We start from the raw sequence: 1,035,134 nt of genomic DNA, 5'->3' as shown, positions 1-1,035,134 counted from the left end.
AAACATCTGCAAGTTTTTTAGTTTTCTATTTAGTGAGCTGGCTTTACATAATTTGCTGCTCTGAAGCATTTTGCTATAGCAGTAGCACTTCTGTGGTTAATATTTCCAAGCTTTTCAGAAAACCAAAATAATTGTAGCAGTAGAAACTTTATTTTGGTCATTGACCAATAAAATACACTCCATAAAACAAGCAAAATTATCCCCTAATATCAATAAATGTTGGCAACCATTTGTGGGTAAAGCTTACACATAATGTAGCAGAATTTTGCTACTTTCAAAGAAATAATTGTGAAAACTAGATTATGGACCCAATATGGATTAATACATTCCAAAGTATGCAAAATGTTAGAGTATATTTGTATTGATTCATTTCCCATGTCTGTGGAGAGCAGAACAATGACCTAATAGGATTGTTCTGAACAGGAGGGCAATAAAAACAGCATTTACACAGCATTTTACCTGTCTTGTAGGATGTCACACTAACTATGCTAATGGCAGTTAGTCTGAACCTGAAGCCATTTCCACATGACCAACATTGTCACCCCCAACACTTTCTAGATCCTCAAACCTCCTGCAATAGCTTGACTGCAACAATTACAGGAAAGGCCAAAACTGACCAAAGCCTTCTCCATCTAGCCCAGTGTTTCTCAAACTTGGCAACTTTAAGATGTGTGGACTTCAACTTCAATATGCTGGCTGGGGAATTCTGGGAGTTGAAGTCCACACATCTTAAAGTTCCCAAGGTTGAGAAACACTGGGCTAGCCAATGAGGGAGAGCATAAATTCACCCTTGGACAGCAGCTCCTTTGCCACTGTCCTTGCTTTTTCACATTTGCTCCTGACAAGGTGAGGGAGGCAAGCCAATCTAAGTAGGTGGTCTGGCTGAAAGAACCCCTGTAACCTAGTGCAATGGCATCTGCATAGCTGAGGGGAGAAAGCCACAGATCTGGGAAGCAGGGTTTGTCAGGGAAAGGGGCTTTTCCTCCTAACTGTGAGCAGCTTAGGTGCCTCAATCTGCAGAATGGGAGTTCTGCTATTTGAGGTTTCAGGCAGCTTTGCTGGGAGAAACTGGCTTGGCTATTCATGAGGGATGTCTGGCTGCTCTCATGGGTGAAGAGCTGCTGTGGGTAGGAGACTCAACCACATATGAATGCATCATCTATATTCTTCCTCTCTGTCACTCAAATACAGGTAGTCCTCGTTTAGTAACTGCCTGTTTTAGCAGCTGTTCACAGTTATGACAGTGATGATAAAGTCCTAAAAAATAAAAAGTTAAGTAGAATGATCTTGGCCTAACCAAGTTCTATAAATATATATAGGAATCCTTCTGGGTCTGAGGGAAAGGCTCAAAAAACCTAGTATCTTGATTTTCAGGGCAACCAGAGATGGTGGGATTGGAAAGCAAAGGTTGGATAAACATATAACAGGGTTATTGTGGCTAAATGCTGCATGTAAACCACCCAGAGTCCCTCTTTTGAGGGAGATGGGTGGTGATGAAATTTGATAAATAAATACATAAAATGAACTTTACAACCAAACCTCACATTTATGACCTCCACAGCTCTGTAAAGCAAAGGAAAGCTGAAGTAAGATCATGAACACAGTTGCAGTTTCACTTAGTGACTGCTTCACTTAACAACTGAGTTGCCAGTCCCAGTTGTAGTTGCTAAAAAAGGATTACCTGTAGTCTTAATGGTACAATATTACAAGATGTCAGGAAGCATACATAGTTTTAGAGATAATATTATATCAAATAGTGTAAAGAAGACAGATTAAAATGTCAGAACTACAGTATTATGCCAACTCAGTGTAGTTTGCAGATTCACCCTAAAACATTCTATGTAATTTAACTACTGCTGAGTAAATTTTATTTTAGCCACATGACCACAGCCAGAGGCAGTTCTGAAATTGCAAGTAGGCATATTCAGAGTTTTCTGGGCATCTGATTTTGGCCTTGATTGCAGCTCTTGTGTTTAGAATGGTAAAAATACTAAGTTCCGATATACAAAGAATTGTACATATGTAATTTCACAGGTGCACAGATTCCTTAATGAGTGGCAGCATGGCTAAAATCCACACAAAAGGGCTGAATAGAATATGTGGTTGCAAATATGCAAGGCATGTGCATAACTGGGCATTTGATAATTGCATAGATTAAATTGGAGGGAATGTGCTTTGTCTGAAGACTTAATTTCTCTTCCATATACAAATCAGTAAAGTTTATTTCTCTTCCATATACAAATCAGTAAAGTTTATGGAGGATAAATAAGTGGTATACATAGTAATTGTTGCATGCTGAAATATAAGGCAACACCATGTATTCAGGATCCTTATTCACTGGAGTTAAAATACCATAGTTCCATTTCACAGAACCATTGATTCTGGGACTGTTCAATGTTTTACTGAAGATTTAGTGAAAGCATAAAAGATCAAGATAATAGTCTGAGAAAGGAAGGTCAATATACCAAATTGTTAGCTTATGTGGGCATTGTTCATGAAATGTATGCTTAGACGAATCTTTGTTATAGAAACATAGATTGGACTGTAGACTAGTAAAATAGAAACATCTTTCTTCTATAGTTTAGTCCTTGGTTTTACATATTCCTTCCTCTTCCATACACCTTTCCTCTCTGGTAAATTCTGCTTAGGTGAGCCTCTTTAAGGCCATCTCATAATGTGGGTCAGGATGAAAGCTGGTCTCTTAATGAATGAGGGAGGCAAATCACACAATCACATTCTTCTTCCTTTTCTTAGGTATCTTAGCCGACAACACCTGTAGCACAATAACCAGGTCAGGTTTGGTTATATCACACAAATCTTTGAGTAGGAAACTGGGGCAAGGAAACCAGACAGTCTCCTGCTTTGTTGACCTCCATTAGCAAAATCTCAGAACCTTATTGCTGATGCCCTCCCATGTTGCCCTTGATTTATTTGAGAATTGCCCTTCTGTATGGAATGCAGCTGTTCTGAATTGGCTGCAGACTCAGTGCATCGGTGGAAGGCAAACTTGCTTGCTTCTTTTTCTCCTATGTCTTAGCTGCCAGGGGGCTATTAGTATATATCTTTCTAGAAATATTTCAGATTGCTCTTTATGGTGACCTAAAACTCTTGGTGGCTCTTGAGATGTATCATTTGGAACCTTGTGAGAGAATATGAGAATACTTCATGAAAACTCTGTCATTTGGAAAGGGGGTGAAGGAGTAGGGGTGTATTTTGCATGCAGAACTTTCAAAATTAAAGCCTGTTGTTTAAATTCTGTTTCTATTTGAAAAAGAGATAAAATGAAGATCAGGCAGGAGATAGGAAAGACATCTACCAGAAATACTGGAGAGCCATTGTTTTAGGTAATACTAGGCAAGATGATTAAATGATCCAACCTGTATGGGGCAGTTTCCTATACTGCAGATTTTCTTGTATAGAATAAAGCCAATTTAAAACCCATTTGTGAAGACGGCAATGAATTGACTAGCTTACTTTTTACTGGATCCACTAGGCAAGCTTCCTTAGCTTGGTACTCCATCTGTGTTGGGAGTAAAGCACCTAGAATTCCCAGTTAACAGAGCCAACCATTAAAAATAGCACAGGCAAATTTTTATCTTAGCCAATTGCATTCAGAACAGAAATATAGGTTTTGTATTCCATTTTCTTCCACATACAGGGTTATTATCTATAAGTGATTCCAAACAAGGGAAATAATAGTTGTTGTAGGACAGAAGATTGATGTTGCACAATGTTTACAAAAGTAATGTGGCAATGGGACCCCCCTACAAATTACACATAAGTATGTGTAAGAAGAGCCCAGATAACTGGTAACTTGAGTGAAAAATGGATCCCATTGAGACAATTGGTACTGGAAATATAGCAATGGAGAAAATGTTTAATCTCTATCCCATCCACAATTTCTTCATTCAGAATTCACTTTTCTTGGTGTTTTTATCCTGATAGCACTTGGAATGTGGAAAGACATACATGGGGAGAAAAGTATTCACTGCTGTCTCTTTGCTTCTTGAATGTTCCTGAAACTCATCTTCCTACTTTATGTCTAAAACAGACAGGATTGAGGTGCTGTTGGCCAATAGGAAAGTGGGATATAATCTGTTCCAAATGGGGTTGATTTTCTCTGGAATGCTCTTGCCCATCACTCTTTGAGGATCCTCAGGTGACAACAATGGCAAGGAGTGTGTTGGTGCAATTTCATCTAGGGGACCAGTTGCAACTGTTCCTGAGCCAGTCTTACTTGCCCATACCTTGGTTACATAACTGTAGACTTCTGCAGTGTGTTCTGCCCAATGTAGATTGGGGTCTCTTTTATGTACTAATTATTTCAATCATTGCTGCAGGAGAAAAAAAAAACTATTTCTAGGACTTCTTTCAGGCAGTTTCATTTGGCATGGCCATTATTAATAAAGCAACAACAACAACAACAAAAGTATTATAAGAAAAGCCTTTCTGCATACTCAGTTATTCCTGCTATTTTTCTGCTCCTTGTAAAATAGACCAGGCTCATAAATGCCATGTACCTTTCTTTACCTCTAAGCTATTTTGCTTTTGCTGCATCAGGCAAACTCAGCTGTGATCCCAGAATTTATTAACATGTTTCAGTGACCAGGAGGGAGGGGACCCACAGGAGAAGCCATTGCATTGAAATGACAACATTGACACCTTGTGGCAGAAATAAAGAAGTTTTGAACTGAAGATGGAAACTCGACATACAGCCTATGCTTCCTTGAATGCTAATGGTAGATGATGGAAATTATGATCCAGCACATCTGGAGAGCCCCAGTTTGGAGATGGCCAGCATATACTGGCTGGTGTGATTGAAATGTATATCTAATTTATACAGCTCTGGAGAGAGTTCTAATGCTGGATTATGAAGCCTTATTGATGTATAATGTCTGTTATCTAGGAAGGGAGCAGAATCGTGCCTTCTGGGTGTGCAACATAATTTCTGGAAGAACCAACATGAACAGAACTGGTGTATGTTGGATTCTGTGGGACATCTTCATACATTATGATGAATGTGAGATTTGGATGCCCATTGCTTAGGAATATCAGAAGAGCCATGCTGGATCAAAATACAGGCCATCTGTTCTAGAATTCTACTCCTGCAATGGCAAATTGAAGTCAATGGAAAATCTGCAAAAAGAACCTGAGAGCAATCTCACTCTCAAATTTGTGACTCTGCCACTGGTAGAACAACATACCACCATCATGACTAGAAGCCGTTGATAGCCTTGCTCTTTGTGCGTGTTTCATGTATGCTGATACACTATGCAATTCTTATTACAGTGCGCATAAGGCATTTCCTCCTATTCATCTTTGGCAATATATACCATCAACTCCACACATGACGTCTCAAAGGCAGCAGTGTTTATTTGCCATTATGGTGATATATTAGGATTTAAAGATGAAACTCTATTTGATGGAAGAAAAGCAGTAAGTGGGTATGTTGTAAGAAATTCCATAATTTAGCCACTAGGGGGCAAAATTAGATCACTGTTTCTATTGCTGAACTCTTTCATATGCTGGGTCTACTGCAGTGTTTCTCAGCCTCAGCAACTAAGATCTGTGGACTTCAGTTCCCAGAATTCCCCAACCAATATCTTAAAGTTGCTGAGGTTGAGAAACGCTGGTCTACCTGTCTTGGGTTGCAGAAATCAAAAGACCACTAGATGGAAGCCAAGAGATACCGAGAATTCTAGCTCATTGCTGCCATCTAATAAGTGTCCAGATTTTTGCAGCAGAAATCTGACAGCCTTGCCTAGAGTACATGCAGAGCCAATGGGGGTGACATTTGAAGAGAAAGACTGGCTTTTTGAACCAGTTATATGAGTATAATGGTTACATTGATCCCCTTTAAGACTGTCTGCCTGAGCAGTCAAAGATTAACGTTAAAGCATGAGAAACAGGACCAATGATTTCCCCAGAACATAGTACTGAAGGAAGCCTTTCCTCAAACGTTCCTCTGGGAACTACTCTTCTCATACTTACATTAGGCTTGGTGATCATTAATTCCCAAGTGGCTTGAGAGAATGAAGTAGCCAACCAAACTTATCACATTAGAACTACCATATCTTTGGGAGCTATGATACTCCAATATAGAGTCCACTGCATACCAAAATAGGGGAAAAAAAATAAAATGTCCCAAATCTCCCAATAACCACAATGGTACCTATGTTCTCCCATGAGATTTCACAACATTTCAGCCACTATTTTTTTTTTCATTTCATTGGGTGTTTGCAGTACCAAGCAAAACTGTGTAATGGTGGCCTCTGCCTGAAAAGGTGGCTGACCTCTGAGCTAAGCATAATACAGTTTGTGTGTTTGTATCTGTTTGTGTCTTAGCATGTTATATGGACCTAGCCATTGTTTATGCTAATGATGTGTGAACCTAGCCAATTGTAGTTTATAAACCCTTGGTTTTATTTACTGAACCCATTCACTAAACCACATATCTGATCCCCCAAATAGACAATGCAGACATCTTCTTTTCAAAGTGCAGCCTTAAACATCTCCATGATGGATTTAATTGCTGCTCATTTCTTGTTAACACCAGATGTTTCAGACTTCCTCTGGGTAATCTGTATTTTTCAAGTCATTCCATGCAATTATAAAAAGGTTTTTATTGAACAATAATGATATCTACAGTTCATGCACCTACATTTTAAAAATATTATCAGCATGCACTTTACATATACAAAAAGGTTTTGTTGGTATTTTGAGCTTCTCAGAATCTCCTAAGATCTACTTTCTCCTTGTTCTTATCTTTCCCTCCATGAATTTTATGGAAATGAAAGAATTCAGTGGATGATAGATGAAAGCATCATTGATTCTTATGGCAGTAGTTGGTATGACGACATGCATGAAATTCAACACAGGCAATTCTACAGTCAAGCAAACTAATTACAGCAAATGTAATTAGACTTACAGGAAGCAAGAAGGGAATGCTGTTGTAACAAGGATTTAGGATGCACCTTTTATTGTATTACTGTACTGAAAATGGGAACTTACAGAGCAGTACAAGTCTAAAACCCTCAGTTCTTCATTTTATGCTGGCTGAATATCTTGCTTGAATGGTAGTGAGTCTTCCAGCCATTTTAATGCTGATGGTTCTCATTGCATTTTATTACTGGCTGGAAATCTGCCTTTAAACAGTAGCATTCTTTATATGCACTCAAGCAGCAGATGGAAAGAAATATGAAATATGTATGCTGAAAGCACTGAATAATGAACTGAATTGCATTATAACAGGAGAAAGGGAAAAAAAAACAGCCTCTTTCTTCTGGTGGCTGGAAAAGGTTAATAATATGCAGTGTGTAGGAAGCCTCAAATGGGGCTCAATGCCATCAGAAATTTACATAGTAAAATGTTCTTTTTCCTGAAAATGAAAAGGATTCTCTCTTCTCGCACCCCTCCAGGATGTGGTATGAATTAAGCTTTTCTACCCATATGAAGTCCCCTTCAAATTGTGAGAAAATGTTAGATTTGAGGGCTCCCTAACTCCTTTTAATGTCTCAAAGTGCAATGTCCTCCAAATCTGAGGCGGAAATATTATTTAAAATCCTTCTGCTACAAAAGCACTGATTGCAGAACATTAAGAGATTAAATAGGATGCTGACAATAAACCTTGGTTGCTGAGCACTCCAGCAAAGTAAGAATGGAAAAGATGGAAGGAAAGGTTCTTGCTGAAACGATTGAAGTGTAAAACTATGTTTGGGTCTTTCTGGGGACTAAATTGTGAAAATTACAGATGACAAGCATTTGTTAGGATTTGGAAAGGTAATGGTGACATTTGATGTATAGCGTCGTGATTAGCTCAGTATGCAATTTTTATGGGTTGGCAAGCTTCTTGGGCTTTTGATTCCTCACTGGTAATATGTGTTGTTGTATTGTGTATGTTAAAACTAATGGAAAAGAAAGTCGAAGATACCATAATGATGCTACTTAGTTGGTAACTAACACCCAGGGAGTTATATTCATGTCAATGAATTTGTCACGATGTTTCTCTCAGTTTTGCTTTTTTCAGTTTCCCTACCTCATCTCTCTGATTGTTCCTGCTGGGTGGCCAACCCGTTAATCTGTTTTCATTTTGTTTGGATTCAATCTCGTCCACCCCCACTACACACATGCTACTTTTTCATTGCAGTCCTCCTACATGGAAAACTAACTCTCAGAGGTATCCCAGCTGGTATCAGATTTCTAATGCTACACACATGAAACACTTGTAAAGAAAAACACTTCTCTACCACCCACCAAAGAGAATGGGCACCACCCGACAACATGTCCTGAAAACTGAGTAAGTGATTGCTGAAAAGAGGGGAGTAGAGAGAAAGTAGGCAAGAGGTAAGCAAAGATTTGCTTGGCTTATGTGTTGTTACTGAATTGACTAATATAAACAACACCTCTTGGATCAAGTTACCAATTCTTCCTACATTATACCACTGCAGAAGCTCAATCAAATGAAGCAGTAATAAAAGTGAGAAAGAATCCTCATTGTGCCATAGGATTGCAGGAAAGATTTGGCCTTGTTTTTATGGTGGAGGTGGTCTAAGAGAAGAAACAAGAGCAGTGGTTAAATATCTATGACATTGGCCCACCGCAGGCATAGTGGGGCATCCGAGGGCACGTGATTGCGTCGGATCTCATTCCCATCCAGCCTCAAGACTTGTAGCTTGGAAAAATTCATGATGTCTACAAAGCTGCAAAAACTGTTGATGGTGAATTCTGGGAACAAAAAGGAAGAATTATGTGTCATTTACACTTTTCTTTTATGCAGCCAAAGAATTATGTATCACATTCTTATCAACAGAGACAAATCTCATTAGCTCAGATTTCCCCATGCAACTTCAGGAATTAGCTAGTTCAAAGGAAGCTTCAGTTACTCTAAGGACATAAATCAGCATTCCCCGCCTGATGCCTTCCAGATCTGTTGGATTAAGCCCCAGAATTCCCTAGGTCAAGATGGATTTTGGACATTCTGCTTGGGTATTCTAGAACTTGAGGTCCAGTAGGTCTGCAGGGCAACAATGATATTGTGGACTCTGTTGTAAGATAAAGTTAGCATTCTAACTACTGTATGTATTGTGTAGATTGAAAAAGCAACACACATAAAATGAACCATGGTTGGCCTTTGACTATTGCTACCAGATCTGGACTGCACACATCTGGATGACCATCAGATGGCAGAAAAGAGGTACCTATATATCTTTGCTGCCATCTAGAGGTTGTTCAGCATTTTCAGCCCAAATATGGTAGCCCTATGTTTCACATAATAATAATTAAATTTCTGACCCACATTTTATTGGGGTAAGCAGCTGATCTCTAGCTATAAAGTTGGAGTCTGCTTGGGGTTTAACATTTTAAACATTTTCATAGATATCATAGAAAAATTATTTGCACTGTATAATATTCCATTATAAATTTGAAAAATTTGAGACTAAGATCATTTTCTGCTACAGACTGTTTTCATCATGAAAGCCACGCCCTGCCAGCTGAGAAAAAGAGAATCCTCCACCTGTGCCATTTTCCTTTAATGGTACCAATGTACCTTTTAAAGCAATTCCTATTTATAGGTGACTAAAACAGCACATAAATAATGAAATGTGTCTGTAAAAATATGAACATCACTGTTAAATTTAATAGGAGGTTTTACCATGATGATAGAATCACAAGAGTTAAAGGGGGCCATTTAGGCCATCAAATCTGATTTCATATTATATAGAAGTGACAAACTCCTTTGAGTCAAATTGACTCCTAGGGACTAACTGGACCCAGCCATGTTTTCTTGGCCACAATGTGGAAGCGGTCTGCCATTGCCCAGGTCTGGGATGTTGTTCTGGTGGCAAACTACTCTTATTGTTAGGATGCTCTTTCCCCTAACACTCAATTACCATCTGCCTTCCTTTAGCTTAAATCCATTATCCCACAATTTGCCCTCTGAGATGATGGTGAATAGCAACTTTCAGAGTTCTATTACATCTTCTGTTTTCTCAAGGTTAAACGTTCCTAGTTCTTCCTATCTCTTCAGAAGAATTATTTTCCAGTCCTCCGATCATCCTCACTATCCTTCTCTGAACCTACTTCATTTGAATTCTTCTTGTTGTGGTCCTCAGAAGTTCACAATACACAGAGTCTGACCAGTACGAAACAAAGGAACAATTCCTTTTGTTGATGCAAACTAAAATTGCCTTTGCCTTTTTTGCAACTACATCACCCTGCTGACTCATTCCATTTGTATAGAGCAGTGTTTCTCAATCTTAGCAACCTTAAGATGTGTGGACTTCAATCCCAGAGTTCTCCAGGCTGGCTGGAGAACAAAAATAATTAGGAAAAGGATTTTAAAATTACAAGAAATCCACTTAAAACCAAAGTTAAACGATTCTATCTGTCTCTCTATCTCTTTATCTCTCTATCACACCAAAGGGTCAGAACCAGTTTAAAACCCCATTTAAATAAACCAAGGATGGAAGAAAGGAAAAATGGCAAGCTTTCTTTTAGGACCTGAAAATTGAGATAGGCAGCACTCAGGCTTGGAGCGGTCGCTGAAAAAGCCAGTTTCTGTTTAGATATTAGCTTGGCTTCAGGGGAGAAAGAATTTACTGGGAAGTCTCTTGTTCTTTTAGGCCAAGCTATAATTGTGGGAGCAGTCAGTCTTTTAGAGCACTTTCATGAAAAAAACTTTTATATATTTTAACTTCTATATTTTAACTTCTATGTTTTACAGTATGCCTTATTTTAATTGTGATGCTTCTGACACGAATAAATAAATAAATGGAAAACTCAATCAGAATTTTAAACAGTTAACTTATTTATATTTATATAAATAATTACAATTTACATAAATATTTTCCTATTCACTATCGCTTCTATTTTCTTTTGGATTGGAGTTTAGTTTTTAAATTCTTTGGGACAGGAACCTCTTTGTTGTTTTAATCTATCAATAATCTATGCTATACTATGAATATTGATGGCTACTGCATGAAAACTTCATAGGAGCCAAAGGTAATTGGGAGATATATGTACTGTGTTGTCTGAAGATCACAGAGGTCTTGAAGAATGAAAATAAGCTAGAAGCTCTGTATCTAACAACTATTCTACTCTTCTCTGCTGTCCTTAAGTGATTGTTCTTATAGTGAGATTCTGAAGGCTTCCAAGGCAGATTGATAGAGAGATCTACGCTGGAGGGAATGAGTTGTATTGCTCCTTTTAAGCAGCCAGAGGGCATCCAAGGCCTAACCCTTCTTTGTTTCAATCAGCTTTTACTTTTTGTTTGTGTGGGTACCTTGGAGTCAGTCCTGACTCCTGGTGACTGCCTGGACAAGTCCCTGCAGTTTTCTTGGCAAGGTTTTTCAGAAGTGGTTTGCCATTGCCTCCTTCCTAGGGCTGAGAGGAGTGACTGGCCCAAGGCTACCCAGCTGGCTTCATGCCTGAGGCAGGACAAGAATTCAGTCTTCCAGTTTCTAGCCTGGTGCCTTAACTAATACACCAAACTGGCTCTCTGCTATATTACAAGCTGAAAAAGTAACATGTCCCACAAAGCAATAGAGGTTGGGAGAGGTTCAACTTGCAACCAGTTGGTCTTTTGCATACTTCTTAGAGCATGGGAAGGCAGCAGAATGGGAGACCAATGCATCACATCATTGTTGGTATATAATTATTTTAGGGGGAATAATTGAAAGAATCAAATGGTATCTGGAGAAGGAGAGGAAAGTATCAAGCATTATACTTTCTAAATTGAAGTTTTCAGGAGTGAATAACCTGATATCATGGGTAAGTTCAAGCATAGGCAATCTATCCTTTTTGGATTAAACTCTCTTTGGATAACATGGCAAGAAAGAATCCTCCATGTGTTTATGGAATCTATTGAAAAAATGCTGATCCTATTGCTTTTTGCAACATCTTCTAGCACAATCAGTCAGTCAGTATGTAGGTTAATTCTGCTATACTTTTTCTACATTCAGATCTGACTTGGGGAAAAAAGTTACTTATTTGTTGATGCTGCTGATGGGGAAGGATGAAATGTGCTTTCCAGATCTTTATCCTTTAACTTTCTACAAATAGTTAAACCAGACCTGGCCTCATTATGGTTTTAATGAAGATAAACAAGGCTATTTGGAACCAACGCCATTGCCCGGAAACTTCACTTGTCCTTCAAATGGCATTAAACCTCACTGGCTATATGATGGCTTAACGGTTTCTAAAAGAAAGACCATTAGCAGGGTGTCAAAGCAGCAAGCAGTTAGAACTAGGAACTAGGAAGGTATTCAAAAGGGAAAAGTAAGGAGGAGCAAGCAATCATCAGGAGTGGGAGCAATGTAGGGTCTAAGGGAAATCACGATTTGCTATACAATGGCATATTGAAGTACAGCAAAAAAATGTTGCTTCTATAATAAACTGAAAAATGGGTGTAGAAAATATCACCAAAACAAGTCCTCAACTCCATTTTATCAAATTGCTATCATTTTAGAACCCATCAATGTATGTGCAGAACTTTGCTACAGGGCCAAGGAGAAAGGAGAAAGGAGAATAGCAACTCACGTGACCTGTCAGGCCTCTACTGTCCCTATGATATACAGAAGTTGGGAAAAGGCCTGAAACAGGAAGCAGGCATTCCTTTTTAAGAGAGCTGAGAGTTTTTGGAGCCTGGCTTGCTACACACTGCTGTATTTTTGCAGTACTGCAGGCCTTGGGCCAAACAGTTCTGGCTGATTTTTTAGAAACAAATTGCCTGCAAAGCCTGTTTGCCCGAATCCAGTATGCACTGTTTTCAGAATGCCCTCATTCTTCTGAAATAACTATTTTTTGTCTCTAGCCTCCAAATTTTCAATTCAGTCTCTTAGCTGAGATTTCCGTTTGAACTGTGCAGATGAGTTGAAATGAAAAGAAAATGGGCGAAAGAAAAATGACAATTTTTCATCTGAGAAGTGTCTAAAGAAGAACATTCTGTGTAAGAGATAAAAGTCAGCTTTATCTTAAAAGCCTAGCAGCTCTCAGGTCTGTATGTAACACTAATTCTGCTCCTGTGTCGTCTTGCTCTGCTGTTTTTCTCCATTACTTTGGGGGAGAAAAAAGAAAGGACTTATGAAAAAATGTTAAAAATACTTTAAAGGCCAGCTGCAGAACTCCTTGAAAAATGACGGAATCCATATAGAGGAATCTGGAGAAATGGTTTAATAGTCTGCCACATAGAGTCAGATAGATATTTGAAGAAAAGTTTGAAACTGGCAAAGCTGTCTTGCCTCCCTCCAAGATTTGATGATACGTCTTTAGATCTCTGGCAGCAATCTTTTAAACTTGATAAATGCAACAAGTACACTTATTCAGGGGATTTTAAAGATTACACACAGTTGAGATCAGAGGTTTTTCTTTTGGGATTGATGGACAAACAGTTGGAAAAAAAGTCGTGGAACTTAGTTTTTGTACATGATAACTGCAGGATTATTGTATGCACAGAGATGGAATGATTTGGCAATACCTACGACAGAGGAATGGTTGGTGAAGATGATGAAACTTGCTGAGATGGCCAAACTGACTTCTTTGATCAGAGAAAAGACAATATCTATGTCTGTTGCTGACTGGAAACCCATTATGGACTTTTTGCATAAAACAGAAAAAAGTGAACTTATGGTTTATGATTTTGATGATTAGACAGGAGAGGTTATAGAAAGAAGAGAGTTGTAACTATAGAGTTAGAGGTAAATTTGTAACTGTACTTATAACTGCTGTAAAGAAGATCAGAAGCTGCTACTTTGTATCTTTGTATCTTTTCTATTTTTCTTTTTCTTTTTTCCTTCTTTGCACTTTTAGCTTTCTCTTTGATTTCTTTTTTTCTTACTTGACATTAGTTTGTATTATCTTCCTTTTAAAAATCTTTAATAAAAATTAGACAGACGGACAGACAGACAGACAGATAGATGCAACAGGTCAGAACCAAGAGAAACTAGGAGGACACAGTTAACTGGTTTGAAATCTGGATTCAGTATAGACCTGGGAATAACTGCCAAAGTAATTTAGGGTAAAAGGACTTTATTTTAGAACTGGTGCCACTCTGGAAATGGAAGCTTAGCTAGAGGTTGGCATCAGAATGCCTACTCAGCTCCCAAGCCCTCCCAATAAAACAGAAAAATGAAATATAGTGAGAGATCTTAGTGAATTCTAACGATACATCTGAGATCTTGTGGGAGATTTTGTCACCGTCTTGTGCTACATTTCACATCATTGGCAGGGACCGGTGTAAAATGTCTCTGTGGTGTAAAATGTCCTGCATGCTCAATGTATCTGCAAAGAATCTCACAAACTGTGGATAGAAGTTCTCACTGGTTATTAGTTATAGTCCTTACAGGAAGAACCCGAATTATTATGCCATCAGCTTATGATTTGACTAATTACTATCTCATTGGATTTTTAAAGGAGGTTTTCTGAAACAACCAGCAAAAATTGCAGTGTGGGCTATGATTTTTACTAGGATATCCGTAATTGTAAAATATGATTGCATGTTATGAGAATGTCCTTAAATTGGCTCCAGGCTTTTCTACTTCCTGAGGGACATGCTTCTGAGTACAGTTTGTTACAAACTGCATTTCTTTTTTTCAGCTGATTTGTACTGATTTGAAGTCTTGTTTTATCAACTAATTACACCGAGAATAAGCCACATTCTCCTTCACAACTGCTCCCAGTAATCCAATGCAAAATACTGGAGCCACTTTGCAATGGGGGAAGCGGTAGCTATTTTGGTTGATCTGGAATCACTGGGATGGCACTATAATTAGCAATGGGGGAACAGCAGTGGCTCCCTGTGTCCAGCTATCTGGGCAGTCGGAAAAGGGGGTGGAATTCCCAGGGGTCAGAGTTCAAGTAAATGAAGCAGTACTTGATATGCCTTTATAAGGCACAACAGTAAATAATCTTATTTTAGCCTCAGCTAGAGATAAGGGAATAATTAAAACAAGCCAGACAGCCGTCTCTTCTCCAAGAGCTGCAGGAGACCCATGGTGGACTTGGCTCTAAACTTGGAATGCAACTTAACCAAGTATTTTCTCCACCTCAAAATTACTGTTTATCACCTGTTCTAGGTCTCTTATTTGTACAGAGCCAAAAATTCTACAAGAATCTTTCTTATGAAGCCTATAAAATAGTATTCCAATCAGAATTTCAAAGCAGTTAAAATATTAAAAGGTAGCTAACAGAGCTTTCTACGTGTTTATTTAAAGCTTCATTTGAATTTAGTAAGGGTTATTCCCAGGTAAATAGGTATAAAATCAATGCTTAAAGCAAGGATCTTATACATTCTTAATCTGCTCATTTGCAAATGCGAAGTCTCATTTGCATTCCTGGAGGTTCCTGTTAAACCAACATGTAGGAACACCCAAGCCCGCAAAAGTATGTGAGAAGGATAACTGATGTGTCATTAACATGATCTCTCCAAGGTTTGCCACTACCAATCAGTGAAAAAAAAATGAATGGACTTTACATGGAACAGTAATCATTTTAAGATTAGGAAGTAACTTTAAGACTGTTAGCTCTCTTTCTTATCTGCTTGCTTCTAGTTGTGCTATCATTCTTGAATTACTTAATTCATCCATCAAAGGGGAATGCAATTCTTTTTTAGCCACTAACTGTTTTTTTTCACTTCTTTACCTACACTAATTTCTTCTTGAAATATGAGTGTGTCATTGGTATCCATGATGACTGGAATTATGTCATATAATACTACATGCTAAAAAGTCACACTATACTTCCCCCTAAAGCAAAACTGCCATTGGCCATCAGCTGTTTCTTGGATCTAGAAAATGTGTCTAGATGGGAAATATTGAGACAAGATTAAACCACAAATGAGGGTGGACATGGCAAAGCACCTTTGGATTCCTTAGCTTCTACACACCAACATAACCTTCTCTAATGGAGTGCCTTCCAAATGGCTGAAGGATATGAGCATTACCTTCCAACACAGGTTAGTATCAGGAATGAGGAAGTCTGCTTTAGTTGCAAACTCTGCTCTCCCCCACATGTCTTTCCAGTTGTGCTTCTTTCCTGATAACAGTTATTAAAGGAATAACCTCTTCCCGTGCCAGTGATACTGGCTGAGGGAAATCAACTTGTCTTCTCCACAGCAAGTCTGCTTTTCCTTCATTCCTTCCTTCTTATCCATCCTCCTTCTCATGATGGAACTGTTTAGATATAGTGGTCTTTGGAAAAGATAGAGTATTCCCTGAACTCAAAGACCAAGAGAGGAACTGAACTGATTCTTCCTGGTTTCAACTTCCTCTACGTTTATCTTGTGCTTTGACCAAGACAGGGGCTACTCAAAGAGACACCCTCCCCTCCAAGGGAAAGAGAGAAAGAGAGCGAGCGAGCGAGCGAGAGAAGCTTATCCTTAACTTTCTGAATCTATTTTAAAACACCCTAACCCCACATTGATCCAGGCTGTTTTAACTACTTTCTGACTGAGGATGAGAGACCTACCCCTTTTACTTCCTCTTTATCACATGGGAAAGAAAAACTTCCAGTAGAGGAGTAAAGGGGAGAAACAAGTCAAATGATTGCCAGTTTTCAGGAGCTTCCAGCAGCTTTGCTGGATGCCTCCCTTGGGTTCACAACCAGCAGCCGTGTCTTCTCTTTCTCTCTCCCCCCACACCCCGCCCAATTCAGGCTGCTTTATGAGAGTCTTGTGAGTTCTTAGGAACAAAGTATCTGGCTGCAGGCACCACTTTCTCCCAGCAGGAAGTTTAGGAATCAGCTTCCTTCTCTATTCACTGCCTCGACAAGGAACAACTGAGATATATTTGAATTGCTCACATTGCAAGCCTTATCTCATGTCAAAATTTAGACTGCATCTCTGTCTAGTAACCTCCAGTCTCTCTTCCATGTGTAAATCCCCCACATTTTCCTAGTATTTCTTCCATCTTTGAACTTATCAAGGAAAAGCCATTAAGGAGGCAGAGATGGGATAATTGTACAGTGATTTCTGAACATTGCATCCAAGAAAGCAGCTGATATCCTTTTACTCTGTTGTCATTTCAAAATGGCTTATCCACCCAGCCATATTCTGCTTCAGTGCCACCCCATAATAGCTCACTCTTCAGAACATGAAAGCTCACCATTTATTTTGTTCCCTTGTAGATAAAGATTTTCAAGGCTTGTACTGACTCGTGGGATCTTCTGAAGCCGGTTATAAGAGAGGTCTAGTTCCAGGAGGCTGCTAGTATTGAAAGCATTTGGGGAGAGACCTTCATTTGTCAGGATGTTATGAGACATCCGTACATAGAGCAATTTAGGGGAGACCTTGAAGTAATCCTCAGGGATGGTATTTATGTGATTATGCTCCAAATAGAGTTGCTCTAAGGAGCTTGGAAGTCCATCGGGGACTCTCCTGAGTTGGTTGTAGCTCAGATCTGCTAGGATCAAAGAATTCAATCCCTTGAGGTTTGATCCTATTTCTTGGATCTGGTTGTGGCTGAGATACAAGGCAGTGAGGTTTGCTAAGCCTTCAAGGGCATTGGATGGGATCTTGTTGATCTGATTATAAGCCAGGTGAAGCTCTCGCAGTGACTGGGGCAAAGGGTAAGGCATTTTGGTCAGGTTGTTATGGTCAAGGTACAGTCTTTCTAGGTTCTTGAGCTTGGCAAAGACCCTCTTGCCCATTTTCTCACTGGTTATTTGATTGCCATGCAGTGCCAACCACTCCAGGCTGGTTGCATTGTCAAAGGCTCCCTCTTGGATTGCCACAATTTGGTTGTTCTGGAAGTAGGCATATTTCATCCGAGAAGGCACAAATGGAAGATACTTAAGATTGCGAGTATCACAATACATGGCAGAAGAGAAATGAGGGGGGCATTCACATTCTTGGGGGCACTCCCTAGAAACAGGAGGTTCAGGGACAGGCTCTCCAACAGAGGATCCAGCTGGCACAGAAGAGTAAGAAGAATATGGGGGAATCTCATCTTCGTAATATGGTGAATAGCTATAGGAAGAAGACTGGCTGCGTAAATATTGCTGTAACCAGAATATGTCCTCGTAGTGATCATCATATTGGCTCAAGGATATTCCACAGAAGCCAGCTATGATCAAAACAGAAGCCCAGTGCATTGTGTCACAAAATTTGGACCAACCTATAAAGGGTGCAATAAGAAAAAACAACCATCAAAAATATTAACTCAGGAAAACAAAGCAGCAGTTGCTAATGTATGCAAAAGGGTCTGAGATCACACATGTGTTAAACATATATGTTTTCCATAGATATTAGCATGAGTCATGTTTATGGAATCAATAAAATCAATTATTAGATTTTCAATGTCAGGCATAGGGACTTCATTTTACAAGGTTTACAAGGTTCCAGTCAAAGCCGACTTTGAACAGTATACAATTCCCCTCTTTATAAATTCAGATTAAAAGCAAATAATCAACATAACAATTTAAACAGTAACAACCCAATCAATCCACGGGAAAACATGTAAAAAAATGGGAATACCATAATTAATTTGTATGTTAGGATTGCATTTTAAAATATGATCCTTCTGAGAAGAGTAGACTGAAATCTTTTTCTCAATATCTTGGTTTTACACACACACAAACACACACACACACACACACAGAGCAGCTGGATAGCATAGTGGTTAGAGCACCACCCTTTGACACTGGAGACTGGGGTTCAAATCCTGGCTGGTACCTACCTTACCAGTAGGAGTCCTTGGGCAAAGACCCGTTAATGCTTCACCTGCCTACCTTGGATAAGAGAATGGCACAAACTAGAAGAGTCATGCTGGCTTAGATGTCACCAGGATTAACAAGGTCCAGACCAGATGTTGGAGAACCAGGACAATTTGACAATAAGTGGGCTACTGGAACAAACCATATATGGACAAGACAAGAGAACCTGAAATTGATGGAATGCTACTACAACAGTAGATCTAATGAGAGGGGATGTATGAAATGTAGGAGGGAACTGTGGGTGGACAGAAGACCTACATCCATGCTAACTGAGAAACAGCTAGTTACCCAATGCTTCAACACAGTGAAGAGGAAGCTGCTCTCACAACTTGAGATAGACCAACTACACATTACATCCTGGACTCAAGAAGACCTGGAAGAACAATGGATATGCAGCCAACATCTGAAGCTGGAACTTCATTGCCACCCCCTCCATTACAGAGCACAGCAGCTGATATGAGGCAAAAAGCATGGATAAACTAGCTACAGTCAACCCTCGAGACTGATTACCAAGGCTCAGTGGAGAAGTACCATCACATAGTATGCTAGAAGATGCCAACAGAGCTCTCACAACAATTCCTACTACCACCATACAGCCACTGTAATCCTGGAGATTCTTGGCTACATGATCAAGAAGAACAGCAGTACATACCGCCCCCCCTGAAAATGAGGTTAGAGGCTAAGATCAAGGCAACTCAGAGGGAAGTTAGTCAGATGGTGGAACTACAGAAGGGTGTGGAGATTAGGGATAAGACTTGGCTAGTAAAAATACAAGGGCCTGACTCCATCTGAAGCCCTAGAGACTGCTAAACAAAGGCTCACAGTACTGGCTGTCCTAACAGTCAGGAATCACGCTGAGACGAGGAGTAGGTCTCTAGTGTTTATTACTGCTACATAAGACAGAATCCTAACAAACTGAAGAAGCATGGGAAAACCCAGACAGATAAACCCCAAAAGTTAAGGCGGGTCTGATCTGTGTCTCTTTGAATGGCTGCTTAATTCCTCAGTACTACGCATGCGTTTTCCCCCCTGGATAGAGGCCCCCTCCTGCTCGCCATCAGTACTCATGACACTGGCTGCCAAACTAAGGAGATACACTAGAGAAGCAGAGGCCAAAAAGATAAATGCCCTGTTCTCCAAAGAACCATCCAAGATGTCCTCCCAGCTGCAGTTTAACAACACAGTAACAGCAGAGCCACCACCAGCAGAAACTGAATAGTACTGGAAGAACCACATGGGAGGAAGAAAAGACACGTAACACCAGTGCAAAGTGGCTGCAGGACCTGAGAGCAGACCACAGCAATCTCCCAGAACAGGAACCAGTCACCATCACAGTAGCAGACATCTAACAGCAGGTCAAGAACATTAAGAGCTGGACAGCACCTGACCAGACATGATCCACACCTACTGGCTAAAGAAATTAACAGCAGTGCATGAATGCCTAGCAGCACAGATGAACCAGCTGCTAGCAGCAGGCTCCCACCCAGACTGGTTAACACAAGGAAGGACAGTGCTGATCATGAAACACCCCCACAAGGGAACAGCACCGTCCAACTACCAGTCAATAACCTGCCTCCCTACAACATGTAAAGTCCTATCGGGCATCATAGCTGCCAAGGTACAGGACCATATGTACCAGTACATGAGCACAGCTCAGAAGGGTATTGGGAACAATACCAGAGGCTCAAAACACCAGTTGCTCATAGACAGAGCAGTCACCCAGGACTCAAGGTCTAGACAGACCAATCTGAACACAGCCTGGATTGACTACAGGAAAGCCTATGACACAATGGCACACACATGGATCTGTGAATGCCTGGTGCTATACAAAGTCAACAGGACACTGAAGACCTTCCTCAAGAACTCAATGGGACTGTGGAAGTCAACATTGGAAGTCAACTCAAGACAGCTCACACAAGTGGCCATCAAGTGTGGCATATACCAAGGTGATGCATTATCCCTGCTGCTATTCTGCATAGGTTTGAACCCCCTTAGCCAGATAATCATGAGGTCTGGATATGGCTACAGGTTCAAGAGTGGAACTACCATCATCCACCTCCTCTACATGGATGACATTAAGCTGTATGCTAAGAGTGAATAAGACATTGACTCACTGATTCACCTGACACAGATCTACAGTGAGGACTTTGGGATGTCATTCAGACTGGAGAAATGTGGCCAGATGGTAATAAAGAGAAGGGAGATAGTCAAGACTGATGGGGTGGAACTACCAGTGGGCCACATAGCAGACATACAGACTAGCTACAAGTACCTTGGTATTCCACAGTCATATGGGAACCACAATGAGGAGGCAAAGAAGACAGTAACATCCAAGTACCACCAAAGGATAAGACAAGTCCTGAAGAGCCAGCTCAATGGGAAGAACAAGAACATGCCATCAACATGTATGCCCTGCCAGTCATCAGATACCCTGCCAGTATAGTGAACTGGCCAAAGAAGGACATGGAGGCTGCCAATGTGAAGACCTGGAAGCTCCTCACAATGTACAGAGATTTCCACCCCAAGTCCAACACCCAGAGACTGTACACCACTTAGAAAGAGGGAGGGTGGGGTCTGATGAGTATCAAAGTCACTGTCCTGAATGAAACCCACAGCATCCAGGAGTACATCAGTAAGATGGCACCTACAGATGAGCTGTTGAGATAATGCCTGAGACAGCAGCAGACATGGGAGGAAGATCAAGCAGAGGAAGTGCCATGGCAAGAGAAGACCCAGCATGGGATGTACCATCAATAGATAGCTGAGGTGGCTGACATTGGAAAATCCACTGGCTAGAAAGGGCTGGTCTAAAAGACAGCACAGAGGCACTGATCATAGCAGCAGAAGAACAGGCGCTAAGCACCAGATCCATAGAAGCAGGGGTCTACCACACTAAACAGGACTCAAGGTGCAGACTGTGCAGAGAGGCCTCAGAGACAGTCCAACTCATAGTGGCAGGGTGTAAGATGCAGGCAGGAACAGCATATACTGAATGGCACAACCAAGTAGCTGGCATTGTGCACAGGAACATTTGCACAGTGCATGAGCTAGATCTTCCCAAATCCAGATGGGAGATTCCACAGAAGGTCATGGAGAATAACAGGGCTAAGATCCTGTGGGACTTCCAGATCCAGACAGACAGGCAGGCACTGGCCAATCAACCAGACATTGTGGTAGTAGACAAGGACCAGAAGAAAAGCAGTGGTGATAGATGTAGTGATTCCAAGTGACAACAACATCATGAAGGAGTATGAGAAGCTGGATAAGTACCAGGGCCTGAAAGAGAAACTAGAGAGGATGTGGAAAGTGAAGGCCAAAGTGGTCCCAGTGGTGGCAGGAGCCCTCAGGGCTGTGACTCCCAAGCTGGGAGAGTGGCTCCAACCGATCCCAGGAACAACATCAGAGCTCTCTGCCCAGAAGAGTGCAATGCTAGGAACAGCTAAGATACTGCACAGAACCTTCCAACTCCCAGGCCTCTGGCAGAGGACCAAGGTTGAGGAAGACACATACCACCCATAGGGCTGAGAAGGGATTTTTTAATATATATATAAAAGGGAGGCATTTGCTTTCTTTCACCATTGTTGGATTGCACATCTCTTCACTCACATAATTTCCTGGAGTTCCTTGGAAACCAAATTGTTCTTTTGATCTGAAACTTATGGAAAATCCCTCAGAAGCAATTACATCAATTATATCCAACACCCTGGCCACCTTCTTGTTCCACCTGGCAATCAGATGCAAGGTGGAACTGTATTGGAAACCAATGTAGATCCATCAGGCACGTGAAGTGGACCATCTTAATTGGTCTACAACATCTACAGAAGTAAGGGACAGCAATGAAGAGCAGTTTGACTGGACCACAGACTGATGGCTCTGTCCACCATTTTCAGATCATACATCATTTGCTAAGAGATGAGCATTAGATCTAACTTACAAGAATAAATGCCAACTGTATAGTCCTATTGGGGATATTACAATATAGGATGCCATAAGGATTGAACTCCAGTTAATGCTGGTAGGAATACCAATAGAACAGGGATGCACAACATTGTAATTTTTACTGTAACAAAAAGGAAAATTGTAATGACTAATGATATGAACTGTGTTTAAATTAAAATGAATTTCAGTTTAAAAAACTAAACTAATCCTGTTTTTTGAATTGCAACCTCCTTGTACCACTCAAAGAGCAGATAGTCTTCACCCTGAAAAATGTTGCACACTTGCAGCTTCTTTTACCAGAAATGTTTTCAAGATGCCCTGGAAATCTCACTAGGTGAGCACTCTAAGGAACACAACTTGTTCCATGTTAGTTATGTTACCAGTTATACCAGTGTTCTTCAAAGGAATGCCATTCATTTGTACTGGCTTGCAGCTCCAGTCATCCCAGCTATTATGACTTATGTGAGTTGACAACCAGCACATATGTAGGGCACCATCTTGGGAAACCTGATTAATAAATCTTTGACATGCCAGTTGAGATTAAATCAGCTAGTTAGTAGCTAATGGAGCAGTGTATATCAACAAAAAGACTTCTTAAAATAGCAAGCATATTTGAAAAGATCAACACTGTTTAATAAATAATGTGCAAGTGAGAAAAAAAATAGTATTAAAGAAATGAAGTAAGGAAACATGGACTTCCATCCTCTCCCTAATTCTGGTCCCTAGAGCAAAAGATATTTCAGCTCCTTTGTCCTTATAACTAGAGAGACTAGACTTCCCTTGGCTTGAGGAGCTCCCTGGCATCTTGAGTAAAAAGTTATGTTAGGCAATGACTTATGCCTGAAAGCTTGCAGAGCTGTCTTCAGAGTAGAACAAAGGTAGGAGATCTGTGGTCCTCCAGACATTAGTTAATCCTCAGCCTCCCTCATCATTGGTGTACTGGTTGGGGTTGATGGAAATCAGAGTCCAATAACACCAGAATGTCCACAAGTTCCACATTATATTATTGGATTATTTTGCCATTATGTTTTCTTTCAAAGGAAGCCACCTCATTAGAGTAAGAAACGATGTCTTCATCTAGTCACTATTGTGCAAAACAGTGTAAAACAACGAGGGTTATTAACTGAAACCAAACTTCATTTCCTGATATGTAACAGCAAAGATGAAAATGTATAATTACAGATCTGCATTCTGGTTTACCTTAAATTTGACTAGGGTGGTTATCTATTTTAAATGCCATATTGTGTTTTTGTTTTCCTTAGGTTCAGGCTGACAGCATCATTACAAAAACTGGCAACATCAGGCCATCCTATCAAGATTCTTTCTCAAACAAGAGAAAATTAACAGCTAGCTGATTTACCTTAATGGCCAGTTGCTCTGCAATCCTCTACATATCTATTTAGATATAAATCCCAGTTTCTATTTATTGTAAATATTTTATTCCATCTTTCAAATGTAGTTTCAGAGAAATCTGTAAGATGGATAAACACATGAAATATGAGCACTAAAATACAATAAAATGAAAGACCAGAAAATAATAAATGCAATACAGTAGAAAATATTGCAAGATTGACACTACATGTGAAATCCTCAGGAAAATAGAAATAATTTTGCTATCACCAGAGGAAAACAATGTAAGTGCCAGGTGACAGTTCCAGGGAAGTCCATGCTACCACTGGGACTCCATGACCAGGCAATTTCCTGGCAGAACATTTCATCTCAGATAGAAGCTGAAAAAAGTATTTAAAGAGAATTTTGGGACTGAGAATGAAGACGGCACTGTGGTTGCTCTATAAATTGAGTTGAGGTCACTTTTGGGGGATCTGTATCCTCAGATATAGGGGATCTGGGACTTTTATATTGTAAAAAGTGCTATGCTACTTGCTTCCACTATGTTCAACTTGTACATGTGGAAAACAAATCCAAATATTACAGAAGATCATAAATTTCCAATGATCTCTCCTTGCGAAGGAAGAGTGACCCTGTTACACAGTGTTCTTGGAACTTCTCAGTGTTTGGGGAAGTGAGAACAAATACCAATATATTATCATGGTGGGGCGGGAGCTGTTTCAGTGGATACACATATTTAGCACAGTGTTCAGGCATTGTCTAGAGTAGATGTAGGCATCAAAGGTTAATTGAACACAGTCCCTTATTATAACATTTTTGCCTGTCTGGGAGGATTGATGAGCAGTCATCAGATGTTTGGAATGTCATTAAGCTCTGGACAAGAGCATTTCTGCATTCCTGCCCGTATAAAAAGAGAGAGAGAGCGCAGATGCATATGTATGCATATATTGAGCATATATATAAATATGCAACACATACATCATATATATATATATATATTACAGCATATAATATAAAGCTTATTTTATTAAATACAGCACACACACACACCCCAACAGTATATACTGTATGTATATACATACATTGTATTTTATTATATACAGCACACACACACACACACACACCAACAGTATATACTGTACATATATACATACATTGTATGTGTGTGTGTATTCATATATGCAGAGACATGCACACACACAGAGATCTGGCCCTATGTAAACTAGAATGCTTGTTGCCTGCCTGTATCATCATCATCTTATTTTCAGAACTCATTTGCTCTCTGTTGGCATGCTCAAAAAATAAAACAGTGGGTAGCTACAATCCCATGCTTTCTTTGTGCCCACCTATTTGGGGGGGTGGGGAGGGATCAGATGAAGTTTTTAAGGGCATGCTGAGAGAACTGAAAAGGAGGCAAAAAGCAACCTTTTCCATAAATGAGTGTTTTATTTTTGGTCTTAATGCCATTTTGTAAAAATACCCACAGCATGTTCAAAATTCCAGTTGTGCTCATGGATTCAAAGGTTGACTGCTTCTGAGTTAGAATATATCCCACATAAAGGAATCATTTGACACTACTGTATATGTCTAGCAATATAATGATTAGGCATACAGGTAAAGTAAATATTAATTTGGTTGGTTAGGTTGTAGAACCGATGGATAGATAGATAGAGATAGAGAGATATCAAAGATGCATCAGTTCCCCCAAGTGTGATCTCTGGATATCAAGGTACCCATGGATACTTTTCTTTAGACTCTCTAGGCCCTATGCCCCATGGACTTCTTTTGAAATATTTTTAGATGAAAAAGAATTAACAAGAGGCTAGCATGTTGCAAAGTGTGAAAACCATTATTAAGCATCATCTTTATTTCCAAGAAAGCTGTTCGATTCCTCCTATGGCATAAAAATGACGGGGATTGGCAGTCAAAGCTTTGTTTGAAAGCATATTGACCTGCCCCATTGTTAGGTGTGAGATGGAGAGATAGGGGGACAGAGAGAGAGATGATAGAACATTCTGGTTGGCTAAAGGTGGTGGTAGGGACGTGGTGGCGCTGCGGGTTAAACCGCTGAGCTGTTGATCGGAAGGTCGGCGGTTCGAAACCGCGCAGCGGGGTGAGCTCCCGTTGCTAGTCCCAGCTCCTGCCCACCTAGCAGTTCGAAAACATGCAAATGTGAGTAGATCAATAGGTACCGCTTCGGCGGGAAGGTAACGGCGTTCCGAGTCGTCATGCTGGCCACATGACCCGGAAGTGTCTATGACAACGCCGGCTCCAAGGCTTAGAAACGGAGATGAGCACCGCCCCCTAGAGTCGGACTCGACTGGACTTTACGTCAAGGGAAACCTTTACCTTTACCTAAAGGTGGTGGTAGCAGGGTGTGTGTGTGTGTGTGTGTAGGATCAACAGTGACAAAATGGCAGATCCTTTTCAATGTGTGTGTGATGTATGTTACAAAGGGATGGGGCTTCGATCCTTCTGTAACACCTGCCATTTTGACTTTGTTGACTCCCCTGTAGACATCCTGGGTGGTAGAAAACAATATCACCACAGCTATTTTGTGAGAGAGCCCATAGAATGCTGTCAAAAAGTTTGCAGGCTCCTATTGCAGTATATCTTTAATTTAATGCAATAATTTGGGGGAGGGCATCTCTTGTGTGATTTAAGTTAAAAATTGGTCACTTTGACAAAGTAGAAGCAAAACATGTGTAATGTGAATGACTATCCCAGCCAACAAGCTTCCTTTCATTCACACTACAGCAATTGCGGCAAGAGTGATTTTCATTCCTATGTGTGAAAAAGCAATAGTATATTCCTAACTGAGTAATGTTGCAGTTATCCATAAAGCCTTCCAGAATGGATTCCATGTTTTCCTAATGTTCCTGTTTTGACATACAATTCTGTGGCTTGCCAGCAGTATAAATTTATGGATTTTTAATTTTTTTCCTTTGAATCCTGCACAGTGGACAAAGAAGACATGGTTGTTTCCCACTCAACTTCTCACCTCTGTTTAAACAATGAGAGATTGAATCCTCTTGTATTAACCTCTCATGTTAGGCTATAAGGGCTTTTCTAGATGAAAATCTTGAGGTGAGAAAATCTTGGGGTGCTCTGCATTCTGTAAAAAAATCTTGAAGCCAAGTGTGCAATATAAGGGATGATCACTGTCATCCCTGTCAACTGAGGCAAATGGCTTCCATTCTTGACATTTTCCAGTTCTAGTGATGTACCAGTATGGCAATGCCTGCATCTGTCTGTGATTTGCTATGGCAACCTCCAAGTGGGTGTTCTTGATATAAGCATCCAAGTTATGGAATTCCTTCCCTGTCCAGTTATTATCAATGCCAAGCTTGTGAGCTTTTGTTGCCAATTTAAGTTGTAGCTGCTCACTCCGACTTCGGATTAAACCTGTGTTGCTGTGCCTTGTGTTCCAGGCTTTTTGTGAAACTAATTAACTTATTTTTAGTTGTTTGATGGATTCACATATGTTTTTGATGGACATCACATATGAACTTAGTGATTTTATTTTTTTTAATTTACTATAAATTATTTTTAACAATGAATGTAGATTAGAAATTGTGTGTATGTATAAAGAAATGAATAAAGAAATGCATATAGTACCCTAGATCTTTATGAAACGTGTATGAGAGGTACATCTTGTTTTACTAAATCTCTAAAAAAATGGAAAAGAATAACAACATGTAAAGGGTAGAACATCCTTCATGTGGGCAAGAAGAACCCTTAAAAGGAGAATACCCCATTAGATACAACAAAACATTATTTTTGGCTCCACCCTTCAACATACTGTGCTTGTATCACATAGGAAAGAAATGAGTTTTTGCACCTATTGTGTCCTCTTCTCCTTGATCAAATAATGCCTTTTGTGTGTAGAGAGAAGGAAATAGATTTGGGGTGCTTTGTACCTAGCACTGCCAGCCACCAGGGCCAAAGGCAAGGGATTGTAGATGTTGCACCCAAACTATTTGAAGGCGTCAGAGTGCCTGTCCCTCCACTATGGGATCCAACTGATCTGTAGGAAGAAGGGACATACCACATTTGATGTTTAAAAAGATAAATTGAAAATTAAAATAGAAAGTGGTAGCAAGAAGAAAAAACATAGAACTTTTTTTTACAAGGTCCACAAAATGGAAGCAGAAAGTTGTGTTTTATCTCTGAAATGTCACAGGCTCTAGCCAAATAAGTACCACAACATTTATGCAGCTGTAGTCCATGTAGTTATTATTGTTATTTATTGCCAGTATTTGTACACTGCCTGTCAAGTTGCTCACAACTATATACTCACAATTACAATAGATGCCTTGCCTGGGAGGCCAAGGAGTAATATTCTTTGGAGATAAATATAACTTCACATAAGAAATGCTACTTAGACACATTTTGTCTGCATCCTATTTGGCTTCTTAGTAACTATCAAGCATCTGTTCTACACTGACTCCCACTAATATTGAATGGAAAGACTTCTTTCTGCTTGCATGTACATGAGTTCTTACAACTGTAGCTGAGGAATTGCATAGGTTGTTTAGACTATATGCTGTAGAGAAATTTGGTATGCAAGCAACTTTTCAGTAAATGCCACTTCTCATACCATTCCAGTATCACTTTGCCCAAAAAAACAAGACATTCCTCCCCTTGCTTGGAAAATGGACTTGTGCCACTACTGTCCGCATCAAAAAAAAAAAAAATAAAGTATAAAGGTTGCTGTGTTGGCCATCAGGGAAAAAAAACCTCAAATCCTTTTAATGGAAACACTTTTTAATGCCAATTCAAATATTAAAATTATATGCAAGCTTCTGAGTCCTCCATAACTCTTGGTCAAGCTACATGGTAACCACATGAGGCAGAGGACCAACAAGTTGGTGTTCAAACCATTTAGTCATGAGATGGATATGGGAATAATCAGCCAGCATTGACTTTAGGCTACATATAAGTGTGTAGCTGCTTTTATATGATGATATTAAGATGTAACTAAGATTATCGTAGGTGCAGTCTGAACCCTTGTTAAATCTCTTCAGTGTGAGTGTGCATGTGTCAGAGAACTACTACTTAGAGATTAGTACCTAGTAATTGAAAGGTAGCTATTCTTAGAGAATAAACTCCTTTCAGTGACATAAAATAATCTTCTGTCACTATAGGACCCTGCTGTTGAATGCCATATTCTTTAAGTCACATCTCCTTCAACATTCCAGCTAAAAAGTGCAGGTCAATGCAGATGGCATCCTTTATCATCAAGCTTGTTTCCTCTCTCTTCCAGGTTTATTTACTATCTAGCCTAATAAAGAGCATAGAGAACTTGAAAATGTGCATACTGTTTTGTGACATTTTGCTTGGCTCAGGAAAACATTCTACACAATGACTGTCCTCAAAGCAGGATTAAGAAAGGATTCTGCTCCACTATACTACTCCTGGCAGGATTCTCTTACAGAGAAGTTCACCTTCCAAATCCACATTTGTGGAAGTTTCATTACCATCTGCTTATGGGTGTCCTGATACAGTCCAATTACATTAGCTACTGGATTTATATCATACTGATTAAAGGAGCACATTTTAGTTGATTAGTCTGAACTGAAATTCTGATTCCTTGTCTGAGATGTCCCAATCATTACTAGTCATAATTCAGTACTTACCAACCGTTAATTCCTCCCTATGGCTTGATAATCTGCATCAGTAATCTGATGCAGATGGTTACACTAATAGTGCAGCCAGATACAGTGTTTTGAGCATCCAGTAAAAGGAGACTGAACATGGGGGTCTAGCAAGATTGGGAGTTTATTTCATGTCATGACTTATTGCCAAGAATTTTGCAAATTATGGAAAACAAACAAACAAACCCAAACCCCACCATAATTAGCAAAGTCAAAATGTCTTTCTTAACCCAAACACTTTTGCACCCTTGCTGTATACAATTCTTACTTAATTGCCATGTTGACCACCAATATTGTACCCGTCCATGACAAGAAACCAGAACTGTTCTTTTGGTGCAGCATACCAAGGACTGTATATTAATTTACAAAATATGCGGTTCAAAAATTAACTCACCTACACCCAGAGACACCTTTTTCCAGAGCTTCAATGTTTGACTGTGTGATCTTCCTGGGTACTAAAGACCATGTGTGTGCAAGTTGCAATTTGCCAAGCTTGGTGCCCGCCCAGACTCTTGATCAAATATTGGAGTGGCCTCTAAGCAGCAGGCAGTTTGCAGACAGAGTGAAGAGACCTTAAAGTGCTTGACTTTATAAATAAACCAAGATTTTTCTCTCCCTCTCTTTGCAGAAGGTTTGGCAATTTTTTCAGTCTCTTTCTGTTTAATAGGTTAGTGGAACCTTGATTGTTGTTTTTAACAGATTTGTGCAAATGCTGCCTGCATTTCCTATTAGGAAGAAACAATGAAGCAGGGAGTAGTTTTTGGGGATCAGGCTGAAGCTGCAAGTATGCTGCTTCAAACTGAAAGTGCCTTTTCCCAGCTATTGATGTGGAAACAAAGGATGAAGTCTGCAGCTCTGCAAGTGCCAGAAATCTTCAGTGCCCATAGGGAGGTTGCCCAATCAAGTGTATCTTAAAATGTCAGGCTTGCCATGATCAACCACTGATTTGTCCTAATTGGTATCTGGCCCCACAGAGGCCACATGCTGGATTTGATCATCTGTTTGACTGGAGCCAATGATCTGAAAGTGATGAAGGTGCTCTTTGTAATAACTCTGGTCAGTTTTAGGCTGCTAATTGCTATAACCTCAGCAGGAGCAGAGGACTAATAAAGATGGTCTAACCAAGGTGTCTGATGAATCTGGATGATTTTCTGAATGTACTTGGGGAATTTCTCATCTCATTGGTTGGCGGCCATTCTGTACAACACAAAGATGGCTAGGCAGTTGACACTATGAGCTCATCTACACAACCCCATTAATGTGTTTTCCTTCCATCCTTGAGATCTGCTGCCCCCACAATGTACATTCTATTGTGTCCCCAGAAGAAGGGCAGTAGGGTTGCTGCTGTAATACAGGAGTAGCTAGTGCTGCTGTTGGGGACAGCAACATGTTATCCAGCAAGCAAGGAAGGAGGAACCAGGCATAGGAATTGAGTAATCTGAGCACTCATTAGACATTGCTTCCTAATTACGTCTGTGAATGAGTTGCTGAATCAGCTCTCTTTCTTTCAGCTCCTGCTCATGGAGACTGCTCTGATCTGCTCACAGCAGTTTTTCCAGTGGGAATAGTGACCTTGTGGAAGTTCACAAAGTTCACACATTTGGGACCCCCCAAAACCCTCCCCTCCCATTAAAACAGTTAAGTTTCTGCTTCCTTCAGCACTCCCACAGCCAGATGAAAAGGGAGACTTGCAGGAGGCTAAAAGTCCAGCAGGGCACCAATCCTATGCATAGACAACTCATTTGTACCACATATTATGTTTGCATAGGAGGTTTCTTCTCTTTTGCCATGGCAAACATCCCTTTCCTGCCAGATGACCTTATTCCTGCAGTAGCAGTGGGCTGGCAGCAAGAGGGCAGCTCTGTTGTGAAGTCATCTCCTCAGCAAATGGTAAGCGGGCTGTCTTGAAGCTTGGACATGGAGGATGCATGGATGAGCCCAGTGGATCCTAAGCACTCTCTTTGCTTTAGCAGAGTTAAGTCAGTACTTTAATATATCAGGAAGCAGAGGGCAATTAAGTTGCTAGGTAGGATGCTGGAGTTCAAGTGGAGGAAATTTCAAGACAAATCAGATTGAATATGGAGTTGGGCCTTTTTAGGCTCATCTGAAATGCTACTCCATGATAGGAGGTGCAACAAAGAAGATTTTAATCTCTACCTCTATTGCATCTGGACAGAATAGGCCAATAACACTTTTGTATATTAACACCTCCATCAAGATGTCAGGAAAATGGAGCCAGAAGAGTCAGAAGCTCACTGTGAGCATTTTTCATTGTTCTCTGTAGACATCCTCAAACATATTCACCTCAATTTGGACCATAGTTTTCAGGCAGGACACAGGGAGGAGTGGGGCACCATCAATATGCTGATAAAACCTACCTATAGATGCCTTCTACATCTAACTCCAAGGAAGCAATCTGTGTCCTTGAACATTGCTTAATTTTGATAATGGACTGGATGAGGGAGATGCTGTTGTTAAGGAGAAAACGGGACTTGAGAATAAAAGTGAAATCTATTTGATATGGAGCTGCCCCAGAAAGAGAAGGTTTGCAATTTGGGAATGCTACTTCACTCCCCCCATCCCATCCCCACAGCTATATTTGCAGGAGGCAACTGGGGCAAGGAGCAAGTTTGTACAATTATAGATAATGTGACAATTCTGACCCTTCCTGATCTGGGAGGTGCCCAGTGTTGACCTTTAAAGCCCTAAAAGGCTTACAGCTTGACCATTTGGGTCCACTTTTCTTGCTATGAACTTTCCCCTTTTTAGATCAACAGTTCTGCCAGAGCTCATCCATCTGGTATGTGGGAGGGGGCACCTGCATACTGTTTTAATTGTTGTGGCTTTAATGTTTTCATTTTATTGATTTTACTGCTGCATTTTATGTTTTGTTTTATTGCTCTAAGCCATCATGAGTATACAAATAAGCAGACAGGCAGAGTATATATTTAATAATAACAATAGTAATAATAGGGATTTGTCAAAATTGGCAGCAGAATTCACCATTTGCATCAACTTCCCCTCTCTCCCCAGTGGAGCTTGTAGCAGATTGACTCTCTCAAGACCCATCAGTCTCAAATAATTTCTCCCTGTTCACTATTCCTGACCTTGGGTTCTCTTCAACTCTTTTGTCCTTTTGACATTTCACTGCACAGCATTTCCGCTACAGTGGCTACAATCATTCCAGTCTCAAGCCAGATGTTTTATAATAAATCCTTTAAAATAATAATTTCATGAGGTAGCAAAAAAGATTGTGCATGCTAACAAGCAGCTCTCTAAGTGGAATTACACATCTTGGAAATAACCAATGAATATAATGTAGTGCAAGTTCTGATTTGCGTCTATTCTTGTAACAGCATTATTGAACTTAATGCCAACCATGCTGCCAAAGGTTCATTTAACCATTCTCCTAACAGTAGTCTCTAACTTTTTTAGATTAGTAGACACACTGGGAATTTTGAGGGAATGTCAGAAGAAACATCATAACATGGCTGTCAACAGGTGGCACTCATGAACACATGCCATTGGTGGGCACAACACATTAAAAACATCAGTTTAACTGATGGAGTACTGAGGCTAGAAGATAGGACGGGATGCAATACTCTTGAATACAAGGCAAGTCCATGATCTATGCCCAAAACAAAGACATTCTTGCAATTGTAGGAGGTTGAAGGTGTTGGAAGTCCTGGCAAATCCAGCATGCCTCATTAGCATGTGAATTAGCATGTAAATTGAGTTGTCCCACAATGCAACTCTGAGGAAGCTGTTTGTTGCCACTCCCACTCCCTCTCATTCTCTTTCCCTTTCTTCCACCCAGGGAGAAGCAAGCATGCTAGTCTGCTCTCCATTCATCAGGGCCATGTGCTCGGGCCTTGGTGAAGGATTCTGCCCCTTTCTTCCACACAGTTCTTGGCAGCTATAGGGCTGAGAGTTTAGGGCAAACTAAGTACTGTATTTAGAAAGAATAGAAGAACAAAGGAACTTCATCTTTTCCACCAAGATGGATGTTACAGAAGCAACAATAAAGTCAGTGAGAAATTCTTTTACTTATCTTAACCTAATCTGTCTAAGTGTGTGATTCTTGGGAGGGCTGAGTGTGTAAGATCAATAACCTGTGTTTCTCTGATGTGCTCACTGAAGCTATCTAAGATAATTTTCTTTTTCTGTGCCAGCTTCTCAGCTGTGTTATAAGCTCTGCTCCATTTCAGTGGTTCTAGCAGGCCACTGAATTGGCTTCAGAAGGATTCTTTATGTGCACGTGGCTATTCCTGAGATCAAGAATATAACCTTAAAAATGATTAATGAAGCCAGTTTTATAACTATAACAGATTCATTTACAGAATTCATTTACATTACAGGGATAGGCAAAGACCAGCATGTAACTAACAACATCCTATTAGGAGAAGAGACAATGAGAAAAGAAAGGCAGAAAGAAGTGACCTCAGATTAGCAATCTCATAACGAAGAGCAGATTGTGATAGACAAAGAGGTGACACAGAGTAAACCCTTAACTATCTACTGTCTCCTTGTGGTCAGTAGGTCATGAGGTGCTGAAGTCAATGGCATTAGATTTAAGCCTCCCACAGGATATCCATCATCTTTCTAATTTTGCACTGTGAATTTTAATTCTGTAAGCTGCCTGGAGTCATTGTGTGTGAGTTGGGGGCCATATAAATTTGTTTAATAAACAAACAAACAAATAATTTAATTAAAATTGATTTCACTGAAATTCTTAAAGAAAAAAGGTCAATGTCTATTAAGTTGGAAAAAGCTTTTCTTTCTGATTAATCTGCTAATTTACATAAAAACAAGAACAGTACCAAATTTGGCGCACATGGGGTAAAGCTAGTTTTATGAAAGTTATATACTGGAAGCTCCAAGATCTAAAGTTTTGCTTGCTGATTAATTGAGATGTGTTTAACCAGCAATTAAAGTTCTAGCTGATGAATTATAACAGTTAAGAGTAGTTCAGCATAACTCTTTGACACTATTATTGCCTTGTGAGGAATTGCCCTTTTATTTATAAATATATTAGCTAAGTAGGGGCAATGGAGGGAAGGGTTTGAATGCAGAAACTTAAGATCCTGTTAAGCAGCATTATTTTCCCCAAAGCAACAATCTGCTTCTGCAGCTGCCTGAGGCTAGTTGCCAACAAGCTGTGAAAACAAAGTCTTAATTTCTTGCTAGTCACAAAACCCTCTTTTTCTAACTACAAGAATATTAGATGAACTACATTGCCCATCCATTGCCCATCTATACAAAAGCTTAGACAACTTGTCATGTTTCCACTTGACACATAATACCACATTTCTACCAATAAGAGATTAAATCATGAAACCCAATTAAAAACACAGACATACAGAACATCAGCACCTTCTGAGATATATCTACTGCTCAATTAACAGTGTTTGTAAGCGGGGGTGGGGGGGACAGCAATTATTCTTCATAATACTGGATGTCTGAGAGCTGAACAGTGAACTTCCTATGGCTTAAAAAAAACCCTTCAAGCTGGTAGGTTCAGAGTAATTTTTTTTAGAAAAGCAGTAGCAGCACTCTTTTATGAGTGTACCAAGAAAAATAAAGAGCAAGCATCTTAACGATGTACTATTAATGGCTGTATGTACTGTATGCCAAATTTCTCTTTAGGATAATTATGATGATATTTTGAAAGTCAGGTTTCATAGTATCATGCTGTTCTTCTACTGAAGGTGCGACTTCAGTTCTCCAACCATCCATATATATATATATATCTCTTGCTCAAAGGAGACAGAAGATCAACCTGTCTATGTTACTTCACACCTGGTGGCTGTGCTCACTGATGGTGGCTGGCAGTGCTAGAAGTTTGTTTTCAAGCCTGCCTCCAGAGCAGGAGAACTGAAACTACGAATATTCATACATGCCCTTTCACAAACAAAATATGTCTTCTTTGATCTGATCGCACCTCACAGAGGGATATTTATGAACATTAGCTGAACCATATTTATTTTGCCTTTGTTGAGAAAGCTCAAGTAATTCTTTCCTTTATTTTAAAATAATTATCTCTCTGTGGGTTACTTATTTTAACTCATGATTAGAGTCCCAGGAATTGCTTTCATGTTTCAATTTCTGTACTCTGTTCTGTTTGAACCTTCTAGTGCGTGTGACTTGAATTCTCAACTTTTTTCATTCTCAGAGTATTAACTTACAGTATTTTCCTGCCTGAAGAAACTCAAGAGACATGAATATAGAAGTAACTCTTGTTAATAGAAATAACTATGATTGCAACCATTTAGCACATGCAGTTCTAAAAAGTGATCAACTCTAATATTGTTGACTGTCTCAGAAGGTGATTCTTCCTCAGTTTTTAAAGCATGCAGATTTATTCTGAAGCAGTGTGGGGAGGAAAGGAAAATGAAGCCAGGAAAAAGAAACAAAGCTAAGTACGCCATTTCATGCAGGTATAACCACTACTGCTTAGTCCCTGAAGACATCTCTCCTGAGATTACCTCCTGTTTGCAATGTCAAACCTCTGCTTTGGAGAAAGGGTAAGAACTACTGGGAGCAGGATCTCAGCTGTTCAGGTGGCCCTTGTCACTCCCATATGTCTAACTCACCTTCTCAAGAGCACTGAGATGAACTGGCAAGGAAAGCTGCAATATTTTAATCTCTTTTCTGTAAATGTTATCAGGGACACTGGGACTGGCACAGAGGTAGCTTGACCCAGACCCCAATCAAGGGAGGGGAGGCTTCCTGCTCTGGTTCTTTCTTTAGCTTCAGCCTCTTTATTTAATTATGATATTTTTATTAAGCATTTTTAAGACAAGGAAAAGAGACACAAACGAAAAGAGGCCAAAAAAGGGCAAATAAAGCAAGAAATGTAAACAGAGTTTACAAGCATCATAGAATTAGATTAAAATTTTCACTAATTAGTTTTAAGTAACTGAATGTACTATTTGTATAAACTACAAATCATTGTTAAAATCCAAATAATATATGAAATCAGTAATAGTCAACACAGTATAAATCATAAAGTGAAATTAAGAATTATATCAATTTCTATCCAAGCAATTAAAAACTTTATACTAAGAGAAACTCATGTTTCAGATGTAGTACAAGCCCATATATAGTCTTATAATTCATGGTTTCTATGTTGAATTAAATTTTGTGTCAGATGTACTTTTGAAATATGACTTTATTTGGAACATTGAGACATACTCCCAGAAATTAATTAGCTGTTCTTCTGCAGAAGGAATTCCAGTAGGAAGCTTAGAGTATCCTTATAGCCATTACTATGGACAAAGCTAATTTGGGAAACTTTGTGAATGTAAGATTTAGTAGTATTTAATTTTTTTAAAAAAAGGTAGGTTGGAAAGGAAATTCAGCTTTTAAAATTTGTTTCATTATATTACAGATCATTTCCCAAAATTGTTGGGCTTTGCAATATTGCCACCAAATAAGGAAAAATGATCCAACTTGATTATTACATTTCCAACAATTTTTAAAGAATGAACTGTTCATTCAATTAATTAGTAGTACAGAAATATACCAGTGGTAAAACAGCTAGTTTTCTCTAAGTATAATATTTGGTATGAATTTAATGTTTTTCTTCCATTGAAATTCCCATTCCCAATGTTGCATATCAATTACAGATGATTCTTGTTATTCATGGTAGTTATGTTCTATTAAGTCACGGTGAACACTGAATTAGCATATACTGAAACCTCAGCTGGGAATGTGTGCATTGGGCAACTCAAATTTTTCTGCTCTGCAAGTCCACAAATGACTGCGAAAGCACCACAAGTATTGATTTTGTGGTTACAAATAACTTTTAGTGAGTAGGTGAATTCACAAATACAGAATCTATGAATAGTGAGAATCAACTGAATCAACAGAATGTACGCTAAATTCTGCATTCATTTAGTCATATGGTCTTTAACTAGCTTGGTTTCTGAGTCATATTTCACCAACAATGTATAAACAAGACCCAGGAAATGTTCCAAATTTTGTGTTATAAGGTATTCAAACTCAGTGAAATCTCTAAGTGTTCTCTTTTATTTTTCCTTATTTGAAGATATCAGAACTGTTTGAATGGTTCTGATCATTCCAAGGAGAAAGTCTCAAAAGCTTTTCTCTTTGTCTGATTAATAATTAAATCTCACATGCTGTACAATATGTTGTCTCTCCACTGAGCAAAGTTCTTTGTGCTTTCCTTTTCATGAAATAAATTATTCAATAACATGGCAAAATATGCTCTTTTCCTGCATTTATCCCAGAATTACATCTACTGATTACATCTACCCATCCCATCAGGTCTGGTAGGAGAGGCATGTTGTGGGTCCTGTCTGCTAAGGAATTCTATCTGATGGAAAATAGGAGATGAGCCTTTTCTGACATGGCCCTCACCTTTGGAACATCATCCCCCCTGAAGTGAGGTTAGCCCCAGCCCAATTTACGGCCTTCTGGAAAGCCCTCAAAACATGGTTTTTTCTTCAGGCCTGGGGATCCCGACAGCAGGGAGTCTGCGTGGTGGCTACATCACGCATAATATTCTGATTTAAAATCTTGGACTTAATAGTTAATTTGTTTTAATTGATTTTATAATATGTGTAAATCATTGGTTTTATTGTATGCTGCCTGGAGTCACCTTGTATGAAATGGGAGGCTGCATACATTTATTAAATAAAATAAATAAACAAATAAATAAAAACAAAATAAAATTTTACTATGGTGCTTATTATCACACAATCTCTTATAAGCTGTTTATTTAAGTTTGTATCTGTTCAAAGATATTTGTGCAATCTATTGGAGAGTCCTGCTTCCTCAGTAATCATCCATGGGGTGATTAATCTATAATCCAAGTGAAACAGCTATCTTGACAGCTTCAAACTCTGTATGTCTTGGAGTGAGCTGAGGTAGGAGAAGACCTTGGGGTGGCCAGAGGTGGCAGGGCTGCTGGACTAGTCAAGTCTTGGGAAAGGGAGGACTCCCAGAGCAAGCAAGGGAGAACAGGAGCAGCTGAGGATCATAGTGAGAGAAATGACACTATTGTATCTGCTAGGTTGTCCTGTGGCATCTGCATGTGACAGTCCCCAACTCCTGACTGAATAATGTCCGTGACACAGGGGCGGCTGAGGGCGGAACTTCTGTGACCTGTTCCCTAATCCTACAGACAAGAAGAACTAGGGAGCAGCCTTTCACAACCTGGCTATATTTTCATCTCCTTGTGGAAGAGAATATCAAGCATGTATCCAGTCTGGAGTAGAAAAAAGACAAAGTAGAAAAGTGTTCAGATGAAAAGGAGAAGCAGACTTGAGCACTTGCTTGAGAATGCTCATTGACTTGCCAGTCTCTGTTGCACTTGAGAAATACCATTCAGGAAGCTTGGAAGAGTGCTTGTGGCCAAGCAACTTGGGAGAATAGACGAGACCATTTGATTCTCCTCTCAATGGAGAACAAACCTGAAAAGCAAAAAAGTTGTGACTGTGTCACTGGAAGTGAGAAAGAAATACTTTGTATAGAGATTCAGCAAAACTGACTTGTCAAAGAAAGATCAAGCTACTATGGACATTCTGCCTGGCTGGGTGCAAGGTGATGGTGTGTCATTGGCTGGCTTATGTCATGCATGAGTGATATTTCTATTTGTATATGTCAAAGAGGAGAAAGAAATGCAATGTTTTGCAAATCTGGAGTTTCTTCCTATTATCATGCTGACATGTCCAGGTTCTCCAAAAAGGCACATGGCTGTAGCTTCGTAGTAGAGGACTTGCAGCAATACAAAATGTGAATGAACTGTTGGCAAGTGCAGCTGCGCTGGTTGCCATCTGAGCAATCCTGCAATCTGGTGTATATAAATACACTTCACAGCCACTATAAAAGTAATAGTTAAAAATTTCAAAAGTCATTTCAGAAGTATGAGAACTGGCATACTGGGCTTCTTTGGCTTCCCAGCTGTTTTGAGGGTTTCTTGGAAGTTAATTCCCCATAATAGTTGACTGCCTGTGGATCTTGTGGCTGGCAGGCTGACTTAGGCTTCTGTGACCAAATAGGTTCTGCTGTCAGGTGGTGCTCAGCAAAGGTAGGGAGATAAATGGAGCTCCCCTTTCTAGCAAAGGAGTCATGTAGACTTCAAAAGATATTTTTTTATTTTTTTATAATAATTTTATTAAACAGGAAGAACATAAGAGGTTCTTATGCTAGCTAACAACTGCATGCACCTGATCTAGTTCACAGGATGGTTGGGTGTATAGAAGAAACTGTTCTTTATATAGGAGTATCCGTGGTAGGACATTCCCTTCATGACAGCACAACACTAATGCAAATCATAATGTTTTAAAGCAAGAGGATAGCAACATACTAAAAACAGAAAAATCCCGACAGGATTCATTCATTAGTTGTTGTTGTTAGTTGCCATTGAGTCGTATACAATTCATGGCGACCCTATGTATAACAGAATGAAATGCTGTTCAGTCTTGTGCCATATGCCTGACTGTTCCAATGTTTGCATCCATTGTTGCTGTAATTGTATCCATCGCATTGAAGGTCTTCCTCTTTTCCGCTGGCCCTCAACTTTACCAAACACGATGTCCTTTTCAAGCGATCGGTCTTTCCTGACAATGGGCCCAAAGTATGAGAGTCTAAGCCTAGATATCTTCACCTCTAGGGAACATTCTGGTTGTATTTCTTCTAAAACTGATTTGTTTGTTCTTCTGGCAGTGACATCTTTACTTCTGAAAACTTTAGATAGGTCTTTGATGGCAGATTTTCCCAGCGCGATACATTGTTTGATTTCTTGATTACTACTCCTCTTGCCATTGATCATTGATCCGAGTAGACTGAAATTGTTGACAACTTCAATTTCTTCTCCATTTATTGTGACATTGTTTATTGGTCCATTTGTGAGTATTTCCATCTTCTTCACATTCAGGTGTAGTCCGTATTTGTCCTGACTAAGCAAAGACCACGCCGAGATGAGGAGAAAATCTCTAGTGTTTTATAACTGCTATTGTAGATAGAAAATCCTACCAAACTGAAGAAGCATGGCAAAACCCAGACAGATAAACCCCAAAACTCAAGGCGGGTCTGTTCTGGGTTTCTTTGAATGACAGCTCAAAGTCTCTAAACTACGCATGCGTTTTCCCCCCTGGATAGGGGCCCCCTCCTGCTCACCATCAATACTTGTGACAGTATTGCTGACTACAGTCTTCGAAATTCATCAGCAAGTACTTCGTCTTCTTCACTTCCAGCAAGCAAAGTTGTATCATCTGCATATCCCAGGTTGTTAATGAGTCTTCCACCAATTCTGATACCCCATTCTTTGTACATTCCTTCTTCTCGAATTATTTGTTCAGTGTACACATTGAATAAGTAGGGTGAAAGTATACAACCTTGCCGCACACCTTTTCCAACTTTGAATCACTCGGTATCACCGTTTTCTGTTCTAATGACTGCCTCTTGATCCGTGTACAGGTTCTGCATGAGTACAATTAAGTGCTCTGGAATTCTCATTCTTCGTTACATTAACTGTAACTTGTTATGGTCCACACAGTCAAATGCCTTTGTGTAATCAATGAAACAGAGGTAAACATCTTTCCGGTATTCTTTACATGCAGCCAAGATCCATCTGACATCAGCAATGATATCTCTCGTACCATGTTTTCTTCTAAATCCAGCTTGGACTTCTGGTAGTTCTCTGTCGATGTAAGGCTGCAAATGTTGTTGAATTATTTTCAGCAAAATTTTGCTAGCATGTGAAATTAATGAAATTGTTTGATAATGAAATTGTTCGCCGCTTTGAGTTATTTATAAAAATAATAAAGGCGGGATAAAAATTAATCAATTAATTAATTAATTTCCACATTCTGTTTGATCTCCTTTCTTTGGAATGGGCATGAATATGGATCTCTTGCAGTTAGTTGACCAGGTCGTTGTCTTCCAAACTTCTTGACATAGAAGAGTAAGTGCTTCCACTGCTGCATCTGATTGTTGAAATATCTCAATTGGTAATCCATCAGTTCCTGGAGCCTTGTTTTTCACCAATGCCTTCAGTGCAGCTTGAATTTCTTCCTTCAGTACTGATGGTTCTTGATCATATTCTACCTCCTTAAATAGCTGAACATTGACCAACTCTTTTTTATGCAGTGATTCTGTATATTCCTTCCATCTTCCCTTAATACTATCCACGTCATTTAATGTATTACCCATAGAATCTTTAAGGATAGCAATTCAGGGCTTGAATTTTCTCTTCAGCTCTTTCAGCTTGAGAAATGCTGATCGTGTTCTTCCTCTTTGATTTTCTAACTCTAGGTCTTTGCATATTTCATCATAATATTTTTCCTTATCTTTTTGAGCTGCCCTTTGAAATTTTCTGTTTAGCTGTCTTGCTTCATTCTTTTTTCCATTAGCTTTAGCTACTTGGCATTTAAGAGCAAGTTCCAGAGTCTCATCTGACATCCATTTAAATCTTTTCTTTCTTTCCTACCTTTTTAATGATCTTTCACTTTCTTCACATATTTTGAGCTGCCCTTCGAAATTTTCTATTTAGCTGTCTTGCTTATTAATGTCTTCCCACAACTATTCTGGTCTCTGGTCATCAGTGTTTAGTGCATCAAATCTATTTTTCATTCATTAGTTAGCACCTCATTATTTATAGATTGGCTACTTACAGTTATTTATAGTTATTTATAGATATTGGCTACTTATAGTTATTTATAGATTGGCTACTCATATATTTATAGATTGGCCAGAGATTTATAGATTGGCTACTGAAATGGATACCTTGCTCTTTGACCCTCAAATTCCTAATGCATCCAACCAGAAGAAATCAGGAGTTACTATATAAGCTGCAAAAAGTGCAAGAGGTGCTTTATCTGATCTTCCAGATGCTTAGAATCATTTGGCACTATAGAGCCACCAGCAATGATCTGGAGTAAAGGTAAGAAGCTTTTGACCTCTTATAGCCTTGTTAAAAGAGCAGGAAGCCAGCTATGTAACTAAACTAGTTCCTGCAAATACTATGGACCAGTGGAGATTAATGTAGGCAGGCAGAATCACTATTTTTGAATCACAGAGTTCATTAGAAAATGTTAAAACACTGTCCCTAATTTCTAAAATTAGAGGTAACTGCAGCAATTACCTTTTTAAGTACCTTGGGATCACACTTCTGGATTTTTGCTTATCTAAAAAACTTTTTCAAAATAAAAAGAACTACACCATCACTGTGCTTTAAACATAATTGCTGCCACATCACATCATGAAGTTTTGGCCTCAGATGAAATTATGTTTTGACTAATGCAGAGCCTTTGGGAATGAATTACATACGTGCAAATAAATAAACGCATGCAGTTGTTCAGATTGGAAAAGACTTAGTTTGGACATTTTAGTGGAATATTCCATATGTAACTATGGGAAGGGCCCTTCAAGTAAGAATTCAGAGGTTTCTCAAGTGATTTAAATATTCAAATTGGCTACAGTAATAGTAAATACGTTGTGGTGGAGCAAATTTCAAATCGAGCCTAGAATTTCCCTCTAATTTTTTACAGTAGCTGCATAATAATTCATCAGGAATGTTTAACTACTGCTCATTGAACAAGATAGATAGATATATAGAATAACTTTTAGAAGAGAAGATAAAAATTAATACAAAGTAATACAAAGTAAGAAAGAAGAAAGCAAAAGAAAGCAAAGAGAAAGCAAAGAGAAAGCAAGAAAAGAAAAAAAGTTAAAGAAAAATAGAAAATACAGAAAAAAATACAAAGACGAAAGAGAAGAAAGCTTTATTCTTTGTATAAGAGTATCCATCATGTGGAGCAATTTAAAAGACCCTCAGTGTAACAACTATTTTCATGTGTACCATACCTACTTTTCAATAATGGAAGCAATTTGTTGAGTTTGCCCTGAAGTGTTAAATATAGCATGAGGAATATCAGTAAGACACAAGAGAACATGGATGGGAATATTTTGGCAACAACTTTACTGATCACATTAAATGGCTTGGTGCATCATCAAGCCTAATTCCAAATTCTATATACTGTGAGCCATCTTTCTGGCTGCCAAACCTAATCCCAATCTGTTGACAACAAATGGGGATGTGAATGTGCCTCCACATGAAGAGATCACATGCTTACCTTCTCCCTTTCCAAGATTGCAAGTCTTCCACTCCTGCCTATGCGTAGATCCGTTTCAGTGCCCTGTTATAATTGCTAGCCTGCACAGTTCATACCCAGGGCATTTCTAATTCACAGCTTGCATCTTGGCCCTTATTCTGTAGTATCCCAGAAGGCAGGACCAGAACCAAAGGGTTAAAACTACAAAAAAGGAGATTTAGGCTAGACATAAGGAGGAACTTCTAGACTGTATGAGCCAATAGAGCATGTGACATAGTGTGTTCTCCTTCACCAGAGAAGGCTGGATGGTCATCTGCTGGGTGGTGGTGGTAGACTAGATAACCTCTATGGTACATTCCAGCTCTATGATTCTAATCTGTAATAGGAAACTTTGCAGTGTGGAAGGGCTCTGAAAAAAATGGAAGTTGATGATGGCAAAGAACAAAGAGCATGAATACAGACCAGATAATAGACTGTATGGTATCCTGTGTGTATCTTTTACAGACTGTCAGCATAGGGCCTCTAGTACAGATTGGGATTGTAGCATCTGTTAGGGTGTGTTAACTCTTTGCTCCACCACTGCGATGGAATGTGTCCCTGAAGAGGGGGGGTGATGTGGTGGATTTTGAGGCTGCCGCTCGTTCTCAGGAAGGAGGGAGCACATTCCAGGGAGATAAGAGAACTCTCAGCAGTCTGGAGAGTGTTGGTGGGAAAGCAAAGAGATTCAGGGTCACCCTGCCCTACAGTCTCCCAGGTTACTTGCGCTTAGGTTAGTTGGAGTAGCTTTAGTCTGGCAAGATTGATGTCCCGGCCGGCCCAAGAAACAACAATGAGTCATTGCATTCAAAACTCCAGTTCTTTATTTGCTCTCACCGTGCAGACAGCAAGAATGGTTGTTAAGCAAGGACTACTTGTGTGTAATGGAGTTGCTGTCATTTTCTCCCTGTTAAATCTTGATTGCTATGTCTTTTAAAATTACTTATTATTTCTCCTATTTCCTTTCTAGAAATGCGAGGGCTCTAAAATACACATTATTTGGGGGCCTTGGTATTCTTCCATCACATCTCATGACAGACTGAACCTCAGTCCCATGTTTTCCCTCCTCCATAGGGGGTTGCTGTCAGAGAAAGTGGAGAACATTTGCAGATGTTCAGAGTGGCCTTTTCCCCATTGGGAGCAAAGAACAATGTCATCATTTCTACAGTGAGGTTCCTGTTTGTTTGAAGTATTATTTATAAATAAAACATTGCAAATATGCCAAGACAGAGAAGGTGGATGAAACGAAGAATTGACCGGAATAAACAGAGCTTCAGATCTGGAAGATTTCAGCAGAAAGAAAAGAAACAAGGCTAATTAAGTTGCTGGCTTGTCTTTGTACACATGCAGACTTCTTTCTGCCAATTCTACCTCTGTCTGCTGGCACCAAGTGCCCTTTTTGAATACATCTATCTGTCTAACTCAGTGAATACATGGTGAAAGTCAGGTCTACCTTACAGATAGGTAGGATATTGCCAAAGAGAACTTATAGAAGTGCAAGGGATGTGGCAAATACATCCAACAGAAAGGTTGCAGTGTTAAGCACACAGATATGTGAATGAGTCCTACTGAATTCAGTGGCAACTGCTTTTGAAGGGATGAGCTAAAGAAAAAAAATTGCAGGCAATTTGTGGTACTCTTGGATCCATCATTAGAAGTGCAAGTTCTGTAGCCTTTTATTAGTATAGATTATATCTTGGCTATAAGCCCATCCAGTCAGAGTTAATATGTCATGGGTTACACAAGTTCTGGTAAGGATTATTATTGCAAAGCACTACGTATAAGGCTACTTTTGAAAATGGTTTTGAATTTTAGTACAGAAATGGGCTAATAAAACTGTCTTAGTACTTTGCTTCCAGCTCATTTCTGGACCCAGTTCAGAATACTGGTCTCAGCTTCAAAGGTACCGTTGTATAAGGACCCCTGAATTCTGCAGTGCTTATATCTGAGCAGCTGTGCATAGCACTGCTCTGTGAAAGGTCTGAAAACTTACTATTAGCATATATTTGCTGCAGGTTTGACTGATATCCTGTATATAAAACATTTCTAGACGCTGAGTAAAGGGGAGACTTTCCTGGGTTTGGTAAACTAGCTGCAAACAGTGGCTAATTGTCTGTCTCTAAGTAATTTCAAAGGTCAGAACTGCAGTTGGATGCTTCCCTCTGGATTTTATTCATCTATGACCTCAGTTTCCCCAATAACAGATTATTTTATTCAACCCAAACAACATTCTTGAAATGAGATTTCTGTTTATGAAATCAGCAAGTGTTTTGAGAGATGACGTGGCTGGCTAGGGGTGTCAGCGCTACCATCAGGCCTGAAGTCCTGAATTTGTATCTATTTCCCTCTTCAATAACCTATTTGTCTGCATCACATTTGTTGTTTAGGGGCACTTCTAACAAGAATTCTGTGCCAATCTGAAAGCAGTTGTGAACCTCTCAGTTCCCACAATTCCCACAGTGTCAGTGGGGTTAGAGACCTGAGCTGATTTATTAGCAGTTCAGCTTCAGTGCAATTGACATTGTTGTGAAATTCGGGTTTTGCTCTGAGCTGTTGTCCATTTCCACATTATAGCAAACTTTGCTTTTCCCTGTTTCCCAGAGCTGTGGATCTTGTAAAGAAAATGCTGCTTTGATATCTTAGCAGCTTCTCCTTAGTAGTGTTGAGAAAAATAAGCAGGGGTGAAATGGACAAGTATTTCCCTCCTCCTGTCCAGTACTGGACAGCCATGCACCACTATGCTGGATCTTTTCTTCTTTTTTCTTTAATGGAATGAGGATGAAGTGATTCTTGTTACTACAGGATTTATAGGAGCTCAGGAAAAGACAGTGATTTTTGTTCCTCGACATTTGAAGTTGCCAGAGGTGAAGACAATTTACGGATCACCTTCAAACTGTTTCAATCATGGCATGGACATGTCTAGTCTTCAGTGTTCTAGAGCTTTCATAAGAAACTACAAATTCTTGGAGATTTATTTCAGTCTTTGAAGAAGAGGCAGAGACAAGGGTTTCTAACTGTATGGAAAAATTATTTTAAATAAAAGCAGCCTTAAATTAATAGCCATTTACTGCAGATCTTGGGCATGAGAGGGGAGGTTCTCTTGAGAAAATGAAGGAAACATTAATGGAGGAGTCTCCAGAGGAGAATATCAGAATATCACAGTCTCTGTGACTGTGTTGTAATTAGCACATACATTTGTCATATTACTACAGATTAGTTTCCAGGTTATTTAGCAGGTTATCTTCAATCCAGTAAATTACAAAGGATCTTTGTTGTTGTCCATCATTCCATGACCACCATGAATTCACAGTGTCATCCATTGGTTTGTCATTTTTGTGCCTTCATTTCTTCCAGCACTATTAGACTGACATCCTTAAAACACCCACCAAGTCTTTGTCCCTTTTGTTTTGATCTGCTTGCCCTTATTCTTAGGAGAACAGCATACATAGAAAGTAAAACTTTTATTTATTTGCTTTACATTTGCGAATGTCTGAACAGTTGGTGTTTTAAATAGGTGTTTGTAACTTAGTGGTTATGAGTAGAACAGATGTTGTGATTAAGAAAAATTATAAACTGAACAATCCCTGGTTCAGATTTCAGCTCAATTATGTACTCATTGAATATGTTTGAGCAATTTACTTTCTCTCAGCCTAACCCTCCCACAGTATGGAAATAATAATTCTTGCCACCATATGGAATTGCTAGAAAGTTAAGTAATATATGCCTATTTTAAAATTACCCCCAGAGGTTGATTTAGCATCCATCCTGATGATGTTCCACGAGTCATTAAACATCTGGCTGTTCTCCCAGGCCTGGGGGTAGGATGTTTGTGAAGCCCTGGGTGATTGGTTGTTATTTAGTGTATCTGGACACTTAGGTTCTTTTTTAACCGTTTTTCTATTTTAAGTGTATGCCCCCCAGAGTCATTCTGAAGTTGGCTGGCTTCTAAATCTACTCAATCAGTCAAGCAAGCAAGCAAGCAAGCAAACAAGCAAGCTACCTTAAACCTTTCAGTACCTGAATGCCTGTTTATCTATTACTCCAATAACTATCCAAGCAATATGGAACAAGCAAATTTGTCATTTTTTCCTTCTCTCAATTACTCATTTTTTTCCAGACTTAAAGTTCAGTTTGTCCCATTTCCATATTAGTTTGAGGTCTTTTTACAATCATTTTTAAAAATACACATTCTTTCCAATACACATTTTTTTTCACATTTTTGCTTAATGCAGTGTTGCAAGTATTTTCACTAATACAACATTTTATAGTTTTATTTATGTCTGTATGTATGTATACTGATGAACTGCATTGTCAAGTTTTTGTGTGTGAATATTTTGAAGGATAAGTGATTGTTTTATTGATTAAAAAAAATACAATTTGATAAAATTGCAAAGCAAACCAATATTTTCCCCATCCCTATTGAGTGGTATCGTAATCCTGCACAGTGTTCTGATGTTCAACTACTCTGTTTTCTCAGAGCTTTGTTTTTAATATCCTGTGAGATTAAACTGGTTTTGTTTCAGGGTACTTGACAAAGGGGGAGGAAACATTCTAAGATAGGAGTTAATGAATCAAAACTAGTTCCATCAATCTAGATAGAAGGCAGAGGTCAGCAAAGCCTCAAAAACTCAAACTCTGAACTATTAATCAAGAGCAGGAAGATAACTTGCTCAGGTGAGCTTTTAATAGAAGAAAGGACAGCTCCCTTTTGCCTCTGTTCTTTTGCTTTCTGTCCTGGTTCAGACTGAGCAAACATAAACTGCCTTGATTTACAAGTAGTTTACTGATGGGTGGTATTACACTCAGTTACAAAGGTGGGCAGAAAGCCAGCTTTACAGGTGCACCTTGTACAATATAGGAGGTGAGATCTTATCCAGTAGCTGACCATCAGAGAGTTCAGTCCAGAGTCAAATGGAATAGAGGTTTTGGGAAAAGGGGCATGTGTCATGACCCCGTTGCAAGGCACAAAGAGCCTCACAACGTGGATCATGATCATTAAGGAAAAGGGGAAGGAGATAATTAAAACAGTGCTTAATCCAAGCACCCAAAGGACCCACGGACTCACATACAGCTGAAAAGCAGGGCTTCAGATAAGCAGCGATAAGCCGCACCTGGTGCCCTGGAGGACACACCGGAACCAAGAAGACAAGGAACGACACCGGGAAAATGCCCACACAGCCATCAAGGAACCCATCAAGAGGGATTGGGGACAATGAAGGGTGGAGGAGCACGGGACCCCGCAAGAGGGTATAAACAGGGCGCATCACCACCGCACCCCCGTTCCCGTTTTTCGTTCTGTCAGCTACCATTCCAATAAACCGGAAATCCTTAATACCCATTAAGTGAGTCCGTGTCTTATTGCGAAGCGAGCCTGACCCTGACATAAAAACGGGAACCGACAAAATTGTTTTACCTAGCACCTATCCAACCAGCTTGTGAGGGACCCAGCTAGGTATGAGCAACCACTCGGCACCCGGCGGAGAAGCTCCCCTTTCCTCGGGCGGGATGTGGCTGAGGTCCGGGCGGCGCCACGCCCGGGTAAGTATGGGATCCAGCTCGGGGGAAGAGGAGTGGGAGGGAACCACTCCGGCACCCCGGGGCCTGCGGGTCACTGGGTGCGAGACGAGGGAGTCCTCCCCAGGTTCGCCCAGCACCCCGGAGGAAGTGCGAGCCAAGCCGACACCTGCGGTGGATGGAGTCGAGGGATCGCCCGGCACCCCAGAGGGACCGAGGGAAGGTCCGTCCTCCACAACGGCCACCCGAAGAGAGGGCAAATGGAGTGGCGAGCGCACCGGCGGGAGTCTGCAGGTGGCGGCAAGGCTGGATGCGCTGGAGGAAGGGATGCAGGCGATGCGGCTGCTGCTCCAACAGCTGATGGTGGCGCAGAAACCCCGCGGCGGCAGCGTCGTGGAGACGCACCCGGACGAGAGATGGCGGGACGACCTCGCGGGAGGCGGCGGCTACGAAGGAGCGCGTTCCAAGGAGCCCACCCGATGAACGGAGGCGCCCCCAGACAAAAGGCGGAGCGGCTACCCAGCGGACAGCAGCTGCTACGGCGGAGCCCGATCCCAGGAGCCCACCCGACGACCGGAGATGCACCCGGACGAAAGGCGGAGCAAGGACCCAGAGTACGGCGGCGGCAATGGCAGGGGCCGGTCCCAAGAGCCCACTCGATGGAGGACATCCCGCTCTCCCACCCTGCCTATGGGCCGGCTTACTGGCGAGGAGACCCAGAGAGAGACAAGGCTACCGCAAGAGGACTGGAGACAATCCGACCCGCACCAGCCCCCGCGGAGCACGTGGCATGGCCCAGAGACGACCTGGAGCCAAACCAGAATGGCTGCCAAGGACTTTGGTGTAAAGTTTGACGGGGACCCCTCAAAACTCTCGTTTTTCCTAACAAATGTGAGGTATTACCTCGAAGAATGGGATCCCTGCTTCAGGACGGAAAGGGGCAAAGTCAATGCCCTGGCCATAAAACTAAAAGGATGGGCCACCAATTGGTACGTCCAGCTGTGCCAATCAGGCGCCCGAGCGCTGCAGGACAGCACAGAATTCCTGCGGGCATTGGAGCTGCACTTCAGGGACCCCCTGGAGCAAGAAAGAGCTAAAAGGGCGCTGAAAACACTCAGGCAAGGCCAGTGCTCCATGGCAGAGTATGCCATGGAGTTCCAAGCCCTAGCCAGAAAAGTGGACACCTGGTCTCAATCGACCCTGATTGAGAAATTCAAACAAGGACTTAACTTAAACGTCCTCCGGTGGGCACTCTGCCGCAACAATCCCAACTCCATGACCGAATGGATCCGGCTGGCGGGAGAAGCAGAAGACGCCCACGACACGTTCCTCCACACCAAGAAGGAAGCGCAGCAGACGGAGGCAACGAGACTCCCACGAACAGCTGCGAGGCCGGGGAAGGCAAGACCCCAACCATGGAAGGAGGAACGGGACCGGCGCTTTGCAAAAGGGCAGTGCTTCACGTGCAGCAAGGATGACCATAAGGCAGCAACATGCCCCAAACCGACACCCAGAGAGAGCACGAGGAGGGCACCAGCCGCACCAACCCCAGCGCCAAGAAAGCGACCAGCAGCGAAGGGGGAGTATTGAGCCAGACACTTCCCCTACAGCTCAGAGGAGGAGGGAAGCAATCCCGACGAGCCAACGGGAAACGACAGCCACCTGGCCTAAGGGGCGCCGAAGGACAGGTGGAGAAGAGTAACAGGCACAACGACAAAGGGGTGAGTGAGGAATGCCCCACCCTCTATGTCCGTGTCACCCTCACCCACGGGGATAAAACTGAAAAGGTCTGGGCACTGATTGACTCTGGCTGCTCCAAAAGTCTAATGCACCCAGACCTGGTAGCCGCACTTAACCTCCGCTGCTATCCACTTCAGCACCATTTGGTGTTCACGCAGCTTGACGGATCAGCAGCGGGAGGGGGCCCGGTCACCCAATACACCGGAGACACTGTGCTAAGGCTCGGCAGCCACGAGGAAAAATTGGCTTTCATTGTGGCACCGGTGGGGCAATCCCTACTCATACTAGGGATCCCATGGCTCATGCAGCAAAACCCAGTCATCAACTGGAAAACCAGAGAGATTAAGTTTGCTGATGGGCGTTATCAAGCACCTGCAGGGAACAGGGTCCCCCGAGCGGCCATGGGGGGGGGCAACGACGACTGCAGAGCACAGAGAAGCGGCACTGCCAGAGGGACTGCCAATCAAATACGTGGACTTTGCAGACGTTTTTGGCGAGAAAGAGGCAGACAAACTCCCCCCCCACAGGAAAACGGACTGTGCCATTGAACTGGTCCCGGGGGTACCCCTACCCAAACCCAAAATATATGCCATGACCCAGCGGGAGCTGGCAGCATTGAGGGACTTTGTGGACAAAAACTTGGCAAGAGGTTTTATCGAGCCTGCAAACTCTCCAGTAGGAGTGCCAGTCCTCTTTCAAGAGAAAAAGGACGGGTCACTGTGGCTCTGTACAGTTTACCGCGGATTAAACGCAGCATGCATATCAAATAAATACCCCTTACCCTTAATAAAGGACATCTTGTCCCACCTGGCAAAGGGTAAGGTATTCTCTAAACTGGACCTAAGGGAAGCCTATTACCGTATACGGATACGGGAGGGGGATGAGTGGAAAACTGCCTTCAACTGCTCATTGGGGTCGTTTCAGTACAAGGTGCTACCATTCGGACTGGCAGGTGCACTGGGTGTATTCATGCAATTAATCAATGAGGTCCTGCGTGACCACCTTTTTAAGGGGGTTTTGGTTTACCTCAACAATGTATTGATCTACACTGAAACAGAACGTGAGCACGAACGCTTGTTAAAAGAAGTGCTCAGGAAACTTCGCAAGGCAGAGCTTTTTGCCAAACTCTCCAAGTGCGAGTTTCACAAGAAACAAATTGACTACCTAGGGTATAGGATTTCTGCTAAAGGAATAGAAATGGACCCAAGCAAGGTCCAAGCTATACTGGCGTGGGAGCGCCCACACACGAGGAGACAACTTCAAAGTTTCCTCGGATTCACGAATTTTTACAGGGGGTTCATCCCGGGACTGGCGGAGATTGTATTACCCCTAACAGACCTGCTCAAGACTAAGGGCTTGGGGGACACGCGCAAATCAAGAAACCCAGGGGCGCTACTAAACTGGACAGCTGATTGTCAAACGGCATTCGAGAGACTAAAAAACCTCTTTACAGCTGAGCCAGTGCTACAACACCCCGACCCCACCAAGCCTTTCGTAGTGCAAGTAGACGCCTCCGACTTTTCCATCGGAGCTCTCCTGCTCCAAAGGGACTCTGACAACCAGCTAAAGCCCTGCGCCTACCTTTCCCGCAAATTCTCTGAAACAGAGCAGAGATGGCATGTATGGGAAAAGGAGGCGTTCGCAGTAAAAGCAGCTCTGGAAACGTGGAGGCACCTGCTGGAAGGGGCCACCTGCCCCTTCGAGGTCCGGACAGACCACAAGAACCTGGAGGCTCTCAGCACACCTAAATGCCTCAGCCCGAAGCAGGTGTGCTGGGCACAGTTCTTCAGGCGGTTTAATTTCACGCTGAAATTTATACTGGGCAGGAAGAACTTCCTGGCGGATGCCCTCTCCCAACGGCCACAGGATGACACGCAAACCTCAGACATCGTGGGGACAGTATGGACCGACAAACAGCTGGGTTGCCCAGCTGTCACGCGCAGCCAGACAAGGAATCAGCGCACGCCAGCACGAATGGCAGGGAACAAATGGAGCCGCCGTTCAATTTCCCCTAACTGGCAACAAAGACTCGCACAAGCACTACAAACAGATACATGGTTGCAAAACAACCGACACCATGTATCTATCAAGGACAGCCTCACCTGGAAAGAGAAGGTCTTGTACGTGCCAGAATCACTGCGGGGGGAAATTTTAAACAGATCACACAATGACAAAACGGCGGGACATTTTGGGTTCGTAAAAACCCTTCATCTAATGAGGAGGCAGTTTTGGTGGCCAAACCTGAGAAAAGACGTGAAAGACTACGTTGCCACCTGCCCCACATGTGCCACCTCCAAACGGAAAGGGGGGAAACCCCAAGGGCTGCTGCAGCAGGTAGCCAGCCCCTCCCGGCCATGGGAAGAAATCTCCATGGAAATCTCCCCTCCCACCCAGTCAAAGGAAAACAGTAATCTGGGTGGTAAAAGACTATTTCTCAAAGCAGGCACACTTCATTCCATGCGCGACCATCCCGTCCGCCCAACAACTAGCATGCCTGTTCCTGACACACATATACAGGATCCACGGCGCCCCCTGCAGGTTGGTGACTGATAGGAACACACAGTTTACGTCAAAGTTTTGGAGGGAATTTTTAAAACTAATCGGGACTAAACAAGCACTATCCACTGCGTGGCATCCACACATGGATGGATCTACAGAGATCCTAAACTCAACACTTGAACAGTTCCTGAGGGCATTCATAAATTACCAACAGGACAACTGGGTGGACCTACTACCTTTTGCAGAGGTAGCCTATAACAATGCAGTACACCAAAGCACTGGCCACACCCCATTTAAGGTGGTCTATGGAAGAGACTTTGTACCAATACCAGAACTACCTCAACCAGAGGCCCCACCCTGCTCACCAGACGACTGGGCAGCACAGCTGGTGACAACCTGGCCAATCATCCAAACGGCCCTAGCAGACGCACAAACTACGTACAAAAAATATGCGGACAACCACAGGGCGGAGGCACCGAACTACAAAGTGGGAGATAGGGTCTACCTCTCCACTAAGTTCATAAAAACCTCGCAGCCCTCGAAGAAGCTGGCACCTAAATTCATCGGACCCTTTAGAATCACAGAGGTAATCAATCCAGTTACATTCAAACTGGAACTGCCTCACAACTTGCGACGGGCCCACCCGGTATTTCACTGCGCTCTACTGAAACCGACAAACACATCCAAATGGCATACGGAGGAACCACCGCCCCCACCCACCATGATAGACAACCAACAACATTTTGAAGTACAAGAAATACTGGACTCAAGAAAGCAAAGAGGCAAGCTGCAATACCTCGTCAAGTGGAAACATTTCCCCCACCCAGAGTGGGTCCAGGCACAACATGTCAGAGCAAGACAACTAACCAGACATTTCCACGAGGCATACCCAGAGAAACCAGCACCCTAAAAGACATCTTCGGAGGGCAGCATGTCATGACCCCGTTGCAAGGCACAAAGAGCCTCACAACGTGGATCATGATCATTAAGGAAAAGGGGAAGGAGATAATTAAAACAATGCTTAATCCAAGCACCCAAAGCACCCACACCCATGGACTCATATACAGCTGAAAAGCAGGGCTTCAGATAAGCAGCGATAAGCCGCACCTGGTGCCCTGGAGGACACACCGGAACCAAGAAGACAAGGAACGACACTGGGAAAACGCCCACACAGCCATCAAGGAACCCATCAAGAGGGACTGGGGACAATGAAGGGTGGAGGAGCACGGGACCCCGTAAGAGGGTATAAACAGGGCGCATCACCACCGCACCCCCGTTCCCGTTTTTCGTTCTGTCAGCTACCATTCCAATAAACCGGAAATCCTTAATACCCATTAAGTGAGTCCGTGTCTTATTGCGAAGCGAGCCTGACCCTGACAGCATGGCTATCACAGGGAAGCAACGTGGTCTACAACAGTCCAGAAGTCAAGCACCAGAATTAGTCAACCACTCCAAATTGATGGGCAGAGAGAAGAAGGAGCAGAACAGGAGGCAAGGCCACAGAATGCAGGTCCAAGGCTGGCAACTTGCTTCCAACAGAGACTGATATCTTGTGGCTCTTCTTAAATAGTCCAGATGCAGGTGTGGCTCAGTTATAGGTGTTGGCATTTTTTCCCTTTGAACTAAGTGACTTTGCTTGGTTCTCTAAAGCTGCCAATGAATCCTGAGCCTTGGTGCCCTGCCAGGATCTGTCCCCTCCTCATCTGAATCCTCCCACAACTGCTCCTGCTGAGTCAGCCTCAGTAGGTTGATTGTTTGATGACTCCTAAGGCTGACAAGCTGATGGATCCAGCCACTTAGCCTTTTACTCAGAGGAGTCCATAACGTTTTCCATCAGAGGAGATGTCTGGCTTTCCAGTCTGGCTTCTGCCAGATAAGAACAATACTCCAATCCCAAGGAGGCTGGGAGATAGCCAGTTTAGGAAATAGATAAGAATTAGGATCCTTTTGTTTATTTATATTAGGGATTACCTTACCTTGTTCTACCTGTATTATGTGTGTATGTGTATTGGTGCCTGCAGGATTTATTCCTTTCTCCCATTATCCTCAATCCTCAGCTCCTTAAACTAAATCTACTGTGCTGAGGCAGTATTGTAATTTCTTATGAAGTCAGAAGTCTCATTCTGACAGGGAATTCTGACTATCACACATCCTGGTTAGTCGGTTAGCTACAGAAGGTCATGAGATGAGGCTTCATTTGCTTCCACCTGAGAGAAAGGTTCAGAGTAGTAATTTCTCAGTAAAGAGTGGTAGTGGCAGCCACAGACACATGCAACCCTCCAAGACTGTGGAAGGTTGCAACCATAGGGATTGTGGAGCCAGAGAAGCCAACCCTACCCATATGCAAGTGCAGGCTCCATTACAGGATATCACTGCCAAAAAAAAAAAAAAAAGGAGGGGATCAAAACCATTAAAGCAAATGCACTCAAAGTTGAGTGTGTTGTAAGATCTGAAAGTTGGCATCTGCAGGCATCATGCAAACTTCTTGTTGAACTGAAAACTTTATTTGGGGAAAGAAAAAACCTCCATACCCTACATTAAGTGCTCACCCAGCTACCAACTCTCAAAAAGCAGGGAAATTACTCTGAGATTTCCCATCTTAATTATAGCTTAGATCGTGGGCTGTGGAGCCTAGGTTAATTAACACTGTCTCCTTGTATGTCAATTAGAAGCTGGGAAAACTAGGATCCCAGTTCTATAATGACAGGTCTGAGATCTCATCAGGAGGTGAAGTTGACTTGAGCCATTGAGAACATTTAAATAATTTTAAAAAGGGTAACAAAAGAAAATATCTTGATTATTCAGTAGTATTTCTTCTTCTCTAACATTATGCAGGAAGCATCAAATGTTTGACTTTTCTAACCTGTAAAAGCTTCTAGTTTAAAGCGGATGGTAATAATGTTGAGCTAGGAAAGTATTCCTAATAACAAGGATTAGCCTTGATGGTTCACAATATAACAATAAAGGCTATATAAATGGAAATATATCTCATATTACTGTAGAATTGTGCTGTACTTTTTGATAATTGTTTACATAAAATACATACAGAAAAAAACCTGAGAAGTAATCAAACAGCACAAGAAAGCATTTGGTTCCATTTCTGTTTTCATTTGACATACTCACATATCAGGGGCAAACCTACTATATCAAATAGTCAAGTCTAATAACTTACGCTCTGTGATTCCAACATACATTTTACAAACCTTTAATTTAGTTTTCTAGGTAGATGTTGTAGAGTAGTTGGTGGAAAAAATTAATGTGCTGTTCAGCACATATAGGAACTTGTTAATAGAAATATTAGAGAAATGGTGCCACCAATAAGAATACCTAGACAGATAAAATTTCCAGGTGAAGTTGTACCTGTGTAAAAGGTGCTCCCCCTTAGAGCATATGCGTGTGAATGCTACATCTTATGAAATCTGTCTCCTCCTGTGCTGGGACAGGAAGCCTTCAAACACTTGCTTCTCTTTGTTGCAGCAAAAGACTATGACGTGAATTCCCCTATTTCTCTGTCACTCTATGAACTCTATGTTTGAATTCTTTTTGTTTTTCATTCCTTTCTGCTGTGGCTAGCCTGGGGGAAGTAAATGGTTGTTGTTTATTTGTTTAGTCACTTCCGACTCTTCGTGACTTCATGGACCAGCCCACGCCAGAGCTTCCTGTCAGTCGTCAACACCCCCAGCTCCCCCAGGGACGAGTCCGTCATCTCTAGAATGTCATCCATCCATCTTGCCCTTGGTCGGCCCCTCTTCCTTTTGCCCTCCACTCTCCCTAGCATCAGCATCTTCTCCAGGGTGTCCTGTCTTCTCATTATGTGGCCAAAGTATTTCAGTTTGGCCTTTAATATCATTCCCTCAAGTGAGCAGTCTGGCTTTATTTCCTGGAGGATGGACTGGTTTGATCTTCTTGCAGTCCAAGGCACTCTCAGGATTTCCCTCCAACACCACAGTTCAAAAGCATCGATCTTCCTTCTCTCAGCCTTCCTTATGGTCCAGCTCTCGCAGCCATATGTTACTACAGGGAACACCATTGCTTTAACTATGCGGACCTTTGTTGTCAGTGTGATGTCTCTGCTCTTGACTATTTTATCGAGATTTGTCATTGCTCTTCTCCCAAGGATTAAGCATCTTCTGATTTCCTAACTGCAGTCAGCATCCGCAGTCATCTTCACACCTAGGAATACAAAGTCTTTCACTGCTTCTACATTTTCTCCCTCTATTTGCCAGTTATCAATCAAGCTGGTTGCCATAATCTTGGTTTTTTTGAGGTTTAGCTGCAAGCCAGCTTTTGCACTTTCTTCTTTCACCTTCATCATAAGGTTCCTCAGTTCCTCTTCACTTTCAGCCATCAAAGTGGTATCATCTGCATATCTGAGATTGTTAATGTATCTTCCAGTGATTTTAACTCCAGCCTTGGATTCCTCAAGCCCAGCATGTCGCATGATGTGTTCTGCATACAAGTTGAATAGGTAGGGTGAGAGTATACAGCCCTGCCGTACTCCTTTCCCAATCTGAAACCAGTCCGTTGTTCCGTGGTCTGTTCTTACTGTTGCTACTTGGTCGTTATACAGATTCTTCAGGAGGCATACAAGATGATTTGTTATCCCCATACCACTAAGAACTTGCCACAATTTGTTATGGTTCACACAGTCAAAGGCTTTAGAATAGTCAATAAAACAGAAATAGATGTTTTTCTGAAACTCCCTGGCCTTTTCCATTATCCATCGGATATTGGCAATTCGGTCCCTAGTTCCTCTGCTGTCAGGCTCTGCCTGCTACCCAGTAAAACACAGACGCTAGTGTAGGCTTTAGGTTCTGGTTTTATTTGAGTATAGAATGCGTGCCTTAGGAAAAGCTGAGAGTGAGTGGAGCGCGCCGGAACGGGATTTAAATAGCCCGCGCCGGTCAGTGCTCCACCCCTCCTTCTCCGAGTGCCACCCTGAGCCCCGTTGCCGGTAGGTGAGGGGTTGAACAGCCCCCGCTGTGCCTCAGGTGTCTTCTTAATTGGTTTTCTCCGGCCGGTGATGGGTCATTGCCGGGCGATCCGGTTTGTAAGCTTTCTGACAGCTCGGGCGTGCCTCGTGGTCAGGTGTTGTCAATTACTTCTCTTGCAACATTGTATCTCTTCCTTCCACGCCTCCGGCTAGGATCGATACTTTGTTGCCAGCACCTGTTGCTTGCTTTTGTTTGTTGGTTGCCTTATCCCTTAATCCGCCCGGTGCTCATTTCTTTGTATTGTTATGTGAGCCATTGTGATGTTACAAGCATCGTAACGGTGATCATGACATGCTGCCCCCCTTCAGAAAGGTTAAGCTGCAGGTTTGGAGGGGTAGGTGGTGTGGTAGGTGCGGATCAGGTCGAGAGCCTGGACGTCACGGGCAGTGACCCACTCCGGATGTGGAAAGTGTTTCTAGTTCACGAGGTATTGGAGGGAGCCCCGCTGCTTTCGGGAATCAAGCACCTCTTTTATCTCAAAGTGTTGCTGTTCGTCTATCATCATTGGGGGGGGGCGCGTGGGTGCCACCGGGAGGGGTCACTTGCTGGCTTGAGTAAGCTGCAGTGAAATACCAGGTGCAGTCTCTTATGATTATGGGGCAGGTCCAAGCGCACCGTGACTGGGTTCACTATTTGTGTCACCTGGAATGGTCCAATAAACTTGGGGCCCAGCTTTTTTGATGGTTGCAGCGATTTTATGAATCTGGTGGACAAATAGACCATGTCTTCCACCTGAAATGTTGGTTGCTGGCATCGGTGTTTGTCCGCTTGGGATTTGTACGCTGTTTGTGCCTCTTTAAGCGCGTCCTTGATGACCGGCCAGGAAGCTGCGATCTTCTCACCTCAATCACAAGCGGCCACTGTTGGGGATGGCGGCTGAGGTAGTTCAGGAATGGGGATGAACTCGAGGCCTGACACCACCCCGAATGGGGTTTTTCCGGTGCTCTGGTGTGGCGTGTTGTTGTATGCGACCTCTGCAAACGGGAGGAGGTCTACCCAGTTGTCTTTGTGATAGTTTATGTAGGAGCGGAGGAATTGCTCCAGTGTGGCATTAAGGATCTCTGTGGATCCGTCCGTCTGGGGATGCCAGGAGGTTGACAGGGCTTGCTGGGTACCTATCAGTTTCAAAAAAGCCCACCAAAACCTCGAGGTAAATTGTGTGCCCCTATCGGTCACCAAGCGGGAGGGGCATCCGTGGAGGTGGTACACGTGGACTAGGAACAGTTTCGCCAGCTGTTGGGCTGATGGGATCAAGGCGCAGGGGATGAAATGCGCTTGTTTTGAAAAGTAGTCTTTTACCACCCAAATGACCGTTTTCTTTTGGCTGGGCGGTAAGTCGACTATGAAGTCCATTGAGATTTCGTCCCAATTAAGTACGGCCCCCGGGTTTTTTACCTTGCGCGTCTCCCCGATGCCCTTGGTCTTAAGTAGATCGGTTAATGGTAGGGCTATTTCCGCAAACCCCCTCGTGAAGGACCTATAGAAATTCGCGAACCCAAGGAAGCTTTGGAGCTGGCGCCTGGTGCATGGGCGTTCCCAGCTCAAAACTGCCTGGACCTTCGCAGGGTCCATTTCTACGCCTTTGTCAGAGATTCTGTACCCTAGGTAGTCCAAGCGCAATTTGTGGAATTCGCACTTGGACAGCTTAGTGTAGAGTTTGGCTTTTTGTAGTTTAGTGAGGACTTGCCTCACCAACCTTTTGTGTTCCTGCTGCGTCCTCGTGTAGATGAGGACATCATCCAGGTACACCAGCACGCCCTTGAATAGGTATTCATGCAGCACCTCGTTTATGAGTTGCATGAAGACCCCCGGAGCCCCCGCAAGGCCGAATGGCAGTACCTTATATTGGAAGGAGCCCAAGGGACAGTTGAATGCCGTTTTCCACTTGTCCCCTTCCCTGATGCGGATCCTGTAATATGCTTCGTGGAGGTCGAGTTTGGAAAACACCCTACTCTTTGACAGGTGTGCTAGCATGTCCTTTACGAGGGGCAGTGGGTATTTATTGGATAGGGAAGCAGAATTTAATCCGCGGTAATTGGTGCATAGTCTTAGGGTGCCGTCCTTCTTTTCTCGAAATAGGACGGGTGCTCCAACCAGCGGGTTCGCTGGTTCTATGAAGCCCCTGGAAAGGTTTTTGTCCAAGAATTCCCGCAGCGCTGCTAATTCTCTCTGGGTCATGGGGTAGATCTTGGGTTTGGGTAATGGGACGTCTGGGAGCAGCTCAATTGTGCAGTCTGTCTTGCGGTGGGGGGGGGTAATTGGTCCGCCTCCTCTTCTCTGAAGACATCTGCAAAGTCTGCATATTGTTCTGGCAGTCCTTCTGGGGGGGGGGGGTTGTTGTCGTGGACGACGGCTTCTGCCCTCCCCACTGTTGGAGTAGATGGTTTGTCCGGTGTCGGTGCCTGGTAGACCCCGTCTTTGAACTTGATGGAGTGTGTCCTCCAGTCGATGTGTGGGTTATTGCATGTTAGCCATGGGATCCCCAACACTATTATGGGTTTCCCTATCTGGGTCACCACAAAGTTTATTGATTCCTTGTGGGTGCCCATTGTCTGGGTGACCATTTCGGTCCTCTGGGTGGCCGGTCTCCCCCCCGCTGTGGAACCATCTAGTTGGTGGAATGCCAGCGGTTTAGGGAGGGGGGAACAGGGCAGTTTGAGTGCGGTGACAATGTCCGGGTGGATCAGATTTCTGGAGCACCCAGAATCCACCATAGCTGCGGCCACAATGACTCTGGGGCCATAAGCGAGTTTGATTGTCCCTGCCAGGATGGAGCAGTCGTCACTCACCCTGGGGTTGTTGCGCCCCTTCTTCACCACCTGCCCAGCAGCGCTGCTTAGAGCAGGTGGGGAGCATTTCCTGCCGGCTGTTCTTGGGTGTCGATCGCGTCCCCTGCGAGGTAGGCATCCGCGTCCTCGTCCGGGGTTGCTAACGCTCCTGTCAGCCATCTGGGGGGGGGGGGGTTGGATGGTTTGTGTGGCGTCTTCGGTGTGGTTCTGTGCGGGCGATCCGTTGCTCTGTTCGTGAAGCAATCTGCCGCTCGGTGGCCCGTTTTCCCGCACTTGGTGCACTGCCCGCGGGCAAGCCTCCGTTGTTGGTCTGCGTGCCAGGTTGGCCCCGGCTGTGGGGCTGGTCCTATTCTGCTGGGCAGGATTTTGTCTTCTGAGGTTGCGAGCAGGAACGTGCGCTGCGCGTGCTCTGCTTTGCCAGCTAGACAAATCCACCCATGAAGGGAGGCTGGGTTGTCCCTGTAGAGTGCCCATTGGAGCACCTCCCGGTTGAGGCCATGCTTGAACATGTTGATTAGGGTGGCCTCTGACCATTCTGTGATTTTGCCCGCGAGGACCTTGAATTCGAGGGCGTAGTCGGCCACCGTTCTTTTGCCCTGCCGCAGTGCTAGGAGTGTGCACTTTGCCCTTTCCTTCACCAGGGGCTCCTCAAAGTAATGTTTCAGCTTGGCGAGGAAGTCATGGAAGTTGGTCAAAGCTGGGGCTCCAGACTCGTACATCTGTACGTACCAGTCTGCAGCCCTATCCTGGAGTCTGGTGGCCACCACCGAGATTTTGGCAGCTTCTGTGTTGAAGTAATGGCCGTATTGGGCCATGTAGTCCCTCACGTTAGTTAAAAAGAAGGACAGTTTCATGGGGTTCCTGTCAAATTGCATGGTGAAGTCTTTTGCGAACCTCCCGTGTTGCGGGTCCCCGACCTGTGGTTGTTGAAGGATGGCTCCCACTGGCCTGGGGGCGCGGATCCCTGCGGTAGAGTCTCGAGCTTGGCCCCTCCTGCTTGGGGTTGTAGACGGGGTGGGTATGTTGCCCGGTCCCCTCGTACTCCCTGTGCTGCCTCAGTCTTGGCACGCTCACTGACGATTGTTGCCAGGGACTGGAGCATGTGTTCCAGGTCTCGTACCTTGGCTTTCAGGGTTGTGTCCTCATCTGCCACTGGCGGGGACAAGAGCAGGTGCTCAAGGTATCATACCCTGGCTTCTAGAGCCGCGACCCTGTCTGGCGTGCCCTGGTCGTCTGACGTAGGTGCTGCCAGATGCAGTCCGGTACGTAGCCTTGCGCCTTCCTGCTCGGGCGTTTCGGGGTAGCGGAGCCTCCAGCTGGGGTAGGGTGTTCCTGTCCAGGATCCTGCTCCGTCGGCCCAAGCAAGGAGTTGTTGGTCCCCGACCTCGTCTTCTGTCGGGGCTCTCCCATCTGGGTTGGGGCTCCAGGTCTGGAACTGGGGTGCGGTGTGGGCAGGGAGGGTGTCCGCGTCTCCTGTGGGGTGCGCTGCCTCCAGCCACCGTTGGGTCGCCTCTGCCTCTTGTGGGCCATCCTTCATGCCTCTGGTGCGAAGTGCTGGCTCCATCGCTGTCCCCGATTCCGTTTCTCGCCAGTTGGTCTCTCCCGCGGAAGAAAATTCGTTCGGTGGAGCTTGGCGATTTTTGGTTTGGTGACTCTCAGCTTTATGTCAGGCTCTGCCTGCTACCCAGTAAAACACAGACACTAGTGTAGGCTTTAGGTTCTGGTTTTATTTGAGTATAGGATGCGTGCCTTAGGAAAAGCTGAGAGTGAGTGGAGCGCGCCAGAATGGGATTTAAATAGCCCGCGCCGGTCAGCGCTCCACACCTCCTTCTCCGAGTGCCACCCCGAGCCCTGTTGCCAGTAGGTGAGGGGTCGAGCAGCCCCTCCTGTGCCTCAGGTGTCTTCTTAATTGGTTTTCTCCAGCCGGTGATGGGTCATTGCCGGGCAATCCAGTTCGTAAGCTTTCTGGCAGCTCGGGCATGCCTCGTGGTCAGGTGTTGTCAATTACTTCTCTTGCAACATTGTATCTCTTCCTTCCGCGCCTCCAGCTAGGATCAATGCTTTGTTGCCAGCACCTGTTGCTTGCTTTTGTTTGTTGGTTGCCTTATCCCTTAATCCGCCCACTGCTCATTTCTTTGTATTGTTATGTGAGCCGTTGTGATGTTACAAGCATCGCAATGGTGATCATGCCATCTGCCTTTTTTAAACCCAGCTTGTACATCTGGCAATTCTCGCTCCATGAATTGCTGAAGTCTACCTTGAAGGATCTTGAGCATTACCTTACTGGCATGTGAAATGAGTGCCACTGTTCTATAGTTTGAACATTCTTTAGTGTTTCCCTTTTTTGGTATGGGGATATAAGTTGATTTTTTCCAGTCTGATGGCCATTCTTGTGTTTTCCAAATTTGCTGGCATATAGCATGCATTACCTTGACAGCATCATCTTGCAAGGTTTTGAACAGTTCAGCTGGGATGCCGTCATCTCCTGCTGCCTTGTTATTAGCAATGCTTCTTAAGGCCCATTCAACCTCACTCTTCAGGGTGTCTGGCTCTTGCTCACTGACCACACTGTCAAAGCTATCCCTGATATTGTTATCCTTCCTATACAGGTCTTCTGTATATTCTTGCCACCTTTTCTTGATCTCTTCTTCTTCTGTTAGGTCCTTGTCATCTTTGTTTTTGATCATACCCATTTTGGCCTGGAATTTACCTCCAATGTTTCTAATTTTCTGGAAGAGGTCTCTTGTCCTTCCTATTCTATTGTCTTCTTCCACTTCCGCGCATTGCTTGTTTAAAAATAATTCCTTATCTCTTCTGGAATTTTGCATTTAATTGGGCATATCTCCCCCTATCACTGTTGCCTTTTGCTTTCCTTCTTTCTTGGGCTACTTCTAGTGTCTCAGCAGACAGCCATTTTGCCTTCTTGGTTTTCTCTTTCTTTGGGATGTATTTTGTTGCCGCCTCCTGAACAATGTTGCGAACTTCTGTCCATAGTTCTTCCGGGACCCTATCTACTAAGTCCAGTCCCTTAAATTGATTCTTCACCTTCACTGCATATTCCTTAGGAATATTAGTGAGCTCATATCTAGCTGATCTGTGGGTCTTCCCTAATCTCTTTAGTCTGATCCTAAATTGTGCAAGAAGAAGTTCGTGATCGGAACTACAGTCGGCTCCAGATCTTGTTTTTACCGACTGTATAGATGTCCGCCACTGTTGGCTGCAAAGGATGTAATCAATCTGATTTTGGTGTTGTCCATCTGTTGAAGTCCATGTATAAAGCTGTCTCTTAGGTTGTTGGAAGAGAGTGTTTGTTATGCAGAGTGAGTTGTCTTGGCAAAATTCTATCAGCCTATGTCCTGCTTTGTTTTGTTCTCCCAGGCCATGCTTACCTGTAATTCCAGGTGTCATTTGACTGCCCACCTTAGCATTCCAGTCTCCTGTGATGAAAATAACATCTCTTTTAGGTGTGTTGTCCAGTAGGTGCTGCAGATCCTCATAGAACTGCTCTACCTCAGCTTCTTCAGCATCTGTGGTTGGGGCGTATATTTGGATCACTGTGGTGTTAGATGGCTTGCCCTGAATTCAAATTGAGATCATTCTATTGTTTTTTGGATTGTATCCAAGCACTGCTTTAGCCACTTTACTATTAATTAGGAAGGCTACTCCATTTCTTCTGTGGTCCTCTTGTCCACAGTAGTAGATCTGGTGGTCATTTGATGTGAAGTGGCCCATTCCAGTCCATTTCAGTTCACTGATGCCCAAAATGTCTATCTTTAATCTTGACATCTCACCAATAACCACATCCAATTTGCCCTGGCTCATAGATCTTACATTCCAGGTTCCAATGGTGTGTTGATCCTTAGAACATCGGATTCGCCGTTCACCACCAGCACCGTTGGCCGCTAGCCGTCCTTTCGGCTTTGAGCTAGCTGCGTCATCACGTCTGGGGCTAGTTGAACTCATCCTCTGTTCCTCCCCAGTAGCATTTTGACCATCTTCTGACCTGGGGGTCTCATCTTCCAATGGTATACCGACATATCTCTGGTTGTACTGATCCATTTAGTTTTCACGGCAAGAATACTGGGGTGGGTTGCCATTACCTTCCCCAGGGGTCGCATTTAGTCTGACCTCTCTGTCATGACCTTCCCGTCTTGGGTGGCCCTTCACAGTTTAGCTCATGGCATCATTGAGGTGCTCAAGCTCCAGCACCATGACAAGGTAACGATCCTTTGCTGAAGAAGTAAATGGTTGCCATACTAGTAATCCACACCTCCCCTTTGGGGTTGTTGTTGTTAAATAAAACATGTAGCTAAAAGAATTCTCTTTGGCATCCCAAATGGTTTTAATCTTTTTGCTCACTGGATACCTCTCCTGTCTCTGTTGGTATTTTCTGTGTTAAATGGAATGGCTTATGCTTGTCATGGCTCGTCTGGCTGATCAGAGAACCCACTGATCCCCCAACTGGAAGATATTGTCTCTATATACCAGTGATCTCTGGGGTGGTCACTTGAAGAAATGAAGGCACATGGAAGACTTTTTGCATAGGTGTCCAATTTGCCCCTTGAAATGTTTCATTTAGAAACAGACATACCATAAATTTAGTAGCATGGTAATTGCAATATATCCACAATGCTGTTTATATGCATTGGTATAAGTACAGGCATACATAAAGTTATCTCCTATTAAAGTATTATTCCAGCTTTCTAACCCCTATAACAAATGGTAGGACTTAATTATATTGTATGAAATCACATAATTAGGCATGACTGAGGGTTCCTGGACCTCATTCCTTGATCTCTGAGAAAAGCTTGTTTCCTAGGAGACTAGAAAACTCTAGGATGATTGAGTGGCCTGTACATTCTTATCACATTTACTCCTTAGGAAAGTACAGACAGTGCATACTAAAACACCTCTTTGTAGTGTCCACACTCAGGATTTAGTGTCTCATCAGAAAATTGTTATCTTGTCTTTGTTACCAAGCAGTAGCTTAACCATTGCCTAATAGTATTACTGTACCTGTCATGTGTTATACATATGTGTAATTTCTATTTATACTCATGTTATCCTCACATTGGGGTTCTTTGCCATAAGGCACAGGGGCCAGTGACTCACTGTATTCAATAAAACTATTGTTCGGATCTTCAGTTGTTTTGATGAGGTCTTTGAGTGCATTTCCACCACACTATTTGTACAGCAATCACGGACTTTCTGAATTTGGCCTTTCCAAGTTGTTCTCTTCTCAACTCCAGAGGGCCTTTGCATTTCAGAACTTGCCACAGTCCAAAATTTCCAAGCAGATCTCTGAACAATAGCCCCATTCTTTCAAATCCTGGCATTTGAAAATAAAAAGGGTCTGGGACATGCTGCCTTGTGTGGTCTGCATCTTTGCTTCTTGCAGCTATTTTGCCAAGGGTCATAAGATAAAAAAATATATTTATAATCCATCAACCATATTAAAAAAAACTAGTTGGCTATTTTGCCTCTGTCAACATACTCTGCCCATGCTGAGATCTCTGCAATTTCTTTTGTAATCCTTTATTCCTGGTTATCCAGTAGATAACCACTTTGTTTTCCACTTTGGGTCATATAACACTGCTGGAGATTTGAATTCAGCAGGAACATTTGGTAGAGCATGTGCTTTTGATCATGAACAAAGCAAGCTTCTTTAAGTAGCAGAGTGTCCCAAAGAGAAGAAAAGTAAATACTCATATTATAGTTGAATACTAATAGATGTTTATTATACATGAAATAAAATTAGGAAAGATATGAGGACAGAAAATCCTAGCTTCTACCTGAACTACACCTTGAAGAGATGGAAGCACAAGAGAAAGGGAGAGAGATATACAAAATTCCATTTGCCTCTTAAATACAGGGACTTATTTTATTAACAATAGGCCAGGTGAGAAGCAGGGAGAACTTGTGAAGACTTTTCCTCTTATTTCCTCCATTTGTGTTACTGGTCAAACAGGTGTGAAATGATGTAGTCTCCATGAATCTTGAACAGCAAACCTGGAAGAATGTTTTGTGAATGTTGAGATGTCTTCTGTAAAGTGGAATAAATTAACTGTAGTCACAACACAACAATCTTAAAGTCTTTAATGAATCAAATAATAGGTCTCTTAGTTTCATAAAAAGATAAACAAGCATAGCTACCAAACAGTGAGAGCACTTTCCCAGTGGGAGAAATAGAAGACTAAGTTGTAACATATGATTGGCTTCTCCATGATAATTATTGGAGAACACTCTGTACCTAACAGTGCTGATGGGCATGTTTAGAATTTTGTGAGCTTGGGTACTATCACAAAACAGCTACCATGAAGGTGTTCTGTGGCCACTCACAGAACACCATTTACTAGAAAGCTAATAGATGATTTTGCTGTTTCTCATTATCCTGTTTAGCTTTTCAAAAGACTTTCTACCAACTTACTCTTTACTGTTGTCTTTTTCCTGGGCAGGTAGATACATTTTCAAAGTACTGGGATGCAGCCACCCAAGATGTATTCTCCCAAGAATGCTTCTAGGGACCATGTGGAACCCAGAAGAAGTTTTGGAAATAGATGATGAAGCAGCACACTAATTTCTCATTTATTTTTGAAATGAAAGCAATAAAAGGAAATAATTAAAGCAAAGCAAAGCAAAGCAGGTAGATCATGGTAGGTGTGAAAAGAGGTGTCATCGAGCATTGAGTCTTTGGTATCCTAGGTATCACACTGGGAATTCAGAATCCTCAGAACTTTGGGGTGATGAAAATCTGTGGCTGTCCTTATTAAGCAGGGTTTTAAAAAGCACATTAAGTAGTTTTAGGAGAGCAAGAAACCTGCCTTATTAGATGAGAGCTGTTACTTTTCTGTGTAATCAAAAGGGTCCTTAAGTGCAGCTGTTTCACAATTGAAGAAAGCAGCTATGTAAAGCCTCTCTGGATTTACACTCCATTTAGAAATGGCAATTTATGAATGGCAAGCACAGTAACTTGTCCCTCATTCCTCTACTATATCAGTAGATAAAAGGTATGTGGGTGTTACAAGCTAAAGTGGAATGAAACTTGGAAAGATTTATATTATTTTTTCTTTAATTATAATCATGATACATAACGGGTTAGGAAGCATAGGATTCTAAAGAATTACAACCATTCCAGGAATAAGAATTTAAGGCATAGAATAATACCGTAGAATATTAATAAAATAATTACAGACATTATTAACATACAATTGTAATACTTCATAACACAATTTAACTAGAAGAATTGTTCTTACTATTGATATTAAAGCTATAAGGACTCAGTTATTGTGATACAAAATAAAGATAAACTAAAAATACTGTGGAGTCCTTTAACCCTGAGTTACATATATTCAACAGTTCTGCCCTGAGCTACATGTATTTCTTCTACTGAAACTAAAAATAGCCATCAGATTAAAAAAAAATATCTAGGCTGTATTGTGATCTTCTCATATATTTCATGAAAAGGAATTCTCTGTACTATAAGGGGACTACATGAAATTACAAGAACTAGATTTAAGGTATAAAATAATATCTTTGATTAATATCAGAGTTATAGAGGTTTGATTTATATCAAAATTAGAGGTTACTAACCCCAGCTAAAACTTTAACACTAAACTCTAAGAGTGTTATTTACTACTAATATTAAGACTATAAAGGCTGTGATATGGCCATACATTGTAGACAACAAAACAGAGTAGCAAAAATGAATCCAAAAAAGACTAAAAATAGTGAACAAACAATCCAGACGATAAGGTAATAATAAACTAAGAATTTATATTACTAACATTAAACTGTAGATTTGATTAAATTAAGTCACTCAAAGATGGCAAAACATAACAGGCACAGGCAGCAAAGAAAATTCCAAGGTTGAAATAGTGGTTAAGTTAAATCTAAGCATACAGAACCACCTTTATAGTCCCTGTAATATCATTTGTTTCCTAATAGCCATAGTCCCAGAGATAAATTTTGTTACCTTGTAGGTGGAGTCTGGGTTTAAATTTGATAAAAGGAGGTTGACAAAAAGGTTTCCGGTCTATCTGGATATTTGCTTAGAAACAGTGCTATGTCAGGAACCCTTGCAGAAAGAACAATACAATAATTCATGTACCTCTGACTCATTAGGTTCAGAAAATCATGGACTTAAGGAGCTTATCATATAGGACACCAGCAAATCTACTCCACATAATTGCAGGTGATAAGGCAATCAGATGGGCCAGAGAAAAGCCATTGACTTGAGGAAGGGTCACTAAAAAGATAAGGCAGGGCAAAATTTCTAGTTAGATTTCTGACTGGATAGCAACAGGTGGTTCTCCTAAGAACATTTTATTTATCAGATTCCCATAGATGCTATTTTATGGTTTCTTTGGCTTTTGCAAATCCAATGGATGCCATAAGAGAGGAAGAAAGGCTACAACCCTTTAGTTTTGGATCCAGTGAAATTATCCACCTCTGGTGATGTTGATCATGTTGATCAACCCTAAGGGGGCTAAGCCATCTGGACAATATATCTGCTTAAGCCAATACCATGAGTTTGCTTTGCCAGATCTGGGCTTCTAAGGAAATAAAGCCAACTTCAATTTATAACATGGCGTTTGGAACACAACAGGGAATACCGAACATCATCCTCAGCAATTTAGATAATACTTTTTCAAGATGATGTGACTTTATAGGGGCATGTCTTTATGGGCATGTAGGATTAAAAGTCTAAAAGAATCCAAACAGCACAAACAAAAAGTCCTTTGTCCAAAGAGGGAGACTGTTTTCTACTGTATGATCAGCTAGTTCAAATATTCTTGTTTCTGACAATCAGCATTTCACAACCTGGGTGACTTCAGGTATGTGGACATCAACAACTATCAACGGACATCAATGGCAGTGAATTCTGGAAACTCAAGGTCTACTATAGAGAATAAGGAAGATGACCTTGATGGAGATATGCAGGAATTGTTACCTAGGGAAAAGGGGCTGAAGTATTTTTAAAGTCCAGAACAATGAGATAACATTCAGAAGTGACTTGGACTTGAACTGATCTCCCTAATTCAATAAATTATGAACAATTACAGTTGTTCCTCTGTAGGCAACTCAGTCCCAAGCAGGAGGACAATTACACAGTTGGTAAGTTAGAACCTTGAGTTTGAAGCTATAGTTTTACAGTAATAGTACAAGTAATTATGTTTCTTGATCATTGTGTTCATGGAATATATGGCTTAGGGCAATGCAGCATTTTGGATATGAAGCAAAAAATGTCTTTGGGGTGTGCAAGGATGTGAATACAACTACTTAAAGCAGTCATGCCTTTTCCTGGAATGCAACTACTTAAAGCAGTCATGCCTTTTCCAGAGCCCTCCATAGCAGCTGTACAATCCTTGGAAAAGCCATGCCAGGTTTGAGTTGCAGACAGGTGCTACTTTCCTCAGCTATGTGTCCTCTGAAATACCTTATTCAAATCTGAAGTGCTGCACAGACCTAATACTGTAAGGAATTTTACAGAAGGCCTATGAAATATGTCCTCTCTCCCTGTCCTCTCCTGCAGTGGTTTTCAAAATATTATTAGATTTCTCTAAGCTGTGTGAAAGCTCCAGCAGTTTCCAAGGTTTTATTTTCAAGGACTTCACTGGAGGTTACTGGTGCTTTAGACGGTCTGTTCTTGCTTCCTCCATCAGTAGACAACCCTCCAAACCTGGATTTGTTGGACTATTTTTATTAAGAATATATATTTGTCTTTATTAGAGAAGGAGTCCTTATTGAGACTATGAGAAATCTTCGAAATAGGTGGCTTGGTATGGATGTAGCATCTCTTTCTGAATTGTTAAAACAGCCATGCTTCAGCAGCTGCTCCTTCCTGTCTCCACAAGTGTGTAGACACACAGCCACCTCACTTTGCAGAGACAGCTGGCAGAAGCTTCCCAAGCAGCCCTGCGAATGTTTTTTTTTGGGGGGGGCAACACAGCTACTTTAATTATTCAAAAAGAGGTGTTTCCTACGTGCCTCCATGTGTTCCCAAGCACTTCTTTTAAAGGATTTACCCAGCCTGGTTTTCAGATCCTTCAAATTTTATACACAACTCAAAAATCTGGAAACCTGCAGTTTAGATTAATGGGCATTCCAGGTCATAGAACTTGTAGAATGCTTGCTGTTCCCCAGAGTGAAGTAACTTTTCCAATTTCTACTACTCTGGAATGGAATTACTTGGCAGTCTTGCAAAAAAGAAAAAAAAAAAGGGTGTATGAACAGGATACAGCTTGGCTCTTATATGGTTTAAAGGGTGGATGGCTGGCTGTCTTCTTAAAAATGTCTGAGGTAGAACATAAAGAAAAACACCAGGTCTCTGGGAAAGCTATTACAGTTTTACTGTGTCTAAGCAGCACCTGTCTAGTAGTTAAAACAAACAAAATATCAAAATAAAATGGCTTTGAAGTAACTTCTTGTCCGGGCATCAATCACCTAATTTTTCTTCTTGCTTTACTTGTACTTGGGGAATAGCCAGTCCAGTTTCTGAATTCCTTTTCTGGTTTACTGTTTAAACAGTCTCCACAGAGGTAAGAGTTTGATTAAAGGAGAACGACAGAGAATACACAAACTGCAGTGAGAATGCACAGTATTAAGTCAGTGCTGGTTTCATACATTGCAATAAGGCATACTGTAATTTGTTTTTTGATTAAGGTTACCGGATCTGGGCTGCAAAAATCTGAGTAACCACTAAAAGGTAGATGTAGAAAATGCTAATTCTACTGCCATCTAGTGGTCATCCAGATTCTTGCAGTCCAAATCTGATAGTCCTGATTTGTAAAACAAGCCATAATAGTCTAGCTTACACGTTAAACTTCCCATAAGTTATCATTTACAAAGCACAAGTGGGTTCACAAAGCATCCTAAGCCAAAGGAAAGATCTCACAGGATTTTTTGAAACTTTATTTATGAAATGTACACTGCCTCAATCCATTTAGACATTATTAATAATAATATAAAAAGTAAGCAATATATAAATATAGTAAAACTAAATCTGGATCTCATATTTCCTCATCAGTAAAATAAGAAATTGAATCCAAACTGATAGATTTGCTCATTTCTAGTTTCTTAAGCTGATTTATTATGAACTTGGGCTCTTATATTGTCCCCACTGTGGAAGCTTCCCTCTGTCTACAGAAGCTTTCTATGGGCATTACCAAGCACAGGGAACTACAGTCAGCAGGGCTATACCCTTGGCATTGAACTAACTCCCAGATTCCTTCTGGCACCCACAGTGCTGTCACTGTAATAATGGAAGACTCTCTTCACTCCACAAATGCTGAAGAAGCTGAAGTAGAGCAGTTCTATGAGGATCTGCAGCACCTACTGGACAACACACCTAAAAGAGATGTTATTTTCATCACAGGAGACTGGAATGCTAAGGTGGGCAGTCAAATGACACCTGGAATTACAGGTAAGTATGGCCTGGGAGAACAAAACAAAGCAGGACATAGGCTGATAGAATTTTGCCAAGACAATTCACTCTGCATAACAAACACTCTCTTCCAACAACCTAAGAGACGGCTTTATACATGGACTTCACCAGATGGACAACACCAAAATCAGATTGACTACATCCTTTGCAGCCAAAGGTGGCAGACATCTGTACAGTCGGTAAAAACAAGACCTGGAGCTGACTGTAGTTCCGATCACGAACTTCTTCTTGCACAATTTAGGATCAGACTAAAGAGATTAGGGAAGACCCACAGATCAGCTAGATATGAGCTCACTAATATTCCTAAGGAATATGCAGTGGAGGTGAAGAATAGATTTAAGGGACTGGACTTAGTAGATAGGGTCCCGGAAGAACTATGGACAGAAGTTCGCAACATTGTTCAGGAGGCGGCAACAAAATACATCCCAAAGAAAGAAAACCAAGAAGGCAAAATGGCTGTCTGCTGAGACACTAGAAGTAGCCCAAGAAAGAAGGAAAGCAAAAGGCAACAGTGATAGGGGGAGATATGCCCAATTAAATGCAAAATTCCAGAGGTTAGCCAGAAGAGATAAGGAATTATTTTTAAACAAGCAATGCGTGGAAGTGGAAGAAGACAATAGAATAGGAAGGACAAGAGACCTCTTCCAGAAAATTAGAAATATTGGAGGTAAATTCCAGGCCAAAATGGGTATGATCAAAAACAAAGATGGCAAGGACCTAACAGAAGAAGAAGAGATCAAGAAAAGGTGGCAAGAATATACAGAAGACCTGTATAGGAAGGATAACAATATCGGGGATAGCTTTGACGGTGTGGTCAGTGAGCTAGAGCCAGACATCCTGAAGAGTGAGGTTGAGTGGGCCTTAAGAGGCATTGCTAATAACAAGGCAGCAGGAGATGATGGCATCCCAGCTGAACTGTTCAAAATCTTACAAGATGATGCTGTCAAGGTAATGCATGCTATATGCCAGCAAATTTGGAAAACACAGGAATGGCCATCAGACTGGAAAAAATCAACTTATATCCCCATACCAAAAAAGGGAAACACTAAAGAATGTTCAAACTATCGAACAGTGGCACTCATTTCACATGCCAGTAAGGTAATGCTCAAGATCCTTCAAGGTAGACTTCAGCAGTTCATGGAGTGAGAATTGCCAGATGTACAAGCTGGGTTTAGAAAAGGCAGAGGAACTAGAGACCAAATTGCCAATATCCGCTGGATAATGGAAAAAGCCAGGGAGTTTCAGAAAAACATCTATTTCTGTTTTATTGACTATTCTAAAGCCTTTGACTGTGTGGACCATAACAAATTGTGGCAAGTTCTTAGTGGTATGGGGATACCAAGTAATCTTGTATGCCTCCTGAAGAATCTGTATAACGACCAAGTAGCAACAGTAAGAACAGACCACGGAACAACGGACTGGTTTAAGATTGGGAAAGGAGTACGGCAGGGCTGTATACTCTCACCCTACCTATTCAACTTGTATGCAGAACACATCATGCGACAAGCTGGCCTTGAGGAATCCAAGGCTGGAGTTAAAATCTCTGGAAGAAACATTAACAATCTCAGATATGCAGATGATACCACTTTGATGGCTGAAAGTGAAGAGGAACTGAGGAGCCTTATGATGAAGGTGAAAGAAGAAAGTGCAAAAGCTGGTTTGCAGCTAAACCTCAAAAAAACCAAGATTATGGCAACCCGCTTGATTGATAACTGGCAAATAGAGGGAGAAAATGTAGAAGCAGTGAAAGACTTCGTATTTCTAGGTGCAAAGATTACTGCAGATGCTGACTGCAGTCAGGAAATCAGAAGACGCTTAATCCTTGCGAGAAGAGCAATGACAAATCTCGATAAAATAGTTAAGAGCAGAGACATCACACTGACAACAAAGGCCCGCATAGTTAAAGCAATGGTGTTCCCCGTGGTAACATATGGCTGCGAGAGCTGGACCATAAGGAAGGCTGAGAGAAGGAAGATAGATGCTTTTGAACTGTGGTGTTGGAGGAAAATTCTGAGAGTGCCTTGGACTGCAAGAAGATCCAACCAGTCCATCCTCCAGGAAATAAAGCCAGACTGCTCACTTGTGGGAATGATATTAAAGGCAAAACTGAAATACTTTGGCCACATAATGAGAAGACAGGACACCCTGGAGAAGATGCTGATGCTAGGGAGAGTGGAAGGCAAAAGGAAGAGGGGCCGACCAAAGGCAAGATGGATAGATGATATTCTAGAGGTGACGGACTTGTCCCTGGGGGAGCTGGGGGTGTTGACGACCGACAGGAAGCTCTGGTGTGGGCTGGTCCATGAAGTCACGAAGAGTCGGAAGCGACTAAACGAATAAACAACAACTCTTCACTCCCAGATGGATGTATAGTTACATCTAATGACAGTCTAGATGAGTTAGGCTCATGATTTTCTTTACTGCATATAGTCACCATTAATGCATGTTCATCCCTGTTATTTATTATAATAAATACGCTGTAACCAGTTTGTGAATGCCTAAACAAGGAGTTATGTCTAATCGTCCTGCCCTGTTCATGCTGCATGTTTGTAAAACACAAGAATATATTCCTTGCAAAAAGCATATGTAATACATACATCTGTCTATTATATGCAGCATATATTATGGTGTTTGTTAACAGGTGAACTTTAAGCCAAAGCTTTGCCTCAGTGATTCTACTAATTCATTGTAAATGTGTCTTATCTAAATTTAGACTGCAGTTATATTAGACATAACAGATATTTTCCTGGTCAAGGTAGATTATCCCTAAAACAAATTCCTGATGGAAGTTCTTTTTTTCTTGCTCACTATCTTGCTCCTGAGTGCACAGGATAATTAATGTCTACTTCCAGTTTCCCATTCCCTCAGCCATATCACCTCATGATGAAATAAATCATATTTAATCTTGGTATTAAGTCCAGAGGAAATCTCATAGCGTTAGATAGATTTAACAAGATGATTTCAAAATAGCTTCCCTCTTTGATGGGCAGTTTGTCCAAACTTGGGCCCATTATGGCTGTTTGCAACTTGAATACATACAGGTAGCCCTTGTTTAGTGACTGCCTTATTTAGCAACCATTCACAGTAAAAATGGTGATGAAAAAGTAACTTTGTGACCAGTTTACGTCTTCACAGGTCTGTAAAGCAAAGGAAAGCTGAAGTAAGATTGTAAAATCATGATGTTTCACTTAGTGACTGCTTAATGACCAAGTTGCTCCCAATTGTGGTCACTAAATGAGGACTACCTGTACCTCTTTTCTTCCATCAAGCTAGCAATGTGAAACTCACTAAGTCATAGGGCATACTTAGTTGGCAGTTTATGATTCATCCCATCTAAAAATGTGCATCTATGCATTTGCAGTACAGTGTTCTCTTTTTGAGAGCACTTAGAATCAAAGTGTATATAATCTACAAAAAAACTGAAGGATTAGAGTCCTCAACATAGTCACAGAATTACATGGTTTTTAGTGAGTGGATTGTTGCTTCTATGATTATAGGCACCAGTGCTTCTGGATGTCTTGATAGTCACTAAAGACTCTTGCTGTACATAGCACAAAAGCCTAGTTTGTTTATTTCTTTGTGTTCATCAACAGCATTGTATGTTCTGTCAGTGTAAGTACCCAGACCCTTCTTGTGAGCAACGTATATGATAAAAAATAATAGCTGTACAAAGCCTTGATTCCTGGGGGAAAGGCAGGATATAAATCTACAGTTAGTAACCGTTTGTTGTAGGGGGCATCAGATTCTTCCTTTAATTAGCATCCTTCCCTTAAGGTGGTGACTGTCAACCAGCAACATTTCTTGACTGAATTAGCAGCATCAAATGACTGCTTTGATGCAAAAGAAAACTAAACTAAACTCAGGAGACACAGATCATAGACTTCCTTTGTTGAGTTCAGTTTTATCCTCAGATATTAGGTCTGTTGCTAACCTGATATTTTTCTTAACTCCCCACCCATCCCATAACTCTACGGTATACCCACTATAAAATAACATGTTGGCAAATAGACCTCAATCATATTCAATAATTCACAATTTAGCAATTAAGCAACACAGCTCTGTAGTGGTGGTGGTGGTGATTTAAAATACAGATCTGCATAAAAGCTGCATATGCTAATGCAAATTCATAAATAATTGCTCTAATTTGAATAATTGAAAGGCAATACATCTTGCCAGAGTAAGATAGATTCTTAGGAAGAAGCTACATAGGAAATGCAATCATATGTATATTTTGCCTCATTCAGTATTAGAGTATTGGAGGATGCACTTTCTGAGCAAGGAAATGATGAGAGAAGAAGGAACTGAACATGTTTAACTTTTCTCCCCATTCACTTTTCTACCCAAAATTGCTGCTTTTCATTCACCCATTAAAAAAAAATCTATTGGGTAAAAGATCCATTTCTAGTATTTTTGGTTTTCATTGTGAGCTCTTTGTGGTACAGTCAAGATGAAGGAGGATGAATTATTCAGAACCTGCAAGGAAGCATGGTAAGAATACAGGACAACAACATTAAGATGGGTAATATGGGAGACAAAGGCTTCTGAACTATTAGGCACATAACTCAGTCTCAGTGATCTTACGTCTCAGTCTCAGAGACCTCCACAGGGATCCATGAAGTCAGTGCTTCATATCAACATGGGAGAGGTAAGGAGAGAGCAATTATCACATGACTGTATTCAACATTTATGCTTTTGTTTATGCTACTTCCTGCCACAGTTAAATCTTAGTAAAATGTCTATAAATAAGATATTAATTTGGTATTCAATCAGAAAGCCCGTTATTTTACAAAAATGGCAACAATAAAAGCAGTAAACAGATCTGCCCAGCTATTATACTCGCTGAACACCTGAGAACACAGAACAGATTCTGCCAGGCACCAAAAAGGATAGTAACAGAGACAGTAAGAAAGGATTATAGAAGCAGATATCTTCAGATATCTACCTCATATCTGGGTCCCAGTCTTTACAATTTAAAGGCCAAAACCAGTGTCTGAAAACAACATATAAGAGGGAGGTGCACTATCAGTTCTATTGTTCAGTGCGTATGAGTGGGAATACAGGAAGAAGCTGTGCATAGTATTGCCCTCTCTTGGACGAATTCAGACTTGGAGCAGGACATGCAAGCCTTGATACTTCCAGTCAAACCCAATACTGATATGATATCATTATTGCCAGATGTTTTGAGGAACAGGACAAGCTTTGACTCTGTTTCTCTAGAAACCACTGTTGCATTGCCCAGGAAGTGTATCAGGCCTGCTTGTCTGCTTGATTTTGTTGAAAACCAACCTAACCACAACACAATAATCACACAAAGCTTTCCCAAAGTTTTTGTATATTTCTGTGCCAGGAAAAAGTGTTGGAGTGGAAGCAGCCTATTTAACCATTTTCCTTCTGTTTTTTTCCTCAAAACCATTCTACAAACCACTAGACACAGTTTAACAGACACATGACAGACAGAAATTCAATATATAAATTTCCCCAATATGGACCAATTATTATTATAAGAGAAGTTCTATTGCCTGTATCTTCCTTTGTCCTACATTTGTTAAAAGCCCAACAGTTGTGCTTCTCAAATTGGTGGAGATGCCCTACTTCCACTCTCCCAGTCTTTCTGCTGTGCTCTTGGGTGAATATGTGGCTTAGATGTATTATAGTCTGGGAACAGAGAAAGGAGACCATTCTTGTCTTTTCTATCATAATTTAGATTCATACCTGTGAAGATAAGTCTGTATTTCTCTTTTCTATAACAGAAACTGATTTCATCAATTTGGTTTTTGTGATCAGAATGACACATACCTAACAGCCTGCTCAGAAATAGAACTGCATAATTTCCAGCTTTCCTTAGTTACTGCTGCCCCATCACTTCCTTTGCCTCAAACCTTTTGATAGATTCTTTTTTTTACTACATCTGGAATGTTTCCCTCTGCTCATCATCAGCCCTTTGCTAATGAAACCCAGCTACCATCAGGAACACTGACTGTTGTTTTATTTGGGAATAGAGGCAGGCCCACTATTAGAAGCATATGGTTGGATTCTCCTCCTCTGAACACTGAAAGAATGAAAAAAGATTAGAACAGTGTTATGCTGATGTGTAAACTCTGGGTCTCTTTGGCTCCCCAGGTTCTTTACAGATGGAAAGAAAAATACTGAATAGCTAGGAAAGAATGCCAGTGTTTCTTAAAGTATCCAGCCTAAGTAGTTACATTTCTGTCATGCTCATTGTTGGCTTATTATAAGCAGGAGAGGGAGCAAAGGATGTGTATTTCTAGTGTTTTAATAGAATCAATGGTTTACATGGTCTAATACTATGTATTCAAACAACAGGGCAGAGACCTTGGACTGTAGGATGAGTTGCATTTTAGAGGTCTTTTGTCTGAGCAATCCTTAGTTGAACTACCTCCAAGCTTTAAAGAAACGGAACCAACTCAGTTTAGGAAGAATGTATACCATTACAGCAAGTAGGAGAAACAAAAAAGAACATACATAAAGTTAAATGAAAATCCACAGTGACTGCATCTTCTCAGCACTATTCCCATAGCATGGATATCCATGGGAGGGTGGGACATATGATAAAACTATTTTCATGAGGTTGTGATGTAGGCTGTACCCTCTGTGAACATGCATCATGACATCACATGCAAGTATGTAAGAGGCACAGCTTGCATCGCAACCTCAAGGCATTTGTTTCTTCATTTCAACAAAACCATTGGATCCTGAAGACATCTGTGCCCATCTGATTCTGGCTTTTTAAAAGAAGAGCTATTCAATTATATAAGCAGAGTTGGAAAGCCAGGAAACTTGAAAGCTAAGGAGTTGTGCTAAGTTCAGCTGCATCCATTAATTTCCCACTTGTCTCAGCCTGACTCTTTAAGATCCAGTTATAAGAAATCTCCAGCAGTGTTATCAGAATCTTAGACCAAGTTCTAGATAATTTTCCCATGGCAACTTCAGTTAGGAATGCATCTGTAAAGTTGCAACCAATCAAACATCTGGTCCGTGTTCCTTCTGTGCACTGTTGCTGTATATGGAGTTACCTTTAAGTGTGACAGGAGATCGATCAATATTCTTTCCATTTTGGAATAGTTTCATTCAGTTTTGAGGCTTAGCCAAACCAACTCTCCATTATCTAGGAATAATTTCAGTTGTGTTAAAAATGCTTCCTATTTTAATAGATTTTTAGCAACAGTTAGTGGGAAAAAATATGTTAACTTACCTTGACCTATTTCCTTAACTGCTCCCCCACACCCAATTCCACTTGTTTTCAATGGCTTGTCTTCAACATTCCATTTACTATGTGATCTATCATTGCACTGGTCCTTGCTATTAACTCAGGACAGAGAAAGGAATAGTAACCCAGGAGACAAATTTCACAAATATCTAGGAGAAACAAGGTTAGTTAACATATTATAGTAAGGTGTTCAAAACAGTATACATGGTAAGCCTGTGTGAATCAGCTCTCAATTTGAATGAAAGATTCAAAGAGGGCATAATTCAGTTGAACTCTGCAAGTTAAGTTTTAAGGGGAAAACATCTGGGCTACTTCTGGTTTTGAGATTCAGTTAAAAAAATCATCCACAGGCTGTATTGGGAAATCATCAAAATGCCTTTAGTAGCTTCATTTTTTGGCAGAATGGAATGACAACAGGGGGGTGCCAGATCTTTTGAAGGACATTAGCTCTGCCAGTTTTCAACAGAATTATCTTCAAGGTTTCATCATAGTAAACTTTTGAACTATTTCCCATAAACCTCTTCTAAGATAGAAGTAGAAGGAATGAGGAAAGGAGAGCATTTTACAAATTATCCAGTGAAAAGCTTAAGTTGTGCTGAACCAATATGGAAAATAAAACTTCAGTAATTGTTCTAGAAGCTCTAAAACTTAAAATTAAAAACCTTGAGTAATTGCTTTAGAAACTCTGAGTTTTCTACATGCTTCTTTGAAAGGCCAAATTTGGTATGATACTGAAGAATGTTCATTTTGGTCATTCCTTCAGAGTGATGTCTTTTGCTGCCCCTAATCACTGTGTTTTGTGATGTTAGAGGATGGTTGGCATAGCTGTATAGCAAGCTTGTCCTGTAGGGAGGATTCCCTCATCACTGGTAAGATTCCAGGTAAAGTAGGAAAGCATGGGTCTCATTGCCGTCTCTGGAAGTGATGAACAGCTGTTCAATGGAGTTGCGGAGGTGGCTGTTCTGACAAATGTCTAGACCTGTACTTTCCTCCTTTCCTGCATTCTCAGTCTCTCAGCCTTTCTTTCAAAACTTCATACTTCCACAAGCCCACTAAACAAACTTGTAGAGTACTAAATCCATCCTCTCAAGAGAGTCACACCAGCTGTTCAGCAGATGTGCATGAGTGCTGGGCTTAAAACAGTTGTGATGTCCCACTTTCCATGCTGGCAGCAGAATGTGACCCTTTCAAAACCTGACACCATTCTGTGATGAACAGCTGGACTTGAAAGAGTGCCAGGAGAAGGAGGATGCCCCGGGACCAGAGGAGAGGGGCCCATCAACCTGAAGAGGCCAATAGCTGCTGGGCTGATTCTGCCCCCATGGGTTGTTTGGGTAGTAAAGCATGTCACATTCAATATACTTTGAAACTGCCATTGGTTAGCTGAAGAGGAAACATTGCTTTAACAGTGCAGCTCAGTACTGTTAACATTGTCAGTGTTGAAGAGATCTATATTTTTAGTTCCTTAGACACTGAATGTTTTAGATGTGAATACTTAAAGTTAAAAACATTTTGTTAATATTTTTTTAAAATAAAGCTTGATCCTATTTAAACCTTGTGAGATTGATCTACCCTCCAGAGGAGGGGAAGTAGCCTAGTCACATACCCCAGTGCACAGGGCCAGGAGGTAGTCTTTATTTTATTTTATTTTATTTTATTTTATTTTATTTTATTACCAGTAATGTTGATAGGCTGTGGGTAACCTATTTCTTTCATAAGTCAGGTTAGGAGGAGAAAGCCAGTTGAGGTGACCCCCAGATCAGATGTGGCAGCAGTGACTATCAAACCATTACACCAAAGCAAGAAAAGCAGTCCCAGGCTGTGTGGACATAGAGAACTTCTGGGAGAGGCTTGAGACCTCCAACCATTTACCCTATAGGCTCAACACTGCCACTACAGTTCTTTACTTCAAAATGGAATAGTGTGATGGGTATGTACAATAAACCCTTTGGCTGATCACTCATATCAAGGTCAGTGAACCTACCATACCACTCTATTCCACTCAGCATTTTCTATATATGGAAGTGAAATTGCAATACTATATGGTGTCTGAAACAACCTCATAATCAGCAAAAAAAAAAAAAAATCCACAGGATCTGCCAAGTACTTCACTGATTCAGTTCACTGCTGATTCAGTTCACTGCTTTGAAGCAGATCCTTCATTTCAATTTACGAAGCTTCTTTGATAGGGTGATTTGATCAAGGTTTGTACTTCCCTGAAACATGACATCTATAAGGCTGTAAGATAGCAGTTGGATCAAGTAAACCTAATGGGCCTCATGACAAAATGAAGGTAGATTCTGAGTCACAGTTCAATCCTCTAACCATTACACTGTCTTGGCTCCCCATTGCCACCAATGATATTGAAAATGATCTTAAATACCATGAATATTCACATAACCAAAGCATTCTGGGAAGTATTTCTACTCATACTCATACACAAATGCACACAAGTGCTATTTTCAGTCCCCCAAACCAAAACTGGCAGATAGTAGTTTTCTTGGGGCGGAATGGGGTTTTCATCTTAAAATATTACTAATGTTATGCTGATGACAACTCCTTTCTGGAAAAAATAAAATAAAATTATTACATGGGTCTTTTAGAGTACAAAATGAGTCAGACAAATGGCAGGATAAAATTAGTTAGTGCCTAGATGAGGGTATCTTCAGGGTTAACAAAGCCAAATATTCTGTGACCCTAGAAATGTTGGTAACTCCTGTATGTTTTGTTTTCTGTATATTGTTTTATGGCTCTTAACAGGAACAAATTAAGAATGGAGCTTTGCTTGTCCAATCACACTTGCCGTTTTGATGCTGTTGTCTTCCATTCCCATTCCCCAAGGACACCCGTGATTCTTAAACAATATGAAGAATATCAGTCTATAATTCATTTGTGCATCCTTTTACAAACTTCCTTTACATTTTAGATCCTTTGGGAAGTTTCTGGACAATATTGTAAAGAGCAGAGTTGCTGCAATTTGTTAAATATATGGAGAGATTAGGTTACCATCTCTCTTAGTGTAGCCTCATAGTTTATGGTGAACAGCACAGAGATTTGTATCTGTTATATTTGAATATATTTTCCTACAGCAGTGGGCTCAAAGGAATTTCTTGTGGAATATGAACTTGGCTAAAAAAACCCAAACTCTGAATTTTGAAGCAGATGGTCACATAAGCTAAGATTTTTTTTTCTGGCAAATTTTAATAGCTTGTACAACTAATTGTACAAGCATTGCCTGCTTGTACAGTTAGCTGTTCCTGATCTGCTCAATCTCTTTTTCTTCCTCCAGTTCATTGAAGCCTTCCATTTTCTACTTCTTGGTTACTTATTATTTGCAGATCTTTGAGGAAAAAATTGAGAGTTTTACTATTCTACTTAGATTCAGTCAAAACTGCTGTAGTTGCTCATAACTAAATACAGCATGGAGGAGAGACACTCTGTATGCAAAAGAAAGGAATAAGGCATAGCTTTGCTTTTTAGAAGATGATGGATTTTCAGTAGGATTTCAGTTCCTCCATTTCAATAATCCTATTTTCCTTTCCTTGCTGTCATTCTTTTAGGAAAATTTCATTCTGCATTCCAGAGCCATTTAAGTTGTATTTCCATTTGTTTCATCTTTTCTCCAGTGTGTTCAAATCACCCTGGCTTATTATCCAGGTCAAAATCACTTTGTCTTTGCCTTCTTCCTTCCTCTAATTCATCCCACACTACAGTTAATGCCAGGCCTGATTGAAAACAGCCATCACCTCAAGCATCTTTGCCATAAAGACCAGCTGAAGCTGTATATGTACAGGATCTTAGAAAGCAAAATCAAGTCTCGTAACCTTTACATTCTTAACTCAGGTGGATTTCATGTGGCAGTATTTCCTGCTTCAAAGGCATTCACTCTAACTTATTCTTTGTAGAAAACATTTATATTCTACTTAACTTCCACAACAGGTAACAGTTAAAAGCATTATTGTAGAACACCAAGATATAAAATACAGCAAAGCTGAACAAGAAACATCAAACATTTATTTTAAAATGTAAAACACCAAGTGATAAAACCGCAAGGATCTTTGAAAGCTTTCCTAAAGTGGGATATCTTTATCAGTTCCCAGAATGTTGCTAATAAGGAAATGAGATGAGCCTCAGAAAGGAATTCCAAAACCTACACCTAATCACTGCAATTCCACCTCTGAATGGATCTTGGGTGTTCTGGAGACATACAGGAGGGCGTCTGAATGTGACCCTTTCATACATGGGAAGGTTCTCCTTCAAATATGCTGGTTCCAAGCACTCAGGGTTATCACCGACACCTTGAAATGTTCCTGGAAACACATCAGAAGCCAGTGCAGCTTTTTAAAATAAAGAGTCAGAAGTTTCCTACATACTGCACTGAAACCAGAGATTTCGCTCAAGTCTTGCATTTGCTCATTAATAATTAGCATCTCAATAGCTGAGTGAACAGGCAGGTGAAACCATCACTACTGTTCAGTCTTCTCCACTGTGGAGATTTACATTTTTCAATTTGCATCTACTGTATACACATAATTAAGAATATGCAGTTTTGCAAATTTGGATCTTCCTTTGTCTTTTTTGTTTGTCTCTGTGTGTAATCCATTTTCTCTTTTTGGGGAAATCAGGAAGTGGGTCCCCTTATGTCTGAATAGTAATACTTAGTAATACTCCTTTCTACAAAGCAGCTTTTCCATACAAAAAAATAGTGATCAGGAAGAAGCACTTATAGAACTGGACTATGCTGGCCTGGAACCTACAAAAGAGGCATGAGTCCTATACACACTTCTAAGTCCAGGACAAGCAACATGTGCCATGAAATGTTCCACAACTGGCCAGCCATTTAATGTAATAATGCTTAAAATTAATGCACACACTAATTCTTTGATAGGGCAAATGTCAGATAAATCAAAATATGCAGAGAACACTGTTCATATTTGTATAGATAATATCCTTTAAGTTTTATAATGGACTCTTGGATAATAATAATAGCCTTGTTTATCCTATGTTAGATATGGGAGCTGTTATCGACCAAACTGTGGTTTTAAAAAAATTAATAACAAGAAAGGAGGAAGAGAAGAAGACAGCAGCTAGTGCTTTGGAAAGAAATAGACAGTTGATACCAGATGTGCAAGCTTGACCCCTGGTGGTTACTACAAATAGTTATGAAGCTCCAGCTGTGAGGAAAAAGGAGGGGGAATCTCTCATTTTAACTAGGAAGGTAGATCAAAAAGGAAGTCATGACAAGGCCAGCTTATCAAGCCCTGCAAGGCTGTCAAGTTGCTTGTTCCTGAGTAGACTAAGCTAGTACCTTTTTTCAAAAGTTAAGTGAGTGGTCTTGGGTGCTCAGCAAACTCAGAAAGGAAGTGTCTGTAAAAGTCAGCAAAGCCCCCATCTTAGCATTTCTAGATGCCTGCCATGTATGAATGGGTTGCATCTTTGCCAGAGCCATCTGTATCCATTCTCTAGAGATCCAGTAAGCCAAATAGCCTAAGCGGGAAGATCAAACACACTTGTTACCAACCTAGCATAAAGTCTGTGTTTGCTTAGGTGCTCTAACACATTTCTAGTGTGAGTAGAATGCAAAGAAGGATCCTCTAAAGAAATTTAAAATGTCATGCAGGTAAACTACTGTACCGTATCTTTGTCCAGAATATCTGACAATATCCCTTATCCATGAATTCAGCCAGTCTTCCAGCTAGAAAGAGGAGGAGCAGAAGGCCATGAATTCTTTGAGCAGAATTTTAGGAATTAAAATTCAATGGAAGTCTATTCTACAAGAAAACTGGTAAGGAAAGCAACACTGCCCAGCCTCATTTCTGAATACAGTAAAGCTCAGCCATGCACTTCACATCAACATACTTTCCTTCTAACTTAAAGACGGGAGGAAGTGAATTATAGCGGCTGTGTGGTTGAGTCCTAAATATCTACAGGGAGACTAACGGAATCTACTGAAATGTTGTATTCAATAGTATTTTCTATATTCTTTACATTTCTTTTCCAGAAAGCTTTCATAAATTTATCAAAATTGCATAGTTATGCTTCTAATATTTTGCCTTTGTAGTTCCTTTTATTATTTAAAGATGAAGGAAGCTTAGTGTCATAGTAACAATGCAATTACGTTTTTTTTTTTCAATTGCTGTTTAAAAAAATGGTTGGCAAGGGGTGGTATCCTAAATGCAAGCCTGTTACTATGAGAAAACACCAATAAATACACCCGAAGGCTATTACAGTTTATTGTTTCAGGTTGTTTATGCAAACTTATATGCCTCTATAAAAATATCTATTGAGGAATCTAGACATGTTGAAATTCACTGGGGGGCCAATCTTTGCTGATCCCCATTTTATGTAACAGCTTCCTTCTAGAGATCAGATTGGCACCAGTTTTGGTGGCCTTTCAAAAAACTGCCAAGGTGGAGTTGTTTTTGTATGACTTTTGAGAGTTGACACTGCCAAATGAAGGGTTGCACTATCACATTGTAATGTCACATATTATTTATTTTAATGCTTATGTTCAATTTTTACTGTAGTTTTTAGCATTGTTCTGCCATGTTTTTAGGACTGTAAACTGCCAGGAGTTGTATGATTTTGGTGGTATATAAAATACACAGACAGACATAATCACATTTTCTGACAAGTGAATGGATTATAGAATTATGAAGGTATATGGAGACAGAGTGCCTAGAGAAAAGGATCTTCTCTTTCCATATTAATATAACTTTGATCCTATAAAGTTAAAAAAGAAAATGCATCATTAATCAATGGAATTCACTGAGATAACCTAGAAAGTGGATAGTTTCAGGGAATAAGTTCTGTAATAGCTTCTAGTCATAATAGTTCTATGGAAAATTCAGACTCAAGAGGCAGTTTTCCTCTGAATACCACTTTCAGGGGAGTAAATAGCATGGGGGAGCTCTTGCATATAGGCCCTGTTTGTAGACTTCCCAGAAGTATCTGAACCGCCTCTGTGAGAAGTAAGATGATGAACTAGCTGGACTGTTTGATGTAGCAGGACTCTTATGAATGGTACATTGCTTGCTTCCAAATTTGAAGAGAGCCATTGGCTAAAGCCAGATGAAATTCCAAGCTTTTGGTTTTCACTGGGTCCCAACACAAGCACACTGTACAAAGAAAAAGTTGAATGTGTCGCAAAACAAAATGACCTAGTCTGCTTAACAAGCTAATTTTGGGGGACTGAGGAGTTGTATGCATTGATTTTCTCTGGTGAGAGACTGTTGTAAATCAGTGGAGTTTCTCCATTCCAGCATTTTTTTCCTTCAGCTTTCCCCCCTCTTTTTTTTTTTTAAATGCCAGCTGTACTTCTGGCATTGATGTCTCCAAAATATCCTCACATCTGAGTACTGTTTCAGAGGCTATACCCAAAAAAATAAACACTCTTCCTCCTAGCTCACGTCCCAAGTGTTATTATTGGCTTCATTTGCAGAGCCTGGGGCACAAGGACTAAAGGGTTTTTGTCAGAGCAGACAGCTACAAAGTTAATTTCTGAACAGTTCTGCCCCCCACCCCAACACACACACACTCAGTTTTCTTTCGTCTGTTCTTTCCTTTTCATCTTCCCTTTACACAAATGCTCTTTAACCCATCTGAAATCTGGCATGGATATTCCCCTTCCTGGGGACCTCTATTGCTGCAATTATTGTCGCATTCTTTCCAAAAGCAATAAAATCTTGAGCCCTTTTCTAAAAAAATAATTCAAGTTTAAAAGAGTGCTGCTTGAGATCCTTGCCCCAGCATATGTGCAAATTAGCATCCTGCTACTTACAAAATTCTAGCTTGCCAGCCAATTTCATCCTATTTTGGTAAAAATTAAACATGTTACAGCTGTGTCATTTTTTTCCCCCATGGTATATTACGGGGAAGTGGAGCTGCACTAAATTAGGTTGGACTACATTCTGAATGACCAGACTGTACTAGCCATTTCCAGAACTCTGGATCAAATCCCAAACGGGACTGGGCAGTCTCTGTAAAGCATTTATAAGAACACATGCTTTCTAAGCACCTCTATGGATAACTTCTTACATTGCTTACTTTGTTGTATGCCACATAGAGTCATGCTGTTTTTGCTGGGCAGCCATATAAATGCTTGTAATAAAGAAACAATAATAATTCTCATAACAATGGTACATTTAGATAGATTTTTTTCTTTTTTTAGAATACAGTAATGTTGTCGCTGAATGTTGTCTTGATACAATCTTCAAGGAAACTTCCTCCCCACCAGCTCACGGGGCACAAACTGTTGCTGTATTGTCAGAGGTCTTTCATCACCCCTTGGTGCTATCCACACATTCTTGAGTTGGCAGAAAATTATGTAGGAATGAAAATTGTTACCGTCCTTGCCAGTCCTTATCTTGCTTTTATTGTCTTTGGTTTGAGCCACTGAAGCCACTTGACCTCCTCCAAGGTAACAAAGCCTAGTAGATTTAATGCTCCTTGTTGGATGAGGTCAGCTAAAAGGAAACACACTATTTTAACCCCTGTACAGTTGGAGATTATTTAAGGCTGGGGATGAGATTAAGGCAATACCATGGGAAGATAGCAGAAAAAAGATGTAGCCAGGACATGTTAGTGCCATGGTTAGGCGGAAGTGGGAAGAGGCCACAGTGATTGTTTAGAACTGTTGGATGGTAAGGCATTGTGAGTTCGAGGCTTAGTGTCTTCTATAGGCCTGCTGATTGTTATTGAAATGAAATTGATTTATTGACATATATAGGCTACAATTGCAACATACATGCTGTACATCATGACTGATGCTTACAGATAAAACAATTCTAGATGATATGGCTGGAAAAGATCCAAGTTCCTCAAGAGCTCCCAATTAGAAAGGAGAATAACTGTCCCAGGTTGGATGGGCCAATAGCATATAAGGCAGTGCTTATATTTTTAGTTGCTTTGAGTTCTTTATGGAAAATAAAAACCAAGTATAATGACAAATATATGCTGGCTTTCGCCCAACTTGATCTCCTCCTGGTATGTTGATCTTCATCTCCCAAAATCTCAAACCAGTATGGTCTTTGGCATTCAGGCTCATTAGTTCATCAGATGTCAATCCAGTGATGCTCTCAAACTTTGGAGACCAATGGCATTTTTCACATACTGTCATCTATCACTTCTGTTTACATATAAACTGACAATACTTGAAATGGAGAGCAGTGATCCTTTTCCCACTGAATATAAAAAAAGTGACACACTGAAATGTAGAATGTAATGCAAAATACATTTTTTTCTACAGATGCAAATAGAAAATTACAAGAACAGTTTCTCTGGCATGGGCCAAGTCCATGCTCAAAAGCCAGAAAATTTGTGTCATTTTTTCCTCTCATCAGAAGATTTTTACTTGAAATATGTTCTCTGGTGTTGCATCATCTTCAAGAAAAAAATGTAAAATAAGTATGCAGGGCTGATACTAAAAAGTCATTATTTTATTTAAGAAAACATACTATAAGTGATTTAAAATAACATTCTTAAGCATAGATTTAAACCAGTCTTATTTTTTCCCTCAAATCATTCTCCCTACTTCAAATGTTTAATTTATTAGATCTATTAGGAAAAAAAAACAAGGTGAGGGTGCATTTTTTAGAATCAAGGGAGAGAAAATTTAACTAGGTTTATTTCATGAGGAGACTGATATTTGGAAAATGAAATTGAGCTCATTAAACATTTACGAGGTGAAAACATGCACAAAGATTAGCCGGAGATGGGAGTTCCTGCATTCATGCAGAGTCTTTTTAAGTCACAGACACAGGAGCAGAATATTTATTGGAGTATTCAAACAAACATTCAGTTTACATAATTTATTTTGCCCTTCCCCTCCCATCATTGTTGTTTTCCTCATTCATAGACTGCTTAAAATCTATGTAGTAATGTTTTTGTGCTTAGTTTATTGTTATGAGTTGGCAGACAATTGTGATGTTTATTTTTCCTTTTTCACACCATTCTGTGGCCTCCCTGGCTGCCCGTAAGTGGGGTTACCTCAGATATATATGAAGCTATAGACCAGCGTTTCTCAACCTTGGCAACTTTAAGATGGGTGGACTTCAACTCCCAGAATTCCCAGCCAGCCTTGCTATAGACTATTGGAGATTTTCAATGAGAGACAAAGCTTCACAAGCATGCACTCTTGCGCATACCTGAGTCACCTTCTAACTGAAGCAAGTGCATCAACTCTGCCCCCTACTTAAGAGAATTGCTGAAATATCCCCTCATCCTCCTCTGAAAGCAATTCTTTTCCATCAGATTGAAGGTGATTGGTAGAAAACATGCAGATGAAAACAGTGGGAGATCCCACTACTAGGTACCAATGGCAACCTCATAATAACTTACACTGGCAAAACTCTTGTCCTGGATTTTGAGGTAATGATGTGAAGCAGAACAACTACTTTTTGTCTGCAGCACGTTCTCAAGAAAAAAGATGCTGAACTATATACCCTCCCAATGCAGAAAGGTCAGAGGCAAGCAAATGGTGACTGGGAGTGACACAAAACCTTGCAATGGAGGAAGGGAGAGCTAAGATACCAACAATTGCGAAACAGCAGGAATTGTTACCAGTGTCTGGACAGCTGGCCAGACAGCTGGATGGAAAGGATTTTTTTTTTCCAGGCTTGCACTGTCATTTTCTCTTTGTTTTATGGTTTTTTATTCCCTATTAAGTCTCCCTGCTTCATTTCCTCTGTGAACAAAACAAATCCCTTTGAGAAGATAAGTTCTTCCAATCCCAGGCCGCATTAAAAGATAAATAGGATTCTGTCTGTATGAATGCACACACATCCGCCGCCATCCCTCATTTTAAACCCACAGCTTATTCTTTTCTTCCATCTTGTCCTGAGCTTATAGTTATCTAAAGATGAGATATGGGCCTCAGAGACACTGCATCATGCAGCCGTGACTGAAGACATTTGGGGGCAGGCTTGTGATGTCATTATTTTCCACAGTGTCAAACACATGCCATCATCCAATTTAGACTAAAATTTTATAGTCTGGTCTGAGGGCTGATTTCTGTTTACTTATCAAGAGAAATCCGTGGAATGGCAACTTCTAATGTGTTTGATTCTCATATTTTGTTAAGTTCCAGCAATGAATAGGGTATTATTATTATTATTATTATTATTATTATTGCTATTATTACTACAACAAAAATGTCTATGCTGCCTGTTTCATCAGATTCTTATCCAATATATTTTCCAGCTCTGTTATCCTGTTTTACCATTAAGATATATATTATAAATGTTTCTTATATCCCAGCCAGGTAATTGGATTTCTCTAAAAGATAGCCTGTGAACTATCTGGCACTGGCTGCTCATTGAGGTTCTTGTAAATGATACTCAATTAAGCTGACCTTAGTCTGATCTAGCAAGTTCTTCCTTGTGTTCTTAAATTCAGGATCAGTGCACAGTTTACACATTATTTAATAGTTTAAAAAGGTAAAGGTTTCCCTTGACGTAAAGTCCAGTCGTGTCCGACTCTAGGGGGCGATGCTCATCTCCGTTTCTAAGCCTTAGAGCCGGCGTTGTCCGTAGACACTTCCAGGTCATGTGGCCAGCATGACGACATGGAACACTGTTACCTTCCCGCCGAAGCGGTACCTATTGATCTACTCACATTTGCATGTTTTCGAACTGCTAGGTGAGCAGGAGCTGGGACTAGCAACGGGAGCTCACCCCGCCGCACGGTTTTGAACCGCCGACCTTCCGATCGGCAGCTCAGCGGTTTAACCCGCAGCGCCACCGCGTCCCTGTATTTAATAGTTAAGAGATCCTTAATACACACTCCTCCCTTTATATAGTTATACTACATTCTCAGACTATGAGACTATAAAATTCAGGTCCTGGAATTTCTAAGTAATGCAAGAAAAAAGTTCTTCATCAAAGCCTGGAGACCAGCTGTCAGTCAATATCAACAATACTGAGCTAAATGGATGACATGCTCAGGAGTAATTAAAAGTAGACTATGTTGCAAAACTAGTCAATTAAATCCCCATGAAAATTAACTCCAAATCTGTAAATTGACAAGGAACCTGCAATCCCCTTGGAATTTCCTTTCATGCAGCAAATCTAATGACAAGATGTAACACCTTCATTTCTTATAGCATCATCAGAAAGTATGAAGAAGAGTTACAAAAGAAGAATAAGTGAATATTTTGCTTTCCCCTACTTGTACAAAAATTTACCCCAAATAGATCAGGGTTAATAGATTGAAATCAGTATGTCACCTTTCCACCTAAAATTCCCATTGTAGCTTACAACAGACAATTATAACATGGGGAGAGCCTTGCTCCATCAGGCTATCAACTTAATTCTACTTTCCATAGGGCTAACCAAATGCCTCTGGAAGCCTATCAGCAAAATATGAGGGCACTGGACAGAAGAAGGAACAAGCAGGACAAGAATGGATCCTTTGCTTCCAGCATTTGTTGTTCAGGATTAGAAGTGCATTTCCCTAGTATCTGGAAATACAGCTCCACAACAGCCACATTTTTTTCATATTTCCCTTTGAGAGCATTGTTTGTCATTATTTTAACCTACTCATTCATTTGTTTATTCAATATCATAATTCTAATGAAAACATCCCTTTGCAAACTGCAATGGAAAAGTTTTTCATAATAGCTTCAGGCTTGGCCACTGGTTAGCACTGTTTTTAGCAGGCAAGTAAGAAAGGTAGAAAGCAGGAATGTGACTCATACTGGAGCCTTTGAAGTCCTATTAATGGTAAAATACTGTAAAAACTGTAAAATACTGATTTATTGATTATTAACAGTATTAAAATACTGTTAATACTGTAAAATACTGATTATGGTAGCAATCATAGGAAGCAGGCATTTTGTTTCATAATTTTTTTTAGGGATGGGGAAGAATCCTAAAAGCTATCACCAATCTTTGTATTTTTTTCAACACAAAAGAATCAGCTTGTGGAAGCTCGTTCCTTCAAATCCTATCTTCCTCTTACTGCACAGATATGGTGACCAGATATCCATGTTTGGGGGGAGGCATCTAGGGTGCAGAGCACAGCTCCCAAAACCAGGAAAATGTCCCAGTTTTCAAGAGCTTATCCCATAGCAGCTGGCAGCTGCAGCACAAGCAACAAATGATTCTTCTTGCATAACCAACAGAATGCTTGGGTTGTGAGAGCAGCAGCAAGTTCACACAAGCCACACATGAGAAGCAACTGCAAATTCATTAGGGCTACTGTATCTAGACTGCAAAAAATGTGGACATTTTTACAGCCCATATACACTAGCCCTAGCATCCAGCACTCATTGAACCTATGTGATTATGTGAGTAGAGTGGGCAGCAGATGCACAGGAAGCAATAGGGTCTCTTGATAGTTCCTAGCTTTGTATTCATTCACCCAAAAAGAACTCTCTTTTACAAGCCTTGCTGGGATTTGTGTAACTTTATTTATTCATTTTGTTTAAAACATTTGTATAGCTATCCATCTTAAACCCAACTCTGCATTCCTCTGAGACTTCCATTCAGTTCTTTCAGATCAAAGCAGGAGATGCTCCCAGTGAAACTGACTTGGTAGTACTTTGTAAAACTTTTGTTTGAATTCATTTGATATATTTATTAGAACACAATAATTTCCACTTGCATTCACTGCTATCACTGCATTTGACAAATTGTTTGGAATCTCGTATTTACTGCTCTGATGAAAGTGCAAAATTTGTCAGGGTTTACTTTTGTAATTTTTGCCTGAGGCTTTGGGAAAATTATGTATTGGTATCAATAAAAATGTAAATTATACAAATTATGCAATTCATCAGAGTGAATCTTGTCTTTATTTTACCCTGTGTTAGGATCTAGACATCTAGGGTGCATTTATGGAAAGGTAAAAGATAGGTCATCTCAACAACTTCTTTGATTAAAACTGAAATTTCTACATAAACTGGAAACTCTTGCCCAGATTCTCTTGGGAAGCAGGTTGTGGTGATGAGTCCAAGTCCAGGAAAATATTGAAGGCAATTTCAAAGCAAGCCAAGGGATTTCTTTTTCATAAGACAAGTGAAAATTCTCAAGAGGTCTATATGTTTCCACTTCTTGTGCATACTGTCAATAGAAATGCTTTTTACAGATCTTGGTTAAATAGACATGGCCAACTCTTCCATCATAACATCTACTCAGTTTTATTGAAAAACATGTAATATGCTCTTGTCAATAAAGGACAATAATTTTCAATTTAGCTACAGCTATAGGACTTGGAGAAAGCCTCGTGTGGCGCAGAGTGGTAGGCAGCAGTATTGCAACTGAAACTTTCCCCACGACCTGAGTTCAATCCCAGTGGAAGGTGACGACTGGGGAAGGAAATGGCAAACCATCCCAATATAGTCTGCCAAGAAAATGTCATGAAAGCGGCATTCCCCCAAAGGGTCAGTCATGACTCAGTGCTTGCACAGGGGGCCTTTCCTTAGATTCTGGGCCTTGTATCTTCCAGAGCTGGCTGAACTGGCTGGTCTCCAATTCCTCAGTAGAATCTCTCCAGAACAAATTACAGCAAGGCCCAGGCAGGTACAATTGGTCTTCTGCATTGTGTTCTGGGAATATTTTAACAGCTGGTTTATTGCCTTGACATGAAATTCTACTTTTCTTCTTCTCCCCTTTCAAGGCATTCCTGTTGAAAACAACAACAACAACAACAATAAAATTAAAGAAGTTAATATACTTCAAGCTTTTCAATTTGGGGAAACAGTTATTTTCCATCTGCAAAATGCAGAATAGATTTGTTACTGAATATTGGAGTTTGTAAAGTTGAAAGGCCACAGTCCAGCCCATTCCCTACCCTTGATATAGTTCTGTGGCCACCCAGCTTGGAGGCTACCAGAAGAGCTTCATTCAGGATCTACCTTCTCCAAGTGGTAGAAGTTCAAGAAAATACTTAAGGGATTAGTTTTCTTGGTGGAATGCGACTTTTTAAAAATGTCAGGCAAGACTTGTGGGGCTTTAAAACCTGAATATGTCACAGAGCTCACTGGAAGACTTCAGCCCAGCCACTTTCTCTTAAGTCATCCTACTTCACAAGGCTGTTGTGAAAGGGAAGGTAGGGCATAAACATAGCAATATATAAATATAACAAATGCATACATACCTGGATATATGTTCCTAGCAATCTGGAGACTTTATAAGATATGGGTGAAAAATAAGTGAAACTGGAAGAAAGTATCAGGTTATTTTTCTTGGAAAAAGGGAGGAAGGAGGAATAGATCTCATGCTGCTACTATGAATGCAGGAGGAGAGGGAGAATGATTTTTTTAAGTTCTGGGGAAAAAAGGGCAAAGACTACGAACACCATCAGTCAAAGAATTTCGACCAGCGGGGTGTAGGAGGAGAGCCTTTTCTGCCATTGCCCTGTGGAAGACCTTGCCTCCTGAGGTGAGGTTCGCCCCCACACTTCTGGCCTTCCAGAAGAGCATTAAGCCCTGGCTCTGCCACCTAGCAAGGAGATACAATAGTGGTATGCAGCCCTAGGGGTGGTTGGTGGCTTGAGGACTCTCCCTCCATCTTTTTAACTTTTTAACTTTGTCTATTTCTGGCACAGTGGGATGGGCAGCATATATCAATCAATAAATTTGATCAACAAATAAAAGATCAGCTGAACTCGTATTAGCCTAGCCATCTTCATGAATACTGAATATGGGAACAATTTGCTATTGGTTTTGACTGAAGCTTGAAACAAGCCTGTAATCTCTCAAAGTCCACTGTCTTTGCTATGTTTCATCATAACTAATGGTTCCCTTTGGATTCTTCTGTTTTTACAAGTTCAAGTAAGAAAAGGATGTTCAACCTGGCACTCTCCACATGCAATTCTTACAATTCTCTATCAGTATAGGAACTGTGGTCCAATACGTCTGGAGGTTACCAGACACTGTATTAAGGATTTCTCAAATAGTGTTTTATCAGTGTGGAAGTCTTTTTCTTTGGAGACTGACCAAGCCTATGCATTTCCCTGAAGTGCTGTAAGAATCTCATTGGGTTAGATTTTAAAACCGGTGAGGTAATTTTCATCAAAAAGAAACGATGCCAAGGAGATATTATAGCATTATCATATTATTGTAGCATTATATTTAGAACAATTCCAGATCACAATAAGTGTTAACACAGGAACTATTATTGCCAATGTCTACCATTCAGCTTTAGCAAAGGATCGTTATCTTGTCGTGGTGCTGGAGCTTGAGCACCTCAATGATGCCATGAGCTAAACCGTGAAGGGCCACCCAAGACGGGAAGGTCATGACAGAGAGGTCAGACTAAATGCGATCCCTGGGGAAGGTAATGGCAACCCACCCCAGTATTCTTGCCATGAAAACTAAATGGATCAGTACAACCAGAGATATGTCGGTATACCATCGGAAGATGAGACCCCCAGGTCGGAAGATGGTCAAAATGCTACTGGGGAGGAACAGAGGATGAGCTCAACTAGCCCCAGACGTGATGACGCAGCTAGCTCAAAGCCGAAAGGACGGCTAGCGGCCGACGGTGCTGGTGGTGAACGGCGAATCCGATGTTCTAAGGATCAACACACCGTCGGAACCTGGAATGTAAGATCTATGAGCCAGGGCAAATTGGATGTGGTTATTGGTGAGATGTCAAGATTAAAGATAGACATTTTGGGCGTCAGTGAACTGAAATGGACTGGAATGGGCCACTTCACATCAAATGACCACCAGATCTACTACTGTGGACAAGAGGACCACAGAAGAAATGGAGTAGCCTTCATAATTAATAGTAAAGTGGCTAAAGCAGTGTTTGGATACAATCCAAAAAATGATAGAATGATCTCAATTTGAATTCAGGGCAAGCCATCTAACACCACAGTGATCCAAATATACGCCCCAACCACAGATGCTGAAGAAGCTGAAGTAGAGCAGTTCTATGAGGATCTGCAGCACCTACTGGACAACACGCCTAAAAGAGATATTATTTTCATCCTGGGAGACTGGAATGCTAAGGTGGGCAGTCAAATGACACCTGGAATTACAGGTAAGCATGGCCTGGGAGAACAAAACAAAGCAGGACATAGGCTGATAGAATTTTGCCAAGACAACTCACTCTACATAACAAACACTCTCTTCCAACAACCTAAGTGACGGCTTTATACATGGACTTCACCAGATGGACAACACTGAAATCAGATTGACTACATCCTTTGCAGCCAACAGTGGTGGACATCTATACAGTCGGTAAAAACAAGACCTGGAGCCGACTGTAGTTCCGATCACGAACTTCTTCTTGCACAATTTAGGATCAGACTAAAGAGATTAGGGAAGACCCACAGATCAGCTAGATATGAGCTCACTAATATTCCTAAGGAATATGCAGTGGAGGTGAAGAATAGATTTAAGGGACTGGACTTAGTAGATAGGGTCCCAGAAGAACTCTGGACAGACGTTGGCAGCATTGTTCAGGAGGCGGCAACAAAATACATCCCAAAGAAAGAGAAAACCAAGAAGGCAAAATGGCTGTCTGCTGAGACACTAGAAGTAGCCCAAGAAAGAAGGAAAGCAAAAGGCAACAGTGATAGGGGGAGATATGCCCAATTAAATGCAAAATTCCAGAGGTTAGCCAGAAGAGATAAGGAATTATTTTTAAACAAGCAATGTGCGGAAGTGGAAGAAGACAATAGAATAGGAAGGACAAGAGACCTCTTCCAGAAAATTAGAAACATTGGAGGTAAATTCCAGGCAAAAATGGGTATGATCAAAAACAAAGATGGCAAGGACCTAACAGAAGAAGAAGAGATCAAGAAAAGGTGGCAAGAATATACAGAAAACCTGTATAGGAAGGATAACAATATCGGGGATAGCTTTGACGGTGTGGTCGGTGAGCTAGAGCCAGACATCCTGAAGAGTGAGGTTGAGTGGGCCTTAAGAAGCATTGCTAATAACAAGGCAACAGGAGACGACGGCATCCCAGCTGAACTGTTCAAAATCTTGCAAGATGATGCTGTCAAGAATGGCCATCAGACTGGAAAAAATCAACTTATATCCCCATACCAAAAAAGGGAAACACTAAAGAATGTTCAAACTATCGAACAGTGGCACTCATTTCACATGCCAGTAAGGTAATGCTCAAGATCCTGCAAGGTAGACTTCAGCAGTTCATGGAGCGAGAATTGCCAGATGTACAAGCTGGGTTTAGAAAAGGCAGAGGAACTAGAGACCAAATTGCCAATATCCGCTGGATAATGGAAAAAGCCAGGGAGTTTCAGAAAAACATCTATTTCTGTTTTATTGACTATTCTAAAGCCTTTGACTGTGTGGACCATAACAAATTGTGGCAAGTTCTTAGTGGTATGGGGATACCAAGTCATCTTGTCTGCCTCCTGAAGAATCTGTATAACGACCAAGTAGCAACAGTAAGAACAGACCACGGAACAACAGACTGGTTTAAGATTGGGAAAGGAGTACGGCAGGGCTGTATACTCTCACCCTACCTATTCAACTTGTATGCAGAACACATCATGCGACAAGCTGGGCTTGAGGAATCCAAGGCTGGAGTTAAAATCTCTGGAAGAAACATTAACAATCTCAGATATGCAGATGATACCACTTTGATGGCTGAAAGTGAAGAGGAACTGAGGAGCCTTATGATGAAGGTGAAAGAAGAAAGTGCAAAAGCTGGTTTGCAGCTAAACCTCAAAAAAACCAAGATTATGGCAACCAGCTTGATTGATAACTGGCAAATAGAGGGAGAAAATGTAGAAACAGTGAAAGACTTTGTATTCCTAGGTTCAAAGATTACTGCAGATGCTGACTGCAGTCAGGAAATCAGAAGACACTTAATCCTTGGAAGAAGAGCAATGACAAATCTCGATAAAATAGTTAAGAGCAGAGACATCACACTGACAACAAAGGTCCGCATAGTTAAAGCAATGGTGTTCCCTGTAGTAACATATGGCTGCGAGAGCTGGACCATAAGGAAGGCTGAGCGAAGGAAGATCGATGCTTTTGAACTGTGGTGCTGGAGGAAAATTCTGAGAGTGCCTTGGACTGCAAGAAGATCAAACCAGTCCATCCTCCAGGAAATAAAGCCAGACTGCTCACTTGAGGGAATGATATTAAAGGCAAAACTGAAATACTTTGGCCACATAATGAGAAGACAGGACACCCTGGAGAAGATGCTGATGCTAGGGAGAGTGGAAGGCAAAAGGAAGAGGGGCCGACCAAGGGCAAGATGGATGGATGATATTCTAGAGGTGACGGACTCATCCCTGGGGGAGCTGGGGGTGTTGACGACCAACAGGAAGCTCTGGCGTGGGCTGGTCCATGAAGTCACGAAGAGTCGGAAGCGACTAAACGAATAAACAACAAACCATTCAGATTGTAGAGGAACAATGGAGAAAATCTTGATGAAGGGATGTAAAAACAATGAAAAGAAAATAAGGAAAAACTCAGTCCTGGGAAAGGAGAAGGCATGAGAAAGTAATTCAGAGTAACTCTGCCTTGATTCTATTTGGTGTAAGAGAGGGCAGAGGGATGGCGGGCTTTCAATATTCTGCTATTACAGCCTATAACAGTAAAGTAGCATCCCTGAAATCTTAGCTTTGTCTGTTTCATGACTGGCCTACTTTGAAGGGCTGACACAGAAGGACATTGGTCTATTTATGTGATTGTTCATGCAATTTATCCACTACTTTAATCCTAGGGGGGTCTAGGCAGTTTACATAAGTGAAATGTGTTCTCTTAGATACCCAGCCCCTAAGCCATAGAGGTCTTTAAAGGCAGTAACTAGCAACTTGCAACATATTTGGAAACACACTGGCAAATATCAGTAAAGATAATGAGAACTTTTGGGACAACTTTCCATAACTAAAATGTTCAACAATGCACAAAAGCTTATTTTATATTATTATATTTTTTATCCTATCCTATCCTATCCATCTAAAACTCAAGATGGAAAACATACCTAATACTCCTGCCTCCTGTTTTTCCCACAGCAACAACCCTGTGAGGTATGTTGGGCTGAAAGGGAGTGACTGGCCCAAGTCACCCAGCCAGCTTTCATGCCCAAGAGGGACCTGGAACTCACAGTCTCCTGCTTTCTGGGCCAGCACCTTAGCTACTGCACCAGACTAGATCTCCTATTATGGGCCTGCCCCACTTGCACACAACAGAGGAACAAACATGGCAACCTATTTTTTTTTCTGTTGTATCACCATGTCCTGACCTTTATCTTGTTTATGTCTATGGGTGAAACAGACTTAAACCATCCTTGTAATAAAAACCTTGTGTTTTGTGAAATTCCAGAGAAGCTATGAAAATGCCTTGATAAATCTTGGATTATGAATGTTGAATAAGGGAGCCCTGAATAAGCTTTGTCTTTTCAAGATGAATTCCTGCTGGCCTGGGAATTAAAATAATTATCCTATGGATTGGAAATAGGCGGAAGGAGCAGAATGAAGCAAGGGATCAAACTGATACAGAGCAAATCTAGAATGTGAAGGATGATGGAGATTCAGGTATGAATCCAATTAACATTTTCATGAATGGGTTTAGAAAATCTTTACATTCTTTTTTCTTTGCCCCCCAAGAAAGCTTCACCTAGTAAATATCAAATCACAGCCAGAAGGAACTCTAAAATTGTGAATATGCTTGTTATTTTCAGGAAAGGCAGATCTGTTTTGGCTACACCACAAAAATTATACTGTTGCATTTTCTGAAGCAGTGGGTTGTAATACTACCCAGGTTTAGCTTTCTTGGATGAAGGAACACTGGGGATGGGTGGAAATTTGAAACATTTGGCTATACTTCCAAAAATGCAAACTGATTAAAAGCACCTCTGCAGAGCTCATCTCAGTGCCATGCTTAGCAGAGTGGCCTTGGGCAAGATGCTGTCAGTGGGCCACTTCCCAGAATGAGCTTATCCCTTTCTTGTTGCAGTCGTTGCTGCCCATTGACTTCCCTTCCCTCTCTTAGCCAGATGATGGTGGAGGCTGCTGCTACTCCTTCTTGTTCTTTTATAATAAAGAGAATAGAGGACTAGGCAGTGATATTAAAGCAGAGACAAGGGAGGGCTGAGTACCTTATCTGTGGTAAGTATCTTGCCAATTGCTACATAGACAATCATGTCTGCCATTCAGCTAGCTCGGGGTTTCTCAACCTTGGCAACTTTAAGATGCGTGGACTTGCTGGCTGGGGAATTCTGGGAGTTGAAGTCCACACATCTTAAAGTTGCCAAGGTTGAGAAACCCTGAGCTAGAGGAATCTATTCAAGGGCTGATGGCTTCTTCCTTCAGGGGAGATCTCCAGCTTTCAGGTGGGCATCTCCTATCTTGATGATGAACCACCAACCAACTCTTCTGGGCAATTAACAGCAAATATGCCTAACAAAAGATATGGCTGGGCTAATATTGTTGGTATAGGAAACATAAGCCCTGCCTAAAACACTTGATATAAATGTAGCTTTGGAACACACCAGCAACATCCTACCCAGATGCTTTCAATTGTAAAACCCCAAAGTATTTATTTTAGTGCCAGAAGTGTATTATAGAAACTGTATACAGAAAAAACATAGAAGAGAGATGGTTCCTGCTGTGAGTTAAATATGTAACAATTCATGGATGTAAGGAGTGCAGACAGTGATGCTAGTGTTTGACAATGAATAGTGCTCCTATTCATATGCCTGCCCCTTCAATAATGCACCTATCTGTATGCCTGCCCTTCAACTCCTATAATTGCCAGCCAGCCAGATACCAAGTTGGAAAAGTTGGAAGAGTGGAACAAAAGTCAGATGGAAATTGATAGCGAAGTGAATTGGGTGGTGCTGGGCATCAGGGCTTCTTCTGCTTCCTATGCCAACCTGAACATTCCCTTGAAGGACACCCAGCTGCAGTTGGCAAGGGCAGAAGTAAGGCAGCCCAAATAGCAATGTTGCACTAGTGTGAAGGGAATCGGAACGTCCATACCAAGTCAAGATCATGAGCTTACCCATTGGGTTAACTTGTACATAGAATCAGCCTGTCAATCCACTACCAACAAAAATCCCACGGATCTATCTGGAGCAAAAAGTATATCACTGGATGTCAGGCGCATATGTCTCTATCTGCTTCTTATCATCAAATACTTAGATATCATTAGCTATGTCTTAGTTATACAGTTTTCCCCAAAGAATCCTGGATGTTATTCCCCTACTTGACAGAACTATACTGTAGTTCCCAGTATCTTCTGAAGAATGGAACTGTTAACCCAGTCTAAATTTCTGAAAAAAGATATTATGATTTCCCAAATGCCAGGATTTTTAATATTTTTAGTTTACATTAAAAAAAATATGAACATGTATGGAAAGATATTCTTGCTTACATGAACATTTATTCCAGATATTACCAGAAACGTAAGATGAAATAGCAATTCTATGTTCCCCTTAAATGACCCAAAAGAAAAACTGCACTCCCAGAACAAATAGTTTTATCTGGAAGAAAACAGCTATAGATTTGGGCTACCTGAAATCTGAATAGTAACTGAAACATTGAAATTGTCTGGATAGGTTATAATTGTCTTTGGAAACAGTTTCTGATGGATGATCATAAAAACCCATGTGGTTTTAATAATTAGTGTTTCATTAAATGACTTGATGAAATGCTTTTTAATTGGAGTCAGGGAATTCTTTTTGGCTGCCCCAGCAGTGACAGATTGCTTTAGTTAAGAAAGATTATTACCAACATTTATTTGGGAGGCAATGAGCTTCAAAGAGATATTTGTTTACTCAACAGTGGAGAAACCTTAATAAATCAAGTTGTACTAATTAGCATTAATCCATCACTAATGAAGAAGTCTTCTTTAAATCTTATCACCTGAAAGGGTAGAACGCCATTATGGGCACCTTCGCACAAAAAAAGTTTCACTGAATTCAGTAGGATTTTTTCATGATGGATTACAGCCTAAATTCTGCCATTTGTGATTTGGGTTTTAGGAACATGTTTTTGTTTCCACAACTAACAAAAAAATGGCACAAATTTTAATCCATATTTGTTTTAGTTACTGGTGAGAATTGTGTTTGGCTTATTTTTCTGATAAGAACTTAAAATGCACTAATGTTTTCATAAACAAGACAGAAAGGTTGGAAATGAAAAACATTTGGGGGAGAAAATGGAAGTAACAAGAGTTCATCTAATCTGGCAGAGAACTTTCATTGCTTAATTCTTAAAAGCCTTGATATTTATCTCTGTATATTCATCCATGTTTATAATGGTGGATTAAGGTGGATTGCTCACTCAATCTTTTTCTGAAAGATCCTTCCCAAGTACATATGGAGACACCAAACATGAAGAAATCCTCACCTATTACAGGCCCTTCTTCTAATAAAACAAAGTCATAAGGTCTGCTGCATCTTTTCTAGTCCAGAAACAATTTGACTGAATAACTTCAGATGCTTCAGATGCTTCTATTGTTTTTATGATTTTAATTGGAAGCTGCCTAGAGTCACTGGGAATCCAAAGGTGGCTTTCAAATCTAATAAACAAGCAAACAAACTTCCTACTCCACAAAACTCAATGGAAGACAATGGAATTGTTGTACATGTTTGTACAGCTCGTGTTTTTTCAGTCTTGAAATAGTCTATTCTTTCTTCTATGTGTTCAAGGCAAAAGAGAACGCCTTCTCCTCCCCATATATTTTTCACAGTCCAATAACAATTGGCTACATCTTTTGGGACCTTCAACATTCTGATGTGAAAAATGTTCTATGACTCTTAGATGAACTGAGTTCTAGCTTCACAATTTCCAGTGGAAAAACAGAGCCATTAATTGCTTGACAGTGCAAGTCTAACATGTTTACTCAGAAGTAAATTACATTCAATGACATTTACTCTCGGAGAAGTAAGAAATAACAATTGTGGGTATTTTCCATACTTTTGAAATGGATTAAACAAATTGGGGATGGATAAACTTGTTAGTTTCATTTTCTACTACACCCATTACATTTCAGCAAACCTAACGATATATTAGTAGGATACTGGAGTAATAGAAAGGCTCAGACTCCTCTTGAAAACATTTTTATTTGCTCTTGCAAAGCCAGCAACTGTAGATTTTAATGATCAGGGTGTCATGACATGCTGATTTCTTTTCATCCAATAACTGAAATTTGCTCTGCGTTAGGATCAAATGCAGCTACCGGGGCATTGGTGCAACACTTGTATTTTTCATCCTTTTCCTTCCAGTCTGAATAGAAACAGCACAATGTTAACCCAAATAAATAAACAGAGGATAGGGAGAAAGTAGATAAGAACATGGCAACACTGAGAAACTAAACTAACAATGAATTAAATATTTTCTAAAAAGTAAAAAGAATGATCAGGCAGTAGCTGAGCTTTTCATAAAGCTGTCACCATCTCCCTGAAAATGCCTCTGACCCAGTTCTCTATTTTGGATATTATTTAGATATCTGAAACATCACTCATGATCTCTCTCTCTCTCTCTGTTGGGGGTGGAATCTCACAGTATGCAATGCAAGAAGTACTTTAAAGAACATAGTCTATTAAAGGTAATGAAGAGATGACCAATCCCTTCCTCTTTGGACAGGGTAGGTTGTCATTCTTCATACAATGAGCCTTTTTGGTGAGGATGGGTGAAAGACTGGATTGATTTAGGGCAGGAGCTTCGTTTCCCTGAACTATTAGCTATAGCACATAAATCAAATAATGTGAAAACATGCCAGCTGTCAATTCAAAGTCATTAAGATAGAAAAGTATAAAATCTGGACACCTATAATCTTAGTGAGAGAGAGAGAAGAAAGAAAGAAAAGAAGAAAAAAAGAAAGACCCTTTCAGTTTTCAAATCCTCATGATTATGGAATAAATTATGGTGTGTGTGTTCTATAACCAGAAGCTCCCTGGCATCCTCAGGCAGAGTTGGAAAACTCTGGTCTGCAATGCTGGAATGCTGCTGCCAGCCATTATTGGCAATACTGGTCTAGAGGTCCAATGGTTTGGCTCAGCATAAGGAAGCTTCCAGTGTTCTTATGAGATGACCTGGAAAGTCAGATTCCCCAAATCCAGAAAGGCCTGAAAGAGGAGGCTGTTTATCATGGCCAACTCCCCACCCATGAGGTGATCCAGAAGCCATGCAGCCAAGCCAGTAGAATAAGAGCCAAACAGACATGATTAACACTTATTTATGACTGGCTTTTCTGGCCCCAGTCCAAATCATGACTCCCCAGTGTTTTCTTGGTATAGATTAAGTTCCTTGCTCATGTATATTTGTCGCGTCGCGCGACCAGTCCTTCGCCCTTCGGTCTATGGGATTCCCTGGGGGGGAATGAGCCAACGATTCCCTCGCAAGGGTGAGGTCGAAAAAACAACGGCAGGTACAGGATTCTTTTGTGGTGAGAGACGCCACATCTCAGGAGGTTGCTGGTACTGCCTCCTGGTGCCACGCCCCCACCTCCTTTTATTCAGCAGTTCTATCAGGGCGGGGGAGTGAGTACAAAGAGAATAGGGAAATACAAGTCATGCCCTTATAAGGGAATATACAGCATTCTGAGGCTACGTGAGAGACATGCAATCTAGCTGTGCAGTAATGGAGTCAGGTTCGTCACATTTCCACCTTTTTTATTTAATTTTGTCCTCCCCCCAGAGGGTCTGAGTCGGGGAGCCAGGGACTCTTCAGTCCAAGGAGACCCATCCCAGCGTCCTCTCTCGGGGGGTAGTGTGACTGGGGGTCCTTGTCCATTTCCGATTCACTATCAGAGGACCATCCCAAGAGTGGTGTTTTCTCCATACCTACAGCAGTGACCAGGTGTTGAACAGCAAGCTTTGTCTCGGATACCTCTGAGTCCAATGTATGAAGTCTCTGCTTTAAGAAGCGGAGAACGCGACCCAGCACACAGGGGCCTATGGTGCATACGAGAATCAATAACAGGAGGGGCCCCAACAGAGTGGACAACAGTGTGGTTAGCCATGGAGAAATGCTAAACATATTTTGATACCATGACATGGATTGTTGGCGCTCCAATTCCCTTGTTTTTAAACGGGAATTGAGCTCTTTCATAGAGTCCAATACTACTCCTGAGTTGTCGGCATAAAAACAGCAGTCTTCCTTTAGAGCAACACACAGTCCCCCTTGTTTGAGGAACAGAAGGTCGAGACCCCTACGATTTTGCAAAACCACTTCGGATAGAGAGGTAAGGGAATCTTGTAGCGCCACAATAGACTGTTCGATGGCGCGAAGGTCAGTGTCAATGATAGCACTAAGGTGACGCAGGTTCTGATCATTGACAACAAGGGCTGACACACCGGTGGCGGCTCCGGCCGCACCTAAGCCCAGTAGGACAGATAAAGTTACAGCAGTCACTACTTCGCGCTTAGCCTTGAGGGGGTAATGAGGGGGCTCTAGGATGGAGATAAGTTCGTCAGGGGAATAGATAGAGATTTTGGGGAGTAGGAGCACCTGAATACAAAAGGCGTTAGTTCGTAACAAAGTATCACCATATACACATGCGGTGAGGCCAGAAGAACATGCCCAAACAGAGTTGTTCCCAGGGATAAAGTATTGCCCTGTCAATCGGGCAGAGATATTACCAGAGGTAGTGTAGAGTACACCGTAGCCACCATGGCCGGTGTGACCGTTGATGTTCAAGCGATTTTTTGGAAGATAGAGGGCACAGTGATCATGAGAAGAATTAAGGCAATATTGAGTATAGTTAGCAGGAACACGGCCAAGGCAGCAGCCCTGCCCTATTATAGAGGTGATAGTCAACGTGGTGTTTTGCCAGCGGCAGGAGGAGGCTGAGGTAGAGTTTCGGACAGGGTCAGGAGAACCGACTGCTTCATAGAATGGTGGAGAGGAAGACAAACAAAGCCAACATCGAGATGTGTTAGAAGCGGTGTGAACAAGGGAAAAGGAGGAGTTAAGAAGAGAGACAAGGGGGTTTTTTTGTTTGGTGAGGGGTTTAAGAAAGGTGGAGTGAATGTCGTCGGCATTGGGCCCAACAGGTGGGGACTGAGGGAGAGTGACCTGTCGTTGAATGTAGAATATGTTGCCATAATGAAACCCGGGCCATCCGGCATATATACGACCTCCCCATTTTACACCTGAGTCCCAGGCATTCCCCTGAGCTTTTCCTGCAGCAGTGAATTGTACAATAACCGGATTACATTTATTCCAACCCTGATTGGTCGCGGTGCACTCAATGTCCTCTCTCAACCGAGTGAGAGTGATGTAATCAGTCTTATACGGAGGGGTCCAGTAGATGTGGCCGGTGGAAACGCAGGACCAAGACTTGCAAAAGTAATCTGCTAAGCCTCCGCATTCGTGCACGTGGTCAGGGCGGGTGTCATGTCCTGGGCACACATACAGGGGATACCTTTTAACGATGGAGTGGCTGGGCGGGGTGCCGTCCAGCCTCCTGTAGGCTGTCACTCCTAAAAGCATTTCTGAAAAGTCAAAATACAGGTTAGGGAAACAAGATACAATTGGGCTATAACAAAAGGAGGTATTCAGGATCTGACCCAAGGCATCGCAGATTGTCCAGGTGATACTGTAAGGGCGATGCGATCCCTGGGCGTCAGATGCCAGCAGGCGTCATCCCTGCCAACGGGCGGGCTCAGGAAGGGAGAGTTGAAACAAGGTGAGCGTAAGGCGAGATGAGGTGGCGAACCCCTTAATTAATTTTGTTATTTCACAGTGATATTGTCCTAGATCGGTCAACTGTACGTTGGTGATAGCAAGGGTAGTTTGGCGAAAGTGATAAGTGATGGAGTAGGAATCGCCATCTTGGAGAAGAGTGTTGTTGCGAAACCAGCGCCAGAAGGTGCCTTTTCTTTTGATGGGAGAGCGTTGAAGACATTCCATGGCGTTGGATGCTGAGCTGCGGCCGACGGTGGCAGGGTAGCGTAAACGATGGGTTCGAATGAGAGAGGTTGTTTTAGGGTTCGTTGTGAGGGGAGCAGAGATGGAAGAGAGATAACAGAGAAGGAGGGTCAAGGAGGTGCTTGTCAGGAGACTGCCCATGATATGGCCGGATACAGCGAGCAGGAACCCAGAGCACTCGATCAGGAAGTTGCACAGCAGCGTAGCCTTTTCCCCAGGTGACGAGTTGCGCAGGGCCTTTCCACTCAGGGCTGGGCAGTTGCCTAAAATAAACAAGGGGACGGGAAGAGGGAACTACTGGCGTAGAAAAGTGTCGAGATGCAGCCGTAGCAGGGGGGGTACCGGTAAGATTAAGGAAATTCAAGGTAAACAAGGTGAGATTAAGGATATTTTGTAACATCGGGAGGCTTGGGGGGCCTAAGGCCTTTTTCCCCGTTTGCCGATCAGGGGCATTCTTTAGGGTCTGGTTAGCCCTTTCCACAATAGCCTGACCTTGGCTGTTGAATGGTATACCGAATCTGTGGGTAATGGACCACTTACGGCAAAACTCAGCAAAGGGAGTGCTGACGTAAGCAGGGCCATTGTCAGTTTTCAAAGTTTTGGGACATCCCGATGTGACGAAAGTGCGAATACAATGATTGATTACGTTTTTCGTGGCTTCTCCTCTTTGCAAAGTTGCCAGGATAAATCCCGAATAAGTATCCACAGATACATGGATATACTTCCAAGGTGCAAAAGAGGGATAATGAGTGACATCCATCTGCCATGTGTCACAAGCTTGGATACCCCTGGGATTAACTCCCTCAGGGATGCACTTTGCCTGCAAACTGCAGGTTGGACATTGTTGAAGAATGGCGGTAGCTTCTTGATATGTAATGCCAAATTGGCGCACCAATGCTTTTTTATTTTGGTGGAAATAAGCATGGCTGTCCCCTGCTAAAAGCTGCGGAGGAAGAGGGGAAGAGGCCATAATTCTGCAAGCCTCATCTGCCATGTGGTTGCCTTCGGACAGGAAACCGGGTAGCTGTTGGTGGCTTCTAATATGCGCTACAAACAAAGGGGATGTTCTGTCCTTCAGGAGAGTTTGAAGCTGCAAAAAAAGCGTCATAAGAGAGGGGGGGGTAACAGGGGAAATATATGCATCAAACATGGCCACAGCCATTTGAGTGACATACATACTATCTAATATAACATTCAAAGGCTGTTCTGGGAAAAGAGACAAGGCTAACAGAAAAGCGGCTAACTCAGCCTGTTGGGCAGATGCTTGTGGGCCTGTTAGGCGTTTATGCCATTTGCAATTATTTTGCCATGTACAAGCCCCTATGGTTTTGGAGCCGTCTGTAAAAACAGTGAGGGCTTCCTTGAGTGGCTGCTGAACGAACGGCGAGGTTAGTGTGAAGGGTACTGTTCGCAACAGTTGCAATCGAGGATCAGGGGGAAGATGGCATGACACCTGGCCACACCAGTCCTCCAAGGCATCCTGCAATGCAGTGGAGTTTTGTAGGAGGGGTTCCCATTGAGTAACCTTAAGGGGAATGTACAGGGTGGAAACATCCAGTCCCATTAGGGCTCTAATCCTCTTCCGGCCTTTCTCAACAAGAGAGGCCATTTGTGCTGCTCTGGTGATGATGGATGTCTTAGGTGTGTGTGGCAAGTGTAGCCATTCTAAAATATGTAGATGTTTGTTATCAGACGTTTGGACAATGATGGCAGTTAATAATTGACGTGTTGAAAGAATGGCAAGAGAGGGTGGTTTGTCAGTGAGCGCACGGTCCACCCATTGGGTCGTAAGGACGGCATTGACCTGTTGTAAGGCATGCAATTGTTGTTCTGTAAGGTACACCTTGTCAGCTGGGTTTGTCAAACCCACTAACGCTTGGAATAAAGGTGATAACATGGGTGTAGTTAAAGCGAGGTATGCGCGGGCCCAGTTAATGACCCCCAGACATTGTTGTAATTGGACCAAGGTGGTCGGCTGGGGAAGCGTGAGCATAGGTAGAAGTGGGGCAGCCGTGGAGGCTAAAACTTTGTGGCCTAGATATTGCATTGGATAACGAGACTGGACCTTTTCTGGTGCAACGTGCAACCCTGCCGTTGCTAGGGTGGCTAAAAGAATAGGAAAAGTTTTTTGAACTGTCCCTTTCGGGCCCTCAGCAGCGACTAAAATGTCATCCATATAATGATACACAAGAAAATGCGGAAATTGGGATCTATAGGGTTGCAATGCTTTATCGACAAAAAATTGGCACATTGTGGGTGAGTTCAACATGCCTTGTGGGAGGACCTTCCACTGGTACCGAGCAGTAGGCTTTGAATTGTTAAGTTCCGGTACCGTAAATGCGAAAATAATTCTGTCCTTTTGTGCCAAAGGTATGGAAAAAAAACAATCCTTGAGGTCTATTACAATAAGGTCGTGTCCTTCCGGAATCAAGTTGGGGTTGGGAAGTCCACACTGCAGAGGTCCCATGGGCTGAAGGATGGTGTTGATAGCCCTAAGATCCTGTAGGAGGCGCCATTTGCCAGACTTCTTTTTGATGACAAATACCGGAGTATTGTATGGGCTGGTGGAGGTTTCGATATGGCCTTCAATTAACTGCTGTTGGACCAAAATATGTAAGGCGTCCAGTTTCTCTTTGGTGAGTGGCCATTGATCAACCCATACCGGCACAGAGGTTTTGAGAGAGAGAGAGAGAGACCCTAAAGGGTCCTGTAAAGCCATTAGGGAAGTTGAATAAAAGCGTGGAACTGTGAAAGCAAGTCACGGCCCCATAGGTTACAGTGCAAAGGCAAGATATAAGGCTTTAGATAAGCTGTAATATGAGAATGAGCAGTCACAGCAGAAAGCCAATGAGAGCTGACCTTAGCGGCCTGTGCTCCGCCTACTCCTTGCACCGAGGAGGCTTCGGCGATAGGCCAGGAGGAGGGCCATTCAGCGGAACGAATGACAGAGACGTCGGCGCCGGTGTCAATCAAGCCTTCGAAAGAGCGACCATTTAGTGTGACAAGGAGGGTGGGTTTAGAGGTTTGGACTGGTTGCTGCAAGGCAAACAATGATGGCATATCAGGAGAAGGGAGAAGTATGAGCGTGGCGACAATTGTTCCTTTATCTAAGGAAAAGCACCTATCTCCCACTCCTGCCAGAGCAATTTGTGTCAAATCTGACGAGTCATACAAATAGGGAGCAGCAACCATTCCCTCAAGCGTGAGCGAGGAGTTGGGAATAAGCAAGGCAGGGGTAAGAGGAGGGAGGGGTTTATGCAGCGTGACAACAAGAGGAAGGGAAAGGACAGCCCCCGGATCGTCATACAAAAGATCCTCTGCCAACTCCACAGGGAAGCTGGTGATGGGTAATTCAGCCTTTGGGGCGGGGTTAGCTGACAACCCCCGATCTAGTTTTCCGAAGGCTGGTGAGGGGAGGAGTTGTTGCGACATTGCGAGGCCCAATGATAGCCTTTGCGGCACCTGGGACAAGGAGTTTTAGGTTTGGAGGGGGGGGGCGGCCCCCTTTGAGTGGAAGGGGGCGCCCCACCTCCCCCGGGTGCACGGCATTGATTCTTAAAGTGGCCCGGCTTCCCACAATTGAAGCAATTTCCATGACGAGTGATTGCGAGGGCTTCCGGGGAATGGAGCTGAGGGGAGGGGTTAGTAGAAGGTAGCGAGGTGGTAATGGCGGCAGCGAGAGCGCTCACCTTATGAGAGGTGGTACCAACGATTCTGCAGAGTTGCAGGAAGTCTGCAAGCTTTACACCCGGTTGATTGACTGCGGGTTGCAGAATGGTCTGGCAGTCATGATTAGCGTTAGAGAAAGCAAGTTTCATTAGCAGCTCTTGTTTAGCCGTGGCATTATCAATTTGTCGGTCTAAAGCAATCTGAAGGCGACTTATGAAGGAAGCATATGGTTCATTTGGTTCTTGCATTATTTTCAAAAACGTTTGGGTGGATTGAGAGTCGGAATCATCCACTCTTTTGAGAGCATTCATGGCGCACATGTGAATGATAGCAAAACAACGACGGGGGGAGTTCTGTTGCTGGACTAAGGTTGCGAATTGTCCCTTTCCTAATAATTGATTTGCGGTCACCCCTGCGGGAAGACCTCTTCTAATTTCTACTTCCACCCCTTTGTCGTATTCAGATTGCCACACAACGTATTGCGCCGGGGTCATAAGCATAGAAAAAAGCATTTTCCAATCATACAATAACATAACAGTGTTAGCAGTAACTAAAGAGTCTAAAACTCCTCTAGTAAAAGGAGAGTGCAAGCCGTAGGTGGTTACAGCATCTTTGATTTGTTTCAAAACCTTAAGTTCAATATTGTTATACAAATTTCCTCCCGCCGCCCCTAGGCCGATGGTCATGGGAAAGGCAGAGGGACTCTCCATTTCCAATGAGAGGGGGGAGGAGAGGAGTTCAGTGATGGCGCCTCCTAGGGGGTGGTGTTGAGGGGAGTCGGGGGTTGGAGCTGAAGGGGGAGGAGGAACGGCTGGGTATGGAGGGGGTGGTGGTGAGGCAGCATCGAGATGGGCGGCAAGAGGGGGTGGGGTTTTTGGGCCGGGAGGAGAAGGGCAAGTTTCCGGGGAAGGCGGGGGAGGGTAAAGAGTGTTGATGGCCGCCATAACAGCCTTCCAGGCAGTCAGAATAGGCACGGGTGCTCGTGGGGTATCATGAAAATATTTTCCTATCCTTTCCCAAGTGGATGCTTTGAGCGACCCCTCTGAAGGATAGACAGGGCAGTGTCTCTCCATGTACAGTAGGAGTTGAGTCACCGAATTTTTTGAAATGGGAAAGATGGTCGTACCGTTAGCCTTTTGACAAGAGTTAGCCTTCTTCACTAAATCATAAAGTTCGTCCCTATGAACTGACGAAACTTTGGAGAGTGGGGAGCCCATTACTTACGATTGCAGAGCCTTTGCCAGGTGCGTAGTAACGAGAGTGAAGGCAGTGCACCTCTAGACAGAGATCACACTGTGAGACCGAAGGGATCCCGGACGAGCCCCCAGTTGTCGCGTCGCGCGACCAGTCCTTCGCCCTTCGGTCTATGGGATTCCCTGGGGGGGAATGAGCCAACGATTCCCTCGCAAGGGTGAGGTCGAAAAAACAACGGCAGGTACAGGATTCTTTTGTGGTGAGAGACGCCACATCTCAGGAGGTTGCTGGTACTGCCTCCTGGTGCCACGCCCCCACCTCCTTTTATTCAGCAGTTCTATCAGGGCGGGGGAGTGAGTACAAAGAGAATAGGGAAATACAAGTCATGCCCTTATAAGGGAATATACAGCATTCTGAGGCTACGTGAGAGACATGCAATCTAGCTGTGCAGTAATGGAGTCAGGTTCGTCACATATATTCTTCTTTAAAAACCTATAGATGCAACTCATCGTTGTATGTATTGCATCTCATCTACTATGGCCCTAAGGTAAAATCAAGAGGCAAACATGGACACAGGAGGACATAAATCTGGACCAAATGGTAACCAGGTATATAAAACACACACACACACACACACACACACACACACACACACACACACTGGAATTCAATATGACTTTGCTGCTAAAACAAACAAGACTGGATTAGTCCAAGTGGGATGCTATGATACTTAGATAGCATGACATGCAGATTCCTGAATTAAATCCCAGTAACTCTGTCCTGACCTTTCATTTATCTAGACAGTCTCATTTCTCTCCTATTACTAAAACACATGTATCCATCCTGCTATCCAGCTATTAACTGAAGCAGAGCTTTCCAAACTTTTCATGTTGGTGACACACTAACACACTGCAGGTGCAGCTGCATCACGGGAAGTCATGCGGAATCAGCTATTTTGACGCGATTGTGCTTTTTGCGCATGCACAATACCTGAATGATCCCTTGACTAACACACTGCAGCTATGGTTGCATCACTGGAAGTCACGTGGAATCAGCTGTTTTGACACAATTACGCATACTGCGCATGTATGATCCCTCGACCACATGACACACCTGCACATTGCAGCCAACACATTAATGTGTCATGACACACAGTTTGGAAAGCTCTGAACTAAAGCCACACTTACCCCTTGCCTTCTACTCCATCTTGGCCCAACCTTTTTCCAATCTCACTGAATAGCTAAATCTTATCAAAGTCTCTGCTTACAATACAACCATAAAACAAGGTTAAAACCAAGTGTACTAGGAGTGCCAACCCTTTGGAACAATCTTGACAGTTGAAATCTGACTGCTGCCCAATCACATTCAGGAAGATGCTAACAACAGCTTTTTCAGAGAGTGATTTAGTTTGAATTGGTCATGAATTTTATGTACTGAATTAATGTGTTGTTTATTGTACAGTGAATGAACTGCGCTTTTAACTGGCCCACAAAACCTTGCTTAGTCAAGGTAGTCTCTTCCTTGTTTTCTCCACAAAGCCACAGGTACTCTGTTTTCCACAGTCTGGGAGATAAGGAGTTCCTGCTCTGGCCCTAATCAGCTAAAGAGGGCTAAGGGGGCTAAGAGACACCTAGAGTGCCGCTGGCAGAAGATGAGGAGTGAAGACGATTGAACACGAGCTAGAGCTGCTATTAGACCCTACCTTGTGGTGGTAAGGGTGGCGAAATGTGGTTATTTCTCTGCTCTTATTGCATCTACAGATAGCTGCTTAGTAGCCCTGTTTCAGGTGACCTGGACTGTCCTTGGAGGGAATAATTCGGGGGTCTACATTCAGGGCTGTTATGAGGAATATGCTGAGCATCTGGTGGGTAAAGTTGCTCACATCCTCTCTCTGTTGAATTCCAGCCTTGAAGCAAGGCCAGTGGGGGCTATGGGGGCTGAGTCTTGCATGGTTATCTGGGAGGAGTGTGAGCCCAATGAACCTGAGGAAGTGGACAGGTTTTTTGTAGCTGTTAGTTTGGCCACTTCTGTGTTAGATCTGTGCCCCTCCTGCCTGGTCAAGGCTGCCCGGGAGAGGACATGTGATTGGGTCTGGGTGGTGGTTAATTCCTCTTTGAGGGAGAGGTTGGTCCTGCCGGCTCTTAAGGAGGCAGTGGTGCACCGCCTCCTGAAGGGGCTGTCACTCAACCCAACTAATCTGGATAGTTTTCATCCAGTCTCCAACCTCCCCTTTTTAGGGAAGGTTGTTGAGAAAGTGGTCACACAGCAGCTTCAAAGGGCTCTGGATGAAGCAGGTTATCTAGACCCCTTTCAGTCAGGATTCAGTCTGGGATATGAGATGGAGATGGCATTGATCGCACTCTTGGATGACCTCCGGTGGGAGCGGGAGGGGGAGTGTGACCATCCTTGCTCTTGACCTCTTGGCAGCCTTCAATACCATCAATCATGGTATCCTTCTGGACTGGCTTTGGGAGTTGGGAGTGGGTGGCACTGTGTTGTGCTGGTTCTCCTCCTTCCTCTGGGGACAGTTCCAGTCAGTGTTGGTAGGAGGGGGAGAGGTCCAGTCCATGGCCCCTACTGTGTGGGGTGCCACAGGGCTTGGTTCTCTTGCCCCTCTTATTTAATATCTACATGAGGCTGCTGGGTGAGGTGATCCAATGATTTTGGGTGAGGTATCATCAGTATGCTGATACCCAGCTTTATATCTCCTCCCTGATCCATGGATGTCCTATCTCAGTGCCTGGAGGCTGTAGGGGCCTGGATGGGGTGTAATGGGTCTGGCTCAACCCAAGCAAGACTGAGTGGCTTTGGGTGTTTGGGCCTCCTGGTACCAAGGTTTTCCATCTTTGGTCCTAGTTGGGGTGGCACTGCCTCAGATGGACCAGGTGCACAATTTGGAGGTCCTCTTGGACTCACGGCTCCTACTGGAAGAGCAGGGGTCAGCTGTGGCTAAGAGGGACTTTGCACACCTTTGGGTTGTTCTGGTTGTCACCTTTAAAGCCCTTCATGGCTCAGGACCAGGTTACCTTAGGGACCATCTTCTCCCAGTTGTCCCTCCCCATCCAATCCAGTCTGGCAGGATGAGCATGCTCCGGGTCCCATCAGCCAAGGAATGTTGGCTGGCGGGGACCAGAAGATGTGCCTTTTCTGCTGTGGCGCCTGCCCTCTGGAACATCCTTCCTCCTGAGATTACCTTTTGGCTTTTCGGAAGGTCTTGAAGACCTGGCTTTGTGCCTGGGCCTGGAGCCCTGAGTGTGTGAAGGGCTCCGTTTCATAGTTGTGCTAACACCAATGGTTTTTAAGATCTCTCGGCTGTATTTATATTTATATTTAATTTTTTTTGTATCGTTTTTATTGTTTGATTGTTTTTATTATTGTAAGCCGCCCAGAGTCACTGGTCTGAGAAGGGTGGCTATGTAAATTGAATGAATGAATGAATGAATGAATGGATAAATAAGTATTTCCCAGGTTTGCCTTAACTAGGCACCCAGTACCTGCTATCCATTTACCAATGTAGCTAATCCTCACTAATACTGTAGGTAACCTTCCGACGCCTCAGTTATGCAGCTATTTCCTGACTTATTTCCCAAAAGCAATCTAAGCAATCTAAGAGTGGGGAGTAGAGGTTGAAGTGCCCAACAAAGGGTGCTTTTGTCATGGCTGACCTCTCCTGATGTTTGCACCCACTACAGCTGATTAGGAAAGGAACTCTCCTATGTAACTATATAGAATTAATCAATAAAGCTTTCCTAATGTTGCTTATTCTACTTTCTGTCGCCTAGTTCCTGTTGTCTGAACTAGGGCCACTTCAGCCAGCAATAGTTATTTCACAATATACTGATTTTCTATGTTTTTAATTAGAAACACCTTGGAAGTTTTAGTTTTGCTTTTCCATGTCTTGTAAACTGCTGCAAAAAACATTTTTGATTGCAGCAGGATGGAAGTATATTTTACATCAATGAATTAAAGAATTCAAATCAAGTCTCTACCAATGAAAAACCTATCCAAATAAATATATGTTTTTAAGAATTGCTTAAAAGCTTGCAAATAGGTTAAGTTCATGTCTTTCAGAGTCCTAGAGCAGCCACAGAGAAGGCTTGAGCCTGAAATAATAACATCTGGAAACAAATTGTAGAGTCAAATGTTTTTGAGTTGTTCCAGATACCAGCCTGGCTTCTAAATTGTATAATTATTGAAGTATTCAGTCTAGACACAAAAGCAGCCCCATGTTGTATATATTTTAATAGTCAAACCTGGGGATTGCCAACATGTGGGACACTATTTTAATGCTTTTAAAAAAAGACACAACTAGTATGTCAGCCAAAAGTGATTTGGGAAACCAGTATGAGATCCAGATCCAGAACTCACTCCCAAATGGTGCTCTCCCATAATGGAATGTGAGAATGAACTTGAAAAATGGGGGGAAGAAGTGCTGCCTAGGGAACGATCAGATAAAAGGGGGAAGAGCCCACAACTGAGTAATGGACAGAGAAAGAAGCTTAGAAAGGATCTGCCCTAACTTGGCAGGTAGTAAAAAGGAACGGCGGGAGATTTGTACTTTCAGTCTTGCAAGATTCTGTTAATGTAGCCTAACAGTAAAGTAGAAGTAGCAACTCTGGTCGTGTTTCCTGTCTGGTTTACCTAGGAAGGCTGACATCTCCTGATTTTGCATGGGCAACATGTGATAAACAATTGGTTGATTCCTGTGGCTTTGCTGATCTCCTTCTTTTGCTCATCACCAGCAGGTGGGAAAAACATTAGCCAGCCCCCATTGCCAGAATGGGGCAGGTCTGACTGCAAGATTCTCTGCCTCATCTTTTGGCTGTTTCTTGTTTCTCTCCTCCTACATTGCATTTTATCACTAAATGAACTAAATAACATTACAAAAAGAAAAGAAAGAGATTTGAATTATGAAGGGAGCTGAGTCATAAGCAGCATTTTTACTTAGGATCTTTCTTCCCTTCCTTTTTTTATTTTTATACAGGCAACAAATACTGGCTTCAAGAGCCAAGGGAGGCAAGTTTGTCCACTTTTTACTGTTCTAGCTTTAGTAAGGAGCATAGAATTCAAGCACTTACACCACTGCCAGCTGAGCATCCTAATACAGTGTGCTATTTTGCAATTCTAATAGACCACTGGCACAGTAATGCTATGTCCAGTTCTTTGGTTAAGCAGCAGAATGGCAGCCAATGATGTTGACCAGTGATTGGAGGGGAGTGGGCAGACCTTCATCAGCCTGAAACAGCCAGTTAGACCTCCTGTAATCTCATCCATAGTTGGTTACCTGACTTCACATCCAGTTTAATAAGTGAGAAGTGTAATGATTGTGCATACCTTGCAGCTGAGATTGCATGGGATCAGCTTAAGGGGAAAAAATGATTACAACACCAATACAACTAAGAGTGACTTAAGGCTGTCTCACTTATGGGATGGAAATGAAGATGGGCTGGGATGAAGGCAACATCATAGAGATGTGGAAGAAGATGTTGCCAGGGCATGTTTGTACTATGGTTAGTTGCAAGTGAGGAAAGACCCTGGATTTACAGTCCTATTGATCTCCAAAGATCATCCGCCAGTCTGGTCAAGGCAGTCTCAGCTCAATAACCTGCTCTGAAGCAGCAGAAAATGCTATGGCTAAGTTAAGCAAGAAAATAATGACGTTATTATCTTCTCTTCCCAGCTTGCTCAGCTCATTATTGACAGAATGTCTAGTCATTATTTCTCAGAAAGGAAATTACAGAGCTGAAGGAAAAATGTGCAGAAATAAGTAACAAAGTTACCAGAGGACAAATTCTGTGAAAGGAAAGATCTCAACAGTTTTGTATTTTCAAGAAGATAAAATAAGGATGATTTTGGTTATACACAGATACACACACACACACACACACACACACAGAGCAGGCTTTTCCAATCTTGTGCCTCCAAGATGTAGTCCCAGAATTCCCAGCCACCAGGTTTATCAGCCACTCAAGCAGGGAATTCTAGAAATAATAGTCCCAGGACATTTGGAGGACTCTAAGTTGGGAAGACTGACAGAGAGAAAATAGATAAAGAGATTTTTCTTATAATGCTAGAATTTAAAGTCATGTAATGAAGCTGAATAGGGACGCGGGGGCGCTGCGGGTTAAACCGCTGAGCTGTCGATCGGAAGGTCGGCGGTTCGAAACCGCGTGGCGGGGTGAGCTCCCGTTGCTCGTCCCAGCTCCTGCCAACCTAGCAGTTCGAAAACTTGCCAATGTGAGTAGATCAATAGGTACTGCTTCGGCGGGAAGGTAATGGCGTTCCATGAGTCATGCTGGCCACATGACCCGGAAGTGTCCTATGGACAACGCCGGCTCCAAGGCTTAGAAACGGAGATGAGCACCGCCCCCTAGAGTCGGACTCGACTGGACTTTACGTCAAGGGAAACCTTTACCTTACTAATGAAGCTGAATATGGCAAGGGAATCAAAAGAGACAAAAAGAAGTACTTCTTCACACAATGCAACATTAAATGATGGGATTTGCTACCACAAGATGAAGCAAGGACTAGCCATCGGTCAACATGTAGTACATGGATTATATGATTCTCTGTATCTGTAAAGACAAAATAAACTGAGACCAATGCTTGTTTCAAGAGATTATAGAGAAGCTATTTCAGTACATAGAATACTGTGTGCTTCTTTTCAAAAGAAGAGTGTTCATTTTCCAAATAATTACCAGTTTTTCTGCCATTATCTCTTTGAACAGAACATCTAACTCTGTCACTTGCTGGCAGGGAAGTGACTGCTTGCATGGAACTGGCTCTTCTTCTGGTTTTCCAGCTGCCAAATGCATGAAGCACTTTAAATAACAGAGCTGGTGTTTTACTGGTATTTCTTCCCCTGGTAAGCAATAGCTGTGATCACCACTGGGCGTTCTTTGTAGGAGGAGATGGAGATACATGGATAAGCCAGTTTGGTCTAGTGGTTAAGGCCCCTGGCTAGAAACCAGGAGACTGTGATTTCTTGTCCCACCTTAGGCCTGAAAGCCAGCTGGGTGACTTTGGGCCAGTCGCTCCCTCCCAGCCCAACTTACCTCACCGGGTTGTTGTTGTGGGGAAAATAGGAGGAGGAAGGAGTATGAGGTATGTTTGCTGCCTTGAGTTATTTATAAAAATAATAAAGGTGGGATAAAAATAAAATAATAAATAAATAAATAAATAAATAAGCACTGTTCCTTGACAGATTGCAGAAATGATATTGGCTTAAAAATCCAGTACCTTTAAACCTAGCGTACAATGTAAGAAAAAAATAGGAGTAGAATGTAACATAGTTCACTTTTCAAAATGTTACAAATAAAAGGGAGGAAATAGACCAAGCCAAATCCAAAAATGCTTGGGAATTCCTGGGAGCTTGACATTCAGACAAATCAGCCATCAATAGACATATAGAAGTAAACCTTATTTACACACTGTTCAAAAGAGACAACAAAAAGCTAAGAAGGAAACAAAAAGACCAGAACACATCCTCTCCTGCAGCCTATACCCAGATAACAGGGATTAACACAAGACAAACAATCAAGCAGCAAACAATACCTCAATCAAGGAACTACCAAGGAGAAAACCACACCCCCACCAACACTGGTAGGGCAAGCTACTGCATATAAACAGGGAGCAAACCCCACACTTACTTGCACCAATGATGTTACCGAGTCAAGTAATGAAACATCTGCAAGCAAGCAACCAAGCTCAGAGAGCACCAAGGACTCCATGGAGGAAATAGAGCTAATCCTTACATTTCCTTAGAGCTACCAGCTTTACCTCTCATATCCCTTACAGTATTTTTGTGCATCTATGGAAGTGTCCTTGCTGATGTCCTTAGTTCCTTGATTTGGCTCCATATTGTCATGGAACTGACCAGCAGTCCTTCTAGTTGGCCAATGGGAGAGTATGAAGAACAGCAGCCACCCTTTCCATTGCTTTTCCCACACTGCATTTGTTTTTTACAGTGAGGAAAAACTATAAATAAAAATAACCCCTGTGCCACCAGCTATTCTTTCAGGGAATAGCAAAACAAGTCATCAAGAATTACCAGAAGGGAATAGGAGAAAGTAATCTTAGGTTCAAGAAGGAAGGGGAACTCCAAGGAGCGGAGAAGTGAAATGTCAGTGAACTAATGCTTGGCCTGCCCTCCAGAACCAAAACTAAGCCAAAAGTTAATAAGCAGCTGGTAAAGACCAACAAAACCCCCAGAGCTCTGGGGAATGCAGGATATGGCTCTATTCTCAGAATGGTGCAGTCCTTGTGTGTGGGCGGGTTCTGCATTATCTACCTCAAAACATACTCCAGGGAAGGGAAACATTGTTTGTATTGCAAAATTCTGCCATATACTGTCCAGGTATACCTCCCTACCAAGAGTTAGTATGTCTTCACCCTAATAGGAAGAATCCTAAGGATTGCCAATAAAGGGCTCATAACTGGGATACACTCACTGGGTTCACACAACATGCTAAAACAACATGTGCTTTGCCTGTCTTCAGCCATTGTGGGAACATGGACAAAACATGAATAAGCCATGGAGTAGTCTGTGAATCCAGCTGCTTTGTTTCTGGAGCCCTTGCATTCATCATGAAGTTCCTTTTGCACACAATACATTGATCTAGAGAAGCAAGCAAAACTTAACCACTTCCTTAGCAGGAGGAACTGGAATGGGTTGTTAAGCTTTATGTTTATGAACAACAGTTGTTTGAGGGTTTTTTTCCTTAAAAAGAAATAAGTTGTGTTCATGAATAATGAGAACCAGACTGCTTTTCTTGAAGTTTACTATGTTGCTGGATCACTTTTCTTCTATAAAGTACACTCTAAAAAATACTGTAATTTTCTTTTTTATAGTAATTTTATTAAGCATTATAATTAAAAACATAAAGACTAATACAAAAATATTAAATAAAAGTATAAATAGAAAGTGCAAAAAAAATAGAGAAATAGAAAAGAAAGAAAAAACAAGAATATACTAAAGAAAAAGAAAATATACAGCACAGAGAAATGACTTCCCCCTTCATCACAAGTATAAACAATTTTAGTAACTTAACACCTTCTTTTAAAATACAACATATGATCTCTTCTTGCCATATCCCATTTCTTATTTATAAACAAATCCTTAAAGCCTCATCATTTCAGTCCTGATGTCAGCAAAAGTCCGGAAGGACCTGAAGACCTGGTTCTGCCGTCTTGCCTGGGATGGGAAGGGCAATAGCTCTTCCTGGGGGTGGCTGGTGTCGTAGAGTCCTCCCTGCTAAATGTAATCTCCCCCATTTGGATTTTATATTTATATTTATTATTTTAGTATCTTGGTTGCTTACTTTGTAATTTTATATGTTCATGTTTTTAAATGGTTAATTTTCTTGTAAACCACCCAGAGCCCCCCTTTTCAGGGGGAGGTGGGCAGTGATAGAAATTGGAAAATAAATTAATTAATTAAGGGGGGGGGAGATGGGCAGTGATAAAAATTTGATAGATAGATAGATAGATAGATAGATAAATAAATAAATAAATAAATAAATAAAGGGTTACCAGAGATAACAACATATCTATTTTAACCTGGATTAAATAAACCAACTTTATATTCCTTACTTTTATTTTTAACAATCTTCATCTTTAATCCCTTTAAATAATGTCCTAGAACTAGATTTTTTTTCATTTTTCCCCTGTCCCTTCTCATAAAATTCTTCAAAACTTTAACAAGTCTCTTTTGTAAATCCAATATAAGAAAGTTATCCATGTCACTCTTCTGGTTTGTTATTTGTATATTCCTATTAATTATTAAGGCATTAGTTGGTTTCATTTGTATATCCAGTGTAGCACTTTCCCCCATATCATTCTTATAGCCTATCATTTTTAAATCCACTTTCAGATCAGTCTCAGTCTTGTCTGGTAAAACTTATTCCTCTTCCATAACACGGAAGAGGAATAAGTTTTACCAGACATGGACTGATTAAAATCTCTTAGCCATTTAGATTCTGTTATACTTCTATCTGAATTGTATTACCGTATCTGGAATGGTTTTGAATTTTAATCCTGTTTTTTTGTAAACCGCCCAGAGTCCCACTGTGAGGGGGAGATGGGCGGTGAATAAATTTATAAAATAAATAAATAACATTTTTTAAACACAGTTTATCTATAAGGGCTGTCATGTGGGGTTCGGAGTCTGAGTTGGAGAATGAGGAAGAGCAGCTGGGCCCAGGGACAGCTTTGGAGGCAATGGGGGCAATGGACAAAGGTCTGTCTGGGCAGACAGAGGAGGCAGGGCTGGCCAATGAGCAGCAGGGTCAGGTGTCGCTGCTCAGCTGGGGTGAGGACTCGGGGTTGCCACCCCCTCCCAGCCCAAGAGCAAGGAGAGCGGAAAGGAGAGAGGAATAGCAAAGGTCAGAGAGGCTACATGTGAGAAAGCAGCCCCACCCTCCTAAATAAGCTCCACCCAGTTCTGCCTCTGTAAAAAGGGAGCCACAAGCCCAGACCGGTTGTTGGAGACAACCGTCTGCTTACTGGATTCCATGTGCCTTGACTCCTGATCGGAAACCTCATGACTTGACTCTGGACCCTTGGACTTGCTTGAGTAATCTTGTTTCAAATGTGAAACTCCTTTAAGGCAAGCTTGTGGGACTTTTGGGCTGTTTCTGTAGAGTGTGTCCATTTGCACTCACTCTTCCTTGCCGCCTGTTTGTTTACCTCACAAGTTCCTCAGTAAAGTTTGGAACTGCCTCCCTGGTGTACTGCATGTGAATTGGGCTGGGATAGAATAAGGGCAGACATTCTTAAAATTAACTTCTGGGTCCATTGTTCAAAAATATTCAGTGTTAAAGTATTTTGCTCTATTCTGTATTAGTAAGTCAAATTTAAGTGTTCTTCTCCTTTAATTGTAATTTTTACTTCCTTCTGGTTCCCTCTAGTCTCCAACCTTCAAAGTCCCATCTTTTTTGTTTTAAAAAAGGAATTCAAAACAAAAACATTTTCCAATGGGAAGGATTCTTATAATTAATTTCAAAATTTCATTTCAAATCCATCTGGACCCTTAGTCCATTTTTAACTTTCCAAAATCAACATTCTAATCACTTTTTTACTGTTTATTCCAGAATAAATAAATAAATAAGTCCTTAAACTTTTATTTAAAACTTCTTTTGCTAAGGATAGAAGAAAACTCACCCAGTACTGTAAAACTTGTCTATCTAAAGGTTTCCAATAGCATAAAAACAATTAACAAGCAATTTCCAAAAATTATTAGAAAAGGATGTTCAGTATATGAACCCAGTGTCCATAAAGGCACCAACTGCGGTTTGAGCAAAGATGGCTTTCCCTCATCTCCCTGAGCTCTAAACCCACTGGAGACCATTGTCTTATAGTCTCTTCATGAGGAACAACTGTTTGGAGCACTTGTGGGTGACCTCAAGTCCTCTCATTACCCAGAGAGGAATGACAAAGAGCCAGTCTACTTGCTGGCTCTTTGTTCTGTCATGGTCATTGGTTCCACTTTTAGCCAAGCCATCTTCATTTCTTTACTGTAATACTGTAAATTACTGTAATTTTCAATACACTATGAGTAGACAGCATTTTCTAATAACAAAAAGATTGTAGATGATTAAATATACAAAAGCAAGCCTGGGTTGATTTTGGTCTTGTGATATAATAGTATGTGGGAATGACCTTGGGAGACTGGGCCCAGAGACACTGCCTAGGGAATGGTCAGATAAGAGACAGCATAGTCCACAGCTGGATAGTGGATGGAGCAAGAGGTTCAGAAGGGACCCTCCCTAATTTCTCAGGGTGTAAAGGAGACAAGGGGAGAATTGTACTTTCAGACTTGCAAGATTCTGTTAATGTAGATTTAGAATTAATTCATCTGTCTGGTCCACCTGGTAAGGCTGATAAGTGAGTTGCTTGGGGTTTGGATTTCCATGGCTTTTGCAATATACTTGTTTGATATACACATCAACAATCCAAATACAGATTCTGTTATCAGAAATTTTATCCTCTTGCCAGGCTTCATATGCACCCCATAGTGTTCTTCCAGCAGATTCTACCTGGAAAAGATGGTCCTAAAGGTAACAAGAGCCCAATCCATATAGATGACAAGCAGCACCTTGAATTGGACACACAAACCTATTCATAACCATGCAGCTCCTGTATGATAGGTGTTAGTTTGCTGAACTGACTATACCCAGACAGCAAACAGGCAGCTGTGTTCTGTGCCAGCTGCAGCTTTCTGGTTAACTTCAATGACAGAAGGGAGTAAAGATTATAATTAAAGGAGAAGAACACTTAAATTTGACTTACTAATACAGAATAGAGCAAAATACTTTAACACTGAATGATATTTTTGAACAATGGACCCAGAAATTAATTTTGAGAATGTCTGCCCTTATTCTGTCCCAGCCCAATTCACATGCAGTACACCAGGGAGGCAGTTCCAAACTTTACTGAGGAACTTGTGAGGTAAATGAACAGGCGGTAAAGTGAATTTCAGAAGTCTGAGATATGACAAGAGCATGAATTCAATGTCTTCAGTGTCTTCAATGTCTCCTAGTACATGAATGGATACAACTGGTGGGTCTGCCAAAGCTGGCCAAGGGCTTTCTACTTCCACTAGGAGAAGTCCAGGAGAACCTGTAGACTGACACCAGCAATTTCAGGGAAAGTGCAACCCCATCTAGAGCAACACACAGTCCCGGAGGGTTTCAGTACTAATGCTAATTCTGGATTCAGTCTCAATCTGTTTTGCCCCAGCCAGTTCCTCATGGGCTCCAGATATCATCAACACATTGATAATGAGAAAACCTACAAATAGCTGGCCTTCTCCAATGGCTTCATGTAGATGTTAAACAACATGGGGGCACCCTGGGGCGCCCCACACTGGAGTATCCAAGTTTTACCCTACAAGCTCTGATTGGAACCACCCATTCAGAAAGGACTGGAACCACTGCAGAACAGTGTCTCCAATCCCCAACCCTCATAAACAGTCCAAAAGGATACTGTGGTGGTACTGAATGCTGCTAAGAGATTTAACAGGACAAGAAAAAGTGCATCAGCTCTCCATACCACTGTAAGTCATACACAAGAGCAATTAATGCAGTCCTGGTTACTCTGCCCAGGTCTGAATCCTGACTAAAAGGGAGTCAGTATATGGAAAAGCTGAAAATTTTGTAGGAAAGCAGAAAAGAGAAGAAAGCATTCTTGAAGTTTGGAAAGTTGATATAAAGGAACTTTCAGCTCACCAAAACAGGATGAATGGAAATTGCATTAGAAATGAATAATAATAATAATAATAATGCCAAAAAGATTTTGAATATCCAGTCCAGTCACTGTAGAATAAAATGATTTTTCTCTTTGAAGGAGGAAGTTCAAAGCTTCATTCAAATAATTACTTCCAGTCTAGGGCACCAATGCAGTCTGTCCTCTGAAATCCTATTCTCAGCACAGAGAAAGAACTGGTCATGAAACAAGGGGGGGCGGGGGGGGGGGGAAAGGCTGGAATAGCTCTGTGTGCATCAACTAACAGATTTGTAGTTTAGCACTAAAACATGGGCCTCCTACATATGCAATAAAAGTACACTATTGACTTTTTTGTCAGCTTCAGTGTGTTTGACATCTGTTCTGGCTCCAGGTGGGACCCAACAAGCATTTGGCTATTGAAGGTAATCAAAGAGGTTTGGGTAAAATCTGGGGAACTGGACAAGTTTCATAAATGCACTATCCATAATGGTTAGTACATTTTAGCATGGATCCACATGATTCTGGAACATTTTTTAATGTTAATGTTGAAATAAGAAAGGTTATTATGTAATTGTAAACAAAAAAAGATGCTGCTTCCATAACCATAAGTCTTGCCAAATGCTGTTTTAAAATATTGATTTAAAACTATATAAAACTCAAAAGTCACATTTAGTCATTGTTTTATGTTATTTGTACAGAGTTGCTCAGCCTCATAATATTAAAATGTTACAATTCACTGACACATTACTGGCATAGGTCTCAAATGTTTAACTTAGCCCTAACAAATAGGACCTGCGTGTTTATGCCTCAGACTCTGTGGCAACCCTGGGAAGATCTGCAGGCTTAAATTCATGGTTGAATCACATATGGTTAGTTGGCTTGATACAGAGGTGGGGAAAAAATGAAAATCCCAGGGATGCTGGCACTGTGCCTATAACCATCTGGTTATCTACAACTGCCATTGTGTATCAAATTCAGCTTTAAACACACCAGAATGTCATTTATTGTTAGCTTTTGCAATTGTGTGCTCAGATATGTGATACTGCATGCTTAGAAATTCTGAGTGCTATGGCAAGGAGCTAGCACAGAGGATATTTGACTCTTTGAGTGTTATTTTGTACACCTCAGTCAACTTGGGGTTGGCTGGTGCCTTGAAGTGCTGGTGCCTCCTACATGATGGTTGAAGAGATCATAGCCATCTGGACTTTATGAGCTGGGGTAGTTAAGAAATTGTTTTGGTTTTAATGGGATTTTATTGGAATTTTACCGTGTATTTATTTGAGTTTTTATTGTATATTTATTCTGTGTTGTAAACCGCCCAGAGTCCCTCCGGTCAGAGGAGATGGGCGGTGACAAATTTGACAAACAAACAAACAAACAAACAAATATTGAACTGCGACTCTCAGCATTTCAGCCAATATGGCCAATGGTGAGGGAAGCTGGAGCTGTAATTCAACATGTAATTCAACATCTGGAAAGCTATAGATTCCCCCTCACTGAGCTATTCCTTCAGCACAAGTAGGCACTGAAGGAGTGAGGAAAATGACTATTTTTAATGAAGAACAGCATCAGCTTAATTGAGTGACAGTGAAAGACAAGGGCAAACTCCATGCTAAGAAAGTGAAAACAAAATGGCCAATAATATTTTAAATTAAATCTACAGAATGTTTGTATTTAGAATATGGTGTACAATTTAGATCATTCCATTTAGGGAAAAATAGGACTTTTCCAATGGAAGCCTCAGCTTAAGCATTCTCTCCTTGGAGAAGCTTGCCTTGTACCTTCTTTGATCACGCTGATTGGGAATGATGGGGATCGTACACCAACTCCTTTGGATGGCACAGTTAGAAAAGTTTATTCTTAGCCTTGTATTGCTCTTCTTTGCACTCTGGAGGACTTTATTCAACAAAGACTGTAGAAAATGGAAATTACCTTTACTATGGGTCATCAGAGTAATCATACTTTCATAGTCCAGAGTCTGTCACAGTAAGACTGGCAAGGAGCATAAACTGGTATTAAAAATAGAGATGCCAATATCATAATGCCCTTATATAATCAATGGTGTGACTGCATCTGGAATATTGTGTCAGGTTCTGGTTGCCCCATCTCAAAATGGATATAGGGGAGTTAAAGAAGGTTCAGAGGAGGGCAACTAAGGTGATCAAGGAGCTGGAGCAGCTTCCCTGTGAGAAAAGGTTGTGACATTTGGGGCTTTTTAGTCTAGAAAGGAATCAATTAGAGGGGATATGACTGAGGTGTACAAAATTATGCATGATTTAGATAAAGTGGACAAAGAAAAGCTATTCTCTCCTTCCCAAAATACTAGTACCAGAGGTCATCCAATGAAACTGAATCCTGGAAGAATCAGGATAGGCAAAAGGATTTATTTTTTTATAGAATGTGTAAATTTTGGAATTCACTACCATGAGATGTGATGCTGACTACCAGCTTGTCTGGCTTCAAAAAGGGGTTGGACCAGTTCATGGAAGTCATGAGGATCAATGGCTATTAGCCTTGATGACTGACTCTGAAGGCCATCTTCTGAGAGACTAGTGGGCTTCCTTGTGCAGTTGGATGACCACTTTGAGAACAGAGTGCTGGATTAGATGGGTTTGATCCAGCAGGACACTGCTTATGTTCTTATGTTACACTAGAGGCATTGATATCAGTGTTATATATTTCCCATGTGAATAGCCACGGCTCTGAGATAGAGAGATAGAGAGATAGATACACACACACACATACACATACACACATACACTTTTGGACAGCATCCAAAGATGCAGAATGTAATGTGTACACTACATTCACTCATCAGTAGTGTTGTATTATGAATAATAGTCCCAAAGCAACACTCATGCTATTTATATTAATTTGTATGAAAGCATTTTGTATTGTGGAAAGCATCTGATGCTTTAAAACAGGGTTGAGCAACCTGTGTCCCCAGAGCAATATGGTCTCCAAGCATTGGAAAATTGGTAGCATGGTTTTCTGCTGGTTTGCAGAATCAGCCCTAAAATAGATTCAACACTTTTGAAAACAGCAAATGAAGACTCTCCTATCCAGAAAAAAGAAACAAATCCAGGCATGCCACTTTGAATCATTATCCCTCCAGAAAGTGAAATGAAACTCCTGGACATCAAAAGATTGCTCACTGCTGCTTTAAAGATAGACCCAATACTGCAGAAGTATGATCAGTAGGTAAACTCATAATGGAGGGCAAAGACCCTTCCTAATTGGAGGGAGCACAGAGGTAGCAGTTGATATGAATCAAGAGAGCTTACACCTCTTCCAGACTTTGAAGATTTTTTTTAATTGCCATTTTTAGTTGTGAATGGTCTCGATATACATTTCACACATTTATTTTCTGGTATTTATCTTTTCTACAAAACTCCTAGACTCAGTGACTTCCCTGAACAGAGTGTTCATTAAAAAAATGTGATCTTTGAATTCCTAGTGAACATTCCTCTGCTGGCTGATCATCATATTGCACAGAACTCCCTGTTCCTTTTTAATCCACTGCAGAAACTGCTGGCATGAATGTGAGACAGATTTACAGCAAGTGGAGAGCCAACCACAATATCTTTTCCTTTACAGTTGTCTTCCCATAGCATCTTCCTTACTATTTCTCTTTCCTTTCTAAAATCCATTCTTTGTGTTTGACCGTTTTTTTTTAAACCAAACTTTTTGTTAAAATCAAAAACTCTAACAATGCACCCTAAGTTCCTACCACATTAATATTTTCAATCAACTCATCTTGGTTGTTAAGACCCAAATCCAAGGTAGTAGATCCCTTGGTGCCTATCTTAACCTTTGAAAAAGAAAATTATCACCAACAGAAATCAAGAATTTATCTGATATTGCGTGCTAGGTAGAATTAGTCTCCCAACAAATGTCTGAATAACTGAAATCTCCCATCATGACCACTTCATGTTTTTTTGAGGCTTCAGTTATCTGTTTTAATAAATCTTTCTCTACCTTTTTAAACTGGTTTAATAGTCTGTGGCAGACTCCTAGCCCAATATTTCTTCAATTGGCTTGGGCTTTTAACTTAATCCTGATGCTTTCAATACTTACGTTACCATCCATCCAGTGGATCTCTATATGGATAATTGTTACCATTCTTGAGTGGAAGGTGCTGACAACAGTCACTCATGGGTGGTCTACTGTAATGTGCTGCATGTGTGTCTGCCATTAAAGTCAATCCTGAAACTGCAACTAGCACAAAATGCCCTGGTATTGTCATGTAGTGTGGCAGCTGCATTAATTGCTGATTGGTTTCTGGATGTAGTGCAAGGGGCTGATGATAACCTCAAACTATATGGATCTTTATAGATTATCTCCAGGACTACTTATTCCTAATAGAGTATGCTCATCCATAGTATATCTGCAGAGAATGTTTGCTGAGAATTCCCACCCCCTCATGAGGTGCAACAGGAAGGGCATTGGAGAGAACATTTTCTGCAGGAGCTTTCCTCCTATGGAATGCCCTTGTGCCCAATGTAAGATCTGTGTCTTCACTATTGCTATTCAGAAAGCTTCTGAAAACCTGGTTTTTCAAAAAGCATTTGGGGACTGAGGTGTGAGGAATCAAAGGTACCTGTGTATGTGATGGAAGTCTGATGGCACACAGCACTACATTTCAGCCACATGAACCTGTTCAAATCCACTGTTACGATAGGAGCAGACTGGGTGATTTGAGGCCAGCTGCTATTTCTCAGTCCAAATTACCTCTCTGGTTGGTTATGGGGAAAATAATGAAGGAGAGTGTCCTGTTCACACTGTATGGGAAAAGTGGGATCTAAATCTAAGAAGTAAATAAATCATTTGCATTATCTAATATGTTGTTTACTGTGATTCATACACTCAGTGTGTTAGATGAATGAGATTATTCGAGCAATCTTGATTTTTGATGCAATTACTTATTTCATTCATATATGCATGTGGGAAACAAATATAATGCATTTCTTTACTTTTTTTTTCTTGTACTAAAACAACCTTGCCTGGCCAGGCTAATCTCTCAGTATATAAACTTGCCACCGGAAGTTTGTCACCATCTTAGTTATAAGCCTATGCATTTCCCCGCTGAGAGCAATGGAAGGATTGGAGCTCTGTCACCAAACTGTATCAATCTACCCATCAGCAGATAATGTTAAAGTCATTGTTCTCCATTTTCCACATTTGTCCAGCAACCTGATTATTTCCATGTGCACTAGAGAGGAAGTCTTTTCACAATAAAGCATTCAAAGCAAAGCCTGGAAAACTCTTCCTAAAGTGTATCCCAGAAGGTTCATGCATTTGATATATAGACTAAAATATCTGAACCCTAACTCAAGAGTAACTAAAATTACAAGAACTATTAAGTATAAGGAAAACATTTTTATTGGCAAGTGAAACAGTATCCTTTTACAAGCCAATTCAACCAGCCCAGAAGACTACAACGTAGTCATACTTCTGTTCTCGTAGCTGAGACTCTGGTGATGGGTACACTTCAGCTTTGAATTTGCTCTTTTCAACTGACTAGAAAGCTGAATTCAAATTCTAAGTCTTTGTTAGCTTTCTTCCTTTTGTCTAACACCTTCATCTCTAAGAGTGAATAAGTGCTTGGAGAACTGAGGGCCAGTTAATTATAAATGTGTAGAAGATCTTTTGCTCATTTCTATGTAAGTAAGTACAAGACTTTTGTCACATTACCCTGCCTGTGGGAGTTATAATTTGGTATAGCTTTGTTGGATGGCTTCATTTCATGTATCATTCTAATATTTATGAATGAATCTAGAAGTTTGATTCCTTAAACTGCAACAGTGACAAATTCTTCTTGGTGATGGCATAGTTGGAAGAATAGTAAAACAGGAAAGAATATACACATTGCACAGTCATATTAAAAGAGCATCTAATGACTCAAAAGAATGGATTTCAAAAAGTGTATTAGAAACTTCTTCAGACCACCACAGGTGTCTACATATTAACTAGGCACCTATAAAACTTGCCCTATTAGGCATGGGTTGGAACAGTACTTTTTTATTCATTAGATTTATGTACCACCTTTCATCTAGTTGCTCAGGGAGGATAGAATTGCCTTCTTCTATTTTCCCCCACAGCAAATCTGTGAGGTAGGGCAGAGTGTGACTGCCCAAAGCCACCCAGTGAGTTCCCATGGTTAAAAGTTGACTAGAACCTGGCTCTCCCTATTTCTAATCAAATTATCTTAACTGAGACATGAGACACTGGCTCTTTCTTGTGGAATGACCAAGTTGCTAAGTGTTTATTTCATAATACAGAGAGAGGAGCGCTACTCTTAAACAGGGCTGTCTTGTAGGAACATAGCAATTATCATTCAACTGTCATGGCATGGTAACTTTGGCAGATGCTCTACTTGGCAGATATTAGAACACTAGATGCAAATGCTGAGTATCTGCAACTTTTGCCCTAACATGTATATTATTCCATTTGCTTGCATGCATAGGTTTCTTCTTCTCCCAGATGCTGCTTCAGGCAACAGGCATTACATCTGTGGAATTTGTTGTGGAGAGCTTTAAAGAGGAATTAGACACAGCTTACAGCATCCAAGGCTTATCAGTCAGGGAGACTTTATGAAACCTGTAGCTTCAGAAATAACATCTTGTCCAAATCCCTACAAGCAAAATTGAGATGTACAAATAACTGGAGTTGTGCAACAATAGAGAACAGCAACAGATGGCATCAAGCATTGCTAAACCATACACAGAGAGACAATTTGCTGGATTTAATGCACATCTGGTCTGATCCACCAACATGCTCCTTACATTCCCTGAGCAAAGCAATCTCATGACCCTCAGAGACAGAAGAAATTTTTGACAACCAGAAACTAATCTTGACTTTAATCCCATACATGGAGTATTTCCAAAATAAAAATGATCATACAGATTTTTTAAAGAGCACTTTTCTTTATACATAGAGAGATTTTGTGTAGGCATCTCCATATAATAAGAACCACATTTTTAACAAGCTACATTTTTTTACTGCTTATCTAAAACCTCATAGTCATTGGAATCATTCATAAAATGTTTGGCATTTGAATTTCTTTATCCTTACCTTACTTCTGTCTATCATCATGCTTTTCCCCTTCTGTGATGTTGATGGTAATTTTAACTTAGCTACTCTTGTGCTTTAAACTAGTATTTCCAATAGACAGTTGAAGCAGAGCCCTTAAAATAAAGAACACAAATAAAAAAATAAAAAAATAAAAATAAAATAAATAAATAAATAAATAAATAAATAATAAAAAATAAAAAGCCTTGTAGGGACGCGGTGGCACTGCGGGTTAAACCTCTGAGCTGTCAATCGGAAGGTCGGCGGTTCAAAACCGCGCGGCGGGGTGAGCTCCCGTTGCTCGTCCCAGCTCCTGCTCACCTAGCAGTTCGAAAACATGCAAATGTGAGTAGATCAATAGGTACCGCTTCGGCGGGAAGGTAACGGCGTTCCGAGTCGTCATGCTGGCCACATGACCCGGAAGTGTCTATGACAACGCCGGCTCCATGGCTTAGAAATGGAGATGAGCGCCGCCCCCTAGAGTCGGATTCGACTGGACTTTACGTCAAGGGAAACCTTTACCTTTACCTATGGCTCAGAGTGGTAGGTGGCAATATTGCAACCAAAACTCTCCCCATGACCTGGGTTTGATTCCAGCAGAAGCTGGATTCTCGGGTAGCCGGCTCAGGTCAACTCAGCCTTCCATCCTTCCGAGGTCAGTATAATGAGCTGGGGAAAGTGACAACAGGGGAAGGCAATGGCAAACCACCTTGATAAAGTCTGCCAAGAAAACGCCATGAAAGCGGCGTCCCCCCAAAGGGTCAGACATGACTCAGTGCTTGCACAGGGGACCTTTCACCTTTTTCCCCCCCCACTCTTGTGCTATAAACTAGTATTTCCAATGGACAGTTGAAGCAGAGCCCTTGAAATAAATAATGCTTTCAAACACAAAATTCTCTTTTGTGAAGGAGGACATGCAGACTACTTGTTTATTATTTAAATCAGTATTTTCAACTTTTCATATCAGTTTTCCAGCAAGGTAGAAACTACTGTAAAAGCTTACTTTTTAAAAGAAGGACTTGCGTATGTTTGTAGGTATTCTCTTACTGCATTTATCTGAAAGTTTCAAGGACATTAAAAAATGTGATCATATTGTTTAGAACATTACCACTATTGTGTCACACTGAGGGAGAAATAACTGGAACCAAAGGAGCATTTCTGTCTGTGGGCTCTTGTTCCCTAAATCTAGACCCCTCCAAAAGATAAATAATGGGGGGGGGGGGAGAGAGAGAGAATGAACTAGGGCAAAACATTATTTATTTTATTTTGGCTTTCAAGCCCAAGCCTGTCAGAGCTTATTCCAGTTCCAGATTCCACAAAACACTTTGCTGAGATGTTCTTCCCTTTTTCTCAGGTCTCTTTACTGGAGACCTCTTCCAATCTGTCTACCTCCTATGCTGCCCTCCTCTCAAACAGGCCCCTTTCTGATAAGAAAGCTGCATCGCATCTGAGTACCATCAAAGTTCTTCCTGCCGCTAGTTGAGAAGCACTCATCTGAGTTACAGATCATGAAGAGGTTATGCTTTGTGTAATGGGCTACTAAGGACATGGATTACAGCATATTTTCTTTTGATTGAAAAAGTTAGCAAAGCTCCACAGATAAAAAAAATCAGTATCACGAAGAAAAAAACTGTGGTCAAAATACCTGATTAATATCTGTAATGCTGTGATGTGATATAGACCCATTTTTATCTTTGTGGCAGATTCTTATGCCATTAAAATACTTAACTGATATTTTTTATCAGTTTGATGCTTGGCACCTTCTTTTTGGACTTAGTTCTCCAACTCCCCACATCCTTCATTAGTGTCCTTAGCTAATGCTAGTAGTACAGCAACAACCAAGAGTCTTTCCTAGTCTGTAAATGAATTTATACTACTTTGTTGATTATATGCGCAAGCCTTCTCCCACTTCCATATGTATTAATTCCTCACAGATTGAAGGTCCAAAAAGAGTTAACAGCAGCTGGACAAGCTGATAGCCAGCATGTATATGTAGAACGCAGAAGTGACTTTTTAAATCAGTGGATAGAGTGATTGTGACAGTGACATGGCATTTGGATTTATAAAGGATTTAACTTTAGATAAATATCTGGATGTTTCCACCCTGGAGAAATACAAAACCTCATAAAATTCTTACTTTTACTTCCTACTTAAGTCCACAACAGAAAAAAAATATGTCTTTGGGTGGAATGGGGGGAATCTTTTAGCCTCCATAACAAATGACATTATTCACTCATCCAGACCTCCCAGGCAGACTGCAATTCCACAGCAGGGATAAAAGTTTCAGGAAATTGTTTAAAGGAAGAAAAGTATAAAGGAGCTTACTCATGGAAAGATTTCCAAAGCATTGAAACTGAATGGCTTAATTTAGATCATGGAGGGCATGATGGCATTTTGCCCTGTGGCCTTCCTTTATTTTGTTCAAACAATGACTTGCCAGAATAGAATGTGTATCTGTCCATGTGGTAAAATCATCTAGAGAAGGCTTGAGAGCTGTTCTCCCTTGCCAGATCCATGGGGTGTGTAGAGGATAGAAATCCTTCTCAATAGTAGACCCCACTTTGTAGAGCACTCCCACCCACCAGTACACATATCCTTCTTGCATTTTGAAAGCAAGTGAAAAGTGTCCTATTGCAAAGCACCTGTAGCCTGAGCTGACTGGGAGTGCCACAGTGGCTTTTTAATATTTTTTTATGATTTATTGTATTAATTTTAATTGTGTTTATTCTGCTTTTACTGTGCCCTGCCTAGACTCCTTTGGGACTGAGGTGGTTCAGACATGCTATAAGTAAGTGAATAAATCAATAAAATAAATCATTAAAATCTGCAAGTTCCCAAATCCACAAAAAACAAATATGTTTTCAAGTAATTTCCTTGGATCATATTCCCCAGCTTTGGACCTGGGTGTAAGTTCTTCATAGTGTAAATGTAAGTAAGTGTAAGCCTCTCATTTTCACATACATTATCACCAACAAAAGTTCAAAGATATAAAGCTGCTGAGTTGGCTCCTTTGCAAATAACATTAATTTGAAAACTGTAGCACCACTTCTGCATCAAGTTCTTTTGCCTTGCCTTTTTTTTCTCCCTTTTTGATATTCACACTGCCAGATCTTTGAGGCAGATGAAAGAAGCTAATAAACCAAGCTGAGAAGAATGAGTTGTAGACTGTGTGCAAGCTTTATAAGCCTTGGTGCACCTGCTCACATTTCCCTCCCTTTGCTTAATTGGTTTCCTTATCCTCTTGGGAGAAACTTGTCTATGAAAGTAATGACCAAATTATCCAAGAAATGTTCAAAGCATGTGTTCCTCTTTGTGGCTTTAAGCACATGGCTGAAGCCAGGAGGACAAGTCAAATTCTCATGGTGTGACTTCACTTTCTCCAGTTTCTCAAGCAGCCTCATACTCCTCACCAACTTTGACAAGAGGTGGGGCAGGAGAATTACTTTTAAGAAGTGCAAGCTGTTCTGACCAAAGTGCTTTGTGATGGACAAGATATGCAGAACAAACACTACATATGTGCGAGGTGAGCAGGATTAGGAGCAAATTCCCATGTCCTTAAAACTGTTCTATCACACTCTCTTCCTAGCACTGATGCTCAGATGGTAGAATCTCTTGCCAGTATAAATACAGCAACACAAATGCATCTTTTGGCTATGGGTGGTTAATTATGTGAGTGAAACTATTTTGTTGGTACAGTTCTTCACTTGAACACTTCACTGGGAGGTCCTACAGTAATAGCTCACCACTGTTTCATATATTCAAGACCCTGCCAAAATGATTTCTATGGGACTATTGCTTAATAGGGGAGCAGAGATGTATTTTTAAAATGATTACGGTTGGTGCCAATGGGATCTCCCCATCTCCAAGTCCTATATCTGAACAGGAAGATGCAATTGTATTAACACTGAGACGAATGAGAAAGTATTATAGTCTCTTCCCTCCTGGGCCACTCACAATAAAAGTAGGAACCCCTTCAGTTGAAAAGAAATGTATAACTACTATTACTTTAATACAAAATGTAGATTGCCTTTAACTTCAGAGAACTAGCAGAGAATAAATAATAGATTAAACTAGCATTTGGTGGCCTCGTCTTTTAGAGTTGGATGTTTCTGAACATGCTAAGGAGTAACCATTGTAGCTAGGATGCATGGCAGTTTAATTAATTTAAGTGCTGCCTAGCTCAGTTTATTGAGACATACAAATTGAAAAGAATAATTTTCATGCATCCTATGCAAATCTGTTGCCACAGTCAGGAACCTGGAAAACTGGGGGAGAGTATTACTGAGGCCCAGAGATCCAGAGCACAAACCATTTCCATGACCAAGTAAACTAAAATCAGGTTAGTAGGTTAAAAAGGACTGTTGTGGATCATGCTAGAGAAAAGTTACACACATTTACATACTTGACTCTATGTAACTTTTATCCAGTTCTTGATAAACATTTGCTGAGACCAAATGGAAGAAGTATACTAAGAAAAAGAAGTACTCTGCAGATTGAGTTACTGGCCCAGATTCTTCTCCAGGAGAGAGAGACACTGTGCTGCTCATGCTGTTAAGCAATTACATGTTTGACAGAGATGTTTGTGTTGTTTCCCTGGGCCTGACATACTCTCTCAAAAAACTGCCAATTTCAGAATTTCTTGTGCAAAGGTAGGAAGGTGGAAAAGCTGGAGGGAATGACAAGTATTATATTAATAGAAGATGTTGATCCCAGAGTGCTGCAGTAGGATTTATAAATTATATAGGTATACAATATCTGGGCTTCAAAACTCTGGATGATTACTAGATGATAAGCAAAGAATTCAAGTTTTCTGTATCTGCTGCAGTCTAGGGTTTGCCAGGTTTCTGAAGCTCAGATATGGTATGTCTAGGAGAAAGAGAGCTTGAGAACACATTCAGATAGCCAGTTTATGTGCTATGCTCTAAACTGTCTGGGTAACAAGGCAGGGGAATAATGCCTTCATTATAGCTTTAATGTGTGAAAAGTTAAGGAAAGAAAATGATGGATTTCCTATTGGCGTGAGAAAGATCCACCAACTGCTCTTTCTAATGTAGGCTGGGGCTGGGGCTGGGGCTGAAAATGGAAGTGAACTTTGACAGAAGGTTAGACTTATGGGCTTAGTCATCTGTCAGAACCTTATGTGCAGAATGGGTGGAGGCTTTCTCTTGCTTCTGCTGTACTGGGAAACCCCACTCTCCCTGTGGATCTGGCTCTTTCTGTCTTTCTCCCACCTTCCATGACTGTCTTGCTTGTTTGTCTTTCTCATTATCTCTCTCTCTTTCATACACTATTTCTTGTTCACTTTCTCATTCCCTGTGTCTTGCTTACCATCTAAAAAATAACCGATGGGGAGGCTTAGATACTGGTGGGTAGACTTTCTACTTCATCCAGCACCATCCTTCTATACAAACTGCCTGACAGTTGGGCCTTCCTTTTTTTTTTTCTTTATATAGGTCTAGCAGTTACACCAAGGACTACCAGACTCAATAAGGAACCAACATTAGGTCTGCCTGGCACTCTGCAAAGGACTGATCAGACATTGCATAGGCAGATGCCTGGTGCTTGGTCTGTCCTGCTGTCCAAGCCAAAATGGCCAGGGAAGGCAGTGGCCAGCAACTGCAGGCAAGGAGGCCTGCCACAGCAGCCCAAAGTGACCACTGGACACCTGCCTCACCACCAAAGTCACTGCCAAGGCACACAAACAATTTATTTAGCAAGGATTGTGGCAGGAGAAGATAGAAAATGCCACTTTAACATCAGATCAAATGAATACAGAATTTGGTAACTTCAGTTATACACTGGGGAGGATGAAGCCTGCATCATGAGGACATCTTAAAAAAATAGTTAGCAAGGCATCTTTGAGCTGTTTTGGGATCACATGGATGCGCGGAGAGAGAAAAAGAATGCATCTCTTCCCCATATTTACCTGTCTATATGTTTTTAGAGTGCCAGATCACACCTGGAAAAATCTGGATGACCAGCAAAGAAATCTCTAACTTTTGCTGCTATCTAGGGCCATCTGGATTTTTGCAATCCAGATAAAGTATCCCTAACAACTCTGATGCAGGCATCCAGAAATGGAGGATAAATAAAATGAACAAAATGAATAGTAAGTGCACCAATCAGTTCTGAAAGTTTTCTTTTTTTTTTCCCTTTATTTTTTTAAAATACTTTCCACAGTTTGGTGTGGTACTATGGGAAAGCAGAAGGGAAGCAGAAACAAAATGAACATGTAGTGCTTTATATCATATGCAATATCATAGATATCATCACATCAAAAAGCAAAGGCTTACCAAATACAAGAGAGGTTAGTATTTCCCTGTTCTTATACCAGCTTCTCTACTCTCTGGTTTGCAAATTTAGCAGTGATAGCAAAAGGAAGAGGGGCCGACCAAGGGCAAGATGGATGGATGATATTCTAGAGGTGACGGACTCGTCCCTGGGGGAGCTGGGGGTGTTGACGACAGGAAGCTCTGGCGTGGGCTGGTCCATGAAGTCACGAAGAGTCGGAAGCGACTAAACGAATAAACAACAAAGCTAATTAATTAAAGGGTGCTGAATTTTAGCATGAGCTGAAGACTTCCATTTTAATGGGGTGAACTTTTCCATTTGACCTTAGAGCGCCTCCCCCTGCAGTTCCAAGTTATTAGTACCAATCCAATTCAATGGGAGCCTGCAGGTAAGTGCTGCCTGTTTCATTCCCATGCAGTTCAAAGGCTCTGTGTAATTAAAAGGACCAAGTATGTCTTAAACAATTTGTTTTGCTTTCGAATGTGACTTGCTTTAAATGTTAAGAAGATTAGTATCTCAATACTCACAAGGGTAAGCTTCCAGTTTCCAAAACCAGATATTTCAGTCTGTTGGCATGAGGAGGCAGGGGAAAGATTTTTGATACCTCTTGCTGACATCACAGGTATTAACCATCCATCAGGTTAGCTGACTCAGCCAAAGGATATGCAGCTGTTATTAATGGCAGTATTCCTGTGACTGAGATTTGTTCTCCCAACAAAATGGCTTTCTGCAGATGTTTTGTTTCTCTGGGGGCATTGAGAAAGCAAGATAAAATTGCAATAACCTAACCATATTTATTTCTCACTTCTTGCCCAGACTTTCTTGATCATTTGAGGCAGATACTATGTCAATGAATGGAGCAGAATAGCTTTCAGAAAGCCTCATCGCAATTTATGTGTACGATGACTCTCTGGAAATACTGAGCACCAACAACTTGATTCTTTCCATGTATGTGTCTGTGTGTGCATGCATATGTACAAATGGGAACATCTTTCATTCATAGACACAAGGGATCCAGGAACTAACCAGTTATTTGATTAAACAAATCTTTGACTCAGTAACGTCATTTCAAGGACCAAGGGAACACAGCTGTTTAGGAATCATCAGTGCAGAACATGGAAGAAAGTCAACCAAATGCATGACGAGTGTAATGTAAAGGCCACCTTTTAATGTAAAGAGAAGAACTCCTGACATGTGGGAGGGGCAGGCTTTGTGAGAGTGTGGTAGGCCTTGGGGTATTCATGTGGATTTGTCTTAACATGTTATGGGAACTAAGCCATCTGTTTGTAAAGCATAGTTTATGGTTTAGTGAACCTATCCAATTTAATCTGCATCTAAATGGTGTTTCATTGCACCATTGGTAGCTGGTAATGTGGCTAAGAATTCTGAGAGTTGTCCTCAAACTTTTTGTGTGGGTACCAAAAAATCTGCCAAAATGATTTTGTGAGGTTGAGGAAACTGCTGCATCAGACCATCTGCTGTATCCATCAGTCTGGGATATATGGAAGCAAATTAACTATTCCCCAACCTTTGGGGGAGATTCTTGAGTGCATGGTAAGGATTCAGTTCCAAAGGACCCTAGAAGGTTATCTGGATCCTTTTGAGTTGAGGTTCAGGCATGGGACAGAGGTGGCACTAGTCATCCAGATACTGATAGCTCTGGAAGATTACCTCTATTAGGACCTTTATGGAGATATACATTCTTAGAAAATAATAGTGGCAACCCAGTGCTTTATTTGGAAATATTTCCATTGCCCAGAAATAAAGACAAAAGTATGCTGAAGCACCTGGAGGGAAAGAGCTTAAGAAGATAGTGGGGAGCAACCTCACCAATTTGCCTTCTGATAAATGGGTGTTTTGTGGCTGGTCATGCCCATCATGTAAGCTACTTTGGAAATAGGCAATTCCCCATGAAAGACATTTTGTGAGTATACGCACAACATGGTCTCAAAATTCAAAATGTGCTCATCAGCCTACAAATTCTGCCTGCTCCTCCCACAGTATATTAAGTTTGGCTTCAATAGGATCAAGAGATTTAATGGAGATCTGTGACAAAATGCTAAATTTCAGAGTGTTTCAAGTGAAATTAGATAATTTACAAACCAGATAGTTAGATGAAATCATAATGGCAAAAAAATGGAAAATAAATGGAAGATAATATTAATGTAAACAACATGGATTTGCATTAACCATTATATATTTCTCATTCAAGTGCTTAAATAAAATCCAATTTTCCACAAATCTGACATGTTTCTGACCTTCCCTAATTATATGATCAGAATGCTGTTATCTTTCTTCTTTCAAAAAACCCTCAACAGTAGATTTACTATTTTTCCCATTAGCAGTCAAATATACATAATAAGTTATACTGAACTCAATAGAGCATTTTTTCCATTTCCATATTATTTATTAAATACAAATATGTATTGCAATGCAAGACATTCTGAGTTCTCAGATCATTTGCTTTAAGTTGTGGAAAGACCCACTGTTGCTGTAGTCTTCTGGTGGGATTGTGTGGTAAACATTTAGGCATAAATATTGATTAGCTGGCCTGTTTTGCACTGTGATTTTTATTATATCAGAAGTTTGCAGTTACAGCCAGATTTGCTTTGTTCGTTCAAGATGGATATTTAGAAATTGTACTACAACCTTTGACTTCAGTGTATCCATGAATTCTTGGATCAATTTCTTGGTCTTCAAATCTCACTTTCTTGTCCATTTCTTTAATCTGGGTAGCCCTTTGGATAACCCTGTTTTTTTCCACTATGGCTAGTCCTGTGTTTGAGAATCTATCCTTGCAGGGAAACTTTCAGCTGTTGGACCCCTGCAGTTCCTTATCTAACTTATGTTCCAAACACTTCATTCAAGCCTGTTGCTAACTTTCTAAACAGCAGGGAAAGGCTGCTCTCCCCTGCCCCCCAACCCATACCATAAAACCTAAGATCAACTTGTGATTACAAACAAACAGCTTTACTTTATTACTTGCGTGGAATCAAAGTCAAAGAACTGCTCTATTTTACTTCTTGCATTAAGACAATAACCATAAAGATCTACAACCAGATTTACCCAGATACAAGAATAACTTCACATAACAGTAACTACTAAACTCAATGGGCTGAAATCTCAGTGTCTGGATCCTTGCTCAGCATCTCCCTCACCCATCTGAACAGCTTCCTTAAAGAGGCAATATCTTTCTGACCACATAGTATATATACAAGTGGTCCAACTCTTCCAGTCCTCCCTTTGGCAAAGATACTCAGCTGCAGCTGCCTTGCCAAAAGGACTCACTTCTGGCAACTTGCACTCTCTTGGATCTCCTCTTTGCTGGCCTCAATCCAAATCCAAGTGTTTTAGCTCCACCAGTTCCAATCTCTAACATCCCCCAGCTGACACACAGTGGGTGTTCTTTGCTGTTTTGGCCTCAGTCCTCCTCCCAAGTGATTCCCTTCACAGGTGGAATTTGCTGGCCAATCCACCTGCCTTGAATCCAAGCTTCAGGCAGGCGCACCAGCAGGGCGGAAGACCTCATGTATCCCCCCTTTACCCCTTGCTCATAAGTAGTCCATCTCACTTTTTCCTAACAGGAATGCTTTATTTCTTATCTCCTGTCATGGTAAGATGCCTGACTCACAAGTAACCTTTCTCTCACTTTATAACTTTACCTCTTTCCTTCCTTTCTCTTGAGTAATCTTGATGTCTTACATTAAATCCCTGACTCCTGTGTATCTCCTCAGGTTGTTTTCCTATGCTCATCACCTCCTTTTCTGTTTTGGAGCCATTTCTTCTGGGCTTGTTCTTTCTGAAGCCCATCTGCATCAGGCAGAGTCTCTAGGTCTGTGTTTGTCCCTGGGCTGGTATTCCTTTTTCTAGGTCTATTCTTGCATCCACAAGTCCATAACTTTCATACTTTGTTCCAAACACTAAGTTTCATTTCTTCCTCTCAGTTCTGTACTCCCTCTCCCTTCAGAAAGTCCCCAATTATGTGATTTCCTCTTGCAGGCTTCATTCCTTCTTCTAAGAAGGCCCTCATCCAGCGATCATCCTCATCCTATTTTCCACTGTTTATGTTCAATATCTGTTTCCTCTCTCCTGATAATTTCTAACTCTAGGTGCCCTAGACCCAAGTTATTTCTTTGCATATGATGAGAGGAATGAAGGCCAGGATGCTATTTAAGTTGCATTTTTGTCATTCTTGTCACAGCAGAGAGTCCTCTTGTATCTATTGGCTGTGCCATGGAGTTTTTTCCACCATGATGTAGAGCATTAATTTTTCAGTGTTTAAAATAATGGGGAAAATCTCCATGAATATAGAAAGCTTCTTGGTGTAGACAATCATATCCCATATGCAGAAAACAACAAGAATGACAGTAGGACTGAGGAAGTTGGCAGAAGTAATACATTCATCTTCATTCTCCCTTTAGACATGACTGGCTTTCAAACTTCAAAAAAGCTGCATTTTATGATCTTACAACAGTGCCTTTGTGTGTGGGTGTGTGGGTGTGTGGGTGTGTGGGTGTGTGGGGCTGGGCAATCAAAGATAACAGATAAAACCAGACTTTTATCTCCATCATACAGTTGGTGTTCTTTGATATTTAAGTAATAAAAAATTATAAATATATTATTTAGTGGTTATATGTTTGATCTTTTCATTAAGGTTTTTTGTTATTTTTCTGAGTTGCATTCCTTCAAAAATTTCCAGATACTTGAGAGGAAACAATGATTCTTTTAATTTAAAGCTTGTGTTTTCTATATTGGACTGCCACTTATTGTGAGTTCTAGTCCTGCCTTAGGCCTGAAAGCCAGCTGGGTGACCTTGGGCAGTCACTCTCTCTCAGCCCAACTCACCTCACAGGGTTGTTGTTGTGAGGAAAATAGGAGGAGGAAGAAGTAATAGGTATGTTCGCCACCTTGAGTTATTTATAAAAATAATAAAGGTGGGATAGAAAATAAATAAAATAAATAAGTGTATATGCTTTTGTGGCTGAGTTCTGTTCTGGCTGAGTGTTTGGGGTTGCTAACCAATGCTGTGCTTCCTAATCACAGTTTAGCCAATCCCACAACTTTGGCTTGAAAGTCATTCTATTGGTTATTTCTTATCAGGTTGCATCTCATCAGAATGTTATAGAAGTTGGAGCAGTCATTGTTGTCTATGAGCAAACAATTACAAAGTAAACATCAAGGAACTGTATCCTCTGATTTCTCCTTTCCTGTAACAGGTAAATACACAATTCTCATCTTTTTGTCATTCTTCACCTCTTTATTCTGCAAATTAGATGCCATTGGCATTCAAAACATCTCCATTGAAAACAGTCTCCAAATACTGACCTGTCATAATCCTAATGCCTTCTACAATCCTTATTGGCAAACTAACTTGCTATCTCCTCTTATCAGTAGATATCAATGATTATAATAAGCTATCTAACCACAGATAAGGATTTTAATCTAGCTAACCGCTGTTCACATTTTATTATGTAGAAAATAAAATGTATGTTCTGTGTGGTCAAATGATATCTGTGTTTGAATCTGTTCCCAAAGTATAAAAGCTTCTATGTGCCTGTCATACCTTGTATTTCTTCATCAGTTGAAACATGTATATATGCAGATTTGTTTATTTATTTAAAGGATTTATAAGGCCACCTATATCAACCTAGGCAGCTAACAATATATGAAACATAAAATAGAGCAAAATTGTAAAAAAAACAATACAATATACAGTATGTAATTATGGATACATTGTTATCTTCTAGACACTCTTTTGAGAGTTTATGCATTCATGGTTCTTCATCCTGCATCTTATTGAGAGAAAGCTGAGAATTAGCTAAATGCTTATTTATTCCAAGCATACATACAATTTTAGTTAGGCATTTTTTAAATGTCTTTTTTATACTGGAATAACATTGTGTTTCTGATGGAGAATAGTTCTGTGCCTGATAATTGGATGCAATATCCTTTTCTGGACCATAGATCATGGCTCTAAAGGCAGCCAATGGACTGCTTCAGAACAACGTTTCACAACTATCTAAATTTAGAATATCTTCATTGTAAACAGTATAACTGATGATGGGAAAGCTCCAGGTAGTATGGGACGAACAAGAAAGAACTATGGGAAAAAGAATATCCTAGTCAAGGACCAGTCCAAACACAGTTGCAAACCGAACTATTATGTGTGTGATAAAGTTTCACTGTAAGAATAACAGCACTTGTTTAATTCCTTGTTACATATTATATTGTGGGCATTCTAGGTATATTTATACATAGATTCATTTTTGTTATTGCTCATTTGATGTTTTTAGTCCACTGGGTGTATAAGTCTGCTGTAGATGCACTAATTGAGTTTGCAAGGCCCAAGTCACAGAAATTTCAATGGATTCTGAACCCGGCATTCAAACTGCTTTTTGTGATTTTGGATTGAGTGAAGCATTCAGGAAAAGAGAAACAATCAAAACTGATTGCTTTGTTGATTCTCAGCTTGCAAATCACTGAAATTTACTGTGCTACTGCAGAGCTATGATGTGAGAGGCAGTGGCTTGATAAAAGGAAACTCAGGTGGACATATCCTCAAGGAATCCAGCTTCAGGCATTTTCTCAGAACTTGTGGGGGGAAAGGAGGGATGGAAGCATGCCTCAGCCCGTCACTCTCATTCTTGCCACTTCAGATTGTGAACGTTGAGAAGAAGATCTGAAAAATGAATCTTTGAACCTGAAAAGATGAACTTTCTTTTGATCTGCCAAATAGCTGGGAAGCTGTTTGATTGAAATTCCCCATTGCATGGAAGATTTTTAAGAACACCAAGAGACGAATGCACAAGAATGTCTCCTAGAGTTTCCTGCCCAGGGAACAGTGGAATGAAGTTGCAACCAATGGAGACAAAATCATTTGGCAACAGGATTAGCAACCACATTTCTGCTCTCTTCTATATGTGTTTCACTGAGATCCATATATCTGGGGGCATGCTGAAGATGGCATTGCCTTAGTGGAGAGTCTTTCAACAGGGCCTGCTTCCCAGATCACACTGGATAGGCAGATTCAACCTGGAAAAGTTGGTTTTGGAGATGTCTAGGCCCTGAGCAATATAGAGCTTTAAAGGTGATGATTAGGCCCTTGAATTGCACCTGGAAGCTAACTGGCACCCAATGTAGCTCCCTTAATATTAATATTACATAAGCAAATCTTGATTTGTCCATGCTGGACCAGCTGAAACTTCTGAGTGGTCTTCAAGGGCATCCCCATGTAGAGTGAAATGTAATAATCCAGAGGTGAGGTTACAAGGGAGTTAGTAACTATGCCCAGAGCCTCCTAATGCAGAAATGGCTGCAGCTGGCATACATGATCTAATTGTGCAAAAGCCTTCCTGGCCATGGTCTTCAACTGCCATTCAAAGAGGACTCCTAGCCTACAATCCAGTTCCATTCAGGGGAGCACAACCCCATCCAGAGCTAAAGATGGACTGTTTCCAAAGTTAGTCAGTCTTTGAATCCATAGCCGCTCTATCTTATTAGGATTTAGCTTGAGCTTGTTCTTCCCCATCCGGACCCTAACAGCCTACAGACCCTGAGACAGGACTTCCACTGTATCTCCTGTTTAGCCTAGGATGGAGATATACTGTATATCTGAATATCATGCATATATTGATGATACCTGGCTGCCAGATGCCATCTCCAGAGGTTTCTTGTAGATGTTAAACAACAAATGGAAAGGCCCAAGCCCTATAATACTCCACCTAGGATGCTTGAGGGCTCAACACTCCACGCACCAACTGAAGACAACCATTTAGGAAGAAGGACCCACTGCAGAATTGTGTGCCCCTTCTAAACCTTTGCAGTCAGCCTAGAAGGATCAGTCCAGATGGTATCAAAAGCCACTGCAACAACTAGTTCAGCATGGAGGATTGAACTTCCCCTATCCTAATCCTTCCAAAGGTGCAGTTTTCAATCCTCCCCCAGGCCTGAATCCTTACTGATAAGGGTTCTACTCCATCTAGGATCTTCCTAACTGCAGGTCCACCACCTTCTGAACAACCTGCTGTAAAAACAAAATTTTGGAGATAATATTATAGTGTAAAATAACTCGATCAAGCAGTGGGTTCTTGAGGAACCCAAGTGGTGGGTTCTTTCAGAGTGGGAGGCAGGCAACCCACACTCAAGAATGTATATACTATAACCTGAACCCAGCCTCCTGACAACCCCCTGGCAGCTTTCACCAGCAGGCAATACTAGCAGGAATCCACTAGCAGGAATCCACTAGCAGGAATCTAATCCCCAGGTGGCTGGGCTAACAGCATACAGAAACCTGTCCATTTTCACAGGATCCACGAGTTAAAACTGATCCCAGATATATACACAACCAGGCCTCTGCTATCTCAGCTGGACTTGTCCAACTAGTGTCCACCTTCAAGCAAATATAAGCAATTTTTTTTTCTTCAGAAGCTGAGCAAATTCCTCACAATGGTCCAGCAGCAGATCTTCTGGCTTGGTTTTCTCCAACAAGGATGGAAGGACTTAAACCAATGTTTGTCAACCTGAGCAACTTTAAGCTGTATGGACTTCAACTTGCAGAATTCCCCTTGCTGGCTGGGGAATTCTGGGAGTTGAAGTCCACACATCTTAAAGTTGCCCAGGTTGACAAACACTGACTTCAACAGTTCTGTAGGGCAGCTGTCCATGGATGCAAGGAGCAGCAAATTAGGATCTCTTTGCTGTTCTTACTGCCACTGAAAAGTCTGGAGGATTGGGAAAGAGAACTGGCCTAAGATTTCAGAGGTAGATGGCAGAGAATTGAAAGATTTATAGCTCAATTTACCATGATTTTTCAGCTGTCCCTGAGTCAATACTGATAATCATAACTGATCTCTGAGAAAAGAATTTGTCCGGGCAGGGAGGAAGCAGGCCTTGCTTGTGCCCTGCCATATTTTAATTAAGGAATAATAATTGTTTGTTTGTTGCCTGACATTTTGTTTCTGAGGAAACCGTTTTGAAAAGCTGCATGAAAGAACAAGTCATGTGCCATCTGCAACATGCAGTCTTTTCTAGATTTGTATCTAATGACAGCTTGTTCCCAGATTTGGCACATGTTGTTCTATATCTGTAATGTTAAAAGGATAAAAAAGATAGGAAAGACACATTCCTTTGAGCTGACCAATTCTCTACTCAGAAGATCCAAAGAACTTACAGGAGTTTTTTGAAATGGGCTTTGTTGGACCAAGCAGTTGGTTAGCTGGAATAAGCTCTGATAAAGAAATGTATCCTGAAGATTGTCATGGCTGGTCTCAGCAGGGTGCTGAAAAAGGACATCAGCCTTAAATGAGAAGGCAAAAGGTGCCAAGAGAAAGAAATACTGCTGGTGCATTGGGAAAATTATCAAAAGCAATGGGCTATAAGTTATATAAAGCTGCTGGGACATTCCCAGAGGAATGCTGTGCAGTTTCCTGGAAACAATATGCCAAAAAGCTCATTAGGGGCAGGGTGCTTGATCTGGCCATGAGGCTTACAGGAGAAGGAGCTCATTGAGTCAGCTGCTCTGCACTACCAGCCAGTCCATGTTCCCCTAGAGCTATTGAAGTACAGACAAGGAAAGCTGGAGAGCAGAGGAGAAATCCTGAGACCAGTTCCCTAGTTTTCCTGCTTCGTGCCTTGTTTTTCTACCCTTCACATTTATGTGGAAATCTCCAGTGAAATGGGGCACTTTGAAAATGACAGAAAGGCCAGTACATTTTTCAGCTGAGTCTGAATGACTGTCCTTTTTTAAAAAGAGGCTGAATCCAGCAAATGGTTTGGCTTTTGCAGTGAAGAGCTCTGTGCATATAAATGGATGTCTTAATAGCAGCAGACCAATTAACTGTATAAATCTCTGCTCAACTTACTGCTGCAGTTTCTTGACTTCATGAATGAAACCACAGGTGTTCTCCCTCTGGTGTCAATAGAATCCCAAAATATTTAATCAATGCTATAAGATGTATTATTCAGGATCTGCCCATAAGGATTTTTGTAGTAAAACCCCAAACCCCAAACAATAACAAAACTGATTTGCCAAAGAGTGAGTTTGAATGTTTACCATTCTACACATTTCCAACATCTAGGAAGTAGAATTAGAGTCAGCATCATGGCATGTATTACTGATTGTCCCAAATATTTTTAGGACAGATTAATAGATTTTAGATTAACTTCTTTTTTCTCTGTTGCTATGTAGAAGGCATACTACATCCCATTTTTAAACCTGACCTGAATTTGACATCTCAGAATTATACAACCATTTTTATACTGCAAGTTGCCCATTTTCTGGAGTATTTTGTACTCTGGTCTTTGTGTGTGTGACAGAGAATGTGTGTGTGTGTAGAAAAAGAACTATAATTAATATTTAATAATTTCTAAAATAATGTGGAGATGGATTTTGTCTGGCACATTTAGTATTACTGGCACCTGATTACTGGCTCAGTTATTACTCCATATTGATTTCATTGTAATAACAAGAAAAGTTTTATCTCTTTTGTCTTACTATACTTTTCCACAGGCAGCATCATATACAGAAAATCAGTCTGCATTTATATTGCATATGGAATAATTACAAGATAAATTTTGGAAAATAGAATCTTCATTCCCAATTGATTTTTTATTTCTTTATATGGCCATATTGACTATGTTTCCAATCTTCCTGTTTATTTACTTTCTTGAAGCAGATCAAGACATTTTTGGTTTTTCCACTCTTTGATTTTCCATCCCTCTTATCTTTAGAAAAATGTATTATTATAATCAGAAATGTCTATTGTTTTTAGGGCTTTTTCATCAGACATATACTGGGAAATAAACCATAAGACTTTAGTGCCAGACTAGAAGTCACAGGGGTTCTCCCTCATAAAAGGACTGCTGCTTGATCCTGCCCCCTATTGCTATTTGTCTGCTAAAAATTAATTCCACAAAGGTTTTTTTCCTGCTGTAACTCCCATGGTGATAATGCAATTGCAGTTGAGCCTTATCTATCTATCTATCTATCTATCTATCTATCTATCTATCTATCTATCTATCTAATTTGTCACCACCCATCTCCCCCCACCAGAGGGACTCTGGGTGGTTGATTTTTATCACTCATAACAGGAAGGGAAGTGTTAAGCAGCTCCTCCTGCATTGCACTTCAAATGGGTTTGCATAACTTGCTAAGTCATAATGTAATGTCATCTTAGCATGTTGGGTGAAATCAGGCATTATGGTTTAGGTACTGTGGTTTGTTGCTTAGCATTTTGTGTAAACCTAGCCAATGGTGGATTATTCAATAAACCACAATTAACAAACTATGGGTTAGAATAGTATATTAATTCCAGGCTTCCAAGTCTTCCATGTCTCTATCTCTGTCAAATCCAGTTGGGCCGGCATTTGCAATAGTAGCAAAAAGTCCTATTTTTTAAACAGGTGCTAAAAATACAGTTGCATGTTAAAATCATGTACTGTAAGTAGAATTCAGTCACGTATGTGAATTGCAACTTTTCAGGGTTGAGGGACATACTCTGCCTTCAAATGATATGTTCAGAACCTCACTTCAAAAAAGTACTACGTGAAATCAAGAGAAAAGTTGAACTGGATTTTTATTTACATTTAATTAAAATTAAATATAGTCAATATGATAATCTTACGGCCATGTATTTAATCATTCCTCTTCCATTACCTTAAAATTTAAAGTTTAGATACAACCCTTCGAGGTCTATTGGGCTGAAGCAAATATTTTCATAAGTCTGATATGAACCTCAAGGCTTTGGTTGCACACCTCTGCAATAGACTTTTGAGAAAGAAAAAAGCACTGGGCCATTTGTGTTTCAGGCACACACGCATGTCCCAAACTGCAATTTCATTTTCAGTTGGATGAAAGAAATGAATGAATGAAATATAACACTATTATACATTAAAGAAAAATACCTTGTTGAAAATATCTTGGTTAACAAACAAGTAACAATTAAACAGTTTAAGATACAATAAACTGTACAGGCCTGTGGTGTGGCATATGATAACACTTAGTATTTAACATAGGCTTACAATTTGTTTCTTGTTAACTTTTAGCTTGCACAATCCTAAATGTGTATAGGCAGAAGTTAGGCTCTTGGATTTCAATAGATGCATTCCCACATAAACATGCATGGGATTGAACTCAATGGAACTTATTTTCAAGAACACACACATAGGATAAAGTTACTATGAAATGATGCAAATTAACTCTGTCTCTGTTTTTTATTTTTCTGGCCTGGCTTTCCCTTTGCTCATAACAGATATTGGTTTGAATTTAACATCATGAACAGAAAACAGCAATTTGATACCCTTTCACTCAATCCACATTAGATGGCTTAAAAAAAAAAAGTGATACATTGCATTATGCTTTCTGTGACTCTTGGCCTTTTATCAATGACTATTACCAGCCCCAATACTCAGCTTGTCAGGTACCCTTTGTTTCTTAAACTGCCAAGTTTGGGGTTGATATTGGCGGCTTTTAATAATGGAGTTGGCACTATCAATATTAATAATCACAGCATAAAAGAACAGTGTAATAAAGCAATTGCATTTAGAAAGGTATTATCCCCTGCTGTGCTACCACTCATTCCCAAACACACAAATCCTGCCAGCTAAGTTGGGCTCATATTTCCTTCTGTCTGTTTTGCACCAGGATGGAGATGTGTTGATTTACTGTAAAGTTAGGAGAGGTTGTCATACTAATAGAGAATGAAAAATCCAAGGTGAATATATAAGTGTGGTGTGTATATAGATGTGCATATGCACATGTGATTTGCTTAATGCTGGTGGGTTGCTCTCTTGCCCGAGCAAAAGGAAATGTTTTTCCATATGATTCTCTCAATGGGCAAGCAGGAGGACATGCATGTAGCTTAAATGCTGAGCAGCTTGGCTGCCAAAGAAAGACGTTATTGTTATGACTCTCTCCTCCTTCCCTCGCTCCCACCCACCCTCTCTAAGAGTATCTCGGAGGAACAGAACCAGAGAAAACACACCCGGCTTGGAGGAGGCTCTCATTTGTACCAGGACTGGATCAGAGCGAGGAGGAGGAGGAGGAAGGAGGAGAAAAGGGGGAAGGAAGAGCCCTCAAAGTCAAAGCACGCCCAGGCAGGCAGGAGGAAGGCAGGTGTCAACAGGTAAGCCTGGGGCAGGTGTCTTCTTTGGGAATAGTGTCCTCTAAAAGGCAATGCTTCCTTCACCATCAGTCCAAAGGGGTGTTTCCCCCTCTACTGACCCCCACGTTATTCTGCAGTGTTTCATGTCTGCTTCCTTCAAAGTCTGATCTGGTTTTGCTTACTCATAAAACTTCTGACAACCAGAAAAACTTGCATGTGAAGTTTGTGATTAAAATGCTGAAACGGTTTCCATGGGATTTAGGGGGTCCCCCCCCCACTTTGTTTTGTTTTGCTTTTTCCCTATGCATGTCAGTCTTTTGCTTATAACCCCCCCCCCCCACACATGAGACCAAGGTTTGTTTTTCAGAAGCTGCATCATTTATAAAACCGATTTACAATAATAACTGTAGCGGATGGAGGAAAGAGAGGTGGACTCCAAGCCTTTGAGTGTTACATTTTTAAGAAAGGAATGTCTAAGTGGCAGTTATTAATTCTATTTGCATGACTTTTAAAGCTGTTTCGTATCAGAGCTGTAAATCTGTTTGAAGGAAGAAAGAGTTTCAGAGTCCTTTTAAATAGTGATGAAGATTTGCTTCTCTGTCAAACAATGATATTTGAAAAAAAATCTTGTGATGTTTGCTTTCTCTCAAAGGGAAAGAAAACACAGGCTTTTCATTTCTGGGACTAGAAGAATTAGAAGCTTTAACAAAGCAGGGCACTACTTTTCCATTTTAAGCAAGAAGCTGAAGTTCAGAAGGGAAGAACAAACAAACATCTAAATACTCATAAACTAGGATCCTAGTTCTCAGTACCACCACCCAAAGTTTTACAGACCTAAAGACCAGAGTGATAGGATTTAACTAACCCCAATTCACACTTTACCTGGAAGTAAATCCTCTTGAATTCAGAATTATTTACTTCTGAGTAACGATATGTAGAACTGCTCTGCTGCCCAACAATATTAATATATCTACTTGGAAGCAAGTCCCATTGGTTGTCATATGTTATCCTTAAATAAATAGAAGTAAATTGGTCCCCAATGTAAGTTTGAGTATATTAAACTTACTTATAGCACAGTCCTAAATGTATCTAACTTAGAAGTACACCTCATTCAGTAAATGCAGTTTTGTTTCCAGTTACAGATTAGTCTTTGCAGGTTTACTTTCATGTGGTTCAATTCTAGGCATACTGTATGTGCTGAATTTGTGCTTCTTTAGGGACACACCCCTCCAAAACATTACTGACTTAGCATTTCTTTGGACCAAATGATCTTTCATTAACTACCTGTTCTTGTAATGACTGGAGGAAGGGAAAGACAACATTCTGCAGAGTTACTCCCCATGAGTCCTTGGGTTTATTCAGGAGCTTGAGTGATCAGATGACTTTCACCAGACATTTGCCCCTTGGTGTGGAAGACAATTCCATCAAAAGAGGTGCATGAGGTATGTCCTGCAACCACCCTTCTTGAGGGGCAGCAGGTCCATTCTTGATGGTTTGAGGTCAAGTGCTTTCCAAGGGAAGAACTGTTTTCCTGCAGCATGTGTACTTTGTACATTGCTTTTCTAAGTGGAATAAAATCCAACTCATGTGATTTTGTCAGAGATTAAGAAATATTGCTGAAGGGAAAGGCAGGAACATTTCCCTACACAGTAAAAAAAAAGGGGGGGGAGGCAAGAGGGATAAATGGGATTGAAATATGAGGAGGATATAAGCAATTATGAGAACCTTTGCAGGCACTCACCCCCTGGGAAAGTAGCTGGACTGAATTATAGACTGCACAAACAAAGTTGAAGTATACAAGTTAGACTAATCATGCTTTGAAATGTTCCATCAATTTTATTATACTCTGTTGTAAGCAACAAAAAACTGTACGTTCCAAAGAGATCCCTAACGCAAAAGTCAATCGTGAGAATAAGATGGATGGCAACCTTATCAAAAGTGGCCAGGATAGACTCTGCTGGTTAATGGAGTGGGCTGCAGGTTTCTGATCCATCTCATCCTGGTCACACAAGTGGTAAAAGGAAAACCATCCATTTCTTACCCTGAGCTGCTGCAGGATAGACATTGTGCTGAACTACCACACAAGGCTACAGGCAGATTGCTAAAAGTCAAGTACATGAACTGCTCCAGTTTGAATAAGTACAGGGGATTTATATATTCTGAGGAGAGATGTGCTTTCTAGGATACGTTAGTCAGCTTTCCTTTAGGGGGTTGATAGCCTTGGTCAGCACTGCCCAAACCTGAAATACACAAGTATAAACTTCAGCCTTCAGAGGTTCAAATGGAGATGGTGCAGGGCTTTTAAAACTGCAAATTGGGCTGCTGTTCCTCAGTTATGTGAGGTGTTTTAAATGGGGGAAGGTCTTTTTTCAGGAGGATTCCTGCACTCCTGGTTATGCATTTTATATTGGCAGCTCAGAAGAGCAGGAAATTCCATTGGAAAGTTATATCCTCAAGGGAAACAGCTAGAAGACTGGGAGGTGCTGATTCTCACTTTATAATAGGAAACTGAATGGGGAAGAAACAACTTTTCCTCCTGTTTCTCTGTCCTCTGGCCAAGAACTGTATATGCACCCCATAAATGCATAATCTCTTCATGTTATGCTATTGTTTTTGAAATCTGAATTTAGGCATCTGGAGACATAAAATTAGCTATAAAGGGGCAAGTTTAACCAAGAGGAGGTTCCCCCCTGGTATACTGCAGTATCACAGGAATTAGCCAGCTGGTTGGTTCCAGATGCTTTCTATACAGGACACACCCCATCTATGCAGAAAGCCTTCCCTGAGGAAAAAGGCTGTTGCAGCTGAGGCTCTTTTCTTAATCCAACCCACAAATAATTTGGATTAGTTAATGGTACAATGGCACTGGCCCAACGCAAACACTTTCCTGCTTGTCTTTTTAATCTTTTCAGTCTATGGAGAGAGGTGGTGTTTTAGCATTGCCTCTTCATTTTTTAGCATTTGAAAAGAAAAAGAGCTGAACATCTGCTGCTGCTGTGAAGTCCATGTGGCCCTCTGTGGACTGCTATCATGGTGTCAAGGATTGGGGGGTACAACAGGATAGTCCACTAAATTCACCAGCTAAAATTTGGGGTAGATGTTTTTCTTCAAATAGAAATCAGTTACTAATATTGACTGCCACGTGTGTATTTTAAGCCTTTACTTTGGCTCTGTTGAATGTCTCATTTCTGCTTAGCCTGTTCTTTTGATATCTTTTAAGTCCAAATCTGAGTTATTTTGTTTCAACAGTGAAAGAAAGATTATGACTCATATAAACATTGCCAAACAAAGGAAGTATAAAAGCGGATAGACAAGGCTTTTGGCTAGAGTCCAGAATCCATGCCAATAGAGCAAAACTCCCTAGTTTTTTACCACTATGAGCTCTGGCCTAATGTGGAAAACTAACCATGTTGTCCAAGGCTACTGTTTATGAAATGTAGTCCATCAACATCTGGAAAGCCAGTGATTGCCCTAGCCAGACAACAATCTTATTGCTAAAGACCAAGCTACATATGACAATAAGAGTCCTCTTCTCCAATCACATGTACAACTGGTCTTTGGTTGCAAATCAGGCAATAGATGGATGCTGAAATCAAAAGAGACTGTTGCTCATAAGGATAGCACATTTTTGCATGCAAAAGATCCTATGTTCAATCCCTGACATTTACAGGTAGGACTGGGAAACGCTTTAAACACAAACTGCAGACTCAGAGCTATGGCCAATCAGAGCAAACAATACTGAGTTAGGTAGAGGGACTGATGTCTAGCTTCAGATTTATGGATTCAAACTGCAGACTCAGAGCTATGGCCAATCAGAGCAAACAATACTGAGTTAGGCAGAGGGACTGATGTCTAGCTTCAGATTTATGGATTCATTTGTTTATACAGAATCTTTCTGAGCCATGTTTTTTGCTAGCTAGAGTCATTTACAGTATAAAAGCCCAGCTTTGGGGGATTTTCTTCCTCATTTACCTGAGGAGGAAGTGATAGGCTTTTACATGAAATTCTTGTATAACTAGACCAACTTGTGTTTATGGACATAGGTCTGCTTCTATATGTTGTTAGTTTTAAGCCTCTATTATTAGGCAGAGTTGTCGGAGTATTACCTTATTTATATTCTTAAAACCTGTGAGGTAGCTTATGTCAAAGATAGAGAATAAGGACTCAGTAGGTCTTCATCCAACACTCTATCCAGTGATTCAGCACTATTTAATTAAAGCATATTATATGCAATAAATTCCATGGGAAAATGGAGTTTAGAAGGAAGGTATTAGTTCACAAGAGGAACACTGTATTAGGAAAACTATAATTGAAGTCTATCTTTCACTCAGGGTCCTCTCATTTGCTTTGTGGTCACCTGTAGTGTAGAAGTTTAGGGGACTGTGACCAGAAAGATCTAGGCTCCAGTTTCCAACCAACTACTTTGAACCAGTGCACACACAAACACTCTCTCTCAGCCCAATCTTCCTCCCAAGCTTATTGTTAGAAGACTAAAATGAATCTCCCCCATGTATGCTGCCTTGAATGCCAATAACAAAGGCAGGATATACATAGAAAAGAGAGCCACTTTGGTTTAGTGGTTAAGGCATCAGGTGTGAAACTGGGACACCGTGAGTTCTTGTCCCACCTTAGACAAAAAGCCAGCTGAGTGATCCTGGGCCAGTCACTTTCCTTCAGCCCTAGGAAGGAGGCAATGGCAAATCACTTCTGAAAAACCTTGCCAAGAAAACTGCAGGGACTTGTCCAAGCAATCTCCAAGAATCAGACACTATTGAACAGATTAAAAAAAATACATAGAAAAAGTCAGCAAATAATCAGTATCCAAACCCAACCTACTTTGTTGCCATTGCCACAGAGCAAGGCAAGTAAAGATATCTCATTTCTCTTTTTCTTTGTCAGATCCAGAATAGGCTTATGGTATGATAAGAATTATGGTATGATAAGATTGAAAGAAGAATATTGGAATAAAAAGGAATATTCTGAAGTATTTGGTTGACAATTCTCATTCCCATTAGCTTCTTGGCTGGGTAATAGAAGTTAGTAAGAGAAGGTTGATATGAACTGAACGCACCCCAGGAAAAACTTTCTGAGAAATACTCTCACTTTGTATGAATTGCTTCTGCTGTAGATGGGGTTGGCTGCACAAAATCAGCAGAGACATCTTGCTCTGCCGACTGATGGGATTATTTTAAGGAATGTTGTAAATGTTTAGTCTTCCCTGGGGAAGGTTTATCCCCTAATGTACTTGGCCAGACCCAGTGGCTTCTAGCTGGATTTGTTCTATTTTATTAAGGAAATAATTTGTGTAAATGCATAATTTACACAAATAAATATAAATGCTAGCCAGCTTAGGTGAGGCATTCAGACTATGGCACAGAGATATTATTAGTTAATCTATTTATTTAATGCAATTCTATAGTACAATGCTTCCACAAATCCAGTCCACGGCAGCTCACAACACTATCCAATAATAGCAGTCAGACTCCAAATAGAATATAACAAACTTCATAAAACAAATAACATTAAACAATCAAAAATAATCAAAAAGTTAAAAGCAATCAGTGACAAGAAAAGGAAGGCAGACCCAAAAGACAGGAGGAGGAAATTTCGTAGAGCATCACCACAAAAAGGCCTTACCCTTAGTAGTCTCTCTTTTCTGGGCAGCACATGCAGCAGAGGTGATTACCAGCATGACCCAAGACATTTAGGGATTTCTACGTAAGAACAAGCACCTTGAATTTGACCTGGAAATCTGTTGGGAGCCAAAGTAGCTTAGCTAGAATTGATGGTGGCACATTAAAATGGTGAAGATCCCAAACTCCATCTTCCCGAAGATCTCTGGGTATTCATATTCTGGCTCCATATCCTGCCACTTGGGGTAGCAGCTTGGTGGTTCTTGCTGCCATTACCTAGCTTCTAGGGTTGCTTCTCCTGGCGTACTCCTTCCTGATAACCTGTCATGTCTCATGCAGCTGGGCAAGATGAAGGAAGAACTACACAGGTTTCAGCAAAGTATCTTGCATGCTAATCTAAGGCAAATAAAAAATCTTGGAAACTGTAAGAGGAATTTTCCACCCTCATTTATAATGAGTTCATTAACAGAATTTCTGTGAGTTATTTGAAACACTTCTTCCCAGGTTTACTTTCCAGGTAGGCAAAGTGGCTGTTTATGAGAGACTCACCTTCTATCTCTTCTTGGTGTCAATTCTCCTTTCCATTCCTTTCCCAGCTTCCCCACAATGCCTCACATAACTCCTCTGTGTGAGAGAGATAGGGCTCTCACAGCCTGCTTCATTTATGGCAAATAAAACAATGGAATTCTGAAATTATTGCTATAGTACCCTATAGTGCTGTGACATGTGACTAGAGGTATCAGCCCTTCTTCCCCATTAGGAGATAAACCAATCTCACTGAGAATAAACAAAATTAAATTTTAAAGTAGTTAAACATTTAGCTTTTAAGATTAAAATGCAGGTAATCAATGTTGGAAAGGATACATTATAGAGCTCTTCAAATCTAGGGCTCCAATAACTGCAAATGAATGGAACAAGAAAAGGAACCAGTAGGACATTTAAAATTAAATATACTGATTTTGGCAGACCAAAGATGGAACTGATCTGTTACCAGTGAAGAGAAGACTTGCTTTAAAGGTATAAATTGCACAGATTCCCCGATTGACAGCAAATATACTCATTTGGTTGATGAAAAACTGAGTAGTTAAAGAGTAGAATTTGCCCAAACCTGGACTCTCCTAATATCAGAATGTGTCAAGCAGTAACAATGAAATGTGCACTTGTTATTTGTAACTGAGGCTCATATCATATAAAGTACAAATAGGGTGGTTACTGTTGGAACTGAAAAGGAACCATTCCCTGCGGTGAGCTGTTTGTGTGCATTGACATTCCATGCACATATCTCATTGCCACATGGTTTGTTCTTCAGAAGTGCCAACAGGATCATTTCCTAATGGAGTGGAGAAAATGGCAGCCACCCAGTGGGATGAGCGTCTGAATTCATAGAACAGCTACTTTCTTGATTCTGTTTCCACTAATCTCCACAATTGTTATTCAGATACTGGGAGGAAGAGTCAAACATGCCATCGAGCAAAGTGCTGGGAAGTAGGGTAAGGCCGTCTACATCATTCCCCTCCCTCCCTCCCTCCCTCCCTCCCTCCATGCCCATACTCTTGAGCTAGCACTAGAACTTCCCTGCTACTGGCCTGGTGTTGCTGGTGGCTTCACGTAACCACCTTTGCCTGGTGATTCTTTGGGAAAGGATCATAACTAAATGGACAGGCAAAGACAATCCACTGTTTAGGTCAACTGTTCCAGCAAGTATAATATGGGACCATGCCTTGCCCTGCTTCTGTGACTTACACTGACATCACTGTCCCTACAGCCCCACAGGCTGATCACTGCAATCAGAAGCTGTATCTGTCTGCATTACATCTGTCTACTGATGTCAGCTGTGGTTAAGGAAGTATTTTCTGTCCCCATGTTAAAATAAGATTCAGCTGCTGCTCCAGTCAACTTCCATAAAGGAGAATATGGGTGTCTGTGTGTCATTAAGCAAAAAAAAAAAGTCTTTCCCAGTCTTGAAAGTAGACTTTTAGAACAACAAAGTAAGGAGCTGATGGCTGTTACTGCCTCCTCATAGATAAGGATGAAGGCAGAGTAAAAATAAACAGCCATCACATTCTATAAAGACTTGGTGCTGTCTTGCCTTGTCCCATTACTTCATTTTAGCTTTTGGTTTAGCTTCTTGTTGGAATCAAACAGTGGCTTCTTGGCGCATCAGGAAGCTTGTTTAAGTGTCTCATTAAACAGGAATAAATAGATAATCTTTTCTTTCACTTTTTTTGAATGTGCTCTTTTATGATAGCGAGGAGTCAAAAGTGGATATACAGAATGTGTTAATATCTACTAGCCTGCACCATAGCTATCAACAGTCTCTATGGCCCACTTGATCAGGGAAAAATGTATCCTGTTTGTTTGGAGACAAAGTCTCTATCTTCATTTCCTCAGGAATGATTGACTATGCAATTATCTGAAACTTCTCTGTACAGAAGTGAAAATATCTCTTTGTACATAAATATCTGTCATTAGAAGTTGAAGGATTTTTTTCCAGTGTTTCACCTACTAGACTGCTTATATCTTATCAGTCTGGTCAATGCTAAAAGAAGGGGAAAAGTACAAGGGAAGGAAAATGTGAAAAACTGCCTAGAGCTTTGTCAGTTGTCACACCTACCACATTTCTATCTGAAAATCCCCTTATCTTGGCTAATGTAGAGACTGGATGTGGTCCTTGTGGTAGCTTTGCTGCAGAATGTAAGTGCTTGCCAAAAATTCTCACCAAAAAAGAAAAAAAATGGGCGTGGGGGGAAGAAAAGAGAAAGGTGTTTTCTTCCATTGTCCATTGACTTGTCTCTTGGATGTGAGTGACACACGGGGATTAAAAGAAAATCTAAAAATCTAAAAATATATACAAAATCAGCCAACAGCTTATTCTTATTTTCTTGTCCTTGCATTTTAAAACCAAGTAAAACAATGAATGTAGAATTAATCTTATTAAAATTATTTAAGAATCTCTTAGAATATGGGGAACTGGTTGAACATAGGCTACAAAAATGACTTTTCTAAGTCAGACATTTAAGCATCCCTTGAAAACCTTAAAAATACAAATTTTAATAAAGGAAGTAACTAGCAAAAGTCTGTGACCATACGTTTAATGTTTTTAGAATACTTGCTTATATCCCCTTAATTTAGACCCGTTTTCCCAATAAGGTGTTCTCCTGTGCTGGCTGAAAATTCTAGGGAGATGCAATCTCAACAGATCTAGAAGATGCCAAGTTGGGAAAAGTTGACTTACACCACACATGGCCACCTTTTCTAAATTTAGGGGTTCCTTAATTCTCCAGGACACAATCAAGAGGCCACAACTTGTTCTCCCAAGCTGCTGGAGGACTGCACATGAGAGTAGTTCTACAAATGACATCACAGGAAGTTGTAGGAACAGCTTATTTTGACCTGTTTTTCTGTTTGGGGCATTTTTAAAAAGATAGGAATGGAAATTGGCAAGCTCTGGGAAGCAACCTATTCCAATTTCCATGTTTAAAAAAACCCTAACACCTTAAAATCATACAATTTCAGGCTGCTGTTGTGGTTTCGGACAATCTTTTAAAGGTGAAAGTTGCTTTCCAAAGGTCACTTGTTTCCATTTCTTCCTTATTTTGGAAAAAAACTGTCCATTTGGGAAGCATAATGTGGGGAAGACATGCAGCCTGAGGTTTGCCCACTCCTACAACTGGGGTTGGTATTTTCTGCACAAACTAACCCATTGGCTCCATAATAGAATTGCAATAATGATCTCACCTCATAGTTATGAAGCAAATGTATACAACCACAGCATTGCTTACAAATATATCTACATCTTGCAAAAACATATTAAAATATAGAATGTCTTGTTTCTTATAGAACTCTGTCGCCTACGTCTGAAGCTGGAACAAAATCTTATTTATTTTATTTATATTTATTTATATTTCAAATTTCGTCACCGCCCATCTCACACAAACCAACTCTGGGCAGTTTACAATAAAACTGAAAATAAATACAAATTAAAATACACTAAAAAACTGTATTTCTTAAATACAAATATAAATATAAAATATAAAATCAAAGATGGCAGTATTAATAGTTCTTAATTTAAATTTGTAAATTCATAAAATCATGGAGCCTCTTTAGGGCTCTAGCCACCCCCAGGATTGGCTCCCTCCCTTCCCACCCCAAGTGAGATGGCAGAGCCAAGTTTTTACCATTTTATGCTATACATTCAAAAGATTTTCACTATAACCTGGAAAATGGTCTTAAAAGAAGAATCCAACTCAAGGGACAGCAGTTGGCCACCTCTAATTTAAGGACTGGTAGCTAAATATGATTGTGACCATCTCTGGATTCTACTTTAGTATATATAAATTGTGTTTATGAGTAACTTGCTCACTCTTAATTTTGCCTTTTGTCCTTTATAATTTGCAAGCTCAACTCACAATATGTTATTTAAACTAGAAGACAAATGTGTATTATATTATTAAAAGCCCAGCTACATAAATATAGAAAGAAATGACATAATCACAGATTTCATCATCTTAAAATATACTATTCTAAACTAATTCAAAACAGATTAGCAGCTCTCCTTTAACTGTTGCTTCTATGGGAAAACTGAATGAAATGTTCACATTTAACATGCAGTTGTTTGCTCATATCATGGTCAGTTATACATTGCCCCAAAGACAACATACATTAATACAGATCTGTATATTCTCATTTGCTTACATATATGTACATATGCAAGGCCGCAACTTGGGGGGGGGGGCAGGTGGGGCATGTGCCCCAGGCGCTGTGCTGGGGGGGGCGCCAAAATGACAAAACATTATTTGTATACTGAATGTTTCCTGGCACTTATAATAATTCCCACAATAAAACTTGCTAACACCTCCCTCACCAACTCATGGGGTAGGAGTGTGGAATCCGTGTTTGCCCTGGGTGACACAGACCCTAGTTGTGGGCCTGTACATGTGCACATATACAATTAGAATCTATTGTATTATAGCTCTGTACAGACATAGGGAGAAGATTCTGACCTGGTGATTTGTATGCTTCTTTAGTCTGATGTTCCAGAATGAATCATGAGTGGCCAATTTCAAGGTCCCTGCTATTGAAGAGTTTTCAGAATAGAGGACTGTCCTCTAGCTGCCCTTCTGTTAAAAGACTGTCCTGTGTAATGTACAACATTTGGACATGCGATTGGTTCACCCTAAAGTGAGCTACAGTTCAAAGGATGTAAGAACAAGGCTGGCTCAGCCCAAATGTCCAGGTGGTCCAGCGTTTTGAATTGCACATGTCTACCCAGAAGCTCATATGCACAGGCAGAAGAACAAAGCCCTTTTTCACTGGCACACTCCAGCATCTTGTATTCAGGACCTAGAATACAGTATAGCCACCAGGCCTACTAGCTATTGATAGCCCAATCCTATCTAATTTAGTGGCCATCATCAAATCACTTGAATTCATTCTCTGGTAAAATAATATAGTTTTTATGCTTTTCAAGTATGTGAAAAAATCTAGAGGAACAAAGAGAGAGGAGCTAGAATGAAAAAGTCCTAGATCTTGCTAGAAAAATACTTAGGTACAGTATGTAAAAACAGTAATGTTTTTATAGTGTTTTTATATTTTCCCTCAATTTTTCTTTTGCTTCCCTCAGTTCAAACGTTTTATTGGAGGGAGGGGTGTTAGGCGAGCTGGTGGGGCAGAGAGCAGCAAAGCAGGCTTTATTGCACTACTATTAAGTCTTCACACATGCTAAGATTAGTGTCCACTCAGGTGCTCCCAATACTACAATTTTAATTGGAAGAAGCAGGAATCACAGAGTTCTAAGGTTAAAGTGAGCCAGGTGGCAGCAAACTTAGAAAGGGGTGGGAGAAGAGACATAGCATCCCTTTATGGAAGAAGTCAGTTACTTAGAGCCTCAGGAATGTGTTGCGTCAGCTTAGTCAAAATGTGTTGAAAGGAGCCAAGCTTTCTGCTAATGCAATATGACAGCAGTCCCATGGTACTTTACTTCTCTCTGTATAGCCTCATTTCTTCTTAGATAAACGAGTTTTCAGTGCGTGGGTGTGAATTTGGATAACAACTACAATGGGAAATGGAGTGTTATTTTAATGCTGCAACAACAACTCAGGGAGCTCTCACACCATTGTATGAAAAACAAGTGTAGGCTTCTAGAAAAATACCTCCAGTCATGGGGGAAGGCCCACCATAGTCCTGGTTACTGACCATAAGCAAGGACTTGGTCCCAGGACTGCTATTTTCAGGCAGGTCTTACTGATTTACTGACATGTCTCTGTCTACTGCGCCCTTGGTGTTTGCTTGGTAGCCCAGTGCTATATTGACATTTCCTTACCACAGACTCAATGGAGACTGTGTGGTTCTTAATGGACAAGTGTTCTATGACAGAGGCTAGCTGGCTATAGAGATCATATCTGGCAGCTATATTCCTATCTCTGTTCTTTGGATAAAATTAAAGACGGTATGATTAACAGACTCTATTAGGGAGTATTCTGCCCAACATAGGCACAAAAGGCCCCATATGTGGGAATGTGTGATGTTTTAATACAGAGGGATTAGTTTTAGAATATTCCAAATAATGACAATTTATAATAGTGACCCACAAATTATCATCAATGGAGATTTTAAGCTGATAAGAAAATACCCAGAAATTGGGTAAGGATCGGGTAAACAATTGCAGAGGAGGAATGATCTTATAAATCTTCACAGTTGAGCTGTTAGCTCCAGCAGTTGTAATTTCTCTCCTTTTTCTTCTTCTATGCAACCCTTGAATTACAGTAGCTCTCTCTTGCTTTTTTAGATCAACATCAAACCATGCAGAAAGCATGTTTGTATATACAGTATAGTCTTGGTGGATCTCAAGCACAGTTAGACTTGGTTAGTACTTGGATGAGAGGCAACCAGGAAATACAGGGCTGAGGGCTAGACTGGGAAGTCAGAGCATCTGGAGCAGTGTTTCTCAACCTTGGCAACTTTAAGATGTATGGAGTTCAACTCCCAGAATTCATGCTGGCTGGGGAATTCTGGGAGTTGAACTCCATACATCTTAACGTTGCCAAGGTTGAGACATGCTGATTTAGAGCATACCAAAACTCCAAAATGCAAAGCAGATTTAGAGCTTTGCACAGGCTTCTGAATTAGACAGGTCTGTTTGAGTTTTTTTAAAATTACTGTGATCTGCCTCCAAATCTGTACTCTGTCCAAGACCAGTATATGTGTCCATTATAAACTTAGGGTTACTTATTTGTATGTTTGCCGACTTAAGAATTCTGTTCAATGGATGTCATTTGCTGTTAAATTCTATATATCTAGGTTTTATTGTAAATGCACCTTGTAATTGCAAATCTATTTATCCATTATAGTTAAGTAGCTATAATGAGAAATAGTTGGGTTTCAAATTGTGCCTCCTATTATCACTGGGTTATCTGGAAAGATATCATGTGTCAGGAATATTTCTCCCCACAGAGAAAATTGTTTTATGTTGTATATATTTTTAGACTTCAACAAAACTCAAAAGGTAATTGGATCCAGATCAAACTGTTTAGCTAAATAAATTATAGTGTTGTATGCCATGCCCCCTGCTGTATTCTATTCAGTTTATCATACTTACGAATATTGGAATACAATCTTCCCTGCAAAAAAGAGACACTAATTTAAAAACCTATTAAGATATCTTTGTTAATAAAGGTTTGGCTTCTGCATTTGCTGAATTTCATATATGCAGATTTCTTTCGTTCACATCTTCTACCACCACATGATAGGTTATCTTATTTCACCCACCATGTGAACAAAGTGTCAAGTTGAGAACATTTTGCTTGATATAGATCTTAAGAAAGCATGATCATTGTTTTTTCAATACTTTTAGCCTCATGTTTATATACGTTGCAGGAGCCATAGATTTTAATTTTTTAGATAAAAAGCTTCAATTGTTAGATTTTTCTGAGTTTCTGCAAGAATAGTCATTTCATGGCAATTTTCATTCAGTGATTTGTTTCCAGATGCCTGCATATTTCTCAGATGATAATTCTGCCTCTTATCATGTTTCTTTCTGATGTCTATCAAACTGAGAGGTCCAGCTCAAATTTACAACTAGAGTTATATATACAGATAATGCAAAAAATAGAGGTTAATCTAAAGTCATATTCATAATAGCACATAACTGGGAGGCAGGAAAGCAGAACTGAGATAAACTGAAGGTCAGGAGTAACTGGGACAAGAACAATAAATGATAGATTGTCCCCAGTTTACTTTGTACAAAATACTAAGTAAGAGCTTAAGTAGGTCAAATAGAAAAGGAGTTAAAACTCCCTATTTTCAGCTTTTAAATTGATGAACCTTATGGTTCCTCTCCACAAAACCATTTCAACTCAATTTAAATATATTCCTAGAAATTCTCATCACTTTTGTTCTGAAGTTGACTGAAACAGTGTTTGAAAATATGTGGTATCAGTTCTTCCATGCCTGTATTTTCTGAATAAGTGAACTCCAGCAGGGTACAATACTGGATGGTGTATTTCAAACCTATAGACCTGCATGCGTTTTGAAAGCAAATTCAATTTCAGTATCAATCTGCATTTTAAAATAGTTGGGTTTCAGACCTGGGCATAGTTCCAAGATCCATTGACCACACTTGTTGATGATCTTTGGCAGAACTGGGATGATGGTGGTGCATTCATCCGGGCCCTCGGCCTCTCAGTGACCATCAATCCCATTGATCTTGGTTTAGGGAGCTAGGAGTGAGGGTATGGTGTTGTGGTGGACCTTCTTCCTGAGTCTGCTTCCAGCCAGTGGTGGTTGGTGGGAGAGGTCCAGTTCTAAGTCTCTGCTTTGGAAAATTCCTCAGGGCTCTACTCTCTCCCCACTCCTATATTATTATTATTATTATTATTATTATTATTATTATTATTATTAATTAAATTTATATGTGCCCAACTCCCAATGATTCTAGGTAGCTCACAATTGTTAAAACATTTTAAAAGAACAAATCCATTGGGTAGGTTATCCATCAGCTTGGGGTTGTATCATCAATATGCTGATGACACTCAGCTTTACATCTCTACCCCTGCCAACCAAGTGATGCTGTCAAGATTATCTCTCAATGTCTGGAAGCTGTAGCATGTGGATGGGGAAGAACGTAGCAAGACTGACTGTGGGTTTTAGCCCATCCCCCAGACCTGGGGATTTTTTCATTATTAATTAAGGATGGAGTAGCACTCTCCCAGACAGAAACAGTATGCAATTTGTGGTTCTCCTGGATTCTCAGTTCCTGCTGAAGGAGCAGGTGGCAGCTGTGGCCAGGAGGCCCTTTGCAAAAATCCATCTTGTGTTCCAATTACTCTTGTTCCTAGACTGGGAGGCTCTGCTCATGATTACTCATTATTTAATTACCTCACATTTAGACCATTGTAATGAACTCTACATGAGGCTGCCTTTGAAGACCATATGGAAGCTACAACTAGTCCAAACTGCAATGGCCCAAGTAGTTATGGACACACCAGGGTACAGCCATGTAACAGCATTTTTTCATGAGCTATATTTGCTCCTAATTGGCTTCTGGAAGCAATTCAAAGTACTGGTTGCCACCTATAAAGCCTTTCATGGCACAGGGCCAGGTTATTTGTGGGACCACTTATCTCCAATTATCTTGTCCCATCTCACAAGAGCCAACAGGGCAGATAAGCTCTGGGGCCCTTCTGTTAACCAATGTAATCTGCTAGAACCTAGGAGATGTGCTTCTCTGTTATGGTGCCTTCCCTATGGAACAGGGCATCCTTTAGACCAGTGTTTTTCAAACTTGGCAACTTTAAAATGTGTGGAATTCAACTCCCAGAATTCCCCAGCCAGCATGAAACACTTCTTTAGACTATTGATTCATATTCTTGAGAGTCAGCTTCCATAAGTTGCCAAAGCCATATTTCCACTGAATGAAGTCCAAAGTTGCACAAACCAATCAGACAACATTTCCAATGACTCTAAAACCTCCTGGCATAATCTGGGGTTCCTAAATTAATTACTTTCTTCTTACACATTTTTACCACAGATTTTTTAAAAGCAATGTGGATTTCAGTGCAAACACTTGGTGGCAGTGCTGTTAAAATATCTATTTGTGTGAAGAAAAATCCTAACCTTCAGAACCATCAGGACTTTCCATGCACTGTAGGAGGATGCCAGGAAGACAAGAAAATAACCTTACTGAACTCATTATATCCTAGTTAGGCAACACACTTTCCCTTTCTTCACAATGCATGTTATCATTTGGCAACTATACATAGTGTTAGAGTATTTCCAGCCTTAAGATGTGAGCATTGCTTCTGCCTTGCTAAGACTACAAGTTGTTGGTTATGAAAGATTTTGGACACAAAACAAACCCATCTGTTTTCTTTACATATATCTAAATGATAAGCGCAGTGCCTATTTGAAGTTAAATGCCTTGAGCTTTGGGGCTTGAGTAACACCCTTCCCTTTCTGTGATCCTAATTGGTACTATGTTTTGGTATGCTTAAACATCTCCTGCTTATTTTGATGCCTAAATGGGTGTTAGACATTGTAGAAATCCTGACAGCTGGAATTTAACATCAACATTTAGATCACTTTTTTGCAGCAGAAGTCATCCTATAGTAGAAAAAAAAATCTCAAATGTTTAGCAGAGCAAACTCAAAATTGGGAGATGTAGCAAAATTCCACCTTGATGTCATCCTATAAAATACCCAGAATCAGATTAGGTCTACCAAATCTGGGCTGCAGAAAGCTGAACACTCAGCAAAGAGATCTAGCACTCCTAACCTGGTGTACCCCTTAATTAGACCATGTGTCACAAGGAGAGAACAAGAGCAAATGGTGGAACACAAGACACAAGAAGAATAGACACCACTGTCTTTGTATGGAGTTGTTACTGTTGTTGTCCTGCAGCGGCACTTGTTTTTTTTAGCCCCAGCTTTCCCATGTGAACCTTTGTACCAGCTGCAAGATTAAATTAGAAAAAAGAAACCTTAAATTGTGCACTGAGTTCAGACACAGCGAGATGAGAAATTAAAGCATTTCCTATCACACAATGAAAGTATTAAGAGTATTGGTGCATAGGTACAAGCAAGTTAGTTTATAGTTTTTCCGTTAGCCAAAGCCAGTGTTTCTCAGCCTTAGCAACTTTAAGATATATGGACTTCAGCTCCCAGAATACACCAGCTAGCATGAGAAGTTGAAGTCCAAATATCTTAAGGTTGCCAAGGTTGAGAAACACTGGCCAAGGCTAACCACTGCTGCTATTCTTACAGATTCATTTCAACTTTCAAGGACATTTGCTATGCTGATTTTAATTGGCTCACATTTTCTTCACAGCTGTGATTATAAGTCTCACTTATTTTTCTGTATGGAGTTTAATACTCTCAGAAATCTGGGCCTTTCCTGATTATTTGATGTTGTTATTGAAAAAGACTGTTAAGTGGGATGTTTGTGTTAGTTTGACTTGAGCAGCCACAATATAATGTTCCAGCTCTGAGTGATGGAAAGGACTGGAAGCTTGCAGCCAGAATTGTTAGCCACATTCATCATCTGTATGCTAGCATTCTTAAGGTGCAAAGAAAGAAACTAGTGAAGAAAATGGGTGCAAGAGGCTTTCAAGTATTTTTTAAAGGCTGCATGAGTATAATAATTATAATCACAGATCTCTCTCTCTCTCTCTCACACACACACACACACACCATTGCAAGAATATGAGAAGAGCTGCTATAATTTTTGAGGATGAAGGCTCAGACTAGCTCCATACTACATTAGTGCACAAATCAAGATCAATTATTTCCTCAAGAAGAAAGGTAGACTTGGAATTCCCTCCAGAAGTTTCCTCCTTTGCCACTAGCTGCATACCTTTGACCTTCTGTGTTTTTCTTCTTTATAAACAACAAATAGTCCGTGGCCGATTACGCCGTAGAATTCCAAGCCTTAGCTGCAAAGGTGGACGATTGTCGCAAACGACTAGACTTCGATTATAGCTGAGTTTAAACCACTCACTAAAAATATAATTGCCTGATATTAGATTTGGCACTGTTTCCCAGGCTAGCCACCCCATGGAGACCTGCTGTGGCTAAAAGGCAAAGGGAAACTGTGTATCCTGACCTAAGTCCCCCAAAGGTGGAGGGTAGGACCAATTTCAATATATTCTCAGAACTAGGCAAATATACATACCCACATTGTGCCTTCTCAGTAGCCCCACTGATTCTACTGGTTTTCCACAAAGTGTAAAAACATGGGTCTTTTGGCAGGCTCTTGGGATAAGATAGAGGGGTTTGCTCCCCAGTGGTAGTTTTTCTGTCAGGGATATGTTGGAATTGTTCTCTTCCTCAATGTGCACCATGTATGCTTTTGGTCTTATGTGTTTGTTTTTACCTGTTATTTATCTGATATTTTTAAACCTATGATGTAAACCACCTAGAGCCACTCTGTGACTGAGATGGTATACAGGTTGACAAATGAATAAATAAACATTGTCCTCAAACTCACACTAGCTTGTAGATTAGATATGTCCTATCTGCCAAATAGCCTTACTAGCCTTCATGGACCATTGAAGAGACATTTTGATCCACTTTAATATACTGAGAAAGAAGATATGAGCCCATTCCCTGGTTGGAAGGAAAAAGGAAAATCAGATATTTATAGCTGGTTCAAAGAAGGAACCTTGAGGAGGGAATTCCAAGTGTACCTTACTTCCCAAGGAAAGTAATCTATTAGACAAATAATCATTTAACAGTTCGTGTGTGTGTGTGTGTGCCTTCAAGTCAGTGTTGACTCCTAGCAACTGCCTGGACAAGTCCCTGCAGTTTTCTTGGCAAGTTTTCAGAAATGGTTTGCCATTGCCTGCTTCCTAGGGCTGAGAGAGAGTGACTGGTCCAAAGTCACCCAGCTGGCTTCATGCCTAAGGTGGGACTAGAACTCATGGTCTCCAGGTTTCTAGCCTGATGCCTTAACCACTACACCAAACTGGCTCTCTCAACAGTCATTACAATGTCTTAAAGAGAAGTTATAATGTTTGCAAGAATTTCAAGGAAGGGGAATAGTTTGGCTATCCTGGTTTGTTTTTAGATAGTATTTTGAAGAAATATTTCTACTGTTAATCATTTCAGTGGTTATATCAGAACCCATTTCAGTCAACATATTTCTACTAAAGTCCATAAATCACTAAATTAACTAATACTCCCACTTCTAGCAGCAAGATGTGGTATTGAGCCTGCAAATTGTAATCTTCCCAGCACTTGCTACCCAGAGAGACAATACTTCTCAGAATAGAAAATGTAAAGGATTAGAATAATAAAGAACTCCAGGGTGTTTTATAGGTTGCTTTTTTATTCAAAGAAAATAATACAATAAAAGTCTAAATTGGCATAAAAGATTTTGAACTGTATCTTTTACATTTCTTTCCTTTTTCATTAAAAAAAATGATATGCTAGAAAAACTATCAAAGAAATAAATGTACTGCTACATACAGTCACAGGCTTGGAAGAAATCCCTATAAAGGCAGGTATGTTCCTTTTCCAAGGATTCAGAAAACTGCAAAATTGGTATGGATGTTACAGTCATCCAAGGATGCAAAGAAAGTTTTCTAGGTTTGAAGATAGACATAGCATAGTTGATAAAGCAAACTTGCCTCCTTCCTCCCTCTTCCTCTTCCATAAAATGCACAGATAAAGACATCTATGGGAACAACAGTGGTGGGGGGAGGTCTTAACTATTTCCATTCTTTCTCCCAGCTGTGGACCAGTTAGACTCATGGCTTCTAAACTTTGACTTTCCAATAGTAAAGGTCAGGGATTATAAGAGGCTGAACTCCCCTGTGTTTTTATGGACTATGAAGGTTGAATGCATTTACATGCCACATTTGATCCCTACATGAGGACTAAGAAGAATTTGCAGTAACAATGACACGACTTCAATTTTTCATTTGATGATGAATATTCTGTTTATTCACTTACTAGATACATATTTTCTAAATATATCGACACTGGCATTATTAACATTTTAGGCGTTAATGGTTCTCCAGCAATTGATATTTAGTCAGTATTTAACAGCATCTAATATGTTGGAGACATGCAACGGCTTTCAGTATACAACATAATTTGGAGAGAAAAGGAAAGAAAATTAAACATATTCAGAGTGGTAGGGCAATCTTGGATGGATTCAAGGAGGACAGAGATCCACCCTCCGAGACTGGTGAGAAGAACTGACTGATGTTACCATAAGATGGGATGGAGAAACTTGACTGGGCAGAGGCTGCAGAGGACATTAAATTTAGGGTAGTAGGTTGGAGGAAACAGGGAGTATGTTTGGATGATGATTGAATATAGGCATGGTTGTCTTCGAATGGATGATATTATATGGGTAGTATGTACAAATGTCTGCCTTTTTAGAATGATCTAAGTGGAGAGTATCTGAAGTGGTAGGGAGCCTGAAAGAGAGACAAAGCATGCACCTTTTGTTTTGGAAGTGTGAAAGGAGAAAGAGAAATTTTGGAGGGTAATCCTCAAGTAACTGTGTAGAAGTAGAACTGTGGATTAAAAGGAATAGTCTCATCAGTTTGGAAGTCAGACTTCACCTTCCCTTCATTCTCAGAATCTAGGGCAAATTGTTTATCTTTTACCCTCCCCAGTTTTCTTTTTTGTATCTGGGCATTCTTCTGCAACAGCCATTTTGTGATGGACCAGCTAAGCTTCCCAGATGGACTTTCCACTCTACAAGGACTGGACATTCTATTTCATTAAAGTAATAAAAACCAGTTGTTTCAACATTTTTTGTGTAAAATCCAAATTATAACAACTGTTTCCTAAACTTAAACATTTAAAGCAACCGAACACAAAACCTGACATTTTTTTTATGGACTAAAGCTGCTAACACTCTAAGGAAAGGCATTCTTCCTATCCCATCTTAAAATGAATTACTGGAATGAAATTAGCTTTAATAATGGAAGGAGCTTGTAAAAGCAAGGACATCATGATAGGGTAGGTCATTCTTTGTAAGCTTCTGGAGAATTTATGTATAAGAAACATAAAACTAGTGATTGAATTAAGTTTCTATAGATGTATGCAACTGTTCTTAAGACCACATGAACAAATTATTTGATATGAGCCTCAGTTCTGACAAAAAGATATAGAGAAAATGCTGTTCTCATTAAAAAAAAAATGCAATTTTACATTTAAGACTTTGTGGATTTCAGGAAACAAAACAAGAGACTTACAAGATTTGTGGAGGCCCTACCATATTGATAGAATCTGACATACCTCAGCAAAAATGCCCATATTTTCTGTCAAAAATGGTTCAAATATGTTGGAATCATGGGAGAAAGGTAGCCAACACATGGACAGTATCCATGCATATTTTACTTTATATTACTGTGCACCTTTTACTGACATAAAAAAATCAGCTCCAGAAACATCTCTCCTGCTGATTTACTTGGAGGAAATACATATTTAAAAGGGCAGCAACATTTATTTGATAGGGGAGAAGGCATCATATATTTCAATTCCCGGTAATGACACTCTAGCAATATAAATATATCATACATAGGAATCTGGCTTTATATTACTCAGACATATAATTCACCAGAATTAATTCTAAAATAATTAAAATTTGCACCAAAATGGAGCATTTAGCAAAACAGACTGTCTCCAGAAGACAACTGGGAACTTAAACAATTGCTATTGCTTCTTTGCCCAGCATTATTACAGTCATGTTGCTTTAATACTCCAGACAACAATATCCCAACTGCAATACCCCTGTGGCTTCAGTTGGGTGCCTGGATGAAGAACCTGACATAGGTAAGCCTGTGAAGGGGGAGAGGGGACCATGTTACAACTGCTGCAATAATTTCTTCTCTCTCTCTGTCTCCACTCCTTGCTTTAGATCGTGTCTTATCTGTATCACTTTAACTCTGTATCCCTCCATCCCTGAATGCTGGGGATGAGATTGCCTTGCAGAGGAGGGAGGCAGTCACCCCCTCATGTACACAAGCTTTCTGCTGGCAATAGGCCATTTTAGTCACAGCTTTGCTTCTCAGTGACTAAATCAGTGACTAAACTGAGAATCTGATTCTCAGACTCTCGTGAGCACTTTGGCCATATCTGGATGTCTAGAGAAGAGCAAAGTGTTAACTCCAACATGGAATTCCACTGTAATATCCATGCATATAAATAATCCCTAAGGGACAGGGGCTGGACACGCAGTATAAAATATGAGCACTGATCCAGCATTCAAGTGGTGCCACTCTGTCTTCAGTCTCTCTCTCCTTCACAAATATCTCCCAAGCTCTGAGATTGTCTAGCTACTGGCTATTGCTAATTGTACTTTCTCTCTGTCTTTCTTTCCCATCCACAGACTGCTTTCCAAAAGGTAAAGGACTCGTGGCACATCATATTCTATGCAATTAGAAGAAAGTTCCCTCCAATGATCAGGATGCTTCTGCTTAGTCCTCCATGGGATCACTGTTCCAGGCAGGCGCCAACATCCTGCCAATGTCATGACAGACAATGATGGGACATGGGAATGGAGCTCTAAGGGGCATTGCCCCCGCAGCTTTACTGATGGAGCAATTTCCAGCACACTTGTACTCTTCCACGGAATTGTTTGGCATTCCCATATAAGTCTTTTCCTTTCAAGACCCACTTTTCTTGAGCTGCAATACAACAAAGAGTATGCTTTTGCCATGTGTGTCATTGTGTCTTTGTTGCTAAGGGATGATGGATGGGTTACCCCTGGGATTAGAACAGGATGAGCAGAAAACTTGGTGAATTTAGGGCCTCAGTTTCTCTGGACTGAGCAAGGAAGCTTTTGAGGTACAGAAGTGGGATAGGTGTTTCTGCCAGGATCCTGAGGCAGTCAGATTGGAGCATGTAATGGGAAGAAGAAAAATGAGGGTGATAAAGAAAGGACAATGAGTCCTGCTGGGATCTGCCTTGCAGAACTGGCCTATCAGGGACCATAGAATCTGGTTCTTTGGTTGCTGGAGAGCAATGAACCAAAAAGGATGGTTGGTTGGGCCATGCAGGGTTCAATCTATTGTCCCTGCAGTATTCTGATAAGTACAGCTGTACCAAGCTATGGATTAATATCCCTGCCTCCCACCCCCACCCCATTTATCAAGTATCTTCCATTTGAACTTGAATTGGAGCATGCTGGTCTATGTCTGTAATAAAGTCATATTATTATTCTTGAAATCTTTTCTATAGAAAACATGAGATTTTCCACCCAGGCAGGAATTCAGACAGCCTTTGAATTCTTGGCACATGTGTTTGGGTTTTGGAGTTGGAGGCAAAAAAAAAAAAAGACAATTTCCCTTGATGTGGGCTTTGCTGTTTTGTGGAATTTGCCCTAAGGGCCTTGGGGATCTCCTTTTTTGTCTTTTGCTCCTGAAACATGACTGCGTATATTTGTATATGTATGCCAGACCTGCAAACTACTGTACCACCACTACCCCTTCTACCCTGTTTCCCATTTCCTGCTTTGTATCATCACGTCTTTTGCTTTCCTGGCCCTATTTATGCTTCAGAGACCATGGAGGAAGCTGCAGTCACTGTCCATCTCTCTTCTTTAGCCTGTTCTGCCCCTCATTTGTGTGGACTTTTCCTCTCCAAATAGATCTCTAACCTTTATCCCAGAAGTGCAATGTGTTCCTTGCAGGCCTCCTCCCTTTTGTGTCCCATGCTCCAGAAGAGTGGCTGAGAGCAAGAAGAAATATCCAAGGCCTGGCAGAAGGCAGTGTGATGGTTGGGATGGGAATGCTATTCTACAGTCATTTTGTATGTTGTATGTGCTGATCCAGCAGCATCCATTGGTGGTATATTCCCATCATTATTAGCTCCCTGCAACTGTTGGAAGTATGTGACTGGCATTCTCCTTGACTCAATTCCTCATGAGTAGTTTTTGACAGCATTGGTTTTGTATACAGTATTCCTACATTTCTTTCCCATTCCAGTTTGATCACACTTGAGTTGCAACAGGGAGCTGACTCCTCAGTTCAAACATTTCCTTGCAGATTTCTCCAGCCTGTTGTTATCCAATGTCTTGCACTGCTGTCTTTAGCCAGCATTGTCAGCTCTCACAATTCCATTTACAAACATAAATGCAAAGAGAAAGAGAACAACAGTCTATGTAGGAGAATGTTGATTTAATATTGAATGAATGAATGAATGAATATATGTTTCTTAATGCTTGCTTTTTTTTTTTCTTGTTCTGTTTAGACCATGAAGAGGGTTGCCAGATTGATTTTCCCACTCATTCTTGTGCTGATCTGTGAGGTGAATGGACAGAGGCGTGTCAAGCCCCCAAAGAAGCGCCCTACTCTTTCACTTCCTGAACCAGTTGAACCGACTGAGTTGCCTCCACCTCTGCCCCCAGGACCCCCCTCAATTTTCCCAGATTGCCCCCGAGAATGCTTCTGCCCCCCAGATTTTCCTTCAGCCCTTTACTGTGACAGCCGCAACCTGAGAAAAGTCCCACTCATCCCACCCAGGATCCACTATGTCTACCTACAGAACAATTTCATTGATAAGCTCTCTGAAGAATCTTTCAAAAATGCTACAGGGGTGCGGTGGATCAATTTGGACAACAACCGCATTGATTCAGTGGGATCTCACGTATTAGAGAAGTTGGACAGCCTTATATTCCTGTACATGGAAAAAAACCACCTTAAAGAAGTGCCCAGCAACCTGCCTCCCAATCTTGAGCAACTTCGGCTGAGCAGAAACCGGATCTCCAAGATCCCTGAAAATGTATTCAGCAAGTTGGACCACCTCCTCCTTTTAGATCTTCATCATAATCAACTGGATAATGGAGACTTCAAAAAGAATACTTTCAAGGGGCTCAAGAACCTTATGCAGCTCAACCTGGCTCATAACCGGCTAAGTAGGATGCCACCTGGGGTTCCCAAAGCCATTCACCAGCTCTTTCTTGATGAGAATCAAATTGATAATATCCCCAATAATTACTTCAAAGATTTCTTCAACCTGGCCTTCATCAGGCTTAATTCTAATAAGCTGTCTGACAAAGGATTGCCTATGGACTCTTTCAATATCACCAATTTGCTTGTCTTGCATCTGGCATACAACAATCTCACCAGCATCCCCTACATCAGCCCCAGGCTGGAGCACCTCTACTTGAATGACAATTCAATTGAAAGTGAGTTGGCCCAAATCTGCAATTGGTTAGACCTACAAGAGAACCTGTTTACAGGGGGTGGGGGATGGGAAGAGACAGATCAAATTGTCTCATGACTTAGCATTCATGTTAAAATCTCCAAAATAACTTACTTAAGATGCTTCCAAGAGAACATCAGTAGGAAATCTTATTCTCCCACTATGTTTTTAAGCCATACCCCATGGGATTCCAAGAAAATTATAAATTCCATCTTGTCTGAAGCTGTAATTTTATGACCATTAGGACAAATGACTGACCAGAACAGGGGGGATGTTGGGTAGGGGTGGAGTGGAGGCAGAATGAGAAGCAAATTGTCCTCTTCCATGCCTTCAAACTAAAGAAATATTTAGACCTTTGAGTATAATGAAAAGGAATTTTTTTTCTTTGATATAGGGAAGTGGAAGGGATGGAAAAATGCAGCATCACTCTATTCAATTTTCCTCCCTGTCAGTCTAGAGCCATGTTTCTCAACCTTGGCAACTTTAAGACATGTGGACTTCAACTCCCAGAATTCACCAGCCGGTAGATTTTGGCTTGCAGGACTGACTTGCTTTTCCAAGACTTTTCTCTGTGCTGAGAAAGCACCACAATTCAAAGCAATTTCAATTTTTTCTGTGCCCTTTTTAAATTAATGAGTAATTGTGTAAAGAAAGTATGGAGAGAAAATATCAAGGAGTTTTTACATTTTATATCTTCAGATATTTAAAACTGCAGATAGTTAATGCCTTCTGGTATTTGTCCATTAGTTGGAATGCTGGTAAAGCGTAGGTTGGATCTGATGTTGGGGATGGAGTTGAGACACCCAAATCTCTTCTGTGATTTTTTTTTTATCAACATATACAGTGTTTCCCATACTACTGGGTAAAGCCTAAATCATTCCATAGATTAGTTGTTATCCACAGAATACACCAGCATAGTTGTAGAAAAATAAAACATTTCTCCTTCCTGTCCCCAGATGTAAGTTCAGCAGGAGCTTCCAACATCTGTTGCCTTAATTGAAAACATCTGCATATAAGAAATGCAGAATTCCTTCCAGAAATTCTTTACAAGGAAATAATAAAGGAAATAATAAGCCGCAGCACCTCAAGCCAATCCAAAAAGCTTGGATTTTTCTTTCAAGTTGAATCTTTGGCAACTCTGGAATGACAGTCATGTAGGCCACTAAAATGTCCTTTTATGATAGGCCTCATATAGGAAACCTCATTAGAAGTCTTTTTCTAGAAGAGGAAAAGATGAACTTGAGATTTTATTTGATGACTTTTCATTCTAACATGCTAGCATCCAAGCTTCCACCCATCTTGCAGTAATATACTAGGGCTTGAATCGTGCTGTTACAGGTAATATTTCAGTAGACAATCACAACGTTCTTCACATCTTAAAACTGAAAGGACTGAAAATTTTTTTAAAAAGCTATGCATATGTTTCTGAGCATTAGTTATTTCATCGGAACAGTAGGGATAAAACATTCTCTTGCATCAGGGGTATGAATTTTTTAATTTTATTTTTTATACTTTTGCATTAACATACAAAAAGGGAGGAAAGATTAGAAAAAAGACAAAAAAGAGAAATAAGAGAAACAACAGAAACAAGAGAAATTTATGATATTACATAAAGGAAGTAATACAGCCTAATTTTTAAACACTTCATTAAACCTTGACCACATGTCGATCAGCCTTTCCATTACATCAAAAACACTTGCTCATAAACAGAAAGTAACCATGTACCAGTGATTAAAGTTTGTACATCTGGGGTTGCATTGTCTTTCCAACATTGAAAAGTAATTCTTTTTACTGTCCCCCCACAACCATCTTCTCCACATGCACTGCTTGATAATGGCGTGTCCCAGTCTTGGGGTATATAATTCAAAAGTACATTCACATTGTACTGTATTGATCATGTACTGTAGTACATACATACATATTAGTAAACCTATGATTATTAAACCAAATTAGGAGAATACTGGGATGAGTCCATACCATATGATTTTATACTTCCAGTATAATGATACTGACAAACAACCCCTCTTGAAACATTGTCTGGGGCATCCAGTAGCCGTGAAAAAGAATAATTGGTTGAATTAGTCTCCTTGAGATGAGATCATACAACATACAGCACTTATTTATTTATTTATTTGTTTATTTGTTTATTTATTGATCAAATTTCTCACCGCCCATCTCCCAAAAGGGACTCTGGGCGGTTTACAATAAAACATAAATAAAAATATAAAGCTGTAAAACACTATAATACATAATAAAATAAATATAATAAAAACCTTGATGGCTGGAAGTTCTTTATGATTTGCAGGCAGAGCAGGGTCCTTCTAAGAAGCTAACCATCCCCAGCAATGGCTACTCTCTCTTCTGCTCCAGGCATAATTACAGAACCAGGTCTTTAGCTGTTTCCTAAAGTTAATATATTAATAACTTAATATCAGGGACTTGAATATAGTGAAGGCCACACACTTTTTGCCCCATGCCTTTAACAAAGCTTATTGAACAGGGTAGGACTGTCTTACATGAGCTGAAAAAATTGGATGACCGCTTAACGGAAGCAAACAAGTGGAGTTTTCTGTTCCTCTTTGCTGCTATGTTAAGTGGTCATGCAGACTTTTGCAGCCCAGACAAGGAAGCCCAAATGCAGGGCCCAAATAGGAGCTTTACCAAAAGAAGAGCAATATCGAAGGTAGAGAGAACGAGGGAGAGAAGGGAGAGCCACCACCACAGCTGCCATTCCCAACCCAACCCAGCCATTGTGCTGGAAGCAGCCCTTAGAAGTCCTGGTGGCTTCCCCAGTGTTTGCTGCAGGGTGGCTTCTTCCTCTTCCTCTTTCCTGTGTTTCTTGTGAAGGAATAAGGAAAGAAAGAATAGGCGTATCTATCTGGGCTGAAAAACTCTTTGAGCATCTAAATGAGCACATGAAATGTGCACCTATACAAAAGGGTTGGAGCTTCAGTCATGATGCCATGATGCTGTCTTGCAGATTTTGATCCCCCAATCAAACTCTGCAAGATGGCATTGTGGCATCTCAGTCAGAGCCCCACCCTCTTTGTGCATGTGTGTGCCACACTATCATATTGCTGGACTAAGGAACGTGCAACATGTCATCAGCTCTGTAAACTAATAAATTTGACTTCTTCAATCAGGACATTTAAGAAAGGATATAGAGGCTGCTTGATTTCCCCCCAAGTTTGTTAGGTGTTAGGAACGTCCCTAGAACAGAAATGGGGAAACTGTAGAACTCCAGCTGCTGCTGAACTACAAACTCTTAGGATCCTTCAGCATTAGCTGTACTGGCTAGGGTGCTTTGGTGTATAGATCAGCATCATCCAAAGAGCTGCAGGTTCTCTGCCCCTATCTTAGAGCCAGGTTTCTACAACAGATGTGGGATACTTGTAATTCGTCAAATGTTACTGACCCAGCCAGCATGCCCATTGGTACAGCATGATAGGTGCTGAACTGTAACAAAGTCGGAAATACCACGAATCCAAAGAAATCTGTTAGTAGCTTTTCAGACTTTGTTGTTTATTCGTTTAGTCGCTTCCGACTCTTCGTGACTTCATGGACCAGCCCACGCCAGAGCTTCCTGTTGGTCGTCGACACCCCCAGCTCTCCCAGGGACAAGTCTGTCACCTCTAGAATATCATCCATCCATCTTGCCTTTGGTCGGCCCCTCTTCCTTTTGCCTTCCACTCTCCCTAGCATCAGCATCTTCTCCAGGGTGTCCTGTCTTCTCATTATGTGGCCAAAGTATTTCAGTTTTGCCTTTAATATCATTCCCTCAAGTGAGCAGTCTGGCTTTATTTCCTGGAGGATGGACTGATTTGATCTTCTTGCAGTCCAAGGCACTCTCAGAATTTTCCTCCAACACCACAGTTCAAAAGCATCGATCTTCCTTCTCTCAGCCTTCCTTATGGTCCAGCTCTCGCAGCCATATGTTACTATGGGGAACACCATTGCTTTAACTATGCGGGCCTTTGTTGTCAGTGTGATGTCTCTGCTCTTAACTATTTTATCGAGATTTGTCATTGCTCTTCTCCCAAGGATTAAGCGTCTTCTGATTTCCTGACTGCAGTCAGCATCTGCAGTAATCTTTGCACCTAGGAATACAAAGTCTTTCACTGCTTCTACATTTTCTCCCTCTATTTGCCAGTTATCAATCAAGCTGGTTGCCATCATCTTGGTTTTTTTGAGGTTTAGCTGCAAGCCAGCTTTTGCACTTTCTTCTTTCACCTTCATCATAAGGCTCCTCAGTTCCTCTTCACTTTCAGCCATCAAAGTGGTATCATCTGCATATCTGAGATTGTTAATGTTTCTTCCAGAGATTTTAACTCCAGCCTTGGATTCCTCAAGCCCAGCTTGTCGCATGATGTGTTCTGCGTACAAGTTGAATAGGTAGGGTGAGAGTATACAGCCCTGCCGTACTCCTTTCCCAATCTTAAACCAGTCTGTTGTTCCGTGGTCTGTTCTTACTGTTGCTACTTGGTCGTTATAGAGATTCTTCAGGAGGCATACAAGATGACTTGGTATCCCCATACCACTAAGAACTTGCCACAATTTGTTATGGTCCACACAGTCAAAGGCTTTAGAATAGTCAATAAAACAGAAATAGATGTTTTTCTGAAACTCCCTGGCTTTTTCCATTATCCAGCGGATATTGGCAATTTGGTCCCTAGTTCCTCTGCCTTTTCTAAACCCAGCTTGTACATCTGGCAATTCTCGCTCCATGAACTGCTGAAGTGTACCTTGCAGGATCTTGAGCATTACCTTACTGGCATGTGAAATGAGTGCCACTGTTCGATAGTTTGAACAGTCTTTAGTGTTTCCCTTTTTTGGTATGGGGATATAAGTTGATTTTTTCCAATCTGATGGCCATTCTTGTGTTTTCCAAATTTGCTGGCATATAGCATGCATTACCTTGACAGCATCATCTTGCAAGGTTTTGAACAGTTCAGCTGGGATGCCATCATCTCCTGCTGCCTTGTTATTAGCAATGCTTCTTAAGGCCCACTCAACCTCACTCTTCAGGATGTCTGGCTCTATCTCACTGACCACACCGTCAAAGCTATCCCCGATATTGTTATCCTTCCTATACAGGTCTTCTGTATATTCTTGCCACCTTTTCTTGATCTCTTCTTCTTCTGTTAGGTCCTTGCCATCTTTGTTTTTGATCATACCCATTTTGGCCTGGAATTTACCTCCGATGTTTCTAATTTTCTGGAAGAGGTCTCTTGTCCTTCCTATTCTATTGTCTTCTTCCACTTCCACGCATTGCTTGTTTAAAAATAATTCCTTATCTCTTCTGGCTAACCTCTGGAATTTTGCATTTAATTGGGCATATCTCCCCCTATCACTGTTGCCTTTTGCTTTCCTTCTTTCTTGGGCTACTTCTAGTGTCTCAGCAGACAGCCATTTTGCCTTCTTGGTTTTCTCTTTCTTTGGGATATATTTTGTTGCCGCCTCCTGAACAATGCTGCGAACTTCTGTCCAGAGTTCTTCTGGGACCCTATCTACTAAGTCCAGTCCCTTAAATCTATTCTTCACCTCCACTGCATATTCCTTAGGAATATTAGTGAGCTCATACTAACTTATATTAAAAGACTAACTTATATTAAAAGGCATAAGCTTTTGTGAGCTACAGCTCACTTCATCAGATGCACTGAGTGGCTAAATTGTAGGATTTGAATTAGAATGAGTTAGGGGGAAGGAAATGGCAAGGTTGCTTATGCAGAGGCAAGCTACAAATGAGACAGATTAGCAGTACTTTCTCAATTAACAACTGCAATGTGTTAAAAACCTGTTGTGTTTTTTGAGTTCTTCTGAGATAGCCTTTTTTTTTTTATAATGTATGTGGGTTCGACAACACATACATTAATGATGCTAAAGTTTCTTTTTTCCAAAATGGCTACTCTGTGATCTGTAAAGGTATGTCTTGGGGGCTTGAAATGTTCTGATATTATTTTTGCTTGATTTGATCCTGATGTCAAACGTGTCCATTAATTATTTTGTGCAAAGTTTGCCCTGTTTGTTCTATGTAGAATCCAGAGGGGCAGTGCTGGCAGATGATGGCATAGATCACATTAGAGGAAGAACATGTAATGGTGCTTCTAATCTTGTGTGTGAAGTTGCTAGGATTTCTGATGGCACCGTTGATGCAAATGTGGGGGCAAATTAGACATCTGGGCTTGTTGTATGGTCTGGTTTGCATGTTAACATAATTGTCCTGTTGTTTCTTGTTGCATGCGAGAATCTGTTTCACATTGGGTGGTTGTCCATATGTGGATATGAGCTTACTACCCAGTGTCTGAGAAAGTGCAATGTCATTGTCCAATATGAGCTGTAGCTTATTAATAATGTGCTTGAGTGGGCCTTTTCAATAGGAATTCTTGTCCAATGGTCCATTTTGTCAGTATGGCACAATCTTGCCCAATTTGCCCAGTCCTGCAGGTTCATTGCACTTCGACTCCCATAATACTAGTTTTTGACCATACTGGTTAGGAGGTTATGGAATTTATTAGGTTTGATGAGGATGATGTGGAAGGCTCAGATGCCAGAGCTATCCAGAGAAGGAAAATCCAAATCTATTTCTTGTCCTTCCCATGTGTCCATTTCTCTTATTTTTGCCCCACATTGGAGCCAGTCAAAGAAAAGTACTGATTGATTCCAAGAGGATTATATTAAGGGCAAACTCCGTTCCTATGAGGGGAACCAAGTGCAAATTTCTGAGTTACTAGTTTACAATTAATCGATCTTCTATAAACTTTGAATACGAAGATGTACGTCTCATTATAATAGCATTCTAGTAGTCAGATATGAATCAAATGCACACCTGAAGACAAGCATTCAGATAAGTATACTATATACCAATTATACCTGTTAGAAGTATTTACATCTACAGCCCATAAATGTTTTATGTTTTAGGGTGTAATGCCAAGATGCGAACAAAGACAAAGTCACTAACTTTTCTTTCCCTCTTCATTCACTCTGTGGTGTTCTGCAGCAGGGAGCCTTTGTATTCCTGAAAGTTCTGTGCACAATTTAGAATTCTAAGATATGTAGGGAGCCGTCATGGAAACAAAAGGCTTTGTATTACAGTTTTCCTTCAATGCGTATGTGGAGGGATGTGAAGGGATAATGAAGATGGCAGCAAAGAAAGTGCATGTGCTAGCTTGTTCATCCTTGGTCTTCTACACCTGCATGTTTATTTTATCTTAAAGCAGCATGAAAACCTATAGCTTGCAAGGTTACAGAGAAGATTAAAATGACCATCCTAACAATTATAAAACATTCTGGTTTTCTAAGGAGCTCTAGAATGTTGGTTTTATACTCATTTTGGATCTTTTCACATTTAATGTTATCCACTTTTGTGGTGTAGATACTCTGTAGTTAGGGGTGATTTATACAGACACTTTACTCACTGAATGTGGAAAAAAAACATGGGAATTGAAAAATGAATGGGAAAGGCTTTGTTCACTGCAGGCAAGGACAGTTCTTCCACCATTTCATACTGAGGATCATAAATATCTTTAAGCCAGAAGGGACTATTGCAATAATATAATATTGTATTTTAATAACTCTGTCAATAGATAGCTGATGAATAATGGATGCTGAAAGAGCAGAACGGAATATGAAACTGATGATCTCAGCAACTTCCCTATCCCTAGCCTATTGCTTAATTGTGTTTCCTTTTTTTTTTTTGCCTTCAGAAATCAATGGTACGCAGATATGCCCCACTTCTCTGTTCTCTCTTCACGAAGTATCTTCAGATCTTGAAAATGTGCCTCGTCTTCGCTACCTGCGCCTCGATGGCAACCTGCTGAAGCCACCAATCCCTTTGGACCTGATGCTGTGTTTCCGACTCTTGCAGTCGGTTATATTTTAAGCCTTGCTGCAATTGCCACTCCTTGGGACTTTGGCTTTGCGCAGTGACTTGATTCCAGTCTATGTTAGACAAGGGGAACATATCTTACCATCTCTACCCAGGGCCTTGCCTTTCCTGCTCCACCCTGCTTCATTCTTCTTTGGCTGCAGGAAGCTCGTTGGAGCCCTGCTTTTATACAGTGTTTTATGGAGGCTTTCTGCTCCTAGAAGTGTTGCACAGAGTCTTCTGAGATATGTGCAGCCTCCACAGAACACCGAAGCGATACTGCAATATTGACTCTGCTATACTGTCCTTTAATCTACAGTATATATTAGAGAGAGAAGGAAGCATGCATAAATGCATCTAGCATACAGCATTTCTTTTACTGCCTTGCTGTCTAGAGCTTCAGAGAGGGTTACTGGTTTTCCAACATCACCAAGCATACAAAATAGGTTAGATTTGTTATTATGGCCAGAGAAAGGAAGGCAATATAACTTCATTGAAGCGGATACAACACTAAAGTGCCATTGTCTAATGATGCTGAATTAACAGGTGAGGGATATTCAGCCTTAGAGGCAGCAATCAAAAAGGCAGCCTTAGTAGCTTTAGCAAGTGTGACCAAATACATAACGTACATAGCAGGTTCCATACTGGGGAGTCAAGGCAGTATGTTGGAGGTGAAATGAAGAGTGACAGAGAATTTTTCTCCTGTCTGTGCTCTTTGGGAAGTAAAGAGTGGATGCAGCTTTACACTGTGGGAATGTAATGAGCAACTAAACACAGCATGCCCTTCAGGGCTGGTGATGACATGCTTAGCAGCAGTAAGTTAAAGGACTGCTCCTTCTCGCCTTCACAATTTAACTCCACATAATTTGGCTGCTGGAACTCAAATGCAGTGCTAAAGAGGAATAAAGTAAGTCCAGTACTAGAGAGAAATTGCCACAGAATAGGGTGACATACTTGAACAGGTCAGATCCATTATTATCACGATGATTTCAAGGGTATCTTCGGACCTGATTTTTTCCCCCCAAATTGCACCCAAGATCATGTCATTAATCAGCGGAGCAACCTGTACCTCTTAAGGGCCTGTAAGGCTTTACTAGCTTTCTGTGCATGGTAATTAGCAACCTTAGCAACAGACGTCCAGACATACTGAAGAAAACTCCACCCCCTCTGTTCCACAGTGAAATGAGGAGGACCAGTAAACCAATAAATAACTGTTACAATGTAATTGAGAAATCTTTAGCAGTGGCTGGAACCACAGTACCCATGGCTGATATGGTGTCCACAATAGCAAAACATGGCACACACATTTAAAAATTTATCAATACTTTTGACACAGAATCTTGCAATATTATAGTGTTTGTGCATGAGACCTGATAAGCATTTAGTCATTTTTATTTTTATTTTATTTTTTAACCAGGGGGGATTGTGCAAAATCATATGATGGTACCTGGAAATGTTGTTGATCTGTGAGCCATAACAGTGTGCAAACAACTTACACACAAATTAATCAAGAAGTATTAGCAGACTCACCATATGCTGTACGGGGCAAAAATCTCTGTTATGGGAAAGCCAGAAAGGGTTTCCTTTCCTTTCAACACAGTCTTCCCATTTCTTGAGCTATTCTTTGTTTGTGTTATACTTTGAATATACAAAGAATAAAGCACTTCAGTAAGAGGCTATGAAGTACAAACTAAGTCATCAGTTTTTTAAAAACATTTGGAGAACACTAATTCAGACACACACCCAAACAATGTGAGCTCTTTTCCAGTACTCCAGATTATATTATAAAAAAAATACAGATCGCATAAAAGAAATTAAAATTGTTTCCTTTTTCAAAAGTAAGAACGGACAGGGAGCCCTGGAATTGCTGAAGAAGGTCACTGGGCACCTTGGTGGCCACAGGTAACAATTCCTCTTCACTACTTCATTATTTTCCCATTTCCCCATGAGAATCGTTTGTCTATTTTGAAGTCAACAGTTTGGCCTTCTCTGACTCTCCAAATGTCAGTTGTCCCTTCCTGAGGCATTATGTCTATCACTACACTTGGCAACTTAAAATGCCTTCACAACTGGGATTATTATTATTATCATCTTCATCTTCATTTATTTATTTATTTTTCCACAGCAATTCTTACATATATACAGTATAAATCCTTATCTTGAGGGCAAATTTGATGAAATGCTGGATGTGCTCTTTATGTTTAACCTTTATATTTTTAAATGCAAATAGTAGATGCTGGAATTTGGTCATTAAGAGATACAGTGTAGCTAGCAAGCAATAAAAGTCTGCCTTTCCTCACTCACCCTGTCCTTACAAAAATGGCTTCTCCAAAGGGACCATCTAAGAAAGAAATGCCTGTTGACACTTCGCAGTTTTGGTTGCCTTTTAAAAATGCAGGCAATAAATATGAAAACTCAGGTAATATCTCTAGGTAATGTCTGAAGTAATGAGCCTCAGTCAACCCTTCATCAAGTCTATAGGATACATTTTTCTTCCTCCTATATTATGGTGAAAAAGAATTGAAGCTGGGAAGTGGCAACCCACTCAAGGCAACAGAATAAGAATCTTCAATTAAGTTATCCAGGAATAGTAAGCAAATCAGTAGATCCAACAACTACATTGAAGGTTACATGTTGGCTTTTATATGTACGCAATCCTAGACAACATCTGACATAATTTGCTCAGCAGGTAGAGTTGCAAAAGCAAGTTTCCTAGCACTTCCCATATGTATGGGAAGTAAATGTCAGACCATTCCATAATCAGACATTTAAAATAAGAAGGTAAAATTCATAACAGTATAATTTTTTTCCAAATTAAAGGCTGCTATATAGTTAGATATTCTTAGCCATCTTGTTCTAACTATCAAAGTAAACAAATGAAAGTATGTAGCACTGATTTGGCATGAAAAGATGTGCTATTGTCCTTCTATGTCCCTTGGAAACTGCTTATTGCCTACTCTTTCTTCACCTCTCTCAGACTTTAAAAAACCAGGAATATCTCCCCTACACTTCCTTCTTTCCCTCTTTTAGGTCCCACCAGCCCAGCATGGAAGTCATCAATCATTCTAAAACCAAGTAGAGCTTTTCAGCCAATAGAAAGTTCAATCAATTCTTTTCTAATTAGCTTTGCCTATTTCTGCCCTTTCCAAACCACTGTTTAGGTGGATCCTTATCTAAAGACCCTGCAAATCAGCAGGGAACTCTGGATTTTCCCCCTTGTCCTAAAACCTCAGTCCATTGGATACATTCTCTGAAAAAATCATACTGGTACCTCTCTAGGGGCTGAGTAAGCTTGAGCTCACTTATTTTAAAGTAATGCAGGCGTGACTCTTGCTTTTAATTTAACCTGTCTACCTATGGGATCTAATTTTGCCTTCTGTTGTACCACTGAAAACTAGCATAGCCCCATTGATCCTTTTTAAATACTCAGGACTTACGCTTGTAACACTTGGAAGATGGTTTGCTAGTTTCTCTTTCTACCCTGTTAAATCTGTTGTGTAAGTTTCAACTTCATTTGCTTAAAACATACTGCTTTCACATGAAACCTGCACCTGCTGCTTTCTGCAGGAAATAACTTTCATGCTGAAGGAGCAAGAGCAGAACAGTCCATTATTTTGCAATAGTTGGGAACTCTGTTCTAGTATAACATAGAGCAGGAGTGGGGATCCTATAGATTTTCAGAAATTCTACACTCAGTATCTCTTGCCACTAGCTATGGGGCTGGGAATGATGGATGCTATAGTTCAGCAACATCAGGGGACCACAGTTCCCTTTGGTATTAAGAGGTCCAGGAAAGGAGTAATGAAGAGCTTAACAGTGGGTAATGGAAGTGATTGTAGTGTTAAATATCTGTAAACAATATTATAGGTAACTTATTAATTGCTCAAATTCCTGTGCCTTTTTAGAGCAGCCTGTCATTTAGCCAGTCATATTTTTCCACAGTGTGATTTCCTTATAAAGAAAAACTTCACCAGTGTGCTCTGAAGCCAATGGGTCAAAACTGTTTTGTAACAGACTCATAGAAGAAAGAATTTCAACAGGTATAATTGGCATAGGATCCACCACAAGTAATATCTACTGAGATTCCATCCCAGGTACTTCCATACCACGTCCTTTTCACCCCTAAGCCTTATGAAATGGTTGAGAATCAGCCTGCAAATATTCTTATCAGACCAAACATTGACATGGAGAAAATATGACATCAGCTGATCCATATGGCCAATCTGAGAATCTAAAAAATAGCACAGCAACCAGTACACTTATTTCATCTACATCTAAGTAGCTTTTTGGTGCTTTTTTGCCAGGCCAAGTGGTGCATGACACCAAGGCACTCTCCCCTGTGATCAAATGGGCTATTATATCTGGGCTGAAAAATCTGGACAACTGCTAGATGGAAGCAAAGAATTAGAAAATCTCTACATCTTCATTGCCAACTAATGGTCATCCAGATTTTTGCAGCCCAGATATGGTAACCTTAAATCAAGTTAAAAGAGCTGTAAAGTGCTAGTATTATGAATTCTGACTTAATGGAAAAGTAAAAGTCCCTATCAATAGGGAAATGGCTTGCCCCTCAACTCTCTGAAGCTATACCAGGACAATAGTAAAATGAAACAAAATAGTACTCTGCTGAATCTCAGCTGAACTGGAGGTACTGTATATCATCTCAACTGCCCACTGTTGTGTTCCTATTCTGTATAAGAAAGGGGAGTCTTGTTCTCTTTTGTATCTGGGCTCTTTCATGCTGGGATACTCTTAAAGGTACAGGAAAAAAGAAGTAAGGACTTCCTTGAGTCAAGCTTAACCCTTTTCACATATTTTTCCTAGCAACAACTCAGACATTGTTTGCTATTGCCTTCTTTCAGGATTATTTTTTTAATTTGCATTCTAGTGTACAAAGTTGGAATCTCTGATCATCTCCCATCCAAGTCCAATCAAGGTCTGACCTTGCTTTGCTTTTTGGGATCAGCAAAGACTGGCTAGAAAGTGTGGCCAAGTGATATGATACAAAAAGAAAAGGTCATTCAAACACTAACAGTAAGCCATGTACCATCCATTAGTCCGATGCATAGGCAAACTATAGATCACCATTAAGTAAATATTCAACCTCCAAATTATATTCTCTGCTCTTTTTGACAGTTAATTTGTAATATTTGGAGCAAACTGTGACATCAGATATTATATTAAAATAGTAAACGACATTATCCATGATGTTTTACCCACTTCAGAAAGGGTATTCTATAAAAGAAAGGGTATTCTATAATACCCAAAACTGTCTTTTTGACAGTTAATTTGTAATATTTGGAGCAAACTGTGACATCAGATATTATATTAAAATAGTAAACGACATTATCCATGATGTTTTACCCACTTCAGAAAGGGTATTCTATAATATTTATTTATGTATTTATTAAAAAGGGCAGCCAAAATGATGAAGAGAGTGGAACAATTCTTCTTTGAGTAAATATCAGACCATTCTGAGCTTTCTTTTTTTAATATATAGTGGAACACACTTCTCCAACATAGGACACTTCAGATTTGTGGACTTCAACTCCAATATCCTTACCAGGAATACTGAGTGGGAATTCTGGGAATTGAGGTCCATCAGGAGACCACAATTGTTGGGGAAGGCTAGCATTGAAGAAAAGTAAGTCAGAGTTGATACAAGAAAACTGTATAAAATTATTTATAGTATAGAAAATTTCAGTTGAAAATGGATAAGTTTATCTTCCTACCATAACATTAGATCTTACTGATGCCAAGGAATGTGCCCAATGTTTTGAAAGGTTAGAATTGCAATGGGCATGGTAATTATAGAAAATAGGAATTTATATTCTTTTTCTGTTGGGGAAGGGAATCGCAAAAAAACAAACTGTTGGGCTACCTGATCTGGATTGCAAATAGTCAAAATAGTCATCCAAAAAAATTGGATGACTATTAGTTATCAGTGAAGAAATATAGCTGAGGGAAGGAGTTGTATTCAGGGTGTCTCAAAAGTCTTTTGAGACATCCTGCATCATTGCTAGTGGTCTCCTGGACTTTTGTAGGCCAGATTTTTAGCTCTTTGTTAAGCCCATGATTCTGACATTGCAGTCAAATCAGACTTACAGTATTTCAAGATGCTTATGTTCTAGTTCTGCCTTTCTGCCTTTCTGCCTGCCTGCTTGCCTGCCTGCCTTTCCTATACTCCAAAAAGATACATTTATCCAATATCATAAAAGCTTCTCCTTTCCTGGAAGATAGTCCTTCTGTACTATTTCATCAAAGGCATTAAGTCCCTCACCTGTAAGGTCATCCTACTTTTACCATCCACCACAGTATTTCTATTGTGTATTTCATATATAAAAGGTAGGGTTATATGGGGGGGTGTACTTTAAACAAGGTGTTTTATTTTTCTCTCTGTGAAAGGATGGATTGTCACCTCCAAGACTTTTTCTATATTCAAACAAACGAGGGGAGGGCAAACAGCAAGGTCAGTAACCGATTAGTCCCAGCTTTCCCCATCCAGTTCCCAGTATTCTTCACCCACTAAAATAGAATTCAAAGTTATAAATGCTTGAACAACAATGAGCAACTATAGACATCTCAAAACTAGTCAGAGCGGCTGTAACAACACTGATCAATATTACCAATTGCTCCCTCCCACTTTAATCCTCACCCCTCCTCCATGCCTTCTCTAAAGAGCACTGGATCCATGATCAAAAATAGGCCAACTGACAGATTGCAAGTGCAGAGGCGCTGTGGTGTGTTAGTTAGGCAGATTAACAGGTAGCTAAACATACCATTCCAAGCATTGCAACTGTGCCCAACCCTGGCACATTCATGCTAAGAACTGATCTCCCACCAGCAGTCGATGCTTGGTGGGAGGAGAAACAAAGCCATGAAAATCCCACAACCCTTTTCCTTGACTTGTCCCACATTAAAACACAGGGACAGCACCAGTCACTGGCTTCATTACTATGGCAGAATCAGGTTCAGCAGTCAAAGCAGCAAATTTTATGCTGGAATACTTTTTTAGTGGTTCAAGGACTGGTGGATAGCACTTTAACACGGCTGGCTGGTTCTGCCCTCAATAATGATAGTACAGTGAGGAAAGATGTTCACAATCTTCTTTCAAGGCATATTATTAATGTCTCTTTTTAGACATAAGCACACAGCACATATTTGCATGTAAGTGTACGGGTCCATATGATTTTGCCTACAGGTTGATTGATTGATTGATTGATTGATTACTTGGGCTTTTATGATGCTTCAGTCAAACTTACTCTGGGGTGTGTGTGTGTGGGTACAATTCCTCTGCACAGTAGTAAGATGAAAACCATAAATGTACAACCACACAACACATAATCAAAAACCCAGACTTCACTGGTATTTGCATCATATACTCTACTTAGCATTAGTTCCTTGGGAGCACCAGTCAACTTTCCATTCCAGTGAACGTGGCTGAAATTGCAGAGGCAGGGGGGCCTCCACCGAGAAGACCTGCCCTTGAATGCATGATGCCAAAGTTCCTTCACAGTAAGAACCTGTAGCAAGCCTCTCCCCTCTTTTCTGCATTCAACATGAGTATCTGTTTGAATGTTGGCAACGGTCCTTCCATATGAATTGTGTAGGTGCTTCTTATTATTTGTCTATACATTTGACTACTTTTAAAGACAACCTCATATCATGCATAGGCACTCAGACATACACATTAATGGTCCCACAAATGTACAACAGCAACCAAACAACATGAAATCCAGTGATAAAAATGATAACTAGAGTCTAGTAAAAATTAAATAATGCTATGGCAGAAACATGATTTTAGCTTGACCTTTGAATGACACTAAATTTGAATGCTCTCCTCACTTGGCTGGGGAGGAGAATTCCATAAGCAAGGGCCAGATGTGAGAAGGCCTTTTCTCCTCCCCTCCAGTCGTATCCTCAAAGGCCAAAGCATCTAAGGAAAGACTCTGTTGCACAGCTCAGCCGGCTGGGCAGGTTCAGCCATCCAAATTGTAAAGAATGTCCAAATGTTAAAGTAAAAATCAAAATCTTGATTTGTACCCGAAACAAACAATAAGGCATACATAACATGTTGTTTTTGTGAGGCTGTGTGCAGCTGTTCAAGACTGTCCACTCACACTGTTGGGCATACATGCTGCATCATTATATGAACGTATGTGAATCCGCATGGGTGCATACATATCTAAATTTGTGAAACTAGCATGTGCATTGATGGTAATTTGTGCATAACAACTATTTTTAACCCTAAATCCATGAACAGATGGAAGGAGTACTTTGGCAAACACATTACAAATACAATCCTATTATGGCTGCATACCAGCATCTTCTGCATAAAACAGATTTTTCTTTCAAGAAAGGTTCACTCAATTTGACATTGCACAAACTTGTAGCAGAATTAGAATATTTCTGCAATCTGAGTCTCTTCCCATTAAGTGGCCAAAGTTAAGAACTCTCATTCATTTAAAGTTTATATTTATTTATGTATTTTCATGTCATTTATTTTGCAATGGAAGTGGTTCCTCTGATTATTTGGGCAGCAGCAGCTGTTTATATGTGAACTCCTTAATGCCTAACATAAAAAAGAAAACTGGCTTCATAAGAAACCTCAACAACACATGCAACATTTTTGTATACGCCTGTTTTATGGACACTGTAACAGACAAATGAAATACAGGTAGTCCTTGCTTAACAACCACAATTGGGACTAGAATTCTGGTTGCTGAGTAAAGTGGTCATTAAGTGAATCCAACCCAATTTCACAACCTTTTTTGTGGCAATTGTTAAGCAAATCACCATGGTCGTTAAGCAAACCACATGGTTGTTAAGTGAATCATGTGGTTCCCCACTGATTTTTTTTGCCAGAAGCCAGCCAGGAAGGTTGAAAATGGCAATCACGTGACCACAGGACTCTGTGATGGTCATAAATGTGAACCGGTTGTGAAGTGCTCAAATCGCGATCAAGTGACTATGGGGATGCTGCAATAGTTGTAAGTGTGAGGACCAGTCACAAGTTAGGTTTTTCAGCACTGTCTAAGTCCAAACCATTACTAAACGAATGGTGGTTAAATGAGGACTACTTGTAATTCCTTCCCTTTAAATTGTGATACCCATTTTCACACACACTTTAGAAAATCTGGGGAAGTCAGGATGGAAATGATAAGTCTGGAGACTAGCGATTAAGCAGCATTTCAATTCTGGATGAAATAAGTAATAGTGCTTCTAGTTTTACTGAGTTTTGTCTTCATGTTGTTTAGTTCCATTTAATTTTGAGGACTTTCAGTGCTAGGAAAGCAACATTTTTTAAAATAAACATAACACCGCTGAATATTTCAGGGAGACTAAGCATTCGTCCCTCCACACTGCTTCCTAGCCAGATGTAATGAAATAAAATTGTCCTTGGGTGTATAAATTGACTGTCGTTCTGATCTAAGACACGTGAAGGACTTGAGAAAGAAGCTGCTTGGAAATAAGCAGAAATACCAGCAAAGCAGTAACACTTTAATGGGCAAAGACATAGCGACAGAGTAGCAATTAGATTAGTAACAATTAAAACCCTGTAGTGAGGGATAAATATCTTTATTCATTTTTTGTCACTCTGAACTGGGACAAATTAAGTAGTATGCTGAGCAAAATTGTTGCTTTTCTGCTTTGATCTCCTCCACTAATCGATCTGGAGTCTGCTTACTCCTTTGAACAGAGGGAGTCTTTTTAAACCAAAAAACAAAATATCCCAGCATTTTTAATTGGTGCCTGGAATCTTGTCATGTTTCCACTGACGCTTTGACTCTGCAATGGGCTGTTGGTGCTAGACATAGCACAACATTTTTTCTTCTGTGCAAAAAATAACTCCATTTCCTTTAGTTTTCTTTCTTGTATATGAGACTCCAAATAAAATCTCAACCATTGTTAGTTTACCAAGAACTGCCCCCACTGAACTGGATGCAGCCTGAGCTGATTCATTTTTAAGAAGCTCTTTGGAAAAGTAGTTTGTAATCTACAGTAGTTATTAATCAGAATTGACTCATTAGTTTCCCTTTTTATCTTTTAGCATGGCAGTTCAGAACTCAGGATTGTTCACAGCATGAACTAGGCAAACCTACATGATACTTTCAAGCAGGTGGGCAATCTGTGGTCCCGGAGACACATGCAATTTTCAAGTTCCCTTTTTGCACAAAGAGGAAGATCTTTCACCTGCTTGGTCTGTGCATGCACCAACATTTCAGTATATTGTCAGAACGCTAATTTTAAGCACATTCACCCTCTGTCCTTGGAAATCACATACTTCTATGTGCACTTCAACTACATCAGCAAAATTAGAACTAATGACTTTATTGGACTTGTGATAGTGTGCTCCATAAAGTCTCTGGTATGGTTCTCAGAGTCTTGCGTGCAGCTTCACCTTCTCTGTTACAAGCAAGAACACCTACACATCACACTGCCCTCCTTGCTCAGTCCTCTGAAGGCAGTGGAAATGCATTTGCCATGCAGTGGTCTCACTCAGAAATCTTTGAATATCAGCTCTGCTTTCACACTAATTTGAGTTTCATTCAAACTGAAAGTCAGTTGGACCTGGCAATCTATCTGCCCATGCTACATTTAGGACCATTAGTATACAGTATACCAGTATGTATATTAATACATACTAGTATACAGTATGTATTATACAGTAGACAGTATGACCAAATTAAATTGTGTTCTAATGCACACAAGAAGCATGACAGCTGTGGAAAAAGACATCAGCTTTCAGTTTACCACTGCAACTCACTAACAAGCCCGATGATATGTCAAAAATGGAATCTAGCACATGGGAAAGGACACATATACTGCCATAGCATAATCCAGAACCCCAAATGATTTTTTAAGAGGCAAATGGTTGTCTGTGTATAGGAGAACAAAGAATTAGTGTATGTAATATCTGATACATAACAAATATGGCATCATTGCTTCAGTGTGAAACTTATTTGAATTTGCTGTAGTTCCTGCAAAGTGATAACTGAGGGTGGAGTTACAAAGTTTCACCCTTGGTGAAGTAGTACTTACAACCATTTCCACTGTTCACCTGATCTCATCATAGAAGCACTCAACCAATGCATTCATAGCCCAATTTGATATTATGAACTGGCCCTGGGGTTCCATTAATACATCAGAAACTATGTGGCTATTATGTCTCCATATCGTATCTGTACTGTATTTTTCTGCATTCAAAGCAAGCTGAAAATCTAAATATGATTCTGTGAAATCATCAAACTGCTTTCTCTTATGTGAGCTGATGCAGTACTAATTTGACTTCTATACTATATACATTTGTATTTCATTGATTGCAAGTATGCATGAAAAAAAACCTCTGGGATTTTTGCTCATTCTGTGACATAATGCGGTCACAGTAGAAACAACTTTATTATATATTTGTAATGTCATGCAAATAATTCTGTGGAACTGTAATTCCCAAAACTATTTTAATATATTAAGTTTACATGCCTAAATTTTGGGAAACAATTAAATTCAATAGTTTCTGCTGAGGATATTCATTTGAAAACCTGTAACACATCAGTCACCACCAGTAGAAACACATTTTTCATTTGTGAAGGTTTTGTGTAAATACCAATCTCAAAGGCTGGCATTTCATTAGAACCTCATTCCTACCAGGAGAAAGTGCTGGAAAGGGCATTTTCTTTTACAAAGCCTGTCATTAGACTGTAGAAATCTCAGGCTATGAATTGAAGCCTCTGATTTTTTTTGAGTCATCCATACCAGAGTAGCAGATGCAACCAGATGTTACCTAGTCGGGTAATGAAACATCTGTAAGCACACAACCAAGCTCAGAGAGCACCAAGCGGGTTTTAGTTCTCTTTTTCAGCAGTGGCTCTCTCTGCTCTGGCTGACTCTGACCCATGTCTGGCAGCGCTATGGCTATACCACTGGGGAGTGCATTTCATCCTGTTGGGCCAAGTCAAAGAGAAATGTACAAATTCCTTTGAAAATCATGTGTTCATTTAAGATTTTTAAAAAGCTGACCCAAAAGTTAAAGCAGGCAAAATCATTTTTCTTGTAATTCAGGAGGTGAAGAAATTATAGCTTCTTTATCGCTCTGATAACAAATTGGTCTATACTGTCACACCATTCCCCAGGAGATTGAGGTCTCTCTGCATTTATAGTGACAGGAGATTACTGATCTTTCAAAGACAAGTAGAGTTGGATAAATGTGCCAGTTTTACTTGCTGCAATTATGTTTTTTCAGATATAAATTCATTCTGTCCTATTTCCCAACTGTGATGAGGGAAGGAAAAATGTCCACACATAAATATGAACACATTTTCTTGCACATTTCTTCCATTGTACACATCTTTACACAACATTTTCCTAAATGTTTGAGTACGTACACATATTCCAGTTCACATATTAGTTTGGGAAGTGCAGAAATCAAGTGGTTTGTGTTAATTTATAAAGCAAGCAAATTTCTCCCCTGCCCCTTGAAGTGGAATGTGAGTTGCTCCAGTGGGTCCTGAGGAAAATAAAACATTTTTATCCATTTTCTTGTTGAAAGAAAACAATGGAGTCCTAACATGTGCTCATGCACAATTTTGACCATTGAGTGAATGCCTCTAATTGCATTTAGTTTGGATATGCTCCTCATTTCATTGTCTCATATCCCTGAAAAAATGAAATTCTGTTTGTTTCAGGCAAGACTTTGGACAAGCTGATATCTGGGTCCCAAATGCATTATCTGACCCACTCTGAATCTGGGAAGAAGCAGAGTTCATTTAATTACATCCTGAGCAATGTGGATAGTCTGTTCATAAGGCCTTGATGGTGGTGAAGGCCCAGTTAGTTTTACACCCTTAGGACTAAAAGCTGGCTGGGTGACCTTGGGCCAGTCCCCCTCGCTCAGACCAACTCACCTCACAGGCTTGCTGTTGTTGTGGGGAAAATAGGAGGAGGAAGGGGTAATAGGTATGTTTGCCGCCTTGAGTTATTTATTAAAAAAAATAATAAAGGCGGGATATAAAAGTAATTAATTAATTAATTATTACTTCTAATTTGAGAAGGAAAATTACTAAACTGTCTGTCTGGTTTGTGAAGGTTCATTCTGGAAGTATATTGTACATCCAGGATAACTCTGTGGGTATTGCTAAATTTAATTCCTAATAACCCTAGAGATGAAGGAAGTTAAAAGTCATTATTCATTTGGCAGGATACAGGGTCCCCAGACCTGTAGAGCAAAGGGAAGCCTAATAATTTCAAGTGTTATCTTCATGTGTGAGTAAGACTAGTTCTACTCCCCTCCAGGTTCATTTCAGTTCAGAAACAGACCAATCAGAAGGTTGGATTGATTCACCTTTTTCTTGAAAGAACACCTCTCATGTGAGATGTGGTTGCAGAAGGGATTGTAATGAACCACAGATTTTCTGTTACTGATAATTCCAATTGCATGTATGTATGTATGCAAGAAATCCAGAATCACCTCACCATTCACTATTTCACTTCACAGAGCTTCTCCCCATGTTCTCAGATACAGCAAATAAGTCCAGCTGAGAACAACAACAACAAAAACAACAAAAACACCAAGGGAGAATAAGTTTATGGAGATAAGAAACAGCATCTGCATGCATCACCCACACTTCCCTTGATTTTATGCTCTTGCCATGACAATTTCTATGTATGTGGTAGATGTCAACTTAAATGCTCCTGGTCTGCAACCATCAGAACAATTCTGATCTGTTGGGTCTGTTCTCTTCTCTTTGTTTCCCTCCCTAAAACAATAACACATCAGACCATGTTCAAAGACTTGTTATGTGTCAGCAGAGACCATGGCCAGATCCACCAGTCATGAAGAACTTTTGTTTGGATAGCAACCCCATTAACTGGAGCCTCATTTGTGTATGACTATCTGCCTCATTTGCCCACAGCCTGCTTCTACTGAGTGAAGCAACCATCTGCTGCCAGCAGCACACACTTTGAAGGAGCTGCTTGCAGCACAACGAGGGACAGATCTCAAGGGGAAGGAGCCTGGTAATAATTTCACTGCCAGGAGGATGTTGATACAGTTGGACTGTTCTCCTGGCATCTTGCTCTCTCTCCTTCCTTCCTTTCTCAGCTTAGACTTCTCTATGTGGGAGGAACTAGAACTAGGATGCAAAAGTGTCATCAATCCCTGATATGCTATGTTGGACAGAAAAATCAATAAATATAAGGAAGGTGTTTTAAAAAAATAATAATGTAAATGTTCCGCATATTTTTGAAACATTTTGAGGGGTTGGATCCCTAGTACAGAATACTTAAAAATCACTTGGGATCCTTTCTAGAGAATCATCTTACTATTTCCTCCTAGAACTACAAACCACAATTCTAGCTTCTTTGGCATTTTCATCTGGCATAACTTCCTTTCCTGAATCAGTTACTCCCATCCTGCACTGCTTAGCTGTTGAACTGAACAACTGCCATCCTGACCTCTTAGTCCTGGGCACCACAAAATCCTTATGTTTGAAAACAAGACAGAAGACCATCTGATTATCTGAAGTAGCCTCCTGCCTGGTGGTGGTGGCATCTCTAGATCACATCAGGGAAAGTTTTTGCCCCAAATTCTTGCACTGCAACTGAATTTATGCACAATATTTTTTTTATCCTTCTTTTCCTTTATGGAACTCAAAAATATGTAATAACTCACCCCTCACTTTTATTCTGATAACAGCAATCTTGTGAGATAGGTTGAGCTAATACGAACTCATGTTATGAATTCTAGGATCTAGAATCTCGGACTTCCTGATCCCTGTTCTGTGCTCTAACCATGTCACCACATTGATTCACCATCGCAATATTGAGGAATATATAGTCTATGAATAGCCAATCTTATGCCCTCCAGATGTTTTAGATTCCAATTCCCACCAGCCTCAGCTAACATGGTCAATGGCAAAGGATTACAGAAGTGGCTGTCCAATGCCTTTAGAAGACACTGTGTTTTTAGTAGTTCTTCTTTCTCCTCTTTTTATGGTATCTTTCAATAACGAAATAGTGGAAACTTTGGCAGCTCAGATATTCAAAAAGATATTTAAAATCCTTTTCCTTATTGTAATAGTAACTTAAAGTATCCTTATGGTTAATTTCTCATCAGTAATACATTGAGCAATAACTAGTCAACTTTCGCAATTTCTTTGTCTACATGCTGGTATTATAGCTTTGCATCAAATTTTCTTTTCTTTTTCTTTCTTCCTTTTTTGCTCGTTTGTTTTTTCTGTTTTCTTTTAAAAAGTTAATATAAAAAAGAAGGCACCATCTTGCCTAATCCTAGTGGAGATGCTACTGACCAGTGGTTTGACTCAACATTCCTGTTGTCAATCCAAGAGCAAAAAATGAAGAAGGACATGCAGCTTTCCTGACCATCTTCTGCTCACCTCTTCCATCTAGTAAATGAAATAGCATTTTCATACAGGAAGCAAGGATTGGTGATAGACAGGAGACAAATGAAGAAAGAGAATTCGTAGCAATTGGAGGCTGATAGGACCTCTCTTATAAACTAAGATGTAAAAGAAGCTTGTGATTATTTTTTGTTTTACAGAACTGCCAGTGCAGGTCAGAACCCATTGATATCTACTTACTTCTGCTAAAAAAAATCTGCAAAATGAATCTCCATCAGAAGAGTTGTGCACAAATTTGCTTGGCAACATAAACACAGGTCAGAAGCTACAGACAGTTTCTATCCACTGTTGGTCTTTAGCAGTTTGATTGAAAGGGATGGCTATAAAATCATCAGGACTATGAAGTTCATCTGAAGCCAGGAAAGACATCACAAATGAGAAACATGGTATTGCATGATGTAGTTGTGATGATACAAAAATAATATTTGTACATTACATATTTCAAAATAGAAAAAACACCTATATAATTTGATACTTTAAAACATCTGAAGCCAGGAAAGACATCACAAATGAGAAACATGGTATTGCATGATGTAGTTGTGATGATACAAAAATAATATTTGTACATTACATATTTCAAAATAGAAAAAACACCTATATAATTTGATACTTTAAAACACTTTAAATGTTATGTAAATCTTATGCTACTGGTCAGTAGCTGCTCTCCTTGCTTCTCCTTGAGCTGCAAGAGAAGTTGGCCCGGAGGAAAAATTGAGTGATCAAACCTTTCTTCTACCTTCTACCTTAATTTATCAAGAAAATATCAAGATGAGTAGTGTTTTCACAGTGCTGGCCAATGATCCAGAAAAGAGAAAATAAAAGAGAAAGGAGAGAGGTAGCCTGGGAATTAATTATAGCAAGAAATGGGGTGGAGGGGGAGAGGGAGGAAACTAGGAATAGATTATTGTGTATGTGTAGTTGGGAAAACTGTATATGCAACCTCTTATGACGAAAATCCCACCTAAGCACGTGTCCAAAGGCAATGTTCCTGAATAACTCTGTGGCAAGTTGGAAGATTGCCTTTTTTTCATAGGTGGAGGAAAGGGACTGTGAGCTCAGGGGGACTTCCTCCACACAGTTCAAACTCAGCCTGAAACCTCACTTCTGGGCTCCCTAGAGAAGGAACAAACTGTAGTGGTATGTGGGAATGACCATGGGAGACAGGGGAAGAGATGCTGCCTAGGGAATGATCAGATAAGAGACGACATAGGCCACAGCTGCATAATGGGAAGAGAAAAAACTCCCTAACTTCTCAGGCTATAAAAGAGACAGCAGGAGATTTGTACTATCAGACTTGCAAGATTCTGTTAATCTTGTAGTATTATAAAACTCTTTAATAAAAAGTATTTAAAAAATTAATTCTAAGCTTACAAAGTAATGGAAGAGGCTACATTTGCTCAGCAGGAAGAAGAAATCATTCCTCCTGAGTTCTTTGCGCTCCAGACACTTCATCCCCAAAATTCATCTAATTGTTTTCATGCTGCCATCTAACCGAATGGTTGGCCAATACCCCAACCTTCACTTTGCTGTGTTTGCTGACTATGATTCAAAAAGAAAACAGAACAGAAAAACCACAAGAAGGCCATTATGCTGGGAGAGAGAACCCTAAGAAGCTATGATACCTTGTCTGCTGATGGAAGAGGGGCAATCCCAACAGTTGAAAGTGAGATGAGGTGGGAATTTTCCTCCAGTAGGAAATTGCCTTCAGCTTCTAAGGAAGTCTTGAGAAATGGTTGTTGCAAGATTTCCTCTGGGATAGGAGTAACCCTGATTAATTGGTTGAGTTATTCGCTCAGATTTCCAAGACTGCTGGAAGCCCACATGTGGAAGTGGCTCCGCTCTCCTGCCTCTATCTCTTCCCACCCATTTGCACTCTCATTTCTTGCCTGCTTTTAAGAATCCTGGCTTTAACTTATACTAGACAACCCTGTGACCTGTTGGGTCATCCTCTGAGAGAAAGGTAATGCAGTCTGGTGTGACCAGAATGAACGTTAAATTTTAGGCTGACCATTTGTTTTTTACCCCAATTCTGGACAGTCCTGTGATCATCTATCATAAATAGAAAAATAATTGTAGTGGCAAATGAACTTCAATAATAAGTCAATATCTACTTACCTATACAGATAAACAGAATGACCACAGGTGGGCAAGAAAGCAGTGGGAATGGGAGTGCCTTCTGAGTTTCTGCTGGCTTCCCTATTGACTTTGCTAGTGGGAAGCTGGCAGGGAGCATCAGAAATCATGATCATGTGCCTGAGGAAATGCTGCAACTGCCACAGCTTTGTGAATAAAACTGGTGTGAACATTGTGGAAATTTCAATTCCACAGGAGTAATGGGTCCTGGATTTTTTTACACATTCTTTAAGTTAGCAGATTTTAGGTATCTTCATTCAAAAATTGTTGTGGTATAAGGCACCGTTTGGGCTAACTTGAGGGTACAAACAGACAAACAGATAAATATAATGAGAGTTTCAGTAGTATATAGATCAGATATATTTACCACGTTATCAATCAAGCAAACAAACAAGCAAGCAAGCAGTTTGCTGGAGATCCTTCATGGCATAGGCTGATAGTTTCACGGCATAGGCTGATAATGCCCCATTATTCTATTATTAAGGAGGGATTTATGGAATCATTAGATAGAATGGCACTCAAATATTAAACTCTTACCTTGCTACCTTCAAAACAATATCAACATCACCAATTTAGGTGTTAATGCTATTGGCCCCTCCAAATATGTAAATTGTTGCAGAAGAGAGAGGGAGGGAGGGAGGGAGGGAGGGAGGGAGGGAAAGCATCAATGCATTTTGCATGGTTTAAGATGGGAAAACCCTTTTTCCTACTGGTGCCCTTGCTGGCTGGAAATTCTGGGAGATGCTATCCCAACACATCAAGGGGACATGAGACTGCAGAAGGTTGATATAATGGGTGAGACTGACCTACTTTTACTGTAGCAGGTTCTTTGAGAATCATCCTTAACTAAATGACTTTCTTTTTTGGTAACTCTCATTATGTACTAAAATAATTTCCAATATAATATGCAATCACATATTTTGCTTCATTGTAAGCTTTAAAAAAAAGGAAAATGGGTTTATTTCAACTTGACAACAGCCAAGAAGCAACCACCCTCATATCAAGATTCATCTCGAACTTTTATGTTAAATTCAGTGACATAAACACTGTGTGAAAGGCAATACAGTTCCTTTCTTTAAACACTGTGTCCTCTTGGAAGCATAGAGGAAGGGGAGAGTACCCCTGTTTAACAACACTAACATATAATCCCCAATTATGCGTAAAGTGTGTCATAAAATCCAGATGATCTACACACAGCAATCATGCAGAAGCCAGTTTGATGTCCAGCATGCCAGTTGGCAACGAGGAGGCACAATAGCCTTTTAAGAGCTATCAGATCTTGGCGACAAAAACAGATAGACCATAAGACAAGTTAAAAGCTCCTCTGCTGCCGTCTAGTGGTTGTCTAGATTTTTCTAGTCCCGACCTAATTATATACCTGCTAGATATAATCATTTTTTCATCACCTTGAAAGTGAGCAAGGGCATAGGACCACCAGGACTGAATAAATCTACTGTAACTAGTTGCTAATCCGCAGCAGCAACCAAATCTTCTTAGTGAAACTTCCATCTAGCTGCCCTATCTGGGGAGAAGGGAGACAGAGGTTAAAAACAAGGGTGGGGAGAAGCTTTTAAAATGGGGATTTGGAAGAACTTGTAAGCCTTCTGTAATGGTGATGGATTTGTAGGAGTTTAGCTTAGTTTAAATCCTTATTTTGATGATTTTATTTCTTTCTACTTCTATTTTAAGCGATCCATAACCGTATAGAAAAATCTCCAGAGAAGCCATTTTAAAGGCATATTTTAGCATTAATATTTAAATAGCAATGCCTTTGCTATTAAATAGCACAATGGGATTTCTCAATATTTGGAGCCTACAAAGGAGGAAAAAAATGTTTGCTGAATGCAAAACATGATTTCAACCTTGAAAGAACCAAAACTTGTTTTTCCTCTCTTTGCCACTAGATGGAGCAACAGAATGCTATCAAAATATTTATCCATCTCTGTACTGTAAACTGCTTTCTTAATCTCTGCAGTTAAGAGTTTTATATCCTCGGCTGCTGTTTTAGCATTTAAACTGATTGTCTAAATCAATGAGATTTGTGAGCTCCTGCCCTGAAGAGCAAGGCGTACACTCTTCCTGTGGTTGCTGGGAGACCCAAAGTTTGAATGGCACTTGTGCCACAGGAACGAGAAACAGGAGAAAATGCCAAAAGAAAGGAATAAAAAAGGAAAAAGAACTTCACAAAATAATTTCTTTTTTATGGAGCAGAGTGTTTCATTTGAGTCAATAGTCTTGGTGGTAATAATTGTCAGGCTGGTGTGATAAAAGCATTTGCAATAAATTAAATGACTATCACAGAAGAACAGGCAGTTTGTCTTTTCCACAGACAAATGAATAATTTACTTGGATTTTATTCACATGGGATTGTAACTTTCCTGAGGCAAAGATCCTTTCTTTATTGTTCATCATATATTCTTCTAGCCTGTACAAATAAATACAAATAATAAATACTAATATGTTTATTATTCTGTACTGGGAATCACCCACCTTTCCAAATTGGAAGCCTACCTTTATTTCCAGACTGCTAACTTGGCTCCTTCCTTCCTTCCTTCCTTCCTTCCTTCCTTCCTTCCTTCCTTCCTTCCTTCCTTCCTTCCTTCCTTCCTTCCTTCCTTCCTTCCTTCCTTCCTTCCTTCCTTCCCTTCTATCTCTAATCCTTTTTTTCTCCTTCAACTTTTGCTTGTCTCTCAGAAGGCATTCCATCTTTCCAGTTCCCCCCTTTCACAGCATCTCTTCTTAGGTGGACTTGTAAGAGCTGGAGGCCTTTGAACCTCTTGTGGCTCATGACTTTTTGTAGCACAACTGTTGAAAATTGGCATCTTTAGGTAGGAAAGATGAAAACTAAAATGCAAGCCTTAATATTGGTTGATTGATGAATTGATTATGTGTCATTAAGTGACCACATAGATAGATTTTCTGCATGACAATCTGTTCCTAAGCTGGTCTTTCAGGTCTTTCAATGATGCACTCATTGCCACTGTAACTGAGTTCATCTACCCTGCTGCTGGTCGTCCTCTTCTAACATACAATAACAATTTTGCCACCCCAAATTCAAGTCCCCAAACCCATGAAAAAAGGGTTGCATCATCCTACAGCAGCTCTCACCCACCCCAAAAACATTAATGTAGCTAATGGCACCCATAAGATTTCCCATCTCTGATCGATAATCCAGTTTTGAGATTCTGTCCCCTGATATGACGGTAGATGAAATCTTAACCCTCTTGAGGCACATGTTTTATTTAAAACTACAGAAGAACATCTCCATTGGATCAGAGCAAAATACCATGCATTCCTGTATTCCTAGTGTAGCAAACTACATTCTCAGGAAAGGCCACAAGGAAGATATAAGAGTTTGATGGGCATGTGAGTCCTGATCCTGGAAAGGCTACAGAGCAATAATAATGTTGTGACTGATGATGATGATGATGATTTTTGCTAGGAAACAAACATTCATTGCATTCTAATCTACTTTTACATCATCACCAATGATATTATAAATGGGAGCTGCTCTAAATGTTGCAAGGCTGAGTGTTCTTGCTAAGAGAGAGGTAGAAAAAACATAGCCCAAAGGACCCATGTAAGGATCTTTTTTGTGTCTCCAGGTACCCCTAAAGTGGGGTACCTTGGGGCCCTTTATTGCTTTTTTGTTATCATTTACAATTTCTGCAATCCCCTCTGAAAACCATTTTTGGAGGGCAATCCTTGATATGCTGCATAAAATCTGCTGCTGCTCTTGAGGCAATGGAAATTATATCGCCTTGTGCTAAAGGCTCTGGCTTGCTAATCAAGCTTTTTTTCCATGGTAATATGTTCCACTCCATTCTCCCCTCACACCCCTTTCCATTTATACCCAATGTACTCACTTTGGAGCCGCAGAGCATAGCTGAGTCAGATGTTCAAGGGATTAATTCACTGATATTTTTCATAGTACAAATTGATCACTAAGCACACAGTTCACAAAACATAGTCACTCAAGTACTTACACTGAGCAACTGTGAGACAATTAGGTGGAACAAATGATAAATCTAACAATGTCTCTCAACCCACAAAACCTTGCCACTGCATTTCCCCCCCACCCCCGGGCCCGTATTGAATATGCATATATAAACCTTTCAGTTGGATTGTCTTGGCATCAAAATATATCAGATTTCAAACAGTTCTTCTCAGTGTTCCATCAATTTGAAGGTTGTGGTTTACTCTTTTTAGGAAATGGCATTTTGATATCTTTTCTCATGTTAAGCTGATGTTGTGGAGTAATCCAGACCTTAGAGTTATTATTATTGTTATTATTTTTTAAAAATCTATTATCTAGAAAATTTGGATAGCATTTGGAATTTATATTGTGGATCAATTAGTAGGTGAAAATAATGAAATTTTATCATTTTTCACATAACTCACCTAACAGAGTTGTTGTTGTGGGGAAGATAAGAGGAGGAAGTAGTAATACGTATGTTCCCTGCCTTGAGTTATTTATAAAATAATAAAAGCAGGATAAAAAAAAATCTAAATAACTATCGTCTGCCTAGTACAGCTCAATGGCCGTATATATAATTTCAACGTCTACTGACATCCCAATTTGGACTGCATCATTTTCAGTCTTGGAAAAACACCTGATCTACTATAATTGGTTATTTATTAAATTTTATGACACAAAAAACCCTACAATTGTTCTTATGAAAATCTGTTGGTGATGAATCAGTTTGATATGCAAACTTTACTGGTTGATTGGAATAAAGAATTAGAGATTCCTATTCTGCATAGACAATGGGAATAGGTGTTGACATCCACAGAAAAAAACTTGTAATCTTTTTCAACCAAAAATAGAATTTTGAATGTATTGGATTCTATTACATTTATAGAGTAAAGGAAGTCTTAAGTAAATCGTCATGTTGTTGGAGGTGCAGTAAGATTAACACTTCATTCGAACATGTGTTTGTACAATGTCATATACTGTATTTGGACTATTTCAGAAGGAAGTTATTACATGTATGCAGGTTTTAGACAAGATGTAATATTTTCATATGCACATGTTCTTTTGAATTATATTCCAATCACATGACAATTAACATCTGGACATGGCAGCTAGAAAAAAAATTGGATTCACCGCTTTGGCATTGGAAAGGTATGTTTATGGCCCTAAGTACTCAGTGATTTGCAGAGTTGTTGTTATTAGCAGCTTAGGAATGAAAATAAAAATATTAATGTAGATTAGCTAAGGGTGGTTATAATGAAATATGGCTACCATTTATTGAAATACGTATGTAGAACTTTTATATGTGCATATGTATTTCTGAATATATGTCCTGCATATAATAATGCATTTTGATGTTTCCTTTTTTTCCTAATTTTGTTTATTGTTTATTTTATTTTGCATTCAATTAATAAAGGCAAAAGAAAAAAATATTGCCACTGCTGTGGTTTGGATATTGGTGATCTGATTGCAGGAGTTATTCGTTTAATAACTGAATCCACTAATGCCCCCCCCCCCATTTCTTACCCAGTATGGCATTTTATCTAAATAATAAATAGTTTTTCCTCCACACAAACTTTTTTTTAAAAAAACCTCACAGCTTTGAGCATCAGCCTTCACAGCACGAAAGAGTTCTGGAGAGATGGCTGGAAGTGAGATTTGTGCAGTATCAGCATGAAGCTGATTCAGATCTGCCTGCTCTGTCTTGACAGAAATTATCTGTCCGGGTTTGCTCCATTCTGCTTTGTGATCCATGTTTGCCTTAATCCAGTACACATCCCCAGTCAGTAACCAGGGAATGTGCCAAAGAAAGGAATTTTTTTTCTCTACGGCTAGTTAGTGGCTGCTCTTTCAAGTATACTTTTGAGTCACATACGAACATTTTGGAACTTACCTTTCTATGAAGAGCTGTGGATTCTTCATATAACAGAGACTAGCAAAGAAGGTAATTGCTCAAAGACAGAGCTACGCCATCTTTACAATCTGCCTTTCCTAATCTTCACAGTAAGAGCCAGCAACAACATGATTTCCTTCAGAGTTATCTAATTGAAAAAAAAGATGGTGAGGACACCAAAATCTCAACAGATGTTGTGCAGGAACACATAGAAATGTGATCAATGTGCTCATGAAAGTCCTTGGGTCGAGATCACTAACATCTCACAAGATTTGGGGCAATTAAAAAGAAAAAGAATTTGGTGGGAGAGTACCTGAGCCATTCTGCAAGGTCACAGAACGTTTCAGAGTCTGAAATGTTGCCTAATATCTAGCTATTCAAATAAGGAACTGTCCTCATTTAAGTAGGACAGATAGCTATCCAACCAAACCAAAGTTTATGATGTCAGTAACAATTACATGTTAAAGACCACACTGCACTGTTAGGATATTATCCCAATGGATTTCTTGGAATAGAGATTAGGCTGCAGATGAGTGAATGGTGCCATCACTGTCGGATTATGTAGCATGTTTCACACCATGAATTATCCACAAAATACAGGCCAAAGTACATGTACACAAGTGATTCAGGGAGACATAAATATCATGAACTTACAGTGCATTGCAGAAAGAGACAGTTTGGTAGCTAAAAGGCTTTCTCCATGTAGCATTTGAGGAATGGAAACATTAGAACATGGCTTGTTTCTGGTGAGGAAGGCCATCTAGTTGAGATGGTAGAGATAAATGCTTGGGTTTGCAAGGGAAATTATCCAGGCACAGACAAACCACACACACACATGCACACAGACAAATCAGCCTTGAGAAAAATAACCGCATCAGCAGCCATTTGCTGATTTTCCATGAGAGCTATTATTCTACAGAACAGCCTCTCCCATGGGAAGAGGAGAATGACTCATTCTAGAAAGTTCAAATTAAACTGGACAAAGCATTCAAAAGGAGCCTCTAGGGAGCAATGCAGTCTCAAGATGGGATGGATGAGGCCAGACCAAGCAGCTGGATTTCATTACTTGTCCAAGAAGTTCACTTTTGTACTGATAGAGAAAAGACAGAGAGAAAGAAGGGGATGTGCAAGGTGTGGATGGGGAATGTCTTGCAAGGAAGGACAAACAAGCATACAGTATAGGATTTTGGCTATATCTTAAGGGCCTATAATGGAACTACCTTGTTTCCTCTCTGATATTTGCTGGTATTGTTCAGTCCCCCTTTTTTCCATTTGAGAGGCTATTCACACTAGCAGTACTGAATATTGTCCAACCATTGCTATAGGATAACACTAACAGGACAGGATTTATATTGACACAAAGATGGTCATGATGGTCCACTAAACTCTAAGTACAGGTGACTCTTAATCTTGTGTTGATAGTGTGTGTGTGTGTGTTTGTACAGGTAGTCCTCATTTAGTGACCATAATTGGGACTGGCAACTCAGTCATTAAGCAAAGCGGTCATTAAATGAAACTGTGACTGTGCTTATGATCTTCCTTCAGCTTTCCTTTGCTTTAGAGACCTGCAAGATCATAAATGTGAGGATTGGTCATAAAATAACTTTTTCATCACTGTCATAATTGCAGTTGCCAAATGAGGCAGTCGCTAAATGAGGACTACCTATATGTATGTATGAATGAATCCATTTATCCCTCAAGAAAACCCTGCGTGGAACAAAGTACGACAGCTCTCTTTAATAAATGCATGCCACAACACAACACCACTGAAAACACCATGCGGAATTAACCACTAATGTGCTCACGTACCTAGGGAGCCTTTCTCTCTCTGTTTCTCCTTTCTGCTTAGCAATTTTGCTTTCCTGCCTTTCATTCAGCTTTGCACTTCCTCCTTCCAGCAAAGGGACCCTCCCCCCATGCACACCATTGCATGCTGCTGGCACACAAGCAGATGGGCAGAGGACATGGGTTCTGCCTCACTCCTTCTTTCCCTCCTGGGCATCCTCTCTATACTCATGCACTACTGAAGCTTTCCTTTCACACTGCATGCTGTTCTTCCTCATTTGCTCTCAAGGTCACCTTCTCTGCCTGGACTGGATTTTCATAAAGTATATTGATTAATTGGCTCTAACAGTCCCCTATTCAGTGAGCTTCCAGGGTCAGTAAGTTTGGCATCCTGCTCCAATGACAGAGAACATGCCCCACTCAGGTATCTCCTACTTGCCAGGCTACTGACTTTCTTTCTCTTCCATTATAGGGAAATTTACAATGCTGCAGCAAGAGGAGAAGCTACATGAATTTCCAGAAGCACACTTATGCTTGATCCTTCATTTTAAATCAGAATTTCCCCACAATGAACACGCATAGTAGTCCTGAGTTATTATTGTCAGCTTTATAATGGTGCCAGTTTTAAAAGGTTGCTGAGCAAATGAGTCACTATCCCAGGAGCTGAATGTGGGATTTTCCATCCTATATTAAATCAGGTGATCCAGTACATTTAGGACAAACATGCTGCCAACACTGGCATTCTGTTGAAAAGGCTTCCCTCCTCTAGCACAACATCTAGCAGCATTATCACATGTCTAGATCAGGGCCAGCACTGATGTGTTTCCTCCCTCCTTTTCCCTGTTTTTGGCTGTCACTGATGCCAGCAGAGCAAACTGATAGCTGGGGGCTCTGAAAGAGTTTTTCTTTGTTTGGCAAACCAACTTTGTGGCAAATAGAGCACATAACCTTTGTGTTTTTCTACTGGTAAGCTCAGCCTCATCAAACACAGGCATCTTCCAGCAGAAAGACTGAACCACCGGTTGGCCAATGTGTTTTCCCATATACTTCTACCATGAATCCTTAACACAGTGGACAATATCACATTGACTAAGGAAGATAAACTTCAAAGGGGAAATCCCTCTCCTCTGGCCTACCAGCATGGAACCGGCTTGAGAACTACAGAGATGCTCACAGCAAAAGCATGATTCACACCTGAGTCTGTAGGTGGGAAACAGAAAACAAAGAGAAGCAACATATGGCCTGCCCTGACAGTATCACTTTGCATTTCTCAGTTTTGCTTTGCAAAAAATGCTCCGCAGTGAATGCTTGTGCATCTGCAGCTGCAAGGGGCATTTTTCCCTCTATTGAACCTCAAGGGGTGTTCTGGATTTCATTCAGAGCTTCCGTTGATAGCATCTGCTAACTGAAAACCATCCATAAGTCCCTGCTGAGAGACAGAGAAAGAAGGCAGAAAGCCAAATTCGCATTGTGATTGCATGCGGCAAAAGGCAGGAGGCTTGGCTGGCCTGCTTCTGTCATAAATGCCTGGATAGCATATATTTCTTCACTGTCACATTGCTGGCTTCTCAGCATGAGTACCATGTTTCCTTACTATCTTTTGCTAATGTTAAAAGCCATGGTTATGGTTGGGGGCCATTGAGGGGGTGGGAATTGAAGGCAGGACAGCTATATATGCCACCTTGTGGGCTAGGAATCTAATAAACAAACAAACAAGTGTAGGCTTTACAGTTTCTAGGACATGGTAGGTTTCCGTCGTTTTGATAATCAGTGGATGAAAAATAAAGCTGTGGCTCCTTTTTTGCCCACCAGTGAGTTTAGTGCACCGATTATATCTGCTTATTTCAGCGGTGTCTTGCTTTGCTCCCCACCCCATGTGGATTAGGGTAAGGGTTATCAATCAATGGTTGATAGCTACATCTGCAAATGTATGTATCCACACCACAATTTTGATAAGGATATTGCACCAATCAATTATATCCATGATCAGCAAAACCTTTTTGGACTTTGGATTTTAACACCAGTGGCGGGTAAAAAAGGAACAATAAATTACATACAATAAGAAAATGGAAATCTGTTTGATATGCACACCACAGATTTCTGCTTTCTTGCTGTCCAATTATTATTAATGTGCACAGGTCAGGTTTTTAAGGTAGCAAAAGTGCACATCTGTATAGTTGGTTTTAAGTCCAGTTGGAGAAAGGGTTTAATTCAAATGCTTAATCTTCTCAGTGGTGGCACCCTTTCTTTAAAATAACTTCTCCACAAAAATCTGCCTAGCATCAATATAACTACCATAACGGTGCTAGGTTAAAACTTATTTATTTCAATTCCTACATAAGTTCAAGTTCCAAAATAGATTAATGCATTATTCTGCTGCTTTTATGCTACTAGATTGCTTTTATTATGTTTGATTGTACCGTTTTAGACAGTAAATGGAAATTGTTTTGTTGTTTAAATTTGTCGTACAATTTAATCTTTTCATTTTTAAAAAAATGCTGCTTTAGTATCTTAAGGCACAAGGGTGATCACAATTAATTTTTGATAAAAGCCTTGAAGACCTGGCTTTTTCAGCACACTCTGGAGCAGCATGATCTCCCACCCTGGCTTTACAGTGTACTGTTTTCCCAACATTGGTTGCTAATACTCTGTCGTTATTTGTTTGATTGGGTTTTCATTTTTTCCCTTTTGTTACTGTTTCTAATTTGCATTTATGATATTGTGTCTGCTGCCTAGAATTGCCATGGTAATTGAGGTAGCTTATAAAATGGCTAAATAAATACATAAAATAGTAAAAAATAAATAAATACAATGCTGATATCTGCCATGTCCTCCTCCTGACTCACAGCAGTGTCTACCTTTTCTCTCCCAAATTGCAAGAACAGTTCAGTTTATTCTAGCTGTGGTGTCACAGTCCACTGGTCTCTGGACTTAGAAGCTACAAGCCCCATTGCTCACCCATAGCTGGACCATCAATCTCTTAAAGCAAATACCCAGATGCAATGACCGACAGTATCATGTCTTACCGAGAAAGTCCTTGTGTACATTCTTGGACACATCTTCATTGACAAAGTAGCATGTAGACTGGAAATAAAGAAACAAGAACATATTTTGGTCTTCCAGATGGAGACCCAATCCTGATGAGCCCACACAGAACAGGCAGCATCATAATTGGTGCCTTTCAGTTGCAAACAGTTAAGTCTATGCCAGTGGCACTGAATCCATGGATAAGGAACTCTTATTTCAAAGTAGTGAATGTTCCTCTAAAAACAGCAATGCATTACTGCCTTATGGTTTAAGGTGTGGTCTACTCTCTTATCAAAGAGGTTGTCTCATCCTGCCTCCTAACTCTTCAGATCTCATTGTAACATGGTGACATGACTAGGTACAAAATGCCAGCATTAAAAGGTTTGAAGGCAAAGGAGATTTGCTGCCAGTGCAGGCCCAGGACCATGGAGAAATGCTAGCAATTTAAATGTATCCATGTTCATATTGTCCTTGTTTCCAGATAGGCCTGAAAATAGTCGGAACAGTCCCAAACCATCTTGGGTGCATAATAAACTGTATTCAGAAGGGTTGGGAGATGAGTGGTGGTCATCTGGAAGTGCCCACTTACCTGTCATTGACACAATTGCCATGATGGTGAAAATCTTTAAGAAGCCGCCATTCAATCCTGTTTATTTCTAACATACATGAAGATCCCTTATGTAAAGAGGGCAAAATATAAGGATGAGGACATTTAACAAATAACAAATGTGGCAAAATAGGCCTGAAATACTTTTGGCTTGCTGCTTAGTCTTGAACCTCCCACCCCCACCCCCCTTCACTAAAGAGAGACAGCAATTTACTATCTTAAGCAATATGCCCTCCACTGGCCATTCCCAGGACACAGGACACGATGCCCACTGATGCCAGGTCAAGCCTATCATTTACATAGGTAAATGAAAGATGTAGTTAATAAGAATTTAAATACCATTTAAGGGAAAGAAATTCCTTACTATCATTGGCTCTGCTGAAATTTGTGTGGACCTTTTTTAAAAAAGCATTTCTGTCTCTACCAGTTTACCTGATCTAGAAAAATAGCCAGCTGGGTATGGATAACTCCTTATGGTTATTTTAGCCAGGAATTATTGCCCATCTCCTTTCACACCCACCTTCATATCTGTCCTCTGTTTATTAATGGATTTTCCTCCAAAGTTTACACTCCAAGCTCATATTACCCCTCCCCCCCATGAGAGAGATGGCATTACAAATAACACATAGGTGGAGTCTCACAAAGGAATTCTATGCATATTTATTTGGAAGAAATCCAAAGTCCATTTAATGTATTAGAATAGAAAGGTGTGCCCGGAACTGCACTTTAAAGGCACATTCTTATGGTGTTTTGCCTTCTATGCTAAATAGGATTAAGTTGCAAACTATAGAAGAAAGCCCAAATGGTGGCATTTTGATTATTTAATGAACGGGAAATGTAACAGAACATGGCAGACACTGTTGGAACAATAGGCCATTGTTGGCAGCTCTTCGCTCTGAGAGATATACAGTATATTGGAATGTAACAACCTCCTATATGACAAGCTTTAGAGGCTTTTAGTCACTATTTCTCATCATTGTAACATCTTCTACTGCACAGGCATGAAGGATGCAGTAATCCATCTCAGGGAGGTACGATAGATGATAATGCTGCAACCCAAAGTTGACATGGTCACTAAGGAACCAGTTCTCTGCATGCATTTCATGTTCATGCTGGACAGGTTTAACGGCACAATAATACATCATACCTTTCAACTGACGGTCTCTGTAAAGTGAAAAGAGATACTGGGAAGCAGGTTGTTATTCTGCTCTTTTATTTCTCAATCAGCTGCAGAGTCAGCCTTAGCTGCCACTATAGCTAAAATGAAAATTGTTATTGGTGAAATGCTGTCAAACAGTAAGTACCACATAACATAGGCCATGTGTCCTATTTTCCAGAAGACAGTTCTATCTGAAGGTGTCCTATTTCTGAAGGACTGCTCAGTCTACTTACTACTTTTAAAAAAAAAAAAAACATAAAATAGCCATAAGTCAGTGATAGAGCATATGCTTTGCATGCAAAAAGTCCCTCGCTTTATTCCCAGTGTCTTTAGTTTCAACCCTCAGAAGAATGGAAATAATACTGCTTGAAAATCTTTTAAAAAAAAGTGAAAAATTGAAAAATTTGGGCTAAAAAGATCAATAGTTTGGACTCAGAAATTTTCTTATGCTCCTAAGAAAGGAGAGCCAGAACCAATGAACATCTGGATGGTGATGAGCATTTGGGCATCAGACTGAGGAGGCACACAAGTCACTTGATCACACTCCTTTCTGTTATGGTGAGAGGTTTTATGTATATATTTAATAAAGTTACAGCAATTATTTGTATCCTTACATCTCTCTACATAAAATAGCAAATGAAAGTTATACAGACCTCTGCTTTCTTTTGGTATATTAAATGATTACCATAATAATATATGCTGTTTCAGCTTTCCATCTAGATCAATGGTTCTTATCTATTGTGGTTTGGGGCGTCAAAGACACCTTTGAGAATCTGTGGAAAGCTAAATGGCCTCCCCAGAAAAATGCATATAAATACATAAAAATTCTCCATACAATGTATTTTTTTACAATGCAGTAAGATCTGACTGGGTGGGCACATTCCAGGTCCCATCACTAAAGCTACAACATCTAGCAGGACCCAGGAGATGCATTTTCCCTGTTGCTGTGCCTGCCCTATGGAACAGCATCCCTCTGAGATTCAGATGTCCCCAAGTTGCCTGTGTTTCAGAAGGTTCTATTTTTCTCCCCAGGCACTGGGTCAGGAGGTTTTGTGCTTGTCTTGAATGTCTCAGTTTTTGGCTATTTGAAGCTGCCTATGGCACAATATAGTTAACTTTATTTTTTAATTGTTATTTGCTGTTTTGAACTGTGTATGCCACTCTGAGTTGCACATTGAGTGGGTGGCTATGTAAATGGTATAAACAAAGCAACAAACAAACAAATGGCACTCCACACCTTTGCTAACATGACATTGCTTCAGAGATTTTTATTCTGCTTCAAGCATGAGATAGAACAATCTTTCCAGAACCAAAGAACTCAATATATCTGCTTTCACTATGTAGAAAGAAGATAACAGAAGCTTTCAGAGGGTAGTTCTAGCTGATAGGAACTTTATTAAAAGAATGTCCCAAAGGTGGGGACAATGTTTTGCCTGTGAATAATTTATCTGAAGTTTCAATCTCTGCAATTATCTTTCCCTTAGCCAACATTCCCCAGGTGCTGTCAGTTCTAGACAGTATATTTTGCATTATTTATTCAAATCAGTGTGGAATAATGACCATATTTTACCCCATTCTCTGGGGAATCTGTAATTTATTCAAAGGAAGTTGGGCAATATTATAATTTGGAAGTGCCATCCCATGGCTTAAATGTCCTATAGCTGCTTGTAAAATATAGAGAGCCTTCTATAAGTCTGATGAATTGGAGGCCTGGGAGAAGGAAAGAGGATGCAAGAGAGAGAGAGGAGACAGGGAGAGAGGGAGACCACTGGTATCCATTTCTTTTCTCTCTTAGTCCCTTTCAATCCTGAACATTAGAACAGGCATTTGATTATGTGTGTCACACATAAAAAATAGGTGAAGTTTTGATTGCATCTTCATGACCACCATCTTGACTTCTTTTACTATACCCTGCAGAGACTCCTGCAAATAAGGCTTTAGTCATATATGTCAAACCCAACACAGAGATCATCACAACTCTGATTTCTTATATCTGCCTGTACTTGCTCATCAGTGGATTCTCAAAACTCCCAAAGAACCATATGTGGCCAGAAGACAGGTCTGTTCAAATATGAGCTGAGGATTTTCAGGACCATTTGTGAACCCATTAATATGAAATACGTATTTCCTCTTTGATGATAACTCAGTAGTTAAGCTGTCACCAAAGAGGACACTTTGGTTTTTACTCCTCCTTCCTTCTTCTCCTTGGTTTTGCAGTAATCAGGAATTACCCATAATGACCTACAGACTCTTAACCTCATCTCTACATAGTGCTGGAGTTCCTCAAAGAGCCAATCAAGCTATTCCGCACATTAGTAATCTATACACTTACCAGATGTCTTTCACCTGCTTCATGCTCTCCCCCCCAAAACACACTTTCATTCTCATATCTGAAATTAATATTCATAGCAAACTCAAATTCACTCAGTCTTATCATGATGCAAAAGACATTTTGTGCATTATCCCAGGTAATTGAGCATTCAGATTTACTTTTGTAAAATTCCTTTAGACTTCTCTTTAGCCCCTCCATTTATTTCTCAAACAGGAATGGGGTACAACTTTCCTTTTTTGGATATTTTTAAAGTAAGTTTGGCTTGGTTCTCTACTTTTGGATATATGCCCAGTATTTCTCATCCCCCTTAGGTTTATAATTTTTCTTTTCTGCAGCATATGTCAGACTGATTCTGTCTCTGCCCCCAGCCAACCTCCAGATTCATAATTTCTCTTCCCAATGGAAAATAGCTGCCCACCTGTATACAAAGGAGAGCTGGATTTTTATGGATGCTAGCCAAGTGAAACTGCTTTATGGCAGCCAGCACTGCTCCGTTCAGTAATACATGCAAAACTTCACTGCAATGACTCTCCAAGGGAGCCATTGCTTTCCTCTCTATTCTAGGCATGCCAGAAGACTCCACCTCACCTCCACCCAGGATGGACAGTTGACCAGGATTTTTTTAAAAAAATCTCATTCTGGAGCCGTATGCATTCAGATGGAAACACCTAGGGGAAATAGACTGACAAAAGAAGGTGAGCAAGAGATATAACATCTAGGTGGATCAAGAAAGAAGGGAAGAAATGGCAAGCCCTGCATCTAAATGCAAGCATGTGAGTTTCCACCATAAGCAAATATAAATGAATGGTTCCACATGAAGAGAAAGTACTGTGTTTATAAACTACATTTAATTCCACGAAATCCAGGAGAATATCAGAGGAGCCATCAAAGTGGTAGTGTTGCAACAGCCCATCCTCCTTCTGTAATGGAAGAATAACCATAGAAAACAGGGAAAAGGGGGATAATGGGCAGAGTCTGGGCCTTTCTTTTGTGGATAGAAGTGCTCTTCTAGGAAGCAATCCCCTCTTCGGCCTGCTCTTTCTCATGACCCAAACTTGAATCCGACAAGATGTTTGGAGTATCCTCTGGAGCAGATTTAGGAGACCTGCAGGCTGAATTTGTCCATCTTGTCCAGCATTACCTAATTTGACTGACAGCAGCTCTTTTGAGAGTCTCACTCTCAGCAGCAATTGCTAACTGGAACTGTCATCCCCCACTTTAAAAATGCCTTAAGATGCAAAGGAATACATACAAGCCATGTATCCTACCTCTGAGCTATGTTTCCTCTGCTGTGCGATAATATTAATAACTATAAATAATGTATTTCAGTCACAAACTAGCATAACTGCTGCCTTTTGAGAGTTGTAATTTCTACCTGTATGTGGCTGCTGGCTGATGTATTTTTTATCTGAAATAGCCACGGAATTATAGATTTGGCAGGAAAGCGTATTGCTGAGAGGAGAAGGGGCATCCATCTGCAGAGCAGACAGAGGAAATAAGGTACCAATGCACCACCTTTCAGATGGTTTGCACAGTTGGAATGCTGGGGCTATAGAAGAAGTTTGGAACAAGAGTGTTAACTCTGGGGAACATCACTGCTCTTTTTCATCCCAATGACAGTTTCCAGTATGAGGAGGGATGACTATTATTACTCATTGGAACTCTTATGTCACATATCTCCTGCTGTTAAGGGCAGATCCACACTTTTTGTTTGGCCCATCACCCGTCCAGGCCACTCACCACTTCTCAAGTGCAGGAATACATAACATCCTCTCCTCTCACTCCCAGTCCATTGCAAATGCCCAGGTTTTCCAGCTTTGATTCAAAGCCGCTGTTTTCTGACCTGACCTGTCTTAGACCCTGCAGGGAGGGTGGTCTCTGGTGCTCCTTTTCATTCTAGTGGTAGTCCCAGCTCTGATGGTTGTGGTGCCTGGCATGAAGCCTTCCACCTGTGGCTGCTGGGCTGCTATGTTCTCTGCTGGTCGGCAGTCACTGGTGTTGTTCTGTTCTGTTCTTGTTTTTTCAAAATAATCTTCCAATTGATCCAACAATGGCCTGTTAAGTCAAACACTATCCACAACCCTAGAAACTCCTGCTCCAGCCAATGTCTTTTGGGTTCTGTTCAGGCTGGATGAAGCATATTCCCCTTACTTTCCCAGCCCCTGCCCACAGCAGTGTACTGCAAAGCTTCTTTTCTTTCCTTCTTTTTTTAACATCTTTAAATGGCAGTGTAGGAACATTGCTACTTCATTCCTGTGAAGCTGAACTACCAGTTCTTTCTTGCTAGAAAGTTTCCATTGACCTACACAGGAAGGTAGGAATGAAACACCAACTTCTTCCCTATTGCTTTGATTATTGTAACATCAGAGCTATGAGGGTACCATAAGGGGGAAAGAAAAATGGAAAAAATCCACATTAATATAAAAGGAGATTGAGGGAGGGTATGAAGGCATCCATGTGTGGAAACATCTGGGAAAACCAGGAAAGGGCACATGGACTAGTAAGGAAGGAATAGTCCCTTAAAGCCATGCTCCATGCAGGAGCCAGCCAATGACAGTGCCTTCCCTGCACATATGGGAAGGGCAAGAAGCAGGGAATGACCAATCAGGTCTTGCAGTGGCTGTAGGCCAGACTGAACACCAGCTTGAGCCCATTGCCAGTCTACTGAAATCTGGACTGGAATTTCTGAAGTTAGTTTAATTTAGCTGAAGATAGCTGAGAGCAGCGTGGGAGACAAGCAGCTTAGACTGCAGTGTGGAATTGCCCTACGTCGCATAACGCAGCTTACAATCAATATTTAAATCAAAGATTTCAAAATCTCTTCAGCAAAACATACAAAAATGGATCTATTCCACAAGTTAAAACCTATACTTCAAAGAATCACAACAAAACAATTAAAAGCTCAATTGGGACGGTTCAGAATGCAGCATGCAGTCAGTGTGTGTGTGTGTGTGTGTGTGTGTTTGTGTGTGTGTGTGTTTGTATAAGCTGACAGGGTAAGTTTGGATCAGATATTCTCTCTCAGCCGTAGAGTGGGAAGTAAAAAAATATCTACCTACCAGCATGGTAGATCACTGCCTATATTTTCTATGAAGAGGCCTTCATCCTGCAGTGGATTGATTCAGACTGATAGTAATTAATTATATATAATTTAAAATATTTTTATAGATACAGGTAGATATAGATTAGTTGATGCAATGTAGTTATCTAATATTGTTAAATTTAATATTATTAGAGTATCCCACCCTAACACCAAATGATGCTCAACTTAGATAAAGATCTCAGTACAAAAGGCAAAATTCCCTTGGGAAAATGTTCTATAGTATTTCTGCCACCAATAGAATATACTCCTAGTAGACAAGGATCTTGCTGCAGAATAAAATAATCCAAAACAGGGGAGGCAGGGCTGAAAGAAGGTATGGTACTGCATTTTTCCCCAGTGGGTGAGGGATCTGTGGTTTTTCTCCCAGGGATATTCATACAAAACAACCCTTGCTACTGTAGTTTAAGCTGGTACTGATGAAGAAGAGAAGAAAATGCAGTCCTGGGCTTTCGTCATTAACTGCAGTATCTTGCTTCATTTGGCTTGAGAGAAATTTTATCAGTGCAGGGAAGAACTCAGCATACAAATCTGTACAGTTTATATAGATGTGCATGTACTGGGCAGAAAAGAATGGGATATGTTTGTATAAAAACTGGACTGACACACTTTTCACTATACCTAGTCCTTCAATCACTGCACTTCACACTCCACATTCTATTGGCTATCACATGCATCACACTTAGTGTAACTTGGTGCCAGCTGAACAGAAAAAAGGGCAAGATTCTATAAAATCATAGAGTTGGAACGGGCCATGGACCCCATTAAGTCTAACACCCCCCCCCCGACCATGTGAGAATCCAAACTGAAACATTCACACCAGATGGTAGCCCAACTTTTGCTTGAACACATCTGGTAAAGGGGAGCCCACTACTTATTTAGATAACTGATTCCAATCTCAGATTGTTTTCACTCTCAGGGAATCTTCCCAACATTTAACTGAAATCCATTATTCTATGATTTGTGTCTGGGATGATAGAGAACAGGGTTTGACCTTTTGTGTAATATCTTTTCAGGTACTCAGAGTGTAATTTTCACTGTTTTCTTCACAAGACTAAGGATTCCAAGTTCCTTCACTCTCTCTTCATTGGGCTTAGTTCCTAGTCCCCTGATCCTCCTTGTCCTTCTGTTCCAGTTTGTCTGAAGTCTTAAAATATTCTGTCCAGAAATGGACATAATACTCAAGTTGGGTTGCAATATACACAAAATAACTTCTTAATCCTTGCATCCATTAATCTGTCTGTTTTCTATCTCCTTATCTATGTTTTCTATCATCTATGTATAATTGCAACCAGCCACATGCACAAAAGGAGGGGAAAAAACCTCAGTCATTCCCACACTCAGAACTGAAGGCTCCCTTTCACACACACACACACACATCATTGCATCCATCCTTCTGAAATTGTCCTGATTTCTGAGCTAAAGACACCAGTATTCTGTAAGGTCATTGCCATAAGAGTCACCTATTAAAACAAACAAACAAAACAACCACAAAAACTGTTTCTCCCTTATGCTATTTATCTGAAACTTGATGGGCTTGATTTTCTAAAATAAAAAGTGATTTATCTTGAAAATCTCATCCAATGCTAGTATGCCTGAAAATGACATACAGTTTGCCAAACAGTAAAGAGAACTTACAGATTTCCAGTGATGGTCAATAGAAGGCATGGAACTTGGATTCCGAATTGGATTAGAGCTTTGTGTCTAATTTTAATTTTATAAATCTGTTCAAAGTGAACTGGACTCTCTTCTGAATGGCAAATACACAGTGAACAATCCTGTTGTAGCTGCACCTAAGATAGCAAAGGGAAGGTGCTTCACCTTTGCTGTGGGAACTGCAGTAGTCGCCAAGAGCTTCCAGCCCCAATTCTAGATGCTGGTTATAACCTATAAAGCCCTTCATGGCTTGGGTCCTCATTACCTTTGAGACCATCTTATCAAAGTGGAATCTGCCTGCCCAATACTTCCTTACCTGGAAGGGACTACTGCAGTTCCCCACCTCCAAGAGACTGGAGTTGGGGGTGGAATCCAGGGGAATGGCAGTGCCCTCACCCTCTCTGCAGTCTGGATAGCCACCTCTGTTGACATTTAGGAAAGTTGTTAAAACAGTACTCTTCTGCAGAGCCTTTGGGGAGCAGAACCCAACTTAGGTGGACAACAGTATATTGGATACCACTTAATGGCAAGTAAGCAACATTCAAATGTACAAATAAATGGCCTGAGTCAGTTCTTCCTTCTTTCAGCCATACCACACCCAGAATCCTTCCCAGACTCCATTCCTTTGGTTTTTAACAGTGTTGTTCTCCTCTGTACGTTGTTGCATAAATAAAATCAATGCATGCTCCATTGCTTGATCTCTGTAATGCCCCTAATTTATTCTAGCATAGATTTTGAAAGGGAGTGAAGAACTGGAGCTCATGAAATGCCAATGAGTAACATGGGAAGGCAAGTTAGTTGTAAAGGTCATCCTAAGAGATCCATCAAACATATATAGTCAACCTCTTGTTTGGGGTGGGGGTGAGGGAATGCCAATCCCATGTGTCCTAGCCACATAAATAAATCATATATGACAACATGTGCATACACATGCGTGCATCATACAGACAAATCTATTACTGTGCTCATGAATGAATGATAGCTGAAAGGACTGATCCTGACCAGATTGTGCACATGTTGTACTTATAATGAACATTAGCAGAGGGACTGCAACAGGAGCCAAAGCAGCCTCAAAGTAAAAATATTCATTCAATTTTTGCATTCTTTATCAGCACTTATTCTGTTTCCCTTCTGATGATTTTAAATGCCACAGTGGCTAAAACTGCAGACAGGCAGGGGAGGATGGCCCCCCTCCTCCCTGCACAGAATTGTATACTATTGTTCTCTGCTTTTTGGTTGCATCCCTGCTGCTGCAGAAGGCTTTTTCAATCAAGAGTACAGGCTATAAATATGCATGCGGGTAATTCTAACTGAAAGCAGCCACTGTCAGAACTGGCATGTGTCATTCTTTCAGCATTAACTCTGCAATTACAATGTTTCCTACAATTGCATAATAGGCTCCTGTGACTCAGTGGCATATGAGAAAGAGAAAAAAAACAGTGGAGGGAGGGAATTAAAGGTGGGAGAGCATTACATCTCTAAGATGGGAGTGTATGCCAGTATTCAGATGGCCATATATCCTACTTTCCAGAACACAATTGCTTCCTTGAGTCCTCTGTTCAAAGGTCTCTGTCTAGTCTAAAGCCAGTCTGCTGATAAAGAATCGGAAAGAAGTTCATACAGTACTTGGCTGGAAGTCTAAGGTAATGAGTCATCTAGTCTCTGATTTCTCCATATGTCATATTGTCTTCTGATTAAAACTGTAGGAATTACTTCTAAACTTGTATATGTAGCCCACTCAGACAATAAGTATTTCCCAAGATGGTTCATATTAATTAAAAGTAAGACTAGCCTTTTAACTTTAATGGAATATGTACAATGCAACCCATTCTATTCAATAAGCTGGCTACTGTTTTCTGAACCGTCACCACCCAATTGCAGTTTTCAAGTAGTCTCCAAAGACAGCTCTGTGTTCAGCATGTTCTTAAAATAACTGATCAACGCCATTAAATAAGTAGATCTGTTCCTTCCACAACATGTGTGGAGGTTGTTAGCCAGTATTTTATGCAATCCATTGGACTGCACTGAACTGCACTAGTTCTGATTTTTGCTTCAAAATTAGTAGTTGAATTATTGGCAGGGAAGGGAAATGCTCCCCCCCCCTAACATTCCTACCATTTTAATACTGTTCAATATCAAATAGAGTGACCTACAGCTTGGAGGTCATGCATGACGCCATTTCATTAAGCGTACATTCCAACCATGCCACTAAAACTGGGTGGCAAAATAATGAGAATTGGATATATTGTTTCTCATCTATTGAAGACTATTGTGTGTTTAAACTTTAGAAATAGATTAAACATTAATGTCAGGTTTATTGCCACCTGGAAAGCCTTAAAAAACAGGAAAACAGGGACACTGTAGTTCTTTCCAGTTGCATGATGTGCCCGTGCCCTACAAGCCTCAGCATCAGTAAATGCCATTTTGTTGCCATCTTTTTCTTGCTCTCACTGTCTTCAGTATAAATTGCCTACAGCACCAATCAGACTGGCCATGGGATTTGCCCTCTGTGATGTTGTAAATACAAGTCTAGCACTGCAACATCATCAATGAAATCATGTATCCACGACTACACCAGACAGCATGATAAGATAGAAGGTGAAAAACAGACAGCCAAGAAGGGAAATGAAGTTTAAAAAAGCAACAGCTGAGGGAAACAAAGGTATGAAGCAACATAGCATATTAACAATATGTTTCATCAACAATTCCCCCCTGCCAAAAAAACAACCCTCAATCCAAACTAGATGGATCATATAAATTGAAACTAGATAAGTAGTTTTTTTGTTTATGGTGAACCAAAATAATCTCTACTGAATTCATAGTAATAGATCTGTGTTGATTTTAACTAGTAAAAGCTTCAGGGAAGGCAAGACCTAGAATAACTATCCCTCCACAGAGCTTTTGTTATAAATGTGCAATAAATGATAGCAGTAACCAAGCAGAAAGAGAAGACACAATGCATAAATTCCTGTTAATCTAAAGGATAAAATATGTGTCATCTGACTTAGGACGGGTTCCAGGCTGCTGATTCTTTATTTTACTTCTCAAGCTCATTTCCAATTAAAGAGGCATAAATTTTTTTTCTGAAAAAATAAGTGATGAATCCAGCAGTTCCAGAAGGTTCCACTTCTGATTGGCATTGAGATTTCCTGGGGTCCAGTTCGTCCTTTTAACTGAGCACAGAGGTCTGTGGCATTTCACAGCAGGTTGCAGAATCTGGCTCCTTTCCTGGCCAAGATTTCCCACCGGCATTTTATTTCTGATCCTTTTATAGTTCGTTTGTTCCCACTCTCGTTTGCTCAGTGGTGACCCCCCTGGAACCAATAATAGCATGTTTCAGATGCCTGATTAAAACACTGCAGTGGAGTGAATCAATAAGCATTGGAGGCTGAGAACATAATAAGTATAATAACCACCATTAGGGTAACGAGTTGGGAAAGTGAGAGTGAGGCTGGTAATATTATAATTATATTAATCCGCTTCGATCTGTTTCCACCTCAGAGGTTTGTCTGCACTCCCTCCCCTTGCAAAGAAAAGAAACACAAAGAGCTTGACATATAGATAGATAAACCAAGAACTGGTTTGTCTCCTGTAAAATCCCCAGTCACCCAGGGATGCACACACACAGAGAGAGACAGGTCATAATGTGGAATCACACCCAATCCTCATGCAGCCCCAGCCACATCATCAGCAAATACTCTAGAATGCAGTATGCTTTCACACATAGTACACCCACACAGCCAAATAAATATACACATAAGGCAGAAGCGTGCAGCTAAATACTCCCACAGGAAACATATGGAAATGTGCACGCCAAATGCCACCTAAGACTATCAAACAAAATCTTTGGAGAACAACTACTGGCTTATGAAGTTGGAAAATGGAGTGGGTGGTACATGAGCACGCACCCCTAGACACAATACAGCACCCCAACCAGGACACTAACAGATAAGGGAGGCAACAAACCTATTTATTTGCCTTAAATATTTGTCAGGGAGTGCCATACTTTAAGTTACTTAGGGCTATTTGTGCTTGGCACAAAAAGGAATGGCTTCATTCCCACTCAACTTTGTGTTCTGCAAGCAGGGTGGACTTCATCTGCTGCCCTGCTCTGATTAAAGGAGCCCCATGATCTTCAGTGAGAGGCAATGCATGATGCAGTTTGATCGAAATCAAATCAAATCAAATCAAATGAATTTATTAAACTTCCCAAAGAATGTACTCAAAAAGAGTACATACAGCAAAGATTTTCTTTGTTGAAGATATAAAAAATTTGAGGGTTCATTGACCCATATGGTATGGTCATGTGATCAACTGGTATCTTTTTGAACTTGTATTTTAATGTATATAAGTAGATTTATGGGAAAATGTCTAACTGCTGAAGATGTTAATGTGATGTTGAATTACAGTATATAGCAAAGCTTTGGAATTGGACTGTTTATCAGGAATTACAGTTGTATCAATCAAGCATGGAGGGTGGAGGAAAGAACCATATTGAGAAATTGGAAAAGTGATATTATTCCAGATGTTAAGGAATGGCTTTTGGAAATGGGTGATTGGAAAAGAAAATATTTTTTACTAATCAAAGGATAAAGCAATATGTACTAGTTCGGCAGAGAGTTTGTGATATTTTACAATAATATTTTGTATTGATTATATTATAACTGCCCAGAGTCATCGTAATATGAGATGGGCAGTAAAGAAATATGACAAACAAACAAATAAATATAGTACTATGCAGTATTTATTAGTAAACCAGTGACTATTGATAAGTTTAATATATAAGGAAGATTTTCTTTTCTCTTCTTTTGGTTTCCATTAATTTTTATTTAAGTTTAAGGACTGTTTTGTTTAACTGTGGAGTTCTATTAGTGTATTTTGGTGTTTTGTCAATATTTTGTATTTTGAAAAATAGGATTTTTTTTAAAATTAACCATGCCTGACTCTGCATAGCTTCTAAACCCAGGCAAGAGTGACAGGTGCTCCCACCTGTTGAGACATAGTTCTGTAACCTAGTCCTGTGGCAACAAAGAACAAGCTTTGTTCTCTTCTATATGAGAAATCTTCAGGTAATTGAAGCATGCTGTTGTATCTTCTCTGGTCTTAGCAATATTGGGTGGACATTTGTCCTATGTTACAGACAACAGACAATCTTTTACTTGAAGGGCTGTCAATCTTTAATTGAAGGCATTCTGTACATGAAGAACAGTCTACTACCAGTTTGGTTTGAAAATGGGGAGCCATAGGAAGGGAGAGCAAGGGCCTGGAGTTGCTTATCAGCAATTCATGCATTAGTAGACTGAGCAGGCAAACAGGTCACCAATGATATTTGAAAAAGCAACTTTCCTTTGTTTCATAAACTGCAGAAAAGGTAATAACGAATCCACAGATACCTCTTTCATATCTGTGTCGCCCACTTCTCCATCTCTCAACAGAGTAACAGCAGCTATAGCAACACGGAGGTGAGTGGGGAAAACTGAGCTGCTTAGTGATACAGTTACATCAAAAGATCAGTTAGAGTCACCCCACACCTCTGAGCAATTTAGTTCCTACTGGAAGGAGGTCATTGGAGAATTTTAGGTGTTGTTGTTAATATTTGTGTTTGTGTATTCCTAGGCTGAGCATAGATGGTTTAATAGCCTATAAACTCTAACAGAGAGCACTACTCCCACTCCAGATCTCTAAGAGCCTGTGACCTTGATATTCACAGAACCCACACACTTTGGGGTCCAAATTGGAGTCTCACTCCTTCTCTAATCAATGTTCTTATTCAGAATGTTACCAAAATTATTCTACATAAGGAAGAAATTGCTAACTCCCCATAAAAAAAATCACTAGGTTATTAACACTCTTTTGCCAAGTCCAGATAATATCTTGAGGCAACAGATACTGAAAGTATCTTTCACAAAAACTGCATGGAAAACCCACAGCAGTAGTTTAGAGAATTCCATATATAGCAGCCCAATGCCCAGCAGGGCAATTCAAAGTTCATACCATCCAAAATTGGTCTTTAGCTTCATAGATCAATAAGTCAATGTCAAGTGTTTGTAATACAACCATAAGCTTAGGTAAACAGGCCTGGTAACACAATAGGGACGTGTACCTCTGTCTAATCTGTTATCAGGAGTAGATCTCTCCCCAGCTCCAGAAATCTTGTTGAGATGAGTAGCTATATAAATTGAATTAATAAATAACAAATAAATAAATAAATCTGCAGTGTAGTGTTATCCAAATCTCTTTATGGAGTGGAATTTGGGACTAAGAAGGAATAAAGAACATCTTTCTCTCACCCACCTTCCCTTGGTGTACTATATAGCACAAAACAGCTGCTTACCTCAAACCTTATTATGTAAGAATGTAGTAACAGTTCTTATTAAGACAGATGAAACCACAGATGGATACGTAAACTCAATCAACAATAAACAGGTCATCAGTACCTTTCATGCAAACAGTACCTTTCCCCATATGGTCCCCAGAAACACAGACAAGTATTACCTCTGATACTAGATTATGTAAAGTTGTGACAAGTAGACACCGAAAGCCTTTCAAACTTGCCACAGTTGATGGTCAGTCACTACAACTTTGGGCTTCTGTACTCCTTTCAAGCTATAATCTGCCATTTAATTTTGGGATCTTCAGAACCTTCTTTTTCTGTCTTTCCAAAAATACTCTGTTAGTTCATAATATCTTGTCAAGCATTTCTTCTTTAAAAACTCCAGCAATACTTTTCTCCCTCTCTCCCTCTTTTAATTCAAACGAATCTTTTCTTCTATGACTAAGGAGTCCCAAAGTATGAAGCAGTCCCTTACTTCCAGATGGTTCCCATTTTACTTGCAACTTGAGAAGAAATCAGCTAAGTGAATCATTCACTATTAGAAAGAATAAGTGGGATCTGCAACAAAAGGTTACGGTGTGTTCTTAAATCCTAACCTGAGTAACTTTTTTCACTGTTGCAGCTGGCCATGTCCTAAGGTACTCCATTCTATTTCCTTCCTCTCCACCAGGGGTATCTGAAGGCGGAGTAAAAATGTCAAGATGGTGGTTACAACCATGCAGTAACGGCAAGCCTAAAAAGGGCAGGGCTTTGATCACGTACTTGTGGCCGTCATCTTGATTTTATTTTATCCCTCCCCAGACAATCCTTTCTCCAATTTTCTAATTTTCTTTTCAACCTAACTTTTGGCATTTTTGTATCCTGAGGCTACTGAGCATGTTCAATAGTTGGGCTTTTACTTGTGGCACACTTCCACTGCTGGGTTTTTAAAAATTCTTTCCTTCTGCTAATATTGAGATCCCCCCAAGCATACTTATATCTCCATCTTTTTTATGTGTCCCTGTTAGCTGTCGAGTGTTAAAAGGACCAAATAATGTTTAATTTTCTTCTTAAAATTTTGTCTGAAACCAAAATAAACAGGAAACAAATTGATGGCTTTTAGGAAAATAAAATATATTTAAGTATTTAAGATATTGAGTATTATCTACTTTCAGCCTTTGGGAGAAAGACCTCAGCCATTCAAAGGAATAAACATAATTTCCAGTGTGGTGGAATTTTAGTGCCTACTAGACAACCCTGTGACCTGTTGGGTCATCCTTTGAAAGAAAGGTAATGCCATCTGATGAGATCAGAATGAACATTAAATTTTAGGCTGACCATATATTTTTTTACCCCAATGCTGGATGGTCCTGTGATCATCTAAAAAGTATATATCATAAATAGAAAAAATAATTGTAGTAGCAAATGAACTTCAATAATAAGTCAATATTTACTTACCTAAGCTGATAAACAGAATGACCATAGGTGGTTACAAAAGCAGTGGGAGTGGGAGTGACTTCCGACTTCCTGCCTTCTTCCCCATTGATTTTGCTTGTGGGAAGCTGGCAGGGAGTGTCGGAAATCACACTCACATGAAAGCAGGGATGTTGGTGAAAGTCATGGAAATTTCAATTCCACAGGAGTAATTGGTCCCATATTTTTAATGCAGATTTTTAAGTGGATTTTAGGTGCCTTGATTCAAAACTTTTTGCAGTATAATGCACCTTGGGCTAACTTGAAGATACAAATGGACAAACAGATAATCACAATGAGAGTTTTAGTAGTATATAGATTAGCAAAACAGAGTAAACCTTGGTGCTAATTAAGGGTCCTTTCCTGATGCTGAATTGAAATACTACCCATTCATTCCTGAGACCACAGAAAACAATCCTTGCATGAACTGTATTGCCCCTAACCTGCATCTACTGCCTCTCTTTGAAATCACTGCTTTTTCCCAAATTCCATCCAAGGAAATGGGTGATAAATCCTAAGAGATTTTATATATCTTGAGGCTACCTTTGGAAGAGGGGAGAAAATGCTACTATACCATCAGGACAGTAAAGGACAACTTAAGCCTGTCTCTTGCATGGGCAGGTAATGAGATGAAGGCAAGCAACATGGGGACAGAGCAGAAAAAAGATTTTGTTGGGCACGTTTGTGCCACACTTAGGTACAAGTGGGGAAAGATCTGTAGTTTTGGTTGCTAATGTTGGTTCCGTAGGCTAAAGAAATAACTTCGTGCTTGCTGGCTGATTTTTTTCTCTAGCCTGATTTTGAAATTGGCCCGAAAACATTACTCATCTATTCCCGGAAATATGTTAGTTCAGTCTTCAATACAGCAAATGCAAGAGTCAGACCATTTTGATGAACTCAAAACAAAACCTTTTCCCCTTCCTGAATTTAATACACACCAAGGACATTGAAACTCAGAAGAATGCAGGGCATTGTGCAGAAATTGGGGAAATTCCTGCCCTGCAGATCAAATTTTAAAGATAGATTGTTTTCAGGATTATGGAGGAAAGGATGTAGACTACACAAGTAGCTCCCCAAGAAAAAAGAAAATCAATATTTAATTCTGGCCGCATTGATTTGTGGTTTGTACGCTCTGTCTATTCGCTTTGTTTTGAGAGGATTTCATGTCCCAAGATTAGAGAGGTCTGGCTTATGGAGCATTAGGCTATCACTATTAAATGACCACAAATGCACTGAAAGTAGAAAAATATAGAACCTTTCTTTAAGTAAAATAACATGTGAATTGAAAAAGGAGCACAGGCCATTAGATGGCAGAGATTTTACCTTTTGCAAACAAATATGTCTCTCCCATTCACACACACACACAGACACAGACAAACAGGGCTTGCGCTCTATTTACTCTCTTGCTTTCACCAGAGAATATTTCATTTTGCTGCTTTCTCTCTATCCTATTGCAAAACAAGCCCTCACTGAGAAGAATTATACCGTATATTTCTTGTGTCCCTTCTTCTAGAATCAGTGGGTTGTTTTGGTGCTGCGCTTTCTCAGCACAAACCCCAAATCTGGCAGAATAGACAGGGCTGATAAATCTTTGCACGAGTGTCTGCGAGGGGTATGTGTGTGTGTGTGTGAGAGAGAGACAACTTTTGTGTGATGACATTAAGATCTGGCTTATCTACAGTACTTGCAGCAGATTCATGAAGTGAATACATTATTATGTTATTTGTGTAATGATATTGTGTCACATGTGTTTATATTGTGACATCCTCATGGCTTGTTATTTGCAGTTATTGCACTTGCACCTCATTGTTGCCTAGGATTTCTCTCAAGACCTGCCCCTATTTGCCCTTTACCACCACACAGTCATCCTGACAACACCAATGTTCCCTCATGGCCCCACAACTTTGCCCTCCTGCCAGCCCATGAGTGGGCTGTAGGTGTACTAAGTGTACTTAGGTGTACTAAGTCTTCATTAGGTATATTGTTTCAAAGTAGGTGTTTTTCTCACAAAAACTGCCCAGTTAGAAAAACTAGCTTGGATCAGGTAGTCAGTCTGAATGGTGGCAGCCTATCAACATGGATTTTTACAGCCTTTGGAAGAAGGGCTCCGCCAATGAGGCTTGAATGTCATAATGGGGCTAGGGGATATCTTCCATTCCTACATTTGAAAATGGAAGCAAGCTAAGTGCAAAAGAAAGAATTGCAGAAATCAGTGAGCAGGGTTGATGAGTATGTGCCTCTCATTCTAAGCTCTATTCTTCTATCTTATCTGATCTGTTCACTTTATTGTTTCTCAACTAAATTTAGCCAATGAAGGGGCCATTCTTAGAGGTAGAAGATGCACATGTGTACCCCTTCAGTCTTCACTGGAAAGATCTCAGCTATCTGTTATCTATCTATATGATCGTTAGGAGTCAAAGATGACTTGATGACACATAATCAATCAATCAATCAATCAATCAATTTGTTATCTTGGAGTATGTTACAGGAGCACAGTCTAGCTCATAGGAATTCATTGTTCCACTCTGCCCTGGTCAGACCCTATGTGGACTACAGTAATGTATCCAGGTCTGCACAACACAGTTCAAAATGAATGGTGAACAATTGGAGCTAGTTCAAGGGATGGTCAAATGTCTGGAAATCATATATTTTGATGAACAGTTAAAGGATCTGGGTATGTTTAGCTTATAGATATGATAGCAATCTTTAAATATCTGAAGGGTTGTCAAATAGAAGAGGGCATGAACATATTCCCTTTAGCCAGGACCACAACCAGTGCATTAAAACTACAAGGAAGGAGATTCAGATTAGGTATCAGGAGGGACTTTCTGATTACCTGAGTTATCAGCCAATGGAACAGGCTGCGACATGACACTCCTTCACTAGAAGTTTTCAAAGGATGGTAATCAGTCAGAGATACTCTAGTGGATCCTGCACTGAGCAGGGGGTTAGACTAGATTACCTCTAAAGTACACTCTACAATTACTGTATATGATCTGGTCATGGAAAAGCCTCTTATCTGAGACTAGCTGTCAAGTGAGGATAGTGCTGGACTAATCCAACTTTGTATTTTTTGGCTGGACCAATTATTAAAACCAATACTGTGTAAAGTAGCTTAGATTCTGCAGGTTTATAGAAATCATCAACTACGTGTTAATAAACAAAAGAGATCCTTCAGATGACTCATCATATTGCTCTCTCCAGGAGTCTAATATAGTTTTGGTGCACTGATATTTCACTGATCTCAGCAAGCACCCTTCCTGATCTATGATCTGGGTCTGTTCCATCTTGATTATCTATCCCAGCAACCACATATCATCTGTAATGCTTTATTCCCACCCTAAGAAGTGAGCAGTTTATCGCAGGCACTATTATCTGTCAGGAGAAATTTATTAATTCCTACCAACCTTTATTTATGGAAATCTAGAGGAATACTCAGATTAATAAACAGAAGAAATGTTAATTATCAAAATAAATCTATCCTTTGCATATTTTATATTATTGTGACTACTGAGGAAAATTTTAGAGTGATTGTTTTAAAAACTGAGCTGTTCCATTTGCTCTTTGCTATAAGACTATGCTAGGATCAGGTGCTAGCATTTGAATGGCCGGTCCAAATGAAAAGCTTAGTATGTACTTTTCAGGCCAAGGATAGATTAGATTGGAAAAAAATTGAGAAGGTAAGTTTACTGCGGTTGTCACTCGCAAATATGGCCATCTTGGTAATGGAGGAGTGGAGAGCTGAGAAGAAAAAGCATTGGCTTTAGTGTTGCTCTCCAATAGCACTAGACTATCAACTGGTACCTGGGCTCCATCTGAACACTGAAATGCAAAACATTTGTGCAAAACCAAGTGAGCTTTGATGGGATAGTTAAATCCACCAATATACCCATTTGCCAAAACGTATCTCTGCTCTCAGCCCACATGTGATTGGTGGATGTTTTCCTGCTGGCTAGTGAAATTTGATGGGAGTTTTGAGGGAACAAAAAACAATGGAATCTACCACATTATGGCCTTAACATGCCCAATATAGTATACCATAAATATAGAGAGAATACCATTGGTCAGCACCATGCCTGTGGCAAGATAGGAATTAGCAGTGGCAGCAGTAAATGTGACGCCAGTATGCTTTTCTTTCAGCTCAAAGGCTGGTGACTTTGAGCCAGGGGAACAGTCCAAAAGCAGCAAAATAATTCTTCCCCTCCTCATTTGCCCTCATGCTGAGGGTCAAGCTGAGAGATCCCAAATCACTGAATCCTTATCCTCCATGAATGAGATAAGATTTTGCCCAGTTCTAGCCTAACACATTAAGCATTATATCACCTCACACTCCCATGGAACACTTAACACATGTTGAGGCCCACCATGTGCCTACATCCCTTCTCTTTTCCTTCTATCCATTTGTCCCTAGTTTGAGGACAAGAGTGGGCACTGCCAGGCAACCCATCTGTCTTATGTTCTTTCTCAGTTACACTTGGGAAGTCTTAAAGAGTTGTTTTCTTGCCTGGATAAGCTCACTGTGACAAAACTGCCTGAAACCTACCAATCTTCCAGCTAATCCTGAACACTTCCAATTTCAAGGAAGGAATCAATATAAGATAAAGGTGAGAGGTTTTGACAAGGAAAGGTAGTATATTCCATGCTGGAGGAGAGGGACTGCTGCTATACAAGGGTGTAGAAGAAAGACTGTTTATAGATCCCCTCTCTGACAAATCTGTTTGAATGGATTTCATCTCAGAAATAGCTTTGCAGGTACCTGTGCCTCTAGTCAGGAATTACCACAGGTCATGGTGATCCTGACATAGAGGAACAGCTTTAAGTCCTTTGGATTTCAGCAGGGAAATTATGCATGTGTTTAAACCTCTTTGATTAAAATCAGTGGGACTGAGCAAAAATGTAACTGAATTGTTCTCTGTGAAAAGTCCAGTTCAAGATTTGGGTCACATGAACTAGGATTTCTGAGCATTTGTGTATGTGGTAGTAAATGGGACATTCTCCTGATATGAAGTGCTTTTGATAAATATTAGAACTTGTTCTGTGGTCAGAATAAATTCTGTTTCTCTGCAAAAGTCTCTGTTGAAAGTTACCTATCTGAAATGCCTTGTTTCACTGTCACATGCTTTGATCAAAAGGTCTGCAGAACTGACACTAATAAAGCATGAACATGACAACACTGAAAGAATCTCCTTAGCAATGATCATGAGGCATTCTTAACCTAAAGAGATGGTAACAATATTAGGAAGGGGCTAAAATTTCCCAAATTTATTTATATTATAAATCTTGCATAATTAACTTATAGAGTCACAGAACCATAACTGAAGAAGTCATTTAGTCCATTGAGTTCAAGCCTTTGCTCTGTGTAGGAATCCATATTAAAACATCCTAGACAAATGCCTGTTTAGCCTCTACTTGAACACATCCAAAGATGGGAGACCACCACCTCTCTAGTGCTCAATGCTCCAGTAATCCTTTACTTCCCAAGATACTTATGACACAGGGAAAGAGAAAGCCTTGAGCTTCTTAAAGCTCTTTAAATTCTTAAGGGGTTTCAGATCTTGGTGCATCTCAAACATGTATCAAAGCAAGTTTGTCAACTCATCTGTGTTGAAGCTACAGTAACAAGGTATCACATGAAAGAATGTAAGCAGCAGTCACCAAACTACTTAAAAGTAGTGCTATTGAATTCAGTTAGACTTATTTCCAGCTAACTGATAACTGTATAGGACACAGAGATATAACAGAGGTATAACATTTACCTCTGAGTAAGCACCACTGAATACAGTAGGACTTACTTCTAAGTTTGCATGTATAAGATCACACTGTTAACTCTTAATGGTTTCAAAAATAGAACATACGGTGTACAGATCATCAGAACTTTTATTAGTTTGCCAGTCCTTCATTGTGCTTAACCTGCACAATGAATCCATTAACAAAGTACATTGGTTTTGTTTGTTGTGATTAATGTTCACATTTCCAGGAAGGTTTGCAGGGATATGGTATGTTCAGAATAAAATTACTATCTTCCTTTGCAGAACCTGATTGTATACCTTTGAGGCCCTGTACTTCTGACATTCAAAAATATAATAGAGGTTTATTAAGTAAGCACAGACCATGGAGGTAAATTCCAAGACAAGAATATGTTAATAAATTTCTATTAATCAGGATGCTATTGTTATCTGAACGACTTGATGGAATGATGTAGGAGTCTGGGTAACTTTTCAGAATAGAAAGGGATGAAAGGTATATTTCTAGGCATTCAAAGGACTTTTCTAACTTGGGAAAATTCAGTCAATACTTGAAGAGAGCATATTGGGTGTTTGTTTCCTTTATGGAATGCAATTGCAAGAATGTCATGGGGATCTATTGGATATATTTGTAATGCAATTAGTGGCAACATGTCCATGCTCAGAAACCTATAAAGAGGGAAAAAGAGAAATATGTGAGATGTTCATATTATTCTCTGGACCATTTTGTTGTTATTAAATTATACTTTGGAGACCCATGATGTATAATTATAGCACAAGATGGTTTGTCGAGCCAAAATGTCAAGCAGCAGAAATAATACCTGGGCACTTGGTAGCAATGCCCAACTATCTCTGAACATTTTATGAGATTTTTTAGTGCTGTATCCTTCTCATTTTGTCTGGACTGTTATTATTTTTAAGGGTGGGGAAAGCACCTCTGACATACAATATGGAGTTATAGGACATTTAATTCCACTAGAGATATTCAGCATGGTGTACAATATCCTAAATATAGAAATGTATGTTAGTGTATAATCTAGTGCTAGTCTTTGTTTTAGGTACAACATTTTATAAATATTGCATCTATATTCACTTTGCTGATCAAGCTTTCCTTCAAAGTTCCATGGAAACAAAAAACTGGGAACTCCATAAGGTTTCTAAGATAATCTATATGGGAGAAAAATCAGGAATTTGGGCCAGAAATGTCCAGGGATCAGGAACTTAGTGACTGCCACAGTACATACCCACACGTGAAGCTGCAGCAGATTTAAAGGGTTAGTCCTCCAGCATGGAATCAGGCATTATAATGGCACTAGCTACAAATTATGCCTTTTTTCACAGAGGACAAAGCTAATGAACTTAAAGACAGGGAGAACAGATTTTTGCTGGATAGGAAAAATCTCTTGACGGCAGAGTTAAAGAAGGTAACCAATCATTTGGACTGATGGTGGGGTCTCATTGGCTGCAAATCTTCAAAGTCTGAACACTCATCTGTGAAGATGCTTTATTTTTGCATTTCTTGACTTTTAGTGATCACGAAAGTCATTCTTAGGCTGTAACCTTTGTTACATACTGACAGTATATGGCATGCAAGGGAATATCATGCAAAACCACATGAGAAGAAGAGAGGAACAGTTACACAGAAAATGTACCATTTAGGACCATGCAAAGGGAAGAAGATCTCTAACTGCTATCTAATCTACCTGGTTTTAGACACTCCCATGTACTTGCTGTCTTTCTCTTAAATGTATGTGTGTATATACCACTATTATATAGTAAGGAAAGATATTTATCTTGTACAGCATGCAGGCCTGCTATTTTCAGGTCAAGTCAAGAATTTGTTGATAACAGTGCCACTGCTTCCCTCTCAAGTCAATATTCAAGATAGACAAGTTATTCTGGTATGTGAGACAAGAACATCTCACAAGCATCTTCCCCTTCTGCCATAAATTTAATGATAAAGCCTGCTCTGTCCTATCTTTCAAAAACCCAGAAGGATCTTGTTGGGATGAATGGGAAGAACAAAAGCTCAGTGGTGGAGCTCGTACTTTGGATGCAGAGGATTCGAGGTTCTTTCTCTGCAAACTCCTTTTTTGTAAGATCAAGTAGCATGGTAAAGGGGGGAAAAACAGCAAGTCTACCTGGACCCTGAAAAGCTTCGTCCGCTAGAAAATTTCAGGCTTAACTGGCAAAAACCCTGGCCTGGAGGGTATGAAGCAACTTCCTATGTTCCTTCCTTGAATAAGTAAAAACTGTGGCTTTGAACATGGGAGCCTTTGAAAGCAACATGAAGCATTGTGGTTGTCCAGCAGAGGGAGCAGAGACACTACATCCAGGCTGGATTCAAATCAGTGTTGGCAGATGGAAATACATTCTCAGGGAAAGCACTGACTGTCCCTTCATCAGTTTCTTCCTCTCTCATCCAGTGGTGCTTAAAAGTTTGTGAATCCTTTTGAATGTTCAATATTTCTGCATAAATATGACCTAAAACACGATCTGTTCTCTACACAAGTCCTAAAACTAGATAAAGAGGACCCAATTAAACAAATGAGCCAAAAACATTACACTTGTTCATTGATTTACTGAGGAAAATGATCCAAAGCTATATATAAGGTTTATCTAGTTTTAGGACTTGTGTGGAGAACAGATCATGTTTTAGGTCACATGCAGAAATATCGAACATTCAAAAGCACCACTTTTTAACTTTTAAGCGCCACTGTATATGGATTAATTTGCCCACAAAGATATTTTTCTCATGTCATAAAACAAGACAAAACTTGGCACCTTCCCACTCCCCAAGAACGGATTGCTTGGGTAACAGCCAAGAACACCAAGCAGCCATTTCAGCAATATCTTTTCAGCAAATAGTAAATCTGTTGAAGTCACTGTATGCTGGAGTTCTAATGAAAATTGAGTGGTAGCAGGCCTTTGAACTCCCTTGCAGTTCTAGAGGATTAGTTTGTGAAAATGAATGTTTCCAAAATTTAAAAAAAAATCCACATCCTTTGTACAAGGGGCATTGCTCCTAAAGGCTAAAGCAAACGCATTAAAAAAAAACCCCATCAAAATAAAAAAAAATAATAACTCTGTTGTAAATCAGAAATACACAGTTAAGTTATAACAATCCAAGAAAATAAGTAAACTAGCTTTTGTATATTTTTGGTACCTCTAACCCCCACACACCCTCCTTCTCCTTCTCCTTCTCCTTCTCCTTCTCCTCCTTCTCTGGGATGTGTTTCTTCTTTTCTGACATGGTGTAAGTATCCACTTATCTCCAAGTTGCAACTTTCCAGGTCTAGTTGAAAGTACATTTCCGTTTAATAGAAAAGCGAGATTGACTAATGGAATTAAGAGTGAATTCACGCATTTTATTATTTTTTGGTTAGAAAATGCTCTCTGTCCTAGCTCCTGCTCCACTCCAATTGTTCACATGTAGCCAGATAAAATCAGCAAGATCACATTTTATATAAATCAATGTTTATAGCATCACAGAATGTTTTAGGAAATTCATAGCAATTCCATAAAATCAAGTGGCCACCCCAGATCCAATGGGTTTGTAATTCACCCCTTATATCCTAGTAATTGTTTTTAAGATCAGGATATAAAGTCTTAATATACCACCACAGTCTGGTAATTTGGAATATCCCACACTGATTTTGTTGACTGCATCCATAACAAAATCATCTTATTTTAAATGTTTAGCTATAATTATAAATATTTTCATCTGAACTAAATTGGCTGAAAACTAGTATCTCCTTTTGCAATGGCAGAGTTGGCTGTATCAGCTAATTCCATAGACTCTAGGATAGCTCCTCTGACGTAAACAGTTTGATGACTGCAATTTAAGTAATCTTCAGTGCAATCTTACACATGTTTACTTAAGGGAATCCTAAAATGTCCAGGCGGGCTTGTTCTTCAAAGCAGCCTAAGTTTGTCTTTCAAAAAATATAGATTCTTTTTGCAGCAGGGACTGGTAACCTTGTGCTGGGGAGTGGGGGGGGGTATATTTTGGCTTTGGAAGTATTTTTGCAGCCTCCAAAGCCTACAGATGGATATCACTAGAAAATGGGAATAAAAGTTTGGATCCTCTGAAGGTCTGGGTGGGTTAATTGGGGAAATTGATGCATTAAGGCTTTATAGAAGTTTGCTGCACCTGACTAGTTCCTTGAGTGGTACCATGCATGGTACCATGCACAAGTGGTTTTCTGTCAAGGGTTGGCAGTGTGATCTGGTGCTGCTCTGGAGCAGCAAAAATGGGCCTGGGGGAACACCTGTGGCCCAGGGACCACAGGTTGCCTCTGTCTGCAGCAGGGGATCTGGAGAGGGGGGTCAAATGGCATCTGTGAATGCATGATTGAAGCCCCTTCCCATGTGAAGAAAGGAACAGGGCTTCATGCAGTCACCCTAACCTATTTGACTTTTTTGACTTCCCCTTCCTTGAGGAAATTCCTGCTCTGCGTTACAATTAAAATACAATTGATTCCCATCAGAACTGAAATTTCTGAAAGAACTCTGTAATTATTGCACTCTTAACCTCCACAGATGTTACCTTTTGCAGGTAAAGCAGACATTCCCATGAAGCATATTTGTGCAGAATTTGTAAATGCTAATTAAAATGTCAACCGAAATGTACAAGAAATTATTTTTAAATAGTTAAGGGTAAAACAAAATAGCCACAGGTGAAATTTCACAGTTGTGTACCTTCTTGAAAGCTGCCTAGAATCTTAGAGGTGATGGCATATCAACCATTGTACAGATAAAATAAATACAAAATGAGTAAAATAAAATAAATAAATAAAATACATTAGTGTTAAGAATGATTACAGCACTTCTGCACAATGCCAGTGTATAAAGGCATGCACATATATTGCCTAGTGGAAAGGAACCAGATACAGTAGTAACAATAACAATGATAATAAAAGTATACGTTGTGTCATAATAATAATAGTGCATATAAAGGTAAAGGTAAAGGTTTCCCTTGACGTAAAGTCCAGTCGAGTCCGACTCTAGGGGGCGGTGCTCATCTCCGTTTCTAAGCCTTGGAGCCGGCGTTGTCATAGACACTTCCGGGTCATGTGGCCAGCATGACGACTCGGAACGCCGTTACCTTCCTGCCGAAGCGGTACCTATTGATCTACTCACATTTGCATGTTTTCGAACTGCTAGGTGAGCAGGAGCTGGGATGAGCAACGGGAGCTCACCCCGCCGCACGGTTTCGAACCGCCGACCTTCCGATCGACAGCTCAGCGGTTTAACCCGCAGCGCCACCGCGTCCCTAATAGTGCATATACTCTACATTATATTACAGATAGTCCTCGTTCAGCAACCACTCACTCAGAGACAGTTCAAAGCTACAGTTATGACCATTCCTTATAGTTGCTGTCATTGTGGCATCCCAGCAGTCATGTGATTGCAATTCAGGTGCTTGGCAACCAGCTCATAATTATGATGGTTGTAGCATCCCGTAGTCACATGATTGCCATTTGTGACCTTCACTGCCAGCTTCCAACAAGCAAAGTCAATGGAGATGCCAGCAGGAGGTCACAAATGGCAATCACATGACTGCCGGACACTACAACCTCAGGGGATTCTCCTTACAACAGCAATTGGAACTGCCACAACTGCCATCATAAGTCGGCATGGTCATGTGACCCCGTCACTTAGCAGTGGAGTTGCTGGTCCCAATTACCACTGTTAAGCAAGGAAGGAAAATGAGAACAGGAGAGCAACATGCAATTTCCATCTGCTAAGGCTTAGTTGCAGACTGCATTATAAATGAATGGATAATGCACTGGAGTGACTTAGACTTTAAAGATTAATATGTATATATATATCTGTAACACTATTAGCTCAGGATGAAGACAGATGTAGTATTTTAAAAAGTGAGATGAGTGTAGCCCTGCAGCTCTACTATGTATTCACTGTAGCTTGCTCACAGGTTTAGAATTAAAAAGTGACAGATGTGCATACTAGTGAGTTGAACAATGGCTCAACTATTTGCAGAGACAAACACTAAGTTAGACATTTAGGAAATGAAAACCAAACACACAGGTGGAGAATGGAGGAGGGTAAAAGTATTTGTGAAATAGACCTTGGAATAATAGTTGAATTGGCAATGCGATATGCCTATTGCAAGACAAATAAAATTTTAGGTTGGATCAACAGAAGTACAATTTCCAAATCATAAGAAGTCATCATGCCACTTTATTCTGATTTGGGTCAGACCACATCTCAACTATTGTGTTCAGTTCTGGGCACCACTATTTAAAAAGGATCAACCATATTGGAGCAAATTATGAAAAAGGCAGCAAGATGATCAGGGGACTAACAACTAAATAGTAAGTAAAGAGACTGAAGGAACTATGACTGCTTACCCTTGAGAAGAGATGACTGATAACATTCTTCAGAAAGGAGATCATAGAGAAAAAAGATCAAGTCCTCTATCATTTCAGAGTGTAGGAGACAGAAAAAATGGATTTAAGTTACAGAAGGCTAGATTCCACTAAAATGTTAGGGAAAAAAACTTAGTAATAGTAAGAGCAGCTTGACAGAAGAACCAATTACCCATCCTTTATTGGAGGTGTTCAGAAACAGGCTAGACAATCAACTGCCTGGCATACTTTACTTTGGATTCCTGCAGAGAGTAGAAGTGGGGATGAGGTTGGACTCCATAGACTAAATGGTCTCTTCCAGCTCTATGGTTTATGCCACCAAGATAGTTACCATTAACAATTTGAATCATTTGAATTTATTAACAGATAAATACATTCCTTAGAAGCATAACCCTAGCTACACAAGTGATATGTGTGAATCCACACAGAAGTTACGTGTATGCCAGTGGTTTCACTGCATTGATTTTGGGTGACTTTTGTAACCTGTTTGCCATTTGTTGCCCAAGCTGTAGACAAAGAGAACCTAGGATATGCCAATTAATACTTCAAAAACATGCATGCATCAGAACTCTAAACTGGAACACAGGATAGAGGATGAATGGCTGGGAACAGTAAAAGTTGTTTCCTAAAGAGCCAGATCCTCCACCTTAGTTCCTAAAATGAAGTGCACCCATACATCTTTTGAATGATCTGACACTCCAGGAAGCTCTCTCAATATTTGCAGAGGTGGCTATATAACTCATTAACATTTTAATTAAAAGACTTGGTAGAGCATTTTATTCAGAGTCCAGGAGTCACTTTGTCTTTGTGCAACATTCTCACAAAGGAAAACCTTCCCTTTAAAAACCAAATTGCTATCCATTATCTGTCACAGGTAGGAAATGCTACCAGGCACAACAATAAAACCCAGTTAAAGGATCCCAAGGCGTAATAAGTAGTTTGGTGGAAATTCATCTTCTGCAGTATAGGATCTGAAGACCCATAATTTTATATCAACTATATGCTGAAATAGATGGCATTACCAGGTAGGACCAAGAAAATATGGCTTTCTTCAGGAGAATGAGCAGTGGTTGCATGCACATCTCCCTTTCATCACACTCACCTCTTGTTTCTCATCAAAAAGATAAAACACTTAATTTACAGTTGAAATTCATGGCACTGTGGCCTCTTTATCCAAAAGTAGGAATTGTATTGAAAACATGGGCTCTTCTAGGGTTTCCTACTCCTCCCACCTCTTGTCTGTACCAGCAGCATTAACAGGGAGCAAAAGTGAGAGAGGGTGGAGGGGAAAAGCAGAAATAGAAGAACTAGAATGCTATTTTGAGATGAGGTCATGACTGGATAGGTAACAGATTTATTGGGCAGCATACCACAGAGCATGACTCCACTTACTGGCCGGCCAGCCAGCCTGCTGCAGACATCTGAAAGTGAGAGGACCATGCAGTCTCTTCGGATATTTTGTCCTGCCAGGGGGAGGAAGGACTAGCCAGCAGCATTAAGTTGGGCTGGAGCTTGTGTCCCTTTAAGGAGCTCACCCTGTAATGCTTACTTCCTTGACCACGGATCCAGCCCAAGGCACCAAACCCCAGTAAAATCAGTAAAAATGAATATGAAACTGCATAGAAAATTGTGCGTACATGTATTAACAACATCCAAAGAGGGAAGAGGGTTAGGAAGTTTGGCTGAGAGGACTAGCATGGAGGGCCAACTGAGAGGACTAGCATGGAGGGCCTTTGTTTAAGGGCCAGAGGCTGATTGAAGACAAGCTCTGCCATTCCAGCCTTGCTCACTGGGACTGAAAAACCACCAGATTCAGCTGTTTCCATTGGTACCCAGTGACCCTTTCCAGTTATTCAGCAGCGCCAAAGCCATTCTTCCTTTGCTGAGATCTCACTGGGTGCTGCAGCCAAATGCAAAGGAACTCTCCCCAATGAGTTGCGAAGCACAATTTGTCTTTTTCTATATCTATGGAACAGCAACTAGTATTTTAGAAAAATACTGCCGTGCAATCCCTGACACACAGAAGCAGCTCCAGTGCAGAGTAGAACTTGAAGTTCACTTTTTAGAGCAGAACTCTGGAGCATTTTGATTAATTCTATCTCATGCAGGGTATCGGCAGCTCCTGTCTCTCTGCTAGTTAAAACAGAAGAGATGGGAGTGAGGGAAGGCTAGATGAGGAGAAAGCCTGTCAAGAACAACATAACTGCACTCACTATACCTGAGTGCTTGCAAGGGAAAAAAAAAGTTTCCCCAAGATGACCCTTGCCATCTGCTGGCAATCACAGTACAGGAGAATGAGGCTGGAAAACCTGTGATTAATGATATTCCAGAGAGAGACCATTAGCTGTTTCCTTGCTCTGGAGAATGGAAACATCTGCAGCCACGCTAGCAACGATTTCCCTCATTGCAGTATTTACGCCTGAAGGGCACAGGAGCAAGTGGATGTGCAGTACACACAGAGATGTGTGTAAATCCACACTGCCCCCAAAACAGGCAGCAGACCTATTCTGAATGACAGGCAAGGAAATAACTATTAATTTAGAAGGTTTGGGATTATGTATCACATCTATTTGGGAAGCGCTAAGCCTCATTCTGAAAGAAGGAAACCAAGAACAGAACCAGTGAAATAAATGTATAGACTCCTCTTCTGACATCACTCAAGCATAAGAGTTAGTTTAGAACAAGGTAAGAACGAGGACTCAAACTTGCATGCAAACTGCATCTTCACACTTGAAGCCCTCTCCACCCAGATGAGCCTGAGAGGGCTGCAGGTTTTCAGTGATGACACACAGCTTTGTCCTTTGCTGACTGCAGCAACCAATGAAGACATGCATGCATCTCTCCTGCCTTTCTTTTGTTTCAGGTGGCATCCATGATCCCTCCAATATTCTGTCCTTGGTCACAACAATCCTGCAAAGTAGGTTAAATTAAGTCAGAGTGACAGGTTCAGGGTCATCCGGTTTATGGCTGAGTGTTTCATGCTATTTTTTATTCATTCTTGAGTGTTGTTTTTCTCTTGATATTCCTCTTTTCTTCCTCCTTCCAATTCTGTCTCCCACTGCATGAGTTCAATGATTTATGTTTTGATCCACAGGCACCCAGACTAATCTCTGACTTTGATAACATTTTACTTTGACATTAATCCTGTTTTGCTTATATGCCCACGTGGTCTTTATTAAATGAACACATTAAGTTTTACATGGTATTAATCAGCTCAACACCATGGGGTGAAAATTGCCTGTGTCCCAAAGGGAATCAGAGGTGCTAAACCTATAGGTCAGATTAGACCCCCACCAAGCTGAATCACAGCCTTTTTATTGCTCCTGGCAGGAGCAGCAGTGGTTTGAAATTGCAGCAGAAACTGATTCATCAGAGCCCCACTTCTACAACTAGAAAGCAACCCACTTCCAAAAGAGTTTGTTCGTTTGTTTTCTTTGCTCTAGGAGCCTGGGATAACACCAATATTGTTCCAGATTAATATACAGGATATGTCTCCCTGGAAAGGGTGTTTTAGATATATGCTGACTGCTAGCCTCCTTAGCTTCCTTAAATGCTATTCTGAATGCCAAAACCTAAGACCATGTTGCTATTCCAACATGGCACCCCTTGAGTAAACATGGCTTAAGTTCTCCCTGACAAAAGACTAGATGATCATGGTGGCGCATACCTAAATTCCTTGCCAGGCAGAACTGATTATTAGATAATAGTTACTCAACTCCTGTTTTTGCTACATACATATATCTATCCTGTCCTATCACTGCACTTTGTATGCTGCAAATTGGGCAGGAAAAAATCCATTTATCTTAACCCCAAAGCCCTTATCACTGTACCTCTGAAATTTTACAAGGGGCACCTTTATAATACGTGTTCAAAAACAACAAAGAGGAAACTATCCCCCCCTACCCCCTGTGCATGTATTTTTGCACCTGTTTCTTAAGAGCATTGTGATATTCAATACATCAATACAAAATTAGTTTTACCCATTGTATCCTAAGGCCTGTACAGGATGCAGTTTACCTCTCCTACTTGCTCTCTTGACTCTTGCACAACATGGTTAACTTGAGCTCCCAAAAGTGGCTCCACAAAGTGATGACCACATCATTGCATGAAAGGGTGGTAACAGCTGCTCTTAAGGAGGAGAAAGTACAAACATTCCTGACATAAATTCTCCCTGGACTCTGAAAATTATAATAATTATCTCCCAGTGGCCAACACCCCTTTCTTGAGCAAGGTAATGAGAGGGTGATGGCAACTCTGTTACAGGTATTCTTGGAGGATTAGCTAGATCCGTTTCAGTCTGGGTTCCAATATGGTTATAGCAGTGTTTCTCAACCTTGGCAACTTTAAGATGTGTGGACTTCAAGGCTGGCTAGGGAATTCTGGGAGTTGAAGTCCAGACATCTTAAAGTTGCCAGGGTTGAGAAACAACAGCCTAAGTTTGTTTTTAGCTGCTCCAGTTTAAAATAGTTTTGGCATAGGAATGATCTACAATGCCTCATTCTTCATCTTGGTGATGATGCAGTCAGGACACGTATCAGCTAATCTCCTACTGGCCAATTGGGGTTATTAAAATTTATTCAAAATGTAATTCAGTGATCTTTCAAAAGTCTGGTAGATCTGTCTGTAAAAAAAGAAAGGATGGAGCTCCACTTATCTATTTAAATTGAGGAGATATATTGCTGGTTCTATCACAAATGAGTGCACTAAGGCTTTTCTGTTGGTTCTGCTGGGGGTTTTCTATAACTGTGCTTTCTACTGTTTATATTACTTTGGAGGGAGGCAATGACATTTTACCTGGACTAACAACATTTTATATGTTCCATGGAACATTTCTGGATGCTGCTGATCATGGCCATTTGCTGCCAGCACTGCTCTTCCCTTGCACACCAAACTGGGATATTCAGGAAATGGGTGTCAATTTCCCTTCTAGCCCAAACGACTGGAAGTCTGGTAAGTAAGTACTGGTACTTTGGCCACAAAATAGTCCAACTGACAGATTGGTGGGGTGGAGGATGAACTGGGATGAAGCAGGAAGGAGCTCTCTTATTGTGCTGTGTAGGTACCCTCTGCTTTATCCCACACCCCTCCTCTGTCCCTTGATCTGTTAGCTAGGCTATTTTTGGACACAGGTCTACCGGTCTCCCAGAAGACCAATAGATCCACATTCAAAAATAGCTTGAGTGACAGGTTATCAGTGTGGAATACCTTGTGGAATACCTCTGCATTGGTGACTTGTCACTTGCATAACTTAAAAGGTGGCTAACACATCTGTCCCAGCCATCTGCCCAAACTCACCCAAGCCCACTGCATCACATTTTAAGGAGAGTGTGTTTCCCACTATCTGGTTATGCTGGGTTTGAGGGAGCCAGTTTGGTCTAGTGGTTAAGGCAACGGGCTAGAAACCAGGAGACTGAGAGCTCTAGTCCCACTTTAGGCATGAAAGCCGGCTGGGTGACCTTGGGCCAGTCGCTCTCTCTCAGCCCAACTCACCTCACAGAGTTGTTGGGGGGGTAATAGGAAGAGGAAGGAGTATTATGTATGTTCCCTGCCTTGAGTTATTTATAAAAATAATAAAGGCAAAATAAATTCTTTTTAAAAGAATTGAGCCAGAGGAATCTACCAATTGCTGCCTTAAATTGCCCCATAGTAAAGCTGTACAGACAGGACCACTTCCAAGGCTCATTAATGAGGCAAATTATTGCTCAGCTGTCAGGACAGTGCAAATTATGCTGGTATATTTTTCTGCAGACTCAAAAGACTGGAAGAATGCCCATTAACATGACCATGAGAAAGAGGCCTTGCTGTGAGATGCCTTAAGGAATCATCTTATCTGCAGTGCTGTTTAATATTTATGTGTTGCTACTGGGCCCAAGACAACAGAGAATATTACAGACAGAACTGTGGCAGCAAATACAGAAGTAACCTAATTCTCCCTATTTTTTTCTCTTGAATGCAGCTGACTCCTTGAGAAAGCACATTCTTCATTAACTCATCAGAAAAGCTAAATCTGTGAGCAACCATGATGGTAAATCATTTCCCCCATATTTCTACATATTTCCCCCTCTTCCCACCCATGTAAGTTTGTCACTGTTTGGCCTATACCTAGCTAAGCCCCAATACATTTGAAGTTTTATTTATTTGTCAAATTCAAAGACAGGACCTTAGGCTCCCTACAGCATTTTTGTTGGCTGCAAAATTGCATCGCTGCAGTCCTATAAAATCTAGCAAAGGACTATGTTTTTTGCAATTGTGCTTCTGTGAAGTTTTTACTGCATGTTGTGCTTCTTCCCAGTCCGATCCTTTTGGGGGACTTTATTATGCTTTGTTTTTCATGACAGGCAGCCTTATGATAGCAGTGGAACAACCTGATTTCAGTCTCTTCTCCTTGGTTCCAGTGCCACTAGCTTAGCATTACCTATTCATCATTCCACATTGCCAGCAAAAGGTCTGTCATTATGATCGGTGGTTTGTATAAAAGGGGGAATTTGTGCATTGCAAAGATCTCTAGTGGAAAAAGTGTCTGTCTGTTTGGTCTGCGTATACAGCAAATACAGTATTTTGCTTTTCTTCCATAGAAATAAACAGCACCCACATACTGATAGGAGAGAAAATAAAGGATTCACATAGAAACACAAGTGAAATCATCCTTGATGACTGAGAATAGTCAGCCTTCCTTCTGGCTCTTCCCATTTTGGTTCATGGTTAGGTAGAATGCACACTGTCTTTTAAGACACCATTTCATAAGATATCATTTCATCCTCTAGACCTGTACATACCTTCTGCTCTGTTAATAATATATCCCATATACACAGGGTATTTCCATACATGGACTTCGCTGTAGTTAAGAATAAGCTCTGGACCTGCTTAATCTCACAATGTTGGCAGAATCCAGGAGCAACCTCTGGGTGATGTATATGACATTGCAGGAAACCACTGTTTTCTGTTTAAGCCCTGTAGAGCTTATTAGGAGGAGTTCCCCACTGGCCGGAATTTTGCTTCAATCTGCATCCTGGCTCCTCCCTTCCCCTCCCCCCAGTCATCACTGCATTGTTTTCTACATCTGAAGAATAGCAGAAATGACAATGATCTTGAGGTCAGGGAAGTCTCAGCTTCAAAGGGTTTCTAAGCAACTGGGACATAGTGGCAGTATGGAAGTGCCCACGCATATATTCTGGTTTCGGAACTGCTCACATTGTGTCAGGCTCAGCCCAAGAACAACCAAGAATCAGTCCAGCCAAACTTCAGTTCTTTGTTTGCTAACGCCACACAGACAGAATCTTGCCAGACTAAAGCAACTCTACCTAAGCTAAGGAGAAATAACCTGGGAAAGCTCTAGGGTGGGGCTATTCTGAATCTCTTGGTTTTCCCACAACTACCCCCTGGACTTTGTCTCCTCTTATTTCCTTTTCCTTCTTGGAATGTGCTCCCTCCTTCCAGTGGCACTGCTGAAATCCACCACATCACCTTCCCCTTCAGAGACACATTCCATAGCACATTGATCCCATCAAGCCCACTTATATGACTTGATGGCACTGCTCAATCAAGAACAATGCTTCCTTTATGATGTCTTGGATCTAGTCAGCTAATCAGATCTTCCTGACAACCCAGGGTGAAATTATAAAGGTGCTGTTTGGTTTCAGCCAGTTGGGTTTTACAAATAAGATTACACTGAACAGTCTTTTGGAGGAAATAAAAGCTGAATAGCATCTGTTCTGCCTCCCAGAAAGGGGAAAATTAATCACATGCTTTAGAGGCCACTGTTATACCACACCAAAATTAGGGTTTGGTCACACACACTCTGGAGTCGCACATGAAATTCCTTGTGTTTCCACCCACAGTTTCACTCTCACCCAGTTCCTTCATTCAGGCACTCTCTACTTCTGTATCTGTCTCAATCTCCCCTCCCAAATATCAGCTGGACACTGGACACTCCTTCCTCCCTCCCTCCCTCCCTCCCTCCCTCCTTTTCACATTTAGCACTGAATGCACAGCAATGCAAAGCTGCCATCATATCTGACATCTTTTTTTCTAGAGGATCTGTAGGGAAGAGAGGGAAATATAGGGCAATGATGGGTAGAACAGGAGTTCTGCTGTTGTTTATAAATGTCTCTGATACTGAATTTGCAGGACCATGGATTACTCCTGATACTCCAGACCCAGCTTTCCCTGATGCTGAGTTAAAGTACTTACCACCCATCCCTTAAGTAAATACAAAACAAGTACCAGCATGACCGTGACCTCCCATCTGGACTACTGAAATGCACTCTCCATGGGGCTGCCCTTGAAGAGCATTTGGAAGCTTCAGCTGGTGCAGAATGCGGCAGCACAGGTAGTAAATGGTGCTGGTTATTTGGCACATGTAACACCTCTACTCCATGAGCTGCATTGGCTGCCAGTGTGCTTCCATGTGCAATTCAAGGTGCTGGTTAAAGCCCTTCATGGTTTGGGACCAGGTTACCTGAGGGACCACCTCTCCCCAGTTGTTTCTACCTGTCCGATCCAGTCAGGCAGGATGGGCATGCTTCGGGTCCTGTTGGCTAAGGAATGCCAGTTGGCGGGACCTCGAAGGGGGGCATTTTCTGCTGTAGCGCCTGCCTTATGGAATGTTCTCCCTCCGGAGATCGGGATGGCCCTGACCCTGCTGGCTTTTCGTATGTCCTTAACGACCTGGCTCTGGGCCTGGGCCTGGGGCCCCGAGTGTGTGCAGGGACCCGTTTCGTGGTTAATTTAGTCACTGCAATGGGTGCTTTATTCTCGGCTGCTATGGATTTTAATGTTTGTATTATTTTAATTGTTTTTATTCTTTAAATTTTGTTCATTGCCCAGACTCACTTAGTGAGATGGGTGGCCATACAAACAAAACAAAACAAAACAAACAAATAAACCTTTTCCATCCCGGTTGCTAATCCTTGTCCTGCTTCTCTTGCATCAGGCCCAGTCACTGGACTCACCTGAGTTCCCTCCAATATAATGGTGACAAACCCTAACTGATGTTACAAAGCTTGATGCTGCCCTTGGATGCTGTTGCATGAAGGGGGAAGGTGCTGCTTTAACAGCTTTGTGCATCTAAGGCCAACATAAGCCAGCCTCACTCATGATCTGAATGTGAATTGTGTTGGAGATCTCAGCAAATCATCATGCCTCATTAGCATATAGATGAGTTGATCCCATGATGCAATTCTCTATGTGCAAGGAAGCTGTTTGTTGTCCCTCCCACATTCCTTTGTCCTCACTTCCTCCTTCTTCACCATCTGGGAAGCAGCATGTGGCTGCGTGCTGCTCTTTCATCTTGGGCCATGTGGTCGGCCTAGGAAAGAGTTTTCTCCCTTTTTCTGCATGCAGCTCTTAGCAGCAATGAGGGCTAAGAGTTCAATTCAGTTTAGGGAACAGAAGAAAGAAAAAAATCTTCATTTTTCTGCCGAAGATGGGTGTAACTGAACCAAATAAATCAGCAAGACTCTTTTTATTTACTTGTTGAACCTACTTTGTCTAAGTGTGTGATTCTTTATGCTTGGGTGGGCTAAGTGTGTAAGATTGTTGTTGTTTATTCGTTTAGTCACTTCCGACTCTTTGTGACTTCATGGACCAGCCCACGCCAGAGCTTCCTGTCAGTCGTCAACACCCCCAGCTCCCCCAGGGACAAGTCCGTCACCTCTAGAATATCATCCATCCATCTTGCCCTTGGTCGGCCCCTCTTCCTTTTGCCTTCCACTCTCCCTAGCATCAGCATCTTCTCCAGGGTGTCCTGTCTTCTCATTATGTGGCCAAAGTATTTCAGTTTTGCCTTTAATATCATTCCCTCAAGTGAGCAGTCTGGCTTTATTTCCTGGAGGATGGACTGGTTTGACCTTCTTGCAGTCCAAGGCACTCTCAGAATTTTCTTCCAACACCACAGTTCAAAAGCATCGATCTTCCTTCGCTCAGCCTTCCTTATGGTCCAGCTCTCGCAGCCATATGTTACTACAGGGAACACCATTGCTTTAACTATGCGGGCCTTTGTTGTCAGTGTGATGTCTCTGCTCTTAACTATTTTATCGAGATTTGTCATTGCTCTTCTCCCAAGGATTAAGCGTCTTCGTGTGTAAGATTAATAACCTATATTTCTCTAACGTGCTCATTAAAGCTATTTTAGATAATATTCTTTTTCTGTATGTGGATTCTCCACTGTGTTAAGCTCTGCTTCATTCAGTGGTCCTAGCCATCCACTAATAGCTTCAAATTGAAGGCAGCATCATGGGAACAGGGAAGAAAAAAAGAATTTGACAGGCAATATTTGTGCCATGGTTAAATCCAGGTGGGGACAGGACCTTGGAAAAATGATGGTCCTGGCAGGTAATATAAGCAAGAAGCAGGAGCTTTAGGCTGCAATTGTATTACTCATTTATCTGTAACCTCCACTGAATGCAATAGATTAGTTATTGTTGAGCAGATTTGTTAGACTGCTGTGCAGAGGCTGCTTATACTGTTTCTTTGCACCGTGTGAATTAATTCACTAAACTGATATGATGAAAATTAGTAAATCATTACAACTTATTTAACTGCCCTATTTTGCATAAACTGATAAAATGGGAAGTGGAGGGTGGGTGGTGGGTGGCAAGCAGGATGTATTTGTCTGCTGCTGTTTGTTTAAGGATTCTAACATAAGTCCTGTTCACAGGCCATATCTGTTCTAAATTATGCATTTAAATTATCTCATATGAGCAGCCTTGTATGAGAGGCACAGGACAAATTCAATCATTTTGCAATATAGGAATTGAGAAACAAATATCTGGAGGCCATGCAAGGAACCCACAGTACATCAGCTTTGTCGTTTATTTGTTTAGTCACTTCTGACTCTTCGTGACTTCATGGACCAGCCCACGCCAGAGCTTCCTGTTGGTCGTCAACACCCCCAGCAACCCCAGGGACGAGTCCGTTACCTCTAGAATGTCATCCATCCATCTTGCCCTTGGTCAGCCCCTCTTCCTTTTGCCTTCCACCCTCCCTAGCATCAGCATCTTCTCCAGGGTGTCCTGTCTTCTCATTATGTGGCCAAAGTATTTCAGTTTTGCCTTTAAGATCATTCCCTCAAGTGAGCAGTCTGGCTTTATTTCCTGCAGTATGGACTGGTTTGATCTTCTTGCAGTCCAAGGCACTCTCAGAATTTTCCTCAACACCACAGTTCAAAAGCATCTATCTTCCTTCTCTCAGCCTTCCTTATGGTCCAGCTCTCGCAGCCATATGTTACTACGGGGAACACCATTGCTTTAACTATGCGGACCTTTGTTGTCAGTGTGATGTCTCTGCTCTTAAGTATTTTATCGAGATTGGTCATTGCTTTTCTCCCAAGGATTAAGCGTCTTCTGATTTCCTGACTGCAGTCAGCATCTGCAGTAATCTTCGCACCTAGAAATACAAAGTCTTTCACTGCTTCTACATTTTCTCCCTCTATTTGCCAGTTATCAATCAAGCTGGTTGCCATAATCTTGGTTTTTTTGAGGTTTAGCTGCAAGCCAGCTTTTGCACTTTCTTCTTTCACCTTCATCATAAGGCTCCTCAGTTCCTCTTCGCTTTCAGCCATCAAAGTGGTATCATCTGCATATCTGAGATTGTTAATGTTTCTTCCAGCAATTTTAACTCCAGCCTTGGATTCCTCAAGCCCAGCATGTCTCATGATGTGCTCTGCGTACAAGTTGAATAGGTAGGGTGAGAGTATACAGCCCTGCCATACTCCTTTCCCAATCTTAAACCAGTCTGTTGTTCCGTGGTCTGTTCTTACTGTTGCTACTTGGTCGTTATACAGATTCCTCAGGAGGCATACAAGATGACTTGGTATCCCCATACCACTAAGAACTTGCCACAATTTGTTATGGTCCACACAGTCAAAGGCTTTAGAATAGTCAATAAAACAGAAATAGATGTTTTTCTGAAACTCCCTGGCTTTTTCCATTATCCAGCGGATATTGGCAATTTGGTCTCTAGTTCCTCTGCCTTTTCTAAACCCAGCTTGTACATCTGGCAATTCTCGCTCCATGAATTGCTGAAGTCTACCTTGCAGGATCTTGAGCATTACCTTACTGGCATGTGAAATGAGTGCCACTGTTCGATAGTTTGAACATTCTTTAGTGTTTCCCTTTTTTGGTAAGGGGATATAAGTTGATTTTTTCCAATCTGATGGCCATTCTTGTGTTTTCCAAATTTGCTGGCATATAGCGTGCATTACCTTGACAGCATCATCTTGCAAGATTTTGAACAGTTCAGCTGGGATGCCATCATCTCCTGCTGCCTTGTTATTAGCAATGCTTCTTAAGGCCCATTCAACCTCACTCTTCAGGATGTCTGGCTCTAGCTCACTGACCACACCATCAAAGCTATCCCCGATATTGTTATCCTTCCTATACAGGTCTTCTGTATATTCTTGCCACCTTTTCTTGATCTCTTCTTCTTCTGTTAGGTCCTTGCCATCTTTGTTTTTGATCATACCCATTTTGGCCTGGAATTTACCTCCGACGTTTCTAATTTTCTGGAGGAGGTCTCTTGTCCTTCCTATTCTATTGTCTTCTTCCACTTCCACGCATTGCTTGTTTAAAAATAATTCCTTATCTCTTCTGGCTAACCTCTGGAATTTTGCATTTAATTGGGCATATCTCCCCCTATCACTGTTGCCTTTTGCTTTCCTTCTTTCTTGGGCTACTTGGGCTAGTGTCTCAGCAGACAGCCATTTTGCCTTCTTGGTTTTCTCTTTCTTTGGGATGTATTTTGTTACCGCCTCCTGAACAATGTTGCGAACTTCTGTCCATAGTTCTTCTGGGACCCTATCTACTAAGTCCAGTCCCTTAAATCTATTCTTCACCTCCACTGCATATTCCTTAGGAATATTAGTGAGCTCATATCTAGCTGATCTGTGGGTCTTCCCTAATCTCTTTAGTCTGATCCTAAATTGTGCAAGAAGAAGTTCGTGATTGGAACTACAGTCAGCTCCAGGTCTTGTTTTTACTGACTGTATAGATGTCTGCCACCTTTGGCTGCAAAGGATGTAGTCAATCTGATTTCAGTGTTGTCCATCTGGTGAAGTCCATGTATAAAGCTGTCATTTAGGTTGTTGGAAGAGAGTGTTTGTTATGCAGAGTGAGTTGTCTTGGCAAAATTCTATCAGCCTATGTCCTGAGTTGTCTTGGCAAAATTCTATCAGCCTATGTTCTCCCAGGCCATGCTTACCTGTAATTCCAGTTGTCATTTGACTGCCCACCTTAGCATTCCAGTCTCCCATGATGAAAATAACATCTCTTTTAGGCGTGTTGTCCAGTAGGTGCTGCAGATCCTCATAGAACTGCTCTACTTCAGCTTCTTCAGCATCTGTGGTTGGGGCGTATATCTGAATCACTGTGATGTTAGGTGGCTTGCCCTGAATTCGAATTGAGATCATTCTATCGTTTTTTGGATTGTATCCAAGCACTGCTTTAGCCACTTTACTATTAATTATGAAGGCTACTCCATTTCTTCTGTGGTCCTCTTGTCCACGGTAGTAGATCTGGTGGTCATTTGATGTGAAGTGGCCCATTCCAGTCCATTTCAGTTCACTGACGCCCAAAATGTCTACCTTTAATCTTGACATCTCACCAATAACCACATCCAATTTGCCCTGGCTCATAGATCTTACATTCCAGGTTCCAACGGTGTGTTGATCCTTAGAACATCGGATTCGCCGTTCACCACCAGCACCGTTGGCCGCTAGCCGTCCTTTCGGCTTTGAGCTAGCTGCGTCATCACGTCTGGGGCTAGTTGAGCTCATCCTCTGTTCCTCCCCAGTAGCATTTTGACCATCTTCCGACCTGGGGGTCTCATCTTCTGATGATATACCGACATATCTCTGGTTGTACCGATCCATTTAGTTTTCACGGCAAGAATACTGGGGTGGGTTGCCATTACCTTCCCTAGGTATCGCATTTAGTCTGACCTCTCTGTCACAACCTTCCCATCTTGGGTGGCCCTTCACGGTTTAGCTCATGGCATCATTGAGGTGCTCAAGCTCCAGCACCACGACAAGATAACAATCCTTTGCTGAAGAGTACATCAGCTAAATCAGTTAAAACACACCCACTGTTCTTGATTTCAGCTCAAGGGATGAATTCATGCCCAGGTTTAGCATACAATGTATGCATTCTTTGGAATATGTCAGACTTCCCCCAAAGTGTTGCCTTCTATCATACCCTGCAAACAAGGAAACAGCCTCTGAGCTTATTAGAAATTTAGTTATAGACCAAACAAGAGGGAGAAAAAAACAACCAAAAATCCTGAAGTTTTAAAATCCATGCAAATCCCCTCTAAATACCCAAATGAAAATGTCTCAAAATGTTTCTATCAGATGCTGAATTGTTTACTCAGCAAACATTCAAAGGACAGGACCTCTAAAAAGTGCTGAACTACTATCTCATTACTCCACGTTTTTACAAGTCACTGGTGAGACATAGAGAGATGTCATCAAGACAAAAGGCCTTCTATATCAAAACACTGAGATAGTGATGAGATTTAAGTTTTAGGGATACCTCACTTAAGGCCTGGGCATTAGTTTGCAACCATTTCTGGAACTTTGTAATCATACAACATTGGCTGGTTTTGAATGCTGAGTTGAAGTGGTTGTGGGGCAGAGGGGCTCCATAGTTGCTTATTTCAAACTGGAGCAAACTGTATTCTGCATGATGCTGAAGTTTTTCCTGGGCTTCTGCTGGGTTTTCCCATTAGTAGGAATTCTTTTTTCAACCACCTCCTAGAACTCAGGTTCCATATGCCCTAGCAGGTCTTTCAATAGAAAAGTGACTGAACAGCTTTCTAGCTCCTCTTCACAGGAACTGCCTGTAGAATTGTTTTCATATGAATAGACAAATTAAGAACATACTAAGGAAGTGGAGGAGGTGCACAAAATTCATTTTATTTCCCTTTTCACTGAATGGGAATAAGCAACTTTTTGTTTCACTAGATCCTGTGACAACTCAGGTTGAGGCTATGAAGAGGATCACAGATTGATTTCAAACTGCTTTTAAGGGACTGAGAGTAGTGGTATGGAAATGCTTAGATTTACAGTCTGGCCATAAAGCACCTTTCACCCTTTTCACCTGAATGGAAAAGTCTATAATCAAAACTGCCTACTTTCCTGCCAGAAGATAAGTTTGCCCAGATAGCTGAATCCAGGAAATTCTTCTCAATTCTTGGTTAATATATCTAGTGTTTGAAAATGGAGGCATTGCACTCTGTTAAAGCGAAATGAAGCCAATGACCTTCACTTGTTAATCTGAGAGGAAGCTGCAGATTTGCATAATGACATTGAGGAAGTTCAGAGTTATTGGGGCATTTTATATTCTGTGTAAGTTGGTTCCTGGGGCAAAAGCGTCTGTCTGTGCAGAAGATGAGTGCTGTCACATGAATGCAGACTTACTATGAAGAAGAGGGAGGGGGATATGTAACTCAAGCTGGAAAGAAGAGGCAACTGAAGAGCAGGAGAGACAAGGAAATATTTCTTAGGTATTTCAGAAGCAATGTATATTTAGAGGCGCTGTTTCTTTGTTGTGTGGACAAGACATGTTTGTTTTTCTGTATGAAAACAGATGCAGGAGAGTTGCTTTGTTTTACTGAGGTGGGGAGGGAAGTATTCATGGCACTTTAAGAGGTATCTCCTCATCCTTCTTAGAGCAGCTAGCACAGAAGAGCTGGATGTAGCCCAGGGGTAAAAACCTGACTTGACTGTTGCAGAAGGTCTTTGGGTTAAGCTGTAGCATCTCTAGTTAAAAGGGGGTCTGGTAAGAGATGATGGGGGAAAAAATGTTCACCTTGAGTGTCTGGAGAGTTGCTGCTACTGAGCATGGCAGTATTGGCCATCAGTGTTTTTCAAACTTGGCATCTTTAATGCTGGCTGAGGAATTTTGGGAGTTGAAGTCCAAACAACTTAAAATTGCCAAGTTTGAAAAACACTGCCCTACCTGGACCTAAGGCAGATTCCTGTGACATTACAGGAAAATAAATACAATTCCTTCCTTGGCTGTGCAGTTCCAAAACCGTTTTCCCCAATTTATTTATATGTAATCAAAAAGAGCAAAAGCTGAGTGCATGCCCAGTTAACTTCATGGTTGCTTTTGTAGTGCTTTCATAAGCCTTGAAAAAGTACAAACTAAACCTTTGTGGCAGTCACCCATATATAAAAAATGCTTGCCTTTCATTTTGTTGTTGTTGTTAAAAAATAGACTTTACCCATCTACCTTCTGGCATTACAATGCATAGCTTCCTTTTTACCACTTTAGTTTTCTTATAAATAATTTAACAGGGTTTTTTTTCTTGCTAGAAGGCAGACCATGTACAAACCTAGCATTTCAGATGGACAGCATTTTAGTTTGCAGAATCACAACTAATGCTATTGTAACACTAAGAAGAAAGGTTGTGCTTGGTATCCCCAAAATATAGAACCCTGATTGTGTTGTCATTCAGAGCTGGTCCACCACTAGTAAAGATGGTGGAGAACAAGGTCTATGCAGAATGTCTGGATTCTGCCCTGATGAGGCACTTTTCCTCTGGACGGAGCATTCCTCTGCCTTGATGAAAAGAATGTGGCTTCCCTGTTCTCCAGCAAGGTGATGTGACAACCCTGCTGTTTGACTGGGAGATGCCACTTCAACTTGCAGGTTTGTATTCAAGGGATGCACTCCCTTGGAGATTTGCAGGGCCATAATGATCATTTGGTTTGGATAATTTTAAAAATAAATTCTTCCTGCAATTCAAACATCTATTTATATTGTTTTTTAAAAAATGATTTTTTTTCCAGATACGATTACATTTTGAAATTTAAAAAATCTAGGACTATCAGATTTGGCCCAAAATAATCCAGAGGATCTTGGATGGCAGTAACTCTGTGCTACCATCTAGGGGTCCTTGAGATTTTTTTCAAGCCCAAGTCCTCATAGCCTTAAAAAAAAAAGAAAAAAAAAACAAGTGAGGAGAGTCATCCATCCTTTGTATTGAGCAAGGCAGCTGTTATAGGTAGCAGCTTCTGGAGGGAACAAAGAAAGCAGGTGTTAAAAGGCAGCCATTTTGCACACATTAAGCTATCTGTTATTGTTAGATTTGGAAAAGGAAATCTGAACAGAAATGCATAGATGGAAGCAGGGAATGCTTCCATTTTTGCTTTAGACAGCTAAATGTATTATACCTTCCTTTCCTGGATGGAATGCCCCTAGAAAACTTTTTCTTTGTAAAAAAAAAAATGAATTGCAGTACAACAAGGTGGTGAGTATTCAAAAATGTGAAAGAAGGTTCCCCAAAATCATCTCAATGAAAGGAATCTCACTGCCATTTTGCAAAGTTCAAAGCAAGTATGCTAAGAAAGGGCAACATACACTCTGCTTAAAAGCAGAGGAATGTTAGACTTATGGTTAGGATTTTACATTCATGGCTGATGGCATTGTTGCCTTTTTGCATGTCTTCTTTGCATGTAGGCAGAAACACATTTAAAACAAAGGCATATATATACCTTTCCACATTTACAGCCTCTGAATCCAGCTCTGAAAGGCTTGTTAGCTTGTGGTTTTTTTAAAGAGGCAGTCAAGACACTGATTGAAAAAGGCCTTACCCGATTTGCATGCAGACAAAGACCTCTGCATGATATGCACATTTACTCTTGCAGCTGGGACGCTGCCTTCTGAGAGGAGGGGGAAATGCAGTGACCTTTAAAGGTCCACATTTATTTTGATTTTTAAAAGTAGTTTTGAAGGACAGGGAGAGAGAAAACTGTAGCAGTCAGGGGTGAACAGAAAAATAGATCTGAGTCCATCATCAAGGATTTCTAATTCCAAACTCTTAACAGTTGAAGCAATAAATGACCTGCTGCCCAGTGTTGCATCCTAAATTACACAAATGAAAATAAAGAAACCTGAGATACCCAGGAATGGATTTTTGTGTAGCAGGACCATCAACTGCATTCAGTTAAATATTCAAAATAATGCCAAATTTTGGCATTCTTTAATTCTGAATTCTAAATGTTGTACTGGACTCTAGGCTGTGGTTTTAGATTTCTCATAAAAGTCAGTGTAAATTCTGTGTACCAGAAGTCTGCTCAGCTGCCAGTGTAGTAAGTTTATGTCATCTTTTTAGAGGTGAACTCTGAAGTCCAGTAGTAAAAACACTTTGCATTTGGCCATAAATTATATCCTGCAATAGGGTGCTGGCTGTCTCTTACGGTCGCTGGGAGTAAGCACAGAAAATCATCTGAAAAAAGTATGATATAAATTATGAGCAGGTTCTTGCAGAGTTCATATAGGGACTAGATGCTAAAATACATAAAGTACATAAATGTTAGTGTTCTTGAGTTGAAATCTTTATATATCCATTACCTGCTTTTCCAGACTAAACCATCTGCTAAATAAAATAGGTTAGAACCACTTTGAATATGGGAGTCACAATGAAAGATGATGAATCATAGGGTGCATGCTTCTGGCTTCTGTTGTTCATCTCACACTTTGAAAACACATTTGAGTAAAATAAGCAGAAACCAGCTAACCGTTTGAGCTCTAATATCTAGTATGCATTGATGCTGACTCTATCTCATTGACTAGGGACTCTAATGTACAGCAGCCTTAAGCTACTTGTCTCACATGCTGAAGCCAGCTGGAAATGAAGCCAACTTAAAAAAATTACTGTCCAGATTTCAATTTGTTCTTTAGCTTTGGCAAAGATGCTGGCTGGTTGTCTATTCCCACAGCCCCTGTTAGTTAGATTCCCCTGCTACTTTACCCTCCCATCCATGCTGGGAAAGCAAGCAATGATTGCTTTACTTTCCATTGTTGGGTTTTTGAGGACTTGGTGCTTCCATTTATAGGTCTTTTGTATGAGCTTCCATGTATGAACTCCTCCCTTTCCATGACACCTGCCAGTCTGGTAGGTCCACCAATGGAACAGCGGGGAGAGGAAACACCAGAGTTTTACCATTCTTCCAGTCATTTACACTAGAACAGGAATGTAGCAGAAGTTATGTCAATTTTGGGAGGGAGGACCACTGTATCATTTGCAGCTGCAGATAGGAATCAGTGATCCAGTGCTTCAGAATATCTTATCAGAGATATGAAAGGATCCACATAATGCCTGAGACCTGCCTCTCCAAGCCCAGTGAGGTTCAGGCTTTACATGGGCTTGTTCCTCTCCTTTGATATTAGCCATCCAGAAAATGGCCATGAAGGCCATGAAGAACAGCAACCAGAGAGGAGGGAACATGCTGGCTGGTCTGAACAGTCACCAGTAGGAGCTTAGACATTACAATTAGCATGGCTGGCTGGGGAATTCTGGGAGCTGAAGTCCACACATCTCACAATTGCTGAGGTTGAGAAACACTGACCAATTAAAGCACAGTACCTGAAACCGCACTGCCAGGTTGTACTGGAACCAGTTGGAAAACACTCCTTTTGAAACAGCAGGAAAGCAGGCAGCCTCTGTGCTGTGATGGGGATGAGCCAAGGGTGGTGTGCTTTCAAGCTCACTCAATACAACTTCCCACCTATGGTTAGTGGATTGTACAGAAAAGCCCTAAGTCAAAAAAGGAATGCAATAGCGCTGGATGGGATTGCAATTTTTAGCAAATGGGCCCATCAGATGTCCTAGTTTACCAGATGCTCCTGAAGTTGCAGTGATCACCAGGAGGGTTTGGACCCCGTAGAATAACAATGGAATAAACATGTAAAATTTCCAGTAAGGATGAAACCAGTAACACGATGCCCCCTGGTGATCACTGTAATGGAAAACACCACACAGGTTATACACTACAGCAGTGTTTCTCAACCTTGGCAGCTTGAAGATGTGTGGACTTCAGCTCCCAGGATTTCCCAGCCAGGTTTCTGGCTGGGGAATTCTGGGAGTTGAAGTCCACACATCTTTAAGTTGCCAAGGTTGAGAAACACTGCAGTACAGTATGTAAAAATAGAGAACTCTCCCCATCTCCAAGAGGGTGTGTGTGGAAGTCATATAAAATGCCATACATGGAGGCATGACATAACAGCTGTATTTCTCTGCTCTGGGAGCTTAAGGGAAGGTGGACTGTATATGCCATTCTGCTAGCACTTCTAGATGGTACTGAACCACAACTCCCAACTGACCCCTGTCAACACTGCTAGGCATAGTAGGGATGGGGGGGGGGGGGCTGGGAGTTGTGGTTCATCAACATTAGGAGTCCATAGGTTCCCACCTCTGCCAAATAAGAATAGTCTTAGTTCACTGAGAATATGGTAATGGAAATGAGTGTGTTCAGTTTAATCTCCCTTTTTGTGGGGAATTGTCTTAAACTTGTGGCTGTCTTTCTTTAGGATCAGTAAGTCACACATACATATTCCTCTGATACCAATGCTTTTTCAGAAGGCAGTTTGTTTTCAACACAACTTGTGAGTTGGACACAACCCCACCACTGCAGCAAAAGATGTCTGGGTTTTTGCTTCATTTTCAGAAAAGAGACATCACACTTAAGCAAGGGAGATAACCTTAAGCAGCCAGACACAGACCTTTGTTTTGCTTTTCTTTGCTCACTCATGTCTGCAGAGCTGTCACTGATAGATTTGAATTTAGTTGGTATTCCTTCCTCCTCCACCATCCCTGTCTCACACACACTTCTACAAGCATTTTTATGTATTCCCTGAGCAAGAGAAATTCCAGCTGAAATCGTCTTCAGTGACCTTGCTTTAAAAAGGTCTAGTTTAAAAAACAAGGAAGAAAAATTCACAAGCACTCAAGTCCAGTGACACTCCCTCCAGCTGCCTTGCAAAATGCCTGCTGAATAACCCTTTTGAAAAAGCTCTATTTGTTCTACTGTAATTAATTTGCTTTTTTTTTCCAGTCACAAGGGCTAGCTGAAGCAAAAGTTTCCATACCACGAAGCAGCAAAGTAATAAGCTCTCTTAAGGAAATTGGGCTCATGTTTTATCTCCCGCCTCCCTGCCTGAACAAAATAACAGGTTTGAATTAGCATGTTTTTAAGCAGGAGCAGATGCAGGCCTTTCTTGGAGCTAGGATTGAGCTACTGCAAGGTGGACGGTGAAACTACGCAAAGAGAAAGATTTTTGACATAAAGTTGCCTTTTTATTTTTATATTTCACATCAAGAATAATATCTCTTACAACTTCACTTATGCCTGAGGCTGGGCTGGATCCCAACATGTTAATAGTTGATCTTCAACCAGTGGTATTGCTAGAACCAGACCTTGGGACCAAAGTCCAGTCTCTGCAATCTAGAAGGCCTCCAAATGACCATCCATAGCCAAGGGATGGGGACAACAGCCAACAGGCCCAGCAGCTACAAGACAAACAGAGGCAGGCCAAGCCAGTGGAATGGATGCTGCTCACCAGAGCATCCTTGTTTCCTGCCTATTTTAAAAATAGTATTGTATTGTCAGGTGGCAGCCAGCTGGACACATTCACAATCAAAGATGCTCATGTTATTGTTACTTTAAAAATATATTACGCTAAAACAAAATAATGCTTATCCCTAGATGGCAAGCCTACTTCCAATTTCAATCCAGCCTCTGAAATTTCATAGCTGCAGTACTGTTCGTGAAGTGGAATGTTGAACGATCAGACTTGCAGGGCCAGCTATTAGATGCTGAGCTAGAGAGAGAGATGTCAAAGAACATAGGCACATTCTGGAGGAGACAGCTTTGTGTGTTGTATGCTTTGTGTGTTGCATACTTGTCTTTCACCCTTTGGTAGGTAAGAAACAGCTGCTATGAAGCAACAGCAGAAATGGGCTACCACTCCTGTATCAGTAGTTGTGAACTCATCTGGTTAGCTACTGAGTAGTATAAAATATATTCAAGTCCTTCAGAGATATTTGCAAAAGTGTAAATATTGCTTTTCCCAATCTAGCAATCTAACAGTTGTCACCCATAGATGTGTTCTCAGGAACCTGGTGTTTGGGTGGAGAACATTTCATCAAAGAATTCCAGAGACCACTTGAAATGCAATTAGATTCTCAAATAGACAATGAAGTAAAAAGCTAAACTTTGCTTAAGTTTCTAGATGACATAAATTATTTATTTACTTGTTTACTTATTTATTAGATTTATAGACTGACCCAATCTTTATGACTCTGGGTGGATTACAAAGTGCAACAATAAAACACTAAGGCATAATAATAATACAGAATTTATCATCCAAAAGAAAGTCTGGAGAAAATCAATGTCAGGTCTAACTACTTATTTACGGTAGCAGTGTCAACTTCCCAAATTAGATAGTTTCTCAACTAATCTGCAATAAAATTAGTCCTTCCCTAGTTGTGACATAATTGCAAGAAAGCACATGTGGATCTGGTACAGCAATTATCCCAGTGCAGAAAGCCACTGTAATACATTGCACAGCATGCTTCAGGGCACATCTACTATATTCCATTCAATCACAAGCCTTACTTGGTCTCTTAGATTTTTCACCAAACCTCAGTACCATTGATCATATCCTCCTCAATCTCCTGGCAGGGTTGGGCCTTGGCAACACTATTTCATGGTACTTGTAGTTCTTCATATTGTGTTATGTCCAGTGTTTTCACTGATTGGCAACTAAATCATTAATCTGTGGTGACCCAGAGGATTCCATTTTGACTCTTTTGGTGTTTGACATCTACATAAATGCAAAGGGAAAGTGTTCCTAGAAATGTTCAAAAGCATGGTTCAGACTTTCAACCACTTTCTCATATATATTTATTACGGTTTAATCATTGACAAAAAGTACATTTTGGTGAACTGAACTGAGTTACCAGATATAAAACAATCTCTCCCAATTAAAGAAGTTCTTATTGATACACATAAAGAAGACAGAACCAGGATATTAACTGATTTATTTGGGGAATAAATGCTCCATGAAGACAAGAGAGATCATCTTTCCTAACAATCTCATTTAACCAGCTCAGAAGATAGCAGGAGAGCAGAGGTGGCTTGAATCTAAGTAGTAAAATAATAATAATAAAAAAATAGTGTTCAGATGGATGAACTGTGAAGTTCTGAGATTCCTTTTCCTACTTTCCTTGCTCAGACCCCACCACTTATATAGTATAATCCTTGAGAAATTTCCATTCAGTTCTGTCCTAGCAGCCTCTACAGCAGAGGCACAGAGGCTTGGCTTTTTCAAGCAGAAGACTATGACTCCCTCTGGAAAAAACAGGAATAATCCGGTCTGGTCTGGTCTAGCTTTTCTTTCTTCAAGCTTACAGAATCTCCGGGTTTCTCTGGAAAGCGTGGGGAAAGACAGAACTTTCTGTCTTTCTGGGACAGCTCACTTCTCAGTTCTTCTGACTTCTGAGTTCTTCTGAGTTCTGGGACACTCACTTCTGCTTGGGTAAGAACATGATGTTTCATAAACAGAGTGGGTAGGTGAACACACAATTCTTGCTCTTGGGATACTGCCTGGAACGTGTCTTGCTGGGCTTTTGCCTACCAAAACTAAGGGTTTTCTGGAAGAATGATGATCTACTGAGCACATCTGTAGCTAACACAGCTAGGCCAGTGGAGTCTTCCTTGCAGCTGAGCTAAAGTATTAGTCACCAGTCCTTGAGCAGTAAGAAAATATATTGACAGAAAATTTGCTGCCTTTTGTTGATCCCTGATCTGTCACAGGCACAATGCTAGCAAATGGTGCTGTCTTTAATCACTTATTGTGGACCAAGTTAAGGAAAGGGATTGGCGGATTCCCTTGGCTTCATTCCTCCTCTCACTGTGTGTCATCTCGCAGTGGAAAAGCAACTATCAATTTTCCCCCGTGCAGGTTAGAGTAGTGTGGGGCAAGTTGGAAGGATGCTTAGGATAGTGGGTTTAGTCCTCTGTCAAGTTGCCCAGTTCACTGTTGAGAGGCAGTAAGAGGGATGTGGGGTGAAGTGGGAAGGAGGGAGCTGTACCAATGCTCCTTACAACAACTCCTCTGCATCTACTACCTGTCAGTCAGGCTATTTGAACCCACTGAGTAAAACACTTGTCTGAAAGACTGCTAAGCACCTGATCAGCTAAAAAGTAAGGAGGAGGGTGTGCCATGAAACAGGAGAGATCACCAAGTGATCTCTAATACTTCTTGCTATATAGGAGTCAGCTTTTTCTCTTGATCAGTACCTAAAATCAAACTTGAACTGAATGGGAATGTAAAAACTTAAATTAAAATCCACCCTATTACAAATAGAAAACCAAGTAGAGGGAGTGGGATTCAGTCTGTTCTTGATAAAGTTGCATTCTCTATGGAAGAGTGCATCCTCAGACTAGGTAGCTCCTTGACCTTCTTTGACTTGGATGATGCTCTGAGTTATCTACTGTGTCCATTATGTCAGCTGTAACCATTCCCGAGCAAAGCAGATGTGGCAACAGTTACTTGTAACTTAGTTATGTCATAGCAAGATTATTGCAGAACTTTCTTAATGAGGCTATATTTTAAGAGTGTCCAGTAGCTTTGTTTGCTACAAAATACAGCAGATTACCTTGTTGAAAGACTTGCAGCACTTACCAATAGCTTTCAGACTGCAGTTCAAGGTATAGGTTTTAAGTACTTTTAAAGCTCGAAATGACTTATAGCCTGCTCACCCCAAGGGATTCCTGTTTCACTATGAATTTGCCTGGGCATTAAGGTCAGTGTAAGGAAGTATTCATAAAGGTGCTCTCAGCTGCATAGGACTTTTTGCCAGCTACAGGGGGATACAGTGGACTCCTTCTGTGCTTCTCCCAGGCTATATAATGCACTCTCTTGGGAGGGACACTTAAATTGTAGACTTTCACCTTTCCACAAATGAGTCATGAACTGAATGAATGATATTTTAGCTGTGGTTACAAACTATACAACACACAAAGCTGTCTCCTCCAGAAAAGACCTATTTCATTCCATATGAGGAATGCCTGGATTATTGGAAGTAGTGTTATTTTTATGGATGTCTGCTTTTTATTTTGCTTTGATAGTACTTTGACATTGTTTGTGTTATATTGCTTGAAGTTGTACAGTCTGTTGCCCAGAGTTGTAAAGGAGCGGGCAGATTATAAATCCACTAAATAAATAAATGTTCAGATCAAATACATATATTTTGTTTCAATGTGAATCATCTGAAACTAGCTGTTCCATGTACCAAATGGTTCAAGAATGAATCAGTTTCCATATCCCAGGCTAAACCTACCTCCCCCTAATGATTCTCGGTGGAATTATAAAGGTGTAGTCTGATTTTTACAAATTTTCCCTTTGCCTATATAGGATTGTATGAGGGAAAGAAGATAGAATAGAATAGAAATTCCATCTATTCCAGCCTCTCATCATGGGGTCAAGTAATCACATGCTTTAGGGAGCAATTCTAAAATTAGGGATTTGTCATAGTGACTCCTACTCTGATTCAAAGCACTGGTAACTCGTAAACTGAACATCTGGAAACACCTGATAAAATAGGGGTCTGAGTAAAAGGTGTAGGACTTTGTCAAAGTCCCTTGACAAAACAGATGGTGCATCTAGCATTAGGGGATTTCTGCTGAAAGTTTTGTAATAAACGAGCTGAAGTTCATTAGACAGTGAACAAGAAAAACCTGCTGTGAGAGTTCATCATAACAGCTACTTTAATTGTTATTTTTGTTTAATATGTTAAACACAGGATTTCATCACTGATAATCTGTTCCATTTGCAAACCCAGATAGTTACTAACTACCCTTTGTTATTCAGAGCAGTAGATGGCTCTGGTATACAGACTGTAACGACCTTGTGTGTGTGCGCACGCGCCTTCAAGTCAGTTTTTGACTCTCAGTGACTGCCTGGACTAGTCCCTGCAGTTTTCTTGAGAAGGTTTTCCAGAAGTGGTTTGCCATTGCCTCCTTCCTAGGGCTGAGAGTGACTGGCCCAAGGTCAGCCAGCTGGCTTCGTGCCTAAGGCAGGACTAGAACTCACCGTCTCCCGGTTTCCAGACTGGCTGTACCCCAGACTGGCTGTAACAACCTTGCTCAATCCAAAATGCCTGACCATTAAAATAATGTCTGAATCTGAATCCTAGAATAATACAGGCAGAGCAAACTGAGCTTGTACCTTTTTCTGCTGGGCAACAGCCATACTGGGAAGTTGGTAGAAGAAAATACAGTTGATGAACAGCAAATGCTTCCAGTTCCACCCTGGTAGTTTCGGAAGCTGGGACAGACAAGCTCTTCTCCCTTTGACACTGAGGTGGAAAGAGGCATGTTATGGAAGATCTATAATCAGAGCACCGTTTTTTTTTTTTCTTTTCCATCTAAAGAAGTTACCTGAGGAAGAGAGCCCTGGTTTTTCTTGTAGGATCAGAATTGAAAGAGGGAAGGCATTGCATTTCTCATCATTGTGCCTCCCCGAAGGCAATGGTATTAGACTTGCAACATTAAAAAGGAAGATGGCTACTTTATCACAATAATTTTCCTGCTGCATTTCCAGTTCCAACAGAATTAGGGACAATATAAATCTGAGAAACAGAAGCACTAGAAAGGTTAAATATCCCCTGCCACCCAGCCTTTCTATTGTAGGTGTTCACAACAAAAGAAATGAAGTCTGGGCTCTGAATGGTTTTTATTTTTTAGAGAACTTGATATAGAAGGAGTCATTATTGCCATTTTCTCTCAGACTTATTAGCATTTCTGTCAAATCAGTGTTGTCAGGGGTTTTGTACCGCTTCAAAATCTTATCAAACCTGATTGGCTGTATGATCACTTTGTACACAGCAAACGTGTAAAACTTGATTCCCTGGAGACAACCACGAAGCATGCCCTTTTCCTTTTAAAATAGTTTTTCTCTTCAGCCCACATTGTATTATATGTTCCAATTAAATACTATCTGTGACAAGAGGTATAGGAAACAAAAGAGTTATAAACTTGTGGATATATTAAACCTTTAGGGAACAAGGTGACCAACAACAGAAATATTACAAGTACAATGCAAACTAAGATCACAGAAATGAGGCCCTGCAAAGAGTCACTCATTGCAATGCACTCTACATGGGGCTGCCCTTGAAGACCATCCAGAAGATACAGTTGGTTCAAAATGCAGCAGCACAAGCAGTAATGGGAACTTCTTGTTGTTCTCATGTGACACTATTGCTATGTGAGCTGCCTTGGCTACCAGTTGGCTTCCAGGTGTACATCAAGGTGCTGGTTGTTACCTTTAAAGCCTTTAGTGGCATAGGGCCTGGTTATCAAAGGGACTGCCTTACTCTCATTGTTGCAGGCAGAGTAGGGGCACTCCAGTTCCCTTCTATTAAATGTTGCCATCTTGTGAGACCTAGGAAAAGTGCCTTCTGGGCTTTAGCACCAACCTTTGGAATAGCATCCCCACAGAGATACGGATGGCACCCGTTCTCCTGGGGTTCCAGGAAGCCCTTAAAACCTGCCTTTGGTCCCAAGCCTGGGTTTAATGTGGGTTTTTTTGTGGGGGGGGGAGGGACTGTTGCTCTATATTTCAATGGTTGTTTTTAGTCCAGGCTGTTTTGTTTTGTCTATGATTTTAATTGTTTTAACTTAGTATTCCATTCTGTAAGCCTCCCAGAGTCGCTATAATGAATTTAATGAAATAAATAATAAATTTTGGACTATGCATTTTTGTATTTCCAGCTTCATTTCAATTTCACAGGAACATTAATAGGAAAGGACAAATAACACTAAGCCAAAAACAAAAAGGTCATTTATAACCTTATACAATGGGTCTTCTTAAACCATAGGATTTGGAGGGGGATGTTACTAAAGACGATTTTAGCATTATGATGTCATTGCTCCAGTGATGCAAATTATATAATTGACATTGATTGCTCAGTGATGCCAGGATGCTCATGACTCCCCTCCCAAGCACACACACCTGCTGCTCTCCCCATGGATGTCCAAGTGTTGTGCATCCTTGGTATAATTTGGGCACCTCTATTACTTTCTTGCAAGGAAACCTATTAAGGCTTTTGGCAGGAGTTGGATTCAAACAGCCTTTGAAAGCTACATTTCCAACCCATGAGCAAATTGCAGCTTTATTGCTTTCCCCAACAACCCATTTTGAGACTGGGCATCATCCAATTCATGATCATAAACCACATGAAAACAGATGTGTCAGAATCATTATGTTTAAAACCTAGTACATTACAACTTTACAGATATATAAACATAACGACTGTACCTTTTATACTATACTATACCTTAAACACTTTTATCATACCTGTGAAACAATAAACAAGAAACTATGTATATCCTTATCTGTTTTTTTCCTTGACTTCTTTTGACAATATGGGCAATACTGGCTAGTTGTAAAATAAAGAGAGTATTCCATGCCTGGGGGGAAAATCAGTATTTTTTTTTTTCCTAACATGCTGCACCAAACAATGATATCTCAGTAAGCTTATAACTATTTTAATTATGTTGTTACTGTATTATCAATATATTGGCCAAGATAGGATGGATGCATTACTTCCTTTATTTAGATATTGTATTTTTATACTGTCCAATAACAGCAGATATTTAGTCAGTGTACACACAGTGAAAACATGTTTTAAAAAATAAAAGAATATAAGAACTAACCACATAGAAAAGAGTATAATCAAGAAGATAAAAAACAGGAGCAGCAATAATAATGGCAATAAATACAGAATAAAATCAGTATAGTAATATTGATGATGATGTAACAAATAATGCTCTGAAGTTCTAAGAACAGGAAATGTTTTATAAAAGGCACCACCACTGAAAAGGCCTTTCCTTGTATGACTACCCCTTTTGTTTGTTGGGTGGTGTTACCTGGAAGAGAACCTAGGTGAAAATCTGGAATGTGTAAGAACAGCGACATTCATTGGCATTGTTACTGCAGCAGATTAGGGACAGGCAATGAGGACAAGTTTTATGCTGGCCTACTTTTCTTCCAGCTCAAAGTCTGGAGGTGGCAATTTAACTCAGGAAGAACCCAAAGAAGTCCATTGTCCCTGGGTGCCCAGCAACAGAGTATTTCTAAGAGCTAAGTTTATGATCACTGATCAGCTGCTGTTCAGAAATCACTGGTTCAACAATCAGGTATGTTGTCTTCCCCGAGCAATGGTGAGATCCATCCTGCCCAGAGCTTAAAAAAGAGCATTTTGGAGTACTGAGCTGAGTTTCTGTCTTCCTTCAAAAGAACGCCATGAACGGTTGCTGTTTACTTCTTCTGCAGGACAATTAAGGCTGCCTTTCTTGGTGCAGAGAGAGACAAGGAGCAATTAGTCTCTGTTACTCTCTGCACAGGAAAATTAGTCCAGTGGACAAGAGTGGTGGCTCAGGGATGGGATTTATGGGGAAGGAAGAAGCCCTGCATTTGACCCCATCCAAACCTCCAGGTATGTGCAAAGAGCTTAATCTAACCTATAAAACAAATCTGGGTCCCCACCCTGACATAGTCTATAGATTTTAGCCTGCCTGGCATTAAAATCCATTGAAAATATATTTTACATTTGTCATTTTATGGTATGCCCTAACAGTTATTTCTAAATCAAATTCTAAGTGACATCAGAGATGATAGATTACTGATCCTTCTCCTATATTTGTTGAGATTATTAGGTTTTGTCCCGTGTGTGTGTGTGTGTTTTCCCTTCTCATCCCTATGGGTGGTATGTGTCTTCCTCAACCTTGGGTCCTCTACCAGAGGCCTGGGAGTTTGAGGGTTCTGTGCAGTATCTTAGCTGTTCCTAGCACTGCACTCTTCTGGGCAGAGAGCTCTGATGTTGTTCCTGGGATCAGTTGGAGCCACTCTCCCAGCTTAGGAGTCACAGCCCTGAGGGCTCCTGCCACCACTGGAACCACTTTGGCCTTCACTTTCCACATCCTCTCTAGTTCCTCTTTCAGGGCCTGGTACTTCTCCAGCTTCTCATAAACCTTCTTCCTGATGTTGTTGTCACCTGGCACTGCTACATACAGTATATCACCACCGCTGTCTTCTAGTCCTTGTCTACTACCATGATGTTTGATTGGCCAGTACCTGCCTGTCCTCCTGAATCTGGAAGTCCCACAGGAACTTAGCCTTGTTATTCTCCACAATCTTCTGTGGAGCGTCCCATCTGGAGGGTTTGGCCCATACACTGTATAGATGTTCCTGTATGCAATGCCAGCTACTTGGTTGTGCTGTTCAGTGTATGCTGTTCCTGCCTGCATCTTACACCCTGCCACTATGTGTTGGACTGTCTCTGAGGCCTCTCTGAACAGACTGCACCTCGGGTCCTGTCTAGTGAGGTAGACCCCTGCTTCTATGGATCTGGTGCTTAGTGCCTGTTCTTGTGCTGCTATGTTCAGTGCCTCTGTGCTGTCTTTCCAGCCACTGGTAGGATTTCACAATGTCAGCCACCTCAGCTATCTGTAGATGGTACATCCCATGCAGGGTCTTGTCTTGCCATGGCACTTCCTCTGCTTGATCTTCCTCCCACGTCTGCTGCTGTTTCAGGCATTCTCTCAGCAGCTCATCTTTGGGTGCCATCTTACAATGTACTGCTGGATGCTCTGGGTTTCACTCAGGAGAGTGGCATGAAATCTATCTATCATCTGTCTGTCTGCCTGTCTCCCACCAACTGCTTGGTTTGATATTTTCTTATAACATAAAACCTTCAGAGCCTGGTATTCCTCATAGAACTGCATTTTCCCCTCAGCCATGTCATGCATTATCTATGAAAGAGAAGAAGGACTCCAGCTGCTGAAGCCACTCAGCTTCTGTGACAAGAAGTCAATGTAGTAAGAAATGAAGCACACACTGAAATTAAGCAGCCATGTGAGTTTAGCAGCAGGATCAGGCAGCTCAAGATGTCTGATTTAGAGATCAAGGACATCCCTCCAGTTAGAATCAGCTGTTGACCCCCATGCATGCACCATTGCCTGGGCAGCAGCCCATTCCTCCACAAACTTAGATCATCTTCCTGCTTAGCTGTGTTTGGCTGATTAGGAAACACATTTCTTTGAAATGAAGGATTAATCTCTTTAATTCTATGAGGGCTGAATGAAAAAATAATGCCTCCAGCTCCATAAATAGGGATAGTTTAATAAATAAAACAGGAAAATAATCCTTGAAAGGAGATTTTTTGTTACCTGCATTTATTTCTTCACACAATCACCACCACTTGCTACACAATTCTTCCAATGATGGGCAAGCTTAGTAAAGCTTAATTTTTGTTTCAAAGCTCTGAGTGTTGCAGTATAGCATTCTGAGTTGATAATGGTACCAGGAATAACATTATCTGCATCCCCCAAAAACTGTACCATGAGTTTCCCTACTGGAGCTTGGGTTTTTAATTTTTTCCCCCCAAGTGAAACTTTGTGACAATATTCCATTAATTGATACTTCATTTCTGGGTCATAATGATGAGACAATGTTTTATTGGCTGTCACAAGGCTATGAATAAATCTCTTACCTTCAGTTGTGTAGCATGACCAAAATTGCTGGCAAATTTCAGCTCTTGAAGTTTTCACCTCTGCCATCAGCATGCAAGAAACCCTTCTTGCACTAACCTTCTGTTACCGAAGAATATCAATAATGTAACCCACATATTTCTATGAAATGCCAAGCTTGACAGCAATTTCCCTTTGAACGATCCACTGATTGCCCTTAATCAGTTCATCAATTTTTCCCATGTGAAACTTGTCAGTTGCTGTCACAAATTGCCCATTTCATTCTTGGTCATACAAATTAGCTCTTCCCAGTTCACCGTCTTTACATTTTGTGGTTCAGTGACACACAGTAGTCATATCAACACAGCCATCACCATAAACAATCTGCATTTGGCAGTACATTTCAGTTGGAGGAATTCCTTTGGCAGCTGAAAATTCAATCATGGTGGATTGCTTAAAGTGCACTGATGAGTACTCACTGCAGGCTTCCATTTCATGAATAGCAACACAACCTTTTCTTGTAGCAATTTCCCATCAACTGAAGTGAAAGAACAGATGCCAAAGAACACATCAGAGCTTCTAATGCATCAGTATTGCCATCTGTTGGCAATTTATAATATTGGAGACATTACTTTTTATTCAACCCTAGTATTTATTGATGGTTAATTTGGGTATTTCTGGGGATGGGACTACCTTTAGCTTGTTTTTGAACAAGTCTGAAAGCTTGGATGTCTGTACTGTGCTACTATCTCTAGGTACCACTGAGTGACATATACTATTCTGTGATTCCTGCACAGTTGTGATTATTTATTTATTTATTTATATTTCAAATTTCCATCACCGCCCATCTCCCCTGAAAAGGGGACTCTGGGCAGTTTACAAGCAAAATTAAAAACACATAAATTACAATATAAATACTCTATGAAAATAAAATAAATATAGAGTAAAAAATATAAAATCCAGCAGCGTAGATATTGTTTGTTGGGGAGAGATCTATAATAGCCACCCCCAAGATGAACTGGCACCCCTCCCACCCCAAGCAAGGTGGCAGAACCAGGTTTTTAGGTTCTTCCGGAAGTGTTTAAGGCAATGAGTTCCTAGTGCTCAGAAAAATCCCAGATTTAGTTCCAGGAGAATCAGAAAGCTATGTGATGGTCTTCTTTCCAAACAAAAGCCAAGATAACCTTTGTTGTCATGGAAATATTGGGCAAAGTGGGGCATTATTCTGAGGATAAGAGAAGTGATTGCGACTAGAGCCCCATTTCACCAAGATATGGGTGGTTCCTGATACAGGGACGATCCTATGCTCAAAGGCTAGGTCTGCATAATATGAGGTTGGTTCATTTGTGATTCAGAAGATTGTAGGAACCCATCTTAGCATTTGGTGTGAGCCAGGCTATCACATTAAACCATAATACTGTTGTTTTGCTACCGCGTATCATATGAAAACAATAATTGTATTTTTTAACATGGGGTTAGGATTTAATATTTTGTGTCAACCCAGACACTCAGTGGCAGAATAAAAAACACAGCAGCTGAAAAAACAGAGGTTAATCTAAGGTACCAAGTACAGTTTCTCCGCTGCTGAGTTCTAATGCTCTTTGCCAATCCTTGAATCGGCATACAAATATACCACCATGAAATTTGCCTTCCCTTTGTCGATCCCTGTTCCCATCTCTCTGTTCCCATCCACTCCTAGTCACCTGACTCTCCTCCAAGGGAATGGGGGACAATGCCTAACAGAGTTTACAACCTTGAGGCTGCCACCAGATGGTATAGGAATACGGGGGAAATCCCAACTTTAACACCCAGACAGAACAAGGATGATTCACAGGCTAGACAGAGAGATAAAAGTAGTATCATGAGGACACTGAAGAAAAAAGAGGTTGCAAGGCCAGCGCATATTTGTGTGGTAAGTAGGAGCAAGTGCAGAAAAGCCCTGATAAATTCACCAAAAGTTGCTGAATAAACTTAGCAACTATGGCAGAAAACAACCATTTTTACAGCTTTGTAAAAGATTAGTGACTGATTAAACAACTGTTCAGAGAACAGCAGGAGGAAGTGTCAAATTTCTAATTTGAAGGAATAGGAATCCTCCAATGGTCAGGTGTTATATAACATAAAAAGTTTACCAACGGGTTGAGCAATGAGGTCATTAAGCTTTTCAATGGCAAAGGAAAGATTGAAGAAGACTCAAATAGATGCCAAAAGCTGTTTGAGGGTAGGGGGAAACTCTTTCCTAATTGTGTGAATGAGTTACAATAAAATGGCAAATGGGATTCAATACAAGGACATGGTTAAAAGGATGCACGCTGGAGCCGAAACAACAACAGCCTTTATAGCTTTCAGTGAAAAGCTCAACCCAGCCATGCAGTAGCAAACGCTACTTCCACAATATGGATTATTTTGAAGGGGCATTGCATTGCATATGTAAATATGTGATGCAGTTACATTTGCAATTCAGCAATCTGGTTGTGGCATCATTTTTCAGAAGGGAATCGGAAAAATTGTAGGACAGGACAACCGAAAGGTCACAGAGCTGGAGCACCTTCTGTGCAATAAAACTGTAAAGAAAGCAGATGAGAAAAGAGGAGGGCATGGGTTAAGGAAAGCAGAGAGGCTTTATTTCCTTTTTGTTTTTCAAGGCTGGACCTCATTGTCATCCATAGACCTTCATCAGCTATATATTCAGGACAAAGAAAAGAGAAAGCAACCTCCTTTCCCCTTTAACATGACTCACCCTTTCCTCTGCTTGTTCCCAGCTAAATGCGTTTGGCATCAAGGAAGCAGGAACAAATACCATTTTATTACTGTGCTCACAAGATGCTTTTATTCAAGTGAGTTTAAAACATGTAGGTGTCTTTCCTTCTTTTAATCAGGATTGGCAAATTGCCTCCATCCCCAAATACACACGCACAACTTCAAGTTGGGAGACAAAAGGTGATGAGTTGCTGCCCAACTGAAATTCTATACAGGGCATTTTTTAAAAAATGTACCAGTACATTGAATAATCCTAGAGTTTAGGACAGGGGTGGCAACTTGTGGCCTCAGGTGGCTCTCAGTCCCATGTTTGTAGCCCCTGGAAACTCACAAGATTGAATTGTCCAGACTCAGCATCAAATTGTTTATTTTTTGTTCTTTTTACAAAACAAAATATGGCCTAAAATCAATACACTAGGTCATAGGAAGATTTCATGCATTTATTTTGAATTTTTTTAAAAAAATACCCCAATTAATCCAAGAAGAGAGAGCCAGTTTGATGTAGTGGTTAAGGTACCAGGCTAGAATCTAGAAGACCATGTGTTCTAGTCCTGCCTTAGGCACAAAGCCGACTGGGGGCCTTGGGTCGGTCACTCTCAGCCCTAGGAAGGAAGCAATGGCATACCACTTCTGAAAATCCTTTCCAAGAAAACTGCAGTCCAGGCAGTTGTCAGGAATCAAAAACTGACTTGAAGGCACAAATAAATAAATCATTAAATCTTCCTCTGTCCTCTCTGTGCCACCATCTCATAGCTATGTTTCCTGTGATCTTAGGAGGCATAAAAAGAGCAAATCTTGACTGCAAAAAGTTGCTCACATTATCTAACATTATACATTAATTATTGTATGAACAAAAAGGGGAAAAGGAAAAATGGAAAGCCTGATTTCAAAAGCTCTACACTCTCATGAAATCTACTCAAAACTCTAGAACTACTTAGTAACGCACACACACATACACACACACATGACTAGTAAATTACTAGGAAGATCAGATGGATGCATCCATGAGAATTTGGCTGAATTTTGCATCTAGTGTCCTGATTTTAAATACATTTATTTGAAAATCGTTTGTGATATGATATACATTTCAAAATAAAATTTCAACTTCAGAATAGCAATATCTACTGTATTTCTCCCTATGGGTTCTTGTGCCTAGCTTGTCTGCAAAATGTATATATGCCTTGTTTACATGCCTCTGCATGGTGTACAGACATTACTTTCCATGCAGACCTTTTCAAAATACAAAACCCAAACTGAATCAGAAATTGAAACAAAACCAATGTATGGCTGAAAAATTAGAACATCAATGAAATTAAATTCACCAGGTATACTGGTAAATTCCATTTCTCATCCATCCTTAGTTCAGTTGCATTACAATGACCAAATTTTCAAACCAGCTTGTGAGTCCAAGCCCCAAAACAGAAACTATTTTTTTTCTCTTGGACTTAGCACATTCTTCTTGTGGGACATACGGAGACTAGCTGGCTTTCATCCAATTTCTGCTGATGTTTGCCTGGATCATAGAATCCCCTGCCCGGAGCATGGATCCTCAGAGACCATGCCAGACAAATGGCTGTTCAAACTTTGTCTGAAAACCTCCAATGATGGGGTAGGCATGACTCCAGGAAGCAACCTTTTCCATTGCTTAATAGCTCTTACAGTCAGGAGATTCCTCCTTATTTGACTCTGTTCTTCTTATCTTGGGATTAGAGTCTGTACTCATCTACTGCTTGTCTCATGCAAAATCTGGCAACTCATTAAGAGGTATCTGGGGTTGCACAAAAGAATTCTTGCTGTTCCCCTGCGGCCATTGTTTGTTCATCTCCCTTATTGGATCAAATTGATGGAATTGAACTACTGTAATTGCAGGCCAGACGTAGCATCATCCCCTACTAGCAGAAACAACAATTCTGTCTGCCTTCACAATCCTGTGACTCGATCTCCCATTTTTGTCCTTTTGCCACAAAAGTGAAAGAAAAAAGTAATTTCTTGAGGCTGTAATTCTGTAAGTAGAAAATCAGTGAATGTGGAAACATGCAGCTTTAGAAGAGTGAGAAACAAAAGGGAAATGAAATATTTATTTATTAAACAAATTTATATGACCACGCAACTCATGGTGACTCCAGGCAGCTTACAGAATTAAAATCCACAATACAAAAAACCATCAACCCCCTACAGCAGCCAGAAACACAATCAAATCAGCCACTTGATTGGCTCCATATCAACCTGGGATCCCCAGGCCTGCTGACAGAACCACATCTTCAGGGCTTTCTAGAAAAGAATCAGGGTGGGGGCCAATCTTATCTCTGGGGGAATGATATTCCATAGGGAGGGAGCCACCACAGAGAAGACCCTTTTTCGTGGTCCCATTAGATGAGGCAAGAATGGTAGTAGATTGAACTAGGTATCAACTGATGATAAAATCTAACAGCAAGATAAAATTTCAAAGACAGTATTAGTCTTTGTTTGAGTTTTATTCTCATATACTAGATGCATTTAATGCTTGCTTGCTTTCCTTTTTTTAGAAACATTTGCTTCAAAGTATCTCAGTCACCTTCAGCAAAAGATCGTTACCTTGTCGTGGTGCTGGAGCTTGAGCACCTCAATGATGCCATGAGCTAAACCGTGAAGGGCCACCCAAGACGGGAAGGTCATGACAGAGAGGTCAGACTAAATGCGATCCCTGGGGAAGGTAATGGCAACCCACCTCAGTATTCTTGCCGTGAAAACTAAATGGATCAGTACAACCAGAGATATGTCGGTATACCATCGGAAGATGAGACCCCCAGGTCGGAAGATGGTCAAAATGCTACTGGGGAGGAACAGAGGATGAGCTCAACTAGCCCCAGACGTGATGACGCAGCTAGCTCAAAGCCGAAAGGACGGCTAGCGGCCAACGGTGCTGGTGGTGAATGGCGAATCCGATGTTCTAAGGATCAACACACCATCGGAACCTGGAATGTAAGATCTATGAGCCAGGGCAAATTGGATGTGGTTATTGGTGAGATGTCAAGATTAAAGATAGACATTCTGGGCGTCAGTGAACTGAAATGGACTGGAATGGGCCACTTCACATCAAATGACCACCAGATCTACTACTGTGGACAAGAGGACCACAGAAGAAATGGAGTAGCCTTCATAATTAATAGTAAAGTGGCTAAAGCAGTGCTTGGATACAACCCAAAAAACGACAGAATGATCTCAATTCGAATTCAGGGCAAGCCATCTAACATCACAGTGATCCAAATATACGCCCCAACCACAAATGCTGAAGAAGCTGAAGTAGAGCAGTTCTATGAGGATCTGCAGCACCTACTGGACAACACGCCTAAAAGAGATGTTATTTTCATCACAGGAGACTGGAATGCTAAGGTGGGCAGTCAAATGACACCTCGAATTACAGGTAGGTAAGTATGGCCTGGGAGAACAAAATGAAGCAGGACACAGGCTGATAGAATTTTGCCAAGACAATTTACTCTGCATAACAAACACTCTCTTCCAACAACCTAAGAGACGGCTTTATACATGGACTTCACCAGATGGACAACACCGAAATCAGATTGATTACATCCTTTGAAGCCAAAGGTGGCGGACATCTGTACAGTCGGTAAAAACAAGGCCTGGAGCTGACTGTAGTTCAGATCACGAACTTCTTCTTGCACAATTTAGGATCAGACTAAAGAGATTAGGGAAGACCCACAGATCAGCTAGATATGAGCTCACTAATATTCCTAAGGAATATGCAGTGGAGGTGAAGAATAGATTTAAGGGACTGGACTTAGTAGATAGGGTCCCGGAAGAACTCTGGACAGAAGTTGGCAGCATTGTTCAGGAGGCGGCAACAAAATACATCCCAAACAAAGAGAAAACCAAGAAGGCAAAATGGCTGTCTGCTGAGACACTAGAAGTAGCCCAAGAAAGAAGGAAAGCAAAAGGCAACAGTGATAGGGGGAGATATGCCCAATTAAATGCAAAATTCCAGAGGTTAGCCAGAAGAGATAAGGAATTATTTTTAAACAAGCAATGCGTGGAAGTGGAAGAAGACAACAGAATAGGAAGGACAAGAGACCTCTTCCAGAAAATTAGAAACGTCGGAGGTAAATTCCAGGCAAAAATGGGTATGATCAAAAACACAGATGGCAAGGACCTAACAGAAGAAGAAGAGATCAAGAAAAGGTGGCAAGAATATACAGAAGACCTGTATAGGAAGGATAACAATATCGGGGATAGCTTTGACGGTGTGGTCGGTGAGCTAGAGCCAGACATCCTGAAGAGTGAGGTTGAGTGGGCCTTAAGAAGCATTGCTAATAACAAGGCAACAGGAGACGACGGAATCCCAGCTGAACTGTTCAAAATCTTGCAAGATGATGCTGTCAAGGTAATGCATGCTATATGCCAGCAAATTTGGAAAACACAAGAATGGCCATCAGACTGGAAAAAATCAACTTATATCCCCATACCAAAAAAGGGAAACATGAAAGAATGTTCAAACTATCGAACAGTGGCACTCATTTCACATGCCAGTAAGGTAATGCTCAAGATCCTGCAAGGTAGACTTCAGCAATTCATGGAGCGAGAATTGCCAGATGTACAAGCTGGGTTTAGAAAAGGCAGAGGAACTGGAGACCAAATTGCCAATATCCACTGGATAATGGAAAAAGCCAGGGAGTTTCAGAAAAACATCTATTTCTGTTTTATTGACTATTCTAAAGCCTTTGACTGTGTGGACCATAACAAATTGTGGCAAGTTCTTAGTGGTATGGGGATACCAAGTCATCTTGTATGCCTCCTGAAGAATCTGTATAACGACCAAGTAGCAACAGTAAGAACAGACCACGGAACAACAGACTGGTTTAAGATTGGGAAAGGAGTACGGCAGGGCTGTATCCTCTCACCCTACCTATTCAACTTGTATGCAGAACACATCATGCGACAAGCTGGCCTTGAGGAATCCAAGGCTGGAGTTAAAATCTCTGGAAGAAACATTAACAATCTCAGATATGCAGATGATACCACTTTGATGGCTGAAAGTGAAGAGGAACTGAGGAGCCTTATGATGAAGGTGAAAGAAGAAAGTGCAAAAGCTGGTTTGCAGCTAAACCTCAAAAAAACCAAGATTATGGCAACCAGCTTGATTGATAACTGGCAAATAGAGGGAGAAAATGTAGAAGCAGTGAAAGACTTTGTATTCCTAGGTGCAAAGATTACTGCAGATGCTGACTGCAGTCAGGAAATCAGAAGACGCTTAATCCTTGGAAGAAGAGCAATGACAAATCTCGATAAAATAGTTAAGAGCAGAGACATCACACTGACAACAAAGGCCCGCATAGTTAAAGCAATGGTGTTCCCTGTAGTAACATATGGCTGCGAGAGCTGGACCATAAGGAAGGCTGAGCGAAGGAAGATCGATGCTTTTGAACTGTGGTGTTGGAGGAAAATTCTGAGAGTGCCTTGGACTGCAAGAAGATCCAACCAGTCCATCCTCCAGGAAATCAAGCCAGACTGCTCACTTGAGGGAATGATATTAAAGGCAAAACTGAAATACTTTGGCCACATAATGAGAAGACAGGACACCCTGGAGAAGATGCTGATGCTAGGGAGAGTGGAAGGCAAAAGGAAGAGGGGCCGACCAAGGGCAAGGTGGATGGATGATATTCTAGAGGTGACGGACTCGTCCCTGGGGGAGCTGGGGGTGTTGACGACCGACAGGAAGCTCTGGGGTGGGCTGGTCCATGAAGTCACGAAGAGTCGGAAGCGACTAAGCGAATAAACAACAATCTCAGTCACAAATTGGATGGGAATTTGCCTATTTTTCACTTTTGGTATTTTCTAGAAGTTAAAGAATTCTGCACACAAAAGCATAGCACTTTACTAAAGCTAACACCTAGACTTGGTTGCTGTTCCGCATTTCCATGTCTGGTACAATGCCTAGTATTGGCATTGCATTGGCCTAGCATTGGCTGTCAAAAGACCTAATCATCTCAGAGGTCAACTCAACATATTTAAGGGTTGAATTCTCTTGCCAGTGTTTAATGATGTGATTTGTGTTATCCTGCAATCTTCTGATTAGGATATTCTGGAGGAATACCACAGTATCTGTTCATCCCATAATGGAATTTACATGGCCTAAAGATTACAGATAAGTAGCAACTGCCTACCAGGATTCTTAGGGCCTTTCCCACAACACAATAGTGTTGTCCACTATTTCTGAATCAGGAGAAAACTACACTAGGCTGAAATTTGCTGTCCCCACAACCAGTCTCAATCCAGGCTCTGTTTTAGTCATTACAATCACCTGACTTCCCTCCAAGGCAATTGGCAGCAAAGCTTAACAGGATTTATATACCTTGAAGCTGCCCTTAGACAGTGTCAGAATAAGGAGGAGAACACAGTTTTAGCCCTGGCGTAGTTTAGGATTATTTATCTGTTTATTGATCAGATTTATATGCTGCTGAATCCACATAGACCTGGACTAACAGTGACTTACAATCCATATAAAATATAAATCATCAAGAGCACCAGCATAAATAAAACATTGATAGTAGAACAAGATAAATATAAACATCTAAAATGCTGCGATTATGTCTTCTTTAATATATAATATATTAAAACATACATGAGAAGCTCAAAAACTTTCAGTGGCTTCAATAAAACTACAGTTGATTCCTATCAAAAATTAAATTCCAGAGAAAGAAGCACTAACTGCAGTGGGTATATAAGTGTCAAAGTCAAGTTTGCCTCTGACTCAGAAAGCGAAACGCTTTCAGAGTCAGAGGAGGAAATAGAAACTTACCAGGCTGAAACCAGGAAAACAAAACTCCAAGAGGAGCACGGGAAGAGTCCAAGGTGCTGATTGGCCAGGATTCGGGGGAGGATTCAAATCCTCCAATCAGTGCACACCAATGATGGGCAGAAAAGTGCGCAAAGGAGAAGGCAGCCCGATTGGCTGCAGAAGGGTCCAGGCATGCGAAGGATCGGGATAAAAGGCAGCCGCACGAAGAGTGAGCTGCTGGAGACGGCAGATCCTCCAAGCCTCCAGCATCCATGGAAGAGTCCCTACCTGCATCGGAGACAGCATCTGTTGCCAAAGAGGAATCAGCACCTTTGCTCTGCTCTGAAGAGGACTTGAACCCTGTTTCTGCTGCCATCAGGGATCCTTTGCTCGCTGAGCCCAGCAGTCTCAGTTTTGCTTCCAGTCTTGAAACTCCATAATCTTCCAAGCAGTTTCTTTGTATCTTGAAACTCCAGCGCCTCTCCATGCCTTTGGTTCCATCCAACCGTGCTTCGTGTGCTCAGCTGTGTTCAGGTATTTCACATCTATCTTGTTCTGGATCTGGGATCCAGCCCAGTCCAGGGCTTCCAGCTGAGTCCAGTCTTGTTCCAAGTTCCCAGCTTTGCTCCAAGTTTCAAGTCCAGAGAGTCCAGCCTAGTCCAGGGCTTCTAGCTGAGTCTAGTCTTGTTCCGAGTTCCCAGCTTTGCTCCAAGTTTCGAGTCCAGAGAGTCCAGCCTAGTCCGGGGCTTCCAGCTGAGTCTAGTCTTGTTTCGAGTTCCCAGCCTTGCTCCAAGTCTCCAGTCTAGAGAGTCCAGACTAGTACGGGCCTTCCAGCCAAGTTCGGTCTTGTTCTGAGTTCCCAGCCTTGCTCCAAGTCTCCAGTCCAGAGAATCCAGCTTAGTCTGGGGCTTTCAACTGAGTCTAGCCTTGCTCAGAGTTCCAGTCTTGCTTCTAGTTTCCAGTCCTGAGAATCTGGTCCAGTCCAGATCTTCTTGTCAAGCCTAGCCTTGTTCCTAGTTCCTAGTCCTGCTTCAAGGTTCCAGTTGCTGCTTCCAGTCCAATGCAAGTCTCCAGCTATCCAGTGATCCAGTGCCAGAGCAGCTCCAGTATTGTTCCAGTTTGAGACCTGTTACCTTCAGCTTCATCAGCACCTTGCATTCCAGTTGCATCCAGCCTCCAGTTCCAGTTAGAAGTCCTGTTCCTCTGCCTTGTTGTGGCCTAGTTGGGCTTGTTGAACCCAAATCTTCATATCTCAAAGACTTTACTGTAAATAGTAATTTAATGAAGAGTATTTTTGATACCTGGCTGGGCCCCAAAGTGGGGGTGCCCCTTTCAGAAATGTGCCCGGCTGAGTTTACTGTATGGCACCAGCCGAGATTCCAGGGCAGGCAGGGAGGGGTGGCAGTTGTCATCCGGGAGTCTCTGGTGGCCTTCAGGGGCCCTGCCCCACAAGTGGCCAGTTGTGAGACCCTGTTTTTCAAGTTGGGTGCACGAGAGCAGTTGGGAGTGTTGCTGCTCTACCAGCCTCCCTGCTGTGTGGCAACCACCCTGCCTGAGCTGCTGGAGGCCATCTCAGGGTTGGCAGTGGAGTTCCCCAGGCTTATGGTTCTGGGGGACTTCAACCTGCCTTCCCTGGGGCGGGCCTCTGGGGCAGCTCAGAAATTCATGGCTACCATGGCAGCCATGGGCCTGACTCAGATTATTCGTGACCCAACTCGAGACAGTGGCCTCACCCCGGATTTAGTTTTCTTGTCGGAGCAGTGGCAATGTGACCTGAGGGGAACATTACAGTTATCCCCATTGTCATGGTCAGATCACACCCTGGTGGCCTTGAGATTCTCTTATGCCACCCCCCTCCGCAAGGAGGCAGGAGCCATTCGATTGGTCTGCCCCCGGCAACTGATGGACCCAGTAGGGTTTCAGAGGGAGCTGGGGGTTATACCCGGGGATCTGCTGCATGGTCCAGCGGAGGCCCTGGCCACCACATGGAATAGGGAGACAGCTGGGGCCTTGGACAGGATCGCACTTGTGCAACCTCTCTTGCCTCATCATACTCGATGCTCCCCGTGGTTTACGGAGGAGCTGAGGGTTTTGAAGAGGACTAAGAGATGTCTAGAGTGCCATTGGAGGAAGACAAAGACCGTATCCGACTGAACACTGGTTAGAGCTGCTATTAAGGCCTACCTGGTGGTGATAAAAGCAGCGAAGCATCAATACTTCTCCGCTCTTATTGGGTCTGCAGAATGCTGCCCAACAGCCCTATTTAAAATTACTCAATCCCTTTTGGGGAAGGTGGGTGCAGTGACCAACCTACAGGGCCATGCAGAGGAGTTTTCAGAGCATCTGCAAGACAAAATCGCTCGGATCCACTCTACGCTAGACTTCAAGTGTGAGGCAGGGTCTGTGGAGATACCAAGGGATCGTACTTACCATGTTATCTGGGAACAGTTTGATCCTGTTGGATCTGAGGAAGTGGACAGGATCCTCCAGACAGTAAATGCCACCACTTGCCAATTAGATCCATGTCCCTCCTGGCTGGTGAAAGCAGCTCAGGAGGTGACATGTGGTTGGGTCCAGGTGATGGTTAATACATCCTTGAGGGAGGGGGTGTTTCCAGCTGCCTTTAAGGAAGCACTGGTACAACCCCTCCTCAAGAAACCATTGTTGGACCCTACTGTACTGGATAATTTTCATCCAGTCTCCCACCTCCCCTTTTTGGGGAAAGTGGTTGAGAAAGTGGTGGCATTACAACTCCAGAGGATTCTGGAGGAAACGGATTATCTAGACCCCTTTCAGTCAGGTTTCAGGCCAGGATATGGAACAGAAATGGCATTGGTCGCACTTATGGATGATCTCTGGCGGGAGCAGGATGGGGGTAGTGCATCCATCCTTGCTCTTCTTGACCTCTCAGCAGCTTTCGATACCATCGACCATGGTATCCTTTTGGGTCGGCTCAGGGAGTTGGGGGTGGGTGGCGTAGTTTTGCGCTGGTTCACCTCCTTCCTCCAGGGCCGGTCCCAGTCGGTGGTGATAGGGGGGGAGAGATCTGACCGTCAACGTCTCCTTTGTGGGGTGCTGCAGGGCTCAGTCCTCTCTCCTCTCCTATTTAACATCTACATGAAACCGCTGGGCGAGATCATCCATCACCACGGGATGAGGTATCATCAGTATGCCGATGATACTCAATTGTATATCTCCATCCCGGGTGAGGTAAGTGATGCTGTGACTGCCCTCTCTCGGTGCCTGGGGGCTGTAGGGGTCTGGATGGGGAACAACAGGCTTCAGCTGAACCCTGGTAAGACGGAGTGGCTGTGGGTTAAAGTCCTCTGTATCTGGGACTTTGCCATCTTTAGTTCTGGATGGGGTTGCACTGCCCCAGACAGACCTGGTACATAACCTGGGGGTCCTCATGGACTCACGGCTCCTGCTGGAAGAGCAGGTGGCAGCCGTGGCCAGAAGGGCCTTGGCACAGCTTTGTGTTGTGCACCAGTTGCGCCCTTTCCTGGATCGGGAAGCCCTTCAGACAGTCTCTCATGCCCTTGTTATCTCCCATATAGACTACTGCAATGCGCTTTACATGGGGCTACCCTTGAGGAGTATCCGGAAGCTTCAGCTGGTCCAGAATGCAGTCGTGCAGGCTATTTTTGGCGCCCCTAGAAGGGCGCACATAACACCTTTGCTACGTGAGCTGCATTAGATACCAGTTTGCTTCCGGGTCCAATTCAAGGTGTTGGTTATCACTTTTAAAGCCCTACATGGCACGGGACTGGGTTACCTGTGGGACCTCCTCTTCCCTGTATCATCAGCCCGTCCCACCTGCTCATGCAGAGAGGGCATGATGCGGACCCCGTCAATAAGAGAATTCCATCTGGCGGGGTCCAGGAGGCAGTGTCATGTTCACTGATTCAATGTAGTTTATACATCGTAACGTTTCACATGCCATGGCACTGATGCGCATTTCTGTTTGGGAGGGAGCTGCTGTGAGACCTTGTACCAAGCTCTTTATATGGTATCAGTACAATGGAATGTGTTTGGAATTATGTTATCTGTTCAAGGCCTTTTCCCGCAGACCATCAGAAACCGTTAGGGGCACCTGGGATTGTGAACTTGAGAAGATTCTACGGGGGGAGGGATTTCATCTGCACTGAGGGTTTTTACTTTGAATTTGGTGCACTTTAATCATTCTCAGCTTTCTCTGTGATCCTGCATACTATTCTTTAATAAATCAGATATCTTTGAATTCCTGCTCATGAGTCTGATAGTGTTTTAGAACAGGCAATCATTACATAAAGCTGAGAATCCCCAAAGTTGTACCGTTAGCTCCTACCAAGATTCGTTTCTTGCGAGGGAAAATAGTTAACGATGGTTGAGTCCAAGCTCACAACTGGGGGACTTGAGGAGATGGCTAGCTTGATGCCCAAGTTGATGGTCAAGAGTGGAGAACTGAGTCTCACCCCAGAACCTGCAGACTCCCGGGATGAATTGAGTTCCAATTATGATGCAGAGGAATCTGATGATGGGGAAGAGCCAAAGCCACCGGTGCCCGACGAATCGCTCGCAGAGGTGATCACCTTGGATGAGGTAGGGGAACCCCAACCAGGGATGTCGGGGGCATCCTGGAAGTATCGGTTCCCGCTAACCCCAGACAAAGAATCTACGATGATGTCAACAGGGAGAAAACCGGACACGCAAGGGAGGAAGGACTCTCAAACCCCTGAGAGGCTAAGAGTGATGGAAGCCAAAATTGAATTGATAGAGTACATGCTAAGAAACCTATCTTTGTCACTGGAAGGGCAGGGAAGGCGCGGAGGAGACCTCAGCTTCCTGCAACCATCCCCCATCCTCCCATCCCGACCACCAGTGGAGCGGGGTCAGAGACCGCTCCAGGACAAATCTCCACCCCACAGGGCTCGATCATCCGTGTCCCCACCTCAAAAAGGGAGAGCTACTGTAACCTGGGGCCCAACCACTCAAGTGGCTGCTGGTTCCACTCCAACCAGAGTGGGGGTGAGAGACTTTTCTGTCAAATTTGATGGGGATCCAACGAAGTTATCCTTCTTTTTAACTAATGCTAAAAGTTATATGAGGCAGTTTGGAGCATGCTTCCCTTCTGAAGAGGCTAAAATAACTGCCATTGCCACCAAGTTGAAGGGTCGCCCAGCTGACTGGTATGTTCAATTAAGTGAGGCTGACTCCCCTGCACTTGATTATTTCGATGATTTCATGTGGGCATTAAAGCTGCATTTTGAGGACCCTCTGGCCAAGGCAAGGGCTAAGAAGGTGCTGAAGGATCTTACCCAGGGCCAAATGTCCGTAGCTGATTACACCCTAGAGTTTAAGGCCCTAGCTGGGAAAATCCCTGACTGGTCTCAGTCAACCTTAATAGAACATTTTAAAGAGGGACTCAACCGGGACATCCTACGGTGGGCGTTGGGTAGAGATGACCCAGAGTCATTGCATGATTGGATCTGCCTGGCAGGCAAGGCTGAGCATGCTCAGCATACCTTCATGCAGACTAGAAGATCTGAAAAGCCATCCGCCACCGTGAGGGGACCCCGAAGTGCTGCGACTGCTGCCTGGCCAAGCTATAGAGCCTGGGATGAGGAGAGGCAGTGGCGCTATGCGAGAGGTCAGTGTCTTCGATGCAGACAAGAGGGCCATTGGGCAGCTGATTGCCCAAGAGCCAAGGCTGGAGATCGAGCTGGGAAGCCGCCAGCCAAATCACCCCCCCCCCCGTTGCGGCGGATGACAGCGGCCAAAGGGATAGCCCATGCTGAAGAAGTACTATACTCCTCGGGGGAGGCTGAAGACGACTCCAAGGAGCTGGCAGGAAACACCAGCCACCTGCCATGAAGGGCGCCGCCGGGCAGGTGGAAAAGGATGGGCACGGAGATGCTGTGGTGAGTGCTGACTGTCCCACTTTAGCAGTAAAGGTGAAGTTGGGTTCCTGCACAAAAGCTACAGAGGTGTGGGCTTTAGTTGACTCTGGGTGTTCCAGGTCCTGATCTGGTTGTGACTTTGGAGCTGCCTCATTTCCCCCTCCAGCATCCTTTGCTCTTTACACAGTTGGATGGTTCAGCGGGGGGGGGGGAACCCATTTCACTGGAACTGTGGCAATGCAAATGGGCAGTCACCATGAGACTTTGAAATTTGTGGTAGCACATGTTGGCAATCCCTTGGTAATCCTGGGGATCCCATGGTTGACCTATCAAAGCCCATATATAAACTGGGAGCACAGAACTGTGACTTTTACAGATGGATTTTACCAAGCTCCTACAGTGGAGATGATTGCACATGCAGCGGTTGGAAGGGCAGCAATCGCCACACCACGCCCTGACTTACCACATTTAGAAGGCTTGCTGGCTCAATACCAAGAATTTGCTGACATTTTTGGGGAGATGGAAGCAGATAAGTTACCCCCCGCCCACCGGAAAACTGACTGTGCAATAGAGTTGGTCCATAATGCTCAATTGCCCAAGCCAAAAATTTACCCAATGACTCAGAAGGAGCTCGAGGCATTACAGGACTTCATTGACAAAAATCTGTCAAGGGGGTTTATTGAACCTGCTAGTTCCCCAGTTGGGGCCCCTGTGTTATTCCGGGAAAAGAAAGATGGCACACTTTGACTCTGTACGGACTATCGAGGGTTAAATTCCATCTCTATTGTCAACAAGTACCCTCTGCCCCTCATGAAGGACATGTTAGCTCATTTGTCAAAGGGCAAGATTTTCTCCAAGCTCGATCTTCACGAAGCCTATTTCCGCATTCGCATAAAAGCTGGAGATGAGTGGAAAACTGCTTTTAATTGCCCACTAGGATCATTTCAGTAGAAAGTCCTCCCTTTTGGGTTAGCAGGGGCTCCCAGAGTCTTCATGCAGTTGATTAATGAAGTTTTACATGATCATTTGTTTAAAGGGGTCCTGGTTTATTTAGATAATGTTCTCATTTACACTGAAACCAAGGAGGAACACGAACGCCTCCTCAGACAGGTGTTACACAAACTTAGGGATGCCAAACTCTATGCCAAACTTTCCAAATGTGAGTTTCACAAAGCCCAACTTGACTATCTGGGCTACCGAGTATCTGAAAAGGGTATAGAAATAGACCCTGCAAAAATTCAGGTGATTTTAAGTTGGGAACGTCCTCGCACCCAGAGGCAATTACAAAGTTTCCTAGGGTTCAGTAATTATTATTTCCAATTTACCCAGGGGTTCACTGAGATTGCCTTGCCCCTCACTGATTTACTCCGTACCAAGGGCCTGGGGGAGACACGTAAAGTAAAACACCCTGGGGCAGGGCTAAATTGGACGCCTGAATGCCAGGCAGCATTTGAGAAGTTGAAAACCCTTTTCACTGCTGAGCCTATTCTACAGCACCCTGACCCTGAATGCCCCTTTGTGGTCCAAGTTGATGCTTCTGACTCCTCAGTTGGGGCTATTTTGTTACAGAGGGATTCTGAAAATCACTTAAAACCCTGCGCTTATCTGTCCAGAAAATTTTCTGAAACTGAACGCCATTGGCATGTTTGGGAAAAGGAGGCATTTGTCATGAGTAAGGATGACAAGCAGGGGGCTCCCATCCAGACTGTAAAGCGCATGCGTAGTACTGAGGAATTAGGTAGCCATTCAAAGAGACACAGATCAGGCCCGCCTTAACCTTTGGGGTTTATATGTCTGGGTTTTTCCCACGCTTCTTCAGTTTGTTAGGATTTCCTGTTATGTAGCAGTAATAAAACACTAGAGACCTATTCCTTGTCTCAGCGTGGTTCCTGGCTGTTAGGACATCAATCCTAACAAACTCCTACTCCCATCGAAAGAGGGAGGAACAAGAATTTAAAGGGGAGACATTTGGAAATGTCTTCAGAAAACCAAGAAATTCGGCTCGCCATCCAACAATTGGCAGCAGCCCTGCAACAACACCAACAGGTAGATCTACAGGTTAACACATTACAAGCTGCCATGCTACAGCAGTTACATCAACCAGCTCTGATTAACCCACAACCGGCGCCAGCAGCAGCAGCAGCAGCTCCGCCAGTAGTCTTGAGATCCCAGGGCAGTCTACCAGAGAAGTTTGGAGGAGAAGCAGGACAGTTGAGAACCTTTCTCACACAGTGCACAATGTTTTTCAACAGCAGACCGGCAGAGTTTCCCACAGACAGAACCAGAGTCACCTTCATTCTAAGTCTGCTAAAGGGACCAGCAGCCAAATGGGCTATTCCCATGGTGGAGAACAACGACCCGATTCTCGACTACCAGAACTTTTTGGCAGGGTTCCGAGCACACTTTGACGACCCGATCAGAGAAGTCACTGCCAGCTGGGAAATTCGGAAGCTCAAGCAAGGTAACAAGAGGGTGGGAATCTACATTGCTGATTTCAAGTTGTTAGCAGGAGATCTGGACTGGAATGAGAGTGCATTAAAAGACCAATTCAAACAGGGGCTGGATGAAGAGATTAAGAATGAATTAGCGTGCCAGGGAACACCAGCTAACCTAGAAGCCTTATATTAGTTGTCTGTGGTCATAGATGCCAGGCTAGAAGAGCTCAGACAGATGCAGCCGGGGAGAAACAGGGCCCTCAGAGTGCTTCCAGAATTTCCAGCTCTCTCCGTAGCATCCACTCACTCAGTACCAGAGGAGCCGATGCAGATCGGGGTGAGCAGGAGGCTTATTTCCAAGGCTGAGAGGCAGAGAAGGAGAGAGAGAGCCCTCTGTTTTTACTGTGGAGCCCAGGGGCACATGGTGAGAGCTTGCCCAGCGAGAAGTCAAGCAACTTCAGTAAGACCCCCAGGGCAAGCAGCTGAAACAAGAGCCATCTCCTCCTCTGCTTCCAACCAGGGAAACTCTGTCGGTCTCCCTCCACAGAGCTCAGCAGGGAGACCATCAATCAATTAAGGAGGGCTCATTCCGAGGATTCCAGGCAATCCCTTTACTACTTACCAGTAATAATGCACATCAACCCAGAGCACCAGGTCAAGCTAGAGGCCCTCGTGGATTCCGGAGCTTCAACCAATTTTATTGATGTGCAGACCGTACAAGACTTCAACATCCCGACCATAGAATTGCCATGTCCCATAGAAGTGGAGACCATTGATGGCCAGCCCCTCAAGGCAGGGCCGATTAGAAGGTTCACAGAACCGGTGCAACTGACAACGGGAGACCACACTGAGTGGATCCAGCTTTATGTTACTGCATCGCTTAATGTGCCTGTAATCCTAGGCACGCCTTGGCTGAGGATCCACAACCCATTGCTGAACTGGACTACGGGAGCAATCTCCTTCCCAGCTAAGGAATGCCAGCACCACAAGATTCAAGCCGCTCTCCGCTCTCCAGCAACCAACGCAGTCACAGAAGCAGGGGGGGTCCAGTTGCCAGCCAAGTATGCAGATTTCACAGACGTTTTCAACGAGCAAGAGGCCACAGCACTACCCCCCCATAGGGACTGTGATTGCACCATTGAGTTGATACCAGGAGCCAGGATTCCAGCAAGGAAACAATATCCCATGTCTCCCAAAGAACTAGCCACCTTAAAGGATTACTTGGATTCTAATCTCCAAAAGGGGTTCATCCGACCATCTACTTCCCCAGCGTCTGCTCCTACCTTCTTCGTACCAAAGAAGCCTGACCCATTGGCACCTGCAACCCAGGAGACACCCATGAGAGTGGTCCACGATTTCAGTTTTTTAAATAAACAAACAAAAAAAGAAACTTACCCACTGCCTCTAATCTCTGATCTGCTGGATCGCTTACAGAAAGCATGCATTTTTACCAGGTTGGATCTCAGGAATGCGTACAATCTGATCTGGATGAAAGAGGGGCACGAATATCTAACTGCCTTCGACACCAGGTTTGGTAAATTTGAGTACCTTGTTTTGCCCTTTGGCTTGTCTAATGCAGGAGCCATATTTTCCCGATTTATGAATCAAATTTTCTCTGATTTACTAGATAAGTATCTGGTCATTTATCTAGATGACATATTAATTTTCTCTGAGGATACTACAACTCATGTAACCCATGTACGTAATGTCTTACAAAGACTGAGAGAGAACAAGCTATTCGCCAAGCTAGAGAAGTGTGCCTTTGATTTAACTGAATTACATTTCCTGGGCTATAAGGTATCAACAGAAGGCATATCCATGGATCCTTCTAAGGTCCAGGCAATTCTCTCTTGGCCACCTCCCCGAAATGTTAAAGAAGAACAAAGATATCTAGGATTTTGCAATTTCTACAGGCAGTTCATAAAAAACTTTAGTGACAGGGCTAGACCCCTCACACAGCTTTTGAAGAAAGGATCAAAATTCATTTGGGGGGAGAGAGAGCAAGCAGCCTTCCAAGAATTTAAGCAACGCTTTGCATCCCAGCCGCTGTTAAGACACCCTGATCCCACGAAGCAATTCATAATGCATTCAGATGCTTCCGATATTGCCATTGGGGCAGTGTTATTGCAATATACAAACAAAACTGAGAATACATTGCTTCTGTGTGCCTTTTTTTCATGCATGCTCTCACCAGCAGAGAGAAACTATGATGTTTTTAACAAGGAGTTGCTGGCAATTAAAGCAGCATTCCAAGAGGGGAGGCACTGGCTAGAAGGTGCAACCTTTCCTGTGAAAGTTTGCACGGATCACAAGAATTTACAGCTTCTACAAAACACCAGATCCCTCACCCCACGCCAAATCAGATGGAGCCAGTTTTTCTCCCGTTTCAATTTTGTTATTTCTTATGTGCCCGGGGTGCAAAACTGCTTGGCAGATGCCCTGTCTCGATCCTTTCAGGCAACCCCCGCCACTCACCAGGAGGTACAGGCTACTATATTACAACCTCACAACTTTGATCAGTCTATGAGGGGGAACCAAACAGAGATTTTAGCAGCAGGCAGACAAGCAGAGGACCTATTTACAAGAGTCAGAGCTCAGCAGCAACAGGACCCGTATGCCAGGGCCAGGATGGATGACCTCCAGAGGGGCCCGCAAGACACTGCCCCCCCATTCAATGTGGAGGCAGGAATCCTCTGGCATAGTGGGCGATTATATATTCCCCCTTCATTGAGGGAAGAAGTACTGAGACTTTGCCATGACCATCAAACAGCAGGCCACGGAGGTGTTTTCAAAACTCTCCATAGAGCTCTGAGAGACTACTGGTGGCCTAAGATGACTGCAGACATAAAGGGCTACGTGGCTTCTTGTCACACCTGCAGATGAGCCAAGCCTCTCCCAGGGAAGCCCACAGGACTCTTGCAACCCCTACCCACCCCCAATAGGCCTTGGGATACAATCTCCATGTATTCCATCACTGATTTACCCCCGGTCCAGGGGCTGACTTCCATACTAGTGGTGGTGGACCTTTTCACAAAAATGGTGCATTTTATTCCTTGCAAGGGCCTCCCATCTGCACAAGCCACAGCGCAGTTGTTCATGGACCATGTTTTTAGGTATAGAGGCATGGTGAATCACTTGGTGAGTGACAGAGGCCCACAGTTCACTTCCAGGTTCTGGAGGGCCCTTTTCCAGTCATTAGGGGTCCAGATCCACCTGTCATCATCGCATCATCCTGCTAGTAACGGGCAAGCCGAGAAAATTAACCAATGGTTACAGCAGTATCTCAGGTGTTACACCACTTATCAGCAAGACAATTGGCCAGCCCTGCTCCCCATGGCAGAATTTACTTATAACAACTCTGTGCAATCCTCGACCAAGATGTCCCCTTTCCAGGCACTCTACGGGGTTAACCCTCGGGTGTTGCCCACCTCCTCCCAGCAGGGAGCTGTTCCAGCCGCAGCTGATTTTCTTAAAGAGCAACAAGCCGCACAGGAGTTGTTAAAGGAGCAGCTGAACAGGGCAAAGAGTGCTTACAAGAGAGCTGCAGATGCTCACAGACAAGAGGGGCCAACGATTGCAGTAGGAGACAGAGTGTGGCTCTCTACCAAGTTTTTGAACTCTACCAGACCCTCCAAGAAATTGGACTCTAAGTTTGTGGGCCCTTTCACTGTGGTACAGCAGATAAATCCAGTGGCTTATCGTTTACAGCTACCAGCATCCATGAAAGTCCATCCAGTGTTTCACAGATCATTGCTAGCCAAAGACCCTCCCCCAAGTGCCTTACGATCGCAACTGCCCCCCCCACCTCCAGTAATTGTGGAGGGGGAGGAGGAATACGAAGTGGAGGAAATTCTGCACTCTAGGAGGAGGGGGAGGGGCATCCAATATTTCATACACTGGAAAGGGTACCCTGAGGAAGAGCACACGTGGGAGAATGCCAGAGATGTACATGCTCCAGCACTGGTTCATCGATTCCATCAGCTTTTCCCTCACAAACCCAAGCCTCGCACTCTACCAGAGATTCCTCACTTGGATGAGCAGGCAGAGGAATTCGTAAGTTTGCACTTTCCACCCCTGCCTGAAGCCTTGACTCCAGTTACAGAGGAGGGGGGGGCGCAGCCCTCCACCTCAGGCGTGCATTTCCCAGGGGGGAGGGGGGATGACTCTTCTAATTATCTAGCTATTTTCCAGCAGCGGCCACCTGGGCCAGAAGCATTATCAGACCTGGAGAGCAGCACTGATTCATCCTTGGAGGAGTTTTCCTTTGAAGACTTTCCATCGTTGCCCAGTTCCCATGGGACCTTAGAAGGAGACGTCGAATCTTATCAAGACTCTGGAAGGGAGGGGGCTGAAATGGAATGTGAATCTGGAGGGGAGGGTGATGTCATGAGTAAGGATGGCGAGCAGGGGGCCCCTATCCAAGGGGGAATACGCATGCATAGTACTGAGGAGTTAAGCAGCCATTCAAAGAGACACAGATCAGACCCACCTTGACTTTTGGGGTTTATCTGTCTGGGTTTTTCCCACACTTCTTCAGTTTGTTAGGATTTTCTGTCTATGTAGCAGTAATAAAACACTAGAGACCTGTTCCTTGTCTCAGCGTGGTTCCTGGCTGTTAGGACACGTTTGCTGTAAAAGCCACTTTGGAAACCTGGCACCACCTCCTTGAAAGCGCTAAATGCCCTTTCGAGGTTTGGACCGATCACAGGAATTTGGAAGCCCTCTGCACCCCTCAGCATCTCAGCCCTAAACAAATTTGATGGGCTCAGTTTTTCAGTCACTTTAACTTTCAGTTAAAATTTATTCCGGGAAAGAAAAACTTTCTGGCCGATGCTTTGTCACGTTTACCTCAGGACCTTGATCAGGTGGCAGATGTGGTTGGGACTGTTCTCACTGAACCACAACTGGGCTTGGTTGCTGTCACTTGGAGCCAGACCCATGCGCAGGCAACCCCGCCCCCAACCCAGCCTGAAAAGTGGAAAGTGCAAGTTTCTTGTCAGTTACAGAAGGACTTTCTCCAGGCACTGAAATCTGACACTTGGTTACTAACTAATAGAGACAATGTTTCTTTTGAAAACTGTCTGGCGTGGGTGGAACACCGCCTTTATGTGCCTGAAACTTTAAGGGCTGCTGTTTTGCAGCATTCCCATGATGATAAACTTGCTGGATACTTTGGTTTTGTCAAAACCTTGCATTTGGTTCACCGCCAATTTTGGTGGCCAATCTTAAGATGTGACATAAAAGACTATGTTGCTTCCTGTTCTGTTCGTGCCATGTCAAAACGAAAACAGGGGAAGCCACAGGAGCTTCTACAGCCCGTGGTCAGTCCTACCCGTCCCTGGGATGAGATTTCCATGGATTTTATTGTTGATTTACCTCCCAGTCAGAAGAAAACTGTAATTTGGGTTGTAAAGGATTTTTTCTCCAAGCAAGTTCATTTCATTCCATGTGCATCCATCCCGTCAGCCTCACAATTGGCGCGCCTATTTCTCCTCCATATCTACCGCCTCCACGGTAGCCCCTCACACTTGGTCTCTGACCGCAGGACACAGTTTACTTCCCAGTTTTGGAAATCATTTTTAAAATTGATTGGCACCAAACAGGCACTGTCCATGGCTTCCCATCCCCAGACTGATGGTTCTACTGAGATTTTAAATTCCACTCTTGAACAGTTCCTTAGAGCATACATTAACTACCATCAGGATGATTGAGTTGAGTTGTTACCTTTTGCTGAAGTTGCTTACAACAATGCTGTCCATCAAAGTACCGGACAAACCCCTTTTTGCGTGGTTTCTGGTCATAACTTTGTTCCCATCCCTGAACTGCTACGGCCTCCTTCCCAACCATGTTCTACATCTGACTGGGCTGTTAAACTGTCCAATTCTTGGCCAGTAATCCGACAGGCTCTGGCTGACGCCCAGGCTGCTTACAAATCCCAAGCTGATAAGCATCGTTCTTTACAGCACGACTTCAAAGTTGGGGATCAAGTGTATCTCTCCACTAAATTTATCAAATCACCTCAACCCTCCAAAAAACTTGCTCCCAAGTTCATAGGTCCGTTTCCTATTGTTCAGCTTGTCAATCCAGTTACTGTTAAATTGGACCTGCCTCACAATTTGAAATGCTTGCACCCTGTTTTCCATTGCAGCTTGCTTAAGCCTGTGCACCACTCCTCACGCTGGCACCCTCAGCCTCCTCCTCCTGCTCCAATTATGATTGATGGCCAACAGCACTTTGAAGTCGAGGACATTGTTGATTCATGCAAACTTCGTGGCACCCTGCAGTATTTCATCCGATGGAAACATTTTCCTCATCCTGAATGGGTGTCTGCTCACCATGTTAACGCTCCTGATTTAGTTAACCGTTTCCACCTTGCTTATCCTTTAAAGCCTGCTGCTTAATGTATTCTTCCTTTTGGGGGGGGGGGCAGTATGTCATGTTCACTGATTCAATGTAGTTTATACATCGTAATGTTTCACATGCCATGGAACTGATGCGCATTTCTGTTTGGGAGGGAGCTGCTGTGAGACCTTGTACCAAGCTCTTTATATGGTATCAGTACAATGGAATGTGTTTGGAATTATGTTATCTGTTCAAGGCCTTTTCCCGCAGACCATCAGAAACCGTCAGGGGCACCTGGGATTGTGAACTTGAGAAGATTCCATGAGGGGAGGGATTTCATCTGCACCGAGGGTTTTTACTTTGAATTTGGTGCACTTTAATCATTCTCAGCTTTCTCTGTGATCCTGCATACTATTCTTTAATAAATCAGATATCTTTGAATTCCTGCTCATGAGTCTGATAGTGTTTTAGAATAGGCAATCATTACAGGCGGGCCTTCTCAGCAGTAGTGCCTGCCCTTTGGAACATCTTTCCCCCGGAGGTAAGATTAGCCCCATCGCTTTTAGCCTTCCGGAGGAAGTTGAAGACCTGGCTCTGCCATCGGGCTTGGGGCAGGGAGGAGAATTGACATACTTGGGGTTGGCTGGCGCCTTGAAGTGCCCCTCCTCCATGATGGTTGAAGAGGTCATAGCCATCTGGATTTTATGAGCTGGGGTAGTTAAGAAATTGTTTTGGTTTTAATGGGATTTTATTGGAATTTCATCATGTATTTATTTGAGTTTTTATTGTATATTTATTCTGTGTTGTAAACCGCCCAGAGTCCCTTTGGTTGGGGGAGATGGGCGGTGACAAATTTGATAAATAAATAAATTACTCTGCCTGGTTGCGTAGTCTGAACAGGACAATAAGAGGGAACTACCCTCTCTTGTTGACAGAGGGCAACTATTTATTGTGGCTTCTTTCTAGTACACAATAAGAATTTTTATCTAGCCCTGATGTTTTGAAGGTCTGAAATGCTTCTACCAAGTTTGAGCAAGGGCACCTGAGATGATCCACAGGGAATGGGACCACCCCTGGGCCTACTGGCCACTTGCTGGAGTGGGCAAATCTCCTCCTAGGCACCAGAGCATTCTCTTCTGTTTGCTTTTTTTTTTTTCCTCAGGGAAGAAAGAGTGGGGCAGAGCAACTGGACACCCCATATACCAGGCAAGTCCGTGCAGCCACCAAATAGCTGTGTAGTGCTGGAAGGAGTAACAAGGTAAAGTCAGAAGCCCAGGTTTCGAGAGAGCTGGCTCTCCCAATTTATCATACAGTTCCCCCAGAGGCCAGAGAGCTTTGGGTGGGCTTGTTTTGACAATGGGCTTTGTACTTTTTCAAAACCAGAAAATTTGGGAAGAGCACTGTCAAAATCTACCAAAGAGACGATCATGGCTTGAAGAATTGAATGATAAGTCTTGGGCCACCACCTCTGGGCTGCAAAAATCCAGATGACTGCAGAGGTGGGAACAAGAAGTTAGTTTTTGACATAGTGGTCCCTAATTTTTCCACATGTGTGTACATGTCTTGAGGATGGGGAGAATTATAAAGAAGAATATACCTCTAGAGCAAGGCTTTGTAAACTATTTCAGGCAATGGAACCTGTTAAAAAAAGCAATTCCAGGACTCCCTGATTAAAAGGGTTGGGGCTTCTGAATGTCAGCTACAAGCCCTTGCCTTCTGCTACACCTTCATGATTAAGATGGGAAAAAACCCTCTCCTCAAGGGACTAAGGGGGAAAAAAAGATCTTATTCCTTGTGGAGGGGTTTTTATTTTCCCTTAGTCCCATGGAACCCATTCAATCCTCATGGGACCCAAGAGTTTTTCAGAACCTAGTTTTAAAAACTCCGCTGTAGAGGAACCTTCAATGTTTTCTAAGTGTGAGTGCGCACAGTTTGGGGCTGAGTCTGGGAGGAAGGAAGTCTGTCTCCTTCAGCAGGAGAGAGAAGTGGGTTTTTGTTCTCAACAGACAAAAGTTAAGCTGGAGAGGGAAGTTTCCTTTCCTTCCTAGGCCACTGTTGTAACAGAAAGGAGCACGATGGGAGAGGAGAAAGGAAAGAAGTTGTTTTTTTTAAATTGAATTGTATTTTTTTCCCCTTCCTTTCAAATTTTTTAGAAACGTTTAATGTTTCAATAATGCTGTACTCCAACTAGAGAATTTTAGTGATTGGGCAAACCAGATATACTAACAATGACAACAACACAACTTGTTCTAGCATTTACTTTCATTTAATTCTTTGTTAGCATTCTGTGTTGCATTTTCATAAAACACACTACTGACAATACACTCCTATTAGTAGTGGTGGGGTCTACTACTGGCTGCCATTTCCAATATATGATTGAATATAAATATAAATACCCTGGGAGCTGGAAAGAAAAGGTCTCCACTGTAGGCTTCTATGGCAGCCCTTACATTTCACACAGAAAGGGTAAAATTATTAGTAGTTTCTCTCACTAATGCTTAGGACATCCGCTGACCAAGAAATGCTGCTGCAAATAACAATTAGAATCTCATCATTACCTATTCAATAAAAACCATGTGAGTTATTGTGTGTAAATATAAAGTGCATCTGAAAATAGTAACAATGATCTTGGCACAGGCTGGAGTCTACTGATTATCTTGGGTTAATGGAATCTTTGGATGCATCTTAGTCATTAAAGTCCTTCCAGTCAGTCATTAATCCTCAGGAAATGCCCTCTGAATAGGGTAATTGATACTTAATTAATTCAGAATTTTAACTCAGATCAGGCCAAACCCTGAAGTCATTATGCTACTCCATGATGCAAGTCACTCACACTCTTCTCACCTCTCCACTGAATTACTAGAATTCACTCTACATGAATTAGCTTAATAGATTATCCTTAATAGGTCCCGAAACTTCACACTGGCACTTGCAGCTACGTCTATGCTTACAAGTCAGATACAGATTCTCATGTGGCACCACTGGTATGGTATAAGGATTGGTCACCGATCTGTTTCCAAATGCAGTTTAGGGTGCCAGTTATTATGTATAAAGCCCTATTAAGGTGCTGATTATTACATATAAAGCCCTATATGGTATTTCTAAAACTACCAGTTTTGGGTAGAATCTTTCCACCCAATTTATGCCTGCTGAGGATCCAGTGAGAAGGGGTGCAGAAGCAGGCATTCTCTATGGAGGCTCTTCTCCTATGGAACAGAGTGGCCCCTTATCTTCTGATGGTCTGGAGACTGGTTAAGATCTAGCAATTCCAGAAGCCAGGTCTTAAACACTGACTACAGTGCTCAGAGTCATGTAATACTACAAATGAATGTTGATGGAGGACATAGTTGTACTATTATAATTAGTATAATAATTGTATTGTTTTTTTATTTATTTATAATTTATTTTATAAATTTATTCACCGTCCATCTCTCCCCTATGGGGGGACTCTTATCATGTACATTATTTAACTGTGAGATGTTTAGAGTCAGGTATGACTGAGAAAGTCCCATAAATAAAATAAATACATCATACTGAACCTAATGAAAGTGCTGTCTGTGGAGGATGAAATGGCTATAAACCAAGAATCAGGGCCACTAATCCATGCTAACTCTTAAGCTATGAACAGCAAGAGTTTAGTAACAAGCATGTGCAGAACTTCCTAGTGTAGTGAATGACATGCTTGCTATATGAACTTTCGGAAAGGTGATTGACCAAAGAATTCTGATTTATGTAACCACAAGACTCTACTCAAAAATATAGTTATGAAGACTGGTATAACTGAGACCTTAATACTGACAGATCAAAAAAGGGGCATGCATGGTGCCCTAGGAAGTTTCATATTTGCATATTAAAGGGCATACGTGGTATGCTGTGGGAATCAGATATATTAAAATAGTCATTTTAAAAAAATCCATTTCAAGAAACTGCAGGCTTCCTAAGATACTTATCAAGAGTTCCTCAATGAGAAGAGAAATCATCATGAATAGTCTTCTGCTACAATATTCATCCACAGCAAAGTTAGCTATATTTTGATACATTTCTCTTTTTACTTTACAAACTCACAGAAGCAGTCTGAAGGCAAACTGTGTTCATCCTTCCCTTATCCTCATGGAAAAAAAGAAAAGAAAAAGGCTAGTATCCTGACACTTGGTGAGCTGCTGAAGAAAAGAAGATTGATGAAATAACTTGTCAACTGAACCCCATTTTACTTGGGCTACTGAGAAGGAGCTGCAAAAGCATCAGGCTAGGGTTTTCCTTACAGGAACAGAAGTTCAGAAACCAGGAGGAAACCAATATGGAAACAGAACTACAGTGTCTCAAAACAGCAAAAAAGACATTTAGTTTTGTAGTGGTTTCAACCACACCATAGCTGAGCCTGAAATAAACTGGGTCAACTTTCAAACACTGCTGACATCATGAAAACATAGAAGTTTAAAGCTAGTTTCAAAATGGTTGGACTTTTTCTCATTTTGCTAAAATTCAGCAGGATTTTTCAAACTGGGTTTCATGAGAACTTGATGAAATTCTGTAAGAGACAAAGGGCAATAATAATACTTCAATCTATAAATTTGCACAAATGAATTACAGCAAGCCCAAGCTGGATATTATTGCCAATTTTCTATTACTAGAGCTTTGCCTCTTGATCAGGTGTTCCAGGATTTTTTTTTTAACTAACTAGTTCTAGTTGAAAAAGTTTGAAACATGCATGTTGCACTCTTCAGCTCTGTAAAGATTCCTCTGTCATTTAAGAATGCAAAAGAGAATAAGGACTGAGTTGTATTTAAATCCAAATAAAGTTTGCCACTCCAGGGAAGCCCAAAATCAGGCTGCTGAATTTAAGTAACTAAATATACTGGTTGTTGCATCAGCATTGAAAAGCCAAACAAGTGATCTCCTCCCTCTGTTCTCCATGTGTAAATTAGGTTCCTACCCTCCCTTCACACGGTGCTCTGTCTTTAAGTGGGATTTCATCTTTAATATGTACTGATAGAAGGCCTGAAGTAGTGTATGGCAAGATACACAGCAACCCATTAAATACAGAAAAATATGAGTGAGGCCAACATTAAAAGTTGTACCTTTAAAAGAAGAAGGACATGTCAGCATATTTTGGGAGGTTTTTTTCCCCCCACCAAAACAGCTGGTGATGCAGAAGAGGTCTGCTTCTATATTGTCACCAAGCAACTATCTCTAAGTCACAGCACAGAGAGTAGAACCACCCAAAACATGAGTGCCTGAAAGCTAACGTAACTAGAGACTTTCTGTAAGGTAGCCTGGTTCTGAATTGTTTGGTGCTTTCTTTACTACTACCAATATCCAAAACGTGGCTCAGTAGCAATCTGGCAGCTGGTATAGATCTTTCGACATAGAAGATTGGTGTTTGCAGTAAGGCATCCCAGTCAATAACTTAGCTGCTGCATTCTGTGCTCGTTGTAGCTTCTGGTCAAACCCAGAAGGAAAATTCCATTGCAGTAATCCAATCCTAAGATTTCTAATGCATGAGACACAGTGGCTAAGTCACTATACAGCATTCTCACTATACAACCTCATCAAATGATCTTCTCTTCCAAGAAATAGGTAGCAACAAATCCTTGTTCTCTTCTCAGTTGGAAATACCTTTGCATAATAAATATATTTTTCCAGATGCCCTTTTAAAGGGGAAACAACTTTTGTTCTCTTTCAAAGCTGCTTTCTTGGGATTTCTTGTTAGAAAGAGAATTTTTTCAAAAAAAGTGCTCTTGCAAAATAATCACTTAAATTTCAAGGTGAGGCATATGATTTATTGACTGATAGCCCAGGATTATATTTCTACTAAGCAAAAACAGATGAATAGTGTTAAGTTGTACAGCTTGAAACTAAGAGCAGGAAGGAAAATAGAAACCATATTGGGCAATTCTGGCCTCAGATTTTGTGGAAATAAAGTTAATGTTGGGATAAAGTGTGGTTCAGTTTACAACAGCATATAAAGAAATGGAAGAATTGCTTTCATGGTCATTTTTAGGACATATTGCAATATATGCTTTTTAAAAAGCAACCATATTTTTATGGGAGCTAGCTGTCCCCACAAGACCCACGCAATTGTTCTTTTATGTTATTGATTCCTTTTTTGCAAAGATTGGGGCTTAGAGAATTGCTTGGGTTCCAGGGCCTTTCACTTGCACCTAACCATGGTACAGATATGCTAGGCAACCTCTTTTTCTGCTGTATCCCCATGACATTGCCTTCATCTTGGTCCCAGCACATCATTTAGCTATACTGTTTCTAAATACATATCTTCCCCCTTATTCCATCTAAAGACAGCCTCAACGTATATAAAATCTGTTAGATTTTGTCATCCATTTCCCTGGAGGAAAATCAGAGGCCTAGCAGTAACTGGGAAGGGAGGCAACAAAGTCAAGACTGGTAGTGGGGGCTCTAAAAGTCATGCCAGTGTGATTTTTTTTTTTTTTTACTCAAGGATGTGTAGAAACAACTTTGGTTTAGTAACAGGGAAAGGCCCATAGAATACCCACCTTAAATTGTATTTTCTGGATGGCACAACATAGCCAAGGTCATCATAAGACTGCCTTGCTCAAAGGCTAGGAATGAGATGCAAATGAGATGGGGAAAAACAGAAAAAAATGTGCCATGGCATGTGTACACTGTGGTTAGGCGCAAGTGGGAAAAGAGCCCTGAGACAGCCTTAAGCACATTGGTGACAACTAAACAATGGCATATACCAGCAGAAAGGCCATTTTCCCAGATAAGAATAGCCTATGGATCACAACATAGTAAGAATGGCATGCTGAACCTTGTATCAGATCTCAGATTTGTGTATATGTATATTTTTCAATCCCAGAAGTGTAATAGTTTTCATTTGTTAACAGAAATTGGACCCCAAAGGAAGAAATTCCACAATAGGTCTTCTACAGAAATCCTGAACTATGCTGCATTTGGAACTTTATTGCAACAGATGCAACGCAGCATAGGATCAGTGACTAATAACAGACATAGAATAATTCTGTAGGGTTATCCATCTTCTCTTCCTTCCCCTCACCATCTGCAAGAATGCCTAATAACATCCTCATGTTTGTTCCTGGAGGCCAGGAGACAAGGATGATTTCCTGGATTTGCTTGGCAATAAGAGCAAAGGAGATAAATGGAGCTATAAAATGTGACTGGTGTAGTAAACAAATCCCCCAAGTGAATTGAGAGAAGCAGCATTAAAAATTGCTGTGAAAGGTCAGAACTTGTGTGTGGCTTTTCACAAGGTCACAGCCAATGATGGTCAAAATTTCTCTGGCTTAAATATTGGAAATGTATTTATGACGCAATCCCTGGGAACCATAACAATTTTTTAATACTGGTAATAGAGCTGTTTAAAGGTAAAGGGGCGGATTCAGTCTCCCAGTAAAATCTTGTCCTTGCAATGATTTGTAGAGAAATATTGTTTCTTGCTACATTGAATGGCGTTATCTGTCCTTGATAATCTTATCTGTACCTTAATAAAGTATTGTTCTTCCATATCAAGAAGTGAGCTGACAGAAAAAGGATTATGTATAGTGTACCCTAGCTCTGCCTTCTGACTGTTACTCTTAACTACACCAATGATATATTAGATGCCTTTCTTCTTTTTACAGTGACTGACTGGCTCCAATGCTAGGATGGGTCATATATCTTAATTTACAGAACATGATCATCTATTTGAAAATATCCTCTATTAGAAAACCTGTTCAGTCCTCTAGCTTAAAAATAAAACCATAAGGGGGAAGAGTAGAAGACCTGATTATGTCAATTACCAGCACCTAGACAACAGACCAATGGGCACATGTATTTTTCCTAATCTCAGTGATCCCAATTAAAGCAAGCTGTACTATATTTTTGTCCAAAAACTGATTCCCAAAACTGCATCAACACCTATATCTTAGTATTTGCAAATTTTATGCAGAATTTTGTCCTCTTTTGCTCACTTTCTTAGCAATCTGTAACTGCTAAATCCAATACGTGTGGAATCAAAGGTGAGCTGTCTTCACATATAACAAATTAACTACCAATATCTCTTTTAAATGCAACACAAACCCCAGCTTCTGTATTTTTTTCATGATGTATGAAGAATTGCAGTCACAAGCCTAATTCTATGTCCTAATTAAAACCAGATCAGTTACTAACATTTGTGTGGAGCCAGAATTCTATAGTCAAGTTCAACAGAAAATACAAGGGATGACTCTGAATCAGAAGATGCAATTTTCTCCGTCAGTGTTGATGTAGTATTATTTCCCCTTACCTGATCAGACTTGCATAAAACATACCACTTAAAAAGGTGAAGATTAGGGCTAAGTCCTTGGGCTACAAGAATCCAAATTATCACTAAATGGAAGCAAAGAGATATGGGGAACTCCAACCTGTCATCCAGATTTTTGCAGCCTAAGTATGATAGCTAGGCTGACCATATGTCCCTTTTTGAATGGGACAGTCCCATTTTTTAAACATTTCCAGACCGTCCCATCGTTTTAATGTGTCTATTTTGTCCCATTTTCTTAAAAACCTTACTTTAAAATTTGAAAGTTCCTGCAAACCTGTCAGAATGCAGTCTGACTCTGAGTGGAGGGAGGGGGAGCTCAGCAGAAATGGTGGGAAAAAAGCTGCAGAGCTCAACCCGGCGGGAAACCTAAAAAGAAAAAAACAGGATCAGCTGATAGGCAGTGATCAAAGGGCGAGCGATTGGCTCCTGCCTTGAAACAGCAGGAAGAAAAGAACGTTAAACCACAGCCAGAGGAGGAATGGTTGTCGGGGAAACCGTTCACTGGACTCTCCAGCCCAGCCTTGCCTCTCACAAACGAAGGAATCCGAAGATTCCCAGCCTGAGAAAACTGGAGAAGTTCCTGCCTGTCGATCCAGCCCATCGCCCAGTCCTGCCCCATTTTGCCATCCCAATGTCCCATTTTTAACTGAATCTCGTTTTGCCATCTCAATGTCCCATTTTTGTCTCAAGAAAATATGGTGACCCTAATGATAGCACTATCAAGGGTGCAGTGGATGAATGCTGCGAAAAATTGTGAACGTTCTGAATGAGTGTATTCATGGGAAAACATTATGTTTGGTTGAATAGATGGGTAGAACAAAATGAGAGAGTACAAAATAAGTACTCAGTACACTAAAAAACCAAAAAATGAATGAGAATGGTTATTGTTTTGTGATAAAAAAAGTCTGGGATTTGTTTGTTTGTCTATAATACCACCCATTCCCAAAGGGGCATCCATTCCCCACCCCAAAAATAATAAATAAACCCATCTATTAAATAAGCCAAATTCAGTATCACAATTATATCCCTAAACAGAGGAAATGTACAAAATCATGTGTCTGCCAAATTCATTTCTTCAATCATTGTAGGCCTTCCTCCTGCACTTGACAAAGTAACTGCGTCTCCTGAAACCCAAAAGGGAAGGAGCAAATCAGATTTCCAGAATCTGGGTGCAGTGATTGAAAATACCTGCTTCTGAGGCCTCATCAGATGGCATTCTCATATAGACAGGACCTTCAGGGATGCAACCTGATCAAGGAATTCCATCTGATCAGATAGACAGAGGATTACAGGAAAAGGTGGTTTTATATGATTGATTGATTGATTGATTGATTGATTGATATAGTCACGCAACTTGTGTAATTGTGACTCTGGGTGATGTACATCAAAAACAAAATAGTGCCACCCTCTCCAATCCAATGGAATCAATTCTGAAGAATACCTTGATTGATTGACTGATTGATGGTATCAAAAGCCACTGAGAGATCAAGGAGGACCAGGAGATTTGCACAGGCTAGAAAGTGGGAGACTGTGAGTTCTACTCCCACCTTAGGAACAAAAGGCAGATGGATGACCTTGGGCCTGTCACTCCCTTGGCAAACCACTTCCAAAAAAGCTTGCCCAGAAAACTGTATAAGTATAGTGAATAAAGTTGGTGTAAGCTAGATTCAGCTAAGTTTACTTTTCCTTTTCCTTTTCCTTTTCCTTTTCCTTTTCCTTTTCCTTATCTCATGTTTAATTTCTTTGATTTACTATTTTCTACTCCTTTCTATGTTTTGCATTACGTTGCTTACTCAAAAGAGAGTAATAAGATGGGTGTGTTATATAGTAATGAATTTATAATAATAGTGTATTTTAATTGTTATCTGGAGATCAGGAAACATCCCATTAAAAAGTTTAGGTGTGCCCACTCTATTAATTCTGTCCAGATACTAAGAAAAGAAGCTGATGACCTGGGCATTAGAAATGTAATGAAGTATGACAGGGTAATAATACTGTTAAAAAGTTGATGGAATGCAGAAAAAGATAAGCCCAATATACATATTGCATTCCCAATATCAGCATTCTGCAACTGGCCTCCAAATGTGGTGGGGTTATAACTCTCAAAATTTGCCAACTTGAAATGTGAGCTGGAGAATTCTAGGAATACCAATCATGATGTAATGGGAAGGTTCCAGATAGAGGAAGGATGCCCTACATATATATATCCTAGCGTTAATTCTTCTACTTTATTTTTTTTAGTCTTACTACTTTATTCAGTTGTTAATTCATCTGAACTTCCTTGTGATGTCTCGCAAAGATGGCTATCCCTATCAGATAGCATGGCAAAGTTTGCCTTTTCCATTTATTTGTTTGTTTGTTTATCATATTTATATATCACATGTATTTGCTTTCTACCATAGGCTACAGGCTATTCCACAATTAGGCTTCTATTGTACCTGTTAAGAAAGTTGCTTCCCTTGTTAAGAAGTTTATCATAAGCTCCAAGAAAGTCACAGCAGGGCTCTGCAAAGGATAACAAATATTATGGAAATTGTGATTATATTAGCAGGGGCATCTGTATTATCCTATTAAGTAAGCAAATTACCACCGTTCCATCAATGCATTGCTTTTGTTTAAGATTGTGCCAGAAAGAAAACAACCATAAAAACAAACCAAAGCCATTCATTCATTCAATCAATCATTCATTTCATTTTTTTACCTGCTCTCTTCTAGCAAGTACTCAAGTTGGTAACCTCCAAATAACAACCAACACAAATGTCTTAAAGAAAGGGATTCATAGGGATTTATTGCTCAAAATGAGCAATAAAATTTATGTTTCTTCCTTGGGTCAGCAGAAACTGTACATGCAATTGTTACTTGCAATATATTTATGGATGATAGTAGATGCACTTCAGCTTCAGCAAAAAAGGGAACAGGTACTAAAAACTCACAAAATTTTAGTTTCAGTGGAACAGTTTAACCCTAACAGACCAGGCTCAGTTTCCTTTGTGTACTCTATGATGACTTGCCAACTAAAGCAAACATGAGCAGGAAGTATCTCAGTATTAACTTTCTCTTATATAATTCAGAGAGGTTAATTTGGAGGAGGAGGAGGGGCAGAAGCTAGCTATTTGTAGGGTTTTGTGATTTTTTTCTTTTCTTTCTAAAATCGAGATGCTATGAATCATGAGCTTCCTCACTATTACAAAAGTGCTTCTTTGAATTTCCGTTTGTCATTCGGAACTATGACCTTGGAGCTATCAGAAGAAAGGAGAATCTGGCCTCTTTCTCTAATATTCTACTCTTAGCACCCTTTTTTCCTCCTCCCTTCCCATTCTCATTTTAGACCCTCTGTTGGTTCTAGAGCAGCTGTCCAATATAACACCACAGCTCTAACTGACAAACAGGCAGACAGAGAGGTGATGGATATTTTCTCATCAAGTCTGAAAGAGTCTTGTTCTCTGTTCCTCTGGGTGGGCCCGATACATCAGGAATCTGGGTTTGATGGATCCAAAGTAATACACAGAAGAGAAAAAACACTGAAGTAGCTGTTATTAAAGAGCTGCATTTGGCAGTATTGGGTAGGGAAGGTGCACTGTTGTACACAACTTTAATTGTGCTGATTTAAATGGGATTTCAAAAAACTCCCATGAGGCTTTGCAGTTCTATCAGTTGGTCTGTCTCCTTCCTTCCCAGCATCCCAAGTTAATTTTTAGCTGCAAGAGAGACCAATATATTCTAAGACTCAGTAATTGGATACTTCCACCAAACCCTTCTGGGTCTAAAGAAGCCATCTAGTATCACCAATGCAAAAATAAATTTTTGACAAGAACGACTGTATGTTTAGGGACATGGAATTAAGGATGTTTTTGTTTATTTGCTTATACTTTACAATATTTATCTTCTTCCTTTCCAAGTAAAAATTCTCAAGGAATTGGAATGCAAAAATAAAACAGCAACGTCATAAAACCTAAGAGAATTAACCTTGTTAAGTAAGCAACAGTAGCCCACCAGTTTGCTTGTTGCTTTTTAAAGAATGCCTTGGTGAAAAAACTACTCATCCAGAAGAAGCAAAGGAGGCCAAGCTGGAGCATTATGCCTGCTACATAGATACTGTGATGGTTTTCCATTCTGTGGGGCTACCCCATGCCCAGTGGCTCACCAGATGGATTTATCTTACTGTGCTTCTAGTCACAAAGAGGAATATATAGTAACAATTAGACTCTCTACACAGGGAGCATAACTATGGTACAAAACTATTCTGCTTTTTGCAGTGATTTGTGGAGTTTGTTTCAGGCAGGAATGAGTAATGCATTCAAATTAGCCATGAATTTTAAGATACTGTGGATATCATCTAATTAAAGTGCTACTCTCTATGTCCTCTGGAATGTGCAAAGAACATGAAAAGTTTTTCCACAGTTTACAAGACATCCAAGGAAATCACTGAAAAATAGCACAAATAACTATCCACTGTTCTTAACCTTCCCTGGCACTTAGCAGGAAATTGGATAGATCTATTTTCCTCAGCAGGAACTAACAGCTATGCCATGCCATGGGCAAGACATTCTTTTTCCATCAAGGGACCACATCACCTTGGCTGAAATTTTGACAAGATCCATGTGGGGCAGATATATACTGTACTTACTTCTACATAACTAGCATTCCTTTTTCTGTTCTCACAGAGAGGCAAATGCATAGAAAGGATGGCAAGAAGACACACACTTGACCATGAAGGTTCCAGGTTTATTACCCTGTCTGCTTACTACCCTGGAAGGGAAAAAGCAGACAAAGAAGAGAAGGTCAATCATGAAGCCCATTATGTTGGTCTGGAAGGCTTTTTTGCTCTCAAGTTCTTTTTACCTCTTCAGCAGAGCTGGTGTGGCCAAAAAATCTTGGGTGCACCTATTAGCACTAGCCTTTTCCTTGATCTTGCTGGTAATGTTTATGTTTTGGATTTGCCTATGCATATACCTATGGCTGGATAAGGAATGTAATTCCTTATCATGATATTAAATCTCCCATAATAGTCTGGTGCACCCAATAAAAGGGAAATGAGACCTTGAGACATCCCTGGATGTAACATGTGAACTGACAAGTGACCAGTACTGAAGCACTGGCCCTAAATAATTAACCACCAACAATGCAATGTATAATTGATGATATGATATATGATATATGACATGACAGTACTGGAAAGATTTCTTCAAGCATTCAAGATTTTTAAGTATCAAATTTTCTGGATGTACTAGTTCATTTTCAGAAGACATTTTAAGTGTAAATAACCACCCAGAGTCCCTCCTTTGCAGGGGAGATGGGCAGTGATAAAAACTTGATAAATAAATAAATAAAATGATAAATAAATGGCTTAAGAATCAGATCAACTCAAATCAGGAGGGCATATATCAACTTTTTCTGATTCTGTGGAAAAGAGACCAATAAAGTAACATTTCCAGGAGGAATCACTTAACTCATAGCTACTGCACAATTTGGCATATGAAAGGGCTATTGGAAGTAATGCAGATTTGCACTGTTTACTGTATAATTTGCAGATTTTATATCATGGAATAGCCTCCTTTGGGAGATTAGTCTGGCATCCTATTGATAGTCTTCCAAAAACTATTAGACACTGAGCTATTCCAGAGGCCTTTAAGGACTGAACTGTCACCATTGTGCCTATTGTTTAATGGCCAGTTTGTTATTTTATTGAGCTTTATTATTTTATTTATGTATTTATGAATGTGAACTCCTGGGAGTAATTTTCAGAATCCAGAAGAGATGAGTTCAATAAATATATTTTAAATAAATATCTTCCTATAATTGACCTAGTAGTTACTTGGCACTTTGAGTTCCACTTGTCTTGGAAAGCCATAAAAGTGTGGGCTAGAGCTTGCTCAAGGCATTTTCTTGCATTGTTAAGGACAATGAGGCACTCTAACTCACTTCCAACATGGACCTAATCCAGAATGACAGAGGGATCTCACTTCAACATTGTGGCTCGACTATATTATCCATTATACATGATGGCAGCAGACTAGCTTAGAGACCTCAGAGCAAATGGGAAACTGCTCCTACTGATCTCATAGAACGTTTTATTTTTTCTTGCCAGCTATCTTGTGTACCACATGGACAGCAAAAATGGGGTATAAATTAAAAATACAGAAGAATAAGTAACATAATTTGCTGCTTGAGACTCAGGCTTCATTCTTCCTAATGGAAGGGCCAACCCTGTTATTGGCCAACTTTACAGGGAATAGTCTGAAGCCTTATAAGAATGGAACCTGTTTGATTTCAGTTCCAAAATCTGATTTCCACTATATCCCCATTTGACCTAGGACAAATATCTTCAACCCCGCTCTTTGTTAAAGATGTATTCAAAACACCTTCTCAAACAGATCTCTGTAGAATGGGTTATTATTACAACCCTCCCTTGTCATGCTACCTAGCTTAATAAATTGCATTTTTAATGATGCACAGGAGAGAGGCAACAATTAGAGTTTTCCAGTTTGATGCACCCCAGAAGGTTCTGTTAGATTTATTAAATCCCATAAGAACAGGACTGAGCAAGGGCTGTGTTCTCTACTAGAGTACTTAATCATTGCTACAAAAAAACAAAGAGGCGGAATTGGCTTTGCTTTTTACCTTCACTCCCCTTGAAAACCAACCCAAAACATGACAAATATATGACAATTAGTATACAGTAGATGTAAATTTAAAATCAACAAAAACAAATTTAGTTACAGATGTTTGCAACAATACTTTCTTCTTGTGCTCCTGGATGTCAAAAGAATCACTTCTTCATAGGCTCTTTTTCTTCCTTCTCTGGTTCTCCTTTTCCTCCTCCTCTTCCAGCCCCTCTGATATGTACAGCTGCTGATACTACCTATTAAAAAGCTGTCCACCTGAAGGCCCTGCCCAGAGCCTTCTACAGGGTTTGATCGAACAAAAGTAATAAAAATATAGAGAATTGGAGCACAGTTTAACCCACAACACGTAAAGTGGCTGGCCCACTGAAAGAGGGCACTCAGCCTTCATCCCAATAAGCACTAACAGTTTTGCATACTTTTGAGATGGAAGAAGTTTTAAATTTGTAACCAAAGTTAAAATAAAACTGGTAGCTTTTCACTTCTGAAAAGAAATGCATCTTGCCCAACTAATCTCAATCACTGTCCATTAAGTAAAGGGATAAAGAGAAAAAAAAATGTTAAAGCATTTTCTTAGCTGTAATCCAGGTCTCATAAATTATGGCTGCATTCTGTCACAGTGAATTAACTGGGTAGTAACCCACTGCATATAACCAGGCTGGGCTTTCCATTTGAGCTGGGAAAGCATGCTCGATGGCAGGATACAGCCCGACCAAGGAGCTGTATATAATCCTGCTTAATAAACCTGCCTGATGCCTGAATCAGCAATCAGTGTTCAACAGACCATCCATGAGCAAAAGCAAATTTCACTAGCAGTAGAGTAAGTCAGTGACTGCTTTAAGACAGTATGTCGATTCTTAAAAGTGCCAGCTAAAATAGGATCTCCTTAACACTCATTTCTTTGGAAAAACTCAACATTTATATTCCTGTTTTTCCCTTTGTTGTAGAATGTAAGGTGATAAGGTATTTGGAGGTCTTTGCCCACTGATGAGTCAAAGTGTTCTCCACCCCTCACGAAGTTGGCAGAAAACATGTAATTTGCTGTGCAATTGCCAGTTCTTACTGTGCCATTGTGCCTTTATTTCAAGTCACTGCTTTTAACTGATTTCCCTCCAAGGCACTTGGTGAGAATACCCAACAGGTCTTACCTACCTTGAGGCTGCACTTAGAAAGTGTCAGAACAAGGAGGAAAATGTTACTTTATCAGTGATACAACTTCAGATTGTCTCTGGGGTGGGGATGCAATGAAGAAAACATCATGGGGGCATGACAGAAAAAAATAAGTTGCCAAAGCATCTTTGTGCTACAGTTATATGCAAGTGAGGAAAGACCCTCAGATTGGGCTGGCAGATTGTAGCTTCTGTGGAAATCACAGGAACAGCATCAGTTGTCCAGTATAAGCAATACAAAATAAATTAAAAATAATAATGAAACTGTAGCTAAAGTGCTACAACTCATTCATATACTAATAGGCATATACTAGAATCCATGATCAGACGAACACAGTGCCTCTGATTGTGTTCTCCTACCAAAAGAGATAACGCATGTTCAGCCTGGCTGTGAACTGGTAGGGAGGGTGTCATGTTCCCAGATCAAACGTTTCCAGAATATCTGATCCAACTCGCATGCATGAATGGAACCAACACAGGTTGAGACTTGCGGGTCAGTAGAAGTGGGAGGGGTGATGAGCCAGGGGTGTGAAAGCATCTTGTTTGGACTATCTCTGGCATCCAAGGTCAATGGGCAGAGCCGCTGCAGACATCTGCACAGAACTGAATGGACTGGCACAAAAAGGGGGGCTGCATACCAAAGAAGGGCGGGGTCGAATTCATTGGGTTGTTTAACTTGGGGAAAGTGCAGGGACTTCTATTCACAACTTTTTCTCTGTACTGCACACTACAATCCATTAAAGAGATTTCTACTTAATGGTAAACTGAGTAGGCAGTCATCACAGAGGGGGAAAATTCCAGAAAGGCAGTTTATTGTTTGGGTAAACACCTGGAGCAGGCACTATGATTACAGTTGGAAGAGGGGTGAGAAAAGGCATGGGGGGGAAGGTTGCTTGGGCAGCAAAATGTTTCTTAATTGGGAAAATAGGCGCAAATAACCAGTCGCAGCTTTGCTTTTGAATTGAATGTATCATCCCAACAATAAAGGCTTTTCTGTTTCTATACTGAATAGGCTGAAAGCTCTGATACTGGAAATTAAGCATTGCAGTTCTTACACTAGGTCTTTAAGCCTCGCAGCCAGAGCCATGTCACTGCCGTGTCCCGTATCACTCCTAGCATATCACTAGGGATCAATAAAGGCCTGGCAGCAACTCTCAGCACCTATGGGACCTTAATCCAAAGGATCTCATGAATCATGTACTGTTGCAGAATTACAGAATCATACATTTGAAAGAGGCCATTTAGGCCACTGAGTCCAGCCTCCTGCTCAATGCAGCAATTCATATTAAAGCATTCCCAACAAAAATCAATGTAGCTCTAGTCTTTGTGTGAACACATATAGCAAGGAGGAGTCCACTGACTTTCCAAGTAAATTGTTTTTGACAATATAACCAATATAATTTTTAATTTTTAAAATCTAAGGTATGTTTCATTCTTGTATACAGCACATTTTTTTTTAAAAAAATAAATATTTTCTTAGCATGATAATTAGTGGTTATAACTCTTGCAACTTAAATCAGAAACTGCCCAAAAATAATTTTATCCCATGGAGATAAAATATAAAAGGCAACAGGCCAGGTTGAAAAACTATATATTCCTGGAACCGCATTTTTTTTTTTACTTGATCTTAATTGGAACTGAATTTAATACAATGTTTTTCTCATTCATTCATTCATTCATTCATTCTTTTTTTTGCCTTTGGCAACTACATAGACAAGTCCCTGCAGTTTTTGTGGCAACATTTTTGAAAGTGGTTTGCCATTATCTTTTTCTAGGGTTGAGAAGGAGTGACTGGCCCAAGGTCATCTAGCTGGCTTAGTGCCTAAGGCAGGACTACAACTCACAGTCTCCCAGTTTCTAGCTGAGTAGCTTTAATGATTACACCAAATTGGCTCCAAGGACAATGGTTAATCCTGTTAAATGTTCAAGTTAAAATGAAAGTTTTCTGTACCAGCACATGTGAAATTCTTCTTTCTAAAATGCTCCATCCATTTTTTTCCAGAATGTAAATAGATATGAGGACAATCGAATTAAAACAAAACATTGTATTTTCTTCTTTTAAGAATCAACTTGGAAAGGCTGGAAGAAATAGAAGCATTTTCTTCAAATTCTGCTGCTAATGCAATTGAACAACTCAGCAATTACTGCTGATAAAGTGTTTAAGGTTGTCATGGAAATCAAAAAGGTTATCTTATTCTTGGGTTTCCTTTCCTTCAAAGAGAAGAAACTTTCTGCTGTCATTCACTGACTTGTTTTAATACTTCATAACAGGAACTATACGGTACTTTTATCTCTCTGCTGCCAACTGTAAATACAGCACACATAGGCATGCACAGGTATATGCTTACATGGGCTGTCTCTCTGAAGAAGAGAGAAAAAGGAATAAAACATTCTGCTCAGGGAGGAGAAATAAAACAGTATATTATAAAGAAATTGGATCTTCTTAGAAGTCTTATTCCGTCAAGTTAAGATGATACCTCTGTTCTATCATCCGTGTGCTTATTTGGCAAATCCAGGAAAGTACAAAAAGTACAAAAGCATCCAGTAGAACTTTTGGCTTTATTCTCCTATGGAGTAGCTGACCCTCTCAAGCCATACCATACATTGCTTTTTGGAAGTTCTCCTGAGGTTCCATTGCTGACTGAGTGGATGAAGGACAACTCTTTGAGAAGCATATTCATTGCTCATTAGAAGTATAATTATTCAAGTCTAGTACCTGCAATATTGTTGGCATCCTTACGTTTTCCCAGAAACAAAGACAGTCAAGAAATAAGGAGTGTTTACATTAAAAACTGGAGATTTGTAGAATACATTGCAGAATATCTTTCTCTATAGCCACTCTGTGGTCCTTTGCCCAATACTGTGTTATAGTCCTATCCACCCATTCTTGAGATAGCCGAAAACTATACCAGCATGTAATTTGCTGTCCCATTGCCAATTCCTATCTTGCCTCTATTGCCTGAATACACAGCCACTGCCAGTCACCCGACTTCCCTCCAGGCTAAGATGACAAAGTGTAACAGATATTGACACTGTCCTTGGATGATGTCAGAATAAGAGGGGGAGAATACTCCTTTATCACTGGCACAGTTAAGGATGACTCAAGCCTGTCTCACCCCTGGGCTGAGGACAAGATGAAGACAACATTGTGGGGACAGAGTGAAGAAAGAGAGGTTGCCAGGGACTATTTGTGTCATGCTTATCTGCCAGTAGAGACATGGCCTGTGGCACCCAAAGATTCAGTATGTTTAATAAAAAGCTCACAATAGCTTATGCTGATTGATTTCCATGAATGAGTACATAAGTGCACCTTTTAAATGTTACAATCCCACATACAGCACAGCAGGTCTGTACTTACACATTTTATAAATCATAACCCTACCTTTCTTCAGTGAATAACCGAGTGCAACAAAGCTTAATATAGGCAATACATTCAATAAAGCACATCAGGAACCAGTAGAACCATGAACCAAATTTCTCCCAGAGGGAACAAACAATCTGAGAGTAGAACAAATGCCACTGAAGGGCCAAAAGTAACTCCTCAAGACACTTAAAATGAAGGCATCTTGTTAGGAAGAAAAATTAGTCACAGCTGTTGTAGAGATAATGGAACGGTTCCATTTTACTATTTATTTTGTATTTCATTTTAAACCTTTTTATTCTGCCTATCCCACACAGAGTTGTAATAACTCTGCAGTTCTGGAGAAATATTCTGGAGATATTTGTTCAACTGAGTACAAAGAACTGGTGCTCTTTCCAATTACCTTTTAGAACTAGAGACACCAAGAAAAAGCAACCCTGAGAGGATGGTGTTTAGTGCAACAGGTCTCTTACCATGCACTGAAGATGTACATTTCAGTGAAACTGGGAAGGTGAGATTGATAGGTTCTTCCCTTCCCACTCCAGAATTCTTCACACAACAACAATGGGCCAGGGTCCCCATCTCTCGTTCACATAGTTTTAGCTTTCATATTTGATTGTCACCTGGAATGGTCTCTCACCACTTGCAGCCTCGAAGCTCTTCATGCCAATGGCCATCATCGAGATGTCAGTACTCTATTTTACTCTTCCAGTGGTAGCAGTCTATGACTTTTGGGCTACAGGGGATGAGAGAATGATTGTATTTACATGATATGCTTGCCTGCTTTACCCAAAATCTTTGAATGGCTTTTTTCATTGGTTATATGTAGAAGTTTAAAATGCGTAGGAGATACAACAGAAACTTGAAACTCTCTAAAAGCCATGCATCCCTCCAACACTACCTTCTGACTATACACCAAACCAGAAAAAATGCAGCCAATATATGTATATCCAGGCAGGGCCTCAACTGGGGGGGGCAAGTGGGGCATGTGCCCAGGGTGCTGCGCTGAGGGGGCACAAAAATGAGCACTGGGGGTGCCAAAATGAGTGCCAGGGGGCACCAAAATGGGCGCAGAATCCATGTTTCCCCCCAGTGACACAGACCCTAGTTGCGGGCCTGTATCCAGGATATAATCAAAGGCTACTGAAATATTTGGAGTTGCACTAACAAGAGGTTAATCAAGACCTTTTTCATGTATAATGGGAACTACGTCTGCCCCAGAGAAGCTCTAAGCCAACTATTGCAGATTTTCATATCGAAAAGACAGTATCCAAAGAATCACGTGATGGGCCTCAAATTTCACATCAGGGTCCACAACTAAGGCTGCACAAGCTGAAACCTTTCCAGATCATTACTACAGTATATAATATCCCAGCTGAATCAGTCTCAGAAAATAGAATGTTTTCCCTTGGCTCAGTTAAAGTGCTCTCTACTGGTTGTTGAGCTGGCTGAAAAAATATTTGCTGTCTTCACTACCAATCCTTATCTTGCTCTCTGGATGGTGGATGGTGGTGTCCTGATTTCAGTTTGCAAAGTTATTGATTAAACCTTGTGGCGCTGCTGCCCTCCTCTTTTCTGAATGCCACCAGCAAGCGAGGAAGCCATTTACCAGTCACAGTACTGCAAAATCTACACTTAGAACAAGGTCACTGGCCAACTGATTCCACAGAGATGATTGCCCAGTAAAGCTGGAGATTTTCCATTTTACTATGCACCTCTCCAAAGGACCCTAGAAGAAGCAGAATATCAATACCCAGGGTACACATCTATACTGAGTTACAGACCAGAGTTCAGTGCAGAAACTGTATTGGTCATGTGTATTAAATATACAAGAATATCCTTGTGTATTTAACTGTTGTTAGCCACCCAAAGTCACTGTACTGTGAGATGGGTGGCCATATAAATTAAATAAATAAATAAATGTTCCAAACCCAACAGGATGATACGTTTTTAATATTTATTTTTTATTTTCATGACCTACCTTGTTTTCTGCTAAGCTGTTGTTTTAATAATTCACTGGTGCACTGTTTCATCATTCTTCCAGTTACCTTATTCAAGCTGACATTAATACAGGAGAGAAGCAGTTTAAGGGGTCCATGTGGATACTGCTTTAGTATCCCTGTTCCCTGCTTGTTGACTGCAGAAATCAATATTATCAGTGGAAAAGTTAGTTGTCTGCATCCAATAAATTCTGAAGTGCAGGAATTCAGTCTCATTAAGTTCCACATGCCATGTTCTCATTACTTGACACATCTGCCTCCCAATGAAGAATGTTGGACTTAATTAAGTATCATCCCAGGAAACGTAGCAGCTGTAATGTCAGTGGCACCATGGTGGAAAACATTTATCTTAGTAAATACTGTTTTTTAGAGAATGAAATAAACTCACAGCAAGAACATAATCTATTCTCATGCCAATAGACAATTTTGCACAACCCATCAATGAGAAGTATAGCTTTTCATTCTGAATTAAACATGCAGATATAGTGAAAGAAGAATCTTAGCTATTCCATGAACGCTCTAGTCATGGTCTCATAAACCTGAAAGATGTGTAGAACAAAAGGCTGATTGGTGTCCCACCACTAGATCCACCTCCTACCTGCTAGATTGACACAAATCCATCTTGTAGTTAACTTAACTAATCACAATAGTTGTCCTAACAGTCAGGAACCACGCTGAGACAAGGAATAGGTCTCTAGTGCTTTATTACTGCTACATTAGACAGAAAATCCTAACAAACTGAAGAAGCGTGGGAAAACCCAGACATATAAACCCCAAAAGTTAAGGTGGGTCTGATCTGTGTCTCTTTGAATGGCTGCTTAACTCCTCAGTACTACGCATGCATTTTCCCCCCTGGATAGGGGCCCCCTCCTGCTCACCATCAGTACTCAGGACAATAGTGAGCAGCTACATCATGTTTCAGAGCCCTGGAAAGGGAAAGTGGGATTTATTTCCAGCATATTATTAATTACCTTACTTTAATTTAAATCTTTTGCTGGCAACACCACTATCACCATCACCACTAATGTTTTAAGCTCTGTGGCAGCTTCTTGGAAGTATGTTCCAGGATTGTTTGGCTGGCTATTAAGAACAAATCAAACACAGAAAGCATGACAGACCAAGGGCCTTTCCCCATTTGCACCTAACCATGACAGAAACATGCCCTGATAACATTTTTCTGCTTTGTCTCCAAGACATTGCCTTTACCTCATCCGAGCTGATTGAGTGAATCAGCCTTAAGTTCTCCTTACATGTACTGTATGTAGGCATCTGGTACAAGCCAGGATAATATCATGCATGTCATAATGTCATAGCACAAAACACACTAATTATGTAATTAGCAAAAATTATATAATTTGTGTAATTTGTGCAATGACATCAAATACTGCATGATGTCCCTTGCTCCCCATTTTTAATCCATATACCTCCTGTGGAGGCCCATTTCTGTTTGACTGATTATGTGCCATCAAGTCATTTTCAATTCCTAGTGACCACACAGATAGATTTTCTCCATGACAATCTATCCTTAACTTGTTCTTTCAGGGTCCCAACACTGCACTCATCACCACTGTAACTGAGTCCATCCACCTTGCTGCTGGTCATCCCCTTCTCTTTCCTTCCACCTTTCCCAGCACTAGAGCCTTTTCCAGAGAGCTAAGTCTTTGCATAATGTGTCCAAAGTTGAATAATTTGAGCTGGTCCTTTTTGCCATGAGTGAGAACTCTGGGCTGATTTGTTTGATGGTCCATCAGTTTGTTTTCTTGGCTGTCCACGGTATTCTCAGGAGTCTTCTCCAACACCAAACTTCAAAGGCGTCAATACTATTCCTCTCCTGCTTCTTCAACTCCAACTTTTGCTTCCATAGAGTGTCACAGGGAATATCGTGGCTTGCACAATTCTGATTTTTGTAGGTATAGACACATCACAGCATTTGAATATCTTTTCCAAGGCCTTCATGGCTGCTGTACCAAGTGCTAGTCTGCAGCATATTTCTTGCTTGTTTGTTCCTTTCCTTTTGATGGTTGATCCTAAAAGGCAGAAGCTAATCTACCACTTTGATATCTTCATTGCCAATTCTAAGGCTGGCAGTTCTATTACTTTGGAAGGAAGTCAGTTGACTGCAGTGATTCAAACCAGAGACAAGAAAGGCAGAATAACAAATTTCATTCCAGTATATATTTTGCCAACTCAAGAATATCTGGATAATACTTTCACTCAGCAGTGGCGTAAACCTTCAGGGCAACCAAGTTTTTCAGGCTCTGCATTCCAGGGCTGGATTCATACACTGAGTTAATACATAATGCAGTTTATCGCCCAACGTTATGAGTGAACCCAACTGCTGTGGCTTATTCACCAAACCATGATTGAAGTAGATCATAGCTTAGCATGATCTGTGGACCCCACCAGTAATGATTACAGATTGTACTAGCCTGTAAATGTCAGCCAGGAAAAAGGATGCCAAAGAAAAATCATTGCATGATCTTGGGTTAATAGGACCCTCTTCTCCAAAAATCCTTAAGTGCTACAACATAAATTTTTGACTTAAAAGTTGCCCTTCATAACACTGCAGATGATCTTAGAGTGGTCATCCGAAAATGGCAGTTATATTTTATACAACTCTTTTTTTTAAAAAAAAATGCATAAAATACTGTGGCTTATTGTTTGGCTTTTGTTGAGTCAATATCAAGAACTGAAGGTAAGATCAGAGAACATTCTTAGTGAGTGACATGCACACATATACACCTGTCTCTGTGTGAATATTTTTCTCAGTGTGAGACAAATAGCCAGATTCTTTAAAGGCAAATAAAATTAAGGAGCATAAAATAGAGACAAAATTTGCAGCTTTCATAATGGACCTGTCATCTTTCCAGGAATATATTGAGATTCTCTGCACGATCTGTCCAAATAAACACTGTTCCATTTACATATATTGATAAATTATTATCACTTTACTGTTGTTCTGACAGAGCAGGACTAACACGATTTGCTGCTGAAGGTGAAAAATAAGATAGCATCCTTCCTCATTCCATCTACAAAAGCCAACTGGACTGGTAATGGAATTTTACTGGCTGCATTTGCACATAATATTCTCTCATTATGGTTTGTGGAACAAATTAAGAAGCAGTAGCTAAAGGCAGTGTTGCAGTTTCACAGAAAAATAATAGGTACTTAGGCCAATTCCTGGGTTGTGTTCCTCTATTTCTTATGCCCTGTTAAGCCTTGTTTGCTTAACCATAGTTTATTCAATAAATCACAATTGGCTGGGATCACACAACACAAGCCATAAATCATGATTTTCAAGCCATAAGGGTTGGATTCATACACAATCAAATAAACATTATGGTGGCTTTTCATGATGTGTGAACCCTGCTAATAAGGAGCAATGGTTTAAACAAGCCAGGATGCATCAACCAACAAAAACATGATTCTAGTGTTTTATTGCCTGAAATAAAACAAGGTTTCTAATTTTTAATGGATTCACACCTCAGGTTAAGCAGGAAACAAAGATATTATTGCTTAATGTTATGTGTAAGTTTGTTCACTGGGAACAAGAAGTTATTTTAGGTGGCAAAAAGCAGGCACCTCAGGGAGCAGCCTTACCTCAAAAGAACATCCACTTTCTATTACTATTTACTACACATTCTCCCAAGGAGTAAGTCCCCTCTGAGGAAACCTGTTTAAGGCTGATTAGCATGTGTAAAATATTCTCAGCAAAATGCCAAAGTAATTAAACTTGCCTGTGCCAAATATTTGTTATGGCTTCTCCTCACAGAAATCTTCCCAGTTTCACATCCTTCAGATGCATTGGGCCATAATCCCCAGTTAGTCCACCCAATAGCTTCTTCAGTTAAACAATAGGAATTGTAGTGCAATACATCTGGAGGGTGCCTTCCCCTATCTTGAAAAATCAATGGACTGGGCTCATACTCTATGTGCTTGGACTATAGTCAGAATGCATCAAAGTAGTTGTTTACTGTTCTGCACATTTTATACAAGCCATGTACAGCTCTTTCATAAGTATGAAATGTACACATAGGCATACAATTGAGAGGAAGAATGAGTGTGGTTTAGTGATTTGATCTGTGGCAGATAAACGAGTGTTAGCCACATATTTCTGGACTCTCACAGTTTCTTGCTAGTGACCATACCAAGTAGAACTAGAGAGAATTCAAGTCCAAAACATACAATTGTTCTGCACTAGGTTGAGCAGTAAACAAATAGAAGGCAATCCACATGTTTCAATAATTTTATTCCTTAATGTTCTAAATCAGTTAGCTAACACTAGACCTGAGGGACTGTAAATTAGGAAGAGAAAGAATGTTTTGCCTGTAACTCATAACTGGGGCTTAAATACAGCTAAGAAGGCAAAGTCTCTTGCAATCCAATAGTCTAGAGCCCAAAAGTCTACAATATCCAGTCCAAAGTTTTTAAGAGCCATTTGCAGGGCAAGGACTCATAAGAAACCAGGAATGAGAGGCTAGAAGAACACAGCTTCAGTAGAGGAGAGTTGTTTTGAACAAGGAAAAGGAGTCTAGAGCTTTGCTTGATCTGATTAGAAGAATTAATGTCCTTTGCTCTCGAAGAGTCATGCCAATCTCCACTGCTCAGCCATCCTTAGATGGTAGTGCAATTTGGGGCTTGGCTCTATACCGAAGTCAGGCTGTGACTCCTTGCTAAATGAAGAAGCAGCCACCTGTGCTGAGTCCGACTTGGTTCTTGCAGATGGCTGACAGCCTGTTGTCTTCGGAGTGTAGACTGAGGGTCTGTGATGCTTTCCTCTTTAGCCTCAGAATCACAGGCATCCACAATGCAATGGGCAACAGGTTGCATTCACTTTCCTGAATTTCCCCGGTAAAATTATGACCAATGATATTCAAGGTCAAATTCTGACTCAGCCACATTATGTGAGCTTATAGGGTGATCATGGTTCACTCGTTCATTCTAAGCCTATCCTACTACAGGATAGGATCGGATAGTTGATAAAATAAGGATACATCCCTTTGAAGGAAGAAAGGATTTATTTATTTAAAACATTTGTGTAGCCGCTCATCTTAAAACCAAACTCTGGGTGGCTTACAACCCAACCATAAAAACAACATATTCAGCTAAAACCAAAAACAAGAAAACCCAAAACAAGAAAAACCTGGCGCGGCAGCCACACATTCCTGAGGCAACCCTTCGTGTTCCCATCCTGCTCTGATCTTGCCCTACCCCAGTGCCTGGGGCAAGAGCCAGGTCTTGAGTACTCTCTGGAAGGTTCAAAGGGTGTGGGGAGGGGAGTTCCATAGGGCAGGAGCTGCAGTGGAAAAGGCATGTTTCTGAGGACCCACAAAGTGACAATGTTTAAGGGAAGGGGCCTAGAGGGAGCCTACCTTATCTGCTCTGATGGGTGGGCAGATACCCTCAGGGAGAGGCAGTCCCTCAGGATGATAGGCTTCCACAGCAAACCAAGATTACATCAAAATGCCATGTGTACAGAGACATCATGATGCAGACTCCACTTTTATGAATTTGCATCCAAAGGTCTGATGCAAGCATGTAAGTCATTAGTTTCGCACCATGATACACATTTGGTCACTTGCCCCTACTCTTGCAACCCCCCACCCCCTTGGACACCTATGAGGATATAAATTAAACAAATGCACAAAAAATAAATGTGCATAAATTTATATCATACATAATCAATTTCTGCTTTTATTTTAATAGGTGGAATGGAAATCATGTGCCTCACAGTTCCCAAATCATCTGGCATTGCAGATGATCTCAGATACTCTGCTTAGTAGTAGAATTATAGTTTAGATCTATGGGTCTTACATTTGCTAAGCTGACCTGGAAAAAAAACTTGCACTTAATTTTCTGTTATATGTGAGACACCCAGGTTTCTCTGTGTCAGTGCTAGAGAATTAAACACACATGAACTCCTCACACCTTCTTGTGCTGGAGTGGCTTTCAAATACTTTCCATTGTTATAGCCTTATGCTCAGGTCAAACATAGCAAATATATGTCAGCAAGCATCCCTCACTCTCAGAATTTAATCAAAGCTTTGCAAAAGACTGGACTGGGAGCTGCATATCTTCCTTGCCAGGTTTTCATACTGATTAACTGGAAAGACATGTAACAGAAATATTTAACTGCTTGTTCATAAAAAATGATGTTTTTTTGCAACTCATAAATCAAGTGTTTGAAGGAAGGGAAAGCAAAATTTGGAAAGGAAATTTGGGCTTAGAAATGTGAGCTTTGAAAAGCAAAGAAAGGGAGATATTTTTTCCCTATCTGATGCCCTCTCAGTATATGGGACAGCATCAGGGTACAGCAAACAGCACCCCTAGAGCCAGCTGAAACCCCAAAAACCTTGGTAGCAGCACCCCAATACCATTCCAGAAATTGGTTCTGAATTGTAGTTATTGAATTCATGAGGAGTGAGCATTATTAATGTTAAATCATTTAATTGACATTATCTATTGCATCCAACCAAATTTAATCAAATAATTTAACTAACATGAATAAATTAAATCACACAGTACTTAGAGCAGTGTTTCTCAAACTTGGCAACTGTAAGACATGTAGACTTCAACTCCAACTCATTGGGAGCCATGTTGCCTGCCAATGGCTCACAGGGCTGGTGGAAACAAAAGGCAGTGCCTGAGACAAATGTAAAGGTGGTTACTATTTTCTTTCTTTCTGTGCCTCTTTTTTCCCTTTTTACTGGCATCTCCTCCTCTCACTCCATCCACCTCCTCTTACAACAGCAGTCTGCCAGGGAAGAGAACTTTTGACTGTTTTGAAATGAGGCCAAGGACCACATAAAATTGGGACAAGGTCTACGGGTTCCCTACCCCTGATCTACCTCATTGAATGATGTAATTCTACTCCAATATTTCTGGCAGGCATCATGTTGAGAAGGGCTGGACTACAGAGCTCTAGAATGAGGCCATCCAGCATCTTCGGGCAGGGTTACTTCCACATGGCAAACTCACAAATGAAGGCATCTTATCAATATGACTGTACAGTGCTTTGGATTCTACCCCAGACACACACTTTGGAGTGCACAGGGCCACAAATAGAGGATGTGTGTGCAGTTCCTTAAAGCAGCTGCTTTTTCTGGGATTGCACAGCTGCCTTAAAGTGTTGCAGACAAGTGTTATGTTTGGTACCACCACCACCCTTCACCCTCATTCTGAAGCATCTTTCTAGAATCAAGTTCAAAGTGTTGCACAGCCCTATTGATCATATCAGGACTGTGTTGAAGGAGACAAGGATGGTAAAGTGAAAAGGAATGGCAAATAAAGGATGGAGGGAATGTGTATTGTACTCTGGATGAGCGATATAGGAGACTTCTCTAGGAAAAGTTACTAAACAGGCACAGACATTTAATGCCTCAGGAGACAGAGATTTTATTTTCTAAGGATAGCAAAGAAGGGAGTTAGTAAAACCTCTGTTTAGGTGCATGAAGTTGCTTCAAGGTGAAAAAAAAAGGAAGGAAGGAAGGAAGGAAGGAAGGAAGGAAGGAAGGAAGGAAGGAAGGAAGGAAGGAGAAAAATAATGACAAGGAAAAACATAAAGACAAATAAAGGAAAAAAGGGGAAAGGAAACACAAGCATAATATGTTACATATAGGAAATCATTCAACCTAATTTTTAAACACATAATTAAATCTCAACCAAGTGGAATAGTATTGATCACTCTTTCCATTTCGTCAACAGAGAGCCAGTTCATATACCAAAATTCAATGCATATTGGTGATCCAAAAATATTAATCTGCAGTTGCACTATCTTTCAAACCTGAAAGATTATCTTTCTTCCTGCCCCTCCCCTGCAGTTTTCACTTAATTTTAAAAGTTCCCTTGGGACAGAAACTGAAAATTATAGTCACCTGTTCTATCACTGAGATAGGCACCTTGTTTGCCAATATTACATATTCCCTTTTTTATTTTGGTACAACTGAGAGTACAACTGAGAGGTAAAACTCAACCAGGAAGCCCTCTATAATGCCTAATATTAACAAATGATTGAAGAATCTGCACTCCATCCACACAATAGCAAGAAGGTGGAAGTAATCGGCATGCATACCCTTCCTCTTGGCTGTTTATATTTTATAGGGCATTAAAAGATGAGTATGATCTTAAAATCTCTGATTTTCTTGGGCTTCCAAGCATTGTAAAAGATGCAAGTTTCTTGATATCAAAAGATGCTTAGAATTTCAGAAAAGCAAAGTGGGGCATACTTCTCTATGTGCATTTAGATGACATTCTTTTATTAATCTACCTACGATAGTTTCTATACTATATATAGAGAGCAACTGTAATGCAGCTAAGTAAACAGCATCTTATTTAATATCTTATTTAAGAATAGAAATTGAGCCACTGGCTAATAATGCCTATTATATGAACTAGGTCTGAACTTTTAAAACAGATCCATTAACAACTTCTGAGGTTCAAATTTTAAGCCCAGCCCTGGCAGGTATCAACATCCAAAAGGGGAAGGATCAGGAAAACAAACAGAAGATATGACAGACAAGTTGTCCACATTCCCAGGTCATGCAGACAGAAGAGTATCCCAAACAGCTTGATGAAGTAATGTCCTGATTACATCCAACTTGGCCAGAATTATGATGTTCAAGTTCATGAGACTATAAGCAATTTTATTTACAGTATTTAAATTAGTGTATTATCTTATTACCTTAATCTATCTATCTATCTATCTATCTATCTATCTATCTATCTATCTATCTATCTGATAAAACAATTGTAACGACTGACAGTGTAGATAGTTAGGGTACCTCTATAAATTTCTGTCTACTATAATAAAAATCAAATTGAAAGGCACATAAGTTGTCAGCTATTGTACTTAATGGTATAACAATTTTAATAATCCCAATCTTAATAAACACAAAAACTTAATAAACACAAAAAACAAAGCCAATTCAAAACAGTAAATCCAAATCTTTAAAGGCAAATAACATCAGTCAAATCCTTAAAGCAAACCGAATAAACATTCTTCAACCCTTATCCCACTTCAGAATAAATCAGAGCAGTTACATATTCCCAAGATATGCACAGAGCTTTCTTCTTAAGAAAATCAAACAGCCCAGCTGCCCCCCTCCAAAATTCCAGGCTCTTTTCATGGCATTCCACCAGGAGATGGTCCCTACTTATGGCTTGCAGATCACTCTCTCCCCTAGATGTCTCCAACTCCATTATCCAATTTAATACAAAAATAAAGACAGGAAGACAATTATTTACTCAATCTTTGAAATTTCCTTTGGAAGGAAAACGAAATCCAAAACTTAAAAAAAAAAATTAAAAAGTAATCTCAAAAATAATGTTAAGCACCAAGAGAACCAGCTTCTCCTCACTGTAGAAAGCCTCTCTTGGGGTACATATACTGTACTTAAAAAAAGCAACAACTGTTGATTTAGAAATGGGGTGGCCAGTCTTAGTGTCCCTTTAAGGCTACAGTGCGGCTTGGAAATGGTGACATCCCCACCTCCCAGGTGCTCTTACCATTGACCACAAAATGCTGTTTGTGATCTCCTGGCTGCAAGCCACTGTTCCGGAGGACAGATGGGATAATTCCAAGTATTCTCCTTGATTCGGAGAACATTTCAGGAAAGCCTATGTAAGCCCCCCCAAAAGCCACCGCCCTGTCCGCTCCGCCCGCCAAAACAGTGGGCACAGCCATTCAGTCCACCATTCTCACTGAAAGCCCAATAGTTATGGTGCTTCTTGGTATCCATCACTGTAACAGAGTAATCACAATGTTTTCTTATTTGTATTTGGTCATGCTTCTGGCAGGCTTTCATTACTTGAGAAAGACCACAGCTTCACAGAATAGCAAGGATCTGAAATGCTTCAATAGTTGCATTGCAGAAGTAAGGGCAGAGACCAGAACATTAGTTCCTTGAGAATGGAACATCCCAATCCACTTCTGTAGACACAAGAAGTAGCCACAAAATTAGACTGATCAGATGTTGATTTTTCATTCCTTTTTCATTTCATTTTTTAAATACTACTTTTCATTCTGTACACTGGGACTATAACCAACATGCTCATTTTAAAAAGATTAATTAAGGGATTAAAATGGGAATGACAGCCACAGGTGAATGAGTCTTCGGAACTTGGAGATATCAGAGGGGAAATGTAACAGATGTTTGATTCCATTTTAGAAACAGAAGAAGCTAAGATGCATCACTGATCAGATGTGCCAATTCATTAGATTAGGTAGTACTTAATCAAAATTACACATATGATGATCTGTTTCTTTCTATCATCTATTACACTCCTGCATCTAAACCAGTTTCTTTTGGATGTTATTTGACCACAACTTTCAGCCTGGCAATTACTGTACTAGATAGCTTAAGATGACGAAGAGCAAGATTGACTCAGATTGACCCAGCGAACTTCCAAACACGAAAGAGATTTCAACCTAGGTGTCCCTTATCCTGTGGATTGTGATCTTCCATTCTCAAGGAACTAATACTCTGGTCTCTGCCCATACTGTACATCTGCAATACAACTATTGAAGCATTAGCAGTAATAGCATCCCTGCTATTCTGTAAAGCTCTCAGGTATCTATACCATACTGTTTCTGCTTCTCTGCATTAGCAGTCTTCTAGAACATTACAAATCAGAGCGGCCTTAGTTCTTGTGGTGCAATTAGATAGAATGCTGCCTGAGTAGTTTTCCCTTCCCTGGAAGTAAGATGATTAGTGACTTACTCCTAAGAAGAAGGAGTTGAAGGAGGACAACATCTTTCAGCACCCTTTCTTCGATTGCTTGGACCCTTTCTGGATTATTTGGCCTTGAGCTATGGTGTATGGAACTGAGAAGAATAAATGAAACACACTTTGAATAAGTATCCTTCATTCATTTATGAAACGCTAAGTATGTCATCTAATCCCATAAGATTGCTTTGTATATTTTTATATAGTCAGGCTGATATTTATCTTCAAAATCTTTACTTACCCTTTACCTCTGCTGTGACAGGCTCTGGTTCTAAATTCAGCCTTTGATTCCTTTCTTTTTCTCATTCTGTCTCTTATTTCTACAAAAGAATCTTGTTTAGAAAGGATAAATTAAGTAGAAGCTGTTAAGTGATCCATCATGGGGTCATGAACATTCCACGTACCTTCACAAAAGCAGTGCATTGTCTGTAAGAGCATAATTTGCCTTGGTAGTCAAGATAAATATTAAAAGCCGAGACAAAACTAGTTGGTCATATCACCTGTAGAGTATATTGCCAATTCTTCAAATTAAATTGAAGATGCATGCAGTTCATTGGCCTTATATATATAAGGCCAACATACATGGCTGATATTACAAGGGAAAAGTATCATTTCAGTTACTTAAAAATTGTCCTGCTTGCTAATCTCCCCTGGTATAATAGGAGATTGAAGACACTCTACCCTGAAGAATTGATTTCAATCAGAATGTATCAGATGGGGTACAGACCCTAAATCAGGAAAAGATATAATGTTATAATGAGGAATATGGAACCTGCCTGCTTATATTCTGCCTGAAGTGTGTTCTTTAGTTAATTTACTTTTTCCTGTAAAAGTATATTGCATAATTAACATAGATTGAAGAATTAAAATAGAGTTCAATCATAGATACACTGAATGGCCTTGAATGAATCTTTTGCTCTCTCTTAGGGTCTTTCTCCACTGATGAGTCAGTGCTATCCACCCATCCTTGAGTCAACAGCAAACTATACTGGCTTGAAATTTGCTGTCTCCATTGCCAATCCCTATCCTGTCTCTTTTGCCTCTGTTCCCAATCACAGTGACCTGCCTCACCTCCAGGGTAGTGGATGACCAAGCCTAGAAAATTTTACATACCATTGGACTGTCTCTCTCATTGGGTTAATAGGGGAAGTATTACTTTAAATCCAGTATAGCTAAACATGACCTAAAGTTGTTTCATTCACGGTCTGGGGACAAGAAGTGTAAAGTTATTGGGACATGGCATAGCAAATAGCATTGCCAGTGCCTGTTTTTCTGTGGGCAAATGCTCTTAGCCTAGTTCTCCAGAATCCCATCCTAAAGAAATATTGGTGCCCTTTTTTCACAAGTTTGTGAATGAATAACAATGTACATACTGGGTTTAATATACTAAACATGCCAGCAAATTAATCAATAATAATATTTATTCTAGATTGCCTTGTGTGGCGCAGAGTAGTAGGCAGCCGTATTGCAACCGAAACTCTCCCCACAACCCGAGTTCAATCCCAGTGGAAGCTGGATTCTCAGGTAGCCAGCTCAGGTCGACTCAGCCTTCCATCCTTCCGAGGTCGGTAAAATGAGCACCCAGCTTGCTGGGGAAGGTGATGACGGGGGAAGGCAATGGCAAACCACCCCGATATAGTCTGCCAAGAAAACGTCGCAAAAGCAGCATCCCCCCAAAGGATCAGACATGACTCAGTGCTTGCACAGGGGACCTTTCACCTTTCACTTCACAATATTTATTCTAGCAATATTCTATATTACTCACTCAAAAAATAAGGGAATTTGTTTTGAATAATTTATTTTCATAATGTCTTTTAGATGATAAACATGAAATAGTTTTCAGCCATCATGCCAAGGAGCAGCAATAGCCATAAATCATCTTTCTTACTTTTTTTTTTCATTCTTGTACTCTCAGGTATCTAGTTAGCCATCTCAGAAACAAAACAAAACAAACATGTGTGTTTTCTTCATATGAAGAGCACATTGCATTATTTTTACTCCCTCAAAATTAGTGGTCAACACATGTTCTCTTTCCAAATAATTATTTGAACATCTAGAATTACTCTGTATTTTGGGTGCTAATGTGATGAGCTATTGAATTTTTCAGAAGGGTGCCCAAAGAGAACCTTGGAGTCCTCCTAAAATGTTGCTGCCAAGGATTAAACAATCTGGCAATTTGGATCAGGCAACCAGGCCTTCTGTGGAGATGTGCTAGTAAGCTTTTGCATCCAGATTGAAGAAGCTGCTCAAGCAAGATAAAGGCTCCACACAGGGGAGATATTTAAGTTATAATCAGGAAGGGAGGAAGAAGCCTTTCTGAAATAACCTGCCAGGCACATATAGTCACTATGATGTAACTGTTAATATGTTTTCTACTAGAGATTAAGGTTACTGTGGTAACTAATCATTTTGGCTGGGTGAAGAGGTTGAATTTAATTGTCCCCTTTTCACGTGTTAATGGTTGCATTGCCTAAGGGAAGAACTTGCCTGGACTTGTTTTAGTTTCAGTTTCCCTTCTGTGCAGGCTTGCAGAGAATATGCAGCTGAGAGAAATCTCTCCTCTCAGCAAACAGCCTTTAAATATGTTTGTTTTCTGTAAATAAAATTATTTTGATAGAAATGCCTGGTGTGTGACTTTTCTGATCTCTCCTCGGCCAAATGCTTTCTAGCAATCTGCCAACAGGTTATGGGCCCAGTAAGCAGCCCAGTAAACCCAGTAAGAAGCCCAGTAAATCCAGAGAGAATAGAGAGATCAGCTCCACACCTCATGCACAATTTAAAGGCAGGTAGCAAAGACCTGTGAAGATTTTCTTTGGAGCCGCCTGGAGATTTTCCAGCAACTGCCAGTCTACAGGACAAAGAAGCCAGCTGAGGTGACTTGCAAAAGAAGGAAGAAGCCATGGCTACCTCCCAGCCCTCAGTGATGCCTCTGGAGTGCCTATCAGAGACCAACTATTTGAATTGGACCCTGAAGATGGAGATGTATCTTCGCAGAGAGAATCTTTGGCTGCCAATTGGTGAGCAAACCCCCCCAAATCCCAGTGCTGAATGGCTTAGACAGGATGAGAGGGCTAGAGCCACCATTATCCTGGGAGTTGAGGACAATTGCCTGGACTTGTTTTAGTTTCAGTTTCCCTTCTGTGCAGGCTTGCAGAGAATATGCAGCTGAGAGAAATCTCTCCTCTCAGCAAACAGCCTTTAAATATGTTTGTTTTCTGTAAATAAAATTATTTTTATAGAAATGCTTGGTGTGTGACTTTTCTGATCTCTCCTGGGCCAAATGCTTTCTAGCACTCTGCCAACAGTAACTGGCTGGCTTGGACTTGTCAGAATCTATCTTCTCCTCCATTATAGAATCATCAAATGTATGAATCAAAAAGGATCTGATAGAACTTCTAATCCAACCTCCTGCTCACTGCAGGAATTCATTAGACTGTCCTTCACAGGTGGGCTCTAAGGTAGCTGCCTCCTCTGCTTTCATTGTAATGTATGTGCTAAAGAGGCACATGCTATCTTGGGATGCATTGATAAGAACATAGAATCTAGTTCATGGGAAGGCATTGTTCTACTCTGCTCAGACCCCATGTGGAATATTGTGTCCAGTTCTGGACACATGGTTCAAAAGAGACAGTAATAAATTGGAGCAAGTTCAGAGGAGGGCTGCCAAGATGGTGGTGAGTCTGGAAACCAAGGCCTAGGAAAAGCAATTAAAGGATCTGAGGGTAGCTAGACTACAAAGAAGAAGACTAAGGGGAGATATGATAGTAATCTTCAAATAGCTGGGGGACTATCACATAGAAGAGGGAGTAGATTTATTCTGTATTGCTCTAGAGGCCAGGCCCAGAACAAATCAATTAAAGTTAATTTGTATGTGACATGCAACACAAGTGTGGTAGAGCAGAGCTTGTGTTGTGACTAACAATTCACATGATTTTGGCGTAATTTTGGTTAGGGACAGACAGCTATGCTTATAGCATTTGATTTCCTCACAGAACTTAGTTTTCAGAGCTTTTTTCATCATGGCAGCTCTCCTCTGAACCTGTTCCACCAGTTACAAATCCACCAGACCAGAATACTCTCTAACTATTCTGTTCACAAACATATCATAAAAGACTCTGTTATATACTTTACTGAAATCAAGGTATGCTACATGCACAGCATTCCCTTGATTTATCAAACTAGTGACCCAGTCATAAGATGATAACATTAGACTTGGTGTTGACAAAAAAATGTGCAAAATGAATCCTACTGTTTTTGTAGCTTTTCAAAGTTGGACCCAAGGTAGCAAATCTGACCTCTCTTTTCTCCATTGCCCATTATTAATCTTAACTACTTCAATTAACAATGAAGAAAATAACTAAATACTAGGTGCACCTGTCATGGAAACTATCAACTGAGCATGAATAAATAATGATAAGGATAGAAATGCTATGCAGGGAGAAAAAGTCGGTTCTGAGAAGAATTTAATATACGTAGACTGGTGACATGCATTTACTTCCCTGCTCCATCACTGTTACCATGATGATGTCCATACAATGCTGTAAACAAAATTATGGCTTATTAGAAGAAGAGTCATGTGAACAGCATGCTGTTCAGACACATGCTTGCTGACTCCTCCAACTAGTGGGAGAGGTGAATGACCCCATGTCATGAGCACTGATGGTGAGCAGGAGGGGGCCCCTATCCAGGGGGGAAAACGCATGCGTAGTAGAGAGACTTTGAGCTGTCATTCAAAGAGACACAGAACAGACCCGCCCTGACTTTTGGGGTTTATCTGTCTGGGTTTTTCCCACGCTTCTTCAGTTTGTTAGGATTTTCTGTCTACTGTAGCAGTAATAAAACACTAGGGACCTATTCCTTGTCTCAGCATGGTTTCCTGACTGTTAGGACACCACACATTGTTTGTGTATCACATTATTTCCCCAATGTTGGCACTCACCCGATGTTTGGATCTCAGCTCCTGGTATTCTCAGTAATGGCACATCTCTGGAGGGCATTCAGGATTAAGAAGGCTGGTGTAGCATGTTATCCCAACCAAAGACTCCTCTTAGAATAAGCTGGAGGGGGGGGGGGAATACTGGTGTAACCTCATAAAAACCACTTTTCCCTTATTCCATTCCATTGTGGTTGGGGGGGGGGGGCAGGGGACCCAGTGATAAAATCCACATCATAATGTATATCTCACAGCTTATGTCCTTTCATTCAATGTTGGCACACACGTACAAAAGGGTAAGGTTTGCGCTGTGATGTTATCATGCATGCGTTGCCATTTTCCCATCAGCTTGGCTAGCTGCAGATGCCTCTGCTAGTTAAGTGGCAGTCCCACTTTATGTTTTGCTTATAATGGTGGTAGACCTTAGATAGAATGGCACTGTCTGGGACCCTAAAAAGCTGTTACCTGTCAAGAGAGACAGCACTAGACAGAATAATTGATCCGACTTCACTTTCAATGTTCATTGACTCCAGAGCTGAGGACTAAATGGCAAAATGTTCCACTTACATTACCAGGTTATATTTCATGCCCAGTGATTTGGGAGCAAATTCCATTGAACTAATTTTGAAAATACTGTTGCCTGTTTATTGAAGACAATTATATACAATTTCTCATTACAAGAAATCCCAAACTGATTTCCAACAATCATAAAACAATAAAAGTAGACTAAGGGCTTTCACACCACCAGTATTTCCATCACTCAGTTCCTTACAAAACAAATGTGAGGTATGAATGCTTTGAGCATTATCATGCTTATATATTTGCAAGTCTAATACTTATAAAAAGTACCATGACCCAATCAGCACTTACTGACCAACAGAATGTCATCCATTCAGTCCCTTAACCTACTACAACAATGAATACCATCCATCCATCCCCCAAGCTACTACAATCATGGTGTAGCAAAAATAAAAGGAAATAAACTGCTAGTGCCCTCCATTCCAAAATCTATGTTTTTCTGTTCTTGGAACTCACGACTAAGGCTGTGATGTGGGGAAGTAATGGTGAGGAACATAGGCAGTAAAAAGTGGAAACAGATCCATGGAAGTTCCCCAAAGCTTTCCACTAGCCACGGTGTGAACATCATGTTGCATTAAAAAGTTTCTGTGACTTGTGAAAGTAACACAATAGCATGTTAGCATTTATGCAACAAAGAGCTTTTCCCCCTAGTTGTGACCATAGCTGTATATAGCTACAGCAGCTGGATTTGTGGGGCGGAAGTAAAGGAAAATAAATTTTAAACAATGCAGCCACATAGAGACCAGCTGCAGAAATAACACAGGGAACCTCCCTTGGGGAAAAGGACAGAGAGAAGCTTCACCGAAGTTGCTGTGTAATGGCTGACTTGAGCCTAGGAACTAGAAGCACAGCAAGAAAAGAATTCCCTACAATGGAAAAATGTAGAATTCCTGGAAACTTCACAAATCAAAGGGAAAATGAGCTCAAAACCAGTTTTGCTGCAGTTTCCAATAAACTGGAGCAAAGTCAGAAATAAATCAACTTAGCTCACAAAAATGGATGACACTGTGGGAACAATCTAGCTTGAAGCCGAACAATCCATTAAAAAGACAGATGTTAGGTTTATAAGGATAATATGAGGGCTAGAAAGACCAAGAGCAGATGCAAATAATCTGAGATCAGAAGGGTCCGTTATCATAACACTATACAGATGTCAACCGCTGCACTTCCTGAAAAATGACCAGCTCTCAATCCATTGGGTACATGGGCAGGAAAAAGAGATGTTAAAATTTAAACCTTGGGACCAATATATGTATAATTTAAGGCACATAGTTGGCAATTGCTCATTTTTGTTCTAATTACATAATTACAACCTGTCTAGTATGTGTAATAAAGCTAGCTGTGTCCTGAATCTCTGCTCATTAGTCTTCCCATTGAATCACTCACCCAATGCCTCTCTGTTTTCTTCAGATCTGGAGGCCTCCTGCTTTTTCAAAGAACTCCCAGCAGAACAGCAACTTCTTGCCAAGGCTTCCTATGAATGGGTTGCTGACTTACATCTCAGGAAGGCCATTGATGGCTTTTGGAGACCATGTCTATCAGATTCCTTCCCTCTATGTAACCATAGAAGAAGCTGGATATCTTGTTTATTGGATCACTCCCTGTATTTGCAGAGATGAATCCTGTTGCCTCACCTGCAGCTGCCAGTCATACTTTTCATTTAGCACCATTCCCTCCTGGTCCTAGAATACCTCCTTTCTCTACCTCTTCCCCACTCTTCCACCTATTTTGGGGTATAGAAGAATTATTTGAAGTGGAACAGATTTGAGATTTCCTATATAGAAGAGGCAGTCTGGAATATCTGATACATTTCCCAGATACAGAGATAACCTGGGAAACAGTAGATAATCCAGTAGACATGGCCCATTTTCTACAATAGTTCCATTTGCAGTACCCACAACAACCAAACAACAACCTGGCTGGCCTTACATTCCAGCTTCTGCACCTACCAATTCTTTGATTTGGGGAAGTGTTGCTGGATGTTGGATGTTAATATTTGTTTAAAACAGAAAAACTAAAAGAATAAAACATAAAATGGCACTTCTCATCCTGGATTCCTCCAGGAAATAAAGCCAGACTGCTCACTTGAGGGAATGGTATTAAAGGCAAAACTGAAATACTTTGGCCACATAATGAGAAGACAGGACACCCTGGAGAAGATGCTGATGCTAGGGAGAGTGGAAGGCAAAAGGAAGAGGGGCTGACCAAGGGCAAGGTGGATGGATGATATTCTAGAGGTGACGGACTCGTCCCTGGGGGAGCTGGGGGTGTTGACGACCGACAGGAAGCTCTGGCGTGGGCTGGTCCATGAAGTCACGAAGAGTCGGAAGCGACTAAATGAATAAACAACAAAACATCCTGGATGCATCAGAGCAAGTCAGCAGTCCTACATCTCCCCACCACCTATACTGAAAGACAATTTGCAGGTTGCTTCTTGGTATTTGTTCCAACTCCATGTATACATCCTTGTCTTAGAAAACATTCTAATTTGTTTTGCCTCAAATTAATTAATTAGATTCTCAGAAGAAAACTAGTCATGATCATTGGGAGTGGAATGATGAGAGAAAAAAAAAGATCTTATCCATAGCAGAATATAAATACAAAGATTTTGCATTAAATGGCGGGGCAAGTCTATCGCTACAGACTTTGTTAGACCTCCTAGTAAAGTTAGAAGTACAAGCACTGCAGAAAAAGCTCATGGTGTCCTGTGAAACACTGTTGTGCTGATTTGACATGTACTAATTATTTGTATAACTTGTAAAAAGTACAAATGTAAGGGACTCTCGATATAAAAGTCATTAATACATGCAATATTCTAATGGCTGTTGTTTGGTATTTGCAATATAAAGCATGACAATGGGGCACTACTTTACTTGCTTGTTTGTTTGTTTGTTTGAGTGTGCATTGTGTGATGTTATCTTCAGCTCCCCATCAATGTTATTTTGTAGAATTTTGGACTGGGGTGAGAACAAGTTTTAACCAGAATGATTGATTATCTGGAGAACGGTCTAATGGACAATCAAGTTTACAAATCCCATTTTGGAACATTGTGGCACACACATTTACTTCACAAGCTGTATTCTAGTGTCTGATCTGCAAAGCTTGTCAGGGGAGATTCCCAAAGCCTTGCATGGAAGTCATGATCGTTATATAGATATAGATCCCATGCAGTTTTAGAAGAGAGCATGGAAGCATTGTGATTAGAAAAGAATCTCATTCTCCATCTTCTTTTATTTTGTGAAACGAAAGAGTCAGGAATGGCCTATTATTTTAAAACCCACCACTGATTATTGACTCCTAATAGCTCTGATGAGTTTCAAATCAAGCAATCCCAAGAGAAGTACAGCTGTATTGTCCCCCTTGTCCCCCCTGCTGCTGCTATTTTCATTATCTCACTTCTGCTCCTCTGTTGTGCTTCACACTGTTACCTGGAGACGCAGCTAAAGCCTAGCCCCACAGTGAAGTGATAATGGAATTGAGCTGCCTCGTGACACAGCTAGAGATGGATGATTACAAGATGGAGTGCTTTCATACCCTTGGGTTAAGGGTGCTCAGACAAAGAACAATCGATAGAGAGAGCCTCCATTTTGTTAATTAGGAACTGAATGGCAAGTAAACCTAAATTCTTTGGTCAGGATTGTTTATTCTACTCAGTCAGTGAAACATCAAATTATTTGCTGGGAGTGAACATAAATCCTACACTTTTGATGTTGTTCAGATTATTTTTTGTTTGTTTCATTTTTTCTGAACAAGTAAACAACTGGCTTCTTGCCAGGCCCAGAAATCGCAGAAGCAGTTCTACCACACACGGCTCTAGCTATTGGTATGAATTTTGTACACTTATGACAAGTGGCCTGTAGTTTGGAAAATATCAGCACCCAGGTGGTAGGGGTGAATTCAGGCAACTTGAATGCATGCATCCTGATTAGTTCCTGGAGAGAAAGTGTATATGTTTTTGTTACTTTGTTACCCCCACCCCCACCCCCAAAATACAGACATCTTGTCCTAACAGCCAGGAACCACGCTGAGACAAGGAACAGGTCTCTAGTGTTTTATTGTTGCTACATAACAGGGAATCCTAACAAACTGAAGAAGCGTGGGAAAAACCCAGACATATAACCCCAAAGGTTAAGGCGGGCCCGATCGGTGTCTCTTGGAATGGCTACCTAATTCCTCAGTGCTACGCATGCACTTTACAGCCTGGATGGGAGCCCCCTGCTCGCCATCCTTACTCATGACACATCTCGTATGATCACTGCTGGTAAAAGGGCTGGAAAGAATCCCAGAAGCCATGTTCTGTATGCTTCCCTTAACTTGTTTCTAAAAGGTTGGGACCAATAGCATTTTTATAAGCAGAGATGACATCTTAATTAAGATCTTAATTTTTTTAAAAAAATAAATTAATATATTCAAATTAATAAAATTGGAAGGAGCAGGATACCTGCCAGGGATCAAGAGAGGTGCCCACATGAGTACCACATTGTCTTGATATATAAAAAGAGAAGCTTTTAATCAGTAATTACAGTTTACCAATATATTTTTCTTCATTGTTAGACCTCAGAAACATACATTACAGCCAAAACCAAGTTTTTGATTCTTGTATAATTTCCTTATGACTTCCTACTTGAGGATCCTAGATCTCCATTCTGGACAACTAAATTGTTTTGCAGCTCTCCTTGTCACATAATACGCACTGCCTTTCATTTTCTTGCACTGTCTGTTCTAGTCCTTCCAACTTCCTTATGTCTTGTCCAGTTGCTGGCCTGGTTAGTTCTATGTCCTTTATTACCAATTCTGATCACATCTCTTGTCTCCCTCTATTACACTTCCTTCATTATTTGATCTTTCAGAGGAGGATGCAGTCCCAGTACTTTGGCAAGATATGCCCCCATTAATCAAACAGTATCATAGCTAATGACTTGTAATTGCAAACGATTTTGATATAATTTTATGCCAGTAGCATTGTATCAGTGGAGAAGGAAATGTTGTTCCGAAGCAGCCAATGTCATTTCAGAATGGCAACATATAACTGCCATGTGTTTGATAGGATGGCCTCTGCTCTCACTGGAGGAGAATCTTGATTTACTCCAGTCTCCCAGATCTTGGCAGTTTGCTGGCATGATCAGGTAAAGGAGCCAAAATGCAAAATTACCAGCACACCACCATTAGAAGTTTGGAAAGCAATGGAGATTGTCCTGCTGGAATACACAAGAACATAATGGAGTACTGGCAGGGTTTTCTCTTTTATATTTGAGTAAAGGGGAAAGGGAGCAGGATGAGGCACTCAGTTACTGGCTGACAAGCAAACATTCATTGTCTGGTACCATTTTCTGTATGCATTTGTTGGTCAGAAAGTGCTACTTTGGTTGGCTGGTGCTTCTCTACAAACTCTGGGTTTCAAACTGGCAACCTTCTTTATGCTAAGTAAAGAACTTAACCACTATACTGTTTCAGCAGTGCAGATAAAGGGATGTACAGAAATTATCAGATAGAATTATAGAGTCAGTTGAAGAGGCAGTCTGCAATGTACCCAATGAACTGCTGAGGTGAGCCTGCAACAAACTGAAGTGTTGTATCCCAAATAGACAGGAGTATGCAAGGCAACGTAACAGGGGAAACTGTATTTCAGAAGTAGAACAGAGAAACACACCTTGAGGTCACTTTGAAGGTGAGTGAAGGATTGATAGAGGGCAATTTTATTTCTGCCCTGCAGAAACAATTACTGGCCTGTTCTGCTAAACAGGCAACTGGGCAACACAGATAATCCCAGAAGGTGCCCATGCAGTTAATCCTAAAATTTGGAAGGGATTTATGTTTCCCTGTGTGATATGTTATCTAAAGAAGGGAGCCCCAGAAGGCAGACACTGGGAGGTCTGCCCGCACTGGCTTCCTGTCCCTGTACAGATGGGAAAGGCAAGAAGCAGGGAAATGGTGTACCAGGGGCTTTGAGGGCCATGGTCCAGACTGAGCCTGGAGTCCCAACCCTTTGCCAAACTGCTGCAATCCAGGTTGGAATTTTTCAGGTCAACTTCAAAAGCAACCAGGAGCAGCACAGGAAAGAAGCAGTTTCAGCTGCCATGCAGAATTATCCCAAGTCACTTTGTTTTATAGTAGCCTTGGACCTAATTTATGATTGTTTCTGTCTGATAAAACATTCTGGGCCAGCTGGTAAACAAGCAGTGTTTCTTAAGCCATTTGAATTTATATTACCTTACTAAGTAGAGACCTTTTTTCTGGAGGAAAAAAAAATTCTTTTCCTGAATCATCCTCCAAGCAGTTGGATGCCTCATACCTGATAAAAATTCTCCTTTCAGAAACTCTGTGAATTTCTCTATGTGTGTGTGTGTGTGTGCCCACCATGAGCCTGTCTTTCCATCATTTAAGCAGATGGACTTTATTTCCTTGAACTCGGTATTTATGCATCTAGCTTGAAGACTTTGGCAAATGAGTATCTGGCTATATGTTTGTCATTTTGTTTCTAAACAGTATTCATCATTGCCTCAGTCCATTTTAGTCTTCCATAGTTCTGTCCTGACTTCATTATACCTTAGCGTTCTCCCATTGATATCTATCCATCTTATTCTTCATTTGTCTGGATGTAGCTGGGTGTCTCTGTGGATACACATATTGTTTTCTTGTTTGAATATTGCAATTCTCCAATTTGTCATCCAGTTGGGACTCTTTTAGGAGCTGTGAGAAAAAGGAAAAGTTTCATCACTTGGGAAAATTCCCATTGAAAGGAATATGTTCCATTCCATTCCATTCCTTTCATTTATTACAGTGAATTTAACAGGAGATCCTGCTCAAACTGAAAATAGGAAAAGCCAAACTAGTCATAAAGGAAAGTGTGTGACAACACACATCCCAACCATGTCATCAGTTTTGTCACTCTCCCTATGCGTAGATCAGCTGTGGGCAGTGGACAGCCTATGCTATCCTTGAAAGTTCTCCTTTCGCTTTAGAATTCTGATTTCATGTGCTGTTGCCCTCTGCACATGGAAACCACAAGAACTAGGATGCTCATCCCCATTCCAGGCACTTTGAAGCCATATCTAGAATTACTAATACATAATTGAATCAACAGTATTTTGTATGTTGTACCCCTGAACTTCAATTCTTCCATCAAAGATACATTCCTGCTTCCATGTCTTTACTTTGCCTTTGCTCTCCTTCCTCATATCAGAGGATGGGCAACATTTTATGGTAGGATAAAAGATGAGTCCCTTTGGAGCTTTATGGAGACTGTTAAATTGGGCAGTAAAAGTGGTGACAGTGGGGCCAGGGCATATATGACCCACTGAAGCAGCCTTGTCCACCTTCTTGCATTTCATTACACTCATGGGAAGGAAGGAATTAATGGTTTTCTACAATACTTCTTAGAATACTCCTTTTCAGGTTCACTGGGGAAGAGCATTTAACCTCAATTCCCTATTATCCTGACCAAAATCACTATTTCTCAGCCCCTAAACATAAAACTGTGCTTTTTTAAATGTACAGTATTAATCTAGTCATTTATACAGATGTATATATAGAACCCATAGAAAAATTCACTGTTCTGAATCAAATATAAACATATACGTTTTTACAGCAACTTTTATTTTAATGAAGATACACACTGGAAGACAAGGCATAATTACAAGCAAATAAATACCCAAACGAACTGAAATTGAAATTGAAGGGTTTATCTGTCCAGAAAATCAACTTGGGCAAGTATCTTTCTTCTTGGACTTTTGTTTCTAGAAATTCTAGAAATGTTATTCCTTGAGATTAGAGAAGTTAAGTTCTTCAGAGGAAACACAGAGATCAGCATCTATAGGAAATCCTGGGAAAAGCAAACCAGATTCTCAGATAAATATTTGTATGTGAGACTTTTTGGCTGTACTGAACATGGAAGTAACATTTCCATAAAACAGATGCAGCCTTAGCTGCATGTCATGGTACAGAGAACTACAATCTGTCTTAAACAGGAGGTGTTTGTTAAATAAGATGAAGACAAATGCTGTCATACTTTCATACAGTTTGGGCTTGAATCTTGCCTTTTGTGTTCAGCAGGAACAGCCCAAGCACTGGAATTCACATATTCCCATAGAAAAAGCAAGAATAACAGACCAAAAAACAAAAATAATGAGGCAGTATTCTTAACGATGGCAGTCACACTCCTGGAGACTGTGACTTGGATCCCTGACAGTGTGAGACTAAAAAAAATATTTCTGTGATACCATCTCTCTTGGTCATCTTGATACGAACTTACAGATGTATAAATGTTATCTCAACTGGTAATAAAAGTAATGCTATATGATTCAACCTGCCACTTGGGATTCTATTGTTTTTCCTTGCTCTGACTAGTTTTTTCTTGGATACATTTTTATGGAGGGGGAGAAGGGGAAAGTATTTTCTTAAGCATTTACATTAGCATTTAAGTTCAGCTTTGCAGGAACTAAGCTGCAAAACAAATGCTCAAAGACTACTTTTGAATAAGACACAGACTTCATTGCGTATTATTAAATAAGAATAAATAAATGTTGCAATATTCAAACTTGCTGACAATATTTATTTATTTATTATTTATTATTTATTATTCTAATTTAATTACCACCCATCTCCCCCAAAAGAGGGACTCTGGGCGGTTTACAATAAAATCAATCTCCAATCATAAATGTTAAAATCTCATAAAACCAGACCCATTACAATTATTATAAAATGCAATAAATAAATATAAAATTCAAGAGGGTATAAAATTCCGAGCTGGTGGGAGGGCCTCTAGGGTGTGAGCCACCCCCAAGAATGATTACCCACTTTCCCGCCCCAAGCGAGACGGCAGAACCAAGTCTTCAGGGCCTTCCGGAAGGTCAGGAGTGAAGGGGCCTGCCTCACCTCTGGGGGCAAGATGTTCCAAAGGGCGGGGGCCGCTGCAGAGAAGGCCCGTTTCCTGGACCCTGCCAGATGAAATTCTCTTATGGACGGGGTCCGTAACATGCCCTCTCTGGATGATTGGGTGGGGCGGGCTGATGTAATGGGGATGAGACGGTCCCTCAGGCAACCTGGCCCCATGCCATGTAGGGCTTTAAAGGTGATAACCAACATCATGAATTGGACCAGGAAGCAAACTGGCACCCAGTGCAGCTCGCACAGCAGTGGTGTTATATGCGCACCAAAAATGGCCCGCGCGGCTGCGTTCTGGACCAGCTGAAGCTTCCTGATACTCTTCAAGAGTAGCCCCATGTAGAGTGCATTGCAGTAGTCTATATGGGAGATAACCAGGGCGTGAGTGACTGGAAGGCTTCCCGTTCCAGAAACGGGCGTAACTGGCGCACAACCCAAAGTTGTGCAAAGGCCCTCCTGGCCACGACTGCCACCTGCTCTTCAAGCAGGAGTCGTGAATCCAGGAGAACCCCCAGATTACGCACTGAGTCTGTCTGGGTGCGACCCCATCCAGAACTAAAGATGACAATTTCCTGGAAGGTGAGGCGCCATCAATCCACAGCCACTCTGTCTTACCAGGGTTCAGCTGAAACCTGTTGTTCCCCATCCAGGCCCCCACATCCCCCAGGCACTGAGAAAGGGCAGTCACTGCATCACGTACCTCACCCGGGATGGAGATGTATAATTGGGTATCATCGGCATACTAATGATACCTCATCCCATGGTGACGGATGATCTCACCCAGTGGTTTCATGTAGATGTTAAATAAGAGAGGAGAGAGAACCAAACCCTGTGGCACCCCACAGTAAAGGGGTCGAGGGTCAGATCTCTCCTCTCCTATCACCACTGATTGGGATCAGCCCTGGAGGAAGGAGGTGAACCAGCGCAAAACTACGCCGCCCACCCCCAACTCCCTGAGCGGGCCCAAAAGGATACCATGGTCAATGGTATCAAAAGCCGCTGAGAGGTCAAGGAGAGCAAGGATGGGTGCACTGCCTCCACCCCGCTCCTGCCAGAGATCATCCATAAGTGCGACCAATGCAGTTTCTGTCCCATATCGTGGCCTGAAACTTGACTGATAGGGGTCCAGATAATCTGTTTCATCCAGAATCCTCTGGAGTTGCAACGCTACCACCTTCTCAATCACCTTCCCCAAAAAGGGGAGGTGGGAGACTGGACAAAAATTGTCCAGCACAGTTGGGTCCAGCGATGGCTTCTTGAGGAGGGGGCGCACCAGTGCCTCCTTAAAGGCTGCCAGGAACACCCCCCCACTCAAGGATGTATTTACCATTGCTTGGACCCAACCACACGTCACCTCCCAAGCTGCCTTCACCAGCCAGGAGGGGCATGGATCTAACTGACAGGTGGTGGTATTCACAATCTGGAGGATCCTGTCCACTTCCTCAGGTCCAACCAGATCAAACTGCTCCCAGATAACAAGGCTAAAACGTTCCCTCGGCATCTCCTCAGACCCTGCTTCACGCATGGAGTCCAACTTGGAACGGATCTGAGTGATTTTATCCTGCAGATGCTCAGAAAACTCTTCTGCATGGCCCTGCAAGTGAGTCACTGGGCCCACCTTCCCCAAAAGGGTACGCGTGATCTTAAACAGGGCCGTCAGACGGCAATCTGCGGATACAATAAGAGTGGAGAAATACTGCAATATACCCTCGCTCCTGAATTATCTTTCATTTAAAGCAGGTTAGTGAAAAGTCTCCTTGAATAGGTAATCTCTTGGGGACCAAGGGCTACACTTAGCATTTGGGGACATGGATGTACAAATAAGGAAGGCAAAGGAGGTGCTCACAGATGCAGAAATCTAAACAACCACTAGCAGAAAAAGAAATATTGAAACCACTCTCTCTTTACTGATATGGCATACCTAACACTATCTCCTCCACTGCTGTTGCTACCCAGTCAGCTACTGACATCAGCCTCCTCTTCCACCTCTCAGGGCATTACAGGTGGCCAGTTTAATGTGCCTTCCTCCAGTCTATGAGATGTCATAGAATATGACAGGATAAGCTTGCTTTGTCCTGATAGATGGCTTGCACTCTGCCTCAGACATGAAGATGATGAGTGGTGCTCTCTTATGGGACCCCTTTAGATGAGTAATTAATGAATGCCTTTCTCCTCCCATAAGCAGTCCCTCATCTCCACTTGCCACTCACTCTCCTTGGTGATATGGAGCCATCTTGACAGCTTCATACTTCTTTGCACTCCTCCCCTCCAGGTGGAAAGGAGGCAAAGCTGCACCAGCTTTTGAAGCCCCACTTGTCATGTAAATAGGAAGGCTTCTGTTGGGAGAAAATGGAAAATAGTACTTCCACAATGGATCAGAAGCCCCCAAAATCAGCTGGCCTCAGCCACAGATTAGTGATGAGAGGAAAGCTGTATCATGTGGTTATGGAGGCACCTTCAGGCAGAAGTTAGGGAGATATGTAGAGTTAGGGTTCAGGCAGAGAAGGGATAATTCATGGTGACTGAAAAGGTGAGGAGATAGCTTCATGGGGCTAGGACCACAACTATGGCACTGGAGAAGAAACAAAGCTATCACCCTCCTCCTCCCTTTCTCCTGCCCATTCTCAATTGTGGTGTGTGTGTGGTGGGGGGAAGGAACCTGAGCTTTCTTAACATTGGGGACCCATCTGACAGAACATTTACTGCCCTTTGAGTAACTACATGAGACCAGATTTTGTAACTGACATCTACTCTACTTTCCTGATGTTTCTGGTTTTATCCTGCATAGTTAGTAAGCCCAGCTAGGCCTCACCTTTCAGTATGTCATGATACTTGCACAATTAATTCCAGCATGAAACCTTCATTAATAATATAGTACAAGATGAAACTAAACAGCTATAAAGAAGAATGGACTGCATTTAGCAGGGAGTGTGCTGAGTCAGCAACAGCAGTCATTGTCAGTGGGGTAGCTGAACTGCCCAGATGTCTGTCCCTTGTCATCTCAGGTAAAGCAGCTACAGCTGCTTGTCTTGCAGATTTGGGAGCCATGCTCTACAGAAAATGAGAGCTGAAGCTTATGCTGCCTGGAAGACTTTAGATTGTGGGGGAGACAGCCCCTGTATAATGACCATTTTCATGAACCTAGAAAATCTACTTCGATACAATTTAAAAACTAGACAACCTGTGACCTGTTGGGTTATCATTTCAGAGATATTTCCTTACCAGATTCCTCAATGCCTTCAACAGTGGCAGATCTAAAGTACTGCCTTCAGTGGAAAAGTTTTTAAAAATTCAAGGAGATATTCAGAGATTATCTGCCTTGAAAATAGCCCATGTCATTTATATTGAACTGTATAGCACTGTCAAACATCAGGAGTTGACCACAGGAAATGTTTTATGACATTTTGTATTATGTCATAAAATGTTCTATGATAATTTTTATGTCATAAAATATTTTATAAAATTTGCCAAATTTCAATTCCACAAGAGTCATGGGTCCTGGATTTTGGATGCATTCTGTAAGTTAGCCCATTTGAGGTACTTTGGTTCAAAAATTGTTGCCCTACAGTGCACCAGTTCTCCCAGTTAAAGGTTACAAACAAACAGACATAAAGAGTTTTAGTAGTATATAGATGTACTTTCATGGTAAGAAATACAACTTTCTACCCTCAGTGGCAGATAAAAAATTCAGTGTTTTTAACATTCTCAGCTTCACTAGGCTGAGTGTCATCACTAGACCATTCGAGCATTCACACAATGACAGTCAGGAGACTAGGATCCTTTAATTGTTTAATGAAGTGAAATGACTAGGACAGAGGTAAAGCTGTGAATGGAGAATTCCCGCTAAAACATACATTTAAAACTACAGTACATTCCCTTGATTGCCTTCCTTTCCCACGAAAGTATGTCACCCCCTTTCCCATCCAGGTGGTGTTGCTGGTGTATCTCTACTGACTGGCCTTGATGTGAACCATCATAAATCTGTAATTTATGCAATTTACACTCCAACTCAACACCCCCTCCCATCCGGCAACAGAGAGTCTACCCCATTGATAAGGAAGTGATGGAAGATGCTCCAATAAGGGGTTCTGTGAACCTTTTGATTGGAGGAATCTGACACTGAGATTTAAACGTATTGGCCAACCACAATCTCCCTAAGGCTCATCTTGCATTATATTATTAATGAAGGATTCATGCTGGAATTAATTGTGCAAGTATCATGACATACTGAAAGGTAAGGCATAGTTGAGCCTACTAATGCTACAGGATTAAACCAGAAACATCAGGAAAATAGAGTGGATGTCAACTATCAAGACCAAGAAATTAAACTAATACACCTGTCTGAGCTATGTGCAACTAATAATGCTGATGAACAAGAGCTGCAGTAAGAAGAGGAAAAAAGGTCAAAGGATTTCAGAAACAGGACAGAACAATGTAAAGACAGCTAGAGGCTGAAAAAAAATCACTTAAGGAGTCCTGCTTTGAACAACTCAAACTAGCAGTGAAAAGGTAGTGAATGGAGGGAGAGAACAGTTGTGGATGGACTTTGTGTTCAGATGTATAAAAGCATCTAGGATTCACTGGGATTCGAGCTGAGAATCTCACCACAATCACTGCTGTAGTTTAGTTACTGGAAGGGAAGAGGCACAATGACACTGTTAGCCTAGGATCCTTTCACACCAACTTTTCCTCCACCACTTGCTGACATGCAGATGCTCTTCCTGCACCCCTTCATTAATAGCTGGAGAGGTAAATATGCCTGCCTCCAAGATTCTAAACAGCAGAAATCTCCAAATGAAGAATGCTCATCAGACATCTTATAAAGGGGAAGGGATACCTTAAAAGTAATTTTAAAAAAATCTCTTTTCTCCATAGGAATTAGCACATTCAATATATAAAGGTAGTAGGTGAGACAAGAAAAGCCTAAGGTATAAATGTCCTTGATGTCAAAGAACAGGGCAGCATCCAATTGTAAGGAAATGACTGGGTAGGGGAGATGAAGCCACTATCAGCTGATGTTGGCTTGGTAAGGTGAGGTCCAGAATCAAAGAAAGGGGTGAAGCCATAATTTAAATTTCTTTGCTTACATACTATAAGCATTCATACCGTCTGCTCTGCTTCCCTGAAAATGTTTGTTGCCTAAACCCAGGCTGAGGACCCTTTTACTGTTGCTGAGGACAATACCATTAGGATTCATGTAGAAGGGACCATATTCATATGATTGGGAAAGTATTATAATTTCCAGTTTAATTTGAATCCAGAACATTCCCAGTCGATCCCTATATCCAAATCAGAGAAAGCATACACACCACTCAGATCACTAACAAAAATATGGTTTGATTTATTTATTAAACATTAGTAAACACTAAATCAGTTGAGAGCCAGTTTGGTCTAGTGGTTAAGGCAACGGGCTAGAAACCAGGAGACTGAGAGTTCTAGCCCCGCCTTAGGCCTGAAAGCCGGCTGGGTGACCTTGGGCCAGTCCCTCTCTCTCAGCCCATGACTCAGGCTTGGGTGACAAGCTGGTCAGTCAACTCCTGTCACAACCAATGGATCAACATTCAGTTGATCAACAACAACAACAAAAAAGTGGACCTGCACCTGCAGGAAAAATGCTAGGAAGAAAAAAAATCAATTAACTGGCAAAACAGGATAAAAGGAGGCACATACACAGAGAGAGAAACAGTAGGAAAGAATTTAGATTATTTACTGTATATTTCTATATCAATATATATCAAAAGGCAGACAACTTTCCAGAGCCTCTGGAAACAATACTGTGGGTAATTAGCATGGACAGTCCCAAAGGGTGTGGCCTTTGGTTATTCTAGCTTTAATCCTTTTTTGTACATAACAGCAGCAGAATAAAAATGGGAAGTAGGACACCAAGTGATACGTGCTCTATTCTGTTCTTTGAAGGAAACACTCAGATGGCTGCAGATGAAATGCCAGAGCTCCACTCAATGGATTGCTAGAAGTGGATTGTTTTTCCTTGGAGTTTGAATTGATTGTTTTCAGGGAAATGGGAAATTAGGCAGAGCTGCTGTCACTTTAGGATTACAAATTGCCCACCTTTTCTTAAACCAAACAGTCCTATATGCTACCTACTGAATGACCTTGCTATTCCCTGTAGAACAGTTACTGTTCCCAAGAACTAGTCTGGGCTGCAGTGGTGTAAATATATAAAAAAGGCTATATTCAGTCATTTAGGATAGCTGTTCATTTTGATACATTTTAACTGCATTGAACTTTGAACATCAATAGAGGTTTTAAACCCCAGTTTATAGGTCATAAAGTTTTGCCAATACTTTGAATGAGAAATCATTCAAAGAGCTCTTTGTGAAAATAATGTCTCACTAAGGAAAGACTATAAGGGACGCGGTGGCGCTGCAGGTTAAACCGCTGAGCTGCTGAGCTTGCCAATCGGAAGGTCGGCGGTTTGAATCCACATGACGGGGTGAGCTCCCGTTGCTAGTCCCAGCTCCTGCCAACCTAGCAGTTCGAAAACATGCAAAAGTGAGTAGATGAATAGGTACCGCTTCGGTGGGCAGGTAATGGCATTCCATTTAGTCATGCCGGCCACATGACCACGGAAGTGTCTACGGACAAACGCCAGCTCTTCGGCTTTGAAACGGAGATGAGCACCGCCCCCTAGAGTTGGACACGACTGGACTTAATGTCAAGGGAAACCTTTACCTTTACCTTTAAGGAAAGACTGCTACTTGTTCCTCTCCTGGTAAGCATATATACAGTATTTTTCACAATTTGCCATGATTCCTAATATACTTAGAGAACAGTTGCTTAAGATAAGAATATCAAAACTAATTAATGTATTGAAATCTGTCTTCTAGTTTCTGCATATTCCCCCTATTCTTTGGGCGCTTGAGAATCCCTTTTGCTGGCCTCTTGAACGTATTGTTCCAATATCCTTCCATCCCACTTTTGCAGCGTTTCTCAACCTTGGCAACTTTAAGATGTGTGGACTTCAACTCCCAGGATTCCCCAGCCAGCATGCTGGAATCCTGGGGGTTGAATTCCACACATCTTAAAGTTGCCAAGGTTGAGAAATGCTGCTCTCCAGCTGTTCAACTTCCCAGGCTGAAAAGCTCCATGGCATCCCCTTTGGGATTTGATTGATGTGGGAAGCCAGGACAGTGGCAGACTGCAGAAAGATGATTCTAAGTGAGAAACAGGATATTTGACACACTCCTTAGCCATCACATAACTAAAGGATGCAGAACCCCACACTTTGCCACCAAGAATTTCATCAAAATGTTTTTATTTGGTGGTGGGTGGAGGTAGAAGAACAATTTCATTTTCATCAAATTAAAGGAGAATGGTGAGAAATACAGAAGAATTTTCAGCACAACATACTCAAATTCTTATCACACTGTTGCTTTAATGGTCAAAATCCAAAGGTGTACACATGCCCAGGAGAGGGTTTTTTTTTTAACTCTCTTTCAGCTATAGTTCTCCATGGCATATCATAACTTCCTTTGAAACTGTCCTGGACAGCATGAAGGATGATTCTGTTCAGAAATACAAATCCAGAGCACTTTGGCATGTACAAGCAGAGCAAGAAACAGCTCTCTGGGTCCAAAAGTCAGATGCTTTTATTCTTCCATCCTTCAGATGAATAAGAATCTTTCATGTGTTTAGATTAAATGAGTGCATGCACCTTATTCCCCTACATTTCTTGCTGATAAACCATGCCATAAAAAGAGACAGATATTCTTCCAAAGTATGAACAGGATCAGGCTCTGGCAGCAGCCTCAGAGAGCCACACCCCATCAGAGAGGCTAAAGCCTACAAACTCTACATCTGCCTGACCCTTTTCCTCATTTTATGGATTTTTAAAAAATATTTTAAGGAACATTTTTAAAAAGCAACAACAAAGGATGCTGTCATGCTGCAAAGCAAGGCACTTACCTCCAGAATTTTATTTCCAAGAATGTCACATCAATTCTAAAATAGGTTTTTAGAAAATAAAAAGAAGGAATTGGCACAGCCCAGTGTTTGGTATGTATGTGTGTCCACTAACCAGAAAAAAAGGCAAAGATGCCCTGGAGATTAATATTATGAATTGTAAGTGACTAGATAGAGTGGAGTAGAACAATTTTACCAGTGTGTCTTCTGGCAAATTGATATTTGTGATTGATCATACTTAGTGTGTCAGCTATTTATGAACAGCCAAGGTATGGCAACCATTTTCTTTAAGTTTCCACAACACATTCTTGAAGTATCAAATGTGAGTACTGGCTCAAATCAGTCATAGTTCTTCTCTAGCACATATTCCTCCCTGTTTGTTCCTACCCTCCATTCCTTTTCTCTAGCATTTCTTCCTTGTAATTTCCTCAGTAAATCTCATTTACTACTTGATGTTTTGCATTATTTAGCTTAGAAAAAGGGTGATTTAGAGGGGATATGGTTGATGTGTATAAAACTACAAGGCATGGAAAGCCACACTAGGATCAGTGGTCATCCTAGGAAGCTGCCTGGAAGAAGCTTCAGAAAAGAACTTCACACAGTACATGATTAACCTGTGGAATTAATTACCACCCAATGTAATGTGAATGCCACAAACATGGATAGTTTTCAAAAGGGGCTGGAGGTCAGGTCAGCTTAGGACTAGTAATCATGAAGACTCAATATTATCTCCAGGCAGGGGCATCGTGGCTCCAATTACCAGTTGCAGGGGAACATTTCCTGCTTGTAAGCCCCCCAGGGATATCTGGTTAACCCCTGTGAGAAACAAAATGCTGCACTCAGCTAGGTCTTCTTCGCCTGCTTCAGCAACTATATTCTTATGTACTTATGAAGAAGAGCAAATGTCATCCTTCTTGTCAAGGTACTTACTTACCTTAGGTCAATCAGGTTATTCTGATCCCTCTGAAACAGAAATCTACCAAGCCTTTCTCCCTCTTCATGGCATTGGGGAATTTTGGCTGCACCCTTTCAGGTAGGAAAATGTTGCAGGCTATTGCTTTCATGACTTAAGAATGATGCTATTTAACAATACTTCATATTATTATTATTATTAGCACTCTCTTAAGTCATGCCAGACAGCTCTTATTTATGGAACATTTCTTCACAGCAATCTCAAGATGTGTCGGTTCCACCTACAGTCTTCCAAAGCATCTGCAGTGATTAGCAAGGTGCTGATGGCATACCTCAAATCTCTTCAAAGAAACAAATTAGCATCCCATCCAGTGCAGTTTCTTTCTCCCACCTAGAAGCACACACCCTTTGAGTGTGCAATTGCATCAGAGAATCCACTTGCCAGTTTGTTGTTTCCTGTGGTTAATTTATTTTAGCAGTTTTATTTTAGGCAATATTTAATGCTCAGCCATGCAAACATTTTCACTTCCTTTAAAACTAATAATAAACTTTGAATACACTGGAGCTCCCAAAAATCTTCATATTCACTATTTGCTATGATGATAAGTATTTGTTATTTTTCCTGTCTATTAAAAATATAAAAAACAAGAACATGTTTGCAATTTTCTTCAAAATGAAATACATTTGCATGCAGTATTACCAGCATTTTACCTACTGATAACTTTACCCATTCAATGTAGATATGCACTACATAATTGCCTGAGCCAGATGTCCCTCTTTTATCTTTTGCATTATTCCTGTTGACTCTGCTTGCTCTGAGTCACAAACTCAGGGACATCTATGTTAGAACAGCCATGGCAAGCAGCAGAGAGAAGCAATCTGTTTCAAGTGGCATTAAGGAGAGAGACAGATTAGAGGAGGACTCGGTATCTTTAATGTAGACCCTGAATTTGGCAAGACATTTATTATGGGAGGGGAAGTGCTCAGCCAGAATCCTCCCATATCTGGACCTTTCAGCAAAATACCCCAAAAATACTCTTCCAAATTTTCTTGTTTCTACAGTATAGCATTCATAGGAAACATCTGTATTAAGTCTTCAGGACTTCATTAGCTTCAATAGCTTGATCTAGTCAAAGTTCCTCTGGGCTGCACATGAACTCTGGGTACACCATTCTCTTTATCAGACTCAAATAAGCAGTGAGGCACAGGCTGGGAGAAGCAATCCTCCTTACTCCCTTTTATAGACTTGGAGAGCCAGTTTGGTGTAGTGGCTAAAGTGCTGGCCTAGAAACTAGGAGAGTGTGAGTTCTAGGCCTCTCTTAGGTATCAAAGCCAGCTGGGTGACTTTGGACTAGTAACTCTCTCTCAGCCCAACCCACTTCACAGGGTTGTTGTTATGGGAAAGTGGGACGTATTAGATATGTTTGCTACCTTGAGTTATATAGTTAAAGGTGGGACAAAAATATAGTAACAACAACAACAGAGGCATAGGGCAACTCCACATCATACCCTAAGCTGCCTGCCTCCCATGCTGCTCCTTGTTGTTTGTTAAGCCAACTTCAGAAATTCCAGTCTGGATTGCAGTGGGTTGGCCCTGGGGATGGGCTGGTGCTCAGTCTGGCCTATGGCCACCTCAAGACTTGATTGGTCATTCCCCTGCTTCTCACCCTTCCCATCCATGCAGGGAAGGCAAGTCTCCCTGGGCAGCTTCTGTGTGAACTGATCTACCAGTGCCTGCCTTTTCATTTTGGGGATTGTTCCCTTCTTACTAGTCCTGGTGCCTGTCCTTTGCTTTCCCAGATGGAGGCACACATGGATGCCTCCCCCTCCCCCTCCCCCTTTCCTGCCTTCCTTTGATATTAATACAGACCCTTTCTATTTTTTCCTTTTTCTCCATTATGATGTCATTGTAGTGCTGATGCTTCAGTGATCAAAGCAGTAGGGAACAGGTTGTTCTTTTGTTCCTACCTTCCTTTGCAGGTCCATGGAAACTTTGCAGGAAGGAAGTTCTGATAGTGCAGTTTCAAAGAGTCAAAGTAGCAATATTCTTATGTTGCAATTTAAAGATGAGTAAAAAATAAAGGGAAAGGAAGGGAAACTCCACAGTACTGTGGGCAGAGGTTGGGAAAGCGGAGGCGCATGCTTCACCCAACCTGAGCAGGAAAGAAAAGGGTGCCCAGCTGGGTGAATGTTAAGGTTGAATGGAGCATGAGCTTTTTGTGTTGAGAATAGTTCATTGACTGTCATTGAGTCAGCCACAAGATTATTTTTAAAAAATCAGCATCTGTTGACTAGCAGGGAACATAGCAGTCAGCAACCCAGAATAAAATAGCTTAACTGGACAGCGACCAGCTACCGGAAGGGAGGGGACATGACAGGCTCTGCAGCCACTTGGAGTGGGGCTGCTACTGAAATACAAGGAACCCTGTAGTCCATCATTTCTAAAGTAGCTATCTTACTTTAAAAGTAAATATTCACAGTTCTGTCTTTAGAAATGAAAAATATGGTCCCCGGGCAAAGCACTAGAGCAATCCTCTTGCTCATTACTAGAAAAACACTGAGATCTTTTGTGTTTTTTATGGGATTACACATGTGAGTAGGGTACTCATAGCACAGCATTTCTGAAGTATGGACAGAAAGGAAGAAAGCGAATGAGAGAGAGAGAAGGGAGTTATTTTTTTTTAAACTTTCCTCAAACCTATTTCCCTGCATTTGCTTTTTTTTTTTTTTTTGGTACAATTTCTTTTGCAGCAGCTGAGTTGGGTTCCAAAGAGCTATGTACTGTTGTATGGATCACACCAGTCCTCCTGATAAGGTTGCAAAGATACAGAGCCCTTTTCCCCACTTGCTCCTAAATGTGGCACAGATGTGCCCTGTTGGCCTCTTTTTTTATTGCTGTGTCCTCCCAACTTTGCCTTCATCTTGTTCCCAGCTCATGAGTGAGACAGGCTTAAGTCACCCTTAACTTGTACTCATGTTAAAGTAGCCCTTCTCCCCCTTTTTCCAACACTATCCAAGGGCAGCCTCATGCTATATAGAATCTGTACACTTTGTCACCCCACAAATGAAGTTGCTGGGCAGGAGTGTAACTAATCAGCAGGATGGGTAATGGGAGGAGGGTCTGCCCAATAAAGCAGAAGAAGCTCTCCTCCTTTACAAGGCAGCTCAGTCATCCAGTAGACTTTGGGTCAGTGAAGTATGGCTGGCTGGGGAATTCTGGGAGTTTATTTATTATTTTTTATTTATTAAACAAATTTACAAGGCCACCCAACTCACACGCAATGACACTGGGCGGCTTATAGAATTAAAAACCATAAAACAGGATAAACAGCCCCCAGCAGCAGGAAACACATTCATATCAGCCACTTGATTGGCTCTGATGCAGCCTGGGACCCCCAGGCCCACCGACAAAACCGCTGAGTCGAAGTCCACACGTCTTCAAGTTGCCAAATTTGAGAAACACTGCTTAGAGAAGTACCAGGTTCTGACAGATGGGCCTAGCCATTTATTAAAATGTTCTGCCAATCACGGCAGTCTTCTGATGAGTGGATGATTTCCTGCTGAGTGGTGACATTGAGAAAGTTAGAGGACAGCAAAGCCAGAGGGCTTAATCAATGGCTTTGCTTAATATGTCCTGCATCCCCCAAATCAGGACATCACCAGAGAGAGGCAGGATAGGGCTCAGCTGTGGAGGCAGGAAATTTAATGCCAATTTAGTTTTATATGGCTCAAGAACCAGGATAGCATTTACTGAGCCATGGTGAAAGGGCCAGAGGTCATAGAGATAAGATAGGGATCAGCAATGGGGCAGCAAATTTCAAGCCGGTGTAATTTACTACTGACTCAAGAATGGGTGGATAGCATTTCAACTCTGTAGTGGGGAAAGGTTGTTGGGTTACTTATTTGTAAAACTGATTTCTTTTTGTATGAGTTCCCACTACAGTTGTCCTGACAAGCAGGAACCACACCGAGATGAGGAATAGGTCCCTAGTGTTTTATTACTGCTACAGTAGACAGAAAATCCTAACAAACTGAAGAAGCGTGGGAAAAACCCAGACAGATAAACCCCAAAAGTCAAGGCGGGTCTGTTCTGTGTCTCTTTGAACGACAGCTCAAAGTCTCTCTACTACGCATGCGTTTTCCCCCCTGGATAGGGGCCCCCTCCTGCTCACCATCAGTGCTTATGACATCTGTACTCAAAATCACATCACCTCAATCCAACACTTCCAATAGATGGAAGAGGCTTCTAGGGTGCTTATTGGAAGTGCTGGGTTAGAGCTGAAAGCTGATAGCCATGAAAGCCATGAAGCTACTTTTCTTTGTTTTCAGAAGTGGAGGTGCATTGCCAATCTGCTTCAGTGCAGAGCTTCAACTGGATTACCACTGAATGTAATCACGCTCCTGAAGTTACTGAATCAAAAATATGAATTGTTGTTATGCACAAACTTCATTTTGTCCTTATCCAAGGATGACTTACAGTGACCCACTTCATTTCAAAGACTAGACAAACAACAATTTTGAAAGGACCAAGTTATTTATTTAAGAATATATGCCTAATTGGAGGATCAGGTAGGCTGTAACAAGGACACTAGCACAGAACAAAATTGACAGCACCCAACCCTTTATTTCTCAGTTCTGTATATGTTATATAATTGCAATACATTGCTTAAGTGGCTTTTGCAAGGGTGTAACACATGGACGATGACTAGAACTACTTGGCTTTTCATAGTGTGACTTCTTAACTTCATCTATCATGAGTTGCCCCAATGTGCACCAGTCACCAGTGGCATCCAGCCTTCCTCTTCAAGTAATTAAATATCTTGGAGAAATATTTAAAGGTTATTTAAAATATCTTGGATACATGTGGATAAGGCTAGATCTGATTCAAACTGATACAAATAATAAATCTGAATTAAGTAATATTTTTGAATTGTATATTTGAATCAAGTCAATCTGATTCTGGAAGTCAATTCAATTTGTGGGTGGAAAAGCCTTTCTGCATATGCACAAAAAACAATTGAATCATACGATCTATTCATCAATTTGGTTTGACAGTTTGATGCAAATCAGTGATCTGTTGTGGAACATCAGTTTAATTACAATAGTCAACTGAATCACTCTTGAATCAAATCTTTCAATAAAAACTCTGCACAGCCAATGTACTGTGTGCACCTGAAAAACCAGCCTTGTCACTGACAGAAAGAAAGGCAAGTACTTAAAGGCAGTAGCTAGAAATCCTTGTTAGACTTTTCTAGCTTGATGCTTCTGCTCAAAACCACATGCATGGAAGAATTCTGCCATTCTCTTTTATTTTCCCCATAGTAATTATTAATGACTGAAACGCAATTCACAGCTGGGGAAGGGGAATCACAGATATGAAATCCCACATACAAATCTCTACCACCTCTCAATGACTAGAATGGGAAGCAGGAGTGCAATTTTTCACTTATTCATCCTTTCTAATATAGCCTTTCCCTTATTATTGAAAATGGTATGGAACTACATATGCCTGCTCCAGGGATGATGTTCTATATATGCTTTTGGGGTGGTGGTGAGTCAGGGGAGGCCTGCTAGGAGAATGAGGGGATGTAGGGTTGTATGAAAGCACAGCTTGACTCAGCCCTCAAAACCTCCATCCTGGTTTCATCTGCCTTCCGAATTTTCTACTTCACATTGCTGTGGCTTCTACCCATGGTGAAGGAGCTCTAGAGCTTCTACAGTGACTCAACCAATTTTCCAGAAGGCAGAACTATTCCTTACTAGTAAATCCCAATCAGTCACATGTGAATCTAGAACAACACCCCAAAGACTAGATGTTGTGATTTTTAAGTAAAAGCCTACAGTACTATGTGGTATTTATGCCGATGGTATGTCTGTATGTCTGCCTTGTTTATCAGGAAAAACAGTCAAGCTGAAACATTTAAAATAAAAATTTTGATTAGAGAGCTAGATGTTTTCCTTTCATTTTCTGATACTCTCCTGGTATCCAAGCCACAGGTGCATAGGTTCTTATGCACCCTTCCATCTCTGAAGAGTATCCGCTAGTCCAACTGAATTTTCTGTTTTTTCCCCACTATAAAATCAATGTAGCTTTGAGTACAAAAAAAAGCAGGTTCTCAAAGGAAAAAGCTTACTTTTTCCTTACCATTATAAATACATCTCATCCAAATTATTTAAAATTGACTAGCAGCTTTCCCATTCATCCTAAATTACAAAATTACTGATACTTTAAAAATGAATAATTTGTTTACCGGGTTCCAGAATGATTGACTCTCTACCTGGTGAGATTTATTATTTGGCAGGCAAACAAATGACCAGTTGATATTTGTAGTTTGCTGAACATCCACTGGGCATTATTCTGTGTGTGTTTTGATGAACAATTGAAAATAATTGATTACTTATGAATTAAGGTACCACATCCCCAGGAAGCTTGGATGAATGCTTCTGTACCTGCATTATCTGATTATATAATCATATCAGCAGCAATCACCTGGTAGCAGATAGGAGAGACTTATTCAGATCTTTTTGAGAGTCATTTCACATGATGAAACAATAGCACTTTGAATTACAAGCTCTAGGAGCATCTCTTTATGCAATGCGACATGATGAATGATGAGCTGGCCTGTTTGTTTTTCTGTATTTCAATAAGAAACTACTCTGGGCTGGATACTGAGGAGAGTTCTCCAAGCACATCTATTTGACACACAAATACGAAGTACACACAAACTTGGTACTCTGTTCTTTAAAGCTTATCTTTCCACTGTTAACTTTTTATGCCTTGCTAATTTCTAAAATGTAATTTTAATTATTTATTATTTCTACAGGGAAGAGTCCCAAGCAAAAAGGAGCTGATTTACTTGTTTAATGAGACGTTCTTCCCTGCCAAATACCTGTAGAAAGTCAGCCTGTCTTCCTCCTTGTCTTTAAAAAGTCGTATAAAATACTGGCTCCCTCTTATCGAGCACAGGAGAAAAGAATTCATTTTATCAGGTGCAGGGGAAAGATGGAAATACTAAGTCAATGCTAAAATGCACTGAAACTGAATATGCCTCCTTGGGAAGAATAGCACTGGAAATGTAGAATATTTTATCCATATGTAACCATACATGCACATATGGACAAAATGGGAATGCTTTCAAAGACAGTAAGAGAGGCAGCAGTATTACAACAATTCGTTCACATCAGTGTGTCTTGCCAAGCATCCCTTTACATGCTTTCCTGAGCCCTAATCTATACATGTAAATTAGTTCATGTGCATGTGATACCAACCTATGTCCTGCTTTTATCAGGCCACTCAAGAAAAGCCACTGTCCACTGTCCTCCATCAACAAGCATCAGCCACCATGCTGTATCAATCATGGGGTCACTTTTTTTTTCCTGGCAAACACTTTGTTTTTCAGTAGTTTTTGTTACATTCAGGAAAGTGGACAGGTTTAATGGAATGTAAAGTATTTAAATGATTTAAATACATGTGGTGAACAACTTTCCTCTTCTCTCGGTCCAGTGATTCCCTTTAGATGGGTACCAAAGGCTACACACAAGGCTTTCAGGGGGTGTGGGGGGGGGCAGGTGACAGGCAGCCCTACAACCCTAACTGTGCACTCCTGCTCTAAACCATTTCTCCATTTTGCATAATGATATAACTTGGCTTGCAATAACAGTGATGGTTTGGTCACTAGGAGGAGCAGAATATTCTCTGGACTCTTTCTATTATGATTTGTTATTAGAGTTTGCAAATTATAGATTTAACACAGATCTCTGTTCCCTTAACCTAGCCACCTTTCTATCTGTTTTATTAAGCATGCTCAAAATAAATTGAGGGATGTTCAGAAAAAAACAGATCAGCCACCAGCATATTGCATTCCTTGCTGCTCTTTACCCCCATGGTTTATCATGTGTTGTGTATAATGTATTTAGTTTTTGAAGAGATAGATAGATGGTAGGTAGGTAGGTAGGTAGGTAGGTAGATAGACAGATATTCCACAAATAAGTGCGGTGTACATGAGACATGAAACAATGAATGAGTTGGCATTCTAATACTTAATCCAGCCTAAACATTGCAGTAAGTGCTCTGACGCACAACATAAATGGATTTATTTCCATATCTTTTCATTGTGGCAGGCTTAACACAGTCATTTTAAATTATTTTTCTCATCTGTCACTGTTATGAGGTTTATTTAATGATAACAGAAGGGTAAATAGGGATTGCCTTACCATGTTGATTTAGGTCCCCCTGGATTCTTCTGTAAGCACAAGCGATTCTGTTGAATGTGTCCAGAAGGGCAGTGTTGCCTCGTTATCAGAAAGGCCTTCCCCAACCTGACGTTCTCCATGTATGTTAGACTATAGGTTTTCCAGTCCCCAGAGAGTATGACTGTTGGCTGTGTGGCTTGGAGTTAGGGTTTCTATCTGGAGGTTGGAGAGAGCTGTACTAGAAGACACAGAAGTGATACAGCCTCCCACAGCCTGCTGCACTTCAGCAGTGACTCTTCAACCCCATCATTCCCAGCCAGTACAGCTGAGGATGGTGGGAGATGTGACCTAGCATACTGACAAACACCAGCCTATCTTTAGGGAAAGGAAGACTACATGCCTTGCCAAACCTCTCCCATCAATACAAACTTGAAAACAGAAGGTGGGTTTTTTTCAGTAGTCGAGGATCATTTCCCCCCCCCCCCCAGCATGCTGTAATTTGGTAAACCATCCCTTAATAAGGCCTCTCCCCCTTTTCTCTTATTACCGCAGAAGAAATAGATCTGTTGTTGGGCAAGACAGGATAAACACAGTGTTAAGCTTTGCCTGTCCAAATAGGGTTTCTCATCTCTCAGCAGCACTTTTTGCCTGATACAGAAGTGATCCCCTCTTTTCAAGTCAGCAGATGAGAACAGAAAGTTCTTCAAAGATGCATTTAGAAGGGGCAGCACTCATGTCTGTTTTAAAGAGAACAGACTTCTGTTTCCAGGTCCTTTCAATTAGAAAGTCTTCCTAGTATATCCAGTTTAAAAATAAAAAAAGGGAAGCAATCAAACCTTGGAGATGCCCATTTATTCTAGAATGTGGACAGCAAATTGGGCAAGCAACACATCATCAGACAGTGATGAAATGGACTGTATTTTCAATTAAATGTGGTAGTTATTTATAAATGTTGATCTATACATACAGGTATATGTGGACAGATGCCAACTATATGCACATCTGTATCCTATTTTGCCTTCTTTTAGACCCATAAATAATCACCCAAGGACCTTCTGTGTGACTGCCCCTATGTTGTGGAATTCAGCATTGGCCCCGTCCTTATTTACAATTTGCCATGGCAGCATCATGACCTGATGACACCAATCTTTCCCCTTGGTCACACAATAATGTCCTTATTTGCTTCTGGGATCATGAGTAAAAAAGCCCCAAATAATCATTTTAAGTATAAAAATAGTATTTACCACCACCATCACTCCAAGCAGACACCATTACACCACAGTTTCAAGGTATATTAAATCTGTAAGACTTTGTCAGCCCTGATCTTGGAGGCAAGATCAAGTGATCTATGGTGGATGTGACCAGAGCTGGTGTTTTGAGAGTTTAGGGAGGTGCAGGCATGCTACTTACTCTATGTCCCAGCCATTTCTCTCCCAGTGGTTGTTTTCTGCTGCTGTTTCCCCATTTTGCTTCCCGACTTCTTTGCATACCTGTCACCTCCATGCTCTATTTTTGACACCAATTTCTCTCCTGGCTTCCAGCAAGGCAGAACAAAGGAGAGCAGATCTCCATATTTTATAATGCATCACATTCCTTTTTAACTGTATTCTGAAATGGCATTTGTATTTACATAAGCAATAGCAGTCCTGCTTTTTCTCAATGCAGTGTTGAAAAACTAACAAAGGAAGCTGAACTGGGCATTTGTTGCTTACTTGCCAGTTTCCCTATTTTTGTTAGTTTCAACTACTTCCCTCTCCCCTTGAAGTAAGAGAAGTGGTTACCCAGCAGATAATCAGCTTCAGTTATTGTGTTCTATACAACTTAGAAGTTGAACAATTGTAGGTTCTGCCACCTCTTTCCTCTCCAGGCTATGTCTGTGCTCCCACATGTTTCTTTATTTCACATTATTCCAATTCAGTGGCTGTCCAAGCCTAGAGAAGAATCCCAAATCAATGTTGCTGTGACCTGAGTGATAGCTGCTTTCCTCCCTGATTAGTAACATGCTGAAAGGGGATGGGATCAAAGCCAGAAAAGGAAACCAATCACCTGGCCTATAATGACTGGCACACTCACACTTCGGCAGTAACTTGGAACAGACACAAGAGAGGCTCAATAGGAGTTGGCAGTGGGGACAACCAATTTTATGCATTGTTTTGTGCTGACTCAAGGATACTAGGTAGCACCTTAAATCAATAATAAGGAAAGGCCTATAGCTGGAATCATGAGAGAGATGTGTAGCATTAAACCTTTAGCACATGGAATAGTATCACTCCTTCCATTATGCTGATAAAGAGCAGTTCATAAACAGGAAGCAAGCACATGTCATCAATCCAAGATTATAGATCCAAGGTGTCACTATCTTTCAATTATAAAAGAGTAACCTTTTTTGCTACACCCAATATATTCTTAGTTCTTCATATAATGACAAATTCCAAATTCTTGGTACGTAATGCAAAGTCAAACTCAATATATTACCATTCCTGACCCATATTAACAAACTTACTGATTTTATTCCAAAACAGAAAAATAGTGGGACAATCCCATATCAAGTACAGGCATCTCCTCCATCATTTTATACTCTAAGCATAATGAAGTTGGCAGCCAATGTTTTTAAAACACCATTTAGGTATGCAACAAAAGTGAAAAAAATCTTTGGTTGACTTAACCTGCACAGGATGGACAATTGTAAGCTCGATAATGTAGACCAGACTAAGAAACCAATGCCATTTAGGTCTAGAACTACTTTTATTAGAACAGCTATAGTAACAGAATCTTGCAAGTCTGAATGTGCTTCCATCCTCCCTCCATTTATTTTCATGTGAATTAGGGAGTGGCCTGTCTGAGATATTTACTCAAATTAGTTTCTTGCAGTGGGCTGAAGCTGCACTTGTCTCATCATTGCCTTGGTAATGGCTCTGCCCTTTAAGGCCATTCCTTTGTAACAATGGAAGGCAATGGCACCTCTAAATTACATGAAAGGGTCAGTGCCAAACTCTTGGTACCAACATTTAACAAGAAAATATGGTGGTAGCTTACCTGATCAGCAGCAGAATTATATCAATCAGCAGTTTTATAAGCCTCATTAAAGGAAGTTGGAAAAATGTTTTTAAAAGAAGTACACTTATAAACCTCTAACAATTTAGGTGTGAAATAATCAATATGCATCTCAATAGAACTGTCATCAGGGCTGGGAGCTTTTCCTGTGTTCCTAGATTTAATAGTACCTGTCATTTCCTGGAGAGATTACAGTGTGGCTAGATAAAAAGCTTGGTCATGTGTAATCTTCAGATTATTTTTAACATGATTGTTTTCTTCTACAGTAACTTTTGACTCGGTATTATAAAATCAAGTATAAGCATAAATATATAAAAGGGCTGATGTATTAAATCAAAGTCATTTTAGACTTTGCCTTGAGCATCGTTAATAATGGAGTATTATTTTATTGTCATTGTTTTGAGCAAGAGGCCAAACATTTGCCAGGACTTTCCCTTTGCTTACAATATCTACTGTTTCATTTTAGTTGTTAGTTTGTGTTTAGGTGATAGTCATTCATTGTTTTAAATTGCTTTTAGGATTGATATTGTTAGGCCTTTTCCCCACTTACAACTTAAAGGTCATCCAGCCATCACTGAGGTGATAGAAAGTCTCTCTGCATTACTTTTATCTTGGCACAGCAATGGTTGGATAACTCTAAAAGACACCTATGGACATTCATGGGAAACATTCCAATAAAAATATGACAACTGTGGTGAAACTGGCTAGAGTGGAAGATTTATTCTAGTTACCTGTTTTTCAGGCTACACTGCTTTTAGCCAGAAGGGAAGAAAAGAATAGCTTGTTTTGCTGATTTTCATGTTGACTGTGCAGGAGAGGGTTTGACCCTGAAATCTTCACCCTGGAATGAATATGGAATCCAAATCTATGATTGGCAGACACTGTGCATAGACTTCAAATGAGTTGTTCTTATTTCATTCATTCATTCATTTTGAAGCAGGACAAAGTGTCGTGCTGCTTTATAGCTGGTCCCCAATCTTTTTAAGCCAGTGAACATATTTGGAATTTTTAGAACATGTGTTATTCTCATGAAAAGCTGCTGAGGAGAGCTTGGCCAATCCCAAAATAGTTGTCATGGGGACAAAGCAGCACTGTCCCAGAATATGTGCTACTGCCTCCTCCAGTATGATGCTCCACCTCACCACATTTCTTTTGGTCTTTTCTGTGGGCAGTATGGCACAGATCCACATTTATCCTGGGATGTACCCGTCCATCATCTTTATTTTCTAAGAAAACCTACGGGCCTCATAAAGATGATGGATGGTAGAATTGGAGGTTCCCATTTTTTCAAAAAAAGAATTGTTTAAAAAAGTAAACAAAAATCTAGTGGGACCAATAGAAGTGTCTATAGACATGTAAGTATCCCTAGGCACCTTGTTTAGACACCAGACTCAAAAATCAAAATTGTAGGGTTTTGGTTTTTCAATTTACTTCCTCAGATTATGATTACTGGCTTCTTTTACTTCATTTTTTTAACATGTAATTGAATAGTCAAAATAATTTTTATTATTTTTATTAAATTATTAAATATTACAATTGAATAGGTACTCTGGGTGGCAAACAATAATTCCAAAATACAATTATTAAAACCATCCAGAAGCAGTAATAATAGTAGTGATGGTGGTGGTGGTGAATTTTAGGAGCTCATTTTTTTGCAGTATTATTCTATTTCCATGCTGTCCTTGTGGTTCACATCTTACAAGAATTGTGTATCAGCATCAGTCTGCCTTATAAATACAGTAACATTGATATCAGCAAGAGACAGGATACATAAACAGTGACAGTGAGACAGGTGTCTCTGCGGAACAATCACACTCCCGGTCCGTTTGGCTTACAGCAGTACAATGTAGATCAGCAGAAAGGAGTCACCTGGAATGATTCTTCCTGTTTTTCAGCGAGTGGAAATGGATATAAGAAGACAGCAGCAACAGCAGCAGAACATTTTGAAGGGTATCTACAATTCACCAGATTAAGAATGAAAAGCAGGGATGTCCACAGGGTGCAACACACATACAAAGCAGGAGAAGCTTTGACTGTACCATTGTGACCACCAGCTTGACATTTTTTTACTATATCCTGTAGATATCCTTGATGGGAAGATTCTAGGCAATTCAACCTATGTCATTAATTACAAATTATTCAGAAATTTGTTTCTAGGATCTTTTTAACAAACAGATGCTCACCATGTCTTCAGTAGTTGAACTGGAGTCACAGCTTCCTTTAATCTTCCTAGTTCCTTTCTTTTGCTCCCAAACCTCTTTGTTTGTCACTGTGGCAATACTTAACAATGGAATGAAGTATAGTATTATTCTTCACATCAGATGGCTGGATAGCTGCAACCAATTCCTAACTTCATAGACCAGAACAGTTGCTATTAAGCTCTGTAAAGAATATTGGAAACTCTGATCCCTTTGGTTACATTGTGATGGTACAGACCTTTGCTGGCACTCAACCACTTTCACTTTAAGAATGGCTAGATAGCATATCTGAAAAGGATGATAGCGTTCTAGAAACCACATCAAGGCTTTGTCAATCAGAGGCATCTGCCAGGAAAGGAAAAAAAAATCAAAATAGATCGTCATCTGAATGGATCTGAAGTTCTGTATAAAATAACACATTCCGTCTATACTACATTTTTCATGCCACAAAAAAACCATACCATGATTGCAGACATGTAGCCTGGCTAAGAACTATACATGGTCTAACCCTTTAAAGTGCTCACTATTAATCAGCTGTGAATCCTGTTGTTTAATTAGCACGCCTGCTTTGGCAAGAGCTGTGTTTATATCATATGATATCAAAATTGCCTGCATTTCACATAGCTGATTTATTCTGTGAGAGTTTCAGTTAGTCTATTTCAGTCTTTCTCTATCAGTATCTACAAAGAGAGCTCTCAAAATTCTCAGCCAAGATTGCCAATGGTCACACTGAGTAGAATCCAGGTACTTCTGGATAGTTCCAGGTTGGTCTAATTTAAAGCAGAGATGTGGGCCAAAAAATATTTTGTACTTCAGGCAGGTTTGGTGATTTCAAAGTTGTATATTCGTTTTTCAGGTATTCTAAAAAACTGAGAAGCTAAAAGTACATTGTACTTACATGTAAACATGCAATTGCCCATAGTCCAATGTTGTTTCTAACAGCCCACTAAAATAATAATTTTATCCACATATAAAAGCTTCTATTTTCTTTCACTGTATTGTCAAACCTTATAAAATAAGCTTGATATAATTTTTTCACATCTATGGGTTTTGAGATGAATAGGCTGATTCAAATCATAACAATATGCATAGGACTTTTTTAATTCAAAATTTTCCCCAAAAAACTACATTTCTGTTTTAAGCGTGTTTAAATCTGGATCCATCCCATAAGAGCACAGTATCCCTTATTGCCACATTCTTCATTTGAAGGAAATATAACCCTGTATGGAAAAGTATCCATGGATGTTACTTTTCATGGACCATCAATCTGGAAGGTTCTGGTTCCATGGCTGTGGCTTTGCATGCAGAAAACTCCAGGTTCAGCCCCCAGGCTCCAGTCTTATACACTCAGAATATGAAGTTTTAGCATTTGTGGCCAACAGATGACTTCATCAAATTATTGGCTTTTTTCTGGGCAGGGCACATGAATGACTGGTACTTTAACTCAGCAGTGAGGAAAGACTTTCTCAGACTTAGCTTCCCTCTCCTTCCTCTTCCAGAGATACTGTACATTCAGATTAACTGTTATTAACCAAAAGACACTGAGCTTTTTCTTAATCATATATTCCTTATTTGCTTCCTTTCCTGCTATTTCAAAGCTTCACAAAGCAGCCATCAAACTTTTTTAGAGGCATTTTGGCTTGAATTATTTTCCCAGGTGCCACCCATACTCTCTCAGTCCAACTTACCTCATAAGGATGTTGTAGGGAAAGCCTGCTGTGCTGTGTATAGGAACTTGAGCTCCCAGAAGAAAGGTGGGCTATGGATGTGGCTTTATTTCCTTTCTGTCTGGAAATACTGTAGGTTTCTCAATTTCTTTTTCCTGGCTCCACTTGAGTGCTTTTAATAACAAAAAATGTCTAGCAAAAATTCAGCAACTAAAGCCTTTCCAAGTATGCATGTGCAATGCATATGATTGCCCTTCTTGGAAAATTGCTGAGTTACATTTAGAAACCAATAAGTTGCCAGATGGTCATCAGTGGAAAATGCTGCATATACTCTATCTTTAATGCTTAAGGAATATGCAGCATTTTCCACTGATGACCACCAGAAGAAGAAATGACTTAGCTTAACGCCACTTCCTCTATGGCAAAATTGCTCGGTCCAAGGTCACATGTATGAAAGTATATCTCTGACTTTCATGCCCAATGCCTTAAGAAAGAAGATGCCAAATCTGTATAGCCTCCTGTTTTTTCAACATTTTAAATTGCAAGGACCATAAAAAAGTGTCAGGCTATCTGTCCGCCTAGTCCAATCTTGTCTAATTAACAATAGTCTTACAAGACCACAGAGTTCTTTTTCATTAGTTAACAACTCTGATTAGCTGGGGATCCAGACTGAGATCATCCTAGCCAGTGCTTTTGTTTTATTTACAACCGAAGCTCTGTGGACCTGAAAAGCTTCTAAAGTTGTTATGATGTTGAGATGTCCTAATAAAGATATTACTACAATAGAAGTTTGGACATTTTTCTTATGGCCAATGTGCCATTCTTGGCATACTTCTTAGCAAATCTGAGGTCTGTTCAAAGCTTCCAAGGTGCTTTGTGAAGCAATGCACTTTTAAAAAGCAGAACATCCGTATTGTTTTCTATCCTTCTGTCAGTCTTCTGGTATTTCCAGTGAACTTCGGGAAGCATCAGAAGAGGCTTATGTATATACACAACACTTCCACAAAGCCTCTTTCAGCTACTGGAGGATGCTGTCAGAGTGACATGAAGTTCCTCAGTGAGGCAAATCATATCATTTCTGCCCTCCAGCTAATATCACCTCTCTAGTGCAAAGCATCAGATAGAGGCAAATTGCAGTCACCATGTACAAGCCTAGTGTATCATTCCAATCTAAATTCCAGTGGTAACAGCAACATACAGTATTTCAATATTCAGAACTTAGCAAAGGAGGAGGGGAGGAGGTTGCAGGAGCTATGAAAGAAACAAAGCTGATACTCTGCAGACAAAGTCTGTGATATAAACTGCAGTGTAATCTTGAGTTTCAGCTAGAGACTTGCACTCTAGTTTGATATTCTCTAGATATATATCTCCAGAAACAGGTACCCTTAATGAAAATATTTTTTTTTCTCCACATAGATACACTTGGAGAATATGAAAGATAAACTTATCAGAATCACGTAAATATCAGTAACACACAACATTGTCTTTTCAGTAGTCCACATACAGCCATGCCTCATTAGACAAATACTTCATTAGGTAATGCAAATGCAAGCCATATATAATACCATTTTCACACAGTCAGTTCTGACACCTCCACTTGTTACTATGCTATCTGCTTACCCTGTCACTCATCATGACATTTCCATTCACATATAAATCCTCAAAGAATACTAGCATATCCAGATTCATTCATGTTTCTATTAATTGTCTCTTATTTACATAGTGAAAGAGACACTTTTGACATGGGAACAGATACAGCGCAAGGACAAGATTGCTAGGGCAGCTTTAGATGTCACTTGGGTCCTGTTCAGGTCTTATAAAAATGGGTAGGAAAAGACATGAAATAATTAGCCATGTATATCTTTGCAATATCTGAAAAATCTGAAAATCAGTCCTAACCAGCAGTGTCAGAGCTTTGTACCTGACTATTTGGTGTCTGGAGAGAAATATGTATCCAGATATTTAATCCTCCATTTTTGTATGTTTCTCCATTCCTGGTTTAAGAACACAGTAGTCTGTCTGGCATCCCTTTTCCAGCAGTGGCTAAGCTGATGACAAGTGAAGTTTAAATCAAGATATGACAACATCAACCCTTCTGTGTTGTAGATTTCTACCATCCAAAGATACACCACTGCTAAAATTTGTGCTATTATATGTTTAACATTTTGAAGATTAATTGAAAGACTTGTCCTCTCTCAGTTTTACATCCATACACCAACCTGATATTTATATCAGACAAAAATTGCCATTAGCACCAATGGCAACTTATCTCCCACTTTAAACACCAGCTGCAGGGGGGGCAGGGGGAAGGGTTGTGATCTTCCCTTGTTTAACACAACACAACAGTTAAGAGTTTAGAAAGTACTTGTGACCCTGACCATGTTTGCCCTGAGCTTCTAGCACTTCTGTTCCAAAGTTTATGTTTTGTGTTACCTTATGAGCATATTTTTCTTATTACCCCAACACAGCAATAAAGAGTTAAAGAGTAATTGGAGTTATTACTATGATTGCGTTTGTTCCAAAGTTAAATTCTGCTTTACTTTATGAGTGTGCTCTTCTTATCACCATAGCTCTCACACTGCAACATGGGAGCTATTTTCTCAAAGAGAAGCAAAGGGGAACAGTCAGGAATTTCTAAAATAACTCCTAATCCCAGGAAAATGAAGCAATACTGTCATAAGTGTACATCTGCAGTTGTTTCCCTTGGTATGATGGGGACACAATAGTGTCTGTGCTGAATCCAATGCTGATACTTACCAGAGAAAGTATCTATAGTACTGAGCCCCTTTAACTAAATGAAAGTCAGTTACCTTTTATTAACTGTCACCTATGTGCCTCTATTTTTTCCATTTCATGAACCTGTTGGAAGATGCACTTCTACAATGCATTTTATTTATTTTATTTATTTATCATATTTTTATTACCACCCATCTCCCCCACTCAGGGGACCCTGGGCGGTTCACAATAAAACAATTTAAAATTCAATAAAATCAGAATAATATCGATAATCAATAAATATAAATATAAAATATAAAGAAATCCAAGTAACAGCAGATCTAATTCCACCCAAAGGGGACAAGACCGGTTCTGGCAGGACTAGGGAACCAACCAACCCCAAGAGTGGCTCTTCCTCTCCCCACTCCAAGCATGGTGACTAAACCAGGTCTTCAACCATTTCCTGAAGTCCAGGAGGGAGGGGGCCAACCTCACTTCTGGGGGAAGGATGTTCCAAAGGGCAGGAGCTGCTGCAGAGAAGGCCCACCTCCTGGACCCCGCCTGTCCTAACAGTCAGGAACCACGCTGAGACAAGGAATAAGTCTCTAGTGTTTTATTACTGCTACATTAGACAGAAAATCCTAACAAGCTGAAGAAGCGTGGGAAAAACCCAGACAGGTAAACCTCAAAGGTTAAGGTGGGTCTGATCTGTGTCTCTTTGAATGGCTGCTTAACTCCTCAGCACTACGCATGCGTTTTCCCCCCTGGATAGGGGCCCCCTCCTGCTCACCATCAGTACTCATGACACCGCCAGATGGAATTCTCTTGCAGACGGGGTCTGTAGCATGCCCTCTCTGCATGACCGGGTGGGCCGGGTAGATGTGACAGGGATGAGACGGTCCCTCAGGTAACCTGAATCCATGCCATGTAGGGCTTTAAAGATGATAACCAACACCTTGAATTGGACCTGGAAGCAAACTGGCACCCAATGCAGCTTGCGGAGCAAGGGAGTAATATGTGCTGATCTTGAAGCACCTAAAATTGCCCATGCAGCTGCATTCTGGACCACCTGTAGCTGGTAGCCCCATGTAGAGCACGTTACAGTAGTCTATATGGGATATGACCAGGGCATGAGTGACCATTCGAAGGACCTCTTGCTCCAGGAAGGGGCGTAACTGGTGCACAACACGGAGTTGCTCAAAGGCCTTTCTGGCCATGACTGCTACCTGCTCTTCATGCAGGAGTCGTGAGTCCAACAGGACCCCCAAGTTACACACTGGCTCTGTCTGGGGCAGTGCAACCCCATCCAGAACCAAAGATGGCAAATTCCTGGGAGCCGAGGGGTCATTAACCCACAGCTACTCTGTCTTACCAGGGTTCAGCTGAAGTCTGTTGTTCCCCATCTAGACCCCAACAGCCCCCAGGCACTTGGAAAGGACAGTCACAGCATCACCTACTTCCCCTGGGATGGAGATGTATAATTGAGTATCATCAGCATATTGATGATACCTCATCCCATGGAGATGGATGATCTCACCCAGTGGTTTCATGTAGATGTTGAATAGGAGAGGAGAGAGTACCGATCCCTGCGGCACCCCACAAAGAAGGGGGCGTGGGCCTGATTTCTCCTCCCCTATTAAAACTGACTGAGACCAGCCCTGGAGGAAGGAGGTGAACCAGCACAAAACTATGCCGCCCACCCCCAACTCCCTGAGCCACCCCAAAAGGATACCATGGTCAATGGTATCGAAAGCCGCTGAGAGATCAAGGAGAGCAAGGATGGATGCAGTGCCTCCATCCTGCTCCCTCCAGAGATCATCCATAGGTGCGACCAATGCTGTTTCTGTCCCATATCCAGGCCTGAAACCTGACTGAAAGGGGTCTTGATAATCTTCCTCCAGGATCCTCTGGAGCTGCAGTGCCACCACCTTCTCAACCACCTTCCCCATAAAAGGGAGGTGGAAGACTGGATGAAATTTATCCAGCACGGTAGGGTCCAGTGATGGTTTCTTGAGGAGGGTGCACACCAGTGCCTCCTTAAAGGCCTCCGGAAATGCCCGTTCCCGCAAGGATGTATTTACCATTGACTGGACCCAACCACACGTCGCCTCCCGAACTGCCTTCACCAGCCAGGAGGGACATGGGTATAATTGACAGGTGGTGGCATTTACAGTTGGGCAATTTACATTGCCTTGTTAACACCTTTTTTTCCTATTGGCCATCAGGGTCAATGCAAATAGTCAAACGTAGTGTAGGGATTTCCTTCTGATTAGACTGATTAGACTGATACCCTCAGACTATCATGACTTTCAATTACTACTTCTTGTTCCCATAATGACTCTCTCCCCGCCCCCCTCTCTCTTTCACACACACACACAGAGTAATAGAGTAAATACCATATCAGGCTCCATGTGAAGTACTGTAGCAAATCACATGACTTTTCATTCTTTTACTTAGGATACAGTTAGATCAGGTATTCAGGCTTTCTGTTTAAATGTAATTTCCTAGTAAATATTTTCTTCTTAAAAGAAAGGAAAAACACCACTTTCTAGAAATCCTTCTGTAAATTGCTTTATTATTCTTATTTCTGGGTGGACACATATTCTGCTGCAAACCCAAGCCTTCTTTTGGACAGACTCCTCTGGGTAATAGCAGAAACAAAGATGGAACCTCCAGCCAGGTCAGTGCGGGCTATGTTGATGGATTAAGAGCTGCACCTCCAAGTCTCAACCTTCTGGAGGGCCACAAACAGCTCTCTGGTGACACTATAATATCCCCAAAGGTGAATGGCCAGTTTTTTTCTGCCCTTTTTACACTTTGAGTTGGGAAGTTAGGATGGGAAGGGGAGTTGGAGGCCAACTTAAACTCCTTTAAAGCAAGGCCAGAACAAGAGGGGGAGGAGGATGGAGACTGATGGGAACTGACCCCCAAGACTTCTACAGGACAGCTTTGCTGGGAGCCCTGCATATATATGTGTGTGGGTGTGTCTATGTCGATGTGTGTATACACATACACACATACAGTTTATTGATTACATGCTAATAAAATTATGTTGTACCTTCAACGTGACTTGGTTGCTCTGGGCGAGCCAGGTTTTAGCTACAAGAGCTTCCAACAAAAATTGCAGAGGATAGCCCTGCCAGCATTTAGCCGCTCAGTCGAAGCCCATTTCTGCCTGAATTCTTTCTGATTTGCAGCATGACCCAAAGGGTTTGTTTTACTTCAAAGGGAGCATCTGTCATACAAAAGTCTACAGTTAAATTATGACCAGTCCTTCCCCATATCCAAAGGGGCTACAGCCACAAGGAAGTGGAAAGGAGAACTCACTCCTGGGAGAACAGGTTAAGCAATCTTCTGAAAAATGAAAAGACTGAACAATGAGTACACAAAGAAGTCAGATATAAGGAGAATCAGTGCTGAAATGTTACAGGATAATTGTTTTTATGGTTTCTGTATAAAGAGTAACATGTATAATAAGTGAAGCACTAACATCTTAATTGTGGGATATCAGTTTTAAGTTCAACACAGGACCTATCACTATCCAAATTAACACTTAGCTTCTGTTCCAGGAAGGGAAACATCAGATATATTCACAATCATCTGCAATGTACTCTGTGCTTATCAGCCATATGGTTGCAATATGTTGTATAACTTAAGATACTAAAGTTCACGGAACCCCTACAGCAGACAACCAAGGAATAAGTAACAGCCAAGCTGACCTTGTATATACGTAATGAAACTAGAGTGAAGGTACTAAAGGCCATTATGATGTTACTGACTTCTCAGCTGCAGAGCTAGGTTTCCTAGTAGGTAAACATAGGCAGCAATCTAGGGTGACACCTGTGGGTGAAATAGGGAGAGGATCAGGCAGAGGAAGTTTATTTATTTATTTGTCAAATTTCATCACCCCCATCTCCCCCAAAAGAGGGACTCTGGGCAGTTTACAATAAAGCTAAAAAGATTAAAATACAATAAAAACAAGATATGGTACATTAAATATAAATATAAAATAGCTTCCAAGATGGCAATTAAAAGTTCTGATCTGGATTCATAAACACATGGGGACCACTTTAAGGCGCTAGCCACCCCCAGGATCAACTACCCCCTTCCCGCCCCAAGCGAGATGGCAGAGCCAGGTCTTCACTTTTTCTGAAAGAAAGGGGGCTTGCCTCACCTCTGGGGGAAGAGTTCTCTTTTGTTACAAAATAGTACATGAAGGAAACAAAGGAAAAACAGAGCTCCTGGTGGTGCAGAAAGGAGAGGAAGGATCAGTGATAAGAGATTCCAGTAGTAGCCAAAGGAAGGAAAAGTAAGGACACTGGTATATCTTAGAACAAGTGTAATTAAGTAGGCAATAGCAACTCATTTGGACCCATTCTGGGAGGTGCAAGTATATATGAATAGATGGAGTCCAGTGGGCATTGTTAAAGGGCTACCAGCTTAGAAAGTCCAGGACCTGCTATGGGAAAGAGGCTGCCTATTGACCTGAATTCTGCAAGCTGTTCTAAATGTAGGCTTCCTGAATAACCACTCCCATCTCATAATATTCTGGGAAACAATGTTCTCAGCCAGTAATTAGTAACAGATATTTCCTCTGCCAGGAGTCTCCCCACCAAGGTCCATCATCTTGCCAGAGCCTAACAAACAACTTATCAGCATCACAGACGAGGCTATTTCTTCCTTTGGTGATTTTTAATTTGGGGCAGGTTCATCCTACTCTGTCATAATTTGTCTCCTTCCGGTGCAGGCTTTAAGTTTTCAAGAGGCAAGAGCTCTCCAAGACAGACACATTTGTAATACCTGTAGCGGCTTCCAAACATCATCTTTGAGTGTTTAAATAACAGGTGACGGCATACAAACACTATTTTCACTATGAGCTAAGAAGAACAGCATCCAGTTACTGGGGCAGTGAACATGATCCTCCCTGTTTTATTTCAATTTACAAAGCTTGCATTCTCTGCTCTTGTGTGTTTAAATAATCAGCACTCTTAGGATTTTTTTAAAACTTTGCAAATCAACTTACCCTGAAATCATATGCATAACTGCTTAGCTCTGGTAACCATACTTCCAACAGAATCCAAGGCAGCACTCCTCTGAACCCCAACTGCTAGAAACCATCAGCCACATGGAACTATTGTACCGCTGTCTTGCACAAGGGCTTCTATAAAGGCATTGTTGTCCTTGCAGGGCAAACCAGATAGGAATCATAACCAGGTAAGCTAATTCTACTTTATTCCGAAGTTACATTGACAGAAACTTGCAAGTGTGAAAGTACAATGCCCCACACACACACATTACAGCCCAAGAAACTAGGGAGGATCCTTTCTGAGCTTCTTACCCCATCCACTATGCAGCTGCGGGCTATGCTGTCTCTTATCTGACTACTCTCTATGCAGCATCTCTTGGCCCAGTCTCCCAAGGTCTTGCCCACATACCATTACATGCATTGGAATACTGTTACAGGGAATTCCAGTTAGCTCCTACTATCTCAATATTTAGGAAAATAGCAAAAATGCATCTCTGTCCCCAAGTTTTTACTGATTTTATTTGTTTTGATTTTAAAGTTGATTTCAATTTTAATTGTATTTAATTGTGATTGAAATTTTGTATTTTGTTTTATTGTAAGCCACCATGTATTCTTCTGTGAGCAGAAAGGCAGGTGTGTGTATATGCTATTATTATTGCTTTACTTAGGTTCTATTTTCAACATACAGGGAAATGTGAAAATCCCTTTTTGACTGTTTGAATCAAAACAGAGAATAGGAAGTATTAGTCACTTCTGCTTCTTGCCCCCTACACATGACATTAACATCCAGATCACTCCAACACTAATAACAAGTGATCCTGCAACAAACAAGCTTGGAAATTAAAGATTCTTACTTCATGCAAAAATGCTAATTTCCCAAGTTCATATTTTTCAGGGAAGGAATTAATTTTAACAGATTGAGCTCCAGAAGAACTTTTATTATTGTAGTGCGACTTCTTTTTAAAAAAACTGACATGGAAAGACAAATATGAAATATTCAACATTTACTGCAACTTCTAAGGGGTGTGCAGTTCATCTATTCACAAGCAATTTGCATTGGATCACAACTTCATTTTTTTAAAAACATTGTTAATAATTTTATCATATCTGTATTAAGGCCATGCAAACCTGTGCAACTTCTCTCTTTGCTTTGATGAAGACAATTGCATTGTATCTGCGTCTCACAAAATGAAGCCAAGCTGCCTCAAACAGACAAATTTATAATTTTAGTTCCAATAAAAGCATATTAAAAAAGGCATCCAGTTATTTTACTTCCACCAGTGATACATCCTTCTGCTTAACTCCCAGCAAATGTTATACATATTTTACTTCTCCATTACTGGTAATAGCTATAACAGAAAGCTGTGGTGACCCAAATGTTAATATGTCTGCTGATATAAATGTATTTGTCACCTTCCTGTATTTTCATTCACCCAGATATTTATGCACCCTGTGGTCTTCTACAACCCAGTGCCATGTTTGAACTATACGAACCTAAAGAACTAACATGTACTCCTTCCACTTCTTCTGCAATTTGACAGAGAAACCATCTAGAGTTGCTAGGGCAAGGTGGGCAATCATATCAGTCAATCAAACAAAACCCTATGCTTGTGGAAAGGGAGATAGAAGTGACAGCTCATTCTTAACTTCCAAAATCTTGTTGCTTGGTTTCAATCAGGGCAGAAGGCAGGAACGAGCTTTATATCATTTTGTGTGTGCATATTTTGTTATTACTGATCTTCTAAATAAAGTTAAGCTACAACATTATACCTTAATTGTTTAGAAAATGAGCTAAAAACAAAATAATTACATAAAAATGGCCCTGCCCACTTTGGGATACATGCCTGAGTTTGCCCTACAAAGCCCAGGGCAGCTCTGTAGCTGAGAGAAATTGATTCCTCCTTGTTTAGGGCTCAGGAATGCTAGGCTGCCGTTACTGATTGATAGCAGAGCAATTATTAAATACAGCAGGGAAAAAAACAGATCCTCAAGAATACCATAGATGCCTTCAAACATGAGGCCTTATGCCACTGGGATGAAAGATGGAATATAAATGTAATTTAAAAATATGAAGGGTGAATGAGAAGGAATGAGGTGGTTTGTTATATGAAGCCACAATATCCCTGCAGCAGAAGCTGGGTGCCAGATAGAAGCCAAACATGAGTTCTTGTCAGGGATGTGATCTGAATGTTGACAGAATAAGTGAACATCTTGATGACAGTGCAAAGTATTTCAAAAGGATTGTTCTATCTTCTGTGATTGCAAGATCTTTCCCAAGAGATACAAGCAGAAGCTTCTCTGCTCTTTGAATTCTGTAGAACAGATGGTTTGCATACAGAAACTGTCAGCGGAGAGAACCTGACTGGTTGTGCCACACTTCATATTATTATTATCTTGGGAGATGCTGCTGAGATGATCAGCCATAATACCATTTTTTAAATCCATTCATTGTGTCCAATTCAATAAGCATACATACTGTCTCACCACAAACACAATACCCATACACTAAATGTGCAAAAACCTATTAAGAGCAGGGAAACATTCATTTTGATTGGATCACTGGGACAAAGAAGTATAAACATTACTTTTAAAAGGGAATGATAGGGATCTTGATCATTATGAGTGAGAGAGGGGTGTATGTATGTGTGTGCATGAGCTTGCAGGGCATTGGTGACTAGGTAATTGCAATTGGTTTTATTTTGGTGTAACACATTATGTGAACTTATTATTCATTGATTATTGAATTTATACCCTGCCTTTCTATCTATTCCAACATTCAAGATGGTTTACATCAATAACATGCGGAGAACTGATATTGTACATAGTGGTCAAGGATGTTGGACTATGGGCAAGGAGTTGCAGGTTCTAGTTTGTTTGTTTGTTTGCTTACTAGATTTGTAAGGCTGCCCATCTCACATAAATGACTCTGGGCAGCAAACAAAATAAAACATTAATACAACAGCAAGCTACAATAAATAAAATACATCAAAAACAAAAGAAAAATGGCCATTGAGGATAATCAATCAGCAACAAATACATGTTACTCCCCCCCACCTCGTGCAAACTTCCATGAACCCAGGCCCTATATTCCTTCAAATATCCCAATCATTTCTGAAACAGGAGGAGACAGGTTTGGTTTGGGCACATTCATCCACTTTGCTTTCTGCAAAACCTGAATCTCACCAGAGCTGGGCCCAGTCAGTTTGTGATCTGTCATAGTATTAACATGTTATGAGTTGACTTAGAAAGGGAACCCTGGAAGGTAGCTTATAAATACATTTTGCAAGGCTATGCTAACACTAAAGTGCACTTGCAGAAATGCACTTTGCAAAGATTACTCATTTCAGAATAAAGGCCACCTCTGTGGAATTTGGGTTTTCAGGCAGCATTCATGTGCTACTTGACAGCTATCTGTATATATTCAAAGCTCTTAGTCTCTATCTGGTCCTGATTTAATTTTGATTTTTCTGATTCTTGACTTCCCAAGGTGCTGAATACTGATGCAAACTTCAAGTGCTTGTACACAGTGAATATACACATCCATAACATTTGGGGGGGGGTGCCTTCAAGTCAGTCTTGACTCCTGTTGACTCCTCCTTGAATAAGTCCCTGCAGTTTTCCTGGCAAGATTTCGGAAGTGGTTTGGCATTGCCTGCTTCCTGGGGCTGAGAGAAAATGGTTGTCCCAAGGTCACTCAGTTGGTTTCATGCCTAAGGCAGGACTAGAACTCCTGGTCTCCCAGTTTCTAGCCTTGTGCCTTAACCACTACACCAAATGGCTCTCATAACAATTTTACATAAACATCATTAATTGTATGTAAATTGTATCTGTGCATGTGTGTATGTATGACCACAGTAAATTGTTTTTTAGTATTTTTGTGGTTTTTTGGAGTTAATAGCTGACAAAAAGGTATAATGATGAGTACCACAGAGTCTTTTATAAAATTGAGATCCTGTAATTAGAAATATCTGGGTCTTATCTTTCTGGTGTCTGACTCCCTGCAAGGCAAGGTTGGCTCTCTTCTTTCTGACGACTCTTCCGACAGTTGGAGTCCATCTGCATGCAGATGAGGAACGGACGGCAATACCAAAGGGAAGAAAGATTTTCCCATGTTTCGTAAGCTGACATACACATCACAAATGGCACTGATACCATGTGGGCCTTTTGAAATTTCATTTGCGTGCCTGCAGCTTGTCTTTTTGCTTTCTATTTTTTCTATGGCGAGTCAAGCCTTTCATTTCAATTTTCCTCGGTGGAAGCCCACCTCGCTTTTCCTCTAACCAAGAGTAGCTGTGCTTGGAAACAACTGTTAGGTGAGCTGCAGCGACGGGCAACCTGTCACATCTGTCTCTTAGGAAGTATGGTTGTTAAATCCTTTCATGTCAAGAGTGGGGTGGGTTTTTTTCTCTCCTTCAAGATGAAAACATTACCAGACTGGAGCAGAGCAGAGGGATGGGACATGTTGAGATTCTTGGTCTATTTGCTTTTGCTTTATCAGCAGCGCTTGGTGTTTACACTGTAATAGGACGGCGTCAGCAGCTGCTATTTGCTCTCTGTTTTGGCTTTAATGCATAGTGTGTTGCACAGTGTAGATAGTTATGATGTTGCTTTCCAGAGCATGACACAATAAGCAATCTTGGATTTCCATAACGAAATACTTTCTCCCTTCTACCTAACGGGGTCAGTGGGTCAAGCCCAGCACAGTGTGCACAAGCGCCTGGAAGAAAAAATTTCTCTTTCTCAGTGCTCTTTGAATGGTCCTAATTTTCCCCAATGAAGAGTGACTGAGGGAGAAGAAGAATATCAAGAAGCAGCTTTACTAGGAGGTAAAGAAGACCATGTAGTGTAAAAATGTTCCCTAAAAGGGAGTTGTTTAAACTGGACACCAGGCTATATTAAATTGGAGCAAGTTTAGTTTATTGAAGTTCTAGAAGCAAAGTCAGGCCTAAAAAAAGATGGGGGGATTATAGGTCCTCTTTACAGACTTATGCAAATTAGAATATACATTTGTTTGGATATAGCAGCTAGGATATCACACATCATGTGCCTAGTGAGGTCAGTGAGGCAATGAAGGTGTAGCTATGTGGTAACTGGAGAGCCAGTTTGGTGTAGTGGTGAAGGCATCAGGCTAGAAACTGGGAGACAGTGAGTTCTAGCCCCACCTTAGGCACAAAGCCAGCTGGGGGACCTTGGGCCAGTCTCTCCCAGGCCTAAGAAGAAAGGAATGGCAAATAACTTCTGAAAAAACCTCACCAAAAAAACTGCAGGAACTCATCCAGGCAGTCTCTGAGAATGGGACACAATTGAACAGGAAAAAAAAATGAGGTAATGGGGCAGGACTACAAAGACAATGAGGATTTCAAAGAACAAAGAGGCAGTATTTCAGGAACATAGTTTCTTTCCAGGGAGTTGTGCTTTCTTTTGCTTTCCCAGAACTCTGCTCACCTTCCAGTATCTTTTTCCAGTTTACCAGCATTCCTTGGCCTTCTAAACATTTTATGACTGAGCAGAAAGTGTAGTTTCCCTGGGAAAGTGTTTTGAAAAGGAGTAGTTGCCCAATTTGACACCTCATAGCTGAGCCAGGGCTTTGTTTTCCCAGGAGAGATATATTTGGACTAGGGGCTTTTAATTTGCCCCCCCCCCACTTCTCCTTCAACTACAGCTGTCCATGTGCAGAAAGACACAATATAATCTTCACCTCTTTTTAGAAACTGGGAGGTATCATGCTGGAATATTTCAAATTCTCATTCAGTTATAAAGCTTAGTAATTTGTGTTAATGATTTGTACCTTTTAGGCAACATATCTTGAATATTTTATGAGGATGGGGGAGGTCGTTGTAGGAAAGGCAAAAATTGGCCTTGCCAAATTTTTTATAACTGAATGTAGAAGAGTATTATCACAACACATTCCCCAGGTATTACCTGCAATGATTCTATTCATCCTGGTAACTAGTTTCAGCAGAAACTTAACTGCCCACCAAAATTGTTGGTGCAGGATTGGAAAACATACTCCCAAATCTATTGCTGTTACTAGTAGTAGTGTGTGTGTGAGTTGTCATCGATCAATGACACTAAAGCAGATGGCACTTTTTGTAGAATACTATGCATGTTTCTGCTGTGTGCTGTAAAGGCAAATGCATGTATACTGTACCATTAGATGAAAGGAAAAGTAAACTCCCTCTCAAGTCAAGTACATTATATAGGTGTATCCCTGTATTTTTCTGGCAGCAATTTGGAAGTAATTTGCCATTCCTTCTTCTAATGGCAGACTGGACTCCTGAAGCTCCTCCCCAAATGGGCTCTGGCCATATTTGCAGTTTGGTCATTGCTGTTGGGTAGTAGATTTCTGTATATTACATGACTTTGTAAACACACCTGAAAACCCTGGATTACAATTGCAATCTACATATGGAAATAGAAAAGTAAGGAGCCATATATTATCAGTTATTGAACAGGAAACAAAAAAAGAGGTATTTTGTGAACAACCTGCCATCTTGGCAACTTACTACTTAAGACTAAGCTGCTGGATAATTTGAGGAAACTGTTTCATCATTTCCCCATACTCAGTTTTGCAACACAAAGGGGACAAAATACTTAATGTGACTGGAATTAAACCACCTACACTTGTCCAAATATATTTCTCCCAATTGCTCATTCTCTGTGTGACTTGACCCCATCCTTTAGAAGCAGCAAAGCAGACCCGCTGCTCTTTCTACTGACACTCAGAGCTCGAAATCTCTCTTATCTGTCACCTATTGGCTACAGAATATGTAAGAGCAAAGCAGAAAAAAGTGAGTAGGCTCTGTTTATTACAGCTCAAGCCAATGTCTTGTTTCCAGTGTGGGTGTTATTTTTGGCAGATCTTGGTTGCAGAGAACTGCAGATGAAATTAATAATGAATAACTCTACTTCTGAAAGAGATTTAGAAGCAAAGAAACAGCTGCGGCTACCTCAGTCACATTATAGGTCCAGCCTATGCACAAGCAAAATATTAATGAATTGGTCATACTAAGGTCTGACTGGGATCAGATCAGATTCCAACTCAGAGTGAGCAATAGGCAGAAAAGACTCCTCCAGACAAACAGCCATTCCATTTCCCAACACTTCTGAATCCAGTTTAAAAAGCACCTGAGATTAATTCAGGCTGTTTCAACTCCTGTCTATTCTTGTTTAGAATACAGACTTAGACTACTTCTTCTGAGTCAAATGCTTATGGCAGGTCATGTCCCAGACTTCTCTTGCATCAAAAGTCCCTGTTAGATCTGGGCATATGACTTTTGTTTTAATATATATTTATATTGCTGCTGCCCAATCAAACAGCATTCACGTTTAAGAAGCTGAAGCCAACTTGAGGTAAATATCAGTGCTGGGTTCTGAAAAATATGGCTTAATTGCTATTGTTATTTACCATAGGAAGTGCCTTATATAGAAGTGCCTTATATTGGCCAGAGGACATATCACACTATACCATCTATAACAAAATAAAGAACTATTGAGTCATCTGTTTTTGGTCTCCTGGTAACTCAGTATTGGAGGCAGCCTTTTCTCTCCCTTTCCCTCAGTGCAACTTCCTCTTTAAAGCTCATCTTTCTTTCAGATAAATGTGGTACATACTGTACATGTTCATTTTGCCTTGAAATTTCAGAGATGCAAAATAAAGCAAAATGAGCTCTTAATGTGGAGTTAGGGTCATTGGAGTTATTGTGGAGTTGTCAAATCAGTCCAAGACAGGTTTCCAGGACACATTTGTGACTTTGTAAGAATGGTGAATTTCAATAGAAGTTCGGGAGTTGCACACAATTTTTCTTCCCTATAACAACCAACTTTTCTTTTGCAATGTGCTGATCTGGTGTCAGAGGAAACCAGATTTGAAAGTATGTTGCTTATGGATTCCCTTTCTAAACGTAAGAATCCTCTTACTGTAAGAGCTTCATAGAAAGTGAAAGTTTATTAGACGTTCTGCAAGAGTCCTCCATGCACAGCTGCTGTGTGAGGAGTCTAATTCATGTCCTATAGATTTTAAAACCTCAAAATGAATTTTCAGCATGTTTGCCTCCTCTCTCTACAGCCATATTCACATATGCAAGTCTTCTCATCTTTTTGTCTGACATAAAACATTTATGATTCCCTACATTAAGTCTCTCTGGCTGGCTGTGTACAGCTGATGTACATGCAAGGAGATGTCCTCTAATAGACTTGCTGAGCAGTGAGGCTGTGAGGAATAATTTAGAATTGACTAGGGAAGCATAATGCTTTTTAATTGCCATCAAGTACCATGTCACAGGCATGTATTATTGATAGTGATTATCCCTATAAAGCACTTGTTTTTCTGTATATTCAGCTTTGACATTTGATGTCCCACTGTGGTCCTTTGTTTTCTTCCTTCGCCTTCTACTGAGCTTTTGGACAGAGACCCCATTTCTTCACACCCTGCTTACTGTTTCTCATTTTGCTTTTCCTTCCAAATGCATCATTTCATGATGTTTGTTCTTCTGTTTCATCTCTGCCCAGAGCTCTTTCCTTCTTTTCCCATTACAATTTTATTTCTCCAACCTCCTTTTTCTTTATCCCTTCCTACTACAGTATAACCTTCTTTTCAGTTCCTCTGTTTTCCTCTTCAAACTGCCTATCTTTATTTCACAAAGCCTGCCTATTACATGTTTGTATATAAAGGCCAGCTATTTGATTATGCACCAGAAATGCATTGAAATTAAGGAGCAGATTTGACTATCCAGACAAAATATCATTTTGTACCTGGGGACCCAGCAGGGGAAAAATAGACCCTTGGGCAATCCTGACAAGACTGAGCGGCTGTGGCTGTTTGGGCCCCCTGGGTCAGGACGTTTTCATTGATGTCTTGGTTGGGTTGCTCATTTGAGGCTGGGATCCTCCTGGACTCACAGTTTCTGCTCAATAAGCAGGTAGAATCTGTGGCCAGAAGGGCCTTTGCAGAGGTTCATCTTGTGTACCAGTTGACAGGTGGCTAAAATTCATTCAACCTGTTCCATCCCAAGAAGAGGGACTGATGGTGGCTTTTTCAACTGGCAGGTGATGCTGGATGGGGTGGGGGTGAATGAAGGCAGGGGAATCCACCAATCTCTTCCTTTAACTTGGCTCGCCATAAATAAGTATGGGCAGCACTGTTTGCCAGTCTCATTGTTGTGATTGAATAGGGACTGGCAATGGGGCAGCACTGCTTATGCTGGCATACATTTTTGCCAGCTCAAGGACTGGTGGACAGCACTTGATTAAGATTGTCTGGATGTGTCATCTGTCAGTCTTTAATGGCTGAGAAGCTGCAGTAATAGCAAGCCATTGGGACATGATGTAATTATATCTTTTGGTGATTTAACTGCAGCCTGGAAGTTGAATAATCTCAAGGCTTGGGATAGCAAGGACAGAATTCTTAAATCTGAGCTTCTTTTGAAGAGAGGTAGAGAAAATGAGCATCTGCATTTCTTAATGATGCCTTTGGGTGGTGTAATGCCAACCCTACATCGTGTAATGAATGCCATTGCCAAAAGGGATCTCCCCTTTGCTGCAAGACACATTTTTATTTTCCTATAGTGGTAATGGGAGAGGTGGGTACTACAGAATCAATGTGATGTTGCTATACAGTACTCTAATTATTGTTATATATTTCCTAGTGGCTCAGAGTTTTTGTTTAAGTTAGTTGGATTAACTGAAGATTGACAGCTATACAAGAGAAAATTGACAGCCACCCTTAGGACCAGAACTGATGAGGTATAAGAGCTCAGTGTTTGGATTTCCTGTATGTATGTATGTATGTGAAGGTATGAGATAGGGAAAGGGGTAGGGGTAGGGATTATCATTATCATTGTCATCATGGTGTGTTCTGTGTTGAGGGAATCATTTTGTGTGAAAAGGTATTCACAGAAAATGCCACAATTTAAGGCTGGAACTATAGTAGTATGTTATGTATCCAACTTCATTCATTCATTCATTCATTCATTCAATGACTCAGAGTGCCTTACAGAGAACCAGTTAAAACAAGCCTTAAAACTTTATTAAGGCAATCAACATTTTATTTAAAATGTTAAAACAGTTGAAACAATTAAAAGACCTGAGTAAAGAAATACATTTTGAGCCCTCCTCTCCCCAAACTATATAGAGGAGACTGCAGCTTACCCCCAATGGCAGTTTGTCCTAGGAAAAGCCCAATTAAGCAAAGATTTCCAGATTAGTCCTGGTTCAGACTGTTGTTCCCTAATGATAAAAAACACGAGGAAAAGCTGGGGGCAGAAGTGTTCACAGTGATGATCCTTGGGTTCAAAATAGTGTATGTGATCAAAGCCCTGCTCTTTTTAAACCTGTGTTGCATGCACCACATACATGTAAAAGGAGGCAGGGCTTTGTTTGCCCAGTTGTGCCTGCTATTTTGATGCTAATGACTATCACTGTGGACACACCTGGCTGGGGGCCTTAGTCACCAGCATTTAGCACCTCATCTGAGCAGGCATGATTCCATTTGGCTATAATCTTCTCACTACTGTATTATCATCTGCACATTTTAAACAAATCTGTATCCTTTTTTTTTTTACTTTTAAGTTTTGTGATGCATTTCTTGATTTTGGGGGTGGCAGTACAGTAATCAATAGATGGCTACCATTTATATGGCCTTTCACACCAATTTCTTGTGTGACATTGAGCAAATAATTTCACAGCTGGATTTTCCTCTATGTGTTGGGGACAGTAAAAGCTTTTTTACTGTGAGAATAAAATGCACTGGTGCAGGCCATCTAAGCCCATTATATTAGAGACAGTAATTTTGAAGAAAATAGTTGGAAAACGCATTGCTTCCATTGATACAGAGTCATTTCTTTTTTCCATTGTTAACTCTGATCAAATACATTATTCTTAAAATAATAGAAAAATGTGAAAAAAAGAGATATTTTATCAACTGAAAGATGAAAGGTCCCCTGTGCAAGCACCGAGTCACGTCTGACCCTTTGGGGGGACACCGCTTTCGTGATGTTTTCTTGGCGGACTATAGAGCAGGGTGGTTTGCCATTGCCTTCACCAGTCGTCACCTTCCCCAGCAAGCTGGGTACTCATTTTACCACCAACCTCAGAAGGATGGAAGGCTGAGTCAACCTGAGCCGGCTACCCGAGAATCCAGCTTCCACTGGGATTGAACTCAGGTCGTGGGGATAGTTTCGGTTGCAATACTGCCGCCTACCACTCTGTGCTGCACGAGACTCAACTTTTTTTTCATTTTTATCAATTAGATAGCTAAATATATACTAAAATCCTTCTGTCAAACTCCTTTAAACTTTGAATGGGATTATTGATTGCCTTCAGCTTCAAGGAGAATAATAATAGTTCTCATGGATAGAAAAGGCTTTGTTTATTTTCATTACTGGTACTTTATGAATTTGGAATTATTCTGGGAACTTTTTCACACAGTTTTGGGAAAGGCAAGGAAGGTCAAACTGGAACCAATTCAAAGAAGAGCTACTAAGATGGTAAGGGCCTAGAAACCAAACCTATGAGGAACAGTTAAAGGACCTTGGTCTGTTTAGCTTGCAGAAGAATGACTGAAGAGAGATATTATAGTAGCTTTCAAATATCTGAAGGGCTATCACATAGAAAAGAGCGAGGAAGGACCAAAGCCAATGGGCTAAAACTACAACAAAATACTTTCAAGCTAAGCATCAGGAGGAATCTCCTGAGTATACAAGCTGTCAGCTGGTGGAGCAGGCTGCCATATGCAGTGCTCAGTTCTTTTTCATTGGAGGTATTCAAACAGAGGCTCAATGGTCCTAAGTCAGAGATGCTCTAGTGGATATTGCACTGAGCAGGGTGCCAGACTAGATGGCTTCTAAGATACCTTTCAAGTTTATGATTCTAAGGTAAAATTACAATTTGAACTTTACAATTTGAACAGCAAAACATATAGAAGTACGATTACCAACCATAGTGTCTCACATTAAAAAATGTACCCAAACACTAGTAAAGTCATAAAAGTTGCAATCCCAGATAACCAGCTATAATATCACAGAAAATCAGTCACATAATTATTCCTATTTCTTTTCTTTGGTACATGTGTTGCCACTGTAGCTTTTAGAAGAAAAACCTCTTCTCATTTTACTTGTTTTACTCATAGCCATCTTGGGTTTTAGAAAAGGACAACTCCACCTCCATATTTTCTTCCTTCTTGTTCCTTTCCCCTTGAATTTCCCTCCCCATTTCTCCATTGTTATTCCAATGCATTCTCAGCACTGTGGGATCTTTCCTCCCCCACCAAAAAGATTAAATCTCTCAGATGGAGCTCAACTAAGTTTGACCTTTACCTGATCACAAGCTATATTGTTTAAATACCTGTTAATTGTAGTATCTCAATAAGTACTATATCTAGCTCTATCCCTGATTGCTGTTAATAACTCAAACTCTCAACTGCTAACCCTATTCAAGATGTTCCCTCTGTCATTATTTCTATGATTTCCTCTCCTTTGTTTATATCATCCTACTGATTTTTTCTTCAGCAAAGAATCGTTACCTTGTCGTGGTGCTGGAGCTTGAGCACCTCAATGATGCCATGAGCTAAACCGTGAAGGGCCACCCAAGACGGGAAGGTCATGACAGAGAGGTCAGACTAAATGCGATCCCTGGGGAAGGTAATGGCAACCCACCCCAGTATTCTTGCCGTGAAAACTAAATGGATCAGTACAACCAGAGATATGTCGGTATACCATCGGAAGATGAGACCCCCAGGTGGGAAGATGGTCAAAATGCTACTGGGGAGGAACAGAGGATGAGCTCAACTAGCCCCGGACGTGATGACACAGCTAGCTCAAAGCCGAAAGGACGGCTAGCGGCCAACGGTGCTGGTGGTGAAGGGCAAATCCGATGTTCTAAGGATCAGCACACCATGGGAACCTGGAATGTAAGATCTATGAGCCAGGGCAAATTGGATGTGGTTATTGGTGAGATGTCAAGATTAAAGATAGACATTCTGGGCGTCAGTGAACTGAAATGCACTGGAACGGGCCACTTCACATCAAATGACCACCAGATCTACTACCGTGGACAAGAGGACCACAGAAGAAATGGAGTAGCCTTCATAATTAATAGTAAAGTGGCTAAAGCAGTGCTCGGATACAATCCAAAAAACAATAGAATGATCTCAATTCGAATTCAGGACAAGCCATCTAACATCACAGTGATCCAAATATACGCCCCAACCACAGATGCTGAAGAAGCTGAAGTAGAGCAGTTTTATGAGGATCTGCAGCACCTACTGGACAACACGCCTAAAAGAGATGTTATTTTCATCACAGGAGACTGGAATGCTAAGGTGGGCAGTCAAATGACAACTGGAATTACAGGTAAGCATGGCCTGGGAGAACAAAACAAAGCAGGACATAGGCTGATAGAATTTTGCCAAGACAACTCACTCTGCATAACAAACACTCTCTTCCAACAACCTAAGAGACGGCTTCATACATGGACTTCACCAGATGGACAACACCGAAATCAGATTGACTACATCATTTGCAGCCAAAGGTGGTAGACATCTATACAGTCGGTAAAAACAAGACCTGGAGCTGACTGTAGTTCCGATCATGAACTTCTTCTTGCACAATTTAGGATCTGACTAAAGAGATTAGGGAAGACCCACAGATCAGCTAGATATGAGCTCACTAATATTCCTAAGGAATATGCAGTGGAGGTGAAGAATCGATTTAAGGCACTGGACTTAGTAGATAGGGCCCCGGAAGAACTCTGGGCAGAAGTTCGCAACATTGTTCAGGAGGTGGCAACAAAATACATCCCAAAGAAAGAGAAAACCAAGAAGGCAAAGTGGCTGTCTGCTGAGACACTAGAAGTAGCCCAAGAAAGAAGGAAAGCAAAAGGCAACAGTGATAGGGGGAGATATGCCCAGTTAAATGCAAAATTCCAGAGGTTAGCCAGAAGAGAGAAGGAATTATTTTTAAACAAGCAATGCGTGGAAGTGGAAGAAGACAATAGAATAGGAAGGACAAGAGACCTCTTCCAGAAAATTAGAAACATCGGAGGTAAATTCCAGGCAAAAATGGGTATGATCAAAAGCAAAGATGGCAAGGACCTAACAGAAGAAGAAGAGATCAAGAAAAGGTGGCAAGAATATACAGAAGACCTGTATAGGAAGGATAACAGTATTGGGGATAGCTTTGACGGTGTGGTCAGTGAGCTAGAGCCAGACATCCTGAAGAGTGAGGTTGAGTGGGCCTTAAGAAGCATTGCTAATAACAAGGCAGCAGGAGACGATGGCATCCCAGCTGAACTATTCAAAATCTTGCAAGACGATGCTGTCAAGGAAATGCATGCTATATGCCAGCAAATTTGGAAAACACAAGAATGGCCATCAGACTGGAAAAAATCAACTTATATCCCCATACCAAAAAAGGGAAACACTAAAGAATGTTCAAACTATCAAACAGTGGCACTCATTTCACATGCCAGTAAGGTAATGCTCAAGATCCTGCAAGGTAGACTTCAGCAATTCATGGAACGAGAATTGCCAGATGTACAAGCTGGGTTTAGAAAAGGCAGAGGAACTAGGGACCAAATTGCCCATATCCGCTGGATAATGGAAAAACCCAGGGAGTTTCAGAAAAACATCTATTTCTGTTTTATTGACTATTCTAAAGCCTTTGACTGTGTGGACCATAACAAATTGTGGCAAGTTCTTAGTGGTATGGGTATACCAAGTCATCTTGTCTACCTCCTGAAGAATCTGTATAATGACCAAGCAGCAACAGTAAGAACAGGCCATGGAACAACGGACTGGTTTAAGATTGGGAAAGGAGTATGGCAGGGCTGTATACTCTCACCCTACCTATTCAACTTGTATGCAGAACACATCATGCAACATGCTGGGCTTGAGGAATCCAAGGCTGGAGTTAAAATTGCTGGAAGAAACATTAACAATCTCAGATATGCAGATGATACCACTTTGATGGCTGAAAGCGAAGAGGAACTGAGGAGCCTTATGATGAAGATGAAAGAAGAAAGTGCAAAAGCTGGCTTGCAGCTAAACCTCAAAAAAAACAAGATTATGGCAACCAGCTTGATTGATAACTGGCAAATAGAGGGAGAAAACGTAGAGGCAGTGAAAGACTTTGTATTTCTAGGTGCGAAGATTACTGCAGATGCTGACTGCAGTCAGGAAATCAGAAGACGCTTAATCCTTGGGAGAAGAGCAATGACAAATCTCGATAAAATAGTTAAGAGCAGAGACATCACACTGACAACAAAGGTCCGCATAGTTAAAGCAATGGTGTTCCCCATAGTAACATATGGCTGTGAGAGCTGGACCATAAGGAAGGCTGAGAGAAGGAAGATCGATGCTTTTGAACTGTGGTGTTGGAGGAAAATTCTGAGAGTGCCTTGGACTGCCAGAAGATCAAACCAGTCCATCCTCCAGGAAATCAAGCCAGACTACTCACTTGAGGGAATGATATTAAAAGCAAAACTGAAATACTTTGGCCACATAATGAGAAGACAGGACACGCTGGAGAAGATGCTGATGCTAGGGAGAGTGGAAGGCAAAAGGAAGAGGGGCCGACCAAGGGCAAGATGGATGGATGATATTCTAGAGGTGACGGACTCGTCCCTGGGGGAGCTGGGGGTGTTGACGACCGACAGGAAGCTCTGGCGTGGGGTGGTCCATGAAGTCACGAAGTGTTGGAAGCGACTGAATGAATAAACAACATAGCAGGAGAAACATAAAAGTAAGTTGAATGCAATGGGAATAAGATACTTAAAACAATCTGTAGTAAAACAAAATGAGATAGGTTCAAGGATAAATGGGTGATAAAGAATGTGGATTTTGAATACAAAAATATATCACTAGTATAAAATCATGTTGAGGTGGTTTGGCCATGCAGAGAAAATGAATGTGAGGAGCAAATTACATAACAATTATATGAAGGAAAAATGAATGGATTAAGAGGGAAGGGAAGACTACGATTACTTTTATAAAAGACTGGAAATCCTTAATGGACTTTTTGCTGAAAATGGATAAAAACGAATTGGTGATTTTGGGATTTATTGATTAAAAAGGTTTTTTTTATGGGAAGAAGGAAACCATGATATGTAATTTGGGAGGGTGGAGATGGTAATTACTTTGTTTGTAACTGTTGCAAAGAAAATTGGAAGTCGCTTCTTTAGATACTTCTTCTTTTTCTTTTGTTATCTTTCATTTTTTTCTTTTACCCCTTTATATTTTCTTTCTTTTCCTACTTTTTCCTTTATGTTTATGTAGTTTTTAAGCCTATGTAAAATCCTCTTATAATAAAAATTACTTTAAAAAAAAGAGGAAAGGGAAGACTGAGACAGTTGTGGTTGAATGGAGTTAAGATGAAAGAGGTGAGAAATTTAAAAAACAACAGAAAATGCACAAAGGATGTTTGGACATCATGGAAGCAAGGATGATATGCAAGGATAGAAAAATATGAAGTTATAGTGAATGATGTTGGTATAAACTAAAGTTATAGGGTGTTTTTTTTAATCTCATGCCTTTATTTTCTCTTCTTTAGTTTACTCTTACTTGTTCCTTTCTTTGCTTTGCATAACCTTGCTTATCCCAAATGGGAATAAACTGATGGGTTATGTTAAAATCATAGTGTCAACCCATGGACAGTAAATAGTTGAATGTTATCCCCTTAAGACAGAGATGCCATGCCACTTTTGTTCTTAAGAATTCTTTTTTTAAGGAGATACAACATTAGCAAAGTTTAGCAACTCAAGGAAATTAGTTAAAAGCTATCTCTGATATTTCACATATGGAAGACACTTCTCCTTTTATTGTGTACAGTGACTGGCCTTCGCCAACTTGGCTATGATTCCCAGACTCTAGTCCCAATACATTTGGAAAGCTCCAAATTGGAGAAGGCTTGTGTGAATCAACAGTATGACATATTCAGTACTATAAAGAAGAAATCATATAAACAACAGCAGTTGAAGTCATTTTTTAATATTTGCTTTCCACTCTAGGACAGATGTTGGGTTTTTAAAACTCATTATTTTTTAGTCTTTCCAGATGACAGTATACCAGTACCAACACCAACGTGCTTCCTTTAATCCAAATTTGTACACTACTGCTTCAAGCAATGCTTAATGTTATCTGCTGTACCCACCCACCTGCAAAAAAGCCAGGTTTTCTCCAGGAAAGCGATTTTGTAAGACTCTTCAAGGTTTGGATACCCCCAAACAGTTCATTCTTCCTGTCAGGCAGTCTTACTGCTAGGTGAGGGGCAATGTTTTCCCAGGCCCTCTAACTCTCTCCATAGTTTCCTTCTAATTCTCCAGTGAATCAGTACTCCATGGTGAGGGGTAATGCACTCTTCCAGAAGATTAATTTTACTTTTCTTCCATCCACCCCCACATGCTTCTTTCAAAGATCAGCTGTAAAACACTGAGCTGTGATCCAAAGGCTATGTGCTGTCCCTCATACCCAGCAGTTGCTCTGATTACAGAGGTTGTGCTGTGATATAGCAGACAAATAGATTGGCTGTGAAAGTGAGAAAAACAAAACGTAATAACTTTTACCCTAATCTCTCTAAACTTTTTCAAAGGACTTTCTTTGCAAATGGCTACCTGTACAGGCATGTATTTCCCACTTGCTCAGGTAGCCATGGGAGCACCCAGCAGAGGGAAGTCAGACAGTCCCATGGACCAGTCAGTTTTGGACAGGGCTGACATACCTAGGAAGCAAAAGTCCAGATGACCACTAAATGGAAACCTAATCAGACATATCACATGAATACACCGATAGAACATTAAATGCATGAATGCATGAACCTTACTGCTATTTGTGTGGAGACTCAGGTCCCTTCCATACAAATATTTCTTAGCACTAGCCAGCCCTGGTCATAGCAAATTAAAAAAATGCTTTGCAGATAGTCTGTCAGTATTATCACTATCCTGAGTTATGTCTGTCTGTCTTAATTTGCCTCAATCAATGAGCAGATGCCAATACAAAAGTTATGTTGCGACTGGACCAAAATCAGGGCTACCAGAATTGTAATTACTATTCAAATAATTCGTTTGCAATTCCTGGCATCCTAGTAGATCTTCTATCCATCTTTAACGTGGGTTCCTCCTTATTTTGTCCTAAAATTCCCATCAGCTTCAAATAATAGGCTGATGAATAAGCATTACAAAGATATAGCTGAAGACAACTCAAAGATCCACACTGGGAAAATATGCTTGTGACTCAGTTTTGGGTTGTCTTCTCTTCATGCCCCAGTTTTAAATTCTATTTTAATTATATATTTGCAGAATTTAGATGCAAAAAAAAAGCCTCAACATGGTCAAATGCAAAGCATGTTGTATAGAAAAACCGCTTACTATACAAATACATTTTTATAGTCTGAAATAGTAAGGAAAGTGTGAGGAGGAGAAAAGAAATCTATTACGTATTGCTATGAGAATCATAAACCTCTGTCCTCATTCATCTTATTTTACAAATGTTTAGGTTTTGGTTGTTGCTGCAGCTGCAGCTGCAGCTGTTATCTGACAGCTTGAAACAACATACCAGAAACTTGCACTACTGTAGTTTGAGGAAAGATGTTTGCACAGTTTGCAAATGTAATGAATGCAAGCATGAATGCAAATTTCAAATCAAATCAGATATTTATTATGGTTATAGACCAGCATACACAAACCTACCAAATTTACAGATGTATACTTTTCTAGACTATATGCTGCAGTTTGCAACTAAAAAGCAAAATGCACAGGAAAGGGGTGATTTAATGCATAAATCAGGAGAAACTGCACAAAATCAAATTAGATTAAGGAAAAAGATAGTATATTAAGGGAAATGATGCAAATAGTACACATAAAAAATAACAGATTAGTAGAAAAACACATGAAAATACATTTTGATTTTTGAATTAATTTAAGAAAACTGCGAAGGGTACAGAAATAGGACAGCATGCACAAGGAGAAATGAGAAACTGGGAAAATCCAAATTGGCAGATTTATCTAGCACTACTTTGCAATGATATAATATACAATCTGCAAACTGGTAGAATTTTTCTATTTTTTCCTCAATTATTGTTCAAACAGCAGCTGCCCCAGTCTCCTCACACCCATGGCTTCATGCAACCTGGTGTGATGGTTGCTGTCATGTGCCAGGGTTCAAAGTACTCAAGTCATATATTCAGGTAATTCATTCTTAGCTGAACAAAAGAAGCAACTACCAAGTTGAAAGAGCCAAAGGGGCAAATGGAAAGCTACAAAGAGCTCCCACAGTGCCTAGTAGGGATAGCCATGAAATTATAAATCTATCAATGTGAAAAACCTGGACACAGGAAGTTACCCAGAACCAAAATGGATGAATCAAGAAGGGGCATGTATGGATGACCTTTCGCCTGATGATGCTCTTTCCATCATAATTCTATAGTAATTGAAAGTTATATCCTCTGATATAATTTTTTTTCTTCTATGAAACCATAGTAGTTATCAGTAATATAACACAAAAGCAGTTAAGGCTGCCAAAAATTTACCAACCTCCCGTTCCAATGCTTTTAATAGCAGCCTGATTTAAAGGCATTAGGGAATTGTAATGTGTATATCTTTTCTTGATTTTTGCAGAGTAAACTACTATTAAAGGCTCAACAGCAGGCCTTAGCAAGTTTCTTCCCCCTACTCAACAGCATTTGCTAGTAAATGCCTCAGACAAGCTCAGTCTTTAACAGATTCATGGCATGCAGAAACTCAAATGTTGCAATCTTTCCTGCAAGAGTTCTAGGAAAAAGAACCATGACTGAATTGCTGCCTTATTCAGTATTCTACCTCCAGCTTAACATGTCTGTTCTTAAAAAGGGAGATAATACCATGTGACTAGAATTATACAATCTTCTGGAAATATGGTAGAAAGCAAAGCCATTATCTCCTTCAGCCAAAAAGATTCATGATGAAGGAAGGTAGTTAAACCAAGGTGGAAATGGAACAATGGGAAGGAAGTGCAAAAGGTCTTTCACTTCCCATAAAAACTTCCTTTTTCCTGTGGTAAATACATATTTCACAATATAACAATCCATAAACAAGTAACCATGGCTTAATAGATAAACCCCCAGTGGCTGAGTTGATACAATGTGTTAAACTATAACGCTTGATTTACAGGTTCACTGGCTGAATTCTCAAAATATGTGAAGTTACAAACAAGGAAATCACATTTTGGCTAAGCACGTTGTATGGACTCAGCCACAGTTTCACATCTGCTTCACTGTGCCAGGAGTTTGTTTCTACCATCAGCAATTTTTGCATCAGTGAAATCTTCCCAATCAATTTGGGAATTAAAATATATTCACCATATATTATCTCTCCACATATTCCTTAGATAGAGAACTGTGCTTTCTTTCTAACGAATCATATGAAATGTGAATGCTTTCATATGACATCAATTTCCATTCTGGTCTTGAGTGGAAAGATTGTACTCAAAGAGGTCACAAGATAGCAAAAGTGGATAACTTCAGCCTCTGTTTCATAAATTTGACTGACCTATTACATACAATCAAAAGCACAGTTCCAGCTAGCTTCTCCCTTAAAACAGGGCCTTGACTGATACATTAAAACCTGGTTTACATCTAATGTTAACCCATGGTTTGTTGAATAAACCATACTTCATTGCTTCACACAGCAGATTAAGCCATAAACCGTGATTCATATGCTATATGGCTGGGTTGACACAACATGCTATGTCACAAACAAGTAAGCCACATTATGACTTAATGTAATGCATGAACCAACTCAAAGTTTCTTTTTTCTTTAATAATTTTTATTAAAGATTTTTTACATAAGTAAAAAACATGAAAATACATAAAGGAAAGTTAAGGGGGGAAAAGATAAAAGAAAAAGAGCAAAGAACAGTACAGATAGAAAAAAATGATCAACTTATTTAAGCAGTCACAAAAAATTTTAGTATCCCTCCTCTTTAAAATTACATTACATGGTTTCCTTCTATCCCATATTCAACCCTTTTTAACCAGCAAATCCAGAAATCACTATTTCATTTTTTTCTGTTTTCAGCAAAAAGTCCATAAAGGGTTTCCAGTCTTTTTTAAAAGTACTTATTGTTTTATCCCTGATCAAACAGGTCAATTTTGCCATTTTTGCAAATTCCACTATCTTCACAATCCAATCCTCCATTGTGAGTATTTCAGTATCTTTCCATCATTGCTCATGTAATAGTCTTGCCGTAGTTACCATGTACAAAACCGTTCTTCCCTGAATCTTTTCTAATTGGCTATCCATAAGTCCCAATAAAAAAGTTCTGGTTTCATTTGAATATTAACCTTTAAAGTTCTTTGTGTGATCATATGTATTTGTATCCAATATTTTTTTGCTTTTTCACAAGTCCACCATGTCCTTTCATGTTTTTCACATTTCCCACATTGACTAGAAGTACCTTTATACATCTTAGATAATTTCCCTGGTGTCATATACCAACGGTACATCATTTTATAGAAGTTCTCTTTTAAATTATAACACAATGTGAATTTCAGTCCTTGTAACCACATTCTTTCCCACTGCTCCAGCTGTCTATTATAACCAAAATTCTTAGCCGATTTTATCATGCTCTGTTTAACTTGTTCTTCTTTCATTTCAAATCTCAACAGAAGTTTATACATTTTAGCAATTAAATGTTCATCATTTGTACATAATTCAATTTCAAATTCCATCTTATGTTGCTGAATTCGTTACCTATTTGTTTATATTAAAGCTCTTAATTATGCGTAAGAAAACCATTGAAAACTAAATCCCTCTGCAGTCAATTGTTCTCTTGACTTCATCTTAAGTTCTCCATGTTCCTGTACTAACAAATCTTGATATGTCAACCATTTCTCTTTGCCACTGTTTCTTTTCTATAAAATGCTTCTTGTGCTGAGACCAATAAAGGTATTTTCAGGCACAGCCTGAGTTTATATCTGTTCCGTATTCTTAATATGGCACTTCTAACATAATGATTTTTGAAATCTATATTAACTTTACCGTATCATAACCAAGTTAAAGTTTCTGAGTTGGATGTACACTGCAGCTGTGATATACCTCTCCTTGTATTAGTACTTGGAGCTTACCTCAATCTAGAGAGAGAAAAAAATTAAGTGGAAGAATTGTGAATCCTTGCAGGAGTTATTGATCTAATGGAGTGTAGTATAAACAAATCCTCATAGAACACCCTGCCTTCCTTCTGGCTTATGCTGCCTTCCTTCACAATGCTGCCCCAGCATAACCCTTGGGGACTTTCCATATATGGGTAGGAGAAAGCAGTATGTTTGCATCTCTCCCTTATTCCCTTCCCTTTTTAATCTTACAAGGATCTTTTTTTTTTCCAGACACAGATATGGCTTGTTCTTTTGAAAAGGATCTTTGTTTCTTTGACATTTCTCCTTTCATTTCCCTGCTATTACAGCTATCCACAATAATTACAGACTACAGTACAGGTAATCATCAGAAAGGAATCCTTAGTTTGGATGAGTTTTTCAGCTGCTACTTTGATTCAGTGGTCAGTTCTTACTCCAATTTTCTTTCCAGGAGATTCCATGAGTGCTTTTCAGAAAACAAGAATTTTAAAAATTGCATAGTCTGCTATTTATATTTTTATTGTTATTTGTAATTATATTTACATTTATTGTATTATTAACCTGTTCTGAATTTCACTTGTTTTATTGTGAACCACCCAGAATCCCCCTTTTGGGGGAGATGGGCAGTGATAAATTAAATAAATAAATAAATTGTGGGAGGCTTGGTCAGCAGTTCCCAGTTGCAGAAGGGACTTGACAAGCATGACGGGCATTGGCGTGTAGGCCCCAGCGGTGAGGAGAGGAAAGTTAGACCAGAGCTTGGGTCATTTCCCCAACCTGCCCAGAGATGGCAGGCAGCTAAGATGGTCCCTCCAGTGTCCGTGTGGTACTCCCTTCTGAATGTGAGAGACACGGGGGAAGCCCAGAATTGTGTGGCTGTGTGTAAGAGTGCTCACCCCATGTGAGAGACAGGGAGTGGGTAGGAACGGATGAGGTCCCTCCCCGTTGACCAGTGAGAGAGGCTGGGGGGGGGGGCACAGGGAGAGTGTGAGGGCATTTGTTAGGCCACCACAGTGCTGAGAGTGTGAGCTGGCATGCTGCGGGGACTGCCACTGCCCTGTGGTTGATTGAGCGTTGGAGATGTGTGAGTAGAGGAGACCCTTATTTCCATCCAGGGTTTCCGGAGGTCTGGGAGTGGAGGCAACTGGGCCTGGAAATTCTGGGGGCTATAGGGCGGGGTGTACCATTGAGGTGGTGATGGGTCGGGGATGTTATGACAGGAACTGGAGGGTGGGCCATCTTCGAGGAAGACACCCCCAGTGTTTGCTACCGGTGGCGTGTTCCAGCCCTCCGGGTTCAGACCCAGGCCCTGGACAGATTCTTGAGGGCCCTGGTCTCCAGCTGCTGCTCCTTAATGCCAGATCAGTTAACAACAAGGCCCCCCTCATATATGATTTGATCGCAGAGGAGGGGGCAGACCTGGCATGTATCACCAAGACCTGGCTGGGCCCAGAAGGGGGTGTAGCCCTTTCGGAAATGTGCCCAGCTGGGTTTCAGCCGAGACACCAAGGTAGGGGAGGAGGGGTGGCGGTTGTCATCCAAGAGTCTCTAGTGGCCTTCAGGGGCCCTACTCCACAAGTGGCCAGTTGTAAGACCCTGTTCTTTAAGTTGGGTTCCCAAGAACATTTGGCAGTGTTGCTACCATACCAACCACCGTGCTGCATAGCAACCTCCCTGCCTGAGCTGCTGGAGGCCATCTCAGGGTTGGCAGTGGAGTTCCCCAGATTTCTGGTTCTGGTTCTAGGGGACTTCAATCTGCCTTCCCTGGGGCGTGCCTCGGAGGCAGCTCAGGAGTTCAGGGTTACCATGGCAGCCATGGGCCTGTCCCAGATTATTTGGGTCCCGACTCAAGACAGTGGCCTCTCGACTTGGTTTTCTTGTCAGAGCAGTGGTAATGTAATCTGAGCGGTGAGCTGCATCTGTCCCTATTGTCATGGTCAGATCACGCACTGGTGGCCCTGAGATTCTCCTATGCTGACCCCCTCCGCAGGGAGGCAGCACCCATTTGGTTTGGTCTGCCCCCAGCAACTAACGGACCCAGTAAGGTTTCAGAGGGAGCTGGGGGTTGTGCCTGAGGATCTGCTGCACAGTCCAGTGGAGGCCCTGGCCGCTGCCTGGAATAGGGAGGTGGCCAGGCCTTGGACAGGATTGCGCCTGTGCGGCCTCTCTTGCCTTAACCAACCCAACACTCCCCGTGGCTTATGGAGGAGTTGAGGGTTTTGAAGAGGCTTAAGAGATGTCTAGAGTACCACTGGAGGAAGACAAAGACCGAATCTGACCAAACACAAACTAGAGCCGCTATTAAGGCCTACCTTGTGGTGTTAAGAGTGGCGAAACAGCAGTATTTCTCCGCTCTTATTGCATCCGCAGAATGCCACCCGACAGCCCTGTTTAAGATCACATGTACCCTTTTGGGGAAGGTGGGCCCAGTGACCCACCTACAGGGCCATGCGGAAGAGTTTTCTGAGTATCTACAGGATAAAATCGCTCAGATCCGTTCCAAGTTGGACTCCAAGTGTGAAGCAGGGCCTGAGGAGATGCTGAAGGAATGTTCTTGCCTTGTTATCTGGGAACGGTTTGATCCTGTTGGACTTGAGGAAGTGGACAGGATCCTCCAGATTGTGAATGTCACCACCTGCCATTTAGATCCATGCCCCTCCTGGCTGGTGAAGGGAGCTCAGGAGGTGACATATTGCTGGGTCCAAGCAATGGTAAATACATCTTTGAATGAGGGAGTGTTCCCAGCTGCCTTTAAGGAGATGCTGGTGCATCCCCTCCTCAAGAAGCCATCCCTGGACCTACTATACTGGGCAATTTTCGTCCAGTCTCCCACCTCCCCTTTTTGGGGAAGGTGGTTGAGAAGGTGGTGGCTTTGCAACTCCAGAGGATTCTGGATGAAATGGATTATCTTGACCCCTTCCAGTCAGGTTTCAGGCCCGGATATGGGACAGAGACTGCATTGGTCGCACTTATGGATGATCTCTGGTGGGAGTGGGATGGAGGCAGTGCATCCATCCTTGCTCTTCTTGACCTCTCAGCGGCTTTCGAGACCATCGACCATGGTATCATTTTGGGACAGCTCAGGGAGTTGGGGGTGGGCAGCGTGGTTTTGTGCTTGTTCCCCTCCTTCCTCCAGGGATGGTCCCAATCGGTGGTGATAGGGAGTGAGAGATCCGACCCTTGACCCCTCCATTGTGGGGTGCCACAGGGTTCAGTTCTCTCTCCTCTCCTATTTAACATCTACATGAAACCATTGGGTGAGATCATCTGTCACCACAGGATGAGGTATCCTCAGTATGCTGATGATACCCAATTATATGTCTCCATCCTGGGTGAGGTACGTGATGCAGTGACTGCCCTTTCTTGGTGCCTGGGGGCTGTGGGGGTCTGGATGGGGAACAACAGGCTTCAGCTGAACACTGGTAAGATGAAGTGGCTGTGAATTTATGGCTCCTCAGTTTCTGGCAAACTGTCATCTTTAGTACTGGATGGGGTTGCACTGCCCCAGACAGACTCGATACGTAATCTGGGGGTTCTTCTGGACTCACAATTCCTGCTTGAGGAGCAGGTGGCAGCTGTGGCCAGTAGGGCCTTTGCTCAACTTCGGGTTGTGCACCAGTTACACCCATTCCTGGAGCGAGAAGCCCTCTGAACAGTCACTCATGCCCTGGTCATCTCCCATATAGACTATTGCAATGTGCTCTACATGGGGCTACCCTTGAAGATTATCTGGAAGCTTCAGCTGTCCAGAAGCAGCTGCATGGGCTATTCTTGATGCCCCGAGATTGGCACATGTAACATCTCTGCTGCATGAGCTGTACTGGGTGCCAGTTTGCTTCCAGGTCCAATTCAAGGTGTTGGTTATGACCTTTAAAGCCCTACATGGCATGGGACCAGGTTACCTGAGGAACCGTCTCATCCCCGTTACATCTACCTGCCCCACCCGGTCATGCAGAGAAGGCATATACGGGCACCGTCTGTAACAGAATTTCACCTGGCAGGGTCCAGGAAACGGGCCTTCCCTGCAGTGGCCCCCGCCCTTTGGGACATCTTGCCCCTGGAGGTGAGGCAGGCCCCTCCATTCCTGACCTTCTGGAAGGCCCTAAAGACTTGGTTCTGCCGTCTTGCTTGAGGAAGGAAGGTGGGTAACCATTCTTGGGGGTGGCTCGCACCCTAGGGCTCCTCCCACCGGATTGGAATTTTACAGCCACTTGGATTCCATATTTATTTATTGCATTTTATATTTGTAATGTGCTTTATTTTTATGGGATTTTAACGTTTATTGTTGTAGCACTGATTTTATTGTAAGCCGCCCAGAGTCGCTCTTTTGGGGGAGATGGGTGGTAATAAAATTTGAATAATAAATAAATAAGCATAAGCACTCTTTTCATGTTTTTTGTTGTTTATTCATTTAGTCACTTCGGACTCTGTGACTTCATGGACCAGCCCACGCCAGAGCTTCCTGTTGGTCGTCAACACCCCCAGCTCCCCCAGGGACCAGTCCGTCACCTCTACAATATCATCCATCCACCTTGCCTTTGGTCGGCCCCTCTTCCTTTTGCCCTCCACTCTCCCTAGCATCAGCATCTTCTCCAGGGTGTCCTGTCTTCTCATTATGTGGCCAAAGTATTTCAGTTTTGCCTTTAATATCATTCCCTCAAGTGAGCAGTCTGGCTTTATTTCCTGGAGGATGGACTGGTTTGATCTTCTTGCAGTCCAAGGCACTCTCAGAATTTTCCTCCAACACCACAGTTCAAAAGCATCTATCTTCCTTCTCTCAGCCTTCCTTATGGTCCAGCTCTCGCAGCCATATGTTACTACAGGGAACACCATTGCTTTAACTATGCGGACCTTTGTTGTCAGTGTGATGTCTCTGCTCTTAACTATTTTATCAAGATTTGTCATTGCTCTTCTCCCAAGGATTAAGCGTCTTCTGATTTCCTGACTGCAGTCAGCATCTGCAGTAATCTTCGCACCTAGAAATACAAAGTCTTTCACTGCTTCTACATTTTCTCCCTCTATTTGCCAGTTATCAATCAAGCAGCTTGCCATAATCTTGGTTTTTTTGAGGTTTAGCTGCAAGCCAGCTTTTGCACTTTCTTCTTTCACCTTCATCATAAGGCTCCTCAGTTCCTCTTCGCTTTCAGCCATCAAAGTGGTATCATCTGCATATCTGAGATTGTTAATGTTTCTTCCAGCGATTTTAACTCCAGCCTTGGATTCCTCAAGCCCAGCATGTTGCATGATGTGTTCTGCATACAAGTTGAATAGGTAGGGTGAGAGTATACAGCCCTGCCGTACTCCTTTCCCAATCTTAAACCAGTCCATTGTTCCGTGGTCTGTTCTTACTGTTGCTACTTGATCGTTATACAGAGTCTTCAGGAGGCATACAAGATGACTTGGTATCCCCGTACCACTAAGAACTTGCCACAATTTGTTATGGTCCACACAGTCAAAGGCTTTAGAATAGTCAACAAAACAGAAATAGATGTTTTTCTGAAACTCCCTGGCTTTTTCCATTATCCAGCGGATATTGGCAATTTGGTCCCTAGTTCCTCTGCCTTTTCTAAACCCAGCTTGTACATCTGGCAATTCTCGCTCCATGAATTGCTGAAGTCTCCCTTGCAGGATCTTGAGCATTACCTTATTGGCATGTGAAATGAGTGCCACTGTTTGATAGTTTGAACATTCTTTAGTGTTTCCCTTTTTTGGTATGGGGATATAAGTTGATTTTTTCCAGTCTGATGGCCATTCTTGTGTTTTCCAAATTTGCTGGCATATAGCATGCATTACCTTGACAGCATCATCTTGCAAGATTTTGAATAGTTCAGCTGGGATGCCATCGTCTCCTGCTGCCTTGTTATTAGCAATGCTTCTTAAGGCCCATTCAACCTCACTCTTCAGGATGTCTGGCTCTATCTCACTGACCACACCGTCAAAGCTATCCCCGATATTGTTATCCTTCCTATACAGGTCTTCTGTATATTCTTGCCACCTTTTCTAGATCTCTTCTTCTTCTGTTAGGTCCTTGCCATCTTTGTTTTTGATCATACCCATTTTTGCCTGGAATTTACCTCCGATGTTTCTAATTTTCTGGAAGAGGTCTCTTGTCCTTCCTATTCTATTGTCTTCTTCCACTTCCACGCATTGCTTGTTTAAAAATAATTCCTTCTCTCTTCTGGCTAACCTCTGGAATTTTGCATTTAATTGGGCATATCTCCCCCTATCACTGTTGCCTTTTGCTTTCCTTCTTTCTTGGGCTACTTCTAGTGTCTCAGCAGCCAGCCATTTTGCCTTCTTGGTCTTCTCTTTCTTTGGGATGTATTTTGTTGCCACCTCCTGAACAATGTTGCGAACTTCTGTCCAGAGTTCTTCCGGGGCCCTATCTACTAAGTCCAGTGCCTTAAATCTATTCTTCACCTCCACTGCATATTCCTTAGGAATATTAGTGAGCTCATATCTAGCTGATCTGTGGGTCTTCCCTAATCTCTTTAGTCTGATCCTAAATTGTGCAAGAAGAAGTTCATGATCGGAACTACAGTCAGCTCCAGGTCTTGTTTTTACCGACTGTATAGATGTCCGCCACCTTTGGCTGCAAAGGATGTAGTCAATCTGATTTCGGTGTTGTCCATCTGGGGAAGTCCATGTATAAAGCCGTCTCTTAGGTTGTTGGAAGAGAGTGTTTGTTATGCAGAGTGAGTTGTCTTGGCAAAATTCTATCAGCCTATGTCCTGCTTTGTTTTGTTCTCCCAGGCCATGCTTACCTGTAATTCCAGTTGTCATTTGACTGCCCACCTTAGCATTCCAGTCTCCTGTGATGAAAGTAACATCCCTTTTAGGCGTGTTGTCCAGTAGGTGCTGCAGATCCTCATAGAACTGCTCTACTTCAGCTTCTTCAGCATCTGTGGTTGGGCCGTATATTTGGATCACTGTGATGTTAGATGGCTTGCCCTGAATTCAAATTGAGATCATTCTATTGTTTTTTGGATTGTATCCAAGCACTGCTTTAGCCACTTTACTATTAATTATGCAGGCTATTCCATTTCTTCTGTGGTCCTCTTGTCCACAGTAGTAGATCTGGTGGTCATTTGATGTGAAGTGGCCCATTCCAGTCCATTTCAGTTCACTGACACCCAAAATGTCTATCTTTAATCTTGACATCTCACCAATAACCACATCCAATTTGCCCTGGCTCATAGATCTTACATTCCAGGTTCCAACAGTGTGTTGATCCTTTTTGTTGTTTATTCGTTTAGTCGCTTCCGACTCTTCGTGACTTCATGGACCAGCCCACGCCAGAGCTTCCTGTCGGTCGTCAACACCCCCAGCTCCCCCAGGGACGAGTCCGTCACCTCTAGAATATCATCCATCCATCTTGCCCTTGGTCGACCCCTCTTCCTTTTGCCTTCCACTCTCCCTAGCATCAGCATCTTCTCCAGGGTGTCCTGTCTTCTCATTATGTGGCCAAAGTATTTCAATTTTGCCTTTAATATCATTCCCTCAAGTGAGCAGTCTGGCTTTATTTCCTGGAGGATGGACTGGTTGGATCTTCTTGCAGTCCAAGGCACTCTCAGAATTTTCCTCCAACACCACAGTTCAAAAGCATCGATCTTCCTTCGCTCAGCCTTCCTTATGGTCCAGCTCTCGCAGCCATATGTTACTACAGGGAACACCATTGCTTTAACTATGCGGGCCTTTGTTGTCAGTGTGATGTCTCTGCTCTTAACTATTTTATCGAGATTTGTCATTGCTCTTCTTCCAAGGATTAAGCGTCTTCTGATTTCCTGACTGCAGTCAGCATCTGCAGTAATCTTTGCACCTAGGAATACAAAGTCTTTCACTGCTTCTACATTTTCTCCCTCTATTTGCCAGTTATCAATCAAGCTGGTTGCCATAATCTTGGTTTTTTTGAGGTTTAGCTGCAAACCAGCTTTTGCACTTTCTTCTTTCACCTTCATCATGAGGCTCCTCAGTTCCTCTTCACTTTCAGCCATCAGTGTTGATCCTTAGAACATCGGATTTGCCGTTCACCACCAGCACCGTCGGCCGCTAGCCATCCTTTCGGCTTTGAGCTAGCTGTGTCATCACGTCTGGGGCTAGTTGAACTCATCCTCTGTTCCTCCCCAGTAGCATTTTGACCATCTTCTGACCTGGGGGTCTCATCTTCCGATGGTATACCAACGTATCTCTGGTTGTGCTGATCCATTTAGTTTTCACGGCAAGAATACTGGGGTGGGTTGCCATTACCTTCCCCAGGGATCGCATTTAGTCTGACCTCTCTGTCATGACCTTCCCATCTTGGGTGGCCCTTCACGGTTTAGCTCATGGCATCATTGAGGTGCTCAAGCTCCAGCACCACGACAAGGTAACGATCCTTTGCTGAAGGTTTTCATGTTACCTTAACTAATTAAGTTTACCCAATTAACCCAATTTTCAGGAGGTGTACAACCCACTGAACCTTCAGCTACAAGAGACTAGGCTACAAACTACAAACTACACTTAAATGTGATTCAGTGTAAACAGTCTTTTAAGTTTTGTTAGTTTCACTGGGAAGTACTTAGGCATGTCTTTAACTCTGCCGTTGAAATCAATGGTAAAGTTGATTTTGCCATTGTCCTTTGATTATAAAAGAGAAACCTCATCTTTTCGACTATATACTTTTGGGAACTTATGCACAGGGTGGGATATGTTAAGACCCATTCAACTCATGGAGTTAATGTCTGTCCTCTCCATGGTGCAACTAAAGGTAGTTGTTTTATGCTATTAAAAAAAGGGGGAGCCTTTTCATAAGCCTTCTAGAACATTATAACTTTGAAGTTAAGCTATAACTTTGTAAACATCAGCACCAGGCTCAGCATTTTTGTGCAGGACTAGCCCTATCATTAGGCAATGTGAGGGGCTGCCCTATTAGGTAGTTGATGTTTCTCAGAGTGTGTTGCCACTGCCATTTTTAATACTGAGCTGGTATCATGGTAATGTTTGCTGCTTGTCTGGGCTGCTGGCTGGCTGGACTAGCTTAAAAAAAGGTAAAGACATGATTTTGCCCAATTCCTGCTGACTCTACATGAATACCCTGTAGTTTTCTTGGCAACAACTCAGAAATTTGCCATTGCCTTCTTCCAGGGTACTTTTTCAACTTTCCAGCTGATGAATAGCCTTCAAGAATCTTTTCTATGTATGTATGTATATACATATGCATATGCATATACATATACATATGGGTAAATGCCCTGCAGTCATGCTGCAGCTCTCCGCAACTCTTTAAAGCAGCTGCAACTTTCCTAAGATGGCACAATTGTCTTTGGTATGTGCAACAGGAAATGATGCAGCTGATATAAAAAGTTGCAGACAGATGCTTCATCTGTACTACTGAAATTACTGGATTTGGATTAGTGGCAAAGTTAGAGTTTTCATTTCAAAGCACAGGGCTATACTTTGAATTTTGCAATTTATAACCAAGCTTGTTTTTAGCTTGTTTTCTTAAATTTTTGTATCATTAAATGATTCAATTATGAAATATAACTAAGCTGTACAGTATTTTTTTTTGCCTGCTGGGTCAGTTTTAAAAAATAAGTTAAAATTTTGTCAGTTTATGTCCTAGTAATAGGTTTCTCTCTGTGATTCAAGACAAAGAATAAATGTTGCACATAGTATGTGTGTACTTGATAGTGCATGAATTGCTAGAAGAGCTGGATGATAGAAATAATGACACAGCATCAATTAAAATAAACTTTAGAAATGCACGTGTCTATTAAAATACCTGCCTCTGCCCAAAGTCCCTGATATCATATACTGCTGCTAAGAAAGCTGCAGGAATTTATGTACCCATGTAGTCACCAGATGGAGTCACCCTTGACTGCAAGGGGCTTGTACCTTTTTAATCATATGGATCTGCTTGCTGTTAGAACTTCTGAGAGGAAGAACTTATCCTGGTTGGAAAGAGAAAAGCAACTTCTATTGAAAGCTTCACATCTCCCCCCCCCCAAAAAAAGCATTGGTGTCTAATCCACATCGCCTCTCAAGTCCATACATGTGGGAAAAAAGGCCTTACTCGATTGTTTTGCTCAGAATTTGTTTTTCTCCCTCTCTCTCCCGCCCCCGCAGCACGCAACCCCCCCGGCCCTCTTCTCGAAGTACCTCTTCTCTCCCCCTTAAAAAAGCCAAGTCCCAGGGCCGGGCCTGCTGAGCTTGAAACCACCTTAACAGAGCTCCTCCTTCTCTGGAGGCTGGGGGTGAATCTGGCAGGACTAGGCAGTGGTGTTACCATGACGAACGTTTTCTTAAGCTTCCACGGCTCAGAGCGGGAGGGACTCAACTCGCGGAGGACTGGGTTTAAAAAGAGAGACGGGGAAGAGAAGAAAACGAGGAGTGTTCTCTGAGGGACCCGCTCTTTCCTTAGCATAAACGCCGCAGAGTTTTAAAATCCCCGACTCGAGCCTTATATAGGACAAGCAAGTCATTTTGCTCCTTCTCCGGCTCGTGGCTTGTTCTAAACTTCAGGAGGAGGTCGGCAGGATCGGAAATCGGGTAGCTCTCCAAGGTTTCCCCTCCCCTTCCGTCCTCCCCTTATGGAAATCCAGGGGGGTTTCCCAGACTGTGGAAGCCTGGGTTGCTGGAGGTGGACGGAAATCAGTGGGACTCGTTGCTGCCCGTGAGTCGCCACGATCGCGCAAAAGCCGTTGCTCCCGTCGCTTGCTCGCTGCACGCTGTTCCCGAGGCCGCCAACTCGGAGCTGAGGCTAGCTGGATTGTCTGCTTGTCTAGAAAGAGTCCCTTCGTGTCTGCTCGTCTCCCACTCCAGGGGCAACAGGAAACCAGGTAGTTTGCTCCTTCCCAGGGGCTGGGTTGGGATTCGGCTACTCTGCCTTCCGATCAAGGAAATAGGCAGCAGGGCATGGAAAAGTGTTGCAAGCATTATCACCCACGCCTGTTTCTAGCGCTCGTTGGTAGAAAGCAAACTTGGGGGAGGGGGGACGGGAGAAAAGCGAAAGGCAGATTTGGGTGGAGTAGACGGGAATTTAGTTGAAGCTCCTTTATGCCGGGGGATCTAAAGGTGACTGGAGGATTTTTCTCCAAAATATCCTCAGCCCGGTTTTTGTTTTACTTGCGGGGCGGAGGGGGGGGGGAAGAGGGACAAGGCTACAGAGTTTTGCGGCTATAATTAGCTGTGGAAAATTCAGGGTATTCCCGGCGTTTAGAGAAACGTAAAACAGATCAATCGAAAACGTGTGCAGGGATAAGGAATGCAAAACTATTGAAAAATATGTTCGGACTTTGGCGCGTGTCTGAAGTTCGATCTGTTTTGAGTAGGGTTTCATAGAATATTAAATGGTTGATGGCTCTTACTCATGAATTTAAACAAAAATCAAGAAGGGAAGCAGACCATTAACTAGCTTGTTTTCTACTGTTGATTTCCCTTTTCCCCACCCCTGTCGAGTTAAGACGTAACTTTTAAAAAACGTTCTTGCTGCTGATCCTGATTGCATGCAGAACCGCCGGACGGGGGAATGGTCGCCCCTGATAGGTTTATCTGCCCGAGTCACCCTGACAAGCCTACACCCTCAATATTACAACACTTTTCTGTTAGCAAAGGTGGTTGGGGAGGGGAAAGGCGGCGGAGAATTCCTGAGGGGAAAAAACGATCTAGCTGGTGTGCGGATGAAGTCGTTAAACGGGACGGGGCTGGTGAAAGGAGGAGGAATGGAATCTGCTAGCGCAGCTCAGTTGCAGACATGCGGAGCTGGGCTGCCGGAGCTGCGAGGACCGCACCTCGTCCACGAGAAGACCCCGTTCCGCTTTTGAGCCTCGGGATTGTGTTTAGCTCTAATGACGAAAAGAAAGCCAAGGAGAAGGGCTGTGTAGTTCCAGCGTATTTAGCGCGCTGCGTACAGTCTCCTAGACTTTAGCACAGTAACCCGATTATTTACCGGTGGGGAGCACAGTACTGGGTCTGTGTGTCAAAGACCGTTTAGACATTCAATTGGGAAGCAGAAGGCTCGATCCTTCCACCCGCCCTCTGTGGCTACGGGCAGGGTCTCCTGTTCCGCGCTGACAAATGGACTGCTGGCTGCCAGACAGACAGATGCAGAAGGAGGGAAGGCGGGTGGGGGGGAGGAAGCGTAGAAATGCCAGCTAATCCGTCGCCTCCAAGGGGCGCGTCGGGACGGAGAGCCGACCCCTCCCTTTTCGCCGTACGGGTCCTAGCCATGGTCAGCAGCCCCAACAAGGGGGATTTGGCAGCCTGTGTTATAAAACGGGGGTGTGGGGCAGGAGTGTTGTTGGTTGCCTAAACGAAGATTTGGGATTCGGACTCCTAAGATTTTTTTAAAAAAAATATGAGAAAATACACATATGCTAATTTCTGCCTGCGAATTTTGAAGTAATGGCTAGGATTTATTTAAACTCCTTACAAGGCAAAGGCATCCAATTACCTTTCTAAATTATCCCAACTAAAGCCAATTACTCAATTAATCAGCTCCCCATCCCCAGATCTTCCCAAAGAGGATTCCTCTTCAGCTGATAATTAGTTTACTATATCTTTGAGCAGGTGTGAAAAGGAACAGGGAAATAATGGCTGGAAGGCTTTTTAAAGAGCCATTTCTCCTCTCTTTCTCTACTAAATTTTACATCAAAAATGGAATTTTAAAAATTTGGCAGAGTACTAATCCAGAAGCAAGCCAATAGCAAATTAGAAACCATCTCCAATTCCCACTCAGTCCTTCAGATTCCTCTTTGACTGAAGATCTCATCCACTTATCATGGATTAACATTAATATATTGAAGTCAGAATAAAAGGGTATGATGTGAAAGGTTCAAAATTATGAGTGAGTGTGGAAAAAGAAGTAAAATCTGGAAAATTTGGAAAGAAAGAGTGAAACCAGGAAACCAGAAGCAAGGAAAAGACAGGAAGTTTTGAAGTAGAGATCAAAGGGTAGGGGGTAGGGTAGAAGAAGAGCTAGACAGACTATAGGAGACTAAAGAAAGCTTGCCAAGAGATGAGGGCATGTGTGGCATTTTCCTAAACAAACACAGGACACATGCTGAAGAAGCAACCAGGTGCTATTGTGGAAGCATACTGTAATGCACAATCTGGGGTCACAGTGTATCTAAGGTACACAGTTCTCTCCCCATTTCTCTGCCCTTTCTCCTGAATACAGGGATTCAGTTTAGGGAAGCAATTTCCATTGGCACCAGTGAACTCTGAATTCCAGATGCTGCTCTTGATTCTGTTTGTGAGCACCTCTTTCTGCTGCCATTCTAGGAATTAGACTGGAAAAAAACTTTCTGCTGGAAGGGGGAAAGAGACAGTTCTCATAAGGGCCAATCTACTCAAAAAAGGGCTGCAGCAGGCAGGCCCAAGGTGGAAGCAAGTTGGGGCTTTGCCTGCATAGATGTGAACAGGTCAAGAAGAAAAATGAGAGGCCATGCTTGTGTAACCTGTTCTGCTACTAATAAGCATCCATAATTTGAAGGGACTATCTCTTCCACGCCCCATCCTGCCCTAATCCATTCTTTTGTTTACACATTGCTCCATTTACATTTGTTATCTCTTCAACATAAACCTGGTACAAATTACAAATGAGAACAAGAGTGGGAAGAAAGCAGTGACACCATACTCTGCTACTCTTTAACCACGCAGGTGATCACATTTAAGAAGCAAACTGCTGTTTGTTAAGCAATCTTGAATGCTTGCCTAAAATTCAAGGAGAATATGGTAGACTGAGACCATAAAGAGTAAGAAGCACATATAATAAGGTTTATAATATAAACTGGGGATTTAATTTTTTTTATTTCTGATTGTTACACATACAAAAGTACAGTCTTGTGTCATGAATGGATGAGGTTTGATTTTGTCACTAAAACAACATGGAGGGGGAGTGGAGAAGCTGGCTTAAAGGACATACTAGTGACTAGAGCAGTGTTTCTCAACCTTGGCTGGGGAATTCTGGGAGTTGAGGTCCACGCATCTTAAAATCGCCAAGGTTGAGAAACACTGGATTAGAGAAACAATTTTCTGCATATGAAATGGCTCTTCTTATATGCCTGGAGTACAGCCTATAAAACTTAATGAGGCTTGTTTTTGTCCTATTAGACATTGGGTGGGGGATGTTGTTTCTTTCCACCTTATGCAGTTGCCTCCCACTTCCTCCTCCCTGCCCCCACTCTCCCTGCAGCTGACCCCAGGAACTCCTTTGGGTAGCTGTGCAGAATCTCTGCGGTCTCTCACAGCTGATAACTGGGGCTGCCAAATGGCTTTAAAGCAGATGGGGCTACCCGAGTTTCTGCCTTCCCCCACTAGCACCAAGATAATCTTGTCTGGCTTCCTGCCAGCCCCCTGAGGGGAAAGCAGCATCTCATTTGGGGGAAGCACCCATCTGTTAGTGAATCACTGCTAGGGAAAGGACTGGGTTGGTGGAATTGCTTCCTTCCCTCCCACTTGCTTTGGGGGTCTTCCTGCTCCTGCAGTCCTGGCATTTGTTGCCCCTCCTCTCTCTCTGCTACACGTTTGCTCAGTGTCCACAGAGTGGTGCTCAGCCTGCTGCATTTTAGTTGTGTGTGCCTTCAATAAAGTTCAGGAAGAAAAGAGGTCTCATGCTCATAACAGCTTGAATTTATTCAGAATCATCATTGAAAAACATCAAAAATGTTTCTCCCTCTAAAAAGCTGGAAGGGGAATTTGTGGGAGTCTCTTGGCTTCTCTGGATGTAGTCGTAGTCCGTTAACAGCTGCTTCAAATGGTGCAGCCCAGCACTATTTACCACCACTCCTTGTGCAGGAAGGGGAAAAGGCAGAAATGAGTTGTGTGACTGTGTGTTCCTTTTCTAAAAACAACCCTGAAGATAAAAGGAGCTGTTTATGTGTCAGGCTCAAGGTCAGCCCTCAGTGGTCTATACATTGAAGTTTAAGAGGTTGAATAAGAGACTTGGTACATCTGGAATTTGGCAGCATGAAGCTATAGCTGCAGTAGGTCTTTGGCAGAGTTGGGACAAGACAGAGCTGGGGCATGAAAGGCTGTAAGAAGTCAGAGCTGAAGAGTCTGCAAAAGGGTAAAACAGATCACAGTGAAAGTACCATGACAGAGCTGGGCAAAAAGGAACTGGCTAGCTAGGGATGTTGGATGAGCAAGCTGTAGTGGATTGGCAGCATTAGAAGTTTTCGAGATCTAGGAGCATGAGTCTTCTGTAATGTTGTTGACCTTCTCAGTGGGATTTTTAGCATGCTTCCTAGTTTGTATCAACCTGCCAGTTTGAAAAAGCTGACCACACCTCAGAAGTCACCAGCAGGAATCATACTCTTAACTTCAGTCATCCACATACTTGAGTCTGGGGAAGAATGTCACAATCTTATATATGCCTAGGATCTGAGGATTTCGAGCATATCTAGATTTAGTTTCTCAACGTTATACAGTGCTATATGGGGGTGGGGTGTGCCTTAATATTGAGGTATGAAGTAGCAACAAGGGTTTGGTCTAGTGGTTAAGGCAATGGGCTAGAAACCAGGAGACTGTGAGTTCTAGTCCTGCCTTAGGCCTGAAAGCCAGCTGGGTGACCCTGGGCCAGTCACTCTCTCTCAGCCCAACTCACCTCACAGGGTGGTTGTTGTTGTGGGGAAAATAGGAGGAGGAAGGAGTATTAAGTATGTTCACCACCTTGAGTTATTTACAAAAATAATAAAGGCAGGATAAAAAATCTAAAACACAAGGTTTCAAGTTTTGTACCTTGTGTTTAATACATAGCTCTACAAAGCTGTATCTGAGGTGGCTCAGAACTCCTAAGTCACTGGTAGATCCCTGAACATAACGCTGTGCTTTCAGCACAGTGGAGTTGTAGCAAGCCCACACTTAAAAGTTTGTTTATAGTACTGACTTTGGTCAATTTTTTCTCTTTTATATCCGAGTGTAGAAATTCACCCACAGGACTTGGAGTTCAGACTGATATGCCCACTCTTTCTTTGTGGAAGGATTGTTCTTCTGTTAGAAAAACTGTGGAAATTGTATAATCACAAATTCTTTGCTACTTGTCCTTAAGCAAAATCTGATTTAAATAGTCAATGAAACTACCATATATGTAGTCATGTGGAGTATATTCTTTTTGGTCTGGTCTCTGGCTCAACTGTGTATGATGTGAGAGGAAACTTGAGTCGCTCCTTGGCAGTTTTGAATAGCTTTCTAGTAGCCCTCCAAGTAACCTCGAATGCTATAGTTAGTGTTGGACTTTTTTTAAATTAGCCATTTACTTCAAATGCTGTGATTAAATATAGGTATCTGTCTTCCTTGCATCAGTTGGTATATTTCTCATGAGGGATTTGGTGGTTACACTGCTAATTATTCTAGTGTAGAAAATGCTACAGCCATTGGTGTTTGCTTGTTTTTCTTAACAATTAGCTAGGTATTATTGAATAAAAATTAGGCATAGGCTACCAAAATATGGTTTGTTTGAATTGGCCTTAGCATGTTTTGTGACCCCAGCCAATTTTGGCTTGCTTGTGGTCAAGCAAATCATAATTTAGCATGATGTGTGCATCTACAATCTACCAGTATTTTTTCTGATCACTATCCCAATTTTATCATCCAAAAGCTTGTGCCCGTTTGAATGGAATATAGAATGGCATAGACATACTTTTGATGACTAGCTTGGATGGAAATCAAATATTATTATTCTCTGTGTTCTCTTTAATTATTGAAACTTTATATATATATTTTTAATAACAAGGAATGTTCTTGTTCTTGTTGACTACTTGTGAGTAATGCTTTTTTTTGTTTAATTTTGAGGGGCGTCACTTTGCCTCTAATGTGTTTCTGGAATACCAATATCATTTATTTTCTTGCATGTGCATCTTGTTCTTCCTCCAACAAGCTTGGAATTGCCCTCTGGTCTCACAACATTCTTGTGAGGAAAAATAGAGTGAAAAATAATGACTTGCCTAAGGCCACATAATAAAATTAAGTGATATTTTAGTGATTTTTGCAATGAAATAAACCATCTGTGTGACAAGTAATTCCTGAAGAGAAGTACTAGAATAGCAAAGAAGGAAAAAAATGAAATATGTCAAAGAAATGTTAGTCTGTTCACAGTTCAGAGATTTGGTCATCATTATCCATAGATTAACAAGCTAGATGGTATTATTATTATTATTATTATTGCCTTTCTTTTGCCAAACGAAAAACATCTCAGTACTCTTTCTTCTGCCTGGTATTTCAGGGAACTGGCCAGATGGACTATGAACAACATGGCTGAGCTACCAGTTGCAGGATGAGCTGCAGAAATGCTCTCTGCCTCCCTATTATGTTGGCTTATTAAGTCTGTTGTTGACTTGTGAGGCACATTAGAGGCTTTATCCTCTTTGTCAGTGTAATAAATTTTGGTGGTACTAAATATATCAGATATTACTGTAATGAATTGATTTTCTGCCCTGCTAACTGCACTGGGTCAGAACTTTTAGATTTCTTTTGTTTTTGTTGACAGACAAACTTTTTAACTAGAATGTAAATTATGCTCCATTTTCCAAAGTAATGTATAATTCATTGTATAACTGTTCTCTGTATATGTGTGTTTGTAATTCTTTGAAATGCTGATAAAGATCCACAGAATGGGTGGGGAACTTATGACTTTCCAGATGTTGCTGAACTATAACTTCCCTATGCATGATCCAGATGTGTTATATATCTCACCAGTGCAAGAATGGCACTATTATTGACCAGCAATTATTTGCATTTGGCCATTGATTAGCAGGATGATTTTTCCTGTCCATAATGTCTGTGTTTCATTTCCTTCCAATAGTATTGTTTGCTACTCTGCCTTCAATCTTGTGAACATATCTCATGAAACACATCATGCCAGAAGACATATGGTATAATGAAAGCTTGGTCTATAATGAAGTGCCACAAGAAGTGTTTCCTCTTACACAGTATCACAGACCTTCTGGGATATTTTTGTGTATGGCTCCCAAGCAGTACAGACCCTTCAAGGCTTAGGTGGCTTGTTGATTAAAATTTGCCCATAATGCTTCCTTGGGATATTGGTAGTGGTGTTCACCTTCAAGAACCTGATGACTATTTTCTTTCCCTTCTCATTTTGCTTCAAGCTCCCATCCAGGGCATGTATAAGCTTGGAGAAGCAATGTCATTTCAAGATACCTGTTCCTTTTATATGTCATCAAAGCAACTTATCTAGTTCATATCAAAATATTACTCAATTCCTTGCATGGCTGATACTCCTAGTGAGAGAAGGCATGGATCTTTTATTAAGGAAGATTAGAGAGAATATCTTGATCCACACATCACCTTAAGTTATAATGTAGTTTGCTTTATTTTGGCCTAGCATGTTGTTGTGAAAATTATGATTTATTTGTGTTGTGTGATGTAATTAAAAGCCATGATTAAGCAAACTGTCATTCAACATGATACATGATCCTAGTTATTCATTGACACAGATGGAGCCAGCAACTTTTATAGGTAATCCTTACATTACAGAGACAATATTTAAGTGACCTACAAGAATGGCAACTTCTCTGATTCTAAGTTAAATATCAAAATAGTGTGTAAGTGAACTGTTGAGGTTTAGCTTTTTGAATGTTAGTCTTCCACTTTACCATTTATGGACAGGTGTACACCAGACTTTTGGCTGCTTTCAGAAATAACTTATGAATCCATCACTGTAGTGCCACATAGCAGTGACATTAGGACCAAAGAGAAATGTCTAGTTATGCTAAATAATCAACTCACCATCCCATCTGGCTTGCTGTTCATCTTCATTTACACTAAAGGGTCAGAACTGTTGTACTGAACTGTAGATTTTTTGGGGTAGGGAAATGGACCTGTAATTTAGGCTAGTTATGTGTCTAATAGGAAAGGAGCAATGCTATGCTTATACATTCCAGAGTCGTCCTGTGTCTTATTCCATGCTGTTGGTAGTATCAAGTTAGCTTTCTGAGAACTGAACCACATCCTACTGTGGAGTCCTTGGTGCTCTCTGAGCCTTGTTGTTTTCTTGCAGACAGTTCATTGCCAGACTAGGCAACATGAAGTTCAACCCTGAGCTACAAATACTCTCTTCAATTGGTACCACATCCTACCAGTTTTGATATACGATTGCAGTGTACAGACCAGATTTTAGCAAGTTATTGAGAAGTGTATGGATCTGAGAAAATAAGTTTATCATGTATTTGTTGATTTTAAGAAATATGATAAAGTAGACATGCTTGAATTACGATTTTTTTTTCTGTGTATGAAGTTGAAAGTTAGTTGTAAAATGTAATAAGGTTGATATATGATGGTAGTAAAGCATGCATGAGAATAAATGGAATACCTGGTCAATAGTTAGCAGCAGATTGTCTAATGTGTTTATGGATACTGTATAAGTACATTACAGGTGTTTTGATTGGGTTGTGAACATACATGTATTTTACTATGCAGACAATGTATTTTTGATGGACATACTTAATAAGGTTAAACAAATGTTAGATTGAATGACATAGCATGGATCTCAAAATTGATGAATCAAATACAAAGATATTTATATTTGACAAGAAAAGTGAAGTGAATCATTGCAAGTTATACATCAGTAATAAAAGAGCAAGTATCTTGGTAGATTTAAAATGTTTATTGATGATAGAAAATGGATGGAAATATTTTAAGATGTGCAAATGCTGCTTGAAAGGTAATGGATAGTATGAGATGTTTTATAAGGAATGAATGTTTGTAGAAAGAAGTAAAAATGGTTGCTTATAAAAGTGTACTTTTATCCATTTTGTTATATGGAAATTAGAGTTGGTTATGTCATGAGAAACACAAAAGTAAGTTGAATGTGAGAATGTTGGCTTCTTAATTGTGTGCTGTAGAACAAGAGATAGGGTCAGGAATGAATGCCCAATAAACTTAGTGCAAAGCAACCAGTAGAAAGGAAATATGTTGCAATTGTTTGGTTATATGGAGAGAATGACTGAGATTGAATCACCAAAATATATGAGGATGAAGATGAATTATCTGAAAGGAAGGGGAAGCCAGAAAAAGTTGTGGTTGGATGAAGTTGATGAGATCCTGAAAAAGAGGGAGATGAGAATGGATGTTGTAGTTGCAAATATGGTCTACAGGGATAGAAATATAGAATTATAATGTGGCTGTAAACTAGCTTTAGGTATATGTCCTTTTCTTTTATCATGCTTTATTTTGCTTACTATTTCTTACCCAGTTTTGTGCTTTGCATAATGTAGTTTACTAATGGGTATGTCTGTATGTATGATCCTGATACGCTAGCATTGTATGTGGGTACAATCAGCATTGCATGTATCTTAGGCATTTGGACAGTTGCTATGAAATGGTTGTTACTTCAGTCACCATATTCTGTGACACCTTGTTCTATTTGATTGAAATAATCTTTGCATCTTAATTCATTCTAGTCCGGCAGTCAGTAACCACAAGAAAGGCCTAAGTTCTCTAAGTATCTTTTTGAAAGGAAAACAACATTCCACACAATTTTTACAAAATAAAAATAATTTATTTAGTGCTAAGTGTGTATTAACCTAAGCAAGACTACTCATTATCACTGATGATTTTTAAAAAATGAAAGCACTTTTTTTTCAATAGGAGGTGTGGAGCGGATGAAAGCACTTTTTTTTCAATAGGAGGTGTGGAGTGGATGCGCTTAATTAGGGAGGAACTCCATCTTGATAAAATGATAATTCATTTTTTGGGTAGCATCATAGTGCTACGACAGTGTAACACTCTTTCATATAAGTAGCATTTTGCTCATTAAAAAATAGATTGAGAATGTAGACTGGGATTTTTCCAATTAAGAAATGGTGTTGAACGAGACTTTGGAGTTTGTAAGACAAAAAGCTAATAATTTTCCTTCATTTATGTATTATTTTGTCCCATCCCCACCCCTCCAAAATTTAGCAAGAAAACATTTTAATTATTTCTATTAAGTATTTCAACTAACAAATCATCTTTGGCAATTAGAACTTCAAGAAAGTGAATTAGAAAGATTTGCACAAGAGAGGAGACGCCTTCCTTCAACAGCCTTTTCCACTGGAGGAAATGGAAGTCTGTTTCTTTGCAGCCAAATTGGTAGGGAAGCTCATCAGATGAGCAAAACAAGGACAGTGTCCCACCATCATCATCCTGCTTGGCTTCTAAGCCGGATGTGCAGGAGACAAAGCCCCTTGATGTGTATCAAGGCTGTCAGAAGAGCAGGCAGCCTGCTGCTTTATTAATCTCCGAACCTTCCTAGCAGTAAAAAATAGACCGGGGGTGGGGGGAGGTTGGCAAGTTTCTGTTGTGGGGAGCTTTCTAACTGACACAACAAACATATACTGGGCTGTGATAAATGTATTTCTCCAATAACTCATTACCCAGATCAAAAGTGGTCCTTTAAAAAAATTATGAAGGAATAGCACTTAGGGAGTTTGTGCTACTGTTCCAGCTTTCTCAAAGGACATTCTGCACAAGAGAATTGTAAATGGATGATCTGTGGACCTCTTTAAAATACAAGTGAGGGAAGCATGGCTAATCAGCACTATGTCCTTAGTGTGGAAGTTTTCTGAAGTTTGCCTGCGCAACTTAATGAGTGGAAGATGATGTTTAGGAAAGAGACAGTCTCTCTCCGCCCTGATTTTTGAAGAGTAAAGAATGGGCTATAGTGTCTCAAGCTAGTGTTGCTCTTTCTCTCTTCTCATGGCTATGAGTGAACGTTAAATTCTGCATGAACAAAACTTTTCCACAGGCAAATTAGCTTATGTAGCAGGAAACAGATGAAGCGAGACAGGCGTTTGCTTGGTTTCTGAGTTGTCCTAGTGATTCTGGGACCATTTCAGGCACAAGATCAACTGTGAAATTAAGCAGAGAATTTCTTTTTTTTTTAGATGCCTCAAAGATTTGATTGCTTTTGTTGCAGCAGAATAACATAGATAACTCTCTGAAAATTGAAATAAGAAGCTTTGTGCTAATTTTCCAGGTGAGGAAATTCTGTCTCCAGGTGTTCAAATGAAATGTATTGTTCCTTTACTCTGGGGACATAGGTCTGCCATAATACCTCTATATATTTTCCTGTTATCATTTTATTAAAATATTTTGCTTAAAACAAGCTTCAGCACTCAATTCTTCAGACTAGGTAGTTGAAATCTACCTTGGAATTTCATCAACATTTTCTTCCTCTGTGATAGAGGCTTTTTGTTTTTTTTATCTGATTTTCAGAGTGGTTGAGAATTTTTTAAAAAATTTCTCTTACAGCTTATTTATTTATTTTATTTATTTTATACATTTATTCATTGCCCATCTCCCCCTCACGGGAGGGGTTACTAGCTTACTTTTTTGTGGGTGGCAGAGTCACTCTGAAACCCTTTCACCAGTCCTCATGATGTCTCTAGGGATTTAATTGAAGCCTGAGAAGCTAGGGTGGCTAAACACTACCTGAGACAGAATTGTTTAGTGAAGGAAAGGATATTCACACATATATCTTAGCCACAAATTAAGACTCAAAATGCCACAAATCACTGCACCCATGAAAATTTCAGCAATATGTCTCCTACCCGTGGAGAAGTTCAGATTCTTATTTATCAAATCAAACAAGAAAGGAAGAAAGGAAGGGTAATTGGAATAGCATCCCCCTGAGATTTGATTAGTCCTGACCATGCCTGCCTTTTGGAAGGATTAAAGACATGATTTGTTCTCCAGGGATTGGATCTGGGAGTGGTTTGACCTGCTGAATAAGCTTTCATAGTTAACTTGGTCTTTCTGATTCAAACCCAGTACTTTAATGATGGGGTCATAATCATTCTTGATATATTGCCACAATTATCCACTATTGTATTCAGAAACTTGAAAGACAGTCAACCTAGATCAGCCTTTCCCAATCTGATGAGTGGCTTTAACTTCCAAAATATGGCCATGGTGACTGGGAATGTTGGGAGTTGAAGTCTATGTAAGCTGTATGTATAACCCTCTAATGCTGTTGTCTCAACAAATGCTCTGCCTCTGGGATTTGTTGTTGTTGCTTAAGGAGTGAATAGTGTGGAAGACAGTTTCTCTCCGAAATACAGTTCTGAGCCTGATCGGAAGTCATTTTATTTAGTTATTTCTTTAAAACCATGTAAAATATAACCATACATTTCTTGTAATTTTGACAACAGCCTGTCATAAATTTAAGCCCCGAGAGCCACAAAATAGGAGTTGATAGCATACCATTTTTAGAGAAATAAATAACATTTTTGCAACACTGGTATAACTTCATGATTTGTGTAATTCCAGGTTGCTAGTTGATACTGCCTCCCTTTTCAGGTAGGTTATATATAACTCCATCTTGAAGAATATAGTACTGGTAGCTAATTAAGCAGGAATACTAAAGTCAACAGGGTTTGAACCTTTTTGGCTTTCATACTGATTTATGTGGCAGTGAGGTAATACTTGGGACAAGCTGCTTTAGGTACAGTGGCATTTTCTGTTCATTGGGTAGACTGTACATTCCTGGAGCCCAGTGTTCCAGTCCAGCCCAGATGCTGTAGCTCTAAGTAGGCACCTCTGTTTTTCCCAAGGGCCTGACAGCAGTGTCATGTTCTTGGATGCAAAAAGAAGAATCTCCAGGGCTACTGCTCTGATCAAATGCAGACCCTCATGTGACTCTGTTAAAATAAAATCAGAACTACCATCAAGAGATCTAGTACTGGGTGTCTTATGTAATGCATAGGTTGACTCTTCATCTGCAAGCCTTGTGCTTTTTCTCTTTTAAGTGCATCTCAGCAGAGGTTGCCAACTAATGACACTGCCTGCTGAGATGTGCCAGCTTCTGTCCATCATGTGTCTGATTGGTTATGATGGAGCTTTAATGGATGATATGTCCCTGGAGTGCTGTAGTAATATTTATTTGTTGCACCGCTTCTGGCTCTATAATATAGTATGGTATAGTATAGTACTGCTGTCTCTTGAGATGGATGTTGGGTTTTCCTTGGTATAAAGTCCAAAAACAAGGAGATTCAGGGTAGAAAAAGAAACAACAGTTGTGGCTGACTTTTACAGAGTTAGAGCCTGACCTGCATTCTATGAATGAAAAAGCTCCTCCTGTGGAAGAAACCAGCATCCAGTGGAAAGTTCCTACTGGAGGAAGGGGGCAATTTTTGCAGTTGCTTTTTCCATGTGCCACTTCCTAAGCTGTTCCATGCAGGCCACCAATTGTCTGGAGCTTTCAGGAGGAACCATCAAAATCACCAGCCTTACCCTCTTTTCGGCACCACCAAATTCTGCTGATCTCATGTCTGAGCCATACCCACAGCATTTAACATCTGTTTTCTAATGAGTTGGGGTTCAGTCCTTAACACATCCCTGCCTGACTACTGTTAAAAATCTCTTTGGATAGAGTTTGCAAAGTATTTCTTCGTTCAGCAATACATCTACCACAGATAAAAGGATCATTGGCTCTACCATACCTCTTTTGAAAACTAGATAGCAAGTATTGGATGAAGTAAATACTGTATAATAATAAGGTAGTTTCTTTGAAAAATCATAGAAGGGCTGAAAGAAGAAAAATATTGTAATTATTTCTGTTGTCAGGTATGTCTGTCAATGCTCTAAGGCATACTGACACCTTGTTTGGATTGTTTCCATTTTGTCCTTTGAAAAAATACTTGCAAAACATATTTCACGATTGCAGCATTGATATAAACTTACATTCTATGTCAACTCAATATTTTTGTTCATATATGGAATCTAGAAGGAAAACTATGTATACTTACATACCCTTCCATTCAAGTATTTCTATAAATTGATCACAGATTGCCATTTACATTAGGTGGTAATACTATTGAGTTTCAGAGAAATGGAGCCCTACAACTTGGTAAAAGTTTTCAGAAGAATGAAGAGTACATGCTGTCATCAGACTGGAGGACCTAAACATAGGGCAGTGTTGCAGGCAATAGCTCTAAAAAGTTAACTCTTCAGGAAAAAAAAAAGTATTTTATGAACAGGGGAACCCAACAGATATGCAGAGATTCCTGATGGTAGCTAAAAATGGATTATTGTCCTGGTGGAAGTTATTTAATACTTAGCAGCCTCACCTTGGCGGTTGTTGTGGTGGTTGTCATCACTGCTGCTTCTCCTTCTCCTTCTCCCTTCACATTGGTGTTTTAAGCTGTAGTCTCCATGCTGAACATGATGAGAATTTTAGTCCAATAATGAAACATACATCCTCTGCCTTCCAAAATCTGCCCCCATAGTAGTTCTAAACTTATTCAGTTCCTAAAATAAAAGATTACATCTCCTTTCTCTATAGCAAATGTAAGAGAGATTGACTGTTGAAAACTGGATTGCTAAGTCTGATATGAACAGATAGATAGATAACTAGACAGACAGACACAACTTTACATATATTATCTCTAGTTACTCTTGTTTTATTAAAGTTTTGGCTATCTGCCTGAACATCCCCAAGATCAAGAAAAATGCTATTCTCTAGTTGGTCAATGGAGCTGACTTTTTGTTCCCTGCCAAGATTTTCCAAGGCTAAACTAATAAAACATCTGATTTTGATTGTATTTTAATTAGTAGCTATTGACTTTAATGTCAGAGATAATAAAGTTTCCATAGAATTAGAACCTTTCCTTGTAGACATATGCCCATGTGCACAAACACACATACCTACCAGTCCTCACTCTTTCTTTATGCTGTTTCTAAAATAAATCTCTGTCTGGAGATTAAAAGGCAGAAACTACACATTAGCTGTCATGTGGAATGTGAAGAAGATTCTGTGTGATGATAGAATAATAATGCTGATGATGTCATGACACATACTAGTAGGACAGTGGGCATCTGTATTATGACCCCCATTTTACATAAGCTGTTGTCCAAATTAATCTGGCAGAGCAGTAGGGGAACCAAAGGTGGATCACTATTTTGTACATAGAATGGACCACAAGAATGATTTTGCATGAATAATTCAGCCTTTTATATACTACTAAATCTTGTGATCACCTAGGCAGATTGTTCGCTTTCTTTTTGCCCTCCATTACTAAGTTGGCAACTGTACTGATTCTTTTGGCATCAGATTTTACAGATATCCCTGGCAGATTTGTACTGATAGTGAAACAACTTCAGACTTGTGAAATGTTAGCTGGCTAGTAACATTTCTGGACTTGATTGTGGAACTGTTCTAGGGAATATCTTTTTTTCTGAAAGCCTAGCTATCACACCTTATGTATTTTCTATGCTTATTATTTGCTTGATTTCTACCCTTTTTACTCAAGTGAGCATTTGTTTGTTTATTTATTCAATCTGTGTCCTTTTCCCGATAAACAGTTTTCACAAATTGACTTAGTAAAATGAATACTGTACAATATCACATAGCAACGCATTTAAAATACAATATGGGATATCTATAAAAACAATATAAAAATTGAATTCCTAAAATGGAAGCCTTAAAAGCACTCCTGTCAGATCAGCATTAATATATTTGTTTGTAAATAAATGCAGGTATCTGTCTACTTGTTCCTTTCTTACCTCTGTGAGAGGAAGCTTACTGTACTCAGCACTGCTTCTAAGTGACACGGCCTCAGTGCAGCCTGGGCAGTAGAACACAGATGCTTAAGTCCTTAACAATTAAAAAGCGAACTTTAAAATAGCTTGTTGAGAAATCTAGTTTGGTACATAAATAAGAAGGGTGGAACGGACTGAGAAAGGCCTTATATAGTCTCAGGCTTAAAGAATGAGACATTCAGTAACAGCTTAAATGCAGTCATTGGAGTCTGTGGATCAGTAGCAAGATCTCTTTGATGTCTTGTGGTCTTAGAGTATCTGGCTCTGTGTGTGTATGTATGCATGTGTGCATACATGTGTGATTTCCCTCATGCAGAAGTTTTTTGTAAATTTTGTGATGATGCTAATAATCCTATAAAAGATTCCCAAACTTTTTTCTCAGGCTTAGTTACCAGGATTCTTTCTGGAAGTAACATTTGAGTGTGTGCCATTTTTAAACTAAGAGAATGAGAAAGAACAGACTTATCTACCCTTGCAGGTAGGGGCCAAGCAGCCTGCTCTAACTCTACAAATCTTATCAGAGCCATCTTTCTGTGCAGCTATATGATTGTTCTCTCACCCCTCCCCTCCCGTTTTGCTGTCTGCCAGTGACACTTGGTTGTGGAAGCAGTGACGTTCACAGTATGAATATTAGGAGGCTGACTGATAGCAGCTGTCAGAAATGGTAAGAAGCTTTTTGAATTCTTAATCTGTGAGATCCTTTTGTATTCTTTCTCTCTCTCTCTTCTCCTCCCCCCCCCCACCTTTTTAAAACTAGATATGCTTTTAGAGAAAGATGGGGACAGATTTTTCAACTGGTATAAAATAATGCACCTTTACTTTCCAACTTCAGGTTTGTGTGATCTAGTCCCTCGGTAATGAAATGTGTATGGGATGTGTGTTCTCTAACTCAGAGGAAGCCCAATGTACTGCTGTTGATATATGTATTAATTAAATTGATAGGATGGCTTTTTGTGGCTTACTCAAAAGGAAAAGGTTTTGCCTGTGAAAGCAGACTAATGTTGATAACAACAGCTGATGGGCAAAGGGATGGTTCTTGGATGTTTTACATAGAACATTGGATGGTGGGCAATCAGTGCGATGAAGGCAAGGCAGGAATTGAATTTGGAATATCTGAGACATCAGCTGGCTTATCAGTGTAAAGCATTTCTTAGGAAGAAGGCTTTCTAGGACTGTAATTCTACTACAAGCTTGGAGACCAGTCATAGCTAAATTGAAATTAAAATTGCAAAATTTTGCAAAGAGCTTCCTGTGCCCCAGGAAACTCTTGTTTTATTATTATTTTTAAAGCTTTTTAAAGGTGCTGAAAATCCAAGCAGAAATCTGTATTGCTCGAAGAGAATATTTGTAGCTTGGGGTTGAACTCTGGAGTCCTTAGTGCTCTCTGAGCCTTGTTGTTTTCTTGCAGACGTTTCACTGCCAGACTAGGCAACATCTTCAGTGTGAAAAGGGAGTGGGCCTTGCTCTCTGTTTATATACAGTGGCTTGCTCTGCTTGTGTTGGTGGGGATGTTGTTCTCTCCTTAGGAGTTCCTTGATTGGGCTGTTGTTTGCTGCTTGGTTGATTGGCTGAGTTAATAGTTCCTTGATTAGGGGGTATTGTGCTGTTTGATGGTTCATCTGGTGTTAATCCTAGCGTTGATTTTTGCATATCTGGATGTTGATTGCTGGTGAGGAGGTGTTCTGGTCTTTTTGTTTTCTTTTTAGCTTTTTTATTGTCTCTTTTGAATGGTATGTAAATGTTGTTTATGTGCCTGTTGGTGGCTGACTTGTCTGAGTGCCAAGCTTCCAGGAATTCCCTAGCGTTTTTGGATTTGGCTTGGTCTAGGATACTCACAGTTTCCCAGTTGGAAGTATGGTTGAGTCTGTCCATGTGTTGTGAGATTGAGTTTTCATCGTGTCTTCTGACTGCTAGTTAGTGTTTGTGGATGCACTCTGCTAGTTTTCTGCCTGTCTGTCCTACATAGTGGCTCTTACAGTCCTTACACTGTATGTTGTAGATGACTCCTGTTTTTTTCTTCTTGGGCTACTGGGTCTTTTGATTTGCTTAAGATGTTCTGAAGGGCTTTGGTTGGTTTATGTGCTACAGTGATGCCGTGTGATTGTAACAGTCTGTTGGTAGTTTCCAAGATGTTTCTGATGTACGTATGGCAGTGTTACCCTTTCCATAGCTTCTGTTGGTTGTGCTGTAGTGGGTTGAGTGGTCAGGAACTTTCTGATGAAGTTGCATGGGTTTCCATTTTGCTGAAAGGTGCTGTATAGGCAGTCTGTTTCCTTTTTCTGGTGTTCTGGGTTGCTGCAGTGTGTTTGTGCGCGTCTGAATAATGTTCTTACACAGCTCCTCTTGTGGGAGGTTGGGTTGTTGCTTTGGTAATGGAGTATTTGGTTAGTGTGGGTTGATTTCCAGTTGACTTGTGTTTCTAGTTTGCCATCATATCCTCTACTGATGAGGATATCCAAGAAGGGTAGTGTGTTGTTGTTTTCTTCTTCCCTTGTGAATTTTATTCCTTTGAAAATGTTGTTGATGGTTTCATGTGTCTCCTCTAGTTCCTTTTTTATTATGACAAAGGTGTCATCTACATACTGGATCCATACTTTGGGTTGTATGTGTGGGAGTGCTATCATTTCTAGATACTGCATTACAATCTCTGCTATAAGTCCTGTGAGTGGTGATCCCATGGGTGTTCCTTTGATTTCTTGGTATATTTGTCCATCAAACTGAAAGTAGGTGGTGAAGCAGAGGTTGATGCGGTCCATGACACACACACCCGACCTAGCAACGCACTCGACCTAACCACATACACTAAGATCGAAATACATTTATTTATGTATTTATATACAGTAGCCAGTGTTATATACAGTGTTGGTGGGGGTGGAGGTATGGCAGCACTGGCAGGGCAAACTACTGTATATAAACAGGGAGCAAACCCCACATTCACTAGCACTGATGATGTGACCTAGTCGGGTAATGAAACATCTGCAAGCAAACAACCAAGCTCAGAGAGCACCAGGGACTCACAGTTCAACCTTGAGCTACATATATTCTCTTCTATTAGTTATCTTTTGGCAGAATAACTTTAGTAAAACAGTTTGGTGGTAGTTGCCCACTTGTCTTCTGGCTTGTTGCAAAAGGTCTTTGTTTACAGAATTAACCTCTCACCTGATAGGAAGGTCTGTAGGTATGTTCAGTCAGCAACCTCTCAGATCCTATCTGCTTTATAGGAATGTTAGTCACCATGCTTGTTGATAACAAGGTTGCTTCAAATATGTGGAGAGAACGATTAAAGTCAATACAGTAGTCTACTACTGCTGCTAGACTAGAGAGCTGAAGGACTCTTTTTAGGCTGCAGTATCTTCTATTGAAAATAGTGGCGATATTTTGGGGTAGACATCTGTGAAGCTGCATAATAAGGGTTTGTGTTTCTAACAGTGTGAAGAACACAGCCTAGTTGGAGGCCCTGCCCCTGGGGAGGAATGAAAAGGCAAGAACCCAACCCCAAGAAAATCCTAATTCTGGAGTTGGTGGCTTCTAGGCCTACTACTCCCATCAGCCTCCCAATCCCTTTACCAGTTAAGGGCTGGCGGAAATTGTAGGCAAATACCTTTGCTGCCTGGTCATAGTTCTTAGTTGCCAACTGCAGTCGAGTGACTGCTGATTATGTGGTTGTACTGTGGACAGGGGTACGGAGTTTCCAGTCAGAAAATGACGAGTCTGTACCAGCAATTTACATTAGGCAGATTGCATTGTATTTTCTTACCCTGAATAAATTTTAAAACATTTTTGTTTAATGTAAAACCAGCACATATATTATGCCCTAAACTGTTGTGGGTTAGATACCAGGTCAGTCAATATGTGGTTTTCCCATAATGAGTTCATCATTTTTTAAGGTGTGATATGACTCTTTCTCTCTGGTATGGGAACCAAATTGCTGGGTTGCTCATTTCTTCAAATATTATCAGGGCACTGATCCCAGATTCAAATTGCTTTCTTCCTATGCCTTGCCCGAACTGGGAATATGTAGCAGCTTTTTAACTGTCCACAGCGAGGGATACTTGCTGACTCATTCAGTTCTCATGTCTAAAAATAAGCCATCTATCCTTAGGAGCCAAGGGGATACTGTGACTCCCAGGCCAGCCCATGGCCTGCCCTGCCAATGAGCAGAAGTAGTGTTAAGAGTGGCCATAGGGCAAGAAAAAAGGAGGTGCTCTAGCAGATGAAATCCTGTGGTTAGTGCATTTTGCTCTGTACCAGCTGATTAACTGGACATTGATTTTTAGCACACACACACACAGCCTTTGTTTTAGGCAACCTTTTCTCATTCATTCATTCACAGTTAATCTCTGAGCCAGGTTTGGCTCTCGGGGACTGTATGTCTGGGTCAATACAGTTTTTTTTGGTAAAAGAAGCTTCTGCAGTTTTTTTTTTAACTTCCCAGTCTAGCCTATGACCCTGATATTTCCTGCTTGTGTCCTATCTGAATATTAACCAGTTCTAACCCTGATTACTTCTTAAGTCTAGATATGGTCCCTCCAGTGCTTTTACAGGACTTAATTATGCAATCAGATATGATTGTTATGTGTGTAACAAATTGCACAATCTGTCCTAAGTGCAATGTAATGCGAAGTACTACTCGGTGTGGTTCTCCCTCCCTGTATTTTGCTTCCAAACAATATATTTTAGCTGTACTTCAATCTGATGTTCTGGAAGAAAAGATTCAGATATTAGATCAGGGATCGGCCACAGTTGAGGCTTCTGTGGCCTCCCAGCTTCATTTTTTATTATTCCCCAAACCTCCCCCAGAGCAAACTTCTGAAATTTGGCAATAAATTATAGCAGTTTACAGCCATTTTATTTTGCCATTTTGTGAAAATGACAAATGCCATTCATTAGACTATCCACGTTTACTCTTTATGTTATGTTGCTGACCTCCCAAGTCTTGAATTTGTATAGGCAATAGTTTCTATAGTGGACTGAAATCAAACTTATAACTGAAGTAGCCACCCTGTGTGTGCCAAGATATGTCCCCCCCAATGCCTTGCAAAGATACAAAGGATGCAAAATGGCTGCTGCTTCTGTACTTCCTGCATCTGTAGAACATGGTTAACCCCTAGGCTAAAATAATATGAAACAGTTGAAGTGGCATCTCATTCTGAAGAAAGTTTTAACCAACTGTTTGGCAAAGTCTATTAAATTTCATTTTGAGTAACCTGAATATAATCTGATGTTGTAGTTGAAATTCTTGTGAATTTATTCTCTATTTTCACCAATTCTGTTGCAAGAAAAACTTATATTAATTCAAGTTTGTATTTCTTTGCTCCTTTCAGATGCTTTGGCCTTTCTATTTGTTGCCATTCCTTTACATTCAAAACTGAATGTGGAAATTCACAATAAAGAAATGATCCCTCCTCTTGAGGAGAAATGTTTGTGTGTGTGTTTGCGCACACACACATACACACACACAAGCATATTATGGAGAAGGATTTCTTATGACTGTTGACCTTAACATCTAACTTCCTCTGTGCTAGGAGTAAGAAATATGGAGGGGCGCTTATCATACACCAAATAGTGCAAACTAGAAAGTCTCCAATTGACCATTGGTTACTGTTTCTCCCAAACTGAGAAAGCTGTGGGTACCAACTTTATGATACACATAGATACTAAAATGCCAGTTTGAATTTTGCCTTGTATCTTCTCTAGTTTTGAGGTTGATACTCATTGCTCCTGGTACATATAAAACAGGAAGTTATTAATTGGAGACTTCCTGACTTCTTTCTATGCACTAGGAATAAAAGAGCAAAGGTGCTTTGTGTGGGGATAAAAAGCTTGTTCATATTTTAGTTTAATAAGTGAAGATACGATCATTCAGATGTAGGCGCAGGTTTATCCATTTTTTGCAAGAGTAAGGCTTCTGCTATTTCTAAAGATGGGAAATGCTATCTCAGGCAAGGATGTTTAATATAGCCACATGGATATCTGGTTAAAATAGCTCCAGAGGAAGTTGCCAACTATTGTAAAATTGAGTTAGATTGTAAGAGTAGCTTTTGTCATGTAACAATTGACATCCAAATTCAGTTTCTACATTCCAGGGAGAAAAATGCACCTTTTCCATAGAGGGCTTGGGGGAGGTAGACACTGGGGATCCTTGTTTCAAATATATATGGTTTCTTTACAAATTGACATTTTATGTTTCAATCATGTTTACTTAGGAATAGCCCCCCCCCCCGAAAAAAACTTGCTGAAAAGTAAGCATGCTTACTTTTGTGTACTATATGCCAAATAAATAGATCTTCCGGCAGGGAAATTAGAAAATAATAACATGGTTGATTTCCACAGTAGCTTGCTTGCCAGAAAACAACATGTTTGGTAGTGTAAGTTTAAACGTTATAGTCATGAATAGCTCAATGTAGTTCGCAGATATGACCATTGTGCCACCAAATTTTGGCATGCGATTGCCAAAAATCATTGGTACTGTTTCTCTCCAGTTTGAGTCCAGAAACAGAAATATAATAATGTTATTAGTACAGCCCTTAAATTGATGTAAGAAAAACCCAGTTTTAAAGGATAACCCCATCTTTCATCCACATATGTGACATAGACCCACCACCCTTGCACCATGATCCTATTCATTGCAGCTGGGGGATCCCAAAAAGATGTTAAATGTGTTCTGTGTGTGATAATGTGGCTTGATATTATTCCAGCTTCAATTTTATTAAGGGTTATTGACACTGATGCCAAAAACTGGTGTGACAAATCCATGCTCAACGGGTTTCCTGTGCTCCATCAAGATCAGCAGAAGGAGAAAAGTTAAAGGATGACACCGATGCTGCTTATACAGTCATTCAGTCACCTTATTTTCGTTCCTGTCAGATGCCTCTATCAAATACTGCAAGTATTCATATTTCAAGGGTGAGATTTTTCTGTTGAGGAACTTCAGTCTCTTAGGGAAAATATGCCAGTAATAGATGTGACTCATACCAAAAGTAGGCATCTCTTTCTCTCTCTAACTGGCCTCTTTTCTCTTTCTCCCTTTCATCATTCCAATGGATGGTTTAAGGAGAAGAAAAAAACATGTTTGTCACAGGTCTATATCGAACAATATAGAATAATATATAATGCTTTGCCATTAGACTGAGGTCCATAAACTGTCCACAGCATTTCTTTATTTCTAAAAACCCATTTGCTGCATAAAAAGGGAATGTGAGTATGCAGTGGGAAGCAAAGCTCCTGCCTTATAAATGAATGTCTCCATCCTCGTTGCTAGCAACATCTGGTGCTGTTTGGTGGCATGATGTAGATAAAATTTGATGGGACTGTTTAATTTTAAGAGCTGTCTGTCTACCTTTTATACATGTTTATTCATAACTAACTGTCTAGTAACTGTGTTCAGGATTTTAGCCTTGGTCAACTATAAAAGGAATTTTGTGAAGCTATATTTTAACTTGAACCATTACTTACTGAAAACATAATGGCATAGCTTGGAGAAGTCATTCTAAAATATACAAGGGAGCATTGGTAAACCAGTACTGTTACCGTTGGTTGCTCTTTCACTGGAAATTCAAATAAATGAACAGAAAAAGGTTTTGCACAAAATCTTCCATTTCTTCTGTTGTTCTACTGTGCAGATTTATTCATCATTTTCTTTTTTCGAGTTATCAAGGCAAACACTGCATGGGATTAGTTTTGATCCATTCATTTGTACTTTCCAATACGGGAAACAATGGAAAAAAATTAATGGAATATTTAACACATCCCTACATTCATAATACCGTTTGGTTAAGATGATAGTCATTGATTATCAAAATTAGGAGTTTCATTTTCTATTTTCTTGGACTTTATGCTGAGTTTTCTTGTATTTTAAGATCTGTGTTGAGGATGGGCAAACTTTTTTTAATGGAATGTTTCACCGTTACCCTGTTGCCATTTCTGCTTGTTGTTACTACTGTTTGTTGCTTCCAAAATAAAATGCAGTGTGTGACTCAGCACAGATAGAGACGGTGTGCTATGAAAAAGGGAGCAAATCTCTGTTTCTACTGCTTTGCCAAATCATCTCTCAAAAAATAGGCTTAAAAAAGTTTCTGGGACAACAGCATGACATGCTGAGCAAATAGATGTTCTGCGCCAGTTCATGTGGGTCAATGTGTAATTTTGCCTACTGCATTCGTGAATGTGAGAAGTGAGAAAAATAGGCCTTACGTCTAGATTACGTTTCAGGAAATGAAATATTTCAATGGACATCTTCTGTAGTACTACTACTTAACTTTATTCATTTACATAACCCACTCATTGAATCCCATACCCAGCTCTAAAGTTATGCAGCTGTTACGACTGTATTTCCCTTTCTGTAGTAACTTGCCAGCAACCTGATGACCTGCTCCTAAAACTAAGCTCACCCTTTGGGACCAACTGTTTGACCGGTTCCCTAGAACATAGGATATCTGAGAACCAAAACATATTCTTGTTGAAGGTCAGGTTTTTAAAGCCACAGAACCCTGCACTCCTAAGAACTTGTAGTTACTGGGACATCTGCTGGATGACAAATAGAATTTAACACAAGTCATTGAGGGCAGTTGAATAGTTGCTTCATGAAAGCAATAACACAATTGACATTCTTTTGAAAAATATTCCTAATACAGTAGTAGCTTTGTTCTTATGCTTAGTGTGATTTCTGAAATACCAATGTTTTCTCCAGGGTATGAGCACGGGGAATTCTTTGTTTGTATCTCTGTATATGACATCTCTGCTTTTCATGAACGTATTTAAATAGGGTGAAGGGATGCTAAACATTCTTTGTACAGCAACACATCCCAATTCTTGTTTCTGCACCATTCCATCTGGCTGGTGAAGATCTTAGTTGCTCAACTACTCATATGCAAAATGTAAACTTGTTAGTGTGACTGCTTGAGGCTTGCACTGCATTCTTACCTGGGGGTTCTGTCCCTTGGGCTTGTGAAGACAGAGTCCATTGGAGCAGATGTATAGTCCTATGACTGACACTATCTAATGTGACAGCTGGGGCAAATTGTAATCTGCCTACTACAGGAATTTTGATATTGCATAGTGTAGTCCCCAGTTCATGGAACAGAAATGTGGAAGGCCTACCACATCATGGGACGACAGCAGGGAAGTTTATTTCCAAAATTATATGTTTCTTGGGCATGGGGGTCAAATATTTTAAAAAATAAAGCATGGGCTCTTTACTGAAGAAGAAAACAACAGAAAGAGGTGGATCACAAAATGCTGATCTATGGAATGATTGAATATGATACCTAAACACACCCATTTTGGTATAATATTAGGTACAAATCAAACATTATAGACAGTCAAAAGAAACTGTGGTTAAAAAAAGGCAAAACTTTATGACTGTTGGTTATGTGCAATAGAGTATTACAGCTAGCTGTTCTGGAAAGTGTTTCTTGGGAGTAGGAGATAACCCTGCTGGAATTATGACTGCTGATAGTTGGGAAAAATGATTGGCTTTTGAATGCTAGAATGATGGCATAACATCAAGGTTGAGCTTATAGACTAAAAAATAGGAGGTTTCAACTCTCCTGTCTTAGATGTCCTCTGGATTTTACACAACCTGGCTGCCTTGGGGACAAGTGTATAGGCTGTCTCAGATAGAAGACTGAGAGGGAGCCATCATCACATTTTGCTTTTTAAAATTCTTTACTATTTTTAATTTCTTACAGTATTTTAACTGTTTTCTCTTTTTTGTAGTTTTTCTTTTTCTTTTTTTTTTAGTTCTTTAAAAAGCTTGTATCAGATAAATGAAAAAAAAATTTTTTTAATCTATGGAAATATTGTTTTTTCTATATACCGCTGTTATTCCATTGTTACTTTTATTGTGTCCTGGAATGTAGAGGACCTTAGATGTCCATCTAAGACAGCTTTTTTCAACCTTTTGACCCTAGAGGAACCCTTGAAATATATTTCAGGCCTCAGGGAACCCCTGCACATTCAGGCTCAAATATAGGCAAGAAGTTACAAAATTATTACATTCGTTTCATGTGTGGGCCTGTGTTCTTAAACTAAAAATAATGAAATTTACCTCTTCAATGTGAAGTTGCTTGAATTTGAAATACTTTTTTAAATAAATCATGATCTCCCAAGGAACCCCTAGTGACTTCTCATAGAACCCTTGGGTTCCATGGAACCCTGGTTGAGAAACCCTGATCTGAGAGGAAATGAATACCTTTTTAAATGGGTAATGTAAACTCTGGTTAAACAAACAAACAAACAAACAAGCTCATATTCTTCCACATGAGAAATATATTTTATCTAGAAGGTAGGTTGGTGGGAATTCAGAATCTGCCGTCTTATTTTAGGTTTGATTACTACGTCTTTGAAATTTGTAGTGGACCAAAAATGGTGATTCAGAAGAATATTTCTTAATATTGATGATTAAATGTTTTAATAACAGTTGCATGTTTTAATTATTATGGCACTACTAAAGACCATCCACACGTTTTACATAGATGTTTTATATATCTTTTTAGTTGAGCTGTGGGAGAATTTAATTAACTTTTAGATGCTTTGTTATAACATTGTTTCACTTAAATTTAATTCTCATAATTCTCATACATGAGAAATGCTAACAATTTATACTGGAGTTTAGTCTGTTGGATACTATAATCTTTAAATCATTCACAACAAGTCATCCTTTTTTTTCAAGAATGTATTTAAATATATTATTATTAAAGGATTCACATTTTATAATACAAACAAAACAAGTTTTTGAAGATTTTTTTCTTGTAAATAGACCCTGTGAACAATGATTATTTGGGAGCACATATGCAAGGCAACATACACTGGCATTGTATAAAGCTTTAATGTCTGCTAAATTGGAATTTAATTCCTTTCAGGTGCTTGATACAGAATATGCACTGAATTGCATAAAGCAAAAATACTGGGGAGCAAAGGGAAAGGCCTGGTAAATTACTGGCCTCAGTAGAAAGTAATATAATTTCTCCCATTGAAAATGCTCAGGCAAGGTATATGACTGTTTTAATCAGCTTATTCTTTTATTTTTATATTCAGTTTTATTATATTGAGTCAAAGGTTACTAAGGAATAAATTAATCATTTTTAAATAACATTGGCATTCTGAAATTTACACATGACCAAACTATTTAGCTGCACCTGTATCTCTAATAACTGATATTATGAAGTCTGTGAACACAGGAAAAGCTCCCAGTCATGATGGCTCTCCTTTTAGTGGTGTAAGAGGCATGATGATTTTTTGTTAGTTTCTACATTGTTGGAGCTTTGTGGTGATGCTTTTTTGAATAAAAATGTCTGAACTTCCTTTATAACTGTGATTTTGAAGGCTGGCAAATACTCTGCCAGTTGCATTTACCGTCTGATATCCTAGTTAAATGTTGATGCCAAAAATGTAACACTGATCCCAGAATGTATCAGTATTCATATAAAAAGAACTGTGGATTTCTTGAGCATGGGTCATAGCAAAAAGATTACTCTTTTACAACTAAAAGGCAGTGTCACACTATATTTACAGTCTTGGATAGATATGCATTTACTTTCTGCTTATGAAATGGCTATCAACATAATGGAAAGACTGATCAATATCGCTCCATGTGCTCAAGGCTTAATGCTGTGTTTAAAAACAGAGCTGTTTTTATATGCATATAATATATTTTTGCTGTTTTCCCTTTTTCCTCCTTTTTCTGATTTTTGTAACTCATTTCTTTATTTCTGTATATTAAAGAAAATGCTTATTTAAAAAGCACACCTCAATCCATTTTTCCCCAGAACAACCAATTGTGGGGTAGTTTGGACTGAGAGAATAATCAGTCCAAAGTCACCTACTGAACTTTCATGGCTGCCTCCCTGGTCCTAGTAGGATACCTTCATCATTACACTACACTCTGACTCTCTAGTTTTATTGAATTACAGTTGCATAATTATTTGGCAATACTTAAGGATAAATCAAAAATTTCTCTTAACATTATGAAGTAGTGGTTTATAGTTATGGCTCACTAATCATAATGGACAAGGATAAACTTCAAATTATACTGTAGAGCCCTCAGAAAAAAAAATTGAACATTTTGGGAATAAATGGCATGGTCATGGGATTGCAGAGGATGTCCTCTGTTGGACTGGTGGCTAGTTGAATCATAGAAATAATAAATGGCAATTTTCACAGTGAAAGGAAGTAAGAAGTAGGGTCCTGCAAGGATCTGTTTTGGGCCCTGTGCTATTCAGCTTGTTCATAAATGGGTCAGACATATCCAGTGAGGTAGCAACATTTGCAGATGACACTAAATTAAGGCAGTGAAGATATAAATGGTGAAGGGATCTCTCCACCTTGGTGACTCGACCACTAAATGGCAAATACAGTTCAGTGTTAGCAAGTATAAAGTGATAGACATTGGATCTAGGAATCCATGTTTCGCTTATAAAACCATCAGTGGCCAACAAACAAGGAGAACTAAAATTCTGCAGAATGTGCAGCAGATGGAAAGAGGGCAGATTCTGTGCTAGGGGTCATTAGAAAAGGGGTAGATAATCAGATAATATTTCAATATATCTATACAAATCTATAGTGCAGTCACATCAAGACTACTGTGTACTGTTCTGGTCACTACATCTCAAGAAGGAGATTGTGGGCCAAAGAAGGTGTAGAAACAGGCAGCCAAAATGGCTGGGGAGTTGACTTCCTTCTGTATGAGGATAGAATGCAATGGTTGGGGCTGGTTAATGGTTAACTTGGAGAATAGATTCATACAAAGAGGTATAATTGTAGTTTATAAAATTATGCATGATAAAGGAGTGAACACAAAGAGGTGTTTTTCCATTTCTCCTAATACTAGAACTAGAGGCCACCCAGTAAAACTGACTAGTAGATTTAAGTGATGAATATTTCTTCATGTTATGTGAAATCAGCCTGTGGAACAAGGTGCCCCAAGTTGTGGTATTGGCCACTAGTTTAGATGGCTTCAGAAGAGGACTAGACATTGCTAGAAAGCAAGTCTAACAATGGCTATTATTCTTAGTAGTGGGCAGGCCATCTTTACATACTAGGTGCACAGGAAAAACAATGGAAGAGGATCAGCTGTCATCTCCTATTTGTGGGCTTCTTAGATGTGACTAGTGGGCCACTGTGTGAAACAGAACACTGGCTAGATGCGCCTTGGCCTGATTTACCAGGGCTGTTTTTATGCTTATGTTTATGTTTTCATGTTTGTTCCCTCCTACCTTTAGGTCAGATAAATCATAATTTTCACATCCACAAAATATCCATGTCCTTCAGCACCATAAGGTATTTCCACAATTTATTTTAGCTCTTTGCTGGACCTAATTTCGATCAACTTCCATATTTTACTTGCTGTAGTTAGAAAGTGCTATGTGAAAGTTAGATAGTGGAAAAACCTGAAAGTCTGCCTTTAGTAAGCTGTTTTAGATGTAATTCCAACCTACCCTAAAGCATACCAAATATTTTTCAAATATGGCTGGGACTGCTACTGCATGAATGATGCTGGGAAGATTATATGTGGGTGTTCTAACAATGGAGCTTTATGATATGCTTGTCTGTGCCATCTAATTAATCTTTACATCACAAAGACTTTTGCAGCATTTCTGTTTGAGCACAGGAGTCATAGTTTAGCTTGTTCTTCGAATTTGTATTTTCTCCCATCGTGACTACAGACTATAGACCTTTCAGAAAGCCACAAAAGACTTTGAGGATAATGCTTGGATTTCTCCCCCAGAGGAATCATAGTCAACTTCGTATGCAAGATCTTCCCAATCTATGTCATCATTGTCTAAGTTGCAGGATAAACCCCTAACAGTTTAAGAATCAAGTGAAGGCCTTTTAGATTTCTAGCTAGGCCCTCTAAAAGAGATGGAGATGACCACACTATAGATTTTATAATACATAAGCCTTTAGCTGGTTGCTGAGACACCATCTTCCTATTCTAGTACAAAAGATCTTCAACAGCCAAGTTCACCCAAATTTACTTATGGGGTTCTAGTTTCTGCTGTCTTTCTCACAATATGGCTTCTGCTTTGATTTGGCTCACTTATACCAGTTGGATTCTACCCACTCAACCTAACCTGTCTAGACTTGATTGAACTTTTGTGCCTTGATCTGACCCAGTCAAGATGCCATTGATTTCCCCAATATACATATATTAATTAAAGGTAGAATAGAACAGCTCCCTGTACATGTACAGTCGTGGGAAAAAGTAAGTACACCCACTTTGAATTCTATGGTTTTAGGTATCAGAATATAATAAAAATCATCTGGTCCTTAGCAGATCTTAAAATTAGGTAAAGACAACTTCAGATGAACAACACATGACATATTACACTGTGTCATCATTTATTTTACAAAAATAAAGCCAAAATGGAGAAGCTATGTGTGAAAAAGTAAGTACACCCTTACTGCTTCCATAGGTATTAAGAGGCTAAGTAGCAGCCAGGTGCTGCTAATCAAATGCCCTTGATTAATTGATCATCAGCAAGTATGACCTCTATAAAAGCCGAATTTTTAGGGGTGTGCTGGTCTCGAGCATTCAGGTGTTGTTAACACAATGCCAAAGAGTAAAGACATTGGCAATGATCTTAGAGAAGCAATTGTTGCTGCCCATCAATCTGGGAAGGGTTATAAGGCCATTTCCAAACAATTTAAAGTCCATCATTCTACAGTGAGGACACTTATTCACAAGTGGAAAACATTCAAGACAGTTGCCAATCTTCCCAGGAGTGAACATCCCAGCAAATTCACCCCAAAGTCAGACCATGCAATGCTCAGAGAAATTGCAAAAAATCCAGAAGTTACATCTCAGACTCTGCAGGCCTCAGTTAGCATGTTAAATGTTAAAGTTCATGAGAGTACAATTAGAAAAAGACTGTACAAGTATGGTTTGTTTGGAAGGGTTGCCAGGAGAAAGCCTCTTCTCTCTAAAAAGAACATGGCAGCACAGCCTAGGTTTGCAAAGTTGCATCTGAACAAATCGCAAGACTTCTGGAGCAATGTCCTTTGGACAGACAAGACCAAAGTGGAGATGTTTAGCCATAATGCACAGCGCCACATTTGGCGAAAACCAAACGCAGCATATCAGCACAAACATCCCATACCAACTGTCAAGTGCAGTGACGGAGGGGTGATGATTTGGGCTTGTTTTGCAGCCACAGGACCTGGACACCTTGCACTCATTGAGTTGACCACGAACTCCTCTGTATACCAAAGTATGCTAGAGTCAAATGTGAGGCCATCTGTCCGACAGCTAAAGCTTGGCTGAAATTGGGTCATGCAACAGGACAATGATCCCAAGCACACCAGCAAATCTACAGCGGAATGGCTGAAAAGAAAAGAATCAAGGTGTTGCAATGGCCCAGTCAAAGTCCAGACCTCAACCCGATTGAAATGCTGTGGCGGGACCCTAAGAGAGCTGTGCATAAACACATGCCCACAAACCTCAATGAACTGAAGCAATGTTGTAAAGAAGAGTGGGCCAAAATCCCTCCACATTGATGTCAGGACTGTTAGAGTCATACAGAAAACAATTACTTCAAGTTTATCTATTTATTTATTATTCACATTTCTATCTATTGCTGCTAAAGGTGGTTCTACAAGCTATTGAATCATAGGGTGTACTTACTTTTTCACACATGGCTTCTCCATTTTGGCTTTATTTTTGTAAAAGTAAATAATGACACAGTGTAATATGCCATGTGTTGTTGTTCATCTGAGGTTGTCTTTACCTAATTTTAAGACCTGCTAAGGACCCGATGATTTTTATTATGCCCTGACAGTAAAACCATAGAACTCAAAGAAGGTGTACTTACTTTTTCCCACGACAGGATAGCCTGTTTTTTTTTCGCCTCTTGTGCATGGATCTTTCCCATTGTATGCACACTGCAGCCTTTGAGTTAGGTTAACCTGCCCCAACTCTCCCAAAGTCACCCACTGAGTTTGATAGGTAAGTAGAAATTGCATCTGGTCTCCCAGTCTTAATCCAACACTCTAATAAACTCCATATCTGAGTTCCATACAGAGTCAGTGTCTTGGCATTTTTATTACTCCAGGGCCTGTCGTAAGTGTTTCATAGATTTACTGAGCTCAGAGCCAGTTATTCAGCTCCTTTGCCCTTGCTTTGTTCTGCAATGGTATTTATAAAAGCTTAAATGCAGATGTGGGAAGTGGCAAATAATGCAGCTGCTATATTTTTGTTTCCCAAACTTCTGCTCCCACCCACAGCATTATTGCCAAAGTGCTGCCTTTAGTTAGGGTCAAGCAAGGCCTGTTTTTTCAGAAGCTGTTTATCCTCACAAAGAGAAACACACTTACATGAGAAAAGCATGTGAGTCTCTTTTTTTGCTATGAGTTCACATATAAGAATGAACACAAGTTCAGATGAGGGATAGTTTAGTGTTGTATAAGTAAGCATAAGATTCTTGGCTTTGTGCCTTCCTTTCTTATCCCTCCTGTACAACATGTTGTTCTCCCTTTGTGTTTCATTTCCTTTCTTCTCCTCTTCCTGGCATTTCTGGCAAACAATGGCTTATACTTACTTCCAAACTTATGGAGGATCATAGAGGTTCCATCACAGGCAACATATGTGAGTGTTAGATGCTGGGAAAAGTATTTATGGCATCCATGGCTGTGGAGGCTCCTCAAAGCATTGGCCGTGACAACTGTAACTGCACTCCTTGAATCATGAATTTGAAATGTAATTCTAAATAAATGTTTTACTCTCCTGCAGTGACTGGGAATGATTGGCTGATCTTGTGGTGACCATTTGTTAACAGCTATCAAGTAAAGCAGAAATAATCTATTTTGTACCCACCCCCCTTGCCTACATCTTCTATTTACATTTGTTCCTCTTCTCTAGTGTTTGGCTGTACAATTCCTTCCTTCATCTAGGCCTACCATCTGTAGTTGATCATGCTCATCATCTCCAGATGTAAGGCTGCTTCTTTTGACTGCCATCTGGGATCATGTTGCTAGTATGTGTGGCCACTTTGTGCTGCAGAAGGGTCACATTTAGCAACACTGAGTGGAACTGAACTCAGGGTTGGGAGGGGTTGGGAGGAGAAAATTGTTGACACACACACACACACACACACACAACCCATCATTTTCCTTCTGCTGTGCTCTGTCTTAGGCAGCCAGCTATGCAGTCCTGATGTCATTGCAGTGTGCTGCAGTTGAACGTGTAATGCATCAAATCTCTGCAGAATGCACTGATTGGCTGCAATGCATAGTGTCGTATGTATCAGAGAGCATGCTGTGGTCTTTTGCAACACACAGATTCCCAGTAGGATTCTTCTCTGCACTAAAGTATCATTTCAAGAAGTGGGGTGTGTGGTGGCTTTGTAATAACCCACTGAAGAAAAGATCCAGGTTTAGCTTTTGGTTAGGGGTGGACTTGTCTTACCAGAGAAATCAAACTGTTATGATGGGCACTGCCTTCCTGCTACAGTTCTGGGGAAGGCAGCTGGATTTGCAGAAATCCTGTGACTCACATCTCTCATTTGTTTCAGCTTTGTGGCTGCTATGGGAATGAAGAATAGCTGTGGTGTTTTGGTGCCTGTTGTTAGAATTCCCTACAGTTTTTCAAAAGTTGAACTGAAAGCAAGCAGACAAGGGAAACAAGCAGGCTCAGACAAATGGAACAAATGTTCTGTTGCCAGGGTGGCCCCTATCCTTCTCTTTCCTGTCAACTGCTGATTAATTTAAACAGCCCACTGTGAGGATCGTGGGTTCAGATATCCTAATAGCAAGAAATCTCTCTGGAAGCCATTGAGGTCTCAGTAAAGAATCTTTATTTTAAGACACAGTCCCCTATCCATGCAAAGACTCAAGTGAGTGAGATTCCCCAATTCCCTCCTTTTACTTGCCCTGTTCTCCCATCTTTCCTTTTGAAATTGAATATTTACAACTGCTTTTGGTTTTACAATGTAATTCCCAGCTGCATTCCTCAGTGTCCATTTTCTGATAAGGCGCTAGCTATAACAGCTTGGCTCCATCTTACTGGGTCATTCAGTGATGTCTCTGTTTCCCAAGCAGTAATTAGTCTACCCCCCTCCCTCCTTTACAACCCATGACAGAGGAGAAGACCCAGAAGTGATTTTATGGCTTCTGGGGCAAACCTGTGACACCCACTTAACTATCTGCTAGAATTGCTTTCCAAGGTACAGTACATCCTGTTTAATGTGTTTTCTGACCTACCTTGAGTTTTCAGGGGTTCAGGAATAGCAAATTGCCAGAATTTGTTGGTATATAGACTGGATATAGATTGCAGTGTTGGCACTGCATGTTGATATGCTTTCTTATACAATGGACTGGAATGGAGCAAAGATGGAATGTGAATGAATAAGAACAGGAGAAAGATGTTGAAGATGAAAGATTACTGTATGCAGGGACTTGAGGACATGCCCTATGAAGACAGGTTAAAGGAACTTGTATTTAGTCTGGAGAAAAATAGACTGAAGAGAGATATAACACCATTGTCCATAACCTAAAAGGGTACATAGGGAAGATAGTCATGTATCTCAAAAAGGTGGCTTTTCAGCTGTGACTATTCCTTCCTCTGAAATAGCTTCTTCCCTGATACCAGAATGGCTCTTTCTGTCCTCACAAACATAGTCTCTGAAAACATGGCCGTTCCATCAGACCTCAGGAGCCAGATTGCTTCCTCTAGTGAGGAGTGATGATTTGGTCTGTTGATTTGGTCTGTTGATTGTGATACTCTCTTTTTTCCCTGTTGTTTTGCTTTATGATTATTTTTTATAGTGCTACACATGATTGTTTTAAATCTGAGTTTACAAAGGTCAGGATCATATGCTACTCATAGTTGGCTGCAATTACAAGTCAGTGAGCCTTGTAAACAAATATATAAATAAATAACTTCCATTGCCAAAACAGAAAATAGAACCAGAGTAACAGCTTTAAGTTGTATTTACCTAGACTTTGTTTAAATAAAAGGAAAAACTTTCTGATGGTACGAGCTGTAGAATAGTGAAGCAGTCTACCAATTTTTTACATTTTTAAGAAGAGAGTGGATAGCTGCTTTTCATGAATGGTTTGATTGGTTTTCTTGCACGTTGCAAAGGGTTGAACTAGATGATTCTTGTGGTGCCTTCCAACAGCACAATTTTGTGATTGTGACATCCTCTCCAAAATAAATACCTTGTTGTATTTATCTGAAACAAAGATTGACCCTTTTTTCCCCCAAGTAATTCCCTGTGAAATTAGGAGAAGAGTATCTTATAGTCCCAGAGAGTGGAAAGTGCAAATAATGAAAGCAGATAGTTGAAACAGAGACAGGAAAAAAGTCATAGTCCTTACTATAAGGGAGATGCAGTATCTGAAAGATCCAGACGCTTCATCCCTAGAGAGTTTTATGAAGTATCTCTGAGTTGACTGATTCGGGCAGTATACAGCATTTGTAAACAAACAAAATAAGGAAATGGAGAATCTCTGTAGTACAAACACCTAACCTTTACAGATGGAGGAGGAGGAGAAGATAATAAGGCTGACAGAAGAGGATTGGAAGTCCTCAGCATATTTACTTGGGACTAAGAACTACAGAATTCAGTGGGATTTACTATAGGGTAAGTGTGGAAAGGTTTCTTTCTGCCTGCCCAAAACAAAAGTCTTGTATCAATTCATTTTCTTGTGGCTCAATGATCTTTTCCCATGTTTTCATCTAGTTTACACAAAGCTGACTGGAGTAAACAGTTCCATCCCAGCATACTTATCTGGAATACATATGACTGATCTCAGTAGGACTTACTACACAGGAAACATTCATGGATTTATGCTTGCTAAGCCTAGATTTCCATAAACTGACTTTTCCTCATTATGTATGATTGTGTGTGAGAGAGAGTAAGAGAGAGAACAGTTGTGTGTGCGTGCAGATAGGGATCTATTTTATAAATGGTATAATTTATCTTAGAGGTGTAGCTAGTCAATAATCATTAATTCAATTAATCTTTTAGTTTGGGGCCTGGCCCTACCCTTTGTTTGGAATGAGGTGGTTGGTTAGTGGGTATATACATATGCAAGCAGGTCATATCCTACAAGGTTGCACAAAGTATTTGAAAGAGGTGCTTTGGATAGTTTGTTAGCATGAACAGAACACCTCTCTCTGAATCATTAAAACTTCTACATCTTTGCAGGGCTGATGCAGCTGCTTTGAAAGCTGCTCCTGGCATTTTTTTTTTTTTTTTTTTGTAAATATGTACATGCAAGACCACTTTGCTTCACTGTGGTATGAGTGGAAATGTTGTCTATGTGTTCATACACGTGCCCAGTCAACCAGGGATAGCTTTCAAAGCAGTTGCATAGGTTTTGCAAAAGATGAAGCTGCTTTAGTGATTCAAAGAAAGGCATTTCATATGTGCTAAGCACTTCTTTCAGATATGTTGCACAGCCTAAAAACATGCATTTGTGGGGGAAAATTTCCCAAGATCGGTTTCAGTAAGATTTAGCAATCCTAGTTCAGAACATAGGAAGCTAGGTATGTTTGTGTAACTATGTAGTTTTCCTTTTTTGAAGGGGTGGGAGGCATTGGCTTAATTTCAGTGTTGTCTTCCTTCCAGATAGGCACAATATATAGTATGGCTGTTCAGTGATCTGGATTCAGAGGAGAAAAGGTTATATTACATTACCTAGGGCAAGTATTGAGAAATCAGTAATAATATCACAACTCAGTTGAGATTTGGAGAGTTCCTGTCGCTTACTAACCATTACAGCAGCAGTGGGTGATCTTTTTGCAGCCAAGGGCAAACATTTACCTATACAATAAAGACTATGTGGTGAATATTCCTAAGTTTTTGGCTCTTGTTCTTTGACCCTTACCCTCAAAAGGAAGAGTTACTCTGATTTTTGGAGGGTTGAGACTTTTAAAAAAGGGTGAACAAGGTGCTTTAAGCTTTTATAAAACCACTAATTTTGCCCTATAAAAACCCAATCAAAACAAACAGAAAAAGTCAGCCAAAAGGTCTGTGGGTGCATGCAGATTGCAAACCAGCTTTCAAATGGTTTTCGAACAGATACAATAGAGATATGAGATAAGACAGTGGCAACATTTGATGGATTTCCAATCCCTCATATGATCCAAATGGTTTTTGAGAGGTAATTCCTCTCAATTCAGTTTGGTCTAGTGGTTAAGGCAATGAGCTAGAAACCTGGAAACTGAGAATTCTAGTCCCTCCTTAGGCCTGAAAGCCAGCTTGGTGACCTTGGGGCAGTCACACTCTCTCAGCCCAACTCACTTCACAGGGGTGTTGTTGTGGGGAAAATAGGAGGAGGAAGGCATACTAGGTATGTTCCCCACCTTGAGTTATTTTTAAAAATAATTAAGGCGGGATAGAAAACAAATAAATAAAATTAATAAGTAAACTTGCTGAAATTTGGACAGCAAAGGATGAAGAAGTCCTTTGTTAAACTGCAGTAAATTTTTGATCTTCATATAAGAAACAATGGGTTCTCATAAGATACACTAGGAACCCTGAGAAGTAACTAAATGAAACCATATTTTCTCTGCAATTTGTGGCTCTGTATGTGTGTGAGAATTGCTAATTGTGATTAATAGCACTAGAAGAATTGCTAATTGCGATTAATACCACTGGAAGCCTTTTGATAGAAAACCTACATTATGTGGTACATCTGTCTCACAGGACATGTGGCTTGCTGCTAAAAATTGGAATTCAGTTGGGGAGCTTAGCTTTCAGCTGCCAACATTTTAGGGTGTGTGAAATCAGGAAGCTGGGCATGATTTGATTTTGATGGCACACTTATTGGGTATTATATCTCCTGCTGCCCTGTGGGAATTCACAGCTTAAGAATGGGAGAAATGATTCCTGACAGAGAGCTACTGGGGGGTTTATTTTAATATATCTTTTACTTATCTGTGGGAAGTATTGTCGATTGGTGGAAGAACAGTTTGTATTAGATAACCCCCAAATGTCTGCTTTCCTTCTGACAAAATGAGGCAGCAGTGTTTTGCCTAGAAACAAGTTCTTCCTTCCCATGGAATATCTGAGAACAGAGCTTCCATAGTATGCATGTGACTGTTATTACCCTCTTTTTCCAGCTGTGCTTCTGGCAGTTCAGAAATTGTTCTGGTGTCCTGACTGTGCTTAGAGACTGTGCTTTTACTCTGCCTTTCCCATCAGCAGAAACGGGTGAATGTACATTACAAATGCATTATGCTTTTTGTTACCCAACCGGCTTCCAATAAGCCAAATCAGTGGGGAACCACTGATTTACTTAACGACCGCTGTAAAAATGGTCATAAAATTGGGGCCAGTCATGTGATGCCTCACTTAACAGCTGCATCACTTAGCAACTGAAGTTCTGGTCTCAATTGCAGTCGTTGAGCAAGGACTACCTGTGCACAATTGATCATGCTAGGTATGGAAATGGTCCTGTGTTGAAATGCTTTTGCCCAGGATTTCCTCATTCCCATTTTATTGTTGCAGATGGTAGTGTGTGACAATGGTTAAGCTCAGATAAATGGACCAAGGTACCCCAGGAAACTTAACTCCTAAAACCCAAGATTCTTTAGTAGAGCTGTATGGTGAAAGAGTCAGACCAGATCAAAGGAAGGTTTTAATTTGAACTTTTACTTATGATGGCTATATCTTCAAGATCAGAGGCAGTATTTTTTTTTAATACCAGTTACTGGGAAATATGAGTTCGAGGGTCATATTGTCCTCATCTCATAATGAGTTTCCTGAAAGTGATCATGGGATCAGAATTCTGGACTAAATTAATGTATGGCTTAATCCAGCAGGGCTGCTTTTATGCTATATGAACCTAGATGTGCCAAGCCAAAATGTGGCATGCTGCCAAGCATATCACAGTACATCTTAAATCTACAGTTTTTACTATCTACAGTTTTTACAAGATCAATATATATGTGGAATCTGCAGGAAGTATTCCATTTTCTAAAATAGGAAATAATTGCACATTGAGCATTTCTGTGAGACTATAGTCTTGATGGATGGTGCAGACTAAATAAAATTAAAGTGCATTTTTGCATATCAAAGTCTGTCTCATATTTCTACTTAGCTTTCTCTGGATGATAAGACCAGGAATGTTGGTATCTGCTAAAAGATGAAGGACCTCTCTGTTGAAGCTCTGGGAGAACAAATCAAGGAGCTGAGAAATTCCAAGACGTGACTAATATACCTTATTTTCTTACCATGAGAATTTTGGGTCATTGTAGTAGTATCTTTGGGTTTGTAAGATGCTTAGAGGAAGAATAACCTCCATCATGAAAACCACAAAAAGATTGTAATGTAACGTTTTATTCCATATCTCAGTAGCTTTTCTTGGCTGGGGGATCACTTGGCAGGCATTGGGAACAGCAAGTCCTTTCCTTTGTTAGATTCTGGATGATGTTATAACCTCTGCAAATAGACAGTTAGAACTGAGGTTGCCATTCTGATAATAACACAGTTTCTTCTACATTACCCTGAAACAAGGAGAGAACTAGTTACCTGCCAGACCTATGATTTTAAGAAAAGCACTTGATCCCAGAAATTGTTTACTGTGACAAAACCAGAGTGCCTGAACCTGTGACCACATCAACATGCTTTAGAATTACTCATTTAAATAATAAAAACTCTTGAGGAAAAGAGGAGATTCAAATCCCATTGTTGCGCCTTCCAGAATCTTCCAAGTTCTAGTCCAGCACCTTAACCATCACACCGAAAGGGCTCTCCATCCCCACCCTATGGCAAACAGATGGTACAAATCCTACTTTGCCTGTGTTAATGTGAGATGTTGAATCTCTGTGTGTTTAATTATTCAGAGCAAAAGTTCTAACAGTGTGGTAGCCTGCTATGCCACATTTTAGAACAAAATTAATAGTACTAATTATAACTTACACTCATAGTTTGGGCAGTTTAATTTACTGAAATTAATGGAGCATTGGTCAAATTATGTTTTGGTTCTGGTTAGACTTTCAGATTTTAGGACCTAATGATGTAGTCAAAGTTTTTGATAAAGTTCAGCCAACCACTTGCTTGTTTGTTTCTTGCCCTTATGGTTTGTTATATTTCATAAGGGGCAGTATTTAAATGTATAAAGAAATCTATTTCAATCCCTAAGCAAAAGGAAGGATAGCCAGATCTTATTGAATTGCCTCGGATAGCACTTCTATTTTGGGTCTTCCAGTTCTGTGTATTCATGCCTGACATTCAGCAGTAGCACCAGGAACCAAATGGTTTCCTGGTAAGAAATCTGGATTTCCTTTAGCAAGCAACAAACTAAAAGGAGGATAGATCTGGACATCTTTCTTCTTATTTGACTTGCTCATTCTTTTTCTCCATCCCCATAATGTTTCTCTTCTTTCTGATGTAGAAGGCATGGCCAAGAACCATATTGAGTGAGAGACCTGGAACTCTATACTGTAGTTGTTGATCTGCAACCATGTTAGGGAAGTGCATTGTAAGGCAGGAGTAGGTGAGGAGGAGGAGTGGAGTAGAAGGAAGAATGGAGGACAAAAAGCCATGTGATTTTTATACTGTGATTCATTCCTCATTCATTCTCTGTATATGACCAAGCCACTTCAAAGTATTTGTTTCATACAATCACTCACTTTTTTATTCAACTCATGTTAATTCAGTACCCATTCATTCTTTGCTCTGTCTCTTATTTTTTTTACCATGCACACTTCTTAATTACCTCATTTCCACTGCATTCAGTAACTTTTGTTTTTCCTGATATACCTAATTGCCACATCCATATAAGAAGTGGGCAAAAGCACACTCTTATGCATAGACAGTTTAATTTCACTTCACATTCATTCCTCACAACAGACCACATACTTCCTACTATCTTTCTAATGACATTTGCACATCTTAAAATTTCTCCATTGTTTTTGCTGACTTTGGTAAGCATTCAGCCAAGGTATGGCCGAATGCTTACCAAAGTCAGAGTCAGAGTCATTTACTTGCTACAGTTTTTTGTCATTTATGTATAATTTGCAGTTGTTAATTCTACTTTCCCTGTTAAACAAAACCACTTAGTCTTTGATGCATTAATTTTCAGAGTTATACTTGCGTTGTATCATCTAGCTAACACTATCAAAAATCATCTGGGTTCTTAGTCAATGAATTCTGAACATCATCCGCATGCAAAACTATGTGTACACTCATGTCCCCAACACAAGCATTCTTTTCCATTTATCCATAAATAAATAAATTTAACTAGACAACCCATGACCCGTTGGGTCATCATTTCAGTGATATTTCCTTACCAGATTCCTCAGTGCCTTCAGTAATGGCAGAGCATATAATGTACGGCCTTCACTAGAAAAGTTCTTAAAAATTCAGGAAGATATTCAGAAATATCTGCCTTGAAAATAGCCCATGTCATTCATATTGAACTGTATAGCACAGTCAAACATCAGGAATTGACCACAGGAAATGTTTTATGACATTTTGTATTATGTCATAAAATGTTTTATGATAATTTTCATGTCATAAAATGTTTTATAAAATTTGCCAAATTTCAATTCCATGGGAGTCATGGGTCCTGTAGTTTGGATGTATTCTGTATGTTAGCCCATTTGAGCGACCTTATTTCAAAAATTGTTGTCCTATGACACACCGTTTTGCCCAGTTAAAGGTTACAAACAAACAGGCACGAGAGTTTTTGTAGAATATAGATAACCAAGTGTACACAAACAGACTGTTCACTAAGTGTTCAGTTGTATACATGCTTTATTTCCCCTGTATGCCACTTTTATTGCATTCGGCAACCAAATTTCAACTCCATATTTGCACCAAGCATTCCATAATTCAAGACTATTCGCTTTATCATATACTTCCTCTAAATCAACTAATATACAGTAAACATCCTTTCTAACACTCATCCATGTTTCAGTGCTTGCTGAACCAGACAGGCCAAAGATACTGACCTCTGCCCCCTTCATGGTTTTCATTGATTAAGGCTTTCTCATAACGTGTTTTAGTAATATAGAGAAGGCGTAGTCTAGGTTATGAGCCTTGTTTGTAGCTATGCTATTTGCAACACTCCATGATGACACTAAGAGTAGTAGCAGTCAGTCTTGGCACATTTTGCCAAGAAATGCAAGCAAAGACCAGTTTTACTACAAGTGTGCTTGCACTATTCCATGAAAGCTTGGATCTAGAGACTGCCTTGCAAGCCACCATACTATCGCCTGCAAGGAGCTACCTGCAGAATGCAGAAACACACTCAAGATGCACTTTATTACAAATAACAGTTTAAAAGTAGCAGTGAATGAATTAATCACCACCAAAAAACTAAACTAAACTAAACTGAGTACACCATAGGGGTAAAACTATTAAAACACAACATAGAAGCAGAACTGGGAAATTAAAAGGACAATGAAAACAAAGTGACCATCCTCTTGTACTCCTTCCAAAAATAGTCATCAATTGCTCTAAACTGGGAGCCCTCCCTTGCTAAGATAGAGGAGGTGGCTACATGGACACTCTTGGTGGTAATTCCCCAGCTGCAGAATGCTTATCTCAGGGAGATTTACCCAGGAATCTACTTTATTATCACTTGTGTGCCAGGCAAAAATTCTCTTCTGTAGCCCCAAGCTGTGTAAGGTTATGTAATAGTTTCATAGGTGAATCACTCACTCTTTCGAAAGAAATGTTGTCTCAGGTTATACTAAAAAGGATTAAGCTTCTCAAGCCAGCCTCTAAAGCTTTTCAACTAAAAGCAAGAACATAAAGCAATTTCAGTCAGACCAATGTAACTCGTATTAATAGCAGAGGGGCGTTCAATTAAAAATCTAAGGTAAAAAAACCTACCTATAGGATACTACTAGAAATTACCAGGTAAAATACCTGTTTTGAAGTAAATAACAGGAAAGCATAGTGTACTCAAAGTCCCCTAAATTAACATTTTCTTCTTTAGATTGTTGGCTGATGTTGCTTTAAACACGTTCACCCTGAGTGTTGCTTCTTTGTGCATTTTCATGATTGTTGAGAATTACCTCCCCCTTTTTGACTTGGTCTGATCTTCCAGGACTATCATAAACACAGGTCTAATTTAAGATTCTAATTTAGTTTCTGTCCCAGGCACTATTCTTCTTATAAGTATTGCTTTTTGGTCTTCTGCATGTGTCTTTCTCTCATGCCCTCCCTTTAATTAGCCGCCTTATTGCATGGAACAGTTTGCAGATATATATGGAAAACAGCCTACACTTTCCCAGGAGCAGGGTTTGCTGGGAAGGGGAACTAACAACAAGCTCGCTAGCTCCCTCCCTCCCTCCCGGAGAGAATCCTTCAGTTTTTTTTCCCTCCTCATTTGCACTGATTCTTTGTAATTCTGTTTACCCCTGCATAAGGTTCAGATGGCAGATCTTTTTCTAAGCTTACCTGGCCTTGGAGGAAGAGAGATTGCAAGTTCTAAATGGAGGTAAAAGAAGCTGCCTTTTCACTTTAGGTAATCTCCAAAGTTTGCTTTGTTGAGCCAAAGCAGACTTCACTATGCTGGAATCTGGAGTGCAAAGCTCTGGGATTGCAGAATGATAAATTTGGGAGTTTAAGTTAGAGTTAAAAAAAAAAAAAACTTGCACTGCACTTTTTTGTTTATTATATCCTGGGGATATCTCAGGTAGGCATTAGGAATTCTATTTATACCAAATATAGCAGTAATTCTCCTGCATGTGTGATGTTGACCTTTATGTCCATAAAAGATATAATAATGTGGCAAATCCCATCAGAGAATTTGGCTCTTTACAGCAAGCCATAAAGGCTTGTAACTTTTAATCTAAAAGGCCCTGACGCTAGTTCTCGGAGATCCCAATGTGTTGGCTGATCTCCTGAAGGTGGCCTGCTTCTTTTCATGAAATTATAGGCAAGGGAAAGCATGAAAACATGATACCCAGAGGTAATACATTGTATATGATACAGTTCCCATCTAACTATTTACATGTCAGCATTGCATGGATAGCCAATTAGAGTGCAGCACCTCCCTGGTTTAAGAACATCCTGGTTTAGAGATGACTCCTAGTTAAAAATGGACTGCCATGAGGACTATTATATTAAAATTTTGAGTTAAGTACAATGTTTTGGGTTAAATACACAATACTATTTTGTATATTATTATGTTTAAGATGTTTTAGTGTATTTGGAAGTGTTTCTTAAGTGTTTTGTATGCATAGAAAGGTAAAATATATTTATTTATTTATCCAATTTGTCCCCTCCCATCGGGGGACTCTGGGCAGTTTACAACAATCAATTAAAACAACAATCATAAAATATACAGTATAAAATTACAATAATAAATAATATAAATAAGAGTAAAGATAAACAGTCCAAGTGTGGGAGGAGTGGTCTATAGCAGCCATCCCCATGATCTATTCCCCTCTCCACCCCAAGCAAGGCGACAGAACCAGGTCTTCAGACTCCTCCGAAAGGCCAGGAGCGATCGGGCCAATCTCACCTCCAGGGGCAGCATGTTCCACAGGGCGGGAGCTACTGCAGAGAAGGCCCGCTTCCTGGACCCCGCCAAATGAAGTTGTCTTAAAAACAGGGTCCTCAGCATGCCCTCTCTGCACGATCGGGTGGGACGGGTTGATGTAATGGGGAAGTATAAAACATATACTATATACTAAGACAAGCATTTGACTAACTGATGCTAAATACTTGTTCCGACTTGGAAACCTAATAGAGCAGATCCCCCATTTAAGAATGAGTTCTGTTCCTAAGTCTGTCCTTAAGTTGAATTTGTATGTAAATTCCAATTCATACATCCTCTGAAATATATGTACCAATGCAACCTCTCACTTGAATATACATATTTTCTTTCTTTCTTGAAATATGATTGTGGTGCCATGTTTACATGTGAAGCCACCTTAAAGCTGTTTCCAGGAATGTTAATTCCCAGCCCTTTTATGCTACGTTTTTCTTTAAAATCTCCAGCAGACTTAAAATCTGTAGAGCAAAGAGAAGCATAGGGCTTGATAAAGAACTGTTTTGTATATCTATATAATTTTGGAGCCAGACATGGTGTAGCAGAAGCATGGATTACATAGGATATGGGGGGTCGGGTTCTTAAGTTATTCATAAGGGTTTAGTAGGGATGCAGGAAAAACAGCAGGTTATTGTCTCTCCCAGTGGGACTTTGACTGGGGAAACCCATTATCAATAAAATAATGCTTCCAAGAGTAATTGGACATTGATTACTCCGAGGAAGGAAAACATTTCAAGTTTATCAAAGCTATTGCCAAGGAAACCTTTGATCATGCAAGCATTTCAGAGAAAGTGCTATGGAACTGCATTTTCCCAAGCAGCGTTTTCTCCTGCAAGCAAACAACTCAGAAAGAGCTCAAAGGCTGTGTCATTTTGGTTTCAGTCCAAAATGGTTTTGCCATTGTCAAGCGTGTGGTTATTTTTTACCATCTTCATCCAAAATGCCAATAATTACACACATACCTTCTCTGGCCATACACACATGAGAATTCTTTGAAAATAAGAGGCTCTTATATGTATGATGAGTATTAGAAATTGAAGGTGAATGCAGCTTTAGATATAGATGCTATGTGGTGCCTCTTGACTCCTCTACTTTTTAATAGACCTCAGTCCCCTTTTTTTCCTTCAGATTACTGTTAAGGCAGCTTTTTCCCCCAAAAAGCTTTCAATGCCATTGATCAGTTTATACCAAGCTATAAAAGCCTTTAAAGCAGTGTTTCTCAACCTTGGCAACTTTAAGAAGTGTGGTGTGGGCTTCAACTCCCAGAATTCCCCAGCCAGCTATGTGAAGTCCACACTTCTTAAAGTTGCCAGGGTTGAGAAATGCTGCTTTAAAGTGATGAAACTTCTGGGGTCCAGCTGCCTCCTAAAACACTTGCAGTAGTGGCTGGCTCACAGCTATTAGCAAGAAGAAAAGACACAGTCAATTTTTTAAAGTCCTAAGAATTTCAGGATAGGCATCACTTCACTTGCTGCCAGAAATAACAGAAGTGTGTTTGCAGGTTGGCAATAGCAATTCCATGTGTTTGTCATCTTTCTTACTACTTTGCAGTGGTGTATGATCTATTCAGTTTTGTGTTTAAGCTTTTGCTGCTCTTCAAAGCAGAATATAGAACAAAATGTCTTGGAAGTCCTTCCTTGGTCTCAAGTAGCGTTGCCGTAAGAGGAGTTCATTTAAGAGCTGGTTCACACATCATATTAAGGGAAGTTAATATGCTGGGTATTCATATGACAAAGCAGATTCCAATAGCAATTCTATGCACTTGGAAGTGAAGTATAACTTCTGTTTGAACACCACTGGAAGATTATCTTAGCTCTGTGTAGTTTCCGGCATTGCAGTATAATAATTTGGTTTGGGACTAAATTATTTCTACTTCTCCCATTAAAAGCCTTGGCTAGACAAGGCCAAGACAAAATAATTTTTACCATGGCAAATGGAACATAATCTGCAGTATAAAATACATTAGGAACCAACAAAAATAATAGTAAAATCTCAGCAGCATTCTCCAAATAGATGCTGCTGAAAGAATGTAATTTATATTAAACTTATAATAGAAGTAGAATTGGATCTGAATATAGCTAATAGTAATAATTTATTTAATTTATATGCCACCCAACACCCAGTGGCTCTGGGCTATTTACAGTTGTTAAAACATTTTGAAAACAGAATAATACAAAACACACAGAAACAGCACAAGAACAAAGGAACAATGATGGGGAAGAAAATAAACCCAGAGGGGAACAGAAAGGAAGAAAGGGGCATCAGTCATCCTCTCCAAAAGCTTGGGCAAAGAGCCATTTAGACTTTTCAAAATCCCAGTAAGGTTGGAGCCGTTTGAAGTTCGGGGGGACCTCATTCCAGAGGACAGGCGCTGCTACAGGGAAGGCGCATTTAATCGATGGAACCCAGAGCACACCAACCCTGCCAGATCAAACCAGTCAAGGAGATACTATGGGAGACAGGCAGTTCCTCAAGTAACCAGGCCTTTGCCATGTGGGGCTTTATAGGTGACAGCCAGCATCTTGAATTGTACCCAGAAGCAAACTGGCAACCAGTACAGCCCATGAAGTAGACATGTTACATGGGCATGCTAAGGTATGCCCATCACTGCCTGTGCTGCTGCATTTTGGACCAGTTGAAGCTTCCAGATGGTCTTCAAGGGCAGCTCCATGTAGAGCATGTTGCAGTAGTCAAGCCGAGAGGGAACTTCTGCAAATTGAAAAATAAAGGGAATGGTAGGAAGTTGTATGAAAGGTTTCAAATATGGCTGTGAAGATATTGGTTATGTCATCCCCTAGGCAAGCTGAAGTTTGAGTTGCCAAATTATAACTATGGAATTACAATTATTCATTTCTTTATCCCCCTGAGATTCCTGTTTGTGTTTCCTTTTATGAATTCCCCCCCTTGTTAATTCTCTTTAGCATTTCAAAGGAATAAGTATAATTGACGTGGAACATGATTGCAACAGAAAAATCACCTGGCTGGAAGGAAATCACATGACCCCATTAGCTATGGCAGCATGGAAAAGCATTAGTCCATCTGCTGTGGTGTTGCTTTCACAAAAATCTGATCACTACTCATCCTAATGGCATAAAGCATGAAGGATGCGTGATATAAACCCAATTGCAAATACAATAAAATTAAGCAACTATATCTGCATCTGTATAAATAGAGTTTAGGAAGAATACAAGATTTCCAGCTTCCTAAATTAACTCTTTCTTCCTTCTTCTTGGCTCTTACATGTTCACTTTCAGAGAAAAGTATAACAACAGAGGAACAGTCTGTATGAAATTTCAAAAGGGAAGGCTATTCTAAGAAGTAAACTATTGAGTCGAAGTGTACAGTTCCTTCAAAAGCTCTCCAGGGTTCCTTCAAATTGTCCAACAGTAGACATAGTAGGGGCTAATAGTTCTATAAAAACTGAGGGAGGAAACTAAAGCAAGGAACTATTGTGCGTATGATATATGGCAAAGTGATGGCTGGAGGAACTTGGTTGCAAGTTTTTTTACACATCCCAAAAGAAAGACATAGACACCTAAGTACAGTCCTTAAACGTATTGATTTTTGACACCTCGACTTCCCAACTCCTGCCCTCCAGATGTCTTGTGACTGCATATCCCAGGATTCCCATCTAGCAGGGCCACAGGTGAGGGGAGGGATCTCATTTTTTGGAGGGAGAGGAATTCCTAGTTGCAAAAAGTATTGCCATGCTGCTGCACTGGATCAGTTACTTCCATAGTGACATTAGTCATTGTCTGAAGGGCTTTCCTGATTGGAAGGGATGTCTTGATGACCCTGTGTGCTGCCTTAGCTGGAATTCTGCTGGGAACAACCCATCTGCTGAGCTTGCCGCGGTCTGCTGTATGATGTTCTGTCTTGGAAAAGGAGGAAATGCGTAGGAGTTGACCAGATTCCATTTCTGTACTTTAAAAGGTTGTAAGGTGCACATCTGTGTTATTCCATCCACACCCAAATGCACATATACTGTACTTCCTTTTCCTGAGAACTGAACACAGAACTATTTATTCTTTAAGAAGTTTGTCCTGGGTCTCCAGAAATTCACCTATGGTGGTAAATGTTTAAAATGGATTTAGATATTGGGTAGTAAGGACTAGGAAAAAGCACTAAGGCTTGTTCTTGAGTTTATTGCTGAAAGATACAATGCTCAAGGAGAGAATGATGGTGAAGAAGGAGGAAAAGAATGTTGAGGGAGCCTATTAGAACAGCTGCTATGGAACAATAATTGAAGGAGGCCCAATGCCAGCAGGTCTTTTAGCGGAGCCCCAGAATAGGCCTTCGCTTCTCCTTCTGCTGCAGCCAGATGGAAGCCATTCCTTTCTTCAGGGAACTGAGGAATCAAACCCCACAGGGAGAAAAATGTTGCTAGCAATAAACAGTCTTAAGAGTTAAAATGCAGTCTCAGTCCTCCTCCACCCACCTATGCAACACATTATATTTTCCATCCACTTTCCTTTAGAGAGCAAATTGCCATGTAGATTTTGCAAAAGGCCTGCATAAATAAGCAATGCTTGCCAGAATCTTTCCATGCCACAGATGCTGCTTTTAGGCAGTTCTCGTAGCCAGTTCTCAAATATATTATGGACATCATAGAATGATCACCAGAGGCAATTTACCTTTGTAACCAAAGTCAAATAGCTAAGTTGCAAAAGTGAAAATATAGCCACTGTTGTTTTAATCAAAGAACTAAGTTTGCATGCTAAAATTTAGTTGTTTGGCGTTTCCTAAAGTTATGGGTTGTTGTTTTTTTAAGTTACAAATTTCTTTCCTTCTAAGATGTTGTGGAACGCTTCACTCTTGCCTGTTTTTTCCTTTTTCATCTTTTTCTTCTTCCTGATTATTTTCTGTCCTCTGCAGTGATGCACAGATGAGTAATCCTGATACCCATGTGGTTGTTAATAATTTCAGGGCAGAACATGTGGCTAGGTTTAGAAGGGCAATATGTTTTCTTGGCGCTCTACCTTTGTGTGGTTGGAAAGCACTTTATGACAGACCAGCATTCCTCCATCCTGCTGCTTCCACCAGATGTGCTGGGACTACTACTCCCCAACTCTTCCTCTAGTGTGGCATGGCCAGTGGCCATCTAGCTGGGAATGCAGCCCCTACACATCTGGCAGGCACCAAGCTGTGAGAGGCACAGAAAATTTAAAATGGACATTATCTGCAATTAAAGCATGGCCTGGTCTGCAGCTGAATTGTTTCCTACTTGCACCTATTCCACAGGTGTGGTGTAGGATAATGATAAAAAAAGAATTAATATTTTGGAACCTCTTCAAAGATACTGCACCAGCAATTTTATCAGCTCACTCTGGGATGTTACCCTGGAGAGAAGTGAGACTTTGCCAAATGCTTTGGCTTTAGCTTTCTTGTTAAATGGACTGTGAAGAATATCTGAATTACAGTGCTTTCCCCATCTCTGGTCTGTGTGTGTTTTCTGCCAGTCTTCTTGAACCCTGTCACCCATGAGCCACTTTTTGATATGATCTTGTGTTGTATGACCTTGCTTGGTGTCTTGAATGCAACACCCATTAACATTCTAGGAGACAGGGACAAGAAGTTTGTTAGAATGGCAGTGGTGACATTTTGCAGGACTGTTGCTATATTATGGGGACAAATATTCTGTTTCCAGATATCTATCATACCATTTTTCATATTCTGAAATAAGAAATGTCATTCAGTATTGTGTGCCATTAACTTTGCACATTTCATGTATGCTAGAGATTTTATTTGACCATCACCATGTTGTCATTAGGAACTGAGAATCAACAGAGGCAGGAATGGACCTTCTGTGACCCTAGGCCACATGCAGACCTGCCTTTATTTTCTATATCCCTGAGTAAAATTTCAGATGCTCTAAGTGGTCAGTTCAGGCCCCAGGCAAGGATGATCTTTCCTTCTGCCAACAGCTCACTGAGCTTAGCTTAAGGCAATGTTTCTCAACCTCCTTGACTGGAAGATGTATGGACTCCAACTCCCAGAATTCGCCAGCCAGCCTCAGCTGAAGAAGAGCACCCAACAGAGATAGTGGCTTAGAGACCCAGTCTTTTGCTTGTTGAGCCAGGATTGTTACCAGAAGATTCAGAGCTTAACACTTACCCTGTACAATTCAGTCTTGGTGATTGCTTTAGAAAGCATGGTTGCACCAGACCTGTTTGGAATGTCTGACTAAATCAAAGATGAAGCTGTGATTAAGGAAGGGAACCTCTAGCCAGTTATAACAATCATCTCTTGCGTGAATGCAAGCAGCTCCTTTGAAAAGGCCTTTTTTTTTTTCCCTTTGACACTTGGGAAATAAACCTACTAAGGGTGGGGCCAAGGGTGTGGAGCTAAACTGCCAGTAACCAGCTTTCATCAAAGTGGTTTTTTTGATGGGCAAATGGGTGGGGTTCAGGCTATATCACTGCTTGGCATGTGCTTAACGCAGCCCTAGATGTATATCAAGGTTTGTCAGTTGGTTGAGTTCGGAGACATCTCTTCAGCTCACTTCAGCTTTTCTGCCAGCAGTATAATTATTAGGTTTATTCTTCCTGCTCTGAGCAACTTGTGTTCTGTCTTTGAGTGGTTGTTTAACTGGGGAGCTAGGAGAGAGGAAGGACAATATTGTTAGCCTCATTTTGAGGTGATACAAACAGTGGTTATATTCCTCTGTTGCTCGGGAACCAGAATAAAGGTCAGGAGGTCTCTTGAAAGGTGGTTTCTGTAGAAGGCTTGGGGAAGATGACTTCCCGCACTGGATTGTCTCTTCATCTAGAGGGATCAGACTGGTGAAGGCTGGAGTAGGTAGTACTAGGTTAAATGAAATAATGGCCTTTTTGAAGACGCAGCAACAAATAACATAGTAGACCCATACCTATGATCCCACTTGATTTTTTATTTAATTTTTACTTTAAAAACAGCTCCAGAGGCTCTAAATTCTATTGGAGGAGCTGCGTTAGATCAACTGGATTTAATTTCCCCATGATGTTTTCTGGATCTTAACTGCATGCATCCTGTATTATTTGCTCCTTGGGAGAGTACAAGCATCAGTGGGATGAATAACAATTTATGTGGGGGTAGTTTGAACTGCATAAAGAGATGGGGGGAAAGAGTTAATTTCCCCCTTCTCTATCAGTTCTGGTAAAAAAGACTTCACCACAGCTGTTTTTAATTGAAAGTAGAACCTGAATTCACTGGTAAACTTCTCTATATCATGTGTACATTAGTGATTAGGTTAAGGCTATTTCATATATTCCTAAAAGGATTTGTAGTATATTCTAATTTATTTAATCCACTAGATCAACAATTTATGGCAATTTTTTCCAACCCGATAACCCTCAGAACTGTTGGAAGTATAAGTTTCAAAATGTTTGGAGAGTGCCAGAATTGAAAAGCTAGCTTCTCCAGCAAGGGAGCAGCAGCCATAAGCAGTTTGAGGCTGATTAAGGAGAAAACTCCCACAACCTGGTTCTCTATATTTTTCACCTGTGCCTTAGCTTGCTGTTAATATGAGGCTGAGTTTGGTTGCTTCCAGATAAATTCTGTTTTTGAAAAGTGTCAGTTTTTTACTCATTTGCATTTTATGGAGAATACAGGTAATGCCTTATGTCACTAATTTCTGGGATGTTTTGTGTTGTTTTCTCGTAGATTGAGAATGCTGTATGTCTTTGTATGTGTAGTGCAAGCAGAGTCCTGTTTCATTGGTCATTCTCCTGTTGCTAACTGTGTTGGTTCCTTACATTGGAGAAGTGAATTGTGTAGGGTGATGCTTGTCCTAAATACATAGATGTAGAATTTTAGATTGCAAAGATCACCTGGTCAAGTAAAGGTCCTACCTGCCAGTGTTCGTGCTTCAGTGTGATAGAACAGCGAGGAGAGGGCACTGGGCCACTGAGTATGGTCTTGGTCTTCCCTCTGAATTCTAGTTTCCTAATTCTAATAACCAGGGTTTGTGCCTTTAACCAAAGTGTTCTCAGTTCTGGTTTTAATGATTCTTATTTAGCCTGACTTTGAACTTGTGGTGCAAAGTGGGCATGGCTATCATGTGGCCCTCCAATTGAACTAGAAATTGCTTTTTGCCTCGTTATTCCTGATGGAAACTGGAATTCCAACACAACTGATAGGCCGAATGTTAATCATTCTTGGTGTAAAGATTTAATTTCAGGTTTCTTTTCCTTTTTCTCCATTTTTCCTATTAGATGAATGTCAGTCTATATTACAATAACTGATTTCTATCATTTCCTTTCCACCTTTGAAGAAAATTGATATTGATTAATCAAGGGACAGTTCATGATTAAGTGCACTAAAAGAAGCAAGAAAAGAGTTTGTCACTCTTGGTATTCATACTTAGTTCAGTGTTTAATAGTGATTTTTAATCTGTTAAAGCAATGCAATGTTTTTAGTCTTTACAAGTAACTGTTATACTGGAAAATTATAACTTCCATGAAATTTCTAAATCCTTTATTCATTCGTTTTTTACTTTTTATTCCCTCTTGTTGTCTTTTTATTTTCTTTAATGTTCAGTAAAATTTCACACAGACAAGAAAGTAAGGTGAATTTAAAATCAGGAAATTTCTAATTAACTTCAGAAATATTTCATATCACTACCACCATGCTACTACGATACTACTTAGGAAAAAGCGCTACTGATACTGAGCTCTTGTTTTAATTCTGCTTTGATCTAATATTAGAAGAATAGCATCTCAGTGGTGAAGACAAGCTCTAGACTGAATGCAGCCCTAAAGTCAATGGGGTATCAGGATTTTCTGATTTTTTCCTCTTATTCGTTTATTTATTTTTTCAGTTTAGGGCTGAGTTGAAAAAACGTGCTGCTAATTTTTGGCAGTTGTGCTTGAAATTTAGTGATATATTCAGATGGGACATCTGGAGCCACACAGACAAAAATGGAATTGGGGCCACAGTTGTCTATCCTGTGTTAAACTTGTTTTATAGTATTGAACTGTGTCTTCCAAATTTCTGCTTTTATCATTTAATTGTTAAAGATGAGGGGAAGTGAGTACAGCAGGGGTTGTTTTTCTATTGCAGCCCCCAGCCCCGTTGGAAGAACAACTCTTAGAATTAAGATTTTTCCCCATATATTAAGCTACTGGAAACTAATCATGCTGGAATTCTTCCAAAGAGTATTTGGTGGTTAATATGTTTCACCATCTCTACTATTACTGTTATGAATAATTTTATTATATGTATTTTTTTATTCTTGATTGACTGAGTTTGCTGCAGCTGTTTTCCCCCCCTGTATTTCTACATGGATATTTAAAGTTTTTGATTGTATCCTGTGGATGTTTTACTGTTGATTGTCATATTAAAGATCTGTGAGTCTTTAGTTGATTTGACAACTTACAAAGGGAAGAAATAAATATCCCATTAAAGTAAAATCTCAGTTGAGCTTGATTCCTGGTAACATCATACAGTAGATACGTGTATTCTTTCTTCTTGGTAATGGCATGGAATTAAGTTGCCGTTGCCATTTTCCATTGTTTTTTTTACTTTTCCTTATATTAGCTAGTAATTAAAAATGAATAGGAAATAGTAGCATTTTTCTTAAAAGTTAGATAGTTTAGAATGTACATCCATTCCTCAGGTTCAACTTCTGACTATGTACAAACTCTGAAAGTACATACATACCTCCACTTCACTTTTTTTTTTTTTTTAAATGGTCCAAGCTCTCTGAGATGGTAAAATGTCCAAAATAACTTGTATTTGCTTGGCACCCTGTAGTTTCCTCTCTGTTTAATTTCCCGACTGATCTCAAGAGCTGTCTACAGAACAAAACCAAGGTCAGAGTCTACAAAGAGCTAGAATCACCTCACTTCTTTAACTGTGTCATGTTTTCCATAAAGGCTATATTTTCCATTCTTTGGGAAGGATTTAACCAGGCTGATTCCTCAGCCAGAGTGCACCAAAACAGATTCCTTGCCAGGGATTTGTCTGTTTTGCTACTAGTACATATTTTATAACAAGGGGCACTTTTTTATACTTCATGGCACCCTAGGCTTTTATGCTTACGTTACCTAGTAATGCAGAGGATAAAATGATGCACCCAACATAAGAGACTAATTTACAAAAAATAGCAAGGCCTCAGTATGAGTCTGTATCTCCATTTCCCACTTTTCTTTATTCAACATACCCCTAGGCACCCTCATTCAAGAGGTTCAGGTGCTGCTTTAGAATGTAAAACACTGGCACCGTTCGGTTGTATGTACACTGGCAGAACTAGGGGATTCCCTACTTCAGAGAGTGCATGGACTAGAAAAAAGATAAGGACTGAGATCACATATTATTCCAAGCTATAAGGGTGGGTTGAATTTAGTATGCAGTGGAAACTGAAGCCTCTTATTCAGTAAACAGTGGTTATACAAGTCATGACTGGGTCTGATGTGTGAATTCATAGACAAATACATGTTTATTTGTTTATTCGATTTCTCAGCAAGTGACTCTGGGCGGCTATAGAAACCAAATGAATAAACAAATAAACATGTATTTGTCTATGAATTCACACATCAGACCCAGTCATGACTTGTATAACCACTGTTTACTGAATAAGAGGCTTCAGTTTCCACTGCATACTAAATTCAACCCACCCTTATAGCTTGGAATAATATGTGATCTCAGTCCTTATCTTTTTTCTAGTCCATGCACTCTCTGAAGTAGGGAATCCCCTAGTTCTGCCAGTGTACATACAACCGAACGGTGCCAGTGTTTTATAGTATATATGTTCCCTCAGAGGAAGAAAGAGGAAAGTGGTTTTTGTATGGAGCAATGGATTTGTCTTGGTTAACAGATCTGGGTATGAAACCTGCTTCTTCAGCATCCAGTCCATTTCCTCTTTTCTTCAGCCCATGTTACATCTGCCTGATGGATATTATGAGCAATCTTGACCCAGAACTGGCATTAGGGCTTGGTAGAATGGAAATAATTGCTCAGTTGGTTTTGGTTTACAAAATTAACCTCTCCACCCTGCTTTGTACAGTCATTGGCAATGTCATTTCCCCGCTGTCCCCAGTTCAGTCGCAGTAGCATAAAGACTGAGGCTTCAGATGATTTGTTGCAGATGCTCGAAAAAGCATACCAATGCCTTAGATGGAAAAGTTTCCCCTAACAATCCTCTCAGAGGCTCCCCAGCTCCCTTACCCCCCCCCATTCTTCTACCTACTTTAGTGTGTACAGTAGTGTCTTAAAGGGAAAAGATCTTGAAACAGATATTAAAAACACCTCTGAGTCACACAGAACAATCTAAGTTTGTTTCTCTACACCTGAATGCATTTCCAATACAATGGCTAGAGTACATTTGTCTGATTTCTCTGTATTTAAACAGTTGACTCAGTTTTTGTAATTGCAGAACACCTCGTGGCCATGGGAAAATTATTGCAGGTAGATTGTTTTCTTCTTAATGCAATATAATTTTAACTTGGTATGCAGAGAGCAGGATGTAGATTTGCTTTTATCTCTCCAGAAAACAGAATGCAAATGTGTATTCTGTTGTATCAGTTCTGATACTTGATAGTTTCTCTAATAATAATAATAGTAATATAATCCCTTAAAGGATGAAGGTGAGGTAGGGATTTTTTAAATTGGAGAATAGATTTCACACACATACATACACATACACACACAACACAGTTTATTCCCCCACTTCCTTTTGGGGTATGTGTACTTAAGAAACTTTTAGCCATTGTGGCCCCAGCAGCCTTTGATCTTTTTTCTTTTCAATGTCTCTAAATTTGAATCCATTGCCTTTATAAAAATTCTATTATAGCTGGTTAATACATTAGGCTAGTTGCTGTTTCTTTAAAAATGAGTTCTGAACAGTTGTGTGCGATTTTCCTGATTCATTCTGACAGATCAGCAAATGATAGACAAATTGGAGTATTCCTATATTTCAGTGCAAAATGGCTTCATGTTTATGTATTTTAGTTGCAGACCCTGAACATTGAGCAAATATCAATCTTACAATTGATACAAGCCACAGTGAATAGGTACTTTGAGTTGTATACCTATTCCCTGCCAGAGGACTTCTGCCTATGTCAATAGGCAGCCCTCATGGAAACAGTAATTCAGGGATCAGTAATTCACACATTCGGTCTCCCAGCTCTGAAAGGCTTATTGGGGAAAAGTGGTTGTCTGCTGGTGGAAATATTGGCAAGAGAAGCAATATAAAGCATTACACCATTGCCTTCTCTAGTTTCCCATCATTACCAGTAAACATTCTTAAAAGAAGCAAATGTTGCATTTAAGTGTGCTTCCTATGGTAACAGCTCATGCTTCCATTACCGCCTCTCAAGTTGCAGCTTGTCAGAAGAGCTTATGGCTGGCAGGGAGGTGTGTAGGAGTCAGTGCCATGTGGGAGGCTGGAGATTTTAATTTGATCTGTTTCCTAGCTGCCTTTGTTCTCCCTCTTTCAGCATTTACTGTAGAAGGTAGTGGAGGGTGGTGACAGGTCTCAGATGCTGGGTACAAAGGAAAATGTAAAGGCCAGTTGGTGCTGCTTCACATCAAAGTGGGATGGGGGAAGCTTGCATGAGGCCTGCAGCTTCTCTAGCTAAATAGAAAATAAGGATTTTCTGTAGCTTGTTGTAAATTGATCCAAAGAAGCCAGATGGGTTCTAGCACAGCCTTTTCCACCTGGTGCCTTCCAAAAACATTGGACTTCAACTTCCATAATTCCAAGGCAGCTTGGATAATTGACATTGAAGTCCATCAAATTTGTCAGGCCCCAACTTGAGTGTCACGCTTCCCTTGGTTGGCAAAATCAAAACTTAGTGTGTTTTATGAACCTTTTCTCTGAAAGTCTGATTAGTACTATATAGCACTAGTGCTGATATTATGTACTCATGCTGTGCTATGTGAACATCAGTGTGATGTAGCACAGGAACTGATGTTGATCAGACTCTTATTTGGAGGGATTTGAATTCACCCTCTGGTATGGGCTTAGATTTCTAGTTGTAAAAATCAGTTGCCTTTCTGTTTCTTACAACTTAATGGTCAAAGCTCAAGTACGGAAGTATGAGTAAGGAAGAGGAGGCAAAGTCCTGTTATTATCGGTTCCTAGATTGCAACACCTCCTGCTTTCTTGAGCCTGCAATGCCTCTGATTCAAAATTTGCATTTGTAATGAACTCATTAAGTAAGCCAAGCCAGTGCTACCTCTTACTATCAGTTTTTCCAACTGTTTTTTCAACACTGAAATTCTGCCATGGGGTGGAGTGCATACTTTGCTTCCTACACTGTTTGTATATGTACGCTAATTCCTACAGCCTGGTGCTGGTTGATACCATTTTGACTGGAAATGCAAGCCAGGTTAGAAAATCCTGCCGCCCATCCTTGCTGCTGTGATCAAATTTGTACCTTCTGATAGCACATTTTTTTAAAAAAAACCAACAGTCCAGTCTTCTTTCTCCCATGTGACATGTTATCTGAGATGTAGCAGCTTGGGCAGTGCTCAAATGGACATCCTTACAGGGTTGTTGTGAGAGAGGGCAAGTTAACAGTTATTCTCATTATGGTAAACCAGAGGCTTCCTTAAAATGCAGTCAGAAGAGATTAGAACTGGCAGCCCCAACATAACTGGAAGCTGTCAGTTTAGGAAAGGCTAGTTAGAATTGTTTTTCTCTGTTTCTCTGCTGGAGTGTGGAATACACTCAAAGGTTGCTATGCTTCCCAAAGCGACTAAGGGGAAAAAAAGCCCTTAGGTTACTTTCCTAGGGACTTGAAACAAGAAATACTGAAAGAATGAACAGAGATACAAGATACATACAGCCACCAAGGTTGTTGTCTAAGCATTGCAGATTAGTCTCCTGATTTTGGCTGGCTTCCTGGACTATCTCTTTGGTTCACAGTTGCCTGTTAACTCATGAAGAGCATTTTTCCTTGTAACTTGCGGGTATCAAGTACAGAAAAATGGAGTGGTCTGGTATCCCAACCTTCCTCTATCCATAGTCCAGTCCAAACAAGCTTATTGACCAGACTATTTTGTATCTTGGGTATTCCTTTTGTATGTAGCCTTGCAGATGTCAGAATTGCAGCAGCTGGATCTCCAGTTAGAAATCAAAATTCTGAAAACAAGGCTTATCACCTCAGGAGATAATTTTGTCAGAGAGATGTCAGCTGAATTGGCTTGCCACTCTAAAATTGTCCTATAGAATCTGATGACGATTTTCTTCAAAAGCCAGGAGCAACATGGATTGTCATTTCATGTGTCAGAACCACCCTTAAGTTATGCAACTGCCTAATTCCAGATCAATTTCTTACCCATTTGAAAAATACTCTTAATTCTGTCTGGCAGTAGCTTTGCATTCTCTCAACAGAGGCCTTCCTATCATTCCTTTTTCATCTTCATTCATACCTAAGTGTGAATTTGAATCTTCAGCATGCAAATTATGTGTTCTCCCATGGAGTGGCTGGTAGTTGAATTAAGCCACCTCATTATTGTGTTTGTTTGTGTGTATGTCATGCCTTTAACATCTAGGCCAAACTGTCTGCAATGCTGAAAATTGGGACCTTGCCACACAAGAAGAGTAGAAGTGCCACCAAGATCCCTTCCTTTTGGTACTGCTTTATAGTTAACTACTGTATGTCCAAAATTAATTTTGCTTTGGCAGCCCTCTCCCTCCCTTATATTTTACTGCCTCATCTCACAGGAAATCTGACTAAATGCAGGAGACTGTTCTCTCAGGTATTACTTTGGTGAGTTGCTTCAGTCTTTCTTCCTTCTGGTTCTTCCTTTTCTTTAATCAGATGAAAATGGTAGATAACAGAGATAAATGGTAGATCCTTGAAGTGGATGTGTAAATAGCTTATCCCCACTTCCTTGGTCATAATGAAACAACTCTACCTCTTAGTAACTAAGATGGGCAGCTCTTGATTATCCTCTCCTCTGTATATCTGAGGATGGGGCTTCAACTTTCATTATCTTTTGACAAGATGTAAGCAATGCATAGCTTTGGGGGCCTTCTGAAATCTTACCTGTGCCAAGGTAGACTAGTTAACACATTTAGTAAGTGGCATAAAAGCAGTCAAGGAAGGGTGCTTTCAGTCTTTAAAAAAAACACAGCTGCTTGTGGTCTGCTACAGGGTGAACATGTGCCCATAGAGGAACCTAGGCTTTTGCCTAAGGCAGTAAGACTGAACGCAAGGAGTGAGTGGCAGGGAGTGTGATAGTCAGCATCAATGCATACTGTCCACATAGCAGGAAGATAGCATTTTGCTGCCATCTAGCAGTAATCCAGATTTTTGTACCCTAACATTGATACCACATGCTGGCACTGCATTGCTTCTAAGTAAATGGCTCAAGTTGCTACCGCTGCCTGGCTTTCTTGAGAGTAGCTTTTGTTTGCAAGCCCCAGGGACTTAAACAGCTCTGCTTTCTTAAATATAGCCTTGAGCTCTTTAAGGTCTAATATTGGGGTAAGAGGCCCTATATGAGAGGTTTACCTTGGGCCCAGAGACCTCTACTTGTGTTCCTGTGCCTTAGCTTATTGTAGGCTAGTGATATTTGCACGTACACACAGACTGAGCATGCCGGAACAAGATGTACTTACGTTGTGGAGAGGCATGCTTGTCTCAGGAGAGATGTTTTGGTTCTCAAGACTGTATGCAGTTGGAGTATGAGGAAAAGGTCTGTTGAAGTAAAAGTATTTTGAGTTTCAAATTAATCAAACTTTTTTCTCCCCACTTTCTTTGCTCCAAGCTCCCACTCACCTGCTTGAATGTTCTATTTGAATAGGTAGCGCCTGCATTTCTGCCTGGGATACAAGTTCCCCTTCCCATTGTGATTTTTTTTTTTTTTTTTGAGGAGGCTGGGCTTCCTCTGTGTGCCTCGGTTCCCTTACTTTTGTGCTGAGAACCTAATATGGCAGGCTGTTATTAAAAGGAATACTCATGGTGATGTGAACAGGAAATGCTGCTAGTCTCAAGTTTGCAGATGGGCACTTTCTAACTTCAGCTATGGAGGGAACTTGCTTGGGGTTGGGAGAGCACAGTTAATGTCTCTCCTTTCCCTTCACCAAATCTGAAGTGTTTGGGGCAGGATGGAATTTACGCACTGCCACCAAATCACATATGTTTAATCGCAGTGGTGGCTGAATGGACTTGGTTGATGTATCGCTACAGGGCTATGAAAACAGTGGCCATAAAATTCTGTACTACTGGGAGAATGGATTAGGAGAGGAAGGCTTGCCTTCATCCTCTTTTTCAATTAACCTTCCAGGATAAATTTCTGTCCAAAGCTGATACGCAGTTTTATAAACTAACTGCTTAGGTCAGGGCTTCAATGGCTTCTTAATAAGGTGTAAGGAAAAAAAAAAAGCATGTGGAGCAGAAGGAGCACTGGATTGCTCTATCCTTCCACTTTTTCTTATCAGTTTTATTTGATTTGTACTCCACTCTGTTGAGTACACAGCGAGACCAAAGAGGGTGTGGTTGTGTAGTACAAATAGTCTGCTGTTTGAAAGGTTTGTATTCCAGCTGCACCTACAGATGAGGTTTCTGGGTTGTGAAAAAGAATAGATGATCCTGGCGTTGAGAGGCTGTGCTGAAACAGCATTGTGGTGAGGCCCACCTTTTTGGGTATTGTGGAGGGGATCCCCAATTCTTTCCCAAGTCTCAGAAAAGGAAACCTAGACTTTTAAATCATTTAAGTTAGGAAGGCAGGAGGATACAATGTAGGTGTTTATTTGTGCAAATACCTTGTCAGCCTTGCGAGATAGTCCAGACAGGAAGCACACCCAGATGAGCGAATTATTCTTTATTGTAAGGTTACATTAACAGAATCTTGTAAGTCTGAAAGTATGTTTCTCCCCTTCATCTTTACAGCCCAAGAAATTAGGGAGGGTCCCTTCTGAGATGTTTGCCACACCCACATTCCTGCTGCAGGCTAAGCTGCCTCTTATCCAACTGTTCCTCTGGCTGTGGCTCTCCCCCTGTCTCCCAAGGTCATTACCACATACCATTACATACTTGCAGCATGCTGAAAGATTTTGAGAAAAGATCCCCCTAAGGTATGTTGGCATCTCTCCATTGCAAGCTGAAAAGAGAGTATTAAACTACAGAATGCTGCAATGTAAACTTAAATTCTGTTTGTTCTTTGTTTGGGGCCTGATGTGACTTCTACATGAATTCTACCAATTTCTGGACCAGGAATAATTGATACGCCGAGTGTGTCATGCTCCTATTCCAGTATTTATGCATAGGAGAGGGATATAGACTTATTAGTAGCCACATGTATCTTTTCTGGAAGGGATAGGATCTGTAGTCCAATGGTACAGCCCACTTGCTGTGAGGAAGGGTGTTCAGGTTTCAGGCAGGGATCTTTCCTAAATGTATCTAAAGATCCCCAAATTGAATCTGGGGCCTTTTCTGCAAAACAAGTGCTTGATCTTTGAGCTACGGCTCTTTTCCACTGTTCAGTCCCCACTAACTGTTAGAGATATATTGTTGCTGAGCATGGAGGTTCTGTTTTTATTTGTCATGGCTAATATTCAGTGTATCTGTTCTTCAATTATTGATTGCTTCTTTAAAAAATAAGTAATGCTAGTAGTTAATTACACAGACTAATTAATGCCTTATGTCAAGTAGTGCTTTGGTTGCTGATAGTGGTTACTTGTAGCTGAGAATCTCCCTCTGGTGTTAGGTTTTTATCCAATGGGAATTGTAAAATTTCTCAGTGTTGTTTTAAAATAATTAAATGAGTGCCAATTTTATGTCATCATCATTATTCACTCAGTTTTGTTGAGAAGACAAGCTTGGACAGTGAGTCTCTGGAGTGAAATAGGCATTAAATTAACATGCATTTTGCTACTGAAGCGACATTGACACAGATCTTCAAACCCTGAGGTTTATTGTTTTGTGGGGGGGGGGGGGAGTTTCTGGAGCATCCTTGATACCATTCAGTTTTGGCTGATTTTATATTTAGGTTACTAGGCTAGATAACTCTGGTGAAAATCCTAGGTACAGACATCCCATCACAACCTAGCTATGTACTCTTTCTCTTTTCTTATTACAGAAATAGCATTCAGATGTGTTCGGTAGTGCATCCAAATTGTTGGGGGACTATGCTTCTCTTTGTTCTTCAAATTAAGTTGGTGCCACTTAACATACAGCTTCTCTTTCAGTTGCATGGTTATTGGATACAAAATCTTCCTTTAGCTAAGACTGAGGTCCACCATGGCCTGGCAAAAAGAGAGTGAGAACCAAGTGCCTTTTCCCGTAACAGTGGAATCAACAGTGCTATCTCCGCATGGTGTTCTCGTATCCAGAAATATCCCCCAGAGGTAGCACTTAACACATCTCTTCTCTCAGCTTTCTCTCTCTCCCCCCACTCCCTCTGCAGTGTCTTTGGCACTTGGCTTCACATAATTCTCCCCTCTCTCTTTTCTTTGACAAAATAACTTATGCAGAGGTGAGTCAACCTTGCTTGGGACTCAAATATGCCCTGGTGCTGAGTGCTAATTAAAAGGTGTAATGGGAGCCTTGTAATCATTCTGTATAAAACACCATGATTTGCACAGGGGAGTAAAGTATCATTACCAAAAAGACTCTTTAGAAAGAAAAGGAAGTATGTGTATGTATGTATATATGTTGGGAAAGTTTACATTTAGTAAATTCTTTCAAAATAAATATACCACTGAATTTATTTTTCAGTGACTTGATTCTTTTGAAGCCCTCTCTCTGTTTAAGCACATTAAGAATCTTGTCTCATATTTGGGAGAGGGCATTATTTACAATAAGATTCAGTTGGCTGTGTTAGGATGGGATGCTTTGGCCTATGGCAGAGGTAAAGATGGCCCATAAGAGGTGCTGGGCAGTTGTTTGCAGAACAATTTGCATGCAGGTGAGACTCAGCCCTACGTGGCAACTATGCATTAACTTTTGGTCCCTAAACTGAGGGTCCATGCAACCAATACTCCAGAGTAGCTCATCTTCTCTCATTCTTGGCTAAAATGGCCAGTGTAGACCTGCAGCCTGGAATTAAAAGAAGTGTAGCACAACACATCTGATGGACCTTGAATTGAGAAAGTTGTTCAAGAGGTTTGCTTGTTTGTTTGTTTATTATATTTCTATATTGCTGTAATTAAAATGATTGTGTATCTTGGAGAGAATTGGAGTCAATAACGTCAGTGGCACATAATTATCCTTGCAATAAGGATTAACAGCAGAGATAGGGAATGTTTGGATTTCCATACAGTACTAAACTATAGCTCTGAGAATTTCTCACCATTGCCTGTACTGAGTGATTCAGCAACATCTTCCTATCTTAATCTGCAGCTAAAGGAATGATGGGAGTTGTTGCTCCTCATGTCTGGAGGGCATTCTTTAACAAACTTGGTATAGGAGGTACCCAGCATTTATCATTCAGAAGTCTTATCTTTCAAATGTCATTGCCTCTGAGGCCCTACAGCTTGCATAAAGCAATTGCACATGGTCATGGATGTACACCCGACCTATGGGGGAAAAACACTGTATAGATATGTCCAAATAAATAAACTTGTATATAGACTGATCCATCCTATTATGTAGTTTCCAGAGAAGATTTCTTAAAGAGTTTTTTCCCACAATAAAATTTTATTCCTGTTTAAACTCTGAAGAGTTGTTATATTCAGTGAGACTTGTTTCTAGATATGCCTGCATTGGATTGTAGTTTTAAATAATTATTCTAACATGGAAAGAGTGCGTACATTTTCCAATCCTTGCGTTTCCCAAAGACACTTTTTTATGACATGACAATGCACTGCCTGGCTTCCACTGGAAAAGTGAATGCTCTGAATGTTGATTTGTCTTGAATTTTGATTTGTCATCATAACTATACATCTTTCCAACTGTAGGAGGGGATTGCAAAACAATAACGATAGGGCTTTGCAGGGCTGCTGGTTGCTTCATCTCTCTTTCCTTTAAGGCACGGTAGCTACATCAGTTGAACTGGAGCCATACAAGGCTTGAGACAGCCAAAATTCCACTATAGAACTCAGTCACTTTTTAAAGTATTTGCCCACATGTTTTCAATCATATCATCATGAAGAGCTAGAACTGCTTCATTCTAATAGAAAAGGAGATGGGAGAGAAACAAGATGAATGTTTGGAGTAAGTTTTATCCACATAGAAGTAACCCTGATGACCAATTCTCAAGGGAAAATGTTTTATCAGTGTAGCAGTAACTAAATGGTAAAGAAAGAAAGACAGGATCATTCCCACATTTCAGGATGTCCATGAAGGTAAAAGCCAAGTTCTTTAGTTGTCTCTATGCCATACATTCCCAGGACAATCACAAGATACTGAAATGCTGCTGCATACCAAATAACGTAACCCTCTAGCTGGATTAAACAGAAAAGGGTGCTCCTTCTCAAGGACAAAAGTGATTATAGCAGATCTATTCAAGGAGGCAGAAGCGGCAGAGACTGGAGAGCAAAAATCAAGTGCAGAAGACTATTCTAGGGGGGTTGCAGTGAAAAATGCCTTTGCTTATCCAGCAGCCATGTGTAAGTACCCTTGACATTTGCTTGCCAGTTACAGGATCCTTCAACATTCCTCTCTTTCTCTGCTAGCATGTGAAATCCACTCTTGTTCTCAACCAACCTTTTCCTGCCACCCAGTTGCCATCCAGTAACCCACCCAGCTGCCACTTATTGGTATACAGAAGCAGAAACTGAACTAGGGCCTAGAAGTTGCTCCAAGAGTTTAGTTCTTTTCCTGATCACAATTGCTACAGAAAGCTGCCAAATGAGGTCATTTTCTGTCTTTGATATATCTACATTCAACAACTGAGCCAAGGCAATTCACTGAAAATGCAAGAATGACTCAAGGATCAACCTAGGAGGGAATGTTATTAAGCCCACTCCACATATCTACCCTTTGTAGGTGTTGTCTTAATCTTAGAAGAAGCAATGGGGAGAACAAATTAGGTAACATCCCTTACAACTATTTTTCTATATTCAACAAAATCAGTGCAAACTTCCAAGTGTGAGGAAAGCCCACTGGACTTTTTGGGGATACTCACCCCTATACACTTACTAGTGGGGGCAGCAGCTCTCTAATGGATGCCAGGTAAGAAGCAACTCTTAAGGCAGTGTGGTAGTTCCCAGACTCTGCTGGGGAACATTTGAATTTTCCACCATCCTCCAAAATGGTCCTATGCCAGAGGCACTGTGGGAAGTTCTGGCTTTCTTGATCAGACATGGCGTTGATATGAGTAATGCAGGACAGGCATTTGACACAGTTCTGGGATCCCAAGCAGCTGCCTCCTGATTTTGAGCCTAAGCTGGATTTATAAACAATTTGAATATTGTAAGAGTACCATGTGGATAACAATTAAGAATGCAACTGGCATGTGATTTTTGTTTTGAATACAACTACAGCAAGACGCTTGTGCCTACAATTGTCACACAAGACATAATCTACCTGCAAGTCACACAAAATTCCAAGAGGGGAGGGCTTTCCATGCAGAAATTGCATAGCAATTGTGACAAGGCAGCAGCTAAATACAAATGGGATCTGAGGAACTGCAAAAGTTTCATTTGAATTTGGCTGCAAGAACTCACACTAAGACGTCTGGCACATCCAGGCACACTAACAGCTGTGACAAACCTGTCAGTCATCAAGGCATGGCTGAAAAGTTTTGTTTCAATGCCCATTCTGTCTCTTCTTTCCTTCCCTCCAAAAACCAAAACTTTCACACCATCCAATTTGAAGTACGTTTTTCTTTACCTACCTGCATTCTCATACTTTGCTTTGTGTTGCTATGGAAAGCTTATTATAAAGATCTGCAGAAAGGGAGTATTATAATATGTTGCTTAAGCTTCTTCCTAGGTCTAGGAAGAAGTACATATACCCTCACCAATTAGGCCATAGCATTGCAAATGTGTTTCCAGATTGTCATCCGTAATTGCTCCTTTTGGGGTAGAGAATATACATATCTGTATGTATATATGGCTATTGTGTTAAATTGGGTAACCCCCTTGTGACTTCTTATAAATGAACCAATACATGACTCTTCAGTTTTGTATTTTAGATTGTTTGGGTGTGTTAATTTAATATGATTTACTGTGAAAATAATCCAGTATACTTAATAATGGAAGGCTGCTTTCCTCACAAATGTTCCTGTTTCCTGATTGCTTTGGAGAGGAAGAAAGTTTAGCAAACACCTAAATTTAGTTTGTATTCTTGAGATGATGCTAACACGAATGTAATAGAGAAAAGTGTCTCTATCATAGGGAATAAAAATGCCATTTAGAATGCTGACATGATCTAATTTCTATCCAAAGAGATTGTGCCCTTCATAAAATGTTCAGTTTAGGAATATAGGGAGAGTTAATGATTGCTGAGTCACATTGTGGAGGAAAAGCAGGTGAAATAAGGTTAGATGTCTATCTCACAGGGAGCCAGCCTGCCAGTTTTCTTCTCAGTTCTTGCACATATGCAACATTAACTTGGAAGTAAATCCAACAGTAGGTCTTCCTTCCAAATAGGTGGACATGGTATTTTTGTTTCAATTCACAGAGACAAATGTAGAAAAACAGCTTCCACATACTTCCTATTTTAAAAAGGTTCATGGAAAAGTATACAAAACCAAACAATACTGTTGAAAAAAATAACTTCTGCTTCAGATTTTTACACACATAATTTCCCACCCCTTCATCCTGCAACCAGTATTTTTTCCCAAGCAGACATTGGGAATAAGGATTCTGGTCTCCTAAACTGGCATTTTTTTCCTTTTCCAATTCTATGCAAAATTGCCTAGACCTTGGGTCTCATCTGTATTATTCATCTCCTGTGATAAGCCCAAGATACTGTCCTTTCTCTTGCTGCTTGTCTTTGGCTATCTTGCATATGCTCTTAGACGGGCTTCCCCTGTTCCACTGAAATCATGATCTCTGCCTGGCAGGACAGAGGTGTAATGCAGCCGTTTATTATTCCAGGCAGGTTCGTCTGCAGCACTGCATCAGCCATCATTTTTCATCAGCTGTTTACTCCCCCCCGCCGCCGCCGCCTCTTCCCCCTCCTCCACACCCCTCCGTTGCTCTTATTCCCTTCTATGCCCCTTCCTAACCTCCCCCCCCCGCCCCAATCTCTCATTTCTCACTTGGTTAAACTCAGAAATTGTAAGAAGAGTAGGTGAGGTGAGTGGGTGAATGTACTAGTCGTGGAGAGGCTTGGCTGCTGTCTTCGCTATGACGGTGAGGCTGAATGGGGCTTAGTAGGAATGAGGAGGAAGAAGTAGAGTGATATGGGGAAATTTGGGATGAGCACATAGGGAGGAGTGTTAATATTGTTGAAATCTGAGCCTTACAAAGCCTCTGTTGATAGAACACCCTCTTTCATGTAGCACTGTCCACTTTGTTTTTCCTTCACTAATTTTTTCCATTTGAGCTAAGCCCATAACCTTCCTCAAAAAGCTATAAAGTAACTGGTAAGGCTACTGCAGCTTTAATTTGAAGCTTGTCCAGCCTTTCTTTGTTTTTGCTTGCTGCAGCCTTCTTTCACTTCAGTCCTGCAGCCATTCCTTCATGTTCATGTGCACCTCATACTCAGACATACATGTCTCCTGTTTACACTTTACAAACCCATTTGAGCACGATGCCTTCATTTTTACATTTCGCAAACTCATCTTCACTAGGTTTCAGATTTCTCAACCTCTTAGAGTGGATCCTTTCAAAATCTGCTTGTCTACCCTGAATGTTGCAAAATATCTAAAGGATGTGTTTTTGGCTACACACTCCATTTCTGTAGACTGACAGCTGCAGTGATTGGTTAGCACTGAGAGTGCTTTAGGGGGGAAAAAAGTGTCAAGCATGCTGTAGTTATCTGCTTTTGTAAAAGAAGATTGGTGACTGTGGGGAAAGCTGCCATATACCAAGCCTTGAAATGTGCGCATCTTGCCAAATATTAACTGACTCAGAAATCCCTAGTACAATGCCTGAGGGTATTGAGGCACACCTTGTTCCTCTCAAGAGGCTTCTCCAGGCCTGCCAAAATCCTCCTCCTCCTCCTCCTCCATGATGTTTTGAGATTTGCTCCATAGTGAAAATGCTGAAATAAAAGACTGTCGCCTGAGAGCATATGATGGTGCCTAAGGATTAGGAAAGGTTGCCCACCTCTTGATTAGTTTTGCTAGCTACGGTTTTCCAAGGATGAATTCAGGCAGAGTGATTTCACATCCCTTGATTTTTTCAGAAACCAGAGAGCCACAAACTCAACCTGATGCTTTGTGAATATAAAACATGTGTTTTACAAGGTGTGATGATACTTCTTTGCCTTTAATGACAGGTTCTTCTCCTCAGGGGATCTTTGGAGAATAGTACTCAAGACTGCTATGTACACAAGGAGAATTAAGTTAAAGCATAGATTCAAGAAGGAGTGGCTGCAAGATTGAATTTCCTTTATAGAGCAGTCTCTACCTCTTAAGGTTCGTTTCCCATTGTTCTTAGCCTCCTCTCCTTATAATAATTTCCCCTTTATTCCACTTTAGTTATATACATAATTAAATGTAAAAAAACTAACTCGAGGCTGAATACAGATGACAAAAAATAGTACCAGTAAATATATAAAACTGTACTCTTAAGCTAAAGTTGCAAGTTAGTTCATCATTTCTTTTCTGTACACGGACAAGCTTAACTACTGACCCCAGAAGCTAGCAAGCTATTACAGAAGAAATCTTGGTGCATTTCCACTGGAAAGAATTTGCAGAGTTATATTACTGTTAGATATAGGGAGCTGCTCTCTCCTTTTCTTCTGCTTTTTACAGACACAACTGTTTTAAGACAGTGCCTGCCTGCAATTTGAACAAGCACATGGGCGTCCAGAAGAAGTGATAGGCTCTAGATATTTATGGGTTTTCTGATAGTAATATAATTATTTATTTATTTGATGCAGTCTGGTTTTGGTGCCATCCAACTCCAGAACTCCCTAAGCTCTACTGTACTTGTCTCTTCCTCATTCCATTGTAACGCCCATTTCCTGTGCTGATAGTTTCTGCCTGATACATTGAATGAGTGTACTAACCTTTTTAATCTCAGGAAGCCCTGGATTGCAGCCCATATCATACTTCAACACAGTGTGATTGCAGGATTATGTTTTTCTTCCGTAGGATTCAAAACCGCTTAGTGTGTGATGACCAGGGATTCATTCTGAAATGCAGTTATGTCTCTCTCTCTCTCTATGGATGTGTGTGCGTGTGTGTATGTTGTGTTCGGCACTATACTCTATGAACTTGTAATGCAGGATGTATATTTAGGATTTTTTAAAAGTGGTTTCAAAGAAGTAAAAATCTTTGCATGCAAATTGTGCAGAAGTTGGTAAGTGTTAACAGTATTAGTATCAGGTAGTGTTTGGATCAAGCAGATGTGGGACATATAACAGTGCAAATAAAAACATGGGTGAAGACTATAGGGAAGGTGTCCTGAAAAGAGCTGCATTTAGAACTGCAAGATGTTGGCTGTCATAGAAATCTGCCTCTGAGGGATAGAAGAAAATGGAGATAGATAGAATTATATGTACCTGTTTTCCAAGGAGAAAGGCTAGAATGCAAGAAACATGTAGGATTTTAAAAGCTATGATTCAGGGTATCTAAATCTGCCTTGGATAGTGGGATTTGTAGAATTTTTGTGCTTGTAGAGCCTTTGAAGATGAACAGTCTTAAATATATTTGAAAAGATAGTTGTTCTTATAGAGTGATTGATTTAAAGCTCTTTGAGTTGAAGCGTTTTTCTTTTTCTTTTGTTTTACTTTACTGTTATTATAGAAGTATGTTTTTAGGTTTAGATACAGGAATTGCTGGTAACATTAACAAGGCAAAATGGACCACTCCTTAATTGGATTGTGTAGTTTTTTTCTGATACATTGTTGTAGGATCTGAGGATAGAAGTTGGCCGAAACCCTCCAACACCACATTTTACCAATTTCTATCCTCAGATCCCACAACAACATATCAGAAATAACTATGCAGCGTGATGAAAGAATTTCCTGTATATACATGGAGGCATGCGCGCACACACACACACACACACACACCCTAACTAATCATGTTCTACCTATTTCCAAAATACACAAAACCAGGCAATTCAGGCTGCCCCATTGTCTCAAGCATTGGAACGTAACAGCTGGAATATCAAGACTTTATACTCAGACTTTAGGCCACCGGCACTGCCTAAGAAGATTGAAATTCATTGGAAGTCTCCTTGATAATGCCATTTAAGCTACAATGGATGTTGAGAAATTATACACCAATACCCCAGTCCCCCCAGAAGCATAGACTTCGAGTCATCATGAACATCATCATTGATTTCAGCACAGCATGCCTTGCTACCAGATTGTATGATTTTGTAGTCACCCACAACTACTTCACCTGTGGTAGTAACATATATCTGCAAATCAGTGGCACAGGCATGAGCATACACATGGCTCCAGAATAAGATAATGTTTTCATGGCTGATCTAGAACAATACTTTCTCAACTCCTATCTGCTGAAACCCTTTCTTTGCATGAGATTAATTGATGAGATGTTCCTCATCTGAACATGAATCTCTCAACAAATTCCATCATGACCTCAACAACGTTTTGTTGAGATGGGCAGCCGTATAAAATTGATAAACTTCCATCCCACTTTCAACTTCAGCCTCAGCCTATTACAGAACAAGTCAACTGCCTCAATTTCACAGTAAAACCACACAATATCTACATGCTTCCAGTTTTTATTTATTAATTTATTGATTTGATTTGATTTATTGGGCTGTCCATCTCACACAAACTGACTCTGGGCAACGTACAATAAAACTAACAAATATTCCACAGAGACCACTTAACAAACATAAATAAAAACAAGATCACAAAACATCAGAATGTTACGATGCAGCCAGCTCACGGGCTCCCTGTTGCCAGGGGATCCCCGGGCCTGTTGAAAGAAACACATTTTAAGGGATTTCCAGAAGGTCACAAGGGTTGGGGCTAACCTCACCTCGGAGGGGATGATGTTCCAAAGGGTGGGTGCCATATCAGAAAAGGCTCATTTCCTAGGTCCCGTCAGATGGAACTCCTTAGCAGATAGGACCTGCAATATGCGTTTCCTCCTGGACCCAACGAGACAGGTAGATATAATTGGGCTATATTATCCATAGCCAAGGCTCTGAGCTACAACTAAATTTGTTCTGACCCTCTTGACAGACATGCTCAACTGATTAAAATAAACAAGAAATTCAGCAGTCTCAACTACCTACCCAACTAGATCAGTGGACAAATCAATAGAACCATGGATTACCTATTAAAAGATAGACTACAGAAACAGAACAAAACACCACTGATTTTCACCTACAGCTCATAGATCAAACCACTCAAAGACATTATTAATAAGTTATAGCCCATACTGGGCACCACTTTTTTTAGGCACTTGTGACAGGCCCATACTTGCCTAAAGACAACCACCCAACCTGAAGTGGATTTTAACAAGCAGCAAGAAGCAACAGGATGCTAATGTGGGAACCAGAGTCTATAACAAACCCAAATGTCTACTGCCCCCATACACCAATGGCACCATCATAGGCCCCAACAACTACATGTATACATTTAGAGGTGTCTTCACATGCTGTTCCTCTAATGTGATATATGTCATCTTCCAGCAGTGCCCCTCTGGATTCTGCATAGGACAAACAGACTAACCATTGCACAGAATAATTAGTGGACACAAGTTTGAGATCAGGAGGATTTAAAACAAGAACAAAGTAGTGTCAGAGCATTTCAACCTCCCAGGATACTCCATTATAGATCTCAGAGTAACCATTTTGAAACAAAAGCCTCAACAACATAATTGTGCAAGAGATTGCTGAACTTACTTACATCAAGAGGTTTTAGGCTATCGCAGAATGTCTCAACAAGTACAATTGTTAATTGGTAAGGTCCTTGTATCTGTCTGACCTGAAACCTGCATCTGCTTAACTACTCTGTCTTCTCCTCCCTTTCCTCCCCACTTCATCTCAATTTAAATCCCATATAAGTTTAGCCATTCCATGCATCTGAGGAAATGAGCTGTACTTCATGAAAGTTTATGGATGATGATGATGATGATGATGTCTGAAAAGGTGCTACCTTCTGATGTTTGGCTACCATAGACTAATACAGCTCTTCTCCTACAGTGGCTGGGCAACCAGGGCTTAGCCCTGTAGAATAACTCTGGAAGAACAACTATCACAGAAAAGACAAAAGTATACTGTGTTTGAAAACTGCGCCATTATGGCCTGCTGTTATGAATCAGAGCCAATAAAGTGGGGCTACTTAAAGCGACTGTTTGAACTGTGGAAAGGAGCTTATCCAGACTCAGATATCACTGAACAATGATTAGCAGATCAAAGGAGATTCATTATCAGAAATAAAATATTCAGGGATGCAGAACTGGAAGAAATTCAGAAAAATGTGAAAATGGAAGACCCAAAAACAATAATAGAATAGTAGAAGAAACTCAGATAACAGCAATTGGAAATATAGAGGAAACAGTTGATATGAGCTACAGAAATGTTAACTTAGAAGAAGTAATAACAATAGAACCAGTACCAGGTCAGCACTGAAACAACCTATGAACTAACCCCCCATCTAGAAGAATTAAAAGAGAAAATTATAGTGTATGCAGAATTACCAGTAAAAAGACAAAGACTGCCAGCACTGAAAGTAGTGCCCCCAAAAGACCAGGCACCTATAGTGAAGGATGTGAATAAGGCGTTTACAGTGGTTAAAATAATATCTATTGAACAGACCAATCAGCTTGCCTACAGTATAGCAGTGGTGGTTACAGAAGAACTGGGTATCAAAATTAAAAAACCAAAAGCCAAATCATATTCAGTCCCAAAGTGGAAGATCAGACTGGAGGCCAAGGTAGAGAAATTAAGAGCAGGTGCAAATAATTTAAATAACATGAAAGAGCAAAAATTGAAGAATGTAAGGATCAAGACAAGCCTAATTAAAAAAAATATTGGCTCAGCACCAGAAAAATTGAAGAAGCTTTGGAAATCATAAAGCAACAAATAACAGCAAGAGCTGGGAAAATTGAGTGCTATGAGACACGAATCATCCAATTTAAGCAAAATCAGCTAGAGGTAGAGGTGATTCTACCAAAGTGTAAATGGCAATAGAAATTCTAAAATTGGAAAAATCAAACAAAAATGAAAGAATACGGTTTTGGAAAGATCTGTGGGAAACTCAAAAAGATTATAATAAAAATGCTGGATGGATAAAAGAATTTGAAGATGAATTTTGTAAAAAACAAATGGAAGAACTAATAACAGCAGACATGGTTAAAAATCAAGTGAAAAGGATTAAAAACTGGACATCTCCTGGAAATGATTGCATGGTTTTTGGGTCAAATATCTGACAAGCTTACAGCCAATTATAGCTAAACAGCTTAATGGTATTGCATAAATGAGACATCAGTGATTGGTTAATAACTGGCAAAACTTATCTGATTCAAAAAGATCCAGTGAAAGGGACAATGCCAGGAAACTATCGGCCAATAATATGCTTGCCTACAATGTTTAAATTACTCGCTGGCATAATAGTGGACAACATCCAAGATTATTTGGGAGAAAATAACACCCTTCCAATAGAACAGAAAGAAAATAAATGGAAAAGCAGAAGTACAAAAGATCAGCTTCTAATAAAATAGTTTTGGAGAATTGCAAAAGCCAAACCAATTTACATATGGTCTGGATTGTTTATAAAAAGGTGTGTGATTCATTACCATATAGTTGGTCATCAAATATTTGGAAACAACTGGTGTCAGCAAAAACATTAGAATCTTTATCAAAAAAAATAATGAAGCAGAAGACAGAATTGGTGCTTGGAAATGAAAAATATGGGCTTGTCAACATTAGGAGAGGCATCTTCCTGAGTGACTCATTATCACCCTTATTATTTGTCATTGCTATGATCCTACTTTCAGTGATTTTGGGGGGGGGGGACAAATCTTGGCTACCAGACAGCAAAAAATGCTAATAAAATCTCACATTTGCTTTATATGGATGATCTGAAGCTTTGTGGTAAATCAGAAATTGAAATTCAATCATTGACAAACACTGTAAGAATTTTTAGCACAGATATAGCAATGGAATTTGGCCCAGAAAAATGTGCTACAGTAACAATAAATTGGGGTATAATCATGAACAGTAATGGAATTGAAATGCCAAATGGCCAGACCATCAGGAGCCATCAGGATGAAGCCTACAAGTATCTGGGCATTTTACAATTGGATAACATGGACATGTTAAAAGTGTAAAGAATACATCCAAAGAGTGAGAAAAGTGTTGAAGACAAAATTGAATGGTGGAAATACCATCAAAGCCATAAATTCTTGGGCCATACCTGTTATATGATACACTGCTGGAATTATTAACTGGACACAAACTGAACTGGACATTTTGGACTGAAAAACAAGAAAACTCATGACTGTTCACTATTCATTATATCCCCGTAGTGATATTGATAGGCTGTACCTGCCCTGCAGAAATGGAGGCAGAGGTCTACTTCAAGTCAAACAAACTGTCAAAGAAGAAAAGCATGCATTGGCTGATTATATAAAAGATAGTCAAGAACAAGCACTGATGCAAGTTAAAAATTGGAACTTACTGAATGTACAGGAAACAAAACGTGAATATCAAAATAATGTAATAAAAACACAATGCTGGCAAGGAAAAGCATTATATGGTCAATTTCTAAAAAAGATTGAGAGTAAAGTAGATAATGATAAAACCTGGCAGTGTCTTACAACTGGAACATTAAAAAAAGAAACCGAAGGCTTGATTTTGGCCACTCAAGAGCAAGTTATCCAAACTAATACAATCAAGGCCAGAATTGAAAAATCATCAAGTGATTCAAAGTGCAAATTGTGCAAAGAAGCTGAAGAAATAGTAGATCATATATTCAGCTTGTGCAAGAAGATCACACAAACTCTCTATAAACAACTATATAACACAGTTGCCAAAATGATTCACTGGAACATCTGTAAAAATTATCATCTGCTAGTAATGAAAAATTGGTGAGAACACACAGTTGAAAAAGAAGTCGAAAATGAGTAGGTTAAAATACTGTGGGATTTCCGAATACAAACTGATAAAGTTTTGTCGCATAACACACCAGATTAACTGTGGTTGAAAAGTTTGTATGGATAATTGATGTGGCAATACCTGTCTTGTCTCTGGCCAAGCACACATGAATACACAAAGAGGTAGTTGCATGCTTTTACTAGGTGAGTTTTTTTAAGCAATAGCAAGCAGCAAGGGAGGGTTATGTGCATACGCACGCATGCAAAAGCAACCAAGTCCCCACAAGTCCAGCAAACTTGCCTAAAGAAAGAGTCCAAAAATCCAAGGAGCAGGCACAAGAGTGGTCAGGCAAATCCAGGGTCCAAAGCATCAGCAAGGCTGTCAGCCGATCTGGGTTCAGAGTCACAATAACACAGGTTCGAGTCCAAAGGCAAAGCACATAGAGTCTGGGTTTGCAAACAGTTGTTTCTAAAAAAAAACTTGAGCTCATAGCTCTTGTTAAATAAGAGCAGTCTTGGTGTGGCTTTTTTAGGAAGGCGAGGCTACTTCCTAGTGAGTAGCCTCATGAATTCCTTTGCTCTGCTTTTTTTCTGCTCACTGGCTCTTCCATTGGGAGGGGATGGTAATTCCATGCCCTCATCTTCAGAGAGCATGGCAGCTGTTTCTGCTGGCCAGCCCCACCTCCTCTGCTGCTCAGGTGACTGTTCATCTGATGACCCCAGAGCTGACTGCTCATTATCTAAGGCCACTTCTGAAGCTGGCTGCCCTTCTTCATCTGAAGATTCTGACTCTGAATCTGAGCCCACCATGACAATATCAGGGGATAGTAGAAGACAAAGAATTGGAGAAGACAGTAAAGTATCAAGATCTGAAAACCGAAGTTGAAAGATTATGGCACAAATTGGCAGTGGTGGTCCCAGTGGTTATCAGCACACGGGGTACCATTCCAAAAAGCCTTGGACAGCACTTAGATAATCTGCGCATTGACAACATTTCCATCTGTCAATTACAAAAGGCCACACTGCTTGGATCTGCACATATACTCCGCTGATACATTGCAACATCCTAGGTTTTTGGGAAGACCTTGATGAGAATGAAGGCCAACACCAGGTAAGAACTGGCAGCTGTGATTTCACGTTGCTGTGTATACAATAATAGCGATTTCTGAAAAGGTGCTACCTTCTGATGTTTGGCTACCATAGACTAATATGGCTCTTCTCCTACACTATCTCTTTTCTCTAATGAATGTATGTAAGAACCAGATTCTCAAGAGCTTAGGGCCCCCTTAGGGACATAAGTATTATTAGAGGAAGTGCTTGTTTGAGGAGTACTGTTGCAGCCTTACAGCTTTCTGGCTCTGTTTGAAGATACTTGACAAATTCTGTGAGCTAATCATAATAATGGAAATCCTCCCATCTTGGTCCTCTGTGGGAACACTGTTCTGCAGTTTTTCTGTCCTCCTTGCTATCAGGACTTCTTTCTGTCAGCTGACCTTAAACATTGGCATACTGGTTTAGAAGACCATTCCTAAAATCAAACTGAAGTAGATAACATTTTCTTCCTCTAGAGAGATTTTGTTTTTAATCTCCCTTCTTTCAACCTGTGGCCTGGAATCCCTGGAGCTCTAGTTCGGGACAGGAAAGGCATCTTGCTGCTTGGAATGGGAAGATAATGATTGGTACCCTGCAGTCTCCTCAAGGGGTAATTATGGACTCCACCATCACAATATTAATTAGCTGCTTTTTTCTTAACCTCTGAAGTCTTTTCAGAAGATGTTGTTCACTATTAAAGAAGAAAAATTAGCAAAAGAAAAATATAATCTCCCACTGCTGTCCCCAGTAAGCTGTTAAACAACAGGGGTTAGTTTAATTGGATCTGGCTTCTTAGCTTCCAAGCTATGGAGAGCTTTAATGCCTTTACACGTAGATGAGTATTTGCTACCTCTGCTTCACAGTTCAGGACTACAGGTTATGAATCAAGTAGACAAATAAATGTGCAACTGTTACTCCAGCTCCTGCATTAAATAAAATCTGTTCCATGGCTGTTCCACCTATTACCTCTTTTGCTTACGCCATACATGCATGCTCTCCATCTCCATACTTGGAACCTGTCCAAGATCAGTTTGGATCAGGAAACAGAACATCCTACAGGTTGGAAATGAATCCTTTTTGAAGATGAAAGTTAGTACAGGCAGGCCAGTAAAGAGAGATTTGATGGAGACAAATTGAGCACTTCAATGACGTATCTCAAAAATACGGTTGTAAGTATAGAATTACCAATCAAGGCGAATATTTGGACTTATAGCAGAGATTGTAATGCAGCGTCTGGAAAGGATAGCACTCCCACACATACAACCCAAAGTATGGATCCGGTATGTAGATGACACCTTTGTCATAATACAAAAGAAACAACTGGAAGAAACCCACAAAACCATCAATAACATCTTTAATGGAATAAATTCACAAGGGAGGAAGAAAACAACTCACTACCATTTCTGGACATCCTCATCAATAGAGGAAATGTTGGAAAGTCTACAGGAAAGCTACCCAAACCAACCAAGTGCTCCATTACCACAGTAACAATCCAACCTCCCACAAGAGAAGCTGTGTAAGAACATTATTCAGATGAGCACTTACACACTGCAGCAACCCAGAAAAAAGAAAAAGATCATCTGTACAGCATCTTCCAACAAAATGGATACCCACTCAACTTTATCAAAAAGTGCCTCACCACCCAACCCACTACAACCCAACCAATGGAAACTATGAAAAGGATAAATTGCCCATACATCAGAAACATCTCAGAAACCACCAACAGACTGTTACAACCACATGGCATCACCATAGCACATAAACCAACTAAAACTCTTCAAAACATATTAAGCAACCCAAAAGACCCAATAGCCCAAGAAGAAAAAACAGTTATTTACAGCATACAGTGCAAAGACTGTAACAGCCACTATGTAGGACAGACAGGCAGAAGACTAGCAGAGCGCATCCACAAACACCAGCTAGCAGTCAGAAGACACAAGAACTCCTTAATCTCACAGCACATGGACAGACTCAACCATAGTTTCAACTGGGAAACTGTGAGCATCCTAAACTAAGCCAAACCCAAAAACGCCGGAGAATTCCTGGAAGCCAGACAAAGCAGCCATCAACAGACACATAGAGGTAAACAACATTTACATACCATTCAAAAGAGACAATAGAAAAGCCAAAAGACCAATACACTCCCTTGCCAGCAATCAACACCCAAATATGCAAAAATCAACACTAGGATTAACACCAGATGAACCATCAAACAGCGCAATACACCCTAATCAAGGAACTATTAACTCAGGCAATCAACCAAGCAGCAAATAACAGCCCAATCAAGGAACTCCTAAGGAGAGAACAACACCCCCACCAACACAAGCAGGGCAAGCCACGGTATATAAGCTGAGAGCAAGGCCCACTCCCTCTTCACACTGAAGATGTTACCTAGTCTGGCAGTGAAACATCTGCAAGAAAACAACAAGGCTCAGAGAGCACCAAGGGCTCCAAAGTATAGAATTCTCAGTTGCTACAATTTTTCGGTACTCATGCTTTCCAGGTTTCCCTTTTATCATAGGGGAAAAATTGTTCAGGGGTACTTTTATTTGGCCACATTGTATGCTGTTAGGATTTCCTCCTCTATGCCTATGTCAATAAGGCAGCAATTCAGTAAGTGCCAGCTCTGAGGCAGCCATTCATCTGGTGAAGTTTTCCTTATTACAGCGTTTCTTGGGTGTAGAACTGTATCTGTTGAGTTTATCTTTCAAGCAGCTATGACAGTTATCTCCACAAAACAGGGCAGCAGAGCTTTTCTGAGTGAGCTTCGGTGCCTTTTGTAGGCAGAGAAGATAGTGCCCGTTATTTTTTCTCCTTCTCTCTCCAGTTTCAATATCTGAGGCCTGAAGGTCTCTTGACTTTTTATTACTGTGGCAGAACCGAGTTGCCTCCTATCCCGTCTATATCTTTGCTGTTTGATATTCTGCAAATTCTCTGTTTGTCTTAAGTGTAATATACATAAGGTATCTGGCGTTTCTGAAATCACCTACCTGGCTAGCATTCCATTTGGTCAGGTTTGAATTGAAATTGAAATTGAAAAGTCACTGCATGTTTAGTATATGGGTACAATTAGACATTGCTATTCACAGCAACTTAGTGTAAATCTGAGAAGAACCCACTGACCATTTCCTGAGTACATGTTTGCATGCCTCTGCCTATACCTCAGCATCCTCCTGTAGCTGAGACAGTTCAAGGTGGCTTCAGGTGCTGCACTCTGGAAAATTATTCCCCAATTTGCTGCTTCAACGTACTGTGCATAAGCAATGTTTTGGCTTCAAAAGAGAGAGGACCTCCAACTCCTGCAACTACTTTTTTTTTAAGGGTTGGTTGACTGGTTGACCTAGAGAATGCAAAACCTTTACACTGAACAGGCTGTACCAGATTTAACATATGTAACTGAAAGCGTGGGGGAGTGTTTATCCATTCAGTTGTGTCCAGTTCTCCGAGACTGCCTGGACAAGTCCCTGCGGTTTCCCTGGCAAGGTTTTTTCAGAAGTTGTTTGCCATTGCTTCCTTCCTAGGGCTGAGAGAGAGTGACTGGCCCAAGGTGGGACTAGAACTCACAGTCTTCTGGTTTCTAGCCTGATGCCTTTTTGTTGACATTGAAATTGAAAGTGTAATTTAAAGGAATCAGTTTTTGTATGTCTGTAGCCTGCTTGGCAGGTAATCCGCTTCTTAGTGGCTGTTGCTTCCACAGAAGCCCTGGCGTCCTGCTTCTTCTCCTCGTGTTATTTTTTTACAGTAGTGTACAGCTCCTACTCAGATCCCCATAGCTAAACCTGTTTCTCAAACTTCAGCAGACCTACCCACTGGCTGCATCTCAACTGCAGAAATCCAGATGGCCACTGCATGGTAGCCAAGAGATACAAAACCTCCAGTTCTTTGCTCCCACCTAGTGGTTGATAGGTCAGACAGTCAATCAAACCATAATTTCAAGGAATGAATAAAAAATGTCCAGCTGGTGAATAATATACTTGGAAGGGGAAAAAATAGCTAAATATGGATTAACCAGAGCATTGTGGATGCCAATTGTGGAGAAGGCTTTTTAAGTAGTAGTAGATGTTGGGCTGGGCTGGGATTTTAGCCAAGGCAACCACCAATCACAGCTCTTAGAGTGTTGTCCATTAAAGCCCATGTGGGCAGCAGTTTAGCACCAACCCATTCCAAGTGCGTGGTAAGAGCGGGTTGTGGGGACAGCAAGATTTAGGGTGAAATGATTTCCTGATGGGTTCAGGGCGGGGGAGAGCATGGCAAAGCAACTGTGTGGATGTGGCCTTAGTGGCTATGTGAGTAAGTTTTAGTCTGTCCTGAATTTTGTTTAAATTAAAATCCAAGTTAGTTGTTTTTCTGTTAAAGCTTTCCTCCCTCAAAGGAACTTAGAAAATTGTATCTAGTACTGTCTTTTCCCCACACCCATATTATCTGCCAATGGGGGTTTTTCCCCCAAGTTTCTGGACTAAATTAATTTTCAGCTTGGATGTCAGACCTTGTCTAACATTCCCCATTAAATCATATTGACTCACATACTTTTGGAGAGCTGAATGGGTTTTCAGTACAAATATGGGTTGTGCACTTCTGGAACTTTATGGGCCAAAATGTGGACCCAGATGTGGATCAAAATTGTTCCCTGAAAAGGAATATAAATGGGCGAGATATACATAATTTATAATCAGAAAGGAGGGGGGAGAGAACAAATCTCACTTTCATTTCCCTGTTCTCGATTCCTATTCTGTCCTGCAGACTCATGGGGGCAGGGGAGATAACAAAGGTTGAGGGCACAGAATGCAGTTTGCACATAGTTACTAGGCAAAAAAGCGATCCAGTCCAATGTGTAAATCAAGAATCAAGGTGTGTATCTAAAGGGATGAAGGTCCAAGTAGGGATCAATAAATCTAAATAAGCAAAATGAAGTTGTAAGTTCCAGGGCAAAACACATGTCTACCTGTCAGAAAAATTGTTTGTAGTAAATAAATTAATGTAGTGTGTGTGCTTTTCTGCTCCAGTCAGCTGAGCCCCTCCTGGATTCAGCCTGGGCTTATTAGTATTCATCCCAGTGCCAACTCCTGGGAATGCTGCTATTCCCAAAGAGCCTAGCCTTGCAACATAGCACTTCTGTGTCCCTCTTTGCTGTTTCTCCACTCAACAGCATTGATGCTACTTAGGATTCAGAGACTGGGGTATTAGGTCAGCATCATGAAGTACAGAATCCATACAACTGGAAGAGACAGAATTCATTTTGCATGCATTGCTAGAACCTGAATCCCAAATAAGCAAGCTTCCGTGCCTCTTTCTGTGCTTTCTGTTACCTCTGCCTTTTCCTGGTCATGACTATTCCCTTATTCTCATGGTTCCCAAACTGTGCTGTGGCATCCAGAGAGCTGCAGCAAACCCACCAGGGCACCACATTTTACTACTTAATAAACAGAACCATTGGTGAGTGCACTGTGGTGCCCTGGGGCCCACAGCACACAGTCTGAGAACTGTTAGGGGTGTCATGAACCAACAACATTTGGGAACCTCTCTCCTATTCTAAAGCAATTGTTCATTCAAATGTGGTTAATGAATGCATATTTTCAAATAATAAATAGTCTGATGGAAAAAGAACAATCCAGAGCGGAATCATAGCATAAGAGAAAGAAGGAGTAACTACTTTCCTTGGGGGGGCAGGGTGGTCACTGGACAAAGTACAATGAAAGAAAACTTTTCCTTCTATACACAGTGTTCTAATTAAACACCTGTATGACCCACAAATACTATTTGCAAATACTTTGTAAGCTTTGTAAACATCTGGGGGTCTCCAAAACGGTCTCTATGGGCACCAATATGATCACAAACATTAGTTCCTTGTCCTACTTGCATTTTAAATTTTTTAAGGCAGTTTTAATTTTTTAAAAATAAACTGACACACTACAAAGCAAAATGACAGTGTCCAGTATTATTTTTATTTAAAAATGCATTTGGAATTGCTTCTAAGAATAGGAATATTTTGTCTTAGAAAATAAAAAGAGAGCTATTTGCAAACCAATGCTTTTTTTGGAAGCCTGCCCGTCTGCCCTCCCACCCAAAACAAAAATAAATTTGAAGGTAGTACTGAACATCACTGAGTGCTGGAGATAGAGATCATCCTCAACTCTTTGCCTTCTAGTTAGTCATTGTTGTGTTTGGTCAACCCCATGATGACTGCAAGCTTTTGAATGGCCAAACTACCCTATTTTGCAAGCCTCTGTATATTTTCCCAAGTTCCAATGTGCCCACAAGTCCAAATGCTTGGGGAATCCTATGCATTCATCTATTTACTCATCTCCATTGGTACTTCAGATTTGGCCAGTAGTTAGCCCTACAGTATGAGCAGGATCTTGAAAACAGATGGAGTATTATAGATGGGTCCTTTTCTGTTGGAGAGAGTGAATGAGTTACATTGATTCACAAGCTTTACTGTTACATAGTCTTCACTAAGCAGTGAATTCTGGATGCAGGAGCAGGATAGCAATCCTTGTTATCAAGGCTGGAGGAGGATGACACTAAGGAGCAAAACAGGTTGTCCTTTGAACGCTTCCTTATTATCCCTCCGGATTCCACCAACATCCATCTGTTATAGTTTTCTTATTTCTATCCTACTGGAACTGGCGATTTTCTTAAGGCAGATTGTCATTTGCAGTATTGGAAGCTCCGGTACGTAGTGGAACCTGGTTATTAGCTTCTGTTACGTCCCTTTGTCTGGTTCAAAATAGCAAATAATAGACTCTATCTAGATAACAGTATATTTTCTTTAACTCAGATGGCTGCAGAAGTTGTCATTTTCATTCTCTGTTTTAATGTGGACTTCTAAGAATCATAATGCTGCTTGGTTTCAAGGAAAATTCTGTTCTGTAAATCATAGCCCAGGAAATTTGTGGGTTTGAAAGAAGAAAACCAGATTACCCACACAAATACACACACTTCAAAAAGTTGGACGTTAGAAGACAGTCAACAGCAAAGAGAGGAAACCTGCGAGCTTTCTGTTGGGAACCCAGCAGCCCTCAGAACCCTCCAAGACTAAGCCACCAAAATCCAGCTGCAAAACCACTGATTTGGGGTGGTGCAATTTCTTTGCTATCTTCTAACTAGAAATGCTCTAGAACAAGTTTAACATACTTATTGGAGTCTTCCAGAAAGTTCCCTCCAAATTGGCCTAACAATTTTGGCCCTGCCCCACAAAAGATATTACTATTATGATACTGTACCCATGAACATGCTTGCCTGTGAAAAATAAAAAACTTTGACTCCTGGCTGAAAAATATTGGCTGCTCTCGGTACATGGGAAAGTTACATGAGCAACCTGTGGAGTGACGAGTTTAATCTTTGCCAGTCTTGACCTGGAAATATAGTCCCGTAATGAACATCAGGATAATTATGTTACCAAGCCTTTGTATCCATGGGTCAGATGTAAATCTGTCTACAATAAATAAAGTATTTTGTTTGGAACAAGAATGCAAAGGGGAAGAAGATGCCTTATGTGTGATAGCAAACCAGAAAATCATTATTTGATGCGCAGAGCAAGTGAGTCAGAGAGTCCAGGCCAAGTTAACAGTAAATTGGACTTAGTGTTAAGGATTACTTGTTTATAAAAGTTCTAGAGACAGTTGCTTCTTTGTTGGGAGAAAATATTTAACATTAGTCAGAAAGCCTGTTTACCTATTTCTATCCAACCTCTGTATTATATTTATTTATTTATTTAAATTTCTATCCTGCCTTTATTATTTTTACAAGTAACTCAAGGCGGGGAATGTACTTACTACTCCTTCCTCTTCCTATTTTCCCCACAACAACAACCACCCTGTGAGGTGAGGTGGGCTGAGAGAGAGTGACTGGCCTAAGGTCACTCAGCCGGCTTTCATGCCTAAGGCAGGACTAGAACTCACAGCCTCCTGGTTTCTAGCCCAGTACCCTAACCACTAGACCAAACTGGCTCTCTGTATGGCAGTAGTAGTATTGCACATCTTAAGGGCACCAAGTTAATGAAAGCAATAGACGTACAACTGACTCACTAAACAGACTGACTTCAAATGCAATTAATCCATCCACAGTAAAATGAATGGGTCTTCTGCATGTGGTATGAAACATTATCTTACAGAAGCTGGCACAAGATTTGTTGCTTCCCAAGGGTAGAGTATTTGGTATTTTGGATTATATTTTAAACTGAAAAAAAAAAAGCTAAGGTCGCAACTCTTCATATGGGTAAAAGGATAACACTTGTCTAAATAGGGGTTAACTATTAAGGAATGTCTCCCATGGTTACTTTAAAAAAAGCCCTTTAAGTGGTCCATTTAGAAGCCAACATTTTCCATCAGCTTATTCTTTAAACGTTGCTATCTTCCCAGCAATTTCATTCGCTGTTCTGATACTTACGCTATTGCTTTTACATCTGTTGTACCCATGTGCACATTAGCTGGCCTCTTGGGCCTCTTATTAACTATAATTTTTGCTTCAAATCCTTGTCTTGCAGTTTTGCTTGAAGACAGTATCCAGGGAACCCATTTCTGTCTCTGGGAGATGCCTGCTGGTTGTTGCTAAGGTTGCATCCACAGTAACATGTGCATCTTGTTTACACCTTCATCGGAAGAAGTTGAGCTTGGCTAGTTCCACTGGTATCACCTGGGGAGCAAGAGAAGGAAGTGCTGGTTCTGCAGTCTTGCAATCTTACACTAGATCCTCTTTCCTCCCTGAGGAGTTGTGTCTAGTCCCCTACCAAACACTGCACTGGACTGCATTTCATGTGGAGCTCCAAAAGTTGCATTGCCTGCTCTGATTTTATAGAGGAAAGAGATCTAGAGGTGAAAAGGGAGCACACAACTTTTTCTTGGGCTGTTTCCTCACTGAATCCACTCCCTTGTTTTCAAGATGACAAATAACTCTGCAGATCATCATCCTGGGAACTCTGTTGCAGAGGGCAGCTATGAAGGGGACTTTGGCTGCTCTGTTATGGACCTACGGAACCTTATGGAACTTCGCAGTGCGGAGGCAGTGACCCGAATAAATGATACCTATGGGGGAGTGCATAATATTTGCAAGAGGTTGAAGACCTCACCAATTGAAGGTAAGAAGGTTATCACCTTGGTGGGAAAACAAATATTTCCATGGGTTCTAAAGACATCGTTGCATCTCTCCCAACCTCTCCCCCCCCACACACAAACCCAAACATCTTGAGTTTCTCTGCTGGTCAATAAATGAGCTAAAGTTTTAACCAACATGGTTAGGCTTCAATCAGCCAAGAGTCTGTATCAAAAGGATACAGCTTGGCAGCAAAGTATCTCTTTTTCCTCTCTCTGTTGCAAAGAAAATTTGCTAGACAAATTCAGAGGAAACACCGGGTGCATTCAGCTGGTGAAAACCTTGATCATCTGCTGGGCTAATCTGTTAAACTGAGGTTGCAGAGAAGGAAATCTGTCAGATAAAACTTCCTTAATATATTGCAGGGGGTTCTGTAAATCCCTGTTGTCAGCCACTCAGTACAATAATAGAGAGTAAGATAGCTCCACAAAATTGCCAGTCTCAGGATGGCTGTGCCTTTTTATTTATTTATTTTATTTATCATGTTTTTATTATCGCCCATCTCCCCCACTCAGGGGACCCTGGGCAGTTCACAATAAAACAGTTTAAAATTCAAAAAAATCAGAATAATATTGATAATAAATATAAATATAAAATATAATGAAATCCAAGTAACAGCAGATTAATTTCCACCCAAAGGGGACAAGACCAGTTCTGGCAGGACTAGGGAACCAACCAACATTTCCCCCTTCCCCTGCCCAAATCATGACAAGTTCTTGCTTGAAGCTATAAGAGTGTGGGATTCACTCCTGTGGATAAAAGCTGTCACTACTTGGGTTCATGTGAGAGTGTAAAAATGATATCCAGGTAGTCTTCATTTAGCAACCACAGTTGGGACCAGCAATTCAGTTGTTAAGTGAAGCAGTCACTAAGAGAAACTGTGACACTGCTTACGATCTTACTTCAGCTTTCCTTTGCTTTACAGACCTGCGAAGGTCATAAATGCAAGGATTGGTCATAAAGTTACTTTTTTATCACTGTTGTAACTGTGAATGGTTGCTAAATGTGGCAGTTGCTAAACAAAGACTATCTGTAGCTCACAATGAATAAGTTTTGAATGAGCAGGGAGCAGCCGTAGGCCAGAATAGCTGTTTCTTGGGATTATCCACTTTTCTAAAAATGAACCAGAAATTCCAGAACATCTGTACTTCTTAGTAAGATTCCTCTCTTTAGCTTCTCTCTTGCCAATCCCTAAAACCAGGGTGCAAAAAGTCCAAAACTATAAAAGTTGCTGATGGATGCCAGGAAACACTTTTTTAAAAGTGTGATTCATCTTTTGAGCCTGGGTTTTAATCTGGTATCCCTACTGCTTTAAACTATTTATGGTGCTGACAGAAAGAAAACATAAAGGGAATAGGATGAATACATAAAAAAGAGTTCAAGAATGGTTAACTTTTTGGTTGCTCCCTAATCCAACACAGTTTGAAGACTCTGTATTTCCTTCATGAATAAGCCACCACCATATTAATACCCTGAATTACAGTGTACATAGCCCTCCAAGGCAAACTGTAGGTGCTTCTGTGTAGAAATTTCCAGCGGTCCCTGCTCTACTTCATACGCAGAACAGGAAGTTTATACTCAAGAACTTTGCTGTGCCTAAGTCTTCCTTCAAAGAAACCCATCTATGGGCATTTCTGGGACATAAAATCATGTTTTTGCCTCTTAAATATATTATGGTAGAGATGGGTATATCTACTCTAGTTATGCTAACTTTTATTTTCTAAGGATCCCCAAATGAAATTGAAATTGACTTCCACAGTAATATAGAGATCATGCTGAAATTATTGGTTTGAATGGAGGTTCATTTCCAGAAGAGTAGCATGCTTCAAAAATGGAGGCCAGAGTAACTTGGACACAGAGATTATCATTTCTTAAAGGAGTTTTCTGAATATTTAATTTGTATTGTAGCTGCATATATATACAGGTTATATGATTTAATTGTAAAGCAAGTTGTGAAAAATGATAGCTGCTTTTGATGACATTTTGTCCAGTGCAATTTCAAAACCAGTTTCAGATAGAAAGCAGTAATAAATAGCATGAAGACCCTGTCAGCTCTGTGACCATGTGGATTCTCTGCACAATGCTTTAACAATAGGCTACAGATAGGATCCCCAAAAGTGACCTAAGCTGTACAGAGCTAAATAGATACAAATTACACATAAACTAGAAGACCTTAACACTGCTTTCCTTTTCAGATTTGAAATCTTGTTTGTAAAAGGGGAATGTCAAGGGTTTGGGAGGATTTTTCAAGCATCATAAATGTGAAGAGAAGTATGTGGTACACTGAACGGACTAACCGGGGGATGGGGTGTCTTGCTGAGGAAAGTCCATTGTGGGAATGTACATAGTGCACACGATGACACAGATGATGCAGATTATATCATTTATGTCATTTGCATTAGTGTCTACGGACAAACGCCAGCTCTTCGGCTTTGAAACGGAGATGAGCACCGCCCCCTAGAGTCGGACACGACTGGACTTAATGTCAAGGGAAACCTTTACCTTTACCTATGTAATTTGCATTGAACTGAAGTCCAGTAAAATGAGCTGCTTTGTGCATCAAAAATGAGAATAGCCACATTAACTCCATAGATTAGAAGTACAGTTAAGATATACCTTAACAGAAATGACCATGGTGTTCAAAATGTTGGAAATAAACTTTTGGATTATACAGAATTTTTCACTAAATTAGAATTGAAAAACTGCAGCAGTGGATGGGAAAGTATAATCTGACTCTATTTTTATGGATCTTTAAGGCATTCAGAATTTTTTAACATTATTTGGTTAAAATAAAAAATCGAATTGCAGTTGACCTATGTTTAAAAAAATGAATGATTGAATGAATGAAAATTTGTCCTTTAACTAGAATGCTGAAGTATTAGGAGAGGAGGCCATAGTACTGTAAAGAAAATGGGCCAGATCCAGTCATATGAGGGTCAACCAGTGTGGCATGGTGGCTGCGTTAGGAAGGGTGAGACACCAGCTTCTGCCCTTTTCTGTTCGTATGCTTTGAAAACTTGCAGGTTATTATTAGCTCTCTTGTTTTGTAGTGTAAGCAGCAGATTAGCATATTTCACAGCTGTAATTGGGAACAGGAAGTGGCAAGGGAAAGACAATCCAAAGATATAATTAGAGAAGAAGGGCTGTCCTGGTGGAAATGCCAAATCTGGATCACTGAAGCATGTGTTTCCTGTGCCAAGTGATGGGTGTGTGTGTGTGTGTGTATGGGAGTAGACCACTGGATGGGCTATGGTCCAGCTTGACTGCCTCATCAAGACTGACCAATCCTTATTTTCCTCTCCATACTGGTTTCAGAGATACCCCATTTCACCTTCAGGCCTACATGACCTTGTTAGCTAGAATAGGTGGTGAGGCAGTAACCTCTTGTGAGTTGGGAATAGACTGGAAAACTGCTGGATGAAGTTCTCATTACTAAGCAGGGATTGAACAAAGATCAGGGGTAAGCACATGCTTTGCATGCAGAAAAAATAAAAAGTGCAGAGAAAAAAAGGGGGGAGGGGAAAAAGTATAAAGAAAAAAGGGGAAAGATATATAAAGAAATGACTTCCAAGCAATTTCAGTAACTTCTCACTTGCTCTAACATTTCAGCAAAAAATCTCTTTATCCCATATCCCATCTTTTATCTATTAGCATCTTCAATCTTGATCAGCAAACGTCCATTAAGAGTTACTAGAAATAACTATTTATATATAAAACTTTAAACAAGTAAATCAATTTCATATTCCTTTCCTTTACTCAATAACTTATCATTTTCTCTTAAAATACAAAAATAAAAAAACCACTCGTATCCCAGGTCCTCCCCTTTATCCAGAGAGGAATTTCGAGCAGCTGATCCGATCTGTTCATCGGCTCCTCATTCCACCATGGACATCGGCTCTGGTAAAAGCAAAGCTATCTTCAGTCCACCATTGCTTCCCTGGAAGTCAGTGCTAACTGTTATCAAGTCAGTATAAAAAATGGCTAACTGGTACACAATATTGAGATCATAGCACTCTAATATACAAAAAAGATCTGGATTGTTTACCTGTCTTCTGGGCTCAGTGCAAGGTGTTATTCATGAATTTTAGCCTTTCAAATGGTTTTAGGGCTGTTTTATTATGAACAAACCCAGGTATTTATGAGAACATCCCCTTTACCCAATAAAATCGCACTTGTTGACATGCAGAAAGGACCTCTTCCTGCATCCTTCCCAAAGAGTGGACTGTGTTTCCTTTCTAGAAAGGATTGGTCCTTATTTTTGGTGCTGATGGTCTCTTCTGTCTAAAGGAGTTAAGATACATGTCTTCAATTTGGCCTTTTAAAACTTAGTAAATTTGAAATTCTATCTTAATGATATTGTAATGTTTTAATGTGTTTTAATTATTTATGTCTTTCTCTTTAATTTGTATGATATACCAACTTGAGTGCTGTTTGTCAAAAAGCTGCAAATAAATAGCAAATAGGTCGTAATGATAAATATTTAAAATAGTGTATATAAAAGTCTAGGTTTAGAATGTTAGCAGTATATGTTTAATTTTAAATCTGTTGTTTTTTGAATGAGAGGATACTGATTTCGGAGAAAATGGATTTATAGTTAAAAACAGATCTCCCTCCCCCCCCCAAAAAGTGTTTTTTCTCTTAAAAGAGCAATACAGGCAGAGTAGATGGATTAAAGATTGACTCACTGCAGAAGTTTGTCCTCAACATTTGAATAATGATGGAAAGGAGCCAAAGTTCATATGCCTCATTTCTGTCCTTATGTTTCGTTTTCATGTTCAATGTTTCCTAAAGCAAAATGCCTAATTAGAAATCTAACTAATGCTGTTCCATTTAAATGGGAAATCTCAATGTTGCTTTTGGATATTCCTCAAAGTCAAGTGGGTACTTTTCATGAGATATTAAGTACCTGTGTTGTACCTATAGCGACTGTGTATTAATTGCAGAGGCCATCATGTTTAGAGAAAAGGGAATAGAAAGGTACAGAAAGCAACGTGGGAAGGAAATCTCTAGGGTTTTCTTTGGATACCAATTTACACCTCAGTCTTGCTTCATTCCTTGTTTCACTGTTGGCTTCATCCCCATCACTCAGTAATGGCTGAGAGAGTACTCAACTTTTTCCTTAGTATTTTAAAATAGCCTGGATTAGAGGAGTGGACAGAAACTGTGTGTGTGCGTGTGTGTGTGTGTGTGTGTGTAACACAAATTATTACTATCACTGATGTCCAGGTGAGATGCAACTTTCTTTCTGGACAATGGAAGTTAATATTAAACCTTTGTTACAGATGAAAGCAGATTTTTCTAGATGCTGGCCTGGCTATGGCTTTACCAGTGTTATCTGTGCAGAGTCTGCCTCCCCTTCAATTTATCCATCCCTTACAGATTTCACTTGATTTTGCTTTTGTTTTATTGTTGATAGCTATTTTTATTCTTTAGCAGAAGGCAAAAGTCATGGCTGACAAACAATTTTTCATGCTTTCTGCATCCCTTTTTTCCTATCATGATTTGACCATGGTAGGTTGAGATGATGATGATGATGATGATTTTGCAAGTAATGAGTTCTTCCCCATAATCAGTGACCATACCTGTATGTTTGTGGTCATGGCAAAAAATATTTTACATTTCCTTGTAGTCTTATTCATGCAGTCCTTTAGCCCTTTTTGTTACCTTCTGAGAAGTATGGCTTTCAAGCAACCCATGTGGAAGTCTGCAGAAATGAGAAATTGCATACTGCTGATTTACTCGAAAAATTATTGGCAGAGCTAGCAGGTTGCAGGCGATGGGTGGCAAAGAACAAGATTTGACGTAGCCCTGTAAACGTCCTGATCATGTACATTTTCTGCCTTTCTTGCAGTTAAGAAAAGAGGACATAGGTCTGATGTTTCCTACTGCATCTCGAATGGGCTAAAATCAGTTAATGTACTACATGGGCCTTAAGTCAGTTGTAGGCAACTTGTAATCTACTGCTACAGGCAGCCTTTGGTTTAATTTTATACAGCTCTTGACTTAATTTCAAAGTCCTTTGAAAGTCAGATTCAGACTTCTGGCAAGTCCTTTCTCGAGCAGTCTGCTGTGTGGTGAAGAAAAGAGAAATGATAAAAAGAGGGGAGAAAGAAGAGGGCAGGAAATGGGAAAAAAAATGTTTCAGAAATAATGATGCTCCCACCCATTTTTGCTCTGGGCTCAACCACTATTTGCTTTCATCCACCATTGGAATACAATATAGTCTCAGATTATTCCCGCAGAATTCAGTCCTTGACCTTAAGTTGAAAAGGGACTGACCCTTGACCTTTGGAAAAGCCAGAATCCCCAGATACCTTGCTTTTATTTTTTATTTTATTTTTCTAAGACAATCCTCCAGCCCTTTTAGAAATAGAGATAAAAGGTAATATGTTCAGCCATTGTTTCTTTGTTGTTGTTTTTCAAGAAACCATCCAATTCCCATAGTTCAGTGTTTTGGTTTATGAAAGAAGTCATACCTATAATTTAATTGTGTGTGTGTCTGTGTGTGTGTGTTCTATCTGGAGATGCAGCTTGTTTTGTTTTTTGTATTTTTAGTAGAAAGTGAATACTGCCATAGGTTTGTTTTTTTTTAATGTACTGTGTGCCCTAAAAACAAGGAGCTAGGACAGGGAGTTAATGATCTTTCTAACTTGGTATCTTATTCAAAAATATTTTAAATGATTCTGATTCATTTAAAGGCCATCATTATTGTACCCATATTACAGGAAGTGGGGTTGTGGCTGAGAGAGGGTGTTATGCCTGCATGCACCACACTCCGTTATTGTTACAGTATATGCATTTTCTTGGGGGAAGAGAGAAGCCAAAATAGATCAGAGTAGCATTCCAGATGTTCCTTAACTCCCATAAGCCCTAGACAGTATGACTTAGGATTATGGAGGTTATAGTCCAACACTATTTCAAGTGTACTTCAGTATTTGCAGTGTAGCCCAGGGTGCCGGGGTGTACTGCTGGGGTTTACCGTTTGTGAAGGGCAGCCATTTACTGCTTCCACAGCTGGTGCCTCTTCCCTGACACCTACTTCATCTCCAGCGCTATGAATCAACACTAAATCAGCTGTGGGGACATTGCTGTCTGGGTAGAGCTCTTGCGATTAGCTATCTTGTGTACCAAATGGAGACTTGGATGCTACTCAGATGAATTGTATGGGAAGCCCAGAAACTTTCCTGTGAGTAATAAGGAAATTATTGAGTGCATTTTGCTGATTCAAGCTGTCTGCTGAGACTTTCTGTCTTCCACTATTAAAATATAAGAGTTCTCTGTGGACAATTTACACTGCTGATTCCCAGCCAAGCAGCCTCTATTGCCAGGGATGTGAGTGCCCAGTTCCACCTATTCCAGTTTTTCTTTTTCCTTGCCTTTCTCTACCTAACATGAAGCCCACTTATATTCCTTTAAACAGAAGCAGAGTAGTCAGCCTTTTAATTTGCCAAATTTCTGGAGGCTGTCTCTTTATGTGTAACATCTCCAAAGAGAAAGGCATAGGGAAGATGAAATGTTTGGCAGTCAGCTCTTGAAGTTCACATATAAGTAATCCAAGAAATGCTTTTGCCTGACCAGTGCCTTTTTCAAGAGAGAAGCTTTTGGGGGGGAGGAGAGGGTGAGAGAAGCTATCAGAAGCTAAAAAATATTCTCCAGTCTCATTTCGTGTCAGAAATGCAGGAAATAGAAAGGGGGAAAGTATTAATTAAAAGTTAAAAAGTTAAAAACATTTAATAAAAATATAAAATTTATATAACTCTAGCCCAGTGTTGGGCCACATTGATGGCAGAGGTGTTTCCAACCAATAAGTCACTCTGTGTGCACATCGCTCCCAAAGGGATTATTCTCCAGTAAATGAATGGAATGAATGGAGCTTCTGAGACGCCAGATGGGGTAGCCTGGCTAGGTCTGAGAGTGAGAAGTTCCTTGTTTTGTTCAAAATTAACTTTCCATTGGTTTTAGCTTTTTGCTGACCCAGGATGCCTCTCTGAATCTTCACTTTTTTTTTTGTTCTGTTAAATAAAAACCTCTTGTCTCAATATAGGTTGATCTTTTCACTTTTTATAAATGATCTTTTTAAATCATGCTTTTAAAAATACAGCTTGAATAAATGCACCTCCACTAAACAAAGTAACAAAAATATCTAAACAAAAACAAAATGATCTGAAATGCAGGATTTTCATTTAAGAGAAAGGTTGAAGCTTCTTTTACAACAACAACAAAAAATAATACTCGGTATTGGCTCTTATATAGAATTAAATTAGTATTATTTAGAAAGATTCCTCTTTTTAAGCCTGGCTGGCTTGGAGAAGTGGGATAGAAATGGGGAGATAATTCAAAGGTATTTGCTTCTGTGGAGTAAGGATGTGCTGTGAGTCACTTGACATGAAAAACTTTCTCAACTCCCTTGGGTGAAGCGAGTGTCAGCAAATAAGCCGTGATTCACCCACTGGCATACTCTTCTCCCACTCCCCTGTTGCTTTATTAACACCATTTCTATCTACTCCTGGAGCTCTGCGCTGAGGGAAAAGTCCATCTATCAAATGTCAACCTGCCTTTTGCCTATTAAGTATACAGGATAATTTCTTGTTTCAGAGGTGATAAAGGATCTTAAGGTCTGCCTAACCCTAACGGAATACTCTAGGCCCTAACTAGGCTGCTATTTACTACTAGACTTGACTGAACTTGTGTGAAATCTCACTCTGGATATCAGGAGCTACATGACTGATTGCTCTGCTATGGGAGGGATAGAATTCTATATACCAAAAACTTTCACGTCAAGAAATATATGTGCAAGGATGGGAATGAATGCAGTCATGCATTGCCTTCATCTGCAGCTAGAAGTGTATAAGACAGGAACTGTGGTATTCCTGATGATTGCATTATTTGCACTTTCAGATTTTTAGCAGGAAGCTAAAGGAAATAGATGATTAAGCCTCTGATACTCTTAAGAAAAAAATAAACATATCCCAACCCCCCTGGAAACAGGAAAAAATCAGTCAAAATTTCCACCCTTGCCAACTCTGGTGGCATCATATTCCCTGGGTCTCTTAGGCACAAAAATGCTACCACCAATAAAAAAACATATTAGATTCCCCACTGACTGCCCTGTATTATGGATGCACAATTTGTTTTGGTTGACAGCCAAATGCAGATCATCTGGAATATGAGTCAGAGGGAGAACTATCTTGTCCAGTGTAAATATGATTTTTTTTCTTAAACTCCGTAAGTTGATCCCCCTTCCCTCCATCTTTCTCACTTTATTCATATTTAAAAACACAAAATTTTATTTTAACTTACTGAGAAATGATAGTAGCTAAGGAGAGAGTGGGTCCCCACACAGAATCCTTAGATTGTATGTACATATTCTACCTTATTAACTTCTTGGTTATAGAGAAGGCTTCTTTTTATAGAATTCCCTAAGTGTTTCTAGAATAACAGCAAGAATGGCCACGAGGCCAGTGCCTTCAACTTCCTTTTTGCTCTGTGCATCACCAAAATACATGTTTATTCATGTCTGTTTAGCTGACGTCAAAATAAATAGTGACTTTAGACAGAATTTTAAAATTTGTTTTTTGGGAACTGATAAAATTATTGTTCCATCATATTATTAAGAAACTAAAACTCACAAGGGAAAACACTTAGTAAACCATTTCTTTCTTGAAGCTGTCTTGCTTTCCCAAAACTTACCCTCCTCCCAACTCCTCTACTTATTCCATACCCATGGCCTTCTCCTTAGAACATTATTATTACACTCTTTGGGAAAAGTTATGGAACTTTGTTTTTATATATGATAACCACAGCAAGATTATTATATGCACAAAGATAGTAAGATTTGGTAATACCTACAATGGAGGGATGGTTGGTGAAGATGATAGAACTTGCTGAGATGGCCAAATTGACATACTTGATTAGAGAAAAGACACAATCTACATTTATTGCTGACTAGAAACCCCTTATGGACTTTTTGTGTAAAACAGAAAAAAATGAACTTATGATCCATGGGTTTGACGATTAGATAGGATGGATTTAGAAAGAAGAGAGTCACGATGTAACTTCAGAGAAAATCTACAATTGTACTTATAACTGCAGTAGAGAAGATTGGAAGCCACTTCTTTATATCTTTTTTCTTTTCTATTTTTCTTCTACCTCTTTTTCTTTTCTTTTTGCATTTTAGCTTTCTCTTTTATTTACTATTTCTTTTTTCTTTCTTACTCTGTTTTAGTTTGTATTAATTTTACTTTTGTTTTTAAAACTTTCAATAAAATTATATTAAAAACATTGTTATTCCACACTTTTGCATAACAGTCAAAGAGAGCTCATACCAATAATAAGACTCTTGAGTATGCTTTTTAAAAACAAACATTCATGTATACATGTGAGTGTGTGCCATGTGTGTGTCTTTGACTTTGCCTTGTATGCAACAGCTTGGAATGAACTCTGAGTCCTTATCTGATCATGTTTGTTTTGTAAATGTTCCCACCGACAAAACAACATACATAATATGTGTAATTTGGAAGATATGAATTGAGCCTAAGAACTATTGTTCAAAGCTGACAGGATAGCAGGAAGGAAACATGGCTACGTCTTTCTTTGTATAGCAAATTGAAGTGCAGGCAGATTTATGGGTCAGGCTTCCAAAAGTACTAGTAATTTACATGAATTATTTCTTCTTCTCAACATCTCTTTAATGCTTCCTCTGCGGTGATGCTTTACAGAATTGGTTTCCAAAAGCCATGGATTTAGTGCAGGTTACTGGATATGTTGCTAACAATGTGTCCCTTACACACATTCATAACAGGGTTAAATGTCGTCGTTACAGTATTCTCCCCTTTATCTTGGTTTATGCTTGCTTCTACAACCAGATAGGTAGACTATAGGCACCTGCTCACCAGATATAATAAACCATTATCTGCACTGCAAGATCCTTAAATGACTCCAGTAAATGAAGTTCATCTCATGATTGCATGGCTTTCTTAGCTGTGATCTCATGCTTTTGGAATACTCTTCTTAGGAGGCAAAAAGTCAGAAGGTTTTCTGGTAGCATCTTTTCCAACTAACAATCTTACTAAAAGATGTAAACATTTGTCATGCATCTGCTGAAGTGAGCTGCAGCTCACAAGACAGTAGGCCTTTTAATTAATCTTGTTAGTTGGAAAAGGTGCTACCAGAATCCTTCTGACTTTTTGCCACCATAGACTAACATGGCTCTCTTCCTACAGTGTCTTCTTAGAAGTCTTGCAGGCAAAGACTTCAAAAGGTTATCCTTTTAACAAAAACCAAATATATTCCTCTTTCCCAGGCATTTTACTTGCTTTGTTGTTGTTTATTCGTTTAGTCGCTTCCGACTCTTCGTGACTTCATGGACCAGCCCACGCCAGAGCTTCCTGTCGGTCGTCAACACCCCCAGCTCCCCCAGGGACGAGTCCGTCACCTCTAGAATATCATCCATCCATCTTGCCCTTGGTCGACCCCTCTTCCTTTTGCCTTCCACTCTCCCTAGCATCAGCATCTTCTCCAGGGTGTCCTGTCTTCTCATTATGTGGCCAAAGTATTTCAGTTTGGCCTTTAATATCATTCCCTCAAGTGAGCAGTCTGGCTTTATTTCCTGGAGGATGGACTGGTTGGATCTTCTTGCAGTCCAAGGCACTCTCAGAATTTTCCTCCAACACCACAGTTCAAAAGCATCGATCTTCCTTCGCTCAGCCTTCCTTATGGTCCAGCTCTCGCAGCCATATGTTACTACAGGGAACACCATTGCTTTAACTATGCGGGCCTTTGTTGTCAGTGTGATGTCTCTGCTCTTAACTATTTTATCGAGGTTTGTCATTGCTCTTCTTCCAAGGATTAAGCGTCTTCTGATTTCCTGACTGCAGTCAGCATCTGCAGTAATCTTTGCACCTAGGAATACAAAGTCTTTCACTGCTTCTACATTTTCTCCCTCTATTTGCCAGTTCTCAATCAAGCTGGTTGCCATAATCTTGGTTTTTTTGAGGTTTAGCTGCAAACCAGCTTTTGTACTTTCTTCTTTCACCTTCATCATAAGGCTCCTCAGTTCCTCTTCACTTTCAGCCATCAAAGTGGTATCATCTGCATATCTGAGATTGTTAATGTTTCTTCCAGAGATTTTAACTCCAGCCTTGGATTCCTCAAGGCCAGCTTGTCGCATGATGTGTTCTGCATACAAGTTGAATAGGTAGGGTGAGAGTATACAGCCCTGCCGTACTCCTTTCCCAATCTTAAACCAGTCTGTTGTTCCGTGGTCTGTTCTTACTGTTGCTACTTGGTCGTTATACAGATTCTTCAGGAGGCATACAAGATGACTTGGTATCCCCATACCACTAAGAACTTGCCACAATTTGTTATGGTCCACACAGTCAAAGGCTTTAGAATAGTCAATAAAACAGAAATAGATGTTTTTCTGAAACTCCCTGGCTTTTTCCATTATCCAGCGGATATTGGCAATTTGGTCTCTAGTTCCTCTGCTTTTTCTAAACCCAGCTTGTACATCTGGCAATTCTCGCTCCATGAACTGCTGAAGTCTACCTTGCAGGATCTTGAGCATTACCTTACTGGCATGTGAAATGAGTGCCACTGTTCGATAGTTTGAACATTCTTTAGTGTTTCCCTTTTTTGGTATGGGGATATAAGTTGATTTTTTCCAGTCTGATGGCCATTCTTGTGTTTTCCAAATTTGCTGGCATATAGCATGCATTACCTTGACAGCATCATCTTGCAAGATTTTGAAGAGTTCAGCTGGGATGCCGTCGTCTCCTGTTGCCTTGTTATTAGCAATGCTTCTTAAGGCCCACTCAACCTCACTCTTCAGGATGTCTGGCTCTAGCTCACCGACCACACCGTCAAAGCTATCCCCGATATTGTTATCCTTCCTATACAGGTTTTCTGTATATTCTTGCCACCTTTTCTTGATCTCTTCTTCTTCTGTTAGGTCCTTGCCATCTTTGTTTTTGATCATACCCATTTTTGCCTGGAATTTACCTCCAATGTTTCTAATTTTCTGGAAGAGGTCTCTTGTCCTTCCTATTCTATTGTCTTCTTCCACTTCCGCACATTGCTTGTTTAAAAATAATTCCTTATCTCTTCTGGCTAACCTCTGGAATTTTGCATTTAATTGGGCATATCTCCCCCTATCACTGTTGCCTTTTGCTTTCCTTCTTTCTTGGGCTACTTCTAGTGTCTCAGCAGACAGCCATTTTGCCTTCTTGGTTTTCTCTTTCTTTGGGATGTATTTTGTTGCCGCCTCCTGAACAATGTTGCGGACTTCTGTCCAGAGTTCTTCCGGGACCCTATCTACTAAGTCCAGTCCCTTAAATCTATTCTTCACCTCCACTGCATATTCCTTTACTTGCTTAATCTGATTGTATTTGGATGAGAGCTTTTACCTTTTTATCTGTCCCCCCACTCCTTGTTACATGATATTTTTTATTATGTTGTTGTTTTAGTTGCTCATCCAGCCAGAGAAACTTTATTCAAGGCCATGGTGAGATAGGAAGTTTCTGTTCTTGGTTAACTGCAGTTTAGCAATATATCAGAAGCTTACATGATGGCTAATCTTTGGTTGAAGTTGACTTAGCTTCCACAGCACATTTAACAATAGCATGTTTAAATGATGAACACGCTGAGTGTTCCCTGCACAGTTAATGGCTCCTGCTACAAGTAACTCAAAAGGTGCAGCTTCCAGCCACCCATCCATGATTTGACAGTTGTAGGTACATGATGTTAATACAAACCATACACTGTTTCTATCTGCTGCAGATTACAGTGTAAATGGAACATCCAGTTGAAAGTTAAACTGACTTACCAGAAATACCACTGCCTTTAATAGTATAAGTTGCAGGCAGTTCACAAACGGTCTGGAAGCTGTGTTTCTCTAGCCACGAGCAATATAATAGAGTGGTACAGTCACTGTTCAATATAACCATGCTATGGTAAACTGTAATATATGTTAAAAAAAATTGACTTGTGTCAAATAATTCATAGTTAAGACCAATTACATTTTCTCACATTTAAATACAATTGCAAGCCATGGTGAATAAAAAATGGAAGTAAGTCCTTCTGAAATCATCATGGCCATGCATGAGTACATTCTCTTTACAGCCACACATAATCAAAGTTAAAGTGATTAGCAAAGCTAACATCACCATTGGCTGTGCTTCCTGCCAGCGCTTGGACTTACCGGCTGGGAATTATACTAGTCCAGTACATCTAGGATGCATCCATTTGGGATGGTGGCGTTATTTTTTGTAATTGTTTGGTCCCCAGCGTGGAGCCCATGGTCATCAGTGTGCCCTCAGAACCTCCCTTGATGAACTCCAAGCTTCATGAAACACTTGGGTTTCTTAAGCCTATCTATCTATCTATCTATCTATCTATCTATCTATCTATCTATCTATCTATCTATCTATCTATCTAAATGAATGGAAAATTAGTATGCTGCAAAAGCTTAAAGGACTTCTGCACCATGTATTCACTTTGCAGTCATTCCTAGAAAAACGATAGGAACTGCAGTCCAGTGATTTGTTTGGAATGTTGTCCCCCTGCTCAGACAAAAGACAAAAGGAAACTAAGGTGGTAGAAAGTATCCTAACAGAGTTAGAAAAGATGATGGGGAACATCCTTGCCAGTTTTTACTTTTTGGTTAATCCGTGTTTGATGATGTCATACTGAATACTGGATAATTAACTGGCATATAGAACAGCCAACATTGTGGACATGAGGGAGATGTGGTGTGGGTGTTTGAACTTCTAGCATGCATTTATATTAAATATTATAAGGACCCAGAGAGATAATTACTGCTCTCCTGTGCCTCACAGACTTAGAGATACTTTCTGCATTACTGTTTTTATTTCATGAGAGAAACATTAACCAAATTATCTTTGTGAAGAAGCTTTTATTGGGTACAAGTATTAAACTGGATGTTAGGTTGTGAGCAGAAAATGGTAAAACCTGTTTCTGTATCTTAGCAGCAAAATGCACTTAGATTACCTCCAGTGGGAAACCGTTCCCCTCCCCCCAATAAAATAGCTTCTTACACATTCTTGTGTAAGAAGCTATTTTATTGAGCTAAATCAATATTCTCCTGGCATTGTATAGGTAATGTGGAGTTCAATTCCCAGACTTCTTAGCAGTGGCATGCTAGCTAGGGAATTCTGGGAGTTGAAATCTATAAATCTGGAGGGCACACAGATTGACGAAAGCTACGTTAAATGGCTTAAACGGGTACACAAGTTTGTATCCTCCAGATGTTTTGGATCCTAAGCTGCATGTTCAATACCAGGGAATTGGGGGTGTTTTAAACTAAAACATCTGAAGGTAAACAGACAACCTTCCTGTAGTTTTGCAAATGCTATGTCAAGGTTATTTGTATACGAAAGTATTCAACTATTCTTGCTGAGGAGAAAGTTAAAGTAAGAAGAGGAAACAGAATGATCCTATAAAGTCTAGTGGAATATGCATCTCTGTTCATGACCTACTAATTCCTGTTAATATTACGGGAAGGCCTATCGTCTTTTTGCAGAATGACTGTATATTCTTTCCAGTAAGTGGAGGAAAAGAGACCTTTGAAAGACTGTATATGCCTTCACTGAGCATGTTTCAACCTATTAGAAAAAGAGGGCAATGACATGATAAGACTGTACTTGCCTTGTTCATGTTTATATAAATATAGCCCCAGAGAAGTTTGCAAATAAGTCTTTAATTCCAGATTGTATGAAGTTTCATCCTCTTTCCTCATTTCCTTCCACCCGTACTTGTTTTCCCGATGGTGTTAGACTTATTTTTTTCAAGTAAGAAAAAGGAAAGTCAAAATAATAAATACATCCTGAAGTGAATCTTATTAATAACATATAACATAGAGGGAGGAAGCAAAGGAATGGTCTCTCTGTCTGAAAATGCCTTCAAGAGAACAAAAGAGTGCTGCTGTCAAGTTCAGTATTTTGAGTCAAGCTCAGCATTCTGTTTCCATGGTAGCCAATCAGATGTCCATAAGAAGTCCACAAGAAGACATGAGTGCAATAGCACTTTCCCACACATGCTTCCCATAAGTACTATTGCCTTTGATGCTGAGCTAATGCATAGGCATCATAATAGCGTAAGCAAAGTTGTATAATCTCTTTTTGGCACAGTTAGAGGCCATTCCTAAATCATGTGGTAGAGAATTCCATAGTTTCATGCTTTATGAGAGAGTTTACCTTCCCTGAAGCTTGCTACTCAGCCTCAGGGCCCTGGCAAAGCCTTTGGATGGTTTAGTATCATAGTTACTTTTTTGTAAATTTGGCGTCTGTGTTCCCACTTCACCCGTAGAATCCTGAAGACAGTTTGCACTGGGTAATATCCATTCTTTCCTTACAAAAGCTGCACTATTTCAGAACAGTTTGCTTTGGGCAAAAACAAAATATATTTTTCCCTTCACCCTCAGTGTGTGTTTAGGCCAGCAGATTTTAGTAACACAAGAAGGTTCTTCCTTCTCTTGCCCCTTCATGCGCTGTGAGGGGGCAGGAATGTGAATCTCTAGTCAGAGAGTTTAGCAAGCCTTTCTGAATTTGTGTGGTTGCTGGGAATCCAGAGGAGCATCCCATATATCACAGAAACTGACATGCAGATGGTTACTATGCAGGACCGTTATTCTGACCTTTTCTGTCTAAGCAAGGCATTACAGGAGCTGCCAGGAACCTGGCTCTTAAATGTCTTAAGGGTCAGTTAGAAGTTTTAGATGCTCTGACAGCAGAAAGGACCAGTGATGATCTTGAGGATTGAATCTATATAGCTTTGAGCTGCAGGGGGCTTGGTGGATAGAGCTGTGGATAAGCACTGAATATGTGCTCAGTTTCTTTTTCCGCCAAGGTTTTGTTTTCTTATCCCTAGGCAAGTCCATATACTCTCTTGAGAAATATCAGTTCTGCCCAGAAGTGTGTGGGCATTCATTAGGATTAGCTTGCTTGGTCTTCATCAAATAAAAGCCAAGGTGGTATAGCAGTTAGTTTGTTGAGCTAGGATCACAGAAACTTAAAACCTAGCCTACCATACAAAGTTGTTAAGATAAAACAGATGAATTACTGTGTACATCATCCTGAGGAAGACTAATGTAAAACCTTTTTGTTTTTAAAGTTTTTTTTGGTGGGGGGGCATTGTTCCAGTGGAGATTTGTAAATATTTTGTTTGGTAAAACACAAAAGGGAAAAAAATGGAATGTCATTCTGAAGAAAACTCAGAACAAACCCAGTTGTTTAAAACTGTTGTTCTAGTGTAGTGAAATTATTTCAAAATACAGGTTGAATATAAAAAGTTACAGTGAAACCCTGAAATCTAACCTCATTCCTCCCAGTACCAGCCCCACTTTGTGTTTGTGCATCATTTAATTAATTTTAAATTTAATTTTGGTGACCTTCTATTAGGTGGACCAAAGGGAGGAGCTTTCTGCATGAAATGCTTTCAGCAGTAAGTCAAAGGGTAGTATGAAAGCCAGAGACTGTTGGTGGGACATTTTTGAGTAATGCTTATTTCCAAAATGTTTCAGAGATTAGAAGAGTAGTGAATGGTTTGGAAGAAATATTTTTAAACTCCAGGAATTTCCCAGTGTCAAACTGTTTTAGACTCCTCTGAGGTGGTGTTCCCTGCCATTTTTCCAACCCCATTTGACAGTAAAACAAAATTCTTAGGCATACTGCATTTGCTAGCATGAATTGATTTGAAGCACTCAAAACAGATGTTTTCTTTCTAATATTTTGGTTTTACCTAACACCCTCTATAGCATTGTGAGTCTTTCTTATCCCTAAAGCAGAGAAAACACCACATCTCTGCCAGTTGCCTTTAATCTACTGTTGCCAACCCCCTCTCCCCAAAACCCACCCGATTCTCAGTCTGGTTATACAATTTTATATAGTAAAATAAATGAAATAAATTGCAAGTTCTGAATGTATGTTAATTTACTATTGCATAAGAAAGCAAGTGGTCCAGTTTCAAAAATTTGCAGGTTGGTGGTTAAGTGTTCATAATATTGTTTGACCAAATAAGGTGATGAAAGTTGAAGTGGAGAAGAGACAAGAGTTGTTTCAGCCTTTGGCTGTTCCCATTCTTCCATTCTGCGCTGAAAAAAAGTTTTTCATGTTTATTTGGTGACCATGAAATTGGCTGACCTTACATGCTGTTCTGTCAACTTTTCCCTGTACCTCACTGATAGACTAGAGAGTGAACCTCCAACTTTATACATGAGCAAAGCCAGTCACCCTTTATATCTAAACTTGACAATTTACTCTCCCCAACCCCTCCCCCCTTCATATACCATACTAGGGCATAATATATTTGCCTGTGGCTTAGAATGGGGGTCAGCCTCCTTTTGGGGTGGCATTGCTATTCTAATGAAGTGGCCTAGGACCCATAAAAGAAAGAAAAATGCAGACATTACACACATATATATAAGTTCAGGAAAGGGATGCCTTTTGAGGATCTGGTGATCATTACATAGCCAACTCTCAACATCGTGTATGGATACATTCAGCTAAAGATTTCTTTTGTTTTTTGGTGTAATTTGCTTTTTTCTGTTCACAAAACCATAAATAAACACAAGCAAATCCCATTATAGCATATAATGATGTGAGAATTTTCAGTATGGTGGTAAGCGCCTGTGTTGTTGTTGTTTATCATGATTTGAATGAGAGTAGCCATTTAATATTTAATTAATTCAATTTATATGGCTCCCATCTCAACAAGTGACTTTGGACAGCGAACAGAATTAGTCTGAGTTAGCATTTCTCTGTGATTTCTAAGGGCTGCTTTGATAATACTGCGAAATAATATGATTCAATAAAAATACAGAGTAAGGCCTCTTATGTGCAGCTGGTTCTATCCCTCAAGCACGCAAAATATCACTCCCATGGGGAAAACTCTTAATGTAAGAAAGCTACGTTTAAATACAGGAATGACATATCTCATTGTGGATTATTGGATACATACATATTTGTCTCACATAAGATTTTTTTCTTATACCATTTGTTAGAGAACAGACGTAGGAATTTAATTTTTTAAGGTACAAATGTACCTTTTTAATATTTCAAAAATCACAATTCCATAAATGAAATCAATTATTCAAATAAAGCAATTTGAATTTATCTGCATTGCTTTTATGAAGTTGTCTTAATATATTCTGTGCCAAGTTTCTCAGAATTATATATTTTCCATGTAAGTGGGAAGAAGACAGGTTGGTAAGACTTTAAACAGCTGTGCGAAAGTCAGCATAAAAACCAAAAGACAGCTGCAGAGATCACTATCAATCTGTGCAGCTGTCATTTAGGGCATTTGACTTTTGTTTTGAAATACTCTGAAAAGTTAAAATGAAGTGAGAAGGATATGAATAGAGGTACTCCAGAACGCAGGCCACGAGAAATTTTCTCAGCCTGATGCAACTGTGATTTCTGTATGCTCTTGAGAAATTGCCCACATGTTTTCCAGCATTTTCTTCACAGTCATATGAACTGAAACTTGTTTTGTATAATAATAGGCTTTTATGGGGTAAAGCATTAAATTGGCTGTGCAGGAATAGGTTGTAACCAGAGGCGGTAGAAAGTGCTCCTAAATCTTAGCAGCAAATTTCCAGAGGAAAACCATTAAAAAAAACTTATGTAAGAAGCTATTTTACTGAGCTAAGTCAACATCCCTCAACCTTAACACTGTCTAGATATGTGGAGCTCAATTCCCAATGGCCATGATAGCTAAGGAATTCTTGGAGTTGAAATCCCTGAAGGGCATCCAGACTGAGGAAAGCTGTGTCAAGCTTGTATCCTCCAACGACATTGTACACTGAAACATCTGGAGGGAAACAGGTAGCCTTCCTGTTTCTAGGTTTTAAGAATGCCATGTGAGTTATTCAGTTACTCTTGCTGAGAGGGGATTTAAAGTGCAAAGAGGAAACAGATTGGCCCTATAAAGTCTAGTAGAACTCTTGACTTACTGATTCCTATGGCAAAGTGCATTGTCTTTTTGTAGAATGCCTGTTTCCTTTCCATTAAATGGAGCAAAATATTAATAACAGCAACAACAATAATCAGCAGCAGCAGAAATTGGGGATGCCCAATTTTCATAGCAAATACCAGATTCTCTATCCATACAATAACAGACTGGTGCAGCATGGAGAAGATGGTGCCCAACGCATCATGGTAGTGATGTTCTCCATGACAGAGCTAAACATTGGAGAGGATGCTCTGAACTTCCAATGGATATAAATATTCAATTTCGGTGATACTTGGGCTCCTCAAGGCTACAATGCATGCTTTTACCTCTTTGCGTCTCAGTCTCCATTCCGTTCACTAGACCTCTTCAGCCTGTTTTAGAGAGTATTCTTGCTCATGAGATTTATTTCCAGGCAGCTTTTAGTACCAAAGAGCACTATGTTTGGGCTGGCAGGAAATTATTAACTTGTAGAAATAATGAACAATGTAGAAGATCCTTTTGCTTTAGAGGAAGAAATCAAAGGGATTTCACTTTCTTGACATAATGTTTAATTTCCTTTTCCTTCTTTGCAGGCCTGTCTGGGAACCCAGCAGATCTAGAAAAAAGAAGACAAGCATTTGGCCAGAACTTCATCCCACCCAAAAAGGCCAAAACCTTCCTGCAGTTAGTTTGGGAAGCATTGCAGGATGTCACGTTAATCATCTTGGAAATTGCAGCCATAATTTCTCTGGGTCTCTCTTTCTATCATCCTCCTGATGGCAACAATGAAAGTGAGTGAACTGCTTTTCCTTTTTTTCTTTTTCTTTTTTTTTTTTTTTTAGAATTTTATTAAGTTTCAAGCAAAGATAAAAGCTACAGAAAAATAAAAAACTAAAAAGAAAAAACTAAAGTGTAGAAACACAAGAGAAAATTTTTCAAAATTACAAAAAAGGGTGATTTCTGACTCTTTAACAGCAAAAATATACAATTTTCCATAATCAATCCCTTACTCTATATTAAACCAAAATCACATTATTTCTATAAATCATGCCATTGGCACATTATAAAAATCACTAAATGCAGTTGCTCCCTCCCCTAATATTAAAAGAATATATATATATTCTTAATCATACTAAACCCAAAACCAGACATTTATTATTTTTTATTATACCTTAATAATCTTAATCCAAATCGTTAAAGAATTGATCAGCCAAACCCTAAAAGCAATCCAGATAAATATTCTTAAACCCTTATCCCACTTCAAAATAAACCAGAGCATTTACACATCCCCGCAATGCACACAGAGCGTTTTTCTTTAAAAAAATCAAACAGCCCAACTGCCCCCCTCAAAGACTCCAACTTCTCTTCAGGAGACCCCCCCATACATAATAACCCCTTCCTTTTCATGCATTCCATCAGAAGATCAATTCCACTTGTGGCTTGAAACTCGCCTTCTCCCTTAAATTTCTTCAACTCGACTATCCAATCTTCATCCAGCATTTCAACAGAAGTCTCGATCTCACTCTTAGAAGGGACATTTCTGTCGCTGTTAAATTCCTCAGTTTCATCCATGACATACCCAACCAGATAACACATTTTAGACCTCATATTTTCCACAATGTCCTGAATGTCTTGCATAAAAACTTGGTAGGAGTCAGAAAGAATCTGTTTAAAATCTTGTTGGAAGTCAGAGAAAGTCTGTTTAAAATCCTCCATGTTTCAAGCAGTAGATTATGGCACCCCCTAGGAGCTTAACCAGAGAAAGTTGAAGATATGAAAGAATTCCGAGATGTGTTTACATAAGCAAAAGTGAGATATGCAGACAGTTCTCCAGGGAAAGTAGAAGCAGAAAACTGAAAGTTCCAGACAGCCAATTCAATGTGTACGAAAATGCTAATATCTTCAAATTTAGTACAAAAATAATAACAGGGAGACAATTATTTACTCTCAATCCTCCTTAACGTTTGGATGGAAAACAAAGTCCAAAACTTAAAAATATTTTTTTTTTTTAAAATTGATCCCAAAAATAATAACCACCAAGAGAAACCAGTTCTCCTTGCTGTAGAAAGCCTCTCTTAGGGTATGCGTACTTAAAAGAAATATAAATTGGGTGATTTAGAGATGGGGTGGCTGGTCTTGGTGTCCCTTTAAGGCTACAGCGTGGCTTGGAAATGGTGACGTCCCAGCCTCCCAGCTAGCTCTTACCAGTCAAGCACGGACTCTGTTTGCAATCTTCTGGCTGCAAGCAGCCATCAGGAAGACAGATGGGATGATTCTTGAGTGTTTTCCTTTTTCCGGAAAAACACTCCTGGGCTTCAGGAAAAACATTCCTGAGCCCGAAAAAACTGCCACGTTGTCAGTTCTGCTCACTGAGCCCATGGGCACAGCTGTTCAGTCTGCCATGTCCCCACCAGAACTCGGTGAACTGCTTTTTCTCAATAAACATCAGCAAAGTGTTGGGCAGATAGCAATACCCCTGCTGTGATCCAGGAAGGCTGTCCATCCCTGTATATTGAAAAACAGAAATGTGTTCAGCTGGTTCACTATTTCTGTCCAATTATTATTAGAGCAGGGTGCTTACTAACTCCAGTGCTTGAAATTGCAGACCATGTGAGAACAGGTTGTGGGGCAGAGGTCAAGGCTGAGGAATGCCAGACAAATCTTTCCTACATCTTAAACCTGGGACCAGGCCAGCTGAAATATGTCTTTTCTTTATCCTATAGTGGCTTGCTGCTTCTGAAGGAATGGCTCACCTTGTGACAATAAACTAAATCACTTATCATGGAAACAATGATTTTGAGTGTCAAAGACTGTTGGCTGTTTCCTAGGCCCCAGACCCTCAGTGAGAATATTATTTCTGCTGAGATTTCTTTAGCTGAATGGTTTAATATTCTTTAATTCTTTGTTCTTTCACCTGAATGACTATAAAACATAGATTCTCTCCCCGCCCCCAGCTGAATTTGTTCCTGGCAGCATAACTGTAACAGTTGCCTATTCTAAAACACTATCAGACTCATGAGCAGGAATTCAAAGATATCTGATTTATTAAAGAATAGTATGCAGGATCACAGAGAAAGCTGAGAATGATAAAAGCGTGCCAAATGCAAACTAAAAACCCTCAGTGCAAATGAAATCCCTCCCCCCATAGAATCTTCCCAAGTTCACAATCCCAGGTGCTCCTAGCGGTTTCTGATGGTCTGCAGGAAAAGTCCTTGAACAGAGAACATAACCCAAACACATTCCATTGTAATGAACACAGATACAGAGGTTTCACAGCAGCTCCCTCCCAAACAGAAACGCGCATCAGCGCCATGGCATGTGAAACGTTACGATGTATACTGTACATTGAAACAGTGAACATGACAATAACAGTCTTTCCTTGCCCACTTTTGGCTTAGTGTAATGGTGCTGAATATACTGAGAAGGTAAGATAACACCTGATCCAAGAAGTTATTCATTTGGCTGTTTTTTATTGGCTCAAGCTCCACAAAGCCAAGAAATTGCATGCTAATAGGCATGATTAGAAGTAGTGTTGTCTATAATGTAGAAATTGTGTTTTGCTTGCCTTTCTTGTACCCATGTGTTTCTATGGTCTTTTAGACCCAAATCCAAATGTATAGAAGCAAGATATTCTATGTTATCCTAGTCCTACTTGGTTCTGTAAAGGAAATTAGTCTTTTGTATGATGTGGCTTCCCTATTTTAGCTTTGGTGCCTTAGCCAACATGGCTAAGCCTTAACTCAAGTCTTAAATTGACAAGTGATTTTTTGGAGGAGGAGGGTGTTATCAATATCCACCTGATACTGGTGGTGTTTGAAAAGGAAAATCATCACTAATATAATCTATCAATACCAATGTATCTTAATTTGTTTTCCTTCTTAGGCTTTGTGATAATTAGAATTAACTAGTAGTAAGCATGATTTTATTTCATGGTGAATGCTTCAGTTTTGTTTTAAATATGTACTTCTTATATAAAAAAGATATGCCAGCAACTGTATTTGCTTATTACTGTGAATTGAAAGAACAGAAGAAAAATACTTTTAATTGGAATAAGCAAAATTCCCAGTCAAATAGGGACCAAGGTTTTGAAATATCTAGAAGCTTCTTTATGCTAAATTATAATAAAAAGGAAAGGTCCTGTTTACTGAAACTTCCTTCCTACAGTTTATAATTAAAGGTTTAAACTGCAAATGGCGACTGCAATTATCTGCTGATTACCCAGTAAAAGAAATAAAACTTAGATAATCTAGCACTACTGTAGGCTGTTTCTCGTTCATGTGCTGCTACACAACCTTCTGCTGGAATACAGCATGGAAGTCTTTGCCAGCAACTTTTGCATTGCTGCTCAGAACTTCATAAAACAAATGAAGGATTGCCTTCCTTCACAAGTCTGAATAAAATACATCCATTGGCATTTCAACTGTGTTACTACCATTTGACTGAAATAGCTAATATAGTTGTTTAAAAATGGATTAAAAAGTTGAATCGCCCCACCAGTTCTCATTTGTCAGTTTGAAATAGGCAAAATTGTAGACTTCATCAAGTAGATCATAAATGCCAAGATTCTCATAATTTCATTTTCATAAGGAATAGAAATGTAAGAGTTTTTAATTTTTTAATTCTTTTTGGAAACCACCTTAACGAAAGGGATACTGATGTACCCATTAAAAGGCATAAAAAGAGCCAAGTCCCAGGAAGTAAATAATGCCATTTTGCTAATTAAACCTAAGGCAATATTATTTGCAGTAATGTAGGGTTTTTCTTTTGAGCTTATAATGTTGTGCAGCAGTTCAAATTTTAATAAAATATGAGACTATTTTTCAGTGCTGATCTACTGAAAGAGTAATTCAATATTATGTGTCATACAATGTCATAAAACAGGACCTCTTGCTGATGGTTATTGATTTTGCAGTTGAAAATGCTGTAATCGTGTTGATATTCAGATAATCACATGGATTTAGGTAGGGATCAGTGGTAAGATATGAAACTGTAATGTGCATAAAGAGGAAAGAACATAGTGCTTACAAGGTATCTCTCTAAGCCTGTGTTTTTCAGACTTGGCAACTTTAAGGTGTGTGGACCTCAACTCCCAGAATTCCCCAGCCCATTACAATCCTCTCTTGATAGTCAGTATTGCTGCTGAAAGTTGATGGCTTAGGCATGAAAGCCGGCTGGGCAACCTTGGGCCAGTCACTCTCTCTCAGCCCAACTCACCTCACAGGGTGGTGGTGGTGGTGGTGGGAAAAAGGAGGAGGAGGAAGGAGTATGAGGCATGTTTGCTGCCTTGAGGTATTTATAAAAATAATAATAAAGGCAGGAGAAAAATTAATTAATTAATTAATTAATTAATTAATTAAAGCATATTTCTGACACTATGGAGACTGAAAGAAGGACAACTGAGAGGGAAATGCTCTGCCCAGTCTGGTGATATTTTAAGATATCCAGAAGCATCTTCCTATGGGAAGGTCAGATCCCATACTAGTTAATCAACTTTTAACTAGGTCTTCCTTGAAAAATGCAACTGACTAACACTGCTTGGAGAAGTCATCTCTGTTGCTGATTTTGACATGGCAGGAAGCTTAGCAGAGCTTTGTGTTGTCACTGAAATTTGTTCCTTTCAGTTTTCTGTGGAAATTGTCCATTGGAAGTTCTAGTCTTACTCCTATAACCCAATCCCACCCACCCCCTTTTTTTTAATAGACTGAGTTCTGTACCTTTTTACAGGAGATGATGGATATAAATCCTTGGAGCTGAAAACTGAGATTTAGCCTAAGAGGAAAAATAGGGAGTTCTATCTAAATAGAGCTCTAATTATGCACTAATAACTATCACTGCCCTTTGATAGAAGACTTACTCAGTGCTCCAACTCCATCTGCACTAGTTTTTCCTCCCCCCCTCATCCAAGGACAGCCTTCCCCAAGCTGACACCCTCCAGATGTGTTAAGATTACAATTCACAGAATGCTCAACATTGCCGAAACTAGAAATCATAGGTTTTGTAGTTTCAGTATATCTACAGGATGCCAGGTTTGGGAAAACAGTTCTGAGGCACACATCCTGAGAATTATTTCTGCACAAGAAAACAGACACATGAAATGAAACTAATTAACTTTTATTTACATAGATGCAGTAGATGATTAAATTATTTATTGGTGCTCTTCTTATTATATCCAGGTTCTTACAAATGCATAGAACAAATTACATGTATTTGAAATAATGTAGTACCATCATTACAAAATTAGGAACAGAAAGTTTTGTATATGAAAAGTTAGACAGACAGGCAGACATTCAGTCACGAGACTATTCATATAAATATGTTAGATGTGTTTATTTTAAAACATTCCATTTTTTAATCTGTTAAGTTTGTGATGTTCCTTCTTGTTTGCTCATGGGTATCTTAGGCATGAGGCATCTTAGGTTAACATTGCTGAGGAGCCATTTCTTATGCACTGATCACTTAAGATGAGATAAATTGTGTAAATCCACTGATTAATTTAGCCCAACATCTTGTGATCAAAAGCGATTGGACAAAGGCTGAATATAATAGAAAAGTCAAGGTTTAAAAGAATAGCAATCTCTGTCTCTCTATCACACAGACACACAGACACACACACACAGAACTGTCACAGTAGCTGCTAATAGTCTCACTCTCCAAAAATGTAGTATCCTTTTTAAAAATCTATGCTAGCCTTTACAGCTATGCTACAGCCTTTACAGTTTCATAGAGTAGTTGTAAAAAAGCCAGTTTGCTGTAGTGGCTAAGGCATCATGCTAGCAACCGGGAGACTGTGAGTTCTAGTCCCATCTTAGGCAAAAAGCCAGCTGGGTGACCTTGGGCCAGTCACTCACTCTCAGCCCCAGGAAGCAGGCAAGGGAAAACCACTTCCGGAAAAACATTGCCAAGAAAACTGCAAGGACTTTTCCAGGCAGTCTCTGAGAATTGGACACAACTGAATGGATAAAAGAGAGAGAGAGGGGAAGAGGGAATAGTTGTATTTTATGTAGAATCAGCTTTTTATGAAGTCACCAGGTAATTTATTTCATGGAACAGTTCCCTGTTTTAATGTTATCTTTGGTAGCAATTCTGAATCTAGCTATCCTCATTCATGTTTCATGGCACCTGAGTAAATTCAACTTTGCAATTATCTTTTTTTGTCCCTTTTGGGAGGAAAGGTTTGTGGTACCATTCCTCCACTAACAGACTTCTAGGCATTTCCTTGCAACTAAAATTGTCCTTGTCTGTGGGCTTATTTGGTTTGGTTCTCTTTTCTCTGGAACCATTCTTTTCTGCCTTCTCTTCATGGGGTTGAGTAGTATGCACAACAGTGATTTTGGTTAGCTGCTTTTCTTTTGTGAATTTCCCCTTCTCTTCACTTAATAGTCTCTGGTCTTTCTGCTTGCCTTTTTCTACTGTGGTGCACTGGTTACTTAAGCAACATGCAATGACTCCAAAATCTGTTTCTGGAGCTCAGTATTCTATGCTTACATTAAATAGCTCTTTGCACTGTGCATTACTTTGCACTTATCGCATTGAATTTCATTTGACATTTTGCTGCTGCCATTTAGGTTTTTTTTTTTTTTAAGACCAAACCTGTTCAAACTAGTCTATTATCTTAAATGTTTCCAATATTTTTGCTTGCAACTGGAGAATTGCATCTCTTGCCAGATTTAATTTCATAATTTGTGGCATGTCTTGCTGAATACATTTTTTTAATTGGAATAGCAAGTCATTTTATCTATAGAACAATTTGAATGGAAAAAACGGCTGACAAATTAGGCACTTAGCTGGATGCTCTCACTTTTCAGCTGACTGCTGTAAGGCTATTCACCTAACAGACACCTCACTTGTGCCTAACTTGCCCTCTTAAAATGCTGTAAGTTTGACTTGTCCATATGTTCAGACTTATGTGTGCATGTATATATGTATGATATTAGCATATGAAATGGTTGCAGGATGCCGTCTGATGGATACCAACATCCCCTAGGCTGTCCCACTTTATCAGTTAATAGAATTTTTTGCTTGAGGCACATGACCTGGAGTAAACATAACTGCCAAGCTGAAGCAATTTGCTGTTGGTTTTTGCTTGGTTAATTACATGCCATCAAACTGATGACAACTCTTTGTGACCACAAAACTAGACTTTCAGAATGATCCATCTTCAGCTGAGACTTTCAGGTCTTCCAGTGGTACACCAATGTAATTGAATCTGTCCACCTTGCTGCTGGTCATCCTCTTTTTCCTTCCACCTTTCCCAACATTGTGGATTTCTCAGGGAGCTTGAGCGTTGCATTATGTGTCCAAAATAATGATAATTTGAGCCAGGACATTTGTGGCTTGAGTGAGAACTCTGGATGATTTATTCTATGTTCCATTTGTTTGTTTTCTTGGTTATACAAAGTATTCTCAGGAGTCTTCTCCAACACCAAAGTTCACAGGCATCATTACTCTTACTATCCTGCATCTTCAGATTTGCCTCTCTAGAGTGTCACAGGGAAAACCATTGCCTGCACAGTTCTGATCTTTGTAGATGTAGACACCACACAGCATTTGAATATATTTTCTAAGGCTTTCATTGCTACCCTACTAAGTGCTTAATCCATTTTTTTCACTTTGCTCCTTGAATTTCAATTTTAGAGTTGCAAATCATTTGCATTTTCAGCTATGAGTAGTGTCATCAGCATAGCACATCTTCCTCCAATTTTAAGATTGCATTCATTTTTTTTCCAATCCAGCCTCCCTCAGTATATATTGAAGATATAGGTTGAGTAAATAAAGAGAGAGTATGCAACCTTGTCTCACTCCTTTGAAGACCAGAAGCCAGTCTGTTTTACCATGTTCTGTCTGGACTGTGGCTTCCTGTCCTGTGTATCAGTTATGCATGAGGACAATGAAATGTTCTGATATTCCCTACATTTTCCTAACTACATTTCATAGTTTGACATAGAATCAAAGGCCCTTCTATAATAAATGAAATGTATATTAACTTCCTTTTGGTATTCTTTGGCTTTCTCAATTATCCACCATACATTAGCAAGAATGTCTTTTGTTCCTGGCATTTCTTTTTCCATGTAGGCTCTACTTTGCATTGGATGATCCTAAGAATTATTTTGCTAGCATGTGAAATTAATGATATTGCGTGATAGTTTGCACACTTTGTTAAGTCTCCTTTCTTTGGAGACCTCTTCAGATCTGTTGGCCACTATATCATTCCCCAGGTTTGCTGGCATAATTTGGTTAGAACCTTTACTGATTCTTCTGATGCTTGCCATATTTCTGCAGATATTTGATCAATTTCTGTAGTTTTCCAACTTGATAATGACCAGAGTGATTTAACTTCATTTTCTAGTGTTAGAGGTTCTTGTAAATAGGGAATATCTTCTAAGGTATCTTGGATGTTGACAACTCTACTGTATAGACTTTCAGTACACTCCTTCCATCTTTCTTTGATCTTTGAATCAGTTACTTTTTGCCCATTGGTGTCCTTTAGCATACCAGTCAAACCCTGGCCACATTTTTGCTGCTTTTCCACCTCTTTGTACGAATAATATAATCAATTAGTCTTCTGTATGTTCAATTTGATTATGTCCATGTATAGAGGCATTGTTGTTTAAAGATTCTGTTAGCAATAAAGAAATCACTGTATTGACAAAAATTGGTAAGTTGTTCTCCTGTTTCATTTCTGTTTCCCAGGATATAAGTTCAACCACTTTTCCTCCTTACTATTTCAGACTTTGACATTCTAATCTCCAACCACAAGCAGCACATCTTGCTTGCATGTTCTGTCAGTTTCAGACTGAACATGTCCATGAAACCCATCAACCTCCTCTTCTTCTGCGTCAGTGGTTGGAGTGTCCAATTCTAGTACATTTCAAAGTGCTGCTACCTAAGATGTCAGTGTGTAGTTTATTCATTTCATTTTTCACTATATTGAACTTTCTCGTATTCATGCTTCTTATGTTCTATGTTCCCACAGTAATTCTATCTTTGCAGCTTCAGATTTTATTTTCCTGCACAGGAACATCAGTGACTAGGTGGCTTGAAGGCTTTAATCTACTCCAGAAGATCCTCAGCTCTTCCTCAGTAGCATGTTGAGTGCCATCCAACCTGAGTGGCCATCATCTGGCACTATATCATAAATCATTTTCTCTTGTCTATCCGCATGGTTTTCTTGGTAAAATACAGGAGTTCTATTGCCTTCTCCTATGCAGTATAAAATTGTCACTACAGGGATCACCCAATTTCAACATTTTCCTATATTGCTGCTGCCCAACATAGGTGGCTGGGATGACTTTCATGTCTTGATTGAGCCTGCTGGGAGTTTGTACTCTTGGCATACACTCCTGGCATTCTTTGCTTATCCATTTCAGGAACACCACCACCATCCCACTACAATTCATATCAGGATTTGCGGGGGATTGATTGTGGCCTTGGAACATAAATTATACTGCTGCTGCTTCTCTAAACCTGGAAAGACAATGATCCTGAAAGTCCAGGAAAAAAAGAGCAATAAAAAGTATTGAGAACCAGAAGTAATAATGTGGGGTGTGGGACTGTGATACTGCTATGTCCTAAGCCAGTTCTACAGAACTTTTCTTCATGTCTGGCTCTCCTGCAGTATAACCTGTATTGCTATTTAGATTACAAAAATGCCTTCTGAGGAAGATTGCACAGATGTCTTCTTATTGTCTGGATCCAGCCATTGAGCTAAATCAGACTGTGGCTTTGTTTTTGTTTTTTGGCTCAATGTTATGTGAATCCATCAATTATTGTTCTCTGTATTGTTTGAACCTAGCCAATTGTGGTTCATTTTGTAAACCATTGTTAAGCAAACTATGAACTAGTACAATATGTGACACCAGCTGTTCTCTGTGTGTCCAGCTTCTTTTACCATACCTCATCAGTTACTCTCGTCCATCTAATTTTACCCCAAGAATACTTCCTGTAAGGAATATTTCTAGGTCTTTTCATAGAAACATTTGTCAAGATAATAGTGAAGTTTGGTGATCCAGTAACTAGGTGTTGCTCTAGTTTCTTCTTGAATTTTGTATCTCACTATGGATTAGGACCCAAATTCTGCTTTTAAGCCCTTTTCTAAATTTGCATGTTGTTTAGCATTTTGTTTGTATTCCTCCTACAGAAGGCCTTGTGTGAATTTCTTTTTCTTGGAGTTACTGATTTTATAGAACTTGGTCCTCTCAGAAGAGATAGTTTGGCTCTTGATCTTCAGTGTAGTTTTATAAAACTATTTTTTTTATGATTTATCTATAAAGTCATCCTGTAGGTAAACTCTGTCAGTTCTCTCTGGACCACTATAGTTTTCACTGATTTTTTTCTGGAATTGAAATGACTCACTACTTTCCAGTTGCACAAACATTTCTACAGTCTTTAAACTCATAAACAGAGACAGAAACCCAATAGTGTAGATTATTTTACCTGTAATGCTGACCTGTAGCACATTAGCTGATTTATTTTATGCAATTAATTCATTTGTAATTTCATTTTTGAGGTTCAACACTTTTGAGAAATTACTGTCCTTTTTTTCTTTTTGACATACCAGACTCTAGCTTATAGCTTTGTTCTTAAATGTTGCTTATTGAAACTGATTTTGATGGAGCTAAAATGTTTTGTATGAATATAATGAATTAATTTAGAGCCATGTACATCAGTAATCTGTGAGACCTAAGTAATTTAAACCCTTCCAAAATCAAGTAGGTATGCTTAAAATTTAAACATGCCTTGAATTAATTCTGAAAGGATAACTGTTAGGCAGCAGAAAAATCAAAAACAGAAAAATCCTTGGCATGTTGTCATCATAAGAGGGAGGAAATACTTTATCTGTTGTGCCTCTCTTATAAGACTGTGGCTCTCTTGTAAGACTGTTCACATTTGGTAAATGCAGACCAGACCTTATCTGCAGTCAAGAATTTTGCATATCTGGCTTTTAGCCTGTGGTTCTCTTTGGAGAAAGAGTTTTGAAGTGTTGTTTTGCGTATATTATGGATCTGCAAAATTGCAGACAGGCTTTTGCACATGAGTAAAGGTTTCAAGGTTTGGCTATCCATGGTTGTTAGATTGGAACAGACCCCCCCCACACACACACACACTCTGAAGAATAAGGGCCACCAGTAATATATTCTGAAGATCTCTAACAATCAGCATCAGCAATTAAAACAATAAATTAATGGATCAAATCAAGACACTATAAGTACAGGAGAGCCTCACAGTGGCAGAATCAGATAGTAGTTTTTTTTAGGTGCTTGGGAAAACAAAAGGTTTCCTTTCCTTGGCACTTAAAAGACGGATGACTAGCTGCTGAGGGAACCTCCTCCTCCAAATGTTGAATGCTGCAGGCAAGAAGGAGCGTTTCCTGGTGGTCATCTAGAAAACTTGGGAAGCAGAGAACTGAGAGGAGGCTTCCTGAAAGGGACTCTGCAAGTTGGTCAGGTTTATGTGAGAGCAAGTAGCTCTTGAACACTAGAATTAAAGTGAGCCAAACATTGGCCCTATTTTCTTTTCTGCTAAAGCAGGGAGCAGTACATGATGAATTTTGTAAAGCAGAATTCCTTAGGGGTACTGATTAATTTTCTTAAATGTTTCTAGGTGGTGGCAAAACAGACCAGCTTATTCTACCTAACTTTAGAGAGACCTAAGAGGATTCCTCCTCCTTTCAGTGTAATTTTGTAAAAGCCTTTCTTATACTTGCTCACTGCAACAGCTGGGCTCTTCCAGTTGTATCTTTCTTGACCAAAAGACTTATGACAATGATGTGACTTTGGGGTGACTCTTTCTTTTGTGTGTGTGTGACCACCTTAAATTGAACCCAGAAGCCCACTGCTCCCTTGTTCCTAATCTGCATCCTTAAGACATTCTATCAGCTGTCTTAGTCCTATTATGAAACTTTCTTAGGGATTATGAATATTAACTAGGTTAGGTACACAGATAAGATAAAATTATGAAATTAATTTAAGAAAATGCCAAAGGGACAATGGTAAGGAAATAATTCCTCCCATTCTGCTTCCTTCAAGAAATTGGCAGGAAAGAAAAAATATCTTTGTAAGAAAACGCATCAGATGATGATGATGCTATGAACAAAGGTGGCTTGGAATTCTGGTAAGGGATAACTAGAGTGGTAGACTGCAATGGCAAAGTGCAAAAGTTTGACATATTTTGTATTTCTTAGACATCCTTGATGGTGTTACTAATGTACATTGACACCTTTGATTCTTCCTCAGTGCCTCTTCTTTCAGTGAATTAATTCTCCTTTAATCATGCAGCTCATATAGCTTGATAGGTTGTTATTCTGTGACCCATGTCACGATAAAGCTTAGGATATATTTTTATGATTTACCCTCAGCAGTCAAGGTCTATTATGCCCAGTAAAGTTTGTTCACAGATAAATATCTCTGTATCAAGTGGCAGTGGGTCTTATACACTATTATTTTAGTATAGCATTATTTTAAACCCTTCTTTCCCTCATTTATCTCTTGGAAGTGTGTGGAGAAGCAAAGGGCAGTGCAGAAGATGAAGGAGAAGCTCAAGCTGGCTGGATTGAGGGAGCAGCCATCCTCTTCTCGGTTATTATTGTGGTGTTGGTCACCGCCTTCAATGACTGGAGCAAAGAGAAACAATTCCGGGGTCTGCAGAGTCGCATTGAGCAGGAGCAGAAGTTCACGGTCATCCGTAAGGGACAGGTTATCCAAATTCCTGTAGCTGAGATTGTGGTTGGGGACATTGCTCAAATCAAATATGGTGAGTAACTATTAAAGATCCAGAATATTTTTCTCATTGGTTGCAGTTATCACTGTGTTTAGAAGAAAGGGACAAGCACACATTAGGACACAGATGCTGCTTCTAGTTTTGTCAGTTACCATTCACAAGCTCTGTGAACTATCTTTGCCAGCTGTGGAAATATCTGATGCTCATCCAAGCGTCCTGCTGTGAGAAATACCACAATGAGCGGGATGATGCTGTACAACCTATGCGAGTCAAGGAATCATGGGTGTAATCTAAATTAGGCAACAACTGGTTCTGACAATAATTTATCAATGTGTTCTCATTTTCTTTCTTTCTGAACTCCTAAATGCAGAAAACCAGCTACCATCCTTATTCCTTCACTTCTCAGCTGCGGTTCCACACTTAGCTAAATTGAGGTGAGAGGATCAGTAATGTAGTTCATTTGCAGCTTAATAGGAGCACCACTGCTCCAAGATGAACCATGCTGGCCTTCCAGTGGGAAGCATAATCCTCTTGCAGGAAATAGAAAATGTACAGGAGGCACAATGCTTAATTGTCTGGAATGGGCACACAGGTTCAGCAACAGGATGCACCACGATACCCCTCAGGGAAAGAGCCTAGGAGGTGCAAAAAAAAACACATTTTTTTTTTTAAACAGCCAGTTCACATGGACCAAACTGAACCAGTTAGAAAAGCAAACTAGTTGAATGCAGGCAGGAAAGGTTTGTTCCTGTTATGCTGAGTAGGAAAAAAAAATGCTGTCTAATTAGATTTCCAGTAATAATTGTGTCCCCATCTCTGTCATCAATTAAGCTTTAAAAAGAAGCTACAGAAGTTGAGATGGTTTTGGTTTGATAGAGAATAGCTTTAGCTCTGCCTTGGTGAAAAAAACCTTGGTGACCTGTTGCTTTTCTGACTTTTTTAGGGGACCTGTTGCCAGCAGATGGCATTCTGATCCAAGGAAATGATCTGAAAATTGATGAGAGCTCTCTGACTGGGGAGTCTGACCAAGTGAAGAAATCTTTGGATAAAGATCCCATGCTGCTTTCTGGTAAGTCTGTCAGACTAGGTTGCAGGAAGTTGAACTTCATTTATGGTGCAGGTCTCTGAGCCTTTTGGCATCTTCGTGCAAATATAGCCCATGTACTGAGAATTGTCCTTATGAAGAGACCAGGAATTGTGTAGTAAAGAAGCTGTTTTGTAATTCTCTAGGACAAGGTAGACAAGATTTTCCTCACATTTATTTTGGGAAATACACCTAGACATTTATTCTGTTTTTTACCAGGATCCTTTGAACTGCCCCAGGCACAAACTTCACCTATCTATTCCATTCTCTTTGAGTATGAAGCTGTAGTACAGTATAGTCAAACTGAATACTTGATTCTCCACAGCATCACTAAACCCCTACTTCTGCCTGAAGAAGTAGCACAAAAAAATTCAAGAATGCTTTAGTGAAAGAATTGGTCTTACCCAATTCTTGTGGGCCCATGGGATTCGGCATTTCATCCATCTTTAAAAAAATGAAAGTGATTCAATGTATATACTCTCTTGCGTGTATTGTATGCACTATGAATATTGAAGCTAGCAGATTTGAACAAGGGATCTAGAAATTAAATTTCATCTCCCAGATACTATTTAAACATCTTTTAGGTTATATTTTGGAATTAATTGTATACTTTATCCAGTGCCACTATTTTTCTTTCCCGTGCTCCACCGCCCCTTCTTACTAGGTACTCATGTAATGGAGGGCTCTGGTCGAATGGTGGTGACAGCTGTGGGTATCAACTCACAAACTGGAATAATTTTTACTCTTCTGGGTGCTGGAGAAGGGGATGAGGAGAAAAAGGTCAAGAAAGGTAAGACTCATGAGCCATTCTTTCTGTTGGTAGCATAAAGTTCCTTAGTGAACTGACACTGGGACTTTTTGAATTTTATAAGGAGAAGATACTGAAGATTCTAAGCATCTTGCTATAAACTCAGCATGTAGTCAGTATTGCATATGCCAGCATAGGAGATCAGAGAGTCAACTATCATGCTGACTGATCAGCTGTAGCTCAGTAATGCCAAGAATTGGGGACAGTAGATAGGATTATTCATAGATTGCTGTCTGAAAGTTGGTTTTGGAAACATATACAGGTTTCCTCTATTGAGTCATCATCTTCATCAAGGACAAATGAGTTTTGGAAAGGGCAAGGGAACCTGAAATAAACAGTTGCAGTGTTGAGTGCTCAGGTACAGGGATTTAGACAACCTGCACTTTTCCAGAATGTTCCATTACATTGCTTCTTCCCCCCATCCAAATCTCCAGGTTTTCTATCTCCCACTTTTTAACACCGAATCTGCTTTCTATGACAAGTGAGCATATTCAGTTGACATAAGGTTGTTTACTTCTCTGCTACCCCTTTAAGGACCTCCTTTTTTTTGTATTGGTTTTGTGGTACTGCTACAAACCTTAGAAGAAAAGTCCTGCTGATAACATCTTGTACATGTGATGTTTTTGTCTACCTACAAATAGGCACTTGGAGGAAATAAGTTTGCTCTTAATAAGATAGCAAGGATGGGGCATCTGTGGCCCTTCAGATGTAACTTGCTCACTATGGACACACCAAAGAGCCATAGGCTTCCCATCCCAGAGTAGAGCATTAAGACCATATCTAAGGTCAATTGACTATTTAACCATGATCATATTATAGCTCTGCATGTTAAGTTACTGGGGGTCATATAGTGGACTATTCCTTTTGTCTCCTGCTTGGATGGGCTTCCCAGGAGTTTCTGGTGGCATGTTTTTGATGGTGTGTAAATCTCTAGTAGGACTCTTCTTACGTACTTTCATCCTTAAGAGGGAAGCTGATGCTTTAGGAGGACGATAAAACTCCTTGTCCAAAAGATTTCACCAGCAAGTATATAATTTTCTGGGTTATTGTTTAAATCAGGATTCCTGAAATATTTGCTTGAGAAGACATACTTTGTGAGGATATTCTATTATTTTTCCTCTCAAGCTAGCATTGATTTTGACCAGTGTGGGATGATTTCCATGGTCCATGAGAGCATATTTTTACTAAAAGAGAATCATTACTGCAGCACTTCTTAATGCATACTTATTCATACTTAGAACAATCCCATTAAATGTGTCATTCATATTCCTGTATTGTAAAATAAGCTCAGACTGAGCAACAGTGACTAGAGATGGTAAATATGATTAGTGTGTGCTTATAACAAAATAGCTAATCTGAGCCCAAACCATTTTAACAGCCTGTACTGGAGTACTCTGCCTCTGTTAATTCACAAATCATTGTGCACAGTAGCTTTAGTTTCCAAATAAGGCTTTGAAGCTTTCTCACTTTCCACTGAAGACAAAGAAAGGAGAACTTTGGTATGTAGTTTATAAAAACAAAAACCCTGCTTGCTGGTCTGATTTGCTCACAGCATGAGAGGCATCTGTGCTTTAATTCCATCTTGGCCAGCCAAAGGATACACAAAAATGGCCTGCTGATAGCTTCTCCATCACCCCACTGAAACATTGTTAAGGGACAGCACTTAACGAGGCTAGGGCTGAGGTAGGACGGTGGTGCAGTTTTTCTAGTAGCCAGATGAGGTCATCCTATCTACCCATGTGAGCAGAAGTCGCTTCTTTTTCCTGTTGTTTTAATGCACAAATGGGAGAAATGGAAAATGTTCCAGGTGTAGCTACTGCTTTATCTTTTCTTGGGTGGGAGGGATTCACAGCTGCCATCCAAGACTATGTAGTTCAGACCTCCGCAGAAATAGGGGTGATCTGTTCGCCTCGATGCCAAAGAATAAATCCGCAGGCAGAACATTCTAGGCATTAATAATAAATGAGTATTTTCTTGAAATCCCCTGGCTTTCCTTTTGATGCATACTGGAATAGAGAATTCCCCATAGCAGCAACAGGAAGCATGATGTTCAAGGGAGGAGGTCCCCATCTTTCTATTCCCCTTCTCCAAGTGGCTGAGCACATAGTTAGGTGTGTCTAACTCCCATCAGATTCCATGGAATATATGCAAGAATATGTAGGTGTGGTAGTTAAACTCAGTGTGCTGTCCCAGAACACCTTTTAAATCCATTAGTTAACTGATGTTCCACACTTAAAAAAAAAAAAAGCTAAGAATGTGTGGTAGAAGGGTGGATTTTTCCTACAAATGATCCACATCTTCTGTGCTTAAACTAAAAAAATTTCTGTTTTTTAGGGTTAAAATAGTACATGAACCTATACGGCTATGGCATACAGAAATAATGGTTACCTACTTTTGGCACTCCTGTTTGTGAACTGTCCTGTATTCATCCTCTATAGTAGTTCTGTAGGTATTTTAAACTGCTCTATTTTTAAAAGGCCATTTTCCCCCCTGAGGAAAACCACTAGTGAGGCATTTTATTTTCTATCTGTCATCTGCTCTTCAGTGGAAGCTAAGTGGCCTCAGGCTGGTAGTAGAAAAAACATCTAGTCCCCACACTGCTGAAAATGTTTAATTTAGAGGAGTTCAGTGTAAGAACTGATCCTTAATATTTAGTGCTGAAAGCTGAATCATAATGCATTCTATCACTTTGAACAGCAAATATTCCATTGATTCAAACTGGTTGTTTCTATACTGGCTTGTTTTCAGTAGAGTGAGCAAAAGAATTGGAAAGTGGGGATTCATAATGGCAATTAGTTGGGAGAAATGTTGAACTTCTCTGGTCTTTTTGCAATTGGGCTCAGTGCAGGTGGCAGTTCTGTCGAGCATAGCTTACCTCTCCATATCTGGCAACCTCCCCATAAGAGCACTGAGCTCCCACATAAAGGTGCCCTCGCCATCAGGGACATCAGTGTCAAGAATCATGCGCTCAGTGCTCCACCCTTTCTCTCTTTGTCTAAACAGGTAAAAAAACCGGAGTCCCTGAAAATCGCAACAAAGGTAACCAGCCTCTCCATCCTTTGAACCAGCACCACACTAACTACTGAGCATTCCTCCTTCCTTCTTCCCATGAGTCTGTGCTCTTTGTCGCTACGGCGGGAATCTCGCCTTGTTGTTCTGGAAGAGAGTGTCATGATTATCACAATGCTAACCACCCACCACTCTTTTTTCTGTCCACTGTATAGTCATCTTTGCTTGGGAGAATTCCATAACTAGTACCATACAACCTTCATCTAGTTGAGCACTGTATTTTTGAGCTGAGGCGTATGTCTTGATGTGTGTATACATATTCACACTGTATAAGAAGAATTAGGCCAGTATACTTAGGTTTTAAAACAAAACACAAAAGAAGTAAAGCTTTATGGAACCCCTTAGATAAACAGGCATGAAATAATATTTGATCTGAAATGAGTTCCTATACAATTGGGATAATCACTTATTTCCCAAGATGACATTGATTGGTTTTCCTGTCCCCAGTCCCCAACCCTGATCTTTTTTTAAAAAATCAGACCCTTGTGGTGGGTCCAGCATATGTGTTCATTGCACTCTGTTCTTCTCATGGCCTTTTGAATCAAAGTGAGTGTTTATTTTCTGATATGTATCACCCCCTGTTCTTTCCAGGCTATGGTGAAGAAGCCCATTTCTGTACCTGTCTGTTTCCTTCTTGCACTTTGCCTTTCTCTTTTTCTTCCTTTTCTCAGCGGTTTTGAGTTTTCCCTCCTTCTGATCTTGAAATCTTGGGTTATTTTGGCATTGATTCTCCTCTTCCTTGCCCTTCCCTATCATGTCCATAAATCCTAACTGTGCAGATCAGTTATTAAGTAGTCCTGCTCACATTTTTCTGAACCCACATGACTTTGGGAATTGATGGCACCTCACCTTTGTTTATGATGAGAAATTTGTATTCCAGTCTATGCATAAAATACTTCTCAGTGCATACAAATACCCAAATGAACAATAAATAATTAAAAGAAGAAGCACAAAGTATAAAAGTCTACATCATTTGATTTTAGTTTTTTTTTTAAGCTCTTATTAATTCTGGGGATTTGGGGATTGAATCTCTGATTTTGTTAGGTAAATAAATTGCTGCAGTTATGCTGATATGCACTAGTTGAGGATCTGCCAACTGTATTTTTTAGAGGTTCCAAAGACATGAAAAACTAAGTCACAAAGCTTAGAGGGGGTGAGTGAAGGGGAGGTTGAATTGACTAACTGATTCACTTCTCATTGACTGACCCAGTCCTTACCTCTTTATAATTAACTTTCCTCTCCTCTTACTCCTCCCCACCCTCAAGATATGATACCTACATAAGTTTGAAAGACAGTAATTTTAAGAGATACGGCATGCGGAATCTGATCAGGGAATAACCTTTATAGCTTTTGGAACTCATTTCTGGAATGTAGTTTTGAAGTCACAATTTTGAGAAAGAATTTATTATACTTATTTACTTTACTTTTTTTTTTAATGAAGACATCTTCCCTTCTATTAAGAGTGGAGACGTTTGGATAGCTTATAGGCTTCTTTTGTATTAACTTCGCAAACCATAAGCCATCACAAAGACTGGACAGATGCTCTCTTTCACTTTCTCATCTACCTAAGCAGATGTACTAAATGCAGCCTGGTTGGTTATGGTTGCCTCTCAAGTAGACAGTGGGGGCCTCTGTTGAATAACAAAATGCTAGATTTAGCCATGCCATGAGAATTTTGAATATTGTAGCTGCTCACAGATTAGGTTTTCCACTTTTACTACCTCAGTGAGGTGAGTACTCATGAATACGTATTACAGAAATGCTAATGGAGGAGATGCCTTGCACAGAGACATGAGGCAACTTCAGCAAGTCAGTCCCCAAAACTGGCTCCTGTGCCTTCGTACCAAGGCTGTCCTTCCTTCCAGGTATAGGCAAGTTAACTGTTGACACTTATTTACTTAAGAGGGGATTTTCACAAGCTGCTTCAGTCATCTGTTCCACAGGAATGTGGAGCAGAGCTGCCTGATTTTCTAGGTTTCCAAATTACCAAGTTTCCGTGAGTGCTGTTGGGGTTCCCATGCACTGCGATTCTCTCTCTCTCTCTCTCTTACTCTCTGCCATTTTTCTTGTTCTTTCTGTTGCATCTGAAGCATTTTATGACTGTTCTTCTCATTCACTGCATGTTTGTTTCATCCTGGATTCAGCCAAAACTCAGGATGGTGTGGCCCTGGAGATCCAACCGTTGAAAAGCCAAGAAGGGGTGGAAAATGAGGAGAAGGAGAAGAAGAAGGTGAAGGTCCCAAAGAAGGAGAAATCAGTGTTGCAGGGAAAGCTCACCCGCTTGGCAGTTCAGATTGGAAAAGCAGGTGAGTGCATCCAGTTGTCTACTAAGGCTAGTCCCAGATGATTAGATTAGTTTCTAGAAAGCTAGAATTTATGAATGAGCAGAATTTGCAATCTCAGATTAAATACTACAAGACTCACAGTTCTACAGAGTTGTTCAGTATTGTTCCAAGCCAATGCTTCTCTAGTGTCTTCTTTACTACATATGAAGTAGACTCAGCTTGAGTCAATCTAGCACAACTCTCCAGGGCCTCTGATGGAAGTGTTTTCCAGTTTTCTTGGCTGCAACCCTTCTCAGGTAACATATTACGCTTAGAATAACTGTATAAACAGCATGAGCTTTAACACTGGTAAGGTATGTGCCCTGAACACTGGTATTTCCAACTATATCTGGAGGACTATAACTTCCCCATTCCTGCTTTAATAACATAGACTTGATCCAGATCTGCTGCCTTCCTTCTGGTTATATCCACGATGCAGCCAATCCTGTAATCTACTGGAGACAGCCCTTTGTCACAAAGCTTTTTTTCTCTTCCTCCTCCTCAGGACTGATTATGTCAGCAATCACAGTTATTATTTTGGTGCTGTATTTTGTGATCGACACTTTTGGGATTCAAAGAAGACCATGGCTGGCTGAATGTACCCCCATCTATATCCAGTACTTTGTCAAGTTCTTCATTATTGGTGTCACTGTGCTAGTAGTAGCTGTTCCTGAGGGCTTGCCCCTGGCTGTCACTATCTCTTTGGCCTACTCTGTGAAGGTGAGAATATGGACTCCACAGGAAATTCCACAGCTTGATGTCAGGCTTCTGTGTTTGGATATGAAGGGAATGTGTGACACATTACTTGGTTTTTACTATAAAAAGGCTAGGTTGGGTGTGGGATAACAGGCACAAGATGTAATGAAATACACCTGTGTTCATTTGTAAGTTTCTTCTGCCCTGTTTCTTCATTAAGATGCATTTTAAAAAGTGCATGTGTGTATCTGTCTAAGCAGATGGCAGCACCTAGCTGATGATATCTTGGCTTGAAAGCTAAGCAGGTTGGGCTTGTCTAGAATAAGGAACTGGATGATGTCTTAGCAATTAAAAGGGATATACAAATAACAAACCAAGAGCGTGACCTGGATAATCTTCCTACATTGGATTTACAAAAGAGGCTTATTAAAGCTTTGAAGAATTTTGTGAGAAGGGACAAGGAAAAAATGCAAACAAGTTCTACAACATTATTTGAAGGGACTAAAGATCAAAATTGTTAGAAATAAAAGGAAAGAATGTAAAGTTGGTTTATTTGATCAAGTTTAAAATAGATATGTTGTTATCTCTGGTAACCCTTAATGGACTTTTGCTGATTAGGACTGAAATAATGAGGTTTTTAACGATTTGATTATAGATAAGAGATGGGATATGGGAAGAAGAGATCATTTGTTGTATTTTAAAAGAGGGTGATAAGTTACTAAAATTGTGTATACTTGTGATGAAGGGGAAGTCATTTCTTTATATATTTCTTTTCTTTTTCTTTACTATATTCTTATTTTTTCTTTCTTTTCTCTTTCTTTTCTCTTTTCTTTTTTTCCTTCTATTTTTCTTTTTTTGTTTCAGTTTGTATTAGTTTTTTATTATTGTAGTTATAATTTTTAATAAAATTACTATTTAAAAAAAATTAAAAAATAGAATTTGGATCGGGGAATACCAGGGCTATAGGCTAGTCTGGGGAGTTGAAAAACATTTCCATACTGTTATCAAGAACATGTGGTTGTGTCATCAGTAGTCAAACTCAACTTGATAGTGGCTTTTTACATACGTTTTTTAACATGATTCCTCAAAAAATAAGGCATTATAAATTTATTTTTTTAAATAACTCAAAATGTTTGAAGGAATGTGACTTTGGAAAATTGAAAAAGCAGAAGTATATTTTTTGGTCCAGTATGCTCAATTTTTAAAAAGGTATAGAATCTAAAATATGCATTCTAATCTGTACATTCATCCAATTAGATCAGTTTGTATGGAGATCTCAAGGATTAAATTCATCAAATATCCCTATCTTTAGGCAGACATGCCCATGGTTCTATAACTTGACGTATATTGAAAAATAATTTGAAAGTGTTAAAATTAACAGCAGCTATACTAATCCTGGTGTTCAGTTCAAATATTATATCTGCCTTCCTTCAATCATTGGATTCCCTGCCTTTTCTAGATACAGATGGGGATTTATATCCATATATCTTTCTGTTTGTTAATTTTCCCATGTTACACTACAAGAGATCGAAGATTTGTAAGTGTGTTGTTGAAAGCTGTGACTTTGGGGTTGTTGGTTTTTTTAAAAAAATATCCTCTATTTTATTAATTCCTTTTCTGATCTGTGCATTTCCATGCTAATTTAATTACCAGTCTCTCTTCGTGCCACTGAGTAACTGTAATCTGTTTCAGTATTTTTTATGTTTTCCTAACACAGAAAATGATGAAAGATAACAATCTGGTTCGGCATCTGGATGCTTGTGAGACAATGGGCAATGCCACCGCTATTTGCTCAGACAAGACTGGGACCCTCACCATGAATCGGATGACTGTGGTGCAAGCTTATGTGGGAGACACCCACTATCGACAGATTCCTGACCCAGAAGCTATTCTGCCCAAGGTCCTGGACCTTATTGTCAATGGTGTTGCAATAAATTCAGCCTATACCTCTAAAATCTTGGTAAGTTCCAATTTATTTTGAAGTTTACACTTAACATCTTTTATCCAGTCCAGGGGTACAATCAAGGGTATGCTTCATTTAGGAGCACATGCCCCCTAAAAGCTTTGGATGCTGCCCTCAGAGCCTTCAAAAAAGCCATTTTTAATATGACAGAAGAGGAACATTATTAAATGCTTGGGGAATATTGAGAGCCAGTTTGGTGTAGTGATCAAGGTGCTGGCCTAGGAAGCAGGAGACTGAGAGTTCTAGGCCTCCCCTAGGCATGAAAGCCAGCTGGGTGACCTTGGGCCAGTCAGTCTCTCTCAGTCCAAACGCACGGGGTGGTTGTTGTGGGGAAAATAGGCAAGAGGATTAGGTATCTTCGCTACCTTGAGTTGAATATATGAATGAAAAAATGAATGAAAAGAATCCTCAATATCAAGCATGTATTAACAAAATATACTTCCCTCCTGAACATTTGGAAGTGATTTGTGGGAGAATGAACTCTTCCCAAAAATCCAGTTGACAAATCAAACAGATAAGAAAATTCTATTCTCTTTTCACAGATTGAAACTGAAACTTATAGAGAGTAAGGCTTTCATTTCTGAAAGGTAAAAAAAAAATAACTAGGACTATCAGAGGCATCTGCAAGATTGAGGGTTTTCATCAAAAGGACAAAACGAGTTCTACAAGCTCTACCCCTTTCATATATGTGTAGATACAGGTGCATCATGTATAAAAGGGACAAAGCTTACAGTATAACCCTGCTTTCATCATCCCCTCACACCCTCCCCTGCCCTAGCCTTTTCTCCCAAGGATGCCTCTGAGCACTGTGCAGGTTTCTGGATTCAGAGGGGAAAAGATGATTCAAAATGTGCACGGGCACATTTTGCAGTTGCAGTTGTTGCTCATGCATGATCCCTCAAAAAGACATATTCATGGTGCAAGCAACAATTTTTTTATATATCTAATAAGTAAAGTTATATATCTAATAAGTAAAGTTTGCACACCCGTATCATTCTTCCCTTTTAGAATATATCAATACACAGCCCTAAAATTAGCATCCATCTAGCTAACTTGCTGTCGGTTTTTTAAATTTAATGTCATTTTTTCTCTTTGAAATTCTATTTCTTAGTCCTCAGTGCCTACCACAAATTCAGACATTTTATATTGCATTCTTTTTTTCAAATAATTTTATTAATAATTATAAATGAAAAAGATAAAAGCCAATACAAAAAAATACAAAGGAAAACAGTGTGAAAAAGAAAAAAAGTAACTTCCCCCATCATTCTAGCAGGTAAAAACAATCTTAATAGCTTATCACTATCTCTAAATACAATATAATCTCTCTTCACTCCATATCTTACCTATTGAATAAAAAAAGCAAAATTCAAATGCCTTGTCACTGATTCTTTGTAGACAAAAGTCCAGTAAGGGCAACCAGATGTAACTATTTTTTTCCTTTAGCCCTGCTCGAATAAGCCAACCTTGTACTCATTCCCTGAGTTTTTTAAAATACCTTTTTACCCCTTCAAAAAGAGTCCCGGAGCTAGTTTTCTGTTATCTGTGTTTCAAGCCAAAAATCTTCTCAAACTTTAACAATTTTTTTATATATCTAATAAGTAAAGTTTGTCCTTTTGTTTATCACTTCTAATAAAGTCCTTCAAAACCTTAATAGACCTCTTTTGTATGTACAATAAAAAAATTATCCAAGTCAATTTCTTGGTTCAGTATTTGTACATCTCCTTTTGGGAATAGGTCATCCATCGGTTCCATTTGTGTACCCACATCTTTCTCCATATCTTTCTCATTACTTGTTACATTTAAGTCCCCCTTCAGAGTAATTTCAAAATCATCCATTGTCACTTGCTCTTGTTCTGTAATTCCATTATAACATGCTCTGTCAATTTTGTCAAGCAATTTATCTGTTTTGTCAAAGAACCTGGCAGACAAATATCCCCAGGTTTGAATTATAGATGGCTGCTCCGTTTTCTTTATCCTCTAGCTCCTTCTATTGTCCAACCTTCAAAGTCACCTTTGAAAAAGCAGAAAACAGTTGCCATTTTCCTGAGGGAAAATTTCTTCTAATTAATTCAAAGCTCTTTGTGACCATTTAAAATTACAATTCCAAGTCCATCTGAGCAGGCCCGCAACTAGGGTCGGTGTCACCCCGGGCAAACAGGGATTCCATGCCCATTTTGGCGCCCCCCCCCCAGTGCTCATTTTGGTGCCTCCCCAGCGCGGCACTCAGGGCACATGCCCCACTTGCCCCCCCCCCCCAGTTGCAGCCCTGCATCTGAGCTCTTAATCTGTTGTTAATCTTTCTAAAGTCCATATTCTGAGCACCATTTTGCTGTTTGAATTGAAAAAGTAATATTTTTCAAAAGCTTTTAAAAATCGCATTTAAAAGTTCTTTCTCTAAGGAGAAGGCAACTCACCTAGTGAAAACAACTTGCCATTCTGAAGAGTCTTAATCCTTTTAAGGCAGCAGAAAAGAAAAAGCCAAAGTGATTACGAGCTGAAGCTCAGTCAAGCTTATTGTCCTTTAAAAGGCTGTGTTAATGACTGTGAGCAAAGATGTCCCTTGACTCCCAGCCACTCGACCCACAGGCAGACCACAAAATGGCAATTTCTGCAATTTACTCATGAGGAGCCGCTGTGGAGAGACACATGGGTGATCTCAAAGAACTCTCCTTAACCTGGAGAGCATTTTGGTGGCCAGGATCCTGCATCCTGCACCGATCTTCGTCGAAACGCTGTCTAGCTACAAAAAGGGACGTTCAGTTTGACATGGCTCTCAACCAGAACTTGACATTTGCTATTGCATTCTTATTGTTATTTTTTAATAAAGTTATTTGGAGCTAGGTATAAGCAATGTGGGATATTAAATGCCTTTTTTATTTAAAAATGCATTCAGGGGAGTTTATTATTATTAGGATTGTGATAGGAGTGAATGGGGAATTTAGCTTCTCCCCTGCTTTAATATTGAGAAAAAGTGATCTCCTGAATCAGATTTTTGTATTGGAATTGATGCTACAGCCAATATGATTTAATACTATGGTTCATTTGGGTTAGGGGAAATGTCCTTTTTAACCTCAAAGTATGATGGCCATTGATTTAGTATCATGGAATCACAAGGTTGAAAAGGACCATTGGAACCAGTGCTCTATTCAGTGTAGGAATTCAGGCATCCCTGACAGTTGGCTTCTTCTTGAACTTAGGTTGCCAGCTTCTCTATGCTTCATACATTACTTTATTTCTCAAGTTGGTGTATTCTGAAACATAGACTACTGTCTTTTATACCCTAACTACTATGGTGCAGTTAAAAAGAAAATATTTCATGATCATAAACTTTTTTTCAGCGTTCAGGGGAAAAGTCAAGAGTAGGTGGGTAATGAGAGAGCTTAAATTTTATTTTTTCCTGGGTCTTCACATTTCTACTGGGAAGTAATAGTGGAAGAAAGCCATTGCATTCATACCCTTTTGTAGGGTCCAGTTGGAATCTGGTTGCCCACTTTGGGAAGACAATCCTGGATTAAATAAACTTCTAAACCGACAGAAGTTTCCTTGTTATTATCTTAATCAGATATTTTGTCTAAGCTCTATCTCACCACCACTGCCCACTGAAGTTTTAATTTCTCTGTGAGATTAATTAATTAAGACTAATTAAGCTAAGTAATTGTGACTAAATTAAATTGTCAGGGTACAAGAAGTTACTGTATGATTTACCATTAATTTTTCTTGTTATATTTGGTTTGGGATTTTAGCCTCCAGAGAAAGAAGGGGGACTCCCACGTCAAGTTGGAAACAAGACAGAGTGTGGACTTCTGGGCTTTGTTCTGGACTTGAAACAGGATTATCAAGCTGTCCGTAGTGAAGTGCCTGAGGAAAAGCTGTATAAGGTCTACACCTTCAATTCTGTCCGCAAATCTATGAGTACAGTGCTAAAGAACCAAGATGGGAGTTTTCGTATGTACAGCAAAGGAGCCTCTGAAATCATCCTGCGCAAGTAATTGTCCTCTCAATTATGGTGTTGTTCATGTTTTTTGAGACTCTGCTTTTGACAAGAAGCATCCATGAGATAGGTACATCAGACCTGGTAGTGGAGAAGTGCTGTTTCTAAATGGGGAAAATTCACATGAAAAGAATGTTCAGTTTAAGAATATTTAGGATGGAAAATCTGAAGGAACCTCATGTAGTATGTACAGAAAGGAAAACATATTAGCTTCTCTATTTTCTTTTCAGTTGGTACTCTGAGAGCATATCTTCTCTCTGGCGTTTTTCTAGTTTTCTATGAAAGATTTAATAGGCTTAATTCAGAATCTCCAACCTGATTCTTTCAGATGTTTCACTCAGGAAAAGTTTTGGCTAAGTAAATTGAGAAATGACTAAAGCAACAAGAAACTGCTGAGACATCTCTTGTTAGCTTTATTGTTGCGTTAACCATTTGTAGTTACCTGTGAGCTACAGTTTGAAAAAAGTTTGCAGAATGTTCTTCCATTTCTGAATCTTACTCAAAAATATTTTAAAAATCTTCAGTCATTATCAGCAGAGTGTAAGATGCAGCCATATATTTCACCTTCATTTGGGATATCTTGGAATCAGCCCTTCTCATCTGCCAGGGTCGTCTTCCCAAACTCATCAAGTGAATAAAGATAGTAGCCTGGGTTAACATTGAGGGTTGTTTTTACAGTTGTTCCGGTATGGCCGGTGTGAACTCTGGGATATTCCAATGCTTTTTCTAACTCATTTTTCCTTCTAATACAAATTAGAAATACAAAATGCCCACACGCTCTGTCACTAGAAATCCACTTTGATCAGCCCTCTTGAGTCTCCATTTTTAAAGAATTCACACAATTGATAATTATCTGAAAATTAATGTGTCTAATACATTCCTTTACAAGAACTTGTAAATTGCTGTTTTCCTAATCTTATTTGATTGAAGTCGGAATATGGGGAATGAAAAGGAACAAAGACAAAGTTGGAAAGGATGGTGATGTTCTCCTAAGCTAGGTTTTTCAATATATTCTTTAAAATGCTTAAGCATTTCCCAAGGAATCCTTTAAAAGAAGACTTGAAGAGACAGGGTTTTTCTAAATATAGATAAGCATTCACCCATCACTTCACCAAACTCTTCAGGTTAAAAATCCTATGCACAATATTGGCCATCACACCCCACACATTCAACGTCTGCCAAAATTGTAGTCTTAACTTACAGCCCCAAATGATAAAAGTGTCCATGGCTATTTCCATCAGTCTTTGATTAATAGGACAACAGAATTCAGGCTCCTACAGAATCAAACAAAATCATAGGTTTTAAAGTATGGCATTACCCAGTTAGATTTATTCAGTTATACTATTCAAGAAAATATTGCCCTGGCCTTGAGAGCTTCCTTGATGATTTGCAGTTCCATCCATAAATCACTCCTTCCTTCTCCTTAAGTTGAAAGTAATACCATTGCCCATAATTTTTAAGAAACAATATTCTATATGTAGCTCAGGTGAGAGAAAAGTTTGGTCTTGAAGGCTGACAGTGGAGGACAAGATGAAGCCATGAGAGTCACTAGAACTTTGTGTAAGTTTCTCAAACACAACTGAAAAAGATCTTCTCCGTTCCTTTCCATAACTCTCTACTTCCTGCCATTCAGGGATCCAAGACACTGGGGTGCTAGAAAGCAGTTTTTTTGCTGGGGGGGGGGTAATTTGCTTTATGCCCCCTGCTTGCCCTCTGGAGTCCTCCCACCACCACAATAAATGAGTGTAGGTATCTTGATTTGCTTCATTTGCAATCTTCTCTAAAGATTAAAATCAAATCATTTAATCATAACAAAATAACAAAAATTTGAATTGCTTTGTATTTCCAACCTCTGCTCCGATTAATATATGGAATTATTTCAATTCAAAACTCTACTTAAGCCTTCAACTATTCTGAGAAATTGAACCAGGGGGCAGCAGAAATATGTTCTTGTCACTGAAGAAAGCAATATATCCTTTCTCATGACTTGTTTTGTTTTGTTTGACTGAGGGACAGTCAAGACAGAAACTAGTCTTTTCTTTTTCTCAGTATGCCTTTGTCTGCCTTGGAGAATATTCTCCTTATGATTATATAACTGAAGTGTGTGTGAAGGAAATCTGTGGGTGTTTTTATAACAGGCATGGACACTGTCCACATGCACACCACATACTGCCCAAGAAGCTTTTTCTTGTGGCCTTCAAGTCTTTCCTCAAACCCCACCCCTCTCCCCATAGGGGCTTGCTTTCTCATTGCACAGTACTGTCTGTGGAAGAAGAGGTCCCTCACTTCATAGATAGTTCATTGCCTGTTCCTGCCGTGAGATAAAAGATAAAAGAAAGAGCCCTTCAATACTACATGACATGGAAAAGCACCACACTGTGAGGTAGAAAGAGAAGCCCATGGGTAGCTTGGTGTCTTTCCATGGTAAGGATTGCAAAGAGTGTGAGATGCTTTGCTTGTAAAGTATGAACATAGTTTTTGAAATAACTATGGTTATTTCCTTTTGGTTTTTTATCCCCTTAACACAGGTGCACAAAAATTTTGGACAAGAATGGGGAACCACGATTATTTAAAGTGAAGGACCGGGATGAGATGGTGAAAAAAGTGATTGAACCAATGGCTTGTCAGGGGCTGCGTACTATTTGTCTGGCTTACCGGGATTTCCCTGCTGGTGTTGAACCTAACTGGGATGCTGAAAATGAGGTTTTGTCTGACCTTACTTGCATCACTGTTGTTGGCATTGAAGATCCTGTTCGTCCAGAGGTACCAGGGTGACTTTCTTTCCTGTGTGCATGTAGCACAATGAATATTAGATTAGCTTTCCCAACCTGGTGCCCTTCAGCTGGCTAGAGATTATAGGGATTGAAGTCCAGCAAATCTAGAAGGCATAAACTGGAGAAGGCTATTTAAGATTAGAATCTTATAAGATCTTATTATATTGGATCTCATTCTATCCATTAGATTCTTTTTTTCTTTTTGCTGTTTACAGTTTTGTTCCCTTGCTGACTGCTTCACCCCTGTTTTGTTCCCTCAGTTCATTCTGGTGACTATACCTATTACCTGATTTTTCCAGTCCCTTCTCTTTGACTTGCCCACTTAGATTTTTCTGCTTTCTGATTATTCTCTTTCACCCTTTACCTTCCTGCAGGTTATTCCTTTATCCTTTATTTTGTTTTTTCATTGCTTTGCTTTGGATCTGCTTTTTTCTGCATCTTTGATTCTCTTGGGCTACCTGATCTTTCTGGTTTTCCCTGTTTCTGTGATTGTACCAATGAATACCTTTAGAGGATGTTCTTTCCACTTTCCACCTTTACATTGCTGCTCATTTTCTACCAGCAGTTGAAGATGTTCTCAGTCAGCAGAGACTCTGTGTTCATTGGTAACAACGTTGTGTTACCAGTAAGGTTGCTACTTGTGGGAAGGGCCCTTCTGAGATTAATAACAGAGTTGCACTTCTGTTCTGTTTTTGCTCTTTGGCAGCTACCTAGCAAGGAGATAGTTGAAAGGTACACCTTTTTCCTTCATAGTTTTGCAGTAACAAGGACTAATCTGCGCTTCTTGAATTTCTTCCTGTTTTGCAACTGTTACAGGTATTAAAAACTGGCAGGAAAAGCTATGTAGACATCTAGAAATGGAAGGAGAGTGATAACTGATAACTGCTTCACTTAATAAGATTCTGCATTCTTAGAAGACAGGATATATTTTCTCTGTAACTATTAAAGAACACCAGATCCATCTGCCCTAAAAGTGGCAACTGTAATTTACAAATTCCTCTCTGAGGCAGCCACAGATATTCTAGTGAGAAATTATGGTTACTGAGGAAAATTGATTATCTTTGATTTACTTCATCTTTCCCATGCTCTGTTTTCTCTCACAGTTTGCCATAGGGGTGACAAGCAGACAACTGACCTAACACAATAAGCCATCCCATGACTACTACTTGATTACATTTTCGAATTGGCCCCCTGCATGCTGTTCCCATAATTAGATGCTGAAGTATCTGGGATTGGGAAGGGCTTCACAGATGCCCTGCATACACTAGTCTGGAGGTGGTGATTGAATTTGCTGATGTCTTAATGATGTTTCTCTTCTCAGTCAGTCCCCACCACTACTATCACCACTCCCAGAGCTCTGTATACAGTTTGATCTGCATAACTTAAACCTATTAGAGCAGTGATGCTCTGTTGCAGTCAAAAGGCAGAATTAACCTGTTTCCATACTGCCATCCCTTAACAGGAGAGGGGTAAAAAGGATCCCTAACAGCAGTGTATATTTGAAGAAAGGCAAGAGGTTATATATCCTTAGAGGCAAGAAGGATGCCTTTTCCAAAAATGGTTTAGAACAAATATTTTGCCCGGGTATTTAAGTTGGGAAGCCATAATCCAGCAGGCATATTGTATTATATACACATGCACTGAAATACATGTGTGTTACCCAGGTGTCACAAAATTATTAGCTGCAGCATGGCAGAGTGGTGGGCAGGAGAAGGACATGTTTCACAGGCCCTTTAGGAAGAATGTAGAGCAATTTAATGTTGGGCATTTTTCTATTATTGCATCTACATGGTGCCATTCAAAGTAATCTGCAGTTAGCAGTTTATCATGCTTGTAGCTCCTGTTGTAATTCTTCCCACTTCTTAATGGAAGCACTGACCTTCCGTTGCAAGGTCCCTGCAAAACACAAAATAAGGTACACTGCATTTAACCAAGTACAGACCTGGTTTCTTCTCACAAATTGTTATGAGATTTACATTAAGACCCTGGGGTAATGCAGGATGTTCTCCTTTTTAAAAGCAAGATTTTTCTGGCCATTATGACATGTTTGCATTATCATATCAACTGCTTTAAGAATCCAACAAAGCTAATTTAAACTGATTAAGAGGTAGTGGCTACCCCCAAAGTGTTCCATGAGGGGCTACTGGAACCTGGGTCTCCCTGGTTCTTGTTCAGTACTTGACTAGCTAATCTATGCCATCGACGTTTGGTTTCATGACAGAATTGTTCCAGTAAGTGGAATTGATAGCCAAGTGTTAGAGGGCAGGGTGCTCTTTCTCGGTGTGTCAGCCACCAACTCTCCTTTCTCCACCCCTGCTTTCCAATCTCTGTTCACCAGTCCTTTGTGCTCTTGAGTTGTTCTCCTAAATGTTTTCTGTTTCTGCAAACCCTGATGGTCCTTTAACCCTGTTTGTTCCTCTTTGTAAACAGATTGTGTTGTCATGGCAATCCATGACTGAAGAATAAACTTGCCATTACACTATAAGATAGCACAGTTTCCACGCATTGTCTCTTATTTCAGACTTCATCGTTTTTGCCTGCTTCATCATTTTTGCCTGCTTCATAGTCCCTTGCTTATAGATTCTGTTTTTCATGGCTTGCCCATAGGTACCTGAGGCCATTCAGAAGTGCCAGCGTGCTGGTATTACTGTCCGGATGGTTACAGGTGATAACATCAACACAGCACGTGCCATTGCAACTAAGTGTGGGATTTTGCTGCCTGGAGAGGACTTCCTGTGCTTGGAAGGAAAGGAATTCAATCGGCTCATCCGCAATGAGAAAGGAGAGGTAAGGTGAAGGAGGGATTGAAGCCAATCAAGTTTCTGTGAGAGCTGAGATCTCCCCCAAAATGTTACCAAATGGAACAGGAAGGAAAAATATTAAAAATGTGGAGAGAATTACATTAACTCTGTTAAATTACATTTAAATAGAAATTAAAACAAAGCAATGTTTTGTTTGCCCTGGCTCCACCCACTCTTTTTTTGTTTGTTTGTTTTTACATCTAGTCCCTGACTTGCCACTCAAAGGTAAAGTGGAGCCATAAGCTCAGAAGTTGTGCTTTCCTTACAGCTTCTTTTTCTTGTCAGACATGCTTTTGATGTGATGTATTCATTCTAATGTGATGGCAAACTATGTTTCTAAAACACGGGGATTTGTCATCTTAGGAAGAGTTTTAGGGCATGGCAAAGAGAATAATTTTATGTAACTTGAAAAAAAAACCTACCATCCTGATTTTAAGGAGTGGATCCAGGATATGAGTCTGCTGACTATTTTGGGAAAGTGTTTCTGTTCCAAAAATGAAAAGATTAAGCAGTATGTTTCTGTAGTTCTAGATTTAATGATAAACTTAAGGACTGAATTCATTTTTATATTGCTATCTATAATTATTAAATAGGTCTTTTTTCTCCTTTTTTTCCTTCGCTATTAAATAGTTTTCTTTTTCTTTTTGTCACATTTTCTTTATTTTAATCACCATAATATATCTAGGTTTTGTTTCTTCACTGTATAATCACTATCCTTTTTTCATTGGGGCTGTAGTTTGTTTTTTTCAGCATTAATTAAAAGAAAAAAAATGATATATTCATTCTGTGATCTCTCTGGAACCATGAATCTCTGGAATTTAGAGCAGATTCGCCATCAGAGAAAGAGATTCTGAACCTTAAAAGGTAATATGGTAAGGCTACAGTGCAGGTACACAGAGGGCTTCTCTCCATGTCTCTCTAAAATTGCAAGCTCCTGCTATATTGAGCAGAGCTGATACCAGTCATATGTTGCTGATTTCTAAACAGTTTTACTCTGCAGTCCTCTGATATTACGTTGGATCCATATTAATATTAGCAGAATGGGTTTCTCCATACTACCTGCAATTGTTACACCATTCATTATTGGTCATTAGTTGAAATGAAATTCTTCTAAGAAAATAGATGTTGCTTTCAGAACCTTTTGCAAGTGGAGAGAGGCACTGGTTCCAAAGCCCCTTTCAGAGCTAACCTAGCTTGTACTATTGGGGTTTTGCTCTGCAGGTGGAGCAAGAACAACTGGATAAAATCTGGCCTAAACTTCGAGTCTTGGCACGTTCTTCACCAACTGATAAACACACCCTTGTGAAAGGTACAGTCAACCAAAGAGACAGCATTTGCTTTCCAAGATGATGTCAGAAGAGAAGTGGAGGGAGAGAGAGTTGAGGGAACCAAGTGAAAGCTTCAGTGAAGAGACGCATTGCACTTACAGAGCCAAATCTGCTGAATTGACATGTATTCACATTGGACATGTATTCTCCAGCTCCAAAATGAAATACCCAGGGCAACCTACACAGTGAAAACTCCTTAACAATGAACAGTAGAACTATGAATAAGATACATTGAATAGATTAAAAAACAGCAAATCAAAAACAAGGAGACAATAAATATTGTCTGAGCAAAATGAAATAATTCCATCCACATTTGACAGCAGAATGTTGGCAAGGGCATGTGCTATATTAACTTCTTAGAAGCAGGGAATTCCACAGTCTGGGCATGATAACAAAAACAAGGGCCTTTGTACATCCCTTTTAGGTCATACTGAAGATTTCTCATCAGTTAATTTTAGTGGATAAGAGATCCATATCTTGGAAGACTATGCAGCCCTTTAGACATCATAGCCTTCAGCTGGTGGGGCTTTATGTGATAACAATTAAAAGTGTTTCTGGAATTTTGCAAGTAAACCTAGTGGGTCTCAGTGCTTATCCTCTACTGACCTTTAGCTCATTTTCAGGAATTATTGACAGTACTGTTGTGGAACAGAGGCAGGTGGTAGCTGTGACTGGAGATGGCACCAATGATGGCCCAGCCTTGAAGAAAGCAGATGTTGGATTTGCTATGGTATGATTGCGAACAAAAAAGAAGCAGATAATTATTTGCTTGTGTGTACTTTTGTATGATGGAGCTGATAACACTGGCTGGCTAAGAAACTGGGGGATTATATATGTTAAAGTTCTTTTTATTGTGTTCTATTTTCTGTTTTAGCTTTTTCAGTTGCAGAAGTCAGAAATTTTTCAGCCCAAGACAAAATTTCACCATCTCTGGGCTCAGTAGGACACAGCAGGCAAGCGTTAGGGAGAATTAGTCACTACAGGGAACCTGCTTAATGTTTCTGCGGTTTGCTGGCCCATTCTAGCAGGCATGGATTTTCTAGTCACTGACTGCCACCACGTGTCTGTAACTGAGTTTTGCAATAAGCCTAACAGCTTCCTTAATCAGCTGCTTTAGTTCTTCACCAACAAGCAATCAGAGAGGCAGTGGCTAGTTTTTCCTCAGTTTTTGGTCTGGAAGGAAGAAAAGTTAAGCTGATTAGATAGACTAGGTATTTTATTTGTCACAGAGCCTTGTGTTTGTTACACACAAATCATTTGGATCTCTCAGCCTTAAGAGAAAAATAATAATGAAATGTTTCATGTAATCCACATTGCAGTGTCACATCTGAAATGAACTGGCATTTGCCATTTTGTGGGTGCAAGTCTTAAAGTTGAACATAGACAAACTTGATGCTTCCTTAGTGACTAATTGCCTTCTCTCCTCCTGATCTTCATTTTCTCAGGGCATTGCTGGCACAGATGTGGCTAAGGAGGCTTCAGACATCATCCTGACAGATGATAATTTTACAAGCATTGTTAAGGCAGTGATGTGGGGCCGCAATGTATATGATAGCATTTCCAAATTCCTGCAATTCCAGCTGACAGTCAATGTAGTGGCTGTGATTGTGGCATTCACAGGTGCTTGCATCACACAGGTAAGAACAGCTAGAAGAATTAGGAACTTTTCTTAATGAATTAATGAATTAGAGCTGATCTGGATTCTATTTGAGGTTTTCAGATATGGCATTCAAAACTTAGTCTTGATGCAGATAAAGGTAAAAAGTTCAAAGATATGGAGCGGATTAGATTAAAAAGAACGTTGCCTTCCAGAAGGAAACTGAAAGTCTACTCATTACCCTTTCTAGCAGTGGCCATTTAGATACCACAGACAGGTCACAAGTAGAGTTGATGGAGTTAGTTATCCCATTTATAGTGGGCTACTATGGCTAATAGTCATCAACAATTTTCTTTTTTACATTTGTATCAGAAGACTGCAGTCACACCTATGCAAAGACTCCTACAGGACTGGAGACAGGGAATTGCTGCCCCTCTTTATTCAGCTGAAATTAGGAATCTGAACAACTTCAAAAGAGCCTTCAAGCTGCACAAAAGAGATGCTTGTTGTCTCTGACACACTGTAACACTCACTAACACTAAATATTTAATGATTCATGGTATTAACTATAGTTAAGACTGGACTGAAAATATTACTATTCCTGGATTATTATAATAGCACTCTCAGATGTATGAATTCAGCACCAGTCAACTCCCAAGTTAAAGAGCTATGGTAAGGGGAAGAATAGGCATGGACTATGTTTGCAATATGTTAGTTTTTGAAGATTTTTTTTTTCTTTCCTTGCAGGATTCGCCTCTAAAAGCTGTCCAGATGTTGTGGGTCAACTTGATCATGGACACCTTTGCCTCATTAGCTCTTGCCACAGAACCCCCTTCAGAGTCCTTGCTCCTGCGTAGGCCGTATGGTCGCAACAAGCCACTAATTTCCCGAACCATGATGAAGAACATTCTGGGACATGCTGTGTACCAGCTCACCATTATTTTCACATTACTCTTTGCAGGTGAGACAAGAGGACGTGTGTAGAACAGCTCGGTATTCTGGGATCATTTTTCTGTTCTTGGATTTGTTTTGTTGAGATACTTGCATGAGACTAAAAGAGCTGGACTGCAAAAATCCAGATAACCATTAGGTTGAAAAAAAAGAAAGAAAACTGTTTGCTGTCATCCAGTGGTCTGGATTTTGCAACCCAAATTTCTGTTCCTAATTTATATCCTATCTGTCTGCTCTTCCAAGACAGTGAAAAGACAATTTAAAAGATGTCCATGATAACTCTCAGTTGATTAATTCAATTTACAAGAAGATTTTAAAACTTGTTTCTTTTTCTTGTACTTTTGAGAAAATGAAAAAATGGTAATTCAGTTGGTTTTCATATTTGATTAAGTGTCCTCTGTGATATAGTCACCATATCCATGCCAAAAATAGGTGGAGATACTTCAAGATTCAGGGGATACACCCTTTCATCAGACATATTTTAATCCCTCAGTAACGCTGAGTACAGATTTTATGTTCTTGAAGGGCAACTAGCAGATATCGATGAATAGTGTAAAGATAAATGGTATGCATCATTTATAGCACCATACAGTTTTTCTGCCTTTAGATTGTCATGGGTGCAAGCTTAGGAAAAATGTTCTTTGATTACCAGTACTGCTTCCTTAGTGATGAAGTTTACTGCCTATTCCTTTATTGTACCTGATTCATTGCAGAGTTTATATTAATAATTAGCACCAGCTGTAGAAACTTACAGTTCTTTAAAATATTAGCCAAAATAGTAGGTTAGAAAATGGAAAGGAAATCCTCAAAATTAAATTTTTAAGCGTTTTATGTTGCACTTACTGACAATAAAAAGGCTCAAGGGGTTCCTCCTGATAAATTTGAGTCCACACAAACTGGATGTTCCTGATCCTGTTGGGGTTTTGGGGGATTTTTTTTTTTTTTTACAGAACTCTGTATAGCTTCTGTTGTGAACCACTAATAGCTTCCAGTGAAAATATTTCATTCTAACAGGAGGAGTTACGTTTGGATTGTTAAAACTGAATTCTTCCATTCATCAGTGAACGGAATACTTAAGGTGGAAAGCATCTGGATTATTGTTTGCTTTTTCCCTGATAGAGGCTCTGTGCTTTTCATCTGCTGCAGAACCAGCAGAAATTCAGTGGGCAGTGTGGAAAAACAACAGCAAAGAACATCTACAGTTGCATTCTGCCTGCTGTTGAACTCTAAAAATCTCACAGTGACTCTAAGGCAGAGTCTGTATGTCCATCTCTCTGGTTCTGTGGCTGAGAAATACAAATATAGATATATCCATTTCATTTAGTCCTAGCTTAAAGAGAAAGCTTGCATCCAGAAGGTGATGCTTTTTCCCAAATGAGTATAGCTCATCATTTCTATTTGAAAAGCTGTTTTGTTTCAGTAATGAAGGTTTTCAAATAATTACCTACAAATCTTAATTGAAGCCAAAAGAAAGGCAATCTAATTAAGAAAGCAGTCCATTTTTCCAGCAGCCTCTTAGGTAATTCTAACATTCTTTAAACGAGAGAGGAGCCATTTGTGCACAGAAAGTGAATTAATATAAATTGTACTCTCTTTTTCACTGGTTTAGTTTGAATATATTAATTAGCAATGTTGAGACTTTTCAGAATGCAAAATTTGGCAAGACTAGGCTGGCAGAAGACAAGAGAAGGAAGTTGGCAGGAAGGCTAGGGGTAAAACAGGACCAAAACCAAGAGTTGTTTGAGAGAAAAACAAAGAATTGGGCAGAGCAAAAAAGCTGTACTTTCTAGTTATGCTAAATTGTTGCATAGTTTGGCTGTATTACATTAAATTATTAACAGTTGTCTGCAATTGTTGTTTTAATTTTTTTTATTCTGCTTTAATATGTGTAAAGAAATTTTAGTTATTTTTTTTAAGGATATTTTAAAAAATGATATTGTGCAACCATCTGATAAATTATCAGGTTATTCAACTGAAGTAGGACCCATATACTTTCTATAAGCTCTTAAGTTTTCTATGGTGATTTGTAAAAATTAGGGTTCTAGTCATTATTTTGATTCTGTTAAATATCTGGGGATAACTGTCAAGGAAACTTCCTTCATTTGTGGATATAAATATAACAACTTATTTCAGATCAAAATCACCATAAATAAATTATTAAAACTACCACTGATTTTTTTAAATCTAAACGAAATATAAATGTTTAAAAATGAATATTACATCAAGCTCTGTGTATTTACTTTCACATGTTAAATTAACACATTTAAGATATTTTAAGTGGATTGATAATATATTAGGAATATTTTTATGGGAAGGACACCTCTTAGACTTTTTTACCTAAATAATAGTTGTCATATAGTGATGGAGATTTCAGCTTTCCGTCTTTCAGGTTTATTTTTGGGCATTTCTCCTGATTTCAGTCTCTTTCTGCAATATAAGTGACCAAGTAAAAGAAAATTATTGTCGCAATTAGAAAGTCATCTGATCTGTCCAGTTTGGCTCCATTTTTAGCAGTGTTTTTTGGCATTTCCTGCATTAAAGACATATTCAGAAATGATGCACAAGGATAATTCCAGTTTGAAAATTGCTTGGAAAATTTTCTCCCTCTCTCTCTTCCCCCCCTGCCCCCATTGGGGGGGCATGGAAGTCATGGGCAAGGAGGGGTATTAATACTTTGTATCATCTTATAGCTAACAGATTTTTAAGCCATCTGAGTTACTGCAAGATGAATCTGGATTGTCCAAAATTGCAAAATAACAGTATATTAAATTTCAAATCTTTTTAAGTTCACCATGTAATTTCAATAAATGAGTGATTCCTTCAGTATCACACAAGGGAGTAGCCACCTGTCAGTCCTGTATCTCCAGACCAACCTCTCCTCTCTATCCTTAACTGAGGTAGGAGTAGAAACACTGCAGAGCAGTGCCTCCAATCCCCAACCCCTCCAAGCAGTGCAAGAGTATATGGTGGTATCTAGAACTACCTAGAAATCTAATAGGACTCAGCTGGAGGGGACAGTACCCATTCCAAAGGGTCTTCTGCTAGAATAATTAATGCAGTCTCTGTCCCATCCCAACTGTAAAGGTTCCAGATAATTTGCTTCTTCTAATATGCTCAGCAGCTGAAACCCTGCTTAGACACTCAACAGTCTTCTCTCCAAAGGATTGGAACCTCGTCAATAGTTGTCAAACACTACTGGATCCAAGGAGGGCCTCTTCAAAAGGGAGTGCCCCATACCTCCTTTATGGCTGCTGGCATCCTCCCCTCCCCAACAGAGGGGTCCAGCTGGTCATACACACTTCTCTCTTGATGGCTGGGGAGACCCAGGTTCAAGTCCCTTTGCAGCCATGGAAACTTTGAATGATTTTGTGCTGTCACTCTCTCCCTACCAAGCATGGCTGCTGTTGTGGGAATAAAAATAAAGGATGATCCACATGAAAGCTGCCACGAACTCCTGGTGAAAAGATGGAATATAAATGTAACAAAAATAATAAGAGTGCTTGATGAAATAAATTATACCTTTCAGAGTCATGGAATGCAAGACACTTGCAGCAAGTTCTGTTGCAGTGTGTAGATGTGCCATATTGTACTGCATAATGGTATTGGAAATGATACCTGTAGATGGAAAGAATATGTTCTTACTCTTAAAGCTCTTTTCCTACAGGTGAGAAATTTTTTGATATTGACAGTGGCCGGAATGCTCCCCTCCACTCCCCACCCACTGAGCATTACACAATTGTCTTCAACACTTTCGTCATGATGCAACTTTTCAATGAAATCAATGCTCGCAAAATTCATGGGGAGAGGAACGTGTTTGAGGCCATCTTCCAGAATCCAATCTTCTGTACAGTGGTGCTAGGAACCTTTGTTGCCCAGGTAAGTGAAGCGGGGTTGGAAGATAGTGATTGTGAAATGGAAAATTTGTCCATCATTCTCCCACCAAACATACTCTGAATTGTAATGTTCACTAAATGTCATGGCCCTTTGCAAGGCTGATAATACCACTTACAAGTGTAGGACTTAGAGTCTTAGGAAAAGCCACATTTTAGTGGCTTTCTGAAAAATAAACAGGACAGGGTCCAGTCTAACATTCTAAACAAGTGGCAGTAGGACTGAGAAGGTTCGTCCCTTTGGTGCCTAGAAATTCCATTCTCTAGGAGGAGGATCACAGAGAGAACCTCGTCTTCCACATCTTACTGGATGGACCAAAACTGTTTGCTACTCCATTTATACGTAAGAAGGAGATGCAGCTATTTTGGTTGTGTTTGAAGGATTCCTCTTGAAATGCTGGGCCAAATTACTGGGCTGATGTGAGAAAGAAAAAAATTAAACTAGATGAATTTGCAAAAAGAAAAGGAAAACATTTTTTTTCCAAATCCCAAGATTGAGAGAATTGGAAAATTTGTTGTGGAATCCAGTGTTGATTTTTTTTTTCCTTTCATGACTATGTTAAGAGAAAACCACATATCTCTGAATCAGAGAGATAATTCATTTGATTTATCTATCAGACCTGGGCTAATTCATTCTCTTCTGGAAGTCATTACATTAAATTCCTTGAGTGGATCTGCCAGTTCAACTTTCAGGGTTTACTGTTGGATGTAAAAGAGATACTAACCTTCTCGGTGGCCATACGTTGATTAGATATCATTGGTTAATTCATTTGCTTCTTAGGATGCAGCCTTTGATATAACAATGTATCTAAAATGTTATTTCTAGCAAATATGATTCCTGTAATCTTGCACACAAGACGAACTGCCTATTTATAATTTTGGTTAGTCTGAATTTTCAACATTAGATTTTGGTTCTTTATGTATTTGTTATTACTGTACCTGTTAAGTGTATTGCATTTTTTCTTACAAGGACAAAGGGCTTTATTTCTGAGCTCTGTGAGTTGAGAAATCCACCCCACTTGATGTGGTGGCATTATTAGAATAGTCTGCCTGTCACCAAAAAGAGAGTCCAAAAAGTTATCCCATGTCTGAGAACAGAAATTTATGTTTCTGTTTTCCCTTTCCTGTCCTAAACTACTTCTGAAGTTCCAGATTGTATCCATGTTTTCAGGTTAATAATATTGACTGAAGACTTACTTACAATTTTCAGAGTCAGTGGGCACATCATGCAGGTGTCTTGTTTCATTTAAATTCCTTTTCTGTAAATAGGTTCTATCATTCATCTGCCAGAATAGTCAGGCTGGATTTCCTTATATTCATTTCAGCAGTAACACACTAGTTAGAATTCCCTTTGCAGTTTTAGACTTCCGGGGAAGGTATGGTGAAATGAAGCGTTTGCAGAGCCAATAACTCTGGCAAAGATCAAGGAACCGGTGAGTAGACCGGTACCTTGGAAGCTCTCTGCATAAGGAAAAGATGGGAGATCACCTGCATGTGCTCCAGACAGCTGTTCCTCATGAGGAGACCTCAGGACAGTGGTTTTCTCTGGATTTGAGTGCTGGACAGGCCTGTAACTAGGGTCTCTGTCACCTGAGGCAAACATGGATTCCGTGCCCATTTTGGTGCCTCCCCAGCATGGTGCCTGGGGCACATGTCCTGCTTGCCCCCCCCCCCCCAGTTGCAACCCTGGTGCTGGAAGATGAAGAGATCAGCCATCTTGTTTGCAACCATGACAGAGCCTTTTAAAAGACACTAAGTTTGCAAACCTCACTTTCTAATCAGTTTTGGAAATTGCCTATTAACCATCTTAAAGCTATTAGAGACCTTCAGAATGACAAGTTTGAATAGTCATCTGGTGAATTTTATCTTCAATTCTGAACAAAAGAAAAATTATAAGCTTAAGAACTTAAAGAATTTGAAATAAACAGCAAAAAGCTAAATAAGATTTTGATCTAAGAAAGTTATAAATGGATTAAGGGTCCAGATAAATTTGGAATATTGACTTTTATTATAAGATTTTAGAATTCACTATAAAAAATAAATAGCTTCTCATGAGAAACAGACTTATTTTAGCTATCCTGGCCATTATAAGCCATAATGAAGATAGGTTACTGTATGATTTTAGAAACTGAACACTAGAGGGAATTTAAGATTTAAGCAGAAGGAAAAAAAAAATACAAGCCTTGACGTCAGTTCATACTTGGACTTACAAAATGACACAAAACATTAAAACATTGGAAACATTAAAGGAGATCTTTGAAGAATGGAGCCACAAATTAGTAACTACAGTATCAACACTGTCAGTAATGATATCTGATTCTATAGATAGATTATGTCCAAAAGATGGTAATGAAGGGAAGACAGATATGGAACAAATCTTATTTGACAAGACGGAGAAAGTACTGAAAGTCAAACTACAAATGATAGAGAATGATTTGGAAAAGGACTCTTTACTGGATATACAAAAGAAGCTGAAGCTTTAAAAATTAAAAAGGAAGTACAGATGATAAATCAAGGGAATGACCTGGAAAATGTTTTCTTACTGGATTTACAAAAGAGTCTGTTAAAGCCTTGAAGAAATCTGTGTGATGGGATAAAGAATAATTGAAGAGAAATCAAATCTTCCAACAGTATTTGATTGAATTAAAGATTAAGATGTTAGAAATAAAAGGAAGGAATATCAAGTTGATTTATTTGATCAAGGTTAAAATACGACTTTTTTTTTTTTTTTTTGCAAAAGTTCTGGCAAGCCTTTATGGACTTTGCAGTTTTACAGTGTCAGGGGTCAGTTTCTTATAGGACCAAGGATTGTCAAAACTATAGATTTACAGGATTAGGCCAGAATATTTACTTATACCCCTATGTTCTATACAACTATAATTCTAACTAAAATATGATTTGCAAGTTATTGCTTTGGATGGTGGTTTGCCTAGGTCAGTCTTAACCAACCTGTTTTTGCTAGATGTGCTCGGCTGCAATTTTACATTTTTCCAGTCAGCTAACTAGGGATATTGGCAGCTACAGTCCAACAGATCTGAAGGACAGTGGATTGTGAAGGCTAGATTCTAGTACTGTTCTTAAATTGCATAAAGAATATACTGCTTCAGAGTATAATGATTGGTTCAACTCTACATTTTTACTGATATTTTTCCAACTGTTCTCTTTTTCTCCCTATGTTTCAGATTATTATTGTGGAATTTGGTGGCAAACCATTTAGTTGTTCTGGACTTACCTTGAGTCAATGGTTCTGGTGTATTTTCATTGGTGTAGGAGAGTTGCTTTGGGGACAGGTAAGAAAGTGACTATTCTACATTTATTTAAAGAACTAGTTTTGTCCCCACATGTTGTCCAGTTCTGTGTTAATTGCTGCCAATCTCACTTCTCTGCTAAAAAGCAAGGAGGATCTTCCCCTCTCCATACATCTATCTGTTTGCTCCTTTAACCACACAGAGTAACAATATTATCAATTATGTTGACAACACAGCCAAATTCAATGTGAGGTTCTAACAGAGTACCATTCTCATTTTACTCATGACCTCCTGTACATATTTTATGTTAAAATATACATTTTAATGCCTTGTGGCATATTTTTTAAAGTTGAGCACTGTGTAACAGAATTAGGAGATGTGTGAAGGATAATTGTGTTCCAATCTGTCTGTTACCTGCAAGATACAAATCAGTCAGTTTGTAAATATGCAGATTGATTCATATCCTCAAACACTCTAATTGAGTTACTATGGGGAGTTTTTCAACTGAGAATAAATTCACCTGTGATCTGTAATTCTGTGGAATCATATGCTATTGGATTCTCAATATGAAAACACAGTTTGCTTTTATTCCCCCCTCCTACACTTTTATCATCTCTTTCTCTTGAGAATAGCATTGTTGTTTTTCTTCCAAGCCTTTTTGTTTGTCTTTCTTTTGAAGGTGAAATCCTTTATAGAAACTAATACACATAAACAACCTTATAGCCAGTTTCAAAGATGTTACAAGTGTGTTTGCTATTCTGTGAGATACTTTGCCTTTTGGACTGCTTCAGGGTCTCAGACTAGAAATGATTCAGAAAGTAAATAAAAAATGTAATGATGCCAATCAAACCAAGGATGGCATGTTGCAAATGCACAAAAGAACTGTTGGGAATCATCATCTGACTAGACAGTCAGATTAAGAAATAACGTCAGACCAGCAGCAGAACAATTCAGAAGAATTAATCCTGAGCATCCCATGTTTCTGTAGTTGATCAGCTCTGTTCCAACAAATCAACTGAAGTTCCTGAAAGAGGCTGGACATGGGATTACCAAAGAAGATATTCCAGAAGAGGAGTTGCCTGAGGGTATAGATGAAATTGACCATGCTGAAATGGAGCTCCGGCGGGGACAAATCCTGTGGTTCCGTGGTCTCAACAGAATACAGACTCAGGTATGGCACCAATTTCTTCTCCCTTATGGAGTGACAGCTCATAGAAGTGTTATCACTTCATTTAAGTAAGGCCAGTCTAAGGCTACACATAGGAAGAATATGGCATGCCTATTGCTGAAGCTGTTGGGATCAATTAGCCACATGGTTTAAACTAGCAGCATTTATGCAACTGGAGCTAGCAGATGCTTTCAGGTGAGGAGTACTTCTAAGACTCGACCCTTGCTTTGGGGGGAAATCTCCCTAAGCCTGCCTCACAACAAATCTATTCCAACAGATAAGCAAACGTGAGGAGAGGGGTACATAGCCATGCTAGTCTTTATGAGATGCTGATGCAAGGCTAACAATAAATACAATATTCTGGTTAGATTTTTGCTCAGCCACTATCCAGCCTCCCAAATTTTAGATAGGAAGGTATTGTTCCTGTTTCTGCCTGCCAAAGGATGTTCTAGGACTACATAGTTCCACTACCTAGAACAGATTGCTGGGTATGATGAACAACAAGAAGCAGCAGAGAGAGGGCAGCTTGAGGATTGAGAAACACTGAGCTTTGTGAACTAGAAATCCCAAAAGCTAAATTAATGCTAGCATTCTTTTCTCCTTGCTTTTTAATTGTTTTGATGATATTATTATTATTATTATTATTATTATTATTAGGATTTGTAGCCACCCCACTCCAAAAAGACTCTGAAGAGAAAATGCCATTTATTATTCTAGGAGTTTGTCTCCAGAGCAGTAATCTAGGTCCTAAAAGAAGGAACGTTATCTGGAATGAATGCCTACATGAGACCTGGATGCAAGCTGTGTTTACACATGGGAATTTTAACGTATGCCACTTTGACAGGGTCTTTATTCAGTGCATGATTGAAACAAAACAAAACATGTGATTATGGGCACAAGTCACAGGCAAACGATGCAGATAAGGACAGTGAATCCACTGAAGACATCATAGGCTGCATGTGTTTAACTTTACTGAACTCTGGTACTATCTTTTATTAGCAAGGCAGGGTCACATTTGCATGTCACACTCTGCCTGGGATATGCCACTGAGGTAGATTGTGAGACCTGAAGTGCACAAAATGCTTTCCAGATCAGAACTGCAGAATGCTTGGACACATAGCTCTGTTGAGTACTTTAAGCTGACTTGCTCAAAATCTTTGGAAGGAGAACCATTCAGAATCATATACCCTCCTCTTTCTATTCCAGACACAACTGTGGATGGTAGGTACAAACAGATGTAAAATGGAGTTTGTAAAACTGAGTTGGTTTCTGATGATGCTGGTATATAGAAATTAAAACGAAAGAAGCCCTATCAAGCCAATAAGGAGGAAGAAGTGGTGACCATGTCCAGTTTGTGAAAGAATCAGTCCATTGATGGAGCTTTCCATGCCAACTGACTTAAAAACACTGCCAGCTGTGGCAAGCACTGTGCAAAGTCTGACCCTTTGGGGCGTGGTTGTGGTGGTTATTATCATATTATCAATAATGTCACATGCAAACCAGCCTTGAATCTGAGAAACAAAGCTTACAGAATTGCAATTTTCCCAGAATAGCTTATATTTATTTCTCTCTCATCCTCCCCAAGAAATATAGCTGGGATTCTTTTTTACTGCTTACATGACTGAACTACAGAATGCACCAGGTTTCCCTTCTTACTTTCCAACTGAGACAGAATGGCTTGCTAGTAACCTAGAACACCTGGGTTTTTATCAAGACAGCAGCATTTCTATGCCAGCGTTTGCAAAATCTGGAATAATAAGGTGGAAAGAAATCTTCTACTATGAAACCTCTGCATGTTAATAGTCTTTGCTGCTTCGGGATGACTTGATCAGCTGCAATTAATTTCTGCTTGGTTACTATATTACTCATTTCCTAACATTGGCTAAAGAGAGATGTCCCACTGTGATCCAGAGTCTGCTCCTTAGAGATAAACTTGGCACACACCACTCTTATATTGCCTGTCTTTGGCTGCCATTGATATGTCTTAGGGACATTTGTATTAGAACAAACATTTGGAAACGTGTTACCCCACTGATGTTTCCAGATGTGCATGCTGCATTTTTGCATCATACATTTTGCTTACATGCACATTTTCTCTACATCCCACTGCACTTGCAGAGTGCCTTTATTTCAGGTTCTTTTGACCTGCTGCTTCACTCTGCATAATAATAGGGTTTGTCTACACTCTGTAGGCACATGTAGGCAGTTACATCCTCCTAAAAGTCTAAATGTGTTCCTAGGGTTCCTTAAAGGAATAAGACGAACCACAGCAGAAATGTTTTCCCAAAAACGTTTCATATTTGCACATGCAAATAGCTAGACCCTAGAATACAGCAGGTTGAATTGGGGAGCCGAAGGAAAAAAGGCTGGCATCTCTTTGCTTAACAGCTTTCCCTTTGGATTAACTGCTGAAACTGATTGTGGGGATGTACTGGGTTTTTCCCTTTTCCCCTTCCACTTTTCCTTATGGTGTGTGTCTGTATCCTTTGTCTGACCAGCTTCCCCTTCCACTGTCCTCGTTCCTTTTCCTCTTTTGATTGTGGGACAAAGCTATCTCACTCTCTGATTCTTTGCAGATGGACGTAGTTTACACATTCCAGACCGGCGCCTCCTCTTTACAGGGAGCCCTCAGGAGACAGCCTTCCATCGTGAGCCAACACCACGATGTAAAACATGTTTCTAGCCCAACCCATGTAGCTCTTTCCTCCGTCAATTCCACTCCCACCACTTCTGCTGCTGCTGCTGCTGCTGCTGCTGCATCTCCTCCTGCGGGCAGTGAGTGATAGTCTATTCAATGCATGACTTCCTAATAACCACCAAAGGCACTCGCACAAAGCTAACAAAACCTGTTCTTTTTCCCTTTTCTTTTAACCTATAATTTGATTCGTGGTTTCTTATCTTGAGAATTGGGAAGAAGTACGGGAAAAAAACAGTTTCCTCTCTATTTCTCTGTGTGTATAACTTTTTAAAAAAATCTTGCCTCTTTAAGGTTGTTTTAAAGTTCCTTCTGGTTCTTTCTCTGTCTTTTATCCTTCCCTATTGCAACTCTTTCTCCTTCCTGCAGGACTGAATTAGAATTCCCATATTCCCAGTAGGGGTGGGAAAAGGGTGAAGTCCTTAGAGGAAAAGAGAGAAGGGAGAATAAAGTGAATGGCCACCATAGATTTGAAAATAGGGAAATGAAGGTGTGCAATAGCAACCTTCACTTTTTTGCTCTAATTGTATTCACATTATTCCATAAGGGGAAGTAAGTCCTCCACTGAAGAAGCCGTCTTGTGCACATTTTACTAATGTGACGTTTACCCTTTCTGAACTCTGTGGAAATTACTTCTGAATCAACTTGCAGTGTAACATTTTCTGAAAGCTTTATCATGGACTGTTAAAAGTCCCTGGACACTCCTTGCACCTTAAACTCTCCTTCCATGCAAACATCGCAACCATAATTAGGTAGGAGGGAAAAACAGTACATGCCACAAAGCGGATAAACACAAGAGGTGTACTTTGGGAGTGAAAAAGCCCTATTTGTGCAAACAGGTCTGCTATATAGATTTTAAAAAATAATAATTAGCTAAAACACTCTGTTTTTAAAACTACTTATAAAATGCCAGATAAAATCTTCTCAGCTTTTTATTGAATATATTGATTATTTATAAACCTTTCTGTATACCAGTCCCAAGACCACAATTTACATTAGGTTTCTAATTTAAATCTCTCTCTTGGACACAGCCATATGGTGAATTCCTACATTTTGTGTTGTGCTTCTACATAATTAAGCAGTTCAATTGTTCAGAAATTAAATTTTCTGTGTATTCAAGCAGTAATTATTGCTGCATGAAGAGATAGGAGGCCTACAGCATGTCTTGCAAAATAATACTTGTAAAAGAAACCTTACTAATTTTTCCCATTTAATTAAGTGCTGCATTGTACGTCTTCATGGATTTGGCAACCAGTTGTGTTCTGCTATTCAACAAATAATATCCTTCTCTTCTCCAGAAAAGTTGGCTTAAAAACATGTTTTGCATCTACAGTCATACGCTTTTCCACTGGTTTGTTTTTTAAAAATTATAAAAGGCTGTTCAACATGTATTATTATGCAACATGCATTTATTTGTTTTTATCACCTTTCTTCGGTATTCAAGGAGAAAAATTTTAAGTGATTTACATCATGCATTTAGCCAATATTGGCATTTGTTGTTTTTATACAAATATCAGAATTCCTGAAGGAGCACACCCCTTGGCATTTGTTTCTCTGACTGTGTGTCCAAGGAAGGGGAATAATTTATTAAAAATTATATATTCCGGGTTTTTTAATTATTTTGTGCACTACATTTAAAGAACCAAATACATTTTTCATGGCTCATAGAAGTATTAATTTGTGTATGAAGAAGAAACCTTATTTAAATGGGAACATAATTTCTCACTATATAATAACTCTATCAAAAACTATGCTTTTCTCTTTATGCACTGCCTATGCAGTTTTCTCTTGATCTTTTTCGCTACCCTTATAAAGCTACCTCTCCATGTCTCTCCTTCATCTGTCTGCCCCTCCTTCCCTCTTTCTCTGTCTCTCTCATTACCTCTTGGAAAGTTCTACAGACCTTAAAACAACTGCAGTGTGCTTGAAGGGTGATTTAGAAAAGCAGTAAATTGCAACAGCGAGTGTGCCTGGCGCATGGCACAGTTTATTATTAAGGGTTATTTTCTGATAAGATTCTGAAGGAACTAAGGTCCTCAGATTTTTAGAGGAGAACTAGTCTATGTCCTATTCCACCCAAAAGAAAATGGAAAATGCATCTGATTTCATTCCTGTCTACTAATGAAACAGACGTGAGCAGATAGCTGTGGAACTGAATTTGTACTTTATTTCCCCTTGGTGATGGATCAGACATATTGAGAAGTACAAGCCTTCTTTTCCAGAAACTTTATTATTTGGAAGACTCTTTGAGGATATGAATAATTGAGGACATCCTCTATTTCTTCTTCACCTGTAGTATGGTTGGTTTTGACACAGATGATGTAGATTTCTATAAACTGTGATATGTACCAGTCCAGTATCCTAGAATAGTGCCAATGACATAAAGCAGGGTTGGCAACCCACTCTTGCCCCACACCTTCAGACTTCATCACATAGGTAGAAGAAGAGGGGAAAGGATGCTTTGGGTGACTGATGAGGTCAGGGGAGACCTTTGCAGGACTCAAGTATACTGCTGCAGTAGGGAAGTAGAGGTTGCATGACCCTCCTCTTCCCTTTCTCCACCTGCTGTCAATTGCCACAGGTATGGGAGGCTCAGTGCCTGAGCGCTCTCATTATTAGGTGGCCCCTTCTGAGCTGTTTCCACTGGGACCAAAAGAACTCTACTGATAGTATTTTTCAAATTCTTTATCTTCGTGGGACTCTTTTCATACAGTTTGCCAAAAAAATAACCAGTAACCAATGCATTTGCCATGGTATCCCAAAAGAGGTTGCCAGGTGTATGTAAGCTGTTGTTTAGTGAAGCTTGTTTAGTATTGCTTAGAAGGTCTGGATTTTATTGAAAGTGAGTTTCGCAGGGGCTTTCATCGTCAATCCTTTTGTTCCCTTTGCAGCCTCTCGTGCTTTTCAAAAGGATCTCCCAACTCTTCAGTGTAGATTTTGGGAAGGATGGGGAAGAGATTCAAGAGGAGGGCAATTACTGAAACTACCTCCCTCTCTGTTCTACTCTATTCTACTTGCAGAAGCTTTTCCTAATTAAAATAAAGCAAGACAAAAATAATCTGTCTGTTGGCAGCTGGATTGACTCGTTAAGAATAAAAAACTGTTATCCTAAAAGCAAAACTGTTCTATGAATTAGCAAGGCCTGTAAGCAGCTTAGCTTTTCCACTTCTGCAGAACCATTCACCTAGTTGGAATCAAGATGGAGAAAGCATGCCTCAAAAAAGAAAAAAGAATCCTGTTAATAGTTAGATGGCTATGGATCCTGACCTCAACTGAAGTTATTGTAGGGTTGTGGTAGTGGGCAGTATTCAGATCCAAATTGGGTACCCGCATGGTATTTGTTGGCATCTTCCTAAAAGAGCCATGCTTTTCCTGGTCTCTGATCATATTCACATAAGATCAGAAAAATACATTAATGAGGCAATGCCTAGGCCTTCTCCAGAGATATTTAATCAAAACAATGTTTTCATGGGCATCAGGTACATTTCCCAAATGACCTTTATTCCCTGAAAACAATACCATGAGATAGGTTGGGCAAAGAGTATTCCCAAAATCATCCCGTGGTGCTCAAGTCCAAATTCAACACTTTCACTATCATACTTCATTGGTTTTCAGGCTCCCTAGTATGTGTATAGGGAGAAGAATGTTTACATGGTTTCCCCCCACCTCTCCTATGCTCCCAGTTCAGACTGGAGAGGGCTGAACTTTCAAACTACATTAGAAGAAAATATCTCCACTGAAAAGAATGGAAGCTTTTCCCCCCAATGCAAATTGCAAATGGGGAAAGTACTGTCCATATCAGGATCACAATGAGGATAAATGGTTAAAGCTCCTGAGCTTTCCATACTAGGATGGCAATCTAAATCAGGACCTCTCACTTACTTTTAAGTAAGAGAAAAGAGCAAAAATACTGTAGGTGCCTATTTCATGTTAAAAATAATGTGTTGCTTGGTTTTGAGTTCCACATTGTAGGATAGAGTTGGGAAACCTGTGGCTTTCCACATGTTAACATTTTGAAATGATCCATGAAAAATCCTATTTTGTTGGTTGTTTCATGACAACCAAGTCAGAAGTTTCAGTAAAATGCAACATGCTAAGTAAAACTGACAGTGAACTTAAAAGGTTAGCAAGAGATCATGAAGAGAAACTGGAGGCTAACCAGGTAGCAGAGATGTAAGGCAATTGGGAGCTTATGTACTGATTCTAAATTAATATGCCTTCTCACTTCCTTGTTGTATTACAATTTAGATCAATCGAATGGGTGGATTGTAATTAATTGTTACAAGTGAGAAATGGCCAATTTCAAGACATTCATGGAGGATAAATATTTTAGTAGGTGTTGGCCATGATAGCTGAATGGATCTCCATGTTTAGAGGGAGCTGTATTTTTGGTTATCAGATCCTGAGGGCAGAAGAGAGGAAATGATTATTATCAGAGGTTGCATACAAAGGTTTAGGCACCCCTAGCCAAATTGTATTTTTCAGTGAATTCCTAACAGAAACTGACACAAGCTGTACATGATACAAAGTTAAACATTACATCTTTTTACAAATTTGAAGGCATACTATTTGTGATTTTTTTACAAATTCAGAATAAGAAAATAATTATGGGTATGCAGACATTTGGATACCCTTGCAATTAATTCAGTACTTGCTTTTTTATTGTGAAGTTGTTAATAAAGCCCAAAAGAGGATTGACTTATTAGACCAACAGTTAAGTGGAAGAAAACTTATTGAACAAATACTGTCAGTTTTATAACCTCTTAGGTTGTGATAATTGTTCCATCTACTTTCAACAACCATGGGTTCCTCTGAATAGTTCCCTGAGATTTGAAAATAAAGCTAATTAACTGATAAAAAGCTGAAGAAGATTATTTTTTTAAAATCTCTAAATGCATCCAGGAACAATTTCAACCATGAGACACACTGTTAAAATATGGAAGTTACATGGACTGTTGAAGTTGGGGCAAGACCTGGAAGACTGAGAAAATACTCTGCCAGAACTGCCCCCAGTTTGGTCAGATCTGCAAAACAGAACCTACAGATTGATGCAAAAACCTGCTGTAAAGTTTAGCTGACATAGGAGTATTTATTTACAGATCTACAGTACATGATTGCTTGCTTATTTATTTATATATTTATCAAATTTATATAGCCACCCACCTCACAAAAAGTGACTCTAGGTGGCTTCTGTTAGAATTATCTGTAAGAGAGAGTTGTCAGAAGGAAACTTTTCTAGAGGCTGTCCAAAGTATGAAAAGAAAAGCTTGATATGCCTGAAAAATTTGGTATGCTTTTTGGATTGATGAAAAAAAAATTGAAATGTTTAACCTTAAGCACATAACATAATTTGGAGGGGGAAAAAGTATTTGAAAAAAAGAACACCATGCCAACTGTTAAGCATGGGTTGCCTCTGTTGTGTTTTGGGGTTGTGTGGCAATATTGTGTAAGTGGATGGAAGAATGGATTCAACCAAAATTCAGTGTATCCTATAAATTGATGTCCCACAGTCAGTGAAGAAATTGAAGTTGGTTATTTCAGGACAATAATCTGCAACATCTCTCTAAATAAAAAATGAAGTATTTAGAAGAAAGATAAAGTTTTTGGAATGACATTCACAGTCCCCAGCTTTGAATGTAATTGAAAGTCTTTAGGGATGTGTCAAATATGCAGTACATGCAAAGAAACAAGCATATTTTTGAGTTCAAGAAAGACTTGGGGGGGGGAGGTCCAAAAACAACAACAAAAATCCTTAGCTGGCTACAGAAATGTTTGGAACATGTACCTTGTAGAGCCTGTGTCAGTTGCTGTTCACTTAAGAATTCATTGAAAAATACAATCTGTCCAGGTGTTCCTAAACTTTTGATGATTTTTGACCATCACTTAGCATAGAAAAAGCTACAAGGGGGGGAAAAAACAATAGAGGATTGGATTATACAAGATTTGTTTGATTGATTGATCCTGCCTTTCTTTTTATCAACTCAAGGCAGCATACATACTTAATGCTCCCACCTCCTATTTTCCCCACAACAACAATCCTGTGAAGTGGGTTCGGCTGAGAAAGAGGGACTGGCCGAAGTCACCTCCCTTCATGTCTAAGGGAGGCCTAGAACTCAGTCTCCTGCTTTCTAGCCTGACAGTTGGTTTTATGATCACAAAAATTAAACATAATAGATGGGTTCATACATTATACTTAAATGATGTTTTGGTTAACCAGGTTTATTAAAGAAGCCAATCGCAGGTGGTTTCATGCAACACACCAAGACTTAGTGACTCAAAGCCAAATATATCTTAGCACATTGTATAAATCAATATGAACAAAACTGAGACAAAATTTTATATATGGCATGAAACATGAAACTAAACTAAAAGTAAATTGAATTTGTATGTTGGGAATTAAGTATTTTTGGCCCTGAAATTGTTAGATTTATGGTTTAATTCTTTTAAAAGTCAGCTGAAATGGTATTACGTTTGGAGATCTTATACTCATTAAATACTTTGGAAACCGCTGGCATGCTATAGCCATTTTGATAGTTTCATGTAGTTTGAATCAGAACTTTACCACTTTGGATACTGAAACCCTATTTCCTGCTTCTCTGCAAAGTATTCTCTGCCTTAAGGCCTGAGTATTTGAAAGACTGTTTCATTACAAACCTGTCTATCATTAAGATGTACAGGTGGTTCCTTCTAAAGATGCCTACCCTGGCAGAGGTCTATTCATCTGGCACGTAGGAGAGGCCTTCTGCAGTACTTGTAGATAGTGGAAGGCACTCTTGGGAGCTGTGTTTGGTCCCTCCCCTCTTTTCTTTTAGAAGAGCATCCAAAATGCCTCTTCTATCCACTTCTTTTTTTCTTATTTTAATTTGCATTTTATTGGTAGCTGCTTCAAACGCTCAAAATGAGTCGGAAGCTGGAGAATGAAGAAATAAATAATGGAGAAGCACCCTGCTGGAGGAGTATATTTATTCCCTCCCTCCTTCATTTTCTTTCTGCACTGCAGTCACATTTCCTCCAAAGTTTTTGTCATAATCACAGTGCTTCAACTGTGGCTGGTAGGCAAGGGAGCTGTAGAAGGAAAGCAGTGAATAGGATAGGCATTAAGTATTGTCCTTCTACTATCACCAGCGTTACCCCTTCATGTGTTTTTCAGAGAAGCATTAGCAACTAATATTTGGATACATAAGGCATTCAGGTAATACATAAATGCAGCAAGAGAAAGAAATCCCATTGTGTCCCTTTAAAATGCCATTTTCAGAATACTGTGGAGTCCTTTAGATAAATTAATGTAATTATGTATGTTATACTGCTGGATTGCCATAAGAGATTGAAAATGCTGTGCAAATTTGTTCCCAGCTACCTACCTGCCTACTTCTGAGAACTGAAGATGGCTTTGGAGAAGGCTTTTAAGTGTTGATACCACTGTATTTGTCATTATGAATAATTGGATATAGAAAAGATTTTTTTTCTATAAATATGCCTAAACAGTTATTTGAATCTGGGCTTCATTAGACCGTTTTTGTTCGTTTTAGCTCATCTGTGCATAAAATGTGGATTGCATTAAGATGCACTATTTTAATTTGCTTTGGGGATCATGATTTGTATACAAGTCTCAGTGGGGTGTTGATAGCGTTACCTATATTTAATGTGTGTATATAGTTAAACTGAGCTATCGCAAGCTTTGATCATCACTGTTCCTGTTTGATGTGTTGATTTGTTTGGGTGAGCATGATTTTCACAGCAACATGACTCATCATGCAGAGGGAAGATGTCTGAATCCCAGGATCAATAATGCCTTTTTGTTCTGCATACGTGACTTACATTATTTCTGTGACCGAAGAAACTGTGATCAAAACAGGAAACAGAAGGACAGAAATATCTTTAAATCTGAGTCAGGGACTATCAAAATAACCAAAGAATTATTAAGAGCATGGGATTGTGCTCCATTTCCCTCTTCCCTTAATTGCTAATCTGATTGTTGAAAAAAAGCAGTTGGGAACTGTAGGGTGACTTGGGACAGTTGCCTTCCTCTTCCCTTTGAACCTCATTGTCACCAGCGAAGAGAAGCGATGGGCTCTTTCACAGAGCAGCTGTGAGTGCTTGGCATCCCCACCAAAAAAGCTCACTATTAACTGCTCTTGGAAATGACTGGCCAGTTTCCAAACACAAGAGCTCCTAGCTTGGACTTCAGTTTAATAGCCTCCTTACTACTGCATGCTCACTGAGATACCATTCTGCTTGGGTTTGCTGCAGCACCTGGTCGTGACCATTTTTGTGTGCAACACATTTCAGCCAATTAATCTTTATAGGTTTGAGAATTAAAAAATGGCACCATCTCTTCCCACCCCAATTTTGCCTTGAAGCAAATCTGCACTTTGAGAATGTGTATGTTTTAATTGTTTTTGAGCTGCTCCATATGGATATTTTTGTTGAAGAACAACTGTGCTTTGAATGTCCATGCATTTCAAAATTACTGTGTTAGAAATGTGACATGTCTTTTCTTGCAGCTCCTGAAGCCTTCTCATAGTTGGTTGCCCCATCACATATACAGTGCCTGACTTTTGACTGTTGTGGTTATCCTGGTTCTTCATAGACACTCTTTTATATTGATCTTATTTTTTTTTTTTGGTTCAAAACTACTAGTATTGCAGCTTCTGTTGTTTTTGTTACACTTGTTGCATTCTTCCTCCCCCTGAAATCCTTAAAGACTCCCTATTGCTATCACTCACTTTTGTGTTTGCTTGTTTTTGTTTTCATCCCTCATCCTTCCATGGTATAGATCAAAGTGGTGAATGCGTTCCGTAGCTCCCTGTATGAAGGCCTCGAGAAACCCGAATCCAGAAGCTCCATTCATAACTTCATGACTCATCCAGAGTTCATCCTCGAGGAAGACGAGCCTCAGACCCCATTCCTCGATGGCACTGATGAAGACTTGGAAGCTGAAGAACTTAAAAAGCAAAGTGAGGAGAGCCCAGGGGAGTCCTCACCCCTTAACACAAATAACAATGCAATGGACAGCAATATAGCTGAGGACACCATGCCAGAGCCAGAAAGCCCTTTACACAGCTTGGAAACATCAGTTTGATCTCTGAACTTTGACCCTCCTGCTTCCCCTTTCTCTAGGCAACATAGGCACCAATATCTGACCGTATACTGCAGCTACATTGGCCACTTTCCTCTCTATCCTCTTTATGATTTCTTGGCTGCAGGAATCATGTTACCACCTGGGTAGAGTTGGATTTTCAAGCAAATTGTTTGGCAGAGGTACCTCCCTCATGAACTCACCAGTATGATCATCATCTTCTCAAGTTGGGTACCACATGTCGGTAGTAGTGATTTTTCTTCTTGCTCAAGTTACATGCTTAAATAGAGAAACTCTAGATTCCCTGTAAAAGTTTGACGTATAGCATCTGTGGCACAGTTATGAGATACCTCCTTAATTTTTGTTTATGGAATCAGAATCCCAGATGCTTTTATATGCCTTGGGAAGATGGCAATGAGTGTCATGGGAATGTTATTAAAGGGGAGGGGGGTGATCTGAGTAAGGAGCTGGGTATGAAAGTGAACCCAGTCTGCTACAGAGTGGGGTGGGGGAAGAAATAGTATCTGTCATTTTACCATTTTGTTTCTTTACCTCTTTGTTTCCAGGTTAGTATCAGTCACAAAAGATGAGGAGGAATATAATCAGTTTTAAAATACATTTTTTTAAAAGAAATAAGGCTAAGTCACAAGGAGATACCACAGTACCATATGTTCTGAGAGAATTAAATGTTAAGGAAATACGGTTTTTAATGAAAAGTAACTCTTGGGATTTCAGAGGAAATTATTTTGGGACTCTGTGTTACCTGACGTATGTAAGATGTTTACGTATTGCGTATTATTTGGTTGGGATTTTGTCATTTTGAATATCAGGTGAATATGTCATCAGTAAGGTAAACATCCCAACCTCTTTGATTCCAAATAAGATGGGACATGTTTGGCCTTGTAACATTTGCTCAATTTTCATTTGGATGATTAGAGAGAAGGAGCCAGTTCTTTGGAGAGTGCAAGATAAAAAGGCCACCTTTAATAAGAAGCTGTCCGTTCTTGCAGTTTCTCTTGCATTTTGAATGCTGAAGAGTGAAAAAGTAACAGGAAAAAGTTTTGGGCACAAATACATACACAGAATGCTTTTGTGTGTGGAAAATGCAAATGAATCCATTCTGTACATTTGGGACATACTGTGTAGTATTGTGGCACAAAGCACTTTCCTCAGTTGGTAAGAATGAGATTCTCCCCGTTTCTTGTTAGGAGAGGCTTTCCCTTTCTTTGCACCTTGTGTTGCAAGGATGCTTATCGGTCTCATCTTGATACAACTGCAGTATTAAGATGCTGATCTGATGGGAGGTCACTGTTTCAGCCTTGCAGGTCACAGCTGTATGGGATGTCCTGCTGAAACTGCTTATGCTGCACTTCTGCAAGAGAAGTGGGGCATCCAAACGTGCACTGATTTGGCCTCACATCTCAGTTCACAGTGCTTTCCCTGGAAAGTGCTACCTGGAAGCAAAGAGAACCAAACTGTTCCTCTTCCTCTTGAAGGTTTTATTGTCTGGCCACCATCCCAGAATTCAAGCGTCTGAGGCTTTTTGCTGGGGGTGGCACTTTATTGTTTTTTCCTTTCCTTTGGAAGAACGCACAGCAGAAACTCCTGTGCCCTGTCTAAGCACTGCCCAAAGCCCTGCCTGTCCCATAGGAGTCCAGTTCTTTGCCAAGAGATAAGTGTTCCTTAAGCAAAGACAAAACTAACCAAGAAGAAAAGTGAATTGTCTCTCTTTATTCAACCTTTAAGCGCAGATCCTTTTACCTGATTGGTTGGTCACTGAATTTCATCCTGAGTTCAAAGTAGACTGATGAAGATTCCTTTTCCATAGCTGTTCTTTGCAGGGCTGCTATCAAGAGGACTTAAATGCTAGGCTCAGCAAACTGCCATTATCTGAAAAATGCCCACGATCCACCCTCTGAATTGCAGATAAGGCCCCACGTCATTCTCTCACGCCTTCCTTCCGGATACCTCCACTTCAATCCTTTCATCTGAACTGTATACATTGGGAGGACTGTAGGGAGGGGAACTGCCATTCCTTGTTGTGTAACCTATCCGATAAGGGGGAGGGCACCCCTTTTCATTTCATTTCATTCTGTTCAAAACATTGCATTGCTTCGAGGGTCATTTTTCTATTTTAAATACTTGCAAAAACAAAGGGGGGTGTTAGGCACCTGCGTGACTATTTGTGAAATATTTGGGGGAGGGGATACTGATTTTATTTTTATGTTTGGGTGTTTTTTTTAATTCAAACATGTTTTGGAAGAAGAAGAAACTCACTCCAAATATCTGTAATTGACAGATTGCAGTGAGGAATCTGGCCTACATTTTTATCCATCTTTTCCCTTTTTTCCGTCTAGTTTCCTCAGGGGACAGGGGATAATTATATAAATATTATGCAAAAAATATATAGTTTTCTTTAGATCAGAAACATATATTTTTAAGTCAGCCATATGTATTTTGTTTAAAAGAAACAAAGCTGTGAGTTACGTAACTGCAGTGGAATGTAGTCCCGTGGCTGGCAGTGGAAAATGAATGTTTGGTCAGACTCTTGTCAGCTTCCTTTCTCCGAACAGCCATCTTTGTAATAAAGTCAGTTGTGTTATGCAAAAATGTTTTTTATATAAATTATGTTGATATGGCAGGTTGCTTAAAATATAAGTGTTTTACTGTGCATATATTTTTAAATGTAAAATAGTTGAGTTTTTCCTAATTTAGTTTCAGTTATAAAACTGGCTGCAGTTGACTGGCTGAAATTATTCAGGACCTGTAGAGCACGTGGCCACGAGACAGGACTTTATATGAAAGCGAGGAGCCTCAGTTTGCAGAGTCACGGATGTGCCCCCTCGCCCATCGGCCGCCTTGCTGGTTCAGCTAATGCTCTCGATCATCTGCTTGGGGAAAGGGAGGGATTTCTTTTCAGTTAAATCCCTCCTCCTGTTAAAATAGTTGAACAGCTCTGTCCAAAGTTGACTGCATCAGCCATCTGAGAAAAGACAAGTAAACCCAGTCCAGCAAAGATCAGCTCTTCAGTACAGAGTGCACACCTTATTTTATGTTACGTTGTTTTATTTTTACCCTATGCAGCGTTCTTCTGGATGTATCTGGCATCCAAATAAAGCAGTCCCTACACACAAGCCTACTTATAAGTGTAGTCTATCCTTGCTGGATGGGAATGATGTTAGGTTGTAATTTCTTACAACAGTAAGTATACTGTTAGGAACAAAATTATCTTTGTAGGAAGCAAATGATAATGGGAGGGAGAAATAATTCAAGGTTGTGCCATGCCAGATGGAAGACGGGGTAGTATCCTCCTATGTATGTTGTTATGCTTTGGGATGATTTATTGATTAAAAAAATGAAATGGACCCTGGACTAGTTTTTCATCCAGTGCTCAATAGTAGGAATATATTCTTTTTGTTAAATAAATTGGCAGATTAGTACCAAAGACATTACATCATTTCCTATGTGCAGTGAAAAATATCCATTTTCAGGAGTTAAAATTGTGCAATTGGTTATTTTTATTCTATTGCACAGGGATCTGGTTTAATTTTTAAAAGTTTTGTGCAATAAGTTTTAGGAAAATACTACTTTAAAAGGCATTTCCAAGAGGAAAACAAATCTAACTGTAATTTTAGCCATGGGCAATTGTGAACACAGATTTATACAGTAACCTTGTTTTCTGGTAACATTTGAACAGTGGTATAAATCTCTAAATGAATGTTCGTTTAGCTCTTGACCTACAGACCAACACAAGCACCCATTATAATGGGGCTGCAAGCAAGTCCATTAAAGTTCTCCAATAATTCCAATTCAGTGGCCACATTTCAAGAAAAGTGTTTTTAACGGATCAGAATCTGCTGACCACTGCCTAGTTCAGCATTTTTTTCTGACCCACCATACCTCTTGATGAGATTACAGCAATTGTTGGGATGGTTATAGATCTAAGAACAGACACAGCTTTGAAGAGTACAGGAAGGTGATGACAGCTTCCAGATGTGTCATGGAAGTCTTTCATGAATAAGCTTCTGCTCAGAAGGTCACCAAACACTATACGAGGGTCTTCTTGATGAAGGACTCTTGGACATCTAGCTCTACCACTAAAGAGAGGAAATCAGTAGAACTCTCACTCCAGTCCATGATGCTTTTAGAATTGCTTCAATATTACAGCCAATATAGCTGCACCCTAATACTCTATCCTACTTACTTTTTGGTTGTGCTTTGTAGCTGGCAATATTCCTATTAACCAAAAACAAAGGAGTCCAGTCTACAGATTCATGTGCCCTTTAAACCCATGGCTAAGACTACTTCTTCAGGTTTTTTTCTGCCCTTAAATAAATACATATACAGTATTAACATAAATATTGTATATATATTTATTTAAATCTTTTCAAAAGCATGCATATAAGAATTGTAAGTTTCCCCTTTTTCAATAAACAGTATAACAAGCAATGGTATTTTTGTATTAAAAGAAAAAGACAAAACAAAAGACTGAATATTATATGGTATGCATGACAAAATGGTTTCCAAAAAAAAAAAAAAAAAGTGTGGTTTCAAAGCAATTATGTACCCTGGTGTGTTTGCCATATTCTAGAGTCCAGCTTAAAGTGCACCTGATCTGTAATAGCATTTTGATATTATTTAATCGCTATGTACAATGTTTTGCATGTATTTATAAGGTTCTTGGGATTTTTTTTTCTTTTTAGTTTGGGAAAGAATAAAGAGAGGGATGGGGTTGGAATGATTGACAATGAGCTTTTCCTGTAATATTTGAAACTTTAAATATAGATAATGCTCTGATTGGAAACAGTATGAGGAAATTAAGCTAATCTGTAAGGTGCAACAGAAGGGGAAAGGGACATTGTTTTGAACTAATAAAGCTTGTTTCGCTGTTAAGCAGAATCAATGCACGAGTGCATTGAGAGAATAAACTGTGCCCACATGTGATTGTGATGTCTTCAATATGTGTCCCACCAGTTTATAAAGTCACTGATCATCTACTGAAGCTGCAATAATATGAATTATTGTAAAAGACTAGCTTGGACCAAATTCATAGTGTGTAAACTATACATTTTTTAAACAGTTGGCATGATTTTTTTAGTAACTAAGGTGAGTAATTGCACAAAACATTCTGTGCCAGTTTTGCCATCTCTGAGTAAGGTCCAGAAAAAGCTATCAAATACTAGCCAAGGCTAAGGATCCGTGCCAATGACACATGCAGAAATTCAAATGAATATTTTAATGAGGAAAAGGCAGAATGCTTTGCAATTCTAAATTTAGATTTAAAATATTGCCAGTTTATATGTTATACTTTTAGCATGAACTCTTTCAATGGCTGAACGTGTTCTTGTATCTGGCAATGTATTATGTGAATATATAACCTTATATGCAGGGTGGGTATAGATTATTAAAAGAAGTACTTAGTGAACATTACCATGGTTTTTATTATTCTGTTGCACAATGTGGTTATATTGAGACAAAGCTTCAATGTGATACTTGCTAAAAGTGTAATGTTTATATGAGATCTTCATATTTTGGTTAAAAGGGTCTTTAGAAAAAGCTTTCATTCAATGAAAAATTAATTCCTGGATGAAGCATCCTTAATGTGAAGAATTTGAAGCTGTGTTACAGGAAAAGACACCGTTTGGTTGTATAGATGGTCCGGGCTGAACAGTTCCATTGTCTCTTACTCATGTAGAGGACAGACAGTTTGATGCCACAGTGCATGGGGGTAACGTTTGATTAGGAATTCACTCTGGATCAGTAGTGTAGTTCTACAGGAGAAGCAGCTAAAAATAAGGCCAAGTTTTAAAGCATAGTTTAAATAATTAAAATGTTAAAGATAATAAGGAAGGACATAAAGAATAAAGACAAAATCCAGTGTGTGTAATGTACATACAAGAAGAAGGGAATTCTCATGGAGGAGCAGCATAAATGAGAAAATTAAGATTCAGTGCACTTGGAAGAACTAACCCTCCACCCCCCCATCAATCATTTTGTCCAGATTGATAACACATTAGAAACTTTTTTATTTTAAAAAATTGTTAAGTTTCATTCAAATTAAAGGACAGGTTATGATTTTAAAAAGTACCATTTGCACAGCCAAAAGGACTACAAATAGTCATAATAATAGCCTAGCAAGGGAACTTGGGATCCTTTAAAATATGAACAAGATTTGTTGCTTCTGTACTGAATATGGGAAACCATAATCCTTCCCAAGACTTTAGCGGTTACTATCTGACAAACCTCTTGAGTTTTAGCCTTACTCCCAAGTTTCTTTGTGGTTTTATTTAAATGACATATTGTGTGAAAAAACATTTGCCTATGTAGATATTCATGAGGCTCTTTTCATAAGGAAAAGTCTGGAAGGCAAGACTGGGATAACCCAGCACACCAGTTGCTTCCTGACACCACACACTTAGGTGTATATACTGCTTTTGGTAGAATCTTGTACAGTTTGGTTTGAGAGGCCTAGGCTGCCCTTTAAGGCAAACCAGCATGATTTAAAAAATAAATGGTCAAATGAATCGGATAGCATAACACAGAAGTCCACTCTTTGAAACCAGCAAAGCATTTCTGAAATTGAGAAATTATTGGTAGAAATTGCAAACCTTTCTAGGGATTTCAAGAAGACTGAGTTTCTTCTCACTTATTTTTTTTAATATATCAATTTCTGATAAACCCTGAATGAAACACACCCTTGCTAAAGTATAGTGTGGCATATGAGTCACCAAAGTCATCTTTGCTTCCAAAAACGTCAAGTGAATTTAAAGATGAGGTCATTCAAACTGGCTGCATTGCTAGGCATTCCTTGGTGCCTTTTCTGTGCTGCCATATCAAACACCAAATCAAAATTCACATGACCATCTGTTATCCGTGGTCAGTGTGCTCTGTGGTTATTTGTTTCTATGTCATCTGTGCTCCTTTACATGCCATAGTTTTATTAGATGCAAAAGCTGCCATTTTTGTGCCTTTCAACCAGCCCACCACTGCCTAGGTATGCTGCTCTGCCTTCTGCAGAATTGGTAACGCTAGCAATTACTGTTTCCTAAAGTCAACTCTGCACGGTAGAAAATTACATCAAGATGTTAGGGTCCCAACCAATCCTAGTAATACTGTATTTGGACTCAGAGAGAGATCCAAAAGAGATAAAAATGGATGTACTCTTGAGTAACTCCACTTGGATAAATGGGTATATACTAATCACCCTTTGAATTTTACACATTCAGTAGTGTTATAGATACAGTAGCTTTACCTGTATCATTCTATTTTGCTCTACAGATGTGAAAGTTTCCTGCCATTTACCAGAGCCTTCTATATTGGTAGAGGCACTGTGAAATTACTGTTCCGAAAATATCAGATCTCTAAATTACAGGAAGAGCCTCCAACAGCTGGTGCAAGCAATTTCTGTCCTTGGTGAGGCTGATGATTAGGACAGAGTTGCTGCTCCTCTTCCCCTCCTGCCTTGTGTAGATGCCATTTATTCCCAATTCCCTGAAGAGTGCTGTTGAAAAATAAAATATGTACAGATGCGGATAGTTCACAAATACACATCTATTTTAAAAGACATGCCTTTGAATCCATTAAATAAACTCTAAAATATTAATTTAAAAAATCCTGTGTGAGCTGGTTTTGAAAAGCAGTAAGTAAAATGCAGGAGTAAGACAAGAGATCTAAGGAGACATCTAGCAATAGTAAGAAAATATCCAAATCAAATTAGATGCTGCTAATCTGCTTTTTTTTAGTTAATTGGTTTCAGCAGACGAAATCTAATCTGCATCCAATTAAGTAAAGCTGCAATATCTTGCACTGACCTTAGTGTTGTGTGTTTCTCTTGATCTTCATTGTTGCAGAATCATTCTCTGTCCATTGAGAAAACAAAATGGTTGTTTCTTGTTTATTTTTTGTCTAATTTGTTAGCTGCTTTTGGGCCTTGCCATTACCTAAACTCAGCTTTCCAACCTGTTTCACTTACTGGCTGATGTGAATTTTTAGAAAATGGTATTGTAATGGCTTGTTCAGGCCATTAATTTGCCTACTTTTAAACAAAAATTGGATCAAGCAGATCACTGCACTGCCTCAATTTGTGACATGAATGAATGAATAGTAATAATTAAGAATAAAGGTGAAACTGAGCAAAGCCTCAATAGATATCAGTGCCAAGTATTTGCTGCCTCTGTCCTTGATGTCTGTCACTGTCATTTGTTCCTGCACAGTGTGTCACTGACAAATCCAGACTGAACTTGTGAGGCCATCCATTCATGGGCAAGCATTTTTTAATATTGTAAATAAAAATATACAAAAAATGAGGCCCATTTCTTTCTCACTTCCTGGTATGTTCCTGGTTTCTGGATGTTCCAAGCCATCTGCTTTGGTGGTAGAAGGATTCCCACTGACTCCATGTGGCTGATTCTCCTCTTTATCTCCTTGTTCCGAAGATGTGGATATTTGTGGTTCACAGTTTGGGGGGGCAGGGATCTCGTTCCTGCTTTCAGGATGGTGCTTTATGTGTCTGGTATGTCTTTTCAAAATGTTTTTTTCTTCAACCTTTCCTTCAGGTGTATTAGACTTCAGTTGGCTCTACTTACTAGATGGGCTCATAAGGAATCCCTTTTATATTGGATTGTTCTTTATCTTTCCTGCTAAAAGACAAGAAAAGATTATTTACTAGATGGGGTTATTAGAAGAGCATTCAAAAAGATCCAGTGCAAATGGTTTTGGAACCGAGCAGCTATTTGGCCTCATTGCCAAAACCAAGTACATAACTAGTTGCTCTGACTTTCCCCTTTCAAACTTGAGCTCCCAGAATTCTACACAATGGTCATACTAGCTGGGAATTTTGAGGATTGAAGTCCACAAATCAGGAGCGGAGGTATGCTAGAGGAAAAATCTGTCCAATATTTCTTATACAATGCCAGGATTACTTGAAGCAGTATTTGGAGAGGGGTTGGGTGTCTGGATAAATCACTCAGTGGAAGGTCACAGTCAATGCACACACACACTGAAGCAGCACAAAATGGAGGATGTATCAACAAAGTGGAAATACTTCCATGCTGTCAACATATTCTTACAATGTGGGAAAGGGGCCTTCAAATGTTGTTATGTATAGAACTCCAAGAGAGAACAGACTTTGAGTTAATCAGGAAGAGCTATGCCTATGAAAGTGTTGGACTTAATGAGCCAGGTGACCCCTTCCATCAACAATACAACTGGAGGGTGTTCCCACACAGGCTGACAATCTGGGGAATTGGAAAACCTTTCTCTCGCAACAGCAGAAGAGGGAGCCTGGCCACAGGGCAGAAATTAGTTTAGTCTATGCAGCTGTCTTGTGACATGCTTACAGTGCCTGGGAGTCTCTGCAGTGCCATGAATCTAATTTGCCTAGTATATTTGTGGTCTTAATCTGGCCACAATTAAATTGGATTCAGTGGTGAAGTGAACAACTGCCTAAAGTCTACTCTGCCGACACTAGTAGGGTTTTTAAATATGCCCTTGAAATTAGCTCAACTTGCCGTGGCTGAACTTCTGTTTCTTCTGCCCTGTAAATTGTGAAAGAGGCACCTCTATGTCTGGGTGACTGTATGGTCTGGGTGACTGTATGTGCCTCACATCCCTTCACTGAATATTATGGCCTGTAATTCAAGAAGTAATTCAAGCATTGGTAATTTGAATAGGCTTTTTGGCATGGATCTTTGAGTACAAGAAAGGAAACCAGCTTTGTTGGCCACGCAGCTTCTGTGAGACTGGCCATCCTGCCTTGTGCTTCCTAGCCTAGGTAGAAACATGAGATGAATCGGAAGTTTCAGACACAAAAGTTCCCAAATTTAAACCCATCTGTATTCTGTCAAATGTAGAACTGTTGCTATTCTGTGTAACCTACCTAGCCAAGCACAGGTTGAAGCCTTTTCCCCAATTTGTGCTGTGACAAATACTTGGGATGAGACAGGCTAGACATTTGATCTAAATTTGATTTCAGTTCCTTGTTGAATGTAACAATCCTAATCTAACTGAAATAATACTTTTTAAAGCTACTTTCAAAAGCTTATTAAGATTGTAACCAGATTTCAAGAAGCCACAAAAGATACTGTGACAACAAATGAAATACCCAGATTTTCCCAATGGAAAGCTTTTTCTGAATTAACCTCCCCTGATTTGCAAGTTACTTAATAGGATCATGCAAATTATTTGAAAGAAGTTTTATTCATAGCATCACTTTGGATCTAAAATAATTCTAGTCCTCTGAGGGGAAGCATTGTTAAATGGCTTCAGTCTACAAAAATCAGAAGAAACATTCTGGATGCTAGTAATGAACCCATTCCCCCAATATATAGCCTTTTGAAGTTGTAACAGCATTATCCATGCAAGAGATACCTTGGGGAAATCTAAGTTCACAGCATGTGACTTTCCCATGCACACACCAAATCTTAGCTACAGCTTCCAGAAGCACACCAAAAATTATAGGTTGAGTTGTAGTTTTAGGACATATACTGTAGGTAGTCTTTGGTTAACTACGATAATTGGGATCAGGAACTTTGTTGCTAAGCGATGCAGTTGTAAAGTGCAACATTGTGTGACCACACTGACTTACGATGGCAGTTCTGCCAGTTCCAGCTGTCATTATTAAGTGTATCCCACACAGTCATTAGGCGCAATGTTGCATGATCACCATTTGCGACTTCCTGCTGGTATCCCGTTGACTGACTGTTGGAAGCTAGCAGTGAAGGTCTGCAGGGACATGGTGATGGCCACAACTTTGAGGACTGGTTGTAAGTCTCCTCAGTCAGCACTGTTGTAACTTTGGTCGCTGAATGAAAGGTGGTCAGCCAAGGGCTATCTGTATATGGAATCATCCAACACACCTGCAGCTTGGTTCTGGCTCCATGTCTTCCAATGCTTGCCCCCCAAGCATGTCACTTAAAGGCTAAGCACTCCTCTGGTATACAGGAATACAGATTATCTTTTGAAAAACCATCTCGGGTTGAGTTTGTTCAGTGGACCATTGGGCAAAAAGACAGTGAAAGGACATGGAGTATAGTGAGGTGCTTGCAACCTGTACAGGATTGTTCCATACAACGGGAGCTCACACTGAAATGAAACAGTTGTAACTGGCTGCAAAACTCTGTGTCTGTAACATGAAAGATACGTTTGCAAGACTATGGAATAATCAAATTTGCATTCCTGATGCTAGAGAAGTTGAATAGTTAATAGTTCAATTAAAAACCATACCAAATTAAGATATAAAAGCAGGCCAAAGATTACCCAAGTGCATTTGTTTTAACCAGTGGCTAGAAAAATCTTAGGTGCTTATCAAAGAAAATGTCACATAAACATTTTTGTCTACATCATGGCAATTAAAGGGATGTTCCTGTTATTTGAATAATCTCATCATTTGCCTGAACATAATTTGGAAATGCTACTTTCTCCCCCATCTGGTTTATAGGCGAAGGTTGTAACCCATTGGTACAAAATCCCATCCTGTTACTCAAGATGCTGAAGTGCCACTTCACACGAATAGTATTAAATTTTAAAATAAATAGTCAAATCCTTGAATTGCCTTTTTTTTCTTCACCCAGGCATCTACTACATAGTGTGAAAATATAAGGTGGGGATTGGGGTTAATGGAAATGAACAGCACTCCAAAGAATCTTTATGGAATATCTGACACAAACCAAGACAGCACCAGAGTTTTGGCCTTGAGAGATTCCTGTTAAGCGATGCAAGCTGGCCTCACAAGGAAGTCAAGAGAAGGGCATAATGCTCTATCCTAGTAGACTTAATTGCCTTTCCAATTTTACAGAGTTTAAAGGAGTCTGGTTTTTTATGCTTGGATTCTGGAATTTCTCCCCGGTTGTCTCCTCAAGACTTGAAATTCCTCTTCGAAACATGCCTTTTCTGTGAAGCTTTTGGGGAAAAGGCATGAAATCTCAGCACCACCGTGTAGCTTATTCTAACCATATATTCTTAAACCGCATTTTCTTCTTACTTATCTCTGCCTCTATTCCTCTTCCCAAGTTTTCCCTGTATCAAATTCTCAGTTCTAAACTTGGAGGAAGTGCTCTTGTATTCTCTAGGGAGAATAAAATATACGTCATATAAAGGAGTTGTAGGGCCAGGACTTTTGTAGATTAGGTTAACGATGAAGATATTAAAGTTATGCAAATATAGTTGCATATAAAATACTGTAATTTTCCATAGCAAGCACCTTAAAGTTAAAAATAGATTAACAAGGATCTGTGACAGTAAGTCTCAAAGAATACCATCAAGATAGCTATTGCATCGTAAAGTTTAATACCCGCAGAATAAAATTATCACAGGACACATTTGGGTGTTTTTGTTACTACAACCCCATTGCTATATTTATAACACTGTGACAGTAAACGTTAAACCCTGATTAACAAATTGTTGTGTTCACATAACAAGGTATGTCCAAACATGATTTAAGGTGGTGACCAACTTCATACAATACACTACAGCAATGCCTGATTTCCCACATGTTAAACCATAATCCACCCAATCCTAGTTAAGCCTACTCTGGCTAGGTTCCACTAAATTCTTATACTCTGTACCACCATATAGGAATAACAACAACAACAACAAATTTCTTCCATTAGCTTTATTTAAAACAGAAATACTTCATTTTGCTGAACTGCTTAAACATCTGATTCAGATACAATGATTTAAATAGAAAGATGTACAGAAAAAAATGGATGTAAAAACTCAGGGTGGAATTCTCTTATGCAGAAGAGAGAAAAGGGAAGAAAACTGACCTCAAACAGAAAATTCTGCTTAAGCAAATTAGAACACCTGCAACAACATGGAAAAATCTTTCACAGTCTCAAATGCCTGTTACTTTCCATTTACAATCAGCTAGAAGTTCTATTGCCCTTCAGTTTGCTGAAGAATTATTTCCAACTTCTTGGGAGCAATTTGAAGACAAACAGTTCATTCAGGATAGCCATTTTAAAATATTTAAAAGTAAGTCTTTTTGTGCCTTTTTTTTTTCCTAGAGGCAATGCTTCAAACTGAATTGGCAAAGCACAGCTTTTTTTCCCCCTGCCTCTTAAGCTAAATATATTTACATTACAATCAAGCAACTGCCCTTCCACCCACCCTGGGGCTAGGAACATAAACGAAAACACATCCTGCACTATTTCTTAACCCTTAAATTGTAAGTGGCAGGACTAGGGTAATTAAACTAATTAGAAACAACAGCATTAAGGATGGGAAAAATAATTATAGAAAATATGAAGACAAGAATTGCAGGATACACAATATTCCCAAATCTTCATTTGGCCATAGCTGAGCCCATGTGAAAATCCACAATATACAACTCAGACAGATATGTGGTTGAAAAAGATGCCATGGACAGTTCATGAGTGGGCAACTAAAGAGCCAGAGGGTCTGGCAGAGATGTCTGCGTCTGTGGAAACCAGCTCCCCAACTGCTTAACCTGTCAGAGGGCAACATTCCCACGGTTGGCTAACATGACCCACACAGTGCCAGCAGAACAGGCCATCGTGTTCTCCACTTAGGAAAACAAAAAAGAAATTTTGAGTAAATTTTACACATCCTTTTAGGACAAGTTTTTAATTATCTCATAAATGAATAAATTAGAAAGGGGGTTTAACCCCCCCCCCCGAATTTCTATGTACTAGGTGAAAACAGTCAAAATGGCACAAGATGAGTGGGATGAGAAAATGTGCTGTTCCATCTTCTATATAAATGTTGCTTCACTTTCAACAGTATAAGGATGGAAGTTCCACCTGTAGTAGGTTTGGTCCAAGTTTACTTTCCCTTCCTCTGTATTATAAATGATTCTGCTATTCTTAGAATTTTTTAAAAAAAATTACATAACTCAAGAAGTGACTCAAAAATACAGAAATTACCCCAAAAAGCGAAAGGATGCTCTGAAACACCCAGATGTTATGAGCTTTGCCACACAGCTGAAAAACAGATATGACAATTCAATAAAAAATATGATGATGAAAAAGAGTTGCTGGAGCAAGTTAGCCCTCTGTAGAACTGAATAGTCTTCGATCTTCTGTAGCTGAAATGTTCATGGTTTCATTCTGAAAATATTTAAAGTGGGAAGGAGCAATAGTTGGGACATATCTCTGACCAGCAGGGTAATTCAAGGTAAACTAATGCAGCCAAGTTCTTCAAGCAGATTCAAGTGTGCTTTAAGACTTGTCATAACTCCTCTACTAGAAAGGGTAATCTTTGTTATCCAACAAAACATACAGCTTTTATTTTCTCTCAAAAAGAAGCTATCTGGCACAATCAACTGTCAATCATTTCAGAAAGTTCAAGCAAGAGCTCATCCTCATCTTTTCCGGGATCAAGATCAATTTCTGCTTCCAATTTGCCTCCTGAGATTTCCCAAATCAGCTTCTCAAAGTCATCTTCAACTGAGGATGGAGCCTTCCCAGTTCCTGCTGAGCTCAGTCTGCGAGTCTTCACTACCGCTGCACGGGAAGAACTTGGGCTTGCTATCTCTGCCTGCAACGTGGAGGCTACCTGGTTGTCCATGTACAGCTCAGAGCTTCATAAATAGGGGAAAAAACAAAACTATTATACATCTCCAAGTGGAAAACAGGCATCATGTGTAAACCTTTGCAGAACTTTCAGGTCTAATAAAATGTTGTGGGGCTGAACCATGGACATAAGTTAACTATAGGCAGAATGGAGGTAGGTAAAGTAGAAATTATGTTGTGGTAATACCTTGGCCATATAACAAGTCCAGGATGTTCAGGCTATCAGGAAAAAAGAGGGCCTATGTTTCACAGCATGTAGTAAGGGATTGGACTTATTCTGCATTGCCCCAGAACCAATGTGTTAAAACTACAAGGAGGTAGCTCAGGCTAGAAGTCAGGAAGAACTTTCTGGCATATGAGCTGTCAGCCAATGGAACAGGCTGTCACATGAGGTGGTGAGTTCTCCTTTGCTGGAGGTCTTCAAACAGAGGCTAGATGGTTGTCTGTCAGAAATACTCTACCAGATTCTGCACTGAAGAGATTTGGACTAGATGACTTCTAAGGTACCTTCTAACTCTATGATTCTACAAAAGTGCTGTTAGATACTGCAATATTGACAGTAAACAGTCCTATGGATATTTTCCCACTACATAGCCTTCTGCTTGCTTTTAAAAGTATATACTAATTTACATTGAGTAGTATATAATACAAACAAAAGATTAAATCGCTGTGGGGTACATCAGATATAATAAAAACAGCTGTTGCCCTGCTGTTCTATGAGAAAATTCCAATGATGTGCAATATGGCTATAAAGAAATAATAATAATTAATTACCTGTTATAATCCACTCTCTTAGGAATAATGGTTATACTGTCCTTTGAAAGATCAGGGGTGTTTCCCTAAGAAAAGAAAGGAAAAAGTAAACTCAGTTGTGAGGGTCACTATCACCTCAGTTATTTTATTCCTGGACTTCCATTCCATTGTACTTTTTAATGCAAAATAATTCATCTTCTGTTAATATAAATGGAGAACTCTCTGAAGATGTTTAGATCAAAAAGTGCTCTCTCCCACCTCATAAACTGTCACTTGTCTCACAAGACAGAAAAGCACATATAAAACACTCCAATGCTCTCAGTCATCACAGAATTTTAGTTGCACAACCTAACAGCATGAATCTGTTCGCTTACCAGAGCTGTGTTTTCAGAAGCGAACCCCTTCATTTCCATGCTTGCCGTAGGGCTCAGAGGTTTCACTGCAGCAACAACAGAAGGATGACTCTCTGATACTTTTCGCTTCAGTGCCTGCTTTGCGGGAGAAATGGGTTTCGCTCCAGATGGTTTCACATTCATCTTGGGTTTGACTGGAATACAAAAGCAATCCAGTGAGAATGGACTGGTAACCTCTCTGTTAACCTTGCGCAAGATGTTTGGAAAAACGCTTCTCCTTAGAAGAGATTTATTTTCATCAAAGCCAAATTTATAATGTATGGAAATACTTAAATTGCATTTCTAGAATAATGACAAAATACTATCTGTGCATTCTTCCCACACTTTGGTGCTCTGACCACACAAAAAGGAGTTCCAAAAACTGTGGTATCCTGGAGAGACAGAAATACCTCATCAGAGAGGCAGAGCTGCTCAATGGAGAGCAGCAACAGCTGAAAAATGAAGTCAGCTTTCTGCCTACTGAAAAGGGGGAACTTATGTAACTAACAATTTCTGAGAACTGAAGATTTTGCTCTGATCTGTTAATGCTCTAGATGCTTGAACACTTGTCTCAGCAGTATGGTCTTGTATATACTTGAGGCAAAGCTGAAGTGTGGGGCAAACTGATTATCATCCAAGACCTCATAAAGTTCTACTTCCCACAGGCATTAAAGTACGGCTACAGCCAATACTATTTTTGAAGCAATCAGAATACAGAGATTCATGAATAGCAGAAGAAAGTTCCAGATTCTTTACCAATTCCAGAATATGTACAATATTTTGCTTGTTTCCATGGATCTAACATGTGAGAAAATGTCTCCCAAGTCAAGTAATTGCTGACAACTACTAGGATTACTACTGATTTTTCCTCATGTCCAGGGCATAAGGAAATCTCTTTAAGAAAAGAGATTAAAATATGCAGCTTGCCATTATCTCATTAAGTTCATGAATACTCAAGTATAACTTGCAGATCAGAAATGTTTTCAAGTTTAAAAACAAGGAACTGTTCTGGAAAGAGAACTTTACCTTTAGGCCTTGGTTCTGCAGTCTGAAGTCTCAACTCTTCTGGCGTTACCTCCTGGGACCTTACCAACAATCTTTTTGGAAGTGGACGGGTTTTCCCTGTAGTCCCTAGAGTTTCTGAATTTGTAGTCAGTTCTGGGATCTTCCCTTCTGCTATTTCTTCCCTAGCAAGCAGCATAGTCATTTGCAGTTCCTGGGGGTTTTCCTCCTGTTGCTGCTGCTGCTTTAACCGTTGCTTCTCCTGCCTTATTTCTTCTAAGCTCTTCACATAGACTTTAGAATGTGAATTACTCACACCGTCATTCAAAGGCTGCAGAGATACAAAAAGCAAATGTCCAATAAGAAACAATGTAAGCCCTCTGAAAGGTGCACATGCTCTCTCATCACTCAACCCAAATCGAATCAAAACCTTTATTATGGCCTTTAGGCCAAAGAACATCACTCAACCCACATTTTTGGCGTTATGCAGATTCCATTCTTTTTTACTTAAGAGCACAATCTATGGCAACATTTTGCTTCTTGGTGGAAGCCTAAAGCCAGAAAAAATTGCAGTGCAACTGTAGTGGAGATCAGTTTGGCTATCACTTCCTACTTAACTAAAGTTCAGTATGCTGAAACAGACTTAACAGAATGCAATGGCAGGGAACAAAATTTCTTATTAAACACTTAAATATTTGATCTCCACTAACAGTACTTTTATGTTTTATAATGAGTGGTCTGTCTGGCAGCATGACCTGCCATCTGTAATATGCTGCACAACAACTTCTGGTTATTATCCATGATAATGGGATCTAAATGAGCTTAATAGAATGAGAATGGTGTTTGGTTTATATGTCAAATACTCCTAACTAAAATACTGGATGATCATTTCCAAAGATGCTAATTAAAAAGTGAGACAAGGAATGTGCATACTCACAAAAGCTCTCTTTTTACAGTACAATGAAGCTCACCTTTGCAACAATGTCTGCTGTAGAAGTTCTTGGAGAAGACCTCAATACCAGGGTTTTTTCCTCCTTTTCAGGGGCTGTTGAAACATCACAGTGATAATTCTGAAAAGAACTACATCGCCACCACCAGCTGTCTATTATCTTGTTTGGAAGACTACATTCCAAACTCAGAATGTAGGGCAGTGACAACCTCTGAGTGCTCAGGAGAAGCAGCTTAGCTCCCCACCCCTCTGGAAGGTTGCAAGAGAAAAGTCACAGATGCAGTGATATTACTAGAAGCAGCATGACCAGTGTTTTCAGCCAGCTTTTTGGCTTTTGAGGCTTTTCATGGGTGGGAATGGGAGACAGGGGCTTCTTGGAGGCAAATGGCTATTATTCCCACCATTAATCCTTAAAAAAGCCCTAAACTGAGCTGCTAAAACTGTACTGTTTTGCTATCAAACTCCCATCTTAGTGTCCTGGAGGTCTGCAAATGAGATTTGGGGGCAGAAGGGGCTGTACATGGCAGTTGGACTGCCCAGATCCCATGTACAGAACAAGCAATATCTTTTACTGTTTAACTACCTTTCCTGAATCCCATGTTTTTGAAGCCAAGAAGCATAGTATTACTTTGGAAGTTTTCTACCCACCCTATGTAGAATGGTGAAAGTTTGTGAACTCTTTAGAACTATTCATAAACCTACAGTACTATGTTCTACAAGATGATCTGAACTTTAGCTAAGTCCTATTAACAGATAAGATTCTAGATAGACAATAAACATACCAAACAGCATACTGTGTCATAATTGAACACACTGAATCAGTATTCACTGTCTTTATTGGAAAAACTATCTGAACCATTAGGTGTCACCTTTTAGCAGAAATTATTTTAACCTGTTGATCAATCTCACACTGTTGGCTTGGAGGTATTTTGAACCACTCTTGTCTACAGAACTGCCTCAACTTGATATTTTGGGGCTGCCTTGTCTGGAACTGCTCACTTCACTCACGTCATGACATTTCAATTGGTAAAAGTTCTGACTTTGATTTGGCCATTTTGAAGTGTGAATTTTTTTTCTGTTTCAACACTGTTGTAAATTTACTTGTGTGTTTAGGATCACAATTGTTTAAGCTGCAGTAGATGGACAAGTATCCTGATATTCTCCTGTTGAATTTGTTGATATAATTCACAGTAGACTATTCTGGGTGTTGTTTGTTTAATCAGAATCTCTATCTGTTTACAGGACTTAGATGATGCACAGATAATACTGCAAGTCACACTATTTCAGAATTATCTATATATTATCTATAATTCTGAAGAGATCAGAAACTTTCATGACTTTATGGAAGTAAATTTTTATTTCAGAATTTAAGTCATATAATAAAATGAATTTTTGCAGCTAATAATTTTGAAATGTGACAGTTTCTCAGGAATGTATTTTTTCTAATATGTTAAACAATCAAGAGCATGATTTTAAAAAAACCTAGTCACCAGTCTGTTGTGATTAGTAAATGAATATCATAATGATTTGCCAATATGCTAAGTATTTCATTATTTACTATATCTTTACTTCCAGCAGAACTACTGTAGATTATTCTAGAAACATTTGGTTTGCTGTTAAAAAAAATAAGCAAGGAATTTCAAAATGAAATGGAAGGGGTTGGGACTTGGAATTCTCTTGTTAAATCCATTTTGCTTCCCAATTCTGAAATACAGAGAGAGATCTAAGAAAACAGGAAGAGCTAGTTTCCTCCATCTTTATTTTTGGCATTATTAATACCCCTAGGATGTAATATATAAACTTCTGGCATTGCCCTACTTCATGATCCAGGCCAAGAACCAAGAGCATCTATCTGTCCTGTTATATAATAGTTGGCTTCGAAGTGAAACTGAGTAGAATACATTCTGAATGCATAAAAGATATTAGCAAGGAAAGTATGATACCTGTCAGTTTTGTAACATACAACGTTCTCCTCCCAGTTATAGTTCGTTCAGATTTTATCTGTGTCTTTGATGTGCTGTCCAAACCTTGCTGCATGCGGAGAGCTTTCTCCTGCTTGATTTCCTCCAGAGTTTTGATGCGCACTTCCCCAAAGTCCTTGGCTTTGCCAGAAGGCTCTTCCAATTTTCTTCTTCTAGATACAGCTGTACCCAGAAACCCTTCTTTCTGAGGTTCACACTCATGCTTTGGTTTGGCAAGGCCCTCTTTCTCAGTTTTTATCCGCTCCTCTTCCATTTGCCTCTGTTTTTTCTCAGCCAAGACTTCAGAAAAGGTTTTGATCCGGACTGTAGGAGAAGATTTTGCCACTGGATTAGAATCGTTTGTCATACAAGCCATTTCAACTTTGGGTTTGGGATGCATTTCTCCCTTTTTTTGGCTAGCTTTCTCCAAGAGAATTTCTTCAAGTGTTTTCACATAGATTTCACCAGTTGGTTTGGCAGCGTACTCTGTATCACCAAAACAAATAATTAAAAAATGTATGAGACAAGGCTACATTTTTAATTTCATCACAATCTCTCACTTTTTGCCCACTAAAAAGCTGTGCTCCCCAACGGTCATAATGAGACCCAAAACAGAAAAAAATCTGTTGCTATTCTTTAAGCTTCTCTCTAAATGGACTGTACTGTACAAATATAAATAATCTTTTTCAATCTTTGCCAGATTTTCATATACTGACATAGAGGCACAAAATCAAAAAGTGGAAGGTATGAAATATATGATAAAAATAGATGCCGAACAAGATTCTTCATCCCAGCAAGCATAGGACTTCTAAAATTTAAAAAAGGGAGTTAAAAATTACAATGTTGGTTGACTATTTTTTAGAAGCTCCATGTTACAGTTCAGTATTCACTCAGCTAGGCATAAAATTCAATCCAATAAAGATGTTTTCTGAACAAACATGCACAGGATTCAGCTAAGCAGAAACTCACTGCAGGAAATGTTGAAAAGAGACTTTAAGTACCTGTTTCCATATTACTCTGCTCAGATGGTAATCCTAGTCTTTCTTTAAGAGACCTGGGAACTTGAACTGAAAAAAAAAAAGTGATAAAGACAGCTATAGTCATTCTTATTAAGAAAAAAAAATTTTTTTTTTGAAAATCAAGAAACATGACTTCTTGCAATTTACACACACCATTATAAGTAAACCACAGTGCATTACTTATTATCCCATAATATATTAAAGCCTCAAGTATGCATACTATTACACAAATTATTATATGTAACTTTTGGAGTTCTTTTAGAGAAAACGTGATTATTTTCTGGTAGAATAGGGAAACATATTTTCTCCATAAAATTAAAACGTAATATTCTCCATAAAGGTCAATGAGACCTTCTCATTATGTAAGGTTTATTTATTCCAAGAATAAATAGCAGCCTTATGAAGATTTTGAACAGTTATTTGGTCACTGTAAGAAAAGCTAGAAGGAGAGCAGGACATGTGACGGTTATTATTTCTAAGCTCCCCCCCTTATATGTATATAAAAAAAAGCATTAATATAAACAAATACTAAGAATGCCACCCTTTTTACAGCTGTATATTATCTGAATAAGAATATCATCTGCACCTGAAATAAGTGAAGTATATTTGATTAATGGAACAGCCATACCTCTCTTTGGTGTTTTTTCTGTATTTTCAAGGGAATCCATTTTTTTCCCCAGTCTTTCGGCAAGGCTACGCTTTAATGGAAGTCCAGTCTCAGCGACTTAGGGTGAAAACAGAATGAGTTTTTCATTTTTTGGTGTTTTGCTTTTTTTAAAAAAACCTCCTAAATATTTATACTACTTATGTATTATACATATGCCTCTACTTTTAGTTGAAACTATAGCTTTTATTTACTCAGATGATACCATAAGCTTTTTCAGTGGGCATTTGTCTAGAATGGCAGTGCACTCTTATGTAAAAATAATTTCATATTGTAAATAAATAGATTTGGATGTTTCTAATATGTCAAAATATAATAAAAATCCATTGTGCTCCTAATTTTATTATTATAATGATAGAGGTCATTAAACAAGTGCTAGAAATGAAGGGAATACATTATTTGAACTTATATTTATGCAGCTATAAAGAGAAACATGGTTGTGATATATAACAGACAATGGTGTGGGGAATACAGATAGTCCTTGCATAATGACCACAATTGGGACTGGAATTTTGGTTGCTAAGTGAAGTGATCATAAAGTGAGTTTGACCTGATTTTACGAGCTTTTTGCAGTGATCGTTAAGCAAATCATGCAGGTCCCCTTTGATTTTGCTTGCCAGAAGCTGGCTGGCAAGATTGAAAATGGCAATCATGTAACCAGGGATGCTGTGATGGTCATAAATGTGAACTGGTTGCCAAGCACTCAAATTGTGATCACATGACCATCGGGGATGCTGCAATGGCCGTAAGTGTGACGACCAGTCGCAAGTCATTTTTTTCCAGCACCATTGTTAAGTCCGAACCATTATTAAACGAATGGTTGTTAAATGAAGATTATCTGTAGACATTTCAGTACTATTTTTTTTCCCTCATGTGATTACTCACCCGTGGGAGACTTTCTTCTCCCCAGTCTCTCTGCAAGAGTCAATCGAATCCTAGGCTCCTCGCCTAAGACAGCAAAATGCAAGAAACATTTAACTTTTGCTTTCCTACCACAGACATAAACACCTATTGCCCCCTTCAGTTACATGGAGTATTAATTGAGATAGGCCTTATCCATTCATGGCAATGCTAAAATGTATATTAAACAATGAAGTTAGAAGGATATTAAATACAGAAGATAACCAATAGTTACAGTTATTTACTCCACAGGAGTAATTCATAAGAAAAAACGTTAATTATGACATAATAGTTTTGCACTTGCATATTTCTGTTAAATGATCCTTTTAGCTAATGAGTTTCAGACCTGCAGCTTGTTGCAAACTATAAATGCTGCCAAATACAGTTCCATCATGTTTGGAGGATTCATAAGTATTAACTCCAATTGACAGAGAGGAAAAGAACTACAGTTATTCCACAGCCAGAAGAGTGTCTGAACTAAAATCAGAGAGAGTCAGATACCTTGCCTTGTAGACAAAGTTACAGTTCTGACCACAGTTCGTGTATTTTCTTTCTCTGGGCCTGGTTGAGCAGTCACTTCAGAAGGAATGTCTAAAAATAACAAAAACAAAGCTATGTTAACTTTCACTACAGCCACTATTTATGATTTGTAGCTTAGGCTTACATGCTTTATAAGAAAGCAGCCCAACTGAACTCAATGAGATTTAATTAGAATAACTAACTTAGAATTACAATTACCCTTCAATACTGCATATAGTGTGAAAAATAAGATACCAGATGAGCTTGCAGCTGAAATGGAACTTCATCTTTTTAGTCACTATACAGCACAACCTACAACTCATTACAGCTGAAGGAAAACATCACACAACAGCCACATTCTATATTTCTAACAACCAAGTAATTAGCTTGCAATGCTCCTCACATCCATTTCCAAGTAGTAGTTCAACTGATACCTATTTATTGTGCAAGAAGCCAGGAACTGACACTTAGGTAATTTTGACATAAGGAAGAATTATTTACACAAACAAAATGAAGCTGCCCAAAATAGTGGTTACTGCACAAAATTACTCCAAGTATTAGAAACGCACATTCAGGTCTACATGTTGGATCTGGTTGAATGAATATATTTAATTAGTTTACTGCTCTATGAAATTATTGACTGAAGTACTTATGAAACAAAATGAAGCCAGGTCACATAACTCACTTGACCCATTTAATCTGGACAGCCCTCTAGTTTAAATTTGTTATGATAACCATTCTTCAGCTATGGTGCATACTTTTTTCATCTTATACAATTTCTATTTTAAGATATTAGTTTTATCAGACTGTATAGGAGCAATACTTTAAAACAAAATTAAGTAAACCTTCACAATGGACTTCTTCTCAACAATGCAGCAGCACACTCTCCAAGAAGTCACAACAACTGGAATTCTCAAAGATATTACAGGACAGTATGAAGGACAGAAAATCAATATACCATTTTGCTGTTTTGACTTTTCTTTCATTTTCTTTGATTTTATTTCTTCAAGAGTTTTGATTCCAAAATTCAAACTTTTATCTGAAAAAAATGTAGATATCTGACTGAAAAACGTATATATAATTCCAGAGATAAAAAATCACAGTATTTCTTGACAAAAGGTTGTAAGATCTTCAAATTTAAAACAATTGATGAAATTAATCTAATCTTAACATTACACACTTTCTGTTCTTACCTTTATCTTGATTTGCACTAGTCACTGATTTTCGAGTAGAAATTACCCGCAGTCCATTTGGTCCTTCTGTAGAGGGTTCTTGAGTAGGCATTTTAGATTCATCACCTTCTTCAGATAATTGATCTGAAAGGAACAGTAATGTTAGTTTAATCCTAATGCTGTTTATTCATAAGTAAGTGAGCATTACTTAAAGCAGTGGGATGTCCTTCCAAATGTGCCCAGGATTGCTACTTATTTACTACCGTAATTTATGATCAGAAATTATATATAGCTCTAATATTAAAATAAATGTTTCATGTCTACTTTCCATATTCTTTGTAAGTTAGGATGACTATTGGACTATATCCTGGGGTTCCATACTAAATCATGAGAATCTATAACTATTAATTATGTGATTTCAGACTGCATTTAAGAATCCAAAATAATTTGTAAATGATTAACTGTACAAGAATACATCTAAACCTTCTTTAGAAAAACGGCAGACTAAGCTATAAAAGTAGGCAATCAATGTCAAAAATAACTTTATATTTAAAAAAACAAGTCTGATACTGAATTTAATTTAATCTGGAATCATTAATAGACTTTAATTTTGCACATGGTGTTACACCACATTCAAAGGTTGGGTTTCTTCTTTAAAGAAGAAAACTTTATAATAGATTTTGTTATAAGGACCAGCTTTTTCAGTCTACATGGAAATGCCTATTGTTTATTCTGACTGATGATTCTTATATTGGCTGCCTTTGCTAATTATTGATTATTGATTTGATTTTGACAATGGTTTTAAAGTGATAATTTGATATAATTGATGTAAGATCACCTTTATATGCAATACTAATCTAATGAAATTTTGAAAATCCTTATTCCATTTTATACAGCTTATAAATCTTTTTTTCTATTAAAAAAAGAAAGAAAACAGCTAAATAAGATTCAGTATTCTATGGAGAAAGTCACCAGCCTGAATCCAGATATTTTAACTGATTGTTACTAATCAAAGCAAATATTTGTAGCTCAGGGTTGAACTGTGGAGTCCTTGGTGCTCTCTGAGCCTTGTTGTTTTCTTGCTGATATTTCATTGCCAGACTAGGCAACATCTGCAGTGCAAAGAAGGAGTGGACCTTGCTTTCAGTTTATATACCATGGTTTGCCAGCTTGTGTTGGTGGAGGTGCTTTTCTCTCCTTGGGAGTTCTTTGATTGGGCTGTTGTTTGCTGCTTGGTTGATTGACTGAGTTAATAGTTCCTTGATTAGGGTATATTGCGCTGTTTGATTGTTCATCTGGTGTTAATCCTAGTGTTAATCTTTGCATATCTGGGTGTTGCTTGCTGGCGAGGAGATGTTCTGGTCTTTCTATTGTCTCTTTTGAATGGTATGTAAATGTTGTTTACTTCTCTATGTCTGTTGATGGCTGCTTTGTCTGAGTGCCAAAGCCAAATACAAAAACGCCAGAGAATTCCTGGAAGCTTGGCACTCAGACAAAGCAGCCATCAACAGACATATAGAAGTAAACAACATTTACATAGAAGTAAACAACATTTACATACTATTAACTCAGTCAATCAACCAAGCAGCAAACAACAGCCCAATCAAGGAACTCCCAGGGAGAGAACAACACCCCCACCAGCACAAGCTGGACAAATTATGGTATATAAACAGAGAGCAAGGCCCACTCCCTTTTTGCACTGATTATTACTATTTGTAACAGTAATAGATTCCAGTTTTCATAGGAAAATACAGACCAAGTGGCTAAGGCTAACTTTTAAGGTCACACACAAACACATCTCACTTCTTAAGACAGATTGCATCCTAGGTTTGGAAAAAGAATCTTATCCTATTGCCCAGTGAGCAAAGAGAGAAGTATCTAATTCTCTGCAAGGAACTCTCATCAGTAACAGTTTAGAACTGTTTTTCTAATCCCTAAGCTGTTAAAAAAAAAGTATTGCTGCCTTTTGAACAGAAACAAAGACAATGATATAAGGCAATAACTGAGATGTCATTTGCAAAGTGGTCTACGTCTCACCCAGGCACATCTTTTATCCTCCTGAACTTTGAAAATATGGTTTAGTTATAGAAGTGACTGGACACACATAATGACATGGAAGACAAACATAAAACAAAAACAACAGCTTGTCCAAAGGAAGCCTCACCTGAAGCAACCATTAAAATCATTTGGGAATTTCTAGCTATCACTTCTGGGTTTCCTCTTTGTAAAACTGAGGTGAAACCTTCCTTACATTAAAGGTCTGATCTGATGAGCTTGGAAAAAAATGGTCCAAGCAGCTAAGAAAACAGTTATCATCATCTGCTTCTTCATTTCATTTGCTATACTCATTCCCATTTTATTTTAAAATTATGTTAGGTTGAAGGAATAATATTTAGCTCACCATCATCATCTTCATCATCATCTGCAGCATTAATAACAACAGGTGGATGTGTGGGACTGGGAACATTTTCAGAATTTTCCACCTTCATTACTCCACGCAACTGAGGTGATGGGTTGGACTGAACAGAAAGCTTGCTTTGCTGTGTAGTCTTCATCTCCTCTTCTGGAGACTCAGGGACATTTGGAAGAACAGCTAAAACAAGGACACAACATCAAATAAGCCAATTAGCTTGGTTATGCTCAGAATGAATTCATTAAAAACTATGAGACTTAATTTAGTAATAACTGACATAAATTCCATGATTTCAACAAGCTTACTCAAAGAGTATCAATGCTTGAATTCAGTCCATTACTTATAATATTTAGAACATACACGTGCAATATTAAGTATCTTATTTAAGAGGTTATGTGTCATAAAACAAGAAGAGATAGAATAAAGAAGACATGCGTGCTGAAAGAATGGGGATTTAATACCGAAGTGAGCTTGTAGTACAAAAGAAGTACATTAAAGGTGGCTGTTTGTTTCATTCATTCATTCTTTCAATTTATATAGCTGCCCATTTCAAACCAGTGACTCTGGGTAGCTAACTGTCATAAAAGATTGTTATGATTGTTACAGAGAATGAGGATCAAACCACAAAATGAATGTATGGAGGAAAAATGAATGGGTCAAGAACAAAGTTAAGACCAAGAAAGTTATTGTTGATTGAGTTAAATGAGATTCTGAAAAAGAGAAAGAAGAGATAAAGAACAAGATGCAAAGTATACATGTTTGTATGGACATGATGGTTTGCAAGAACAGAAAGGTATGAAGAAATATAGTAAATGGTGCTGGTGTAAACTAGATTTAATTACATTTCCTTTTCTTCTCTACCCACTCTTATTTCTTTTGCTTACTGCTTCTTATTCTTTTACTGCACTTTGCAAAAAGGTGTTTACTCCCAAAGAGAATGGCATGATAGTTTTCTTTGTGTATATGCATGTGTTACTGTGATGTTATGTGAGTCAAATGGGAAACTTTTAACACAAATAGTTCAACTGATGCAGCTATTATGCAACAAAAGCCTGGATTATAAACAACTTATTATGTGGAACTGGTAACTGTTATAAATTGGGGCCATCTGGTGGGGAGTTGCAGTCCTAAAAACTCTAAATGAGTCCAGAATAGTTTTTGTTATTATATTTACAGAAGATTACTGCAGATGCTGACTACAATCAGGAAATCAGAAGACGTTTAATCCTTGGGAGAAGAGCAATGACAAATCTCGATAAAATAGTCAGGAGCAGAGACATCACACTGACAACAAAGGTCCACATTGTTAAAGCAATGGTATTCCCAGTAGTAACATATGGCTGCGAGAGCTGGACCATGAGGAAAGCTGAGCGAAGGAAGATAGATGCTTTGGAACTGTGGTGTTGTAGGAAAATTCTGAGAGTGCCTTGGACTGCAAGAAGATCAAACCAGTCCATACTCCAGGAAATAAAGCCAGACTGCTCACTTGAGGGAATGATATTAAAGGCAAAACTGAAATACTTTGGCCACAGAATGAGAAGACAGGACACCCTGGAGAAGATGCTGATGCTGGGGGAAGTGGACGGCAAAAGGAAGAGGGGCCGACCAAGGGCAAGATGGATGGATGATATTCTAGACGTGACGGACTCGTCCCTGGGGGAGCTGGGGGTGTTGACGACTGACAGGAAGCTCTGGCGTGGGCTGGTCCATGAAGTCACGAAGAGTCGGAAGCAACTGAACGAATAAACAACAAAATGCACACCTGACAATAGAATGCAAGTTAGTACTCAGGTTAAATTATCACTATTTTCCAAGGATGAAAATTTAACTTACTTTTGCTTGGAGGTAAGAAAAGACCATCTACAAAACGTCCTTTGTTGTGGTGGAAAGCACAGTTCAATTTCTGACAGCCCATTGGCTGATTCTCCCAATAGCATGGTATTTCACTGCGTTTTTTCTGAAGACAAACCACAGGCTATTAATTATAGCTGAAAGAGCCTGCAAGTCCACAGCATTAGGTAGCAGCACAGTATATTCAGATGACAGAAAAAAACCCAAATTAACTAATTAATATGTTTTACCACTAAGCATCACTAGCTGCTACTGGCAAGCATCGCAGCTAGCAAATAGCCATCTATAGTTTTTTTAAGCTTTCCGTGTCTTCTGCAGGGTACTTCGGAGTGTTATTAGCCTGGGAGTAGTTCATAAACCAGAAGTAGGCAATCTTTTTGCAGCCACTATGTGTGCATGTGTGTATATGTGCATTTCACCAAGCACATGAAAGTGGAGAGGGCTCAGAAACAATGGGAAAATAGGCAGAATGGTTTACAGGCCTTTGCATCTGAAAGTAATTATTATACAATAATTACTGTAGCAGAGTAAATCTGAAATTAAAGAGATTATAGCCTCTTCCAATGTAGGCTGTTAAAATTGCTAATGAAAGACACATGTCTAAATTAAAATGTACCTAGAAAGATGCTTTGAAGCTCTGATCCATGGTGACTTGCAATATTATTTATACTAGTGGTCTGTGAACAATCTCCTACAAAACTCAAAACAAGACCATAACTAAAACACTACAATCTAGTTAATCTCAATAATGTATGCTTTCCTCCTACATGCACAGCTTGTCAGATTAAAGGTACTGCTTTATTATGCTGTTATGAGCACTCACATCAATCTCCATGTGTCTAAAGCGGCAGATACTCCTGAAGCATCGACCTTCCTGCCAGAGCACACACACAGTTTCATTTCCAAGGGCAGCTTCACAGTGACGGAAAGGGCAGTTATCCCCCTATGAAAAATGACGGAGAGTGAATGATTAAAATCTATGGGTGAAATCCAATACATGCAAGTAGTCCTACACACATAGCATCTTCATCTCATCCCATTTCCCTGCAGGTTCCCACAAAATCTGCTTTAAAAGTGCCCCCAAGTCTTTAGTGCAGATTTTGAAAGTATTTGAGAAAAGAGAGTAAGCTGACCAGGACAAAAAGAAAAAAAACTATTTTGTAAACATTTACTTTTATTTAAATTGTGATTCAGAATGATTTATTAAAAATAAACATAGCTTTTGATTATGTATTCTACTTGTTAATATAAAGTGAGAGGTACCTTAACAGATCTGGTATACAATTTTTTCTCCAAAAATGCTGGGACAAAGGTAAATGAGTATGGAAATTGAGGTCATGGAACAATACAATTTAATAACCACTGATAGTTGTTTTAGCCTAAAAATTAATTACATGGGAGCTATTCCAGCTTTTAATGATTTAACAAATACAAATCTGCTTGCTTAGTATTAATATAATTTTATTTGATGATTAGATTAATCTGAAAAAAATCTGAGTAAATTGTTTATATATGTACTCTATGTACATACAAAAATGAAAAATCTCTGAGTACAAAAATCTCTATTTAGGTTATATAAATCAAGAAGAAAGCAAGTGTATTACAAATTACGATTACAGGATTTTCCTGACTAGCAAATGAATTGTAATTTAAACAATCAAGTTAAATCAAATCAAAGTTATCCCAATTGAGGACTAACTGGCTTCCACCTTAAAAATTACAAAATGACTAAATCAACCAATCGAATATACACATGGGTAGATTTAAGAAAAAGATTCTTTGTAGCATAAAACTAGCCATGATGATAAGCTGCAGGGATGGGAACAATGTCACATCAGAAGAGTGATGATAATCCAGGCAGATAAATTCCAAAATGTGAAAAACAACTTCAGTCTTCAATACTGTAATGAATAGCAACCATTCATTCATTTTCATGGGAGAATGGTACACTGGACTTACTATGAAGGTCCCTTTTATATATGAAAGCATGAGATGTGAAAGCGGGTATCTCCCTTTCACTGGCTCCAGAAACAGGCTTAGAGTCTTCTGATGCCCCTTCCCCAGTTTTGGAACGACAAACCAAAAAAAGAACTCAATGAAAGAACACCTGAGAAACTTGTTATATATCCATACTTTGGATATAGGAATATATAAAAAGTTTAGAAAGTAACATAATTCTTATGTGAGTAGAAAGAAAAACAGCAAAAAAGCTAATCATTATTGTATAAGCTCTTTACTGGTACTAGGTGAATAACTGAACCAAAAAATATAATAAATGAGATATATATCAATTATATATTTGCCCAATACAATCAAACTCTGATTTATTTTTGCATTTCCTATATGCAAGTACACTACATATTTTCCATAACTATATCAAAAAATTCACTAAAAATAACAAGAAGGGAGGGTTGTTAAACTGAATATAGTGCAGTTATTGAGTCACAGATGAAAAAACATGAACATGGTTAGAAGACTCAGTTACTACAAAAAATACCTTGGTACAAGTAGAGTAGAAATAGAAGTAACAATCATCTCCTTGGTTAGACATATTCAAATGAATCTTCCTTCAAGCTTAAGGTATAGAAGCAAATAGCCAAATACAATTTTGTTATTTTTCAGTGATGGCTAATCACAGCAATGTTTAAAATGGCACAATCTTCTATAGGCTGGATTTAGCAATATCTTCTTTGGAATATAATCTTGGGAAAAACAAATGGAGAGAATAAAAGGTTTAACTACTACTGAAAAAGTTACGATAGTAATAACAACTTTTATAACATCTGATAGAAACATCCCACTTCCATACAAGTTTAACTCCTAATACTACTTATTATTTTAAAAAGGAATTGTTATTGCATGCATTTGTACCTGCGCATGAATTTAGAGCTGACCTTGGGGAAGGTATGAAGGAGCCATTAAGGGGAGGCTTGGAGAAAAGATTATACAGTCCAGAGATTGAAGGAAACAAAAGAAACTCAAAATAATCCCATCTTAATTTTGTTTAGTGTAAAATGGGACACAGATAAATTTGGACAGACTTTCAAGATACTCTGTAACAATAAAGTAGAATTCCTGGAACCCTTGTGGTTCTTGACTTGGCCTATCTTGAAGGGCTGACAGTAAATACCCTACTTTACAGACTCTAGATGACACAATGTGGTAATATCCAGATGCAAGGTTCTAGCTATCACCTATAAAACCTGTCATGGCATAAGGCTAGGTTGTTTTGGGATGACATATCTCCAACTGTGTCTGCTTGTTCCACGAGGTCCAGCAGAATGGGCATTCTCCAGGTCCCTTCCATCAAGCAGTGTCATCTAAGACCTCTTCTTGCAGCACCTGCCCTATGGAACAGCATACCCTCTGAGATTTGGATGGCTTCAACCTTGCTGGCCATATATAAGGCATAAGGACCTGGGTCTTTACCAAACAGTAGGCTTCAGTGAATGATGAATGCAATTAGTGTGATGATTGTTTATTTGGGATTTGCTTCATGTGTGCAATGTTTTTTAAATTGTTTTTAATATTATTGTGGCTATTTGATTGAATGTTGGCCACTCAGAGTCTTATGTCAATTTGGTGGCCATATAAATCTATATAATCCCCGTGAGGGGGAGATGGGCGGTGAATGAATGAATGAATGGATAAATAAAATAAATAAAAAATAACTAAGTAAAATATTTTAAAATGCTATGCTTAGGCAAGATGTTATTAAAAAATACAGACTGAATTCAAGAATACAGGCTGAAATACCTTGGTATGATCAGCAGATACTATCTTCAAAGACTTCCAGTTATTTTTCTCCTGTAGGTCGAATCAACACTCAATCCATGAAATAATAACGGGATAGAAAGACTTTTCTTCCTCACATTGCCAAGGAAACAAATCTCATCCTCATTCAAAATTCAGATAAAGGGTGAATTACAACTACTGGAGAAAGTAAGTCCATTTGAATAGCCAGGAAAGCTGGAAACAGTGGTTAATTGCCTCTTCAAAATAAACAGTTCATTTAAAGAGGAACTTGTGTTTCAAACCAGCTGCAAAGAAGATCCATCTTCCACAGCCAGGCAATTTTACTTTTTTTTTTTTTTTTTTAATTAAAACACAATGTTTCAATTTCTGGTCTTCAAGATCTCTTCACCTATTGAAAAAAAGAAAAAAATCTTCCCCGGTCTTTATTAACTGTGTAGTAAAAATGTAGTTAGGTATAAGGTCAGATATAAGGTCAGATATGTATATACACATAAAGTTGCATATTATGTGTTTATACATATAAAAATGCATATGCAAGGACAATAATAAGCTACATTGCAAATAAAATTTGCAGAAATCAAAACAGATTAATTTTCCATATAATTAAATTTTTAGATGAATAGTTTACCATACAGTACAAATATAAATAGGTATATTCATACTGCACATAGTCAGACATTACATATATAATGTGTAAGGGTGCCTTATAAGAACTATTTTTAGATCAATTGGATTAATTTTTTGTATAGTATTACTTGCACTTGCAAAAGCAATATATTTGGCAACATAACATCAAGAAAAATAAATGTTTTACTTCCAGGCTATTCAAGGTTTTTTTGTGTTTTTTTTTAAAAACAACTCTAAATTTTATTCTCTCATTGGCAGTGCAAAATTTCTCTGCAAAAAAAGATGTTGCTGCTTGTCAATGATAAGATTGAAAGGATGTCACTAGTCTAACATCCTAACAATGTCTCTTCAGTCACACAGCAAATAAAGTGTGTGTTAATCAGAACAGAATTTATTCTTTTCAAATATCATTTTGCATATATAATTTTTAATGAATGAAGAACAATTAAGTAGGAAACTTTTACTCCACACAAAATAATATGCTTTTGGACATTTACAATATGTTATTTCCCCAACTCTAAAAAGAGTAGAGGGACTTTTTTTTAAATTTAGTTGTCCATGTTGAATTTCAACAATTGGAATTTAAGAAATCTGTTATCTATAATTTGTTTTTCTTATTTGCATCTCTTTTTTTCTTTTTAGGCATAAGCTTGCACAAAATACTAGTGCTCCAGATGCAAAAATCTGAATGAAGGAAAAAGGTTTCTGTCAAATACATATCATTATTTTCCATAATCGTTCTACTTTAAACAAAATATATATATTTAAAAAATAATGGATTAATGAATTACCTTAAAAATAGTAGAAAGGGGTTTTTGAAAAGTTGCCCTTCAGTTGTACAGAGTTTAGTACATTTGCCATAACAAGCAAAACTAATATAACTTTGTCAGGAGCTTTTCATTTTCATATACACTGGATAATTTTGGGAACAGTATTATGGGACCCATACATTTAGTTCATTGAACTACATACCCCTAGAATTTTGCATACTGTCTGTTGTAGTTTAAGAACATACCACACTTCCAACTTTGATAACAGATAACTGCTATCCTGTGGATGACGCCTGAACTATTGAACTGCTCCACTGCTACATTAAAAACCTTATTTTAAAGAATGTGAAAAAGATGATTCTTCCATCTTTTAATGCAAAAATAAAGAAGTAATTTGTATATATATGAGAGCAGAAAAGCCAATTACAGTACTTAAATGGCATTTTTATAAAGCTGAGTAATTTTGAATTCAGTTGGTACAAAAGCCTGAAGAGGGCCAGCTACTATCACTAGCTAATCTTTTGGAGGGGGAGTGCTATTTCCAGCAATATAAAGTGAATCATCTAAAGACAGAAGCTCTCAGATTCTAATTTTTCTGCTCACTTCAACTTGCTCCACTTGACTGTGAAACATTGACAGTTAGAATGTCCAGATGACAGAGGGTTTTTTTTATGTCTACAAGATGCTTTGAAGCTATAAAGCAGTTGATTCTAATGATGAAAGAATGTACAGGGAATATTTTCATCTACATTTTAAACTGTCCAAAACATCCAAAATTAGAGCCATCATTCTGCTAAATAACCTGCCATTTCGCAGCACTGATTTACATAACTGCCAAAGCTCTAAGTAAAATTTAATCAAAACTGTGAACATATGATCTGATCTTGTTTCTTGAGTCAAGAGATTTGTTGTCCTGAAAGTACAACTTGTTGTACTTTCAAACTTGTTGTTGTACTCTCAATTTGTTGTTGAAAGTAACAAGAAGGCAGTTAAACTCATGACTACTTGGGACAATGGCATCCAATTTCTCAGCTATCCCTACCAATATATAGGACAGTGTTTATCAACTAAAGTTGCCTAAAACTATTTCTTTAATGCTTTGATAATTGTTGCAAGTAATTAACTCTTTTCTCAATTACAACAACGTGATTTGTCAAGGGACAGCAAATCTCCTTATCAGCCTTCTGATTGGGGAAGAAAAGATTTGATTACAATAATGTTTGCATCTATCCAAACACTATCTCAAGATAGTATTTATAACATCCATATTTGTACTTTGAGACTGTAACTCTATATGCACCTGGGAGTAAATTCCTCTCAACTCAACTGAAGTTAGTTCTGAACAGATATTCATGGGTTTGCACAAAAGGAGCCTACAGAAGTTATTTTTTGAAGCAAGAATCTAGGAAGCCAAGAAATAATGCTTAAATTTACAAGACAAAAGTGGCATGTTTGTTATGAAAGCCTTTCTGCATGTTCTGGAAGTGATGGACTTATCAGCAATATCCAACCATCTCAAATGGCTGAACAATATTCACAATATACAAGTACAGCACTAGTCCCTTCTAAATTGCTTTTCTATTCTGCTCTCAGAGACAGCATTTAAAAAATAGGCATGTTCCTGCACTAGGCTATCAGACAACACAGAGACTAGAAGGTAAACACAGAATAAAGTAAATTTATTTTTTTCTTTGCCTGAAATTTACCCTAGGGGTTTTTCCATACTATTACTACCAATACAGATTTCAAGTAAAGCCAACTCTGGCTCACAGAAGTGCTTGACATTACACATTAGCTAGCTTTCAAAATTCTACATAATCTGCCTTATTTCTCACAGCACACTGCCCTTCTAGAATGCAATTCCTGCTGATGATGTGTTCTATATGCTAGGAAAACAGGCAAAATAGGTTAGCCATCATCTTCAGGACTACCCATTTTGCTTCTGTTTTGTCACAACTGTTTTGCTTAGAGATAGAGGCTGTCTACTCATAGCCAGCATTTTCTTCTTACGTACACTGTAGCTAATGTCACAGTGCACTTGCTCAGTCAAGAATGGAAATCTTCACCCAAGAAACAAGCAATTCCAGCAGTATGGTTGTACCATATTATATTACTTGTTATATAAAAGCTCTTTCAGCTATGGCCCAAACGATGACCCTGTATCTATAATTGATACAAAGTATCTGTAATATAAGTCCCAGTTTAGTGTATTTAGGCATGGCTTTCTTTTATAACACTTCCACACTCTAGTTTGCTGCACTTACACTGCTACAAAAGGCAATGACAAAATACTTCCACATAGTTGCCAAGAAAACCACATGGATATGTTCCTGTAGCTACCAGGAGTCAAACTCACCTTGAGGAAGACAGCCCAGATAAAGTGCACCACCCTCTCCCTCTCTGTACATGTGTGTGTGTGTGTGTGTGTGTGTTACCTTTTTTTTTAATACAGGAAATAAATTTGTTGATCTATGGCAAATACAAGTAAACCATCACTCTTATTCCTCAAGCATTACTTCCCATTAGATTAGCAAGCTGTTTGTGTCTCTTTGTGCCAAGCTGCATTCTGCACTTTTTAATCCACTATAATAGCTGTATCCTAGAAAAAAGGATTCTTTAAACTAGCAGGTATTAATACTGACTCCATATCCAATATGTGAAGAATATAGGACGTTTATCAAAATTAATATAAAATGTATGTATAATTTACTATAACTTTAATAGCTTTTTTTCTCATTGCACCATTATACTTTTTAAGATGCAGAGGCTCCTGGGGAAAGTACCATAATTTAACTTATATTTAGTTTTTATTTAAATTTTTCTAGAGATAAAGTATCTTCCTGCAATCAAAGGGCACCCTTACATTTACTAAAATGGTATTTTGTGTTTAGCCTAAAAGAATGACAAAAAAAAAGTTTCAGAATTTAATGCTGAAGTCTAAATTAATTATCCTATAATATTAACCTTCATATCCTAGCAAATCTCCAATATCACTGTCAAATATAATGAACACTGTTCTTTTCTATTTTAAAAATGTGTTTGTCAAACAAACAAGCACTGGCTTTAAATAATCAGGTGAGGAATTTTTAAATTCAAAAAGACATAATGCCTGCTATGTTTTCCCCCCTCCAAACCCTTAAGGACGCGAGGAGTGGGGAGAAAATAATTATTTAACCAAATCTTGAAGAGGGAGGTGGCCTAGAAAGAGAGTGGTAATGCAGATACCACTTACCTAAAAGGTAAAAAAAGATATTTTTTTTCCTCAGGCTGGCGAGTTGGGGGTGGGTGGGAGATTACAAAGGAATTAAATAATACAGCAAATCACCTTTTGCAGAAATTGGGAATTGGGCGTTAAAGGGCAAGCTAAGGCGAGAACGTAAAGAGCGGGCCTCAGGAAAAGCTGGAACAGGGAAATAAACACAGGCCGATTCCCAGACTCCGGGGCCTAGAGGAAGCCGTCCCTGACGAAAAGGAATTCAATAAATTACACGCAAGGAAGCCGCTGTCTGTACATCGGAGACACAGGGAGGGGACCCAGGCCTTTGTCACCCATGCGCAGAGACTTTACCGAACCCCGAGAATGTGACGACGACGACAACACCAAACCCTCGGTCTCCGCAGCACCACGCTTCGACTTCTTCTCTGCGGGCCGAAGACTAAGCTCTAGTCGTCGGCGTCAATGCCACCACTGCCCTCCTCTAAGATGGCACCCTTCACTAACCATCAGTAACTTGCCCGAAAGCAACATGGCTAAAAGGAAGGAGAAAAGCAGTTCCACTCACGTGATCCGTTATCGTGCGCTCTCACCATTATGAACCAAGCGACTAGATACTCGTCACTTCCGATCTACACCGGAACTTTTTCATTACGTCGGCGAGTCTTGAGCGCGCGTGTGTGAGGACGGGTTTTTTTTTTAAAAAAGTCACTCAGCGCTGTTTTTTTAAGCCTCCGTCGTCTTACTATCCTTCCTCTCGGCCATGGCGTACCGCGGGCAGGGCCAGAAGGTGCAGAAAGTGATGGTGCAGCCTATCGTATCCTTCTGTGGCATGGGAGAAGGAAGCTGGGCTCGACTTAGAAAAGGGAGGGGCAGGGCCCGTGAGGGCCGATCCCGACACGCGGGAGCGTGGCTTGTGGGGATGGAGGCAAAGGAAGGGGGCCGGAGGCATCATGCTGAGAAATGAACACGTTGCTCGGTTTTCCTTTTCTGTCGCTCAAACAATATGTAACCGATAACTGAAGGAACGGTACTTGTGTTAAGAAATTGAATTTTGTCAGAATGAATGTGGGGTGCTCCTTTTATATGTGTTTTCCTAAATTTTCTTGTGATAGAACCTCATTTTTCGGTACCTACAAAATGTAAGTATACATAACTTAATTTTTCAAATTCAACAATGTACTTGAATAATTATTGACAACTAGGACACCTGCTTTTGTACACTGAAAGGGAGATTTTGTACTGTATGTGTATATATATATATATCCCCCCCCCCGCATTAAGCTTTAATGGGGAAGTGACCAATTAATTTGTATGAAGCAATTATTTCAGAAAGCTAGGGAAAATAGATCAGCATGCATTTCAAGAATGTTAAAAGTAGTATTCATCATTGTAGGTGTGAAAAATCTTGAAAGCTCAAAAATAGGAAAGTAAGCTTGAACTTACTCTTTCAGTGTCTTTCAGAATCCTTCTAATGAAATTATTTGATGTTGTAGATGGTTTTGAATTAAAATCACATCTTAAATAAATTTATAATAAGGATTTCACTTTCACTGAAAAAAATGGCAATGGAGAAGACTCAGTAAAAACAATTGTTTTTCTTTTGGGGGAGTTCACTTTGCAATTTCTACATAGCAGAGAGCCACAAGAACCTGGGCCATGTAAATAAGATTGTTAGCCTACACAGAATTCAACAATGTCCTAAACGGTCTCTTTGCCATTTACTTTGCAGAGATCCCGGATTCAGGTTTGGCTATATGAACAAGTGAACATGCGGATAGAAGGCTGCATCATTGTAAGTACAGTTCCTGCTTTCATATACATGTAAAGAAAAATATAACTTAAATATGATTGCAAAAAGAGATCACTTTGCTCTAATTTAGTTTCTTATCTCAGCCTAAAAGAAAATCATATTAATTAATACAGTAAATAAAGATGTTTTTCCTGAACCAGTGTTCTATACTCTCATTTCTACACCTTATGAGAAATGGGCCCTGCTAAGCAAGGTAAGAGCAGAGTTTTAGCTAAGCCAGGAAATTAGCTTAAAAAGTACTAAATTAGATGGACCAATTATCTTGTTTTGGGATCAAAGCAGGACTGTTTCAGGTTTGGAATACTTCCAGGTTGCTCAGGATGATGTCAGGGGCACTTCCTGCAGGGTCAGGATTGCTGTTTTAAAGTCAAATTTTTGTGTATCCTTACAAAACATTGGGGTATACAAACCTGCCCCAAAACATTCCAACTCTGAAATAATCCCTCACTAAATAACCTCTATGGCTCACTCTTCCCATTAAGAACTTCTTTGGAACAGAAGTGCAAAAACTATTGAAAGCTGAAATTTCCCAACTCTGAATGCTTTTTTAAATTTTATTGAAAGTGTTCTGGTTTTACCAGGGTGATCAAATTGGCTGCCTTGCCCTCAGATTTAATCACATCATAAACCATGTCCTTAGCTTTCATCATCTGGAGTTAATTATGAAAACCAACTCATTCTAGCGTTACCACAAAGCTCATCACTGTTGAAAGGCTGTGAAAGCTTGCATCAATATATTTTCAATATATTTAACTTTGTCTGGACTTTGTTAAATGATTATTCACTTTTTTATTGCTGCTTCTGTGACTTGTTTGTGCTATTTCTTTTATGATACTTCATTCTCTCTTATATTTTGGAACCCCCATGGAAATTTTGATAGTTTGAAAGGGCAGGATGAATATACTTTAAACAAAGTCAAAGCGATCAGTCCCATTTGATGAAGCTAACTGAATCCACCATTCTTCCATCTTCACTGCCATCCCTGGTTTTGCTTCCTTCCGTTCAACGAATTGGCATACTTCTGTGTTCTGGTTTACAGGGTTTTGATGAATATATGAATTTAGTTCTGGATGATGCTGAGGAAATTCACTCGAAAACAAAATCAAGAAAACAGCTGGGTAAGTGAAAGCTTTTTGGTAGTACATAACAGGCATCTCCTTTTTTTGTTACAAGTAAAAAAGAAATACTTATTTAATTTAGTGAAAATCCATAATGGGAATCTCAGCTTTGTAACTGAGTGTTACTTAGAATGTAAGCGAACAAGCCTGCAGGTAGGCATGGAACTGCCATTTCACAGTGTCCATATAATTAATTGGCACATTACCTTTGGTGAATAGCACCAAAAGCTGCTGTAAGATCAAGGGTAGCCAAAAGGGATGTATTTCCCCCCTCTTTCTTGCCAAATATTATCCATTAGGGGAACTAGTACAATTTCCCTGTGAAACCTAGGCCAGGATTGAACATGGGATTTTTTTTTTCCATTGCAGGAAAAAAGGAATGATTGTAGTGGTAGTAGTACTCATTATTTATGTAATCAGAACTGAAGAAAGCCAAATGAATTATATTGCTAGTCCTGTCATCTAATATATGATAAAACTCTGAATGTTGTCCTCTTAGGATTTGAAAGAACTGAGCTCAAGACTCAGAATTATCGATTTTGAACTGATTTTCTGGTTTCAATTTCAGTATGTAGCATTGTGCATGAGGGAAAGGTAGTAAACCCTTTATACCAGCTGATGTTTCTATATTAAAATCTATTTAGTGTGCAAAATGTGTATTGTGTTCAACACAGCACATCACTAAAGTACAGATATCTGAACACAAGGTGTTGCGCATGTGTTTAGAAAGGCACAAACTTCAACAAAATTGAACCCAAGAAAAATTCCTGTTTGGTTTACTCACGTGCTAAAAAGGTGGCCACTTATTTTTATGCACAGCTTCTTCTGAATCTGATCTCCTCTAGCTTGCACAAGTAAAGCAGTAGTGCTGTCCACACTGGGCAGCTTTGGTATCAAATAACTTAGACTTTCAGTTACATTTATTAGTAAAAATAAGTATAAAGTTTATTTTTTGCCTAGCCTTAACCTGAATGAAATCATTAGTATTGTTCTAGGGGGAAGAGTTTATCATTTTAAGGGTGGTAACACAAAGTTTTGAGAATCCCTTGATTCGATAGTACCTTTCAAGGATAGAAGTACTTATAGACACTATTCAGCACCTGCTATTTATATCACAATTTGTATACCTTAGAGATTATCTAACATTAAGTCAGTGAGCTACAAGATAGGCATTCCCAACCTTTTTGCTGTCAATGGGACACGTGTATTTTCTTTCTTGCTGTGGTCTTTACAGTTAGAAAACAAATATGGCTTAATATGGAAGCCATCCTATGTGTGCTTTGAAGCACAATAAAATAAATAAATCTGCATGGCACAAAACATTAGCAGACACCTTGATAGCTCATCCATCTTCAGCCTACATATCTGAAAATGTATTGACTAGTACCAGTATTTTTACACCATGACTAATAAGACCTGTGTAATTTTTTCTACTGTAATTATATTTGCATGTATAGCATATCCTATTCTGAAATGTTACTGAGATAGACTATGTGAGCAAATTTATGCTCAAATTGCGATGTGGGATATTTAAGCTAAGAAAATGTTAATATATGTTGTTTATTCAGCAAGTAATTGTAATGCTGGTTCCTTATATGGGGAACTACAAGTAGAATATTATTAGAATATCTTATTTATTTATTTACTTACTTACTTACACACACACGCACACACACACTGTAACTCATTTAATATTTATGGCACTCTTTTCCATTGCAGGTCGAATCATGTTAAAAGGAGACAATATTACTCTTCTGCAAAGTGTTTCCAACTAGAAAATGCTACCTAGTATGTTTCTGTTATAATATTATCCTTTAATCCTTAAAAAAAAAAGTGCTAGCTTAATGCTATCACTTCTGACTTGGTATCTGAGAAGAGACAAGAATGAAGCCAGCTACTTAGTTCATGCTTGTGTAACTTTCAATAACTCTTTACACTGGTGTGTTTCTTTATAAATAAATGGTTTTGTTAATATATTTACCTTCTGTATTAATTTTTGGAGATAATTTTTTTCAATATGGATTACAAGTATATACCGGCAATAAACAGTTGTATTAGGAGATACAGTTGTTTAAAGAAAGTACTAGCCAAAGAGTGTATTTATATCTGGAGAGATTGGATCTAGTTCATGAGATACTATGAAAAAGTGTGAGGCTCTCTGAGCAGAAGATTTGATCTGTTTAACCCTATTGGAGCCAGACTACAACCTTTGAAAATACAGCATAATAATGTACAACTCCCCTATAAGCATTCTCTTGAAGAATATATGACTCATAGTTCCTTAGAAGAAGCATGAGTTTTGTGGCTGGACCTACAAATTTCTGGCTTGATCAGGAACTTCAAGTATTTTTTCTTAATTTGAAATAACCAATTTGTTCTGCTTTACAAACATTATCTTCATAACATTTGGGTATACAGGTTGCCGTATTAAGTTTATGCACTTGATACTAACTTAAATGTCTGTGTTAAAGTTCAAAGTTCTGTTTTGAGAAAAAAATAATTATGCAGCCTTATGTTAAGAAGTTCACATATTGGCTGGCCTGTTTTGCTTTTGCTATTTATTGGAGGACAATGTTCTACACAAGGCACTGAAACCAGATCCTCTGACTACAAATCTTGTTTAGCATCCATTTAACAATAAATCATACATCTTCCACATAATTATGTGGTTTAGTCTGTCTACTACACTAAGCTGTTCATGGTTTACTATCTTCATTAAACAAATGCTAGCTAACGTGATAACAAGAAAATACTTAATCATATTCATAATATGCATTGATTCCATGGATATTAGCTTTTGAAATTTGAGTATTAAATAGCTAAAGAAAAGGATACACATGCTTAAAATGAAATCCATAGTATTTAGGCATTTAATTTAGTTGTAAATCCATAGAAGACAATACCTTGCATTTATTTTTAAAATGAACTATATTTGTTTCTCCATTTACATTGTTCTGACATTCTCAGAATCTGCTATATTTTCATGTTAATTTGTATAAGAAATATAAAGCTAATTAGCACAACTGTAAAATCTCCTTTGTATTGACACTAGTTGTATGTATAGCTGTTATAAAGAAAGTTGGTTCGGTTTAGTACAGTAGCTGGGTACCCAAGTCATTGAAATTGGAATGTTAGAGGAAGAAAGGGCATAATCTAATTTATTTAAAACGAGGTTTTTATTGAACAATATTCTGGCCAATAAAAACCTTTGGACTAACTCAGAGCATAGGAGAATTGCAAATCGGATAAATCACAAAGATATTCATAGTAAATAAAATTGTATATTTATTTATTTTGCAAAATTTGTAACCCACCCCTATTAGAAGCTCTGGATAGCATACAATGAAATATGCATATAAAAACAGAACGTTCAGGCTGATCAAAGCCTCCCAAAATGAATCCCCGCACAAATTAATTAGAAAATAAAGTTTTCATTGCTTTATGGAATACTAGGAGGGAGGGAGCTAAATATACGCTAGGTGAAATCCAACATTGGATAAATGGGACTTTTTTCTTCTCTTCCACAAAATCTTTTACATAGGACTTCCAGTGGGTTGCATGCAGAGGAACAATTATACAATACTGTGCAATTCTGGGCGGGGAGGGCCTGGAATTCCCCACCAGGGGAAAATTAGTCATGCTTCTCTCTCCTCAATCCTAAATAGGATTAAGTATGGAAGTAATAACTCTTTAAAAAGCAAAAATGTTCAGAAACAAAGCATTGGGGAAAATATATATTACTTAGGAGGAACGTGGACATTCTGAGAAAATTTTGAAATATATATGTTTTTTATAGCAATCATATAAAGAAATGGTAGCAGATGTGAATGTCTACCCTATTTCCAATGCTTTGAGACCTAACAAAGGATAGGAACAGGTCCACAAAACTCTAAGAGAAAGCCTGGTAGCATTTTTGTTTTTGTGAAAATTTCAGTGTCCCCTGGAAGAAGAAGAAATACTTGTCCTAGGCACAGTTCTTGAGTGAGTAAACAGGGTGAGTCAACCAGAAGTTTACTAGAAAGAAAAGAGCAGACTGACAAAGTTAACATGGTATTAGGGACTCCCTTGCTTTTTAGGTGAAAAGTTCATCTCCTTAATAGCTGCTCTTTGCAAGGGGTATGTTCTGAGAACTGTTGATTCCCTATAATAGTTAAAAGGAGGAGTGACTGCTTCTTTCTGAGTATAGAAGTTGCTCAAGAGATTATAAAAAAAATAAAGGTCAACCAATTTCCAGGTGTGAGTTCACTGAGTGAACATGGATTGAAGATTCAATCACTGAGTGAACACAATTGCTAACAGGAATTCGTAGCAAAGCTCCGTGAAAGTCCCTAACAAATCTTAGGTTAATACTGCAAACTTAGCTGAGAGAGAGCAAGCGGAAATAAAAGCTTTTCTCCACGTGGAGGTGGAGCTAGGATGGTGATGGAGCAGCAGCTTCCCTGCTGAGCTCCTTATGATATATTATTTGTCCTATCCATTTTTATAAATAGCCTAGCTACACATCTTATCTAGTTTTATTTCATAAACACATTCTCCACAAGAGATATTCTAAAACTGAACACCAAGTCCCCAAAACATCATAAAGGCTTCAGTCATGATACGTCAACACGAAGCAATGGGGAAGAACAAGAAATGCAACAGGACTAGCCCAGTTAGTCAAGACTCTCAGACTCTACCCAAACCAACAAAGCAGCCAAAAATTGACTACATGATGGACAGGAAAACAGAGTAAAAATAACAACGTAAATCCTTTCCATCCCATCCCTACCTCCAATAGCTATGATAATACTGAACTGGGATTTGGAAACAAATTGAAAAACAACCATTGTTAGAGCTGTCCTCTACTTTGCATGAGGAATCAAACCATCTGATTGAATTCCTGCCTTTATTACCCTCCCCTGTTGTTAATACATCTCTGATGGGGGAAGAGATGGTTGGTTTGGTTTAACATCTCAAGCAGAGACTCCCCTGCCTCATGCCAATGGGCAGTGTGCCAAATGATAAAAACCGCAGCAACCTAGCACCTTTAGCATCAGTTTATTGTGCCACCCAGCAATATTCCAAGAAATGGCTTTTATGTAACCTGGACCCTTAGGAGCGAGTCAGTTGGTGACATTCGAAGTGTTATGTTCTTGTCTAGGTACAAGAAGACATACTGATGATGTCCTTGACAAGGCACTGCTCAAATAATCATACTGAGATGATGCAAGAAAAACGTACTGCCACTGATGAAGCTGTAGAAACAGGATTAATTAACTCTTTTGAAGCCTTACCAAACTGCAAACAAGAAATACTGAGATGATTGGATGAATTGAAACAAACACTGAGCAGCAGCCAAACCTTTAATTGACTTGATATCCTTGGACCTCTCATCTGACAGCAACTCTGCAGAAAATCATTACAAACTCTCTGAATCCTGTAATCAAAAAACTCCACCATGCCAATTTTACACACAGCACCCAGTACCAGGATCTGTGGCCAAGCTCCAAACTCAAGAAGCAATCTTAAGTTTTTTATTGAAGTTTGGCACCAAAACCTCATGACCCGGTTTCCATGGTACCGAGACTGCAGGATCTGACCTTGACTGGATAGCTCCCAGATAGTTTGGGCACCTGTTTATGACATAATCCAAGAGCCTGGGAAGCTATACAGATAAGCTAGTGCTAATGTAAACCATCTTGGGTTTTCTCACAACCGTGTGAATATTCCTCCCCACACTTCAAGCAAGAGTGAAAAACAAACAGGTTAAACATAGCTCGGAATGAACTCTAAACTTTTTAATATAAAGGAGAAACTAAAAGATGTCGCTTAAACTCCTTGAAATACAGTGGTCTTCCACATTGCCACTACAGGCTCCGACTTTGAAAAATTGAACTATCTTCCTGCAGATGTGTTCCCAACTGTCAGCAGCCAAGTCCTGCTATTGAACTGCTGTCATTTAAACTTAGAAAGGAATACTTACGTTCTTAGTTGTAGCTTTGGCTTTATTTTGCTGTAACCTTTTCACATCTAATACTTCTTTTATTGCTTTATTTTATAATTTCACTGTCTTATTGTTATTTTATTGTATTTTATGGAATGTCATATGTTATGACCTGTGGTTACAACAATAAACTTATTTACTTACTTATATGTGACACCTTAAGAAACAGAAGTGAAGACTAATAGTCATGACTGTAGTAGAGATTTACAGTCCCAGGACCTTGTCTGTTATCTTTTTCTTTTTTCTTTCTTTATTATTAACTTTTCAAGATGTAATTAAGACACATAATGCAGAATATAAGACTGACAGAATACAAGTTACCTGACCCTGGCTGAATCTTAGGGTTAGAGTTTAGAGTTTTGCAGGCACTGTGTCCCTGTTTCTTCAACCATTTATCAGCATTCTGTGAACATGCTCACTTCGGTCCTCAATAGCACTGAAATGCAATAACATAGGCAAGGTCACTGAAATACTTTGGCCACATCATGAGAAGACAGGACACCCTGGAGAAGATGCTGATGCTAGGGAGAGTGGAGGGCAAAAGGAAGAGGGGCCGACCAAAGGCAAGATGGATGGATGATATTCTAGAGGTGATGGACTATCCCTGGGGGAGCTGGGGGTGTTGACGACCGACAGGAAGCTCTGGCGTGGGCTGGTCCATGAAGTCACGAAGAGTCGGAAGCAACTAAACAAATAAACAACAACAACATATGTGTTAATAACTTAATTACAGTACCAAGAACTTCCAAAGCTTGGTAGAAAATCTAGTCACTGTTGTGGACAGCAGGGGGCACACCTGCATTAAGCAAGAATGGCGATCCTGGTAGTGTGTCAGCAGCTTAGAATACAGTTCCCACAGCACTGCTGCTGCTTTAAGTTCTCCACAACAATCTGGAAGGAGGAGAAATTCTACAAGGTGTAGACTCTACTAATCTACAGAGCTGCAAAAGAGCATGCTTTCTAATTTGGCTTGTATCCAGAGAGATTTCTATTTCACTAGCAAATATGGTAGAATGACCTCCAAAAATCAGGTTTGCTTCACTTTTTGTTTCATATTGCTTTGCAAGTTATATTTTTCTACGATGTGCAGGACTGTTTTATTGCTCCCCTCCCTGCAACTGAGCAAGAATTGTCATGTTGATTGGGGATAAAATCACTGTAAAAGTGGACCTTTACAATATGACGTAATTTCAGAAATCCTCACACAAATGTTTCAATATGCTTGCAGAAGTTGTCAGTCCCAGTTTGCATCCTGAAGTTGTGGATGTAATTCATCATTCTTTTATCAGTACAAGTTACTTTGTGGTGGCGGTTAATAGTATATGGCACATTGCCCTCTATGAGGTGAGGTCATCAGTTCCTCCTGACATTAATGTTGACACTGATCCTGGAAATCAGCTCCCCATAGTGTCAGATGAGGGTTTTTCAGGCCTATCTGGTGAACTCCGGTTTTAATCTGGAGTCTTGGAAATGCATTGTCATGAACATTCCATGAACACATGCACCTGAGTAGTTGGTCAGACCATTACTTCATTTGTTACAAGTGGGATGAAGAAGGATGGATGCCATTCAGATTCGAGACCAGAAGCCATGCACAGGAACTAGCTTTTATTTTATTTATTTACATGGCTTAGGCCACTCCAACCTGCTGAATCTGAGTGACATACAATTCCCCAATACATAATTGTGATTAAAATCATACAGTCAGTTAAAAAAAACAATTTAAATATAATTTCAGAAGGGAAGGGTTCAAGTGCCCATCAGAGAAGATGCCAAAGATTTTAATGTAGATAAAAATAAAAGAGGATGAATTAAAGAGATCACCAGGAAGGAAAAATACCTCACAGCAAATTAAATTTCTATATTGCTAGCTTTCCCTGTTAACAATTAAAGAAATGGAAACAAAAATGAATTGTGCAAAACAAAAGAATTTTGATTTAGCAAATAAGCCGGGGAAATGGCTAGTATACAAACTGAGAAAAGAAAGGGAGAAGAAAATGATATTAAAATTACAGAATGGGAAAGTTACGACAACAGATAGTATAATACAAGGAATATTTCATCAGTATTATACAAAACTTTATAAAGGAGAAGAAATTTCCATGGCAAAAGTTGATGAATATTTAAAGAAACAAAATTTACCAAAAATTATGGATAAACAAAAGCAGATGATGAATGGACCTATAACAATAAGGGAAGTCTCTGAGGCTATAACAAAGACTAAAATAGGAAACCTCCAGGCCCAGATGGATTGCTGGCCTCCTATTATAAATATTTTGAAGGTGAATTGTTGCAACCTTTTCAAAAAATGATGAATTCCATCTTGGAAAAGGGAAAGATACCAGAAAGTTGGACAGGTACAAATGTAGCAATAATTCACAAAGAAGGTCAAGACCCAACCAAAAAATTACCAACCAATATCACTACTGAATAATGATTACAAAATATTTACTATGATTCTAGCTGAAAGGATGAAAAGTGTCTTGCCAGATTTTCTACAGTATATGAAGACCAAAGTGGCCTTTTGCCTAAAAGACAGTCAAGAGGCAATATTAGAAATATTCTTTGGAACATCATAATGAAAAACAAGCCACGCTGATCTTTCTTGACATGGAGAAAGCATTTGATAATTTGAATTGGACTTTTCCCCAAATTCTGGAAAATATGGATTTTGGAGAAAATTTTATTAAATGAGTGAAATTGATATATGCCTCACAAACATCACAACTTATAGTTAATGGAGAATTGACAAAATCCTGTGAAATACAAAAAGGGACAAGATAAGGATGTTTGCTTTCACCACTGCTATTCATTTTGGCTGGGAAAGTAGCTGGGAAAACAGCTGGGGTGAAAGTTAAAAAAATATATACAAATTAAGGACATTTGCAGAAGATTTGGTTTCAATTCTGGAAAATCCTATAGAAGGAATAGATGTATTAGTGGAAAAGTTAAAGGCATTTGGTGCATTAACTGGATTTAAAATTAATAAGGAAAAAATGATGTTAACAAAAATTGATTATTTTTAGCTGATTAAATGAATAGTTGATGATTGCTAACATAAACTTACTAACAAGACCAGCAGCATGAAAAAGGCCACCATCTCATCAGATTCAGGAGAAGAGATACTGTTTCATTAGTTGTATTATGTGTCACTTTGGATGTGTTTAATATTGCATCACAATCTGTCTTAAACTTGTTCAGTTTCCTCCCCACCCACTCCCCTTGCAAACTAGGCTTCTGTTTTCAGCCCTTTTATCATAGTGCTTGAGAATTTCATTCAAATTCCTCTTGGTGGTGCTTTTGAGTTTATTTTGTTATTGAAGGTGGCAAAGGGTAGTACTGTTGTTACATATATTTCCATTACTCTCAATCATCCCTGCATGCTTCCCAGTATGAAAAAGGTTCATGGGGACAGCTCCCTTATGAGGGGGTATAATTTCCTCTTGGGATTTAATTGAGGCCCAAGAAGCCAGAGAGGCTACAGATTGTCAGAAAAAGTATTGAGAGAGGCAGGACTTTCGTACACATATCATCAGGGCACCTCAGCCATCATTTCTCCAAAATGCTCTTCCTTTTTAAAGAAATTTTGAAAACAGTTTTTCTATCATCAATGAGAGCTGGTTAAAAAATGCATTTTTTTCCTCTATGACCCTAAATTGCATAATGCGGTTATTAGCTGGGAATCTAGAGTGTTTTGTTTTATTTTGTTTTGTTTTTACTCTCAAGGGGCTTGGTGGAAATATGAGCCCGATTAGTTAGTAGAACAAGTCTCTATATTCATGACTAAAACTCATGGTCTAAATAAGGGATGTGTAAGGGCTCGTTCACATATAAATGTTCAGATCTTACTAATATCAAATAACAATATGCATAGGGAAACAGTCTTGGAAGTTGAAGCATTCTATGGGTGCATATGTGTGCTCTTGAAAACAGGAGTCTATTGGTAAGTATAACATACGGTACATTTTTTTCTCCTTTCTTATTTTGTATTTTTAGCTTGTTTGGGGTTGTCTCTTTTCTAAATTGTTTAATTTTTTAAAGTTTAAATATTGTTTCATTAATTGTGTATGCATAAAAATGTAGCAAAATAAAAATTAATATTTAAAAAATAAAAAATACTGATTAAAAAAAGAGAACAGGAGTCTAACTTGAGCATTGATTACTGAAGAAGGTTTTATCATTATGACAGAAATATTTAGTTACAAGAAATGCTGTGTAGAGGTAAGCAAACCCTAGCACCCAGCTGACTACATCCAACAGGAGACAAGTCAAAAAATATATGTTCCATATCTGAGTGCTTAGGAACAGGCAGAAAGAAGTGACCTCAGATCAGAACTCTCTTAGACAAAAAGCAGGCAATGTGAAAGACAAATAAGAGACATAGAGTAAATAATTAACTCTCTGCCTATACTCTACTGCCCCCTTGGTTATGAGGTCCTGCAGAGTCAGTGCTGTTGAATTTGGACCTCCAAAAACCCCAAACCATTATAGAGTAATGGTCACTTTTATAATTCTTGTGCCACTTGCTGTCAGCTCAAACACAATCCTTTTCCATGTACAGTAATTCTCATGTTTATCGCACACATATTTGCAATGGGGACTGTCCATCTAATGCTAATTAATCAAGTAATTTATGCATATTTAAACTAGCTAAATCTTAAGAATACAGTCCATAGAACATTTCTTGTGTAACAGAGGTGCATTCATGAAGGTCTGGGACTGAAAGGTTGCCATGCCAAACAGAACACACTATCAGATTTCCTTTCCATCTAAAAGTGTAAATGTATTAATGAACAATGCCAGTTTCAGATCAGTGGGTGGACAGCTTTCCTGTTAAGGCCATGAACTGATGTTTGATACTGATTCAGTTTGGTTCAGATTTCCTGTGTGACTTAAAGGAAGTGTCCAAAAGTCTGCTTTGCATCTAAGAAGTGGGACTAACAACACTTTTTATCAGCCAGCCAAATCAATTTTAATAATTTTAACTTGTATTATAAGACCTGGGAAATCCAATGTTCTCAAGCCCATGTTTCCCAAAGGAAGGAGGATGAATTCAAATGGGGAAATCAACAAGTGAGTGCTTAACTATTGCTATATGCATTGATTTTCTCCTGCAAATATGTCACTTGCTGGCTCCTCCTCCTCCCAGCTAGGTTCATTTCAAGGTTGCTATCCCAGCTGTTGGAAAATATTATAGATGCCCAGGGGGAGGAATATATACTCATGGAAGAATTGGCAGGTGGGAAGGGTTTGTATCTCTGATTTATCTTACCAATTCTCCTCTACAAATGACACCCGCTTTGCACTTCATATTTGCCTGGTAATAATGTATAGCTCCAGGCCAACGGCAGTACCAGAAAAAATACTCAGGGGGAACTATCTCAGCCACTTCCCTGGAGCTACACCTGTTTTATCCTCATATAAGTGTCTGAGACTTATATTCCTAGAACTCTATTTATCAAAGATAACTGGCTTATGTGACTATTTTAACATATGAAGTCCAGATTAATGGCACATGTGTTGAAGCCACAATGAAATTAATTCCTGGTTGTATCACAATATGCCCTATCTGGGCCTACTACTGTTAGATTTGAAATCATATGACCCACTAAACATTCTAGGCATCTGCTTTTTCTTGGCCTTGCTGTGGAGTTTTCAGGGACAGCCTGTTAGATAATCATTTAGGAAACAAAGCTTTTCTTGGTAGAGAGGTGAAGCATTGAAGAAAAATAAAGCTGCGGGGACAGTTTGTCTGTGTTGGAAGTATTAGCAAATCCAGCATGCCTCATTAGCATGTGCATTAGCATGTAAACTGAGTTCATCCCAAGATGCAACTCTGAGGAAGCTGTTTGTTGCCACTCACACTTCTTCTCTCTCTCTTCCTCCTTCTCCACTGGGAGCAAAGCACACAGCTGTGTGCTGCTCCATCTCTGGGCGCCATATGGTGTGCCTGGAATACCCGCTTTCTTCCACACAGCTCTTAGCAGCTGTAGGGTTAAGGGTGAATTATGTATAGGGACAAAAGAAGAACAAGATTTCATCTTTTTCACCAAACATGGATGTAACTGGACCAAAAATAAAAATGAGTAAGATATTCTTCCACTTACTTTTAAACCTACTATGTCTAAGTGTGTGATTCTTTATGCTTGGGAGGGCTGGGTGTGTAAGATCAATAACCTGTGTTTCTCTGGCGTGCTCATTAAAGCTATTTTAAGATAATATTCTTTTTCTGTGCCAGCTTCTCAGCTGTGTTAAGCTCTGCTCCATTTCAGTGGTTCTAGCAGGCCACTAAATGGCTTCAGTCTGGACTAGTCTTCATCAACATGCTGGGATCCAGTGATATACTCAGTTCCTTCTCTATGATCTTGACGGGGGTGCAAAAAGTACAGCCTGGGGGCCTGCATGTAGCCAACAACATTCATTTTACAGCTCCCAGAAGCTATTCAGCCCAAGATTTGGGGGCATTTTCAGATTTCTAGGGGCAAAATGAGTGCCTTGCAGATGCCTAAAACACCTGTTTCACTTTTTAAATATCCTAAAACTGTCTCCCAAACCAGATCTTGGCCTTTGGGATGCAGTGCTCCTTACACACAAAGCCTTCGTCAGCTCATGAACTGACAGCATTTATGCATCCTTACTCCTGAGCAGTAGCCTACACCCAGATAAGCTGGGATTAACACCAGACAAACAATCAAGCAGAAAACAATACCCTAATCAAGGAGAAAACCACACCCCCACCAACACTGGCAGGGCAAGCTACTGTATATAAACAGGGAGCAAACCCCACACTCCCTAGCACTGATGATATTACCTAGTTGGGTAATGAAACATCTGCAAGCAAGCAACCAAGCTCAGAGAGCACCAAGGACTCCACAAAAAGGTAACTTGAATGGCCTCTTAATCCTACACAAACGACCTCTTGTGAATTCACCCCTTGTGAATCCTACACGAATGACCTCTTAATCCTACTTACTATTTCCCACTTATTTAAAAGTTTTCTCCTATGTCATATTTAAACTTATAATTTAGGAGCTTTTGGGAGGGAGTTCCAGGCCCCATGCCTAAATCTTTTTGGGGGGGGATGCAGCACATGCATTTTTGGTCTTGGTTTGGTTTCCTAGCAGCAAAAACAAAAAGATGAAGGATCCTGCCCATGATGACAAAATATTGGGCAATTGGGTTTGAAGCTAAAAAGTTCACCACAGCATTTGCGGCCATTGAATTGCCTAACACTACCGAAGATAATAACTTGATTTTATAGATGTGTTTGAAGATATGATGCATGTTTTTCAGTCTAATCACTAGTTCTTATCCACATAAACTATAGGGACCTTTTGCAGAAGAGGAAATGGGCATCCGAGTCACCAGGCTCACACCTATTCCTGTGGGCACAAGAGCAACTACATGATCAGGGTTTTTTTACCTCCCTCCTCTCTCTCTGTGTTTTCTATCTCTTCATTGTTTTCCTCTTCTTTCCATGTGAACAAGTGGTGAGCAATGGAGATGGAAAAAGAAATCAAATACTGGAGTAGCTAATTGACAGGTATAGGAAAGTGTTGTCAGGAGGGAGAAGTTCTATGTTACTACTGTTCTCTGGCAAGTGGATGGGATCACCTTGGTCCTCCCTTTTCTGATATCCTTCAAAGGAAACAGTGGTTCCAAGTCTGCCAGTGTCCTTGGTTCACTGACCAGTGGAGAAGGCCAGTACCTATTTCCACTCACTTCTTCAGATCCCAAATTCTCTTTGGGATGTAGAACATTATGGTAGCAAATATTTTCTGTACATGCAAATAAGATTTGAAAAGTGTTAATTTTAGACAAGTGGCAGCAGTAAAACGTTCAGTACTGAAAAGAGGGATTTACCTCCCCCATTTGTCTTGAATTTTTCAATGATCGGTAGTTTCCCTCTTCAACTGTAACACTGGAATAGAATAGCTGCTTGATGTCAGGGCCTGTTCTTTATTCAAGGGTGCAAAAGTACTGCAGGTTTCAATGATAAACTTCTACTAATTCCCCATAAGCCCTCTACAGCTGCCTTTCTTTCTTTCTCTTTGGATGGCCAAAACATACCACATAACATTTTCTAGACAGAAAAATGTAACTTGATTCTTCCTTCAGGTAATGTCTGTTTGGTTCAAGAAATAGTGCTTTGCCCAACAAAGAACCCTCTGAACATAACAATGTTTTATTGTTCTTTGAAGCCATAATGATCCAAAAATAGGCTTTAGTTTACTTTATTAATTTCAAAGCATAACCTGACATTCCAAGTGTTTCTTAGGGACTTTCCCCCATTCCTAACAGCATTTCCATAATACTAGATCAACATGATGTTTCCCCAGATCTCCCCCATTGGCCAGGTTTGATGTCTTCTTTCAGTGAAGCAGGAGATGGAAATGGCTTCTAGCCACTCAGCTCCTTTATTAATTAGCTTTTCAGGCATCACAATGGAAAAGACTGAAAAGCCATGCAAGACAATAAAACATTGTTGTCTCCTGGGATGGTCATAGTTTGTTTGTTTTTCTGGCTAGAAGCTATGGAGTTTTGCCTTATGTTTTCAGAGGGTGGGAATGCCAGTAAACAACATATTTCTCTCCAGTCCCAATCCTTAAACTATGGAAGATTGAAGAGGGTGGGGGAAGAGAAAAAAATTGGACAGGGAGCAGGAGGCTCCAGTGCTGTGGTTTTCCAAGACAGGCCATTTGCAACAAGCATTATTTGGTCATATATGGGGTCTTTGCTTATGTTTCATTAATAAATGAAGTTTATATCTCACAATCACAAATGGATTTATGCAGCACATTATGTTTTGGTGAAACTTTGGCAAGTTTCAGCAGCATTGCTATATGCCAATAACTGCTCAAGACCTCAGTAATCCATAAAATAACCTGAATGAAAGATAACTACATTTTATAATTCACTACCATAACTATGTTTGTAACTCAAATTTCCTGTATGTAAATGAATCATAGAATGAATCAATCCAGAGTTCTCACTCAAGGCCCAAATGTTCAGGCTCAAATATTCATATTTTGGACACATGATGTGAAGATCCAGCTTCTCTGAGAAGTTCATAATCCTGGGGAGGGGAGGGGAGGGGAAGGGAAGGAAAGGGAAAGGCAGGGCCAACTGCAAGATGGATGCACTTGACTACAGCATCAATGGGTGTACCTGAAGGACCAGATTAGGGACAGCTCATCCCAGAGACAGTCTATGTGGTTGCTAAGAATTGACATAATCAACCAACCAATCAACCAACCAACTAATCAATTAAGAATTAGAATGTAACTATATTTGCACAAAACAGCCAAAAGTAGACAACCATATTTTAGATCAGTATTTATGCAAATCCAGCTTATGTGGTTAGTTGCTAGGTTAGTGTGTCATGCAAAATAGAAACTTGGATTCAATACACCATTATTAGTTTATGTAAGTGCAAATGCAACTAAAGCCAGCATATCAGTTTTACTTTCAGTGAAAAACTGCATACTAACAATAGACTACTTTTGACATAATGAAGTCTAGAGTGCCTTTAGTTCATTACTCTGTCAAAGCCTACAGTAGTGGTGGAACCAAAGTCTTTTGGATAAGGGATACTTTTTGGAATTCTGAGAGCATGTCATAGGCACCCTCTCACAAGATGGCTGCATGATGGGTTTAGCCAGTTACATATAATCATTTTCCAGGGGGGTGGAAAAGCTGATAAGGGTAGAAGAAAAGTAATTTACCAAACAATTTTCAGCAGGCTCTGTTCTATAGAACACAAAATCCCTCAACTGAACCTTGTTTTCTGTTTCAATCCCCATTTCACAAACAGGAAACTGATTTGGCTCATAGAATTTCAACATGATCATGAAAATAAATACAGGTAGGGGTGTGGCCTGAACTCTGAATGCCAAATCACATATTTGTCCAATTAACTATAATAGATCATCCATTTCACAAAAGGCCAACTAAGGTTGCTTAGAGAAGTGCTTAGAGACAAGCACAACCAAAACCCAACACCTGTCAAAATACATATCACACCAAAACCCGAACATCCAACACAGTCCACACTATTATTACCACCTCCAGAAAACAGAACCCAATGGTAATGAGCATGCAGCACACACATACAAATATACCCTGCTCTCTTCAGCAGCTCCTCAAAAAGTTTTCCATCACCCCCACTTTAGTCTTGTTTGTTCCCAGCCACCCCACCCCAGGCACTACTTCAGTATGAATTGCTGAACTGCAGCCACCTGTTATTTTTAAGCATTACCATGGACCCAAAACTGGGGCTACCATATCTCGGCTTCAGAAATCCAGGTAACCACTAGATGGCAACAAAGAAAATTCTAATTGTTTACTGCCACCTGGGAGACATCTGGATAGTTGCAGTCCAGCTATGAAAGCCTTAATAAAGAATGTGCTAGAGACCAACAAGTTGCTTTGCAGTACATTCACTTCTCATTTGAAAAAAAAAAATTAAAACACACTGACATGATGAGATATGATATGATACGATATGATATGAGAGCAGGGAGCCTTGGCAATTATGTTGTCTATCAAGATGATACTTGCACCCTATTGTATATCCAAAGTCTACAGTGTCCACACACTTGTGATCCGGAAGGAAGGATGTTGCTTTATATTACTTCCCATATAGTGTAAAACTCAGATTGTTTTCCTTTCTCTCTACCTATTCCTCAATATAATCTCCACTTTGTAATATGGAAAACATGGCTTCACAAGGCATAGGTAATACCTGCACGCTGGAGTGAGTCCCCCGCCTCAAACTTCCATATTCCCCCTACCCCTTTCGTTGGCTTTCTTCATTTACTACATTTGCTGAGCACTAGATTGATCAGGAGGAATTTGCATGTGCAATTACACAGAGGATGCTGCTATTGTTTTTGAGCCTATGGAGATGCTGAAGAAGTCAAAGGAACAGGTGTCAATCAAAATAAACCAAAAAGAAAATTAGATTTATGTGACATGTTCACCATTGTCTACTAATATCATGTGTTCTTGTCTGCTGGAAACACAGTGCTTGGAACTGTGTTCTGGGACCCCTTATCTACTTATGGGCCCTTGTCTTTGCCTGCTGATCTACTGTGCTACTCCAGGGTTTATCATAGCTTTGTAACTCACACCAGCCTTGAAGCGACCCATCTATGGCCGGCTTTCATTTCCCATCTACGAACTTGACTAACAGAGCCTGAAATGTATATACATTCTCCTCGGTACATGCAGCATATAAATTCATATACAGGAGAGACATTAAGGAAATAGAGGTATTTTCAGGTATCTTTTGAAGAGATTAATCCAGGCCCTCTCGAGCTGGTGCCCTCCATATGACATGCAGGCTGAGAATTCTGGGAGTTGTACTTCTACCATATCTAGGACACATTGCCAAACCTGCTATTAGCAGTGGTGTTTGGGGCCCTATCGTCCTTTTCCAGCAGTATGCTGAGGTCAGACAAACTGAGGTGTCAAAGATAGTTTGAAACTTCAAGCATTTCAGAGTTGTGGAGAATATTGATGCTGATTTTATACTTTTGGTAGGAAAAATCAGAGTGATGGGAAGGTGTTATTTTGTGTGCTGTGGTAGCAAATATATTTTATTATAGTTCATAGTACCCTTAATACCAAGATGATAAACATTATCTTTAAAACTTCTTCAAACCAGTCTTCTTCAACTTGTTACCTTCCATATTCGTCAGATCCACAAATCACAGAATAGCCTATCACATAAGAATAAGCACTTGAAAATAACTACATTTATCTTCACAAAATCCTTCAGTAACAAAATACACTGCAACATCAAGACATTACTATTTAATTTCATCCAAAATGTATCCAGATTTTGTTCTATCAGTTCTGAAGGCCCAGCTAGGCTAAACTGACAAGTTTAAGAAACATTACAAAAGAAGGCAATGGCAAAGTACTTCTGTAGTATTGTGAGGAAACCACCTGAATGTGTCCCTGAAGTCACAAAGAGCCAAGTTTGACTTGAAACAGACATTTTTAGTATTTGTCAATAAAATCAGTGCGGCGGATGGACCATTAGACTTGGAGACGCCATTCTTCAGATCAGATATTTTCTAAAAAAATTAATCCCCTGCAGCAAAATCAGTGAAGCATTTTGTGGCATCTTAAACATTAACAAATTAATGATGGCATAAAAAGCATTCAATCAGATGCTTTTTAGTGTTTCAGTCCAGTATGGTTATTCTGACTAGCATTTTTCTGACACACTATCACTTGTTTGGTGCCTTTCTACTTAGCTAGAGATAATTGGGGACTGAATTTGGGAGCTTTGGCATGCAAAGCATGTGCTCCACTATTGAGAGATAGCCTTTACCTCAAGGGGGCGCAACTATTATGAAACTTGAATTGAACTTGCTGTCTGCAGTTTGGAATATAAGGGCAAAAACATATTTAAAAAATTAAAGTACTGTAGTCTATTTTAGACACTAGAAAAGTTCCCACACATTTTTTATTTGGTTGGAAATGGTTTGACCAATAATTAATGGGAACTATTTCATGTGATACAGTGCATGTGTGTACATTTCCATGTTGTACTATTGTCAAGAAAACTAAATTAATGAATCCTTGAAGTCACTAGCAGTTGAGCTCAAACTGAAGGAGACTTGACTTTTACTTTACCTTTATTTTTCACAATTCAAGCACACAATATAATATTTCTTTCAGAAAAGAGAAATGCAACCTACCAAAAAGGAGGGAAAAATCAAATGAAATGTGCATTATTTCATTTTCCAAAACATTTTGAAATATAACAATAGCAATTGCTTTTATTACACATACATCAGATCTATCAGGCTGTTCTGCTCATTTATTTCAGTTTCAGCTGTCTTTGGCCCTTTGCCTCAGTTTTCCTATCTGTGAAACAGGGACTAGAATATTTTCCCACCCGTACTCAGGGCAGGGATAGGACCTTGCATGAATATTAAGCCTTTGGAATAGCTTTAATGCATGCACACACACACACACACACACAAACAAAATACAGTAAGGGCCAGATTTTTCATCATCATGAATATCCAGAAATGCCTTTGTTTCCACTTTATGACTCTCAACCCACCAGCTTTACAGGCAGTTAGGTTGGGGGAGATATTAGGCTGGCTAGATTTTGAAACTCATTTTCAAAACAGGGCTAGGTGTATATTACCCAGCTCCCTACTGCTTAGGTGTATATTACCCAGCTCCCTACCTCTCTCACCCACCTCTTCAGCTCTTCCATCTTGGCCCTGTGGAACCTCCCTCTTCCCTCTCTCCCCCTTTCTTCCCAACAGCCCCTCCTGAATAGGTAAGGAACAGAAAAGAACTCAAGAGGACATTTCCCCGCCCCAGGAACGGCCTGGAAGTGTTGCTAAATACAAATCCCACCGAGAAAGGAAAGAGAGAGACACACACAAAAGAGGGAACCTTGGCACAAAGGAGAGGAATGAAAGGGTAAGTAAAGTCAAACAAAAAGAAGCCAGGCTGAAACAAAAGGCACAGAACAATATCCCTGAGGCAAGAGGCTCCCGAACAATAGGGACAGTGACAGCTGTACAAAGGCAGCAGTGTTCGCAAGTAGACGCTATCTCACGCAGCCCCTGGCAGGCTCGGCCCGGGGCTTCTCTTTTCAGGGGTGCTCTTTGTACAGTGCGGAGCAGGATTCTTTGCCTGGTTGCAGATGGAAAAATGGAAGGAGGAGAAGGATCCTGGGTTGATTGATCTTTTCCCTCCCCTTTATCTGAGATCACCTCCATCCTGGAAGCAGGTACATCTCTTTGTCCTCAAAGGAGGTGCAGGAGAGAGAGCAGTTTTCCTCCCTTTATCAGGGGCTTTGTTTTCTCATGCGTGGCTTTTGTGTTTTGAGAATTTCAAAGCATAACCAGGGACAGGGGCTTGGTAGCAGGCTCCATTCCATATATGCTCATGGTCTCATGTGGGTCTCACCTGCTCAGACAGGATGTCTCAGCAGAAACAAGCTACCAGTGCAGGGCCATTGATTTGCTTTAGTATTGTCAACTCCATCGTTTGGCAACTGTGATACAGAAGGCCCTGCTGTGATAGGGATCATCTTTGTACTAAATACACAGAACATTTCCTAATAAACTACTGAGAGACTAGCTGGATCAGGCCTGGATATTATAGACCAGGGTTTCTCGACCTTGGCAACTTTGAGAAGTGTGGACTTCAACTCCCAGAATTCCCCAGCCAACAATTCCACACACCTTAAAGTTGCCAAGGCTGAGAAACAGTGTTATAGACAGTGCGATAGCGACTGTTCAGTTACCTCAGCTATGTTGACATATTTGCCCTTGCACTGCTTCACCAGTGCATGAAGTCAAGATGGTGGCCACGATGGTGCAATCAAAACTCCAACTGTTTTTTTATGCAGTGCTTTTATTGCACTGTTGTGGCTGCCATCTTTTTTACCATACGCAGTGGACCCTCCAAGTCTTGGAAGGTACAAAATGTGCAACCCTATGCTATTGTCTGTCAGATTTTTCATCATCATGAATATCCAGAAATGCCTTTGTTTCCGCTTTATGACTCTCAACCCACCAGCTTTACAGGCAGTTAGGTTGCGGGAGATATTAGGCTGGCTAGATTTTGAAACTCATTGAATTTTGAAAAAACACCCTGTATGGTTAAATCCTTCAAGCTTCTAGGACACAATCCATAGAAATGTGTTCAGAAAAAGACAAGAACATGGTTTTCTATTCAGCAAATGTAGCAGAGATGATAGTGAGACTGAATGAAAGCTGAGCAGTTATTACTAATGATCCCCCAAGAGCCCAAAATTACACACACACACACACAATCTAAGTATTTCCTAGGAATATGAGTCCCTTACTTGACCATTAAATATTTATTTATTACAATTGTTTATATGACACCCCAATTGCAATGCTCTGAACTATTTACAGCTTAATAAAACCAAATATACCACAAAACAGTGAGATGAAATAAACAAGCTGGCAGAGGGCATCCTAGGTCATCACTCTCCTTTGAAATTCCTCCTAAATGAAATGTTTTTGTCTGCTAATGGAAGGCCAATAATGAGGGGTCCACGTCAGTAGCATCCACAGGATTTTCCTGCTTTTGTTAGAATGATGAAAGCAGTATTGTGGCATTGTTCTGCAATCTCCACCTCTTTGGGGCTTCTGTCATGACACTGCTTTTGTCAGTCTCCCCCCTCTGCCTGCCCCCATGCCATTCAGCCAGGTATATATTTAGGCAAACTATTTCAGAGCATTGGGGTTAGTATGGAGAAAGTCTCTGTCTCGGTCCTCCTTCCTTCTTGAGGGGTTGGGACCCTAAGGAGCACCACTTTTGATGATCTCACAGGATGGGAATAATAGTCTAGGGCGGCCCCATGAAGAGCTTTATAGGTAATTGATCTCAGTGCACAATCCACAAAGAAAATGTGTTCTGCCAAGCATCAAATTCAAACCTAATTCTTGCATTAGATAGCAATAGGCCAGAAATAGTCCAGAAAAAAAATTAGTACAAAACAAATAGTTTCTCTGGGTAGTGAGGTAACCAATCAAGTCATAGTGGGAAGTAAGCAGGAAGAACCCCTGGAGCCAGTGTTAAGTGCCAAAGTAAAATTAAGATATTGTTAGGTTGAATCACGAAGAACACAATGAATCCTGTGTCCTTTTCTCAAATGGATGTGCTAGGAACTGTAGCCAGGTTAGAAGCAACAAGTCAAGAAGGACTGGCCAGGAAAAGACGCTAGAGCCTAAACTCATTAATTTTCAAGCAAAGGCTTTAAAAATGTAATGACTCTGGGTTGTACTCAGTGGTTGTGTTCACACAACACTTAACCAGGCTACTGAATTTGTTGTTTTCTGAGCTTACTTTACAGTTTTAATGGGGGGGGGGGTTTCACACAACAAACTAAACCACAAGAACCAAGCTTAGTGTGAATGCAGCTGTTAGGCTTTAACTGACTTGGTTGATACAGTTACAGCAACACAGGAGACTGTGACCTTCCAGCTGTTACTGAATCACAAATCCCAGCATCTTTTACTATTGGTCATATTGGCTGGGGATGCTGGGAATTAGTTCAGTAATATCTTGAAAGCCATTGTTTCTCTACTTCTAGCTTACAGCAGAGAAATAAGGGTCACTATCAGGTAATTATTTGAATTTTGTTAAATGCATGGTGGTAATAATTTAGAACTGGCCAATTTGGTGGTTTCTTGGATCGATTTATTGGCAGGATGGTGATTCAAAATGAGGTATGCAATTTAAAATTCCACCATGTCTCATGGAAATACTGTCAATTTAATTAGTGAAGGAATGTGAGTACCTTTCCTTAATTCATTCAGTGGCAGGGTAGTTCCACTAGCCTTTCTGGCAACTGTGTCCAGTAAAAAAATGTAAACAACATGGAAGCTTTACTGGGTAGCATCAAGGAAGATTAAGGCACCAAAATGACATGAACAGAAATCAGAATACTTGAGCTCCTTTTTAACAGGGTATTTAATCAGTATTTGAAACATGCTGGATATGAAATGCACATTTTGATAGGATACTGTAAGCTGCCTAAAGGCATTTGAATAGGTGGCATATACATGCTAATAAATAAAATAATAAATACAAGATTCAGTACTGAAACAGCACACAAACACATACATACCTGGGGTGAGGTGAACTGATTTCCCTGGCTCCCATGAGGGAGTTCCTTTTTGTTTTGTTTTTTTGTAATAATTTTTATTAAAGATTACAAATTAGAAAATTTGATTTTCTTTTTTTTAAAATAAGAATTTTATTAAGTTTAAAGCAAAGGTAAAAACTACAAAAAGTAAAAAACTACAAAAAAAGAAAGAAAAAGTGAAAAAGTGAAAAAACGGAAAATGAAAAAAGATTTTAAAGAGATTACATAACAAGGTGCCTTCAATAACAAGAATATACTGCAATTTCCATAATTAATCCCTTACTCTATATCTAATCAAAATCACATTATTTCTATAAGTCATTCCATTAGCACATTATAAAAATCACTAGACAATTGCTCCTTCCCCTTACATAAAAAAAATAAACAAATAAATAAACCTCCAAATCAACTTCCCCCCCCCCAAAACCCCATTCATCTAAATATTTCCTTCCTACCACTAATCTATACATTTCTGACCACTATACTAAAAATCAAACTAAATTATCTGCTAATTACTAAAACTACAATTATAACAATATTATTTATATTAAACCTAAAACCGAACATTTATAGTTTATACCTTATTAATCTTAATCCAAATAATTAAAAAAGAGTATAGTATAGTAAAAATCAAATTCTAAAAACATTTAAATTATCTACTTTTATATTTAATAATACTATAACAATCTTAACCCTATTAAACCCAAAACCAAATGCTTATTATTATATCTTATAAATCTTAAAAGATCAAACACACTTTAAAAGCAATGGAATAAATCTTAATCCAAATCATTAAAGAAAAATGAAATCATACAAGCCTTAATATCAATCCACATACAGTACATATTCTTAATTTCTTATCCCACCTTGAAATAAACCAGAGCAATTACTTGTCTCCATATTACATACAAGGCATTTTTCATATAGAAATCAAGCAGCCCAACTGCCCCCCTTAGGAACTCAGACTCCTTGGCAGAAAACCTCCCACAGAACAGGGCCATTGCTTTCCCAAAACAATCCTGAGGAAAAAAAAAATCTCATCAGTATCTTGCAAGTTGAGCTGTCTTAACCCCTTCAACACCAAAGTATATTCGTCACCTGGCATTTCTTCATAGACTCCAATCTCACTGTCAGTAAAAGCATCTTGATTGAACTCTTCTTCTTCCTCCAGAACATTCTCAGCCAGTTGACCCATTTTAAAACTGATATTTTCTGCAATATCCCAAATACCTTGCAGAATAGCTTGACAGGTATCATGGAAAATCTGTTTGAAATCACAGTGATGCTTGGAACAAAACTCTGAAAAAATCTCCTTAAACTCCTCCATTCTTCAGGCAATAGATTATGGTGCCCCTAGATACTTGGCTAATGCAGATAGGAACTAATGGGTTAATGAAAGACTTCCAAAAGTTATTGAGTGATATTGACAAAAAGCAAAGTATGGTAACCAACAGCTGTGGCTCCTACATAAAATGAACAGAAAGCTAAAAACTCAAAATGGCAGATTCAACATGCAGGAAAAGGTCAAATCCTTCAAATTAAATACAAAATTAGTAACAGGGAGATGATTATTTATTCTCAGTCCTCCTTGATATTTAAATGGGAAACAAGCCAAGTTTTTTTAAAAATTGAAAATTTAATGTAGAAATAACAATAAGCACCAAGAGAGTCCATTTCTTCTTACTGTAGAAAGCCTCTCTTAGGATTCAAAACTTAAAAAGAAAAATAAATTGGGTGGTTTAGAAATGGGGTGTCCAGACCTATTGTCCCTATATAAGGGCTGCAATGCGGCTCGGAGATGATGGAGTCCCAGCCTCCTGGCAAAGTCTTTACCCATTGATTGCACATGCTGTCCATGATCTCCTGGCTGCAACTTGCCATCCAGAGGATGAATGGGTCAATTCCAAGCTTTTTCCTTAATCAGGAAAAAAGCTCTGGGCTACAGGAGAAACCAGCCTGAGCCTGAAAAAAATGCCATGATGCCAGTTCTGCCCATGAAGCTTGCGGGCACAGTTGCCCAGTCTGCCATATTCCCCAGGATCCCTGCTCCTTTTATTTTGGACTATCTCTTTAGGCAAGTTTGCTGGACTTGTTGGGACTTGATTGCTCTTTTGTGTGCATTTGCACATAACCTTCCCTTGCTGCTTGCTATTGCTTAAAAACTCTCCTAGTAAAAGTTTGCAGCTACCTCTCCGTGTACTTGTGTGTGCTTGGCCTGAGACAGGACACTCATAACTTGTCATATTTAAATCCACATTCATATCAATTCCAGTCTTATCCAGTATAGTTTGTTCTTCTGGGACATCATTAACACACCATCTATCCATGGTATCAGACATTCTTAAAATAAATGTCTGAGTCCACTGTTCAAAAATATCCTTCAAAACATCCACTGTTAAAGTATTTTGCTCCATTCTTTGTTAACAAGTTGAATGTAAGTATTCTTCTCCTTTAATTGTAATCTTTATTTTCTTCTAGTTCCTTCTAGTGTCCAACCTATCATGTTTTTTTCCCCAAAGAACCCAAACAACCACAGTTTCCCATGGCAAGGATTTTTATAATTAATTTCAAATTTTTATTCCAAACCCATCTGGACCCTTAGTTCATTTTTAACTTTCTAAAATCAACACTCTAAACATCCTTTTGCTGTTTATTCCAAAAAAATATTTTTTCCCCAAGTCCTTAAAATCATATTTAAAATTTATTTCTCTAGGGAGAAGGAGACTCACCCAGTGAATGCAGTAAAAACTTGCCTTTCTGAAGGGTCTTGATATTTCCAAAGCAATAAAAAATCCAAAGGTGATTAAGAAATGAGGCTTGATCAAGATTTTTGTCCATAAAAGGCTGCATTATGATTGTGAGCTTGGATGATACCCCTTGATTCCCAGCCACTCGACTCATAAGCCGACCACAAAACCTTGGTTTCTGCAGTCTATTCACGAGAAGCAACTGTCCGGAGTGCGTGTGGGCTATCTCACATTCTCTCCTTTCTCCAGAGAGATTTTGCCAGCCAGGATCCAGCATCCAGCCGCTGATCTCCATAAATGCTGTCCCACTTCGGCAGGGACATTTAGCTCACCATGGCACACAATGGAAGTCCCATGAAGGAGTTCCTAAACACTTCCCTCACAATCTCTACAACCTTCCCAAACTCCTGGGGAGAACCTATTTGGTAAATGCTCTCACCAGCCACTTTTCAGCACTGAAATACTCAGGAGTAGCAATCTTTTCCCCTGTCTTTCACCCTTTTTGAGGTTTAACTGAGTGGGAAGTAGTATGTGCTAAGCTTACATTCCTTTCAGAGTGAGAGTCACTGAGTAAGTAAGAATTCAAGTCTTTATTATGTATATCAACATTAAAGAACTAAAAGGAAGTTGAACAAACAAAAGAACAAAGAAAAAAAATAGTGACTTCTGAAGAGTTATCTCAGCCACTGCTCCTTCAGCTAGGAATACATGCACACAGAATAAATTATAATAATAGCACCATAGCTCAAATCATTTTCAATAGAATGAAAGAAAAACTCTAATTCACACCTAGCTTCCACTAGTCCCTAGACTGCTGTATTTTTTTGGAACTCCAACTCTACCTCTGGTTTGGGGCTATTCTTATCTGGCTTTAAGCCAACCTTAAGATATTTCCAATATTTCCCTGAAAGAAAAGACAAAAGATTTTAAAAGCTTACCTGAGAGGGATATCTTCCTGTTCCTGACCAGTTGCTTAGAGTTTGATGTTTCCAGCTTTCATTGTCTCTATCAATTACTTTGATTGATGGGTTAAATTTGATTGACAGACTAGATTTAGGGTTTTCTTTAACTCTTGTGTTGAAACCCCTAGTCCCCATTCACCACATGTATAGAGAGCATTATGTAGTGGCTGTGTGTAGAATAACAGAAATAAATGTTAATAGAGTTGTTTAAGCCATCAATTACAACCCTCTGGTTAGTGCAATAATACAAATTAAAACATTCACTGTAGATGGCTGTCCAGCCTCTTTTATAAATGCATCCATCCACAATCAACTCACTCTTCACTAGTACGTCTGCAACTCTGTGATGGTGAAAAACACGTCTTGACCTTTAATGTTTTGAAGAGGACTACCATTTCCTTGTCAGTCTTCTCAACACGAAACACACACAGTTCTTTTCGTTTGTTATTGTTGTTTATTCATTCAGTCACTTCCGACTCTTCGTGACTTCATGGACCAGCCCACGCCAGAGCTTCCTGTCGTCATCAACACCCCCAGCTCCCCCAGGGATGAGTCCATCACCTCTAGAATATCATCTATCCATCTTGCCCTTGGTCGGCCCCTCTTCGTTTTGCCTTCCATTTTCCCTGGCATCAGCATCTTCTCCAGCGTGTCCTGTCTTCTCATTATGTGACCAAAGTATTTCAGTTTTGCCTTTAATATCATTCCCTCAAGTGAGCAGTCTGGCTTTATTTCCTGGAGTATGGACTGGTTTGATCTTCTTGCAGTCCAAGGCACTCTCAGAATTTTCCTCCAACACCACAGTTCCAAAGCATCTATCTTTCTTCGCTCAGCCTTCCTTATGATCCAGCTCTCGCAGCCATATGTTACTACTGGGAATACCATTGCTTTAACTATGCGGACCTTTGTTGTCAGCATGATGTCTCTGCTCTTAACTATTTTATCGAGATTTGTCATTGCTCTTCTCCCAAGGATTAAGTGTCTTCTGATTTCCTGACTGCAGTCACCATCTGCAGTAATCTTTGCACCTAGAAATACAAAGTCTTTCACTGCCTCTACGTTTTCTCCCTCTATTTGCCAGTTATCAGTCAAGCTGGTTGCCATAATCTTGGTTTTTTTGAGGTTTAGCTGCAGGCCAGCTTTTGCACTTCTTCTTTCACCTTCATCAAAAGGCTCCTCAGTTCCTCTTCGCTTTCAGCCATCAAAGTGGTATCATCTGCATATCTGAGATTGTTAATGTTTCTTCCAGCGATTTTAACTCCAGCCTTGGATTCCTCAAGCCCAGCTTGTCGCATGATGTATTCTGCATACAAGTTGAATAGGTAAGGTGAGAGTATACAACCCTGCCGTACTCCTTTCCCAATCTTAAACCAGTCCATTGTTCTGTGGTCTGTTCTTACCGTTGCTACTTGGTCGTTATACAGATTCCTCAGGAGGCAGACAAGATGACTTGGTATCCCCATACCACTAAGAACTTGCCACAATTTGTTATGGTCCACACAGTCAAAGGCTTTAGAATAGTCAATAAAACAGAAATAGATGTTTTTCTGAAACTCCCTGGCTTTTTCCATTATCCAGCGGATATTGGCAATTTGGTCCCTAGTTCCTCTGCCTTTTCTAAACCCTGCTTGAACATCTGGCAATTCTCGCTCCATGAATTGTTGAAGTCTACCTTGCAGGATCTTGAGCATTACCTTACTGGCATGTGAAATAAGTGCCACTGTTTGATAGTTCGAACATTCTTTAGTGTTTCCCTTTTTTGGTAAGGGGATATAAGTTGATTTTTTCCAATCTGATGGCCATTCTTGTGTTTTCCAAATTTGCTGGCATATAGCACGTATTACCTTTACAGCATCACCTTGCAAGATTTTGGACAATTGAGCTGGGATACTGTCGTCTCCTGCTGCCTTGTTGTTAGCAATGCTTCTTAAGGCCCATTCAACCTCACTCTTCAGGATGTCTGGCTCTAGCTCACTGACCACACCATCAAAGCTATCCCCGATACTGTTATCCTTCCTATACAGGTTTCCTGTATATTCTTGCCACCTTTTCTTGATCTCTTCTTCTTCTGTTAGGTCCTTGCCATCTTTGTTTTTGATCATACCCATTTTTGCCTGGAATTTACCTCCGATGTTTCTAATTTTCTGGAAGAGGTCTCTTGTCCTTCCTATTCTATTGTCTTCCACTTCTGCGCATTGCTTGTCTAAAAATAATTCCTTGTCTCTTCTGGCTGACCTCTGGAATTTTGCATTTAATTGGGCATATCTCCCCCTATCGCTGTTGCCTTTTGCTTTTCTTCTTTCTTGGGCTACTTCTAGTGTCTCAGCAGACAGCCATTTTGCCTTCTTGGTTTTCTCTTTCTTTGGGATGTATTTTGTTGCTGCCTCCTGGATAATGTTGTGAACTTCTGTCCATAGTTCTTCTGGGACCCTATCTACTCAGTCCAGTCCCTTAAATCGATTCTTCACCTCCACTGCATATTCCTTAGGAATATTAGTGAGCTCATATCTAGCTGATCTGTGGGTCTTCCCTAATCTCTTTAGTCTGATCCTAAATTGTGCAATAAGAAGTTCGTGATCGGAACTGCAGTCAGCTCCAGGTCTTGTTTTTACTGACTGTATAGATGTCCGCCACCTTTGGCTGCAAAGGATGTAGTCAATCTGATTTCGGTGTTGTCCATCTGGTGAAGTCCATGTATAAAGCCGTCTCTTAGGTTGTTGGAAGAGAGTGTTTGTTATGCAGAGTGAGTTGTCTTGGCAAAATTCTATCAGCCTATGTCCTGCTTTGTTTTGTTCTCTCAGGCCATGCTTACCTGTAATTCCAGGTGTCATTTGACTGCCCACCTTAGCATTCCAATCTCCTGTGATGAAAATAATGTCTCTTTTAGGCGTGTTGTCCAGTAGGTGCTGCAGATCCTCATAGAACTGATCTACTTCAGCGTCTTCAGCATCTGTGGTTGGGGCGTATATTTGGATCACTGTGATGTTAGATGGCTTGCCCTGAATTTGAATTGAGATCATTCTATCGTTTTTTGGATTGTATCCAAGCACTGCTTTAGCCACTTTACTATTAATTATGAAGGCTACTCCATTTCTTCTGTGGTCCTCTTGTCCACAGTAGTAGATCTGGTGGTCATCCGATGTGAAATGGCCCATTCCAGTCCATTTCAGTTCACTGACGCCCAAAATGTCTATCTTTAATCTTGACATCTCACCAATAACCACATCCAATTTGCCCTGGCTCATAGATCTTACATTCCAGGTTCCAATGGTGTGTTGATCCTTAGAACATCAGATTCTCCATTCACCACCAGCACCGTCGGCCACTAGCCGTCCTTTCGGCTTTGAGCTAGCTGTGTCATCACGTCTGGGGCTAGTTGAACTCATCCTCTGTTCCTCCCCAGTAGCAGTTTGACCATCTTCCAACCTGGGAGTCTCATTTTCCAATGGTATACCAACATATCTCTGGTTGTACTGATCCATTTAGTTTTCATGGCAAGAATACTGGGGTGGGTTGCCATTACCTTCCCTAGGGATCACATTTAGTCAGATCTTTCTGTCATGACCTTCCCGTCTTGGGTGGCCCTTCACGGTTTAGCCCATGGCATCACTGAGGTACTCAAGCTCCAGCACCATGACAAGGTAATGTTCCTTTGCTGAAGGTTCTTTTGTAGGACATCTTAAAGCAAGTCTCAAGACAAGTAGCTAGAGCAGCTTACTTTTGTCATTGCCATCTTTAAGGGCAGGGGTGGTCAAATGGAGGCCCAAAGTTGTGTTTGTATGTGAGACAAAAGGTGGGGTGAGGGAGGAGAGAGAGAGTGAGAAAGGACAGAAAAAAGAAACAGAGGAAAATACACACACACACACACACACACACACACATATATTAGAAAAAAGTATGCTTTTAATGTAAAGGGAGAGCTACATTATAGCATTTTGCCTAGAGACTCAAGGTGATTTTTGCTAGAAACAGCACTAGTTCACCAACATAACTAAAATGCTAAAATGAAAGAGTTCATTTAATTCAGAATGGTCAAAAGAATACACATTTATAATAAAGAGTGGGAGGGATAATCCTCATGCATTCTGCACCCTTTGTCATTGCGATGAGGACATTAGCTGCACAAGATACTCTTTACAAATTTGCTTGACAACAGAAAGCTGTTAGAAGATGCCAGGAAAGGACATAAATATGAATACTTGTCTGCATGTGTTTGCTGAGCACACATCTACAAGACTACAATTGTAGTCTTTCCTGCTTTTTTTTTTAGTTAGACTTACATATTCCCTCTCCCTGATAATTTCCCATCCCATCAGATCTGAGAGAAGCAGCATCCTACAGGTCCCTTCAATTAAGGGGTGTCATCTTGTGGGACCTAGGAAGTGAGCCTTCTCTGTTGTAGTGGCTGCCCTTTGGAACATCATTTCTCTGGAGATTAGATTGGCCCGATTCTACCAGCCTTTAGCAAGGTCCTAGTTGTATTCCCAAGTATGGGGGTCAGATTGTCAGTCGTAGTCCATGAGATGGTTATTTTAATTGCTGTGTGATTTGTTTTTATCTTGGCTGCCAGTTATGTATTTTATTTTGCTGTTGCTTTTGTTTTTAACTGCTGTTAGCTACCCAGAGTCACCATGATGAGATGGATGGCCATATAAATGATGAGATGGGCAGCCATATAAATGGAATAAATACATTCAGTCTACATCAGTACTCTCCTTTCTTTTATTATATTTTAGTGGCCACCAGCCTACCACTGCTCAGGCCAGACCTGTCCCTTCTGTCTACTAGGACTGAAAAGGGACTGAGAAATAGGCCACCTTACATTTCTGCTCCGCCCCACCCCAGAGTGCCATCACTCTGGGCTGTGGGGAGTGTGTTTTACTACTGAGCCCAGAAACAGAAGGCCACACATTCCCCCTCCCATTCCATTTGCCACCTGCTGTGCCTGGAGGGGAAAAGAAAGAACAGAGGGAGTGGGTGTTATTTGAGAATATGAACAGGCATTGTATAATTGGACTTTGAAAAAGCTTTTGACAGTCCTTCACCAAAGACTCCTGCGTAAGCTTAGGAGTTGTGGGCTAAGAGAAAAGTTCATCTCGTGTATAGGTGACTGGTAAAGGACAAGAAATGGAGGGCAGGAATAAATGGACATTAAGGCTTCTAGATGTGGGAGGACACTCCTGGTGATGGATTTTTTTTTCTGTTTTCTTTGTGTGGCTGAAATGGAGGTAATTGTTGCAGCAATTTTCTAGAACGGTAGTGGATAGGAAGTGAGGGAAACAGCATTTAAAAAATACAAACATTTTTTTCTCTCCCTAAAGAAGAAGAATAGAAAATGTTTAGGTTTTGTATCTGATAGGTTTCTTGAGAATACATCTTTAATTTTAGTTCTGGTTCTGTGGGTATTCCATTCTGAATGCACAATCTTTAACATCTTATTTTGTGGGAACGTACTTGCAGGGTTAAGCTAGGGCTGTGTATATGCAAGGGGGCTCTACACCTAGTGTTGCATTGGGCCCGCCAATTCCCTAAATTGGCCCTGAGGCTCAGAACCACATGTTGCTCTCAAAACCTGATTTACAGTCCTCAGGGCCCTCTCTAATCACTAACTGACAAATACACAGAACTTGAAAAGACTCTTCAAGCAGGTTATTCATTATAATTAGTTTAAATGTGGGGAAGGAAAAGGTATGCTCTTACCAGAGACCACTAGAAATGTTCCATATAAGTCCCAGTCTCAGAAGACAACCCAACTCATGCAAATGGCTTCAAGCTTTCAAATTGACATAGCACTTTTCCGATCTTGATGGCCTTATCAAGAAGACACATCCTGTTGCTAAAAGTGGTGGTTTCCTCAGCTTTTAACAGCGACTGCTGACATGAATTTGATGAGAGAAAAATGTGCAGATTAAGCCTGCAAGGGAAGCATTAATCATACATTATTATTTTGGATTGTTACTATAAAACATTTGAACATTTATTGAAACTAAACATATGCTAGCATATGTGAGAAATAAATTTTAAAATGTGATAGATGTCCCTGGCTTTACTAGCAGAAATTGTGCTGTACTAAATGGATTAATTACGCTCAGCCCCCTGCAAGATAGCTAGTAAATGTTAATATAATAACTATTATATTTTTATATAATAGTTTTTAATAATAAATAATAAATAACTATTTATATGATATGCATGCAACTGACGATATTCCTTTCTAGCGTCCAAAGCCACTTTGGTATCTGCCAATGACTCTCATTATGAGAGTCATAGGCAGATACCAAAGTGGCTTTGGACGCTAGAAAGAAATATCGTCAGTTGCATGCATATCATATAAATACAAATTAATATAGGAAACATAAGCATCCTAAATACATTTGTCTTTAGAAGTGTTTATGTGTACATGAATATACACAGAGCAATTTTCAGTTCACTCTGCATAGTCAGAAGGCAGAGCTTGTCTACTATTATTTGGGCTGCAAAAATTAGATGGCCACTAGATGGGAGCAGTGATGTTTTTTGTATCTCTGTGCTGCCAGCTACAGGTCATCTGGAGTTTTCCAGGTCTAATTTGGTAGACCAGATTTTCTTCTTAACAGAAAAGACAAGACACATTCCTGTTCTCTGTATAGAACAGGGCCAACTCAAGACAATTTGCTGCCTGAAGTAAAGCAGCAAATGGCCCCTCACCCCAAGTCATAGTACCCAGAATTACTTTCCCTCTTTTGTCATGTGAGGTGGAAATTTCCAAAAGCATTTTGCACTATATTTAGTAATAAAATAGAGCTATTAATTTGCTGCCTTTTTATGACATTCCAAACCTACTGCTTGAAGTGGTGGAAGGTCCCCTGTGCAAGCACCGAGTCATGTCTGACCCTTTGGGGGGATGCCGCTTGAAGTAGCTGCATCATTATACCTAATAACAGAACTGGCCCTGAGATGGAAATTTACTGAGCTAAGAGTTTGCACTGATTTCAATACTGACTATGGAAAGCTTCCTTCATCACACTGGAAGATACCAGGCTAGCAAGTTACAAGGAGTGCATCATCCTGACCCCTAATACTTCAGTGCTCACAGTTTTGCCCAGAATCTGCTTACTCAAACATATATTGTCCTGTAGCAGAGATGGGAAGTTTGTGCACCGTGTTAGCAAACCAGTACAATCCTGAAGGAGTGCAGAACCTAGTTGCTTATCTAGATCCCTTTTAGTTCCTGGTGGATATTTTTTACTCTCTATATGGGACAGAAAATACAACTGGTCCTCTTTCTACTTTACTTTTGTATCATTTGTGAACTGCCCAGAGGCTTTGTTGAACATAGTAGCATATAAGTCACAGTAACAAACAAACACTTGGGGCCAACTGTCTTAGATTGGTTTATTGCTGTATGTTGGTTGAGATATGTTTTGATGAATGTGATCTAATGATTTCTTAGATCATTGTTTTATTGTCTCATTTTTATTATGTCATGAGCAACCTCGAATCTTGGATGGAGACAGCATACAAATTATGGTAATAAATAAAATCAATTAACATAACAGCTGATGGTTACTCTACTTGCTTCTCCAATTATTGGCTTTTGCTCCATGATAGTCAGCTTTGGCCAGCAGCAAGAAAGCATCAACTGGGGAATGGGAACTCCAGCTGAGAGAATTCACTTAGATAGATGAAAATGGCTGGGTAGTTTTTCAAAGCTTTCCAGAATCGTCCATCTTAGATATATGTCCTGAGTTGTCTAATGGTAATAGCTGGACCTAGGAGGAAAAAAGAGACCTCACTGAGATCTTAGGGATAGTCAGCATCACTGCATGTTGGAGGATTAGTCTCAAGGAAATGAATAAGGCCTCTGCTTTCCAAAGCGCATAAAAAATTGACACAAGATTCCAAAAATAAGGAGCAGTATCTAAAGGACGCTGGTCATCTTTGTATAATTATAGAATGGTTTACTGTCAGAAACAAGGAGCTGGAATTGAAAAGGAGGCAAAAAAACAATTCTCCAGTTTTTCTAGATTAACAAGAAATCATAGGAAGTTAAAGTAGGGGTTGGTTTCAAAGTGTTGTTGGGCCTAGAGAAATTATTCTTGGTCACATGGATTAAATCAAGGTTTGGTCAAGATTTGAATACTGTTTCGGTTTTTCCTATATATTGTTGCGTTGAACTCCTGGACAGGAAATATCAATAAAGGAATCAATTAGTCCAATATCTGACAGTGTCAGGTGTTATGCTGGCTGCAAAAACAGCAGCTGATGCTATTCCAGTAGTGTTCAGTCTAGTGTGCAATTTCTGTTTGCTCAAGAACAATTCTAGATTATGTGTAGCATGACAAAACTGCACTCATGATTCATGGGGGAGTTGGGTGGGTCTGAGAGGTGCAAGGTGTGTTTTAAGCTTCTGCAAGGCTTAGGGATCCCTTTTGCCTCCTAAAATCCTCAAAAATTGCAAATAATGCAAAGGTTTTGATCCCATTCACTGAGGGGACTGGCAACTGCAGATGGGTTGCTGGTGAACTGTATGCAACCCACAGGTCCCACTTTTTACTCCCCTGCTGTATTGGCTCAAGAGCAGGGTAAGCAGACTTTGGCCTTACTCTGTTGTTTGCCAGCAACCCCCAATCTACTAGTCTAAAAAAGAGGTACAAAATAATGAAAATGACAATGGAGTTAATGTCTGACTGCACTCTATGAGAAATGCACTGTATATTCAAACAAAAATCTACATCTTATATAATAATTCAAGGATTCTAGCTACACCAAAACCTAAAATGGCTAGTAAAAGTTATACACACACACACATAAAATATATAGACAGACAGACACACATACAGTACTTGTATAATGGATGCACAGTAATGAGGTGGAAGGATGTACAATGAGAATGAGGCCTGCTATACTATGTTGAGAAAAAGGGACAAGCAAATAATTGTTGATCTTCTCATTTTGAAAATGCAACATCTATCCTTAGCTTAGAAATACAGATCCCTTGGATGGTAGAAATCAGTATCCATTGCTGACCTATTGGAAATCAGCCAGAGATCTACCAGTATATCCTGCCCATCCTTAGGAACACTATCTGGTTTATTTTAAACACAGCTTGTTGCCTAAGCCAGAACTGCCAGGATTTACATAATATTTGACATAAACCATAATTTGCAAATCACAATGTCTTGGTTCACACAACACATTAAGCCAAAACCAAATATGCCACATGTTGGCTTAGCACAGTGGTAGAATAGGGCAAGGAAAGATGGCAGCTGTCCTGTTCAGACTTAGAGGTGGCCAGGCAGATTAAATATCAAAAATACTCTTTATTAAGTAACTATTTACAATAAATAAGCCCTTAGAAACAAGAAGGAACTGGTTTCAATCAGGACCAACGGGGCAGCAACAAGGAAACCAGCAAGATTGCAGGAGGAGACGGCAGCAAGGCGGCAGAGCAAGATTCTCTGACGGAAGCTGGAAGGCTGAGAGGAGCTGGTGCATGTGGCGCTACTGGGACTGGACTCGATTGACCTCGAACTGGAACACTCCTTGAACTAGGCTGGCACTGGAATGCTGGGCAAGGCTGGGCAGAACTCTCTGGATACGTCTGGGTACTAGTGACTGGACTGGACTGGACTCAATGACTCAAGCTGGACTGGATACTTGGGACTGGATACTCGGAACAAGGCTGAGAACTCGAAGCAAGACTAGACTCGACTGGAGGCACTGGGCTGGGCTGGATATTCTGGACTACAGACTCGAAGCAAGGCTGAGGACTCAGAGTAAGACTGGACTTGACTGAAGATACCTGGCGAGACTGGAAGCTAGGCACACAACAAGACTAGACTGGAAGTTCTGGACTAGGCAAGAGACTCGAGAAACGACAGGACTGGACCACAGTGTGAGTCTCATGATCTTTAAAGCCCAAACTCAGAAACTTCCAACACAAGCCACGAGGGATATGTGCAGTTCTTTAATTCAGACTTGCATCATGCTCTACCAAAGCCATGAATAACTTCCCTTCCCCCAGGTCCTTCCCTTTCCCCCTTTTCGTCCTGCCCCCTCAGTTTCCTTCTTTAGGGATTCAATTTCATTTCGGATTGAATTTCTTCTTTTCTACCTTGCCTCTGCCGGGGCCAGCACTTCTCCCATTCAATGGCTTTTCGTATCCGTTGCCTTGATGTGTCAGTTGCTTGTCTGATTGCTCCTCTGTTTCCTTGCCAGATGGCGTGTTTCTCCCCCCACCCCCTTGTCATTCCTTTGTCCCTTACATTCTGTTCTTTAACGATCCTGTGTAAGGTTGGAGCATCCAATTGCAATTACCTATTGCTCTTGGATTCTCCGTCCTTATACACAGGTTCTAGACAAGGTTGCAAACCTGGTTCACCACAAGATAGGTGTGAAGTTCCTGAGCAATGTTGTGCAACCGCGCAGCTAAACTGGGCTGGAGATCCAAGGCAAGGCTGGAGCTTGAAGGCACAACAACACTGTACTGGAGACTTTGGACTAGGCTGGAAGCTAGAAGCATGGCAAAGCTGAACTGGAGACTCAAGACAAGGCTGCGGACTTGAAACACAACGACATGGGACAGGAGACTCTGGACACAGCTGGAAACTTGAAGCACAACTGGAAACGTGCCTGGAATGCACACAAGGTGAACACAGAGGACTGAAGCTGGACATGAGACTGAGGTTGCTGGATCCAGTGAGGAGAAGATCCTCGGTGGCAGCAGATGCAGGATTCAAGTCTTCTTTGGTGGAGAACACCGGCGCTGATCCCTCTTTGGTAACAGATGCTGTCTCCGACACTGGTAGGGACTCTTCTGTGGAAGCTGCAGGCTTGTAGGATTGGTTGTCTCTGGCAGCTTGCTCTTCACACATCTGCCTTTTATGCCGATCCTTCATGTGCCTCTTTCCTTCTGGAGCCAATTGGGCTGCCTTCTCCTTCACTTCTTTTCTGCCTGTCGTTGGTGCGCACTGATTGGAGGATTCAAATCCTCCTCTGAAGATTGGCCAATCAGTGTCTGTGACTCTTCCCGCGCTGCTGATTCATCTCTGGGTTTCGCTTTCCTGGTTTTGGCCTGGTAAGTTTCTATTTCCTCTTCTGACTCAGAAAGAGTTTCATTTTCTGAGTCAGAGGCAGGCTGGATTCTCACAGGAGCAACAGATCAAAACTTCTGGAGGATGTTGGGATGCAATATGCACCCTAGAGTCCCTCCCACCAGCCTGGATTTTATACCTTCTTGGATTCTATATTTATTTACCGTATTTTGTAATAATTGTTTTTATGAGATTTTAATGTTTATATCTGGAGCCTGATTTTATTGTAAACCACCCAGAGTCCCTCTTTTGGGGGAGATGGGCGGTGGCTAAATTTGAATAATAAATAAATAAAAATATGCAGTAGCCGTACTTTTCATTAACAACACAAAATCACAATTTACATAAACAATTAAGGACAAACTAAGTGATACTTAATTGATGGCTCATCTTTCTGTTTTTCTCTGATCAATTGTCAGAGAAAATGGCTCATTCTAGAACCTTCCACACCTCTCCAACCTCTATAAAAAGTTTGTTCAGCATAGTTTGATGGCACACTGCAGAATTCCCACGCTCAGTCTTAGAATGCCTCCAGCCACCTGGGTAGCTGCTGGTGATCAATTAGAAAATCAGAAGCAGAACAAGGGATTGACTTTGTACAGGTTGCTTCCTATGTCCACGCTGCAGCTTACTTTATTACTGTTTGGTGTTGGTTCAGTATTGTATATGCTCCTTTTATTGTTTCTTTAAAACTGAGCATGAGAATAAAACAAACACACAAGCCCTTAAATTTTCTTAGTATGTCCAAATAGGATAATGTTCATTATATTTGGCAGAGAGATCCAAGGAAGGAAAAGCAATTGCTACTATGTCATCTTTCATTCCCTCTTATTATTTATCTTGTCTTTCTTCACAAAACTGGGCACTCCAAAAACAAACAAACAAACAAAAACTACAGGTTCTCACATTGGCTGGCAAGAAATCAGACTCATGCCCAGTGCTAAACAATGGTTCCTTTTCAAAGGAAGTAATGCTGGACTGTTCTTCATTTGTTCCCTCTAATCAATCATATAAGATAACACCATTTGCATCATTCCCAGGACTCAGCTGAATGTAACCTAAGTCTGAGTTGCTGGATCATTGCAATATGTCCAGCATAAGGAAGAGATACATGATATTGTGATGCTTCCAGGTTTTACAGGGAGAACAGGGGCAAGCAAATTAGATTCCCAGTCTTGTGGAAGAGAAAAGATTAGCTGGCTAGCAATCTGTCTTTATCTCCCATGATAGCAATAGCATTGTTTCCATCCACAACCTTCTGCCTCTCTAGTCCTGGCTGAACTGGAATTCTTTTGATGCACTAGAGTGATTGGTTTAATAAATATGCCCTGGACTGAAATCCAACAAAAACACCATTATATTCTAGAGTAAGGATATGAAGGCTGAGTTCTAAAATAATTGTGGTTCATGCAAAAAGGCATAGTTCCTTTAAGAGTCCAGAATCAAACTGAAGAAGTATACAGAAGTAATATTTTTTGAATCATTCATTTATTATTTCCTACAGAGTTTAATATATTGCCCATTTCTGTGGGATATGGAAAGGTTTAAAAACAAAGAAACATGCACAATAAAACAGAAGCAAACCCCAGCTAATAGTCTATCAATAGTCTATCACTCCATTAGGTTCCAAACACTTGGTGGAACAGCCAATTTGCAACAGGTAAGGAAAGTCGCCAGCAAATTTGGAAAACACAAGAATGGCCATCAGATTGGAAAAAATCAACTTATATCCCCATACCAAAAAAGGGAAACACTAAAGAATGTTCAAACTATCGAACAGTGGCACTCATTTCACATGCCAGTAAGGTAATGCTCAAGATCCTGCAAGGTAGACTTCAGCAGTTCATGGAGCGAGAATTGCCAGATGTACAGGCTGGGTTTAGAAAAGGCAGAGGAACTAGAGACCAAATTGCCAATATCCGCTGGATAATGGAAAAAGCCAGGGAGTTTCAGAAAAACATCTATTTCTGTTTTATTGACTATTCTAAAGCCTTTGACTGTGTGGACCATAACAAATTGTGGCAAGTTCTTAGTGGTATGGGGATACCAAGTCATCTTGTATGCCTCCTGAAGAATCTGTATAACGACCAAGTAGCAACAGTAAGAACAGACCACGGAACAACGGACTGGTTTAAGATTGGGAAAGGAGTACGGCAGGGCTGTATACTCTCACCCTACCTATTCAACTTGTATGCAGAACACATCATGCGACAAGCTGGTCTTGAGGAATCCAAGGCTGGAGTTAAAATCTCTGGAAGAAACATTAACAATCTCAGATATGCAGATGATACCACTTTGATGGCTGAAAGTGAAGAGGAACTGAGGAGCCTTATGATGAAGGTGAAAGAAGAAAGTGCAAAAGCTGGCTTGCAGCTAAACCTCAAAAAAACCAAGATTATGGCAACCAGCTTGATTGATAACTGGCAAATAGAGGGAGAAAATGTAGAAGCAGTGAAAGACTTTGTATTCCTAGGTGCAAAGATTACTGCAGATGCTGACTGCAGTCAGGAAATCAGAAGACGCTTAATCCTTGGGAGAAGAGCAATGACAAATCTCGATAAAATAGTTAAGAGCAGAGACATCACACTGACAACAAAGGCCCGCATAGTTAAAGCAATGGTGTTCCCTGTAGTAACATATGGCTGCGAGAGCTGGACCATAAGGAAGGCTGAGCGAAGGAAGATCGATGCTTTTGAACTGTGGTGTTGGAGGAAAATTCTGAGAGTGCCTTGGACTGCAAGAAGATCAAACCAGTCCATCCTCCAGGAAATAAAGCCAGACTGCTCACTTGAGGGAATGATATTAAAGGCAAAACTGAAATACTTTGGCCACATAATGAGAAGACAGGACACGCTGGAGAAGATGCTGATGCTAGGGAGAGTGGAAGGCAAAAGGAAGAGGGGCCGACCAAGGGCAAGATGGATGGATGATATTCTAGAGGTGACGGACTCGTCCCTGGGGGAGCTGGGGATGTTGACGACCGACAGGAAGCTCTGGCGTGGGCTGGTCCATGAAGTCACGAAGAGTCGGAAGCGACTAAACGAATAAACAACAACAACAAAAGGAGAGTTGGGCCATTGTGATGTATGATAAGGGGGTGTGGGAGTCTCAAACTGGAATACATAAGGCCCCTCTATATTTCCTGCAAATTTTATTTGTTAAGTGCTATCACTCAGCATATTCTAATAATCATTCCACAAATCTATGTGATCACTAGGAGCTGAAAATAACTTGATGGCACATAATCAATTGATTCCTCAAATCAGTTCCAACACCTTTAGGCCTTTATCACTGTGGCCTGAGGACTGGCTGAGGAGGCTGATGCTACAACTAGAAGCAAGAACTTACCTCTGAGTGTCTCTTATTTTAAAGATCCTGCTTTATCTGGCTCACCTTCAACCCTGGTGGCAACAATTGGCTGACCTTGTAGGGGCTTGGAAGATAGGCTGGGTCAGGTCTGGCAGTACATGGATGGGAAACTATGAGGGAATACCAGGGCTGTAGGCTATCCTGGAAAGTCAGGAATCATTTCAGAAAAAGGCAGTGCCCTCCCTGCCCCAAAGCATGTCCATGTCCTTTGAATCACCAGGAGACCACTTTGATCCAAGGAGGCTTTATCGTTTTCTCATGTCTTGGCATCTGACTAGTAGAAACAGGCCACAAAGATCATAGGTTTTGCAAGATCAGGAACCTAACTCAGATGATCTATAAATGTTCTAAAATCAGATTCTGAATATATGTCTCCGGTAGCTGTATTTATTGGCATGGGCAATATTTTCAAGATATACAAACACTCATCAGTATTGGTTGCTCAGGGCATTGTCAGGGTAGATTTGTAGTAATTATCAGAACTTCCTGATTATGTCAGAACATGATTTAAAATATTTATATGACTTAACATGCTCTTAAAATAACACCCAATAAATAACCATATAAGGAAAAGAAGTGCCCAGATAAAACAATTTTAAAACAGGAGCCTTAAAAGGCCTAGGAAAGTTCTGATTTCTTTAGGACAAAATATATTATATGTGTAGTTATACCCACAGAGAACTGACCTCTCCAAGAGGAATTGGCCCATTAGTCCTGGACCCCAGAGAGCTCCTAATAAAATCCAGAGGCCAGTGACAAAGTCCTCCTGGGGGTGGGTAGGGTGAGGCAATACTTCTGCAACAGTGAGCATGCATTTCTGAAAAAGAAAGATAGTGGTGTATGCATATAACTTTGGTCATCATTTATTTATTTATACAAGAGTTTTAAAGATTGTCTATTTCAATAGTTTTCAATCAATAAAAACATTAAAACAAAATCACAGCTTATCTAATGAGTCCAGGCAACACTTGTACCATCAGTATGCACATGCTCTGCAGAACAATGATGTTTTTAAAGCCTTTTTAAAGGCCAAGAGATTGGAGGTGAGAGGGTGTTCCAAAAGGGGGAGGAGGCTCCCACTGAGAAGATGCATTATCAGGGCCCCAGGGCCCTTGCTCTCAGGGAACAGCCCCACCCACCCCCACCGCAAACCTTTCCACAGTGATTGCCAGGGTGGGCCAAGTCTGGTTGGGAAAGATGGTTCCAAAGATACCCAGATGCCAAGCCATGCATTCAGAAGTGATAACTAGCACCTTGAATTGGACCTGGAAAATGAGCAGCATATCCACTTTTTAAAAACAAAACATGTAAGATTAAAAAGCAAACTCTTTTTGCAATTCAGAAAAAAGAGGCTGCATAGAGAAAAATAAAACATCTGGATTGCTTCTGGCATTCTCTGCATTGCTCCTTCCTTTTCTTCAGCTTACCAGGCAGAGGTGGGATACGATGGGATGAAACATGACATTGTTCCTTCTTTTTTTAAAAAAAAAAGCTGCACAGGAGTAGATAGGCACAGACCAATCAGGCATTTACCAAACTGGCTCCAGGTATTTGACTATCATACAGTTATCATTTAGAATGGAAAAACAGAACCCCCTTCTCTTCTAACACTGCCAGATAAGCTAGAGAGGGAAAAAGTAGAATATCCCTGCCATTTGCTCTCTCCCCTTACCAAAGAACACAAGAAAGAGTCTTAGCTGCTGCCTCTTCCTCCTCCTCCTCAAAAGAGGTGCTGAGCTTAATAAAATGCCCTCCCAGATGGCTCCACTAGGACACACATGCTCACTGCTTGGCCCAGTAGTCAATGCAATTTCACCATATAATATTTATTTATTTATTTAAAAAAAAAAAAACAGAGAAAGAAGAGGGGGGAAAGTGGGGCCTCTTTTACAACCAGCTGACAATAGACCAGCAACTAAACCAGCAAGGAAGAAGTTTGATCAGATGAAGAAGCTAGTTGGACAAGGCTTGGGCAGCTCAGCAATACTTCTGGAAGCCTCTTGCCCAAGGGCCCCATGAAATTTGACAGCATCCCTGTTATAGAGCATTCACACATGCATGCACATAGTCATATAAAAGCATGCCTTGAGGTCTCTTTGAAGGTGAGTAGGAGATTAATAGAGGGCAACCTTGTCTGTTTCTACAATTGCCTGCCTGTTCTGACTATGGGGCAACAGGGCAGTGCAGAAAAGCTCTCAGTCTCAAAATCTCTGCAGGTATATGTTGACTGGGTAATTCTGGAAGTCGAAGTCCATGGGTCTAGAAGACACCAAATTATACAGGCTGCACTAGATATGTTCAATCCACTCCTTTTTTTTCCTGATAAAATAAGGCTTTAGTTCTTCAGAACCTAAACTGTCAGATATACATGATAGGTGAATTATCCACCTAACCCGTAAGTTCCTTTTCCTGGGCAATGAAAACCAGTGTTTATCAGGGTATTTGAAAGTTTATTTTACACTTGATTACACTAAGACATCACACTGCGTCATTTACCATTTTACTGCCCATCGGAAAGATATTTTTGGAGTTCTTCAGAACATCCCCACTTTTAAAAACTATTTTAAATAATGTTGGGGTCATCAACAAATTTGGGCTTATTGTGATTTATCACTAACTGCAGTACATTAGAAGACACTTTAAAACAATTCTTCTTCTGAAGTTTTTTGAAACTTATTTTGATATTGATTGTAACTGTGTTGAATTTCTTCAGTACAGTATTTTTCCATTAGCTTAAATTTAAGCTTGATAGGACAGTGGTTACTATTCTACTCAACTTAAAAAATCTTACATCTCATTCTAGGCCAGTGTTTTTCAAATTTGGCAACTTTAAGATGTGTGGACTTCTACTCTCACAGTTCCCCAGCTAGCATGCTGAAGTCCACACATCTTAAAGTTGCCGAGTTTGAAAAACACAGTTCTAAGCCAAGGAGTTACGTGAAATTGTCCAGGGTCATCTCTGTGATTAATGTTATGCCCCTCAAATCTGTTGCGACAAGATGTGCTGGGAGTAGTCTGGTAGCCAAGTTGACTGGGAATTTGAGTTGTTCCAACACATCTGGAGGCACCATGCAGAGGAAGGCTATTTTGCAACATAGTCAGTTGGAATATCTACAAATTCTACCTCTTCGAACAATATTTCTTCTGTCCCCTTGAGGGTTGCTGAAGTCACCCATTAATAGGCTTACTTCTTAAGATGCCTTCCTGAGTTCAATTTCCCTATCACTCTGCATATTTTTATTCCTGACTTTGCCATCAAGTAGCTGATGACTAATTAGCTGATGATGAAGCAGTCATTTTATATATAAGGCAGGATCTGAGAAGTGTCTTATATATGTATGTATTACTTTAAGACATTAAAGTATCCAAGCACCTCAAACCTGGTATTATCTTTCAATACCAGAGATCTTTGGAGCAGAATCAAAATGTCATCAAAGCACAAAACCACAATAATAAGGGTTGAAAATAAATGCTGATAATCACTGGACTGGTGTTTAGTTTCCCCCAAATGTCCAAGCAAATCCTATCCCTTAGCCTTTCTTACCAATTTGTCCAAAGCATCTTGAGTTTATGTGTCCATTTATTAGACTGGATATTATTGCTACATTCTATTCTCTGCCTCCAGGACATGCAAGCCGCTAACATCACTGTCAGTGTTGGAGGATGGGAGAAAGGCTTGGAATGACTGAAAGGAAAGTGAAAGTGTTCAATGACGACGCTCACTCCTCCCTTCTCTCCTGGCCCCAGCTGTTGCTATAGCGACCAGAACAAAGCCTTTTCTCTTCCCTCCTTTGGAATTGTTAATTGTTTTTGTTCTCCCCTTGGGCCCCCTTTCTTTTTTTAATTGTCCAGTTGTTTCTTTCTGTATGGGTGTGCCCCTCCTCTGCTTTTTGCTCTCCCCTTTCCTTTTATTACTTACTTAGGATAAATCAGTAGGGATAGTTTTTAAAAGCCTGTTAAAAGGAACATTTTAACAACGTTCTCCTACAAAAAGGCCAAAGAATGAGTAGGAGAGTAAGAGCATTGAGATAAAGGGCTTTGATGGGCAATCTCACAACAAAGCAATCGATCGGCAGCCTTTGACCTCCTGGGGCCTGTCTCCCACAGCTATGCCTGGCCCTTGAACTGGATCTTTCAGGAAATCTCCACCACACACATTCTGACTGCGGCAGCTTCTCGAAGGTGAGAAGAACATGGATCAAAGCCACTTGGGCACTGTCTCTGGGGCTTCTTGCCCAAAATGCCAGCGTATGCACATCCTGGAGAAAGGTATTAAGTAAGAATGCCTCCCTGGTTGTTTCTTTTTTCTCTTTTCCTTTTTTTTCCTTTTCTTTGACTTGACACTAAAGATAGAAGGAAGTGAGAGCTGATATAAAAAAGTGCTTTCTCTCTGTATTTGAATATGTACAAGTATACATACATGTGCTTGTAAATGAAATAGGCACCATTAATTATTGGCCAAAGCTTTCCAACCAAATAAAAATGTGTGTGAACTTTTCTAATTAAAACCAATGACTTGAACTTACGTATTTTTTCACCTCTACTCCAAACAGCTAAGGGTAAGTTCAATGCAAATTTTATAATTACTGTATTTGTCTGAGTTTACATAACATCAGATTGAATATTTAACCAAAATAAAAACCCAAAGCAAGGGATCTTCCTAACACCCCTGTGAGGTAACGTCTACCTCTCAACATGCCAAAGCTCCCAAGTTCAATCCCAATTATCTCTAGGTAAATAGTAAAGTGTCAAGCAAGTGATAGTGTGTCAGAGGAGTGCCACTCAGAATAACAATACTGGACTAAAACAATAAAAAGCATCTAGTGAAATGGAAGTATGCCATCATTAACTTGTAATTTCTTAAGACGCCACAATTTTGCTCTGATGGATTACAACAGCAAACATTTTGAAATATTGGGTAAATCTGAACTGGTGAATTGAAACTTTGAAGTCCAATCATCTATCAATTACACAACACTGATTCTATTGACATACACTAAAAAAGTGAAATCTCCTTTAAATTAAACACCTCCTTGTGAATTTGTAGACCCATTTCATGTCATTTTCTTGAAAACAGCACAGAAGTAGTTTGCCACTGCCTCCTTTCAGGATGGTTTTTGGCTTGTTGCTTTCTTGTTTTAAAACTTCCTAGCCTTGCCCATGGCCCTGGGTTTCCTGGTGGCTGTCCTTCCAAGTTCCCATAAATACTAGTATGTTAGCTCAATTTTAATAGAAGCTGTAGAATTTAAAAGAAATCTTAAGAATTTTCTCTATTTCAATGACCAGACATCCCATTCCATGAAAATTCTCCATGACTCACAAACTGTAGAAAACTTGCTGTTTTTGTGGCTTCCTCTTAAAAAAAGAAGGTAAGGGACATGAAAGCCCTCTCCACTGCTGAGGTTGGCCTTTGGTGGCTATATCTATCAGTGTACACCTGAGATGCCTTCATCCAAGTTCCCTCCCCTTCCCCCACTACAAACATACAAGCAAAAAAAACCCCACATCACTCTCTCACCCTTTCCTGTGCACATTCCTTTGCTGAAAAGGACTTCCCTGTTCCTCACAAAGGAACTATTGCTACAAAATGGAAAAATAATTGTGAATTATTGGCACTGCCAGTGAAAATATAGTGATTCTTAACCTTTTTTGCATGAGAAAAAATTAAGGAAGTGATAGTGATCCTCTGTAGCCCACAGATACCCAAAAAGCCTGGGTCCCCATGGAGGATGCACAGGAACCCATGCAGTTTTCAGAAGCCGCATGCAAAGTGATAGGTACATCCCAGTTTTACATTCTTCCTTATTCTTTTTAGATCTACTTTCTTGTTTTTATGTAAATTGCATTTTAGACTGTAAATATACAAACAAGGTGATTTTATATATACAGTAGATATTAAATATAGATATATATAGCATTTATAAACTTAAATTTTATCTTACTCTCCCCATTTCTCTTTGAATTGAGAATGTACCTGTGTTGTTTCATTTAAAATCACCAATTCATAAAATGAGAGGGGTTCCATACATTGTGGATATTACATATGAATTAAGCAGTGTTGCTGTCTTTAAGTGGTTGATGAGAGTCAGAGTGTTGTTGGACTAAGACTATGAAGATCTAGACAAATCCCAACTCGGCCATGAAGCTCCCTGAGCAATTGGGAAATAGCCCCGCAACCCTGCTGCCCCTGGAGACAGGGTCGGAAATAAATACAAAAAATAAAGATATTTTTTTTCTAAATTAGACCTCTTTCTAGTCGCCAGGAAAATTCAGCCAGTGTTCCCTATCCAGACCCAGGAATAGACTGCTGGCTAGTTGTTTAGAATGTATAACCATATTGCATCAGAACAACCCCCTTAAAAAGAATACATGTGGATTAATTACATACATATGCATTTAACCGAGGATGCCATCACCCCCTCTATATAGCTTTTAATACTTGCACATCTGGATCCGTGCTTTACCCATGCTGTTGCTTTACCACAGCAAACTGAGAGTTGTGTGCTCCTCCTGATTGTCTGCCTATGGGTGGGTAAGGTTATTGACGGTTTCTAGGAAGTGTCTGGCGGATTGTTTCAGCATCCACTTGGAAGCATAGGAATAAGAAAGACCTCCAAACAGATTTGAAATTGCTTCTGTATTTATGAACTTCTTTAGAAAATTCTCAGGAAAAGCTCAACTGCCTTCCAAAGAAATTCTCCTGGACTGCAATATTACATGTATACTGATAGCATCATGCCCTGTAACCTTAAAATTGTAGCTTGTTTTCCAATGGCAATAGCTGTGATGAAAAGCTACCTTGAAATTCAACTCCCTCCCTAGCACACATTGGAAACAAGAGTGTTTTTAAGGATTTGGACCACATAATTGCTTGGGAAGAAACAATCAAGAGAAGTGCCCTGAAGAGAAAAAATTAAAAGATAAAAAGCTGCTCATTCAAGTGGGTTGTTGGCCATATACTTTACTATATTTATGACAACTTTCTCAAAAGATAAAAATTCTTTAAATTAAAACTTATACTTATGCAGTTGTCCTTAGCTGTTGGTGACAGAGGGCATGACACTATCTACAAGAGTCTGAAAGTGAGTTAAAGAATTAACATTATCACAACTTTGGCACCTAATTCCCAAAGTAGGCTGGGCCAGAACCCTTTTTACATTCCTTGCTGGAAAAAAACTTCTTAAATAAATTACTCTTCATTCAAAATATATCTGAACATTACAGTTATAGGGCAAATCAGGAAATTATAATTTTAACAACAGATTCTAATGGGAACCCATTCTCTGTTGCATCCTTGTATGCTGGCCAAAGACTGCAGTAGATTCAGTCATTCTAAAGAAACATTTTCTATACTTTTCACATTTATTTTCAAAAAGCCAAGGAGATGCACCTCTTTTAAAATGTGTCTTTATACAGAAAGTAAAGAAAGCTGTAGATTAGATCCTTATTTTCAAGAGTTAGCCTACAACAATAATGATTTACTCAGTTTATGGTGGATTTATATACTAATTTGAAATTCCAGTAACAAGTTGAAAGCTGCTATTTAGATGGCAGAACCATAATACAGCTGGGGATTCACTTTAATCCTGAATCTGGGGCAAAACCGTTATACAGCTGTATTCTGTTGGAATCCCGAATTGCCACTCAAACTTCATGATAACAGCACTAAACAGCATAGTGACACTATTTTCTTTTTAATACTGTAAATTATTTCCCATTTTAATCATGGGAAGATGGCTAACTAACTGTAGTTTTTCTCCAAATTTTTCCTCCAAAATTTACAAAAATTGGAAAGGTTCTAGCAAAAATTTGGTTATTGACAAATAGGTGCCATACAGAGTTTTAGGAGTTAATTTTCGGAAGAGGAGCCTGTATTGGGCAGAAGTTTGTGTGTTTGCAGTTGCCTAGGAGTGCTGCAAAATTGAAAATCTTGCACTTCTTCTGCACTGGGCTGGGCCCCATTCAGAATTGCTTTTATCTTGTTGAGCTCCTGATAAACGCAAATGTTCCAGAGTAAGAGGCTCATTCTCAGTTGCAGATGTTTAAGACAGGCACAGTCAAGCTGATCGAAATTTGGTGGGGGGCAGTACGGGGAGACACGCGGTTTGTCTGGCTTCAGCTTAATACCTTGTGTGAACCCAGCTAAGGGTGGACGTGTGAAACCAGCCATCGTGGCTTAATCAAGAAACCCTGATTAGCTATGTATTGGCGCGATGTGTGAATACAGCCACACTCCCAGAGTTCAGAAGAGGAAAATCGGGTGGGAAACAGGTCCAAAGCCTGATCTGGAACCGGGATCCTGACCTGCCCCGTTGAGGCAAAAGAGCAATGGACGCGGACTGCGGGGGGGGGGGGCGGGAGAGAGAACCACGTTCCCTGGAAACTGCACGGATGGTTGGCCGGAGGAGTGTCCTTCTCGCCTCCCCTCCCCTCCCCTCCCCTGGAAGCCTGCAACGCCAGCCGCGTGCGATCGCACCGTCTAAGCATCCGCCTCTTGTATACAGAGAAGAAGAGGGAGGGAGGGAAAAACGGGTCTGGCCTGCCCCTGGGGCGGGGCGGATCGGAAGACAACAGCCCGAGCCCGACAGAAGAAGCCGCTCGCTGCCGGAGGAAGCTGCGCCGAGTCCCGCGAAGCAATTTAGTAAGTGCCGCTGGCCGGGTCTTTTCAAACCTTAGCCGCGCCGTAGCGGAGCCTCCGCTTTGGGCTCTTCGCGTCTCCTTCCTGCTGATCGCTTTTCTAACTCTGGGTGAAATGACATGTCTTCCGGGCTCAAGCTGAGGCCACTGGCGTGCTAATGGACGCCCCGTGAAATAGCCCGGCGACCTGAGGCGGCTCTGAGTAACTTATAGTTCGTGGGATGTTTTGTTTGGCAGGAGAGAGCACAGACACGCGCGCGCGCCGTCTTGCTTCTTTATAGCACGGATTTCGATTTTTATTCTCCTTCCTTCTTAGACCCAATAACTTATTTCATCTTTTCCCTCTGCTGGTGGAGGAAAGCTCCTCAACTGGAAATTTAATTTTAGGAAGGTATTTGGTTTAAAATCTCCTCTGCCTCGGTTTGCAAACTCCATTGAGAGGTCTCTCTCTCCGCTGGCTATTTACTCTGTGTATGGAAGTGCGCGCACGCGCGCGACCCCCTATTTGTACGTTATATTAACAACACGAGTGAAGGGAATCAGTGATTCACTTCTTTCAGCCTACAGATCTCCGTCCATAAAAATGCCCCATGAGAATCAGAAGGAGTCGGTTGGTTAACCTCTTCTGTATATTGTCCATACACTCACCCCACCCCGTTTTGCAATATTCTCCTGATTTCAATGGGACGACAGTGAAGCGGCTCCCGAGAAAGAGGTGTTTTGTGAATTCAGCCCCCCACGAGTGGTGCTCCAGTTCAGAATAGGTATTTGCAGAGAGTCCCGTCTGCTCCTGATATCTCCCAGAAGGTAAAGGGTGGTATCTGTCCTCTTACTTGCTCACGCTCTCCCTCAAATAAAACCATTGTCCGATTTTCTGCACCCTCCCCCATGTTTGTTTTTTTAATTTTGCGTTGCTCTCTCTCTCCGTGGACAAGGGGCTCTATCAGACTCTGATTCTTGCCAGACGGTCATTTAGGCAAAGTTAACTTGATCGTATAGATGGAGGAGAGACTTTTCAAGGAGCTTCAGAGCTACTTTCTCTTCTTCCCATTTCCTGTCCACCTCCTCCCTCCTCCCCATCTTCTGACCAAAACAAAACAGCATATTTATAACTGACTAGGGGCACTGTCTCGCCAGCCAGTCTATGGGGTTCTGTAATACAATGATTTCATAGTCAATGGGGGATAGGCAGGGTGATGCTCTTACAGCTGTAGGCACCAGCAGAGGTCACCAAGCATGTTATAAAATAAGCAGCCTGCCAAGAGGTTATTTCTCAGTTTACAGAGGGGAGCAGATACAACTCTAACCTTAGCATGGATTTTTGAAAGAAAAAAATAACTAGCTTTATTGAAAAAGGTGTCATTCCATATAGATTGCACCAAGCTCCTTGATGTTCATTTCTAGAATGTGTGTGATTATTAAGCCCTTTATAAATCACATGAAGTTTCAGCTCTTACATTTTGAAGATTGTTCAGTCTGTTTTGGATCTTGCCTTTTACTGCACTTCAGCTTAGCTATTATTTTATTACAATTTCAGTGTTTTCCTTTAATTTGAATGTATGGGATAGGAGAGCAAGAAGAGACGTGAAACCTTATACATGACACACTTGATTGTTGCAAGATGTGCATTTATAAGGGAGACTGCAGAGGACAAGTGCATGTAAGATACAAAACCATAAATATTTCAGCACTTGCATGATACAATCCAAAGTAATCCTGTTCTTGTCTGTCTTTTTTACTTGTAGGTGGTGTCAGTCAGACAGTTAGCATTTAGAATCAGCTTTATAATAAGTGAATAACATCCCCAAACACTCATGCAGCCACAGTATTTTGGCTGAAGTTACAAAAACTTTGATAGTTGTCTGTGGCCCAATTTCCTCCTCTCTATTCTGCCTAAAAGGTATCATTCTCAGGGCTAGTTATATAATTAAAGAACTGAAAGTCTGATCCTATAAAATTAGTTAGGTGTAGCAGAATAAACAATGACATGCAATGCAGTTGCAACTAAATCCAAGTTTATTCTGGGTAGATGGACTGTGCTTATGTTTATTACTAGACATAACTGGCACTGTGGCTCGTGTGAACCAGTAAAATGTGTAAGATGGAGGGGTGTCCAAGGGGGAACATCTTAGCCTGTGCTCTGTACAAGAAATAAATTGTGGTGGACATGACGACTGCTGCTCTGCTGTTAGGTCCAGTCTCTGGGACAGGAGTTACACATGTGCTGGAGTTCAAACTTTAAAATCTTGGTCCATTTTGTTGGTGTACCTAGGTAGCAGTTTCTAGAATTGGATGGCCAAGATGATCTACAACAATAATTGCAAGAGTTCAACAGAAGATAGATAGATAGATAGATAGATAGATAGATAGATAGATAGATAGGAATATATAGATATATGGGCTGAGATGCAAAGAATTCATACACACATCAGGGCATTTTGGTCTACCCTCAATAAAACCCACAGAAAAGCTGTTTCAAAATTTGGGGGAACCCTCTGGAATGGCATGAGCCAGTGGTTAAAATGTTGGACTAGGACCAGGAGTTCTAGGTTCAGGCCTTTCCTCAACCATGGAAGCTTTCTAGGTAACTTGGGGCAGCTGTTCTCTCTCAGTTCAGCCTACTTCCCAGGGTTCTTGTGAAGAATAATTGGAATAGGGAATGCTAACTATACCAATTTGAACTCCTAGAGAAAAACTAGAATATCAATGTAACAAAAATAATAGATTGCTTCTAGAAGGAGAAATCCATAGTATCCTTCTAAGCATACAATTGCATGGGCCTCTTTGATCCTAATCCTGATGCTTCAAGTGTGCATCTCAGAATATTAATGTTGCAGACATGGCTTTTTAACATTGCACAATACCCTTCACCCAGTTACTGAGTTAGTTCATTTTCTGGGATCACAAAATGTAGTTGAATGAACATAGTTACTGTGTAGCTCCTGGTAGTGCATCTCAGGCAGTTCTGTCTGCCAAGTCTTAGCATACACTGTATAGCAAATTCAGGCCTTCCTCTACATCATGTTTGAATTGGCCCCAAATTTTGTCCTAGCTTAATGGTTTCTCATGTGTCAGGCTAGGATCTCTTTGGCTAAGTAGGAATGCTGTTTTGCTAGCAAAAGTAATATTTTCTGCAGCCTATTACATAGCTGCAAAAAATTCAAATTGGTAGGCTTGAGGGTTTGGCCACAGTTTTACATGCCATTAATACTTGTGCTCCATAGAATTAGTGTGGTTGATCTGGAGGTGAGACAAAAAGTATCTAGCGCACATGCTGGTTCTGAAATCCCAAGCCTTACCTAAGATTGCATAACAAATTGGTAGGCTTGTTTTCTGTAAGAATTATTATAACCCAAATTTACTATAATACAATTTTTGGCTACTAACACTTTCGAAGCGAATATTACCAAGGACTCCACTAACACTTTTGTATGAATGTCAGGTCTGACCACCTAGGGTCAAATAACTCACTTCTAACAAGCAAATTTTGCTCCACTTAGGACAAAGAGAATCACTTAATTTTTCTGATCTGGGGTTGATTCATTGCTTAGCAGCAACCATCCCATTGGCAATAAACACAGGAATTTGCAGGTTTCAGGCATATTTTAAAAAATGAAGTATCAGCCACATGGGGAAGAGTTGTTCAGATATGTTTGTTGTTATTTTGTAAAGTTGGTCATATAATTTCTTTTGAGTTTTTGAAAATGCAAGGTCTTCCTAACTGTTCGCTAGAAGTAAACATATACAGGGAATCCCTGCTTCTATGGAGAGAATTAGACTGCACAAATGACACGTTTGTCAACAAAGACAGCTGTCTCACATATTCTCCTTCTTTCACCCCTGTGGCATCTAGAAATACTCAGCAGGTAACGTGATACCATCATCCTGGGAGTTGACTGCTACCCACCTATTGTCATTTGTGACACCTCATTCTTCCCTTAGAGAGCAGGAGAGAATTTTTCGAGTTGTGACATCTAAACTGTAGAATCTCTTCCTGAGGCACTGTTGTGGAGTCAGGCTTGAACCTGACATCTATGGGCAGCTGCCAGGGCCCCAACATCTTGGGAAGGTTGGTTGCTGATACCTGCCCTTATGTCCACTTAAAAAAATGTGGCCCAATTTTCTAAGAAGTTAATTTAATTGCCTCTGATGTGACATCATTATGCGAATGTAACATTGCTTCTGACTTATTTTATTTATTTATTTTATTTATCTAATTTATCCCTGCCCATCTCCTCCCGTCGGAGGCCTCTGGGCAGTTTACAACAAATGATTAAAACCATCAGAATAATAAAATACAATAAAAATACTATAAATAGAAATAAAAATAAAGAATAAAAATCCAAGCGATGAAAGATCTAAAACAGTCCAAGTGTGGGAGGAGTGGTCAGTAACAACCATCCCCATGTAACTCTATTCCCCTCTCCACCCCAAGCGAGGCAGCAGAACCAGGTCTTCAGACTCCGCTGAAAGGCCAGGAGCGATGGGGCCAATCTCACCTCCGGGGGCAGCATGTTCCACAGGGCGGGAGCTACTGCGGAAAAGGCCCGCTTCCTGGACCCCGCCAGATGAAATTCTTTTACAGACGGGGTCCGTAGCATGCCCTCTCTGCACGATCGGGTGGGACGGGTTGATGTAATGGGGAAGAGGTGGTCCCTCCGGTAACCTGGTCCCATGCCATGTAGGGCTTTAAAGGTGATAACCAACACCTTGAATTGGACCTGGAAGCAAACTGGTACCCAATGCAGCTCGCGCAGCAGTGGTGTTACATGTGCCCTTCTGGGGGCACCAAAAACAGCTCACGCAGCTGCATTCTGGACCAGCTGAAGCTTCCAGATACTTTTCAAGGGTAGCCCCATGTAGAGCACATTGCAATAGTCTATCTGAGAGATAACAAGGGCATGAGTGACTGTTCGAAGGGCCTCCTGGTCCAGGAAGGGGCGTAACTGGTGCACAGCACATAGATGCACAAAGGCTCTCCTGGCCATGGCTGCCACCTGCTCTTTGAGCAGGAGCCATGAGTCCAGGAGGACCCCCAAGTTACGCACCGGGTCTGTCTGGGGCAGTGCAACCCCATCCAGAACCAGAAATGTTAATGTCCCAGATACAGAAGAACCATTAACCCACAGCCACTCGGTCTTACCAGGGTTCAGTTGAAGCCTGTTGTTCCTCATCCAGGCCCCCACAGTCCCCAGACACTTGGAGAGGGTGGTCACGGCATCACTTACTTCACCCGGGATGGAGATATACAATTGAGTATCATCATACTGATGATACCTCATCCCATGGTGACGGATGATCTCACCCAGCGGTTTCATGTGGATGTTAAAAAGGAGAGGGGAGAGTACTGATCCCTGTGGCACCCCACAAAGAAGGGGCCGTGGGGCCGATCTCTCCTCCCCTATCAACACCAGCTGGGATCGGCCCTGGAGGAAGGAGGTGAACCAGCGTAAGACTACGCCGCCCACCCCCAACTCCCTGAGCCGCCCCAAAAGGATACCGTGGTCGATGGTATCGAAAGCCGCTGAGAGATTAAGGAGAGCGAGGATGGATGCACTGCCTCCATCCCGCTCCCGCCAGAGATCATCTATAAGTGCGACCAATGCCGTTTCTGTCCCATAACCGGGCCTGAAACCTGACTGAAAGGAGTCTAGGTAATCCGTTTCCTCCAGGACCCTCTGGAGCTGCAAAGCCACCGCTTTCTCAACCACCTTCCCCAAAAAGGGGAGGTGGGAGACTGGATGAAAATTGTCCAGAACAGTAGGGTCCAGCGATGGCTTCTTGAGGAGGGGGTGTACCAACGCCTCTTTAAAGGCCGCCAGAAACACCCCCTCTCCCAAGGATGTTTTAACCATCGCGTGGACCCAACCACATGTGACCTCCCGGCCTATCTCTCCCCTCAGATCACATTGCCACTGCTCTGACAAGAAAACCAAGTCTGGGGTGTGACCACTGTCTTGAGTCAGGTCCCGAATTATCTGGGACAGGCCCATGGCTGCCATGGTAGCCATGAACTCCCGAGCTGCCTCTGAGGCACGCCCCAGGGATGGCAGATTAAAGTCCCCCAGAACCATAAGCCTGGGGAACTCCACCGCCAGCCCCGAGATGGCCTCAAGCAGCTCAGGCAGGGAGGTTGCCACGCAGCAGGGAGGTTGGTACAGCAGCAACACTCCCAACTGTTCTCGGGAACCCAACTTGAAGAACAGGGTCTCACAACCAGCCACTTGTGAAGCAGGGCCCCTGAAGGCCACAAGAGACTCTCGGATGACAACAACCACCCCTCCTCCCCTGCCCTGGAGTCTTGGCTGGTGCCATACCATTGTGATGATTGCCTTAATTCAAATAAAACTCCCAGACTCAGAATCTTGATTCAGGTTCTTGGTTTATTTAGAAAAGAGTGCAAACAGGTAAAAAGCTGAGAATGAGGAAAGCGCACCTAAACTCAAACTAAATAGCGTCTTTGCAAACCTCACCCCACCCCCTCCCTCACAGGCAGCCCTCCCCACATTCCCAGGTGCTCCTAACGAGCTCTGCTGATCAACGGGCTAAAAGACCTTGACATTTAAGAGACAGCCGAAATACATTCCTCCCTGGCACAATTCAGCACGTCTCCTGTACAAGGTTCCCAGCAGCACCCTCCCAGCCAGTACACGTATCAGCACCATGACAAGTGAACCGTTACGATGTAGCAACACCGGAACGGTGAACATGACAACCATAAACCCGGCCGGGCACATTTGCGAAGGGGCACCCCCCCTTCCGCGCCCAGCCAGGTCTCGGTAATACATGCCAGGTCTGCCCCATCCTCAGTGATCAAGTCACATATGAGTGGGGCCTTGTTATTAACTGACCTGGCATTAAGAAGCAGCAGCTGGAAACCAGGGCCCCTATGGATCTGCTGACCAGGGCCTGGGTCTGAATGCAGGGGGCCGGAACACGCCACTGGTAACGAACATCGGGGGCGTCTTCCCCAAATATGGCCCGCCCTCCGGCTCCCGCCATAACGTCCCCTACCCGTCACCACCTCAATAATGAGCCCCGCCATGTTGCCCCCAGTGACTCCTGATCCATTAGCCCCCACTCCTGGACCTTGGGAGTCTCTGGCTCTAAGTAGGCCTCCCTCCTTCCATTCATACATCCTTACAGTCAATCTCCCACAGGGTGATGGTAGGCCCTCCGGCGCACCAGCTTCCGCTCTCGGTGCCGTCAGAGCCCAACCCTCACCCCTCCATTCACTATGCCCCCCCTCGAACTCTCTCACTGCTCAACAGGGGGCACTCATTCATTCTTCACCCATCCCCTGATTCTCACTCAGGGGGTGAGTGCCCTTTCACACAAACACATTCCCAGACTCCCCCTCTCATCTCTCACCCTGGGGGAGAGTCTCTCATTCACTCTGGAGGGCCCTTACAGCTTCCAGCTGCCTTGGGTGGTTGGGGGGGATGGGTAACTTTTTTTTTTAAAACTCCTCACTCCTCACCCACACGGTGAGTTAATTGAAGAGAGCTGCTGTTCGGCAGCACTGCTAAAGAAACCTGCCAGGGCTCCCCAGCAGGAGTCTCCTGTATACCTGAGCCAGACCTAGAAATCAACTGTTAATTGTTGCTCAGCCTTCCATTGAAGGCACTGTTGTTTGCTAAGGCCTTTGGAACAAGGTTATATGTTGCTGTTATATACTGAGTGATGGCTGGTTATTGTTCCAGAGCACTGATTTCTCCTTTTGTGTTGGAGTTTTATATTGTTTTATAGTTTTAAAAAGATTGTTTGTAAATCCTGGCTGGGGTCTGGTGTCATCATTGGCCACTCCCCATCAGATTAGCTCCTTTTCAGTCACTTTTTAAAATAATTCTGTTCCCAGAACATTGGCACTCTCCCACATAGGTCCCTATCCTTCTAAACAGGGTGTTCTGTTTATAAGAAGCATACTTTAGGTGCAGAGTCACACGTTATTGTCCTCTTGAGAAAGTCAGTGAGCATTTTCTGGGCTGTCATTCAAATACAATGGAAGCATTAACACAGTTGCTCCCAATGGTAACTGTAATCTGCTATATTCCTCAAAATGCCTGCCATAGACATGGGCTGTGGGCTGGCCTGCACATTTGGAGTGTATAATACGTAAATGAAGTAAATAAATGTATCAGCAGAGACTATTGGAGCAGTTCACCTGATGAACTGTGCTTACATGTTCTAGTCATTCTGCAGAACCATTCTGCTTCTTTGATGTACTTCCAACTGCTTCTCTGTGGACGCTTATAATGGGAGAATGAGCCCTCTGATGTAAGGTGTTGGGGCATACGTTACACATACATACACATACTACACACAAAAAATTGTCAATAAAGTGTTCCACCTTAAATGTAATGCTATGCAGAGAAGTCTGTCAAAACTGACATTCACATTGCTTGCTGTTTACTGTCTCATGCTTAGATGATGATGATGATGATGATCATGATCATGATCATGATCATGATCATGATCCATTCAGTCATGTCTGATTCTGGAGACTGCCTGGACAAGTCCCTGGAGTTTTCTTGACAAGGTTTTTTCAGAAGTGGTTTGTCATTGCCTCCTTCCTAGGGCTGAAAGAAAGTGACTGGCCCAAGGTCCCCCAGCTGGCTTTGTGCCTAAGGCAAGACTAGAACTCACGTCTCCTGGTTTCTAGCTAATGCCTTAACCACTAGACCAAACTGGCTCTTGCTTAAATTATAGTTCCATTAAAAAAAAACACAAGAATTTTTAAACAATCAGTATAAGAATCCTGACTGTTGAACAATGTTGAATATGTGTGATAATTTTAACTGACATGATAGCTTGATTGTGGGAAATGACAGTCAAAAATAGACTTTTGGGGGGGGTTGTGGGGGCAAAATTTGTTATTTAGTATTTTAATAGTGCTTCTATATTGCAAAAACAGCGGAAATGACATTGTGTTTTATTCTGCAGATCTCATTAGTTAATTAATATGAGACAAATTCCAGAAATTAAGTAGTTCAGCTGTGATTTAACTTAGGCTAGGACAGGGATGGGGAATCTATGGCCTTCCAAAGCAGTTGAACTACAACTCCCAGCAGCCCTAGTCAACATAGTCAGGGAAAAGAAATGTTGAGATTGGTAGTTCAACAGCATCAAGAAAACCACCATCTCCCTATTCCTGCACTAGGAAATACTGAATGAATTTTGCTGCAGTTGTATAACACAGGTTTTCCAACCAAATGCCCTTTAGGTAGGCATTGGATTACAATTTGCACCATTCCCAGTTCACATGCACATACGTGGAGACAATGAGAACTGTAGTTCAACACATTTGGAGGATATCATAGGTTAATATATTGCATCTACCGAAGGAGGTTTTATTGATTCTATTAGCTTCATTTTATCCTGCTTCAGAGTTTTCTCAGACACCTGTCTGAACTTACCCTAGTGCTGCACTACCTTTTACAAGTTTTGCAATATACAGTACTTGTTAGCATGAATAAAAGACATTAATATTAAAAACAAAATACTATATGCCTGTATTCACATAGCGTGTTTACACAGGTTAATTAAAGCCCTAGCAATTGCATGTGCATAGTGTACTAAACTTGGTTAGTTTATTCTGTGGCTTAGTGTGCTGTGTGAACTCAGTAGTCTATGGTTTAATGTATTTATGAACCAACAAAAGGAGTTAATTCAGTAACCAAGTTAAGCATGTTGTGTGAGCACAGCCAGTGATTCAGGGATTAGAAATTAAGTACATGGATTCTCACCTACATTTAACTGGGTTGCATCCAATCAGGGAGACTTTGGATTGTTGTAATATGGCTGATAGGTTAGTCTTTGTAGAGGAAGTGCCAATAAAAATAGCCAGTTTGTAACAGAAAGGACAGAGATTCAGTTTGTCCCTCATCCTCCTTTTCCAAGATTTGGACTCTTTTTTCCAATTCTTTTATTCCTATGGGACTTCAGTGTTTTGTGGTCAAGATCCAAAGAACTATACGCACAGCAGAATTTGGATTTCTTGTACGGTATCTGTCCATGTCACATGGTAAACCACTCTTGGAATCTTTACAAACAGACTGGATGATGGGACTGGGGAGACGGCTGTTCTTTAAAAAAAAAAAAATTCTTCAAGGAGATTTTTGAGCAGGCTGATAGGAATTCTTTGGATTCTTGTTCAACTGATGCTACAATAAATTGCACATTTATTTCAGACTATCCCTTGCTAAAACCATATTTGCCCAAGATATTCTGTGTCCAGATGTGCGTAGTCCACTTACAGATGCAACACAAATCATCATAGTAGAAATCTTGGTTGTTAACCAGCTGTTCCCTTCTTGCTAATTTTAATCCTTGTTGGGTCAGTGAGACAAGGTTTTGCCATAGTATATCTTGAGAGCTTTTACATCTAGTGTTAAGGCATGAAGACAAGCTATGTTATACAGTGGCAAACATTTGCTTTTTGTTGTATACATGTGTATATAGTCTGTTACAGATCCCAGCTCATCCCTGCATGGAGTTGAAAACGCTGCTTGTCTTTGTTTTTAAGTGTATTATATGTGTGTGTTTGTGTGTGAGGGAGAGTGTGTGTGTGTGTTAAAGTAATGTAAACAATTATCTACTTGAGTAAGTTGCAGACAGAGCAAGTACATGGAAGCTGAAGTATCTAATGCTTGCTGTTTAACTTCGTTAGTTTTAATTTTTCTCTCTCATATTTATATCATGATTCTAAACCCCCTATTAGGAAATAAGTTTGGTTATTCCCAGCAGCAGTTCTCTGGTGCATTGGGATTGCAGACTTATCCTAAATATTTATTATGAACCATACTACTGAGTATAGTGGGGCTTCCTGAAAAGTAGGTGTAACATAATATTAGGGTTTATGAGACTTGAGCCCACTTCCTCTGCCTTAGAAACATGCAGATCCATTGAAAACAAACAGCCTGATATGAGTTCATTTAGAATTCAAATGATTGAGAATGGAGCTGCTAATGGCTCCGGTAGAGACATTAGAGAACTTGTATTCTTCATTGAACAGTTTGAGAGGACAATAAATGGTATGACAGTAAAACACATTAATGGGGAACTTACAGCGTTCTGGTCTTTATATTGCAGCAAGCCTGTTATTACGTAGCTGAGATGTATGCATATATTCGTATGTAAAGTAGGTTTGGACATTGCAAAGACAATTAAGGAGTGCCTTTGTACAGCTGCATGATGACTGCATCCCTGTAAGATATTTTTCAGTGAGACCTGGCCGTTGAAGGGTAGGTTTTGCCCACATTACTACACTTTTTCCAGGTGTTCTGCTTTACAGTATATGTTTTCTGAAGGGATTAATTACAATTATGGATATAAAAATAGTTCACTCAAGGACATAACCAAAACAGGGTAAATCTATTTCTGACCCTTACCACAGTGTCTGGGAGGCTGGTTTAGTTCTTCTCTTTCAGCTCTGTCCACGTTGAATGGACTGATGAAGTTGACCTTTATATTGGTTAGGTTTACACATCACATTAAACCACAGCGTAGATTGACTTTGGCTTAGCACTGCATGAACCCAAACCTTGTGGTTTGTAAATCATAGTTCAGCCAAGTCTGTTTTGTAACCCACCCAATTATGATTTATCCTATTAATCATTTTAAACAAATCATGGCTTCATTAAGGCTTCATACAATTTACTTTTATTTACAGTGGGATTTAATACCATCAATCATGGTGCCCTTTTGGATTGCCTGTGAAGGCTGTAAAGTTTAGGCAGTCCTTCCTGAATGGGCAATTCCAATTGGTGGAGGCTGGGGAAAAGGGGTTAGCACATAGGGCCCTTTTGGGTAAAGTCCTACACAGCTTGATTCTCTCTCCACTACTTTTTAAATAGCTACATGAACCTGCTGGGAAAGGTCACCTATCAGTTCTGTGTGAGATACCATCAGTACCATGAATATGGCCACCCCAAATCAAGCTGGAGGTACTGTGGAAGTCTTGACCTAGTACTTGGAGGCTATGGGGCATGGAAAGGATGAAACAAGCTAAAATTAAATCCTATGGACATGGAGTTACTGTTTGTCCAAAAGCCATATGGTTCTCTTTCTGGTCTGGTTATAACACTGCATGGGGAGGCTCTTCCCCTGAAAAAACAGGTCTGTGATTTGAGTGTCCTTCTGGGCTCACAACGAGTGTTGTCTGGGCAAATAGAGTCCATGGCCAGGAGGGCCTTTGCCCAGCTCTGGCTAATGCACTTACCCATTGTGGTAGGATCTTACAACAGTAACTCATGACTTCATTACTGTTTGGTTGGGCTACTGCAATGTGTTCTGTGTACATGGGACTGCATTTGAAGATGACTTGGAAACTGCAGTTGGTACCAAATACTGAACTGTGCATGCTCCTGGGTGAAAGCCACTTCAGCCATGTTACACCAGTGTTGTGGAGGGTACATTGGTTGTCCAATTGTTTACAGTTACAATTCAAAGTGTTGCTTTTGACCTTTAAAGTTCTATATGGCTTGGCTCCTGGGTTCCTTCAGGTCCACCTTCTCCAGGAAGAACCATCCTGTCTGGTGTGTTTATCCCAGGAGAGGAGGTTATTCATATTCATTGTGAAAAAGATGAAATCAGTAGAAGCCTAAGGGTGGTTTTCCCAATTATAGCTTCCACTTTATGAAATAGCCTTCCTGTCCCTGGCTAGACTAGCACAGACTTCAGCATCATTCCACAAAGCATTAAATACCAAACTGTACCATAGGGCCTTTGGTGCTTAAGGCTACCTATGTTAATGGCACCATAGTTGGTGTAGTTAAGCATGATAGTATTTTTACCAAATTAAATAATTTTATTTATTTTATTATTACAAATTGTGTGATGTTTTATTTTACTATTGTAAACTGCTGCGAATTGTATGATCTGGTGGTATAGAAATTGAATAAATAAATAATAAACCTAAAACAAGACAAAGACCATGCTATTGATTCATGCAAATCTCTTCCCCATCTTCTTCTCATCAACAATAGGACTATCTCCTTCTGTTAGTTTATGTGCATCTGAACAGAAAGGCCAGTTAAAGATGTGGATGTGGTCCCTAACCTCCTGATTCTTGAAATCATTTATAGGGGCAAAAGGTGGTGGCATCCTATTTATCTTGTTCCCTGCCTGACGGATTGTGTGTGACAGATGTAAGCTACCTAACTGCCCAACAACTGGAGTATGAATTCTTCCACAGAATAACAGATCAGTTGTTTCTCTTGACCCTCTCCCCCTACCTTGAAGAGCATCCCCCTACCCCTATTGGGTGAAATATGCTCCCTGCTATTCTGGCAGGAACTGTGCTGTGTCCAGCTTGGCTGCAAGATGTGTACATCTCCAGCTAGATTTTGTCATATGCACTAATGAGTTTTTCATCATTGGATTCTTGATGAAGAAGCTGTTAAGTTCAAAGAGTTCCTTTCATTTAATACAGGAAGAAAAAGCTGGCTGAATTGGAGGCAAAGACACTTTGGAAACTTAGCTGTGTTTGTGTTAACCCATTCCTCCCAAAACTGTGAGACTTATCTCCATTCCCCAATAAGTGCACTTTATCCATCTGTTTGAAAACCATATGTCCAAACTGGAACAGTTTCAGACTTAAACAATGGCCTTTAGTCTGATTTAGGCCTGCTAGTAATAGTAATAAAGGGGTGGAATGTTGAGATTTAATTTTCCCACATTGACCGGAGTGGAAGTTAACTGGTGCCAAAAAACAAGAAAACTGTTGAAGTTATTCAGGCTTAGACTGGGCAGTTTTAATGATCCCCTTACTACAATGTGGCAACAAGCTGGATTAGGTTTGCCTTCCTTTAGCAAGCAAGATGTTGCTAAAGTAAGATAAACTGCTTCCTCAAGCCAAGCTATCTGATGATTCATCAATGCCCCCAGTTTCTAAGAACTTCAACCACTTTTTGAATGAAGAGTTCCTACTTTCTCAGTTTTGTTGGCACAAAAGAAAACTTCCATTTTGTCTCTGTTCTTCCTTTGCCACTGCTCATACCCTTCAGCTCACGTCTGATTTTGAGACTCATCTCAAAAAATGGAAATTGGGATATGGATCCAAAATTCTCTCTTGCTACAAACAGATGCTTCCATAACATTAATGTATTCTTTCAGCATGCTTCAAAGATTAGTATCTTTCTAATCAAACTACTATCTGCCAGTTAATGTATTGTTTAGAAGTGCCCTGGGGAAGGGGGAAATATTTACTAGTCCCTTTGTGCAATCTACTGGCCTATAACCTTTTATGATGATCAGCACAGCTTCACTTGCACAGTTGGAGGGGGATTAAAGCAGTTGACTGGGATTTTGCATGCATGGCTGAATGAGGATGATAGCGGTACTTCAGGGTCTGAAATTAGTGTCTGTTTTCATTGTAGGAAATTCTCACCAGGCAATATTTGGCAGTAAAAAAATATCAAAAATAAAGAACAGGCCCATGCTTCTCTTCCATTGAGACACAAAAGGCTCTGCCATTCGTGTTATGTTTATCTGACCCTTTCCCAAATGATCTTAATATTTAGACACCAAGGACCAAATAATATTTCCTCTGTCTAAGGCAAATTTAGGTCCATCATCAGTTGTGAAATGAAGGCCTTTTTTTTCCTTTTAATGAATGCCTGGCATCAGATTTTTTTTTCCTGGATGAAAATGCAATATTTGAAGAGAAACACAATTCTAATAATATTATCTTGTGTAGTATGAGTCAAAACTATTATAACTTTCTTGCATATAAAAAAGCTTTATTTACTTTTAATGGAAAAATTCATATATTTGCCAATGAATGGCAAATACATAATGAAAAAGAGGATATATCTCATAAACTTGTATTTTTTTCATTTATAAATCTTCATGTGTTGGTGCAAATTTAGAAATAATTACTGTTTAAATAGAAATTCAGTACCTTTCACTATATTCTGACTGTGTGGGTAGAATGTAGGCAAGCAGTATGTTGCCTTGCAAGATAGTCTCTAGATATACAGAACAGCATGAGCATGCTCATGGTAAAACGACTTTGATTGCACTTACGACATACTTGCCAAAATGTGCGAAAACGTACTGTTAGCAGAAGATGTTGCATGAGTATAACTAAGGCTGATAACACAGTCTCCACCTTCTCTATTTTACCAAAAACAATGGGGCAGAAGTCAATCTCTGTGGGCCTGGAGTCAGCATATACAGATGAAGCACACACCATTCTCCTTCATACTTGTATCTCTGAATGTTTCAGTCACTTTTTCTGAACTGTACTTCTCCCTTTCAGCAAAACGTGACTTAACAAATATTTTTCTTCTGTATCAACCACATTCATTCAGAATGTTGAACAGTTTTCCCTGAAATTCATATCTGGTTTTTCCATTATTGCCATTCACTGGAGCATAACATGCAACTACCACCAGCCTATCCCTACTTTCATCTGTACCTATAATAGCCTAAATTTTAGCCTTTTTGTTTATCATTAACCTACACCTTCACTGCCCTCCATTTGTTTATCAACTCCGCTCAACAAAATCAGACCATCTTCATTCAGATCCATTATGTCCTTCCCCTTTCTCTTGGTTTCACAAGCACACAATATATTTTTCCTTTTCCCCTTTAATTTGTTAATTTGTGCTCTTTATCACTTCTCTTACATTTCAAGTTGTAATCCTCAATCTGAAATATAGAAAAGTTGTACAATCTTAAGTTAAAATAGGGTTAAATGATCACTTTGGTAAGAGGGTTAATTTTTAAAAAAATTCCATACAGAATGTTTGGTTTAAACAAAACCAAGATATATTGATTGCACATTGGTTCAAATCAATAGAAACAGTTTTTTCTACATAATCATGGAGAGATTTGCTTTGTTTAATTAAAGTTTTGCTAAATTAAAAGTAAAAATGAAAGCAATATACATCATGTTAATACATTAACATTAAAGTGATAATAGTATAATAAGGCTAAAAATGGATTTGCTTAAGTCATTGTGACCTGGTTTCTTTAATTTTGGTTTAAACCATAAATCATGGCTAAACTAATCAAGCCCAATCTGTATTTCAAATGCCTCTCCATCTTCAGATTAGTTTCATCAAATTAACGCCTAGGTAGATGTGATGGTTAACAGATTTAGGCTTAATTACTGCTACCCAGATTTAAACTGATTTAAGACTATCCTAAACCAATTTCTCTTGACTAGAAACAGATGTGAAGTATAAGGAAATTGATCATCACAATGTGAAGGGAGATCCTTCAGGGTAAAATCAATTCTAAACAACCTTATTTACATAAAAAAACATTCAAGAAGAAAGGGATGTTGTGTTTCTTACTGTAAGATAAAAGCATTGTTCCCTTGACATCCTAATGTAAGAGGCATTCATTCCTTGCATTTGGATTACAACTAATAGTTATTTTTAATGCTTATGCTTTTGATTAGAATTTAAATTACTATTTTTCATTAGAAAATGCAACAGTAGGTCCTGTCATTCCAGGGAAAGTACTGACAGTTTAACACTGTACAGGCTATTTCTGAATACAGGTATCTCTAAGTCTCTGCTTTATAAAGCTGCACAGTATAGCCATTTCCAGGATGACACGGAGGCAAGGATAAACCTGAATTATAATGTGTAAAATAGTTACTACAGTGATTATGGCACAACTATGGTCCCTTGAAGCTATTCCAAAAATGGGTGAATCTCACATAACAGCTCCTAATTAGTTGATGTGCTGGACCAGATCCAGATCAATACTATATATATAAAATTTAAATTATTAGAAGTCTTACAAGGAATAAATTAGTCATAATTTAATTTAAATCCATTTCACATCAGTGGGAATTAAATTTCCAACAACATACACACTTACCTGAGAGTAAGAACCATTAAACTCAATGGGGTTTCTGAATTGTTATATAGGATTGTGCTCTTAGTTGAGCTGATGTAGTAGTTACAATGATTTTTGAGGAGTCTGTTTCCTGATGTGGCCTATCTTGAAAGGCTGACATCAATCCTGAGTGTGTTTTCCCATCCCTCCCTCTTATATCCCAGAGCAGTGGTTTTCATCTCATGGCACACATCTCATCGGTGGGATTTCTGGGTTGTGAAACTGAAAGTCCTGTGATGTCACAAGTTGCTGGGACACTTGGGAGGAGAAATGGAGGCAGTCCACTCTGGTGATGTCATGGAGACAGGGTTTTGGCTGCGCAGCACTTCCCATCATTTACTTGTGGCTCACTGATGCGACACACCTGCAGACCCTTCGTGACACACAAATGTAGCAGTTGAAACCGGCTGCCCCAGGGAGTTAAGGTGGAGCCAGTATGAGTTTCTTTCTAATGTTTTCTTCATTTCCTGGGCTTAAAACATGTTTTTGTAACTTGCTGCACAGTTTCTCCAAGATTATCTTTGTGTCTCTCCATAGCTAACTTGATGTGGAACTAATCTATATTCTTTCAAACTATCAATATTTTATTTATTTTTTACATTTTAAACCTGTCTCTCCTTTAACATACTCAGTGTGGCTTACTCCTTGTTTCATCTTTAGAATAATTCTGAATATCTACATCTACAGTTGGTGGCTATAGTTGAGGAGAGCTCAACCTGGTGGCCTCTTACATGTGGATTGCAGAGAGAACCAAACATGTGGAGGTTTGGTTCTCTCCCCATTACTTTTTCACATGTTTATGAAGCCACTGGGAGAGGTCATCCATTGGTTCAGGGTGCAGTATCATCAATATGCTGTAGATCACACATCTGTGCTATTCCAGTGATATAATTGAGGTTCTTTCTTGGTGCCTGAAGGCTTTGGGGGTCTGGATGGGGAAAAATAGGCTGAAATTGAACCCAAGTAAGATGAAGCAACTGTTTATTGTCAGGTGCAGTATCTGTGATGTTACTGATGATTTTGATGTTACCTGGTTGGGTAATGAAATGTCTGCAAACAAACAACCAAGCTCAGAAAGCACTGAGAACAATTCAGTTCAACCCTGAGCTATAGATATTCTCTTCTCTTGGAATCAGGAAGAATATAATACACCTATTGATAATGGAATTGCATTAGATCAACAGCTTATTACCACTTGTGGTAATCCTTTGAAAGGCATATCTACAGCTAGTACATATGATTGTAGCCTATGAGAATCCTACTGCTGTGTTTCAATCCAGCCTTGTATCTGTTTTGATTTTCTGTGCTGGAGGCAGCATAGTAGCTGGAAGTGGAAAAATGCAATTGGTACTATTTTGTCATATAATAAATATGTTAAGATTTAGGAGTTGTGGTTTTTTCCCATTTTGTATTAGATTTTTTAAAAATCATAAGTAAATCACTAAGCGATGATCTGCCAATCCTGATATGCAATCTGCTAGTCTTGGAAATTCTTTAATTTCTTTATGTGTATCGAATTTCTTAAAACATATGCAGTTTCTGTATGGGAATGCACAGATACACCCAGACACACACATACAAAACCTATGAAAAGGGTGTGATTACAATGGCATGGGAAGCCTGTATGGAGTGAAATAGGTTTTAACGTTACCTATTAACCTATCATTGGGGTCAGCTTTATTATACAGTGCTGTCAATGAACATGGTAAGTATAAAAATGTTGGTCCCTGCCCAGAGAAGCTTACAGTCATACAACAAAATGACAGTAAGAAAATGAAGACTAAGATAGAAAAAGGAAGACATGTACATTCATCTTAGCTACAGACCATTCTGAAAAGAATGTATAACTAGGCATGTATAGAAATGTGTTGCATTCCATTGCTTTCTGCCTGTCTATCTAGCTATCTATCAAACTTCTATAAAGGGATGAAAATTAAAGCTTTGTGTTAAAGGGTTCATAAGGAAAACAGTTTTTCCAGGAAAGGCTTGAAGAAACCTCTTAAGGAAGCATGTAGCAATGAGGAAAAGGCAGTTGAACAGAAGACAGTTTAGACAGTTGTGGAGAGCAATCCTGGGTAGAGAATGAAGTATCAGATACTCTGCCACTTCTAAAGCCTGCCAGTTCATGCCAGAAGTCGGAGGGAGAAGCTTTATCAAGCTATTTACCCAAGTATTAAAAAAATCCTCTCCATTAAGGAGGGGGAAGGGGAAATGGGGAGAAGCCCAGGAGCCAAGGAATCTGACCTTGGTGCCATTTGGAAGAAGGGAAGAATTTTTGATCCTGCTGGTCCAAAGCTGCTCTGTCCTTTGAATGCCCAAGGCTAGAGTTATAATTGCAGAGCCATCCATGGATGTAATTGGGGCCTCCAGGTAGATGAGTTCTCTGTGTTGATGGAGCTCCTCTTTCCTTTCCTTCTGCGTTGAGGTTAGCCATCCTATTCTAATCTTATCTGGAGGTTTGAATTGCTCTATGTTTTGTTTAAAGTATTGGGAATTGTTTGTATTTCGTCTTTCTAGTAAAAATCCAAGGTAGCTTAGAGAAAACATTGAAATGCAGTTTTCAGACTGTTATACCTTAATAAGAAGTTACTTGAAGCAGACAGGGGAGGTAAAATAGCTTAAAACCAGAAAAGTTAAAATTAAAGGAAGCAAGCGAATCTTCCTTGGGTTGGAAGTTAAGGAATAGCCTGGCATGGCCATAGATCATGTAGACTGGGAATTCTCTGAATTGTAATCCTAATACATTGAAAGATTGTGACAGAGTTTTGTAGAGTCCAGGTAAAGCCACAGAAAAGATGCATACTGGATATTGGAAGGACATATTTGGGGTGGGGGGGCTTCCACTTCCATCACAATCAACTGACATAAACCTGGCTTGCACATTGTATGTGGAATGCTAAAACAAGAACCCCATTTATGGCCTCAGTTCTTTTGAAGCAATTGACTCCAAGTCAGCTTGGAGACAAAGACAACTGTATCTCTTGGGAACATATCATTCCAGAAAACCTATGTCAAGGCTGGAAGCCAGACTATATCACTGTGGGGGGCAAGTCCTAGAGCTACTTTTAACCACTTCTCACTTTTGTGGATATAAGCTGTGGAGGAGATGCAGAAAATTGCCATGTCTTTAAAAGAACTCAGCATGACCAGGAGCCCAGCAGGGCTGCAGGCAGTAAAAGAGGCACCAGTCTACCAAAGAAAGTAGTCCCAGCTGAGCTCAGTTAAAGTAAGTGTCACCTTTAAGGAATACTACTACTTTTCATGCTGGGTCAGAAAGAGACTTTTATGGGGGTCTTCTGAACGGGGGAGGAAAAATTGATTAGCGGAGATACAACGAATATGGTTTCTGGTGGTGCAAAAGCTTTCCAGCACTGTTAGCCAGCAAAGTGTTCTTGCTTATAACTGTGAAATCTTTACAGACAAGAGATGGGGGTGGAGTGTTGTTCTGCTTTAGATTTGCAGCGCTTCAGGTGTCAGAACCTTTTAAACTGCAAGGAATATTCAGGGGTTTGTTTGTGCCTTTAAACTTGCAGCAGCATGACTTCAGGCAGAGCAAATCATCGTTGTCACCATCATCCAGGTCCTTGGGAAGGACTCGATTGGTGGGCAGAAATGCTAAATCCAGTCTAAACATCTGGCTGACTGTGCGACCAACCATAATAATACATTTATATCCTGCCCGACTCCCAGTGACTCTAGGACTCTTGATTCTCTGGACTGGGGGACTAGTGCAAAACTAGCCTTTTTGAGTCGTTGTTGTTACTCTTAAATGTTGGTAGTCCTTGGGTAATCAAAGGGCTGTTTAATTAGCTTTTTCTATAAAGTGCCACAGGGCTATTAATTGTTTTGCTTCGATTGACTAACAATGCCATATCTTTGGGAAGCAACATGTCTCCTATTTTTCATTTTCTGTGCTGTACCACAGCTTTGTGTGGTCCCCTTTTCCTGTTCTAGTGACTGTTCCTGGCCATGTAATCCATTTTGATGCCAGGATACAACATTCAGCTTAGCTTACAGTGCAGCGCTAACCTGCAACACTGCCAGATCCTATCTCAAAGTTGTTGCCAAATTATAATGTTTATTACAGAAAGGGAACATTCTTAAATGGGGAATAATCTTATTAACAGTATTTAATGTAACTGACATTTAAATCTAAGTAATGTTAGGATTAAATGAAATATCATTTTGGTATTGTTTTGGTCCCATTCAACAAGTGAGCACTGTTCGCTTTTTAGAGCATGACTTCTGGAAAAAGACTAAAAGATGAAATCTGGTCCTCAGCTCTGTTTTGTGCCAGCTCAACATGGGAGTATTTGGTGTACTTGTCACATAGTGCATCACATCTTGGAAGATATCCCAGATCATCATAATCCTTTTAAAAAACCTCTGTAAGTCTTTAATTCTGTAATACTTCTGTAAGCCCTGTTGATGTCCATGCTGGGTTTACAAATCAAAGTTTGGCCTGTTTTGTTGCATACACCCAGCAAATTGTTGCTTATTGAAGAAACAATGGTTAAGCAAATAATGGCTCAGCATGATATGAGAACCAGTCAGTTAAACTCTTTTCTGAGTAGACATAGATATTATTGCACTGTAAGGTCAGTTGCAGATGGGGGACTGGCTTGTTATGGCCACTTAATAAAGTTCAAACTGGGGACTTCCTCACTGTAGTGTAATCTGTGTTAAATTAGTGTAGACAGAAGATCCCATTCTGAGGTCACCACCTCTGGATCTTGAATATGCATACTCTGCTCCAGAGATCTTGACTGAGGCAGCTCGGCATTTTAAGGTGTTTGTCAGCTGAGTGCCCAATTGCCAAAATAACTCTAAACAACACTAAACATCTCCACTTATGCATCTCCTCCCTCCCACCCTGTGCCATGGGTTCCCCATAACAAATGCATAATATCAGCATTGCATGTAGCTGTGCTTAACAACTGTGCCTTGCCCACAGCCTCTGCTTTGAACAGGTTGATTAAGGCAGGTGTAGGAAGGGGCAGCCAAGGCAGCTTGTTGGCGAGCACAGCAGCAGGACATGCAGGGATAAATAAGGGCAGACATGAGGAATGAAGTAGTGGGAGAACAGGTGCCTTAGGAACCCTAGAAACACAAAGAGCTGTTTGTCTGTGGTCCAACATTGTAGAACAAAACGAATGACATTCTTTCAAAGTTTAGGGTGGGTTGTGTGCAATTGAAAGCCAGTAAACAATACAAAGGCAAAATTTCCTTCCCAGAAAATTCTCTTGGTTTATTGCTGTGCAATAAAAGAAACTTAATTTTCCACAAAAACCTTGGGGGCCCTTTCTTGTTATCTCCCAGGTTCTAAAATAAAGAAGGGAAGTTTCCTCAGAATAGATAGAAACTATGAGATCACACCCTACTCCCCTCAGCAACTGGCATAAATTGGTGCAATTCTTTTAGTGAGTTGGAGTAGAAGACAAATTAGTGATAAATCAAGACAGTTACGTAAAAATATCCACTACATCTCTGGGAAATATGTTGTGAGCAGTTTCTTAAAACAGACTGGTTCATGGATGAAGTATCCCTGATGCTGAGAAAGTGATTAGAGCATATGTCTTTTTCTTCTAATTTTATCCAGCCTTTTCTAACTTAGTACCCTCTAAATATGTGAAGTTATAATTCCAATTATTCCCAGTCAGCATCTCTCAAAGGCATCTATTTGGAAGAAGCTGATCTAAGATAACACCTTCTGCAGAAAGTAGGTTTACACATTGCATCAAGCCAAAACGTGATGCATTTGCTTTTGCGATAGCTTGTCATGTGAAAGTAACCATTTTGGTTTATTTAGTAATCCATAGTTTAATGTGATTTAGAAACATTGCTGCTTCCTTTCCCTATCTTCCTGGATTTCTGCTTATTTGTTGTTCATACTTGGATATTTTCATTTTTCCTTACATAAAATCTGTGAAATAGTGTTTTCCAACTAGACATGCAATGGAGGCCTTGAATCTGATTTTACCACTGCTGGTGCCTTGGAATGAAGGAGCAGAAAAATGTAAAGACTCCCTCAAATTGAGGTTGACTCCTGGTGATTACATGGATAGGTCCATGTAATTTTCTTGACAATATGGAGGTGGTCCGTGATTGCTTACTTCTAGGTTTGTTTGTTTGTTTTACTTCTCAATCTAGGCTGCAACTAGAGTTCAAAAGGATTCCTTATGGAGTTCAAGGCAGATGTTAGTTTCCTTAGGATAGAGAATTATTTACGGGGATAAAGTTGGAAGAACTCTCCTTCTCTCTCTCTTTGTCTAAGAAATTCTTCAGAAAATGAGTTGTGTTGTATCCTGATTGCACTTGGGTTCATACATTTTATTAAAGAGTAAGGTAGTTCTTTTTCAGTTTTGGCCCAACATAATGAGAGACCCCATCTATTGATTTTTGTAAACTCTGGTTTATAGTTTAGCATCCTGTAGGAGCAAACAAGAAATGGCTTATTCAACCAACTATGGCGTAGCATGATGTGTGAACTTCTGTTTGTGTTGGTTTTTGCTTCTTATATAGTGCTACCACAGTAAACTCACTTTTCAAAAAAAAAAACTCTGTTGGAACTATTGAGCCAATCCAATTCTTATTTTAATGTGTGTGTGTGTGTGTGTGTTACATTTGTACTACAAACCAATAAACAAATGATTGAAGCTTTGTGTGGAGATGCCCCTTAAAACGGCCATTAGTTCATCTAAATGATGTCTCAATTCTAGGAAATGGTGATTTCTTTCTCTCACTTCATCACCCTTGTCACGGCTAGATGCAGTGTGAAATGGAAGGAAACCTTCCTGGATTCAACACTTGAAAATGTTGAACTGTGACAGCTTCCATCTTCTTCCCACAGCTCAGCTGCTTTAAGAAAAAAAACAGGTGTAAAGTACATACATTTTTTATGAAAATGAAGGCAGGATGCTTAAGAAAGGATGGTTCTCTGTTTGGCTGGATTGGCTTACACCCTCCTCACAGCCTTTATTGAGGAGAGATACTGGGGCATCCCATTTCAGCAAGTCTATGCCACTGTGGCACAGGAATAATTGAGACATTAGGTTATGTTGTATTGTTTTGTCCCTATTGTGTTGTTTCACATTATCCCTCTTTCTAGACAAATGCCCTAGTCATTCAAATTCATTTTTTCTTCGTCTATTACTCTTTGACCAGTTTGACTCTCTCATTGAACGTAGCCTTTTTTGAAAAGCTATTTTGATACGCTATAATATTTGCCGTAACTTATCATTTAGCAGCTTTTAGATGCTGTTTTGTTCAGACAAGTTGATTACTTACTTTTAGTTTTATTCTATTTATTGTAATTATTTATTCACATTTAGGTTTCATGGTTCTGTTTACTGTTTAGGAATAGTATGTGTTACCTTTGGATTTAACTTTGAGGTGGTCTATGACCCTAGTAAACTAAACTAAATTTAAAATGTTTTGAACAGTCATTATCATTGCCCTCTTCTAAATGTGTCCAGAACAACTTTTAATTTAGTGTGTTTACTTCGATGAAGAGTGTTGTGGCCTTGGGAGTTTAGACTTGGTTAGGAAGAGTTACATGACTTACTTTTTTAAAAAATATATTTTTATTGATAGTTATTTTAAAAAGTCAATGCAAACTAAATTCAGAGAAGAAAAGAAAAAAGAATAGAAAGTGCAGAAAAAGAAAAGAAAAAGAAAAGAAGAAAAAGGAAAGAAAAAAAAGGAAAAAGAAAATATTTAAAGTGACTTCTGATCTTCATCACAAGTACAAACTAACTCAGTAATTCTTCACCCCCTATAAGGTTACATGCAAGTATCTCTTCTTCCCATAACCCATCCCTTATCCACACACAAATCTATAAATCATTAACATTTCAGTCCTGGTGTCAGCAAAAGTCCATAAGGGTTCCCAGAATTTTATAGAAACATGTCTTATTTTTCCCTTGGTCACACAAACCGACTCCTTCCTTTTGCTTCTATTTCATTCAGATGTTGTCATAGGATTTGATCTGTCTTCAGATTTTCTTTTTCCCATATCAGAGGCTTCTTCCAGGCTTTAACAAACCTCTTTTGTAAATCCAGTAAGGAGTCATTGCCCAAGTCCTTCTTTTGGCTTATCATTTGTATTTCCACTTCATCTGTAATCTCTGTTTTTTAATCCACAATTTTTTCATTTTTCAGTATTCCACAATTTCTTTATATTTTAGTTTTTCTGCATCCGATAAGGCTTGTTTCAACTCTTTATCCTGTATAACTTCCAAGGTATTCTCTTTCACATCTGTCATTTCTTTTTTAGTATCTTTTGGACATAGTCTGTCCACAGAAGCAGAACATTGCTTATATTGTACATTGCTGATTTTGTAGCTGCTGGTTTCTGTCCCCATTCTTCAAATATCTCCTGGAATACTTCAATTGTTGTACCATTTCTGTCATGTTATCCCAATGCTGACCAAAAACAAAAGGCAAGCCTATCTTTTTTTTTTTCCTTTTTCCTTTTATGCCTGGAATCTTTAGTCTCCTCTAGTGTCCAATTTCTGAAATCATAAAGTCTCAAATTTCTGTTATGACTTAGGGTAGAATAAACAGTTTAGTTCCACAAAGGTGCTGTTTATTTATATAATTATTTCCAAAATCTTATAGCAAAAGTCCTAATATTCCAATGACTCTGCCATGATTGAGAGCATGATGACTTTCCTTCATCTCCCAGTACTCAAATCCATGGGAAACTGCTATCCTGTGGTCTCCTTGTGAGGAGCAGCTGTCTGGAGCACAAGTAGGTGATCTTCCGTCCTCTTCTTATCCAGGGAGGTTCCGTGGTACTGGTCTACTTGCCCATCCTTTGGTCACGGCCGCATCATCATCTCTGCTCATTTGGAGATGTGCTAGCTCACCATTCCCCACCTGGAAGGTAGTTGCGTGACATACTATCAAAAACACAGTGTGAAAACTTGATTAAGTACAGTGATAGAAGAGGTAAGGCTGTGATGTCAACAGCATAACAATTAATTAATTAGCTGCCTAACCAACTATAGACTTGGTGGTTTACTGTCAGGCCCAGCTGAAGAATGACAAATCCAGCCAAACTTCAGTTCTTTATTTGCTCACACCATATAGACAGAATCTTGCCAGACTAAAGCTACTCTACCTAACCTAAGGGGAAATAACCTGCAAGGCTCTAGAGCGGGGCTACTCTGAACCTCTTAGTTTTCCCATATTCCAGCTCTGGACTGTGTTTTCTCTTATCTTGCTGTCCTCCTTGGAATGTTCTCCCTCCTTCCTGAGAACCAGCAGTGTTACTGGAGTCCATCGCCTCTACAGTGATAATCAGCAGTAAACGTTCTGTGATATACAATCAACAATTTAAAATGTCCACAGTAAAAAAAAAAAAAAGAAACATACAGCAAACCTATCCAATTAAGAATAAATATACATGCTACTATTACTAGAGATGGCAGCAACGTGCTAACCACTAAATGCTCTCTGGAAGAGCACTGTTTTGATTAACTTTGGAATGTTGTAACAGAGGGATGGAACAGAAAAGCTTGTGCCTTAACAGAAGTTTTGTTCACATTGGTGCCTCCGTTCTGGCCAGTGGCAATTTCTAGACATCAGGTTATCTATGTTACTTTCAAGTTTCCCTGTTCAGTGCAGTGAGGTTTGGGGTAGCACTTGCTGAGACATTAGTTGAGGTCAGGTGTGGGCCTCTGCAATCCTTTAGTGTGCTTGATTCTCTTCTGACATTACACTGAAGCAGACAATTTTTCATCTTAATCTGCCTCAGAACACTCAGGAAGGACCAAGTGGGTTAACTTTGCACCTGCTATTCTAAGCTCCAACATTAAAGTGAATGAATAATCAGATAGCTAAACTACATATTCTGATGGAAATTCAATTTAAGGATTGTAAGGCTGATGTTAAGAAGACCTGATGTTGAATTAGCTGAAGATCCTGGTGTTTGCTGTTGCTGAGAATAAGCTTGATTTTTAGGTTCTTTTGATCATTCTCTATTCCTAGCTAAGCCTGATAGAGGAATATTTAGGTAGCTCTTTGCAAAATGGATGGCAACATGTAAAGTGCCTGCAGAGAGCTCAAACAGTCATTGGATAGATTTGTCCATGTGCCCACAAGTCTGTATCTAAAATTATTTGAATACCCTCTTTTAGTCAACTTGGTTATTCTCAGATGAGATACACGCTAGTGAGGTAGTGGATCTCTATCCTACTCTCAGCTATCAGTCGTTGGCTAATCATGATGAACAGCCATGTCAAAGCTACTTGATTCTGCTGGCCAGTGGAGAAGAAATGATAGACTCTAACAAATAACAATCATTCACTGGCAAAATATTTTTATGGGGGAATGATCCCTAAAGTTTAGATTTATTTAGATTGGCCAGTAAATCTCAATATTTCCTATAACTGCAACACAAGTGGATTGAACTGCAACACAACAACAGGGTTGAAGCTAAATTGTCCCATGTGGATTGAGTATACAAAAAGCCCCAAAACATTGAGTATCAGCTTACAGCAGGGACATACCTTGTTTTTTTTTAATCATGCCAAAGGCTACAGTTGACATTTCAGTGACATGCCAAGAAGTGCAGTCTAAAGAATGAGTAAGGCCAGCACAAACATTAAATTTGGTTTAATTTCATGTATATTTAAATTTGCCTAGTTAAGTGCCAGCATGGAGCAAGCCTTAGCTGATTGTAAAAAAAAAAATGCAGGTTTGGATGAGGTTGACACTTGTATGGGAAGACCACCACTAGGGCAATAGGCTGGACTGGGAAGTTGAAAACGCACCCTGGAAGAAGGTGGTGGAAAACTTCTTCCATCTCGCTATCAAGAAAACTATATAGGGAGGAGAAGAATTTTTTATGTTAATATTTAATTAAAATCTCTTATTTCACTGCTTCGTAAAGGGTATCTAAATATCAGAAAAACACAGTATTTAAACTCTCAGTTTTCTGTCCTTACTTTTGGAGTTGCCACAGCCAGTTCATACACGCATGTTAATCATATGATGATTAACAATGATTTGCATGTGTGAATGAGGCAACTCAGATCAAACACTACAGAGACCTTTCATATCACCTCACAATGCTTTGCAGTTGATTTAATTTGCACATTCAGCTGCAAATACATTTTGCATAATCAAGTGGTGACATGCTTTTATGAGGCAACCTTGTTTTCTAGTATAGCTCATTCAAGCTTTCTGTATCCCTTGTGTCCCTATAATAATAGCAACTAGACAACAGAAGAACATGAAAAACAAAATTCTTATTAGAGCAATACCATTGTTAGGAAAATCCAGATACTACTAAAAATATACAAGGTTTTTAAAAAATATACAAGGTTTTTCCAGGTCACTTGGTCACTCAAGATGTTAAAAAAGCATATTGGTGTGAAAAACACAAACTGTCTCATTTGTAAGAAAAAATATGTATTTAGATCAGTGTTTCTTAAACTTTTTGCTCTCAGGTACCCTTCCTACTTTTAAAAATTATGGAGGACCCCAAAAGAGCTTTTCTTTATATGGGTTATATGTATCAATATTTACCATATTAAAATTTTAAGTTGATGCATTTGTAAAATATTTATTGAATAATGTAAAAATAACATTATTAAACCCATTAGATACTAACATAAATAAAATATTTTTCATGAAAAACCCTATATTTTTTAACAAATGAAAATAATAATGAGAAGAGTGATACTGTTTTACATTTCTGCAAATATCTTCAATATCTGGCCAATAATTTTGATTTTGTGGACCCCTCAGACGGTCTTGGGGGCCCCCCAGGGGTCCTAGGGCCACCCTTTAAGAAACACTGATCTAGATAATAATAGTAAGCCAGAATCTAAACTTCGCTCATATGTTTTGATGGTATTTCTTTAGGTACTTGAATCCTAAGATATACAGAGATTTAAAGATAAGTAATTGTGGGCTCAGAATTGGACTGGTAACCACTGAAAGCGTTTTATAATTGATAAAATGTATACCATTAACAAGTCAGACAATTTGCAGCCATAATTGAACTTTTAAGTTTCTGAACCACATTCAGAAAGAGCCTCATGTACAGCAAGACCCAGGACTGAATAAATGTACACACACACACATTTGTTTCCTTAATGTGTTCAGCTCATTGAATTTCTTTTTGCTTGTTTTGAATATAGGGCATGTTTTCTTAAGCATTGAAATATACTCAGCATATCGACACAGATTGTATTACTGACAGCTTCCTCTTTGTTCCAGGTTCTCTAGGAATTTGAGTCAAAGGGTAGCAGTGCTTTATTAATAGGTGCACCAAAAGCATTTCACCTGATGCCTAACTTTGACACCAAACACTCAGATTTTTGGTTAAAAAAACCTTGCCTACCCTAGCAGTTGTGTATTAAGGGGATGACAAACCTCATTGCTTTCTTACACCTTTGGAAGCCAGAAGTTGGCAGATATTAACAGTTACTTTAAAACAATGTTTTTTTTAATACATTTTAAAAAATGAGGGCAGGTTGATATAACTAAGCATGAACTATACATATACATAGTATTAAGAAATGATAATTTATAATGGAATAGAGTTGCTATGCGTACACAAACACACATACTAGTTCATCCTTTTTGAGGAATCAGCCTCCTCTATTCTAAATGAAGCAGCTTCCTATGCTTGGCTGCAATCGCAGGTTGGAAGCAGCTGAGATTGAAATGAAAGAGCCTGGTGAGGCTTCTTGTTACACTGTAATTCAGATAGGCTTGTTCTCTGTACTATGATACCTTGACATTGTCCAAAAGGTTTGGCCCAGAATTCCTCATTTTGTTCTAGAGAAAGCGTAAGACTACCAGGTCTGAGCAGCAGAATCCAAAGACTAGGTGGCAGCAAAGATACAGAAAACTCCACCTCTCGCTTGATTTCCTGTGGCCATCTAGAATTTTGCAGCTCAGGTACAGTGCTCCTAACAGAGCAATCCAGCTGGGAGAAACTTGGAGGATCCCCAGAAACAAAAAGACGTGGCTGCTAATTAATTGAGAGGGATGTGCATTTGTCAGCTAATTAAACTGAAGGACATTCCCCAATAACACAAAGTAAACTGGCATTGCACATGAGGTTACCAGTCATCAACTTGCCAGTAAATTTATGAAGGGAATCTTTGAATTGGCCAATCCCCAGCCTGGCAGAAAAAAAAATGCCCTAGTTGTGACTTTTACCACCTCTTAATAGGCCACAGAGCAGCATTTGGCTATAGACAAGAAATTATTGCCTGTACCATCTAGAGCAGTGTTTCTCAACTTCGGCAACTTTAAGATGTGTGGACTTCAACTCCCAGAATTCCCCAGCCAGCCAAATTGCTAAGGTTGAGAAACACTGATCTAGAGCATTGCTGTGAATACTTAAAGCTACCAGTTTATCTTTTCTTAGCCATTCCTTCTTCTCTCATTATCTTCCTTAGACACTAGTTTGATCAAGACTGGTAAGGCTTCTCCTGATTCCTTGTGACGATAAGCCATTTTTGGGACCTTTTTTGACTTACTGTCCAGATAGATCCTTCTATCCTCATTGCATTAAAAATGCCTTACTCCTTGATAAATCTCCCACTGAGCCCAGTAGCAGGCACTATAGTGGAGCAGGGGCATTGGTTTCAGGCCCTGGAGCCTGAGAGAGCCCCTAAATGACTCCCAAATACAGGTCACAGTGATCAGCTACTGTATTTTAGTAACCTCAAGGCTCGCATGCCCCTTAAAGTAATACCTGATTGATTCAGCTGCCTGTTCCTTTAAGATGGTGTGACTTGTACAGAACTTAGTAGCATGACAATTTCATAGTGGCAGGAGAAGCAATAGAGAACTGAGGTGGCTGCAATGGTGTTGTCTCCATTGGCACAGACCCTTGCCCAGGGCGTGTCAAGATTTCATGGCACATTTGATTGTGCTGTAAGCTTTCTGGCACTATGATAAATGGGTTTGGTGATTAATTCAAGAAACTCAGAACTTACAATATCCAGTCAAATTTTAATTATTGGCTGTTTTTCAATCTGTTTTATCCAATTCGTGGTTCACTGGTTACAGCTTAATCTTTTGTTTTCCCATCTGGAGTATGTGATTTTTGGGGTACAATAACTCAATTGATATGTTGCTGCTGCTACTGTTTTATCCTGCCTTGTGCTTTAATAAATTTGGGTTATAAAATCAAAATTTTAGACAGTAGCCTGTAAGGGGCATATGGCTTTAATTCTCTGTTAGCAACCTAGAAATGAGGTCCTTTGTGGTCTTCCTTTTTCTGGAACAAGTAATTATGAACTTTTTTTTCTGGCTTCCTCTGTTTCTCTTCTTTTACTCCCCACACTCTTCTTTTTTATCAGCATCTGAGTGCACAGCTATTCCATTTCATTTTTTTGCAACACCACCTTTTACTTGAAATTTGGTAAATATTATCTTCCTCTGTTTTATTGCTTTTCTGTCCTTAAGATAGTTAGAATTAGCATGCTAATCCACTTGCTAGGGGTGGACATACAAACTAAGCCTTTTGTCTACTATAACTTGAATGATTGCTTCCCTTGCTCTTGATTTCTTTTGTGTTTTTTTTAACTTGTAATAGTTTGAACTTGGCTGCTTGTCTGAGCTAATCTTCATTGCTTGTAAATATGAGTATGTGTTGATTTAACAATTCCTCATCATTTGTGAGTTTGCATGAAATATTTGAACTAATTAATTTTTGTTTGTGAGTTAGTTTTGCTGTTTGGGAAAATAGTTATTTCTGAGAGTACCCAAATCTGCTATCTACATGCCACATTTCAGTGATTTTTTTTTTGTTCTCGTTGTCATTGTCCAATTACGTGGATGTGAGATTTGATACAAATGGGAACAGAGGTTTTTTCATTTCTAATCATCTTATTTTGGTTTAGAAATCATGTACAGCTAGTTGAAGGCTTTACCTTATCACAGAAGATGTTATTTCCTGGTTTCAGATCTTGAGATTTTCACATGGTGCCAGTTCTAGGGTGGATATTTTTGCTGCTGGCACTGGAACCACCCTTGCACAATAAATAGAAGAGATAGTCAGGCTTTGGCCAGGAAGGGTGGCAGTACAAGAGTGAGAATAGCAGGATGTATGCCACAAAGAAATAACAATGGAGGGGTAGAAAAATTGCAAAGCCACTGCTGAGAGAGTCTGGCACCATCCAAAGATTTCAGTTTTGGGGTTAATAAATAATTTGACTCGGCCTTCAGTGATGATTCCAACTAGGTATGTAAATTCACCTCAGAGGGTAAGGTTCTTTGAGAAGGAAATTCCAGTGGTGTGTAAGAAATAATGCTAGGTATTAAGTTGAGAGGTTGACGAAGTCCTTACTTTCATTGAAACATAGGTGAATTTCTTTTGTGTAGGGTTGTTGCCAAGCAGCAGCAAAATATCTGCCATCCTAGCTCAGCCCAGAACCCTGACTAAACAAGTGACCAATGTCATCTTTTAGCATTAAGTACATAGGATCAGAGTTAGCTCAAGACTGTTTATAATGGATCGATCTATCAAATGGCATTCTGTCACTACATCAGAATGATTTGGTCTGTGATAATCTGATATGCATTAAGACACCAGGCTAGAAACCAGGAGACTGAGAGTTCTAGTCCTGCCTTAGGCCTGAAAGCCAGCTGGGTGACCCTGGGCCAGTCCCTCTCTCTCAGCCCAACCCACCTCACAGGGTGGTGGTTGTTGTGGGGAAAGGAGGAGGAGGAAGGAGTGCTTGGTATGTTTGCTGCCTTGAATCATTTATAAAAATAATAAGGGTGGGATAACAACAACAAAAAAAGAATCATCTGAATGTTGAATGTGTCCTTAAGCTACATTGATATAAAATGACTTTAAAATATAGATACGAGTGTACTGCTGAAATATGATTCTGTCTTCATAAAGGTCTCATACTTGCTGAGAGTTATTTTCTAACTATAAGAAGAAGAAAAGCAGGTAAGAAAAGCAGCCTGCCTCAGCTGGACTTTTCCCTCCCTACCTCAGTCCGATCCCTATAGGGCCGTTAATAGCAGCTAATGCATGGGAAGGATTCTAGACATTTCTTTGTTTTTTTTAATATTTATTGTATTTTTATTTACAAAAATTCATGCTGCTAGTAAACCACTTTGGGAGGATTGTTACCCTTAAAGGTAAAAATAATAAATAATTTGTGGTGATGGTAATGATTGGAAAAAGTTTACAAATATAAATTAAAACATTATTTTACAGAGTTAGAGGTAGGTCACTTGAAATTAGATCTTGGTTTAATTGTGGATGGAGTAGTAGAAGTCACCCTATCTTTGAGACTGAGCGCACGTACCTTGCAAGACGAGTATGTAGTGTCAGATTCTGACATCTCTAGTTCAAAGGTTCTTGCTGTAAAACTGGCAAGGCCCTCTTCTGGAGATGTTGATGTGAAAGCTGTTGCCAGTTAAGGCAATAAAGTAAAATTTTGAAAAAGAAAGTAAAAATCAAAACAAAACTGGACTTACATGGACCACTGGTCCCACTTGGTACAAGCAGCTTCATGTGTTCTGTCTAAAAAGTAATTATTATCTGGGTTGTTCACACTTTACATTACACTATAATACATGTTAGTTTTGGCTTAGCATGTTGTGCGATTTCTAAATTGTGGTTTAGGGCTCTGTAGGATGTACCCAGGAATTTACTCTTTAGCTCTCAGCACCCAGTTTGTGAAGAATAATTTATGGTGGTGATAAAGCATTTTTGTCAAGATGAAGAAAGATTGCTCATCACCACCAACTTTTATATATCAGAGCTATACAAATGTCAGCTATTTAATAATATGAAAAAAACTGTTGTGTTGCTGTCTTGAGTGCTTTGCAGCTTGGCTTGTTTCATTATCCACACAAGTGTCAAATTCTGTTTGAATGTTGTTAAGAAAGTCTCAGCCTCAGCTACATCCTTTCCCTTTGTCTGATACATTAGAAGACTTTGAGCTTTGCTTAGCCCCCCCCCCTTTCAGCACAAGAAAAAGAAACATTTAAAAAAGGCCTATTACAGGAAGACATTTTCCATGTGCCAGGCCAATTGTCCCCATTCCCATTGTTTGCTGTTCTGAGCAATTCTTCCCCCCACCCCCGCCTTTTGTGATAACTACCTGATACTGTTAGAATAGGGAATGGACTTAACTGCTGGAACAAGCCTTGTAACAAGTATAACTGGCTGTATTTTTGTTCAGCAAACCATGTAATAAAAATACAATGAGTCTCCTTTCAAACTCACACCTATTAAAGCAGCAGACCCATTTTAAGAGTAAACTTCTAGTGGTACAAATGTTAAGTACAATAGGAATCTGACCCACCGGAGGATTGAAACTTTCCTTTTGTGTGCTCTTTTAGAATGAATACATTTTCAGCTCACCACCAGCTGATTGTTCTTGATTCCCCCATTGTCTGGATGACAATGCAGCCCCCTTACATGGCTACATACCAGTGAGCAAGCGAGCGAGACCTGCGACAAGAATATGGCTTTCTTTCCCCCTTGGCATAATGGGGTTATGCATTCAACAGGGTTTCTGAAGTAATAAGGACTGGGACAAAACCGCAAGCTCCTTTATGTTCAGTTCATTTTCATCTCTGCTCATTGTATCTTTGCAGGACAGGGTGCCCTGAAGATCCTTTTTACATTTCTCTTAAGCTGACCTTCTGCAAATTCTTTGAGCTGTTCTGTAAAATGAATAGTATGATAACTTGAGAAAGGTGGCCTGAGGCTCTGCATGCACAATTTACTGCAGTGTGGACTGTTGCCCTGCCAACATCCCTTGTATCTGGAAGAAAAAGGGGTATATCCTAAAGCTCATTTCTTATTCCTGTTGCACACAACACTGAGGTGTCAAAGCAACAAACACAGGATTCTTACAAATCTAGATAGGAACCTTGTTAACAGACCCTTGCCATGACATATAAAATCACTGGAACTTCTGGAAATGATGCCTCTGGGCCAGATGAAGGGGCAAATATTCAAGATAATGTGCTCAGTTTAAACATTGGGATGTGGAGGTGTCCTACTTTAGAGGACAGATCTTTATTTAAAGGCATCCTTCAAGTCTGAAGACAAAGCAAACTTAAAAAGGGTGGCAGGGGTCATAAAGCTCTCCATCAGCAGTTAATACCTAACAGGAAGAATATATAGGTGTACAAGTTACCAAAATAGTTTTATAATTTTAGTCAATTCCTGTAATTATATCTAAATATAGGTCCTTCTCTTTCTCAGTCTCTCTCAGTTGATATTTGCTCTATCTATTTAAATATCTATAGGCAGAGTGAGAGAGCCTAAGTTATATAAACTTGTATCAGCTTCTGTTCTCTTTTCTTGGTAATCCATTTCCTTTATTTTTATTATGTTTTGCTTCTGATACAAAATATGTTTAACCAGGCATTTGACTTACCAGTTACCTGTATAATGCAATTTCAAATTGTTCTTGTTATTCTAATGAAATAAACACTAGCCAGTTTGGTCTAGTGGTTAGGGTTCTGGGCTAGAAACCAGGAGTCTGTGAGTTCTAGCCCCACCTTAGGCATGAAAGCCGGCTGGGTGACCTTGGGCCAGTCACTTTCTCTCAGCCCAACTCGTGCAATGTAGACTAGCCCCTCATGGTGCACCTCAGGCAACGTGACTTGTCATGGCTAAATAGTCTACACATCTGGCTGCTGGACCTGACAAGGATTTTCCAGCAAGAAAAAGTAGCATGAACACCAAACTGCTATGCCACACAATTAAAAAAAAATAATGGGATCCAGCTAAAGTCCCCGTAGCTAGTTGAGAATACATGACAAAGCATATACTCTGCCATACATATAAGGCCAAGAGAAGATGAGGGTAATGCTCCTTGCTTCAACTTCTCCCAACTTGTCTCCCTTCAGATATATTGGATTACAGTATAACGTCCATGAACCTCATTCTGTAAAACCATAGTCTATGCTGGCTTTGAGCTTTAGATCTTCCAATGGATCAGGGGGTAGTAGTTTGGGAAATACTGTGTTTTAAGGAAGCTATTCCATTCTGAATGACCATAAATAACTAAAGGATATTACCACTGTTGATGAGCAGCAAAGTTATCCAGACATTACAGTATAGGTAAAGGTAAAGTTTCCCTTGACATTAAGTCCAGTCGTGTCTGACTCTAGGGGGCGGTGCTCATCTCCATTTCAAAGCCACCACGTCCCATATTACAGTATATTGTACTAGAAATATATGTGCGATATGCATGTGACCTTGATTTCTTTTCCTTTTGGAGTTACAGTTAACAAGTGCTTTTGGTTAGCATTATAAACCTTTAAATGTTATATTTGCTTAAGTAACATGTTTCTGTGGGTAGTCAATCCTCATATTGCTACTTTATTTGATAGCATTGGATGCTGGAAGGAGAAATAGCCTATGCTGCAGTATATCCTATGGCAAGAACTTGAGATATATCTCTCAAGTTTTTACAAAATGGTTAATTTAAGGCCACAACAGATTAATGTGTTTCCTGGGTATATATAGAATATATTTTGTAATAAAATTTCCTTATTAGTTCTGCTGCAATATTTATGAAAATGAATGCTTAATCTCTCCTCCAGTGGAATCTATCATAGGGATTGCCTAGATGGCTGATTCCTGCATTGCTTGTGATTCTTCAGATGGATGCATTGCATATACTCCTTTTTAATAAAGAAGTGTGCATTTGATATCTCTCCATACCTTTCTTTTCTTGCAGAACCTTGTTTCCTTGTTTCTACCATGACCACACATGGATTCATGCATTGCCTTTTGTTTAAACTTCTCACTCCATTAATTTTTTTCTTTATATATTTATATAGTATGGTCCTATAATCACATGTATGGGTTTCAGTCTTGCGTATAACTGGAAGTAAACTCTGTTGAACACAGGGAGATTTACGTATGGGAAACATGCATAAAGGGTTTCCCTGTGACATAGATTAAAAACAAGCAAAATGCTTCATAGAAAATAAATACATGTTAAGTATTATTCAGTTGTGGAGTCAGCATGGAAGCCCATGTAGCAATTCCTTGTATCATTTGGGCTTCTGAATTTGGATGCACTGAATAAACCTGTGGGATACCCATTTTTTTTTTTTAAAAAGCCTCTGGTTGGAAGTGTCCTTGCTTTGCATCAACAAAAATTATCCAGCATGCTTGTAACCTCTTAGCCATGTCTTTTGAGCACAAGGTAGAACAAAAGAGATGAATAGAGACCAAGATTTTTTCCTTTGACAGTATCGTGCCAGAGGCAGAAAGACCTGTATTGTTATCATCCAGAGAGAGAAAGCTAAAGGCTATAGTAATCAGCTGGCATGTCTTATTGGATGTATGGGGGGGGGGGTGAGTTGCTGTCACTTATCAGTGCTCCTCCCTAACACATGGATGTCTTTTGTCTTCAGAAGATGAATCTGTTTGGTCTATGGTGGACTATGGCATGATAGGGGCATACCAGGGACGAAAATGGAAAGGCACAGGGTTCTAACTGGAATGGCTGCAGGAGCCAAAAAGCAAATGGCAAAGGAAACTCAGTAGCCTGAAAAGCACAATGATTTGTTCATAGAAGGGCAGGGAACTGAGATAAAAAAGCTTGCTAAGATCAGAAACTCTGGCGTGCACAGTGCCTCATTGTTCAGCTGTCACACTTCCCTTTACTTTATTGCTTTTGTCCAACACCCTATTGTTCAACTTCCTTTTGTCCCCCATTCAGTGTGCTGGCTTTTCATTACCCAGCCAGCCCTGTTGTTTTCATTTCTTTTGTCTGAAGTTCCTGAGAGGAAGGTTTTATTTTCAGCAGTTTGATTAATTCACAGCTTGAGACAGGCTTTGTTTGTTATGTAATTACTGCCCTGTGCTTTTCCAGAACTCCAAGTGGCAATGATGGTGGCACTTGGCCAGTTATGAAGGCTGCTTTTGCCCCTAAACCTTTGTGCTTCTGCTGTTTTGTCTTTCTAGAACTAGAAAATTATTGTGTGGTTGCACTATAGTGCTTTGCCTCTGAGAGGGACAGAGCAGGATTTTCTTGCCTCTGTGCAGGAAAAATATTGTGTGTCTATTGCACTGCCTAAAATGTGTATGGTATATTTAACTTTGTCTGCACCTGATTTAATAATTGACTCTCATCAAATTCTGACTTAGTTTTTGGTAAATCAGTCACTGAAATGTTCTTCTAAGGAAGGATTCCCCAACATTTTTGTATGTGTAGGACCATTTAGAAATCCAAGAAACTGTCACGAGCTCCTCTTCCAAATGGCTGTCTTAAGAAGTTGGACTAGTCATAAGATGGCTGTTGTGAGGATATGGTTTGTCATACAGGACAAGTCTCTTTCAAGAACAAAGCAGAATTTGGGACTGAGGTATAAATGTGAAGCCACATATTTGAGACTCTCTAAACACACCCCAAAAGTTAGTGCCTGCATAACATCGTGAATAAGCACACAGGCTACCTTGTTACAGACTTCCCCATAATGGAAGGCTCTCTTGTATTCTTTTTAAATTCTAACTAGACAACCTGTGACATGTTGGGTCATCCTTTCAGAGATATTTCCTTACCTAACAGAGAAATGGAATGACCACGGGTGGGCAAAAAAGCATTGAGAATGGGAGTGGCTTCCGCCTTCCTGCCAGCTTTCCCCTTGACTTTGCTTGTGGGAAGCTGGCAGGGAACATCGAAAATCACTCCCCCTCCTCCTCCTCCGCTGACCTGTCACTTTGCTGGGAGGAGGACAAGCAAAGGGAGCTGCAGACTGTGAAGAAAATTGCATCCCCACTCCCCATCCTGGTGTGTCCCCAAGGGCCCCCACCCTCCAGGGAGGAAGAGGGCTCACCTGTCAACTGGCAGTGCCCCTCAGACAGTCCTATTTGCCAGCAGACATCCGAGTCACCCCCTCATCCTTCCCTGGCTGCCCACCACTGTTAAGAGATTTCATATTTCAGCCTTGGTTCCAAAGCAGCCGCTTGCCTGCTGGCAGGAAAGAAGGCAGTGATACACCCCTCCCATCTTCCCTCGTGCCACACAACCTGTGGGTTTCTGGGTAGTGTGGTCGGAAGGTGTGACACTGAGGCTGCCACAACATTTGCCAAATTTCAATCCTGCAGGAGTAATGGATCCTGGATTTTGGGTACATTCTGTAAGTTAGCCCATCTGAGGTATCTTGGTTCAAAAATTGTTGCCCTGTGATGCACCGTTTTTGCCCAATTGAAGGTGACAAACAGACACAAGAGTTTTAGCAGCATATAGATTATCATTTCTACATGTGCAGCAAGTGTGGTATGAGAGCTCGCATAGTGTAATGGTGAAAGTATTGGACTAGAACTGGGAAAAAACAGGTTCAAATGCACCCTCAGCCATGAAAGCTCACTGGATGACTGGGCCAGTCACTCTCTCTGAGCCCAAATTACCAATTTGCTATGCTCTGGAGATAAGTTAGAGGAGTGCTGGAGGTAAGACGGGATAGATTTAATTAGTAAGGAAATCCATACATTAGCATATGCATGCTCTGTGCAAATTGGAGTCCTATTTTGATGATGAACAACATGTGTCTAAATGTTCAATGGAAGTAGCAGCCATCTGATTATTTCTGAGCTTGCCTGAAATCTTGTTATGCTTGGTTTCACTTTTGGAACACGAATCTTTCTCTAAAGTGAGTTAATTTCATGGCCCTTTCTTTCCTGTTCATTTTCATAATCTTTTGTATTTTTTTTCTTTGCATCCTTTCCTCCAGGATGTCCATGAGGAGTCTTGTCTCTCCTCAGCTGGAGCTTAATGGAGCTGGGAGTATGGTGAACTGCACTATTAAAACAGAAGAGAAGAACGAGAGCTACTACAAGGCGACCCAGGGCGAAGCTCCTTGCACATCGCCTGGCTCCGACCACCTCAACAAATCGCCCTTGCCACTGGGTGAATTTATTGATCCCTTAACTCTCCCACAGGTGGGCCACATTCTCTCCAGCATCTGCTCATGAGGCATACCTTGCTACTCTCAAGGGGCCTAGTTTCTCAAAAGGCTCATTTTCTGCTTAGCAAACTGAAGCATTTAGGGGGAAGGGGGGTGGAGAGGGAGAGAGAAAAACCTCAGTGATTTCCTCATCTGTTAAATGAGCTCTCTAACTCACCAACCAGGTCTGCAGCTCATTCGCTACACTCTAGAGGTTGTTTGGACACACCCTGCTTAAAAGTAAGACTTTGTGAAGATAAGCATATCTGTTATCCTTCCCTTTTTAATTTCCTGCAGGGTGCTGGTGACTGACAGTGGCTCACTATCTTTCAGGAATCTGTACCTCCAGTGGACAAGACATTAGATTCCAGGAACCCTGTGCTCAAGCCTGCAGTTAGCAACCAGGAAAAATTGGATTTCAATAAAAACCTAAGAGAAGGTAGGAAGGGCATTTTGCAGACATGATATTTCTCCCCCACACGTCAGAACAAGATCCACACAAATCCATTTCAGATTGTTTCCTTTTAGATGTTTCTTGTTTTAGTTGCTGGGGAGAGGCATAATTTTGTAGTAAAGTACTTGGTTTGAGATCACGGGACCCTTGATCTTCAGACTCTGGCAGTGTTGTGGATCTGTGCTGGTGGCAGGGGTGAAAATGAAATGTCTTTTTTATTTATAGAGGCAATGACATCATCTGGCAACCATCATGGGCTTCCCTGTTCCCTCTGAATTTAGCTGCAATCCTCATAATAAGAGAAGGGGAGCTGGGAGACATTCCCAAGAATAATATATTGTTGTGAGCAATTCCTGTTATAATGCAAAGTATGTTGGGGGTGGCTTGCTCTTGAATAGTCAATTAAGTCCTACTAAGTTACAAAAGATCTGCTCCTGGTGCTGAAGAAAGCTATTAAAACTGGATACAGTTCATCTTCTTTCTCATGCAGTCTTCCTTTCCCACTTCACCTCATCCCACGACTATATCTGTAACATTATACAAGTAGTTCTATATTCATGCATATGTTTCTTGTCCTCTGTGGAAAAAAAGAGGAACTTAATTTTTACCTTGGAAATTTTCTGTATTTGGTTTCCCTGTAAAGACCTTCTGTCTGGTTTTTCAGACATACAGGCAATGTTAAAAGATACGTTAATAATATTGTTCTCCTATAATGAATAATAAACTTCACTAGCTTTCTAAACGGCAGGTTGTACTTTACTGAACCTCACATTTGTGTCCCAGTCCTCCTCTATTGAACTCTGGGCACACAAGAATATAGATTATTCCCTCTCCTTTCCACATAAACTCCATGTTCGTAATAATCCTGAGATATAGGCTATACTTGCTTAAAATGGGACTGGGCCAAGATCATTCAGTGGATTTTATTTATTTGCTAGATTTATCACCTGCCTTTTGTTCAGAAATAAGTTGTCATCCATAGTGCTTCCTACTCTCATTTTTACTCACAGCAACTCTGAGGGGTAGGTTGGGTTGAAAGGAAACTGATCCAGAGTCAGCTAGTGAACTTCTGTGCCTGAAGGTGGACTAGAATTTGGTACCAGTCTGACGCTTTAACCACTACGCCACACTGGCAGTCACAGTGATAGATCTGGGGACGGGAATCCAAATTTCTTCAGCATTTTTTCACCGTCTTTTGCCAGGTCTTTATTCTGTCAGCTGTTAATTTAAAAAGAGTTTTTTTGCTTTAATTTAATACAGACACATGTACACATTTGCATTTTGGAGCTTTCTTTGATAGGTGTGGCTATAAGGACTTCATGATGGGCAACTACATTTCAAAATTATTACAACACTGGCCCATGATATCTCTAGTTAAAATCCTCCAGTTGCAGCATTGTAGAAATAGGAGGGATAGTGTTAGATTAGACAGACAATTAGCTTGACATAGAGAAAGGTAGCTCCTTATATACTCTTATATCCTTTTCTTCTTGGAGTGGATTCTTGGTCGCTGCATATGAAAATGGCTACATTGAAAAATGTGTAATAATTTTCAAGTGATCATATTTGATCAAGAAAAACAATCCCATTACACTAAGAGTGACTATAATGTTATCAAGTGAGTAACATTAGATTTACAAGAGCAGGGGGAATGTATGTTAGTCCCAGTTTTACATTTGGATGCTTAATTCAGCTAATCAGATGCTTCTAAAGTCACCAGTTTCCTTGATTATCTTGGTCTTTCCCTGTAGCATTATCCACCATGAGCCAACCTAGTTTTCATTTCTATTATTACGCATTATGATTTGAAAATTATATCTTTCTCAATTGCAAACCTACCTGTTGGGGCTCTCATATATTCTTGTAACAGTGATGCCGACCATTGAGAAATTATTGTCCAGTGAATGGAAAGAGAGACTTCTGGGGAAAAATCCTATGGAATCCAAAGAAGTAAAAGGTGAGCAATGGCCTTAGCTCAATTGTGAATGTTTTAGTGCCCAGTTCAGAGAAAACAAACCTAATTTTCGAATCCAAAGCCCCTCTTTTCTACTTTGGTTAGGCTAAATCCAAAACCAAGACATTTTTAAATTCATACCATCAGAATCCAGAGAATTTTACTTTAATTTAAATAAACAATTCAATATGGCTTCCCATTATGAGACAATCCACACTTTGTACCCTCCAGGCACATCAGTGTACAACTCCCCAAATTCTGATCCAGTATGCTGGTTAAAATTTAGGAGCTATATTCCAGCGTTATCGCCCAGGCACCAGGATGAGAAAGGCCAGGCTACTGGACATACCAAATTGGGCCCAACCATTTGAGAAGAATTAATTTTTTAACAGATTCATGTGTGATTTCACCAGAGCTGTGGATCTTTGAGTATAATTATCTGTTAATAACAACTGCGTATCAGGTCAGAAGATGGTTTGGATCCTGTAGAATTGCAGCATCTTATATCTCCACAAGCATCTCTTTCCTTGTGCTTTCCAGGATCTGAGTCTCCAAGTGTAAAATGCATGTTGCATGACTTTTTTTGTCAGACTCATGGAGGAGGTCTATGCAGTTGGTCTTCCCTGTCTCCCTTTGTCCTACAAGGGAAATTCTCTAGATTCTTTGATTCTTGCAGGATACCCTTAATGTTTCAGACTGAAATTTCACTATTTCCCTTCTCCCTCTTAATCTCTCCTCTGTTTTTCTTGCTCAATCCAGGAACCCAAGAAAGCTTGGCAGAGAAAGAATTACAGCTGCTGGTCATGATTAACCAGCTGTCCATCCTGAGGGACCAGCTGCTGACAGCCCATTCAGAGCAGAAGAACATGGCAGCTATGTTGTTTGAGAAGCAGCAACAACAGATGGAGCTGGCCAGGCAACAGCAAGAACAGGTAGGTAGTAAATCACTACTTTGTTGCTACATTTATACTTCTTAGCCTTTGAGATACGTCTTTAGAAGGTTCCCTGATTGGCACTTGAACTTCAAATTATATGGGATGTAATAAAGCTAAATTAATTAATAGGTCTGTATCTAACTCAAATCAACCTGGAAAGGCAAACAATTTAGAAGTAGAATAACAAATATTTATATCAGGGATGGTCAATCTGTGGCCCATTTTTGTGGCCCTTAGAATCTTCTCTGATCATTTGGTTATCTTCAGCAAATCATAATTTTATGACATGATTTTTCACAATATGAAACAGGAAGCTCTTCTAGCTAAATATTCCTGTTTTACTTAATTCCCCACCCCACAACTCCAAAAAAATCAAGGGCTGAAAGCTGATGTCCCATCTTCTCTGCAGCTCTTGAAGGCCATTTTCCATCTTAAATAAAGTGTAGCCTCCGGCTGCAAAAGACAAGACATAAAAATTGCCAACTATATGTATTGTAGTTTGTCAGTAAGCAACAGCACATAAAGTCTACATAAAAGGGATATTATGAAATCCTAACTACACAAGTATACATACTCGGAATGAAAACTGCAGTCATATAAATTGAACAGCTTTTTGATGCTCATAGAACATTGTGTTGTCTTAATGTGCAGAAGCAATAGTGGTGTAAATGGATAAGACTGTTGCTCCAATTACAACTTCTGTTAACAGATGAAGCAGCAAGCCATGATTTTAAACAAATCCACAAAGCTTAAGGTATAGGATGAGGTTAATATTAGAAGCTGCCTGAGACATCAGACTTCCTTTAAGGTTATTCAGTGCTGGAACTTTCAAGCCCAACCCTGATGGAATAATCTGCACATAATGCTTTACTTCATCCCACTCCAAGGACTTGTCTGTCTGTGTGCTAATAGGTCAAATATGTGCTTATTCATCTTCTTACAGCTATTCAGTGTGGTAATTTCATCATTGGAATTCTGTGTAATAATGAAGATGGAGAAATCTAAATGGGAAACATGGTATGCCTTGACCTGAAGGTTTTAGTACCCAGTGTCTTGCTTCTTCATACAGTACTTGTTATTGGCTGCATCTGTGCATTCAGGTTCTGCTGCCGTGTTTTGCAGCATGAATTGTGGCCTTCCCTTAACTTTATAGAAGTGAATATCATGCCCAGGTGGCCCTAATATATGTAGTTCAGTTAATATGGACCTTGGTTCCACCTCATCTTTCCTACTTGTAGATTGCCAAGCAACAGCAACAACTTATCCAGCAACAACACAAGATAAACTTGCTGCAGCAGCAGATCCAGGTAAAATGTTATCCATTTTCCTTGAGGAATAGCACTGATGCTTGGCTTAATTGGAGGCATTCGCCTAAAAATTAGAAGACAAAGGGTTTAGTGCCAAAACAAGGTAATAGTGCCTAGTGCCACATGAAGATTTTTTTCCCCTTAGATGTACATAAATTAATGTAGAAGCAATTAATATCCTGACAATGGTGAATTAAATGTAGCCTTTCAGAATGTAAGAGGTTGTGGTCCAGAATGCCTTACTGTGAAGCATGTGCCAGTGAAATCATTGGGATTTAGTTCAGACTAAATGTGATTGGAATTGAGGCCTTGGTATGGGAGTAAAGGGTCAATCCCTTCCTCCTTCAATTCATATCCCCCACTTCTAGCCAGTTGCCACTTTTAGCAAAGAAATACATAATGAAAATGCATTTTAAGTTGACCAGAAACTTCACTCCTTCCATTGCAGTATGAATAACAAATTTTTTGCACTGCCTTAGATGTGTTGTCTGAGTGTTTACATTCACTACCTAATATTTGATACTGCAATATGGGTATGAAGTGAGAAGGTGATATACATCTCTCTGTTACTCCCTGGATCTGAAAAAGGGCTGTTTGAGTAGTACTGTTACAATTTCATACTTCCTATATCTATTTCTGTGTCCACCACTTCGCTTACTCTTTTCAGCAGGTCAGCATGCCCTACGTCATGATTCCAGCCTTTCCTCCGAACCATCACCCTCTTCCTGTCACCCCAGATTCTCAGATGGCACTTCCTATTCAGCCACTTCCATGTAAGCCAGGTATGAAGAGGCCAAGAACAGTGGAATTCTGGTTAATGTGATACAGGTAGTCCTCGACTTATGGCCATTTGTTCAGCAACCGTTTGTATTTATATACATCTCAGCACCCCGTGGTCATGGGATCATGATCTGGGTGCTTGGTAGCCTGTTCACACTTACAGCCAGTTGCCAAGCACCCTGCAATCACATGATCACCATTTGCAACCTTCCCTCCTGGCTTCCCCAGAAGATTAAAGGGGAAGCCAGCAGGGAAGATCACAAGCCACTGGGGTAAGTCTCCTCCACCTGTGTACCCTCCCCCAGATCCTCTGTGCTTGCACCATGCTGACCATTTGTGCACCCCCATGCACCCTTCCCAACCCTCCCTCCCTGCGCCATACCTCTTGTGCACCCTCCACGACCCTCCCCCACCCCCCTGCCACTTGGCAGCAGCCATTTACCTGCCTGTTGGCCTGGGACTTGCAATTTCCTGCTGGCTTCCCCACTGACTTTGGTTCTGGGAAGCCAGCAGGAAGTTGCCTTGCCTAATGAATGTGGGATTCAGTTAACAACAGCAACCGGGACTGCAGGTATTGCTGTCTATAAGCGATGTGGTTGCGCTTTATGACCGCATTGCTTGGTGACAGAAATTCCAGTCCCAATTGCTGTTGTAAGGCGAGGACTACCTGTGCAGATTTACCAAGGCTTTTATACAGTTGACTTGGAATGGGAGGCGGGAACGTTCTATTATCAGTTGCAGCCATTGAAAGCCATGGGACTACATGAATCTCTGTTGAATTGGTTCCCTAATATTTCAGTCAATAAAAATGGAGTCAGAATGCTGTATTTAATAGATAAAGCTGAATTTACCCCCACAAACTTGACCCTTGAACATTGATAGACCCTTTCATTTATCCTGGAAATGAAAGGTAGAGTGGAAAATGCTGCCGAGTGTGCTTTCTTCTCAGATGCTGAAACAGGCTTATTGATACGGTTATGCAGGAAAATGAAGGTAGAATCTCTGCAAATGTAATAGCTGGGATTTGGTTACATAATTCAAAACCAGCATGATTATTTCAAACAGCTTCCTCTCCTAAAGTATTGCCAATGTTCAATCATGCAGGTTTTAACATCCCCCTTTCAGCAGTTCTCGAGGGTAAATAGAAGAAAATACTCTGTTCAGTGAAATACTCTGCCACTGTGTAGCAGGCGTGAAAGAAACATTGGCTTGTGTCTTTCCCTACTGCCTCTTCTATAGGTGCATCCGTAACACCATGATAGCCCATTAACAGTGGCCTTCCCTTTCATTATTATGTATTATTTATTTTACAGGTTATGTAAAATGACATAAAATCAGTATAAAATAAAATATCTCCTATTTTGTTATTATAATTTGAAATAGTGTACAGTGATGAGTTTTGATACTGGCCTGAAACCATAATAAAGCTGATTAATTGAGTGATTGATATTTAGTTATACCCAGGTTTAGCTAGTTGCATTTAGATCCCTTTTAAACTAGCATGAAAAGTTATAAATCCCTTTCATTCTAATAGTCTGGATCAGTGGAACTAGGAACAGTTCAACGCTTTAATACACTGGTGACAGGGTTCCCAAAACCCATTATTATAATGTACAAAGGGGACATACATGTTTTCACATGTTTGGGGACCCACACACAAATCAGGCCCCATCGCCTAATTCCAGGTTGAGTTTCACTGTACTTAAGGCAGATTCAGTCTTGATTCACTGCTGACATAAGAAGGATCTCAGTTTATATATAACATTGTACACAGTCTCCAGCTCTTCTGTTTCTTTACAATCTACAGTGGAATATCCTATGCAGCTGCTTCATAGTCCCCCTCCTTCAGCATTGAAGAGACCTGCAAGCTCAGGCCACCTACAGATCCAGGTAAAACCTCTTAACTGCTTTTTTCCTTGGCTCCCCAGATCTTGTAGAAAAGTGTTTCTATCCTCCTTCTCTATTTTCTTTTCAGGAAACTTCACAGCCACTGAACTTAACAGCAAAGTCTAAAGGCTCTGAACACCCCAATGCCTCCAGCACCCCTAGTTTAAAGATTAGTAGCAGTCAGTCCCTCAGTGCTAACCATGGAGTATCTCAGGAGTTGCAGACCAGCCCTCCCAGCCTTCCTTTGGGTAGGTCTGTTTCTCTGACTCAGAGCTGACAGAAATGCTTCTTTGTTTGAATCACTTATACTTGCAAACTTGTTGCAAAATATCTGTGCTTTATTAGCTTACTTTCTTGATTTTTCTTGGGAGAGGAATTCTTGACATCCCTAGATTCAGAAAGGGGTGAATACTGCTTTCCTCAAGATTCCTTTTGGGATTTTATCTTGTTGATGCACCAGTGCTGAAGAAGGAAGAGACCTGCAGTTCAGTGGTAGAAGCATGTGCTGTGCATGCAAAAGATTCAGTCCTCAACATCTCCAACTGGAAAAACTTGGAGAATTTCTACCAGTCAGGAAAGACAAATTTGATCTAGATGAACCATATAGCCAAATCAATATATCCAATGTGTTACATCATTTTTTGGAATATCTGTGATTTTGAAATATATGCAAATTATGAAGTTCAAGGCTCCAGGAATTAATCTGAGTCAGTGAAGTTAACAGATACTTTGAATATTCTAATCACTCCAAATCAGAAAATGAAGGATGGAAAAAAAAATTGTTTATTGCATTCTTGCAGAGAAGCAGAAATCTAGTCTGAAGTCTAACGTAATGCAAAATTTGTGGAGACATTGTAGTGTTTTTGTTTTTGTTGTTGTTGTTGGAGGTGCACATTCTGCAGTTTCACATAAATGAGGGCACCAGAAAACAAGCACAGCAGTCTTAGCCATGTGGAAGACGGAAACTCATAATTGTTGAGCCCTCCGGGCTTATGTTAATTAGAACTGAAGTCTTTTTTGTGTTGAAAATCTCTTACGTTGCCTTCAATAGGATTGCCTTCAACTACAAAAGTTTTAGGGCTGGAATTCTCTCTCTTGTCTATCAGTGGACCACTGCCAGTAGCAGCAGTAGTATACATCACCTCTGACACTCAGGAAAGACCTTGCAGATTTCACATGCCAGTAATATAAGTGGAAGTTCACATATGGGCCATGTATCTCCTTCCTAGGAATCACAGAATTGCACTGTAAATGTTTCTGTTTCTGATGAGGAAAATGACAAGTAACCATCATTGATTCTAAAGGAAATTTAACTTGAGGCTTTATAGGACAATAGAGGAAAAATTGCTGCAGTTAAGGCATGCTTATGCAAAATGCAAGGTAGAGCTATCATATCTAGGCCATAAAATTCTGGACGAAGGCAGAAGATGGTCGCAAAGTCAGGATTTTGTGTAACTTTTTGCTGCCATCTAGTGGTTGTCTGGATTTTTGCAGCCTGTATCTGGTAGCCCCAGTGTAATTTCCTTGTAATTTCCTTAAGTAGTTTTCTGTGCACTGGTGATCTTCATGAAGATATTAAATATCATTGGTCACAACACCAGTTGTATTTTTTTAAATATCAGGATTCCTTGGAGAGGGTGATGCTATAACTAAAGCAATCCAAGATGCTCAGCAACTTCTGAACAACCAAAGCAGAGCTGTAGATGGCTCTCCAAATCATCCGCACATTAAGGTAAGTGATATTGCTTTTGGTCTTAAAAGGAGAGAATGCTTTCTTTGTTACAAAGCCTTGAATGAGGATCAGAATGTTAAAGAATGAAATATAACATGGAGTCTAATGAAGCAGGGCCATCAATAAAGAAAATAACTGGTATCTAGATTTTTCAGAGACATCGTCTGTAATGCAAATAGTAATGAATGAACCTTCAAAGCCTCAATTCAGAATTTTCTAAAAACTGAGCTAATTTGACATGATTTGGATTAGGGTAGCATTTCAGACAATTTGGTACTTGGAGCAGGATAAAATTTGTAAGCTTCTCAATTACTATTCACCAAGTCCCTGGCCCATTATAGAACACAATCAACCCTAGAGATCATTTGGTGAACTGTTAAGGCCATTTTCTTTAGTTTAATCCCCTAAGCATCTTCTGGTAGAAGCAACAGCATCTTGAGGATGAGGTGCCTTTGAAATTGTTATTAACTTTATTTTCCAGAGGTCTAGGTTCCTGTTGTAGGGCCCAGTGAAAGTTGTAGAAACCTGATAAATTGAATGGCTAAGGGAGGAGCTCTTGGTGGTATCACAATAATTACAAACTGAGACTGAAATTTGGAGAGGTTTGAGATTAGCACATAATTACAATAGAAGTGAATAGATGAGAACACTATATTCTGAAATTTGAAGTCTAAACTTCAAGTACATAAAATACTTGTTCTGTTGAAATACTCCATAAAGCTATTCAAAAGTCTTTTATTCCTTAGGCCTCTGTCTTCAGAGTATTATTTAGAAAAGCTATCTAGAATGTTAGCTGAATTATTCCTTCTTCTTGCTGGAACTGCATTTTTCTATAAACAGAAGAAATTATAATATGCCATGTTTCCAAGATTCTTCTTGTTCAGATCATGTTACCTGTGGTCTTTCTTTTATTTTTCCCTGTCCAGCAGTTTTGGGCTGTACAGGCACTATTCCAGGAGATTGAATGAAGCCATTCTCCTTTGATCACTGAACATACGGCAAAATAATCTCTTTTAAAAATATAGATTGAAGGCCATTAATTGCTTTTAGAAATATGTAATTGGTAAGTCACCTTTGACATTGCTTGCCTTGGTAATATGCAGAAAACCCTGTGTTTTTAGGATCATACCAGTTTGGATTCTTCACCTGCAAAAGATCGGATGGACGAGTCATCTCTTCAGAGGCTGGATGAGTCTTTACTAACATGTGAAGGAGATGGTAATGACATTTGTTCTTTTTTGTACAGATTTCACCAGTGTTGAATTTTGGAGAGAAAAGTCCCAAGCAAACCTTCTTTAAAAAGCCCAAACTTTAGTTTGAATAATTGAATTAGGATTTTTTTTAATGGTGCCAAAACCTCATGATTTCTCTAAATTTGATAGGTGTTCAGCTTTTGTATAGAGCAGATATGACAAATCTACCGTGTATGGCCCACATCTCCCAGTTTGTCCATTTTCTAGAAATTTATTCCCTCTACTTATCGTTTTATGTTAATATGTACCATATATGGTTTTTTTCCATCTAGATCGTAGTTTTTCAAAAAATAGAAAATATTTCTTTCGGGGTAGAATAGTTACATATATTTGATAAAATTGTGAACTTCTTTGGCTTTCTTAAGAGTAAATTGTTTGAGCCCTTTGTAAATGCCTGACCTCCATGTTTTTCCAGTGATCACCAGCACTCCCCTGTGCTATGAGGAGAAAGGATGATTCTCATGCCTAGATAGAATTACCAAGTTTACTGTGACATTCACTATAGACCAATGGATTTGAGATGGGTGGCCATGTAAATTGAAATAAATAAATATTGACACTTACATAAAAGCAACTTTGTCAGGTACATCTCATCTCATCATAGTGTTGAAGTTTTGGAAAAAAGTTACACTGTCTCAAAGTTCCCCCTTTTATACCACTATTTAAAGATCCAGGAAGCCATTTATATATTAAATGTCATAATTACAGCATGACAATTCTATCTGCCATTGAGGAGAGCTCTGATATTTGAACTACTGAGACATGCAGAGGTTTATTACAGCAAGTCTGGCAGAGTTTGATGGAAGCAGAAAAAGGAGATTGGTTGTTTTGTCATTTTGTTGTTGGATTTTATCTTTTAAAAGTATTATTTGCTATAGCAGATATTAGGAGGGATATTATTTAGGTTAATTTAAGAACTAGTTTAATTTTCCTTAACATTGGTAGCATGTCCAGAGACTAGAAGAGCTGTAGATCCTGTGAATCCAAAACCTCTCTCAATATGCTCAAGTTTGTGCCTTTCTTCTTGCCTCTCACATTAGAGAGGTAAGGACTGCACCTGAAATTAAATCTCCAGTGGTCTCTCTCTCTCTCTTTGTTCTCAGAAAGAGAGATCAGATCAGATTTCTCTTAAGCCCCTGGGATGCCCTTCTAGGAACCAAAAGACTTTGTCCCAAATGTTGGAGAAGCTTGAGGCAGTGATATTTATTCCAGATAATTGAAACAGAGAAGGCAGATCCTGAAGAGGACACTTCAAGGGAGGAAGAATTGGGGAATGAATTAATTCAGAGAAAAGGTTGGAACAACATGTGGAAGAAGGGGTGGGGACTATATATGGCTATATACCAGAAGGTTTCCCAGCATCTGTTCTGTTAATGGAGTTGCCAGAATTCAAAAACTCCCACAGGTCTGGTCAGTTTAATGAGCTGTTCTTTGGTCCTTTCTTGGCAGGCTCACGGCATTTCCCTGAATCCAGGAACAACAACCACATAAAGCGTCCCATGAATGCTTTCATGGTGTGGGCCAAGGATGAAAGACGCAAAATTTTGCAGGCCTTCCCAGACATGCACAATTCAAGCATCAGTAAGATTCTAGGTAAAGAAGGGTGTTTAAATTGGTACCTATTAGTTCTTTTTTCCAGTGCCTTTGGATATTTCTGTGAGACATGTTGTTAGATCCAGATGCCCTCGGGCAAGTAATTATTGCTAATCTCTAACAAGTTAATAGCAGGTGGTGTGCTTTAGTGGAAGCACCAAGCAAATCCTCACAGTTCCCTTTCTCTTTCTATCATGACTGCCTGATTCTTCAGATTTTACACCTGCACTTGCAAAACAGATGTTGCAAGTAGGCTTTAAAAAGAATAAGCCCACATCAGAGAGAAAGCCAAGACTAGCCTTTTCTCAGGGAGCTATTTATACAGTTGTGGTTGTGGACCTTTTTTTTATGACATGAATCTCAGACTGAAGAGCAAGCCAGAGGTCTCAGCTTTTCTTGTTAGTCAAGGAGCTGAATTTGCTGCCTGCCCCAGAATTCAGGCAGCAGCTTCAACAGAGCCCCTTTGCTTCGTAGGGAGGCCATATTTCCCCACCAGAAAGACCAGCAAACTCAGTCTGTATCTTGTTGTTTAGAGTCTTTGTTTGCCATTAGGGGAAAGGGGAGAAGGGCTTCCTGTCTGGGATATGGATATTGAACTTAGATTCTTTGCTGTGGGCTAGTGGGAAGTTCTTTAAGTGTTAATACCAGTTCAAAGAGCTAATGCATGAAAACCTGGAATTTAGAAGAATTTTTCAATAGAGAATAGTCTTTACCCTAATCACCACACCTGGCACATAAGCAAACACAATAAAGTGTATAATAATAATCACCATGCCTAGCATGTAAACAACACAATGATCTATAAAGTGTATCCACTTCTGAAAGAGAGGGAGTGAATGTGTATGGATGGATGGATGGATAAAATGATTATGTAGCTTAAAATGATAATTTGAAAGAATACATCCAAGTATTATAAAATACATCACTATAACAATACAATATTTAAATGACCAAAATAATACTTTTTTTTTTGTAGTGGCCAAAGCAATTCCAGTTACTTTATGAGTGTTTGCCTTGTAGTTATCATGCACAGAAAATCTGGTAATATGGCAATTACTGCTTAGCAAGCTTATCAGCCACAGGGCCCAAAACAGCAGCAGCAGCAGCAGCAACAACAAAATAACATGGCAAGTCTGCACAGTATTTCCTCCACAAATATATAATCATGTTTTGCAAACAGTTCAAATGTATCAGCTTTTACAACCATGGTACCTGTGGCCTGGTTGCAGAAGACAGTATTGTTATTGTTGCTATTATTATTATCATCATCGTCTGTAGCACAGCAGACTAACAAGTCAAACAATCAATAAGCTCTTTTGGGCAAGAAATTTTCTACATATTTATAGTTGAATAGTCAATAAAGAAGAAGGGATAAAGAGAGGAACATCCTTGTTCATGCATAAAATAAGCTCTGCCAAATAATATTCCCAACAGAAGGATGAGCTCAAATCCAATCTCATGGAGCAATATTAGTATATGTACTGCAGTCGCATGAAACTGAGTAGTAATATGCTATCTGATTGATCAGGGAGAATAATATTCAGAGATGGCAGCTGTAAGAAACACACGTCTCTGAAAATACTGATTTTGAGACCAAACCAGAACCAGGAACTCTGCGTTAAAATATACTTTGAAAAGTATTTCAGTAAGCATATTTTAAAAGTTAATCCAAACCAGACACAGACAGTTTTTTTGAGCTGATGAACGTATTTGGAATTTTGAGAGCATGTTGTGGGAACCCTCACAAAATGGTGGCACAAAAGAGATTTTGTTTTTCCCCCCAAAAGGTCTGTCATGTGGGACACAGCAAATATCAGATTTATCAAAGAAAGGTGGCTTCCCAGGATTCTTTCTAGAATCACCGCCATCTACTTTGCTTTTATCTTTTTTCAGGCAGGTGGGCACATTTCCAAGTAAAATGCTAAGATTGAGCTAGTTAGAATTTTTATTTTCTATGAAGATTGGCCCTGAAGTACTCATGGAAAAAATACTTAGGGCCTGCTATTTTGCTTTGCAGCATGGCAGCTTCTAATTAATTGGATTTTTTTAAATCAAAAGAATCTTTAAAAAAGAAGTCAAGATGATAAAGATTATTTTTAATGGAAAATGGACTAAAATGATATGAAGTAAATCATGTTTAGCCTAACCACATAGTAAACAGAAAATTGTCAATAGTTCTCCTCAACACTAGCTATGGAAAAGAAGGAGTTATTATGTATGGGAGGTTTCCTGAAGAGAAGTTGGAGTTTTTGAGGGGGGCAGTTGGGCTGTTTGATTTCTGTAAGAAAAAAGCTCTGTGTGCATTGTGGGGACATGTAAATGCCTTGGTCTATTTTGAAGTGGGATAAGGGTTTAAGAATATCTATCTGGATTGCTTTTAGGGTTTGGCTGATTTCATTTATCTTTAATGATTTGGATTAAGATTACTAAAGTATAAAAATATTGGTTGGTTTGGGGTTTAACATGATTAAGATTATTAAAATGGTTGTATTATCAAGTATAATGGTAGACAATTTATATGCTTTTTAGTTTGATCTTTATTATAGTAAACAGGAATGTATAGAATAGTAGTAGGAAGGAAATAATTAAATAAATGTTATCTTTGAGGGGGTAGTTGATTAGGAGGTGTATATATGTACAGTATACAGTTGTAATCAAAATTATTCAACCCCCATTGCAAATCAGGTTGATTGTCAAAATGTACAGACTTTCAGCTGTTTGCAATGAACAAATCAAACAAAAGCAATTGAAATAGCTCAACACAACAAATGCTTCAAGTGGTGTCCCCAAAGTCAACTGAAAATGCAACTGATAATGACTTCTCCAGTCTCAAAATTATTCAACCCCCTGAATAGAATCCGTCACAACAGCACACATACAGTATGCAAAACAGGTGTTGTCTCAAGCACACCTGATTCAATTAATCAGGGGCTTCATTAGTTGCACCAGGTGTGCTTGAGCTGGAACACATGAAATACCTGAACTGTCTTGGGGGTTGTTGAGTGTCACGCTTGACTGCATGTTAGAAATACAGTATGGCTAAGTCAAAAGAATGGTCCAAAAAGGTAAGAGAAGAGATCATCGCTCTTCACAAACAAGGAACAGGAAAGAAAAAGATAGCGAAGGCACTGAATGTTCCTAGAGACATCGTTGGAAGCATAGTTCACAAGTTCAAAGTTAAAGGAACAGTGGTTACACTACCTGGACAGGGCAGAAAAAGGAGGCTGTCAATGGCTGCAACCAGATTTCTGAGAAGGCAGGTGGAGAGAAACCCTCGAGTGACTGCAAAAGACCTGCAGCAAGACTTGGTGGCAACAGGCACTGAGGTTTCAGTGAGCACAGCAAGGCGCGTACTAAACACAGAAGGTTCCCATGCCAGAACTCCAAGATGTACACCACTACTGATCCAAAAGCACATGAAAAGTCAGCTCCAATATGCTCAAAATCATATAAATAAGCCACAGAAGTTTTGGGGTTCTGTTCTGTGAAACGATGAAACAAAACTGGAACTTTTTGGCCTGATGGATCAGCAGTATGTCTGGAGGAAGAAGAATGAAGCATACACTGAAAAGAACACTCTGCCTACAGTTAAGCATGGTGGTGGCTCGGTGATGCTCTGGGGGCTGCTTTGCATCCTCTGGGACTGGAAACCTGCAGCATGTGGGTGGCAAGATGGATTCATTGAAGTATTAGGAAATCCTAGGAGAAAATGTCATGCTGTCTGTAAGGAAGCTGAAGCCTGGTAGTCATTGGACCTTCCAACAGGACAGTGATCCCAAGCATACCTCAAATTCCACTAAGCCTTGGATGCAGAAGAAGTCCTGGAAGATTCTACATTGGCCATCACAGTCACCTGACTTGAACCCTATAGGAAATCTCTGGTGGGATTTGAAGAAGGTGGTTGCAGCACGCAAACCCAAGAATATTACTGAACTGGAGGCCATTGCTCATGAGGAATGGGCTACGATTCCTCAGGAAAGCTGCCAGAAGCTGGTGTCTGGCTATGCATCTTGTTTGCAGCAGGACATAACAGGAAGAGGGTGCTCTACTAAGTACTGAAGATGCTTGCCATGAAGGGGTTGAATAATTTTGAGACTGGAGAAGTCATTATAAGTTGCATTTTGTTGACTTTGGGGACACCACTTGAAGCATTCGTGTTGAGCTTTTTCAATTGCTTTTGTTTGATTTGTTCATTGCAAACAGCTAAAAGTCTGTACATTTTTACAATCAACCTGATTTGCAATGGGGGTTGAATAATTTCTATTACAACTGTGTGTGTGTGTGTATACACACACACACACTCATACTATTTCTTCTCTTTCTTTTAATATAAGGGGAGGGAGCAACTGTATTTAGTGATTTTTATAATGTGCCAATGGAATGATTTATAGAAATAATGTGATTTTGGTTTAATATAGAGTAAGGGATTGATTATGGAAAATTGTTGTATATCCTTGCTGTTAAAAGTCAGAAGTCACGTCTTTTTGTAACTCTAAATTTTTTTCCCTCTTGTGTTTCTACACTTCTTTAGTTTTTTCTTTTTTTGTTTTCTTTGTAGTTTTTTGTTTTTCTGTAGCTTTTATCTTTGTTTGAAACGTAATAAAATTCTTATTTAAAAATAGTTCTTCTCAACACTCCTCAGTTTTCAGCAGATAGTCAAGAAGAAGGAACAACATCTCTTTTGTGGGTTTATTAAGATTAAGATTACTAAAACTTGTATTATCAAGTATAATAACAGACAATCTATGTGCTTCTTAATTTGATTCTTATTTTAGTAGACAGAAATGTACAGAATAGTGCTTGGAAGGGAATCTGTTGGAGGGGAGAAAGATGTTTAGGAGGTTTATATGATTTTTTTAAAATTTTAATATAAGTGGGAGGAGTAACTCTACTTAGTGATTTTTATTATGTGCCAAAGTGGAATGATTTATAAAACTAATGTAGTTTTGGTTTAATATAGAGTAAGAAATTGATTATGGAAATTTTTCTATATCCTTGCTGTTAAAAGTCAGAAGCCGCATCTTTTGGTAAATTTGAAAAAAAAAATTCTCTTTGTGTTTTGCACCTTTTTAGTTCTTTTTTTCCTTCTTTGTAGTTTTTTGTTTTTTTTGTAGTTTTTATTCTTCTCTCGAAACCTAATAAAATTTATTAAAAAAAAGAACGAAGAACAAAGTCATAGGCTTTCAGTGCAGTACTTTACAAGGCTACTGAGAAGTAAGTTTCATTCATTCAGTGGGGCTTTCTGCTTAGTAATAGGATTGCCCTCTTAAAAAGTCTGGGTAATGCCAACCTCCTTGCATTCTTATTTTCCTCCATGTTCCCCGTGTGACACAGGTAGAAGGTGATAATTCATAAATAATACAGATCCACATTCTGCTGATGCTAAATAAAAATAACCCTCCCTTGTGGTGGTGCTTCTTTACTCAGAGTTGCTCTTCTCACCGCATGGGCTAATAATGAGTTGCAGTTCCTCATAGACTGTTTGGCTATTTAAAGAGATTGGTGTGGTTTCTGAAGAACTTATCCATGGTACTAGGAATAAACTTGCAGTGCTTCAGTAGAGGTTTGTGGGTTATACTCTGCATGCTTAATTTGAGCTCAGGTATTGAGGTTAGAATAAAGTTCAGGTACTACAATATTGGGATCTGATCTGGTGCTTCCTATGACACTCATCAGCTTAGACCATTGAAAGGCCTTGAGTGTTACAATAACCACAATGATGTATTCACAATTAGAAGCTTATATATTTGTTTCATCAGGAGAGTGTATTTTGAGTGGTAGGAAATGGTGTCTCAATAGCAAATGTCTTGGGTGGTTTTACGTTTTTCAGATACAATGGGATGATGTAAGAATTGGTTTTGTTGATTGTATTTCTAACTTATAAATAATGTAACATGTAACATTGTTGGGCTCTGAATATGCAGAAAAATAAGATGATAGAATGCAGTGAGCCAGTACAGATTGTAAGTATGTAGTGCCATTTATTGAAGCTTTCCTTTTTCCTTTCCCTCCTGTCCCCCACCCCTCTCTCTCTCTCTCTCTCTCTCAGGCCTACTCCCAGCTCTGTTTCAACTAGCAGAGCAGATTTTGTTTTTTAAGGGGAGCATTCAGAAATGTTACCTCCATCTGATAGAGAATGATATGATCCACTCTGTCATCTCACCTCTTACATTTCCAGATTTGATATCTAAAAGTGAAAAATAGGAACTCAGGTTGTTTTGCGTTTGAGTTTATTTAATTGGTTTTTTGTTTTGTTATGTTGTATTCTTTAGAAAAACAAATCAAACTGGATGTATGTAAAAGGGAATAAACTAGAAAGTACATAGAAACTTAGAAAGAAAAAAATCATAATTATAACATAGGATTCAACCATATGTATTTTTCTATCTTGAGTTTTTCATTCCCAAGGTTTATTAAATTATGACTGTTTTGTATAAGTTTAATATTATTTGAATTATGTTGACTCTGAAATACGATACAGTAATTTTACCAGCAATGCTAATTCCTGTCTTTTCCTATCCTAATTCCTAAGATTTTCTTTGACCTAGAAAATTTGTCTAGGCGTAACTTTTTCTCAAGTTCCATCAACTATAGTCATCTTAGACTCTGTTTCCCATACTAACTGCTTGGGTGAAACCTTCCATATCTCTTGAGCCTCAATTTTTCACAAAGCTCTGATGAAGGTCACACAACCCAGGGAATTCCAGTCACACAGCAGGCCAGCCTATTTTAGCTTTTCCACCTGCTCCCCATACCTTGTGCTTGAAAGAATTCAAAGACCAGTGTAGGAAGGTGACAGAAAAGGTCAGCAGGAGGGAAGGGTTCCAGTTAGCAGTAGGTGGCCATGGCTCTGGAGCTTCCCATTTATAAAGAGAGAAGCACTAGGGGAAAGAATTGCACTTCCCTGACCTTTACTTTCCCATTTGTCTGATGTGTCATATAACTCAGCACAAATCAGTCAATTAATATAATATTTGAGATGTGTGAAAGGTCTCATTAAATAAAAGGGGATTTGCATGCATTCTCTTGCAGTTGGACAATAGTGCATCTTCGCAAATAAAACTTTTTCCACATGATGTAGTAATAATCATAATAATAACTTTATGTTGGTGGTACAGTTAAGTGCTGATTAAATAATAATGCATGCAGGTTTAATATACATCTATCAATGTGCTTAGCTTACCCCCTGAGGCAAGAATAACCCTTCTCTTATGGCCTTCTGGAGAATAGTTAGAATCTGGCTTTTCTAGAAGGCCATTGGTAATTAAGCAGTTTTTGTTGTTTATTCTTTCAGTTGCTTCTAACTCTTCATGACTTCATGGACCAGCCCATGCCAGAGCTTCCTTTAGGGCAGTGTTTTTCAAACTTGGCAACTTTAAGATGTGTGGACTTCAACTCCATGCTTCATGCTGTCCGGGGAATCCTGGGAGTTGAAGTATACACATCTTAAAGTTGCAGTTTGAAAAAACCAAGCTAGAGGAAGATTTGTGCCATTATTGTTTGTTCTTCTTTACCATTTTTTTATTACATTGTTTTTGTATTGTATTTTGCTTTAATCTTGCACACCACCTAGAGTCTTTGGAGTGAGGTGGTTTATAAATCTAAAAATTATTTTTATTCATAAATAAACAGGAGTCATGTGGACTCACCTGTGGTCCTTAGCCCCATTTCTGTGGGTTAAAATTTGTGAGAAAATATTCTTCCTTCTGAAGAAAAAAAAAGGGGGGGGGGAATGGACATTTGTTGTTTTTGTAAAGAGATAGTTTTGCTTTCATTCTGAGCTGGGTGATGCCCAGTCCAGTCTTTGTCAAATTGAGGATCACACATCTTGTAATCCCACAGGAGCCAGGACACTCCATTAACTATATAGTATGGCTTGCTTAGTATCGCAGTTTGCAGTTCTAAGCAGACAACACAGCCAGATGTTTTCTCAAGCTCCTGATTCCTGTGTGATATGATGGTCCAGGTATTGTACAGGATTAGCCTTACAATTGCCCTATGTCCTTGGAGATGCAGCAGTCTATAGAAATAATTCTTTTTACCTAAATGGTAATTAAAGTTAAATGTAGGGCTATGCTATAGCCTTTAGAACTGCATCTGGTTGAAATAGTTTCCATTAACTCTCCATATAATTTGTTCCATTAACTCTCCATATAATTTGTCTTACAAAGACTGAGCAGCTATATACAACACCCAGGCCTATTTTTGTAGCCCCAGGACCCCTCTGATCACAAAAACCAGCAAAAACAAATGAAAAGAGGTACATGTCTCAAAGTAGGTTGAACGTATTTCAAAAACAAAGGGGAAAAAAATCCCCCCAACTTTGAAAAAGATAGAAAGCCCTAGTAATGTCCATAGCCAGTTTGCTTCTTCACCTACTCACTGTGATTCAAAGAACAAGAAGTTGTTGCTGTTTGGTTTCTGACTATCTAAAGGTTGCCCATCCCTGTCTTAGGTCTCAAACTCAGCTTTTAAAGGTGCAGTATCTGTTCTCTCCTGGCTGTTTCAAGGGAAATATTGCAGACGTGAAAGTGTTTTTCATCTTAATCTACAATAGTCAACTTTTGTATCTCCGTGTTCTTTTTCGTTCTAAGCCCATTCCTTAGGAAGTATTATTCTGGCCTAGCACAAGAGTGAGAAAGACCGTGCAGTTGAGGAAGAAAAAAGGGTAACTGAGGTCAGCCTCTTTCACTGCTCTGTTTTTCTCAGGATCCCGATGGAAGTCAATGTCCAATCAGGAGAAGCAGCCTTATTATGAAGAGCAAGCACGTCTCAGCCGCCAGCATCTGGAGAAGTATCCCAATTACAAGTACAAGCCCCGCCCCAAACGTACCTGCATTGTGGAAGGGAAGCGGCTTCGTGTTGGTGAATACAAGGCACTGATGAGGAATCGGCGCCAGGACGCCAGGCAGGGCTACCTGATTGCGTGAGGCTTCCCGTCCCTTTTCTCTGTTCCTCCTGAGCACAGCTTTCCGAGCCTGCAGGTTCCTATGGCTGAAATTCAGCTTATTTGAGGAAACTGCACAGCACATCTTTTGCAGGGCAGTGTTAGCTTAATAGGGTTCAGGTTCTTGATTCATCATTAACTGTGACCTGCAAAGGCTTCCTGGCCTTATTTGCACTGACCCTGACAAACAGCTAACCCAGGGTATGGTCTGTGTGTGTCTTGTAGCCTTGCTGACTGTAGGGATCACAGACATAATTAAACATTTTGCTGGATCATACAGGCATGATTAGCATTTAGGAGGAGGCAGGCATCTCTGAAAGCCTAGCTGTAGAGGGAATGTCCAGAATATAAACGGCCATATAAATATGATTGATAGATTGATAGATAGAAGGATCCTGGGAGACAGTTGATTTGATCTCATCCCAAAGAGAGCAGTATTGCACAAACACATGGCCAGTGCCATGTGTTGTTTCCTAGGAGTAAGGAACTTGTGGCCCCCAAGATACTGCTGAATTGCAGTTACCAATAGCCTCAGCTAGTGTGACCAATAGTTAGAGATGTTGAGAGTTGTAGTTCAGTAGTAAAGGATCACAGCTTCTCTATTCATGCTTATCTGTTCTCATGCTGGGAAGTACAGTGTGCATTAGTAAAAATATTATGAACACTGAGATGGAGTGGGGGATGGAGCATAATGGAAGGGGGCATGACTTTTATGATACATTGTAATGTCTTCCCTAGGCCCCAAAGCAGCCAGATGCCACCTTCCTCTTCGGATCTCATGTACCAGCGATCAGTTGGGATTCAACTAGCTCCACCACTGATGGATCACTACTTGTCCCATGGCATGGAACCAAACATGCCAGTCATAGTGAACACATGTAGTCTGAAGCCAGAGGAAGGGGATGGGGCAGAGGACAGTCATTCAGTGCCTGATGGGGAGATGTACCACTACAGTGAAGATGAGGATTCTGAGGGTGAGGAGAAGAGTGATGGCGAGCTGGTGGTTCTCACAGACTAAACTAATGACACAAGGAGCAAGCAAGTATGGAAAGTACGGACAAGCTTTTGTCCTCTTTCCAACATGGAACAATTAGTGTCATTGGAAGAAACAAGGGGGAGGGAGCTTGTTAAAGCGGAGATGGACATGGAACAGAGGAACAAGTCTGTATGCCATCATCTTTGGTATTGGTAGAGGTTATTTCCCATTCATTTATATCCTCTGGAAAGGAAGGAATTTTGTCTTTGACCTGCTGAATTTTCACCAAGGAAATTGAAGATGAATTGAATATGAATCTTGTAATGTATCTGGTATGTTTTCCTACTAGGGTCAGAACTCCTGCTAAGGACATCCCAAACTTCACTGTAGTTAAATAAGAGAGAACAAAGGTATTATGGAGTCAGTAGGGATGAAGGATAGAAATGGAAATACAGAGCAGCAGATTTCAGAACCTGTTTTCTTTGAACCCATCTTCCTAACAGCTCAGTACTAGGTGTTGTACTCTCAGGAATGAAAGCGTGACTGGAAAATGCTTCCTCATTCCAGTTGCAACTGTATCTATCTTTTATGTGGTATTCAGTTGTGTTGGGGTTCAGGGGCAAATGCTCTGTGGCTGGGTAGCAATTGTATCTCCTGTTCATTTCTTCTATGGCTTTCTCTCCTTTCCTCAGAAAGCTGATGTAAAAGCTTCCTTTCCCAGCAGCCAAACAGAGCCTCACCTGTTTGCAGCCTGGCCAGCTGCACCAGCTTACATTAGCCACCCAGTCACTACCATTCAACCAACCTCTTGGGGGCCTTTTCACTTTCCTGAAATGAAACGTCTGGGTGGAACACTTATTCCCCCTTCATTCCGGATGTCAGCTAGTTCTGCCTTTTCCCCCACTCCAACTTCACTTTGTCCTGTGTTTGTTTTGTTCAACTCCCACTGGCCCTGCCAATAAATTCCCATGGAGCCATTTTTAGCTCTGGACTTGAATGAATAGCAGCTGAGGTCTCGAAGGGCCCTCTTTACCCTTGGCAGCCTTGGCCCAACTTATAAATTAAGCCGTGGCCTGCTTCCCTCCTACCCTCGTTTGCTTGCCAATTCTCAGTACACACAGGAGAAGAGGACGTCCTGCAACAGTAGAAAGCTGACTTGATAGTTAAGGGATAAAATGTGAAGTTTCTGAGGAAATCTTTCCAAATTGTTTCCCTCCAAGGGTGTTATTAGATGTTTCATACCCACCCACTACAGCACCAAATGTGCATGATGGGAGTTATAATCCAACATATCTGGAGGGCACCATCTTGGGAAAGCTGTTCTGAAGCATCTTCTGTGAAGGGATAGGAATTCTCTTAAATGGACACTTTTATTGAGTTAGTCTAAGAATGCTGTAGTACAGGGTAGGAAACGTGTGTTCTTTGAGTTGTTCTGAATTACAGTTCATGGCATGGCCAAACTGGAGGAACAGGATATTGTAATTCAGCAACTTCCAAGGGGTTTGTCCACTTTTGTCATACTGGTTTATTGAGCCTCTGGTAGGCCTCTGTATATTTGTAAATTCATGTTTTCCCTAAATTGAAGTCAACAATCATAGTTTGCAATATAAGTCCTTGTTTGCTTATCATGCTCAGATCATCCTGAGTTGAGTGTATAATGTATACAAGTGGCTTTTTCACCTCCTTCTTCCCCTTTATCCTTTTGTGGCATTAGTAAAAGCAGCAGTCTTGCACTGATTTAAATGAGCTAACTGTTCTTGGTCAATGGTACACCAGTGGCTAGTTTCAGTACATGGAAAGAACAATGATGAGGGAGGCACGGAAGGTGTACAGGGTCATGATATACATGTGCACATGCACAGTATCTCTCTGATGAATGAATTAGGTACATTTGCATACATTTTTCCACATATTTTGTCCCTATCACATTTGGATAGCCCTTTAAACATTTTTGTACACTTCCATTGGATTTCAGTCTCAGCATGGGAATCTTTTGCTTTCTGTCGTGAGAAATTGTAACATCACCAAGAAACTAAATTGGAAGTGATTAAAGTAAACATGTAATTCTCCATTTTTTGACAAATTCTCCCTTTTGTTTTAGGGTGACCAAGTTGTTAATATAACACACTGATCCCCACAACTTAAGACCAGACATGAGATCATGAAAGAAATACAGCATTGCCCACATGATTGTATCTGGCCCATTGCAGTATGAAGCATAGCAGTATATGTGCATGCACACACAGAAGTGGTGAATTGCAAGCCAATTTATCATTTATGGCAGAAAAGTCAGGATTGCTAGTACTATGCTCACTGTTTGGCATTACCCTTAGTCTTTAAGTTAGGGGTACAAAAAGCCCACCAGCATCCCTTTTGTAACCCACTTCAGTAGATGTGGCAAAAGGTCACTATTCTTCGTATATTTGGCAATTGGGAGGTGGTTAGAGGATACCTTAAATCTTACAGAGGATTTATGCACGCATTTACTTCCTTGTAAACCCCTGAACATTGGATCCTGGCCTCACCAACTTCAGGAGTGTGGTCCTTGATAATGCCTGCCCAAACCTAGTGCAACTCTGGAGTTGACAGAAGTTGCATGCTGAGCATGCAAGGCATTATCTTTCCTGCCACTGATCAATGTAGTTGTCACTCTGAAATTTGATCTTAGTGTGCACAGTGCCATTACGTAGTTTAGTGTCACTCTAAGACACTGGACCTGGGTGTAACTGGATAGAATCAGGAGATTGGTTCTTGTTTATGAGAAACAAAGCTCTTGTCTGGCATTCTTTCATGACAACTTTTATCATTTTGTCACATTAAGTATGACTTACGTCCCTGACTAGCTTAGGTAAGTCAAAACTACTTGCACCTGTCCAACAATTTATTTTCCCTTATTCTAATTTCAATAAACACAACTTTGAAAAGAGCAAAGATGCAATTGTATCTTATCATGGAGAGGAAGTGGATCATTTAGTTCATTTGTAATAAGCATCATGAGAAAGGGTTACACAGCTTTCCTTGATCCTGGTGCCCTCTAGATGTGTTAGATTACAACTCCCGTCACATCCAACATCATAACGGGCAAGCATCGTGGAGTTCTAGTCTAGCATCTGGAGAGCATCAAGATGGATGAATGATAAGTTAGGCTTTGTCCTATATTGTTCCCCATTCCTCCAGTTTTTCATTATCCTATCCCTTTCTACTGTGATCTAGCAACTGGCTGCTGCTTTATTTTTATTTTGTTTTAAAAAGTCTGTACATATAGATAGAGCTTTATTTTGTTAATAAGACTAGTAACTTAACCTGTATATTTCAACACTTGTCTATAAAGGGTTTTCTTTTTCTTGGTACAATAAAGATGTTTTGGAACAGAGTTCTGTGCTAGTTCTGGTTTTGTAAAATTTACTTGACCACCTAACCCATCATGCCTGTTCCTGTTAACAGCAGTTGAAGGCTGTGGAGATGTGCTGACTAGTCTTTAAAATACAGAAGGTACATGATGCCAGACTTCCCTGGATTATCTGCAAACATTGATGTAGCTATGCATGTTTACTTGGAAGAAATTCCCAGGAAGTTCAATAAGATTTACTCCCAGGTAGGTTTGTGTAGGATTGAAGCTTAAGATCTCAGTCTTCCATGTGTTTACGTGGTAGTAAATTCAATGTTCTTAATGCGGCTTATTTCCTTGAGAACATGTACTATAGTCCTTTACAAGTGATAATGCCATTAATTTTTACCATTCCCTCCATCTGTATAATGATGCTGTGTCATCCTTGTTCATGCTGACATGTTTAACATCTTCAAAATCTCAAGTCTATTATCTTACTGGTTGAAAAAGATATTTCTGAAATCTTTTCATCAATGGGCCCTATTCACAAATCAAATCTTTTTACCTTTAGAGAGGAGTATATCTCACAGGAGACAATACATAGATTTTATGAGTCTTGAAAATAGTTTGAGATACACCTGCACAATCTGTTTACACAAGGCCAATGTTGACATTGCATACATCAAAATCTTCCACTCCAAGAAAGAAGAACCAGGGCCTGCCTCCAGCTATAAGGGCTGTGTAAGAACTGCACAATTTAATTTTTGATTCCCTTGTAGCTGAAATGTTCACCAGCTGGTATTACCAATCCTGTCTTTAAATCAGTATTCAAGGTGGGGCTGGATGCCTTCTTCATACTTTTCAAATGAGCCTAAGCCTAACCATCTCTCTCAAGTCTCTACAACTTCCAAAACTGCTTTATCTTTTTAAACACTTGGTCTTTTTAAAGCCAGTTGTGATTGATTTCAATCAGGATTTAAAATCACAGATTGGAGTGCTTCAACTTGTCATCCTGGTGTCCTGAGATCCAAGCTTCCTTGTTCCCAGCTACTTCAAATGAGAGGTATCTCACAAGATCTACAGTATTTTCTTCATTACAGCAGAGAACTCAGGGCACTCTTTCTTTGCTTTGCCAGTCAGATATCACAAGCCACCAATGTAAAGTAAGAGTTGCTGCAGCAAACATAAGCCTCAGCAGCCCAATGGTATGTGAGCATGTTGGCAGGTCTTCAAAAACTAACATGCCAGAGAAAGTTGGCTGTGTCCTCTTGATCATTAGTGCATCCTTTGGAATGAGAATGTCTCTCTGCTGTGGACCACTATGCAGTACAGATCCAATGGAATTATTTTCTGGCTGCTTTAAAGGGTAGCCATCAGCTGACAGAAATGACCTTGAGCAGGTGAATGACATTGGAAAATCTCTTGAGGGAGACAAGGATCTGCCTTGATCATTGGCCCAGACATGCATGATGGTGTCCCAGGTGTTAGGTTAGTAGCAGCTACTTCTTTCTACCTCTCCCAAATCAAGCCAGTTAAACATGACAAGAAACATTACTTATTTTGTGGAATCACAAAATTCATGGAGCAGAATATAGCAGGGATAGGGAATCGGGGGTCTTGTTGCTGTTGAAGCACAGCTCCCTGCATAAATTAGTTACTGATTTAAACGAACTAACCAAGGAGTCAATCTGACAACAATCTGCATAATATGGATAGTAGATTACTCAAGAACAAAACATCTTCCCTCCAGTTTTTAATTTTATCACATTGGCTTTATAGATAAAAAGAGACATTTGGTGTTTAAAAGGTTCCTTTTTGTCTTTCATTCAAGAAACAAAGTCCACCAACTTGCCTTGCACCTGTAGGAACACACAATTCATTCAGTATTGTCAGCAACTATCATGATACAGAAAAATCTTGTATTGTTTATGTACATAGAACTGAGTACATGAAAATTGCCAATAAGAAAATTAGTGGTGCCACATACAAAGAGAGAGGTGCTAGCATCTGCATTTTTTTTTAAAACAAGTCACTGTGAGGTAACCAGCTAAGAGATGCATACTATATCTTAAAAGTTTAGCCTAACCAGTTCATTGATTGGTGGTCGTGAATGAACTGGGAAAGCTCTGCCCATATTACAGATGCCTCTCTTGGCTTTCACCCTGTTACCTCAGTTTGCTCAGTTGTTTTGCTCCCAAAACAAGCAAGCACCACAGAAAGCAATGGTTCTGAAAACCCCTAGAGCTTGAAAGCAGTCATATATTTCAAACAGTAACTACATCACACAATTACGCAATTAGATTTCTCTTCCAAGTGCACAATACACTACTACACAATGTCACCCACACTGCAATCTTCACTTGTTTGTGTTCAGATAACTATTCAGGCCATGAAATCAATTTTTCGTGGTACAAAATTCAAACTATAAAACTCTCCATAAATTGCTTGGTTCTGACTATGAGGATGAGTACAGATATACATCAACACACAAGCCAATGTGGTGTGTAGGGATGTTTGTGTTGCCTCTGGGACAAGGCCAGTGTCCCTGTATCTGTCTTCAGGCTTGTTTAACTGTTTGCTGCTATGCTGTGATTGTTTGAATAGCACAATTATCTACAGAGACTTCTATTTCATACTGACATAGTCCATATACTTCAATCTTCAGGAGGAAAAAAAACCCTCAAGTTTGTGTTTCGCTGTTTTTAGGTAGATTAGATTCCCTCTGAAGCTTTTACATCACTGTGATGCCAGAGAATGAAAGAAATCTGTGCATGTTAATGTGCCAACACTGAGAACATGAAAATGCAGTATGATCATGAATTCCTCTGAAGAGAATAGGAGGGTTTAAAAAACCATGGTTGAGATCCCCTTGCTGTATAGAGGAGTTCATTTATTTCCTAAAACTTCCTACTATATATTATTCCTTTTGTTCTTGCTATCCATGCACATTGAATGATCTTGTGAAGATAAGCCTGCCAAAAATGCTCTGAGCAACTCAATGTTTAGAAGCCATTTTAACTTCCATGCAAGCATCCAGGAGAAACTAGCTTGGGAAAATGCTGTTCCTTGTTTTGAAAGTACTGATTTTTCTTAACAGGCTATGCAAAGGGTGGAACATGGGTACTGACAGCAGGCTCCATCTTGGTTGGATGGGTGGAGATGTCAAAGACAGCTTACGTCTCCTACTTGCTCAGAAGAGAGGGTATTGTGTGACTTATGGCCCTGCCCCATGGAGCTTTGGTACTGTTTATGCTGCAGCAGCAACCTCCTACCCCCAGCTCCCAATTTCCACATAGTATTTCTGAAAAAGGACAGATTGGCTACCTAGAAATTCAAATCAAGACATTTCCATTTTGCAGTTAGGGCTAATGGGGCAAGCAGTTTGCCCACTGCTGAACCAATGCCATGGCTTCCCCACTCCCTTGGTTGTGAAGGCACCATAATGCATGCAGAGATTTGCCCAGATTGCCTTGTTTTTCATTTGCCTTCTTCCTCCCCAAGGGCAAAGACAGCAAGGTAAAAGCTAGTGGCAGAGGGTGAGGAGATGTTGCTGGTCAAGATCCAGTTTCTGTGCTCCCTCATTGATTGGATGGAGGGAAAACAGGTTGGCTTTGGCTATTCCTACAAGGTCTGCGGTCAGGACCATCATGAGCCATTCTGAGACTGTTTGGGTGGTGATGTTGGCTTTAACATTTTTTGTATTATTCCTTCTAGGAATTTCCTCCACAGAGGTCCCTGCACCCAGAAGGCTTCTAAATACAGTCACCACACATGCCTTTTTTTTTTAAAAAAGTAGCAGCTTTATTTAACATCCAGCATTAAAAAATAACTCTCGAAGCTCAGAAACTAGCATGAATTTGGGGCTTTTCCTGACCCCTCCCCCCATGAATCAAGGACAGCCACTGATTAAGAGTAATAGTTGTTGCCTTTGCTTCCTCTGGGTTGTATTTAAGGTGGGTTATATGGCAAAGCTGTAAAAATCCTGAGTAGGCTAAATGCCTCCAATGTGAAGAAGGAAGAATAGGCTAAACTTATTCCCTTCCCCAACAGTGTCTCACTGGAGGTGTGAATGTCTTCTAGCACCTATCAACATTTCTAACTTTAAAATGACATCACTAATTTCTATAGTTGGTACATGTGTTGGTAAAAATGTTGAGATCCTGGCCATTTTTGCACTAAAAGTGGTGATATTATGAAGTAATGGAGCAAGAGACATTTCAAATATTAAGGTAATTCAGACTTTGATATTTCATTGTATTATGGCAGTGGACATCTTTTCCTCTTTGGTGAAGGGCGTTATAGGAGATTATCTAACTGCTTGAATGAAGCCACACACTGAATGAAATTTCAGTTGCTCTGCATATGTCTAACTATGTCAGATAAGCCTTCAGAATTAGGATGAGGACAGCTGACAATAGAGCAACCTCCAGTGAATAGGGAGAAAGCTTTTTGGAAAATCCAAAGAAGCTGATCTGGCAACCAGCTAATCCTTATAAAATGCAATTTAAAGCTTTTATGATAAGGCTGTATTAAGGTTAGGCTGGGTTGAAGTCTGATGCTGCCACAAATGACACAACCCCATTTTATCCTAGCCTAGTATGTTGTCCAAAACCAGCTGACAGGCTCCGGCACCTTTAATAATTCAAAACAAAATTATTGGTGGAATAATGTCTGGCTCCTAGGAAGGGTATATGTAGTGTTAGCAGTCAAAAGTAATCATGATGTTACTGAACTACAGCTTTCAGCATCTCTTATCACAATCCATGCTGGCTGGAGCTGCTGGGGGCAAGTTCTAGATCAGTGTTTCTTAACCTCAGTTACTTTAAGCTGTGTGGACTTCAACTTCCAGAATTCCCCAGCCAGCCGTGGGGATTCTACACAGCTTAAAATTGCTGAGATTGAGAAACACTGATCTAGAGAACTGCAGGTTCTTCACCCTGACCTAGGTACCCATCTTGCTTCAGCAGACTGCAGGCTCCTTAAACTTTCCAGCCTGTGGTTAACCTTTTTTTTTTTTGTGGATACACACCACATGGTGAAGCCCTTTCCCTAAAATTTAACTCACTTTCCTATCTCCATCCCACCCTATTGTCCAAATTGCCAGGGGAGCACAAAAAAAGGTTCAAGATTCATGTGTTTATATTTTAACTCTGGGCTTGGAACTTCACTTTCCTTTAAATCTGAAAGTTTGAAGCAATGGGAGTAAAGATAATAAAAGTGAAAAGGTGGGGAGGGTGTCATTGAGAATCATCAGTGAGCAAAACTGCTAATTGCATCTGTTCCTTTAAGAAAAAAAAACACGAAATTACAGTGTCATAAAAAATTGCCTAGGGTAGAAAAGCTGCTACTGGGAAGAGGAGGGAAAATGGTTCACAAGGCAGCCCTTTGCAGCTGCTGGGTCAAAAGAAAGGATGAATTCATTGCTCTTTGCTGCCCTCTGGAGGCCTGTCAGAATACTTTTACCCAAGACAAGAAGTGTTCTCTTCTCGCTTGAAATCAAACAGCTGCAACAGAGGTGACTGGAAACTTGATATGGCTGAAGGGTCTGCCTTGTTCTGCCCTAGGAAGATTCTCAGTAGGAACTTTCTGGGCCTGAAAGTTCTAATGGCTTCTTGTGTCTCCTGACTGGCTTGTTGTGTTTTGGGAGGTTTATTCAGAAGTCAGTATCCTGCTGGTAAGAGAGACTGCGGGAAGAAAAAAGTGGGGAAAGCAGGCTGTTTAATGAGAGACTGAGAGGTCAGAAGGCACTGATAAGAAGAATAGGCAAAGCAAGCAGGACACTTTTTAAGGAAAAGGCCTACAGAAAAATGTCCAAGGAGGTCCTATATGAAGACAGGGAAGAATAGGGGAAGTATTTTCTAGGAGGCGTATAGCATAAAAACTGAAGCCATGTGCTTTTCTGTTTTCTGAGCAAGTAAGATGGGTTAGGCCACTCTTGATACTTTCTCCACCAGCCAGACGACACAGCTGTACTCCACTGATCCTGCTCATTATAACAATCCAATTAATTTTTATCCTCCAGCATCCCCATTATTTGGAAGATTATAGATAAACAGATGTCAGTCCTGTTACAGCATATGAGACCAGAACTACAGAGAAGGCAGAAGTTCGTGGATTTTGTTCATAATGATTGTCATAAGAACTGATCATAGATCTGACCATGGACAGGATCTTATACATTTTTTTCTTTGCCTGTTGCACTATATTTACATTCACAAATTATCTCTGCATAACTGTGTAAACCTCCCATAATGCATTGGCTATACTGGCTGGGGAATTACGGGAGTGAAGTCAAATACATCTGGAGTATTTCAAGCCATGGTAGTTGGATTCACATCAGGGCTTAGTGTGGCCCTGTTACAAAACACAGGACATGGCCATCTTCACAAGATCAGTTCTGTAACTAGTATTTACCAAATAACAATAAATAGCTACATTTATAAATAAGAAACATCACAGAGAAGATTTACTTCATAAGCACTAACGACTTTTCATCTGTTTCAGGTTCTTGTCTCGATTTAGAGGACTTGTTCACATCACCTAGGAGTACCCTATAACTAAAAAGCTGCCTTGCTTTCTATTATCTGCTTTTGGGACTAGCAGTTATCTGAAAATTAATGTATTGAAGACCAAGGTAGTTGTTTTTGACAGTGAAAATGGAGTGAATGATTGCAAATTATATGTTATACTTACATAGCTAAAACATAACAAGTAGGTGAACTTCCATACCTTGCTAGACTGTTTACTACAGATGCAAAACTGGAAGAAATCTTTAAGTTGTACAAATGCTGATGAAAAGATAGTGAATAGTTTGTGGTCTGTTGTGAAGAACAGATGCTTGTTAAAAGCAACAAAAGAGGCTGTTTATGGGTGTGTATTCTGCCCATTTTGTTATACAGAAGTGAGAGTTGGATATGTCAGGAGAAATATAAAAGTAAGTTGAATGCACCAGGAATGGGGTAGTTAAAATATATGTGTGGTCAAACAAGGATAGGATCTAGAATGAGAGGATGCTCATTGAATGTGGACTAAATACAAAAGTGAATGGCCATTGCAAAAGAAGAATGTGGAGGTGGCTTGGCCATACAGAGAATGAATCAGGATCAAATCTCTCTCACACACACACATACACAGACTACATATGAAGGGAGAGTGAATGGGTTGAGAAAAAGGGGAAGACCAAGATAGTGGTTGGTTAGAACATTAAAAAAAGAGAGAAAGAATAAAAGGCAATATATGAATCAGTATATGGATATAATGGAAGCAAGGCTAAAAAGGTATGGAAAGATATAGTCAATAGTCTATCAGGGTTCTATTAATGGCTGGAGCAGGAATGCAGAGAATGTAAACATCCAATTGTTCAATAACTGACAGGAGTGTGAAAAAAGGCAAAGCGTTTCTACAGAGTAAGAAGGAAGTAAACCCTATCCAAGCACTAAATGTCTGGGACAGGAATAAGGCAGCCTCATGTTGTCTAGATATTTTGGAGTACAGTTTCATAATCTCTTACCACTGGGCACATGGGCTGCAGCTTATGGGAGAAAGTTCAAGGCATCTGGCAAATACTGGCTTGCCTATCCTCCTTCCTAGGGATACCAAATGCCCTCTCTTGACAGCAATTCTGCACCAGCTATCCTTCTATGGAGAAACTACAGGAAATCAGATTCTAGGAAATTAATTATAATAGCATTGCAATTACAAGCCTGCAGGAGGCTTGATCTTTCCAACTTTGCTCCAAAACACAAATTCAGTGAAAATTTGATCATTTAAGTTCATAAATAAGCTGAAAAGACATCATGGGAACTGAGAGGTCATGTATTCCTGACTCTAATAATTGTTTGCTGAGTAAAATAGAAGCTCATCTGATAGTAGATGTGGATAAGAGAGAATTCAGAGTGCAAAATGACATGTAAATATATACTGATTACAGTGCCTCAGATAAGAGATGCAAGGGTTGATGCTAACAGTTTCATTCCCATTATGCCTCCCCCACTTCACTTTTCTCCAGCCATGGGGCAATGCAGAGATGCTGTCCCAGAGAACCCACAGGAGGTATGTATAAGCTTGGTCCTCTAACCAGAAGAACCCAAATGGTCTTCCTGAAGGTAAAGCACCACAAGAGTGTGAGCTATTTGTAGCTCATAAAGAATATTCAGGTTGGCTCTAGTTTCCTGTTCCACAGTCTGGATATAAAGGGCATAAACTTTATTTATATACAAGGTAAAGCTGGGTAATAAAAGGATTGGCTGGGGAGAACAGGCTGTCTACACCACAGTTTATCCCATTGCTTGTGCAGCCATGAGGTTTTTCTCTTCTGTGTATGACTGAAGTAGCCTTCTCCAATTTGGCCCTCTCTAGATAATTTGGGACTTCAATTCCCAGAATTCCTAGCCAGCACAGCTGAAGGCTGATAGTTTTGGGAGTTACTATCTGAATCCATTGGATGTTCCCAGGTGGCAAAAAGCTGCACAACATTGGCAAGCAGGTAGTAAACTTGGGTCAAAACCTTGTTCCTAGGTTTTATTGGTGTGCTTTCTTTTTCCTGTGCTACATCAACATTAATTACACTTGCCTACTATTCTTATACATTATATATTCGTGGTATTAAAATGTTCCAGTTTCATGGAATTTCACATTATCAAAATACTGAATGGCACAATGTGATGGTGTAGAAGACTCTATGGGCAAACCAACACATCAATGGAAATGCAATCATCCTTGTACCATGTGGAACTGAATGAAATTTTGTGGGGTGGTGGTGGAAGAGATGGGTAAACTTGTTTCACACATGGCCATTACAATAACAGAGTATTGCATCAACTTAGTATATCTATTCTTTATAAAAAGTACTATGTTGTTCCCATCTTACTAGGTTTCAGGTAGTAACATCTGCTCTCTTCAAAGTAGCTCAGTATGAACGGTACGCACACATAATCTGAGGTTGCCTGAGGTTGTTTGACTTTCAGAATACAGATGTTGAAATTGCCCACAACTTCTAATAAAATTTTCAGCACAGACAACTCTGTTGCCAGTTAATAGTTCAGGGGGACCATCTTGAGCTTGACTGAAGTTGTAATAACTCTTTAAGGACTGGGACTTTCCCTGTGCCTAAATGTTCCATATTTTTAAACTGATGTTTGTGGGAATATTTATTCCAGCTTCGGGGTCTTAATCTTTTAAAACATAAGGATTTTCTCTCCACCTGTACATGTGGAGAGTAGAGCAGCCCTCAAACGGATTCTTTCGGTGTAGTAAAGAGAAGCTGCTGTTCCTCCTCCATACTGACAGACCAAAAGACCAGAATCCCATGTTCTTTTCTTGAAAAACAAAAAAAATTCTTGTCAGTTTTCTTTCTTCTGGCCAAGGAACAAAGGTGTCGTTCAGCAATAACCTTCAAGGCTATACAAATCTCTAAGCAAACCTTCTCCCCTATTGGCCACCCACCTATTAAGTCCAGAAGCCCTTGAATCTTTCCTGCATATGCCCCAGAATCTCTTGCCAGCAGCCATGTCCTAACATCACCTTCTGAAACCAACACGTGGCAGGTAATCCGTGGATGGCACAGCCAAGTTCAGGGGCTTTGCTGAATTTTTTGGCTTTGTGGAAGGTGTGCTTTTCTTTCCCAGCCCTGTTCCATGATGTCTGACCACTCAGCACTGCAGGAGGAGAGGGTGGCAGGTGCTCTATACCAGAGAAAATAAGAGTGGAATCTCAAGAACCAGAAGACCCTTTGGACTTGAACCTCACTTGGACTTTTGGAGGGATGTCACCACAGGTTTTGTTTTAAAGTACTGCTTAAATCTTATGTCTGCGTACCTGCACAGCAATATAAAGATAAACATTCGTTATGTATAATACTATGAACATGTTTTACACATTAATTTTGCAGCATGTGGTGCTCTTTGGTGTCTACAAATGAGAAATTATATCAAGAAAATTTGCGGATGTGCTTTCTGTCCAGTGTCTGTCTTCTCACATATATCTACAGCACTTAACACACTAAATTCTTACACTGATACTTCTCAGGCATTTATATGCATTCTCCTCACATTTTTTATAAACATGCTGTTTTGATAATTCACCTGTGATGCTCATAATAGGATGATTTTACAGGCTTTTGTAAAAAAACATCAGTAACAATGTATAATAAGTAAAATATTAGGCTAAGACCTGAGATCAGGGTTGAGATCCTGACTTAGATATGGAGTTTTTAGGTGACCTTGGGCCATCCAGTTACTCTCAGCCAAAAGTACAGGATTATAGGAAAGATAAATAGTGGGGGTGGGATGGGAGATGTGCAAACCACCCCTTTCCATGCCTGATATGTTGCTAATGTATGAGTTGGTCTGCATCAGTCATTAGCCAACCTGATCTGGCATTCTGTTCTACATTATTCTAAACCCATGTCTCATTCAATTTCCCTTCCTGGTTTTCAAAATCTATCATAAAACCTACATATGGTTACCTCTGAATTCTCATTACATGAAGAGTTTCTCCTGCATTATAAGTTTTCTAGGATGCTCAGTTTAATTTATACACAAATCCCCACCTTGCCCTGATTCCCAGATAACTGAGTACCTGATAATACTAGGAAGTATTATCTAATTAATACAGATAATAAAGAAGCATTATCATTGCTTCTCCAATACTAGATTGGAGCAGCACAACCAATGAATTGGGATGCCCTTAAGGATTAATCTGAATTTATCTCAGCTTTTGACTTTTCTTTGAAGTTTTATGACTATGGGGAGGGGAGACTACAATTTTTCATCAAAACTAAATGTCTTTAACATTGTTTATTCCAAACATTTTGACCCCTCCTTTGTTTTTAAAGATGGGTTAAGTGTATTATCAACTAACTACAGTTACAAGAAAAAAGACAAAGGCTACATCCTAGGCACTCTTTTACCTAGGAGAAATTGTCTTGGCTGAGAAAGTGCATAAAACACTAATAGTACAACCCATGCAAGATTATTGGGGAATAATGGCTCCAATATACTAGGTGTTTGGGAATGTAGCCTGTGAGACTGGGACAAACAACAGCAACATCAAAATTGCAAAAATTGCAGGAAATTTAAAACAATTGTTCAACAATTGTTCAATGGGTCGCAAGGCAACTGAAGACCATGGGGAAGGGGGCAAAGCAAGTTATTCATGTATACATTTGGTTTCATTTTATCTTCCTCTTCATTTGTGTCTTAACAACCATGGTAAGGGTCATAATATGAAGCCCACATTTGGGATGTGGGGCAGAAGGTGAATTACAGCAATCTTAATCTTCTTTAATAGAAGATTCAGGAACTTCTATTAAAATTGTTTGATTCTTCATTGATATTTTCAAATTACATTTGTTGGTTAATTTTTCTTATAATTCAATCTTATCTAAATCAAGTATCTTGGAGTTCATGGGGCTTAACTCCATGTCTGGCTACAGCACTGCGACTTTAGTTGACTTACTGCAATATATTGTAAGTTCCTCTAACACGCCTTTGAAAAACAAAAGATAATTAAGCTTCAAAGTATTTCAATAATTGCCTTAAAACTCATGAAAAAAGCCAACTATCTCCAGCCAAGACTGAAAGGCAGATTTTTGGATGGCACAGAACTGACACAGATGCCTGATGGTCATTAACAGTAAATGTTATAATGTTTAATTTCTAGAATGAGAGCTAATGAAGCTCTAACCAAGCTGCAAGTCTGGAAACTCCTATTTTTATTGCTAGAGGGATAGGGTGAACAGGCTATCAAGACTCAAAATAGTTGCAAAGGTTTTCAAGAACATTCACCATTATTTTAATGTACTCAAATCCCATGGAATGTGCTCTCAGGTAGGTCTGTATATGACTGCAGCCACAACATTTTGTGCTGATGATCAGGACTCTGAACCAAAATAGTAGAATGATTGTCACTGGCACCTCCCCAGCATACAAACAAACAACTGGCATCTTGTTTAAAACCCTCCTTTGTCAATGCAAGTAGAAATGACTCACCTGGCAAAATTAAAGTCTATTGTAGAGAACTGGGCTTGGATCAGGCCCCAGCATGCCCACAGAAAATGGGAAGCCTGAGAAAAGAAGACAAAATAGAGGGATGCCTTTGAGATGTGTGAGTGCAAGCCAGTGAGAATTCATGTTAACTCATAACAGCTTAACCATATATGAGAGTATCCACTTGCACACACTCAAAGAGTTCTCATTGCATTCAGGACCTGCACAGACAGAATTATTTACCTGCATCCACAGGTGGCTAGAAGATCCTTGGGTGGGAGGACAAAAAAAGGAGGAAGACATGCATAAAGGAAGAAAAGGAAACAATGGATGCAAAGAAACCAGTGTAGAAAGACAAAACAGAAGTCAGTATTTGGGAAAAGTACATAGAACTGTGATAGTGGAGGAAGCTAAAAAAAATGAACAGAGAAAAAGTCAATAGAAGGGAGAGCCATTATAGGGCAAAATATTTGAACCGGGTCCACCTAAATCTCACAGCCAAAATGTTTCACTGATCTAAATTACACAGGGAAGGATGACTGCTGTTGAAGCTACAAGGACATTGTTAAGTCTTAAAATACCATTGCAAAGGAGGTTGCAAACATTCAAATTAGATTGTGCCTAGGACTGCAGAAAGGAGAACCATACACAGATTGACGCAAATAGAAGCTGGTTTTATACAGTACTAGTCTCCACTCTTTGGCAAACAAACAAGTGTGTTGATTGTTCATGCTGCTGGGTAGAATAAATGGTTACAGAACATCCTCTTCCAACCTGGTGTCTTCCAAATAAGTTGGAATTTCAATTGTCAATAATCATATTGGCTGTGGATTATGGCAGCTGTTTTCCAACACATCTAGAGGACATCAGGTTGATATGTAAACAGAAATAGCTAGAGGAATAGCTAACAGATGAAGGGATGAACAGAGATTAGAAAGCAAACAATGCATGTCTACAATTATGGTGCTGTGACTTTCTTTTTAATTAATAAAAATGTAAAAATGGCCATTGGATTAATGCAACTTGGACACCCTCAGTTTTCAGAGCATGTATCAGCCTCTCCTGTTTTGTCCACCCTTTGATCATTATGCAAATACTCACCAAAGCAAACTGGTTTACTTGCACATAGAGACTCTCCAGTTCTTCTTCAGACACTGTTCCACTCCCTCCTCTGCTTTTGTTTCCTTCTCCCTGGTCCTCTTGGCTTAGTTTCTTGTAAGACTGCAGGTAGTACCTCAGCCATTGCAACTGGACTTCCTTGCAGGGATATAAGCTATAATCGACTTCATTGAGCCCTGGGAGAAGACAAGGCAATAGGACACCGGGTGCAGCCGATGTCAGACTGGATGGGAATGGGTGAAACTGGGTCCAATAAGTACATGGGCTGAAATTCAGCCAGACTGTTGGGAAGTTTGGACTGATTTTAAGGTTTGTGTACCCTACTAAGTTACTGTATTATTGTTGTGTTTTGTTAAGAAATTGTGAGTGCTAAGGTTACAACAGAAGAAAGAAAAATATGTTTGTAGAAGGAAATATATCTCTTGTGGTTGCTATGTGTTCTGTCTGTTATTTGAGAGACTGAAAGAATGTGACTAGTGGAACCAAGGAGAGAGATTTAAGAGCTAGAGAAGAAGCTGAGAATGGAAATAATTAAATGCTGGGAGAAGATGTCTAAGGGATAAGCTGTTGTCTCATATTGTGATTTGCTACAAAGAACAAATGTGTGTGTACTCAGGAATGAATAAAAGACCCAAACTAAGAAAAGCTTTGGATCAATGCAACCACCAGCTTGATCCTTTCTTCCCAGTGCTTTGTTCCCTTTTGTTGGGCTTCACATCAAACAGAGGGCATCAAAGGTCCAACTAAACAATACTTTGTTACTGCACATATAAATGTAAATAAGGATGGACCCATCCTAACTGCTCTTCGAGTAAAGCTCCAAACATTACGGTGCTGTGGAAAACACCTGGTATTCTCTATCTGCCAGTCTAGCCTCTCTTTCAGGGCTACTGATTAAAGTCACAGATTATACCTAGTCTCACAAGGGAGGAAGCAGTCTTTGAGATATTCTGGCCCAAGCCATTTATAGTGCTAAAAGAGCAACCTTGAACCGAGCTAGTAACACATAGAGAAGCAGCACAGTTGTTCTAAGCCTGGTAATAAATAGCTTCTAACGTATCTACAAGACAATAAACCATCTGTTGCATATTACACCACCAGAACTTTCCAGACACTTTTCAAAAACATCTCCACAGGGAACAGGTACTGGTAACAAACTGCCAGGTACCTCAGTATTTGTTGTTGTCAAAAGCAGCACCTGAATGAGGTTTGGCTGGATTGAGCCTTTTTTTTTTTGCCCATATCCAATCTCTCACTGAATCCAGATACAGGTTCAAGACAATTTCCTTGAAAGGACAAGTCTAAACTGTCTATCCAAAGCTTAATGATAAGATACAGCTCTGGATGATCTTCCCCACTGGTATTATGTAGATATTTCTATTTTTAAAGGACAATATAAGGTCCTAAGGGTGGCTGTGAAGGTGAGCAACATCACCTTCTGGAAACATTTAATTAAATATCACTGGAATCAATGCAAAATAGTGTCCCCAAATTTGGTATTAGCCAAACATCTTATGAGGTTTGTCAAAAGCCATTGAGAGATCCAGCAAAACCAAAGGAAAGTCCTGTTTTGTTCTCAGTGTAGACCATCTATCACACTGAGCAAGCCTGCTTTTCTTCTGCAATAGTGCCACTTCTGTTCTAGTGCAGAATGCAACAGAAGCAAATAACCATCTGCAACCAAGATCTTGTTCTGGAGAAGTGCTACTGAGTGAATCTTTTGTACCAACTCTTGCATTTTCCATCTTAAAATCTTCCAGTTTGACCCTGCTTAGCTTTTATGATCCTTATAGAATAGACACATGCTGAGCTGGTAGCAGACCTAATTAGCTATACAGTGATTTCCTGTATTAAAAAAGCTCATCAGAAAATTAATAGAGAAGTCTGGATAATTACATGCAGGGCCTTGAAAAGGACTTGGTTTCTAAAATCCACCCTTAGAATCAGAATTGCAGAGGACAGAGAGGGAGGGTCAGGGCAGGGAAACCATCTTACAGTAACCTAAAATGGCTGTTTACTATAAAGATACCCCCTCCCTCCCTCCCTCTTTCTTTCTTGGCTGCCCAACTCCAGTGGACTCTTTTGGCCATATATCACTACAGATATTCTTCTTTCTCAACAGTTTGCCATTTAAAACAAACTTTCTAAAATATAAGCATTCGTATTATTCAAGCTTTGCCCTCCAGTCTTTGAATCTGTTGGCAAACAATATGATAGCTGGTAACCCAGAAATGGCGCTCACATCTTGCAACACTATAGGTCAGCAAAGCCAGCGATCTGCAGACACTTGGCAGCAGGTTAAAGAGCAGTGCCTTTTGCTAGTAATGAGTTGCTGATGTAACTGTTTGAGCAAAGTGAAACTAAAGGCATTTAAATATAACACGTATTTTAAATTTTAGACATACAAAGAGCAAAACACGGAAAGGGAAGGGGGAAGGATCTTCACTCACCTGCAAATTCATTAAAATGATTCCCAATGTCATATGCTTGATAATTGTAGCCAGTATATTCATAATCTATGAACCGGACATGCCCTGAAAAAGTAAAACCAGGAATTGTTGGAAATGGGTTCCTACCAGAAAGGCTTCTTCTGAAAGAAAAGTGTATGTGCCTCTGCCATTTTTATCTTGAATGGTTTTCTAAAATTACCAACGTTTGGTTTGCAAGCATTATGCATGTATGAGAGCAAGGTAACAAACCTTCTGCTTTGTTGTGGATGATGTTCTTGCTCAAAAGGTCATTGTGGCAGAAGACTATTGGAGAACGAAGCTGGGAGAGATGTTCTTTCATCCAATGAATCTCTTCTTCTAACACCTCTGGGCTAGGAATGTGCATTTCTTGAAGGAAGCTTGAGAAGGAAGACAAAGTGATGCCATGTCCACTGGTAGACAGTAAACCCTTCTTAGTGCAAGGGTCATATTTTCTAAAATTAGTAAGGTTTGTGAGACAAGGTTCATTCTTTCTAAAAAAAAACACACACACCTACTAGGGCATGCTGGCTCCCATTAGGACATAATAATTAATCCCTAAATTGCAATTACTATCTGAACAACTATCTGAAGGATCAGCCAGGAGATATGAAGCCTAAACAACTTGGCTCCAAGTTACCTGGAAAACTCCTTTCACTTTATAGACCTGAATGATCACTGAAATCATTGGCGGAAGCTCTGCTGCATATGCTACAACTCTTTGGATGTCAGAAATGATACTGAAAACACTTACATGTTTTTTATACAGTCACAAGAGTCTCATTTAATCCTAATTTGTACAAAGAATCTCAGTCCCCCCTGCCCAAGTTTTTCTGCATTATTTTACCTTTGCTGTATCTATTTAAAACTTTCTACTTGTCACCCCCTCCCCTCTCACAGCAGCTGGCTCTGCTTCTGTTAAGCCACCTCTGATCCTATTGTTCACCCATAGTTAAAGACCACTTGTGCCAACATAGCTATTGTTTTACAACATATTTTTATGGATGATTTAGGCCTAAATTCTTTTGAAGGTATTTAGTGAATGGCAAATGCAATCCTTACTATAATGTGCTCAGACATCTTGCCCTTTCACCCATCTGTGCAAGTGGACCAAGTAGAAGTGAAACTGGACTGGGTGACTAGAAGCAACTTCAGTTATACACAAATGTGATAATCTTAGAATATTTGAGCATGGTTTGTAAATGTGCCAGTATCCACTCTTAACAGAGCTTACTGTAAGAACTTTGCAAAAAGATGGGTCATATCCTTGGGTGTTCCCTACAGTAACCTAATGTACTAGGTAAAGGTAAAGGTTTCCCTTGACGTAAAGTCCAGTCGTGTCCGACTCTAGGGGGCGGTGCTCATCTCCGTTTCTAAGCCTTGGAGCCGGCGTTGTCATAGACATTTCCGGGTCATGTGGCCAGCATGATGACTCGGAACGCCGTTACCTTCCCGCCGAAGCGGTACCTATTGATCTACTCACATTTGCATGTTTTCGAACTGCTAGGTGAGCAGGAGCTGGGATGAGCAGCGGGAGCTCACCCCGCCGCACGGTTTCGAACCGCCGACCTTCCGATCGGCAGCTCAGCGGTTTAACCCGCAGCGCCACCACGTCCCTCTGAACCTAATGTACTAATTGTGCTTAAAATGCACAGAAGGCAAATATGTTCAGAGAGAAAAAAATCATCTATTTCGGAATGTGTGCTGTTATTTATTGTGCAATATTATGCTGGATGCAATTCTAAACTATTTGACTTCTCACTCTAAAACATGTAAAGTTTGTAATAGTCAATGCTCTTGCATCATAAAAGACACTGACCTGTACTTTTTGGGGTTCTGATATTTCTGCATTACTCAATATTACAAAGGGCATCAGGTTATGGAAGACAATCAAACGTGATAAACCATGTACAGGTATCCTCAGTTTTCAATAACAGGCAGAATGAACTTTCCTTCTTAGCTTATGGCTAGACAAGTTCACTCTGACATGTATGTCCTTTCAATTTTGAATGTTCAGAAGCTTTGTCCCGGATCCAGCCATAACATTTATCATTTTGTGGGTTTTGTTGTCAGTAAGAACAGATTAATTATTTTTCTTCAACTCTTTGCTTGTCCCAGCATTTTGCATCCTATGCTTAAAATAATTATAATGCCATAAACCAAAGCTGTTGAGTAATTGTTGCATTTACCAGATATTAACTTTTTATTTTTTACCTGGAATTTGATGCCTTTCTGGCAAACTCAGTTTTCACAATATTAAAGTACTTGTACAGTCTGTGCCAAAGACAAGGCTTGGGGAGACTCCCATTGGTGTGAATCCTGTGCATTTTTGCCATCTCCTGGGCTACTAGCCTAAAATAAATTACAAAAATGGAACAGTTGAAGGGCTATACACTACTTTTAATGCAGCAATTGCTAGAAAAGAGAGAGAGAGAGTTTGGTGCAGTGGCTAAGGTACTGGACAAGAAATTGGGAGACTGTGAATTCTAGTCCTCCATTATCTCTGGAAGCTGGCTGGGTGACCTTGGGCCAGTCCCTCTTAACCCAAGACGTTGGGCTATTGTTGTAGGGAAAACAGGAGGAGGTAGCATTATGCATGCTGCTTTGAGTTGTACAAATTAAAGACAGGATATAAATCTAATAAATAAATAAATAAATAAAGCAAACACAGATGGATTAGAACTGTACACAAAAGCTAATTTGGGAAATCCAGCCAGATATGAATTCAGTTTTATTTAAGCAATTTATCTTTAAAATGTTCCATAATTTTGCAAATAAAAAAAGACTAAAATATCTCCAGTTAATTTTCTGAAAATTGAAATGGGCCCACAAAAATCATCAAAGACATTATACTCTACTTTCTGTGTCCTGGATGCAATATATCTAACATGACAATACATCTTACTTAATACTCTGGAAAATAGTACCAAGGAATAATAATAGGGCCATAGCAAAATAGCAATTACACTTTTTATGTCTTACTATCTATCCATCCATTCATCACCAGAACAGCATTTCCCAAGTTTAACATATGGGATCTTTGATCCAAGAGAACATTATACAAAAGATTGTTTCAAATATAATTATTTTCTAATTAAAATATCAAGGTAATTGATAGAAATTATGAGCTACTAGAATTCTCACATATTGCTACTTTGGGAAACTAGCTTTCTATGTTTTTCTTACTTTTAAGACAACTTTCCTTAATCTAGTGCCCTCCAGAAAGATTTGATAATGACTTCCGTAATCTCCAGCCTCTATTAGTCTCTCTTGGCTGGGGATGGTGGGAATCATAGTTCGACCTATCTTAAGGGTATTCTATTAGGCAAGATTTCTATAAGAAAAAATCTGCAAAGGAAATACTCCTTGTGGTCTCCTGTGCAACTAATATGAAGTTGTTAGTAAATAGTCTAAATAATTTCCCAAGTGTCTTTAAGTTTGTTAACCTGCTGCAGGAGTCATGTTTACCATTAAATGGAGATGAAATTTGAAGCATCATCACTGGATTCCAAAACATGCATCGGCTACAGCCCTTTTTAATCATTCAAAATTTGTTAGGGCAGAGAGCACCAGGATTTTTGGCACCATCCATCTGGGAGTGGGGTAGAGGGGATAAAATGGACCTGGTGGGCTTATATCCTGCCATTAAGGCAAAAAAGGATGATGTCGAAACATTGTCTGTTACACACAAGCTGTGTCGTTGCTGAGCATCTCTTCATGTCCATATTATCTTCAGGCTTTTTTAGTTGGGGTGGGGAAGTGATACTTCAGCTGTATCACCATAATAGCACTATGGGGCCAAACTAAAAGCAGGGGGCAAAACGCCTTTTCAGTTAATAATAACCATCACCTTTATTTATCTGTCTGAGCAAGGAAGTACACAAGCTGTTTTGATCGCACATACCTGAACATATTTGGCTGCCGGATATGTTCTGGTCCCAGAGCCTTCCCTGGCATGAACTCATAGCAATATCCATTCTCAAAAGTGCAGAAGAGATTGGGGGCACAGCTGTTGTCCTGAAGGACTTGGAAATTTCTCAGCTCATTTGCTCGGTCCACAATAAGTTCTGTTTTCCTGCCATAGACCCGCACTAGGACTGCATCTCTCATGTTCTCATCTGTGAAACAAGCCATCAGCTTGTTGGTGATGCCTTCTGTGAAGAGCTTAGACAGGGACAAAGAGAAAGGCATGCTGAACAACCACGGTTGCTCTCAAAGGACAGTTCACCTATAACATTCAGCCATCTGAGGCTTGATGGTTTTTTAATGTGTATGATGTGAGATGCCACAAATTTTGGTTTAACATTATACTGTATGTGAATGACTCATTATAGATTATTCCACAAACCATGGATAAAAAAAATCTAGGTTTTATGTTATATATGAACCAGGCCAAAGAGTAAGAAACTGTTTAATTTTCAAAAAAACAAATGTCCCAGGTTCAACTTGCTTTGCTGTAAAGAATTCATTTGGAGGAAAGGTTTCACAAAAATAACACTGAGATCTCAGTCGTAATAACTGAAAAAAAATGTTGCTACAAGGATATCTTGGACATTGCCCTTCCACCTTTGAAAATAGAAGTTTCTCTCCCTCTCTCCCCCTCCCCACCCCATCCACCTAAGCTGCCATTTTCTCATTTCCATTCTTCACAGCTGCAGACAAAGCTCTTGTACAATGTCTTCCAGCAAGCCCCCATCAATGGCTTTTTTTACTGTAAACCGCCCAGAGTCCCTCCTTGGGAGGGAGATGGGTGGTGATAAAGTTTGATAAATAAATAAAATAAATAAATTCCAGTTGAGGCTAACAAGAGTTGAGAACAATAACTGAAGAACATCTGTTGCATGTCCCTGGCCTAGCTCCTACAGGCTCCAAATATATTGGACTCCCATCTCTCAAGCTGAGGATGATGGAAGTCACAGTCCAGCCTATTGGAAGGGTGACTGTTTGGGGAATGCTGCTGTAGTGCTACGAAAAAGCAGTTGAAGAACCTCTCATTCCACGCTGTGGTTCTGAAGTATGTTCTTGAGCTAAAAAGTGGGTGGTGGAATGACTACATCTCAAGAACACTTCAAACACAATTATTTCAGCAACCCACAGATTAAGTTGAGGCTCAGTTTAAGTTTCTCATTACTCTTTCAGTTTTTTAGCCTTAAGTTTAAGTTTCACATCACTTCTGCTACAAAGACATGAGGTAACCTAATGCTCGCGGTCTGGAATAAGGGAATGATGATGATGATGATAATAATAAACTGCATATACTATGTAAGCCTCCAAGAGTCATCTGATTGTGGCAGGATAGAGTAATGTTATTTAATAATAAATATGCTACTTCACAACCTTGCAGTGAGGATTACTGAGATCATATACGTAAACTGCTGTAAAGTGCTATTTAAATGTCAGGTATTATTTTATTCTATTATTCCTATTAAATGTATATGCCACCCGACTCCCAACAATGGAGGTATTTGTTATTTTGTTGACAAAGGAAAAAAAACTATGCACCCTCATGATGTCTATAAAAGCACAAAGGTTGGTTTTGTCATGAGTACATGGAAGATTTCTGTGGTTTCCCTCTTAATTGTCAAAAAATGTAATATGGGAAGCAAGCAGATTCTTACTGACACCAATACCTGTAGGGTTTTGCTTCTATGTCAGATTCTATAAGAAACGCTAACAAACAAAAATATGATTACTCACATAATATAATAGATTCATTTTGATTTGTTTCCACTAATTCAAAAGCTCCTTCTATGTTTCTTGGTTATCTAGCCACAATTGTGTATTTTAAACCTAAGAACTTAGCACAAGTCACCACCCAGTTATGCCATTTCCTCTGACAGCCATATTTAAAGAACTCAAGCTTCATTTACTAAATCTCAGGGTTTATATACTGTATAGAATTGCAACATGGAAGAGGCTAGTAAAACTGAAACCAGAAATAGATAGGAACAGTCTTAGGAAGATGATCAAAGGTGGAGATCATGGCAATGCACACTTTGGGACAATATATTTATGGTGTTCATTAGTATGTATCTTTTGAGATTATACTATGGGAAGGCAGCTTAATACAATGGGGTAGGGAGACTGCAGTCCACTAGGTTAGGTTGGGCTCCTAAGCAGTTGTAGTTCAACAGCACCTGGAGAACTACAGATTCCCCGCCCCCGGTTTAGAATGATATACTTAAGCCAAGGTTCAAATGACTATTCCTAATCAATTATAGGTAATTCACTGGGCATCCTTGAGCCAGCTGTCACTCACTGCCTCAGCTCAATCAACTTCACAAGACTGATTCAAGGGTAAATGAAAGGAGGGAGGAGCATATGAGCGCAACGCACACTTCATTGGAGAAAATATGAATTACATGTGCAATAAATAAATCAGGCTTGGGGATTTATCTGGGGACTTAGCTCTTGTAAGCTAAGACTCAGATGAAAAAGAGAGATGTGCAGCAGGTTCTCTTGAAAATAAGCATCTATATTTTATATTTGCATGAAAATCAGCAAAGCAGCAGGTAAGGGGGGGGGGGAGGAAAACACGGTATATAGAAGCCAGCCAGTTTAGCAGTGCTGTGGTACAGGCTGAATGAAAGGATGGGTTGTATAATATTACTGTCATTAGCTCTTGTCCTTTGATAATGTCACAGATGACGCAAGTCTAATTACATTATTTGAACTGCATGGCTATCTAAAATGAAAAACCAAATTCAGAATGACTTGTAATCCAGCAGGCTTTAGAATGCACCAAGGCTGGATGCATCTTGGTAGAGTTAACTTCATGGGCTGGCAAGGGAAAAGTAGATTATCAAAACAGCCATGAGACAAGTCATTTTTGCCCCTGCTCACCTGCACCAAAGTGCTGAATGGATTATCCCAGCAGCTGTCCATGGGCAAAACTTGAATTCTATTCATACTGCATTATTATTGTGAATAGCATTATTTCTGCTCAAGAAGAATTCTTTTCAGCACTCTTTTGAATACTTGCACCATGAAATCGGGGCATAAAGCAGAATTTCTATTTTGGAATTGCAACATCCACATTTTAAATTTTATTATTTTGCACTAGAATCTACCATTACATATTATTACATATTATCAGAATTAAAGAATTCTAAGCTCAAAAATTTGCAGTCCTTCCAAAATCCACTTTCTTATGCCCCATTTTTTTTAAAACTTCAGCAATATTATTGGGATACCAGAAGTTATTTTGCTATTAAACACAGTTGGGAATGAGAAATCCTTGCTAAATTGCTATAGATCACCCAGCTATCTGGATCTCAAGATCTATGTTCTTTCTGCCCATATCAGATATAATGTATAAAATGCATAAAGCTGCTTGATAGGGAAAAATTATTATTTTAGGGAAACATTACAAAGGAAAGAATATGTACACATCTTCTTTGTAATAGTACCAAAATTATAAATAAATTTGTTAACAGTGACAAACAAAAATGTGTGTGGATGACCTTATCTTTCATTTAGAATTGCCTTCCCAAACTAATGTTCTTCCAATTTCTCAGCCAGTTCTTAATTTATGTAGGCAGCAGAATATATTATTCAAGAGCAAAGTTGAAAGGGGTATAAGCAGTCACTGCACTTGGTTTATTTTTAATGTAAAGCATTTTGGCATTCATTCTGCATTGAAGAACGGGGTTAAAAAAAACCAACCCAGTAACATTTAGACCTGTAGGCACACTTGACAGGAGTTTGTGTGTTCTCTAATTCACAAACACATCTCTGAATTAGGATAAGGAGTTTAGAATTCTTCTGTATTGTACAGCAATATAAAAATGCAGATTCAATGCATTTTATATTCAAACTTTGGATCAAACTGGATCCCAGATCAATGGAGATATCTCCACTGAGGATACTTGCCTTGCTGCTTGGATTGCTTCTCACAAGTGAACAGAGGGCTTAAAAAAACAACTCTCCCTAACTTGGCTGGTTGCCTAGACAGATGGAATTCTCCTTTTTCTCCTGCTTATAAAACAAGCTGCCAGACTTCCATGTGTTTTTGAGCCTATGGGATATGCTCAGAGAATATGAATAAATGGGCAGTTCTCAGATTGGAGGAATGATCAAACTGGACTGGGTCTAGGTAACTTTTATGTAGTTTGTTTCTAAAGAAAGTTAGTGCTAGGGTTAAGCAGTGAGTTGGCCCAGTTTGTTGTTAATACCAAACTGTTCAGGGTGAAAAAGAAAGGTGAAAGGTCCCCCGTGCAAGTACCGAGTCATGTCTGACCCTTTGGGGGGATGCGACTTTCATGGCGTTTTCCTGGCAGACTATATCAGGGTCGTTTGCCATTGCCTTCCCCAGTCGTCACCTTCCCCAGCAAGCTGGGTACTCATTTTACCAACCTCGGAAGGATGGAAGGCTGAGTCGACCTGAGCCGGCTACCAGAGAATCCAGCTTCTGCTGGGATTGAACTCAGGTCATGGGGAGAGTTTCGGTTGCAATACTGCCGCCTACCACTCTGTGCCACACGAGGCTCTCAGTGTAGTAGAATCAAAAAGAAATTGTGAAGATCTCCAAAAGGATCTGTCTAAACCGGGTGAACAGGCACTACAATGGTAAATGTAAGTCAGTATTAGCAAGAGCAAAGTGATACATGTTGGCACACAAAATGCAAAGTTCATGTATTCATGGATCGGAGCTGAGATTGAAAAGATTTTAGAATCATGGGGGATAGCTCAATGGAAATATCAGCTCAGCATGTGATTGCTATAAAAAGGGTAAATTCCACCCTTGGAGTCATTCAGAATTGGAAATAAAACAGCCAGTTAGTGAATCTTATAAAAATCTGTGGTAAGTGGTAAATCTGTGAACTTAAACATACTCCTGAGCAATGGCTCCAGGTAGAGTCAGAAAAAGGGCAAAAAATGGGCAACCAAAATGGTCAAGGAGCTAGAGCAGTATTTCTCAAACGTTTTTCTCCTGTGGCCCATTTCTGACCTTGTTTTTCTCCTGTGGCCCCCCTATCCAGGTCCCATTAAAGGATAGGGACATGGGTCAGTAACTGGTGTGTTTTCTTACATCAACATGACATTATTTGTACTTTGCTTTTCTATGCCCCCCTCAGCACATGCCATGGCCCGTTACATGTTTTTCACCTGTGGCCCCCTTAAAATATCCTATGGCCCCCAGGGGGCCGTATGGCCCCTGGCTGAGAACTGCTGGGCTAGAGTGCCAGCCCTGCCAAGACAACAGCAGTGTCTGGGGCTTTTAACTAGGAATAAAAGCAGATAAAAAATTGATTGATTGATTTAGAAGGCTTGCATGGCTGCCTATCCTAAGATACACAACCAACTCTGGGTGGCTCACAACAATAATAAAAGACAAAATAAACCCAAAATCCAATAAAATAAAACCAAACCCTGGCAGCTCAACCACCCTTCTCTAATGCATCCAACAATACCATACAGACTCCAACCTCAACTTACCCCAGTGCTTGAGGGGAGAGCCAGCTCTTTAGAGCCTCCCAGAAGGCTGGGGGGAGAGGGGCTGCCGGATCTCAAGGGAAGGGTGTTCCACAGGGTAGGGGCTGCTATGAAAAGGGAACACTTCCTAGGTCCTGCTAGATGGCAACATTTAAGGGAAGGGACCTGGATCTGACCTGGTGGAAGTGTATACATTTTTGCCCAATATGAAAAATGTGAACACAGAGAAGCTTTTCTTCCTCTCTCATAATATTGAACCTCAGAAATGGTGATTAAGCTAAATGTGGGGAGATTCAGGACCAATAAAAAGAAATACTTTTTTATACAACACATATTTAAACTGAAATTTGCTGTCATCTGATGTAGTTCAACTTCACCCCCACTCCTTGAGATTTTTAAAAGGGGATTAGACAAATTCATGGAGGATTGAACTATCTAAAGCTAGTAATCCTTTTCCCCCATTTTTTATTAATTAGTAATTGTTCAAGATATAATTAAGACACATAATGTAGAAAGTAATCTTGATGGCTGTTTATCACCTCCTCCTCATGCACCAGCAGCACACCTTAAAAAACAGCTGCTGGAAAAACAACAAGGGAAGACGGTTATTGCCGTTCTCTCTGTGTTTGTGAGTTTGGCCATTGCATAAGAAGGAATGCTGAACTAAATGGATTGTTAGTCTAATTCAGCAAGCTGCTTATGTTTTTATGTTCCTGTGCTTCAGAATGCTGCTTTAACCATGGCAGCATTACATCCGCAGGAATCTCTTTATGCCACGGATAGGTAGACCTCGGGTCTTGTAGAACCTAGATAGCTTTTTCCTAGAACCTCAATATCCAGCCCAAAGTTCTCCATGTCAGAGATAAATTATATTATTATTATTATTAAATAATTATAATTAATTATTTAAATTATAAATTTATAAATTATATAAATTGCTGCACCAAGAATAAACAGGGAATAAATCATGCTACAAATCATTTCATACCCACACGCAAACAAAACCCCATGCTATATATTTCTAGAAAAGTAATATATATCTTTGTATAACACTCCATAATGAGTAAGAAATAGCAGGGTCTGAGAGAGGAGAAGGGCGTGGCCAAGTTGGGAAGAATCAGTTATACTGAACCCCAAGAAACTGAGCATCAGTGCCAGTTCATCTCATAAAGGGCAATTTAACTGTTTAGCAATTTAACTATCAATCCTCCTGCTCCTTTGGAGTATTATTCTCTTCACTGTATAATCTCAACCCCCTTTCCATCCTAAAGGAAAATTGTCAGTCTTTCAGAGATTCTTTGGGTAACATCAGTTTCTCCCTTCATATTGGTGTGTGGCTTCCTTACTATATTCTGTCTGCTGCTAAATGCTCTGCACCCTATAAAATAGTAACAAAAAACAATAACAATAACAAATTTATATGCCGCCTGATTCCCATGATAGCTGTATGATCACAAATTGCATTCATAGGTATCCAGGAGTTCTGCTGAGGTTTCAAAAGCTCATTTTTCTTTTTATAATAATTTTATTGATTGATTTTAATTCTTAAAATTAATTTCTGGATCCACTGTTCACAAATATCCTTTAACATCCAATGTTAAAGTATTTTGCTCCATTCTGTATTAGTAAGTTGAATTTAAGTATTCTTCTCCTTTAACTGTAATCTTTAGTTCCTTCTGGTTCCCTCTAGTGTCCAACATTTAAAGTCACATCCTATCATTTTTTTTAAGAATTCAAAACAACAGCATTTTCCCATGGGAAGGATTCTTATATTTAATTTCAAAACCTTATTTCAAGTCCATCTGGACCCTTAGCCCATTTATATCTTTCCAAAATCAACTTTCTAATCACCCTTTTGCTGTTTATTCCAAAACAGAATTTTTTTAAAGTCCTTAAACTTGTATTTAAAACTTCTTTCACTAAGATTGAAGGAAACTCACCTGGTGCTATAAAACCTGTCACTCCAAAGGTTCCTGATAGTTGAAAAGCAGTTAAGAAGTAATTTCCAAAAGTTATTAAGAAATGAGGCTTGACAAACCTTATGTCTGCATAGGCTACATTATAGCTGTGAGCTTCATTGAAATCCCTTGACTCCCAGCCGCTCAACTCACAAGTCGACCACAAAAACCTCAGTTCCTGCAGTCTACTCACATGGAGTAGCTGTCCAGAGTACAAGTGGGCGATCTCACAGTCTCTCCTTTTTCCGGAGTGACTTTCTTGGCCAGAATTCACTATCTGGCTGCTGATCTCCACTGTAATGACATTCCCGCTCCTTCAGAGATGTCTAGTTCAGAAGTCCAAAATCTAATTTTATCATTCAAGGAAGGCAGGCAGGCAGGCAGGCAGGCAGGCAGGCAGGCAGGCATAGTACTTAAGATTATGAAGGAAATACATGTTTTGTCTCCAACTTTAACAAAAATCAGCCAACAAAGCATTTTATATAATGCCCAATAACAGGTGCATTTCATGAACACCAATGTAAAAACTCTAGTTCCTCTCTTACTAGTTCTCTATACTCCCTTTGCTCACTTTAACATTGTTTCCCATGTCCTACTATAACTCAGTCTGTAATTATGCATAAATACATGCAATTAAAGCAAGTTGTATTACAGTCTTATTTATCTCTGCCTCTCACTCCCTCGTGTTCCTGTTTCTTCTCCTGTGTTTTTCAATTGTAAGTCCTTTCGGGAAGGGACCTTTCTGTTAGTACTCTTTAAAGCATCATGAATGATGTTTCATACAGAATAGCAACATCTCTTTGCCCTCCAGCAAACACACCTGGAGCAAGCATCACAATCCCATCTGCTAAAACACGAATGGGGAGCCAGTGACTTTCCAGATGTTGAATAACTTGTTTCCAGCAGCCTCAGCATCAACAATGGTGAGGGATGATGGAAGCTATAGTACAGCAATTTCTAGAAAGCAGCTAGAAGTCTAAAGAGACTTGATGCAACCCTAATTAAGCTTTCCCAGAAGGTACAGTAGCTCCACTGAATTCAGCAGGGCATCCTACCAGGTGTATACATCAGTGATGGGAAAACCTTTGGTAGGTGAGGGCTAATGATGCCAAGTGGATGGAGCTGTTGTCATATGTGCAACAGGCATTTCTATGCTTTGCTTCCTCTAGTGCTTTGACTGATTCCTGCCTTAAAATGCCAGAAAATGGAAACTTAAATTCCAAACAATAAATATAGGGGCCTCCACAGGGTACAAGAAAGGTATACAATGTCTGCATGTAGTTATGGGATTGCTGGTTGTCAACCCCATTGTACAGGGTTATTGGCCTCAGCTTTTTTATTATTATTATTATTACTAGAATTTGTATACCATTAAAAATGGCAGAACTAAAGTAAAACATAAAACAACTAATTAATTTTTGGAACCCACCAACTAGAGGTGCTAATCCCTAGTGGGCTTTTTGCTTAGTTGAGCATGAAATAAGAGTCCTAAATGCCTTGAGAGGGAGGTTTCTGAAATCTGGATTCTCAGGAACTTTATTTTGTCTGAGCGCTCACTAGAGAAAAATGCTTCATTTGCTCAGCTGCAAAATGGGGCAGATGATCTATTGAGATGAGATGCTAAAAGAGGCCGAAAATTACCTTATAATCTTACAGTCTTCTATGTATATAAGCCTTCAATATCTTGACTATATTACTCTGCCAAATGCTGGCAAAGTTTGTGAATGCTGTCAATGAATAGCAATAACCATATGCATAGCAAATCATAGAAACAGAGACAGAATGAGGGGTTTATTGTGGGTGGGCTTTTTCCTATCTTCATATTTTTCTCCTTTGTTTTAAGTACCTCATTCCACACTCTCATTCCCAATACCAAACCTTTTGTCAAAATCCTGCAAATACAGGGCAGGTCAAGGGCTGGAAGAACAAATCTTAGGTATAAGACTTGATCTACAGAGGAAAACACTGGAGGTGGGGTTAACACAAGCAACCACTCTGGCTTCCTAGATGTAACCTGGTTACACTCCTCAATTAAGGCAAATAATTGTATCTGACCTCCCCTCAGGAATAAGCACTGCTTATTTATTTATTTGATTCAATTTATATGGTTTCCCATTTCAACAAAGTGACTCTGGTAGCTAACAACTGCTAAAACCAACACAGAACACAAAATAAATACACAATTGGCAGCCAAGATGAAAACAATAGACAACTGTCAATACAACCAGTTCACAGGCTCTGATACTCTGACCCCCATGCCTGAGAACACAGCCACATCTTCAGGGACTTGCAAAAGGCCAACATGATCAGGGCCAATCTGATCTCTGGAGGGATGATGCTCCACTGGGCAGGTGCCATGACAGAAAAGGCTCTCTTCCTGGGTCCTGCTAGATGACATTCTTGAATGGACAAGAACTGTAGTATGCTTCTCATGCTGGATCTGACAGGATGGGTGGACACAATTGGGGCAAGGCAGTCCCACAAACAACCCCACCTTATGCCATGAAGGGCTTTGTAGGTGACCACTAGCACCTTGAATTGAACCTGGAAGTACAACCAGTGCAGCTTGTGGAGCACAGGTGTAACCTGTGCAGCTTGAGGAGTGCCCATAACTGCCCACGATACTGCATTTTGTACCAGCTGCAACTTCTGGGTGATCTTCAAGGACAGCCCCACGTGGTAACCAGGGCATGAATGACTAAGATTTGCAGAACCTGAAGCTGTGCATGCATATGAACAAACTCTACCCTAATGAACGCATAGCCTTAGCATTTTTTCCCCCTGGCCTTTATAGATGACCTTTCCTATTTATTTTCCTACTGCTTTTTTCCATTTGATTATACTTGGCAATTTATAAATTTGTAATGATCCTTCTGCCACAGACTCCCCAGGCCTGCTGAGAGCTTGCTTGCTGAGGGTACCCAGACAAACTGGGCAGACAATCATAACCAACAAGCCTGCATCCCTTCAGAATCACCCTGAACAAGGGGCCAGGATAGGATTTCTCCCTGTCAGTAACAGTGGCCATGGTTCGGTTCCCTTCTCTTTTTTAACTCGCTGTAGCTTGTAAGGTGGTGTTTTTACTGTTAGCCACCTAGCAAAATATTCCTTCAAAGAATGTGCTTCATAAATGAGTAGGTGAACCCTTTTAGCTTAGCGTTAGAAGATATTAGAGTTGGGAATTAAAGCATTTTCTACCAGATGATTCAAGTAGTGATGCTGTGGCAATAAGCTGGCTGCTTGATGCTGCTGTAATCTGGTTTGCAATTTCTAAGAAGTTTTCTTTCCCAGAGAAAGAAGATTTTCTTTTCTACCTTACCCTCAGGTACTTGAGAAGGTCTTTCAAATCTCTCTTTCTGGTGTTTCCAAGTTTATTTTATTATTGTAGGTGGTGGAGGATGACGTTTGGCATTACACACCATTCAATCACCCAAAGCCTCCCTGACTGCCACACTTCCCCATGTGAAGATGCTCCCCATGGGTGGATGATGTCTTCCTTGGGGATCTGTAGCACGGAAAGCCAGAGTGGCTGAAGACGGAAGAGATAACCATAAAATGAAAGATCGAACAATTCACACTGCCCACCTCATAACCAAGTAAATGCAAGAGCACCACATTTTATTTCACTCATAAGAGCATCATCAAAATTCTTTCTTGTTACAAAAAGAAATGTTGAAAGCAAATGTCCCTTCTTCATGCTGAATTAGAACTGGTAGGAAAAAAATCCAGAAGGATTTCTCTTCATGACACAGGATATGGTTTCTTTTTACTTTATCGTTATGAAGTGAGCTTTCCCCAAAGGTCTGAGCCCGCATCTGCCTTACTCAATGGCATTTCAAATGCAGCAACATCGCTGCTTGGACTCCAGGGACTTTGTAAAATGGAAGCTTCCCAGAGACCTTCAGCTACACTTGTTTATTACCACTGCCGCTTGCTGAAGTAAAGTTGGGGAGGGGGCAGGATCTTGAGCCTCAGCAGGCCCAAGTATATTGTTCCCTGTGGTGGAAGCCCATAGTCTTCTCCAACCCCCAATCAAGGTGCATATTATCCAAGCCAGAAGCTGTTGTTTTAGCATGTAATGTATGTCTCAAAAGCATCTCTCACCTTTCCTGGCAGTATAAAATACTGTAATAGTAAATCACTCATCATCTGTGGCACATTCACATCTGCTGCCTGACAAGGCCCCCATGTAGGGCAATGGTTGGTTTGGCCTTGTCAAGAGCTCATGGTGGTAGAGGAGGTATCTGGGGGCTCACAGAAGGGGCTGGAGAAGGAGCCTTTGTTTCAACTCTGTCACATTCTTGGAAATGGGTGTAGGAAATAATGCAAAAGTGAGGACAGTTCTAGAATCCAGATTTAGAAACAGCTTAGTAGAAAGGGTCTTTTCCATGGCAATGTTATTCTTTGTAAGGCAATAGTAACATGGGCTTTTGGGGGGGAGGCTGGTATAGATTCAAGAAAAGAGGAACAGAAATTCTTCCTGCTTTGTTAAAGTGGAGGTTCAGTTATCAACAACATCAAAGTACCTGCTATGGTAATATGGGGATCAGTAACTGTCATTTGGCAAGACAAATGTAACTACACATTCAAGAACACAAAAAGAAATTGACAAGTTTATCTAGAACAAGATACTACTTTACCTCTTTAGAAGATGCTTCAAGTAAATCAAATATGCTTCTCTCTTCCTAATTACAGATTATTCCGCATAATTATTCATGTGTCCAACATGTAAAACTACTTAACTCTAACCATGCACACATGCACAAAGTTGCAATCTTGTGAGACTGTGTTATTAAACGCTTTGAGTCAGGGACTGTGTGTGTTGTATTTGACAAAAGGCCTCATTCATCCCAAAGAGCACAGCTACTGTATAAATAGAGATGATAAAATAAACATTTTTTTTTCTTGAAGGGGATTAGCTGTGTCGTGGAAAGGCAGCTATACAGAACCAGCACATGGATCCATATGCAATGTTTACTACAGCTCCTTCCTTATGATTGTGAATCTGAATTAAAATGGGATTCTTCCAAGAACTGTGTGATTTACAGATTTCCCCTTTTAAGGGTCTCAAAAATTGTCAGTGGGCATGGCTGTAAGGGTAATTTCCTGCAATCCTGGTTGAGTACTTTACCTGAACTGAAGTGCAAGAAGCTGTGAGAAAAAATAATGGGGTATAGCACAGAAATGCACCCTTTATTCCACGGATTGCTTGAGCCATGAGTGGCTTGTTATTCTGAGACTGCCATACAGATAGGCTAGTAAACCAACATGGATTATGCACAGATTGTACGTGTTTCGTAGGGATTCATCATCACAGAATGGAAAACTGAGTGTGCCCAACACTTGAAATTGCTAAGGTGATGAAGAGGAATGTTCATTCTACAGATATGAATACTGAGTCACAGAAATTGAAATTACAGGAGACAGTAATTTGAAATCCCTCTCTCCAAACCATGGATAGCATGCCTGTAATCATGCCTGATGCTTAAACAAGAGAAGAATACAATGAACTAGGACACCAAACCCATCCACTTATGAAAAATTCCTTCTAACCATCAGGTGACTTTGGGGGGGAAATAGGAGAACACTCAGCTTGTGCTTAAAGATCATAAAGAAGAAAGTGGGTGTGCCATTCACTAAACATTCACAACGGCATCCTGATCATAATCTGTATGCCTTAATCACCTTGTTCTGCACCCCAAACTACTGGCCTAAGATTCAAATTCCCCACATGACCCACCGCCATGTACAGACAACGTGATCAGAGAATCCTATGGGTGAGTTAAATCACTAAATGTTCCTGTGCGAGATGTGTAGCTAAAGCTTAAAGGAAAGCGCCAAGGTGCTGGCTAGTCCTTCTTAACAGGGAAAGGCGCCCACTGCCAAACCCAGCCTCGACCTGTTGAATGTTCTTTTAAAAAAATACACCCAGGAGGTGAATTGCACTTCCTGCATACCATTCCCGCCCCCACGCCCCTCGCTGTTCTTCCTTCTTCAATGCCATCGATATCCTACAAGAAGATGCCCAAGATTCTCGCCCCAGCAGTGCGTTTTTGTCACCGGCCGCAAGCGAACTATGTGCTCCCCGCGTGTGTACCTTGGTTTTAACCCGCTCCGTCTCCCATTGTGGTCTCAGCGCTCGGATCAGCTGCAGAGCCCCCGGCAGGACGTTAGTCTCATCCACTGCAATGCTGACACGCCGGACGGCTGGGAAGCTCGAGAAGACGCGCGCGCTCTCCTCCTCCTCCTCCTCTCCCTCCATGCCCCATCGGCAGCCCAGCCACCGCGCCGCTCGCTTCAGGTGCAAGACGGAGTTAGGGAAACGGAAGGAAGGCGAGAGCAGCCGTTCCCACCAGCAACTCCACCCCCCTCAGCAACGGGAGGCTTGCGAGGTAGCCCATGTGGAGGAGCTGGGAAGGGGCTGGGAGGGGAGGAGCCAGCCCCGATAGGAATCCATGAGTCACTCTGCCACCTCCTCCTCCCCCCGCACCCCCAGCAAGCATTTCTTATTGGAACATCCAGGCTGCCCGGATTGTGATGTCAGAGGGAGGAATCGTTCGCCGCCAGGCCACAGCAGCCCCCAAGAAGCAGCGCTGCTCTTGGAGGGCAAGCGGCGGAACACTAGCCGGCGCGGAGGAGGAGGAGGAGGAGGAGGATGCCGCCGCCGCCGCCTGAGCTCGCGCGCCCGCCCGCCGACCCGCCCGCCTGGAAGGTGCTGCTCCAGGCGCTGGCGATTGCAGACGCCAAGGCTGGCGATTCCAAGCAAACGCGGTGCACGCCAGCTCGGCTCCCGGGAGTTTCCGGATCTAAGACGCCAGGGGGTTGGGGACAGAGCTGCGACGCTTAATTACTGACGAGGGAGACAGCGTCCGCCCGGATCTGTGCTTTTAATGCTGCAATCTTTTCAGCTTGTTTGCTTGGAGGTAAGCCTCGCTGCACTTGTTGGCTTGTGTTCGCGGCAGGCTGCTCTGAGTATTGTAGCCTAGCTTGACACGCGAGCCCAGCTAGTGTGGTTAGGTTAGGGCTCAGGGTATCATGCAAATTCAGAAAATTGAGTTAAATGAATAAAACGTGGTTCATTTAGCCATGGGTAAGCATATTGGATGAACACTAACTGTGGGCACAACTTCCACAAAAACATACTTAGTTTCAGGCAGCTAAGTGGGTTTGTGACACTGACAAGCAAGAACTCAACAGGGATTCAACTGCATGTAGGTGCAGGTGGAGATTATCAGGCTAATTTTTAACTATCATGCAATTAAAGACAAAATGTCTCCACCAAGCTTGGTGAGAGGAATTCCCAGGCCTGATTCAAATAAATATTATGTAATGCTTAGTGTGTCAGTCCAAGATCCTTTCCACACCTGATCCTCACTACTGCACAAGCATATCCCAGCAAACTCCTCCTCCTCCTCCTGATCCCTATTCCATACATAAGCTTTAAATTGTTCCTTAGCCGTGTTAACGTTAGAGTGGTGACACAGGTTTTGCCATTGGTACAATCTGACATGCTTCACTGACCCTATGGTTGGTAGCAGTCAGAGTGGAAATAGCCTGGAAGCAGTTGCTCACTTTTAGCAGATGCAAGCATGCCCCTCTCCCCTTCTTCCCTGGATGCCCTGGACACTGTCTTCCACGGCCATCCATAGGACAGCAGGAAGTCTGATTGTTTCAAACCAGGCTTTTCCCCTTTGCCCAGCTCGGAGACCTGGACTGGCCTGAACAGTATTTGACTAGTAGCAGGAAGATGCCGATGAAGCAAGAGAGAAAGACCCAGTGCTTTATCCATGCTGCTCCACAGCATAACTCTCCCCGTACTTTCAGCTCTCGTTTGGGCCTCTTTTGAACATGGGTTTAGTGCTCTTCTGGAATAGCACTAAACCAGTATCCAAAAGGAGCCTGTCAGCTGAATCCAAAATACTGCTGTTCTGGAATAGCACTGAATCTGCATCCAACAAACATGCTGAACTCTTTGTGCAAGACCAGAGTCTCCTCCCCCAGCTCCATCTCAAACTGTTTTAAAGATGAATACATCTCCCCTTTGGGGGAGATGGGCGGTGACAGAAATGTGAAAAGTAAATAAATAAATTTTCTGAGGCCATCTGGAGGAAGGGGAAGGAAAGAAAATTACCATCCTTGTCTTTAATGTGTCCTACACGCTTCAAATAAAGACAAGTTCATTTGTAGCATCATGCCTGTGTCAGGACAGAGATTGCTAGTAGACAGCACTTTGAGTCAGCCATCAAGAAGAGTCCTAAGGCTGGAAAACCTGGATTCAAATCCATGTTCAGTGCTGAAGTTTATTGACAGAAACGTTCTCTCAGCTTAAAAATAAGGTATTTGTGGATGTCACCTTACAGAATGTAAATGTAATAAGTCTGCTTTAATGTAACATAGTTCATTCAGCTAAAGCAACCTTGCCTGATTTGCTGTGTGCCAGATGTGTCAGATTTTGACTCCATAAGCCCCCTTGGTTTTTTGGAAATTGTCCAGAATATCTGGCAAACAGCAATGGCTGAGCTAAACCATTTGAAAAATAAGGCTCTTGGTTCCAAAAGAGGCTCTAGAACACATGGGAGTTTAAATGTAGCCCCTGTCAGCTGCAGTTTAAAGCAGCCATGCTTTTTTCTCCAGGATTCATTAGCCATAAAGGGCTCAGTGCCCAGGGCTTATGAAGACCTGTGAAAATGTTTTCCCCACTCCCTTTATTTAAAGAACTATAATTATGTGTTATGATATGATGGGATCTATACACTGTACACAATGCAAATATTTATCTGTAGATCTGACTTGGGAGTCTACAAATATGGAAGTGCCCAGAGCATATCATGACTTTATTCCATCTCTGGTGCAGTCCTGTTGCATCTGTTGCTTGTGATGGGAAAAGGGACAGTCCTGGATCCACAAAAATGCTTTAAGGTGCACCCCACCCACTCACCCGAAAAAGAAAGAAAAAACAAATTGCTAGCATCCCCTCATTCCATCCATAAGCAGCAGCAGAGAAGAAGGAACCGGAGATAAGTCTGGTCAGATTTGCTCTAGCTGTGTTGGTCTGGGTTAAAATGCAAGTGAAGACAGTTGCAAGGATCACAGTCAGAGCACCCCAGATCAATCCTAGCTGTATTTTGAAGTGGAATTACTTGGATGGTGTATATTTGTGGGGTCATAAACGACAAAAAATCTGAGTGGCTGCTGAGCCACCTTTTCCCTTAAAGGATCTGGGGTTTTGTTGTTTATTTGTTCAGTCACTTCCGACTCTTCGTGACATCCTGGACCAGCCCACGCCAGAGCTTCCTGCAGGTCAACATCCCCAGCTCCCCCAGGGACGAGTCCGTCACCTCTAGAATATCACCCATCTGTCTTGCCCTTGGTCAGCCCCTCTTCCTTTCCTCCTCCTCTTCTAACCTGTGGACAGAATGCCATCTAAGCTAAGGCCTTAGTGATGCCATAAGGCAAGATTTCTTGTCAGTGGGAAAACAGATGGTTCATAAGGTCTACGGCGCCTCATCAGTGCAAAAGTGAAACATCACTCTTTTTTGCAATTTCATCCACTCAACAGCTGAGGCAGAAATAATTTTAGCTGCTGAATGTAGACCAGGGTTTTCCACCTTGGTAACTTTAAGATGTGTGGACTTCAACTCCCAGAATTCCCTAACCAGCCATGCTGGCTAGGGGATTCTGGGAGTTGAAGTCCACACATCTTAAAGTTGCCAAGGTCGAGAAACACTGATGTAGACAATACCGTGGAATACACAGCTCAGGAAATTATCCTGGAGTGGCCAAAAGTGTCCTAATGGTAGTGACCAATGATTAAACGCTATGCAGAACAGACTGTAATAGAGCAGCACATGGTCCTGTTGGGGATGCTCACTGTTTTCAGTTAAGTAAACTGTAACTGAATCAGTTCAGTATTTTGAAAGCTCATCCCATTTTCAATGGATTCAAACCTAGTATTCACAAGCAACAGAAGAGGTGATTAACATGTGTCTTTTGGCCTATATCACTTGGGAGAGCAAGTGGGAAAATCTCCATGACTGAATCCACCATGACTGAATTCACCACAGAAAACAGACACATTAAAAATAACAACAAATGACTTGTTCAAGAACACCCTGGGCTAAATACAGTATTGGATGGATATCTTACTATGCAAATAGTTATTCAAGTTCATGTCTGGTTTAAAAATAAATCTAATAAGGGCAAATGGGTTCTAAAGTTGCCATGAGCACTGAGTTTCAAAGAAGGCCATTGTGTTACTCTTCCTCACTATAGTGAACTCCTGTATACATGTATTTAAATAACAAAAATTATGCCAGAATGTGTCTGTGTATGTTCATCAGCACATGCAAATATCTATTCCTTTTTCATTCTGTATTTTGGTTGTCCTTTTTATTTTGACAATCTATAAATGGCCACCTTCTTTAAAACCCTTCTTTCTGTCCAGCATGTTAATTTTCCACATACAGGGATTTTGCCTGTATACAGAGAAACATAATGTGTGAACATCACCTGCATTTGAAGTGGAAATGCCAAGAAACTGGTTCTTCCTTAAAAGTTGTTTGTGAGAACTAGGTTTAGTACATTATAACCACCAAATCTTTAGTAAGGAAAATGTTAACATATTAAAAATAAAAAATAAAAACACTTTGAATGGAAAGCATCAGTCAATTTGACTCAAAATGAAGTACAGTATGCTAATTTCTACAGGAGAGAAAAAATCATCTTCCCTAAATATCCAGCTAACTAACTCAAATGCAATTAATTGAATAAGTGTCATAAAGCTGCATGGAGTGACTCTCCCCCTCCCTTTTTTAAAGTAGAGTGAGTCTAATTACTTTAATTAGAACTGCTATAATTGTCCTATCTTCTTTGTGGGGCTCAGTTTGCCTAATTGCCTTGTTGGGTATAGTGTGAATTGCTAATACCTCCTGGTTGCAGGTCACTAGTGGCTTTTTTCCAAAATCCTCTTCATGTCATACACAGTGGCAGACAGGAAATTGTCCTGTCACTTATTGGTAGAGGTGATAATGGATGCTTTAAGTGATAGAAATACTCAGCAGTGATTTAATTGTGGAGAATTAAATCCCACTATGTTTGGGGTTGTAAAATTTGGCTTGGTGGTTTGGACTCAAATCCATCTTAGTCAAGGCCAACCAGACCCCTCTAACTTGGGATCATCACTGTTTAAAGGCAGGTATGTGCATGGAGGTGGCGATTAGACTTGGCAGCAACTTGGCTGTTGTGACAAATTATATAGAATAGTATCTAAGCTATTCTTGGGAGGAAAGATGATCAAGAACTGTTGGAAAAGCCATTCTATCCTTCCATTGCTGAATAATTGAACTTCTGCTCCAGGGAACAGGACAGAGGTGGCTTTTCTTGTTGCAGAGTGATGGAAAGAATTCCTTTGGATCTGGAAACTCTGACTTCGTATGATGGCTACTGGAGACTATGGGGTCTGCCAAATAGTAGTCATTGTTAATTTGAACATTACTCAATGTGAATGTGGTCAAAGCTATGGCCAAAATATTCATGTATCTTTTCCCCAGGATTTGGGGAAATTTCTAATTGTAAAAGGACAGTATAGCATTCCATTGCTGAAATCCCCTCACATCTGAGGTGAAGGTTAAATTAAAAAATAAAAAACTGGAATCTTTTCCTCCATGAGGCTGGGAAAGTGGAGTGAGGCATGTTCAGCAGAAAACTACCTAGAGAAAAAGGTAAAAGGTCTTGACACAGGTCTTCTGTTTCCCATTGCATGATCTAGACCTGCATTTTTGTTTAAATTAAAGTGACTAAGGTGAAAGGTGAAAGTTCCCCTGTGCAAGCACCGAGTCATGTCTGACCCTTTGGGGGGACTCCACTTTCACGACGTTTTCTTGGCAGACTATAGCGGGGTGGTTTGCCATTGCCTTCCCCAGTCGTCACCTTTCCCAGCAAGCTGGGTACTCATTTTACCGACCTCGGAAGGATGGAAGGCTGAGTCGACCTGAGCCGGCTACCCGAGAATCCAGCTTCCGCTGGGATCGAACTCGGGTCGTGGGGAGAGTTTTCGGTTGCAATACTGCCTCCTACCACTCTGCGCCACACGAAGGCACAAGTGACTAAACGTGAGATAAAAAAGAGTGATACATGCTGAAACATTATACCTGTACAAGCTACTAAGGCCTCTACCCACAGAACCTAGAAAGGTGACTCCATATTATAGTTTACGGAGGACAGTGCTCCATTTGAGGACATCCAAGTCCTATTTAAAGATGAAAATAAAATAGAGTGTGGAAATTGGTAGCAACAGTTCATAAATATATGTAAGTCTATACACATCCATGCCCCTGCATGCAGAGATCTGGATATGAAGGGTAAAATGTCATTTGGAGAGCCTGTGGGTACACATGCAGCACCTGTTGGGAACACCTTGAACTAAACTCATCTTTTTCTAGGATCATGTGGCCATTCTTGGTCCCAGGAAAAGGCATAGCTGCTTCAAGGTCTTCCTGTCAGGTGTTATGCATGTATTCATATGCTTTCTGAACCACATTTTGCCCTTTGAATGCAGATTGCTGCTCATCCCTGAGATATAGAAAGCACGTGTTATGCAAATCTGTATGCCCTATTTCAGTAATAAAGAAATGGCCCAGCCTAGAGCTAGCGGAATACATTTTTGATGCAAGTGAAGCATCAGTTTTCAGAGCAATAGGTTTTTCTGTCTGTTACAAAAAAAAGTGAGAATTCGTAGCATTTTAAAGGCTAACAGAATTATTGTGACATTAACAATAGTTTTGTTTTGGGGTTTTTTTGCTCTGCTTTATGCTGTCTTAAGCAGTACTGTTTTCAGGCAGATAAAATCTGTCACTGATTATCCAATTTATTTACAAGTCACAATTATACCACATTTCATGCACTGTAATACATTTTTATTTTCCTATAATATTACAGTATCTTTCTAAAGAAAAAACTTCACAAAGTGGAAAAAAAAAACAAGCCCATTTTACATTTAACGTTATGATCAGACTGTAGGCTGAACCAAAAGATTTTTAGTTCTCTTCAGTAGGAGGAAGAAGTTGCAGTCTGGAGGCCTGCCCTGACACTTCTAAGAAATTGAAGACTATCTATTGACATCACAGGCCAGTTGTCTGTATCATAAACAGTCTTCTTCATACATGGCTAATATTTGAAAGTCAGTTTGATACTAATCCAAGGCATGGTGGCATTGCAATGATTCAGCCACCTGATGAAGCTAAGCAAAGATAGGTCTGAATGCAAAATAACCTGAAAATCCTCTGTAATGTCACTTTCTGCATCATTAACTTGATTTTAAGAAAGAAACAGCTTTCGCCTTTAAGCTCAATAGGATAGATGAAAAGAGGACAGTGGTCCAAAGATGATGGGATTCAAAATGTTACAACTAAAAGGGCATAACTGTTTGTCGTATAACAGAATCTATTATCAAGCTATTCTCTTTCACAGTTCAATCTCTCAAAAGTGAGCATCTTCCACAATGGGACTTTTCAGCTGTCAGAGCGATGTGGCAAAACCGATCCGATTGTTCTGCCGGTCAAATTCAGTGTAGTACTGCTTAATGAAAGTTGCACCCAGAAGCCAGAGAGGGCCTAGAGGAGGAGCAATGTCAAGAGCTGAGAATGCCACAACGCAGAGCTGTTTCCCATACTCCGAATGCTGTAGAGAGAATGGTCCAACCAAAAAGGGAAGTAAATCAGCAAGGTGCCCTGAGTAATACCTAATCATGTAGTGCCATGAGCTGCTTCCTGATTTTATGGCTGACCTTTGATTTAATCACCAACTCTCAAAAATCCCTCTCAAACCTATTTTCTCACACCTCTAGCTTTCCAGATTTCATCTAAACATTGTCGCTGACCCATATCTGTTCCTTTTATTGCAAATCTTGGTTCCAGATCTCACCTTGAGGACATAGGCAGAACTGCTGAGTGAGTAGGTTACATCTCCAAGATGGAAGGAAATGTCAGGCAGCAAATGAATTTTTTTACATTCAACGACATACTGTGAGAGAAAAAAGGAAATATAGGACAGAAAGGCTTTTAATTCATAGGTTGTAGGTCACAATGCTTCAGGTAACTCTAAAAGATCTTAAGTCAGTTTTTCCCAGCTGGTAACACCAGATAGAGAAGACATCCAGATGGGGAAGCCGGACAGTACTTTTTCCAATTCCAGTGGGAATCTCTCCTTCCTGTCCAGATTTTAATCAAGATTTCTCATAAGCAACCACCCAGTTAAAACTACTTAGACGTTTCACTTTTGAGTAAACTGCCGAAGTAGGGTTTGTTTGTTTTTTCAAAAAGAGAGAAGTGCTGAAGTTGAAATTATAAACATTTTAGGGAACCTGGACATTACATGCCAAGGAATGGAAGGCAAGTGGGTTTCATATCCCATTACTGTTTTTTTAGATTTATTTTCTTCCCCATGATTAGAAAAGAGGACAAGCTTTTAGAGGGGTTATGCTCAGATATCTTACATTTTGTTCTTCTACCAAAGTAGCTCCTATGGTTTTCATCAGAACAGACACTGAACTGGCTGGCCCAGTGATAAAGGAAGAGCCAGTATCTATAGCTGCTGTACATCCTTCATGACAAAGTACTATATCCTTTTCTATAGACACTCTGCAAAGAAAGCAAAAGAGCATTCAGACATTCCTCCATTCTCCCCTTTGAAGAATAAGCCTCTTACTGTATATATGTCAAAATGGAAAGGAACACTGGCATTCAAGGTCTTGAACTCATATGGTCTGCATATCACGACAGCTCATAGGAGGAATTTATTTTTAGTATATCTTGGGAAAAACTAACTTCCAAAATGCAATTAATGTTTCATATCTGTAGTTGACTCAAAAGTGATTCCCCTTTTGTGTCTTGATTTTATAATTCTAACATCATATAGAACTTACCCCTTGAGGTCAACATGCCAATAGCCTTCTCTGCTAATGCTGACGTAGTGGAAGTCTCCAGTGTAGTAAGATGGATCACTGCCACCCAGGATAATCTCTCCCCCGGTGTTCAACTCTGAATTTCTGGGACAAGAATCACAAAACAGTAGCTTTCTTCTTCCTGCCCACTCTTGTGCTTAACAAGATTTACAAGCTTTGTTGGGCGAGAGGGTCATTTTGATCTCAGTTGTGTCAGAATCTCACTGGCAGTGTGGAGAAAAGCTGGAAAGGCAGGCCTTCTAAGGCAATTAGTATTTCCAAGAAAACTACTCAAGCTCAGAGCAAAAGTAAGATTGTCAGTGAGATTAGAACTTATTGAAATCCCCTGTGATACACAACTCCAAAAGATACAAGAGAAGGACTTGTCAGTGGGTGGGAACCAAGAACAGAGAGGACACCTGCTGCAAAATATCCCACCAGCCTCATGACTTGAGGTTGAGATTTCCTCTTGATAGACAAATTAGACCCTTCCTCTCTTGGATCCATCTTCTATGTAGGGAAATGTAACTGGCTTCTTTATGGCAAGCTAGGGGAAACACTTTGAAATACCCAATATTATCAGTGTTATTTCTACTTCACTTGTTCCTATGGAAAGTTCTAGTCCTGAAAAGGTGTTCCATATAGCCAAGCAGTCATATTCTCTGGTGATAACCAAGGCCTCCACCCCTGTCCAAGCTCTAAAAGAAGCTTCAGGCACTGGCATTTAGGCAACATTCTAGGACTGTTAATGAACCTTGGGACAAATTAAGGGGACACATCCAAACCTTGTCTTTAAAGAATGTCAAGTATATCTATGTGATAGCACATTTCCTGAAAAAAATCACTCTCTGACACTGAATCCAAAGCACAGCCACATTATGCATTGGTCCCAGTAGTTTGAAGTATGGGTTTTATATCCCTAAACAAAACCTACCTGCTATAGTAGACAGAGAAGACCTTTGCCGACAAGACCTTTTCGGATATTATTTTATCAAAAACTGGGATAACGCCATCAATGGCTTGGTTGGGATAGCCCATACCAAGCACTCCATCAAACCGAGCATAGATGAAAGGATTGCTAGCTAGTGCTATAGCTTCTGTAAAGACTTGGATGATGGGAATGTCAGCAACCTGGAGAGAAGCACACACAAAAGAACAAACTACTGTGGAGCAATGAGTGAGTGCATTCTTCACAATGAATTAAAAAACTCTTAATTCTCCTTTCTTCCTCCCCTCTCCTCACTCAAATACACCCATGTATGCTTTTTATGTATAGTTGTCAGTAACTGCTTGAGTTACTAAGGGGCCTGTCATGTTGTCCTTTAGTGCCATGTAGTATAAAGTGTATATTATTAAAACTGCATTTCTGTACATACCCGGTGAGCAAATGTAAATAGGATTGCTGCATATATAATTTTGTCCTTTTGCATTACTATGGTTCTAGTCCCAAGTCTATTACAGCCTGATGCTATACTAACTGGATATAAGACATATAACATATGTCTGTTTAGATGTTTGTTGTGGAAGCAATGCACTTGCCTGTGCTCAGCCTGTGTATTCCTTTATTTTTTTTAAAAAAATATGAAACTTCCAGTGATCTCTTTTCAGTGATAAAAAAGGTAACTCTGGCATCCCTCGAATGTTGCATAGTGCAAATGGGATGATTGTGGTCAAAGTGCCATGATACAAATGATTGAGATTCTCCTTGTTTGTAGCACCTCCCACCCACCTGTGAATTGCCTGGTATTTCCAGACAGCAGGAAAGCATTTCTCAGTTCTCTTCCTTCAGAAGCACAAAGGCCTATCATCCCCTTGGTACTTACTCTGACAACATCCTGGCTAAGGAAACCCTTAATGTATCCTTGGCCATATACTAACGCAATTTCAGTTCCATTTGGCTTGTATGTACTTGATTCAGAGGAGTCATAACGATTGTGTGAGACTGAAAGAAAGAGAAAAAGAAAGAAAAAAAGAAAGAAGAATATTAATATGAAGGACATTGATTGGTTTGAGACAGTTCAGACAGCATCAGGAACAAGTGCCTTAATGCCAGTCCCCATGTAGCTGGCAAACTCAAGAAGCAAGAATCACATGGATTTCAGAAAGGCATATTTAATGCTAGTCAGGGGTAAAAACATAACCTTAAAAACAATAAGAGTAAATCCTCAGACAAATGTATAATAAGTCAATTGAGGTAAAGTCCCTCTCAAAATTTTCTCCCTATAACCTCCCCCCCCCAAAAAAATCTGGACTGTGCTGCCTCTTTCTATACCAATTGAATCTGCCTCTGCCTGTTTCCCCCAGTCTCTCACACCTAATGACAGGACAATCCTATGTATCTTTCTTCAACAGTGTTTCACTGGATGCTATCCCATGGCCATTGAAAACAGGGATCCTTCCCCCTTTGGACTCGTCCACACACCTTTGTGCCTCAGTTTGAAGATGTCCCACATACCTTTTGCAGAGAGCATCATATCCTCTTGCTGGAGCCTTCATCTCAATGCCAACCCACTGCTGAGGCAGGGTGAAAGTGGATCAAGATAGTGTGGGAGGAAAGTGATGTTTTCCATGGGAAAACAGAAGGAAATATCTTATATGTCACATGAAGGAGTTGTCTTTGGAGGGCTGGTGACCTGCTGGATTCCAGTTGGCCCACTGCGGGCCCACCCTGTCCATTCCAGCTGCAGGACTCTTCATTGCCATTTCTGCTTTGGCTGCCTGAGAAAAGGACTTCCTTTGCAACTTATTGTTTGGTCAAGGGAATATTGACTTCATGGAAGACCTTCTGAGTTTTCCCCTAAGCTGTAGCTCTGGGAACTGTTCAGACTTTTGCTTACATTTTTAGACCAGAACTAAGCTAATCAGCCCAACCCTGGGTTTCTGTGTCAAGTCGCCACCAATAACAGGGAAGGCTCACCTGCCCACCAGACCTGCAGCCACAGATCAAGTATTGTAAGTACCTAGGAAGCAATGCAGACAAACAATGCAGACATGGAGACTTCAAAGTGGGAGCCCTGAGCACCAGGGAATCTGCGCGCTTGCTGGCGGGGCCCAGGCTAAATCACTGCCTCACAGCATTGTTGGGCTCCATTGCAGACTATAAACTCTGCTGTTGTAAGGAGGAGCAGTTCTGGCAGAAAGGGGTAGCTAGAAGTGGGGGAAGGGGTGCCAGTGAATGGGAAAGAAGGGACAGCTGGTTCAAAGGTCTCCTCTTTTGAGGAGTTGCCGTCCTAGTTTTTAATGGGGCAGGGCAACCTTAATATTTTCAGTGTTACTCAGAATGTGAAACTGAAAAGAATAGCTTTCTCCAACACACCTGAAAGAAGTTCATTAATGGCTATTTAACTTCAGTATAAGAAAATGTAAAAAGTAATTGCTTGGGTAAGTACACAAGCCACAATGATATCAGTGCAAATTACTGAACAATAATGTTATGACATGTATGATCTCACTTGACCCCCCGCCCCCATGAATGCTCATGGGTGTGTGGTCTTAAGTGGGTGAGTTATACCTCATATATATATTGTTACATTCTACAGTGCAAAAAGATCTAATCAGCCCTGGAGTGATCAAATACGAGGGAAATATTTAAAGGAAAATGTCTAGAAGTGAAAGCATCTTTGTCTCTCAAACTGGTATGAGCTGATGGCTTTGGCTAGTACTTCCTTTCCTCAATTCCTTCATTTCACCCCTTCATAGCATAACACAAAAGAAAACTGCTTTGCCTGTAAAAAAAAATTGGTTTTCTAATTTGGACAGCTCCATTCCAATCTTTGGAATTTGTTGGTTCTCTCTGATAGTCTTTGACTAAATAATAAATCAGTACGTAAGTATTAAAAACCAAAGATCAAAGCACTTGATATTGTGAATTGCATTATAATAATGACTTAGCACGCAGATTTTTTTCTATACTAATATTAAAATCGGAAATCCAATGTAATATTCAATGTTGTCTTTTAAATTGATTTTTATTTTTAAAAAAATATATTAAAATCTCAGGACACTTTCTATTCATAACCCATCATTAATTTAGCACACAGTATTTCTCATAGCTGCAAATTGGTGATGGTTGTCCAGGTTTCTTATGTGTAAATGATAAGAAACATCTATTTCAGGATGCCAATCTACTGTGACAGGAATAAAAAAGCCAGTTGTGTAATACTGTTCCATGTGCATAATGGGAAAACACCTCAGTGTAGAAATCTTCATACCCTGTTGTTACTTGTTTCCAAAACTTACCACAGGCACTGAACAATGGGGGGCATTGGTGGGATGGCACCCAAAGATTAGCTGACCCTGTGTCAAAGACAACCTTGAAGATCTGGGCTGGTGTTCCAATACTGATTTCACCATAATACTGCATCTGAAAGGCACGTCATAACAAATGGCAGAACTACCTTTTTATTAGGAAAAAAAACCACAGCTCATTCCATCAATATCTATCTAAAATGCTTGACTAGTCTTTATTTTTTACTCTTATTTATATTATTTATTGCTGTAATTTTATATTGTATATTTTATTCATTGTATTATTGTTGTTTTAACTGATTATTGTAAACCGCCCAGGGTCCCCCGATGGGAGGAGATGGGTGGGGACAAATTGGACAAATAAATAAATGAATAAATAAATTTGCTGACTGCTTTCTTCAAGAACGTATGAAACACTTACATCCAAGTAGTTTGTTAGAATGGTAGGTGCTGTTTTGTTATGAAGCCCTTCACCAAGGTAATAGATCCTGTGCTTCAAAGAAGGAAAGACATCTGCCACTTTCATGCCCATCCCCTGCAGGGTTTCTCGGATTGAGGGCATCTTTTTGAGTGAAATTCTGATAGGTAGAAAAAAGACCATTGTAAAACTGGAAGGTGAATCAGATACAGTCACATTTGCAATATATGCACAGGTCAACAAACTTGAACTGCCAAGTTACTAGTGGTGACCATCAGGGAAAGCCTTCAGCATATGATGACCTGTTTTAATAAATAATATGGAAGCAAGGAGGCCTCTATTTTGGAATGCTATCTGATGGTAGACATACAATCCCAGGAAAAAGAGTGGTGCTCCAGGTGGGTGCTACTTCTGAAGCCCGTTTGGGAGACTGAATCTCAAACACTGAACTGTCAGAGAGAACAACATCTTCCTGCTCATGGTGTCGAAGAATGAAAAAATAGAATATCCTTTGCAGTATATGGTACCAGAGGCATAGAAAGTACGCTAGGACAAAAGAGAGGAAGAGAGATGTGAAGCAAAACACAGGGATGGAAGGAATTCAACATTCAGCATGTAACATGCAACAACGCATCTTTTCAGGACTCACAGACTCTACCCAAACTTTTTTTTTTGAGGGGGAAGTACTTTCTGATAGCAAAGAATAAAGAACCCCAGCATACTCCTGCAGTGTATAACTTCAACCCTCCTCAGAGCACAGTGACAGAATCTCTCTGATAAAACTGTTGAGTGTACTCAGCAGTTAGAGTTCCCAGTTATCAAAATACAATTTTCTTCTTTCCCTCCTTGGCATCTCCCCACCCTGGCATTTTCTTTTTGCAGAAACATTGGGAAGAAAGGAATCAATATCTGGAAAATCTGCTTTTTTAGGTCCTTCCAGATTCTTAATTACTAATCAGCTTTTGGAGGAGTTAATTCAGTTTAGGCCTTTTATTAATCTGTCCAAATTAGCCTGATTTAATCCAGGGCTTGGCCAAATCCAGCTGCATTCCCAAAGCAGTTGTGGCTAGGATTTGGAAGGCAGGTAGGTAGATAGACAGAATTATACAACAAAATCTACTGCAAAATTGGGTAGAGTAAATGAATAGAGAGAGTTATATGCCCATCAATTTTTGGCTATGGAATGTTGCTGTAACCCACCTGGAATCCTGTTTTCTCTCTCTCGCCTGCTTTTCTGCAATAGCCTTCTCCCCCATTAAAAATTCCTAATCTGCTTAATACATTCTGCTGTAACCCCTCCACCCACTCCCCACAGCCAAGTTAAATGGGATATATAGTTGCAGCCACCTTGCTATGTGAACCAGCCTTTGTGCAACCAGCTGGTCCACAGCCTGAAGCTTGGCTTGGTATATGCCACTCTGTTGCTCAAGATGGCAGCAGATACTTGCAGTGAATTGGCAATGCAGTAGTTTCAAGCTCTTCTCTTTTGAAAGAGTATTACCTTTGCTTTATAGATCATATTATTGATGTGTTGTTATTGCCTGGTTGCTGCACTTGTAAATTACTAGGTGGTGTACTAAAAAAGAGATGGTCTTACCTTTGAAAGGCATCACTGGAAAAACACAAAAAGCAAGCGATAAGGAGAGCGAAGTCCCAGCACCACTGCATTATTCTGTTGTTTTTTGTATGGACACTGTTTTTCTGGGCTGTTTTTACTCTTCTTGTGTGAAAAAGGAAGCCCATTCTAGTAGGCTTTTATAGCCAAACTATGTCCAGCTTGACTTTCTGCTGAGTTTTGATTGGTAAGAAAGCAGTAATAAATCTTGCCAGTTGGCAGAGGGAGGACACCTTTGAGGTACTAGCTTTGACCTTGTTTCCTGGTAAAGGTCAGCTTGGTCAGAACACATTAATATTTGTGTCCACTCAATCTCTGTGTACCATTAGCTCAATGTATGAGACTCAACAAGGCAAAGTGAGACCTTTCTTACGCACCTTATTGAACAAGTTCAAAAATATCTCTGTAGTAGGTCAGTCTTGCCCTTTTAATATAATAGCATTTCTTGGGAAAGAATAAAATATCTATGCCACAACTTCGGATCTGAATACTATTAGTTTTGTTTTTTATGGAGGCTTATAATTAATAACACTTTAATGAAGACTGAAAAGAACAGGATTGCCACGTGTCGCAGACACAAGCAAGAATCTTTGCCCAGGGAAATTCTTCTGGCCTGTATTAAGCAGAAGGTACAACCAGAATGGATTTCATCTTACTGCTCATCCTCAAATGGACCGGGCTATGTTTTTATCTCAAAAAATCTTAAAGTGCTGAAATATTGGCTGTCTTGTAAGGATAATATATAAAACATTTTGGGGTGAGTTTTGGAATCAGTAATCTCCCCTGAGTATTTGTAGTCCAGCAAAATGCAAAAAAGAAAAGAAAAGGTTGGTTCATGCATTAGGTAGAGTGAGGCACCTTTGAACTGCTTCAGACTATGGATACTGTCACAGAACAGAAAGTGGCAGTGATCGTATTAGAAAACAGGGCTCGACACGCCTCACAGCTTGCCCTACATTCCTCAAGCTTGCTTATTGCCCTTATTTGGAGGAGAGAACACTGCCAATATTCAGGTAATACTCAACTACCTTTACATGGTACTATTTTGTGCCAGTTCTCTCTATAATTGTAGAGCTTATATAAAGGCCATCCCTCATAGGAAAGGGATTTTGAGAAGAAAAAGTTTAATTTCATCTCCTGAGACAACCATTTGCAATATGACTCTATAGGATACAATGTATAGAATTTGGCATGATGAAGAAGATATGTAACTATTGCTTAACATTCACACAAACATCCAAGAAACATGGTTACAAGTTACCAAGTACATCAATTATGTTTACAGTTTTCATTCAGACTAAGCTTATTGATTATGTAAAACCAACGATTTAATTCTCTGTATGACAAAGTAAAGGGAGAGATATGGATGTTGTTCAGGAAGAGTGAGAAACAGCTGATATCATTCCTACAATATACCATACAAACTGTCCATGTAAAAAACTGTGATTGGCCTCGTATTTCAATTTTCAGTATGTGCTGTGTGAATTTGGGAAAAGCTGCTTGGCTATCAGTATGTAATTTTTGCTGAATATAAATTCCCATTAAATGGTGATAATGACATGATACTCTTTTTTTTGGCAGGTGCTTGGGTGTTTTGCCAAATGGTTGAAACTTTGGTTGTGGGTTGCAAGGTAGAGTCTCTAGGACTATCTGCATATGGCAGGTGAGGAGAGCCCAAAGGCTCACTTTAGCCCAAGTGCTGGGAAGCAGGCGAGATAAGAGTTCAATGTGTACTGCTTAAACAGAAAAATCAGGCTTTCTGACAGGGCCTGCAAAATGGACTAAGAAGTGTCAGAAGGAATAAGATCTACTTCATTGATGAGGCTGTCTGTGAAATTTACCTGACAGCTCCACAGAGGTGGGTTGAGGCAAGAATGTCTGCAACTGGAAAAACAGTTTGCCCCTGTGCCCTGCAGTGCTTTCGTTGTGTAATTTGAGTTGTATTGTGGCAGAGCCAGAAGAAACTGGATAGGAGGACCACATAATGGGAATGTGGCAGTGCAAAATCGGGGCCGTCACAAATTTTGATATAAACTAACAAGAGACTGGCCCTAGTGCTGTATGGATTAGTCACGTCATTTTTCATCCAATCTGAGCAAATATTTGGATTGTATTACAGGCAGGAAATATCACATGGGTCCTCCTTTTCATTAACACAACCTCCCATCTTTTTTAGCAATTTGGAGGATGTTAGAACTCTTTTGAATGGATTCTGTTTATTTTCCCACAGGGTGCCTTGAAGCGTTTTGCTTGTGAGCAGGGATTTTTTTTCCCAAACTTGGTTTTTCAAACCTTTGTGGCTAAAGGCCACAAAGGGGATGGTGCAAAGGTCTTTTATTTGTGGGTAAAACTTTTTAATGACATAGAATGATATAGGAAACATTGGACAAATTTTCACATACCCACATACTCATTCCACCAAATTTAATTAATCTGTGATAAATAAACCAATAAAGGTGTTATGAGTGTAACACCTTTTTGGTAAAAAATATTTTACCAAGAAGCATGCCAGAGATAATTTAAAACTATAACCTAGTAACAGAATGCATATCTCTACATCCTGGAAGGAAACACTGCAAGTGCCACCACCTGCATTTTGCAAAAAGGCTCAAGCCCTCAAATGTAGGGCTTAATTTTTAGGGAATTGGAACGCCAGCCTGGACACTCTTCTCAGTTCCTGTCATGTTCACTGTTTCAATGTGCATTGTACATCGTACAGTTTCACATGCCATGGTGCTGCCGCGTGTTTCTGTTGGGAGGGAGCTGCTGTGAAACCTTGTGCCAAACTCTGTATCTATGTTCATTTCAATGGAATGTGTTTGGGTTATGTGCTCTGCTCAAGGACTTTTCCCGCGGACCAGCAGAAGCCGTTAGGAGCACCTGGGATTGCGAGCCTGGGAAGATTCTACGGGGGGAGGGATCTCGTTTGTACCAAGGGGTTTTTAGTTTGCTTTTGGCGCACTTTTTCCATTCTCATCTTTCTTTGTGAACCTGTATACTATTCTTTAATAAATCAGATATCTTTGTGAATCTGATTATGAGTCTGATGGTGTTTTAGAGTAGGCATTCATTACAGTTCCTTTGTTGCCTTCTGCAGGACTCCTGCCCACCCTGATGACTTGGCAAGGGCCTCCTCACTTGGGTTGTGCTGTCCAGGACCTATGGAAACCCAGCAGTGCTACAATAAAACTATAGGCAGTCCTCATTTAGTGACCACAATTGGGACTGGCAACTTGGTCATTAAGTGAAGCAGTTGCTAGGTGAAAATGCAACTGTGCTTATGTGTAATGGTTGCCTAATCCCAAATACTCAGTCTCACAAGCTCGGGCTTAAAGATAATTGATTTATTAAAGGAATAGTATGCAAATACAGAGAAAGCTGAGAATGAGCAAAAGCGCGCCAAATACAAACTTAAAAGCATTGCCTGTGAGCAAGTTCCGCCCCAATCCCTCGTCAGTGCGCACCCCCTCCCAGGTGCTAGGAACCGTTAGACGCGCCTGGGAAAGTAACCTTGAGCAGGAGCGCAAACCCAAACATACATTCCAAGCCCTCAAAACAACGGAGGGCGGAGGAATGGAAAAAGCCTGGATGGGTGAAGGAACATGGAAAAGAAGATGACATGTGAAACGTTACAATGTTAACAGAACATTGAAATGGGTAACATGACATATCGCCCCCTCCCCAAAAGAATGCTATGGAGCAGGTTTGTCAGGATAGGCAGAGTGAAATTGGGCCACTAGACGAGGCGAGAGTACGTGAGGAGCAGCGACCCATTCAGGATGAGGGAAATGTTTCCAACGAACGAGGTACTGCAAAGTGGAGCGCTGGCGGCGAGAGTCCAGGATGGATGTCACCTCGAAATGTTGCTGGTTATCAATCATGAGAGGAGGTGGTGGAACGGGTTGGGGATGCCAGCGGTCCGACGGCAGGTAGGGCTTGAGTAAACTACAATGGAAAACAGGATGTAAACGTTTGAGGTTGTGAGGCAAAGCAAGTTTAAAAGTAACAGGGTTAATTTGTGCCACAATTGGAAAAGGACCCACAAACTTAGGGCCAAGTTTTTTGGAAGGTTGTGGGGACTTGAGAAATTTGGTTGATAAGTAGACTTTATCCCCTACAGTAAAAGCTGGTTCAGGAGAGCGCTTTGCATCAGCATGGCGTTTGTAAGTGGCTTGGGCATGGAGGAGAGCTTGTTGAATGTTGAGCCATGAGTGTTTGAGAGAGTCAGCCCAGTCAGTGAGTGAGGCTGGTAGAGGTTGTGGATGGGGAAGTTCAGGAATAGGAACGAAGTCGCGCCCAAAAACAGTTTTAAAAGGAACTTGACCAGTGCTCTGATGAACAGCATTGTTATAGGCGACTTCTGCAAAAGGGAGTAAGTCGACCCAGTCGTCTTGTTGGTAATTGACAAAAGCTCTGAGATAATTGTTCTAGTGTAGAGTTAACCGCCTCTGTAGAGCCGTCCGTCTCCGGATGCCACGCGGTGGAGAGGGCTTGCTTGGTGCCTAGAAGTTTTAAAAATGCCCGCCAGAATTGTGACGTAAATTGTGTGCCTCTGTCACTCACCAAACGGGCGGGGATACCGTGGAGGCGGTACACGTGGACGAGGAAGAGGCGTGCCAGCTGTTGTGCGGTGGGAATAGAAGCGCATGGAATGAAATGGGCTTGCTTCGAGAAAAAATCTTTGACCACCCAAATGACGGTTTTACGTTGACTAGGGGGCAGATCAACGATAAAGTCCATGGATATGTCCTGCCAAGGGACAGATGGGGTGGCGACGGGTTGAAGGAGACCCTGAGGTTTGCCCGTTTTGCGCTTTGTTGCTGCACAAACAGGGCACGATGTGACATAAGCTTTAAGGTCTTTAAGCAACGTTGGCCACCAGAATTGTCGGCGAACAAGGTGAAGAGTTTTTAAATAGCCAAAATGTCCAGCCAGCTTGTCATCGTGGCAGCGCTGGAGTATCGTTTTTCGCAAAGCATCGGGTACATAGAGACGATCGTTGTGCCAGGCAAGATCGTCGGTGAAAGTTAGACTGTTTCGATTAGTTTGTAACCAAGTATCTGTTTTAAGGTGGAGGAGCAACTGTTGTTGCAAATCTGATGGAATTGACAAGCGTGGCGAGTGGCTGGGAGGCGGAGCGGCTGGAGATTGCGTTTGCTGCGCTCGCGTCTGACTGCGCGTTACCGCTGCCAAACTTAATTGTTTTTCGGTCCAGACGGTTCCTTGGACCGTTGGCCCTGGGCCAGCATCTTGGGGTCGGCGGGAGAGCGCATCAGCCAAAAAGTTTTTCTTGCCTGGTATGAATTTAAGGGTGAAGTCAAAGCGGCTGAAAAACTCAGCCCAGCGAAGCTGTTTGGGGCTGAGTTTGCGAGTGGTGCTTAGAGCCTCCAGGTTTTTATGGTCAGTCCAGACTTCAAAAGGGTTGGAAGTCCCTTCCAATAAGTGTCGCCACGTTTCTAAAGCAGTTTTTACAGCAAAAGCCTCTTTTTCCCAAACATGCCATCTCCTCTCTGTTTCGGTGAATTTGCGCGAGAGGTAAGCACAGGGTTTTAAGGCGCCAGAGTGGTCAGATTGCAGCAAGAGTGCTCCGATGGAGAAATCAGAAGCATCCACTTGTACAACGAATGGTTTAGAGGGGTCTGGATGCTGTAAAATTGGCTCTGTGGTGAAGATTTGTTTGAGCGCTTCGAACGCCTGTTGACAGGTTGGAGTCCATTTAAGGAGCGCTCCTGGGTTTTTTGAACGTCGCATATCCCCCTGCGCTTTGGTTTTTAGCAGTTCAGTGAGGGGGAGGGCGATTTCAGCAAAATTTTGGGCAAATGCCCGATAGAAATTGGCGAATCCGAGGAAACTTTGTAATTGTCTCCTGGTACGGGGAGGCTCCCATGCCACAATAGCTTCCACTTTTGCAGGATCCATTTCAATGCCCTTAGCGGAAATTCTATAGCCTAGATAATCAATTTGTGACTGATGGAAGGCACATTTGGACAGTTTAGCATACAACTCTGCTTTTTTCAATTTAGCCAGCACCTGACGCACCAAGTGAATATGTTCTGACATGGTTTCAGTATAAATTAATACATCATCCAAATACACCAGTACCCCCTTAAATAGGTGGTCATGCAAGACCTCATTGATTAGTTGCATAAAAACCCCAGGTGCCCCCGACAAACCAAAGGGTAAGACTTTGTATTGGAAAGCCCCGAGAGGACAGTTAAACGCTGTTTTCCACTCATCCCCTTCCCTTATGCGAATACGAAAATAGGCTTCTCTCAAATCCAGTTTTGAGAAGATTTTGCCTCTGGCCAGATGTGATAACATATCTTTGATCAGGGGCAAAGGATATTTATTTAATATTGAGACCGCATTGAGCCCACGAAAATCGGTACAAAGCCTCAATGACCCATCCTTTTTTGGTCTGAATAGGACAGGAGCTCCCACCGGGGAGTTAGCAGGCTCAATGAAACCCCTAGCCAGGTTTTTGTCAATGAACTCCCTTAGCGTAGTGAGCTCTTTGGGAGACATGGGGTATATTTTTGGGTGAGGTAACTTTACATTAGGTAAGAATTCAATGGCACAGTCTGTTTTCTGGTGGGGTGGCAAGCGATCTGCTTCCTTTTCCCCAAATACCTCAGCAAGATCCTGATATTGACTGGGTAGTCCCTCAAGAGGTTGAAGCGTTTGTACAGTAGTGTACGCTACCCCTCCACCCTCCATGTCTTCTAGAAGATCTTTTTTGGGTACTTTGTAAAATCCATCCGCAAAAGTCACAGTTCTATGTAGCCAGTTGATGAAAGGATTTTGTTGTACAAACCAGGGCATACCTAAAATAACCAGAGGACCCCCCACTGGAGCTACAACAAATGGCAATTTTTCCCGATGAGAGCCCATCTGCAAGGCGACCAGTCCCGTGGAATGAGTGACTGCTTTCCCTCCCGCCATAGTTCCATCCAATTGGGTGAAGATCATAGGTCTTGGCAAAGGAAACGTGGGCAGTTCCAGAGCCACTACGACATCAGGGTGCATAAGGGAACGGGAGCAGCCTGAGTCGAGCATGGCCCAAACTTCCACAGTTTTGGTTTTTGATCCCAGTTTAACTTTTACAGTCAGTGTAGGGAAGTTTCCACTCACCGAATCGTGGTCACGCCCGGTTTCTTCCACCTGCCCTAGGGCGCCCTTCAGGGCAGGTGGTAGCCTTTTCCCGCCGGCTGTTCAAATTGCAATTCTTCTTCCTCTTCCCCGAATGGTAGTTCTGGTGGGTCCAATTCTGCGACGGCAGCTTTCAGTTTCCGCGGCAGAGCAGGCGACTTCACTGCAGGTTTCATCTGCCGTTCTTCTGGACGGCGTCTAGGGCACGAAGTGGCGCGATGCCCTTCTTTTCCACATCTCAGGCATTGACCTTTGGAAAACCGTCGTTCCCTTTCCTCTTCCCAGGCTTTTGGTTTGGGGCGGCTGGCAAGTCCAGTCGTGCGCGCTCCTCTGGCAAGTCGGGATTGTCTAAGCTCTTTAGTATGGGCATAGGTCTGCAGGGCATTTTCTGCGCTGCCCGCCAACTGAATCCATCCGTATAGCGTCTTAGGATCGTCTCTTCCTAGTGCCCAACGGAGGATTTCTGGTTCTAGCCCCTGCTTAAACATTTCAATTAAAGTTGGCTCAGACCAGTCTTCCACCTTCCCTGATAAAGCTTTAAATTCCAGCGCATAATTGGCAACTGAGAGGGACCCTTGGTAGAGTTTCCTCAGGGCGTTTTTGGCTGTCTCTTGGGCTAGAGGGTCTTCGAAATGCTGTTTAAGTGCCCACAAAAAGTCATCGAAGTCCTCTAACTCTGTTGCCTCAGTTTGGCACAGTTGCACATACCAATCAGCTGCCCTCCCTCTCAGTTTGTTGGCAATAAAATTGATTTTGCTGTGTTCTGAACGAAAGTTTCGGCCCCAATCCTCCATATAATGCTTAGCATTAGTGATAAAAAAGGAGAGTGTAGTGGGATCCCCATCGAACTTCACTCCAAACGGTGGGAAGTTTCTTACCGGCTCAGCTGGCTGTGGCGGCTCCGTAAATGTCAGCGTACGCCGAGCCCCCATGGGTGGCCGATCCCTGGGAGGTCTTGCCTCTCACCCCCCCACCTGACGGGCTGCTCGAGTCTTGCTTCTTCCCCTGGGTGGTAGGGTGCTATGCCTTGGGTACTGTGACGGCTCTTCCTCCCAATCTTCCTGGGTTGGCTCTGCACCCCTGGGGAGATCCTTAAGGATTGTCACTATTAGATTCATTTTGTCCTCTATTGCTTTCATACGAGCAGGAGTGACCGGCTCTTCCAGGGGTTGGTTGGTTACCACCACCCTCGGTGACAAGGGGATTTCGGGCTCCCAGGATAGTTGTGGAGACCCCCTCCTCGCTGTCCTCTCCATTACGGTTTTGTGTTCACTCCTGAGGCTCTCCTGCATGGATATCAGCAACTCATCTAATTGGACATCCCGCATCTCCCGACGTGCCGCTCTTTGCGCTCTCGAAGTTAGAGCTGGCCGGATCCTTGCCGACTCCTGCTCTTCCTCGCTCCCTTCACTCGCGCGAAGTTGATGGTCGGTCATCGCTAGCGTTCCCTCTTATCCAACGTTTGGATGGGGCTAGCGGAAGATGATTGAAATGATTCTCAGCTTTATGTAATGGTTGCCTAATCCCAAATACTCAGTCTCACAAGCTCGGGCTTAAAGATAACTGATTTATTAAAGGAATAGTATGCAAATACAGAGAAAGCTGAGAATGAGCAAAAGCGCGCCAAATACAAACTTAAAAGCATTGCCTGTGAGCCAGTCCCGCCCCAATCACCCGTCAGTGCGCACCCCCTCCCAGGTGCTAGGAACCGTTAGACGCGCCTGGGAAAGTAACCTTGAGCAGGAGCGCAAACCCAAACATACATTCCAAGCCCTCAAAACAACGGAGGGTGGAGGAATGGAAAAACCCGGGATGGGTGAAGAAACACGGAACAGAAGATGACATGTGAAACGTTACAATGTTAACAGAACATTGAAATGGGTAACATGACATTATGATCTTCCTTGAGCTTTCCTTTGCTTTACAGACCTGCAAAGGTCCTAAGTGCAAGGATAGGTCACAAAGTTACTTTTTCATCACTGTTGTAACTGCGAATGGTCACTGTATGAGACAATCACTAAATGAGAACTATATGTATCAACAGTGGATTTTTCAGTAATGTAGTAAATGTAGCTGAATTGCTAGCCCTGTCCATGCTGAACAAACTGATTTGCAATTATAACATCTCACACTTTTTATGGATCCCCACAAACCATTCATAAAGTGCATCTTTGGTCATGTGAATTGTACCATTTAGGAAACTGCATGTTGGTTGCAGGTTTCCCTTTTGATTTGTCTGCTTAAAACCACACATCATGCCAAGCCACAGCTCAGCCACAATGAATTGCCTTTACACATCATGCTATGCCGTAAACCATTTTTTCACCACAAAACCTGGGTTTCCTAACCAAACTATGGCCAATGTATTGTGTAAACAAACTCAGTCATATTATGCCTTGCCTCTATAATACTATAGACTGTATAATATACTATATACTATAATACAACAGACTTTCCTACCACTTCTTTTTGATTCAGTATTCTTAGTTCCATTCTGTTTCCCATTCTCCCCAGTAGCTTATTGCTGAAGGTTCATTAGTGGACAGATTGTGTTTCAGGAACCAGAGGACGGCCTGATGTTTTTCCCACAGGAGGGCTGAGACGCTCCCACCCTTTAAAGCTCTGCGCTGCGTCACACTGCCTGGCTCACTGGCCTCTGGGCAAGTTGTTACAGCCAGAGGGTCACAAATTACTAACCCTTTCTTGCATTTCTTAGTGGTGAAGGGGACATGAGAAAGCCTGGGGAGAGGAGGTGGCAGATAGAAATCAACTTCCAGGTCATCCAACAGAACTTTGTTTACATACAGACTACAATCTCATCAAGGGAAGGGCAGCATCTTTCACATCACTTCAGGCTGCAGAACCATTTTAAATTCAGAGAAGAAATGTTTGTGGCCAGTGACAGCAATATAGCTGAAGATCTGCCAACTTTATATACCTAAAGTCACTGTGCCTATACTTAAATTCTAATTGAATAGTCACAAATTTTCATTGCCAATAACTATCCTTTACAGTTCTTGAAAGAGAACTTTATACCCAGGTGCACCCATGCACACATTTGCTCCCTGAATGGGTCTGATGAAGTGGACTCAAGTCCTTGAGAATTTATGCAATAATATAACCAATTGTCTTTAGAGATTACTCAGTTTTGGTAATGCATCACATAAATGTGGACCGGGAAACATGGCTCTTCAGATGTTGCTGGACTCTTAATTCCTATCAGCTTGTCCAGCATGGCCAACAGGGTATGCAAGCCACTATCCTCAGGACTTTGTCTTGCCCATCTCTGTCATACATTCTCAACATTAATTGAAAAACATGACAGGGAAGAACAGATGCCTGATAGGTAATTTTAACTGACAATTGTCAATTTATATATCCTTTCATGTACTGCTAGAAAACTCATCTCCAACAACATTGTTAAACCCATTGGGAAAATTGTCTGTCTGTGTCATATGTATCTATTGCACCTTCTCTGGGGACAAGTTGGTCCTCTGGATTCAAACCTCTCATTTAAAAATGTATTTTCATTTATCTCCTCCAATAGATAAACCACCTCTGTAGAAATTAACAGCTGAGACCCAGGGAGAAATCTAAAGGATCCAAACCAGGCTTTTAAGGTCAGCATTGTCTTTTATAGCTATTTAAACCTAGTCATTTTAATGAGCAAGGAAATAATTCAAGTAGCTTAAGGTGAACAGAAATAGAAGCAGAGGAAGCAAACTGTGCCAGTGTCTCAGAAATATAATAAAAATGAAATGTTTAAGGTTTAAATAGTGTATCTAACTCTTAGAATCATAGAATTTTAGAATCAGATTCCTTCAAGGTCATCTATTTCAACCTCCGTAGTGTAGAAGCTGATTGGACAACTTCTGCTGAACTACCTGTGGTAAAGCATTTTGTTCCATTAGGTCTTACTGCCTTTTCTTCTTCCTTTGTATGCTTGCTAGTCAAAAGCCTCATCTGTGCTTTATATGTTCTTAGAATGAATTACACTGTAAGCAGTGCATGTCACAACTTCGATCTCTGAGATTCTAAGCATGCTAATGCAAGCAGGACCAGTAGGACTTCCAATTCTAGGCTGCACAAATCCAGATGACCACTAGATGGTAGCAGAGAGTTAGGGTTTTCTATAACTCTTCACTGTTATCTAATGGTCAACTGGATTTTTGCAGCCCTGAAATAGTAACCCAGATGAAGGATTAATCTAACCAATTAGGATTCATACCATTTGTTAGCTGTATGAATCAGCTTTCTCCAACACCAGCCAGTTTGCCGGTGTTTGGAGATGATGCCAGCTGGAGCCATCTGGAGGGCCACAGGTAGGCTGGGACTAATGCAAGCTGTTTCCCAGAAAGTACTGCCATGTGCCCTAACAACTCAGCTATCCTTTGTGTCAGTGCCCCATTCACATATAGCTATTAGTTTGCTTTTATGAAGTGTGATGCCTGAATCTACCCATTATAGTTTAGTATAATGTGCAAACCAAGCTATTATGGCATGTTCAACAAACCATGATTTTTTAACATTCTAACTTAGTGTTTTATGGTTCCAACAGCTAGGAAAAAGACTTTACAGAGACTTGATTTTAAGAGCAAGATCATTGGTCAAAAGCTGATTCATTAACCTGATCAGTCTTCCATGTCTAAATTGGTTTTCTCCCCACCCCGTCACCATTAGTCACTCTAGTGATGCTTTATATATGGCAATCTGTTTATCCATCCCATAGGACTCCCAAATTTCCAGTCTAGGAGGAAGTAGAAGTTTTTTTGTTGAGAGTCATGCCTCCACTCCCTGACTTCAGAAGGACTCCACAACCTATAAAAGAAACTATTAAAAGCTGTATGCCACACAGAAATCCAGCACATTAAACTTTTTTCTGCTATGGAGGTGCAATGAAGTAGAAAGTTTTGCCAGCTGTGTTTTGGCCTGTTGTACTGTATATAGGCTAAAAGCAAATAAAACCCAAAAGGAGGAAAATAGTTGGAAACTCTATGAGGTAATCATGGCTGCTAGGCTGCCACCAAAGGTAATTTGTATACTAGGGGTTTTCTTCTGGCAGGGCAATGACTGACTCATTTGTATAACACACGACACTCTCCCCAGCCTTGACATTTCTCTTTTAATAAACCATTTTTCAGACCTCATTTTTGTTGTTCTTGATTTCAATTTGTCTCTGCTACTAAGTTATGTGTACTTAAATTACAGCTAATGGCAGTTTCTTCAAATAGTTTTGCAATTCCCCAGCCCCACCCACCATATGTTCGTAGATCTAGAGCAAAAATTGCTGTGGGAAATTTGTGATTGACTTCCATTTCTTGTCTGTGGATGATGAGGGATAGCTGGCCAGCTACTTTTTATGCAGGTTTGCATACATTTTATGTGTGGAAATGGATATTATATGGCCCAGGAATCATCCACTTCTCTTAATATTGTAGCCTTATAACTATGGCTTATGGTCTATGTTCTCTTATACATGCAAATGCATATACAGTACATGAATTGAAACTCCTTTTTCTCCCTGGTGGAACAGATTTCATTGACATTACAAGCACAGTGGATATATTTTGTATTCACTATCCTTGACTAAGGAGTAATAGTTGTGTTTGGCTCAGTGGTGTCTTGTAGATGAAATCAGCTACAGCCCAGATTCTAAAATTTTCAACAGAAATAGCTTGAGAAGTGTCCTGTTTCTTGGATGCCCATACAAGAAATTCATAGCTGTAGCAGAGGAGATTTTTTCTGAATAAAGCAAAAATACGAAATAGGGGAAATACTTTGGGATGAAATGAGAAAATTGGCATGAAGGTAGAGATACAATACATTGGAAGAAAAAATGCAAGGGGCAAAATAAGGGATAGAGAAATGTGTAGACCAATGAAAAGAAAGGAGGAACTAATCAGAGAAAAAACAGTGAAAGTAAATTGCAGGAGAATGGGTACTGAAAATGATAAGTGAAAGAGAGACTTTTAGGGCTGATTAATGTGGAACACCTATGTAACCTGTACATTCAACTTCTCATGGAAAACAGTGTCAGAAAAAAGGCAAAGAGACTATAGAATAATCCTAGTAATGTTTATTGAAATGTAAACATTCTATCCAGAGGGACCTATCCCTTAATAAGTATATGTGCATAGTTATAGTACTATACCATGTAGTTTCCAGAGGAAAGCCCAAGTTGTTATCTTTTGCATTTGCCAGTTGCTTCAGGGCATGGAGGTACCAATGTTGTAAACCAGAAGAGGAGAATTCTTGGGAAATGGACAAGTTTTCTGCAAGAAGTCTCCATGGGAGCTTGTGTCAAATTAATTTTGTGCTGAGCTGGGGGAAATAGATAAAATACTTGGCCCAATAACACTTCAGTGCTCAATGCTTGATGAAGGAGTAATTTGTAATTAGAAGCTTTTAATAGCAGCTGGAGGGGTGGTGGTGGAGTATGGCTATCAATGGGAAAGAGGAATTCTTCCCATATATTTATTTGTTGGGAGGCAGAAGGATACTATAGTCAATACACCACATCTAACTGGATCATTTCTCAGTTGATATCCTAGAAGTTGTTGTTGCTGCTGTAAGAACTTACAACCCCTGTAAGTTCCAGATTTTCCTTCCTTATCTGGGGACTTTTTTCAGTGAATAATCATGCACATGGTTGCAGTCTTTTATTCTGCTTTTAATTCACAGGGAGAATATTCACTTGAAGAACAAAGCACTCAGATTTTCATAGGCAGCAAGATTTCAGAAGCAGCAACAACAACTTCTAGGATTGATATTACAACCAAAACTCTATTTGTAATCTTGAAACTTTGGGTAGGGGAAGGGAAGGAGACTTTAGCTGTGATTAAAAAAAAAAAAGGCCAAATTCAAATTCCTGCCAGTTTCTGCTAACAGAATGAAATGAATATGAATATGTTGTGTGGGTGTCTGTTTTTGCTTATTTTGTCTCCCGCAGGTCCCACCATAAGCCACAGTGAACTAGGCACTCCAAAGCTGTCATGGTCCTTCCATCTCTGTTCCATAGGCATACCAAATGAAAGAACATTCCCAATCCATCTCCATTTCCTCTTGGTGCATCCATCACCACTAGTGCCTCAATGGATAAGCAATAAGGACTTTTCTGCAGTCTCTAGAGCAGTATTTCTGAATCTTAGCAATTTTAAGATGTATGGACTTCAACTCCCAGAATTCCACTCATCTTAAAGCTGCCAAGTTTGAAAAACAGTGCTCTAGAGGGAGCCATACAGTATAAGAAAGAGTTTCCTTCTCCTTCCCTTGAGGAAGAGAGATGGATATATCCTATGCCTTTTGAATTGTTCCTCCTGGGACTCAAAGATTATGCTTTAAAAGAATTCTGCTTTTGTAGTAGTATGTTTAAAACAAGGGTCTCCTGCAATATTTCTGAAAAGTTGAACCAATTTCATTTTTACTCATGTGATCAGAATTCCCTTCACAAAATTTGAAAAAAAAAAAATCCAAACAGATATTCAGTGAATAAGACCCCCAACAATCATTGTTAAAATGGTATGGTAACTTGTACCACATTCATTGCAGGATTGCTTTTTGTTGCTGAGTTCTTTTTCTTACATCAAAATAATACAATACACAAATTAGCACAAGTAATACATTAATCTTAATGTAGTTTATTAGTTATAATTTTCATTGTAATGTCTGGCATTGAAGAAAGGGGGAAACAATGACTAGTTTTCAAAAAAAGTATACCATATATACTCGCATGTAAGCCCTTCTGCAGAAAACCCTCAATTTTTTCACCAAAATATGGTAAAAAAAAAAAAAAACTTCAAAATTTTTCTGTTTTAATTTTTACAATTGGCTTATCCATGGGTAGCACATTTTTCATGGTATTTTGGTTAAAAAATCAAGGGCCGGCTTATCCGTGGATGAGCTTATACGTGAGTGTATATGGGATAGGTACTTTCAAAAAGTATTACCACAGACTTAAACGGTGCCATAGTCATAGCCTTCCATTTCCTTGGAACAATGAAGAAGGAAAACATCTCAAACTATCCCCTCCCCTGCGTGCCCCCCTCCCCACTATTCTTCAATTATTTTGTAATTTCTCCTGGGCCTTCACTGCTTGCCTCTTGCCATATCTTAGCCCAAAGGAATTCCAGTTGTACGTGGAGAGATCATGGTCCCCTTGTAACAGCAATGCTGCTTGCAGCAATGGGACCCCCCTGCTTCTTGTTGGAGGCATCCCTGGCCATAACTGCAGCTGGTGCTCTTGCCGCTTGCACGGAACTGTTATGGAGGATTTCAGAACTTCTTTGCCAGAGCTGAAGCTCCTTTCAGAACATGGGATGTCATCAGCCCAGTGGACCCAGCCTCTGGAAGGTTTAGCTAGAAAGAATGAGATATGTTTACAGAGAGAACATATCTGAAGAAGCATCAGGGCGGGGGAAGGACAGAACTTGTAAAATAACTCTATTTATTTATTTATAAAATTTATATGACTGCCCAGCTCACACAAAGTGACTCTGGGCAGCATACAACAAAAAACCAACATTTAAAATAGAATATAAAAACCAGTTAAAACAATTAAATAATTAGCATGAGTAAAAACAAGATTGCAAGAGGGTTAAATTAAGATGGTATATGTAGTGCAACCAATGCATAGGATCTCTGCTGCCAGGGGATCCCCAGGCCTGATGAAAAAGACACATTTTCAGAACTTTCTGGAAGGCCATAAAGGCTGAGGCTAACCTCACCTCGGGGGGGGGGATGATGTTCCAGAGGGCGGGGCCACAGCAGAAAAGGCTTGTCTTGTCTATGAAAAAGGAAGTGTCAAATTCAAAGTCCTGCCTATTCATGATGGCAGAAAAGAAGGTCAAGCAAATGATGAAAAACATGGACATTTCTCACAAGGCTGAATCGTGTTCTAGATCTGAAGGGGAAAAGATAATTCAAGAGTGCACCTGAGCACACATATAGCACCCATGCACTTCTTAAGCCAAATCTTTTCTTTTCCTGGGATTTGTGTTCCAGGTGCAGAGGGAGCCCAGGAAAAGACTGTGTTTCTTTACAGAGTTGCTGACAGGTAGTATGTGAGCACCCCACATGCTTTACCCCTTTCCCTTCAAATATGTATTGCTTCATAGCTCCAGGATGCAGTGACACAAGAACCACATGGGTATGTTGCCTAAATAGCAGTGAAAATTCTTTCTTTTGCCGAGCAGTTTCAGTTCATTACTAAGTTTATGACAATGTTTTTTCCCCCTTCAGGTTTCTCCCTGAATCTAATAAGAATCTATCCAGCCTGCCTCTACTTCTTACCTTGAGTCCAGAAGCCTTTTAGAGGGAAATAGCTGTCTGCAGGTTTTCCAAACTGAACTCTGAAGAATAACAGGAGCAGGAGCAGGGAACTTAATAGGTTCATTCTGGACTGCAGCAGATCTGAAATAAAAAATGAAGGAAGCCAGGACACTCTAGACCAGGGTTTCCCAAACTATGAGGTGTTCTTCCCTTGGGGAAATGCAGACAGAGTCCAGGGCAGGTGTAAATAATCTTTTAGTGACATTGTTACAATAAATCCACCTTTCCCAAAGTTTCATTGTGTGAGGGAAGTATGATGGCCAAAATTTTAAGACCCCCTGCTCTAGATTATATGTGATGGTTGCACTTGTGGAAGTGGTAGTTACATGGACAACTGTTCCTACTGGATGCTGAAAAGTGCCTTTGAGTTCTATGCATGCTATATATGTAATAGGAGGAAAGTAGGGCTGTCACCAATCCAGATTTGAAGGGGAAAAGATGATTTAGAGCAGTGTTTCTCAACCTTGGCCACTGGAAGATGTGCGGACTTCAACTCCCAGAATTCCCAGACAGCTGGGGAATTCTGGAAGTTGAAGTCTACACATCTTCCAGTGGCCAAGGTTGAGAAACACTGATTTAGAGTGTGTGTAGCACCTCAAATCAAACATGGTTGTCACCAGAACCCAGGAAACGGTGCTGCTTCTTTAAGGAGTTGTTGAGAGATGACATGTGAGCACCTCTACATGCTACAAACCATGCTTTCCTTTTTGAATCTGGATCTCTGTATGACCCTAAAATGGAAAAGCTGTTCCCTATTAAGTTTTAAAATATATGATACTGAGCATGCTCAGCAATAGAATATTGCTAGGACTAAAAAAAAAAGCCCATTAAGTAGAAAATCAGGATGTACCATAAAATTAACACACAAATACAATCCACAGAAACTGTAGGCCCAAACATCTTGTGGACATCAGGAGGAAAAGGAGCAACAGTAGCAGTAGCACCCCGATACATTAGGAAGTCCTTTGTCTGAATTTTGCCCTAAATGCATGGCTATCTGGAATGGAGAACAGAATAATACCCAGTCCATTTCAGGACTATTATTAAAATTCTAACAAGATAATGCATATGCAACTTTGGAAAATCTGAAAGCACTATGGAAAAAAAACAAGTATAAATAGGAGAAACAATTAGTTTTAGAAAGAGATATTGCTACAAATACAATAAAACCATCTTCAGAAATGCAGGTAAGTGTGTTTATTATTTCTGAAGACAGATAAAACCTTTGGTATTATTAGTATCAACCCCCTCCCCAAAACCAATTTTAGCTCACAACTTTAGTTTTTGACCCAGGGCTTTATTATACTTAATCATTCATCTCTATTTACAATAATTTATCTTTTTTACAAAAGCATCATTCTCTCTCCCTCTCTAAACACACAGAGAAAGAGAAAAATGGTTTACTGTTTGTTTATTTATTTATTTATCAAATTTCTGCCACCCATTTTGCACATGATGACTCTGGGTGGCTATCTGTCCTTCCCCACTATAGTACTTAATTGGGAAAAATTATCCAAGCAGTTCAGCTGAGTCCAATCTTGTCCTATATGTAGGAAGAAGGTAGTAAATAATTTGATAAACACCATTATTTGAAAGCATAACCATTTTGAAATATTCCATGACTGCATTAGAATTGAAGTCTGCCCACAAAAATTAATTTTGATAAAAACTTTAGTATAGACATCAGGCAAGGATTGGAATGGGCTTATTGATACAGTTACCACATGTCCTTTATTATAAAGGACAGTCCTTAATTTCAGAAAGCTGTCCTTTAGATTCATTTATTTTTCCTTTTGTCCTTTATTTTGGTCATTTAACTTTTACTGTACAAATGATACCACTTAATGCACAGTCTTTCATTCATGTGAAAAATATGGAAACTGAATTGTCTTTTTAAAATAAATTTGCAAATACTGTTTGATTTTAGAAATTTTTATTAGAATATGCATTTTTGTAAAGTTTTTCTTGATTTTGCTCTTGAATTTTCTTTTGTAAAGCAAAGTTATAAACAATTACATTTTTTTACTCTTATGAACCTCTTTCAGATTTGCCCCTTTTTCAGGTCTTTTATTTTTTCCAAGAAAATATAGTCACTGTAGCCAGTTTGGTCCAGTGGTTAAGGCAATGGGCTAGAAACCAGGAAGCTGTGAGTTCCAGTCCTGCCTTAGGCATGAAAACTGGCTGGGTGAACTTGGGCCAGTCACTCTCAACCCAACTCACCTCACAGGGTGGTTGTTGTGGAGAAAATAGGAGAAAGAAGGAGCGTTTGGTATGTTCGCCACCTTGAGTTATTTATAAAAATAATAAAAGCAGGATAGAAAATAAACAAACAAACAAACAAATAAATACATAAATGAAAAAGTAAGCAGAGTATGTCTGAAGTAATGATTGAAAGAAAAATAATGCTACCTCGGTTCCAGGTTTGATATGTCTCAGAGTCATTTGCAGGAAGCTCTGTGTGCATGGTGCATGCATGTCTGTACGTGAACTGAATATAAAATTAAACTCAGGCTTCCAATCTTCTGGCTAAATTCTGCCGTCAATCTGTTAGACAACTGGTTCATTTCCTGCTGGCTTTGGTTGCCCAGTCACACAAACATGTCACCTCTGCCTTGCACTCCCACAGACTTCCATTTTTAATTATAACTAATTATTGTAGCTACAGCCCTTAACTTAAGTCTAATTATTCCATGGTTAATAGTCTTTCCCTAAAAAAGAAATTCCACTGCATGGCCAAAATAGATGGTTACTTACAAATATAACATAATAGGGTTTTGTTTTTTTTAAATGTATTTTCAAAGCAAAGACCTTATGCTGACTGGCACGGCACTAACACATTATTGTGGATCAAGAGCTGTCATTCCTTTTCTCTCCATCAGTCTCCTGTGATTTACAGTATCATCACTGCCCTCTCTGCTCTATGCTGCCCTCAATGCAGCTGTGGATCAGAAAAGACTTTGGGATGGCGAGTGGGAAGCCTGGGCTGGGCAAATCTGTGCACATCTGGAAAGAAGCCAGGGTTCAGCTGAGAAGGCAACATTTCTAGACAGCCTCTCCATTTCGTACTTTGCCAAGGTTCCCCATTCTTTGTAGTGTTTGCCTGAACAGGGACAATTGGAGGATGCTGTTGGAGAAAAAAGTCTTGAGACCAGTTTTCAAACTGGCAGAGCAGAAAAAGCTTATAACTGGCTATTACGGAAGGATTCACACATGCATACAGAGAGAGAAGGAGTGCATTAAATGTGATTTGAAAGAGAGGGATCATCACTCAGCATACAAATGTTTATTCCAACTCCACCACTAATGAACAGGTTACGTATGTTTCTGAAATCCAGCTAACCCTTCTTGGCCAGAGGAAAAAGGAAGACAAAAGTGCAGATGGGAGTAAATACATACTGTATGAAGTACTTCTACTTCGAAGTTCTTTTCCCTCTTGAACAGCCACAGCAACACTATTTTAAAAACTACAGTCTGTCTGCTACATGAAACAACAATCCTACCACTACACCATTTTCAAAAACTTTCCAATTAGCAAAATGCATTTGAGGGCTGGGAGGAGAGGTACATGATTGCAGAGCAATCTATCTGAACTATTACTGTGGAGCCAAAATATATGAACATTTTCTGCAGGATCCCATGTTGTCTAGACAACAAACTTCTGAATAAATACGCATAATTCTCTAGCATAATTCATAACCATGTTGTCTTTAGTGGCTATACTCCCAGAGAAATGTGTATAGGGGTACCACCCAAGGCTTCAACATCCTTATCTTTACTTACCTCAGTTCTTCATGCAGTGTCCAGGCCCAAAGTCTTTGATCTCTTGGGGAAAAGATGAGGTGATCTCCACTTCAGCTCTCATCTCGCTCTTACGGCCAGGGTCTGCATTATTGAATGCCCTTGCTGGTGACATCAGCAAAGATGAACCCACCTCTAGCTTATACATATTTTAATTTCCCTGACTAAGCAGCTCTTTTGTATCCGGAAGGGTAGACCCAACTATTTTCTTATCCATTGTTTCATCAGACTATTTTTTCCCTTTTGTTCTTCAACCAGAGCAAAATAATTCTGCTTTCCCTTTCTTTGCAGCTAAGCCAGAACAATTGGTATAAATAGGCAGCAATCAATTTGCTCCACTACAATGAAATTATTAGCAATAAAGAAGACGGGGATACTGTCATTTGCTCCGATACTCCCTCCTCCTTCATTTCCAATAGTTGAATAAGGAACTAAGGAAGTAATTGCTGGATCTACAACCTGCATTTGGGGAGACTATAGAGTATACAGGGATGTCTGTGGGGAGGAGGGGGGTTCCAAAAAGTCAAGTGGGCAGCCACTACGATTGAAATCAAACCACCACAAGGGTTGGAGTTTGATTGCATGGTTGTGCCTGTCTGCTTGACTTTTTTGATCCCCCTGAGGACCCCTCTGAGGGTATATCCATACAATTTGCATAAAGTGAGGATTGGGAACAAAGGTCTTGCTGCTAAATAATCTTTACACTTCTGACCAAACTGGGTAAGTTCCCTCTTTATTGGGAAGAAAACAAAAATGGGGTGTGTGTGCAATTTTGTAGAGCTACTATCTGTCTTGTGAGGTAACACATACAAAGATTGAGATGAAATTTTAATTAATATAATTTATTTTTACAATGTAGCATTGTTAAATAAAAATAGAAAAATATTTGCATCAAAGACCACAAATTATTTGCACTGGAGATCAAATATTGTTCTGTTACATAGAATGTATTGGAAAATATACATTATTTAAAAACCTGTCCCCTACATCCTTTTTAGTCATAAACTTTGAAATAGGAAATCCCAAATTATATTTGTACCCCTAAATTTATTTTTCCCTTCCTTTGATGAACTTGCCTAGAGAAAAAAGAATAAATTGCAAAAATGTCAGGGAAATGAACATATTCCTTTAAGCTTTGTTCTATTATACTCTTTTTAAATTTTTCTGGTAAGTTACTATTTCTAATTTTATCTGACCAAATCCTCCTCTGCTTTTATTGTATTGTCTCCTTTGAATAGAGACTTTAAAGAACTGAAGATGATAGAAATTATTGGCCTTGGGACAGTATTGTTGGAGACTGCTCACTGCATCTATGAGCCTATTTTGATTAGGGTGAGGGTTAGAGTTTGACCACAATCTACAAATAGAAAGAAATTGGCACTGATACATCACATCAAGTGAAAGAAGCTAGCATTTATCCATTCCACTGCAATTGTTTGGATATTGAAGATCCCATTCAGATATATTTCTGCAAACATGTTGATATTTTCTAAATGCTGGGTGTGTTGCTGTCAAGCACTTGTGACACAGCATGATACTTCCAGGTACTGAAGATCATTGAGGTGTGTTTTTGTATATTTAAAAGCTACAGTATAGCCACCATCTAGGAATGAGGCAATGGCAAACCACTTCTGAAAAACCTTGCCAAGAAAACTCCTGGAACTTGTCTAGGCAGTCTCGGAGAATTGGACATGATTGAATGGATTAAAAAAAAAAGAGTCAACATCAGGAGTGTATAAACCAGCATCAGAAGGTGGAAACCCCATTATAATTGCTCATTATACAAGGAATGATTCTAACGATGACCTTATACACAATTGAAAGTGATTGATCATTCATTCATTCATTCAAGTTATATGGCCACCCATCTCAGACAAGTGACTCTGGGTGGTAAACAATCATAAAATCAATTTAAACCAAATTACAAGCACAATACAAAAAAAAAAATTAAAATTATATCCATAGATATAGACATAACCAGGAAACGGGGCCCTTAACACACTCAGGACCCCGAGCCTGGGCACATAACCAGGTCTTCAAGGTCTTACGAAAGGCTGACAGGGTCAGGGCCATCCTAATCTCTGAAGGGAGAATGTTCCAGAGGGTAGGCAGATTATATGTAATATTTAAAGTAGCACTAAATAAGATAGCACTGTGGAGGCAACAGGCTATTCATAAGAAATGTCTGTGCTTGTAGGAAGGGAAATTGTCTCTGGTAACATGCCATTCATCCAAGTTACACTGCAGAGGTGGTGTCTCCCAATTTCTGAAACAGCTGCAACAAGAAATCATTCTTACTAATAATCTTCTAAAGAATTATATGATGGAATGAAAATTACAATAACTAGGATAAAAGAACAGAGTCAGATATATGACAGATTGAATTTGTTTGATTCAATTAACGATCACACTGCTAAGATCATCATGTTCAGTGGCTATGATCTACCTGTTTGAGATCAATAGAAAAACTTCCATCTCTTGAATGGTACTGGGTTTATCTGAGTGAACGAATCAATGAAAAACAAAAAGCTATGAACCCATCTCTACCGGCATTATCATCTCTGGAAGAGTAACAGGCTTAAACTGAGCAGAAACTCTATTTCAAATGAACAGCACTTCTAATGTAAGTCAATGAAACTGCACTGGGACTTCTCCTTATTTACAATATCTTGTGCTAGGTATACTTCAAAATAATGCAGTGGTTGTGCATGATTTAAATGTCACATTCTAATTACTTCATCATGCTGTAGTTTTGCCCAATTACGTTATAGGGAAACCAGTAATTTTAAATTGTGCTACCTCCCCTCCCCCAAAATTATCTGTTAAGTTGGTAGACATCATAGCATGCTTCTGGGGTCCTGATAGATGGCATTGCTTAACTGAAGGAACCCAGAGTGTGCCAACTCTGCCAGACCAAAATGACCAGGCAGATGCTGTGGGAGATAGGCAGTCTCTCATGTAACCAGGCCCTATGCCATGTAGATGACAACTGGCACCTTGAATTGCACCCGGAAGCAAACTGGCAGCCAGTGCAGCTCACAAAGCAGAGGTGTTACATGGGCATATTGAGGCATGCTCATAACTACCCACGCTGCTGTATTCTGGATCAGTTGAGGCTTCCAGGTCATCTTCAAGGGCAGACCCACATAGAGCACATTGCAGCAGTCAAACCATGAGGTGACCAGGGCATGAGTGACTGTCTGAGTAATGTCTCCTACTGTACTTTTAAAGGCAACTTTCCTCAATGGTCTGTATCCAGATATATTGGCACTGAATTTCCCAGAATCCCCAGCTACCTTGGCTAAAAGCATAGCCAATGTGTCAGCAGGGAGCCATGCAAGAGGGCAGGTCGCTTAGAGGTTGCAGCATTTCTTTCACTCTAATCCTTTTTTTCTCACAGGATCACCTGTTTTTCATTACCTTATTCAAAAATGAGACATTCACCAGTGATCCCAGAAATCCAAAAGCAATTGGGAAAAAGCTCCTAAAGACCAAAAAAAAAGAAAAAGTTAATTGCTGATTAAAATAATCAACTGGAAATGAACTTGAGATCCAAACCAATTTAGATGGCCATCCATCTCACCAATTGTCAGGCTCTGCCTGCTACCCAGTAAAAATGCAGACGCTAGTGTAGGCTTAGGTTCTGGTTTTATTTGAGTAACAGTATGCGTGCCCTTTAAGAAAGCTGAGAGTGAGTGGAGCATGCCGGAACGGGATTTAAATAGCCCACGCCAGTCAGCGCTCCACCCCTTCTTACTCTGGGTGCGCCCCCAAGCCCCGTCGGTTCCGTCGTCGGTAGGTGAGGGGTTGTGGAGCCCCTCCTGTGCTCCGGGCGTTTCCTTGATTGCTTCCCTGGCCGGTGATGGTTCATTGCCGGGCGATCAGGTTCGTAATCTCTTTGACAGCTCGGGTGCGCCTCATGGTCTGGTCTTGTCAATTACCTTCTTTGCAACATTGTATCTTTCTCTTCCGTGCCTCCGGCTAGAGTTGATACTTTGTTGCCAGCACCTGTTGCTCTCTTTTGTTACCTAGTTGCCTTTTCCCTTAATCCGCCCGGGACCCATTTCCCTGCATTGTCATGCGAGCCGTTGCGATGTCACAAGCATCCCAATGGTGATCATGACATACTGCCCCCCTTTGAGAAGGTTAAGCTGCGGGTTTGGAGGGGTAGGCGGTATGGAAGGTGCAGATGAGGTCGGGGGCCTGGATGTCATGGGCAGCAACCCACTCAGGGTGTGGAAAGTGTTTCCACTTTACTAGGTATTGGAGGGAGCCCCGCCGCTTGCGGGAGTCAAGTACCTCCTTCACTTTGAAATGTTGTTGCCCGTCTATCATCACTGGTGGGGCATGCGTGGGTGCCACTGGGAGGGATCCTTTGCCGGCTTGAGCAAGCTGCAGTGAAATACCAGGTGCAATCTCTTTAAATTATGGGGCAGGTCCAAGCGCACCGTGACTGGGTTCATGATTTGTGTCACCTGGAATGGTCCAATAAACTTGGGGGCCAGCTTCTTTGACAGTTGCGGCGATTTTATGAATCTGGTGGATAGATAGACCATGTCCCCCACCTGAAACGTTGGTTGCTGGCGCCAGTGTTTCTCCGCTTGCAATTTGTACGCGGTTTGTGCCTCTTTAAGTGTGTCCTTGATGACCGGCCAGGAATCTGCGAGTTTCTCACCCCAATCGCAGGCGGCTACTGCTGGGGACGGAGGCTGAGGTAGTTCAGGGATGGGGACAAACTCCCAACCTGACACCACCCCAAAGGGGTTTTTTCCCATGCTTTGGTGTATTGCGTTGTTGTATGCAACCTCTGCAAATGGGAGGAGGTCCACCCAGTCGTCCTGGTGGTAGTTTATGTAGGAGCGGAGGAATTGCTCCAGTGTGGCATTAAGGATCTCTGTGGATCCGTCTGTCTGGGGATGCCAGGAGGTTGACAGGGCTTGCTGGGTACCTATCAGTTTCAAAAAAGCCCGCCAAAACCTCGAGGTAAATTGTGTGCCCCTATCGGTCACCAAGCGGGAGGGGCAGCCGTGTAGGCGGTACACGTGGACTAGGAACAGTTTCGCCAGCTGTTGGGCTGACGGGATCGAGGCGCAGGGGATGAAATGGGCTTGTTTTGAAAAGTAGTCTTTTACAACCCAAATGACCATTTTCTTTTGGCTAGGTGGTAAGTCTACTATGAAGTCCATTGAGATTTCATCCCAAGGGCAGGAGGGTTCAGCCACGGGTTGCAGCAACCCCTGGGGTTTGCCAGCCAGTCGCTTGGCCATAGCGCACACTGGGCAGGATGCCACATATGTCTTGACGTCCTTCCTCAGCGAGGGCCACCAAAACTGTCTCCGAGTTAGGTGTAGGGTTTTCAAAAACCCGAAGTGACCAGCCTGTTTGCTGTCATGCGATCTGTTGAGGATCGCCTGCCGTTGTGAGTTGGGTACATATAACCTTCCCTCCGCCCATGCGAGGTCCTGTTCCATATTGACCTTGTTGGGGTTGGCGAGGAGCCAGGGGTCAGATTTTGACGCTGTTGTAAAATCTGCCCGTAACCCACTTGGCATTTGAGGTTGCCTGCGTCTAGGGGTGGGTTGCGCCGTAGTTTGCGAGGGGGGGCAGGTTGTCCCCGAGCGTGTCCCCGGGTGATAGCTGCCATACCCAGTTGGGAATCGAAGGCCACCGTCCCTACGATGTCGGAGATAGGCTCCGCATCCTGGGGCAGTCGGGAGAGTGCGTCTGCCAGGAAATTCTTTTTGCCTGGTATGAACTTCAGCTGGAAGTTGAACTGGCTGAAGAACTGAGCCCAGCGTATCTGTTTGGGGCTGAGGCGCCGGGGCGTACGGAGCGTCTCGAGGTTGCGGTGGTCTGTCCAGACCTCAAACAGGCAAGTCGTCCCTTCCAAAAGGTGACACCAAGCCTCCAGTGCTGCTTTAACCGCAAATGCTTCCTTTTCCCACACGTGCCAGCACCTCTCTGTCTCTGAGAATTTCCTCGAGAGATAGGCGCATGGCTTCAGGATTCCAGCGGAATCCTTTTGCAGCAGGATGGCACCTATTGAGAAGTCAGAGGCATCCACCTGCACCACAAAAGGCCATTCGGGGTCCGGGTGAGCTAGAATTGGCTCCGCTGTGAACAGCGCTTTTAGCCTGTCAAACACGGTTTGATAGGCAGGAGTCCAATTAAGTACGGCCCCTGGGTTTTTGACCTTGCGCGTCTCCCTGACGCCTTTGGTCTTGAGCAAATCAGTTAAGGGCAGGGCAATTTCCGCGAACCCCCTCACAAAGGACCTATAGAAGTTCGCGAACCCAAGGAAGCTTTGAAGCTGGCGCCTGGTGCGTGGGCGTTCCCAGCTCAAAACTGGACCTTTGCGGGGTCCATCTCTACGCCTTTGTCAGAGATTCTGTACCCTAAGTAGTCCAAGCACGACTTGTGGAATTCGCACTTGGACAGCTTAGCGTAGAGTTTGGGTTTCCGGAGCTTAGTGAGAACTTGCCTCACTAACCTCTCGTGTTCCCTCTGCATCCTCGTGTAGATGAGGACATCATCCAGGTAAACCAGTACGCCCTTGAATAGATGTTCATGCAGTACCTCATTGATGAGTTGCATGAAGACCCCCGGGGCCCCCACAAGACCGAATGGCAGTACCTTGTATTGGAAGGAGCCCAAGGGGCAGTTGAACGCCATTTTCCACTCGTCCCCCTCCCTGATGCGGATTCTGTAATATGCCTCGCAGAGGTCGAGTTTGGAAAACACCCTTCCCTTTGACAAGTGTGCCAGCATGTCCTTTATGAGGGGTAGGGGGTATTTGTTGGATAGGGAAGCGGAATTTAATCTGCGGTAATTGGTGCATAGTCTCAGGGTGCCATCCTTCTTTTCATGAAATAGGATGGGTGCTCCAACCGGCGAGTTTGCTGGTTCTATGAAGCCCCTGGAGAGGTTTTTGTCCAAGAATTCCCGCAGCGCCGCTAATTCTCTCTGGGTCATGGGGTAGATCTTGGGCTTGGGTAATGGGACGTCTGGGAGCAGTTCAATTGTGCAGTCCGTCTTGCGGTGGGGGGGTAATTGGTCCGCCTCCTCTTCTCCGAAGACATCTGCAAAGTCCACGTATTGCTCTGGCAGTCCTTCTGGGGGGGGGGTCGTGGGTTTGGTCGACGACCTCTGCCCTCCCCACCATCAGAGCAGATGGTTTGTCCGGTGTCGGTGCCTGGTAGACCCCGTCTTTGAACTTGATGGAGCGTGTCCTCCAATCTATGTGTGGGTTGTGGCATGCTAGCCAGGGGATCCCCAGCACTACTATGGGTTTCCCCACCTGGGTTACCACAAAGTCTATGGATTCCTTGTGGGTGCCCATTGTCAGGGTGACCTTTCCAGTCCTCTAGGTGGCCGGTCCCCCCCCCCCCCCCCGCTGTAGAGCTGTCAAGTTGTTGGAATGCCAGCAGTTTAGGGAGGGGGGAGCAGGGCAGTTTTAATGCGGCGACAATGTCTGGGTGGATCAGATTTCTGGAGCATCCAGAGTCCACCAGAGCCTCAACCACGATGACTCTAGGGCCGTACGAGAGTTCAATTGTCCCTGCCAGGATGGAGCAATTGTCACTCACCCTGGGGTTGTTGCACCCCTTCTTCACCACCTGCCCAGTGGCACTGCTTAGAGCAGGTGGGGGGCATTTTCCGCCAGCTGTTCTTGGGCATCGATCGCGTCCCCTGCGAGGTAGGTGTCTGCGTCCTCATCCGGGGTTGCTAGCGCTCCTGTCAGACGTCTGGGGGGGTTGGATGGCTTGTGCGGTGTCTTCGGTGTTGGTCTGGGCGGGCGATTCATTGTCCTGTTCTTGAAACAGTCCACCGCTCGGTGGCCCGTCTTCCCACACCTGGTACATTGCCCGCGGGCAAGCCTCCGTTGTTGGTCTGTGTGCCAGGTTGGGCCCGACTGTGGGACTGGTCCTCTTGTGCTGGGAGGGACTTTGTCATCTGCGGTTGCAAGCAGGAATGTGCGCTGAGCGTGCTCCACTTTTCCGGCTAGGCAGATCCACCCATGAAGGGAGGCTGGGTCGTCCCTGTAGAGTGCCCATTGTAGTACCTCCTGGTTGAGGCCATGCTTGAACATGTCGATCAGGGTGGCCTCAGACCATTCCGTGATTTTGCCTGCGAGGACCTTGAACTCGAGGGCATAGTCAGCCACCGTTTTTCTTCCCTGGTGAAGCACTTGAAGTGTGCACTTGGCCCTTTCTTTCGCCAGGGGGTCCTCAAAGTAATGCTTCAGCTCGGCTAGGAAGTCGTGGAAATTGGCCAAGGCTGGGGCTCCAGTGTCGGACATCTGCACGTACCAGTCCGCAGCCCTGCCTTGGAGCTTGGTGGCCACTGCCGAGATTTTGGCTGCTTCCATGCTGAAGTAATGGCCGTATTGGGCCATGTAGTCCCTTGCATTTGTGAGAAAGAAGGACAGTTTTGTGGGGTCCTCGTCAAATTGTATGGGGAAGTCTTTGGCGAACCCCCCAATTTGCGGGACCCTTACCTGTGGGTGGTGAGGGATGGCTCCCACTGGCCTGGGGCCACGAAGCCCTGCAACAGAGTCTCGTGCTTGGCCCCTTCCGCTCGGGGTTGTTGGCAGGGTGGGTAGGGTGCCCCGATCCCCTCTTGCCCCCTGTGCCGCCTCAGTCTTGGAGCGCTCGCCTACGATCGTTGCCAGGGACCGGAGCATGTGTTCCAGATCTCGTACCTTGGCTTCCAGGGCCGTGACCTTGTCTGGTGTGCCCTGGTCTGCCAATGTCGGGGACTGGAGCAGGTGTTCCAGGTCTCATACCCTGGCTTCCAGGGCTGTGACCCTGTCTGGCGTGCCCTGGTTGTCCGACGTCGGTGCTGCCGGATGCTGTTCGGTCTGTAGTCTTGCACCTTCCTGCTTGGGTGTTTGGGGGTAGCGGAGCCTCCAGGTGGAGTAGGGTGTTCCCATCCAGGGTCCTGCTCCGCCGGCCCATGTGAGGAGTTGCTGGTCCCCGACTTCGTCTTCCGTCGGGGCTCTCCTGTCTGGGTTGGAGCTCCAGGTCTGGAACTGGGGTGCGGTGTGGGCAGGGAGGGTGTCCGTGTCCCATTTCGGGTGCGCCGCCTCCAGCAGCTGTCGGGTTGCCTCTGCCTCTTGCAGGCCATCCTTCATGCCTCTGGTGCGAAGTGCTGGCTCCATTGCTGTCCCCGGTTCCATTTTCGCCAGTTGATCTCTCCCGCGGAAAATTTTCATCCGGTGGAGCTTGGTGACTTTGGTTTGGTGACTCTCAGCTTTATGTCAGGCTCTGCCTGCTACCCAGTAAAAACACAGATGCTAGTGTAGGCTTAGGTTCTGGTTTTATTTGAGTAACAGTATGCGTGCCCTTTAAGAAAGCTGAGAGTGAGTGGAGCACGCTGGAACGGGATTTAAATAGCCTGCGCCGGTCAGCGCTCCACCCCTTCTTACTCTGGGTGCGCCCCCGAGCCCCGTCGGTTCTGTCGGTAGGTGAGGGGTTGTGGAGCCCCTCCTGTGCTCCGGGCGTTTCCTTGATTGCTTCCCTGGCCAGTGATGGTTCATTGCCAGGCGATCAGGTTCGTAATCTCTTTGACAGCTCGGGCGTGCCTCATGGTCTGGTCTTGTCAATTACCTTCTTTGCAACATTGTATCTCTCTTCTGTGCCTCTGGCTAGAGTTGATACTTTGTTGCCAGCACCTGTTGCTCTCTTTTGTTACCTAGTTGCCTTTTCCCTTAATCCGCCCGGGACCCATTTCCCTGCATTGTCATGCGAGCCGTTGCGATGTCACAAGCATCGCAACGGTGATCATGACACCAATGTGACTCTGGGCAGATTAACAGGAATTAAAATACAATATAAGCACAGTGTATATTAAAAAATTAAAAACACCATTCCCAGCTGACTAACATAGCGAAGCTACCAAACACACCATTCACCAATAACGTGGACTTGATTATGTATACTGTCATGTTACAGAATATATATACAGTAGCTCTGGGTTGGAACATTGAGTTGTAGAAGTTCTCTGAGCTTGGTTTTTCCTTTGCAGATGATTCTTTTTCCTAATCTTTTGTAGTGTTCCTTTGGGTGGATTGGCTAACCTGCAGGTGGCTGTGTGGGTCCTCAATGCCCACCATTCATGGCTGCAGAACAAACAGCCCTCCGTGAAATCCCTGTTCCTCTTCCAGCAGCTGCTACTTCCACTCCGTTCTGTTGACTGAAAACCCAGCTCAGAGAATTCTTACAACCCAACACTTATGCACACACAATTTCCCATAGAAGATGTGATGGTTTAGGTGGATTAATCACCTGAAGAGGTTAATGAAACCATAGGTCTCCAGCAGCATGCCCAGTAGAGGCCACCGAAGCAGAACGATGATTATGCCTCCTAGAAAGAAACTGGTTCCCTTAAGCTTCTGCTTTTGGAAGAAGAATCCAAAAGTTCTTCTTAGTCCAATTATAATAGCTAAGCCACACAGGAACAAGATCTAAGGAAGTGAAAAACAAACTTCAGGATTTATTAGAATGTCATCTAAATAACAAACTTTGTATAATAAGAGTGTTTTATGGAGAGAAATAATGGAGGCTGAATCCTATATATAGTTGGGACCAGTTTTATATACCATTTGACCAACTCTCTATCTTATATTGTTGAATAGGAAAGAGAATATTGGTTCTATTGTTTTCTTTAATTTCATCTTGCTTTGAACAGAACCACATCTGTTTTACTGGCTGTTTGCAAGCTAAATGAGAGTTGGCATTAGAAACAAGATCAAAATGACATCAAAGAGTTAGAATCCAGAGTTCAGCATTCAGGGGCATAGATTACAATATTATCAGCAACCCAGTGAATATCTATCGCTTCAGTAACCATCTTACTGTCATGTTCACTGTTTCAATGTACAGTATACATCGTAACGTTTCACATGCCATGGCGCTGACGCACGTTTCTGTTTGGGAGGGAGCTGCTGTGAGACCTTGTACCAAGCTCTGTATGTGAAATCAGTACAATGGAATGTGTTTGGGTTATGTTCTCTGTTCAAGGACTTTTCCCGCAGACCATCAGAAACCGCTAGGAGCACCTGGGATTGTGAACTTGGGAAGATTCTATGGGGGGAGGGATTTCGTTTTCACCGAGGGTTTTTAGTTTGCATTTGGCGCGCTTTTATCATTCTCAGCTTTCTCTGTGATCCTGCATACTATTCTTTAATAAATCTGATATCTTTGAATTCCTGCTCATGAGTCTGATAGTGTTTTAGAATAGGCAACCATTACACTTACTGAAAATAAGGATTTGAAAGCTTAACTTTCAGAATCCCACCTGAATCTCAATCACCAGAGATTCCCTGCAGACTGTTCTATTATCTATCTATCTATCTATCTATCTATCTATCTATCTATCTATCTATCTATCTATCTATCTGCCTACCTACCTACCTAACTACCTACCTACCTACCTACCTACCAAATTTTGTCACCACCCGTCTCCCCCAAGGAGGGACTCTGGGCAGATTACAATAAAGCTAAAAAGATTAAAACACAATAAAAACCAGATATATTACATACCGTATAAGTATAAAGTATAAAATAGTATCCAAGATGGCAATTAAAAGTTCTGATTCAGATGTATAAATACATGGGGACCACTTTAAGGCACTAGCCACCCCCAGAATTGACTACTCCCCTTCCTGCCCCAAGCCAGATGGCAGAGCCAGGTCTTCAACTTTTTCCGGAAGGCCAGGAGAGAGGGGGCTTGCCTCACCTCTGGGGGAAGAGTGTTCCAAAGGGCGGAGGCCATGGCAGAGAAGGCCTGCTTCCTGGACCCCACCAACTGGCATTCTCTCATGGACGGGGTCCGTAACATGCCCTCTCTGCTTGACCGGGTGGGATGGGTCAATGTAATGGGGATGAGATGGTCCCTCAGGTAATCTGGACCCAGGCCATGTAGGGCTTTAAAGGTGATAACCAACACCTTGAATTGGACCCAGAAGCAGACTGGCACCCAATGCAGCTCTCGCAGCAAAGGTGTCACATGCAACATCCTTGGGCACCCAAGACTGCCCATGCAGCTGCATTCTGAACTAGCTGTAGCTTCTGGACACTCTTCAAGGGTAGCCCCATGTATAGTGCATTGCAGTATATATATTAATGAGGAAGGCTATATTCATGAGGATTTTAGTATTTGGATCTTTAGATGCAGAAAGCATGGCAGAATCTTTCTAGAATGGAAACAATTGCTGCTGGAGATGAAATAAGCCCCCTCCTTATTTGTGGTGGAAGGCCATTCAGAATTCTATATTTTAAAAAGATTTTTTCACACAGTCTTTCACCATTCCAGAATAAGCTCCAGATCTCTTTGTTCTCACTGTGTTCAACATCTGAGTGGATTTATTACTGATTCAGCTATGGTATGCCAAAATTGGGGAAGAAAAGCACAATACCTGGCTTTTTTTTTTTTGGCAGTGCTATAGTAAACTGTGTGAGATGGTTTCCCACTGGTAGGACTTTTTTTGCCTTACCTTGATTTCCTACTCCAGGTCTTCCACTTAAATGGCATTGGTCATAGATCCTTAAAGAGGAAAGGTGGCATGACGGCTTCACAGGTCCCCCCTCATTGCTACTACTCATTTTTAAAAACAAATAATTCAGATATATGAGTCTGCAATAAATTTACAGTATATCTGCTGATGCTACCTTAAAGGGCAATTGGATTGATCTGAGCTGGGAGTATTTGCATACCCTTGCAACACACCAAGTACAGTAGTGAAGAAAAAGGGAACTGGGATGAAATTGACAAGTTTTATCAGTTTTTCCCTTCTCTTAAGCAGGTGATCAGCAAGATGCCAGACTACTTTTATTTTAATCCCAGCAATTGATTCATGAATGGATGAATGGGGTAGCATTTTCTGTTCTTTCTCTTTCATGTAGAGTAGATGTGAAAGATTTTTGTTGCACCAAGATTATCTCCCCACCTTCCCCACCAGTCCGTTTTGCAGGCAATTTTCAGTGTCCTATTTCTGCTGCCTGCCTTTAGGATCTGTCTTTTCCTCTTCACAACAGCCACCATGGCAACAGAACTTTCTGAGTCATTGATATGGGAAGCTGCATGTATTTTATGTTTTTGAAACACTGTCACTTACAAAATTCTTTGTATATATTAAAACAATCCTAAACTATATTCTGCAATGGGTTAAAATGGCTAGTTCTGATCTGCCAGTTATAGCTCAAGTGCCTGGTTGATTAAAAGTGAATTTACTTACAAATAAATGTGCTTACCCTTAAAGCATAAAAGCATATGAATGCAAGTTCTTTGTAAAGTGGGCTCAACAGAACTGAAGGGTTTTTTTGCAATAAATCAGTTTAATATTTTATTATACACAGTGCTTATTATTTGCTTTTGCAGAAAATTTTGACACTTTAAAAAGATACTTACATTTCCAAAGGCCAGGAGCACTGAATCCATGTACAACAATACACCAAACAGGAGGAAGAATATCCCAAAGCCAACAAGCCCAACACCCATTTCTACAACAGATGAAATTGGTACCATCAGAATCACAGCAATTTTAAAGGATCACCTAATTGAGGAGAGCAAGGATCACTTGCAGTGTAGTGGAAGGAAAAGATTTTGGTGCTCAGGGTAGCTGAAGGACTGCTGACTCATTTCAGGTTAATCCCAATCAACAGTTGAGGCCTGGAGGGAGGAGATCACCCTGAACTCCATGGCCACATTAAGTGTAGTTGATGGCTTGGTCGTATTATAACTTTGCAACTTCCTCCCTTTGGAGATCAGTCTAGCACCATCCTTTTAAATAATTGTACTACACATCTCAGTGTTAGCAATTAAGTATAATTTACAATCAATGTTCTCCCAGGAGGCTTCGCTACTACTATTCCCTGCTGATCAGACTCTTCTAGCCAGGCTCAGCTACCTGGATGTGCTGAACAAGAATAAAAAAAATGGCCTGCAAGAAAAGTGGCCATACAGTTCTGTAGTATTAAACTCTTGCTTATTTATTTAAAGATAAAACAGCTAGCTTTGCAGATTGAAAACACAGAATTACAACCATCCCACTCGAAAATGTGTATAAAAATACTCATCAAAAGAAACATCACTTACTACATCCTCCTAGAAAAGTAGCACATTTCTAGCCTTGTAAAAGGACAGTACTATTATATTTCTATGGGTGCAGGGAGATGCTTGAAAACAACCATCTTTTTTTTCAGGCAGCTCAATAATTTCTAATTGCCCATTTGCAATGATTAGCTCTAAGTATCCAGGACGATGTGCTCTTTCCTCTTTCCTTTCCTGTGGGGTCTCCATCTTACAGATGGTTCTTCAACCTGCCCATTGTCAGATTATTTTGCTGTAACGTATTATAGCATTTTAATTATTTTATAGCATCTTTTTTTTTTGAAGACATTTGCTGGAAAGCAGATTATCTCTTTTGAATAAAAAAGCAAACAAGCAAGCAAACAAGCAAGATTTAAGCTTAATTTCCAGTACAACAAGACATTTATAAAAATGGTTCTCTTGTTTCAAACTCAGCTGCTGTTGAGTAGATGGACACATCCCTTTGGTTTTCTTTGCAACAATATGGAAAAGATTTTGCCATTGCTTTCTTCTTTGATTTCCTAGTGGCCTCCCTACTTGATTAATTGATTATGTGTCATCAAGTTGTTTTTGACTCCTAGTGACCACACAGATAAGATTTCCTCCAAGATAATCTATCTCTAACCTGTTCTTTCACATCTCCCAACAGTGCACTAATTGACTCTCTGAGTCCATCCCCCTTCCTGCTGGTCATCCTCTTCTTCTCTTTCCTTCTACCTTTCCCAGCATTAGACCCATTTCCAGAGAGCTGGGTCTTCGCATAATGTGTCTGAAGTAGGATAGTGGCCTCGCATAAAATTCAACCCTGTTTGAATTTTTGAGATTGGCCAAATTTCATTCTGTTGTTCTGATGATGCAGATTAGATGCCACCCTTCATCTCCCTCATTCTAATTTCTCTGCCTATGGTGTCTATGTACAAGATTTTTTTCTATTTGCCTAGCCATCATGGGATATGGATCAGTTCCTTTCACATCTTCCCAATATCTTTTCAACCAGAGAATTTGATCATGTGAGAATATCAGTCTGGATATTTGAAACCAGCCTCTGAGTGCAGATCCAAAATGAACCAGCTTTAATTACTAAGTCTGGAATGGTGAACCCTAACTCAAAATATTATACACCTTCATTGTTGCTGGTTTTCTTTTACCCAGAGAAACTCCTTCAAGCATCCTGAACTATTCCTGGTGTAAATCAACGTCAGTGCACAGTTTTGCTTCTCACACCCCTCTACACTTACATTACTTTACATTAGCTTTGCTTAATCTGGTATCCTCTAGCTGTATTGGACCACAACACTCAGAACTCCCAGTATGTGTTTATCTGAAATGTAAATGTAAATGTAAATAGGTAAGTGTGCCAGCTGAACAATCAATAGTGACATAATTTGCAAAAGGACTGAGCTTTCCCGCAGACATCATCATTAGCTTTATATTTTGAGAGTGAAACCAATGACATATTGCTGAAATACGATCAACAAAGCCCTATCTGCTAAGTTCATACTCACTCTGAAGCTCTGTAATTTCCATCATCTTTGCTGCTGAAGGCCTAGAAAGGATCTAGGAATTCATGTGTTTATATGAGTGTCAGGATTTGGAGTGGCTGTCAAGACTTCCATGTATATCCCAGTTAGTGAACCTTGGAAAGACCTTTAGCCCTTACTGCATCATCCTACTAATTATTAACCTCTCAGCAGTGGAGAGTTCATGGAGCTATCACTGTAGATCCTCCAAGGTGAGCAGTGCTGTTATAATCACATAGCTTGTGTGCTCCTAGATCTGCAGAAGGGAATACTTAGCGGCACCTAGCGAGTAGGTGTGTTTAACAAGAAAAAAAAGTCTCCTTGGCCCAAGCCCCAAGGCATTTCCAGAATAATTCTGCCAAAGATAACACTACTTGTGCAAGTATCTGTATGGCTTAAAATATTAAGTACTCTCTCCTCTCCTCCCTCATTAGCCCTGGGTTTGTTGTTTTCCTCCATAGCCTGTTATTCTTTTATTAGTAAAGAGTAAATGGCCAAGTTAATGAATGGTAAATTGCTAGACAGCAAACGCAAATGCATATTTTAGTAAGGGAGCCCTCAGAAGACAGGAAACAAGTAAACACCAGAAAAAGCTTTTTGACTGGAGGGTGGGGTGGGGAATTGAGATTCTGATTACCTGATAGGAATTGTTTCATATTAGCACTTTGCTACTTTTCTCTCTTTCATATAAATACCATAAAAAACCTTTCCCTCTGATGTACTTTGGGAGCATTTACTTTTAGTACGCAGATATATTGTTGTCAGAAAAGGAGGCTTAGTTCTTCACCAGTCAGTCAACACAAAGCACCATTATAGAACTAATTAAGTGACCAGGGACATCTACATTATCTATGTATGAGTCACACAACATATTTCTATAAGGCAGAATTGTACCATATTAATATCTACTAAATAGCTAATGCAGGAAAACAAATGACTCATTCAGAACATTATATACATGAAATCTTTATTATTTTTATAAATAACTCAAGGCAGCAAACATACTAAATACTCCTTCCTCCTCCTATTTTCCCCACAACAACAACCCTGTGAGGTGAGTTGGGCTGAGAGAGGGGGACTGGCTCAAGGTCACCCAGTCGGCTTTCAGGCCTAAGGCGGGACTAGAACTCTCAGTCCCCTGGTTTCTCTATAGGATGATAATGGGTTCAATGTCCACATTAGTTTAACCTCAGAGCCTCACTTCCTTTGTAACAGGGATGATATGGCTTCTATATCATTTGGCTATGGTACACAAGGAGGTTCTCATCCTTGAATACTGATAGGATTTATTGTGAGTGCAACTATATATGTATTTATTGGCATATCAATAAGCGATGCAAACCTATTCCTACCGTATAAGGAAGGGGATGAAATATGTGTTTCAGGTGGTTTTATACTGTATCAAGTTTTGTTCATTTTCAACATCATATACATTCTATTGGATTAAGGAACTAAGTGGCTGTTCATGTGGTGGTACAGACAATATCCATTCCCTGTGTATTATGCTATACGAATGTATGTACAATCATAGAATGAATAGATTTCATAGAATAAGGAATATTGTGGTCATCTTAGTCCAGTGCTCAGTGCAGGAATCCCCTAACCTTGACAAGTGGCTATCCAGTTCCCATTTTAAGACCACCTGCTCTAGGCAGGTTCATGGCTTAACAGTTATCACCATCAGGAAATTCTAATATTCAGCCTTACACTATTTAGCCTTACACCTGTGATCCAGGACCTGCACTAGCTTCCTACAAGCTTCCTTGAGCAATTCAAAATGATGTTTTTGACCTTTAAAGCCCTGCATGGATTGGCACTGAGGTGTCTCCAAGACTGTCTCCTCTACTCAATTCTAACCTGCCCACTGCAGAACTGCAAAGAGAATCTATAAATAGTTCCCTATTTCTGTGAGAGTAGGAGGATGGAGACACACAAATGTGACTTCTCTGGGGCAGCACTAGTGATACATAATTCCCTGCTCCCTACAATCTAATCCATTTCTTCCTCTCTAGACTTCAGGAAATTATTAAAAACAGAAGTGTTTAAGAGGACCTGTGATTTATAGACGTTGCCATCTATTTTTATTCCTTCTTGGTTGGTTGTTTTATGACTTTATTGGTGGTTTAATTGGGGGGGACAGCTTATTCTTTATTGTTATGTAATTGTACCATGGACATTTTATTGTTGCAGTTGTAACCCCCCAAGAGTCCCTCAACTGCAGTGGGTGAAAAATAATAATTCAATAGTAAATAAATGTAGCTGTACATATTCAGGTGAAATATATAGAAAAATATAGAACAGTACACTCTGAAGACAACTCTATACATCTCTCTGTTCCTCTTTTTTCTAGGTCATATCTGCATATTAAAAAAAGAGAAGCAAGCATAGTCTATAAACCATCCATTTTTATTTATTTGCTTTATACAAACTTGCAAGGTACAAATGCATTTATTTATTTTTGTTTTGTTTTCCTTGTATGTGTTGTTTTGTTTTGTTTTGAGAGGGAGGGCCTTTTAAAGTAGCTACAACTAGAATGAGTGCTGCAGGAAAGAATATTAAGTAAGCCACTGCGGGTTTAATTATTGGAAAGATTATCCCTTGGTCTGGTGTGAAGAACCCCCAAGTCACTGACATACTGTTTTCAGTCACAGAACAGCTAATTTTTATAATTGTCATAATCTAAGGTCACTTTTATACAAAAAGAAAGACGTCAACATCACATTGCTTCTTTGATAACTTTTAACATCTAACACTAGCTTGTTTTTCTCCAAATAATGTGCATAAATAATGCGATATTTGTTGGTTGAAGGTGCTGCTGGTATATGAAAATTTTATTAGAAAGGGACACACACGCACGCACAAAATAAAACAGTTTAAAAACATGTTCTACAATACTGCAAAACTGTGACCCTAAATGCGCTCTGCTGAGAACTTAGAGACTCAGAATGCTTAAAGTGACATTGGCAATAATCGGTTACAGATTCTGCCTTGCTATGAATTGAGGAGAGGGCTTAAGGGTGAGAGAACACTCCTTGATGTTATTTATGTCATTTTAAAGCCTTCCGCAATAGCAAAAAAAAAAAGTGCTAGTTATATATGTAGGAAGGGAGAGAAAGTGGTTTAGAAGGAATTTGCACTTCCTTGACAGAAAAAAGTGCTGAGACTCCAAAATGTAACACCATCTTTACATTGCCCTCTGTACCTTGAAATACAGATGGAATGATTTTCTTTCAAGATGGTTGCCGTGTTTCTCAAGCACCTGCACAAGTAGGACCACTACCTCAGAGTCCTCAAAAGAGGTAGAATAAGGAGCCCAGCCCTAAATTCAGAGAGGGCCAATTCTAAATAGATAATCCTTCACATTGGCTAACTAAGGCCTTTCCTCAGCTCTTACTTCATCTCTCTACTAAGCTACTAGCATTTGGAATAGGTCAAAGATGCTATCACAGCAAGGAAAAAGTATGTACCTACTGAAGGATGCACCTTTCCCCAACTAGGCTGGGTATGTGGAGGTAAATACCGCAGCTTAGAGAGCCATTTTGACTGAAACGAGGAAAATAAAACAATGGTTTTGCAGGGATATCTCTCTGCTAGCCACACCAAAACAAATTTACTTGAAGAAAAAGGAGGTAAAAAATAAGTGGCATCAACATTTCAAAGCCACCTCTATTGCAAAGGATCCCAGTGGGATAGCTGTATACCAGCAAGACAATCTTTGCGGTCCCTGATATGCTACAGTTCTACAATTCATCTGACAACATACCTTTCTAGCCAAAACCTCGCCGGGGTTAAGTTAACTCAGCTTTGCTAGTTCCAAACAAGCTATTGCCAAGTTGCATCAACTAAGGCTTGGGCCCTGGCCTAGAAAACATGAGCTTACCTAGTAACAAGGAAACAAATGCACCACTCCTCTTACAGACACCTTTCATTCATTTTAAATAAATTTGCTTTTAATAAAAAGCAGAAAAATATATATTTATTTAAATATGCCTTTTTAAATTTCTTTCTTTAATTATTTTGAAACACCGCCCAAAGTGTCTGCATTTCAGAAACTCAGTGGCAAAGCAGGCTTCAGCGGCCCTGTACACAGAGAAAGTTAACCCAAAAGAAATCAATATAGTGAGAAGAGGGGAAAAAACCCATATATTATATATATATAAATGTACACACACATATATCATGGTATAACATTTAAAAACACATATTAAGGCGTGTAGAGGATCATGAAGGGATAGTTTTTTATGAGCTACTAGAAGCTACTGCCAGAACAGAACAAAATACCTTCATCATCATCTTCATTAACGTGGAATGTCAACTGTATTGCTAAAGGAGAAGAAAGGATCTAAAACTCTGATTCTCTGGAGTGGTCTATGTATTGCCAACAGGACCATTTAAATAATAAAATGGAGCCATCATGGACAGGGAGGTGGAACGTTTCTCCTGTAAATATGGATGAAACTGAACTCTTAGACATGCCGTGGCAGTGTTTCTTTTGTGGCAAGCAGCAGGACAGAGAACCTAATTAAGCCAGATTCTATATTGCAAGAGGTGGGAACATTGATCACTTAAATTGCTAGATCAGAAAGTTGATTTTGGGTGCTGAGACATTAATTCCTTTTAAGACACATTGAGATAGATTCTTAGACAAATTCTTGAAAATGACCACATCGGAACTCTCCCAGAGATACTTCGGAGTTAAAATGAGTGTTCAGAAAATAGAAGGTTAACAGAATAATCATATGCATGGGTGCCTAGACAAAAGCTCATATACGGCTAGAAGGCCTTACTATAAGCACGTTGAGGATTCAAGCCTAACAGGTGCAAACCTGTGTGTGTCTACTTAGAAATAAGCCATACTTATTTCAGTGGGATTTATTCCCCAGAAAGTAGATGTAATTTTATAGCTTAAGCCTTCTACTATGTGTGGGCCTGGGAAATATTCCTCCCAATGGACTGATATGCCAGGTCACTCCACATTTTTTCAGTCTAACCTACGAGGACTAGAATGGATCAGTAAATCATCAAAGCAGATGCTGCTTGGTTGCTAAGAGACTTTGCTGAGCCAGCCAAATTCCACTGGTGCATTATAACTTTAGAACTATATCCTTACCACAAAAAGGGGTGACAAGGAATCACTTGGTAATACTGCAGTTAGCTCTTTTCATTTTGTAAACAGGACTCCATTCTCTTAGGTTTAAAACTAGACTTCATATCCTTAAGTTTAAATCCTGGTGACTATGTGGATGGCCTTCTTGACAATAGAAGTGGTTTGCCATTGTCTTGTCCTGGGAAGTTGAAGAGGACAGGTCTAACTCTTGAAATATGGGGGTTGCCCAAATCATATATATATGCTGGGAAGAGGGCAAGGGGTGAGGTGTGCATTATAAGTACTGCTGAATTCTCTCCATTCTAGTTTGCTCTTTCCAAATGATTCTTCCATGGCATCACTTCTCAGTAGCAAAAAGTGGCATCAAGGGAGAAGAATATGCTGTGGGGATGCTTCCCCTGTGCAGTACTTTAGCTCTTTAAATTAGAGTATTAACTCATTTTGTTATATAGGAAATCAAGGCAAATCACATTTCACACCTACTTAAACTTGAATTTGAAATCGTTACGTGTATTGATACTGTATGTCATCTATTGATTAAACTAGGTATATTGGATATTAAACTTGTTCCTGGAAAGCAAGGAAAAAATTAAACTTCCTTGATAGCCTGGGAAAATGGTGATAATTAACAAGACTATTTGAAGAAGTTTGAACAAAAAGAATAGTGATGCTCAAAGCTAGTGTTCTCTGTTTCTGCTGGTATCCAAACTAGCCTTTCATGCATCATTGTAAAGAATCCTGCTTTAATTAAAGTAATTTGAATTATGAAAGAAAATGTGTAGTGTGGGAGTGAGGGGTTATGTTTCATAACCACATTCACATTTAATGTCTGCCTTAAGAGTTGCATCTATTAGAAGTTGAAGCAGTATTATTCCTTCCAACAATACAGAAACAGAATATTGAGTTTTGACAAATCTTTGGATAAAACTGATAAATATATTTATGGACATATTTAAGTGACAAAATGTATAATCATTTCAACAGAGCTAAATTGTCACCTAGAACTCAAATCATAGTCTAAAGTTCCACTTGTTCACTAGTATCTTCCTTTGAGTACTCCTGAAGAAACAAAATATTGGGGGTGGGGGAGGGAATGCAGAATTTTTGAAAACATGGCAATGAGCTCATCTGAAAATCTAGGTCAAGGGAATAAAGACGCTAACCTCTGTATTTCTGTATTTGATCTGTAACTAGAACAATTTTAATCATTTCCATAAAATTTATTCCAGTTAGCTTTATATTGGGCATGATCAACTGATAGCCTTTGAAATAAATCCATGAGCCCCATGATCATCCAATTATATTTTGATCCAACTATTAGTAAGACAGATCGTTTTCAAAAGTACTATGTTGGGTGTAAGGTCCTGTCCATGCCCAGGTTTAATAGTATGGAATTCTGATTGTGAGGTGATACCAGCTTTAATGCAGAGTCTGATCACTTCTGAAGAGGTGAGATCATCTTAGCTTTAAATGGAATTCAGTTCAGGCTTTACCATGTATAAATCTTTGAGCATACAACTGCAGTGTGGAAAAAGGTCCAAATAAGATCTTTGATCTAGCTTAATATAAATTAGGACAACTTGGTACTTACTGTACTTGACAAGAGTAAATTTCTTAAGTCCTTTCTTTGTAACTGCTCCTCTGTCCTGTCCTTCTGAATTATTTTCACAATTTTTAAAGAAAAGAACGAGGATTCATTTGGGAAAGCAGCCTCCTTTCAGATGCTGATAGGAGCAAACACAGCAAAGGTCTTGCACCCTTAACAGAGCAGCTTGCTTCTCTGAAAGGCCACTAGCCACTGTTGTTATAGCTCTAGCTTGGACAGAGATGGATGAAAAGCACTGTGTGTGAGAAAGTGAGAGAATTCTGCTTCAAACTAAATGTTGCTCTATTATTCTAAAGTTAAGAGAAATGCTACAAATGGCAGAAATTGAAGAAGCCTCAGTTTATATTCCCAATGATACATAGGAGAGGATTGATTTATACATACTATGCAACCAACTCATAGCTTGCTTTAGTCAAGTTTGGACACATTTCCATCTCCTCTTGCAGACTTACTATTTCATTAATTAGTTTATGCAGAGATCTTCCCAGCACACAGCTTTCTTTCTGGCTCCAATGTTTAAACCTATACCCTGGAGAACCAAGGTTTGAGTGGCACTATTCTGAATTGGCTCTCATAGGAAAATATATGTATGTCACCTACCAGTCCCACTTCTGAGTCACAGTAAGCTTTAAAACACACAAAGGGGCTTATCCCATCAAGCTGAACTTTACCATGGCCATCCTTCCCCTTTGTATCTTTCATCCACGCTTCTATTACATATCCACGTACATTGCACACACTTCCTGTTCCATCTTCCTCATAAGCTTAGGAAAAGCAAGCGGTGGGGGAACTCTTCAGCATATCATGGCCAATGCAAGATTCCCAAGAATTAGCAGATTCCAAAGCTTCTTCTGTTTTTTTTCCCTCCACACTGACAGCCTTCTCTTTTTTTTATCTGCCATATCCATAAAGTTCAGTGATGCTTCCTTCTTCTTTCTCTTCTTGTGAGTGGATCAGTATGAGCATAAGCAGCATGACCATGCATGGGTTGCTTAATTCTATAGATTAAAGTTGCTAAAGCCAATCAGATTGGCAGATGGGACCAAAGTGTGAGGAAGAAAAAAATTATGTTCAATTCAGTAGAGTGGTTATAAAGTCCCTGGCTGCTATGACAAGCTATTCTTTATAAAATTCTCCTCCCTCAAAAAAAAAAGTAAAATAAAAATGATGATAGAGGTTAAAAGCTCAGGAAATGGCTACCTAAGGACAGGAATTTTTACATTCCCCTGCTGTCACCAGCTTTCATTTTTCAGTTCAAATTATTCAAGGGATCTGCTGATCTTTAGCCACTGGTCCTTTGTCTTGACACCTCCTGCAGTGAGGAAGAGGCCATCTTGCAGAATGGAACGGCTCCTGGGTGCTGCTTCTGTGATTGTTTTTATAGGCCAGGCATCTGAGAGGTTATGGTACAGGCCTTGGCAGCAGTGGGTGAAGAAACCAGAGCAAAGATGAAGCACACTTATTTTCCTCAGAGGCAGCTTTCCTTCCTGAATGTTCCTGAATGTTTCCTCAGAGGCAGCTCAACCACGGGAGATAGTGGGCAAACCATAATAATGGTTGTGTGCATTATTAAGCAGTAGTGTTGGGGGGGCAGATTCATGTGTTAAAATGTGGCTCCATGGAACTTCACAGCATTCACAGCAGCCAGGGCCTGTACTGGGGGAAGGAGGAGGAGGAAGAAAAGAGGCAGAAAGTTAGTGATAATCATGGAAGCCCAAGCTTGCAGGTAGCAGTATAAATATAGCTACTTTGGGACCCATAGGCAAAGAGGGCCCGTAAGGGTTGCCCTTACTGCTCATTTTTTGTCCCACTCATTCAACAACCCTGATTGTGTGGGTCATTTGGATATTTGCAGCCCATCATATATGGGCTGCAAATATCCAAATGACCACTAGATCACATCAAAGACTTTTCTCAATCTCTTTGCTGACATGTTGAGTGATCACTCAGATTTGTCAGCCCAGATTGGTAGCCCAAGCATGGGGCCCCAACAGAACCATAGCAGAAGAGGGGCACAGAAGGAATAAGACAGTGTTTGAGGGAAGAGCTGCCACTCCTGCTGCTGTTACATCTCCTCCACTGCCAATGTCACCCCCAAATCAGCTATCACTAACTAGATGACAGAAGTCTAGCATTTAAGTGGAGAGGGGAGAATAATACTTGTTGGGAGCCCCCAACAAGGCATAGGACCCCCTCTGTTGATGAACGCTAAAGCCAGCCAGCAAGCATTTGCCCTTCCCTTGGAAAAATCGGTGGTGAGAAGAATGGGGGCTACATCTTTTTCCATTGTATTCCTTTTGGTGGTTTCTGAGGGTACTGTTTTATTTTCCTTGAACCTTTAAAAATAAAAATGGTAGGAAATGCCAAAGCAGAAACCTGCCCTCCAAATCCTGTCTCAGTTTGCTCACCTCCAATGGCTATATTGGATGCTGTCTGAAACTTTGTGACAGAGAAGGATCACTAGAGAGGTATTCTATTTTTACCACCCAGGCCACAATGGAAATGTTTACTGCCCCTTGGGAAAAGAACTGGAAATTAGGCCCCTGTTATCATCAATGGAACAGGAGTTGTGTGGGCCAAAGTCTGTTTTGGAAGCTGCAACATCCCAGCATTGTCATCCTTACTTCGACCCCTAAGGTCTAGAGACAGAAACACAGAAACCTAGTGCTCAAATAATTTTTGGATTGTCTTCCACATCACCAGTCATAGAAAACAGCTGGACTGACAGTGCTATCCTGTGAACTCATACTTGGAAATATCCCTCTTATGGCTCTCAGGATGGCTATATGGGCATAAAGTCATAGCCTAAAATATGGACTTGAGGCATAAAAAAATAAATGACTGGCCCCATCCTTCAATTCAGTTCCCACAGGCAAAGATGCCCAAAAATATAAATGTCAGGAACAAAGTAGATCAACCAATGAGAACAGATTATCCTTTTTGTTGCTATATTGTCCAAAATTTGGCAGTTTTGCATATGCGTGCTGATATACACTTGCACAGCTTGAAAGTAATAGAAAAAAACGTAACAAAATGGCACATACCAGTTTTGACTAAGAAGGTTTGACAATTACTTTTCCCAAATGTTGGATCCAGAACCAAATTTATAATAAGAGGGATCTGTGTACCTCTCTGCTTCTTCTTGCAACAGTTTTTGCTTTTCACAGCACATCCCAAAGGCAAATTTTCAGAGCAGCCTTAGAAAAGTCTCTGAATTGAAAATGGTAATTTGACAGCTAGGATGGCAAAACTGGAGATTTACAAATTCTGAAGGTTGATTATTATGAGATACTGCTGTCAGGTTATATCTAATGCATGACCAGGAAAAAACAACAAGATGTATTTTGAAACATCATAAAAAGCAAGTTTGATTGGAGAATCCATGGAATGTGAAGACAAGATATGTCTGAAGGAAAGCTAGCTTCAACAAGAAGTTGATGACAGATGTTAATAAATGCATACATAAATGGACATAAATTTCTGGGAAGATTAATACTGGACCTTTTTCTTTCTCTTGATTTTTTCTCTTTTGAATGTACTCTTTTAAGATTAGATACATTATTCTTGATCATCTTTGTGAATAGATTCTGTGATATATTAGCTCTGTAATCACTATAGTAGCCTTATAGAGTAGGCTAGGGATATTACTGCCATAATACAGATAGGGAACTGAATCTGAAACCATAGGCTGACACTAGGACTGTGCATGCTTTGAAAATGATTAATAAAATGTGCTTTGGAACATTCAGGTGCTTGAGCCCAGCATCTCCTTAAAACAGTGTGTCTTTTTTCAAGTTCCTGTATGGATCTGAAAAACTGATGCAGATGCTTTAAGAATCATGTTAAAGTTGCAGCTATTTTAATAGGTTGACTTCAGGAATGGAAGCCTGAAAAAAGAGTTGCTGCTTCAAAGAGGCGTTATGTTTGTGCTTCTGCATGAACTGAAGGACCTCTTTTGCACTGTTTCTGAAGCATGCAAAGCTCTACTAGATACAATGTCATTATACACATCTTTTACCCAGCATTAACCCTCAATAATCTCGCAAGACTGTGAATAAAAAGACAGGAATATAAAGAGAAGGGCTGTTTCTTATCTGTTTCTGGTTAGTTCATAAAGTAACTCCCCATAACCACCCCACAACCCAGCTTCCTTTTGTCAAGTAATCTAGTCTCTGTGGACTGTTCTGCTTAAATTCATTACCTCCAAACCAACTTTTGGGTTTAAGAAAATCAAAGGAAAATACCAATGGCCTAGAGAGGTTATGACTGAAGTGAGATGTAAACCAGGGCTTCTTGGTACACAGCTAATAACCTCTAAGTTATAGCACTATGTTCAGTTTAAAAGACTTGCTACAATGTTGCTGTAAATCGATGTAATTGAAACAAAGCTGATTGAATTAGGCTACTTTGTCCTAGTAAACCCAGAAAAAGATAGGGCAACTTGATTCACTGATGAATCTTTCACTCATTCCATGGAAAGAGACTGAGCTTATGTGGCAAAGAACATTTTAGCTTAAGGGATATTGGTGGATGGGTGGGTTTGGTGAATAGATGAAACTGTTGAAAAAGAAGCTTACCACTTATTTTCTCCGAGAGATACACAAGAATGAGATGGGAGTATAATAGAAAATGTGCTTACTTTAAGGTTCAGACACGCATAAAATGACTGTCGGTGCCCTGGGATGAGTCAGACGAGAGGGACTTGGTCGGTGGAGTCGGGGAAGCTGGGGAGGTGGGAGGGCTCGGGGTGGCACATTGAGCTGGAAACAAATGAAGACAGAGCCTGAATAATATACGATGCTTCAGACAGAAGGGAAAAAAAGAAGACAAAGAAGCATAATCCACTGAACAAACATGGGTTACAAGAAAAGGAAAAGGAAACACAATCAAAAATCACAGAGCAGTAAAAAATGGCCGTACTGCATTATCTATGGATGGGTCCCATTGGTATTGCTCAGGTTACATGACGAAGTAAAGCAGGGCTCCGAGCAGTCCCAAGTCCCAGGGTGATAACTCTCTGACCATGATTGCTAAAACAGAAGACCCCATTTCCCACCATTTTGTGGTGAGAAACATTAGAAAACCAATTCATAAACTCTAAAAACAAAACAAAAAAATCCTTCAAATCCCACATGAATGATGTGGTCCCATTCCCTTTGAGGTTCTAAGTCCTCTCCCAAAATTCTATGTGAGATCCTGGGCCACCATGTCCACCCAGGGAGTAAGCAGAGGTCAGTCAATGTCACAACAGTTGCTCTGTATAAATACAGGCCACAAGGCCAGCCTTTTCCAGCTTGGCTCCTTCCAAAAGGGTTCTGTGTTGGGACAGCAGTGTTTAGAATCCCAACCATTCCCCAGCTGGAGGAGGCTGCAACAGACCATATCCAGCCATACAATGAAGGAAGACTCAATTAACTTTTGCCAATTCCAATTTAGCAAACTGCATTAAGCATTAATATTCATAGAAAGTGAGATATCTTTGGAGCCATCCCCAAATGTGCAGCAATTTAATTATAGATTCAAAGGCCAGTTTGAATAAGAATTTCTGGCTTTTGGCACAAGACTGATTATAAGGCAACTACAGTCATTACACAACAGCTTCTTCAGCAGGGATGTACAACAGTAGTGAGAAATATTTCAAAAAGAAATAACTCTCTAGAGGACTGTAGATGGTAGAATATCATACCAGTTTGGTCTAGTGGTTAAGGCGCTGGGCTAGCAACCAGGAGACTGAGAGTTCTAGTCCCGCCTTAGGCCTGAAAGCCGGCTGGGCGACCTTGGGCCAGTCCCTCTCTCTCAGCCCAACCCACCTCACAGGGTGGTGGTTGTTGTGGGGAAAATAGGAGGAAGAGGGAGCATTAGGTATGTTTGCCACCTTGAGTTATTTATAAAAATAATAAAAGTGGGATAGTAAGCAGGTAAATAAATAAATAAATAAATACCACCCAGGGCAGTGTTCTAATGCAATAATAATAATAATAAAAAGAGCAGTTGATGTCCTAATTGCCTTTTGCCAAGTTGGGTGCCACAGTATGGCACCCAACTTGGCAAAATATGTGCATGTTTGAAATGTGTATTCAGACATACACATATTCAAGACTCATGGGGATAAATGCTATTGACCTTCCTCAAGCTTTCAGCTTATAACACCTGCAATCAAGATATGTTGGGTAGCTCTCTAGCCTCTTAAAACAAATGCCACCCTCAGAGATGGCTGGTCCTTCTGGCACACGAATACAATTGAGGGCAGAGCACCATATGAGTTGGTTCTTTGAGGGGTTTGAAAAGTGACTTCTTTGAGCATGGTCGGCTATTGCCGCATCCACACAGCTGCTTTGCCATGCTCTCTTCCCATCCCATCAGGAGCCATCAGGAAATCATGCTGCCCTAAACCTTGCTGCCCTCACGTTGCCCCTTGCTACAAACTTGGAATGGGCCTGTGTTGCACTGCTGTCCATAGAACTTTAACACATTCATGCGTGTCTTTTGGAAATGGTTAGTGGACTGTTCTCATACCAGGGCAAGAAGATTGTGTGGATTGGTTCTATATAATAAGTGTGGCTTTTCTTTATTTATATATTCAATTTTTCCTGAGGACTCAAGGTGGTTCAGAACAAAGCAGACACAAAATGGATAAAATCCAATCAATATAAGACAGCCCTTCTAACATTAGTGCCAAATTTCCTGCAGAACGGTAAGGTCTTTGGTGCCTTCTTAAAGACAAAGGGTTTGGGGGCATTCCTTATCTCAGGAGGCAAAGTGTTCCAAAGTGTGCAGGCAGCCATTGAGAAGGCATGTTCCTGACTCTTACACCCCTAATTTCATGTGGGGTGGGAACCCTCAGAATATCCTCCCCACAGGGTGAGCCAAATTTGGTGGTAAAAATGGTTCTGTAAATACTGGGTGCCAAGCCATGTAGGGCTTTAAAAGTAATCAACAGCACTTTGAACTGAATCAGGAAGCAAACCAGGCACCAGGACAGGATTCTGTCAGTATCCATGATCTAACCTAGGGTGGCAATGTACGGCTGAGTATTGATGATACCGAATGGATGGATTGCCCCTCCCAGCAGTTTCATGCAGATATTAAATATGAGGGAGAGGACTGAGCGCTGCACAACCTCACATTGGAGCCCTTACCTCATGCACATTGACTGGAATCACCCATTCAAGGAAGGAGAAGAAAACTGCAGAACAGTATCTCCAAGCCCCAACACTCACAGGTGGTCCAGAAAAATACCAAATACCACTGAAAGCTTCCAAGACATCTAATAGGACTAGGAGAGTGTGAAATGTCTCCATCTAGGTCCAGACAAGATTATCCACCAAGGTGACCAGTGCCATTTCAGTTCCATGTCTAGACCTGAATCTGGACGGCAAGTGTTCCAGAAAATTAGTTTTCTGTAGGACTTTCTATAACAGGAGCCCCACCACCTTCTCTAAAAACTTCCCTAAAAAGGGGAAGTTAAAGATTGGCCAATTGTTCAAAATTGAAAGATGGCCTCTTCAGGAGGGGATGTACCACTGCCTCCTTGAAGGCAGCTAATACCACAAGATGTCTTAATGCCTCCCAAATCCAGATACCATATGCTCCAACCAGATGCACAAATAAGCCATGTGGCACATAGATCAAACTTACAGGTGATGGAACTCATGCCACAGAGAGCCCTACCCACATCCTTAGTCTCTGCAAGTTCAAAAGAATCCCAGATAATTTCAAAAGATTTCACCCAAGCCATCTCACTACATAGAATCCAGCTCCGAGTAAATGTCAGTGATTTTTTTTTTAGCTAAGAAACTTGCAAATATATCATAGCAATCTCAGGAGGATCTTAACCCTATCTTCCCCTAAAGGTAACTGTGGACAGAGCTGCCAGACATGAATGCGCAGATGCAATAAGCAGGATATGTGAAGGGAGCATGCTCCTCCACTCTTACTGCCATGGAATACTCCCAAATTGGGGCATACCGCCATGATTGGTTTCATTCACTCTTCACCCTCCCCCTCCCCTATTGCTCTAGGCATCCCCTTGCCATCTTCATCGCCTGCAGCTCCTCAGTAAACTGAGGAACTTGCTGGGATCTGTGAGGGAGGAGGAATTACTGGGGAGCAAACTCATCCAGGGCCCACACCATCCCTGTAGTCTAGAGATCGGCAAGGCACGAGGCAGCGTTGCCTGCAAGATCGGAAGCAATGTAGTATATTCAGTTCACTAAAAAAAAGTGCTGCTGCTTACAGATGACTTAAGGCAGAGGACGGTCTGGTCAATGGGCTGCATATAACCCTCAGGTATACAATCCACACTGCCTCATACTGACGAAATTAGGTAGCAATTTTTTTATTTACCTGTGGTCAGCTTAACACACAGATTTTACTTTAAAAAAAATCCTTATTTCCACTGCAAATAAAATAAAACAACACAAAATTCCATATTCACTGCTTTCAGTGATTCCTGCAGCCTTTGAAAAAAAAATGCTTTAAAAATGTTCAGATCTCCAGCTGTACAAGGGTTGCCTGCTGCTGACCTACAATAAGAAGATATAAGTGGCTGGGAGCGGCTGACTCGGTTCTTTGAGGTTACAAATTAAAGGGGAAGACATCGCCATTCAGTCAAATACTTGCCACCATTTATGCCATTTGACAAATTATACCAATTCATTGTTTTACATTGTTTGGAAATTAATATCAGTGATGGAAAAATGCCTTTCTGACTCACTGACCTCAAAATAAAACCAAGACAGTACAACAGCACATGTTGGCTCCTTGTGACAATTTTCTAGCCTTTATAAATAATTGTAATGAATTTAAACAAGGGTCAATATTTGACTAATTTTCACCACCCCCACTGTCAAATCCATCTTATTTTGGAGGCTAGATCTCTAGTTCATTTGTTTTGCTATAATGTCTAATACCACCACACTTAAACACAGAAGAAACCATATCTGGCCAAGTTCCCCAATGGAGGCAAAAGCTTTGCTCTCATTGGGCATGTGGTGCTCCATTGCCTAATCTTTCTGTAACACTGCAGAGCATTTCACCTTACCAGACAGCATGCGGCCCCGTCGGGAGGCTTCTGTAGCTAAGGCGCAGGAGATCTCGATTCGCTTTTCCTGCTCCTGTAACTGCGTCTCTGGGTCCTGGGCCACATCCACCTCTCCCTCATTGAGGGGGATGACGTTCTGCATGCTGCAAGAGAGAACACTCAAGTTATCTCATCCAGAAGGCATGCCCAACACTCAGAGCTACAAGCTCAATAGGATAAGATGGGTGCAGATGTGAAACATCCTATTTATTTAATGTATATATTTTTGCCACTCAGCATGATGAAACCTGATTGCAGGCAACTGGAAAAAAAAAACAGTTCCCTCAACTGCTTCAAAAAACTCCCTATGATCTCTATTTCTCTGCTCTACATGTATAAACATGGGTATATGTAACTCATAGCCTCAGAAAGACAACCAAAATTGACTTTAAATTTCTCTACAAAACACAAAAAGTCACTTTTTAGTTAACTTTGAAACTGCAAACACAATCTCTCTCCCTTTGCAAAATAAACAAAGATTTTTGTTCATTTTCTAATGAAGGAAATTTGGGGCCACAAACATTCAGGCAAGTTATTCTTCTCTACTGTAGATTGGAATTGTTGTGGGTAAAGACCGGACATGGTGTGTTTCATGATCCTCAGAAGAGAAGGAAGAAAGAAGAATGAAACCTGTACAGCATTTGTAACTTCTGGACAGTGCTGTTAATGAGCAGTAGGTCTAAATACATGGCCTCCAAATCAAGGGTAATATATTCCAGGATGAAATGACGATTTATGCTCAGTGACCAGATGACACAGTGGGAAAGTCAAAATGTGTGAAGCAGCACTGTACCTGGATTTAGCAATCAGTGTCTTTATCCTTTCCACTTTCTTCTGTTTCTCCTTCATCTCCTCAGGGCTCAGTGGAGTATCAGGTTCCAGCTCAATATACCTTTCTGGGATGAGGACTTTATCTGGGGTGGAAAGCTGAGTAACAAAAACAGCCAATAAATGACCATGGATGCCTTCGTAAATGGGTTTCACTTTGTAGTAAATTCTCCCCTCCCCGCCCCTCCCCTAGATTCTTCCCTTCCCTTCCCTTTCTCTACTGTCCAACCCTAATCAGTATTTTATACATTCCAGAATATATGCTTTAGATCATGCTCAAAACATCTGAGCTCTGACACTCTCTTCAGGTTGTCTTAAAATCCAACATTCCAGGATTACTTTTCATAAAGACAAAGTTCAGGATTCTTAGTTCCTCCCCCTCACCTGCATGGCTCCTCATTGGGTTTGTGCCTGTCCTGTGCCCTTATACAAACAGGTGACGCTCTCAGCTCACGTTGGTCCAACACACATACCCTTTGATTTTCAGAGAAGGCCACTAGATCTCAGTGTACATTATTGGGAAAGAGGCAGCTTGCACTTTTGATGCTCTGAGATACAAGTCAATAACGTATTTCACCTCCTTGCTGATGTCCACATCATAATGCTCCGGCTCTAGCTCCATTTTGCGCAGGCGAGCAATCTCTTCTCTGGGGCTTTCATACATCTTGCCAGAGTCCTCAGAGCGCAGCGCTGCCTCCAGATCAGATATATCCACTTCATGGATACTGCGATGCCTGCGAACCTAGAGCATAACACACCGCCTTAGAATTGAGGTAGGAAAGTAAAGTAGATTACAATCCCCTAAAATGTAAGCTTGGCAGATCACTGTGTGGCCTTGACCAACTTGGAGCTGCGCTGTACCTGACTGAGGCTCCAGTGACTATTCGTCTATACTATATCATTAAGAAGTTTCCTTACACAAAGAACACTAGATGTCAGAAAGAAAATTTTAGAGCAGCTTAATTTACTGTGCAGAGGAATCTCTTTCATGGGGGTGGAATGCAGCAGGGATTCAACCACGTGGATTTCAAACTACAGTTTGGAGCAGCGCAGTTAACAGATAGGTTTACCACTACAGACTCAGCTTGTGAGAATAAGGCTAAATTACTGTCTCCTAGTAGTTGTTACAGATTTTAAGAATGTTTGATTTTCTACCATTCAGCCCAGTTCTTAACCTCAGGACCTTCAAACTTCTATATGAAACAGTGCTTGACCAATTTTTACTCAGGAAAATACTAATACTGAAGTATGTCTGAGTGTCTTAGATGAATATTACTTTTCACTAATAAAATAAAGTTGTTACCACTTTATAAGAGGCAGATGCTTTTGAGAGAGGGCTATCTGTCTGTTGCTGATTGGCTGGAAGTTGCAAGCTCCGCCTTTTCTCCTTCATAGAACTGCTTTGATGGCGCTTCATACGATCAATCTGTTCCTCAACGCTCATCTTTGCTTTCATCTCATTGGAAAACACTGCACTCTTTGGCCTGTCCTAGGGGAGAACACAGGATCCTGGTGGTTACAAATGGCACTAGAGGCTTTTTCTCCATCAAAACTCTTGGTTTATTTTTTCTGAGGGCAGGTTCAGGACAGAAAACATCCTGATAACAACATCCTTATGGAAAACAGTTTTGTTAGAAGATGGGAATTAATCCAGTGGAACAGCAGCCTGGCTTCTGAGCCAAAAGATGGCTAGCTCTTAGTAAAACAGTTTATGGAAAGAGGAGTTTGGCAAAGTGTGCTTGAGCATAATAGCAAATGCAGTAAGAGGTTTGCAAAAAGTTGAAGCTGGAACAATAGGAAACTTTTCTGCATGGTATGATTATGATCTTGATACAATAAGATAGGATATGATGCAAAGCAGTTTAGCATAGCGTCACATAATGTAACATCGTGGTTAAGGTGTTGGACTAGAAACTAAGAGAATGTAAGTTCTAGTCCACCATTAGGCATGGAAACTGGCTGGGTGACTTTGGGCCAGGCACTCTCTCTTAGCCAAACAGTTTTTAGATACTTGAATTGTCTGTTTGGATACTGTAAGAGTCTATTGGAGTGGGCAGGCATAATAAATTTAATAAATGAACAAATAAACAAACAAGTAAACAAATAACCCACCTCAGAGGGTTGTTGTTATAGTAAAAGAGGAGGAGGGGGCATTATGTATGTTTGCTTGTTGTACAAAATAAAGGTGGGATATAAATGTAATAATACAATACAATATTTATGAGTTTAAGGCAGCTATGTTTTGTTAGGAGCAAAACTGCAGTAATTATTTTGTTTAAAATGCCTACGTAAGAAGAAAAGACATACTGTTTACTCCATTTGTGCCAATCCAGGAGGAAATGCTACAAAAATAGATTTGATGTTAACTTCTGAGTATCAGGGTGGCAATTTCTCATTGGCTGGAACCCCCACCCCATTCCACCGAGGTTCCTCAGTTCTCCCACCTCCCAGAAGTCTCTTGATGCCATTTCACTGTGCATTTGGAAGCTGGGTGGTTTCTCTGTTGAGCTGAAGTCAGGGTGCCATATCATTTCACCCTGCCTTTCAAATGGAGTGTTTGTTTTGCTATAAAAATAAATGCAGTGAGGCAATTATAAGAATGCAGGGCAGGGTGCTGGCTGGATGCTGGGTTTTGTGTTCTCATGTTGGTCACTTGGAAGGAGTGCTAATTGGTTCATGGGTTGTGATGTAGATGGTGGGAATGTTAGTGGTGAAGACAGTTGTAGGACAGGGTGTCCTGTTCAGACTATGGAACCAGGTGGAGTAATATCAAAAATATTCTTTATTAAACATTACTATTTACAATAATTAAGTCCTTGAAGCATGAAGAACTGGATTCAATCAAGCTCAAATGGGCAAAAACAAGACCACAAACAGAACTCCCCAATGGGAACTGGATGGCTGGAGGACTGAGGATCGAACTGGATGGGACTTGATGACCTGCGCTGTGCTAGGAGCTGGTAACTGGAGTCTCAAAGCAAGACTAAGGGCTGGAAACAAGGCTGGACTCAACTGGAAGCTCTGGGCTAGGCTGGATTCCCTGAACTGGAGGCTTAGAACAGGACTGGAAACTTGGAGCAAGGCTAGACTCAGCTGGAAGCCCTGGACTAGGCTGGATTCCCTGGACTGGAGACTTGGAGCAAGACTGGAAACTTGGAGCACGGTTGGACCAAACCAAAGACACGCTGCAAGGCTGGGGATCGAAGGTGCAATGAGGCTGCATGGAAGAATGGAAGCTAAGCTGTGATCTCAGAGCGTTGCAAGACTGTACCGCAAACTTGGGGTGAAACTGTGGAATAGAGGCACGACAAGGCTGGACTAAGGTCGCTGGACTCAGCTGGGATCTTGGAGCAGGATGAAAGGTGCATCTGGAATGCACACAGGATGACTGCAGAGTTCTAAAGCTGGATGCAAGGCTGAGATGGCTGGGCTCGGTGAATACAGGATCCTCAGTGGCAGCAGAAGCAGGATTCAAGTCCTCTTCAGTGTGGAGCAAAGCAGCTGATTCCTCTTTGGCAACAGACGCTGTCTCCGATGCAGGTAGGGACTCTTCCACTGAAGTTGCAGGCTTGGAGGATCTGCTGTCTCCAGCAGCTCGCTCTTCACATGTCTGCCCTTTATGCCCGTCCTTCACGCGACTGGCCCCTTCTGCAGCCAACTGGGCTGCTTTCTCTTTCGTGTGCTTTTCAGCCCGTCGTTGGCGCACGCTGATTGGAGGATTCAAATCCTCCCCCAAATCCTGGCCAATCACTGCCTTAGGCTCTTCCCACCCTGCTGGCTCATCTTCCAGTTTTGCTTTCCCAGTTTCAGCCTGGTAAGTTTCTATTTCCTCCTCTGACTCAGAAAGAGTTTCACTTTCTGAGTCAGAGGCTGGCTTGACTCTGACATAGGGCAAAAATACTTCTGAGTGGAGTAAAACTGTTAGTATAGGAAAGCTTCCTGAGAACAAGCATCATGCAGCAATTTTCCAAAACACTGCAAGAGAAAGCTGAATACAATTGTGCATCAGTAAAAAAAATCTGATTTAGACCAGTGGCTAGGGATGAAACTAGAGCCCTTCTGGTCACAGATTTAACTCACTCTTTCTGGCAACCCTGATGAAAAAGGAGAGGACAGTCTTTGACTGACTGTTCTCATCACACTCCTCCCAGCTCACTGAACTGTTGGTAGAGTAGGAAGAATGTAATCTTTCCCTGTCAAGGTGGAGAAAATTTAATCTCAGTCATGGCTACTAATGCCTTACTCCTCAGTGCTGTAAAACAACTTTGCAGAATGACATTATCATCAGTAATTGATGAGGGCACTGACATCAGTTAGGATGCTGATAGTTCTGATGATCTCCCTAGCTTGATTCTCAATAGTTACCTTTCGTATTCCCCTGTAGTGCCAAGCAGAGACCTTTTCATTCCCATGAAGGAATGCAATAAGCTTTTTAATTTTCAGTATAATTTTGCTGCTACATTATTTAAAAGGTTTTTTTTTTTTTTTAAATCTGATTATAGCTTTCAGCATGAGAGCTGTCTAATGGTTGGACTGATTTTTTAAAAATTTCATTTGATATTTCTTTTGATTGATCACTTGACTGCATTGCTTTCTGATTTGCTGTATAATTATATTGTTGGCTTTTATTGATTCTATTATTCAGCACTTTGCAGCAGAGTAATTAATATTATTAGAAATGGACAAACCAATGGGTGCAGTCATCGTTTCAAGATGGTGGAATCCAGCCTTACCCGCAAGTCCCGCCCATAAGATAGGCTGGTGGCACTTCTCCTCACCACACCTGACATGGGTGTGTTCTCATCATCCATAGGTGACTTAGTCCTTGGAGGAACAATACCAACTGTGGAAACGAGGAAGATAGATAGATAGATAAATAAATAAATAACAAGAAGGTGGAAAGATTCTGGTAATGGCAATACATAGACAGAAAGCATTTAGGCTGGGGTTTGATTTATTTGTTTGTTTGTTTAAAAAGACTTCTATAGCTGCTCATATTGTAACCACCACCCTGGATGGCTCACAAAACAGTAAAAACAGCACCCCCCACCCCAACAATCGGAATAAAAACCCATGATGTCCCCGGGGTAACACTGTCCCACACATCCACAGACCTTGCTGGGCTACAGGCTCATCCTAACCCACAGAGCTTGTGTTGGCTAAGCTCTGTTGGCTGGTTTGTCTGTTATTGTTTGTTCATTATCTATTGTAAGAAGGAAGGATTTATTTGGACTCTGGCATGTTATATTGCGTGTTGTTGTAATTTCTGTTTCACTAAGTGGAGTTGCTTTGTTGTTTTTTGGTCTTGGTCTTAATTCATTGTTAGCCACCCAGACTTGCGGTAGCAAAGTTGATGGCCATATAAATGGGATGGCTGGCTGGCTGGATGGATAGAGAGACAGAGAGACAGAGACAGACAGAGCGATCCATCGATCATCCTTGTGACAGATAACAAAAATCCTTATTTGGGTCCCTTTAGGACTAAAAGCTTTCCCACCATAGCTCAAATATATAGTTTACAATATTTAGGAGACCAAGATATCAATATTGGACAAATAAAACTGAAATGGAAACCAGATTTACTAATGTCTAAAATATTTATACTGCATCTTTTAGATGCCAAAGGTAGCTTATGATAAGTTAATAAATGCAATTCTAAAGGAGGAATTTAACAAATTAAAAAAAATAACTGAGAAATCAAGATCCAGAATTCACAGATGCCAAAAGGCTCATTGAAATAAATGTAAAGACTGACCTCTTATATTGTTAAAAGTTATACAGAATAGGAAGTTTTGATGGGTGCAGCCAAACTGTATCTATTAAAATGATCTCTTCCAAACAACTAAAGAGAGGATTTTCTATTGCATTTGGTTAATTCAAATTACACACTTCCTTGGAAAAGCAGAACAGGAATAAAGGCCTTAGACAGTATCCATGATTCTAGCAGCAACCTTCATTGACAATATCTCAAGATGTTGAATTCCAGAGCTAAGCTACAAAAGCTGCTATTTTACTGGAACCCTAAATAGTCTTCATCCTACAATCCCATTTGCTCAGACCTAAAGGAGCAGGAACTACTTTTTTGCTAAAACCATTTCAGAAGAGCTTTGCTGAATGAGATGAAGCTCACTGGCAAGCCCACAAGCTAGTTAATATGACAATAACCCTCAAGCATCAGTTTTTCCCGTTATGAAAGTCTATGGATAGGTTCACCTATTGCAATCAGGATTTGTTTTACCATTGATTGCTTAATAAGCCAAAATGGATGGATTGTTAGTTAAGGTATAAGACATGGCTTATGAATGACCAGGCTCATACAACATGCTAGGGTTGGCATGTGTGTGAACTCAAGCCTCTTTCTATGTGATGTTGTAAACTGACTTTGTATACTGACATAAGATATTGCTCTGAACAAAGGAATTTGCAGATAAAAGGCTTTGCACATTTTAAAGTATTCCTATGTATAATGGTTTTAAAAACCTATCTTTCCTGAATTTGAGAGATACAAAGTTTGTACCAGTTATCCCCAATCTATGATCTTTTTATGTACCAGACTTCAGTTCCTACCATCCCCAGCTAGCATGGCTTTTGGAGCTGGTGAAGAACATAAAATCAGCAAATGAATGGATTCTCTTAATGCATGCAGTTTATAGGTACCTTTATTGAGTGCCACCTGCTTATCAGCATCTTGGTCCTGCCTTGGCTGCAAGAGACCAGCCTCCACTGTCGAATGTGAGACTGATGCCCGGTGATGGTCCTTCTTGATCTGCTCAAAGCTGGACTTTGACTGTGGGGAAAATATATTTCCTTTGAAAAGTGGCTGGCCTTGTTGAAGAGATCTGCCTAGAGATAGGTGTTACCTTCCTGAACCACACAGATTGAAGACCCAAACGTTGCTTGTTTGTTTTTATTTAAGCAATTTATATGGCCACCCAGCTCATAATTCTGACTGTAGATAGTTAGCATAGAGTTAAAACAGAGAAGAAAAAATAGGCAACAAGAGTAGCACATGAACAAGAATAAGCATATGAAAAGAAGAATCAGAAGCATTGCTGTAGATTTTTTTTCTTCTCCATTCCAAAATAATTCAAACGATCAAGGATCAGTCCACTGAAGAAAAGATGGGGCAGATGCCTACTTCATTAGCATCGTTTTTGTTCAAGTGAAGGTAAAATATCCAGGGAGGCAGGGATTTCTATTCCTAGTGGATTCCCCTAGGAATTAGAAATGTCCAGCTGGATATACATTAGTGAATAAAGCTTATGAGATAAACTGCATGTGCTCTACTTCTATAAATGGAAACTAGAAACCATACCAGAACAGGATATTTGGAGAAATTATATTGTCCTTAATCAGAAAACAAAAATAGCAACTACTTGGAGAAGAGGAATATTCTGCAAAAAAGACTCATTGTCTTGGTTACTCTGCAACCTAAGTTCTTTTTCTTCTGCTTCATTTCAGTATTATTTCTATGACTTATTACAGGGGCTTAGTTGAGGAGTGGAAAAAGACAATATAACTAAAAGTCATAGGGATGAACAGAATGGAAAGGGCTGGCAGAACAGACTTGAGCATTTGCAACCATTATACTTGGCCACTTGCTCCAAAGAATCTTTTGAGCTGGCCATGTTTAGGTTTATCATATTAACTTTGCTTGGGTTCACATAACAATTAACCATGAACAAAATAAAGGCATCAGTGTTTCATTAGCTAGTACTGAATCCCTTGGCCAGTCTTTCTTAACCTGGCATTTATTTGATATATTATGATGCTCTACTCATGCGGAGGATACCAGGTTGAGAAAGGGTGGTCTTTGCTGAAGAAGACCTGAAGTTTCAGTAGAGATCTACAGTAATAGAAAATAGCATTTGACTCACACCTCCTTTGGTTTACTTTGTAGAAATTACTTAATACATTTAGCATCACAGTGGGTAGTCAAAATTACTACTACTAGTTCAGAATAGGTTATTTCTTAAAAACCAATTTTTGTGGGAATGCTTATATTATGATGCTTGAAATACTGGATTTATAAAATCAATTTCAGGGCATAAAGAACCCCAATATCTTAATACTTTTCCATTGGTTTTTTAATGACTTTTCTATTTTCCTTCATTTTTTTAATGACTTATTATATTTTGTTAGGTTTTCCCTAATTTCCCAAATTTTAAGGCTACCCCATCCTTTTGATACACAACTTCTATAGAATTCCACTGGGGAAAGGCAGGAAATTTAAACTGGAATTAGCAGAAGGATTACAGGTTTCTTGCAAATGGCCTCTGATGGTTGCATATGTCAAACCAACTCTTCATACCAATTGAATGAAAGATAATTCCCTTTCACACTGAAATGAACAACCAACTTAGCCACTAACTACAGTATGTGAGCTTCAACATACATGAAATTAACCCTGGAAATTCTGTTAAACTTTACAGACAAAGATCGATCAAAGATTATTTTTAAAATGGAGGAGAGGTTTATTCTGAGAAATGTGCTTTTGTTCATGGTATTATTGTTCTTGATATCATTGCTGATGGACATGTTTTGTATTTCACTCTTCCACTGGACAGAGGGACCAATGAAAGCATAGCAACTTTGATAACTAGTATAAATACAGGTGGCATTTGGACAGAATGCAAAAGTATAATTATGCCATCCAAGCCCAACAAACTGTTTATTTAAACTATGGTTTTGCTTCAAAATCAACTAATTTCAAATCATGAGTTTCAAGATGCCATGGTTAAGATTAAACACAGTTTAGAATTTCAACACAATGCTGCACAATGCTTTGTTTAGTTGGGAACAAAGGATTTTGAACTTTCTGTAGTCGTGCCTCAGCTCACTTTTGCTTCAATAACTTATATTGTGTGACGTCTGAGGCTGGAGGCAGATACTCTATTGTTTTTATACTGCTTGTTGCTTCTGCTTAAGTAAGTTTTGCAGATCTCTGAATGCTTTTAAAAACATGCAAACTCCCTTTTCTGCTGTAAATGTGGGATGGAGGTGTCTCAAAACAGCAAATTCTCTGATAATGTGACTTAATTTCTCTGAATCTCCCTCCTTCCCATTTTGTTTCTAGCCTAGATATCTGTTTTGAAAACCTACTCCTACCTTCTATCTTCATTCATGATTACCAAATCATACAGTATTTACATTCTCAAAAAGGCCAGCTGTTTGCTAAATGACAATTTTCATACCTGGATATAATCTACCTATAGAAAAAGTGCTTCATATGGAACTATCTTTATCCATTATGAGCTTATGGACACAACAGAAATGAGCAAGAAAGATTATTGTTAGACAATGGGCTCCCCCCTCCCCCCTGCTGCCCCATTGCCTGGTGAAGATAGCAAAGGATAGACTATCCCTCTAGATCTCAGACTCCATTTTGATACCTGTCCCCTCTTCGCCTCGCTGCTTTCCTGCCAGGAAGGGGAGTTAGGATATGGCCAGAGACGGCTTTCAGAAGGAAGTGGAGGGATAGTCGGAGGAGATTCCAAGGGCACATATGATTTGGGGAGGGGAGGTCGAGGTGGACCAGGCTCCTGGAGTGGAGAGGAAACCAAGAAGTATTAGGAGTAAGAGCAAAGACTGTGAGAATGGGAAGGAAAAGAGAATTAGTGAGACAAAGAAATGCACAGGGACAGATGTTAAACCCAGGATAGGCATCTGCATCTGAGCACCAAAAATAAGGAGTAAAAATGAACAGCCTTTTTCCTTGGTGAACAATCCAGAGAATACTACTGTTAGCTTGGTATCACTTGGTAAATTATATGCATAATATGATGAAGACTTAAATTTCACTTGCTTTGAAAACATCTGCCAGTTCAAAATATGCATCCCCCTCGAGACACATTTTTCAAAATACAAATATTATATGATCTCAGCACGATCTGCTGCTTCGCCTCACAATGCAAAATAGTATCTGAAGGCATGGCTGATGTAGACTTAAAAGACCTGTTGGTGATTCATTAACACTGAGGTCACAGGTTTTAGCAAGCAACATAGAAAGTGATGCTCCATACATCTATAGGGACAGAACATGAGTGGAGCTAGGGTTGATGGTTGTTTTAGGGCAGGAATTTGATTTTGATGACAGAATAGCTCAACAGGATGCTTCCCTTTAACCTAGACATTTCATCAAAACCATTTGGCCTGTCTTGATGTATCTATCTTTCTGATTCAATGGAAGGGACATAGTCCATCAATTTCTGCATAACCTTTTATTGGCAAGGAAAAAAGCTGTCTGACACTCCTCATCTTTTGGCTCAGTCCAATGACTTAATTTTCATTTTTTTGATGGGTATACACGAACTTGCTACCTTATAAGCAGGATGCAAAATTAATATCATACATTATCATGCAACTAATACCATACAACTAAGTCATCCCAGACTTTTAGGGTACTGAAGCATTCATTGCCAAGATATTTAAGGGACTTTTTAAAATGGAGATCAGTTGAATTTGCACCATTTATTTGGCCTGAATTCTTTTACTGGGTGCTTCGTCTGATAGGATTTCTATTTCCCAAACAACCTCTAGATGGCACCTCCTGTGAGATTGTTCCATAGGACTGTCACTCTCCTGAGAGGCTGACAATCCTGTCAGAGAAACAGAAGATGGATATATCTATATCAAATAACACGCCCCCACAAAATTCTGCCTGAGGGTTCAGAATAGCCAATTTGAAATACAAAACAGAGGCACCCATACAGACAGCTCTCCATTCTACTATGCCTCTGGATCTTTCTTTGCTTTCTCCCCACTGAAGCCAATGACACCCATGAATCATGTTAGTCCAGAGAAAGAGCCTCTTCTCTCTTCCAACCCCCTTTCACCTTGTGTGTGCCTGTATATGTGCATTTGCATATCTCACACAATCTCCCTAATTTATTATTTCCCTAGCATGTGCACACAAACAAACCCACACCCACACCAAATACTTCAATTTTTCAATGAAAAAAAGGCCAGCCAAAGCCAGCTCCTCTTCTCTTCCATAGCCAAAGACAAAATGGGTCGAGAGGTGCCGTGCCCAGCAACTGGATAGGGAGGGATGTTTCCACAGCAAACCCTTCAAGCCAACTAGAACTGTCCCCACCTCTATCATGGCTCATCCCTGAGGTGCCCGAGATTTTCAGGGAGAAGAAGGAAAACCCTACTTCCAAACTGAAACACAGCTCAAGACTGCTTCAGCGGCAGACTGGTGATGAGATGGAGGCAAGGTCATGAAGACGTGGCCCTCACAAATGGTTGGGAAAGCACCTACGTGCTTCAACCAGCAGGTTGTGAGGATGAGTCCTTAGACTGTGCTCTCAACAGAGGTGCAAATCAGAAGGGACCAATTTTTTTTAACTCAGGTGCGACTCAGATGCATCATTAGTTTTTTGCCAACTGCACAAGCAAAAAGAAAGAAGGGACAGGAAGCCTTGCTTTGTGGGAAACCATCTGTTCATTATTAGTTTAATTGCTAATTGCAAAACCTTCTTATAAAAGTAAAATTGAATAGAACAAAGAAAGAGACTATTTTCTATAATGATCAGCCTCTGGTCTATTTAATTGCAGTTGTTGGAAAATGTTAAAAAACAAACGAAAATAAATAAATAAACAAGCAAGCTCAATTGCATACAGAGTTTTGCAGGTAAACTGGTGCACAAAGTACCAGCTACCAGTAATCTATTCTTTACATTTACAGTCCTTGTGCTGATTACTGCTAGGGTTACTGCATAGAATCTGTAATCGTGGCAAACTACTGTTAGATCAGTACACCAGAGGTAGGTCTACCTCCTTATCTTACAGTAGGACGCCCTTCCTTTATCATCTTGGCTACTGCATATCTTAGTCTGGCACTGGTATTGCCACAAGAAGCAAACTCTAGAGGTTTTCAAGGGTTTGAAGCCAATTTCACAATCTTTAACTGGCTGGCTCTCTGAAATTATTCAAGAGTCGTAAGCCAATAATGTAATGCTTAGATCTAAACTGTGGACATTTGGGGGGGGAGGGGGGATTAGTCCAGCCCATCCAAGTCAAAAGAAGGTCTAGATCTCCACCTACTGATGGAATAATAACCTATAAAACTCTTTAGAGACCATCCTCCATCTGTTTCCATTTTCCAGCATCTTCAGCCATTCTTATTGATGAGAGATTTGCTCACCTCGTTGCCGCCTTGCTTGGTAGGGGAGCTCTGGGATCCAGACACAAGAGAGAAAGGGCTCAGGGGGCTTGTGAGGCTAGCTGAGCTCAAAGGACTGGCTGGGCTGTTGGAACTGTAGGTTCCTGATGGACCAAGGGTCACTGCAAGGAAGGGGAACAGATAGTAGAGCATTAATGAATTGCAGGAAAGGGACATCTAATGATGAATTGGAGATAACTGGAATGTATGGAGTAGAACAGAGAACCTTTTCTGTTAAAAGGAGAAAGAGGCCTTTTAGAAAAAGTTATGAGGCTCAATATACTCACATATAGGAAATATGGAAAGCATGTAAGACATTATTTTCCATTGTCTAAAGCAGTGTTTCTCAACCTCAACTGCTTTAAGATGTGTGGACTTCAACTCCCAGAATTCTGGCTGAAGATGAAGTCCACACATCTTAAAGTAGCTGAGGTTGAGAAACACTGGTCTAAAGCATCTAACTCTGGTTCAAATATTCCCTGGTAGCCACTTTTTTCTTTTGTTGTCCCCTTACATTGCCTTCATCTCATCCTTGACCTATATTCCCAAAGGTTTTAAGTCATCCTTAAAGGTAGTTTGCCCTATTAGGCAGTCAACAAACTGCAGCAGTTTTATCAAGGATACAATCTGATGCACTTCACCAACCATATTGTCAATGGTGCCACCAGGTGACACTTTGGGGGTGGGGGTGGGATTAGTCTGGCACATATTGACAACTTTAGATTGGTACAGGCATGCCCCTCCACCCTGGTTCTGAGCATTGTCCACCAGGACCATTCTGCCTGGGCAGTGAAAGAGTTCAGTTCTTCCAGTTCTTTCAAACAAGGCTCTTCCTTGTACGTGCCAGGTCTCTGAGCCAATAAATCAGCCTAAATAACAGCTGACTAGGGGTGGATGAAGGGGGCTGCAGAGTGAGATGGCTTCTTCATGGAACAATTCCCCCACTGGGCCACTCTTTTCTTATAGGGGTTGCCTTCGAACATGGGTTTAGCACTCTACCAGAAAAGTACTAAATCCCAACTCAAAAGCAGCTTGAACAACTGACAGATGGGGTGAAGTGGCAGAGAATGAATTGGCTCATGCAATCCCCCTAGAAGCCTATCAGCTATTGTTTGTACTGCTTTTGGACACAGATTTAGTGCTTTTTGATGGAAGAGTGCTAAGCTGGTGTTCAAGAGCAGTCTGACAGGAATGATGGATTGTGCCATGAAGCAGCAACAGAGAGAGAAAGAAAGGTCACACAACCTCCAACCCCTACTCTCAGCCTCTCAGCTATTCAGGCTGATTCAGATCCCTTCACCTACAACCTCTTACCACCTAGGTTTGGTGAAATGCCAAGTGAAAAGAGGACTAATTATCACAGAAGGTTAAACCTTACAGTCTAGTCATATGTTAAAAACCATTGCCAACCAGAGTTGTCCTTCTGCAAGTCAGAACAGAGGCATTGGGGACTAGCAATGAGGGCAGCAAGCTCTATGCTGATTTCGAATACACAGATGAGAAGAAAGTACTTTAACTGATGAATGTAGAGAAGGCTGTGGGCAAAATGACCCCTGGATGATCCCCCACCTCTACTCCTCCTCCTACTGCTTCCATCTTTTAGGTACTCCCCCCACCCCCAATACACAGTGTCTTTCTTGTTATTTCTTCCACCCTCTAGAAATAAAGAAGGTCAGAACAGGATCTCTACTGTTTGTTTCAAAGGCATATATAGCTTTGAATATGTAGACTCTTGGGCTGTAGGACCTTTAATTTGAACCCATTAATTTAATCCTGGTACCACCATTGCAACCATTCTAAAAATAAAACTACGCTTGATTAATTCTATTTGTTATGGATTGGTACATTTGGTTGATCACAGAAGAGGCCAATTCTATTGGCTAGCTACCTAACTTATTTAGTCATTTATTTATGAGGCTTCTATGCTGCTCCACTCCAAACAGCTCTGAGCAGCACAGATAGGGAACTGCTGCCCTGCACTCATGCAGCATCAGGGCTGGAAACCAGAACTTTTCAGCTACAGCTGAAAAACACTGATTGCATGCAGGGCATTAAGGTAAAAGCAGATACTCAGGTTTGAAATAATTATATCAGCATCACCATTTAGTAGATTGCCATTAGTTCTGTGAGATGGAAGTCGTGGGGTGGGGTGGGGTGGGGTGGGGAGGGGAGGGGAGGGGAGGAATCTTAAAGCCTCAGACACTTGTTCATAAAAGAGAAGGGCATACACAACTCAATCTAAAATGCTTTGTATGGTGACTTCCTTTCTAAGTAGATAAGAGACAGATGGAAAACGTTCAGAGAAGGATATTCAAATGGATTAGGGGCCTTCCCTTTAAGAATATGACTAATGCATTCAGAGTTTTTTAGTTTTAAAAAGAAGCAGCTTGGGGTAGGGGAGGACAAAGCTTATAAAATTATGCCTAGCATGAAAATAATGAATAGTGAGAAATAAGACTCAAATGCCATTTGACATGCACTCAGTTCAGGACTGACAACAAAAAATAGCTTCTTCACTCAGCACATGTTTAACTGATGGAATATATTGCCACAAGATGTAATTATAGCTGCTGCAAAGTAGCTGCAAAGCAGCTGGTTTAAAAGTTTAGACACATGTATGAAGGATAAGACTATCAGTGGTTTTAGGTGCACTACTTAAACAGAAATGGCATAAGAAAAATAAAAGGATTAAGACAGGCAGTTTTAGAGGAGTATCAGAGCAGTTATAAAAAGTATTGCTACCAACAGAAATTGCTGTGTAGCAAATAGGAAGCAGATAGCTTTCAGTTACAGAACTGAACCTTCTATTACATTTTTAATATAAGCCATAGACTGTTCTGGCTGGGCATTATAGGAATTGAATATTAGAGTCCAAAATATTTGGATATTAAAGATTGAAGAATGCTTGTTGAACTGAGATACTCAAAATCACTGTGCAGGGATTAACTTTTCTGCAACAAGTTAAAAACACTATTGAACTCAAGGGCCATTTCAATTGACTCGTTTGGGCACTAGAAATAGGTGAAATGAGCAATATAATTGAAAAGGCATTTTCTGAAATCCACTGTTCTTTCTCTGAGGACTACAGAGTTTGTAGGATCTTCAGGAACTGTTTGTAATTTCTAGTTTAGGCTGTTGTGGGCATGCCACCTCCTCTGTTGTCTCTAGACACTGTCTTCCAACACCATTCTGCTTGGGTAGTGGGAGAGTCTGGTTCTTTCAAACCAGGTTCTCTCCCTGTAATCTGCCAGACTTGGAGAACTGGTTTGGAATTCTGGAACCAGGCTTACAAGTACTGGTGGTGGGGAGGAGGTGGTACATGGTGAAGAGAGAGAGTACAACTCTCCCTGCACCTGTTAGGTGTTGCTCATACAGCCTTTGAACAAAGGTTTAGCACTCTTCCGGACTAGTGCTAAACCCTATCCAAAAGGAGCCCAACAACCATATGATCTCACTTTGAACTTACACAAAACAAGTCAGCCAAACCAAGGTAAGTTTTGACAGATGGTTAAACCTCTAGTCTAGCTATCTGTCAAAATTCAACTCTTCCTTCAGCCCCAGATCCACCGCATAACAAGCAGAGTGACAGGTGCATGTTTTCCTGCCAGCCAGTGACATTTGATGAGAGGGGAAGAAAACAAAGGCTGAGGACCCAACTAATCCTGGACTTAATGTGCCCTGTGCACCTTGCATCATTTGGAGCATTGTGTCTGTGTGCAATGGTATGTGGAAAAGACCTTGGGAGAATGGGCTAAGAAACGCTGCCTAGGGAACTGTCAGATAAGAGACAGCATACCCTGCAGCTAGGTAGTGGGCAGGGCAAGAAGCTCAGAAGGGACCCTCTCTAGTTTCTCAGGCTGTAAAGGAGACGGCAGGAGATCTGTACTTTCAGACTTGCAAGATTCTGCTAATGTAGCCTTACAATAAAGTAGAATTAGCTCATCTAGTTGTGTTTCCTGTCTGGTCTAGCTGGGAAGCCTGACACTGTGGCAGGTTAGGTATTGCCAGAGGGGGCAGAAAATGTTATGCTGGTTTATTTGTTTGTTTGTTTGTTTGTTTTTCAAATTTCTATCACTGCCCATCTCTCCTGAAAAGGGGACTCTGGTATAGTTTTTGCCCACTCAAGAACTGGTCAATAGCACTTTGATTTGGCTGTAAAGTAATGCTCCCAGGATGCAGCATGAAAGTGCAACAAATGGTAATTCTATATTGATTGCAACAGCAACCAAAAGAATCTGGTGAGCATTTCAGGTAACAAATAATGGATGTTCATTTTACAAAAGCAATGGGAGATAGTTAGATATTAATTAATTAATTAATTAATTAATTAATTTTATTTTTATCCTGCCTTTATTATTTTTATAAATAATTCAAGGCAGCCAACATACCTAATACTCCTTCCTCCTCCTATTTTCCCCACAACAACAACCCTGTGAGGTGAGTTGGGCTGAGAGAGAGTGACTGGCCCAAGGTCATCCAGCCGGCTTTCAGGCCTAAGGCGGGACTAGAACTCACAGTCTCCTGGTGTCTAGCCCAGCATCTTAACCACTAGACCAAATTTAGCATGGTATCAGCACCTCCCAGGTTAAGGAGTAAAAATCCAGAACTTTCTGAATAAAAGAAGTTGCACTTACCTCTGTGTTTTGCAGTGTCTGTGCCCCGAGAGGGGTTGTTCTTTTTGAGCCCCTCCATCACATCCTGGATCCGCCAGATCTCTTTCTGGATTTGCCTGTTGAGCATTTCATTCTGAAAGAGTCAAGGTAGAGGAACAAGTCCACATTTAATTAAGCTAAGCAGTAATGTTGGTACTTAATTTCCTATACCTAGTTGTTGGGCAGGGGGAGGGGTAATTTTAGGCTACCATGAGTATAGTATTAGGTCAGTTGTGATTTGTATACTTCTTTCCTTATGTCCACCACCAGGCTATCACTCCATACCTGACAACTGCTTTAATGTAAAGTAGATAAAGTAGACCAACAAACAAAAATAAATATGACCAAGGACATAGATTCCATGCCCATTTTGGCACCCCCCCAGCACACATTTTGGCACCCCCCAGTGCTCATTTTGGTGCCCCCCCAGCGCAGCGCCTGGGGCACATGCCCCCCGCCCAGTTGTGGCCCTGCATTTTTCTATAAAATGTTTTAGGAAGGAAGGAGAGACAACTACTTGACAACTACTTATGTTGACCCAGGGTTTGTGTACCAATGTCCCATCATCTGTTGCTCTCCAGGCAGTGACTTCAGAATTCCCTAGGCTGTGAAGTAGTGGAGTTTGGTCCCAAGGTTGAATTGCAACTGCATCATCAAAAGTATCCACACCCTAATGGAATGATTTATAGAAATAATGTGATTTTGGTTTAATATAGAGTAAGGGATTGATTATGGAAAATTGTTGTATATCCTTGCTGTTAAAAGTCAGAAGTCACCTCTTTTTGTAATTTTGAAAAAAAATATCTCTTGTATTTCCACACTTTTTTAGATTTTTCTTTTTTCTTTTTCTTTGTAGTTTTTTTGTTTTTCTGTAGCTTCTATCTTTGCTTGAAACCTAATAAAATTCTTACCAAAAAAAAGTATCCACACTGTGTTCTTGGTTATGTTTCTCTTTATTACAGATTTCCTGAACTTGAGTAACATCCATATGACTAGGGATTTCCGGGAATTGAAGTCCACATATCTGGAGGATCCTAAGTTGGGGAAATCTACTTCTATAAATGCCCTTTTCCCTTGGCTTATCTACATCTGCAGTTAGAATTCTGCAGCAGAAAAAGTACCTTGTAGGGAGGGGAATTTCAGCAGAAAATGTAAGCAATCTCTTCCTTTGTCCTTTCTCCAACAAAATTACCCCCTTCAAAGATGCTTTTTAATAAAATATACTGAAGATTTGTTATAGCCATGTATTCTGTGGATGAGTCTTCATAAAAGCACGAGGAGGAATGATTGCAAAGGGCAGACACAGAATGAAAAGAAAAAAATGGAAGTCAAGGGAAGAAAAGCTATGTGTTAAGAAGAATGGATGAGAGATTGAGGTATAGATGTGCAATGAGAGAAAAGAGTACAGAGCAGCAGAGGAGAGGGCTGGGAAAAGTTGTTTCCTTCCTTTGTAAAAAGATGAAATAATTATGTTACAAATGTGACCACAAAAATACTTTTCCACAATTAACGTGGCGATATATCTCTGCTGAATTAATGAAAAATAAATAAAAGTAATTATCTAAATTATTTGAGTTGTGCATCCCTGCCCAGTCCCGGAGTGATCTTTCTTGTAGACTAAGCCCATGTTCTCCTGAGGACACTTGGCTTCATCAGCTCTTGGCAATTAAGCCTCTAGAGGTTTTGAAGTTTCTGATCAGTCTATGTAATCCCCAAGTAAAAAAAAGTACAGTGTCTCACGTGAGATTGTTAATGTAGAAATCAGTGGGTGTGCGAACCTGATTTAATCAGCCTCCAGACTGTAGACAAGTCTTGTTTCTAAGTTGGCAGAGTGCTCCAAGAGCTAACTTCCTACGGGCAGAAATGTATGGAGTAGATGCAATGCAGACAATACTCTGCATTCTGATTGCTACAATTGTGGCTACATTCATAAAAGCAACTGCAATTCTGGTGACAGTGTGTTTCTATATAGTTCTGATTCACCGCCTGATATTTTATTACGGTTCTCCAAGAAACGTTGTGACCAGAATCACTGGGATGGAGAAAAAAAGCAGCTGGAACCCCTACATCAGTGCACAGTACTTTAGAAATCAGAAGCTTGGATCCTGAAAACCATTCAATTGCCTTATGTGTCATATTTTCCTATAAACATGGTTAGCATATGAATTATGTTACCTGTCAGAATCCATGATCAAATGATTGATGAATTGTTTGACCATGTTCATCTGCCATGATGAGTCAACATGTGTCAAGAACCAGTGGGGAGGGGGAAACATCAAGGAGTGTGAAAGTATGCTGTTTGGGCTAATTGGGAAAGTCAAGGTCGTACCATCAGAAGACATCTGTGCTTGGCATGCATGGCCTTTGGAATTAGGTTGGAACAGTAGAAAGGGGGGTGGATGCGGTAATAGCTTGCTTTTAATCAGGTAGTTTAGACGGGAATCTTCAATCGCAGCTTTTTCCCTTGATCTGTACACATTCTCAATAAATGTAAATTCTGCATATTTTGCTTGTGCATGAGTCGGATTATTATTGGGATCCAAAGTGTCAGATTCTTACATAAAGCTGTGATTGTACCAAATCTAACTTTACCGGGAGAAGCTGTCTTCTCTGAGGAAAGTTTAGCTTTAGCTCTCCACAGTCACAATTGGAGGGAATGGAGGGTTCTGATCAACCCAAATCAGAGATAGTTGCAGAGGAAGAAGAGTGTCAGGTTCTTACATTACCCTTGTTACTCTGCAAAACATATATGTCCAAAATGTGCTATGAGCAAGATATGCAAATTTATTTATTTAAAAAAACCCACTGTCATGCTCCCAGATCAAACGTTCCCAGAACATCTCATCGGACTCGCATGCATGAATGAAGTCAACACGTGTCAACACTTGCGAGTCGGTAGAAGTGGGAGGGGGACAAGCCAGGAGTGTGAAAGCGTCTTGTTTGGGCTGTCTCTGGCATCCAAGGTCAACTGGCAGAGCCGCTGCAGACATCTGCACGGAGCTGAATGAACTGGCACGAGAAGTGGGGCTGCATGTCGAAGAAGGGGGAGGGGGTCGAGTTCATTGGGCTGTTTAACTTGGAGAAAGTGCGGGAACTTTTATTCGCAACTTTTTCACTGTACTGCGTACTACACTCCATTAAAGAGATTTCTACTTTAACCAAGTATGAATCGAATTTAATGGTAAGCTGAGTAGGGCAGTCATCACACCCACTCCCATTAGGTAATTTACAAATAGTTAACTGAAATAAAAGCAAAAACAACCCCCAACAATTAATTTTAAAAAAACTTAAAAAAACATTAAAATGCTTGGGTAAAAATAAATGTTTTAAGCCCCATTCTAAATTGTAACAAGGAAGGGGTCACCTCAGCTCTACTAAATTGTTCCATAGCATAGACTCTGCCACAGAAAGCAGAAGTAGCTGCTGATGTTAAGTGCATCCAGGGGGGAGCCTGTTAATTATGTCCATAAGTAAATATGGTATTGGCAGTAAGGGTTTCTGCAGAGGTATGTGTCAAAATCTGTGCCTTAGAGCCCCTCCCACTGGATTGGCATCTTAGAGTCACTTGGATTTTATATTTATTTACATTGTATTTTTTATTGGTAATTTGTTATTTTATCAGATTTTAATGTTTATTGTTGTGGTATGAATTTTATTGTAAACCGCCCAGAGTCCCTCTTGGGGGAGATGGGCGGTAACAAAATTTGAATAATAAATAAATAAAATTTAAAAAATGCCAGGTGCAATGTTGCCAAAGAAGCCCCACTCCTTTTGAATAAATGTTAAAATGGGGCAGGGCTTTGATCATGGCACTACAGACACCTACTTGCAGATTTTGACCTTCTCCAGGGATATTCCTGATCAGTATCTGTATTAAAAGAGCATTATGTATGTTGTGCAGAGATAACAGGGACCTCCCTCCTAATTTCTTGCCATAGCTCTTTATGTGTACATTTTCACCTTCACCTATCTCTTCTCCTGCTATATGACCATTTATGCCCCAGTATCCCAATTTTTTAAAAAAAATCATTTGAAATCAAGCCTGCAACATTGCAAAATATGCATACATTTCTATTGATTTGTGTGATTAATTTCAAATGCAGAATTTGGGTCTTTACCCTATGCTTAAGTTGTAACAAGAAGATATAGGTAGGCAGTGTGTCATATTTCAATTTTAATATGAATCTCTGCAGGAAAGTAGTTACTCTGTTCACTCAGCTGAGAGATCACTTGGGAAATATCCTTTACCTAGGAGATATCCTTCCCATCCAACTACCAGTGATAAATATCTTGTTTTTGCAGCTCAGTTCAAGCATGGAGACACAACTGCATATCAAAATGAGTGAGATTACATTGGAAATATGTGTGCAGACATACCAGTAGTAAATGGTTATCATGGGAGTTAAAGACCATTATAATTACCCAGTGCACAACAATATAAACAAGCATTATCTTATCATCATTTAAGCACAGAGACAGGATAAGCACATAATCCTTCCAACTAGAACTCAAGATGTTGCCTGCCCTTTCTACTGCCACAAATAATTGTTTCCACCAGGAGACAGAACAGCTCCTGCCCTCCATTGAAAAAAACAAAACAAGCTTTCTAACTTGGTAGTTTATGCCACTTTGGAACAGATACTGCATGGATGAAAATTTTAGAAAGGTTTGAGTTTCAGTAGTGCAAGCAGAGAATGCTTTGAGATCCAAAATCTAGCTGACTCTGCCTTTTGCTCATCATTCTGATCCTCCACAAAGGACAGTAATTTGTTTCATACATTTCTGGGATACAAACATCTGGCATTAATGAACTGAGCCAAGTTCCATCTCCAATCCAATCACTTAGCTACTGGAGAACATATAAAGTTTGATGCTCTGATGACTTTTGTGTGATTTTATGCCTTTCATTCTATGCCTTTTTCTATCATGTTCTGAATTTCTTCAGAAAAAAAGTAGGGTTTTAAAAATTAAAAATAGAAAAAAGAGAGCTGTAATCACAACTCACCTACCATCTTGTTTAATTTGTCTCTTTGCAAACAAACTTAGAATCACTCTTCCTAAATAAATGGAATTTGTGCTGTAATGCATGTAATATCCTTAATGCAATGGGAAGTTGTATGGATGAAAGTTCAAAGTTCAGAAAGTTCTATGCAGAATATTGGCATGTCAGAAGAAAAATAATCTAAATGTCTTCCTAAAGTTCAGGTTTTGCACATGGTTGGAGAATTTATAAATCTGCATCTGTTTCCTTTCACACAAGCAGTTTCCATTCTATGTTCTTGAGGTGGAGAGGACTTTAGCATAAGCCAATTCAATGCCTGATCTGGCTTTAAATGTTCACCCGGAAAACTGCCATTGTATAAACAGGGTTTGTGCAGTGACATCCAGCTGGAAGTATGAGAAGTTATCCCAGGTCAAGCCAGGCATCTTTTCTTCAGAACATCTCTACAATGAGAATACCAATCCAGCTATATAGACTGCACAAACACCCTGATTGTAAAAGCCTCGCATGAGAAACTTGAATGGCAACTACTACTGGGTGGTGTCCAGGGCAGGAGCCACGAAAAAAGAGAAAGCAGTTTATCTTTCAGACCAGAGGCAAAAAGAACACTTGTCAGTTCAGCTACAATCTCCCTATTTCAAATTGTATTTATGGAAATGGGGGGGGGGAGGAGGAGGAGGAGGAGGAGGAGACAAATTGCTTACTTCTAACTAGTTTATCTTTACATCTAAACTTTAATGGAGTTTAAACATAAACATAAACTCACATAACGTTTCAGAGAAACCTGGGAGGTACTCAGACGTGTACTTAAGACTAAGACAATTTCAGAGCAACTATGAAAAGCAATGGCGTCACTTAATGGGGCCACCAGAATGTCAAATGCCAGGAAGGAAAGCTTGGATTAAACAACTATCTGGCATACATGACACAACATTAGTACAAGCAGAATTTTCTGTCTCAATATGTACTAACTGCAAGCCACTTAGACAACCTTCTCTCAGCTTGGGCTCTCCAAGTATATTATATTACAGCTCTTGTTGGGCACAGCTAATCTTCTGAAAATTTCCCTTAGTAGACAGAGAAATTGAGTGAATGATTTCCCTAAATATGGGTAAGGTTTGCACTTCTGCTTATTTCCAACACATTCTAGCAACTCAGCGTGCTGAACATTGTCCCCTGGACTCTGGTGTATTTCACTTCAGTCCATCTGATGCAGAGACTTCATTCTCTCACCTGGATGTCCAAGTTCAGCTGTTCCCACAGGTCATCATGCAAGGCTGACACCTCACCCTCCAGGTTCTCGTATTCTATAGTGCTGTTGGCCAGTGCCTGTGGGGATTTGCAAACAGTCCCATCAAGATACTAATGCCTGTCTAGATCCCCCTAGTGCAGAGAAACTAATTGGCACGACAACACTAACTGTTCAACCATCTGTTTGGATAACAGCCTTTAAAGCGTCACAGAAGAGACAAAGATTTGCATTAGTAAAAACATTTGCTTTCTCATGATTCATTACATGTCTCGATGGGTGGGGAATTAAGGCTAGGAACTTGCATGTTTCTTTGGCTTTTTTTTCCTTTTTGCATGCTTCAAACCAAAGAAGAACCAAGCCTTTTTATTTATTGAAACCAATTCTTGGAATATGTTTTTGGAGAGAGCAAACTGATGACATGCATTTTGGATGTCCTGGCCCCAAGACTGTGGTGATTTTGCAACTTCCCTTTGTGTTGAAGGAGGCTTTATGCCCTCATTTCCTTCCCCCCACCCCTTTTTATATGAAAGGAAAAGGCACTTAAAGAATAAAAGAATGAAGAGGTTTATTGCACAATACTAAACTATCAAAACATTATTCTGTTCAATTCTAGCATTCCCTGGTAGCACCAGCACTGGCAAAGCAAGGAGAACCGGCTCCCCATTCAAGCCCAGTTGGAGAAGCTGTGGAGAAGCACTGAAGGTTGCAGAGCCAAGCTCATGCAAAGCTGAGAAGGCCAAAGCCATGCCAGCTAAATATCAGCAGAGGCTCAACTATTCCATCTGTGCCTTTCCATTGGCATAGCTGAGAATGATATTGAATGATGGGATAAATCAAAGCTATAGATTAACAGGCACATCTCCCTTGCCCTTAGATCAGTGTTTTTCAACCTTAGCCATTTTAAGATGTGTAGGCTACACTCTCAGATTTGGGAGTTGAAGTCTACACGTCTTAAAATGGCTAAGGTTGAGAAACACTGCCTTAGATAGTACTAGGTCCCTGCAGGTTCCTGGGTGTCTAGGATCAATTTGAGACCATAGAGAATGGAATGCTTTCAATGGAGAGGACTTCTTATATTACCGTGCTGGCTTGGGACAGTTCCACCCGGATATTGATCAACTGATTCTGAAGAGATTCCTTCTTGTGCAGCAGCTTTTCAGGATAGGCTGGCTGGCTCCCAAACATCTCTAGTTCCTGGTGTGTCCCCATGAGTGCACTCTCTAAACTCTCCTAGCGATGAAATGAGCATGAGAAAATACATGTTTATTAATAAAGGCAGGTGATTCAGAAACAAATTCAGGACTCAAAGACTTGGAGTTAGTTGTGTTTTCTAGCTAAGATTCTCTTTCTGGACTAGAGCATTTACTCTTGTACTGTTTCTAAGATTTAGAGTCTGACTTCCACTGTTTCTAAGATGTATGCCCATGGATTCATTCATATTTCTATTCTGTTCAAAAGAATAGAAAATCATTAAATTTAACTGAATTTTTCTCATGTTCCAGGGCAGAAAGCTAGTAAATATATGAGAAAATAGAACTGAACTTGATAAATTTCTTGGATGAGATAAGGATTTCTACAGAAACCTGCCTATACATCAGGATCTGAAGAAGGTGGTACTTTATGAAGCCTTGAGAAGTTAAGGGTCTATAATCAATATTTCTGCAATAAAATTTAGATTGGACCAAGTCAATGTAACCTCCAACCCCTCTCCCAATTCCATGTCCCAAAGTCACATGAATTGATAACTGAAGCTTGCTTTGACAGTGGCAATGAGGCAGCAGATTAGCTGGGGGCAGAGGTCAGGCCATGTGGAAAACAGCTCTGACTTCTTCAGCATCTGTCAGCTGAGGCAGTCACCTCAGTCCACTTATAGTAAGGCTGGCTGTAATAATCCATGATGGAACCTCCTCTAGTATGGTGGGAGCATCAAAGAGATCATTCATTTGTACCTCCAGGGTATTGTCCAGAGAACTCTTTTGGTAGTGAAGCCTTTATTACGCACACTGATCCTGAAAGAATTTGCTGTGAAAAATTTGCAAGCTGAAATTGGTCACTTCTGGTATGACTTGGATTCCATAGTTAGAACAGTTATATTAACTGACGTGCCCAGCATATTGTCTCATTCAGTTGCATTGGATGAATTCTGGCAGTTGTGCCTAAAGATGCAAAGTTCTTGGATGTGTTCTAACAGGCCTCCTTGAAAGAGGCAGCAATCAACCCCTGCTAAAGAAACCTAATCTAGACCCAGAAGTGTGGCAGACAGTTGCCAACCTCCATTTCTTTGGAAAGATGTTTGAATCACTGTTTGTTAAACAACTCCAGGCAGAAAGCTGATTTTCTACATTCACCTGGACTTTGTGACAGAGACTGCCTTGGTCACCTTGGGAGTAACCTTTGCTGAGAAAGACAGAGGGAACACCAATCCTGCTGTTTCACTTGGACTTCTTGGCAGTTTTTAGTACCATCAACCATGGTATCCATCAGAATTAGCTACCTGACTGAGAAGTGGTTCAGCCAATTCCAACCCCCCTCACAGGGTGGTTGTTGTGGGGAAAATAGGAGGAGGAAGGAGTATTAGGTATGTTGGCCACCTCGAGTTATTTATAAAAATAATAAAGGCAGGATAGAAAATAAATAAATAAATAAATAAATAAATTCCAGAAGGTTATGCTGTGAGTTACTGTTCTGTCCTGTTGCAACTATTTCATATTCCTGTTTTGCATCTACATGAAACTGCTGTGGAAAATTTTTGTGATATTAGCTGAACTAATATCAATACACAGATGACATTTCTCATTTAACACAGCTGACACAGTAGATGTTCTGAAACACAGCATAATTGCCTGGATGAAAATCAAGAAACTGAAACTCAGTCCAGATTGAGATGGGAGATATTATTTGGGGTGTTTGTGATCATTTGTTCCAGGGTGGGTTACACCCCTTCTGAAGCAGTTTGGAGTGTTCTTGAAACTCAGTGGTAGTTTTATCACCTCATAAAACAACCCTACTTTGAAAGGGATAGCCAGTGCTCAATTTTACATGCTCTGGTAAACGTCTGATTAAATCATTGTAATGTGTTTTGCATGGCTCTTTTGCAGATGGAAACTTCAGTTAGTCCAAAACAGACCTGCCAGGAAATTAGCTGGGACTGTTCAATTCAGACATGAGAAATCAGTGCTTCATCAGCAATTCGAAGAGCTGATATTACCCTCTGAAGACCGGAATGGCTTGGGGCCAGATACCTACAGGAACACCTCTCCCCATATGTACTTCTCTGAGCATTCTGGTTACTTTAGGAGTCCCTCTTTCAGGTGTCCCTGCCAAGAAGAAGCCAGGCCAGTAGCTTTGAGGGATGGGGAAACTCAGTTATGGGCTCCTGCTTATAGAACGTCTTTCCTGGGAATCACACCTGGTGCTTACTTTTGACGGCCGAATTCAGATTTGTATTACCTGCATGGTATGAAGATCATGATTTTTATCTATTTATTTAAAGAACATTTGTCTTTAACATTTGCTATTTTATTATTATTCAGTTTATAGTGTTGTAATCAACCCAGAGAATCTCATGACTTGGCAGATTTAAAATATTTATAACACTTCACCAAACAACATCTTAGTATTTCTGTCTCCTAGCTTCAAGGAACTGGAAATACCCCTGTTAAATATGACCACTGCCTAGAAGATGAAATCTTTTTAGTCATGCTATGAAAGCTTCTGGGAAATGAGATTCATTCACAGGAGTTGAAAGCAGCTTGTCTATACAACTACCCTATTTTTATTATTCGTGTCCTTTACCTTTTCTGCTCGGAGTTGCTGCACCAGTCTTTCCTGTTCTCTTATTACCTTGTTTTGTTCACAGAGTTTTCCTAGGAGCTTCTGCCATGAAGAAGAGAGAGAAATAAAACATGTAAAGGACATCAAAAATGCTAAATATAAACCCTTAGCTGTTTTGATGGAGATCAACCAGATTCCTCCAGGGACCTGGTCTCAGCTTCTGAATTCCAAATCCATGCAAGGGAAACTACAAACAAACCAGCATGAAGACACATGCATCAAGTAGAAGGGAGAAATGCAAAAGGAAAAGAGACTGCACAAGATTTTTGATGGAGGGTGATCAAGCCTTTATGGCCTTGCAGCTCTGTTAGCAGAAAAGATGGGTTATCTAAAGATATTGAAGAGAAATGGAAAGAAAAAAACACAGACTTCAGGGAGTGCAGGATAGACAGTGGTAACCGGATGGGGCACAGATTGGGTAGGCAGTTGACAGTGAGGGAGAGGTGTTCTTACATCTGTGTGTTGCTCATTTATCTTGTAGGTGTGCAGCGTCTCTCTATACGCTTCAGGGAAATGAGATACCTGAAAAAATAAAAACAGGTCATTGCTGCTCTCTCTACCTTGATGTTGTCATAATAAGCCCCTGGGGAAATCCAAGGCTGCTTCTGCTTGGTGGATCTCCCCACCCTCTACACAGACATACTGTACACACACACACATTATCAGATTGTTCAGCTCTAGCTATTCGGTTTTCCATGAAGCCTTTCTCAAAAGCAATGTATAACTGAAGGAAAAGAGAGACATTACCTTGCATGACAGTTGCACCCCGCCCCCACCTAACCAAAGATTCTTTGCTGTCTTTGAAAACAGTTCTACTTTGTCAAGGAAGGCAACTTTTCCACATCAGATAGTAAGAAAATGGCTCTTTTGCTTTCAGCATAGAAAGGGACAGTCAGGGTTATAACAAGATGTTGCTTTTTTATTGAATGACTGCTCAGATTTATGAACAAATTAGCTCTTCTACAGAACATGCATGTTAGATGTGCACCTATCAGGCACTTACACACATTGTGCGATAAAGCAGTACCTTACATTCATGATCACTGCAGCTATATTTGTAAAAAGGGTTAAAGATATGACCTTTTTTCCCTGCCCCTCTAGAATTTAGGATGATTAGAGAGAGAAAAGTTCCTAAAAATGTCATAGCTACTATGGTGCAAAAGGGTTATTCTACACAGAATACTAATGTAATTTATAGTTAATATACAAAGCAAGAACATAGCACACAAAGCCAAGAAGATTGTTTGCTGGGGTTTGTAGGTCTAATAGCAATTGTTGTTATGCATATATATTGCATTGCATAAAGCTTCCTGGGTACAAGCCTTTATATGCTAGAGAGAAGCCAATATCTAAGATGCTGCTTTGAGAATGGCTGATAAACAGATGGTTAGGTTCCTGACTTGTTAGAAACAGATTGCTCAGGATAGTTTGACTTTTAGTCAGATTTAGTTGGATTAACAAGAAAGTTCAATGAGAGCAGAGAAGGACTGGGTGTTAGTCTAATATGAGATCCTGTACTGAATCACAATAATTGTGATTTACAGGCTGGATTGTATACCCAATTTCTTTGTTGATTTCAAAACTACAAAAACCTGGGCAATATTTTTCAAGATGAGGATGCTTTACATAATAGACAGATCTGAATTTATAAGCAAACACAGGAACACCAATGCAAAAAAACCAAAAAACCAACAACAACTAAGGAGGTTGCTTTTGAACACTGCCTTTTTGGAGTGAGCTTTCAGCACCAAAACCAAATTTTGCATCCTTTCCCTCTTGAAAAATGAAGTTGCAAATTGCACTTATCCCAATATGGGTGAACAAGTATGATAGGCAAATACAGGGTCTGCAGGGAGGTCAAAATCCTCAAAATGATGGATGTGGTGTTGATTAAATCCCTATCCCTTTTCTTTGTGCATCTTCATGCACATATAAAATATGTGGGGCTTTGATTGTGACACTGCACCTGCAATCTTGTAGATTCTGACATCTCTTTCTGTGGATACTAAACAGCAACACAGAAAAAAAAAATTCACCATACCAGAACCCAAGTTTATTGTTATCAAGCCCGCCTCCATTATGGCCTGATAACAGAACAGGAGTCAAGGCCTTACCACATACTTGGCAGGAACTGATTAGAATGTACTTTCCTAATGGAAAAGGTGCTGCTGGGAAGTAAAACCTCATCCATGAACATGATGCAACATGCTTCTATTTAACTATTACAGCACCTTAAACATATTTCTTTACTACTTCTAATACCATTTTTTTCATTACAAAAGGATTTCACATGCACTGAAATCCCCCCAAAAGCCTGCTTATCCATATAAATAAAATGGCCAAAAGGTCTGCCTTGGTCTGCAGCATCTTCCCATATCCTTGTGTAAGTTATGCAACATAATAGTCTCTATTTTCTGAACAGGGTTGAAAACCATCTTCAGCCTCTTTGGTGCAAGTAGATCAGAGAACAGGCACATATAGCCCTCAAGGATTCATGACCTATTTTCAAAACCTTCATCCAGAGATCAATTTAGACTTCTAGGAAGAGCTATCTGCCTCTTCACAAAGCCCGGTACCTTGTAAGAGGGTGCCAAAAACACCCCTCCCCGCAAAAAATAAAGGTGTATGAAAAAGATCAAATGTCCCCATCTCCTTTTGACTAAGGCCTTGCTTCAATTCCATACACTGTGTAATTCTTACTCTGAAAGAATGCAGCTCTTAACAAAAACAAGGCATCCTGCCCCTGGGCTTATAATAAAGTCTCATCAAATATACAATAATCCACTTTCATATATAATAAACAGAACTCAGGCTACTCCAAATGTATTCCATCTAACCAGCAATCAGCAATGTTCAACTGCTATTTTTCTTATTCAGTGGTGCAAACCCATAAAAATATATTTTAGTGATAAAAGTGGCAAAACAAGTATTGAAGCCAAAGACAGAGATTGATGGTAGATGGCTGGCGGTAATTGGAAGGAATGCAGCTCTAATTATTCTGTTGACTGTATTGCTCAGTACAAAATGAACAATGCCAAGCTTACAAAAACAGAATCTCTACACAAATCTAAGACAACTCTACCATTAGAAGTAAATTACTGTAGAAAATCTTATTCTTCCTTCATGTAAATATAATTATAAAAGTTACTGTGCTTAACCACTTTCCAGAGGTACCATAAGTTATATAAATATGATAACAAAGAAGACTTTTTCATTAAAAAAATCTAATCAACTGATAGTTTTTCTCCTCTAGCAGAAAATAGCCTGACAAGTGTTTTATAAATGGTGGTTATTGGCTGTAATCAAGATCTTTTACATCCATATCTAGAGAAGTACATTAGAGAAAAGGACCTGCACAAGATGTGCATTGCCAGAGTTGCTTTCCCCAATCTGTAAAGAAAGATATGGACTTAAACTATTTCAAGAAAACCTCCTCTACTGGAATCACTAGCACACAGGGGCGGGGATGCCATGATGAGCTTTATAAACAAATGCTACTGGGGAACAAGCAGTTGAATGGCCATCTCACAGATGGTTGTGGAGGTGAGGCATGGAACAATGATACTGGAATGGTTCTGCCATGCAAAAGCAGCTGGAATGGCATGTTGATGGCAGAGCTGCTGTGACGTCTTACTTGCAAGTATAGCTGAGCCCTAGGAGAGGAGCTCTCCACCATTCTGTTCACCATACTGATCAAAGTCTCGCTCTCGCTCATCTGTGGCAGATAAGGAAAAAAAGTCACGATGCTAATGGAGACAGAGTCATTTCCATTCAGGTTTAAACTTGTGTCATCCCTAAGATAAATGTGGAAATATCTGGATCAGTAGCTCAGCTCAGATCTTATAGTGGATAGATGTACCAAAATAAAGCCCAAGTTATGATAATTGTTAAGACTATGCAGATCTTCAAAAGGGTAGTGAACTTTCTTGAGACTTCAGCTGAAGTGTCTCTTCAATGGAAAGCTGTTAAGTGAGATGGCGCTGCATTTCTCTTTGTCAGGCGGGAATAACCACTTCACCTAACTTGATAATTCTGTAGTGGCTTCTGAACAGAGTGGCCAATCAAGGCAGAGTAGTCCCATCTTAATTCTTTGTTGAGGTGAAATGATGTGCCTCCACAAGGCAATTCATCATGTCACAGCAGAATGACAGTCCTCTATGAGAGAAAGCACCTCATCAAGGCAGATTGTGGGCAGTCCCCAGACTCCTATTAATTCTTGGCTGCAATTTACATGCACATGTTTACTGAGTTATCTAAATAACAGCCATAGAGAAGGGTAGCCTGGTTGGAGAAGAAGAGCTTACAGTATCAGAGTCCTGATACTGTAGAAGCACTCGATTTCACTGACAGGACAACCTTTCTTGGTGTTTCCCAGAGCCTCTCCATTTCCATACAAAGTCAGTTGCACAGGCAATTGAGCCAGGTCATGATTCTATGGCTTAAAAAGAAGGATATTATATTGGGGGATCACATCAGATTATCTTTCTGGGGTGGGAGGAAACTATGTTGTCCCTTCCCCATCTCCTTTATTTCGAGTACCAACACAGCTGATCCATGTTTGGATCTTCTGCATTTTTCCCCCACTTTTGGCCCTTTCAGAACAGGCTTTACTTATTTGATCAGAAAATGAAGAAAGGAGGAGAGTTGTAAACAATTCTTTTTCCCATGGAATTGCTTCAGTCGTAAGCCCTTTGGAAGCTGTAGAGCAATCTGTTTCCTCTGTGGGTCCAATAGGAGCTTGGTGGGGAAAGATTATATTGCAGAAATAGTGCAAGTAAGGAAGAATTCAACAGCCCCCTTTCCTTGAAATGGTACGTATGCAGCTCCCATTTCCAGCCTTTAGTATTTTACTTTGGGAGCAGTATTTTACTTATTCAACAAACAAAGCAAATAGGTGTTGCTATAGCAAGTAAATTGCTTCTATTCTGAAAAAAGCAAAGGAAGCCTGTTGCTAATCATGACTAGCTCTCTCCCCATCAATTTTATGCAGCAGAGTATACCTCCAGTTCCCTTTGCCTGTTCCATTTTCCAATGGGAAAAACCTGGCCCGCTCTAAAATAGAGAGCAGCTCACATGCTTCCTCAATAGGATGTGCAAATCAACTTTAAATGGATGGACAGGCTTTTAGTCAGGTATATGGCCTTACTAATCACTATACTGCAACTTAGAAGTGAATGTTTCAACAGATCAGATTAGCTAAATCTGGAGTATTGGGTTGCAGAAAGTCTCACACTGATGATGTTACCTAGTTGGGTAATGAAATGTTTGCAAGCAACCAACCAAGCTCAGAGAGTACCAAGGACTCCACAGTTCAACCCAGAGCTATAGATAATTGCTTCAATTAGAAAGCTTTCCATTTTGTACTTCCTACTGCATATGATAGTATGGGTTATTTAGACTGACCCTGGAGGAAGCAGTGGTACTTATGTAGGGCTGCATCTCTCTCATCTTTTAATTCCTTCTCAATATAGGATTGTATGGAACAAATCATATGTAATAAAGCAATCATTGCTTAAACAAAACCTCAAGGGTAGGTAAGAAGTTATTTGGCTGACATAAATCTTCATTATTCCAAAAAAGCCAACAGGGTTACATCTGCACAGTATTCATACAGCACACATGGAACATAACACAGAGGTTCTGAATCAATTGCACTTAGAAACTTCTCTGCCAACATTTTCTCAAAAGGCTTTGATTTTGCCTGGTTTTTCTGAGAGGACTGGTCAACAACCGTGTCTTTACACAATGAAATAGGCAAAGAATACCACTCAATCTCAAATTTAAAAGTTGTAGGGAAGGTGGTTTGGGTTATTTGCTTGAAGCATTTGTTACCAAAATTAAATGTGCCACTTTCCTAGTGGGCAGGTGTCCTTCCACAAAGTTGTTATAGTAAAACTGGATTTTATGTAGTGGCCATATCTGAATTCACCTGCCCCTTCTCATATGTATGCCATATATTTTTCTAGTTAGCACAATCCACATGGGTACAGACATATAATCTTATATATTTTATACTATTTGCCTCAATTTTTCAGCATGCAATATTTGAACAATTCATGCTGCTTACATTTAAACTGCAAAGAATCTTGAGGGAATTCAAGACTATCAAATGTGATATGGTATTCCAGTCCACTTTACAAAAACCTATGTCCTAATAAATCTGTTAGTACTGAAGGTTTCACAAGGCTGCAGAATCCAGAGATACTCAGTGCCAAAGGATATATTCAGAGGCAACTGTGGAAGGGCCTGGGGATAGGCACACAATGGCAAGTCCATGACAATAACATCACACTGATGAGGGGGCTTATGTTCTTGCCTTAGACATTATGATGTCACTACTTAATTAACAATTTGTATAGTGACAGTATGACATGAAGGTTCATGGCCTGTTAGGGATGCCATGGGGTATATTTCACACTCAGCAAATGTTTAGTTCTTTAGCTCAAACTAGACAAATAAATTTGCTTAGTCCCTGCTGAGTCTGACAAATACAGCAGCTAGCTCTTGTTGGGATATTTGTGGCATTGCATAGTGATTCCAATATAGCTTAGTTCATTCAATCTATTGGAGCTCTCTTCGAGTAATTCTGATTGAGGAAGATGAAATACAATGGTGCAGGATTGACATTTCTTGCCAATAAGTAAGGTTATTGGCAATGAAGAAATTGTTATGCATGAAGGTGTAGGAACAGGTAGAAAACCCAGAGTCTGATAAATGACAAAAAGAAGACAGAACGATGAAGGAATAAAAATAATTTAGATTCAGCAGTTTCTCTAATGAACCAGGGGGGCATTACTAAGGATGGGTGACTTTGTAAAGTTCATTTTCACTTAGTTTATAATGTTCATTTTCATTCTTAACTTTATTACTTACTTATTTATTTATTTATTTTGTCCTGTTCCTGGATTTAAATTGCAATTTTAAAAAAGGAAAATCACAGAAATGTGTGTACATTTCCCTTAATATATAGATTTCTGTAAGGGTTTTCACCTGTTGGCTTATGTTTTTCTGTACATTTTTCTCTACTATATGCATTTCTACAAGCATTTTTAATAAAAATAATATTTTCCTAAATTGTGCAAGTGATTTACAATTATATAATGTATTTGCATTCTTGCTTTACCTTAATACATGCAATTTATACCTCAACATTTTCAGAAAAACATGTATATTAGTATATCATTGTGTTTCACAGATAGGTTTGGGTAGTGCATATTAGTAAATTTGCATTTAAATGTGAAAGGATGAATTCCCACCCCACAATTTCTTGGAACAACATTAGAGAATCAAGCTTAGATCTCCAATTTTGTTTTCTTTTTTTCTTTCTTTCTTTCTTTTTTTTTCTTTTTAAACAAATACCACAGAGTACTAATTACATCACTGATACAGTTTGGGGGATGGGGAAACTGAAGCTCATCCTTCCTGACATCTTTTTTTGTGCCTGTGTGTGTGCAAAATTAATCCAGAAAATGGGATTGAGAAACCATTGGACTCCTGTCCTTTTTAGCACTTCTGTCAAATTAGCACACATTCCTTGAAGTAAAGGAAAACAAATTTCTGCATCTTATTTTCATGGTGTTGGTGGAGGTATAACCAGTTTTTCCTCTTATTACAAGTTTATGGTAATAATAACAACCTTGTGAGGTAGGTTAGGCTGAAAGAAGGCAACTGAGAATTTGAATCTCCCTAGGTTTAATCCAACACTCTAACCCCAGCTGGTTATCCCAAAGGTCCTCTTATTTTTACACTGATCCTCAAACACCAACAGGTATCCAAAATTGCAATCATTCTAAAATTAGGAGAGATCTCTGGCTGGTCAGAGATTCAGCCTGGAAATAATTTTCTATACTTCTTGTTTTAAAGTTTTTTAACCCACAGTGTCATAATAGGAATAGAGGTGCTATTCAGAGTCCTCCATTTATTTATTTAGCCTTCTATACTGCTTAAGTCTACAGATTCTGCAGTAAGTGATTTTTAATGCTCCTCAGCTGTTTATTCCTAAATTGATAAAAAGAGTTGCTAGAATTCTGGATTGTAGTACTTCAGCTTGTGGGTGAAAAGTCATTTTTCTATTCCATACAGATCCATTTGTTAAACCAGCACATTAAAAAGTGGGCAGCAGGGCTGTGACAGTTCACAACTTGCTAAATGAATGAATGAATGAATGAATGAATGAATGAATGAATGAATGAATGAATGAAATCCTCCCTCCCTCCCTCCCTCCCTCCATCCATCCATCCATCCAAAGGGTGCAGTTCAGAGTGTTCAGACATGATGTTGGTCTTAAGAGTATGCAAACATCTCAAGATGGTACAGGATTTCCTTAATAAATATTCTTTCAGACTTCAGGTGAAGGAATCAAAACCTGTAACTACCTCACCTATAGCAATGCAATCCAAGGAAAGTTTTACCACCTAGATCTGCCAAACATATAAGCTGCTTCAAGAAACAGGCAATCAGGAGATACCTGTTGAGCTGCATGAGTGAGAACTCTAACTAGCTTCTGTTGCTGTTCACTTCAGAGAGAAACAGTTTAAAGTACAGTCAGTGCTAGATTTTATGCACCCGCTAGCAAGGACAGTAGTGATTGGGTCTAGGTCTTCTTCTACCATTTTATCTTCCACAGGTGCTAAACAGAAGATCCAGGACACCTGGGGCAACTTGCCAGAGCTAGACCCTGCCAATAAATACACCCCCTGCTAGGCAAGTTTGCAGGTAGGATAACCCAAATAAATACTGGCCTTTGGTCTTGCTGGGGAAGTGGGTCCCCAGGAGGTAATGAATTGAAAAAAGTCAATCTGCTGAGGAGAGGAAGAATGAATCCAAGCATAGGTCAAATGAAAATTAAAAGTACTAAAATAGAGAAATTCTTCTAAACTTTTTCTACCAGTTCTTCAACTGAGAAAGAATTGGCTTTCAACATTTCATTCAAAGGAGAAAAAACACTTCAAAGAAATGTCTGTGGTGTATACAAATGGCTTTTTGAAATTCTCCACCAAATTTATGGGCAGAGAAACTGAGGGGATGATTTAAAAAATATTCTCATGGGGAAAAAGAAATTCTTCAACAGCTTCTCAAGGACAAGATACCCCCTTAGCAGTGATATTTAAAAAAATGCTCAGTGAGAGGCCTTTCCTTATAATGTCTCCCCTTGGAGAGATGATTCTGCCATGGAAGGTACAACATTCACGTACACCCCTTGGCTACCTCCCAACTAAATATGTGCCAAGAACACATACATACCTCCACCCATGTTAATGTTTCAGCAGAATTCTGCTAGAAGATCTAGTTGGAATATTATGTAAACACTCTGTGACCAGGAGTACATTAAGGAAACATGTCTTCTGTCATATGAGAGTCCAGATCTCTAGACAAGCAATGTATTTCTTTCCTAGCCCCCCAAAACAAAGCATTGCCCTCAACAGAAGGAAGGATGAAGCAAACGGAGAACCACTTGGGCTACCACAGCATCAAGAGATGTTGGGGAGAGGGAAAGAGGTACAGAAAAGGGATGATGACACAGGCCTGACAGCACGACTGGAGGGAGGTGGGTTCGGCAGGGTGGGAGGCAGGACGTGTGGGGAGCAGCGGAGTGGAGAGAGGGGGAACACAGCCAGCTTGGCCTACCTGTTGGTCCAAATACTCTAGGTTTCTTTGCAACTGAAGGTCTAAAAGTTCATCCTATCAGGAGCCATTAGGCATGCGGCAAAATGGAAACACAAACATACAAAAACAACGAACACAAAGAAGAAGCAAAAGCAGTTAGGTGCAACTTAACTAGAGACAGGCAAAGAGCTTCCCCCATATAGCAAAGGGAACATTCACAAACTCCCAAGCACTTTTAAAGAAAGAAGATAAGTGGATAATAGCTGCTTAGCAATCTTTTCAGATCCGGGAATATATAACATTCATTTCAGGCACTCTCAGTGATCCTGGTAACTCTTCCTATCATCAGGGCTCTATCCCCAGGCCTTGCTTTCTATGTTATTGTATGGCTGAGCATTAACAGAGTGGCCATATTCCTCTAGTCCAGATCACTGTTTCTTCTTTAACACAGCCTGAGTTTGGCAGGCTATCAAGTTATATCTATGGCCACATATAAGTGTTTACTTCTCGCCCCTCAGTTCACAGTTCTCTGAGTCCACCTGTAGGACTGTTAATTGAAATCAGGACCTCAAGAATGGTTCATCTACTCTTGCTGCTGATGCTACATTTGCTGCCAAGATCAATGTTTCTGCAGGTAGCATTCAGCATTTTCCCCGGTAAGATACTGTGCTTTGAAAGCAAAGGGCTGTGTTGAAATGTTTCTTTCTTCTGTTTCTGCTCAGCATATACAATGGTGTTTACATATGCTGACCTCTGAATGGATCCATCATGCCCAGATCTACTGGGCAACGGGAAAAAAAAAGTGTGTGGCCCCACTGCAACATGCTTCAGTACGATCCATTGCTGTCATGCAACTTCAGAGACAGAAAAGAATATGGCCCTTGTCAGGGAAAAAAAGGCTGAGGTTGGAAACAGAGCATCTGTTATCAGAAAGAATGTTCCTGACCTGCTTAGTGATACCAAGCTCATCTCACTACATTTTTAGTTCAGCCACATGCATCTGCTTTTGTGCATAGCTGGTGAGAAAGCAGGGGGAGTGAGGGAAGAAGCTGCGTGCAACAAGCGTGCAACTAGAGTCTGTTCCACAGGGCACCTTAAATCCAGTCCAGGATTTACTGGTTGCTTTCAGGTGTCAGGCAGGGTCAAAAAACGTGGCATGGAGCAATGAAGCTGGCATTTTCATTTGGCAGAGTCCCACTCACAGTGTTTGTTGCCCCTACCACATGGATCCTCCCCCGCAGTGGAATAACCAAACAAAGAGAGAATTAGAATGACCAAGGAAAAACAGCATATAAAAAGAAAAATAGCCAATAACAGGGAACAGAGGTTTTGTCATGTATTTTCTCACCTCAGTTTTGACACTGTAATGATTTTTGTGATACAGAGAATGACAATAGAGAATTAAAGAGGACTAGCACTCCTCAGTTTTTGCATTCCCAATTCTTTTGGGATAGCTTCATGATTCCAGAATGATATCCCAGAAGTAAATCTGCTAGCTTCCTAGCAAATCCTTTTCTATGTCAGTTCAGCCATTGGGGAGGTGCTGGTTGTCACACAGAGAATAAAACAGTATTTTCTATCTAGAGATCAACCCATAGGACTGGACCAACCCTGAAGATAAGGCAAATGCTTGGCTTAAGCCAGCAACAGCAATAAACAGTTCATATAATGAAAGAGCTATGGTGGAGCCTTCGTCTCCAACATGCAGATAGCTTGTTATGGGATCTGTGATTCGATTGCAAGTTTTCCACTATTTGGAGGGAGAAGCAACAAATGAGACTTCTGTGTAATCAAGTTGTCAAACAGGTGGCCCATTCCCTGTTTGTAAGGAAGTAAGGAAGATAACCTTGATGGAGATACACAAGATATGTTGTACTTCCTCCTCCTCCTTAGTTCAGCGAATTAGGGAGGTGTCTGTGCCATTTCCAAATGTTATCTGGATGTTCTGGACTTAGATAATGTTTTACCCCTTGCCACTTTGGCAAGAGAGCATGGATATCTCCATCAAGGTCATCTTTGCTTTCTCTACACATGTTGGACTTTGCATTCTATCTCTGTGTGCAACTGTTTCTGGGTGCTAATGTTAATGAAGCACTGGTCTCAACTGAATGATAAATAAGCCCTGAGTGTATGCATGGGATTTTTTTTCCTTCTTCAAAAATCACATGCTTAATTCCTTCCTTGCTCTTCCAAAAAGCAAACAGACTACAGTCAACCAATCATCAGCAGTCAAGTTAATGATTAAAATTTCCCACCTGTTCACATAGTCATGGTGCATCCAGGCTGGTGTCGCAATCAACACTAGTGTACTTTTCTGCTAAGACAATTATTCCACTTCTAAATTAAATGATAGCTTTAGGAGGGAAAAACAACTTTACTAGTGAACGGGTGAGATAGTACTGTGGCTTACCATTTTATCATGGACTGTAGGGGATGCTGGATAGTTGAAGGGAAACATCCCTGCAGGAACAGGCTTTCTGTCACCAAGGTAATCATACTGGGTAAAGAAAAGGAATTTGTGTGAGATAGATATATTACAGCATTATTACTACATACTTTCCTTATGGTAATAATTTAGCAATAACAATGACCAACAGGAAGAAAAAATTGTCAAAGGCCATTAATTAAAGTGGTGATGCTATAGAAACTCCTTGAAGCTGAGGTCTGGACACAAGACAAGAAGGTTGGTTTTACAAGTAGAACTACCTTGAAATCTATAATGCTACTTGGTTCCTGGGATGATTCCCTCTTCCATTCCATTGATACTCTTTAATTTGTTCTGCAAATTGCTCTCATCAAGTCATAGGGTGTAGCCACAAAGATGAGCATTTCAAGTCTCAGATCAGAAACTTGTCTAATCTGCTACCCTATCAATACAGCTAACATACCACTTTCCTTCAGCCTTAACTTACTACTTTGGCACTACATTTCAGCAGCTGGAGCCTTGTATCTTATATTTAACTTGAATTAGGGTTTGGCTCAAGTCCCTTGTATTTAATTCTGAGTTATGTAAAATTAAGAACAGATGGTGCTAGAGCATTTGCAGGCTGAAATGCTCCTACTTCTAACTGTCTAGAACAACCCCTAACATATCTGAGATTGAGGAGGAATCAGTTTATAACAGAATTTGTTTAAGGTCCAGTTTTTCCAAGTCTTGTTTAGAAATGATACATTGCTCATTTCCTGCCACTGCTCCAATTCTTAATCAACTGCCTCTCCTGACCTAACTGATCAATAAATCTCCATCATGTCAACAACATCGTCCCTCCCCTGTAGTGGGTTTTCAGTCTCCGCTATGTAGCATAAATAATAAATAAAATATAGAGATAGGATTAATTATTAAAGTCATTTTTACTCCCCCCCCAACAAATTTCCTGGATATCTACTGAAAGGTGGCAGAGTTACTCAGAGGATGGGAGCCTCAAAGGAACATTACCTTTGGGGAACTGACAGATCGTCTCATCATGTAAGTTGCTGGCTCAGCATATATCTCCTCACTCCGAGAAGGCATTCTTTCAAAACGGGCACTGGGTGACCTTACTGGAGAGTATACTCTGGCTCTGTTGTAGGATCCTTGACTTGGCGAGCGGGGTACTGATCGTGAACGAGGCTGAAGGGACATCCTGCGCAGGGAAGCTGAGGCAGCATCCATTTCATCATAGTACACTGGCTGCCGTGTGGGGCCCGGGATCCAGACAGGCACATCTTGTCTGCTATAGCCAGGCTGTTCTTTCCACTCCCGCAGCTGGAATGTGCTGCTGTTGCGGAAGGCATGGCGCTTGTCATCCACAGACCACTGTGGGCTCATACGTTCATAGGCAGGCATAGAGCAGATACTGTCAGGACGCACACCAGGAGGATAGTACTGATAATCCTCAGAATACTGGGCTGAATAGGGAGGGTAGTAATCAGGGACTCTCCGAGACATTGGGAAGAACCTGTTGGGGCTACAAGTCCCAAAAGAAACAAGAAAGGAAAACATAAACCCTGGATTTGCTCTGAGATTTTAGGATTTTCTGCTTAGCATGTTTATCTCAGCCTACCATATCTGCTGAACAGTACTGATAAATTTTACACATATCTCTGTGTGTAAGATTGGAAGAAGCAGTAAGTTTTACAGCTTTTTTAAAGTCCTAACGATGCATTCTTGTCTCCAATTTGACAGTGGTGCTGTTTCATTATATTGTTTGCTTGCATTTCTTAATTTTTTACTCTTTGTAATTAAGGTTGTGAGCCACTCCATGTTTCCTTTCCTGCATGTGAGCTGCCTCCTTGATTAGCAGAGTATACACACGTGTCAGGTTTTTGAGAAATAAGCTGTTAAAGTTGAACTTTGTATGGTTCAGTTCTGATAAAAGGTGTGATGGTACTTGTGCTAAAAGTGTGGCTTCTACTTCTAGATTTAGATCACTAGATTACCCCAAATTATTTATTTATTTATTATTCCAATTTCTATCACCACCCATCACCCCCCGAAAAGGGGGACTCTGGGCAGTTTACAATAAAATTAACAATTTAAAAGCATCAATGTATAAAATTACAAAATAAACAACCAAGATACTAAAATAATAAATATAAATATAAAATCCAAGTGGGGGAAATTACATTTGGTAGGGAGGACTCTACAACACCAGCCACCCCCAGGAAGAGCTGTTGCCCTTCCCATCCGAGGCAAGGCGGCAGAACCAGGTCTTCAAATCCTGCTGGAAGGCCAGGAGTGAAGGGGCCTGCCTCACCTCCAGGGGCAGAATATTCCAAAGGGCAGGTGCCACTGCAGAGAAGGCCCGCCCCCTGGATCCTGCCAAGTGGAATTCCCTTGCCAACGGGATTCGTAGCATGCCCCCTCTGCGTGACCTCTCTGCACAAAATTAGTGAAGTTCATTGTCCATATGTCAAAAAATAAACTTTACAATGGTAAGATAGTCCTCTCTTTCCACACATTTCATAAGTGAAGAAATGTTTATAGACTAGTTAATCCAGCATGTTCTTCATTTTGTAAAAACCTTTTAATTATCCAGGGCTTTTAGGTTCTCCCCTTTTTGTAATGCTTTTTTGCTGGTTTTTAATTTTTTTTCCCATTGGGTATTTATATTGTTGGACTGTGTTTATTACTATATGCTACTCTGAAAACTTTCAAAGAGGAGCAGCTGATAAACACAAATTTTAAAAAATATGAACAATAATAAAATAATGTTTACACATGTACAAATATAAGTGTGAAGAGCTTTCACCCCACAATCAGGAACACTGGAGAAACAAGTAGAATGTACTGACTTGCTTACCAAAGACCTTTCCTGTTCTTCTCAGTGCAAGAACACTAAATATAAACCTGTTGTGAACTTTCTGAATAAACATATTCCAAGGCACCCAGAGAAGATACTGAGTCTTTTTGTCAGAAAAAAAATGAAATTGTTATGGCCGCATGTATAAAAGTCATGGACAATTATTTGGGGAGGGGGGAGAAGTACCATGTATCTTTATAAGAGGCTAAAAACTTTCAGGACCTTGGCTAATGATTTAAGCCTACAGTACACACTCTTTTCAGTGTTTAATGAGGTTTTTTAAAAAGTTTTTTTTTAAAAAAAACTGGTCTGCGTTATTTCTATCCTGAGTGTTCAAACATCTCACCTATGAAGATCCTCAGGTGGTGGGGCCCCACGGCGCAAATTCACCCACTGCTGCAACTGGGTCATGGAACTTTTTCTCTGAGCAATCTTTTCAGGATTAGTGCGAGGTGCGAAGCTCCGACGAGAGATAACAGTATCCCCATCATGCTGTGGAAAGGCCATGCTGCCAGGCCGAGATGGAGATGAATACTGCCAACCATTTGGCTGTGAGGGTCTCTCCACTCCAGCTGGCACATGAACTGCTTGTGGATAAGGGCTTCCTGGCTCAGAGGGTGTATCTTGACTGGCAATGCCATTGGCTTTCACCAGTTGCTCCTTCTTGTTTGCGACACGCTCTGGTTTTCTTTCAATCTTCTCGGAACCACGTCCATCACCTTCTCCCCTGGTCTTTGCTTCCAGCTCAGCTTTGGGAAGATCCCTGGTGGGAATACTGCGCTGGTGGTGATGCTGCTGATTTTTGCTGGGAGGGATGTTCTCACAATCAGTCTTTTCATGCCTGAGAAGAATGCACAAGTTGAAAAGATCATTAATTACCATAGCTTAGGCTCAGAACATCCTAAATAATGAATTCTAGCCTACTGTGGGTTCTGATCAGCCTCTTGCAGATCTGATAAGACTGTTTAAGTTATTACTGATTACACCTTCTCATGAACCTACCATTTTCATGTTGTCTAAAGGCTACATATCTTTTCTCCATTGAAGAAAGAATCTTACAGCTATAGAATGGTCAAATGACTTCTGGGTAATGCCATATGAGACAATGAATATGTGTTAATGCTTTACTAGCCACGCTGCTAGCTTCTTCCAAGTTGGTCTGAAACTGAACTTGGCAAAAGATGTCACACCCTAATGTACTGTACTGTGTTCAGCTGAGTGAAATGTCCACAAGCAATCACTAACCACCACGTAGGAGATCCAGATTCATGACATTACTTGAAAGTCACTTCACATTCATTTTGGAATGTTATCCATAGGCAGTTTCAAACTTGTTGTTGTTATTTTGTTTTTGCCCAGGATCTAAGTATCTTTTATATAATATTTACTTGGTCTCTCTTTTAAACATCTGAAAGGAAACATTACTTAGCAGAAAGATTTACAAGTGATACCTGTTAAACTTTAGTAATAGGAAAAGAATCAGATTTCCAAAATACCACTAGTGCCATAACTAACAGTAGCTACACTCTTTTGCCATTGCCCTGTGGTTTCACCATAAGACACAGGTACACAGAAACACCACTCTGCCTCCAAGGTTGTGGTCGCTCATTCTACATTCGTTTTATTAACCAGCATCCCATGGGGCTAAGTAATGGTCCATAGTTCTAGGCCACATCCACCCGTCTTTTGAACAGCTGACCTTTGAGTAGGTGGGATTTGAACCCGAGCAGCCTCGCCCATGGCCTGAATCCAGGATTCTTGTTCCTCATTGTTCTCAGCACTGAAGAAATAAGTCCGGATGCCAGCATGCTCAGCCTGGGGAGAGAGTGACTTCTTGTAATTTTGTGGCATCTCTTCCATCCAGCATACAGTTACCTGTAGAAGCAAAGAACAGAAAGAGAGAAAGGGAGATAAAAAGATCCCAGTGAGTGTCTGGAGAGTTTACTCACCAGCAATCATTTGTGTCTTCTTTCCCTTAGGAACATTATAATTTCACCAATTTTTTTTTCCAAGGTTGTTACCACAGAAGAACTGAACCTTAAAAGTATCCTTTTCAGGCTATACAGCTAAAAGACAGCCAGTTAGGTTTGCATCTATTCAGAGTTTTTACACTTTTTCAGATTAGAAACCCGGAGGTATGTATGTGTGTGTATGTGTATGAATGTATATGTGTGTGTGTGTGTGTGTGTGTATCTATCTATCTATCTATCTATCTATCTATCTATCTATCTATCTCTTTATCCAACACATGGCTGGAAATCTCATGTATGTTTTTGAACATATCAGTCACCGTACTCCAAGACCCTAGGTTGACCACATATGCATCACTCAAAGGAAACACAAAAGAGGTCATCTATTTGCATAATATTTGCAAATACTATTTTATTATAGAGGAAATTGCTATAAATTACCAAATCTTACCACAGTGAAAAGACTATGATCCAAAAATCTGTTGCCTTCCCAATCAAACAGTGCAGTCAAACAGAAGACTAATTCTGACCATCCTTTAAATGGAAGATTGTCCTCTTTAAAACCTGGCACAAACCCACTCTATACATTCTAACACAAAAACACCACCTCTGGCCCTCCAGCAGCATGCAGAAATTCTTGGGTACTGGATGAAATCTCTCCCCTTGCAGCTCATGCATAAATCAACAAGTCTAAGTAGAATAGCCTGCAAAAGACTGGTTCAACATAGATTGTCTTTGCTGAATCAGTGTTCTGTATAAATGCACATTATGTGGCAATGTAAAGTTATTAATATTGCCTAATATTCTCTGGAGCATGAATTTAGCAATCACTAAAAGTTTTAGATGTAGTCCAGAACAAGGAAAGGAAGTTCTTCCCTCGCTCCTTTAATCAGGATCTTTTACAGAGTCTGAGAAGACCGAAAGCAGAAGATACATTTCAGCCAACCGTCCTCTCCCACCCACTTGTCTTTTCATTGCACTTCTACATCAATATCTCTTTCTTTCTTTCTTTCTTTCTTTTGTATAGAGAAAGTAGCTCTTGGGATTATATTCTTGATTAGTTTACTGCCTTGAATGAAAAATATTTATCCATCTCATTATCTGAAAGATTATTTCAGATAATTGGCTTTGGCGTGTCTCTCTGCAGTCCTGAATTTAAAGACAGGGCTAATTCATAGTGCATAAATTCTGAGGGACCAATGCTCTCTCTTGTACACACAAACACACACAACTCCTTGATCATAATTTTTATAGTATGGAGGACAAAAGCTACTGTGAATTGGCTTATTATAACTTATTGATCTTAATTAAAATAATGAGAGATATATGTAAATCCACCACTATTGAACTTCAGATAATGTGAATTTACTGCTGTAGGAATAGTTCCTAGATATTCAATACCTCTTCCTAATATAAAACCAGGAACAAAGAACTCTCAAATTTCCCTAATTTTTCTAAACATCTTATCTTTATCACGAATACATTCAATGGTTCAACTGTAGACCAGTAATATTTATGTGATACTAGTAAAAATCTCTTAGTTAAGATTAGCAGAAATAAAACATGAAACAATCAATAAATAACAACCAATAAAGCATTAAACCAACCAATAAAACAAATAAAACAACCAAGCTGTGATGACTGCCTACTCAGCTTACCATGAAACGTGATTCATACGTGATTAAGTAGAAATCTCTTCAATGGAGTGTAGTGTGCAGTACAAGGAAAGTTGCTAATATAAGTTCCCGTGCTTTCCCCCAAGTTAAACAGTCCAATGAACTCAACCCCCTCCCGCTTCTTCGGTACGCAGCCCCCTTTTTTGTGCCAGTCTGTTCCGCTCTGCCAGTTGACCTTGGATGCCAGAGGTAGTCCAAACAAGATGCTTTCACACTCCTGGCTTGTCCCACTCCCACTTCTACTGACTTGCAAGTCTCAACACGTGTTGACTCCATTCATGCATGTGAGTCGGATCAAATGTTCTGGGAACGTTTGATCTGGGATCATGACACAAGCTCAGAGAGCACCAAGGATTCCAAATAAAATGTTATTCCCTAAATTCTATCTATCTATTATCTACCTATCTTCTCTGTTCATGGAATTATAGGATGGTTCCAGATGAGGTTCAATTGAGGAATTGTCCTGCTTCATTCACAGCATTCCAGACAATATGATCTTCCACTTGTAACACTTCAGTGTTATCCCATCATTTCTTCCAACTTTTTTTCTTATCAGAGGGATAAATTAAGGAGGGAAAGATTAAATAGCAGTAGAGTGATTTTTGAATGTCAATGCTAGGAATTCTCCATATAGAAGTGCTCACATTCCATTTCCTTTCAGACTTTTTATAAGAGTACAATTTCACAACAGCAAAGTTGTTGATTTAGAGAGATCACTGAAGTGAGTGCTGAACCTTCCCTTACAACGCTATCCCAGAATTTGGGACATAGACAAATTTTGACTGCTCTCAGCTGGGCAGTACATTATATTTTGTTTATTTTCCCCCCATTTCCATCAGCATGAACCATTTCTTCATCAGGCTAAAATGTAACAAAGCCTAGGAAATCACACACAGACACCTTTATGCACTTAGTTCCTGAGTTTAGATATGTAAAAGCTGATGATTTTCAGTTAGAAAACCCACAAAGGAAAGTTTATTTTTGCAACTGAAAGTCTTCAGCTCTTATACAACTAAACATAAAGCATACAGATAGTGGCATCCACATTCAATTAAAAAAATCCCATGGGGTTACAAATCCAGATCGAAGTATTTCCAGAATTTGCTAAGTTCAAATTCTTTGTCTGAATTTAACCAGCTCATTTACAGCATATGGGTCTCAATGATCCTGATGTTTAATGAAACTTACTAATCAATATAACAAACACAGCTGGGCTCATATATTCCTTATTGTATTATTATGAACATTAAATATTCACAGTAGAAAATGAATAGCATAATTTAGTCTCTTGTTTATATTTACCCATCAGTTTTGTCTCACAACCAATTGCCGCTCATTGACTAAGTGCTGAGTATTCTTGGCAAGATACCTGCCTTCTTGATTTTCACTCTGTTGAGCTAGATATTACCTTCCACAAATCATTGACTAAAACCCATTACATGAACATTTATTTGTGTACAAGTCATATAATAGTAATGACTTCAGATGATCTACATCTTCAGTGGTGTGTGCATACATACATACCTCTGTGTTTCCAGTATTCTCCCATGATTTAAAAATACTTCTAGGTATTTCATTAGACAAAGAGATCCAAAATTTCCCCCAACCACATTTCCTTTGGGAATGATTGCAGGTGAATAAAGCATGCAGGATAATTTTTATGCATTGGTACTTCATTTTTCCTTTCTGGCATGCATGCATGCATTTGGAAACAGAAGGAAAACACTACCTATTTGGTGGCTGGGTGATGCATTGCAGACCAGTTATCAGAAGAGATCTCCTGTCCAGGGGATCCTCACGCAGAAAAACAGGGAAGACAGAGAACAGATCAGCCACACCCAATAAGCAGTTCAATAGGGAGGACTATCAAGCAGGCAAAGCACACCAACAGCAGACCTGGTCACTGTGAATGGGGAGTTGAAAAAGAATTGGGCACATACTTAGAGGTTTCTGAGCTTAAAACTGAATGAACAACTTGGCTTTCACTGTACTTGGGAAAGCTATTCCTTTCCATCTCAGCCTATGGAACAGCACTCAGCCAGTTGTCTTAGAATGCTAGGGAAAAGGTGCAGGTATAAATATTACAGCAATAAGACATGCCATAAAATAAAATTGCTATAAATTGTAGGATGAAGGGAAAAAATAATATTTGTAGATCTACCCATCTAGTACATACTGATTGTCTATGACAGTGTTTCTCATGCCGGCTGGGGAATTCTGGAAGTTGAAGTCCACACATCTTAAAGTTGCCAAGGTTGAGAAACACTGATATTGGGAATAGTCTATACCATTACATTTTTTTTTTCTGAACATCAGTTGGGAGCCCAATATTCTTCATAAACAAGAGAATAAAATATAAAAATTTGGCTCTTTTGCCATCAATACTGGAGTTTGGAGAAGATCAGTACTTTCATTTTCTTCAGTGTGGTCTTTGTGTTCTTAAAAACAACCATTGAAATTCTAAGCACATGTACTTCAGAATAATTCCCACTGAACTCTGAAATGTACTTCATAAACTTCATATGATCTGGAAATATGATACCCTTCTTTAAGATGTTCTATAGATCTTTATAGACTCTGAGACCCTGTCTAATACAATAGTATCAGTGAAACTTGATGGGAAGCATAGAGTTTGTACCAGAAAAGGGTTCCCAGACCGCTATCAATCAAAAGCAGACAAGTTGTTGTGAAAAGCATGCTTCTATGCTTATGAGCTTCATTTGGAGACACCATGCCACTTCGACATACAATCCCCCCCCCTTTTCCCCCCTATAACACTATTAGACATGTAGGAAGATTTACAAAGAAAACTCATGTATCAATCGTTTCCAACTGAAACCGATTCATCATCATTAAAAAGGGTACAAATATCACACAGGACAGTTTTGAAACATCTGAATGGCAAGCTGTTTCAATAAGTAGAAATCAGTTAGTGAACAATACTGTCATGAGTACTGATGGTGAGCAGGAGGGGGCCTCTATCCAGGGGGGAAAATGCATCCATAGTACTGAGGAGTTAAGCAGCCATTCAAAGAGACACAGATCAGACCCGCCTTAACCTTTGGGGTTTATCTGTCTGGGTTTTTCCCACGCTTCTTCAGTTTGTTAGGATTTTCTGTCTAATGTAGCAGTAATAAAGAACTAGAGACCTATTCCTTGTCTCAGCGTGGTTCCTGGCTGTTAGGACATCAATCCTAACAAACACAACTACTCCCATTGAAAGAGGGAGGAACAAAAAAAAAAAAGGAAGAGACATTTGGGAAAATGTCTTCGGAAAACCAGGAAATTCGGCAAGCCATCCAACTGGCAGCAGCATTGCAACAATATCAACAACAAGTAGATCTCCAGATCAACACATTACAAGCAGCCATGCTACAGCAGTTACAACAACCAGCTCCGATTAACCCACAACCGGTGCCAGCAGCAGCAGCAGCAGCAGCAGCTCCGCCAGTAGTCTTGAGATCCCAGGGCAGTCTACCAGAGAAGTTTGGAGGAGAAGCAGGACAGTTGAGAACCTTTCTCACACAGTGCACAATGTTTTTCGACAGCAGACCGGCAGAGTTTCCCACAGACAGAACCAGAGTCACCTTCATTCTAAGTCTGCTAAAGGGCCCAGCAGCCAAATGAGCTATTCCCATGGTGGACAACAATGACCCAATTCTCAACGACTATCAGAATTTTCTGGCAGGGTTCTGAGCACACTTTGACAACCCGATCAGAGAGGTCACTGCCAGCCAGGAAATTCAGAAGCTCAAGCAAGGCAACAAGAGGGTGGGAATTTACATTGCTGATTTCAAGCTGTTAGCAGGAGATCTGGACTGGAATGAGAGTGCCTTGAAAAACCAATTCAAACAGGGGCTGGATGAAGAAATTAAAAATGAATTAGTGCGCCAAGGAACACCAGCTACCCTAGAAGGTTTATATCAGCTGTCTGTGGTCATAGACACCAGACTAGAAGAGCTCAGATGCAGCCGGGGAGAAACAGGGGCCTCAGAGCGCTTCCAGGATTTCCAGCTCTCTCCACACCTTCTCTTTACTCAGGACCAGAGGAGCCGATGCAGATCGGGGTGAGCAGGAGGCTTATTTCCGAGGCTGAGAAGCAGAGAAGGAGAGAGAGAGCCCTCTGTTTCTACTGCGGAGTCCAGGGGCACATGGTGAGAGCTTGCCCAGCGAGAAGCCAAGCAAATTCCGTAAGAGCCCCAGGGCAAGCAGCAGAACCAAGAGCCACCTCCACCTCGACTTCCAACAAGGGAAACTCCGTTGGTCTCCCTCCACAGAGCTCAGCAGGGAGACCATCAATCAATTAAGAAGGGCTCATTCTGAGGATTCCAGGCAATCCTTTTACTACTTACCAGTCATAATGCACATAAACCCAGAGCACCAGGTCAAGCTAGAGGTCCTCGTGGATTCCGGAGCTTCCACCAATTTTATTGATGTACAGACTGTACAAGACCTCAACATCCCGACCATAGAATTGCCACGTCCCATAGAAGTGGAGACCATTGATGGCCAGCCCCTCAAGGCAGGGCCAATTAGAAGTTTCACAGAACCTTTGCAGCTAACAACGGGAGACCACACTGAGTGGATCCAACTTTATGTTACTGCATCACTTAATGTGCCTATAGTCCTGGGCACACCTTGGCTGAAGATCCACAACCCATTGTTGAACTGGACTACGGGACCAATCTCCTTCCCAGCTAAGGAATGCCAGCACCACAAGATTCAAGCCACTCTCCTCTCTCCAGCAACCAATGCAGCCACAGAAGCAGGGGGGGTCCAGTTGCCAGCCAAGTATGCAGATTTCGCAGACGTTTTCAGCGAACAAGAGGCCACAGCACTACCCCCCCATAGGGACTGTGATTGCACCATTGAGTTGATACCAGGAGCCAGGATTCCAGCAAGGAAACAATATCCCACGTCCCCCAAGGAACTAGCCACCTTAAAGGATTACTTGGATTCTAATCTCCAAAAGGGTTTCATCCAACCATCTACTTCCCCAGCGTCTGCTCCTACCTTCTTTGTACCAAAGAAGCCTGACCTGTTGGTACCAGCAAACCAGGAGGCACCCATGAGAGTGGTACATGATTTCAGTTCCCTCAATAAGCTCACAGTCAAAGAAAATTACCCACTCCCCCTAATATCTGATCTGCTGGATCGCTTACAGAAAGCACTCATTTTTACTAGGTTGGACCTCAGGAATGCGTACAATCTGATCTGGATGAAAGAGGGGCATGAATATCTGACTGCCTTCAATACCAGGTTTGGTAAATTTGAGTACCTTGTTTTGCCCTTTGGCTTGTCTAATGCAGGAGCCATATTTTACCGATTTATAAATCAAATTTTCTCTGATTTACTAGATAAGTATCTGGTCATTTATCTAGATGACATATTAATATTCTCTGAGGATGCTACAACTCACGTAACCCATGTACGTAATGTCTTACAAAGACAGAGAGAACAAGCTGTTCGCCAAGCTAGAGAAGTGTGCCTTTGACTTAACTGAATTACATTTCCTGGGCTATAAAATATCAACAGAAGGCATATCCATGGATCCTTCTAAGGTCCAGGCAATTCTCTCTTGGCAACCCCCCCGAAATGTGAAAGAGGTACAAAGATTTCTAGGGTTCTGCAATTTTTACAGGAGATTCATAAATAAATTTAGTGACAGGGCTAAACCCCTCACACAGCTTTTGAAGAAAGGATCAAAATTCATTTGGGGGGAGAGAGAGCAAGCAGCCTTTCAAGAATTTAAGCAACTCTTTGCATCCCAGCCGCTTTTAAAGCACCCTGATCCCACGAAGCAATTCATAATGCATTCAGATGCTTCAGATATTGCCATTGGTGTGGTTTTATTGCAATATACAAACAAAACCAAGAATACATTGCTCCCTTGTGCATTTTTCTCCCGCATGCTCTCACCAGCAGAGAGAAACAAGGAGTTGCTAGCAATTAAAGCAGCATTTCAAGAGTGGAGGCACTGGCTAGAAGGTGCAACCTTTCCTGTGAAAGTTTGCACCGATCACAAGAATTTACAGCTTCTACAAAACACCAGATCCCTCACCCCACGCCAAATCAGATGGAGCCAGTTTTTCTCCCATTTCAGTTTTGCTATTTCTTATGTTCCCGGGGTGCAGAACTGTTTGGCAGATACCTTGTCTCCATCCATTCAGGCAACCCCCACTACTCACCAGGAGGTACAGGCTACTATATTACAACCTCACAACTCTCAGCAGTCTATGAGGGGGAACCAGACAGAGATTTTAGCAGCAGGCAGACAAGCAGAGGACCTATTTACAAGAGTCAGAGCTCAGCAGCAGCAGGATCCGTATGCCAGGGCCAGGATGGATGACCTCCAGAGGGGCCCGCAAGACACTGCCTCCCCATTTAATGTGGAGGCAGGAATCCTCTGGCATAGCGGGTGATTATACATTCCCCCCTCATTGAGGGAAGAAGTACTGAGACTTTGCCATGACCATCAAAAGGCAGGCCACGGAAGTGTTTTCAAAACTCTCCATAGAGCTCTGAGAGACTACTGGTGGCCTAAGATGACTGCAGACATAAAGGGTTACATTGCTTCTTGTCATACCTGTAGACGAGCCAAGCCTCTCCCAGGGAAGCCCACAGGACTCTTGCAACCCCTACCCACCCCTAGTAGGCCTTGGGATACAATCTCCATGGATTTCATCACTGATTTACCCCTGGTCCAGGGGCTGACTTCCATACTAGTGGTGGTGGACCTTTTCACTAAAATGGCACATTTTATTCCTTGAAAGTGACTCCCGTCTGCGCAAGCCACAGCACAGTTGTTTATGGACCATGTTTTTCGGTATAGAGGCATGATAAATCACTTGGTGAGTGACAGAGGCCCTCAGTTCACTTCCAGGTTCTGGAGGGCCCTTTTCCAGTCATTAGGGGTCCAGATCCACCTATCATAATCACATCATCCAGCTAGTAACAGGCAAGCTGAGAAAATTAACCAATGGTTACAGCAGTATCTCAGGTGTTACACCACTTATCAGCAAGACAATTGGCCAGCCCTACTCCCCATGGCAGAATTTACTTATAACAACTCTGTGCAATCCTCTACCAAGATGTCTCCTTTCCAAGCACTCTATGGGGTTAACCCTCGGGTGTTGCCCACCTCCTCTCAGCAGGGAACTGTTCCAGCCACGGCTGATTTTCTTAAAGAGCAACAAGCCGCATAGGAGTTGTTAAAGGAGCAGCTGAACAGGGCAAAGAGAGCTTACAAGAGAGCTGCAGATGCTCACAGACAAGAGGGGCCAGCGATTGCAGTAGGAGACAAAGTGTGGCTCTCTACCAAGTTTTCGACCTCTACCAGGCCCTCCAAGAAGTTGGACTCTAGGTTTGTGGGCCCTTTCACTGTGGTACAGCAGATAAATCCAGTGGCTTATCGCTTAAAGGGGCCAGCATCCATGAAAATCCATCCAGTTTTTCACAGAGCCTTGCTAGCCAAAGACCCTCCCCCAAGTACCTTACGATTGCAAATGCCCCCCCCCCCACACCTCCAGTAATTGTGGAGGGGGAAGAGGAATATGAAGTCGAGGAAATTCTGGACTCTAGGAGGAGGGGAAGGGGCATCCAATATTTAATACACTGGAAAGGGTACCCTGAGGAAGAGCGCACGTGGGAGAATGCCAGAGATGTGCATGCACCAATGCTGGTTCATCAATTCCATCAGCTTTTCCCTCACAAACCCAAGCTTCACACTCTACCAGAGATTCCTCACTTGACTGAGCAAGCAGAGGAATCCCAAGCAGAGGAGTTCATAAGTTGGCAACCTCTACCCCCGCCTGAGACACTGAGGCCAGAGACAGAGGAGAAGGGAGAGCTGCAGCCCTCCATCTCGGGCTTGCATTTCCCAAGGGGGAGGGGGGAAGAATCTTCTAATTATCTAGCTATTTTCCAGCAGCAGCCACCTGGCCAGAAGCATTATCAGACCTGGAGAGCAGCACTGATTCGTCCTTGGAGGAGTTTTCCTTTGAAGAATTTCCATCGTTGTCCAGTTCCCATGGGAGCTTAGAGGGGGAGATGGACTCTTATGAGACCTCTGGAAGGGAGGGGGCTGAAATGGAATGTGAATCTGGAGGGGAGGGTGATGTCATGAGTACTGATGGTGAGCAGGAAGGGGCCCCTATCCAGGGGGGAAAATGCATGCGTAGTACTGAGGAGTTAAGCAGCCATTCAAAGAGACACAGATCAGACATGCCTTAACCTTTGGGGTTTATCTGTCTGGGTTTTTCCCACGCTTCTTCAGTTTGTTAGGATTTTCTGTCTAATGTAGCAGTAATAAAGAACTAGAGACCTATTCCTTGTCTCATTGTGGTTCCTGGCTGTTAGGACAAATACAATGGGCATGATGGTAATAACAGAGACAATTATGTAAGTGTGTAACATGTAGATGTGCAAGTGTGTGAAAGGTGAAAGGTCCCCTGTGCAAGCACTGAGTCATGTCTGACCCTTTGGGGGGGATGCCGCTTTTGCGATATTTGCTTGGCAGACAATAGCGGGGTGGTTTGCCATTGCCTTCCCCAGTCATCACCCAGATGTGCAAGTACCTACATAAAATTAATTTCATTTAATTAATTTAATTAATAAGTACCTATATATAATTAATTTCATTGAGTGTACTGGTATTTTTTTTATTAATTTTTATTAAGATTTTTTTACAGAATATAAAAGCAATACAAACTTAGAAAAAAAGAAAAAAGAAAAGTAAGAAAAGATGGTGGATAGATAAAAAGAAAAAGAAGAAGAGATAGAAAAGAAAGAGTGTACTGGAATTTTTTTGCATATGAAACAATTCTCAAATATCTCTGAATGATTTTCTAATCTCTCCCACATGATATTTCAATGCTCCAGACTTATTCCACAAACATTATATGATTTGTTTGACTATATTTAGACTCACTCACAAGAATTAATATCCATCAAGTGAAAAGGGGATAGAATGAATTTGGGGCTAAACCTCATAAAAATATTTCTTATTATTTATTTTCTATCCCACCTTTATTATTTTTATAAATAACTCAAGGCAGTGAACATACCTAATATTCCTTCTTCCTTTTTTCCCCAGAACAACCACCCTGTGAGGTGAGTTGGGCTGAAAGAGCACGACTGGCCCAGGGTCACCTATCTGGCTTTCATGCCTAAGGCGGGACTAGAACTCACAGTCTCCTGGTTTCTAGCCTGTTGCCTTAACCACTAGACCAAACTGGCTAGTGGTCTAGTACAAAAACTACAAACATGTACTGACATCATATATGCAACTAAATACACTTTAGGAATCAAACAAGATTTTTAAATGTGTGATATAAAGCTCTTATTTTCCATCTAAATAAAGTATGATCAGAACAGGCAATTCTTTTCTACTTGGAATTCCCAGTTAAAATCCTGTAAACTGCTTTATTTCTAGGAGAAATGCTGAAGTAAGGGTCTGAGCTGTCAAAAAGATGTCTCCCCTAATTTTGAAAAACATTAAAACATTAATGGAATTTTAAGGAATATAAATACCTGCCTGTATATATCTAGATAGCGTACTATTTTATAGACTGCCCAATTCTTCATTTTATCTGAAGTGCTGCTCAGAATATTGGGCTGCAACTGCTAAGATGGATTTTTATTTGGGCAAGAGCAAGAAAGCTCTTCAGCCCATCTTCTTGTGAGCACTCCTCTATGAGTGATTTATAGCATCACCTTCCCATTGCTGTGGTGATAGGTCACTAAAGCAGTCAGCCTTTAAAGTACAGAAATGCTCCTTGTCTCTCAAAATAAGTTATAATAGCACATCTGCAAGATAGATTCAGCTGAACTAAGTTTGCTGGTAGTGCAATAGGTCATGAGATGGCTATATCCTCAGACCCTAGGATGTGATGCCAGATGAAGCGGACAGCCTGTCTTGTTGCCCTATCCTTTGCATACTATGTCTGCAGCACTTCAAGAGTTCCCTTTAAACTTGGTCCAGCAGGGCAGATTGCTGGAGCTATCTTGGTGCAAGGGGCAGTGCCAACAATTAAGGTATAATAAACTATGAGTACCACTGAGAGCAAACACATTTGCAGGCCTTCACCAGGAGGCTGCTGGACCAGATGGTGTACAAGGACTTCCCTTCAATCCTATGATAATTAAGCTATGGAATTTGCTGCCACAAGATATGGTGGAAGTTACCTTGCTAAACACATTTAAAAGGGGACTGCACAAAGTCATGGAGACTCAGCTGTCAATAGCTAAAAATCTTGCAACTTGAAGAATAGGTGACACACCTGAATACCTCCTGCTAGATTTTATGAACTTGCTGAATGCATCTGATGGTCATAGTGAAACATGGAATGCTGGACTACAAGGGCTGTTTTCTTGACCAAAATGACTCATCTTATGATGCTCAGATATTCCTCATATTAGAGCTTCATAGCTTATGAAAGTGCATATGACAAACCGCAGATATGAGATAAAGGGATTTGGGTGAAAAGTAACACCATTTGGGGTTTTTCATTTGGCATTTTTGGAAGGAAAAGACTCCCAGGAGTATGCAACCGTTTAGTGCCTGGGGCCACAATCAATATTTTTGGTAGGGGTGAGGACTGTAGCAGGCAAGTTACATGGACAACTGGCTGGGAGTTTCTCTTTTAAGCTCTTTAGTGGTAAGGTGTTTCTTCTCTTTTTTTAACAGAATAAAATCTATTTTCATGCTCATGTAGATTTTCATGTTTTCCACCCCAAAATTTTGGGAAACCATGCTGCCAATTTTCAAGTACTCACACCACAAAATCTGGAGAGGGCTCCAAGAGCCACATATCAGTGCTTGAAGGCTTCATTGGCCCTTGAGCTACCCTGATATAGGGCAAAATCCAGGCAACGTTCTCTCTGCCTCATTTCAGCATTTTGCTACTTAGTTTGCTGTCCTTCTACAATCATACATTTTGCACCACGATTATTTGGCAAGTGGGAATAATTACATGCTAAGCAAGCTAAAATACATTGTCTTTCTTTAATGTTCTAATTAGTTCTCCCCAGATGTTTAGGTTCCTCCAGATGTTTAGGGCTACAACCCCCATCCCCTTCTAGTTAGCATGGGGAAAGCTGCCTCTAAACTCATCCAAAAGAGAGTCAGAAAAGGGAAGTCTTTGCAGATCCGAGATTCAGTGCAGCCCAATCATAACACTACTCACAGGGTAGTTTTCTTGTGAAGCTGGCTTTTCTAAGTATTCCAAACGTAATGGGAATGTTGCCTAATTAAGAGTAGATTGATGCTTCTTTTTAGATGCTATGTGTGCTTCCACTACTCATATTGTAGCAAACCCAGCCACTGATTGTAAGTATGAAAGTAAACCTCTGTTGTATTGTGATTAGTGTGTTCCACTTAAGAGCAGGGAGATCAACGTTCAAATTCCCAATCAAACATGAACACACTGAAAAAAGGGGCAAGATTCAATTCTGATAGACAAGTGACTTATAATGAACACACAATTTCATAGACCTTTCCCAGTGCCTCTGAGGGAAAAAAGATTAATACCTTGTTTTTAGCAATATGTTTTGTCAAAATCAGAGTTCCCCTCTGTTCTACTGAGCATTTTTTGCCTTTTGAGGAAAAAGGTGGTAGGCACTAGCAAAAGATTCCTTCCTAACTGCCTAGCAATATTCTGAAACGATTAAATATGACCTTAAAAAATCACCAATGAAGCTTAAAATAGTTTAGATTAAAAAACAAAGCAAAAGGCAGAAAGCTTTCTGCAAACACTACAGCTTACTGCAAGAAGGTACTCAGTACCTTCTCTTTTGTCTACCCACCTATCCAGCTAATTGGTATTGGACAAGGCAGAAAGCTACCTCAGAGAGGTGACTCCAAATTCTTGACTTGGGGTACTTAGCGGTAGGCTGGATAAGCATCTGACAAATGCACTGGTTGCCTCCTACACTTCATTCCTGGGTTAAGCCGGAAACCAGACTAGATGTCCCCTAGAGTTGTATAATTGGTGCCATTATTACAATCAATAGAAGTAACAATGGTTCAAGGCCACTCATTTACATCTCAGCAAGCCTTTCAACAATCCACATGTACCTCTTGATGCCTTAGAAAGTCTATGCTCTTGTGGCACTGGGCTTCTGCCTTTACCTTTCATGCTTCCTTTGCTTGCTCTTTGCCTGCCAGTACTTAGAACTAATTCTTTCCACCATCAAAATCAGCTTTTCCCAGACTTCAGTACTTTAGACTGCAACTTGGAGACTGTAGGTTTGTACACTTTCTCAGGGGAAGGTAGAATCTCCTCTTATAAAAACAAAACAAAGAAAGAAACAGAACCAGGGCATTGCTAAGAAAGTTGTGTTCATTTAAACTTTCTACTGGGTTTAGTTCAGGAAGTGCTTTTAGCCTAAGACACATTTCTACTAGCACAGCAAAGTCTATCTACACATTGATGAACACCATACTAGGAGCACCTCCGCCCTTTACTGACCTTAAAGGTATATTTTCTATTGATGTTATCTGACGGCTGGACAGCTGCCACCCGAAAACTGAGAAGTGGGATGCTGCCCAAGATGCTTTCCTCTTTCTCATCTGCATAAAAGAAGAAGGGAGGGACAAAGAATTAGACCACTAAGAACATTCCTTTATCTCAGTTAACAATTGTTAAAATGGATACCCTTATACTTCATGTCCATTGCAACCAAGAAACAATCCAGGAGCGAAGGGTAAATTTTCTTGCTACTAACAAAAGAGTTGCAGACTTGAAAACAATTATTACACAGACAGTGGGCTGGAAATGTTGTGCCTAACCATCTATCTACCTGTGAAAGATGCCCCTTTGCCCTGATGCATCCATGCTTGTTCTTCTCTCCAGTACAGACCAGCAAGTGCTCACATATCCCTGTATGCATATCAATTACAGTTACACTTCACAATACTGTCTAGTTAATTATTCATGCCCACCATCTTTTCCATCTGCTACCAGAGAGAGGGCCCAGGCAGCAGGTCTGTGGGAACTTAAGGTTACAGGACATCCATTCATACTGCTGTTGTTGGGCTCACCATTTGGCAGTTAGAGCTATGGAAAGATAAAAGAGTTGAATTGGCTGTGGGTGACATGCAGTCTGCTTCATTGGAGTACTTGCCAGAGTAGAATGTTGTGTATAAATTAAACAAATATATATGTGCTGCAATTTCACGCATGCACCTTCAGTGTCAGACCCTAACCCTAATCATTCCAGCAAGTCCATAGGGAAGCATGATTAATAGGATATTACAGAGAATGTGAAATGACTTGATGACACTCAATCAATCAATCAATCAATCAAAACTTTGTGAAAGGGCAACAACATCCAAATCATCTGTTTCAGAGAACTAATTAAACAGGTAGATGAAACCCAACTATCAGAGATATCATGCCACCTACAACAATTATCTATATTAGCTAGTGAATTCTCCCTAATTTCAGCCTTTATCCGTTCTTCAGACTATGAGGATACTATTTGTATTTATATATTTCTTGAGCTCTGTAGTAAGTTGAGAGTCTGCCAGAGAAATTCCTATTTGTAGCAAACCAGAATCCTTTTGTAGTCAGCTCCAAGCATTACAATCCTTTTGCATTTTTCTTTTTAACCAGGTGGTATTTATTTCCTCCAAAATGGAATGCTTTTATTTTGGATACTGCACTTAAAGTTTAAAAGTTTTATTTTTTTATTTTAGTTACCTCCTGTGAGATTAATTTATCTCCCAGGGGGTAAAGAAAAGGCTGAAACCACTTGCCACATGCTTCTAGCAAGTGATGGCACTGTCAAACTTATTTCCTTTTAAAATATTTTTATCATATAATTGCCAGAGGGGCAGCACAGATCATAAGCTATCAAACTCCCCCAAAGCAGAGGTGAGGGCAGGGTGAGAAGATCCAGGGAGCTTCTGGAAAAACAGGTTTAGGACCTTGAGCCTTTGACCTTATGGGTTCAGCCATTCCTCTGCAGTATTACAAAATGGAAAATTAATTGCTACGTAAAGTAGCTAGTGACTTGCTGTGCCATTTGGTTAACTTACATGAAACAGCAAAGAAATAAAGAATATGGACAAATGTCATCGCTCATCTGAGAGATTCCCATTGTGCTGTTGCTGGAAAACTACATTTTATGTTATGTTATGATATTATAAAAACATAAGAATCCTGCTGGAGCAGATCAAAGGGCCATCTCGTCCAGCATTCTGTCCCCATAGTGGCCAACCAGGTGCCTGCCAGAAGCCAGCTGGGACATAAATTCAGTAACACCTTTTCACTTGTACTTCCTTGCACTTGGCACTCAGAAGCACCCTGTTTCTGATAATGGGAATAATAGAACTTATTAGAACTATAGCTTGTTCTCTATAACTATCAGCAAAGGAGTGGTGTGGTCTCCTTTTACAGCCATCTAGTTGGCAGCTATTATTATATCTCATAATATAGAACGGCATATCTCAACTACATACTTTGTGAAGAAGTAGTTTCCTAAACCTTGCTTCATAGGTAATCCTGGAGTTTAAAGCACAAGCTGCTTCCTGTACTTATCTATGCCATTTCAGGTGCCTTGGCATTCTAAATGTTGCTTTTTTTTTCTTTTTCTTTTTGGATTAGGAACTGTGAGCCAATAAGTTTCATCCCATGAAAATGATGCTTCCCCTACAGAACAAAAAAGAAATCAGTCTCTCCTGTGATAGCAATGCTATTCCTCAGTGGCAGATATGCAGGTGAGAATTCTGTTTGATAGAAAATGAAGGCATGCATTCCTGCCATTGCTTTAAAACTATTTTTGGCATCTGGGAGTTTCCTTATAACTTTGCATTATATTTCATTTTAGACTTGCTTCTCTTCATACCTTTGTAGTAAAAAAGGCAGCGATCCACCAATACAAACCAGCGCTTATTCCATTGCTTGACTCCAGAGCTGGCCTGTAAAGAGTTGTTGAAAGCAAATGAATGTCATAATCTGGATACTACATACATCATAGATTGAAAAAGCATCCTATGAGAAAATGGCATGACAGGCTAAGGTCAGACAAAGCAATGGAATTTGGCGGGATTCTAGCTAGGATGTGACCAGAACTGGTACACTGGATTTACCATGAAGAGCCATCTTCTAAAATAGAGTATCTTCCACCCACTTGCTGTGGAAGCACTGTTTAAATTAATTCTGAAGTTACTTCCTGTGGGAGGGAGTTCTTTGATCCCCAGTTTCAGGATGCCAAGTCAGAAAGAAAGCTCAGAAAAAAGACATTTGAGAAGGGAGAAATAAGGGGTGCGTGATGTGCAGTTTTCTGTAAATATTCCCTTCTTCCCATAATAGGTAGGTGGACTGAATGCCCTCTGTCTATTGTAGAAATTGGATCTTCTCCAATTTCAGCATATCATTTTCCTACAGGGGAGCCAGGGCACCCTATGGTGGAATACACCAGAGCTATCCCTCATATATTGGAGTGTGTGTGTGTGTGTGTGTGTGTACTCTTGCTAGAAAAGATGCTTTGGTCAAGGCAGATGAGTTCAGCTTTAATGCAAAAGAACATGGAGGACCATGTGCCCACTCTACTGATGTATCCTAGGAACTTATTCGGATTGCCCAATTGTCCTGTGGGGGCAGCCTTATTCTGTGTCTCATACGGTTGTCCAGTGCATTATTTGATCCATCTGGAAAGAATGGTTAGTGAGGCTTTGCAACCCAGAAGGCTGTGAAAAAGATGCTATGAGGTAATCTAAGGTTCTGGACTCCTCTGTTCTACTCAGGTAGCTCTTGATGGCTTGTCTGATGTTTAGTTGGTATCTTCTTTCCCCTGTTAGGTTTTGGGGTTAGGGCTAGAGGAAAGAGAAGATTACCTCCTGCACCCTAAAGGAAAACTGTATTCATTTTGGGCAAAAGGCTGGGTTTAGACACAAAATCTGAGTGGATGATGCAGAAGTCCTTCTGATGCTTATCTAACTGAAATGATAACTATTATAAATACCACTCTTCATGTTAGGTGCTTTACAAATGCTTCATACTGGGATAGGGTAAGCACTAATAGGAGGTCCATGATAAATACTGGTCAAGTATGGGCAGTCTTTGCAGGGAAGCCCCTCTTAGGCATCTCCTGAGGAGACAGTGGGATGAGACGTTCTTGGTTCTCCACTATTAGGATTAAGGACAGTGCCGATAACTGTCTATGGAGGGTGTTGATGGTAATCCCTTGTCAAGGCCCACCTAAAGAAAGGCCAGGACTTGGGTGGAAGTTGACATTGGTAGAGTTATCTCTCTTTTCAGCCATTTTCAGAAGTCTTACCATATGAGCATATATTTATAAGTGGTGGGAGTTCTTTTGGATGCTAGGATGATATCTGCGTGGCTTTGCTACCATATCCCAGGCTGGGGTCAGCCCCACTAGGTAGAGCAGACCAGGGAATCAATTCCATGGAAAGACTAAAACTACTTTTATTGGCTAATAAAAGAATCTTGCAAATGTGATTGTACTATACCTCCTCCTTTTTATACTCCAGTGAATTAAAGAAGCATATGCTTGAGCCACTATTGAATATTATCTCCTCATTCTGGACTCATTATCTCCCTGTTACTACAGGGAACTCCATTGCTTTAACCATGCGGACCTTTGTTGTCAGTGTGATGTCTCTGCTCTTAACTATTTTATCGAGATTTGTCATTGCTCTTCTCCCAAGGATTAAGCGTCTTCTGATTTCCTGACTGCAGTCAGCAGCTGCAGTAATCTTTGCACCTAGAAATACAAAGTCTTTCACTGCTTCTACATTTTCTCCCTCTATTTGCCAGTTATCAATCAAGCTGGTTGCCATAATCTTGGTTTTTTTGAGGTTTAGCTGCAAGCCAGCTTTTGCACTTTCTTCTTTCACCTTCATCATAAGGCTCCTCAGTTCCTCTTCGCTTTCAGCCATCAAAGTGGTATCATCTGCATAGCTGAGATTGTTAATGTTTCTTCCAGCAATTTTAACTCCAGCCTTGGATTCCTCAAGCCCAGCATGTCGCATGATGTGTTCTGCGTACAAGTTGAATAGGTAGGGTGAGAGTATACAGCCCTGCCATACTCCTTTCCCAATCTGAAACCAGTCCGTTGTTCCGTGGTCTGTTCTTACTGTTGCTACTTGGTCGTTATACAGATGACTTGGTATCCCCATACCACTAAGAATTTGCCACAATTTGTGATGGTCCACACAGTCAAAGGCTTTAGAATAGTCAACAAAACAGAAATAGATGTTTTTCTGAAACTCCCTGGCTTTTTCCATTATCCAGCGGATATGGGCAATTTGGTCCCTAGTTCCTCTGCCTTTTCTAAACCCAGCTTGTACATCTGGCAATTCTCGCTCCATGAATTGCTGAAGTCTACCTTGCAGGATCTTGAGCATTACCTTACTGGCATGTGAAATGAGTGCCACTGTTCGGTAGTTTGAACATTCTTTAGTGTTTCCCTTTTTTGGTATGGGGATATAAGTTGGTTTTTTCCAATCTGATGGCCATTCTTGTGTTTTCCAAATTTGCTGGCATATAGCATGCATTACCTTGACAGCATCATCTTGCAAGATTTTGAACAGTTCAGCTGGGATGCCGTCGTCTCCTGCTGCCTTGTTATTAGCAATGCTTCTTAAGGCCCACTCAACCTCACTCTTCAGGATGTCTGGCTCTAGCTCACTGACCACACCGACAAAGCTATCCCCGATATTGTTATCCTTCCTATACAGGTCTTCTGTATATTCTTGCCACCTTTTCTTGATCTCTTCTTCTTCTGTTAGGTCCTTGCCAGCTTTGTTTATGATCATACCCATTTTGGCCTGGAATTTACCTCCAATGTTTCTAATTTTCTGGAAGAGGTCTCTTGTCCTTCCTATTCTATTGTCTTCTTCCACTTCTGTGCATTGTTTGTTTAAAAATAATTCCTTATTAGGGAAGGTTAGTAGTAAAAAATAAACTGAAAAAAATAAAAAGGGAAAAAGGGAGAACTGTAGATTAAGGGAGTCCTTGGCAGAACTGACAGGCTCACAGAACAGGGTGGAACCAAAACTGAGGATGAAGCTATCCCCTTCCACAGGAAGTAACATCAGATCTCCTCTAAACCCTGCCTGCCTCTAGTGTGAGTGGGAGGGATATACCCATGATAAGGTGCCTTAGCTCCAAAACATAATCCTTTGAAGTCATGCAGAGATCTTGACCAATTGCATAGCAACCCCAATATTTTCAAACCAAGCATGACATAGTGTACAACAGTCCTAATGGAGTGTATATAAATAATATATCCTTAAGTTTTTGATGGGTGGATTGGTTGAATGGGTCAATGATTTTGAATTCAGTCACTTGCTCAATAAAGTTATAAGGAAAACCAAGTAGTGGGTGAAGAAGCACTTCCTTGCCTGTCCTGAGGCATAATGGCTGAACTGTGATATTGGAGAGAAAATAGGGGAAGTTTGTGCAGAGATGGGCAAACTTTTAGCACACCAAAGCAGCATATACTCTAGTTTTGGTGGGTGAAGATCACTCTGGGTGGGGCCAAAGATGCTTTAGTGGGCATGTCTGTAATGTCAAAGTTGACAGTCCATAAAAAAACTGATCCCCCCCCCAAATAACTATTTAATTATGTGGGGGTGTGTGGAACATTTTGCAAAAGAATTCCAGCATTAAACTGTGTGATCTAATTTTACCAACAGAATCAGAAGTTGGTTTCAGGACCTTCAAAATGTTTGCTCAGGGGCTGTGGGTAGTCTACCCCTGAAGAATCTTCTCTGAAAATTTACTGAGGGACAGGTGGTTTACCTGCTTGAACAGCCAACCATTCTTGGTCACTGCAGCATTGGGATTCCTCTTCATGGAATTAGAACGTTTTCCAAAAGCAATTCCTTTCCTAGAAGTGCGTGATGCCTTTGGGAAATAAAACAGAAAGGTTTCGGAAGGCAAAACAAGCAGCAGGTAATATGATGAAATCCTACTTAATCATATTAAGCCTGATGGCTGCTGAGCTTTTGCATCATGTTGTGGTTTTTATTCTTGTTATATGCTTTATATTAGTTTTAGTTTGACTGTAGATATTTTAATTGATTTGTATTACTATAAACCACTGAGACTCCTTTGGAACTCTGGTGGGGTACAAATTTGATAAATAAATAGTAGAGCAGACACATTGAAAGCAATAAAGCAAGATTCTTAAGTCTGACTGAGTACCAACAGGTCCATTCTAAGTATGACTAAATCTGGATCAAACACATAATCTTGGGCACATGGCAGTCACATGCTGGCTATGACACTTGGCATAGAAAAAAAGATGCCTAATTTCTAGGAGGTGGAATTTAAACGTATGCCATTTATACTAAGAAATTCCAGTGTCAACTAGCTCTCCATGGACAGCAAGATGAAGTGGAATAAGAACAAAAATTACTTTAACTGTTGAGCAATAATGTGGTAAGTTTGTTGTATAAAGTCCAGAATTTCATAGTGGCAGGTCAGTTGCACCCTATTTTTTCAGATGGGAAAACTTGACAGCGAGAGAGCTTGGACAACATGTCCTATCAGAACAGAGCTACAGAGAGAAAAATAAATAAGGCCACAAGGCACAATGTAGCAAACATACCCTGCCATTTGGTCGTTCCTGAGGCACCTCTGAAACCATTGTGTGATTGGAGGATTCACTACTGACTGCTGCTGGCCGCTTGCTACTTGCTTTACTTGACATGTCCAAGACAGATCTGGGATTGCAGGCAAAGGAGAGGAAAATGTTTTATTAACAGTGCCAAGGAACTAACTTTGCTTCTTAAATTTCCGCACCACAAATACATGTCCATATGTTGATCTGGGGTTAACATTAACTTAAACCAAGAATACATCAAGTCAGATGAAATACAAGTCTCCATTGTGCAAATCCCTGCCTTTTTTTTCCCTTGAACTGGACTTCTGGAACAACTAAGGACCTATTTTCTTTCATATGGTACATTTCACCCTTGAATTTCATTTCCTATACTCTTTCATGAACCTCCACAAGATTGCAGGGCACTAAAATCCACCAACCTTTGCAAACCAAAATGGTTGTTCTCTTCTGAGATTTGGCCAGTCACTGGATGAAGAAAAGTGTTCCGTCTTTCATTATGGCTAGGAAAAAAACAAAGAGAAACGGACAAGGTATTAATGAGGTGGCTTAGGTGGAAATGTATTTTGCCAGTTGGCTGATAATTAATTAAATATTAATATAAATATTAAAGATTTCCTCAAGCAATGCATCTTTCAGGACAGCCCAGCATTTGATGCCATTTGGTAGGAGTAGACACCATTGACCAATCATTAAGTCAGGGATAGGCATTATTTTTTTCTTGCAAATGTCTATATTCTGGCAGAAATCATCTGAAGCAAGAGGTGGGTGGGCCAGAGCTAGAAATGAATGGGTTAGAAGTCTCTTTCTGGCACATATTTTCTGTCTTGTCTTCCTTCTCCCTTTTTCATTTTATGAAAGAGTCATTTTTTTCTGTCTTTCACCTCACACAGCCAGCAGCCTAGCCTGTGAATGTACCAGTTACTTTTGCAGAGGTCTGAATTCTCAGCTTGAAAAGTGCTGTTGAAAATAGGCTGAGCCCCACATGGAATCCTAGGGCCATCATTAAGTCTGTGAACCCCCCCATCCTCCCCCCCTCCAAGTTATTCACACACTTGCAACTTTGTCTAATTAATTGGCTAATCTATAATGGACATAAGTGCCATCATTTGGTGAAAACCAAGGGCATAAAATTAGGAAATAAATGCATGCATCTTCATTTTGCTCATTTAATTACTAATGATTTGGTAAGTAATTCTTAGTTATTGAAAAAGAGCACGCTACAACTGTACTAAGGAGCACCCATGAAAAAGGGAAGAAAAGATCTACTGAATCAGGCCAATGCTCTTTATTTATTTGTTTGTTTATGAGATTTGTCTTCCACCTACTAATAACTAATTCATTACAGCCTGTACTTGATTAATAGCAGCTCTTCAGAAACTCAGAGAATTGGGTCTTTTTCCTGAGATCTTTTTTTAGTTATCAGTGCTTGTGCTTGAAAATGAGACCTTTTGGACATGAGTCATGTACTCTATTGCCAACCTAGATATGATCATTCCCCCACCCCACCTCCACCCAAGAGGAAGAAAGCAGAAGTAACAGCAAGGCAATTCCTTCCTCCCTGCCTCCTTAACCAGAAACTCAACAACTCCCCTTAAAAGAGGAAGAGAGAATATGTATTTTCCAAAGGAGCTGCAAGATTAATATATACAGTATGTACACCTCTGTGTTTTTTTTTAAAAAAACCCTTCATTCTATTACCGCAGGATCAGGACTAGCATTAACAAGTTTTCTGCCAATATGAATGATAGAATCACATTTGCAACACTCTGCAAAAAAATGTGATGCATCTTTCTTCAGAAATGATTAAAAAATAAGGCCTTCCATGCCAGAGGAGATGCAAGGGGGATGACACAAGCAAAGCACCCTGTGCTTATTTTCCCCACAGTAACTGATGGCTCACTGAAAAATTACCTCTAACCCATTTTGTCCAGTGGTTCTTATACCTAGTAGTCCCTAAGCACATGCCTGGTGAGTGTTGAATGTACATAGAATTACAGTCTTAAAGCAATATCCACAATGTATCAGCATCACCAAGATTCTAAAATGTTCTCCCTTTTATATGTCAGGGCAGGACTGTTGCATTTATTTCTCAGGTAGAAGATCTTATTTCTGAATAACCACAGCACAAAACCCCCTTGTCACCAGTGCCACAGAGAACACTGTCCCAGTACAGAAAGGGATCAAAAACAGCTCTCAAACACATCACAAAATAGACTTATTTCCTAATCTGCCATCACATGCCACAGTAAATTGCATCGTATCCATGCCTGAAAAGATGCTACTTAAAACACCTTACATTTTCTACTTTGAAAGAAAGTGAGACTGACAGGAATTGAAATGTCCTGATAGACCATTCTTGTCACCTGTTCGCACACCTCCTCAGAGGTCCTTCCAGGAGGCCAGCTTCTCCTTTTGTATACTATAAGCCAGTGTTTCTCAACCTCAGCAGCTTTAAGACATATGGACTTCAACTCCCAGAATTCCCCAGCCAGCCAAGTTGCTGAGGTTGAGAAACACTGGCCTATAGGCTGTAAAGAGTTCGGCTGGGACATTTTGTTCCTGCCCCTTTCTGATTTTCAACTTTTCTTTCTTCAGAAAACTCAACATTCCACAGCCACTGAGCCTATTCAGCCCCTCTGTAATGCTCATTTTTCTTTGCTGGGAGGATACATCAATTTTTCATGCCCCTAGTTTTTCAACAAGTTTTTTATTCCAGTTTTACTGACACTCACCACGTGAGTTACCTACTAAAAGGACTGACAGTATGTAGATAGGTTTTTAGACTAAACTGCTGGATGGTCAGTTGTGACATAAGGTATCAACACTGTAGCTTCCATAGTAGGTTGTCTACTACAACTATGTCTTGGAGATGGAAATTACAGTCTGCCTTCGACCCTGGTTTAGAAGTATTAATCCAGTGTACATATAAGTACTATCCATTACTCCTGTCTGAAATGTTTTTACATCCTCCAGACTACTTCTCATCCATCAAAAAGCAATTGCGCCTATAGAACGTTTACAGGAAACTGCTGAATTTTGAACAGATAAGGTGTCACAGTAATAACCATCAACTTATACAGTTTTCAGCCTCAATGGAGATTTCTCTGTAAGGAACTGACAAAAACAACATCTACACTAATGGCTGTAATGAAATGGAAAACTGAATTCATAGTACATCAATGATGACACAAATCATGACTTTGGCATCCTGTGGTTTTCACCTTACCTGGCTAGAAGTTGTTTATAGGCCCTAGGCTTCTGCACACAAACATCTATCACCACTAACAATAAAGCTTTTGCTAATAGCTGCTGTGATTTAATTAGAAGCATATGTTGGCAGAGTGCTAGAAAGCCTTTGGCCCAGGAGAGATCAGAAAAGTCACACACCAGGCATTTCTATAAAAATAATTTTATTTACAGAAAACAAACATATTTAAAGGCTGTTTGCTGAGAGGAGAGTTCTCTCTCAGCTGCATATTCTCTGCAAGCCTGCACAGAAGGGAAACTGAAACTAAAACAAGTCCAGGCAAGTTCTTCCCCTTAGGCAATGCAACCATTAACATGTGAAAAGGGGACAATTAAATTCAACCTCTTCACCCGGCCAAAATGATTAGTTACCATAGTAACCTTAATCTGTAGTAGAAAACATATTAACAGATATCAGGCCATTTCATGATATCTTCAGAGTCAACAATTTAAAGTTATTATTATCATAGCATGCAAATGATAAGAAAATTTTTGGATCATATCACCTCAAACTGTTCTCCAAGTGTAATGGTTTGTGGGAATGACCTTGGGAGACAGGAGGAAGAGCCACAGACTAGGCAACAGTCAGATAAGAGGCAGCTGAGCCCACAGCAGAAATAGGGGCATGTAAACATCTCAGAAGGGACCCTCCCTAGTTTCTTGGACTGTAAAGGTGAGTGGGGGGAGAGATGTACTTTCAGACTTGCAAGATTCTGTTAATGTAACCTTATAATAAATATAGAGCTAGTACTCATGGGTGTGCTTCTTGTCTGGACTATCTCACAAGGCTGATACCACATGATATAACTATAGTACATGCATTGAATTAATTCACTAGAGAGACAGATATAGAATACTTCTTTTCCTGATGCATACACAAGGAAGGGTTCTGGATTTTTTTTAAACCTGGGAAACATTTAAAATAATGGATTCGGAGTCTATGGTGACACAATTGAGAATTTTCCCATTTCAGTATAATGCCTAATTCCGTATAATGCATAGAATGGTGTCAACTGAGATCTTTACAATATGTATTCCATGAGCTTTTTGTACTTTTACAATTGTAGCATACTGACTGAAACAAAAATATTAAATTACAGCAGCCAAAACAAATAAGTCAGCAGTGCTCTGTGATGTGCCTTTCCGGACGCAGATTTTAATTAGAATACATTATGTTATCTTGGCCTGCTGAGCTTTATTAGTTTTATGTTTACAAAGAGCAGGCTGTCATTTCCTACACACACACTCACTCACACACATCCATACCAAAGAAGGGGTAAACAGGTTTTTAATGACTTCCTACAGACCAAAGTACTATTTTAACCCCATCTCATGGATTAAATGAACATTCAGTATGATCAGTCTGGCATATGAATGGCACTAGTGTGAATGTCTAGCTTTCTTGTCCTGATGTGAAAAATTCCATGCGATTTTATGCATCCTTTTTCATATATTCTGTTCTCGCTCAGTGTCTGCTATGAATGTTTTAATGGAAAGAGCATGAAAGAATTCCAAAATAGGGAGTCCTGCAAGCAGGTGGCTAAACTATTCCAGAAACTGTACTTGGCAAAGAACAATGACCATATTGGCTGTGAATGAAGTGTATTGTATTGAATGATGAGTCGATCAAGGCTGGTCTAGACAGTTTGGTCTGGGATTCCTTCCCAATAAATATTAAATACTTGTAAGCAAAGTCTACTCTATAAGCGATGGGGATGTAGGGATGTTTGTAAGAACAGAATGACAGAATTTGGATGCAGAAAAATTATGGCCAATTTATTCAGACTGTGCTAATTTATTCCCCCTAGCTAAGCCGCTTGGGAAGCACCTAGCCAGGATAATAATGGCTCTTGCCTTTGCTGTAGAGAGCTTCTCTATCTTAGACTGAAGAACTTACTAAGTTCCCCATGTTTAAATCAAAGTTTCCAAACTTGATCTTTACCCATTCTTTCTAAGCATGGCTTTACATTCAGGGAAACTGGAACATTTTGTTTAAATCAGCCTTTGCATTAGATATGGTGTAATAAAATCAACCACAACACTCTCCCCAACTTTTCCCCAAATTAGCAATAGTTACCCAAATCCAAAGTCAGCAGAAATCTGAGAGGTTATCAGTAATTGTAGCAGAACTACAGAATTATTTGCCCTGATGAACATGCTTTGTTTTATAAGGATTTTCCAAAGTCACATTTTATACAGCTTACTTTTCTGCATTAGAAGAGTATTGGAAAAAAGGTGGCATTTCTCAACAAATATGCAACTGTGGATTGGGATATGACAGACAAGTACTGAGGTAGATCATGCAAGTCTTTAAATGTATCTATGCCCCATCCCCAAAGAAACAGCATCTCTTTTGGACAAGGCTACCACTTCTGAGTTGCAAAAACACGATGACTATTAGATGGCAGCAGAGAGGCACAAAAGTTCTGACTCACTGCTGCCATCTAGTGTTCACCTGAATTTTACACCCAGATCTCTAGCCCTACTTTGGATACATCCCAACTTCTTTTCCCAAGCCAGTTTAAAACCCAAGATTATATTTCATCATGGCAAGGAGAGAGGTTAGCTCATTCTTGGGAAATGGGTAGAAACTTTTAATAAAATGAAACAAATGAGGATCTTTGGGAGATGAAGCATTAAGACAATATGCATAAGAACAAAGATACTGAGCCTGATAACATGAATTGTTTGGACTACATTAAAGCACATACTGAGCAATTGTCTATAACTAGCTCACCTCACTTTGAACTGAATGATTATATCTAATGGAAGAAAAGAAACCATGAATATGAACATCACACATAGCAATACCCTCCCAAATAGGAGTCCTTTCTGAGATGCAAAAGAAAAGTCCCACTTATTATGCAGGAAACATGCAAAAGAGTTTGCTGCCTGTTGTACAGATATCAGGCCTAACATTTGAAAATGGCTTGTGATGGGTAAAGCCCTCCACCCTGTGAGCAATAGAGTGCCTTGGAAATGCAGGACTGTGCATGGCACACTCTGTTCTGTTACAAAGCACCTCTTTGTTTTCCTGGCCCCTAGCACTCTCAACAGACATTCCCCTTCCTGCTGTCTTCAGTTTATCCCATTCTCACAGCCCTTATTGTCAATCTCTGTCTTCTGCTTCTTCTTGTACTACAGTCTCCCTTCACTCACTTCTATCTCCCCCAAACTCATCTGCTCTATCCTGTCCACCATAAACCTCCAGCTCTTCTAGCTCAACCCCACTTCCCACTTCTACAATACAATACAATACAATACAATACAATACAATACAGTACAATACAATACAATACAATACAGTACAATACATTACAAATAATTCAAAAGTGCTTATATATTCTTGGAATTCTCTTCTGACTCTATTTCTTTTCCCCATTGATATGCAGACTTTAACATTTCTATGCAGACAAGTAAGGATTATAAATAGACAGATTAATAAGATTCCAGTTTAAAACATAGAAAGCAAAGTGAGCATGGAATCCAAACTATGAAAGCTAATAGTACAAATGTCCATGATATCATTAAATAATTTAATGAAGAAAGACTTCATCAGTAAAAGCAGTGGTTCAGTTTTCTCTGCCAAGAAAGTATGTGTTCCATCAGGCAACAGTGAATATAGAAAACTGAAGCTTGGGTTCACAGAAGCACGGTAAATAAATATTTATTTTGAATAAATTTACATGTGCAGGGCCAGACAAATTGCTCCTATAATAATGAAAGAACTTGCTGATGGCTTCACCAAAACTTTATGTATTATCTTTGAGAAATCCTGGAGAATTAGTGTAAAGTCAGATAACTGGATAAGACCTAACATTGTTAATGTCTTCCAAAGAAGAACTTTAAGCCAATAAGCTGGGCACCAATGCCTCGGGAAATTCTAGACCAAATAATAAAGTAATCTATACTATATAAACTTCTTGAAAACAATTCAGGGATTATCAGAAAACAGCAAGCATTTGTCACAAATAAATCTTACAGACAATTATCTCATCTTTTAAATCAAGTTACTTCCTTAGTAGATTGTGGGAATGCTGTTAAACATGATATATCTTGACTTCAGCAAGCATTTCATAAGGTAACCCATATTTTAATTAGCAAGTTATTTAAATGTGGGCTGGATGACATAACAATTATGTGGATATATATGACTTGAAAACTGTTCTCAGTGATCATCAGAGTTCTCATTTAATTGGAGGGAGGTGTCTATTCTTTGTATTAAAACACTGGATATAGAAATGGAGTAAACATTTATCAAATTTGAAGGTGACATCCTAGAAGACAGAAATAAGATTCAAAATGATCTTGATGGGTTTGGTAAATGGGCTGAAAATAGCAGAAAGAAATTTAAGAGAGACAATTGCCAATTTATGCACTAAGGAAACAGAAAATACATGTAAAGATATAGAATGGGGAATACCTGACTTAGCAATAGGACTAGTAAAAAAGTATCTTGGAGTAGTAGTTGATTATAAACCAAACATGAGTCAATGTGATTTGTATGATACGACTGCAAAAATGCAGTAAAATTTTAGGCTATATCAGCAAAAGTATGGGAAGTAGTCATGGGAAGTTTGGGAAGTAATCATGGGAAGTAATCATTCAATTTTATTTTCTGTAGGTCACACCTTATGCTGAGTATTGTGTTCTGGGCACCACACTTCATGACAGCATTCTTCTGAAAAAATATCACATAGAAGAAGGTCCAAAGTGTATTCTCTATCATCTCAAAATATAGGGCATGGAATAATGAGATTAAGTTACTGGAAGACAGATTCCAACTGAATATTAGAAAAATGTCCAAATAATAAGAGCAGATTGATAATGGGACTTATTACCTACAGAGGTGGTAGGCCTCCCCATATTGGATGTGTTCAAGTATTCAGCTATCCAGCTATTCAAGCTAGATATTCAAGCTGTTGAAGATGGTTTAATTTGGATTTCAGCACTGAGCATGGATTTGGATTCAATGGCCTAAATGTTCTGTGTTTCTATTATTCTATTTTCAGCCTTATAGTTTGAATAGTGGCTAAGCCTTTGATCAACAAACTGTATCAGTGAATAGATGAGTTCGAATTATCAAGGAAACTCTTAATCTTTTAGACAGACTCTCTGAGATTTTAAAAAGTTGTCTTCAAATTGTAATTTTTAAATGTGATAGGGAAAATTATTAAATACATGATTGGAGAGTAATCATATTAGCTATATATAACTCTAATTAAATGTACATGAGATGATATGAAAACAAAGGTTTTATATCAGCCTTACTCACTAAAGTTTGGAGCGCAGTCTCCAGCATGCCACACCAAGGCTAAATGTAGCTCTCAATCTAGAAAAACTTGTACTCTGTCTATGACCAGAGACTTAGAAAAACCTCACTGGCTGATTACTCATGTCCACATTCCACAGACTTACAAAATCCTCACATCCACCACTTACTGGTAAAATGAACTGCCATCCTTCTCTGTGATCCAATTTGGGATTATCTGCCAGATAACATCTTTGAATACCCCTTCTCCAGAAGAGACTTGCCTTCTGTCTACCAATTATACTAATCCCAGACACATTAGCCAGGACAGCATGTCAGGAGACTTGCCACGATGACTGGAGCATGTCATTGTCCCTTTAACTAGCTGGTTTGCTGTAAAGAGGCAATGCCAAGATCACACATCACTTCTGCAGCATTATGTCAACCTTCAGTTGGCTTCTGACCAGTGCTACCTGCTTACTAGCTTCTGCTTTGCTGCCAGCATTTCTGGGTTCTGTCCAGGGTCCTGATGCTTTTCTTACCATACTGACTTGCACAGCAAGCACCCCCCTGCAACCAGCCTGCTAAACCCATAACAATCTATTGTTTGGACTTAAGACTTCCTCTCTTCAGCCTGATATCACCACTGTGCACGTCCACCCTGAAGAGAAGACATGTTTCAGGACTGGGTATATATTTGGACAGGCCACTTATTCCATAGACAGTGTGTTTATGTCATCCTGTCTGAAATTCTGGAATAATGTGCAGCAAAACCACACTGCCATGCAGAATTCAGAAATATGTGCAATGCTTTCTAACTTTATTAAGATCATCAGCAAATTGACTGTTGGCAACATCCAATATTGTGCTCGTGTTCTATATTTTAAATTTAGTTTTGTATTATCTTAGTATTTATCTGTAGTGGAATATGAAATATAATGAAGGATCAAGAGAGAGAATCCATTTGTAATTTTAAATTTCCCACTGAATATAATCTTGCAGCTATGCTGTAAATGGAGACCATGTTACTGACTTCATGAACTGTACCTTATTCATGGCAGCAACCATTGGAAAACATATCCCAGATATTATAAACATCAAATTCCTCCCAGTAAGGGTGCTGGATGGCTGTCAGGTACTTTTTGTGGAAATAGTAAAAGTAAATTGGCAGTAACTTTATGATCAGTTTCCCACACCAGAGATCAACAATAAACAAACAAACAGACAAATAAGCCTGTAGTATTTGGGTCATGAAAATGTCTGTCCTTGTTTTTAGCCATGCTAGAATGAAGGAGGATGAAGCATTATACAAAACCTAAATGGGGTGAGCTTATCAAGCTAGAAAATATGGAGAACAGCCCTAGATGGGTTCAAGATTTCAGAAAAGCTGAATTGTGGAAACCTAGAACACTGCAGATAGAAGGCTAGAACTTGTTGTTCCATCTTGCAGATGTGGAATAGATGTTTATATATTTGCACGTTACAAATTGGCAATGAAGAGGAACTCATCTTTCAACAGGTTTCTAATGGTGCCCATCATAACAGATATATCACTAAAAGAGAGAAACTTTGGATGTATCATATATCATTCTCTAATTTATGACAATCCTGGAGTTGGAGTAGAGGGAGGATGCACACTTAGGTAAGCACGTCAACGCTAGCGAAAAATGCACTCAAGCTGAGAAAATGATAACATTGAAAAACATTTTAGTAAAAAGGAAAAGAAGTGCTGAAATTAACTATTACTTCCTGGGTGGTTCAGGATCTTAAATATGATCTATCTACTTTGGCATTTTCACAAGCACATGCAATTCACCTATTGTTATAGGATATATTTGCAATGTAGCTGTAAGTATTGGACAGAATGCCCACAGCAAAGTTAAGATCTGCAAATAAGAAACAAGGCCAAGTGTCATGGAGACAGTATTCTCCATTTTACTCTCAGGAACTAAAGCTGAAGAAACAACAAGCAGCTTTACCAAGGGGGGGGGGGGAATCTGTTTTTAGACTTCTACTTTTCAAACCAATTCCACAAATATAACCTTGCATATTATCTGTCTCTACGTGCATAGTTTACTATATTACTTAATCAGTGTAACATTTAGGCTTGTGAGGCAACTAGAAATAGGCACAAGCAGTCCAAACGACATTAACACAGAGAACATGTTGTTACTGTGTTGGGTCAACAATACATTTAAGTTTTGAGTAAATAAGCCTAAATCCCCAAACTACGTGGAATTTCACCTGAAAGCACAAAATACTTCAGCAGAATTTTCTTTTTTAAGAAATCCACAGAATTCCAGGATTTCATTACATATTTGTTCCAATCAACTCAAGTAAGAAACTTGGGGGGAGACAATAGCACTGAAAAATGAATAACAATATTTGTAAGGATGACAGTACAGTGTGATACAGATAGCAAATCACTCCTAACTGCTGAGACACATCAGGCTGAGGGGATGCTTCACTTGGAAAGACAGGTATAAACTGTTATTATGACAATATCAGTGTTGCTATTACCCAATACAAGAATCTGAGTAAGAACCAGGATTTGTTTCTATAAATAGTATCTTCCACACCCACCCAAATGTCAGGTCAGAAGCTCCTACTTAATTCAGCTCTTTACATGCATCACAGCAGTCTAAATAGGATCTAAAATCGCATTTACTCATATTTGTCACTTGTCCTGCTCCCCATTACCTTCCTGCTAATAACTCTGCACTTTTCCCCATATTAAAACTTAAGAGTGGGAGGTCCTTGGAGTAAGAATCCACTTCTTTATCCAGAGTCATAGAAGACATTAGATTACTGTCTCTTTGCATCAGAGTTTCACATGCAATTTAACCATTCTTAGCAACATTGGAATATACCTTCAATGTAAATTTGCCTGTTTCTTTTTCTGTTCACATAACAATTGAAAGTGTATCCTGCTTCTTAAGCAGCTTAAGGTGGGGAAAGACTCAATCTGAGTATACATTACAAAGCTTCTGAGAAAATTAACTTTCTTGGAGCTATCCTGTTATTTATGGACAGATACTGCCTCTGGGGCTCTCCTTAGCTACTGATCTGCTTTCCTTTCAGTCTTTAGGCAGAAGGGGAGTTCTTTAATCAGTTCAGCCAGAAGCAGGTCTGCCTTTATTTTCAAGTGTGTTCCTCTTCCCTTCGGCATCCTTTGTAGTTGTGTTTGGGTTCTGCAGCTCTTGCTGGCATTCCTCCAATTCCCACCCCCACCCCCCCAATTTCAGCTTCCAGGGTTCAGCACTAGCACAAGAAAGATAACTTCTCCTGAATCTCTTAAATGTTTCCTCAGAAGCAGTTGCCGTGCCTTGCCTGGTCCTGTTCCACAAACTCCCGAGTTAAAGCATCTGCTATCCTGAGCACTGCAATGCAGCAGTCACTGACAAAAATGAAGTTCCCTAAAAGCCATAATATGAAATATATACCTCCCCCCCCTCAGAAAAAGCAGAAAGAGCAAGGCCATGAACCACAGCCCTTCCCCAAACACTCTGAAGCATCACTTGGCAAGTCCTACCTGACGCGACGGTCTGCTCGAAACTTGAGCATGGTGATAAATCTCAGCTGCAATTCTCACTTAAAACCATGTCCCTTGAAGGCGGGTGAAATGAAAGGGAAGTCCTCCCAGAGCATAGCTGGTTCCTCTAGGGCATTAGGAAATATGCCATAGTGGAAACTCTTGCACTGGCAAAGCTATGTAGTACTTCTACACCTCTGCCTCCTTCTTCAACTTCTCTGTTTCTCTGGAATTCAGGGAAGAAAGCAGTTCATCTCTGCTTTTCTGATCTGATTTCTGGGCAGGCGAGAGAGAGAGAGACAGAGAGAGAGAGATGGGAAGATGGAGAGGCAGCTGCTCTCTCCCTCTCTTGAGGCACCAGGGTCTATCTAGCCTAGTCCAGCTTCATCATTCAAACAATGCTCTCAGCCTTGCATGCAGCAATAACAGCAGCCGGCAGGCATGGCAAAGGCAGGAAGGGTGGGGGAAATATTCTAAACTCAATTCTCCCAAGGAGAGAAAGGTGAAGGGTATATGGACGCTGGCATACATCCAAATGCTAACCCACACATAGATACACATATTCACTCACATGCACAAATGCACACTCACACCAGGTGCAGCAGGAGATTAATTGTGCTTTAACCTGACTACAGTCTTTCAGGAACAAGGGCTTTTTAGAAGATTGAAGGTGAAACAAATGAAACATTGGCATTTCCTGTAGTGATAAGTCTCTTAGGATACCCCAAAGGGGCTCCAAGTACTTTCATAAGCAAGAAAACAAAGCTGAAAGATTCCATAAAAATGACACACTTATAAATATATAAGAATAGATTTTTTTTCTTTCAATTTTCTATACTTTTCTCTTTTCTTTTTCTAATCCATTTTATTTCTTCATGGTGTCCTATTTCACTGATTTTGGGGGAGGAGTGGGTCAGGTGGTCATAATTTTCTCCTTAAATCACTTCTCATGTCTGTTTATTAGGCAATATTGGATTTGCTTAAATTAAAATCTATACATGTGTAAATGTGTAGAGTCACTGGGAGTCAGATAGCCTATAGATTTATATTATTATTATTATTATTATTACTGTTGTTATTATTATATCTCATAGTTCAGTAATTATATAAACCCAACAGTCTGTTTGGACTGTTAATCTATCCATAATTTACTATCGTTTATTTATTATAAACATTTCTGTCATCTGATGTACAGTAATGGTCCTCTAAGCCATTCAACTACTAACAAAATAAAAACAACCAACAGACAGCATCCCAGGACCCATAAGGCCCAGATGTTTTCCTCTAGGACTCTAACTCTGGAGAGAGAAATCTAATAGAGCATTCCTCCTTCTACCTTTCTAACAGCCTTCAAGAATGGCTCTTTCCAATATCAAGAAAAATGGACTGGGAGGCCTTGCTCACTGTCACTCAGGCCCTCATTACCTCTTGTCTAGACTACTACAATACACTGTATATGGGGCTGCCCTTAAAGAGCATTTGGAAACTTCAGCTGGTGCAGGATGTGGCAGCATGTGTAGTAAATTGCACCTGTTATTTGGTACATGTGACACCACTACTTTGTGAGCTGCATTGTTTGCTGGTGTGCTTCTGGGTGCACTTCAAGGGACTGGTTGTCATGTTTAAAGCCCTTCATGGCTTAGGACCAGGTTATTTAAGGGACCCTCTCTCTTGTTTCTACCCATCTGATACGGTCTGGCAGGATGGGCATGCTTCGTGTCCCATCAGCTAAGGAATGCTGGCTGGCGAGACCCAGAAGGTGGGCCTTTTCTTCATAGCGCCCACCCTCCAGAATATTCTCCCTCCAGAGATCAGGTTGGCCCTGACCTTGCTGGCCTTTCATAAGGCCCTAAATACCTGGTTTTGTGCCTGGGCCTGGGCCCCCGAGTATGCAAAGGGTCCCATCTCCTGTTTGTGTTGATGCTTAATGACTGTTGTAGTTCTCTTAGCTGTTATGTGTTTTAATTTTTGTAATTGTAATTGTTTTTATTGTTAATATTGTTTGCCACCCAGAGTGACTTGCTGAGATAGGCAGCTATATAAACTGATTGAAAAGAAAAGAAAGAAAAGAAAAGAAAAACCTTAATTGAAAAACTTCAAAAGCGTTATAGTGGAGGACTAGAATGGGGGGTATTCAGAAACCTACCCTCCATCATGCTTCAGAGTTTGACTTAATTGTTAAAGTCTTTCCCTCTTATTATATGCTGTTGAGAAGGAAGAAATATGGGCAAAATTAGAATGATGTATACATTTTATTTCCATTGTCAATGTGTATCCCAAAGAGAGGAATTGAAAGCTCCTATCTCATGAGGCTTTAATTTCAATTCTTCAGAAACATACTCATTGATGATAGCTTACCAGAATATGCAAACCCAGAATTTGCAATATTAAAAGCCATGCATCAATTGCAAGATCAGTGTTTCCATTTAGTAGCTGAAAAACAAATCTATACTACCCATATGATAAAGGCTGTTATCAATAATGCTCATGTTCATACAACACACTAAACTGTAAATCATGGTTTACAAATCACCTAGCTAAACCTAGCATTCTGTCTTATTGGTTGTACAAATCAAGCAGTCACTTCAGGCCATAAGGTGGTATGCTTGCTTTAGTTGAGCATGTTGTGTTAACCACTGTTTACGTTTACTTTGGTGTGTGAACATAACTAATGCTAGCCTTTAGTTTACTCTGATGTTAATAAGCTTCAGGCTCATACACTGCCCAACCCCCTCAAATCTTGTGTGCAAAAATTTGGAAGTCCTTCCTTCCATTTTCAATTAAATGCAGTTACTGTTATTTCCAAAGCTAGACAAATTGTAATTGATCTTAACTATGAGTTTTTAAACAGAAGAAATTGAAGAAAAGTATAGCTGTTTACAACAGTATTAACAATATAATCATAACAATAATTTAAAAAGAGGAAAAAAAAGTAAGAAAATGCTTGGAAAAAACAGAACTCTAAAAAATTTGACCTGGTTCCTTGAAAGTCTACTTTCTTATCCCTTTATTGAAAAACAAACCCTTATTCAAATCTTAAGACACAGCACATAACAACCTGTTGCTTCAAATCACATACAGATTTATCCTTCTATACATTCCAGTGTTCTGTGAAAATATTTAGCCTGACCTCATGCCTGAAAATTTCACAATTCTTGATGTCTTGATAGATTCCAAATACCGTGGATATATGTAGTCCATAGTCCATATGGACTACATATGTATCTTCAACACACAGTGCTTGATGTTGATCTGAAGTCATACTAACAGTCATAGTGGTATCAACCTCAAATGTTACAATTACAGGACAAGACCAAACCATGCAGGTTGATGTTGAAAATTGAATCTCCAACAGCAAGGTTGACTGTAAACCTTAGCTTATGAAACCCTCCTTTAGGAATTTAGATGTAGTACCTGCTTCTTACCCCATGCTAAGCCATATGTCGCTTAAATATGATTTATTGAATTAACTACAACTGACTGTATTCACCCAACACACTAAGCCAAAGCCACATTATGGCTTAGCATGCTCTGTGAACCTTGTCAGTTATAAACTATAAGCTGGGAAGTAAGAACTTACACACATACCTTGAGTAGGTGCTGACTTGCCTTTAAGTGCCAGTAAGAACTCTTTAAATTCTTTCAATTGAGTCTCCCTTTCTAATCTTTCACACTCTGACCTATCTTATTTCTCAGCCTCTCTCCAACATCTATACTCTTCTTGTTGGTGCAATGTTAGCCGGAACATTTTCAGCCAGGACTTTGGAAGGGATGAGACTGAGGGCTCTGCCACTAGTTTGCTGGCATAGAAGTCACTCATTTCAGTGTGATAGGAAGCTGGGTTCACTCAAGACTGAGGAAGTTCAAAGGAAGTCCCTTTCCTTCTTACGTTCACCTTCCCCAGTATATTACTCTGGCATTCTGCAAAGCCTAGAAAACAGATATCACAAGAGAGGATGAAGAAAACCTATAACCCAATCTGCTCACTCTTCTGCAATAAAATTCCTCTAACTCTGTGGGACTTACTGTAGAGTAGACATACATCAGTCTCTCTCTCTCTCACATACACACACACCCCTATTCCTATTTATTCCTGGGAAGGTGATAACAATTGTAGAGTCCAGAGAGGCTCTATAATCTACATCTTTAAGCTTTATTATTCTTCAGCAAAGGATCGTTACCTTGTCGTGGTGCTGGAGCTTGAGCACCTCAATGATGCCATGAGCTAAACCGTGAAGGGCCACCCAAGACGGGAAGGTCATGACAGAGAGGTCAGACTAAATGCGATCCCTGGGGAAGGTAATGGCAACCCACCCCAGTATTCTTGCCGTGAAAACTAAATGGATCAGTACAACCAGAGATATGTCGGTATACCATCGGAAGGTGAGACCCCCAGGTCGGAAGATGGTCAAAATGCTACTGGGGAGGAACAGAGGATGAGCTCAACTAGCCCCAGACGTGATGACGCAGCTAGCTCAAAGCCGAAAGGACGGCTAGCGGCCGACGGTGCTGGTGGTGAACGGCAAATCCGATGTTCTAAGGATCAACACACCATTGGAACCTGGAATGTAAGATCTATGAGCCAGGGCAAATTGGATGTGGTTATTGGTGAGATGTCAAGATTAAAGATAGACATTCTGGGCGTCAGTGAACTGAAATGGACTGGAATGGGCCACTTCACATCAAATGACCACCAGATCTACTACTGTGGACAAGAGGACCACAGAAGAAATGGAGTAGCCTTCATAATTAATAGTAAAGTGGCTAAAGCAGTGCTTGGATACAACCCCAAAAACGACAGAATGATCTCAATTCGAATTCAGGGCAAGCCATCTAACATCACAGTGATCCAAATATACGCCCCAACCACAAATGCTGAAGAAGCTGAAGTAGAGCAGTTCTATGAGGATCTGCAGCACCTACTGGAAAACACGCCTAAAAGAGATGTTATTTTCATCACAGGAGACTGGAATGCTAAGGTGGGCAGTCAAATGACACCTCGAATTACAGGTAAGTATGGCCTGGGAGAACAAAATGAAGCAGGACATAGGCTGATAGAATTTTGCCAAGACAACTCACTCTGCATAACAAACACTCTCTTCCAACAACCTAAGAGACGGCTTTACACATGGACTTCACCAGATGGACAACACCGAAATCAGATTGATTACATCCTTTGCAGCCAAAGGTGGCGGACATCTGTACAGTCGGTAAAAACAAGGCCTGGAGCTGACTGTAGTTCAGATCACGAACTTCTTCTTGCACAATTTAGGATCAGACTAAAGAGATTAGGGAAGACCCACAGATCAGCTAGATATGAGCTCACTAATATTCCTAAGGAATATGCAGTGGAGGTGAAGAATCGATTTAAGGGACTGGACTTAGTAGATAGGGTCCCGGAAGAACTCTGGACAGAAGTTGGCAGCATTGTTCAGGAGGCGGCAACAAAATACATCCCAAAGAAAGAGAAAACCAAGAAGGCAAAATGGCTGTCTGCTGAGACACTAGAAGTAGCCCAAGAAAGAAGGAAAGCAAAAGGCAACAGTGATAGGGGGAGATATGCCCAATTAAATGCAAAATTCCAGAGGTTAGCCAGAAGAGATAAGGAATTATTTTTAAACAAGCAATGCGCGGAAGTGGAAGAAGACAATAGAATAGGAAGGACAAGAGACCTCTTCCAGAAAATTAGAAACATTGGAGGTAAATTCCAGGCAAAAATGGGTATGATCAAAAACAAAGATGGCAAGGACCTAACAGAAGCAGAAGAGATCAAGAAAAGGTGGCAAGAATATACAGAAGACCTGTATAGGAAGGATAACAATATCGGGGATAGCTTTGACGGGGTGGTCAGTGAGCTAGAGCCAGACATCCTGAAGAGTGAGGTTGAGTGGGCCTTAAGAAGCATTGCTAATAACAAGGCAACAGGAGACGACGGCATCCCAGCTGAATTATTCAAAATCTTGCAAGATGATGCTGTCAAGGTAATGCATGCTATATGCCAGCAAATTTGGAAAACACAAGAATGGCCATCAGACTGGAAAAAATCAACTTATATCCCCATACCAAAAAAGGGAAACACTAAAGAATGTTCAAACTATCGAACAGTGGCACTCATTTCACATGCCAGTAAGGTAATGCTCAAGATCCTGCAAGGTAGACTTCAGCAGTTCATGGAGCGAGAATTGCCAGATGTACAAGCTGGGTTTAGAAAAGGCAGAGGAACTAGAGACCAAATTGCCAATATCCGCTGGATAATGGAAAAAGCCAGGGAGTTTCAGAAAAACATCTATTTCTGTTTTATTGACTATTCTAAAGCCTTTGACTGTGTGGACCATAACAAATTGTGGCAAGTTCTTAGTGGTATGGGGATACCAAGTCATCTTGTCTGCCTCCTGAAGAATCTGTATAACGACCAAGTAGCAACAGTAAGAACAGACCACGGAACAACAGACTGGTTTAAGATTGGGAAAGGAGTACGGCAGGGCTGTATCCTCTCACCCTACCTATTCAACTTGTACGCAGAACACATCATGCGACAAGCTGGCCTTGAGGAATCCAAGGCTGGAGTTAAAATCTCTGGAAGAAACATTAACAATCTCAGATATGCAGATGATACCACTTTGATGGCTGAAAGCGAAGAGGAACTGAGGAGCCTTATGATGAAGGTGAAAGAAGAAAGTGCAAAAGCTGGTTTGCAGCTAAAGCTGAAAAAAACCAAGATTATGGCAACCAGCTTGATTGATAACTGGCAAATAGAGGGAGAAAATGTAGAAGCAGTGAAAGACTTTGTATTCCTAGGTGCGAAGATTACTGCAGATGCTGACTGCAGTCAGGAAATCAGAAGACGCTTAATCCTTGGAAGAAGAGCAATGACAAATCTCGATAAAATAGTTAAGAGCAGAGACATCACACTGACAACAAAAGTCCGCATAGTTAAAGCAATGGTGTTCCCCGTAGTAACATATGGTTGCGAGAGCTGGACCATAAGGAAGGCTGAGCGAAGGAAGATCGATGCTTTTGAACTGTGGTGTTGGAGGAAAATTCTGAGAGTGCCTTGGACTGCAAGAAGATCAAACCAGTCCATCCTCCAGGAAATAAAGCCAGACTGCTCACTTGAGGGAATGATATTAAAGGCCAAACTGAAATACTTTGGCCACATAATGAGAAGACAGGACACCCTGGAGAAGATGCTGATGCTAGGGAGAGTGGAAGGCAAAAGGAAGAGGGGCCGACCAAGGGCAAGGTGGATGGATGATATTCTAGAGGTGATGGACTCGTCCCTGAGGAAGCTGGGGGTGTTGACGACCGACAGGAAGCTCTGGCGTGGGCTGGTCCATGAAGTCACGAAGAGTCGGAAGCGACTAAACGAATAAACAACAAAAAAGCTTTATTATTACTTCTGCTATCTATTGTAAAGCTACCAAATATGGGCTGCAAAATTCTGGAGAACCACTACCCAGCAGCCAACTTGATGCAGGAACACTAGTTCCTTGCTGTCATCTAGTGGTTGTCAGGAGTTTTGCATCCTAAATCTGGTAACATTCTACCTTTAGCTGCCTTTTTTTAGATTACTAAAGAGTTCAGTTCCAGAGAGCAGCTTCCTACATTTCCCAGTGAGCACTGATACATTCAGAAGTCTCCATCCATCATAGATTAGACCCACTTTGCAAGACAATCTGTCAGCCTTTCAAGGTAGACCAGATCATGAAACAGATTCCACAGGACAACCAGAAGTAGACTTTATTGAGGTGGGTTATAATAACAATCTTGCAAGTCTGCCTCTCTTTTCCCTTTCTTCTCAGGGACTTCAGGGCAGCCGGGGAGGTAGTCTGAATCTGTCTGTAATATTCTCCCACTTCTGTAAACTTGACAAATGTTCCTTGTCCACCTGTTTCCCTAATGGTCTCTGGATTCCTTCTCCAAGGTCATCTCCCCGCAAGTTAATAGGAAAACTTCATCCAGTGAAACATCAGTCTTACAGCCTTTCCAGCTGCCTTTTCGACCGTGCTGGCCAGGAACTACAAGAGTCATAATACAGCACCTATGGGGGGCATCAAATTGGGGAAACCTGATTTTTTTTCTATGACATCTGGAAAGAGGTGCATTGCCTCGCATGCTTTCCCTGTCTGAATAGGAAGGCAACTACAAAAGTAAGTGGGTAGTACTAAGAGAGATTTTTGGTATAAAGTGCAGCTGAAGTGCCATAGGTGCACCCATGCTCAGAGAATTAGAAGGGGTCATAAAAATCATTGGGTCTAATGCCTGCTCCATGCAGGAATCCAAACTGAAGCATCCTGATAGATGGCTCTGATATTTGAGTGGCATGTATGGGAAGCATAGTATTTGTGAAAAGAGTAGGTGGCTCTCTTGCCCCTGCTTGAGTTGAGAATAAATTTCAGCCTAAGGAAATAGGGCTGACAAGTAAAAGAAGGTCACCTTCACACAGAATGTATTACCTTCTCAGCTGCTTTCTCTTGCAGAGAGCCTAGGTGTGTGGTGAGGGGTGGGGGAGAGACAGAGAGAGAGATGGACAACTCCTCACTCCAATCTCATCTTCATGAGCTAGGCTCACTGATGTACAGCTCTTCTTGCAGTGTGACCTTTTCTGTTATCAAATGAAGACACTAGACACAAAAGACCTTTGCTTCCTCTATTTGCAAGAAAAAACATCTCCCTATAAAAAAATTTCCAAACAGCATTTAATAATTTCCAGAAAGCTTGAGGCCAGTTCTGTGTAAAATGGATGGTAGGCTGTTGGACTATTGTTACCGTACTGCACATTCCTGCTCCACTCTGTTTTCAAATATCCCAGTGTGCTATCTGACAGCTGTGACAGCCAGCAGTTATCAATCACACCTCTGTCTATCCTATGGTGTTGGGAACAGTGGCTAATGAATGCCAAAAACAAGCATTCTTGGTTTCAAGCAGTATTCCTGAATCTCCTGAAATCCACTGTTGGGATTCCACCCCCACCCCCCCTTTTAATAACTTTATCATTATTATCTCTACATTTTGTAGTTTTCTCTTCATAAAATGCCAGGAGTAGATAATTCTCAAGAAGCAATGGTCTCTCTCTCATACACACAAAGACATACATACATACAGAGAATATTTCCATAAAAGTAATTGTCAGACCAACCATCAAGTCTTGTCGTCATTTACTACTTTGCTTTTATTCCAGAAAAATGAAGGGGAAGAAAATTCCCACAATTCATTAAGTAAAAAAGCACTGCCTGACACACGTAGTGCAATATTCCAAAGTGGCTTGGGAAGATTTATATATTATTAAACAACCTGTGATGCACTGGGTCATCATTTCAGAGATATTTCCTTACCAGATTCCTCAGTGCCTTCAATAATGGCAGAGCTTCTAATGCACTGCCTTCACTGGAAAAACTCTTCAAAATTCAGGGAGATAAGATATTCAGAGATGTATCTGCCTTGAAAATAGCCCATGTTGAACTGTATAGCACAGTCAAACATCAGGAGTTGACCATAGGAACTGTTTCATGACATTTTGTATTATGTCCTAAAATGTTTTATGATAATCTTTATGTCATAGAATATTTTATAAAATTTTCCAAATTTCAATTCACAGGAGTCATGGGTCCCAGATTTTGGATGCATTCTGTAAGTTAGCCCAGCTGAGGTACCTTGCTTTAAAAATTGTTGGCCTATGATGCACCATTTCGCCCAGTTAAAGGTTACAAAATATCAAACAGACATGAGAGTTTTAGTAGTATATAGATGCTTTAAACTGCTTTATTTGATGGAATCTCATTTCAATCTGGCCTCCATTTATTCAGGTAAACCACGAAGTCACAAAAACTTGTTCCATGTGACTATGCCTATGAATTACAATTCAGTGTTTTTCAAACTTGGCAACTTTAAGATGTGTGGATTCAACTCCCAGAATTCCCCAGCCAGCATGACTGGCTGGGGAATTCTAGGAGTTGAATTCCACACATCTTAAAGTTGCCAATTTTGAGAAACACTGAGCTACATAACTCTTACAAATAGTCCTAAAAGCACAAGCACAGAATCCAAAGGCCTAGGGTAGCCCTCCCAGCACCCTGAGAATGTAACCTTGAAATTTGGCAGCAAAACACCCAATTTTGGGGTGAACATTTTTTTCATTCTTCCCCTCTCAATTAATGGTGAGAGGAGAAGCAGGAAACCTCTGGGAAGCAAACTACTTCCCATTCCACTCTTACTGCCTCCCTAAATGGCCAGAAAATGTGTAATTTGAAGAACTCACACTCAAATCTGATATAGAATTCAGTTCAATGTGGAAACCATTCCTGGGTTATAATTTCACATATGGGCCTGTGCTGCAACCACAGTTGGAGTTTCTTCTAACACAAGATTCTAACAAATTAGCTTTTTTATAATTTTCTAAATAAGGGTAGAATTTTTAGACTGGGCAGAAATGATTGGAATCTCTCATCTTGATTTATAACTAATACAATACTGACTATTGTTTGTAACTACATATGAACTCGATTTTAACAAGGATCTGCAGTTTTAAATTGACACTGGATAATTTAATAAGTAGAACCAAACTAATGTTACTGTGAAAATTTGATTCAGTTTGAGAATGTTTATAAATCTCTTCCCTAATTACTTTTTAGCTTGTCTTTTTTTTCCTTATGTTTTAAAATATTTTAATAAATAAATTAAAAACCAAGCTATACTGCTTTTGGTAATGTGATACTAGGGGAGAAGGTTTCACACATTAGATTCATGGATCTTGTGGATGGAGGGATGAACTGCCCTGAAACAGAAAAATGTTACATGAGATTATCAAGGTTGCAGGCTTTTCTTGGCAGTCAGCTGCCCAGCTTAGGCACATAAGCACTTGCAGAGAAAGGAAAAAAAGTTTAAAACTCCTTAGAAACACCTGCCCACCTGGCACTTAGGGTTAAAAAGAAAAAAATATAAAGGTAGACCTCACTTAACAACTATTTGTTTAGTGATGGTTCAGACTTACAACAGTACTGGAAAAACTAATTTATGACCAGTTCTCGCACTTAACAATCATTGCAGCCTCCCCGTGGTCACATGATCACAATTCGGGCACTTGGCAACTGGTGCACATTTATGACCATTGCAGCATCCCATGGTCTCATGATCGCCATTTTCAACCTTCTTGACTGGCTTCTGGCAAGCTAAATCAATGGGGAACCATGTGATTTACTTAATGACCATGTGGTCCACTTAACACCTGTGGTGATTCAAGAACCGCCACAAAAAAGGTCTGATCTTTTTAAGGTAAAATTGTGTCAGATTCGCTTAATGACCACTCCGCTTAGCAACCAAAATTCCTGTCCCAATTGTGGTCTTAAGCAAGGACTACCTGTAAAAGCAGCCAGAGCAGGTAAACAGAAGGGGCGGTGGGGAGGTTCTTCTAGGTTTGGCAGAAGAGATGACCAGACAAAGGGGGGAGCAGAGGAGGCAACAACTGGAAGAGCCAGCAGATCCATGGCCAGAAAGAAGATCTAGGAAGGTGCCTGAGGCAGCTGAAACCGAAGAAGAACCTGTAGAAAGAGCCAGAAGAAGGGAAATGCAGGCCTGGACTCTAGATGGTGGCAGAGTGAACTCCACATGGTTCAGGCACTGTATAACTGGGCAAGAGAGGATTAAGCAGAGAAACTGTTAGCATTCCTAAGCTTGTAGATAACTTAGCATGGGAGGAGGAAGAAACTAGCTGCCAAGCAGTCTGTACTATAAGCAAAGTCATTTAGTTAAGTACTAAGTATGCTAAGTATTAAGTTAAGTAGGTATTACAATACATATTTGTACTAGGTCACTATAGATAGAAATGCATATAGATACACTTACAAACAAAGTTGTAAATACACTTTGCACTATGTTTGTATAGAAACAAATAGCACAATCTTCACTTGTTTGTGGTATGTGTGTGGCTTCTTTCCTACCCATTCCTACCCTCTGACAGACCTCTGAATTAGAATTCTGAGTCCCAGCAGCTTCTAAAATACTAGCTGCAGAAAGCAAGTTGGGCCAGCTTCCCTGTGTTAGCAGCAGACCTGCCCAGGCAATCCCACCAAAGAAACTGGAGTAAAATAAAGAGAGGTGAATGCAGAACCATTAGGAAAAATATTTGACACCCGTAGTACTGATAGAATGACAGAGACACATAAACAAAGGCAAAAATTCTGTTACGAGTGAGCAGCTAACCCCAGGTAGCAAGACAGGCAGAGTCCTGCAGCCAGAGTAGGAGCCAGATAACTCCCAGCAGTGCAGATTTTTATCCCTCCTTTGTTCAATATTAATTGACTCAGCAACTGATACATTAATGTGCCCCAACGGCCATATTTCTATTCCAGTGCAGCACTCTTGATTTCCCTTTCTCATGAAATTCCGGGCCACCTCTTTATGCTGCATCTTCCCACCCACCATACTTTCCCAAAATGGTGGATCTGCTTGGTGTAAGAGTTCTTGGTACAAGTTTGCCTTCTGCTTTGTTCACCTATATGAACATCTTGGACAAAGGGCTAGCCAAGAGGGAGATCAGCCTGCAGTTGGACTGACTCCCAACTAGGCCACCTGCACATGATCTGATTCTAGCTCTGACTCACAGGCACTCAGCTGTAAACCTATTCACCCACCTCAGAGCAACACCTGCCCCTGCTAATTGCTTCTGCTGTCTGCAGCTGTTAGATTATTGGGGCTCATCCTTTCTTTACATGCACAGTTCAAGGAGCAATGTATGCCAGGGACTCAGAGCAGCATTTGATATGCTTTTCTTTCTGAAACCTTATTAAGAATCTGATCATTACATATCTCTCTCTCAAGACACATCAAATAATGCAGCCCAGGGCAATTATTGTACCTCCAATATACAAGGATGGTTTAAAACAGAAGCAAGGAACAAGTGGTTCTCCAGAAGTTTCTCTTATCTCTAAAATGCAGACACTTCTGGGATGAGATTCAGCTGCTGTTTTCCAGATACCTTGCTATGATATTGTGGGTAAAGTTTCCTTTAATGTTTGTACTCGAATGTATGAAAAGGAAATGCTACCACTTTCTACTCTATGTTTCCAATACACAGTCTTACTTTAGAAAGGAAACCCAAGGCCACTTCTATAATACCAAAAGCAAACATAGCTATAACTTGATGTTTTTAGGGACAAGTAACCATAATGATGGGGACGCGGTGGCGCTGCGGGTTAAACCGCTGAGCTGTCGATCGGAAGGTCGGAGGTTCGAAACCGCGCGGCGGGGTGAGCTCCCGTTGCTCGTCCCAGCTCTTGCACACCAAGCAGTTCGAAAACATGCAAATGTGAGTAGATTAATTGGTACCGCTTCGGCGGGAAGGTAACGGCGTTCCGTGAGTCATGCTGGCCACATGACCCGGAAAATGTCTACGGACAACGCCGGCTCCAAGGCTTTGAAACGGAGATGAGCACCGCCCCCTAGAGTCGGACACGACTGGACTTTACGTCAAGGGAAACCTTTACCTTTACCTAACCATAATGACACCTTTTATTCAGCAACACAGAAAAGAACTGGCTGCTTCAACAAATTGCAGACAAGTGTTGTGTTTATATCTCTGGGCACTCCAAAGCATCTGTTTGGAATCACACCTGAAGTGCTGGGCACTCTTGGTATGAAGGCGGTTTGGGAGGCAGGCAGCAGGTGCCTAGAACCTATGAGAAAACCCATTTTTTTCTTTTGATAGGCCACTTCTTCAGCATGTGACTGGAGGGAGAGGCTTTGCTTCTCTTTCTCTCTCTACCTCAAGTCTTCCTTGAGACTCCTGGCCTGTTCTTCCCGAAAAACCTCAGGAAGTGGCTTCATTTTGATTGTTAACACATGGACAACTGTCATAAAATCAGTAGAGTACTAGCACAGCATTCACCACTAAAATTTGGGTTTTGATGGTTTGGTATTGTCTGGGAATATCCTAGAAGAGCTGGGTCACCAATTAATAATGGTGAAACTCTAGTTAAAAGTAATTCAGGTCTAAGTCAGTAGCAAGTGTTTTCCTTTAGTTACATCGTTCTCCTGAAGAAGGCTGGCAAGCAAAATATTTCTATTCATAGGAGAAAAGTGCACAGGCCTGGGGCTTGCTGCATTCTTGTTCCCCAAGGACCACAACAGACACATAGGAACTTGGTTTTTAAAAAATCTACTGGCTTACTTATCAACTTAAGGACATGAGGGAGAGTGTGATGCACAGAAGTTGACAAAAACCATGCAGAATACAGATAACAACTCTCTTAAGAAAGAGAGAGGACCTGTAACGTTCCTATTTAAGCAAGGGGCACCACACTTGGACATGACCACAGAAAAGTTGAGGCATGACAGGCAGCATGGTACAAACAGCATGCTAAGAGGAGGTCTCAAGGCCTTATGAAAGAGAGTGAGCACAAAGTACATCTCATATTCTGCATACTGGAAGAGGTTTGGAGTGTTAAACAGGTAAGGACTAACACAGGTTTTTAGGCAAGCTCTGAAAGAGATTTTTTACTAGTCGTCATGATAATCCTATTAGGTAGAGGGGAACAATTCCTGTTCTTCTGGCTCTTATTCCTACACAGGCCCAATGTGCATATTAGGCAATTAGGAATAACATCAAGGATTAGTTGAATCTGATAACATTTTTTTTTAATGGCAATCACAATGTAGACAGCTGGAGCATCATTCCCATTCAGGATGATTAATTTCAACAGTTTAGTCCTGAAAATATTCACCCAGAGCGCTTGTAGCATTGAGGGGATTAAAGCTAATGATGTGAAACTGAATGGAAAAGAAATTATTATGGAGCAACAGTTTGGCTGTAAACATTTAAGCTATGATGTTCTGTGACCATGTCAGAAACATGATCACACAAGAAGAGACTGATGCTTCTAACTATCATTTGCCCTAGTATGGTCATTTGCTTTCATTTACACTTGAAATTATAGTGTTGCTATATGATGATAACATCTCCAGGGATACAGGAAAGTTAATCTCAAAAGGAACACCTATGGCAAAACTCTTATAGCAGAAGAGAGGGCAGTTCTTAATGTGTACCGAAGCAGAGAAAAAAACATGTTTTGGGAAGGCACATTGTATTTGGGAAGGTACTTTCAGTTTGCAGATGGGCTTTTACAAACATTTTTGGATGATAGCAGCCAGGATAGTTTTTCAATGAAGTTATGGTTTAATGACATCCTGCAAATTAGAGAATCTCATTTCAAGAGAATATTGTACTATTCTATTAGATATAACTGCATTTTCAAAATCCATACAAAACCCAACTTTTGTTCTCCTGGCACCATATAACGGTATGAGTCTCAGGTCTTTTATATGTTCACTCGTAAAGTGAACTGCCATTGGACCTTAAACAGAAAGTAATTATTGCATAGCTAACAGTCCTAAATGCTAAAACAATTTTAAGATTAATTGCTCATTTTGAATATTGACTCATTCCTTTGAAATAAAAGTTGGACTAAAATATCTGCCACAGATGCATTTGATTATATTCTTCCTACAAAGATATTTGACCTTCACAGACTCGACATGTTGAGTTCTGAATAGGAAATAGTTTAATTCTGTTATACATTTTGTTGGGCTTTTATAATATATTCCTGTGGCCCACAGAGGGCAGAAAGGAGCAAGTACATGTTTTGCTGACAGCTAGGACTGAGGCAGTTAACTGACCCCAGTCAACACCCCTATGCTTAATGTATATATACACACTAATGGAAACCATCCCTTAACGCTGCCTCTGTTGCTAGAATGTCTGAGATTTTTGCATACCCAAGATAAGTCTGTCTGGAAGAAGAAAAAGATCTGTAAAACTAGGCTTCCCCCTCCCCCAAAATGAACAGCTCTTTCAGTAGTGGAACCTGGTGTGTGTTAAATAAAAACAGTGTTGGGGGGGGGGGAACCTGGTGTGCAAGCCCTTCTTCATTCTTGCTTTGCTCTTGACTGGGCTTGCCTGTGGAATTGCTGCCAGATCCATATTATGGAGTTTTCTGACATTCCCAAAATGCAGACATTCTTTCCCTTTTTTCTGGAGAGGAGCCCAAGCCAAGTTAAAATTCCAGCAATAGTCTTATATTAAAATAACAGCATGGAACACTTCGTTCAACTCTGTTCCAGCCTCAGTCCAGTGTTCACCTGTCTTAGAGCAACCCAGAAATTTTGGCTGATGAGAAAACCATTCTCTTGAGATTGCATTGGTAAGTATTGGTAAGTTGAACATAGCAAACTCTCAACTGCAAAGCACTGGACAGATCCAATGTCAGCAGGCAGCATTCTTGGACAGTTGTTGGCTTCCCTGCCATGCAACAACCAATTTACAAGCCATTTCCCAATGCAGTGTAAACCAAACAGGATTTTCTTGTGCTTTTCCCTCATTTGCAAATACAGTATTTTCAGAGCCCACTACCACTGACTGAATTAGTTTGAAATGTGACCTAGGAGGCAAATGACATAGCACTGGTCAGTGTCTCCAGTGGGAAAAAAACACAGCACAGAAGGAACACACTGGAATGTGCTTTCCATCTAATGCAGAGGATTGAAGATAAAGCCGGGTATAGAATAGAGGTTGGCAAAATTTTGGTAGCTTAGGGCCCCACTTAAAGGTTTGGGTGGCTGAAGACTGCAAAGTATAGTAGATGGGGGCATATTACATGTGGATGGGACTGGATTTGGAGGAGAGCTTCGGAAGTTCTTAGTTTTGACCATGATATGCCTTTTTTTAAAACATACTATCATCTGGCTCTGTTTCCTATTTAAACATTTTAGTAAACCATGTGTCAACTTTCATAGTCAGTGGGAGGACTAAGGGCTCCAAAATGGAACTGGGATTGCAAATTGCCCATCCTGCTCTAGAAATTGTGCATCATTTTCATTTCCTACAATGTCCTGAACCAACATATGAGAAAGACCATCACTCAGTAGCAGACTATCTGTTTTTGCATATGTAGTGTACAGAATTGTCCAGCAGACACCATGTGAAAATGTGATCATGATTGTGCCATTTAAAGTTAAAGGTTCACCTAGAAGTCAACCTAAATCTCTGTTAGGAGGGGGAAATAGTTGGTTCCAGAATGACTAGAAGCAGACCATTAACATTTCTGGCACAAACAATGAATGGCCATTACCGAATCTGTACTTTTCATATGAGTAATTATGCCTTGTAAATAGTGATGGTAAGCAAAATGCATGGCTTTGGGTCATGTACTCTTAATATGGTTAACCGATAAAATCCTACTTCAATGAATGGGACATCAGGACTCATCCAAAGGTTCTGTTGCAAACACCTGGCCTTGTGCAGCTCCCATTGCAAAGTAATTTCGGGTCCTCCCATGCAAATCAATTGGTAAACATCAAATAAAATGACACTTTCCTTTCATTTAAGCATGACTATAATCTTGGAATTAGGTGGGAAAATTCTTTTGCAGCACAATGCTTTCTAACTCCCCTTTGTAAGAGTGCAGCAGACAACAAGGAAGCCTTTTAGAATACATCTATGCAATTAACAGCTTTTGCCCATTTCTTTTTGCATGCAAAAAGATCCAAATTTGATCCCAGCACTTCCAGATTAGACTAAAAAAGGTCTTTAAAACATTGAAAAGCTGCTGCCACTTAATATAAAGACTGGCTAGAGAAGCCAATGATCATGTACAGCAGAAATTAAAATGGCAGGAGGCACTTACTGATGCACTGCTGTTGGCAGGCTTGCATTCTGACATTCAGGAAAGTCCAGTGGAAACCTCTTTGCTAAGAAATCCCTCAGTCCTAGAGCCAATTCTTCACAGTGAGATTTTTTTTTTTGTAAAAGCAAGGATCTTAAATTGATCATAACAGAAACCTTCCAATCACAAAGCACTGAGGGACCAAATGGAATGATTTTACGCAAGGGAAAACTATCCAGAAGGTTAGCCTATATTTTTGAGCCACAGATTTGGACTGCTGTAAGCCTAAGAGGCCAGGGTGGCTGGAATCCAAACCAATCTTAATGAGTTGGCTTCCTCTTTTGTTTTCATACCCTTTTCTTTACCTCTCTCCCCTGTCTCCTTTAAGAATCCATATCACTCCTCTGATTAAACCACAACCAGTCTTTAATAACTGCATTGCTCTCACTGACTGTAATGCATTTGGGGCTGGAGAGTTGTTGGCATCCATCTGACTGGTGACTCAGGGGTTAAACCTTTCCTGTCTCTTATTAAAACTTGACCTGTAGCTTGGAAACCTTCCAAGCACCTGGTGCCTTACATGGTTTTTAAAAAGTGCTTCAATCTTGATGTTTCTTTCTCTAATTAATTTTCTTTGCATATTTAAGAATAAGAAGATAGCCACCCACTAAGATTTCTGGGTCAAAAGATTGGAATCTAGACAGACGTAGGGATTCTATAACAATTTGGTCAACAGACTGAGCCTATAAGACAGGAATCTATCACTTTAAAATAATGGGTCTTTATAACTTCAGCCAGAAAGCCAGAGTGAAGCTGCCCCAGGCAGAGAGGAGACACATAATTGTAACCTCAATGTTCATTTGTTTGAAGAAGAGTCTGGATGGAATTCATTAGCACACTACCAAAAGAAGTACTGCATGAATATCATCCATCCAGGGACATTACAAGATCATGGATTCTTGAAAACCAAGATATTTCTGTAACTTCCTTTTATTTACAGAATGCTTGACTATCCTGGAAGAAACTGGTAAAATTACTGATTGAGATTACACCTTAATGTTTGTCAGTTGTAACTTCAATGAACAATTTGATGGTAGACAGCATTTATCGCCAGCATCTATAGATTTATAAGTAAACAGAATATAAATTATAATGTGCTGTGACTTCCACTACAATAGAGGTGAGTGGATCCTGTCCCTAATGCCTTGAGTGACACCTCTCAAACTCCTTTAAAAATGTTGTGAGTGAAGTTGGTAAGGTATTGGACCAGGACCAGAGAGATGCAGGTTCAAGTCCACCCTTAGACATGGAAGCTTATTGGATGACTTTGGGCCAGTGATTCTCTCTCAACCCAAACTATACAATTGGTTCTGTTGTGAGCATAAAATGAAGAGAAATCCCCATGTAAGTTGACCTGAGCTCTTGGACAAATACATACATTTAACTGTATTTCCAAATAAATAAAATAAATTATAACTTTTAGGATGGTGTAGAAATCAGAAAAATGTAATTTTCAGCAAGTTTGAGCAGAGACATAGCACCCTAAAAACAGCTGCATCTTTTCCCAGGATTTGAGAAAAATGTATTTCAGTGAGGATGTTCCTGATAGATACTATGCACACACGCATCCTCATTCCAAATCACATCCTGTCTTTTGAATCTGGGTCTATGCATAGCCTTGATAATTTTTAATAGGACAGAAGTGACTGTCATATGAAAATGGGGTTTAAATTATTTTTTTCCTGATTTTCAGTTATAGCATTGGGTATATTTTTTCCACTATATTGCAATACAAATGATATTGTAATATTATTATGAGCCCAAATGGAAAGCTATTATCTGGCACTTTTGAAATCTTGGCAAACATTTGGTTCTAAGAATAGCAGGAATTTCATTGTATATGCAATACTGAAGGCAATTAGCCAGTTTGGTCTAGTGGTTAAAGTGCTGGGCTAGAACCCAGGGGACTGTGAGTTCTAGTCCCGCCTTAGGCCTGAAAGCTGGCTGGGTGACTTTGGGCCAGTCACTCTGTCTCAGCCAAACTCATGTCACAGGGTGGTTGTTGTGGGGAAAATAGGAGGAGGAAGGAATATTAGGTATATTCGCCACCTTGAGATATTTATAAAAACATAATATAGGCAGGATAGGATAGGATAGGATAGGAAAGAAAGAAGTAATGAAAATCTAAACATGGCTGTCATGAGAAAATTGATCCTTTGGAATACCGCTTACTTTAAAAAGGCAAGATGGATGGATGGATGGATGATAGAGAGATGTATATGTATATATCAACCTGAATCATCCCACTGCAGGATGAAGTCTTCCTCACTGCAGGTTCTGGCTGCAGTTTACCAATAACTTTATACCTCTACCTGGCTGAGAAAGGAATAATTATCCTTCATTAGCTAATCATATATGTTACTTTCAAAACTTTCAAAAGGTTACAAATTAATACAATCTACCAAAAATAGCTGCATGGCAATATGTTCAGCCAAAGTAACTATTATGCCCTTTGTTCAGACCTGACACAATGACTGCCTCAGAAATCCCAGTGGGATTGAATGCATCAGAGAAAGTTTGTTTAGAGGTTAAACTAACAATTTAATGTAATTAACATTTTTAAAGAACAAAAGTATAGGCAATATACAAGAAATCTGGAATAAAAAATTGGAGTTTACTGTACAGTATTATAAAATTAATAGTCTCAAGTTTAAAGAAATGTTAAATATGCTTCTCACAATCTTAAGAGAAGGTTAATTCAGGGAAAAATATTATTTAAGTTTATGGGACTCTTCAGATGATTTCTTATAAAAATTTGTTATCAAATTTCTTACTTTGGAAATGTAATAAATCTTAAGGTTTGTTTATTTATTTGATTTTTATAATGCTGCAGTCTTGCAACTCTAGTGGTTGCAATATTGCAATAAAAACAAGAGAAATAAAAACAATATGCAATCCAAATTCCCCAAATAAAACCAGAGTAGAAGAGAAAAATAACAACAAAAGGCACAGGTAATTTTACTGAAATCTTACTCTTTGAAAAGCATAGTTTTTAAGAACTTCCTAAAAGCCACCAAGGAGGGAACAAGTCTGATCTCAAGTGGTGAGCCCATAGTGTCAGCACTGCTATGGAGAAACAACACCTTTTAGCTTCAGCTCTCCTGACATTCAGACACATGGGACAAAAAGGAGTCCTTCCCTGCATGATCTAAAAGGCCAGACAGAACCTGGCTGGAGGAGGTGATCCTGTAGGTTTCCAGGTACTTATTGTAACAATCAGGATGGGTAAGAGTCTAGCCTACATGTGGCAAAGGATAGATTAGATAGCACCCTATCTACTTCCTCAGGACTCACAGGCCAAAAGGAGCCCCAGATTGCCAGACAGGACAAAAAAATGCAAAATGTTCATCACTGGAGACTGCCCATGTGAATCTCAATGTTTTTGTTGACAAAGTGCTGTGCAAATTGGTCACAGGGGCTATGTGGGAAATTTCTCTGCTCCAGGCATAATTTCTGGTGCATCATTTGCCAGAGGGTCTCATTAAATCAAGGTGCCAGCCCGGAACAGTGCCCAGAAAGTGGCCACTTAGGGGCAATAGAGTCCAGTACTTAATTCACTTCCTGATGCCAGTGGTTCAACTGGCACTGAACAAAACTGAATGCTGGAGAGCTGGGAAACTCCCCAAGCGTCCTCTGGAAACCAACAGGATATCAAAATACAAACACTTTGGTCACACACTTCATTAACTCTTTATTGGTTGGATATTTTTGCTATGGTAAACTGAACTCCTGGAAGAAAGTTAAGATTTAACAATTTTAATATGTTGCTAAATTATACTTTAAAAAATTGGAATGTGTGAATTTACAAAGAACATTGGTTAAGTGCCAAAAAATCATCACATGTTCCTGGAAAATCACTTGTGTATCAGATGTCAAAGCTTCACCTGATATATTGTGTTAGCTCTCAGCCTTTGAAATGGCTCTCTATCAGCATAAAGGAAAGACTGGATAATATGATTCTGTGTGACTGATGTTAAATTCATGCTTTAAAAACTGAGTTGTAGGAATTTTTATTTTAATATAATTAGAATTGTATAGCTTGTAGTAATTGATGCAGCTTTGATTTAATTTTTCTTGGTTTTATCTGTCTTGTTAACATTGTTTTGCTTCCTTTGAATCAACGTATTTTGTTTTTCTCCTTGAAGTTTTATACTAAAATATTTTAGTAAGTGGAAAGGTTAATAAGCAAATATAGAAAAGCCATGATAATTATAAATGTTTAATTAAAATTAAATTAAGTTAATTAAATAGTGACCATATCCTTACCTGCTATTTTATTCCAGATCTACCCACCTTTTGCAGTGGCACCCCAGTTTTAATCCTTGACTTAAAAGTGTTCACTGCTGCCATTAGTTTTACCCTTGTCCAGTATATTTATACCAATCATTAAGGGTTAGCAAATATCACTTTACCTTGTTGTATGTATCACTATGCTTTAACTGTGATTATACAAATCAGTTTTAAGAGGCTTCTTTTGGAAAGAAATATTAGAAAGAAATGATTAAAATTCCTACCCTGCCTTATTATTCCCATTGCTCAAGGCAAGGAATAATGAAAAAATAAGCCATTCAGTGAGAATACAATATATAGTCCAGATCTTTTACACACTGATCCTTTGTCACCAAACTACTTTTAAACTAAAACAATTTAAAAAGCATAATCTTATGTTCAGAGATATGCATGAATTATTGTGGTACAACCATCAAGGGTGCCTCTCTATATGCTTTTGCTCCTTGCTATCATTATCCCACAAAATTATTAATCAATCTGACAGCACAATGCAAGAAAGAAGATCTCTAGAAAGAGTAGGCTCCAGACTTAGTAATGCTTTAGAGCAGTGTTTCTCAACCTTGGCAGCTTGAAGATGTGTGGACTTCAACTCCCAGAATTCCCCAGCCAACCTGCTGGCTGGGCAATTCTGGGACTCGAAGTCCACACATCTTCAATCTACCAAGGTTGAGAAACACTGCTTTACAGAAATACAGCACTGTAGTTAATATTCTCATGACCTGTTTTTTGGTATCTGTAACAATTAACCTACTGCCATTATTTCACTGCATGAAATCTCTAGGGGAGAAAATCCTCCTCCTCCGTAGAGAGGTCTGTGAAGCTGCAGCATTCCGCCTCCACCTGGTCCCAACCTGAACACATCTGCCCAGCTGCCACCTCAACGAAGGAGTACAGACTTGAAGGCATAACCCTACTGAGAAAAAGTCCCTTTTCCCAGGACTACCTCTGTAGCTTGATAAACTGGTTGGCAGCACAAAAGGCAGGCTTTGTCTGAGGCAGACAGAGGAAGCAACCCACCGAACACAAGGAGGGAGATGAAGGATTTATTATATTCTGCAAACATTCAATAATAAAAAGGCATCTGATTGCCTGCTGTTTCATTCTCCTCTCCCCCAACAAACATGTATTACTCTCTGTTTGAGTATCCTTTGGTACACAGTAGCAGTACATTTTCTGGGGGAAAGATTCAAGCCACTTCCTGCCCATAATATGCTTCATGTTTTCTTGCTGTTGTTCTTTTCCCTTTATTTTCACAAGGCAGACAAAGAGCATGCAGCAGCACAATTTCCCCTTCCGAATCAGGGTTTCATAACCTCAGGGGGGCGTTGTTGAAGGATCAAGACCCTGTTGCCACAGGGAAGGCCCTTGTATTCTTTTTACATAACTGCCTGTATCTCAGAGCCAAATCTTTCACTAGCACTGCTGTTGAATTCCACAAACAAACAACCTGGCATGGTGGTTGATCCAACAAAGCAGGGGCTGATGAATTGCAGTGCTGGAGCCACGATTCTGTGTCAAAGGGTTCTCTACAGCACTTATCAGTTTAAAGAAATTTGTCTCAATCAAGCACGTTAGGATTCATGTACTTTTTAACTGACCCATAAATCCAGAGGAGGAGGCGGCTTTTTCACGGAGTTGCATTTCCATTTACAGGGGTTTTGGACAATCAAGGCTGGAAATAGAGAGGAGGCTGTTATAGAATTAGGTGGTTTGAAAGCTGATTCCCTGATTTCCATGCTCAAATGAGAATGGGGCACTTTTATAAAAAAATATTGAAATCTGTTAGGCCTTGCTCCTTAAATTCATTAGAATTTTATTAGATGTTTGTGCTGATTTAAATTAGAAGTTAGTTTACCAGATCTGATGGATCCAGCCAGTAACATCTACAACCTAAAGGAAATTATATTCACACTTATTCCAAGAGTTGGAATGATAATTTTTGCAAAAAAAGAGTTATTACCATTGTGGGGAAGGATGGGGGGAGGAAGGAATTCTTCATAATTATTTTGGTCCCAAGTGACTAACTGGAGCACCTATCTTGGGTTTTATTGCAGGTTTTATGCTGGTTTTCTGTCTGTTTTGGGGGGGCTGATAAAGATCTAGATTTAGCTATTTCATAGATAGATATAGATATACATATAGATATTCTTTTTGTTTGCTGCTGCATGCCTCCCAGAGTCCTTTGGGATTAAGGCAGGTTATAAATACTCAAACAAATAAATAAATGAACTAAGGCATAAACTGTCACAAGTAATTAGTCCTTGAGGAATGTATTCATAATGTCAGGCAGTTTTGTTTTACATTTATTTAATTTTATTCATCTATGCCAATGAGAAACAATATGATTTTATTAATCCCCAAGCTTCATAACATTCTTATTTGATTTAGTGACTTTTTCTGCAGAATATATTAACAAATCAGAAATTATACATTACTGTCATGAGTACTGATGGTGAGCGGGAGGGGGCCTCTATCCAGGGGGGAAAACGCATGCGTAGTACTGAAGAGTTAAGCAGCCATTCAAAGAGACACAGATCAGACCCGCCTTAACCATTGGGGTTTATCTGTCTGGATTTTTCCCACGCTTCTTCAGTTTGTTAGGATTTTCTGTCTAATGTAGCAGTAATAAAACACTAGAGACCTATTCTTTGTCTCAGTGTGGTTCCTGGCTGCTAGGACAATTACCAGTTCCATTCAAACCTTCAACTTTACAACACTGAAATATGCCCTAAATTCCATAGCGTCCACCTGAGCATGTCATCCCATCTGAGAGCAGGAGATCTAACAATAAACTTTATTTATTTAAAAACAAATATACATGCCACCTTTGTGTCAACAAAAATGTCATCCCAGGAAGTTAATCACAGAACAAATGCTGAATGAAAACAGCAAAAAGAAAGCTGGCCTAAAATGGTGGGATTTGTTGTTTTATGCATTTTTAATGGAATAACGAGAGCCAGTTTAGTGTAATAGTTAAAGCACCAGGCTAGAAACTGGGAGACTGTGAGTTCTAATCTTGCCTTAGACACAAAGCCAGCTGGGTGACCTTGGGCCAGTCACTTTCTCTCAGCCCTAGGAAGGAGGCAATGGCAAACCACTTCTGAAATCTTGCCAAGAAAACTGCAGGGACCTGTCCAGGCAGTCTCTGAGAATCGGACACGATTGAAAAGATTAAAAAAAATATGGAATGACACCTCCTGTCATCCTGGAAATTGGGGGGGAATCTGACATAACAACAACAACAACACAACAAAACTAGTATTAATACACTGTGCAGCATGTTCACCATTTCTTTTAGATATGAAGGGAGAAACTAAGTGCACGATATGTAACTCTAATCTGTTTCTTCCTGGGATTGTTGCTGCAATTCTTCAATTGACAAAGAAGTATCTGTCTAAGCAGACCAAAGACCATCCCGCAAATGTATTTCTTTCTTGTGAAAGAAAGGTACAGGAAAGCACCTTCATGCATTACTGTTTTTATTATGTGAGCAGCCTTGGCTCACATCCACTATTTGAAAAATCAGGGAATGGAACAGGAGAAGCAAGGGAGTAATGATTTTAATCGGTTACCAGGTTGCTTAGCCTGGTGTATTTCTGAATACTTGCCATCTGGCTGTTTTTTTAGTTGAGTCTGACCTTTTTAAATATATATATATTATAGTTTGTTTTGTGTTCTTTGTACCGAGCTTGGCCTCAGCCTCGATATTGGGCAATTGTATTTATTTATTTATTATGTTCAAGTGAACTAGAGATTTCAAATAACAGGGTCTAAGCAATGTCTGCATTTTCTAGGACTTTACATCCAACTGAAGAAAACTTGGCTAGGTATAATGGGTGGTGATAAAATCTGCATTTGAATAAAACAATTGTTCCTTTAAAAAAACATTTTATTTTTAGATGTCTGCCCTGTATAAGACAATGACATTTTAGAAAACATCCTTTCCTGTATGAAAGAAGGATATCTCTTCTAAGCTTAGGGCCACTGAAATTTTAAGTATTTGTATTAAAAATAGCTGAATGTGCTGGAAAGTTTTAGGTCAGTGATACAGCACATACAGTACTTTACAGATAAGAGGTTTCTGGGATTATTTTTTGCATCGTTGATATCATGAGATTAGATTTAGAAAGAAGGAGTCTTATTTGAATCTGACAGCTGTTACTCAGCACTCCCCAAACCTTTACAACCCACATTGCAAGCAAGACAGAATATTTTCTTGGTTTTTCTGCTCTATGGCTATATTCAGAGTGCTATAATCCTGGGCATGTTTATATTTTTATGAGTTTGTAGAAATCATGTTTGTTGTTTATTCATTTAGTCGCTTCCGACTCTTCGTGACTTCATGGACCAGCCCACGCCAGAGCTTCCTGTCAGTCGTCAACACCCCCAGCTCCCCCAGGGATGAATCCGTCACCTCTAGAATATCATCCATCCACCTTGCCCTTGGTCGGCCCCTCTTCCTTTTGTCCTCCACTCTCCCTAGCATCAGCATCTTCTCCAGGGTGTCCTGTCTTCTCATTATGTGGCCAAAGTATTTCAGTTTTGCCTTTAATATCGTTCCCTCAAGTGAGCAGTCTGGCTTTATTCCTGGAGGATGGACTGGTTTGATCTTCTTGCAGTCCAAGGCACTCTCAGAATTTTCCTCCAACACCACAGTTCAAAAGCATCGATCTTCCTTCTCTCAGCCTTCCTTATGGTCCAGCTCTCGCAGCCATATGTTACTACGGGGAACACCATTGCTTTAACTGTGCTGACCTTTGTTGTCAGTGTGATGTCTCTGCTCTTAACTATTTTATCGAGATTTGTCATTGCTCTTCTCCCAAGGATTAGGATCACATAATTTCAACCTGACCAATAGGTGAATGTCCCTCTCTCATGAGCTTCTACCTATGGTAAAAAATTAATGCCTTTCTCTTGAAAATAATTCAGCCTGCTTGGATTTTATATTTGATATCTATTTTATTTTTTTACTGATCTATATATATTGTAATTTATATGTTTTAATTGTGATTTTATTGTAAACTGCCCAGAGTCTCCTTTTTGGGAGAGAAGGGCAGTGATAGAAATTTGAAAAATAAATAAATAAATAAACCTATATGTGTATCCATGGATTTGCCTAGTACGTTCTAATAAATCCTTTGGAAAGGATGTTATGAGGTGTGACATTGAGAAACATTATAAAAAATGTGAATAGATGAATACAAAAACCTCAGAAAGCCTATCCAAGTAGCTTTAAGGTTGGCATAGCAGAAAGTCTCAATAGCCCAAGTGGTGTACGTGGCATGCTTGTACCCAAAGCCACCCCCCACCTTTTCATGGCTGTGACCAGGGAGACAGCTTATTAAAGCACCAAGTTGGGGGGAAGATCAATTCTAATCTAGCTGCACACAAATACCAAAGTGTCTTCAGATGACTGCAGAGGCTGAATCGGCCCAGCTTTCACAGAAAAGGGAGAGGGGCTTGGTGAAAATTCTCTCTAGGGGAAAAATGGCTGGCTCCATTGGCTGCACTTCTCAAGATAATTACAATTCTGGTAACAAAGTGAAATTTTAAAGTAAAAACATTTTTGCCATTTTGGAAAATGATGGAGGAGAGAGGCATATAAGTTGTATGACGGCTTCTGCATGGTAAAAATTGCCAGTAGCTGTGGCATTGGGCTTTATGTCTATAAAGCTTCAGATGATAGAACAGTCTGATTTGTTATAAGGCAGGTGTAGACAAGATAGTGTTGTTTTGGATTTAAATTACTGTATAATCAGCTCTGGCAAACCAATGGCAAAAGATTGTGGAAGTTGTAGTCTAACATATCTGGAAGGTACCCAGTTCTCTAACCTAGATATATGGCAACTTCATGCAGAGTTGTGTGATTTACTTCCCCATTCATCTAAAATCTAGAATGGTGTTTCTTTTTTTTTTTTAACTGAATCCAAAAGATCCATTGACTATATGTTACAGCCTTAAAATATTTATCTTCTGGATAAAATAAAAAGAAATATATTAATATGGAGTGATAACAGATGCTACCAATGCAGCATGAGGGAGATCAAAATTCCATAATAGCATTGGACACTGGCTTGGTCATGGATTCTTTGGTATATTGTCCTTTTGTTTACTTCAATATTCATATGGTAATGTTGAAGTGCTGCAACTTCTCACTGACACCACAATAATTCTGGAAAGGCAAGGATTGTACACAGATTTGCTCATCATCATTGGGAATGTGGCTTTAGAGAAGCTAATATGAATAATAATCAAGACAGGAGAAGACTGTGGGAAGAGGATCCTGTTGTCTCCTCTATATTGGTGGACTGCAACATTCAAGAAGCTCAAGTCCTATGATGCCTATATTATTTATTTATTTATTATTCAAATTTCTATCACTGCCCATCTCCCCCCAAAAAGGGGGTCTCTGGGCAGTTTTTCCTTATAGACTCTGAAATAAAATGGAAATAAGGAGCAATGCCCCATTCTGCCTCAATACAAAGTAGCACATACCCAATCTTGGGTGATTGGAAAAGTAAAGTAGCATCAACTCTTGTTAGTACTTGGATGGGGGATAACTTGCAAATCCCAAGGATATAGGCTAGACATTTTTCTAGGAAGAAAAAAAATCCCTAGAGATGGCAAAGGCAAGCCACTTCTGTACCGATGCAAAGAAAACTACATAGGTGCATCTATAAATTCACCAGGAATCGAGTCTGACTCAAAATAGAATTTATCTCCAATCCTGTTCCATGTTGTTCCACAGCCTCTTTGAAGGAGTCAATAAAGAGCTTGTCTGGACAACTGTTTCCTTGTGCCAAGTTTATACAGCTGTTATTTGGCTGTTTCCTTGGATTCAGCTTGTACTAATTAGTACTAATTTTGCCATAGACTATAAAATCTTAAATTTATTTTCCCCTCATTATCCAAAAAGTCTCCGTTCCCTAATTGGAAAATGTGGCTGATACTGACAGCTTACCTCACAGGGAAAATTACACTAGTGACTACATTCATAACAGTGGTGAATCATTCAACTTGACAAGGTCAAAATACACTGGCAATCAGGAGAGGATTCTTGTTTTGTTTTGATTTGCTTCTCATTGTCACCATATTAGGCTGCTGTGTTTTGGTTGTGAAATCTTCACTATACAGTGTTTGAAACCAACAAGAACTTTTATCTGAAAGGCTGAGAAAGTTGAAGTTGGTTGGCCACCCACTCAGCCTCCTTTGGAAGTCTCTAGCCTTCTAGGTGGCCTGCAAAATTTCCCATTTACAGAAGATATTTGATTTTTAACTTAGCAAAACCAAAACCATATAAGCACTGTACCATAAGTTCCTCTTCTCTGTTTTCAGTTGTCCAGTGCAAACAATGCAAAAAGTTACTGCTGATGCAGCAGAGAAAACTTGTCCTATACTGCTGCCATGAACAGAAGAAGGATCAAGTCATACGGTGAAACTACTGTTTTTCCTTTTCTAAATTTCAGCTCATGCATTCTGTGGGCCACTTACTAAAACTAAGTCAGTTGCAAGTTCATGAGAACATCAGTAAGAAAGTTAAGAGCAATGTTTGTTAAATCAGACTCTGAAATATCAGCTACATTCCTGCCCTGCATATGGATTACAAAAGCATCAGGAAAGGGAGGTAGAAAATCACTCTTCGCATAGTTTACTCACCCACTACAGTGGCCTCTTCCTGAACTCCCTGACTAGATACATTCCTTCATGCAGCTTTCATTTTTATACCCAGGACAGATGTGTGTGGGGGCAGGAAGGTGAGAAAGAATTAGGAAAGAGTAGACTTCTCTTTTAAATCCGTATTTCACAGATGGGTACCTCTAGTGTCTATACATCTAAGAATTGCTGACTCTCCAATCCAAGGACTTATATTTTTATGTGAATTCCTGATATCTGTATTCCTCTAAGGCTGCTCGGTGAGTGGTGCAGAGTGAGTGGCCTTTAATTTTCCACAGTTTCCTGGAATAATGCTACATTCCCTACTCTGAGGTTCTGTTGGAAACTGGAAGAGATCTAAACAGCAGGAACCAGGAAGGTTTCACCACCTAACCGTCTGCCGGCAGGAAACCATCCTAGATCTGAGATGGAAGAGTTACAAAGGGAACCTTCTTTAGGAGTGGCTGATGGAGCTGAGTCCCTGAAGGGACCATACTGCATCATCATGACCAGTGCAGAATTGTGGCAGAATTAGCCAGGAAGTCTTTGGAAGAATGAGGCTAGTGACTTCAGAAAAATTGTAAGAGAAGCATTCCTTTAATGGGTAGAGGATACTTTGAGTTCATAAGGGACTTTAAACATTTGACTATTATTAATGACATTAGGGAACATTAATAGTTCTCTTACAGAAAGCTGCTGTACTCCAGCATATAAATTTGAGAATTTTGTTCTGAAGTGCTTTCCTTTGTTTTGTTGGGGAAAAAAAGCCTGCTATTTAAAAGTTGTTTCAGGAAGATGCTGATATTCCCCTACTACTTTTAGAATGTTAGAATGAAGCTGAAACATGTACAATTAATAGAAACATTATCCAGAAGAGATTTGGGGAAATGGAACAAAATTTGGGGGCATAAAGTCTTAATGAGAAACTGCACCATAATTTAATAAAGACATATTTCTTCATGGAAGTCTTGGGAAATAAACAATCTTAACTCCAGCCTAATACAGAATGGCTGCTTTCATACTGCCAAAAAGAAAAAAAGGAAATACATTGCCGAAAAAGAGGTCAAAGGAGAATACCAATTTGTGTAATGTGTAACATTTGATTTTACAGATATATGTAACTTCATGCTTATAAATAGTTATAATTTAAATATGATATATGTTACCATTGAAGAAAATATTGTAGCCCAATGGTCTAGCTCCCAGCTCACCCAACTCTCCAGCTACTAATTTTTCCTGGCTGACTTTAAAACCACCAGGCCCTTATCTTTAAACCAAACATCATCTAAGCAGTATTTGGAAACAGCCTGTGATGCTCTGGAAGTAAGGAACACTGTCAGGACAAAAGGATGCTTTACTAAGGACACACTGGGTAATCAACTGGCACTTTACATGAATTCAAAATAAGATTAAAACAATAAAATATAGCTGAAAAAAGCAATGGTTAAAACAACATATAGTTAAAAACAGCAACAGATATATAATAGCTCTCTACTTAACTAAATGTGCCATTACTGCCTTCATAAAAGCAATAAGGGGTCCAGGTGAATTTCTCTTGAGAATTTTTTTTCCAAACCCTTGATAATGTAACATTCATCAACCCAATTACGTATCATATGGATTTTTATTTTTTATTAAATCCAGTATCTGATTAAATTTTGTGGATTAAATTACATAAATTAAATATATGGATTTGGAACAAGACATTGAAATCCTCTTTTTTTCACCTTTAGCAAATCTTACCCTTATGCTTGCCAAGTAACTTCCAAGGACTGGAATATTTAGAAGAAAGTTGGGAGATTGGGAGTTTCAAGAACTTTTGACCTTTGCATTTGCAGGAGAAAATGGGATTATTACCCTATCCTGGCAGAGAAAAAAAATGCACTTCAGTTCCCTTCCCAGATTCACTTGCTGAGAAGATATACAGACAGATATACAGACAGAGGATAGAGACAGACAGAATAAATCTCCACTTCTGTTCTCCATATAGTTTCTGGAAACAAGTTTCTATGGTACAAACTTGAACAGTCCACTGTTTTTATCTCAGTTTAATTATTTAACTAATCTGTCATATTTAGAATAACTGTGGGGAAGAAATCAGACCATAATGTCTCCCAAGCACATTTGTTCAAAATGTACTGAGAATTCAGTTGGTATTAAATAATTTCGTACCCTGTGCTTTCTGCTGGCCGAAGTATGAGTGAACAATGTAAAAAACCATGTGGTGCAAATGTTAAACACCATGTGGGACTAGCAAGACAAGCTAAGAGTAAATTCATACAAGTGGCTTGTAGGAAATTAAATTTATTTTATCAGATTTATAAGGCTGCCCAATTCCATAAAGACTCTGGGTGGCATACAACATTTAAAAAAGCAAGAAACAATATAACGAAGAAAAAATTGATGTATGTCCAGAAGAGAAAAAAACACCCATCAGCATTATATGGATGTAAATTCATATAAGAGGCACGCCCCCAAGCCTAATCCAAGACCTAGGGGAAAATCTGGGTTTTTTTAAAGACTGTTTTAACATGCTCAGGTTAGGAGCCATGGAGATGCTGTTCTGGAGGGCAGGCACTACAACAATGAAGGCCTTCTTCCTTGGTCCCATCAGGTGACATTTTTAATGGGTGGGACCCAGAGCATGCCAGTTCTGTTCAGTCTTAGAGGATAAGCAGAAACTATGAGAGATACAGTAGGTGATCCCTCAGATACCTAGGCCCTATGTCATAAAGGGCTTTATATGTGGCAACCAGAACCTTGAACTGCACCTGGAAGCCAACTGGTAACATTGCAGTTTGTGGAGCAGTGGTATTACATGGGCAAACTGAGGCATACCCATCAATGTCTGTACTGGTGTATTCTGGATTAACTGCATCCTCTGAGTGGTCTTCAAAGGCAGCCCCATGTGGAACATGTTGCAATAGTCCATGCTATAGCTTCCTGGTCCAGGAGTGGATGTAACTGGCACATCAGATGTATCTGTGTAAAGGCCTTCCAGGCCACAGCTGCTACAGCTCTTCAAGCAGGAAGTGCAAGTCCAAGAAAACCCCCAGATTGCATTCCAGTCCCAAATGGGAAAGTGCAACCCCGTCCAAGATTAAAGATGGAAAATTCAAGGATTGAGGAACCCAAATCTGCATAGCCACTCAATCTTGCTAGGGTTGAACCTGAGTCTGTCCCTTCCCATCCAGACACTCACAGTCTCACTGAGACAAGACTTGGTTAGCACAAGGTTGAGATGTACAACTGGGAATCATCAGCATACTTACGATACTTGAGCCCAAACTGATGGATAACCTCACCCATCAGCATTATATGCAGGTTAAACAGGAGGGGCAAGAGCATCAAGCCCTGGGGCACATCTCCTGGCTCACTGGGGGACAAGCTATGCAGGTATGCTTCATCAAATCTGACAATTTTTATAAAGATCTTCAATAGCAAACCCATCTCCAAAAATGAGACCAACTAAACATACATGGCACCTGAATCTTTTTCAACCCCTTTGCTGAAATATGGACCATGCTATATATGACTTTTTAAGTACCCACTGGAGAGACTAATTATTATTACACAGCAAAGAGTACAATGAATTATACTGAGAGGTAAAGGAGGTCCTCTACAGCAACTGATACTGGAGAAGAAAATGATGCTTTGTGATTTCACCTAAACACTGCAGCATTTTTTGAGCCATGGCTGTCCACAAGCACCTCTCTCTCTTTAGATTTATAGATCAGCCCACTAAAACATCTGGAGCTCTTTTCTCTTACAAGTGTGCCAGATAGACAATGAAGGGCAGCTGTGCATGGGTAGTCACTGATCCTCCTCCATAGCTAAAAGAAGCCAGGGGAAGGATCTCACAGAGGCTTTTCTGTGTTTAAGCAAATCGTCAGACACCAAGGCTCTGTTCTCTGAAGACATTTCTTGCCCATAGGAGCCACCTAGATTTTCTTCCAATATACATTCAGGCAGGCAACATCAAATACAATGCTCTTATCATAAATATGACAGGCAGCATTCCACACTTCCTTCTGCCTTAATAACAAACATTGCTATCAACCCCTCAACTTGGTGCCTTCTAGATGTGTTGGCCATCAATCCCCATTCCTCTAGCCAGCCTCTGCTTGTCTTGGGAATTGATTCCAACACTTCTGAATATTAGCTGGGCTAATATTAGCAGGCTGGGAGAATATTAGCATTTGGTGATAAGTGAATAATATTGCCGACAATTGCCACATACCCACGTATTTGCTCCCCTTCTCTGAATTCCAGTCCAGAATCAGCTAGCCAAGCATTGCTGGTTCTTGTGTGGCTGCATTGTATCTGTTGCTGGAATAAGCTTTCCTTCAAAACCCAGGGCATCTTTGCTATCAATGATTAACTGCCATCTATGCTGCCAGAGAGTGAACTCCTTGGGTACAATGCTGTTTGGGAAAGCAAAGCAGATTTGCATATTTTTTGTCACACACACTGCACTGCAAGCACTCACCCTCTGTTCTTTTTAAATTAAAGGTTCGCTCCAACATAGCAATTATGTGTTGATGCTGCAAACCAGCTACTTAAAACCCTTGTGAGAACTAGCTGTTCTCTGGATCATACAAAGTCTGATCATGCTCTTCAATTTTCCCAAATACTAAACACACCTTTCCTTCAAGAAATTAAAACTTTCATTTCAATCTTACAGGAACCATGAAAGGCAGGTAGTGTTCCACACTGTCTCTTTGAAAGGTGGGTCAGAAGAACAAGCAGGCCAAGAGGGTAAACAGGATGAAATGGGAAAAAAGACAGTTAACTGCATCATAACTGCATCTAAGGGCAGGCATGAGCCAGATCCAGATTTGATACATCTTTCTTTAATTCTCATAATTCCTAAATCAAAGTTCCTTAGCCTAGATGTTCTTTATACTTTTGTCATCTTGTACCCGGGAAGTTATCTGTAAAGATTCTGTGGTCTTCCAAACACAACTAACTAAACTTCTCTTGTCTTTTGACACTTTGAGATTAACAGCATTCATTGTGGCAAAAGGATGTGTTGTTGTTGTTTATTCATTTAGTCGCTTCCGACTCTTCGTGACTTCATGGACCAGCCCACGCCAGAGCTTCCTGTCAGTCGTCAACACCCCCAGCTCCCCCAGGGATGAGTCCGTCACCTCTAGAATATCATCCATCCACCTTGCCCTTGGTCGGCCCCTCTTCCTTTTGCACTCCACTCTCCCTAGCATCAGCATCTTCTCCACGGTGTCCTGTCTTCTCATTATGTGGCCAAAGTATTTCAGTTTTGCCTTTAATATTCCCTCAAGTGAGCAGTCTGGCTTTATTTCCTGGAGGATGGACTGGTTTGATCTTCTTGCAGTCCAAGGCACTCTCAGAATTTTCCTCCAACACCACAGTTCAAAAGCATCGATCTTCCTTCTCTCAGCCTTCCTTATGGTCCAGCTCTTGCAGCCATATGTTGCTACGGGGAACACCATTGCTTTAACTATGTGGACCTTTGTTGTCAGTGTGATGTCTCTGCTCTTAACTATTTTATCGAGATTTGTCATTGCTCTTCTCCCAAGGATTAAGCATCTTCTGATTTCCTGACTGCAGTCAGCAGCTGCAGTAATCTTTGCACCTAGAAATACAGTCTTTCACTGCTTCTACATTTTCTCCCTCTATTTGCCAGTTATCAATCAAGCTGGTTGCCATAATCTTGGTTTTTTTCAGCTTTAGCTGCAAGCCAGCTTTTGCACTTTCTTCTTTCACCTTCATCATAAGGCTCCTCAGTTCCTCTTCGCTTTCAGCCATCAAAGTGGTATCATCTGCATAGCTGAGATTGTTAATGTTTCTTCCAGCGATTTTAACTCCAGCCTTGGATTCTTCAAGCCCAGCATGTCGCATGATGTGTTCTGCGTACAAGTTGAATAGGTAGGGTGAGAGTATACAGCCCTGCCGTACTCCTTTCCCAATCTGAAACCAGTCCGTTGTTCCGTGGTCTGTTCTTACTGTTGCTACTTGGTCGTTATACAGATTCTTCAGGAGGCAGACAAGATGACTTGGTATCCCCATACCACTAAGAACTTGCCACAATTTGTTATGGTCCACACAGTCAAAGGCTTTAGAATAGTCAATAAAACAGAAATGGATGTTTTTCTGAAACTCCCTGGCTTTTTCCATTATCCAGCGGATATGGGCAATTTGGTCCCTAGTTCCTCTGCCTTTTCTAAACCCAGCTTGTACATCTGGCAATTCTCGCTCCATGAATTGCTGAAGTCTACCTTGCAGGATCTTGAGCATTACCTTACTGGCATGTGAAATAAGTGCCATTGTTTGGTAGTTTGAACATTCTTTAGTGTTTCCCTTTTTTGGTATGGGGATATAAGTTGGTTTTTTCCAATCTGATGGCCATTCTTGTGTTTTCCAAATTTGCTGGCATATAGCATGCATTACCTTGACAGCATCATCTTGCAAGATTTTGAACAGTTCAGCTGGGATGCCGTCGTCTCCTGCTGCCTTGTTATTAGCAATGCTTCTTAAGGCCCATTCAACCTCACTCTTCAGGATGTCTGGCTCTAGCTCACTGACCACACCGTCAAAGCTATCGCCAATATTGTTATCCTTCCTATACAGGTCTTCTGTATATTCTTGACACCTTTTCTTGATCTCTTCTTCTTCTGTTAGGTCCTTGCCATCTTTGTTTTTGATCATACCCATTTTGGCCTGGAATTTACCTCCAATGTTTCTAATTTTCTGGAAGAGGTCTCTTGTCCTTCCTATTCTATTGTCTTCTTCCACTTCCACGCATTGCTTGTTTAAAAATAATTCCTTATCTCTTCTGGCTAACCTCTGGAATTTTGCATTTAATTGGGCATATCTCCCCCTATCACTGTTGCCTTTTGCTTTCCTTCTTTCTTGGGCTACTTCTAGTGTCTCAGCAGACAGCCATTTTGCCTTCTTGGTTTTCTCTTTCTTTGGGATGTATTTTGTTGCCGCCTCTTGAACAATGTTACGGACTTCTGTCCATAGTTCTTCCGGGACCCTATCTACTAAGTCCAGTCCCTTAAATCTATTCTTCACCTCCACTGCATATTCCTTAGGAATATTAGTGAGCTCATATCTAGCTGATCTGTGGGTCTTCCCTAATCTCTTTAGTCTGATCCTAAATTGTGCAAGAAGAAGTTCATGATCTGTACTACAGTCAGCTCCAGGTCTTGTTTTTACCGACTGTATAGATGTCCGCCACCTTTGGCTGCAAAGGATGTAGTCAATCTGATTTCGGTGTTGTCCATCTGGGGAAGTCCATGTATAAAGCCGTCTCTTAGGTTGCTGGAAGAGAGTGTTTGTTATGCACGTTGAGTTATCTTGGCAAAATTCTATCAGCCTATGTCCTGCTTCGTTTTGTTCTCCCAGGCCATGCTTACCTGTAATTCCAGATGTCATTTGACTGCCCACCTTAGCATTCCAGTCTCCCGTGATGAAAATAACATCTCTTTTAGGCGTGTTGTCCAGTAGGTGCTGCAGATCCTCATAGAACTGCTCTACTTCAGCTTCTTCAGCATCTGTGGTTGGGGCGTATATCTGGATCACTGTGATGTTAGATGGCTTGCCCTGAATTCAAATTGAGATCATTCTATCATTTTTTTGGATTGTATCCAAGCACTGCTTTAGCCACTTTACTATTAATTATGAAGGCTACTCCATTTCTTCTGTGGTCCTCTTGTCCACAGTAGTAGATCTGGTGGTCATTTGATGTGAAGTGGCCCATTCCAGTCCATTTCAGTTCACTGACGCCCAGAATGTCTATCTTTAATCTTGACATCTCACCAATAACCACATCCAATTGGCCCTGGCTCATAGATCTTACATTCCAGGTTCCAACAGTGTGTTGATCCTTAGAACATCGGATTTGCCGTTCACCACCAGCACCGTCGGCTGCTAGCCGTCCTTTTGGCTTTGAGCTAGCTGCGTCACCATGTCTGGGGCTAGTTGAACTCATCCTCTGTTCCTCCCCAGTAACATTTTGACCATCTTCCGACCTGGGGGTCTCATCTTCCGATGGTATACCGACATATCTCTGGTTGTACTGATCCATTTAGTTTTCATGGCAAGAATACTGGGGTGGGTTGCAAAAGGATCCATGTCATCAAATGCCTGGAAAATTTACCCATACTATCACAGCAGGAGGCAGCACCTACTGTTTTAGTTAATTGGGGGTGGGAGGGGGCTCTTGCGTTCATTAATGGGAGACTACCAGTACAGTTCAGGATTACAAACTACATGGGGAAGTAAAAGAAAACCTGAAAAGGTAATAGCAGCAAACTATGCTCATACTGTTGCCAAGAAAATTGCATAATGATCCTGCAGTCACCAAGAGTCACACTTTATTCAAGGGAGACTTTAGCTTTATTCCCATAATACTGATGGCTTTACACTCCATGTGATTAAATGCAAAGACTTACGAAGAGATAACTATCTGAATGCTGCTTTTCATTAATCCTATGGAACCATCTCTGCAAGTCTTTAGCTACACTGCTACAGCTGCTGGTGAGCTGCCAGAATTGTGTTGCCAATAATGCCTACTACCTATGTATGGATCTATATAGAATGTGCTTAGTACAGAGAATTTAAGACAGAAAAAAACAAATTTGCTGTTCATGAGAGTGTGCTAAATTAACAAAGTATAGGTGAAAATAAAGAAGATACAAAAACAGTGAAGAAGCATCATTGGCACATCACATATTATTTAGATTAAAATATGTTCCATTTCGCTAGCAAGCCTACAATGAAATACTAACATTTTACTGGTGGTTTGAAAAAACACATAGGATTAATAGGGTCTTGGAAAAGCTTCTAACATGATCCCTACATTTCAAATGGAATGCAGGACTTGGTTAGAGTAGCTGTTTCTGTCTCTTCTGGGGGTGGGGGAGTTTGCATGTACCAATCTACATGCACAGATGCAATTTCTACACTGCAGAAAACCTGTGATCCCAAAAACAATGACTGAATGATCTGTGTAGCAGTCCTGCTGATGCTGATGAGAAGCACTCTTCCTCCCTTTATAGAATTGTTTATTTTTAAACTGGACTTGCACTGGGCAACTCTTCAGATAAAGGACACCTTAAAATAGAAATTGTTCTTTGGCTGCCTTTTGAATAGAAATCTGTCTTCTGTAAAGAAGGTCATGCGTCCTGTCTAGAAAAGGTCTGGGAAATTTGCAATTTTCTTCAGTGAAAGAAGAAATTGGTTGTTTCTTAATGACATAAATGTAAGCAGAATACTCCTTCAGCCTTTTTCTTGTGGTAATATGCTTCTCACCCTTCCTCCTCTGCCTGAGTTATATGAATTATTATATGAATAGGCTTATGTCAAAGTGGCTGATACACTGTAGCAGGTCAACTGTTCTAAATCCAGGACAAAGGTAAGAGTCAAACAGGTAACTCCTACCTGCTTTTGGCTCTGACCACTCCCATCGCTGGAATGCAGACCGAAACAGGTTTTGAGTTCAAGTGAGATAATACAAGCCTAGACTTTGAGTGTGGTAAGAATACAATTATAACTTTTAGGATTGTTATATTTCCAGTAGTAACACACACACCTTACACACACAAACCACTTAACTTCTGTTTGTGCTAATGTGTTCGACGATAAGGAAGTTGAATGTAACCTAATATTTGTGGCTCTAAGAAACAGCTTACCATGACAGATTCAAACAAATTCAAGACTGAATATCTTCCTTGGAATCATTTTGGTTTTAAGTAACCTGGGTATTTATTCTGCCAGGGAGGAAGGGAAGAAGTAAAAAGGGATCAAGGAAGTTAAAGCTTTGTTGATTCAATGAATTGTTCTAAAATTTATATTTGCAATTCTGTCTGGCAGGTTTTTGAAGCTGCAGCTATTACTGGTTTGTTGTTAATCCATGTTTAAAATAGACATTGCTGCTTTTATACTGTTTTCAAATAAATTAGCCTGAAGTCTTAGAGAAGAACCCTCTGCGTCCAAATATAATTCTTAAATTCATTTATTAAGCTAGCTTGAATAGCAGTCACACTGAAATGAGCATTAGTCTGTTTTCATTATTACCCCACAGCTCTCTGGATAGAGAGAAAAACAAACAACATAACTACCAGTGCTCATTTGCCTTTTCTCATTATTGCAAATGCATGGATAGCCAAAATATGTCAACTGACTGGCATCAAGTACTTGATTACCAAATGTGCAAGCCTGCTGTTGAATATCACCTGTCAACGACCAATCAAGCTGGGCAATTACCTAAGTACAGAAGGTGGACATCCAAGAAATATGTATGTCACTTAAACAGATTGTGCCAACATTTCCTGGAATCCTGCCTGTTCCAGAAGAATTAGCACTTCCGTGTCACTGGGTAAAAGTTTCTATTTTCAATTCAGACAAATTTTACTGAGCCTTAATGATTTGTCCAGAGAAAGTAAAGTGAAATCCAGATACACTGGGGATGGAGTGGAATGAGGGTGGAAAAGCCAAATGCAGAAACACCCAGATAGACATGCACAAAATAAAGTGGCTGTGCCTCTACCATATGCAGCTTCTGAAGCAGCTGCATAACCCTTGGAAAAGATACAGCTGCTTTAAATATTCAAAAATAGATGCTTTGTCCCAGGGGAGTCCACAGGGCATAGTCAAAAAAGTCAAGATGATGACCACAACAGTGTGATCAAACTCCATCTATTTTTTATGTGCATCGCACACATGACTCACATAAAAAACAATCCTGATTTTGAATGTATCCTGTAGATACCCTTTTTTGTCATGCTCACACGTTATAAAGCACTTCTGTTTAAAGAAGTGTGAATACATAGTGTTGATGATACTACAGAAGTGCTAATACATATAGATATTAAGATATTAACAGGTGAGATCCAGAGCCCTTTCACAAAAAGAGCTTCACAGTTGTCAATAAATACATTTATAGGCTTCTGTGATGACCTACACCAGCTATCAATTTACTTATGCAGCCTAAACTGTAGAATCTCTGCTAAAATATCTATTCTTACCATCTCTCTGTGAGGCATCATTTTGTACATACATTGTGATGTTATACACCCATATGAAAGGGGTGGAGCTTGGGTCAGAACAGCTCAATGCTATCTTTGTTATTTTGATGAAAGCCCTTGATTCTGCAGACACCTCAGCTTGGGAAAAACACAGATTAGAAGATCTGCATTTCCTGAAGAACTCTGGAGGTCTATATAGGTAGATATTCTATTTTCTTGAGAAAGGAAACTTGTAACTTTTGTGCTCTAAAGCAGCCTTCTTCAATGTGTCATCCTGAAGCTATGTTAGGTTGCAATTTCCCTGCAATCCCTGCAATTTCCAGAAGGGATTTCCAAGAGGTACAGTCCCAATGCATCTGGAGGGGCTCAGGTTAAGGAAGGCTGCTGAAGAGAAGACAAATCACTTCCTGTTAGATCAGTGTTTTTCAAACTTAGCAACTTTAAGATGTTTAAAGTTTTAAGTGGCATGCTAGCTGGGGAATTCTGGGAGTTGAAGTCCACACATCTTAAAGTTGCCAAGTTTGCAAAACACTGCTCTAGATAATGCCACTACTTCACCAGCATTCACACCATAACTTGAGCTTGGATGAGATGCATGTTTCTTTACAATTCCTCCCCACAAGCCCTGATGTTCTTACTTAACTCTTGGGCAACATACTTTTTTTTAACTGATAATCCCAGAAAAAAATAGCATTTGTGGTTCAACCTTTGTTGGAATGAATTGTTTTCAGCAACAAACAGACCTTGCCTTTTTGTTTCTTTTTTGTTTTTATGGGTTATTATTTTGATTGGATTATACTTTAACAGTATCTACCCAGCCTCTAAGGGATATTGCCAGAATCATAGATTTGAAGGCAGGTCACTGAGCCCAACCCTGTGCTCAAATAGGAAATCTATGGTCAGGCAGCAGTTTAGTTTCCATGTGAACCTTTAAGGTAATTGTCCCATTGTTGAATTGTTCCTATCATCCAGAACCAAAATCTATGCTCTTATAGCTTAAGCCTCTATCCTCTGGGGTCTGCTTCTGCAATTTCCTATATAACATCCCTTTAAGTATTTGAAAAGTGCTGTTATATGTCTCTCATGCCTTCTCTTTTAGGCTATGCTTGCCCACATATTAAACCTTTCCTCTTATGATTTGTTTTACAAATTGCTAAATTTTATTGTCTTTGCTGAACCCATTCCAGTTTGTCTAACATGCAGCCCCCAGAAGTGAATCCAGGATATCTAATAGGAGCTGATTAAGAAAGAATAGAACAGAATTATAAATATTGTAATTTAGGAATTTTCCATCCATTACAGGAGCCTAATATCATCTTGGTATTTTTTGCAGCCACATTAGCAGAATCATTGTTTGCACAAGTCTCTTATTACTCCTTTTCAAAGGTCATAGTGTCAGTATCTTCAAAAGCATCCTCCCCTGCTTTAAGACTATATACATCTTATTTTCAGCATTTATGAGACATAATTATATTCAAAATCCCATTCTCTCCTTGCCTGTCTCCTTTGGAATGCAGTACAAGGTCATGAACTCAAAGTGCTTGGCACTTTACTGCTTCGTTTTGGTGGATGGTGTGGCATCATAAACCTGACTGCAATATTTACTGAGCTGGTATTTTAATAAGGCGGAGGGGGACTTGCCCTGAGGCTCCCAATGGTAAGCTCTTCGAGAGAGAGGGGGTGGGGGGAGAGAGAGAGAGAGAGAGACTAATCAATAGAACTTGGGATGAGAAGGGAGCTTCAGCAGTGAGCCAACGCAGAGCTTGGGATCACTGATCAGGCAGAGCTGTGAAAAGCCGCATTAAGTTAACAAGCCAAAGCATAGAGCAGAACTGGACTTAATTTGCTGCTGAAAGGGCCATTGGATTAGGAAATGTGTGTGCCTGTATTTCTGGGCATGAAGACCTGCTGCTATTGAGAGTGTGTATGTAGGCTTTGGAAGAGACAAAAAGGGCAGGAGGGGCTTAACTGAGAAGCACCTTCTAGAGGATAATTCAAATGTCAACAACCAAGCTTACAAGCCAAGACTCAGGTGGAGCATTGTAGTAAGGGTAAGGGAGGAGCCCAGGGTTGAAACAACAGGGCATGCTGCCACAGCAGAATCAATGTGTGTGAGCAGAAGTGTGTGGGAGGATCTTGCAAGCAATTTCATTCAGCCTATCAGCCTTCACTTGGGCAAGCAAACACACAAAAACATAAAAGGCATCAAAGGAGATTCTGGCAGGAGAAGCAGCAACAGCTGGATGTTGTCATCCTCTGCCTGCCACAAAACTCAAATATTGTTGCTCTCGTGTACAGTCCCACATGTGTCTCTTGCTGGAATCAAAACATTATCCGATAAATCCCACTTTTATGTGTCAGAACAGCTCATGGCCCACTGCCGAGCCACAAGCTGTCCTGATAAGGCCAGGAGACAAAGTGTGGCTAAATGTAAACAGTGTGGGGATGTTAGGGAAAGTTACTCAAATCTCTGGACAAAAAAAGGCTGGAGCAAAAAAAGTGTGTGCATACAAGAAAAACAGAGGCAACATTAGACTGCTCATGTTCCTAGGATACTGATAGTAACATAGAACAAGGCTTCATCATTACTTAGTATACTTGAGAGCAGACTATCTCATTAACATTATCTCACTCTTAACACCAGGGTTTCTCAACCTTATCAACTTTAATATGTCTGAACTTCAACTCCCAGAATTCCCAAGCCAGCATGCTGACTGAGAAATTCTGGGAGTTGAAGTTCAGACATCTTAAATTTGCCAAGGTTGAGAGACACTGCTTAACACTGTCCTGAAAGGTAGATAAATATTCTTGTATGGGACCTTTGGCTAAAAATATAAAGTTCTCAACTGCATTTCTGGAATATTATTTATTTGAAAGGATTTATACATTGCCTTTCAAAATACAGTAATTTCTGAAGGCATTATGCAAAAAATAAAATTAACGCCATGTAAACACATTATCAATATTAAAAATACATTAAACTAAAAATACTATAGTTGTGTGGCTATAGCTTGCAAGCCATCCTTGTAACCATGATGCTGTATTGTTCTAAGTCAATATCATGCTGGGATTGAGACTTTCCTGATCATATATTACAGAAATGGGCAACTGATGGGCTACAATGGCTGGGTGCTTTAGTAGGTGATCAGGAGTCACACAAGTACATGCAGTAACAGCAGTTTGGCTCTTTGCAAAGCAGGGTCTGTGAAAAGAGTCATCCTCATTGGTAAAGGAGGCTGTCATCTGATTTCCCGCACAGCTGAAGCATAGCAATGCCAGCAGCAGAAATGTATAATGATTTCTTTTCCTGGGCAATGCTCCCTGCACTTTGGGGCTGTATGCAAAAATGCAAAGCTTGGATTGTGAGAAGCTCCTTATGGAGGCCCACCCTAAATCATGGAGCCAGGCTGCATTGGATTTTGGGCAAGAGGAGGGAATTCAGCTTAGACAGTCCAATCCCAAAACAAAGATTGCTAGCCTAGTAACATAATAAAATAATTATCTTTCTGCTCAGTAGACATTTGGCTCTGCTGGTCAGTTTACTGGAGACAAAGTTTTCTTGCATGTGTTATGTTCTTGCAGGGTGGCTTGGCCTTCTCCTCTTTGGGAATACAGATCATTGGACAAGTACTCTGGATAGAAGCCATCTTCAGATAATCTAGGGGAAATTAAGAAAACCCTCTGAGATGGAGCTTCAAACTCTGTTCAATGTTTCTGTTCAGGATAGGAAGAAAAAACAAGATCCTCTGCACACTGAGCCTGATACAGACTTTGCCCTGAAGGAAAGCTAATTATGTTCATCATTACAAATTCAAGCATTCCTTCAGCTGGAAAAATTCTATTATAACAGTTTCCTGGCCTCGATATTTACCATATTGCTTAATGGATGTAATAAATCTTCAGTCCTGTTTGAAATCCTGTTACTGGTTTTGGATTTGAACTGTCAATACCTTTATTTGAATGTGAAATCAATCTCAGAATTTGTTAGTTTTACTTACTTACATTAATTTAAGCATGCCACTTCCTGGCTAATGATGCTCAAACGAATTTGAACCAAAGTTCACATGTACAGGTAAGGTATTTCTCTTTTGTATATTTATTTTTGCTTTTGAAGAAATAGCATGTGCAACGGATGATTCTCAAGGCTCCACTTGGGTTTCCAAGGTCAAAAATACATTGGTGACTGGGGAGGAGGAGGGTAGGGAGGAAAGATTACCAAGACATTTTCCTATGTATTTTCTATAGGTTTTGTTTTTTTTTGCATCATTCAAAAAAGTGGAAATATTGGTAATTTCAATTCATACACCCTTGGGAAGTACGCCATAACTATAGTGCAATCAGACTCATGGCTTTCTACAACAGAAAAATGTAAGCCATTGTCTAAAGAGCTTTATAGCCTCCCAAATATGGGGACAGGATCAGAATAGCAGCAAGACTAAAACCCTCTTTCTGAATTTGCCTGCCTCCTTCATTAAATAAATGCTTCCCAACTGGGACCATGGCTGATTTTTTTATTTTTTTATTTTTTTGTTTTTGCGACTGCTGGACTGCTTTGTTTTTTAGGATCAGGAATCCATATTCCCCTGCTCCCTTCCCAATGCAGAGCCCCAGTCCTTTATGTTCCACTGCTTGACCCTGGCAGCAGCAAGTGTTGTATGTACCGCTGAAACATCCTGGTGTCTATTGTTCCCTTCATCCGCCTTTGCTCTCTTAAACCCAGACACGCTGCTGCCAAAACATTTGCTTTGCTTGCTTCAGAGAAGTACCAAAGTAAAGGCTTTTCGTAAATGCTATTACATCCTGCAACCCAAACGAAAGGCCATCAGTGCAAGGATGTTTGTTTCTCGAGCATCCCTAATTTCCTTGAGCTGACTATGATGGAGAAAAAAACCACAAAAATAAGGAAGAGTAGGAAAGGCTTCAGAAGATATTAGCTAAGATAAATTTGAAGCCAACCTTATTATAACATAACTTGAACTGATGAAAATATTAACATTTATCCATTTAAGATGTGTACAAACCACTTTTGGTACATTTGTAATGCATATAGATTTGATGAATGCATGTTTACAGATGTATGCATTATAATTCAGTGCACTCAGCCAAGAACTTACCCATAGGTCTCTTAGTGTGGGCAAATGCAAGTTTGTGCCACTGGTGTGTGAAGCAACTTCCAATGCTATAAGTCATTGCTGCCTGATCATTACAGGTGGTTTCACTAGAAATACCTAAAACATTTCTTAGAACAGAATGTGTGAGCTATTAATGTGTGTGGGGGGGGAATGTAACAGCTGATGTCACACAGAATGCCCTTGCTAACCCATGGTTATGCTTTTCATATGAATGACAGATGTTGAAAATGCAAAAGCTGACTTCAAATCCTCCATGCAAAAATGGCAACAGCATCACTAGTAATAACAGCTGGAGCCACAGTTCATTGAAACAGAAGGAACTCATTAACTTGGTTTTACAGATGAGATTACAGAGGAAGCGACTGCAAGAAACTGAATTTGATAGGATCTCTTGGCACATTCCAGCTTTGGAGGTGTGAGGCAGATTGCAAATTACCTCATAGAAACATATCCTGCAGCTAAATGCCCCAGCGTAATTCATCATCAAGTCTGCAGCTGAATTTTATTTGCATTTCCGTGCTTCCTAGAGGCTGTTGGGGTAGTGACTTATCTAGTGTTCATTTTACGGCAAGACCAGGGTGTGTCTTCAGATTTGAAAGTGGTCATGTCTATTCTTAATAGGCTCCAAAGATACAGTCTGAGTATCGCTGGCATTTCACCCCATTGCAAAATTCATTCCTGTTACTATCCTTTCAGGTTTATTGCTTTAATTGTCCCGCTTCATACCAGCTGCTACCTTTCCTTGGCTTTAATGAAGTACTTCCTGTTCCTAAAGCAACCGATCCTCAACCTGGTTACCTCCCAGAAACATTCATTAATTTCATCATCTCCTGTGCCTGTGCCAGGTGAAACGTAGAGGCTGCCACCCTTTCGCAGACAGTGTCAAACCCAATTTACTAAGAGTTTATTCTCCTCCTCAAAGATTTGGAAGTAATTGTCTACCTTCTGCCATTTCAGCCACATCCTTCAATCTCCTAGTCTCCCCAGCTTGTCACAAGTTCCATTCTTTTGTCCTGCCCAGCAAATTCCTGTCTGACAGTCTTCCCCAACCTGATCCTTCCACTCCAGATATGCTGGGCTGTAACTCTAAGCCCATTAAACAACAGCATATTCTAAAAGGTTCCTGCAGTACTGTATAGCAGGAAAAACCAATTAAAATCTGCAGAAGAGAAAGAAAACATGCAACTCCCTTGAAAAGGCTGTGTGCTGAGCTGACTGTATTTACAGTCCTGTAATTTTAGGGTTCTGCAGATTTTTAGAATTTTCATCTTTACTTTGAGGAGGATTCAAGTGAAGCAGTCCCTCAAAGCTTTTTGGAAAACAGCAAGCCTTCCCCCTTCCCCTAACAGAAGCGTCACCATAAAGACTCATTTTGTTTTTACAACCCCACCTCCTCAGCATTGTCTGGCACTTGGAAAAGCTAGATGAGACTTCTGCGTGTGCACAGCAACCTCTTCCAGTTTTTCTCCATGCTGCTGCTGGAGAATGCGCAATGGTTGCACAGGGTAGCACAGCAAGGTAGGCAGAGCACTCACACAGTAGCCTTGTCCAGTGAACAAAGGCTTCAAAACATTATGAAGTGCTTAGTCAAGGCAGATCCCCGCACCTCCTTGCTTTGAAGAGAATCATACTGCCTTTGCTATGCAAAGCTCTTCATTGAGGCAAATCTAAAGTGTCCTAACACAAGCCTAGGAATTTTATAAAGGCAAATTCTTTAGGATATGCTGTGTGATAGAAGAATGTCCTCCTCTCTTGTTTCTTCACCTTCTTCTCTCCCCCCCCCCCCACTCCCTCCCTTTAGCAGACAGGGGCATTGACTTTTTTTAAAATTTCTTTCCTTGAAGTTTTAGAAGCATTTGGGTTTGCTGCAGATCACAGCTGCAGATCACAGCTGGCACTTCCTTGCTCTTCCAATGAGTTTGTAGATGAGAGAAGAAGAGAGCAGGCAGAACACCCACTGTGGAATCATGCTGTTAAAGGTGCAAGCAAGCTAGAGAGTCAGAGACTTAATTTAAGGTAGAAATTATAATCTTTGTAGCTCAAAATTAGATGGTCCAGCATATCCAAGGGCCTGTCTACATTCATGTTCCATTATTCTATCTCTAAGATCACTCAGAAACCTCACCTGAATTTGTGTAATGATGCAAAAGTATGTATTATGCTCACTGCCGGTTCCATGGGCTTTCAAATGGCTTGTATTTTCCTGTAGCTGCCAAAATTGTACCTGGGACTTTTTTCATGCAAAGCATCCAATCTGTCACTGACTGCTCTTTCTTTTAAGCTATTCTTTGATTGAAGTGCTCAAATAAAACTCTTTGGGTCAAAGCTTCGGTGTGAAGTTTCCTGTAGGATCTTGAAACAAATGAATTTATAAATACTGGTATATAATTTAAAATAATTGCTATTCCTTTAAAGTTTCCCTAAAATCTTTATAACTCTAGGTCTGATCCTCATGGAATTTGGTTGGTGCAAATTCCCTGTTAAATAAGGAAGATTCTGCACTGCCAAAGTGTCATGAGCATAGATCCATCAGGCCCTGTTTAGCAAATACCAGTAGCATAGAAGCACAAGACTTTGGGAACTTATGGAGAAAAATCCATATAAAAGTACTACAGGTATCAAGAACTAAGGCTTCCCCACCCCCACTCCCCTGAATTAGGAAAAAAGCAGAGTACCTACCCTGGTGATTTCAATTGAGTTCACACAGCAGATTTCAAATTTCCCAGGAGAGCTTTTTCTTATAACAACTGGCAGAATTTTACTGTTCTTTGTCAGCTCTTTTATTAGCATCTTGCTAGCTCTCTAAATGCCTCAGAGCATGAAGTGATGTATGTGCATGCATACATCCCAGTGAACAGACTATTCCAGCTTCAAGCAATAAAATGGGAGCATCTTAGAGAACAGGAGGGAAGGAAGCTCTGTGGTCTCACAGGGCTACTTCGCAGGGCATCGTATTCTAACTAGCTGTCAGACATTTCACTGCCCTTGCTTTTGCTTCATTTGGCAAAGCTAAATCCATACTCCAAGAAGATAAAATAATTCCTCAGAAAACTAGTGTCAGAAGTAGAGAATGGTAGCATCACTTACTGCTGTGCAATTGAGATTATTGTAACAAAATCCTGTAGATATTTTATGCCAAGTATTGTATCCTCTCTGCCCAGTGTGCTGTGTTCAGAAGAGGCTGGATGCTTGGAAGCTAGAAGTTTTAAACATTTCATTTGGCTTCTGGAATCTGCAGAGGCTTTTGGGAGTTGTGAAATGAAATGCTCAAGGTGAGGTCGGAGGCTTGTGGTAGAGAACACCAAATCTAGCTGATCTTCAGAGGTGACCATCTGGGGGGGTGTCAAGGGGGGAGAGCAAATGATGAAAGCAGCATCAGGTGACATAATGTAAGCTCCACCCCGTCAGTACATATGCCTCATGAGGGGGCAGAGCTTCTAATACAATGGTACAATGCTTTTATGATTTTGATGGAAGTGGTGGATTCTGCAATTCTGCCCATCTTGAACCAAGATCAGAAAGTATAACTTTATTCTTTACTTTCTCTGAAAACCACTGAAAAAGTTTTCAAATATCTCATATTTAAGTCAGTTTAAAATGATTGCTTGATGTAATATATGTGGAGACAGCTTTTTGCCCTGAAAGATCTAAACATATTAAAGAAAATAAAAATTAACAGTAATGTTAGAATTTTTTTAAAAAAATGAAAAGGGACATGAAGCAATAACTTAGGTTGAGGAATGATTTCCAGAATTTGGGCTCCCCACCCAGTGAGCATAGGACTGGCACCAGACTTGGGGGCTTTTAGCCCTTTTCCTGGCCAACTTCTCCCCTTCCAACTTTCATCTCTGCCAACCGCTATTATTTCTGGATCGGGAGGCCCTACTCACATCAATTCATGCCTTAGTCACCTGTTGGTTAGATTACTGTAACATGCATCACATGGGGCTGTCCTTGAAGAGTGCTTGGAAACTGCAACTGGTCCAGAATATAGCAGCAGGGGCAGTTGGCATTCCACAATATGCCCATTTAACACTTCTGCTCCACAACCTGCTGTGACTCCCAGTTCATTTCCAGGTGCAATTCCAGTTGCTGGTTATCACCTATAAAGTCCTACATGGCACAGGGCCAGGTTACCTGTGGAACTACCTGCCTCCAATTGTCTCTGTGTATCCCACCAGAAGTGGCAGGGTTGGCATGTTCCAGGTCCTATCTATTACGCAGTGTTATCTTATGGGACCTAGGAGCTGTGCCTTCTCTGGTTGCTGCACCTGCCCTGTGGAACAGCATACCCTCAGAGATCCAGATGGTCTGGTTCCTGCTGGCTGGCTGGCCTGCCTGCTGGCCTGCCTGCCGGCCTGCTTTCTTGTCTGCCTGCCTGCCTGCCTTTCTCAATTAATTTTTTTTAACAATAATAGAGCATATACAGATATACAAATATAAAGGTATATATTAATTTCCCTCTTTTAAGAAGTAAATCAATAGTATTTTGTGTTTGTATGCTTATGTTTATGATTATGTCTTATAGTCCTTTTATTTTATTTAAAGGAAAGGTGTATTTTCAAAAAAGATATTATCTACGAATGAGCAGATAATTGCTGAGCTTGTGCAATTATTGCTCAATGTGCCATTAGTAAAGGTTCCAAAGTATATTAAGATATTTTTATGATACAAAAAAGTATACTGTAAATTTTTGAGTTTAATGCCAAAATCTCTACTATATTATGGTTTATAAATGTTAAAAAAGAAATAGAAAAGAAAACACCCCTAAAAATAATATAGGTAAATATTTCTGACTTCCCCCTTCTTTGTACTCCAACTTATTTGCAGTGTCTGTTGGCATAAACTTTAGAAACCTTACTCTAAATGTATTTACCTTGCTGTGTAATGTGTAATATATATGGAAGCCATTCTTATTTACAATTAGTTAAACATCTGATATAGAGATATACTGATAGATATAGATGGATGATAGAGATACATGCTGTTAGTTCCCAGTCTGATACCATCAGTACTATGTCTTTTTTCCAGTATTGTGCCAGGTTTATTCTCACTGCCAAAAGCATGTATCTTAACAAATTATAGTATGTTTACTGATGTGTTCTGGAATTATATCTAATTTTAAAAAGTGGTTTCATTTTGAATTCGATCCCTAAAATTCCCTGAATAGTGTGGTGTATATTTTCCAATACTTTTGGGAGTTTTCTACATGTCCACCACATATTCCTTCTGTTTTGCGGCATTTCCAACATTTATTGCTGTATGATTTGTTTTGGAAATTATTGATGGAGTTGTATACCATCTGAAAAGCATTTTATACAGGTTCTCCCTCAAACCATAACCTGGAGTGAATTTTATAGATTTGTTCTGCAGTTCTTCCCATTGCCCTATTGAGACTGTTTCTTTGAAGCTTTGCATCCAATTTATCATATATGTTCTGTCTGTGTTGTACCTAAGTAGGAGTTTATATATACATCCTAACAAATGGTCTTGATTCTATATAAGCATTTCAAATTCTGTCATTTTCCTTAATGTCCCTATCTCGTTTTTGAGGTCAGATTTTATTCTTCCACCAATTTGTAAATAAATCAGCTACGGTACGTTCCAGCCTTTGCTGATTCTTGCTGTGCCTTTAATCTATTCATGGGGTCTGGGTAGACCATGTTTGCATATGTAATTACAGTTTTCTTACTGTAATTGTCTCCAGCATGAAAAGCATTTAGGGAAGAGGCTAATGGTGAAATCGTTGGGCTTATTATTTTCCACATGGAGTCCCATAGTTTTATCAAGCTTTGTCTTATAATGTGCCCTTTAAAGTTTTTATTCTTTTTTGGGTCCCTGTAACATAAGTATCTATGAAGCCCATCAGCTAGGCCAGCTCCTTCCAATACTGACATTCTACCATTCTGGGTTTTAATCCACTCTGTTACAAACAGATCTACATGACAAACAGCTTGCTCTGTAATTCAGTTTGAAATCTGGAAGGGCAAAGCTACCTCTTGCTTTGGAGTTGTGTAAAATTTTAAGTTTGACCCTAGGTTTTTTCCACTCCATATAAGTTTTCTAACAGTTTCTTGTTGTTCATGTAAAGTTTTTTCTGGTTGGAAGAGGACCCATTTGAAACAGATAATTTATCTTGGGTAGTGCATTCATTTTGATAATTGCAATTGATCCCTGGCAGCCAGATTCTTTCTGCAAGAAATCTTCTTCTCTTTGTGTTAAATGTTTTGTTACTATTTTTGTTGTGTGGGTATTAATTTTGTATCCAGAGAATTCTCTGTAGTGATGGATTATTTTCTTGTTGGCCTTTCTCAGGGAGTTAAAGACCTGGATGTTCCTTTAGGCATTTGGGCTGGAAAGCTTATTTAGTTACCATCTTATTAACTACTGTAGAAGTAGAATTTTTTTGACACTGGTCTTGTCTTATGTTATTGCTTCTGGCAAATTGTACTATTGTTTTTCTTGGTTTTTGACCCTCTACATGATACCTACAGTCACTTTGGTGAGATGGGTGGCTATATAAATTTTCTCAGTCAGCAGCATTTTCTATTTTGTCTAGCACAGAGATAATTTGAACTGCTTACTGAAAAAGCTAAGTTAAAAAGATGAGGACAAATGCACATGATCTTACTAAATGCAAAATGAATACAGTGCCAAGTTCAAATCCATTTGCAAAACTAGGAATCAACAGTATTGCATATACAAACACTCCTCACAAACCAAACACAACACTTTCTATATATGTAAACCTCCAGTATGCAAAAACAGAGGCACAGCTTTGCAACAACAGCTAAAGCTGTATGCTGACATCTGCATCAAAGGTAAAGATGGTAGCCCCTGACAGGCCACAGCCAGAATGTCTCCATCCCAAACCCAGGTTTAATTGTGCCAATTCCCTTTAATTTCTATAAGTAGGAGAAAAACAGGTATAGTAAGAACGTGCAGGACTATCATCATCATTTCACAACCCTTAGATGATCCTGAGGTAATGAGCCACATGTTTTTCCAACTGGTCTTTAAACATCTTTTTATGCCCCCAAGGACTTTTGAAATGCTGGGGCTCAAGCCTATTATTTAGATCAGTGTTTCTCAACCTCAGCAACTTTGAGATGTGTGGACTTCAAATCCCAGAATTCCCCAGCCAGATTTAGATGTGCCTATTACTGCTGAAGCCTATTACTTAGATGCAGCTCAGCAATTTTCTTCCCATCTTGGCAAGGAGAAGCCACCCCAAGATTGCTAAGGCTGTTTGCTAGCTTTGCTTTATTACTGTCATTAATAGATGCTTTTTACCAATACGGGAGAAGAAGGTCACAGACAATGCATACTGCAGCATCAGGACAAAATGGGCCTGATTTCAGTGTGGTTTATTTCCAACCAAATATGCATTAGATTGTAAGATAAACAAAACACATCATAAGATTTTGTGCATATTTGGTTGGAAATGTCCTGTTGCATTCAATAGTGCCTATTTTCTTGCAAGTTTAGGAAATTTGTTTTGTAATCTCAGTGATAATTTGACAAGCCTTGACTATCTGAAATCTTAATCTCAACTTTATGCTGATTGCATAGAAAACACAACTGTTTCTAAATGGAGTATATATGGGCTGAATGGGTACAATTTTTCTCCTTCCTTGACTGCATAAAAACTGGTTTTGTCATAATCCACATTGTTCAGTCAGGAAATTAAGGCACAAAATAACATCTTGGGCACCAGATGGCACAAAAATCACTCTTAATAATTTACTACATAGTAAACACAGAATTTATAGAGATTGCAGTTCTGATATTGGAAGTACTTGCTATATACTGATTGTATGAACTACTATCGCTCAGCCATTTTTCAACATAAAATAGTTTCTATGAATATTGGAAGTGGCCTAGATTATCCACGACTACCACAGTATGCACCAATTTCATATTAATTGCACAGGACATGGAAGATCAGGGGGAGAGTAGTGATTTTATCACTTCAGCGTTCACTGTCGTTATGCAGCAAAAATGGCACCTTCCACACAGAAAGAGAGGTTTCTGTGGTGTTGAGAGAAAGCAGAAACAAAAGAGGAAAACTCTACAAAACCAAAATAAGTAGGAATCCTGCCGCATACAGCCCTTGTTTGTTGGCCATACTTATTGATCACAGAATGCTGAATGACTGTTATAAGGGGGGAATAGGGGGAAATGAGAACAAAACATTGCAATGGCGTATTTGTGAAAAGACATGGTTGACTGGCTGACACTGTGAAACATTCCATGGTAACATTTCGTCAAAAAACCAATTTGTCCTTTCATCTTTTCTCCAGTCAATAGCTACTCCTAGAATGACTTATTTTTAATTAAGACTTGTTTTAAGTGCTCAAAGAGATTAATATATATCAGCTCTTCATTATTTAATAACAACCATGTCATGTGAGGTTGGGCAACATTTCACCCTGAGGAACACATTTACAGCAAAGTGGGGATGAGCACTACCACACACATGAACACACACACATGCTATATATACCACATGCTGACATATTTGCACACACTTATCATGGTGTCACTGAGAAGTGGGGAGAAAGGTCTCATTTCCTTTCCCCTCGATGATCCTGGTACAACTCACTGCTTTGTGCTGCTCACAGTAGGAGGGTTGCTGTTATTCAGACAGGGTTATGGGCTGGGGAGGTGGGCCTTGTCTCACTTTCTTCTCCCAGAAAGTCTTTTAAATGTTGTTGCTTCAAAAGGCTCACTGAAAGGAGTGAACCACTTTTCCTTCTTTGCTTCAGTGATCCTATGCAGACCACTGCTTTTGTCTTGCTAATCCAGAATATAGTGACTGGGAGGGTTGAGGGGAAGTCTTCACCTTCTACAGTAGATCTGGTTGCCCTAATCGATGGCCAAACACATTTCATGTTTCTAGGTCAAAGTGATGGAAAATGTGACATCATGCTGCAAACTCGGCCCCTTTATATTTGTGCTGGGACATCATGATGCATGTTTCATCAGTTTTGATGAAATCTTGGCTTGCTGCAGATGCCCTTCTTGGAAATTGGAATTGGAAACCAGTGTGATTGATTCAAGATTAGAAACATATGGCTTTTAAAGAGCACACCAAATACTCTGAGTACTGCACTTTATGTTATTTGAAGATCCTAAACAATTTCCAGGGAAAACTCCAATTTAGAACATGTTACATTAGTCAGAATGAGAGCTGATTAAGTAAGGCTATCAAATCTGGGCTGCAAAAATCAAACAACCATTACATGGCAGCAAAGAGTTAGATTTTTCTTTAGCTTTTTATTGCCATCTAGATATTGTTCAGATATTTGCAGGGGAGATTTGATAGCCCTAGATTATGACTGTTAATCAAATCCATCTTTTCCAGGAAGACACACAGTGGATACCACACTGAAACTTGGTCAAATACATTTTTGGTTATCTGATGTCTGGAAAAACATTGGGATAAAGAGCAGTCCTAAGGGCTTTCAAAACAGATCACACTGTTTATTCTGGATCTGGATTCTCTACTGCCAAAAAGGCTTTATTTTGTCTGGACTGAACTTCATTTTGTTTGGTCAGTTCCTCATGGCATCCACACAACATTTGGGATATAGCTTGCTGATCCACTGACCAAGATTAAATTTGTATTTAAGTGTTTCCAACTCATTCCCCTGCCTACCAACAGGTCAAGATGAGAAACATCATTTATTCATCATAACATGGCCCCCAATTTATGTCCCCACCTGGCAGGCACTCTTCCACAGGCCCGAAAGAGATATATATATAAAGAATAAAAAGTTAATAACTGGAACTGAAACAGTGTTTGCCACAATGAGAGCAAACTTCCCCTAAAACCAAACCGAGAAATATGTTCAAATAATGAGAGCTACTAGCTTACTAAAACAGTCATTCACTTAAGTGGTAAATTATTCTGCAGTTAAAAAAAAAACTGAAAAAGGATGTCTGTCCTCACTGCTGTTGCTGTTACTATATAAGCTATGAGCTCATCAGCATTCAAATTTTTTTTAAACTCTTTTGACTTTCCTCATTTGTTGTATGCTTGAAAAGATCTATATGACCCTTCTGTGATGAATTCCTGCCATGAAATACTGAGAATTCAAAGACATACAGTACATTTAACAAAAAACACGTGTTTCCTTATTTGGATGTTTACACCTCTTCCTATTCTCATACAGCATGAGGAAGTGAATATAGTCTCACAATGCTTTTGCTTGGATTTCTGTTTAGTCAATAAGATTTAGAAAATAAAAACTCTATTCTATATCAAAAAAGTCCTTCTCCGGATAAGAAGGTGTGCAATATTGGAAAATAAAAACTGTTCTGTCTCTGAAAAGTCTTAGTCTGGAGCAATGAGCCATGTTCAGAAAGCAAATCTCCTTACTTTATTCCTCTTCAGCTATCCATATCACACAAGCTATGAATGATCCTGTACCTTTGGTACTTTATGCCCAACCGTATATATTGGATCCTGGTCACTCCCTCACCCTCTCCCTTTATAGCACAGCATATCCAGTTAGCTGGGGAGCCCCAGCACACTGAAAGCATATGGCAAGCCTGCTTGTTGGCTTTTTCTAGATCAGGATTTCTCAACCAGGGTTCTGTGAGAGGTCACTAGGGGTTCCCTGGGAGATCATGATTTATTTAAAAAATTATTTCAAATTCGGGCAACTTCACATTAAAGAGGTAAGTTCATTCTTTATGTTTAGTTTAAGAACCCTCTGAATGCCTGTACTACAGGCCTACCCATGAAACGAAGATAATAATGTTGTAACTTCTGGCCTATATTTGCGTCTGAATGTGCAGGGGTTCCCCGAGGCCAGAAAAATATTTCAAGGGTTCCTCCAGGGTCAAAAGGTTGAGAAAGGCTGTTCTAGAGCGTATCCAGCAGTATCTTCTCCAGTAGCAGTGTCTTCCCCAGTGCAAACTAGGACAGTAGGCAAGGATGTAATTCTCTGAACCAGAATTGTATTACCACAGGGTTTTAATCAGAGTATGCCAGAAGTCTGCTACATAATTCAGGATGCATATTCTATATCTAGAGGCAATACTCTTAAAGAAAGGATTACCATGGAAGTGTTTGCACTTAGTATGGCAACTATGCCAAAACTAGGCTTCCTGAATTGGCATTTTCCTATTTATCAGATTACAACCCACATAATTCACAACCCTGCCAACTGCAGATAATGGAGCTGTAGTCAAAGCAATCTGAAGGGCATCAGGTTGGGGAAGACAGCTGAAACTGAGAAGTCACAGATAAGTTAATATGCAGCAGTGAGACTAGTAGTCTAGGGATGCAAAATCCAAGATGCAAAACCCCACCCAGCCATGAACTTCATTAGATGAACATAAACCAATAACTTTGTTCAGATTAACCTACCTCATAAGGCTGTTGTGAGGGTACCTTGGAGCAGAGCTATGGGTGGTGTCTAACTTGGAAATAATAAACACAAAAGGAATAACATGCCTACGAGCAGTAATTGTCACAACCATCTCTCATCTAGCAATGGGATAGTTACTAGATGTGGATAAATTGCCTTTGTTTTGACACCTAAAGACCTGCCTAGCCTAAAAAGTAGAAGTGCCTAGTTGGTGGCTCCCATGGATTAATTGACTTGACCAGTGAGCCTCAAAATGTCATTGGGATAAAGAGAAGTGAATGACTTTCTTGGATGCAAATAAAACAGGTGCTTCTGACACCACCTGGCAGTTATTGTGACACCTACTTTGAAGACTCTTGTCACTGTTAGGATGAATAACTGTAATCATCAGTTTTAATTAGTGGCCCTTTGGATATCCCAAGAGAGCACCGTTCTGTTTAAACAAATCCTCTTGGTCAGATGTGGCCAAAGCAAGCAAAACATCCACCTTCAGATCCCCTTCTGGCACTGCATTCCTTAGCTGATTATCATTATCAGAAGCTACACGAAGGAGGAAGGCGGTCATGTCAAGTGGCTGGAGCCAGGAGGAGGGTGTTTAGCAAGCAGCGCACCTGGGCTATCCAAGGTCAGCCTAGCAGTGTTGATAAATTCACCTCTTAGCACTAAGCGCTGGATGGCAGCAGAGCTGGAGGAGGAAGGAAGCTGGCGGCGGCACCAGCAGCAGCAACTATCCTGTGTTTTTTTTTAAATTCAAAATTGTGTGTGGATGTTAATGGAGGTTGTGATGATTCAAAACTGAGCCAGTCACATACCATGCTGCCAAAAGGTGGGCTCAAAACACCCACACACAGCTGGGTGAGGCAAGTGACGATTACTCTGTTCCCTTATCTTGAGGACAACTTGAGATAAAGCCTGGTGCGCTGTTTGCTCTGGCTTAGTCAGGAGGCCACCCTTCCAAAGGGAGTTTTACTGCTTTTGCCGGCGCCAGACAACAACGATTGCTGTTCCCTCTTCATCATTCTGGGAACAAAGCATGCTCTCTACAGGGACGGTTTTAACTCTTGTTCACACTGGGAAATTCTGGAGAGTTGCTTTTGCATGGTTTGAGCTACAGCTGACATCTGAAGCTTAATATTATTTAAGCTGGCCTTAACATTAGGCAGAAACAACAGCAGAGAGACTTAGGCTCGCTGAAGAGTTTTGCTTGTTTTTTTGTTTTTTTTGCAAGAGAGGTGAACACAGAGCAAGGACCCAACAGATATTGGATAATTTTCATTCTGCCTCCAACCTCCCCTTCCTGAAGAAAGTTGTTTGGAAGGTGGTTGGACTGCAACATAAGAAGGCCCAGGAGGAAATGGATTATCTGGACCTCTTTCAGTCAGAGTTCAGACCTATAGTACTAAGGTGGCATTGGTTGCACTTGTTGATGACTTGTGGAGGGACTATTCTGGCCTTCCTTGATCTCTTAGTAGCCTTCAATACCATCAAACATGGTATCCTTCCGGACCAACTTTGGGCTCAGGAGTGGGAAACGCAGTGCTGCAGTGGCTGTTCTTCCAGGTACAGTTCCGGTTGGTGCTGGTAGAGGAGGAGAGGTCTAATCTGAACCCTTAATGTGTGAGATGCCACTTTCTTCCTTTCCTATTTAATATCCACACGAGGTCACTGGTGAGGTCATTTTACAGCATGGGATTAGGTATCATTTATGAAGATGACACCCGATTACACACCTCTATCCCAGATGCTTTCTCACTCACTGTCTGGAGGTTGCAAGGGCTTGGATGAGGAGGAACCAGGTCAGGCTCAGGCTCAACACTAGTAAAACCAAGATGATTTTGGTTCCCCTGCTCCTAGACCTAGGGACTTACTATCTTTGGCTCTGATGGGGGCAGCAGTCCTCCACATGGAGCTGATGTGCAATTTGGGGGTCCTGCTCAAGAAGCAGGTGGCAGTCATGGGTAGGAGGGCCTTTGCACAGCTTCATCTTATATGTCAGGAAGGCCCAGCTCACTATTATTCACTGCCTTGATCATCTCCCAATTGGACTATACCCACTCCTCATTTAGTAACCACTTTCCATTCCAAAGACTTGGTTGTTAAGCAAAATATGACTGAGAGAGAGAAACACTGCAAAGATCACTGGTTGCTACTGCCTCATTCAGATAAAGTTGTCTCATATAGCTATGCCAGCATTACTCTCACTCCAGCATGCATTGTTGTCAGGCTCATGAAATTTGGTTGTAAATGCATGCATTGGTCAGAAAATGAATTTTTTATTGCCACTGTATCTGCAAATGATCGTTAACTGAGGTAGTTGTTAAACGAGGCTGTATTGCAACTTGCTCTTCATGGGGTGCCTTTGAAGGCCACTTGGGCATTGTAGCTGGTCCAAAATATATCAGGGTGGATAATTATGGGTCAGCCTCAGTTCACCTATGCAACACCTTTATCCCAGAAGCTGCACTGTCTCCAGTGAACTTCCAGGTGCAATTCAAGGTGCTAGTTATCACCTTGTTATACCAAGTTATATACTGTAGTTATAAAGCCCTTCACTGCATAGGGCTAGGTTATTGGTGGGACCTCCTATCTTCAATTATGTCTACTTGTCCCATGAGATCTGACAGGATGAACATGCTCCAGGTCTCCTCCATCAAGCAATATCATCTAATGGGATCCAGGAGGCATACCATCTCTAATGTGGTGCGTACCCTATGGAATAGCATACCCCTTGAGATTTGATGACATGACCTTGCCAAGCTTCTGTAAGTCTCTTCTCCCAAACATTGGGCTTGGATATTGGGTGAGCCTTAGTATGATTAAGGTCTGTTTATTTGGATTTTGCTCCATGAGTTCAGTGTTCTTTTAATGGTTTTTAATGGATATTGTGGTTATTTTATTGGTATCTCCCCAGAGTCACATGATGTTTGGCAGCCATATATATGTATGCCATATATATATATGCTATATATATATATATATACACACACACACACAGTATATATGTATACACAGTATATATATATATATATATATATATATATATATATATATATATATACACATACACACACACACACACACACACAGTATATGCCATATATATATATACACACACACACAGTATATATGTATACACAGTATACACACACACACACACACACAGTATATGCCATATGTGTGTGTGTGTGTGTGTGTGTGGCAAACATGCTTAGGGTAGCCTTCTCAAGTCTCTCAACCTATGATTTGTGGATCTTAACTTCTAGAATTCACAGCAAAGGCTATGCCACCTTTGGGAATTGAAATCGGCCCCTTTGGAAGAGATGTAGGTTAGGAAAGTCTGATCTAGAAAGTTCTGGAGCATAGTGTCACTTTGTGCTTCGACTCAATCATAGCACAAGTTGCAGTGAAGCCTACAAAGAAACAGTAGTGCCACTTCTGGCATCTTGAAATATATCTTCCCAATTAAGTCACTTCTACAGAAGTGCAACTCATCAAGTATAAGAAGTTGGGTGAAAGTCATGGGCATCTTTCCTCTGTGGACTGCCAGCAACTTAGCCCAAGTAATAAAATAAAAACTGGTATACAGTAATCAGTGACTTCTATTGACTACCACTGCTATGAGCAAACATGGAAATTACAAATAGCCATAAAGGATTAGTCAGACTCTACAGAACAAGAACATCATATCCGGCATCATTTACTCTCAGTCAGTAAAAAGAAGTTTAGAAAGGTGCCAAGCTGTACAGTTTATATTATAGACACACCCTGCAAAAATGCAATTTTTGAAGCCACTATTGTAGAAATCCTTTTCAGCTTTGGGAATTTTGATACTGTCTGTCAGCAAACTGATTATTCAGTCAGGACAGGCAAGCAGTGAAGCATTAACAGGTCCTGCTGAGATACCTCTATTCCCCAACATTGGTGAATGTATGATAGGCACTGCTGGAGCTTTAATGAAGCTTACAAAATCAGTAATCATATCAGGGAAAGAAACATTTTCCAGAAAGGAAATTAGATGTAATTGCAAGCTTAATTAAAGCAAAGGAAGTAATTGCAATTGAACCAGACTTATTTTAAAACAGACGAGAGGGATTGCTTGGCTTGGATAAATTAATGTCAGTCAAAGTCCTGCAGAAGAGACAGAGCTTTGCAGTTTTTCAAATGCCCAAGGTAACTGGTGATTCTAAGTTTTTTTTTTTTTAAATAGCTATTTAGAGAAAGAGGGACGCGGTGGCGCTGCGGGTTAAACTGCTGAGCTGCTGAGCTTGCCGATCGGAAGGTCGGCGGTTCGAATCCACGTGACGGGGTGAGCTCCCATTGCTAGTCCCAGCTCCTGCCAACCTAGCAGTTCAAAAACATGCAAATGTGAGTAGATTAATAGGTACCGCTTCGGCGGGCAGGTAACGGCGTTCCGTTTAGTCATGCCGGCCACATGGCCACGGAAGTGTCTACGGACAAACGCCGGCTCTTCGGCTTTGAAAAGGAGATGAGCACCGCCCCCTAGAGTCGGACACGACTGGACTTGATGTCAAGGGAAACCTTTACCTTTACTTATTTAGAGAAAAGGGTATGCACATGTTGATTTGTGAGATAAAATCTATTTTCACTCAATTTCTTAGTATATAAAAATAATAAAGGCAGGATATTAAGTAAATAAATAAATAAATTCTGTAACAGATGCTGAACCTGAAAAGGAAAGTTCATGCCAAAACTTCCAATCCTGGAAGACTGTATTCCTTGGTTCCTGCTGCTGAGGAACTAAGAGTTATTCAATTTCCTTTTAACAGGATTAACAAAAATTTAGCTTTTATTTAGAATCGTAAAACATGAGTATTCCTGGAGTGTTGACATACTCAGTTCGAAATACAAAAAGCAGACTGGAAACCTTGGCTACAAAGACAACAGATTTCATGTTGGTTTACTTCTAACCTGGAAGAAGAGCAAAGTACCTACAAGGAAGTAGCATCAGCAAAGAACATGGTTTTCTGACATTTTGGTGCTGTTTAGTGCTACCATCAATGCAGAGGTAAAAATTTGTAACTTAGATTACTTGAAGTACTAAGCCCCTAGAATCAGGAAACATTCTGGTGTGAATGTCCTTTAGTCTCACTGCAGCCATATCTTGTAAGTAGCTTTCAGCAAATGCCAGTTCACTCGGTGTTCTCATTATAAAGTAGTTTTGCCTTAGTATGAGAACAACAAATACAACATGCTACAGTCAAGTGGTATGGAAAGGTACAATGTGCTTATTCTGACAAAACACATACAATTTCTCAAGAACATCTCTATGTATCTTTGGATTAGTTCAAAAGTTCAAGAAAACTCAAAAGATTGTCCAGTGTTGTGGGATCTTGCATTGGATTGTCTTTAAGATATTGTCCATCAGAGGATTTGAGCTCTTTCTCTCATGGATCAACATGGCTATCTTTGTAGATAGCCAGTTTTCTTACAAAAATGCATCCCAAAATATATTTACATAAGTGGGAAACTGGACACAAAACTGTACCCCCATCTCTATTAGACGACAATGATTAAAGTATGTACATTAATTTAGCATCCCCCCAAATTGTATAGAAATTTCTAAGCAGATTTGATATGCACATATTTGAACATCCTATGCAAATTGAAAGCTGAAAGTTGAGGGAGCAAACTTGTACCTGAATTTAAGAATGAAAATCAAAGATACAGCCGTTTTTATGTAAAGTGTTTTCTGAACTTTGATGTGGATCTGATTGTGAATCACTAAAATCTGCAATAGTACCTTAAATACAATGCATGACCACATTCAGTCTGGATTCCAAACAGGGACCAAACGTGATCATCTAAAAGTCTCAACTATTGGTCATTGAATATAGACCAATAAGCTGATTAGGTTGCATTAAATATTCTATACTAATACTTTCTAAATGGCAATGTTTGAAGACTTCTCTTACAGAAAAAGAATTCATGAAGGTACATTTTTGAGATACTGAAGATGAAGCTCCATCCAGTTATTATACTTAAGATTGTTTTTTCCTTATACACAGGTGAATGGAAGAAGTACCAAAGTGACCCTTATTTTCACATTTTCTTCTGTCAGATTGCATCTATTGTGTTTCCCCAAAGTATGAACTCCCACAAGGGCAGGAGGGGCCTCATTTCTTCCACTCTTATCTTGTTCAGAGAATGAAAGCCTGAAACCAGATCACTAATTCTAAAATCTATTTTTAAGGGTTATATCCCCAACTTAATTGCAAGCATTGTATGACACACAGAATTTGAAGAGGACCACTGGTAATCAAATCAATACTGGAAGGCAAGCATTCATAGAACCTATAAACTGGCTTTATATTTTATGTGTTAGGTTTATACTCCATCTTTTCTCAGATCATATATAATATATCAGACTTCAATTTTATCCTGACAAAAATAATACTATGAAGTACTGGACTCACATATTGCACTAAGCCATGATTTATTTGAGTATGCCGATTAATAGCTCAATATGCTAAGCTATAAATTAGAGTTTACAAGCCACAAGGTCTGTATTTACACAACTCACTAAGTCAAAGGCAACAAGCCACATTTGGCCTAGCATGATATAGCCAGCAAGTGGCCCAAGTAATCCAGTTACATGCCATAGCTGAGTGCCAGTTTGGATGTGAGACCAATATCCTGTTACACCACAACTGACCATATATAGAATTAGTATTTTTTAATACAATATATAATAAAGAACCATAATAGATAACCAAATGATTAAATAGGAGGACCACAAGAATGCCAAGAAGTGAGCCATGTCTACTGAACTTTGGTCTGTGCCATGTTATCAAATCCAATCATTAAAACATTTCCTAAAACTGACAAAGAGTATATTCAGATTTAAGTGTACATATTTATGACTATAAAACAGATTGCCTCCCAAGCACTAGAAGTTACATACTGAACATAGCAATCAGTTTTGAGATGTATTTCCTGATCAGCCTGGCACTATGCCAGCCAGATGGACAGAGCTATATATATATAGAGAGAGAGAGAGAATGTGACATATCAGGACAACTGTAATCCTGAACAGGCAGGTGAACTATCAAAATCATTGAACTAGCCCACCGTACTCTAATCCTACCAGAAGCAATCTGACATTAAAAGTAAGTCCTGGAGTGGTTTCATTTTTTTTCCAGAAAGTTTCTTCTAAAACTCACTCTGACTCTCACTAGCCAGTGATTAAGAATTTGTGCTCCACACCTTAAAATGCTATGCAGCTTCCATGACCTCTGACCTGTAGTTGATGGAAATTAAATCTAACTTCTGGAGGGCAGCATTCACACATTATGATAGTCCTCGGGTTACAACCACTCATTCAGGGACTGTTCAAAGTTACAATGGCGCTGAATGAAGGGGACTTACGACCTTGGAGTTCCAGCTACTGCAGTGCCCCCATGGTCACATGATTGTGATTTCCAATGTTCCCTGCTGGCCTACCCCAAAGTCAGTGGGGAAGCTGGCAGGAAATTGCAAGTCACTCCTGCTGCTTTTTTGCCCACCCATGCTCTGAAGCACCTGCCCACAGTGCCCCCCCCCGCAGCACCCACCTGTGCTCTAGAGTGCAGCATCCCTCCGTGGCACCCGCACACCTGCCCACACTCTGGAGCATGTGCCTGCAGCACCTCCTGCCCTCCCATGGCACCCATGCACCTGTCCATGCTCCGGAGTGCCTGCCCACAATACCCCCCACTGGCCGTAGCTCCCACCCATAGCTCTCACCTCTGGCCTGCTTGCCTGGGCCTCCTGCCTCTTCCCGTTTAAAACATGGTCCTGGGGTTATGACAGCAATCAGGACTGCTGGGATTGCTGTCACTAAGCGATGCGATCATGTGATGTTGCACTTTATGAGTGCATCACCTAGTGACAGAAATTCCAGTCCCAATTGACGTTGTAACCCGAGGACTACTTGTAATCAATAGCATATACATTCCTTAAAAATAACCACATCATTTAATGCTTTCTTTCAGATGTCTGATGTTTTAGTTCTATACCATGGGGCACTCCCTCCCAAACTCTTGAGGGTTGCATACGTAATGTCTACAATTACACAAAGCAACATACACACTTCAAGCTACTGTACAAGCAATACATGGAATCAGTTGCCAGGTGTTGAAAAACCAAGACATATAATGTAATTTGCATCAAGCTGGCATTTGTAGCATACAATCTACTTAGTATTAATATAGTGAATAAGCAAAATTGTGGTTTTCAAATCCAGACATTAACTTCTAACTTGAGCATAAATTCCATTTTGGAGCAGTATTACCTCTAGATAACACTGAAGATTCTGGACCAACTGAGTGTATGTATGTTTTTGTGTGTGTGTTTATGTTGAGATTCAAGCCTTAGCACATTTATCATAAATTTAACATATCTGTAATTTAATTTCTCATAATCTTACACTTAGCAAAAGTATTTAAAGTCAGCTTCCTCCCCTCTCATGCTCTCCAGATAGGGTACATCACAACTCCGAGAATCTATACCAGCAGAGAGAAGCCCGATTTAAATATTAACTGGAAGCACTCTAAAGCTGCTGGTCCTGTATCTCAATCCTGAGAAGTGATTATCACAATGTTTGTAAAGCTAGAAAGAAGGTTAGCATAAGCACTCAAATGGAACATCTGGATTTACCTTCAAGTAAAGTTAGTAGCATCCCTCCGTAGTTTAGGCAAAGATGTTGTTGTTGTTGTTAAATCCCTGTTATCCCGACTGACGACTCAAAGGTGGAGATTGGAAAAAGAAGCTGGGAACTTTCACTGAAAAACTTAAAGGAAAGAAAGAGGAGGAAAAGAGAAAAAGAAGCTGTAACAGCTTCTTTCTTCACCCTAGCAGATCCGTCAGCAAACAGGCAGAGGAACATCCAAGGGCTGGAAGGAACTGGTAGGGTGATAAGCTAGATCTGAAATCTGAAACTGCAGGTTGGATCAGTTATATATAAATACACACACACCCATTTACTCGCCTCTCTCTCTCACCACCCCTCTGCATTTCCTTAATACTATAATAGCAGGCAGCCCTCTAGCTGTGCTACTGCAAACTAAGAGCGCTCCACAGTATTCAGAACCTGAATACAAACCTGAATACAAATGCAAACCTGAACTTTTATCTCATCAATAGAAACCATATCATGAAAGCTGGTTAAATGCTTAGGCAAAGGACAGAAGTCTGACATTAAGTGTACATTTTAACATCTTAGAAGAATGTCAAAATCTGCCAGAGAGTGTTATTCTAGAGAACGTATAAAAAGAAGGTGCACAAGAGGAAGCACAAAGGAGATTTTCCTTCACCAATTTTAAAGCAACTGATTGAGGATTCAGGACATGGGGAACAAGCAAGTGAAAGACATCTTATGTATGAATAGCATTAAGTTCTTTAATATTATTTTGAAAACAGTTTTAAAGTTTGAGGATATGCAAAACACCCTCAGTCTAGTTCAGCAGTATACTTTTTTAAAAAAGAGTGTTTTTTTAGACAAAGGTTGATCATGTCAACTCACTGCAACCCTACACATGCCTCCTGAGAAATAAGCCCCATTGTTCACTGTACTTTTCTGCAGTGTGTAGAGGACTGTAGTTTTATTGTGCAATTATTTTCATGATGATAATTTCTGAAGCAAGCCTTATTGTATTTAATAAGCCTCACTCCCAAATAAGTGCTGTAGCTGTAATTACATATTTGATAAACAGTAATTGGATTACTTTACTATGTGCTTAAACAATCAACAGTGTCAAACAGTTGCCTTTTTACACAACTAATAACATGCAATAGGATGATTAATAGACCATACAGTTGTTCTGCTGGAATGTTCTAACATCAGCACACAAGGAAATCCAGCACCCTATTTATAATAAATTGGCAGGGTGGAAGTGTGGGAAGGAGCAATGTTTTCTGCCTTTTTTTCTCCTTCCATCCTTTAAGAAAATCCTTCTGATCAGAAGTATGGTAGATGACTTTGAACACAACCTCCCCCCTCCACCCATTCAAACCCTATCACATTTTCTTTTCTGACTTTTCCCATCGGTGGACCCAGAGATATGAGGAAGAGGACTCAAGAATCCCTCCAAGTTCTCCAGCCTCAGAGAGGAAAATCAGATGCATTTTTTTTCCCATGGATATTATCCGAGGAGCACTGATTTGTTTCCTTGATTGATAAGAAAATAGCGTGTACTAAATTGAGTGAGACAAGGCTACATACTCTCCCCTTATTTATTCAACCTACTGTATATGCTGAACATATATTAAGAGAAGCTGGACTGGAAGATGAGCATGGTTTTAAAACTGGAGGAAAGAACATCAATAGCCTGTGCTATGCTGATGACACTACCCTGATAGCCAAACATGCAAAGGATCTATAAGCTCTGGTAATAAAAGTCAAGGAGCACCATGAAAGAGTAGGACTAAAATTAACTATAAAGAAGACCAAACTAATGACAACAGGTACAACCCCCAGCCTTAGAATTGACAATGAAGATATCAAAGGCAGATAGCTTCTGCCCTTTAGAATCAACCATCAATGGTAAAGGAATGAGCAGTCAAGAAATACACCGCAGACTAGCCCTTGGTAGAGCAGCCATGAAGGCCTTGGAAAAGATGTTCAGATCCCATGATGTATCTATACCTACAAAGATCAGAATAGTGCAAGCAATGATATTCCCTCTGACACTCTATGGAAGTGGAATTTGGACTTTGAAGAAGCAGGATAGGAAGAGTGTGGACTCAGTTACAGTGGCAAGGAGTGCACTCTTGGAAAACCTGAAAGACCAGGTTAGGGACAGATCATCATGGAGAAAATCTATGTGGTTGCTAAGTGTCGACACTGACTTGATGGCAGATAATCAATGTACTAAATTAAACCAGAATATATTGTTACTCAAGCAACACTTATTTTATGACCCAGGTAGGATATAACTGCCTGAGATCCACAGAAAGGAATTTGGGGGTACTTGTCTTCTTGTCATGAATGTTCTATTAATCAACCCCAAAATTTCTGCAAAAGCATCTAACAGAATTTTTAAAGCAAAAGACGTTGCAGCTTAATGTCCTGAATAACATGCATCTCCAGGATTAGGAAGCAATCCACATATGATATAAACACACTATTTAGTATATCATTCATCATCATCATCATCATCTTCATCATCATCTAAACTTTTTTGCTGCCTGGAAACAGTAAGTTCCTGATACATCATGCCAGCTAGGAAGATTGTGTATGGGGAGGATAGACACTGATTTGCCAGACTTTCCATCTAATTGAAAGCCAAAAAACAGAAGAAGTCTGGTAGCACCTTTTTTAAACTAATACATTTCACTAAAAGGCATAAGACTCATCTGATGAAATCAGCTGCAGCTCACAAAAGCTTGTGCCTTTTAATAAAATTTGTTAGAAAAGGAGCTACCAAACTCCTCCTGGTTTTTGACAAACACCTCGCAACCACCATCCACCACCTGCCTGTTGGCACATTTCAGAGCAGGCGTGCCTCATTTCCTGCCGGCTGGGGTTTTTCATCTTCAGAGTCCCTCTCAGAATCCTCTGAAAACAGGGTGGACTCCTCTTTGTGGGCAGTTGCACTAGCCACAGTGCTCTTGTGCTTGACAGGTGGAGACTTCGCTGCCTTAGTCCCAGGCTTTGCGGTTGTGGCCAATCCCACACAAGGGCAATCTGAGGCTCGATGTCCATCTTTCCCACATTTAAAACATAGTCCCTTTTTAACTCACTGCTCTCTTTCTTCCTCCCACGGCTGGCTTGGCTTTCTCATCACCACCTGTAAATTGGCTGGAGCTCTGGTGTTCTTCCCCATCACTTGAGCTCGTACCTGTCATCTGACTTGGAATCGAGTGTTCTCTACCTCTCCTGCTAAGCAGATCCATTCTCTCACCATGCCGTGGTCTCCTCATCCCAATGCCCAGCGTAGCAGCTCTGGTTGCAGCCCACCTTTGAAGTAATCCACCTTGGTAGACTCTGACCAATCAGTCACCTTCCTCGCCAAAGCTTTAAATTCCATAGCTTATTCAGACACAGTTTTGGACCCTTGTCTGAGTTCCTGGAGAGCTGTTTTGGCCCGTAGCTTCACCAGTGGGTCTTTGAAGCATTCTCTCAAGGGTCTCATAAAGCCATTAAATTGCTGAGTTCCAGGGCTGCCGCATCGTGCAACTGCACCAGCCAGTCCACTGCTGGCCCCTTCAGCCTGGCCCCTACTAAATTCACCTTAGAATATTCCATGGGAAAAGTGTCCCCAAACTCTTCCATGTGTGTTCCCATAGTAGTCATGAGAAAACACAGCTGCTGAGGGTCCCCATTAAACTTCACATGCAGCTCGCAGTGCCCACCCTTGGGAGGGGGAAGACTTACATGTCCTGCCAGTGGTTCTCCCCACATCACTGAAGGTCGGCTGCTCTTCCTGGTTTCCAACACTGGAGATGGTTGTCTTGACCCGGGGATTGGCTCAGGTGTGGATCTTTTGGACAACATGATGGATTCCACCTCCACTTGATTTAATGCCTGATCCAGTGACAACGAGATGCTTTGCAGTATGGTTCCCATGGAGGCTACCTGGGCTTCTAGATTTTGCATTCTGTCCGGGGTAGTGCCTTGTTCAGGTTCAGAGTCCCTGGAACTGGACCTCACAGTCTTTGGTCACACATCTGCTGACTGGCAAGGAGTTGGTGTGACTTCACCCGCTGTCCCTTCTTCCCAGTTTCAGGTACTTTGTCGTTGATCTCCAGGTGGTGTCCATTCCATCCCTTTGAAATCTGGGTGACCCGATGGCTGGAGCCAGGATGCTGTTGCTTTGGAGCCTCGAGTGACATCCAGCGTGATCAGTTCCATGTCTAGCTCCACCGTATGGCTTTGCGGAGGTAAGGAGATTCCCACAGCTCCTTCTTTTTCCTAATCTCCATCAGATCCAGCCATTGATCCAGCCACCGCCTCTGGTTCTATCTGTTGCATCATTGTCCCTTCTTCCTCCAATGGTATAGTTGGATCTCCAGATGTTATTTTCGACATAATTATGGAATCTGGACCCTCTTCTGGGTATGTATGTCTCCAGGTAGATTCGGACTGATGATTCGCAACTTTATGTGATGACTGCCTACTCAGCTTTTCATTAAATTCGATTCATGCATGGCTAAAGTAGAAATCTCTTTAATGGAGTGTAGTGTGCAGTACAGTGAAAAAGTTGTGAATAGAAGTTCCCGCGCTTTCTCCAAGTAACTGATTCCATATTCCTGTTCCCAGAATGCTGCATCAGTAAAAATGTACTCTGCTGTTCATACTATTTCTACCAGCACCAGCAAATCTGGACAGTTTATTTTGAAATGTATTAATCTCTACTTTCATGTACAAAATCTAGATATTCTATGGCAGTATATATGCTCTATGAACATTTTGACCAAGGTCTGTATAATCAATGCTATGGTTTTCCCAGTAGTAATATATGACTGTGAGAGTTGGACCGTAAGGAAGGCTGAGCGCCGAAGAATTGATGCTTTTGAACTGTGGTGCTGGAGAAGAACCTTAAGAGTCCCTGAGACTGCAAGGAGGTCAAATCAGTCAATCCTACAGGAAATCAACCCTGACTGCTCATTGGAAGGACAGATACTGAAGCTGAAGCTCAAATACTTTGGCCACCTAATGCGAAGAGAGGACTCACTGGAAAAGACCCTGATGCTAGGAAAGACTGAAGGCAAAAGGAGAAGGGGACAGCAAAGGATGAGATGGTTAGATAGCATCACCGATGCAATGAACATGGATCTGAGTAGACTCCGGGAGACAGTGGAGGACAGGAAGGCCTGGTGTGCTATGGTCCGTGGGGTCACAAAGAGTCAGACACGACTTAACGACTGAACAAAATTTTATCTTCTGCTTAGAACAACAGATAAATCTAGAGTTTGCAGTGCTGTTGAACATGTTCAATTTCACAAGTTACAGATGCTGATAAACACCATAAACTTTCAAAGACAAGGTAGAAATTCCTAAAGTCCATTTGTAATAAGGGTCTTCATTTCCAATTTTGGAAATATTTATCCTAGCTATGAATCATTTATGCTAACCCAGAAGTACAATATTTCATCACCATGTGTTGGAGAAGAATATATTACCTAGAGGAGGCAGTAGTAGTCAAATCTATATGAAGTGTTGAACAGTTTCCTCTTACATGCTTATATCCACTGGGTTGATCACACAGTGTGGGCCAGTTCTTTACACCTGTTCCTCTTGGGACCTAAAAGAAAATCCTATGCAAACATAAAGCTGGCAGTAAGTCAGCACAGCCAATGCAACTCATAATAGCAGATTCTTTGTGATACATGTTGAAATACATCTCTTTTCATATATATTCAGTGGAATGCTATAGCACAAGTGTTTGTGCAGGCATTTTGGGTGCCAAGATTACAGCAGAGAGATTTAACCTTTGCTTAATTTCAATAATGTAATAAAGTTACCAGCATATCTATTCAATGCCATCAACTTCTCTTTGTGAGGCTGAAAATTCACATTATCTAGTATGATGACTGATCCAGTAGCGTCAGGCATGGATATGTCTTTGGCAAATGAATACCACATTCTCCTAGTAGAAGCAGCTAGCTATAGAAGTGAAAATATGAAACTTAAAGAGAACTGTATATTTTGTATCATATTTTTTCTAACTCAACATTCAACCGAAAATGTCTGATGTTTATTTTATGGGAACCACAGTTTCAGGGCATTTCTAGATTATTTTAATTCTAGTGATCAAGTTGCTCCCATAAGGTCCATAGGATTATGCATACCAGCCGTTCCACATACTGTAACTTCCAGTCTATCTAGGTTGAGTGACAAAGTCTGAAGGAGGCATTTTCCTGTTTATCCACTGGCACCAAAAGTTCTGCTTGTGTTCAAATAGACATACGTAGGATTTCCCTTCCTATAGACTTACATTTCACGCTAATGTAATTTGTTTAAATACAGCACTGAAGGTGGAAAGTATATGACATTCTTAGGTACACCAATGGTAGGGCCAACATGTGTGGCTCCACACCCTTTTCACAAATGTGCAATCCAGAGAGAGAGAGCCAGTTTGGTCTAGAGGTTAAGGCGCTGGGCTAGAAACCAGGAGACTGAGAGTTCTAGTCCCGCCTTAGGCCTGAAAGCCGGCTGGGTGACCTTGGGCCAGTCGCTCCCTCTCAGCCCAACTCACCTCACAGGGTTGTTGATGTGGGGAAAATAGGAGGAGGAAGGAGTATTAGCTATGTTTGTCATCTTGAGTTATTTATAAAAATAATAAAGGTGGGATAGTAAATAGATAAATAATAATAATAAATAAATAATCCCTATTTGGGTTTTAAGCCTAAATGAGGGTTTATTCAAATAAACATCCTGGTTGACCAGGGATCTGAATCTGTTTTCTCTGATCTCAGGTTTCCTAGGTACTATTTAACACAGAAATGGTACTGTATATCTTCTCTCCCTATTCCCTTACTGCAAGTCAAAAATCACCCATCCTATATACAGCATGCGAAACAAAGCATGCTACTAGTCAATCCTTATTGCCCGTTATTCTGGATGCTTGTTTATAAGCTATTGGGCTTGAGAAATCCTGAGCTAGCTATCCCCAGTGTACCATATGGTATCATTTGAAATGGGGCTGGCTTTCAAAGCACATATTGCTAAAATTATTTTGACATTTATTTTCAGCCAAGCAGCAAACTTGCTTTCTCCATAGGTCAGAAGTCACAGTCACAATCCAACCATTGTAAAAGGCAAATTAATTCATCTGAAAACTTTTCAGAAGTGTTCTTGTTGCAGGCTGTAAGTCTTCCATGATGAAATGGAAATTAAAATAGATGACTTGGGAAGACATCTCCGTAGTTTATTTCTATGGCATAAAAATCTTTCTAATTTTTCTGTTGGAATCAGTGGGGATTTTTTTTTAATCATAGTCCACTTCATTTTTACCAACTGATTGGCAGGATCTGGATCAGGCACAGACTGGACATCAAGCTGGGTTTAGGGAGTAAAGCCATCACTGTGGTGGTTCCTGAGGTTATTTTAGTGGGTTGCCAGCCATCTTTTAACAATGGAGAAATAATCATGGGTGACCCAACTATAGTCAGTCTCAGAACAGACAGAGTTGGATGAGGTTTACTCACCTCTGCCCCTTCCTACCTCCTCCTTGTGGCCATGAGGAATGAAAAGTGAGAGACAGATGGACAGATGAAGTTGTTATACTAGCCCTCTTTTTGCAGAGCAGTTCCGGAACTTAACTTCTGTTGGCATGCTTGGAGGACAAGGATGACTTGATTAGATTAGTTTAGCCCTGAACAACCCCAATTTATTTGGGGGTCAAACTATCCCTCTTTAATCTCAGGGCTGGCTGAGTTACAGGGTTCATATTCTAACCCTGCCACAACCCACTTAAGCCTAGTGAACAAATACAACCCATGAGTATTTCAATGTCATCCTAGGGAATTTCACTGAGAAAAGATCCACTGAATTTGAGGGAAATTAGTTCCCAGCAATCTGCTTGCTTAAGGTTATATTCCGAGGCCTGCTTTAGATTATATTCCTAAACCTGCTTTATATAAAACACTAAAAACCAAACCACTTTTGGTTTAGTGTGAAGTGTGACCTACTGTTTGGCTATGTGTTTAGCTATGTGAGCAAGCTAGACAGGGACTGGGCTCAGGGATCATGTTATTCCATAATGTGGTCTGTTGGTTTAGTGAGCTCTGTGAACCCAGCCATTGTTGTCTACTGAATAAGCCATTGTTAAATAAACTATCCCATAGTGCAACACAGTTTGGGATTTATAATCAAACTGAAATGAGGGGTAGTGGGATTGTACTAATGTTTACTCATCATGAGGCCAGGGGCTATAAATTACTGAGTTTTTGTCATCTTACACAGAATTTGTATCTTATTACAGTTGCAGTAGGATAACCACACTTGTTTGGCCACTGTTGACAGAATGAGACTAGATCTGGGTTAAATATACAAAAATATTTCCGGACTGGAATGTGCAGTCAGGAGATGACTAAGGACACCTCCAACATTTCCTCATGCCAGTTTTAGGAGGATTATTTCTTACTTCCTTTAAGAAAAAAACACCTCAGCTAAACCAAAATACTCCCATTGTGGGGAAGACTTGATATCTTGTGCAGTACCGAGTTTGGCTCAAATTTGGCAGAATCTTCCCTGATTTTATTTTATTTTATTTATTTCTTTGGAAGAATGTATCTTATCTGCTCTCCAAATCTGTAATGGCAACAGATTGCAATGTAGACGAACTTACATCAGCTAATGCCAGGTTTCAAAGGTCTGAGAACAGATACAAACTATAGTACCAAGCAACGAAATCACTTGGCATCATGTTTGCCTGTAGAGTCCACTTTATATCTATTTAAAATAGGCATGGCAATATGAGTAGATAGCTTATAGGAACTATATCCAGGCAAAGGTCACATTTGTGGCTTACTCTTAAACGGTACATGGCCACTCCTTCTTTGCAGATTTGTGTGAATGTACAAATCGCAAAAAGTAGCAGGGTCATTCCAAGCAATCTGTCCCGCATTAACTCTCACTGTTTGCTTTTCCCCGATTCCCAGAGATTTGGACACACATATTCCTCTTGAACTTTCTGGTTACAGGAGATTTATCAGAGACTTTGCTTTGCTATTTTGACACCTGGAAAGAAGTGTGATGAGTCTCAGAATCCTAGATGAAAGAAAACAGTGATTATTACTTGGCTTTTCCTTAAGCAAGTAAAGTGCTTTATTGCATATCCTGTCTGTGAAACAGGTCATTATAATAATCATTTTCATAGACAGAGGAATGTGGTCCACATTAATTGGAAAATGCATGCAATTCTCCTTCAGAGGTGGTAGCTCACCTCTGAATTGGAGTGAAAAATAAAACCATCAATTTGGCTGGCCTGACCAGCATATCTAGATCTAGGACCTCTTTTGTCAATTTGCTTCCACAAAGTCCACTATTTTATGATTACAACTGCCTGTCTCAATCAGTCAAAAAGCTACAGAGAATAAAACAGGGGCATTAAGTCAGGCGCGTGCACACACACACACGTATCAATAGCTACTATATTGCTAAGATATTATGAGAACACAGCTATTGTTCATTTGTTATTTAAATATTCATAGTCCACCCTCCATCCTAAGGATCTCAGGATAGATTTCAGTTTATCAAGTCCATAAACCTATACAAGTGCAATAAAATTAAGTAATAGTTCGAAGGAATAGAACAACAGTGATAATACTAGAGAGGGACACATTTTCACAAGCAACAATAGATCATAGCTAGCCTGTGGCTGTTAAGATTCAAATGCTCAAGTAAAATACCTGATTTTCACCAGGTGCTGAAAAAACAAGGATCCTGGGCACTTGCCTGGCCTCCAGAGGAAAGGCATTTCAAAGTCAGGATGCCACAAGACAGAGAAGACTCTTACCCATGTGTGGTACTATCATAACTCTCCCAGTTGCACCAGTAGCATAGAGGCAGCTGATGTAGAGTCATATGACCTCTTATGGACATGCCAGTCAGCCTTGCTATTCTGTACCAGCTGCAGCCTCTGAGTTGTCTGCATAAAATGCATTGCAATAGCCTAAACAGGAGGTTACCACAACATAGATTACTGGGGGTAGGCAATCTCTGTCTAGGAGATACTGCTGGTAATGGGTCAGTTGTAGCTACACTTCATCTTCAGTTGATACGGTTCCTACAGGGGAGTACGGAATAAAGGGGAGTCCATACAGAGGTAGAGCCTTGCCTAATTCCAGAATCCATGAACTGCCAATTCATAGCACTTACATTTTATTGAAAGTCAACTTTTGTTTATGGACCTCTTCCAGTCCATTACCACATCTATACATCTGTTCAACATCTGGCAGTCTCAGGTCACCCTAATGCCAGGGACAAATACAGCAGGTTTCATCTACAGCAGATTTCATCTGCATATTGGTGACCCAACCCCAGTGCCCTTTAAAATTGCACTCAGTGGCTGCATCCAGCAAATGATGGCTTATTCAACAAACCGTAATTTAGTACAAAGAGCAAAGCCAGCCATTCTGCTTTTTTCACCATGATGGATTTTCTGTGGCAGGAAAAAAAAAGCAAGGGGGAGGGGGAGGGATACAAATGGAAGATACTCCATGTAGACTTCCCATAAAATTTGATGGATAAGGTGAGATGACTGGGCAATTAAAAGCTCATCTGGGAATACGCAGATGAAATAAAACAGTTTAGAAGCTACAAAGGATAGGGAAAATAAATATGTATGTGTACACCCATACTCTGGGGAATATGCAGATGAAATAAAATGCTTTAAGAGCTACATAGAATAGGGAAAATATGTATGTATGTGTACATCCATAATCTGGGTTAGGGAGATGTAGCTCTTCAGATCAGAAGACAAAATGGTCCTCATCTTAGACATACCACACCTACTGGTGTCTTCTGAAAAAGTTTTTTCTTTTCCTGGGCTTGCACAGGAGGTGCATGGTTCCGGGAAATACCCATATGAGTTAAGGAGAGACAGACAGGGTGTGCCAAGATGCTTCAGAGCAGGTTCCCTCTCTCTGACAGCACTTCCTTAGCTCAAATGGGTATCTTCCTGGGCTTGTGTGGTTACCGTGCAAGCTCAGGAAAAGGTGCAGCTTCTTTCAGGAGATGATGACAGGCATGGCATGCATGCCTACCCCAAAAATATTTTTGTCATTCAGTCTGAAGCCTTAGATATCCCAGGTCTAACTGAAGGGACATGGGCCGCTCCTAAGTGTACCTCTGACTTACTTTTCTGCAAATGTATTATCTACTGATTATTTATTTCTTTTCTAACTTTCCTCCAGGAGCTCATAGTGACATACAAAGCACTCCTTCCTGATTTTTTTTCCCCACATAAACCACCACGTGAGAGATTGGGCTGAGAGTGAGTGATTGGCCTAAAGTCACCCAGTGATCTTCCACGGTTGAGGGTGGACTTGAACTCGAGTCTTCCCAGTCCTAGTCCCAACACCTTAACCACTATACTACACCAGTTCTCTTCAAAGATGGGCTGGAGAGACAAGATACACAGATCATTTCTTAACTGCCTCAATTTGATAAACTGTACCTCCTGTCTGAAAACAGAGCCTGTTTTTACTTAAGCAGCAGATGGGGAAGGCTGCTTCTCTTGGAAAGATGGGGCTGCTGCCAGTTGTGTCCAGGTTTCTTCATGTGCTTTGCAGTATCTTTAATGGTCTCTGCCAATTTTTTGCTCTTATTTTTCTTTTGCTTTAGTGATATTTTACAAGTTGAAAAGGTTCTCTCTATGGCATACTCCAGTCTTGTGATTACCAAAGCCCTGGGGTAGATTTCCAAATTTCTGGCAGTGCCCTCAGTCCATGCTTTTAAATCACTTATCTCGGACTATTACTCTCTGGGACGTATAAAAATGCCTCAGAAGAACAACTCTGACTTTGGAACTTCAACAGAGTTTGAGTATGCTACCGATCTGTTGCTGGGTACTGCCTCCAAGGACCCAAATCGTCTGGCTATTCCAGCTATTTTCCTATGAGACATCTGAGATTTAGGAAGGAACTTTGAGTTGCCGAAGAAAAGATAGGATATACAGTAAATACAATCAATATCTTTTATATAACACATCATTTTCATAATGCACAGGTTGAAAGAAAAAAAGGTGAAAGGTCCCCTGTGCAAGTACTGAGTCATGTCTGACCCTTTGGGGGGGATGCCACTTTTGCAACATTTTCTTGGCAGACTATAGTGGGGTGGTTTGCCATTGCCTTCCCCCGTCACCTTCCCCAGCAAGCTGGGTACTCATTTTACTGACCTCGGAAGGATGGAAGGCTGAGTTGACCTGAGCTGGCTACCGAAGAATCCAGCTTCTGCTGGGATCGAACTCAGGTCATAATAGATTAAAATTAACCCTGGCTTGTTAATCCATGGCAGGCTTTGTTAATCAAAAAAATAAAAATTCTCAAACTTCTCAAAAAGACTGACCTTGGGCCAGTCACTCTCTCTCAGACCAACCTACCTCACAGGGTTGTTGCTGTGGGGAAAATAGGAGGAGGAAGGAGTATTAGGTATGTTCGCCGCCTTCAGTTATTTATAAAAATGATAAAGGTGGGATAGAAAATAACAAACTTCTCCTGATGCCTTTGCTGGAAGAGAAGAGCCCAAGCATCCCAGTAGCTCATTCCTGCCAAAATAAACTATGGGTTATTGTGGTGTTTAAACACTATTGAACAAACCTCCATCTATTATTAGTGTATTACATTAGCATAGTAATTTAAATATGTCAAATAAATTATTCTTTAAAAAAATCGTTTTGCTCTGGAATTACCTGAGATGTGAGAGCACAGGCTTGACAGCCATTCAGTCCCAGTGCAGAGTGTCACTTCATTAAGACATTCTTAGAAGACAAATAAAACAAGTTGGCCTGAAAGTGAACTCAAGGCTATCTGTCTCCACCAGCCTCTTGCAAAAAATTTAGCTGGTATTTTAGCTGGAATGAGAAAAAGCATAGACCTGCATCTCTTATCTCTCAGCCAGAAAGGATTTTAGCAAGCTGTTTGCAAACCCTCAGCCAAGGTTACAGACTGGCATGCAAGGTCTCACCTTCCTGACCTTAGATTTCAAATCTAAGAAAGAGGCTGCTTAATATCTCTTCACTTACTTTTGTTCTCATGTGAGAAGACTGTCTGAGAGAGAAGAATTTATTGCTTATGGTCTGAAGACCATTTGCTTGCAAATTCCTTCAGGAAAAAACAGCTTCTACACACAGACAAATTCCTACCTTCCAACATCTCCTGCTAACCTTTGAGTAATTATGAAGCTGGCTCTTAGGACATATTGTACAACCATAGAATCATGAGCTGCTTAACCATGCTAGTAGGATAGCAACGGCTGTGAGGAAGAGGTAACTTCAGTTGAACATTTTTTCTCCTAACAGTCTGGTCAAGCTACCATCTTTTATTTTACCCAGACGTTTATCTGGAACTGAGCACATTCCATTCCTAATCATTCATTGGTCCTCATGGTCTTCAGACCATTGGATAGCCACACAAACCTTGAACGTTTTTGCAGTATTTCAACTTACTAATTTTCACCTCAAATTTGAATTTTTAAAAAGCAGCCTTCTAGATGATGATGATGATGACGACGACGATGACAGTGCCTTGGCTGGGGTTGAGAATCTGATCCTGATGAACTTCTGCAGGATCTGCAGAATTTATTTTCTGGCTTCATTCAAGAGTGAAGATTATCTGTGTATAATTAACTCTGCAAAACCAAATAATCCTAACCCCACAGAAAGGCATCAGATAGCCATCTTGGATGTCTTTTTTGCATTAAGGAACTAATGCCACTACCAATGCATGGGCTAGGAGTTGTTGTCCAGCATGGAGAGTGGTACATGACGTTGGAAAAATGGCAGATGATCTTTAAAAAGCATGGATGATCATGCTATGAGCACACAGCTCAGTTGATCAGAAGGATACTGCTAGACAATCAGTGGCTGCTCCTTGAGTCTGAAAGGACTCAAGTACTTTGGATGCCTGAGGTGGAGCACTCGATAGTGTTCCTTCACCAAATCAATTTCCATTGTATCCTATCTATATGTATTGCTTTGTATGACACACACCTCTCCCCTTTCCTGGCAGTAGAAATAGAATCGTAATAAAGTAATCAACTGACAAGTTGTTGCCCTTTTATAACACTCTGTATCTGCTGTGATTGCTTAATTGTGACTCATGGTAGATCTATCCCTTGTGCATAAAAGTAATCCACTATTGCACAGATTCTGTCTTTTTACTAGTTAGAGTAGCAGAGACTGTTAAGGGCTTGCAGAGTACCTATTTAGCTTCTACATGTCTGTACTCTGAAATCTTCCCCTGGAAACATGTAGGTCTGCCTGTCAGCTGGGTACAATCTGCCAGTATCTTGAATGCTTTTATGTCTACCCATTAATAGATTGTGTGAATTGGTTCTGAGTTAGAGAGAGACATGAGATTTCACGATGACTCTCTCTTCTGAGAAGTTGAGGAAAGTTGCACATTTCCATTCTTGTGTGTTTTCATTGCATTCATTAGACTGATGAAAAGGTGGAATCTGTTCAATCCGAAATTCACTGGCATGACTCAGCAAGAAGGGGAGCCTGCAGCTAGACAAGAATGGAACAAGAGTTGTGAGTGACTTTGGGTCAGCCAGCTTGTCTCTGGCAGAGCTGCAGCTGCTTCCTGCCCTCATTCTCAGTCCCTCCTGCTAATGAGCTCCACATAATTCCCTATGCTCTGAACCCAACCACTGCAAAGAAGAAAACGTGAAAGCAAACCATTTGTCTCATAAAGAACTGACAGAAGATTCCTTCAAAAAACTCAAAAGAAGATGAACTCAAAAAATGGAAAGGAAGACTGGGGAAATGAAGCTGAGGAGAAGAGCTGCTTTAAGCTGAGAAAGAAGCCTACCTATTCACTGCAGTTTAGCTAAACTACAATACCATGTACAACTCAAAGGCCCAAATACAAGGAACCTGAACTCTCGCATGTTCAATCTTTTTCTTCTTCAGTCTATATATTTTACAGCTATTCTTGATTTTCAACATCCTACATTATAACGCAGGAATGGAGAGCCTAAGCCCCCAGGTACCCCACTGGTGCCCCCACTGCACACTGAGACTGTGCTGCTGACATTCATTGGTACAATTTTCAGGAAAAGGATAATAAAATAAGAGCAGGAACAGGCTGACAAGCCATCTGGGCAATGAAATGCTCTGATCCCCACCCTTAAACCCCACCAGAAAACCCCAAAATCACAAATAAATGCCCCCCCTCCATACACCCTGCCAGTAAAGGTATCACTTTACTAGAAAGTCTCCTGCAGGCCACTGGCTAATCAGAAGTCCATGTTGTGGCCTCCAACCTGGAAAATGTTACCTATCTCTGCTATAAGAGATACCCCCAAAGAAAGGATTCTGGTTTCTTTCAAGCATGCTAAGATCATACTGAATGCAAGCCATTTTGACTTTGCAAAGCCTTTGAAGCTGCAGAAGAGGAGCTAATAAATTTGGAGTGCATTCTACTACTACATTCATATTATTATATAGGGCTCCTTCTCCTCACCCCCAATGGGGAAAAAAAACCCTAACAGACAAATGCACCGGGGGGGGGGGGGATATGGTGTGAATTTTTCTTGAGAATTTTATGGTTGGAGTAAAATCCAACTTAAAATACTTCAAAGTAAAAGCATCATTTCATTCCATTCAGACAAGCTGAAAAAAATCAGGTGAGTTTGGATGCAGATCTCCGGTGTCCAGTTGGGATGCAGATCTCCGGTGTCCAGTTTATAATACATGATATCAAAGATCTTGACCAGGTTAGAATGGGTCTACAATACCAATATAAATATTATGCTTTCTAATTTTGCATGAGTATAGCAATTTGATATTTATGATTGTCTGATAGCTGTAGCTGTATAAAATTCAGGATCGGCTTTTACATCTGTAATAACGGTTTATGAGGCTAATGTCTAGTCCCAGATTTACCCCTTGGTCAACTGCAGTCTTCCCCAACCTATTAAATGGAATTTAAATGGAACTTGGAATTTATTATCCTAACACATCTCAAGGACACCTAATAAGGCAAGGCTGATTTTATTGAAACAGATACAGTACTGTTTAAGTGTGTTTACAGGATATTTGTGCAAATAAAGTATTGGTATAGTCTACTTCTTACACTATAAGAACTCTAGTCCAAGTCTAACTGCACACCAGATTTCTAACCTACAGGAAATATTTTCACTAAAACTATCCCTGATTGTGCCTGTTACAAGAATAGTTCTTGATGCTAACGTACTGTGGTGTTGGTGTTCAATAAGAACATTTCTTCTGATTGATGAACCCTACTTGTGACCTGGGACCAGCCTGTAATGATCAAAATGGACTGTTTCCAGATGTGTTGAAGTTCAGCTTGCAGAATTCCGAATCAGTATGGCCATTGCTGAAACATCAGGTGGTTGGTCCATACATTTGCTGGGTACCAAGACTAGGAAAGTCTGAATTGGAAAGCTCCACGCAATCTATGTAAAACTTATTGGGGGAAGTAAATAAAAATGCCAATATACATAGCACAGAGTTTGCCGACGACCACCAAGTTAATGAGAAATTCTGTTTTGTGTTTATTTTAGGACATATTTTGCATATAAAACATCTTCAGAGATCCGTTGAGATGACTGCTGTTGGAAAAATGAGCAATATTTTCAAAAGATTTGGGAAAACTGGAGGTAATGACTCTCACAGGTTCTTTTTTAAACCTTATTTATTTATTGAATTTCTATCACCATCCATCTCCCCCAAAACCTGGGACTCTGGGCAGTTTACAACAAAATCAGCAATTAAAACCATAAAAAATATAAATTACAATATAAACAACCGATGAATAACAATAAAATAGATACAAAATCCAAGAAGCAAAGATCTCATTCGTTGGGGAGGGATCTACAGTGCCAGCCACCCCCAGGAAGTGGCTGGAATTAGACTGACCCAGACTCAGGACAGACACAAAAGCACTGGACTGGGTGGTTTATTTATATCGCCCTATAAAGGATGGGGAGACTTTTTATTTTGTAAAACAAAGGTATTTTATAAAAGTGAGGTGTAAAACTTACAAATATTTATGTGAGTGCTTCCTATTACCTCTATCCTATACTCTTTTCTGTTACTATTACTTCTATACTGTGTTAGAGTTAGCTCTGTACTATATTCTATTGCTACTACTTCTATACTATTACTATTGCTACTACTGTTGCCTCTATGCTATATTACTATCACTTCTATACTATGCACTATACTATTACAGAGCCTGTTCTGTCTTAACTCCTCTCTCTGGGATTTCTTCTACTTTTTTCTTCTTGGTTGTTGCTTTTTCATGGCCGGCATGTTTAGCTCTTGAAGCTTTCCAAGTTGCACCTTCCTTTTCCTTACTGGATCTCTCTGCCATTTTTTCTCTGGACCATCACTCCCTTTGAAGGAAGAACACCTTCTTTCTTTTGGCTGCTGCAGTTCTCTTTTCATTTGTGGCTGCAGAGCTCCAAAACCATGCCTCGCCACTCCTCTCCTCCCACACCTGTGTTGAGGTTGCTGATTTATTGGCAATTTTGCATGCTGACACTGGGAGGAAGACTAAATGGGAGGGAAAGGAAGGAGCATAGATACCTGCAATTTTCTCAAGCAGCCTGTTCTTCCACAATGAGAAACATTGTTTTTACTTTACTGGATTTGTTGCTTTTTCCTCCCCCAAATTTAGCATCCTGCATGCTATACTCTAGTCCCTCCCTGGGGCACAGCAGAGACACCACAGCATTAGCTTAATCTTTTCTAACACAGCCATGTAAATCATACAATATTCCTACATTATTGAAATCATTGTGGGAGTACGCTTCTGGTGCTTCAGAGAAAATGCAGACTCAACCTTAGTATCATCTATCTTATGCATTGATGGAAGAAACACTCTGCTTTCAGTATAAATTAGAAGTAGTGTTTCAACTTGGGGAGAAACATGCCATGCCCATCCTCAGAGTAAATGAGAATGTAGGTTGTAGCACTGATCCCACTTCAGCCAACACTGGTGCAGAGGAACAACATAATAGGTAGCAAAAGGTAAAGGCAATTCTCTCCAATTTGATGCTTTCCAAAAGTGTTGGGAATTCACGTTCAGCATATCTGGGGGCCACAAGGTGTGCGGGACTGACTTAGGCACATAAGAGACTTACTGGATCAGACAAAAGGTCCATCTTTTCCAGTACTCTTTTTCTAGAACATGAAAGCAATATGTGATACCACATGAAGGCACTACCATATAGACAGCTTGGTTTGAGGTCATTGATTTATTCCATACAAGACAAGAATGTTTTCCAGTGTTTGCTGCCAGAAGCAAAGTAGCCAATGTTCTTCTTCCCCATCCAACTCCAGTATCAAGGCATGCAACATCTTAAGCCTGTCTAGTTATTCTGGTACTTATAACTAACAAATACCTCTTCTTTCTCAGTAATAAAAATAAGCAATCATAAAGTAAATGGTTAGCATTTGTTGCCCTTTCATAATATTCAAAATCTGCTCCCTGAGGCAAACAACTCATACTACCTGTCAATAGAACTGAATTTCCAAAAGACACACCAGTAGAGGAGCCACCAGAGATATATAGAAGGAAGATGACTTTCTTATTTTGGCTGCTTCTTCAAAGCTGTCAGAGTTACTTTGATCAATATTCTGTCTGGCCCATTTGCATTCTCAGACAGTTTGTCTCCCACTGTGGGCACAGAAATCAGTTGTTTGGCCAACTGGATCTCATGGAACAATAACTACCTCTAGATAAATGTTCTAAACCTCAGCATGCCACTTGCGTGCAAGGTAGCATGAAGAGCCTGTGATCACACAGCCAGTTCCCTTCTCCAATGTATATGTGCTTGTTTGAGTTTGGCACTTGCTGCAATAATGCTGAAACATAAAGAATCAGAGAAAGAGAAAAAAAAATCTACCTTCAATATTCTCTTCCAAATTAACTATGAAAGGAGAGTATTACTAGTTGCCAGAGATTCTCTTAACTTCTTCCCTAAATAGCATTTAATCAGTGTGGAAAATAGACAGATGGGGGGAAAAAATAATCGCCAAGACATCCAGATAGACACACACACACACATATACATCTAGGAGTGGATTTATCATGGCATAAGCTTTCTCGAACTAGAGATCCCATTCAAACATAACTTTTCAGCTTGCTTCTTGTTCCTTTGAATGTAAATTGCTCTTTGTAATGGAATCTTAGGAGAAACAAAACCTAGAATAATCATTCTGTTGCACTGCTGCCCTCAACAAGGACTCCCCAACAAGAAATACATCAGAAAAATAGTAACACTATTTATCTGCATGCTTATTTCAAAATAATTACAATATCATGAGGTACATTGCTAAAAGAGTTGAAGCAAGCCCCCTTACCACTGTTTACAAAGGAGCTAAAAACTTATTTCCCTAGCTTTTCAATATCATTGTTCTATGTCTTTTATTTCTTTTTATATGGACATTAATAAGGGAATGAGTGGCATAACTACCTTACATCTCACTATCATACCACCGTGCCCTCTGTAGCCTGTCTGCACTGCCAGATTTTAGTTTTTTCATCCCTTTGAAATAGGAAACCAATAAAAATTGTAGGTAAACCCAGAACAGCTTATTTCCACTGGTTTATCATCTTTAAACTGTACTTAGAGCAGACAGCCTTCAGAAGTCCACCTTCCATGCAGCTGAGTACCTGATCCATCAGCCCATCAGAAGTGATTTCAAGCAGTTTGAATGTGAAATTGCATGTTATAATTCTACCTGCTTTGCTGTACCACCTGTGTAAATGGTAATCAACATTGGCTTCAGGCTGCATTGCTGAATTCATGTTTCCTAATGTTACCATGTTTTTGTAGTTCAGTGGGGTTACCAGATCTAGTCTGCAAAAGTCCAGACCCTTTTCAGCTTGTTTCTTGTTCCTTTGAATGTAAATTGCTCTTTGTAATGGAATCCTAGGAGAAACGAAACCTAGAATAATCATTGTTATTGATTATTGTCCGCCAAGAGACTGGAAAACCTTTCCAATGCCATTTAGTGGTTGTTTGGATTTGTGCAGTCCCAGTCTGGCAACCCTCAGTTTAGGAGCTATGGAAACAAAGATATATTTTCCCCTCTTTAACCAGCAATTCATTCGAATCCTGCAGCTATAATAATTTGTTAAATGCATTAAACAAAGCAAATGGCAGGTTCTAAATATGTATCCCTCTGGGCAAGTAAACAGATCTCAAGTGAGCTAACACTTTTTGAATTCAAGAGGAAACAGCCTATAATGGCAACTCTGGAAAAGAATTCAGAGCAAGACAGCTGTGAGAAGCAGAGCTGCAACCACTTGTTGGGCTCTTTGAAAAATCAGATGACTGCAGTTCTTGTGATGCATTCATTCCCACTATTCCTTTACAAGGAGGAGAAGGAAGGTGGTGATGCTGAAGTTGTTCTGCATCATTCTGAGGCTATATAATTATTAGCACTGAGCAGAAGCAACTTTACCTGCAGATCTGCCCTTCTCTCCTCCTCTTTCCCTGATCTCATTATGTAGAGCAGGGTCAATTATAAACATTTCATTTCCCTTTATCTGATTTTCAACTTCCTCACAGTCATTAACATTCCATAAACATAATTAGCGGAATACCTTCACAACAGAAGAGATACAAATTCATATTTTGCAATTGTGTTTACAGAGACTTTCTAGTCTACTGCAATTAATGCTCAATATTTGGTTCTTTTTTCATGCAAAGGTATCTTCATCTAAAAGGCGCAACAATGTCATATTTCTACAGCACTCAGATGGCACCTGGTGCATGGGTGGGAAAAGAGTGCTATTTAGGTAGGAGATCCTGCCCTGCCAATTTCCCTTCATTTCTGAGCACATGCAATTATTTCTCAAAAACAGTACTTTTACTTCACCATTAAAAACATTTACATGCTGATTCCCCAGGCTACAATCAAGCCTTTAAACATTAATAAACAATGTTCAAATAATCAATAGCATTTGCATTAAAATGGATGGTAAAATGAAAACACAAAATGAAATCTGTCTCTACCATTTTACACAGGGCTCCCCTGTGTAAAAAGATGGTCTTCAGCAAGTGACTTAATCACAGTAAGTTCCATTCAAATATTAGGACAATGTATGTACTGTATGTATGTATGTATACATACACACACACAATCATAAGACAAAACAAAAAAAGATAAATCATTAATAGGGAAAAGTAGGCTTTCAAAAACAGTATTGTTTCTATTTGCATAAAAAATTGCCTTTTCCTCCCTCAGACAAATATCTGATTAGATATAACTTGCAAACATACAGAATTATCTGCACAGGATAATGGAAACTGGGCCAAATTCCAGCAATCCAACAACTAGATTAACGTTCCATGGCATTTAAAAAACTTGGATTCCACCAGAGCATTTGTATGTTGGGTGGAGCATCTCTTGAATGGCCCATAGTGACATTTCGAATATTCAGAGAGAAATTTCCTTCACAGTCACCCCCCAAGAGCACCCAGTTCCTCTCTGACTGGACATGGCTTTGGGTACTGAGACTTGGATAGCTCCTAAACAGGATATGTTCTTGGCAGGAAGTAAAAGAAGTGAGAATAGGAAACTTAACGGGGCCCAAAGAAGTCACTGCCAGCAGAGAGTGAAAGGAAGTATTGACAGAAAGGACTGGCATTATGCCCGGCCTAAACCAGTGTTTACAGCTAGTATTAGATGGACAAATGAAATAATTCAGCATTTCTAGTACTTCAGCCATTTCATATAGACTCCCTTCCTCTCTGCTATTGATAAACTTTTTATATGTATCACGCAAAACCTTTTATCAGGTTTCAAAATCCTGGTTTGCTAGCTTGATTTACACCAATTTTTCATATTCAACTACAATACTAAACAGTGATTACAGGAAGTGATATATTACTTGCATACGTACAGAATGGAAAGAGGGAAACAATTCAGAAGTGCAAGTTTGCCTTATCATCTGCACATCATGACAAATCCTGGTTTGTCAGTACATTTAAATCAAGGCACAGGCTTGGTTCAAATAAACCCAACTAGGGTTTAGTGCTACATGCACAAGTATGAGTAATCTTGAGACATCTGTGTTCTTCTTCTTCATACAATGAAATTTGATCCTGGCTTGTTTGAAATTAAATGCATAATATAAACAAGTAGTGAAAACTTCCAGTCTACTTCTTGTGGCTGACTCAGGGGAAGAGGGTATGCGTATAAACTCTCAAGGATTGCTGTTTCTTGTGCATGTTGTGTGTGTTTGGAATAGCACCGGTGCTTTTTTCTTTAGTACAGACAATTTAGGAATCAGGATGCATGATTACAGATACAGTATACTTCATACGGCTCTATTTTAGCATCCCCAAGTACTCATAATAACATAGCACATAATTAATGCATATGACAGCTGCTTACTTGGGTGGCTTTAAAAGGAATCTGGGTAAATTAAGGGAAGACAGGTTGGTCAAGGGCAACTGGTCTTAAAGACTCAATGTTGCTTCTAGGTTGGGACCAGTAAGCCTCCAAATACTAGTTAGAGAGGATCAGTAGTAGGAGGAATAGGACTCTACCTCCCACTTGTGGGCATCCCAGAGGCTTCTGATTGGCCACTGTAAGAAACAAAGTGCTGGATTAAGACGGACCTTATGTTATTATGAAAGCTCTAGAGCATGCTGGCTGGAGAATTCTGGGAGTTGAAGTCCACACACTTTAAAGTTGCCAAGGTTGAGAAACACTGCTCTAGAGGATCCTAGCTCCTTACTGAACACAAGTGGACAGTCCAGGACTTTGTAAAAAAGAATGTCACCTTCTTGTTCAGATGCATACACAAAACATTTCACCATAGGTATAAACCCAAGGCAAATCACAAATCAATCTTCACAAAGCAGAGGACTGTTCTTGGAATGTCACGTGGTCATAAAAATAGCACTTCCATATTAAGCACACACCCCTACTCCTTTTTAGTGAATGTCCCTGCAATGTTTCATGAGTCCTTTTTTGCTGCAAAAACAAACAAATAAATAATGGAATACCTGATTAATGTTAAATAAAGCGTGTGCAGCATCAAGTAATGAATAAATTACCAACTTCTAGCTTCATACAATCTCAGCATATTTAATTAAAGACCTAAATTAGATGTGAAGAAGAGGCCATTCCCCTGTGGAGCACATATGATACCAACCTGAAAAGACACAGCTTCATCACAACCGAAAACATTCAACAAGAAGTAATCTCAGCTGGCAGCTGTCCTCATGGTTTGGCAAGGGAATGGTAAAAAAGTGGCACTTATTGTAGACCAAATGGTCTCTTAATAACATCAGCTAAAAAAGCACTTACATAATGCTTATATCTTCACAGTACTGAACAAGCATCAATTTAATGCAGCAAGGAATTAATTAATGCAACTGTTGAAAAAGAAAGAGAAAGTGTGTCAGACATTTGGCTTAGAAATTACAGAAAGCGACTTCCATTGTCTTCCCAATTACAGCCTGGTTCACTAATTGCTGCCTTCATGGCAAACTCAACCAGAGTTGCCCATGCATAGTGGCAATTTCATTTTTTAAAAATTGGCAAGAATTCCATCTCTTTTGGTTCTCACTTGCATGCTGTTTTTCTTCAATCCTTATTTTATAAAGTACAAGCAGGGTTTGAACACTAAGCTAAACTAGGACTTAACCATAGTTTCTTGAACAAGCTCCAGTGGCCTAGTTCATGAATATTTTATTTATTTATTAACATTTTTACACCATCCAATAGCCAAAGCTCTCTGAGTGGTTTACACTCAAGCATAAAGCTAAAGCAACAAAGATAGCTCATAGATTGTGCAAGGTTGAAAACAAATTAACCTTATTGCATAGCATAATACTGAGGTCCCATAGGCACTATGTGGCCCTGAGCCCTATTGATAGCACCATTGACCCTTTTCCCCTTGCCTCTTTCCTGTCTTCCCAATATTGCCTCTAATTACTTTTCCCTGTATTGGGGGAAAAGGATGGATATTAAGGATCATAGTGAAGAATGAAGACTCTAGGAGCTATTTGTACTAATACTTTGACAGAAGCACATGCAGGCTTTTATATACCAATTTACCTGTGGATGACAGTGCCAACATAGTTTTCAGTTTGATCCAATATCTGCTCTGTAACATGGGCATTGGAAGAAAAAGAAGTGGGTTGCCATATCTCCATTTGAAAATAAGCTGCTCATACAAAAACATAACATCTGAATCAGACCCGTTGGGGAGAAAAATAATCTTAACCTCTCCAGCATTTACCTTGGCTGACATTTACAGTAATACTAATGTACTTTCCAGTACATTTTCTCTGAGAAAATAGGTGTGCACCAAAGGAATAACCAACTTAATAGAAGCTAAACCACAGGTGTAGACTGAGTCTACAAGTCAAGGATGCAAGACCAGGTGGGTGTCTAAAACTTGACCATGTTGTTTGTAACAAAGAAAAGCCAGGATGCCAGTCTTTCAAGCTTGTTCTTAACACTGTATTTGGGCTGAGAGCCTGAATGATTTGTTTGATTCTACTCATCCGACAAGGTCCAAAAGGAAAAGCATGCTGCCGGTCCTGTCAATTAAAGATTGTCACCTAGCAGGACTCAGAAAGCAGTCTTCTTCTGTGGCAGCACCTAGTGTTTGGAACGCCATGCCCCAGAAGATCTGACTGGCCCCAACTCTGCCAGCTTTTCAGAAAGGCTTAATGGCCTGGTTGTGTTCCAGGGCTTGGGAGTTGAGAGGTTAGTTTGGGCCTGTTTTTTTTTTAATTGATGTTTTTGGTATTGCTTATGGCCCTTTAGGTAAGGATATTACAGATTTAAGGTTGAGTTTAATGTTGTTTCTTGTTGTTGATGTATTTTTGGTTGTTTTTATGTGCTGTTAGCTGCCCAGAGTCACTATGGGTTAGTGTTAGCCATATAAATCACATTAAATTAATACAGGAATAAATTTGCATTAAATGTTAGATAGACTGTATGATGCAACAAGGAATGGGCTCTGAAACTTAATGTACTAAAATACAGGTGGATATGTTTGACAGGAAAAATGGAGAAAATGAAGGCGTGTTATATATGAACAGCAAAAAACAACTGCTGACAAAAAGTAGTGGGCAGTAAATCATTTGTTGCAAAGAGTGACTGTTAAATTTAATGAAAATGACTATGTATAAAGCATGCTTTTGCCCACTTTGATATATGGAAGTGAGAGCTGGGTATTCCAGAAGTATAAAGGTAAGTTGGATGCAGTGGGAATGGGGTACTTAAGAGTGTGCAGTAAAATGAGAAGAGATAAGGTCGAGAATGTATGGATGCTGAATGAATGTGGATTGAATTTCAGAGTGAGTGATCAATACAAAACAAGTATATTGAAATAGTTTAGCCATATAAAGAGAAAGAATAAAGACTGAATTGCAAAGCAAATACACGAAAGAAGAGTGAATGAATCAAGAGGAAGTCATGGTTGGATGGAGCTGATGAGATCCTCAAAAAGAGACAGATGAGAAGTTTAAAGAACAAAAGGCAGTCAATGAAGTGGTGTGTTTAGTGCGAGCAAGATACAAAGGTATGAGGAGGCATAGTGAATGGTGTTGGTGTAAATTAAATTTAGCTATACATTGTTTTTTCTCTCTCTCTTTTAAATCATACCTTTATCCCTTTGGCTTACTATTCCTTACTCATTTTCTGCATTTTCATTAACAATGCTTATTCCAAAAGAGAATAGTGTGATGGGTATGTCTATCTGTCCATATGCAGTACATTCCCAGCAGTGGTCACCCATGAATAACCACCAGATTGATACAATGTATAAGTTGCCACCACTGCCAAAGCAGCTCTAGGTGATGTACAATAAATTAATGAACACCTTACAAAAACAAGAGAAAATCAATAATAATGACAACAATATTAAACATCACATCAGGGAAAACAACACCATCTCTATAATTAAAATATCCAATCTGCTGCTGGCATTCCTCAGTTCTCAGTGCATGTAGCAGGGCCATACTTGATAATCTCAATTGTTGTTTATTCATTCAGTCGCTTCCGACTCTTCATGACTTAATGGACCAGCCCACGCCAGAGCTTCCTGTCGGTTGTCACCATCCCCAGCTCCCCCAGGGATGAGTCCGTCACCTCTAGAATATCATCTATCCATCTTGCCCTTGGTCGGCCCCTCTTCCTTTTGCCTTCCACTCTCCCTAGCATCAGCATCTTCTCCAGGGTGTCCTGTCTTCTCATTCTGTGGCCAAAGTATTTCAGTTTTGCCTTTAATATCATTCCCTCAAGTGAGCAGTCTGGCTTTATTTCCTGGGGTATGGACTGGTTTGATCTTCTTGCAGTCCAAGGCACTCTCAGAATTTTCCTCCAACACCACAGTTCCAAAGCATCAATCTTCCTTCACTCAGCCTTCCTTATGGTCCAGCTCTTGCAGCCATATATTACTACTGGGAAAACCATTGCTTTAACAATGCGGACCTTTGTTGTCAGTGTGATGTCTCTGCTCTTAGATAATCTCAATGACCAACCTGATATGTAACAGTGAAGGTAATCTAATATTTATTTGAAAAATGTATTTACTGGAGTTTCATTAGGATGGTGAACACAGCTGACTGAATTAAAAATTCAGGAGACAAAATAACATTTACATGTAATCAAATGCCTTAAATCTAAATTGTCAATCAAGTTTACATGTATAAATGTAGAATTTAAAATATTCAAAGAATATAATAATAATATTATAATAATGTTTGTTTGTTTTGGTAACTTGGAGTTAGTCTTGACTCCTAGAAAACCTTGGCAGCATTTTCGGAAGTAGTTTGCCATTGCCTTCTTCCTAGTTCTGAGAAACAGAGACTTGCTCAAAGCCACCCAGCTGGCTTCATGCCTAAGAACTCATGGTCTCCTGGTTTCTAGCCTGGTGCCTTTAACCACTACACAAAACTACTGCTCATAACTTTAATAGTCTATGCAAATAAGATTTTTTTAAGCTAGTGCTGGAAACAGTTCTAAAAATGAATTATCTCCTTGGCTAATCCTAATGCAGTGAGATTTTTTGAGCCTCAAATATCGTACTAACATATCTTGATAGATCTAATAAACATGCCCCAACAAATGTGCAGTGTGACAGTTTCAAAGTCAGTTTCATTTTCCTACATGTATTTGACTTAGCACAGCTAAGGAGCTAGAAAAGAAATCTGTTTTAGGAAATCCCTATAGGAATATTCACCTAAAGCAAAACTCTGTGTGTGTGTGTGTCTGTCTGTCTGTCTCTTCTCCCTGCCCCAGCCAGCCTACCCAGAGACAAAGAAAACCAAACAATCACTACAGCATCTGAAGCAACATTAAAACAACTTGTGCTCCACAGTCTCTCCAATATCTTCTGTAACTAGAAACATTTTACCACCAATACACATTGCCCCAGGCCTTGGTACTTTTCTCTTACATATAGCCACAAATCCAGCAATTTAACTCTACCTCCTCATGAGCTACTGATCCCCGTCTTAAGAGTTATCAATAGTTCTTCCTAGTCTCAGAACTCTGGTGAGAGATGTAGAGGTGGAATTGCCATGCCATCACTGCAGACTGACAACATGAACTGTTGCTTTGCTGTGTAAGTTAACTCCTGGGTAGTAGAGGGTAATAGGGACTGAAGTATTATAACCCAATTGTCTTATTTCCAACCCCTACCCAATACATTTTCTTGAGACTGAGTGGAAAAAGACATGTCTCACTGCTGAGCAACTGTGGCGAACTCAAAGTCTGCTGCAATTTATTGATTACTGAATTCAACATTTACAGTATGGCTTACTTTACAGACTATCAAATGTCAAGATTCCAGTAGAAACTCTGAATCTTGCCAAGTTTTGTAGCATCTCTAATTTGAACAGCAACTGCCCTGCCGCATTCCTTGGAGGAAGCAACCCTACAATCATGCTGAACTCAGCAGGCAGGCAGGCATTCAAAAGCAATTCTGAAATATATGTATAAAGGAAGTGGGAAAACCAGTGCTATGTAAATGTACCAATTATGTATTGTGCCGTCACTGCTGACTCATCTTCCATCCTTTCCTGGATTAGCAAGACTGCTGAACCTAGACCACCTTGACTTAGAGTCAGTTAAGAGGAGATAGTAGTATCTAAAAAGAATAAGCATTAACATTAAGAACAATGTGTCAAATACAAAACCAAGAGTTTCTAAAACATAGGAAACAGAAGATACTTTGGCCATTGCAAAGTAAAGATGAGTCCAGTCTGCACTTGTTTCTCTAATACTGTACTGTAATTTGATTTCAGGCTGCATCCTGTGAAGGCACACACTGGAATGAGGCAGTTACAATCAGCTGGACCCCTGTCCCATTTCAAGGAGATCAACAAGATATTTTTGTGGGGAATATTAAACATGAACTGAGTAATACTGAAAAGGCAAGATGATGACATACTTTCTCCAGGTGTGATGATTGCCTTAATCCAAATAAAACTCTCAGACTCAAAATCACAATTCAGGTTCTGGGTTTATTTAGAAGAGAGTGCAAACAGGTAAAAAGCTGAGAATGAGAAAAGCGCGCCTCAACTCAAACTAAATATCATCGTTTCAAACATCAGCCCACCCCCTCCTTCGCATACAGTACAACCCCACATTCCCAGGTGCTCCTAACGAGCTCTGCTGATCAACAGGCTAAAAGACCTTGACATTTAAGAGATAGCCCAAACGCATTCCTCCCTGGCACAGTCCAGCACGTCTTATGTACAAGGCTCTCAGCAGCACCCTCCCAGCCAGCACACGTATCAGCACCTTGGCAAGTAAACCGTTACGATGCATAAACACCGCAACGGTGAACATGACACCAGGCCAGTTTTGATTTTGTTGGGGAGAGTTGGAAAAAGGCCACAAAGCCAGGGACTGTGCCTTTGGACCATCAGAATGGCTAGATGAAACGAGGAGGTACACATTGTGCAAAATTCCTCAAGACCTTTAGCAGCAGTTTACATGCCTGAAGATCCTAGTGATACAAAATCCTGACATTTAGTAGTCCTTCTCTGGCTAATTTTATTTATTTATTTATCTATCTAATTTATCCACGCCCATCTCCTCCCGTCGGAGGCCTCTGGGCGGTTTACAACAAGTGATTAAAACCATCAGAATAATACAAAAAATAAAATACAGTAAAAATACTATAAATAGAAATAAAGAATAAAGAATAAAAAATCCAAGCAATGAAACATCTAAAACAGTCCAAGTGTGGGAGGAGTGGTCTATAACAACCATCCCCATGTAACTCTGTTCCCCTCTCCACCCCAAGCGAGGCGGCAGAACCAGGTCTTCAGACTCTGCCGAAAGGCCAGGAGCGATGGGGCCAATCTCACCTCCGGGGGCAGCATGTTCCACAGGGCGGGAGCTACTGCAGAGAAGGCCCGCTTCCTGGACCCCGCCAGATGAAATTCTTTTACAGACAGGGTCTGTAGCATGCCCTCTCTGCATGATCGGGTGGGACGGGTTGATGTAATGGGGAAGAGGCAGTCCCTCCGGTAACCTGGTCCCATGCCATGTAGGGCTTTAAAGGTAATAACCAACACCTTGAATTGGACCTGGAAGCAAACTGGTACCCATTGCAGCTCGCGCAGCAGTGGTGTTACATGTGCCCTTCCGGGGGCACCAAAAACAGCTCGCGCAGCTGCATTCTGGACCAGCTGAAGCTTCCAGATACTTTTCAAGGGTAGACCCATGTACAGCGCATTGCAATAGTCTATCTGAGAGATAACTAGGGCATGAGTGACTGTTCGAAGGGCCTCCTGGTCCAGGAAGGGGCGTAACTGGTGCACAGCACGTAGCTGCACAAAGGCTCTCCTGGCCACAGCTGCCACCTGCTCTTTGAGCAGGAGCCATGAGTCCAGGAAGACCCCCAAGTTACACACTGGGTCTGTCTGGGGCGGTGCAACCCCATCCAGTACCAGAGATGTTAATGTCCCGGATACAGAAGAACCATTAACCCACAGCCACTCGGTCTTACCAGGGTTCAGTTGAAGCCTGTTGTTCCCCATCCAGGCCCCCACAGCCCCCAGACAATCGGAGAGGGTGGTCACGGCATCACTTACTTCACCCGGGATGGAGATATACAATTGAGTATCATCAGCATACTGATGATACCTCATCCCATGGTGACAGATGATCTCATCCAGCGGTTTCATGTAGATGTTAAAAAGGAGAGGGGAGAGTACTGATCCCTGCGGCACCCCACAAAGAAGGGGCTGTGGGGCCGATCTCTCCTCCCCTATCAACAACGACTGGGATCAGCCCTGGAGGAAGGAGGTGAACCAGCGTAAGACTGCGCCGCCCACCCCCAACTCCCTGAGCTGACCCAAAAGGATACCATGGTCGATGGTATCGAAAGCTGCTGAGAGATCAAGGAGAGCGAGGATGGATGCACTGCCTCCATCCCGCTCCCGCCAGAGATCATCCATAAGTGCGACCAATGCCATTTCCATCCCATAACTGGGCCTGAAACCTGACTGAAAGGGGTCTAGATAATCCGTTTCCTCCAGGACCCTCTGGAGCTGCAAAGCCACCACTTTCTCAACCACTTTCCCCAGAAAGGTGGGAGACTGGACGAAAATTGTTTAGAACAGTAGGGTTCAGCGATGGCTTCTTGAGGAGGGGGTCTACCAACGCCTCTTTAAAGGCCGCCGGAAACACCCCCTCTCCCAAGGATGTATTAACCATCTCATGGACACAACCACATGTGACCTCCCGGCCTGCTTTTACTAGCCAGGAGGGACACGGGTCTAGATGGCATGTGGTGGCATTTACTGTCTGTAGGATCCTGTCCACTTCCTCAGGTCCAACAGGATCAAACTGCTCCCAGATAACTGGGTAAGCCTGTTCCCCTGGTATCTCTCCAGACCACGCCTCACGCCTGGAGTCCAACTTGGAGCAGATCCGAGCGATTTTGTCTTGCAGATGCTCAGCAAATTCCTCTGCACGGCCCTGTAGGTGGGTTGCTGAACCCACCTTCCCCAAAAGGGATCGAGTGATCTTAAACAGGGCCTTTGGGCGGCATTCTGCAGACGCAATAAGAGCGGAGAAATATTGACGTTTTGCCGCTTTTATCGCCACAAGGTAGGCCTTAATGGCGGCTTTTACCTGTGTTCGGTCGAATTCAGTCTTTGTCTTCCTCCAGCGGCACTCTAGGCGTCTCTTAACCCTCTTCAGCACCCTCAGCTCCTCCGTAAACCACGGGGAGTGCCGGGTTCAATGAGATGAGAGAGGCCGCACAGGCGCAATCCTGAAAGTATCATTAAGCACATGAGGACCAACAACACAACTTCATAACTAATTATCTCAGAAGGAGGAAACGAACAAGGGAAGCAACTGGAACATTGGATGATGGAGTAGTTAAACAACTGCTAATAGGACTGCAGTAGGTGTAGGGCAGATACCATGACCTCACCGATTTTGCCAGCCAGAGAGTATAAGGAACACAGCAACAACAATATCACAGATAGATATTAGAGCTGCACAAAGCTTCAGTGAGGTGCTTTGTTTTGAAGCCCTCTTGAAGAAGTTCAGTGAAGAGAAGGAACCCCTTGCTATTAAACAGCAGAATGTTCACACCACTCTGCTTGAGAAAAGTAGCTTCTCACAAAGTGAGGTGGCCAGGTGTGGTACATTAAACTGATAAAAGCATTAAAGCAGAATACTCTGCCTCCACGGTGTGAAGTGCCTTGTTGAGGCTGGTATGTCACATCTTTTCACATCTCTTAAAAAAATACAAAGTTTGGAATCATTTTATTCCTTCTCTGCCTCTTTTGAAGGGCTGGTTGACGTATATCTTGACAACTTCAAGTGATGATTCATACATGTGAATGGCTCACCACAGATATAACACACAGCATTTTAATCTTTCTTCACATCACCCCAAATGGAAGGGTACTCAAGCATAAAACTACAAAAAATGTTTGACCTGCAAACATGAATCAGGTATAACTCCTACATCTCCTATTCACAGAGCTAATGTGTTTTACAGAAAAAAGGAAAAGAAGTGGGATGCAAACTGAAGATGGCTTTGTGAAAGTGGAGCCAATAATTACAGCAAAGACCAAGGAACCAGAGAGTAACCAGTTCCTTGGAACCTCTGTGGATAAGGAGAGGATAGGAGATCACCCACATGTGCTCTGGACAGCTGCTCCTTGCAAGAAGACCGCAGGACAGCAGTTTTCCATGGGTTTGAGTGTCAGGAGACGCTCTTGCTCACAACCATGGTGGACATGGCTTTTAAAGGACACTTAGTCTTTTAGCCTTTTAAAGGACACTAAGTTCGCAAACTTCACTCTCTAATCACTTTCAGAATTTGCCTTTTAGAGACCTTTTAGACCTTATAGCTATTAGAGAATGACAAGTTTGAAAAGTCTTCATAGGGTGAGTTTATCTTCAATTCTGAACAAAATAAAAATTAATTATAAGCTTAAGAACTTAAAGGGTTTGAAATAGACAGCAAAAAGCTAAACAAGATTTTGATCTAAGAAAGTTATAAATGGATTAGGGGTCCAGATAAATTTGGAATACTGACTTTTACTATAAGATTTTGGAATTAACTATAAAAAATAAATAGCTTCTCATGGGAAACAGACTTATTTTGGCTATCCTGGCTACTACAAGTCATAACAAAAGATAAGTGATGATTTAGAAACAGGACACTGGAGGGGACTAAAGATTTTAAGCAGAAGAAAAAAAATACAAGCCTGTTCTTGATGTCACTTAATACTGGGACTTATAAAATGACACAAAATGTTATAACATCAGAAATATTAAAGGAGATCTTTGAAGAATGAAGCCAGAAATTAGTAACTACAATATCAACACTGTCAGTAATGATGTCTACTCCTATGGATAGATTATCTCCAAAAGATGTTAATGAAAAGATGACAGACATAGAGCAAATTTTATCTGACAAGACAAAGAAAGTACCAAAAGTGGAACTACAAATGACAGGCCAAGAGAATGATTTGCAAAAGGACACTTTACTGGATATACAAAAGAAACTGGGTGAAGTTTTAAAAATTAAAAGTGAAATACAAATGATACACCAAGAGAATGACCTGGAAAATGTTTTCTTATTGGATCTACAAAAGAAGCTTGTTAAATCCTTGAAGAAATCTGTGCAATGGGATAAAGAGTAATTGAAGAGAAATCAAATCCTAGGACAATATTTGATTGAATTAAAGATTAAGACCATTAGAAGTAAAAGGAAGGAATATAAAGTTGGTTTATTTGATAAATGTTAAAATAAAACTTTTTTTTTTTTTACAATGTTCTGACAATCCTTTATGGTCGTTTTGCTGACACCAGGATTGAAAAGGGATAGGATATGGGATGCAGAGACATCTGTTCATAACCTTATAGTGGTTGAAGAATTACTAACTTTGTCTATACTTGTTGTAATGAAGGTTGGAAGTCACATCTTTATATATTTTTCCTTTTCTTTATTATATTCTTTCTTTTTTCTTCTTTTTCTTTTTTCCTGTACTTTTTATTCTTTCTTTCCATTCTCTTCTCTTTCTCTAAGTTTAGTTTGTATTAGTTTTTAACTATTGTAATTAAAATTCTTAGTAAAGATTATATTCAAAAAGAAAAAATTGGGATGGTTTTAGATATTCTGGGAGAAAAATAGATTGGTATCGCCCCACCCCAATTGGAGTATTTTGCACAACTTCCTTTCCAATATCTTTCCAAAAGTAGAGTATCATCAGTGCTTCACCTCATTACTATTCTTCTGCATATCTTTTGAACAATTTTCTAACTGTGTACAGCTGTCTCATTTTTATTTCCAAAAGACCATTGCCAAATTTGATTGAGTCCTGCCCATCTCATTTTACCTGTAATTGAGTCCTGCCCATTTCACTTTACCTGTGATTCAAGAAAAGTCCAGGATGTTTCTTAAGGAATACTGATACACTTGTGCAACAGTATACTGTCTCATCTACCTGTTTTTTTATCATAAGGGCTCCTTCAAGTAGCTTTTCTCAGTCTGGTGTTACCAGATCTCAACTGCAAAAATCTGGAAGGTTAAGGAGAAAACAGAAAGACCAGGACACATCTCCTCCAGCAGCCAACACCCAGATAAGCAGGGATTAACACCGGTCAAACTATCAAGCAGAAAACAATACCCTAATCAAGGAACTACCAAGGAAAAAACCACACCCCCACCAAAACTGGGAGGGCAAGCCGCTGTATATGAACAGGGAGAAAACCCCACCCTCACGAGCACTGATGATGTTACCTAGTTGGGTAATGAAATGTCTGCAAGCAAACAACCAAGCTCAGAGAGCACCAAGGACTCCACAGTTCAACCCTGAGCTACATGGTTCTCTTCTATTGGAACTTCTATAACAATTAAGCAAGACTGGTTGGGCATTATGAAATTGAGTCTCATTTAGCTTACTTTTGGAGTCTAAACTACTTTAGACTTTAGACTACTTTTGGAGAGTGATAGGTTGAGGAAAACTGCTTTTAAATGTTTGGCAGATGAAATTTCTGAATGGAGAACAGATACAAATCTTCACCATGGACACAAGAGCTTTGTGTGTCACCACAATACTTATTTAAAGTATCTTTTCTAAAATAATAAAGAAATGCATAATCAAACAACAATGGATGAAAAGAATTTCCTAAGGACTGACCAGAGAGAGAAATATAAGAGAAATAGTTCTTTATTTTATTGTGGGGTTGTTGTTGTTTTTTGCTTTTGGTTTCTTGCTTTGGCATTGACAAATCTTCTCCTCTGTTCCTTCTATCCTCTTCAGTAAATGCTCTCTCTCATACACCTACACATACACACGTAAAATTCAGAGAAGTAAATGTCAAAGTTCAGTAGTTTGTCCTTCTAGTAAATACAGGGATTTTGACTACTCAGATATATTTTATTACCTTTAAATAAAATAATGCAACCGTTATATGCTTCTACTACATGGTGGAATGCCATGCTGTACCTGAGTTTGTCCCATATTTCCTTCATAATAGAGCTAAGAATTAGGTTAGAGTGAAAAATGTGAATAGCTTCGGGTTACCAGATTAGTAATTTGACAGGGAGTTGAACCCAGATCAAGTCTCTGATATTTGAATCCAACCTTCTATCTATTTCATCATATTGGCTTTCACAGATGGCTTCTCTAAGCTCACTTCTTCACAGACCAGCAGAATCCCTTGACAGGTCCATTGCCCAACTAATGCTAAGGAAGGTTCCAAAACTGTTGAGTGTGATGATTGGCTGTTTGTTCTCAGGTTCTGTTTGGTCCAAAAAGTGTCTCACACCATAAGTTCTGATAGCTTTAATCTCCTAAATTACACATCTAACCTCCAGTATGTGAACCTAGAACTCAGTATAGGAAGCATCTCCTAATATTGTAATACACCCAAATTAATTCTCACCACTGCATTTATAGGTTAATAAATCTTTCAGATCTTCCTGCTAGCACTCTCTTGCCTACACATTAAGCACTGCAATTAAAATAATAATAATAATAATTATTATTATTATTATTATTATTATTATTATTATTATCATCATCCCCCTGGCTAGCCCTTCCTACTCCTGGCCCATTTTGCTTCTCACATGTAAGGTATACAGGGGAGTTGGGTGAAGGAGTGGCTTTCTATCACAGAAAACTTGACAATATGTGACTTTCAATGTAATAAAAGCAATCTGATTGTCTATTGACATTTGATATATTTTGATTCTGGTACTTGTCATCAAAGAAGACACAGTGTTGACAAAAGCAAGGCTATAGATATGCAGCAATATGGTTCCAAGATACTTCTTCCAACTTTAAGTAAGATTCTCTCTTAGGGCCAAGACACTGTAACTCATATTACAATTTGGAGGCACTCCAACATCATCCACCTTCTACAACATAGTTGTTTTGACATATTAATGTTTTTCTGAGCTATCTCCTCTGTTTCATAGATAAGAAAAGAGGGGCCCAGACTGACAAAGGTGCATTACGAATTGAGTTCAAGCCAAGAACTCTCTCTCCTGTCTTTTATTCCAAATAAAAAATTAGCACTTTAGTGTTTATTAATAAATGTACTGCAAGGTTTTTTATTTTTTTTCCCCTTAAAATTTGGTGCCCTTCTTAACTTTGCACCTTAGATGACCTCCTAATTCTCCTAGGGGTGCTGTTTAATAAGCATTCCAACAGCAAAGTTTTCTTACTGGCTATATGCTAAAATACCTCTGAACCAGTAAAAGATTATCAGGTTTCTGAAAATACTTTATTTTTTCTGATGGTTTTGTTTTGTTTAAGCAATCTATGCTTTGACAGGTTCATTGCTAGATTTCGTGCCAAAAGTTAGACCCAAATGAAACCTCTTGTTGCTTGAAGGTGTCTCCCCCAATATATAAAACATAGGCAGTTCACTTGCAAGGAGCAGCAGGCCAAATGATGGATCAAACAGGACAGGCTGTCAGCAGTGATAATGGCCAGAGGCCCTTATTTCATCACAGATGATTCTTGCAGCTTCCACTTTCATTGAACTAATTGGTGAGTTGAGACAAAGCAAGCCTTCATCTCCCCTGCCCCTCTCTGCTAGCCTGATGTTGAGGTCTCTGGGGATGGGCGATGCCTGCCTCAATCATTATCAATGACATTTCAAAGTGAACCTAATCCATCCACCAGCACATCACAATGTCAGACCCACACAATCAATTTTGGAAAAAAAAAATAAAAATGAAGGGAGAATCAGGCATACAGTTCTAAAGAAGGTGACCCTGCTAGAGAAACTCAAGTCTTTCTGGATTATAATACTGTAGGATCTTCCCAATATTATTATTTGGGAAGTGCATCTGTGTCTGTGTGTACAGTAATTACTCACTATCAAGTGGGTGTTCTCTAGTTCTAGATTTTAAATCTAGGAATTCATGCATTTGTATTTTCATTTGAAGAAACTTTTTTTGAATTAGCAATTGTACTATTTAGACCATTTTGTGTTGCATCCTGGAGGCTGCCATTACTGAATATGCATCTGTGCACAAGTCATCAAGACAGAAGACGAGGAGCACACCACATCTAATGGAAACTGGACAAGGATGGTAGGACAGATTTTCAGGATTGCCTTCTGACAGTTCATCAAAACAAAGGAGATTTGTTTGATCATCAAGTATGCAGCACTGCTACATATTTTAATAATGCAAGCTACAATGTTATTTCATACTTTTACTAATCATATTTTTCCAAATGCAAGCTACAGTATAAAGGACACATCATATATTGTATAAATTCAACCTGAGCCATGCAGATTAGTGAAGAACAAGCTACCCAACAAAATCAATAGCTTTTGAAACAAGACATTACTCAGCTCTTCAGCACATTCCTAAACAACTTTTGGTCAAGCTCAAACTCTTTCATGAAACATTTAGTCCACATCCTCACTGGAATGAACGATGTATAAAAATGATACATACAGTGAAAACTTAGGGTTCTCCCGCCTTTTTAAAAAATTTATATATAGTCTGTCTTTTCTCTAAGTAGGATACATAATTCTTTAACCCTTCTCTATGTTATTGTTTGAACCTCCTTATATGGTACAGGTAGGCTGAGAGATCATGAGTGACCTTATGTTACCCAGGAAGCATCACAATCAAGTCAGGATTTGAAAATTTCAGAAGAAAATCTGCTTTGGGGATATTTCAGAAGAAAATCTGCCTTGGGGATATTTCAGAAGAAAATCTGCCTTGGGGATATTTTCTGTTAGATGTTGGATTCAGTGCCAATGCTAAGGATGACCCAGTTAATCCCTCTTGTCACTGAATCATGTCAATACCATGGTAGGTAGTCCGTAGCTTTGTGCTGTTTTACTAGATTACAAAATTTATAATCAACATCATTAAGAGTTGAGAAACATGCCCCAGATTAATAGTATTAGAAGCCCTTAACAAAACCAAATTCTTACAGCTGATACAACAGCATGCATGATACCTGAGCTCAGCTACAGCAAGGGGGCAACAGACTGAAATCCATAGCAAAATAAGATTCCTTTTCTCCAAGCAAAGGGGCCCAGAGGTCTTTCAGTATGCAAGCTGTTCTAGCAATTGCCACTAGTGAGATGGAAACAAGTACAGAATATCCATTTTATAACTTCAATTACATGCAATTAAAGGTCATCACATTTTTTAAAACAATAAACAATGCCCTTTAAATTGCAGCACAGTAAAAGTTCGATTTAACAGATTCCTGTAATAATGTTGTTCTCACACGATTAGTGATTAAGGAGCAATATTAAACGATAGAAAAAAAATGATATACTGCAGGCATCCAGACAGAAAGGTTGGGGTGCAAAAAGTTAGGAATTTCACAAATTTGACTTCATTCAGATATAATAATAAACAATGGATTATCATTATATGAATGAGTCATAGTTTTACTTCCTTCCCTTTCCTGACCCGCCTGTGGCATGGCTGTTAAGACAAAATATCGACTTTTTACTTTCATTTTCAATTAACTACAATTTTCCACCTCAATTGAACCCTAACTAGTTATTTTTAACCACAACATATAGAAATAAGATTTAAAATTTACTAGTATTGTAGTAAATCATAGTTCTAGCTACATCTAGTTTATCCAAGATCAGCTATAAAGATGAACTTTAAATAGATAAAAACAGATACAAAAGCTTCTATTTTCTTCCTTGAGACTGAGCTGAAGGAGACAAGGGGAAGAGGAAATAAATAAAATTGAGGCTACCTCACATTATACTAGATCTTAGTTAACCCAAATGTATCAGTTTTACCACCCATAAAGAAAAGCCAATAGTCTCATCCAGGCTTTACAAGATAAACATATTTAAACAGCCAGCATTTTGGAATGGCCATAATTGAATTACCTGGGTAAGAACCTCAAAAGCTATTACTTGTCATGACAGAGTTCATCCCAATTACGAAGAAGATCCAGGGGAACATTTTTTCTGAAGTCTCCCTTTAGTTTCTCTCTTCCAGAGTTCATCTCCTCTACTTCAGAATACCAGTGATTGGAGTTTGTGCCCTTCCATTGAGCTCCAGCCCCTTTTACTAAAATGGGTGGATTACTGGGCCATCCCTATTTTTATTTTATTTCTAAAATTTGCTATTAAAACAATAAACATCTAGTGAAAGGGAGACCAAGGAGAGAGTTATACCAGACAGAATGCTGATACATTTATCCATGAAAAGGTAATGTGCCGACTCTTTCCTATCTTAGTAGGTTTTTGTTGTTGTTGTTATTTTTACAGCAAAAAGGAACAACTGAAGGAAATCACGAGAGTTTTACAAATGAAATATGTTATTATCATTTTCCCGCATTCTTCCCTAACTTTGTGTGAATGAAGATGATGACTGCATCTTACCTGATTCTCAAAGCATCCGTGGATCCATCAGGACTATCTATCTGCTTTTTTCTCAAAACAAGATGCCATCACAGACATGGCCAATTTGTGGCTCTTGGGCTATTTCATGAAACCCTTGGCTTAATTTCAGGAGTCCTCTGCAAGATCAGATTGCTAAGAGCTATCCGTTCCTTCCTTTACTATATCATCTTTACATCTCCCCTTTACTATAGCAGTGAAAGCTAAAATGGCTGTGTTGGCATATAAATGTAAATGTGCTAACATTTGAGTGTCACACATGATCTGAGTAAAATATGAGTATTCCAAAAAAATATGATTTAGCTGCTACAGGCCAGACACCAGATGAATCCTACTGTTTTTCAAGATAAGACCAGAGTTCCACCCACACCAAAAATGCTAAGCATTCATAAATCAAGGAGAACTATATACCACAGGGGGAGGCTAGCTGGCTCTCTGCCTTGCTGAAAAATAAAAATAAAAATTACAGAGGGAACTGAAATGCAATGACAGACTATTCAGGAAACCTAAGAGCTACTGTAGGCCAGATCCTCAGACAGCTGGATAAATTGTTGAGGGTCCCAAGGCACCAGAACCAATTTACAGTATGTTGTGCATAAATGTGATTAGTTCAACAATAGGGAGCTTGCATGCTTTGGAAAAGTATCTCCCAGGCACAATGAGAGGTAACACTTGCCCCATAATCCTCCCATCACTTCTCAGATGTTTGCCATAACCAGGTGCAGTCCTTGGCGTGCATATTGTGTTGGGTCAATAGCCTTCCTCATTGAAAAAATAAACTTTGACCATATTCCAGCATTTGCACACCAAACTCCATATTTAAAGACCCACTTACTACTGCCTTTGGATATTTATATGACTTAGATGTTAATTTTAATTGCCCTTCAGCAAAGCATCTCCAAGGCAGCTTCAGATGCTAGAACAAAGTAAGTGAGGGCCAGAGCAATCTTTAAACCCTCAAGAGGCATTTCTGCCCCTATGAAATAGTTTTTAAAATCTCTGAAATTTCATGAGATATTGCATGGGAATGCCAAAATCTGAAAGATTTCACTTTACATGAGATTTCAAATAGCATTGTGCAAAAGATTGCTAAAAGAAGGAGGAGGGGGGGTTGTTCCTAGAAAAAATCCTGGGTAAAGTATCCAACAAAAATGGACAGCCTGTAGCTGTAGCACTGTAGGCAGATTCAGCCTCATTTCATGCAGTCCTTGGACTAATTTTAAAAGCCTTCTTTAACTAATCAGTTCATACTTCTGGCAAATGTAATGTATTATGCTGCATGATTATGGAAATAGACTCTCTGCAAGCCCTCCATAAGTGGTACTTAAACTAATCTGGATTTTGCAGTACTGTGTTCCCATGATGCTATTGGGCTTGGGTAACTGATTGGTTGTGGATGACCTAATTAACTTCTGGCTTTAAGTTGGAGTGATGAGGCAGATGGTTTTCACTGGCAAAACCTCTTGCCTCATTCCACTTCTGAGCTCCTCAGCTCACTCTTCCTCCCTCCTAAAATTAAAGTACGACCACACTTTGCTATACTTTCACCACACTTCTTTAAATTGAACCACCATGGGTTTTTTTCCTCACTGTAATAACCAACAAAGGGGAGAAACGATAAGCACAGGAGGCAAACCAGATGTGTACCACCCTCTGCACTCCCCTACGGCCAGCTGGAGAGCAGGCTGGCAGTTTGTGGGCAATTCATGGCACTACAAGCACAGCAGTGGTGAAGATACTTGTAGGGCAGCGCAAAAATGCTTCTGAACAGTTTGGGCATGATGCTGGTGGCTGCATGGAAGTTCCCAGAAAAGGGTTTGTCAGAAAAAAGAGAGGTTCAGAAAGAAAGCAAAAGGTGGCCCTCCTACATTTAACTCTAGCTCTTCTAACTTCTGCAAGCAAGCTTTGGCTGATTACTCCAAAAGCAATGCAGTTTTCAAGAGAAACAGATAGGTCATCCTGGCTGTCCTGCTGGAAGATTGTACTGCTAGCCTCTTGCTTTGATTTTTCTTTATTAAAGCTAATACAACAAAAATTGCTAGGTAAAAAGGAATCTTCACTTTATTACAGGGAAAATTAGGAGCATTCAACACAATGCCCTCTGGCAGCCTTTATTAGCTAAGGCAAATTACACAGGAGGCAGCACTCCTCAGAAGGAACACTGATACACCCAAAAGTTGTTTTATGTGTACAAACAGCACATACCTAATTAGATCACTTCTTTTTAGAAACAAAAAAAGGCAAGGCATTCCCGTTTCCAAATGGGTCGATAACATTCAACAAGGGGAAAAAAACTGTTGTTGTTGTTGTAAGATGCTGAGCTTGGCAAAGCATATTGTCTTAATTGGGGGGAAAAAATCTTGGGCATCAAAGGTATCAGGCCAGTGACCTATTAACTCCTCTAGCTTTTTGAAGCTTGCTTAGATTCCATTTGTGGTATAGCTGGGCTGCTTTCATCAGCATCCACAGCAAGCCATAATGATACCAAAATTACGGCACACAGTGACATCATTCCCATCATTCCCATACTTGCACCCCCAAGTCTGATACAAGCATATAAGTTGTGGCATTTGTGAGATGATGTCACACACATTTCATCATGTGTCCCCCGGATGCCCGTAGCTACTTCCACATTTCTAGAAATATCAGTTTAATGTGCTGATGCAGAAAACAAAAGGGCATATTGTCAACACAGAGCAAAATGACTCCTGTCAAACTAAACCAAAGCTTAGTCTGGCCCTGCCAAGCATTGCAGTGTGTTTCATTGTGTGGCAACCTTTTTCTTCCTCCCCACTCCCTGGGCAGTTGATTTCTGAGTACTGATGCTACTTAGCTGATGTCTGAGCTAGGCCGTACCACCTGACCCAAAGAAAGATACCCATAAGAGAGCAGAGCAAGTGTGAAAGGTGGGGCTGAACAAAGGATTTGGTTCCCAAGAGAGTATTCTCTAAAAGCCTTGCAAAGGGGCAGATTCCTGAAAATGGCTTTTAGATGGCTTTTTGAAAAAACAAAACAAAACTAGGCACATTCCGGGGAGATTGGATCGACAGCTATTAGCCATTATAGGTTAAATGGAACTGCCAATTCAGAATCAGTATGCCTCAGAATGCCAGATGCCAGGTAGAAACAATCGGGAAGCAGCAGCAGTTCTCTTAGAAAACTCTCTAGACTAGATGGATCTCCATTCTAATCCAACAAGATCCTCTCACCCCTTCAATTATGTTGGAAGGATAATGCACTACATTCATTGCCATGGGCATTGTTAGGAACCAAGAGATGGTGATGTGGAGAAAGAATCATCATCTCTTCAGATTGCAGGGGTACAAACTTCCTGATTTGAGACTTATGTCAATATTATGTTCATTCATAGTGTGTATAATCAAAATCTTTAGGTACACAGAGCATTTTAACTATATTCCTGATAGAAGTGAGGAACAACAAACCAATGCTCAGCCATGCTATACACACTTATCTCAGTATTCCTTAATTAGCTGGTAATATATACTGGTAATATATGAGCTCCTTTAGATGACCTGTTCATATTTTTCTCTTAGATTGTTTCAGGCTGCAGGTAAGTATTACATATTTAAGTATTCCCCAACAGGTAAAGAAACTTACTGCAGATAAAAAACTAATGAGGAAAAGAATAAGTTAAGATGCCCTTTCTCTATGAACAAGAATGACCTTACATTTACATTTGCACCTCCCATCTGCATCTAGAAGTAATGCCATCAAGGAACCACTTCAACAAGAAGCTAATCTGTTGCTTTCTAAAGTGCCACCTGAGATTAGATTTCTTTGCTTTTAAAGTAGGTCTTCTGTAGTCATCAGCATAACTTTGCTTTTAAGCAAACTATCATAGATCTGCAGGCTGTCTACAGAGCACCTCCTCCAGCCTGCCCTTCTCATGGCACAAAGCTCACAGAAAGTTCAAAGTAACTCTCAAAGCACCAAGTTTTGGGAGTTACTTTAGTGACTCCTCTTCCAATCAATCAGTGCTGGTCATTAAAGAACACTGGGCTATAGACTGAGAGAGATCTTCCACTGAAAAGAATTGTTGAAAGTTCAGTTTTGATCCAAAAATGAATACATTTGTTTGCTTGCCTCAGGCTTAACCTCTCCTTATAAAACAATGCCTACTGAAGCATCAGATAATTCTGCAACCTGCTTGGTGCCTTGGCTAAGCTTGATTGAAGCCATCCTTTGCTAGATGCCTTGGTTCCTGTATTTGTTTAAGGCTATCAGTTGCTTGTTCTATGCCTCTTAGCCTTAAATGAGATCATAACCTTTTGGTATTTTAGGTATTTGTCCATGTTCTGTTTCTTTTGGGATGTTTTGATTTAGAGCTTTGTTTTCCATTGCCTTTGTGGCTGGTATGCCACAGGACTAATAGTTCCTGTACCCAAGTCTTGTGGTCAACATCTTCATGTCCTTGTGGTAAAGGGTCTTATCCTGAGCACATCCTGGCTGTACTTTACATTCAGTTGAAATAGTCACTCCTTCATCCATTTCAGTCACCTTCTATTCCCCAGTTGGGTCACAATAAGATTGAGCTTCCAATTTTATACCGATTTATCAGAATACTATCAACCTACATTTTATCCAGCAAAAGAGGTTTTTTAATATTATTTCTTTGTTAATCTTTCATACTACTTGCACCTTTAGACTATACCTGGGCTTCCGTGCTTTTTATTTCCTCTACCATATTGACAGTAACCTACGTGGGAAGTGAAACTTTCTGGTGCCTTATTTGGGTCAATGTATCCTATTCATCTAGAAAGAGAAACTGATTTGCTCTGTGTTTGTATCAGGTTAATTTTAACTCTCATTAATCTGACCTAATCATAATCATAATCATACATAATATGTATACTTTTGACAATACATGTTTAATGGACATACGTCATCAGAGAGATGTATTTTGGATAGGCTCTTCTAGGTCCTTACTAAATATGCACACAACCCCGTGACATTCAGAGTTTATCTTCCATGAACCTGACTGCTGGATTCATCCCAAGGAGCAGCCATTGTACGTCTTTTGTCTATAACTATTTGCAACAAGGAAACTTGAGTATCATCTGCATAGAACATATGATTTTAATGTAAGTTTTTATATATATTTAATCACTGTAGGCTAACTAAAGTGACCTGTATTGTTTATGTTCTGTGATGCCTTGTAATATCAGCAAAGATTGATATTCATCTCTCTAGATTCTCACACCTATTTCCTGAAACTGGTTTTTGGCCCAGACAACAGCTGATAAGCAGTTTGTAGGAAAATTACTCTTTAGATTTATTTCCTAAAGTATACTTTGGGGGGAGAAAGGGGGGAACAGGCAATCATTTCACTTATTTCCTGCTATAATATTCCTTTAAAACAAACACATTTAATGGAATGATAATTGGCAGTATTATTAGATACAAGCCAATATTTTCTTGATTTTTCATGTCCAGGTCAATTTCCAGCTGTCTTAAATTTCTTTGCTCTCACCTTTGCACTGAAAGCCAGGTATTACCTCTAAAACCTAGCCTTTTTAAATATAACTTTCCAGTATCATAATCTCTTTAATAACACATTGTTTCTACATTTGCTGTATGAATTGATATCTTAACTGTAGATCTTGTTTAAAAGAATGATTTCCATTCAGTTGTCTCCCCAACCCACCTCCAGCAATTCCTAGCTAAGATTTCAGTGGATGAAAGAGATTATTCTTTTTTTAACCAATTTTTTTAAAAACCATGTATTTCTGATTTCTAAATTCCCATTAAAGTGCATATTATAAGAAACAGATGTTACTAGTGAAAATATTCCATGTTACTTATACTTAAAGTATAAGCATTGTATAAGCATTGTCCTTAAGGTTTTTTTTCTTTCAGAGACATGATCAGCTCCTCTTGGGTATTCATAACAGAGCCTGTAATAGGATCTTTTATCATTCTCAGGTTAAATCACTTCAAAACAATATTGTTTTTTAAGAATTAGTCACTGAAGCTATTAAGAATAAGTCCTAGTAATATAAGCATATAGTAAAAAATGCCTATTTCCTACTGATACTTGCTAACCAGGATAGCCATAGGTTTTGATAATTTAATATACTTGTGCTTTAAAAGAATACAATTGTTTTCAGGATAGGTAATCCAGGATCCTAACAAAGAAGACTCCTGGATCACATGGAGATGCTTACTTGCATTCAAGCTAATGAAGAATCATCTCCACTTTGAACTACCTGGAAGTCAGGGAGAAAAAGCAGTGAGGCCAACATGTGTGCTTATTCTTATAAGCAGTTGTGGATCCCAGTAGGAGGTACATTTACTGATAAAAATAGAGACACTGTTAGTAGAAGAGGAGTGAATATCAAAAACAGGCACATGCTCCATTCTCATATAAAGAAACCAGAAATAGAAACCAAAAAATTTAGCTTATATTTAAAAGATATACGGCTTACAAACAAATTAAGTCACTTTTAATAATCTCTCTCTTTTAGAAGTCAGCCATTGTGAATTAGGGATTTTAGGTCAAAGGCAAAAGCCTATAAAAGTGTGTAAAGGCATGTGATGAGTGAAGAAATGTCCTGCTGAAGAGAAGGTGGCTGGGTTTATATTTGCTGCCCCACTTGCCCCTTATTCATCCAGTGGAAGCTGGACTTGGATCAGCCTTTCATGCATTTTTGCAGAGTACAGATTACCCAAACATATCTAGTCACACATTGAGATGCACGTACACAGGCCTTTATTTGATGGCATCCCATGTACACACACAAAGATCAACAGCTATACTATTAGTCTGTTGCACTGCACATACAAAGGTCTTAAGGCACCTAAAAATACCTCCATCTGTTGAAGTGGCTCTAGTCTATTAAATCTCATATCCTAATTTATTTATCAGTATTTCAAATGACCCAAGATTCTTGCCTTAAAAAAACAAGGGAGCTGCTGATCTGAAGTGTATTTTCTAAATTGAGCTTCCAAATTAAAGATTTTACAATGAGAATGTCAATGTAGAAAGGCAGAACATACATTTGGAAAATAGGGTGATAAAGAAATATTAGCGGCCATGATAAATGCAAACGATTGGTGGCAATTAATGAAAAGTTTCTTCTCCCTCTTCCCTTAACTCCTGTTTCAGTGCCATTAACAGAACTTATCTATCAATTTTTGCAGTTGGAGCCAAATACTGAGCTGAACTATCCCTTGTTTTAACCATGATATCTTGAACAAAAACACAGTGACCTATTCACATATAACTAAGCCATATATCATGGTTTACAAATCACAGTGGCAAGACTCACCACTGACTAAGCAAAAGCAAACAAGCCACATTACAGCTTTGCATAATGTGCAAATTCGGGTTGTATATTCTTTCATTTATTGACATCTGCATTGTCTCAAACTACTTTCAAAAGTGTGTTGCGCAAATATGAGTTGAAAAAAATAAGCAGCCCTATCAAGAAGTCAGTCAGAAGGCAAGCAAAAGCCATCAGCTTAAGGGAATATGGTAACATCCTAAAACTGCACAGATAATATCACGCCTTGGAAATTCTTCCCTTACCTCTTCTAACAGTAAAACTAGTTGTGGAGCATCGGCAAGATTCCAGGGTGTTTTGGCTAGGTGGATGCCGATTGCATCCGCTCCATTTTAGACAAGCAAGCTAAGCCAGTAAAGAGGAGGAACTGGGTGGTTCAGCACCCAAGCAGCATGTTTGCTGACACGGGCACAGGACGCCCAGACTCACACAAAAGCCTTCTCATTATCTCTTAATTATTGCTTTCCCAGAGCCTCCTACAATTAATGCCTGTCTGAGTGGCTGTTGGTGGGGCTGGAGACTCATTAGAGTCCATCAAGGAACTGAAGTGCCAGCCAGCGGGAGGCTAAGTGAGTGGAGGTGGGATGAAGACAGGCTGGAGGTCAAGGCACAAAGCTTTCCTAGAGCTTAAAGGGATGAAACAAAAGCAGCTGCCTGAAATCCATCCACACAATTGAATTAATGCAAATTCTGGCACACTTTCATGTGGCATTTTAGAGATTCCAATGAAAAGATTGTCAGTATGTGGATTCCCCCCTCCCCCTTCTTCTCCTTTCATGGACCAGTGACACTTATCTTTGATTTTAACCTATACTGACATTTGCAAAGGCTTGCAAATTACAACCTTCTAATATGTAAAGAGCTTCAATCAGTCATAAACCTGTGAAAACCTTTCATTTTTTTCCATATCTGGTGGCAAACTAGTATAGACAATTCCCCTGCTTTTTCCTCTCTAGTGCCTTTAAGAAAGACTGACTAGTGTTGTTTCTTTTTTCATTAAAGATTTCTTAACCATTTGTTTACTTATTTAAAATCCCAGAGATCCCTACAAAAGAGCTCATGGTAGAGTTAACTAGTTTTTTTTTTAATTTTATTTTTTATCCTGCCTTTATTATTTTTACAAGTAACTCAAGGTGAGGAACATACCTAATACTCCTTCCGCCTTCTATTTTCAGCAGCCCTGTGAGGTGAGTTGGGCTGAGAGAGGGGGACTGGCCCAAGGTCACCCAGCCGGCTTTCATGCCTAAGGCAGGACTAGAACTCACAGACTCCTGGTTTCTAGCCTGGAGCCTTAACCACTAGACCAGACTGGCTCTACCCATTTTACCCACTTTACCCTCCAACCAACCTTATGAAGTAGGTCAGACTGAGAGGTTGTGACAGCCCTCCAATCACAAAGCCAGCTTTAAGTTTGGGCAGGGGGCTCCATTCACATACCGGCAGATAAATAAGGTAGAACTCAAACGCTCAGACATTTAGCCTAACAAAACAGAGTCCCACCCAACACTCTAACCACATTAATTCTAATTCATTTCTTTACCCAACAAAATCACCTATCTCAGCACTTCCTTAAGGATGATGAGGGGCTTCGCTGAATTGTTAAAATCCCTGAATTTATTCAATCCTACATTTGAAATAACCTTTCTTCTCTTGTTGTATATGTCTTTGCTTGCTCATTGGCCCCAATCCAAACATTCCAGTTCCTTCGTGAAGAAAACAGATGTTATTCTGATATTTGTTTTCTTTTAGATCACATTTCTAAATTTATGTCCAAAAAACACCAGTCTTCCAAATTCAAATTCTGTACTCCTACAGTTTTAGGCCAAACCAGGGGTTCAAGTTCCCTTTATTTTACTTTTTAAATGCCTACCAGAGTTAGTTACCAATAATCTCTTGGGGGGGGGGGTCAGAGGGAATCCCATGTCCTTAAGACAAGCTTTACCTTGATTTAGCAGCTGAATTTTTTCAAAGCTTACTTTACTTATGTTTAGTCATGAGGATCAGAGATAAAACATTAGCAGTGAGGTAAGAAACATTTGACAGCAATTTTGACCAAGCAAAACAACACACCACTAATTCCAATTACCCAAAAGACAATTACTGTTATCACACAATATTCTCTGCCCATATTGTATACCCTACTATACCTTAACATGGGCTCTGATTCACACAGCAGGCTAAGATAACAGCTAGGTTTTCCATAATGCAGTGAACCACAAACAATTCAGCCCCATTTTATCCTAGTTTAGTATGCTGTAAGAATCCAGCATGTATGAGCTGAATCAAGAGGGCACTACCTGTAGGTAGTCCTGGTTTTCTGACATTTCAATTCTTCAACATTTTATCATAGACCTCAGAACAGTGGAACATCAACTTCAATTACTTCAACTCAAATGTCTTTAACCTTGGTTTTCTCATCATACTGGACTCTTGGTAATGCTGTCCAATAATAGGATCACTGCTATTTAAACATTTATACTCACTTGCATATGACATATATCATATTCAGGTATCTCTTTTTTTTTCGTCAGATTTATACTCCTGTCTTTTATTCAAACATCAATTCTTTTTGACATTCTAATCTAGTGGCAATCTATATCTCAGTCACTATATCACTAGTGAGGTGGGAACATTTTAAAAAACAAATACTTGCACAGAGAGATTTCACACAAGTTTCATCTGGCTCCTCCCTGGTGCATTATCATGAATAATACATCCAATTTTCTCTCAAAACATTGAGGTCACCCTTCTGCAGAATGCTGTCTCTGAAAGCTCCTGCTTCATGCATGGGGATGAATTCTATTCAATACATGCAAACGCTATCCCAATCAGACTCTCTCACTAAAATGCGTGGAGCCTGGGCTGCATACCAAACAATTGTAAACCAAGCTGTTTTAGAAGAATCCACAGTAGATTGAAAGAGGGGGGGGGGAGTTTTTAGAGGACATAGAGCTATGTTTGTTTTGTTAATAACACAGGGCAAAGACGAGGCCAGCAGACTTAAATGAATTTTCTTTTTTAAAGATTCAGCCACAACACATATTTCCACATTGATATACTTTCATAATTTGGGTGAAATAGAAAACAAGTTAAGCTCTCATTTATAGATGAAAGGGTCCTCCCAGTTATCCTTTAGCAAAATGCATAATAAAACAAACAACAGTGGGCATAAGGATTTAAATATTGGGGAGGGGAGAAGGAAACAGGGCATACAGGAAACTGCCTTAAAGTCCTATATATGCCCAGTAAATTTACAAATAGCCAAGTAGAGTTTGCTATTACTGTAATGACAAGGCCCCCTGGCTGTGATATTTCCTGTCACTTGCTTCCAAATCCTTTACTTCACAGTTAGCAGCATTAGCTTAGAGCAATCCCTATTTTAAGAATGGGTTCACAGAAACTATGCCAACATTTATTGTAGAAGCCACAGTTGCTTGGATTCACATACAACTCTAAGCCATGTCATAGTTTACAAATCACAATGATTGAATTTACACATGCTGCTCAACAACAACAACAAAAAACCTGCATTGTCCCTTGGAGAGATGTGCGAACACAGCTGAAGTCTCTACAGGCAAACAGTTCAAAAGGAGCTAATATAAGCAGGCTGAATCTGAGACCGCGAAGCAAGTGCCACGGACATACGTGAGAAAGCTTGGCACTGAAATCGTGCACTTGAGAGACACACAATGGCAACGATCTTCCAAAGGAGAATGTAGACATTCTTCTCTTTGGTTGCAATCAGACAAGCTAAATTCTTTTTATTGTTGTTGTTTTGTTATCAACCGATTATTTAATTATTTAATTATTTAATTTTTATCCCGCCTTTGACTTCTCTTTCTTTGAATAAGCCATCAGAACTGTTAGATAGGTTCAACATGCATGTAAATCTTCTGTTTACACCATATGCAGCAACGTACGCTTTTCTAAAACATAACAGCCACAGAATCTATCTACTGTAAGTTGGAGACTACTGTAAACAATCTAATTTATCTCTGTTCCTATTGTGGGGAAAAAATAAACACATGTAGTGAAAAAGCAACTATCTGAATCTCCTCATCTAAAAAGTGCTTTCTAAAGAAGTGAAATGCACTACTTTTTGTTTGACAGCCAAATATGCATATGTGCATGGATGAGAGAGTGCATGTGTGAACATGCACACACACACGTTTTCAGTAACACCCAAGGATTACAACCTTCACACCAGTCACAAGGGAAGATTAATTCATAAGGTATAATGTCTGGCTAGTGTTTACCCAGAATTACTTGCTGCCTGACATCAGATCTGAGCTGAGGAATGAGCAGCGGGTCTGGAGATAAAGCTGCACCTGCGCTCTTGCAGCTCAACAGCTACATCACCTAATTCTGAACTTGGGTAATTAGAAGAAAAGGAGCACTTTACCTTGAAAATGGGAAAGTGGGCAATGTAGGGCAGGAATGTACATGGGAGGCATATCTTCTTTCAAATAACTGTCCTTAAGAACAGTAAGTGGCTCTATTTACACAGTACATCGCAGGTAGACTACAGGTTGTGATCAAGTGTTTGTTTGCATATACAGGTAGTCCTTGTTTAATGACCACAATTGGGACCAGCAACTTGGTCATTAAGTAAAGCGGTTGCTAAGTGAAACCACAACTGCAAAAGTCATAAATGTGAGGACTGGTTGCAAAGTTATTTTTCATCACTGCCATAACTGTGCATCTCTCCATTATTATTTTACCATCTCGCAGAGGGTATATGCTAACTCTAGCACAAATCTAAGAGCTAAGTCACAAGCTTAAGGTTTTCTGAGTCATGGGGCAGGTGTCCTTTCAGTTGATTGTGTTAGGCTACAGTCATAAGCCTAGGAAGCTGTGGCTCTCTGATTATTGGAACTCCTCAAATTTCCAACTGGCAAGACTTTCAGCTGCCTGAGAATCCTGGGAACTGCCAGTCCTATAGAGTTAGAGGGCCACAGTTTGAAAAGGCTGTACTATGCCAAAGTGGCATCAAAACATGTTCTGGAAATGCAAAGTTCCTTGGAGGTTTATCAAGACTCTTCAATAAGTAGATCAGTAATGGCGGCCAGACTTCCCTTTTGTAATAGCATCAGAGTCCACTATAGCACACAGCCACAGAAAAGTAGTAGGCATTACATAGATTTCTCTCTCAGTTTACTACCATCAGTCCTGGACAGTGCCCAAAGTGGAAAGAATGTTCATAAAGAGTCTTCCATCAAATACTTTGCAATGAGCAAGCAGCTTTGCAGCTAATCCACAGGACTTCCTAGACTGACCTATGGAGTTGGAAAGGGTTCCCTGAAAGTAGAGTTTTAAAATCTCCACTCTATCAGATAAGAAAAGTTAGCTAATGAGGAAACTTAGAGGATAAATAAGAATGGTTTTCATGTCTGAAAAAGCAAGAAATACAATTTAATGAAAGGATGCCTTAATTATACAGAATGATACTCAAGCTGTTTTATTATGGAAAAAGATACAGTCTGCAGGAAAACTCATACATTAAATTTTCTGCACTTACTTCAAAGAAATAGGTTTATACCTTTTATCAAAATCCAGAACATTTTCCTTCCAAACATAATAGCAATTTTATGAGTCTCCAGACATTGTGTCCTGCTGTTTGCAGCTAAGCTGTCCTACTATTTAGATAGAAAGCCTGAGACTTAATACTGGAGATGTGAATGGTTTTGTAGGATGGGGACAGGGGTAGAAAAGAAATAAAGGCACATTCAGAAAATACATCCCTCATTCTTTTTTGATTTTTCTATTTTTTTTTTCAGACCTTCCTGTTAGTTTCAGTGGGCCTACTCTGTAGCCTTATGTTCCCCTCGCCCCCCGTCCCCCGAATATGAATGTGCTTGGTGACATTTCTTCTCAACTCCAGCTACTTTTATTTCAAAGAAAACTTCTGGGCCTGCAGAAGCCCCACAAGCATTCTTTAACAATATAGATGGTGGATAGGTGAAGCCCAGTACTTACTTTGGAGATGTGTCCACCTGGCCAGGAAAAAAAAGGGAGAAGGAAACTGGGTAGCAGTGTGGGTAAAGAGATAGTGGGTAACAGCTTCACCAGACTGACCTCTGGAAAATGAGTGTTTTGTCAGTGACTGTGGCAGCCATTTTATGATAGCCCCCACCACATGCTTTCTAAAATGTCAGATGTCCCCACTGGCCCACCAAAGTAGCCCCAGTTAGTTAAACCTTGGCTGGTAAGTACTAGGGACAGGGTATTCTCAAGTGTGGCACCATAATTGCAAAATTTGTTCCTTAAGAAACTCCAGTAGTTTTCCTTTCTTCCTATTTGGAAGGTATTTGAAAACATTTTTATCCAGGAAGCATTTTATTTTATAAAATGTCGCTGTACACTTTCAGTATATGTGAGTTTTGCATGAAGTTTTATCCTTTAAGGTTTTTTCCCTTTTTTTCACATTATAAGCTTTTTATAAATAACAATTAAAAGAAGAATGTATATGACTTAAATAAGGATAAAAATATCCTTAGTAATGGACAGATAGAGGAAAATTAACTCCTAAATAACCAGGATGACTCAAGTACAGAATATTCAAGTATACTTAAAATGTATATAATCATAACCCAAGATCAACAATGTTCAGGTTGAGTCAGAAAACATAATTCCCCAAAGATCCAAATACTAACTTTATGAGGATACAGCAAATGGCTGGAGTAACTGACTGGAAAAAATAAAAAAGGAAGAAAAGAAGTGCTGCAGTTCAGCTGCCATATAAAGGCTCAGTTATGATGGAGAAGATGGTAGGAATTTTTCACTTCTGAAATTTTATACAGTGGATGAGAAGGGATTTTTTTTAATGTAGTAGATGAATGGTTACAGATAGGTCTGCAAAAATAACAAGTATATATTAAAATATTTGCATACCCCAATGACTTGTATTAGGTCACCCTGGAGAAATATTCTTTTCTAACTTAGCAAAGGTTTCCTGCCTAGTTACCTGAGAGCTAATTTTATTCATCACAGACAACCACACAGGTCCCTGTTTACATCAGAACTCATACACAGAGAATGTGTAATATACACAGCAAAGAGATAAAAATGTTTGCAACCCCAGAGCTAACACATGAGCAGCATTAAATTACACCCAAATTTTATAAAAACTGTCTAACACAGGACATAATATACTTGATTATGTATGTCGGTAAACCATATGACATGAATCAGAACACATTTCTTGTGGTTTAACTGTTGTAAAGAATTTATTGTGGGCTCTAATGAAGCTCAAATTAAGGGATTAGATTTGACTTCTCCAATCTGTGCACTACATTATTGTAGGGGAAATTTTCAGTCTATCAAATATGTGATTCACAAAGCAGTTGTTTGGCCTCATCTTGACTAAATATGTGACATAAACACAAGAGTCATGGCAGTTAACATTATTTCTTACTTGTTTAGATAGGCGGCTATAGAAAACAAACAAATAAATACAATTTCTGTATAATGGTTTAAGGATTGGGGTGTTGTAAAATACACAAGAGCTAAATCATCTTATCACTATCCCTGCTTAACGGGTTTGTTGATTAGGCTCTGTAGTCTTGCAGAGGATTTCTAATAACAGAAGACATGAATTGGAGCTGTTTTCTGCTGCTTCTAGGAACAGGGAATCGGTTTGGTTTTTCGCTGGTAGTGGCAGGAAGAAGAGGCAGAAGCAGCTGTGGGAGAAGGATTTCAGCCTCAGCCTCACTCGAGACCCACTCACACTGTACTGTGTCTAAGCTGCAGATCCTGAAGCCTTAACAGCAGCTAAGCAAATGAATTGATTTATTCAGCCTGTACTGGAAAGGTCAGAAGAAGAAACCCTTGTTTTCTGTAAATTGAGGCAAAGCTGGTTTCTAAGATCTCATGAGAGTGAGCACAGAGCTAGGATCCTGCATTACAAACAGACTGCTGCCAATGGCAGCTAAGGAGACCCTTGTTTTCAAGGCAGCTTAATTTACTGGGAGACAACTGTTACTGTTGATTCTTGCTGCACTGGCAGTTAATGGAGCAGACTGCTTAAGAAAAATGATCGGGTCAAAAGTGATGCTTTCCAGAAAGCTAAACTTCTCATGAAGCACCCAAATTAGATCAGCATTTAATCATTTCCAGCTCCTGTTTCACTGCTTTTAGTGGGAACTATGCACTATGTCCCCTTGTGACCAGGCATAGATGTGCAATGAACAAACCTCCTGGAGTAGCACTGATAACGTACAAATATGTCCTGACATGTTGCCCACCGTATCTTAATCTGAAAGATTAGTGAGAGCATTATAGAAACCAGACACATTCCATTTTCAAACTATTGAGACACTTTGGTATGATGGCCTGTGCTAGCACGGACAGTCGCTCTACAACACAACACAACACAGCCTATAACCAGTGTAGATTCATGCAGATGCACATGCACACCTACTGGTATAGATACATGCAAACCCATATGCACACCCACATTTTGAGCAGTGCACAATAACCCCCTAAATTAAAACTGACTATTAGATTAATTTTGGGGAATATATTTGATGGCTGAAGCAAAAATTGATGCATCTCCACCGAGCCAGCCTGAGTTCCCCCTAGATTTTTGTTATCACAAGACTTAACTACTCCTTAAAAGGGGGGAAGTGACAACTTTCATGTTCTTTTGTCATCTAACAGTGAGATCAGACAGTCCTTCCAATGCAGACATACATACCAGAACATAAATGCACACAACATATGCCTAGAGCAGTAGCAGACTTTAGGGTTTCATAAATCAAGCTTTATAACACAATCCAGAAAGTTACAAGTACAATCCATGATATTCAATGGAGCTTATTCACAAACAGCACGCATAGCATTACAATTATAACCTTTACACAATGCAGCTTGACTTCCTCTATCTGCTACACATATCTTGTGAAGGATTGTTTTGTCTCTCTCACTTCTAGTCTTTCCCTCTTGCCAGACAAAGATATCTCTCCAGCACCATCTGCAGAAGGCAATCGAGCCTAGTCAATCCAACTGGACTGCTTCTGTGAGCAAACTCTTTAAAGGCGTGCACCCAAGAAACCATTTGGTAGCTGCTGAGATCCCCAACTTGCTTACCCAAATCAAATCTCCATCCCTGATTACCCATCAAAAGCTAATGAGGGAGGGAGACAAGTTTACAGAAGAATCCCGATATCAGGAATATGGTACTATATCTGAGCATTTTCTCTCTTTCACAAACACATGCATATGTACCTCCATGGGCCATGAAGGCTGCTAAGCTCCCTGGATGTTCAGAGCAGCACATGCTTTCTGGCACGTTCACCCAGCAACACTGCCAGTCAAGCTCAACACCATTCACAGCCCAGCACAGTAAGACCCCTGTGCAAGCAGAAAGGATGGGGTACAATGCAAGCAGACCCCTCCCCCCACATTGAGAGGCTTCCTCTGCTGTTTTGCAGGAAGAAGTAGCCTTCAGTTTGAAGATTCTTTGTCACTGCCCTGGCTCTCACCAACATCCTCCATAAAGCTCAAGCAATGCACCTGTCAATGGCTGGCTGGCTGCCTCTACAAATAGAAGCATCCAGCTATGTGATGCCTTGGAGATACAGAGACACTCACTGTGTGATGGCTTTGTGTGGCTCATCTCCAGGTGGGCAGATTCCAAGCCATGGCGATGACCTCCCCTGCCTCTGCTCACTCCACCAGGAGCCCTCTTTTTTTTTTTGCTGCTGCTGCAGCCACCTCTTCCTGTGGCAGAATGGCAGCCGTCCCTCCTCCCCCTCCCTTTTCTTTCTCACTTGTCCGCTCCTCTCCTCTCCTCTCCTTCAATGCTAGTCAATCATTGCCGTGTTCACCCCCACCCCCCAAGTTCATCGTCAGAGCCCTGTAGGATAAGGAGAAGATGCTATGCTGCTGCTGAATCTGGCATCCTTCACCAAGAGCCAGAGCTGGGCATGCTCCATGCACTCTCAGGGGATTTAAAAGTCACATGATGCCCGTTCTGTCATTTAGCGCAAGGAGTAAATAGTACCAGGGCGGAATTAACTCTTTCTGACCCAAAATGAAAAGATGCTTTGTCAGCATCCCCCACCCTACCTCTAGGAGCTTCCTTGGGCAAAGATGCCTGGTATGTTAGTTAGATATGGCTCAAAGACGATAGTAAAGGTATCTTCCTACTATGCATTCAAACATCTTATAACTGCTAGTTTCAGCTTTGGGGCCACCAATACCTGGCTAATCAAAGCTCTATTCCCCCCCACCTTTTGGAGGGGTAAGCCTTTTTCTCTCAATTCATTCACATATACACTCACTCCATTAAGAAGTCACACTTGAATTGCAAACTACCCACAAAGATGGTTGTAGCAATGCAGCCACATTCTCTGGGCATCTACAAAACAAGTTTTCTACATATAGTAGATCAGCCTTCCTCGACAGAGTGAGGAAGTGCAAACACACTGGACTACAATTCCCACTATTCCCAGCCCCCAACAGAGAAGCACATTTAGAGGAAATCCTTCGGGATGGAGTGTGGCGTTTTTGTGTTTATTAGTTGGAGCGTGGCCAAGGGTTGCATGTGAATATCCAGTCTTTCCCTGTACAAGACTCTCTACTGTACTCTGCAGCTTTATTAGCTTCCCAGTAATTCCAAATATCTGAAATAGACTGGTAGCACTTTTTAAGACTAACCATTTCTTATTTTAAGATGTAAGCTTGCCACTCACAAAAGAATCTACCAGAATCTTTCTGATTTTCTGGCTACCCTATACAAACATGACTCTCTTCCTACAGTGTTGCTAATTCTAGTAAATCCAAAGGAAAGAGATCATCAGATAACTCCTCCCAGGGTTAGGGGTGTGTGTCTGTGTGTTTTAATGGAGATTTTCTTTTCCTGAAGACACCATCCACTTGATTTCTCTGACACAAATTTGGGAAGAATTTCAAAAGGCCATTTATGCTGAACTTGAATTGGAATCTCACAGCGCTATCTTTTAGGTACATGTCATCCCAAGCCCCTTTTTGTAACACTCTTGAAAACTGATGGCATAATTTTCTGCCACATCAAGGTGAGAATTGTAACATAAGCCTCAGGCAAACACACATGTTTAAAAAACAAAACAACCAAAAATGGGGGGGCGTGTGTCCTAATCCTGACCTTGTGTGATGATGTCACTCATTTTATATCATAGCCCCATCCACTGTGACCCACAGACCAGCCTCCCCATATTACTAACATGCATTCCTTATAATATATGATTATTCTATGTATTCTCAATATACAGTGTAGCAATATGGAACTCAAAGTTAGTTCAGAAAGCAGAATTCCTTTTATGAACTAAAGCAAGGGCAGTGGTATGCTGGAGCCAGCTCATACCAGCTTGCAAGAGCTGATTGTTAAATTTTCTGGAATTTTGCAAGCTGGTTGAGAACTGAGCCTTGACACGTAGTGTGCTGATCAGCTGTTTGGCAGTAAGCAGCATGGCGCAGTGGCGCTAATAGAGAGGGCATAGCCAGTTATTAAACATTTTCCATTACACCACTGAGCAAGGGTGTTGTTGAACTTTATTGCCCACCATCCTCCTCTATAGACTATGCTAGGTAGGTAAAATGGGAGCTAGCACTGAACATCTGGTGGCTATATGGAGGCACAGATCTCAAATTATATATGTAGGCTAGCATAACCATGACTTATCAGGGTTCATCAGGTGCCTCTGAGCACCAGCAAAATCACCTCTGTGTGATCCTGACAAGCTATCCCATGACTGCATCTAGAGGAAAAGGTGGGTGTGTTGTACACAGTGATATCAACAGCAAATACTTTTCAGGCAGAAATCTAGGGCTCTTGCAGCATAACAAAAAACCTACCACATTTTCAAGCAACAACGCGAAACACATTTCCATCTAAACAGTAGCTCTTACTGCTGCCATTAAGTCCAAAAACACCTAACTGCACTACCAATCATCTTATGGGGCTCTTTCAGTGCATTTGAGTCTCAGAAGCTCCCTTTACAGAATTAAATTACTGAGAATACAGCTACTCCCTTAGAAACAGCCATAGCCAATAAAAGATCTTATGCCCAGCCCAGAATGGAAAGGGCTCCCATTAGCTACTTTCAGATGAACGTACAACCAACCTGCATGAAGGTGATGTTGCCTCAGAGAGCACAAAACCTTCTCTGGCAGGTCTAACATCCTCACTAAAGAGAACAGACTAGAAGCATCAGAAAACTGAAAGTGAAGTTGCTTATTAGAACAGCTTAAGGAGACCTCAGAAGCAGAGCAAAGCAACATGGCCAGATTCCTTCTAGGGGCCCAGAAGGAGGTGGGATTGCTATATAAAGCACACCTTTGAAACCATATACATCCATAATACACAATTGTGGGTATGCATCATATTTCTTTCTCTGGCCCTTACTTCATGCAAGTGATAAAAGGGGCTGTGATTATAAATTGTTTGTGCTGCAAAGGAATAATAGAGCTGTTTATTTATCTAGGTCATAATACCTGTACAGCAATCATGTACCTCATCTCTGAGGGAGGTTGAGCAAAATACCAGAGGGTTTGTTCAGTGCTTTTTCAGACACATCTATAGATTCTGTGCTCTTTTTAATCCCTGCAACTAGAACTCATTTTGGTCTCCAGCCTTGGAAAAAAATAGTAAGATCTGATTTGACATTCTTTGTACTGATGGCATCACTGCATTCAGGAGGATTTTGGAAAATGGTTTAAGTGGGGCCATTATAGACAGTCTTCTCTAACCCATTACTCAGATGTGCTGGACTATAATTCCCAGAATTCTCACTAGCATAGCTTTGTCAATACTTGCCATAACTCTTGGGAGCTGAAATCTAACACATCTGGAGGCCATAGATTGCAGAAGACTAATATATATAGACTGGGGTTCACATATCAAACCAAGCCATGGTTTACTTAACCATGGCTAATTGAAAATTGATTATTATATTCAAAGCATAAATAAGGCACAGTGTCTGGGTTTATCCACCGCCATAGGCCACAGTCAAACCATATTATGGCATACCATAGGAACGCACAAGCTCAAACAGCTCAATACCCCATGAAGCTTTCCAATATCTTGCTGAGCTTCACACTTCCAGAGGTTGGTGGGCCCACTCTTGGGTGGGAGATTCAGAAGTTTTAGATGTAAAGTAAGTGTCCTAAGCATGTGCTAAGTTTAATCATGGCATCCACCCTGCCCTTTTCTCTCCCCCAAAATGCTAAATGTTTTTTTAGTCCTTTCATTTATGTACTCTTGGCTCAACTCTAGGTGTAAATCCAGCCATAGTCTCTTTTGTGGCCTTGAACCACCCAAAACATGCTAATTTATGGGAGGTGTAAAATATAGGGCTGCTGCAGCCCTATTTATCGAGTAGTCTGGGCTCTGCCTACTTGTCATCAGACTACTCCTTCTGAATGGGTAGTGCTGATGCTACAGATGGCTTGGGGTTGGGAGGGGTCTTCAGAAAGCAGAATGGCCTGTAATCCTCTTACAGTTTTGTTCCTGATGGTTTAACTGTTTCATGATACCCCACATCACCAAGCTCCTCCCAGACAACAGATAAGCTGAGGATCAGAACTAACGCTCCTGCTGCCAAGCTGACCATTAGATACAGCTAAAATGAATTAAGCCCATCCCCATCTGATGTATGGACAGATGCACAGGGCTTGCCCTCCAGGATTGCCAAATGCAGTGCCCTGATTATGAGGTGACTACCTTTGCTACACTGTCTTGTTTAAAAAGACAGTTAAAGATACTTATTTATTTTATTCATTCATTCATTCATTCAAATTTATTAGCCACCCAACTCCAATGGACTATGAATATACGAGTTCATTGTGCTTTTACAGGATAAGTGCTTCAAGTTCAGATTGCCTTTTATCATGAATTGGCTTGTGGATCTTTCATTGTTTCATGGGAATCTATTGGCTTGTGGCTTGTTTTTGTCTACTACTTTGGGCTCCTTCAGGAGGAAGAGCTGTCTTAACAACAGAACTTCTTCATGTTCAAAACCATCATAATCCCATAAACTGGAGGAATGTTTACTTCATAGTCTTAGCTCCAGCATGGATCAAAGTTGTAGGTTTGTAGACCAGTAAACCAGAGGAAAAGGAACATTTCCTTCATTATGAATTGGCCATCTTGCCAGATAGTGAGAAAAAAATCACTGTATATCAGTGCCTGAGAAGTGCACTAAATATCATTATTAATTACCCAGATATTCCTCTTAGATGTGGTTCATGATGGAATTTGGAATGAGAATTTATGTTAACATACAGGGTTCTACAAAATGTCTGCGTCTTCTCCCTGCTATGCCAGTTTTGCAGCAATATCATTGATGTCAATGCAGAGTACTGATCAGGAAGGCAAAACTAAAAGACTTCAGCTATTTGAGTCAATGCTTCTTGTATAAAACCTTCAAAGGAAATCAGAAAAACAACAGTTCTATCAAAAGGTAGGCCCTGATTGCTTGCATCAGGACCAGCTCATCTAACTGGTGTCCTCAAAATGTGATGGACTCCCATAATCCTCCATTACTATGGCCAGCCCTTTCATAGGCACTTACGTTAGGAAAAACTGTCTTGGCAAATGACTTCAGAGAAAGTAGTAGTAGTAGTAGTAGTAGTAATAATAATGTTTTCCCACTAAATTATTTTGCAATTGTTGTGAGCTTTGGCACCACCTTGTGGTAAATAACATTATATGTGGGATATAATACAAAAAAAATGGAGAGATCAAGAGCATTACTGGGATCTAAATATGGTGTTTATAAACTGCCCTGGGGAATTTACAAATTCATAGATACGCCCGTAAATCTGGGAAAGAGCCACAATCAAAAAAGTTACAAAAGGGCTTACCTTGGGAAAATAATACAGTCTGCAGGCTGGCCAAATCTTTTTTTAAAATATGAATGTATTTCAGTTTATCACATGAGGTTGAACAGATCGCATTCAAGGAAGCTAGTGCCAATACAAATACAATTTACAAGTACCCAAAAGTAAAAAGGTATATTTTTTAAAAAATCAGCATTACAGTGTCAAATAGTGGTTATGATTAATATGAACAAGACATTTTGTAAAATCAAAAACGTTCATGACAAGGAAAAGGGCCCTGGTTAATAGATGGAGAGAGAGATGAGAGAGATGAGAGACAGAGAAAGAATTGTGTGTGTAATGGAAGGACATCTACAATGTGGCTTAGCAGATCCCATTAGAATGTTTTTCCGAAACACGGACACAGCAACTGAAAAAGTCCTCACTCAAATCTTCACCAAATGAACTTCAAAGATTGGAGTGACTCAAAGAAAGATCCCCGAAAGTTTTCAAGATTCAGACAGATTTATTTCTAACATAGTCCACAGACCTTTATCAAATTGCTCCTCCTCAGCAGTTTTTAAACAGCAAATCTTTCAAGGTTTGGATGTAGTTGGTTATGGAGATACCTACTAGATTAGATATTGACCTATTAGTTTCCACTAGTCAGCAATTTAAAATGTGCAGCCTCTAAATAAGCTTTTTGAAAACCTCCCCAAATGCCCACAATGTTCTCAGCTCCCTTATGAACGTCAATAACCCTCCTTTTGTATTTGTGTATGTTGCAACTACTTCCAAAATCCACAATCAAGGATCAGGGTTTCATATGTTAGTTATTGTATAAACAGATGACATTATTCCCTGCCAGTGAATTTGCTCCCCATGGGAACATTTTTGATCTTTGGTCAGCATTAAGTAGTAGATGGTCAAAGGCCAATAGTTTCCTAAGTTCCTGGCAATCTAATACACGTTCACTGATGCTGAGAGAAACAAAGCAGAACGAAGTTCAGCTATTAAGCACTTCATTCAATTGTGAAGGTCAAGCTTAAATACCACAATATGACTGTGAACAGGTTTGCTAGAAAGAGAGCTGCTTTTGGAACCAGCTGAAGGAAACATACCAATCCTCTTCCCAAAACCACCCCAGAGAAAACCAATTCACATTCTTAAGGCATCGCTTTCTTTTATGTTTGGTTTAGTTTTAAATATTGGTACTGGTTGAAAGTTGCTAGGAAAGATAATTGGTATAAATATTTTAGATCACTGATATTTATAAAATGCATTCAACTCTCTTCAGCACTGCTTATAGACAGTTTATAAACCAAAACATACAAACCCAAACACATCATTATTACAATATTAAAATACAGTTATAACTTGTTTAAATAGTGCATTAAGAAATTTAGGAAAGTTAAAAAAAAATGGTCACCTCAGTTCAAAAGACATTAATGTAGGGACATTCGTACCTACCTACCCCAAATCAAGACCTATCTCTAATCAGTCTGCACTTTTGTTTAGATGGAAGGGCCATCCTGAGCACTTGTGAAGGTGACCCGATCAGGTGCCCAATCAAGCTGATACTAGTGTGCACGGATGCAATACCCCACTTATCTGTTACAAATAATTGGTTGGATGGCATCTTGTGCATCCTTTTAAAACCATCTATATCTGCTCAGGAAAGCAAGCAGATTCAGATTGTGTTTGTACTATATGCTAAGCCAGGAGCCTGATGCATCTGTTACGTATGTTGTGGACGGCTCTTTAACCAAAATATTAGGATTATCCTGTTATCCAAATCTGAAATACTGTAGTTGCTCCTGGAGGTTTATGGAAACTGGAATTTGGAACCTACAGCAATATTTGGTTAGAAGTGCTGGCAGCAATATTGTGGTGCAATATGATAGGACTTTTTCACTTAGTATGTACTAAACTATCAAAGGTTGTACTGAGCCATAATACAGTTAGATATTTAGTGTGTTATGCACATCTAGGCACTATTGCTTTACACCATACTTTGTAGCTTATTGTGCAAACCCAATCATTGTGGCTTATTCAACAAATGATGGCTTATTGTGATATATGTGAGCCCAGCTAGCATTTGAGTAATCCAAGGAAAGGGGAGCCAGCCTCCTGTTTACCATTCTTATAGTACGGAACATGTGGTTAAATGTGTGGAGAAGACAGATACTAAGTAATAATGTATCAGTAGTGGCAGGCTCCAATTAAAAGTATGAAGAGCTAAGGAAAAATAATAATCTGGTTGCTTTAATTTTAAATTAAAATTGGCTAACCAGCTATAACCAACAGGTTTTTGAAAATATATAGAAAAACCAGAACGGATGCTGACTCTTTAAAGAAAAATCAACACACACACCCTTCAGTTACCACAATACAGTTGTTAGGCTAACTTAATTATAAAAATATTGAGGTTTCAGATTTTCAGATCATTTAATTAGACAGGAAGTTACACAAAGAGGGTCTGATGAGACATAAGGTTGACAACAATAAGATGTAGTCTGCATGTTCAGAGTTCAAACGGATTATGGGAAGAGGCATAAACACCCCAGTGGCTGGTTGTATGGTGTCATGCTCCCAGATCAAACATTCCCAAAACCTTTAAAAACTCCATCACCCAGAACATCTGATCAGACTCACATGCATGAATGAAGTCAACACGTGTCAAGATTTGTGAGTTGGTAGAAGCGGGAGGGGCATGCCAGGAGTGTGAAAGCATAATGTTTGGGCTATCTCTGGTCAAGCTGCCAAGCCGTTGGAGACATCTGCACAGAACTGAATGAACTGGCACGAGAAGTGGGGCTGCATACCGAAGAAGGGGGAGGGGGTTGAGTTCATTGGGCTATTTAACTGAGAGAAAGCGTGGGAACTTCTATTTGCAACTTTTTCACTGTACTGCATACTAAACTCCATTAAAGAGATTTCTACTTAACTACGTATGAATTTAATTTAATGGCAAGCTGAGTAGGGCAGTCATCACATATGGCCTTGATTCACAGACAGCTTTGAATCAGGACAGATAGGAATCCAACATAATTCCAACTATTTTGTTCATTGCATCTACCATATTTAATATAAAATGTCACCTGATCTGGCTAAAGCAATAGCTCTGAGATTACAGGCTGATCTCAGTTTGTAGCAACAGACTCCTTATAGTAGCACACAGTAGTTACTTTCCCATTGCAAGATATCCATTTTCTATACCACCCATTCACAGAAAAATATTCAAGCACCAGAATGTTAGGTGCTCCTGTTTAGATGCATCTTAAGTACCAAGAATATCCTGCCTGCTACCACTCAGCAGCAGTCTCACTGGGTTAGACCAGGGATCTATGTAGTCTAACTGCCTGTTTTTCAGAATGAACAGCCTGTTAATTACAGAAAATCGTTTATAGATGTACTGTTGAGAAACCCTGTGTGTGCTTAACCCCAAAATTTTACTAGAGCTGTGAAGATTAGTACCAACACTCATACGGTACCACTGTTCATAAAATTAAAAACAAAAATAAAACTCAGCACAATACTGTAAACTGTTTTGATTGTTGGTGGCAAGATAGAATAGAAATCAAGTACAGTTTCAGCAACAGTATGTCCTGTACCAACACTCAATGCACAACTGGTTCAAGAAGCAAAGGCTAGTTAATAGTGTATCCTAAAAATTGTTCACATATCCACTGTTTTATAAAAGGTGCTCTTACATTTTATATTTATACTTTACTGCATCATTTTGTGTGGTTTTTGGATTGAGCTTCATTATGGGGAGAAATTACATTGATCCTAAATTATATTTAGTCCGTAAACATCACTGAAAACTCAAGGTGGGATGGGAGAAACCATTACTTTATAAATGAGGATGTGCCTTGAGTAGTCTTGTAATTTCTTTTTAGAAACATTATCATTTTATTTTAAGAGCACTTGTTTTAATTTCTTGCTTAATAGGGAACACCTTTAGGATAGGTGCCCCCATCCAGTTTTGCTGGTAGAGACATTTGGAATTTTGACACATCTTTTTGGAAACACAGAAAATACTGGAGGAGAGGACATCCTGTAGTTTTTCAGAATGCCAGCTTTCTGTTTTTTTAATTCAAAGAATTGTTTAGAGCTATAAAAAGCCTGGTCTGCAGGGAGTGTACCAGACAAAAGGAAAGTACCTTTGGGGAGGCAGAGATGCCTGGGTATCTTGGCCTTAGTTCTTACTAAGCAATGCAATATTTTGCAAACTACAACAATGTATCTAAAACATTAGCTGACATGCACAATATAGCTTGCCTAGGGACATCGGTAAAAAGTTATATACTTTTCTAAGTATTTTAATATATGATAATTTACAGCACAGTCCTGTACGCAGTTGTTAAAAAATGTATCTGAATTTAAGACAGCTTTCTTCCCGGGAGACTAGACCTAGATCAATAGTTTCCATTTCAGTTCCTGTTTATCAACATTTTATCATATTTAATATTATTGTATATCTGCCACTTCTTAGTTTAAAAATCTTGGAACAATTTACAATAGCTATAAAAATACAATACCGTACAATAAACAAGAGCAAATAGTAAAAATAATCCACTTAAAAATAAATAAATAAATAAATAAGGGGTGTGAGAATGGTCAATATAGGACAATAAATGTTCAAAAGACCCTCTATTAGGTGACGTGGTCCTGAGATGTTTATAACATTATATAAATTTATATAAAGTTGTTTAATCTTCCTCAGTAGTAGACACAGACACCTTAGCCATCGTTTTCTGTACTAATTTGTAGCTTCTGGACCACTCCCAAAGGCAATCCAATATAGATTGTCTTACAGTAATCCAGTCTGAGGTTACCATTACCTGCATCATCATGGCCAGGAAAACCTTATCCAGAAACAAGTACAGTTGACAGACTGCCCTCAGGTGGTAAAAGATGTGCACAGCTGCAGCAGTCACCTTGGCTTCCAGCAACAATGTTGGATTCAGGAACATTGGTTCCTTCAGGCTGAACACAAACCCTTCCGGAGCAGCCACTTCCCCTAATTCCCATTCCCAGGAGCCCCTCCCCACAATACTTCTAACTGGAAAAAAGCAGGTTTATCATTTTGGTTTGTTCTAAATATTAGCAACTTACTTGATGAAAAAAGTAGCTCCCGTTGAGGTGGTG

At 40.2% G+C, this 1,035,134-nt stretch overlaps 11 protein-coding genes across 21 annotated transcripts; 4 read left to right on the top strand and 7 right to left on the bottom strand.

Annotated features, from left to right (window-relative positions):
* Window positions 1-6,660: 6,660 nt before the first annotated feature.
* Window positions 6,661-30,148, bottom strand: FMOD (fibromodulin). The gene is made up of 3 exons (XM_063297561.1): window positions 30,046-30,148; window positions 17,097-18,107; window positions 6,661-8,724 (listed from the first exon to the last, which is right to left on the bottom strand). The coding sequence occupies exons 2-3, from the start codon at window positions 18,082-18,084 to the stop codon at window positions 8,573-8,575; spliced, it is 1,140 nt and encodes a 379-aa protein (XP_063153631.1). The 5' UTR covers window positions 18,085-18,107; window positions 30,046-30,148; the 3' UTR covers window positions 6,661-8,572.
* A 121,908-nt stretch (window positions 30,149-152,056) lies between these two features.
* PRELP (proline and arginine rich end leucine rich repeat protein) lies at window positions 152,057-186,675 on the top strand. Its single transcript, XM_063297560.1, has 3 exons — window positions 152,057-152,352; window positions 176,168-177,104; window positions 184,825-186,675. Exons 2-3 carry the CDS (start codon window positions 176,171-176,173, stop codon window positions 184,998-185,000), a joined length of 1,110 nt encoding a protein of 369 aa, XP_063153630.1. The 5' UTR covers window positions 152,057-152,352; window positions 176,168-176,170; the 3' UTR covers window positions 185,001-186,675.
* A 221,426-nt stretch (window positions 186,676-408,101) lies between these two features.
* Window positions 408,102-576,074, top strand: ATP2B4 (ATPase plasma membrane Ca2+ transporting 4). Of its 2 annotated transcripts, XM_063297549.1 has the most exons (22): window positions 408,102-408,650; window positions 493,400-493,990; window positions 514,542-514,739; window positions 527,440-527,697; window positions 528,608-528,733; window positions 529,413-529,538; window positions 532,560-532,595; window positions 534,770-534,931; window positions 535,455-535,669; window positions 537,363-537,605; window positions 541,352-541,593; window positions 544,128-544,362; window positions 546,981-547,160; window positions 548,396-548,483; window positions 549,126-549,232; window positions 549,948-550,139; window positions 550,847-551,060; window positions 554,715-554,926; window positions 558,123-558,230; window positions 559,177-559,359; window positions 561,933-562,022; window positions 570,828-576,074. In XM_063297549.1, the coding sequence occupies exons 2-22, from the start codon at window positions 493,795-493,797 to the stop codon at window positions 571,131-571,133; spliced, it is 3,717 nt and encodes a 1,238-aa protein (XP_063153619.1). In that variant the 5' UTR covers window positions 408,102-408,650; window positions 493,400-493,794; the 3' UTR covers window positions 571,134-576,074. The 2 variants fall into 2 exon arrangements, with proteins under 2 accessions (XP_063153619.1, XP_063153621.1); XM_063297551.1 differs by lacking the exon at window positions 561,933-562,022 and having other exon boundaries at window positions 408,103-408,650.
* GOLT1A (golgi transport 1A) lies at window positions 487,129-809,099 on the bottom strand. 3 transcript variants are annotated; one of them, XR_010067561.1, is made up of 6 exons: window positions 808,970-809,099; window positions 806,784-806,875; window positions 803,660-803,838; window positions 796,794-796,857; window positions 795,310-795,648; window positions 487,129-487,141 (listed from the first exon to the last, which is right to left on the bottom strand). XR_010067561.1 is itself a non-coding variant. In XM_063297556.1 (5 exons), exons 1-5 carry the CDS (start codon window positions 808,992-808,994, stop codon window positions 795,610-795,612), a joined length of 399 nt encoding a protein of 132 aa, XP_063153626.1. In that variant the 5' UTR covers window positions 808,995-809,099; the 3' UTR covers window positions 794,200-795,609. The 3 variants fall into 3 exon arrangements, 2 of the variants coding, with proteins under 2 accessions (XP_063153626.1, XP_063153627.1); XM_063297556.1 differs by lacking the exon at window positions 487,129-487,141 and having other exon boundaries at window positions 794,200-795,648; XM_063297557.1 differs by lacking the exon at window positions 487,129-487,141 and having other exon boundaries at window positions 794,200-795,648; window positions 806,784-806,928; window positions 808,970-809,078.
* Window positions 584,972-608,086, bottom strand: ZC3H11A (zinc finger CCCH-type containing 11A). 3 transcript variants are annotated; one of them, XM_063297553.1, is made up of 18 exons: window positions 607,978-608,086; window positions 603,013-603,063; window positions 601,754-601,958; window positions 600,080-600,199; window positions 599,239-599,362; window positions 597,394-597,585; window positions 595,014-595,136; window positions 594,779-594,859; window positions 593,803-593,892; window positions 593,287-593,349; window positions 592,366-592,461; window positions 591,720-591,785; window positions 590,701-591,204; window positions 588,780-588,853; window positions 587,833-588,139; window positions 586,789-586,961; window positions 586,436-586,500; window positions 584,972-585,669 (listed from the first exon to the last, which is right to left on the bottom strand). In XM_063297553.1, the coding sequence occupies exons 3-18, from the start codon at window positions 601,805-601,807 to the stop codon at window positions 585,408-585,410; spliced, it is 2,394 nt and encodes a 797-aa protein (XP_063153623.1). In that variant the 5' UTR covers window positions 601,808-601,958; window positions 603,013-603,063; window positions 607,978-608,086; the 3' UTR covers window positions 584,972-585,407. The 3 variants fall into 3 exon arrangements, with proteins under 3 accessions (XP_063153623.1, XP_063153624.1, XP_063153622.1); XM_063297554.1 differs by lacking the exon at window positions 607,978-608,086 and adding an exon at window positions 607,898-607,915; XM_063297552.1 differs by lacking the exon at window positions 607,978-608,086 and having other exon boundaries at window positions 603,013-604,307.
* SNRPE (small nuclear ribonucleoprotein polypeptide E) lies at window positions 608,326-612,528 on the top strand. Its single transcript, XM_063297559.1, has 5 exons — window positions 608,326-608,440; window positions 608,739-608,765; window positions 609,356-609,418; window positions 610,476-610,554; window positions 612,274-612,528. The coding sequence occupies exons 1-5, from the start codon at window positions 608,387-608,389 to the stop codon at window positions 612,327-612,329; spliced, it is 279 nt and encodes a 92-aa protein (XP_063153629.1). The 5' UTR covers window positions 608,326-608,386; the 3' UTR covers window positions 612,330-612,528.
* On the top strand, window positions 659,917-724,958 carry SOX13 (SRY-box transcription factor 13). 4 transcript variants are annotated; one of them, XM_063297546.1, is made up of 14 exons: window positions 659,917-659,994; window positions 699,555-699,762; window positions 700,101-700,206; window positions 702,092-702,178; window positions 702,935-703,107; window positions 704,349-704,417; window positions 705,088-705,199; window positions 707,005-707,087; window positions 707,173-707,332; window positions 708,707-708,816; window positions 709,938-710,034; window positions 711,519-711,662; window positions 720,372-720,588; window positions 721,348-724,958. In XM_063297546.1, exons 2-14 carry the CDS (start codon window positions 699,556-699,558, stop codon window positions 721,625-721,627), a joined length of 1,845 nt encoding a protein of 614 aa, XP_063153616.1. In that variant the 5' UTR covers window positions 659,917-659,994; window position 699,555; the 3' UTR covers window positions 721,628-724,958. The 4 variants fall into 4 exon arrangements, with proteins under 4 accessions (XP_063153616.1, XP_063153617.1, XP_063153615.1 ...); XM_063297547.1 differs by having other exon boundaries at window positions 705,085-705,199; window positions 720,372-720,570; XM_063297545.1 differs by having other exon boundaries at window positions 705,085-705,199.
* ETNK2 (ethanolamine kinase 2) lies at window positions 733,599-758,373 on the bottom strand. Its single transcript, XM_063297544.1, has 8 exons — window positions 757,978-758,373; window positions 744,392-744,651; window positions 742,702-742,839; window positions 740,719-740,867; window positions 740,470-740,553; window positions 738,002-738,195; window positions 736,904-736,977; window positions 733,599-734,729 (listed from the first exon to the last, which is right to left on the bottom strand). Exons 1-8 carry the CDS (start codon window positions 758,140-758,142, stop codon window positions 734,657-734,659), a joined length of 1,137 nt encoding a protein of 378 aa, XP_063153614.1. The 5' UTR covers window positions 758,143-758,373; the 3' UTR covers window positions 733,599-734,656.
* Window positions 764,930-773,152, bottom strand: REN (renin). The gene is made up of 9 exons (XM_063300090.1): window positions 773,082-773,152; window positions 771,488-771,644; window positions 771,058-771,181; window positions 768,642-768,760; window positions 767,753-767,949; window positions 766,801-766,923; window positions 766,372-766,516; window positions 765,801-765,899; window positions 764,930-765,557 (listed from the first exon to the last, which is right to left on the bottom strand). The coding sequence occupies exons 1-9, from the start codon at window positions 773,150-773,152 to the stop codon at window positions 765,396-765,398; spliced, it is 1,197 nt and encodes a 398-aa protein (XP_063156160.1). The 3' UTR covers window positions 764,930-765,395.
* Window positions 787,868-790,076, bottom strand: KISS1 (KiSS-1 metastasis suppressor). Its single transcript, XM_063297555.1, has 2 exons — window positions 789,537-790,076; window positions 787,868-788,603 (listed from the first exon to the last, which is right to left on the bottom strand). Exons 1-2 carry the CDS (start codon window positions 789,637-789,639, stop codon window positions 788,305-788,307), a joined length of 402 nt encoding a protein of 133 aa, XP_063153625.1. The 5' UTR covers window positions 789,640-790,076; the 3' UTR covers window positions 787,868-788,304.
* Window positions 809,100-811,374: 2,275 nt separating the features above from the next.
* On the bottom strand, window positions 811,375-968,770 carry PLEKHA6 (pleckstrin homology domain containing A6). 3 transcript variants are annotated; one of them, XM_063297543.1, is made up of 26 exons: window positions 936,573-936,639; window positions 891,066-891,146; window positions 890,632-890,746; window positions 889,821-889,925; window positions 885,898-885,970; window positions 883,518-883,618; window positions 869,101-869,276; window positions 867,748-868,242; window positions 865,556-866,066; window positions 864,530-864,616; window positions 862,141-862,194; window positions 856,148-856,228; window positions 852,967-853,035; window positions 852,475-852,555; window positions 849,760-849,909; window positions 848,661-848,756; window positions 842,408-842,519; window positions 837,756-837,895; window positions 832,265-832,394; window positions 830,341-830,450; window positions 826,911-827,096; window positions 826,185-826,349; window positions 825,573-825,706; window positions 824,741-824,883; window positions 820,337-820,457; window positions 811,375-817,353 (listed from the first exon to the last, which is right to left on the bottom strand). In XM_063297543.1, exons 3-25 carry the CDS (start codon window positions 890,731-890,733, stop codon window positions 820,345-820,347), a joined length of 3,414 nt encoding a protein of 1,137 aa, XP_063153613.1. In that variant the 5' UTR covers window positions 890,734-890,746; window positions 891,066-891,146; window positions 936,573-936,639; the 3' UTR covers window positions 811,375-817,353; window positions 820,337-820,344. The 3 variants fall into 3 exon arrangements, with proteins under 3 accessions (XP_063153613.1, XP_063153611.1, XP_063153612.1); XM_063297541.1 differs by lacking the exons at window positions 856,148-856,228; window positions 862,141-862,194; window positions 936,573-936,639 and adding an exon at window positions 968,513-968,770; XM_063297542.1 differs by lacking the exons at window positions 852,967-853,035; window positions 856,148-856,228; window positions 862,141-862,194; window positions 936,573-936,639 and adding an exon at window positions 968,513-968,770.
* Window positions 968,771-1,035,134: the final 66,364 nt, after the last annotated feature.

The sequence above is a fragment of the Candoia aspera genome, chromosome 3, assembly GCF_035149785.1.
Source record: "Candoia aspera isolate rCanAsp1 chromosome 3, rCanAsp1.hap2, whole genome shotgun sequence".
NCBI classification, from domain to species: Eukaryota; Metazoa; Chordata; class Lepidosauria; order Squamata; family Boidae; genus Candoia; species Candoia aspera.
Note: the sequence above shows the minus strand (reverse complement) of the source record. Positions and strands in the feature narration are given on the sequence as shown.

What these genes read in the sequence shown, in the direction of transcription:
- KISS1 (XM_063297555.1), bottom strand. Translation starts at nt 789,639, where the DNA reads ATGAACCTATTAAGTTCCCTGCTCCTGCTCCTGTTATTCTTCAGAGTT. An exon ending in AAAAGGCTTCTGGACTCAAG is followed by an intron (nt 788,604 to 789,536) that starts GTAAGAAGTAGA and finishes CATTCTTTCTAG; the next exon opens with CTAAACCTTCCAGAGGCTGG.
- ATP2B4 (XM_063297549.1), top strand. Translation starts at nt 493,795, where the DNA reads ATGACAAATAACTCTGCAGATCATCATCCTGGGAACTCTGTTGCAGAG. An exon ending in CAGATGTTGGATTTGCTATG is followed by an intron (nt 549,233 to 549,947) that starts GTATGATTGCGA and finishes TCATTTTCTCAG; the next exon opens with GGCATTGCTGGCACAGATGT. An exon ending in TTTCACATTACTCTTTGCAG is followed by an intron (nt 551,061 to 554,714) that starts GTGAGACAAGAG and finishes CTTTTCCTACAG; the next exon opens with GTGAGAAATTTTTTGATATT.
- GOLT1A (XM_063297556.1), bottom strand. Translation starts at nt 808,994, where the DNA reads ATGATGGAAATTACAGAGCTTCAGA. An exon ending in GGAAATTACAGAGCTTCAGA is followed by an intron (nt 806,876 to 808,969) that starts GTGAGTATGAAC and finishes CATCTGTTGTAG; the next exon opens with AAATGGGTGTTGGGCTTGTT. An exon ending in ATGTCTCATTTTTGAATAAG is followed by an intron (nt 795,649 to 796,793) that starts GTAATGAAAAAC and finishes TTCTTGTTGCAG; the next exon opens with CTGTTTCAGAAATTGGGAGA.
- SOX13 (XM_063297545.1), top strand. Translation starts at nt 699,556, where the DNA reads ATGTCCATGAGGAGTCTTGTCTCTCCTCAGCTGGAGCTTAATGGAGCT. An exon ending in TGCTGCAGCAGCAGATCCAG is followed by an intron (nt 704,418 to 705,084) that starts GTAAAATGTTAT and finishes TACTCTTTTCAG; the next exon opens with CAGGTCAGCATGCCCTACGT. An exon ending in CCCTCCCAGCCTTCCTTTGG is followed by an intron (nt 707,333 to 708,706) that starts GTAGGTCTGTTT and finishes TTTAAATATCAG; the next exon opens with GATTCCTTGGAGAGGGTGAT.
- FMOD (XM_063297561.1), bottom strand. Translation starts at nt 18,084, where the DNA reads ATGCACTGGGCTTCTGTTTTGATCATAGCTGGCTTCTGTGGAATATCC. An exon ending in ACAAGGGAACAAAATAAATG is followed by an intron (nt 8,725 to 17,096) that starts GTGAGCTTTCAT and finishes TTTTGTTCCCAG; the next exon opens with AATTCACCATCAACAGTTTT.
- SNRPE (XM_063297559.1), top strand. Translation starts at nt 608,387, where the DNA reads ATGGCGTACCGCGGGCAGGGCCAGAAGGTGCAGAAAGTGATGGTGCAG. An exon ending in AAGTGATGGTGCAGCCTATC is followed by an intron (nt 608,441 to 608,738) that starts GTATCCTTCTGT and finishes TTCTTGTGATAG; the next exon opens with AACCTCATTTTTCGGTACCT. An exon ending in TTTTTCGGTACCTACAAAAT is followed by an intron (nt 608,766 to 609,355) that starts GTAAGTATACAT and finishes TTTACTTTGCAG; the next exon opens with AGATCCCGGATTCAGGTTTG.
- PLEKHA6 (XM_063297543.1), bottom strand. Translation starts at nt 890,733, where the DNA reads ATGTCAAGTAAAGCAAGTAGCAAGCGGCCAGCAGCAGTCAGTAGTGAA. An exon ending in GATCTGTCAGTTCCCCAAAG is followed by an intron (nt 864,617 to 865,555) that starts GTAATGTTCCTT and finishes TTCTTTACCCAG; the next exon opens with TATGATTACCTTGGTGACAG. An exon ending in CCAAGCAAGGCGGCAACGAG is followed by an intron (nt 832,395 to 837,755) that starts GTGAGCAAATCT and finishes TTTTCCCCACAG; the next exon opens with TCAAAGTCCAGCTTTGAGCA.
- REN (XM_063300090.1), bottom strand. Translation starts at nt 773,152, where the DNA reads ATGCAGTGGTGCTGGGACTTCGCTCTCCTTATCGCTTGCTTTTTGTGT. An exon ending in TCCAGTGATGCCTTTCAAAG is followed by an intron (nt 771,645 to 773,081) that starts GTAAGACCATCT and finishes TCTACCTATCAG; the next exon opens with AATTTCACTCAAAAAGATGC. An exon ending in CCCATTGTTCAGTGCCTGTG is followed by an intron (nt 768,761 to 771,057) that starts GTAAGTTTTGGA and finishes TCTTTCTTTCAG; the next exon opens with TCTCACACAATCGTTATGAC.
- ZC3H11A (XM_063297553.1), bottom strand. Translation starts at nt 601,807, where the DNA reads ATGTCTAACCAAGGAGATGATTGTTACTTCTATTTCTACTCTACTTGT. An exon ending in TGATGATGAAGATGATGATG is followed by an intron (nt 595,137 to 597,393) that starts GTGAGCTAAATA and finishes TGTTCCTTTCAG; the next exon opens with ATCAATTATCTGAAGAAGGT. An exon ending in CAGCAGACATTGTTGCAAAG is followed by an intron (nt 588,140 to 588,779) that starts GTGAGCTTCATT and finishes GTATCTCTGCAG; the next exon opens with CCTTTGAATGACGGTGTGAG.
- PRELP (XM_063297560.1), top strand. Translation starts at nt 176,171, where the DNA reads ATGAAGAGGGTTGCCAGATTGATTTTCCCACTCATTCTTGTGCTGATC. An exon ending in GAATGACAATTCAATTGAAA is followed by an intron (nt 177,105 to 184,824) that starts GTGAGTTGGCCC and finishes TTTTGCCTTCAG; the next exon opens with AAATCAATGGTACGCAGATA.
- ETNK2 (XM_063297544.1), bottom strand. Translation starts at nt 758,142, where the DNA reads ATGGAGGGAGAGGAGGAGGAGGAGGAGAGCGCGCGCGTCTTCTCGAGC. An exon ending in AGAAAGGCATCAAATTCCAG is followed by an intron (nt 740,868 to 742,701) that starts GTAAAAAATAAA and finishes TTCCTTCTCAAG; the next exon opens with CTTCCTTCAAGAAATGCACA. An exon ending in CATCCACAACAAAGCAGAAG is followed by an intron (nt 740,554 to 740,718) that starts GTTTGTTACCTT and finishes TTACTTTTTCAG; the next exon opens with GGCATGTCCGGTTCATAGAT.